Source organism: Suillus paluster (genome assembly GCF_016628075.1).
Source record: "Suillus paluster strain FC165 chromosome Unknown EDB91scaffold_1, whole genome shotgun sequence".
Lineage (NCBI taxonomy): Eukaryota > Fungi > Basidiomycota > Agaricomycetes > Boletales > Suillaceae > Suillus > Suillus paluster.
This window is the reverse complement of record NW_024537561.1, coordinates 426,644-1,389,918: the sequence shown is the minus strand read 5'-3', so window position 1 is coordinate 1,389,918 and position 963,275 is coordinate 426,644. Positions and strand designations below refer to the sequence as shown.

At 48.5% G+C, this 963,275-nt stretch overlaps 381 protein-coding genes and 8 non-coding genes across 389 annotated transcripts in view; 179 read left to right on the top strand and 210 right to left on the bottom strand.

Annotated features, from left to right (window-relative positions):
- EDB91DRAFT_1094031 (uncharacterized protein) overlaps positions 1–612 on the bottom strand; it is a 2,530-nt gene extending 1,918 nt beyond the window's left edge. Inside the window, exons 1-3 of the mRNA XM_041316853.1 lie at positions 579–612; positions 86–515; positions 7–24 (exon numbers count right to left, since the gene is read on the bottom strand). Of these exons, the coding sequence (XP_041184543.1) occupies positions 7–24; positions 86–256 (189 nt within the window). The 5' untranslated portion in view covers positions 257–515; positions 579–612. The remainder of the gene's footprint in view (positions 1–6; positions 25–85; positions 516–578) is intronic.
- Positions 613–728: 116 nt separating this feature from the next.
- Positions 729–1,808, top strand: EDB91DRAFT_1076668 (uncharacterized protein; the record flags this gene model as incomplete). The annotated part of the gene is made up of 3 exons (XM_041314877.1): positions 729–868; positions 962–1,205; positions 1,359–1,808. 3 exons carry the CDS (start codon positions 729–731, stop codon positions 1,806–1,808), a joined length of 834 nt encoding a protein of 277 aa, XP_041184542.1.
- Positions 1,809–3,781: 1,973 nt separating this feature from the next.
- Positions 3,782–3,879, bottom strand: EDB91DRAFT_t8. Its single transcript has one exon. It is a non-coding gene; the product is annotated as a tRNA-Lys (tRNA).
- On the top strand, positions 3,877–4,930 carry EDB91DRAFT_32143 (putative histone H2B.1 protein). Its single transcript, XM_041326851.1, has 5 exons — positions 3,877–4,059; positions 4,131–4,302; positions 4,380–4,484; positions 4,549–4,671; positions 4,723–4,930. The coding sequence occupies exons 1-5, from the start codon at positions 4,054–4,056 to the stop codon at positions 4,740–4,742; spliced, it is 426 nt and encodes a 141-aa protein (XP_041184541.1). The 5' UTR covers positions 3,877–4,053; the 3' UTR covers positions 4,743–4,930.
- On the bottom strand, positions 4,923–6,233 carry EDB91DRAFT_1342355 (mitotic checkpoint regulator, MAD2B-interacting-domain-containing protein; the record flags this gene model as incomplete). Its single annotated transcript, XM_041325748.1, has 4 exons — positions 5,616–6,233; positions 5,182–5,570; positions 4,986–5,124; positions 4,923–4,948 (listed from the first exon to the last, which is right to left on the bottom strand). Exons 1-4 carry the CDS (start codon positions 6,193–6,195, stop codon positions 4,923–4,925), a joined length of 1,134 nt encoding a protein of 377 aa, XP_041184540.1. The 5' UTR covers positions 6,196–6,233.
- Positions 6,234–6,327: 94 nt separating this feature from the next.
- EDB91DRAFT_1241762 (uncharacterized protein) lies at positions 6,328–11,007 on the top strand (the record flags this gene model as incomplete). The annotated part of the gene is made up of 18 exons (XM_041322120.1): positions 6,328–6,616; positions 6,669–7,015; positions 7,067–7,434; positions 7,495–7,750; positions 7,815–7,914; positions 7,969–8,179; positions 8,247–8,404; positions 8,478–8,679; positions 8,735–8,942; positions 9,018–9,154; positions 9,207–9,287; positions 9,376–9,470; positions 9,529–9,932; positions 9,992–10,070; positions 10,120–10,295; positions 10,359–10,499; positions 10,554–10,621; positions 10,671–11,007. The coding sequence occupies 18 exons, from the start codon at positions 6,328–6,330 to the stop codon at positions 11,005–11,007; spliced, it is 3,657 nt and encodes a 1,218-aa protein (XP_041184539.1).
- Positions 11,008–11,062: 55 nt separating this feature from the next.
- On the bottom strand, positions 11,063–11,632 carry EDB91DRAFT_1241761 (uncharacterized protein; the record flags this gene model as incomplete). The annotated part of the gene is made up of 2 exons (XM_041322119.1): positions 11,063–11,204; positions 11,346–11,632. 2 exons carry the CDS (start codon positions 11,630–11,632, stop codon positions 11,063–11,065), a joined length of 429 nt encoding a protein of 142 aa, XP_041184538.1.
- Positions 11,633–12,066: 434 nt separating this feature from the next.
- Positions 12,067–13,244, bottom strand: EDB91DRAFT_1241760 (ADK-domain-containing protein; the record flags this gene model as incomplete). Its single annotated transcript, XM_041322118.1, has 5 exons — positions 12,067–12,360; positions 12,422–12,614; positions 12,664–12,728; positions 12,792–12,900; positions 12,973–13,244. 5 exons carry the CDS (start codon positions 13,242–13,244, stop codon positions 12,067–12,069), a joined length of 933 nt encoding a protein of 310 aa, XP_041184537.1.
- A 1,526-nt stretch (positions 13,245–14,770) lies between these two features.
- EDB91DRAFT_1213461 (mitochondrial protein) lies at positions 14,771–16,155 on the bottom strand (the record flags this gene model as incomplete). Its single annotated transcript, XM_041320776.1, has 6 exons — positions 15,943–16,155; positions 15,838–15,892; positions 15,728–15,785; positions 15,444–15,672; positions 15,175–15,378; positions 14,771–15,123 (listed from the first exon to the last, which is right to left on the bottom strand). Exons 1-6 carry the CDS (start codon positions 15,992–15,994, stop codon positions 14,771–14,773), a joined length of 951 nt encoding a protein of 316 aa, XP_041184536.1. The 5' UTR covers positions 15,995–16,155.
- An 892-nt stretch (positions 16,156–17,047) lies between these two features.
- On the bottom strand, positions 17,048–18,159 carry EDB91DRAFT_1233455 (plant expansin; the record flags this gene model as incomplete). Its single annotated transcript, XM_041321103.1, has 5 exons — positions 17,048–17,067; positions 17,124–17,401; positions 17,454–17,836; positions 17,888–17,980; positions 18,046–18,159. The coding sequence occupies 5 exons, from the start codon at positions 18,157–18,159 to the stop codon at positions 17,048–17,050; spliced, it is 888 nt and encodes a 295-aa protein (XP_041184535.1).
- A 750-nt stretch (positions 18,160–18,909) lies between these two features.
- Positions 18,910–20,428, top strand: EDB91DRAFT_1093993 (scamp family-domain-containing protein). Its single transcript, XM_041316852.1, has 10 exons — positions 18,910–18,993; positions 19,042–19,245; positions 19,301–19,484; positions 19,535–19,579; positions 19,627–19,651; positions 19,701–19,719; positions 19,777–19,825; positions 19,884–20,034; positions 20,090–20,131; positions 20,187–20,428. Exons 1-10 carry the CDS (start codon positions 18,990–18,992, stop codon positions 20,238–20,240), a joined length of 777 nt encoding a protein of 258 aa, XP_041184534.1. The 5' UTR covers positions 18,910–18,989; the 3' UTR covers positions 20,241–20,428.
- Positions 20,406–23,343, top strand: EDB91DRAFT_1325663 (uncharacterized protein). The gene is made up of 9 exons (XM_041325207.1): positions 20,406–20,519; positions 20,571–20,638; positions 20,697–20,953; positions 21,013–21,089; positions 21,146–21,197; positions 21,257–21,350; positions 21,402–21,596; positions 21,656–22,896; positions 22,949–23,343. Exons 3-9 carry the CDS (start codon positions 20,751–20,753, stop codon positions 23,100–23,102), a joined length of 2,016 nt encoding a protein of 671 aa, XP_041184533.1. The 5' UTR covers positions 20,406–20,519; positions 20,571–20,638; positions 20,697–20,750; the 3' UTR covers positions 23,103–23,343.
- A 106-nt stretch (positions 23,344–23,449) lies between these two features.
- EDB91DRAFT_1233453 (S-adenosyl-L-methionine-dependent methyltransferase) lies at positions 23,450–24,758 on the bottom strand (the record flags this gene model as incomplete). The annotated part of the gene is made up of 7 exons (XM_041321102.1): positions 23,450–23,661; positions 23,817–24,018; positions 24,076–24,163; positions 24,214–24,234; positions 24,288–24,359; positions 24,408–24,547; positions 24,612–24,758. 7 exons carry the CDS (start codon positions 24,756–24,758, stop codon positions 23,450–23,452), a joined length of 882 nt encoding a protein of 293 aa, XP_041184532.1.
- A 300-nt stretch (positions 24,759–25,058) lies between these two features.
- Positions 25,059–27,475, bottom strand: EDB91DRAFT_1233452 (WD40 repeat-like protein; the record flags this gene model as incomplete). Its single annotated transcript, XM_041321101.1, has 8 exons — positions 25,059–25,165; positions 25,222–25,352; positions 25,407–25,600; positions 25,654–26,343; positions 26,395–26,544; positions 26,602–27,041; positions 27,187–27,265; positions 27,323–27,475. 8 exons carry the CDS (start codon positions 27,473–27,475, stop codon positions 25,059–25,061), a joined length of 1,944 nt encoding a protein of 647 aa, XP_041184531.1.
- Positions 27,476–27,529: 54 nt separating this feature from the next.
- EDB91DRAFT_1040665 (SRP54-type protein) lies at positions 27,530–29,704 on the top strand (the record flags this gene model as incomplete). Its single annotated transcript, XM_041312880.1, has 10 exons — positions 27,530–27,607; positions 27,659–27,823; positions 27,876–27,974; positions 28,026–28,371; positions 28,424–28,532; positions 28,586–28,834; positions 28,882–29,199; positions 29,246–29,339; positions 29,390–29,519; positions 29,580–29,704. 10 exons carry the CDS (start codon positions 27,530–27,532, stop codon positions 29,702–29,704), a joined length of 1,713 nt encoding a protein of 570 aa, XP_041184530.1.
- A 95-nt stretch (positions 29,705–29,799) lies between these two features.
- Positions 29,800–31,082, bottom strand: EDB91DRAFT_31347 (uncharacterized protein). The gene is made up of 4 exons (XM_041326823.1): positions 30,570–31,082; positions 30,351–30,510; positions 30,104–30,289; positions 29,800–30,039 (listed from the first exon to the last, which is right to left on the bottom strand). The coding sequence occupies exons 1-4, from the start codon at positions 30,719–30,721 to the stop codon at positions 29,896–29,898; spliced, it is 642 nt and encodes a 213-aa protein (XP_041184529.1). The 5' UTR covers positions 30,722–31,082; the 3' UTR covers positions 29,800–29,895.
- EDB91DRAFT_1241753 (phosphoglycerate mutase-like protein) lies at positions 30,897–32,509 on the top strand (the record flags this gene model as incomplete). Its single annotated transcript, XM_041322117.1, has 7 exons — positions 30,897–31,082; positions 31,141–31,346; positions 31,398–31,802; positions 31,859–31,960; positions 32,011–32,106; positions 32,156–32,269; positions 32,329–32,509. 7 exons carry the CDS (start codon positions 30,897–30,899, stop codon positions 32,507–32,509), a joined length of 1,290 nt encoding a protein of 429 aa, XP_041184528.1.
- Positions 32,510–32,895: 386 nt separating this feature from the next.
- Positions 32,896–34,561, top strand: EDB91DRAFT_1233448 (histidine phosphatase superfamily; the record flags this gene model as incomplete). The annotated part of the gene is made up of 8 exons (XM_041321100.1): positions 32,896–33,075; positions 33,126–33,331; positions 33,384–33,635; positions 33,660–33,830; positions 33,882–33,983; positions 34,038–34,133; positions 34,156–34,299; positions 34,351–34,561. 8 exons carry the CDS (start codon positions 32,896–32,898, stop codon positions 34,559–34,561), a joined length of 1,362 nt encoding a protein of 453 aa, XP_041184527.1.
- Positions 34,562–35,262: 701 nt separating this feature from the next.
- Positions 35,263–40,102, bottom strand: EDB91DRAFT_1041738 (SH2 domain-containing protein; the record flags this gene model as incomplete). The annotated part of the gene is made up of 12 exons (XM_041312945.1): positions 35,263–35,352; positions 35,399–35,529; positions 35,582–35,752; positions 35,802–36,816; positions 36,870–37,046; positions 37,094–37,678; positions 37,728–38,060; positions 38,111–38,413; positions 38,470–39,186; positions 39,240–39,360; positions 39,414–39,825; positions 39,877–40,102. The coding sequence occupies 12 exons, from the start codon at positions 40,100–40,102 to the stop codon at positions 35,263–35,265; spliced, it is 4,281 nt and encodes a 1,426-aa protein (XP_041184526.1).
- Positions 40,103–40,447: 345 nt separating this feature from the next.
- On the top strand, positions 40,448–40,999 carry EDB91DRAFT_1241750 (diaminohydroxyphosphoribosylamino-pyrimidine deaminase; the record flags this gene model as incomplete). The annotated part of the gene is made up of 1 exon (XM_041322116.1): positions 40,448–40,999. One exon carries the CDS (start codon positions 40,448–40,450, stop codon positions 40,997–40,999), a length of 552 nt encoding a protein of 183 aa, XP_041184525.1.
- A 13-nt stretch (positions 41,000–41,012) lies between these two features.
- Positions 41,013–49,174, bottom strand: EDB91DRAFT_31035 (uncharacterized protein). The gene is made up of 14 exons (XM_041326810.1): positions 49,139–49,174; positions 48,082–49,079; positions 47,814–48,033; positions 47,633–47,764; positions 47,330–47,577; positions 47,226–47,278; positions 45,914–47,173; positions 44,911–45,856; positions 44,215–44,856; positions 43,376–44,158; positions 43,086–43,328; positions 41,393–43,036; positions 41,260–41,340; positions 41,013–41,206 (listed from the first exon to the last, which is right to left on the bottom strand). The coding sequence occupies exons 2-14, from the start codon at positions 49,060–49,062 to the stop codon at positions 41,027–41,029; spliced, it is 7,413 nt and encodes a 2,470-aa protein (XP_041184524.1). The 5' UTR covers positions 49,063–49,079; positions 49,139–49,174; the 3' UTR covers positions 41,013–41,026.
- A 77-nt stretch (positions 49,175–49,251) lies between these two features.
- On the top strand, positions 49,252–50,602 carry EDB91DRAFT_1093950 (DHS-like NAD/FAD-binding domain-containing protein). Its single transcript, XM_041316851.1, has 3 exons — positions 49,252–49,510; positions 49,554–50,283; positions 50,332–50,602. Exons 1-3 carry the CDS (start codon positions 49,290–49,292, stop codon positions 50,425–50,427), a joined length of 1,047 nt encoding a protein of 348 aa, XP_041184523.1. The 5' UTR covers positions 49,252–49,289; the 3' UTR covers positions 50,428–50,602.
- EDB91DRAFT_30864 (ribosomal protein L24e-domain-containing protein) lies at positions 50,535–51,566 on the top strand. Its single transcript, XM_041326805.1, has 6 exons — positions 50,535–50,729; positions 50,781–50,832; positions 50,889–50,906; positions 50,958–51,030; positions 51,083–51,219; positions 51,276–51,566. The coding sequence occupies exons 1-6, from the start codon at positions 50,678–50,680 to the stop codon at positions 51,469–51,471; spliced, it is 528 nt and encodes a 175-aa protein (XP_041184522.1). The 5' UTR covers positions 50,535–50,677; the 3' UTR covers positions 51,472–51,566.
- A 98-nt stretch (positions 51,567–51,664) lies between these two features.
- EDB91DRAFT_1076651 (uncharacterized protein) lies at positions 51,665–58,700 on the bottom strand (the record flags this gene model as incomplete). The annotated part of the gene is made up of 17 exons (XM_041314876.1): positions 51,665–51,820; positions 51,873–52,403; positions 52,466–52,620; positions 52,676–52,805; positions 52,861–53,536; positions 53,588–53,900; positions 53,955–54,022; positions 54,079–54,191; positions 54,242–54,328; positions 54,382–54,602; positions 54,703–54,877; positions 54,928–55,032; positions 55,080–55,192; positions 55,246–55,984; positions 56,039–58,239; positions 58,268–58,445; positions 58,497–58,700. 17 exons carry the CDS (start codon positions 58,698–58,700, stop codon positions 51,665–51,667), a joined length of 6,165 nt encoding a protein of 2,054 aa, XP_041184521.1.
- A 112-nt stretch (positions 58,701–58,812) lies between these two features.
- EDB91DRAFT_1093937 (uncharacterized protein) lies at positions 58,813–60,496 on the bottom strand. The gene is made up of 4 exons (XM_041316850.1): positions 60,263–60,496; positions 60,028–60,185; positions 59,811–59,970; positions 58,813–59,757 (listed from the first exon to the last, which is right to left on the bottom strand). The coding sequence occupies exons 1-4, from the start codon at positions 60,416–60,418 to the stop codon at positions 59,242–59,244; spliced, it is 990 nt and encodes a 329-aa protein (XP_041184520.1). The 5' UTR covers positions 60,419–60,496; the 3' UTR covers positions 58,813–59,241.
- EDB91DRAFT_1093929 (replication protein A subunit RPA32) lies at positions 60,474–61,902 on the bottom strand. The gene is made up of 7 exons (XM_041316849.1): positions 61,820–61,902; positions 61,671–61,771; positions 61,509–61,619; positions 61,311–61,456; positions 61,100–61,256; positions 60,824–61,050; positions 60,474–60,770 (listed from the first exon to the last, which is right to left on the bottom strand). The coding sequence occupies exons 1-7, from the start codon at positions 61,827–61,829 to the stop codon at positions 60,692–60,694; spliced, it is 831 nt and encodes a 276-aa protein (XP_041184519.1). The 5' UTR covers positions 61,830–61,902; the 3' UTR covers positions 60,474–60,691.
- Positions 61,903–65,975, bottom strand: EDB91DRAFT_1093927 (N-acetyltransferase B complex non catalytic subunit-domain-containing protein). The gene is made up of 20 exons (XM_041316848.1): positions 65,796–65,975; positions 65,662–65,747; positions 65,472–65,610; positions 65,296–65,414; positions 65,163–65,237; positions 64,835–65,106; positions 64,539–64,759; positions 64,336–64,488; positions 64,141–64,265; positions 63,935–64,106; positions 63,706–63,887; positions 63,613–63,660; positions 63,407–63,563; positions 63,257–63,357; positions 63,021–63,203; positions 62,708–62,972; positions 62,576–62,658; positions 62,450–62,524; positions 62,241–62,393; positions 61,903–62,186 (listed from the first exon to the last, which is right to left on the bottom strand). The coding sequence occupies exons 1-20, from the start codon at positions 65,836–65,838 to the stop codon at positions 62,076–62,078; spliced, it is 2,763 nt and encodes a 920-aa protein (XP_041184518.1). The 5' UTR covers positions 65,839–65,975; the 3' UTR covers positions 61,903–62,075.
- A 130-nt stretch (positions 65,976–66,105) lies between these two features.
- On the top strand, positions 66,106–66,398 carry EDB91DRAFT_1093926 (uncharacterized protein; the record flags this gene model as incomplete). Its single annotated transcript, XM_041316847.1, has 1 exon — positions 66,106–66,398. The coding sequence occupies one exon, from the start codon at positions 66,106–66,108 to the stop codon at positions 66,352–66,354; it is 249 nt and encodes an 82-aa protein (XP_041184517.1). The 3' UTR covers positions 66,355–66,398.
- A 960-nt stretch (positions 66,399–67,358) lies between these two features.
- On the bottom strand, positions 67,359–68,481 carry EDB91DRAFT_1093921 (uncharacterized protein). The gene is made up of 3 exons (XM_041316846.1): positions 68,152–68,481; positions 67,732–68,084; positions 67,359–67,654 (listed from the first exon to the last, which is right to left on the bottom strand). Exons 1-3 carry the CDS (start codon positions 68,363–68,365, stop codon positions 67,430–67,432), a joined length of 792 nt encoding a protein of 263 aa, XP_041184516.1. The 5' UTR covers positions 68,366–68,481; the 3' UTR covers positions 67,359–67,429.
- Positions 68,482–68,533: 52 nt separating this feature from the next.
- On the top strand, positions 68,534–68,763 carry EDB91DRAFT_1093920 (uncharacterized protein). Its single transcript, XM_041316845.1, has one exon. The coding sequence runs from the start codon at positions 68,553–68,555 to the stop codon at positions 68,751–68,753; it is 201 nt and encodes a 66-aa protein (XP_041184515.1). The 5' UTR covers positions 68,534–68,552; the 3' UTR covers positions 68,754–68,763.
- An 84-nt stretch (positions 68,764–68,847) lies between these two features.
- EDB91DRAFT_1093919 (uncharacterized protein) lies at positions 68,848–69,429 on the bottom strand (the record flags this gene model as incomplete). The annotated part of the gene is made up of 3 exons (XM_041316844.1): positions 69,252–69,429; positions 69,098–69,199; positions 68,848–69,042 (listed from the first exon to the last, which is right to left on the bottom strand). Coding segments are annotated over exons 1-3 (417 nt in total), but the record flags the coding sequence as incomplete, so codon positions are not given.
- EDB91DRAFT_1093918 (uncharacterized protein) lies at positions 69,430–73,023 on the top strand. Its single transcript, XM_041316843.1, has 13 exons — positions 69,430–69,576; positions 69,630–69,963; positions 70,017–70,290; positions 70,346–70,564; positions 70,614–70,814; positions 70,873–70,949; positions 71,001–71,188; positions 71,238–71,311; positions 71,362–71,472; positions 71,519–71,744; positions 71,792–71,931; positions 71,998–72,462; positions 72,520–73,023. Exons 1-13 carry the CDS (start codon positions 69,467–69,469, stop codon positions 72,903–72,905), a joined length of 2,805 nt encoding a protein of 934 aa, XP_041184513.1. The 5' UTR covers positions 69,430–69,466; the 3' UTR covers positions 72,906–73,023.
- On the bottom strand, positions 73,024–74,876 carry EDB91DRAFT_1213415 (histidine phosphatase superfamily; the record flags this gene model as incomplete). The annotated part of the gene is made up of 8 exons (XM_041320775.1): positions 73,024–73,429; positions 73,480–73,593; positions 73,644–73,739; positions 73,791–73,889; positions 73,939–74,126; positions 74,178–74,388; positions 74,441–74,646; positions 74,697–74,876. 8 exons carry the CDS (start codon positions 74,874–74,876, stop codon positions 73,222–73,224), a joined length of 1,302 nt encoding a protein of 433 aa, XP_041184512.1. The 3' UTR covers positions 73,024–73,221.
- A 2,595-nt stretch (positions 74,877–77,471) lies between these two features.
- EDB91DRAFT_1241737 (pseudouridine synthase) lies at positions 77,472–78,661 on the top strand (the record flags this gene model as incomplete). The annotated part of the gene is made up of 4 exons (XM_041322115.1): positions 77,472–77,721; positions 77,779–77,834; positions 77,888–78,042; positions 78,094–78,661. 4 exons carry the CDS (start codon positions 77,472–77,474, stop codon positions 78,659–78,661), a joined length of 1,029 nt encoding a protein of 342 aa, XP_041184511.1.
- A 1,127-nt stretch (positions 78,662–79,788) lies between these two features.
- Positions 79,789–81,049, top strand: EDB91DRAFT_1233436 (uncharacterized protein; the record flags this gene model as incomplete). Its single annotated transcript, XM_041321099.1, has 5 exons — positions 79,789–79,888; positions 79,960–80,325; positions 80,380–80,470; positions 80,520–80,706; positions 80,762–81,049. 5 exons carry the CDS (start codon positions 79,789–79,791, stop codon positions 81,047–81,049), a joined length of 1,032 nt encoding a protein of 343 aa, XP_041184510.1.
- A 1,014-nt stretch (positions 81,050–82,063) lies between these two features.
- On the top strand, positions 82,064–86,082 carry EDB91DRAFT_1041755 (PNTB-domain-containing protein; the record flags this gene model as incomplete). Its single annotated transcript, XM_041312947.1, has 17 exons — positions 82,064–82,584; positions 82,640–82,742; positions 82,841–82,903; positions 82,957–83,172; positions 83,223–83,285; positions 83,315–83,353; positions 83,411–83,489; positions 83,537–83,986; positions 84,034–84,186; positions 84,238–84,378; positions 84,440–85,027; positions 85,078–85,131; positions 85,179–85,258; positions 85,310–85,462; positions 85,514–85,865; positions 85,921–85,995; positions 86,051–86,082. The coding sequence occupies 17 exons, from the start codon at positions 82,064–82,066 to the stop codon at positions 86,080–86,082; spliced, it is 3,162 nt and encodes a 1,053-aa protein (XP_041184509.1).
- Positions 86,083–86,480: 398 nt separating this feature from the next.
- Positions 86,481–87,865, bottom strand: EDB91DRAFT_1241734 (nucleotide-sugar transporter; the record flags this gene model as incomplete). The annotated part of the gene is made up of 3 exons (XM_041322114.1): positions 86,481–87,211; positions 87,277–87,584; positions 87,717–87,865. 3 exons carry the CDS (start codon positions 87,863–87,865, stop codon positions 86,481–86,483), a joined length of 1,188 nt encoding a protein of 395 aa, XP_041184508.1.
- A 592-nt stretch (positions 87,866–88,457) lies between these two features.
- EDB91DRAFT_1041638 (uncharacterized protein) lies at positions 88,458–90,254 on the bottom strand (the record flags this gene model as incomplete). The annotated part of the gene is made up of 2 exons (XM_041312937.1): positions 88,458–88,674; positions 88,726–90,254. The coding sequence occupies 2 exons, from the start codon at positions 90,252–90,254 to the stop codon at positions 88,458–88,460; spliced, it is 1,746 nt and encodes a 581-aa protein (XP_041184507.1).
- A 1,554-nt stretch (positions 90,255–91,808) lies between these two features.
- Positions 91,809–92,449, bottom strand: EDB91DRAFT_1332450 (uncharacterized protein). The gene is made up of 3 exons (XM_041325397.1): positions 92,272–92,449; positions 92,049–92,216; positions 91,809–91,989 (listed from the first exon to the last, which is right to left on the bottom strand). Exons 2-3 carry the CDS (start codon positions 92,165–92,167, stop codon positions 91,923–91,925), a joined length of 186 nt encoding a protein of 61 aa, XP_041184506.1. The 5' UTR covers positions 92,168–92,216; positions 92,272–92,449; the 3' UTR covers positions 91,809–91,922.
- Positions 92,450–92,516: 67 nt separating this feature from the next.
- EDB91DRAFT_1093869 (uncharacterized protein) lies at positions 92,517–96,885 on the top strand. Its single transcript, XM_041316842.1, has 10 exons — positions 92,517–92,758; positions 92,821–92,910; positions 92,939–93,270; positions 93,335–93,787; positions 93,847–94,598; positions 94,624–94,701; positions 94,756–95,496; positions 95,549–96,133; positions 96,188–96,394; positions 96,445–96,885. Exons 1-10 carry the CDS (start codon positions 92,736–92,738, stop codon positions 96,697–96,699), a joined length of 3,516 nt encoding a protein of 1,171 aa, XP_041184505.1. The 5' UTR covers positions 92,517–92,735; the 3' UTR covers positions 96,700–96,885.
- Positions 96,886–96,987: 102 nt separating this feature from the next.
- Positions 96,988–99,682, top strand: EDB91DRAFT_1261674 (uncharacterized protein; the record flags this gene model as incomplete). The annotated part of the gene is made up of 11 exons (XM_041324418.1): positions 96,988–97,023; positions 97,082–97,134; positions 97,187–97,201; positions 97,255–97,283; positions 97,330–97,472; positions 97,528–98,249; positions 98,308–98,849; positions 98,904–99,014; positions 99,068–99,112; positions 99,159–99,441; positions 99,500–99,682. Exons 1-11 carry the CDS (start codon positions 97,002–97,004, stop codon positions 99,680–99,682), a joined length of 2,148 nt encoding a protein of 715 aa, XP_041184504.1. The 5' UTR covers positions 96,988–97,001.
- A 234-nt stretch (positions 99,683–99,916) lies between these two features.
- Positions 99,917–101,172, top strand: EDB91DRAFT_1040666 (uncharacterized protein; the record flags this gene model as incomplete). Its single annotated transcript, XM_041312881.1, has 2 exons — positions 99,917–100,716; positions 100,773–101,172. 2 exons carry the CDS (start codon positions 99,917–99,919, stop codon positions 101,170–101,172), a joined length of 1,200 nt encoding a protein of 399 aa, XP_041184503.1.
- Positions 101,173–101,271: 99 nt separating this feature from the next.
- On the bottom strand, positions 101,272–104,345 carry EDB91DRAFT_1093862 (DNA repair protein, SNF2 family). Its single transcript, XM_041316841.1, has 11 exons — positions 103,567–104,345; positions 103,309–103,516; positions 103,135–103,257; positions 102,980–103,084; positions 102,623–102,919; positions 102,475–102,569; positions 102,157–102,440; positions 101,928–102,097; positions 101,813–101,878; positions 101,497–101,758; positions 101,272–101,445 (listed from the first exon to the last, which is right to left on the bottom strand). Exons 1-11 carry the CDS (start codon positions 104,272–104,274, stop codon positions 101,337–101,339), a joined length of 2,427 nt encoding a protein of 808 aa, XP_041184502.1. The 5' UTR covers positions 104,275–104,345; the 3' UTR covers positions 101,272–101,336.
- A 53-nt stretch (positions 104,346–104,398) lies between these two features.
- On the top strand, positions 104,399–105,310 carry EDB91DRAFT_29956 (uncharacterized protein). Its single transcript, XM_041326766.1, has 3 exons — positions 104,399–104,574; positions 104,626–104,636; positions 104,689–105,310. The coding sequence occupies exons 1-3, from the start codon at positions 104,444–104,446 to the stop codon at positions 104,979–104,981; spliced, it is 435 nt and encodes a 144-aa protein (XP_041184501.1). The 5' UTR covers positions 104,399–104,443; the 3' UTR covers positions 104,982–105,310.
- EDB91DRAFT_1241727 (SET domain-containing protein) lies at positions 105,240–106,745 on the top strand (the record flags this gene model as incomplete). The annotated part of the gene is made up of 11 exons (XM_041322113.1): positions 105,240–105,251; positions 105,290–105,381; positions 105,432–105,578; positions 105,630–105,783; positions 105,830–105,883; positions 105,933–106,081; positions 106,131–106,139; positions 106,188–106,312; positions 106,369–106,390; positions 106,444–106,501; positions 106,554–106,745. The coding sequence occupies 11 exons, from the start codon at positions 105,240–105,242 to the stop codon at positions 106,743–106,745; spliced, it is 1,014 nt and encodes a 337-aa protein (XP_041184500.1).
- Positions 106,746–106,980: 235 nt separating this feature from the next.
- EDB91DRAFT_1041321 (uncharacterized protein) lies at positions 106,981–107,979 on the bottom strand (the record flags this gene model as incomplete). Its single annotated transcript, XM_041312916.1, has 2 exons — positions 106,981–107,271; positions 107,428–107,979. The coding sequence occupies 2 exons, from the start codon at positions 107,977–107,979 to the stop codon at positions 106,981–106,983; spliced, it is 843 nt and encodes a 280-aa protein (XP_041184499.1).
- A 613-nt stretch (positions 107,980–108,592) lies between these two features.
- EDB91DRAFT_1041992 (PQ loop repeat-domain-containing protein) lies at positions 108,593–111,894 on the top strand (the record flags this gene model as incomplete). The annotated part of the gene is made up of 10 exons (XM_041312966.1): positions 108,593–108,666; positions 108,752–108,825; positions 108,884–108,936; positions 108,988–109,917; positions 109,975–110,123; positions 110,174–110,403; positions 110,651–110,727; positions 110,789–110,975; positions 111,029–111,565; positions 111,626–111,894. 10 exons carry the CDS (start codon positions 108,593–108,595, stop codon positions 111,892–111,894), a joined length of 2,580 nt encoding a protein of 859 aa, XP_041184498.1.
- Positions 111,895–112,046: 152 nt separating this feature from the next.
- Positions 112,047–113,196, bottom strand: EDB91DRAFT_1241723 (uncharacterized protein; the record flags this gene model as incomplete). The annotated part of the gene is made up of 2 exons (XM_041322112.1): positions 112,047–113,058; positions 113,117–113,196. The coding sequence occupies 2 exons, from the start codon at positions 113,194–113,196 to the stop codon at positions 112,047–112,049; spliced, it is 1,092 nt and encodes a 363-aa protein (XP_041184497.1).
- A 339-nt stretch (positions 113,197–113,535) lies between these two features.
- EDB91DRAFT_1233429 (60S ribosomal protein L7) lies at positions 113,536–114,719 on the bottom strand (the record flags this gene model as incomplete). Its single annotated transcript, XM_041321098.1, has 7 exons — positions 113,536–113,676; positions 113,728–113,908; positions 113,967–114,104; positions 114,154–114,320; positions 114,492–114,584; positions 114,635–114,650; positions 114,703–114,719. 7 exons carry the CDS (start codon positions 114,717–114,719, stop codon positions 113,536–113,538), a joined length of 753 nt encoding a protein of 250 aa, XP_041184496.1.
- Positions 114,720–115,222: 503 nt separating this feature from the next.
- EDB91DRAFT_1261638 (uncharacterized protein) lies at positions 115,223–116,703 on the top strand (the record flags this gene model as incomplete). Its single annotated transcript, XM_041324417.1, has 8 exons — positions 115,223–115,339; positions 115,404–115,473; positions 115,531–115,669; positions 115,836–115,890; positions 115,940–115,991; positions 116,051–116,165; positions 116,189–116,417; positions 116,465–116,703. 8 exons carry the CDS (start codon positions 115,223–115,225, stop codon positions 116,615–116,617), a joined length of 930 nt encoding a protein of 309 aa, XP_041184495.1. The 3' UTR covers positions 116,618–116,703.
- A 20,636-nt stretch (positions 116,704–137,339) lies between these two features.
- EDB91DRAFT_1023984 (uncharacterized protein) lies at positions 137,340–137,567 on the bottom strand (the record flags this gene model as incomplete). The annotated part of the gene is made up of 1 exon (XM_041312611.1): positions 137,340–137,567. A coding segment is annotated over one exon (228 nt), but the record flags the coding sequence as incomplete, so codon positions are not given.
- Positions 137,568–147,619: 10,052 nt separating this feature from the next.
- EDB91DRAFT_1241708 (uncharacterized protein) lies at positions 147,620–149,578 on the top strand (the record flags this gene model as incomplete). Its single annotated transcript, XM_041322111.1, has 7 exons — positions 147,620–147,775; positions 147,825–148,154; positions 148,216–148,235; positions 148,298–148,398; positions 148,447–148,623; positions 148,675–148,990; positions 149,065–149,578. The coding sequence occupies 7 exons, from the start codon at positions 147,620–147,622 to the stop codon at positions 149,576–149,578; spliced, it is 1,614 nt and encodes a 537-aa protein (XP_041184493.1).
- A 2,244-nt stretch (positions 149,579–151,822) lies between these two features.
- Positions 151,823–152,179, top strand: EDB91DRAFT_1041514 (uncharacterized protein; the record flags this gene model as incomplete). The annotated part of the gene is made up of 1 exon (XM_041312931.1): positions 151,823–152,179. A coding segment is annotated over one exon (357 nt), but the record flags the coding sequence as incomplete, so codon positions are not given.
- Positions 152,180–155,342: 3,163 nt separating this feature from the next.
- EDB91DRAFT_1241706 (uncharacterized protein) lies at positions 155,343–155,657 on the bottom strand (the record flags this gene model as incomplete). Its single annotated transcript, XM_041322110.1, has 1 exon — positions 155,343–155,657. The coding sequence occupies one exon, from the start codon at positions 155,655–155,657 to the stop codon at positions 155,343–155,345; it is 315 nt and encodes a 104-aa protein (XP_041184491.1).
- A 903-nt stretch (positions 155,658–156,560) lies between these two features.
- EDB91DRAFT_1241705 (uncharacterized protein) lies at positions 156,561–157,832 on the bottom strand (the record flags this gene model as incomplete). The annotated part of the gene is made up of 5 exons (XM_041322109.1): positions 156,561–156,710; positions 156,765–156,893; positions 156,949–157,191; positions 157,258–157,455; positions 157,680–157,832. 5 exons carry the CDS (start codon positions 157,830–157,832, stop codon positions 156,561–156,563), a joined length of 873 nt encoding a protein of 290 aa, XP_041184490.1.
- A 993-nt stretch (positions 157,833–158,825) lies between these two features.
- EDB91DRAFT_1241704 (uncharacterized protein) lies at positions 158,826–159,109 on the bottom strand (the record flags this gene model as incomplete). The annotated part of the gene is made up of 2 exons (XM_041322108.1): positions 158,826–158,954; positions 159,014–159,109. 2 exons carry the CDS (start codon positions 159,107–159,109, stop codon positions 158,826–158,828), a joined length of 225 nt encoding a protein of 74 aa, XP_041184489.1.
- A 1,261-nt stretch (positions 159,110–160,370) lies between these two features.
- Positions 160,371–163,887, bottom strand: EDB91DRAFT_1233427 (uncharacterized protein; the record flags this gene model as incomplete). The annotated part of the gene is made up of 16 exons (XM_041321097.1): positions 160,371–160,781; positions 161,073–161,180; positions 161,247–161,444; positions 161,502–161,681; positions 161,740–161,836; positions 161,872–162,044; positions 162,093–162,300; positions 162,352–162,548; positions 162,609–162,788; positions 162,862–163,035; positions 163,060–163,080; positions 163,140–163,174; positions 163,214–163,382; positions 163,434–163,495; positions 163,553–163,590; positions 163,865–163,887. The coding sequence occupies 16 exons, from the start codon at positions 163,885–163,887 to the stop codon at positions 160,371–160,373; spliced, it is 2,274 nt and encodes a 757-aa protein (XP_041184488.1).
- Positions 163,888–165,011: 1,124 nt separating this feature from the next.
- Positions 165,012–166,729, top strand: EDB91DRAFT_29056 (uncharacterized protein). The gene is made up of 8 exons (XM_041326735.1): positions 165,012–165,297; positions 165,362–165,431; positions 165,489–165,627; positions 165,680–165,736; positions 165,793–165,847; positions 165,897–165,948; positions 166,007–166,359; positions 166,407–166,729. The coding sequence occupies exons 1-8, from the start codon at positions 165,181–165,183 to the stop codon at positions 166,557–166,559; spliced, it is 996 nt and encodes a 331-aa protein (XP_041184487.1). The 5' UTR covers positions 165,012–165,180; the 3' UTR covers positions 166,560–166,729.
- A 256-nt stretch (positions 166,730–166,985) lies between these two features.
- Positions 166,986–167,745, bottom strand: EDB91DRAFT_1093823 (uncharacterized protein). The gene is made up of 2 exons (XM_041316840.1): positions 167,349–167,745; positions 166,986–167,298 (listed from the first exon to the last, which is right to left on the bottom strand). The coding sequence occupies exons 1-2, from the start codon at positions 167,504–167,506 to the stop codon at positions 167,220–167,222; spliced, it is 237 nt and encodes a 78-aa protein (XP_041184486.1). The 5' UTR covers positions 167,507–167,745; the 3' UTR covers positions 166,986–167,219.
- A 4,620-nt stretch (positions 167,746–172,365) lies between these two features.
- EDB91DRAFT_1241700 (uncharacterized protein) lies at positions 172,366–173,994 on the bottom strand (the record flags this gene model as incomplete). Its single annotated transcript, XM_041322107.1, has 1 exon — positions 172,366–173,994. The coding sequence occupies one exon, from the start codon at positions 173,992–173,994 to the stop codon at positions 172,366–172,368; it is 1,629 nt and encodes a 542-aa protein (XP_041184485.1).
- Positions 173,995–175,168: 1,174 nt separating this feature from the next.
- Positions 175,169–176,195, top strand: EDB91DRAFT_1041680 (NADP-dependent oxidoreductase domain-containing protein; the record flags this gene model as incomplete). The annotated part of the gene is made up of 4 exons (XM_041312941.1): positions 175,169–175,651; positions 175,699–175,937; positions 175,997–176,117; positions 176,172–176,195. The coding sequence occupies 4 exons, from the start codon at positions 175,169–175,171 to the stop codon at positions 176,193–176,195; spliced, it is 867 nt and encodes a 288-aa protein (XP_041184484.1).
- Positions 176,196–176,359: 164 nt separating this feature from the next.
- On the top strand, positions 176,360–178,049 carry EDB91DRAFT_1093804 (Snf7-domain-containing protein; the record flags this gene model as incomplete). Its single annotated transcript, XM_041316839.1, has 5 exons — positions 176,360–176,669; positions 176,732–177,157; positions 177,206–177,333; positions 177,385–177,553; positions 177,617–178,049. Coding segments are annotated over 5 exons (1,390 nt in total), but the record flags the coding sequence as incomplete, so codon positions are not given.
- On the top strand, positions 178,050–179,565 carry EDB91DRAFT_1093798 (uncharacterized protein). Its single transcript, XM_041316838.1, has 8 exons — positions 178,050–178,221; positions 178,283–178,545; positions 178,593–178,680; positions 178,741–178,795; positions 178,851–179,021; positions 179,076–179,172; positions 179,228–179,338; positions 179,398–179,565. Exons 1-8 carry the CDS (start codon positions 178,092–178,094, stop codon positions 179,479–179,481), a joined length of 999 nt encoding a protein of 332 aa, XP_041184482.1. The 5' UTR covers positions 178,050–178,091; the 3' UTR covers positions 179,482–179,565.
- Positions 179,566–181,103, bottom strand: EDB91DRAFT_1093793 (Endonuclease/exonuclease/phosphatase). The gene is made up of 7 exons (XM_041316837.1): positions 180,658–181,103; positions 180,538–180,597; positions 180,411–180,492; positions 180,202–180,362; positions 180,040–180,154; positions 179,766–179,984; positions 179,566–179,712 (listed from the first exon to the last, which is right to left on the bottom strand). Exons 1-7 carry the CDS (start codon positions 181,057–181,059, stop codon positions 179,588–179,590), a joined length of 1,164 nt encoding a protein of 387 aa, XP_041184481.1. The 5' UTR covers positions 181,060–181,103; the 3' UTR covers positions 179,566–179,587.
- On the top strand, positions 181,099–182,817 carry EDB91DRAFT_1093789 (uncharacterized protein). Its single transcript, XM_041316836.1, has 7 exons — positions 181,099–181,465; positions 181,517–181,697; positions 181,750–181,894; positions 181,945–182,060; positions 182,117–182,286; positions 182,340–182,685; positions 182,745–182,817. The coding sequence occupies exons 1-6, from the start codon at positions 181,340–181,342 to the stop codon at positions 182,589–182,591; spliced, it is 990 nt and encodes a 329-aa protein (XP_041184480.1). The 5' UTR covers positions 181,099–181,339; the 3' UTR covers positions 182,592–182,685; positions 182,745–182,817.
- Positions 182,818–182,947: 130 nt separating this feature from the next.
- On the top strand, positions 182,948–184,550 carry EDB91DRAFT_1093788 (outer mitochondrial membrane transport complex protein-domain-containing protein). Its single transcript, XM_041316835.1, has 5 exons — positions 182,948–183,130; positions 183,185–183,378; positions 183,431–183,676; positions 183,728–183,804; positions 183,857–184,550. The coding sequence occupies exons 1-5, from the start codon at positions 182,953–182,955 to the stop codon at positions 184,371–184,373; spliced, it is 1,212 nt and encodes a 403-aa protein (XP_041184479.1). The 5' UTR covers positions 182,948–182,952; the 3' UTR covers positions 184,374–184,550.
- A 6-nt stretch (positions 184,551–184,556) lies between these two features.
- Positions 184,557–186,400, top strand: EDB91DRAFT_1093786 (TAFII55 protein conserved region-domain-containing protein). Its single transcript, XM_041316834.1, has 6 exons — positions 184,557–185,068; positions 185,114–185,244; positions 185,294–185,443; positions 185,503–185,575; positions 185,627–186,045; positions 186,096–186,400. The coding sequence occupies exons 1-6, from the start codon at positions 184,633–184,635 to the stop codon at positions 186,315–186,317; spliced, it is 1,431 nt and encodes a 476-aa protein (XP_041184478.1). The 5' UTR covers positions 184,557–184,632; the 3' UTR covers positions 186,318–186,400.
- Positions 186,401–188,945, bottom strand: EDB91DRAFT_1093784 (Gaa1-like protein). The gene is made up of 11 exons (XM_041316833.1): positions 188,703–188,945; positions 188,551–188,653; positions 188,408–188,502; positions 188,271–188,355; positions 188,065–188,224; positions 187,912–188,013; positions 187,758–187,859; positions 187,429–187,708; positions 187,310–187,381; positions 186,892–187,258; positions 186,401–186,837 (listed from the first exon to the last, which is right to left on the bottom strand). Exons 1-11 carry the CDS (start codon positions 188,813–188,815, stop codon positions 186,415–186,417), a joined length of 1,902 nt encoding a protein of 633 aa, XP_041184477.1. The 5' UTR covers positions 188,816–188,945; the 3' UTR covers positions 186,401–186,414.
- On the top strand, positions 188,946–193,818 carry EDB91DRAFT_1093776 (uncharacterized protein). The gene is made up of 23 exons (XM_041316832.1): positions 188,946–189,482; positions 189,548–189,639; positions 189,700–189,738; positions 189,789–189,866; positions 189,917–190,044; positions 190,094–190,178; positions 190,228–190,323; positions 190,378–190,445; positions 190,502–190,819; positions 190,867–190,980; positions 191,026–191,103; positions 191,157–191,213; positions 191,275–191,499; positions 191,549–191,636; positions 191,689–191,877; positions 191,931–192,030; positions 192,079–192,186; positions 192,239–192,381; positions 192,438–192,578; positions 192,626–192,894; positions 192,947–193,063; positions 193,113–193,365; positions 193,413–193,818. Exons 1-23 carry the CDS (start codon positions 189,095–189,097, stop codon positions 193,791–193,793), a joined length of 3,555 nt encoding a protein of 1,184 aa, XP_041184476.1. The 5' UTR covers positions 188,946–189,094; the 3' UTR covers positions 193,794–193,818.
- Positions 193,819–193,992: 174 nt separating this feature from the next.
- On the bottom strand, positions 193,993–197,810 carry EDB91DRAFT_1041221 (uncharacterized protein; the record flags this gene model as incomplete). Its single annotated transcript, XM_041312910.1, has 8 exons — positions 193,993–194,698; positions 194,751–194,923; positions 194,975–195,328; positions 195,396–195,440; positions 195,494–195,630; positions 195,683–196,402; positions 196,676–197,037; positions 197,098–197,810. The coding sequence occupies 8 exons, from the start codon at positions 197,808–197,810 to the stop codon at positions 193,993–193,995; spliced, it is 3,210 nt and encodes a 1,069-aa protein (XP_041184475.1).
- A 306-nt stretch (positions 197,811–198,116) lies between these two features.
- Positions 198,117–199,792, bottom strand: EDB91DRAFT_1093757 (uncharacterized protein). The gene is made up of 7 exons (XM_041316831.1): positions 199,688–199,792; positions 199,520–199,636; positions 199,181–199,466; positions 199,053–199,132; positions 198,864–198,995; positions 198,597–198,808; positions 198,117–198,536 (listed from the first exon to the last, which is right to left on the bottom strand). The coding sequence occupies exons 1-7, from the start codon at positions 199,724–199,726 to the stop codon at positions 198,482–198,484; spliced, it is 921 nt and encodes a 306-aa protein (XP_041184474.1). The 5' UTR covers positions 199,727–199,792; the 3' UTR covers positions 198,117–198,481.
- A 49-nt stretch (positions 199,793–199,841) lies between these two features.
- EDB91DRAFT_1093754 (DnaJ-domain-containing protein) lies at positions 199,842–202,078 on the bottom strand. Its single transcript, XM_041316830.1, has 7 exons — positions 201,965–202,078; positions 201,586–201,821; positions 201,484–201,533; positions 201,262–201,426; positions 201,142–201,211; positions 200,878–201,086; positions 199,842–200,820 (listed from the first exon to the last, which is right to left on the bottom strand). The coding sequence occupies exons 1-7, from the start codon at positions 202,016–202,018 to the stop codon at positions 200,159–200,161; spliced, it is 1,446 nt and encodes a 481-aa protein (XP_041184473.1). The 5' UTR covers positions 202,019–202,078; the 3' UTR covers positions 199,842–200,158.
- A 202-nt stretch (positions 202,079–202,280) lies between these two features.
- EDB91DRAFT_1233416 (BCS1 N terminal-domain-containing protein) lies at positions 202,281–203,932 on the top strand (the record flags this gene model as incomplete). Its single annotated transcript, XM_041321096.1, has 5 exons — positions 202,281–202,426; positions 202,471–202,519; positions 202,568–202,882; positions 202,936–203,486; positions 203,542–203,932. The coding sequence occupies 5 exons, from the start codon at positions 202,281–202,283 to the stop codon at positions 203,930–203,932; spliced, it is 1,452 nt and encodes a 483-aa protein (XP_041184472.1).
- Positions 203,933–203,970: 38 nt separating this feature from the next.
- Positions 203,971–205,185, bottom strand: EDB91DRAFT_28501 (S-adenosyl-L-methionine-dependent methyltransferase). The gene is made up of 6 exons (XM_041326715.1): positions 205,084–205,185; positions 204,984–205,021; positions 204,755–204,933; positions 204,606–204,702; positions 204,137–204,557; positions 203,971–204,086 (listed from the first exon to the last, which is right to left on the bottom strand). Exons 1-6 carry the CDS (start codon positions 205,117–205,119, stop codon positions 204,009–204,011), a joined length of 849 nt encoding a protein of 282 aa, XP_041184471.1. The 5' UTR covers positions 205,120–205,185; the 3' UTR covers positions 203,971–204,008.
- A 57-nt stretch (positions 205,186–205,242) lies between these two features.
- EDB91DRAFT_1261547 (transport protein particle complex subunit) lies at positions 205,243–206,265 on the top strand (the record flags this gene model as incomplete). The annotated part of the gene is made up of 4 exons (XM_041324416.1): positions 205,243–205,311; positions 205,375–205,572; positions 205,630–205,866; positions 205,920–206,265. 4 exons carry the CDS (start codon positions 205,243–205,245, stop codon positions 206,037–206,039), a joined length of 624 nt encoding a protein of 207 aa, XP_041184470.1. The 3' UTR covers positions 206,040–206,265.
- On the bottom strand, positions 206,115–206,780 carry EDB91DRAFT_1192687 (mitochondrial 30S ribosomal protein S13). Its single transcript, XM_041320555.1, has 2 exons — positions 206,691–206,780; positions 206,115–206,642 (listed from the first exon to the last, which is right to left on the bottom strand). Exons 1-2 carry the CDS (start codon positions 206,736–206,738, stop codon positions 206,190–206,192), a joined length of 501 nt encoding a protein of 166 aa, XP_041184469.1. The 5' UTR covers positions 206,739–206,780; the 3' UTR covers positions 206,115–206,189.
- Positions 206,781–206,804: 24 nt separating this feature from the next.
- On the top strand, positions 206,805–208,175 carry EDB91DRAFT_1093740 (XAP5, circadian clock regulator-domain-containing protein). Its single transcript, XM_041316829.1, has 5 exons — positions 206,805–207,137; positions 207,229–207,559; positions 207,613–207,732; positions 207,784–207,978; positions 208,030–208,175. Exons 1-5 carry the CDS (start codon positions 206,863–206,865, stop codon positions 208,072–208,074), a joined length of 966 nt encoding a protein of 321 aa, XP_041184468.1. The 5' UTR covers positions 206,805–206,862; the 3' UTR covers positions 208,075–208,175.
- Positions 208,176–208,185: 10 nt separating this feature from the next.
- On the bottom strand, positions 208,186–208,272 carry EDB91DRAFT_t7. The gene has a single exon. It is a non-coding gene; the product is annotated as a tRNA-Phe (tRNA).
- Positions 208,273–209,443: 1,171 nt separating this feature from the next.
- Positions 209,444–214,723, bottom strand: EDB91DRAFT_1213345 (uncharacterized protein; the record flags this gene model as incomplete). The annotated part of the gene is made up of 18 exons (XM_041320774.1): positions 209,444–210,082; positions 210,137–210,326; positions 210,381–210,522; positions 210,578–210,594; positions 210,646–210,792; positions 210,840–210,981; positions 211,034–211,095; positions 211,146–211,208; positions 211,253–211,309; positions 211,629–212,575; positions 212,632–212,755; positions 212,813–213,202; positions 213,256–213,472; positions 213,524–213,650; positions 213,699–214,062; positions 214,118–214,322; positions 214,371–214,477; positions 214,528–214,723. 18 exons carry the CDS (start codon positions 214,721–214,723, stop codon positions 209,800–209,802), a joined length of 3,780 nt encoding a protein of 1,259 aa, XP_041184467.1. The 3' UTR covers positions 209,444–209,799.
- Positions 214,724–214,842: 119 nt separating this feature from the next.
- EDB91DRAFT_1041060 (translation protein) lies at positions 214,843–215,992 on the top strand (the record flags this gene model as incomplete). Its single annotated transcript, XM_041312902.1, has 5 exons — positions 214,843–215,070; positions 215,120–215,321; positions 215,376–215,436; positions 215,484–215,595; positions 215,645–215,992. 5 exons carry the CDS (start codon positions 214,843–214,845, stop codon positions 215,990–215,992), a joined length of 951 nt encoding a protein of 316 aa, XP_041184466.1.
- A 507-nt stretch (positions 215,993–216,499) lies between these two features.
- On the bottom strand, positions 216,500–217,227 carry EDB91DRAFT_1342296 (uncharacterized protein; the record flags this gene model as incomplete). Its single annotated transcript, XM_041325747.1, has 4 exons — positions 217,084–217,227; positions 216,850–217,024; positions 216,637–216,800; positions 216,500–216,583 (listed from the first exon to the last, which is right to left on the bottom strand). Exons 1-4 carry the CDS (start codon positions 217,087–217,089, stop codon positions 216,500–216,502), a joined length of 429 nt encoding a protein of 142 aa, XP_041184465.1. The 5' UTR covers positions 217,090–217,227.
- Positions 217,228–217,343: 116 nt separating this feature from the next.
- On the top strand, positions 217,344–219,902 carry EDB91DRAFT_1241680 (major facilitator superfamily domain-containing protein; the record flags this gene model as incomplete). The annotated part of the gene is made up of 10 exons (XM_041322106.1): positions 217,344–217,612; positions 217,663–218,006; positions 218,060–218,115; positions 218,169–218,328; positions 218,376–218,439; positions 218,495–218,903; positions 218,962–219,021; positions 219,066–219,129; positions 219,183–219,555; positions 219,611–219,902. 10 exons carry the CDS (start codon positions 217,344–217,346, stop codon positions 219,900–219,902), a joined length of 2,091 nt encoding a protein of 696 aa, XP_041184464.1.
- EDB91DRAFT_28219 (inositol polyphosphate phosphatase) lies at positions 219,562–221,631 on the bottom strand. Its single transcript, XM_041326705.1, has 5 exons — positions 221,297–221,631; positions 220,963–221,245; positions 220,521–220,913; positions 220,341–220,471; positions 219,562–220,293 (listed from the first exon to the last, which is right to left on the bottom strand). The coding sequence occupies exons 1-5, from the start codon at positions 221,490–221,492 to the stop codon at positions 220,001–220,003; spliced, it is 1,296 nt and encodes a 431-aa protein (XP_041184463.1). The 5' UTR covers positions 221,493–221,631; the 3' UTR covers positions 219,562–220,000.
- Positions 221,632–226,246: 4,615 nt separating this feature from the next.
- EDB91DRAFT_1342294 (uncharacterized protein) lies at positions 226,247–226,846 on the top strand. The gene is made up of 3 exons (XM_041325746.1): positions 226,247–226,464; positions 226,536–226,689; positions 226,743–226,846. Exons 1-3 carry the CDS (start codon positions 226,395–226,397, stop codon positions 226,813–226,815), a joined length of 297 nt encoding a protein of 98 aa, XP_041184462.1. The 5' UTR covers positions 226,247–226,394; the 3' UTR covers positions 226,816–226,846.
- Positions 226,847–229,127: 2,281 nt separating this feature from the next.
- On the top strand, positions 229,128–229,498 carry EDB91DRAFT_1241674 (uncharacterized protein; the record flags this gene model as incomplete). Its single annotated transcript, XM_041322105.1, has 3 exons — positions 229,128–229,231; positions 229,290–229,364; positions 229,417–229,498. The coding sequence occupies 3 exons, from the start codon at positions 229,128–229,130 to the stop codon at positions 229,496–229,498; spliced, it is 261 nt and encodes an 86-aa protein (XP_041184461.1).
- A 3,278-nt stretch (positions 229,499–232,776) lies between these two features.
- EDB91DRAFT_1342293 (OPT oligopeptide transporter protein-domain-containing protein) lies at positions 232,777–236,261 on the top strand (the record flags this gene model as incomplete). The annotated part of the gene is made up of 22 exons (XM_041325745.1): positions 232,777–233,038; positions 233,098–233,120; positions 233,178–233,285; positions 233,343–233,437; positions 233,488–233,556; positions 233,613–233,638; positions 233,693–233,822; positions 233,878–234,040; positions 234,096–234,143; positions 234,191–234,222; positions 234,270–234,327; positions 234,389–234,541; positions 234,596–234,790; positions 234,840–234,937; positions 234,987–235,078; positions 235,131–235,195; positions 235,252–235,266; positions 235,321–235,372; positions 235,425–235,499; positions 235,552–235,819; positions 235,872–236,008; positions 236,063–236,261. 22 exons carry the CDS (start codon positions 232,777–232,779, stop codon positions 236,197–236,199), a joined length of 2,301 nt encoding a protein of 766 aa, XP_041184460.1. The 3' UTR covers positions 236,200–236,261.
- A 120-nt stretch (positions 236,262–236,381) lies between these two features.
- EDB91DRAFT_1261497 (MFS general substrate transporter) lies at positions 236,382–238,883 on the bottom strand (the record flags this gene model as incomplete). The annotated part of the gene is made up of 9 exons (XM_041324415.1): positions 238,174–238,883; positions 237,951–238,058; positions 237,806–237,901; positions 237,602–237,688; positions 237,418–237,552; positions 236,974–237,357; positions 236,809–236,925; positions 236,616–236,756; positions 236,382–236,565 (listed from the first exon to the last, which is right to left on the bottom strand). The coding sequence occupies exons 1-9, from the start codon at positions 238,383–238,385 to the stop codon at positions 236,382–236,384; spliced, it is 1,464 nt and encodes a 487-aa protein (XP_041184459.1). The 5' UTR covers positions 238,386–238,883.
- A 1,071-nt stretch (positions 238,884–239,954) lies between these two features.
- Positions 239,955–241,030, top strand: EDB91DRAFT_1093679 (uncharacterized protein). The gene is made up of 3 exons (XM_041316828.1): positions 239,955–240,230; positions 240,436–240,712; positions 240,759–241,030. The coding sequence occupies exons 1-3, from the start codon at positions 240,226–240,228 to the stop codon at positions 241,014–241,016; spliced, it is 540 nt and encodes a 179-aa protein (XP_041184458.1). The 5' UTR covers positions 239,955–240,225; the 3' UTR covers positions 241,017–241,030.
- Positions 241,031–241,746: 716 nt separating this feature from the next.
- Positions 241,747–243,998, bottom strand: EDB91DRAFT_1192664 (MFS general substrate transporter). The gene is made up of 10 exons (XM_041320554.1): positions 243,669–243,998; positions 243,430–243,617; positions 243,295–243,380; positions 243,227–243,239; positions 243,086–243,172; positions 242,902–243,036; positions 242,458–242,841; positions 242,293–242,409; positions 242,100–242,240; positions 241,747–242,049 (listed from the first exon to the last, which is right to left on the bottom strand). Exons 1-10 carry the CDS (start codon positions 243,858–243,860, stop codon positions 241,866–241,868), a joined length of 1,527 nt encoding a protein of 508 aa, XP_041184457.1. The 5' UTR covers positions 243,861–243,998; the 3' UTR covers positions 241,747–241,865.
- Positions 243,999–248,134: 4,136 nt separating this feature from the next.
- Positions 248,135–248,566, bottom strand: EDB91DRAFT_1241669 (uncharacterized protein; the record flags this gene model as incomplete). Its single annotated transcript, XM_041322104.1, has 2 exons — positions 248,135–248,254; positions 248,306–248,566. 2 exons carry the CDS (start codon positions 248,564–248,566, stop codon positions 248,135–248,137), a joined length of 381 nt encoding a protein of 126 aa, XP_041184456.1.
- Positions 248,567–249,537: 971 nt separating this feature from the next.
- EDB91DRAFT_1241668 (uncharacterized protein) lies at positions 249,538–250,231 on the top strand (the record flags this gene model as incomplete). Its single annotated transcript, XM_041322103.1, has 4 exons — positions 249,538–249,687; positions 249,741–249,829; positions 249,882–249,950; positions 250,006–250,231. The coding sequence occupies 4 exons, from the start codon at positions 249,538–249,540 to the stop codon at positions 250,229–250,231; spliced, it is 534 nt and encodes a 177-aa protein (XP_041184455.1).
- A 244-nt stretch (positions 250,232–250,475) lies between these two features.
- Positions 250,476–252,518, top strand: EDB91DRAFT_1241667 (uncharacterized protein; the record flags this gene model as incomplete). The annotated part of the gene is made up of 8 exons (XM_041322102.1): positions 250,476–250,651; positions 250,709–250,909; positions 250,963–251,086; positions 251,137–251,354; positions 251,407–251,551; positions 251,604–251,735; positions 251,784–251,929; positions 251,981–252,518. The coding sequence occupies 8 exons, from the start codon at positions 250,476–250,478 to the stop codon at positions 252,516–252,518; spliced, it is 1,680 nt and encodes a 559-aa protein (XP_041184454.1).
- A 497-nt stretch (positions 252,519–253,015) lies between these two features.
- Positions 253,016–254,795, top strand: EDB91DRAFT_1342290 (glycosyltransferase family 50 protein). Its single transcript, XM_041325744.1, has 3 exons — positions 253,016–253,291; positions 253,340–253,903; positions 253,953–254,795. The coding sequence occupies exons 1-3, from the start codon at positions 253,044–253,046 to the stop codon at positions 254,539–254,541; spliced, it is 1,401 nt and encodes a 466-aa protein (XP_041184453.1). The 5' UTR covers positions 253,016–253,043; the 3' UTR covers positions 254,542–254,795.
- On the bottom strand, positions 254,796–255,991 carry EDB91DRAFT_1093647 (ADP-ribosylation factor family-domain-containing protein). Its single transcript, XM_041316827.1, has 8 exons — positions 255,898–255,991; positions 255,777–255,835; positions 255,662–255,722; positions 255,541–255,606; positions 255,252–255,484; positions 255,113–255,191; positions 255,032–255,054; positions 254,796–254,978 (listed from the first exon to the last, which is right to left on the bottom strand). The coding sequence occupies exons 1-8, from the start codon at positions 255,938–255,940 to the stop codon at positions 254,973–254,975; spliced, it is 570 nt and encodes a 189-aa protein (XP_041184452.1). The 5' UTR covers positions 255,941–255,991; the 3' UTR covers positions 254,796–254,972.
- A 59-nt stretch (positions 255,992–256,050) lies between these two features.
- Positions 256,051–258,089, top strand: EDB91DRAFT_1041249 (N-myristoyl transferase; the record flags this gene model as incomplete). The annotated part of the gene is made up of 9 exons (XM_041312912.1): positions 256,051–256,410; positions 256,467–256,497; positions 256,552–256,679; positions 256,737–256,828; positions 256,877–256,993; positions 257,043–257,213; positions 257,265–257,586; positions 257,637–257,912; positions 257,967–258,089. 9 exons carry the CDS (start codon positions 256,051–256,053, stop codon positions 258,087–258,089), a joined length of 1,620 nt encoding a protein of 539 aa, XP_041184451.1.
- Positions 258,090–258,167: 78 nt separating this feature from the next.
- Positions 258,168–260,021, bottom strand: EDB91DRAFT_27738 (UFD1-domain-containing protein). Its single transcript, XM_041326682.1, has 6 exons — positions 259,834–260,021; positions 259,642–259,772; positions 259,289–259,577; positions 258,793–259,242; positions 258,583–258,742; positions 258,168–258,528 (listed from the first exon to the last, which is right to left on the bottom strand). Exons 1-6 carry the CDS (start codon positions 259,872–259,874, stop codon positions 258,229–258,231), a joined length of 1,371 nt encoding a protein of 456 aa, XP_041184450.1. The 5' UTR covers positions 259,875–260,021; the 3' UTR covers positions 258,168–258,228.
- Positions 260,022–260,082: 61 nt separating this feature from the next.
- Positions 260,083–262,325, top strand: EDB91DRAFT_1093637 (T-complex protein 1). Its single transcript, XM_041316826.1, has 9 exons — positions 260,083–260,209; positions 260,261–260,306; positions 260,359–260,411; positions 260,474–260,563; positions 260,622–260,873; positions 260,928–261,185; positions 261,232–261,707; positions 261,761–261,995; positions 262,051–262,325. Exons 1-9 carry the CDS (start codon positions 260,138–260,140, stop codon positions 262,177–262,179), a joined length of 1,611 nt encoding a protein of 536 aa, XP_041184449.1. The 5' UTR covers positions 260,083–260,137; the 3' UTR covers positions 262,180–262,325.
- Positions 262,326–262,380: 55 nt separating this feature from the next.
- Positions 262,381–262,453, bottom strand: EDB91DRAFT_t6. Its single transcript has one exon. It is a non-coding gene; the product is annotated as a tRNA-Phe (tRNA).
- Positions 262,454–262,546: 93 nt separating this feature from the next.
- Positions 262,547–263,463, top strand: EDB91DRAFT_1041827 (ATP synthase subunit D-domain-containing protein; the record flags this gene model as incomplete). The annotated part of the gene is made up of 4 exons (XM_041312956.1): positions 262,547–262,708; positions 262,764–262,956; positions 263,009–263,258; positions 263,310–263,463. The coding sequence occupies 4 exons, from the start codon at positions 262,547–262,549 to the stop codon at positions 263,461–263,463; spliced, it is 759 nt and encodes a 252-aa protein (XP_041184448.1).
- A 200-nt stretch (positions 263,464–263,663) lies between these two features.
- Positions 263,664–264,255, bottom strand: EDB91DRAFT_1241661 (translation protein SH3-like domain-containing protein; the record flags this gene model as incomplete). The annotated part of the gene is made up of 4 exons (XM_041322101.1): positions 263,664–263,672; positions 263,744–263,819; positions 263,871–264,082; positions 264,136–264,255. The coding sequence occupies 4 exons, from the start codon at positions 264,253–264,255 to the stop codon at positions 263,664–263,666; spliced, it is 417 nt and encodes a 138-aa protein (XP_041184447.1).
- Positions 264,256–264,565: 310 nt separating this feature from the next.
- Positions 264,566–265,550, top strand: EDB91DRAFT_1241660 (FRG1-like family-domain-containing protein; the record flags this gene model as incomplete). The annotated part of the gene is made up of 4 exons (XM_041322100.1): positions 264,566–265,254; positions 265,305–265,365; positions 265,418–265,485; positions 265,535–265,550. The coding sequence occupies 4 exons, from the start codon at positions 264,566–264,568 to the stop codon at positions 265,548–265,550; spliced, it is 834 nt and encodes a 277-aa protein (XP_041184446.1).
- Positions 265,551–266,785: 1,235 nt separating this feature from the next.
- EDB91DRAFT_1093608 (signal recognition particle receptor beta subunit-domain-containing protein) lies at positions 266,786–268,101 on the top strand. Its single transcript, XM_041316825.1, has 4 exons — positions 266,786–267,021; positions 267,070–267,164; positions 267,218–267,429; positions 267,482–268,101. Exons 1-4 carry the CDS (start codon positions 266,925–266,927, stop codon positions 267,900–267,902), a joined length of 825 nt encoding a protein of 274 aa, XP_041184445.1. The 5' UTR covers positions 266,786–266,924; the 3' UTR covers positions 267,903–268,101.
- A 705-nt stretch (positions 268,102–268,806) lies between these two features.
- Positions 268,807–270,007, bottom strand: EDB91DRAFT_1233397 (DNA glycosylase; the record flags this gene model as incomplete). The annotated part of the gene is made up of 3 exons (XM_041321095.1): positions 268,807–269,043; positions 269,096–269,516; positions 269,577–270,007. The coding sequence occupies 3 exons, from the start codon at positions 270,005–270,007 to the stop codon at positions 268,807–268,809; spliced, it is 1,089 nt and encodes a 362-aa protein (XP_041184444.1).
- Positions 270,008–270,276: 269 nt separating this feature from the next.
- EDB91DRAFT_1233396 (nitrogen permease regulator 2-domain-containing protein) lies at positions 270,277–272,452 on the top strand (the record flags this gene model as incomplete). The annotated part of the gene is made up of 6 exons (XM_041321094.1): positions 270,277–270,819; positions 270,869–271,114; positions 271,166–271,263; positions 271,314–271,444; positions 271,491–271,636; positions 271,685–272,452. The coding sequence occupies 6 exons, from the start codon at positions 270,277–270,279 to the stop codon at positions 272,450–272,452; spliced, it is 1,932 nt and encodes a 643-aa protein (XP_041184443.1).
- A 217-nt stretch (positions 272,453–272,669) lies between these two features.
- EDB91DRAFT_27206 (RNA 3'-terminal phosphate cyclase/enolpyruvate transferase) lies at positions 272,670–274,454 on the bottom strand. Its single transcript, XM_041326664.1, has 8 exons — positions 274,210–274,454; positions 274,083–274,154; positions 273,855–274,030; positions 273,736–273,807; positions 273,562–273,686; positions 273,381–273,506; positions 273,083–273,328; positions 272,670–273,031 (listed from the first exon to the last, which is right to left on the bottom strand). The coding sequence occupies exons 1-8, from the start codon at positions 274,340–274,342 to the stop codon at positions 272,887–272,889; spliced, it is 1,095 nt and encodes a 364-aa protein (XP_041184442.1). The 5' UTR covers positions 274,343–274,454; the 3' UTR covers positions 272,670–272,886.
- On the top strand, positions 274,360–276,186 carry EDB91DRAFT_1093589 (uncharacterized protein). The gene is made up of 8 exons (XM_041316824.1): positions 274,360–274,607; positions 274,661–274,824; positions 274,874–274,954; positions 275,004–275,176; positions 275,226–275,402; positions 275,452–275,616; positions 275,667–275,886; positions 275,933–276,186. Exons 1-8 carry the CDS (start codon positions 274,479–274,481, stop codon positions 276,120–276,122), a joined length of 1,299 nt encoding a protein of 432 aa, XP_041184441.1. The 5' UTR covers positions 274,360–274,478; the 3' UTR covers positions 276,123–276,186.
- Positions 276,187–277,705, top strand: EDB91DRAFT_1093584 (uncharacterized protein). The gene is made up of 7 exons (XM_041316823.1): positions 276,187–276,351; positions 276,406–276,434; positions 276,491–276,754; positions 276,807–276,979; positions 277,038–277,179; positions 277,230–277,357; positions 277,410–277,705. The coding sequence occupies exons 1-7, from the start codon at positions 276,285–276,287 to the stop codon at positions 277,582–277,584; spliced, it is 978 nt and encodes a 325-aa protein (XP_041184440.1). The 5' UTR covers positions 276,187–276,284; the 3' UTR covers positions 277,585–277,705.
- On the bottom strand, positions 277,706–279,213 carry EDB91DRAFT_1093581 (uncharacterized protein). Its single transcript, XM_041316822.1, has 5 exons — positions 278,784–279,213; positions 278,713–278,735; positions 278,625–278,660; positions 277,999–278,573; positions 277,706–277,948 (listed from the first exon to the last, which is right to left on the bottom strand). The coding sequence occupies exons 1-5, from the start codon at positions 279,081–279,083 to the stop codon at positions 277,839–277,841; spliced, it is 1,044 nt and encodes a 347-aa protein (XP_041184439.1). The 5' UTR covers positions 279,084–279,213; the 3' UTR covers positions 277,706–277,838.
- Positions 279,214–279,334: 121 nt separating this feature from the next.
- On the bottom strand, positions 279,335–281,722 carry EDB91DRAFT_1093575 (DUF726-domain-containing protein). The gene is made up of 5 exons (XM_041316821.1): positions 281,665–281,722; positions 281,306–281,599; positions 280,576–281,252; positions 280,363–280,522; positions 279,335–280,308 (listed from the first exon to the last, which is right to left on the bottom strand). Exons 2-5 carry the CDS (start codon positions 281,571–281,573, stop codon positions 279,764–279,766), a joined length of 1,650 nt encoding a protein of 549 aa, XP_041184438.1. The 5' UTR covers positions 281,574–281,599; positions 281,665–281,722; the 3' UTR covers positions 279,335–279,763.
- EDB91DRAFT_1093568 (uncharacterized protein) lies at positions 281,723–283,303 on the bottom strand. The gene is made up of 9 exons (XM_041316820.1): positions 282,971–283,303; positions 282,860–282,917; positions 282,709–282,801; positions 282,599–282,658; positions 282,501–282,550; positions 282,400–282,451; positions 282,144–282,353; positions 281,990–282,079; positions 281,723–281,941 (listed from the first exon to the last, which is right to left on the bottom strand). Exons 1-9 carry the CDS (start codon positions 283,204–283,206, stop codon positions 281,909–281,911), a joined length of 882 nt encoding a protein of 293 aa, XP_041184437.1. The 5' UTR covers positions 283,207–283,303; the 3' UTR covers positions 281,723–281,908.
- Positions 283,304–283,379: 76 nt separating this feature from the next.
- EDB91DRAFT_1093561 (uncharacterized protein) lies at positions 283,380–285,044 on the bottom strand. The gene is made up of 7 exons (XM_041316819.1): positions 284,866–285,044; positions 284,739–284,803; positions 284,610–284,681; positions 284,451–284,557; positions 284,268–284,399; positions 284,049–284,210; positions 283,380–283,995 (listed from the first exon to the last, which is right to left on the bottom strand). Exons 1-7 carry the CDS (start codon positions 285,035–285,037, stop codon positions 283,491–283,493), a joined length of 1,215 nt encoding a protein of 404 aa, XP_041184436.1. The 5' UTR covers positions 285,038–285,044; the 3' UTR covers positions 283,380–283,490.
- A 151-nt stretch (positions 285,045–285,195) lies between these two features.
- EDB91DRAFT_1041222 (uncharacterized protein) lies at positions 285,196–286,983 on the top strand (the record flags this gene model as incomplete). Its single annotated transcript, XM_041312911.1, has 5 exons — positions 285,196–285,562; positions 285,620–285,721; positions 285,771–285,898; positions 285,954–286,366; positions 286,422–286,983. The coding sequence occupies 5 exons, from the start codon at positions 285,196–285,198 to the stop codon at positions 286,981–286,983; spliced, it is 1,572 nt and encodes a 523-aa protein (XP_041184435.1).
- Positions 286,984–287,929: 946 nt separating this feature from the next.
- On the top strand, positions 287,930–289,173 carry EDB91DRAFT_26673 (uncharacterized protein). Its single transcript, XM_041326649.1, has one exon. It carries the CDS (start codon positions 288,227–288,229, stop codon positions 288,929–288,931), a length of 705 nt encoding a protein of 234 aa, XP_041184434.1. The 5' UTR covers positions 287,930–288,226; the 3' UTR covers positions 288,932–289,173.
- Positions 289,174–289,288: 115 nt separating this feature from the next.
- Positions 289,289–291,261, bottom strand: EDB91DRAFT_1241649 (CK1/CK1/CK1-G protein kinase; the record flags this gene model as incomplete). Its single annotated transcript, XM_041322099.1, has 10 exons — positions 289,289–289,846; positions 289,899–289,924; positions 289,978–290,124; positions 290,175–290,345; positions 290,393–290,527; positions 290,578–290,677; positions 290,727–290,875; positions 290,934–291,003; positions 291,062–291,102; positions 291,165–291,261. The coding sequence occupies 10 exons, from the start codon at positions 291,259–291,261 to the stop codon at positions 289,289–289,291; spliced, it is 1,494 nt and encodes a 497-aa protein (XP_041184433.1).
- A 246-nt stretch (positions 291,262–291,507) lies between these two features.
- EDB91DRAFT_1093541 (uncharacterized protein) lies at positions 291,508–294,182 on the bottom strand. The gene is made up of 14 exons (XM_041316818.1): positions 294,073–294,182; positions 293,833–293,945; positions 293,714–293,774; positions 293,629–293,667; positions 293,552–293,566; positions 293,090–293,502; positions 292,950–293,034; positions 292,800–292,889; positions 292,688–292,747; positions 292,575–292,641; positions 292,343–292,515; positions 292,160–292,289; positions 292,050–292,102; positions 291,508–291,996 (listed from the first exon to the last, which is right to left on the bottom strand). Exons 2-14 carry the CDS (start codon positions 293,943–293,945, stop codon positions 291,589–291,591), a joined length of 1,707 nt encoding a protein of 568 aa, XP_041184432.1. The 5' UTR covers positions 294,073–294,182; the 3' UTR covers positions 291,508–291,588.
- A 212-nt stretch (positions 294,183–294,394) lies between these two features.
- Positions 294,395–295,952, bottom strand: EDB91DRAFT_1076585 (vacuolar import and degradation protein-domain-containing protein; the record flags this gene model as incomplete). The annotated part of the gene is made up of 4 exons (XM_041314875.1): positions 294,395–294,458; positions 294,507–294,783; positions 294,885–295,209; positions 295,266–295,952. The coding sequence occupies 4 exons, from the start codon at positions 295,950–295,952 to the stop codon at positions 294,395–294,397; spliced, it is 1,353 nt and encodes a 450-aa protein (XP_041184431.1).
- Positions 295,953–298,219: 2,267 nt separating this feature from the next.
- On the bottom strand, positions 298,220–299,421 carry EDB91DRAFT_1261410 (ras family-domain-containing protein; the record flags this gene model as incomplete). The annotated part of the gene is made up of 7 exons (XM_041324414.1): positions 298,220–298,393; positions 298,449–298,548; positions 298,605–298,732; positions 298,789–299,048; positions 299,110–299,146; positions 299,199–299,236; positions 299,388–299,421. The coding sequence occupies 7 exons, from the start codon at positions 299,419–299,421 to the stop codon at positions 298,352–298,354; spliced, it is 639 nt and encodes a 212-aa protein (XP_041184430.1). The 3' UTR covers positions 298,220–298,351.
- A 712-nt stretch (positions 299,422–300,133) lies between these two features.
- EDB91DRAFT_26283 (Spc19-domain-containing protein) lies at positions 300,134–301,108 on the top strand. The gene is made up of 5 exons (XM_041326641.1): positions 300,134–300,323; positions 300,375–300,452; positions 300,504–300,650; positions 300,699–300,845; positions 300,894–301,108. The coding sequence occupies exons 1-5, from the start codon at positions 300,183–300,185 to the stop codon at positions 300,918–300,920; spliced, it is 540 nt and encodes a 179-aa protein (XP_041184429.1). The 5' UTR covers positions 300,134–300,182; the 3' UTR covers positions 300,921–301,108.
- A 410-nt stretch (positions 301,109–301,518) lies between these two features.
- Positions 301,519–301,713, bottom strand: EDB91DRAFT_1041449 (uncharacterized protein; the record flags this gene model as incomplete). The annotated part of the gene is made up of 1 exon (XM_041312925.1): positions 301,519–301,713. A coding segment is annotated over one exon (195 nt), but the record flags the coding sequence as incomplete, so codon positions are not given.
- Positions 301,714–304,883: 3,170 nt separating this feature from the next.
- Positions 304,884–305,967, top strand: EDB91DRAFT_1332401 (uncharacterized protein; the record flags this gene model as incomplete). Its single annotated transcript, XM_041325396.1, has 4 exons — positions 304,884–304,992; positions 305,053–305,084; positions 305,182–305,209; positions 305,342–305,967. The coding sequence occupies 4 exons, from the start codon at positions 304,884–304,886 to the stop codon at positions 305,965–305,967; spliced, it is 795 nt and encodes a 264-aa protein (XP_041184427.1).
- A 141-nt stretch (positions 305,968–306,108) lies between these two features.
- EDB91DRAFT_1093491 (uncharacterized protein) lies at positions 306,109–308,972 on the bottom strand. Its single transcript, XM_041316817.1, has 7 exons — positions 308,669–308,972; positions 308,384–308,614; positions 307,936–308,326; positions 307,215–307,888; positions 306,963–307,163; positions 306,532–306,909; positions 306,109–306,486 (listed from the first exon to the last, which is right to left on the bottom strand). The coding sequence occupies exons 1-7, from the start codon at positions 308,828–308,830 to the stop codon at positions 306,181–306,183; spliced, it is 2,343 nt and encodes a 780-aa protein (XP_041184426.1). The 5' UTR covers positions 308,831–308,972; the 3' UTR covers positions 306,109–306,180.
- A 1,288-nt stretch (positions 308,973–310,260) lies between these two features.
- Positions 310,261–313,029, top strand: EDB91DRAFT_1042026 (MFS general substrate transporter; the record flags this gene model as incomplete). The annotated part of the gene is made up of 18 exons (XM_041312968.1): positions 310,261–310,413; positions 310,464–310,537; positions 310,589–310,654; positions 310,772–310,942; positions 310,995–311,042; positions 311,098–311,122; positions 311,175–311,203; positions 311,254–311,271; positions 311,339–311,508; positions 311,557–311,672; positions 311,720–311,808; positions 311,898–311,920; positions 311,972–312,005; positions 312,056–312,211; positions 312,266–312,323; positions 312,376–312,452; positions 312,503–312,650; positions 312,700–313,029. 18 exons carry the CDS (start codon positions 310,261–310,263, stop codon positions 313,027–313,029), a joined length of 1,785 nt encoding a protein of 594 aa, XP_041184425.1.
- A 3,560-nt stretch (positions 313,030–316,589) lies between these two features.
- EDB91DRAFT_1241640 (uncharacterized protein) lies at positions 316,590–316,939 on the bottom strand (the record flags this gene model as incomplete). Its single annotated transcript, XM_041322098.1, has 3 exons — positions 316,590–316,701; positions 316,751–316,843; positions 316,908–316,939. The coding sequence occupies 3 exons, from the start codon at positions 316,937–316,939 to the stop codon at positions 316,590–316,592; spliced, it is 237 nt and encodes a 78-aa protein (XP_041184424.1).
- A 2,754-nt stretch (positions 316,940–319,693) lies between these two features.
- EDB91DRAFT_1041210 (uncharacterized protein) lies at positions 319,694–320,191 on the bottom strand (the record flags this gene model as incomplete). The annotated part of the gene is made up of 2 exons (XM_041312909.1): positions 319,694–319,888; positions 319,937–320,191. Coding segments are annotated over 2 exons (450 nt in total), but the record flags the coding sequence as incomplete, so codon positions are not given.
- An 866-nt stretch (positions 320,192–321,057) lies between these two features.
- Positions 321,058–322,048, bottom strand: EDB91DRAFT_1040757 (uncharacterized protein; the record flags this gene model as incomplete). The annotated part of the gene is made up of 4 exons (XM_041312886.1): positions 321,058–321,453; positions 321,525–321,674; positions 321,725–321,812; positions 321,903–322,048. Coding segments are annotated over 4 exons (780 nt in total), but the record flags the coding sequence as incomplete, so codon positions are not given.
- Positions 322,049–324,681: 2,633 nt separating this feature from the next.
- EDB91DRAFT_1076577 (uncharacterized protein) lies at positions 324,682–326,034 on the top strand (the record flags this gene model as incomplete). The annotated part of the gene is made up of 1 exon (XM_041314874.1): positions 324,682–326,034. The coding sequence occupies one exon, from the start codon at positions 324,682–324,684 to the stop codon at positions 326,032–326,034; it is 1,353 nt and encodes a 450-aa protein (XP_041184421.1).
- A 1,236-nt stretch (positions 326,035–327,270) lies between these two features.
- On the bottom strand, positions 327,271–328,452 carry EDB91DRAFT_1076576 (uncharacterized protein; the record flags this gene model as incomplete). The annotated part of the gene is made up of 5 exons (XM_041314873.1): positions 327,271–327,650; positions 327,720–327,734; positions 327,945–328,020; positions 328,107–328,226; positions 328,279–328,452. The coding sequence occupies 5 exons, from the start codon at positions 328,450–328,452 to the stop codon at positions 327,271–327,273; spliced, it is 765 nt and encodes a 254-aa protein (XP_041184420.1).
- A 2,779-nt stretch (positions 328,453–331,231) lies between these two features.
- Positions 331,232–332,407, top strand: EDB91DRAFT_1241636 (uncharacterized protein; the record flags this gene model as incomplete). Its single annotated transcript, XM_041322097.1, has 3 exons — positions 331,232–331,567; positions 331,629–331,787; positions 331,841–332,407. The coding sequence occupies 3 exons, from the start codon at positions 331,232–331,234 to the stop codon at positions 332,405–332,407; spliced, it is 1,062 nt and encodes a 353-aa protein (XP_041184419.1).
- A 7,941-nt stretch (positions 332,408–340,348) lies between these two features.
- EDB91DRAFT_1076574 (uncharacterized protein) lies at positions 340,349–341,537 on the bottom strand (the record flags this gene model as incomplete). Its single annotated transcript, XM_041314872.1, has 4 exons — positions 340,349–340,737; positions 340,794–340,947; positions 340,993–341,301; positions 341,355–341,537. 4 exons carry the CDS (start codon positions 341,535–341,537, stop codon positions 340,349–340,351), a joined length of 1,035 nt encoding a protein of 344 aa, XP_041184418.1.
- Positions 341,538–342,077: 540 nt separating this feature from the next.
- EDB91DRAFT_1241633 (uncharacterized protein) lies at positions 342,078–345,925 on the top strand (the record flags this gene model as incomplete). The annotated part of the gene is made up of 6 exons (XM_041322096.1): positions 342,078–342,272; positions 342,922–343,285; positions 343,339–343,659; positions 343,732–343,987; positions 344,033–344,131; positions 344,740–345,925. The coding sequence occupies 6 exons, from the start codon at positions 342,078–342,080 to the stop codon at positions 345,923–345,925; spliced, it is 2,421 nt and encodes an 806-aa protein (XP_041184417.1).
- Positions 345,926–347,037: 1,112 nt separating this feature from the next.
- Positions 347,038–348,552, top strand: EDB91DRAFT_1233380 (uncharacterized protein; the record flags this gene model as incomplete). The annotated part of the gene is made up of 4 exons (XM_041321093.1): positions 347,038–347,217; positions 347,266–347,940; positions 348,043–348,138; positions 348,232–348,552. 4 exons carry the CDS (start codon positions 347,038–347,040, stop codon positions 348,550–348,552), a joined length of 1,272 nt encoding a protein of 423 aa, XP_041184416.1.
- Positions 348,553–348,576: 24 nt separating this feature from the next.
- EDB91DRAFT_1041884 (uncharacterized protein) lies at positions 348,577–349,448 on the top strand (the record flags this gene model as incomplete). The annotated part of the gene is made up of 2 exons (XM_041312961.1): positions 348,577–349,015; positions 349,081–349,448. The coding sequence occupies 2 exons, from the start codon at positions 348,577–348,579 to the stop codon at positions 349,446–349,448; spliced, it is 807 nt and encodes a 268-aa protein (XP_041184415.1).
- Positions 349,449–353,489: 4,041 nt separating this feature from the next.
- EDB91DRAFT_1261356 (uncharacterized protein) lies at positions 353,490–354,059 on the top strand (the record flags this gene model as incomplete). Its single annotated transcript, XM_041324413.1, has 1 exon — positions 353,490–354,059. The coding sequence occupies one exon, from the start codon at positions 353,490–353,492 to the stop codon at positions 353,925–353,927; it is 438 nt and encodes a 145-aa protein (XP_041184414.1). The 3' UTR covers positions 353,928–354,059.
- Positions 354,060–354,645: 586 nt separating this feature from the next.
- EDB91DRAFT_1192591 (MFS general substrate transporter) lies at positions 354,646–357,886 on the top strand. The gene is made up of 20 exons (XM_041320553.1): positions 354,646–354,962; positions 355,013–355,086; positions 355,138–355,199; positions 355,268–355,308; positions 355,358–355,491; positions 355,544–355,591; positions 355,647–355,671; positions 355,724–355,752; positions 355,803–355,820; positions 355,888–356,057; positions 356,106–356,221; positions 356,269–356,331; positions 356,391–356,395; positions 356,447–356,469; positions 356,521–356,554; positions 356,605–356,760; positions 356,815–356,872; positions 356,925–357,001; positions 357,050–357,197; positions 357,247–357,886. The coding sequence occupies exons 1-20, from the start codon at positions 354,801–354,803 to the stop codon at positions 357,574–357,576; spliced, it is 1,773 nt and encodes a 590-aa protein (XP_041184413.1). The 5' UTR covers positions 354,646–354,800; the 3' UTR covers positions 357,577–357,886.
- Positions 357,887–358,181: 295 nt separating this feature from the next.
- On the bottom strand, positions 358,182–358,857 carry EDB91DRAFT_25546 (uncharacterized protein). The gene is made up of 3 exons (XM_041326612.1): positions 358,459–358,857; positions 358,252–358,386; positions 358,182–358,200 (listed from the first exon to the last, which is right to left on the bottom strand). Exons 1-2 carry the CDS (start codon positions 358,734–358,736, stop codon positions 358,368–358,370), a joined length of 297 nt encoding a protein of 98 aa, XP_041184412.1. The 5' UTR covers positions 358,737–358,857; the 3' UTR covers positions 358,182–358,200; positions 358,252–358,367.
- Positions 358,858–359,221: 364 nt separating this feature from the next.
- EDB91DRAFT_1233379 (P-loop containing nucleoside triphosphate hydrolase protein) lies at positions 359,222–360,687 on the bottom strand (the record flags this gene model as incomplete). The annotated part of the gene is made up of 10 exons (XM_041321092.1): positions 359,222–359,355; positions 359,424–359,486; positions 359,514–359,570; positions 359,626–359,712; positions 359,734–359,867; positions 359,962–360,023; positions 360,052–360,142; positions 360,190–360,350; positions 360,453–360,584; positions 360,640–360,687. The coding sequence occupies 10 exons, from the start codon at positions 360,685–360,687 to the stop codon at positions 359,222–359,224; spliced, it is 969 nt and encodes a 322-aa protein (XP_041184411.1).
- Positions 360,688–360,849: 162 nt separating this feature from the next.
- Positions 360,850–364,630, top strand: EDB91DRAFT_1093440 (Utp21 specific WD40 associated putative domain-containing protein). Its single transcript, XM_041316816.1, has 15 exons — positions 360,850–361,229; positions 361,292–361,392; positions 361,443–361,563; positions 361,614–361,749; positions 361,798–362,027; positions 362,080–362,258; positions 362,310–362,496; positions 362,550–362,785; positions 362,834–363,085; positions 363,141–363,335; positions 363,388–363,575; positions 363,625–363,728; positions 363,777–363,922; positions 363,973–364,180; positions 364,238–364,630. Exons 1-15 carry the CDS (start codon positions 360,941–360,943, stop codon positions 364,558–364,560), a joined length of 2,895 nt encoding a protein of 964 aa, XP_041184410.1. The 5' UTR covers positions 360,850–360,940; the 3' UTR covers positions 364,561–364,630.
- A 38-nt stretch (positions 364,631–364,668) lies between these two features.
- EDB91DRAFT_1093437 (Sfi1 spindle body protein-domain-containing protein) lies at positions 364,669–368,890 on the top strand. The gene is made up of 13 exons (XM_041316815.1): positions 364,669–365,846; positions 365,897–366,441; positions 366,495–366,585; positions 366,633–366,816; positions 366,870–367,193; positions 367,254–367,327; positions 367,380–367,480; positions 367,534–367,622; positions 367,674–367,837; positions 367,893–367,967; positions 368,017–368,143; positions 368,196–368,256; positions 368,310–368,890. The coding sequence occupies exons 1-13, from the start codon at positions 364,752–364,754 to the stop codon at positions 368,851–368,853; spliced, it is 3,474 nt and encodes a 1,157-aa protein (XP_041184409.1). The 5' UTR covers positions 364,669–364,751; the 3' UTR covers positions 368,854–368,890.
- On the bottom strand, positions 368,891–369,440 carry EDB91DRAFT_1093432 (uncharacterized protein). Its single transcript, XM_041316814.1, has 4 exons — positions 369,306–369,440; positions 369,120–369,241; positions 369,042–369,067; positions 368,891–368,987 (listed from the first exon to the last, which is right to left on the bottom strand). The coding sequence occupies exons 1-2, from the start codon at positions 369,408–369,410 to the stop codon at positions 369,122–369,124; spliced, it is 225 nt and encodes a 74-aa protein (XP_041184408.1). The 5' UTR covers positions 369,411–369,440; the 3' UTR covers positions 368,891–368,987; positions 369,042–369,067; positions 369,120–369,121.
- Positions 369,441–371,835, bottom strand: EDB91DRAFT_1093430 (uncharacterized protein). The gene is made up of 3 exons (XM_041316813.1): positions 371,151–371,835; positions 370,824–371,101; positions 369,441–370,751 (listed from the first exon to the last, which is right to left on the bottom strand). Exons 1-3 carry the CDS (start codon positions 371,766–371,768, stop codon positions 369,812–369,814), a joined length of 1,836 nt encoding a protein of 611 aa, XP_041184407.1. The 5' UTR covers positions 371,769–371,835; the 3' UTR covers positions 369,441–369,811.
- A 278-nt stretch (positions 371,836–372,113) lies between these two features.
- Positions 372,114–372,472, top strand: EDB91DRAFT_1041078 (uncharacterized protein; the record flags this gene model as incomplete). The annotated part of the gene is made up of 2 exons (XM_041312903.1): positions 372,114–372,244; positions 372,310–372,472. Coding segments are annotated over 2 exons (294 nt in total), but the record flags the coding sequence as incomplete, so codon positions are not given.
- Positions 372,473–372,929: 457 nt separating this feature from the next.
- EDB91DRAFT_1241624 (putative oxidoreductase C terminal-domain-containing protein) lies at positions 372,930–374,819 on the top strand (the record flags this gene model as incomplete). Its single annotated transcript, XM_041322095.1, has 10 exons — positions 372,930–373,102; positions 373,162–373,229; positions 373,292–373,334; positions 373,383–373,757; positions 373,810–373,953; positions 374,008–374,202; positions 374,253–374,357; positions 374,407–374,509; positions 374,560–374,635; positions 374,692–374,819. 10 exons carry the CDS (start codon positions 372,930–372,932, stop codon positions 374,817–374,819), a joined length of 1,410 nt encoding a protein of 469 aa, XP_041184405.1.
- EDB91DRAFT_24888 (uncharacterized protein) lies at positions 374,655–376,673 on the bottom strand. The gene is made up of 9 exons (XM_041326590.1): positions 376,459–376,673; positions 376,375–376,397; positions 376,177–376,321; positions 376,104–376,125; positions 375,780–376,046; positions 375,667–375,727; positions 375,594–375,615; positions 375,082–375,543; positions 374,655–375,026 (listed from the first exon to the last, which is right to left on the bottom strand). Exons 1-9 carry the CDS (start codon positions 376,522–376,524, stop codon positions 374,973–374,975), a joined length of 1,122 nt encoding a protein of 373 aa, XP_041184404.1. The 5' UTR covers positions 376,525–376,673; the 3' UTR covers positions 374,655–374,972.
- A 143-nt stretch (positions 376,674–376,816) lies between these two features.
- Positions 376,817–377,708, bottom strand: EDB91DRAFT_1233373 (HIT-like domain-containing protein; the record flags this gene model as incomplete). Its single annotated transcript, XM_041321091.1, has 3 exons — positions 376,817–377,095; positions 377,147–377,300; positions 377,353–377,708. The coding sequence occupies 3 exons, from the start codon at positions 377,706–377,708 to the stop codon at positions 376,817–376,819; spliced, it is 789 nt and encodes a 262-aa protein (XP_041184403.1).
- Positions 377,709–377,754: 46 nt separating this feature from the next.
- On the top strand, positions 377,755–380,788 carry EDB91DRAFT_1093394 (uncharacterized protein). Its single transcript, XM_041316812.1, has 14 exons — positions 377,755–378,403; positions 378,457–378,601; positions 378,651–378,808; positions 378,863–378,978; positions 379,029–379,142; positions 379,191–379,293; positions 379,344–379,368; positions 379,422–379,525; positions 379,579–379,713; positions 379,824–379,876; positions 379,933–380,057; positions 380,109–380,263; positions 380,321–380,362; positions 380,416–380,788. Exons 1-14 carry the CDS (start codon positions 377,866–377,868, stop codon positions 380,499–380,501), a joined length of 1,899 nt encoding a protein of 632 aa, XP_041184402.1. The 5' UTR covers positions 377,755–377,865; the 3' UTR covers positions 380,502–380,788.
- A 414-nt stretch (positions 380,789–381,202) lies between these two features.
- EDB91DRAFT_1233371 (GTPase-activating protein gyp7) lies at positions 381,203–384,187 on the bottom strand (the record flags this gene model as incomplete). The annotated part of the gene is given in 12 exon segments (XM_041321090.1): positions 381,203–381,451; positions 381,577–381,736; positions 381,790–381,826; positions 381,880–381,979; positions 382,035–382,076; positions 382,096–382,128; positions 382,160–382,493; positions 382,544–382,860; positions 382,907–383,634; positions 383,685–383,795; positions 383,847–383,973; positions 384,032–384,187. 12 exon segments carry the CDS (start codon positions 384,185–384,187, stop codon positions 381,203–381,205), a joined length of 2,394 nt encoding a protein of 797 aa, XP_041184401.1.
- Positions 384,188–384,396: 209 nt separating this feature from the next.
- Positions 384,397–385,107, bottom strand: EDB91DRAFT_24038 (ribosomal protein S21e). The gene is made up of 4 exons (XM_041326570.1): positions 385,000–385,107; positions 384,900–384,945; positions 384,680–384,847; positions 384,397–384,623 (listed from the first exon to the last, which is right to left on the bottom strand). The coding sequence occupies exons 1-4, from the start codon at positions 385,012–385,014 to the stop codon at positions 384,592–384,594; spliced, it is 261 nt and encodes an 86-aa protein (XP_041184400.1). The 5' UTR covers positions 385,015–385,107; the 3' UTR covers positions 384,397–384,591.
- Positions 385,108–385,711: 604 nt separating this feature from the next.
- On the bottom strand, positions 385,712–386,353 carry EDB91DRAFT_1041576 (uncharacterized protein; the record flags this gene model as incomplete). Its single annotated transcript, XM_041312935.1, has 2 exons — positions 385,712–386,203; positions 386,261–386,353. 2 exons carry the CDS (start codon positions 386,351–386,353, stop codon positions 385,712–385,714), a joined length of 585 nt encoding a protein of 194 aa, XP_041184399.1.
- A 983-nt stretch (positions 386,354–387,336) lies between these two features.
- EDB91DRAFT_1093359 (heat-shock protein 90) lies at positions 387,337–390,028 on the bottom strand. The gene is made up of 9 exons (XM_041316811.1): positions 389,864–390,028; positions 389,737–389,803; positions 389,584–389,684; positions 389,439–389,540; positions 389,049–389,387; positions 388,691–388,998; positions 388,242–388,639; positions 387,794–388,188; positions 387,337–387,738 (listed from the first exon to the last, which is right to left on the bottom strand). Exons 2-9 carry the CDS (start codon positions 389,795–389,797, stop codon positions 387,379–387,381), a joined length of 2,064 nt encoding a protein of 687 aa, XP_041184398.1. The 5' UTR covers positions 389,798–389,803; positions 389,864–390,028; the 3' UTR covers positions 387,337–387,378.
- EDB91DRAFT_1093357 (tryptophan synthase beta subunit-like PLP-dependent enzyme) lies at positions 390,029–392,146 on the top strand. The gene is made up of 5 exons (XM_041316810.1): positions 390,029–390,328; positions 390,498–390,968; positions 391,031–391,198; positions 391,233–391,619; positions 391,675–392,146. Exons 1-5 carry the CDS (start codon positions 390,278–390,280, stop codon positions 391,993–391,995), a joined length of 1,398 nt encoding a protein of 465 aa, XP_041184397.1. The 5' UTR covers positions 390,029–390,277; the 3' UTR covers positions 391,996–392,146.
- A 4,978-nt stretch (positions 392,147–397,124) lies between these two features.
- EDB91DRAFT_1093331 (uncharacterized protein) lies at positions 397,125–400,228 on the bottom strand. The gene is made up of 7 exons (XM_041316809.1): positions 399,626–400,228; positions 398,922–399,572; positions 398,234–398,869; positions 397,980–398,183; positions 397,782–397,933; positions 397,600–397,728; positions 397,125–397,549 (listed from the first exon to the last, which is right to left on the bottom strand). The coding sequence occupies exons 1-7, from the start codon at positions 400,199–400,201 to the stop codon at positions 397,279–397,281; spliced, it is 2,619 nt and encodes an 872-aa protein (XP_041184396.1). The 5' UTR covers positions 400,202–400,228; the 3' UTR covers positions 397,125–397,278.
- A 28-nt stretch (positions 400,229–400,256) lies between these two features.
- On the bottom strand, positions 400,257–401,583 carry EDB91DRAFT_1093324 (uncharacterized protein). The gene is made up of 7 exons (XM_041316808.1): positions 401,218–401,583; positions 401,103–401,169; positions 400,982–401,050; positions 400,875–400,931; positions 400,796–400,822; positions 400,726–400,744; positions 400,257–400,676 (listed from the first exon to the last, which is right to left on the bottom strand). The coding sequence occupies exons 1-7, from the start codon at positions 401,346–401,348 to the stop codon at positions 400,351–400,353; spliced, it is 696 nt and encodes a 231-aa protein (XP_041184395.1). The 5' UTR covers positions 401,349–401,583; the 3' UTR covers positions 400,257–400,350.
- Positions 401,584–402,582, top strand: EDB91DRAFT_1093322 (nascent polypeptide-associated complex, alpha subunit). The gene is made up of 4 exons (XM_041316807.1): positions 401,584–402,070; positions 402,125–402,236; positions 402,319–402,408; positions 402,461–402,582. The coding sequence occupies exons 1-4, from the start codon at positions 401,810–401,812 to the stop codon at positions 402,478–402,480; spliced, it is 483 nt and encodes a 160-aa protein (XP_041184394.1). The 5' UTR covers positions 401,584–401,809; the 3' UTR covers positions 402,481–402,582.
- EDB91DRAFT_1093318 (uncharacterized protein) lies at positions 402,583–403,691 on the bottom strand. Its single transcript, XM_041316806.1, has 4 exons — positions 403,582–403,691; positions 403,231–403,482; positions 403,104–403,172; positions 402,583–403,051 (listed from the first exon to the last, which is right to left on the bottom strand). Exons 1-4 carry the CDS (start codon positions 403,648–403,650, stop codon positions 402,587–402,589), a joined length of 855 nt encoding a protein of 284 aa, XP_041184393.1. The 5' UTR covers positions 403,651–403,691; the 3' UTR covers positions 402,583–402,586.
- On the bottom strand, positions 403,692–404,491 carry EDB91DRAFT_1093317 (glycosyltransferase family 1 protein). Its single transcript, XM_041316805.1, has 3 exons — positions 404,134–404,491; positions 403,945–404,083; positions 403,692–403,892 (listed from the first exon to the last, which is right to left on the bottom strand). Exons 1-3 carry the CDS (start codon positions 404,393–404,395, stop codon positions 403,781–403,783), a joined length of 513 nt encoding a protein of 170 aa, XP_041184392.1. The 5' UTR covers positions 404,396–404,491; the 3' UTR covers positions 403,692–403,780.
- Positions 404,492–404,609: 118 nt separating this feature from the next.
- EDB91DRAFT_1076553 (putative delta 1-pyrroline-5-carboxylate reductase) lies at positions 404,610–405,804 on the top strand (the record flags this gene model as incomplete). The annotated part of the gene is made up of 6 exons (XM_041314871.1): positions 404,610–404,634; positions 404,687–404,981; positions 405,031–405,199; positions 405,253–405,502; positions 405,551–405,622; positions 405,683–405,804. The coding sequence occupies 6 exons, from the start codon at positions 404,610–404,612 to the stop codon at positions 405,802–405,804; spliced, it is 933 nt and encodes a 310-aa protein (XP_041184391.1).
- Positions 405,805–406,264: 460 nt separating this feature from the next.
- On the bottom strand, positions 406,265–408,215 carry EDB91DRAFT_23691 (P-loop containing nucleoside triphosphate hydrolase protein). The gene is made up of 7 exons (XM_041326564.1): positions 408,120–408,215; positions 407,494–408,067; positions 407,150–407,442; positions 406,926–407,094; positions 406,804–406,872; positions 406,692–406,747; positions 406,265–406,624 (listed from the first exon to the last, which is right to left on the bottom strand). Exons 1-7 carry the CDS (start codon positions 408,150–408,152, stop codon positions 406,472–406,474), a joined length of 1,347 nt encoding a protein of 448 aa, XP_041184390.1. The 5' UTR covers positions 408,153–408,215; the 3' UTR covers positions 406,265–406,471.
- Positions 408,216–408,294: 79 nt separating this feature from the next.
- EDB91DRAFT_1093305 (uncharacterized protein) lies at positions 408,295–409,210 on the top strand. The gene is made up of 5 exons (XM_041316804.1): positions 408,295–408,314; positions 408,349–408,414; positions 408,464–408,585; positions 408,646–409,042; positions 409,091–409,210. The coding sequence occupies exons 1-5, from the start codon at positions 408,303–408,305 to the stop codon at positions 409,136–409,138; spliced, it is 645 nt and encodes a 214-aa protein (XP_041184389.1). The 5' UTR covers positions 408,295–408,302; the 3' UTR covers positions 409,139–409,210.
- A 58-nt stretch (positions 409,211–409,268) lies between these two features.
- Positions 409,269–410,095, bottom strand: EDB91DRAFT_1233352 (uncharacterized protein; the record flags this gene model as incomplete). The annotated part of the gene is made up of 4 exons (XM_041321089.1): positions 409,269–409,422; positions 409,476–409,830; positions 409,885–409,986; positions 410,041–410,095. 4 exons carry the CDS (start codon positions 410,093–410,095, stop codon positions 409,269–409,271), a joined length of 666 nt encoding a protein of 221 aa, XP_041184388.1.
- An 87-nt stretch (positions 410,096–410,182) lies between these two features.
- Positions 410,183–411,084, top strand: EDB91DRAFT_1076549 (uncharacterized protein; the record flags this gene model as incomplete). The annotated part of the gene is made up of 5 exons (XM_041314870.1): positions 410,183–410,342; positions 410,397–410,648; positions 410,708–410,862; positions 410,913–410,989; positions 411,045–411,084. 5 exons carry the CDS (start codon positions 410,183–410,185, stop codon positions 411,082–411,084), a joined length of 684 nt encoding a protein of 227 aa, XP_041184387.1.
- A 140-nt stretch (positions 411,085–411,224) lies between these two features.
- Positions 411,225–412,056, bottom strand: EDB91DRAFT_1192547 (translation initiation factor SUI1). The gene is made up of 4 exons (XM_041320552.1): positions 411,859–412,056; positions 411,669–411,800; positions 411,577–411,614; positions 411,225–411,524 (listed from the first exon to the last, which is right to left on the bottom strand). The coding sequence occupies exons 1-4, from the start codon at positions 411,884–411,886 to the stop codon at positions 411,381–411,383; spliced, it is 342 nt and encodes a 113-aa protein (XP_041184386.1). The 5' UTR covers positions 411,887–412,056; the 3' UTR covers positions 411,225–411,380.
- Positions 412,057–412,063: 7 nt separating this feature from the next.
- Positions 412,064–412,682, top strand: EDB91DRAFT_1041667 (uncharacterized protein; the record flags this gene model as incomplete). The annotated part of the gene is made up of 2 exons (XM_041312939.1): positions 412,064–412,127; positions 412,177–412,682. The coding sequence occupies 2 exons, from the start codon at positions 412,064–412,066 to the stop codon at positions 412,680–412,682; spliced, it is 570 nt and encodes a 189-aa protein (XP_041184385.1).
- A 5-nt stretch (positions 412,683–412,687) lies between these two features.
- EDB91DRAFT_1093294 (PPP4R2-domain-containing protein) lies at positions 412,688–414,144 on the bottom strand. Its single transcript, XM_041316803.1, has 5 exons — positions 413,868–414,144; positions 413,765–413,816; positions 413,663–413,711; positions 413,390–413,610; positions 412,688–413,338 (listed from the first exon to the last, which is right to left on the bottom strand). The coding sequence occupies exons 1-5, from the start codon at positions 413,920–413,922 to the stop codon at positions 412,783–412,785; spliced, it is 933 nt and encodes a 310-aa protein (XP_041184384.1). The 5' UTR covers positions 413,923–414,144; the 3' UTR covers positions 412,688–412,782.
- Positions 414,145–415,778, top strand: EDB91DRAFT_1093292 (PAP2-domain-containing protein). The gene is made up of 11 exons (XM_041316802.1): positions 414,145–414,335; positions 414,399–414,419; positions 414,476–414,541; positions 414,594–414,605; positions 414,661–414,685; positions 414,739–414,847; positions 414,899–414,970; positions 415,023–415,160; positions 415,211–415,287; positions 415,341–415,416; positions 415,469–415,778. Exons 1-11 carry the CDS (start codon positions 414,232–414,234, stop codon positions 415,759–415,761), a joined length of 993 nt encoding a protein of 330 aa, XP_041184383.1. The 5' UTR covers positions 414,145–414,231; the 3' UTR covers positions 415,762–415,778.
- A 188-nt stretch (positions 415,779–415,966) lies between these two features.
- EDB91DRAFT_1093286 (pyridoxal phosphate-dependent transferase) lies at positions 415,967–417,768 on the top strand. The gene is made up of 3 exons (XM_041316801.1): positions 415,967–417,176; positions 417,234–417,244; positions 417,299–417,768. The coding sequence occupies exons 1-3, from the start codon at positions 416,074–416,076 to the stop codon at positions 417,400–417,402; spliced, it is 1,218 nt and encodes a 405-aa protein (XP_041184382.1). The 5' UTR covers positions 415,967–416,073; the 3' UTR covers positions 417,403–417,768.
- Positions 417,769–417,828: 60 nt separating this feature from the next.
- EDB91DRAFT_23151 (uncharacterized protein) lies at positions 417,829–419,404 on the top strand. Its single transcript, XM_041326542.1, has 5 exons — positions 417,829–418,528; positions 418,584–418,751; positions 418,805–419,009; positions 419,099–419,167; positions 419,259–419,404. Exons 1-5 carry the CDS (start codon positions 418,057–418,059, stop codon positions 419,320–419,322), a joined length of 978 nt encoding a protein of 325 aa, XP_041184381.1. The 5' UTR covers positions 417,829–418,056; the 3' UTR covers positions 419,323–419,404.
- Positions 419,405–419,418: 14 nt separating this feature from the next.
- EDB91DRAFT_1093280 (uncharacterized protein) lies at positions 419,419–420,565 on the top strand. Its single transcript, XM_041316800.1, has 2 exons — positions 419,419–419,707; positions 419,796–420,565. Exons 1-2 carry the CDS (start codon positions 419,430–419,432, stop codon positions 420,442–420,444), a joined length of 927 nt encoding a protein of 308 aa, XP_041184380.1. The 5' UTR covers positions 419,419–419,429; the 3' UTR covers positions 420,445–420,565.
- A 9-nt stretch (positions 420,566–420,574) lies between these two features.
- On the bottom strand, positions 420,575–421,918 carry EDB91DRAFT_23109 (uncharacterized protein). The gene is made up of 5 exons (XM_041326540.1): positions 421,582–421,918; positions 421,294–421,517; positions 421,126–421,195; positions 420,863–420,953; positions 420,575–420,804 (listed from the first exon to the last, which is right to left on the bottom strand). Coding segments are annotated over exons 1-5 (522 nt in total). The 5' UTR covers positions 421,717–421,918; the 3' UTR covers positions 420,575–420,802.
- Positions 421,813–424,653, top strand: EDB91DRAFT_23146 (P-loop containing nucleoside triphosphate hydrolase protein). The gene is made up of 9 exons (XM_041326541.1): positions 421,813–421,974; positions 422,025–422,217; positions 422,269–422,958; positions 423,013–423,177; positions 423,227–423,426; positions 423,485–423,915; positions 423,972–424,083; positions 424,139–424,331; positions 424,386–424,653. Exons 1-9 carry the CDS (start codon positions 421,897–421,899, stop codon positions 424,535–424,537), a joined length of 2,214 nt encoding a protein of 737 aa, XP_041184378.1. The 5' UTR covers positions 421,813–421,896; the 3' UTR covers positions 424,538–424,653.
- Positions 424,654–426,778: 2,125 nt separating this feature from the next.
- EDB91DRAFT_1241594 (Pkinase-domain-containing protein) lies at positions 426,779–429,597 on the top strand (the record flags this gene model as incomplete). The annotated part of the gene is made up of 4 exons (XM_041322094.1): positions 426,779–426,952; positions 427,005–427,715; positions 427,762–428,238; positions 428,434–429,597. 4 exons carry the CDS (start codon positions 426,779–426,781, stop codon positions 429,595–429,597), a joined length of 2,526 nt encoding a protein of 841 aa, XP_041184377.1.
- Positions 429,598–429,769: 172 nt separating this feature from the next.
- EDB91DRAFT_22958 (uncharacterized protein) lies at positions 429,770–430,574 on the top strand. Its single transcript, XM_041326535.1, has one exon. The coding sequence runs from the start codon at positions 429,941–429,943 to the stop codon at positions 430,439–430,441; it is 501 nt and encodes a 166-aa protein (XP_041184376.1). The 5' UTR covers positions 429,770–429,940; the 3' UTR covers positions 430,442–430,574.
- Positions 430,575–432,461: 1,887 nt separating this feature from the next.
- EDB91DRAFT_1093253 (uncharacterized protein) lies at positions 432,462–434,637 on the bottom strand. Its single transcript, XM_041316799.1, has 7 exons — positions 434,322–434,637; positions 434,074–434,264; positions 433,928–434,018; positions 433,851–433,879; positions 433,613–433,804; positions 432,870–433,560; positions 432,462–432,812 (listed from the first exon to the last, which is right to left on the bottom strand). The coding sequence occupies exons 1-6, from the start codon at positions 434,617–434,619 to the stop codon at positions 432,871–432,873; spliced, it is 1,491 nt and encodes a 496-aa protein (XP_041184375.1). The 5' UTR covers positions 434,620–434,637; the 3' UTR covers positions 432,462–432,812; position 432,870.
- A 444-nt stretch (positions 434,638–435,081) lies between these two features.
- EDB91DRAFT_1093250 (uncharacterized protein) lies at positions 435,082–436,304 on the top strand. Its single transcript, XM_041316798.1, has 3 exons — positions 435,082–435,548; positions 435,614–435,759; positions 435,809–436,304. The coding sequence occupies exons 1-3, from the start codon at positions 435,311–435,313 to the stop codon at positions 435,977–435,979; spliced, it is 555 nt and encodes a 184-aa protein (XP_041184374.1). The 5' UTR covers positions 435,082–435,310; the 3' UTR covers positions 435,980–436,304.
- A 58-nt stretch (positions 436,305–436,362) lies between these two features.
- On the bottom strand, positions 436,363–438,489 carry EDB91DRAFT_1093247 (uncharacterized protein). The gene is made up of 7 exons (XM_041316797.1): positions 438,290–438,489; positions 438,031–438,233; positions 437,688–437,923; positions 437,470–437,626; positions 437,236–437,415; positions 436,890–437,170; positions 436,363–436,834 (listed from the first exon to the last, which is right to left on the bottom strand). Exons 1-7 carry the CDS (start codon positions 438,420–438,422, stop codon positions 436,498–436,500), a joined length of 1,527 nt encoding a protein of 508 aa, XP_041184373.1. The 5' UTR covers positions 438,423–438,489; the 3' UTR covers positions 436,363–436,497.
- Positions 438,490–438,565: 76 nt separating this feature from the next.
- Positions 438,566–440,487, top strand: EDB91DRAFT_1325565 (pyridoxal phosphate-dependent transferase; the record flags this gene model as incomplete). Its single annotated transcript, XM_041325206.1, has 9 exons — positions 438,566–438,692; positions 438,750–438,849; positions 438,934–439,022; positions 439,089–439,222; positions 439,274–439,495; positions 439,663–439,835; positions 439,907–440,010; positions 440,036–440,148; positions 440,185–440,487. Exons 1-9 carry the CDS (start codon positions 438,593–438,595, stop codon positions 440,485–440,487), a joined length of 1,338 nt encoding a protein of 445 aa, XP_041184372.1. The 5' UTR covers positions 438,566–438,592.
- Positions 440,488–440,599: 112 nt separating this feature from the next.
- Positions 440,600–441,805, bottom strand: EDB91DRAFT_22807 (Alpha/Beta hydrolase protein). The gene is made up of 3 exons (XM_041326529.1): positions 441,526–441,805; positions 441,282–441,478; positions 440,600–441,223 (listed from the first exon to the last, which is right to left on the bottom strand). Exons 2-3 carry the CDS (start codon positions 441,464–441,466, stop codon positions 440,713–440,715), a joined length of 696 nt encoding a protein of 231 aa, XP_041184371.1. The 5' UTR covers positions 441,467–441,478; positions 441,526–441,805; the 3' UTR covers positions 440,600–440,712.
- Positions 441,806–444,015: 2,210 nt separating this feature from the next.
- On the bottom strand, positions 444,016–447,048 carry EDB91DRAFT_1093232 (nucleotide-diphospho-sugar transferase). The gene is made up of 10 exons (XM_041316796.1): positions 446,902–447,048; positions 446,713–446,837; positions 446,392–446,655; positions 446,153–446,339; positions 445,931–446,094; positions 445,755–445,880; positions 445,288–445,703; positions 445,105–445,236; positions 444,582–445,051; positions 444,016–444,530 (listed from the first exon to the last, which is right to left on the bottom strand). Exons 1-10 carry the CDS (start codon positions 447,031–447,033, stop codon positions 444,129–444,131), a joined length of 2,418 nt encoding a protein of 805 aa, XP_041184370.1. The 5' UTR covers positions 447,034–447,048; the 3' UTR covers positions 444,016–444,128.
- Positions 447,049–447,054: 6 nt separating this feature from the next.
- Positions 447,055–449,128, bottom strand: EDB91DRAFT_1332367 (uncharacterized protein). Its single transcript, XM_041325395.1, has 8 exons — positions 448,738–449,128; positions 448,535–448,683; positions 448,456–448,485; positions 448,328–448,396; positions 448,132–448,278; positions 447,956–448,083; positions 447,820–447,910; positions 447,055–447,771 (listed from the first exon to the last, which is right to left on the bottom strand). The coding sequence occupies exons 2-8, from the start codon at positions 448,655–448,657 to the stop codon at positions 447,490–447,492; spliced, it is 870 nt and encodes a 289-aa protein (XP_041184369.1). The 5' UTR covers positions 448,658–448,683; positions 448,738–449,128; the 3' UTR covers positions 447,055–447,489.
- A 1,429-nt stretch (positions 449,129–450,557) lies between these two features.
- EDB91DRAFT_1093217 (uncharacterized protein) lies at positions 450,558–451,654 on the top strand. Its single transcript, XM_041316795.1, has 5 exons — positions 450,558–450,582; positions 450,637–450,748; positions 450,815–450,882; positions 450,941–451,266; positions 451,318–451,654. The coding sequence occupies exons 4-5, from the start codon at positions 450,944–450,946 to the stop codon at positions 451,424–451,426; spliced, it is 432 nt and encodes a 143-aa protein (XP_041184368.1). The 5' UTR covers positions 450,558–450,582; positions 450,637–450,748; positions 450,815–450,882; positions 450,941–450,943; the 3' UTR covers positions 451,427–451,654.
- Positions 451,419–452,384, top strand: EDB91DRAFT_21965 (uncharacterized protein). The gene is made up of 2 exons (XM_041326500.1): positions 451,419–451,693; positions 451,741–452,384. The coding sequence occupies exons 1-2, from the start codon at positions 451,535–451,537 to the stop codon at positions 452,191–452,193; spliced, it is 612 nt and encodes a 203-aa protein (XP_041184367.1). The 5' UTR covers positions 451,419–451,534; the 3' UTR covers positions 452,194–452,384.
- Positions 452,385–453,282: 898 nt separating this feature from the next.
- Positions 453,283–454,241, bottom strand: EDB91DRAFT_21901 (uncharacterized protein). Its single transcript, XM_041326498.1, has 3 exons — positions 454,041–454,241; positions 453,389–453,976; positions 453,283–453,325 (listed from the first exon to the last, which is right to left on the bottom strand). Exons 1-2 carry the CDS (start codon positions 454,135–454,137, stop codon positions 453,447–453,449), a joined length of 627 nt encoding a protein of 208 aa, XP_041184366.1. The 5' UTR covers positions 454,138–454,241; the 3' UTR covers positions 453,283–453,325; positions 453,389–453,446.
- A 2,087-nt stretch (positions 454,242–456,328) lies between these two features.
- EDB91DRAFT_21794 (NOL1/NOP2/sun family RNA met) lies at positions 456,329–459,166 on the bottom strand. The gene is made up of 7 exons (XM_041326493.1): positions 458,534–459,166; positions 458,007–458,483; positions 457,848–457,953; positions 457,608–457,785; positions 457,184–457,554; positions 456,685–457,129; positions 456,329–456,630 (listed from the first exon to the last, which is right to left on the bottom strand). Exons 1-7 carry the CDS (start codon positions 458,899–458,901, stop codon positions 456,536–456,538), a joined length of 2,040 nt encoding a protein of 679 aa, XP_041184365.1. The 5' UTR covers positions 458,902–459,166; the 3' UTR covers positions 456,329–456,535.
- On the bottom strand, positions 458,952–459,809 carry EDB91DRAFT_1093193 (FUN14 family-domain-containing protein). The gene is made up of 3 exons (XM_041316794.1): positions 459,502–459,809; positions 459,288–459,451; positions 458,952–459,237 (listed from the first exon to the last, which is right to left on the bottom strand). Exons 1-3 carry the CDS (start codon positions 459,779–459,781, stop codon positions 459,028–459,030), a joined length of 654 nt encoding a protein of 217 aa, XP_041184364.1. The 5' UTR covers positions 459,782–459,809; the 3' UTR covers positions 458,952–459,027.
- Positions 459,810–462,297, bottom strand: EDB91DRAFT_1093191 (uncharacterized protein). The gene is made up of 9 exons (XM_041316793.1): positions 462,184–462,297; positions 461,984–462,127; positions 461,777–461,928; positions 461,637–461,723; positions 461,523–461,583; positions 461,406–461,473; positions 461,299–461,352; positions 461,182–461,250; positions 459,810–461,128 (listed from the first exon to the last, which is right to left on the bottom strand). The coding sequence occupies exons 3-9, from the start codon at positions 461,829–461,831 to the stop codon at positions 460,005–460,007; spliced, it is 1,518 nt and encodes a 505-aa protein (XP_041184363.1). The 5' UTR covers positions 461,832–461,928; positions 461,984–462,127; positions 462,184–462,297; the 3' UTR covers positions 459,810–460,004.
- Positions 462,298–462,377: 80 nt separating this feature from the next.
- EDB91DRAFT_1241583 (uncharacterized protein) lies at positions 462,378–463,213 on the top strand (the record flags this gene model as incomplete). The annotated part of the gene is made up of 2 exons (XM_041322093.1): positions 462,378–462,533; positions 462,590–463,213. The coding sequence occupies 2 exons, from the start codon at positions 462,378–462,380 to the stop codon at positions 463,211–463,213; spliced, it is 780 nt and encodes a 259-aa protein (XP_041184362.1).
- On the bottom strand, positions 462,963–465,032 carry EDB91DRAFT_21565 (uncharacterized protein). The gene is made up of 7 exons (XM_041326482.1): positions 464,756–465,032; positions 464,618–464,698; positions 464,509–464,569; positions 464,364–464,458; positions 464,250–464,303; positions 464,129–464,194; positions 462,963–464,076 (listed from the first exon to the last, which is right to left on the bottom strand). Exons 1-7 carry the CDS (start codon positions 464,793–464,795, stop codon positions 463,424–463,426), a joined length of 1,050 nt encoding a protein of 349 aa, XP_041184361.1. The 5' UTR covers positions 464,796–465,032; the 3' UTR covers positions 462,963–463,423.
- EDB91DRAFT_21579 (DASH complex subunit Dad4) lies at positions 465,033–465,767 on the bottom strand. Its single transcript, XM_041326484.1, has 3 exons — positions 465,623–465,767; positions 465,520–465,564; positions 465,033–465,460 (listed from the first exon to the last, which is right to left on the bottom strand). The coding sequence occupies exons 1-3, from the start codon at positions 465,680–465,682 to the stop codon at positions 465,353–465,355; spliced, it is 213 nt and encodes a 70-aa protein (XP_041184360.1). The 5' UTR covers positions 465,683–465,767; the 3' UTR covers positions 465,033–465,352.
- On the bottom strand, positions 465,761–467,594 carry EDB91DRAFT_1093182 (uncharacterized protein). The gene is made up of 7 exons (XM_041316792.1): positions 467,326–467,594; positions 467,187–467,270; positions 467,075–467,135; positions 466,934–467,025; positions 466,831–466,884; positions 466,705–466,779; positions 465,761–466,648 (listed from the first exon to the last, which is right to left on the bottom strand). Exons 1-7 carry the CDS (start codon positions 467,363–467,365, stop codon positions 465,864–465,866), a joined length of 1,191 nt encoding a protein of 396 aa, XP_041184359.1. The 5' UTR covers positions 467,366–467,594; the 3' UTR covers positions 465,761–465,863.
- A 239-nt stretch (positions 467,595–467,833) lies between these two features.
- EDB91DRAFT_1041019 (armadillo-type protein) lies at positions 467,834–471,276 on the bottom strand (the record flags this gene model as incomplete). Its single annotated transcript, XM_041312900.1, has 10 exons — positions 467,834–468,030; positions 468,080–468,231; positions 468,278–468,381; positions 468,442–468,971; positions 469,035–469,365; positions 469,418–469,566; positions 469,622–470,423; positions 470,483–470,544; positions 470,597–470,700; positions 470,759–471,276. The coding sequence occupies 10 exons, from the start codon at positions 471,274–471,276 to the stop codon at positions 467,834–467,836; spliced, it is 2,949 nt and encodes a 982-aa protein (XP_041184358.1).
- A 1,196-nt stretch (positions 471,277–472,472) lies between these two features.
- Positions 472,473–472,628, bottom strand: EDB91DRAFT_1014370 (aspartate aminotransferase; the record flags this gene model as incomplete). The annotated part of the gene is made up of 1 exon (XM_041312471.1): positions 472,473–472,628. A coding segment is annotated over one exon (156 nt), but the record flags the coding sequence as incomplete, so codon positions are not given.
- Positions 472,629–473,674: 1,046 nt separating this feature from the next.
- EDB91DRAFT_1093141 (uncharacterized protein) lies at positions 473,675–474,617 on the bottom strand. The gene is made up of 2 exons (XM_041316791.1): positions 474,339–474,617; positions 473,675–474,286 (listed from the first exon to the last, which is right to left on the bottom strand). Exons 1-2 carry the CDS (start codon positions 474,444–474,446, stop codon positions 474,164–474,166), a joined length of 231 nt encoding a protein of 76 aa, XP_041184356.1. The 5' UTR covers positions 474,447–474,617; the 3' UTR covers positions 473,675–474,163.
- Positions 474,618–475,306: 689 nt separating this feature from the next.
- Positions 475,307–475,378, bottom strand: EDB91DRAFT_t5. Its single transcript has one exon. It is a non-coding gene; the product is annotated as a tRNA-Glu (tRNA).
- A 2-nt stretch (positions 475,379–475,380) lies between these two features.
- On the top strand, positions 475,381–477,330 carry EDB91DRAFT_1093135 (putative argininosuccinate lyase). The gene is made up of 8 exons (XM_041316790.1): positions 475,381–475,560; positions 475,612–475,786; positions 475,849–476,100; positions 476,147–476,493; positions 476,544–476,628; positions 476,684–476,827; positions 476,882–476,962; positions 477,012–477,330. Exons 1-8 carry the CDS (start codon positions 475,496–475,498, stop codon positions 477,249–477,251), a joined length of 1,389 nt encoding a protein of 462 aa, XP_041184355.1. The 5' UTR covers positions 475,381–475,495; the 3' UTR covers positions 477,252–477,330.
- Positions 477,331–477,449: 119 nt separating this feature from the next.
- EDB91DRAFT_1093133 (t-SNARE) lies at positions 477,450–479,260 on the top strand. Its single transcript, XM_041316789.1, has 7 exons — positions 477,450–477,926; positions 477,982–478,215; positions 478,266–478,374; positions 478,430–478,506; positions 478,556–478,675; positions 478,734–478,819; positions 478,869–479,260. The coding sequence occupies exons 1-7, from the start codon at positions 477,855–477,857 to the stop codon at positions 479,008–479,010; spliced, it is 840 nt and encodes a 279-aa protein (XP_041184354.1). The 5' UTR covers positions 477,450–477,854; the 3' UTR covers positions 479,011–479,260.
- EDB91DRAFT_1093127 (FAR-17a/AIG1-like protein) lies at positions 479,261–480,469 on the bottom strand. Its single transcript, XM_041316788.1, has 5 exons — positions 480,086–480,469; positions 479,973–480,037; positions 479,877–479,920; positions 479,514–479,820; positions 479,261–479,457 (listed from the first exon to the last, which is right to left on the bottom strand). The coding sequence occupies exons 1-5, from the start codon at positions 480,226–480,228 to the stop codon at positions 479,345–479,347; spliced, it is 672 nt and encodes a 223-aa protein (XP_041184353.1). The 5' UTR covers positions 480,229–480,469; the 3' UTR covers positions 479,261–479,344.
- Positions 480,470–481,647: 1,178 nt separating this feature from the next.
- Positions 481,648–483,697, bottom strand: EDB91DRAFT_21096 (MFS general substrate transporter). Its single transcript, XM_041326458.1, has 7 exons — positions 483,493–483,697; positions 483,344–483,442; positions 483,073–483,297; positions 482,578–483,025; positions 482,198–482,529; positions 482,107–482,148; positions 481,648–482,043 (listed from the first exon to the last, which is right to left on the bottom strand). Exons 1-7 carry the CDS (start codon positions 483,579–483,581, stop codon positions 481,788–481,790), a joined length of 1,491 nt encoding a protein of 496 aa, XP_041184352.1. The 5' UTR covers positions 483,582–483,697; the 3' UTR covers positions 481,648–481,787.
- A 72-nt stretch (positions 483,698–483,769) lies between these two features.
- EDB91DRAFT_21025 (uncharacterized protein) lies at positions 483,770–485,399 on the top strand. The gene is made up of 8 exons (XM_041326453.1): positions 483,770–484,205; positions 484,262–484,348; positions 484,411–484,471; positions 484,528–484,595; positions 484,646–484,699; positions 484,755–484,829; positions 484,881–485,207; positions 485,274–485,399. Exons 1-8 carry the CDS (start codon positions 484,160–484,162, stop codon positions 485,342–485,344), a joined length of 789 nt encoding a protein of 262 aa, XP_041184351.1. The 5' UTR covers positions 483,770–484,159; the 3' UTR covers positions 485,345–485,399.
- A 74-nt stretch (positions 485,400–485,473) lies between these two features.
- On the top strand, positions 485,474–490,106 carry EDB91DRAFT_20938 (regulator of Vps4 activity in the MVB pathway-domain-containing protein). Its single transcript, XM_041326448.1, has 12 exons — positions 485,474–485,694; positions 485,765–485,994; positions 486,044–486,117; positions 486,170–486,261; positions 486,315–486,430; positions 486,479–486,561; positions 486,611–486,653; positions 486,706–486,781; positions 486,828–487,526; positions 487,585–487,625; positions 487,672–487,842; positions 487,891–490,106. The coding sequence occupies exons 1-12, from the start codon at positions 485,665–485,667 to the stop codon at positions 490,034–490,036; spliced, it is 3,801 nt and encodes a 1,266-aa protein (XP_041184350.1). The 5' UTR covers positions 485,474–485,664; the 3' UTR covers positions 490,037–490,106.
- On the bottom strand, positions 490,076–490,878 carry EDB91DRAFT_1325549 (uncharacterized protein; the record flags this gene model as incomplete). The annotated part of the gene is made up of 4 exons (XM_041325205.1): positions 490,635–490,878; positions 490,494–490,578; positions 490,228–490,445; positions 490,076–490,171 (listed from the first exon to the last, which is right to left on the bottom strand). Exons 1-4 carry the CDS (start codon positions 490,824–490,826, stop codon positions 490,076–490,078), a joined length of 591 nt encoding a protein of 196 aa, XP_041184349.1. The 5' UTR covers positions 490,827–490,878.
- A 45-nt stretch (positions 490,879–490,923) lies between these two features.
- EDB91DRAFT_t4 lies at positions 490,924–491,006 on the bottom strand. Its single transcript has one exon. It is a non-coding gene; the product is annotated as a tRNA-Asn (tRNA).
- A 1-nt stretch (position 491,007) lies between these two features.
- Positions 491,008–492,192, top strand: EDB91DRAFT_20892 (uncharacterized protein). The gene is made up of 5 exons (XM_041326445.1): positions 491,008–491,256; positions 491,309–491,411; positions 491,475–491,764; positions 491,815–491,897; positions 491,951–492,192. Exons 1-5 carry the CDS (start codon positions 491,110–491,112, stop codon positions 492,036–492,038), a joined length of 711 nt encoding a protein of 236 aa, XP_041184348.1. The 5' UTR covers positions 491,008–491,109; the 3' UTR covers positions 492,039–492,192.
- Positions 492,193–492,328: 136 nt separating this feature from the next.
- EDB91DRAFT_1041813 (DEAD-domain-containing protein) lies at positions 492,329–493,884 on the bottom strand (the record flags this gene model as incomplete). The annotated part of the gene is made up of 5 exons (XM_041312953.1): positions 492,329–492,728; positions 492,788–492,928; positions 492,982–493,122; positions 493,173–493,351; positions 493,399–493,884. The coding sequence occupies 5 exons, from the start codon at positions 493,882–493,884 to the stop codon at positions 492,329–492,331; spliced, it is 1,347 nt and encodes a 448-aa protein (XP_041184347.1).
- A 187-nt stretch (positions 493,885–494,071) lies between these two features.
- On the top strand, positions 494,072–498,582 carry EDB91DRAFT_1040794 (trafficking protein particle complex subunit 10; the record flags this gene model as incomplete). Its single annotated transcript, XM_041312889.1, has 20 exons — positions 494,072–494,341; positions 494,389–494,588; positions 494,637–494,846; positions 494,890–495,232; positions 495,286–495,447; positions 495,498–495,775; positions 495,823–496,109; positions 496,170–496,285; positions 496,337–496,456; positions 496,511–496,688; positions 496,740–496,874; positions 496,922–497,034; positions 497,084–497,214; positions 497,261–497,390; positions 497,442–497,502; positions 497,549–497,596; positions 497,648–497,889; positions 497,921–498,004; positions 498,065–498,301; positions 498,355–498,582. 20 exons carry the CDS (start codon positions 494,072–494,074, stop codon positions 498,580–498,582), a joined length of 3,573 nt encoding a protein of 1,190 aa, XP_041184346.1.
- A 65-nt stretch (positions 498,583–498,647) lies between these two features.
- Positions 498,648–500,121, bottom strand: EDB91DRAFT_1041174 (mannosyltransferase; the record flags this gene model as incomplete). Its single annotated transcript, XM_041312907.1, has 6 exons — positions 498,648–498,795; positions 498,846–498,981; positions 499,033–499,445; positions 499,494–499,796; positions 499,845–499,944; positions 499,995–500,121. The coding sequence occupies 6 exons, from the start codon at positions 500,119–500,121 to the stop codon at positions 498,648–498,650; spliced, it is 1,227 nt and encodes a 408-aa protein (XP_041184345.1).
- Positions 500,122–500,209: 88 nt separating this feature from the next.
- Positions 500,210–500,296, bottom strand: EDB91DRAFT_t3. Its single transcript has one exon. It is a non-coding gene; the product is annotated as a tRNA-Asn (tRNA).
- A 255-nt stretch (positions 500,297–500,551) lies between these two features.
- EDB91DRAFT_t2 lies at positions 500,552–500,643 on the bottom strand. The gene has a single exon. It is a non-coding gene; the product is annotated as a tRNA-Ser (tRNA).
- A 671-nt stretch (positions 500,644–501,314) lies between these two features.
- EDB91DRAFT_1241568 (Dbl-like domain-containing protein) lies at positions 501,315–504,826 on the top strand (the record flags this gene model as incomplete). The annotated part of the gene is made up of 5 exons (XM_041322092.1): positions 501,315–502,351; positions 502,416–503,208; positions 503,258–504,064; positions 504,113–504,174; positions 504,223–504,826. 5 exons carry the CDS (start codon positions 501,315–501,317, stop codon positions 504,824–504,826), a joined length of 3,303 nt encoding a protein of 1,100 aa, XP_041184344.1.
- Positions 504,827–505,294: 468 nt separating this feature from the next.
- EDB91DRAFT_1040963 (uncharacterized protein) lies at positions 505,295–507,612 on the bottom strand (the record flags this gene model as incomplete). Its single annotated transcript, XM_041312896.1, has 11 exons — positions 505,295–505,382; positions 505,437–505,476; positions 505,531–505,649; positions 505,710–505,786; positions 505,840–505,881; positions 505,937–506,087; positions 506,137–506,239; positions 506,290–506,580; positions 506,632–507,190; positions 507,239–507,387; positions 507,447–507,612. The coding sequence occupies 11 exons, from the start codon at positions 507,610–507,612 to the stop codon at positions 505,295–505,297; spliced, it is 1,785 nt and encodes a 594-aa protein (XP_041184343.1).
- A 1,472-nt stretch (positions 507,613–509,084) lies between these two features.
- EDB91DRAFT_1093055 (NADP-dependent oxidoreductase domain-containing protein) lies at positions 509,085–511,259 on the bottom strand. The gene is made up of 11 exons (XM_041316787.1): positions 510,746–511,259; positions 510,549–510,646; positions 510,405–510,497; positions 510,302–510,329; positions 510,043–510,250; positions 509,929–509,995; positions 509,826–509,871; positions 509,719–509,774; positions 509,622–509,662; positions 509,438–509,571; positions 509,085–509,383 (listed from the first exon to the last, which is right to left on the bottom strand). Exons 1-11 carry the CDS (start codon positions 510,832–510,834, stop codon positions 509,242–509,244), a joined length of 1,002 nt encoding a protein of 333 aa, XP_041184342.1. The 5' UTR covers positions 510,835–511,259; the 3' UTR covers positions 509,085–509,241.
- An 808-nt stretch (positions 511,260–512,067) lies between these two features.
- Positions 512,068–512,442, top strand: EDB91DRAFT_1241564 (uncharacterized protein; the record flags this gene model as incomplete). The annotated part of the gene is made up of 1 exon (XM_041322091.1): positions 512,068–512,442. The coding sequence occupies one exon, from the start codon at positions 512,068–512,070 to the stop codon at positions 512,440–512,442; it is 375 nt and encodes a 124-aa protein (XP_041184341.1).
- A 1,065-nt stretch (positions 512,443–513,507) lies between these two features.
- Positions 513,508–514,909, bottom strand: EDB91DRAFT_1093046 (CDP-alcohol phosphatidyltransferase-domain-containing protein). Its single transcript, XM_041316786.1, has 7 exons — positions 514,636–514,909; positions 514,400–514,574; positions 514,277–514,335; positions 514,217–514,220; positions 514,095–514,155; positions 513,951–514,016; positions 513,508–513,886 (listed from the first exon to the last, which is right to left on the bottom strand). Exons 1-7 carry the CDS (start codon positions 514,778–514,780, stop codon positions 513,743–513,745), a joined length of 654 nt encoding a protein of 217 aa, XP_041184340.1. The 5' UTR covers positions 514,781–514,909; the 3' UTR covers positions 513,508–513,742.
- On the bottom strand, positions 514,910–516,527 carry EDB91DRAFT_1093041 (syntaxin). Its single transcript, XM_041316785.1, has 7 exons — positions 516,204–516,527; positions 515,915–516,148; positions 515,756–515,864; positions 515,621–515,703; positions 515,448–515,567; positions 515,313–515,398; positions 514,910–515,262 (listed from the first exon to the last, which is right to left on the bottom strand). The coding sequence occupies exons 1-7, from the start codon at positions 516,414–516,416 to the stop codon at positions 515,115–515,117; spliced, it is 993 nt and encodes a 330-aa protein (XP_041184339.1). The 5' UTR covers positions 516,417–516,527; the 3' UTR covers positions 514,910–515,114.
- Positions 516,528–520,400: 3,873 nt separating this feature from the next.
- Positions 520,401–521,489, top strand: EDB91DRAFT_20234 (uncharacterized protein). The gene is made up of 4 exons (XM_041326410.1): positions 520,401–520,688; positions 520,751–520,887; positions 520,940–521,030; positions 521,088–521,489. The coding sequence occupies exons 1-4, from the start codon at positions 520,589–520,591 to the stop codon at positions 521,327–521,329; spliced, it is 570 nt and encodes a 189-aa protein (XP_041184338.1). The 5' UTR covers positions 520,401–520,588; the 3' UTR covers positions 521,330–521,489.
- Positions 521,490–522,565: 1,076 nt separating this feature from the next.
- EDB91DRAFT_19958 (uncharacterized protein) lies at positions 522,566–526,132 on the top strand. The gene is made up of 6 exons (XM_041326397.1): positions 522,566–523,256; positions 523,310–524,737; positions 524,791–525,038; positions 525,092–525,407; positions 525,467–525,568; positions 525,623–526,132. Exons 1-6 carry the CDS (start codon positions 522,614–522,616, stop codon positions 526,096–526,098), a joined length of 3,213 nt encoding a protein of 1,070 aa, XP_041184337.1. The 5' UTR covers positions 522,566–522,613; the 3' UTR covers positions 526,099–526,132.
- On the bottom strand, positions 525,895–527,562 carry EDB91DRAFT_1093024 (Nse1 non-SMC component of SMC5-6 complex-domain-containing protein). The gene is made up of 6 exons (XM_041316784.1): positions 527,359–527,562; positions 527,154–527,302; positions 527,026–527,103; positions 526,812–526,966; positions 526,659–526,761; positions 525,895–526,604 (listed from the first exon to the last, which is right to left on the bottom strand). The coding sequence occupies exons 1-6, from the start codon at positions 527,471–527,473 to the stop codon at positions 526,167–526,169; spliced, it is 1,038 nt and encodes a 345-aa protein (XP_041184336.1). The 5' UTR covers positions 527,474–527,562; the 3' UTR covers positions 525,895–526,166.
- Positions 527,563–527,564: 2 nt separating this feature from the next.
- Positions 527,565–528,608, bottom strand: EDB91DRAFT_1093022 (uncharacterized protein). Its single transcript, XM_041316783.1, has 3 exons — positions 528,427–528,608; positions 528,140–528,365; positions 527,565–528,088 (listed from the first exon to the last, which is right to left on the bottom strand). Exons 1-3 carry the CDS (start codon positions 528,525–528,527, stop codon positions 527,702–527,704), a joined length of 714 nt encoding a protein of 237 aa, XP_041184335.1. The 5' UTR covers positions 528,528–528,608; the 3' UTR covers positions 527,565–527,701.
- EDB91DRAFT_1093020 (eukaryotic and archaeal DNA primase, large subunit-domain-containing protein) lies at positions 528,609–530,602 on the bottom strand. The gene is made up of 8 exons (XM_041316782.1): positions 530,427–530,602; positions 530,118–530,375; positions 529,948–530,068; positions 529,809–529,901; positions 529,617–529,754; positions 529,311–529,568; positions 529,109–529,257; positions 528,609–529,052 (listed from the first exon to the last, which is right to left on the bottom strand). Exons 1-8 carry the CDS (start codon positions 530,513–530,515, stop codon positions 528,713–528,715), a joined length of 1,446 nt encoding a protein of 481 aa, XP_041184334.1. The 5' UTR covers positions 530,516–530,602; the 3' UTR covers positions 528,609–528,712.
- A 212-nt stretch (positions 530,603–530,814) lies between these two features.
- EDB91DRAFT_1041773 (uncharacterized protein) lies at positions 530,815–531,372 on the bottom strand (the record flags this gene model as incomplete). The annotated part of the gene is made up of 2 exons (XM_041312948.1): positions 530,815–531,099; positions 531,151–531,372. 2 exons carry the CDS (start codon positions 531,370–531,372, stop codon positions 530,815–530,817), a joined length of 507 nt encoding a protein of 168 aa, XP_041184333.1.
- Positions 531,373–536,265: 4,893 nt separating this feature from the next.
- EDB91DRAFT_1041454 (uncharacterized protein) lies at positions 536,266–537,520 on the bottom strand (the record flags this gene model as incomplete). Its single annotated transcript, XM_041312926.1, has 2 exons — positions 536,266–536,550; positions 536,600–537,520. 2 exons carry the CDS (start codon positions 537,518–537,520, stop codon positions 536,266–536,268), a joined length of 1,206 nt encoding a protein of 401 aa, XP_041184332.1.
- Positions 537,521–538,336: 816 nt separating this feature from the next.
- Positions 538,337–542,948, top strand: EDB91DRAFT_1093010 (uncharacterized protein). The gene is made up of 21 exons (XM_041316781.1): positions 538,337–538,494; positions 538,552–538,636; positions 538,693–538,834; positions 538,885–539,054; positions 539,162–539,294; positions 539,353–539,461; positions 539,508–539,610; positions 539,665–539,777; positions 539,825–539,915; positions 539,987–540,201; positions 540,251–540,647; positions 540,697–540,779; positions 540,833–541,082; positions 541,131–541,213; positions 541,262–541,438; positions 541,492–541,601; positions 541,651–541,813; positions 541,867–542,325; positions 542,378–542,494; positions 542,547–542,676; positions 542,728–542,948. The coding sequence occupies exons 1-21, from the start codon at positions 538,492–538,494 to the stop codon at positions 542,841–542,843; spliced, it is 3,249 nt and encodes a 1,082-aa protein (XP_041184331.1). The 5' UTR covers positions 538,337–538,491; the 3' UTR covers positions 542,844–542,948.
- Positions 542,949–544,039, bottom strand: EDB91DRAFT_1093004 (Pre protein translocase subunit Sec66-domain-containing protein). Its single transcript, XM_041316780.1, has 4 exons — positions 543,841–544,039; positions 543,399–543,791; positions 543,095–543,345; positions 542,949–543,041 (listed from the first exon to the last, which is right to left on the bottom strand). The coding sequence occupies exons 1-4, from the start codon at positions 543,929–543,931 to the stop codon at positions 543,012–543,014; spliced, it is 765 nt and encodes a 254-aa protein (XP_041184330.1). The 5' UTR covers positions 543,932–544,039; the 3' UTR covers positions 542,949–543,011.
- An 80-nt stretch (positions 544,040–544,119) lies between these two features.
- EDB91DRAFT_1093002 (citrate synthase-like protein) lies at positions 544,120–546,571 on the top strand. The gene is made up of 16 exons (XM_041316779.1): positions 544,120–544,274; positions 544,330–544,389; positions 544,452–544,490; positions 544,544–544,618; positions 544,673–544,875; positions 544,929–545,170; positions 545,220–545,336; positions 545,391–545,469; positions 545,522–545,647; positions 545,700–545,811; positions 545,864–545,905; positions 545,959–545,995; positions 546,046–546,114; positions 546,164–546,199; positions 546,260–546,289; positions 546,351–546,571. Exons 1-16 carry the CDS (start codon positions 544,191–544,193, stop codon positions 546,389–546,391), a joined length of 1,392 nt encoding a protein of 463 aa, XP_041184329.1. The 5' UTR covers positions 544,120–544,190; the 3' UTR covers positions 546,392–546,571.
- On the bottom strand, positions 546,572–548,210 carry EDB91DRAFT_1092997 (uncharacterized protein). Its single transcript, XM_041316778.1, has 5 exons — positions 548,177–548,210; positions 548,043–548,120; positions 547,950–547,993; positions 547,394–547,896; positions 546,572–547,338 (listed from the first exon to the last, which is right to left on the bottom strand). The coding sequence occupies exons 1-5, from the start codon at positions 548,181–548,183 to the stop codon at positions 546,768–546,770; spliced, it is 1,203 nt and encodes a 400-aa protein (XP_041184328.1). The 5' UTR covers positions 548,184–548,210; the 3' UTR covers positions 546,572–546,767.
- A 372-nt stretch (positions 548,211–548,582) lies between these two features.
- On the top strand, positions 548,583–551,110 carry EDB91DRAFT_1233310 (armadillo-type protein; the record flags this gene model as incomplete). The annotated part of the gene is made up of 10 exons (XM_041321088.1): positions 548,583–548,606; positions 548,664–549,198; positions 549,256–549,351; positions 549,410–549,453; positions 549,508–549,543; positions 549,599–550,365; positions 550,413–550,514; positions 550,570–550,828; positions 550,888–550,966; positions 551,022–551,110. 10 exons carry the CDS (start codon positions 548,583–548,585, stop codon positions 551,108–551,110), a joined length of 2,031 nt encoding a protein of 676 aa, XP_041184327.1.
- A 546-nt stretch (positions 551,111–551,656) lies between these two features.
- On the top strand, positions 551,657–554,101 carry EDB91DRAFT_1092990 (heat shock protein HSS1). Its single transcript, XM_041316777.1, has 6 exons — positions 551,657–551,686; positions 551,743–551,803; positions 551,857–552,006; positions 552,059–552,615; positions 552,671–553,495; positions 553,554–554,101. The coding sequence occupies exons 2-6, from the start codon at positions 551,757–551,759 to the stop codon at positions 553,940–553,942; spliced, it is 1,968 nt and encodes a 655-aa protein (XP_041184326.1). The 5' UTR covers positions 551,657–551,686; positions 551,743–551,756; the 3' UTR covers positions 553,943–554,101.
- Positions 554,102–554,216: 115 nt separating this feature from the next.
- On the top strand, positions 554,217–557,033 carry EDB91DRAFT_1233308 (rab-GTPase-TBC domain-containing protein; the record flags this gene model as incomplete). Its single annotated transcript, XM_041321087.1, has 9 exons — positions 554,217–554,260; positions 554,312–554,441; positions 554,495–554,731; positions 554,786–554,853; positions 554,906–555,048; positions 555,163–555,481; positions 555,545–555,690; positions 555,741–556,156; positions 556,209–557,033. 9 exons carry the CDS (start codon positions 554,217–554,219, stop codon positions 557,031–557,033), a joined length of 2,328 nt encoding a protein of 775 aa, XP_041184325.1.
- Positions 557,034–557,304: 271 nt separating this feature from the next.
- On the top strand, positions 557,305–559,877 carry EDB91DRAFT_1241549 (succinate dehydrogenase; the record flags this gene model as incomplete). Its single annotated transcript, XM_041322090.1, has 14 exons — positions 557,305–557,433; positions 557,487–557,542; positions 557,602–557,713; positions 557,768–557,791; positions 557,844–557,885; positions 557,945–558,022; positions 558,076–558,547; positions 558,597–558,896; positions 558,948–558,997; positions 559,050–559,256; positions 559,294–559,355; positions 559,407–559,505; positions 559,558–559,675; positions 559,728–559,877. The coding sequence occupies 14 exons, from the start codon at positions 557,305–557,307 to the stop codon at positions 559,875–559,877; spliced, it is 1,899 nt and encodes a 632-aa protein (XP_041184324.1).
- Positions 559,878–560,009: 132 nt separating this feature from the next.
- On the top strand, positions 560,010–562,642 carry EDB91DRAFT_1092958 (uncharacterized protein). The gene is made up of 6 exons (XM_041316776.1): positions 560,010–560,280; positions 560,367–560,734; positions 560,787–561,003; positions 561,054–561,792; positions 561,841–562,175; positions 562,225–562,642. The coding sequence occupies exons 1-6, from the start codon at positions 560,025–560,027 to the stop codon at positions 562,458–562,460; spliced, it is 2,151 nt and encodes a 716-aa protein (XP_041184323.1). The 5' UTR covers positions 560,010–560,024; the 3' UTR covers positions 562,461–562,642.
- Positions 562,643–563,922: 1,280 nt separating this feature from the next.
- On the bottom strand, positions 563,923–564,737 carry EDB91DRAFT_1041817 (uncharacterized protein; the record flags this gene model as incomplete). Its single annotated transcript, XM_041312954.1, has 3 exons — positions 563,923–564,078; positions 564,131–564,193; positions 564,246–564,737. 3 exons carry the CDS (start codon positions 564,735–564,737, stop codon positions 563,923–563,925), a joined length of 711 nt encoding a protein of 236 aa, XP_041184322.1.
- Positions 564,738–566,149: 1,412 nt separating this feature from the next.
- On the top strand, positions 566,150–567,215 carry EDB91DRAFT_1092935 (Shr3 amino acid permease chaperone). Its single transcript, XM_041316775.1, has 4 exons — positions 566,150–566,251; positions 566,311–566,535; positions 566,593–566,640; positions 566,693–567,215. The coding sequence occupies exons 1-4, from the start codon at positions 566,203–566,205 to the stop codon at positions 566,953–566,955; spliced, it is 585 nt and encodes a 194-aa protein (XP_041184321.1). The 5' UTR covers positions 566,150–566,202; the 3' UTR covers positions 566,956–567,215.
- On the bottom strand, positions 567,216–569,711 carry EDB91DRAFT_1092932 (LETM1-like protein-domain-containing protein). Its single transcript, XM_041316774.1, has 7 exons — positions 569,166–569,711; positions 568,965–569,108; positions 568,299–568,913; positions 568,053–568,247; positions 567,839–567,997; positions 567,501–567,789; positions 567,216–567,451 (listed from the first exon to the last, which is right to left on the bottom strand). Exons 1-7 carry the CDS (start codon positions 569,613–569,615, stop codon positions 567,366–567,368), a joined length of 1,938 nt encoding a protein of 645 aa, XP_041184320.1. The 5' UTR covers positions 569,616–569,711; the 3' UTR covers positions 567,216–567,365.
- Positions 569,712–569,744: 33 nt separating this feature from the next.
- EDB91DRAFT_1092931 (uncharacterized protein) lies at positions 569,745–571,519 on the top strand. The gene is made up of 6 exons (XM_041316773.1): positions 569,745–570,065; positions 570,131–570,685; positions 570,740–570,777; positions 570,828–570,892; positions 570,953–571,077; positions 571,130–571,519. Exons 1-6 carry the CDS (start codon positions 569,753–569,755, stop codon positions 571,303–571,305), a joined length of 1,272 nt encoding a protein of 423 aa, XP_041184319.1. The 5' UTR covers positions 569,745–569,752; the 3' UTR covers positions 571,306–571,519.
- A 135-nt stretch (positions 571,520–571,654) lies between these two features.
- On the bottom strand, positions 571,655–573,873 carry EDB91DRAFT_1092925 (uncharacterized protein). Its single transcript, XM_041316772.1, has 3 exons — positions 573,500–573,873; positions 572,213–573,433; positions 571,655–572,150 (listed from the first exon to the last, which is right to left on the bottom strand). Exons 1-3 carry the CDS (start codon positions 573,752–573,754, stop codon positions 571,836–571,838), a joined length of 1,791 nt encoding a protein of 596 aa, XP_041184318.1. The 5' UTR covers positions 573,755–573,873; the 3' UTR covers positions 571,655–571,835.
- Positions 573,874–574,189: 316 nt separating this feature from the next.
- Positions 574,190–576,874, top strand: EDB91DRAFT_1261028 (glycosyltransferase family 4 protein; the record flags this gene model as incomplete). The annotated part of the gene is made up of 9 exons (XM_041324411.1): positions 574,190–574,309; positions 574,368–574,613; positions 574,667–575,179; positions 575,299–575,351; positions 575,431–575,455; positions 575,496–575,631; positions 575,687–575,939; positions 575,992–576,371; positions 576,423–576,874. The coding sequence occupies 9 exons, from the start codon at positions 574,190–574,192 to the stop codon at positions 576,872–576,874; spliced, it is 2,178 nt and encodes a 725-aa protein (XP_041184317.1).
- Positions 576,875–577,047: 173 nt separating this feature from the next.
- Positions 577,048–578,304, top strand: EDB91DRAFT_18411 (uncharacterized protein). Its single transcript, XM_041326353.1, has 3 exons — positions 577,048–577,328; positions 577,390–577,602; positions 577,665–578,304. The coding sequence occupies exons 1-3, from the start codon at positions 577,221–577,223 to the stop codon at positions 578,169–578,171; spliced, it is 828 nt and encodes a 275-aa protein (XP_041184316.1). The 5' UTR covers positions 577,048–577,220; the 3' UTR covers positions 578,172–578,304.
- On the top strand, positions 578,305–582,657 carry EDB91DRAFT_18481 (DNA polymerase phi-domain-containing protein). Its single transcript, XM_041326357.1, has 13 exons — positions 578,305–578,719; positions 578,769–579,308; positions 579,366–579,528; positions 579,576–579,760; positions 579,813–580,015; positions 580,063–580,237; positions 580,292–580,403; positions 580,449–580,630; positions 580,680–580,796; positions 580,851–581,078; positions 581,136–581,457; positions 581,508–582,064; positions 582,145–582,657. Exons 1-13 carry the CDS (start codon positions 578,438–578,440, stop codon positions 582,559–582,561), a joined length of 3,483 nt encoding a protein of 1,160 aa, XP_041184315.1. The 5' UTR covers positions 578,305–578,437; the 3' UTR covers positions 582,562–582,657.
- EDB91DRAFT_1241539 (muts domain V-domain-containing protein) lies at positions 582,654–586,656 on the bottom strand (the record flags this gene model as incomplete). The annotated part of the gene is made up of 17 exons (XM_041322089.1): positions 582,654–583,031; positions 583,085–583,775; positions 583,821–583,885; positions 583,933–583,988; positions 584,039–584,084; positions 584,137–584,379; positions 584,426–584,558; positions 584,796–584,970; positions 585,030–585,157; positions 585,226–585,317; positions 585,367–585,392; positions 585,442–585,608; positions 585,661–585,786; positions 585,848–585,915; positions 585,987–586,073; positions 586,125–586,591; positions 586,635–586,656. 17 exons carry the CDS (start codon positions 586,654–586,656, stop codon positions 582,654–582,656), a joined length of 2,970 nt encoding a protein of 989 aa, XP_041184314.1.
- A 206-nt stretch (positions 586,657–586,862) lies between these two features.
- EDB91DRAFT_1041414 (uncharacterized protein) lies at positions 586,863–587,978 on the top strand (the record flags this gene model as incomplete). Its single annotated transcript, XM_041312922.1, has 6 exons — positions 586,863–586,956; positions 587,006–587,214; positions 587,262–587,362; positions 587,412–587,605; positions 587,658–587,801; positions 587,905–587,978. 6 exons carry the CDS (start codon positions 586,863–586,865, stop codon positions 587,976–587,978), a joined length of 816 nt encoding a protein of 271 aa, XP_041184313.1.
- Positions 587,979–589,317: 1,339 nt separating this feature from the next.
- EDB91DRAFT_1092911 (N-terminal glutamine amidase-domain-containing protein) lies at positions 589,318–590,342 on the top strand. The gene is made up of 5 exons (XM_041316771.1): positions 589,318–589,488; positions 589,555–589,747; positions 589,809–589,863; positions 589,924–589,987; positions 590,049–590,342. The coding sequence occupies exons 1-5, from the start codon at positions 589,339–589,341 to the stop codon at positions 590,244–590,246; spliced, it is 660 nt and encodes a 219-aa protein (XP_041184312.1). The 5' UTR covers positions 589,318–589,338; the 3' UTR covers positions 590,247–590,342.
- EDB91DRAFT_1092902 (uncharacterized protein) lies at positions 590,343–592,323 on the top strand. Its single transcript, XM_041316770.1, has 7 exons — positions 590,343–590,689; positions 590,739–590,759; positions 590,821–590,967; positions 591,184–591,196; positions 591,252–591,689; positions 591,747–591,946; positions 592,008–592,323. Exons 1-6 carry the CDS (start codon positions 590,636–590,638, stop codon positions 591,929–591,931), a joined length of 858 nt encoding a protein of 285 aa, XP_041184311.1. The 5' UTR covers positions 590,343–590,635; the 3' UTR covers positions 591,932–591,946; positions 592,008–592,323.
- A 63-nt stretch (positions 592,324–592,386) lies between these two features.
- Positions 592,387–593,782, top strand: EDB91DRAFT_1325517 (uncharacterized protein). Its single transcript, XM_041325204.1, has 4 exons — positions 592,387–592,778; positions 592,844–592,965; positions 593,017–593,092; positions 593,148–593,782. Exons 1-4 carry the CDS (start codon positions 592,608–592,610, stop codon positions 593,313–593,315), a joined length of 537 nt encoding a protein of 178 aa, XP_041184310.1. The 5' UTR covers positions 592,387–592,607; the 3' UTR covers positions 593,316–593,782.
- On the bottom strand, positions 593,458–599,019 carry EDB91DRAFT_1332333 (uncharacterized protein; the record flags this gene model as incomplete). The annotated part of the gene is made up of 8 exons (XM_041325394.1): positions 598,754–599,019; positions 598,525–598,641; positions 597,605–598,466; positions 596,142–597,551; positions 594,226–596,084; positions 594,030–594,176; positions 593,762–593,972; positions 593,458–593,700 (listed from the first exon to the last, which is right to left on the bottom strand). The coding sequence occupies exons 1-8, from the start codon at positions 598,765–598,767 to the stop codon at positions 593,458–593,460; spliced, it is 4,863 nt and encodes a 1,620-aa protein (XP_041184309.1). The 5' UTR covers positions 598,768–599,019.
- A 1-nt stretch (position 599,020) lies between these two features.
- On the bottom strand, positions 599,021–600,521 carry EDB91DRAFT_1092887 (ubiquitin-conjugating enzyme/RWD-like protein). The gene is made up of 11 exons (XM_041316769.1): positions 600,456–600,521; positions 600,391–600,403; positions 600,303–600,335; positions 600,190–600,252; positions 600,053–600,130; positions 599,827–599,904; positions 599,726–599,753; positions 599,590–599,660; positions 599,476–599,531; positions 599,295–599,386; positions 599,021–599,234 (listed from the first exon to the last, which is right to left on the bottom strand). The coding sequence occupies exons 1-10, from the start codon at positions 600,467–600,469 to the stop codon at positions 599,374–599,376; spliced, it is 447 nt and encodes a 148-aa protein (XP_041184308.1). The 5' UTR covers positions 600,470–600,521; the 3' UTR covers positions 599,021–599,234; positions 599,295–599,373.
- Positions 600,480–602,623, top strand: EDB91DRAFT_1092886 (uncharacterized protein). The gene is made up of 2 exons (XM_041316768.1): positions 600,480–600,496; positions 600,548–602,623. Exon 2 carries the CDS (start codon positions 600,614–600,616, stop codon positions 602,543–602,545), a length of 1,932 nt encoding a protein of 643 aa, XP_041184307.1. The 5' UTR covers positions 600,480–600,496; positions 600,548–600,613; the 3' UTR covers positions 602,546–602,623.
- Positions 602,624–602,876: 253 nt separating this feature from the next.
- On the bottom strand, positions 602,877–604,036 carry EDB91DRAFT_1042053 (uncharacterized protein; the record flags this gene model as incomplete). The annotated part of the gene is made up of 3 exons (XM_041312969.1): positions 602,877–603,270; positions 603,346–603,648; positions 603,708–604,036. Coding segments are annotated over 3 exons (1,026 nt in total), but the record flags the coding sequence as incomplete, so codon positions are not given.
- Positions 604,037–604,063: 27 nt separating this feature from the next.
- Positions 604,064–605,455, bottom strand: EDB91DRAFT_18185 (uncharacterized protein). The gene is made up of 2 exons (XM_041326345.1): positions 604,861–605,455; positions 604,064–604,724 (listed from the first exon to the last, which is right to left on the bottom strand). Exons 1-2 carry the CDS (start codon positions 605,272–605,274, stop codon positions 604,509–604,511), a joined length of 630 nt encoding a protein of 209 aa, XP_041184305.1. The 5' UTR covers positions 605,275–605,455; the 3' UTR covers positions 604,064–604,508.
- A 342-nt stretch (positions 605,456–605,797) lies between these two features.
- EDB91DRAFT_1092876 (uncharacterized protein) lies at positions 605,798–609,558 on the bottom strand. Its single transcript, XM_041316767.1, has 21 exons — positions 609,336–609,558; positions 608,870–609,269; positions 608,524–608,809; positions 608,324–608,465; positions 608,120–608,274; positions 607,904–608,068; positions 607,824–607,843; positions 607,760–607,768; positions 607,699–607,703; positions 607,625–607,643; positions 607,537–607,573; positions 607,436–607,488; positions 607,237–607,384; positions 607,069–607,175; positions 606,864–607,015; positions 606,783–606,812; positions 606,529–606,730; positions 606,460–606,478; positions 606,318–606,405; positions 606,101–606,261; positions 605,798–606,043 (listed from the first exon to the last, which is right to left on the bottom strand). The coding sequence occupies exons 1-21, from the start codon at positions 609,375–609,377 to the stop codon at positions 605,998–606,000; spliced, it is 2,286 nt and encodes a 761-aa protein (XP_041184304.1). The 5' UTR covers positions 609,378–609,558; the 3' UTR covers positions 605,798–605,997.
- On the bottom strand, positions 609,545–611,748 carry EDB91DRAFT_17855 (adenylate cyclase associated N terminal-domain-containing protein). The gene is made up of 9 exons (XM_041326332.1): positions 611,525–611,748; positions 611,214–611,469; positions 610,935–611,159; positions 610,800–610,885; positions 610,646–610,751; positions 610,325–610,592; positions 610,183–610,274; positions 610,012–610,135; positions 609,545–609,957 (listed from the first exon to the last, which is right to left on the bottom strand). The coding sequence occupies exons 1-9, from the start codon at positions 611,572–611,574 to the stop codon at positions 609,638–609,640; spliced, it is 1,527 nt and encodes a 508-aa protein (XP_041184303.1). The 5' UTR covers positions 611,575–611,748; the 3' UTR covers positions 609,545–609,637.
- Positions 611,749–611,868: 120 nt separating this feature from the next.
- EDB91DRAFT_1241533 (RF-1 domain-containing protein) lies at positions 611,869–613,023 on the bottom strand (the record flags this gene model as incomplete). Its single annotated transcript, XM_041322088.1, has 7 exons — positions 611,869–612,018; positions 612,087–612,253; positions 612,314–612,438; positions 612,490–612,598; positions 612,650–612,820; positions 612,872–612,892; positions 612,942–613,023. 7 exons carry the CDS (start codon positions 613,021–613,023, stop codon positions 611,869–611,871), a joined length of 825 nt encoding a protein of 274 aa, XP_041184302.1.
- A 535-nt stretch (positions 613,024–613,558) lies between these two features.
- On the top strand, positions 613,559–615,406 carry EDB91DRAFT_1092834 (uncharacterized protein). The gene is made up of 7 exons (XM_041316766.1): positions 613,559–613,777; positions 614,040–614,101; positions 614,151–614,257; positions 614,316–614,383; positions 614,440–614,751; positions 614,811–614,921; positions 614,979–615,406. Exons 1-7 carry the CDS (start codon positions 613,685–613,687, stop codon positions 614,991–614,993), a joined length of 768 nt encoding a protein of 255 aa, XP_041184301.1. The 5' UTR covers positions 613,559–613,684; the 3' UTR covers positions 614,994–615,406.
- On the top strand, positions 615,407–617,010 carry EDB91DRAFT_1092824 (etoposide-induced protein 2.4-domain-containing protein). The gene is made up of 6 exons (XM_041316765.1): positions 615,407–615,652; positions 615,720–615,912; positions 615,982–616,205; positions 616,257–616,271; positions 616,326–616,485; positions 616,548–617,010. Exons 1-6 carry the CDS (start codon positions 615,471–615,473, stop codon positions 616,917–616,919), a joined length of 1,146 nt encoding a protein of 381 aa, XP_041184300.1. The 5' UTR covers positions 615,407–615,470; the 3' UTR covers positions 616,920–617,010.
- A 7-nt stretch (positions 617,011–617,017) lies between these two features.
- On the bottom strand, positions 617,018–618,383 carry EDB91DRAFT_17419 (tRNA-intron endonuclease catalytic domain-like protein). The gene is made up of 4 exons (XM_041326321.1): positions 618,231–618,383; positions 618,041–618,178; positions 617,442–617,987; positions 617,018–617,310 (listed from the first exon to the last, which is right to left on the bottom strand). The coding sequence occupies exons 1-4, from the start codon at positions 618,289–618,291 to the stop codon at positions 617,117–617,119; spliced, it is 939 nt and encodes a 312-aa protein (XP_041184299.1). The 5' UTR covers positions 618,292–618,383; the 3' UTR covers positions 617,018–617,116.
- On the top strand, positions 618,346–619,781 carry EDB91DRAFT_17572 (SGNH hydrolase-type esterase domain-containing protein). Its single transcript, XM_041326324.1, has 4 exons — positions 618,346–618,576; positions 618,632–618,744; positions 618,801–618,883; positions 618,936–619,781. The coding sequence occupies exons 2-4, from the start codon at positions 618,651–618,653 to the stop codon at positions 619,632–619,634; spliced, it is 876 nt and encodes a 291-aa protein (XP_041184298.1). The 5' UTR covers positions 618,346–618,576; positions 618,632–618,650; the 3' UTR covers positions 619,635–619,781.
- Positions 619,782–619,810: 29 nt separating this feature from the next.
- EDB91DRAFT_17370 (SGNH hydrolase-type esterase domain-containing protein) lies at positions 619,811–620,744 on the top strand. The gene is made up of 4 exons (XM_041326317.1): positions 619,811–620,079; positions 620,134–620,216; positions 620,274–620,688; positions 620,738–620,744. The coding sequence occupies exons 1-3, from the start codon at positions 619,986–619,988 to the stop codon at positions 620,565–620,567; spliced, it is 471 nt and encodes a 156-aa protein (XP_041184297.1). The 5' UTR covers positions 619,811–619,985; the 3' UTR covers positions 620,568–620,688; positions 620,738–620,744.
- On the top strand, positions 620,638–621,079 carry EDB91DRAFT_1092798 (uncharacterized protein; the record flags this gene model as incomplete). The annotated part of the gene is made up of 3 exons (XM_041316764.1): positions 620,638–620,688; positions 620,738–620,835; positions 620,897–621,079. Coding segments are annotated over 3 exons (213 nt in total), but the record flags the coding sequence as incomplete, so codon positions are not given.
- Positions 621,080–621,813: 734 nt separating this feature from the next.
- Positions 621,814–624,396, top strand: EDB91DRAFT_17179 (uncharacterized protein). The gene is made up of 4 exons (XM_041326308.1): positions 621,814–622,523; positions 622,583–623,365; positions 623,421–623,665; positions 623,724–624,396. The coding sequence occupies exons 1-4, from the start codon at positions 621,945–621,947 to the stop codon at positions 624,262–624,264; spliced, it is 2,148 nt and encodes a 715-aa protein (XP_041184295.1). The 5' UTR covers positions 621,814–621,944; the 3' UTR covers positions 624,265–624,396.
- A 1,194-nt stretch (positions 624,397–625,590) lies between these two features.
- On the top strand, positions 625,591–627,889 carry EDB91DRAFT_1092795 (T-complex protein 1). Its single transcript, XM_041316763.1, has 8 exons — positions 625,591–625,748; positions 625,801–625,886; positions 625,937–626,274; positions 626,325–626,506; positions 626,559–626,685; positions 626,742–627,234; positions 627,290–627,614; positions 627,664–627,889. The coding sequence occupies exons 1-8, from the start codon at positions 625,670–625,672 to the stop codon at positions 627,696–627,698; spliced, it is 1,665 nt and encodes a 554-aa protein (XP_041184294.1). The 5' UTR covers positions 625,591–625,669; the 3' UTR covers positions 627,699–627,889.
- On the top strand, positions 627,890–631,072 carry EDB91DRAFT_1092788 (uncharacterized protein). Its single transcript, XM_041316762.1, has 10 exons — positions 627,890–628,388; positions 628,437–628,610; positions 628,669–628,891; positions 628,956–629,190; positions 629,254–629,376; positions 629,451–629,849; positions 629,908–630,266; positions 630,329–630,446; positions 630,516–630,644; positions 630,717–631,072. The coding sequence occupies exons 1-10, from the start codon at positions 628,028–628,030 to the stop codon at positions 630,939–630,941; spliced, it is 2,346 nt and encodes a 781-aa protein (XP_041184293.1). The 5' UTR covers positions 627,890–628,027; the 3' UTR covers positions 630,942–631,072.
- A 288-nt stretch (positions 631,073–631,360) lies between these two features.
- EDB91DRAFT_16716 (uncharacterized protein) lies at positions 631,361–632,727 on the top strand. The gene is made up of 3 exons (XM_041326292.1): positions 631,361–631,474; positions 631,540–632,502; positions 632,583–632,727. The coding sequence occupies exon 2, from the start codon at positions 631,581–631,583 to the stop codon at positions 632,460–632,462; it is 882 nt and encodes a 293-aa protein (XP_041184292.1). The 5' UTR covers positions 631,361–631,474; positions 631,540–631,580; the 3' UTR covers positions 632,463–632,502; positions 632,583–632,727.
- EDB91DRAFT_1040727 (SRR1-domain-containing protein) lies at positions 632,724–633,737 on the bottom strand (the record flags this gene model as incomplete). The annotated part of the gene is made up of 6 exons (XM_041312885.1): positions 632,724–632,845; positions 632,898–632,947; positions 633,000–633,142; positions 633,196–633,312; positions 633,383–633,522; positions 633,578–633,737. 6 exons carry the CDS (start codon positions 633,735–633,737, stop codon positions 632,724–632,726), a joined length of 732 nt encoding a protein of 243 aa, XP_041184291.1.
- Positions 633,738–633,927: 190 nt separating this feature from the next.
- On the bottom strand, positions 633,928–635,013 carry EDB91DRAFT_16674 (uncharacterized protein). Its single transcript, XM_041326290.1, has 4 exons — positions 634,834–635,013; positions 634,629–634,781; positions 634,468–634,565; positions 633,928–634,410 (listed from the first exon to the last, which is right to left on the bottom strand). The coding sequence occupies exons 1-4, from the start codon at positions 634,842–634,844 to the stop codon at positions 634,118–634,120; spliced, it is 555 nt and encodes a 184-aa protein (XP_041184290.1). The 5' UTR covers positions 634,845–635,013; the 3' UTR covers positions 633,928–634,117.
- Positions 634,877–639,365, bottom strand: EDB91DRAFT_1092776 (CRM1 C terminal-domain-containing protein). Its single transcript, XM_041316761.1, has 17 exons — positions 639,255–639,365; positions 639,119–639,202; positions 638,961–639,062; positions 638,836–638,908; positions 638,683–638,789; positions 638,277–638,627; positions 637,675–638,229; positions 637,387–637,624; positions 637,120–637,329; positions 636,906–637,057; positions 636,753–636,857; positions 636,485–636,698; positions 636,200–636,429; positions 635,993–636,140; positions 635,840–635,941; positions 635,484–635,787; positions 634,877–635,433 (listed from the first exon to the last, which is right to left on the bottom strand). Exons 1-17 carry the CDS (start codon positions 639,258–639,260, stop codon positions 635,184–635,186), a joined length of 3,231 nt encoding a protein of 1,076 aa, XP_041184289.1. The 5' UTR covers positions 639,261–639,365; the 3' UTR covers positions 634,877–635,183.
- A 131-nt stretch (positions 639,366–639,496) lies between these two features.
- Positions 639,497–641,178, bottom strand: EDB91DRAFT_1092772 (NAD(P)-binding protein). Its single transcript, XM_041316760.1, has 6 exons — positions 640,879–641,178; positions 640,678–640,820; positions 640,317–640,624; positions 639,993–640,267; positions 639,878–639,939; positions 639,497–639,823 (listed from the first exon to the last, which is right to left on the bottom strand). Exons 1-6 carry the CDS (start codon positions 641,043–641,045, stop codon positions 639,699–639,701), a joined length of 1,080 nt encoding a protein of 359 aa, XP_041184288.1. The 5' UTR covers positions 641,046–641,178; the 3' UTR covers positions 639,497–639,698.
- Positions 641,179–641,255: 77 nt separating this feature from the next.
- EDB91DRAFT_16588 (uncharacterized protein) lies at positions 641,256–642,425 on the top strand. Its single transcript, XM_041326287.1, has 3 exons — positions 641,256–641,334; positions 641,386–641,885; positions 641,937–642,425. The coding sequence occupies exons 2-3, from the start codon at positions 641,416–641,418 to the stop codon at positions 642,253–642,255; spliced, it is 789 nt and encodes a 262-aa protein (XP_041184287.1). The 5' UTR covers positions 641,256–641,334; positions 641,386–641,415; the 3' UTR covers positions 642,256–642,425.
- Positions 642,426–642,594: 169 nt separating this feature from the next.
- EDB91DRAFT_1041330 (plant expansin) lies at positions 642,595–643,614 on the bottom strand (the record flags this gene model as incomplete). The annotated part of the gene is made up of 4 exons (XM_041312917.1): positions 642,595–643,113; positions 643,167–643,280; positions 643,337–643,373; positions 643,433–643,614. The coding sequence occupies 4 exons, from the start codon at positions 643,612–643,614 to the stop codon at positions 642,595–642,597; spliced, it is 852 nt and encodes a 283-aa protein (XP_041184286.1).
- A 186-nt stretch (positions 643,615–643,800) lies between these two features.
- On the bottom strand, positions 643,801–645,442 carry EDB91DRAFT_1092766 (RlpA-like double-psi beta-barrel-protein domain-containing protein-containing protein). The gene is made up of 5 exons (XM_041316759.1): positions 645,298–645,442; positions 644,855–645,111; positions 644,784–644,804; positions 644,641–644,724; positions 643,801–644,586 (listed from the first exon to the last, which is right to left on the bottom strand). Exons 2-5 carry the CDS (start codon positions 645,089–645,091, stop codon positions 644,128–644,130), a joined length of 801 nt encoding a protein of 266 aa, XP_041184285.1. The 5' UTR covers positions 645,092–645,111; positions 645,298–645,442; the 3' UTR covers positions 643,801–644,127.
- A 42-nt stretch (positions 645,443–645,484) lies between these two features.
- On the bottom strand, positions 645,485–649,571 carry EDB91DRAFT_1092759 (uncharacterized protein). Its single transcript, XM_041316758.1, has 13 exons — positions 649,295–649,571; positions 649,082–649,245; positions 648,789–649,027; positions 648,459–648,731; positions 647,941–648,402; positions 647,702–647,884; positions 646,844–647,647; positions 646,599–646,791; positions 646,523–646,550; positions 646,185–646,473; positions 645,884–646,135; positions 645,725–645,826; positions 645,485–645,670 (listed from the first exon to the last, which is right to left on the bottom strand). Exons 2-13 carry the CDS (start codon positions 649,197–649,199, stop codon positions 645,629–645,631), a joined length of 2,985 nt encoding a protein of 994 aa, XP_041184284.1. The 5' UTR covers positions 649,200–649,245; positions 649,295–649,571; the 3' UTR covers positions 645,485–645,628.
- Positions 649,572–649,869: 298 nt separating this feature from the next.
- EDB91DRAFT_1233275 (uncharacterized protein) lies at positions 649,870–651,749 on the top strand (the record flags this gene model as incomplete). Its single annotated transcript, XM_041321086.1, has 5 exons — positions 649,870–650,259; positions 650,312–650,512; positions 650,585–650,699; positions 650,753–651,033; positions 651,081–651,749. The coding sequence occupies 5 exons, from the start codon at positions 649,870–649,872 to the stop codon at positions 651,747–651,749; spliced, it is 1,656 nt and encodes a 551-aa protein (XP_041184283.1).
- Positions 651,750–652,336: 587 nt separating this feature from the next.
- On the bottom strand, positions 652,337–653,000 carry EDB91DRAFT_1041985 (uncharacterized protein; the record flags this gene model as incomplete). The annotated part of the gene is made up of 5 exons (XM_041312965.1): positions 652,337–652,387; positions 652,445–652,537; positions 652,662–652,693; positions 652,814–652,843; positions 652,958–653,000. 5 exons carry the CDS (start codon positions 652,998–653,000, stop codon positions 652,337–652,339), a joined length of 249 nt encoding a protein of 82 aa, XP_041184282.1.
- Positions 653,001–653,153: 153 nt separating this feature from the next.
- On the bottom strand, positions 653,154–655,643 carry EDB91DRAFT_1092736 (uncharacterized protein). The gene is made up of 4 exons (XM_041316757.1): positions 655,409–655,643; positions 655,074–655,355; positions 654,279–655,027; positions 653,154–654,231 (listed from the first exon to the last, which is right to left on the bottom strand). The coding sequence occupies exons 1-4, from the start codon at positions 655,506–655,508 to the stop codon at positions 653,440–653,442; spliced, it is 1,923 nt and encodes a 640-aa protein (XP_041184281.1). The 5' UTR covers positions 655,509–655,643; the 3' UTR covers positions 653,154–653,439.
- Positions 655,644–655,795: 152 nt separating this feature from the next.
- EDB91DRAFT_1092729 (uncharacterized protein) lies at positions 655,796–657,920 on the top strand. Its single transcript, XM_041316756.1, has 10 exons — positions 655,796–655,877; positions 655,926–655,958; positions 656,017–656,107; positions 656,236–656,420; positions 656,534–656,655; positions 656,704–656,861; positions 656,911–656,941; positions 656,994–657,402; positions 657,530–657,686; positions 657,718–657,920. Exons 1-10 carry the CDS (start codon positions 655,827–655,829, stop codon positions 657,750–657,752), a joined length of 1,272 nt encoding a protein of 423 aa, XP_041184280.1. The 5' UTR covers positions 655,796–655,826; the 3' UTR covers positions 657,753–657,920.
- Positions 657,921–658,237: 317 nt separating this feature from the next.
- EDB91DRAFT_1260893 (SHQ1 protein-domain-containing protein) lies at positions 658,238–660,383 on the bottom strand (the record flags this gene model as incomplete). The annotated part of the gene is made up of 6 exons (XM_041324410.1): positions 658,238–658,871; positions 658,928–659,387; positions 659,438–659,568; positions 659,622–659,859; positions 659,911–660,247; positions 660,309–660,383. The coding sequence occupies 6 exons, from the start codon at positions 660,381–660,383 to the stop codon at positions 658,727–658,729; spliced, it is 1,386 nt and encodes a 461-aa protein (XP_041184279.1). The 3' UTR covers positions 658,238–658,726.
- Positions 660,384–660,642: 259 nt separating this feature from the next.
- On the top strand, positions 660,643–662,405 carry EDB91DRAFT_1233271 (ADC synthase; the record flags this gene model as incomplete). The annotated part of the gene is made up of 6 exons (XM_041321085.1): positions 660,643–660,654; positions 660,709–660,922; positions 660,976–661,714; positions 661,762–661,968; positions 662,019–662,326; positions 662,377–662,405. 6 exons carry the CDS (start codon positions 660,643–660,645, stop codon positions 662,403–662,405), a joined length of 1,509 nt encoding a protein of 502 aa, XP_041184278.1.
- EDB91DRAFT_16173 (ribosomal protein S2, flavodoxin-like domain-containing protein) lies at positions 662,313–663,472 on the bottom strand. Its single transcript, XM_041326274.1, has 2 exons — positions 663,247–663,472; positions 662,313–663,190 (listed from the first exon to the last, which is right to left on the bottom strand). The coding sequence occupies exons 1-2, from the start codon at positions 663,425–663,427 to the stop codon at positions 662,439–662,441; spliced, it is 933 nt and encodes a 310-aa protein (XP_041184277.1). The 5' UTR covers positions 663,428–663,472; the 3' UTR covers positions 662,313–662,438.
- A 42-nt stretch (positions 663,473–663,514) lies between these two features.
- Positions 663,515–665,969, top strand: EDB91DRAFT_1092716 (heat shock protein 70 family). Its single transcript, XM_041316755.1, has 9 exons — positions 663,515–663,627; positions 663,676–663,725; positions 663,781–663,919; positions 663,977–663,995; positions 664,045–664,223; positions 664,277–664,709; positions 664,768–665,225; positions 665,279–665,457; positions 665,506–665,969. The coding sequence occupies exons 1-9, from the start codon at positions 663,575–663,577 to the stop codon at positions 665,832–665,834; spliced, it is 1,839 nt and encodes a 612-aa protein (XP_041184276.1). The 5' UTR covers positions 663,515–663,574; the 3' UTR covers positions 665,835–665,969.
- EDB91DRAFT_1212999 (P-loop containing nucleoside triphosphate hydrolase protein) lies at positions 665,970–667,442 on the bottom strand. The gene is made up of 6 exons (XM_041320773.1): positions 667,307–667,442; positions 667,178–667,256; positions 667,048–667,127; positions 666,725–667,000; positions 666,243–666,678; positions 665,970–666,196 (listed from the first exon to the last, which is right to left on the bottom strand). The coding sequence occupies exons 1-6, from the start codon at positions 667,387–667,389 to the stop codon at positions 666,032–666,034; spliced, it is 1,119 nt and encodes a 372-aa protein (XP_041184275.1). The 5' UTR covers positions 667,390–667,442; the 3' UTR covers positions 665,970–666,031.
- A 38-nt stretch (positions 667,443–667,480) lies between these two features.
- Positions 667,481–670,595, top strand: EDB91DRAFT_1212997 (uncharacterized protein). The gene is made up of 9 exons (XM_041320772.1): positions 667,481–667,598; positions 667,648–667,674; positions 667,740–667,832; positions 667,886–667,997; positions 668,053–668,347; positions 668,397–668,615; positions 668,670–668,732; positions 668,783–669,911; positions 669,960–670,595. The coding sequence occupies exons 1-9, from the start codon at positions 667,577–667,579 to the stop codon at positions 670,367–670,369; spliced, it is 2,370 nt and encodes a 789-aa protein (XP_041184274.1). The 5' UTR covers positions 667,481–667,576; the 3' UTR covers positions 670,370–670,595.
- On the bottom strand, positions 670,596–671,611 carry EDB91DRAFT_1092710 (uncharacterized protein). The gene is made up of 5 exons (XM_041316754.1): positions 671,541–671,611; positions 671,337–671,473; positions 671,029–671,278; positions 670,894–670,973; positions 670,596–670,838 (listed from the first exon to the last, which is right to left on the bottom strand). Exons 1-5 carry the CDS (start codon positions 671,585–671,587, stop codon positions 670,744–670,746), a joined length of 609 nt encoding a protein of 202 aa, XP_041184273.1. The 5' UTR covers positions 671,588–671,611; the 3' UTR covers positions 670,596–670,743.
- Positions 671,612–674,274, bottom strand: EDB91DRAFT_1092708 (regulator of chromosome condensation 1/beta-lactamase-inhibitor protein II). The gene is made up of 8 exons (XM_041316753.1): positions 674,087–674,274; positions 673,534–674,028; positions 673,261–673,486; positions 672,982–673,205; positions 672,492–672,926; positions 672,326–672,441; positions 672,109–672,276; positions 671,612–672,058 (listed from the first exon to the last, which is right to left on the bottom strand). The coding sequence occupies exons 2-8, from the start codon at positions 673,815–673,817 to the stop codon at positions 671,706–671,708; spliced, it is 1,806 nt and encodes a 601-aa protein (XP_041184272.1). The 5' UTR covers positions 673,818–674,028; positions 674,087–674,274; the 3' UTR covers positions 671,612–671,705.
- Positions 674,083–674,858, top strand: EDB91DRAFT_1041305 (uncharacterized protein; the record flags this gene model as incomplete). The annotated part of the gene is made up of 3 exons (XM_041312914.1): positions 674,083–674,200; positions 674,252–674,458; positions 674,506–674,858. Coding segments are annotated over 3 exons (678 nt in total), but the record flags the coding sequence as incomplete, so codon positions are not given.
- A 264-nt stretch (positions 674,859–675,122) lies between these two features.
- On the bottom strand, positions 675,123–676,287 carry EDB91DRAFT_1092697 (uncharacterized protein). The gene has a single exon (XM_041316752.1). The coding sequence runs from the start codon at positions 676,030–676,032 to the stop codon at positions 675,553–675,555; it is 480 nt and encodes a 159-aa protein (XP_041184270.1). The 5' UTR covers positions 676,033–676,287; the 3' UTR covers positions 675,123–675,552.
- Positions 676,288–676,452: 165 nt separating this feature from the next.
- EDB91DRAFT_1041739 (uncharacterized protein) lies at positions 676,453–676,932 on the bottom strand (the record flags this gene model as incomplete). Its single annotated transcript, XM_041312946.1, has 1 exon — positions 676,453–676,932. A coding segment is annotated over one exon (480 nt), but the record flags the coding sequence as incomplete, so codon positions are not given.
- Positions 676,933–678,579: 1,647 nt separating this feature from the next.
- Positions 678,580–678,738, top strand: EDB91DRAFT_1035217 (uncharacterized protein; the record flags this gene model as incomplete). The annotated part of the gene is made up of 1 exon (XM_041312789.1): positions 678,580–678,738. A coding segment is annotated over one exon (159 nt), but the record flags the coding sequence as incomplete, so codon positions are not given.
- On the top strand, positions 678,580–679,084 carry EDB91DRAFT_1192322 (uncharacterized protein; the record flags this gene model as incomplete). Its single annotated transcript, XM_041320551.1, has 1 exon — positions 678,580–679,084. A coding segment is annotated over exon 1 (243 nt), but the record flags the coding sequence as incomplete, so codon positions are not given.
- A 225-nt stretch (positions 679,085–679,309) lies between these two features.
- EDB91DRAFT_1092688 (uncharacterized protein) lies at positions 679,310–680,358 on the bottom strand. The gene is made up of 5 exons (XM_041316751.1): positions 680,284–680,358; positions 680,002–680,236; positions 679,796–679,951; positions 679,529–679,745; positions 679,310–679,474 (listed from the first exon to the last, which is right to left on the bottom strand). Exons 1-5 carry the CDS (start codon positions 680,321–680,323, stop codon positions 679,418–679,420), a joined length of 705 nt encoding a protein of 234 aa, XP_041184266.1. The 5' UTR covers positions 680,324–680,358; the 3' UTR covers positions 679,310–679,417.
- Positions 680,359–681,297, bottom strand: EDB91DRAFT_1092682 (ribosomal L27 protein-domain-containing protein). The gene is made up of 6 exons (XM_041316750.1): positions 681,113–681,297; positions 680,966–681,058; positions 680,842–680,909; positions 680,695–680,793; positions 680,563–680,669; positions 680,359–680,506 (listed from the first exon to the last, which is right to left on the bottom strand). The coding sequence occupies exons 1-5, from the start codon at positions 681,171–681,173 to the stop codon at positions 680,568–680,570; spliced, it is 423 nt and encodes a 140-aa protein (XP_041184265.1). The 5' UTR covers positions 681,174–681,297; the 3' UTR covers positions 680,359–680,506; positions 680,563–680,567.
- A 327-nt stretch (positions 681,298–681,624) lies between these two features.
- EDB91DRAFT_1233262 (succinate dehydrogenase) lies at positions 681,625–684,180 on the top strand (the record flags this gene model as incomplete). The annotated part of the gene is made up of 13 exons (XM_041321084.1): positions 681,625–681,753; positions 681,805–681,860; positions 681,911–682,022; positions 682,074–682,097; positions 682,154–682,195; positions 682,255–682,332; positions 682,378–682,849; positions 682,899–683,198; positions 683,247–683,296; positions 683,349–683,653; positions 683,710–683,808; positions 683,861–683,978; positions 684,031–684,180. 13 exons carry the CDS (start codon positions 681,625–681,627, stop codon positions 684,178–684,180), a joined length of 1,935 nt encoding a protein of 644 aa, XP_041184264.1.
- A 1,380-nt stretch (positions 684,181–685,560) lies between these two features.
- EDB91DRAFT_15328 (uncharacterized protein) lies at positions 685,561–687,626 on the top strand. The gene is made up of 14 exons (XM_041326252.1): positions 685,561–685,590; positions 685,633–685,791; positions 685,849–685,881; positions 685,932–685,951; positions 686,004–686,018; positions 686,075–686,113; positions 686,174–686,202; positions 686,266–686,279; positions 686,330–686,365; positions 686,524–686,583; positions 686,642–686,782; positions 686,837–687,068; positions 687,126–687,180; positions 687,236–687,626. The coding sequence occupies exons 2-14, from the start codon at positions 685,719–685,721 to the stop codon at positions 687,437–687,439; spliced, it is 951 nt and encodes a 316-aa protein (XP_041184263.1). The 5' UTR covers positions 685,561–685,590; positions 685,633–685,718; the 3' UTR covers positions 687,440–687,626.
- A 224-nt stretch (positions 687,627–687,850) lies between these two features.
- On the bottom strand, positions 687,851–691,157 carry EDB91DRAFT_1076469 (uncharacterized protein; the record flags this gene model as incomplete). Its single annotated transcript, XM_041314869.1, has 8 exons — positions 687,851–688,243; positions 688,299–688,403; positions 688,460–689,187; positions 689,209–689,290; positions 689,379–689,605; positions 689,837–690,523; positions 690,545–691,010; positions 691,053–691,157. 8 exons carry the CDS (start codon positions 691,155–691,157, stop codon positions 687,851–687,853), a joined length of 2,793 nt encoding a protein of 930 aa, XP_041184262.1.
- Positions 691,158–691,437: 280 nt separating this feature from the next.
- Positions 691,438–695,647, bottom strand: EDB91DRAFT_1092650 (fungal-specific transcription factor domain-containing protein). The gene is made up of 13 exons (XM_041316749.1): positions 695,556–695,647; positions 695,167–695,491; positions 694,520–695,105; positions 694,246–694,457; positions 693,658–694,193; positions 693,511–693,605; positions 693,314–693,463; positions 693,129–693,253; positions 692,847–693,073; positions 692,680–692,799; positions 692,374–692,626; positions 692,066–692,314; positions 691,438–692,012 (listed from the first exon to the last, which is right to left on the bottom strand). Exons 2-13 carry the CDS (start codon positions 695,390–695,392, stop codon positions 691,861–691,863), a joined length of 2,931 nt encoding a protein of 976 aa, XP_041184261.1. The 5' UTR covers positions 695,393–695,491; positions 695,556–695,647; the 3' UTR covers positions 691,438–691,860.
- A 593-nt stretch (positions 695,648–696,240) lies between these two features.
- EDB91DRAFT_1241502 (DHHC palmitoyltransferase-domain-containing protein) lies at positions 696,241–698,481 on the bottom strand (the record flags this gene model as incomplete). The annotated part of the gene is made up of 8 exons (XM_041322087.1): positions 696,241–696,468; positions 696,528–696,560; positions 696,620–696,796; positions 696,846–696,947; positions 697,001–697,067; positions 697,121–697,245; positions 697,298–697,529; positions 697,628–698,481. 8 exons carry the CDS (start codon positions 698,479–698,481, stop codon positions 696,241–696,243), a joined length of 1,818 nt encoding a protein of 605 aa, XP_041184260.1.
- Positions 698,482–698,894: 413 nt separating this feature from the next.
- EDB91DRAFT_1325482 (uncharacterized protein) lies at positions 698,895–700,077 on the top strand (the record flags this gene model as incomplete). The annotated part of the gene is made up of 5 exons (XM_041325203.1): positions 698,895–699,048; positions 699,083–699,273; positions 699,395–699,576; positions 699,676–699,818; positions 699,869–700,077. The coding sequence occupies 5 exons, from the start codon at positions 698,895–698,897 to the stop codon at positions 700,033–700,035; spliced, it is 837 nt and encodes a 278-aa protein (XP_041184259.1). The 3' UTR covers positions 700,036–700,077.
- Positions 700,078–700,449: 372 nt separating this feature from the next.
- Positions 700,450–701,644, top strand: EDB91DRAFT_1092646 (Alpha/Beta hydrolase protein). The gene is made up of 3 exons (XM_041316748.1): positions 700,450–700,656; positions 700,727–701,026; positions 701,078–701,644. Exons 1-3 carry the CDS (start codon positions 700,534–700,536, stop codon positions 701,591–701,593), a joined length of 939 nt encoding a protein of 312 aa, XP_041184258.1. The 5' UTR covers positions 700,450–700,533; the 3' UTR covers positions 701,594–701,644.
- A 226-nt stretch (positions 701,645–701,870) lies between these two features.
- EDB91DRAFT_1241499 (uncharacterized protein) lies at positions 701,871–703,761 on the bottom strand (the record flags this gene model as incomplete). Its single annotated transcript, XM_041322086.1, has 7 exons — positions 701,871–702,446; positions 702,506–702,991; positions 703,049–703,068; positions 703,124–703,199; positions 703,256–703,382; positions 703,437–703,465; positions 703,522–703,761. The coding sequence occupies 7 exons, from the start codon at positions 703,759–703,761 to the stop codon at positions 701,871–701,873; spliced, it is 1,554 nt and encodes a 517-aa protein (XP_041184257.1).
- A 1,291-nt stretch (positions 703,762–705,052) lies between these two features.
- On the top strand, positions 705,053–706,236 carry EDB91DRAFT_1260733 (uncharacterized protein; the record flags this gene model as incomplete). The annotated part of the gene is made up of 2 exons (XM_041324409.1): positions 705,053–705,406; positions 705,468–706,236. 2 exons carry the CDS (start codon positions 705,053–705,055, stop codon positions 705,813–705,815), a joined length of 702 nt encoding a protein of 233 aa, XP_041184256.1. The 3' UTR covers positions 705,816–706,236.
- Positions 706,237–706,644: 408 nt separating this feature from the next.
- Positions 706,645–708,425, bottom strand: EDB91DRAFT_1260727 (mRNA capping enzyme, catalytic domain-containing protein; the record flags this gene model as incomplete). Its single annotated transcript, XM_041324408.1, has 11 exons — positions 706,645–706,882; positions 706,933–707,104; positions 707,159–707,359; positions 707,409–707,424; positions 707,499–707,551; positions 707,600–707,679; positions 707,729–707,812; positions 707,871–708,002; positions 708,048–708,135; positions 708,195–708,257; positions 708,319–708,425. 11 exons carry the CDS (start codon positions 708,423–708,425, stop codon positions 706,670–706,672), a joined length of 1,209 nt encoding a protein of 402 aa, XP_041184255.1. The 3' UTR covers positions 706,645–706,669.
- A 250-nt stretch (positions 708,426–708,675) lies between these two features.
- EDB91DRAFT_1241496 (E3 ubiquitin ligase SCF complex Skp subunit) lies at positions 708,676–709,445 on the bottom strand (the record flags this gene model as incomplete). The annotated part of the gene is made up of 6 exons (XM_041322085.1): positions 708,676–708,696; positions 708,747–708,767; positions 708,821–708,923; positions 708,973–709,160; positions 709,244–709,305; positions 709,355–709,445. The coding sequence occupies 6 exons, from the start codon at positions 709,443–709,445 to the stop codon at positions 708,676–708,678; spliced, it is 486 nt and encodes a 161-aa protein (XP_041184254.1).
- Positions 709,446–710,338: 893 nt separating this feature from the next.
- On the bottom strand, positions 710,339–715,243 carry EDB91DRAFT_14084 (phosphoinositide polyphosphatase). Its single transcript, XM_041326202.1, has 20 exons — positions 714,574–715,243; positions 714,467–714,511; positions 713,792–714,418; positions 713,513–713,739; positions 713,230–713,457; positions 713,135–713,183; positions 712,951–713,084; positions 712,804–712,898; positions 712,714–712,755; positions 712,611–712,667; positions 712,460–712,556; positions 712,310–712,412; positions 712,223–712,259; positions 712,145–712,166; positions 712,074–712,087; positions 711,684–712,023; positions 711,612–711,635; positions 711,482–711,557; positions 710,958–711,432; positions 710,339–710,904 (listed from the first exon to the last, which is right to left on the bottom strand). Exons 1-20 carry the CDS (start codon positions 714,932–714,934, stop codon positions 710,817–710,819), a joined length of 3,141 nt encoding a protein of 1,046 aa, XP_041184253.1. The 5' UTR covers positions 714,935–715,243; the 3' UTR covers positions 710,339–710,816.
- EDB91DRAFT_1092618 (20S proteasome subunit) lies at positions 715,024–716,462 on the bottom strand. Its single transcript, XM_041316747.1, has 7 exons — positions 716,232–716,462; positions 716,031–716,181; positions 715,910–715,978; positions 715,721–715,863; positions 715,641–715,670; positions 715,346–715,586; positions 715,024–715,292 (listed from the first exon to the last, which is right to left on the bottom strand). Exons 1-7 carry the CDS (start codon positions 716,394–716,396, stop codon positions 715,156–715,158), a joined length of 936 nt encoding a protein of 311 aa, XP_041184252.1. The 5' UTR covers positions 716,397–716,462; the 3' UTR covers positions 715,024–715,155.
- A 167-nt stretch (positions 716,463–716,629) lies between these two features.
- Positions 716,630–718,332, bottom strand: EDB91DRAFT_1241493 (Cys/Met metabolism PLP-dependent enzyme-domain-containing protein; the record flags this gene model as incomplete). The annotated part of the gene is made up of 11 exons (XM_041322084.1): positions 716,630–716,683; positions 716,741–716,851; positions 716,903–716,956; positions 717,007–717,297; positions 717,345–717,421; positions 717,475–717,574; positions 717,634–717,658; positions 717,715–717,899; positions 717,963–718,010; positions 718,058–718,182; positions 718,230–718,332. 11 exons carry the CDS (start codon positions 718,330–718,332, stop codon positions 716,630–716,632), a joined length of 1,173 nt encoding a protein of 390 aa, XP_041184251.1.
- A 153-nt stretch (positions 718,333–718,485) lies between these two features.
- EDB91DRAFT_14826 (uncharacterized protein) lies at positions 718,486–720,258 on the bottom strand. Its single transcript, XM_041326235.1, has 2 exons — positions 719,937–720,258; positions 718,486–719,868 (listed from the first exon to the last, which is right to left on the bottom strand). Exons 1-2 carry the CDS (start codon positions 720,125–720,127, stop codon positions 718,590–718,592), a joined length of 1,470 nt encoding a protein of 489 aa, XP_041184250.1. The 5' UTR covers positions 720,128–720,258; the 3' UTR covers positions 718,486–718,589.
- A 772-nt stretch (positions 720,259–721,030) lies between these two features.
- Positions 721,031–722,454, bottom strand: EDB91DRAFT_1092605 (ubiquitin-conjugating enzyme/RWD-like protein). The gene is made up of 8 exons (XM_041316746.1): positions 722,286–722,454; positions 722,091–722,174; positions 721,989–722,037; positions 721,910–721,933; positions 721,748–721,857; positions 721,614–721,693; positions 721,534–721,554; positions 721,031–721,486 (listed from the first exon to the last, which is right to left on the bottom strand). The coding sequence occupies exons 1-8, from the start codon at positions 722,349–722,351 to the stop codon at positions 721,444–721,446; spliced, it is 477 nt and encodes a 158-aa protein (XP_041184249.1). The 5' UTR covers positions 722,352–722,454; the 3' UTR covers positions 721,031–721,443.
- Positions 722,455–724,095: 1,641 nt separating this feature from the next.
- EDB91DRAFT_13771 (uncharacterized protein) lies at positions 724,096–726,848 on the top strand. Its single transcript, XM_041326187.1, has 11 exons — positions 724,096–724,430; positions 724,489–724,631; positions 724,687–724,881; positions 724,935–725,014; positions 725,066–725,160; positions 725,217–725,341; positions 725,395–725,483; positions 725,534–725,646; positions 725,699–726,414; positions 726,465–726,640; positions 726,708–726,848. The coding sequence occupies exons 1-11, from the start codon at positions 724,403–724,405 to the stop codon at positions 726,787–726,789; spliced, it is 1,842 nt and encodes a 613-aa protein (XP_041184248.1). The 5' UTR covers positions 724,096–724,402; the 3' UTR covers positions 726,790–726,848.
- Positions 726,849–726,906: 58 nt separating this feature from the next.
- On the bottom strand, positions 726,907–728,029 carry EDB91DRAFT_1076457 (uncharacterized protein; the record flags this gene model as incomplete). The annotated part of the gene is made up of 4 exons (XM_041314868.1): positions 726,907–727,334; positions 727,390–727,728; positions 727,761–727,916; positions 727,963–728,029. The coding sequence occupies 4 exons, from the start codon at positions 728,027–728,029 to the stop codon at positions 726,907–726,909; spliced, it is 990 nt and encodes a 329-aa protein (XP_041184247.1).
- Positions 728,030–728,281: 252 nt separating this feature from the next.
- Positions 728,282–729,701, top strand: EDB91DRAFT_13675 (uncharacterized protein). The gene is made up of 3 exons (XM_041326184.1): positions 728,282–729,243; positions 729,301–729,319; positions 729,372–729,701. Exons 1-3 carry the CDS (start codon positions 728,480–728,482, stop codon positions 729,402–729,404), a joined length of 816 nt encoding a protein of 271 aa, XP_041184246.1. The 5' UTR covers positions 728,282–728,479; the 3' UTR covers positions 729,405–729,701.
- Positions 729,578–731,536, bottom strand: EDB91DRAFT_1040782 (glycosyltransferase family 22 protein; the record flags this gene model as incomplete). Its single annotated transcript, XM_041312888.1, has 6 exons — positions 729,578–729,947; positions 730,002–730,656; positions 730,741–730,895; positions 730,949–731,085; positions 731,139–731,243; positions 731,294–731,536. 6 exons carry the CDS (start codon positions 731,534–731,536, stop codon positions 729,578–729,580), a joined length of 1,665 nt encoding a protein of 554 aa, XP_041184245.1.
- Positions 731,537–731,561: 25 nt separating this feature from the next.
- EDB91DRAFT_1325467 (uncharacterized protein) lies at positions 731,562–733,738 on the bottom strand. Its single transcript, XM_041325202.1, is given in 6 exon segments — positions 731,562–731,868; positions 731,913–731,923; positions 731,952–732,392; positions 732,445–732,946; positions 732,966–733,299; positions 733,646–733,738. 6 exon segments carry the CDS (start codon positions 733,686–733,688, stop codon positions 731,610–731,612), a joined length of 1,590 nt encoding a protein of 529 aa, XP_041184244.1. The 5' UTR covers positions 733,689–733,738; the 3' UTR covers positions 731,562–731,609.
- A 39-nt stretch (positions 733,739–733,777) lies between these two features.
- On the top strand, positions 733,778–735,020 carry EDB91DRAFT_1092554 (uncharacterized protein). The gene is made up of 5 exons (XM_041316745.1): positions 733,778–734,262; positions 734,313–734,396; positions 734,454–734,553; positions 734,604–734,682; positions 734,744–735,020. Exons 1-5 carry the CDS (start codon positions 733,849–733,851, stop codon positions 734,883–734,885), a joined length of 819 nt encoding a protein of 272 aa, XP_041184243.1. The 5' UTR covers positions 733,778–733,848; the 3' UTR covers positions 734,886–735,020.
- On the bottom strand, positions 735,021–737,521 carry EDB91DRAFT_1212936 (putative copper radical oxidase; the record flags this gene model as incomplete). Its single annotated transcript, XM_041320771.1, has 3 exons — positions 735,021–735,189; positions 735,243–735,486; positions 735,541–737,521. 3 exons carry the CDS (start codon positions 737,519–737,521, stop codon positions 735,099–735,101), a joined length of 2,316 nt encoding a protein of 771 aa, XP_041184242.1. The 3' UTR covers positions 735,021–735,098.
- Positions 737,522–737,829: 308 nt separating this feature from the next.
- On the bottom strand, positions 737,830–740,545 carry EDB91DRAFT_13584 (WD40-repeat-containing domain protein). Its single transcript, XM_041326179.1, has 11 exons — positions 740,125–740,545; positions 739,923–740,073; positions 739,722–739,864; positions 739,571–739,668; positions 739,204–739,490; positions 739,006–739,152; positions 738,841–738,957; positions 738,532–738,791; positions 738,397–738,478; positions 738,212–738,341; positions 737,830–738,156 (listed from the first exon to the last, which is right to left on the bottom strand). The coding sequence occupies exons 1-11, from the start codon at positions 740,316–740,318 to the stop codon at positions 737,879–737,881; spliced, it is 1,887 nt and encodes a 628-aa protein (XP_041184241.1). The 5' UTR covers positions 740,319–740,545; the 3' UTR covers positions 737,830–737,878.
- A 1,535-nt stretch (positions 740,546–742,080) lies between these two features.
- On the bottom strand, positions 742,081–743,732 carry EDB91DRAFT_1212934 (uncharacterized protein; the record flags this gene model as incomplete). Its single annotated transcript, XM_041320770.1, is given in 4 exon segments — positions 742,081–742,967; positions 742,987–743,249; positions 743,305–743,634; positions 743,688–743,732. 3 exon segments carry the CDS (start codon positions 743,352–743,354, stop codon positions 742,081–742,083), a joined length of 1,200 nt encoding a protein of 399 aa, XP_041184240.1. The 5' UTR covers positions 743,355–743,634; positions 743,688–743,732.
- Positions 743,733–745,389: 1,657 nt separating this feature from the next.
- EDB91DRAFT_1092528 (Vps54-like protein-domain-containing protein) lies at positions 745,390–749,422 on the bottom strand. The gene is made up of 12 exons (XM_041316744.1): positions 748,940–749,422; positions 748,403–748,884; positions 747,667–748,356; positions 747,560–747,618; positions 747,362–747,502; positions 747,044–747,287; positions 746,495–746,981; positions 746,318–746,439; positions 746,175–746,261; positions 745,935–746,101; positions 745,668–745,810; positions 745,390–745,611 (listed from the first exon to the last, which is right to left on the bottom strand). The coding sequence occupies exons 1-12, from the start codon at positions 749,205–749,207 to the stop codon at positions 745,589–745,591; spliced, it is 2,913 nt and encodes a 970-aa protein (XP_041184239.1). The 5' UTR covers positions 749,208–749,422; the 3' UTR covers positions 745,390–745,588.
- A 157-nt stretch (positions 749,423–749,579) lies between these two features.
- Positions 749,580–750,550, top strand: EDB91DRAFT_1241480 (uncharacterized protein; the record flags this gene model as incomplete). Its single annotated transcript, XM_041322083.1, has 3 exons — positions 749,580–750,050; positions 750,103–750,338; positions 750,394–750,550. The coding sequence occupies 3 exons, from the start codon at positions 749,580–749,582 to the stop codon at positions 750,548–750,550; spliced, it is 864 nt and encodes a 287-aa protein (XP_041184238.1).
- Positions 750,361–752,033, bottom strand: EDB91DRAFT_13153 (DUF887-domain-containing protein). The gene is made up of 9 exons (XM_041325161.1): positions 751,714–752,033; positions 751,518–751,658; positions 751,398–751,462; positions 751,313–751,347; positions 751,214–751,260; positions 751,134–751,160; positions 750,976–751,081; positions 750,814–750,923; positions 750,361–750,753 (listed from the first exon to the last, which is right to left on the bottom strand). The coding sequence occupies exons 1-9, from the start codon at positions 751,920–751,922 to the stop codon at positions 750,654–750,656; spliced, it is 840 nt and encodes a 279-aa protein (XP_041184237.1). The 5' UTR covers positions 751,923–752,033; the 3' UTR covers positions 750,361–750,653.
- A 692-nt stretch (positions 752,034–752,725) lies between these two features.
- On the bottom strand, positions 752,726–753,141 carry EDB91DRAFT_1233229 (G-protein gamma-like domain-containing protein; the record flags this gene model as incomplete). Its single annotated transcript, XM_041321083.1, has 3 exons — positions 752,726–752,809; positions 752,912–752,948; positions 753,017–753,141. 3 exons carry the CDS (start codon positions 753,139–753,141, stop codon positions 752,726–752,728), a joined length of 246 nt encoding a protein of 81 aa, XP_041184236.1.
- A 221-nt stretch (positions 753,142–753,362) lies between these two features.
- Positions 753,363–754,923, top strand: EDB91DRAFT_1092499 (uncharacterized protein). The gene is made up of 5 exons (XM_041316743.1): positions 753,363–753,502; positions 753,570–753,613; positions 753,753–753,826; positions 753,892–754,162; positions 754,217–754,923. Exons 1-5 carry the CDS (start codon positions 753,424–753,426, stop codon positions 754,517–754,519), a joined length of 771 nt encoding a protein of 256 aa, XP_041184235.1. The 5' UTR covers positions 753,363–753,423; the 3' UTR covers positions 754,520–754,923.
- A 55-nt stretch (positions 754,924–754,978) lies between these two features.
- Positions 754,979–755,800, top strand: EDB91DRAFT_1092496 (G-protein gamma subunit). The gene is made up of 4 exons (XM_041316742.1): positions 754,979–755,100; positions 755,162–755,335; positions 755,388–755,424; positions 755,490–755,800. The coding sequence occupies exons 2-4, from the start codon at positions 755,211–755,213 to the stop codon at positions 755,574–755,576; spliced, it is 249 nt and encodes an 82-aa protein (XP_041184234.1). The 5' UTR covers positions 754,979–755,100; positions 755,162–755,210; the 3' UTR covers positions 755,577–755,800.
- Positions 755,801–756,702, bottom strand: EDB91DRAFT_1092493 (uncharacterized protein). The gene is made up of 2 exons (XM_041316741.1): positions 756,329–756,702; positions 755,801–756,072 (listed from the first exon to the last, which is right to left on the bottom strand). The coding sequence occupies exons 1-2, from the start codon at positions 756,475–756,477 to the stop codon at positions 755,838–755,840; spliced, it is 384 nt and encodes a 127-aa protein (XP_041184233.1). The 5' UTR covers positions 756,478–756,702; the 3' UTR covers positions 755,801–755,837.
- A 126-nt stretch (positions 756,703–756,828) lies between these two features.
- Positions 756,829–759,130, top strand: EDB91DRAFT_1092491 (CBF/Mak21 family-domain-containing protein). Its single transcript, XM_041316740.1, has 8 exons — positions 756,829–757,185; positions 757,238–757,500; positions 757,547–758,055; positions 758,106–758,166; positions 758,224–758,334; positions 758,384–758,559; positions 758,613–758,797; positions 758,847–759,130. Exons 1-8 carry the CDS (start codon positions 756,838–756,840, stop codon positions 758,997–758,999), a joined length of 1,806 nt encoding a protein of 601 aa, XP_041184232.1. The 5' UTR covers positions 756,829–756,837; the 3' UTR covers positions 759,000–759,130.
- Positions 759,113–762,562, top strand: EDB91DRAFT_12629 (phosphatases II). Its single transcript, XM_041324435.1, has 6 exons — positions 759,113–759,224; positions 759,276–759,386; positions 759,441–759,606; positions 759,659–759,819; positions 759,874–760,002; positions 760,056–762,562. The coding sequence occupies exons 1-6, from the start codon at positions 759,201–759,203 to the stop codon at positions 762,150–762,152; spliced, it is 2,688 nt and encodes an 895-aa protein (XP_041184231.1). The 5' UTR covers positions 759,113–759,200; the 3' UTR covers positions 762,153–762,562.
- On the top strand, positions 762,486–763,973 carry EDB91DRAFT_1233225 (methionine adenosyltransferase; the record flags this gene model as incomplete). The annotated part of the gene is made up of 8 exons (XM_041321082.1): positions 762,486–762,570; positions 762,622–762,653; positions 762,709–763,132; positions 763,155–763,312; positions 763,364–763,538; positions 763,590–763,766; positions 763,814–763,873; positions 763,927–763,973. The coding sequence occupies 8 exons, from the start codon at positions 762,486–762,488 to the stop codon at positions 763,971–763,973; spliced, it is 1,158 nt and encodes a 385-aa protein (XP_041184230.1).
- A 462-nt stretch (positions 763,974–764,435) lies between these two features.
- Positions 764,436–766,980, top strand: EDB91DRAFT_12465 (phosphoribosyltransferase-like protein). The gene is made up of 9 exons (XM_041322665.1): positions 764,436–764,651; positions 764,703–764,927; positions 764,985–765,070; positions 765,117–765,492; positions 765,547–765,770; positions 765,821–765,945; positions 765,996–766,069; positions 766,123–766,222; positions 766,278–766,980. Coding segments are annotated over exons 1-9 (1,623 nt in total). The 5' UTR covers positions 764,436–764,650; the 3' UTR covers positions 766,690–766,980.
- A 459-nt stretch (positions 766,981–767,439) lies between these two features.
- Positions 767,440–768,442, bottom strand: EDB91DRAFT_1092464 (mRNA splicing factor). The gene is made up of 4 exons (XM_041316739.1): positions 768,347–768,442; positions 768,139–768,298; positions 767,971–768,082; positions 767,440–767,915 (listed from the first exon to the last, which is right to left on the bottom strand). The coding sequence occupies exons 1-4, from the start codon at positions 768,433–768,435 to the stop codon at positions 767,806–767,808; spliced, it is 471 nt and encodes a 156-aa protein (XP_041184228.1). The 5' UTR covers positions 768,436–768,442; the 3' UTR covers positions 767,440–767,805.
- Positions 768,443–768,465: 23 nt separating this feature from the next.
- EDB91DRAFT_12514 (P-loop containing nucleoside triphosphate hydrolase protein) lies at positions 768,466–771,542 on the top strand. The gene is made up of 20 exons (XM_041323375.1): positions 768,466–768,674; positions 768,735–768,760; positions 768,811–768,838; positions 768,895–768,904; positions 768,959–769,046; positions 769,098–769,116; positions 769,169–769,223; positions 769,281–769,439; positions 769,491–769,690; positions 769,744–769,805; positions 769,858–770,001; positions 770,050–770,126; positions 770,176–770,241; positions 770,289–770,460; positions 770,514–770,639; positions 770,694–770,886; positions 770,934–770,973; positions 771,022–771,121; positions 771,173–771,292; positions 771,344–771,542. The coding sequence occupies exons 1-20, from the start codon at positions 768,520–768,522 to the stop codon at positions 771,469–771,471; spliced, it is 1,968 nt and encodes a 655-aa protein (XP_041184227.1). The 5' UTR covers positions 768,466–768,519; the 3' UTR covers positions 771,472–771,542.
- Positions 771,540–772,978, bottom strand: EDB91DRAFT_1342121 (uncharacterized protein; the record flags this gene model as incomplete). The annotated part of the gene is made up of 6 exons (XM_041325743.1): positions 772,848–772,978; positions 772,655–772,800; positions 772,259–772,595; positions 772,108–772,212; positions 771,664–772,059; positions 771,540–771,612 (listed from the first exon to the last, which is right to left on the bottom strand). The coding sequence occupies exons 1-6, from the start codon at positions 772,916–772,918 to the stop codon at positions 771,540–771,542; spliced, it is 1,128 nt and encodes a 375-aa protein (XP_041184226.1). The 5' UTR covers positions 772,919–772,978.
- EDB91DRAFT_1092441 (tryptophan synthase beta subunit-like PLP-dependent enzyme) lies at positions 772,979–775,858 on the bottom strand. The gene is made up of 10 exons (XM_041316738.1): positions 775,643–775,858; positions 775,429–775,593; positions 775,288–775,381; positions 775,094–775,232; positions 774,946–775,042; positions 774,324–774,895; positions 774,295–774,302; positions 774,003–774,199; positions 773,300–773,953; positions 772,979–773,248 (listed from the first exon to the last, which is right to left on the bottom strand). Exons 1-10 carry the CDS (start codon positions 775,682–775,684, stop codon positions 773,159–773,161), a joined length of 2,058 nt encoding a protein of 685 aa, XP_041184225.1. The 5' UTR covers positions 775,685–775,858; the 3' UTR covers positions 772,979–773,158.
- A 448-nt stretch (positions 775,859–776,306) lies between these two features.
- EDB91DRAFT_1092437 (histone-fold-containing protein) lies at positions 776,307–777,548 on the top strand. The gene is made up of 5 exons (XM_041316737.1): positions 776,307–776,556; positions 776,609–776,687; positions 776,743–776,749; positions 776,798–776,916; positions 776,963–777,548. Exons 1-5 carry the CDS (start codon positions 776,434–776,436, stop codon positions 777,361–777,363), a joined length of 729 nt encoding a protein of 242 aa, XP_041184224.1. The 5' UTR covers positions 776,307–776,433; the 3' UTR covers positions 777,364–777,548.
- Positions 777,549–780,615: 3,067 nt separating this feature from the next.
- Positions 780,616–782,028, top strand: EDB91DRAFT_1233218 (uncharacterized protein; the record flags this gene model as incomplete). Its single annotated transcript, XM_041321081.1, has 10 exons — positions 780,616–780,653; positions 780,713–780,787; positions 780,818–780,986; positions 781,039–781,215; positions 781,244–781,398; positions 781,433–781,456; positions 781,519–781,598; positions 781,666–781,705; positions 781,731–781,864; positions 781,940–782,028. 10 exons carry the CDS (start codon positions 780,616–780,618, stop codon positions 782,026–782,028), a joined length of 981 nt encoding a protein of 326 aa, XP_041184223.1.
- A 194-nt stretch (positions 782,029–782,222) lies between these two features.
- Positions 782,223–783,048, bottom strand: EDB91DRAFT_1233217 (uncharacterized protein; the record flags this gene model as incomplete). Its single annotated transcript, XM_041321080.1, has 7 exons — positions 782,223–782,423; positions 782,450–782,487; positions 782,527–782,569; positions 782,633–782,731; positions 782,757–782,770; positions 782,831–782,949; positions 782,987–783,048. The coding sequence occupies 7 exons, from the start codon at positions 783,046–783,048 to the stop codon at positions 782,223–782,225; spliced, it is 576 nt and encodes a 191-aa protein (XP_041184222.1).
- Positions 783,049–789,820: 6,772 nt separating this feature from the next.
- On the top strand, positions 789,821–791,392 carry EDB91DRAFT_1241465 (uncharacterized protein; the record flags this gene model as incomplete). Its single annotated transcript, XM_041322082.1, has 1 exon — positions 789,821–791,392. One exon carries the CDS (start codon positions 789,821–789,823, stop codon positions 791,390–791,392), a length of 1,572 nt encoding a protein of 523 aa, XP_041184221.1.
- Positions 791,393–791,796: 404 nt separating this feature from the next.
- Positions 791,797–792,891, top strand: EDB91DRAFT_1241464 (uncharacterized protein; the record flags this gene model as incomplete). Its single annotated transcript, XM_041322081.1, has 1 exon — positions 791,797–792,891. One exon carries the CDS (start codon positions 791,797–791,799, stop codon positions 792,889–792,891), a length of 1,095 nt encoding a protein of 364 aa, XP_041184220.1.
- Positions 792,892–796,952: 4,061 nt separating this feature from the next.
- On the bottom strand, positions 796,953–799,142 carry EDB91DRAFT_1041664 (uncharacterized protein; the record flags this gene model as incomplete). Its single annotated transcript, XM_041312938.1, has 11 exons — positions 796,953–797,063; positions 797,124–797,189; positions 797,247–797,372; positions 797,439–797,746; positions 797,811–797,910; positions 797,958–798,090; positions 798,140–798,249; positions 798,309–798,347; positions 798,403–798,756; positions 798,822–798,868; positions 798,926–799,142. 11 exons carry the CDS (start codon positions 799,140–799,142, stop codon positions 796,953–796,955), a joined length of 1,611 nt encoding a protein of 536 aa, XP_041184219.1.
- Positions 799,143–799,336: 194 nt separating this feature from the next.
- EDB91DRAFT_1260574 (uncharacterized protein) lies at positions 799,337–801,411 on the top strand (the record flags this gene model as incomplete). Its single annotated transcript, XM_041324407.1, has 6 exons — positions 799,337–799,358; positions 799,415–799,896; positions 799,955–800,072; positions 800,159–800,434; positions 800,510–800,797; positions 800,867–801,411. The coding sequence occupies 6 exons, from the start codon at positions 799,337–799,339 to the stop codon at positions 801,157–801,159; spliced, it is 1,479 nt and encodes a 492-aa protein (XP_041184218.1). The 3' UTR covers positions 801,160–801,411.
- Positions 801,412–801,958: 547 nt separating this feature from the next.
- On the bottom strand, positions 801,959–803,355 carry EDB91DRAFT_1241459 (uncharacterized protein; the record flags this gene model as incomplete). The annotated part of the gene is made up of 2 exons (XM_041322080.1): positions 801,959–802,621; positions 802,672–803,355. 2 exons carry the CDS (start codon positions 803,353–803,355, stop codon positions 801,959–801,961), a joined length of 1,347 nt encoding a protein of 448 aa, XP_041184217.1.
- Positions 803,356–804,999: 1,644 nt separating this feature from the next.
- On the top strand, positions 805,000–806,138 carry EDB91DRAFT_1076432 (uncharacterized protein; the record flags this gene model as incomplete). Its single annotated transcript, XM_041314867.1, has 6 exons — positions 805,000–805,128; positions 805,316–805,335; positions 805,391–805,505; positions 805,632–805,811; positions 805,891–805,960; positions 806,014–806,138. The coding sequence occupies 6 exons, from the start codon at positions 805,000–805,002 to the stop codon at positions 806,136–806,138; spliced, it is 639 nt and encodes a 212-aa protein (XP_041184216.1).
- A 3,331-nt stretch (positions 806,139–809,469) lies between these two features.
- EDB91DRAFT_1076431 (uncharacterized protein) lies at positions 809,470–812,602 on the top strand (the record flags this gene model as incomplete). Its single annotated transcript, XM_041314866.1, has 16 exons — positions 809,470–809,542; positions 809,600–809,665; positions 809,722–809,982; positions 810,022–810,104; positions 810,160–810,378; positions 810,692–810,888; positions 810,972–811,158; positions 811,204–811,364; positions 811,419–811,515; positions 811,569–811,833; positions 811,890–811,905; positions 811,952–812,006; positions 812,068–812,218; positions 812,291–812,385; positions 812,437–812,510; positions 812,563–812,602. 16 exons carry the CDS (start codon positions 809,470–809,472, stop codon positions 812,600–812,602), a joined length of 2,040 nt encoding a protein of 679 aa, XP_041184215.1.
- Positions 812,603–814,316: 1,714 nt separating this feature from the next.
- On the bottom strand, positions 814,317–816,015 carry EDB91DRAFT_1241457 (uncharacterized protein; the record flags this gene model as incomplete). Its single annotated transcript, XM_041322079.1, has 6 exons — positions 814,317–814,984; positions 815,038–815,144; positions 815,199–815,330; positions 815,386–815,629; positions 815,666–815,759; positions 815,818–816,015. 6 exons carry the CDS (start codon positions 816,013–816,015, stop codon positions 814,317–814,319), a joined length of 1,443 nt encoding a protein of 480 aa, XP_041184214.1.
- Positions 816,016–819,767: 3,752 nt separating this feature from the next.
- On the top strand, positions 819,768–822,860 carry EDB91DRAFT_1233212 (uncharacterized protein; the record flags this gene model as incomplete). The annotated part of the gene is made up of 12 exons (XM_041321079.1): positions 819,768–819,860; positions 819,915–820,283; positions 820,338–820,531; positions 820,581–820,752; positions 820,805–820,953; positions 821,009–821,406; positions 821,457–821,636; positions 821,690–821,747; positions 821,830–821,972; positions 821,997–822,193; positions 822,251–822,527; positions 822,577–822,860. 12 exons carry the CDS (start codon positions 819,768–819,770, stop codon positions 822,858–822,860), a joined length of 2,514 nt encoding a protein of 837 aa, XP_041184213.1.
- A 2,248-nt stretch (positions 822,861–825,108) lies between these two features.
- EDB91DRAFT_1241455 (uncharacterized protein) lies at positions 825,109–826,454 on the top strand (the record flags this gene model as incomplete). Its single annotated transcript, XM_041322078.1, has 6 exons — positions 825,109–825,270; positions 825,339–825,350; positions 825,384–825,698; positions 825,756–826,016; positions 826,080–826,205; positions 826,257–826,454. The coding sequence occupies 6 exons, from the start codon at positions 825,109–825,111 to the stop codon at positions 826,452–826,454; spliced, it is 1,074 nt and encodes a 357-aa protein (XP_041184212.1).
- A 3,575-nt stretch (positions 826,455–830,029) lies between these two features.
- EDB91DRAFT_1212897 (Metallo-dependent hydrolase) lies at positions 830,030–832,482 on the top strand (the record flags this gene model as incomplete). The annotated part of the gene is made up of 13 exons (XM_041320769.1): positions 830,030–830,261; positions 830,300–830,349; positions 830,412–830,768; positions 830,825–830,863; positions 830,919–831,028; positions 831,079–831,211; positions 831,266–831,365; positions 831,418–831,616; positions 831,666–831,743; positions 831,796–831,808; positions 831,862–831,987; positions 832,045–832,110; positions 832,164–832,482. 13 exons carry the CDS (start codon positions 830,030–830,032, stop codon positions 832,260–832,262), a joined length of 1,602 nt encoding a protein of 533 aa, XP_041184211.1. The 3' UTR covers positions 832,263–832,482.
- An 885-nt stretch (positions 832,483–833,367) lies between these two features.
- EDB91DRAFT_1092365 (50S ribosomal protein L30e-like protein) lies at positions 833,368–834,138 on the bottom strand. Its single transcript, XM_041316736.1, has 4 exons — positions 834,009–834,138; positions 833,901–833,961; positions 833,707–833,810; positions 833,368–833,650 (listed from the first exon to the last, which is right to left on the bottom strand). Exons 1-4 carry the CDS (start codon positions 834,063–834,065, stop codon positions 833,492–833,494), a joined length of 381 nt encoding a protein of 126 aa, XP_041184210.1. The 5' UTR covers positions 834,066–834,138; the 3' UTR covers positions 833,368–833,491.
- A 36-nt stretch (positions 834,139–834,174) lies between these two features.
- EDB91DRAFT_1092364 (uncharacterized protein) lies at positions 834,175–836,253 on the top strand. Its single transcript, XM_041316735.1, has 5 exons — positions 834,175–834,318; positions 834,399–835,027; positions 835,082–835,291; positions 835,349–835,819; positions 835,877–836,253. The coding sequence occupies exons 2-5, from the start codon at positions 834,497–834,499 to the stop codon at positions 835,928–835,930; spliced, it is 1,266 nt and encodes a 421-aa protein (XP_041184209.1). The 5' UTR covers positions 834,175–834,318; positions 834,399–834,496; the 3' UTR covers positions 835,931–836,253.
- On the top strand, positions 836,252–837,696 carry EDB91DRAFT_11921 (Brix domain-containing protein). Its single transcript, XM_041320549.1, has 5 exons — positions 836,252–836,507; positions 836,563–836,852; positions 836,920–837,021; positions 837,082–837,217; positions 837,271–837,696. The coding sequence occupies exons 1-5, from the start codon at positions 836,282–836,284 to the stop codon at positions 837,423–837,425; spliced, it is 909 nt and encodes a 302-aa protein (XP_041184208.1). The 5' UTR covers positions 836,252–836,281; the 3' UTR covers positions 837,426–837,696.
- Positions 837,697–838,080: 384 nt separating this feature from the next.
- EDB91DRAFT_1260538 (uncharacterized protein) lies at positions 838,081–840,088 on the top strand (the record flags this gene model as incomplete). The annotated part of the gene is made up of 3 exons (XM_041324406.1): positions 838,081–838,148; positions 838,201–838,982; positions 839,015–840,088. The coding sequence occupies 3 exons, from the start codon at positions 838,081–838,083 to the stop codon at positions 839,761–839,763; spliced, it is 1,599 nt and encodes a 532-aa protein (XP_041184207.1). The 3' UTR covers positions 839,764–840,088.
- On the bottom strand, positions 840,079–840,921 carry EDB91DRAFT_1092354 (2',3'-cyclic-nucleotide 3'-phosphodiesterase). Its single transcript, XM_041316734.1, has 2 exons — positions 840,766–840,921; positions 840,079–840,711 (listed from the first exon to the last, which is right to left on the bottom strand). Exons 1-2 carry the CDS (start codon positions 840,767–840,769, stop codon positions 840,101–840,103), a joined length of 615 nt encoding a protein of 204 aa, XP_041184206.1. The 5' UTR covers positions 840,770–840,921; the 3' UTR covers positions 840,079–840,100.
- A 38-nt stretch (positions 840,922–840,959) lies between these two features.
- EDB91DRAFT_11830 (uncharacterized protein) lies at positions 840,960–843,218 on the bottom strand. The gene is made up of 3 exons (XM_041320463.1): positions 842,618–843,218; positions 842,409–842,569; positions 840,960–842,353 (listed from the first exon to the last, which is right to left on the bottom strand). Exons 1-3 carry the CDS (start codon positions 843,030–843,032, stop codon positions 841,121–841,123), a joined length of 1,809 nt encoding a protein of 602 aa, XP_041184205.1. The 5' UTR covers positions 843,033–843,218; the 3' UTR covers positions 840,960–841,120.
- On the bottom strand, positions 843,160–844,660 carry EDB91DRAFT_11797 (mitochondrial carrier). Its single transcript, XM_041320441.1, has 5 exons — positions 844,238–844,660; positions 844,148–844,175; positions 843,922–844,090; positions 843,472–843,870; positions 843,160–843,417 (listed from the first exon to the last, which is right to left on the bottom strand). Exons 1-5 carry the CDS (start codon positions 844,418–844,420, stop codon positions 843,288–843,290), a joined length of 909 nt encoding a protein of 302 aa, XP_041184204.1. The 5' UTR covers positions 844,421–844,660; the 3' UTR covers positions 843,160–843,287.
- A 1,452-nt stretch (positions 844,661–846,112) lies between these two features.
- On the top strand, positions 846,113–846,692 carry EDB91DRAFT_1092335 (uncharacterized protein; the record flags this gene model as incomplete). The annotated part of the gene is made up of 2 exons (XM_041316733.1): positions 846,113–846,239; positions 846,289–846,692. Coding segments are annotated over exons 1-2 (317 nt in total), but the record flags the coding sequence as incomplete, so codon positions are not given.
- Positions 846,693–847,692: 1,000 nt separating this feature from the next.
- EDB91DRAFT_t1 lies at positions 847,693–847,774 on the bottom strand. The gene has a single exon. It is a non-coding gene; the product is annotated as a tRNA-Ser (tRNA).
- Positions 847,775–847,898: 124 nt separating this feature from the next.
- EDB91DRAFT_1325437 (ATP2, beta subunit of the F1 sector of mitochondrial F1F0 ATP synthase) lies at positions 847,899–850,049 on the bottom strand. The gene is made up of 6 exons (XM_041325201.1): positions 849,811–850,049; positions 849,145–849,708; positions 848,769–849,087; positions 848,384–848,717; positions 848,166–848,333; positions 847,899–848,112 (listed from the first exon to the last, which is right to left on the bottom strand). The coding sequence occupies exons 1-6, from the start codon at positions 849,980–849,982 to the stop codon at positions 848,047–848,049; spliced, it is 1,623 nt and encodes a 540-aa protein (XP_041184202.1). The 5' UTR covers positions 849,983–850,049; the 3' UTR covers positions 847,899–848,046.
- A 2,234-nt stretch (positions 850,050–852,283) lies between these two features.
- On the top strand, positions 852,284–855,777 carry EDB91DRAFT_1325436 (uncharacterized protein; the record flags this gene model as incomplete). The annotated part of the gene is made up of 16 exons (XM_041325200.1): positions 852,284–852,603; positions 852,657–852,686; positions 852,740–853,061; positions 853,112–853,364; positions 853,422–853,519; positions 853,569–853,701; positions 853,751–853,808; positions 853,859–854,118; positions 854,171–854,399; positions 854,450–854,673; positions 854,722–854,889; positions 854,944–855,074; positions 855,140–855,230; positions 855,277–855,356; positions 855,406–855,559; positions 855,616–855,777. The coding sequence occupies exons 1-16, from the start codon at positions 852,336–852,338 to the stop codon at positions 855,775–855,777; spliced, it is 2,661 nt and encodes an 886-aa protein (XP_041184201.1). The 5' UTR covers positions 852,284–852,335.
- A 248-nt stretch (positions 855,778–856,025) lies between these two features.
- Positions 856,026–858,365, bottom strand: EDB91DRAFT_1040947 (major facilitator superfamily domain-containing protein; the record flags this gene model as incomplete). The annotated part of the gene is made up of 15 exons (XM_041312895.1): positions 856,026–856,257; positions 856,313–856,400; positions 856,457–856,525; positions 856,587–856,748; positions 856,802–856,892; positions 856,946–856,961; positions 857,021–857,080; positions 857,136–857,258; positions 857,318–857,368; positions 857,415–857,505; positions 857,553–857,734; positions 857,789–857,910; positions 857,961–858,018; positions 858,126–858,167; positions 858,223–858,365. The coding sequence occupies 15 exons, from the start codon at positions 858,363–858,365 to the stop codon at positions 856,026–856,028; spliced, it is 1,530 nt and encodes a 509-aa protein (XP_041184200.1).
- Positions 858,366–858,989: 624 nt separating this feature from the next.
- EDB91DRAFT_1041719 (Pre-mRNA cleavage complex II protein Clp1-domain-containing protein) lies at positions 858,990–860,922 on the top strand (the record flags this gene model as incomplete). Its single annotated transcript, XM_041312942.1, has 9 exons — positions 858,990–859,064; positions 859,134–859,251; positions 859,313–859,590; positions 859,642–859,888; positions 859,947–860,057; positions 860,104–860,204; positions 860,257–860,455; positions 860,512–860,713; positions 860,817–860,922. 9 exons carry the CDS (start codon positions 858,990–858,992, stop codon positions 860,920–860,922), a joined length of 1,437 nt encoding a protein of 478 aa, XP_041184199.1.
- Positions 860,923–861,848: 926 nt separating this feature from the next.
- EDB91DRAFT_1241443 (nucleotide-binding domain-containing protein) lies at positions 861,849–864,550 on the bottom strand (the record flags this gene model as incomplete). Its single annotated transcript, XM_041322077.1, has 14 exons — positions 861,849–861,882; positions 861,942–862,240; positions 862,302–862,412; positions 862,467–862,516; positions 862,564–862,660; positions 862,717–863,007; positions 863,064–863,093; positions 863,145–863,213; positions 863,266–863,304; positions 863,357–863,463; positions 863,516–863,637; positions 863,700–863,874; positions 863,934–864,027; positions 864,083–864,550. 14 exons carry the CDS (start codon positions 864,548–864,550, stop codon positions 861,849–861,851), a joined length of 1,986 nt encoding a protein of 661 aa, XP_041184198.1.
- Positions 864,551–865,829: 1,279 nt separating this feature from the next.
- On the bottom strand, positions 865,830–869,813 carry EDB91DRAFT_1092276 (uncharacterized protein). Its single transcript, XM_041316732.1, has 9 exons — positions 868,991–869,813; positions 868,514–868,937; positions 867,563–868,464; positions 867,000–867,512; positions 866,888–866,946; positions 866,710–866,832; positions 866,340–866,660; positions 866,240–866,289; positions 865,830–866,187 (listed from the first exon to the last, which is right to left on the bottom strand). Exons 1-9 carry the CDS (start codon positions 869,493–869,495, stop codon positions 866,052–866,054), a joined length of 3,033 nt encoding a protein of 1,010 aa, XP_041184197.1. The 5' UTR covers positions 869,496–869,813; the 3' UTR covers positions 865,830–866,051.
- EDB91DRAFT_10653 (uncharacterized protein) lies at positions 869,803–871,047 on the top strand. The gene is made up of 4 exons (XM_041314770.1): positions 869,803–870,421; positions 870,484–870,556; positions 870,605–870,758; positions 870,810–871,047. The coding sequence occupies exons 1-4, from the start codon at positions 870,123–870,125 to the stop codon at positions 870,941–870,943; spliced, it is 660 nt and encodes a 219-aa protein (XP_041184196.1). The 5' UTR covers positions 869,803–870,122; the 3' UTR covers positions 870,944–871,047.
- A 1,255-nt stretch (positions 871,048–872,302) lies between these two features.
- EDB91DRAFT_10887 (tRNA synthetases class I, catalytic domain-containing protein) lies at positions 872,303–875,245 on the bottom strand. Its single transcript, XM_041316501.1, has 10 exons — positions 875,003–875,245; positions 874,789–874,951; positions 874,400–874,740; positions 874,189–874,347; positions 873,929–874,137; positions 873,711–873,878; positions 873,553–873,659; positions 873,330–873,495; positions 873,117–873,273; positions 872,303–873,060 (listed from the first exon to the last, which is right to left on the bottom strand). The coding sequence occupies exons 1-10, from the start codon at positions 875,204–875,206 to the stop codon at positions 872,461–872,463; spliced, it is 2,274 nt and encodes a 757-aa protein (XP_041184195.1). The 5' UTR covers positions 875,207–875,245; the 3' UTR covers positions 872,303–872,460.
- A 502-nt stretch (positions 875,246–875,747) lies between these two features.
- On the top strand, positions 875,748–878,340 carry EDB91DRAFT_1233197 (2-isopropylmalate synthase; the record flags this gene model as incomplete). The annotated part of the gene is made up of 5 exons (XM_041321078.1): positions 875,748–875,761; positions 875,814–876,108; positions 876,162–876,551; positions 876,602–876,674; positions 876,725–878,340. The coding sequence occupies 5 exons, from the start codon at positions 875,748–875,750 to the stop codon at positions 878,338–878,340; spliced, it is 2,388 nt and encodes a 795-aa protein (XP_041184194.1).
- A 285-nt stretch (positions 878,341–878,625) lies between these two features.
- Positions 878,626–881,924, top strand: EDB91DRAFT_1040813 (putative transmembrane protein; the record flags this gene model as incomplete). Its single annotated transcript, XM_041312891.1, has 10 exons — positions 878,626–879,380; positions 879,434–879,553; positions 879,613–879,748; positions 879,805–880,199; positions 880,251–880,350; positions 880,398–880,576; positions 880,627–880,891; positions 880,946–881,164; positions 881,214–881,294; positions 881,352–881,924. 10 exons carry the CDS (start codon positions 878,626–878,628, stop codon positions 881,922–881,924), a joined length of 2,823 nt encoding a protein of 940 aa, XP_041184193.1.
- A 54-nt stretch (positions 881,925–881,978) lies between these two features.
- On the top strand, positions 881,979–885,526 carry EDB91DRAFT_1092238 (kinase-like domain-containing protein). The gene is made up of 14 exons (XM_041316731.1): positions 881,979–882,300; positions 882,353–882,439; positions 882,492–882,593; positions 882,642–882,785; positions 882,840–882,960; positions 883,013–883,099; positions 883,150–883,230; positions 883,282–883,518; positions 883,574–883,855; positions 883,906–884,172; positions 884,223–884,820; positions 884,869–884,943; positions 884,993–885,007; positions 885,057–885,526. Exons 1-14 carry the CDS (start codon positions 882,227–882,229, stop codon positions 885,428–885,430), a joined length of 2,544 nt encoding a protein of 847 aa, XP_041184192.1. The 5' UTR covers positions 881,979–882,226; the 3' UTR covers positions 885,431–885,526.
- A 1,929-nt stretch (positions 885,527–887,455) lies between these two features.
- Positions 887,456–887,965, bottom strand: EDB91DRAFT_1092226 (uncharacterized protein; the record flags this gene model as incomplete). Its single annotated transcript, XM_041316730.1, has 1 exon — positions 887,456–887,965. A coding segment is annotated over one exon (255 nt), but the record flags the coding sequence as incomplete, so codon positions are not given.
- A 614-nt stretch (positions 887,966–888,579) lies between these two features.
- EDB91DRAFT_1192181 (CHAT domain-containing protein) lies at positions 888,580–891,195 on the top strand. Its single transcript, XM_041320550.1, has 2 exons — positions 888,580–891,115; positions 891,170–891,195. Exon 1 carries the CDS (start codon positions 888,621–888,623, stop codon positions 891,096–891,098), a length of 2,478 nt encoding a protein of 825 aa, XP_041184190.1. The 5' UTR covers positions 888,580–888,620; the 3' UTR covers positions 891,099–891,115; positions 891,170–891,195.
- A 469-nt stretch (positions 891,196–891,664) lies between these two features.
- Positions 891,665–892,288, bottom strand: EDB91DRAFT_1233193 (uncharacterized protein; the record flags this gene model as incomplete). The annotated part of the gene is made up of 5 exons (XM_041321077.1): positions 891,665–891,861; positions 891,914–891,933; positions 892,037–892,110; positions 892,159–892,196; positions 892,249–892,288. The coding sequence occupies 5 exons, from the start codon at positions 892,286–892,288 to the stop codon at positions 891,665–891,667; spliced, it is 369 nt and encodes a 122-aa protein (XP_041184189.1).
- EDB91DRAFT_10472 (uncharacterized protein) lies at positions 892,266–894,353 on the top strand. Its single transcript, XM_041313310.1, has 2 exons — positions 892,266–893,953; positions 894,011–894,353. Exons 1-2 carry the CDS (start codon positions 892,416–892,418, stop codon positions 894,198–894,200), a joined length of 1,728 nt encoding a protein of 575 aa, XP_041184188.1. The 5' UTR covers positions 892,266–892,415; the 3' UTR covers positions 894,201–894,353.
- On the top strand, positions 894,354–894,982 carry EDB91DRAFT_10357 (uncharacterized protein). The gene is made up of 3 exons (XM_041312803.1): positions 894,354–894,538; positions 894,596–894,899; positions 894,950–894,982. Exons 1-2 carry the CDS (start codon positions 894,507–894,509, stop codon positions 894,846–894,848), a joined length of 285 nt encoding a protein of 94 aa, XP_041184187.1. The 5' UTR covers positions 894,354–894,506; the 3' UTR covers positions 894,849–894,899; positions 894,950–894,982.
- A 1,084-nt stretch (positions 894,983–896,066) lies between these two features.
- On the bottom strand, positions 896,067–896,827 carry EDB91DRAFT_1076409 (uncharacterized protein; the record flags this gene model as incomplete). Its single annotated transcript, XM_041314865.1, has 3 exons — positions 896,067–896,464; positions 896,539–896,668; positions 896,795–896,827. 3 exons carry the CDS (start codon positions 896,825–896,827, stop codon positions 896,067–896,069), a joined length of 561 nt encoding a protein of 186 aa, XP_041184186.1.
- A 2,424-nt stretch (positions 896,828–899,251) lies between these two features.
- On the bottom strand, positions 899,252–900,202 carry EDB91DRAFT_1241433 (uncharacterized protein; the record flags this gene model as incomplete). Its single annotated transcript, XM_041322076.1, has 5 exons — positions 899,252–899,320; positions 899,370–899,571; positions 899,626–899,744; positions 899,833–899,855; positions 899,908–900,202. 5 exons carry the CDS (start codon positions 900,200–900,202, stop codon positions 899,252–899,254), a joined length of 708 nt encoding a protein of 235 aa, XP_041184185.1.
- A 72-nt stretch (positions 900,203–900,274) lies between these two features.
- Positions 900,275–901,795, bottom strand: EDB91DRAFT_1332260 (uncharacterized protein; the record flags this gene model as incomplete). Its single annotated transcript, XM_041325393.1, has 6 exons — positions 900,275–900,488; positions 900,547–900,589; positions 900,740–900,815; positions 900,978–901,165; positions 901,509–901,528; positions 901,661–901,795. Coding segments are annotated over 6 exons (675 nt in total), but the record flags the coding sequence as incomplete, so codon positions are not given.
- A 6,117-nt stretch (positions 901,796–907,912) lies between these two features.
- On the bottom strand, positions 907,913–909,064 carry EDB91DRAFT_1041971 (uncharacterized protein; the record flags this gene model as incomplete). The annotated part of the gene is made up of 1 exon (XM_041312964.1): positions 907,913–909,064. The coding sequence occupies one exon, from the start codon at positions 909,062–909,064 to the stop codon at positions 907,913–907,915; it is 1,152 nt and encodes a 383-aa protein (XP_041184183.1).
- Positions 909,065–909,311: 247 nt separating this feature from the next.
- EDB91DRAFT_1092141 (SKIP/SNW domain-containing protein) lies at positions 909,312–911,529 on the bottom strand. Its single transcript, XM_041316729.1, has 6 exons — positions 911,461–911,529; positions 911,260–911,411; positions 911,142–911,206; positions 910,491–911,090; positions 909,575–910,425; positions 909,312–909,525 (listed from the first exon to the last, which is right to left on the bottom strand). The coding sequence occupies exons 1-6, from the start codon at positions 911,475–911,477 to the stop codon at positions 909,477–909,479; spliced, it is 1,734 nt and encodes a 577-aa protein (XP_041184182.1). The 5' UTR covers positions 911,478–911,529; the 3' UTR covers positions 909,312–909,476.
- Positions 911,530–911,617: 88 nt separating this feature from the next.
- Positions 911,618–913,108, top strand: EDB91DRAFT_1342093 (mitochondrial import inner membrane translocase subunit Tim54; the record flags this gene model as incomplete). Its single annotated transcript, XM_041325742.1, has 2 exons — positions 911,618–911,983; positions 912,035–913,108. The coding sequence occupies 2 exons, from the start codon at positions 911,618–911,620 to the stop codon at positions 913,106–913,108; spliced, it is 1,440 nt and encodes a 479-aa protein (XP_041184181.1).
- A 622-nt stretch (positions 913,109–913,730) lies between these two features.
- On the bottom strand, positions 913,731–919,166 carry EDB91DRAFT_1041163 (DEAD-domain-containing protein; the record flags this gene model as incomplete). The annotated part of the gene is made up of 28 exons (XM_041312905.1): positions 913,731–914,466; positions 914,541–914,585; positions 914,633–914,910; positions 915,104–915,191; positions 915,241–915,506; positions 915,556–915,624; positions 915,735–915,816; positions 915,868–915,928; positions 915,983–916,091; positions 916,144–916,233; positions 916,447–916,494; positions 916,543–916,563; positions 916,615–916,991; positions 917,047–917,062; positions 917,123–917,220; positions 917,272–917,296; positions 917,350–917,462; positions 917,515–917,549; positions 917,599–917,686; positions 917,736–917,907; positions 917,966–918,145; positions 918,198–918,269; positions 918,364–918,388; positions 918,451–918,523; positions 918,572–918,632; positions 918,681–918,818; positions 918,949–919,043; positions 919,100–919,166. Coding segments are annotated over 28 exons (3,528 nt in total), but the record flags the coding sequence as incomplete, so codon positions are not given.
- A 656-nt stretch (positions 919,167–919,822) lies between these two features.
- On the top strand, positions 919,823–920,373 carry EDB91DRAFT_1342091 (cyclin-dependent kinase regulatory subunit; the record flags this gene model as incomplete). The annotated part of the gene is made up of 2 exons (XM_041325741.1): positions 919,823–919,959; positions 920,016–920,373. Exons 1-2 carry the CDS (start codon positions 919,913–919,915, stop codon positions 920,371–920,373), a joined length of 405 nt encoding a protein of 134 aa, XP_041184179.1. The 5' UTR covers positions 919,823–919,912.
- A 1,299-nt stretch (positions 920,374–921,672) lies between these two features.
- EDB91DRAFT_1092114 (uncharacterized protein) lies at positions 921,673–923,422 on the bottom strand. Its single transcript, XM_041316728.1, has 8 exons — positions 923,400–923,422; positions 923,265–923,344; positions 923,029–923,212; positions 922,807–922,974; positions 922,676–922,745; positions 922,411–922,625; positions 922,160–922,356; positions 921,673–922,103 (listed from the first exon to the last, which is right to left on the bottom strand). The coding sequence occupies exons 3-8, from the start codon at positions 923,063–923,065 to the stop codon at positions 921,918–921,920; spliced, it is 873 nt and encodes a 290-aa protein (XP_041184178.1). The 5' UTR covers positions 923,066–923,212; positions 923,265–923,344; positions 923,400–923,422; the 3' UTR covers positions 921,673–921,917.
- A 1,728-nt stretch (positions 923,423–925,150) lies between these two features.
- EDB91DRAFT_1041441 (uncharacterized protein) lies at positions 925,151–926,368 on the bottom strand (the record flags this gene model as incomplete). Its single annotated transcript, XM_041312923.1, has 5 exons — positions 925,151–925,414; positions 925,470–925,666; positions 925,728–926,009; positions 926,136–926,273; positions 926,332–926,368. 5 exons carry the CDS (start codon positions 926,366–926,368, stop codon positions 925,151–925,153), a joined length of 918 nt encoding a protein of 305 aa, XP_041184177.1.
- Positions 926,369–926,697: 329 nt separating this feature from the next.
- On the bottom strand, positions 926,698–931,216 carry EDB91DRAFT_9299 (Metalloenzyme, LuxS/M16 peptidase-like protein). The gene is made up of 14 exons (XM_041328798.1): positions 930,753–931,216; positions 930,560–930,607; positions 930,468–930,506; positions 929,841–930,414; positions 929,676–929,791; positions 928,955–929,626; positions 928,811–928,906; positions 928,649–928,758; positions 928,553–928,594; positions 928,288–928,501; positions 927,968–928,231; positions 927,816–927,912; positions 927,308–927,763; positions 926,698–927,256 (listed from the first exon to the last, which is right to left on the bottom strand). Exons 1-14 carry the CDS (start codon positions 931,056–931,058, stop codon positions 926,772–926,774), a joined length of 3,519 nt encoding a protein of 1,172 aa, XP_041184176.1. The 5' UTR covers positions 931,059–931,216; the 3' UTR covers positions 926,698–926,771.
- Positions 931,217–933,663: 2,447 nt separating this feature from the next.
- EDB91DRAFT_1041529 (uncharacterized protein) lies at positions 933,664–937,262 on the top strand (the record flags this gene model as incomplete). Its single annotated transcript, XM_041312933.1, has 5 exons — positions 933,664–933,846; positions 933,897–933,951; positions 934,005–934,480; positions 934,539–936,493; positions 936,545–937,262. 5 exons carry the CDS (start codon positions 933,664–933,666, stop codon positions 937,260–937,262), a joined length of 3,387 nt encoding a protein of 1,128 aa, XP_041184175.1.
- A 36-nt stretch (positions 937,263–937,298) lies between these two features.
- On the bottom strand, positions 937,299–939,615 carry EDB91DRAFT_1260389 (uncharacterized protein; the record flags this gene model as incomplete). Its single annotated transcript, XM_041324405.1, has 11 exons — positions 937,299–937,507; positions 937,559–937,651; positions 937,703–937,817; positions 937,871–938,249; positions 938,297–938,438; positions 938,492–938,573; positions 938,615–938,664; positions 938,754–939,119; positions 939,170–939,269; positions 939,322–939,428; positions 939,469–939,615. The coding sequence occupies 11 exons, from the start codon at positions 939,613–939,615 to the stop codon at positions 937,403–937,405; spliced, it is 1,686 nt and encodes a 561-aa protein (XP_041184174.1). The 3' UTR covers positions 937,299–937,402.
- Positions 939,616–940,333: 718 nt separating this feature from the next.
- Positions 940,334–942,379, bottom strand: EDB91DRAFT_9127 (Indoleamine 2,3-dioxygenase). The gene is made up of 2 exons (XM_041328789.1): positions 941,978–942,379; positions 940,334–941,925 (listed from the first exon to the last, which is right to left on the bottom strand). The coding sequence occupies exons 1-2, from the start codon at positions 942,287–942,289 to the stop codon at positions 940,819–940,821; spliced, it is 1,419 nt and encodes a 472-aa protein (XP_041184173.1). The 5' UTR covers positions 942,290–942,379; the 3' UTR covers positions 940,334–940,818.
- Positions 942,380–943,194: 815 nt separating this feature from the next.
- Positions 943,195–945,619, bottom strand: EDB91DRAFT_1092078 (3-hydroxyisobutyryl-coenzyme A hydrolase). Its single transcript, XM_041316727.1, is given in 9 exon segments — positions 943,195–944,095; positions 944,153–944,561; positions 944,616–944,811; positions 944,825–944,826; positions 944,861–944,923; positions 944,973–945,036; positions 945,090–945,171; positions 945,238–945,348; positions 945,407–945,619. The coding sequence occupies 9 exon segments, from the start codon at positions 945,521–945,523 to the stop codon at positions 943,676–943,678; spliced, it is 1,464 nt and encodes a 487-aa protein (XP_041184172.1). The 5' UTR covers positions 945,524–945,619; the 3' UTR covers positions 943,195–943,675.
- EDB91DRAFT_1092070 (uncharacterized protein) lies at positions 945,620–947,761 on the top strand. Its single transcript, XM_041316726.1, has 9 exons — positions 945,620–945,917; positions 945,973–946,256; positions 946,306–946,405; positions 946,452–946,733; positions 946,784–946,980; positions 947,027–947,091; positions 947,147–947,267; positions 947,337–947,399; positions 947,451–947,761. Exons 1-9 carry the CDS (start codon positions 945,739–945,741, stop codon positions 947,744–947,746), a joined length of 1,587 nt encoding a protein of 528 aa, XP_041184171.1. The 5' UTR covers positions 945,620–945,738; the 3' UTR covers positions 947,747–947,761.
- Positions 947,762–948,018: 257 nt separating this feature from the next.
- Positions 948,019–949,808, bottom strand: EDB91DRAFT_8847 (uncharacterized protein). The gene is made up of 8 exons (XM_041328711.1): positions 949,751–949,808; positions 949,514–949,683; positions 949,410–949,462; positions 949,289–949,357; positions 949,151–949,223; positions 948,890–948,963; positions 948,740–948,842; positions 948,019–948,687 (listed from the first exon to the last, which is right to left on the bottom strand). The coding sequence occupies exons 1-8, from the start codon at positions 949,773–949,775 to the stop codon at positions 948,292–948,294; spliced, it is 963 nt and encodes a 320-aa protein (XP_041184170.1). The 5' UTR covers positions 949,776–949,808; the 3' UTR covers positions 948,019–948,291.
- A 57-nt stretch (positions 949,809–949,865) lies between these two features.
- EDB91DRAFT_1092055 (pyridoxal phosphate-dependent transferase) lies at positions 949,866–951,989 on the bottom strand. Its single transcript, XM_041316725.1, has 8 exons — positions 951,695–951,989; positions 951,516–951,647; positions 951,326–951,463; positions 950,789–951,277; positions 950,431–950,592; positions 950,304–950,376; positions 950,130–950,253; positions 949,866–950,080 (listed from the first exon to the last, which is right to left on the bottom strand). The coding sequence occupies exons 1-8, from the start codon at positions 951,902–951,904 to the stop codon at positions 950,017–950,019; spliced, it is 1,392 nt and encodes a 463-aa protein (XP_041184169.1). The 5' UTR covers positions 951,905–951,989; the 3' UTR covers positions 949,866–950,016.
- A 584-nt stretch (positions 951,990–952,573) lies between these two features.
- Positions 952,574–953,468, bottom strand: EDB91DRAFT_1241419 (uncharacterized protein; the record flags this gene model as incomplete). The annotated part of the gene is made up of 5 exons (XM_041322075.1): positions 952,574–952,905; positions 952,955–953,104; positions 953,157–953,162; positions 953,214–953,357; positions 953,411–953,468. The coding sequence occupies 5 exons, from the start codon at positions 953,466–953,468 to the stop codon at positions 952,574–952,576; spliced, it is 690 nt and encodes a 229-aa protein (XP_041184168.1).
- A 170-nt stretch (positions 953,469–953,638) lies between these two features.
- EDB91DRAFT_1241418 (uncharacterized protein) lies at positions 953,639–954,721 on the top strand (the record flags this gene model as incomplete). Its single annotated transcript, XM_041322074.1, has 6 exons — positions 953,639–953,896; positions 953,954–954,030; positions 954,081–954,295; positions 954,349–954,456; positions 954,514–954,606; positions 954,654–954,721. 6 exons carry the CDS (start codon positions 953,639–953,641, stop codon positions 954,719–954,721), a joined length of 819 nt encoding a protein of 272 aa, XP_041184167.1.
- EDB91DRAFT_8647 (uncharacterized protein) lies at positions 954,549–956,203 on the bottom strand. Its single transcript, XM_041328641.1, has 4 exons — positions 956,139–956,203; positions 955,477–956,085; positions 955,195–955,423; positions 954,549–955,139 (listed from the first exon to the last, which is right to left on the bottom strand). Exons 2-4 carry the CDS (start codon positions 956,062–956,064, stop codon positions 954,952–954,954), a joined length of 1,005 nt encoding a protein of 334 aa, XP_041184166.1. The 5' UTR covers positions 956,065–956,085; positions 956,139–956,203; the 3' UTR covers positions 954,549–954,951.
- Positions 956,204–958,191, bottom strand: EDB91DRAFT_8344 (HAD-like domain-containing protein). The gene is made up of 14 exons (XM_041328552.1): positions 958,141–958,191; positions 957,976–958,075; positions 957,837–957,922; positions 957,661–957,768; positions 957,529–957,605; positions 957,285–957,476; positions 957,117–957,231; positions 956,988–957,063; positions 956,929–956,938; positions 956,776–956,881; positions 956,690–956,723; positions 956,483–956,641; positions 956,311–956,427; positions 956,204–956,258 (listed from the first exon to the last, which is right to left on the bottom strand). Exons 2-13 carry the CDS (start codon positions 957,997–957,999, stop codon positions 956,389–956,391), a joined length of 1,026 nt encoding a protein of 341 aa, XP_041184165.1. The 5' UTR covers positions 958,000–958,075; positions 958,141–958,191; the 3' UTR covers positions 956,204–956,258; positions 956,311–956,388.
- Positions 958,192–958,237: 46 nt separating this feature from the next.
- EDB91DRAFT_8759 (uncharacterized protein) lies at positions 958,238–959,799 on the top strand. The gene is made up of 6 exons (XM_041328680.1): positions 958,238–958,312; positions 958,370–958,568; positions 958,622–958,881; positions 958,932–958,996; positions 959,066–959,349; positions 959,410–959,799. The coding sequence occupies exons 2-6, from the start codon at positions 958,440–958,442 to the stop codon at positions 959,488–959,490; spliced, it is 819 nt and encodes a 272-aa protein (XP_041184164.1). The 5' UTR covers positions 958,238–958,312; positions 958,370–958,439; the 3' UTR covers positions 959,491–959,799.
- Positions 959,800–959,843: 44 nt separating this feature from the next.
- On the bottom strand, positions 959,844–962,149 carry EDB91DRAFT_1260383 (Carboxylesterase; the record flags this gene model as incomplete). Its single annotated transcript, XM_041324404.1, has 6 exons — positions 961,485–962,149; positions 961,282–961,428; positions 961,115–961,229; positions 960,844–961,062; positions 960,148–960,789; positions 959,844–960,095 (listed from the first exon to the last, which is right to left on the bottom strand). The coding sequence occupies exons 1-6, from the start codon at positions 961,814–961,816 to the stop codon at positions 959,844–959,846; spliced, it is 1,707 nt and encodes a 568-aa protein (XP_041184163.1). The 5' UTR covers positions 961,817–962,149.
- Between the last annotated feature and the right edge of the window lie 1,126 nt (positions 962,150–963,275).

Genomic DNA, 963,275 nt, shown 5'->3' with positions numbered 1-963,275 from the left:
ACTTACGGGGAAACTATTGGGCAGCTGTGGCGGAAAAAGAAAGAGGTCAGAAGATAATTTGAGGGCGAAGGGGATATGTCCATACCACTCTGACTGTCTCCATGTCCTCGTAGGCGAGAGTGAGGAGGCGCTGTCGTGCAAGCGCCATTTGGGCTTGCCTCTCGCGGAACTCGCTCTCCTTGTCACCTTTTTTCTTGAACTTTCCCCAGAAAGATTGGGAGGGGAGACTTGCACTGGTTGATCTGCGTGAAAACATTTGAAGGGTGATAATATGGGAGATCAGTGATGCTTTCTTACGCTGGAGAGAGAAGCATGGCTGAAATAACGGAGGGCTTGGGATTAGAGTATGAGGGAAAGAGTCATGCCAGACTGAAAAAGGATTTTTGATTATTAGCAGGACAAGAAACACGCGATAGAAACACGAGGCGGTAGCCAATTGCTGTAAAAGATATCATCATCAAAGCTGTCTGAATCATCAAGCGCTCGAATCACAGGACCCCCGTCGGACTTGCCAGCTGAACTCACGAGAACTTTCTTTAGCATATTGAATGGTCCGATGATGATAATCAATAACCCACAGTAGGTAACCCTTGGCCCGACGTTAATACTGGTCCAACAAAGGACTTGTCTATAATCATGACTCCAAATCATGCTGTGTTGATTCGTGGCACGTGGTAACAGCACGGACTCAATGCCACACCCACAACTCATCCTTTGCTGGCAAAATCATGTTTCGAGCAGTCCTACGCCAGCGCCATGCTCCACGCTTCCAAAGAACTTTTGTTTCTACAGTTCTCCTCTCCCGAACTTGGGAAAATGAAACTGTAGTCACTTTGCGTCAGGAAGCGAAAACTCGAGGTCTTGCGACGTGAGTTTTACTTTCGGCTCCGATACTCGTTTTCTCTTCTCTTTAGTTTCCTTCTTTTCTTCGCTTTAGAATTTGAACTGATTGTACTATCAGCAAGGGCAATAAATCTGTCCTAATCAACCGCATTCAGGAGTACGAAGAATCTAGGGCTGTTCCATTTTTGCAGCCTACCCCCGTCCCATCACGCAAGGCGTCTTCGTCTGCCACTGCACCGCAGGCTATATCTGCAAGCATACCACCTGCGTCTCAGCCTCCAAGCGCCTCCGTGACGCCCGACTTTTTGTGTGTCAGAATGCCCGACCTCTCTCAGGATGGGCCAGACGCACCCGTTCAGGCAGTGAGTATTTCCCCTTTTTCCTTGATCGATGGGGCATTCCGATCTAAGTTACGGGTCTAACGGTTTTACCCCTCATCGACCATATCGAGCCTTTGTCACATGCAAACTCTCTGATGATCTTTCTATGCCCACATCTGATTATCATCCCCTCAGCCCTTTCTTCCCGATTTCTGGGATTCCTCCAGTCCGAAACCTGAGCCCATAGAGCCTTCTCACCCAAAATTGCACGTCGTTTCGGGGTCTGCGACACATCCGGATGGTGGTCCCACATACAACCTTGAAAAGCCTCAGGAAGCTATTGAGGAGTCTTCTCCTGAAGTACACGCCGAATCCGCAGTTGAATCTGGCTTCTTCCGTGATGTAGCCGATAACCTTGGGCTGCCGCGGACTTTCCGAGTTGGCGATGCGGTCTCGAACGTCGTTCATGCTGCCAAGGAGCAAGGGCCTGATGTGCATGCAAAGTCTAGGCCCCTCAATAACGAAGAAACGAAAGGAGTTTGGGTCCTACTCGGTTTACTCGCAGGGTCATGGATCATTGGAGGGTGGGCCAATCGCGCGCGGCCTGTACCTGAAGTGCATGGCACGGAGGAGGTCAAGGACTAGGATTGATGGGCTGTGCGGATATCATCGCTACTTCCGTGGCGCTGTGTAGATACGTATCACAGCATCTTCTTATTCGATTAGATTTCTCGGTTACTATTTGATGAAGTTTAGACTGCGAGATGTTTGACAGCATGGATCGCTGAAATGTGGGGATCTCCTCGTTCTGCCAGTGAAGATGGGCTCATTTGAAATACTTCAGGCCGCACTCTGACATGCGTTACCCGCGATGTAGAAAACTGCGTCATTGGTCAACTATCTGAAAATGGTGAAAATACTAGTATCTTTGTCCCGATGCTCTAGCATTATGAAAAACATAACGGCTAACCCACACTAACAGCAAGGAAAGATATCTAGATGAAGTGAGGCTTTTCCGCGTCCCCATTCCTTGCTGTTTGTCATGCGTTACCCGCGATGCAGAAAACGCACCACTAGTCGACTGTCTGAAAATGTCGAAGACTAGTCTCTTCGTCTCGATGCTAGTACTGCCTAACAAGGCTAGCATTATAACGGCTGACCCACTAGCAGCAAAGAACCAGATGAAATGTTCGTTTGTGGACAGATCTACGAACCTTGCTACTAGCCTAAATGCCCCAGTGGCCCGAAGCTGCTCGAACCACAGTGGTCACCGGTCACGATCATGTCCGGAAGTTTATTACCTTTTGGATTTCGGAACCATATATATAGCGACTATCTTCACTCTCGAGATTGCTCTAAGATGTCTTCTTCAATAGACAGTGCCCGCAAATAGGAGTACTCAATGCTTACAAGGACGTTGCGAGAGGCAGCTGGGGCCTGCGGCAGTGGTGAAGTGAGAGAAGGGAGATCATGGAGGCCCCCTTGCGACTCAGAGCTAATTCGCCGGTGCGTAGTACTGGTTTTTTTGCAGCATTCTGAGATGTGTCCGAACTCTCGCAGATGCGACACCAGTCGCCTCGGACAAGCGCCAGCCTCTCCGCACAACCCGTGCAGCCCCTTCAAGCCAGTAACTGCACCCCTCGAGCGGCGGATGTCGATGCCTCTATGGGTGATGCAACGCTCCTCCGGGAGTTCTCCATTGAAGTTTGTAAAGCCGAGGACGACCAGGGCTATGACCAGGATGGATTGGGTAACGAGGATGATGCTGCTAACGAGGAGGAGCTTGGACTTAACCCTGCGGGCAGGGCTGATGATGACGGTGATTTTTATATGTTTATTGTTTCTAACATAATAATAGGGTCTCTCATACGGCGGGAACTCTCCAAGTGATTCAGAGTATGACATCATGGCCATGGCCAGCCCCTCCTTCAGTGTCTCTCAACTTGCCAGACACCTATCTCTGACTCACCCGGCCGCTGCCAATGCTTCTCCATCCGAATCTGCGTTAGAACAGAGAATAAAAGATATCCAGCTCTATCTCATTCGATACTCTCCCATCATCCACCTATGCCCTTTCGAATCAATATATTATGGGGAGAGCACAATCAATCAGGCAGGATGCATATCAGGAAAACATAGAAGACATCTGACATTGGAACACCGCAAAAGATCTTGTCATTAGTCCCAATATCATCATCCTACTAAGTCGTGGCATATTAAGTGTTACACCATCATAACGTGTTGCCCAATACGCATCTTCCTTTTCAAGGTCTGAATCCTTGAGGTGAGCCATGAGTCATAGTAGTCCTGGCCATTGGATGTCATAGTATTTTGGGCTACTCCTTTTGCTCTAGTCAACAAGGCTCAATGGAGGAGTCATCTGATGATATGAGGTGTCTGATGTGAGACAACTCACATAAGTCCAAGTTGTTCTGTCTGTAACTGTAGTGGTACAAAGTGACAAGATTAGCACAAAAAGAAATTCTGGTCTAGTCTTTAGATATACACAGTTCCACGACCTTGCTAAAGGAATCATGATTCTGACCTACAAAGTACACATCAATATCAAGAAGCATTCGAAGCTGATGTTTAGGGACAGAAGCAAAATGATGAAGAATAGCCCACCGCGAGGGTCGAACTCGCAGCCTTCAGATTACGTCAGATGGAATCAACAGTCGTAAAAGTCTGACGCTCTATCCGATTGAGCTAGGCGGGCGCCCGAAAAGCAACGTTCCATTTCAATCAAGAACACCGCGCCGCATCGGGGTGTGCTTCAAACTCCGCTCGGTTCGAACGCGTCGCTTGTTATAAAGCGCGACGCGTCTGCTCGTAGGGGCATTTAACGCGGTTTCTGGCTTCTCTCTGTCTTCTTCTTCTACTTCGTGCAAGTATGGCGGCGAGTTCAAAGGTATTTTCCTTAGCCAATACTCGAACTCACAACCCGATCATGCTCCTCCTCACTGACAGCCTGTCTCAACCGTCTCCAAACCACCCGCTTCAAAAGCTCCCAAAGCTCCCGTGTCGTCGTTGGCAAAGCGGGGATTATCTAGGAAGGCACCCTCCGGGGGGGATACAGATGGGATGAAGAAGAAGCGCAAGAAGGTCAGGAAGGAAACGTACAGCAGTTATATTTACAAGGGTATGTCTTCGTCCCTCGCGTTGGCTTGCATTCCTGTCGGCGACCACTGGCTAACGTGTGTTCTCTTTGGCGTGCAGTGCTGAGGCAGGTCCACCCAGATACTGGTATATCGAACAAGGGAATGGGCGTCTTGAATTCATTCGTAAACGACCTGTTCAAAAGGATCGCGACAGAAGCGAGCAGTACGTCATTTTTGTCGGTTTCATTTTGTTTTTGTGACTGACAGCGGGCCCTCCTGTTGTGCAGAACTTGCCTCTTACACAAAGAAATCTACTATCTCCTCGCGCGAGATTCAGACGGCGGTGAGGCTCATTCTTCCTGGAGAGCTTGCGAAGCATGCGATTAGTGAGGGAACGAAGAGTGTTACGAGTGCGTGTTCTTTTCTCTTGTGGATGCAAACAATAACATTTTGCTGGGCAGAATTCTCGGCTGCCAGGTGAGACGGTATGAAGAGAGCCAGGTCGGTCGGTCGCGCATGAAGCATTGTATATGAAGATGGATAGCGGATCACCATCTATTAGACATGTAGCATAGTTCATCTCGTAGATATTATACATACCAATCGAGTAGTAGTAGCAGCAGCAGTTTACCCGTACCAATGCATAATTGTTTCCACGAAGCTAGAAACCTGAAGAATTTATGAGTTCTGTAACAGAGGCAGCAGTAACGAGAGAGACACGCACCATATTTGTTCCCCGCCTCTTTCCTGTTCCTCCGCGCTTGTGCGATCTTCTCCTCCAGTGCCTCACGATTGTGATATGCATCCGTGAGGAGGGTTGTTAGTTGATGTCGTGACCGGGCTGTTGAGCCTAGTTTTGCGCCCTGTAGAGTAGTGTTGTCAGCATCACCCGTAGGAAACGCGAAATATCAAGAACGCACCTGTACATTCATCCTTGGCTGTTCCTGCTCGCCAGTCTTGATACCCGTAAGCGCCTTCCTGTCTTCCCTCTCCTTTATCTCTCTCCGTGCTTTCTCCATCTCTTCCTGCATGTTGACCTCGGCTGCGTCTTGTGCTTCCCTTTCCACCTCACCTTTCTCGAGCGCGCGTACCTGGGCATCATAGTCCTTCTGCCACTTTTTGACGAATGTGGCGTAGTAGACCTGGTCGTAAGCGGCCCAGGCGCCGGAGGGGAGGAGGTAGTATCCGGGGTAGGCGTCGGTAGGTGTTGGCGCTGGGGGAGTGAATGTGGCGACCTCGGGAGCGGAGGAGATGGGTGGTGTAGATGTGCTGGGTGTCGTGGATGTAGATGGCATTGTAGATGAGGTACCTGTAGAGGGTAAGGATGAGAAACGCAGAGGAGTAGGGAACGTACCAAGAGAGAAGAAGTTCACAGCGGGTGCAGAGGAGACCTTTGGCAGAGTTGGGAGCCTGTAATCCTCACGATCTAATGCGACGTTGGATTTGCCCTTCTTGAGCGAAGCAGGTAGGAAAGATGTAGATGCCTCCTGCGCCTCCTCAGCATCTCCTTCGCCATCCTCCTGCACGCTCGTTGGCGCACGGAACACCAGTCCTGGACCATTTCCACCGCCAAGCATACGTTCAGGTTGTTTACCCTTCTTGGCTTTGACGGGGAGGGGTTGCGTAGGCGCAGGTAGCATGTTGAGAAGGGAGGACGCGCCTGCCCCTTTACTGGATGTGATTCGGGGTTTCTTGGCTGGTGGACGGTCGTCTGTGTCGGAGTCATTGGAAGGAAGCGAGGGCAGGGTGATTTCGATCTTCTTTGGGCGTTTTGTTTTGATGTTGGTTGGTGGTGGAAGAGACAGACTTGAAGACCCGGATGATTTGGGTGGGGGGAGAGATAGACCCAGGGGTTTTGATGGCGCTGGTACTTTTGTTGGCGGTGCTTCGTTGTCGCTGTCGACGTCGCTGCCATAGTCTTCAATGCCTAGCATATTGTCTTGCTCGTCGTGGAGTGTGATGAGCAGGTGTTGATGTCTGTTTGTATCACTTCCTCCTTCAGACTTGTGGATCGGGTAACAAAAGCGTCTTGCATATTGAGGACCTCATTGTAGGATACTGCACAGATGGCGTCCCCTGCACCACGAAAAACGCACAGATATGCTACGCCGCGTCCCTCAGTGACGCCGCCCAGACAGCGGCGCATGGTCAGTGCACGCGTTGCCGGCACACCCTCGAGGCGCACCGAGGACATCGCTGTAGTACCAGACGTCATGGACGTCGATGACGTGCAAATGTATAATGAACGGCCGTTGGGATCAGGGAGGGAGACGCTGTACGCGCGTACCGACGAGATCAGCGTTGCTTTCCATGCTGCACTCCCCTTTGAGGTCAGGCGCGAGCTGAAGGGTGCTGGTATGTCTATTCTCCTTAACGCAACCGCTGAAAACAGATTGATGGTGCATAGATTTCTATTCTCAATCCTGGACCGGTGCAGTCGACGCCATCACGGGATACGCCCTTGCCGCGTCCTCGAATACCTGCTTCGTCTGGCAGCACACGAAACCCACTACATGCTACATCCTCCCGTGTCCGCCTTCCTCTCAAGACTACGCACAACCAATATTAACACCACTCCACGCTCTCGTTCCATCCAGGTCACGCTCCGAACCTGGTCTCGTCCTTCTCTCACCTCGTGGTGATATTCGTTTCTGGGACAGCATAGCCAGCGGTCTCGCAGGTGGCGGCAGCTTTGAAAGCATCAATCTCGAGCTGGGTGAGGGTGAGTATACGTCTGGATTGCTCAGGGTTGACGTAGGTGCCCCCTCACGCTTATATGTCTTGTTCGTTGACACAAGCTCGCAGGGTCAAATATACATCGTGTCTACCTCACATGGACGTCTATTCAAACTTACGCTCACGTCTCAAGGCGGGCGGCATACACTCTCAGCCAGGCTCTTTGCACCGCCACCTTCTTCTGGGCTCTATTTTGCACGCTTCTGGTCTACACCTGCCCCCCAGCCCACGGCGGGGAGTATATCTGCACTCGCTCTTGGTTCTGGTGGTGGAGAGGTAGGAAGGGGTGCAGTAGTGGAGAAGGAACTATGGACACTCAGCGAGACTCGCGTGCAGAGGTGGAGCTTGAATAAGGAGGTTTTGTTGGGAGAAGTGGATGTGCGAGAGGCGATGGGGAACGTGGAAGATCTAGAGGGCGTTGATCTGGGCGTAGAGAGGTGCGTTGTCATAATGTTTGATTGATGTTTCTGCTGATTTGTCGGATGCTGCATCTACAGCGACGGCACCCTCGTTGTCCTTGTCTCATACGCCGGGTCCGAGCAGGAAACGGCTGCGATGGCCCTTGACCAGTACGGTGGGTTCGGTATGGGCGCACCAGTTCCGAGAAGGATATATGCGCTCGTCAGACTCAGTGCTGTCACAAAGCGGGGTGAGGTGGCGAAGTTTGAGGGAGGAAGTGGAGATGGAGGTGTGATTGAGGGCATGGGCGGCGGCATGAAGATAGAAGGCATTACAGGGGTTCCATACGCTACGGTAAGCACTTTACCCTCGGCTCTGCCAAGGTCTAGCTGAAACGCTTGTGCCTATGTCCTTGTAGACAGCTGCATCGGCACCCTCTCATCCTCGTCTGACACTCCTCGGGGGAGGCACAGTCGTAGCGATCCGATTCGTAGACGTGGTCGTGTTTTGTGCTCGGGGTACGTCCACTATCATTCTAATCCAGCGAATAACTCTGATACCCTTCCACATAGACTCTCCCTACCAAGATCGCCTCACCCTAAAAGCCCCTCACGCAGATCAGATGCTTGGACTCGGTGTGCCCCCATCTCAACCTCCAGTGCACTCTTTTCCCGCAGAACAGGAGCATGAGGAATCAGCGCCCGAGGACGTGCTCATACTAACAGCAGGCGTCCTTATGCGTGCTCGAGTGGATCTGGGGAGGGTTAACATATTCAATGAAGCGTAAGCCGCGTTCTCCCCCTACCCCTGCCCCGTTTTCATGCGACTGAGCTCATCCGGTGCCACGCAGAACCGGTCGCGCGATCCTCATCAGAGCACTCCTCACACAGGCCATACTTTACGGAAGCAACCCCGAAAACCCTTTACATTTCTCGTTCCCGCCCGAGGTCGATGCGGAAGCGCTCATGGCAGGCGCCGAGGGGTTAAGCAGGGCGGTCCTAGAAAGCGGTGCGTCCATCTTATTATTGCGGCCACTTTTGAGACGCTGATTTTGATTGACTTCTGCGATTAAACCGAAAAGACCCGGAGATCATCCGCCCAAATCATGACCTCACCTCTCAACTCACCTCTCGAAAAGATAGGCTCAGCTGGCTCATACGATTCATCAACGACAATGCAGCGCTTGGGAAGATGTCGCAGCGCAGCCGCCAGCGTCTGGCTACTGATGCGGAAAAGCTTTATGGATGTCATCAGCTTTGGTTGAAGATGAACGAACATTTAGAGTGCGTCCTCTTCCCTCATTCTTCGATCGACTTCATCCTCATCCTCACCAAACAGCGCTGGTGCCTCCCACTCGCTCGTCACTGACGCTATCCACGCATTCACAACCTCCCACCCTCTTTCACATCCCTCCGCTTCGCACGATGTTGTCAGAGACTTTTTCAGGTACAGAGTAGCGGAGATCGGGCGGCTGATTCCGTTCATGGTCGAGCGGGTTGAGAGAGTTGGGGAGGGAGCCATGAGGGAGGTTGGAGGGGCTGTTGTTGTGAGTCTTTATGTTCTCACTCTCACTTGTTTTTTTTTGTGCTTTGGACGGTCCTGATGTGGGTTTGGGCTCTAGACGATCCTGCAAGCGGCACTCTCGTATAGGGCGTATAATCTTGCTGTTTATGGTGTTGATCTGCCTATGATCAAGCCGTGGACAAGTCGCCCGAGCGCGATTGATGGGGTGTTAAAGCTTGTAGACACAGCAACGAGGTGCGCAGATTGGAAACGCTTTTATAATATGTATCACAACCCCTCTCCGTAGATTTGCCCTCGACCCGAGCAAAGCGAACTCTAAAAGCGCATCGAGAGAGCTCCTTCCAGAGCTCGCGACGATGTTCTTTGCGTGTGTACAGGAGAGGTTGGATTGGCTTGGCAGGCAAGTCATTCGTCTTGATAATTAGCATGAAGGAAGAAAACTAATCGATGGATAGCCCCATAGCAGCAGACGAACCTGGTTCCGAGAGGGACCACATAGAGCTCAAAGAACGCTTTGACCAACTCCGCCCTGAGATCCTCGAAACCCTCCGTACGCTTTCCCCTCTTCCCCTTCTCCTTTCCCTGACCCCCCTACGATTTTTTCGCAGGTCTCATCTCATACCTCCCACATGCTCTCACGCTCGCCGCATCCCATGCCGACTTCCGCTCTCTCGCAGCTCTTCTGCACCAAGACACAGTCTACCCGCCCTCTTCCAATCCGCACGCGCACACGATCGCAGAGTATGTCGACCGCTTTGGGGGAACGTTCGCGAGGGAGGTGGTGCGGTGGTGTATGGTGCATGGGGAAGCGAGGGTAGTGTTTGCGATGGAGGAGAGTGGGAGGGGTGAGTGGGGGAGGTATATGGATGAGTATTGGGCAGAGGAGGAGCAGCAGGGGGGCAAGTGCGATGCGGTTGCGTGGCTGAGGGATTTGGGGCAGGGGCGGTGGAGTGTTGCTGGCACGAGGCTATTGAGAGAGGCGAACGGCGCGGGAGATGTGGGTGTTAAGCATGTGAGTGTCTTTGGATTCGTTGCTTGGATTGGAGAGGTGTTGATTGGTGTGCGTTGTAGTTTATGCTTAGTGTGGGCAAGCTTGCGCATTTGGCGCAGATGCAGGAGGGAGGGGAGGCGGATGAGGCGGTATTAGATGGTACGTTGGTTTTTTTTCGCACTAGTGTGCTTGACTATATGCTGTCCAGCGTTGCATGATAGCCTGGATTTCATATCGGTGCAGGAGAAATTACTTCAGGAGTTCCGGGAAGCTGCCAGCAGCCTGAGGGGCAAGCAAAAACAGAGTCTGGACGCGCAAGTGGATGCGGTGATAAGGGCAAAAGCAGCGAGACTCAAGGCAGAACAGAAGAACGGGCTGCTTGGGGTGCGTGGATTCTGTCTATTTTTCCCTTGGTTTCGACATGGTGCTGATGACGGTCACGAGCAGATATTGAAGATTTTTGTGAGGCGAGTGCTCCAGGGCAAGGCACTCAGCGTTGAAGATGTGGTGGACGTACTCACGCTGCAAGATAATGCGGAGGGCGTGGAGGATTATGCTACTGCGCTGCAGCTGCTCGCTCACGCCGAGGTAGGTCCCGCTTGTCATGACTGGTGTTCATTGGTTTGATGGCAACTGTACAAGGATATTCCGGACGTGAGGAGACTATCATCGTTCAGAAGAGTATGGTGTAGGATATACAACAATGATGAGTACGTTCTATCTCCCTGTCCCATTTACCCGCTTTAACGGTTGCTGCAGCTGGGACTCCATCCGCGAAACTGCCAACATTACCGACGCCCAACTGACCTCGCGCTTCCGTGCAACCGCGCTCTACGCCACGCTCAGCATCGTCTTTTCCTCGCCCCGATTATCTCAACTACCCGGTGTTGACCTGGACCCAAGCGAGTGCTTGTCGGTACCTTTGATGCCGGAGATCAAGTCCCGTTTCCCAGGCATACAGGAGGATATGGTAGGTGACCTTGCGAGAGATTATAGAGGTGAGAGCTCAGGAGTGGAAGGATTGAGATTGGGTGACGTGTACCATCGTCTGAGAGATCTTGTGATGCAGGACCTAGGGTATGCAAGAGAGGGATAGGGTTGTACCGTACGATAGTCCTGCATTCTTGCTGCGGTTGCAAAATCTATACAAATTATAGCAATCTCCAGCTCGCTAGCCTCTTTTTTGCCCTCTGGAATTCGACTTTAGCAGAGAGCGAGAGATCTTCGAACGTCCGCTTCCTGAGCTCCACAGCATACTCGTCCTGGCGCGCCTCGTTCTTGGATAACCCACTTCTTGTAAAATTCAGACAATGCAGTGCTCCTGTGTTTCGGCGGGTGCGTTGGGTGGGAGGGCGGAGAGGACTGATGATTTGGCAGCCTCAAAGCGGATGTTACTCTGGTAATGGTTGGTTCGAACGGTTGGTTCTGAATCACGATAACGCAGGACTTGCCTCCGCCCAATACGCGTGGTTGAACGCGTCGAGCTGCTCTCGATGGAGTTTCCATTGCAGCTCGTGGTCTAGGGTATCGTCTGAGAATTCTCTGAGGGAGTATGGGTGGTGCTTAGACTCAGGGAGGGAGGATAAAGATGAGGTAGTGTATATGATGGGTCGGATATTGGAAGTGGGGTCTGGATGCCCGATGAAGTTGAATGATGGCCTAGAGGTGTGGATAAGACGTTTGTATGTAGAAATGTGGGCGAGGGAGATCCGGGGAGACATGCTCGTGGTGGCTAGAGACAAGGAGAACAGACTACCTTTGGACTAACTGAGCTCTTACTTGTACACACATTTCACAATATTTCTTCGTCTATGGTCTGCCTAGGGGAGACTATAGTAACCAGTGCTTTAGCACGCTCACCGAGGCATAACATCCTTTGGCAGAATATATTGGTGTAATACGTGTCTTCTAGAGACAGTGATTCGGTGACCAATGATACAACGCCAACATCAGCTGCGCACTAATTCGAGACTATCCTATTGGTATACGAGGTAGAAATACAAGTGATGAAAACATGGTGACGTCAAGATGTTTAAAACGTATTGGTCAAAAAGGTGGTCGATGGGAAAAGAAAAACATGCAACACGGTCCACGGAAGTGGCGAAAGAGCGAGCAGCACAAAACTGCTGCGGAACACAAGAAAATTTTAGACACATTAGGCATTACCAGCGGCAGCTCGGCGCTTCATTGCCCGCTTTTCCTGTCCCATAGCAAATGGATCGCTGAGACTATACCGCGGCCCGCACCGCCACTGAGCCATGCTAGCAGCGCGATCCCGAAGACCGGGGAACGACAGTCGTACAACAGCATCCAGCTGAGGCCAAATTTCGTCCGATGTCTCGCCTTGCAACGTGACAAGTCGTGCCGATTTATTGGTGGGCGATGCGTAATAGGCAAGCAGGGGCGACGTGGAATCGTAAAATTGCTTGAGACGGCGAGAGAAGATCTCCTAATAAATCGACCGTCGGAATTTGCTATGCAGATATTTCATAGTCTTTGAATCCACGTACAGGGTTATCATCAGGACGCTTCGTCAAGGGTTCTCCAGTCTCGTCATCGAAGCCATCCACTTTCGGTCGGTTGTATGACATATTGTACACACGGCCAGATGGCAGGTGAACCCAGCGGTCGGATATGCGAGTTAGGATTACATTGTCTGCGACATCCAAGTTGACTACAAGACTTAATGGGGCATTCTGGGTCCTGGTACCGCAGTAAGTACCCCGACAGCAAAAGAACCAAGAGTACGAACTGGAGATGGGTATCAAGCATTTTGCCTTGACCCAGCGTGCGTGGAAAACCGTCTAAAATCCAATGCTGTAAAATCACACAGTATGTATTCAGGGTAACCACGTCGAAGGAAAATCATGACAAACCAACCTTGTTGTGGAGTGCGTCAAGCTTACTCGTGACGACTTTGAGCATGACATCATCCGGAAGCAGGTTTCCCTGTGCAACAATTTCTTCTGCCTGTCTGCCTACTTCCGTTCTAATTCCATAACGGCAAAGGGTCAGCACCACAGCACCATTCACATGCGGGACGCGTGGAAATTGGCCTCACCTCTCCGCAATGTGCTGCCGCAAAAGGTCCCCGGTAGAAAGGGAAAGTATGTCGTACTTCTTCACAAGACGGGCTGAGAGTGTTCCCTTGCCAGCACCAGGTTTACCGAACATAAGCATGCGCAAGACTTTGCCGTCATTTTGGTCCGTTGAGCGCAGGTTGTTGAGATAGAACGGCAGGGCCTTCAATGCTGACACTGAGTGGGAGATAGAACGCGTGGTTGGAATGGGGGCGATTCGTATCGAAGGTGCGCGAGCGAACAGGGAGGTCATGAAGGAGTGTTGGAAAGGGTAAGCAGGGTAGGACCAGAGGCTTAGCGTCGGGTCCCAGATATATATCCCGCTGAGACGTGTAGTTTATTTGAATGTCGTCCGATACGGTTGGATAATAATTTTTGTTGGGGATACGTACGGGTAATAAGCGCCTATTATAAAGTTCCTGGGGAGATACGAACAAGGACGCGCTCTCTCACTTCACCAACTAGCGCAACTTTAAGGGGAGAAACTGCGGGGTTACTAGGTAGTGATGCAGGATTGATAGGAGAAAGGCGGGGAATTCGAAAGAGTCTAGATCTCTTTCAATGACTTTACTAAGGAGCCTTACAACCGTGTCACACCTAAGTAAGTCAAGGTCATATGCCAGGTCACTAAGTCACACTAGTCAAGTCTAGACTCCGCAACGCTGGCAACACTACTAGTAGCTTGTATCATCAGCTCAACAACGCACGGTCCCCTCCATATGGACTTCAAGGTCAATTACAATGCTTGTTCACCCAGGAAACTTGCACACGAGATGATCATCTATTGCCCCTTATCGATTATTTTTCGGTTCATTAATGTCGGGCCTTTACCCGATCACAAGCCATCATTTGTAGAACGACTCCAAAATTTTGGCTGGTCGCGATGTCGAGCTCGCACGCAATCCCAATATAGGATGCGTGTGTGTGAACGTCTTTGACCGCTCGAACTCGTACCTGGGATGAAGCAACGCACTTGCCCTCTTGCGGTATGTTAGTGAGTTCACCAGTTTCAAATTCACCACCTAGGGATTGATATATTTAGAATACATCGGGAAAGCGTGGCCAATGCAGAAATGACTTACCTGGCCTGAGACCCCCAACACGAGTTGAGTGTCCGATTTCTGTCACAACTTTGAAGCCAAACCATCTTGGGGGTCAAATGTCGAATGCCGGGCATTCAAGATATGCCTAGGTTGTGCATTATCTATTCATATGCACGACCTGTCCAATAATATCGGTACACATACTGTACGGCAAGAGTGCTACTTCCTTCCTGGCCAAGGTACAAGCTTCGAACCCGAGGTAATATTGCCTCTTGGTGATTTTATTTCCAAAGGAGTGCCAGATGAATTCTGATAAACTTCTTACCCGGGGCAGACTATTAAATACTTTTTTTTGCCATCAGAATGCGTCCTTTGGGGTCGTACATGGTTCGTCATATCAGTTTTCTTTCGTTCTTTGTCCTTGCTTCGCTGTAAGACACTGCCATAATATTCTCTCGGAAGCCTTGAGCCTCATCAGGATTTCATGATTCAGCGGTTCTTGACAAGTTTGAAGTTCCCCCTCGGAGTCTTGCCCAAGCCATCATCAATACTTACTAGAACACCCAGTCGTGCTAGTTGGCATAAAATTAATGTCCTGGATATGCGAGGATAATTTTAAGTTATAGACTCAACCGAGTCGTTGGTCGACCAAACAATAACGATTCACTACGAGGGGACAAAAACTCAGAGGAGACCCAGCAAGATATATGCATCGAGGCAATATTATAAGTTGATTCTAAGTGCTTGGGGTCGACGTCCCTGCTCCCATTTGGGACAAACCAATTAGGTGGCGTATATCGCGCACGCCAACGACACCACGTATATCCCTGGCTGGATCCAACGAAAGACAAATAGCCTCAGCCAAGTGATCAACGTGGATTGGGGGTATAGAGAGCAAATTCGCCATGGAAGTCAGGGCGGAAGGTGTTTTGTCCGTGGCATCGGGGCAAACAGAAGTCCCTAACCACCTCAGAACCGAAGAAGGCATCGGAATATACGTTGGTACTGCGGCATGGATCCGTGCTGAGACATCGAATATCGTGGCTGGAATGGTAGTCATTGGTCGGACATGCGGGTGGTATATTAAACCTAGTATGGCATGTCATTCATCGAACCAAATTATGGAGGATATACACTTACTGGGGCGGACATACACCCCCCTGTATTGTGGATGACTTTGGATGATTTCTTCAATCCGCTTCTCAGCCTCCCGTTTCGTTTCGAGATACCGCACGGAGACGATGGGTCGGTTGACGTCCTCCGCGGAGACATAGATGAAGGGCCGAACATGTGAAATTCCGGATACGGGCTCGCTCGCTACAAATGCTTCACACATACGGACGGCTGACACGGCACGTTAATACCGCGCGCTGTAAAAACTGTAAACGGAGCTGCGTATGATCACACACCTGTTTCATAATTGAGGGTGTCATAGGCGCTCCGTTGACCTTCTGCTGAAGAACTTTTGCCACGGCCAGCAAGAGATTTGAGCATGCCCATTACGTCTCCTTCTTGCATCCTCTGCTTGTACTGCGTATTGTCCAGAAGCGTACCAATAGTGTGAACAACAGCGTCAACACTCGGGAGGATGTCCGCATATGACTCTGGATTCAGGGCATCTGCTTTCCGCCATTCCACCTGTTTGGGGATTGAGTGGGCTTATGCGGTTGGGAGGGGGAACCGAAGAACGTACTCTTTCTACCCATGCTGGGGTGTGACCTTTTGGGGTTTTGTAAGGTTTTCCGGAAGAGCTGCCGGGCTGCGGATGAGTGGTGTCAAATACTGAGAGCATAAAGTACTTACCTTATGCTGGTGACCTCCATCCCCCGGGCAAGAGCCAACTTGCAAACCGCGGAGCCTGGCAGCCATAAGTGACATAGAACTACATGGAGAGTCAGAAACTCATACCAACGAAACCATTGCCACCGACAACAAGAATTTTTTGCGCAACAGCTGACATGGGGACTAGAGTGCTCACTGTTAATATGAGGCGTTAATGCTTACTTATAAGACTTGACTGTTATCGCGGTTAACTTTGACAGCTAAGTTACAGTGAGTATGCAGCTGCTCAAGCTGCCTTGACAGGTTGGCGGCCTTGAACCTGGATGCCTAATCGGGTAATTCGTCCGCGGGAACACATGGCGGAGAGGGATGAATCGATGACTGCTTACTAGGCCCGAGGAGCGCGGTGTTGGGTAAATTTTTTGGATAGCTTTGGGGCAGCTTGATGAAAATTGCAACCAGTTGACGTATTGTTCGTGCCCGAGTGTATGCCCGACCCAATCATAGACAGGAGAACTACTCTACTACTATAGTACTAGCAGCGGAGAGTTATGATAGTAATCATATTACATGTCGTCCTTCGACGTCGACGTTCCCAAGTGACGTTAACTGTTACCTATAAGTAATATTATTATATAGCTCGGCGACCAGGTCTTAATAATACTTGTTATCTCCAAGGTGCAACGTTGAGCAACCCGTTCTTGACTCTCGAAGCCTAGCCCTACATAATCATTTGAGACAAGTCGTTCCTTCATTTATCATATAAGTCAATCAAATGGTTCGACACTGGCAAGATACTCTTAAACATTTATGTTATTGCGCGCTGCGCTGTCTATCCGGATACAACATCTATGTGAATACAACATGACCAAGCATCCAAGACACTGTAGTACTAGCTATCAACAATGAATGGAACGCACTGCATGCAATGCATATAATAAAAACCGATAACAAAGGAGACTCGTGCATGTACGTAATTTCGAATGCTTGCAAAACCGTAGACGTTATATATGAAAATGAAGATGTGTTGCCAGCGGAGGGAGGTGTTTGATCGTTGGCAGCGGAGACCAACAACCACCAGGGTCATTAATAGTCTCGTGAACGCCAAGCTCAGTAACCGCGCTCCAACAGGACTAGCCCGTCAAAACAAATAGCGCATCAATGCGACACAGAAGGGACTGAAAACAGTGAAAGATGACAATGGCGGGCAGTGCTTGCAAGGGGAGAATGATTAAAGGTACTCCCACGCAACTATTAAGGGTCAGGTCAGCTAGGAACATTGAAGCGGGCGATGAGGCAGGACGCACTGGAGACTTCACCGGTGCTGAGATCACTGATGGCTTCAAAGGCAGCAACAGAAAGATCGATGGATTCCGCATTGTCGCAAGTCGGGCAGTCATCAGCTACAGTCACAGTAACCATCTTGCCGTTGCTCAGGTTGGTAATCTGAACCTGTTTACCACAAAGAGGGGAAGCATTGCCAGAGTTGCCATAAAGGGCCTGGTCCATAGCGCAGATATAGTCAGAATCAGAGTGGACGGTTCCACATGCACCTGCGTTGCCGTTCTGGTAGAAGTAGGTTGCACTGTAATGCAAAATTTGAGTATTCGGGCGACGTCAAAAAAGGGCATATTTACTATCCGCCATAGGTAAGGCCGCTGTTGCTGGAGGCAGTCGAGGGCGAGGTGGGCGCGGGTGCATACGTTGAAGTGGGAACAGGGGCAACGTTCACGGGGGCACTGGTTGTAGTAGGAGCAGGAGTAGCTGCCACCAGGGTGCTGCTCGTGGAGGGTGTAGGAGTAGCCACTACGGGGGTGCTGCTCGTGGAGGGTGCAGGAGTAGCCACTACAAGGGTGCTGCTCGTAGAGGGTGCGGGAGTATAAGCTGTTGAGGACGATGAGGGCTCATCACCACAATCGCCATCGTCACTCCCACCAGTCGTCACAGGTTCGCCATTGTTGCACGTGACGCCAGAGGGCATTTGGCATTGAGAGGGAAGAACATCGACGCTTTCATTGGCCTAGATGGATAATGAACAAAATTGATCCAAGACAACCAATGTAATACAAACCTGGAGGGGGTGGCAGCACTGATCAAAGAAGGTGGTGCCATGTTGGTCTTGACAATCGATTGAGAGGTACCTGCAATGATAGGTATCATAGGGCTAGGAAGTGATAATTGCCAAGATAAGCACACAAAGTCTGCGATCTCGAGGATACGTTGACGAACCTCGAGAGCCGCAGTGTCCCAGCCTGAAGGGGCAGTGGCACGAGGAACGACACGGGCAGAGACCGCAGAGGTAGCAATGAGGGTCAGTAAGACAGTTGCAAACGTGGAGATCATGTTGAACATTATGATCTAAATAGAAGAAAGGAGTGAAGTTGTGGAGGGAGTGGGGGCGAAGACGAGTGTTCGTGATCAACGAGTGGCAATACTCAAAAGGACCAGCTATTTATGGTGAAAAAAAACAGTGTTAGCACCGCATAAAGAGTGGGAGTCTGCTGGGATGACCTGACCTTATGAAACAAGCAAGGAATGCGTTTGCCTGACGGAAATTGAAGGGAGAAAGAAAGAGGCAGGAGGAGAACACGGCTATTAGCTCCGAATCAGTCTTTATCCTTGTGCTTAAGATTAAAGTATATCCAGATTAATAGACCGGATTCTCACGGTATCATCTCAAGGCCATTGTAGACAATGAACGATAGACTCACCAATATTTATACGACTCGCTAATTGTTCTCTAGAGAATAAGGTGAGACTCTCTGGCCCGTCTCTTCGCTAGTGGGCTGGTAAACTTCAAGCTTGAGGCCATGCATGACATGGCCCATCGTTGCTAGTTCCTGACCTTGCTGTAAGATGATCTTTTCATTCGCAAAAAAAATGATGGTTCCACCTGATCCGTATATGCATACTTCAAAAACTGTCCCCGCCGATCAAGGGGCTGCGGAAAGGTTGGCCGCTAAAGACCCGCGAATCAGAAGATGGGGTGCGGGCATGTTGTGCGCAGTGCGAACGTAACAACGATCGATGAAAATAATTTTGAATATTATCAATTAAAAAAGGGGTTATACCGGCAGTTTCCGAAAGTCATCCAGAAATCTGTTGAGACCAAGTCTATGACAATTACTTTCCAGAGCATATAGGTGTAACACCAGCAAAAAGAATATCAAGTCATGAGTACGTTCTTGGAATTTATTACTTATACCCTAACTTGATTCGACCAAGGTGAATTCACTGAAAATCCCTTCGCCTCAAGCCATTCACTTGACACGAATCCTTTTGACGACCCCACAACAAAGCATGTTGCGCAAAACGACGCCCATATTGAGGATCTTAGCAGACGAGAACGAGACTTGGAAAGACGTGAGCATGAACTGAACCAGAGGGCAGAGCATATCCGCACCCATGGACGCAACAATTGGCCACCCTGTATGCACCAGACTGCGGATTTCATCACCACGTACACTCATACTCTTTACACCAGTTTACCCTCTCATTTACCATGCCATCTCCGAAGAGATTCCAGAGGCTTCAAGACCTCTGATCACTCGCTTGTACCAGCTTTGGCTTGTCCTTTTGGGGACCCTAATCATAAACATGGTGGCTTGTATATTTCTTCTAATCGCTGGTTCAAGCGATGGCGGAAAGGACCTCGGTGGCAGTATAGGGTGAGCAACGTTATATCACGTCTTCTCTTCCTTGCTCAATGAGGGGTTAGATATGTGTTTATTATCGCGCCTCTATCGTTCTTATTGTGGTATAGGTGAGTGATGGATCTTACGAGGGTTCCAGACGTTTACGCCTCACTAGGCCCATATATAATGGTTATATGAAGGTGAGCGTCATTTCGCACAAAAATCTTCTCAAATTGACCCGTCGTGCAGGAGCAAGCACTTTACTATTGTCCGTCAAACTAACTGTAACCTTCTCGATCACGCTAAACGGCATTTCATTTTACAGACTTCTATTTCTTCTTTGGCGGCTTCCACCTCCTCTTCAGTGTTTACATGTGCGTGTTCGCCTCGCAAATCACGACTCGGGACTGAATGTGTTTTCATTCCTCGCAGGATCATCGGGATTCCCAGTACAGGGTCTGCAGGGCTTATCCAGGTCATCCAGATGTATGCGCAAGGTCACTGGGCCGCTGGCATTCTCTGCACGATCGCTACAGTCGGCTGGATAGTGCAGGGACTAGGGAATGCCTTCTATTACCGTCAGGTATGATGCTCCGTGCACATTTTACGCAGCAACGGCATGACTAGGACACTTGCAGATATGGAAGCACCATACAGCTGCCGGGCACACCATGGACAAGGTGATTTATTTTGCCATATGTTCACCAGGTTTAGGGTGCTGATGCGGCCCTGCAGGCGAAATCAGAGCTGGCTTCTCATGGCGCGAAGGCATACTTCACGCGAGGCTGATGGCAACGCTTCCTTCTAGAATTGTACTTACCTGGTCATGTGGCGAATGTGTCGTGCATGTACTTACATTTATCTCTACGATCACGAACCCTTGTACGAATCTGAGTTGATCACTGCAAAAATTGACGGTCTTTAACTCTTGGATAATCGGAACAATGAAACACGACTTGTGGAACATACAAGAGGATTGACCACCGCAATCTGAGTAATCTGAGTTTGAAAATTGAAGATTGATCCAAAAACGTTCGGCTCAACTTGTTTTCTACAACCACCACCTTGGTTAGTCCCGTCATCCATGCTTCCGGGTCGTATGCTGATCAGTTTTCATAGCCCAAAAGCCCAAAAAATTTCATAAAAAAGACTCTAGAAAAAAAAGCGGTTGCCTTGTTGCCTCCTGTGTATGTGGTCTCTCTCCTTAACATTTCGGGTCATCTTGTTTATCATCACATCGTGCAGTCGCAGAAAAGTCCTCAAAGCAGTAACGACCCCCCAAAACCCAGAAAACCAAATATGTCTTCGTCTTCCGTTCCCGAGGCCGCACCTATGGTCCAACCCGAGGCTGCACCTGCGGCTCCGGCTCCGGCTCCGGCTTACAACCCTCAGCCTTCCGTCACCTCCTCGCCCTCTGCGTCGCTTTATGTTGGTGAACTCGACCCCACTGTCACTGAAGCCATGTTGTTCGAGATCTTCAATATGATCGGTCCTGTTGCAAGGTGCGTGTTTTAGTCTCCCTGTTTGACCGTGGCTTCTCAACCGTCGTGGCACGTTACAGCATCCGTGTCTGCCGTGACGCTGTGACGCGTCGCTCCCTGGGATACGCGTATGTTAATTACCTCAATACTAGCGATGGTACGTCGATTATGGCTGTTTCATTCTCGAATTAATGTTCTATCTTATCTAATCAGGTGAGCGTGCCCTTGAGCAGCTCAACTACTCGCTTATCAAGAACCGCGCATGGTAAGTGATGACTAGCACGTCGCAAAAGCATGGAATTATTAATCACAATCCTATTGAAGCCGTATCATGTGGTCCCAGCGTGATCCTGCTTTGCGCAAAACTGGTCAAGGCAACATCTTCATTAAGAACCTTGACGAGGCTATCGACAACAAAGTAAGTGTTTGCGCTGGTGTTGCTCTGTCAAAATCTTACAAGTCATTTTAGGCCCTCCATGACACGTTTGCTGCCTTTGGTAACGTCTTGTCGTGCAAGGTTGCCACCGATGAGCACGGCCGCTCGAAGGGTTATGGTTTTGTACACTACGAAACTGCCGAGGCTGCCGATACTGCCATCAAAGCTGTCAACGGCATGTTACTGAACGACAAGAAGGTGTATGTCGGTCACCACATCTCTCGCAAGGTTCGTGTCTATTTGTCAGAATATGTGGTGGTATGCTTAACGCTGCCCCTATTTCGTAGGAACGCCAATCCAAGCTCGATGAGATGAAGGCCCAATTCACCAATCTGTATATTAAGAACCTTGACCTCGAGGTCACACAGGAGGAGTTTGAGGAACTCTTCAACCGATACGGTAATGTGACTTCCGCCGTCATCCAGGTTGATGACGAGGGCAGGAGCAAGGGCTTCGGCTTCGTTAATTATGAGACTCACGACGAGGCTCAGCGAGCTGTTGACAACCTACATGACATTGAGCTCAACGGCAAGAAGCTCTTTGTCTCGCGTGCCCAGAAGAAGGCTGAACGTGAGGAGGAGTTGCGCAGGTCTTACGAGCAGGCCAAGATGGAGAAGCTCAGCAAGTACGCAGGCGTCAACCTGTACATCAAGAACTTGGAGGATGACGTCGATGATGAGAAACTTCGTGCCGAGTTCGAACCCTTCGGTACCATCACTAGCTGCAAGGTCATGCGCGACGAGAAGAGTACCTCGAAGGGCTTCGGATTTGTGTGCTTTTCCTCCCCCGACGAGGCTACTAAGGCGGTCGCGGAGATGAACAACAAGATGATCGGCTCGAAGCCGCTGTACGTCTCGCTCGCTCAACGCCGCGAGGTTCGCAGGCAGCAACTGGAAAGCCAGATTGCTCAGCGCAACCAGATCCGCATGCAACAGGCTGCGGCTGCTGGTATGCCAGGGACCTACATTGGTAGTCCTATGTACTACCCTGGGCCTGGTGGTTTCCCTCCTCCAGCACGCAACATGATGGGCTATGGCCAACCTGGCATCATGCCCCCTCGCCCCCGCTACCCCCCAAGCGCCGGTCAAGCACCCGCCGGCATGCCCATGGCGCCTTACGGTGCCCCTCCTCCTCAGTATGGCATGCCTGGCTACGCTCGCGGAGGGCCTCGTCCTCCCGTTGCCCGTGGACCTGGCTCATCCCCCACTAATCCTAATGTTCCCATGCCGCGTGTCAACGGTCCTCCAACCAATGGCGCTGCTTCTCGACCTGGTCCTCCCCAGGGCGGTGCCCCGCCTGCCAATCGTCCTCCTCCTGGTGTTCCTGTTCCTGCTGTTCGTAACCAGCAACAGTACAAGCTCAATCCTCAGACCCGTAATGCTGTTGCTGCCCCTGTTCAGGCTGCCCCTCCCCCTGCGAGCGCGCCGCAACAGGATGCTTCTAGCCTCACGTCTGCTGCCCTTGCTAATGCATCTCCGATGGAACAAAAGCAGATGCTCGGCGAGGTTATTTACATGAATATTGCTCCGTAAGTTGGGATTGATTCTGTTGCACATTGTCACTAATATCGCTTTTCTCAGTGCCCAACCCGAGCTGGCTGGCAAGATCACTGGCATGTTGCTCGAGATGGACAATGCAGAGCTCTTCCACCTCCTTGATTCTCCCGATGCTATGACTGCCAAGGTCAACGAGGCCCTCGCTGTGCTCCATGATTTCTCTAAGGATGAGGCGTGAGCAATCAAGATGGATGAGGCGTAGCTTTGGCGGTGGGGTCATTCAGTTGTCTGAAGATGTTGTTTTCTGGAGCAGATTCTCGGCTCGTCCTTTCTTTTCGCTTGCTTGTTGTGTGGCATGTTTATCATCTGCGGCTGCTGCCTCTTCGTCATCGCTTTTTCTCTACGTCATGGGTATTGGTGGTGGTCATTCCTTTGTGTACTTAAAGGAACAGAGGTGATACAACTTGTATCTTCTGCCTGTGTGATTCGATGCTTGCGCCAATCATTAACATGGAAACGTAGGATACATGACGGGTATGGTACTTTTCCAACGCCCGGAAAACAGCAGCATAGGATGGAAGTAAGTCAAAGATGTTTAGCTTTCTTGGTTGCGTGCACAATATGGAGGCGCGTGGAAGCTCGGACGAGTGGGTAATATAAATCTTGATGGGCTTCTTCAATTAATTTCTTTGCCTCCCAGTCTCGCATCCCTGCAGACAAGAAAAGAGGCTTCATCGCAGGAAGCATCATGTCATAGTTCATCCAAGCTAGCTGACCGATACTGAGAGCGACAGGATCTGGAACAGAATGGTTAGATCGGGGATGCATTCGTGACGCGGTAACTGCTACCCTTTGGCCAGAATCCTATCGGCATATTTCCTTCCTGCGAGACAATCCTATCGAACGCCCCAGTCGATGCAACGAGATTGGAGAGCTCCGGAGGAACGTCAACAGTCGATGCCTTTGTCACGCAGGCACCTCCTATAGGTCTCCCACAGTGTGAACCAGCCACGCATTCCAGACGGCTGTCCGGAGCGGGTAATTTGTGATGCGGTTTTCTCATCCGCGATTGGTTCAGTGTCGGGCTCAATCAGTATGACGAGCCCTCCTGGGCGAAGCATCCGTGCGATTTCATGTAGGAAGCGAGAATAATTCTCTATCTTTGATTCGTAAGTCAGGGCGAACCACACCGCTGGCATGGTATTCCTTACTCCTGTATGCATGAATCTGGCGTGGATAACGTCGAAGTGTTCGCTCGGGTAAGGTAGATACCACTGATCCAAATCGCAGAGCTCAAACCTAATTTCGGATTAATGACAAAGTTCTACTTGAGAAAGGAGATAACCTACGTGCAGTTAGCGGGCACTTCACTGGAGGCATGTTAGCGATGTTCAGTGATAGTATGATAAGGAGTATAAATTACCGTGGTTGAACGGGCGCAAGGTCGACACCTATCACTTCTGCTGATGGAAATTCGTCTGCCAAGTCGATAGCCCTGTAAGGCGGTTATATATACCTACCACAAAATTTCCAGGATGCTCACCAGAAACCGCCTCCCGTACCCAAGTCAAGGACACGACAGCGCTCCTGTCCCTCCCTTGGTTTCAGTGTATCAGCAACGGGGCCGACATAATTCTTTCCATTGAAGAGAAATTGTATGGTTTTGTGTTGAAGTTCTGATCGCTGGAATAGGAACAAGTTTATCACAACGATGCCACGTTGCAGAAGGAAACAATCTGACCCTGACTTCTTCCTCGTCGGCGGCGGGCAGCATATACCTCGTACTGAGGGCATTGAATCTCCTGCCATGGATTTGACAAAAGAACTCAGAGTCATCCTCGCCAACGTAGGTAAGCTGGTTAAGAGGGAAGATTACGGGATAGTTGAGACGCATGAGCAAGCGCTGGTGGACTGAAATCAAGAAAGTGACATAGCACTGTTAAAGGAGTATTCCCAAGTCTTATATCCCAGTTGAAAAGGATAACGAGATGGCATATAGATGGCATCCATGTGTGGACAACGATGTGATCCTCGCGAAAGGGTTTGCGGCTATACCGCGGAACTTGAATGGGGATTTGAAATAGCGCAATCCTAATCCTATTTGACAGGACCAGCTCAGGTTGCTTCATTTGAGCTTTCAGGGCTGAGCTGTCGTAAATCTGGAGATGTGAATGTGATACGAAACTCATGAACTTTATCGTATTGGCTTGATGTCATGCACAAATACGGTACGAGTAGAATCCCCATGCCACCCACGGTTACTGCTAGCACTCACAAGGAAACGAGCACCCGGATCTACAACTTTAGAATAGTCAGTTGACAGGGCACGTATATGTATTCAATAGGATAGCACGTACGCATCTGAGAAACATAGCCCCCGTGATGACCTGGAATGATCTTGAATTGGACTCCACCCCTCAATTTCATGCTTCCATCGACTTCACCTGCATCTGCAGCATTCCACAAACGGATATTATCTGTCGACGCACTGGTACGTGGGGTATCAACTTCTCATCCCTGTCAACGTCACGAGCAAACTCACCATGCGATGTGGCGGCCATCAGGGAACGGCACCACACACGAGACAACACCCGAACTCGGTGGATTTCGAAGACTCTTCAGCAGTCTCGGTGTACAATTTGGAGCAGAGCGACCGAGCAATCGGACATCCCAAACATCGACCGTTCCGTTTCGGCGCCCAGCGTAAATGTGCGACCCGTCCGTGGACCAACAAGCCTGGGAGACCGCTTTAAGGACGCAATAGACTGTGAGGAATTGCGAATACGTACAGAAACACACCACGGTGGAGTCTTTTCACTCATCCAGAGTCTTCCGACACCCGTTCCTGGTGTATTGACCCGTTTGTCCCAAAGCATAATCTGTCCATCGATTGCGGCAATCATTAGAATATCAGGAGAAAACGTTGAACTGTTGGAAGCATGTAGCAAAGGTGGAGCGTTTTTCGGAGGTGCAACGGAGTTTTGAGGTGACCGTGCTGCCTGCTGTTGCCCAGGGTGATGTGCCACATCAGGGACGGCCAGGTTCGACTTATTGCCTGCAAATAGCCCGTCCCTTTGTGGAGCCTGAGAACGGATTGCCCCGAATTCATTTGGAGGTGGGTTCTCATTATCGAATTCGCCATCGGCATCTGGTTCACCGTCAAACAAGGGATCAAAGGAAGCATCAGATTTAGCATCTGCGTCTTGTATTTTGTGGTTCGAAAGAGAATCTATAGAGACGCTTGATGCTTGCTGGAATTGCGCGTCAGCGAGAGTCGGTGGCTCCGTGTTGACGCCCCTGGAAATATCATTCTCCCTAGTTGATTGTGATACCAAGCTTCGGTAGGAACCATAGCTTCCCGCGGATGATACAGGGTCAGAACAGTATGGGGAGCTGAGTGGTCGAATAGCAATAGCAACAAGCTGCGCGCCGTGGGCAGTAAACTTTCGGATTACTTGCCCTGTGTTCAAATCCCATTGCTGAATATTCTCAATTGAATAATCAGCACCACCACAATAATGAGACCTTACGGTTGCTTCACCATCCCACCCCGCGCTGAAGAAGCCTTTCTCATCATGATCAATAGAAAGAGCTGAAATAGGTCCTCGGTGTCCGTTCGCCAGGACATGAACCAAGCGGCCCGGATCATGTCGCACTGTAAAGAGATTGATGTGACCACGCTGCAGAAGTTCCTGATTCAGTGTTTTCGGTAAAATTATGGTGTTTAGAATGCATACGTTAGTTCCTCCTAGAGCCCAAACTGCATCTGAATGCATTGCCAGACTATAAACGGGACATGGAGAAGAATCACCCATCGGAGGATACACCGATTGAGGAACATAATCAGAGTTTTCCCACCAACACCGTATTTGACCGGCTTTCATGTTTCCCTCGACGACGTTGCAGTGATGCCTCTGAGGTGCCGTTAGCGTGGTCTTCCCGTTGACCGCGGCGAAGATATCGTAGTCGCGAATGAATCCGTCATCCGAACCGGTAAGGAGGTGTGTCATGCAGAAGGACGAAGCAAGGGCATGTGTAGGGACCGGGTGGGGTATAGCGCATATTGCTTCCACTGTGAAAGTTCGCGGGGGTAGTTCGCTGTGAGACGATGGGAACGCTAGTGCCTTCTTTCGAACACTTGCAGGGGATGGTGATCGCTGGTGAACTTGAGGTATTACTAGTCAAAAGTATAAGCAATATGATATGATAGGTTCGGAAGTCTGGCGTACCTTTAGGTGGTTCAGGGGTTGGTGATTTGGGTGAAAGCGAGGCTGATTTACTGACATCTGGAATGACGGGAACGGACGGCGAAGAGGGCCTACCATCTAGATGAGCTTCAACAAGAGGATCTGACTCCTCATCCTCGTCATCCTCGTCTTCTGAGTCGTCCGAAGGGGAGTCCTATGATAAAGCGTTAAACCTACTAGTAGCACGCAATTAGGGTGAACTGTCGTCTACCTCATCTGCGTCTGTTGCTTCATCTACACCATTCTCCAAGGCGCCCAGCAGGTCCTCGTCGATATCGTTCTCTTCCTCGGCATCGGCATCCGTTGTTCTTGTCTCGAATTCGAGGTCATCAATAGTTTCTCCTTCAGAGTCGCTGTGAGCCATGGAATCTATCCGAGATTCTCACGACTACTTCACGATTATACACCTGCCACTGTCATGGTTCTCGCTGACCTAGGCCGTAAACTTAATGCTGCCCTATCGTCGCTCAACAGAGCACCTGTCGTCGACGAGAAGGTACGTTAATATCATATTCACAACACCTTCACTTACCGTACTGTCGCATAGGTATTAGATGCAACGCTGAAGGAGATCACAGCTGCACTACTAGAATCGGACGTAAACGTCAAACTAGTTGCGTCCCTACGACAGAAAGTCAAGGGAAAGGTCAAGGCAGCTCTGGATGGCTCAGACAAGTCAAAAGATTCTAACCGGAAGAATCTCATACAGAAGGTCTGTACGTCTGTCGAATATTATACCAGTGCTTATGCCACTTGTAACCCAGGCTGTCTTCGATGAGCTAGTCCACTTGGTCGATCCAGGGGTCGAGCCATACAAACCAAAGAAAGGGCACCCAAACGTCATCATGGCCGTGGGTCTTCAGGTAAGCACCCGACCTACGATTATCATCATACCTACTCATGTTGAATTAAAGGGAAACGGGAAGACCACCACATGCACGAAACTAGCTGTCTACTATCAGAAACGTGGCTTTAAGTCATGCATTGTCTGTGCGGATACTTTCCGCGCGGGTGCTTTTGATCAGACCAGACAGTCTGCAACCAAGGCTAAAGTAGCCTACTTTGGGTCATACACTGAAACAGATCCAGTTGCTATTGCAGCCCAAGGCGTTGCGAAATTCAAAAAAGAGAGATTTGAAGTGATCATTGTAGACACATCTGGTCGTCACAAGCAAGAATCTGAGCTGTTTCAAGAAATGGTACAAATCGGAGAAGCCGTCAAGCCCAACATGACAGTACTGATCCTTGATGCCAGCATAGGTAATCTCAATCTATGCTCAGAATCACATATACCACTGACTCCTGGTTCCAGGCCAGGCCGCTGAGGCACAGAGCCGGGCCTTTAAGGAGAGCGCTGATTTTGGTGCCATTATTGTTACCAAGATGGACGGTCATGCCAAAGGCGGAGGTGCCATCTCAGCGTATGATCACCCTTACTAGCTGCGTGGGTTTCCTGACTCCTAACATGGCACAGTGTCGCAGCAACAAAAACACCGATCATTTTCCTCGGCGTTGGGGAACATCTATATGACCTGGATCGATTTTCGCCGCAGCCATTCATATCCAAACTTCTTGGGTTGGGTGACATGCAGGGCCTTATGGAGCATATGCAAGATCTCGCTACCCAAAATCCGGACAAACAGAAGGAGATGGCAAAAAAACTCGAAGAAGGCAAACTCAGTATAAGGGACTGGAGGGAGCAAATACAAAACGTGATGAACATGTACGTTATTGTTAAGGTTCATTTCGTAATCGTCAACTTTTCCCCAGGGGTCCAATAAGCAAGATTGCCTCGATGATACCCGGCCTTCCTCAGGAATTACTTCAAGGTTCAGACGAAGAAGGTTCAATGCGAATGAAACGCATGATCTATATCACTGACAGCATGTCATCGGCTGAGCTTGATTCCGACGGCTCATTATTTATGGAAATGGGGAAGGATGGTAAACCAGTGGGACTCACATGGAGAGTCACACGTGTGGCCAAAGGGAGTGGCACGAGTGTGCGTGAAGTCGAAGAGCTGCTTTGTCAGTACAGGATGATGGCCAACATGGCCAAGCAAGCGGGTGGGAAGAACGGATGGTACGTGTCCGATCTTCGTGTGCAAAGTGATTCGATTAAGTGACAGTTGCAGGTTACAAGCGATGCAGAAGATGCAGAGCGCAGCAGGGGGGCGTGGACGTGGAGCAAACGGCATGCCTACCCCTGCACAAATTCAAGCGATGCAGGTGAGTGGACAATGTTGACATTCTTGCGGGTTTTGACCCTTCTCTTCTAGCGCGCAATGCCTCCAGGGATGCTGCAACAAATGCAACGGCAGATACGGAGCGGTGGTGGCATGCAGGAAATGATGAAAGCCATGATGCAGGGTCAAGGCGGAGACCAATTTGATATGGAAGAGATGCAAAGTACGATGAAGCCCTTTTCCGAACGATTACCATGTGCTGATCTATCCATCATCGCCCCAGGAATGATGGGACAAATGAATAACGGTCTCGGAGGCCTCGGAGGGCTACCTGGCATGGGAGGTGGTATGCCAAACCTCGGGGATATGTTCAAGATGATGGGTATGGGCGGCAACGCCGGACGATGATGTCCCAAATAGAGTTTGGGTTTCTGAGAACCATGTACGAAATACACGTCACTCGTGCCATCTCTTTCTCCTAATACTTGACTAATACAGACATATAACCGTGCCCATGATCAGGATGGCTATTAATATAGTGCAGGTTTGTTCTATATAAATCAAGGGTCGTGCCATTGGCAGTGCACGTCACTTGACTCCTAAGAGGTCTTGTCCCTCGCCCGCTGCTTACTCCACTCTTTCTTGCGGACGGAAGCCGCGTGTTTGTTCCCGAATATGAATGCGGAGGTGCGCTTGTCAGCTCCAGTCTTCTTTGAGATCGCAGATGTCCCCGCAAAAAGAAGCTTGAAACCCCAGGATCCATCAGTGTGCACATGCTTCACTAATAGAACCTTTTACAACACGTACCACCCAGAGTCCGAATAAACCGACGAAAGACGACCCTAGAAATATGAAGTTGCCAAGAGAGCCGACACCGCTTTTATTGTAAGAAAGTAATGCCAGTAAAGCAGAGGTAAAAGTGACGGGCACGAGGAGTGGATGGGAGCTCACATGCTCATCCTGCTGAAAGTCGATAGGCGAAGCATTTGGAATCTGTGAATGCCCACGGCATCAGTGATTGACGAAGCATGCGGCCTGTGGCAAGACTTCTCACCGTTACTACCAGAGTGAGTGCGACTGCGCCCATCACAATGCCTAGTTGTACCGCGAGGAAGGATTCAAGGGGTGAGAGTACACTTCGTCCTCCTGATGGTTCCGCCATAAAGAGCAGGAACCTCGGGAACAGTGTCAAGCTTGTAGAAAACGCAAAAAAACTGCAATTTAAGTGGAGGTCTTAATATGATGATAGTCTCGAACAGGTGGTTGGCCTTACAAGGCCGCTGAAGTCCACGCCCAAAGACCTATTGTCCCGTCTTGAGTGACAATGCTTTCATCAACTGACTGTGGGCCTGGGTTAGCTTCGTCCTTCGACTGCGGTCTTTTGCTAGAAAAGTCTTCAAGTTCGATATCGTTACTATTGGACATTGTTCGACGTCGGCGGTCCAGGAAGTTCTTGAACTGGTTTCAGAAAACGTCGTCACTTGTACGTAAGGCAGTCAGTGGAGGCCGCAGAGCGTCACTTTAGGATTTATTTGGAGTATTGATGGTTGCAACGTGTTATTCTGGGCTACCACACTAGACCACGCTGCACCTCCGAGGGATGCGTATACAAGCAATCCTCAGCCTCCTTTCGTCCACGCCTTATGTCCAGGAATACTTCAACGTCACTCACAATGTCTTGAACCATCTTGGCAGCATCTCTCCGTATCATCGTGCTCGCCATCACGATGCTTCACAAATTGATTCAGAACTACCTAGCGACTGTACCGTTAACCAAGTAATGCTTGTGAGTTATGATTCTCCATAGACTTTGTACAGAAATGACACGGCTCATCATGAGGTAGATGCACCGTCATGGCTCTCGTGGTCCCATTGGCGAGCACAGATACATAGAGCGGTTGGTTCAGACACTCGATAACGCAGCGGATGTTATACAGGAAGCAGAACTACCTCGCGAGCTCGAGTTTCTGAGAGCAGGGTATAGTTCTAACCTGACGCCGCATAACCTGACTATACTTGGGCGCAAGGAACTCTTCGACCATGGCGTTGAGTGAGTCAGGTTCAATTTCATGCGGAGGTAATAGTTATAATAACCTACAAGGTTCGCATTGAAGTATCCACACCTGACAACCGACGTCGTCCTATCCAGCGATTCGGATCGCGTGGTCGAGTCTGCACATTGGTTTGCACTGGGTTTCTTCGGACTTGATCCAGATGTTCGCATCATAACTGTCGGTGACACAGATGATCCTGTTTCTTGGATCACTCCTGCACCAGGACCCGCTTGTCCTAAATTTGACTACAGTTTTGGAAGGCAGGCGACGTTGACGTGGAGCAAACACTATTTGCCTGCAATCACTGATCGCCTAAACATGTTTCTACCTGGAGTCGGATTCGCTGAAGATGATATTCATGGGGCTTTGTTTGCCTGTGCCTATGACATGGCTGCTCATGGTGTTTCCCCTTGGTGTGGCGTTTTTCGACCCGACGAACTGGCTAATTTCGAGTAAGATCGATCGATTATCAAGCGTGCATGGCTTTCTGATGACAATTCTTATTGAGATACGAGAGGGACATCTTAATGGATGCTTCATGCGCTTACACTTTACCAGATAATATGGCCCCCCTCGTGGGGACGGTGTTTGTGAATAAGCTGATTGAGCGGTATGTATATGTTCCACATTTCACAAGGAAGTCATTTTTAGGGTCCACAGCTTCACAGATTCTAAGGGAGATAGCCGCCCGTTGTATCTTGAATTCGGGCATGATGTCACAATTTTGCTTGCTCTATCGGCCGTAGGTCTAGCAAAGTAAGTGCCCTACTGGTCTGTGGGACTCTCTACGATGTCAATTTTCCAGAGATGATCCACCTCTGTCCCCCAACGAGTTGCGTCCCGACCGGAAGTTCCGGACATCTGAACTTACACCTTTCGCCGCCAAAATGGTTTGGGAAAAATTTACATGCACAAACTCGTCAGTATTATTACACTGAACAGTGAATCAGTGGCTTGGAGTTCTGATATTTCCTGCAGATACGATGGACCTCAGATCCGCCTTATCCTAAACGACGCCACCCTTCCTTTGTCTATCTGCGGTAAAGATATGGATGCTAGACTTGGAACATGCTCCCTCGATACTTTCGTCAATGCGAACCATTACAGCACAAGTATTCGGTTCCAAGATAAGACCTGGAACGCGACTTGTGGTGTTTGACTCGACGAAACACTAGAAGGTTTTCCCTTACGGTGAGTATGTCTGTCCTGCGGAGGCCGCAGTCTACTTAGAGACAAGTTAAGGAAAGGCGTACATAGAGTCGTAATTGTCCCTCAATATTGATTCCTTATTCTCTAACCGGGGCTTGGTGCTCGACACGGGTGTTCGAACGTGAATCTTCACTTAACTCATATCGGAACAGAACGAGGCTCCGAGTCGGAACCACATGCTCACGGAATGATTGAGAGCCGAGCAGCAAATACATTGACTCAATTCGGATCCGTGCAGGATAACGGAATGGCCACTCCTCGCGTCAACCCAACTGGCGTATATAAAGAACTCGTGCACCGAACTAACAGGTCTGTCTCTAGCTTTGTATCCCCAAGATGCTCATTCAAGGTTTTCTAAACTGGCTACCCCTAGCGTCTCTAACGTTTAATGCGTATAAATCCGATGATGATCCTCTCAAGAGGCTTGGAAATTTGACTCCCTATAGTGCAGCTCCTGCTTCTCATGGAGTTAAGGCAGAATTGCCCAGTGATTGTAATGTCAATCGGGTGATGCTTGTATGATTGAGTTTCTTCTTGCGATGCTGGGGTATCTGATGCGTTTGTAGATGCATAGACATGGCTCTCGTGGACCCGAATTTGAATCGGGTCTGATCAACTCCCTTGTCCAAACGTTGAAAAACCGTAGTGATGCTATCCAACATGCTCATCTGCCTAAGAACCTCCGTTTCCTCAAGAAGGGATATGAATCGCACCTCGAGCCAGGAAATCTGACCATCATTGGGCGTCAGCAGCTTTTCGATCATGGCGTGGAGTGCGCCTATCCCGTCCCTTACTTTGTCAAATTGCAATAATGTACCATCTAGATTTGGGTTGAAGTATCCGAACTTCGACACAGACACGCTACGATCCAGCGATGTACCAAGAGTGATTGACTCCATGTACTTTTTTGGTCTGGGGCGTTTTGGTCGCGAACTTGAGGATAAGGAGCTACTCACAGTTCACGATATGCCCGATCCAGTTTCTTGGATCACTCCTTGGACTACGTGTCCCATCGACTGGCAGTACGCAACGAAGGCAAGTACTCAGCCTTTTGGACTTCGAACAATAATATATTAGTGACAGATGTCGAAGAAATGGAGCGACAAATACCTCCCTAAAATCACTGCGCGCTTGAATAAGCTCCTTCCCGACGTCAACCTGACTGACGATGACACACACGGAGCTTTGTACGCATGTGCATATGACCTAGCTGCGCGGGATGGGTCGCCGTGGTGCGACGTTTTCGATGCGGATGAACTCGCAGAATTTGAGTACGGGTATCTGGACGTTGTAGTGGTGCAACACTGACATATCTTACTTAGGTATGAATTAGATCTCGGGATGGACGCAAACGTTGGATACCTGGCACCCAAGGACTCTGCTCGTGTCATGGGAAGTGTTTTTGTTAACAAACTCATCGAAAGGTAGGTTCTGACGCTGCTGGTCAAGATATCTCTCATAGTAAAAATCCGTTCCAGGTTCACCAATACTAGTGAGGAAGCACCATCCCTCTATCTCGATTTTGGGCACGATGCTACCATCCTGGTTGCAATGGCTGCAATGGAACTCAACAGGTACGTTTCTATGCGCATACAGTCGGACTCTATCTTATATATTCACTCGTAGGGATGATCCCCCGTTGTCTCCAGAAAGACCACCCCGTCGCCGAAAGTTCCGGACCTCGTATCAAACTCCCTTTGCTGCCAACATGATCTGGGAAAGTTTTACTTGCAAGGAGTCGTGGGTCTTCCTTCATTAGAGCTGCGATTTGATTTCTCATTGCCCGTCAAGATTCGATGGACCACAGATTCGACTTGTACTGAACGACGAGATATATCCCTTGCGGACTTGTGCAGAAACCAAGAAAGACCGCCGATACGGGACTTGCTCGCTAAATGCATTTATACGAGCCAATCAATTTAGCACCAACATCGAGTTCGGCGATGATATGTGGCAAGCGACCTGCGGTGCTCACTCTGAAGTTTTGCACGTCCAAGAATAGTACATGTTCGCATTAGTCAGTCCTTGGTACACTTGCTCCAGACTCCAGTACAAGTCCCGGTTTTTCTGCTCATGTTGTGTACCAATAAGTGAAAATTTATCTAAACTATAATTCCTGAGTTCCTCAACCTGATACAGCAAGACACCAGTGGTATTCAGATGCCGCGAGGATCTTGGGCAGCGCTTAAGCAGGGTAAAACCTATATTACATCTAACGAGTATGATTAAAAAACTAATTGAAGAACACAAGATGCAACACTATGATAAACATATCCATATCATGACCAACCCGAATCTTGACCCCAACCAGTAGTATTTTGTATCATCGCAGCTCGTTGAGGGTTCATGCCGGGTGGTGGGCGAGAGGGAGGAGGACCAGAATATGCGGGGGTTTGGTAACCAAAGGACGCTGGAGGAGGGGGCATGTTGAAGCTGGAGCTCGCAGCGCCTGGTCCAAAGCTCGGTCCTCCTATCCCTGGAGCAGGCGTCTGGCCACCGTAGGGGTTAGGTGTCCGAGCGGCTTGACGAATGGACATGTGCCCAGGTGCAGGGTGGGCGGGCGTTCGCGCAGGCGTCCGTGCACCGGCACCAGCGTACGGTGTTTTCCCTCCAGCGACAGCAGCAGAACCAGCCAAATTTTGAGATTGATGTAGATGCCTGGACAAAGTCAGCTGATACATAACTTGGAAGGAACACTCAAGCTCACCTAACTTTGAAAGCGTCACAAAGCTCGGGAACACCAGCTACTGCGGCATCGAATAGACAATAAGATTCGGGCATAACTCGGACAGGCTGTGATACGATTGAGCATGACACACACAAGTGACGAACTACTAACCCATGTCTGAACGGTGGAGTTCTTGTTAGCAAGGAAGCACAGGTTGAAATGACCAGGCTTTCTCCGGTTCAAGGTAAAGCCGTATATACTCTTCGCAGGATTGGCTGCAACGAAGTTCTTCAAAAACAGATCTGGAACATCAAGATTAATCTCAAAGGTCCAAGTATAGGGCCTCTTGCTTACGAAGTTCGTCTTCAGAGCCGTGCTTGAATTTCTCATGAGCCATCAACTCCTCAACTTTGCGGGCGGTTGCCTGAACGTGATTAACAATCAACTCATCCAGATCAGCGTATTGATGCTTTTCATCGACGACGAGTAGAGTCCCTCCCTGCCCTGTATTGATTTCGGTAACGTCTGTGACGGGGTTGAATTGAAGTCGCTCTTCGGTGATGCAAGCACGTACCAATGTGCTGATAGAGCTTGTCGTCGACCTTCCAAGTTACCGCGAGGTGATCAACGCCTTTGGAAGACGGACGAATTACTACATCGCCACGCTGTTGCTTGTCAAGGTAGTTCTCAGCCTGGCTAGCGTTGAAGTTGTGGAAATTGGGATGTTTGACTACCCTCCTCGTCCGGTCAATCTCAGCGCGTTTTTTACGAGCCTGCATCTCCTGATCCCGTTCGAACTGTGGAAGGTTCCAGTGGTCATCTCGTTTGACGCGTCGGAAGAGGCCGTCTCCAGCACGAAGATCAGATTGTCGAACAGACACCTTAACGAAGAACTGGTCTGCAGGTAAATCCAGTTTGACATCAACGATGACACCCTGTATGGTCTGTCCTTTCTTGACGACTTCCTTGGGCGCTATATTGCCGTCCTCGGTAAGGTACCCCATCTCGATGACGCCCTCGATACCGGAATCCAAACGAACATGAATGAAGGTTGGTTCAAGGCGGACCAGCAGAATCGAGACGATGAGACCCATACGGAGAGTCCGAGGGGTCTCTCCACTGAGCATCGTAAGAACATCCCATGGCCCTAGAGAGGGGAAAGGAGACCTCTGCTCGGAGAATGGTTTCAGCAACTCCTCCCGAATGATATTGAGCGTGTGACGTTTTCGATCTTCATTTGCCTCGTACATGCTGACGGCAAACTCGTCGAGGTTGAGTTCGTTCAACTTTCTTTCGTTATCAGCGTCTTGCATAATGACTGACACAACGTGAGAAGGATGTTCATCATGAATGTCTTCTTCATCCAACTCCAGGGCATCAGTTGCCATTTTGCGCGCCAATTCATAATCCTCGGGGTGAATACGAGTGTCATCCAGGGGATCTTGGACGTCATCGTCAGCATGGCGATTCTTGACAGGTTTGACTTCGGGATCTCGCGAGATGCGCAGGAATCCAGCGGCATTAAGGAAAATTTTGGTTGTTAACAATGACGATTTGATGAATTGATCACGATTGATCAGATTTCCCCCCTATTGGCGGTTCGTGAACAACGACCGAACGAGAAAAAAAGGGTAGCACTGACCATGGCGGAAATCTTCTTGACTAAGACCTGGGCTTTTCGTGGGCCGAGTCCACAAACGAAAGGCAATAAGTGCTGATAGTAGGAATCGTTGACAGCACGGTTGATATCAACTCCAACTTTGTTCGTGACATCAACCAAAGTTCGCTCCAGGGCTGAGAGTAACTTTTCCTTGGGGATCTACACACGGGTCAGCATGAGCTTGGAAGGGTGCAGTCGTTACTTACCAAGTGCTGATCTTCATCCTCGAACGTGATGGCAGTAATGTCGTGTCCAAGCGCGGCGAACTCGTTCAACGGACTCTGAGTATACCGAGCAAGTCCAACACAGTATTTGGCAACAGGCGACAGTGCGCTGAATTCCTCCGCAGCTCGTTTGCTGTGTTGGTACATGCGAGCAACTTCGTCACGAACATACATCACAGGAATGTTGAACGTCTGTTCGTTTGCTTCCTTGGGGGCCTCTGAAGATCCCCAACCGTCTGTACCGTTTGCTATTTGCTCCGGATTTGTTGGTTCTCCCGTAATAAGTGACCTGACCTTGGATGACAACTTCGTCGTGGCCATGCTCAACCCACCCACGACAACGACATCTGGACGTCTCCGCTTCAAAAGATCCGTGAACTCGTCCTGATAATCGCGATCAACAAGATTATCAATTTTGATATGCTCGCGCAGTCTTCCTGCCTCGTCCAGGAAAACGAGGGTGATTGCATCCTTTTGAGGGTCTCCCTTGCCCCAAGACACGGCGAGCACAGACGCGGTGTCACCAGGTTTCATTTCGGGAGTGATATACGGAGCCACGTCAATGCGCTGAGAACGAGTCAATGATAGACCAATAACAAGATAGTGAGAAAGGCACCTCTCGCAAAACGTTGCCGCAGTGAGCCGCGAGTGTGTCTTCCACTTCCTCTCGAAGCCATTCCCGTGCCCACTTGATGCCCACAGGTATGAGGTGCTGTTCAAGGGCCTCTTGAACGACACGCGATCGCTCTTCATTCCAAGCTCGGGCAGTATCACTATAACTGTCAGATGCAAAAGCATCATTGAGTCTGCGCTCGAACTTCGACTTCGCCTCGTTGGTAAGGAATGTCGAGACAGTGACCAAAAGCTCAGCTTCTGCCGCAAGGATATGAAGAAATTGAGGCGTGTCCATCATCTGCGTAATACTCTTGTGATGGAGGTACTTGAAATTCTGATGCAAAGAAAGATGAGCGATCGATCTGAAGGCACGACAGTACTCACAAAGTACGGATGGTGCTCATCGATTTTGGCCATTCCCCTCTCCGTTGGCAATACAGAGATTAGAGCATCAGTCTTGAAGAGATCTCGCATTGCCTGACGCAATAAAGGATCTTTGCCAAGTTCTGTTGCAAGAATCATCCGAGCACGGCGCAGTAACTCTTCAGCGGGTTGTGCCACAGTGGCATCGGGATCCGTAAACTGCTCCGCAAACGCAATGGGATTCAGTTCCTGATCATCGACGAAATGCGCATTCTCTTGTGCAACGAAGTTATAAACCACTTCGTGTGGTTTGATTCCGAAGCCCTGTAATACGCCAGAAGATAAATGTATGCATATAACTCAGAGAAGTATTGGCATACATCAGCAAGTTTGGAAACTATACTCTTCTTGGCTACCTCATACGCAGATATGCGACTGGGAGCCTTTCGCTTTCTGGTTTCTGGTTGATCCTCGTCGTCGTGGAACTGGAAGTCAAAGGAATCCTGCTTCTTGAGCTTATATGTCATGGTCAACCATTCGGTCGCATCGGTGACAACCTCTACATTGTCGATTTTTGGCCGGATTGTTTGCTCGAAATACTCGTCCTCGACGCCCAGACGTGTATAGGACAATGCCAAGGCGTTCCGTCTTTGAGCTAAAGACCGGTATTTCTGGCCAAGTGAGTGTATGCGCCAGAGTTCAGCAAGGCTGATGAGCTGGACTCGAGTGCGCATTTCTTGAGGGTTGAAATACGAGATGTAGTCCCGTTTGTGAGTCCAAATATATGGAACCTCGAACTCCTGGACGAAGAGAAAGCGAAGAGCATAGGTCACAGCCATAACCAAAGGCTCGCGATACATGTTATACGGGCCATCCTGACTAAAGAAGTCTCTTGTCTTCCGAGGGGATAGCCGCACGGTAACCCACATTGCTGCATCGTCCAGGTCAGCTTCGGTGAGATTCTGATGAAGAGACAGCGTCGATGATTGAGAAAGCGACGAAGTTGCTAATTGCATGCGCTCCGGTATGTCTTGCGCCCGAATCAAATCATCATCCTCGGTCAACATACGCGCCCGTATCTCTGATGGTTCAAATACCTAATAAAAGAGTTAATATATTCTACGGGGAGAAGTTGAGATAATACACGTACATCTTGATATCTCATCTCGGGCTTGAGACGCTCTTCCTCGAATTCCATTTCATCATCACCCAGTAAGGCCCAATCATAGTCATGACCGTCTCCAAAGACACCATGTATTTCGTCCCATGCCCTGAATTTGCATGCATGTCAATGATGTGATCGAAGGAATGATTTTTGACTTACACGTCGTCGATGCCAGCTAACTCAGGACGAGAACCAAGGGCTCTCCGTCTCTCCCTCTCTCGCTTTTTCCTTTCTCTCCGTCGCTCCTCGCGTTCCTGTTCATCCATGGCACCAGCACCCTCGTCTTCATCTTCATAGTCGATGAAATCGTCCATGTCTTCATCATCTTCCCGTCCACCCCCAGCGCGCTCATCATCCCAAATATGCTGAATATCCCGGACTTGTGGCAGGTCCTCGTCATCCAAGTCGTCTTCTGATGATTCCACAACTTGCTTGCGTTTAGAGGTCGATGCAGCGGGTGGAGAACCACCTTCTGGCCCGCGTCGCAAACGTGTCAGTCGATTCCTGAATGAGGTACCTGTATTTTCCTCCAGCAGCTCAAGGTCATCATCTTCCAAGGCTTCTTCCTCTTCTGAGAAACCACTCAGAACAATTTATTAGCAAACCCAATTCATATGCTTACCACGTCTCCGATGTCTCCTCTTACGCCGCTTCCTTCTTCGTTGCCTTGCCTCTTCATCGTCATCCTCCTCATCCTCGTCTTCGTCTTCGTCTACGATGAAGCCCTCCCTAATTCTCCTCGCCTCTTCCTCATCTTCCTCCGCTTCCTCAGAGCTATCATCCGAGATGCCCTGGGGATCTGCCATAGTAGCATCCCCTTCCCCTTCTTCCTCGTGAACGGAGGCCATTGTATCATCTTCCTCGACGACACGGTCAACAGGATCTGCAGAAGGCGAGGACATAATGGTTCATGAGCAACTTGAAGACGTTACTTGTGCTGAACAATTCCATTGAATTTACGCGGATTTCGCCGCGCCACATGTGATTACGTAATATTACTGTTAATGCCGCCGAAGGTCGAGTACTCTTGCTGCCGAGTCCCGACCTCACTGCCTCAGCAGGTTGTACTTCCATAACCGTTAATTACTAAGTGCTTCGACCTGCTTCGGGTCTCCAAGAGGGAGTAAGTAAGGTACGTAGAAGAGGCACTAGTAACGAAGCTGACATGCAATCTGGCAGGACTTAAACCACAGATGACGCCGACGTTTAAACTACCGACTTCCGATGAGCACGAGCACGATTCATTCGTACGTCAGGCATTAGAGCAAGCTGCGTACTGCGAACCCGTCCCGACAGCATTCTGTGTAGGATGTGTTCTTGTGGCACGTTTGCCAGACTCGAACCCAATCGTGCTGTCGAAGGGTTTCTCAAGGGAATTGCCAGGGAACACTCATGCCGAGGCAAATGCTTTGGCCAAGATGGAAAGTCTCTCTTCCCCACAGCTGCAATCTCTCGTTTCCCCATGGCCATGGGAAGCGGCGCCTGTCATAGAAGACCTTCTTCGCCACGTAGACGTTTATACCACGCTTGAACCATGCTCAGTCAGAACATCGGGCCTGCCTGCCTGCGCTGATGCCCTCATTCGCGCCGGGATCAGACGTTGCATCATAGGTGTACGGGAGCCAGATGATTTCGTCAAATGTGAGGGTGCACAAAAGTTGAAGGATGCCGGTATCGAGGTTATCTGGTACGGCGGTTTAGAGCAAGAGTGCTTGGACGCTGCCCGCAGAGGTCATCGCATCTAGACTGAGTACTCGAGTACTGGCCATCCATTACATTACTGTAGTCTTAACGTCGACAGGAGCACTCTCCCAATGATCTCCAACTATTTCTGACCAGTAGTCAATAATTCTCCTGGCGAGCTGGATATCCATGATAGCTGGAGCACACTCGATCGTCATCGTTATTGTATCATCCCAAGGGTGTACAATAATTTCAACCATAACATCGTCCTAAATTGCAATTCAGCATGGTCTGCTGGTGAGAAATATGTCGTGAATCTGACCTGTATAAGATTCGACATAGGGATCCAATCAACGATTTTTGGATCGGGTTCTGGAACGTTTTCCGGTATCGTGTAGGTAATCTGTGAATGATAGTCAGATCTGCAAGCAATTTCGTTTGGGGACCTTACTGACATCTACCGATTCAAATAGTTCTGCCTCCTTGTCGTCTGACGGAAGTCTAATCAAGTTGACAAACACATTGCACAATGGTGCACCCATGCCTCCTATCCACTGGTCTACCATTTGAAGATCAGTCTGCTGGACGACAGGAGTGCGCAACCGGAGGTCTTCTTGAATGCTACGAGCAACGTCTATGACGCTGTTGCTCCCAATACAAGCATGCATTGGTAGCACGTTCATGCAGGGGAATGCCAATCTGTCAATATCTTTGATAGGTCCTGTTCGACCTGCGTGCCATAACCCAAACGTCACTTCTTCTGACGAGATATAGAAAGACTGGATGTACGTCCAGCATGCCAGCAAAACGCTCTGTAGTGACACGCCATGCAGCCGAGCACGCTGTTCAAGAGCAGATACCCCGTGCACCGCATCCTTTACGATAACGACAGTTCTAGAGGCAACCCCATCCTGGGCTGCAGGAGTACTGAGCTGAGGAAAGTATAGCGGCCGGAAAGAGGGTGAGAAGATGGACCGCCAATATTCTTCCTGTTCCCGGAGATTTTCTGCTGTCGGTGCAAATGTTGACATGAAGGTTTCATAATCTGACGTGACCGATGAAGGTTGTCCTAGGTAGGCACGAGAAAGATCTTCAATCAAAAGCGCAAGACTCCAGGCATCATATTGGAAATGATGCATTCTAATCAGGAAATATTGGCTGCGCAAGCCATTCAAAAGTAGTCCGCAGGTTTGAGGTCCATCAATTGGAGGTGGGTAAGAGATGACCGCGTTCATCCGCGCATTCAGGTTCTCTGTGTTGTTGGGCAAATCGTCGAATGGCTCGACGGTGAATGAACTTCCCATTTTGTCAGTACTGAAGGTCGCTATTTGGACATTTGAATGAGACTTTGTGGAGACGAATGTTGACCTAAGAATGGGATGTCGAGCAATGAACTCTATCCAAGAGCTGCGCAGTTTTTCGGGGTCGACTTTCTGAGTTATTCTATAGGCGAAGACGTGCTGAAATCGGGCATAGTGACTTCTTTGCCAAGCGCAAATAATCCATTTCATGCCAGGGGCTGCCCGAGTAACCGTGAGGTCTTCGCGCCGGTCGGATGGGAGTTTGTTGGCGACAGCTTGACAATCGATCTCAGGGACTAAATAAGCCTGCGGCAGTGGATGGGGACTTGGCCGTCTTTCCACTTCGACGGCTTTTGTGGCCAATTCACCAATTGTACGGCAAGCGACGATGTCCGCAATGGTTAACGCAATTCCTGCTTCCCTACATTTTGCACTGAGCTGGATTGCTGTTATCGAGTCTATCCCAATAGCTGCAACTGGTCTGTCCGAGACCAGCCTGTCGAGGGGACATTTGGTGACTGAAGTTAGCACGTTGACTAACGCGATAGGTAAGTGGTGGATTGCTCTACGGGGTACAATGCTGGCGACCAGCACACCGCTAGAGACGGAAGACTTTGTGCCGTCAGAGGGAACATCTGCGACGGCCTTAGCATTTGGCTGGAAGACAATAGTTCCGAGAAAGGCTTCAAGCTGTAACATTTCATGATCCAAGGACTCCAGATCCATGACATTCGACAGGCAGGCCAGCGTCACGGAAAATCCATTATCCGTTTCGTGAAACTCGCAGTTCAATGGATACTAAAGTAGCCCCATGAGTAAAAGTATACAGAGAGAGCAAAGTCTGTACCTGGATGTTAGCTTGAAACTCATCTGGATTGAGCAAACTCCACAAGGGATTTGAATTGCTGGACTTGAGAGGTTGAAAGACGAATATACTGTCCCATAAACCAAAGAGCCCTGTCTTTGACTGTATGGTACGGAGCGAAGTATGTTGCCACTCTAACGCAGCTAAGTTATTTGCGTGAATAGAACGCAATAAATCCCTATTCGTCGTAGTTTCATCGAAACGAACACGACATGGTATGGTGTTCTACACGCATGGTCAGCGTAAGCTCGCCCCTCGATCAAAGGACGTACCAGCATGGGTCCAATAACGTCTTCGTAGCCTGGAAAAGAGCGTCCGGAAACAACATGTCCGAACATTATATCATAGGAAGTCACTTTCGATGAGACAAGCTTGGACCAAGCTGCCTGCCCCAAACACTGAAGAGTAACACCCGCATCACTAGCAGCCGTCTTCAGAACATGGTAGTCTAGCCTCAATTGGCGAGAACAGATGACCGACGGAAGCTGTGTAGATTCCACGCGAGGTAGTGGAACAGGATGAAAGTCTTGAAGATATTGAACCCAAAAGGGAATACTTTGTTGTTCTTCTTGGAGTATCAAGGGAAGCACGTCGTAGAATTGAGGCAGTTTCGAGGGAGGATGTGCTTGATATACTCGTTCCATCTCTTCGAGGAGCGTTCCGATGGAAACACCATCATATATAGCATGATGCATGGCAATGGCAAGGCTATATTTCTTGACACTGGCGTCTTCCTGCTGTTCGACCAAACAAAAAGCCAATGGTGACGTGGATGTTCCCTGCTCTGATACGCTCATCGATGCGATGACAGTTTTTAACATCGCATCTAGAGATTCTCCAGGGCGCAGGAGTGCTTTGGTCCAAATCACGAGCACATCAGAGTGCGAAACTTGCGCCCATTTCCCGAGGTCGACGATGTAATGGAACGTTGTCCTCAAGATGTCAAAGCTCGTGACAACGGAGTGGCAGGCTTGACGGAGTTGGGAGTGCTCCACGGAAGCTGACAGCTCTAACACGAATACATGATTATAAAGTAAGCCTGAGGAGACAACCGTCTGAACATGAAATATATCAGCAACTGCACTACAGGGAGAGGAGCTTTTTTTTATACCTGCGATAACATCCCTGCCTGCAAGGCGGTCGTTGGAAGTATCCTGGCTTCATCGCGATCAGAAAATCGACAAGTAGCGACGTCAAAATGTGACTCTAGTATGCGACATTCTTCTTGAAGTAGATCCTGAGCTTCCAACTCCAACTGCGCACGGTCAGCATCTTGAGATAGGCTTGGTAAGGACTCTAGCCCAGCCAGACATGCGAACTTCATAAGTTCCGATGCAGTTACATAGTATCCTTCTTCCTTGAGTGCTCGTGAAAGCCCCACCGACCTGATAGAATCGAGACCCAGAGCAATGAACGATGTTCTCGACAATAGCTGTTGGGGATCGACACCCAAAAACCGAGCCATGATCTCCCTGACAGGATATAGGGCTACACTAACGTCCCTTTCCATGCTCGGGTCATGGTTACCATCGGTAGTATCGACCAGTGGTGTGGATTCCGCTCGACTGGCTAGAGACTTCCGTGGAACGATGACACTGGGCACTCCAGAAGTTACCACACCGCGGGCCGCAGACTCAAATTGAAGAAGCATTGATTCGATATTGGCGACTTGCGATCCGTCGTCATAGAAGGCTGCCTGAAGAATGAGCTTGTCCGCTGAGATGTCCACCACAATCTCCACCGACAGGAAGAACTGAATGAAGCTAGCTAAAGCTAAGCATGACCGAATATGAGGTAGAAAACTCACGTCAGGCTGAGGCAATTCACTCCGCACGACGTCAAAAAGTTCGTACGCAATCTTGTCTTTGTGCGTGACCGAGAAAAGAATGTCGAATAGAGCAGCACCTGGTCTAACCCATTTCTGCACCTGCCCAAGAGAAACATTTTCGAATGGAATGGCAGCAATGATGTCATCCTGGACTTTACGAAGACAATCAGGGTTGTTGAGGTTGACGCGCATGGGGACAAGGGATAGCAGAGGGATGAGGGCGTCGTCCATACTCTCGACAGGGGCTAATCTCCCTGATCTAATGATCTGAGCTGCACAGTCAATGACGCCCAGCTCAAGTATGGTAAGCCTCACCCCAAATATTAGGTCGTCGGACTGACACAAATGGTTCGCGAGCACAGAAGCAAATGTGCAAGTCAACACGGCTTGTAAAGTGACTTGACAATGGACAAGCATTTGTTGAAAGTATGAAAGCGGCGTATCAAAGATTATGGAGATCCGTTTAGGAGAGGCTGATTGGGCCACGCCCATCAGGTCGCGGGAAGACCAGTCAAAATTGCGAAGTGTCGACGTCCAATATTCTCGAGCAGGGGACAAGTCTCGAAACGCTATGTGCTCCAGTATTTGATTGGGAGGGGTTAATTGGGGAAGCGGCCTGCTAAGATATGTGTCCTCAACGTACTTCAGCATGCGAGATAGAGAAATAGCATCGAACAGCGCGTGATGGATGGATAGTACAATATGAGCACAGCAAGATCCACGGTAGACCCGAAGACGAACGGGCGGTACAGAAGTGATACGAGTGTTCATCTCCGCAGCAGCTCCGGCGGCTTCTTCATCAAAGAAATAGTTGGAAAAGGTTTCATTGTCGCTCGCCGGAATGGAAGACTCCTCCCACTGTAGATGACAGGTCGCACGCGACAAAATCACCTGAACCAAGGTCTTGCCAAAGAAAAATACAGTCCTACCATGATAACATGGGTGAGATTAAGAGACAATCAATATATGATAAAGTTCAAACCTTAGGATGTCGATATCTGTTACTGCCTTCTCCCAGGCGCTACGCAATTGTGGTATAAAGACACCATCTCGAACGCGCATCACGACATGCTGCACACACGTGGTTGGCGAGCTCTCAGAGCGGTACAGGACACCCTCTTGGATAGGGTAAGAGGGAAGAACACGCTCTATGTGAAGATGTGGCATTTTCTTCTGAATTTCTGGCATCCACAATGATGAGAATTGGTGGATCTCCGACACGGCCCCTTCTGGTCGCGAAACGTTGAGACCTCCCAATCGTGTTGACAGCGCCTGGACAGTGGGAGTTTTCATGATTTCTGCGACAGGTATGTCGATATCAAAGGACCTCCTAAGCGTGGATGCAAGCCGTGCGAGTGACAGAGAGTCCATTCCAAGCGCGAATAAACTAGTGTGCACACCGACAGGTCCACTGGAGCTCGCAATCCCAAAGTTTTCTCTCAAGAGTTCTAATATCCGTTCTTCGAGGTCAGAAACAGGGCTGTCACCGTCTGGGGTGTCAACGTGGCCGGTAGGGTCTTCAGCTAGTCCGATCAATTCGTTAATATCTAGTTCTGAAAAGATAGAGGTCAAGATTTTGATATCCGCCTTGCCGTTAGCATTAAGCGGAAGCCAATTGAGAGCTATTATATGAGCAGGGCGCATGTAACTGGCGAGTTCCCTCTCGCAAGCGTCGCGCAAAATGCGCGAGAGGTTCCTTCCTGGCTTCACTAGTCCTGGCCTAGAACTGCCCCGACGAGTAGCAATTGACACTCCTGTGTCCCAGGAAATGAAAGAGACGAGCTGCGGCGCGTTGCCACCTCCAATTTCTGGGTGGGTCCCTAGAATGGTCCCAATATCGAGGTTGAGCTGGAGGCAGGATCGAGCAGCTCGCTGAAGCACAGCAGACACCCCTTCGGCCTCGATGCGCACTCCGCGTAACTTGATCTGAGTGTCGATTCTGCCGATGATTTCCAATGATCCGTCGGGCATCATGCGCGTTAGATCCCCTGTGCGATACACCCAAGAGCCTTTCTGCGGCCACTCAATAAATACTTTAGCCGTTAGATCCGGACGTCCGTGGTAGCCACGCCCAACAAGGGGACCGCCAACAATGAGCTCTCCAACAGCCCCCCGTGGTAAGATATTGAGGTCCTGATCGACGACATAAGACGCAACATTGGCGAAGGCTTGCCCAACGTTGCCTTTGGGTGTGCTGACATCCATAAATCGAGCACAACATCCTATGGTTACCTCACTGGGCCTGGGGAAGATAGTCAGAATGAGATCGGTAGAAAGAATAACCAGCCGGTTACCCGTAGAAGTTTGCGAGTCTGACTTTGGGATGATTCGCCCACTTATCTAGAATCTATCATTCCCATTTCAGAACCCGTAGGGCATCAGTATGTAAGATGCTTACCGAGTCACTGATTTTCTCTCCACCACTGGCGATAAATCGCAGGTTGATTCCACCCATCGCTTCGTCCTCTTGAACAGTACCCATGGTTGCATCAATCAGACTGGGCACGATGCCAACATGCGTCACGCCCAAAAGACTGATATAATAAGGCAGGTTCTCCAAAAGTATGCTGCGTGGCGCAGAAAGCAACACCATGCCCAGAGAGAGAGGTATAAGAATCTCCGCGATATGTACGTCGAACGCAACAGCTATGGTCCAGAGCCCTAGTCAGGAGGATAAACGAGGGGGAAAGACTGTTCCTACAGGCAACGCCGAGAAACCTTCCATCTCGAATATTACCCATTCGGACGGCAGCGGAGAAGGAGCTTAGCGCTAGTATCGCTTCAGCGAGACCTTCGTGGGTGAGAAGACAGCCTTTCGGAGTGCCGGTGGTGCCTGGATTTGTTGTCAGATTCACTTGATACAAGAGCTATCTGATATTTACCAGACGTGTAGAGCATATACGCCAGATTGTTGGGATCTGCGACATCTATATCTGCTGTGTTCGATGCCAGTATGTCTCGCGAGATACGATCATCGTCAAGATCGAGAACAATTTCCCCGAATAACTCGGGGGAGTGCTTATGAGACTCCAAAACTACAAATCTAGCACCCGAGTCCTTTGCGATGTACGACTTCCTTTCATCCGGAAGCTCGGGGTCGATCTTGCATTAAATCAGCATATATAATAATAACAATAACCTAGTACCAACCGGGACATAACAACCTCCAGCACGCAAAACTCCGAACAGGACTATGTGAAACAGTGGGTTGCGATCCATACACACGGCAACCCTGTCCTCAGGCTTCAATTTTCGAGATATTAGGTATCGAGCCAACCTGTTGGCTCGGACATGGAGATCGCCATAAGACAATGTTTCGGGGACGAGCGTGTCTTTAAGGCCCGCTGACAAAGTATGGTACCAACACACTGCTGGGGCATTGGGATAGGCTTGGACGTAAGGGAGGATAAAGTCTGTGGCAATGGCAACAGGACTGATATGCTTATAGACGGAAGCACGAGCATCTGTGGAGAGACATTCGATGGCAGATGCAAAGTCGGCTGGATAGGGAGGAGGGGATGATATTTTTGAAGTGAGATTCTGAGCTGCGTGTACCGACAGGACCACTATCTGGGAAAGCAACTGATTGGCTACAGAGGGGTGTACAAGGCGCGATGAAGCCCGGAAAGACAGCAAAGCCGCCGATGAATCGAATAAAAGTAAAGGAGATCTAAGAGAGTCGTCTGGAATGTGTAGATTCTCTGGTCCATCAAGGATAAAGAGGGCAGTAAACGGCGACTGGTCCTTTTTCAGTCCGAGCTCACTCTTCAACTCAGATTCCGTGAACTTCGGGCCTGTGATTCCGTCCAGGGAACGGCGAGCCTCGTCTACTAGATTGTCCCAAACCATTTCGGCATCCAAACAGAAACGACCGGGGACAAGTCCGTCTGGCAATAGAATCCCGATCATGATGTCCGAGGATGCACAGTACAAGCCCAGTATGTTACAAAACGAGGCAAGCAGTAGGGCAGCAGAAGCCGGCAGTTCCATACCGCGCTCCCGGAAGGGCACCAAATCAAGAGAGACTGACTTGACGTAGGTGGCAGAGTTGTCATGAATGCGACTGTCGGAAAGGTCGGGAAACGCGACATGCTGGTAACCTGTTAGAAACGTGTGCACATCTGAGTTCATGTCTTATAGAATCGAGTCTGCCATATGAAATCAGTGAATGGTCGGATGGTTATTTTGAACTTGCAAGTCTACTGACCTTGTGAGTTGAATTGGTCAGTACTGATAATGAAATAGAATCATATGACGATTTTGCTGTGCGCATACAGGTACATACAGACTCAGCGGCATCATGATTATAAACCATTCCGGTACCACGTCCGAGGCCTCGACAAAGCTCAGTCAAGGATATGTTAAAAGTACGGACTTCACTGCTAAACAGGTTGCTCGCTCGCAGCTACGCGACAGCCCCCTCACCCCATGCTCTGGTCTTTTTGGAGCATCACCAGGGTGATCTCGACTCCGCGTCACTTTCTGCCTTGACGGCAGCATCTCAGTTGGGTGGTCAAGTCACTGGTCTTGTCGTAGGCAGCCCCGAGGAGGTGCCATCTGTCGTGGAGAAAGCCAAGAGGTATGTCTTCCAGCTACCTAGGATCATCGCTGATCCCTTCTAGATTGAATGGTTTGAGTACACTGCTCCATTCCGCATCCCCACAGTACAGCACGCTGTTACCTGAGACAATATCTCCACTCTTTGAGAAGCTCTTATCACAGAACTCGCCCTTCACGCATGTAGTCTCCGCCCATTCGAGCTCGGCAAAGTCTATTCTGCCTCGAGTTGCGGCAAAACTAGATGTTCCGGCCGTATCTGACATTACATCCCTCGAACATGACGCAGCATCGGGCAGCACTACCTTCACTCGTCCCATATACGCTGGTAACGCCATCTCCACAGTCCGCGCATCCTCCTCCATTCCCATCAAGTTCTTCACTGTCCGGTCCACCGCGTTTGCGGCTGCTGGAGCAGAAGATGCAGCAGGGAGCGAAGTCAAAGCCCTCGATCCTGTTGAGGTCTCCGATGCACCCTCGGAGCATCTTGGTACATCTCTGACGAAATCCGATCGACCTGACTTGGGTGTTGCCAGTCGCGTTGTTTCTGGGGGGCGAGCATTGAAAAATGCCGAGACTTTCCAGTCTACTCTGTATCCTCTTGCTGATGCACTTGGCGCTGCAGTTGGAGCATCCCGTGCTGCTGTGGATGCAGGGTACGCAGACAACTCCCTGCAAGTCGGACAAACAGGCAAGGTGGTGGCTCCTGAACTGTACATGGCGTTGGGCATTTCTGGTGCTATCCAGCACCTTGCCGGCATGAAGGATTCCAAACTCATTATAGCAGTAAACAAGGTAAGTGCGTCCGCGTAACGCCCCAAGCCTTTTTAAAATTGTTTTTAGGATCCCGACGCACCCATCTTCCAAGTGGCGGATGTGGGATTAGTAGCAGACCTTTTTGAGGTAGTGCCAGAGATGGTCGAGAAGTTGAAGCAATGATAGAATGGGCCCATGATCATGTTCAATTTTCAGCCTGTGCTCACTGCGTGCCCAATATACTAGTTAGTAGGGCTGGCGTTGCCAACAGAACAGACATTCACTACCTCGATATGCAGTAACCACCGAAGAGCATAGCTAGGATAACTTTATAGCAATTCTCAGTAACAGTTGGGGTGTCGGGGATATTTTTCCCACGGCAAATCTTAGCTTCATATTTTGCACTTTCATCCACAGGCTACAGCAAGCAGATATGCGTATCGAGAAATGTTATTTCTGCTCAACGAACGTGTATCCTGGGCATGGTGAGCAATAGAGACTGGGACTGTCAATACAACATCTCACAGCATGGTCAGGAAGTGCCTTCGTCCGCAATGATTCAAAGGTATTCCGGTTTTGCACTTCAAAGTGAGTCGGTCCCATGCTAGAGCACGCAGGGTCCACATACTGAACAAAACCTTCAGATGCCACAAAAACTTCAAGCAAGCGACTCCTTAGTGATATCTCTTGACCAATCTCTGATATCTTCCTAGAATGAAGCGAAATCCTCGCAAAGTGAGATGGACGAAGGCTTTCCGTAAAGCAGCAGGGAAGGAAATGACGATTGTATATTTATTTTCTTGATCTGAAGATTTTTTTGCTCACTTGTTGCAACAAGGACTCTACGATTGACTTTGAGAAGCGTAGAAATGTACCTGTCCGCTACGATCGCGAGTTGGTACATACCACAATCAACGCCATGAAACGCATTGGGGAGATTAAGCAGCGGAGAGAGCACGCATTCTGGAAGCAAAGGTCATTACTTCCAGTCCCGGAGTATTGCCATGCCAGACTGACTTCCTTTATTATAGAATGTCGGTTGCTCGGGAGAAACAACGCACGCACAGGACAAAGAAATTGGCCGCGAAGTCGGTGTCCGTCAAGCTACTTGAGCCAACGGCAATGGAGGAAACCAATGAAGTGTTAAAGAAAATAAAGGTGCCAGCGAAAAGCAGAAGCGCACTTTTGCAAGGGGAAGGGCGCTCGATGGGCATGGACATTGACTGATCTGTATTTGTCTTGTCATGCATTACACATTGTATACCTTCACTAATCCATGTAACACGGTCGGTGGCAGAGGAACTAGTGCGTGAAAGCATGAAGTTACAAGCTGCGCATAGCTAGTGATAAGGAAAGGTACATCATGAGATAAAAATCCTATTACGAACACGATGATATATTACAGTGCGTGAGCAGAATGTTAGCGATGTTTGTACTTGGCCGCATTCTCATGGCGAACGTTGGGATCCAGGGTATTATGAAGTCCCATCAAAGTTTTGCTGACTGCTTCGGAGGCGCCAATCATGGGCTTCAAGACTGCGATTGGGACAGCGCGCACCACAGCGCGGACTGCACCCTGATTTTACATCAGCTTGGCCCACCAAACAAACATTATGGATGCTACTCACTTCGTTTCCGGACTTCTCGTACACTTCCATAGGAACAGCAAGTATTGTTTGGGCAGCGGAATGCAAGTTTCTTTGCAAGCTGCGATATGCGAATTGAACTCCTTCTGTGACATCAGCCGGCTGAGCCGCATATCTGCTGATCAATTCTTCATCTGGTTCGTCTCCAGAGTCATCGTATGGTATGTGAAACGTTTCTGCCGTGATTGAATCCTTAAACTGGCCCCCGAGCACGCCTTCAGCTTGCTCCAGAATGACTTGAGTACCTGTAGCCAGCCGAGCCCCAAGTTTGATCGCCTCCATTGCAGTTGATTGTACGAATGCCTTGGTACCCTTCTGAACTCCACGGACGATGCGCCCGTCCTTCTTGTACTGTGCAATAGGTAGCAGAACAAGGTCTGCTACTCCAGAGCCAACATTGACCATTGAACGAATGGGTGCTACGCCAGAAATGACATCCACAAGTTGTGTTGCCTTGACATCCGGCGTCCAGAGGTCGTTTAATGTATCAAAAAATCGGGGCCAACCCGTGATCTGTGAAGGCCAATGAGTTCATGAAGCAGCATGCCAAAGAAGCATGCCAAAGCAACACGTACCCCATGCAAGGTCAAATGTCTCAAAGTCATCTCCGCGCCATCAAAATGGAAAAAGTTCATGAGCTCAATCGTTTTTCCCTCTCGCAGAGCCCTGTAATCCACGCGTCGAGGTTTGTAATCAAGCTTGATATCGATGGGGAAGACCTCGGCGTGCTCTGCGGACAAATATCGATATAGTTATCCATTCAGCATTTGAAATCAGGGACATACGAATATATGTTTCCTCGCTGGGAGCATCAGCGGGTGCAGATGGACTGTCAGAATCTTTGAATGCGAAAAACTTCTTCAAAAAGTCGAGTGCATCCTGATCAACATATAGTCGCAATGGCAGGAGTTTGGCCTGTGGTGGCATCTTCTCAGCATTGTCAGTACGCCTTAACTCGACAAGTACTCACGCGTAAACGTGTTTCCTCGGAGGGATGGGAAGGAGACGGTCGAACGGTCTTGAGCTCGATGCGAACCATGCTGGAGTCCGTCTCACGAATATTGCCTCGAGAGTCCGACCGTAGTTCGGTCAAGAATTTTCTCCAGGTGGACGTTTTGACGTGATCCAAAATTTCAGCATCCTTTACTACAACGAGCGTCCTGGAGACAAGTTCATCTTTCGGACGATAATTATCGACTTCAGCATCCAGGCCAATTAGCCTGATTTCAATACTTGGGCCCTTAGACCTCGTCAATCTTCGCCCATGGATGCGAGTGGAGGGCATTCGCTGTTGTTGTCCAGGTGATGCTGGAGGAAGGGTTTGCCAAGAGCTGTGACTTTCTGTCTCCGCCTTCTCGTCGAGTTCATCGTCAATGGCAGCGACCAGGGCTGTCGGATCAAGACCATCAAAGTCCTGGTCAAGGCCAATGTGTATTGAGTTGAATAACATCGCGCTTGTCTCCTCCACGCTGGGGTCTGAGGTCTGACCAGTCGCAATCAGCTGCCTAATCTTGGCTAACTTCTTGCGCATGTCCTTGATTTCTTGCTCCACAATTTTTCGTGTGCGGGGCCAATCGAAACCATCGTGTAGGAAAAGCGATATGTCAGAGTCATGGATGCGCACTCGGACAATAGTCTCGCGTAGACTGCCCGATGAATCGATTACAGAGAATACAAGCTAATGGCAAAAACCTTACCTAGCCAGATCGTCCGTGTTTTCTGGAGGAATACTGTCGTAATAATGCTCGATAGGACGAATGGGCTTGATGATCCGGATTGTTTCTCCGCCGACATTGGAAACAACTCCAGTCTCTCCAGCTACTGGTGCATTTTGGCTATCCTCTTGCATATCGAAGTCTTCTAGGTCATCATCCCGAAGCTCCCGCAAACCAGCGGCCGAACCAAAGGATTCGTCCAGGTAATCGAGATTCTTCGGTAAGTCATCGCTAATCATATCGGCTGCATTACCGACATCAGGAATTCGCCTGAAAGCTTGCTCGTCGAGAGACGCTGAATAAATAACTTCAGTGACCTCGCATGTTTTGCATCAATCATAATAATCACCCATCATGCCTTGTTCAGGCGGACGATGAACAAAAGAAGCAGGAACTTTCTTGCTAGACACCGTTGGTCTGCGGAATGATGATTAACATTGCGACACTGAAAGTTTAGCAAGGTAATTACGTACTTCACAGGAGAGGGGGATTTGAATATGGACGTGAAATCACCAATATAGCCTGCTAGCGCAGCTATAGTATCCGCACATAGGTGCACCCGTAAGCTGACTCGATTCACGAGGACCTAAATATGATTGAGGGTCGAAAAACATAACCCGGCATGCTATAACTTACGCCAACACTTGGAGGGACCAATGCATTGTCAGTCTTGAACACAAGGTCCAGATCTCCAATATCTGCAATCGATGCAAAACCAAAATTCTGTGGATGAGTGTCATTACATTGTTTTACTTAAAAACTGAAGGAAAAAACACCTTCCACAAGTTGAGACTGGATCCTCCGGTTGATTTGGCAGATCCCGGACCATTGAGGGCATCGGCTATGGAATCGACCAATAGAAATGACAAGGAAGGAACCAGCAACTTGAACTTGAACGCGCTGGAATTACCAGCAAGCTCAGTGTTTAGTTCGGCTTCGCCGATATACAAGACTGCAGCTCCGGGGTGGCTGGGGGCATATGTCTTGATTGACACGTCTGCAATCGCAGAGAGAAAAAGACGTTCGCTCGGAAGGAACGACTGATTCGAAGACCTTAAAGAATATCACTGATCTATTCTGCTTCAAAGATGGCACACCTACCCCCGGTGGAGCTTTCATAAACTGAGCTACGTCCGAAATCCACTGCAAATCTGGATAAACATGGCAAGTGAAGCCCCAGAGAGTCAACCGTATTTTGGTCTCTTTTGCGCTGGTTTCGGGAATGATGAGGGAAGTGAAGCGAGCCTTTATCATCGGTCTTGGCACAGAGGACTAAATAGCGTGAGGGAGGTATCTGCGACAAATCAACCTACATAACATACCAGACTGCGAGGTGATGTCAATACGAGGAGAGGTATGAGCTCCCACTTTGGTGACACCTCTCCGACATGAAGGTCCATCAAGCTTGAGGTTATGACAGTCTCGTCCTGATTGAAGTGAGTATTCCAGCATATACCTTTGCTGGTCCACACACCTTGCCATCAGGTTTCAGTTCAACGAGGACGTCGATGTCAGAGGCGGATATATCGAAAGGACGAATCGAGAACACGGAAGATTGCGAACGAGATGTCAGGATTCTTACCAAAGCTGCATTTCGAAGATATCAACGTAGGTGGGAACTGGACCTGAAACGACTCTACCTTCGGCAATGATCACTTTCACAGCCGTCTCGCTTTGTTTCGGCGTCGACACTGCAGTGCCGAAGCTGCTCTCGTCACTTCCACGACTCCCAACACGCCTTGATTTTGCGAAAAACCTGCTACCAATCAGGCTCGGGTTGCGGCTGTGAGCGACTTCAGTATCTGTTTCGTCCGTGCTGGTGGTGATTGCTTGTGTGACACTGTCAGCCCAAATTTGCAATCCATCGAAGATCGGCTTTTCCAGGACGACGTTAACCAACGGGACGTTGACGACGACGGAAGTCCTACGTGTCGAAGACGAAACAGCAGACTTTGATGGAGCCAGCTGAGTCAACTGAAAGCGAATGGGAAGGGAGTCCGGCGCCTGTTCCGATAACAGCAATGAAGCCGATCCGGGGTGAATGTCATCCGTCCGTGGTAAAGAACCAAGCGAGACAAAGGCATGAGCTTTTGAATTTCCTGCAGGCGCATACGATAAAACAATCCCCCTAATCTGGCCACTCAGGAGTTGTCCTGGCAGAGTTTTGATGCCGGGATTCCTTGATTCACCACCATCTCCGAATCTGACAGTCGGTGTGTCTTGGTCGAGGGGTTTGTTACAGATCTGTATGTCATGGAAATCCAGTATAATGCCTCCTGATCGGGAAGATTGAAGGGATGGGGATTCGCATCGAAGCTCAGCGCGGAGGGCAGGTAAGATAATGGTGATCTTCGGATGTGACGTTTGCTTGGATTTGGACTAAACGATAAGGTCAGATATATTCCCACAACTGCAAGTTAGGCTCTCATCTACCTTGAATTCGGCATTCGTGGCTCGCTTGTTGCGAGGTCTCTGTCTCGATGACGGTGCCCCCGTCCGATAGTCAATGTCTAAGTCCAAATCCTCGAGGACAAGTCTTTCCAAGCGTCTTCTTTCCCTCTCGCGTTCGAGTTGCTTCGGTGTCATGAATGAAGTGAGTTCATCATTGCTTACTGAATCCTCCTCTTCAGTGTCGTCCAGTGAACTGGGCCCTTGAGATGTGTCGGAAATGTCCTGAGCAGGAGATCCTTCAGCTGCTAGGACCTCTTCAAGGAACCTGAGCATACCGCCGCCCTCAAGCATGATGTCGATATCGAAGAACGCGTGCAACGGTGCAATCCGAATCGAGATGTTGGTCAACCCCCCTGAACGGGTGGTTGCAGGCGATACATGAGCGGTGAAGGTAACAGCACTGGAAGGAGATGACTTCTCGAGTCCTTCACTCAACAAAGCTGCTACGGGTGGTTTTGGAGAAGTGGGAAATACAGAAGTCTTCGAATGTGGACTGTGAGATGACTGATCCCTCCCTGTGTGAGACTTCACTCTCCAGGTCGAGAGCTTCGAAGAGCCTCCTGCAAGTTTCGCAGCAGTCCAGTCTACTACCTCAAAGGTCGGCAACGCTACTTCGGAAAGTGGCTGTGCCGGAATTGGCGTCGAAGAGAAACATGGGCGACAATGACTAACGACATATTGGTTATGTAGATGATGGTCTGTAATGAGGACGGGTAGCGCAAGTTGCGCCTCGTCCTTATCGGCACTCCAGGGAGAGTGGTACATGAAGACCGAGAGATTCGAGAGAAAAATGGTGGATGTTATCGGAGAAGTGTGTACTGCAGCATCAGTCTGATTTCCAGAAGCCCCAGATAAATCAAAAGAGCCAGCAACATTCTCCAATAATACGCGCAAGTATGTCGAAGGTAATCTCGGGGGGACAAGTGGGCACTGGAAAAATGCTTCCAACGAAGGAACTTCTTGATCTACGGCCTCAGATATCAAAAGGGTCACAATTCCGCGGATGTTTAGACTTGCGTGCAAGCCGCATGGAAGAACCGATGTGCTTGACGTTACCTCAGGATTTTGAGGAGTAGTACCAGCATCCTTGGATCCGCAGTAATTGAGCATTTCCAATAGCATGCGGACGTGACAAGCGCGAAGAGCACAGGACATGACGCCAACACTGACGCTGAGACCTAAGGCTTCGTCCTCCTTGTCCGCAACGTTCTTCATGGCAGGTGAAACTATCTCAGGCGCGACAGTCGACACGTGTGCTACGTCATGCTTCGTGTAGCCGAGCGGCGTTTGTAGTCGAACAACAATAGGGTCTGCACCAACAGAAAAAACAAGATCTTCTGTAGCCCAGTGAGGTACATAGGTGGACTCTCGATTGCCTACTGTGTGATCGCGCGAGCGTGGCTGAGCTATATCTCCCGTATTGAGGTTGCCGAGTGGCTCAAGGCCTGGTAGAACGGCTGAAGAGCTGCCGCCAGTAGTAGAGATCGCGCTCTGATACATGCTACTCATAACTGAGCTAGAAGGGGAAGCAGGAAACTGATTACGTGGTGGAAGAGCAGCAATGGACTGCGACATCATCATCTGCGTGTCTTCGTCGATGGAGGAATAAGAGGATGCTGGTGACACGGGACGATGAGCTAGCCGATGGTCGTTCAGCGTAACACGGGACGAAGTGAGCGACACAGGCGACAAGGTCCGTGGCGAGGCGACAGGGTGCTGTGAAGTAGGTCGAATATCCCGAGAGGTGACGGTGACGCCTGATATCGAGACTGTACGTATGTGACCGCTCCGTGGGCTTCTTTCAGGAGCAATGTTTCTCGATAGCCCATCTTCAGCACTCTGCTGCTTTTGAACACCCGAGTCTGTACTATATGTAATGTCGGGTATTGACAGGGTAAAGCTTGAGTGTCCGGGGTGGACGATGACTATTTTCGTGTCCACAGCAGAGAACTCGAACCTTGCAAGTAAGTGTTCGAAGAGGGTGGCAAATAGAGATACCCCAGAAGGATCAGAATCGATTCCGATATCTTCTTCAGGGTGTTGATTAGTAGAGGAATCTAGTCCTCCAGGAAGGTGATGACCCTCGTCAAAGACGTGCGGTGGTCGGGAATCTGAATGTAAGGACTCTCGGAGCGTCGCTTCTTCCCGAGGGGTAAGCTCGCCATGAATGAACGTCTCTGCTACTGATGCAACAGAATGCGCAAGATTGACACCTTTTGGAGAGCCAGGGGTCGGATGGAGGTGTCGCATGCAATGTGAGGCGTAGTGACTGTACCGAAAGCCCCACACTAGAAGTGAGAGGATTGGGGAAAGGTATTTGCGCAGTTACACAAGATATGGAGCCATCATGGAGTCTGAAAGGTGATCCTGATAGAAGTTTATTGATCGCCTGTGGAATGGTCAACGAATGGGTAGTTAGACCATAAGGTAAGACCCGAACCTGGTCATCTAGTTCGAGATCCCTAACTTGCACGACACCAGAGCCTATCTGCGAGTCTATTTGATGAAGATCGAGTTGCCCTGGCTTTAGAAGATGTCCCAATAACTTCTTGAGGACGAAAGAAAGAAACCGACGCTGAATTGTGGAGGGTAAGGAGAAATCGAACGACGGAAGCCCGGGGAACCAGGAAGACCAAGTAGACATGGTCTGTACGTCACTTGAAAGCGAGTTCAATGTAGAGATTGGTTCATGACCCAGTGCTTTGCATGATATTGTAGAAGTTCGTATTGAGCCAGGTGGGCGGATGCAGGGGGTAGCAGTAAGTACATCTTTCGGAGTTGCCTTTTTCGTCTAAGTGCGTACAGGTATCATAAACTTCAGGTTTCTTGCAATTATGAACAAAAGTACAGAGTGAACACGCTCAAATTCCTTCTATAAAGGACCCCTACTTATATAATGCCCCATGCCCAAATATGTTTTTCCGGAAGGAGGCTAGATGAATACTCATGAGCACATTACCTCGAGGAATGCTTTATAATATTAAGTTATGCGAGACTCACTGACTTTCACCATCACAATATGCAGGTTACTGTACGCTAAGCCATTAAGCCGATGCGCGAGACGTGAGCATAATGCGATCGTCATCCAGTGGTCTGAATATGTATACTTGCTCAAGAAGCCATTCTATGTCGGCGCTAGCCACAAAGAATCAACCAGCAACTATCATTTGTGTGAAGCGATCCATTTACCTGAATTCTTCCCAAGTGATCGCGATCACTCGTGTGACATTCTCGAATACATCGGCTATCCAAGCTCCATACAGAGTATTATCCTGGAGCTGACTGAGGCTGGAAACGATAGCATCTTGTGTCGCTGTCAATTGAGCCAGTTGGCCATAGTACTGTGGAACGGGATGAGAGCTGATGCGAAGCGAGTAGCCGAATGAAGAAAGGGGGCTTGGTGTTCGCGCGACTGCATGAGGATGGGCTACCCGAACGGCAGAATGTGTAGTTTCGGGCTCAAGGGCGGGAGGTCGTGTAGGAAGTTCCGGTGCGGCTTGTGTTAAGGTTAACACGGAGCTCGAACTCTCGCTATGATCACCATGTAGCAATGGCGCGGCGGTCTGAGGAAAGCCGACACCTCCACCTTGATCATTCTGGGGTAGATCCAAAAACGAATGATTCGAATAAGATTGGTCAAATGCTCCCGAGTCCCCTTCGAGTTCTTGTGCAACGACCGTCTCCGAACCTTCGTTGCGTGCCTGCATAAAGTTGGAATGCCCATGTCAATGATAGATCCTGATCATGCACATACTGGTGACCCTTTGATTATAATCAAACTTGTCGTCATACATTCAAGGATATGAAACATAGCTTGGTGGTATCCTACCACACTCATGGACTCAATATTGAGCATGTTCTGGCCATTGCGCAGGGTTGTAAGTCTCCCAATGACGCAAGCTAGACCATTGTCGCTTGATGAATGGCAAAATATTATTAGGAACGTGTTGCAATGCGATGCCACAACGTACCATTGTTGTACCATGGCCGAGAACGTTGCAGGATCCTGTCCTACAGGACCTACGTTATTGTTTCGTATCCCATATATTCTCCCAGTGCCATCTTCGAGATCATAGGTACCTCGAACATTAGGACCCGGTCGTAACATGACATGGGTAACAAGCAGGACCTTCAAGAATTCGAGTTACATTGAGTATGTCTGATCCTTCATCGCTACTGGAGCTACATTCAAATACAGTGGCTCACCTTGTCGAGATTGGCCCCATCAAGTGTGAAGTGTTCGTCGCCAGGCAAGCGTTCCGCCTGCAGCGCCTGATAGACCGTGACTGATCTGATTGAAGCTGCTGCTTCCGATGACTTAATGATTGTTGTTTCCACTAGCAAAGGTTCAGAGTCTTCCATCGTCGTCAGCCCTGTACAGATGCGTGGAAAGACAGTTTGCCAGGTTACCGATCAACTGTATAGGCCTGAAGATCTACCCCTGTGTAACAATGTCCACGATATTGATCATCTTTCCGATTTGAGGCAAACTATTAATACTTTTCTTGCAGAAACGAGCCAAAGACTACATTAATCAAGATGCAAGAATCGAACAAGAATTCCGGCAGTGTCAACACGACTCAAGCGCTCGCAAGCAGCTTTCATTGTCAAAAATACAGGTCCATCCTGGGTCCATCAATCAGCAAGCTTGAAGTGCGAATCGTCGATAGTAGTAAAGACGAGGCCGTCGTCCATGAGTTTATCTAAAGCATTACTGGGGGTTGCGTCAGACTAGTGGGGCCGAGCAAGTCTCGTGCGACAACATACTTGATTGTGACAGCATTACCTCCGACAGCACGCGCAATAGCACCAACGTGCACGCCTTCCTCATTACTGGGCTGGTTCCTCATGAATGTTACGATCGCATATTCCAACTTCGGTAATTGAGAGTATTGATCATTATTCGCAGCGGTGGAATGCGACTGAGCTGCGTATGCAGAGCCTCCGGCGACGGGGCCCTGTGGAATTGACGGATTCTGTCCAGGACGAGGGGGCTGCTCAAGAATATTAGATTAGTAACATTGTAATTCGGTCTGAGCATACCGCTCCTTTCGCCCATGTTAATGTGACCGTCATCGCCTCCAAAAGGTGGAAGTATATCTCATGGGACGACTTGACTGGCCGTATATGAGTTGCATTCACGTATCGCTTGCTGCCAAACATTTTCAACGTGCCGGACACGCGTACGTATGATCCCTCACTGCCATTGCATTAGTTAGTTTTAACGCTGCGGCCTACAACGGATGAAATTTACGTGATGGCGCTTGGCCCCGCCCCACTCTCTTCTATCGAGGAGTCAATCCAATGTCGGGCTTCAATGCGACCGCTGCCATCGTCGAGCCAGTATAAGTTGTTGGTGGCTTGGCTTTGTATTGATACAACGTGCGCGACGACTGTAACCTGCAAATTCGCGATTCGTACAACTGGATATGAGAAGATAGGTGGAAATTACCTGGCCAAGTTCCGTATCATCCAGCATCCACTCCGCGTCTGAATGCGCCTGTGTTGCATTTAGGAGCTGAAGGACAGTCAGAGGTCGTAAGGAGTGGGCTATCTCGGTTTTCTATATTGCACTCAGTTTAGTAGAGCATTGGCACGATCACATGCAACATACTCGACCAGCTCCTCCAGGGCTACCGCTCGCGCTTCCGTATGGCGATCCACCAGTCATGTATCCGCCACCTCCAGCACCACTGTTTCCGTAGTAGTCGTTGGCTTCCCATTGTAATTAGTGGGATTTTCAGAGATAGTACAGCAGCTTACATTGACTCATCTCTTGAGTTGTTACCGTTTTTTTTTCGTTAGCACGAGAGTTTGTCGTGAGGAGCGCAATGAGTGAGACGCGTAGTGTCACAAGTCACGCGACGTGTTGCATGACATAATTCAAGATGTCACAATTACATTCGGCAACCTAAGTATAGTGCAGTATCATGAGTGGTGAGTTGTGGTGAGTGGTGAGCAGTGTGTATGTAGGTGTAAAGTAATATGCGATGCCAGAATCTAAAATGAAGGGCCGAGCTTATTGGTAATTGGTGCAAATCTTGACCATCCCTTTACCAACGCCCTCGAGTACCTTTTTGCGCGACTCGCCAACGTTCTTTGCAATATTGAGCACAAAGTCGTGGTGCAGCTAACGAATGATGTCAGGGCACGGTCTGATAATTGAAGCCGCACGGAATCCTACCTTCGGAAATTCCATAATTGGTTTGCAAGCCTCAACGAAGCTCTTCCGTCGTTCAGCCGACCCGGCCACCTCACCCATCTTCACAAGGTCATTCGACATTGTCTTCAGTACCGCGCTGGCCTTCGAGCGAATATCCTTGAGGGATTGCACGAGCTGAAATGCGAGAAGATGTTTGGAGACGTCTCATTGAAGCATAACATTCCACTTACTGCCCCCAATTTGTGAATCTTGACAACAGATGCGGTCTTGAAGCGATGACTCTCCACCGCAAACAGAAGGAAAGCCTAGAGTTAGAGTGAGTAAAGCATAAACTGGAACTCAGAGTGAAGGTGTACTTCTTGGGTGAGTGTTGCCACATGCAGCAGGTCTGAGGGGAGGCACTCGCTCTGCTGCAACTGCACGAAGCGAGCGTGCATATCTGTGAGGAGAGTCAGTATAGAGCCAGCCGTATCAAGACCAAAACATACGCTCGAAGTACTGTGCCACCAACTGAGGCGCTTCCTTCACAGGAGGAGCTTCCTCGTCCTTCTTTGCATGTCCATTAGCGTTGGCGTCGCCGTTTAGGGCCTTCAGGTCAACACCCCTTAGCGGAAGCCCGGTCCTAAGCTCATTCTGCTTGTTGGCCTCGGCAAGGACCACCGCTGGAGGCGGGCGAGTGTGGTCATGGTAGGGCTCGAGCCAGTCACCGACAGCAGTGGCCCATTCCATGAGTTGCAACTCATCAACTGTCAACTGACGAAGTGTTAACGTGGTGGTTATGCTTCGACCACAATGTCCTACCTCTGCCGCTTCTTCAGGTTTTCGGATGGCTAGACGTTCCCGGAGAGGAAGGCGGACTTCAGGTTCCGGGCTCTTCTTTGGCCGGTCACCAATTAGTAGCTTATCCTCCACAATATCGTCCAAATCACTGGCATGCTGGAAAGCACGGATGTAGATTTTGATGAAATACCACAGCCATCCTTGCTATTTGAGAAACGCTCAACGAATGCATGTGTCAACATAGATAAACAGCTTACGCCAGTCGAGTTGCCAAACATAAGGGTCTGGTCATTCAGCGAAGGCTGACATGCTGGTTGATAGTTGGGTAGCATGCCGAAATCCCGGTTGTCATGATGGACTGAGAACAGAAGTCAAAAACGTGTACGTATGACGCTGGAGGTTCTTACAGCGATCAAAGACGAACTTCAGTTCTATGAGCTCCATGTCTATCAGATCAGAGTTGATAGGCTCATGCGTGATGCGCATGCGAACGTGCTCAAGCTTGACAACATCGCGTTGGAGAGAGTTCTCCAGCCTGTCGTCGAAAGAGACAAACTCTGGTATCTTGTAGGGATGTAAGTATTCCGTAGGTACAGGAGTATAGGAATCTGACCTGACTGTACTTCTCGGACGTGAATGCACGAATGATGAAATCCGGGGTCTATGAACAATAAGAGGGAGGCTAACACACAGGAAGAGCACTTACATCCTGGGAATTACTGACATAGATCTGGCTTGATTCTATGCATTCCGAAGGGTATGTCAATTCTCCAGTGGCAGAAAGGGAGAAGGTTGATGCTCGTGTGAGAAGGAAGTGGGAAAGAGTATCGTTTTGGACTTGTTTTATGTTAATAGCACGGTAGTGTTCCAGAGCCAACGATGAAGCACCTGTAAACTGGTCGGCAAACACCCTGGCACATACATAGAACACGTACCAAGTAGACGGTATATGCGTACAAGTAGCAGCCGAATCTGGAACGACATGCGACTCTTCGTCAAAGCGAATTCCAGCACAACGGCGGCGTTGTATAGATAAGTCTCTTCCTTGGTCATTGTCCATAGGCTGACAAACGCATGACCGACAAGGATCGCGAGATCATCGACCGGCTGAAGTTCAGTCACAGGTAAGCTGGAGCCTAACTTCCAGTCCTGCCATGTAGTCTTCGATATACTTGGATGCCAAAGACAACTCTTTGTCTAGTGGATAATCTGAAGCCGTAAGGTTGATGCGTTGTATCTTCCGCACATTTATTACCCGTTGCAGATCTCCCGTAGTAGCCTTTTATCAAACTGAGCTTAGGGCACAGGAAGACCCAAATAAGAAGATAGTGCGCACAAAGGAAGGATTCTCGAGATGCAAGGAAGCTCATCCATCGCGATTTTGCGTCGGCACCAAGGTCCACATAAGGTCGCAAATCTTCGAAGCAACACTGCTTGTCGCCAAACTGGGAGAAGTAGTTTTCCATCAAACTAACCAGGGTGCTCTCATCTGTCGAAGATCGAAATCAGGGCATGACGGTCCCAAGGCAAGGTTCATACCAGAGGATATCCCATGAGAAAACGCGTTTTTCTCGAGCTCTAAACGTGCCAAGGAAGCAGAACGGTCATTTGAGTCCACCTCTGCGATTTCGGAGAGGAAAACACGTGTTTTCGCAATGTTCTCGGAGCACTCTGACTTTCCCTCTGCGCTGATATCGGACCCTTGCACTGGAGCAAAAGCGGCATCGATTACAGACACGAACTCGAGCCAGTTGCGGTCACTGAAGTGCACATTAGATTGGATCAAGAACAGCACCTCGGGTCCGCTCACTTGTTTCTGATCTTCTCTTGAGCACGTTCCCCCTTCGTCCTTATATAGACCGCGTTGGCGCCAAATGTCTCTACGAGTCTCATTGCAAACAAGACTCGCTGAACAGATGGACTTTCCAATATCACTTTCCAACAAGGTATTTGCTTCATCCCACAGTTGGAGCTCCTGCAGGATGATCATGTGCAGGTGGAAGCGATCTACGGCCGTGTAGGATGGCGTTGGACATGATGTGACATGACGGTGAGCCAATTTGTAGAGCAGCGTGCGAATGTTTGGAGGAGTGCCAAGCTCATTCGCCTAACTCCCCATAATCAAAACGCATTCTTCACAATACAATATGCGATGGCACGAACCTGAAGAATTGCGCCTATTACAGCCCAGTATACGTACCGGTCCTCCTGGAACTGCTTGTGCATTCGGGTTGCAACCTCAAGAACCACATGATTCGGCTTGTATTCAGAAGATGGAAGAGTCGGGAATACTCACCTGTTGACAGGATTTCCAGTTGCCGGTTCGCACATGAGCGAAGAACGTTTGTGCACCGAGTTCCTCGCTCTGTGGTTGCTGCTTAAACGCATTATCAAACATGGCCACCATGTCGGAATCTGTTGTTACACGGTGATTTCAATACAGGCGTGGAGGAGAGAGGGACCATAATATACTTCTGGCAAGGCCCTTGAGGACGTGGGTCATCACGGATAGTGTGGAATCATCTGTAACAACGCCAGCAAGGATCTCATCGCATAGAACCAACGCTTCCTCTACTTTCTGAGAACGCGTTAATGCAAGTGCTTTCAAAGCCTACATTGATAAGATGTCAAACCACCTGCGCAAGGTCACTAATACACATACTTTAACAAGAGTATTATTAGGATACTTTTTCAGCACCTTATTGCTTGCGTTGATAGCAGACTTGTTTGATCCATGGTCCAGAGCATCTGCTATAGGTCAGTTCTGAGCTTGTTTACGCGTAAACGATGGCGAACCATAGATGGGACGAATCTGACGTTCGAGTGCAGCTTCTGACATATTTTGATGAGAGGAACTAAGGAAACTGCAGCTGGAGAGGTTTGTGGAGGGTCCAATGAAGCAGCAGGTGAAGCTTTGGACACACGAATTTTTACAGCTCTTTCAAACTTTCTCGCCAATTTGTCGCCAAGCTTTCCGTCGTAACCCGAAGCGGTAACTCTACCCTTGATCACATGAGTCTATTGACGTTTTCGTTCTTTGTCGGTTCCGAGAAGCTACCTGGCAGACTTCGTTGAGCAATGCCTACACCTGTCTTACTGTCTCGGTATGTACCAGCCCTTCCAGTCTAATAAGCTTGCGCTTACACACAATAGTGGACTCGACCCAGTGCTAGGGATTTTCACAGGCTGCTTTGCGTACTACCTCCACGAAACACATCCGCGCACCGCGCCCCCACCAGACAATCGCCTTGAAGCGCTCGTGCAGTGGAAATGGGCCAAATGGAAGCGTGACCGGGAGGAAAAGCTAAATGCGCTCGAGAGAGAAGCAGAAGCTTCCTCTAGAGCAGTCAGTTGACCCCCTCCCTCAGTTAAAGTGTACGTTCGGGATGTACGTAGTTGGTATGTAGCGGTTAGCCCTGCCTTTTTTGTGCTGAGTTTCATGCGCAGCGTTGGATATATCAGGAGTGTCAAAACACGCACTGCTCACAGTCTCACTCATCATCTCGACTCGCAAGCGTTTAATTCTTGACCAAGTGATTGCAGCGATTGAAAGTATGACTTGCCAGTGTGGTATAAATGAACGACATATAACATGAGCGAACGGATCTATGTCATGTACATCATGCATGGCGTCGTCGGCTTTCGCGCTGCTCGATCGCATACATCCTTTTAGTACGGGGCACAAGCCAATGTCCACTCATTTCATATACGAACATTCAACACCGTATTGGAACAGCCGCTACTGTGAAAGGGCGCGTCATGCAAGCACGACTGACATTGACATCGCTCAGAGTCATGATCAAAAGAGGTTCGTGAAGGAGACACGAAGCACTTGGATATCTGAGTCATAATGCGGGGTATACAGGATACGGTGGCAATCCTGATCCGAACAATGTCAGACACTGCTGCTCCTTGCGAAAGACGCTGCTTGCAAATTCGAATTGCCAGTTAGTCGCATCATGACGGGGTGGACGATTTTATTCTGCTGGTGAGCACGCGCGACATGAATGCAACAAATTGAACAATGTCGTGTGAGCTGCACGATGTAATAAGAAAACGACAGTGTAGATGGTGCGCTCCACTGCGGGAGGAAACGACAGTGATCCTAGATCTGTATGTCAGTTGGCTGTCTGCTCGTCCTTGCACATGATGGTGCCCTGATGGTCAGGGCTAGCAGATAATCCAATGCCTATACCCCAAGCTCCTTGGCGTTGCACCCGCGCATGAGTAAAGTTGGTCATCTTAAAGTTATAGTCGACCCTGCTTAGCACCCTTCCCCACGATGTCTTGGGCACGTCAGCTAGAGTGTCATTGGAATTAATGCGATCCATAACATAAACATGATAAATGATGAGAACATGAGTACTCAGAAGCTAGCAGCCCTGTGGAAAAAGATTGGATAGAAGAAGACGGCGACCAAGAATGCACACTTACGCAACTCTCTTTGGCTGAACTGTCTCTACTGTCTCAAGCTCCGAAGGAGCACGATCTGACGGAAGCCCTTGAACCAATAAATTCCCGTCCATGCCACCCATGCGTTCACAAAGTGCCAGTGCTTTGTGATGGAATTCTGAGGGGACTCCCTCAGCCTTGCCTGGCAATAGAATATGCGGCAGAATGCGAGTGTGAAACAAGCGATGAGCCACAGAACCACCCTAACACAATCGACGCGTAGTTGGTGATCGCAACAATTTAGTCTCGTATATGATACAGCATGAAGCCAGGGACGTACAAATTGATGATAGACTCCGCCCACTACCGATTGCACCGCGTCTCCCATGACTTTGTAAAGACCTACACTCCTGACGATACCAGGATTCGCCGTTAACGCGTTTTCTAATTCAGCTTCGGCTGGCTGTTTTTGGGATGACTTTTTGAGATTTTTGTGTGTCTGTAGAACATCTTGAGAGACAGTAGGAGTCCATCGCAAACTACGACCCAAAGACCACCGAGGGGCAATGTGTTCGCCCAAGAGGTAGGTATTTAAAGCGCGAGAAGAGAGGGATTCAAAGTCGTAATGGTTTTGATTCCGCGCGTCAGAATGCAGGAAGAGCAGAAAATAAGACTCGAGCACGCGACGTCCTATTAGAAGAAAAAAGAAAACATTAAGTACTTCAAGAATACCTATGACGGATGACCAAAGGCTTTCCTACAAAGCTAAGGCGCCCATTGTGCCCGTGAACAGCTGTCTTGTGACTTCCGTGGGTGAGGATACGTTGTGCAAGCTCGGGAGGAAATTGGAGGGAGGGGAATACGTTATTTAGATGAGCAGCAAACTGTGCGCTATCCTCAGCGACTGGGAACGATTGAGCTAGTTGGGGAGCTCTTTTGAGGGTACTGAGGGACCGACGAAATACTTGAGACATGTTGCAGATCCAACTTGCTGTCTGCTAAGTAGTAAGTTCTAGCCTTTGAAAAAGTTAACCGAGTGTCCCGTATTCCATAAATGGAAAGTGGTCGATGTAGTGGTCCGTGCGCAAGTCTGCGATGTATATAAATCTGCTTTGAACGAAATTATAAGCTCATACTTACCTTGATGGCATAGGCTCCTTCATGTACCTGGGTTTGTGGGCCGCGGCGTCCCTTCATAGCACGGCGACCCTGTCCATACAGAGGGTAACTGCGGTTTGTATGAGCTCCGGCTCATGCACCGTCTCAATATTTTCCAGTTCTGCCACGGCCACTCTGGCTGGGCAGGCCATTCTTTTTTTTTCCATCTTTTTTAGTCCTAACCCTAACCCTATTGTATTCTAAAAATGGAAACACTATCATATCTGGCACAGTGTTATGATCTTGTTGATTGAACGATTGCAAGTATCATTTGAAGAGTCTTAGTAGCTTGATTAACCAGTCCGTAAAGATGATTCATCACCCCATGGAATGTTTTCCTCTCATCAGCATCTAGTCCATCACCTTCCATAACTCTGGCTTTTCGAAGCGCAATACCAACTACAACGCTTCTTCGGTCTATGCCCAGCGATCTCTTTTCTTCTTCAACCCAGATGATGGTGGCAATTTGTGCTGCATATAATGAATGAAGTGTCTGCAAATGTTCAGAGGAAGCGCCTGCCAAGTAGGGGTGTGAGTTGAATGGCTACGGAGGGCGCAGGAATTCCAATAGGAGAATCCGAAATTTCAATAGGATCATCAAGATCATGAGTTGATAGCAGCGGCGTGGTCGAAGGGATGGATGCTTGAATCTTTTACATCGTTCATCAGCAATTGAATAAAGTGCAAATGCTACAAGTGCACCAAGTTGCCAACTTTGCCCATCTGCGTAACAAGAACGAGAATACGATCTGCAAAAGCTTGCACCATGATTTCCGTAGGCACGCCCTCGATGTCCACTGATGTGGAATGTATGCTGAGCATGGTCACAGTGATCAATGTGGACGCTGAGACCAACTACAAGTAGATGCGCGTTGTCGTCTATTTGTTCCGTGAACCCATGTTCTCTTCAAGGAGATATGTACCCTGACATCCGAAACTCTCCTTCCAAGGGAAAAGCTAAGCAAGATGCACAATACTGGCACTCGCACTGGTGGGATTTCCATCCCCTAGCTGAACATCTCCAAAGGTCACTCCAAAACATCTCATTCAGACTTTTAGCTAATTTGCTTCTACTTACAGACCCGTCGCATGGTCTAACTCATCAACGATATTCACTGCCCACCCTTCTCAGCCTCTAATACTTGGAACGTTGTTTTCTTCTTCAAAACAGTTTTTGGTCGTCTCTCCAGATCAAATATTGAACAATCCTGCTTCTTATGAACCTCCAAGCGTCATCACAGTTTCATCCAATGACCATTGGCTATTCGCCTACTTTCCAGGCCGTGACTGTGACGGCGTCGGATGTTTGTGGCAACGGGGATACAGCCTTGACAAGTGGAACATCAAAGAATACTGGGCTTGTGATCGAGGTGCTGGTATAGTCAACGCTGTGTTCATCGGAGCTGAACGCGAGGTGATATCATCTTATTCATATTCTAAAGATTCAAGCATTGAACGTCATGCCAGTGGGCCACAGGTCCAGATGGTTCTACCTCTCGTTTGCTTCAATGCGGACCTCTTACTCCTGTCTCCAACCCCACCCTACTCGCAGTAACCCAGGCTCACCAACTAAATGTCTATTTTCTGCGGACTTACGCGTCAGGTTTAAGATCTTTGATGTGTTCCCTTGTGCAGCCATGCTACACCGCTGAGAACTATAGCCAAGCTGCTAATGATTCCCCCCGTGGACCCAAGACTTCCAGGCTATGTGTCGCAGCTTCGTTCGGATTCATTTTCAACGGTGAGGGTGTACGCTTGGGCTCTGGTCGATTTGTTCTGATGTGCACATCTTACAGAGTTTGCTTTTCTAATTGCTATGAGATCCCGACGGTATCCGTTATCAGATACCTTGAGAGCAACATCGGACAGCTCCCTCGATCTTGGTCTTTCTCTCGATATGTCTGCGGACAATCAACTGGATGAGCGTCCGCCATTATTGGATTGGAATGCTTATGAAGAGGAGCATGTCATCGAGCTTTGTGAGGTGAAACTACGCTTCGATGGCGTGTACATGGGTACGCCCTGCAAAATGCACAAATGTGCTTTTCTAACACCTTCCTGCAGCCATCGTCACCGCGCCTCTCCCACCCCTTTACCATACTGGGCCTTGCCTGACAAACTTTGTGTTTGTCTCAGCACCTGGGTCCAAACCAGATGCTTCCACTTCGCCCAAAGCATCGCCAAAGAAGGACAAGCAACCTCAACGTACTCAGCTGGAACCGACTACAGCATATCTAGTCGCATCATTCTTGGATTTCGAGGACTGTAGGTTCACTCACGGTCCTAGTGACATCGTCTGAGCACTTATTTGTCGATTGAAAAGACACTTCGCTGCCAAAGTCTCGCGTAGTCGCATACTCAATAGTCAGGGCCATTCCTCCAAATAGCAAAACTCCTTGGGTGAGTATTTCTACTTCATCGTAAGCAAAACTCTCACTGAACTGCTGGCAGGCCGCTCGGCTTGTCGGAGATCGGTTACTTTCTCCTCGCGTTCTGACAGTGGCTGCGCCTGGCTCGTTGTCGGTTGCAACGAGAAAGGCAACGGTAATTGTTGCAATGACCGATCCAGGTGGGTCGTTGGCACGAAGCAAAACCAAGCCAAAAGAAGTCCCTGTAGGCAATCTCTTTACCTTGCAACTGTCAGCCCTCGATTTTCGCTTTTAGTTATCTTCGTCTGATTGTTAGTAGACCTGACCTCTCCGACGATCCCGACTGGGATCATTCAAGCATCTTTGCACCTATCAACAGGGCAAGCAGCGATTGTGAGCTAATCTTCACGTCTACAGAATAATGATTAAGTTTCCTGGAACAGGTCCTCTGAACATTTCCACATCACCCAACAAATTGCTTGCTAGTGCAGTTTCAATGCTGCAGACATCCATTTATACTCTTCCAAGGGTACACATCACTTCAGGATCGAAAGGTCGGTAACGCTATCATCCACCTTCGTCGATGCTCACACACCTTAGACACCCTGCATCAGTTGCCGCTTGCACAAGCCTTGACTACTGCACTTCAATCTCGAAGATCAACAGCAGATATCTCTCACATTCTTTCTCTAACCAGTACTCCAGCCACGATGCTTCACGATACGCTATTTGGGACCTTGTCATCCTATGAAGTGAACGTCCGTATCGGCATCGCGAACTCGTTTTCGATGGTTGACGTGATAGGAGCTGCTATCGAGATCTACAGGTAATGAACTTCATATTTTTATAAGTGTGCCTTCTGATGTGCAGCAGAGCTAGGGCTCGTCGGACGAAGAACGAAGATGAGAAAGAGAAATACTTAATGCTCTCGCGAAACGCTCTCAACATGTGTTCTGTCGCTGCTTGTCTCGCTGCTTTTGAAGACTGCAAAGAGTCAGAGGGGTATGACCTCGGTGAGTCTGTTGGGCTCTCATGACCGTCCAAACAAAATTTTAACGTGGCCATTTTCTTTCTTAAAGAGCCTGTCTGGCAGTTAATCAGCCTTTCCACTTGGGTGGTTGTCTTTTTGGAGGACCTCATGAAAGAATGCGTCTTCCTCGCTGACCTCGCTGACCCGACCCCAAACACGAGCTTCAACCCCAATGAAGTGAAACCGAAGGAGGAGCCTATGGATGATAACCCATTTTTGCACAATGGCTTCTTTGACCATCCCCCACAAGTCACGAACCGATCGTCTCACTCTGTGTCATTTGACGCGCCGATACTTCTCCATCTAGTTCATCCACTTGCTCTTACGAATCTTAGGGCAGTGGTTTCTCATGTCAACTGTTTCCACCAGTATTTGGCCTCGATGACGGCGAAGCGGGAGAACTCACAGTTCGCGAGAGATATAATGCTGGACCTTGTCAGTTCCTCAGGCTTGGACTTGAAAATTCTCGAAGACACACTCAAGGCTGCGATCCCAGAAGCGAGTGCAGTTCCAAGTATGTGTATCAATTCCATTATGTAGTCATTGCTAAAAGCTTGAACTCCTCATTCAGTGGAGGAAGCCATGGCTTCGTTTGCCGAAGGACGTCCTGTCCCCGCGCAGCACGGGCAACTGAAGAAAATCATCCGGTCGCTCACGACCTCATCCGCGATAGACAAGCCCCGCTTATTCATCAAATCATCTGATCTTGTTGACGGGTTCGCAAATCTGTCGGCGTCAGATCGTCCTCCAGGAGACGATCCAAAAATGGACGTGGTGACAAAGGGCGTGCTTTCGAACCAAAGTCCTGGGCTTCTTTGCCTTCGGTGTGGTAGACGCTCTCAGGTCGGAGGAGAGGTAATGGTTGCGGGACATTCATCTCCTAGATGGAAGACTTGGGAAAGGATATGGGCGGCGAGGTGCATTTGTGGGGGATCATGGGTGAGCGGGAATATTTAGATATCCATATGCGCCAGTACTACTGTATGTCCATATAAGTTTTTTGGCTTGCGTCCTACCCTTGATCTGATTGACCTAGATCCTATAATACTGCATCGCGCCTCACTATCCTTGATACATACATTTCCATCACAGTATCAAATTTCACTTTGAGGAGCTACATACAAAACAACCGCACGGTTAAAGTACAAAGATATGCGAGTACAGAGATATGCGTCATTCATTGTTACAGTGTAGATGGAAAGATTGGGGTTTGTACTGAGCAAGTGGTACCTACCAAGGACTGATGGCAATTAAAAGACCGAAAGACGTACTATCATTGGACGTACAAAACCTCTGAGTTGGGACCGCAGGCCGCTTGCCACGTATCATCACCGAACTTGATGTTGGTGCTAAATTGATTGGCTTGTATGAATGCATCCAACGAGCAAGTCCCGTATCGGCGATCTTCCCTGGTTTCTGCGCAAGTCGATAATGGATATGTCTCGTCGTTCAGCACCAAGCGAATCTGTGGTCCATCGAATCTTGATGGTAATGAGTTATCAGATCACAGTTCTAACGAAGGAACACCCACGACTCCTCGCAAGTAAAACTTTCCCAGATCATATTGGCAGCAAAGGGAATTTGATACGAGGTTCGGAACTTTCGGTACTGGGGTGGTCCTTGTGAAGAAAGCGGGGGATCGTCCCTACAAGTGAATGTATAAGACAATCCGATATTATGTGCATAGGAATGTACCTATTGAGATCCATTGCAGCCATTGCAACAAGGATGGTAATATCATGTCCGAATTCAAGATAGAGGGATGGCGCTTCCTCACTGGCATTGGTGAACCTGGCAAGTATTTTTATGAGAGGTAGCTTAACTGGCGGTAGAACGTAGTACCTATTGATCAGCCTGTTGACAAAAACACTTCCCATGACACGTCCAACGTCATTGGGTGCCAGGTATGCGCCTGCGTTCATGGCAAGATCCATTTCATACCTAAGAACGATGTCAGTATCGCACCATTACAGTGTTCGAGTATCCTTACTCGAAGTCTGCGAGTTCATCCGCATAGAAAACGTCGCACCACGGTGACTCATCCCCCGTGGCTAGGTCATATGGGCACGCATACAAAGCTCCGTGCGTGTCATCATCAGTCAGGTTAACGCCAGGAAGGAGCTCATTCAAGCGCTTAGTGATATCAGGAAGGTATGAATCGGTCCATCCCTTTACCACCTTGGAAGTTTAATGAGTTGTTATTTCAAGTCCAAAAGGTTGAGTACTTACCGCCAAAGCGTGCAACCCGTTGATGGGACACGAAGTCCAAGGAGTGATCCAAGACACTAGATCGGGCATATCATCAACTGCAAGTAGTTCCTTGTTCTCGATTTCGAGACCAAAACGTCCCAGACCAAAAAATTTCATGGAGTCCTTCACTCTTTGTGAATCGCTGGATAGTAGCGTGTCTGTGTCGAAGTTTGGATACTTCAACCCAAATCTAGATGTCACGTTAGTGCAATTTGACATAACAATCGACGGGATAAGCGCACTCCACGCCGTGGTTAAAGAGTTGTTGACGCCCAATGATGGTCAGTTTTCCGGGATCGAGGTGTGACTCATATCCCTTCTTGAGGAAACGGAGGTTCTCAGGTAGATGAGCATTCTGGATAGCATCTTTACCGTTTTTCAACGTTTGGACAAGGGAGTTGATCTGACTCGTCTCTCCTTCAGGTCCACGAGAGCCATGTCTATGCATCTAAAAGTGCATCAGACACCCCAGCATCGCAAGAAGAAACTCAACCATACAAGCATCACCCGATTGACACTACAATCGCTGGGCAACTCTGCGTCAACTCCGTGGAAAGCAGGAGCTGGACTATACGGAGTTAAATATCCAAGTTTCTTGAGAGGATCATCATCGGATTTATACGCATTGAACGTTAGAGACGCTAGGGGTAGCCAGTTTAGAAGACCTTGAATCAACATCCTTGGGGATACAAAGCTAGAGACAGGCTTATCAGTTCGGTGCACTAGTCCTTTATATACGCCAGTTGGGCTTACGCGAGGTGTTGACCATTTTATTGTCTTGTGCGGAGGAATGACCGAAATACGCGTAACACCCGGGTACATCTAGTACCGGGATTGAGTAAATATATTTGCTGCTCGGATCTCAACTAGCCTGTGACGCCTCGTCAGGTTCCAACATGAGGTAAGACTCAACCCAAACACCCACCTGCTACGGACAATTACAATATACACCTTTTGCTTCCCTTCCCTCGTCTTTACTTATCGACGGCGACGACAATGCTAATTGCTGAAATCCCCACCTTCACGCTTCGTGGATTCATTGGCCTCGCTTATTACTCACCATATTTAGCTCAAGAGCAAGACATTTCGTGAATTCAAACGCCACAAGTCGCGTCCCGGAACCGAATACTTGTGCTGTAATGATTCGCATCGACGAAAGTATTGAGGGAGCATGTTCCAAGTGGAGTATCCATATCTTTCCCGCAAATTGATAAAGGAAAGGTGACATCGTTTAGGATAAAGCAAATTGAGGTCCATCGCATCTGCAGAAAATATAAGAACTCCAAACCACCGATTCACTGTTCATAGTGTAATGATACCGACGAGCTTGCTCGTGGCATGCGCATGTGAATATTTCCCAAACCCTATTTGCGGCGAAAGGTGTCACAAGTCCAGATGCTCTCGAACTTCTGGTCGGAACGCAACGCATTGGGTGACAGAGGTGGATTATCATCTCTGGAAATAGACATTGTAGAGAGCCCCGTAGATGAATAAGGGACTTACTTTGCTAGACCCACAGCCGAGTGACATCATACAAGACATAGTGAGAGGCTATCTCCCTTAGAAATTGTGAAGCTGGGGTGGATGATTTTGTTCTGAAGTATGGAACGCATGCATACTGCTCAATCAGCTTATTCACAAACACTGTCCCCACTAGGGGGCACGTTATCTGGTAACGTGTGAGCGCATGTAGGTACGGTATAGCACGGGTAAACCCGCGGGTCAGAAGATCAACACCATACCCGTACGGGTACGGGTTAGTGTTGCCGCGAAGCGAACTGAAGCGAATCGAAGTGGAAATTAGATACACTTCAGTACACTTCGATGTGGACGAAGTAAGTCGAAGTGCGCTTCGTTCCACTTCGCGAAGTCGGCAATGGGCGACAGTTGGCAGAAATAATAGATTGACCAGATGTAGCTATAGCCTCACGATATAATCCAAGAGACTAAGTACTAATCCTCATTCTTATTCGCGAATTGCTGAGTGCATCGAGCTTGCTTGCTGCCACGAGCTTGTTTATGGCATTCCTAGTCACAGGTCCCGAAACACTATCCACCTCTTCAGCAATAAAATCTGACGTGGAATTCAGCTGGTCTTGCTTGTAAGAGAACACTTCACTTACTTAAATCAGTCTCGTCGTCCTGTTCGGCGGCAGGACTGTTGTCCGAATTCAAGCCGGTACAAACTAGAGCAACGTCGACATCGACATCGATCACTTCCGGAATGGTGGAGGGCAACTCGGAGAGGGTTGCTTTGGCCCTTTCCGTATGAGGAAGGATAAGCTTGACAACGTTAGTCTTTATCGTACCCGCCAAGGACCGCAGAGACGATGATACAGATGAGTGCGTCGAGGTAGACTCAGCAAACGAGTCCGAGTCGGTAGACATGACGAAAATTGAGTACCACTGAAAAAATTTCGACTCTACAATACCTCACTTTATACTGTTGAATCACTAAGTTGTAATCAGTACCAGTAATGTGTCGCCGAAGGGGAAGAACACCAACTTTAGACGTACTGAAGCAGCGAGAAATAGGATCGAAGCATTGGGTCGCTGTTGCAGTCAATGACCTCCGAAAAATAAGGATCATAAGTGGTGAATCCCTTGCAAAATATAACACCGCGGAGTAGACTCGGAGATAGCGCGTACCCGTGAACGTACCCGTATACCGTGCTGACGGGTACGGTGTGGCCACGGGTACCAGATCTCTGCACCGTACCCGTACCCGCGGTGTGTCCCATACCCGTGCCATACCCTAAGTGCATGAAGCGTCCATTAAGATATCCATCTCGTATTTCAACAAGAATTGTTATCAGAAAGCCATACATTTCAAAATCAATCAATCTGTGACATCGAGTGTCTAAACCAATCGTCCTATGTATCTGTCCTCGCCAATGGAACCACGAGAGCCATGACGGTGCATCTACTTCATGATGAGCCGTGTCATTTCTGCTACAAAGTCTAGTGGCGAATCACAACCCACAAGCAATACTTGGCCAACGATACAATTGCTAGGTAGTTCTGAATCAATTTTTGAAGCCTCGTGATGGCGAGCGCGATGATACGGGGAGATGCTGTCAAGATGATTCAGGACATTGTGAGTGACGTTGAAGTGTTCCTGGACATGGGCGTGGACTAAGGATCGCTTTCATACGCATCTCTCGGAGGGACTTGGTGGGCGATGTACAAACAAAGTGCTACAAAGACCTATGTAGTTGTCAGACTAATTAGATCCTCTGCGACTACACTCAGACGAAAGGTCTCTACTTTGAGATGCCAAAAGTTACGTTGCCACAGCTGCCTCTGTCTGGGCTTTTTGCCATCGCAAAACCTTCTGGACCGACATCGATGTCTGTCATCAACGATATCAAGCAATTGGTTGGCAACTCGCGTTTGTTTGTGGAAGCCGACAAATTGGAAAGACGCGGTAAAGGTAAAATTCCTACTAGGGGGAAGCGCGCACGAGAGATAGTGAAGATAGGACAAGGAGGGACACTTGATCCTCTTGCTGATGGTGTTCTGGGTATGATCGCCTTCCCGGTACCGTAGACCTTGGAGTTATCTCATCTCTGTCATTCAGTTGTAGGAGTCGGAAAAGGAACCAAACGTCTCAACGAGTTCTTAGATTGTGTAAAGGTACTTCATCCCCGCATCAATGAATCTAAGTTTGAGGTTTCACGAGACATCAGGAATACCGCACAACAGCGCTTTTGGGATGCGAAACTGATACCTACGACAGCGAAGGTAGCCGCGTCCGCGTTGCGCCCTGGAAACATGTTACACAGGAAGCGGTGGAATCCGCGTTAAACAAATTCAGAGGGGAGATATACCAAGCACCCCCAATGTAAATATCTGATTCCCTTGTACCTTTCTGGTTTCATATACTGCTTACCAGTTTCTCTGCGCTCAAGATGGAAGGTAGACCGCTGTACGACTATGCTCGGAAGGGCATACCCCTGCCCCGACCTATCGAGAAGAGGAAAGTCACAATACATTCCTTGGAAATTCTCGAATGGAAAGGAAGTGACCATGATTTTCGTTGGCCAGAAAAGGAATTCACTTCGGATGAAAAGAAGGCAATGGAAAAGGCCCTAGAAGGAGTCGAGGAAAACCCTATCATCAAAGACGAACTAGAGTCTGCGGCGGGTAACGAGTCTCCGACGGCATTCGTCCTCAGCATGAAGGTGTCCGGAGGGACATACGTACGCTCGATCGTGCATGATCTCGGCCATGCTGTCGGGTCAGCTGCTCATGTCGTAACTCTGACTCGATCTCGACAAGGCCGTTTTGCGCTAGAACCAGCTGCTGGCTCCGAAGACAAAGGATGCATTCCTTGGGATGTATTTTCCCAGGCTTCTCAATCGGAGGGTGATGTAGATGAAGGGGGCTGGGCACAATGGGAACGAGAGGTCATCGATTGCTTGGAAATCGTCGAAGGTCCCAAGCTTCAGAAGACTTCTTGACGTTACAGTACGCCTCCTTGCTACCCTCTTGTCGTTCTCTCCATTAGGTGGTGCTTGTTTGGAGCGTTTTGTCCCTGCACATCTCTTCTATGGATGGACGTCATATCTGACGTGCAGACAGCTTATCGTACATTTATAGCAATCTGCACCACATAGGACGGTCCGGGCGGGATGCGAAAAGTGGTGGTTGCAGTCCGAATGTGTAACTTGCGCCTCAGTAGATGGGCCTAGTGTGTCTTTCTTATCACCTCACGCGACTCAAAGTTTGATACTCCTAGAAGTTTTGGAAAACCTCATGCTTTTGCATTGATGCAGTTTTCGTTAGTCTGAATGGGAGAAATGTTTACCATTGTTCGCAGCGCTGTTAGGTCGCTTGCGTGAAATGAGGTGCGAATTTGGTTCCTTCGCCTTGACCCTTGATGCATGGTTTTCTTGACGTATGAATCCGTTAGTATGGCTATCACCTCAGGATCGGTATCTTTCATGCTTGCGAACTGATGAGTACCTTCTGATAGGCTTGTTTTTACCTTCAGGTGCATTGCAAACTCTTGGCAGTGGAACAGACAATCACATGCGAGATCACTCGAACCCAGGTGACTTTCATGAGTATTTCGTGCAGCAGTAAGCCTGCGAAATATCCTGAGGCAAAGCACGCCACGATGCTTTTGTCCGCGCGTGCAGCTCAGCCCTAAAGTTGTCTCGACTAACGCCTTTACCAAATCTGCCACGAATTCTCCCGCCGACAGGAGACTAGGAATGATATCAACTCAATTGAACTCCATTGTCAAGCATGCAGGTTTTCATCTAACCGGTAGGGAGGCGCGGCTGGGTGGTGTTAATGCTCCGCAATAAATGTGAATAGTTAAGCGAAAACCTCCCGTTTGCCTGGCTGTATGAGTCACATTGACTCGTCGAAAATGTTTTCTATTGCAGTTCTTGATGTTCTTTAACAAGGTGTCTTGGCAATACCTTGAAATTTGCCAACGGCCCGCAAGGAGCCGCAGCATCCGGTTTCGGGCCGCACACCCTGGACACACGAGATCGCCGCCATCATGAAGTCCAGGGTCCTTATATACCCGCCATGAAACCCAAGTTCTTTGTTTCTCCTTCAAGGACCTCTTTTCATCATGGTTATGAACGGTGTCTATGCATCCATGATACGCCCTTTGAAACCTGGCATCTACGCGCCCATTCCATCCTTCTTCCTTCCCGAGTCCGAGGATCTCGGTCAGTCTCTTTCGTTGCATATCTGAATAGTACTTCGGAGTCGCAGAGCACAGTGCTGATCACGCGCTCAGACATTCCCTCTTTTGAGAACCATGTCGTCCGTGTCGCGACTGCCGGAGTGGGACCGTTGTTAGCTGGGTCGATGGGCGAAGCCATCCATCTATCACATGAAGAGCGGGTCACGTTGATCAAGACTGCAAGGAAGGTGCTTGATGATTCAGGATTAGTGAATGTACCTGTCATCGCTGGCATTGGTGCTGGCAGCACTCGCGAGTCGATAGACCTAGCAAATGAAGCCGCTGCAGCTGGCGCAGACTATACCATCGCTATCGCCAGTGGTTACTTTGCTGGTGCACTTTCTGGCAACAAGAAAGCACTGAAAGCCTTCTGGGAAGAGGTTAGCTCTAAGAGCCCTATACCGGTCATGATCTACAATTGTGAGTGTCTTCTTCGTATATATTTTGACGACAAGTACCTGATCGTTCTTCTAGACCCTGGTGCCAGTGGAGGCATCAATTTGGACTCGGACCTCATTACTGAACTCGCCATCGAGTGCCCGAATATCTGTGGTGTCAAACTCACGTAAGTTCCTCATCAATCGTGCAAGGCGTCCATTAAGTGTGCCATTTAGTTGTGGTGACGTCGGGAAGCTTACCCGCGTGGCAGCTACCGTATCGGATCCGACGTTTTCATCACTCCATCCCCGGAAAAACAAGAACGCACCTTTCCTTGTCCTTGGCGGATTCAGTGACTTCCTTTTGCCATCAGCCTATTCAAATGCGCATGGTGCTATAACCGGTCTTGCGAACGTTGCTCCTGTACGTGCCTAGTTGCTGGTGAAATTTTTCTTTGCTAATTCGCGTTGTTGTTAAGTATGCTATTGTGAAACTCTTCGAGTTATGCCAGGCCTCGATGGCTGATCCATCCCTCCTTCCCGAAGCACAGCGGCTGCAAGGAATCGTCGGGCGTGCTGACGCTACCATTGCTAAGGCGTCGATTTCAGGAACGAAATACCTTCTCCAGAAATTATACGGCTATGGTGGCCACCCCCGAAGGCCCCTCCCGCCCATTGAGCCTGCGGCAGCCGAGGCCTTGTGGGAGCATACGCATACGCAAGACCTCGTGCGTCTCGAACAGGAGTTCAGCGGAGAGGTGCGCTAAGAGTCGTAGACTGAGCGGACGGGTACCACTTGTGTATGGATGCGCTGGAAGACTCATATACGTGCGGGCCGTTCGCTATGTTATATACCTTCGATGATGACAGCTATGGGTATATCATGTTGACTTATTCGTGTACGTGTGCAAATATTTTACCAAATATTTGACTCTCAGGAAGATTGGAGATCATCCACTCTGGGGATAACAAGACGTCGGATAGGTGATTTAACCCATATTATTAACACAACGACGTGTGACCAGGGAGTACTCCGTGGATCCGCTATCAAAGCCCAATTTCTCGCAATGAGTCTTCTTTCAGGGACCTTTGTCCAAGGCCGCTGAGCGTGCGACCAGCAATAGACTCTAGTAGAACCAGAGATCTAGCTGCTTGGCGTGGTCGGACCGCCGTTTTGTTGTGAGAATCAGAGGCGGCCTTGTCAATGCATGAAGTAGAAGGTGTTGAATCTAATTTCATTGTGCACGAGTGCGAGCTCCTGATGCACGCTCACATTTTAATTCTCATGCTTTCCACGAAGCGGTGCTGAACAGGATGAACTCTGATCACAATCCTATAACCGCTTACTGCATAGGTCCAAGCTAAAATTGACAGCAGACGTGGCAGCCTTGAGGTCGACAAAGTCATTTATCTGTTACCTATGGATGCCAGCAGCTTGCAATTAAGATTAAGTATTCGAGGGTGCCGCGGGCCTCATTTTTCCGATGATGATCTTTATTTACTTCCGTTATCATGAACTATGTATTTAACGAGTGTTTTATGTAACACATATGTATATCCACCTCAGACACATCTTCAACGTCAACCGCGACCATGACCATGCCGGCTTTCAGGCCGCCAGCAGTGAGGCTCGGCTGTCGGCCATTAAATCTCTACATTTCAAGGCGCAGCAGCCTCCGATCACTCACTTCAGGTTAGTGCCATTTCATACATTCGAAGCCTTCATAATGACATCTCTCTACACTGTATAGCGCATCGTTCATTTCACCGGTCATCGCGTAATGCAAACGAAGCAAAAGCTGCTCCAGAGTCACCAAAGGTTTCTGGTGTGTGCTTTCCCTTCGTCTCAGCCTGAGGCGTCTCTTACACACATCTTAACACTAGGCATCCCTTATGCGTCTCTGACAGTGGGAGCGCCGCGGGAGATCTTCCCGGATGAGCGACGGGTGTCTCTTACACCCCAGAACGTCGCGCTCCTCAAGAAGAAAGGCTTTGCTAATGTTCTTGTCGAGAAACATGCTGGTGCACAGGCTCAGTTCCTGGATGAAGAATACTTAGCAGCTGGGGCTGCTATCGTGTCTCGAGATGAACTCTTCGATAGAACGGATATTATGCTCAAAGTGCAAGCACCATCCATTGATGAAGAGGCCAAGGGCATGAAGGAGGGAAGCACGGTCATTTCGTTCCTATACCCCGCAAAGAACAGGGCCGTGTTAGATGCACTGGCGTCGCGTAAAGTTAATGCGTTTGCTATGGATATGATTCCTCGTATTTCTCGTGCTCAGACGTTTGATGCACTGAGGTCAGCTTCCATCATGGCTGGGTATAGAGAAGCAAGCGTTGATCAGCTTTGACAGCTCGATGGCAAACATTGCTGGCTACAAGGCTGTATTAGAAGCCTCTAATCATTTTGGAAGATATCTTACGGGTCAGGTTACCGCAGCTGGGTCAGCCTCAATTGTTCGTATGGCTCTCAGTATCTAACTAAAAGTGGTCGTTCTTCAGGAAGGTATGCCATCCTCGGCACAAGGGTTTCGCTTTGTCTCACGCGACCTTAGATTCCACCTGGTAAAGTTCTCGTCATCGGTGCAGGTGTTGCTGGATTGAGTGCCATCGCTACTGTAAGAACAATCTGATACTTCACGTCTTGCTTATGGTGCCATTACTACACCAGGCCCGTCGACTTGGTGCTATTGTTCGCGGTTTCGATACACGGTCTGCTGCTCGTGAACAGGTGCAATCACTCGGTGGTGAATTCTTGGAAGTTTCCATGCAGGAAGAAGGAGGAGGCGGCGGCGGTTATGCGAAGGAAATGTCGAAGGAATTCATTGAGGCCGAGATGGCACTGTTCATGGAACAGTGCAAGGATGTCGACATTGTTATCACTACAGTATGTCTAGTGCAATTTTTCGTGGTCTTTCTGCTAACCAGTGCTCATAGGCTCTCATCCCTGGTAAACCTGCACCCAAACTCATTCGTAATGATGCAAGTATTCACTGGTGGGTTTGTGACGTCTCTGATCGTTGTCTTAGATGGTTGCAGCTATGAAGCAGGGTTCAGTTATTGTGGATGTGAGTCACCTTTGGCAAAGAATCAAAATTTTACAGTTGACGGGCTGTTATGCATAGATGGCTGCCGAAGCTGGTGGTAACTGCGAAGCGACGGTTCCTGGCAAACTCACAGTGAAGAACGGCGTAACTATCATAGGTACGCCATCTGCTTTGCGTGATAGAGGAAATTCTCAGAGGAACAAGGTTACACCGATCTTCCATCGCGACTTCCAACGCAGTCGTCCACTCTGTACTCGAACAACATAACCAAGTTTTTGCTGTCTATGGGAGAGAACAACGCTTTCAATGTTGATCTTGCTGATGAAGTTGTTCGCGGTTCTATCGTTGTCCACCAAGGTGCCATCCTCCCTCCTGTGCCCCGACCTGCACCTCCTCCGGTCGCGCGTCCCGCTCCCAAGGTCGAGGAGAAGGCAGAGACCCTGGCCATCACTCCCTGGCAGAAGGCTACCCGCGAGGTAGCTACTGTGACGGCTGGAATGGGTTCCGTAGTGGCTCTCGGTAAGATGACAGGCGCCGCATTCATGAGCAACTTCTTTACGTTTGGCCTCGCGGGTCTTGTTGGATACCGAGTCGTCTGGGGAGTTGCTCCAGCGCTCCACTCCCCTTTGATGTCCGTTACCAATGCTATCTCTGGTATGTACCTTTTCTTTAGGTATGAACTTAAGCTGAGTGTTTCCAAGGGATGGTTGGTGTTGGTGGTCTGTTCGTTATGGGAGGAGGATACCTTCCAGAAACCATTCCTCAGGTATTGGGCGCACTCTCCGTACTTCTCGCGAGTGTCAATGTCGCCGGTGGTTTCGTCATAACGAAGCGGATGCTTGACATGTTCAAGAGTGAGTCTAGCCTTGATCTCGCCTACTACTGCCATGTAACATTGTCAACAGGACCCACGGATCCTCCTGAATACTCTTGGTTGTACGGTATCCCAGCTGTTGTGTTTACCGGTGGTTTCTTGGCCGCTGCAAGCACCGGTATGGCGGGTCTTGTGCAGGCAGGCTACCTGACGAGCAGCATGCTTTGCATTGGTGAACACATCTTCTGTTTTTTTTGGTGGTACGAAACTGATAGGCTACATATGACCTACAGGTTCTCTGTCTGGGTTGGCATCCCAGGCAACTGCACGACAAGGGAATGTGCTGGGCATACTCGGTGTTGGATCAGGCATCGTTGCCTCACTTCTGGCAGTCGGTTTCCCCCCTGCCCTGCTTGCTCAGTTCGCTGGTGTTGCTACCATTGGAGGCACGATCGGCGCCATCCTTGGCCGCCGTATCACGGCCACCGAGCTTCCACAGATGGTGGCTGCTTTGCACTCTGTTGTCGGTCTCGCTGCTGTCCTCACCTCCATTGGCAGTGTCCTCGCCGACCCGTCTCATGTCTCCACGTTACACCTGGTCACTGCCTACCTCGGGGTTGTCATTGGTGGTGTCACCTTCACCGGCTCCATTGTTGCGTTCCTGAAGCTTGCTGGAAAGATGGGCTCGAGGCCTTTGATGATGCCCGGACGACACCTCCTTAACTCTAGTTTATTCGGAGTGAATGTATTAACCATGGCTGCTTTTGTCTCGGCTGCGCCAACAGTACCCTTGGTTGCCGCGGGGTATCTCGGAATTAGCACGGTTCTCAGTTTCATCAAGGGCTTTACAACGACAGCTGCTATTGGTGGGGCTGACATGCGTATGTACACTTCGGGCACTTTCAGTCTGCTTCTGATATGTTGTTTGAAGCTGTCGTCATCACTGTCTTGAACGCCTATTCAGGGTTCGCGCTGGTTGCAGAAGGTGAGCGTCAGAGTTGAGTTGCAAGGAGGTGTTTGACCTTCAGATAGGCTTCATGCTGGACAATCCCCTGCTTACGACAGTGGGTTCGCTGATTGGTGTTAGTGGTTCAATCCTATCATACATCATGGTACGCGTCATGTCCTCCCAGTTTTTGAGTAGCTCAAAAAATTTCTCGTAGTGCGTGGCGATGAACAGATCACTACCCAATGTTCTGTTCGGTGGTATCGGCACTGTCGCACCAAGTGAGACCACTAAAATTGAGGGCACTATCACGAAGACGAATATCGAGGATACGGTGGAGGCTCTTGCCAATTCCGACAGTGTGATCTTGGTATGCCTTGATGAGCCTGTTTGACACCATCCTCCCTGACTTAAATCCTAGGTTGTCGGATACGGCATGGCTGTCGCTAAGGCACAATATCCTATAGCGGAAATATGTGCCATGCTAAGAGCCAAGGGCATCAAAGTGCGCTTCGCGATTCACCCTGTAGCTGGTCGCATGCCCGGCCAGTGCAACGTCCTGCTGGCGGAGGCCTCTGTGCCATACGATATCGTCTTGGAGATGGATGAGATCAACGACGATTTCAATGAGACCGATTTGACGCTCGTCATCGGCGCCAATGATACCGTGAATCCCATCTCCCTCGAGCCTGGTTCACCGATTGCTGGCATGCCTGTTTTGCATGCGTGGAAGAGCAAACAGGTCATTGTGATGAAGAGAGGAATGTCCAGCGGTTATGGTACGCGATAAAGCTCATATTGCTAAGCGGTCGGCTTACACTTCTGCAGCTGACGTCCCAAACCCCATGTTCTATATGCCAAACACGAAGATGTTGTTTGGTGACGCTAAAGACACGTGCGATGGTACGTACACGAGTAAGACCATAGCTTTCTTTCGCTGACGATGTCTCCATCGCAGCTCTCAAGAGAGGCTTGGAGCAGAGAGCATGAAGTCCCGCATTCTCATTCTATATATCTACGCTATCCATGTTGTACATTCCACTCCTTCGCATCGCTTTCAAGGTCTCTAGCAGGGGCATCACACAAACTACGAGATAGCTTCCATGGAGTATTGATTGTAGTGTATATCACATTGTATATCGTAGGTCGACTATCGTCGCGCAATCAAATTAAGGACGACGTGAGGATAGGGACACGGAATAGGGGATGTACCGTAAACTTAAGCGTCCAGTCGAACTATGTCCAATGTAACAAGAGTGACCGTCCTTATCGGTATATATAAGTAGTCGAAGACAGCGTTCCGAGCACTCCCGGAGCGACGACAACGGGCTGAAAGAGTCCAGCTCGGAAACGTGTTATGTCCCAATATGCACTGTCATCCTTTACACTCAGTTCTTGCCCACGTACACCAGCCTTGCTGTGCTGGGGCTCCGCCCTGGCTGGTTGTACAGCCAGGTTGCGATGAGGACGATGACAGAGCCAAGGATAAACGTAAACGTCATCTGGAAGTCAAAGAGTGCGACTGACGCCAGGAACGAAATCACGATGCTCAAACTTGTGGCGAAACCCTTGAGGATGTTGTCAGAATACTTGATGACCATGGCAGTGACCAGGCCGCCAAGCACTTGGATAGCAACCGTGGCCCACGCCCAGACGCCAAAGTTCGCGAACAAGGAACTGATGAGTCCCGTTTCGGATGGTCGTGAGAGGATGATGGGAACGAGTGCAGGAAGGAGGGAGAATGCAGAGAGTTGGACGTTGCGGATCCAGAGATCGGTCTGAGAATTTTTGAGGACCATTTCGAAATAGACACCTGCCAGGCCGGATGTGAAACATGCAGCAGCGACCGCAAGGAACCCCTTAAGGGCATTCATCGAGGTCCCTCGGAACAACAACGAGGATGCAACCTTGCTTGTGTCACTTGCGCCAGTCTGTATCTGCACAACGCCAACTCCGATAGCCAGGAACAGCAGTGCCAGCCATTGACTGGCACTCAACTGTTTTCGCAGGAGTAACACAGAAAACGCCGCCGTGGAAAGGATTTTCATTTGATAACTGACTTGGAACGTTGCTGCTTCTAAATTGGTTGCGGCAACATACTGCAGATTATTCTGAATGACTGAGAAAAGCCCACGAAGCGAGATTAAATGAGGGTGACTTATATGGGCGGCGCAGAGTACATACCATATAGGATGGCGGGGATTGACAGCTTCCAGCAGTCCGGTGAGAAGACTTCTCTGCCCAGTCGTCGGATACGCAAGAGAACCTTTGCAGGATGCCAGGAGCGGCTGACAGTAAGTGGTAGCTGTGGCGTATCCGACGTGGAACGATTTATACGGGTGAAAGCAATAGCGAGTGATATGGACCCTTTGAGAAGCTCGTTGAGAAGAACGGCAGTGGGTGCAGAGTAGGACTGGGATGGAGGAATGGAAACGCGAGAATAGTGCATTATTATCGTTAAAAGAGAGTTTTGAACCGCCAATGTTACAAGTCTGTAGACATGAGTTTGTGTCAATCAAGTTGTCCGCGATACAACACAAGGAAAACAGAAATTTTGGCAGGATGGACCATGTTCATATTCAACGTTGCAGAAAGTTGACTGCGGAAAGAGACGCGACACTCACGATATATATTTCAATGGAATGCCGCGAAAGGAGGGAACAGGCGGTATATCTGCAGGCAATAGTCCGAGCTCTTCATACTCTATCTCATCGTCGCCGTCGCCGTTGAGGACAAGATTTTCTTGATGGGCGGGGAGGGCGAGCTGAGACATGAGTCAAGATATGATAGGGTATAAGGGAAAAGGCGCAAAGGGGTATCACAGACGGGTGGTATGTATGTGAAAAAGGGTAGCCCAAAGGGTTGGAATAACTTAGGGTGTGCCCAGCAACAACTCCAAAGTTTAGTCTGGTATAATCCTGGCTTTGAGTAGTCCGCAGCTGCCAGGTTCTTTTTTTTTCCGCTAGTGCGGTTGTTTGCAAATTCTTGTCCGCAGCCGCAGGATTGAGGAGACACAGAAAGGAAATATCGCACTGGCTAGCTGAGTCCAACCTCTCACGAATCCCAAACATAACAACTCCCGCTTAGCGCTATCTCATGTACAGCTATCAATTTTATCTTTGCTTGCCGGGACCAGTTCCTGTACATATCGTGATCAAATCAAAAGATAAGAACGACAGTGCTAGCCAAGCGTACACTGATAGACTTGGCCAACACAGCTGGCGACGAGAGCTGGCACAGAGTTAACATACCGCGTTCAGTATCGTTCCAGGCACACTGCAAACCATTCTCGATACAAAACTACAGTAGGTGACAACATATTCGTCTGTCATATAGTATGTGCGAGAATTCGTCTTATTCCTAAATCAGTATCCGAATGAAGTTCCCCGACTTTTCCTGTCTCCGTCATACAATCCATAGATGCTGTATGTCGGACTGTGATAGTCAGCATACGCTTCCGGGTTCGCGTGAGCAAGCGCCATCTGCGCGAGTGATGGCAATGGTGGAGGAGAGGGAACACGGGGCGGCTTGTCCTCCACTCTCTTCTTCATGTTCGTCTTCGGTTGACCGGACCCCCCGGAACTCTGCCCTGCCTGAGATTGAGGCTCCCGCATCTCCCTGGCTGCCTCGGACGGACGTATGTTTACCAGTGATGCAGTCGACTTTGATGCCGCGAAATCCACCATCATCAAACTTCCGAGAGCCGCAGAGTCAGCGGGCGGAGATAACATCTTGTCATAATTGATCATAGCTTTCGGAACTGGCTTCTTCTGGCTTCGGGTGCCTGTCACGATGACCCTTTTTGCTTCTCCGATTACACTCATGGAGTCGTCTGGATACAGCGTTGGATGAGGGGATGATGGGACAGGCGAAGCAAGGCCAAGAGCACAGGTCAGTGCCTGTGTCTCACGGCCACGACGAGAGTCAGAACATTGCAAATCATGAGCGCGGTCAGGGTGGAGGCCATCATACTGTCCGCGGTCTTTTATCCACGCAGAAGGAGCTGCGGAAGTGCGAGGATATGAACCAGGTGTGTAGTATGTTGACTTGATGCGTGAACGGCCCCCATTCTGCGGGTCCCTCCCGCATCCAGGTGAGGCTGGGGTGCTGACGTCCATTCCACCATAAGCATAACTCTGGGAGCGCCGCAGCGAGGAGGCGTCCTGGGCGTTAGGAGGAAAAACCATGCTACTGCGCGCCCGTGCTGCCGCAACCCTATCCTTGGCACGTCTCATAGTTTGTCCATCGCCTGTTAGAGGTGCTGTGCCATCGATGGCTATACCCACGTTCGTCGCACCATAGGTGGTGTTGGCCGGCGAGTTTGGGTAAAGAGACATGGAAACTGTGGAGAGCCGAGAAACTGCGCGGGTGATTGCATTCTGGATAGGCTGCAGAGGCGGCTGGGTCCTTTGTCCAAAGTTGCCCTGACCGGCGAAAGGGTATTGGTCCTGTCCACCGAAAGAGACCATTTTCTCGGCGAGCAAGTTCTCTTGACTGCCTGATCCTTTCACAGGGGTGCCTGAGGACGACTTTGTCACTATGACAGTTGGCGCCGGCTTTGGCAGTCCGGAGTGATATTGAGTCCATGTCCAGAGCCCCGTGTTTCCTCGTGCATTCCTCAGTGAGGGCGAGAATCGCTCCTTTCCTCCAAAAACTGGGGACCCGGATCCTTCGCTCTCAAACTGATCTGGAAAGGCACCGTCCTGGAGGATGGGGAGAGAGGGTGTTGGACACTTGCGGCGGCGAGGACGTCTCAAAAGCCTGATTACGATGAACACTCCAAGTAGCACGACACCTCCGACGACAGAGAGTGCAATTATTGCGGTTTTTGAAATATGTTGCGATGGCGAGGGACGTTGTACTTGTATTGATTGGACCGCATGAGACTGAGTTGAACTCGTGCGGGAAGGAGCAGAGGTTATCCCGATAGCATGCACATTTTCGGCGGGTGGTGTCGGCTCAAGAGTAAGTAGTGGTGGCAACGGGATGAAGGTTGAGACAGAAGTCGCGCTGGTGGACTTGATCACTGCGTGATAATCCTGAGACTGACGAGTTTCCGAAGAAGACGCAGTGATTGGGGGCGGCGTGAAATATACTGTATTACCGCTTGGACTTGGAGGGGGAAGGCCTGTGTCTGGTACAGGATTTGGTACGTTCGTCATTTCTTGCGAGTCGTAGTCCACGACACGAACGGGCCTGACGGGGGTCGCCTTCAATGTTTTATCTTTTGCCAGTGTCTTTGTGAGCGCTTTCTTGGAGGTTGTATTAACGGTGGACACTTTGTCTGCGCTGACAGCAGGCATCAAGGCCGCGGCATCCGAGTCGTCAACAGAGAGGAGTGCTCGAGCGGGAGATAAAGAGCGATTCTTTTTTGTTTCGTGTATCGGGTACATTGCAGCCTACTTTTCGGCGGCCAGCGCAGAGGGAAAAAGGAGCGAATGTGAAAAAGTAGGTTGGCACGAAGTAAAATACAGTGAAGATATTAGAAGAAGGAAACTCAACCACCCTGTAGTATTGACGCGTCGAGAGCACGTGCATTGATTTCTCACGTATGCAAACCTCGAAACTCTCCTTTGTAGACATTGCTTATAGAGCACGATGCTTGCATTGATTATTATTCTGACTGTATGGAGCCCATAACGTTCATGACCTATAAGAGGATGAAATATGATATGAAATAGAATGTTTGCAGTCTAACTCCGGCTCAGACGAGACATTGATTTCTGCTGTGGGGTTGCGCCCAGGCTGATTTCCACGAGCAGCGGTGGCAGGCGCTGCGACCCAGAAGACCCGCCTCCACGCCCGTGCGGTGACGGGTGTTGAAGCAGGACCCATCGTGGCGGCAGGCAGGTTCTGGGTGACAAGCTGGCTGGCGCGCGCGCGTCTGTAATGGCACCGCTGCCGGGTCAATGACAGTGATCTGCTGCGCACCGCCGTGTCTGTCGGCTGGTGTGCACGCTGGCTGCACGAGGACGAGTGTTGGTCGCAGGGCTTGTCACGGCGGGGGGTCTGTTGTACACCTCTGATACGCATGGGGGAAGAGTACTCCGTGCAGGTGGGCTCGCCGCTACTTGCTAGGTTGTTGTTCACAAAGACAGGAGACTGTGGTACATGTTTGGAGTGCTATCTCCTGTAACGGTCATAAGCCGTCGATTGAACGGCCATAGGAAGGCTATCGGATAGGTCGTCCCACGGGGGACGAAATGCCGAGCCAATGTCATCCAGATTGGTGCCAGGTTCTCCTGTCCTCACAAAACGTCACGAGCCGATCCCTGATGCGTATCTGCCCCTTTCCTCATAATAATGTTGACGGCATCCATGTCAATGGTCGGGAATGGGGTTTGTGTAAATCACGTCAGTAGAATGAACTTGGAAAAATTGCATGAATATGTACCCCTTCCGCCGTTAACTTACTGTCGTTAGCATCGACGTCGATGGGGCCGTGGCCACGGAGCCAGAGTTTAACATGCATTGATTCGATCGAACACCGCGTGTGCCCGGTAACAGAAACCTCGTTGGAGGTGTAGGGTATCGTGGCTCGAGACACGAAATCTTTGCTTGCCATCCGCTCCTTGTGCAGTAGCTGGTTACGTTCTTTGATTACCACCGCGATAATCATCTCCACCTCCGGTTCAGCTGCTACTGCTGCTTTCAGCTTTCGCAGTAACGAACTCGTGCTTTGCGAGAACCTGCACTCCCCGACAATAGGAACTAACATAGTCCCGCGGATACTGCTGTCATATAAGGCATGGTTACGATCCCGTCCCGGCTGGACCGGAGCTCGTAATTCTGGCGCTTGGTGTTGTACGGGACAGCGCCAAAGAATGACTTCAAACGGCGCCTCGTGGATGGTACCACATCTCTGCGATTACAGTGCTGAGGGCGATGTAAGTCGATCTGTAGGAAATCATGATCAGTCGTGAGAATGGCCATGGTCACGAATCACGATGATCTACCTGGGTCTAATATTACCCTGCTCTTCAATATTTCTTCGTATTCCTCCAAGCGAATATAGGAAAATTCCTAAAATAATAAAATCAGTGCTTGTCTTCTTCCCATCAACTTGGAATATCATACTGCGAACTTTCTCTCGTGATGGAACTCCAGCACTTGCTGGACTTTACCTTGAAGATCAAACAACATCAGCTTGGGTGGCAATGAGTTTGAGTTACACCATACCTGACTCGGCTAGGATTTCAGAATTGTCTGAACTGACAATGTGTAGCAATTCTCGAAGTTGATCCGAGTGGATGGAAAGTGATAAAACCTCAGGCCATCGCTTTTTTATCCCAATCTACTTACCATTGTCTAATATTAGTAGCCTATTGAAGGTGGTGACATGGAGTACGGAAGATTGATGCTTGCTTAGCTAATAGGTCAGTGGCAGTACACATTGTATCGAGACGCTAACTCTAAAATGGACCCTGAGCTAGGTGCTCACCAGTACCATTGAGTTGGAACTTGGCCGACTACAGCTTCCAGAGTCCAGGCGCAGATCTGGCTACTATTCGCGTCGGATCACCAACCTTGCGATTGCACCCTAGTTATTTTTTGCATTCTCGTAGATTTACTACCTCTCGGTGCCCAGGCAGGATTGGAGTATCTACGTGATTGCAGTTAATCAACATACTCAGAAAGATCTTATGGATATTTTCAACGACCACAGGCACGTCGTCCTTCCGTGCTGAGCGGGCCTTTCAATTAAAATTTCCCTACCATGACGTTTAGTGATTCCGTAGAATCGCAACCGACCCAGCTCCTACAGCATGCACTTACGAAACAAAAATCAACCGTGGAGCACATTGATGACAATTGGGGGTTGAATCAAGAATGCGACCAATTGGAGCGAGACGGGAGGAATCTCAGCACAACCTTTTCTAGCTAATTCAATGATAGTTCCTCCTGCTCAAGGTTCAACACCCCGCTACCAGTTCAACTGGCTCGCCCCCACACAGACGCAACCACAGGTTTTGCACAGGGAGGAGGAAATAGTCAAGGAAGGATCCCAGAAAGAAAATACTCCAGCTTCAAGTGAGATCAAGCACGAAATTGCTGCGCGTACCCGCTCGTCTTCTCCACAAGCATCTTCCGCCAAACCGGTCAATTTAAAGGGTTCCCATGCCGATTCTTTGAGCCACCCTGATTCACGTACAGCATCTGGCATCGGAAAGGCAAATGGTGAGCCACCAATTAACCTTTATAACAGTCTGCTTTAGATCGCGACGTCCCTTTTGCAATTTAGTCCCAAAGTCTGTTTCCTTCCAGTCTCCCCGTCCAGCCAGGTTGGCCCAACCACTTCTCCAACCCACCAAATCCCTCCCTGCGGCACCCGGTCGACGCCAGAGATCTCCCTCCCCTCCTTCGCAAGATTCCTTTGGTGGCGCAGTATCACAAGATCCTGCAGCGACTTATATGGCACAAGCTACTCAGGTTTTCGAGGTGCCACTCTCTGACCTAGGGCATACCACCGCAAACGATCTCACTATGGATGACCCCTTGGCCCATTCGTCCAAGTCGCAAGAGGAGGAAGGTGATTCATGGATGGACAAAATAAGACGCGCTTATGAGCAGACGAAAACCAGCGAAGCCAGCGGCAGCATACTGGTGGCAGGTACTCCTTCGCAATCGAGCGGTGAAGGCTCTTCCCAGAATGTAAGCTTTCCCCATCCCGACGCATCGCAGCTGTTGAACGATGGTAAGGTTCTTGGTTTAACTGATGTCTCGCCCAAGCTTATCACTATCCGTTTGACGCAGAGGATTCGCTTGAATCCATTGGGGCACGACGCAATCGATACGGGGTCGAGGCAGACGCGTCACAATCTTCACTTATTGTGGCGGAAGATGAGCCCACAGAAGATACGAAACCCGCGGCAATCCCTGGACAGTTTGAGCCCACTCAGCTATCAACACCAATGGAAAATACTGTTATCAGTACCCTGGCAGAAGACTACGCGCGAACCTTGGGTTCCAGAAGTGCTCGTGCCACTGTCGGGACCACCTCCACGCCGGGTCCTCGTAGTCTTCTATCTTTAATCCGCCCAGAACAACGGGAGCGTAGACTTAGACAGCTGTATGGCAACGGCCCTAGTGCGCCCCCGCCCCCCGCGAGTGACAATGCCGCCATGCAGCCGTTTAATCAGACGCCATATGAACATGCCCAGACCCAACCTTCAAGCTTTGTAGCGACACCCACTTCAGACTTACTTTCCGAGGACAACGACATGCCTCCGCCCATCAGACAGCCACCTTCTCTTCGTCACCTCCAGTTGTCGCAGCCCCAAGAAGCTGATAACCTTGACATCGTGCCCGACTCTGAACCACCCGTCCCGAGTACTGCCACACCAACAAGAGATGCGAGGTTCAACCAGAGTCCTACAAAGCGCCCTTTCCGTCCTCTTAGCCCCATGTCTGAGCATGGCTCAGGAGAGATTGTTGCAGACTCTATGGAGGTGTCCGAAAGCAGCCAAGATCCGGAGGGCGATATTCCTCTAGCCGCTCTTCTGCAGGTCAAATCATCTGCAAAGTCAGCAGCAAAACCGGCTTCGGGAAAAACGCGATCCTCGAGGAGGCCACCATCTCCCCCCTCCCCCTCCTGTGCTAGTCAAGAAGGTGACTGATTTTTAAGTGTTTCTTGACGCTTGACTTACCAAGGGTCACCATCAGTCGAATCCGCAGGTGAATCCTCCCACAATAAAGCCGAAAAGCTCAACTCGCGGGAAGAAGAATGCGAAACAAGAGTATGGAGAAATTCCCACCTCTGCTCCTGAGCAGGACCTGCAAGATCGAACCTCAATGCCTGGGCGAGTGCCTACCCCTACGGTGGTCCCTCCTTCTGTCAAGAATAAGAAGCAGAAAGGGAAGGCGCCACCGGCACCTACGCGCAAGAGCTCTCGTAATCGTGCTGCATCCTCTGCGGCAGGCAAGAAACGTAAGCACTCTTCGGATACTGAGGCCTCTGATGAGGGCGAGACACATCCAACTCCGAAAGCCGAAAAACAGGAGGAGGAAGAGACAGAGCTCACTGACAATGAAGACTATATGGACGTTGGTCCTGCTCCTGCTGAGTTGAAAGCACCTTCATCATGGAAGCGCAGACGCGTTGAAGATGTCAAGCCTGCTCGTGCTCCGTCGAAGGCATCCACTCGTAGCAAAACCTCTGATACTCCTGCGCCGCCTACACGAGCAGCAAACCGACTTCGTCCCGCTGTATCTACTAGCCGCGCTCTTCCAGCTCAGCCCGCCACTCGGGTGTTCGCGTTGTGGAGGCAAGACGGCCATTATTATTCGGGCACCGTCCACTCGTTGCTGACCGGTACTCGATATCTCATCAAATTTGACGATGAGACGGAGGACCAGGTGGATATCACCATGCTTCGTCGGTACGAACTACGGGTCGGAGATGCAGTGATCCTTGGCCACGGCAATCTTCGCGGCACTGGTGGCAGATGTCAGTCAGATGGAATCAGGATCCGTCCACGTCGAAGTTGACGACGGTTCTGACACAGAAAGCTCCAACTACGAGATTCTGGATATCCGAATCGCCTCAAGAGTTGTCCAGTCGCATTGGAAAGACCGCACCCTTACTGCTGATTCCATCGTCACAATCATTCGGCCCAAGCCTCTACATGCTACGCCCTCGCCTTCCGGGATGTCCTTGATGAGTGCCACCTCGGTCAAGCAGAAGAAGCCATTCGCGAAGACCGGTTTCGTTGTGACGCTCACCGTCCGCAACAAGCACCCCGAGCAGATGAAGGACAGTGTGATGTTGGCTATCAAGCACAATGGAGGCACTGTCATTGACGACTGGTCAAGCATTTTTCCCATGGAGGGTTCCCATAGCCAGTCAAACAAGCGCTGGATAGCTTCCAGGGAAAACTTCAAGTTCAACCCAAAGCCCGAGTTCGAGGGTTTGGAACGTGTTTTCCTCCTGGCCGACGATTACAATCAGAAGCCGAAATTTCTGGAGGCTCTTGCACTTGGGATTCCATGTCTGTCTCATGAATGGATGCGAGATGATTATCTAAAACACCAGATATCACCGGTACAGTGTGTTTGATGCTCCCCAATCCTCTGCTGACAACCGCTCTGTGTCTAGGACTGGCAACCCTTCCTGCTTCCTGCTGGATTTTCGGAGTCATTGAGTGCTCGTGTATCTCAACTTGTTGACCTCGACTGGGGTAACTGCAAGGAGCACTTGATCGACATCATGTCGAATACGGTAGCCTCCAAGTTATTCTCTGGCAAGACCATACTGTGCATCGGCGCTGATTTCGTACCCTTACCGCCACGCGGGGGGAGAAAAGTCAGTAGTCTATTGCCGCTTGTTGTGTTGATATTTATCGCCTCGTACAGGGTGGCTTCGATGCTACGCAAGACGCAAGTCGAATCGTCCCTTGGATTATGATTTGCATGGGTGCTTCTCAAGTGGAAGCGGTGACTGAAGTCAAGGTTGCCTCCAAAGAGCTTCTTGCGTATGATCATGTTGTCGTCAAGGAATCCACTGAGCGTCCCAAGGACATTCAGGACGACGTAACACTCGCTGACGTTCCATGGGTGAAGGACTGCCTCATTTCAGGAAGGCTTTTACAGACGCCCGCTAGTCGTTGACAGACTCGATATCCTCCTGACGATCTCATTGGTATCTTGACTATTTCCCTGTACACTATGTTTTATTCTTGCTTGCTAACGTACTTACTCGCTATGATGCTTTGTGGTGGTATAATTGTAGTGTACTTGATTCCCATGTTCTTGAAATGCTGCTGCAATCTAACTCGCTTGACTGCTGGATGCCAAGATCTGTTAATAAAGTTCCTAATGACGACCTAGGCTGCAATTAGAAAGAATTTCACACGTCAATTGCACGAAACCCAAAATGCAAGACCCCGCTTGAGGCTTACTGCTTCCCATCCATGAGCGACGAGTACGAAGTCGGTGAGTCTCAGAGCGCCTCTTGTTGGGCCATTTCATGGTCGTACTTATGGTGGCTCAGAGTCTGTGACAAAGGCGCGCGTTGATGCGAAGCGGGGCAAGAGAATTATATGGGTAAGTCCAGGACAACGTTTCGGTATGCAAGCTAAATATTCGGTCGAAATAGAAATTCTATGTTAAAGTGGGTACACAGTACATAAGAGCACTGCGTTTTGCTCAACTGACGCGTTGCAGTGGAAAGGGTACGGCTGGGATGATAGCACGTAGGGTGTCATCTTGCTTTGTGTGGCACTTGCTTATTCTGTATAGTTGGGAACCCGAAAAATCGTTTACAGGCGGCTCGAAGCATTTCCTCAAGACGTTCTGGGCACATGCTTTAACACGCGGCAGAGACCATACGAACCCACAGCTTTTTGAGAAAGGGGAGGAGGTTCACGTTTCGGGTTTTCCTGGTATGCCACGTGTTCTCTTTCAATAGCGCGTTTGTCTAACGATTCATCGTGATAGGGGCGAATCCACGCCTCGAAAATAAATCTAGTAGGGACAACGTGCAAGGATCACCTGAGAGATCCGATGACGATTCCTCCGATGATGAACCCTTGACCACGAAGAAGCGCCGCAGGCATCAAATACCCATGGGAGAGCCGAAGGCAAAACGGAAGCGCGAGTCAGAACCTGGCATTTCTGGTAGTGCCTCCGCTCAACGAGTGAGGGCCTTTGGGCCCAGAAGCAAAGCCAAGTCGTCACCACCGACGAAACAAAGGCGTGCTTCGTTTCCAGGCCCTCGCAAAGTTGAGGCTGAGCGTCAGTTTTCCCTAACCAAACTGACCGACGCGGACGCTGAAGGGGAGCTTGACATGGATGTCTTTGGAGAAGTGGAGGAAGAGTTGATGTTGATGAGCCCCGATGACCCTGATACTCGGGACATCCCAAACCCCCCGGCTGATCCTGCCAAGGTCAATGGGACAGTCGTGGAGTTCGAGGACCTTCCAAGCTACTCGCCAGACATCGAGGACACCATTGAAGTCAGTCAAGCACGCGAAGATGGAATTCTTTCGGTCGATGAGGAACGTAGCTCACCTGACCCTCTTTTCGATTCTCCTTCGCAACTAAGGAACGGGGACGGATCTCGGTCTCCCGTCGAGCCAGCAGTACCTTTGCACCGTGCTCGGGTGGCTAACCCTTTGGTCAAGTTTATCGATGCTCCGCGGACGGACAAGGATTCAGGGGTTGCCATCCCCACGAAGACACGCTTGATTTCTCGCAAGCCCTCGAGCTTAACCCAAGATGCTAGTGGTAGTAGGAGCATCCTTAAAGGCACGACCTAAACCTGGTCCTGGTCGACCTTCCGCTGGTTCCCGGAGCAAGATTCGGAGTTCCTTATTGACAGCCACGAAGCGTGGCCTAACCAGCGTGAAGGGTCGCTCCGGACCGGCAAAGGATTCAAGGGAAGAACCAGAACCAATTGAAGATGCGCTAGAGTCGTCTCATCTTACAGAGCGTGAATTTGCCATCACATCCTGGAGCGATGAAGATACTGTGGGGGAGATGTATCATGAGCATCAAACAATTGCACCCTTAGCTGACCAGATGGAGCCTGCGTCTAATCCTCCTGCTCCTTTGCCAGTTCCCTCCGGACATGAATTGTTGGAGATAGCAGGTTTGAAGCCGGATATGGATGTGCTACCTGACTTCGAAAATGAAGCGGATGTTGAACAGCCGCCTCAACCCACGAATGTAATCTCAGTAGAAATTCTCGCTGATGATGTTCCAACCGAAGATGCAACTCCGGCTACCATGACCATGGAAGACGAAGCGGCACGAAAAAGGTGAGATACTGTCATCGAGTGTGACCAGACCTCGCCTGAATGATATTTTTCCAGTCTTGCAGACGCCAAAGAGCAGCTGTTCCCGTCTGTGCATACCACTTCGGTTACGTCCATCTCAAACTCTTCCTGGAGGACGTCAAAAGACAACACTATCTTTGGACCAATGTGCGGCTTTGCTTGTTTTTCCCCTTCAGCAGTGTCATCTCACTCCTGAGTAGGTATAAGATACAGGGGCCAGCTCAAGAACCCACCAACATCAACGAGTTTGTATTGTAATCTTCGGACGATTCCTGATCTGACAATCCCTAGATCTGTTCCCACATTTAAGCTCATTCTGAATGCGAATGCGCCACCTGTTCCACTTGTGTTGAAAGATCCAAACAACATGAAAGGGGTTTCATTCACCGACATATATGCTGATAAGTCGCTGGACGGTCGAGCGGGGTCGTTCTATCAATTAGAAGATGCAGTCAGGATCGTCAACACTTTCTCAGGCCTCGGCAGCGCGAGGGTTGTACCCGATTCCTCCGTGGACGACACCCACAAGACACATTTCGACGTATTTCAACAACGTCTGCAAACTGGCCAGATGGTAAGCAGATCCATTTACATCGGGTTACTTTCCCTGAACTATTTTATCTTCACCTCAGTTTGTTGCCAAGGCTGGGAAAGAGTTACTCGTCTTTTTCAGCTCGCAGAATATGGAGATCTCGGGGAAGCTTGCCCCGCCGCAAGCACTGATAGGTCTTGCGAACACGGTACTCTTGATGCGCGTCCAGATTGTCGATAGTACTGGATATGCGAATGCTGTCATGCAAATCACTGCGATGTAAAGCGATCTCTACTGATTATGATTTCCGCTATATAGTATACACTCTTAGGATTGTTCTTGAATACTCTACGTATGGCTACGATCATTTGCGCATATGCAATGCAGTTTACACGTTGAACTTCAGTGAAAAGTCGCAAGAGTTGGAGAGTTCCATCTGGATCTGAACGCCCAGCCTGGGCTCGATCTCGTGACAAACACAACCAAACACATCTCTTTTACCAACTGGCACTACAATATGCCACCCCGAACAGCTCAGAAGCGGTCAGCGACGTCCAGCGCGGACGCATCAACATCTCAAATCTCTTCGCATGCTCCAAAAAAGACGCGTTTTGTTGACCCTGATGAGGATCCAGTGAACTTCGCGGAGGAAGTCGAGTCTGCGCTTGAAAATCCGTCAGCCAAGCGGAAAGGACGGGTCAAGAACGAGGGATACGAGTCAGACTCCAGTGATGACGGAGAGGGGGTTGTACTGAGCAGAAGGAAGGACGCGGAAGGGGCAGAAGATGATGACGACATGTTTGCCATGGCCAACAAGGAAGAGAAGAAAGACGAGGCACAGGGCAAGAAGAAAGAAGAGTTCTTACGCCTAGGGGATATAGAAGGACAGGAGTTCAACGAGGGCGATGATTCAGATTCAGCGAATGAAGATGAACCCGAAGACGAGGACGAAAGAGAACGGCGGAAGAAGGCTGGCATGGGATACGAGTTGTCTTCGTTCAATATGCGGGAAGAGATGGAAGAAGGCAAATTTGCTGCTGATGGCACCTATGTCCGATCATTTGACGCACACGCCGTACACGATCGGTGGATGGACAATCTAGATGATAAGGAGATCAAGCAGGCGCGTCGGAGGAAGCGACAGCAAGAGCGAATACAAAGAGACAAGATGAAGGCGGAGGAGAGGGAGCTTGCACAGAGCGGTGGAAAGGGCGCGCTGGAAATCCAGCTCGTTGGAATGCTCAAAAAAGGAGAAACAGTGCTTGAGGCACTCCAACGACTAGGCACCAAGTCGAAGCAGAATTTGCGTTCTACCAAGTATGCTGTCAAACAAATATTCTTTAGGACCAGCCAGCTAATTTGAGCAACTGCAGGAAAGTCAATGGAAAGGCTAAAGATGACACTGCTATGGCCGTTGACAAGCCGGCAGAGAAACCCAAGGGTCTCAACGATATTGACATGATCACACATCTGGCATCCAACCTTATGTCGCTCGGTGACACCGACATTTACTCTCGATCATACGAGGAACTCGTTCGCTCAGTGCGTTCCAGCGGAGAGGTGGAACCTAATTGGACACCTCCATCTGCAGACGTCACGTACGAGTACAAATGGAACATCCCTGAGCAGTCTACCGGGGAGACATTTGGGCCCTTTAGTGAGGAAGAAATGAAGATGTGGCATGCGGCTGCATACTTCGGTCAATCAGGCGAAAAGGTTAAAGTGAGGAAGGTCGGGGACGACTGGGGAGACTGGGATGATGTTGTTACATAGCATTTGTATAACTGCATGATTGTTCTTTCACTAGTACAGTTGTAATTTTATTCTCTTGAAGTATCATGATCATGTGTGGTGCGAAGTAGTGTTACAAATGGTGAGCAACGAACGTCCATGGCCACCAATGCGGCCAAAAACAACCATAAGAATCCTGGTATCTTCTAGTGACTGATGTATTGGAAAACGAAAGAGATCTCAGCCAAGCCCACTTCAGCTCGGAGTAGGTCGTCATGATTACTCTTTAGCTCCTCGTTGGTATAGTGGTTCCACCTGTCCACGAAAGTTAGGAGGTGTGTATCCATTTCCAAGAGGCAGACTTACGTGCTAGCGTCCCCGTACAACAACGCAGGTGACTTTATAACTTGTTTTCCGTCCTTGCAGCGTTTGCATTTGAAGGTATCGTGAGTATCGCAATTCGTGGTCTCGTTGAATGTGAACAGCTGCCTAAGGGACTCGACCGAGAAATGCCGTTCGGCGTCTTCCTTCTCATCAACGACAGCAGAAGATAGAGCTTGCTTTGATGCTTGACGTTGGAATATCTTCTCTTCGATCGTTCCCGTCGAGATAAAGCGATAAACGAAGCCTATCATAATCCTCGTCAATGATGCTTTGAAACAGACAGGCTTGCCAGGCTTACACTCTTTCTTCTGGCCGTCGCGCCATACACGCGCGAGAGCCTGCTGATCAGCGGCGGGGTTCCAGTCTACCAGATCCTGTCAGTTTGAGTTAACGAGTATATCGAACGTGCTAACCAGGGTCAAAAAGGATCAGTCTGTTGGCGCCTATAAGATTGATACCACATCCTCCCGCTTTGCTACTTAGCAGGAAAATAAATTCCTTCCCATTAGGATCATTGAACTGATCGACCAGCTTCTGGCGCTTGGTAATTGTCATGGTCCCATCAAGGCGAAAGAAGGCGTACCTGATTAAATTCATTCCGTCAACATAAGTCAGAAGTACCGTCAAACATCATACACTCACTTTTTGCTTCGACATAGCTTCTCGAATAAGTCGAGCGTCTGTGTATAATTGCTAATGAGCACAATTTTATCATTGGTAGTCGTTTTGATCCGATGCAAGAACCGCTCGAGAACGACGAATTTTCCTCCCCAGTCACATCGCACCGTCTGGTTCTTGCCTTTGTCCCGCCCTGTAGCCCCCGCACCACCAAAGCCTTCGGGTAGAAGCTGCTCAGAACCATGGAGGTCGGAGGGGAGGTTGAGCAGCTCAGGATGGTTGCACAGCTTCTTGAGGATATTGATTGCCTTTAGTGGTTGGGAATCTGTACCGCGAAGCAACGCCTTTGATATCGGGTGAGGAGATGAAAAGGCGGTACAAGGAAAGCTGAAAGTCAGACAGGCCGCAGAAGACGACGTGCTCGTACTTGACCGGTACTAAATAATGATTGAAGTAAGAATTCGCAAAAGCACCACAGGTATCAACTCACGGTACTTAGACAATAGGTCATTTGTCCGCCGAATGATGAATTTAGTGACAAGGCCACCGAGTTCCTTGAGTTTCTTCTCGCACTGAGCTTGGACTTCTGCACTGGCACTCGCGTCGCGGCCACGAATAATAGCGTTCTCGAAGTTTTTACGGAAATCATCTCGGGAGCCGAGGAAGTCAGGGTTTGCGAAGTTGAGGAGGGAGAAATATTCCGAGAGATCATTCTGGATGGGTGTTCCGGTAAGAATGACTCGTCTCTTGACATTAAGCGAATTCAAGGCTTGGAATGTCTGATTGCCTGAAACAAGACACCTTATTAATAGTGCTCCAATTAAGCTCCGTGGAAGCGTGAGCTTACCAGAGTTCTTCAGCCTGTGGCCCTCATCGCAGAGCAGGAGGCCAATGCTACAGTTGGCCAGATGTGCGGTAAGAGTACGAAGGGTTTCGTATGAAACAATCATCACTGAGAGAAACATGAACTTCAGGCATCCACCATTAAGGTGAACGGCAAACCTGGCTGTGTAACATTCCGACCCTTTGCTTCCACCCACCGAACAACCTTCCCATGGAGTTCGCCTCTGCCACCTTTACCATCCACTGCAAGCTCTGAAATGGCATCTTTTCCTAGCCACTTGACTGAGAGAAGATGAGGGGTGTCTCGAAAGGACTGATAGAGAAACAACACACCAAGTTCATTCGCCCAATTCTTCACCAAACTAGAAGGACAGGCTATAATGCACTTCTCTATCGTGGGCTTACCTGGGTGAGGAGATTGCTTAATCAACGTCCATAACAACGCGATGCATTGTAGGGTCTTGCCGAGACCCATTTCATCGGCCATGATGCAGCCATACTGGTTGTCCACCATCATGCCGGTCGTACATTTGTACAAGAACTGCATGTTAGGATGAGTACAGGAAAAGCACGCCATACGGAAATATCCACCTTAACACCTTCAACCTGATGTGGACGTAGGACCTTTGCGAGTCTAGGGTCAATTACTACAGGGACTTTCTGTGCCTTCTCTTTCTTGTCCTTGCCTTCGCCCAGGAGCGTCCGCAGACTCTTGTGCGGATTGTACATCCCTGCTGTTTTCTCTTGTGCTTCCTTGGCTGCCCTTTCTTTAGCTTCCTCCTTCTCCCGTTCCTTCTTTTCTTCGTCGGTTTCGCGGTCGTCGATCGTAGGGTCGTAGAGGACAATGGCATGATCCTCCATGGGGTCATGTAACGGGCGAGGAATGATCTTGGCCAGTGGACGAAACCCCAGAGATACGTTCGTAGGTAGAATGTGTACCTTCTCCCCACTTTTGTTCGTCATAGTTGGCATTGAGAACCTGCGCAGCGTATCGAATGGTTTGGGTTTGTACACCGGATAGGTCTTGATAGCAGCTTTCAACTCTTCCTGGTTGTTATAAGTCCCGTCCTTGTCTCCCTTCTTCTTTTTCTTCGTTCTCGCGTCGTCGTCGTCACTGTCGTTCTCGTCACCCGCCGCATCTTTATAAGAGACTCGTTTGCGCTTTCGCTGAGGCTGGACGCGCTCGGAAGCATTGACAAGCGTCGGGGGTTTGAATGGCTTATTTACGCGTGTGCTCTCTTGTAACCTATCCACAGATTTCCCGTCTGAGGTCGTTGGAGTGCGCCGCAGCATAAACATGTAGGATGAAAGTGAAGAAAGACCAAGGGTCTAAGCTCCAAGTCAAGTCATCAAGACGCGTGTGACGCGTAGATTAAGCGGTCACATGACTAGACAATCATCTGAGCAAACAACGCGTTCATTATGATTTGCTTCCGCCACCACATTCTCAACGCTGTCTTGAGTGTGCATGATGGATATGTGGAAACGGTCTCCCTCTCCACAGGAAAGTTGGAGCGATGCGGAAGGTGGGAATGAGAATGGAGAGTGGCCAATCAAGGGAATCGTAGGTGAAGAGGTTGATCCTGATGGTACTTTAAAGTAAGCTCCACTTGAATCTCATCGAAGGGCCCGCATTCATGAGTTTGCTAGATATGAAGTAGGTAACTTAACTAGGAATCTGTACTTGGTTTGTGCCTAACATCATTAGGTGAGATGGGGGAACTGGTCGCGAAAGGATGGCACAAACACGACTTGGCAATCCGATATACCAGATCGCATTGATTTGGTCAACCGCTGGAAAAGGAACTCAGCGTCGCAAGCGCAATGCGCTCGCCCAGGACAGTCTAGACATGGAAGTAGCCTGGCCAGACGACGCAGTACATAAGCGTTTCACTTCCCTACGCGCGCAGGCATACGAGGAGAAGAAGAAGCGCGAACGGCCTGGCGATCTCTCAGCAGCAGATTGGGACAAAGAAATAGAAGCTTGCCTGCAGAAACACGGATGAGCCCGATGCTAAAGACGGTAATGCGGCGTCCCGCCTACGTGTTCGTCGAGGTACCCCACGTTCTAGCACATCGTCTGATGTACCACGTTCGTCCTCGGTCAAACGCACCCGTGGACTAACTCCTTTGGGTACCCGATCTTCATCTAAAAGAAGAATTTCACCTTCCATAGGGGATGACGCATTTCGCTCTTTGACGTTCGATTTCAAGTTGTCTACAAGCTCAGTAGAGTCTCCCAGGGGCAGTAGGTATATCCAAAGATGTCGCAGAAGGTTCCAAGAATATAGCCATAGGTCACTCTGTCAAACAGCCTGCTCAGGCCAGCACGTCAGTGGGGCTACCGAAAACTCCGCAATCAGACGTGAAGGGCGATATTATATTTGTCCGTCCCATGAAGCCTTTGTGAGTTTCATGTTGTGCCCTTACAGGTCTATCTTATTAAGATGTCGCAGGCGCGGGCGAGCACGCTTACAGAGTAACTGGAACCAAGCAGCAAAGGAGGCTGGTGCTGAATCTGTACGCATCTCCGACGAGATCACAGATGCCGAGATTGGGCAGCAACTGCACAAGTTTAAATACATGGAGAGAAAATATCATTTGTATGTCATCTGATCTCTCATATTTTGGACCCATTTCATCCTATGAACTAGTGAAAATCTTGGTCTCCAGACAATTTTTGACGTGGATACAGGGGCTTTCCTTGCATGTGTCTGCAAAAAGTGTGACAGAGCATCTCAATGCGACTGTCAGACAGAATCAGAAATCACGAATGAGAGGGGCCATAAGTTATTCGCATATAGCGGGGTAAGTACTTCTCTCTGTCGCAGGTACATATTGACGACTTGTGCAGGGACTTTTCGCATTTCGTGCGCCGCAAGGAGCTGAAGTGATCGAGTGCAACAAGGTACAGCTTCATCTAAGGCGACACATCTGTCACGCTAAACTCGCTACAGCTCTGTAGATGCAGTCTAACGTGCGGTAACCGCGTTGCTCAGAAGCCTCGTGATGTCCCAATCGAGATTTTCAAAACAAAGCAGTGCGGTTGGGGTGCTCGCTGTCGTGTTGCACTACCAAGAGGAAAGGTCTTGGGAATATATACAGGGTTTGCATGCCTATGCCATCTCATCTATCTACTGAGGTTTTTGTTGTAGGACACTGGTGTTAGTTCTTCCACCCTTGCTTCCGCGGGTCCTCACTTAGCTTCACAGACGGCGGGAAGATGTAGACAACCTTCCTCCGGAGCACATTGGTTATGTTTTCGATCTTGATGGCACAGAGATCCGTGGTCAACACAATCCAGGAGATAAATTTTCGGTTGATTCTTATGATTACGGTATGCCCACCAGCATTCCTTTGATGTACTCGAATTTGATCACATTTTATGTCTAGGCAACTGGACCCGCTTCGTTAAGTGAGTCGAAATGCTCTGCCTGATAGCCTCTGAAGAGCTAACCTGACGTGCAGTCACTCATGCGCCCCTAATATGAAGGTCTATTGTGTCGTCTTTGACACCATTCGAGAGGTAATTGCTTATGGCCTAGAATCTTTGTTGGCGCTCGAGACCTTGGTTGTAGGTAAATATGCCTTACGTGGCGTTCGTCGCTTCTCGAGACATACCTGCCGGAGAGGAGCTCAATATTGATTATGAACCAAGCGCTGCCGAAGAAATAGCTGCAGGCACTACCAAGCAAAAGCAAAAGATGTCACCCACCGCGCTCTTATGCAGATGTGGCGCCGAACAGTGTAGGGGATGGATTAAGCAATGAGAGTTGCTACAAGGTTTGTACGCGTCATGCACTCTCGCACTGGGCGAGGGAATATAAACTAGCATATGTAGTTGCACCCCCTCCCTCGCTGAAGTCTAGATAACATTGGCTCTGCTAATGGTCTATATCTGTAAACCCTTTGAACCGAAATCCCATGGACGTGGTAGAAGACTATAAGCATCAAATGCACAGACATATGCAAGAGGTTGTTTGTCCACATATCTCGACACTTAGCCTATACTGCCCAATAGACTGTTATCTTTGCCTTCTCAGCATTCATACTCCATCCTTGAAACCGAGCCCTCATCCACAAAGTAATGCAGTCTCCGACCTGCAAGTCACGTACAAATCTACCATCGTATGATTTCCATCCCTGTCCCGCACTCTCCGCCGCCATCGCTTCGGGGGAACGCTCTTTGACATTGTCGAGGTCCGTCCAAGTGACGATATGGTGTGTTGTAAGACTTTCCGCGACGATATTTTTCTGGAGTGTCGTAGGAGAAGGTAAGAATGGACGCTCGACATCCTTTCGAGTAAATTTGATAGATTTGGGACCGAAGGAAACTGGATTAGCGGTACTAAAGGGGGCTCCAGGGGGTGGAAAGACTTTCAGATCATCGAATGATGGTACGTCAGCGGGACAAGCATATGTGGCGTCGTATGGTAGATTTGCTGCATCAACTGCGGTAAAGAAGAGTGAAGAGGGCCACTCGATGCTTTCCGTGAGATATGAAGTGGAGTCAAGTCTTTCCACACTGGCATCGAACCAGGAGAAAGAGCCTTCATACGTTGCTCGACGACTGCGATGATCAGTAACCCAGCCTTGGTCATGACTCCAAAGCTGGAACTCGATCTTTCGAAAAGGTTTGACACGCGCAGGCGCTACCCAATTTGACTCGGTTGGAGGTAGCCCGCCGAGGACAAGCTCGCCTCCTTCCAAGTTCTCCTGGTTGAGTACGAAGTCTCCTTCTGCACCGTACACTGCAAGAGGTAATGTACGTATGTACATCATGTCTCGGCCGCACTTGATGGAGGTGCCGTGGGCAATTGTGCGAACAGTGCGATTAACTGTTACAGAGGTGTGCGCCCAATAGGACGCAGCATCGATAATGTCATCGATGAGTTCATCTGGAAGTGGGATTGAAGATAACTGGAAGTATCGTTTGACTAAGAGAATGTCTGCAGTGGTTGGTTCATATGAGCCAGATGGGCGGATTTCCGGGGAGGCGGCCATGGAGCGACTAGTATTCGTCCTCGAGAGTTCCCGAGGCAGAAGTATTTAGGGTGTGACACGGGTAGGCGTTACGCGGATATCCACCCGGGTACCACCCGCTGACGGAACGTGGGACGGATGGTATGGATGGTGGGTAACTTGGATGGTTCCATCCGCACGGGTACGGGTCAGAGGTCTTGCTAAACTCAGGTATCCGCAGGTATCCGCGGGTAGTGATTTTGAACCTTTATCAGATGCTGACACTTGGCAACTGATGCGATATGCATGGGACTGTGGTGAAAGAGCGTAGATTCAGTACTTACCGTCTGATACTCGGTCCAGCGCCCACGTTAGTACTAGTGCGCCTGCAGGTGTATAAAGGTTATAAGCTTAAAGATATTTAAATCACACTCTGCCAGCGCACCTTGTCGGATATCGGAGAGTTACTGAAACGGTAGAGGTGGATTATACACAGGCTTGTCTCGAAGTATAAGTTAGGCTGCCGCCCACGACCGAACAAGACGGTTTGGATGTTCTGCCACGCACCAGTGTGTGTGTGAACCAATTGGAAGCAATCCAAGGCGCTCGACCCCACTCTACTTAGCCTCTTCATCCTACGAGGGCAATACTGAGGATGTTCCTTTCAGCGACATTCAGCGAGTTGCTCGGATATACTTCTATCGCGTGTTGGCTCGGTGCCCAATTTCCGTGAGTAATCAGTGCTCAGCGCTCAGTCTTTATTATGTTACACCTCGTAAACTGACGACGAATTGCGCCATATTCGCCATCGTAGTCAAGTTATAGAAAACCACAAACGGCAGTCGTGTGAGGGCCTTGCTCTACCGTTCTTGTGTAACTGGCTACTTGGTGCGGCCCATCCTTATCGATTAATTCGCCTTTCACTGACGTCGCATTCTCTGCATAGGCGACTTTTCAAATTTAATTGGCTGTCTGCTCACCCACCAACTTCCTTTCCAGGTAGGCTACTGACATCGATATCGTGCTTTCATATAGTGACTTGCTTTCCAGACTTACCTTGCGACCTACTTTTGCATAGTGGATTGTTCGTTGCTGGCTCAATACTTTTACTATGGTGGAGGGCCAGCAATACCATCCGAGGTGTACGGACGCACGCGGTCACGAACTCTTTCCACTGCTCGTCGACTCTCAATAGACGCATCCCACTATCGCACCTTATCCGCAGTCGCGGGTAATGTTGCCGCAGCCGCAGCATTAGTTGCATTTCCCGAAGCGCATCCCGAACATCGTGTCTCACGGAAGCATCCCGTCGACCAACCGCTTCATGACACAACACCCCAAGTATCTGAAGAAGCGCAAGATGAGGTCGATGATGCGGTCTTGTCAGCACTCTCAGAAAGTTTTCACTCTGGGCGCAAACGTGTTTCATGGAGCCAAGAACGTCGCGATCACCTATCTGCGGTTCCCAAATCATTGCAAATAACGTCACCTCAGCGCGAGTTCGCGGCATTTGCCCGGGGTCGTCCGGAGCAGCGTGCGGCAGATGCGGACGAGGTTGAGGTTGAGGTTGGGCAAGCCGGCTCGCGTGCGGCGAGTGGCCATAGGACCAGTTCTCGCGCGAGTCGACGCGCGGCAAGCATGGTCTTGCTTGGATTTGGGGCATTGTTTAGTGTTGGAGCTCTAACCGACGCTCGCTCCAGATCTTTAGCAGAGAGAAATGACAGCATAGGGCGAGTGCTAGCAGATGAGGTTGTCATACCACATTCAGTGACGGCGTCCTCCGTGCAGGACGCGGCCTACTATGAGTCGTCATCAGATGCAGAAGTTGTGACTGTGGAACTCCCTTCGACACTTGACCAGGACGAGCTGCGATCTCAATCAGAAGACCTACCCTCAGCGGAACGTATCATTGGACGAATATTTGCCTGGCTGTGTACCTCATTGTATTTGACTTCTCGCCTTCCCCAGATATGGAAGAACGTGAGTTCTACTTTTTCCTTCTTGTTTGGAATACTTTCCTCTCATCGGCCTCTCCAGTATGCCAGGAAGTCTGTTGACGGACTTTCGATGTATCTCTTCGTCTTCGCTTTCCTTGGCAACTTTTTCTACGTCTGCTCGATATTGACATCTCCTGAGGCACGAGTGCCTCCACCTGCATCAATTCAATTTTTCAAGGAGAGCCTCCCGTACGTTCATTGTCTTATATACATTTCACCTTTCATTGATGACCTTCTAGATACCTACTTGGAAGTGGCGGCACGTTCATCTTTGATGTCACTATTGTGTCTCAATCCTTCATCTACCGAGGGAAGCCTCCGCGTCGGCGAGGTCGTGGTGCATCTATCGTACACAGAGCTTCTCTCGCTGAAGAGCAAGCTGGTTTGTTGGGAGGAGATGCTCTTTCAGGTTCATACTACGGTGGCAGAAGTGCAAGTGTTGTAGCGCACTCCAGGAGTCGGACCTCCGGTTCACGCCCGACTTAACACCGTAATTGCATAACGCCCCATACTCTAATGTTAATCATACCAACATATGTACTGCACATACAGAAATGATAAGTTGAAGATAAATCAGTCTCTGAGCATCCAGATATATATTAGCTAGCACAGGTGACAGGTCACCACCAGTGCTGTCGCACCCTGTCTTCTTATTTTTGTTCTTTACTACAAGCAGTGTCACTTGAAGTCCTTCATGTCTTTCACTAGGAGTCCAGCGTCTACTTTGCGCATCCCATCACCGTCTCCACCAGTTAGCAACCAGCAATTCGCGGAACCACAACCTGATCACCTCGTGCGTCCCGATCCGCCAAGAAGTCTTCTTTGTTGTCACTGATCCTATTCTTCTCTTGCAGCGTGCCTTTGTACTCGATTACCTCTGCCATAATTGTTACACCAAGACTGCGCAGGCATTCGCGAGGGATACCACCGTGAGACACCTCGACAAGGACGGAGACGAAATCATGTCGCCCGACAGAAGGTTGCAAGGGAACTCAGTAGACCTCACGGAAGAGGGTCTTCGGAGAATACGGCTTCGTGAAGGTGCAGTGACTTTGTCGGTTGTCAAGTTTCTTAATGTTAATCTCCCCGTCCAGAAATACGAACAGAAATTCTCTCGGGGCGAATAGATGAGGCCACTGCCCTCCTCAACCAGCATTTCCCCAGCGTCCTTGCCTCGTCAAGTGTATCACACTCAGAAACGTCCTCTTCCGTCAATTCTTCCTCTGACCGTATAGAGTCCGCCCCCCGCACCGTCTTGGACCCGACTCTCCTATCGCTTAACCTCCGTATTCATGCTTTCATTGAAGCATGCCGTACAATTCCTCTTCCCTACGTTCCACCCCATCGGGGTGTACCCATAGAAACACCGGAACCCCCCATGAATCTCTCCCGTGCCCCTGACCGTATGACTGGTGAGCGTTATCAAACCGAGTTGATACTGCGGGCGCAAAAGCTCTATGCCTTGGTGGAACTATTACGGAAACCAGAGGACCGAGCGACGTATTTGAAGGAGCTGGAGAACGTTGGCGGCCTTCTCGCATACAAGGTGCCAGAGATTAGCCCCATGTCAAAATATCTTGACCAGGCAAGACGAGAACGTGTTGCAGACCAGATCAACCGCGCAATACTCCGTGAGTGCCTTTAATATTTCCTCGCATGAAAAGGATCGTATGCTAAGGGCTATTTCTCAGATCACAACAACCTACTATCTGTATCTCACCTGGAAGTTGCCGTGCGATATAATTCTTCTCTCTGGGGAGCTTTGAACGAACTGCATGCCGAAGTTCCTACCAGGAGACCCGCGGGAGTCACTCTCCCACCCAAGCCTGCCAGCAGGACTGCGTCGACTTCTGATGAGAAGAAACCGACTGTTGAAGTAAGTTTTACAATGATATTGTATCTGCGGAATCTAATATGGGATGCAGTATTTACCACCTTTCGATTTGGGCTTATTCCTTAATGCCCGAGTATGATTTCATCCGAGCTCCACTCAAGCTGTTGTACTTTCGTATACCCCACCGGAGACTTCGCAAATTTGTAATATTTTCTCCGCTCCAGAGCTTGTATAGTTCGTCCATGTACGTGTACATTGTATACGCAGAGTCCAAATCATCAATGAATGACGTCTATGTCATCCCACCGACCTCTATTGACTTGCGACAGAAGCGTTGGTGTGACGTGACACCCTCGTAGCCCCAAGACCTTCAGGTAGTGCAATTTCGTCCACGGGTATTCTTCTAGCAGCTTCTCCCCTGATGCTGAGATGAGCCAAGTGTTGTAAGACATGTCTAACAGCGAGACCAGAGGGCAATATGATGGTAATCGTTGAAGGGACACTGGTTTGGGGATATTTATGAGTGCGAGGCAAGTGATTGTGGGCGGAAGGTTGCTCAAGGTGAGGGTTGATGGTGTGGACAGTAAGGTAAGGGAGAAGACCACACTAGGTTCGCCCTGTGGTGCAAGGGAGTCCCACGTAGACTCTTCTGCTGCATATTCTTCTGGCACGGATTCTCTTGAGGAATGTATGGGCCAGAAATGATCGCTGCGCAATGTAGCATGCGGCCCAACGACTACGAGCTCTCCGTCTGCGTGTCCTTCTTCTCCGCAAATTGCAGTCAGCTCCGCCTGAGAGAGGGGATAGTTTATGGCGCTGTGACGCACTAAGACGCGACGGAGGTGAGGCGGGATATAGGGCATGATTTCAGCCATCTCGTACGCACTGCACTCCATGCGGATGACATGAAGGGATAGTAGTGCGAGCGTGGGGAACTCGTCCTTCCGAAAGCTACGGAGGGATGTGCTACCCGGTGGAAACACTGACGCATCGCCAGCAGAAAACACCAAGTCAAGGGCGTGTTCGCGCCAAGAAGGGGAGCTGCTGTCTACTGAGTCTGCCTCCGCGATCTTCGGAGATGAAGGGGTTGTCCAACTGCGAGGTGGATCGGGTCCTGCGATCCAAATAGGTCTTGTAGGATGGTGCCTTGCACCTATTTGCCGTCTGCCGTCTTCTGCGGAGGGATAGATCAAGCTGATCGGGAGAGTTGGGAGGTTGTGGACGTGCAAAGGCGCGGGTAGGCTCGCTGGGGCACGCTGTATGTTGCGTGAGTGGCGAAAGTGCTCTCCTCTGGACGAGGGAATGAGGCGCTTCGCTTGCGCAAGAATGTCACACAAGGCTAGCGCACCTCAAATTCTGCAGGATATTGTTTACTTGACGAGAAGTTTCGTCGCTGGTGTTCTGCGGAACAGTTCTTTGCAGAGGCATACCGTCTGCGTTACCGTATTATCATGTCAAGCATCCTCGTGGATCGGGAACTGGGAAGTCGACGAATGAAAATAGAACAGATGATCGTTATCACCATATGCATGGTAGTTGAGTGGACATAGACGCCACCGAGTTGACCTGCATTACTACAGCGACATGGAATAATACAAGCGATCTCATCATGTCAATGAATCCTGAAGTGTCGGAAGAAATCCATGTTTTCATAGTGCATACATGGCAAAAATAGAGGAACATGATGGATTTCATTCATGCCAAGCATACCTTGCGACTGCTCCATCTCGCCACCATCCCCCCGTCATACCGCAATAACATATACACTCAGTTCATCTGGCGGATGAGCTTGTTAATGTTGGCCTCTCGGTCACCAAAGTCACCACCCTGGACGAAGTGCTTGAACTTGCGCGTCCTCCAGCCACCATTAGGGTTCGACAACTTAAAAGGCCAGAGGAAGTTAGATGCCTGTGTCGATTTGTCAGCAGAAGAAAATATTTCGGATATGGTGGTGCTGACCTGCTTGAAGTTGGGGCCGGTGGTAGTGATCTCGTGAACGAGATCCTCTATAGAGAGAATGTCATATTTGCCGAGTGTCTCCTCGATGATGGCGTTGTTGGTCAGGGGAATGCGCTGCTTGTTCACCTTGCCGTAACCGCGCTTGTAGATGAGTTCACGGACGGACTTAATGTTTGGCTCGCTAAGGAAAACAATCAATCTCCATCCATATTCCAAAAAAAAAAAAAAAGTCGACTTGCCCGTATGTAATATAGGGCTCAACCAGTCGCAGCATTTGCTGGGTAGCTTTCGTGACCTTGACGAAAACACCGTTGTTGATCTGAAGAAGGCGAAGAAGTTGTAGGATTTTACGGGGTTTGGGTGCGATCTCGTTGATACTACGCGGATCTGAGAAAAATGTATCATCGCGGGAGACACTCCACGTACCCACGAATACGGACGACGAAGTAAACCTTGGCTTCTGCAGGAACGTAGAAGTCACCAGATGTCCGTGCAGCGCGCTTCAATCGAATCTCCTCCTTCTCCTTTGACAAGTACTCCTTGACATAACTCTCCGCCCGTTTGAAGATCACCTTACGCTTTGCCTTTGCTGCCTGAAACGAAATTCAGTATACGATCGGAAGTAGAGCAATTGTAAAGAATCAGTCCCGAAAGATGGTTAATTTGAAGGCGGCACTGCAGAACGAATCCCACTAGCCATTCGGTCGAAATAATCGTATGCATCACATGTAGAGCAAGGCCCCAAGTAACAGGTTAACACGAACCTTACGTGCGGCAGTGGCGGCAGCAAGGCGCTCCTCCCGGGCCTTTTCGTTTTGCTTGCGCTTTTTAAGGAGGGTCTCTGGAACTTCGATGTCCTGTGACAGAAGTCAGTAGACATACGTAGATCGCGAGCAGATGGACGAACCGAGACTGTAGGAACCCTGGTAAAAGTGTAAACAACTATTAACCGTTCAGAAACTTTCGCAGACTCACGTTGTCGAGGGGGCCATGGCGAGTTTTGAGGATGGTGTCGGCGCTGTATGCCTTGACGGAGACAACTTTGGAACATCACGGTGGCTGGCAACTGTATAGTCTTAGTCATATATTCTCACGATTCGCGGATGCAAACGGAGCTCAACGTCCCGACCCTGACACACCTGACGTGCATCACATATGGTTGCATGACATTGCCATTACGGGTTCGACCCGATTCAAAGGCTCGAGCGCTCGGATGCCAAGCAGACTTTATCCCGCCCAAAAACGAGTCTTTCATTCACAGAAAATGGTCATGGCCAGTTTGTTGCCAGTCATGGGCCAAATTTCTTCTAAGTCAGGCACTATATAACGCTTGGAATGGAATAAGAGAGGTACTTATCGACCCTGCCGGGTGCTCTCAAAAGCTGTGTTTATTCAAGCTTGGCGTCGAACTGCCATCAGGAACAAAGGGTCTAATTACTAGAACTCGAAGGCTTCTCGAGCTAACTCTGTTCTTGTCCCCGTCCTTTTACCCATCATGTCCCCACTCACCAAGGCATGGTCGTTAATAGTGGTTCTAGCTGCTGCTGCGATCGTACCCAGAGGTGCTTTTGCGCAGACATCCAATGCGACATGCGTCTCCGGCTTTGATTGGGTGAATGATTTCTTTTTATTTAGCTTAAAGATTTGGGTCTGATGCATGATTGGGTGATCTGCAGATGAACAACACTCTCCAGCAGAACCCTTGCACGGTTGCTGCCTACCTCGAGAGTGTCTGCTGGGGTGGAGGTACGCCTTTTTCGTTTCTTAGCATGCCTTGGCCTTGCATAACTAATTTTGGTGCAGACTTCTCAATCTATCCTTTACCTGCTGGTACCCATTATGCAGCTCCTGAGGTCACAGAAGCCAACGCTTGCGAATGTAGTACCGTAGTCTACTCGCTGATTAGCGCTTGTGGCGATTGTCAGAACCGCACGTTTCTGAGGTGAGTCGTATCGAATTATGCTCGACTTCACGGGATACTCATTTTCTCGCAGCTGGAGTCTCTGGAGCTACAATTGCTCAGCCGCCGGTACCCAGCTATCTGTCACAAGCGTCAGTCTGCGAGGTTCTTTATATTCTCCAAGTTTTTTTAACCCCTTGACATGCAGATACCCATATAACATTCCAAGTGGCACTCTAGTTCCGAATTGGGCTTACCTGAACGTTAGTACATGTATTTTTTAAATTCTCATAATCTAAGTCTTTTCTGAAGGTGACCAGCGGGAGTGGCACGTTCGACGCCACCCTGGCGCAAGCCGATGGAGGTTAGCATTCGGGCATACCTTTTCCCGTCGCAGATGCACTTTCACTCACTTTCTTATAGATTCTCCCGAATCTTCCGCGACCACAGCACAATCCACTGGCACAGCCACTCATTCGACCACTGTGTCTGGTTCTTTGACCACTCCTCCGACCACAGCCACAGGATCTTCAGCTACGTCAGTCGTCGTCAGTCATCTAGTTCGAACGTTGGAGCTATAGCTGGGGGTGTTATCGGTGGAGTCGTCGGACTTGCAGCTATCGTAGGCCTTGCGGCGTGGTTCTTTGTCAAACGCCGTCGTTCCTCCAAAGCGCCATCGGCCGCGTTCAGCGACATTGGTGGAGGTCCGGGTTATACTCAAAGTGTTTACTCTGCTAACCCTCATCCGTTCCCAATGCAATCCCAAATGACGCAGCAACCGCGTCTCTACGTATGTTTCTAATGATTTAGTAATTCGTTAACTCATCTTCTGCACAGGATCCCGCCGACCCGACCACTTTCCCAACTTCTCCTCCCTCCCCTACCGTCTTAACCACCTCATCTAACATCTACCAAAACCCATCGATACCCTCTCATGTCTTCTCCCAACAATCGCGTCCTGGGCAGTACACTGGTACTCCGGAGATTTGAATGCGAGCGCAAAGATAACCATTGGATGTGATTCCCCTACCATAATTTGACGACATTTATATATCCATATAGCTGTGTGTCCGGTCTATCATTTCTTGGCTTAGTGTTTATTATTGTCGCGATAAACTCTATTATTCCTGTTACATATTGACTGAACCTATCCATCGGAACTTTACAATAGGACCACTATGAAATCAAACTGCTGTGTACGCACATGATTACGCGTGAGGCGGGGGAAAGTGCTAGGCAAACAGCTTCTTCCCGCTTCGCCAGGGCCTCCTGCTAACGACCTAATTGACGGATTATGGCAATCATCACTGCGAATGCGTGGTGCACCACAGCCAGGTACACTGGTGCATTTAATCGTGAAGTTATGCCGAGTATACTTATATTGTATGCTGGCCCCTCGTTCACCCGGAAAATATAGCTGCTTGCGTGTCATTTCCTGCTTTAATAATGCTCATCGTAATGTTTGCATGCCTCCCCAATTACTCTCGTGCATTGATGGTCTAACCGACGTGCACAAGGTCGAACGTCGACACTATCATGGCAGTGCAACGTTGGCGCGAATTCCAAAGCCTCAGACTGGAATCAAAACCCCTGACACAGTCAAAGTTCTGCATGAGGTCCGCTGATCCTGCACAGGTTTAATGAACTACTCGGGTGTCTGCTGGATCAGATCTGCAGAGACGCTGTGCAATTTTATGATCTATAATGATATTTGTCCTGCACCATACGTCAGATAAGCCCTCAGGATCAAATTTTCGGTGAACATCCTGCGAGAAGTCTTTCATGATACGGGGCGGTGCAACAAAATGCATCTCAGCTCCATGAAAGAGAGACCAGTGGGGATAACGTCAGATGACGGTGATGTGGCACCGCGACATGGGTGGATCACAGAATTGATATTGAATAATCCAACAGAAGTTGAACACTGCCAGACGCTATGGTTGTCCAGAAAGTAACGGCTGTAACTTGGAGCATTGCATCTCCCATGTGCACAGTGGGGATCATCCTGGGAACAATCTCCAAATAAACTATTCATTTATCCATGATCTGCATTAACATTATCACTGCCTTTTGGCGTAACGGTTAAGGGACGACAGTCTTGACCACTTACATATATATATAAGAGTCAAATCACGCCAAAAAAAATCACTAAAAAACTTTCAAAGTGTAAGCCCGTTGGCTTACCTGAGTTCCCATAATCAGCATAAATACTGTCCGAGATAATGAAGCGTGAGCTTTCATTATCACTGCCTTTTGGTGTAACGGTTAAGGGACAACAGTCTTGACTTACATATTTTTCAAATTTCAAAATTTCAAATTTGGGCCCATTCGGCAACTTCAGTTTGAAATTGATACAATTTGATCTTGCAGCAATTTCAACCGAAGTGTAGCCAAAATTCACGGTGGCTCCAAATTTCACATTTGTCACACAATGTCACAAAGCAGTGCACTGATATTTATGATAATTCTGGCTCTTTTATCATGCGGCAAACGGTAGTAGAGCCTCCAAAAAAGAAAAAACTGAAGGGATGAACACTAATCAATGTAAACCAAGCAGGAGGGAGTGGTGGGTGATCAAAAACTAGCTAGCAAGGTGACGGGAAAGGCTAGAAAGAGGGCAAACTCAATCTAACACGGAGTCGCCCACTAAGTAAGCATAGCTCCACCATAGGAGGATGGAGCCTGAAAAAAGGATTGGTTTAATCCTTAAGGACAACGTGAAAGGCACACTGACCATGGCAAACATGATCAAATGCCAAACATGCCCGCTGAGAGCGGAAGATATTTGAGTCAGACTCAAACAAGACATGTCGCTCGCAACAATGCTAGTTATCACGCGACCCATTAGCTTAGTATAAATAAAATTAAACTCAATATATCACAGTTTGTACTTCTTCTCATGGTCAGAATCAAGCCAATAAATCCAAGGCTCTTTGGGCCTCACTTGATGCTTGGAGAAAACACTGGAAAAGGGCCTTGGCTCCTTGCAGTCTCTGCTGTTGGGGTTATTACAAAATACATGACTCCCTTGATCTGCACTACCCCAATGAATACACACAGGAGAACCCATAGACAAGGGCAAGGGACCAGCCATCAGAGTGGTCAAAGAAGAAGAGCCTCCAAAGGTTCTTACATTGGAAGACATCAACAGGATCATTAATGAACGCATCGCAATGTCAAGCATGTACAACCCAGAGAAGAAGGGTTTTTAGAAGGGTTGAAGTTGACTGCAAACTTAGACCAGAACAATTGTTTTTCCATTCTTAGTGACTTGGCTATCATGTTTACAGAAGTATCAGAAGTTTGTTCTGGGAATAAACAAGAGCATTTCTATTTGCCAGTTACATGGGAAGGAAAACCAAGAAAGCAGACATCAATGCTCTAGTAGACTGCAGAGCAATGAACCTCTTCATCAGTGAAAGGTTTGTAGAAAAGAATCAAGTCAAAATCAAGCAGTTGTTGCAAGCACTGCCAGTCAACAATATCAATGGAACTAAAAATTCTGCTGGACCAATCAAAAGCTATGTAGACCTGAAACTCAGGATAGGGGATCATGAAGAAGAAGTAGCCTTTCTGATCATGGATCTAGGAACCAATGATGTTATCATTGGAATAGATTGGCTACAATATCATAATCCAAGGATAGACTGGAATGTGGGAAAAGTCACATTAGACTGTTGCTGTTATGACTAATGTTCACCAAATGGCAAAGGTAAGATCACAACCACTAGGACTTGGTCATAGCTGATGATGAGCAAGAGCAAAGACAGGATTGAGCGTGAACATCTGAGCCTACTACAAGTGTAGAGAACAAAGAGGTTAAGTCTAAAGAGTACTTACACTAACTAGCCTACTTATATACATAACATTGAATCAGAGATATCTGAGTATGAAACAAATTAGCCAATGAGAAAAGAGTTGTACAATAACTGCGGATGATGTAGCATGACATCATGATATATAAGCAATGATATCATAGACAGAAATTAAGTGATAGGAAGAGAGATCATTCTAGCCTGTGGAGTAGGAGAGCCAATTGGAGATACAATGGGTGAAATGTGAAGAGGTGAAACTGTGACAGGAAGAGAAGTCACATGACCAGTTCAGGAATGAGAAGTAACTGGAGAAAAGCCAAGAAATGAAAAATGATTCATATGGGGAATTTGTGACATTACCCCCTTTTTAGGATGAGCATCCTCGCAAATATAGGATAGTCGGATATTTTTCTGTCGCCATTCTAGGAAACAGGGTGTTTGGAGAATTGGAATGATAGAACTGGTGACTCGGTGTGATTTTGGAGTGTCAGGATGTGTGGCATAAAATTCGCTGACTAATCTGGGGGAGTTCTTCATATTTTCTTCTTTTTCCTATGTTGCTTCTTCCAATGGGTATCCTTTCCATTTTATCAAGTATTGCAGTTGGCGTCGCCATATTTGGCTGGATATTACTGCTTCTACTTCATATTCTTCTCCAGTATGAATGATTTCAGGGGGTGGACGTGTTGGGGTGACTTGAGGTGTTAGTGTGGAAGTTTTGTGTGGACTAAGTAATCCCACATGAAACACTGGATGGATCTGATATGATTGGGGTAATTTGATCCGGTAGTTTAACTCGCCTATTCACTCGAGTATTTCAAAGGGGCCAAGGTGGTGATTCGACAATTTCTGACTTGCTTCTTTCATTTTGGCTACTTGCTGATTGGCTTGAGGGACAGTGTTGAAGGAGTTAGGAGAAATGATGAATTTGGGGTCATAGCCATAGAGGGTTTTGAAAGGAGAATGTCCAGTAGTCGTTATGGAATTATTGTGTGTAAATCCTGCAATGGGAAGCCACAATACCCAGTCATTCTGACAATAAGACATGAAGAGTTGAAGATATTGTTCTACTTCTTGATTAACTTGTTCAGTTTGTCCATTGGTTTGAGGGTGATACACTGTTGACATGGACCACTTGGTTCCTAGTCTTTTTGAGACTTCCTGCATAAACTTTGACACAAATTGTGTTCCCCTATTGGAAATCACCTTCTTTGGTGTTCTGTGCAACTTCCATACATGTTTGAGAAATAAGTCTGTGATTCCCTTGGAATTAATATCCTTGGTGGTAGGGGCAAGATGTGCTTGCTTGGTGAAACAATCAACAACTACCAAGATGCTGTCCTTTCCTTGGCAAATAGGTAGATCAGTAATAAGGTCACAGCTAATAGTTTGCCATGGACCTTCAGGGATTTCATTTGGCTTCAAGGGGCCATGGGGTTTTGATGGCAACACCTTTGTTTGTTTGCATCGATCACATCCATCTATGTAGTCATTGACCCACTTCTGCATCTGAGGCCACCAATAGTTATGGGAAACAAGTTTGAGAGTTTTGGCACATCCCATATGTCCTGCTGTAGGTGAGTCATGGAAGATCTCTAGCACTGAGTGATGAATTTCTTTGTTATTGGGAACATAAACCAATCCTCTGAATAGAACAAGTCCATCCTCCATATTCCATTCCTCTAGTTCTTTTCTCAACTGTACAGGGGCCTTCTTGAGAGTTTTGATAGCATTTCAGACTTCCAGATTAAGGTCTGTGCAATTTCTGATGTGTTTCAACAGTGTTTGCTCTCCTTCTATCAGGATCTGACCTCTTTTTGTGGCTTTGATATGAAAAAGCTCAGGTTTCAAAAGCACACGATTGGAATTATTGTTTTCTACCCCCCTCTGTGGTCTGGCCTCCTGGACAGAGCATTGACAATGTTGTTAACCTTTCCCAGTTTGTGTTGCAGTGTAAACTTGTATTCTGCAAGGAACAAGGACCACCTCACTTGTCTATGAGTTAACTTCTGACTTGTCATGAAGTATTTGAGGTTCTTGTGGTCCGTCCAAATCTCCACCGGGTGAGGTGTGCCTTGCACATAATGCCTCCACTCTTCCAATGCGCGAATGATAGCTAAAAGTTCTTTGTTATGACTATCATAGTTTCTTTCTGCATTGTTCATCAACTTGCTAAAAAGGCCACTGGATGCCATAGTCCATCTTCTTCCAACTGGGAAAGTACACCACCAGTAGCATAATCAGATGTGTCACTTTCTATTTTCTGTTTCTTTTTTGCATCTGGCATAACTAATACTGGTGTGGAAGTGAAATTGTCTTTAAGGGTTTTGAAAGCCTTTTCTTGTTTGTTCGTCCATTCCCATGGTACATCCTTCCTGATGAGTTCATTCATGGGTCTAGCAATGTTTGAGAATCTGAGAATGAATTGACGATAAAAATTCACAAATCCCATGAATTGTTGAATGTCCTTGACACAGGTAGGAGTGGGCCATTCCTGAACTCCTTTAATCTTGACTGGATCCATAGAGATGTATCCATCTTTGATGATCAAACTGAGAAACTCTACTTCTTTCTTCTAAAAGGAACACTTCTCCAGTTTGAGATAAAGGTCATTGTCCTGAAGTCTTTGTAGTACTTCACATACCACCTTTTGATGTTTCTCTACATCATCATTGGTAAAAACCAAGATGTTGTCAATATACACTACAACGACCTTCCCTTTCTTGAGATCTTGGAAGATTTGATCCATCATGGTTTGAAAAGTAGCAGGAGAGTTTGTCATGCCGAAGTACATTACAACTAGTTCATGATGTCCAAAAGGGGTCCTGAAAGTGGCCTTCCACTGGTCTCCTTCCTTCATCCTAATATTATTGTAACCCCATCAAACATCCATTTTTGAAAAGAGTTTTGCACCAGAAAGATAGTCAATAAGATCTTAAGAACAAGGGAGAGGATATGCATTTCAGATGGTTTTCTCATTTAACCTCTGATAGTCCATAATGGGTCTGAGCTTTCCGTCTTTTTTGGCAACAAAGAAGAAAGGAGCTGCTACTGGAGATTCTGAGTCTCTCAGTCATTCTAAATCATACTCTTGTTTGAGCCACTTCTCACATGCTTTGTTCTCGGCAGGTGAAAGGGGATATGCTTTCATGTCTGGAGGAAGGTCATTAGGATCCTTGAGGTCTACCTTGTGATCCCACTTCTTGGATTCGGGGAATTGAGTAGACTCTTCTTTGGAGAAGACTTTAAGATAGTCATGGAGCCATTCTGGAACCATATCTTCTATGGGCTTCTTTTCCTTCTTTTCCTTCTGTTGAGCTAACTCTGACACTACAGAGCTCTTATATCTGATCCACATGTTCCTTGGTGAATCTTCATCTTTGACTTCTTCGATCCCGACCTTATTTATAGCCTTAGGCATAGGCTCTTCTACCTGACCTTCATTGTCATTGTCTTCCATAGGTAGTAACTCAGGGATTGCAGAAGCCATGGTCTTTCGCTTCTTTGCCTTGATCTTTTTGTCTTTAACCTTGGCTTCTTGACACTTGACCAGACAATGGTCTAATGCTACCTTTCCTACATTCCAATCAATACTGGGATTGTGGTATCATAGCCAATCTATTCCAATGATAACATCATCAGTTCCTAGATCTGTGATCAGAAAGGCTACTTCTTCCTCATGATCCCCTATCGTGAGTTTCAAATTGGCGTAGCTTTTGATTGGTCTGGCAGAGTTTTTAGTTCCATCAATATTATGGGCTGGCGGTGCTTGCAACAACTGCTTGGTTTGGACTTGGTTTTTCTCTACAAACCTTTCACTAATGAAGAGGGTTGTTGCTCCACACTCTACAAGAGCATTGACAGCTGCTTTCTTATTCCTTCCTTCCAACATAACTGGCAAGTAAAAATGCTCTTATTTATTCCCAGAACGAACTTCTGATACTTCTGTAAATATAATTGTCGAATCACTAAGAACAGAGAAATAATTGTTCTGATCTAAGTTTGCAGTCAACTTCAACCCTTTTAAAAACCCTTCTTCTCTGGGTTGTACATGGATGAGAGGCAGATCCTCTCATTTATGATGTGATTAATATCTTCCAGTGTAAGTGGCTTTGCTGCTGGTTTCTCTTCTTCATCATTGACCACTCTGATAGCTGGTCCCTTGCCCTTGGTTAGGGGCTCTCCTGTGCAGTTACAAGCCATGTGCCCGTCTTTGCCACAACAATAACATTTGAAGCCACCTCCTGGTTTGCCTTGAGGTTGGGGTTCACCTTGTGATGCATCTACATCCATCACATTTCCTCCTTGCAATGTTGTCTTGGGTGCTACTGGTGCAGATGTTGCAGCAGGTCCCTGCCATGGGTGACGTGATGTCCAAATATTCTTCTGCTTGGAGTCAAGTTCCTCGAAGTTCTGCCCAATCATTTGACCTTGTGCGATCAACTTGTCCAAGGTATCCTTGTCCTTGGGGTTGACGTGAGCCAGTTGATTTCTGACTTGTTGATTTAGGGTGAACCAGAACTTGCAACCAAGTTCATAATTGGAGAAGGAGCAACAAGCCATCTTCTGTCAGAACTCAGAGATGAATTCCGCAACTGTGTGGTTTCCTTATCTGAGTGTGTCCAACTCTCTGGCTATCTTCTCCTCTTTGTTGGCAATCCCCCACATGGAGACCATCTCTCATCTCAACTGGATGTAGTTCCAATGTCCAGACATTATGGCTGGGACTGCTGTCTCTGCCCACTTTGCTGCAGAACCCTTGCAGAATGAAAGAGTGCAGTTACCCTTTTGCTGGTCTGTGGCGGAGGGGTATCCTGTGAAATAGATGTTGCATTGAATGAGGAACTGGTCAATGTCAATGGAGTTCTTGTCTCCTGTGAACTCGGTGGGTTTAGCCATTTTGAGATCAGAGCTTGAACTCCCAGAGGTGCCTGCTGAGGTCAATGTTGTAGATGAATTTTGCAAAGCCATGACCACCATTTCTAGGTCCATGATCTTCCTCATGAGGGCTGTGTTCTCATCGTTCACTACCACTAGGTTGTCTGACAACTCATTGATCTCCTTCTGGAGATTGCTGAACTTCCACTTGTTGTACTCTCTTTCTGCTTCTACAATGGCATGGATTGCATCCAAAATGTCCCCATGGGTGATGATAGTTGTTCCAGGCCCTGAGATGCCTGGTAGTACAGACAGGCTGTCTGCAGGGATGGTGGATCTTCCGGAAAATGACTGCGCTGATGCGTGCCATCCTTGGGGTGCAGGTTTGGTCCTCAGTAACGGACATGTAGGAATGGACAGTTGTTTTCCCGACAGGTAGAGTTGTCATGTGCTACAAGGGCTGTATCTCTGATGAGATGGGATCTGGATATTGGTGCAATGATGACAAAGGTGCAAATACAGCATGTGTAGCAGTTTATCAACCTAAGTAGAACTTGAGAGGAGTTTGTGAGAGATGCATTGAACTTTGGGTCTGCTTAGTACCCACAAGTTCCTATCATAATGTAACTAGACCTTGAGAGGAAGGTTGCAAGTGCCATTCTTTATAGTATGAAAGAAGATATGTAGCATTCAGTTGGCAGGGTTTTGGACCAAACTGAAGATGTGCGAGAATAGGACCTAAGTGTCACTATCTCTTATAGACTGGCAGCTCATGGTAAGGCAAGGGCCTGGTCTACTTCTACTAAAGGTGTAGGTGAAAAGACTGGTATAGTATGCATCTGTCATATACCAGATCCAAGCACCTCCAATACCACCTGTGAATATCCCTACTGCTGGTCTGACCCCCTGTTTCCCTGTCCGCTCCATCCCTCCTTCTCCAACAATGCACAAAGTGCATCTCAGCAGGACTAGCCCTGCTACCTCCACCCAGCTCCGCTCTGCTCCTCCGACAATACCCCTATTTCCTCTGACACTATATCCCTACCATCCAACCCTATCTGGAGCTCTGCTCCTTCACCCTATCGGTCCACCCAATCCTACTCCTACTCCCTCCACCATCTCTGCTTTTCCAACCCACTTGGTTCCTTCAGTTTCCCTTGTATCGGTCCACCTGACTATTAGTCTGTCCGACTGCCTCACCGGTCCACTCCTAGACTAGGAACCACTCAACTGGTCCTATCTCCTTTTAGTATCATAGTTCCTCCTTTTGAATCACCAGTAATCCTTATACCCAAGTGATTATTGATCCGTTGTGTACATACTGTTCTCTGAGCCCCTTTCTCATATGTCTCTGTCATCCTCTAGTAATTCTGTACACTCAGCACATAGCCTTCTGCTATGCTATGCTACTTACCTAGAGTATATAAACATATGTACATCTGTCTGTAGATCTTTAGTCTGAATATTACCTTTTCTAAGCCCTACTCTCTTGTCCCTGTTCTTGGGCAAAACCCTTAACAACTCCTGTTTGCCGGCCTAGGGGATTAACTCCCTAGGTCAGCTGCCTTCTCTGCTCATCTGACTTCCCACGCCTCCGCCGCCTTTCCCGCATGTCAGACTTATGGCTAATACTCTTGTACCTCTGTCCTCCACATTTCTATCCTGCTTTAGACTTCGTCTGAGCAGTCTCCTCCACTCTGTTCCTACTGTTAGCTCCGACTACAGTAGCCCTCCAACTCTCCCCTGTAGGGTGGACCAATCTCCACCCAACGTTCCCGCGCTCATCCAGTAGTCTGTCAGCCCTCCTTTGAAGGACCTTCACTTCAATATCCTGTCAGAGCTTGTAGAAACTCGAGTCAGACTACAACCAGAAATTAGGGGCACATACTTGGGTAAGGGGCACAGTGCACGAGCTGAAGCCAAGCCCCTCAGACTCTGTCTTACCCCTGAGCACGGTCTTAACAGTGTCTGGGAATGATGGTTTATCAAACATAATCCACAAGATAAATCTCAGCAGGATAGCACAGTGAAGTTTGTCAAGAACAATATGTCCAAGACAAAGTTCAAGTTGGAGTGGTAAGAAGACTTAACCTAATGTTATGACTAACATTCACCAAATGGCAAAGGTAAGATCACAACCACTAGGACTTGGTCGTAGCTGATGATGAGCAAGAGCAAAGATAGAATTGAGCGTGAACGTCTAAGCCTACTACAAGTGTAGAGAATGAAGAGGTTAAGTCTAAGGAGTACTTATGCTAACTAGCCTACTTATATACATAACATTGAATCAGAGATATCTGAGTATGAAACAAATCAGCCAATGAGAAAAGAGTCATACAATAACTGTGGATAATGTAGCATGATGTCGTGATATATAAGCAATGATATAATGGATGGAAATTAAGTGATAGGAAGAGAGATCATTCTAGCCTGTGGAGTAGGAGAGCCAATTGGAGATACAATGGGTGAAATGTGAAGAGGTGAAACTGTGACAGGAAGTGAAGTCACGTGACCGGTTTGGGAATGAGAAGTAACTGAAGAAAAGCCAAGAAATGAAAAATGATTTGTATTGGGAATTCATGACAGTTGCCCAGTCAAATGCCAAGAAGCTAAGGTCTAGAGAAGGAAGACCAAGGCAAAAAAGCAGAAAGATGAGATTCCTGCTTTATTACCAATGGAAGAGGATGACAATGAAGTCACCATGGAAGATCCTATTATATCAAGGATGAAAGTTGATATAGAAGAAGTTAAAGATGAAGATTCACCAAAGAATGTGTGGATCAGATACAAAAGCTCTGTTGCATTGGAGTTGGCTCAACAAGAGGAAAAGAAAAAGGAAAAGAAGTCTGTAGAAGAGATGGTTCCAGAATGGCTCCATGACTATCTCAAGGTCTTCTCCAAAGAAGAATCTACTTGATTCCCAGAATCAAAGAAATGGGACCATAAAATAGATCTCAAGGATTCAAATGATCTTCCTCTGAATGTGAAAGCATATCCCCTTTTTCCCACAGAACATGAAGGATATGAGAAGTAGCTCAAACAAGAATATGCACTGGGATGACTTAGAGATTCAGAATCCCAAGTTGCAGCACCTTTCTTCTTTGTGGCCAAACAAGATGGAAAACTCAGATCCATCATGGACTATTGGAGGTTAAATGAGAAAACCATCTGAAGTGCATATCCTCTTCCCCATTCTCAAGACCTGATTGATCGTCTCACCATTGCAAACATCTTTTTGAAAATGGACATTCAATGGGAATACAATAATATTAGAATGAAAGAAGGAGATCAATGGAAGACTGCTTTCAAAACTCCTTTTGGACATCATGAACCAGTCGTAATGTACTTTGGCTCAATGAACTCTCCTGCTACCTTTCAAACTATGATGGACCAGATCTTCCAAGATCTCAAGGAAGGAAAGGTTGTTGTAGTTTACATTGATGACATTCTAGTCTTCACCAATGACAATGTGGAGAAGCATAGAAAGGTGGTACATGAAGTGTTACAAAGACTGCAGGACAATGATCTTTATCTCAAACCAGAGAAGTGCTCCTTCGAGAAGAAGGAAGTGGAGTTTCTCAGATTGACAACCAAAGATGGACACATTTCAATGGACCCTGTCAAGGTTAAAGGTGTATAAGATTGGCCTACACCTACTTGTGTCAAAGACATTCAATGTTTCATGAGATTTGTGAACTTTTACTGTCATTTTATTCTTGGATTCTCAAACATTGCCAAACTGATGAATGATCTCATTTGAAAGGATGTACCATGGGAATGGACGGACAAACAAGAAAAGGCCTTCCAGACTCTCAAGGACAATTTCACTTCTGCACCAGTACTAGTCATGCCAGATGCACAAAAGAAACAAAAAATAGAAAGTGACACATCTGACTATGCTACTGGTGGTGTACTTTCCCAGTTGGAAGAAGATGGACTATGGCATCCAGTAGCTTTCTTTAGCAAATCAATGAATGATGCAGAAAGAAACTACAATATTCATGACAAAGAACTATTAGCTATTATTTGTGCCTTGGAAGAGTGAAGACATTACATGCAAGGAGCACCTCACCCAGTGGAAATTTGGATGGATCACAAAAACCTTGAATATTTCATGACAAGTCAAAAGTTAACTTGCAGACAGGCGAGGTGGTCTTTGTTCCTTGCAGAGTATAAATTCACACTGCAACACAAACTGGGGAAGGTCAATGACACTGCCAACACTCTGTCTAGGAGGCCAGACCACAGAGGGGGGTAGAAAACGACAATTCTGATTGTGTGCTTTTGAAATACAAGTTTTTCCAAATCAAAGCTGTGAAATGAGGTCAGGTTCTGATAGAAGGAGAGCAATCACTGTTGAAATGCATCAGAAATTGCACAGACCTAGATCCAGAAGTCTGAAATGCTATTAAAACCCTCAGGCACCTGTACAGTTGAGAAGAGGACTAGAAGAATGGAAGATGGAAGATGGACTTATCCTACTCAGAGGATTGGTTTACATCCCAAATGACAAGGACATTTGTTGCTTGGTGTTAGAGATTTTCTATGACTCACTTGCAGCAGGACATATGGGATATGCCAAAACTCTCAAACTTATTTCCTGTAACTATTGGTGGCTTCAGATGCAGAAATGGGTCAATGACTACATAGATGGATGCAATAGATGCAAACAAACGAAGGTGCTACCATCTAAACCCCATGGTCCCTTAAAACTGAATAAAACTCCAAAAGGTCCATGACAAATCATCAGCTGTGATCTTATCACCAACCTCCCTGTCTCAGAAGGCAAAGATAGTCATAGTGGTTGATCATTTCACAAAACAGTTGCATCTCATACCTACCACCAAAGACATTAATTCCAAGGGAATAGTGGACTTATTTCTCAAACACATATGGAAGTTGCATGGAACACCAAAGAAGGTGATTTCAAATTGAGGAACACAGTTCATGTCCAAATTCATGCAGGAAGTATCCAAGAGACTAGGAACCAAATGGTCAATGTTGTTACACTCAAGTCCATTGAGCAACAGTGGACCTAATGGGATCAGTCTACATTGACCTGCAAGGAGTCACTGGATGCAGGGGACACTGCATGTGTGCCTTAAGCAAGGCCACACCATGCTCAGTAACGGTAAGCCTAAAGGCTTGTCATTACCAGAACATCTTAGTCCGCTGAATACAGAGTATTGTCCAGCAGACTGTCAGTAAGACTAAGTAATGGTCTTATCACAGAGAATTGGGATAGAATCCAGTATCACTTAAGACACCAGAAGCCAGGTTGCAAGGTCATATAGGTTAAGATAAAGTTAGAGAATACATTGTCTAACTACAGAGGTTTATATACATCTAAGGGTACAGGGTTCAGGGTAGGTAAAACAACCAGGTCTAAGGGTATGGTTGAGTCAGAGATAAGGGTTACCAGTCAGTCAGTAAGGGCATAGGGTGAGTATGAGTCAGAACCAGTAGTTCAGTAAGGGTCCAGGGTATATATGAGAAGCCACAGCTTCTATGTTTCAAAGGGGGTCAAGGGGGAGAAGCAAGAGCTTCTATGTTTCAGGATAAGGTTCAATCAATCAAAGGAAGGAAGACATAAATGGAAACATATCCAAGGTCTGGGTCTAGAGCTGTCATGCTCCAACAGCTGTCATGCTGTGCTGCACAGTTTAGCCACATGTTGATGGTTAGGTGACAATGGTCATGTGATGTGATGTGTTGTGATGGGGATATGAGGATGATGATGATAGGGGTTATTGCTGTGTCTCGGTCAGTCTACTTCCAAGCCTTCAGACTGCCATGATCAATGCTATCTGTGCTTCCTCTATGGCAATTCTGGCCGATATCCAGCTTACTAGAGGTTTCATTCAACTAAAATAAAGGAAGGAGCACAAAACGACCGTAGTCACGTGCTAGCAGTCAAGCATTATTTTGTGCGTGATGCACGCTTATTTGCGGTGATCGAATCTAACAGTGGGTCATACACACGAAATGACACAAGCACACGTATATTTCAGTCTGTGTCATTTCGCGTGCTGACGCATTTAGTGAACCTATGCTCAGGCCTGTACTTAGTGCTGCAACAAGTGTTCACATCATGCGCCCGGACAGGCTTCATGCTGCTTTCATCAGTTGGGGGAGGGGGTCTGGTTGTGTCAGACGGCGTGAGCCAGATTTTAGTGTCTGCAGAAGTGATTGAAGATACGGAGGCGTCAAAACTGATGGTACTCTGTGCGAGAAGCAAGCTTGAGTGAATGATTCCCAGTCACGTGACTCGCAACTGAAAAGCGACGCGACAGGACAGAATCACAGAGACCGAGAGTTCTGAGAGAAACGAAAAGAAAGCAATCTGCGAGACACAAACAACCGGATCCCTCGGGTGTGAGGTAGTTGAGAAAAGAATTGCAGGTGCACGACACTACCCATAACCGAGCAAAGCGTACAATCAGTCGTGACTGGCAAATCTCGCCTACGGCTCGCGACTCCCCAACTAACGATATTGCAAGGTCGTGTTGCATTGAAATTACATATGACAAACGTAGCAGTAGAGGAAAAACATGCGTGCAATTATTTGTAGCAATGAGCGAATGAGTCCATTGACAGCGTGAACCATGGAAATGCGAGTGTCCGTGAATGAGGGTGTGACAAAGAGTGGTAGAATGGATTCGATCTTCCTCCAATATTCTAGGAAGGCCCTAGACTTCCATCTACCTTGCTGTGCAATGATGTCCGGAGGAATCCCCCGCAAGAGGAGTTCTGAAGCACCGCCGATTCTAAAGCAATGACCCGTGAGTTCCAACAAGTCCGTGTCTCTCCAGATCTTGTTGCAACGGGCTAGAAACTAAGGCTTCATCATGGTAGCCCAGCCGCCTGAGGCTGTCTCATACGCAAAGAAGGGTGCGGAGGGTGGTACAAGGGAATTAGCAGAGAGATGGTGATCCAGGGCGGCAATGGGGTTGGTGGCATCATCTACCCTTGATGCGATGATATCCGCGCCTTCTCCGTGAGAGGTCTTTGTCCAGGGAATGTGGAAAACAGAGTATTGCACCCTGTTCAGAAGGGTGCGACGGCGAAAAATGGTAGAATGTGAAACATGCCTGGAGGGGTCAAAAGAAGAGTGTGACAAGGGGATAAGCTCCCCCAATCTGTAAATGTCAGAGACGACCAAATCCACGCAATGGTGCATACCTGCAACAAGATCAAAAGGTGACAGAGGCGGTAGCAAAAACCGCTGCATCAAAGGCGTTTGAGAGGTCCAAGTGATGAAAGAGCGCGTGCATATGGTCTAAAGTTACAGGGGGGTGACGTGGGCACTTAGAGGGGTCTGGGACCAGTTTTGCCAGCCCTGCCGTTGCAGAGCGCAAAAGGCCATGACCGAACCAAGGAGCCCCGTGGAGGTTGTGCCAGAAGTGCAGCCTGGCCAGCCAGTTTTGTACGGTCGTTGAAGCTACCTTGCCAGCCCAAGACGCGACGAAGGCTGCCAACAGATAGTCAGGTGTGGGCATGCGCTTGCCCTCGGCAATTCCTCGAGAGTCGCAGAATTGATGAAAACGAAGGAGTCCGGCTCCATAGTTCTCTCGCGTTTTCACCTCCACAGATACGAGCATAACATCGAAGAGTTGTAGTACATCAGAAAGGGGAAGTTCATTGAGTATGGTACTGTGAAATGAATCAGAATGCGGTGCAAACCAGTGGCTGAAGATGTTCGTGGGCTGGGACATGTGGACGAAATGTGGAAGTGGAAAGTTCGTTGCTGGGTTTGGGTTTACGTGGCTTTATCTGTTTTTGACTAGCGTTGGGCGGAACCCCTACCTTAGGAGGTGCTGCCAGAGCCTCCCTTAGTAGAGCCAAGGCTGTCTCAGCGCCAGCATGTGCTGACGCCAACGAGAGGGTGTTATTGGACATATGCGGTAAGAAAGGACTGATAACCCATCCAGGAGCTGTACGGGGGCTAAACGAGATCCGAGCGAGCCTATCTCACCGCGAGAGATGGCGTTGGCTCGGTTCTGTGCGGATTCAGTGTAAGATAAAACTGTGAAAAACATTAGAAGATATTGCGATATCGACGACGCGCTTGATACATGCGTTGATGAGGAAGTTTTGACAGCGACCACGCTGGAAAGCGCCGATTACACCTTGGTTGTCGGAGTGTATCAACACCATGGTGTTCCTCCAACCTATACCGAAGAGGGTCAACACAGCCATTTCGACCGCGATGGCTTCCAGCCAGCCTATGTTACGACCGTGCGCCTTCCAACCCTCTACGAGGGTCCATGCATTCCAGCTATTGCCCAGGACCAGCCCGATGCCCCAGTCGGTCGAGGCATCTACCCACAAGTCGATATCTTGGGGCGGTCCCCATGGTTCAAGGTTGCACGGAGTGGTCTTCACACTCAAGATGTTGCGCCACCACTTAAGATCTGAAATAACAGACAGGGGAGGACGTAAATGCGCGTGCTTCAAGGGAAACTCGCAAATGAAGGTTGAAAGGTTAGACAAGTATGCACGACCGTGAGGGATGACGAAAGCCACGTGGGACAGAGTGCCGTTTATACTCATGGCATCCTTGCCCGAGATGCGAGCACGACCTTCTAGTAAGACAAGCAACTCGACTATCTTCCGAAGGTACTTCTGCCGCTTCTCAGTAGGCAGGTCCACGGTGTGGTCGATGAGGTCCCATAAGAATCCGAGGTAAGTGAAAACCTCAGAGAAGTCGTGCCACTTCGTAGGGTGCCATGGGACGCCCAGTAGCCTGGAATGGGAATAAATGTCCTCGAGACCGTGGGCGTAGTGAAATGGGGTAGTAGAGCCGTCGGGTAACAACTCGCCTCTGCCGAGTGTGAAGCGAAAGATGGTGTGGTCGTCCACCCACTTCTTGAATAAGCCTAAGTCCAGATTGTGAAGGATGTCGACTGTGGCATCAGCAACATGGCCTTGAACCCCCCCGGCCATTGTCAAGCCGAACGGAAAAACGTGATCTATAAAAAAGCGACCGTCTACAGAGACAACGAGGAATTGCTTGTGTGGGGGCCACACAGGCACGGTTCTATATGCAGCCTCAATATCCAACGTTGCAGCTTGTGTCCCAAGTGGTGCTGTGGCCACCTGCATGTGAACGATAAGCTTCGACGCTCTCGACGAGCACTTCAAGCAAAAAGACTGGCCTGCACCCTCATGCAGCCTAGCGCCCTCATGCGCACACCCTCGTGTGTAGACTAACCCCTTAAGGGATGCGCCGACGCGCAAGCGCCCTAGCGCGTAACACCCACCCTAGTGGGTGATAAAAGACACACCCTCGTGTGTATGTGGGAGTGCGAGGGAAAGGGGGGAGGTGTATGCGATCGAGAAATGAAAAAATCACAATATCTGCCACTTGGGCTGCGGTTCCCATTCGGTTGGGAAGTCGTCAGAGTCCAAGCTGTCGTTCACCGCATACCCGTCTGCATTATGATATGATAGGTCCTGAACGATCCTGAACTTCCCAGGTTCGCCAGACTTCTCAACCAAGCCCAGCGGGGAAGATACAAAGTGCCCTCCAAGAATGCGATGGACCTCGTCCATTGAAAAAGGGCCAGACATGCACCCGAGGTTGACTTCGTCAGTGCAGTAAGCGTGTAGGATTTCGGGGTGCTCCAATGCAGATTTGTGATTATCAGGTGTATAGGTGCGCGTGAGAGGTGCCATGTCGCCAATGGGAAAACCATGCTCCAAATTAAAAACAAGATTAGGGTACCGATCCATGAGATTAAACCTCTCCAAGAAGGAACCATATACGCTGGCGTTGTACGGAGTGATGATGCGACCATGTATGTCCTCAACAGGACTTCGAAGCGGCGGAGTGGGACTTGCTACCGCACAGGGAGCAGATGTGCAGGATGTCTGAGTTGTGTCTTGGGGAAGGACATCCGCTGAGGTTGAAGGAGATACAAACGGCTGCCATAGTGGATTTGAGGACGACCTTCCTGTCGAGCCACATGCAGATTGGTGAGTCGCCCTTGACAGTGTGTGTGTGCGTGCAATTACTGGACTTGTGTCCTTTCTGACCGCAGACGATGCAAAGGAGTTGGTCGGTAGGTCGCTCTCCTTTGCCCCTGCGAAAGGACTTCCCGTCTGTGTTAGCACTCAAAGACGCGGTAGATTCTGGCTTTCTCGGAGGGTACGGTGCGAAGCGGTTGTTGCCACCATCCTGGTGGTGGTGTAGAGAGGAACGAGCGAGCTTCATGTCGATCCGGATCTCATTCCAGCGAACCGCATATGCGACCGAGTCTGGGAAAGTCTGCGTGTTGAAGAACTTCCTGCGTATTTCGATGTCGAAGTTCAAAATGGCGTCGTACTGATCGTTGAAGTCGTCCCGTTTGACGCAAAAGTTCCGGTGTTGAGTGAAAATGGCAACGACGTCGTCATCGGCCACCTTGGCTAGTAGCTTCAGGAAGTTAGTGGAGGCTTCGTAAAAGCTTCCCACTGGGAGGCTCGTCTCAATGGGGAATCTGGACGATGTGTCCATAATGCAAAGCTTCAGATCGTCCAATACTAAACCCTTCTTCATCTTCACGCAGGAGGGATTGGCGTGGATCCTGCGAAGCGCGGCTGTGGTGAGCAGGGTAAGTGGCACGTGGATTTTGGCCTTCGCCAAATTTATCAGAGGACGGGGAATCTCGAATGCGGAAGATGTAGTGGTTGTACGTATGGTATTTGCTAAGGTAAAAACGGGGACGTCAGGGGTGGTACCCGTAGAAGACGAAGGTTCTGCGACGGTAGGTACGACGGACGAAGCTCCAGAAAGGGAGAGAAGAATCTTCTTGGAAATCGGTGTGAGACCATTAAGTATGTCAGCAGCCCTGAGTAATCTATCGTTCCTGTAAGGTGTAGTAGTAGGGGAACATTCTCTACGTGGACATCAGGAAAATGTGGTAAGGCTATATAGCCACCCATAGCACTATAGACTGCTATACAGACTCCATAGCCCTATAGCTCATATAGCCAAGTGCCCAATTGTGCAGGCTTACTACACCAGTGTATAGTGCTATATAGCTCTATTAAAGTTGCTATAGCTGGGTGGAACATACCACAACTATTGTAGCTATTGTAGCTCTTATAGCTCAAAACACAAAGCAAAAATTTCTCTTAATAGCTGTTTGTTGCCATGATAGTGTTCTCAAAATTAAAAAAAAGCGAAAATTCCAAATTATATTTCAACTACTACAATACATGTAAACTAATAACTACAAAACAGGCAAAAATGCGAAAATTACAGGAGGAAGAGGCAAGAGAACTAGAAGGAAGAATCAGAGAGGAAAGAACTTACCAAATAGTGAAAATTGCGAAAATTCTTGAGGGAAGAGGAGGGAAGGGAGCTAGAAGGAGAGGATTAGACAGGAGGAAGTGAGAGTCAGAGAAAAGACTTGCCAAATGGTCAAAAATGCGAAAATAGTTGGGGGGAGGAGGAGCAGGAGGGAAGAGAGCTAGAAGGAGAGGGTTAGAAAAAAGATTAGTCAAATAGTCAAAAATGCGAAAATTATGGAGGGAGACTTACCAGAGTTCAAAGCACCAGCACCAGTACCAGCACCAACAACATCAACACCAAGAGAAGGATAGAGAAGCAAGAAGAAGAGAAGAGAGGCAAAAACTCGAAAATTGTAAGAGAAATATGGAAGATAATCTAATGAGGGGGCAGTGGGGGGGAAGGAAGAAAGAATGGGAAAAGACTTGTTGGTTGACCGCATTTTTGCTTACATAAGCAGTGCCAAACAAAGCCACAACACAAGACTTGGTGAATTTTCGAGTTTTTGCTTATTAGGACTAGGATTATGACAGTAAGAAAAAGACAATGAAATTGACTGTTAGCATTAGGATTTTGAATACACATAAGGTGAATTTTCGCATTTTTGCTTACATAAATAAGGTGTACCTTAACACTTTTGAACCCTTCAATTCCAAGTATTTTCCTTATAACTCACTAAGATCTTGACCTATTGAAGTCATTAGACTATGGATAGACTTCCCTTGACAAGGACTACAACTTTGATTTAATCGAAAAAGGTTCCCACGGTCAAGTTGCTTTCTTGAACCCTTTGATTTCGAGTATTTTCCTTGTAACTCACTAGGATCTTAACCTATTGAAGTCATTAGACTATGGATAGACTTCCCTTGACAAGGACTACAACTTTGGTTTTCATCGAAAAAAGTTCCCACAGTCTACTGGGGTCTATAGTTGTTGAAATATTTTACTTCTAAATACACTTACCAAACTTTATGGTAATATAGACTTTCATGATGTCTATACTGGTCTATAGCGCTGTGATAGCTTGCAATAGACTGTATAGAGCTGTGGTGTGCTATCGGGGCTATATAGAGGATGGTCCTCTATATAGAGATACAGTTTTTCCTGATGGAGTGGAAGGAGGAGAAGCGTCTTCATCAAGAAGTTCCTCGTCATCGATAACGCACTTGATCCAGTCGGGATCTGCCCGACGTCTGGCATGCAACGTGTTTCTTTCCTTGCGGAGAAGATTTTCCGCGACGTGCGCCTCGTGTCCGACGAACCTCAAGCTGTTACGGGCCATGACGCTAGCGAAACTATCCATCTCACCATCCGACAAGCATCTGTCACTATCGCGGTTAAATGCGCTCATGTCCTTTCCTGCAGCTCCCGCTAGGGCAGGATTCGTTGTTTCGGTCATCGTAAGGTATAAGAATAAGTATAACGTCGAATAAGTGGATATATGCATACGAATCCTCAAATAAGAATGAAGAGCGAGTGAGTGTAGGAAAGGAAAGAAGATAAGACGCGCATACACGCGCGCATCTCTATTTAGGACGCTCTCTCGCTTAGTAAGCACTTGTTTGAGCCATCTACTCGCAAGCTCGCATGCTGGCTCAAACGACACTGTGGTCACACCACAACGTGAAGCTGGAACCTGAGGTCCACTGTTCTGCTCCATTAGCTGAAGTTCCTTCTGTCTCTTGCTCAGTGCTGACTCTCTTGTGAATCATATGATTTGCAACATCGCAATATATCTCGAACCTTTGTCCATCTTAATCTTATAAATGTCCATGGCCGAGGGGTCTTGAAGTCTCCTGGTCTGTGCGTCTGCCTCGGCCTCAAGCCATGATGCTACTGAATCTGCCAGAGTGTTCAATGTGAGTGTGCCAAACACTTTCCTGCTTTCATCCACACCTGCTCTAGCCTCTTTATATTTTTGGGTCAATGATTTTCTCATCTGGATTATCTTCATGAAGTTGGAATCGTTCATCTGAAAGTCCAGGCATTCCTTTCAGTGGGGTGATGACATCCCTTGGGCGGATGGTGAAATGAGGTTGAGGGAAGCCCAGAGAGTCTCCATGATCTCTCCATCAATCCTCCTGGCACCTTCAATAAAGTTTGAAGTGTACCTGACATAACAGCTGTCTTGATGGCCATGAACATGCCAGAGCCCAATGCCAGGGATTACCTTCAAAGCAGAGTCCACAGTCAGGTAAGGGCTTTTCTGGACCCACTCACAGAAGTGCCTGTGGTATTGACAGTTTATGTCATGGAAGGTGAGCGCTCAGGTCAGGTCATGCATGTTGTGCTTCAAGGCCTTGCAGAGGTGTTAAGGTTGTGCTCAAGGGAAAGACAACTCAAAGGGCTTCGGCTTCAGCTCGTGCGCTGCACCCCTTACCCGAGTACATGCCCTTAATTTCTGAGGGGCAGAGGGGAAGTCCAACGGAAGTCCAGGAAGTCTGGAGGTCAGATGTAGGGGGAGTTCGGTGAAACTCCAGAAGGATAGGAATGGTAGAGCAAGGCTACTACGGACAAGTCCGGAGTAGAAGTGGAACAGAGTTAAACTACCCTAAGGTAGAGCCGGAGATTTAGCCCTAAGGTTTTAACCCTAAGACTTGGAGGTAGACAAGAGATTAGACTCAAGTCCAGAGAAGCAGGAATGAGCAGAACTAAGATGATATTCGAACTAAGGAGTACCGGAGTATTACAGGGGTTTATATACTGTAGGTATCATGTAAGTAAATTAGTCAGTAAAGTAGAAAATATGTACAAAGCATGTGGAAAGTCTATTAGTAAGTGCATAACGGATCAAAGCAGTGAAGTCGGAGATGAAGTACAAATGGATGGATCAGTAAGCAAAGCAGAAAGGACATAACCAGTAGCCAGAGAAATAGTTATTCTAAAAGGAGATAGGGGTGAGCCTGGAGATGAAAGCGGAGTGCCGGATGGAGAATAGGATGAGAGAAGCGGACTTTCATAGGGGAGATCTGGAATTCTGGATCTGAAGGTACGGGATATGACAAGAGGGAATAGTCCATGTTCATTTGTCTGCATCTGTTAAGGTCATGCTTAAGGGAAAGGTAACTCAAAGGGCTTGGCATCAGCTCGTGCGCTGCACCCCTTACCCAAGTATGTGCCCTTAATTTCCAAGAGGCAGAGGGGAAGTCTGACAGAAGTCCAGGTAAGTCCGGAGGTCAGACACAGGGGGAGTTCAGCAGAACTCTGGAAGGCTAGGGGCGAATAGAGTAAGACTACTTCGGACAAGTCCAGAGTAGAAACGGAACAGAGGTAGACTACCCTAAGGTAGAGCCAGAGATATAGTCTTAAGGATTAACCCTAAGACTCAGAGGTGGACAGGAGATCAGACTCAAGTCTGGAGATGAAAGCGGAGCGCTGGATGGAGAATAGGATGGAGAACTGGACTTTCATAAAGGAGCATCCGGAATTCCAGGTCCGGAGGTACAGGATATGACAGCATTGAAGTCAACCATTGTGGAAGAAGAGATCGATGCACTGTGTGCACTCACCGCTCTCCCTTCTGAAAATCTATAATTGAGTGAGGGATGAAGCATCCATGTCTTGCACATGCACAGCCACCAATCCTAGTAGCCTCAAGCCTATGCCAAGATGCATTGGCCTGATTGACGGCTCAGTGATTGTTGCACAGCGATTTCTCCGAGGTGTCTTTAGCTCCTTCGAGGTGACTCCTATACCTTGCATTGCTGACCATGAATCCTATGCCATCAGTCAGCCACACTTCATCTTCTGGATTCTTCTGGTGGAGATGTTCTGCTTTGAAATTTCCATCCATGACATACAATTGGGTGTATTTCAATATTTGAGCACAATCAGATGATGTTCTGTACAGAGCTGGCATGCAAAACTCACTGATCAAGGTTCTCTTTGGGACCAGATGGAATGTTGATTCCTGGCTGCGGACATGCCAGGCAAAACAATGTGAGCTCGCCAGGCTTCGGTGGTTCTGGGTCATGACCAAAGCCATTCCACTTGTACGCCTTCAGCTGCCTCTACTGGTGAGCCACTCTCATGAGCTCTCTGTATCAATTCACGGCACGCATGAAAGTGATGAAGGCAAGGCACCAGCACAAGGTATGGAAATGCACTCGAGGTCGTGCGTCGAAGCTTGCTGTAGTATTTCATCGCCAATGTTCCACATTCCAGATTATCGAGCAAAAAGTCATCGAGAATGGCAAAGGTAAAGACAGTCTTTAGTTTGTTGAAAGATGCTGAAAAGAGTCCCGCTCAAAAGAGCTGTATGTTGGGCGTCTTGGCTGTGGGACACCCACAACACTGAATCTGGAGTTGATGGACTCCTGGCTTTTCCATGACAAGCATCTCTGAACCTGTGAGCTTGTATCTAGGACCTGATGCAGAAGGAGTGTCATCTGGATCAATCTCATCTTCTGATTCATCACCATCAAAAATATCTAAGGGATGATTGGCAGATGGACATCCCATTGCATCATGACCCAGGTGAACGATGAGCCTTGCATTGGCCAGACAACTCTGTTGGAAAAATGTTCCTGTCCATTGCCTGATGCAGTGGAAGGGGGCGAGTTCATGCTTCTCTCTACAGCATTTAGTACAAAAGAATGGTTGCCCGAAACAATCCTGGCACTTGTACACCCCATCAAGCCCGCAAATCAAGCAAGTCCTGTCCACTGGCGGAGCTTCTCTGTCAAGCAGGTTATGCAAATAAGCCTCTCGTTTGAGGAGCCATTGCCTGAGATGGTCATTCTGACTCTAGTGATATTACTGTTGTCAGCCATCTGTTACGCCGAAGTATAATGCAGGCAAACAATAACTAATAAGACCAAAGGTCTGTCGATACGTTCTAGATAACTGTCTAAAGAACGTCCAAGTTTCAAGTAAAGACTAAGTACCGAAGAGGTAACTTAGAATCAAGTCAGATGTTTCAGAGGAAAACCAGTGTAGGTTAAGCTGAAGAATCAGCGTCACCTAGCCAGGGTTTATATAGTATACATGGTACAGGGTGTTACGTAATAATAGGTATGTATCAGTAAGCACATGCGTAAGCAATGAGGCGTCTGAGTAATACCGAACTAAATATAGCATGATAAGAGACATGCGTAGTAAGCGTGGATCAAAGGAAAAAGAAGTAAGATAAGCACAGCCATAACATCACCCCCTTCTTACGTGGAAAGTCCCAGACTTTCACTCAAGACCATGATGCCAATCGTCCTCAGTTCCTCCGAGCCCGTCTAGGGCCTCAAAGAAACCCCTTTCCTCCATAAGGATCAATGTCAATTGTTGAAGCTTCTTTTTGATGTCTTGGATACTATAGTCGAGAGAGAAGAGTTCTTCTTCTCTGTACTCAGCATTATGCCTTTCCAAGGTATTTTCGAGACGATCTCCAAGACAATAGAGGTCATAGAGGGCATTGAGCGCAGGCTCGGTGTCAATAGCGTCTTTGATGGGGTTCTTGAATAGTTTGGACGACAACATAATCCTACGGCAAAGTCTACGATCTTCAAGATCGGACAGGTAGGGGTCAGTTGCTACTCTCCAAGGAGCTGCTCGTCTATGAGCTGCAACATGCTCACAGGTTCTGATAGTAGTGGGGCTGGCGGGAGTATCGATGAACGTAGGGATGACAGGTTCATTGAAAATATGATATGGGGACGGTATGCTGGGTTCTGGCGTGGGAGATGTCAGATGAGGGGGTTCGGGAGAATTCCTTTGACTGATAGTCATATAGTGAGGATAGGGAGAGAACACAGGAAATCTGAGGTTTGGGATAGGAACATTTGGAGCGCTGTTGTGCGTGATGATGAGGTTTATATCTTCGTCACTGGAGGAGATGTAGTTACGTCCACCAGTAGAGGGCATGGTCTGAATGGTTTAGTGATGATGGTTTGAGTTGAAAGAGGAATGAGTTGATGTGCCTGCTTATATCTGTTCAAGATTTCAGCAGAGTTGGCTAAATCAGACTCCGACAACCATTCATTATCGGCCGATGGGTAACCCTTCCATTTGACAAGGAAGCGTCGTCATGAGAGAGTTCCTTTATGTCTGAGGATGGCTTCTACCTCATGTTCTTCTTCTCCGTCAATTAGATCAGGAGGTGGCGATGGGAAGTTAGGGCCAGTGTTCTTCATTTTCGCGATATGGAGTAAGAAGTGCTGCATGGAATACCGGGTGAACATGCCATTGGTTTGGGAGTTTTAGGCGGTATGTGACTGGTCCGAGAACTTCCGAAATAGTGAAGGGTCCTTCTCTTTTGGGTGCTAATTTCCTATTGGGGTAATTGAGATGGAGGTTCTTTGCTTCTAGCCAAACTTTGTCGCCTTTCTTGAAGGGTGTGAATGATCGAGTGATTCTTTGCCTTATGGTTTGTCTGGCGAGTTCATGTGATGATAAGGCTTCTTCTCTAGCCTTCTGGAGTTCTTGTATTCTTGCTTTGACGGCTGGGAGATCCGATTTCTCGGTAGCCAATGGTAATGCTTGAGGGTGATATCCCATCATGAGATAGAAGGGCGAAGCATTACGTGCGGAATGATGTCGGAAATTGTGTACAAATTCCGCCATAGGGAGTTTTTCTGACCATGAGGTTTGGTCGTTTGCACAGAAGATGCGGGGATACACTTCTAGTTCTTGATTTACTCGTTCAGTTTCTCCATCTGTTTGAGGGTGGAAAGCGGTGGAAAGGGCGATTTTGTATCCTAGAAGTCTTCCTAGTTGCTGCGCGAACTTTGCTGCGAACTGAGGTCCTCTATCTGAGATGATTTTGTCATAGAGGCCAAATTGTGTATAGACACGATTGAAGAATACATCGGCAACTCCTTCTGCATCGATTGTCTTGTTGCAAGGCAGTGAGCACCACCCCCTTCATAAGCCCATGGTCTACCACGACCATGATAGAATCGAAACCATTGGATGGAGGTAGGTCGACAATGAGATCAACTGAGCATTGAGCAAAAGGGTGGGATGAAGTGGGGGCGGGAATAGGACAGAGAGGTGGTGCTGTCGGATGGGTGTTGACCTTATTTTGCTGGCAAATGGCGCAGCCTTCCACGTATTTACGAACAAAAGTCGGAAGACCTGGCCACCAATAGTCGCAGGATAGAAGCTCTTGAGTCTTGAAGCGACCAGGGTGACCAGCAGTAGGGGAGTCGTGATGAAGAGAGATCAGTTCTTTGTGCAAAGGACCACTGGCAGGAGGAACGTAATTGCAACCTTTGAAGGTGAGAATAGCATCAGAGAAGGTCCAGTCGGATAGCGCAGTTTTCATAGGGAGGGGTAGGGTGGGATTCGAAAGTGCGTCAATAGTTTTCTGCACAACTGGATCAACAGAAGATGAGATGCAAAGTTTCTCGTGCATGGTGTTATCAATGAGTTTAATGAATAACTTGTCTGGTAGGACAGTGACATTGGAATTATCCATAGCATCAGTGGGAATATGGTCTGGTCGGCGGGAAAGAGAGTCGGGAACGGAAAGATCTTTGCTGGGTACGTGTTGGAGTTGAAGATCGAATCGGGATAAGAACAAAAGCCAACGAGCTTGGCGACGATTAAGTTGTTGGGCTTGGCGGAAATAAGTCAGATTCTTGTGGTCAGTCATGACAAGAACTGGAAAAGGGGATCCTTCAAGGTAGTGACACCAAGCCTCCAAAGCTCGTATAATGGCCAATAGTTCACGGTCAAAGATCTGATAGTATCATTCCGCAGGAGAGAAAGTTTGAGAGAGGTAGGAGCATGGATGCCAATCACCGTTGGAGTCCTTTTGAAGGAGTACTCCGCCAGTGGCATAGAGAGATGCATCCACAGTGATAGTGAACGGGGTGTCTTTGTCAGGAATGGAAAGTACAGGGGTGGAGAGGAATCGGTTCTTCAAGTCTTTGAATGCTGTGTCACAGGCTGTCAACCACTCAAAGATAGAATCTTTCTTTGTGAGATCAATGAGTGGTCTTGCGATAGTGGAATAATCAGCGATAAAATGTCGGTAGAAGTTGGCAAATCCAAGAAATGATCGGACATGTTTGATGGTTGTTGGTTGTTCCCATTTGATTATGCTGTCTAGTTTGACTTTGTCCATACAAATTTGTCCAGGATGAATGAGGAGACCAAGGTATTCGACTTCAGTGGTGTCAAAGACACATTTTTCAGGTTTGAGGGACAGCTGGTGATCACGAAGTTGTTGTAATACTTGCATTGTTCATTGGTGATGGGATTCGAGGTCTTTGGAGAAGATTAGGATATCATCCATATAAATGACCATCCAACCTTTGTCTATCATGTCAGAGAAAATGTTGTTCATCATTGCTTGGAATGTTGCAGGGGCATTGCATAGACTGAAGAACATAACCGTGGGTTTGAAGAGTCCTCGCGACATTTTGAATGCTGCTTTCCATCTATCCGGGCTGTGAATTCTGATGTTGTTGTATCCTGCGCGAACATCCATCTTTGTGAAGATTGTTGCGCCTTTTAGTTTGTCAATGAGATCAGGGATTTGGGGAAGAGGATATGCATCTTTTACGGTTGCATCGTTAAGTCTTCTATAGTCTTGGCATGGGCGGAGAGATCCGTCTTTCTTTCCTATGAAGAAGAAAGGAGATGCTTGAGGCAATTGAGATGGTACAATAGTTCCTTTTTTCAGATGTTCGTCTACAAATTCGTTCATTGCCTTTTCTTCTGGTGCGGATAGTGGATAGATTTTGCAAGAGCGTGGTTTGAAGTCAGGTTTCAGTTTTATCTTGTGGTCAAAGGGTCGAGATGGGGGTAAGGTGTCCATTGCTGCTTTGTCAAAGACGTCTTTGTACATATGAAAGACTTCGGGTACGAGTTCTTCAAACGTCTTTGGCTTTTCTTTAGCATATGATTCTTGTGCTAACTGTTGGGCGACGTTTGCAGCTTTTCAAACAGGGAGAGGGGTGAACATGAATCGAGCAGAGTTGGGGATTTTGGAGATTCTACTTGTTCGAGATACGAAGGAAAAGGTGGGAGGGATATGTTCTTGAGTGAGTGGTGAATCAAAGTTGATTTTCTCGTATACTCCCACGAATTCTTCTCCTTTGACGTAAGCGATAAGAACTTCATCATCTTGTAGTTCTTCTATTATTTCTTCTATGTCTTCTTCTTCTGGTAGAAGTTCTGGCTGGTCTTCAGGAGTTTCTTCCGAAGACGTATATGCTTCTTCATCTATGATTTCTTCTATTCTTGGTTGCATTGAAGCGTGTTTGCTTCTATCAGTGATAAGGGTCTGAATCATGATTGGATCTTCTTCTAGCGAGATTTCGCTTTTGGTCCAATCTATTGTTGGATTCTCGTTTTTGAGCCAGGGAAGTCCGAGGATGATGTCTTCGCCTCCGAGGGACATAACAAGGAAGGTAGCAAACATGGTTCGACCTCCTGCTGAGAAGAACAGATTGCAGGCTTTGATAATGGTTCCTGCTTTGTTCTTTGTCCCATCCATGTTCTGGACTTTGATTTGTGAAGAGAGATTGTGAGTTGTGATATTGTTCTTTCGTACGTATTTCCAGTCAATGAATGTTCCAGCGGCGCCTGAGTCAATTAGGGCAGCTGCTTTGGCGGTTTTATCGGACTTGCAGGATTCAATTGAAATAGGAATGCACATAGAATTTGAATCGCCTACAGAAGATACAATGAGTCTGATAGATGTACTAGGGGTTTCCGACGCCAGGTCCGGTTTCCCCATCTAGAAATCCTTCTTAGAAGTCGAAGGTGCTTTCGACACTTTCCATGCTTTCCATGCAAGGAATTCCTGATACTCTGCATCTTGATCGTCTTGTTCGATCTTGGTTTCACGAACCAGTCGTCCGGTCGGCTTCTGCCAACCTGGAGCGGAGTCTCTGTGGTTTGGGCAATCCTTCATAAGCCCTTTCTTTCCACATTTGAAACAGAGTCCCAACTTGCAGCATCTGTCTTGTTCGGATCGAGAGAGTTGAGTATTGCATACTTGGGTTGTTTCTTCTTCAACTATTTCGACTTTGTCAATGTCCATTGCATATGGATCATTCTTCTTGGAAAATCCTTGGTCAGAATTGATGAGTTGCCTTCTGGACTCGTATTCTCTTGCGGCATCAATCCATTCTTTGATGTCCGCGGGCATCTTTTCTCTCATAAGGATTGCTTCTTGAACTTCCTTCTTGAGTCCTTGTCTGAAACAGGTTGTTTCGACGTCCACATCAACACATACGTCTTCTGCCAAGATTCGCTTGAAGTAGGTGATGTATGCCGAGATGGTTGATGTTTGTTTTGCTTTCATAAGCATATTGATAGCGGTTAAAGTATCATTCTTTGGAAAGAACACCACCTTGAATTCTGTGGCAAATTCATCCCACTTTCCTAAAGTGTGCGTGGAGGGATGTTTCTTAGTAAGCCATCCAGTGGCCCATTGTTGAGCATGTCCTTTCTGCATGAATGATGTGGCGAACGCAATGCACTTCGCGTCATTGTCATAAGTGGTGTCATTGATGTTCACATAGGTGGTCACAGACGTCCACCAAGCTTTAGCCTGTTTCTGTGATCCGTCAAAAAGGGCTGGTTTATTCAAATTGATTTCGCCCATCTTCTTTGGTGGAGGGTTTGGTATGTGAGGTGGTGGTGGTGGTGGTGGTGGTGGTGGTGGTTCAGATGGTCCTGGTTGGTCTTATCCGTATCCTTCAAAATATTCGTTCTTATCTTCTTGGATAGGAGAACCTGGTTCAGAGAAGTGTTCTTTTTCGTGGTCAGACTCCGAAGAGTAGTGTCTTGGTTCTCTATAAGCCACCATGTTTTGTGATGACTACTAGGGTAGCGTCGTCTTGTGATAGAGCTTAACCTTTTGTTATGCCGAAGTATAACGCAGGCAAACAATAACTAATAAGACCAAAGGTCTGTCGATACGTTCTAGACAACTGTCCAAAGAACGTCCAAGTTTCAAGTAAAGACTAAGTACCGAAGAGGTAACTTAGAATCAAGTCAGATGTTTCAGAGGAAAACCAGTGTAGGTTAAGCTGAAGAATCAGCGTCACCTAGCCAGGGTTTATATAGTATACATGGTACAGGGTGTTACGTAATAATAGGTATGTATCAGTAAGCACATGCATAAGCAAATGAGGCATCTGAGTAATACCGAACTAAATATAGCATGATAAGAGACATGTGTAGTAAGTGTGGATCAAGGGAAAAAGAAGTAAGATAAGCACAGCCATAACACCATCTGTCTGAACATAAGATATGGATGCATATGCCAGGGAGGTTGGAAGGCAGAGAGGTCGAACAGACTCTCATTCAATCTCATAGGCATGATCACCAATGTCATCCCAGACAGATGGACCAGCAATGGGCTGAACTGTTGGTGTATCAGGGGGAGATTGCACTCCTGTTCTATTTTTTTCTGGGATGAGGGACCTTCTTCCACTTTTGCCTGCCTTTCTTGCCCACAGTGAGGGCCACTAAATGAGATCTCATGTGAGGAGTGCATTTGATTATCTGCGAGCCTATTGCAATGATCAACCACCAGGGATGAAACAATGGATACTTCTGTGATTCATTACATGTTCATGGAATCATTACATGTATACCACTGCCTTACAAACACTGATATGACCTAGACCATGCCACAAACTCAGATCACCCTTCAGCGAGATCTCCATGCTGGACAGATTGTAATTTGCAGGTTGTGCCCAGAGTTGCAATCCCTACAGGAGCCAACCAATAACTCTACATGAATCAGTTTTTCACCTGCTTCAGGTGCTTCATTATATGTTCATGGGATTATGACATGCATACCAGTGCCTTACAAACACCGATCAGACCTAGACTGAAGCTCTGAGGGCCACTAAATGAAATCTCATGCGAGCAGTGCATTCCCTACAAACACTGATCCAACATAGACCAGAGCTCTGAATTGAGTGAACCACAATCTGTCATTTTTGTTGATTCCTTGTACTGTTCCTTGGACTGTCATACATTTCACATCCCATGCAATGAACTCAGATCACACCCCAGCTGGGGGCTCCTTGCACACTGAGGACAGGATTGCTGGGCAATCAAATAATGAAAGAGGTAGAAGTCCTTGAGCTGAGGGCTCAACAGGATGGGTGTGTTTCTGCCAACAGAAAAGACGAGAAAAAGGTATTTAATGCCATTTGTCGAGCGGTGCAGTTCTTCAGTCTGAAGCTCGATGACAAACACTCGAAGAAGAGATGCAAGGTGAGGGCATCTCATCAACACATACTTCTCTCATCACCCATGCATCCAGATATATCAGACCTGGCTGTACAATCACACAAAGACAAAACAGAGGAGGGATAAGATCAAATATGGGAAGAAGTGGACAGCTAGGATAGTGGTCACTCATTATAAGAGAAAGGAGGTGCTGCAGAGGATCAAGGATGAGACCAGCCTGAAGCCAGGTGATCCCGACATGTTCAAATATTACCAGGGCATGGTGACACAGGTTGTGGAAGAGATGCCTACTGATGAGCTTGAAAAAGCCAAGGAGACGGCTGAAGAATGGTCCAACAACTTCCTGCCACCCAAGATCCAGGCCACTGTCGCCACCAAGAAGGGACCACACTACATCACACATGTTGCCTGAGGAGATGTGGAGGCAATATGGGATGAGAGTGTTCATGGTGACAGCATGGAAGGATGAGAAGGGGGCAGTCCTGTGTGGAACATGAGTTGCCCACTCAGTCTCTCATGGTCTCTGATCAATTGATTTTGAGATAGGTATGATTTCAATGATAAATTTGGAGGGGACAGCTTCACCAAGACAAAGGAGTGGTCAGACATCCTGCCTGTGTGGCAGGAGTATGCCAAGGAACAGTTTGGTGAGTCAAACAGTCAATCCTGAAGTGAATGGTCACTGATTTCGGTAGGTGTTGATGCTGCCAAGGGTGGAGGAGTCCACAATGTTGGGTTCAGGACAAATGCAAGGAAACCCGCCTTTGAGCTCAAGGCTGATGGCGATGGCATGCCTTTGTTGCCCGATACAACCAAAGAGAGGCTCAAGCAGAAGAAAGCTATAATGAGGGCATTTCTCACTGAACACTACCGTGAGCTGTTTTCCACAATATATCACACCACATATTCTCACCCTGAGCAAGGACATTGCAGTGGAAATGCAAAGGCTGTAGTTCCATGGAGAGCCATCATGGAATGCCAGGATGACTTTATATCCAGGTTGTACCTCCCGGATGATGTGCATGTGAAGGACCCCTCGAAACTGCAAATGTCCAAGGCCACCACCTTGCCTGGTTTCTGGTATGATCAACAAGAGAATGGAGTTCCACTGGCATTCAAGTTTAAAGCATGGAAGAATGGCTGGGGTGAGATGGTCAATCTTATTGAAACTACAAGAGCACCAGCACCTGGCTGGAGGATATTGAGACTGAGACCGAGTGACCCAGAATCATCCAATGAGTCACTGGATGGGAATGTGACACCAAGTTGAGGTGCATTGATGCTGATGCCTCATGACTCTTCCTCTGAGTCAGTCAATCCATATGGAAGGCTTCACTGGGCAGGGAGTCTGTGAGACTGCCAATCCATGAGACCCCACCGAGCACTGAGGATGATGAGATCACACCAGTGATTCATCACAAATGTGCAGTCAGCTCAAGGTCCATGGCTGTGGCCAGGCATTGCGCAATAACCCTGAAGAGTGATGTTGAAGAGCCCAAACTTGGTAGTTCTGACATTGAGGACACACCAAATGCACCAGTGCCAAAGGAGCGGAGGTTCCATGAGATCACTGCTGCAGTGGTACCTGCATCCCTGTCTGGTGAAGACATTGAAGTGCACGAGAACGGTGTGAAACAGGCTGGGATCAAAAGACGGGCAATGGGAGGCCAGCTTACATCACCTTGTGCCACTAAGCACTCTCATGGAGGTGATGTAACAAAGGCCTCCAGGAGGACAACAAGGAATAAGACTGTTGCCGAGAAAACCGAGGAATTGCCAGGTTGGGTAACCCAATTGAAGGGTAGCACCCGCAGCACTGCGGCGTAGGATGACAAAAATGTTTCTTCATTGTATGTACAATTATCATTCCTGTGCCTGCCATCTGAGTTCACTTGTTGAGATGGGTGATGACATTCAATTAGCTAAGATGAATCTAACCCTTGTCGAGGAGTCCACCAAAATATACAACTTTCAACATAGTCATCCAGTGTTAGGATGATGACACTTTCAAGCTTGCATGACATTCAAGTGCACAACAAGGGTGGCGAAACATCACAGCAAGACAGATCAAAGTAGAGCACAGGTGGGACAGTCTTGTAGGATGAGAATAATGCTTGCTCCCGGTATTTACAACTACACTTCAGGTGACTACCGGCTATGTAAGTGACCCTGTCACTTGTTCCAGTCGTCTTTTATTTGCTCTATGAAGCGATCAAGAATGGCGAGTGCCTCAATATTCATTGCCCTCTGCTTCTCCATGCACCTCAGATCATTAGTGGCCTGGTGCAGCTTGTCAGTGTTGTCTGTGAAAGCAGCATGGAAAGGACACTCAAGTTCAAGGATGTCCCGCATTGAAGGATCCGGGATTGTGTAGTGATCATCCAGAAGATGATTGAAGTGGGAATGAGAACATCAAACTGTCAAAGTGTTCATGCAGAATGATGAGAATGTGTGAATTGACTCACACATATTGTCATCAAGGCTGTTCAGGCACAATATAGATTTGGAGATCAGCATCAACTCCTGCTCTGACATTGGTGCATGGGACTTTGATGTCAATGCTGTTGATTGACTGATATCTTTGTACATTTGAGATACAATAGATGATATGGTATCAGGCTGGTTGGAATGTGAAGGTGTGGCTGGCATATCGACATCCTCAGTGGCCCCCGAGTGCATCATTTGGATGTCTGCCATCAAGCTCAAAAAGGGCTTTGATGTACTCGATGCTGACAGGAAGATGTTGTTAGCCAAGGAAATCGCAGTCGATCCCATGGACACACCTATCATTGATTTCCATCTGCCCTCGCCCCACTGGTCTCCATGATACCCTTCCAAGCCTTGGCCAATCTGTCTAAATGATATCCTACCCTTGGCCCACCTGTCTACATGATACCATACAGACATTGGCCCATATGTCTACATGATACCACCCAGACATGGGCCCACCTGTCTAAATAATACCCTTCCCTTGGCCCATGTGTCTAAATGATATCCTGCTCTCAGCCCACATGTCTACATAATACACTCCCCTCAGCCCACCTGTCTAAATAATACCCTTCCCTCAGCCCATCTGTCTAAACAATACTTCCCTCAGCCCATCTGTCTACATGATACCACCCAGACATGGGCCCACCTGTCTAAATAATACCCTTCCCTTGGCCCATGTGTCTAAATGATATCCTGCTCTCAGCCCACCTGTCCACATGATACCTTCCAAACCTTGGCCTATGTGTCTAAATGATATCCTACACTCGGCCGACCTGTCTACATGATACCATACAGACATGGGCCCACCTGTCTTAATAATACACTGCCCTCAGCCCATCTATCTAAATGATATCCTTCACTCGGCCCACCTGTCTAAATAATGCACTGCCCTCAGCCCATCTGTCTAAATAATACACTGCCCTCGGCCCATCTGTCTAAATCATACACTTCCGAGCCTTGGCCCATCTGTCTAAATGATATCCTACCCTCAGCCCATCTGTCCACATGATATCATACAGACATGGGCCTACCCATCAATTTCATATATCCTGGTGATACTGGCATCATGGGCCCATCCATTTCCATTGAGTATAATATACATATGGGCCCATCCAACATCATCAAGGATACTAAATCCATTGGCCCATGTTCACTGCCTCATCTGACACGGGATTCTATGTCCCTCAGCTGTCCTGTCTAACACAGGGTTTGTCACTGAAGGGACTCATACAGTGAGTATATGCCCTAAGCCATATACTATGGGCAAGCTATGTCAGCTATAATACAGATCAAGTGTATTATATGTGTCACATATTCAAAACCATAAGTTATGGGTACTATGAAGGCTATGAATGGCTAGCTAAAGGTAGCTCATGCTATGTACATTGTGTAAGAATAAGTGCTAGAGATATAGCACCAATTTTTTTCTGATGTACTAACTTAGTAAATACATAAAAACAAGAAACACCCCAGTACCAAAAGACCATGATGCAAGTAGACGATGTGGAGAACAATGGACCCTTTGGTGAAGTACCAGACTTTATACATCCTAACCTGTCAAATGATATGTTCACTAGATTAATGTCACCCAGACCATTCTACCCCCCATGGGTAGAAATGATCATGAATACTGTTCGTTATGGACCACAACTTATGGATGATCAGTGCACCACAGCACATAACCTGGTCACGGAATTCATGGATATATTTGCACTATCAACTAGAGAAGTGAAGCAGGTCAATTTTGTCAAGTTCCAGTTGTCCATACCACCAGACACAGTCTTCTCCAAGAAGATCTACCAGCACCCCCTAACACAACCACAACGAGAATACCTGTTCCCAGTTCTTGATGAGATGAGGAAAGCAGGAATCATGTGGTTCATACCAGCAGATGAAGTAAAGGCAGTGGCATCTACAGTGCTTGTGCAAAAGACCCACTCAGGCACTAACTTATCATTAGATGACATCTGCCACATTGTAAATCAACAATGTATAGAGCTAGGTGAGCCGCTGGATCCAAATGTAGAACCAAGCTCAACACTGGACAAGATACTAGAGCCAGTTGACACCCCCAAAGTGAAATGGCAGATCTGCCAAAACTTTAATGAAGTCAACAAAGTATCTGACATGGTACCCACACCACAAGGAGATATTAATATGAAGCAGCAACGCTTAGCAAGGCACAAGTATATTTGTGTCCTTGACTTTGCAGCAGGATTCTATGCCATCCCAGTAGAAGAGGAAAGCCAACCCTACCTCTGCTTCTACACAGAAGGCTGCAGGTATGAAGCATATTGTCACATGCCAATGGGAGTGCAAGGTGCACCGTCATGCTTTAGTGACCTCACAGCCCAAGTGCTACATGACATCATGCTCAAACTACTCCTCAAATTATACGTGGATGACAGGTCAATGGCAGGTGATGATTTTATGGAGTTGCTGGGATGACCATGCACACCCCTTGAATGCTGTCGTGAGCTCAGCCTATCAATATCACCATCAAAGACTATGCTTTTTTTCACAGAGCTCATCTTTGGCAGATCATGCGTAGGACACAATGGCATTAAACCAGACACAGCAAAGTTGGCAGCAGTAGCTGAGTGGCCAGTCCCAAAAAATCTATTGGAATTGATGTGCTTCTTAGGTCTAATGGGGTACTTTCGGACTCGCATCAAGGACTATGCTAGAATTGCAGCTCCTCTTATGGACCTACTTCAGAACCTGGATTTACCACCGATGAACATCAAAGGAACGAAATGGAAGTACCAGCAGTTTCTGAGAGAGCACAATCTTATGCAATTTTGGGGGCAATGCCATATGCAAGCATTCCTAAGACTCAAGCAAATACTCATCTCAGAACCCATCCTCAAGGTGCCAAAATTTGATGGAACTCCATTCAAAGTCACCAGTGATGGATGTAAAGATGGATTTGGCACCGTTCTGTCACAATGCTTCACAATGCAACTTCCCTCGGGTGACACAGTGACCAAAATGTACCCAGTTGGATTTGCTTCAAAGCGCACTTCACCAGCAGAGGAGAGATATAAACCTTACTTACTGGAATTTGCAGCACTCAAATTTGCATTCGACCACTTTGGTGGGACAACCTGGGGATTTCCAGTAGAGGTCGAGACAGATTGCATCACTCTTCATGATACATTGTTAAATGACAAGGCATCTCTTGTACACACAAGATGGAGAGACGGCATTTTAGCATACCAACTCACCACTGTATGACATTGAGCAGACACTATGAACACAGTGGCCAATGCACTAAGCCATTGTATATCAGGACACCCGTGGGAGGATGCAGATGGCAGTGCATGGTCCATCAGCAAGGATTAGGAGTCAGCACACGGCTTGGTGAATGATTTACTACATATTGATATCACTGATGCATCAGTCGCAGAATTCAAAACTCAGTTTGCAAACTGAACCATTGTTCACAGAAGTAATTGAAGCCATGTGCAACTTGGAGGGCGCCAAGTCAGAGCGAGACCGCAGACGGGCACGTCATTGGGCATTAGGATATAGTATCAAGGATAGACACCTTTGGCGCATCACAGATGGAAAATCCATTAGAGCATGCCCATGCTTAGAGTGCATATCCCAAGAAGAAGCAGTAGAGATAGCCAAGCAAGAACACGCCAATAACAGCCACTGGGGCTGGGATCTCACTAAGCTTAAGCTGATGGACTGCATCAACAGCCTGAAGCTCAACCACTCAATCACAAACGCGATCCTTGCATATCCTCATTGCAAGAACTTTGGAGTAGCACAACTTCACACACTAATGGACCCCATCACTCACTGCCACCCATTTGAACTGCTTGTGGCCAACTACCTTGCCCTACCCAAAGGAAAGAATGGTTTCCACAATGTCCTACTCATCCTCAATATGTACTCCCAATATGTCTGGGGAGTCAAGCTCAAAGTCCACAGAATGGCCAAAACTACAGTTGATGGACTGAAATCCATCATGCATAACTTCTGTGCACCCAAAATATTCATGGCAGATGGAGGATCCCACTTCAACAATGGAGATGTGCACACATGGTGCACAGTGCACAACTCAAACCACCACATAGTCGCAGCCTACTCACTGTGGGTAAACTGCTCAGTAAAAAATGCAAATGGGAAACTACTGGGACAGTTGAAATGGCTATGCAGCCCAAACCTAGGTGAAGATGAGTACGAGAATGTGAAAGCAGAGGACATCTCACACACATGGCCAGATCATTTCGACAACACAATCCAACACCTTAACGAGCGCATCATACCCGCATTCCAATTCTCACCCAAAGAACTTCTACTTGGGCTAGTCATTAACATGATACCCACACCAGTGTCAAGCGCCAACAACACACTGTCTGTTTCAGACGTCACAGTACACATGGCATACATAGACCAGCAGTGGTTGGATAGTGCAGATCAAGCAGTTGCTCGTGCCAATCACCACAAAGCAACCTTTGACCAATGGGTTCTCAAGTCATGAGCAGGTGAAGTCATCTTTGAGCCAGGACAATTGATACAAGTCTATGCTAACACTTTAGACATGATGATGGCTTCGTCACAAAAGCTACAACCTTGGTGGTCAGCACCAAGATGTGTTGTATCAAGAATCAGAAACTCCTATACCATCAGCACTTTAGAAGGTTTTCCCATCAATGGATCATTCCATGCAAGAAGACTACACCAGTTCATTCCCTGAGACAGTACAGTCCTTGCATCTCTCCAAGAAGTGCTACAAGAAACCATTGACAAAAAAGACTTATTGGACAGCTGGGAAAGCAAGATAGATGCAGACAGGGAAGAGTCAGAGATTAAGAGCAAGCAAGATGAAGAAGACAGGAACATGTAGAAGTAGATCAGAAACATGCACCCAGAGGTGCTCTTCTAGAGGGGGGGCATATGTAGTGGGGGTTGCTGGTGGGAGGAGGAGCAGGCAGGAGGAGCAAGGCAAGGAGTGCCAGAGGTCTCAGGAGTTCCTAGGGTCTCACTATATATAACCACATAGCACAGTAAGAGTAGAAGCAAGCAAGCAGTAGGTCAATGTCCTCATCCTCTCTAAAGCATAGTGCCTAAGCTGGGTCCACCAACATTAGGACAATTGGACTGCTGTGGTCCAATTGAGGGTCAGGGAAGTAACAGCTACTAGTGGCAGGCTGACAAGTAGGTGGGCGGATGGAGTGGGGACAGGATCTTCATTGATAGTTGGAGAATCTGAATCTTTGTGGCCAGCATTAGCAAGGGCCAAGTGCATTAGATCAGAAGTGAAATCTTTGGCTTCAGCTTCTGAAGCTGCAACATTCGAGGTTGATGACTGCCAGATGTGTGTATCGATTTTCTGACGGATCAAAATAATATGGGGTTCTTCCCAAAGCGTGACCCATAGTTGCTTGTAGGCTGTGAACATGGCTGCATACGGTAGTCGAGACCTTGCACCAACTCCATCTTTAGTGAACGAAGTGTCTGGTGTGGGGAATGTCCCCACTGTAGGCCCGTATCCTGTATAATTCCCATGCCTTACCACCATCTTCCCGTGCATTCCACTACCATCCCGCTACCCATCCACATCTTCCCCGAGCCGTCCGCTACACTGGAACCAAGCAGAACCCAGTGGAACCCAGTGGAACAATCGCGTATCACATGCATCATATCCCTTTAGCCTTCGGAACGTCCTCCTCCATCCTGTCCCTGTTCCTTCCATCCTCGCTGGTGAGTACTAGCTACATTCCCCGTGTTACTAACATGTTCCTATCTCATTTCATATGTGTTACAATACTTATATGGATCCTTCTGCTACTTGGGACCGGTTCCTTATCTCACAGCCTCACCCAGTTGTAGCATAGCGCATTTTGGAACCCCTTTCTATATATGTAGCAATAGATGGGATCTTAGTTTTTTTACCTTCTGATAGACTCGACTCCACTTCCACTTACAGAGTACTTCCCAGTACTCCACTCACTGTCTAAAATATCTTCCTGAATCTATTCCTGATCTCATTGCAATGTTCCCGCCTCCATGAGTTCCGCTCGAAATGCCTGACATCGGATCCAATGACTTGGAGCAAGTACCAGACACAAGCCTGGTCCAACTTTGCACAATCATCCTCCTGCAGGCTCATAGTTTCTTTTCCCTCCATTAGTTCCCGGTTTGTTCTGTTTGTTCCCGGTTTGTTCTGTTTGTTCCGTGTTAGTTCCATTAGTTCCGCGTAGTTCCGCTCATCGCGCATTAGTTCCACTTGTCGCGTACCCTCCGCATCTTTGTGTTCCCAGTCCTAGTAAGGACCGGAACCCTTTGGGTTGCTAGACAGAGTCTAGTCTTTGCTTTCCTCACACTTATTTGAGGACCCGCTACCCAGTAGCAATCCCCTCGGGACAAGTATTAGTCTCACACCCTTGTTAGACATCTGAATCACCCCAGAGTCTATTTTCCTCACCCACACCGGGGACAGAATAAATGTCAACTAAACAAGCATTAGACACTGAGAACTGATGATAGCAAACAAGGGTCGACTTACTGCAACCCAACCCCAGGCAAGAAGGCCAGGGGTGCACAATGTTATGCCCCACTTTCGAGCATTACATTTGGCATGCAGCCACCCAACAATGTCCAGCGAATTTTTTCCAAACATTACAATTCTAATTGCCTGTTATACATATTAGTACAAGCACAGTTTCTTCAGGCAGCCATAACAAAAATACCTTTGTGAGCGGTTCCCAGTTACCAAAAACTGTTGACATCGTTGGGTCCATTTCTTGCCCCATAAAAAGGACAGGTGGAAACTTCGAAGATGATTGACCAAGCAGCTTCTGGATTTCGAGAATTGTATCTCGCTTTGTAAAGCCGGTGTCGAAGTAGGAAGAATCAAGACCAAAAATACACCCTGCCATCACTCGCAACTTGCCAATCTCGCTTGAGCAACCACCTTGAAGATGGTGTCCCAGCTGTGGTGCTATATACCAATAATCAATTTGCTAAGATCACACAACATTGAACTTAAGGCCACGTACCAACAATTGGAAATGAGTAGTCAGTACAAAGCGATGGAGATGATCTGGGAGAAGTGAGTATAGCTCTGTTACGAGACAGAGTTCTTCTGCGCTCTTGGTTGCATAGTGACTCCCAGATAGGATGGCAGGTGGAGGATTTGGCACAGGAAGTTTGAGGATGCGGTGTGCGGGTGGGAACATCTCTGCAATGATACCGTACTTGCGGGAAAAAGTTGCAAGTTCAGCGTCAAAAGCCTTCAGCTCATCTGGAATTTGGGTACTCGAAGATGATCACCGTTGATTGGCTGATAAAGTTTTATTTGTCTCGCCTAAAGTATGATTGTTGTTCTTGAGCGTTTGGTTTTCGAGTTGTAAGCAACGAATGATCTTCAAGGAACACAATTAGGAGAGCATATCATAATAGTTGCAGGAATGAAACATACCTCCATGTCCTCGTGTTGCAGCATTCGACCATTCAAGATTGATGGCTGATTGCTAATTGACGAGACCCCTGCAGACGGACCAGAGTCTGATTCATATTCGGACGAGTCAGAGTTATCAGGCATGTTAACTTGACGAGGAGCCTGCTGGGGCATGATAGGAGGGATTCGCGCAGTAAATTGGGAGACTGGTGGCCACAATGAAGTGTGATGGGTGATGGAGAATTTGTAGTTGAAATTTGCTGTGTGTCGACAACCGAGCAGTGTCTGATTCAGAATCGGCACAAAGGGAAGATAGTCCATGCAGCAAATTATGTGCATAATGGACTTGATAACATGTAATATATCAGAAAGCAATACGAATCAGACACGAGGTAGTTTACCAGTGTGGCGCCTGGACCATATCAATATCCAGCAATGCAAAGACCCTAAATCATGAAAGATGAGTAAAAAGGTCACAAGGCGCAACATAATTTGAGTGCACCATTTCGAAAGTAACAAGCGATGACAAAATTTTGATGTGGTGCTGTGATATTAGGCAGGCTATTAAGCATTGAGGCCAGTCAATGCATCACATTTACATGGAGTCTGAATCTGAATCAAGGTTGAATAATAGCTACTGTCAGTCCATGATTCAGGTTCATCCTAGAGGCAATGTTGAATCAATTCAGAGTCTTGCCGAGGACTCGATGTAACAGTTACAGTGAAGGTTAAACATTTGAATCAAGGTTCTGAATCGGTGATGGATGTTGGAACCAAATTGGAACCAATGGACTTGGCCGAAAATACGATGTCAGCTTTTCACATAATGCTGTAACCGTCATGCTCACTGTTGCAGTTATTATTACGGTGATATTTGAATTGATTTAAATGAGAGTTGTTGAAGAACTGATAGAATGAACATCAGTTCACGAACTGGACCTTGTCAAGGACATACAATAATCGGGGGTAAGGGTGAGTTAATTTTAAAAGTCTAAGGACAATAATTTAAAGTTCTTCCTCCCCAGTCAAGAATTCCTGCTTGATGATGACAGCCTAGGCGTCGGTGATACACTCAATAGTCTCAGGGTATTACGGGTAATGCTTAAGGTTATGGCTAAAGAGCAAGCAAGCAAAATTGGTGTGCATACCCTTATCGCAGCTGATGATTCAGAGCTCATTGGAGATCCGGGCGATCTGACAATCCTTGATGTAAGTGTCGATGAGGAGTGAGCACATCTTGGAGTAAATGTTCTCCATTGTTATTTGGAAGCCGTAGAAGCACCAAACCTCAGTAGCCTTGGAGAAATGTCGTCCAATGAGGTTCTCATTAACAAGGGAGGAATATCAACATTTACCTTTTTGCCACATAGATCAACTGCTTCTCTCAACTCTGCATCTCTGTCTGCATCACCTTTGCCGTCTGCATCTGGATCTGTGTTGGGGCATTCCATTGTGATCCCAATGCACACTCTCAACTGGTAGGGGTCCCCTGTCAATGAATCACTAGCGCAATGTTTCTTGGCTCACGCGAAGTGACGAAACGACAATGTAAAAAGGAAGTAGTATGCACACGAAAATGAAAGTGTTAGGGTGTGAAGTGTGTAAGTGTAGGGGGAGGGTTGAAAGGAAAAAGTAAATGCAAAATGCAAGGCAGGAACGAAACATGCAAACAAAAGGGAGACATAGGAGGGACAAACCATGGACCTCCTCTCATCCTAACTCCCCAATCCTTCAATCTCCTCATGTTTGGTTGCCTTCGCATTGGCACTTGCCTGTGTGGATTGGGGCTGAATGCCAGGCATTCGAGGGTGCTCAAAGGTGTGTGCGGATTGCGTGGCAACAGCGTGAGGGTGTGAACAGGTGCGGGCGTGAAGTTTTGTGAGGGCGTAGGTGCTATGTAGCATGAGGTGCGTGAGGTTGGGTGAAGGTGTGAATGGTGGCATGCACAAAAAGGATAAGGGTGATGGTAGACAAGTGATGAACCTCTGCCAGTGTCTGAATCCTTATAGTATGAGTATGTGTTTGTAATCAGATAATGACCCATATAGACTGGTTGACAGTGTCCATGAACGCAGCTATGGCCATGACCAAGAAGGTGGTCGTTGTAGACCTATGGAACTGATGAAACACACTGCATTATGGATATCATGTACACTCAGTATAAATAGTACAAATCATGAGAATTGTACATGTCAAACAGCCACCTTGCCCTTCTTCACTATTTTGATGCCCAGCTTATTCTTCAAATCTGATTTCAGCTTCTTCGCGGGCAGTGCACCAACCGATTTGGCATCTAGTAATACTCGCATCGATTCTGGAAGAAGACTGCACAGATCAGGCTCGATGTCATCAGCCTTCCGCTTGATAGTGACCAGTTGTGGTGCAGTCGGTTCGATGGATGTATCTCCAGAACTCTCTGCCGCCACAGGAGAGCTACCTGACAGTGCGGGCATCAACACCTTGGAAAACACCTCCCTCACCAGCCTCTCATCCTCTTCTTCTGTGAGTCTCCGCTCCCTGTCCTCTTCTGTTTCCTCCTCCTCCACAGTCAATCGAGCAACCAGATCCACTGCTTTCCCCACACGTTCATTCTATGCATTCCGTGCCCGAATATCTTGGAGAGCGTCTAAGATATCCATCTCCCATTTTGCATCGACGGTGTGGTTCTGTAGTAACCTATTAATAACCAGCCTCTGTACAAATTTCCTTCATTCAAAGGAATATATCTGTGTCAGTCATATCAACAACCAAGAACTTGTTTGCTCTGGTACTATCCTCTGCCAATACACAACCACAGATTATTGACTGGACCGAAAAGCACTCAGCAGAGGCTCTGGGCTTCGCCTTGACTCGCCAAAATTTGAAGTCTTTATCCTTCCACAGTTGAGTGCCCACCAGTTGATCATACGGGAGTGTGAGTGCAATAGGATATGCGACATCCCCAACTGTGCAGGTGAAGACTAACAACAGTTTGGCGAAGATAGGACCAGATTCTGCCTGCAGGATGACACAATCATATTGAGGTGATCCATGGAACATTGGATTACATTGGAGATAGTCCACAGAAATTCGCCAGTCAACGAGTGACTCGTAGCTGACTTTAATAAATCTGAACTCAGTTATCTGAGCAAGGGTGAGATATTATCAGTAATGTCATTCGAGGGCTGCAGATGTTCAATGCACCATGTCATTCGCAGCAAGTTGGATGTGTCTTCCATTGGGAAATGGTATGTCGTTAGTGATGAATGCACGATTCAAAAATTCATTTAGTTTGATCCGGAATCAATAAAAGGCTGCATCGCCTGCGTTAGTTGCTTCGATATCTGCAAATGATTTGGTTGCCTGCTGCGAACCAAGACTAAAATGCTGTATATCAGTTGGTTCATCAGTTGATTTGAGCCCATCTGAATCAACCTCCGATGGATCAGGCACAACTAATGAACCGAGATTCTGTGCATCGAGGCACTCCATCTTGCTACAAATATATTCTGCAACTAAGCCATCATGGTTGTATTGGAGAATCTTTAAAATATGTTGCTCCATCAGCACTTGGTTCACATTGTATCTAAGAAGCCACTAGTGCATTACCTGTTCTGCGAAATTCTTGAAGTTTGTACAATCTTGATAAGTGTCCTTCAGTGGGCCGTGCATTTTCTCATTTGGCTTCATATTGTAGTTTTGGGTGACGCCCTTTGCCTCAATGTCGTCGAAGAGATGAGCGGAAAGATGCATCTTGGGAAAATTCCAAGACTTCTCTGAGAGGTCTGCTGTATCTTTGATATATATCTGACTCGTAAGTCTGAATTAGTAGCATCAATTGATGATATACACAACAAAACATACATCCATAAGTTCCGTAAGCTCCAACAATGTATTTCGGCCATCCCTGATCGTATCCTTGGTGTGGACCTCTAGCGATGCATATGTGTTGAATTCCACATAACTCTGAATACAACAAAGCAGGAGATAAGCCTGGGAATCCAGATCACGCTTAAATACATTATGGGCAGCGAAAACGATCAGCTATTAAATGGCATGAATAATCGATCTAAAGCTTGATAAACAAATTGAATACACATACCTTTGATATATCTTCATATTTCATTCCATCAGAAAAGGATATTGATACCACCTGGTTGAAGTGATTCAAATTTCGCCAACACAGAAACGATTCGAAGCTGGCAATGTAAATTATCATCTACCTACTACAGACAAAAAAAATACTTGCAAAGCATCAATTACCACTGCAGCTTGTCGACTGGAATTAGTGATCCATTTTTGCAATTCTGTCCACAGGTGATCAAACTTTCCCTCGTCATTAAAGTTAAGTTTGTCAAATGATAGAGTTTGGTAGACATTGGTGTGCTCCATGGTGTCAAATGCACTCTGACAGTGACAGTGATAAACAAAATGAAATTGAGGTGAAAGACTTACATCGACATCACGGAGGCTCTCCGAGCTCAATACCTGCTCTCTTGCTTCCAATGTTGTAGACTCTTGGGCCTGAGCATGTAATGCCTTTGCATCTTCAGACATGCGAAATTGATATGCATTTAATCCCTTGGAGAGTTCCTCACGAGGAACGAGGCAGACAGGGCAAGGAAACTTTCCCATTAGACCACGAATCAATGCCATCATGACCCTGTAATACTTTCAGGTTCAGATATTACCTGGTAACATTGAGGTCACTCACTGTTCTTCATAGTCTGCAGAGAGTATGAGTATGATTGGATAGAAAGTGCAGACAACATCGTCCCAACATTTAACAGAAGAGCCGAGCCTTGACAGCGGTGCGAGACAAGCGAGCAGCTTCAAAAATGATGTATGCCACACAGCATTTTTGAAATTAACGAAGGCAGGCTTTCTGGAATGTTTCTTGTCTTCTTTTACCTATTGAAGTGCTGGTATTAGTTAGCAATAGCACGATCATTGAGTAAAGCAAAAGCTAACAATGGGTAACCAACCCACAACTTGCCCACCACCCAAGCCCTCACCATTACAAACAGCAACAGGAAGATTAGTGCACCGCGCAACTACCGGATAACCTTTTGCACAACTGAAGGATGATAATTTGGCCTTGTCTGCGTAGAGGATAAACACAAGTGGTTTAGCATCTGATGGTATCTTCGACTGTTATGAAACTCAATTATTAGTATACCGTAACACACATTGAACTCATAACACAAATGATAGTACCACATACCTGATATTCCCAGAAGGCATCAGCAGTCCAAGGCTCATGAATATGCCAAACAAATTTCTCGCCATCAAACTTTGAAAGCTGTTGGGCATCGAAAACGAAATGTGGACCAACTTCAGGATCCTGAAGTAAGTCCACAGCCCAGTCCCATAGCGAGTGATGAAAAAACAGAAAGGTCTGGTCAATGCCTCAGAAGGGCACAACAACCTCTTCCTTCGTAAACTATAATATGGTATTCAAAGTAAGGATATTTTCTACACTCAAAGTGATTGGATACAAACGGGAGTCAATTTGAACAAGGCTGCATCCCACGTGTCTCACACGTCTTTACGATTCCGAAGCGTAAACAACTCACATCTACTGCAATGAATAAGTTTGATGAACCAGTCTGTCTGCTCATGAGTTAGCACAGCTTCATGAGCAAGTTCGGCCACTTCAAAGTCAATACGAGTGCGAAATGGACGCCAGGGCTCAGGATTGACTTTCGGAGGCACTGCTGGAGCACCAGGGCCACATCTATAATCCTCAAAGTGGTAGACTTGTGTAGGGCACCTGCTGTTGGGGTGATATCAGACTTGGATATCATCAACTTCAAATTGAGATACAGGTGATGCCATTCTGGACGGCGGCAGATGATCTAAAATACAGATGAAAGTTGCAAGCTCAGATGCACAGAAAAATTGTTGAGACATACCAGGTTCAGATGTATCATCTGGATGATGTATTGGACCACTGAAGTCGATATCAATGTCCTGCGAATGATCGAGGATAGCTTATCAATGGCCGAATGAGTTAGGATCAGTGATTCAGGTCGTGAGACAATCACAACTCACTAAAAGCAGATGGTTGTTCACCAACAAAAATGCTACCTTGCTGCGCATGTTCTCTCTCTACAATGTGTCGACATTTAGTATTTTAGTGTGAAGCTGTAATGTTTGAAACAATGAACATACCTTGTCGAATAAGCCTCGCAAGCTCAATGTCCTCTCTTCTTTGTTCGTATCACTTCCGGCAAGCATTCTCGTGCATTCAGAATCCTTGACGACAGTATTGTGTGTTACAATACGAACACATCTGGAGTGTGGGGTCAGGAGGCATTGAGATCGGTTTTGATTCAGCAGCGAAGTCCAAGACACCTGGTAAAATTCAGTTGAAGGTCTTATTCATTATCTTATTAGGCCTGGGGTAACTTAAATACTATTGAAAATGGGGGGAGACTCACCTTTTTCTGAGTCTTCGCAGAGTCTGATGGAGAGATGCTGGATTCAGACGGCAGAAAATTGAGTGTCTGATAAGCTCTGAGGGTCTGGATATTTGTCGGTCTAATATTAATACTAAAAATCAGTCTAATAAGACTCGATGACTGTAATAATGCACCTTGTAGTTGTGCAATTTGACAGTCAAATCCGTCTGAGGTGTCATTGTGTCAAAAAGTAGGATCCAGGGAGCTGAAAGGATGGTGGTAGGAAGCAACACTGTAACAGTGACGTGATTCATTGACAGATAATACATAATCGAATCTGATGTATTATCATTACTAATAATAGGTACATAATGATGTCGAAACTCAGTATCAATAATATGACTCACTTTCAATGTCCCAACTTCGGTGTAAATATTCCTACTGGGTACCAATAATAGAACTCAGGTGCGAAGGTCTCGACTCGGTATCAATACGGTTGGAACCGAGTCTCAGAGGTACGTGATTGCAACCGACTTAGGAAATTTCCGACATAGACCTCATTAATACACCGGTTCATCACGTGACTTTAGGCCATGAACGCATTCTTTGGCTTGTAACTCTGCTTCGGATGAGAATTAGCGAAATCTATTTTATGATCCTGTGAGGATGAACTATAGTATTAATGCTGTCTCCTCAGAATGTTTATTTTCAGCAACTTGAGGGAGGAGTAGGCATTTTCATGGCAAATTTACCATCGTGACCTGATATGTGACCTCAGTCACCTCACTTGAACTCACAAACACTGCTCGTCTCTCAGTTCACCAAGTTAGATTATAGAAATTACATGCATGTCTTGCTCCAGACTCTCCGCACATAATCATAGAACGAAATTTTCTCAGAGTTCATACACATGGAGTTAGGTATAAATTCATCAAAATGTCACGCTAGATCATGTGATGAACCGGTGTATGAATGAGGTCTATCTTACTTCAACTCTATCGAGTTGAAATCTCGTTTCCGCAGTGATTGATGCGCTGGCCGCCTGATGTCGAACTGCCATCAGGAACAAAGAGCCTAATTACTAGAACTTGAAGGCTTCTCGAGCTAGCTCTGTCCTTGTCCCCGTCCTTTTACCCATTATGTCCCCACTCACCAAGGCATGGTCGTTAATAGTGGTCCTAGCTGCTGCTGCGATTGTACCCAGAGGTGCTTTTGCGCAGACATCCAATGTGACTTGCGTCTCCGGCTTTGATTGGGTGAATGATTTCTTTTTATCTAGCTTAAAGATTTGGGTCTGATGCATGATTGGGTGATCTGCAGATGAACAACACTCTCCAGCAGAACCCTTGCACAGTTGCTGCCTACCTCGAGAGTGTCTGCTCGGGTGGAGGTACGCCTTTTTCGTTTCTTAGTATGCCTTGGCCTTGCATAACTAGTTTTGGTGCAGATTTTTCGATCTATCCTTTACCTGACGGTACCCATTATGCAGGTCCTGAGGTCACCGGAGCCAACGCTTGCGAATGTAGTACCGTAGTCTACTCGCTGATTAGCGCTTGTGGCGATTGTCAGAACCGCACGTTTCTGAGGTGAGTCGTATCGAATTATGCTCGACTTCACGGAATACTCATTTTCTCGTAGCTGGAGTCTCTGGAGCTACAATTGCTCAGCCGCCGGTACCCAGCTATCTGTCACAACGTCAGTCTGCAAGGTTCTTTATATTCTCCAAGTTTTTTTAACCCCTTGGCATACAGATACCCGTATAACATTCCAAGTGGCACTCTAGTTCCGAATTGGGCTTACCTGAACGTTAGTACATGTATTTTTTAAATTTTCATAATCTAAGTCTTTTCTGAAGGTGACCAGCGGGAGTGGCACGTTCGACGCCACCCTGGCGCAAGCCGATGGAGGTTAGCATTCGGGCATACCTTTTCCGTCGCAGATGCACTTTCACTCACTTTCTTGTAGATTCTCCCGAATCTTCCGCGACCACAGCACAATCCACTGGCACAGCCACTCATTCGACCACTGTGTCTGGTTCTTTGACCACTCCTCCGACCACAGCCACAGGATCGTCGTCGTCGTCATCTAGTTCGAACGTTGGAGCTATAGCTGGGGGTGTTATCGGTGGAATCGTCGGACTTGCAGCTATCGTAGGCCTTGCGGCGTGGTTCTTTGTCAAACGCCGTCGCTCCTCCAAAGCGCCATCGGCCGCGTTCAGCGACATTGGTGGAGGTCCGGGTTATACTCAAAGTGTTTACTCCGCTAACCCTCATTCGTTCCCAATGCAATCCCAAATGACGCAGCAACCGCGTCTCTACGTATGTTTCTAATGATTTGGTAATGCGTTAACTCATCTTCTGCACAGGATCCCGCCGACCCGACCACTTTCCCAACTTCTCCTCCCTCCCCTACCGTCTTAACCACCTCATCTAACATCTACCAAAACCCATCGATACCCTCTCCTGTCTTCTCCCAACAACCGCGTCCTGGACAGTACACTGGTACTCCGGAGATTTGAATGCGAGCGCAAAGATGACCATTGGATGTGATTCCCCTACCATAATTTGACGACATTTGTATATCCATGTAGCTGCGTGTCCGGTCTCTCATTTCTTGGCTTAGTGCTTATTATTGTCGTGATAAGCTCTCTTATTCCTGTTACATGTTGACTGAACCTCGGTTGAGCTCCCAATTATCCATCGGAACTTTACAATAGGACCACTATGAAATCAAACTACTGTGTACGCACATGATTACGCGTGAGGCGGGGGAAAGTGCTAGGCAAACAGCTTCTTCCCGCTTCGCCAGGGCCTCCTGCTAACGATCTAATTAACGGATTATGGCAATCATCACTGCGAATGCGTGGTGCACCACAGCCAGGTACACTGGTGCATTTAATCGTGAAGTTATGCCGAGTATACTTATATTGTATGCTGGCCCCTCGTTCACCCGGAAAATATAGTTGCTTGCGTGTCATTTCCTGCTTTAATAATGCTCATCGTAATGTTTGCATGCCTCCCCAATTATTCTCGTGCACTGATGGCCTAACCGACGTGCACAGGGTCGAACGTCGATACTATCATGGCAGACGTTGGCGCGAATTCCCAAGCCTCAGACTGGAATCAAGACCCTTGACACAGTCAAAGTTCTGCATGAGGTTCGCTGATCCTGCACAGGTTTAGTAAACTACTCGGGTGTCTGGTGGATCAGATCTGCAGAGACACTGTGCAATTTTATGGTCTATAATGATATTCGTCCTGCACCATATGTCAGATAAGCCCTCAAGATCAAATTTTCGATGAACAACCTGCGAGAAGCGCGGGGCGGTGCAACAAAATGCATCTCGGCTCCGTGAAAGGTGGATCGCAGCATTGATATTGAATAATCCAACAGAAATTGAACACTGCCAGACGCTATGGTTGTCCAGAAAGCAACGGCTGTAACTTGGAGCATTGCATCTCCCATGTGCACGAGTAGGGATCATCCTGGGAACAATCTCTAAATAAACTATTCATTTATCCATGATCTGCATTGGGGACAATTGTTCTCTCTTACATAGTCTCAAAACGCTGTATAGCAGGATAAAACGGTAAGTGCAAGCACCCGTAGGCACCTGTGCGGCTTAAAGGAAGACACCAAGAGTCCTACAACAAGGCAGCCACCACGACTCGCGATTCCAAACACCATCAATCTCTACCTGAATGGCGGAAGAAGCTATGCAACACACCATTCCAAGCACCACACCCGTTCGAGCGTTTGAAGAGCATGACAATTCCGTACTCGCAGTCGCAGTCTTCCCCGATGGACGGCGTATGGTGACAGGCTCTCGAGACAGGACGCTTCGTCTGTGGAACTTGAACGACGGTGTTGTGTTGAAGAAGATGGAAGGGCATCGCAGCAGGGTGTCTGCATTATCAGTCTCAAGAAACGGTCAATTGATAGCGAGTGGCGATAACAAGGGAGAGGTCATCGCATGGGACGGAGAGACTGGTGCATCTCACACACAAGCCATCAAAGCCCACTACTGGGCAATCGGCTCGCTGGACATTTCACCAGACGGTGCAGTTTTGGCGACTGGTTCATCGGACAACACGGTGAAGCTGTGGAACATAAAAACATGGCAGCTTCAAGGAAGTCCAATTGAATGCGGTGATGAAGTCAACTGCATGCGGTATTCCCCATCAAGCGAACATCTCGCTATCGCGACATTTGGTGATATCCAAATATGGAATCCAGGCACAAGGGATTGCATTGCAAACTTCGAGGGTCACGCATTCGTCAGTCGAGCATACAACATCTCAATCGCGTGGAAGCCAGATGGAACACGTCTTTTCTCAGCAGGCTCCTACCGCGATCGCACAATACGGGAATGGGATTCATCCACCTGGAAGCAGGTTGGTGATCCCTGGTACGGCCATTCTCACTTCATTGACGCCATTGCCGTGAATTCTACGGGCACACTCCTCGCTTCCGCGTCTTATGATAACCATGTCCGCCTCTGGCGCCTCTCAGATAAACAAACTATCGCCGTATTCCAGCACTCTGACCCAGTATGCCGCGTCACCTTTTCCACAGACAGCAAGCACATTCTCAGCGGAGGTAATGACAAAAAAATCTTACAGTGGGCAATACCCGAGGCCGCTTTGGAACAAGCCTCAAATGAGGTAATTACCGTTCATTTTCCGTCCCTTCGACATCTCATCTCACGTCTTTTTGACGCCCCAAGGCTCAAGTCATTGATTCCAAGGCAGGTTTCCACCCTTGCTGACTTTTATAACCCAATGTGACCATGATTCATGTAGATCCTCGCTATAGACACAACCGTCCGCCATGCATTTATAACTGGAGACTTGCCTATTGCTGAAGAGCTGCTAACTCGAGATATTGACGCTGATGGCAACAACTATGCTTCCTATGCCAATCGCTCATTTGTTATGGCGCGAAAATCTGAGTGGGACCGCGCGCTTTATGATGCACTCGCAGTGAGATACACTGTCCTATTGCAACTCCCCTGAGACAAACCAGCTAACAGTGACATAGTCTGTCAGCATTCAGCCCTCCTTGTCAGGCTATGTCTCCATGGGCATTGCCCTCTGCGGGAAAATGCAAGTCCAGGACGGGATGAAAGCATTTGACCTCACGTTCATGTTCTCGAACGGAGATTTGAAAACTATTCATTTAATTTTGTTAATTAAGGCTGGTGATTTTTTATTCACGTGCTCCCTAATTCATGATGGTTTTCAGGCTATTGCGCTTTTCAATGCAAATCAGCGCGAGGAGGCAATGCTGCGCGTCCAAGAGCTGGCTGCTGCTTGTCCCAGTGCCGATACTGTTGCGTGTAGTATCGTCCAAGTGAGTATTAAACACTCAGTCAAACCCAGGTTTGTGCGTTGGCTTCTGACCTTCGCACATCAGGCATATCTATGTTTACAACTAGGCATCAATGCCTTAGACAGCACGCGTTATAACGAAGCTGCCGATCACTTCGCTGCCGCTGTCAATACTATCCCTTTGTTAGCTAAATCAGCCATTCATTCCGTATATGAGGACTTTATGGTGGTACGCCGATATGATGCAATTTGAAATTACTCTCATGCCACAACTGTATGCTTTGAACAGCTCTTCGGATGGGACCTGGAGTCTTTGTGGCAAACTGCACACCAGAAACGGTGCTCTGCACTCCTTCTGGCAGGTCGACTTGGAGAAGCCTTTGAATCGTATCAATATATGATGGATATGAGTGACGAAACCACAAAGGCCAGCTGCCTTGATTGGTCCACCGGTGAGTCTTCCAGTAATGTTACCTAGGCTGCAATCCTGATCCGTATTTCACTCAGCTTTCAAACAAGAATGCAGCACGCTTCATTCTACCCACGGAGATACTGCTCTCGCTGCAAGCAATTACGACAGGGCTATTGACCTATACTCGGCAGCGATCGACCTGAATCCCGCGAGCGATACTATCTTTGCAAACCGCAGTAAGGCAAAGCTGGAAAAAATGCTGTGGGAGGATGCGCTTCTCGATGCGCTGAAGGTGCGATGGTATCTGTCATTTCGTAGCCAATGCTCATTTCAACAATACACAGGTCATTGATCTCAATCCCTCGTCTGATCTTGGATACCAGTTGAAGCATGCAGCACTTCATGGCGCCCAACGCTATGATGAGGCGATCGAAGCCTTCCAAACCATGCTCTCTAAGTCGGACAATGATCCTGACACGCAAATACGAAGGAAGCCAGGCCCAAGGCATGCCTTGACATGCTTGACCAGTTTCAGACACCTACGCCAGCAGTATGTCACACCATCCGAAGCAGAAAGTACTATCCGAAATGCAATTCATGTTCAACTCGACAACGCCCCGCTCCGCTTATTCAACACCTCCACTGGACGCTTATGTGATCGAGATGCACAGATAACTGCCTTCAAATCGAGTACAGAGTACAAGGAACTCTTGTCTTCAACAATGAAGCATGTAAATCTCCGAATGGAGCGCATCGAAGAAGTGGTGGCAACGTACTTCCGTCGTGTCATGCTATCGCATAGGTGGGAAGAGAAGGAGCCGCTGCTGCACGACATCCAGGACAAGGTCATACACAAGTTGAATCCAGTTGCCGGAATCGCGAAGTTGCGGTCGTTCTGCGACATTGATCGGAATACGGGGTATCACTGGGCCTGGAGCGATACATGCTGCATCGACAAGCATAACAATGCTGAGCTCCAAGAATCACTCAATTCCATGTTTGTCTGGTATCACCATTCTGCGCTTATAATTGTCTACCTGTCGGATGTTTTGCCTTCGTCAAAATCTGGCGCACTGGCGAGGAGCGCTTGGAACACACGAGGATGGACAGTTCCAGAATTTCTGGCTTCCAAAGCTGTTCTGTTTTATCAGAATGATTGGTCCCTATATCTCGACGATCCCTGTCCCAACCACAAGGAGTCCCCTGTGATCATGCAGGAGTTGGAGGATACGACAGGCATAGATCCACGAGCCCTCGTCGCCTTCCGTCCAGGGATGAGTGGCGCGCGCGAAAAACTGCGATGGGCGTCGACGCGTGTTACCACGTTGCAGGAAGACATTGCGTACTCATTGTTTGGCATCTTCGATGTCCAGCTACGCGTCAATTATGGCGAGAAGAAGCAAAACGCACTCGGGCGGCTCTTGCAGGAGATTGTGGCTCAATCGGGCGACATTGCTGTCCTCGATTGGGTCGGAAAATCATCAGAGTTCAATAGCTGTCTGCCAGCAGACATCACTTCATACGAAGCTCCACCACTCACGCTATCATGTCTATCTGAAGACGAGATGCAGACATCAGTTTCCTCGCTGCGACATGCCGTGACTGTAGAATTGGGTTTGGGATTATATCACAAACTTGAGCGCCTGAGCGCTCCTCGTTTCGCGCATCGCCGGCTACATCTGCCTTGCATCGCATTCCCTATCACAGAAGTCAGACGGAGGCCTGGTCAAGACCAGGCGACATATTTCACGTATGAAGTCAAGTCAGACCGGCTCCATGACCTACTGATCACCACGGAAGACAAGCTGATTCAATTCTCGCGGGCAAGGCCCACTCGACAGACCTTCTTGCTTGTCCGTCCGTGGGATCGTTGTCTCCTCGAGTTGCCTGATTTCACAGAGGATGCGCAGAGCGTGGAAGATTGGTCCCCTCCCGAGTCTCCGTTACACGATTCGCCTGGTGAATCAACCGGAGAAAATGGGCATGTTGATTCGGAGTCTCACTCGCGAGCGTTGCGATTGATTGTTCGCCTCGGACAGCCGTTTGGCGCATTTTTGCTCGTGCAGCAGCGCGGCGGAGAATATAAGAGAATCGCGTCAGACTACGATATTATTGCACAAGTCAGACATTACTTCTGTTCATAGCATGATGGACGTCAGGACACTAGATATATTGTAGCTCTATATTTGAAGGGAATAGTTTTCATTTGTACATTGACAGTGTAGTACTGTACAGATACTTCCTTTGTTCTAGATCCTTTCGCATCTGGACGACTATTGTGAATTGGCGTCGTCATGAAGGCCGGCGACTTCAGACGATGCTAAGGACTCTGGACTTCCATCAGCCCGGGTTTCTTTATGGTTACAGATCAACTCCCTTCACTCGAGGTGATAATTCCGAGGCTCTGCGTCCACGAGCGCACATAATATAATTTAGTGTCTAGTAGCGGAATTTACATGTGCTCGAGGACACCATGTGCCAAATTGATAACATCGGATTGTATCTAAACCTCGTGTATGCACGCATCCCCCTGTCCACCCAACGGAATCTCGGTGCTCAAACATCTATCTAAAACATCTCCATCAGTCACCATGCTCAACTTCATTCGCCATTGCGAACAAAGCGTCCGATACCGTCTCCCATCTCCTCCCATATATCCCTTGGAACCACACGATACATGCCGTCCTCGAGATGCCCTCAAGCCGCGGCGCCATCGCGTGCAAGAACCGTGGAATGGACCTCATCAAGTCCGGTGCCGTCAGAGGGTGCAAGGGACCCGCGCACGCGATAGGGGACTCCCCGACGTCCAGTTTGATCAGGCGCATGTTGGGTTGCGAACCCAATTGATTGTCGTCGTCGTTCAGAGGCGTTGCTCCGAGCGCATCGAGGCCCACGTTGACGCAGAGCGAGACCTCACGTAGCTCGCGGCAGCGCCTCACGAGGATTCCTAAGGCATACAATGACACGGGAGTGTTGCGCAACCCTAAGTCAAGGATGTTGAGGCATGACCATGCGCGAGCGAGGGTGATGATGTCCGCACCGGTAAGTGCGATGGACGAGGAGTGGCCGGGGGAGAGGACGAGAGTCTTGAGGTCTGCGAGGGCGGTAGGGTGCGCAAGTAGGGGGTAAAAGTCAAAGGATGATGGTGCGGGGCAGGGCTGCGCGTGATCGTGACACCTTTCGCTAATAATGATGTGCTCTAGTTTTGTGCGGGTGAGAACGGTGAGGAGCTCAGACCAGCTGCTGGCTGGGCTGCATCTGTTTGTGTTGATGTGAATTGTATTGAGGTTGGGGCATCCGAACGTATCAGAATCCATCCCGAGCATTCGGAAAGCGCACAGGAAAGAGATGAAAATGTTCAGATCCTGGCATGAGATATGCAGGTGAGCGAGTGCCTGAAAGGACTGTGACACATGGAGAGGTGCAGTGGGGATGCTTTTGAAACCAAGCTGGACAGAGAGCCATCGGAGGCGTGGCCACAGGGCGATGGCACGAAGCAGGCTGCTTGAGATATCGCAGCATAGGAACGAAAGTTCTGCGAGAATCTCAGGATAGCTTAGCAAGAGCGACTCAATTTCCGAGGGGTAATCCCAAGGTGTGATGCCCTCGAACTCAAGAGCCTTGAGGCGCGGCGCAGCGGTACGGAGGCCAGGGATGATGGTCTTGCGAAATCGAATGTCTGAGATGGAGATGGAAGGGGTCTCGACTGTCGGTAGGAGGAAGGTGAGAACTTGGATGGAGGCGAGACGTTCGTCGTGCCATGCAAGCGAGCGCAACTTGGGAAAGAGCGGTGCGTCTTTGGGGACGCTGGCAAGGAGAAATGTGTATGCAGTATCGTTGTAACAGGGATCGAAGAGGAGCTGGATGTGCGCAGCGCAGAGGATCTGAACACGTGCAGCGCAGAGGACCAATGAGCGGAAATGTTCCGCCGGGAAAGGTCTGCGTGACAGAATCAGTTCCACCAGTTGGTCAGGGAGGGACTTAATAAGATGATAAATGTCTCTCAAGTGAGAATAAAGGACATTAAGTGCTGGGTCGTAAAATGCACGACAGGTGAGTGCGAGATGGAGGACGGAACGTCGATCTTGAGCGCATGGAGACGGTAAGAGTCCAGGCAATACGTAGTGTCGGTCAGGTTCCACTTCTACGGAATCGAACACAAACTGGAATATCACTTCAAGGATCTCGCTCAGACGAAAACAGTGGTGCATGGCGAATGCAGTCAGAGACCGTCAGACGCATTCCTGCTAAGACTTGCTTGTCCGGCCGGCCGTGGGATGAGTTGTCTTCAGATTTCGCAGAGGATACGCCGAGCGTGGAAGAATATACTCGCGGGCGTTGCGATTGATTGTTCGCCTCGGACACCTGCGGTCCAGACTGGTTATCTGGCGCGTTTTTGCTCGCGGCGGAGAATATAAAAGAATCGCGTCGGACTACGACATGATTTTACAAGTCAGAGACATGGCTTCTGTTCACAGCGTCAGAACAAGTACTACAGAGATATTACGAAGAGTTTTCACGCGTACCTTGTACTTACAGATACTCATTTGTTCTCGATCCTTTCGGCATCTGGACAACTATTGTGATATGGCGTTGTCATGAAGGCCGGCGACTTCAGCCGATACATTGAAAGGACTGGGCAAAGATGGTGGTCCAATCATGAAACCACTTCCACCCAGTACATCGATCAGCCCGAGTTTCTTGGTGGTGGTTACAAGTCAACTCCCTTCACTCGAGGTGAAGGTTCTGAGTAGGTCCACGAGCGCACACAATAATATTAGACGTCCAGTATCAGGATAGTGACAATATTGTACGAGAATATTGATAACATTGGATCGTACAGTAAATTGTCGGTACACCAGGTGACCACAACATCCAATAAGCTAGGATGAACGGCCAAAGGGTGAACCGTGCTCATCTGAGGCGCTACGAGATGAAGGATTGCCAAGATTATAGACAATCGAGCATGTGGTATACAAGCGCCTGGAAAGTTGTTAAAAGATGAGTGAGAAACTAACCCCCCGCATTATAACCAACACGTTTTTCTTCAGGGCTGGTCTATTCGCGACTGTACGCGTTCAACAAGTACTTACAGCCAGCTCAAGCTATTTATTATCTCGACAGCGTGTGCCCCATGGGCCATGGCGGGAGCCGCGCTAACAATATCCTGACATTGACCAACAGCCATATGCGTCCCACGATATCAGCATTCACCATGAAAAGAATGAACAGGCGATATCGATCACGGGGACGGTGCACCAATTGCGCCATCACCCCATGTTACGGAGGTCCGTTTCATTAGTAAAGTACATCGAGAAACCGAATTTAAAGCACCAGACATTGATTGGGTTCCCTTCAAGCCGCTTTGCAGGTCGATTATCCACCATGCCCATATCTACTCTCGCTCTGAATGACGGACACCAGGTCCCGTGGATAGCTTTTGGCACTGGTACTGCCCTCTTTGGCAAGGACGCTGAAGAGGCTATCCGCCTTGCTATCGATAACGGCTTTACGCACCTCGACGGTGCCCAGGTCTATCGCAATGAGGACACTTTGGGGGACGGAATACTAGCTTCTGGCAAGCCCAGGTCCGAGCTCTTCGTAACAACGAAGCTCGGAGCATTGCAGCCTGGTGCAACGCCAAAGAGCGCACTCCAAGAATCCTTGAAGAAGATGAAAGTGGATTACGTCGATTTATACCTTATCCACCAAGCCAGCCAACACGTCGGAAAGCTAAAGGAGGTCTGGAAAGGCATGGAAGAGGCTCAGAAGGCTGGATTAACCAAGTCCATTGGAGTTTCTAACTTCACTGCTGACCACCTGAAGGACATCCTGGAAATTGCCACTATACCCCCGGCGGTTAACCAGGTGAGTTATTGAAGACGGCGTGGTAGTTCTCATCTAACCATTAATAGCTCGAGGCTCATCCATATGTATGGAAAGCGTTGCAGCCAAACCTCGCCATTCATAAGCAATACAACATCGTCACGTCATCGTATGGTGGTCTGTCGCCTATTTTCCGTGGAAAAGGCGGTCCATTAGACCCTGTGATCGAGCAAATCCGCGCTCGTTTGGAGACCACTCGTGGCGCCTCTGTGTCTGATGGTCAGGTGTTGAACAAATGGCTGAAACAAAAGGGTGTTCTTGTGGTAACGTGAGATTTCATTAATTCCCTATACTGGTGATGTGGTTTTAATGCTTGTCTCATCAAAGAACCTCTTCAAAAGCCGAACGTATCAGGGAATACCTTGACACTGAGATTGTTCCGGAGCTCACGGCTGACGAAATCGCGCTTATCGAGACTATTGGGGGAGAACTTCACAAAAGATACTTCGTGAGTTCAGATTTTAACGACGGCTATCGTTCTTCCGCTCATCCTGCGTTTCAGCCTGGAAACTGGCCGCCCGAGTAAGTCAGTGATTGTTGAGGCAGGACTTAGAATGATTCTACCCAATACACTCCCCGTAGATGTTCACCTAGATCTCACTTGTAGGGGTTGTGACTAGTATTAGGATAATCACGTGACTTGGAACCTACCTCCCTACTAAATGGACTGGGGCCTTACTTTCTTGCATTCATGGCGTTGCCAACAGTTCTGTCATCACCAGCTTTGTCTACTTTACCAACATACGTGTCAACGTCAAGATCCCGTCTACAGTCGCTGTATTCCGATATTCACAGACAGAAGCATTCTAACCCTTCTTCTTTCCATGCTCACGTTGACTGGTGGCATCGGACGCTCAAGGATATTATTTCGCGAGGTTGGCAGGCAAATGAGGGGTCTGATGGGACGAGCAACAAACTCGTCCTAGGCGCACGAAGAGCGCTAGTGGATAAGTTGCGCTATGAAGGTGTTGGCAAGCCACTCGGCCTCGGAACCACCATAGTGCGTCTTTACGCAGCTCTTACACTTTCTGGCGTTGGACTCACCGCATTGCACTAGTAAAGGCCGAGATGCGACGAAGTAATGATCTAATACCACTCTCCCAGTTTCTTACTTCACTGCAGTCTGTATACGACCCAGGCTGGCTCCCATATCGAATTGCTTCCTTCGTGGTCGGAAAACCGCTATGGTGGGCGATGGAGCAGCTTGATATAGTCCGTTCAGAAGAATCTTATACAGAAGCTGAGATGTGGAAGAAGATAGAAGGGGACTACGTCATGCTAGGGCTTGTTGTACAGGCTGCTGATACCCTAGAAATTCTGCGAGACGGCGTCGGAATCAGCCCAGCTGACAACTTGTACACACTTGAAGAATTTCGCAGGGAGTTTGGGGCCAACGTCTTACCTGGAGTTGTGCTAAGCGAGATGGACACGAAAGTCCTGATCAAATACCTCGAACGAGAAAGACGCGTGGTTGTACAGGATGGCGATGTAAGTGTTCAGTTGTGCATGTTACCTGCTGACTGACATGTCTTTAAGGTCATTAAATTTGTCACAGCAGATCGTGACCGGGAAATAACTGCCGTAGATCGAGGCATTCTGGAACTTAAGACAGCAGTTTCAAACCTCCGTGAACAGGTCGATAACATCCAGCATAAAATTGATCAGTAAGGAACGTGTCTTACTACATCACATCATCGAATAACACATGTTCTCAGGACCACCTCAAAGATTTCAGACGCTCTGCGTCAGCAGCGCAAGTCAATTGCGCTTGTAGAGCTGCGGTTTAAGAAACACCTGGAGGACCTACTTTCAAAGCGTCTGGGATCGCTTCACAACCTAGAGTCAACATTAATCAGTGTTGAGACGGCTGCGGGTGATGTGGAAGTGAGTTCTTTTTCCTCTTCCGTATTTTCCGCCTCGCTCACCAACGTGGCTCAACCCGTGCAGATTATGAAGACGTACGAGAGCTCGACGGCAACATTGAAGGCGATCCTTAGCCACCCCTCGCTTCAACGCGACAAGATTGAGGAGACAATGGATGCACTTACGGCATCGACTGCCGATGCACGTGAGATAGACGATGCCATCCGAGTGGGCGGAGACATGGCTGCAGTAGACGCGGACATAGATGATATGGAGCTAGAAGCTGAGCTGAACGCGTTGGTGGAAGAGGCAGAGAAGGAGAAGGTTCAAGCGGTTGAGGAGGCGGCGTTGGACAAGCTTCATGGTATTGAAGCTCGTGTCCCAGAGGGCGCACCAGTTCAGGTTGAGGCAGCGTCCAGGCGGATAGTGGAGGCAGCATAAGACCTTGCTATAATTGGCACACACTGTTCCTAACTTGATGACGCAATCTCTTTATGATTGGCCCAGAGTATGACCAGCTTGTTTTATTCCCTAGCGCCATTGATCCCACACATCTACAATGGCACCCATTCGTTTGCGTCACCCCAAGGGCGTCACAACGTTACAGGTTGACGTCGAAAATGCTCTAGTTCAAGACCTCCAGCAGCAGATATTTGAAGTGTCTGAAATCCCACCATCGCAGCAAGAAAGTACGTATCACGCAAGCGCGTGCAACTCAGCTCATTTCGCCGCGATTTTTGTACATGTCAGTCAGATCGGGGTACCCACCACAATCCCTGACGATAATCCCCGACCTTCCTCTTTCTAGCCTGGGATTAAAGTCCGGCGATCAGGTCATTGTGAACCAGAAGGCATCCAGCTCGGCGCGCGCCGCACCTTCCCCGCCCAAGGCAAAGCCAGTCTCTTCCCAACCACCTCAAGCCTCATTATCGCAACCGAATTCAAGCAGGCCCGCACTGAGAACTAGTGGTCCAGACTATGTCGATACACCAAATGGTGTGCTAGTGCACAGGGTAAGGTAATGCGTTCATGTTGATCGGTTATCTGTCACGCGCCATAGATCGTGCCAGATGATAATTCGTGTCTTTTTTCGTCCATCGCCCTCGTTTTTGAGCAAGATGGCCGCAAGGCGCAACAGATACGGCAAGGTCTGCCCTCGCACTGGTTCTGAATCTGTCAAATTGACTGATTGGCCATGCCGAAAAAAGTCGTTGCAGATGGTATCCGAGCAGACATGGAAACATACAACGAAGCTATCCTAGGGTAACATATGTCGATGCTCACCACAGCATTACACCGAGCTGATTGGTGACCGCAGGTTGAGCCGAGACGCATACATCGCTACCATTCTGAAGCCTTCGACATGGGGAGGTGCGATAGAACTTGGAATCCTCGCTAAGCATTATGGAACGGAAATTGCATCTATTGACGTCGAAACTGGAAGGGTTGATCGTTTCGAGCCGCCATTAGAGACGAGTACAGGCAATCGGTAAGCAGCTGCCGTCGTTCTCATTCGGAAATGCTTCTAATAATTGGTACGCAGTTGCATCTTGGTATATTCTGGCATTCATTATGATGCCGCGTCGTTGGCACCCATGGCTGACGCTCCGCCTGAATGGCATCAGACTGTCTTTCCGATCGTGAGCGCATCAATATTGTACATCTTATCCTGGAGTTATTTACCTCAGACACCAGATTTCCGCGGACGAAGAAGATCCAATTTTGGCTGCTGCTAAAAAATTAGTAACTATCCTGCGAGGAAAGAAAGCGTATACTAACACTGCAACATTTGATCTCAAATGCGAAGTAAGCAGCAATTTCATCCAATGATCCGTATAACGGATAATTGATGCCAATCTGCATAGGACTGTGGCAAGGGACTGAAGGGTGAGAAGGACGCGAGAATGCACGCCCAGGAGACGGGGCATGTGCGATTCGGAGAGTATTAACAATACCTGGATTCTTGACCTGTTCATACCACCCATCCTGATGTTTATTTCATTGAGAAATGCGTGCAATCAAGTGTATATTTACATATCGCAAGTGCTAGAGAGTTTAGCTTCCCGTAACGATATCGCTCTCTATTTCCATCACCACTGGTACATGGTCTGATGCGCCGTAGATATCACTCCTAATCTCGCACATTCTGACCTTCTCCACTAGTCGCTCGCTCACTACAACTATATGGATGCTGGTTTTAGGATTAGTCGCCTAGTAAAGATTGGCAACTTACACATGTCCAATCTCCAGCCGAGGCCTTTGGTCCGGCAATTAAAACGGTACGAAAAATATGTATAGTGTTTGTCTTCTGGATGATTCTGCCTCCAGACATCAACAAATTTGCCAGCTCCAACAGCAGATTCAGGAGGATTAAGGATATTTTGAAACGCTTCCGTTTCGTCTTTCGTATATCCAGGTGTTTTGTTCCAATTTGACTTTGCGTTTGCCAAGTCTGGATATGAAAATGTAAGATGGGGACAAAACCGCAGGCACGGTAAACTACGCACCTATCGCGGTCGGTGCGACATTGAGGTCACCCATCCATATGACGGGTTTCTTCTTGTCTAGATCCCGGATATATGTGGTGAAGTGTTCGTTCCATACATTCTTCTCCTTCAGAGTCTGAGATAGGTGAATCAGTGTCCATGCTATATATCTGATGATCCGACCTTGAGCCCCTGACCGGCATTCGTCACGTATGTAGCTACAATGTAACAACCAGGAAATTCCACCGTGACTATACGACCTTTGACACTACTTGGGTCTGGATGTCCTGGAAGTTTTGTGTCCACGGATAAAGGCTTGTGCTTGGAAAGCACAGCTGTTCCTGCTGAGTCAAGTTGAAATCAGCAGCGGTGGGGCACTGAAATTCATTTACAGTATGACTTCTTGGCAGATATAGCCCAAGTACAATGCGGAAATCGCGACGTTAGGACCGGGTCTACCGGAACATCGTTCACCTAATGAGAGTATAGGTGAGACCGAAGTTAGATCAATGTATGTACCTTGGTCTCTGTTAGCACTAGAATGTCTGGATCCTCCGCCTCGACATAGGATTTAAATCCCTAATGGAAGACAAAACCTAGATTACTAGCGAGTCGGTACAATATAAGTCCATCACGCACTTTCTTAGAAGCAGATGCAAGCGAACAAATGTTCCATGTTGATAGGCGAACCGTTCCTGCGATACGAGATGGAAAGCGGATATTGACTGGTAGTGCCTTGTTGGTCGGTTGGCCGTTGGCAGCGACGGCAGGCTCTGGCGAGTCTTTCGCTACTTTAGCCCTCTTTGGAGCAGACTCGGTGGCTTCATTGTCCGATGGTGACTCGGATGCCGCTTTACGCTTCGCAGTGGGTTTCTTTTTGGACGGCATTATTTGGTGAGCGAGGAAAGACGCGTGAAGCAGGCAAGATGGTGATGAAGCTGGTCGAGCACAAAGCACGAAGTCGCGCAGGCCAATTCGCGTCAACATGGATGGCCCAATTGGAGGTCTATCTTTCCTATTTTGGAATACTTGTGGGTGCATATTTATTTGCACGTGGTCGCAAAACCAACTTGCCTGGGCCTTCTACAAATTGTGGAAAGTTTCGCAGGTTCAGTGGAACAAAGCAGCTTTATCTCTGTAAAATATTCAGTGGATTCTACGCCAAAGCTATCAGTGCCGGTCCACTTATAAACAGGCCACATCCAGCTTGCACTCTCTCCACACGACGCGACACGACATTCGTTTCTGTTATACTTGCTTACAGTCCTTCTGCCAACTTAATTAACTTATCACTCGTCCTCTAACACGATCATCGCGCAACATGCTCAGGCATCGTGACTTCTCTGCATGGATCGTCTCCGAGGGCCAACAGATCCCCGTGTATCTTGTCGCTGTGGACGAGAACGCGCACAGTGTCTCATGTTGGATCCCAAGCGAAGCGGGAAAGGTATCTCAATGTCGTTCATCTAATCTCGACGCGCCTCACTAATGCCACCAGACCTTTTCAATACACTGGAGAGACGAGGGGACCGGAGTACAATCATGCACGTTCATTTCTCTTGATGGATACGTAGTTCCCGGTCGGTTTTTGTTTGGCGATGGGACTGCTTCGAGGCATGGCGTAAGGACAGGTGCAAACACAGAAAGGCCATTCGTGTTTTCACAGAGTCAAAGCTCAGGCGAGTCATGAAAAACAATGCGAACACTGGCACGAAGGCTCATCTTCAACAGGTGCAAGCGGGCAATGCACGAAGGATGCGGGAACCATCATGCTCAAGGTCAAGCGTGTAAAGCTCGAAGGGTCGAAGCCAGCAAACCCACTGCAGAACATTCCAGATTGGAATTCGCAAAGTCACATAGGCGAACATTGTGTTGGGTGCGTACAATTAGGATCCGTTGTTTCCGTGTCTAACAAAATTTTCAAAGGTATGGCGAGAATATGGAGACGTACCTGCAGTCACCCACGACATGGCAGGTAAAGCCGTACAACCGGTCTGGTAAGAGGTCATATGTTACTTTTGTGTTCCGGTACAGGTCTCGGGGTGCGTTTTGATCCCTTGTGAAGATTGAAGATTCACGCTAATAGCAACCGTTTTAGACTGGCTCATGGCGCAGGGAATCATACCCAATGACAACAGTGCTTTAATAGTCCCCAAAAATCGACCTGCGAAGCAACGGGTCGCCAGCGCACCCGTTGCGCAATTGGTGAACACACTGATGACCCCGAGCCCGAGTTTGAGCCCCAACTCAAATAGACTTGACCGGCTGGTGAGTGTGGTGGTCTTGCTGTACCGTCCAACTCGCTTATTTTTCCCCTTTAGAGCATAGAACTAAAGAATGCCTTCCCTCCGGTGCAAGGTCGAGTGCGGCCTGCGCTCAGCCTCAGGACCGTGAGCGTCAAGGGCCGCGGAAGGTACGACCAATTTCCAGGGGAAGGCCTACTCGACCTTGGTCCTCCGCCCAACCCAGGTAGGTTTATGCAAGGCCCAGACAGTGCGTCTCAAGAGTCGGAAAGCACTGCAGTGGATCCAACGGAGCTGACCAATGAGGGTCAAAAGAGTGCAGCGATTTGAGGGGGACCATATGAATCTGATTTCGTTCTGTTTGTTGACGTATTGTCTGGTATCTGTCGTACTGATATGTTGTCGAGTATATTTTTGTATGGTACTGCTTGTATGTGTAGTCTGTATCATAGTTAACCATGCATTTGGAATGCAATCACTCACGGACATCTAGGCAATGCGACAATCGAGGGGATCGGGTTGAAAATGAATCACTAGTACCTGTGTTCGACTGTGTTCGAGGACAAAGGACATTGGGACAAAGCGACAGCAAGAGTGTTTGGACTTGTGTGTACATGTTGAATTCTAAAGCCTCCGCCAAACAACGCCAATCGATCAAAGTAGTATTAATAACTTACTTCTGCTTAGGTGTATGATGTCTGCAGCACCAGCCACACAACCAACCTTATGTACACTGCACATTTGGCCTTCAAGGTGGAACTTGCCGTCTATTGACCCCACATGTGTTGCAGCAGTTTTCTATCTGCAACTGACCATTCCAGGGAAATTTGAAGTTGTGGAATGTACTAACCCCGACGTGTCTCCTAGCGGTAAGTTCATCGGCCTCGTTGCTTGAGCTTGCATATCATAGTGTTACTCTGCAGGAAAGCTTCCCTTCCTCACGCATGGCCATGCCGCAGTGTCATCCCTCCCAGCCATCATTTCTTTCGTTTCTTCATTAGCAAAGTCTACCACATCATCAGGTGCAAGGGATCTCGACGCGTCTCTAAGTACTCCACAAAAAGCAAAGCGAACCGCTTGGTGCTCGCATGTTGAGGCGCAGATTGGGAACCTTGTGGTGAGTCCATGCAGGACTTATGTAGGTCGTTCAATGGTTGATATTCCCATAGGCATATTCATTCTACTCTCTGAACGACAACTTCTGGAACCTCACAAACCCTGTAATGGCATCTATGCTTCCAATTCCGCAGCGCTACTATGTGCCTGGGCGTATACGTGAAATGCACCGACCACGCTTAGAGGCGGCTGGTCTGTGGACACAGCTGGCGTCTGAACTGCAGAAAGATTCCTTCGGGAAACGACAGAAGAAAGTTGACCCTAAAGACGAATACGCGCGCGCATTTGAACGGGATAAAGTGAACCTTTTTTCGTCTGCTGAGACGGACCTGATGTTTACTATCTTACAGGTATCTGCACAAGCGAAGGCATCGTTTGCTCTTTATGCGAACTTACTGAATGAGCAAAAGTTTTTCTTTGGGGAGCGGTGAGAAAGACCAGTATTTTCGTTGTTTTGTGTTGTCTGAACTCATTCTTAGGCCCACGACTCTTGACATTTATCTGGCTTCGCACATTCTCCTGTTGCTTGATCCGCCATTCCCGGATCAACTAATGCGAATTACTCTGGAGGTTTCATACCCGAAGCTCGTAGAGCACGCGCGGCACGTGCAATCAGAAGTTTCACAAATCCCGCCATATCTTATAGCCCCCACTCAAAAACAGTCGTTGCTGTCGTTAATACCGCGACCTCTGAGCAATCCTCTCAGAACGCAGAAGAAACAACTGGACGAAACAGACCTTCAGTTTCGCCGCATGCGATGGACGTGGTTTGCGCTTGCTTTTGGCGGCGTGGCAATCTACGTCACTCGATTGTGTATGAATGTCGCCATCGTAAAAGCCAACAGACGAGCTCGACGTGTGCAGACAACTGGGGCTGAAGAAGAAGACGAAATGGAGGTTATGGATGATGAAGGAGACGATGAAGGAGAAGACGAAACGGAGGTTGTGGACGATGAAGAGGGTTCAGAAAAAGGTGCCCAGGACAGGGACGACTAGTATGAATCCAGGGTGATCTCGCTTTGTGATCCCCCCCGGCTCGCACCATAATCATATATACGACTTGATTTTGATAATAGCTTTCGTCTTTTAGAATTTGACCGGTGCCTCCCAACCTCACGTACCCAGGGACCATTGATATTAACCATATGCAATTGATCTTTACAGTGTGACCACTGTCACGTTTGGTGTGACGGAATTGATACTCATTGGACTTGGCCTTTGGGCTTCGTCTAGAGCCTAAGTTGACGACCGCATCATGGATGACGACCTCATAGTCGTCGACGATATCGAAGAACAACAAGCGGGCCCGTCTACCGTCAATGGCGCCAAGCCGACACCTCCAACTCTACCACAAAGGACGCGACCCCTTCGTGCCGCCGCAGAACATGCAATGGCTACAACCCTCCGTCTAAGGGGTACTCCCGAGCCTTCCGAGCGAACGACGCGCTCATCATTAGCGAAGAACCGGCCCCAACCAAAGCTGAAACTTAAACTCAGCGACAAGGCAGCTGCGCAGGCCCCCGGAATGTCATTCTTGGGCCCATATGACCGGGAGTTGGACTCAGATGATGAGGACCTTGCATTTGAAGAACAATTCATCATCCGCATGCCGCCTGGGGACGATTGTGAAAAGCTGCGCAAGATGGTTTCCTCCAGAGAAGTCGGGAATGATGTATGGTTTAAATTCAAGGGTGAGTGACCTCCTCTTACAGTGGTCAGAATCTAATTTTACCCAGACTCCCGTCGAGGAGTCTTCCATATTGGCAACACCTTGTATTCCTTCAAGCTTGTCGATCTTCCATGCATAATTGAAGCACAGAAGACCTTGGATAACAAGCAAATGTTCAAAGTAGCAGATATATGTCAGGTTACTTGTCTCGCTCGCTTTGTCGTATCTTTCACTAACATGCTTGCAGATGCTTGTCGTTGAAAATCGCATTCCCAATGAGGAGGCGTTTACCACAACTCGCAATGTGAATGTCGACGAATTCATCTGGCCGCACGGTATTACACCACCGTTGCACCATGTTCGCAAACGACGATTTCGAAAGAGGGTTAACAAGAGGGTACATCCCCTACATGTTTCTATTCACGTGCACCCACCATTCTGACGTTGCCAATGTAGACTATTGAAAGCGTCGAGGAGGCAGTCGAGCGGCTATTAGCCACGGATGAACTCGCTACAGAGGTCAAATATGGTATGATCACTATCCTTCGAGGTTGTGTTGGTCTAAATGACCTGTGGCTAGATGTCCTGGAAAATGTCAACCCGGATCTTTCTGATTCAGAATTCATTGAACGGGATGGACCCCTGGATGCACCTACACCCGGTGTTGTTGGCTCGGAAGCAGGGGATGCTCCTACACCAGGACCAGACTTTGGGGGAGACGAGGGCGAAGCCGAGGAAGCAGAAGATGATGAAGGCGATGGTGATATCGACGAAGACCTTGCCGCAGAACTAGATCTTGCCCTCGGTGATGAAGATGAGGAAGGTGAGGGTGATGACGAGGAGGAAGACGAGGAGGATGAAAGCGAGGAAGATGATGAGGATGAAGATGACGAAGAAGCACAGGAGAGGAAGCTGTTGAACGAGGAAATTCGGGACCTTGAAGCTGCTGTGTTGAAGAAGCAGAATGAAATTGCCAGCTCTGCAAATCCTCTGATTAAGGTATTTGTTTCCACACTGTTTCCACGTTCTAAATCTCATGTCGCTTCTAGAAACGGTTTGAGGATGCACTACGGAAATTGTCAGCTGACCTTGAGATGAAGGTTGCCCAGAGAGACGAGATGAAGGAAAGGCAACGACGGAAGAGGGAAGGTATTGCTCCAGAAGATCCAGATACAGATGTAGAGGGAGCTACTCAAGAAGAAGTAGATGTGGCTGAAACAATGGGAGATCTGTTTGGGTCCGACGACCATACTGCAATGGACATCGGCTGATACTGAGTAGCATACCCATCGTGTCATGTTTGCTTTACTATTTTCACTTTATCGCTTTTGCATTGTAATATGACACCATACTGTCATCGATCTATCATCATGACCCTTGTAGACATACAATTCCCGCTTGCATGACCAGCGGGGCATACACAATACAGATGAACGGTGCAAACCATACTCCCAGGACCTCCCAGTTCCAGATCGCGCTTTCTACCTCTCCAGGTACTAATACCAGCCAACCCCATGCTAGCACACAATAGCCAGCATATCGCAAACGAGAGGTCATCGCGCTTGAAAATGGGGATGCCGTTGCGAGAGGGACACCCATAATTATCGCAAGCACGGCGGCGAGAGAAAAGTTTAGTAGGGACAAGATAGATATCACTGTTGACGCTAAGCATAAATTCGATGATTTCAGGAGCACTGAAGTTGGGGCTGCTTCCGGGGCATTCGTCGAAAGTAGTAGAAGGAGCGCGAGGGGTGCCATGGACACAGTGGCAAAAATTACTGGCGCTAGAAACTATAAGATGGAGGGTGTTGGTGTGTAGCACCAAGAGGCATTCAAATGACTCACCGATCGGTTCTCATCAAAGTATTGACTGCACACTAAGTTGAATACGAGCACTCCTAAAACATGAGTAGCCATCATGATGATAAGCGCAGACAGTAAGGGCCGTCGTCTGTTTCTCCATGTGCTTTTCGCGGGAGTAGGCTCAGTCTCGTTGCCTTTCAACGAGGTCCCAGATACTTCGCAGACCCATCCCGCATTCACCCACTCGCCGAGCCCTTTGAATAACATAGCAACGCTGACGAGGATGGCGCTTGGGAGAAACTTCCCAATCTTCATAAAAGTCCCAGGGCTGGTTAAGATATAAAAGAAGAAGGAAGCATGTAAACGTTCCAGAAGGTTATTCATCGTCCTGAGTGTAGACTCGACGATTCTGGCACGTGTCGCTTTAGTTTGGAGTGATAGATAAAGAAGGGTTACTCACCTGCCTAGTGCATGGAACCCATGCGGTCCATCTGCTGGAACGGCAAATAGGGTGATAGCGTCGATACGGAATCTGGATCTAGTCAGTATCCTGCAAACCATCGAGAATAACAGAATTACTGATGCATTAGGCCATGCACCCCGCTGCACATACCGCGAGCCTGATAGCCGATGTGTCGGACTACATTCCGCGCGCGATACTCGTATTGCTGAAGTTGTGGACTCTGCCGAAGAAAAGTCGCAACCCATGACGGAAGGACACTCTGCTCTGGGAACCGATTTGGTTGATCGGTTGGCTCCAAGTGATCGTACACAATCATTGGGACGCCGCCTGTGTAATGTGAGATAAGCCGGAAAGAATTGACGAGGTCCTGATTTGGGAGACGTCCGTTCAAGCCCTCTGTAGAAATCCGTAAGTAACTGGAGAATGCGGAGATTGGTTTGCCCACCGTGGAAGACACCAAGGTGAGAGAAAGAATGGCTGCTATAGTCAATATTTAAAGCAGTCCAAATGACCCCCGAGGTGTGCTCGAGAAGGTCTGTATGAAGATCTAGCGAACAAAAGTAAGACTAAGTTGACTCCACAAATACTGAACGTTATACTGGACGGTATTGTGCCATGATATGCATTCAGCCATGCATGCATGCCATGAAGGTAGTCATCACTGATGATAAAGATGATATCTTTCGCCCATAAGGAATAATCTGCCGAGCACGTTGTATATCACGAGTTTGGAGGTTATCCAATGACTCTACCTTTCAAAAATGCAGCAAGGGACAATACAGTAGATGCCCCGCGTAAGTTCAGTGTGCCGTGTCCTGCGGCGCTTAACCATGATGCACTAATCACCATGGCTTCCGTTCCAGCAGCTCGAGGCGAGGACATTACAGCGTATGCATTGTTGCCCGAGATAGCCTAGCAATTTTTTGTAAGAGACAGACTACCGAACATGAAAACTCACCCCTTTGCTTGTACTGAAGGTATAATTCTGTGTAGAAGCAGCGAGGCCAAGCTTACTGAACTCCATCCTAAAGAATTCCGCTCTCCTGCCAATCACATAAGCCAGAGTATTACGAACATCAACAGAGAATGACTTACTGCTCACTTGTGAGATTTCGTTCTTGTATACCATCCAGTTGGTACAGATGCAAGTCCGCTGTATGAACGTCGCCCCAGTTCCAATATGTGTTGACCTGTGGCTGAATCAGCTCATGTGGTGAACAACTGATATGCGCACGTACTTGCGCTGGCTGAAGCGCATTCTCATCTATGTATGTTCCTTGGGAGAGTAACGGTATAGGGATAAGCAGCATCCACGCATATCCAACGATAAACAAGGCAGTTCTGCACAACTTCAGCGAGAGAACGCGTGAACAGTGAAGACTTCACTGACGTTAATATTGTTAAATTACGATGGATAAAGGTAGCCGCCTGTCTTCGCCGTCGAAGTCTGGCGACATTCGCATCTGGCCTGGGGCGCGTAAGGAAACCGCGTATTCTGTCCATGAGGGTTACGGCGGGTCACTGGTTACAACCTCCGCGGAAGGTCTTGACGCGTGAAGATGGAAAACAAGAACACGTTTATGATGAACAAGTCAGAACATAGTACTGTGTCAGTTACGTAACGTTGAGTTTGTAGCGCGGAACCTTCGGCGGAACCAGATATTTGAGTTTATGGAAGTCAAGTTGCTCCTCCCTGTCTCCGGCTTCAGCTCGTCCACGTTTCTTCCTTCTCCTCCATCATCTCCACAGCCCAATCCGACTTTCAGCCTTCAGTAACTGGCCATGCCCCCGAAGCGCAAACATCGCACATCCCCAGCTCCTAAGGGACTAGCTGCAGGGGAACAGCTTAAACGAGGCAAATTGCCTGGAAGTGATCCATGGGGTTGGGTTGGCACGGAGGTCACCCACACCTCTCAGATTACCTTGGAACATCGCCTTATGTCGTGTGGCCTCTCTAGGAGGAGTAACAACCCGCTCTGTGCCAACAAGTACGCCCATAAGCCAGAGAAGCAGAGTAGTCCTACTCCGAAGCGCGAACTCGCAAGTGGCGAGCTGGAGGACGATGTCATTGTTATCTCAGATGATGACCCACCGCCATGCAGTAAGAAGTTGTGCAAGAATAACCCCAATTGTTTGAATTACCTTGGACAAGAGACATGGAAAGACGAAGGTGAGTTTAGAACTGCCAACGCGACTCTCGGCATCGCAAGAATAACACACATGTCGTGAATCCAGACAAAGCCAGGGAATTGTTCCTGAAGGCATCTGACCTAGGGTTCAACCCAGTGTTCAATGCACGAGATCCTGAACTTCCAGTTGGCTTAAAGGTAGAAAAACTATCGTGGTCTCTGAGATCGTACAATGGGTTATACTCACATGCAATTCAGAACCTGGGCGCGACGTGCTATGCGAATGCCTTCATTCAAGTAGGTATCTCTCTATTATCACCTCGAACTGATTAGAAATAAGCGCCAAGGTATGGTTTCGAGACCTGGCTTTTCGCAATGGTGTCTATATGTGTCAGCCATCACAGGATAAAGAGGACGTCTTTGAGGTTGGTGAGCAGACGGTAAACGAGTGCAAATTAATCAAACTTGTACCTAGGATTCGCCCATATTTCAGTTGCAAGTGACATTCACAGCATTGCAGGAATGCACGCAAAATGTTTTCAATCCTGAAAAACTTGCTGAAAGCTTAAAGCTTTCGACCTCAGAACAACAAGACGCACAAGAGTCAGTCATTACTAATAATTTCTGAGCGGCGTCCTCACCAAGTAAACAGGTTCTCAAAGCTTTTTATGTCTCATCTCGACGTTGAATTCCAGAAACAGTCGTCGCCATCTTTAAGATCGCTTGTGTCCAATCAGGTAGGTCCTCGTACTGCCCGACGTGCCCGATGAACTCATGTCGCTGAAGTTTCAAGGCGAGCAAGTATATGGCACTATTTGTGGCAATTGCCAGAATAAATCTGAGCGGTCTACGGACTTCCTTGAACTTGAAATAAATATCGAGGTCATTGTGGTTTTCACATAATCATTCTCGGAGGCTAATACAGCTTTCGCTCAGAACAATGCTCGGCTAGAAGACCGTATCGCAGCTCTTCTACAGAACGAGAAACTCACTGGTGACAACAAGTTCGTAGAAGCACCGGATTGTCTATCCGGACTCGTCACTCACGCGCGTTTACCAGGTACCTGTGTTCGAGATGCGAGTCACTCCAGGATGCTACGAGGTATACCGAATTGCGGAACCTTCCACCTGTACTTCATTTCTCCCTCTTACGATTTGTTTATGACTTTGCCTCCATGGAGCGCAAGAAGTCTAAGCATAATCTTCTGTTCCCGACGACGCTCAACATGGACCAGTTTGTGGGTTCTACTGCCGCCCGAAAAGCAGCCAGTAGTGACAAGAGCGCCAAAAAGAACATTTATGAGCTCAGAGGCGTTCTACTGCACAAGGGACCGAGTGCATATCATGGTCACTATGAGGCTCAAGTTCTGGATACTGCGTGAGTGACCCGGCGAGCCATCACGTGACGTATTGAGGATGGCACAGATCGAATATGTGGTTTCAGTTTGACGACGAAAACGTCACGAAGATTGATTCGCTTGGAGAACGGAGATACACTGGTCGCGATATAGTTGATGTTCTGAACGGGAACCCCAAGAAGTATGGTCAATAGTATCGAAGGAAGTGAACTAATGATTGCGGCAGGGGAAGTACTGGAAATCCGCGTGGACGTCCCGCAAAGAAAAAGCGGCGGATCGACGATAGCGACGATGAAGTTGTTGAGTAAGTTCACAGAAGGATTTACTGGCAAGGTCGTGTTGAACCCTGATTGGTAGAATTTCGTCACCACCCACGGAGCCTAAAATTGCCGAGGCAAAACAACATGGTCTTGAGTAATAAAATACTCTTGCCACTGAAAAGTTGTCGCTGATTTATCTTTTCACCAACGCTCAGGGATATCTTTTCATCGAAGGACGTCTATATGCTCATTTACGTTCGCAAGGATGTCCCATCCGCAGACAACGCCAACTGGCCAACAGTAACCACTACCAGCCAAGCATCTGAGCATGGAGCCATGACGGTTGATGCTGGAAGTTTTTCCCCTCCCCCACGCGCTCAAGAGGTTGTAAATACTCTGAATGCAGCTCATGACATGGCTTGCGACGCATATGCAAAGAGGCAAGCTAGTTCGATACTCGATACGATTTCTTCTCATCAGGTGCTCTAGGGAGAAAGAAGCCAAGGAACGTTTTGATGAGTTGCTTAAGAAGATGAGAGATATCTACTCTTCTTGGAGCGTGAATTCTGTGGATGAGGTGCTTAATTTCCTTCATATTACACGTTCACGTGGTTTATGATCACTTCCAGGACTCTGTCATTATAAGTCGTCAAGCCCTAGAACAATGGTTGTCCAAACCTCTTGCCAAGCCGAAAACTAAACCTAAAGCCACGGAGGAACCAGAGACCACACCAGAGATATTGCCAACGTCAGACATCCTTTGCGAGCACGACGCCCTGGACCCTCAGAGAACTAACAATATGAAGCGTGTGTCTGCTGTAAGCACGTTAAGAAATCTCGTGCGTAGTGTTAAATCTAATTTTTTTTGTAGAGCGCGTATCAGAAGCTCGCCGAGTTTGGCGAGTCCGAAATTTCTCCAGTACGCCAGGTGCAGGATGTTTGTGAGACCTGTGTCAGGGAAACGTTCATAGGTAGGTCCGAGGGTCACTTTTCTGCGATTTTGTTTCATTGCCCAATAGAAAGACTGTATCAATGCGAACATCCTCGGCTGGTAGCGCAGTTCGATGCAGTTTGTGACGATACTCCTGATCAACCAGGCTACTGGATATCCAAGATTTGGCTCAAAGGTGCGCATTGTCGCATGCTAGCTATGCAGTACGTCGTTGACTCAATTCGCAGACTGGCGATTGCAGAAGCCAAAAATGCACACGCCGCTGCAAGGAGATTCACCACCGGACGCTCCAGAGTATCTTGGGCATGTGGTATGCGAACATGGTCGGCTGTCGCTGGTGTCCACAGCACGGAAGAGCATATCTGTCAAGGTAGTCATATTCTATTCATCTCGCGGGCGGATAATATCGCTAAACGGGGTTCCAAGGCTGGTGAAGTTATTAAAGGCTTGTTCCCTCAGTGGGTACCATGCTCAACTCAGGAGCAGCCCTGCGCTGTTTGTGAGGCAACCATAAATATGTCTAAGGAAGACAAGCGTGAGCTACGTAGGAAGGCTGAAGATGAGAAGGTGTGTTGACAGTGGGCTTGATGAGTTCGGCGACTCACATGGTCCAGGCGCGGCTACGCCACATGCATGACAACGCCCTAACAGGAAACACTCTGCTCCTCGAGGATGTCCCTTGTGCTATCCTGCCTGCACAGTTCGTGCGTTTATGGAGAAAGTGGATTAGTCGACCAACAGAAGGACCACGCCCTGAAGTGGTTGATAATTCACAATTCCTGTGTGAGCATGGGCAACTTGTTTTCGATCCTAATTGTCCAAATGATTGGGACACATCTATTGCGGTCGTACAAATGACAGAGTGGACACTGCTAGCAGATTTGTGTGTAGTACTTGGATGTTGCGATTTGTCTGATTGATTGTTCCGATTGTAGGTATCCTTGCAGGTCCCCCATCACATTGGAAAAGAGGCTTGTCGAAAATCCACCAAACGTATTTGACACCAAGTTCGAGCACGATATCCCCGTGTGTCATGGCTGTCGTTCGGAGAGGTGTGTACTCCTGACTATTTCAGTTTCAGTTATCTCAATACCCACACAGACGGTCTAACTATGAATTTGCCGAGATCACTGTCCGGCTGTTCAGTGGGAAAAACACGTCCAAGGATGTCACGACGCAAGAGAACAAAAGACATAAATCTGAGGAGAACGGTCAGCCTCATCAGATGACATATGGACCTCATAGGACCTTTGGTACGCGGCAGTCAAAGCGTATACGTGAATCCAAGGATGGCGTGGAGAAGAAACGGATTACTGTCTCCAAATCTACTACAGTGAAGGACATCAAAGTGATGGTCAGTGCCTGTCTTTTGTGGTGATCTTTCCTTGACTTTCGTCATAGCTACATGAAGCGCTCAAGATCCCAACAATATGTCAACGATTGTCCCGCTGTGGCCAGGAACTTGACGATAATTCGGTCACTGTTGCTACTCTTGGACTTCTCATCAATGATGTCCTCGACCTGCGCGAAGAGACAGAAGATGACGAAAATATAACGGCAGATGATGCCACACGTGCAAAGAAAAGGCGCAAGGAAGAGCGAGGTTTCGGAGGTACCCTATTGGCTTCGTCGCATCCGAACGTGGCTGCAGATGCTACTATGAGCTCTGAAGGGGAGCTGCAGTCTGACCACGAGTCTCCCCAGATTTGTCAGTCTTGCACTCTGGAGAACCCTCCCAACAGTCAGCAGTGCGAGGTCTGTCATGGCGATTTAAAGCTATGAGGAACGTGATTTCTTGGTATCGTATAGAAGTACAGATAATGCTTAATCAACCCTCTTTTACACTCTCGAGTCACGTTAATGATTGAATGCCGTGCCGGATTTCTATGGGAGATGATGAAGCAAGTGAGATAAGCAGATAACCCAACGGCACATAATGAGTCCCAAAGCCCTAAATGAGATATGCTAAGAATCGCGGAGATCATGATAGTCGGCCGAAGTCTGACAGGCTAGACATGGCAGATTGGTAATGAACACTGGATTGAGTGGTCATGGCTGCTGGATATGGGACTAGAGGTAGTGTTCCAGCAGAGTGGCAGTGCAGAGAGTTCATGGACATTGATCGTTGAGCGGAATCGAGCATCGCTGAAATTGGACTTACTGGAGCTCTGATCTGTTGTTGCAACAAGGAACTTGCCGTCATCAGGACGTCAACCTCGTTGGACAACGGTCCAGTGATCTCGACAGCCTGTGCAACGGCTGATTGCGTAGCAACCGACACTTCATTCACAGTCACTTGTGTAGCAGCATCAGGCGAGGGAGTGAAACCCGCGGAGATCTGACTCGCAACAGCGGCAGAGCGATCCGCAACTACTTGGCGTGCAGCCTGAAAGACAACCTGTTGTGCCGCTGCTGCTAACACAGTGGTCGCCTGTGGACCAATCTCCGACCGTTGTTGACCCGTCACTTCCTGGTCGAATGCTTGTGCGGTGATTGTCAACACATGCTGTTGCTTCGCGAGAGCCTTCAACTCTGGGCCTGGTTCGCCTTGTGTCGCGGAAGAGATTATTTGAGACTGAGCTTCCTGAGCGACACGTTGAGCAGCTGACGTCAACACCTGGATTACTTGCGCATCACGCGTGGCAACGGGTGACACCAGACCAGAGGAAGGTTGGGACCTTAATGTCCTGGAGAGAAAAATATGAGAGTGGACATCCTCAGATGCGAACGGGCACTGACCTGGGAGATGTTTGAGGAACTGTGGAATCACTTGCCACCCGACGTGGCTTGTGCATCTCCCCATTCATGGAACCGCGACGCGAGGCAGGGAACGAGGTGTCAAGGTTCGAGACAGGCACAATGTTGAGATGGAAGGTCTGCGTCAATAACTCTTCTTGCCCATCTTGAACATACTACGCCACTGGGATTAGATAAAAATGGAGGTCCAGACAGAGGAAACGTACACGGGCTATAACTGTGATGTCACAGCTCTCTGCGTCTGGGGGAGGCGTTCCTGACAGCACGTCGTCTTCCCAAAATAGCCAGGATGGGAGGGACGGCGAATTGTACGAAACTATCAAGTTCGATCGCGACGCCTGTGGATCCCATATACGAGGTGCCCAAGACCACCGAAGGCCAACGTAAGCAACACCAGGCGGCGAGCCAGCCACTTTCCGATGAAAAGGACGGAAAGTCCAACTGCCATCAGGGTTCTTCTTTGCGTCTATGTTCCAAATATGATTACCCTTGGACTTGGTCTTTTTGCCATCCTCGTTGAAGCGGGAGATATACGGTTGGTTCCACAGGTAATTGCGGATCTGCAAGAAATCAAGGTTCAGTCATTCAGTCATCAGATATGATCGTTCTCATGCATCATGGTCTGACCTTCTTCATAGGAATTTTCTCTTCTGGGTAACCTTGTTTGGCCAGCTGCACGGGCGTCAATATCTCATCGATCGCCTCGTGTCTCAAAAGATACACACCTCTTCCAAAAATGCATTTGTGAAAGCTTGTATCCGGAATTTAAATGGTCGAAAATCAGGTGACTCATCTAGACGTTGCATTTTCTTTGCCATTAATGTTTGATGTATTGGTTCCCCTTTCGCATCAGTGGCATCCACTGCAGGAAAGGAGGTCAATGATACGAGAATTGATTGGGAGGAAATACTCACAATTTGAACAGACATTGTTCAAGAACTCGAAGAAGGTACGGTCAACTTCCGCACGATATTCTTGCGGAACTTCGTTGCTGTGCCCTGACGTCGGAGACAGGTTCTCTGTAGATTGACGAGTAACGAGAGAACCTGGATGAACGTCATGCCCTGCAGCAGAGCGAGATGAACTTGAATGATGAGAAATCGTTCTTAATCCTGAGGACTCAGGGGGGCTGTGTGAATGTGAAGCAACATCGGACTCGTCTAATTCTCCTTCATGAGACGAAGTTGGACTATGCGGCCCATATGATTGCGCAGTAGGTGCTGAATGCAAAAAGTCAAGGACATTGGAGGGCGTTACCTCGGATATTCCATACGCGAATGGATTTACATTGCTAGTCGTGAAAGAGCCGGATCGTGAAACTCTACCAATCGGCGGGGTAATGCCTGTACCGGTATTCGTGAGAGAATGTGGCTGTGAAGATGATGAAGGGAATGTTCCGGTGGTTGAAAATGGGAGTGGTCCGAGCGACGAGCCAGTGGTGGGTATCGAATGAAAATTGATGCCGGCGTTGAGGGAACTTCCCGAAAGTGAATGCTGATGACTGCGATGAGGTAACGTTGCAGCACCATCCGACCACGAGGTCCGGACGGTGGGGTGAGGGGGGAAATGAGCAGAATGAGGCATGGTAGTCGATAGCGGCGACGTTGATATGAATTCCGTAGATGAAGGAGGCGCTGCTGAAGATACGGGTATCGGATAGCCCATGGCTGCGGCTGGCGGTTGATGTGAGATTAAACCGAACCCTAGGGGAGGTTGACCGGCGGAACTTGTCGGTCGGGAAGCTAAGTCTGCGGGCGCGTTTGCCGGAACATATGAAGCCACGGATCGTAGGTCAGTCATGGGGGGCACGACGGCAGAAGAGAAAGGCTGTTGGCTGCACATTGGCGGAGGGATAATATGAAGTGGCGTGTCCTCTTGTGGCTCACGCTTCGGCGCCTTGATAACACGGTCTCCAGCCATCGACGAAGCACAGCGTTTCCGAGACATGTCTGAAATATCACCATTACTTTGACCATCCATAGTACCTATGTCTGATACAGAGGAAAAGTGCATCCCCGGGACCAATTGTTCCTGTGTTAGAGGAACTGCGCCATGTATGGGCGGGGAAACGCTGGACTTGGGGCCCAACGCAGAAAAGCGTCGCGGTGAAGGGTTACGCGATACAGCTGGAGTATCCGCGATTTTAGTGGCAGCAATAAGCTCGGAGACCAGAGTGATAGTCTTCTTGATTTCGTCGATCCTGACGTTGGCTTCAAGACCCTGGCCACGTGAACATGCTGTACTTGCTGATTGCGCGGTATGCGCAATACTAAACATTTTAGCCAACACAATTATTCGTGGTCGTCAAGCGGAAGATAGAAGAACCCACGTTTTGAGCATGTCTCCGACGACTAGTAATTGGGAGTCGCCGGGTGTCTCTGGCGAGCTATCGCGGCCACTGAACTGAGAATCAGGCACGTCTTGGGGCGGGAAGCTAAAACCTGAGTCCTGTGTCGACTGTGATGGACCATTGTTTAAAGGGGGAAACGCCAGCTCAGAAGCTGAACTAGCCAAAGCCCCCGGAGACCCAGAAGAATCCAACGCCCCAGCATGCAGAGATGAAATCATAGTCTGTCCACTAGGCATGATGGACGACGTAGACATGGTATATGCAGACGACACTCCATGTACGGCAGATGAAGGACCGCTGGAACCTGAGCTCGCGCTTTGTGGGGAATGAACGGTGGCAAGATGGCTATCCATCCGCGATAGTACGCCGAATGAAATATTTTGAAAATCAGAAATAAAGCCAGGTGCGGGTGCACGAGATGACCTAGGTGTATCAAGAGCTTCCATTGAAAGCATTCCAGCAGAATTGGATGAATTATCTGAAATAGAGAGGTGGAGAGCGTTAGGGTCGACCGGTCGTTGGAAGATGGGAACAGCGTCACGCGATGAATGAGACATGGTATTTTGTATGTGAGGATCCTCAGGACGGGAAGGAACGAGTACTGAATAGCCTAGAGAAAGGGTATTCGAAGGCGATTGGAGAGGGCTTGTATCCATCTGAACATTGGGGTCCCGGGTATCATGAAGGGACATCATTGATCAAGGAAAGTTGTCTCGGAAGCAGTGGGCAGCCGCTGACAACAAAATTCCTGGGAGATCCTTTATGGAGAGGGTATAGAAAAAAAGACAAGATCTGGAAAGCTTTTCGTGATTTCTAAGAGAGAGAAAAAATATAGGGAACGAACGTCCAAAAGACAAAGATCTTTTACCAAACTGACCAGAGTTTAAGCTTATAAGACGACAAGAGTGCAAGAACGTTTTTAAGGAGACAAAATGAAAGCGCGGCGTTATCCAATGAAAGACAGAAACATGCAGATTACATGCACAGCACAAATAATGTCACAGGCACAAAAACATAATTATAATCAAAATAAATCGTTATACCTAATATTCGGTTTATCTACTTTTGGAATAGTCCGAAATCAATTTACAACTACTATTGAGCCAATTCCTTGGGTCTTCCGACTCTTACCGTCTAAGTAGGCTTAGTCGCGGGCGGACAAATCCACGTTCACGTTTCTATATAGCATTCAACTACCTGCTGCGGAAAGTCCTAAAGTCTCGACCCTTCGAAGCATACCGCAACCGTCTTCAAAGTTCGGCGCCTCACCGGATCCACGATGCAACTCATGTTTGGTTCCTATCCCCCTTCAGAAACAGTGCATTCCAAACCCTTTCCAAGCGTAATCAACACCCGTGCTGAATCAGTATCGTCTGCGGCCTGGCGATCGAGACCGATCACGATCTCTCCGACGATCACTGCATTCAAGGAAGATGCCATAAGTTAAACGTTATCAATAAGGCGGCCAACCAACTTACTCATATCGAGATGCATGTCTATCATACCCTCGGTCACGTTCACGATCATCACGTGATGACCGATGATCGCCCCCTCGGTCCCCACCTGGTTTGCCTGCACCCCCGGCTGTGCCAGAGGCAGGAACAGAAGACGCAGGTGCCGTTTTCCGCTTTTCACGGTCTTCTCGAAACTTGCCTAGCATGTTTCGCAGCTCGTGATAGCCAAGGTGCATCTATCAACATGTAGGAATCCATTCTTCACGTAAACTGATATTAAAAACAACATACCTTCCCTCCAAAATGATCCGCGAGGCGCCGGTCGGAGTCGAGTACGGAAAGATATGCACCGCAAACGTCACAGACCCGAAGTTTCTGATGTCCGGAAGCTCCGGACGTATCTGTGAGTTGTTGAAGCTCGCGCTATAAGAGATCCAACGCTTGAATGAGATCTGCTTCCCATGGCAGGGCGTAACATACCTCCTTTTCTGACTTCTCGCTCTTCAAAGCTTCAATGGCGGCCATCTCCCTCATTGATTCATCTACCTTCCCTTGTTCACCTGGGACATGTAAGATTGCGGGGAATTTCCAAAGCGAAAACCACATACCAAGGGTCTCGATCTTCTCAGTCCCACCCTGAATAGCCAGCTCAATTTCAGCAATTTCCCGCATCAAATTAGTCGTCTTCGCGTTCTCCTCTGGTGTCTTCTCCAGCCTTCGGTGCGCAGCCCGAATCCTTCTGTCGCACTCGTCCACAAAGGCAAATATGTTCGACTCATACTCCATTTGGAAACGAGCAAATATAGGGTCACTTGGGGTTGCCTCTTTCGCTGCCAGAAACTCTGTCTTCAATCGCTCCGTGTGTGATTTTGGGCATGCACCAAGATCCATTTTCTAAGTTGAGGAGTTTTAATTAAGTACCGAGAACAAACAGCGAATGAACGTACAGTGTTTGTGAAAAGTGCATGCGGACATGTGCCGCACAGAAAGTTTCGGCAAACTTTGTCGTCAGACCAGACGAGGTTGGCATTGGCTACTCCCATTGCCTCAGGGCCCATCATTTGCTAGACACGTAAATTAAAGACAATACCGCGGCAGTCAGATCATTGACATACCTCGAGGAGCTTCCTCTGCATTTCCGCCAGTCGTCCCATGATGTCAGTCGTTTAGTTTAGTGTTAAACTTGATGTAATGAAGCACCAATGTGGTCAAAGTTGAAGACACCGGTGAGCCTGTTTGGCTGTCTTTGTCAACAGCTTTCGAATTAAACAACAACAAATAATCATTAATGCCGCCAAGGCAATCAAAGAATATAGAACGATCTAATTTACATACGAGTGCAAGATTGTATGCGCATAGAGTAAATATTACACAAGTTTGCGATATAAACATTAGCTCGTGATCACGATGTCAGCTGTAGCAAGATGATGGGATGACTCAATTGATACTATGTATGCATGATGCGTCAAGAAGTGGCTTGATGCGGGAGGTATGTGCCAAGTAATGAGGAATGAAACAGAAGGGTTCATGAAATATGCTGATACCGAGTGGAACGCAGGACAGGGATGTGATCGCTGAATAACGATCTAGTTTCCACGTCCACGTCCGCGACCACGACCACGACCGCGACCCCGTCCGCGACCCCGCCCGCGATCGCCATTGAGAGCCTCCGAATGGACTGCGCCAGTTTGTGAGGGTGCCGGCGGGGCATTTTTGTGGGGCATTTTTGCAGGATGAGCGTTAGGAGGTTGGTTAACGCTTTGCTTCTTGCTACGCGTCCGCTGACGACTCTTGGCAGAGCCGTCCGGCGCCAACGGCGAACGGGGAGAAGGTGAATTACGTCTCGTATTCTTTGGACTTGGGTCCTTTGGTGTTGGTGGTGGAGTAAACCCTCCAAAGGTCATCAGAAGGTTCTGGATTTCTGAAAACTTAACACTATCACGGGAGAGTTTCTGGAGCAGTGGCTCGTTGACCTGTCCAGACGTGACTTGCGTCCAGGCATTTCCGATATCTTGGGTGGAAGCCAGACCCTTCTCGAGGATCATCCACACAACCTCAGGGTCGCACGATTGTAAAGCTAGAGAAAGAAGCGACATTGGTGGTGGGAGGCTATAGATCCCGCTGTGGTCGTCGTCGTGTTTCGGATCATATGATTGGAAGAAATGATTTATGATTCGGATACAACCCTGCTGAAGAGCCAAGTGGAAGGCTGACAGCCCTGCAGAGTCACGCTCTTCCGGATCCGCACCTAAGTAGAACGAAAAAATAAACCCGTGACAGCGGTAATTAAAGCAACGTGACTGACTGTGGGCGTCTAACCACTCCACGAGGTCGACATCACCTTGCTGTGTAGCGATATGCATCAGTGTTTCCTTCGGATCTTCAGGCGGCCTTTTGACGTAGTTTTCGCAACCAGACTTGATTTCGCCTCCGGCAGGATCGACATTCTCTTCCCAAACAGCGTGTCTGACTTTGGCTGCGTCCCCCTTACGTGCAGCCGAGAAAGCCTCTGATCTCATGGTCTGGACACGCCATTGCTGAGTCTCAGCAGTCCGGGCCGCTTTTTGACGAGCTGGCCTCAGATTCTGCCTTCTTCGAAGCTGCTTTGGCTTTTTGTCTATCTTCTGCAGCTTTGCGTTCTGGAGAGGGGTCATATGTAATTGCAACAACTTCAAGACGAGTGGCATACCCTTTTCTCGTTGTCGTGCTTCGAAGTCTTTCCGGTTAGCTTGTTGCTCACGACGCCGTTTCTCTGCCTCCTCTCGCTCTGCAACAGTCCGCGCGATACGAGCCTTGCGTTGTTCAGGGGTTTCAGGGGAAGGTGATCGACGACGATAATTACTATGGGGGTCGGCTACACCAGACATTTAGTTTCCATCGAACAACAAACTAGGGGAAAGAAACGACTTACGCGGTCGGAAATACACATGTCTCCCATCTAGAAACTGGCTGAAAAGGAACCTGTGAAGAACATGTCAGGATTTTACGTCTCTAGACAACTGTAATAACACACATGTAAAATGACATGCGGTCTGGGTCGTCCTCAGGATCATATGAATCGTCCCCGTAGTCATCGTAGTCGTCATTTTCGTCGTCGCTCGCTGAATTTCCCCAAGGGAACATCCGTCTGGAGCCAGTAGGCGGATTCAGGTGTCTTTGGAGGACAGTGTATGCATCACCAACTGCCTGAAACTGCGCAGTAGCATCGGCATTGTTGGGATTCTTGTCTGGATGAGTGCGCAGGGCATGCTGAATATTGTATTATTGCAATAGCCGCCAAGATATTTTTACCTCGACACTCACCTGCCTATATGCAGATTTGACATCCTCAAGAGTGGCACCCTACACATGGCCAATTAGATGCGCGTCTGCGAAAACAAAAAGCCTGATACCTCTTCAAGACCGAGAGTGGTGTATGCCTCAGCAACGGAAGAGTGCTTGACCATGGCGCCGCAGCTCGATGGAAGAGGATAACGAGGAAAACGGGTGTGGTGAAAGACGCGCTAACAAACGCGCTCCAAATTTGGAATCACTTTGGAATCGCTCCAATTTTTTTTTTGGCTTTACTACTCGTACATAACAAAGAAGCACCCCCGTTTGCCTACAGGAGGCTAGCTTTGTTGCAAGTTACCCGTCGGAAGCGTTGATACAAGACTTTCTCTGGTTTAGACGCTACTAGTAGAAACCGTTCTCAAAACTTGTGAGACCATGGCTATTCAAGGTGCTCCTGCACCACCACCTCCTCTAGAGGGCCAGATTGCCAGTATATCAGGCTTGTCAAGTACCGGTCTCGCCATACCCCAAGATGCAGGAGCAGCCTCATCCTCCATTATGAGCAGTATTTTCGGTGATAAGTACGTTCCCCGCAATATTTCTGGCGACCTACATGTTTACTGAGAGCTCTTCGAAAGTGCAGCCCCTACTTTCAGGCTGGTTTCGGTCTTATGGTCCGCACATCTATAAAAATCTTTATTCACGCTTGACACTTGCACCAGGGCGTCGGCGTTGGTTTAACTGTACTCCGCCAAGGTCTAGTCTTTGGTACTACTGCACTTCGGCGGCGTCTCCTCGTATCTTTAGAGGTGAATAACAAAGATCGCGCATATGAGTGGTTTCTCGCATGGCTTGCCCACAATGCACAATCAGCTTCCCCATCTTCTTCCCGAAGAGCCGAATCTTGGTTGCGCAGCCATCAACTCAGCGTCGAAACCGCAGTCGAACAACGCAGTAATGGCAGTTCTTCTGTCTTGTTCCGGCTAGTTGCAGGCCCCGGAACTCATTGGTTCAAGTACGGCGGAGCTTGGATGCAGGTCAGTCGCGCCATGTGTCACATCGAAACGTTTTTCATAACATTGCGATCAAGATGAAAAGAGAACGTGAGACGCGCTCAATGCAACTCATGTCGGGCACGCCATGGGAAACTGTGACTGTAACAACACTCTCCAGAGATCGCCATCTTTTCTCGAAGCTCCTTGCAGAAGCCCGTGACCTTGCTCTCCGCGGTCAAGAGGGCAAACTCGTGATCAGAACCGCATGGGGAATCGAATGGAAGCCATTTGGTCAACCTCGGCGGAAGCGGCCACTACACAGTGTCGTGCTGGATACGGGTGTAAGTGACAAAGTGGAACAGGATGTCAAGGCATTCCTGCAACGACGACAGTGGTATGCGGATCGGGGCATTCCGTACCGAAGGGGATATCTCTTGCATGGCCCTCCTGGCTCAGGGAAGACCTCGTATATTCAAGCTTTGGCAGGATCCTTATCATATGACATATGTCTACTCAATTTGTCGGAACGAGGACTCGGCGACGATAAACTCAATCACCTATTATCAAATGCACCAGAGCGTAGTTTTATACTCATTGAAGACGTGGATGCCGCATTTAATAAACGCGTGCAAACAAGCGAGGATGGGTGAGCCGATGAGTCTGTGACAACCCGAACATACGGCTAACAGCCCATGCTATAGTTATCAATCCTCTGTCACATTCTCTGGCTTTTTGAACGCTTTGGATGGTGTTGCCTCGGGAGAGGAGCGCATTATTTTCATGACGACAAATCATGTTGAAAAATTGGATCCTGCGCTCATCAGACCGGGGCGTGTTGATCTAAGCGTGCTCGTTGATGATGCGTCGCCCACACAGGCACGCACGCTTTTTACACGTTTCTACGGCGGCAGTGAATCTGTCCAACAAGAAGTTGTAGAACGTATGGGGCAACAGATAGAGGAATTAACCGCCAAAGAGATACGTAAGGGGAGGAGAATCAGCATGGCTGCCCTCCAGGGCTTGTTCATCAGGAGTGATGCTCAGGATTCGGTCAAGACCCTCCCTGAGCTATTCGTAGAGAGACGGACATGAGTAGACGTAGGTACTTGTATGGTATGGTGTCTCTTAACGACGGTCTGGCGTTTGTGACACACTGCGAGAAAATCCACTAGAAAATTGGTTTGCGCTTGCGGCCAGTGTATTTTGAATCTCTTGGTACCCCTTCTTTTCCTCGTTGGCGATACAACTAATTATACAAGTGAGTAGATAGACATAGTAAATTTCCACCTGACTTACCTCTTTTTTCTTTAGGATCCAATCTTTGTCTTTGACGTTCTTTCTCTTCCCACTTATGTCCCTCTTCCTTTCCTTCTCTCTTCTTCTCTCAAATATTGCGTGCTCGTCGTCTTCACCCTCTACGCCCTGAGGCATCTGTTGCTGCGTGCCTCCTCCGCCAACAAACAAGCATAGGAACACCTTCCTCGCTTTCTTGGAATTTGGGTAATCTACGACAACACCCCCTCCAAAGCCGGCCTTTTGTGCTATTGAAGTGATCAGTTGTATCTGGTCATCTGAAGTCGGGTAAAATTGAAAGACTGCTCTGGAGGGATTACGGAGAGCGGAGTGGAGAGTCGTGAAGAAACGAGTGAGACGGTGTGGTGGTGAGGACGTTGGATGTGATGTTTCAGCATTCAAAAGCCATTGCAACACAGATATACTAGTAGATCGTTAGATAAAATTATGCAGGTGAAGTCTGTTCGCAGACCTTATTGCTCCGTCAAAGCTTCCTGGCCGGAAACCAAATCCCTGACCGATATCTTGCAAGAAAAGGTCACCGTCAATATCCCTCTCCAGTGCGACCTCTAGTTGTGATTAGCTCACGTCTAGTTCCTGTGCTAAAACCTTGATACTCACCGAGCATACTTGGCGCGATGTCCACGCCCGTCCAGATATACCCCTCCTCCTCCAAAATCTCACCTGAGAGCCCCGATCCGCATCCTATATCCAACAGAAAAGCAGGCTCATCCGGAGGAAGGTTGAGTAATTCTAGAGCACGGTACGTCATATCTGCCTGGATCTGTTGATTACGGGTGCTTGCATGGCACTGAGAACGGTAAGGGCATAGATATGCGAACAAGCATACTTTTGAGTGTATTTTTTGGCTTCAGCATCGCCATAATACTGTAGATGGTGTCCAAAAATTAGTTGCTTATCGCTTGTGAGCCGACGAAAATAAAATATACAATCTCTGGCGGAGCCTGGTATTCTGGCCGTGACATATTTCTTGAAGCTGATGATATGTAGGTGGATTTGCAGTTAGAGTTGACAAGCACGTGGATTCAATCTTCGATTCGATTCAGCCTAATCCGGCAGTCTAGTCATTTGTCTTACTTTCCTCGACGATGGCGACGACGAGCAAACAGTACAAAGCCATCGGAGAGGACCTTTGGAAAAGTCGCACAGAGAAGATTGTGAGGTTTGGACTTTGCGTCGCGTCTTTGGGTCAGTTAGACCCCAACTGACCCCCGAAACAGAATTCAGAGCTATTTGCTCTTACATATGGCGCCCTCGTCGTCCAGTTGATCCAGGACTATGAAGATTATGCTGAAGTGAACAAGCAACTTGATAAAATGGGATATAACATCGGGACACGTTTAATCGAGGACTTCCTTGCAAGGAGCTCTTTAGGTCGTTGTTCTGACTTCCGAGAAGTAGGCGAGGTGGTGGCGAAGGTGTGCGCTCATTACTATCCCCCTGCGCTGATGTTCTTAGACACTCCTTGTTTTAAGGTCGGGTTTAAATCCTTTCTAAATATCACACCAACAGTTACACACACTGGTGCTCCACCACCTTCCTCCCGCCCAAACAGTACATCCCAACAGTCGGGAGTCCTTGGCTCGTCGTTCATTCTGACCATGGATGAGAATCCCTTGGCTGAATTTGTTGAACTCCCTGACGAGTCTTTGGAAGGAGGTTTATGGTTCAGTAACGTGCTGTGCGGTGTTCTTAGAGGAGCACTTGAAATGGTAAGTTCACAAAGTAAAATGATCAGCGCAGCTCTGTATCACGCCTGTTCAAGGTCCAGATGCAGGTGCAGGCGGAGTTTTTGTCTGATGTACTTCGTGGGGACGAGAGCACGGAGATTCGGGTAACCTTGTTGAAGTACCTGGAGGAAGAAGTGCCGGTCGGAGATGACTAGAAGTTGCAAACAGGCCGCCTTGCGTCATATTGTACTTAGGAATAGTGTATTGTCTAGAAGACACTGGAAGAGAATAAGGGAGATGCGCGGAGAGGGATGTAAGTGACTTCCGAGGATATAAGCACATACATAATTGGGCGGTAAAAACCCTCAACCACGACGATCGACCCTGTTGAGTTTCTTTGCGGTCCGCGCGTTGTTTTGGGTGTTCTGTCCGCGGACGGGCAGACCCATAGCATGCCTCTTGCCGACATAACTTCCTATCATGCGCTGGTGTGCAATATTATCTTTAACCACTCTCCTTGCTTCGCTCTCAATCTTGATATTCCTCAAGGGATCTGCCCAAGCCTTCTTCGCGAGCTTCTTCGTCTCCTCCTTTAGGACCGCTAATGCAGTTGAAGCCGGTGGAGGTTTGTAGGACGGCGTGGCCAATGGCAAACGGGGAAGTGGGGTTGAAGTAGAAGGGGATGAAAGGAATGCGGCAAGTTCTGTGATTTGATGGGGCGATAGACTTCGGACTTTGCACTTGTCGTGAATTTGAAGACGTGCACAAAGTCGATGTGCAGTTTTATGGCCGATGCCATAGAATGCAGTCAAAGCGAACTAGCTTGTCAATGAGCAAAGCTTTTAGAAACAACAATAATAGCGTACCCTCGCATATTGGTAGTCTGGCAGCTGCACCCCCAAGACGTGAACCATGGCTTAGAGTGAATTCAAGTGAACGGCGGCGACTTCAAAGCTTAAAGAGTAATTTCATACTCCGCGGGTCAACTTGGCGCTTCACGTGCACTGCGTGTCTCAGCTTCACGCAACCACAACCTTCATGTCTACTAACAACGCGGAAGGTCGCCGTGAAGATGCTTTCGTCAAGCAGCGTGCTCAAAATCGTGAAGAGTACGAGCGCCAACGACAGACTCTCATCAACGAAACAGAAAAATCCCGTCCCTCAGTGAACAAATTTGTTGGTCAAAATGACTCCATGGAGGACACTCTCAAGAACCAGACCATTGGTTTGGTGAGGTTAGAGGACTTTCAGCAAAGAAGGAAGGAGCTAGAGGAGGCAAAGGCACGCGAGGCTGCTCGCACCAACGAACTCAAGTATGTCATTTTCAGTGTCCAATGTTGTTCTCTCTTGCGTCGTGACGATTGTGTGGAAAGATGGCTTATATTCCGTGGAGGATTTGTTTAGGGAAGAAACAAAGAGGGTAAAGAAACGCAAGAAGACGAAAGCTACCCTATCATTTGCCATGGATGATGAAGGGGACGCCGAAGGAGACACCTCATCACGTCAAACGCCCGAGGTTGAGAACGGCGAACAAGTGCCTAAGCGCGCCAAGTTCCGCAAGAATCCCAATGTTGATACGTCATTCCTCCCTGACCGCGAACGAGAGGAAGCGGAGAGGAAAGAGCGTGAAAGGTTGCGCCAAGAATGGATTCGCAGACAAGAGGAGCTTAAACAAGAAGAAATCGAGATCACCTATTCTTATTGGGATGGGAGTGGACACAGGAAGTCGGTTGTGGTATGTTCTCATATGCATCTAGCATTCAACCGCTCAATCACGGGATATCTCAGTGCAAGAAAGGTGATACTGTTAGCTCCTTCTTGGAGAAGTGCCGACAACAGTTCCCGGAATTGCGAGGCGTTAGCGTTGACAACTTGATGTACATCAAGGAGGACCTCATCATACCTCACGTGCGTCATTGGTGGAGTTTCCCTGTTGGTTCTTTTAATATATTTCGACAGCATCACACATTCTATGATTTTATCATTAACAAAGCTCGTGGAAAGAGTGGGCCGTTGTTTAATTTCGACGTCCATGATGATATTCGCCTGCTTGCTGATGCGACCAAGGAGAAGGATGAGTCACACGCTGGTAAAGTGGTGGAGAGGAGCTGGTATCAACGATTTAAGCACATCTTTCCGGCCTCTCGATGGGAGGTAAGTGAGGCTGCTCCTCCTGTGTCGATATTGTTGCTAATCAAGATGTAGATATACGACCCAGAGAAAGACTATGGAAAGTACACCATCGCTTGATATTGATACGTTCATATTGTTGTATGCATCCCGTTTTGAAGACACATCATAACCTTCTCTTGAAACAGCATGAGCATGAAGCCATCCAAAGAAAATGGGACAAAATGACAATGCCAGGACCGTGGATTGAACACGGGACCTCCAGAAGAACTAACTCATCACTTCAGTCTGTTGCTCTCCCAGCTGAGCTACCCCGGCGACTTCCCATGCTGGAAACTTACCCGCCCTGATACATTTCATTTCCAGAACAAGCATTCTCGCGAAGATTTCGCCTTTGGTATTAAGTCTTAGTTGCAGATTTTCGAAGTTCGCCAAAAATGAAGCTGTATTCAAAATCTCCACGTTTCCAGGAATGACACCCAACCACGCAGATGATGCAGACGCTGTCAATTCAATCTCTAGAGACGAGTAGTGCAGCTGCGCTAAGGCAACTTTTTCAGGTGTCGAACAACCCCGTAGTACGCCAAACTACCTCGACGGTCAATCTGCCTCCATTTTTATTTATTTCCGCTTTCCATATCCCTCTTCGCACGAGGCAGCTTCGGCAGTCCGAGTACTTGTTCCATCCCCAACACACGATAAGCGACCCATACCTCGCGAACTGTATCACTTGGGTAAGGCTGATTGGAATCGGGCATTCGCAGAGACGGAGGGACAATCCTACATAGGGTACTGCACCCCAAATGGATAATAATTGGATCCAAAAGAAAACAAAAAGCGTACTAAATCAATCGTTTAATTTTACGGAAGTCCTATGACAGGACGGCGGGGAAAGGGGCTTCTCAACTTGGCATCCTTTTTCCTCGATGATGAACCAAGAGCTTTCATTGTGTCGCAGACCAACGATCTCATCCAATCGTACACTTAGGGAAGCGTGCTAGGGAATGAATAGGCGCTACGGAATTTGGGGCATGGGCATGGACTTGTAACTGTGACTTAGGAGTTGTACTACAAGCATGTGCTCCAGCTACCCACACCATCACACGCATTTTTATACTAGTCACTTCACTTTCACCAGGTTGCAGGTCTACAACGGTCGGCGAGAACGGCGGACTGGCAAGGGGATCCTCACGTCAGGGCATTCGTGAACCTGAAGTGCAGCAGGGACACCGGTGTCCCTTAGATTAGCATGTGTTGTCATCCATAGAGTACTATAGTAGAAATGCTCATAACGCACAATTAAAAAAATCAAAACAAATCCATAGAAAATCATTCTCGGTCACACCAAACCATCCATTACCAACAATAAATGGACTAGGCCCATCCATGGATCGCTTTTTGTGCTAAAAGTCATTGTGTTCTAATTCGTTATGAATTATTATGCATTATGCATTATGAACATTTCTACTGTACTCTGAATAGCACATTCTGGAAATGGATACAAGGGGAGAAAAAAGTAGTTGTACAACAGATGATAGAGACCTGACATCATGAACAGACTGAAGATTCCTGGGGGAAAATGAACTGGAAACTATTTTGGAACGGATTAATAAGTACTGTAGGTAAGCTTGGCCTACCGGTTGTCTGATTAGCATGACCTTGAGGTGTATATCGCACAAAGAGCCTGTGATGCGACGACTACGTTTAGGCATATATTGACTGGCAAGCATCTCGAATGATATCAATTATAATGAATAGACTAGGCAACCCTACACCAGATGCTATAGTACATGCCTTATCTCTAGTCAGATGCGAGGTGGGATCCTCTTAACAGTGCGTTGCGAGTCAGGGTAGGTGATCGATATAATGCGACGTGATATCGAAAAATGTCCAGAGGAGCCCGTGCGTTGTGATGCTCCGCACTGCACTGACGCCGAGACCACGATATATGCGTGCTATGCCAGCAAGCACTGGCTTAGGATCTTTAGGATCCGAACCTAGTGAATTTTGAGCCGTCGTTGCAACACTGTAGTGGTCTGTCGTACCGCGCACAAGGCGACGGAGGGTTTCCCATACTCCTTTCGGAGGAGTGCCAGCCAAAGCACGTTGCTGGACTTTGGTCTTTACTCTGGTAAGAAGGGAAAGAATGAGCGTTGTAACACAACAAGAAACAGATGCTTACACATCAAGGGGATAGATCAGTGCCCATGAAGACACGCCAGCCAGTGAACCGCAGACGAAGGGAATCAAGGATGTGGGTATCGGTAGCCACGCTGGTGTTGGTCCTTGCTCTCCCGAGCGCTGGCGGCCCAATAAATGTCGCATGGCATCATATTCGAAAAAGTACAAAGCAGTGCCAGCTGTATCTCGCACTACGGAGCGGGGACTCAGTCAAGGTAAAAAAAACAGCGAGATATATTACCCACAAAAGTGGAGACGGAACCCTATCCAGAGCCCAGACAGCCCGTGAGTTCGGAAGATCTCTCGGACAGCTTCGATGGTATTTGGGGGTTTAACGAATTGTACGCCTTTAGTTGCGGCTATGCTGTATTCCAATTGCCTTCGAACCTGTTAACATACTTGGAAGATTACCTTCCCAGACAAATTGGCCAAGTAAGAATACCTTGACAAGCTCGAAGGCTGGTTTCACATGTCAGATGATTAAAGAAAACAAAGTGAGATAGCACGCACGTGCACTGGTAAATGAGATCAATGACCCAGACAATGCACCACTGAGACCGCCCGCGAGAGCAGCATCGGAAGCTCTATCACCTGTAAAATAGTTGTTTTTACGACAGTATTCTTTCGTACTACTGTATATCGTGAACGAAGCAGCACCTGGATAGTGGTTAGGCTTGCACAGAACAAGCAGCGGGATAACTCACGGACAAACGAAATCGTGACAAGCGGTATCCAAAGACCTCTATAGAAGCCTGTTATTCCTTCTTCCCGATACACGATACCAGCAAGCCTGAGCACCGGCATCCTCGTTTTGGTGGTCTGTAGTCTCGACTTCAAGGAATCCAACTGAAAACGATCAGGTTCATAAGTTCCTTTAACATAGAAAGGGAAAACATACTGGATATCCAACAAAGGTCGAAATGTAGCTAGCCGAGAGAGCGCAGACCACCGGCTTATTTCCTAGCAGAGAAGTTATTACAAAATGGACTTGTGTTTTGCATTATACATACGCTTCAAAACGTCGTTAAAAGCATCCCTGTTGAACCAGGGATTTATTGGTGCGCTGTGGACTTCTCAAGAACTGTTACCTTGCGAGAAGTCCAGATCATATGCGTACCTTGTTCCATCCATAGCTCTTCTCGCTGGACCAGACAAAAAGCCCAGTTTCGTGCCTCTGCCAGTCTGTGTCGAGAAAGGCCGGGCGTGATCTCAGTTGGAGCCAGAAAGAAGAGCTGAAGAGGAGATAGGGATCTTCCAACACGGTTCAATAATAGGCTTGTGGTAGAGTTTCGGGGGAGGATGTCACGCGTCATGAAAATTGCCTATATTTGTCGACAGGTTGGTGTGCCTGATTTTGCCGATTAGAGTTTTGAAACCGCGACGCGCTTACAACAAGTACTGGTAAGTATCATGATCCAGGCAGCTATCCGCGGGTTGTTTGTTACACCATTCTCGAGGGTATGTACTACTGGCACATATTTGTCAGAAACCACCCAACCTCTTTTTCACAAGCTTCTTGTTCATCGGAGGATTCCGACCACCATACGGCCCGGGCAACACTTGAGTGCTCGTCATCAACTCTTGGGAGGGTTGTGAAGGTTCAGGATAATTTGCGTTTTGAATATTTGCAGTTGGTAGAGTGAAATCTTGAGACTGAGTGCCGGACCTCCCCCAGTGGCTCTGGGCAACATGAATAACAATCGGGGGAGGACGCTGTGATGTTGTAGTCGTCGTTTGCGTAGCAGCCGGTGCGGTGGGAGGTCGTTGTCGGGAGGGGGCAACAGGATCGTCGCCTTGGGTGTTGTATGGATCGTGATATATATAGGACTCAACGTCCGTTCCAACCTCCCACTCCCTCAACAAAAGTCGTACACCCAGCGGAGTGGAAAAATCTGCATCCTGCGTAGGCTCTGCGAGAGCGTCCTTTTCTTTGAAAACATCGGGGTAGTGGTTGATATCAAGCTTGCGATATGGACGCAGGTAGCCAAATTGAATCTCAGGAAGTTCATCGTTAAGTGTCAGAGCTTTTGCAGCAAGTGACATAGTCTCCACATCGTCGACTTGGATTGGAGCAGCAGGCATAGAAACCGGCTGAGCTGAGAACACCGTACTGGAAAGGGTCAAATCGAGGATAAGCCGCTCTCGTGACTCTTTCTCTTGCTGCACGAATAGCTCAGGGGCATCGTCCGAGTAAGACAAGTTGAAAGCTTCCAGAGCACCATGCATTTCTTGCCAGTCACCCACGCAACCAAGACCCATACGGCGGAGAAATGACTTGAAATCGCAACACCATGCTGCACCGCTCGCAATTTCCTGAACCGGTAGCTCGTTGCGCACGAGGGCTCTGTACCCACGATTCGAGTTGATGAGCCTGCCAACGAAAAAGTCCGCCCGGGAAGCCTCGTCTGGCTCTTCGTCAGCACGAAGGCAGATATCATACCTGACAAGTATAACAGATTAGCGTATAAGGACGACCAATTTCGGATCACGCCTCACAATGTCAACAATGCATTGTCAGTATTCTCTGCTCTTTGCCAAAACTGAGATAGCCTGTCTATCATCGCGACAAGTTCGCCCCCAGAGGCAGCTTGTTCGGTCGCATCCCCCGTGAAGAAAATTTCTGGAACCAAAACCAGGATATCAACGAACTCAATTGAGCTGAATCACCAATGCTCACTCTGATACGCAGTCCGTAGGTTTAACTCAGAGAAATGCCTCGCGCCAAGAGGCCCGTACTGCGGCTGAAGCTCCTTTGCTCTTTGAGCTACTTTCTGCACATCGGCGGACCATTCGTGACTAGTCTGTCTTGGGAGTACGTCCATGTCATTGCGGCATACGGTAAAGTCCTGGCAGTGGATGCTACCTTGCCCAGAGAGCCGCAAGAGGGAAAAGGTGGACCTATCGGGCCGGACAAAAAATGTACCTTCCGAGTCAGGCGCACCCACATCTCCGTAATGGGGTAAAGATGTTGGAACGGAATGACACTGGATTAGATTATCATTTCCTCGAGACACGTCATAAATTGTGACGAGTCCATTTTTGAGCGAACTCAGGAAAGCCAGGGGGCCTGCAATAGAAAATGAGTGAATAGAGAGGACCAAATTTTCGCCAATTCCGTACCGCCATCTAGCTGTACAACTCTGATGTTGAGAGATCTATCATACGCTCGGTGGTGCTTAAAGCTCAGAAGCGCCTTCTTCGGGTACCGATCATCCAGCCATATGAGCTCTGAGGTCGTCGAAATCGTGAGGAGATGTTCTCGCTCTAACCAGTCAAAAGACGTCACAACAGAGCACAACCGATCAGGGGAAAATAGGTCAACAGCAGGCTGGCTTGTCTATCTCTCTGCGTTAGCTGAAGAATCAAAACGTTCCACCGGAATTCGTACCCTGAAATCGAGATGTTGAATACAGCTACTTGATGCTAGGAAGCAACCTTGGTCAGATGTACGGAGCCTCCAGAATTTGTCCTCGTTTGTGTCCTCAAAATGAACTCGGTTAAGTCCTATGCGCCGCCTGGTAAAGATATGAGTTCAGTGTGATCGGATAAGAAAAGTTACATGCACGGCTTTTGCTCCTTGATATATACTGCAGTTGTAAACTGTTCCAGAGGTGTTCACGACAATGATATCCGAGTGATGAGGTGAAAATGCGACATCCACAATGCTTTTGCCTCCTGCATCATCAGAGAGTATGTCCACCTCCCTCGTTGTCTTTACGTCAGTTTCTTCATCCAGCGTTCCAATACTCAATAGAGATGTTGCGGAAAGCGTTCTGACCAAAACAGGATTTGCACCACGTTTCAGATTTGAATTTAATGCATTCGGGGTTGAGATCTGGAGAATGGGTGTCTCGAACTTGGATGCAGCACGACCAGACGCGTGAAAAGTCGAAGAGTCAGAATTAGTAGCGGTGATGAATGAAATATCTGACATTCAAGCTGAGATTAACCAACTAGGGCGATATTGGGCGCGACGGCTTACTCAATTCACTGCTGGTTTCTCCCACCGGAAAGAGAACAAGTGATATCTGAGGAGTGCTGGAAGACGGCACGATTCCAATGAGATTGCCTCTCAAAGGATCATGAAGTTGCAAATCTTTATTTTGTCTTTCATCAGCCTGGAATTCCCCTTTGATGAGCTCCGTCGGGAAATCAGCGTCAGGGAAACATGTTCTAACAAAATTGAGCTGATACGACGTCAAGATAAAGCTGAGAACATGGATTAAGTTTCATACTCCTTCTTCGATTCGTTTCCACTGTGCAAGGCGACTTTGCGTCGGATTCACAGGTCGAGTGGCAGGGAAAATGCAACGCCCTGCCCCAACTGGTGTCACTCTTCGAGCTGGATGATTTGTCAAATCAAACACACTCAGACAAGATATTTAAGCTCACTATTTGATGTATCGAGAACGGTTGTCCAAGCTAGCCGTCCGTCGGATGACACGAGGGTTGCTCCGCCGAATGTTCCATAATCGAGGGAAGGATTATTCCAATACTGAGTATCGTGGACTTGAAGCCTTTTGTTTCCCCTTCCCTGCTTTTTCACAGGTAAGGCTGTCTGTCGTTCATCCGCAGGCCAATGTTCCATTCCATGTCCAAAGAATACTGCAAGGTAAGCGGTCCCTCTATGAATGTGGGAAATTAACCTCCGATATCCGACAACATTTTCTTTCAGTAACGCTCCGAAATACAAGGTTGTTTTCGACCATGTTCAGACATAGGGCAGTCGCGCAGAGGCCGCAACAACTCTTTTCACAATGCCGACAATTTAGTACGACCCGCATTGGAATGGCTCAGGCCGCAAACCCCACTTCTTCCGCGAAGCCAGCCAAATGGACACCAAACTCGATACGCACTGGCCTCATTGTGCGTAAACGTGGAATGACCGCCGTGTGGGATGACCACGGCGCCCGTGTTCCGGTTACGGTGCTGCAGGTGAGCGAGTCTCGTGAGCACTTCTCTGCTGTTCTCATATTCGTCGTAGCTAGAGAACTGCCAAGTGACCAAAAACATCATACATATGCGCCCTGACCGTACCGAGTATCATGCAGTTCAACTCGGTGCATCCGACCGTCCAAAGAGAACAACAACACATCAGATGAGGGGTCACTTCCGGAAGGCTCATGTTAAGCCGAAGTACATTGTGAAGGAGTTCCCTGTTACCCCCGATGCACACGTCCCTGTTGGTGAGTTCCTCGAGAGCACGTTCTCCAATATTCCGTGACGGGAAAGCTGCTCAGGAACGACACTTTCCGCCGTTCATTTTGTGCCTGGGCAATACGTGGACGTGATTGCCGCTTCGTGAGTTCCCCACATCATCTTTTGCGCGTGTTACTCAGGCAATCCAGGATTGGGAAGGGATTTCAAGGCACTATGAAGCGGTGGAACTTTAAGGGCTTACGTGCAAGCCATGGTGTTTCTGTATCACACCGCTCCGCTGGTGCGACCGGACAGCACCAAGTTCGTGTCTATTAAACTGAGCAACTTCTCTACTAACTCTGATTTATAGGACCCGGGTAGAGTCTGGCCCGGTAAGAAGATGGCAGGTCGACTGGGAGGCGAACGAACCACTGTTCAGAACCTCCCCGTGGTGCGTGTCGATACGGCCCTTGACCTGATTTTTGTCAAGGGCGCCGTGCCAGGATTTGACGACGCACACGTCCTTATTCGCGATGCCAAAAAGAAAATGATCAGTTCCGCAAATGCAAATCAAGCGAAAGGCCTTTACGAGAAAGTCCTTCCCAAGGGTGTGGATGATCTCCCTTTCCCGGCTGGCACTAAGGATATGGTTCAATCCCTCCCTCCCGTGATCGATGCTCCTTCAAAACGGAGTAGCCCATTTATTCCTAGGGAATAGATCATGATAGTTCACCTGCATTCGCAAGCACTTCCTTTTCCGATGCCTGATTTTCAATATTGCTGACGTGCGTATATTGGTCTCCTTTTTCTGTGGTGGTGCGTGGATGGGTCAGATGGTCCAGAGCAAGAGTGGATATGGTTCGCGAACCTGCTTGATTGTGCTTCGCTCCAGGAGTGACCGATTTGCTCTCAATGTTAGTTGAGTGGGAAGGAGACACCAGCAGGAATATATGACTTCCCAGACTCCAAATGGCTATTTTCAAGGTTCCTGGCAGTGAACATGCGGTGATCAAGCTGTGTTTCCGTGTGGCTTTCATCTCAGGGTAAGCCGACAAGAGCCATCGTCATTGAAATGGAAGCAGGATCTATTGTCGAACTAACGTAGCAAGAAACCCACTGGAGAGACGAGTACGATAGGCCACGACGATCAATTAGTGTAAGAGCATGACAACTACGAGTAGGTCACGGTATATCGGATATCCACCGGGCGTGAATACCTCGAAGGTTATGAGAGAAGTTTATTGTCGACAATTTCCTTAGTGAGTCCATCTTCTACATCTCGAACTTCAATAGTCTTGTTTGCTTCCGCCTGGACATTGAGTGAATAGTGAAATCTAGGGCCCTCTGCGAGGTATGACTTACGACTCTTTGGAAGTCAAGGAGAGCACTGGCATGCAAGGTCATCATGGTCGTCTCGGATGACGATGGAGCCCAGTTGATAAGCACGAGTGGGAACGATGTCCTGCCATCTCGGTGTTTGAGTTCATATGACAACACGACATATCTAGGAGAATTTTGGGGCAGCTCTGGAGCGTGCAAATTAAGCCACGAAAGATAGTTCCACGATGATCGTACCCTCGGCAAGGCCTTCGATTGAAATATTATCATACTCCTCGTCTACAACCATCACAAGAGTAGCCTTGTTGATCTTGATGACGATTGCTGCGTTTCCCTGACTCCTACGCTGGAAGCGAAAGTTTCTGAGAGCCTTTATGACATCTTCGTTGATGTCCACTGTCCTTGCCGCTGTCTAGAAACACCGTTACAGCAATGAGAGTCAAATGGTGGTGAACGTGGATTGCAGCTTACCGCCATGTGGGGTGGATAAGATGATGTCAAGCAGCTTGGTCAAGATAAGATTAAAGATAAGGTAACCGTCGGGTAAGCGTAAATTAAATGACCGATTTATCGGCAAATGACAGAAGGGTTGCGAGGCACTAAGCTATACATACGCTATCAAATTACCAAAATGTGACTTCAGTCAGAGTAGCGCACGGTAGGTGCGTGGGTGCGTCGTGGTAAATACAGCCCGTTCCCTTCCCGCAGTTACTCAGTGCTCTTCGCCCATCATGTCTCGAAGACCATCCAGAAATACGTCTGTTGTTTCCTCGAGGAGTGCATATATTCCCCAGCCTGAGGAGTTGGTCTTGCCTGGCGGTTCAGTCGGTGAACAAGCTACTGAAATACCGCATGGTATGGCGCACCCACCTCCACAGTCAGAACGCATACTCGTGGATCAGGGCGGGTCGTTCCAGCTTGACCGAGAGGACGAAGCACACGACGAAGAAGTCACAGCGTGGAAAGTACTGCCGTGGTGGAAACGGCCGTCGCCCTACTGGTCAGGAAGTGAGCCCTCTATGTAGAAGATGATGTTGACCATTCAAGCAGGCTGGTATTTGGCATGCCTGTGGCATCGTTAGGGTTCTCTGCAACCATCGCTCCTCGGGTGGAGATGTACACTAATCTCGCATGTCGTGTTCATGCGCCTGAGTTACAGTATGGACCGAACGACATGTTAGATCTAGCTCAGCCACTTTCAACGTTATCCATGAACACGGCGATGATTCTGCATGGATTTAATCTCGATGGACCCAGTGCCGCATCCGTGTCTACTCAATCTGCGTCTCTGTATGTTCCTGCAAATACAGGCCCCCAACAGGAACATGTTCCCGATCGCAATCAATGCGCGTCCGACCCAGTTGTGCAAGCTACCGTTGCGAAATTGTCTGCAGGTCGGTTTCATCGTCTTTCTTTATCCAACATAGAGACACTTATACTGCGTTAGTTCTGCACACCACAACGGGTATTCTGAGCTGCTTTACAACCGCTTGGTGGGGTTCGGTGAGTCATTACATTCATGTTTTTGATGTTGACCATAACCTCCTGTTCTCGAGCTCTCAGACCGGTTTGGCCGAACATCAGTTATGGGCATCTCGATGCTTGGTTTACTGGCCAGTGATTTGACCTTCATCGTCACTGCATTCTTTGTCGAGCGCCTCCCGGGCGGATACTGGTTTTTGATGCTCGGTTTTATATTGGACGGCATGGTTGGGGGTATGTCAAAGCACGCCATTGATAAGTCAGTGTTGACGTGTTTGTAGGGATGACCACTGGCATTGCTGCATCAAATGCCTATCTCGCCGACAGTACCCATCATTCTGAGCGGTAGGGCTAAATATTTATCCACGCTGCACTCAAATAAATAAATAACCATTGATAGGTCTCGTATGTTTTCTTTGGCACTGGGCGCCATGTTTTGCGGTATAGCCCTCGGTCCTGTCATTGGAGGCATCTTAATTCGGGCTACGGGCTCGGCACTTTCCACTTTCTATTTAGCTGCGACAGTCCACGCACTGTACTTTGCCTACATCCTTTTGATCGTCCCAGATTCCCTGTCAAAAGCAAGGGCAATGGGCGCGCATAAAAGACAACAGGAGGCACTCGGAAGGCGGAACGATGGTATTTCAAGGGCTACGGTCGTCTTGAAGAGCGCCATTTGGTTCTTCAGCCCTCTGGCAGTTCTTCTGCCCGAGCGTGTCATTGTTGACGGAAACCCGCTCAAACGACCCAAGAGAGATTGGAGTTTATGCTTCATCGCTGCTAGCTATGTATTTACGACGTCCCTGATGGTGGAGCTTGACTATATTTTCGTGGTATCTCCAATACTTACACCTACTTTTCCCGCAGGGTCTGGCGACACCAACTTTACAGTATGCTGCAGGAACTTTCAAATGGTCTTCAGAAACGGTAAGAGAACATGAATGTTGTCAATTTATCTGACAACCTTGTAGATTAGCTACTACGTCGCTGTCACTGGAGCTATCCGTGCATTGTTCCTGGCTGTCATCTTACCCAGTTTGTACCAACATCTCATCTGCAATTTGTTCAATATGAACTCCCTTCCCTAGTTATCATCAAGCATGTGAAGCCGGCGCCCGTGCAGCTCCCTACTGCCCCAGATGAGCCACTTCGGGACTTACCGTCTCGGTCCCATCCAGGTAGGCCGAACGCCGCCAAAACACAAACATCATCACCCTCCCATTCTCCGAAATTCGATCTCAATCTCGCTAGATTTTCTATCCTTATTGACATTATCGCGTTCGTGATAATGGCTTTTGCTTCTAATGGTCTCCTCTTCGCCTGCGGGGCTACCCTGCAGTCACTGGGCGCTGGATACATGCCTGGTGTCCAGGCATTCGCGCTTGACGTCTACAGCAGAAGAGGGGGAAAGGGCGAGGCTGGAAAGCTCTTCGGCGCTATGAGTGTTGTACAAGCTCTCGGGTAGGATAGTCGCTTTTCAGCCAACTCAAGCACTCTAACACATTTTACGACATAGTTCTCAGATCATGGGCCCCGCATTGTTTGGGTTGGTGTACTACGAGACCGTCGCGACCTTCCCCGGTGCAATATTTTTGTCGACTGTGGCGCTTCTGACGATTTCTCTCGTGCTCCTCGCACTAGTGCACCCACCTACTTCTGACGAGGATGATGCCGAAGGTGCGAGATTGAACGACGAGATGCAAGTTCCGGAGATCCGCGTTACGACAATGAGGGAGGACACGCTTGTTCACATTGATGAGGACGAAGAGCCGAGAGGAAATGATGCTCACACAACTCGAGATAGATAAATAGGTGACTGTGATTCATAATGACATATGTATACTTTGAAGGTCTTGTGAAGGTGGGTGAAGGTCCATAGTTTATTTCGATGTTGGCTTAGGCACTCTTAGGCATCGGCAATAGATATAGCTGGTACTTTCCACCATCTCCATGCGGTAAGCCCGAGAAAGAAGTTGAAAATCCCAACAATGGCTGAGCCGGCTCCAACTACCGTGAGAAGCCACCATATGTAGCCAATGATGCGATCAAGCGTGCGGCCAGTGTACCGTTTAAGCGTAGCATGCGGATCGGGCGTGGGCATGTATACTGAGGGCAGCCGGAGCATGGGAGGTGTACACGTTTCGGGGGATGATGTAGGAATCGGTGGGGGAAGGAGTAGAAGGCAGACGACAGGTTTCTGTTTACCTATTAGATACGGATGGGAGTGGACATTGGAGAACTCACATGGTCTGATGTGACGTATGACGGTATTGATGTGTACAGAATGTTGGTGATGTTGGAATTCTCAGGTGTGTCGGGTGAATCAGTATGAGTCGCATACATTATCCTATCGGTCCAAGATGGGGTCCGCTTTGTGCTAACAAGTCTGGGTAAGTAGGAGAATATTATTGGGAGCAAAGACACACCTGTACCGGTCGACCTCGCCAAGCTTGTACTTATATGTACATTTGAATGTCCAGAATGGGCCCTCGCGCAAACCGATGAAAGCCGTCCCTTTCCTCCGCTGGTTCAAAAGTTGGTCAAACTCCTTCAGCCGTTCACGAGATGCGTCGTCCCTCAACATCGCAAGAACCTCGTTGGGCTTGGAACTCTGCACAGGTGGACGCGACGGGGGTATCGTTATACGGAAGTTGAGGTCGCCGAGGAAGAACAGGTGTGACGTCGAATACATGGTAGTCGGGGAAGGGGAAGGAGAAGATGGGAGTGCCGGGAAGAGAAGAGTGCTAACAATATGATAATAATCCGCCACCCGTTGAGCGAGTTTGGGCTCGTGTGCGGTGAGGTGAGCACATACAAACCTGAAGAGCGGTTGTTCGAGATACAAGTCATTATGAAGATGAGACATACGTGAAAACTTCTCCAGCTTTGCTCCCTCTATCTGAGACCCGGAAACGTATGCCAACAGCACCCTTGTTGCCCATGTAAGCTGGACCTGTCCCGGTCCACTGAGTCTGCACATCACAAACCCTGCGCGCGACGCCACTATCTCGTGCATACACGAGAAGCGCAACGCCGACGTTCACAGCCTTCGCGACGAGTGTGTAAGACTCATTCCCCGGCGCATGCTTTTCAATCTGACTACGAATATGCGCGTCTCTATCGTCAATCACAGCTTTGGACAATCCAGCCACTTGGTGGATATGTCATGTCAGAGTAATGGTGTACGAGCACGACGACATACGTCCAAGGTGAAGGGGCAGAAGTTCCTGGAAGCCAATTGCAACAATATCTGGTGTGCGTGTGTCCTTGGAGAGGAATGAGGCTACTTGAAGTGTTGGAACAAGCCAATCAACAAGGTCCTGAGGCAAGCCAGTACCACCTTGTAGGTTTGTGTTATATGAACCGACTTGAACCAACAAACTTCCGTCTGTGGACATCGCAAAAGTTGTTTCTTGATGGACTTGGAAAAGTACTAGTTGAAATCTGTGAAGCCACGAGTTTAAGTGGACGAAAGGTTAGTAGTGCCGCTCCGTTCATGTGCTCCTGTCCTCGTAGCGAAGCATACCAAGTTTGATGTTACGTAAGTAGAACGTTCACTGCAGCCGCCACACCAACGCACAAGCCCAATACGTCAATTTTTAAACATTTAGATTTGCTGCATACAGTACTGCCTTTTTTTTCGTTGTAAACCATCTCCCCGGTTAATCATCCTCGAGTTCCTCGTACACTGCCATTATTACTATCGGTTGGTAGTGAGGCTTTGGTGGTACCTCACCATCACCATCTAGCTTGAAATGACAGACTGGCAATCACTCCTTGCTCTGCTGCACCGTGGTGTCTCGACCCCTAAATATTCTCTAATTGTCCTCGCTCGAGTCTCGTGTGAACGCAGACGAGTGAGGATTTAGCCAGCAATACGAGGACCCCGTCACGAGGGTAACGGGGTCCCCAATCGATTCGGGAAACAAACCAGCGCGAAAACAGAGTACCGTACGAGACTACGAGACATCCCAGTGCTATAACACCAGCTATGAGGGGAGGGAAGGGAGGGGACGTAATAATAAGTAAAATAAGTAAGAATAAATAGAAAGGGGTGACTTAGTATTAAATGGGATGGAATGGGACCGCTGGATCATGTATGGAGCAGCCGTTGAAGATGAGTGCATGCATAAGAGCCGGGTTTTTACGTATATAAACTTGAAAGGAGTCGCTTGACCAACATCCCATAGCCTGAATACGATCGAATGACACGCCAGACACTGCTAATGAAGTTGCTCCACCAGCGCGCAAGGAATGACCCGATATGGAGTTTGGGAACAGGGCCTGAAGACAAGCTATAAACCAAGAGCGAGTGGGGATAGTCCCATCGCTTCTCAGCCAAAGGAAGCTATTAAACGGAAAGAGCCTGTCATGGGATGACAGGTAAGTACAGAAGGCTCCATGTGGATCAGCGGACTCAGCTCGCTGTACCACAATGGTACTACCTTCAAACTGTGTATCAGCCTTGTGCTGACGAAGGACGAATGAATGGTGGTTGTCACTGAGATGATGTTATGACCAACGTTCACCAATAATGATGAAGGCGAGCACACAACCACTAGGACTCGGTCAAAGAGGATAGTGAACAAGATGGTATTGAGCATGAACGTCTAAGTCACTACAAGCGTAGGAAACGAAGAGGTTAAGTCTAAGGAGTACTTATGCTAACTAACCTACTTATATACATAACATTGAATAGGAGTCTGAAAGAAATCAGCCAATGAGAAAGAGTCGTACGATACTGTGGATGACTAAGTATGACATCATGATATATAAGCGAATGAGTAATACGGCAACTAAATAGAAACCCAAGCTCCGACCGGTTCTTCTTTGGGAAGCGAGATTGCTCTAGCCCGTGGAGTAGGGGAGCCAATCGGAGAAACCACGGGTGATATGTGAAGAGGTGAAGGTGTGACAGGGTAAGGAGTCATGTGACCAGTTCAGGTTCTGGAAGTAGCTGAAGGGAAACCGAGGAATGAAAAATGGTTCATATTTGGAATTCGTGACAGATGAACTGAGGTGCGTAGGGTGACCTTCTCGAAGGTTTGCAAAGCAGAGTTGTCGGGCCAAACAAGCTCCCCCAGGCGAAGGAGACCATAGAAGCCGTCAAACAACTGTGCAATAAAGAGAAGGTCATCATGGGAAGGAGGAGCAGGAATGGACATTAGCGTAGTTTCTAAGTCCGAGCGTGATAATGGCAGTTTTCGCTGAATAGGCACCCCATACCAACATTTTGCTCCCCTCAAAGTTCGTGCGACTAATCGTGACCTCTGGTTTTGACGGACTTGAGGATAAAACTCCTCGAGTACACTGCAGATACCCGACAGGTAGTTGTCTACCGATCATGGATTTATCTGCGCTGACATGAATGTGACAAATAAGGGTAGGGTGTCAGGAGTTGGGTCAATGGCAAGACGGTGAAGATCGCAGAAAGTTACATAAGAGTTGAGCATGGACAAGTAAGATTGATTTGTTGACTTATCCAGGGCTAAGCCAAGATTGATGGACCGCTCGTGGATGAGCCGATCCATCGACCAAGCAGCATGAATAGGCTGCCTGGCCTTAACCAATGAAGGAATCATTTTTGCGCTACCCCCAGTGCATTCTGAGGGGGCTGAAAGGATAGGACCCGGAGGCCTGGTGAACAACTCACTGCATCTCTCGCTCTCCATCATGAAAGATGGTCAGCAACTACATTGTCACACCCGGAGATGTGAAAGACCCGGAAATCAACTTCAAAGACCAACACGGTCTCCACCACATCCATGAGAAGACAATTGAAACCTGGGGCACCGGACAAAGAGTTAAACATGTAGACAGTGTTCAGACTGTCCGTGAACACTGCAAGTCATCCATCTCTCGGCAAACATGTGACCACGTCATGGACGGCTGATGCCACGCAGAGGGCTTCGGTGAAGAAAATGTCTTTGATGGGTGGATGTTCTGGAAGGTTAGACTGGAATGTGAGGTTAAGGCTGGGATACCAGAACCTCATACCTGAACCCAAAGCATCGCAGTAGACTTCGAGAGTGTCGAAAGGAAGTGGATTATAGCACCACAAGACGGATTTGAGCAGATATACCCCGTTGGACTGTTCAAGGTGGTAAGCAGCCCACAACAACTCCTCAACAACTGCACGATTGAGCCAGAGCATACCTCTGGCATTAGACTTGCCCCTGATTTTGGCATATACGGCCGAGAGACCCGGTCGTAAGAGAGGGCAGACGTTAAGTGCCCAGTTAAGCAACCCAGCAATATGCTCAAAATCCCTAAGTGTCCTCTTGCTCTTGTATTTTGCGAACTTGCGAAGTTCGCGAACAAGAGAAAGCTTTGAGTCGTCCTTGAGGGATATTCGCATTAGGTTTGGGTCGACGTTGAAGCTGATGATGGGGAGAGGAGATCCGAAGATTTGTTTGCATTCTTCGTGCGGGATTCCTAATTCATCCCATAAGAGGAGAAGTGTTACCATCTCAGATGGTAGCATCTTCTGATACTTAACATAATAGGATAGGTCACCAAGCTTGGAGAACAAAAACGAGTCGTCGACGTAGATAAAAGCCTGAATAAGTCAAATAAAGACTGCAATCCATATCACGAGTGACATGAATGCATGAAAGATCCATTGAGAGGCCCGCCCACCAAAAACGTTAGCACAATCAACGCATCGCTCACCCTCGAAGGTGATGATCTGTTTGATCTGCCACAAAGGGTGCATTGATGTATGGTGGTAAGCCTCGGAAACGTTGGCTTTCTAGATCTGCAAGACATCATAGGGATGATGACGGCGATATTCATTGATGGCTTCGCCAAGATCCTGGACGTTGTCGAGCGTTACGCCGGCAATATCCTCTTTGGCAATCATAGAGTTTAGGGAGTACTCTCCCACACTATGATTTGTAACTAAGCGAAACTTACCCCCCTCCTTTGGAACAGCATGAATAGGCATACTATACATGCCAGGGAGAAGGTCTTGTCCGAAGGTGGGAGAATAACGACCAACCATCTCCTCTTTGCTGATCTGACCTCAGATGAAGTCTTGTTCCACCTTGGTTTTTGGGGTAGGCGAAGGCACCTCCCAAGTAGTAGGGTAGACCCCGGGGTGAGTATCAGCCCAAGGCCAAAACCCCTCCCAAAGCCCAAGACAGACGGAGCACACAAAGGGAAGGTTAGGATAATGAGCGATTGTGAGAAGGTTCTCGAAGCGGTCAACGTTAATGGGTGTGGAAACTTTAAGCAGATGTGGATTTTGAGCGATAGTGGAAAGAGCGGCATCATTGGTGAACTCTGCAGGAGGAGGACGAGGAAGAGGTTCGGCAGTTTCAGTCCAAAGCGCAGTTCTGCTAAGTGACTTAGCTTCATTACCCCACACCATCTGCCTTTTGAATCTTTGACCATGGGCTATGGTCTCATTTAGCCACCTTTGCCATAGAGCCACATTCTGTCCACTTATGTCCCCCTCTACACTTGCTGCAAACATGGAAGCGGGTACACTCGGAAGTGGATTTGTCGCAACATCAGGAAAAACTATATCTCTATATAGAGGACCATCCTCTATATAGCCCCGATAGCACACCACAGCTCTATACAGTCTATGGCAAGCTATCACAGCACTATAGACCAGTATAGACATCATGAAAGTCTATATATTACCATAAAGTTTGGTAAGTGTATTTAGAAGTAAAACATTTCAACAACTATAGACCCCAGTAGACCGTGGGAACTTTTTTCGATGAAAACCAAAGTTGTAGTCCTTGTCTAGGGAAGTCTATCCATAGTCTTATGACTTCAATAGGTTAAGATCCTAGTGAGTTATAAGGAAAATACTCGAAATTGAAGGGTTCAAGAAAGCAACTTGACCATGGGAACTTTTTTCGATTAAATCAAAGTTGTAGTCCTTGTCAAGGGAAGTCTATCCATAGTCTAATGACTTCAATAGGTCAAGATCTTAGTGAGTTATAAGGAAAATACTTGGAATTGAAGGGTTCAAAAGTGTTAAGGTACACCTTATTTATGTAAGCAAAAATGCGAAAATTCACCTTATGTGTATTCAAAATCCTAATGCTAACAGTCAATTTCATTGTCTTTTTCTTACTGTCATAATCCTAGTCCTATTAACCAAAAACTCGAAAATTCACCAAGTCTTGTGTTGTGGCTTTGTTTGGCACTGCTTATGTAAGCAAAAATGCGGTCAACCAACAAGTCTTTTCCCATTCTTTCCTTCCCCCCCCACTGCCCCCTCATTAGATTATCTTCCATATTTTTCTTACAATTTTCGAGTTTTTGCCTCTCTTCTCTTCTTCATGCTTCTCTATCCTTCTCTTGGTGTTGATGTTGTTGGTGCTGGTACTGGTGCTGGTGCTTTGAACTCTGGTAAGTCTCCCTCCATAATTTTCGCATTTTTGACTATTTGACTAATCTTTTTTCTAACCCTCTCCTTCTAGCTCTCTTCCCTCCTGCTCCTCCTCCCCCCAACTATTTTCGCATTTTTGACCATTTGGCAAGTCTTTTCTCTGACTCTCACTTCCTCCTGTCTGATCCTCTCCTAGCTCCCTTCCCTCCTCTTCCCTCAAGAATTTTCGCAATTTTCACTATTTGGTAAGTCTTTCTTTTTTTTGTATTCATCTTTCCTCTCTGATTCTTCCTTCTAGTTCTCTTGTCTCTTCCTCCTGTAATTTTCGCATTTTTGCCTGTTTTGTAGTTATTAGTTTACATGTATTGTAGTAGTTGAAATATAATTTGGAATTTTCGCTTTTTTTTAATTTTGAGAAGACTATTATGGCAACAAACAGCTATTAAGAGAAATTTTTGCTTTGTGTTTTGAGCTATAATAGCTACAATAGTTGTGGTATGTTCCACCCAGCTATAGCAACTTTAATAGAGCTATATAGCACTATACACTGGTGTAGTAAGCCTGCACAATTGGGCACTTGGCTATATGAGCTATAGGGCTATGGAGTCTGTATAGCAGTCTATAGCGCTATGGGTGGCTATATAGCCTTACCACATTTTCCTGATGAAGCTCCCCTATTCCAATTGAGGCAGGGCTCCCCTTGACCCGAAAACTCGAATCGTCCCTTCTTCCCCCCTCCTGAGAATTTCCCAGAGGACTTCTCGCCGGTTGAGGAACTGAGCTGATGGAGCTCAGAGTACGCGACCATACCAAGGGAGGAGAGATGTGAGACTTCGAGATGACGTAATTTGGAAATGGAGTCGAATCTGAGATACTTTTGCCCTTCGACTTTGAGTCGACACGCTTTGTCAAAATCAATGATTCGCGAGTGGAGGGCATAGTGGACGTCAACAAAGAACCCAGAAAGGTAGCGTTTGTAGCCCCGTAATTCTCCTTCCTTCCAGGGCATGATAAAGGTAAGGGCTTCGATCCATAAGTCGGAGGCGATACTCCAGTCTCTGTAGGTTTTGACCTTATGAGTGGTGGTGGGCTGGGACAAGGTGATTTCGAACCCCTTCCCAAGAGTCTGGGATTGTTTAGGGTCGATAGAGGTGGAATAGTGTCCCGAGAGGACCTTTTCAAGATCTGGTGCATGTCCTTCAAGGAGTAAGGTCCACTGGGACAGCAGGAAGCTAGGACATCCCGGTGTTGCAGTGACCTGACCTCAATAATACTTGGGATCCTTGGTCCACTCCTCATAGCAATTGAGGGTAAGTTCCTCGGCTCTCTTGTGCGAGACGTGACAATATTGCTTTGGGTCAAGCCATGGATAGAAGTGAAGTCATTTGGAGGTAAGCTTATGCCTCTTTCCTCGCAGAACGTACTCATGTTCTTCTCTGGACTCATCACTCTCCTCCTCTTCAGACAAATTTCATTGTCTAAGCTTCGCGCGTAATTCCCTTTCTTTACCAATGGCCGATGAATTCGGACTGGGACTGGGACAGTCAGATTCTCTCCCTTTGGACTCATTCTCATCTCCCCCCCTTCCTTTGTCCAGAGACAAGTCGTTGGAGGTGTGATCAAGGAGTTGTAAGAAATGGGTAAATCCTGACTTGAAGTCCTGTTGGGAGAGAGAGTCGGATTCGCCGATGGCAGACTGGAGAATGAGCTGAATTTCAAGCAAGGCATCTCCCTTTTCGACAAGTCCCTTTCCGAAGTTGTCGACAAGCTTGAGACATTTGGAGACTGAAGCTTGGTCGAATTTGTGCTCGACTTCGGAAGAGAGGTTGGATGAAAGGGTTTGCATTGTTCCAGCATTATCAGACATGAGAAGATATTCGATGAATAAATTAGTGCGCAAAAGCTTGCTATTGATACAAATGAATCAAGTGAGAAGAAACTAAGAAACAATGAGAGAAAAACAGTGTACCTAGCGAGACGGACGAATCGAGTGAGAAGAGGCAAGGAGCCCCTCTTCAAGTGTCTCGCTAGACATAGGCTGGTGACTCCACTTAAGGAGGTGGCAATGCAGGATTGCATCATACACAATAGTCGTGCCGATCGACACACTGGGTGTCGGCTGAAATGACAATGGGACAGGCCCAATGAGTAAAGAACACAATAGACGTGCCGAACAGTACCAAGGGTACCAGCAGAGAAGAGAGTGAGACAGGTTCACAAGCCAAAGGTAGTGTTCAGGTAGACCCGATGGACAAAGCTGCTGAGGAGCACGCTCATCCAACTACCCTTGTGTAAATCATAATATTATGGGAGACCTGTGTGGGAACCTCAGCCACCCGCACATGGATGCCATGTTTCATCCATGTGTTTCTGCTTAGCTCACTTAAACCTCAATTTAGAAATTTCATGTGGTTCTGTCAAGCGGAGTTTCAATTTCCGAAAACCGTTGTCCGTTACTATATACCATCCGAATTTGGTCATATGTAGATTTTGCTTGATTTGGCAATCTCACGTGGTTTTTTTTTTCTGCACCAACTGCACCAGACACAACGCGACGCGACACAACACTGCTCTACCATTCCAGCAGCTCCCAATCACTTGCCGTCTCTTCTGATCACCTGGCATCACCTCTCATCATCAGCTGTTGAATCTTGCTGCCTCCCAGTACCCTCAACACTTCACTATGGCCATTTCCAGCACCTCCCCAGCACCTGATACTGGCTCAGACGCGTTTTTGGCTGCATCACGTGACGCAGAGCTCCCTGTCACACCAGGTCACATCACCATGTGAGTTTTTTGGTGTCTGTTTTTGTCTGATCACACAATTTACAGCAGCTGTTCCCAGTGCTTCCTCAGCACCTGATGCTGGCTCGGGCCCATTATCACGTGACACTCTGGTCATGCTGGGTCATGTCACGAGGTGAGTTTCTCTCTCTGTCTCTGTCTGATTGTGTATTTATGGTAGCTACAAGGCAGGAGCCCAGACCTACTGTTGACTGGAATGCCAGGCTTCTGCAGGGCTTTGATGCAAGTTTTGCGGCCCACCTGCAGTGATGTCATCGCCAGCCCGTCAACATGCTGGCCCCACCTCCCACTTCCACAACTCCTTCAGTACCCCCTCCTTCTGAGTTGTCGGCGCCTGCTGTGACTGACTGGTCTGCTGAACTCCATTGTCGCTGGTCCGAGAGCCACATGATGCATCTTGAACGGAGATGACTCAACGACCCGTATGCTAAGGTCACCACTTGGCGAGAGAATCTCAATGCCATGGATCAGAAAATCCATGACCTCCAATGATCTAACGTGAAGTTGGAAAAGGACATCATGTGGTGGGAAGAGCAACATGAGCAAGACCTCAAGGATAATGGTAGGGATGTAGATACCTTCTGCTCTCAGTTGGAGAAGGCACATAAGCATCAAAAGCATCGCAAGGTGGTGGATGCTTGGTGAAAGCACATCTTTCAGCAGATGAAGAGAAAAAGTTGGGAGGAGCGTCGGCATTTGAATGAGCTACGCAAAGAGGGACCTCCACCTGGCTGGGAGCCTTCTGAATAGTTTTTTGTGTTAGAGTTGTTCCTATAATATGACTTGATTTCTGATTGGATGGGAGTGATGTATCAAATGGGTGATGTGACATTATTGGAGTGGTGGGAGGATGGGAGGACGGGAGATGGGAGACAGGAAAACGGGAAAGCAGAAAATAGGACAGAGGACACAGGAGAATTAGACACAAACAGTGAGACTGAAATTTACCTGGGACACTGGCTTGCATCCCACTGGCCGAGGCATGAGGCCATGGGATTGCAAGCCAGTGTCCCAGGTAAATTTCAGTCTCACTGTTTGTGTCTAATTCTCCTGTGTCCTCTGTCCTATTTTCTCACAACTAAACAAAAGTATATAGTATTTTGATTGTACCTTTACTTTTGTCAAAATCCTGAATACTGCTCAAAAATGTAATTTATTTCAAAATTTTCAAAATTCTGCTATGATTATCAATTATTAATTATTAAGTTCCTGAAGTGCTCCACTTGCTTGCTGTGCCGAAGGCACAACGGGTGTGGACTCGTAAAGTTAAACTCGAAACACTCACCTTTTCGGTCAAATTCTGATGACTCATGTCTCTCCCAAAATTGTTACCACGTGTCTCACAACCATCACCTTCCCACCACTCCGAGGATGGTATAAAGTCTGGGTCTCCCAGCTGGCTTGCGCAAGGTTTTCCACAATCCATTCCAGTCTCGTCCCGGAGACAATGAGCAGTCGAGAGCTGGAGTGTTTTCTTGAATTTAGCCTCTTTCACCTTATTCTCGATGTTGTATCACCGGCGATTCTGTCTTCTTACAGATAATGGAATGCTAGTCCGGTCAAAGTCCCGCTCACAACATTTCTTATGATACTGTCCCACCGGTGGTTCTGTTTTACAGATAGTGGAGTGCTAGTCCGGCCAATGTCCCACTGACAGTACTATTTTCCTTATTCCACCCATGAGCTGGCGAGGTTCATATTATACGTAGTAGTGCCTGAGTTACATCAGTAGCGTAGTCAGCCAATTAAAATCGTTCATCGTTCATCGCATCGTCGCGGTCGTGCCGCTCGCTCCAACTTGGTTGCAAATCATAAAATTATCTGGATCTCATGGCGGAAATCGAATACTTTGAATACTCCTGGGCCTCACCAGTGAGCCCGAGGGAACTTGACAGTTGATACTGTTATTAGCCCTAATCGTGCAGCTCATCAAGCTTACATGATGTTTATAAGCTTTTCTCTAGAATGCGCGTCACTTAGCCACCACCAAAATTATGCAGTGTAAACCCTGAACCAAACCTGATAGCGGGATGGAGAGAATCCGAGAGTCTAGAGATCGTGGTCGAATCATGTAGTAAGTACTAACGTGTTATGCTTCAAACGAGCAAAAAATGTTTTTTTGTGGATCGTGGTCCTCTCGATTCTATGTTTCGTCGGGCGAAGTGGTGAACCCAAAAACTCAAGTTGACTCTCAATCTAGTTGCCAAGTTCTAATAGGGAAGGCAACTTGAATTCGGGTAGTTCCAGCCGGCGAGCAGGAGCAGAAGTTCTTCGTTCAGGAGATCGCCGACAAGGCTGGAGTCACATCCTCAGGTATTAAGACTATTCCATTACGAGCTTAACTTCGTCAATTAAGTTTTATAGGGCCACGTCAGCGTTGTTCATTGCAAAGCACTGGCATATGATTCATTACGGAACACCGGACGCACAGGTGTATGGAAGCCTTTTGGTTATTCAACCGACTCAGATCGGTGCAGTGGAAGGTCCGGCAGTTCAGTTCAACCAAGTGTCAGTCACACAATTGGGTTCCGGAGACCGAATCGCGGCTCTTTGACTGATCGCAGGTTGGTCAATGTTCTGACCCTTGATGCAAAATTCATCTCCTAGGTCCTTCGAATCAGGACTTTTGTTCCTTTCATCCAAAGGGAATCTTTTTAGAAGAGATTTTCTTTGCAGACGGTAGGAATTCTGATGGTGATGCATGCTGCTGAAATGCGGCATTGCCGTGGGACCCTGGAAGCCTTGATTCTGGTCGATTCTTATGGAATCCACGATGATATCCTCTTTTTCTCCCTGATAGTCTTAATACGAAGGATTGGTCTGACTAGGAGAGATTACATGATAGTGGCATATTGCTTCACAATCAACCCAAATTGCGGATTTCCCGCTTCGCCGTGATGTGTTTGTCTGGTACGTGACTTTAGCCTCTGATGGAGCTTACTGAATTTTATCTTATATAGCAATGGTTTTTTTGACTGCCACGTACTAAAGTTTATATAGCAGTGAGTTTGGCCCATCTGGTGGAATACACGCTGGCCCCTGTGGATTTTCTATCGAGTCTCTTATCTTTCAAGGGGTGGATAGTGCACGTAACTGACCAACAATTGGATATCGGTTTCGCCGCTGGTATAGTAAATATTTTTCCCGAGCTAATTCGAGGTGCAATGACATAGTGCCTATCTGCGTCGCGACGTTGCGGTATTTGCCGGTTGGCTAATTTCAGATCATCCGTCACAAGCCAACGCGGGTCTAACTGCTTGATTCTTGTAGTCGAGAAACTCCGTTATCGTTGTGCAGAATATACATGGTCATGCGAGTGCCACAAACAGCTGCTGGTGCTCTTGGCTCTGCCACGAGATGGTATCATTTCAGGTTTCCGTGCCTGTTACCTCTCAAGAATGGAATTCATCTCTCTCTCGGCCCCCTAGACCGTTCCTTCCTAGGTTTTGCTGCCTCCGATACACACTTAAATATCTGATATTTCATGCTTGGTCTGCCTCGGTCCCTCGTACTCCTTCTCGATAGCCATGGCTGCTGAAGCGGTGGAACGAACCCCTAGTGCCACCAACGAGAAATCCTTTGACGCGAAGGAAGAGAAATCTTACTTCGTGAATGGGGATATCGAATCTTCCACCCAAGAAGCTGAAACAGACGAGAATGTTGTTCTTCAGAACGAGCGAGAAATTGCAACTCACGTAATTTCCGTGGACGATGATCCTAGTCTCAACCCCTGGACTCTTCGGGCTTTCTTCATCGGTCTCGGCCTTTCCGCCTTTGGTGGTTCCTTGGGTAAAGCAGTCAAGATCATTCAGTCGAGTGTCCTACTCACTTAGTATACTGCTTCCTAGCTCAAATTTATTACTTCAAACCTGTGAGGGTTTCTTGATCAAACATTCTCTCAAAGGTCTCATTCGGATTGGCACTCCAGCAAACTATCCTAGTGTCTTCGATGTTCCTTGCCATCATATCCTATGTCATTGGCTTTACGATGGAAACATTTATCCCCCGTCTTGGACTGTTCCGATACTTGAATCCAGTGCGTCTTCCACATAGCTCCTGACCTTGAAGTTCACGCATGATTTATGAATATCAGGGACCCTTTAATAAAAAGGAAAATGCATTCATTATCATCATGTCTAGTGCAGCCGCGAACTCTGCATTGGCTACGGAGGTCCTTGCTGTCCAACGGTGTGCTAATAATTCAATTCCTCGGTCAATGGTGATTGACGACTCATTAGTTTGTATTATAACATCACGCCGAACGCTGGCTCTTCAATATTTTTGTTGTTTTCTTCTCAATTGCTCGGGTGCGTTGCATTGACGTGCTCCCTGCTCCGCCCATCACTGACGCCGCAAATCGCAGTTATGGGATCGGCGGTATGATGCGAGGTATGTTTATCTTCAACAGTAGCTATGCTCAAAATCTCAGCTCACGACTCTCAGGGATCCTCCTTTATCCGTCGAAGATGTTATACCCTGGTGTTCTCCCGTTGCTTTCCATGTTTGACGCTCTCTATCGCGATGGCTCCGAAGCACGCCGCAAGCTCAAGGTCTTCTACGTCGTCTTTGCTGCGTATGTTTAGATATCATCAATGAATCAGTCTCAATTCTAACGATCTTGAAATCAGCATCTTTATATGGGAGATGTTCCCTGAATGGATTTTTCCACTACTCACTGGTTTCTCAATATTCTGCCTGGCTGCTCCTAACAATGCTGCTGTTTCTCGCGTATTTGGTGGTTCCAACGGAAACGAGGGCCTTGGTCTATTGTCCCTGTGCTTCGACTGGCAGGTAATGCCCACTGTCTAGATATGGTTGATTCTTGAGTTGAACTTAATTTGTACAGTACATCTCGGGTGTTATTAACCCGATGACTATTCCACTGAAAGCTCAGGTCAGTTGGCACACCAGCGCATATGAAACTTCTGACGTCTCCCCTAGCTTTCCAGCTTCATTGGTTACATACTCTGCATGTATGTGATTTCAGTCACGGTGCATAATATTACTGAGGGAAATGAAGGGTTGTCTTTGTTGCGGTATTCTACACCAACATATGGGAATCTCAGAATTTCCCCTTTGTACGTAAAACCTCTACTGCGATTTCTAATGTCCGGGCTGATAATGCGCAATGCATGTCAGTTGGCGCAGCTCCTCTTTTACGAGAACGGAACTGTGTACGATCAGACTTTGATCATGAATTCCAACTACGAGGTGGACCCCGCCTTAGTCGCGGAACAAGGACTTCCATACTACGCCGGTACCTGGATTATTAACCTTCTGTCAACTAATCTTGTGAGTCAAGAAATGCTACTGATGTGAAGTATTTTGCTCATAGTTCCACCACAGGGACTGGCTGCGACGTTCACTCACCTCCTCCTATGGAATAAAGATGACTTACGTGCAGCCTGGAGTTGGATGAACATGGATACACTGAGGAGTTGGCGTGCTAATTTTGATTGGAAATTCTGGAAGCACAGTGGAAAGAGGGAAGTTCCCATCAACATTGAGAACCTCGACCCACACTACCGCGAGATGCTGAAGGTTAGTCCTTGGGACATCAGATGGACAACGTTAACTCATTGTCGTACAGTATCCAGATGCTCCGAATAGTTGGTACCTCGTGACGTTTGTTCTCTCCTTTGTCGTTGGGCTGGTCGTCATCTACAAGACAAATTCTACGCTGCCCTGGTGAGCAACATTCTCTCTATCTGACACAAAAAGTACGAATTCTTTTCAGGTGGGGTTTCGTCATCGCAGTACTCTTGGCCAGCGTATCTATCTTGTTCTTCGGCGCGTTGTACGCTATCACCGGCATTGGTCTTTCCATCCGTAAGTACCGTTTATACACTACACGGTGCCTTAAGTTGATCTTTCGGTGAAGAAACATTGGTTCAAATGATTGCCGGCTACCTCCACAACGGAAGACCCATGGCGAACATGTTCTTTGTTGGTATCGACACACTTTCCGGATCTGTGACCGCTACTGATGTTGATATTGACAGGTCCTTTACAGCTATGTGCGGACTCTTATCTTCGCGTCCTGGACCTGTTTTTGATTGATTTTCCTTCAGAATACTGTGTCTCAAGCTTTATTGCTACTACGTGACCTGAAGATTGCTCAATGTGCGTCTACATTCGTTGTCAGGGAAGGTTCCTCTCACTTGCAGATACGCAGATGCCAAATTGCCTCCCCGTGCTGCATTCACGGCCCAGATCATTGGCACCTTACTTGGCGCTGTTCTCAACTATGGTTAGGGAGTCATTCTGCCCATCCATTCGTCACATTTAATTTGTTGTTTCAGTGTTGATGAATTCTATCATCGACAATCAACGTGAAATCCTACTATCTGTACAAGGAACAAATATCTGGTCTGGTCAGCAACCTCAGTCATACAACTCGCAAGCCATAGCATGGGGCGGCCTGGCTCACGAACTCTTTTCAACCGGTCAAAGGTACCAATGGGTTCCCTTATCCTATCTAATTGGCTTGGTTGCACCTCTTCCCTTCTGGATTATTCACCGTTACTGGCCGAAACTGCGCATGGATTACTATTACACTCCTATCATCTGGTACGCTCTGAATACATTGATAGTCGATATTGAACCCTCATTATGTGTGCAGTGCGTACATTGGATGGCTTTGCGTTGGAATAAACTCTTCAGTCCTGTCCTATTACGCGATCGCCTTCTTGTCTCAGTGGTGGCTCCGTACTCGGTACCCGCGTTGGTTCATGAAATACAACTACTTGGTCGGCGCCGGTGAGTTTAGTGGCCTTCTTATCTCGAATTTCAAAAAATCATGCTATACCATAGCTCTTGATGGTGGAACACAAGTCATGGTATTCATTCTCTCCTTTGCGGTCCAAGGGGCTGCCGGAACAGCACATCTTTTCCCGGCATGGTGGGGTGCAAACCAAGGTGGCAACTACGATCGCTGCTTGTTTATCTAAATATCATACATCAGTTTGAAACATTATGAAAGTATTGGCAACATCTTGAAGTATGAAGTGATATGATCGTGACAGTGTTGGATCCCGTTCAAGCTAGTGCAGATGTCGCATCCCTGCGGACAACAAACATGATGGCATCGGCATTCATGTCGTATTTTTTAGAGACAGCTGAACAGTGAGTACTACAGGAGATATCTAAAACCCTTTGGCAGCCCTAGAGCTTCCTCTTCGGCTTCAGCAGCTTCATTACACCGGGCAAGGTGCTGCCTGAACGCCCAACACATCGCAATACATATAATGCTTGTCAAGGTGCAAATGAGGTATGAGTTCACGTATGTAGGTCCCCAACTGGACGGCCAGAAGTACCTGCGACGACGTCAGTAGTAGCATAGATAACGAGGTCGCTGTAGACTGACGATGCACCCATGTTGCCAAACATTCCCATCGAGTTTATTAACCCGATGGCTGCAGCTCGTTTCGACTGCGATTGAGAAAAGGTGTTCATGACCCAGGTGATAAGGACGACAAAGGCAACTGGGGGCTGAGTCATAAAGAACCTTGACGGTGCAGGTCAGTGGAATAGCAGAACGAGGAACATATGGATCATACAGCGACAGATATCGAACAGCCGTATTCATGGTAGAAATGGCAATGATAAACCCAGCGACGCCGACAAGTATAGGGCCGGCGATATGCCAGAAGCGTTCACCAGTTGCATCGGAGTGCCTTGGGTATTGTCAATTTTGACACGGAGCCTGACGAGTAACGACTGACCAGGCCACGATGAACGAAGTTGCAGTTCCCAAAATCCACGGAGGTGCGCAGAGCAGGAGGCTGACAGTCGCGCTGTAACCCATTGTAGCGGACAGTGTCGGGAAAAAATTGCCGCATGATAAAGAAGCAACCATGAAACAAAGAGCAGTACCAAGCCACCATACTTTCCAATCCACAAGAGCCTCCACGAGACCAGAAAAGCCCTCTACAGGCTTGCCCTGGTGCTCATCTCCGGTTGCAGTTTCCTCTTCCGCCCGCCGTTTGGCTAAGGTTTGTTCATCAGGCGAAAGCCAGACGCTCGGCGTCGAAGGAATATCTGGTAAAATCCAAATTGCGGACACTGCAATCACGATGGTTAAAATGCCCTCCAGAAAGAAGAGCCATCTGGAGCACCAAAGTCAGCGCAAATTTTAATTTTGGGAACAAGCTAATTGCGCCTCAGACCTCCAAGCAGGAAAGCCCAGTATACCATCAAAGCTTGCCAAAATTCCTGACGCCGCAAGTGGGCTGAAAGCATAACTGATTGAGTTGCCGCAATCAAGAAGCGCCGTGCGTAGCCCTAGTTCGTTGCGCTTATACCTACACAAACTTCAATATGTGCTGGTTGGAGAGTATTGGGTAACTGCACCATCGTGAGAGAAGAAATACAGCTCCGGGAAAGAACGACGCCTCAACAAATCCGAGAAAGAAACGCAAGATAAGAGCAGTATGATACCTGAAGGAGTGCTAAATGCGAGCACCGAACGGACGGACTGCAATTAGATACTAACGTTTGTGAGGCACCTAAGTTCCATGACCCTCGTTATGCAATATTTGTCGGATTAAACGAAACAGGTACATACCCATGGACAAGGTGATAGCGCCCCATATTGCCATGCAACTTGAGAGGTATATGGATGGCCTGTCTATGCGATCTAAGAACACATTGCTTTTGAATTCTCAGTGATGTCGTACAAGGAGAACCTGCTGAGACATACGAAGGAGCTTGTAGCAACACATATCCCGTGTAAAAAATGCTAATTAGTGTGTTGAACTGATTCCCTGTCATGCCAAGATCCTTCTCGAAACCACGAAGCCTCGCTGCACTTGCGGCAAGGGCGGTTTAGTAAGATACACACCACTGCCATGCGATTTCGAAGGGCTACGTACGCTACATTACCACGGTCCATCTATACAAAGAGCTTAGGCAGTGGCGGAAACACTAGGTACACCAGACTTACACAACTCATGATGTAAATAAGAATCAGAAAGGCTACTCGAAGGTCTAGCTTGCGGAGAAGCCTTCTCTCCACCATCGGTCTGTTCTGCTCATCAACGTACGAGAGTGTTGGACCATCAGTGGCATCACTGCTGGTGCCGTAGTGGGAACTGGAATCGCCTGCATGATCAAGCAGGGGACGATAGTCTGACATGAAGTCAACAATCTACAGATTGGTTGCCAGAGCGATGACTTCAGCTCGGATATATGGTGTTGGGCTAGACTGGCGCTTTCACACGGACGCGCGTCACGTAATACTATGTAGTTAGACGACATCTAACCGTGACTCGGATGAGTATTTGAGGTTCGAGGATATCCCTTGTTTTCGAACGCCGCTGGGTACATATCCTGCTATGCTTTGCGTTGTGCTCATACTGCACGCGAATAGCACGATGCGCACTCGATAGTAGTACCGTACGCCGACGCTGAATAGGTACCGTATATTCAGCGACGCTCCCTGCCAAGTCATCCTTCTCCTAAACATGCAGGATAATACCGCAAAGAGATCACTCTTTTTCCGTTGCCCGATGAAGAGTAAGTCTCTCAATCCGCATTATTTAAGAAGAAATGACTGTTTTCCTTCAATGCTCTGACTAGGGGAGACTAGCTATTCGATCGGTTCAGTGACGTCGGCACTGTAGATAGTAGTTCCAATGAAAATCACTGGAAAATGCACTGGTGCTGAATGTTTCAGAGTAACTTCCACTGAAACTGCATGCAGTTAATTTCATTGGAGTGCTGATTCTGAATTTCAGCTTATCACCCTCAATTCAGCACCATCCTTTCAGTAGAAAATTTACTGAATCAGATTCAGCTCTGTATGGGTCGGGGCTTGTGTTCTAACTGGTACCCCATGCCTTCCTATAATGGTAATTTATTTGGGGTTCAGTTGCCAAGCACCATTACAGCCATTTGCAGAATGCTAGGCCAAAAAAAATTCACTACATACACAGGGGTATTTCAACTTCTATTCTCCGATCAGATATTGATACATCATCGCAATGACCATTTACTAATCCCAGTGTAACGATGAATTGCTGGGTCTTTGACATTTAGCAAGCTCATTTGTAGAGCAACTTGTTTTTGTTCCTTGGACATCTATCGCCCCATCCAAGTTGTAGATCGAGATTGTCCGTCGGAAGTTAAATTTTTGTTGTCCCGACTTATTGCTGAATATATATGTAGTGAATATTTTTTGGCCTAGCATTCTGCAAATGACTGTAACACTTCTTCGTAGTATGGTATGTACGTGGCTTACAAGACCAATCACTTCTCAGTTGATCTGAAATAAAGTAGTTTATCATTAATGCAATTACGATTATATCAAGCTACTGTACTTGGAATTTATGTGGTAGTAAATAGAACAGTAGCTAGTGTTGTAGTGATAATTGAATGGACTGACTCAGTCACTTGGGTGAAATTTTTCGCATTTTTGTCATGTGACATTGTTTTGGTATATATTGCTATTATTGTGAAGTTATTCATATGGTCTTGTGGCTGAGTGGTAATGATGCTGCACTTATAATTGCGTGACGTGTGAGGTCCTGGGTTCAATTCCTGCCAATTGCAAATTATAATAAGTGAAATTGATCATGTGATGTGTGCCATAGCATGGCAACATTTCTTTTGGCAGCACAACTTCAGCATATTTTCAGAGTATGCTTTCAGATTACGAATTCAGAGTAAAAAACGGCAATATCAGCACCTCTATTTCAGCTCTTAATGCTCTTAGTTTCACCGAATTATCTTCTGATTTCATCTAGTGAATTTCATTGAAACTACTACCCACAGTGTCGGGCTGCGCGATTCCGTCGCCTGTACACTCGGGATATTTTTTGCGCTACTAGTGTTTTAGTACAGTAAGAAGTCTCCCTGGTGTACGGACTACTCCATTCGCTGATCATTGATGTTCTTCCAAATGGGTTTGCGCCCATCTTTCGGAAATTACTTGTTTGCTGTTACACACCTATCATCGGGGCGGTTTGAACTCATCGATGCGGTGCGTATTCCTCATCATCCCCGACTCGTAGAGGAGGGCTCTGTGATGATGATCGGAGATCACCCAGCCAAGGACTGTACGCGCGAGTCTTTTTTCGGAGGGGAATGTCTTTCTCAGCGATGGTTTGTAAATGTGATCTTGTCATCAGATCTAGATGTTCTTCGGAATCGGAACTGCTTTTTTGTGCTGATTATCCTGACTCCAGCAGCTCTCATGTGTCGACGTCCACAGCGTTGTCACTTTCGTCGATCGCGACGTTAAACATCTTCGTTGATTGCGACTGTCAAACACCCGTGTCAATTGCAAAACCAGTCGTAGGTTGCCTGAACTCAGTGAAGTGTTTCGTGCACATGGTTATCAAGGACGACTTTAGGTGTGCTCTTGCTTCTCTTACTGTTGCTGAGCTTCGACGATGTTTACGGCAGTTACCATCTCGAAAGTCTGATTGCGTAGACTGCCTTTCTCATTATCTTTGTGATTGGGTAAGATTTGTTTGAATTGTGTTTTAAGTGTCTTAATATTGGACAGCAGGTTGTTCATCACCGTTTCGTCGCCATCAATCAGTACTTTGATGCCCTGTGTGGCTTTGAAGTCATGGCAGCTGTTTGTGCCGTTCAACTATCTAGTGTTGGCATTGTCACGCATGAATTTGATACTCGTTGTCCTTGGATGACTTCCAATACTTCTGGACGGTTTGTCACAAGACTCAATAAGCTAGCTAACTCCACGCTGCGTGACGCGCTTAAACAGATACATCCCAAAGGTGCACCTGATATGAGCAGATGATCAAAAAACATGCGTTTGTTCTATTTTGTTTCTCAACTTACCCACGTTCTTCTTGGCCTCGATGATGCATTGTTTGTGCAGTGTGTTCTTGACTTCGCGCCTGGTATCATGCAAGGCTTGGAACCGACGGAACAACCTGACGGATAATCTGAAAGACGTGATCCGCATGCACAGAATCACTTTGCAATGTCTCATGACTTATTCTAATGCTTATCGAATCCTGTACTACTTACTCAAGACTTGGAACCACCCGATTTCACTGATAGTTCCACTTCAGTGTCATTTTCTTTCTAATATCACATCCTGTACTTACCGTAACACGATTCGAATCAAAGGAATCGGGGATGGGCGCCCGCCGCCGCTACGATGATTTAGACAGTGCGGACATTGGATGGCTTTCAAATTGCGTTGGGGATAAACTCCTAATTCTGTCGTATCACACTTGTCTGAGTGGTGGCTCCGTATTTGGTACCCGTGCTGGTTCATGCACATGAAGTACAAATATTTTGTCGGCGCAGTGGCCTTCTTATTGCGACTATTAACATCGTACGCCTTCGATGGTGGAACACAGGTCATGCTATTCATTCAGGGGCTGCTGGAAAAGCACATATTGTCCCGAAAATTAACGGCGACTATGGGTGCAAACCAAGGCAGAAACTACAATCATCGCTTGTATCTCAATACCACACATCGGTTTGAATGGGCGACATCTTCTCACAGTAGGAATCATGGCATGCATATGATCCCGTTTGAGTCGGGTGTGGATGCGACATCCCTGTGCAACAACAGTCATACTGAAATCGGCGTTCGCGTCTATAATATGTCTCCGGGAGAGTGGAACAACGAGGACTACAGGAGATATCTAAAACCCTTTGGCAGCCCTAGAGCTTCCTCTTCGGCTTCAGCAGCTTCATTGCACCGGGCAAGGTGCTGCCTGAACGCCCAGCACATCACAATACATATAATGCTTGTCAAAATGCAAATGAGGTATGAGTTCACGTATGTGGGCCCCCAACTGGACGGCCAGAAGTACCTGCGACGGCGTCAGTAGTAGCATAGATAACGAGGTCGCTGTAGACTGACGATGCACCCATGTTGCCAAACATTCCCATCGAGTTTATTATCCCGACGGCTGCAGCTCGTTTCGACTGCGATTGAGAAAAGGTGTTCATGACCCAGGTGAGAAAGATGACAAAGGCAACTGGGGGCTGAGTCATAAAGAACCTTGACGGTGCAGGTCAGTGGAATAGCAGAACGAGGAACATATGGATCATACAGCGACAGATATCGAACAGCCGTATTCATGGTAGAAATGGCAATGATAAACCCAGCGACGCCGACAAGTAGAGGGCCGGCGATATGCCAGAAGCGTTCACCAGTTGCATCGGAGTGCCTTGGGTATTGTCAATTTTGACACGGAGCCTGACGAGTAACGACTGACCAGGCCACGATGAACGAAGTTGCAGTTCCCAAAATCCACGGAGGTGCGCAGAGCAGGAGGCTGACAGTCGCGCTGTAACCCATTGTAGCGGACAGTGTCGGAAAAAAATTGCTGCATGATAAAGAGGCGACTAGGAAACAAAGAGCAGCACCAAGCCACCATACTTTCCAATCCACAAGAGCCTCACCAAGACCAGAAAAGCCCTCTACGGGCTTGCCTTGGTGTTCATCTCCGGTTGTAGTTTCCTCTTCCATACGTCTCTTGGCCAGGACGTGTTCATCGGGCGAAAGCCAGACGCTCGGCGTTGAAGGAAAGTCTGGTAAAATCCAGATTGCAGATACTGCTACCACAATAGTCAAAGTGCCCTCCAGAAAGAAGAGCCATCTAGAGCAACAAAGTCAGCCCAATTCGAATTTTGGGAACACTGGAAATTTCGCTTCAGACCTCCAAGCTGGAAATCCCAGAGTACCATCTAAGCATGCCAAAATTCCTGACGCTACAAGTGGGCCAAAAGCGTAACTAATGGAGTTGCCGCAGAAGAAAAGCGCCATGCGTAACCCCAGCTCGTTGCGCTTATACCTAGATAAATTTCAATACATGCCGGTCGAAGAGTATGTGGTAACTGTACCATCGTGAGAGGAGAAATGCAGCTCCAGGAAAGAACGCCGCCTCAACAAATCCGAGGAAGAAACGCAAAATAAAAGCAGTATGATACCTGAAGGAGTGTTAACTGCGAGAAGACGGGACTGCAAGAATGTTAGATACTGACGTTCGTGATGCACCTTCCATGGGCCTCGTTATGCGATTTTGGTCGGATTAAATGAAAGAAGCACGTACCCATGAACACGGTGATAGCGCCCCACATTGCCATGCAACTTGAGAGGTATAAGGATGGCCTGTTTATGCGATCTAAGAACACATTGCTTTTGAATTCTCAGAGACGTCGTAGAAGGAGAACCTGCTGAGACATACGAAGGAGTTTGCATCAACACATATCCCGTGTAAAAGATGCTGATGAGTGTATTGAACTGATTCCCCGTCAGGCCAAGGTCCTCCTCAAAGCCACCAAGCCTTGCTGCACTTGTGGCGAAGGCGGTTAAGATACAAACCACTACCAGGCGATTTCGAAGGGCCACGTACGCTACATTGCTACGGTCCATCTATACAAAGAGCTTAGGCAGTGGCGGAAACACTAGGTATACCAGACTTACACAACTCATGATGTAGATCAGAACCAGGAAGGCTACTCGAAGGTCCAGCTTACGGATAAGCCTCTTCTCCACCATTGGTCTGTTCTGCTCATCAACGTACGAGAGTGTTGGACCATCAGTGGCATCACTGCTGGTGCCGTAGTGGGGACTGGAGTTGCCTGTATGATCAAGCAGGGGACGATAGTCTGACATTCCCCTGGATGAGTAGACAGATTGAAGATTCTGGCAACAGTTTCGGGTCAGATAAGTTTTATAGTTGCGCCAGGCGCTTGCGCCCGGCAACTCAGGATTAGCTAGTCTCCCATAGACCGAATAGAATAAAGGATTGATATATAAATAAGGATTAGCACTAGGTCACGTATTGCTAGATTCATCACCAAAATTACCGAATCCAGACATCACATGACATGTTGACTTTTCTGACACCGCCAATTATATATACGCGTCATATTCGACATTTGAAATATCATAGCGACACGATGACATCAAACATACTATCTGTCAAACATAGCTCATCCAGTAGAGTAGCTGTCAGATACATATCAGATAGATCCAATGTATTATATAGAGTAATTCTAAACATATATGACGAAAATCGGATGAAAGCTAAATAAAGTACCTAAAGGGCGCCATAGCCTTCCTCCATAAGTATATTGTCATCGAGTTCCTCACCGTCCTCAGCTATAATCTCGTCCTCCTCGTCATCTCTCAAGATGTCATCTTCGTTCTCCTCGGTGTCATCGTCGTCGTCTTCGTCGTCTTCGTCGTCCTCGTCCTCCGAGTCTTCACCATCCTCGTTGTCACTTTCGTCAGCTTCATCATCGCCAGCTACATCCTCACCGCCCTCGTTCACACGATCCCCATCAGATTCCTCGGCGATAGCAGCTTTGTCCGTCATTTCGATGTCTTCTTCGGCTTCATTATCCGAGTCTTCGGGAACGTGTCCCTCGCGTTGCAAAATGTCGTCCCACTCTCGCATACCCTTGTGGCCGACAGCGCCCCCTCGAAATCTCATGAACATATCCCTATCTACAAACCTAAGTAGTATGTGTATAGTTAACGGGTAAATAGTGAAACCAATGATACACTTACATATTCACATAATATAACACCCAGTCTGGGTCTGCTTGACGCCGTCCGATCGTAGGAATAAGAAGCCCTTCGGGACGGCCAAACGCGAAGGCCGGAATGATGTGAGCGCCCCGAATGACGCACTCCGGATCAAGGAATCCATATGCGTCGGGGCTTTCGTCCTCGAAGAATTGGAGACGCTGCAGCCTCTTAGCAGCAAAACCGGCTGGACTAGTATCCCGCTTGAACCATCTAACAAACAGAAAATTGATTCGTTTCGGACGGGATCGTACCGAATCAGGGGTTTCATAATATTCCACGTTCACATGGAATATTTTGATCAGGCGGGCGTACCAGTAAGGATGGGTGCGGTCGTCCTCATGTGACATGACCATGAGGTCAGCACGAGTGCGGGGGTTGATGGAGTCTTGCTCACGTCGCATATCGTATGTAGTGTAATTGACTTGAAGGATGTTGTGTTCGAATAGTTGGTTGTCTGTGATGAGAACTGAGTTGCGCTCAGCATCGGAAAAGTTATGCTCATCGCCTTCATACTCAAGACCTTGCAGACGAGCATACAAGTGGTCTTTGAGGCGAGGAATAAAGTTCTATATAGCTGTATTAGATACACCTTCAAATTTAAAATGGTAAATACGTACTTGGAGTGCCGGATCATCACCCAGCTCACCTAACCATGCCGTGAGGTCGTAAGTTGCACGAGCAGACTTGGCGATGTGGTAATGGTCTGATGGTGAGGTCCGCACACGACGGCGTCTGTTGTCGGTACCCTGCTGGGCAGAGAACTGTGCGCGAGCATTGATTACCTTATTACACAGACGTTCAATAGCATCTTGATTTGCTATGCTTGCAGTCATAGTAGTGTTGGTTTTAGGGGTGCGCGGGTAGCGTCTCTTGAGTTGCCGATGCTCTAGTTCACCCTATAATAGAATTACATACGTGACTAAAAATAAAAAATGAAAAACTCACTGGCTGTGTGGTGTAGTTATCAGTTGTCCCCCTCATTCTGATCGTGTTAGGGTAGTCCCCAAGGGCGTGAAACTTGTATGTTTGAATATTAAGTTTCTTTACCTTTGGGCGCGGTGTGCCTCCCTTCGCCTTAGCTAATGCACCCTGCTTGGCAGCCAGAGCAGCTAGCCGACGCCCCCGAGCAGCGTGTTCATGAGGTAACTCTGTCGTCACGTAGGTTTCGCAGGTGGTCCGTTGAAATTTGCGAACACTCTTGCCGAGGACAACTGTTGCTGAGTCGAAAAAGTCCAGAGTATCTTCGGTATGAAGACGGAGCTTGGCATAAGCTTGCCAAGTAGCAAGGTCGAACAACAGGTCCAGGATTATCTTGTCGTTATCAGGATCTAGAAGTAGATCCTCGAAGACTGGGATCGCACACTGAGATTAGATTTGAAATTAGTTATAAAATGAACTTAGAAACTTCGATACTCACCTGCAACAGATCTTCGAAATCTCGCGCCGCAAGGCGTTTCATTGCAGAGGCATTCGTGTGAAAACGCCGGATCGTTCCTCTCCCGAATGTTGGCACACGATGGTACCTGTAGCAGATTATACTGTAGTCAGTAACAATAATAATAATAATAATAAAATGTACCTCCAGTTCAAGTCCTTTACTACATTACCCCCGGCAGCATGTGCAATGCGCATCAAATGGGTGAAGATGGCCTTCCATACGCCGAGCTCGAATTCGTGTAGCATGTCCACCACGAACATTAAAAATAAATTAAATCCAAAGGCGAAAAGCCGATCGGAAAATGCATTCTAGATTTAATGAGCAACAAGTTTAAAATTAAGTATGATCAAATGCTTACACGTGTAGGAACGAGGGACTCGGAATTAAGAATTGATTTCACGCGCTTACCATCCACTGGTGCACCGCGTTGGAAAATGAGCTTGCGTGCGCGATCGATCTTGTTTCGACGGGATCGATCATCAACACGCTGAAGTGTTAAGCGATCATGCATATCGGCCTCTGTACCCATCTCAGATACATCAGCCTTTTTGATGAGACAGCGGGGGCATAGACATTCGCCAAGAAATTTAATTCCAGCAAGTAAGATCCTGATATGACATCAATCTAAGAACCACGAAAACCGAAACAAACAAACTTACTTCTCAGGGTAATCTGCCGAATAAGTAAAAAATCGCGGAAACACTCGCCGAGTGATTCCATCTCCACAACGGATCACAATCCCATGCTCATAAGCATGCATGAAGTCTTCATCGAGAAGAAGCTTCCAGATTGCTTGCATAAGCTCGCGCTTGCAGTATGTGTAGACCTCCGACGAAGATGCATCCTGAAAGAAACTGAAATAAGAATCTTGAAAATCGTCTGGAATCTTAATTTTTGTAAATAGGGGTTGAGTAATTTAGGTAATTTGAAAAGACTTACTGTAGGGATGTATGCGACGTGATGGCATGCCGAAGCAGTAGGCTTCCCGCGAGTATATTTAGATTCATTACCGAAAAACAGGTAGAACGGCCAAAGGGAGGCGGCGCTGAAATTGGAAAGGTGTGTCGAGTCGGAATACATCATGAGTGAGGCTACAACGCGTTCGAGATTGTCGTCCGGTTCGCGGGGAAGGGAGTTGACCTCAACAAAGGCCTCCGTCATTACAGGCGAAGAATACGCCTCAGAATAAACTTGAATGCTCCGTTCTTCGGAGACTTTCCACATATGATGAAATGGCGTCATATGGAACATTGTCGCCGCGCCATCTTCAAATACTTCCGTGATGATATCGATCAATGATTGATGGCGCACGCCTTTAATTTCCAGCTCAGGGGCATCACCTTCTGACGGCCACTTCATTTTTTCTTTAGGGAGGCTGATATATACTGAGGACTCCTTCCACCCGTTCCGAGCGCTGAAAGGATTAGAGTGGTCCTCGAGGTACTCTGCAATAAGTTTCTTTTCTCGAGTGGGATTAAAAATTCTTACGTCCCTTCGATCGTAAGCATCATCGTCGAGGAAAGTTGTAAGCCGCTGCAAAGCAGCATCGGAAATGAGATTCGAGTTGGAATATTGCCAACACATCAGTAGACCGGCGGTTGGACTGCTAAATGCGGAGTAGAGATTTTCGGGAGTGATGGAAGGCGGGAGGGGGGGGGCCAGTGTGAAGGCGAGACGAAGCATTGCTGGGATCTTCACCATCCTCAGGCTGCAACATTGGTGTGTCGCATAGGCTACTGAGGGAGGACCGTGGGCACAGAGTGGGGCGAGTAGGATACACTCGGTACAATCCCATTGTGTTCGGTTCTGTTTGAAAAGATATTAATTCATTACCGATCTGATCCACCTCCTCGGGCATGATATCATCAGCCTGAGCTACCTCCGGTATGTCATCACCGGGAACGAAGTCGGCGTATCATCTGGGCATGCGAATAACGCGTCCAGAACGGTTAGAACGCAGGGGAGGCGCATTAGGCTCGGGTATTGGCGGGGAATGCGGGCGGGATCCTTCTGAACCTCCAGGAATATCAGCATCCTGTGATATAAGTAAAATATCAGTTGCAAACATTGAAAAATCACAACATACCTGAATATCCCAGTTTCCAGCGTCCATGTCTCCCACATCTTCAAGGGGATCGGCTTCTTCGTCAGCTTCATCTAGGACATCTCGGTGGTCCCGTTGGTTGATTTTCCTCTTCTTGTTCCTTCGGCTCTTCTCAGCGCGCCGGTGAGATTTGCTGACCTGTGCACTAAATTCATGGTGAGTATTGCACAAAGCCTCGTGTGCGCTCAAGCGCCTCTGGCTGTTGAAGGCCTTCCCACAACCAAGGCAGATAAGTTCATCCATCGAGAGAAGAGGGAGCGGGGGACTTCAGACATAAAATGGGAGGAAGGGGCTATTTATTTCAGTCTATCTACAATACAAGCGCTACTAAATCTATGCAAGGTTATATCAATGCCTGAATATTCAGTGTGAATCACCTGAATGCACCTCATGATGGAAGTCGCTCAATGTCCGCATCACATCCTACATAGGGTAGACTACCCCAACAGGAGAGTGATTTCACTTAAAAACCACACCTGATCTCTGCAAATCAAAGTGGGATGCGCGGTAGGGCAAGCGACTCACCTAATCCCTTATCCAGGGAGATATCGTTTTGGCCCATGGAAATAACAAAACGCGTGACGTCAAGTTAGCGTTCATAGTCGTTCGTGAATTCCGGGCGGTCAACGGAATGGGAGCACTAATCTGCAACTGATAGACGCGAAGCGGGTCAAGGCGTGAAACGACCCTCAATAGGAAAAAGTTAGCTGAGATTGTAAGGCTGTCAGTACTTGCCTCCAGCTCTCCGAGACCTGAAATTGACGACTCACTGTGAACCCACTGAGGGTATATGCTCATTCGGCCTTCCAAAAATAACGGGACCTTCCAACGCGGCGCCAGCAAAGACCGGATCTGCTTGAACGCTACTGAGAGCGGTGTGCATGGGAGGCTGGAATTAGAAGGCGTCAGATGAGCGAAAAAAGAAACAATGGAAATAAGGAGACGTGGTGGAAAGGGAAGTGGTCCTCCACTACTTAGCCTTGGGGCAAACGGCCAAACCAGGCTAAGTAGGAACGCGTGTTGTTGGTGTCGCATGATCATGATCGAGTTAATTTGGTCGATATCAAATTGAACCTCCGCCGGAATCTTGCGTCATGCGATTTTTCAAAGTCAGCTGGCACTTTCTGGAAGTAAACAATGTCTCAATAACGCGTCAATCTTTGCTTATCTCTTATACCAACAACTTTAATTCTAAACGCTTGACGCGTCTTGTAATGCTCATCACTAATACTGAAGACCACCTCGACCTGGCCAACAGGGCATTGTTTTTCCATGACAATGTTGTTGTGTTGGAGGTCGACAATATGCTGTCTGGATGGCCGACTTACACCCTCGATTTTATGCCAGAACGCCCAGGCCCATTGGTATGTGTTTTGAATATATTTGAATTTCTCATTACTGACATCATTGACACTAGAAAATTATACTACGGTTGAAGAATGCTGTAGAGTTCAGGGTGATCGAAGATAAAGATAGCGATGACGAAGCCGGTGGACGAGCCAAGAGGTGATTTTTTTCGCGTCTCATTAACTTATACTAACATAATCCAACTTTCTAGTGACTTACAGTCTGTTACTGAGGAGGATCCAGACACTACAATGGTCTGTGAGCCAACACTGGCGCCCAAGTAATTTTTTTTTGATTTGTTTGTGACATTGACTCAGCTACTATGGTACTTACAGGGACTCAGACATGCCACAGTGCATCAATGCAAAGCCTGTTGTACTTCACGTCATCCCCAAGGACTCTCCCAGTATCATCCGCATGCAGGAGAAATTCGAGGATGATCACGGGTATACATGGCCTCCCCGCCATGGATTCAGAGAGTGTTCTAACCGCACACAGATCTCTCAGGTCGATGCTTTCATGACCTTACCTGCGGCTGTAGAAGCCCTCAATCTTAACTAGTTTGTACCTACACTCTTTTGCACGTCATCATTGCTCTCTTTTGCAGGTTATTTTCTTTTCATTGCTGTTGCACTCACTGCCATGTACTAATAGTAAAGTAAATCGTAGAACAAATTGTGTATTTCTTGTCACGCATATAATCATCAATTGAGTCCTTAATTTGTTGGAATTATTAATAATCGCCAAACAAAAACTAATAACGCGTCAAATGTTACCATCTTATCTCTCTTTCCCCACCATCATCATGGCGCGGCATAAACGCTCACACTCGGTTACTTCGTCAGATTCATCAGTATCATCACGCAGCTTACATACAGTATCATCGGCAGGCATTGTCACTCCAAAGAGGGCCTCAAATAAGGTCACAAGGTTAAAGAAAAAGCGCCGCTTATCAGATGGTGACGAGAAAAGTGCTTCTAGGTCAGTCAATTCATTGTAGATATTCTGATCACCGTTAACTGTGACAACTCAATTTAGGAACAAAGAGTCTGATATCGATCCTCATGAAGAGTTTCTCGCCGCTGCGCGCTGCATCGCGCGTTGTATTGATTTGTTTTGCAAGACCAAACAACTCATCAATGTAGGTTTAGCTCTGCAGCAGCACGATGCTGCAGAGAACGGAGAATTATCAGAAGACGAAGATGCTCGGGTTTGTCATGACAAGCGACTCTCAAAGATGTAAGTCAGTCTCGTATTTTAGCGTGCACTGATTTTGTATTGCCACTCCATAGGTCATCTAAGGTTCAAGAGCGATATAAAAGGAACTTCGCTCGGCTGCTTCAACTCACTCCAGGCTTAAAACCTCTACTTGGTGACCCTCGCAAAGCCTCAGAACTCAACACTATCATCAAGAAGGTAAGTACATGCGCATATATGCGCACATTATGTACTTAATAAATCTTCAGATGGATGCTACTATCTCGGCTACTCGCTCTGACGATGCATCACGCCTGAAGAGCCAAATCGATCATTACGCGGCCTTCAACACCAAGGATCATCCAATCCATCCAGCTATCTATGACGGAAGCGGTTCACGCACCCACATGGGTATCAACCATCCGGTCCTAGCGCGCTTTCTTTGTCCAGTCAGGGAACTGAAGAGATTTTCAGAGGATGCTGACAAGTAAATTTTGTTTTTTACAAAGTTCGCCCCATGCTATTCTAACATTTTGCAGGGCACTTAATGATATACAGTGCAGCAAGGTTAGCTTAACCGCATCTACACTTCCGGCATTTCTATGGGCCGGAGACCCACCAGGTAAAGACTACGATGACGACAACATGTTCGAAGGCATGTTTGATGGCTACTTATTGGAGCGGGTAGGCGTGTTTTTTTGCATGTTGTTTTATATTGATATTCTTTTTTTATTAGACTATGCGGCACATTTTTACAAGTCCCTCGAGCGCATATGGAGGGGAGATGCGCGCGACATGCACCTGCAATGCCGCTTTACACAACATGACCACGGTAGAAGCGGCACATATTGCCTATGGTTGCTTACAGGTTTGATTACTTCAAACTTAACATGCTGAGTCGCTCATTTTTATTCAGGTTCGTTTCGGTATCAGCGCCAAGAATTCCTGGTCCGAAATCAACGGTGCCTTCAGCTACCAGGAATTCTACAACAATATCATCAAGTTGATTGAAGATTCACCTGATCCAGAGTGGAAAGAAGACCTCCTCAAGGCTTGGAATGTGTAAGTTTTTGTTATATTCTCAAGGTTCACGCTAACCCTTATTTATCTAAGGAAAATATTCAAGAATGAGGAGGGTTGTGACAGCAACAGTACTATGGATGACAATAAAACCCCCAGCTCTCGCGAAGGCAGTGATAACGACTTGGCAAGAGTCCGTGCTCAAATGGCAGCATGTCGTGCAGCAAAGGCGGCTCCAGCACGTCCTCCTTCTCCCCCACCTTCCATTTCACCACCTCCCCCTCCTCGCGAGTCAACGCCAGCTTGTCCCTCCGAGCCAACGTCTTCTCATGAACCAACTCCAGTGCCGCCTGCTACTCCCAGGCCAGTTCCTACTCGCAAGCCAGTTCCTGCTCCCAGACGAGTTTCTCCTCGCAAGCTTCCAGCTCCATCTGCACCAGCACCTGCACGTGCTGAGTCGCCCTCCTCCAGTGATCTAACAGGGTCCTCGGAGTCAGACGAGGAGTCTGAACCCGTCCAGATCAAACGTAAATGCAAGGCTAAGAAGGGGAGCACCAAAGTCTCTAAACCAAAGCGTGGCAAGGCTGCCCCATCTGCAGAAGCCAAGCCACGGAGAAGTTCAAGGAAGTAGCTGTCCCCTGCCTCATGTATCATCGCACGTTCTCCTCATTCGCATTGCTCGCAGACCCCTATGTGTACTTTCATTTTCTCGCTGTCATTTGCTACTGTGTTGTACTACTGACCTACTCATAGATCACTCGTTTCCCCATCCTGTTGTCTGCTCTCGATTACCTGCATTCGCATACATAGGCTTGGAACTGTTGTACCTCACTGCTTTGTACTACTACTAATTCAATGCATTACATGGTTATATCCGAACGCAATTGCAATGTCTGATGAATCTGAACGAAATTCAAATGCATTATGTACATAGCAATGTTTGATATATCGGTACACTAGCCTAATGCCTGACTATAGTCATATAGCAGTCACCATGTAGGAATTGAGTTTCCTAACATTGCCTTACATTGAGACCTTGCGCCGGATACATGTGGCAGGTATGGTAGCTCCGACATGGCCATATATAGCCATGTCTGAGTTGTATAATTTTGGTGATGTTATGTAACTAACTATAGTTGGCTCTCTTCGAGACCGTATGCAGCCCAAACCCAGCGCCGCATGGCAGGATCGTATCCCTGGTTTTCGAACGCTGCTGGTTATTTCTGCTGTCCTTCGCGTTGTGCTCATACTGTACAGCGAATGGCACGATGCACACTCGATAGTGAAGTATACCGACATCGACTATCGTGTTTTCAGCGACGCTGCCCGATTCATTCTTTACCCAAATCTGCAGGATAATATCGCAAAGGGGCCACTCGCATCTCCCTCTTTTGCTGTCGGCGAGTAAGTCGCTTGCTCCATTCAGTGATCTTAGGCTCAGCGATTGCATAGTCCGTACACTCGGGAGACCTATCGCTATACTCCACTGCTGGCTGTCCTTCTCCTTCCCAATGAGTGGCTGCACCCGTCGTTCGGAAAGTACTTGTTTACCGCATGCGATCTAATAAATGGCGCCCTCATATATAAAATCCTGATGTCGCACACCCTTCCCAGTACCAAATCATCACCAGATGTCGCCGGAAAGAACTTGGAACACTCCATGCGTATACATGCAACACTCCTTGCCGCAACCCACCTTCTGAACCCTCTTGTATTTACCATCTCAACGCGTGGTTCTTCTGAAGCGATCCTCTGTACTTTTGTCCTCTTGACATTACTCTACGCACTTGAGGGACGACAGAATGCCACCGCCGTGATGCTGGGGATCAGTGCTCACTGGAAAATCTACCCGATCATATATGGGGTTAGCTGTATCTCTGTGATTACCTCACAGCGTGTCAATGGCAAAGGGTGGGATTTCGCGTATCTGCGTTCTCTGGTTGGAAGACAGGCACTTTGTTTCGCCCTGCTCAGCGCAGGGACGTTTGTGATTCTGGGAGCTACATGCTACGCTATGTAAGTATGTGCATCATCTCCAAGCATTAATGCTCACTGGCTATCACAGTTGGGGATACCCCTTCCTATACGAAGCATATTTATACCACACAGACCGGCGAGATCACCGACATAACTTTTCTCCTTACTTCTACCTCATCTACCTCACATACCCAATTTCTGGAGGTACCTCAGCCGACTTATCAATCTGGCGTCAACTGCTCCGCTCGCCGTTTACAAGTCTTATACCGCAGTTGACGTTGTCTCTCGGGACCGGCCTCGTCCTCGGCCGACTCTCAGCCGACCTTCCGTTCGTGTGGTTCGTACAGACATTCACGTTCGTGCTCTTTAACCGAGTGTGCACATCCCAATACTTCATTTGGTATACCCTCTTCATACCCCTACTTGTACCTCGCATCAACCTCTCATGGAAAACGTGGACGATGTGTGGAGTGGTCTGGATGGGCACGCAAGCACTGTGGCTTGCAGAGGCATACAAATTGGAGTTCCTCGGCGATGATGTGTTCTTTGAGCTTTGGGTCAGGAGTTTGATTTATGTTGCTGGCCATGCATGGGTACTTGGGGTCATCATGAGTGGATATACTTTCGTATGTAACCAGCACACTCAGACGCCTGCGTGGCGCCTCAAAACAGAGTAATCGATGGTGCATAGTTAGGAAATCACCTACGTTCACAACGGCCTCAACCGGAACACCCACTTATCGTCGTTAAGATCCGGTGTGGGCTTTTGATTGTACACGAGTCTGGGAGTCTTCACGGCGTACGAATCAGTACTTCATTCTTGCCAACTTACTGCTCTGGCCATGGCTGCGTATTTCATCTGTAACCTAAATGCCGAAGTCTAGCCACGGACCAATACTTGATCTCTGACAAGCTCCTCTCAAGATGTGCTCCTCAGTTCTCACACTCAACGAATTCAAGTCTGCTGAGCTAGACAACTCCAATGGTATGAAGCGTAAAGAATAACATAGGACGGTCCACAACGGCAACAAGAGTGAAGGAGACAGGGGCAAACGGGAATTAGTGCAGGTCTAAGAAATCCCTTCAATCACCAACAAAAGGCACACAATCATATCTAGAAAGGGCATGTCAGTCAAAATGATATACGAGAATGGGGATAGGACATACGTATTGCGAGAGCCATAGGAAGCCTAGACGGACACGTCATTCAGTCATTTCGCACTGACAGTAATAAATTAGGCTACTCACCCTCGCCATATCCTTGTCTCTGGACGACTGAACACATGAAGATCTCGATGGGTCGAATATCGTTCAACGGGACTTTGCCCTGTAAGAACACCGTGCCTTATAAGCAATCCTCCGCACCAACCCAGATATGAAGACTGACCTTGCCGGTTGTTTGGTAGAGCCCAAGGTGATGCCTCAATTCCTCTTCGCTGACTGCACCAGGAGCGTCAATCTTGTTTCCGAGAACTAGGAACGGAACCTTGGCCAACTCCTCGATAGACAATAAAGCGTCAAGCTCAGCCTTTGATTCAGCAAAGCGCTCGAAGTCTGCAGAGTCAACCAAGAACACAATTCCGTCAACCTCGGGGAAGTAGTCACGCCAGAGGCGGCGAGCTGAGAAACAATTTAGTGTGCGGTACATAATCGAGGTGGCGACAAACGACACTGACCTTGCTGATGTCCACCAAGATCGTATGTAGTGAATTTCACGTTACCAATTGCCAGTTCCTCGGAAGCTGCAGTGTGCATAGCATTAATGAAGGAGAAGCATTGAAAATGTGGACTGCGTACTAGGGTGAAGGGTGGGCTGAAGGGTGGCCAGTCTGTCATTTTTCAGCATATGGAGAAGCGTCTGTAAAGTATGTTAATGAGTCGAGTAGGTTTGCACAAGTTACGCGCTGCGCACCGTCTTGCCAGCGTTGTCCAAGCCAAGGAAGAGAATTTTGGCATTCTTGTGCATCAGGCCTAGGAATTATTCAGTTAAAAATGGTGAATAAAACAAAGAATAGTGGACTAGAAGGACCAACCAAGCTGAGCAAGAATATCCCAAAACCAGTTGATCATGAACATGTTGATTGTCAAGTAACTGAACAAGAGTCAAGCGCGTAAGAGTAGAAAACTGGCTCAATTTGGCACGTAAGGTCTTGCGTGTCCTGCGACACCGCCACCTCGCTGCACCAATGTCTTCGTCATCTCAAATCATCGATACTACCCAAGTCTCGGATCCTGAAGATCAGTGTTCTACCCCGGAACATGAGATTGATGATGCTGTTGTACCTGAAGCTTCATCATCCAAGCCAAAGAAGAAGAAAAAGTCCAAAGCTGCAAAGGTTCTCAACGCCGTGCGCGGCAAGAATGAAATACCACAAGAGCTCGTCACTCACGTCGTGGATCGAGTCGTCGCTGAGCACGGGCCAAATACCGCAGCCACGAATGAAGATAATATCAGGCAAGTATTAGAGCAGATGAAGATCATGGATGTCATCAAAGGCAAATCGGGCATCTCTGGGCGAGGAAAGAAAGCCATGGGAGAGCATAAGGTATGTACAACATAATCAGGTAGCAGTGTAGACGATGAATGCAAGGCTCGACATAGTTTTGGGCAACTCAGCCAGTCCCACAGCTTGGTGTGCACTGTATTGTTTATTTCAATTCAAAGACGTCCTTATTGGTGGCTCTAGGTGATGAGGCTTCGCCCGATGACGGCTTCATCGAACCCGACAAGCCTCGGGAAGAAGTGCGCCAAGACGCATACCCTCTCCCGAAAGACTTTGAGTGGTCCATATTAGACATAAACGACTCCAAGCAAGTATGCGTATTCATTGTATTTTATCATGTCTTGTCTTTGTGACTTGCAATTTTGCAGATCAAAGAGGTTTATGATCTATTGTCTCTCAATTACGTCGAGGACGATGAGGCCGCATTCCGTTTCCAATATAGTGCCGAGTTTCTTGAATGGTAAGCTTGTCGGTGCAAAGTTGGAACTTGCCCCTGACGAGCTTCTAGGGCACTCAAACCCCCAGGTTACCTCAAAGAATGGCATCTTGGTGTTCGTGTGTCTTCGAATAGGAAACTGGTAGCTTTCATCTCTGGTGTGCCAGTCACATTACGTGTACGCGGAAAGTAAGGCCCTTATCATGATGATTTCTGGAGAAGTTAAAATATGACACAGCGTTTTCCGGGCGTGCGAGATCAATTATCTCTGTGTGCACAAGAAGTTGCGGTCGAAACGCTTGGCCCCGGTGCTCATTAAGGAGATCACACGACAAGTGAATCTAACGGGCATCTTCCAGGCCATCTATACCGCTGGCGTCGTCCTTCCCACACCTGTGTCCACTTGCCGGTATGTCGTTTCTCCCCTTAGCTAGTGGAAGTACTTATGACAGTCGCTCAGTTACTTCCACCGCTCACTGAATATTCCGAAACTTGTCGATGTCAAATTTACGTATGTTCCCAGGAGCATGACGCTCGCTCGAATGATTCGCGTCTACAAGACCGCTGCAAAGCCTGAACTGAGCGGCCTTCGTGAAATGGAGGAAAGAGATGTCTCAGACGTTGCCGATCTCTTCACGCGCTACATGCAGAGGTTCAGCATGGGGCCAATCATGACCCTTGACGAGGTTCGCCATCAGTTTTTGAGTGGGCGAGGACGGATGGACGAACCGTCAGAGCATTATCGGAGGCCAGGCCAGGTGGTGTGGACGTATGTTGTTGAGGTCAATTTCTTATCCATGTGCGTCCTGTTATTTTCTAATGTACGCTATAGGACCCAAAAACACGCCGGATAACCGACTTCTTTTCGTTCTACTCTCTTCCCTCGACGATTATAAATCATCCGAAACATGGGTTGTTGGAAGCTGCCTACTTGTTCTACTATGCATCTGATGTGGCGTTCGCCGAAGACTCGGAAGCGGACAACAACCTCAAGAAACGATTAGAAGCTCTTGTGGGAGATGCCCTGATCATCGCGAACCAGGCCAAATTCGACGTCTTCAATGCCCTAACACTCATGGACAACTGTAGCTTTTTGGAGAGTTTAAAGGTATGTATCTTATTTTTGAAGGGAACGGGGTCAGTCCTTATGGTCTTGTGGTAGTTCGGCGCCGGGGACGGTCTCCTCAACTTTTACTTGTACAACTGGAGAACAGCACCTCTTGCAGGCGTCTCGGCTGCTGGTGGTGTAGAACCAGGGAAGGGTGTCGGGGTTGTCATGTTGTGACCTTGGTCCAGGCCTGATGATCTGCTCACTTTCATGATTTACAAATCAGTCGGGTCGCTACATACAGCTTGATCAACTTGATCCTCTACACACGAACCATTGTCTGACCGTCTTTAACTATCCTACAACCACCATCCATTCAATCACTGTCAATGTCAATGATGTCGTCGTCGTCCACGCCCCAATCAGGTGTTGGACTCCGTTGCTTCGACTGTACATTTGCTTGTCGGTATCCACCTCCTGTAGCACCAAGATCACGTCCACGGAAGCTAGGTGGAATGTGGGTAGACCGAGATAAACCTAGAGTATTGCCAGTGCCCCAAGACTTGTCGCTCGGTTGTGAATTCCCGGGCGGTTTCTCCTTCTCCTTCCCTTTCGCGCGTGGGAGTGATGAGGCCGGTCTGCCCGTCAGAGTATTACCCGTGCCTGAGAAAGAGGGCTGACGAAATTGTGAGATCGATTCGAGGAGCAGTTTTTTTAGAAAAAAACTCACAGTTGACGGAGGAGAGCTAGGAGAGGAAGGAGCCTTGGGTTCCGGTGGGGTGTATGGGACAGCATTGAAGCCAAAGAACAGCTTCCCGAAGGGAAGATTAAGTGCAGCGGGAACCTTGACTTCTGCTTCCATTGAGTTGTTGTCTATAATCTTCTGTTGGCTATCGAAATCGTTAGCATACCTACATAAAACTGAAATGTTTGAACCCACTCAGTCCTTATGATCTTACTATGATCCGCTACTGCTTCGACTCCACGATGACTGATACCCTTGCCCTTCGTCTTCCGACCCGCGAGAGTCTCGCCCTTGCCCTTGAAACTCTCCCAATGATCGCCCCCTTTGCTTACAGCCGTCCCACCACTACCAGAAAAACCACCACCGAGAGATGATGACGGCCGTGAGGAACCGGGACTCGATGAATTAAGGTCGATCTTCAATTTCGATGCCATAGTGGAAGGCGGGGCGGGTTTCGGACGCTCAGGCTCTACGTAACCGACCGGGGGAGCAAAGTCAACCTCTAGGTCGGTATCTAGCACGCTTATGCCACCTCCCCCGGGTGTCGTCTCCATCACAAGAAATCCGAAGATTATGGAGTTGTAATATATTTCAACTATATCACCTTGGGTGAGGGCAGTGAAGTTTCGCAGAGCTTGCTCGAGCCTGATGAATGTTAGCTGAGCCACTGAGCCGTGATACGCGCACGCACACAGCTTTCGGATCTGATATTTCAAGGAAATGTGTAGATTGTGCCTGTAGCTTGACGAACTTGCCCTTCGGGAGCTCAGCACCAGTGATGCGAATCGGGTCCCCTTCATTTAGACGCAGCGTCTTCATCATCCAGTAAGGGAGATGAACTATTCCCTCTTCAGCAATAAACTCGAGTACACCTGCATGCGTGGATGCGGCCGGATTAGTCGCATTTGTGAGCTGAAACATCCATGGTCCCTCAAGATCGAGGTGAGTCAAGTGTGCAAGGGCTGATGGAGGCATAATAACTGCAATCAAACAAAGAATTGTTACTACACAACATCCAGTGTGCAATGAGAGGTAAGTACGTACTCTTTCCTCCATAGGAGAGATTCTCTCGCTCCCGGCCAGGAAGCATCGCTACACTGTAGGCCTTCAAATACACGTTATATGACCGAGGATTTGGCCGGTTAGCTCGAGAACCCATGGCAACCCCAAATCCTCTGGAGTGACATAGCTGCTGGTTAGGTTTCCTGGTACAAGAGCCGAAGAGAGGTGGCGTACTGGGCAAACTGAGCGAATAGACCCCCTGGGCCGCCTCCCATGCCATCCTGATCGTCAAACTGCAGGAAACATCAGCTACAATGATCTTGTATTATTATATGCACCCACGAGGTCCATTAGAGAAGTAAGATCGTGAAGCGAGAGAAAGGAACTATACAAGTGGAGTCAAACGTTGTCTGCAAGTCGAGCATACGCATGCAGCTTACGGCAAATCCCGTGACTGCTAATTTAGCGCGACTCTGGTTTTGTCTGCACGCATCAGTGTCGTTTACTGCTCAACGTTGCATCTACCGACGATCTCAAAATGGCATCAAAGGCTGCACCAGCAGCATCTCAAGCAACTCGTACGGGCTCAAATGCCGCATTCAATGACAAGGTACTGGTCACTTATGATCGCGATGACTCGAAGGAATGAACGCGTCTACAGGTCAAACCAATGGAGCTTCGGATGTCCAACTTGGTCGCTGCTAAAGGTGCGTGTAGAGTGCTGTTTAGGATCGTTTCGTATTGATGATCTTCTTGCAGCCATCAGTGATGCTGTTCGAACATCTCTCGGTCCAAGGGGGATGGACAAAATGGTATGGCTTAATGATACTTCGTTGATGGTTCAGAGGTATCATATCGCGATTCATTTGCGTAGATTCAAACCTCGAAAGGTGAGGTCATCATCACTAACGATGGAGCAACGATTCTACGGAGCATTCAAGCCCTACATCCTGCTGCCAAGATGGTACGTGCCAGGGCGTGATGCATTGATGCTTGCCGATCATCTACTTACGGCATTTTAGCTGGTTGATCTCTCGGCTGCTCAAGATGTCGAAGCAGGTGATGGAACCACATCGGTCGTTGTCCTAGCAGGCAGTCTTCTCGGGGCCGCAGAAAAGATGCTACAGAAAGGCATACATCCGACCATCATCGCAGAATCGTTTTTAAAAGCATCGGTCAAGGCAGTCGAATATCTCACTGAGATATCTACACCAATTGATCTCAGTGACAAGACAAGTCTACTCCGAGCAGCAAGCACTTCCCTGAATTCAAAGGTGCCGAAGATTTTTGAAGCTATCGTAGTAGCGCTTTGCTGACGGCCGCTTCAGATCGTCTCCCAATATTCATCGACACTTGCTCCCATCGCAGTTGCTGCTGTGACGCGTTTGGTCACACCTCAATCGTCTAGTGTGGACCTTCGTGACGTCAGGGTTGTGAAGAAAGTCGGCGGCACTATCGAAGACACTGAACTCGTAGACGGTGTCGTCCTAAACCAAAATGTCATTATTTCAGCCGGTGGCCCTACTCGCATGGAGAAGGCCAAGATTGCCATTATCCAGTTCCAACTCAGCGCTCCCAAACCTGATGTATGTGCCTTTCGCCCCATTCATCTCAGTTCTCATAGCACCTCAGATGGACAACACTGTCGTGATCAATGACTACCGACAAATGGACAAGGTTATCAAAGAGGGCCGCCAGTACCTGCTCAACATCTGCAAAAAGATCAAGAAGGCAAATTGCAACGTCCTGCTGATCCAAAAGTCTATCCTCCGTGATGCAGTCGACGATACATCCCTCAGCTTCCTTAAGCGTCTTAATATCCTTGCAGTCAAGGATGTTGAACGTGATGAGATCGAATTCCTGTCCAAGAGTCTCGGCTGTAAACCTATTGCCGACATCGAAGCCTTCACAGAAGACAAACTTGGATACGCAGATCTAGTTGAAGAGACGTCAAATTCTGATGTCAAGGTCGTCAAGATCACAGGCGTGAAAAACCGTGGACGCACAGTCAGCATTCTGGCTACGGGTGGCAACAGCCTTGTCGTGGAAGAATGCGAACGCAGTCTGCATGATGCTCTTTGTGTTGTCCGGTGTCTCGTAAAGAAGCGGTGAGACTTGGCGTTACATTTCCTATCGATCGAGGTTCTGATTTGATGACAAGAGCGCTCATTGGCGGTGGTGGCGCACCTGAAATCCACGTCTCCCGGCTGTTGTCTCAATATGCGCAGTCACTCAAAGGCATGGAAGCCTACTGCTTCCAAGCATACGCAGACGCATTAGAGGTGATACCGACGACGCTTGCGGAGAACGCTGGACTTAACCCGATTTCTATTGTCACGGAGTTGCGCAACCGACACGCCCTTGGTGACCGGAATGCTGGTATCAACGTTCGCACGGTAAGTGCATCCATCCCTGAGTCGATTCGATCGACTTTGACCACATACAATCTAGGGCCTAATCTCGAATATTCTCGAGGAGGATGTCGTTCAACCTCTTCTCGTGTCCACGAGCGCAATTGAACTCTCGACGGAGACTGTATGCTTACTTTTGAAGATCGATGACTATGTACAAGCGAGATAATGAGACGTTCCGACATTCTAATAGACATCGTTGACTCTGTCTTCAAGTTTAATGAGGTCTACCGTTAACACCCTTGCACCTAAATTGTTCGTCGAGACACGCTCGCGTAGGTACCTTGACGCAGAGGGGGGAAACAAAATAGATCCTTTCTCAAGTAAAAATCGAAGACTCACTGACCGAGATGCAAATTACCAAAAATAATGCCAGGACCGTGGATTGAACACGGGACCTCCAGAACTTCAGTCTGTTGCTCTCCCAGCTGAGCTATCCCGGCTTGTATGTCATTCGAGTTGTTGGTATGTTAACCGGCCACCAAGGTACACTCGCCTCCATTCATTAATTTACCTTCAGCACTCTCTCCACAACAATGTCTGGAGCAGGTCCTCGGGAGAATGTCTTCGCCACACGTATGGCCTTGACAAACACAAAGCTCCGTTTAAAAGGAGCTGAAACCGGACATTCGTTGCTCGCAAAGAAGCGTGATGCGCTGACCACGCGATTTCGTGCAATACTGAGAAAGGTAGATGAGGTGCGTCACGCTGCCTGATATTGCCCATACAAGTTACTGATAATGAAAACCATAGGCGAAGCGGAAGATGGGTAGAGTGATGCAGTTGGCGTCGTTTTCGATGGCGGAGGTCACATATACTACGGGGGATATTTCCTACATCGTGCAGGAGCAAGCGAAGCTTGCCACTTTCCGTGTCAAAGCCAAGCAAGAGAACGTGTCTGGTGTTCTACTCCCGGGATTTGAAGTTGATCGTGTTCCGGGATCTGGTAGTTGCTTTGGACTTTTCATGCTTCCTTATTCTCATGTTGCCCCTCACAGACTTTAATCTGACTGGTCTTGGACGAGGAGGCCAACAGGTACTACGAGCCAAGGAGGTGTATGCAAAGGCTCTCGAAACGCTGGTGGAACTTGCGTCGCTACAAACGGCGTTCACTATCTTGGATGAAGTTATTCGCGCCACAAACCGGCGAGTGAACGCCATTGAACATGTAATCATTCCGCGGTTGGACAATACCATCAAATATATCATGAGTGAGCTAGACGAAATGGATCGCGAGGAATTCTTCAGGTAAGAGCCTTGAGTCTCCTGGTCAATATTAAATGTCGATGATGCTTGTAGGCTCAAGAAAGTTCAAGGCAAGAAGAAGAGAGATGCCGGGAAGGCAGAGATGCAAGCTATAACTGACAAGGAGGAAGTGTTGAAACGCCAGGATGAACAACAAGAACCAACAATGGACTTGCTGAGTACTAAGGATGAGGATGTCATCTTCTGATTTGTAGTCAATGCCGCATTGTACTATCTGTGTTCTATGCCAGCTGCGAAGGTAACGGTAACTTGCATCGATTTGTACATTATGGCCTGATGCAGCTGTCTCAAAGTGGCATAGCAGGAAGGTCATGGTGCATATCATGTGCGATAGTGCGCATAGATACATGGTGGTTTTGTGAATGCAACAATGAAAGCCAAAGATAATCAGTACGCCTGTAGGAAATTACTGGAAGACGGAACGAGTCATTATTCATGGCTACCTGCAAGATATGGTGATCACTTACGTCCACCATCTCGACATCCTCCTGAGCGGCGGGTTGTGCGGTCTTTGACCTGTCCTTGCGGTCAAGAATTGCCCGACTGGTCGAAGAACTTGAGAACGAGAAACGCAAAAAAACAGATATCACCCACCGATCTTTGTCAAGCTTGATGGTGGTGATCACGACTTTGCTGGGGTGGATACCAATGGGAGCAGTAGCTCCATTAGACTTGTCGCGTTGCACACGGTCAACATGAATGACCCATTTCTTGCGGTACACCTGCGTAACCTTTCCTTCCCGACCCTTGTACTTTCCCCGCACAATCCGTACTTCGTCATCCTTGCGGATCGGCAGTGACCGCGCCTAGTGAGTAGTATAAACACCCCGCGCCTTGTTTCTCAATAGATACAACGTACGCTGTATTTTGCCCGAAGTTCTTTGGATAGGGATGACGACATAATCTTGCGGCGCACTGAGGAGGGTGCGCTGAAATGGGCTTTGCGGTTCTTGCGCCGCGAGGAGGAGACGTCTGACATGTAGACATCCGTCAGTAAGTTATTCGCCCAACAGATCTCATCCAAATTTTAGCATCTCCATCCAACTTCTCCTGTTTAAAAAACTTCACTCCAAAGTGGACACATGGATGAAACAGACACTGGTGGGTACAGAGACAGAACTGACCAGGGTTGTACTTCATCTTGATCTTGAGGACGTCGATAACGGTGTCGGGCGGTTCGATTTGGGTGTATGGAACGAATTGTTTGGTTCAAAGTTTGCGCGTCGGCAACTGCCGGATGTACCACGCATATGATGCATTTCATTCTTAACTTAGTGCGTCGTGCTTCGATGGATAAAGTTCGGTCCACGCAACTCAAATTCAAAGGAGACAAAGTCAAGAAGAAGCGCAAGAGAGAACACCATGATGAAGAAGGCTTATCGAGCAAACGTGTAGAGGAAGATGAGGACCCAGAAACTTGGGTTCTACCAGAGAATGCAACAGAAATTCGCGGGCCTACTTTCATCATACACCCTTCTGATCCTTCGCCCATATCAGTGAACTTTGATTCGACCAGAAACAAAATCATATTATCATCCCTCGACAAGGATTCGACATCTGATACCCCGCCATTACTCGATCGCACACCTACGGAGGTAGCTCAAGTCTGGGTTACGACCCGCGTCGCGGGATCGGCAACTATCAACCTTCGGACGGGCACTGGCGAAGGAAAGTTCCTGTCTTGTGACAAGCATGGTATCGTGAGCGCTTTTAGGGAAGCGCGAGGGCCCGAGGAGGAGTGGACACCTGTTCTTTTGCCCGATGGCATGGCAGCCTTCATGAACGTGTATGAGAATTATCTCAGTGTTGACGAGGTCGCAGGAGGTTCGCTCCAGTTGCGAGGCGACAGCGAAGAAGTCGGGTTTCGGGAGCGGTTTTGGGTAAAAATTCAGAGCAAATACAAGAAGGAGGCCCATGAAGAGAAGAAGAAAAGAGAAGCAGGCTCAGAGTTGACAATCATAGACGAAACTTCCACGAAGTACGTTTCAGCTTATGATGAACTGGTTTGTGATCTGAAAGATCCCAAAGCCACATGCACCAAGCGTGGGGAGCGGGACGCTCGGTAGTGTCAAAAGAGGATAAGAGAGAGGTTCGTTATAATTCATCTTTAATTATCAGTAACATCCTGACCAATTTCTCAGCTCAAGCGAGCACGCAAAGAAGGTCGCCTGGCAGAAGCTTTGCTGGATCGACGAGCGAAGTTGAAGAGGTACGTTCTGATTCACTCCAAATGTATCTATCGTCTGATTTTACCACAGTGATCGATTCTGTTGAGACCTTGTGGCGAAATCCAATTCATTCGTTATCATGATGCATCGTGGACTCTTGTGTTTTCTAGTCTACTCTTAATTTAATCACGGGGCTTTTCCTGTGACACTATTTGCAGAGTGACATGCAAAGGTGGAGTCACTACTTTTGCCTATAAGACGTCTCCTTTGATCATTTCATCGTCAGCCCCAGATATGTCCGCAGAACGTTTCCCTATTTCTCCACCCGCGAGGCAAAGTATTGGTGTTCGGGGCATCAAGCTAGCATCCAAGATGACTGAACGGGAGTGGCAGAGACTGCGCGTGTGTCATACAGCTTTCTGAATATTGATTGACTGACTCTGAGGAAAAGACTCTCGTCGTGGATATAGCCGCCAAGTTCTTCAATACACAAGATAGGCATGAGCACCAGGATCCCGAGATGGTCCGTTTGTTTTACCAGACGGTGAGCAATTCAATCTTCTGTCGCATTGCTTCATTGCTTCAACTTTTCAGTTTCACTCTATGTGGCCAGAAGTGGCAGAAAGATATCAAATGTCATGGGTTCTGGTGTGGTATCTGAAGGTTTACCTATTGAAACAGGTATACCGGAAACGGTGGTGTGATAAAGTTCCTTGTGAGAGGGCTGTCAAGTCCGACAACAGCCTCAACACCGTTGTATACAAGTATGCTTTTACATCACCAGGTGATTAGAATCTCAAAACGCCTTGCAGAATACATCCAACACTAATGCTTCAAATAACGGTGTAGCCACTGCAGTTCGGGGAGGAATTTCGCTGCTTGTGACGAGTCTGACTCTCAATCTGGTTCGACGCGACCCGCGATACTTCGTTCCACTGTGATCGCTCCTCAGCACAGCGGGAGCTCAACTTCGCCTGTCTCAGCAAACTCGCACAGCGTAGCCGTTCAAAGCACTCAAAGTGTTTTTCAATTTCTTGAATCCACGACACCCAGCCTAGTAAAATTCGTCCCGGAATTCCTTTCTGCTGGAATTTATGATCAGAATCATCTGGAGGACTTCTTTACATGGCCCGAGAAGGCTCAACGCAAGTTTCTTCTCAAGACATTTAGAATGAACGCGTTGGGGTTGGGAGCATCACTAATGGTGTTGAACTCTAGGCATCGTGGCCCCAGTGATATGTAGTGGCTAGATCGACGTTACATATACTGTGCTGTACAGTAGCTATTGCTCCCCTACTCAATTCCAGTGTAGCTTCCGATTTCAACAAAGCCAAACAAGAACAGCCTGATGCAATTAGCAATTCGTCTACGACATCCTACCACAGCACTAGTACTCATACTCTCATAGTTCCGTCCACTTATCTATTTCTCAAGGACGTTTTAATATAAAACGGAGGTCGATTCACTGAGCAACGGGACTATGTCAGTGACGCCTGAGGTGGTTCCATTCACCAACGGTCTTTCACCCCCGACTTTACTGCTGCTTTCTTTGGTGCTGGTCGTGGGTTTGCTGATTGGTGCGTTTCGGCCGACTTTATTCTACAATGCATTCTTATACTCTGAAGTTATCACGTTCTCTCGAAGAAAAGCAAGGTTCAGAGGTAACGCACTTCTTCTGGTCGGTCCCCAAGACTCTGGCAAAACAGCAATTATTTCTACTGTTGGTGGTCCATCAATGATGCTACACTCGTTTTTCACTTAAATTATATCCAGCTTGCATATAATCAAACACTACCGTCGCACACGTCACTCCAAGTCAATACGTCTCTCGTACCTCTCTCACCAGCGCGGTTCTTGCCGGTTGTTGACATCCCCGGGCATCCTCGCATTAGAGATCAGTTCCAGGAGCACTTAGTGAATGCAAGAGCAGTTGCTTTCGTAGTGGATGCAAGCACTATATCGCGTAACGGTACTACAGTAGCAGAGTGCGTATATTCGATTCCTTTATCGCTAGTTTTAACGAAGTGCAACATTTAGACATCTCCACTACGTCCTTCATGCCATAACATCACTCCCTCCTTCACACCTAGCACCATCACTCCTCATCCTCGCCCATAAGTGCGACCTCATGAAGACAGCTGCGTCTTCAGGCTCTTCCACCGATGTTGCTATTTCACGGGTTCGAACGATTCTTGAGCGTGAGCTGGAGAAGCGACGAGAGGCTCAGTCCAGTGGTATGGGGGTTGAAGGCTTGGGTGCGGAAGGCGAACGATCGGATATGGGAGGTTTGGATTGCAGTAGTCCTCGTGGAATATTCAAGTTTGCCGATTGGGAAGGTGGAGAAGTTGACTTCGCAGGCACATGGGCGAATGTCGGAGAGCTGAAGGATGAAGAAAAAGGAACAGACACTGACGGCCTGGCCTCGTTGCGTAGTTGGCTGGAACAGCTTTCACTATGACCGTGATTTTATTCGCATACAAGAAGACACTCGCTGGTGTATGACAAAACCCTGGACCAATCCTAATGTATCTATGGGAATGCGATCGCTTCAACAAAGGACTAGTACTGATCACCTGCAAATTGACGGTACTTATCTGCATAGTACATACTTAGTTCGAAAATGTTAGTACTTACCAACCTACGGGCGGGCTGACTAAGCGCGTTGGGTGCTTAAACCAGCGTACATATGTACAAACAGACTGACGGTATAAAAGCCGAGTTCAATTTTTGGTTGACCTTTCTAAACATCGCAGCCTTTTAGACAGTGCCCGTTCTGCCATCATTCAGGAAGAACGATGGCGATTCGGTAGTGCGAAGAGCACTCCGGATAGGATTATGAACATACGCATCTCATCCGCATGGTGCAGTGTGTGTCAGACCTCTCCAACATCTCGTCCTCATTTGCGTTTAGTACTTGTATACCATCGGACACATGCATTTTATGTACTTCGCACCGCGCAATAATATTCTCGATAAGAAACAGATGAACTTGATCAGAGGACACGGTTGGCATCTAGATGACGCGCTATATGCCATCTTGGATATAGAAAACATCTATCAATCAGAACGTCGTCTCCTCTTCCCTCGCCTGGGCGGACTTGCATCATCTTCCTCAACCGAGCTTAGGTCACAATCCTCGAGTAAACTCGGGTCATCGTGCACGGCAGCAAGAACAGTAGCGGTAGCAGCCATGGCAGCTATAGCAGCACCCATCATCATGGTCTTTCTCTGCATCTCAACCTTGTTCTGAATCTCAGCGTGTTTTCGCTTAGATGATGATGATGACGACGACGCCAAGGGACCCACATCCCCGATTGTTGTAGCAGGCGTCGGGGGTTGAATCCCGTACGAAGAGAAGGCCTTCAAATCCGCGGTGAAAAGCACCTGAGAAAAGGAGGCATGAACAAAAAGAAAGGGAACTTCGAATAGATACATGCAGAATGCGCCCAACCGGCATGATCACCCCAAATGTCGGCAAGCTTTGTAGCCACTTCCTCGTAAATTCGAGGGGTCATGGTACCTTTCCCTTTGGAGGCACGTAGCCCGTAATGTTTGATAGCGATCTGGTGAACGTGAGTGTCCACTGGTATGACTTCTCTCTAGAACGGTATAGATTCAGGATCGGAGACGAGCATAGTGGAATCAACCGACCTTATCCAAGCTCATGAGAAGAACGCAGTCTGCTACCTTGCGTCCTACGCCGACAAATTTCAGAAGCTCTTCACGAGCAGCTTCGGTGCTCATGTTTCTTAATCCAATCAACCACTCCTCGCAGTTCTCTCGTAACCCTGATTGGGATATTGAGGAACCGTGAGTATCCACAAGCATTTTTGCAGTGCGTTGAATATAATCAGCACGGTAGCCAAAGCCCAAAGCCCGAAGAGTGGACTTGACTTCAGGAGCAGCAAGGACAGATGGCGGGGGGAAAGAATGATACGTCGTAGGACCTTGGGTGCTATTTTCACTGGGTGCGGGGGGTGGCAGGGAAATCAAGGAAGGAGAGTACTGTTTGCAAAGAGCGTGCACCATCTTGGTGATCCGGGGTATGTTATTGTTAGAAGAGCAAATGAATCTGGCAAGACGAAAACCTGTCAAGCCAGAGTGGAGCCAATTCAGAAAGCAGGCTACGCACGATACTAGGTTTTCCCAAGGATCTTGTCTCAACATCCTGATGCCAGAAAAGCGAGACTTTAGCTTATTAAAGACTTGATCCCGGTCACTCCACTGGTCGTAAAGCTGTACCAAGTCTACGTCCAGCTGAAAATAGTCCTTGAGCCAAGATAACGTTTCTTCGTTCTTAACTCCCTCCTGTTGCACTGAGAGATGCTCTCCCGGAAAAACAGAGCAGTAGAAAAGATAGTCGGGAGACTGTCTCAAGCATACTACGCGATCCCTCAAGCACAGACGATACTCATGAGTAGGAGACGACTCTGCGGCAGGGGACGAGGGCAGGGAATAACTTGACCAGCGAAATGACTGGCCGCATTTCAAAACAGCTGCTAGAGATAGCTGTACGGCTGACAGTGGCAAGGCGCGAAACCCAGCAGGAATTGTGACAGCCATAACTAAAGTTGGTAAAAGAAGCTAAAAGAACAGACAAGTACTTGTCTTAAGTTGTCCTGGAAGCCAAGGGTCAGAGAACGACTGAAACAAATCTGGCAAAGTTGACCAGGTAGCTAGTACATACTATGGTATTTCCCCCCCTACGCAGAGTCACAGACGCGGTTATTGGTCAATTGAGGCAAGTGACTCTAACAATCAACGTTAAATCAACACCGGAATTACAGCCACCGCACCAATATATTACTTACCTTCATCAAGTACTACTCCGTATGCCTTCCGAAGGAGATACGTTTCTTCCCAGAATACAAAGCGTGTTCTACGCCGTATTCGATTTACAGAAGGGACCAAAAATTGTGTATCAGGTTCCAGAAGGTCTCATCGCAGGATCGACAGCAAATCAAAACTCCAATCATTCGGTCACTTCTTCCCCATCTCCATCAATACCTGCCGTTTTAGAACCGGATGTAACGCCTTCTCGAGGGTCGAGTTCGTCTGTTAATTCCCATGGAGGTCGACGTGCGAGTTCTCTCAACGTCCCTTCACCACATCAGCGCTCTGCTTCCTCCAGTCGCGTTCTGTTCAATTTTGATGACATCTCAAAGTATGTGATACCTCCTGGAGAGCTTTGCGGGCGACTGGTTATCTGCGCTACGCGGAGATACCGTATCATTGGCTTTCCTGTATTGCTTCCAGGTAATTACAAGCGGAACTACTTCCAGTACAACGTCTGCTTTGTCTTCGAGCGGTCAGCGGATTTAAGTTGCTATGAACCAATAGTTCGCAAGGTCAGCCGTGTACTGACGGCTTGCGAGGTCAGCTCTTTACCCTGCACGATAAAAACATATATTCATGAAATTGTAGGAAGAATCCTTTTTTCTTTCCTCTTCACAATCATCGCCAGCTATGCATGCCATCCTTGAGCAGCTATACGAGGATTTGAACTCTTATTCTGAAACATCGATACCGATCGATGCCTTCAACTCGATAGAGCTGAAGATCTTCCCCTTTTATCCCAATCCACCACCAGTAAAAGATTGGCAGGTGCCTCTGGCCCTTATCAACTTGCCCAAGCGCATAGAAGACAACTGGGATCTAACAATGAGCAAGGTAGGCCGAGTTGATTTTATAGGTTGACTGTCCTGACAGCCATGCATCAAGGTGTGCAGATATATTGATGGTGTGAACCACGTTAGTCGAATTGCACACCTGGCCGACTGTGATCTTGAGCTGACCCGCCAAGCAATATCTCACTTACTGTAAAATATTTCGTCCCGACCTTAAATCTCACTCTCATCAGATCTTGCAGTTATTATCAAGTCATCATGACTGTCGACATCTTCCAATACTCCAACATGTACACTCTTCGTAAGAATGTACAATGGCTTGCAGACGAGTCCCATGTCAAGGACGAATGTGGACCATACGTCACGAAGCCCGGTTCGTACATAGCTTCAGGGAAATGCCTAGCTCACCTGGGGAGTAGGAAGGGCCGTGCCGGATTGGCCGAAACTTCTGCATTTATATTCGCGACTTAAGTCGGGAAAAACAGTGCTGGATTGGATGGAGACCTACAATGTCCATGAACTTGGTATTGACGTTCGACGATTCACAAGTTTCGGGGTGATCAAGGTATTTTCCAGCAACTGTTCTATGGCCTTTCATTTGAGGTCTTTTCAGGGGTTTTTACAACGGGTACATCGTTGGCCAATTCTACTTCCTGCAGATGTACAGTCGCCAACCCGCAGAAGAAGGCAAAGCCTCTCTTCCTCCGTGTTGAACGCGAGCCCCACAAGTCCTTCGGCTACAATTGGGGAGATTTCTCGATTTAATGGCCGACCTGATGCGTCTTCTGGGGTTGCGCCTGTGGGTGCCGAACAGGTGCTCGGTTCCCCCATAAACCAGATGGAAGCCACACGAGCCCATCACAGAACGAGCGCAGCAGAAAAGGTTCTCGAGCAGCTACGCTCCAAAACACTCCCACGAGCTGGACCCAACCCTACCTTGCGGCAACCTCCTCTTTCCCCAGAGGGTCACGAGCGCAATCACGAGCGCCGTAGCCGTGTCCTGTCTGATACACGAAGGCATTCAGTATTTCAACAGCCTGCAAGTTATACGGCGCCATCATCTAATGTTGCCGGGAGCCAAACCATTGCGCATCGCAATTCATCGGAATTGCAGAACGCGTTTTCGGCAAGGCCACGACCATCACGGTCTCCTTCAACTTCAACTTCTCACATTCATGTCCTGAATTCACAGGGCTCTTCGAGTGTAATGAATATTCCTCCACCCCCTGAATTGTTGCCGCTTCTCGACGGAGATCATCACACGGACGAACTTGGTACGCACTTCGAGGTCGGATGGCCTCAGCTACAACAATGGCTAGTGACTATCGGAGGTGGAAAAGGCGATGAAGATTTCGGGAGAGTGTCCATTATTTATCGTTGATGTGTCTAACATATACGAATCCGTTGCACGGCGTTATCTCTATCTTTGCTGGCACGGGTTCATTTTATTTTGTAACAGGCGATGTATCCACAACATGTTTGCCTCCTGAACCCGCTTTAATTCGTATACCGTTGTCGGTGTCCGCACGACAATACAGGATCGATGTCAGTTGCCACATCTTCCGCATAGTCTCCCCTAATAGAAGGAAGACAGTCGTTCCTCCTATTATGCCTTCCGCATGATTTCAGCTTCGTGCAAATATGGATGATGTTTTCTCTACGACGGAATCCCAAATAAAATTCTCACACGACAAGAATTTTCCTCGGAGTTTTGTCGTGGATATTTTGAGGGTGTCCGTTATGCACCATTTAATACACGAATCCATTGCATAGTGTTATAAAGCATGAATACATATACTTTTGATGGACAGTTCGCTACGCGAGTGTCCGGTTCACATTCACGTAGCCAGTCCCAAGACACGAGTAAAGCAACTCGGTGCTGGAAGGATCTGAAGGATCTGCGGGTGCGATGTTGAAGAAGGTGCCAAAGAAGATCTTGATATCACGGAGAAATTGTATGCTGTCATGATGTGAGCAAGCGATAGAGACAGGAGAGTCAATCATCGCGCACGTTCTAACAGAGGGCTCTCCCATTCTACATCGGCCGACGTCTTCGCTACCTAGTACCATCATCAACAGGACTAGAGATTGATGTTTTCTATCAACACATCCTCCATGTCTAATTTCTGACAAAAGGGTCCTAGTTGCCAATAGAGCTATATCTTCGGGAGTTTTGCCTGGTGTGGATACAGCTTCAGAACAATGTATGGCAGACGTAGTGGACTCCGCAAGTAAGCTTAGTGCGTATCCTGGCGACCTTCATGCAGAATTAATAAAGCAAAAGAAGCGAGTTTAGCTAGCCCACATACTTTCCGCTTTCATCTCCTTTGTAGACGTCGGAGTACAGGTAGATGTCGGGAATGAAGCGGTTGAGAACTGAACGTGATGCGTCGATCATGCGACTAGAGAACTGCGGGTTAACGCGGACGGCATGTCTGGGAGAATACTTCAATATAGCATACTATACACGAAAAGGCAATATGGACGCACGCGATCCCTCGGATTCGTTTGATGCTTCCAGGTTCAACAAAGTTAAGAGTTTTTACTTGTTTAACAACAGGACAGAGGAACTGAACTTCCCCTCCGCCTTCTGGAGGAGCACCACGTTTCTTTATCTGGGTCGCCGGATGAGGGCGCGTGTCATGAATGGAACAGCTGTCTCACCCGAAGCTCCAATCCATCAGAGATACCGAAAAGTTGGAGATGTGGTAGTGTTACAGTGCGAATGAGGTCGACCTGAAGCTGTTAGCAAGCATTAGTGATTTCGACAAGGTATTCCTTACAGAAAGATCATTGTCATCTGTTGTTATGCCTCGCAAGGTCAACTGGAATGGCTTTTTCGAGAAGGGCGCGATCATGATCAGCGGCTCCAAGAAATAACCTATTGAACGCGACAGTGGACAATCATGGGTAATAGGGCCACCGGACACGACTCCTGGTTTGAGGAGTACAGCGGTACCTTGATGGTATGAGTGAATTGCAGCATCACGGACGGTAAAGTACGATCGTACCGGTCACAGAGATTTCAATGACGGACCCATTAGTAATTTTTTCCAGCAGCCGCAGGAGGCTAATTTCGTAGTCTGAGTGATAACGCTGCTTGTCAAGAAACCTCAGGCCGCAAAGAACTCAACACACCTCTCAGACCAGGATTCTTGTCCTCGGAGCGAATTTTATCAATTCTGACATGCTTTCCGGTGAGGATGGAGAAGACTAGACGTTGTCGCAAATATTGGTGCCCACTGAAGTTCACCGATGATCTCGAGTCCATGGATGTAAATCTCGAGGAGAACTTTTGTATTACGTAACGAATTATTGATCCTAGTGGGCGTCTCCTGACGCTACCAGCCAGGTCAATAACATTTTGGTTGGACTCTCCTTTGATCTCCTCGAGCTCACTCTTCTCAATGACTACGGAAATACATGCGAATGGTTCAGCGACTTCAAGCGACTGGCAAGATCGGTATTACCATGTTGACCAGATCCTTGACAGACCTGGGCCTCGAACCGATCCTTCCTTCCTGGCTGGGGATGAGGTGCGTATCCCCAAAATATTCAAGATAACTCGTCTTTGAAAGATGTTCGATAGGTGAAGGACTTTTTACGGAATAAGTGCAAGATTCTTGTCATCGGCGCTGGTGGTTTAGGATGCGAGATACTCGCCAATCTTGCTTTGACTGGGTTCAAGGACATCCATCTCATCGACATGGACACCATCGATATCAGCAATCTTAATCGTCAATTTCTCTTCAGGTATGTTTCATTTGTGAGATGACACGAACTCGGGATCAACCTCCTTAAGACCTGCGGACGTCGGAAGACCAAAGGCCATCGTTGCTGCAGAGTATGTGATGAAACGAGTATCAGGAGTCAAGGTCACTCCGTAAGTTGACACACTCTCGCGCACCGTGTCTGAGACGCGAGGCGTGCAGGTACTACGGCAAGATACAAGACAAGGGCGACGATTATTATATGCAGTTTAACCTCGTGATTTGTGGTCTAGATTCTGTGGAAGCGCGCCGGTGGATAAATGCAACTCTTGTTAACCTAGTGGATCCTGAGAATCCTGAGAGCTTGAAGCCTCTTATAGACGGTGGTACCGAAGGTGAGTAAGTTTCTTTTACCTTCTGCGCGACCTCAATAGCTACGAGAAGGTTTTAAGGGGCAGGCTCGAGTCATCCTTCCGACTGTATCATCATGCTATGAGTGTTCCCTTGATATGCTCAACAAGCCAACTACATTCCCTATTTGCACTATCGCGAACACACCCCGTCTCCCTGAACATTGTATAGAATGGGCCTCTGTGCTAGAATGGCCTCGCGTGCGTGGAGGTCAGTCTCGCTGCACGTCCCATATTTCTTCCATTTCACACGAAAGTAGACGAGAAACTCGACACTGATGATCCTGAGCACATCGGATGGTTGTATTCAATTGCTGTTGCTCGTGCAAAGGAATTCAAGATTGAAGGTGTGACTTGGTCACTTACTCAGGGTGTCGTCAAGAACGTCATCCCTGCAATTGCATCTACTAATGCCATCATTGCCGGTATGTCGGCAGCCAACTCTTATTCGATTGTCTGATGGCAGTGTTCGCAGCTTCATGTTGCAACGAGGCTTTCAAGATTGCGACAAGTTCAGCGGCTTATCTGAACAACTATTTCATGCTTATTGGGACCGAAGGAGTGTATTCGTACACCTTTGAGCATGAAAAGCGGGATCATTGCCCTGTTTGCGGAGGTGAAGCTCTGGAGATGTCAATAAGTCGAGAGTGGACTGTCGAGCAGCTCATTGAACTGTTGACGGAGAAGCAGAACATGTATGTACTCGTTTGTCATTGATATCCAGGACTCACCCTGGCACAGTCAGATCAAGAAACCATCTCTCGCCACGTCAGAGAAACCGATTTATTTCCAGCAACCCCCCCAGCTGGAACAGGCTACGCGCCAGAATTTGGAGAAGAAAATTTCGGAACTTGTCCCTGATGGAGGAGAAGTTATAGTCACTGCTTCGACTCTCCCTTTCAGCTTGTCGCTCATCATCACTTACACGTGATACATATCTTACGATTATACGCAATGTAGCAGTAGACATTCAATTTCAAACATTAGTTCAAACGAAACTAGTCAGTCACGCTGACATTGCGATTATGTAACATACTTGGGACGCTCATTCTCTGAATTTCATTACTTATCCTCGCCCCATTCACTAGACAAAATGCCTAAGGCAGATATCAACAAGGCTGGTTGGGAGCAAAGTGAATTTCCCATTCTTTGTGAAACATGTGCGTTGTCCTTTAGGAAAACTGACCATACCAGACACTGACGCTCTTCACCAGGTCTGGGACCTAACCCGTTCATCCGAATGGTTAGTCTTGACATTTATATCAAGACGGTATACTGACGGCCTAGCGTTATGATTAGTCGAAGCAAGAGTTCGGTCGCTCATGTGGTACATGTGCTCGCCCATTCACGGTTTTCCGATGGAATCCAGGCTCCGGTGCACGTTACAAAACCACTGTGATATGTCAGACGTGCGCCAAAGTGAAAAACGTCTGCCAGACATGCCTTCTTGACCTTGAGTATGGATTACCGACGCAAGTTCGCGACACTGCCCTTGCCATTCAGAATGAAGCACCGACTAGTGACATCAATCGGGAATACTACGCGCAGAACATGGAGAACAAGGTGCGTTGATGTTTAGCATCGGCTCGCACACCTTTGGCTAAGTCACACTCAGATGGAGGATGGCAATCAATCCTTGATGCAAGTTGGGACGCGGGCTACATCTGCTGGGAAGGAAATGTTGAAGCAGCTAGCTCGGACAAACCCGTATTACAAGCGCAACCGCCCACACATCTGCTCCTTCTTCGTAAAAGGAGAGTGCAACAGAGGAAACGAGTGCCCGTTCCGGTGAGCTCACAATCAATGTCCATCTGGTCTCAATCATTGATAAGACTTGCTTTGTCAGACATGAAAACCCCGTTGAGAACGAGCTTTCTCACCAAAATATTCAGGACAGATATCATGGTCACAATGACCCAGTTGCACGTAAGATAATGGCCAATCATTCAGAAGCGCAAGGTTTGAAGCCGCCAGAAGACGAGACTATCGTGAGTGAGATGTTCCCTCTGATAAATCGTTTGACCGTCTGGCACAACAGACCTCTCTATTCCTTTCCTCTCTTCCCGCGTCTGCCACGGAACTTAGCATACGGACTCATGTCGTTAATTCATTACCTCAAATTCCTTCTTCACAGTTGCGGTCGGTCGTTCATGTCGCAAAATCAAGGTGCGCCAGTATGTCTACTTTTCAGTAGTTTCAGAGCTAAGACCCATTTTAGATGTTCATTCGTCAACTTCAAAGACCGCAATTCTGCTGAGAGGGCAGCAGAAGCTTGGGCGAATGGCCTAGACATGGATGGCGAACGAGTTCATGTGAAGTGGGGAAGAAGTAGGGGTTCTCCTAAATCTGTAGCGCCTACGGCGGGACCATCAGCAGTCCCTGCACCTGCATAAACCTGTTTACCTCGGAGGAGGGAATATGTCCATCAGATCGACCCTCATGACATGAGCGCGTCTGTAGCATTCTGTTGTGAGATCTTATAGAAACGCTACTTTGGCCTGGCTTGTTATATTATAGTTAGTGTATGATATACATTATTCGTCTTGAAGAGACGTGCTGTGTGATTGATCGAGCCGTGATGTAAGACAAAATCCTAATAATCCTTGGTTGTTGAAGCTTCCAATCCGACGCGACTGTGGTGACCACATCACTTAACAAACAAGCCACCGAGGCCCATGAATACAAGCCAAACCACATACTCCGCGAAACCAACGCCAGCAAACAGAAAACGTCCGAAATTGACTAAAGCAGGACCAGCTGAAATAGAGGTTGGTGATGCTGCTGCCAAGGGCCAGCGATAAACGTACGACAGACACCACCGATCCCCCATCCCATCCCAAATATTAATGAACCAAGTATGAGCCTCAGGTCGATTTTGGTCGAAGTCGGAATGTTCCATTTGCCACCGAACCTAGGTTGCTCTACGCGTGCATATCGATATAGCAGGGTAGCCAGAGGCAGAGCGCTGCCTGCAAGGAACATGAGCGTTGGATCGAATGCCGAAGACAATGGTGAGATCAAGAATGCTAGAACTTTGTGTGGATCGACCATATTGCCCAGGCGGATGGAGAATGCAAAAGCTAACGATGATAAGAAGCTCGTCAAATAGCGAAGAATGAACTGGGGCATATTTGGCACAAGTTTATCACAAGAATGGATTTGCCAGCTCACAAGTTTCGAACTGTCGCTAGTGTCATTGTTGAGAGCCGTGCACGTGTATGCAAACCAAAGAATGCAAAGGGCAAGAGTTGCACCCACGAATTGTCGTCCCTGGTTATCAAGAGCCCAATCCCAAGACCCAGATATTCCAAGAGCATCTCCGTGGACGAAGTGGGTTGTGGCTACGGCACTTGCAAAGAACGTGGCCGTTGCTACCAGAGAACTTCGAACGCGTTGAATCAACAGAAGTTGAGAAGACGAGCTCAGATCATACCGAAGAGAAAAACGGGACAATCCGCAGATCATATGGCTTGAGAAACAATTAGACGCATGCGCGTGACAGAGAGACCGAGAAGGCAAACCCTGAGGTGCATCCGTTGGCTAGCTACAGGCAAATAAATCAGAACGCCTTCTGAAAACACGCTGCACATACCTTCGTCCCCATACCGACGAGCAACCCAGAAAACGCCATTCTAAGAAGCGAGGACCTGGCCTGGGGCTCCGGGGTGTCCACATCACCGATGATACCAACTGCAATACCTCCTAGAGCCAGACCCATGACGGAAGCCATTGCTGATTTATCTCCTCGAAATGAGCGATGAACGAAGCCAGAAACCCCAAGGACAGATCCATTAAGCACCAGAAGAGAATGAACAGACAACGCAATGCCAATCCCCCCTAAGAGGGCTTGCAGTGGTTTGGGATGGGACTCCGTGATCTGATATAACGACATAATTGAGGGAAAAAATACCGCGAGGCTCTCAGCACTCCTAGGCCTGCTGGATTTTGACTTGTCGATGTGAACAGGGCTTGAAGTCGGATTTTTATCGCATCTCGGTTTGATAAGTATTAGTCTGTTTAGGCTCAACGTTTGATTGATGCTGTTCAGTTATTTGTGTATTGGCTTGTGGGTCCGTGTGAATGATTTTTTTTTTACACTCGGGGCCAACTCGGGGCCCACTTCGCAACTGAATATTGAATATTGAATCCTTATGCTCTTTCGGATACAGAAAAGAGACGACAACGGCGAACGAAATGACATTGATGCCCAATGCCCATGCAGGTCGTTGGAACTTGATCCAAAGAACACACTACTTGCTCTTGAAATAGAAGTACGAAAGAGTCCGAGGCCAGCCTGGACTGGCGCGTCCGAGAGCTGTTACGATATCATAATCAGTGGATCGGCAGATACACCAGAAAAGGGGGATATCGACGAGACAACGATCCCGTCAAGGAAGGCACATCAGGTAATACTCGACGCGCATGTTGTAACCAACCTCAAAAATATTATCCACAGGCATCGGTAGGATCGGAGCAACCGAATCCAACCAAGCCCCGGGCTCCAATCATATGGTATATACCGTGGGGCACTTCCAGAGATCACCCGCATTGCCTGAGCTCGTTGTAACCCTTTCAGAGGTCGTCAGATTCCGCTAGCTCTGGCATATGCTCTGCGATGTTCTTCAGCTGGGCATCGACCTCTGATGTGACAATTCCAGGAGCGTGACAGTCCAGGAGACACTTTCCAATCATCCCCCGCCACTGGAGATGACCTTCAACACCCTCACACTGTATGTTCTCCACTCCTTTCACATCTACGTTCTGTAGACCAGCAATACCCCATGTCGCGTCAGATGCACGTGATAAGACAGCAAGGATAAAATCCGACGTGCAGTAGCCATTGACAAACCGTCCAGACACTAGCCGTCTTACCGAGCTCCATGTCGTTAAGTTGATGGAGACTGGTGTCCCAAAGAGAAAGACGTCCTGTATGAGACCTATAGTCTTCGAAGGTGACAGCTCCGTTAGGCATCTGAGGGCTTCAAAGATGACGAGAGAACCGAGCGAGTAACCAGTGAGGGTGACAGGCCTGTTTCCGAATGCCCTAGAAGCTAGTAGTTCACCTAGAACAGCACCTGTTTTGAGTGCAAGGGCACGAGCATTCATCCAAGGGTTGTCTGATTCAGCGGGTCAGAGATTGAGGGTAGTGCATTATCGTCAGCCGTACATACCAATGATCTTCCCAATCTTCAGCAACGCAACCGGGGACAATGCACTCAGAAGACTGGCGAGGATTGTGCGCTTCAATATTTGTCCTCCCACGTAATTTATGGCCTGAGACTCGATGAGATCGCTCAAGGCACTTGACATAGCCTGCAAGGCCTCTACTTCCTGTACCAATCGTGTCAACTGCGAAACGACTATTGAAACATGTTTTGACTAACCCACTGCAGAGCAAATGTGTCATCTCCACCGAATATTTGCCACGGAGTTGTGACATCTTCAAGAGAGGATATCCATCCGCTGATGCACAATCTGACCGCCAGTGTTTCTTCACTCATCTGCGTTCGTACTGGGAGTACTGCAAGGTCGCTGACTTCTTTCGTGTGACGCCCAACCATTCTCGCCGTAGAGCGTGCGCCGTAAGCACCAAAAAGCGCGCCGCATACAGCGGATGAGCTCGCCAGCCCTGATGCCAATACACCAGCGGCAGTCCCACCAATACCCAGGCCTCCAAGAAGGGCGGTGACTCCTGCACCAACTAGCGGTGCTGCAAGTCCACCAGTGATCCCAATGAGTACACCACCTGCAACAGCCCCGAAGCCTAGGCCGGCGATGCGTAGAACGCGTCCCCTCTCGGCATGCTGCTCGCGAACGCGCTGTGCCTGTTTATGTACTTCCCTCAAGGCTCTTTCAGGATTTTTGAAAGTTGTGGTTACTGTTTGCTCGTCTATAGGTGCCAAGGTGGGTAGAAAAGCCCGTGTATATGCGGAATACTGCTTAGACGTGGTAATGTGGAGGAAGAGAACAGTGTTCATGATCTTCGAGAGGACTCTTGGATCAGGGGCTTTAGGTAACTCCCCTACCGAAGTGTCGGCAAGTGGGTCTAACGTTGGACATTCTACCTTGCCGATGTAACGTTAAACATGGGAGTCGGAGTGACCATGCACTCACCTCCGCCACCAGGCTCTTGGCACACTACCCATGCATTCTTGAGAATTGACTGTCCCCAAGTATTTAGCGCTTGACTGAACTCCAAAGTTCTACTGTCGTTGAAACGACCACTGGGCTGTAGAAGCGCAGCTTCCGTTAAGGCATAGAGTTCTATCGTGTTGCGATATGCAGCCAGGCGACGGAAAAAGTGCAGGAAGACTGTTTCCTGTTCGGACTCGCTGAGATCTGTCGATGCTACCCCAGATGATGCAAGGTTCTGAGTCGACATATCGTTGACTAGCACTCTGGGAGAGGCTGCGCGAAGGTAAGTAATGATGTGCGTAACGAGTACAGATAAGGACCGCAGTCCGTGATCACACCGAATGCTGATTGCACAAATGACACCCTGCCTCATGAAGTTTAGGATGATATGGTCGTTGTCGAACGAGCGATATAACATAAAGTGATAGATCATGTGTCTGAGAAAGCTGTCCAGCAAGTAATAAGATATCGACTGTCCCTCATACAAGATTGGCAGAGTGTGTGTAGCTATTTCGTACATGTCTATGTCCAAGAAGAGATACGAAAGGAGCTCCCCGGCCCCTGCACTCTCGCCCAGCAGGATCAAGTTAGTGAAGTAATGGATGGAAGCAAACTCTGAAGACACGGTCAACAAGAATTACATCGGGGAAAAAATGAGCATACCGAGATGTCTGCAGCAGATATCGGACACGTGAAACTGGCGGGAATGCTCACCGTCGGATAAACCACCCAAGATAGGATGCGTAATCCAAGCTGAACAAAAGATAAACAAGAGTGAGGACATCATTCATTAATAACACATCGTGCGCGCACGGACCGTGATATCAATGGTGAGCGAGATATCTTGCACTGCTCCATTCACACCGCATTTCGTGGCGAGATCAGATATGATTTGTGTGCTTGAAGACATGTTTGTGCTGAATTCAACTGCAAATGGGAATGTGAAGTTGGTTTGTGAGTTGGCATTGAATGTGATGCCAGTCTGATTGCCGGTTCCGACAAGAGTATTGTTAATGGGGTAATATGCCTGATAAATTGTGAGCGATGATACGAGGGAACAGTACTTGACCTACCTTTGCGTCTATGGACGTGAAAGATATGGAAAAGTAATTTGGGTTGGTAACACTGTACTTCGGTCATGAAATGGATGAGACAATGTGCACGGTCAACTTACGCAATGTCAACGCCCAGGTTGACTATGATGCTTCCCGACCCCGTTTGAACCTGACAGAAATGAGAAAAGTATGCAAACATCTAGCAAGGCTGCCTTACTGCACTTTGATTGGTAGATGTTCCTACGGTGCCAACAACTGCATCTGGAGGACGGACCCACTGCAAGAACATTAAGTATATCGTCGATATTTCCCTTATGCAAGGCTCACCATAATTAACGCAAGTAGTATGCTGACAATGAAGAAGACGACGACCATCAACGTGCAACAGCAGAACCTCCCTATGCAGCTACCTCGGCTGCCCTATAAACGATGCTCAGCCCCAGGAGTCCCCAAACGAGTGAGACATCGTATTACTCACCTTTGTCCATAGGCCACCGGTGTTTCCATATCTCCAGCTCTTGAAATCCCGAGGTTGGCTTGTGAAATGCAGTCAGATGCGTCAGAAATCCTCCAAGAGCTAGTAACACACCGTCCAGTTTTTTTCGGAAACTTCGATTGGTCATGAGGGATCGCTCCCTGTGCTGCTGGCGCATATACTCGTGGGTTCGCATTGGGGTCATCTCTATACTCTCCCATTGTTTGTGGATCAAAGTCGCCTTGGTCGTATGCCTGGTGTGGTTGCCTGCTATCATAGGCGGCGTCACCATACTGCTGGTTGTAACCGCCGCGCTGCTGGTCAGAATATGGGTCTCTATACTGGGCCATGGTAGACGGATGATGTATGATGCAAAGACGGAGCTGCTGCGGTAAGACTTATGACGGCCAAATTCCGGCTGTGTTTCACAATTGCGCAGTTGCAAAGTGGCGCCATCAATTTGCTATGGAGTGTTACTTATTTAGGAGTCGGGGATACTTTTGGACAGGTTTTGGACACGGGGTTCGCTCGGGGATGATCTCATTTATGTAAAGAGTACTCAAGCAACGCGCAAGTGGACATTTCATTGCATACCCGATGGAGAGGATTGTACGATATATAAGAGTATATAAGGTCACCCGAATCCATTAGCACCCCCTGACACGAATGGCATCCTATGTCCTCCAGACGAGGTCCCTGGAACGTTAGAGGATGTTACTGCACCTGCGCCAGTATTCGAACGTCCATGTGAAGATGGTGGTATGAAACGGTTGGACTGGAGTGAGCGCATTTGGTCGGATGTCTGACCAGTGAAGTGGGTACCACTAGCGCGATGTGGGGTCTGCGGGACAACGAATGAGCGCTGTTGAGGCCTGGAAGCCAATGGCGGAGGTCGCTGGTGGGCCATTTGTGGTTCAGCAGTCTGGGCGTTTGACGTCTTTGTGGTTCTTGTGTCCGTTGAGCCCATCGCGGGTCTGAAACGACCTCGTGAACCTGGTATCGGTGGGGGTGGAGGTGGCATAGAACGATGTCCTTGTTCGCCGGACGTTAATCGCAGGTGGCGAGTAGGTACCGATTGTTCGTGAGAGAGCTGTGCAGCCTGCATGCGTGATCCCTGTTCATCATTATATGCATATTGTCTGATATGCACCATTCAAATCAACGAGTGAGGTAAAATGATCGATATTCTTACTCCGCAAAACGACTCGTTCCAGGTCGTTCCGGCTGACGTGTCTGGCTTGAAATTCGTTCATGATCTTGACGAGTGAAGTTTGGTTGTTCCCCGAGCGGCAAGGTGATTCTGTTTGGTCCGACTGGGGTGACGATGGACCTTGGGCTGGAGCTTGCCTTGAAACTGGCCCCGTAGTCGCCAATGGTTAGATCTCCAGCATAAATGCGATCTTTCACTTACTCGCGCATATCAGTCATCTGACGCTTGCCATTCGCGTTGGGAAAAGATGAGGGTTCCTGAGTATGAGCAGGGCCGAAGCCAGAAGGGCACTGGCGTAGACGCTCCACTTCTCGCCGCAAGCTGTCTACTTCTCTGTACTCTCAATTGAGGATTAGCGGTCTTACAAACTGTTAAGCTACGAACTTTCGAAGAGCCTTCCTCTCCGCTCGAATACGTTCACACGTCTGGCTAAGCTGGGAACAAGCTTGCCGATAGTAGCGGATGAGACCGGCGAATGTGTCTTGCTGAAACTTGTGCAGGTTGAAGTCTGAACAGCAGCGAAACTGTGTCAACAAGACTCACTTTTACAGCGTTTGCTATCGAATCCAGTGAATAAGGAAGAGTTCTAAACCAGTCTGACATCGGGGGCTCCAGCTGTGTTTTTGATACGAAAAATAAGCCAAACATGTCCCAGTGAAGAAACAAACATACATCTCGGTGTAGGGGAACCAGTTGTATGTTCTGGCCGTTGCATTGTGCACAACTCTGATCTGGCTCTCATTGGGGGAGTCAAGAAGTCAGTACGAATTTCCAAGATACAAAGTTCGAGGCATCTTACTGAGATGGTTGTTGCAAAGAACATGGCCGCATTCTGTGATCCAAAATGGAACAGGAGGAGGTCCGCCCCGATCGTTCGATATGAAAGGAAGATGGCATATGGAGCAGTCGACGAAGTCCCAGAAATCAAACTCTGGTTCCTGTTCTGCTTGCGCGTTTCCGTTGTTGGACATGGTATCGTCTAAGTGGAAGGTCAGAACATCTACGATGCTTATCTCGATAATAGACGCCCATATTATGTAATTTCATTGGGACGCGAAGGAGAATTATAGTTCTTTTCCAGTGCTCAAGGTGACATTCAAGACGAAGGACTGCCATCCTTCGCTATACCATGCCAGATATCACAGCTCCAAACTCACAGTTGGAGCTGTTACCAAATGCTACGCGTAGCCCGATACTCGGTACTGATACTAGTGGACGCCACACTAGCACTATCGTCAACGATGGCACCACTACTAAACATCTTCTAACCAAAGCGCTGATCACCACCAAGGGCTGGACCTTTACGGAGTTGGTCAAGAAGGCGCCTAACTTCCGTCCAGTGGACAGAGTCCATTTTGAAGATCCCACGTTGACACAGACGATTCGGATGCACGAGGATTCTGGTAACCCCTTGATCATCGAAGGGTTTCACGAACACGAGAGTTGGCCCGCTGATCTATTCACCTTGGATTGGCTCAGAGAGCATGGGAAACAAGGTAAGGGTCTGTTTTCCATGGCAGAACTTGCCACTCGACTGATGCCGGTATTCAAAGGGGCGTCCGTCCGTAACGTACACAACTGGGCTGATTTCGACTTGCCCCTTTCCGAACTCATTCATAAACTTCGTGCGACCCCAAGATACGCTAGCGAACATGGTGAGGACGTCTATCACGTCGCTTTTTGTGTCATCTCACTTTTCATCAGAAACCGAGCGATTGTATGGCAAAGATGCGGAATGCCCGCATGAGTGGGCATCTTGGTTGTCAACTTCTGGCGTCCTTCCAAGTGATCTCCTGCCTCACAGAACTAATGATTACCTCAAGTACCTTCCGGTCAGTTCGTTTCATGATATGCTTAGTGGCTATACAGATAATCATCTTGGATCAGAACGATGTGCAGACTTTGATGTGCTACCTCGGAGTAGGGGACACCTTTACACCTTTCCATAAGGACCTCTGCGCCTCTTCCGGTCAGAATTTAATGTGTTATACCGAGAATGGCGGATCGTCTTTCTGGTTCATGACAGAGAGTTCAGCTGCACCAGGCATGGCTGAATTTTTCCACAAGATAAATGAGGAATTGGACTTTGAGACACATGTCGTGACCCTGAGAGAGTTGGGGCAGTCGAGGCTTAACATCTACATTGCGGAACAGCAGCTCGGCGATTTGGTGCTTGTTCCCCCAAGAAGCTGTCACCAAGTCATCAACAACGGTGGCATCACGATGAAAACATCCTGGTCGCGGATGACTCTCAGAGGCTTGACGAATTCTCTCTATCATGAACTTCCCGTATATCATCGGTACGTCCGTTATCATGCTAGTGCATTTTGCAATAGCAGTGACGTCGTTTCGCAGCGTATGCCGACCGGAGACGTACAAGGTCAAATTGAATATATATCGCGCCCTTCACCGCCAGACACAGAGACTTCAGGAACTTCGAGAACAGCAGACAGGTTCTCCTCATCCTGACCGGTCATCGTCCACTATAAACTCGAGTCTTGAGGGAGTCGCTCATGAACTCCACCACTTACTTGAGTTGCTCGATGATGTCCTCGGGGAAGAATACTCACCAAAGCACCAAGACATGCCGCATGTTTCGCAATCCGATACGTCCCTTCAAAACAACATCACTTGCGACTTTTGCGGCGCAGACATCTTCCAGAGTTTCTTTGAATGCATATCATGTGCTCCTCATTCACTTGTAGTCCATGAAGAGATGAGGATTGGAGATGGTATTGTGGTTTGTCCGCTTTGTTACGTTGAGGGTCGGGGTTGCAACTGCGGGACTATGAATCCAACCCAGTGCCGGCCTTTTGGCGATCTGCTACGATCGCGTGATGAGGCCCTGCGCACCATTCGGGCAGTATGTCCTGACATCGTAAAGGACTTCCAGTCTCTCCTGAAGCATCCAAGGTAGGTTTACTCCTGCTTTCAGGAGACTGCTACTTAATCGCGTGGCTAGTTCTATTATAGCAATACGCCATGTCGGTGTCTTCAGGGCGGCCTGCATGTTGCACGAACGGCGGCCAATGTCATCAGTCATAGCTGAGCCGTTCGGTATGTGCGTAACAAAGCATCAAGCTCCTCGGAGTTCGATGATCTACTGCGCAACCTGCCATGGCGGACGATGCACGACTCATGTATTAGAGTCCTACCATATACATTCTGCATCGGCAATCCTGATGTCAGATGGTCCAGAAGGGGGCATGTCTAATTGGCATGCTTATCATAAACAATCCAAGGTAGCGTTCAAGGATGCACATGCACGTATTTTGCACGACGAAGAGACTGGTATACGTCCAGATCTCCGCATGAAATTGGCATACGTTGCATCCAAATTTCGTACATGCAAATCTGTCAACCCAAATGCAACTATTCCGGGGTGGTACGACAAATGCGTAGAGCTGACTAGCGCGTCCGTAAGGGGTCCTCCGTTACCATTGTTTGCACGAAGCAACTAACACTTTGACAAGGTTGCATCATCCCCATTGAAGCAGGCGATCAGTAAATCTCGTTCCCAGGGTCCCCAACGCGGTGGGGCTACAACGTCCAGCTCAGTCGGGACGCCTGCTTTGTCTACAGCGTCGCTTTTTCGCAGGTCAGAAAGTCTTAGTGATTTGACATCACTTCCAAGCGACTTTCAAACTAGTTCACCGAGCAACTGCGTGGCTAGTGTTCTAAACACGTATCGATCACTTCCCACAACTCGACAACATCCTGGCGTAGCACCCGCAAATGGAAAGAGACGTAGATTTGTTATGGACTGTGTGTTCATTCCCCATGATAGGCCCGCATTATCCAATGGCCCTTCATCCAGTGTGTCCGATGATACCCCAGCAATTCATATTAGATCTATGGTATTTGCTCCACATTTTGTCCACGTATCCCATTGACGTAGTGTATTTAGCCAGATAAGGATGGCACATCCCTAAGCATCTCAAGAGTGGATGGCGACCAGGAACATGAGCAGTTTGGCGACTCTGCCGGCGGTTCGAACGGTAGGCCCCCAAAGAAGCAGCGTATTGCTCCCCCCAGCGACAAACTCTCGAGAACTGGAAGGCCTTCCGTGAGATTTGAGAAACGGTGAGTGGTTCATCCGTCGAGAGGGGGAAGCACGACTAAGCGGATCGCTACATAGTGCATCAAACGGCAAAGTCTATATGACGAACAAACCTCATTCTCCCGTCAAATTGCTTCCCGACCCTCATGACCCCGCCAAGAAAGCAGTGGAGATTCAAGCAACACCTTACTCAGGTCTCATAGACGCATCTGGTGACGTTGGATCAGTGGCTCAGAAACAGCTAGATCTCCTGATGGCCGAAAATGATAAGCTGAGGACTACTAATAATGAATTGGAGAAAGACAAAGAAATAATGGAGAACCAGCTATACGACTTTGGAAAACGCAACGAGGACTTGATGACTGTGAACCAGTACCTGCGCGCACAGTACAGCAAGGCTCGCGACAACCTTTACGCTCTTCGACAAGAATTCGTCAATCCTTCTTCCGCATCCGCTCCTCCAGTTGGCAGGCACCAGGAAGCAATGCATCGTCAAGATCCTCTTACTTACACTGTGTCCTACGCAGGAGCACCTCCCACTGAGCCACGTTTCCCCGCACGGCTTATGGACTATCCCCCCGTTCAAGACATGCCGCTCCTCGAGCTGGAGAAGGGAGGGCCGCGTAAGAACACAAGGCAGCAACCCCGTGCCCCATCTGATGAAGAGAATTATTCGCCTGTGATGCCCGTCGCCAAGCCTACCCAAGCTCAAGGCCAACTTGGCGCTTCTGTTGACGAAGGCAATCTGTCCTCACCTCTGGGAACCGAAATTTCGTTGACAATCTCCGACGGCATGGAGTACTAAGCTTCTATATTAAGCTTCCATCTCGCCTTTAATGACTAGAGCTGATTGATAATTGCCTCAACCGACCACTTTACTACACATATCCCAAGCATAATTACTCCTGTATACCACCCCGTCGCCAATTTACTTACACATCCCTGGTAGTCTGTAAAGCCGTACAAAGATAGTCGAGAGCAAAATTCGATCATTTGACCAAAGCTATGGCGGGTGTCCAAACATAAACCGTGAAAGTGGATATTAGGTGGAAGTAATGAATGGGTATATATCAAAGCGTCGAAGGTAATGACTGACGATGGATGATTTACGTTGATGGTAGCATGGAACAGATATAGGGAAAGGGCCAGAAGTTAGCAGCGATCAGCCGCATCGGCACGTGAGGATTCTCCAGATGCTCGACTTCGGTTGCGGAGGGTCATCATCTTGTTGCTGGCGGTAGTCCTCGCCGCGAGAAACACCTGCCTCATTGCCGTGGGCACGCACTGTGCTTATTGCAGGTGGAGCGGCCCCAACCGTCGACACCATGGGAGATGCACGTCCGTATGCTTGAGATCCGTACGGTTCATCGCCTGTGTCCCAACCGTAATCACCAGTAACTACATTCGCGTAAGGATGTTGCTGCGCACTGACATGATTGGATTTGTTTTGCGGTGTTGAGACAGGAACGTTAATCTGAGCGGCAGCAGAGAGAGGGGTGGAAGCGCCAGGTGGGTTTCCTGCTCCAGGAGCGAGCGCATTAGGGACTCTGCGTTGCTTCGAGCCTTGTCTAACTAGCGCTGGTGAAGGCAGGTTGACTCCACCAACCTGAGATGCTCGGCGCCAATCCGCATCCCGACGTCGTTCCAAATCCCTTCGACGGTCTTGCGGCGCAGGTGCCATACCCGCATTCTGTATTTGAGCAAGTACTTGCGACTGCCCCTGTGGCGACAAGATGAAGTCTTTGCGTTTGGGTAAATGAAACTTGACTCACCTGTGAAGCTTCCCAACCTTTACCCCCTGTATAGTCAAAAGATCAACAATAAGGTTATAAGATGCAAGGGAAATTGTACCATTCAGTAGGTTCCAGTCAAAAATGCCATCGTCTATGTCGTTATTATTCTTCATCACCTTGGTAAAAAGCTCCCTCAAGAAATCGTAGTCCGGGGTCTCCTCAAATCCAAGCTTGCGAACATAGTTCAAATAGATACCGAATTCCTCTGTTCAAGAGTTACTGAGCATTTAGAGGACAAATTATGAATCAACAAACCTGGATATCCCTCACAGAGGTCCTTGATAGGTGTTGTCTGCTTCTTTTCTCCAATCTTTTCGTACTTTTGCTTGTTGGTAGCAGCCTTCAGCCCTTGCCAAGGTAAACTGCCACGCAAAAAGTACATAAAGACATGTCCGAGCGCCTCCAGATCGTCTCTCCGAGATTGTTCTGAAGAAATAAGTTATTGCGACCAATCACGAAAGAAAAACACATACCTCGTCCCAAATGAGTATTGATGCTCATGTATCGCGCCGTGCCGCTCAAACTTTTCCGTTCCCGGTAAGGAATGTGCTGCTTGGTTTTAGGATCGCGATATTGCTTGGCCATCCCAAAGTCGACGACATGAATGACTACAAGACATATGTGAATGTAATATCCGCCATGAACGGAGGAAACTTACGATTCGCCACCTTTGTGCCAGGACGCCCGATGAGGAAATTATCTGGCTTGATGTCCCGGTAAATGAGGTTTTTGTCATGGATAGTTTGCACCCGGGACAACTGCGAACAGTTAGCCGGCAGAAGAAGACTACAAAGGCGCAACACGCACCATTTGTCGAGCTGCCATGCACACCGTCTTTGTAGAGAACTTACGCCCGCACATATCAAACAGATCCTCCAGACTCGGGCCCAAAAGATCTATCACCAGAATATTGTGGAGACCTTCCTGCCCGAAGTGATATATTTGAGGAATACCAGCTACAAGAATGCGCGTCAATGAATTTCGTCTACTTGCGAGTCTAACAAATATACGCACGGCAGCCAGCTAGAATGCGGTATGAACGACATTCATCTCGAAGTTGAGGTGCCTCTGCTTTACGTGGCTCCTGCAGCCAAAGAAGATATAAGGAACAAAGGCGCAGGTCAGTGAAGTGGAGGACCCACAAACTTGATGGCGACGGTCGTGGAGTTCAGTAGGTTCGTTCCTAGACGCCATGGTCAGTTCAAGCCGAAAGCCGATAAAAAGACGTTTAAAAGAAGTGCGAACCTTCAAAGATAACGCCGAATGAGCCTTCCCCGATTTTCTTGCCAACACGGTAATGCACGCCAACTACGTTTGCCGTGCCAGAGTTATTGGAAGACATGAGAGGCGTATGAAAGATGGAGAGGCAGAGAAAACAACTTAGACCGTGGACAGGGCAAGGACAAGGCCTCCAGGCCTTCTACTGCCTCTGCGGCGGCGGTGGACAAACGTTGAGGGTACAGTTTACTCGGTCAAAACCGAGCTTACCAAAACAAGCGACGTCCCTATGCAGCCGCATGCGTGTTGACTAAATCCTTTCATGTGCATGCCTTCCATTGCAATATAATGTTCGCGTATTGTGTAAAGATCGAGTCAACGCAAATATATTTAAGTCCATACATATGACAGCGCGAACTACGAAGAAAAATGTGTTTGACTAAACAATCTTTCACCACCCTGAAAGAAGCCTCTCTTTGAGTCCGACAACGAATGTCCAGAGCAAAGAGGAATTGTAGCCAATAGTACCGGAAATCGTCAAAGCCACGAGTGCATATTTTATCAGAGCAACTTTCCTTCTCTGGTAAGACCACTGCTCTCCACCCACCACCCTGAAATCATCCCAGCGCGGCTTTCGCACGATCCACCAGTAGAGTGCGATCATACCAGGGAACGTGGCTACATTTCTGACGCCCTTCCGACTGTCACCTCGATAGTATGACAAACAGCCCAAGAATATCGTGTTCTCCATGCGCTTTCGGATCCATGTGTTGTAAGAGGCTGTGGCCTTCTGAGTGACTTCAAGTGATTTCACCTTACCATCGATGATCGGCTTGATCAGCTTGAGAATATAGCTAACCTATGCGGCCTCACGTTTTATTACAGCAGTTTGAAAATTCTAAAAGCACGTACCTGAGTCTCGATGGTGAAAAGAAGAGAAGCATGAGCCGAAGCACTATTGGGCCCTGACAAAGTTATCGAATGAAGTCATATTACACAACTTGAATCAGCCAACCACTAACCCACGATTGTGAACATGTTTGGAAACCCAGGGAAAACCGTTCCGTAATAGCCCGTCGCTCCACCTTCTGATTCGAAATATTGCGTCAGAGTCAGGTCACCGGTTCCGCGGAAAGCTATGTCTCGTGCGACCTGTGCAATATTGAATGCTAAGGACCAGCACTCATGGCTGAATTGAAAATTACCAGGTAAAAGCCAGTGGCAAAAATAATTGCGTCCAGTGGTACTTTGTCACCAGTCTTGAGAACGACCCCGCCCTCGACAATTTCTTGGATTCCAATCCAATCCAGATCAACGTTGGGTTGGTGCAAAGCAGACAGGTAGTCAGGATCAATGATCAAGCGTTTGCACCCAGGAGCTATTTAGCAGTTGTTGATTGGGCGCGTCACAATCATCGATATCACAATAATTGCTCACGGTAAGTGGGAATCATATCATCGTGGAATTTTGCTGGCATGGTTTGTTGCATGTACAATGTTAGTGTCTATTGATCATTAGAAACGCCAAGTAGACTGAGAAGCTGATGTTACCTTCTTGACGACTGCACCAACGAGTGAATTCGTCAAGAAAATGTTCCATAGAAGATCAGACTGGATTTGAAGAATTCAGCTTCCGCCGGGGCGAGATACCTCTGCAGCGTACCTGAATCATGATGAAACTTCTGTATGCGGACATGAGAAAGGGAACATGAGCAAATGCCCACTTGAGCCACTCTGGGTAGCGATAGTTTCCCTTCAGCGTTTCACCATTCATTCAGCACGAACGATCAGCACAAGAATAGTGTTAACATACCCTCTCTGCGAACCATTGTGGTGAACGACAAAAGTTGATGATTCGAGTAGTAGGCTCGGCGGCGATAATCGGTATGAACTGAGTTCTAGAAAGTTGATTAACACGTGGCCTCCGAAAGATAGACAGGGAGCATGATTTACGCAGAGCAGCCGTTGCCGATGACGCCAACCACCTTGCCCTTCAGGTCTACATCATGCTTCCAGTGAAGAGAATACCAGAGTGGCCCTGTGAATTTTTCCCTCCCGGGAATATCCTGAGGAAACATCGACGATGTAAAAGGGCCGACAGCCTGGATAACAACTTCCGCTTGTGTCTGCATAATCTGGCCAGACACTACGTCTTCTAGCGTCAAATTATGCACGCCGTTTTTTTCGTCCCATTCGACAAGCTCAACGCGGGTATTGAACACCGTGCGGGAAGCCAGGTCGTATTTCTGATAGATTTCCTCCCAGTACGCACGTATCTCGGGCTGCGTAATGTAGTAGTTCTCCCAGTATGGGTTGGGTTCCGTTGAAAGGGAATACCAGTGCCCGGGAACATCGGACCCACACCCCTGATCAAAATATTCAATAATCAAGTTCAAAGAGTGGATATGGCCATACAGGGTATGTGTTGTCCTGGCATGTTCCAACGTACATTAGCATTGACTATACGCGGAATGAAATGATTCCGATCGTACTCGCCATGTCCCACCGATGGATCCTGCTTGTTCATAAACCTGGAAAGGTCAAGTTTTCATCCTACAAAATTTCAAGCTGGCTTACCACAAAGTTATCATGCTGCAACTTGTTTCTCAAGTTCACAGCCATGGTAAGTCCGGAAATGCTGTTATGTTGGATCAAGTATCACCCCATTAGCCATTTGTAAAATAGCAAGAACGCACCCAGCACCAACTATGACCACTCGAGGTGTATCACGATGCATATCTAGCAGAATGTTTCGCGTCAAGCTCGTCGGTTGAAAGAGGAAGGAAGTGTAGTTCCGTGACAAGGCCATGGGGGGGGGCATCTCTAGATCTAGTATCCCACCCGGAAAAAAATATTCTTCTCCACCGAGATTTTGTCATGGATCAACACAACATTTCGGGAATGTTGCATCTTATAAGTATTTGCCTAACAAGTTCCTTGCTTGCACACAAAATCCGGAATAATTCTAGATAGGGCAATGCTTGTCAATTTGAAATTGGCGATGTTTGTCTGTTACGGCATCGCTGGCCTGCGCACCGAGACATGGGAGACAAAGATAAGACTGCATGTTGCATGTAAAACACATCAAATACAGAGATAGCGTATGAATGAGAGATGATATCAGGACAGTAAACAGGAGGGTAACTAAAATTAACATACTCAGACAAAGCTTTGCCACAGATGAATTAAGTCCAGTCCAATATTGTCAATAGTGCGTTTTTATTATACAAGCGGTGCAGCGCTCCAACCCCGAGCTTCTCAACGAAACTCAAAGCTGGAGCTAAAGCGTTCCGGGACGTGACTAAGAGACAGCTGTTGATATCTGCGAAAGTTAGCTAGAAGTATAAACTCATATACAACATATACATACGGTTCTGAGTTCTGATGGAAATAAAATCCGCTCATTGTTGCAGCAGGAGGATGTGACCGTGGTCCAACTGACACCCCTCGACCTCCTCGTCTGACGCTGGAATCCCTCCGCTTCCGCGCAGTAGGGAGTGTCTCTGTTTTCCCGAGGGACGGTGAATGGGGCAACGGCAGGTCATTAATTCCGTCATTCTCGAGCGGAACGGACTGCGTCACTGGGCGAAGCGTGGATGTGGATGTAGGCGGCTGGGGATTGAAATCGACACAAACATAATAGAAGCCTGGTCATAGTAAAAACACCAGTTGCCGCGTCAGAAGCTTGTGGTTTCTTGTCGGGCCGACCACATAGTGATCTGCACCCGACATAAAACCAGTCGCGCACCTGCGAAGCTTGCGCCATTGATATCTTGTACTCTGTGGTTGGGTACCAAAAACCGTTCTTTCCATCTCATAAAGACTGCACCACGATCGCGATCGGGGATGGTCAGGTTAGGCTTTTTCAACTCGTTCTTGACATGCCGGAAAGCAGGGAACCGCTGCCAATGGACCATGTCCTCCTGCTCATTGGCGCCCCAGTTTTGTGTCAAGAATCCATAGCGGCTGCCTATGATTTCTGCGTCAAAGTAAGTGGTCAATTCAGGCCAGTCATCTGTCAAACCGCGAATGCGGAGGTACCCGCAAAGAAACGAGGAAGAGAAATCCACATCCTGGTAGGGAAATGAGCTTCACCGAACGCCATGATTAATCTTCCGTTTCGACGTACAACGATATTGACATTCACGTCGTAGCTATTCCTGCCACTTTTCTGTGTACCCTGGAACACAGCGCCAGGATATAAGCAATGATGGCCTTGCGGGCGCACGCGAATATGGGTAATGTCGAGAAGAGGATCCGGAGAAGAGTAGGAGGTATTTAGACAGGGAGAGCGAGAATCCGTGGAGGCGTGATTGCGGGACTGGCGGGAAAGTGGTCTTGAAGGTGTTGTAGCATGGGTGTGAATGGATAGCACTAAGGGTTTCGGGGTAGCGGGTATGCTCGATTGCGAATAAATAGAGGGGGTGCAAGATGGCACAGAAATTGGAGTGTAAGGAGAGGAGGCTGTCTGACTGGGTGTAGAAACTTCGTCCATATCCATATCGTCGCCAAAAATGCCGTCGTCTGGAATATGAACGAGCGGTACGCTATTCAGCTGGGGGGCGATTGTAGGAAGCGTAGGTCGGACAACGGGGGGGCCGACATCATTAAATGCGAAAAGATTGTCATCTTGTTGCATTTGCAACTGCGTATCGCGACACCAAGCACAAATGGTGTTGGAATCGTGGTCGTCCTGTACAAGCACAGCATTGGAGAAGTCAAGCGGGTGGTCGCAAGACGAGCAATACTTGATGGCTTGTGCAGGTTCTGCTTGTATTTGATCTGTGATGACAGGATAAGTGTTTTCAACTGGCATTGTTGTTACTTGGGTAAAGTTGAGGTGGGCAGTGACAACAGGTACTACGTATACTTGGTTGGCAACTTGGGATTCGAATTTGGCATGTGTAAGGATTTCCAAAAGGTATCGTTCACGTGCCTCTCAAAAAAAAGTTCTTGGCCGTACATCTCCCGAACAGCAAACCCTTATAGCGTTACCGTACTAGCATCGTGCTTGTGTCCCTTTCATTTGCGACCGGCGTTGGCGCTTGCTAGCATATCATATGACGCTCGATGCGCAGTCATTAACTACGAGGTTAAGCTCCTTTGATGCACACTCGTCATATGCAATTCACAAATGATAAACTGTAGCTTTTCATACACATTACACAGCTAGCGATGTGGCGGCTGTACTACCGCGCTCTGAATTACAAACTTCCACCCGAACTATGATGATGCCAAACTTTCAACAACTCGCTGCGGCGCTTCTGCAGCAGATTCATCTATGTGCAGGGTAACTGTCAACGATACTCATTGCAACTGCCACTCATACATCACTGTAAGTGTCGACTGCTTTACAGGTAACAGTACCTGGCATTGCAACACGCAGTGTTCGTAATATATCTCCCCTGGCGCCTGTTCTCCACTGCCAGGCCTAAAGAAGAAGGGAGATAGTAGTAGTGGCTGGCGCTCGGATCCTATGCTATTCATCGTACAGCGCTCTCGTGGCCAGTATCTATGGCCTGCCTGCACAACGAACATGGGCATCTGACATCTATGACCTGTCGTTGCTGGTGCCAAAAACGTTTCTTCGTTGACTAACATCATGATAATATGATGACAGGGCTTTGGGTGTTTATTCAAGTAGTTTCTTCTCCTTATACTAGGATTCCAATTCTCATTCAAAAACGCATTCCGAAGAACGTGCTGGCACTTGATCAAATCAACGGCCTACTTGAGAGCTGATATGAGTCAGCATCATACCCTGAACTCGTGAAAGCAAGTTTCTTTCTCTTAAGTCCGTAAAACATCGACTTATGTTAAACTGCAGCGTATAGGGGGGAAGCTGCTGGGACGGTAGCAGTACGGGAAATTACTACTTCGCGGTTCAATACAGTCTTCGAAGAAGCAGAACCGCAGGTTTGCCAGCATGTCTTGTAAAAATGCGGCAATTTGTTTGGTCTGTTTCGCAGCGCCGACGGTGCTTGCACTCGGAATAAACGCATGCGGGCAAAGTGTATGCAGTGATGAAGGGGGCGGGCGATATGATTCTGGAAAGGAACCGAGCATTATAGCATGAAAATCATAGTCATCGATTGATGTACGATATCGCCTTGTGAGTTATTCTTATCTAATCGAGTTCGTTGCGTTCATAAAGATACTACAGAGGACCTCGAACGCCAACCACCCTTGCATACTAGTGCTCCGAGTCGTCACAATGATGCGCCGTTGTGATCGTCGGTCACCTACACGTCGAATTCCCACATCATATTCTCCCACCACTGGCAACAAGGTGTGGTGCCGCTTCAAGTGAAGTTCGCACAAACTGAGTGGCTAGTCATAATGTTTAATGATTTTAGGTAGCTCCTAGTAGTGCCGCCCGTCGGCAATCCGTTCAGCGTCCCCGCAGGGTATCTTGAACACCATGAGACATAGAGAACTTGAAGGGGAACGGGGTTTTTTCAGATCTTATACATTGGGTATGTTGGTTACTGCGCGTCAAACAAATGGCTAATCTGATGGCTTTTCAATGCACACAGCAGGGCGGTACTGCAATGATTCCTGATCAACAAGAGCCCACAGCCAGTGAAGTAACTTGTTTTCCACCTCCAGCTGTCTTCAGATAATATAAATATATGTAGTATCACGATTTCAAGCGCATAATGTCGAAAATGCATGAACGCTCCGTCCACACAGAGAGGACGAAGCCATGTCGGAGAACATGCGGCAAAACAGCCCCTGACTGTTGACGATTATTTAAGGAATTTCTTCGGCTCCTTGCGGCCAAGTTTGGAGGCAAAAATAGAGGATTTCAAGAAAATAGGTATCGACGGGAAAAACACACTGGATGCCCTCATCCGGTGGCAGGTCTTAGAACGGGAAGAATGTATTTTCTCTCAAAATCTGTATCTTCGACTCACTCCATTGCAGCTTCGTGGTTTGATGTTAGGTATCGAGAGATTGTCAGATAAGGGCAAGGGGGCATGATCACAATTGTATTCCTAACAGTCTTGTTGCAAGTTCTATTGCCACGATCCGCAGGAAGTAAACATGCGCGTATTCCGGAAAACGCTTCATGAATGGTGGGTTACTGCATTCGCACAAAGCAGGAAAAGGAAGTTAAGAAAGAATGTATCGATGGAATTGGTGGTCGATGAGTGATTGTATATGAAAACCACAGTATGAATGGACGGTCGTAGCAAGCGTAAGTATATGAGATTACAGGTCATCATCCTCCTCCGGAAGCGGAACATTCTCAGCCTGACACATGTAATTGAGCAACGAGCAATCCATGAACCAGAAAACAGGGACAAACCTTCCTCAACTCGTCCTCGTATTGTCTCATCAACTCAGGGTCGACGTGAGCCTCAGCAGGGGCAAGGGCAGGAGCCGCTACGAACTCTAGGTCATGGTTGCTGCGCAAAGTTCATCAATAAGATTGAAATATGCGTTCGCTGAGAAGAACACGCACCCAACCAGCTTCTTTGCAAGCCACAGGAATGGCTTCTCGAAGTTGTAGTTAGATTTGGCAGAGATTTCGAAGTAAGGCAGGTTCTTTTTGCGGTTAAACGTGACAGCGCCTGTCTTCACTTTGCGCTCCTGAATTGAATGATGAAGTCAAAAGTGGCCTTGTAGAAGATGGAATCCTGACCAACCTTAACATCAACCTTGTTTCCGCACAGTACAATGGGGATGTTCTCGCAAACGCGCTCAAGATCGCGGTGCCAATTTGGCACATTCTTGTACGTGATTCTGGAGGTGACATCGAACATGATAATGCCGCATTGGCCTTGGATGTAGTATCCATCGCGAAGACCACCGAACTTTTCCTGCCCGGCTGTATCCCAGACATTGAAACAGATCGTGCCGAAATTTGTGGAAAAGGAAAGTGGGTGGACTTCGACACCAAGAGTAGCTATACAAAGAGAATATCGATAGGAACTGGATTACGCTGGATTGTAAGGCGCATGACCTACCGATGTACTTCTTCTCGAATTCACCAGTAAGATGGCGCTAAATATCGCAGAAATCAGATTGTGATCGCACAGATGCGGGACTCTCTCACCTTCACGAACGTGGTCTTTCCGGTACCACCATCACCGACTGAATGGTCCAGTCAAACGACAACGCGACAGATGGCGTAATACGAGGTGCAAGATATTTTTGAGAGACATACAAAGCCGAGATCAGAAAGAAATGAGTCACGGAGCATCAGCATCATTGTCAATGTGAGCAAGATAATGAGATCACTCACCAAGGACCAGCTTAAAGGTAGGAATCTGTGTCATGGTAAGACTGTTGTCGTTAGAGAAAGAAAGCGATGAACAAGATGAGCAAAGGGCAGAAATCAGGAGATGAGATAAGGTTTGGTTGCCACTTTGGCGGGAAATTGCCTGAAATTGCCTAAATCGGGGGGCCGCTGAGTTAAATTCGAATGGACTTTCCCACGTTCGAGGACGTAGAAATCGAGCAACTCTAGTCTCTGCACGAGCGAGGTGCTGATTAATTATCAAGAGAAAATCTTCCGTGCGAGTCTGCGTAGCGGATCAGACAGTATAACAATCCACAAATTTTTATATTGATCAGTAGGTACAACGACTAAAAAGATGTATGCGTCATGGTTTGACCCAACCGTCAAGGCCACATAGTAGCAACTCTCCCGAAGGAAAGCGGGTACGGAAGATACAGGAATATGACGCCGCATCATCAGAATAGCCCTCATCTACCACAACGAATCAACACCGCAAGGCGGACTCATATGGCAAGAGCGAGCTACACAACGATGCTCGATCTTGTGAGCACCCCGAAGAGCACCTCGCTCCATCAACCAGAAAGTAACAACGCCATGCAGAAGAACAAACCTCTGTGCCGTTAGCTGACGCTTCATGCGGTTGAATGGACACGCAGGATTTCACAACAAAAAATTGCAGTCATTATATGGGCATTATTAAAACTCCGACAGCCGACTCGCGTCTGCCGATTTGCCGTTGTCGCGTTATGATCGTGTGATCTTCCTTGCGCAACAATCCTGCAGAGCGGGAGAGCCTCGATGTCAAGGTTGTCGGCGTTACCAAGACCAAGGGAATCTGTATTTGCAGGTGGCATCGACCCGTATCGTGGTGATGCCAATGCAATCTGTCCGCCAAACCTGCACGAGTGCGTCCTTGCCATGGAAGACTGCTGCGAAGAGGTATGAGACTGGGTGGATATCATAATGCGCTACAATTCATACCATTATCAGGCGCATGAAGCCCAACAGCTTCTTCGAAATGGAACATTCGATCTGCCCCGCATGCGCAAGGTCCTTGAAAGCCAGAGGGTGAGACCATATCAGCTCTCCTCGTGAGCGCACATTATATTTATGATACAGGTATTCCTCCTAATCGATGAGGGTACAGTGCGCAGATATAAAGCTGATCTCGCAGACGAGATCGAGCCTCAGATAAATGAGCTTATTGACCGTGCAGAGAAAGGTCTCAACGCTCTGAGCCGTCGAGAGGGCTTGATTCAGAGCAAGGTGCGCAAGTCACCTCTGCTCTTGCACGATGTGACTTAACGTACGCAGGTTGAGGTCGCACAGACTATGCAGTCTAAAGTCGCGACGGCGCCCACCTCAAATAAGCGTGAAGAAAGACGCCTCCAGATGCTCGCAAAGCAACGTCGCAGACTTGAAGATGAAGTAAAAGTCTTGGAATCAGAGATACTGGCATTGGTATGCACATTTCCTCAAGCAGTGAACCATATTGAACCATACCTTTAGCAACACAAGAAACCTAAGAGGACTTGATTCGACTAAGAATGTTGCAATCGACGCTGGGAGTGCTAGTAGCATCTCAGAGCTGCAACTCGGCTCTCCGGTAAACACAGCGCCTGCATAGCTCCCGGTTTACAACTATTCTAGCCCACTTTCCCTTTGTCATTCGTTTCGCCCACGCCTGCAACTCTTCTCGACTTTTACGTGCAAACCTTCCCCCATGCAAGGGTTCAGTCATATGTATCTCTCGCCGCCAAGAAAGAACCTGCTGAAAGTAGGATACACGCACGCGGAGCAGATCGCATCTCAGGCCATCCACCAAGGTTGCGCCACACTGGCACGACAAAGATGTAGAACCTGAATAGGGCAGGAGCAGGTTACCAGGGAAGCAAACATGAATATTTTCTTATGTCCTTCTTGTGTTGTAGGTACTTGCGAACGTGGTTGGCTTTCCGCATATCATTGACATCGCCCGACATCTGCTGTGCCTCCACCCTGGTGTTCGACTACAGGCTTGAGAAAGTCGCTCGCTCCAACGGAGTTCCACCTGTCGCGACCATCCGGTTAGCTCTCGAGACTCTTGCACGCGCGTCAATGCTAGAGCCTCCTCAGGTAAAAGCAAACTAGCGTCTCATTCGTCAGCAACATTCCCAAGGTCATCGATACCGTATTCCATTCCTTCGAGAACTGCCCACAGTAATGGTCGGTTGGTATCCCAAACGCCTTCCAAACCGTCAGAGGGAACTGGGTTAGGGGATTTGAGGTTTGAAAGCTCGTTACCTGTACACAGAATAGCGACAATGAGCTTACGACGCACTTTAACCTTACCAGTTTATCTCTGCACTGACACATCTCAATTGTCTACCTACGTCTTTGTGTCGGCAAATGCTAGGGTCTTAACTTCGCCCGGGGGATTGCCAGAACCTCTACTGAAGCATAAGATCTGCCTTGTACATGATAAAGGCCGGTTCTCGGACGTCGTAATCTGGCTGGACCTGTTCGAGGGGTTTCACCTTTTTCTTCATGCTTCGATGTCGTTGATGCTGGATACCAGCTCGGTGTCTTCAACCATGGCCGCCGTATCCATTCCTACTGGTAAGGGCCCTCCCGAATTAATTGATCACTCAGGAAGGACATCAGTTAGGTGTGAAGTTCAAACGACCTTACAGGGCCAGATGTTGACAGTCATATGCAACAGGTATACACACGCGTAGCAAAGTAGCTAGGCACATCTCGCGGAGCATAGCATCTGCGTCGAGCATGTGGCCCGCTAGTAGCCGACTTCACGGCATAGGCATATCTATAACTTGTCGGACAGCCGTCGTAGAAATCGACTCCAGTATCAGACCTCAGTAGTGGACTTCGCGTCCGATATTACGGAGTCCGGAGCTGCTGATGGGATTTATGTAAGCGCCACAAATATCCTCATGCCAGCTCCACGTTAAATGCGCGCATCTCTGGCAATGTGATCAGCACATGGAGAGGAAGTGCGACGCCCAACAAGAGGAGGATAACCCTGCGATGCGAGATTAGGGTTGAAACGAAGCCGACACTTGTAAGTTCCCTTCTGAGCTGAGATTGTGAAGACTGTGGACTCATCCAAGGACTTTGTCGAACGCAAACGGATTCCCATCGCCCAAAAACTTTGCAGGAAGCAAATTTCCCACCCTCTACTTCTCCAAACGCAAACCCCGACGCGTAAGTAGTGGAGAGAGGGTTCTATCGAATGCTAACCTTCTGCCCGAATTGCGTCCTAATTGCAAGCAGCAGTAGCCCCTAACCTGATCTTAGAACGTTTGAAACTCCAATTGATAGTTACCAATTTGTTCTTTTCCACAGCTGGTCCACTAGGACTCGAAGTACTTTGAGATTCAGCCATGGTCAGCCTCCTATTAATCATGATAATAGGTAGACTCGTCCTCGCTGACGTCACACCTCGCAGAACAATATTGAAATGACATCATAGCAGAGGCTGACAGTTGTGAAACATCCGCTTACGAGTCCACCATATGATGTTCCACAAATGCCTTCGATGTTCGCCCGCATATATAAGGCCTTCTCTACTTCCACTTCCTTCACTCGATTTGATCTGCAACTTCATACAACATTCCTTGTGTATTTGATGGCACGACGCCAAACCAGGAATTTGGTACGATTTAAGAAGCCTGGTGTATGGGACCTTGCCTACCTGGAATTGCTCGCACGGCTGGATTCGACTGAGACGACCGTCCCAATTGTCGGGTGCCCATTTCCGACGACTGTCCTTTTGACCCGTCTTTTCCTCGACTGGACTCTCCCGCCTAACCCACGACCTTTCCCATGTCGATCTCATAGTTGATCTCTGATTCTCGATATTTTATTTTGACGATCTCATTTCCCCTGTGTTTCTTTGGAATCCGATCACAAAGGCTCTTCCGGCCCCTCCAAGCTACTATTGACTTCCTCCACTTGACGATGGGTCACAATCTTAAATCGAGCTAACTTATACGTATTCCTGCTTTCGATGGACCTTTCATGTGCGACGATGACTTTGACCTACTTTCGATTGGATCAACGCTATCACCTCGTCTGCCGTCTGCCATCTGCCATCTGCCCGTTCAATGTTCGTGATTAATTCAACCTTGCTTTCATCGTCGATCTCCGCTTCTCGAGACTTTATTTTGGATGTTCCTTTGCTTCTGGATTATCCTTGCTATCTGAAGGTTTCCCGCACTGAGGACGGCGAGCATGGGCCTTTGCCTTCTCATCGATGTCGATTTCGATCTCGCTTTTCTCGGGATTTTGGCTACCTCCTTTTTCAAGCTCTGACCTTCCCCTCTCAAGTTCCTGCTAACTTGATCGATGGGTCATTTTCAATAGAACTTTTACTCGCTCATTCTTTCCATGCTCGTGGGCGACAATGGCTTTCACTCCCCCCCAAAAAAAAAAGAAAAAGAAAAGAAAAGATAAAATAAGATAAGATGGTGATGTCCATCTCACAGCCGATCTCTTCTCGAGACCCCCCGGCTGACAGGCCCTCCGATCTCATACCCGATCTCTTTTGACAAATTTGTTTACTGTTTCTTTAGATTCGACCACCTAGTTTCATTTTAAATAATCACTCAGCTGACGGGCCCTATCCCTTCTTCCTACGGACCTCACTTCTATGCGACGACAACACCATCCTTGGGGACCTCAAGATGCTTGTGTCCCAGTTTTTTGGATGTCACCCGACTAAACATCGTGCCTCTATTTGGTCCGAGTATTCCGCGAATTTCCTCCTCTGATGGATCAGCCCTGTCACCTCGTATGTTGTTTGTCATGGGCCCGTTCAACGTTTTGATCGATTCGACCTTGGTTTCGTCGTCGATATCCGCTTCTCGAGATCGTATTTTGGATGTTTTTGCTTCCGAATCATCCCGGATCTTACAATGTCCTAATGTCCACTCGCCCGAAGGGTTTTTCACTGAGGACTGAGGCGAGCATGGTACTCATCTAGACCCGCTGGGTTGATCTCCCATCTTTTGCTTCCTCGAGACATTGAATTCTCATTACAATCTGGTTTGCCTGATGTTTTTTTTTGGAATCTGGCCACCTGCAAGCTTTTGCGGTCCTTTCGAGCTCTGCTTAACTTCTCCTCTCAAGTTTTGCTATGGGTAATCACTTGCCCAATGGGTTACCTTTGACCGAACATGTACTTGCCCATCCTCCGATGGACCTTGCTCCTGGGTGACCACGGCTTCGACCATCCCCCAAAGACCACGTCCCTCTTTACCCGCCGCTTGTTTGGAACAAGACCACCTATACGGCTCTTGCGGTATTGACTCCATATCAAGAGCGAAGACGATCGTGGATCACCATCTTCAAGCCTAGTATGGTTTCATCTCATTCTTTGTGATATCCATGTGCGGAGGATCACAGACTGGTGACAAATGCTGTCTATGGAATTGGAAGTGACGCGGATGGATGGGAGGATGCAGTACTTGCGGCTGTTAAGCTAACTCAATTCCGAATCAAATGGGTCATTTTCTCGGACCAGCCTGCCTCAGTCTGCGCATCGTTTGCAAGGCCAGGCAGCTCGCGGAGACAACGATCACATGGACGGATGAGCACGAATGTCTGCTGAGTGTGCTTTGACCGCGAGAACTTGCACCACTAGCTGACACTCACTGTATTGGTAAAGTAGGGTATACCAATGTTATTGGAGTCGGGGAGTTGGTGCGTAAGCGCCGTTACACTTTCATAGCTTTTTGCCATCTTCCTTCGTTCGACGTTCAAACATCCAACTTAAAGCTTGACTATGGTTCTGTCCAAGAGATGCTTGGCGGTCGCGGGAATTTCATGTAAGCATTTGTTCGCTCTTTCTACCCCTAAGTACACATCATCACTAGTGCGTTGATTAAATCATTGCATGATGTGGGAGCCAGGACGAAGCATAACCAATATTGCTAGAAATCCTCGTAATCCTCGTACAGCAAGTATTTTCCATAGCACTGGTTTACGACTCTATTTTCCGTCATCTGAGCTCTCGCACCCTCGCGGGATTTACGTGCACCTGTCATCTTTTCCTGAGGCAGTAACTCGCTTTTATCGCCCTGCGTATAACATCAACCGACATTTATCTCGTTATTTCCCCGATCCCCTCGAATTCTGCTCCCTTCAAGCACGCACTGGACTGGACATTTCAGGCTCCAATGCGTTGCAGTTCCTTGATAGGAGCTTTTATCCCAAATCAGATCTTGATCTCTACGCTCATCCTGGTCATGTTTACGAGGCGATGGAGTGGCTCGAGTTTGTTGGGTACAATTTCGAACCCGACTCAAATCAAGATCAAGATGAGGACTGGCACAATGAAGTTTCGGCTGAGTGGGATGATACAGCGCGGAGAATGGACCGAAACGACCTTGGAGACCCAACGTGGTATCCTCAAATCGCAGCTGTTTACACCTTCGAGCAAAATGTGGCTGCGGACAAAGAGAATATGGAGCTCAAGGTTCAAATCATTCACATACTAGGTTCGACGCTGAAATTCCAAGGTTCCGGGAGGCGCGCAGTTTACATTCTGTATAGGGCTCGGGCCCATGCAAGCGTCGTTCGGTAGGGGTAAGAATATGACCCAAACTACATATTAAAGTCCAAGTATATTATCTTTCGAACTGGTTACCGTCTTGTTTTCTTTGTCTTCACATATTATCGAGGGAATGTCGCTTCCCTCAGGAGCTGAGTTTAACTTAACACTGTAATAACACTGTTCATGGACGTGATATTAATCGCAGCACTGCGAACCCAGGAATTTCAAAGACACAGATTTACTCTAGATAACAAGCTCCTCCAATCTGTACAGCCCAACTCCGAGTGAAACTTGTTGTTCTTGACGTTTCCGTCGTTTTCTCCATTCATTCGGGGATTCCTTGGATGCTCCCTCGACCCTCTCCTTCACTATTCGATTCTGAGCTTTGGCGAAGGGTTCCAACGCCCCTCGGAGGTACTCCATATGCTCATGAAGTCCTATCTCGGGTTCTACATGCGACATAATATTCCTAAGCAATTCGTGCGACGGAGGGTATTGCAATAAGGAAACAAACGAAGCGTCCAGCAAGACTTGCAGGAAGGATATCGTCTGTAGTGTGTCAGTGTATGTCTTGCCTACCTGGCGCAAACATACCTTATCATATGGCGGGGCTGCTCCCCCACGGTGTTCTATCGCGACGTTCGACGCCACGGATTTCAAAAGAGTACGAATATACTCCTCTGTCCCACCAATTGTCCAGCCATCTAACAACTCCAAGATCGGAATGAGATCTTGTGCATCCGGCAGATGTTTTCTAATCGCCAGGCGGAGTGCAGCGGAAGACGTTGGATACGAGACGCACGCAAGCATATAAGCCGATAGAGTTGGAGTCCAGACCTGCGTGCTATCCACATCCATAGCTTCGGGATTAGTCTGTGATTGTTGCTCCTTAGCGACAAGTGCCTTCGCTAGGGAGATCATGTCGTCCTCGGAGATGTCGACCACCGAGTTGAATGCCAACATGATACTTTCCTGTACGACGTGCTATTATTCTTTGTAGCTCGCTAGAGACGGTAGTTACCCACCCAATCGTCGTGTTGTTTTAGTGCTGTGAAAAGCCTGCCCTCTACCATGCCTGCACTGACGACGTTCTTCTCGATCAAGTGCCGCGTGACACGTGGAGAGTACTGGTGCTTGCCAGTGAACTCCTTTGCAGGCGCAAAGAAGAGGCCTAGAAGCTCTTTGACAAAACCATAGCCATAAAGAGCTTCCGAAGCCGCTCCGTCCTATTGGCAAATATGGCATCAGAAACTCCGAGCGAGACTGTAACTGCGCACCGGTGTCGAGATTGATAGCGAATTACTTAACGACGGCCCACTCGCTGAGGTGTATTCCTTGACCCATCTGAAGAAGGCTTCATCCGCCTTGTGGGGCTCATTGTGCTGCAAATGATTCGCCATGTTGACAAGCAGTTTATATCTAGGGTCATCGGCCGCTAGTGATTTAGCTTTAGGATCTGGTACCAGCCATTCAGAAGTTGCGGGGGCTTTCCCGATCGCACCAGCAATGGTGGACTTCAGGTTCGAATCCAGGGGAATGATGTAAACTGTCGATCGATGTAGAAACTCGGATGTTAATGGGGCGGTCGTTGAGACGTTTGTAGGACACAACATTAATAATACTTGTCCTGCGTCTGCGGGCAGTAGGCTCATAGTAATTCCCAGTTTGATGCTCGGCGCAAGGGAGGAAGGGATTGGGATAGCCTGCGATGCAAGAACTACGCCGTAGCGCATGTCCCAGAGAAGAATCGATACCTCTGAAGTTGGTGTACCATTCAGGGTGGCAAGGAGAACCAATGAAGAACCCAGTGAAAGGAGGCAGATGCCACTTCCAAATGAACTAGCATCCAAACGCGATAACTGGGCCAGAGCTAATGTCTCGCCAATCTGTGTTAAAGCTATTGATGGACTGTATAGCCCGAGCTGGTAGGCGGCCCAAGTATGAGATTCATCTTGACGATGTCAGCAATCTTCAAGTCAGAACAAATACGTAACTCACTTATGTAGCTCAACACCCCACAGGGACTACATGAAAGGGCAACGACACGTTGTTGTGTTTTCTGTCCCGAGACTGCATGGCAGGTTGAAAACTGATGTCTGCCGATAATGGTCAGGTCGTTGCCGGTGACAGATACGATGGACAGAAGCAGCGTCGAGTCGGTGCTCGAGCAGAACACTATCATGGTGTCTGGGAGATTTTCACGAGGAGAAAAGGTACACGACGCGCCAGGGAAGAAAAACACGTCGAGAAAATTTTGTTCATGCGCACATATGAGAGTGGACATAATGTTCAACTCGTCATCTGCGACGCTAACGTCACCAGTGGAAGATACGAGTAGAATGTTTGAGGTTTGATCGTCTGAGTAGATACGCGCGACTTCGTGAGGCATCTAGCGATTGTGTCAGGGTAGAACATGACTTCGATTGTTTTCATCAGCATAACACACCACAATTTCGCGTTTTTCACTTTTACCCAAGGCACCGCCTGACATTTTCTGCTTCATAATCCATACCGTCCGATCCCTATTCTTCACAGCAACCTCCGGTGCGGAAGAGACGACTGCATATGTTGTGCATATGCGTCCACCGTCCTCCGACGTACACCGGCTGCTCGCAGGTCCAGAAAAAGTGACGTTAGATCCACAAGTGTGCGAGACCACTGTATGAAGTTCAGATAGCTGACAACAGGAATCTCTGTCAACGCATCTCCTGCGGGAGTCCAGAAAACTCACATCAACGATATGTATGCCTTCTGCCTGGACGGTCACTGTTGCATGCCTGGAGAAATTATAGCTATATGACACATATGTGGGATGGTGTACTTTTTCGTGCGTTCTCTTCGTTGGAACAGGGTAGCTCGATACTTGGAACGGCTCTCCTATGGACGAGCTCATCGACGTCTGTAGAGAAGATCAGTAGTATTCCGAGGTGTCCGGGGAGCCATGCTTCTCAATCCGGGGTCTCAGGTCTCAGGCCTCACTGAACAGAGCAACTTGAAGTAGCGCGCCCAATACGCATCTAGAGTCTACATAGACATGGCGCTATATCATCACATCATGGTTCTCGGGAAATATTTTAATCACAAGTTCTGGTTATCGTGGCCTCATATACGCCACGGCTTTACTATGACTGGTAGTTCACCAGCGATGGTCCAAAGACAACCCCAAGATACACGTACTTTCGCATACGCCGCTGGATCGCGAGGCCTGGCTGTAGTTGTGATTTTTGCTAGATTCCAGTACTTCTCCGATCCTCCACGGAAACGTCCCGCTCATCGGATAACCAGTGAAAACCGCTGAAACATTGCTCATGCGGCGACAACAACTTCCACTCCCATGCAGTTAATCTTGCTGTGGTGATTTAGGGACTTCGATCCAGCACGAACATTTCAGTAGCAACACCAATCAATAACCAGGGACGATAACTGTGACACCTTCTGGCACACCAATTATTGCTTGCGAACTTGTCCCCAGCATGTACTGCTCTCCTCCCTTGCCGTCCTTTGCCGTCGGATTCACATGGATCAGAGTCATCAGACTCTACAAACGCTTAATATTATATTGAGATCGAGCTCGGCATCCCACCCCAATCATTCAAGGTTATCTTTGGCAAGAATATCCACGCAAGTTAGGCTCACGAGTCTAAGATAGTGACCGACGACCGTGATCCAGAAAATCTGGGAGACCCATACAATGAGCGCAAAGTGAGCTATAATAAATCCTCCTAAAATCCCTAAGTGGATTTTTAGTGCACGAGCCGAGATACCTTCCAAAGTGGCGAAAGAGTACCAGCACAGATTTACTGTTATCTTGCCTAGCTATTATGGTTCGTGGAAGGGAACGGCTGAGTACGGCCGGTAAGTATGGATTCAGTCAAAGTCAGAGGTGTTGCCTGTTAACGTTGTAACACTGACCGATTCTTCAGCTTTCGCCGGCCGAGAAAGACCCGAAGCTAATTATAACTTGATTCTGGATGTCTGACAAAGACCTAACATAGTGCGTGTCCAGACTCTAGCGGATGAATTTTATACCGTGAGCGCTGAACGCGACATCATGCCGAACTAAACTCACAGGTACGGTCTGACACGGACTACCGTATAAAGGGACTACTTGTTACTAATCTTGGACGATGACCGATTCAGATGGACTGTGCTTACTTTCACGAACTCGGCAACTCGGCAGAATTCGACCACACCTCCGCCCTTTAAGTATTACACACATTCGTCCTAGGGCACGACCCACTTCCTTTGTGCCTGTTCTCTGTTGACGCTGTCAGTCTGTTTTGACTGGCTGCCTGGGTAAACGAGACTCGCAAAATGACAGCGATGGCGGAGCCGCCATCTCCAGCAGTCAAGGAGGCCAAAGGAAAGCCAGGCGCATCATGGAAAAAGGATGAAGAGCATGTCGTCCCCAAAAATCGCATAGGCATTGTGTTCTTTGGCTTGATGTGCTGTACATTTTTGGCAGCTTTAGATCAAGTGCGCAATCTATTATTCTATTCGCAAAAGTCTGACCGACACACCACGAGACTATTGTAGCCACCGCTTTACCCACAATCGTAGCTGAACTTGGAGGGGGTAATAACTATAGTTGGGTAGGAAGGTATGTGTATTGTTGCTTTGGAATTTATACGCTCCAATATCTTCCATTCAGTGCTTACATGTTGGCGTCCGCTTCTTTGGGCCCGGTATATGGCAAGCTGTCTAACATTATAGGCGAGTGCCATTTGAGAATGCTCATGTACTAACACCGTTACTCTGAGATTAATGAATGGGATCTGCAGGCCGTAAACCCATGCTATATGGATGCATCCTCATATTTTTAGTACGTTACTAGCACGCGGGTCTCATTCGGCTTTGACCTCGTATCTCAGATTGGCTCAGCGCTGTGTGGTGCAGCTCAGAATATGACATGGTTGATTGTCTGTCGCGCAATTCAAGGAATTGGCGGTGGGGGCATCATACAGCTCGTGCAGATCACTATTTCCGACATTGTTTCATTGCAAGAGTGAGTGTGTGTTACTAACGCTGGTCCATCATTGACCTTGTTCATTTTTCAGTCGAGGCAAGTATGGTGGCTTCATTGGTGCCACTTGGGGCATAGCAAGGTAAGATTAAATAAAACGCCCTCATTAAGCTCCGAAACCTTATTTATTTTCTCAGTGTTGTCGGACCGTTACTCGGCGGCGTAAGGTCTCCCATCTTCTACAGGGATCTGAGAATTGATGATTAACCTCTAGGCTTTCACCGATCATATATCTTGGAGGTGGTGAGTTTCAGATTCCGTTGTTGGTCGATGGTCCAACTGACGCATATCAGGTGCTTCTGGATTAATTTGTGTGTTTATCTGTTTCCAAGGTTTCGCTGAGATCAGACGCTTCTTACTGATATGACTTGTTCACAGACCGACTGGCGGCGTAGCTGGGGCACTTTTATTCTTTTTCTTAAACTTAAATCCCCACCAAGGAAGGCCATTCCGCGAACATATCCAGGAATTTGATTTCGTTGGGCTTTTTTTGATCGTCACAGGTGTCGTTTGTCTGCTTGTAGGTTTCAACTCGAGCGAAACGACATGTAATGTCATTCTTCTGCTCTAAAGAAAGAAAGCTTACTGGTGTTTAGGGCAAAGCGCCGAAACCATTGCCCTCCTTGCTGTGGGAGGCACGTTGCTCATCATTGGTGGTATCAATGAGATTTTCACAAAGCGGTCACCCATTATTCCTCCTCGTCTTTTCAAGGTGTGTCGTTTGGAAAGCTGTTCATGTCGTCTCTCATGGGTTGTCAGACACGTACAACCGGCTTGATATTAGTTTCTACGTTCTTGCATGCTGTGGTATTCTTTTCAGGTACGCCACGTATGCAAATCTGTCTTGGGTCGTAGTGATCATTCATACGACTGCTCCAGGTTCTTAGTGAGTACTTTGGGGACAGATTGTACTGGACATACTCATGTGGCTCCTTAGCTACCTTCCAATGTATTACCAAGGTAGAGTGCCTTATTGCCTTCGAGTCTGCAGTCGGCTGAGCTCGACACCAGTTCTTGGCGCATCGGCAACAAGTTCTGGCATCAAGTGAGCATCGAGTTCGTGTATCGTTGTTCCAATTTCGCTAATGTACGCAGAATGCTTCCTTATTCATTGATCAGTGCGCTTGTGGCGGCGATTTCTGGAATTATTGTGGCTCACACAGGGTCCTACCGCCCTATCATGTGGTTTGGATGGACTGTCATGACTGTTGGTTCGGGCCTCATGATCATGCTGGAAAATACGACCGCTATGTATGTGTATAATCAGTGTCGAAGTCAACTGATCGTTAGAGCTTTTTTACTTAGTGCGGAGCAGGAGATCTACCCCCTTATTTGTGCCCTCGGACTCGGTTGCTTGTTCCAGGTGAGTTTTCACCACATCCTAACGATGCGCGTTCATCATTGCTCTGTGATAGACCCCACTTATTGGCATACAGGCAGCCATGCCCATTAAGGATATGGCTACCAGTACAGGTGCATTTGTTTTCCTTCGGTGAGTGTGACTTCACGATTTATATCTCATAGGCACTTATCAATCTTCAGAACTCTTGGGGGCACGGTGGGTATTACGATCGGGGAAGCTATCATTTCCAGTGTCCTCCAGCAGAAAATACGGGGTATCCAAGGCCTCACCATCGACACCTCTACTGCGGGTTTGAATGATAGCGTCAGGCAGATTTCTTCCATTTCTGTAAGAATGGTTATATAATCTCGGTTGGCTTACTTACCTGTCCCACCAGGACCCAACAGTGCGTAATGAGGTCATGCATGCTTACACGCAGTCTATCAGCACGGTTTGGTTGGTCAACACGCCGCTAGCTGCTTTCGGTCTCTTTCTGGTTCTCTTTATTCGTGGCTATACGCTCAAGCGCACAGTCATCCGCGACGGCGAGAAGAAGGTAGAAGACGTTGAGAAGGGTGCCGAGCATGCGACAGTTGAAGAAGGCTCACGAGCCACGGAATCTGAGTCTTTGGACAACGAGAAGAGACCAGCCTCCTGTGATGACGCTACTGAATACACACGAAGAGATTCGGCAGAAGATTCTAGCAACCAGAAGACGGAAGCATAGAGTTAGACATGATAATACCCCTGTGTCTTAGGCATGCAGGTGGAGGGATAGGTGATACCTGATTACATCTCAGTCGATAGACCTTAATGAGTTGGCACTTGACAATGACCCGGTGAACTTGGTAAATTGTGTAGCTTGTATTAGATCTGGAAAGCTACACAGCATACGTATTTCTCTCACTTGCGCGTCGTGTATGAGATGTCCTTCGTAAGATGATGCTGTCTTAGAACAGTTGTATTACAGCTTTAAAGCTTCTAATGGGTTTTCTCAGTGTTCTCAAGCGTCCTCATAAAGCTTGCAAGCATCTCATTGAGACTTGTTAATTATCTGAATACACTTATATATATTACCTCGGTTAGTGTTTTCAGCGTCCTCAGGCATCTCGTGAACCTCACAAGCATCTCGTTGAGACTTATCATTTGTCTGAATACGAGAACAGACGTGTAAACTATCAGCATGAGTAATCACGTACGGGGGTGGTTATAAGCCGCTGCGTCGACACCTGAAACGTGATTTCTGAGTCCTAATACTGCATGACGGTCGAGCTGGGAATCGTGTACGCGTGTGCTGTAGGGGTGTTGCACGAGCGTGGGACGAGGAGTGGCGTCAACGATGTCCTGGAGAGTCACGAGTGAAAACATGCAAGAGCAACCATAAAGGGGACTCACCCGAATTTTGTAGCGGTCAGAAAGCTCATCATCTGACACTTGGAGCGTTCTTGCAGCATCTTGATCTGTGGAATCATCAATAAGGATGACGGTCTGCAAACATACTAGCTAGTCAGAAATTTAGTAATAAACAGGGTTGCTGATGGCGCGAGGGTGAAACCAATGAGCACGGATCAAAACTGAGGTGATGAAGACGAGGGGACATACGGCTCACCTAACCTCCTTCCCACCACGCACCTGGAGACTCCAGTGGTTCTGCGCGCCCAAAACACGGTGATAAGCATTGAGAATGCAGTGTGAGCTGGAAGACATTAGCGCTGAAGAAGCCTCAGATTTTGTACCAGCATTCGCTGTACTTCTGTATGACCTATCAGAGAAATGCGCATCAGCGGTGAGGAAGAGGCGAGGAAGAGGACACCCAGCTCAAGTACTACCTCCAGATAGTGGCAAGGACGTCAATGTTCTTGCCTTCGAAGCCGCGGCTTCGACTTGGGAGACGACCCAGCCTAGAGAGCAGGAGGTGCCTACGCCAGTGAAGACGTACTTCTTCATGAAAAGACTCCTGTGCTAGCACTAGCGTACGATAGACAAAAGGAAACGAGACGCGTCATCGATCCTGAGTGCATGACGAAGTTCAATATCAGCGTACATGGACGATGGACAGAGCAAGAGGAAAATAAAATTGAGTAAGAACTCGTTCATCCGCGAGGAGGGATAGGAGTGACTTAGGTGAGCGTGGAGTCGATTAGGGTCAGAGATAGTTCATTTACCATCATGCCAAAATCTGCTGGTATTTCGGAAGACGCCCTCAATATCTTGATCGAAGCAATTTCTCGCTGGCCCGATTGGGGCCCTGATGTCGCTAAGAAGGTCCAAGCAATCAAATACGACCTGGTGGCAAAAGAAAGTGATTTACAAGCCTGCTGCTGAACTTTCGATTGACGAGGCTGTGAAGATATTCAGACTCACCTACCAGATACACACCTGCGCCCCCGAGAACGAGAAAAATTCCCATGTGTGCTAGGACATCGAAGACGAGCGTCAAGCATCAAGATGTTGGCTTTACAATATCCCGGGGTTCAGTAAGTGGTACACGCATCAACAAAAGAGCCCGAGACATGCGTGCTATAATTTTAAGACATACACAAGTTGTACACAAGGTCTTACATTGCGACATATATGTGAATATATGCTTAGCATGAAAAATTGACGGTCCTTTTGGTGGGGTTTGCAGTCCTGGACACAGTCCTGAGATGGGCGAAATGATGTATCCATGAAGTATCTACACTCAATAAAATGTGTCTGGGAGGTCAGGATGAGCACGAGAAAATGCCTGAGAATGTATGGTAAGTGCCGGCGAGGTGAGCACGCTGCCAGGAAGGTTGCCGTGAAAATGTGGTTGCTGGCATTAATATTGGGACTGTAAACCCGAGCGGAGTTGGGACCCTCAATTTCTCGACTCGAAGATACAGCGGTCAGAATTTCGCGGAGAATCGCACGCTTACTAAGAGCCAGTTCGGTAACCGGTGTTGGGCGAAACGCAACATGATTTTGGGTGGCACAAGTGTGTCGAGATGTAAGCGGAGTTTGAAAGTGATGGGCAAGTCGATAAGCTGTAGATTGGTAAGGTTATGAAGATCTATGGATCCAACACTCATTCAACTGCTGTTCATGTGTGTGCCGCTGTTTGCTAATCCATTGATCCCCCAGGATTGTATCATTGCTGCCCAGCTTTTTCAACCGCCAGACCAGAATCACTTGCTGTGAGCCCAAGTTCGCCAGCATATATTTTGCTATATCACACTTCTTATCAACATCCTTCTCGCTGCCACCACACATGTACTCATGCTACAGATTCCTCAAGATCCCATATAGAAACTAAACACTGTGTTAGCCCTCAGTCATGATGGAACTGACTGATATTATTCTGTACCTAAACATTGCATTAGCCTATGAGTGTCCATCAGTATCTAAGTATGGTTCGGATAAGTAATGAGCTCACCCTCAGTTATGATGGAACTGACTGAGGGGAGAAGACAGGGCGGGGAGATATATAACTGTTGGTTTGTATTCCTATGTTCGACTCCACTGCCAATGGCTTGTCGCGTCAACCACATGCATACTAGCACCAACACTCCTCCTCAATGCAATAAGCAACTCCTCCTTGATTTCTCACTGCAAACCAAGGCATACACACAGCCATTCAAAGTCTTTCCATGGCAAAGCTTTAGTAAAGATGTTGGCAGCATTATTGATTGATTTGACGTAGTGGAGCTTAAGTTGTCCAAGGGTGATGCGCTTGCGAATGGAGTGGATATTGATATTGATATGTTTAACTTTCGAGTGATACCGCCAGTGTTGTTGCATAGAAGGGGTATGGCTGTTGGTTGGACAAACTCAAGTTCATGAAGTAAGGTGCGAATCCAGGCAACTTCCTTAGTGGCGTCAGATGCTGCGACATATTCTGCCTCACCATCAGGAAAAGTGGTATTTGCACTAATTGCAAATAGAGCACTATTTATGCAAATATAGCATCTATATCCCTCAGGGCAAAAAAAGACAAGTCCCCTTCTCTAAATGACATATAGAGTCAATTAATGCAATTATTGTGGGCCTCCACACTAATTGCAATTCTTGCTCTTAGAGAGATGCCCTCAAAAATCAAGAAACCTGACTATTAATGCAATTAGTGCAGAGAGCTCACACTATTTGCAATTAGTGCTCTTAGAGCGATGTGCTCCAAAATAATCAGAGCGGTCTCTGAACCATTCATAGTTGTCTTTTAATGTATTATTTTTCACTTAGAAATTGGGTTTAGATGAAAAAAAGCCAACAAAAAGCCAACAAAAGCCAATGATATTGAGAGATCAAATACGACTAAAAACACTATTCCTACTCAGTGCCAGATTTCCTAGCCTTTGCTGCATGTCCAGCAGTCTCCAGAGCAGAGAAATTGAAAGTGATGGTAGGAGCGTCTTCAGCCACACCAGGAATGTTACCATTCCTATTTCAAACCATCAGTCAAATCAAGGTGGAAAAACAATATTGTGCACCAAACCCCTTCCTTCAATTCATCCCAAATCATCTCTAGGTAGCTAGGACATTCCTTTTCAAAGTTCTCCAGGAGGCTCACATAGTGATCCCATCTAACAAAAAACCAATGGTAAAATGAGCTGCTGACTGTCGTTGCAAGTAAAAAAAAAATCAAACCTAGGTTTGAAGTGCGCTTCAGAAAAGTCCATGGGATGTCCTCTCATGATACCTAATAAAACACATTCAACCTGTGGATTCAAGTTTCATCAGCGATGAGTGGGAGGGATATAAGGTAGATGTTAGGTACCGTGCCGGCTCAAGAGGCAGAGGGGTTGGGGCTTGGCTTCAGCTCTTGCGCTGCACCCTTAGCCGAGTATGTGCCCTGAATTTGGAGCGGGTCTGACGTTGTCCAACGGTAGGACAAGTGGACCGCTTGGGTCTGCTTTGGGGGTCAGGGAGTAAGAGCTGCTAGCGGCGGACCGACTAGGAGCGGAGCGGAGAAGGCGGGGAACGATGTGGAGGGTGGATAGGAACTAGGGAGATATTTTGATAGGAGCGGAGGTGTCGGAGGATAATGCAGAGGATAGGGAAAGGGGTGATAGGAGGATATTGATAGGGGCGGGGTGATAAGGGAAAGACTTAGAGCATGGCTCTAAGATGGAGCGGAGGGTCGGAGGGTTGGAGGTGACAACAAGTTGAGACTTGTGTCCAGAGGAGGCAAGGTCCTGCTGAGAATCCTCACAGGATATAACTGTGAGAAGACAAGTAATATTAAGACTAAGGAAAAATATCTAAGTACAGGATATGTTATATACTTCTATGTGAGGCAGTGATCAGGATAACTATGTACAGTGGCTCAAAAAAGTGTCTCAATGTTTGCTCATTTTCATATAATTGCATCATTGTGAGCCAGGGTGTAGGAATATAATAGGGCTATAGGGACATGTCTGAATCCCTCGTATCCAGGCTTGAATCTGAGATATGCAGCGTGGGAAAGCGATGTCATGGAGCAGAGATATGGCTATTCTAGTTTAGTGACTCATTGAGACACTTATTTGACTTTATATCAAAATCATAGAATTAGACCACCTACACATGATGTGATCAATGACACATGTCTTAGAATATCATATGGGATGTGAAAGTATAAAAATAATACAAATAAAGCCAAACATCAACCCTTTTTGGTATCTTTTATCACTGACTACACAAAATCAATTCAACACTCTTTCTACACAATTCAACCAAATTTTTATAGAATATCTCACATTATACTTGTGTCCACTAAAGTATTATAAATAAAACTTACTGTAGACACTATACAAGCCTTCAGAAGTTCATTGGTGATTACCATTCTATGCTTTTTACCTCTACTATTTAGTATGCTATTTGCTTAAACAGTACTGACAAGCCTGCAAATGCTGCTCAAGTGACAAAAAGACTGTATAATATCTAGAAGCAGCTTATTACATCTCATACACCATGTTGTGACTTGGGGGTAAGTGATATCAAGGCTACAATTAGGTAAAAACATCCCTTTCTTATCTAGCACTATAGAAGTAAGAGTAAACACTGCTATGTATCACTAGTGCTGTACTATGAATAACTGAATAAAAATCATACTATTAGCAGATAGAACTGGAATTAATCATCTGAGGCCAAATAGATGGCAATAGTGAAGCTTGTAATCTCCTCTTCTGTAGTGCTAGAAAAGAAAGGAATGTTTTTGCCTAATTCTGGCCTTGATATCACTTACCCCCAGGTCACAACATGGTGTCTGCAATGTAATAAGCTGCTTCTAGATATTATACAGTCTTTTTGTCACTTGAGCAGCATTTGCAGGCTTGTCAGTACTGTTTAAGCAAATAGCATACTAAATAGTAGAGGTAAAAAGCATAGAATGGTAATCACCAATGAACTTCTGAAGGCTTGTATAGTGTCTACAGTAAGTTTTATTTATAATACTTTAGTGGACACAAGTATAATGTGAGATATTCTATAAAAATTTGGTTGAATTGTGTAGAAAGAGTGTTGAATTGATTTTGTGTAGTCAGTGATAAAAGATACCAAAAAGGGTTGATGTTTGGCTTTATTTGTATTATTTTTATACTTTCACATCCCATATGATATTCTAAGACATGTGTCATTGATCACATCATGTGTAGGTGGTCTAATTCTATGATTTTGATATAAAGTCAAATAAGTGTCTCAATGAGTCACTAAACTAGAATAGCCATATCTCTGCTCCATGACATCGCTTTCCCACGCTGCATATCTCAGATTCAAGCCTGGATACGAGGGATTCAGACATGTCCCTATAGCCCTATTATATTCCTACACCCTGGCTCACAATGATGCAATTATATGAAAATGTGTAAACATTGAGACACTTTTTTGAGCCACTATAGTAAAGCTATGTACCAAGGATATAGTTTGGAAGTACTTTTACATAGGCGAAGACATAAGTCGGAGCGGATATCAATATGTACACGTCGGATCAGCGATCGGGCAGTAATAGGAATTACTGGTGATCTGGAAGTAAGAGTCTATGTACTGAAGGGGAAAGTGTATGTCTAAAAGGGGAAAGGGATCCAGTTGAATGGAGAGGTTTATGGAAGGGGACCGGTTGAGTGGTTGAGCAGAAACGTAGGGCGGAATGCGTGTTTGTGATAGGACGGAGTGGAGGATGGGTGGGGTGGAGGGGGTTGGAAAGCGGAGCGGATATCAGTATCAGAGCGGTCGGATCTGGTATATGACAGTAGATGTAGGACTCACTGCACTTGATATCAATGCCAGGATGGGTATATTGTTGAAAAATGGATTTTTCTTCTGCCCCCACTTTCTTCCTTCTCCCTTGGGACCCCACCATTGGGCAGATAGTAGCAGCCTGAAGATGGTGTTCTGGAGGGGAGAAGCTTCATCATAGATGAGATTCTGTACAGAAATTTTAAGCTTCAATACGTCTAAAGCCTTTCAATAGACAGGACACTTACCTTGACATCAATTCCGGCGTGTATGAATCTCACCTCCTCCAACAACCACTTGAGAGCATTCTCCAACTCCTCATGCTTTAGCTCTCCTATTCCATAGGTACTGGGGACACTGATGTGGGCTTTGGAGGCAAACTCCCCTCTGAGTTGGCCAGCAGCCTTCCAAGTCTATAGTATAGAATGAGCAACTGAGGCGCATCAAAGAAAAATACTCACATAGTCTATCAAGTAAGCTTTCAAGTCATCATCGCTTTGAATGAGCACCATCTTCTCCCACAACACCTCGTTGTCCCTAGTGCTAGACACCAGTAGGTCCCAGCAGAGCTCCTCCCTGTCAAAAGCTGAAGGAAAGCTGTTAACTGTGGCTACATAGAGGCACATTGCCTTGTGAGCAGAGATAGCTATATGCTTGGTACATGGGCTGTTCAGGTTGCTGAGTTTCACCTTGCTCCTTGGAACGCTAGTGATGCTGAAGTGCTTGTCGGATTCTTGGTCTTCTTCCTTCAGGCCTACAACTGTCTGGTGCGATCCTCAAAAAGTCAGTCCAATCCTTTCCAGTATGCTGGTACACTTACCTCCTCTCCAGCAAACTCTTTCTCCTCCTGATTTTGAACGCCCTCATCCACCTCCTCCCCTTGCTGATCTTGGTGGCCCTCATCCCCGCCCTCTCCAACCTGGTCATCAATGCTATTGTCCTCTATCTTGCTACTCGAGCCACCATCTAGAATCATACTTACCATATTACTACCTTTATCATTCCTTTCAGGCTCCACAGGGGAATGTAGGTGACGATGATGGCTGGTTGGAGGACTGTCATATAGTGAGTCATTGTCAGACCTCTCCTTGTCTTCTCCTGCCTCATCCAAGAGACAATCAGCAGCGCGCTTTCTGGAGGCTGAGACTTTATGTTAGTGATAGTCTTTCAAATCTAGGATACTTACCTTTTTTCTTAGCCTCAGCTTCGTCCTCAGCTACCTTCTTCTTCTGAGCCAAATCCTTGAGAAGCTTCTCTTTTCCTGCAGTCAATCCTGGGCCTTTGACTGAATTTTTACCTTTCGCTTTCCCAGTGGATGCAGGAGTAGCTTTTGCTTTGGAGGCACCCTGAGGTGTAGGCTTGACTCTTGTTCCTGAACTGCCAGTGCTGGCACGAGTAGCTGGACAAGGGCCAGCTGAAGTTGTCTTCTTGGGTGCCATGGGTGGATGAGGTTGGAATGGAAAGCTGAACAAGCGAAATGAACTTATTAAATATAAATTTGCCGAGCAGCCACAGCAGACATACTAGCAATCATTCTTTGCCCATGCATCTATGTAAAGTATCAAATAATGGCAGGGGTAGGTCATAAATATGTGAAGTGGGAGTGATCTTTCCAACCATTGTGATCTTTCTCCCATGTTTTAAACCCACCATCAGTATGCATCACCAGAGACACCCTCCTACCCAAATAATCCAAATTGAAATGAGTAGTTTCTCCTGACCTGAATATAGCAAAGTCCCCATTCCTGAGTTCTGCAATTAGCCCCTGCTCTCTCATCACTAGTCCACCACCAGTGAACTCCCCTACTGCCAGCACTAGGCATAGTTCAAAGTCCTTGGCATCCCTATGTGCCACCGTGCACACATTAATATTCACCACCAATGAGAGGAAAGATCTGACTGGAGATCCCTCAGCATTAGGCAGAATGTCTACCAGCTTGACCAGAACCTTGTACTCATCAGGAAGGAGACGCGAGATCTGATTGACCATCAATAAATAATTGTTGGAGTCAAATTCCGACTCACCTCTTCCTTGATCCATTCGAATACTTCGCCAAAATTAGCCTGGATGTTCAGGTACAGCTGCTGTTGAGTAAACGTCTCTTTGGACGTGTAAGGTAAAGTCTGTCTAAGGTTAGTTCTTCTCCCTCCAGCAGCCTCTAGGTCATGAGGATGGACACCCTGCGGCGCAGTATGACCCTACAAGAAGCATCAGCATCTAGGACTTTAAGTATACTGTTTCAACTTACCGTCAGTCCATAGCGATTCCAGTGACTGAAGTGTGTGCATCTAAAAGGCTCATTCGCCTCTGCTTGCAAAATGATCTCCGGATCTTGACTTTCTTCGGAAACAGACGTAACAGTCCGATCCTTGAAAATGTCCAGGCCATCAAAGGCCGACTTGAGCATCAAAAATAAGGACAATCACATGCTAGAAGGTATACTGGTGCAGATAAGGACCATCAGGCTGCCATCTGAGTTGCGAATATCCAAGGCCCCTGGAATGATCGACATTGGAACCACTAGAAAAGTATCTGCTGTTTTGACGCCCCCAGGATAGAAAGTAGACAGCTGTCTCAATCTACATGAGCATATCTACGCCAATAGAACAAGTGAACTCACCTTCTCCTTCAGCTCATCTATGTCCCTCATCACCATGCCCCCATCCTCCACTATCCTGCGCTGCTCTATCATCCATAATAAGTTCTTCACCCTGTCGCGACTTCCTGGGAAGTGAAGGTTGCTAGGGTGATTACGATTGAACGTGGTTGAAACACAAACGGCGGAGGAGGGCGTAGACCCTGTACAAGGGATGATGGGTGCTGGTGGTGATGCTGCAAAAGACGTGAAGAGTGGGGCCTCAGGCTGCTGCATGATGCAAGTCCCACTTATACCATTCTCCAGGCTGATTGTATCCTCCCAACATGGTATGTAGCAGGTGTTCCAGTACTTTCTTGACCACTTTGGAAGTGTATAGTTACTTTAGAAAGTTATCACATGAGTCTAATGCTGAAACATTCCTGGCAATGATACTCACTTGATTGGTACAGAATCAATGAAGCGGTCAACATCTCTGATGCATGTACAGTCCAGCTGGAGAGAGATGGACCCATTGATCACATTGGGCATGCTCAAGGGAAAGCACTTCCTCAATGCAGCAATAATAGGTATGATCTTCCCTTGAATAAGACACTGCATCTCCGGAGCTTGTGTTACTAGTGAGACTCCAGGTTTAACGCAAAACACAACATGTATGACATACCAGCACATTTATCTGGATGACACAACATCTTCCCAACTTCCCAAGATACTTCTGCAGGGGTGGTGGTGATGCTTCAGTGCATGTCTTTGGCTGTGATCAGAATTAATGCGTAAATGGAACCGCCACCTGCCAAAAGCATGAACTTGACCCTGGATGAGATCCAGAAAAAGAAGCTGCTCCACGCTGGTCTCAACCCAGGTTCTAAAGGCATTATCTTAGCATCGTAGAATTCTGTTATCGTAGAAATCGATGGGTGCAATCGTATGGTACTTTGAATTAAATTTATTGCGTGAGCACAAGTAATGCAAGAGCATGCCAAACACATACCTCAGACAATTCACTGCTAGCTGCAGTCGGCTCACCATAGTCATGAAGCTCCATCCCACTCCCATCCCAGAATATGTACGACAATGTTCCACCAGACATAGCAGTCCAGCTCCAGTCTTTGGATCATTCTCCCTAGCTTTGAGGGTGCCAAGCACACTGGAGATCCATGAGGTGAGATCCATTTTATGAGAAGCGTTGAAGGATGCTATAGAACTGATGATCGCTTCAGCCGAAATGTTGGAGGAACGTGCAGTGTTCTCTCCAATGGTCCACTGTGCTCCTGGGACTAATGGGCCACCCCTCCTTGGGCAGTGTAGATCATATGGAACACGTGCACGTGCACGGTTGGTTGCAGGGTGGAGCTGTAAATGGGTGAGGGCTGGTTTTACAAATTACAAATTGAAAAAGAACTCACCTGATCTGTAGGTGATTGCCCTTCTTGAACTTCTTCTTCAAATCTGCGAGCAGGAAAATAGGAAGAGTAATGCGATAACAGCCGGTCCTTCAACAAGGAGGCCTCATCATTACTTATCAGTTGCAGGGCATTCACAATGAGATTGACATCCTCTTTGGTCAGTGGAAATGTCATGGGAGATGTTGTGTTCCAAAAAAGGCAGATTTCGGGTGGATGTTGTAGACGTTGAGCAGGGGTTCCCAAATTTGGTAATTCTAGACCTTGTAGCACCTTTGCACTGTAGGGAGTATCCCTACGCTAGGCTCATATCCACCACTTTTCCGATGCATCAGGCATCCATCTGACATCCATCCGACACCTATCCATTCCATCCAATACACATCCGCTTTTCGGATGACATGCGGATACCTTCAGATCTCCCCCTATAGCTCGCACATCCACCGCATCCATCCTGTCCACGTCCATTCTACCTCATTGGTACGTACTCACATGCATTTTCTTGTTACTGACTGAACACAGACATATCCTCTCACACTCCAGTATTTTTTGGATAGCTTATGGCACGGTCTAGACTCGCTACCTATATATCTATGTTCCTTGAAAATACTGTACCCTATAAGCATGGAGGGTTTCGAAAAATACTTACTTCATGTAACTTCCTCCCACTTTTCCTGCACCTTACCAGAAGGTCACTTTGACTTATACCCACTATCCATCCAACATTTAATGAACTTCCTTTGACCTTGATTCGCATCCTGTCCGATCTGCAAGTGCCATCCGCTCCATCCAACGAATCCGTACGTTTCACATCTGATCTGCTTCATCCGCTTTTGCGGATCTTTCATCCTGTAGGGTCGTTTTAGACAGAGACTGGTATTCCCCAGTAGCAATCCCCTTAAGGGTCAAATGCACTTGTTCCCAAGCGAGGCAGCAGGCAGCGAAGACCCAACTGTGTAGTAGATAGATTTCACTCCGCTGCACTTGTTGTACCCACAACTGGAGCCCACCGCGAGGGGATCATCTGGGAAGCTAGCAGTCACTTTAGACCCATTCCTATCTGCTTTCTATCCGTTTTTCTTTCTATCTGTTCCAATCCACTTTTTATCCGTCTTTTATCTGTTCCGATCCACTTCACTGTCAAGGAATCGCACATAGCGTTCCTCAACCCGGTCCTAACGCCTAACACTTGCACCCTGCATAGAAATGTCATCCGCAATGAGCTTCATGCCTCCGAGCACATCGGACATCGCACCACGATTTACTGGTATCACTTCAGAACTACTCCCCTTCTTCCATGAAGTTGCACGATTAGCAGATATCGTTGGATTATTGGATCCGGCTCACATCAAGGCAGCCCTGCGGTACACAGAAGAGGACGAGGCAGACCTATGGACCTACCAGGAGGAATCACGCGGTGATAACTATGAGGAGTTCGCTAATGCAGTCTTGCAACTTTACCCAGGATTCCGGGGTACGCGCTACTATCGACAGGAACCAGTCGAAGTCATCATCGACGAAGCATCGGAAGCTAAGTCCCCTGCACCCGACCCATCCGCTGAGGTATCCGCATGCATCACGGATGATTTACCCTCTGAGGAATACGTCCATTGGAGCGACATATTTGACCCTTTTACAGATGAATCGACATTTATTGACGAACTACCATTCTTTGACGACATCGAACCATCCACTATTTCACAGGCATCGGATAGCGGATCAGATACTTACCCACAGATCATCGCGCCACTAGCCAGCTCAACCCATCTGCTTGTAGACTTGAATCCATCCGACAAAACTGCACATATTACTAACGAATCCGCTTTATCCGATTTTCCGTCCACCGTTTTCGCATCACATGACCCTAGCTCGCTCCCAGTACTCCGTGTAGTTACTGAGGAAGCAGGTGTCATGGATGTCGATTTTCCATCCGCCGTTTTTGCATTGCATGACCCTAGCTTGCTTCCAGTACTCCGTGTAGTTACTGAGGAGGCAGGTGTCATGGATGTCGATTTTCCATCCGCTGTTTTAATCGTTGCATTCATATTGCGGGTTCTGTCTATTTTACGTCCGGGTCTCTCAAGGAGACATCTCGAGTTTAGTTCCGCATTTCCATCCGATGATTTTCGGGTCATCCGGGATATTCCCGATGATCGCATAGGGTTATTAGCATCGTACCCACACAGTCATTTTAACAATCCGCATCGGATAGAATTCAGTTCCGACCCGCAGTCACACAAAGCCTATCAATCTGTGTCTACCCTGCACATGTCACCATCACACATCTCATCCGCACTTTCTGCACTTAGGATACGTCAGATAGCATTGATCCAAACCTTACAGGAAACCATGCACACTGCATTCCAAGCACATGACCAACCTCCATTGCATGCACCCGCACCATCCGATACGACCCGCTCCCATACATCCGATACTGGGATACATCTGAACGAGCGGATCCCTTGTATAGTCCAACAGTCATATTGGTACCAAGTTCACCCATCCGCTACACCCATCATTCGCATTGCCCCTCATCATCACACATTGAGCACAGATTGACAAACACAAGAGTACATCTCGCCGGGTACTAGCCTGCCATCTGAATACAACATCTCGGATCATATGGTAGGAATGGATGTTGACAAGTCAGACGAAGAGGAACCCGATCCCAACAAGGGCGCATAAACAATCATTTCCTGCATATCATCCAACCATCATCCATTCATCATCCATTCATCACCCATTCATCGCCCGCTACCCATCCGACCCGTCTGTCACCCGATCCATCTGTCATCCGCCAATCACCCATCCATCATCTGCCCATTATCCGTCCATATCATCCATCCCCTTATCATCCACATTGATGTTTCATCCAATGATCCTTTCCTCATTGCATTCTCGATCTGTTCTCGATTGCCACCTGTCCGATCTGTTCATCATCCGACACTCATGCACTACCCATCTGACCCATCTGATCCACCCATGCTATCCGTCCGTCACCCATCCATCACCTGATCCATCCACCATCCGATCCAATTTGACAACCCGATCACACTCGTATATGCCCAGCTACCTGATCACTTTCCACGTCACTCAGATGACCAGGAGGTCATCATGCAAAGTCCGAGGGAGGAATACATGGGAGAACCAGATCACAAATTTTGCGCATTTTCATGCTCAATTCCTGCATCTAACTTGACACCCTTACAGTACATATCCACTAACCCGAAATCATAGAACAACAACCGCAAAAACAAGTACTTAGTATCCGTTTTACCCCGGGTTTCGTCCGGTGATCTTTTTCTCGATCTGTTCTTGATCCGTCATTGATCCGTCCCCTATCCGACTCACATCCGCATAGACATCCGCTATATACTCACCATCCGATCCGATTAGACAGTAAGTGCACGCATAAACCACAAAAGATTTGTTTTACTTCGAATGCATGAAGCGGCACCATGCACATTTTATTTCATGTTATACATATTCATCTGTTACATCCGAAGCACACCATCCACAGATACTCAAGAAGAACAGGGATAACAACAGTTAACGAAGACAAGTCGGATGAGTTATCCGCAGACCACTCATATCATTTCCGCTTTTTCATCGGATCCGCATACAACATTACTTACAATTGTTTACTCACACTACTTAGGTGCCAATGGGGATTAGAATCGGACAGGGACATGGATAAGGACATCGGATCAAGTACAACCAGTTATACAAAGAGTAGCATAAGAGCGGATTATTCTACAGTTCATCCACAAATTCATTGGATACGACACGAACACCTTACATGCGATCCGCCAACTTCGCCTCCATCTTCCTCAGGTCATCCGCCAACTCATATGCCAATTCATACATCTTCAAAAGCTTACCTTGCACCTTGCGCAATCCGTGACAAAGCTCCTCATTTTCCATCCGCATTTTCGACTTCTCATCCTCATATTCATCGACATTGATTGCGTGCCCTTTTCCCTTGTTAGTCTGACGAGTAGGACGGGGACGAATATGACGAGGCGGCAGATCGGCTGCAACCTCAGACTCCCCATCCGACGAAGCATCCTTAGCAGCAGAGTCCAGAGTAGGAGACGAGACCGTGCGACGGATAGACCCGCCCACAGACGCACTGACTGCAGATGCCCTGCTACCATTGGCCTTCTCTCTACACGCTACACACAAACCCGTCAGCCATCCGCCAGTAGTATCCGATACCTATCCGATGCCCATCCGACACTCACCTGCAGAACGAGAACCTGTCGCATAGTCACACATTTGTTTTGCAGAGCGGCAGGAAGTGCAACCCTGACCCTTCGGACCCTCACAGACGATTTCCTTTGCCTGGCATCGAGCGCATGGAGGAGTATGTATAATACGCGTCGGATCAATCGGAGCTTTAGCACTCATGCGCTAGCGAATGAGTATGGATTAATGCGGGTAGCCTAGATGCATAGAGATTCACTCACTGGTGGTAACTTCGATCAAGTTGCCCGAGAAACCCCAGGTATATCCGGGACGCTCACCTCCATCACTGACTTCTTCCTAGTCACCATCCCAGTCGCAACACTCATTGTGTCCTGCTGAATTGGCTCAGGCGTCCGGATAGCGGCTGCCTTCAACGCACTGACCTGTCCACAGAAGTGCTCATACATTGATTGACCCGCATCACCCGCAATCACTTCATCCGCGGATAGCCCAAGGACAATGCCCTTCCCCCTTCCAACTGTTATGCATGCCTCCAAGCGAGTCTACCATCCGATGAATTAGCACTAGAGAGTGTCACAACAGAGTCGGACGCACTGTCAGATCTACCCATAGCCGCATCCAATCCTCCTCCTCCAGCAACTCATCCTTATCATCCGGTACTGATTTAGCTGTACCCACTAGCCATTCATGGATCGCATCGAATTCGTGTCGGATACGTTCATCCTCATTCGAATCAGTTGCTAAAGCTGCAAAGGAAAAGCCAGACATGTCAAAAGATCGATAGAGATGTTGAGAGACAAAGGAAGGGGGGGAAAAGTTGAAAGAATAGAAGCACTACATGCCTTGCGCATGCATGTTTATCCGTCTTCTCGTGTTTCACATCCATCAGAAGTCCACAGCCGCGTTCTTGGGTTCCATTGTCATAGATCTGGAGATCCGGTTCATCTGATCTGCATCACGTGACCTTTCCACCAGAAAATCGATAAGTCCATTCACACTGGTACCAACTGACCAGGGATGGTCAGTATCTAAGTCCCCAGCAGGTGTAGGGAGTATCCCTATGCTAGGCTCGTATCCACCACTTTTCCGATGCATCAGGCATCCATCTGACATCCATCCGACACCTATCCATTCCATCCAATACACATCCGCTTTTCGGACGACATGCGGATACCTTCAGATCTCCCCCTATAGCTTGTGCATCCGCTGCATCTGTCCTGTCCACGTCCATTCTACCTCATTGGTACGTACTCACATGCATTTTCTTGTTACTGACTGAACACAGACATATCCTCTCACACTCCAGTATTTTTTGGATAGCTTATGGCACGGTCTAGACTCGCTACCTATATATCTATGTTCCTTGAAAATACTGTACCCTATAAGCATGGAGGGTTTCGAAAAATACTTACTTCATGTAACTTCCTCCCACTTTTCCTGCACCTTACCAGAAGGTCACTTTGACTTATACCCACTATCCATCCAACATTTAATGAACTTCCTTTGACCTTGATTCGCATCCTGTCCGATCTGCAAGTGCCATCCGCTCCATCCAACGAATCCGTACGTTTCACATCCTATCCGTTTCATCCACTTTTGCGGATCTTTCATCCTATAGGGTCACTTTAGACAGAGACTAGTATTCCCCAGTAGCAATCCCCTTAAGGGTCGAACGCACTTGTTCCCAAGCGAGGCAGCAGGCAGCAAAGACCCAACTGTGTAGTAGATAGATTTCACTCCGCTGCACTTGTTGTACCCACAGCGCCCCCAACCAGCACAAAATTCCCACACTTATAGCATGGATTGCTTATACCGTGCATTCCCAAGTTCAACATAGGTCAGAGTCTTTGCCAGCTGTTACAGGGACCCTCAGACCCCTATCATCTCCGCCAAACATCACTGTCACAACCACATCACAACACATGACAGATGACATCACCGGCACGTGACTAAACTACAGAGCACAGCATGACAGCTGTTGGAGCATGACAGCTCTAGACTGAACCTAGACCGGGATCAATAGAAGCCGCGCGCTTCTCCCTTATCGCCCCTACCAATACACCGGTACTGACTATCATTTATCCTATCGCTTATCATAACAGATAGCGTTATCTGACTTGGACACCTGCTGCTGTGCCGGTACCATACCCTGGACCCTTACCGTTGAACCGGTACCCTTATCTCTGAGTCCTTATGACTCACATAGACGCTTACCTAGTTGGGATGCTTTCTGGCCACCCAAGCCTACCCTGAACTCATAGGATGATACCTATATATACCACTGTAGTTAGACCATGTATTTCTCTAACTTGATCTTCACTTGTGATATATGACTCTAGCTTCTACCATTGAAACTTCAGTCAGTCATTCTGGATGGATAGCCTCCATTCAGTCTTCCATCGTCCTGGTGCTTCATGAAGTGGACACAGGATCAACCCTATCAAGTGCACTGTTGGAAAGCCAGGCTTTCCTGTAACACCAGCTAGTCTTCCTGACCTGGTCTGCACTGATTGTAATTGAAATCTATCTTTGCAATCAATGGGATCAGTGCCAGCTGAAATGATGGCTGCTGAGTGTGCAAGGCTAAGTCCTCCCACTTGAAGCTTTGAAGCCTTCCATCAGATCAGCGAAGTTTCATATGATCCACTGCAACTTCACAGCATACAACGTGTAAGTAGAACATGGTGAGTAACAGCTCAACTGTGGTTTGACTGCGGTGATGAAACTCACGCATGGGAAATTTCTTTTCTTTACAAGCCCAACCAACCCCACCTCCAAGAGACAATTCAAAATTGAGTTCAACATCATGTAGGGCCCAAACTTATGATCTTTCTAGCAGTGTAACTGACATTCTGCTCACCAGCATGACTCCATTTGGGGATATGGAGCCACAAACTTCATATATCCCCAAGTCTCTGACCCCATCATGCTGCAGTTGCAATTGCAGTTCGGCCACTATGGGGCTCACAGATGTCCTTGGGATTCGTGTCTCCTGTTGCATGGTCCATTTTCCAATCCCAAATTCCTCAATGATAATATAATAAACCAAACGAAGCTCACCTTCATCAAGGAGCTGACAAAACTTTGAGTGAAGCAGATGCGATCCGTCAGTACCCTAAGTGACGTGGATCGGGTCCACAGATACACCTAAGTAAAGCGGATAGGATCCGCACTCAGCCGCTGCCAAAGGAGGCAATAGAAATGACTGTATTCACCTAAGTAAAGTGGATAGGATCCGCACTACTCTAGATTAGCCACACTGTGGTATAAATGAATGTAAGTGAAGACATACCTCAGCCGCTGCCAAAGGAGGCGATAGAAATGACTGAGGGAAAGTATGTACCAAAGCACCTCTGATATATGGGCAAAAACCCGCTTGCTAACCGACCATGCGTATTGCCTATGAGTCCATGACTTGTATCGAACGCACTCACTATTACATGTACACCCGAAACATTCCAAAACAATCCAATGCACCTTATTACGTATCCGAGTGCATGCACTTGCATCCGGCCATGCATGCGGGTGACAGATCATCCATGCGTGCATGGGCGAGCATCGGATGGGAGACGGATACCCGCAGATGGGTTTAGGATGGGTCGGATGGATGTGGGATATTATCTGGTTTTGTCAGGAGCGCCAGTATCACGATTCGTTTTCTGTGCTCAGGGAGGCACTTGTTAGCAGTACTGTGGCCAGGCTATCGGACACCAACCTGAGGGACATAGCCCATGTTATGCAGGACAGGGGCACCAAATCCCTGTGCGAGGAAACTCGTGCCAACATCGAGGAGGGGAAGAAGTTTGTGGAGAATTACCTTGTTGAGCATCATGACATCCCCGAAGATGATGCTCGAGTGGTGACAACAAAGTGGTATGATGAGGTATGTACCTACCATTGGCGATAAGTTTGCGACCCATTGATGCAAACTACTACTTTGACAGGTTGTTGAATGTCGTCTCTACTCCAGAAACAATGGTCGTGAATTCGATAAGCTGTTGCTGCAAGGAGGTATGATGAGTTGGTGGGAAACCAGATACTGCCCTGCTTTGCTTGGGGGTGACAAGCTTAGGGAGAAAGATGTGGTCAAATTTTTTAACAATGTTTGTAATATCTGATCCTGTAGCTTGACTTGATATTCATGCGTGTCTCATAGACTGGTGTTGCCATGGGTAAGATGATTGTTGAGGTTCAGGGCTATGACATGGTCGAAACGCTCAGTAAGGATGAACGGGAGTGGCGCGACACTAGCACCACGCTTGTCTTCCCCTTGAGTGGTGCCAACATCACATCTCGCCATGGGTCCAGGTCTTGCAAGCCCAACACTGTCTTGATGAAGCAGGCACCTCACACGGACACCTTTCAGTGGGCCAACTTCATCTCTGTGATGGAAATCAAGTACCGTGATAACTCGAAGCTCAACAGCAATATGATCAGCTACATGGGTGAAATTGCACGTCTTGTTCTGACCAACCAAATCAATCGACAATACTTCGTGGGTTTGAACTTGTTGGGTTCTAATCTCTCCATCTGCGTGCACACCCGTGGAGGATCGAGCATCACTGAGCCCATTGACATCTATCGGGATGTTGAGAAGTACTTGAAAATCATCGCTTGGTTCAAGTACACAGATTTGGAACTTTTGGGTTACAATATGTCCATCTCGGAAAAGCCTGGGGGCAGTGTGGGGAACGTCCCCACTGTAGGCCCGTATCCCATATAATTCCCATGCCTTCCCACCATTTTCCCGTGCATTCTGCTACCATCCTGCTACCCATCCGCATCTTCCCCAAGCCGTCCGCTACACAGAACCAAGTGGAACCCAGCGGAACCCAGCGGAACAATCGCGTACTATACACATCATATCCTTTTAGCCTTCAGAACGTCCTCCTCCGTCCTGTCCTTGTCCTTCCATCCTCACTGGTGAGTACTGGCTACATTCCCAGTGTCACTAACATGTTCCTATCTCATTTCCCATGTGTTATGGTACTTATATGGATCCTTCCGCTACTCAGGACCGATTCCTTATCTCACAGCCTCACCTGGTTGTAGCATAGCGCACTTCAGAACCCCTTCCTATATAGGTGGCAATAGATGGGATCTTAGTTTTTTACCTTCTGATAGACTCGACTCCACTTCTACTTACAGAGTACTTCCCAGTACTCCACTCACTGTCTAAAATATCTTCCTGAATCTATTCCTGATCACATTGCATCGTTCCCGCCCTCATGAGTTCCGCTCGAAACGCCCGACATCGGATCCGACGACTTGGAGCAAGTACCAGACACAAGCCTGGTCTGACTTTGCCCAATCATCCTCCTGCAGGCTTGTAGTTTCTTTTCCCTCTGTTTGTTCCCCATTAGTTCTGTTTGTTCCCCGTTTGTTCTGTTTGTTCCCCGTTAGTTCCGTTCATCGCGCATTAGTTCTGCTCGTCACACGCTGAGTTCCGCTCGTTGGGAACCCTCCACATCTTTGTGTTCCCAGTCCTAGTAAGGACCGGAACCCTTCAGGTCGCTAGACAGAGTCTAGTCTTTGTTTCCTCGCACTTATTTGAGGACTTGCTACCCAGTAGCAATCCCCTCGGGACGAGTATAAGCCTCGCACCCTTATTAGACTTCTGATCCACACAGAGTCTATTTTCCTCACCCACAACTGGAGCCCACCGCGAGGGGACCATCTGGAATGACTAGCAGGTCACTTAGACCCACTCTGGCTCGTTTAGACCTCACGGAACTACGAAAAGCATTCCAAGACCTTCACTTATCACCCGAAGATATCCTTGTTTCAGTCCCAGATGACTTAGCGCAACACTCCCAACCCCCAATTACCCTGTCGTCAAGCGATGAAAGTTTGCATCTTACCCCGTCTAATTCCTCCTCATCTGCACTTTCATCTCTGCCTTCTACATCCACTTCCATTCCAGGGCAGGAACCAGAGTTACCAAGCCCGCAAACTTTGGACCTGTTTTTTCATCCGCTCCCGTCACACCCAGCTAACAATATCCCCGCAAGTCCCCATCCAGCCAATCCCCATACGGACCCTTCGGTCCCGACTCCCCCAGCCGCACCCGCTTTCATTTCCCTTACCCCCGTTCAGCCCCCGCAACCGCAACAATCTATTCCTATCCCATTACCCCCGGTACCTATGGCCGCTATCCCCTACAGGATGCCCCTTGGTGGCACAAGCACCGCTCCCAAGTTTGACGGAACCGCAGCACAACTCAGCTGTTTCCTTGCAGATGTCGCCTATCTCGCAGATCAGGCCGTATTGACTGAACTGGAACACATCAAAGCTGTGATGTGGTATGCTAATTTAGATGATGCTGAAACATGGGCCTGTCTGCCCGAATCTAAGGGATTACTCCTCATCGACTTCGTAACCGCAGTAAAAAAGTTATATCCGGGTTGTGAAGGTGATTGACACTTCACACCGGCGGACCTCACGGGACTATCAGCCGAGCAGGCCTGCACCCCCATGCGCTCCCAGGTAGAGCTCGGGGATTATTATAGGAAGTTCCTCCGCATATCCACATTCCTCATAGACAAGAAGTGCCTAGCGGAGACCGAGCGGGACTGTCTCTTTTTAGATGGGATCTGCAAGGACGTCAACAAGCTTATCCACGCCCGTCTAGCGATCAAGTTACCCGACCACCACCCCAACGAACCCTACCCAGTAGCAAGAGCAATCGAGGCAGGAGAATTCCTACTCCCGGGCACCACCCCATCAACCCCGCCAGTACCCGTCAAAGCCCCGTTTGTTCCGCAGCGATCGGCCGCTCCAGCACCCCTGGCGCAACCGACCCAACCGACGCTACCACCTCTGCCGATCCATCAGCAACCCAGTCTGGGAACGGTAATTAAACAGGAGTATTCATTCTGCCAAGCCCAAGGGCCTAGGCCCTGCATGTTTTGCAGAGGAACCGATCATTTTGTACGGAGATGCGCAGAAGCGGAGACATACATCTGTGATGGTAAGTGTAAACACCACGCAATCAGTGGCCAGATTTGTATGCCAGACAGGGGATGGATCCCTGGGCATCTGAGCGAGGGTAGAACCCTAAAGGAATGTATTGACGGTCATGTACAGGACCCTGCATCCGCTACATCACCCCATATCCCGTGGAGCCAGCGCGATCCGCCACCCCATATGAATGTAACCACAGGAATGTTTTGTCACACTGGTCCTGACGAAGAGGTTATGTTGGAAGTAGAACCCTCTGTGTATCTGACCACTCGGGCGGAACCCGAGTCAGACGACAATGATGAGGATGCCTGCTTTGTTAAGGCATTCAGCCTCGCATGGGCCGCAACCCAGTCTTCCAGGCTGGCCCCCAAGTCCGACAAGAAGGGCAAGACCGTCCGCTTTGACGGAGTCGACATACCCATGATGTGGTCACGCGTGGGGCCCGCCTCTAAACAGCCTACCGTGACGGAGGAGATCGTATCTCCTGCAGTCCAAGCATCGACCAGCAAGGGGAAGGCACCAGCAGTCGCCCCTGCTGCATTACTACCATTTAGCATGCCTGCCCCGAAGCCAGTCAATACTCCCTGCATCACGCAGCCACCATCCGCATCTACCAGTTCGTTTCCTGCTGATTCAACACGTACTAACACACCTTCCTCCGTTCCGTCGTCGAGCCAATATAGGTATGCATTTGAACTAGAAGACAAGGGCACGGACGCTTGGGTCCTCAGTTGGGTCCTCGATTCCTCTGTCTCTGTTCCTGTCAGGGAGTTGTTCGCAATCGCACCAGACTTCCGTAAACAGTTCCGGGATCTTACTACCACGCGACAGGTGATGAATGGGACCGTCCTTGTAAACGGGCTCACTAGTTGCCCGGAAAACGAGGAGTTTGTCAGGGGATTTGAGGACTACGTCACCCGCGACGACTGGGGACATGTAGTAGGCGAGCACTTTGAGCCCCTGCGATGCATTGAAGTGACCGTCCATGGGAAGCGGGTCCTCACCTGTGTCCTGGACCAGGGAGCAGAAGTCATTGTCATGCCCTGGTCCATTTGGCAGGCGCTAGGCATACCCCTTCGTTCTGACCATCAGACCACCATGGAGTCCGTCAATACTTCAAAGGACGCTACCCTGGGCGTCATCGAAAACTTGTCCTTTGATTTTGGGGCAGGGGAAATGTTTTTCCAAGTCCAAGTCGTCGAGCAGGCTAACTTTAAGGTCCTGTTGGGGCGTCCATTCTTCAAGTTGACGAGTTGCCATACTACGGATCTCCTCAGCGGGGAACAGGACGTAACACTTACTGACCCTAACACAAGCTGTGAGATCAAGCTTCCGACCCGCGCGTGGTCTAAGCCCTGCACGCGCTGTGGTTCCGGACAGCACTGTTCCGAGCATCCCAAATGAGGGGAAAGGGATTTTTGATTTTTGATGAGCTGCTAGACCCGTGGGGAGATTCAAATCCAATAGTCGAAGTTACACATCCACTTTCCCTGTCTCCATTTCATTCTCGTTCTGTCCGTCCGTCACTCTTAAGGAGCTCATCCATCCATGCATATTCCTATGAATCCACGAGTCCGCATTCTGAGAAGTATTCGTATCTCACATCGACCCAGTCCGTGTTCAATCCTGCAGCCATTGATGTGTTCAATTCTGTTTATTCCTATGATTCTGCCCGTCATGCGCTGGTGTACAAACCAGTTGTGAAGAAAGTGCGGATAGTGCCCACCACGATGCCCAAAGAATTTAGGGTCGTGCATCGGCTCCCAGATGATCCGTTAGCAGGCATGCCTGAATTACCCATATTCCCCCCCGATTTTGTTCCGGGGGTCCACTATATGGAAGAGCGGATGGGAGCATTAGACCTTGATCCGGCCAATTGGTTATGGCCAGAGGAACTCAAACTGATCCATTGGCTAGTCCACATCCATGAACGGGCATTTGCTTGGGGTGCTGCAGAATGCAGGTGCCTTAACGAAGATTATTTTCCAGCATATAAAATCCCCACAGTTCCGCATATCCCATGGGTTCAATGCAACATCCCCATCCCTCTCGCAATCCTAACGGAAGTCATCCGCATCATCAAGGAGAAAATCGATTCGGGTGTATACGAGCCATCCACAGCCGCATACCATTCCTGCTGGTTCTGCGTCGTGAAGAAGGACAGGAAGTCATTGTGGCTTGTCCACGACCTCCAACCCCTGAATGCAGTAACCATCCGCGATGCATCCGTCCCTCCGTTCGTCGAGCATCTCGCGGAATCATTTGCTGGGTATGCAGTATATGGTATGATGGACCTATACTCGGGTTACGACCAGCATCCGCTCCATGAGGAGTCCCAGGACCTCACTACCTTTGGAACACCCCTTGGCCCCCATCAACTCACTACCATTCCGCAAGGACATGCCGATGCAGTCCAAGTCTACCAAGCTGATACCGCATTCATCCTCCAGCACGAAATCCCGGACTATACTTTCCCCTTCATCGACGACGTACCCATCAAATCAGTTAAGACCCAGTACCAACAGGATGACGGATCCTACGAAACCATTCCCAGGAACCCGGGGATCCGTCGCTTCATATGGGAACATTGCCTGGTCATCAATCGGATCCTCCAACATCTCGAGAACGTCGGGGTCATGGTTTCCACATCAAAATTTGTACTAGCAGCTCCGTCAGCAGTAATTGTGGGACACATGTGCACCTTTGAGGGTCGCATCCCAGAAGAGTCCAAGGTCCAGAAGATCCGCGACTGGCCAGAGTGCAAGACCGCAACCCACGTCCATGGGTTCCTAGGAACCTGTGGGGTGCTTCGGATCTTCATCCGTAACTTCTCCCAGATCACCCGCCCACTCATCAACCTGACGAAGAAGGATGCTGTATTTGAGTGGGAAGTGGAACATCAACTCGCCATGCAGACCCTGAAGGACTCCATATTAGAGTCCCCCGCACTGCATCGGATCGACTATGAGTGCGGGTGGGAAGTCATCCTAGCCATCGATACCTCCAATATTGCTATCGGGTACATCCTGCTTCAGGTAGGGGCAGATAAGAAAAGATACCCGAATCGTTTCGAATCCATCACACTGACGGAAGTCGAGTCCCGCTACTCACAAGCCAAGCTTGAGTTGTACGGACTGTTCCACGCATTGTGGGTGGTCCAGGTATTCATTTTCGGGGTCATGAACCTCACTGTAGAGGTCGATGCGAAGTACATCAAAGGTATGATCAATAATCCGGATCTCCAGCCCAATGCGACTATCAATCAATGGATCGTGGGTATCCTGCTCTTTTCCTTCAAGCTCGTTCATGTTCCCGCAGCCAAGCACACAGGGGTAGATGGTCTCTCAAGGAGGCCGCCCGCTGACGCGGATCCCGTGGAGGATGATGACCATGAGGATTGGCTAGACTGCGCGTATTCCTTCAGGGTCGAGTTCCTCAATGATAGGACTCTACCCACAATATTATCCGTTCCGCCCGCTGGCCATGAGCCCATCTGGGCCCCTTATATGAATTGTTCTGCTGTTACGAGCGGCGGCGCATTCCCATTACTCATATTCCTAGATATTGTCGGCCCCCAACAAGAGGAACCAGCCTTTCCGCAATCAGCAAAAGCAAATGCCAAGCATGCAAAAATCGACTCCCTCCGCCTATACCTTGAAACCCGGGAACAACCCAAGGCCCTATCAGATACGGAATATACATTGTTTGTGACATCCGCATCCCGGTTCTTCGTTCTCGAAGGATCAATGTGGCGATGGGAACCCCACGGGAGGCATCAATTAGTTGTTCCGGAAAGGAAGAGGTATCGGATAGCAAAGGAGGCGCATGATAACCTTGGGCACAAGGGTGTCTTCACTGTCTGGACTCGCCTTCTCCTATGCTTTTGGTGGCCTACCTTGGTCGACGATATCAAGTGGTACCTCCAGACTTGTCACAAATGCCAGATCTGCCAGACCCGCAAGTTACATATCCCACCCTCTGTTCTGATACCCGGGGGCCTGTTCTGCAAGGCCCACCTTGATACCATGATGATGCCCAAAGTGGGCAGGTATACACATATAGTCCAAGCGCATTGCACATTGACTTCCTATCCGGAATGGAGGATGCTCCACACTGAAACCACGAAGACGCTAGCCGCGTTTATCTTCGAGGACATTCTTTGCTGGTGGGGTCCTCTAGCAGAAATCGTTACTGACAACAGAACTCCTTTCATCACAGCAGTAGACTCGTTACGCAAGCAGTACGGGATCCATCACATTCAGATCTCACCCTATAATTCGCAGGCGAATGGGATCGTGGAGCGTAGGCACTACGATGTCCGGGAGGCCATCATGAAAAGTTGCGAGGGGGATGAGTCACATTGGTACCAATCCGCGCACTGCGTATTCTGGGCAGAGCGGGTAACTATCCAGAAGTCCACCAGACTATCCCCATACTTTATGGTACATGGGGTCGAGCCCCTCTTTCTGTTTGATATCGCTGAAGCAACTTACCTCATATCCCCGCCTGGGAAAGACTCAATTTCCTCCACAGAGCTTATAGCATGGCACGCAATGCAACTCCAGAAGCATCGGGAGGACCTTGATGCGATTAAGGGTAAAGTCCTCAAAGCGAGGTACCAATCCGTCAAGGACTTTGAAGCGAGGTTCCGCACCTCCATCAAGGATTACAACTTCCTCCCGGGTAGTTTAGTACTAGTCCAGAACTCAAGGATCGAGTCAGAGCTGAATTGAAAGACGAAGCCCTGGTACCTAGGACCAATGGTCGTCCTTCGTAGGACGACGGGAGGATCGTATCTGTTGGCAGAACTGGACGGGTCCGTATCGCGACTTCGTTACGCAGCATTCCGCATACTCCCGTACCACCTGTGCAGTGCAATCCGCATCTCCGTTACTACTATCACCAGACTAGAGGACGACACATTAGACCAGTTGGCTGAAGGAGATGTCAACGAGCCAGATGAAGAAGAACCCGAGCCTGACCCCAGCACATAACGATCATCATCCCCATACCACCCGACACTCATACCAGTAAATATCCCCCGACCCGATTGCATCCTATATCCAAGAAAAAGAAAATACCGTCAAAACAAAAATATATCATAGAAGTACTACTCTCTGTTTTACCCCGGGTTTCGTCCGGTGATCTGTCTCTCGATCCTTCTTGTTCCGTTCAGTTCCGTTCAGTTCTGTCTCTATCCGCCCCACATACTAAAAAGAAAGAAATTACATATCTACAGATTCCCGCTATATATTCGCCATTCAATCCAATTAGAGTATATGTGCGCGCATAAACCACAAGGACCCATTTTACTTCTCCCGCATGAAGCCACACCATGCACGTTTGTAGTTCCCAAGTGTTCTGTTCGATAATAGACAAAAGCCTGTCGGATCTGCGGACGGTGGGCAAGGAATAGAGGAATGAAGTGGATCAATGAAGACAAGTCGGACATGTAGTCCGCAGGCTTACAGTGTTATATTTCTCCTTCCCAACTCATACCTGCTTATATGTTACTTATAGTCCCATTATCCCATAGCATCAGTGAGGATCTGGATAGGGACACAGACGGAACCAGGACAGATCCCATGCAGAACCCATGCGGAACACAGACGGAACACCCAGAAAACGCATACATTGTACAAGATATGATGGACAGACATTTCGAAGACATTGTATATACAGGAGGGAGCGGATCCGCTAACTAGAGGAGACCCCCAAGACACCTCTCCAAGCGACCCACCTCAGTGGAGATCTTGTAGGCAGACTCATAGAGGCTGATCAGCTGGCCCTTCAGGACGCGCAACTCATGCTGAACCTTTGCGATCTCACCCTTCTCATAGTGCGACACTTCATCAGATGACTCCTCGACTGTAGGGGTGGCAGGGACGACCTCCTTCGCCTTACCCTTACCCTTACCCTTAGGTTCTGCTGCCTTGCACGTGTTGCGGGTGGTGCGCTTCACAGGGGCCTCGACAATTTCCAGCTCACTGCCAGATGGAACAGCCAAACTGGGAGATGACACGGACCAGTGGAGGGATCCGCTAGCACTAGCAGAGAGGGTGGGCGCATCCGATACCTTGCCCTTAAGACCTATCCGCACACTCCATCAGCACAACCGGAACACAACTGGAACTCAGATCACATACCCATCGCCTTTCCGAACGAAGCATACTCACACTTCTGATGAACCGCGTTACACCCATTACAGGACCACTTCTCTTCACCTACACACTCCTTCTTTACCTTGATGCAACGCGCGCAGGGCAGATCATGAGTAACGGTCTTCTGAGCAACAGCGGACTAAGTCGGATTAGCATTGAACACGAGGCGACAGGATAGACTTACCTTGGACGGGATAGCTACCTTCATCTTCATACGGTTGATCTGGGGGGTGAGGGATGCAGACCCGCCTGTCCCGTCCGTTGAAGGTGGTTGCGCAGGGGCGGATCCAGTGCAGGCGCGCGGGGGGGAGTCAATACCCATCTGCACCTCACAGGACTCACAATCCTTCGCACGTGCTTCGAGGGCACTGCATTCACGAATCCATCGTTCATACTGCTCATTAGCCCTGACCCCAACGGCCCTTGCCTCACTGGACATCGTGAGGACGACATTCTGGGCACCGCCCCAGTCAGTGCAGTCGGATAGTGCTCTCTAGAAGCGGAGGGGTAACGTACCGTATCAAGCGGAATAGATGGATCACTCACCATAATATCGGCCCAATGTTCACACCACATCCTCCATTCCTCCTGCAGCTCCTCCTTATCATCCGGGACGCACTTCGCCTCAGCAATCACCCTATCCTCCAGTTCCTTCCATTCTGCGAGGATCCAATCCTTACCCGAGTCGAGGGGTGCAGGAGGAGTGAAGGCAGCAAAGCTAAAAGACATAGTTGTGAGAGGGGACTTAGTGGGCAATTGGGGGTGAAAAGTTGACAGAAAGAAGCGGCTGATGCAAGGAGTGCCCATGTTTATCCTTCATTCCCCATTACATTGAGGAACCAGTTCTTCGGTCACGTTCCGGCCCTTCATTCCATCATCCTGTGCGACAGCATTACCATCAGACTTCTTAGGCCGCGTTCTGACCCTTCGTTCCTCTGTCCCGCGCAACATCATTGCCATCAAACTTCTTCGGTCGCGTTCCGACCCTTCATTCCATTAACTTCTCACACAACATCATTCCCATCGAGCTTCTTCGATCACATTCCATTCTATCGTTCCATTAACTTCTCGCGCGACATCATCATCATCATGCTTCCTCAGCCGCGTTCCGTCCACTCGGTCCGTTACAGCCACGTCATGTGACTCTTTTAGATGAAATCCTGCTAAGTACGTCAATTACTATAGTGCTGACTGGGGACGGTCAGTATCTGAGTCCCCCACAGGTGTGGGGAACGTCCCCACTGTAGGCCCGTATCCCATATAATTCCCATGCCTTCCCACCATTTTCCCGTGCATTCCGCTACCATCCCACTACCCATCCGCATCTTCCCCAAGCCGTCCACTACATGGAACCAAGCAGAACCCAGTGGAACCCAGCGGAACAATCGCGTACTATACACATCATATCCTTTTAGCCTTCAGAACGTCCTCCTCCGTCCTGTCCTTGTCCTTCCATCCTCACTGGTGAGTACTGGCTACATTCCCAGTGTCACTAACATGTTCCTATCTCATTTCCCATGTGTTATGGTACTTATATGGATCCTTCCGCTACTCGGGACCGATTCCTTATCTCACAGCCTCACCTGGTTGTAGCATAGCGCACTTCAGAACCCCTTCCTATATAGGTGGCAATAGATGGGATCTTAGTTTTTTACCTTCTGATAGACTCGACTCCACTTCTACTTACAGAGTACTTCCCAGTACTCCACTCACTGTCTAAAATATCTTCCTGAATCTATTCCTGATCACATTGCATCGTTCCCGCCCTCGTGAGTTCCGCTCGAAACGCCCGACATCGGATCCGACGACTTGGAGCAAGTACCAGACACAAGCCTGGTCTGACTTTGCCCAATCATCCTCCTGCAGGCTTGTAGTTTCTTTTCCCTCTGTTTGTTCCCCATTAGTTCTGTTTGTTCCCCGTTTGTTCTGTTTGTTCCCCGTTAGTTCCGTTCATCGCGCATTAGTTCTGCTCGTCACATGCTGAGTTCCGCTCGTTGGGAACCCTCCACATCTTTGTGTTCCCAGTCCTAGTAAGGACCGGAACCCTTCAGGTCGCTAGACAGAGTCTAGTCTTTGTTTCCTCGCACTTATTTGAGGACTTGCTACCCAGTAGCAATCCCCTCGGGACGAGTATAAGCCTCGCACCCTTATTAGACTTCTGATCCACACAGAGTCTATTTTCCTCACCCACAGCGGCATAGAAATGAGGTGGCTGGCAGCTGAGTCAGATGCAGAAGAACTGGCCGCTATGATTGTATCAGTCATCTACAACAGCCAATCCGGCATTGGACAATCTACCAGGGTCATGGGAATTTCTTACATCCCCCCTGCGCCCCCCGGTTCGCAACATTCAATTCCCCAAGTTGAGCACCTGATTTGCAAAGACGTGTGGCAGAATATAAACCTTTACTCAGATGCCAAAATTCACCAGTTGCTGGAGGATAGTGAACATGTTGATAAGGCTAAATTGAAGATTGGTGAGTGCAGAGCATAGACCTACAATCACATATTGATCTCAATGAGTCATTAGATGTCCCTGACACTATAGAGGAAACTGCTCATGAAGTCCAGCTCACAAAATCATTGTACACACTCTGGAGCGCATCTCCCGGATGGGATGCTGATATCTGCAGCAAGTATCCCCTGCACCTTCCCATACGTGACAAACGGTTCTCCTTGGATCCTGTCATATTCACCGACCCCAAGAGTGGTGAATCGCTCCCAGACACCACAGGATCTATCTTGTGGGGAATGGCTGGCATGGTTGACCCCTTGGTCCACCTTCGCACTTTTTTTCGCACCCCCACCGTAAAATGCACTTGGTTCTTGTGTTGCTGGGAACTTCTTCATTGTATACTAGGAGCACTGCTAGGCAAGCATATATGTTTGCCACTGAACCTGCCTCACTGATCAATCTTTCCAGGTCATCTTGAAGCTTACAGGCGTGGGATTATACACCGAGACACCAGTGATAGCAATGTTTGGATGTGGATTCCTCAAATTGATGAGTGGTTTGCAGTTCCTGAGTGGATAAAAGAACAAGATGGCAAAACGCACTTCAGAATGGTGGTGGTCAACCCAGAGTGGTTTCCTAGGCGTCCTGGGGTGGCTGGTGATTTTGGCTTAGCACTTGACATGTTGGAGAGTAAGAGCACTGCCAATGGAGTTGTTACCACTGTGTGTCCTCACCCCACTATTTCTTCTTCATAAACTCACTTTCTCAGGGAACATTCCCTTTTGGCACCAGCTGTTAAGGTCGTGCTCAAGGGAGAGGTTACTCAAAGGGCTTCGGCTTCAGCTCGTGCGCTGTGCCCCTTACCCGAGTATGTGCCCTTTAATTTCCAGGGGACAGAGGGGAAGTCCGACAGAAGTCCGGGGAGTTCTGGAGGACTTAGTGTCGGTGGAGTTTGGTGGAACTCCGGAGGGTTTATGTGGGGACGAAGTAAGGCTACTATGGAAGTCCAGAGTAGAAACTGAACAGAGGTTAGACTACCCTAAGGTAGAGCCAGAGAAGTAGTCCTAAGGTTTAACCCCTAAGACTCGGAGGTGGACAAGAGATGAGACTCAAGTCCGGAGATTGCAGGAATGAGCAGAACTAAGATGATATTCGAACTAAGGAGTCTTGGAGTATTACAGGGGTTTATATACTGTAGGTATCATGTAAGTAAATCAGTCAGCAAAGGTAAGGGCTATGTATGAAGCATGTGGAAAGTCTATTACTAAGTTTAATGGATCAAAGCAGTGAAGTTGGAAATAAAGTAAGAATGGACGGATCAGTAAGCATAGCGGAATAGGACATAACCGGTAACTGGAGCAATAGCTAATCTAAAAGGAGTTAGGGGTAAGTGCGGAGATGAAGGCGGAGTGCCGGGCGGAATAGTAAGATGGAGGACCGGACTTCAATGAAGTAGATCTGGAATTCTGGATCCAGAGGTACGGGATATGACACCAGCGTGGAAAATGAGGCTCCTGGCGTCACACACGACCTCGAGGCCTACATCTACCTTATATGGCTCATTGGGGTGAACTTCAAGGGTCCATACAATGACATCCAACATTGGCCTCCTCCTGTCGAGAAGCAAAGACCCATCCCCAACAATGCAGTGTCTATGTCGGAGGCAAACAGGCTCACTGCCAAGAAATTTGGCTGTGCTCCTATCAATAAGAAGTGCTTCCCTCCTTCCATGGGTGTTACACAGATTGGAACAACACGCATTCTTCCCAAGCGTGAGGAAGACAAAGAGTTTTGGATTCGTCAAAGGAAAGTCCCAGCATGGGCAAAAGTGGGTACCTACGACCTTACGACAGAGACTGTGAAGATGGACAAACTATGTCTGGATTCCTTGGATTTCATGGGAGTGCTTCAACCATATTGGAAGGTTGGCACACTTTGCGATGGATGGATCAAGTTGTACAACCTGCTGTGGCTGACGGACAATGATGGCCGGGCTGTGGAGGAGAAGCGCACAAAGTTGACCCATGCACGGCTCATTGCCATGATAAGAGAGATGATAGCCACCATACCCGCTGCTGTTGATGGTGCACCAAGCCAGGAGGTGGTCTTGGATGCTTGGGAGAGGTATTCTGCCTCCATCAATCGGCTGGTAAATGTGCAGACATTGAAGATCCGACAGTTCCATCCTGTCAGTGTTTATCTGGCTGAATACCTTTCAGGATCTCGTCAGGAATTACCACCGCCATCATCAAACCCTTTGCAGGCTGCACCTTCTTCATCCACTTCTGAGCCATTGTTATTTATCCCTTACATGCCCAACATGAATGTCCCAGGGCCTCAGATGCAACCACCTACTTCATCCAAAATGCACACTTCTAGCAGGCGCCGCAGTGGACACGTGGGCATGGGCACCAGGAGTGGGTCGCAGCGAGGCAGGGCAGCACCTACTGCGCCTGTGCTGTCACCACATCAGTCACCACATCAGTCTACACACTCAGCACATTGGTCTGGAGGGCTGTCTGGGACTTCTCATGTTTTCACAGACCCTTCCATTGGCAGTACATTGACAGAGGGTCATACTTCTGGGTCTGGGTCTAGGTGGTCTGGAGTCACTCAAGTGTCCGACACTGAGAATGAGAACAAACATTGTCGCAGGTCTTGATTAAGGTCAATTTGAGCTGTGCTTTTTGGGAGCAATATGTTGACGATTCATAGATTACACTGTTTATGTGTTTTTGTTGTAACAATGTGTATGCTAGTCTGTCAGTTGTCTGTAACAGTGAGCAAAGGGTCGGTACAAGGCCTGGAACAAGACGCCCGACGCATTTCCATCTTTGGACATGATATATTTTTAGCAATATCAATGATCTGGTGCGCACTCACAAGACGCGTCCATTTCTTATTCACTTCCACCTGATCGGTTTGGCTATGACTGTGTTCTGCTCTGCACTCCATGCTCTGAATCTCAACATTGAATGTGTTCATAGACAAGATGACAATCCATCAATCTGCCCTGCTTGTCATAAACGGTTAGGCTCTTCACAAGGAGTTGCAGCTCACCTTTCCACTGCTAGGTCCTGTTAATGGTACAAGAAGGGTAAAATGAGGGCATTGACCCTTCCAGGACAATTTGGTCTGGATGATGAGGTAGAGATGGGAGAAGTGGGTGAACCACTTCCTGCTGAAGGGGATGAACCGCTTCTCGCCCAAGGGGATGAGACGATTGATGCAGCTGATCCCACACAGGTCATACAGGATTTCCAAGATTGGCTCTTCAATCTTGTTCCTATACCATCCCATTCTCCTGACCTACAACATCCCAGACACAATCTTGATGAAAACATCGACCTGCAAATTGAAGTCCCCCACCCCATGGCTGGACGAGTTATACGTATGGATGAAACAGTACACCAGAAGTGGAGGAGGGAGTTTTCTGGAACTGATGAGGAAGGAAATGTGTCTATGGAGGATGTCAGACTCGGAGAGGGATCATCAGCTGCAGTCAATAGGTTCACACCTTTTGCTTCTGAGCTGGACTGGAGGGTGGCCTACTGGGCAATTTGGGATGGCATAGGGCACAAGTCTTTTGACAGACTTATGGCCATACCTGGAGTGCGTGCTGTTAGTTGTGGTATTGAGTTCATCTTACTGACTTTCTATGACAGGTCACTGAGAAGCTTGGTCTGTCATACCAGAACATACGTGGCTTACACAAGATTGTTGATGAAGTACCTCCTCGTGCTACATGGAAGAAGCGAGAGCTATGGTTCAAGAATGACCCTGGAAGATAAGCACATAGTCCATCACCGTGATCCCCTGGAGGCTATCAAGACATTATTGGGTAATCCGGCACATGCTGAACATGTGGTCTATGGGCCAAAGAAGATATTTAGTGACGCATCTCAGAGTGAGAGGATATATAATGAGATGTGGACTGGGGACTGGTGGAACACGGTACAGGGGAGTATTGAGTTCACTACACATTCTAAATGCTTACTTTAGCTTTCTCTTCAGGACAGGCTACCATCTGGAGCATGTGTTGCTCCTGTGATCATAGCCACAGATAAGACTCAACTCACGCAGTTTACGGGTGGCAAGACTACATATCCTGTGTATCTGACTCTTGGGAACCTCCCACGAGCTATCCGTCGCAAACCATTGCAACAAGCTTGCATACTCATAGCCTATCTGTCCATCAGCAAGATGGTAGGCAAGCAGCTCACTAAGAAGCAGAAGTCAACGAGAATTCAACAACTGTTCCATGACTCAATGTGCATCGTCCTGGAGCCACTGATAGAGGCGGGAAAGAAAGGGATGGAGGTGACTGGGGGGGATGGCAAGGTGCGGATAATGTACCCCATCTTGGCTTGCTATGTCGCAGATTATCCAGAACAGTGTCTGGTAACATGCACCAAGTATGGGACATGTCCAAAGTGCCAAGTAAATGACGATGAGATGGGTGGGAGAGAAGCAGCAGGCTGGAGGACTCAATGCAGGACTTCAAAGCTCATACGTATTGCTAGGGAGAAGGCGACCTCTATCAGCAACTTTCAAGAACTATGCAAAGTGGACAACATATCAGGAGGAGTTCGTCATCCTTTTTGGGAGGACTTCCCTCATTGTGATATCCACATGGGTATCACCTCAGATATTCTTCATCAGCTGTACCAGGGTGTTGTCAAGCACCTGGAACACTGGTGCACCAGTCTAATGACAACCACAGAGTTGGACCATTGCATAAGATCACTTTCACCTTATTTCGGGGTATGACACTTCAAGAATGGCTGGTCTCAGCTATCACAGGTCTCAGGAAAGGAGAGGAAAGATATGGCACGCATCCTTCTTGGATGTATCATGGGCAAGGCTCCATTCCAGGTAAGTTAGCTTCGCCTTCCTCAAGTCCTACATCTACCTTATATGACACATTGGGGTGATGACACTATTCACTAATTTTCCTGTGCATTTCAGGTGATAGTCTGCTATAGAGCTCTACTTGACTTTATCTATGTGGCCCAGTATCCCACACATGATGACTCTACCCTCCAGTATCTCACCAACGCCCTGGACGAATTTCATGCAAACAAGGACATCCTGGTGGATCTTGGAATACGCAATCACTTCAACATACCAAAGTTTCACTCGATGCTGCACTATGAGGAGTGCATATGTAATTTTGGAACTACCGATAATTATAATACTGAAATGTTTGAACATTTTCATATAGACTATGCCAAGGAAGCATGGAGAGCATCCAACTTCCGCAATGAGCTCCCTCAGATGACTCAGTAGCTGAGTCGCCAGGAGAAAATAGTCATGTTCCAGAGCTACATCTCTCACTATCAATCAGAGGAGGAGAGGGAAGAGGAGGTCAAAGAAGCTGTGGATGGAAGAAACCAGGACATTGGGGTAGTGACAGCCAAGAGACCAGCTGCTCCCTCCCAGACCCTTTCCAACATCCAAACCAAGCATGGTTGTCCCTCTTTTTCATATCACTTGTGCATTTTCCTTAATAAATTTCTTACTAGAGGAGATTCTATACCTTGTACTCAAGTTGGCAATGCTTTTCTTCCTTTTGATAAGCTAGATATTTGGCATTCTTTTAAATTCTCACTAGATACTCTTGGGAACGACATAGATGGCCAGAAAGGTATAGATTTAGTCAGGGCACAACCAGGTAGAGGAGAGAGTCCAGGGAGGTTTGATGTGGTGGTGGTCACTCACAAGGATGGGGCTGAGTCTACTGGACTTCATGGTGCGCCTCCATATGTTTCTAATACTTGATAGCTCTAAAGCTCGGCATTTCTTTATTGTATTTAGGAATGAAAGTTGGTAGGCTGAGGCTTATATTCCGCCTTCCAGAAATAATCGGCCTTTATAATGAAGCTCCTGCAGTCTGGCCAAAGCACCATTTTGCATATGTAGAGTGGCTAACTGTGTCCCGTTCACCTGGTGCCCATCACAATATGTACTCAGTTACCAAGCCTCTCCCTTTGGACACTACTGGACACTTGCCTGGTGATATTGTCCCTCTCTCTACTATACAACAGTCTTGTCAGCTTATACCACACTTGGGAGCTGGTGTAGGATGGCCTGAGGAGTGGAGATCTAATAGTGTACTTGATGCATGCTCCACTTTTTTGCTTAACAATTGGTCTAGTAAGTATGTGTATCAAACCCTATGGTAGCAGTGCTAGTTACATGCTATTGGTGACTATACTAGTTCTTTTCACCTACACTAAGTGTAAAAAATGCTTCTATATGACATCTATAATCAATTATATCCCGTTAGTGTACATTGTGGCACCATTTGTACATAGAGTCAAATAAAACCAAAAATAGTAAAATCATGTTTTCCTGATGTGCAGACTGAATATTCCTGAGACAAGCCTTATTAGCTTTAGACTTTACACCCATTGAGAGATGCTTTATGTGGGTAATATTACTGATTTTTGCTCCCTTCTCCTCCTCAGTCCTGCCCAGGCACATGCCATGTGATGTATTATATAAGCAGCCAAATGTTGGTGTGCCAAAAACTTGAAAATCATTTCCTTACATCCCATGGCCTTGTAAACCACTTTCTGACTTAATAGAACAAAAAAATTTGGACAATAAAAATCTCCTCCAGTTTTGAATATTTTTTATTTCTGTTTCCTGGAAATTCAAGCTATACTACTATTAGATAACTGCTAGGATCTAATTACATCAGAAACAGATCTATATACCCATAATTTGAGCAATGGTGAGGCTCTCAATGTGCTGATGTAAGCAATGCTGGATAAGAGTGACACCTATCTTAGGGTTTTACTGATGATAGGTGATCCAGTTCATGCCGTCTTCAGCAAGCTTGGGAACATTGAACAGAGAGGAAGTGGTGCTGGGGAGCATAGTATCCATAGCCACAGCATGGCTCATAACCTGTGGTGATCAGAGGCAAGCAGACACTGGAGAAATCAGTCTAGTAAAACAATATAAATCTAAGTCTCTAGAAAAAACTTGTTACTTGAGTGTTGTACCTAGTAGAACAATATAACTACTGGCTCATTAGCATAATTTAAAATAGAAAACAATCAACAATACTCACATCTCAGTCTCTAGAAAGAACTAAGATGCTTGTACAATACTACTTGTATCTTTATAGTAAGCTAGCATAGAGATTGACACTTTGCAATATGGTAGGTTTGGACCAACGTCAAAGTGTCATCCTCTCATACCCTTGGTTGCACTCACAACTCATTACTCATATATTACTTCTGACATCTCCTCCAACATTTCTGACAATCCTAACTTCAACAGTTTCATCTATTACATGCTGTTTGAGGAGGAATACAACTGATCTAGTGGCTGTTAGTACTGGTAGAGAAGTGGAACTGGAAATTTTTGTGATGTGCAAAAGGACTGAGATTAAGTGAGTTATACAGTTGACTTCCTCCTAACACATACCAGGTATAACCCATACTCCCTCATAGGACATACATTTTTGGATTTCCCAAGTTGGTTTGCGGGGATTTTGTGAGCATAACCTATAGGTATTTTTGACAATCATAACCCATACCTTGGGTCAGATGATGCCAATGTAGCACCAAAATAGGAAAATTTATCATGTAATCCATATCTCAGGATAGCAACAATGGTCTGAAACTCTGAAACATCAACTTCTTTGTCCTGTGGAAATCCTAAAAAAGGGCTTAGCAAAGCTTCAACATCAGATACAAGACTGGAAGGCAAGGCTTGATGGTGAATTAAAGACCTGCCGGCCCATATCAGACAGTGACCAGGAGTGGTTGGATAATGCAGGAAATCTGGTGGATGAAGAACAAGTTGTTGATGCTTTGGACCATGCATCAAACTACGAGCGAGGGCTTGATAGGCTGAACTCACATGACAGATCTGTTGTGGAGAAGCTACAGAACCTTGCTGGAGGTGGTGAGAAGAGTCATGCTCCTGCAAAGAACTTGAAGCGCAAGCATATGGCATTCCTAAATTAAATGGTTTATACTGAGTCTATTTGCAGGTCCCGAAGTACCGGTGAAAACATCTGGCAGTGACAACCAGTGAAAAGTCACGCAGAAACCAGCATTTATGAAAAAAGAAAATGCTACATTGGAGCAGAGGATTAAGATCCTTGACTGGCACCATGCTAATGGAGAAAATCAGAGCAAAACAGCAAAGCATTTCAACGTGATTTATCCAAACCTTCAACTTAAACAGCCAAGAATATCTGCCTGGTGTAAGAATGAAGAAAAATGGCGCAAGGAATACGAGATCAGCACAGGTTCGGCTCATTCAGCAAAACAGATCTGTCAGACTCAGCACCCTGAGGTTACCGAAATATTGGACCTGTGGGTCTCAAAGGCAATGGCTGACAGAATTCTTCTCACTGGCATGGTTCTCTGCCAAAAATGGACAAAATTTGCAGACTTGGTTGGTGTGCCAGAGGATGAGCGATTAAACCTTAGTGAGGGGTGGTTGACTCGGTACAAGACGAGAACTGGGTTAAAGGAAATTAAATGTCATGGTGAAGCTGCTTCAGTGGCCTCCAAGACTGTTGTTAAGGAACGACAGCGTGTGTGAGAGCTTATCAAAAAGCATGGATATCAGCCATGTGACATCTTCAACACAGATGGATCTCCATTATTCTATGCGTAAGTTATCTCCTCTTTGAACAGTAATGAAGTCCCTAACAAATTTGACCAGCATGCCTCCTGATTGTGGTCTTTTAGACAAGCAGCAGTCTGGCATCAAAGTGTTAAAGACCGTGCTGGGATGGAGAAGCGGAGGGGTTGGGGCTTGGCTTCAGCTCTTGCACTGCGCCCTTAGCCAAGTACATGCCCCAAATTTAGAGTGGGTCCGACAATGTCCAATGATAGGATGGGCAGACCACTTTGGTCTGCTTTGTGGGTCAGGAGGTAAGTGCTACTAGCAGTAATCCAACTAGGAGCAGAGCAAGGGAGGCAGAGGAAGTTTATTGGGATGGAGGGGAGTAACTTGAAGGGGATTGATTGATGGGGTCAGAGAGGTAAGAGTGAATACTTAGAGCATGGCTCTAAGTCGGAGTGGAAGGTCAGAGGTGATGACAAGGTAAACTTGTGTCTGGAGGGGGAGCAAAGTCCTATGGAGAATTCCCACTAGTAGAGACAGCAGGAAGACCAGTAATATTAAGACTGGGGAGTAGCTATGTACAGGATATGTTTTTATATACTTCTATGTAGGAGGCAGTGACTAGTAGTCCTTGGTATGAGGCTATGTACCGAGCATAATTTGTAAGTATACACAGGTGAAAAACATAAGTCAGGGTGGATATCAATATGTACACGTCGGATCAGTTAGTCGAGTGGTTATAGAAAGTACTGGTGATCTGGGAAGTAAGTGTTATGTGCAAATGGGGAAAGTATATACCTAAATGGGGAAGGAGTTTACAGTAGAGTGGAAACAATGTGGAAGGTAACCGACTAGGCGGTCGAGTGGAACTGTAGGAGCCGATGCAGGAGCTGAATGGGTTGAGCAGAGGGTAGACAGAGCGGAGGTGGTTGGATAGCGGGGAAAGTGTGAGGTCGGGTGGAGCGGATATTAATATCGTCGGAGTGGTCAGATCAGGTATATGACACAAAGGAAAAAAAGTCTGGTTGACCTATTTGTTCACAACGAATGCAGATGGCTCACAGAAACTGCCTCCACTAATCATCAGAAAAGCACAAAAACCTCTTCCATTCAAGAACAAGACAGGCTCACAGCTTGGCTTTTACTATCGGAACAATGCCAAGGCATGGATGACAGCCTCGCTCTATCAAGAATGACTGTTGGATTTGGATCAGAAGATGCAAAATGAGAGGAGGAAGATTCTTCTTTTACAGGACAATTTTTTGGGGCACATTGTTCCTGATACCCTCACCAACATTCAAGTCGAAAATTTCAAGCCAAACCTCACTGCGCATGTACAGCCTAATGACCAGGGAATCATTCGCTGTTTTAAGGCACATTACTGCGCCAAGTTCATCTGTCATGCAGTTGACCACTATGAACTTGAAGCTGGCATCACTCCCTCCAAAATCTATGACATTGACCAACTCGAGGCAATGAGACTCGCCCAAGATGCATGGAACGAAATTGACACTACAACAATCCAAAACTGTTGGTGAAACACTGGCATTTTACCTGACTTAGAGTCAACATTATCACCCACTCAACCCATCATTCCAATCTCGTCCCTTGTCCATCTGACAGATGCCATGAACAACCCCACTGCACATGCCAAGACTCTTGTTAAAAATGCCTTGGATGATCTTGAGGCGACTGGCGCTCTTCAATCTTCAAATCAGATGGATATTGCAGGACTTCTGAATCTGGCAGTCGAGACCACCAACATTTTCAATGCAACAGATGAGGATATATTTGAGTCTGTGATGGATGCGAAGAAGTTGCAGGAGAAGGCTGCTGGAGGCAATGACAACAATGATGATGTGGACATTGACATGGCTGCACCAGGCCCGACACATCACAAAGCGCTACAGGCAGCCCTAACACTGAGGAAATACCTTGGGACCTTCAATGAACCATTTGCCCACAAGCTCAAGGTGATGTTAGGGTCGTTTGGACAGCAGACTCTTGCAGTTGAAATGCAGGGCATGAAAGACACAGTGTTGACTGATTATTTTTCTTGTAAATAGCTTCATAGTACCTACTAGAGCAATACTAATGTCAGCAAGCATAAATTTTGTGTCCTCAGAGCGGTGAAATATGGCTCTCTTGAATACTCCATACTCCCTAATAAGCCATACCTCCGGGGCTATCCCGAGAGGTATGCGTTAGGAGGGAGTCGACTGTAGTGTACAGTTCAGTCACATGGCAGAGGCTCTTTTTTTTGAGGTATAGGTGTGCACTGGCAGCATCTGTTACAGTGCTGGTTTGTGCTTCAATTTCTAGTGAGGTTAGTGTTATATTTGTAGATCTCGTTATTCTTTTTGTAGAGGGTCCTCCTGGCATTGTGGGGGAGGGGTTCTGGGAAACAGGCGATTTGGAGCCAAAGCTCATGCTACGTAGTTTACCGGGTGCCATTTGTTTAAGTTTAGTATCAGGGGACAGATTTTCCAGATAGACTCGAGGTTTCTGGGTAAAAGTAGGTCCAACTTTGACGCCATTGGGCGCTGTGTTGACGTGGATTTTTCAGGGTCCTAGTCAAGGTGCCAATTAGTGTGGGATCAAGAAGCGTTTGTTGTTGTGTTTTCTGTCCCGAGACTGCATGGCAGGTTGAAACTGGTTTTTGCCAGATCGTTGCCGGTCACGCCATCTACTACTGGCAACTCGGCAGAATTCGACCACACCTCCGCCCTTTACGTATTACACATATTCGTCCTAGACTCGTGACCAGTGCTGTTAAACATATGAAGCAAGTCGACGGCTTGCCTCATAGGTTTAACAGGACTGGTCACGAGTCTACATAATGATTCATCCTGGGGCATGACCCACTTCCTTTGTGCCTGTTCTCTGTTGACGCTGTCAGTCTGTTTTGACTGGCTGCCCGGGTAAACGAGACTCACAAAATGACAGCGATGGCGGAGCCGCCATCTCCAGCAGTCAAGGAGGCCAAAGGAAAGCCAGGCGCATCATGGAAAAAGGATGAAGAGCATGTCGTCCCCAAAAATCGCATAGGCATTGTGTTCTTTGGCTTGATGTGCTGTACGTTTTTGGCAGCTTCAGATCAAGTGCGCAATCTATTATTCTATTCGCAAAAGTCTGACCGACACACCACGAGACTATTGTAGCCACCGCTTTACCGACAATCGTAGCTGAACTTGGAGGGGGTAAGAACTATAGTTGGGTGGGAAGGTATGTGTATTGTTGCTTGGGGAGTTATACGCTTCAATATCTTCCATTCAGTGCTTACATGTTGGCGTCCGCTTCTTTGGGCCCGGTATATGGCAAGCTGTCTAACATTATAGGCGAGTGCCATTTGAGAATGCTCATGTACTTACACCGTTACTCTGAAATTAATGAATGGGATCTGCAGGCCGTAAACCCATGCTATATGGATGCATCCTCATATTTTTAGTACGTTACTAGCACGCGGGTCTCATTCGGCTTTGACCTCGTATCTCAGATTGGCTCAGCGCTGTGTGGTGCAGCTCAGAATATGACATGGTTGATTGTTTGTCGTGCAATTCAAGGAATTGGCGGTGGGGGCATCACACAGCTCGTACAGATCACTATTTCCGACATTGTTTCATTGCAAGAGTGAGTGTGTGTTATCAACGCTGGTCCATTATTGACCTTGTTTATTTTCCAGTCGAGGCAAGTATGGTGGCTTCATTGGTGCCACTTATAGCATAGCAAAGTAAGATTAAATAAAACGCCCTCGTCAAGCTCCAAAACCTTATTTATTTTCTCAGTGTTGTCGGACCGTTACTCGGCGGCGTAAGGTCTCCCATCTTCTACAGGGATCTGAGAATTGATGATTAACCTCTAGGCTTTCACCGATCATATATCTTGGAGGTGGTGAGTTTCAGATTCCGTTGTTGGTCGATGGTCCAACTGACGCATATCAGGTGCTTCTGGATTAATTTGTGTGTTTATCTGTTTCAAAGGTTTCGCTGAGATCAGAAGCTTCTTACTGATATGACTCGTGGACAGACCGACTGGCGGCGTAGCTGGGGTACTTTTATTCTTTTTCTTGAACTTAATTCCCCACCAAGGAAGGCCATTCCGCGACCATATCCAGGAATTTGATTTCGTTGGGCTTTTTTTGATCATCATAGGTGTCGTTTGTCTGCTTGTAGGTTTCAACTCGAGCGAAACGACATGTAATGTCATTCTTCTGCTCTAAAGAAAGAAAGCTTACTGGTGTTCAGGGCAAAGCGCCGAAACCATTGCCCTCCTTGCTGTGGGAGGCACGTTGCTCATCATTGGTGGTATCAATGAGATTTTCACAAAGCGGTCACCCATTATTCCTCCTCGTCTTTTCAAGGTGTGTCGTTTGGAAAGCTGTTCATATTGTCTCTCATGGGTTTTCAGACACGTACAACCGGCTTGATATTAGTTTCTACGTTCTTGCATGCTGTGGTATTCGTTTCAGGTACGCCACAAATGCAAATCTGTCTTGGGTCGTAGTGATCATTCATACGACTGCTCCAGATTCTTAGTGAGTACTTTAGAGACAGATTGTACTAGACATACTCATGTGGCTCCTTAGCTACCTTCCAATGTACTACCAAGGTAAAGTGTCTTATTGCCTTCGAGTCTGCAGTCGGCTGAGCTCGACAACAGTTCTTGGCGCATCAGCAACAAGTTCTGGCATCAAGTGAGCATTGAGTCCGTGTATTGTTGTTCCAATTTCGCTAATGTACGCAGAATGCTTCCTTATTCATTGACCAGTGCGCTTGTGGCGGCGATTTCTGGAATTGTTGTGGCTCACACAGGGTCCTACCGCCCTATCATGTGGTTTGGATGCACTGTCATGACTGTTGGTTCGGGCCTCATGATCACGCTGGAAAACGCGACCGCTATGTATGTGTATAATCAGTGTCGAAGTCAACTGATCGCTAGAGCTTTTTTATTTAGTGCGGAGCAGGAGATCTACCCCCTTATTTGTGCCCTCGGACTCGGTTGCTTGTTCGAGGTGAGTTTTTACCACATCCTAACGATGCGCGTTCATCATTGCTCTGTGATAGACCCCGATTATTGGCATACAGGCAGCCATGCCCATTAAGGATATGGCTACCAGTACAGGTGCTTTTGTTTTCCTTCGGTGAGTGACTTCACGATTTATATCTCATAGGTACTGATCAATCTTCAGATCTCTTGGGGGCACGGTGGGTATTACGATCGGGGAGGCTATCATTTCCAGTGTCCTCCAGCAGAAAATACGGGGTATCCAAGGCCTCACCATCGACACGTCTGCTGCGGCTTTGAATGATAGCGTCAGGCAGATTTCTTCCATTTCTGTAAGAATGGTTATATAATCTCGGTTGGCTTGCTTACCTGTCCCACCAGGACCCAACAGTGCGTAATGAGGTCATGCGTGCTTACACGCAGTCTATCAGCACAGTTTGGTTGGTCAACACGCTGCTAGCTGCTTTCGGTCTCTTTCTGGTTCTCTTTATTCGTGGCTATACGCTCAAGCGCACAGTCATCCGCGACAGCGAGAAGAAGGTAGACGACGTTGGGAAGGGTGCCGAGCATGCGACAGTTGAAGAAGGCTCACGAGCCACGGAATTTGAGCCTTTGGACAACGAAAAGAGACCAGCCTCCTGTGATGACGCTACTGAATACACACGAAGAGACTTGGCTGAAGATTCTAGCAACCAGAAGACGGAAGCATAGAGTTAGACAGGATGATACCCCTGTGTCTTAGGCATGCAGGTGGAGGGATAGGTGATACCTGATTGCATCTCGGTCGATAGACCTCAATGAGTTGGCGCTTGACAATGACCCAGTGAACTTGGTAAATTGTGTAGCTTGTATTAGATCTGGAAAGCTACATAGCATACGTATTTCTCTCACCTGCGCGTCGTGTATGAGATGTCCTTCGTAAGATGATGCTGTCTTAGAACAGTTGTATTACATTACAGCTTTAAAGCTTCTAATGGGTTTTCTCAGTGTTCTCAGGCGTCCTCATAAGGCTTGCAAGCATCTCATTGAGACTTGTTAATTATCTGAATATACTTATATATATATGACCTCGGTTGGTGTTTTCAGCGTCCTCAGGCATCTCGTGAACCTCACAAGCATCTCGTTGAGACTTATCATTTGTCTGAATACCAGAATAGACGTGTAGACTATCATCATGAGTAATCACGTACGGGGGTGGTTATAAGCCGCTGCGTCGACACCTGAAACGTGATTTCTGAGTCCTAGTGCTGCATGACGGTCGAGCTGGGAATCGTGTACGCGTGTGCTGTAGGGGTGTTGCACGAGCATGGGACGGGGAGTAGCGTCAACGATGTCCTGAAGAGTCACGAGTGAAAACATGCAAGAGCAACCATAAACGAGACTCACCCGAATTTTGTAGCGGTCAGAAAGCTCATCATCTGACACTTGGAGCGTTCTTGCAGCATCTTGATCTGTGGAATCATCAATAAGGATGACGGTTTGCAGATATACTAGTCAGAAATTTAGTAATAAACAGGGTTGCTGATGGTGCGAGGGTAACCAGTGAGCCCGGATCAACCTGAAGTGATAGAGACGAGAGGACATACGGCTCACCTAACTTCCTTCCCACCACGCACCTGGAGATTCCAGTGGTTCTGCGCGCCCAAAACACCTATGGTGTCGCTTCTGACGGATACACTTGGATCTTTATCACCATGACTCACACTGGGATGGTGAGGGTGAGCAGGAATTCTATCGTCGCGCAGCAGAGTGAGCTGCGGAAGATCCTCGGGTACTTGAAGCACATCCTGCAGGATGTTACTGAAAGGTCTCCAAAGGTCACTCGAGAGAAAGGCGATGGAGGCAACAATAGAGAGGAGCATGAAGAGCATTTGGACGATCCCTCAATCAATGTTGACGGTAACGGGTACATGACGAAGGAAGAGGCAATAGACATATAGGATTGTTCTGTACACAAGTAATCTCTCATGCAGTCTTGCGCATATCGTCAACTTTGTGTGCCCAGAATCCCATTTGGACTGTATGGATGAGATCCGGTTAGTATCCGCATCGGGTTTCTCTGCGTTCTGAAATGGCACTGGAGCTGATTTGCGTACGTGTCACGTGTTCTTCATTCGGTTGCACGAACCACGGTGTCTAGCGACGATGAGTGAGTCAGGCGCAGGTTGAGAGCACTGCTGCCAACTGGTAACACTTGAGACTCAGTGACGTCCGACTCGATGTTGTGTTGGACATTTGGCAGATTCGAGATTATGGCATCTGACGAACCTTAAGTGTCTGTTCTTGTCCTCCACAACGATTGTACACACATTTAGCTCCCATAAACATGCAAGCAATCTACGGATGCGTACATCCATCATATCCCCACCCGTCTCCTAGTTGTTTGACCAGCGCGACTGCCCGCAATGCCGGGATGTCTCGGCGTTCCAGGCACAATGATCTTCGAGCTGCTTCCACTCAACACTTTGACCGCGAGAGCTTTCTCTGCCTCTTGCTGTGCATTCCTGCGATGGCCGTCAAGGGAAAGGCCGTTTAGTGAGATCATCGGTTATAATTACGTATTATTATTATTTCCTTTTGCTTCGCAATCTGAGATCCCAATTCAGCTTTTCTTGAGAATTCTCAATCGGCTTGTCGCCTCATTCCACGATCATCGAAGGTCTTGAATTTGACCGAGTGGAACACCGAACCAAACCCACTGGCAGCTACAACCATACATTAGTTTACGCCAGAATGAATGTGCAAGACAAATTTTCATACCTAGCCACATGGCATCAATCGCGGGGTCCTTGTACCAACTCGTGATAAACAACGTACGTGGGGGTATCGTCGTCGTCGTCAGCGAAACTCAGAAAAAGAGAAATCAACCACGTACATCCAAGACCACCATCAGTGCACTCGTAGGATGCAGATGCGTCGGCAGACCAGTGCGTATTTCCACATACTGTCCAATGCCTTTCACACGTGCATATTGGTGGAAATAGCCAGCAGCAATGTCTTTTCTGCAAAAAGGTCAATATAACATAATTGAGCAGCCACAGTACAATACCTGACGACGTCGAAGTCTGTGCGCAGTGACAAGATGAAGAACTTCACCCGTGGTTCTTCCATGGTACGTTGAACTTTTCCCGTGCCACATTGGCCTCTTCCATCCTCTCCTTTTAGAAGAGGCTTGGCAATAGACACAACGGTCAACATCTCTGCTGAGCACCTCATCTCCGCGGACACAATGAGCATCTTGGCTACGGAGGGTTCCATTGGGAACTCAGACATTTTCCTACCCACAGGCGTCAAATCGCCAAGGTTATCCAGCTCGCCCAAGACCCAAGTTGGTACATCGAATTTATAATATTTGTTTGAGGGTCCATGAAGTTGAACTCGAGAAGATTCTTGACGCCGAGAAACTTTAGGAATTGAATTTCTGGGATGGTGTTCGGGAACATTTCATTGCGATAGGCCCTCTCTGCATACAACGGTAGCAGAATCTATGGAACATTTAGGATAATTGATATCGTGCGGTGAAAATGAAGACATACCCGCTGCCTGTACAGCCGGAACGGCCAGTCCGCAGGTTGGCGTTGGCTGACCAGTGTGATCTGCAGGGCATCCATGCCGACCTTCGGATTAAGTATATGCCTTAAGACCACGTAGATAATGCCATCAGCCATCGATGAAGTCTTGGCGATGTTAGTGGCTACGATGGTGGCAATCGAAGCACGCTGATATGCGAAGATTTTCGATGAGGAGCAAGGTTAGTGGGAAGTGGGCAATGACCAACATCAGTGCAGGAACTTGACACGCGACGAACGGCGACATATCCATGTTAGCTCACTGGATGGATGTTATGGAGAAACAGTCCACAACGCAGAAATACACTAGGCGTACTAGCATTTGCAAGTCGAAAGCAAGGTTGCCACTGACGCAGTACGATGCAGTCCGTCATATCAAAGTTACTCATAGGTCACGTGAAATGATTTTTCGTGTAGAGATACATTTTTGCGATCGTTCACTCCCGTTCACGATCGTCGGCCTGTATCCATTTCCTCATCCTAGCTCAGGTGATCAGCGCGTGTCTATGGCCTCACACGACGTCGAAGATGTAGAGATGGTAGAAACTCGCCCCCGCAAAAAGATTCGCAGCAGCACAAAACGCAAATGTGCGACGAGTTCCACTCACCCGCCCAGAGTGCCTCAATTGTTTGCACCCTTCCGCGCTCTCGGGCTGATCACAAACCATATACCATTTTATATGCAAACCCGTTCTCACAAGGATGCAACTGAGGGGCCCCGGATACACATTTTAACTTGTCTCGGCAGATCATGGGCGTTATGGGAGGGATGTAAGATGGGCTTGTTATTTGTGGGTGAGTTATTGATATGTCTGAAGTCGAAGGCATTTCTAATTTTCTTGTGTAATGGTCCACAGGTCCGGAAGTTCAAGATCCCATCTCATGCCTAGTTATGGATGGAGACGCTGTTTGGGCAGCATCGGGTATGCATGTAATCAAATATCTCCGAGGCAAGGAGGTAAGAGCTTTCAACTATCTCGCGTACTCTTGTTGCTAACTTAGTTACAGGTTGCACGCGTGTCGAATCCACTCCGGACCCCCTTAGCATTTGTTCTTCTATTTGGTTCTCAGTTGCTTGCATTGACAGAAGATGGTGGGCGGATGCTAATATGGGAGGTATCGACCAATGGTGCGCTTTACGCTCGATTATCTCTACTTTTCGTTCAATAACTACTCCAGAACGAGCCCTCTTCGCAACAATTCAGTTTGATATCGGGTTTACCGCCGCATCAATTCTCCATCCTGCCACATATCTGAACAAAGTTCTAGTTGCGAGCAACGAGGGCGATATGCAACTTTGGAACATCCGTACACAGTGCGTTGAATATCTGCAATCCATTACTTGAATTCAACGCCATTACAGGACTTGCATACACAAGTTTTCTCATTCTCAATTGCGCACCTTACCGTCTCAGCCACATATGAGTACATCGTCGAGTCCCATCACAGCGTTAACGCAGTCCCCTGCTATTGACGTCGTTGGCGTTGGTTTTATGTCAGGAGAAATATCTGTGTACGACATTCGTGCTGACGAGCGGCTCATGAGATTGTACATGGACAATGGGGGAATTAAAGCTTTATCTTTCCGAAGTGGTATGTCGCTGCAGACATGAGCGAACTCAATTCTGATTGCGCTGTATACTAGATGGTCACCCAATTCTTGCATCTGCGTCGTCATCCGGACATATAGCTCTCTGGGACCTGGACTCTGGAGGTCGACTTCTGCATCTCATCCGGGGTGCACATGATGGTGCTGTCAGTGCACTTGAGTGGGTCCCTGGACAGCCTGTCCTCATCAGCTCAGGTGAGGATAACAGTGTCAAGGTAATTGTGAGAACAAGCAATGTCATTTTTTCACTGATAGTCGTCAAATAGCAATGGTTGTACGAATCCCCCACCGCTGTTCCTAGACTTCTGAAATTCAGATCCGGCCATCATGCACCCCCACATCTCATTCGGTTTTATGGTGAAGATGGTAAACAACTACTATCTGCGTCGGCAGACCGTACCCTACGGTGTATTTCTGTTGTTCGAGACTCAAGGTCATACGAAATGTCGCAAGGTGGATATTCGGTGCAGAATAGTGTTATCGATTGCTAACCTGAATCCGCCCAGGGTCTCTAGCGCGGAAAGCCACAACTCTATCAAAACCTCTTGCTTCATTAAAATTCCCTCCCATAACTTCCATTTCTTATTCGTCGACGCGATCCAAGGACTGGGATGACGTTTTGACTGCACATACTGACGAAATGTGTGTGCGGTCTTGGACAGTGCTGAACAAGCGTCTTGGAAAGCACACGTTCAACTCCGCTGAAAGTTCCAAAAGGAAGTCACCCTTAGGTACTGTAAAGGTACATCGACTTCCTTCTTTCCTTATGTACTCTCATCCTGTTGTCCAGTGTGTTTGTGTTACCGCTTGTGGAAACTTCGGTCTTGCGGGCTCTTCAACTGGGGAGATACACATGTGGAACATGCAGTCCGGATTAAAACGAAAATCGTTCAAGGTTGGACCTTGCCCTCAGGCTGTAATCGACCGCCTTGAATCTTCGTCGACGACGAAACAGAAAGCCAGTGAGCGTGCCATTACTGGCCTGGCTTCAGATGCTCTGAACCGGGTCGTCATTGCCACTACATCAGATGGCACTGCTAATGTGAGCGTTCATGTTACTTTCGCCGCTCCCAACTCACGATGGTTGATCGTAACAGTTCTTCGACTTTCACACATGCACTTTGGACCAAATAATGATTTTACCAACTTCAGCTAGTTCAATAATGTTGCAGCGAGACTCTGGATTGCTTGCGGTCGTCTGTCACGATATGGTCATTCGAATCATTGATATTGAGACTCGCAGAATCGTCAGAGAACTATCGTGCGGCGACCACGGTCGAATACTGGACATTGTGGGTTTCAGACTTTGCGTTGAATTTCGGAGCTATGCTAAAGCAGCAACAGGCGTTTTCGTCAGATTCGCGCTGGATAGTGGCCGCATCGTTGGACTCTGTGATACGGACGTTTGATATACCTACCGGTCAGCTGATTAATGCATTTCGCACGCCTAGTGTCGCGACGAGCATTGCGTTCTCGCCAGCAAATGACTTTTTAGCTACTGCCCATGTCGACAGCGTCGGCATCTTCCTTTGGTGAGATGCCACGTACCAACTCCTTATCTTGGTTCATAACTCTTGATAGGGCAAATCGGTCCCAATATGCGGAGGTTGCGTTCCGTGCAATTTCAGAAGATAGTATTGCTGAAGTTGCGCTTCCTTCGATGCAAGGGTCCGAGGAAGACGAAGGTAGGTTCACTATTCACGTAACATGCACAATCACTGACTGACACCCAGCGCTGCAAGCTTTGGAAGCCCTAGGAGTTGAGGATACACCCCCAGACGTCTTCTCGACGCCATCTCAATTAGATGGAGACCTTGTGACATTAACGCTGCTTCCTCGCGCACGTTGGCAAACACTGCTAAATCTGGAGGTCATTCAGGTCCGCACTCATCCGTTTGTTGTTTTACGCTAGAGTTGATTGTTTTGTAGCAACGGAATAAACCCAAAGAGCCGCCGAAGAAACCCGAGCATGCACCGTTTTTCTTGCCTACGTTGCCGGGCGTCGAGCACCGTTTTGCGATCGAGGAGAAGAAGCAAGAAAAGCAGGATACACACACCCGCAGACTGGACAAACACGCTGCGAGCTCACGAAGCACGTTGCAAAAGTTGCTGGCCGAGCTAGAGAAAAATGGGGATTGTATGATTATTTTCCGCTCGCGACTTGTTCATGCTGATCACGAAGGGCTTCTTTCAGCGACTGACACATTGTTCGACTACATCAAGAGCCTTTCGCCGGCGGCAATTGATGTAGAGTTGCGCTCGTTAGTTTCGTTCGACAGCCTCCAACAGTTTCTTCGCGCCATCAAGCGACGCCTGCAGTCTCATCTTGACTTTGAAGCTGTGCAAACACTACAAAATGTCGTCCTGCGAATGCATGCAGACGTGATTATCGAAAGTGAGGAGCTGCGAGCTGAGATGGAGGAGCTGCTAAAAGTACAGAAGAAAGAGAGTGGGCGGGTGTTGGATTTACTAGCTTCATCACTCGGCACACTTGGTTTTGTTCGGTCTACACAATAGACAAGGTACAATGACCACAAGTACACGAAATACACAAGGCAGGCAGGCAGTGGCACCACAATCAATGAAACATCGTTACGTAAATGTGAAGTTGCACGTGGTCTGTCGCGAACGCGTCTCGTCTGTTGATCATCATCGGATGCCACATAATTTGGTCGATGTACCACCACTAACACCTCCATTTTGTCTATATGCTCGGCTTCAGGCCAACTAATGCGTCCTCGCCAGCGAAGCCCCTTATTCCAACTCAACGTCCGTCAGTCTCCGCCCAGGCAACAATATCTGATGTCTCCCGCGGGTCGGCGGCCTCAAAATCTGAACTACAGAACCTGACGTCTGTGGAAGTCGAGTTTATTGACGCTGTTGTCAAACGAATACCCCCAGGCGCTACCTCGTTTCTCTCCGGACTCAAGGCATACAACGATGAACTGCACGATCGGGGTTGGGATAGCCAGACGGAAACAGTGCATTACGGGAGGCTGCTGGAGCTCTGCAAAATCCGGGGACCAAGCTGGAATCACAAATGGGAGGGGGTGAAACAGCAGTATGGTTATTGCGGCATACCCTCGACGATCCCAATCCCTACAATGTCTGCCAAAGCACCCATTCCGCCGACGAAGCCTGCACGATCCTCTACCCGTTTAGCAACCCCCATCCGCGACGAAGATGACGATGTGTTTACCCTTCACTCACACCAAGACCAAGAGCAGGATGGAACTCCAACAGAAACGCCTTCTTCTGATGCCGAGTCCGAACAGACCCCTCTTCGGCCCCTCACGCGCCTGAACCAGGCCACACGCCCGAACGCATCAGTGTTATTGACGCGGGTGACAAGGACGCCTGCCAACCGCCCTTCGAATAACATTCTTCCACCTGCTCTTACACGTGTATCTACACCCCGTCCTCAAACAGTCGCTGGTCATCGGCCAGCTGTATGGGAAGAAATGTCAGACACCACCGACGGTTGTGATGTACCAGGCTCCTTATCAACCACTCCACCATCTTATCGCGCTGCTGTTGGGAGCAATAACTTTGCCACGCCCGTCCCTGTGAGCGCACGGGGTCAGCAGATCCCGAGCGCAATGTCACCGATGAAATACCCCGTAACAGTCAATCCGACTGAATTTGCAAAAGGTCGCGAGCGCAAGGGAGCCGTAATAAATGAAGATGAAGCATGGAAGAAAATTAAAATGTCACGAGACGAAGAGGATGCGGATAAGTTCCGTGAAGATAAACTCCTCGAACGCTGTTGGGAGATCTGGGTCCTCGGTTACCAGTGGCTGGTGGTAGGTGTTTTCTGATTGTGACCTTGTCAGGTGGTGATGCTTCAATCCAGACAACGAACGAACAAGTTGTTCAAGCTCGAGATAATGTAATTCTAGGTACTTCATTACGCTCCTGGCGGAATGCCACTGCCTCGCGCCTTGAAGTGCATGCTCGTGCTGCCTCCATCGCCGATGCGCGCTGCCTTCGCTTCGCCCTTGATATTTGGAGGGCAAAGCATAAGCAGAAAAAGCAGCTACAGTGGCGTAATGACATGCGCGCCAAGATGAAGACGGTTCGCGAAAGGCATGAAACTAAACTCATCAAATATGCATGGGTCAAATGGCAACAGTCCCACCGCACCTTTCTGAACGAGCTGCAGTACAATGAACGCATAGTTACACGGTACTTTCTGCGATGGAAAAATTCTCTATCGAAGCTAGATCGCATGGATTCTGCTGCAGATGACTTTTCTCAGAGAATCAAGGGGAGCGCTGCTCACAGGGCATGGAAACGCTGGCAAAAAGCGATGGCTGCAAGAGATGCTGAGAAGACTGTTGCGCACAAGGTGGCACTCAGGATCCAAGGAATCGTGATGGATTTGTGGAAGAAGCAGACGTAAGTTATATGTCGTTTTTTTTTTACATTCAGACAGCTAACACCTCTGGTAGCCGTGAGCGTCAGACGGCGGATGCTTATCGCGATGTTGCTATCTTAAAGCGAACGGTACGATCATGGAAATCTGCCAGGGATCGTTTACGAGTGCGTTCCCTGTCTCAACAACATCGAATAAATACTCACTTGAGTAGGTCATGGAAAGGCGTGCCGACAAATATCTTGCTCGTCAAGATGCTTTCTTGATCCGAGCTGTCGCTAGGGTTTGGAAAGCTCGCGAACGTGGCAAGCTGCTCGAAAGGGTGAGAGATATGCGTCTAGTCAAAAATTCGATGGCTGTTTGGAAAGATTGCTTGCGTTCTCGCAAGCATCTCGAAGGTGGGCATAATTTGGCAATCAGACTGTTCCGGAAAACTCTAACATCATGGCAGATTATGCTCTCGCATTCTCCATGCGCTCCGACTCATATGGTGTCTCTTCAGCTCTACGAACTTGGCATCAGGTCTATACAATTTACCAAAATCGTCGCGCGTTTGCTGTCCAACGCCACCTTGCTCGTGTGCAGTATGATGCGCTACTCAAATGGCGCATCCAGCTGAGGGAAAAGATGAAGCTGTTGAAACAAGCTCGATTCGTAGAGAAGTTCATCCTTCAGCGACGGACTTTGAAAGTCTGGAAGGCTAAGTTTGAGGAACGCCAAAGGCTGAAGAAACTAAAAGAGCTTGAGATCCATCGACTTCGCGCTTTTGCAACAGGTAAGATTGATGCATTTATGATCTATCTGTTAGTCTCTGATGATTTCATTTCACCTGAAGCCTGGCATCAGAAATATCAAAAACAACGGTTCCTTCGGTTGGCAGGGCAGCAAATACATGATCTCGTGTCTCTGGCAAGTCTAACGAACCCTCAATGCGTTGATATCCTGTCTCATTGCATTTTAGCGAATAAAGCGGGATGCTCTAAGACTCTGGACCAACCGTGTCATTGAAATTAAGCTGCGGGAACTGGAAATCAGCCAAAAGAATGCCCACGCGCTAGCAATGTGCGCAACCATCTCCACCTTCATAATTTCAAAGCACTTGACCTTTCACCCAGCTTCGCCTTCAAGAAGTGGAAGAACATATGTTTGCGCCACGTCGAAGACCTTAGCCTCATGGAGAGTCATCTTGATATCAAACGGGCCGGTCAGTACTTAGGCTGGTGTCATTTAGCTGCTCATCTAACATTCACTATAGAGAGCGTTCGCAGGATGTTCCATCGCTGGCTTACGGCGGCCCGTGCTCGACGTCACAAACGCATTACTTTGCGCGAAAAGGAACTCGAATTCGATCAGGCAAGTGTCCAGGTTGCATGGAACAGATGGAGAGAACGTTACATGGATGAGAAACTGCGACCTCTCGTAAGTTCTGCGACACCCCGACGGCGCATACCGTTCTAACTCCAAAAAATCATAGCTATGCCAGATAGCCATTCAGAATCAAAAGAATTGCCTCTTCCGTGCGTTTGGTATTTGGCATTCGAAGACCAGAGTATGTTTTTTTGTTTCGAATATCCGATAAATGCTTAATGCTCCTTCAGTCTCTCCCAGCCATCCGCTTCCAAGCCTCACAGACCAAGATGAGATATTGGGCTATCTGGAGAGCTGCTATGCCTCAGGCACTTCAGGCTAAGAGAGCGCGAGAGACTCATAACCTTGCTGTGCTCAGTATGATTTCACTTATTTGACGACCGTATCCAGTGATGACCTTCGTGCCCAGATCGAGCATTTGAAAAGTGGCACCAAGCCTTCAAGACAAAAACGCATTTGAAGGAAATAGCGTGAGTTCGTTGCATTAGATGACTGTGCAAGTTTATTCAATCCTTTCAAACAGTCGCGCTCGTTATCTTCGCTTGCCGTCCGTCAGTCCCGGGCGAGCCAACCCAACACCCAAGCCCCCAATGCGCACTAGTCGCAGCCCATTCCCTCGTCAAAACATTCGTGTAGACAGTGAAACAGAAGACTCGGATGCAAGACCAAGCCGCCCTGCCGCTACTCGATCTTCTGTTCTGGTAACCAGACCTGGCATTGCAAGTCTTCTTGCAAACCGAACGCGTAATGAGCCTGTTGGCCGCCACAGCGCCAAGGCCTCAAGTCGGGGGCCTCGTGATCCCAGTCCGACGAGATCGAACAAAACTTCTATACCACCATCTCAGGCACCGCCCTCACCAGTGCGACCCAGGTTCACGGCGAGACGGGCTATTAGTCCCGCAAGGTCCAAGAGCTCTTACGCAAGGGAAGTTAGTCCCACGAGGTCAAATTACAGCTCTGCACCGCGGGAGGAGCCCGAGCGCAGTCGACTCTGGCAGGAGCTGAGACAAGTGCAGAGGAGGCCAAGACCCCCTACGGAAAAGTCACGAACACCTGAACCTCTTTGATGAGGGCATGTTGTCCTCCTTACTTATAAGTTATTGAATTTCTTATTTCACCTCATGCGATTTCCTTGATATGCACCACGTTTGGATACCCATTCATGCACACCTATGTAGTCACAGTACACCATCGTCGGCACCTGTATGGAATGCTCATTCATGCTCAAGTACCTGGCGTCATGTGAGGCGCGTACCGGAACTCTACTTTATTTTAGGTATGCTGTAGACCTGGAATGAGTCGAAGGAAGCAGAGTCAACACAGCAGCACTTACGATCAAGAATTCTGATAGTACTGCCAACCTACCCAGTTCGCAATCACAAAATACGCGCCCGTTGGAATGATGAATAGGGCAAAGTACTTGTAATGGGTGTCTTGCGCGAGGACGTCAAGGGCCTGACAGGTCAGCGATTCATATATGCGCCACGATGCATCTTTTCTTGAAGAATCGAGTACGCACATAAACACCAGACCGCGGAAGAAACGTATTGAATAGGATCACATAGCTTGCGACGACAAAGAATGTGGCCGTTAGTGTCGTTATGAGATGCCCAGTGTTCAACATCACACGGTGAACATGCTATGATATCGGTGAGAAGCAAGGTGGTGACGTGTTTGTATGTGGTTATTACAACTGGGGGTTTGCCGAACGATGCTCTAAAACTACACGAGAAACTACAAGTGGGCAAGCCACAGAAAAGGTACTGCAATGAGATATGATCCGTATCGTACGTAGCTAGGGTGGTGTTTGATAAATTTTCTGAACATGGTTCCTGATGGTAGTACAAGAATTAGAAAGCTGAGGTAGACTGATCAGGTAAAGTGGATGGGCATATGATGGAGGGGCATTGATAAAGCAAAGCGAGAAGGGAAGCATGCACTGGAAGAGTCCTGAGAGACACGTGAACTTCATAAGCCGAAAGATTGGAGACAGCATGCACATCGTGGCATGGAACCTGTCAACAATTAGACGCTGAGTCTTTGTCGCGTCTCCATGGATAGGTCAGAATACAAAAATGGTCGCTTGTGGCGCAACCCATCAAGGTCAGAACGAGAATCTGATACAGGGAAATATTCCCTATTGGCGTTCTCCACCACGTCATCCATCATGCTGCTCTGGAGTGGAAGTTGATAGGCACCAATGGCATCATCCATGACGGAGGTGCCAAGCGAGCGAGGGAGCGGACGAGATGCCGAAAGCGAAGCTGGCGATGCCGCATCAGGTGACATCGCATGAACTATGTCGGATTTGATATCCGACTCCATCGCGTATCCTAACTGACCTGGGCCGGCCACCAGCTCAGTATGAGCTACGCTAGAACCGGCATGCGAAGATATTGACTCAGCAGCGCTCGTTCGCCTCTTCTTCTTGGGTCGACGAGGAGGTTCGGTAGACACTGGAGGAGAATGAGAATATTCCATTGCCTGGAAGGTTGGCATGTACACAGGTCCCGAAGGAGGGCCAGACGGGGGACCAGGTCCCGTATCCTTGTCACCGTTTGTAGAACCAAACGGATCAAGGGAAGAATGCTTGCCGCGGAGGAATGGACTGAGTCCTGTACGTTTCTTTACATCCTCAACGATGATGTCAAGACCTTTGCCGGTGACGTTTGGCGAGGACTCCGCTACGTGGCCATAGGTAAGGGAACTGAGGGTATCATCTTCGGGTAAGTCTTGGAGGACCCCGCCTTGCCTCAAGCGCTTCTCCAGGGCGACTGCGACTGCGTGTAAACGCTCATCGTGATCTCTTAGGACAGAGATGCCTTCAGAGCGACGAGCCCAATATGAGAACTGCGTGTTAGACCAACCAGATAAAGCGAGGATGGTGGAGCGAGTGAGGGTAACGGATCCTGACGGAGATCCCTGAAATGGATGCGTTAGGGACTTGAGCGGGTTATACGGATGTCTGATAGATAGTGCACAGCAAAGCGAAACGTTTAGTTGAAATTAATTTACCGGTAAAACGGCCACCACTCACGGAACGTATGTGCGCAGTACTTCTTTGACTACCTCGACTTTGATGAGAAAATCAATTGCTGTGGCGCCAGGACTGGAAGTAGTGAGTTCACCGCCTCCAGTACCTTTATTGCTTTTGACTCGCATCTTTGACTTGATGGGACCGAGCCTCCGTTCGAATAACCGCGCATAAAACGTGTTCCATTTTGCTTCCCCAAGTTGGTCGCGCAAAAATGCAGATGCATAGGGGTCTACTTGTGATGCAGAGCCGGCGTTTAGGCGTTTGTTAATGGAACGGCTCTAAGGAAACCATCAGATAACAGGCACATCAAAAAGGACTAGAACGCACATCTGTCTCGTCCTTTCTAGCATTTGAGGGACTTGAGTGGACAATAGGTGGTAGCATGGCGTGAGCGTATCTGGCAACTTTTGGGGGTGAAGATGGACAAGTATATGGTGTTTGGGCATTATCTGGGGAACGGGATAAATCGTGTAGAGCATGTGCAAAGCTGGCTGAAGATGAAATAGAGGGAGAGGACTGAGCTTCAGGGTCAGAAGGTGGACCAATGGATGAGATATCCTGCGATTGGTGAAATTGCTTTGTTTGCAACTGGGAATGGTCATGTACGAAATCATTGGAGTGGGAATGTGACATATCCGAGGTTAGGATATATTGAAGGTCGAGTTGAGTATCCGGTACATGACCTTGCTGCAAGGGGTAGGGATATGGACCGATGTCCGGGTAGGAAGCGCAGGAAGAATCAGCGTAAGAGTTATAATACACATTGTGGGAACCATTAATAGATACAGGGATACTGCTGGCAATAGAGTTGTGAAAGTGAGCACCCGGGATGCTGAGGTCGTGAATGTCGGCGTCATTTGTGTGAGAGTCATGATGGCCTAGAATATGGTCATTAGTCGCTAGCACGTCGTGACCGTCGATGACGGTAGACATCAGATTGGGCATGTGGTCGTCGTCGACGACAGCGCCAGCGAACAGAAAGGCTAGTAAATGGTCTAAGCAAGAAGGGAGCAGGTTAATGTCATTCACCCACTGAAGTAATAACCCCGAATAACAATTAATCCTGAGAATAAATTTCCTTTTATATATTACGTGAGAATTATATACCGTCATTGGTTTCGAGGGTTGTGGCTGTTGTAGACATTAATTCTTTGACTTTCTTCTCTTTTATTCGAAAAGTCATGGATTCGTCGTCTCAGTTAAACAGTTCTAGGTGCGGCAAAGTGAGCATAAGCGAGTCTATCGATTCGCTCATTTAAACCGCGTCCCAGCCCTTCAATTAATCGCCTTGAGCCACCCTCTCAAAGGCACCCTCGCTCTCAGACTCCTTCTCCCACTCTCCCAGAAATTCCAGCAGCGGAACTTGATCTCACTCTTTCGTTTGACACGATCTTGGGTTTTTCCAAATTTTCAGAGCCACAGTGAGTCGGATCATATCCATGATTGCCTAAAAGTAGGGACAGTCGGTCATGGTAACCCTATACAGTGCCGAGAAAGTTCAGAAGCGTGCAAGTAACGTGATGAAACTGACACAGGAGAACGAGAAGTTGAAAGAAGAGTTGAAAGCAATGACTGCTCGGTTAGAAGCCGCTGAACGCAAACGTCAGGAGTTAGCTAGCAGATTCCAGCAACAACCCGGTCGGTCATGATCACGATCCCGCTCATTCACGTTGCATGGCAAGACGCGCTTTAAATGGACTATTTTACTCAGTTCACCCCCTTGATACCCCTCATTCCTTCCCACATTTTTGCTCTCGTTGCCTTGTCGTTTGTTATAAGCATTATTTAGACATTCTATCCGATTTACAACCGATGAGATACACATGAAGCGTGCACACTTGATGGTCCGAACGTGCATGACAATGACACCACGCTCATGATGGTACGATGTCCAGAAATCAGTTCACGGTCCCGATGACAGGGTGCGAAATAGCAGCGATGTGTGTGTACCGGTCATACTGCCTGCAATCCCCCAAGTTCTAGTTCGTCTTGCCACATCTGAAAACTTATTACTAATTGGTCGATCTTCTCCACACTATAAAGAGTCCAAGTTTCGGGCCCTGCAATACTCCACACATTCTCCCCTTGTCATCTCAAACCGACAGGATGTCCTCCACACGTAGACTTTCATCAACCCTTGAGATGACCTCCTCAAAACAGCCCGCCTCTCGTCGGGGCTCAGAACTAAGGCTCACTGACCGGCGTGGATCGGGATATTCGTCTGGCATTCCATCTAGACGTCCTTCTATCGATCCATCGAGGCTGATCCCGATGGACAAGTCAGTGCCCTTGCCACTTCCTTCATAGTAGGATCCGATTACTGAGATTTCCCCAATAGAACCACGCACGTCGGTGGCCACGATGATTTCAATGTTGTCTTTATCGGAGCTGGAAACATCATGTTCGGTGAGTTCCACTAGTATCATGTCAGTGCCGTGCGGGTACCTGACTCATCCCCGCTACCCCAGGATCCGATGAGGGACCCTGGAACCATTCTTTCCGATTCGAGCAGTAAGCCCCCCTTTGTCTCCATCCTCACTGCCGCCTAAATAAATGCAGTAAGCTCGGTCTTCGTCTCAAAGTCGTCGCCCTCATCGATCCCGCGATCGAGCGTGCAACTGCCGTACTCCAAAAGAAATGTGACTCCTTCGTCATATCGGCGTACCGGGCGACACGCGTGTTCAGGACCCTCGAGGACTTTGTTAAGAACATGTCTCCTGCGGACCGCCCGCGCGCTATTGTCGTCGGTTCTCCTCCAATGTTCCGCGGGACCCTCCAGCCGGGTCGCGATATCGAGATGCAAATTTTGAAGCACTTCCCTGGCGTAGCTATCTTCATGGAGAAACCGATAGCGACCGGTCCGAAGCACGAGTTGGACGAGTCTTTCCAGATTGCAAAGGCAATCTCAGACTCTAAGGCCATCTGCTCTGTCGGGTACGCCTATTGACAATTCATTCAACAATAGAAATGAATCTGCCTTGTACAGGTACATGCTAAGGTACCTGAAAGCCGTCCAGAAGATGAAGCAGATCATCGAGGAGAATCATCTTACTGTGATGGTAACAATTGCTCGTTATGCATGTGCTTACGAGTCAATCGCGAAACCTGACTGGTGGGATAAATCCAAGAGGTGAGTCGTCTTCTACTTTAGAAGGTAAGTTACTGACTGGTATTGATTAATCAGTGCTGGTCCCGTTATCGAGCAAGGAACCCATTTCTGCGATCTCTCGCGGTACTTCGGTGGGGAAGTCGATATAGCCTCTGTCACCGCACATTCCCTTGATTGGGACGAGAATGCCGGCCATCTCTCAAAGGTGCGCATCGACGAGAGCAAGATTGCCCCGGAGAACAGGATTCCTCGTGTTACCGCAGCCACTTGGTGAATATAGGTAGTTACGTTCAATAAGCCAGATGCTGATGCTGTAACAGGAAATACGATTCTGGCGCGGTCGGCAGTTTCATTCACACCGCGACCCTCCAGGGGCACAACTATAGCTGTGAGCTCGAGGTTCATGCCGATGGCTACGCCCTCAAGTATGCTCCTATTCAAACTTACTGCATCGCCTGCTCATGATCGCCTTAGACTCGTCAACCCTTATGTCCAACCTATGTTGTACGTCCGCAGGCCCGGCGACGACCACGAACAAATGTATACCTTCCCTGACGACGACCCATTCTTCTCCGAAGTAAGTGATGATATCCCTGAAGATGAGCCCAAAGCAAACATATCACTCAGGTATCCAACTGGATCGACATCATCGAGGACATCGAAGAGGATCCTGATGCTGCTCAGATCTTGAGCTCCTACGAAGGTGTGTTTTCAGATATACTTGTCACTCACTCACGGTTTGATATTTATTCGTTGCAGATGCCTGCAGGACATATGAACTTACGTGGGCCATCCGCGAGGCCAGCGAGCGTTCTCGCGCCGCTAGGCTCGCAGCAAGCCAAGCTGCTGCCACAGTGTTTGAAGAGGAAGGTGAGGCTGAGGAATGAATGAGATAACCACATACCTGCGTCGGGACTTTATGGCGAAGAGATCGTTCCGAATCATTGTATAATAGTATAGATGGTCGTGTGTGTAACCTACATAATGTCTTGCTGAATTTGTTGTTCTTGGCTTCTCTGCCGTCTGATTTGATGACGATCCTATACCACCTTCTCAACGCCGTCAGGAAATTTGTAGCCTCCTTGGCGGCGAACCTGCGACACGGGTCAGATTAAAGCCTAGACAGTGAACCCAATTATGCAAACTCGCCTCATCGAAAACTTCCATCTCTAAAATGCTCTTGTCATGACTCCAAAGCTCACTCTCGAGCTTTCCATCTCTGACGCATCGTGCAACCTCATCGGCTTGGAAATGCCAGCCCGAACCAACGTATTCAAACGTCCGGATATCCTCGCGCGCGATTTTGCCTGGCTGGCCCTCTTGGAAGTATTGAACAGTATACCTGAGTGGACAAGGTACGGGCGCGTCGATGACGATAGTCCCTTTCTCAAAGCGGATGGTAACCCCTGGGTTGTGGGACGTTACGTTCATACTACAGCTTAGGACTGCCTGTGCTGCGAGAGTAGAGCCTGTACTAGAGTTGGGAGAGAAGGTGACGATGTATGAAGTGTTGCAGTCGACACCCGTGATCGGTGTTTTGTACATTGTGGCGGTGACGTTGGAAGGTTTCGTGCGCTTATTGGCGGGGTGTTCATAGAGAGCAAGAACTGTCTGTATAATAAATCATAAGCAGAGGATGTCATGTAGTCAAAAACGCATACCCAGATTAGAGGATACGGTCCGCTGTGTGACTTCAGGATAAACTGCAGCTTGAGGGGAACATATCACACTCACAGGTCAAGAATCGCACCCCCACCGAGCTTGGGATCGAGCATGCGATGAGTCAGGGGCAAGTCTACAAGGAGTCATGTTCAGAGGGATATTGAGATGCGAGCAGGGCTACTTACTATTGATGCCAAAGTCGTTAGAGAAATCAGCATGCACAACCACAGGCAGGCCAAGTGCGCCGGAGTCGATAAGTTCTTTGACTTCCATTGCGAGTGGCTGGAAACGCGTCCATAATGCCTCCATGAAGAAGACGTTATTCTCTTTCGCCGTTGCGATGAGTGAGCGCAGCTCGGCGGCGTTGCAGGTCACTGGTTTCTCGCATAGTACGTGCTTTTTTGCCTTGAGTGCGTCCAAAGCATTGGTGTAGTGGTATGTGTGGGGTGTACCTATGTAAAGTCGAAAATAAATTATTATGATGGTCATGATAAGTCAAGCTTACATACCGATATAAATAGCGTCTACATTCTTGAATGGTGTCAAATGGCAAAGCATACTCAACGAAGCTGACCCACGAACCTTGTCTGCATACACCTCGTCATACGTTCCATATGCTTTCACGGTCTTGTCGCCGTTCACAAACTCTTCAATAAACTTCTGCGCCTTCTCAACGCTTCGAGAGCCTACAGCGGTTACTTTGTGCACCACATCATTGGTACCACGCCTGAGGACAATCATGAGCATCAATTTCAGAGAAAATAAGCACGGCGCACATACGTAGTAGGATCAACAAGCAAATCCTTGAGGGGGAAAAGGGGTCACAAACTCGCCCAATCATGACACAATGTTATATGTTCTTACCGAAACAACGCGTTCTGCGATCCAACCGGTGGAGATGATCCCCCAACGAAGTGTGAAAAGTGCCATAATGTAAAAGTCAATGTCGGCTCGTTTCTCTTACAGCCAGATTATATATCTGTCGGAAGGCGGAGCACATGAGCATCCCATGACAGCCCTCAGCGGACCGGACTCGCGAAAATAGATTTCGTCGGTGAAATCGAAATTTGAAGGATGATATTAGTACCACCTCATCCAACATGATGTCTCGCGCAAAGGTCGGGATATCATGGAATTGGAGTTACAGACAACATCTGGTACAAATAATTTCAAGTCAATGACAGAACCAAGCTCACTGGATTGGCGCACACAAGAGCGAGGCTCAATTATCGCTACGCTCCTCCTCGCTCTCACGAGCTAATTTATTTGGTCTTGATTCGCCATTGTCCAATGACGTTTGTGGGGAAGATATTTGTATGGAATCATCGGCGCATTTCCTCTTTTTCCCTGCCTTTGCCTTCTCTCGATCGGTCATTTTGTCGAATTCCTCCTGCAAATGTGACTTCAATTTAGGCATGTTGGAAAGGCTGTGATCGCATTTCCAGCAAGAAAGATCGGCCTTGAGTAAAGGCTCATACTCGCTCTTCTTGAGCTGAGAAATCTAGAGTCGTGGTAGCAGTCAACGCAGTGGAGCGAAGAATGAACGACTTACTGTTTGATAATACGACGGGTCTGCATCGAACCATGAAAGAACATCGCTCAAATGAATGAAAAATCCGAGTTGTGGATGAAAAGAGTTGTAGTGCTTCTTCAACTTCATACTCGGGGAACATAGGTCAGCAGAAAGTACGTGGAGGTGGAGGTGTCTAGAAATGTATATATACGAGTGCATCAGGAGATCAAGCAACCAAGACTCACTCCATGCTAGGTATTGCGTGGAAGCCCATCCATATTTCCCACTTGAATCCGTATTTCTTGAGCATCTCGCTTTCAATCATTTTTTTGACATTGTCCGCTTCTCGGCTTAGATCCGTGAGGAGCTCCTTTGCGCTACTTTTCTCGCATTTGAACAATGAACGTAGGTTAGCGAGTTGGTACACATTGAAGGGCGGCCTGACACGAGGTATGACGAGGAAATGGAAGATCGATTTCGGAAATGCGTCAAAAACTGTCAAACACGTCTCGGAATGTGAGAGAAGGACTGATGGTGGCAGACTCGCGGGATTAGACTTCTGCGCGTACGCGCGAAAAATTGTTAAGTTGGCGCTGGACATGATCACCTCTCAAGTAGTACTTACGGTGCAATTAGGGGAGTTGGCAGTCACAAAGACGCGTATGTCACAACCCATGAACGCTGTGACCGTGACATAATTAATGTCTTGACAAGCTTAAATGTTCCCCTCGACCACACACTGCTAGCAAAGTACTCAAATGCCGGTCACTCCAATTGTGCAGACAAGCGACTTACTTTTCGAACAAATGGTGCAGCCAACTGACGATTCACCAATTCATCAGCTGGTGCAATCAGTCTTTGCAGAGGTTCTGACCGAGTTTCGCGACTGGAAAGTCAAATACTGCGAGCATATTCTCCACTCTCTATCCCACGGCAAACGAAGTTCACCGTTACATGTTCCTATATTAGATGGCGACAAGATGCCTCTCAACATCGTCGGTAACGTCGGTGGGAGTCCGGACAGAGACACGAAAAGCTTGGTTGCAGTGACCTCTTACTCAGAGGACGGAACTCCAATATCTACTTCGACGATATCACTTCAGGTAGTACACGCCGAGCTGCTTGAGCCACACAAACCATATGAGTCTTGCTCTCCCATCTCAAGGAATATCTTTAGGGGAGACGATGACGATATGATGGCATTTATGCCATACGCAGATGATGCAACTTTCGACCACGTAGATCATGCGCTGTGCTATGACTCCTTTGCGTGGCAGGATGATTATGATCCAGACTGTGAGTACCTACCGTTCACTCTGGATGTGACGAAACATCATTTTTGTGAATAGTAGAAGTTATATCCTTAGAGGCAGCCTACCGCCTCCGTACGGTTCACAGTCTACTCTACCAGGACATAGATAACACGGGGATGCTTCCCTTCAAGCTTTTTTCAACTCCAGGAAAACCGGGGCTGTTTACCCTCAGTCATCGTCGGTATGGGTATCCGATCATCTTGCGTGCTCGTATCCAAATTAATATACAGTGATCTGCTCGAATGGAAGGGAACCATAATCCCTTGTTCCCACAGCTTTCCTTCCCCTTCATTGCCGTCTCACAGTAACCTTCAATATCGGCTTGGGCGCGCCCACGCATTGTTTTGTCCTAACCTCAACTGTATTGAGTCCCTGTGCACCGTTCATGGTATTTCTTTCGAGTTTTGTTTCCATTTTGATGCCCAATCAATAGGATACACAGTTGAATTCAACCCCATGCCGCCACCCCGTAAGCCAACCATTCGGCTGTCAGAGCTACTGAAACGTGTAGAACGCCCCTGCGAAGCTGGCTGCTTCTTGCAGACCAGGACAATCGAGGCGAGTTTTCCGATCCTTGAAGCAATACATATGTTCATATTGAATTCAAGTTACACCCTCGATGGAGTGAAGACGACATCAATTCGTTCAAGACCATCTTAGACATCGAGCCAGATATGATACCTTGTGACCATGCTGAACTATGCTTTAAACCTTGCCACGAGGTTGTTCAACATGATTGACGGGCTTTTCTTGGTCTGATTGTGGCTCAGGTCCTTTATTATCGCAGATTATTATGTCCTGATCTCAACGAGCCTCAAATCGAGCATCCGAATGGGGAACACAAAGAGAGGCTGCGATTTCAAGACTTTCAAGGTAGGGATGAATACATGTGGACACGTATTACTTGATTCCACACGAGATAGATCATGACCCGCTCAAGTTCACGCCGTGTGTACCCCTAATGCCCCAAAATCGAAGATTGTACTGGATGCTTTTCACAGGAACGAACCTTGCTATCACTCTGGGCCATGTGACGTTTCGTCCAACTGTCTATGTTTCAAGAACAATGCTCGTTGCCAGCGGAACTGCCGTTGCCCCGCCAAATGTAGGTATATGTACATTGCCACCAGTACGAGGCTGAATGCCACCATATACCAGGTGCTCGAAGATGGAAAGGTTGTCGCTGCGCAAAAACTCGCAACAGAATGAGCTGTGGGAGTGTAAAGCGATGCCCTTGCGTCGAAGCTCGACGCGAGTGCGATCCGGAGCTGTGTGTAAAATGCGGATGTCGGTGCGTAATACCGGCTATCTCTTAAGTAGTGATTCGTGCTTTAATATCTTGCACTCGACAGAGGTATGTTGCGTGGCAATTAGCAGGGGCTGGATCTAACTCTAGACCGAAGACCCGGAAACAAGCGTCTGCGGGAACTCCCAAATTCAACAAGGGCAATTCAAGGTATATGATATTCAGCGTCTCAAATCGCATGAATAAATCTGGACGAATGATTCTAGACTCTGGAGGTCAAGGAAAGTCGATGGGGCTTAGGCGTATTCCTCCTCGAGCCAGCCAAAAAGGGCGATTTGATCGTGGAGTACGTCGGGGAGCTAATCTACGAAATGACATTCGACAGCCGCGGGTGAGCGACGTTCATCCGCGAAGTTTCGACGGTAGCTCACAGATTTGACAGAGAGGTCGCACACCACCGGGGACGAAGTTATGTCTTTGGTCTTAACGAATCGATATCCCTGGATGGTTCGCGCGTAGGCAACTCGTCCAGGCTCATCAACCATTCGGGTCCTACTGATGCCAGCAACGAAACGCAGTGCAATTGCCGTGCTTTTGGTATGTAATGTCTGTATCTTGATGCCCATCTCAATGACTAACCCAAGCCTCCGACAGCACGCCTTGTGAATGGGGAGCATCGTATAGGAATCTTTGCCAGTTAGATCGTTTCCTCGTTATTCGGGAGGTCGAATGCTGATGTTGAAACGCAGCCATAAACATTGACCCTGGATCTGAGATTCTCATCGATTATGGCCCGGCGTTCTTCACGGAGCAAGAAAATGCAGAGGCCCCGTGAGTCCTTCGCGTTAGGTCACATATCCATGGTTGACTTTTTATTTTCGCTAGCGATTCGAATTAATCCAGTCATTATCAAAGAATATGTTCAGACTCCCCTTACTTAAAGATACCACGGGCAGTAAATTTAATTCTGGCTCAGCATTTGGGCCATCCTACAGTTACGAGATGCGTTTTAAGGCATTTACTTATAAACTACTCATTGCTTCAAAGTTTGTCTGCGAGTGCACGACCATGTGTAGCATTTCGTACTCATACAACCAATACTTGTCATTAAATAACTTGATCATTGTCTGGTGAGAAAGCAAATTATACCTGCGATGATATCTCTACGAGACGGAAGACCACGGCATCGGTACCGTCACGGTCAAAACGCACTCCAGGTGATTGGGTTCCTGAACTCATGTCTAGGATGACATTTCTACCAGTCTCCCCGCCCTCTGAATCATGCCAGACGCCGTAAGCTATAGCCTTCTTCTCCATCCTTTCACTCTGAGTCTGGTGGTAATTGGAACTTCCTTCCAGTTTCATAGCGTCTGGAAAGTTGGTATGTATGTGTACAGGAGTATGCATTGCAGGGGGTGACAGATTCAAACGAGGTACCTGCGAAGCCAAAGGTATTATACACGTGTATGCGATACAATATGTTATGCTGTGCTAAACCAATGTCCTACCAAGACGCACTCGTTCGATATGCAGTATTCAGCGCCCAGCCTTTAACAGGTCCCTGAGGTTGTCGCTCAGAGTAGGCATGGCTACCTTTGACAGAGACGCTTTTCCCTCGGAGCTAGTCGTCCCTCGTCGTCGTAGCACACTAGTCGTGGAATCAGTGGCTTCTTCCGCTCTCCTTCTGTCAATGTCTGCAACGAGCTGAGCAAAGGACAGAAAGAGGACCTCGGCCTGGGCGAGAGTAGAATCGAGTTCAATGGTCATGCTGAGCTCATTGCAATACTAAAGAGATTGGACTCAGTTTTCGGCAAGGCTAATAAACGTGGATTTCACCTTCAGAATCTCGTCGAACTGGTCAAACACCTGGTTAGGAAGGAATTTTCATGGCAGGTAATCAGGACACTTACCTCTACAAGATATCGTAGGATCATATCCCGATGGGACTCCAACACTGCCAAGGCGACGAAGAGAACGAAATCGTTGCTGTAATAGTCCGTCCACAAAACCTCCCATAGACGCAAAACGTCGTCAAAGGGGAATTCGCGTTTGAAAGCAATGAGGACCCATCTGGAATAAACAGCGTCAGGAATGCCTTGTAAGCAAGTTGGCTGAAGACTTGCCGGAAGCAGAAGAACAAATTGAGACCGTCAGTTTTTTCTACAGCAGACAAGAGTCAGACGACTATGAAGGCAGAATAAGGGCTCAGTGACCTAAATGTCGATATAGATCGGGATCCATGACACTGATCAGCTCTTGGAGCGTCGAGAGCTGCTTCTTCATCCCGCTCTGATCTCGAAGGAAGTTTTGAATCTATTGATGAAAAGATCAAGAGACAGAAGCATCATTAAATTTCAGATGCACTCACCATGCGATTCATTACCTCCACAAAGCACCAGAAGGTCATTCTCTCGTCAGGAACTCATCACAACGTACAAAGGAGCGCAGAGGTCCGACATCCCCTGCACAGTACCCTATTCTCTCATTGAATACCGCATATGAACGGATAATACAAATGCGCTCACCAAGCTCTTTGTTATGAAAGTTGTATGTGAGGAGAATGCTTGCGAGACGGTCGATGTGCTCATTACTGGGAGATTGCGCACCAATGTCCGACATCTGAGGAGAGATCGTCGTGTACCGGCGATTCCCATTCCCCTTTCCGCCGTTGACATCTGCATCCTCATAGGCGGTGGAGAAGAGTGGCTGAGTGCGGTCTGTGCGACGACAATCCACATCAATACGATGACGTTCTTCGAGGACATCCGATCGGTCAAAGACCTCAGGCACGCCACACCACTCGTCTTTGATCTGGTTATATAGCTTTCTGCAGAAGGGGTCAGAAGGCATGGATTTGGTAGCGAAGGCAACATTCACCTCTTCTCCTCCCATTTCTGTTCCCTCTCACTACCAGTGATATCCCATTCGTGGACACCGAGTATGAAGGGCCATATTTTCTTCCTGAGGGTTCCATGAGGTGTGATGCCCCTCCTGAAAACCTGGCGCCGCATCTCCTCAAGCCTGACTTTCGGCCGTCCATCTGCAGCAAACCACTTCGCCCAAAGCGCCTCGTCTACTGGGTGTGCCGGGTCTCGAGACGTTTTGGGAGAGGGAAGGTTGATTGTAGAGTGAAGAAGCTCGAACACACCCAACGGAGATATCTCCTCAACTACATTCGAAGAGGAGGAGGGAAGCTGCCTGAGCCTCTCGTTTACGCGCTCGATCGCCTTCTTCAGCAACTATGCGGGCCCAACGAGCAAGATACACCCTTGCGCTCTCAAACTCGCCAACGCCTCCTTTCTCCACCCAACTACCCCATTCCAAGTCGCCATTAACATTGACTAGACTCCTGACAGGGTCCGGGAGGTGCGGGACGATTGGCTTAGCGAGAGGATGTGAAAGAATGTTTTGCGCAGCGTGGCGTGTTGCTCTAGTGATATTTGAAAAGGATTGCAGCAGCGCCATCCGTGCTTGTGAGCTGGACTGAGTAGTAGAGATGGAGGGCGGGTAAAGAGAGCGATGCAGAACGGATGAACGAGTGGAATATGGGTTGGGAGGTGGATTTGAAGAGGCATTAGATAATGGACGCGGTCGCCTGTGAGCAGGTACAGGTGAATGTGAAGAAGCATAGGATGATTGCCCAAGGATATCGTCCACGGCGTCATCGTCAAATAACTGAGTGGTGTGCGTGTCTATGTCAGCTTTAGATGGGTCAACGATAAATAATGAAGGCTGTAAGGTGGAGCGGAGAAGGTGGGCATAAGATCGTAGACGAGAGAGTAAATCCTCGCCTCCCCATGAAGTCGAGGGTCGAGAAGATGGTCGTAAAGACGTGGAAGCAGGGTATGCACTAGTGGAGTTACGCCTAGTACGTCGAGACGGTAGCGTCATCGAAAGCGACTCGTCATCGTGGAAGTGAAGCGTTGGGAGCGTCGAACTGTTGATGAGGTTTATACCAATCGTACCATCTGCTAGTGATTTGTTTAGCCCTGCCAAAGTCTTCAACATAGAAACGTACACCATGATGAAAGGGTGGGCGGATGAACAAGAAGAGAGTATATCGAAGTCAGAGGGACCGAGAATGCATAGGACTCTGGTCTTTGAGTAGGAAGATCAATCAAAACCGCATCTTCGAATGGCATGAGATTTTTTGGTTAAAACTAAAGAAGAAGCTGCGAACCTTCGTCCTCCTCGTCCAGAGTCGCCTTCTCCTCAATCTTCACAAACTTGTCCCATTCGTCGGTTCCCTTCTCGTTGAGCAAAGTCTCTGGAATCCATGCAAGCAAGTATGTAGGATTCACAGCTTCCTAGATGGCAGACACGCATAAGCGAGAAATATGAGATAAGACTGTCATGGCAGCTCACGCGCTTAACAAGAGCTACGAAACCCGGGATGTTATCTCTGGCGTACGCGGTTGGATTAACGTAGACCTTGGATTTACTGTAGAGAAGGCGGTATTTGCTCTCCTCCTCTCCAGAAGGACTACTGTTCTCGCTTTGGGTATGCTGAATCTCGACCATGGAATCGGACTAATGAGAGGGGCTTGGGTAAAGAGGGCCACAAGTGGACTCAACAGCGACTCACTGAAATTATGGACAAGGACAAGGAACCGTCAGAGGAACAAGGGCGATGGCTCTGGCCCACAAACATGGGTCAGTTTCGTCTATAGTTGCTATTCAGACTGCGTGCTGCGTGTTGCAGGAATGTGATATTGACAGGTAATTGACTCAGTGTGAATACTCCGCTCCATTTGTAGTCCTGCCGCAGTTTGCCAAGTACAGCAATATCACAACTGGCAGTTTCATTTGCTAAACACTGGATGGCCAATTTACTTGCACTCAATATAGGCGTACAAGTGTTTATACCACAACATGAAAAGAGTAAGTGAAATGATGATATAAAGAACGGTCTAACACAACGACGTTTACTTTTGGTACGACCACACATTCCGGAGCACTGTAAGAACGAAACCCATCAGTCCAGACGTATGCCTCATAGAGAACAAGACTTACAGCCCGCCTTCGTTGCTAGCCGGTTAACGGAGTCATCGCTCTCCCCTTGTGATCTCACTTGTCCGCAAAGCGCAAACGAGGTGTAAGTGCTCTGGGCACGACCATTAGCATCAACATCAGCGACATTGATCTGGACCGAAGCGTGGTCCTTGGACGTAATCAGACGGTCTAAACAATGGATGGGTTAATGCTGTAGCACTGTGTATGGCTCAAGACATACTGGTGGCCGCACACTTGCGGGGGACATAAAGGTCGACGAGAACACCCTAAGCAAGGAGAATGGTGAGATTAGAATGCAGCACGGCGACGTCAATACGGACCTGGTCGTTTTCCATTGCGAGATTAAGATTTTGGCTATGGTTTGCGATGTGCAATCTACAGGGAGGATGCTGTGGGATAATTCAAGATGCAACTGTACAGTTGGTAGCACGTGGGGCCGGTGATTATGTAAGATTTCTCTTTAGGACGGCGAACGGACCTCCGTCGTCCGAAGGGACATTCGACTTGAACATAAGTAGGTGGAAACAGACACATGTATTGTCTGGTAAGATGATATGCAGCTAAATGACGAAGCAGGAGAGTATCATGAGAACTCGAAGTACGATAACACTAGAAAAGAAATCGAAAGATGGTAGTGCAGATTTAATAGTAACAAATATATCAGATGCAACCATCGAAGTAGACCTTGATAAAGCAGGACAAACGAGCAGAGATGAGCGAATTGCGATGCATCAGTCCGAGCAGGGAGTACAAATCGAATACAGAGAAAGCCATAAGAACAGCTATTGCTGATCCAGGCGGAGCATGGTCCGTAGCGAAAGCGAAAAAATAAAGATCGTGCAATGGATGTTTGAGCAGATTCGTGGCAGGATACATGGCGTTCGTTGAGATGGTGCAATGAGAGATGGTGATGGGCGCGAGTAATCCTCGCTATTACAAGGAAGATGCAGGTAAGATGGCGTACAAGTGTTTTGCAGATGGTAGAAAATCGGACGACGACGTCAACGTGTGGCCACGCGTGAGTCAACGCGTCTACGATGGGCTATACTTGCCAGTACCGTGTGGAAAGACTGGCATGAGATCGTGGAAAGTGACTCGCGTGGGGTCGAATGGAATCCTAGGTGGTGGAGTCTTGGGACAATCCCGTTCACAGCTGGGGTACTGGAAAGGAAATTGTTGTCTTGATGGTAATTCTGACTCCGGATTATTTCCCAAAGGGTTTGAGCGTAGTGATGTCTTGCGACGGCGTACAGGTCCAGACGCAGGGATCGCGTCTGAGAACGTGGGTTCTTCAACGCTTAGTACGGGCAGTTGAGACAGATCCGCAGTATCGCAGAGATCGAATCGTGGGGGGAAATCCATGGTGGAAATCCACGGTAGACGATCAAACATGGGAGTGCGCCCAATTGCATCGAGAGGGGACTCGATGTGAGGAGGGAATCGACGACGTTTATTCATCGAGCGAGTGGCACGGGTAGGCCCTCGCCTTAACGCAGCACCACAAGGCATTGGTGACTTTGATTTCTAGGAGATGTATCTCAGCGCCTGTTTGAATCAAAGCATTTTACGGGAGGAACTGACCATAGACCGAAAACGAGGTTCGTTGAGTGTTATGGGCGACAACAGTCGCGGCGGACTTAAAATCATCCGCGACGGTGCGATTTCCTGACGCATGCATATTAGCTTGACGTGAGACCTGGATCATTACTGGGTGACCTACAGAGGTTTGTTGGCAGTGACGCGTCTCGGGATTTGGAGAAGGGGATTGCAACGCGTCTTGAAAGTAGGCGTTTGCGACGCGTCTCGGGGATGGGGCAATTATAGATGGCATTCTTGAAACTGGAGACCGTGGATTGTGGACAATGGGGGCGCTTGAGCTGGTGTGTCGATTGAGAGCAAATAATGATACAGAGACGAAAGAACGTGGCAAATGTTTATGTTTGGCCAGTGCAAGGCAAATGGACCATTATTGTCGTACTAAATGAAAGGGAACAATGGAAAAAGTAAGCCCAGCTGGAAACAAACAGGCGATTAGGGTGCGCCTGAGCCTCGAGGTCACTGCTCCTAAGCTTACCTAAAAAGGAAACCTGACTCGCTTTCCTTCCACACGCTTCGATGGGAACCGTTTCGATAAATTTCCCTTGCCAGGCTTGCCCCAGCATCCAACAGTCCGCTAATCGTTGATTGTGAGATAAACCATCGAAAAATATTTTTACTTGTACTATACCTGCCGATTCCCCACAATGCAACACCCTGATGAGTCATGTGAAGAGATATGTGAAGGAATATTCTCTGCCGTCACATTCGACCTCGCTTCATCGAAGCGACCCTGTTCCATTTTAATGTGGCGATTACACCCACTAAACGTGAAGTGATGGGTGAACGTTGAACGTGGAGGATGGGTGTTGATGGTGGGTGTGTTCAGAATTACAGTTACGTCTGTAGGTTTAACTTAACCAGTCCACTGGCAACTGCAACTTTTTGTCGTTGTTATGACTCGTGGGCAAGACAGATAGGATCCATCAGACGTTCCCAATGGAGTTCACAAGATCACACAGGAGGATTGCGAGTGAAATGCTTTGATTCGTGAACTACTAGGGGACTTTTAGCTATTGTCTCGTAAATGCGACCAAAAGACGGGAAAAAATGCAGCGACTACCATGATATGATGCAAGCTAAAGTACAGAAGATACAATCGTCTAGTCAATCTCCTCCATCGCCGATGTCGACACAGCCTCCAATGGCGGAGGTGCACTCGAGCTCTCAGCGGGTGCCGACTCTTCCTCTTCCTCATCGACGTCAAGACCCAAGCTGATCATACGGTTGATGCGCTTGGCAAATGACGTGGGGTCGTCAAGTGAGAACCCAGACGTGAGCAGAGCAGTCTCGAACAGGAGGAAGGTGAGGTCGCGGACAGACTTGTCAGCCTTGTCCTCAGCGACCTTGCGCTTGAGTTCCTTGATGATGGCATTAGAAGGGTTGAGCTCAAGCGTCTTCTTGGACGCCATGTATGATGACATGGAGGAGTCACGGAGAGCCTGTGCCTTCATGATACGCTCCTGTAGACATACGAATGATAATTAATGAACGTCGCATTTCAAAGACAATACGTACCATGTTCGATGACCAACCGAACTGGCCGGTAACGAGAACACATGGGGAGTCGGTGATACGGTTGGAGACAACAACCTTCTCGACTTTGTCACCGAGAGCTTCCTTGATGGTTTGGCAGAGGTCGTTGAACTGAGCAGCCTCTTCTTCGCGTGTCTTTTTCTCCTCCTCAGTCTCCTCAAGTTCAAGGCCTTCTTTCGAGACACAGACGAGCTTCTTGCCCTCGAACTCCTTGAGTTGCGTAACGGCGTACTCATCGATGGGGTCAACAAGAAGGAGGACCTCGAAGCCCTTCTTCTTGAGCACTTCAAGGAACGGCGAGTCGCGGACAGCACCCAGGGATTCACCAGTCAAGTAGTAGATCGACTTCTGGACCTCGGGCATACGCGTGATGTAATCTGTAACAAACGTAAGAAAGTGGTTCTAACGGCGCACGCCAGGATGCACTCACCCTTGAGCGAAGTCTGCTCCTCGAGCGCCTTGGTAGAGAAGAAGCGGAGGAACTCAGCGAGCTTGCTGCGGTTCTGGGCGTCTTCGTGAATACCAAGCTTCAAGTTCTTGCCGAAAGACTCGTAGAACTTGTTGAAGTTGTCCTTGTCCTCCGCGATCTCGGTGAAGAGATCCATGCACTTCTTTACGATGTTCTTGCGGATGACCTTGAGAATCTTGTTTTGTTGGAGGGTTTCACGGGAGATGTTCAGAGGGAGGTCCTCCGAGTCGACAATACCCTTGACGAAGTTGAGGTACTCAGGAATGAGGTCCTCGCAGTCGTCCATGATGAAAACGCGGCGGACATAGAGCTTGATGTTGTTGCGCTTCTTCTTGGTCTCGAAGAGATCGAAGGGCGCGCTGTGGAACAAAGTCAGGAGAGTACGTTCAAGATGAACGAAAGATACTGACCGCTTGGGGATATACAAGATCGCCTTGAATTCAAGCTGACCCTCAACAGAGAAGTGCTTGACAGCAAGGTGCTCCTCCCAGTCGTTGGTGAGCGACTTGTAGAAGGCGCCGTACTCATCTGCAGTAATCTCCTGAGGGTTACGCGTCCAGATAGGTTTTGTCTTGTTGAGCTCCTCGTTGGTGGTCTCAAGCTCCTTGATCTTCTTAGTCTTCTTTTCCTTTGGCTTGTCTTCTTCGTCCTCGACCTCCTCGATCTTGGACTCCTCTTTCTCTTCCTTCAATTCCTCCTCCTCTTCGTCTTCAACTTCCTGAAAGTAGATGAGCCACAATCAAAGTCAAGGGCATCAAACCGACATACCTTCTCGATCTCCTTGGTCACAGCGAGCTGAATGGGGTATGAGATAAACTCGGAGTGCTTCTTGACGATTTCCTTGATCTTCTTCTCCTCGAGGTACTCGGTCTGATCCTCCTTGAGGTAAAGGCGGATCTCGGTACCGCGTCCGAGAGGGGGGTTTACGGTATCAGGGGTGATAGTGAAAGTACCACCTGCAGCAGACTCCCAGATGTACTGCTCATCATCATTGTGTTTTGAGATGACCTGGACACGCTCGGCGACGAGGTAAGCGGAGTAGAAACCGACACCGAATTGACCGATCATAGAAATGTCGGCACCGGAGCTGAGAGCCTCCATGAAACCCTGATCGCATGGGTTAGAAAATCAATAAACAGGAATGATTGCAGAACTTGCCTTTGTGCCAGACTTGGCGATTGTACCAAGGTTGTTGACCAAGTCAGCCTTGGTCATACCAACACCAGTGTCACGAAGAGTGAGGAGCTTGTTCTCCTTGTCCTGGGGTGATACGAATGTAGAGATCCTTCTCAGTTTCGAGAACGGAAGGATCGGTTAAGGAGGCGTAACGAATTTTGTCGAGGGCATCAGAGCCGTTGGAGATCAACTCCCGAAGGAAGATCTCCTTATTCGAGTAGAAAGTATCTAGATAAGAGGGTTAACATGAGGCAGGGTATGTAAGATACGATAGACTAACTGATAATCAAGTCAAGGAGTTGACTGATTTCAGCTTGGAATCCAAAGCTCTCGGTTGCCATTTGTACCTGAGGGATAAGGTTACTAGTTAAGTAGACGCGTCAGATGATTTGAACAATAAAGCTCACTGATTGAGGTGATGGAGGATGAAAGAAAGATCTATGGGGGAAAAGATGGGGAATGCCTACAGCAACGACGCGTTTATCGCGATGGTCTTAAGTACTTGATTTTTTTGATATTCGAGAACCTTCGATGGACAGAATATCAAATCTTCCAGAACATTCGACCACTTCCCTTTTACAGTCTCCTACCTACGACATAGCCTAGTACTCTAAACGTCATTTATTGTAGTCCATACTTTGTTGTTCATGTAAGATTTTAACCTCGAACCACGGCAGCCTGATATCGCGGCCAGACTTAAGTAGACTCGCAGCCTATCTGATATGATAATGACTGACGATCAGATCATTTTAATGTTCGCTGTGACTCGATCATATATGTAGTACAAAGCCTACGATCGGACTCCATCATCTCTACCCGCAATGAGGTACTTCTCAACCCGTGGAGGCTTAGCAGAGCTGTCTTTCGAGGAGGTAAGCTAAATCACCAACACCCGATCCACTGATTCAGATCTCCAACAGACAGTACTGGCTGGTCTTGCCCCAGACGGCGGGCTCTACATCCCAGCATCCATCCCACAGCTTCCAGCTAACTGGCAGCAAGATTGGGCCCAAAAGACTTTTCCCGAACTTAGCAGTCGAGATCCTCTCCCTCTTCATCTCTGCAGATGAAATCTCTGCATCAGATCTCTCCGCACTCGTCCATGCCACGTACAATGACTCTGCATGGCGCCATCCTGATATAGCCCCGCTTCAACCACTCACCACTCACCAGCCTTGCCGCAAGTACGTCCTAGAGCTATTCCATGGCCCCACATATGCCTTCAAGGATGTCGCTCTCCAGCTTCTGGGCAACCTCTTCTCTTACTTCCTCCAGCGCCGCAATAAAGCAAAATCTCCTGGAGAGGAGAGGGAGAAGCTGACCGTCGTGGGCGCAACGAGTGGTGATACTGGGAGCGCGGCCATATACGGGCTGAGGGGCAAGCCCGATGTGTCCATATTCATTCTGCATCCAAAGGGTCGCGTCAGTCCGGTCCAAGAAGCTCAGATGACGACCGTCACGGATGAGAATGTGCATAACATTGCCGTGAAGGGAACCTTCGATGACTGTCAGGTGCGCTTGTTTCATATCCAATTCTTGCACCAATAGCTTACTCACATACCCACATCTGGCAGGACATCGTCAAAGCCCTCTTTGCTGACACCGCCTTCAACGCGAAGCACCACCTAGGTGCCGTCAACAGCATAAACTGGGCTCGCATCCTCGCCCAAACAGTCTACTACTTCCTCTCCTACTTCGCCATCCGCCGCACCCTCCCTATCGACGCTGAGCTCCAATTCATAGTTCCAACTGGTAACTTCGGCGACATCTTAGCAGGCTATTATGCCAAGCGCTATGGGCCTGCCGATGGCTAAGCTCGTCATCGCCACCAACGCCAACGACATCCTCACCCGCTTCTGGAAGACGGGGCGATATGAGAAGGTGGACTCGGATTCGTCCTCGGCCGCGGTTGGAGGAGTGGTAGAGACACTCTCGCCTGCCATGGATATCCTCGTGTCGAGCAATTTCGAGCGCCTGTTGTGGTACCTGGCCTTCGAGAACGTACAGAACACCAACCCCGGAGGGGACTTGCGCGAGAAGGCTTGCCAAACGGTAAAAGACTGGATGGACAATGTGAAGTCTGTAGGGCGCATCGTCGTGCCCGATTCAGTGCTTGAGGTGGCAAGGAGGGATTTCACGGCTGAGAGAGTCGATGACAATCAGGTGCGCTCATACATTTTATAACGTGAGCTAAGTTGACATTACGACACACTCGCAGATTCGTCAAACAATCCGGGAGTACTACACTTCCACGCCTAAATCCTACACCGCCGACCCACACACAGCAGTAGGACTGCACGTCGCAGGTACCCTCTCGCCCCCACCCAACACCGTCCAAATCATCCTCTCCACCGCGCACCCCGCAAAGTTTTCCGAGGCGGTTACGAGCGCGCTGGCTGGCGTGCCTGGCTTCGACTTTGACGCGGTGCTTCCAGAGGCGTTCAAGACGCTGCTGACGATGGAGCGCCGCGTGATTGATGTTGAAAGGCCTGACGTGGAGCTTGTGAAGGGCGTTGTAGAACAGTTCGCGGTGATGTAAGTGTTTGATGGTGTCGGGTGCCCTGACGCGGGCGATCAAAAGCAACGTTTGTTGCACAAAATAAAGGCTTATCTAGATGCGAGTCCTGTATACCAGTGATAGCAATTGTGCATTATCAATATAGGAGGGAAGGTGTCCCCCCTGTCCAATATTTGAGCTCGACGGTGAAATGCGTTCACCACAAGATGTAGATCAAGAACAACAAGACGGGAACGAGAGTGGTTAAATCACTTTGTGTCAGAGGGAAGACGTGTCTCATCCCTGCGTCTCATCAGCTCTGGGGTGACATCTACGTCAATTAAATTTGTCCCCAAAATCCATGAAGGCCTATCTGACGTTCTTCTCCTGGTGGTCTTCTCATCTGACCTCACCCCCTTCAAAGCTTAAAAACCCACAAGCCCGTATTGGGAGCGCTTCGACCGCGGCAATGGTCAAGTAACTCCGCGCACCATTCCACTGAGCTCACGACCTCCGGTTCATCGTAGTGCACACAAGCCCCCCATCAATGTAAGGGCACGTAAGGATAAGTCGAACTCTGAAGACTAATCTGCAAATCTCCCGATTGGAATATTATTTGCGTCGCGGTGGATGACGCTCGCGCGATGAGGAGCATGGAGAGCCAGAGCCAGAATTAGAGGGATTAAATTGTACAAAACTAGCAGGGGCAACCACTTACCAGTACTAGTCGACCTGCGAGCCATTGCGAAGCGGTACGAAAAATCCAAGCATAAACCAAGCAACAAAGTCCAAGCGTCTGAAAGGCTTGCACGGTCCATCGCGTTTGAAACAGACGTGATCATGCATTGTTCGTAAAGGTATCGTAAAGTGCTCCACACAAGTCTAGTATGGTACATATTCAGCTCCCCAACCTCTTCACCGAAACTTTCTACATCTATACACAACAAATATTTCTATGACATATCGAGTCAGCTCACAACCGTTGAAAAATGCATGAAATACGAACCGTAACATCGAACGCGTGGGAGTAGAGCACATCCAGGTCGTATTGGAGTGACAGTCACAGTGGAGTGGAGGACCTTGATGTATGAGCAGGCATCAACATCTGAGGGGCAGCGGCCGCGCGAGGTTGAGACGCCTCCCGGTCCGACACAGCCTGAAGATTTAGAAGTACTGTAGCCACCCCCACCGGCTCGTCCTTGCGCTGGGAGTAATTGACGTCCGAATTAATTGTCTCGGAGGGAATGTTGTTAGCGGCATTCTCCAAATCGTGCCTAACCAGCAGGGCCCGTCGCTTCGACGCAGGGATTTTGATCATAAGCCGAGGGGTGTCTGCTCGGTCAACTTCGGCCTTGCGCTTCAGCGGTATGGTAGACAGGCTTCCTGACGCGACTGGGACGGCAGCTAACTGAGACTCTCGCTGACGGCGCTTGAGCCGTCGCAGTTTGGCGGGAAGGACTGCTTCTTGCTGAATCTTATCAAGTCGTTCGAATTTTGGGGGAATCCTTCGCTGGGTATGTTGGTGATGTGATACTGGTGTACCTTTGCTAACATCCGGATATCCTGGAGGCAACTTTGGTGCCAGTCGGATGGTGATATATTCGTTGATACGAAGGCAGCCGTCCGTAATCATGATTGAGGGTTTGAGGACAGGGGGGGAAGGTTTTGTTCTGTCAGGGAGTGTTCAGTGGAACGAACTTAATGGTTAGCTTGTGGACCTGAGTCCTTTAAGTACATTGGAGCGGGCTGTGGACGCACCATCTTGTAGTTGTCTTCCGGCACCCAAAGCGCCGTCGCGCTGTCGGAGGACAATGGAACGGGTAGTGTTAATCGCCACATGAGGGCCTGTGGATTGATCATGCGGTGGTCAGAACAGTGGCGGCGCCTTGAGTATTGAAGCGACTGACAACAATGCACTCAAAATCGCATTGACCACCGTGACCTGAGGTCCTTGGTAAGTGACGCCAGTGCAGACAATAATTGAATAAATTTCAATTGACCACTACACGAACATGTTCTGTGCCACGGGAATGACACACCTCACCAGCCGCTGAACATCCTATGGGATTTTAGTTAGCAGGTTTGAAGGTTGGCCAAAGGACTCGAATACGATCCGGCATCGACGCAGAGGACTCCGATCCATTTTTTGACCGTCAGACACGAGCAGACAAAAAAATTCGTGACGGTTTCGCAGCCAACCTTTGCACGAGTTTCCAATTTACATAAATAATTCACAGATTTGACTGCTCTGTTTTGCCAGTCAGTGTCGCTGTGAACGTTCGAACTCTCGAACTCTTGAGGGGCCCCGTCTCAAGCTGAAAATCGTTAAGTCCAGCAGTTGAACGCACGAAAAGAAGACTGTCTTCCTTCTTTCAAGGTCTGACTCAGGATACTCACTTGCAGTCCACGCGGAACATACTTCAGAGTCACCTGCAGGTTCAATTACGTGCACGACACCGTGACACAGTCGGACTCACCGCTGCTTGTTTCCTGGCACTTGCAGATTGTTGCAGTCTTGCAACTCTCTTGCACCACTCGTCAATGCAGTAACCAGTTGACCTTATCGAGAACTTGAACGCCCATTAGTACTAGTGGTGCCGAAGCGACGGGCGAAGTGCGGATCGAGGAATATTAAATCGGGTGAGTTTCGTAATTCGCAACCTGTTCCCCGCTCAAAAAATGCGCCCAAGTGATGTCCCCATGAATATCGACGGTGATCAGACGGATGTCCGTGCCCAATCCTCAGGTTCCGAAGACCTTATGCCAGCCCAGCCGGCTGGTCCAGACTGTGATGGAGGGGAGCAGCCCACCGACTCACATCCTCTTCGAAAGAGGAAGCACAAGCGGTCAGCCGGGGCCATTGCTGCAAAGTACGACAAGAGACTTGCAAAGCTGATCGAGAAAGCCGTTGCCGAGGCAAGGAAGAATACAGGTCAGGGAACTTGGATTCTCTTCTATTTTTCTTCTTCTCAACCCAATTAACGCAATGTTGTCACTGGTCAGAGGTATTTGATACGTTTCACTTCGAGCGCATCCGAGATATCAAGCTCCTGCGGATTGGAACGAATCGACAGAGTGCAAACGTGAATGGCTTGATGTGCCTCGGTTGGGTACCGGCGCTGAAGGCATTCCCATCGTTCTGCACCTTCCTTCCATCATACAAGATAGAGGACATGCTAAGCTGTACAGCGCCGTGATGAAATTCGGAAGTTTAGTCCCCTTAGCTATGGGAGCGGGAGCCGACAAAAAGACGAGAAACACGAAGGAGTCCTATAGAGTCGTCGAAGGACAGCTGGTTGGCAACATACAACTCGTGACTGCGTGGCATGCTGTAGGCCATTCGGTAAGTCTCTTACCGTCCGCTGTATTTTTGAGACTTATGGTGTGTTAGAAAGAGAGCCCTGTCATCTCTCGAGACATAATTCGAAACTTCTCCTTGGCGTCTGCATTGATAGACGACCTCAAGTACCTTAACGTAAGGCTCAACTCCGCTTTACAGGCCCTGGATCCCCCGCAGTATCATGCCATGCAGAAGCTACGACATGCTCTCCGTGCCCGCTACCCTCATGTACGGGCAATGGACTCTATCGATGGCATCCTATGGGAAGGACGATCATTTCAGTTCAATCAACAAACTCCTTTACATCCTGATAGCACAGCCCCACCTAGAGCATGGGTAGCCCTGGTCGCCCTTGGTGATTTTACCAAGGGTCAGCTCTGGATTCCCCGGTTAAACTTACTATTGTTTTATGAACCTGGCACTATCATTTTCGTACGGGGACATATTTTACCCCATGAAGTGCTGGCATTCGAAGATGGGCAACGAGTATCAATTACTCACTTTACCCACGAGACACTTTGGAAAGAGATGGACATGTCGCTACCTTAGACAAACGTTAGATACTATTTGTCGTCACACAAGTTTAGTAATTCCCATTCTCTCTCGCATGTGTTACGTTGCAAATGGGTCAATAAAAGTGCTGGATGATCAGAAAGAGCGAAAACAAAGTGCTTCACATTGTACTTGGGAGCTGAACAAGAAGCTCGGAAGAGTTGGTAACCTGGGATGTGAGGACCAAGATACCAACATTCCAGATGGTCGGGAGGTTCGCGAGTAGGTGAATGGAGATGCTCGAGTGCGTGGAGGGTGTGGTGTTGGGCATGGAGTCAGGACACATTGGTACTACTCATCAGACACTGTATCAGGCTGAGAGGCCACAAGAGGAGAAAGAACAGTGATGGCGAAAAGACGTGAAGTAGGTGGCAGCCATCTTTCCACTGCTCCTTCCCCCTTGCGCCAACTACTACACAAATTTACGCGCTTTCAATGTTGTACGACAAATAGCCGCTGCTCATTTTCAACTATCGTGCGAAGCTGGTGGTATTGCAGAGGATACGCATCCATGAAACTTGAATAAGGAGTTACCCATGCAGGATAGGCGTACCCTTCCACAGTATATCAACTGTACAAGGGTCAACTTCTTCAGTGCCTCCATTTGGATAGCGGAAGCCGCCGAGCCTGGAGTAGATGCGCAGTTTTCAAAGAGTTCTTCAGCCCAGTGAGTGGTATGACGGGCATAGTGTATTATGTAAATTATGAGAGGTCAATTGTAGTAATTGGACGAGCCAGGACGGAGGAGATGGCGAGTAGTGACGGAAGTCTGTAACAAATACCGACGAGTCAAAAAGCTAGAAAGACATCGCAGTTGGCAACCTCACCGTCCTCACCGTCAGGTGGTGATATATTCGCAGTCCTATGTGCTTACTATGAGCCACGGTCTGGGCCGTCGCCTTTGGCTTTCAAGCATCGCAGGCCCCGTTCTCAGGCCGTGATCCTGGTCTGGCTCGGTTTAGCCTATTCTAAGGGCCATATTACGGGTGAGCAGATGGTGTATCCGGAGACGGAGAAGTCATCGAGGGTAGCGATGGCTTCTGTGTTACCAATGCGCGCGGACAGAATGTTTGGTGAGAATTTAACGCAGTTTATGAACAAGGGTGGAGTAGAGATACATACCAGGATATTCCACGACCACGTCCGTAAATGAATCCCAGACGACGGGAACGTGGACCCCAGACTATACTGGCATGCCAAGGAACGAAGCAGCCGGTGGTTTGGCGGTGGTGTGAGTAGCTGAAAGATGACGGTATTCGGGAATTAGTCACAGGCTAGATCTCTAACGATGCCTTCATTGATGACGGAGCAAAGTAATTGGTGTAACATAGTTTCAATATAAACACAACCGTCGACTGGCAGAACATCCTACAGGCGTGGTCACCGACACAACGATCCATGCCAGTGCCAACAAAATCCATCCAGTCGGGGATTCACAATGCTGGCATCGATCGCGTTTCCGCAATCAGACCTTTATGTCCATCAATTCGAGCCTTCATAAGCTCCATCCTCGCTCTCATCTCCCCCATCTCGTCCTTTAAATCAGCATTTTCCTCCCTCAGCCTGGCGTTGGTTGTGGCGAGCTCAGACTTCTCCGTCATAAATGCCGCTATCTCAGCTTCGGGAAGGCGTCGGGAGGCATCGCACTTCTTTTGAAGTAGAGAAAGGTGGGCTTCTAATGCCTGGTTTTGTCGTCGATGGCTCCTACAACAATATCATTCAGTATGTATGTAAAGCAGGTAAAACCCCCGTACCGAGCATCCTCGCTCATTTGTTCGAATGTCTTCTGATAGCTCTCTAGATGCAGCTCCATCTGCTTGAATTGTGTTCTTAGCTGCTGGAGCTCTTCAGCACGGTCATTGAATTTCTGGAAGTCCGCATCCCTACAAACAGTCAGTGAATATCAGGACGGAACCGAACATGAAAAAGTCCAAACCAAAGACGTTGCATGCGAATGTGCTGCTCAATCTGCCGCTCGTAGTCCCTTAGGCGGTCGACCTTGTGCTGGGTTTCCTTCCGCTGAGTCTCGAGCTCAAATACTTGCTTTACCGCATCTGCGAGCAATTGGCCTTGAGCAGCGAAAAGAGCCTGGGTAAGAATTAGTAGGCAATCGTAGTATCAAATGAAGTTCTACCTGAGCTTCTTTTTCCGCCGTCCGTAGCGAAGCAGCTTCAGAGACCCAAGCCTTCTTCTCCTCTCGAAATTCTTTCAGCTTATTCTGCAGTTCCGTATTCCAATCAGCATATTTGTTTTTTGCGGACGATGACTGTTCCCGGTGTTCCCTCAGCTGGCGGTCTAACCGCTGGACCTCGGCTCGGTAGTGGCGTAGCTTGTTGAACTATTACATGATGATTAGCACACGAATAATGCGGGTACGAAAACACTCACCAGCCCCTGCTGCTCAACTTCTGCGTTTTTGGACAAAATCCGATCTTGGTAGAGGCGTCCAATGTGTTTCACGTTCTCGCGCGAAAGCCAAAGCTCAAAGTTTAGTTCATTGCGCAGGAGCAGCACTTCGCGCTGGAGACCAGAAAGTGCTTGTGCAACGTGAGATGGAAGTTTGTCCTCGTTGCAAATATGTGGCTCTGATGGCATATTGAACGATCGCTTTGTCGGAGAATTGCTCCCTGGAGGGAACAACAGGGACGACCAGGCGGCCGTCGGGGCCTCGATCTCCACGTCCAGATTGGATTTGAGCGCAACGGATGCTGTGATCATGCTCTCTAATGAAACGCGGGTCTTCGTACCTGGCAGTTCCGCATAGCCAGGGTGAGGTGTCGGTGACGTTGAAGTGTCTCCTTCAGATATGGTAGTTAACCCGAGGATCGATGGCTCAGCAGCAGCCGACGCGATGTCAACAGAGAACTGCTTGCTGCCTAGAGCTGTATTGCGCACGTCAAGCATCGTGCACTCGCTCGCGATGCGAGAGACGCTATAATTCGCCCACGTATCGGCTTCCGTGAGCTCTTTTGTCCAATCTCGCCATATGACTCTTGAATTGACGATTCTTCCTCGCAAAAGCGACTGCAAGTTGCACTAAGTCATAAGAATAAAAAAACCAATGATAATTTCACACCTCTGATTTACTCCTTATGTTGTCCTCATCGAGGGCATCTTCCCAACTAATGGAGAAGGGCGATTCATAGCCTCTATCGTTAAGGTACGCTGAGGGGCCACGTAGAAATCGAAGCAAGTTACATGGGAAAAGATAGTAGAGGCAGGAAAAATAAGCCCCAGGCGGCGGGGCGGAAGATGCGGCATTAAACGTGAGCTCAAGCCTTTCCCAACCAAGCTCAGGCCGCAAGGGTAGATTGGAGGATGCGGTGAACTCGTTACACGCTGGTTCTTGCGCACCGTTGTTTGCAGAACTTTCGTCTGGATCATCAACTTCCTCCTCAAATGGTGGTTGCGGAACTGATCTTTCCTTCCAGCATATAATTCTTGCAAGAATTGCAAGAAGACGAGGAAGCAGCATCTTCAGCTCCTCACATGCTTTTACAGCAAAGATGGGGAGAAGCTTGACTATGACAGTCAAACCAATGGTGCACACCGTCGAAGAATTGTCCAGCAGCAGTGAGTTGAGGAGGCTATCTAACAATGGATGATCGGCGAATGCTGCGGCGAGTGACTGGAACGAGGGCTCTGAAGTATATCGGTTTAGCAGGATCAAAAGTTGTAGACGGGACGACGGCGTTGTAAAGGAATAGTTTATTGCGGACATGAAATCCTAAGTCTGTTCTTCAGCACGTCTGGAGAAGATAAACTGTATCTGTGGAATACCTGAGGCCGACGCAACCCAGACTTCACGAGGACATCTTCTAGATTGAACTTCCACAGCGATCGTTTCTCCCTCTGATCCTGGTCGAGTTCCGCCCACTCCAGCAAGTCATCACCAGACCCCTCATTGTATGCGTCTAGAACATAAAGGTCAAGGAGGCGACGTCGAAACTCGCCCACCTTCTCTGGATACCTTTCGTCTCCTCTGTCTGCCGCTGAGATAATTAATTCCTTGGCATGATTGACAGCCGGAGTGGAGAGTCGTGGTTCTCGCAGGGCGGGACGAAGAACAAGGTCGAACCATGTAGAGATGACCGAAGTTGATGTTAACAAGGGGCGCAAACGGTATAGGACGGTCAACAGCACTTCGGTATGCTGGAGGGAATTGTGGGTAATTGTATCGCTGTGGAATAATTGGAGTTCCTCTTCCAATTGGAAGAGTAAAACATCTGGCTCTTTAGATGTAGCGCATTCACGGATAAACTCGTCCACAGCCTGGAGAGCTTGTTCTAGTCGGGCATCGTCGGAAGGTTCTTCTAATGTTATGCGGACCTGGTGGGACAGAGCTGTTATCGACATAAGCGAAGTGACCTTTGTGAGATTAGGCTATCACTAGCTTTACATAAACTTCAAGTCGTCACAAGCGCTCTCCATTAATTCACTTTGACTTCAACACATTGTCAGATTTACATGCCTACTAATATAAGTCGTACGCCGATGACGGTCGCTTACTTCTGAATTTGGACTTCTTCTCCCTTAAACGTTACACCTGTATCACTCTTTTCCCATTGATCCGCTTTGTTATGCTTCTCATACGGCGGTAAATAACCTTCACGCAGCTTCCTCTTCGCCGATGACGAGACCTTGGAGCGCTCATCCCGGCGACGGATTAACTCGTCGTTGGCCTGGTTATCACCAGTGTAAGACATCATAAGTTGAGGGGGTCCAAGTGGCAATTCGGGAAACTCGTCGAAAGCCCACGTATGGATCGCCTTGCCATAAGTCTGATGCAATTCCAGCATAGCTGGTTGCTCGGCAGTATCGTTCATGACACCTACAAAAAATTATGACGGGGTGTGGTATAAACACTTCATGCTACTCACTGGGAACAATGCCTTTCGTCTAACAGAAATTATTATTCAAATTATTCTCCCGTGCACCACCAAAGCTCACCTCAAGGCAAAGAACCCCGCTTTCCACCTGGCGAATGTATAAGCTGAGTAGAGGGAGCAATACTGGCCAGAAGACAGACCTCATACTTGTGAGAGTGCCAATACTTCTGCTCTTCTTCCGGGAGCGAGTTAAAAATCTGTAGAATAATCAGAGGACTACGAATTATTGCTTAAATGTCCTGGGTACCTGTTCAGACACGATGTACTCGATTCCGATCAACCTAGCATCAGGCGCGTCGGAGTCGTAGACTACGCACTAATGAACCATGAACAAAACGGGTTATCGCACGCACTCAAAGTCTCCCTACCTGATGAAAATCCTTCGAGCGGCGGCCACAAAAATGGTGAGCCTCTACAGGACGCGTGCGGTCTTGTCTGAGAGGTTTTCAGCAGAAAGAATTAACATGATAGCGATATGCGCACGCGTATACGTGGAATGCACTAAGATGCTGGTGAATGTGGTTGATAGGGGTGAAGGTCATCATTGCTGCCCCAGCCGCATCGTACACCTTGGAACCTTCGTGGTAGACCTCTTGCTTTTTTTCTGTGCTCATGGCGAAAGTGAAAGAAATAGGGTGCGCTCAAGTGAGGAGTTGCTGGGCATGACGTCGTGACTTCATCATAAGATCATTTCAAGCGAAAGGGAAGGAAAGGAAACGCCGTGGAAACCACCGTCCTATTGATTTATCTAACGGAAGGTGGTAGTCTCTCGAACGATGTACAAACAATATGGCGTTAACGTCAATGAGTCGGGGGTCGGCGTGATACGAGCGCGCGGTGCGGGCGGGGTGTTGCCTTTCTCGGCAAATGCCGATTTCCCGGGTGGAAGCTGCTTGCTCGCTGTTGACAACAACGAGTACACATCCATCCAAAAATCCTCGTAAAATCAAAGGTAAGCGTCATTTCAGACATTAAAAGATTCAGGACACGTTACTCGTGTGGAATCCAGAATCTTTGGATGGATTAGCAATGATCATTTCAGATGTACTTGAACAAGCGCTGACGTGTCCCTTAGATGTCTGCTACCATCGAGGAACTCCCTTCAGACCACTCTGACCACGAGGAGGACCCCACCTCTCAGGCTGCCCTCGACAAAATTCAGTCTCGTTCCGAGCGAAAGGCCCGGAAGGCTCTCCTTGGTTTGGGTTTGAAGAAGGTCTCCAACATCACCCGCGTGACTCTCCGCAGACCCAAGAACGTGTTGTTCGTTCTCTCTTCCCCCGATGTTTACAAGTCACAAAACAGCGACTGCTACATCGTGTTCGGTGAAGCGAAGGTATGTATTATGGGCGGATGTCTATCTTCTGATGTTGATGTCTCGTTACCGTAGATTGAGGACATGAACTCGCAAGCTCAGATGTCTGCTGCTCAGCAACTTGCTTCTGGCGCCGGTGCAGGTCCAGGTGTCATGAACCTTGAAACCTCTGGTGCAGGCGGTGAGGGTGAAGATGATGATGATATACCAGAACTCGAGGCGCCAGAAGACGACGGACCAGTCGACTGAGACGGGCGTCGATCCTAAAGACATCGAGTTAGTTATGGCACAAGTCAACTGCTCGAGGGCTAAGGCCGTCAGAGTGTTGAAAGAGAGCGGAGGAGATCTGATTAATGCTAGTGAGTCGATTTGGCTTATCCCTGGACCATCCTGGTTTAATATTGCCGATAGTTATGGCAGCAAGCGAGTGATCTTCTGTCTTGCTCAGTGCTCTGGTCTCTTGCCACTGTATCATATCACTACTTTGCTCGCGCAAGTAATTCACATTAGGTACTTCCACAAACGGTGATAAGACATTCAAGATACCCAGCACCGCAACTCGACATAATAATTTGACCGTTCCCACCCTTCCTGGATAATCTCAACACCTCTGCACCCCTTAGTATATGCAGTCTCCTGCGGTCCAACGATGAGTCCAAGCTCTTCAGCTGCTTGAACCGCAAGCTGTTTGAGTTCGCCTTTCGCAAACATATGATAGTATCTGTTGTACACGGGAGTCTCCACGGCTAACGTTGGAACAGCTGATGCGTCTTGCTTCGATATAGCTGAGGACGTGACATCGCCTTTGAATTTCCCTTTCGCGGTGTGCTGCTGCTGAGACATTACCCAGGGCACAAAGACATCTTCGCCAGCCGTAGGGTAGTGATCCAATCCGTCGGTGTCACTGGCTGGGATTGACCGTTTGGATAGCTCATCCTGCTCAATGGCCCACACATAGATCATCATGCGTCCATGGACTGGAGAGACAACCTGTAAAAGACGCTGCAAATCATGTCGAGTTAGTGGTAGGCCCTGCGTGAAAGGTAGCCCTCACCTGAACGGCAAGCTTTCGACGGTCATGCGATGCCAGGTGGTGGATCGTAGCTATAGATATGGCATAGTCCTGTCAGACATCGGTCAAGAAAGTCATGTTACGAAGAATAGCAGCCATCATTACTCACGAACATGCCCGATCTCCAACCGCTCCCAAGGACATCACCCCAAACAACCTCCCGAGTGATCAGAATACCAGGTTCACTCCCGGCATGTCGAGCGATCTGGAGCAAGTTGCGACTCCGATCGAGACCGATTGTTAGTATACTACCGGGGCGATCTGCAGGTAGAGGAAGATATTTCCCGTTCCCCGTTCCCGAATCCAGGCCAATCCAGCCAGTTGGGAGGTCGGAAAGAAATTTGGCTATGATCGGCCAAGGCTACTAGACACGGTCAATTCGTTATAGATATTGTTTGAGCACCTTTCCAGCACCTTGTACCGAGTGGATGAAAAGTGAGAAGCAATCTGATTCATATACGGCATGGACATGTTGGTCTTCATGTACTTGGGGATCGTCGATAATCGTGACGCTTTTTACGGGTTTCATGTCACCTATGGATTATCGTCGTGGTATGGGTACGACATGGATATCGGAAAAGAACAGGCATGACCCAACAAGTACTGAGTGCAGTATCCACTTCCTCATCAACATGAACCCAACACCTCTTCATATAGCATTAGATGAACCCCATTTCCTCATCCACCAGCTTAGAGAATTTACTCCCGTCGAAGGGAGGAAACAGAACTAGATCGCGAGGTTCAAATGATGAGATTGTTGATGCGAGGTCTCTGGCAGTCAAGTTCATTGGACAACCTGGTTATGATAAATGAAAAGGCCCACTGAATTGACGTCGCCTTGAGGTGACCCAGGGTGTCAAGGGCAGAGGCTAACTCTTCTTGGTGGTTGTCCAAGAGGGTCGGATTGGGTACGACAATGAGTGGCTTTCCTAACCTCAGGACATCAAGAATCGTCCCCGATCCTTCTCTAAAGTTTAGGTTACAGTTTGTTCGAGGAAAGCAGATGACTCACCAGCATGGCTGATGACGAGGTTCGCTTGCTCGCACTCAGCCTGAATGGAAGGCTTGAACTTCCATATATCTATATCCACACCGTGTCGCTGTATTGTACAACTCTCTCCATCGAACTCTTCTGATTTAATGTCGGAATCACCGCGCTGAAGAATGAGGCGATTGTACCCAGAGTCACGAAGTGTGCTGAGGACAGGTTCGGATATAGCGGCCTCTACAAGAGCATCGAACCTGGTTGAACCTACCGTTACGAATACGAGCATGAGATGGTTCTGGAGGGTAGGCCCTCGAGGGTGTAGTTTCAGGTGGTCTCCCCCAATAGACCAATATTAGACGCAAGACAACGTTTCTTTCTGTACGTACAGGTTGATTGGCGCTGGGCACAACTGAATTTAGATCAAATGATCATCATGACTCGAATTTTTTTCTAATTCCTTCTATCCGGACTGCGATCACTATAGTTGACAGTGCTCTACCATGGGATACACCCTTTGTGTGCTAGGTAAGTGGAAGACTGTATATCATGATGTAGCGTTTCATGAACAGTTTGCTAGGATGTGGAACTATGGGGGTCGCAATCATCTCCGGGGTGATCAGTAGTTTGCAGTCCAGACAGAACACACATCAGTTCCCCAAGTGGGAGTCACATACGCCTGGCACATCCACTCCCACAGCTGACTTTCCCGATCCTTCTCTCCCCTCTTTTTTCAATGCAACTGTGACAAGGCTTGAGAGTGCGCAAAAACTGCAAAATACATTTGGACTCTTGGGAGGTCTTGGTACTTCTGTGCAAGTACTTGTCGGCGAGAACCTTTCAGCTGTTCAACAAGCAGATGTTGTCATTCTATGGTGTGTATTATCAGTTCGTGAATATTTCGTCTTTCTGATGGATCTCTAGTTGCAAGCCTCATCAGGCTCACGCTATCCTGTCACAAAGTGGAATGCAGGAAGCTCTGGTTGGCAAATTACTCATTAGCATTCTCGCCGGTGTGACCATAAACCAGCTTACTGGATGGGTTCCCCCGACAACCAGGGTTGTCCGTGCAATGCCCAATACCCCATGCAGGGTACGTGTCTTTCTGGTGCTTTACCTCTGAACGATCTCTAAGCACGCACATAGATCCGGGAAGGTATGACTGTCGTCAGCAACCTATCACTATCAGAGGAGACCGAGCTCGACCGATCAATTATCTTGAATATTTTCTCGTCCATTGGACGCTGTCGTTTTCTCGAGGAAAAACATTTTGACGCATGCACTGCGCTTTCTGGGTCTGGTCCCGCCTTTGCGTGTATTTTCTTGGAGGCTATGGCGGACGGTGGCGTCATGATGGGCCTCCCGCGGGCGGAAGCCCTCGAACTGGCTGCACAAAGTGAGCCTACTCGTCGCACGATGTATCATGGCTTATTGTTTCCCATAGCCCTGCAAGGCGCGGCACGGATGGCTCTCCAAGCAGGAGCACATCCAGCTCAAATAAAGGACTCGGTCACAAGTTAGTAACTCTTCACCCAAAGTCATAGATTGTGCTCATAGTTGCTTTATTTTCTGACAGCTCCCGGCGGATGCACGATAGCGGGTCTCTTAGCCATGGAAGATGGAAGAATTCGCTCAACCTATCGCTCGTGCAATTCAGATCGCTACAGAAGCGCGCCAGCGAACTCGGACAGCCCGTGAAAAAATAATTTTTTATTGTCAACATTGGTCTCGTCACTTGCATGTAGATGTAGCAAACGAAAAGTGTCCGATGTTGTACTTTAGACATCATGTATCCCAATCACGTCTTCGAGACCTCTGTTTCGAATGTAGAGGATCGACGAGTGCGCGGGTGGCTGCGCACACTGGCTCAGTCATTGTTTACCTATTGCTCCTGTAAAATGAGGACGGTCGTGTGTTAGCGACGCCGCCCAGAGTGTCGAAGAGCATCAGAAGAATGCACTGATAAATCTCGCACGCAATCAGACAAAATATATTGCTTCAGCTACTGTGGTTAGGTGTGATTAGCATATAGTCCTCGCAGTCATAACCTGCCACTCACCTCTTGACTAACTAGCTTCAACGATCCGAGTCAGCTAAGCGAGGGATAGTGATGTTAGTCCGAGGATATGCCCTGCGTGTGAACCTCACTGCTCTCTGAGCCTTAAGCTCTTCCACGAGGGCAAGCAAGTGGGGCAAAAATTGGCACAGGATGGAATTTTATATCGCTCATAAGAATGAGCGCCTCTCCGTATGAAAGCAGAGGGACGCTAAAGTGACAGAGCTCTGGTTTTGCGGACATAAACGCGAAGGCGAAGAATAAATGTGATTGCAATCGTAGAATACAGTGGTATCTTGCATGTCCAGGTCAGCATCGCGTCGCCAAAACAATGCAAAATGTGCTTACGATGCAATATACTACCGGTCTGGATGGACGATAGCGAATCAGTATTGTTTGTCGCAATAGATGAATCGAGGACTCACAGAACTCGTGAGTGTCGTCTGAGCGTTTGACGGTTTGCTTTTGAAGAGAAAAAGCGTGAGAGTTTTATATACTCATAGGGCCAAACAAGGCACAAACAACTTACTTTCCACGCCTCCTCGAAATCAACGGGAAGAATAATATATCTGTTCTTCCGTACAGCTGTTGGACCCAGAGCCATTACTAAGGATGGAGCTGACAGAAAAAGCTGAGCTGACCTTGGAGACCAGCTGCCTGTGCAATGGAAGATATTTCTGCGGAGGATAACCGGTCTGGTCTTGACACATCTGGATGATATGGTCAGCAAAGTGGTAGCGTTATTGACAAGAAGTCTGCATACAATCCTCGAGGTCTACGTCTGGACCAAGATTCATTTTACTAGTCACGGCTTGGAATATGAGGCGCTTTTCGCGCCTTGATGGTAGAGGAAATTCAATCTTCCTGTCAAGCCGACCAGGACGAAGCAAAGCAGGATCAAGCGTGTCTGCACGGTTCGTTGCCATAATGACCTGTCATAGTCGCAAAGAATTAGGAAGACCGAGATCCAACTGGGAAGATGTTTACCTTGACATTGCTTCCTTGGTCGAAACCATCCATCTGGTTGAGAAGCTCCAGCAGAATACGCTGTACTTCTCTGTCCGCTCCCGTTTGAGCATCGAACCGCTTGGTTGCAATGGCATCTATTTCATCGATGAAGATGATGGCAGGGGCGTTCTCCCTGGCAAGTCGGAAGACGTCACGGACCATCCGAGGGCCTTCTCCTAGATATTTCTGCACGAATTCACTGCCAACCACGCGAATGAAAGACGCAGTGGTGTGATGTGCAACTGCTTTCACAAGCATAGTCTTGCCCGTACCTGTATACTAGTCATTAGAACGCCAGCCACCCGGACTTAGAAGTAACACACCAGGTGGCCCATAAAGCAGGACACCGCGAGGCGGGTCAATACCAATCTTTTTGTAAAGGTCGAAATGCGTGAGGGGAAGCTCCACCGCTTCACGTATTTCCTGCTTCTGCAAGTCCATTCCGCCGATATCTTGATAAGAAACATCAGGTTTTTCCTCCTTTCCAAGCATAGCTATTGAAGAGTCGGCCTCTGGAGGAAGAATGTCCACAAGGGCATTTGAATGTCGGTGAAGGGCAACAGACGACGAGGGCTTGAGCAGCTCTCGGTCCAATGTCGACAAAATGCGCACGACGTAATTTGAGCCAGTGGTCGAACCCACGATACCAGTGTGCTGGTCAATTGCCTCCAGGAATTGCCCGATGACGAGAGGGACGGATTTGATGCGCTTCACCTCCTCCTGGGCACGAATGAGCTCACGTTTGAGATTCGCTTGCTCATCCTTTATGTAGCTTTCTTGAATATCGAAGAGCTCCAGATGACGCGCTAGCTTCTTGTACTTGGTATACAAGTCTTCCTCTTGCAATTCTTTATGGAAAGCGGCCTTCTCGGTCACGACAGACTCGAAGGTAGGCTCCTGATATGATTCCATGAGACTGAGTATCTTTCTTGATCACTAAGACACGTACCTCCTTCTGAATCTCCATTCCTACGTCCTCCATGATGTCAAGTAAATGTTTTGGCGTATGGTGTAGATGCGAGCCCTGGATGAAGCTGACGCGTTGGTGGTCGTGGCAAACCCTTTCCTTTCTGGTCATCTACATGTATAACTCCCAATTGAGTTGGTCTTCTTGACATTTAGCTTTCTGACCATGGCACACGTCGTTCAGGCTCTGGATCAGCCTTCGAATTACTAAGGACTCCCAGAGCAGAATAGAACGAGCGAAACAGAATGACCTCCTCTCCAAATCTACAACACTATACGTGAGGTTTTTTCCTCCATATACCTCAGCATAACTCACTGCCCACATAGATTGGTAATTTAAGTTTCTATACCACAGAAGAGCAAATATACGAGTTGTTCACTAAATGTGCCAGCCCGGAGGACGGCGGGGGTATCAAGCGAATTATCATGGGTCTTGACCGAAACACACGGTTTGTCTATCCATAGTCATTATATGCAGTCGACCAGTAACTGACCTCAGACCCGACCAGCACGCCATGCGGGTTCTGCTTCGTGGAGTACTACACCCATGCAGAAGCCCTTGCCAGTATGAAGTACGTGAGCGGCACCAAGCTGGACGAGCGTATCATCCGGTGTGATTTGGACCTGGGCTATAAGGAGGGCAGGCAGTTTGGACGGGGGAAGAGTGGTGGTCAGGTACGAGACGAACACCGCCAGGATTATGATCCTGGACGAGGTGGATGGGGTGCACAAGCGCAGAGGGCTGAGGCGGAGCGTCGGAGAGAAGTGGAGGAACGGTACGCGGATGCACAAGAAGGACCTGGTGCTGTTGCTGGTGGAGGCGGCGACTGGAAAGAAACTGAAACGGTGGTCCCTTCACGGAAACGCGGACGGTCACCAGATGATGAAGGGGATAACGGTCGTCTGGTATGTTCATCCCGGTTTCAGGTGATCCAATCATTGACAATGTTGCAGGGTCATCTTCGTTCACGCGTTGACGACATGGAAGTTGAACGAATGTGAACGTACTGGCTATTACGGTTTGATTTCTCTACACTCTTACTCTTGCCCGCGAGACAGACATCAAAATGTGAACTATGCAATACTAATTTATAAGATGCATCAACCCGAGCCGAAAGGATAATACAGTTGCTCAGTATACGACACGAGCACGTAGTTGGTATTTCCTTCCCCAGTGTTCTGGCTCATAATATGTCATGTGTAGTTGCCGGACAACATGGTGAGCTTCAGCAGTTGACGTAGGCCGAACCAAGTACCGCGAATACAAGGAGAATGTGTTGGTCGGCCTGAAGTAGAATCATGTGTCAGTCGCGGTTGGCAGTCATGAGACTAAACGTACAGCTCCACCTTCACGGCCCCACTCTTACCGTCCACACCATCCAGTCGAAAATCACGCAGATAATTTCCAACAGCTTGTTCAGACATTTTTCCCGGAAAGCCCCAGATGACGACATGCTTCATGCGAGAGTGAATAGCGCCATGAGGACCATTGCCAGAGAAAACTTTGCCTTGCGTTCCGTTCCTGTTCACTCGTCCAGGGTTGGATTGTGGAGGAGGGGCTGACACGGCGTGAATTGGTAGACTTCCCACGGACGATTTGTCGAGGGCTTGTAGGTTCTTGTACAACTGCTCAGGATGAGTGAGGGTGAGGTATGCTCGGCCTGTGGGGAGGAAGCGGTGGTAGTCGATGGCGACTAGTGAAATGAACTGCGTTATATGCGTCGGATTTTACAGGTAACGAGACTTACCATCTGTTACACCTAGAAGTTTGTCGCGAATGCATAGTCTGCGCACGTCAGCGGGGAGAGCTGAACGCGGTAGCTCTCGCAGCTGTATATGTATTCTGCCCTCTGAGAAAAATCACACTACTGAAAAAGGTAAAAGATAGGAGTATTTGAACATACCATCCACTCGCCGTGCAGCAGCACTCGTGCGCCGAATTGCTGTTGACTTGAACATCGCAGAACAAGAGCGATCAAATTAGAGTACGAGAAATTGTGCAGTACAGACACCACGTGATCACATGTACTTTAGACATTAACCATCATGTCAAGCAGACACGACGGAAGAAGGCGGGAGCGCAGCTGGGAAAGAGATGACAGGGACCGTGACCGGGGGAAGGATCGTTCGTCACGAGGCAGCAGAGCTGGAGGTCAAAGGGATGGCGGTCGTAAACGAGACAATAGGTCCCGCAGTCCAAGGAGGGGTACGTCGAAGTTGTATTACAGCGTCACATAAACAGCTTATCCCACCAATCCAGATAGACAAGATCATGACAGCCATCACAGAGATAGAGATTATAAGAGCTCGCGAAGGGAGGACTACGACCGCGACAGCCGCCGAGATGATAGGCGGCCTGACAGACGTGATGAGAGGCGCGAGCCTACCACTCGGGACAAGGAGCCAAGAGACAAGGACCTAGGGCATCAACGTGACCACCGACAACCAGTTGGCAGGCATGATGCAGAGAGGCTTCCAGAAAAGCCTTCACAAGCAAGAACTCCACCTCCAGGTTAGACTACATTCATACTACTCTGCGGTAGCATTTCTCATTATCGTCATCATTTTCAGGCCCATCTACTGATGCTGGTCCCTCCTCTTCTCAAAGGAGACCCAACCTCGATCCAGATGCCCAATCTGAAGAAGGGGAGACCATGGATGCCACTGACGCCGATGAAGAGGCTATGATGGCTGCAATGGGACTCAAAGGTTTTGGTACGACAAAGGTATGTTGGTCTTCTACCTCGTTACGATTTAAGATTTACATTGTTTTCAGGGCAAACACGTCGAGGGCAACCAAGAAGGCACCGTCGATATCAAGAAGATAAGGACATGGCGTCAGTACATGAATCGGTACGTGTACGCTCGCAATCTCAAGTTTCGTTCACTCATATGTACCTTCTCTTAGTCGTGGAGGATTCAACAGGCCACTGGATAAAGTCAAGTGAGTAGCACAACTCAAGCTCGCGCAAGATAAGTTGCATTTTCCCGCGTCTGAGAGACAACTTTCACTTCGACGCAGTACGCCTTATAGATGTTGCTTCATCTTTTCTGATGTCTTTGAAAATATACGCGAAGTCCAGATTTTTGAAAACTTAGTACATGAGAAAACATCTAATTGTTCAACAACTGGTGGTGGTACAAACGACATACATATCCACGAGTAAGTGAAAAAGGAGAACCGTACTGACAGAAACATTGGCGTCAACTTCAAAAGCTTGGATACCTCCTTCAACGACATGAACTAGAACCCATGCAGCTTGATGGTGTTCTTCGGAATGCCCTCCTCCGTAAGGAAGTGAACAATCTTAAGCCTCTGATCACCCTGAAGCTGGATGACTTGTCCCATTTCCTCGTCGTCGACGAGTGTGCCGTTGCAAGCGAACTCCTATGACAATTTGTTAGCGTCCAACCTGTAGGAGGGCATAGCATTAACTTACCTTCTTGAAAGCCTTCAAGAGTTTTTTGGGATCATACTCTGTTAACAGCTGAATCAGAGGATGATGCGCTGGCAAAAAGCCCTCAAACTCACCTTTGGGTAATCCCTGCAACGTGGTCAAAGTCTTCCTTCCGTTCCTCTGCTGAATACGGATATGAAGATAATTCTGCTGGGACCCAACGTCTTGGTTGCCTCCGAGAGGATCACCCTCGTCAGCAAAAGGATCTGAAAAGCGCCCAGTTAGCCAACTAGCTTATGGAGAAAATCTGTTAAGCAGACTCACCGAAAGCGTTGAGGTTCTGCACGTTCATGCGATGTGAAGAAATAGATAGATTTGAGAACTGAGTGGGGATGTATTGAGACAAGATGGTCGTTAGAGAAAGAATGCGCTTGATAGGTGTGGTGCGGCTCCGAACTTGGATAATCAGTGATTAGTCAGCATCTGATTCACTCCAGCGGGTGCCCGGTCAAAAATCTGAGGTGCAACGATGATCGTGGAAGGAACTAAACGCAAAAAGCCTCCGACTTTTGGTCACCTTCCAATCAATAGAGGTGGGTTTCGCGAGTTTCATTTCATGATTATACTGAGATTATTGTTCAGCCAAAAAGCTTAAGCAGTCATGGGTCGAGAGCAAGAAGATAAAGTCTCAGTGGAAAGCCCAGAAAAAACGGGAAGGTTCTCTTCAACGAAAACCTGAAGCTCTCCCCGATGGCGGCCCACCCCCCGCACATAACGAAATCCGTGATGGCAGTGACTCAGAAGAATCTGATTCCCCAAACTCCAAGGATCAAGAAATACATTCAGACACTTGTCCCTCAAATACTCCCGAGCGCAAGGAGCGACCAGCCTCAAGTACTTCAGCGGATGACGGGATTTCACTTCGAGAACTCAGCAGACAAGCTTACTCGCGCAATTCCCTTCATACGTACAAGGCGAATCCTAAAAGACACGATTCAAAACCTTCTCGCGGAGCCAATCCGCACCGAGGGAACATCAGAGGAGGGCGCGGTGCTTCCTTTGGAGATCGAGGGCACGAGAAGGGGCAACCCAATATGAAGTTTCGAATGACCGCCATGCTTGAGAAAATCAAGCGCGATTTCACTTGAATGAGATAGATGCATCCCGTTGATCGTGGTGCGCACATTCACGCTGAGTATATGTCACAGCTCTTACTCTTTTGTTCCCAGTTCAGATGCAAACACATCATCAGCCTTTATTTTCCTTATCCCCTACTCCGTCTGCCATTCTTTGATCACTGCCCCCCATATCATGTTGTCCCTCTCCTCTCACAAACCTTGCCTCCAGGCTATCCAAGAAAGGCTTCGAGCTCACCGTGGTCACAGCTGTAAGAGCTGTTGGATGATTACTCAAGTGGCCTGGGCTTGGGTCGTCCAATTCATCCACCAGGCCAAGTGCTTTGGGTGGCATCCCTTCCAAGGGTTCGACGTGCCCCATAGATTCCATGCCACTTAGTGTTAGTGGTGACGGAGGAGGACTTTGTGACTTTGAGCGTCGTGCATCTTCGTGATAAAAGGCTATGGGAGAGAAGAGTGGAGTAGTCGGAGTTGATAGTAAGCCAGCTGTCATGGATAGTGAAGATATTGATGGGAATTCTTGGCTGGACTCCGCGGGGAAAGCGTTCCACGAGGACGTAACCAGCAATGATTTCTCCACCGCTCGAAGATACTTCCCGAGAGCTTTATAATGTTGTTTTGGCCGTACGCAGAGCTCACAAACGCGTTGAATTGTGAAAGGAGGATCACTAAACCGATCTGCGATTAGAGATCGACGATGACCGCAGATGTGTGCATACTCATCAAATTCATGCATTTGCCTGAAAATGAAAGCTTTGATCTCGTCTGCTTCTTGCTGGTTCATGTACACTTTCGGAACCTCGTTGTGGTTGAGATCATTCTGTTCGCGAAGCGGGAATGGTGGTAACTTCAAGTTACCGAGTTTAAGGAGATCTTCAGACAGTGGTTGAAACTCCTCTACATTGCGAGGCGGCGGATCTGCTAGAAAGAGGGCGATATTCTGGGTGTCGAAGTCAAGCTTCAAAGAGCTCACATCAAACGAGCTCAATCACCTTATCCACCTTGTATTTGATCATGTCGCGTAGCAGGTCCCATTCTGTCCTGAAACACGATGAGTCGTACACGCGTGGATTTGGTTAGGTAGAAGAGCGCACTTGGGCTCTACTACATCAGCATCAGCAATTTGTTCTAAAACTGTGTCATAATCTAGATCCACGGTGTGAGTCCTGTTGAGTAAAGCGTGAACGACGCGTTCACCTGGGCTCCAACGAAAGTCTTGTGATATGTCGTATGCGCTCTCTATGGACGTCATGCTGAATTATCGAGACAGGTGATGCTGTGTTTTGGAATTTTGGACAGCCGCGGCTGCGGTGCTGTGATCGAACTTGGGCTCTAGTGTAGTGCCTCCAGATTTTCCACAGTTATATGCTGCACAAGGTGTGCGAAGGTACTAGTGTGCGAGTCGACCTCGATTGGAGTAAAAGAAGTTGTGCCGTCGGAACGTTTTCTCTAATGCCAAGTGCCAAGCCGGGTGTCTTATATGTAACTTATTTGTTTGCTACTCCCATGCGTCCTCTACCTTGACCCTCATTGACGACGAGCAATTTTACGATAAACAACGATGGCCTCCCTCAAGTTTTGGAATAACTCAAATTATGATAGGACTACCAAGCAAACTGACAAGAAGAGGCGCATGTCATTAATCAGGTCCTATGCTCCAGATTGGTCCGTCCATCAATTTCATATTACTTTCCATACATACTCATAATGTGTCCCGTCTCTGTGCAGGACTATCACAATTCTTCTGGCGTGAGATCGCCCGCTCGTACACGAATTAACCAGTTTTGTTGACGGCTTTCCACCAGGATTGTTTTCTTCGCCCTCGACGGCGTCCACGGCTTTCGACGGGGGTTTTCAGTGAACGATGAAACGTGAGATCCTATCTCTTTTCACACAAAATGATTGCTAATTTGATCAACGCAGCATACTTTTCCCGTGAGTTGAAACATAGTTCTGACCTGCGTCAGGCGCCCTGATCTCGTGGTTCCAGGTTTGCAGTCAAGGAACGTGTTCCGGTAAGCTTCATATCAGTTCCTCAAAGTCCACCGTAATATATGTTTGTGGACAGGATATTGCCCTGTACTTCATTGCAGCTGTAGCGCCACTCGTCATTCAGTTGGTGGTGAATTTACTCACTGTTCGGTCATTCTGGGATTACCATTGCAGCGCACTTGGTCGTAGGTTCTTTATATATATATGAAATCTTGACAATACTCACGAATGCATAGTCATCCTGGGACTTGCAATAACAGGGGCCATCACTCAGTTCACAAAGATCACTGTTGGCCGCCCTCGTCCAGGTCAGTGTTATGCAACACCTCATATCGTGCACATCTTTACGCGGACCTGTAGATCTGCTTTCACGATGCATGCCGATTCCAGGCTCCCATGACCCCACTTTTGGACTCTCGACAGATGCGATCTGCACAAACACCGACGAATCTATCATGATCGATGGTTGGCGCAGCTTCCCTAGCGGTCATTCCAGCTGTAAGTCGTCATGTCAATACGCATATAACCAGGTTGTGAGATATTTCCAGTGTCCCACGCCGGACTTGGCTTCCTCTCGTATTATTTGGCCGGGAAGATGCACCTTTTCGATACCAGAGGCCACACTGTAAGTGAACGAACGATTTCCACTCCAGCGATGCACTAAAATATTTCCCCCAGCACAAAGCTTGGATTTCCGTCACTCCAATCTGCGGAGCCATCCTGGTCGCCATTTCCCGCACCATGGACTACCGACGTTAGTCGATTTTCAGTATTACCTGTTTCTGACCTGATCTAATTTTTCACAGACCACTGGCACGATGTTGTAGCTGGAGCCATCCTCGGACTGGCTGTTGCATATTTCGCATATCGCCAGTACTTTCCTTCGCTAGCATCACCGATGTCTCATAAGCCACACCCCCCGAGAGTACGACGTGAAGAGGAGCTACCTACTGTCAACCCCGCAACTGACCGCGGTCAGTCCTATACAGATGGCATAGATGAAGAAGTAGAGTTGGTCGGTGATGTGCGTAAGCCTGACCCAGCTTTCGCTGAGAGACGGGGCGAATATGGGGTCAACGGTGGCGAAGCCCGCATTTGAGTGTTTTTTTTTTTTTTGAAATTCAGTGGTTCCTCCATGACTCTTCCATTATATTTTACTGGACTGTTTGTATAGCCGTAATCACTTTTTTTTTAATGCATGACATGAAGGAAGAACCGTTCTGCGTCGAGCAACTCCGCCTTTTTCAATCGGAGTCGTTCATCATAGATCGTGTTCTTCGTTCAAGCCTGACTCAGGGACATTATGTGAAGCGTTTGAGTCATATTAACCCCAAGCAAGGTTACTCTTTGACCTCGACGTGTCAAAATACTCGGCGCACAACATTAACTATTCCAAGGAAGTCTTCGTATCATGGAATCGAGAGCCATCAACTTTGGTGCAGGCCCATCTGCTCTGCCCACTTCCGTGCTTCAGGAAGTCACCAAAGGCCTGCTAAATTTCAACGGAACTGGCATCGGTATCGCTGAGATTTCGCATCGCTCCAAAGAATTCACTACGTATCTACAAGGCGTCGAACACAACATCAGAAAGCTTCTCGACGTCCAGCCCACGCACTCCATCTTGTTCACTCAGGGGGGTGGGTCCACGCAGTTCTCGGCTGTCGTGCTGAACATGCTGGCGCGACACCGCCTCCTCCACCCTGAGTTGAAAGACGAAGACCGAGTACTGGATTATGTCGTCACAGGGTCATGGAGCAAAAAAGCAGCCGAAGAGGCTAGGCGCATGGGAGGGAGCGTCAACATTGCAGCCGATTCTCGCAAATCTTCTAAAGATAAGAAAGCCTTTGATAACATCCCAACTGCAGATGCGTATTCCTTCTCCAAGGACCCAGCTCTCATTTACTACTGCGCAAATGAGACTGTGGACGGCGTGGAGTTTTCGCCTGACGAAACTTCACCAGCCTCCTTTCCCTTCCACCTTCTCCCAAAAGATGCACTTCTTCCTCTTGTCGGGGATCATTCCTCCTCCTTCATGTCACGACCAATTCCCCATCTCTCAGATCACGCCATCATATATGCTGGCGCGCAGAAAAACCTTGGCCCCGCCGGTCTCACCATCCTAATCGTCAGAAATGATTGTATCGTCGACGTTGACGCCGCTGCCAGGCTCGGGGCGATTCCAGTTCCGATATGCCTTTCGTACAAGACACTCGCGGATCATAACAGCCTGTACAACACTCCCCCAGTGCTCTCCATATACGTGACCGGTCTCGTTCTTGAGCACATGGTCCAGCTGGGAGGGTTGGACTATTATGCGGGCCTCACAAACCGTAAAGCAAAGAAGATTTATGATGCACTGAAGGATGGTGAAACCAAAGGCGTCTTTAAAAGTAAAGTGAAGGAAGGCTCTGGCAGTCAGATGAATGTTGTCTTCGATGTCCTTGGGGAAGGGATGTTAGGCAAGTTCATTGCTGGTGCAGAGGAGAGAGCCATGAAGGGTCTTAAAGGTCACCGGTTAGTACATCCTTCGAGTGTCGTCCATGACCCGTTTTCATTGTTTTTTCCATGCAGTTCCGTAGGAGGTATGAAGTATCATCCCCCTGTCTATAGTTTGTCGCTGACATTTCATCCGTCAGGTGTCCGAGTGTCCATATATAACGCCGTGACAGAACAAGAGACGGACCAACTCATCGCATATATGGAGCAATTCGCAGAACGGCACGAGGCTCACAAAGAGTGAACGGAGCATTAGTAGGACAATCATGGGTAATTCGGAACGTGCATGGTTCGGACTTCTAACGACTACGCAGCTATCCATCTGTATTCCCAGCAACCAGAGAATACGCCAGGCCTCAACTGCATGGTGGTAATTTGATTTAGAACATATGCCTTGATCTAGCACAGGCAGCAAGATTTACTTGACAGTGATAGGCGTAGCTGTCCTACTTCTGAGGTCCGAAATACTGTATTCTAGGCCCTTGACGCCACGAAGACGAGGTCGACGAGTCGCTCTGAGCTTGAGTACTAGGGACTGATTGACCTTGTTGTGGCCTCAGATAACAACCCTACAAGCTTCAAGCTTGTCATTGTGGCGTGAAGAGAGGGGCATCTTCCCAATATATTGAGGCATCAATCTTCTGGGTAGATGCCCCTCTCTTCGAAAAGCAACGGCGACTGCATCTCACGCCTCTCGTGCCTTAGACATTCTCAGTCCGAAGCATACGGTCCGTACAACCAATCGCGCAATGATCACTGCATAATACCATACGTGTTTTAGGGAGGCCTGAAGGTGAAATGTTGCGAGTCCAGTGTTTACCTTTGTGTCCATCCGTGCATGTGTTCATGTCATCATTAGCAGGCCCCTATTTTCATCTTCGCCTCACTCGCTTCACCAATGAATACCAAGTTCGAACTCTTTGCAAATGACAACAAGTCCGATGCTAGCGCACCTCCCTCGTACGACGCAGTCTCTACGTCCTCGTTATCAGCAGATTCCGTCCAATGCAGACCGCCACCTGTATTTTCCCAGATACGAATCAAGCAGACACGGGCCACCGTTCTATCGCTCATCCGTGATATGGTCTCCACTCCCGATTTTACCCCTGCCTCTATCACCCCAATAGTCAACGCCTGCGCTGCTGCTCTCCCAGCTGCAGAGTTTACCGACGTCCTGCAAACACCCAATATCGAGGGCCACACAGCAATGTATTGGGCAATCGTGAATAATCGGCCACAAGTCCTTTGGGCGTTATTCAAATTCATTCCAAGATACACGTCTGCTGCTGCATCCGACGTGCGTCTCGCGTGCATGACAACGAGCGATCATGCATTATTTATGAAGTTGAATTTGAAAGGCAACAGTAATTGTAAGCGCTGGTCATGCCCTTTCCGAGAGAGCATTGAGCATTTAGCACCAACCAGGCAAGGATGAACCTTTGAACCGCTCTTTGGGTTGCCCGCCAGATGAAATCCAAGTGCATGAAGGGGATGGATTGCCCGAGAATCAGTTCACTGCCAATTTCCGGATCAGGATGTTCCAGAAACGCTTGCGCATTGCACAGAACATGCGCATAGAATTGATTGCGAAAGGTATGCAATTCATATCTCTTCGCACTCGTATGATGACGTACCAGTCTCCGCAGGACGCATATGGTATTTACTCTTCTATACAGGGGATGAGGCGAAGTTGCGCGTCAGGCTTGGTCTTTCTTGGCATAGCTTGCCAGCGCGTCCAAATGCCGCACTTTTCATCAAGGCCCAGAAGGAGCAACCTGACTGTGTAACCCCACCTGAGGGTCTGCTGATAAAGTTTCAATTGGAGGAGACTATGTTGCTCTCACCTGAGGGGTAAGTGCAGATTTGTTCCGAGTCATCCGAAGGCAAGACGTCCTGATTGGTTTTTATTTGCTCCCCCGTTGGCTACGTTGATCTCAAAGCAACACGAGCAATTCTCACAGAACTTGCACGTCCATCGATGCTTCGTTGGGCAATTGGCTGATGTACGAGTAAGTGTTTTCCCGGTGCATTTATCTTGTCAATTGACATATTTTGTGACTCTTCTCCTTTGACGACTTGAACTGGCTCCTGTTGTTGTAGCAATACCATGTATGTAGACTCCGATGGCACCCTACATGCAAGGCTGGAGATGGAATTGACATAGCACTGGCAGATTAGTACGGGAGGACGAGGTCATTCTATACTTTTACTTAGTATCGTTATTCACCTTATTGCAAAAATTTGACTACCCTATTGGAACCGAATTACTCCATGTCGGATACCCCACCAGCTCACCACACCAAACACTTCCCTGTCCTTGCATACCCATTTAAAAACATTGCATTTCACCTCGTCCAGCGAGATGATGGTGCAAGCAACGGGACGGCTCTATGGCTTGGTGCCCAAGTCCTATCTATCTACCTTGCTGCCGAATTCAAGAGCAAATCCAGGAAGATTGTTGCAACTGGAATGACTAGTGATATATCGGTTCTGTATGATACAGTACGCCCCAAGGCCATAGAACTGGGCAGCGGAATCGGCCTCATGGCGTGCGTCTGATTGTCCATGGATGAGTGTGGAGAGCATCACTCACCCTCATTAACGCCTCTCATGTGACGGGTGCTTCGTGGATTCTAGTCTTGTGCTCGCCTCTCTAGGATATGATGTCCTTGCCACGGATACCGCGCACGTCTGCGCGTCCGTTCTGCGCACCAACATTAATGCCAATGCGCACCTCGTCCCTGGGCATATCCATGTGCGTGAGCTAGACTGGGGCGTTGACCCCACGGGGTGGATATGGGACGATCCTGCGTCGATCACATCGTCAGCACATTTGCCAAGAAGGGACGATAATGGCCGCGATGTCATCGCCCCGCCATTCGATCTGATTGTATCGAGCGATACGATCTATGATACGGCACTTGTTGCTCCTCTATTCGAGACAATCCACGCGCTGTCTGCTCTTTCATATTCCCCCGCTCACTCTCCACCATCGTCACTTTCCCGAACTGAATCGTCTCCTGCAATCCCTTCCATATCCCCCAACTCCTCCAGAAATCCGATCAGCAAGCCTCCGGTCATCTACCTTGCCGTCGAGAGGCGCGACCCCACACTCATCACGACAGCGTTTACACGTGCCGGTGAAGAGTGGGGACTTTTGTTCCAGCGCATCCCCGAGAAGAGGCTAAGACGCGCCGGTGTTGGTGTTGGATGGGACGCTGGGGAGTGGGAGGGTGTGGAGGTGTGGCGTGGAAGGTGGGATGGGGTCACAGGGGCTATCAAGTAAGATTGACAATGGGCTGTATGAAAGATCAGAAATGTGGGTGTTGGGATTATTGGTCGTCATCCGGTTGATGCTATGTCATTTTTTGTTGGTGCAATTACCTCTGTTATTAAATTTTCTCTTACTCAGTTGGAATGAAAACAAGCAGACGCTAGATGTGATTATGTCTAGTATGTGAACATCATCCAGCAGGGGGGAGGGATGTGGAGTGTCGCGTTCGTAAGGTCAGACAAAGTCATGAGTACGGAGGGTATCTCCAGTTAGATAAGCAATCAAAGGATGGGCATCGTAAAGTCATGGTTGGTCTGTGATTAGTATTTTCACCGCGTATCAAAAGGTTGTACGCGTTTTTGTGGTATCTTCCTACGTGGAAGTGATTGGTATTCGCGTACAGATAGGGAATGAGAGCAACCTGACGTACATGACATTATCAGAGGCGTATGACCGCCCTCTGCCTCACCCTCCCGACGCGTTGAGACGATGGTGAGTGTACGATCAAATCCATGGTTTGACTGAGAACGCAGGGTTGAGTCGATTTTATCCCTTTACGCAGAGTGGCCAAGATGAAGGATCCGAGAGGATGGAAATAGGATGCGAGGAACAGTGAAATGAAACGGAACCGATGTTGACAGAACAAAGAGGATGCGTATAAGAAAGAAATTTTGGAGAAATCGCTGCACGTACCAGATCTCTCCATGTTTCTTCCTCGTCATTTTCCGTCTGCAGCTGATATATCTGCACGAAGCCTCTGAACCTACAGAAAATGCGAGAATCAGCATCGATCAAATGACACGACCACACATATGTATGATAGAAGAGCGTGAGGCATGAAAGAACGGGGATATCACGCACGTCAGCTCGCCTTCCTCATTGACGTCCAAAAATTCTCTGAGCTCCTCTTTGGTCTCTTCACTAAACGGTGCACCATTTGTGTCTTGTGCCCACGCGTCTAGCCCTGCAGTATCAAGAATAGCACCATCAGGAGGTGTGAGGAGAGTCACGGAGTCTTGATTTAGGGGACGCGCTGGGGATGGTGTGCAATACTTGGCGAAGATATGACGAAGACAGCGTTCGAGCTGCAGAAACCATGAATATCAATCGGCACCGTCATGCAATTTCGGAATGCGAGTAAAAACATACCTTGTCAGAAATCGCGCCGTCAGCATCAAGCAACTGGGCATCAAGCTGGGGGTTTCGCCTGCCCTGCTTGGATGATGGCTCAGGCGTCTCCGGGCGAGGGGACTGCATACGCAAGTCAAATCCGTTGGGTGCCATCACTGTCCTAGAGCTCGATGGTGGATTGATACTTTGGATCAAATCACTGAAATAGATGAGCGCGTGCTCATCGTGCTGCACGTGCCCCGACAAAGGGCTCCATCGCCCAATTCGGAACCCTAACGCTTCTTCTCAAGTACGGTCGAGGTCGTTGAGTCCGACATCTAGGAGAACTTTGTAATGGCAGCACGAGCAGAACCACTTTCCATAGAATCCTTGCTGCAGAAACAGAAGGAGGAGCGTGAGGCTGCTTCGAAGGCGAGTCTGGTCGTGTCATTAAAACAAGAGATACTCATTTAGTTCATCAGCCTAAATTCCTCTCAAAAGAAGAGCGTGCAAAGATCGCTATTGCGAAACGTGCCGGAGAGCTCAAAGAGCAACGAGAACGCGATGAGAGGACACGAATGGACCGTGAAGGCCTAGAACGTGAAGCTGAGGAAGTGCGGCAGCGCGACCAAGAAAGGGAGCGTGCTGCTAGGTACAGCAGTGCTCCTGGTCGACGTATGATTTCCTCTCATTCCGAGCCACTTGTATTGATGATGTGCTATGTAGATGACGACAGAGAGTCAAGATATGGACATCCCGAAAAGGATAGCCGACATGGACATGGCCATGGCCATGGGCGGAGAGGTCGAGGAGGCGGTCCACCTCCAGATGACCGCCGCACGCAGCCCCCAGCGAAACACATACCCAATGCTCCGACGGGTCCAAGGGCTGATCGTCTCAAAAACTCAAACCCGCCTTCTGGCCCTGTCTCCTCCACCGCCTCCCCTGCACCCATAAGCAATAGTAATAGCGCCGGTAATGGGAACGGGAACGGCTCTCTTTCCGAGCCCAGTACATCCTACGTACCTCCCATGACTGAGAGCGACCTCAGTGCCGTACGTGATCGCTATCTTGGTGTGAATACCAAGAAGCGCAAGATCCGCAAAATGAACGACCGGAAATTCGTCTTTGACTGGAATGTAGAAGAAGACACGTTTTCGAGCGATTCTCCTGTTGCTGTTGGTGCGAACCGTCAGGGTGCGCAGGTGATGTTTGGTCGTGGCCACGTTGGTGGATTTGACGATGGTGGTGGTGAGAGGATTGGTCGAGGGGCTGCAAACTTGGCGGATGCAATGGAGAGAAGGAAGGCAGCGAAGACCGGTATTGATGAGAGGCATTGGTCGGAGAAGCCGTTGGAAGAGATGAGGGAGCGTGACTGGCGGATATTCAGGGAGGACTTTAGCATTGCTGCTCGAGGTATGTCTGGCTATCCCTATGTGTTAGGCCGCAGGCCCTAACGATAATATTAAGGTGGTTCGATACCCCACCCCCTGCGTTCATGGACAGAGTCACAGATCCCAGAAAAAATATTAGGTGTAATCGAGAAGATTGGTTACAAAGAGCCCTCTGCCATCCAACGACAAGCAATTCCCATCGGACTGCAGAACCGCGACATCATTGGTATTGCAGAGACAGGTACAGCTTTTTCCTGTTTATCCTACCTCATGCACTAATACCGCGACAGGTTCCGGAAAAACAGCAGCCTTCGTCATCCCTATGCTCACCTTCATCTCCAACATGCCACCTTTCACAGACGAGAACCGTCACCTCGGTCCCTATGCACTCATCCTCGCCCCTACGCGTGAACTTGCCCAGCAGATCGAGGCTGAGGCACGCAAGTTTGCGTCGCCACTGGGCTTCACCTGTGTGTCCATAGTCGGTGGTGTATGTCGTCTCAAATCCTCTCAAGTCTCGGAGCTTGTACTGATTCTCATGTGTTTAGCGCGCAGTGGAAGAACAACAGTTCAACCTCCGTGAAGGAGCCGAGATTATCATCGCTACGCCTGGACGTCTCAAAGACGTGCTAGAGCGGCATGTGCTCGTGCTCTCTCAATGTCGTTACATCGTCATGGACGAAGCTGACCGCATGGTGCACCTCGGTTTCGAAACGGACTTGTTGTTCATCCTTGACAAGCTCCCGAGCGAGACAATGGCAGGCGAGGATACTGGAGCAATGGACGTCGACGGCGAGGAAGTAAAGAAGGGTCGCACTCGGGTAACGACCCTATTTAGTGCGACTATGCCGCCTGCCGTTGAAAGACTCGCGAGGAAATATCTCAAGAGACCTGCCACCATCACTATCGGTGAAGCTGGTCGTGCGGTCGACACCGTCGATCAGAGAGTCGAATTTGTCAATGGAGATGAGAAGAAGAAGTTTGTCATTTCATTGATGCTCTTCGTGGCACAATATTAATTCTGCGCAATTACAGGCAAGTGATGCTGGAGATTCTCAACAGCGGCCAATATCCGTCACCGATCATTGTCTTCGTCAACCAGAAGAAGACAGCAGACATGGTGGCAAAAGACCTTTCACGCGCTGGGGTATGTTCTTTTGTCATTTCCACAGTTGTTCGCTGACATGTGTACTTGAATTTAGTGGTCTGCGGCAACTCTGCACTCTGGAAAGACACAAGAACAGCGTGAGGCTTCGCTCCAGTCACTACGTTCCGGCGACGCCGATATTCTTGTTGCCACGGATCTTGCTGGACGTGGTATTGATGTCCAGGATGTCAGTCTCGTCATCAACTACCAAATGGCAGGTACCATTGAGGCATATGTGCATCGCATCGGTATGTAATCTATCTCCCCTTATCTAAGTTTTAAAGTGATTAACGGGGGTGCAGGTCGTACAGGTCGTGCGGGCAAACAGGGTACGGCGATCACCTTCTTGACAAATGATGACGACGAAGTTATGTACGTATCTGTTTATTTTTTTTGTTTTGGTTGTGTTCTTGCTGCATTGGCTTTGACTTTCCCTCGGGGAGGAAACCGATGACCGCCTGGCCAAGAATTTCTTTTACTTCTCTAAGCTCGGAACACGGCTGACTATTTGCTTCTGTAGGTACGATCTCAAACAAGGTACGACCTTTTTTTCCATTCTCATACTTTGCTTCCGCTGCCACGACGCTGCCTTGGGATTCTGGTTCTATCCTTATCTTCGTGTGGCAATCCCCTATATATTGTTCCTTTTTCTTCCGGGCGATTTCTCTTCTTAACGGCTCGCTATCATGCGGGATATGTTTATCGATGTGGCCGCTTGGTCGATCATCAGCCTACAGTGGGAGGTGATTGGGGCCTCCGACATTGGCGGGAACCCGGGATTCCGTGTCCGTGTCGTCCCACCATCGCTCAACCCCATTGGTGTCCTTGCATATGACCAGCGTTGCTCCTCTGAGGTGTTGAGCTGACTTCCTGGGTTGTTGTATTCATATCCATTTGCAATTTTTTTAATCCCGCTGTCCCGTGCTTCTCTCCGACTTTCTCTTTCTGCTAGTTCTAGCTCTTTTTCTTGTCAGACATGACAGTTTTATCTTTTTTGTCATCCGTCAGGTGGCGTCGCATGTGCTTCTTCGGCACCTTTGTTGTTGTTCTACTCAGTGAAGGCCACTTTGCGTTTATATTTGCGTTCCTATTTCCGTCTCTCCCGACTCATGGCGTCCGTTAATCTTTATATTGACCGGCTTCTCGCACAGAAATATCCAAAAGCCCCGTGTCCAAAGTGTCGCCTGAACTCGCAAAGCATGAATCAGCGCAGCACAAAGTTTCACGAGAGATGAAGAGGAAGCGTGATGCGGATGATATCGGCTGAGTAGCCTTGAGTATTGTGTATGTAAGGCTGTTAATTATGATGTTGATGTTGAAAGTGTTGCAGTACTGACGAATCAATGCACTGGGATCGTTGAGGATCTGTACCGCCAACAAGGCGAAGCCAGTACGTAAGATGATTGGATATAAGTGAGTTGGACTAACTATATTTTACTGGCGCAGAGGTTGGGCTAATCAAGCGCGTAGCAGCATGCTGTGAAATGTGCTCTGCTGCGGTACCTCAAGCTTGAGCGCAACGCCACACCACTCCAACGGGTACTAGTAGTTGTTGCTACGGGGACAGGATTGGGCTGAACAGGGGCAGCGTCAAGAATAGCATGTCATTGACCGCGTTCCACGCTTACTGGACGATTTGCAAATAAGCGTACTAAGTTGTTATATGATAACACCGAAACGCCGACCATTCGTCGCGATCGTATGGGTTCATGAGGAAGTGGGGTCAAAGCGTGGGTGAAAGTTGTGGATGTAATTACCTGAACTAATGGACAACTTTCACCCCCCAAGGCTAGCACTGGCTTGGTGTGCACCAAGCAAGACTTGGAGGTAGGTTATTGGTGGAGGATATTTAATATTAATTGGCCAAGGACTACAGCAAGTCCTCGGTGTGAGAATGACTACAAAGTGACTACACATACTGATCATTAATGGGCGCCGGTATTGGAGTTGCCTTTTTTGGATTGCCGCCTATGCCGCCTTGCGTCGATCGCGCATGAGTGAAATGCCCGCCCTGCTCCCGCGATTTCGTAAATACGCACGTACGAATTGCCGATGAATGCGGGGAGATAAAGTAAGCAAAGGAAAGGATGACGTGTAAGGGTGGGGTTGGATGTTAATTCTATTGGAGCGGGAGCGTTTAAACTTGAGGAATTGAGTTACAAAAGTATACGACGATAGAGAGGGAATCTGATTTGCTTCTTGTTCGGTTATGAAGTTACTTTGGCCGAGTATAAGGATACAAGATGCTAGTCCGAGAGGTCTTGGCAAGAGACTAGCTGAACGGAATGAAATTCGGAGTGACACGTGAGCTGAAGATATCAACGGATCATGACGGAGGTGGTACACTGGACGCAGCTTGGCACTGCTCTAGATGTACTAGGCCTGGGAGTCGTACAGGCTAAAATGTTACACGTGGAGGATATTAACGAGAAGAATGCCGAAAGATGGCATTGTGGAGTACAGGGTCAAGTTGTCTGGGCGGAATAATACGGTAACAAGAAGCAGTGCACGTGTTCCAACTAGTGGCAATGCCGGGTTTATGATGAGTAAGCAATAATTATATTATGCCGAGTTGATGCCGATCGGACCGAGATCGGGTTGTGGTGAGTTTCTGACGCGATAGTTTTAGTCTTCAACTCAATCTTTCAATTCCAACTTTTGTTTCTCATAGTTCGACGACAACACGACGACGACGATGCTCTCTGCACGTCCAATGCAGCAACTCGCTTTTCCAAGTGACGATTCGTCGTCGCCGCCTAGTAGTCCAGATTGTGATACTCGAGCCGTCGCCGAACGACAACCAAGTCCTAATCTCCTCACTGTTCCCGACGTTGACCACAATGGTCGTCTCGCTACTTCAAAACTCCAGGTCAGTACTCAAAATAAATGTGTTTAATTACTTTAACCCTTTGCCCGCTTAGCTTCCAGATACTACAACCCATTCTCGCTTCCGCTTTTCCCGAAAACCATCTACAACCGCACTTAAACAACGGAATACCGGTACCTCCACCCCAGTCAAGCATGGTCCCCTTCATGATCTTAAACGCTTCCTTAACCATCACATACCCCATCACAATCCTTCCTCAAACTTTTCTAGCGCTTCTCCTTCCTCAAACGCTTCATCCTCCCACACACCCCCTGAACCACATCTTCAACCCGCAGATCAGCGCAGAGGTAACGACTTCGACACAAATCCACTCCCTATAATATCAAACAGCAAGTCCCCCTTCAGCTTCATTCACAAGGCCCGCAAGGACAAGGGCAAACTTCCCTCCCCTCCATCCACCTCTCTATCTCCCCGACGTCCTTCCCCATCTCCTCCAGGAACTCCTTCCGCCGTCCCAATACAATCCCTCTCAGAAGCAACTCACGCCCACCTTTCAAAAAAGTATGGCAAGTGGGGTCGCGTTCTCGGCACCGGCGCAGGTGGCACTGTTCGCCTCATTCGCGCACGCACTAAAGCGGGAGGCGCAGTATACGCTGTAAAGCAATTTCGCCCAAGACGTACCGGCGAGTCCGAGCGTGAGTACGAGAATAAAGTTAGGGCCGAGTTCTGTGTCGGTGCATGTTTGAAGCATGTAAATGTCATCGAAACTGTCGACATCGTCTGCGATCATGGTCATTACTATGAGGTCAGCGAATAAATCATCATCTCCCTCATCCCCTCACCCCCAACAGGTCATGGAGTACGCTCCCTACGACCTCTTCAGCGTCGTCATGTCTGGTCGCATGCTACGTCCAGAAATTTTCTGCGTATTTCGCCAAATATGCAATGGCGTAGCATACCTTCACTCTCTTGGCCTAGCACATCGTGATCTAAAGCTCGATAACTGTGTCATGACACAAGGCGATGTCGTCAAACTCATCGATTTCGGAACAGCAGTAGTATTCGCCTACCCTGGAACCGGAACTCCCAACGGAACGTTATTGCCTCCAGTCACAGGCTATGTCAGTGGCGCTCTCAACCCCCCTTGCTCCCTCCAATGCCCAAAGCTTCCACATCCCAACGATCCCCCATCCGGTCCGCATTCCCATGCTCGCTTGATACTTGCCACCGGCATAGTTGGCAGCGATCCGTACCTCGCGCCCGAAGTCCTTGGTGGCGGTGCCTATGATCCTAGAAAGACCGATGTATGGAGCGTAGGCGTCATCTTTGTGAGTGATCGTTCCTCTACTTGGTTATATGTTTTCGTATTTGGTTGAGGGAGAATTGCCGCTGGAGGCGGTCAATCCCGAGGAAAGTCGCTCCGATGAGCCATAAGGCAAAGTCGCTCTAGATCGATTCTTGCAACGCATCATGTCTTCCCTCGCCCAATCTTTTTTGCCTAGAGGCTCATTCATCTCACACAGGTCTGCATGGTCCTCCGCCGCTTCCCATGGGCAGTCCCTGACCGCGAACGGGATAACTCATTTAAAGCGTTTATCGAAGCCGAAGCTTCTTCCCCTCTTCCGCGCCCGTCGAGGCGCAAGCGCTCCAAGGGTCCGAAACCCGCTCCTTCAGAACCTTCAACCGTTCCCCCGAGCCCTGTAATAAGCGCTCCAGCCAGTCCCGATTCAAGTCCAGACGCACGGAGCACGTCCCTGGACGTTCCGAGCATACACGCTGATGGGGCTAATGACGTCAAGTCGGTCCTGTCAAATGTGTCCCTGTACACCGCTACGGCGAGTACGCTGACGTTCACGTCGTCGTCATCGCCAGCCAGCGATACGGGGAGCGAACACTCGCCTCGCCGGCGCGCGATTGAGTTAGGTTTGCCTAGTCCTGGGGCACGGACGGCCACGCTTCCTGCGATGTTGCCAAGTACACCCGGTGTGGCCGAGGGCGGGGACGTGGATCAGAGCGTTTTGGTGTTTGCCCGCCCTTCAGTTTCGACGGAGAGTTTGCCTGCTCTGAGGGCAGACAGCCCAGAGGAGATCGAGCGTGCGAGCGTTAATGGGTTTATTGAGGGCAAGACCCCCAAGGAGCGTGATTTCGCACGGGAGTCACAGACGCCCACGATTCAAAGTATGAAGAGTGACGGTGCAAAGGTTAATGGTGCACAGGCGCCGTCGATACCTGAGCCTTCCACGCAAGCATCATCATCATCACCTCCTGCATCTCAGCCCCAAGTGCCCTCACCAAAGCGTGCGCCCCCAAGACGCACCCGCTCGACGTCGACATCTTCGCCAAACTCGATATTCCGGCTTCTGCCCCGCGAAACGCGGCCTGCGCTACGGCGGATGCTGTGCGTAGACCCTGCGATGCGCACAACGATGGGTGAACTTCTGTGGGGACGACGAGGAATGGGCGGGATCGTTGCGCTAGCAGAGGGAGATGAATGTGAATGCGAGGATGGGGAGTGCGAATCCGAGTCGGAAGAGCAGCAGAATGAGGATGAAGACTTCCTGGAGGACTATGAGGATGGGGACGAGTGGATACGGAGCATAGAGACGTGCACGGAGAGCAGTGGGCCGAAGCATGTGCATGTAAGGATTCAGAACGAGGAGAAGAGTTTCAAGAAGAGGTTTTTTTGAAAGGGGAGGCGGGTGGGCGGTGGCCTTGAGGGAGTCATGTTACTCTGGCTACGTGCGAGCCTTGGAGCTGTTACGCGGCAGCCATGTTTGGGATGCTGTTCCTCAACCGCCCCCGCCCTGTCGCCACTCGCATGTTTTCTCTCCCTTTACCCTCTCTTATCTTGACGCCACGATCATCATCCGACATCATCATCATCATCTACATTTCACGCTGATCATCATCCACCTTTACGTCGATCATCGCCTCGCTCGTTCATGTGCCATATCCACAGCTTCACCCTCGTGTTTTGGTTCTAGCGGCATTCCTGCATCCATTTCACGCACCACTCATAGCGCCAGAACCATGGCATGCCCTCGTTCATTATCCTTCCATTACATTCCCTTCCACCTCGCTTACCATGTAATTTTTTTTCATTTATTCCTCCCTTCCCTCGGTCACAACGCCTTCCCACCCATGGCCGCCCTCCCAATGTCATCTTCCCATCCATCTCGATCTATATACACCTCATCTTCCCTCGCATGTATATACAGCACAACACCTAGCACGCACGATTCGGTACATACAGCGGACACTAAAAAGGCCATCCTTTACGTTCATTCCCATTCTATTCCATTCTCGCCCAAGCCCCCCCTCCCCACGGCGACACGACACGATCCGACCTACGATCTGGTATCTTATTCTCGTCCAACTAGTCCATTTACTATCTCTTTTTTATATGGTCGTCGTTCATTCCTCGCGTTTTGCGTTTTACCAATGCGTCTCGCCCTCTTGATTTTGATTTCATTTTCTTTGTTCGTTGCTTTACTTTACGCCTACAGAAGCGTGCTGTGCCTTTTTGCTTGATAGAACGCAAGGTCCATAATATAATACATAGCGATCATTGATTTCATTGTATGCGTGGGAGAAGTTTGTGACATGAATTTCGAAGAATGTGGGGTGCTACGCGCCCCCATCTAATTCTTCCACTTGAACTTGTGGTCGGTAAAATACTCCCTGAACCATAATATAATAAAATACTTCTTGTGGTCTCCTGAACTTTCTATGGGATTTTGCAAGGAGGTACTGCCTTGTAAATCGGAACGGGGACGCCGAGGTGTGGTAATTGTCCATGTATAGAAGACACTTGCATCCAAGGTCCGGAGTAGGCGCTCTTTGTTATCGGACGCTGGGTCATTGCGTTGTTCTGGATGGTGAGTGGGAATTTGATGTTCGTCCCATGCATGCGCAGCAGGAAATTGATAATTGTCCTGTGCATCCACTAGGCAACTACGAGTTCCTGAAAAGCGAAAGAGAAGTACAAGGTCAACGAGCACGAACACCTCGCTGTACTATTGTATCGTATCGGAGGCAAGGGGCTCTTAAACGCCAAGAAATCGGTGGGAACAAATTCTGAAGCAGAACTCGCTGAGGGAGTTTGAGAGAGGCGTGTGCTCGAAAAGCGCGTGTGAGGATGGCTCTATAGGCGTTTAAGGGATTCAGAAGCGGGCTGTCGTCCCCGAGTGTGAGCACAGGTGAAAGAAATGATTAATCAGAAGTTAGGGTATTCCTAGGGGAACGATTGCTGCGGTCAATCAATGAATGGAAGAAATGGGCGGATATTCCTTGGCGCGGATGAGCACCGACTGGGTGCTGAACGGGAAAACGTGGCGTTGCTGGAGGTTCAAGATACTGTCGACGACAGGTCGATTTGGAAGTCGTGGATCTGCATTGTTGAAGTGCTTCCCCCCGTCGCTCACGAAGGACTCTTCCGGTGAGTTGCAGAATATGCAAAATCGGGTTTTGCATTTGTAGACCCATATATGTCGTGATCTTCTTGCAATGTGAGGAGGGAAGGTTCGCATATGAACGTCGTTACCTCCAGGTAAGATCGAAGGATCACGCGAGCAAGGCCGTGCTCCAGCAGGCTACCGCCTGTGCATGTTTTATCTAGGGGTGTCAATAAGAGCAACGATAACCGGGAGAATGTCAGGTTGTTACGAAGATACATCAGATCCGACGGTGAGCCCCACCTTTTGAGTTTCCTTCGCTGATGGGCTCGTGCTGCAATACCCGACGGAAATGGAAAGCATCACAAAAACGCATGCTGAAACATGCTCGTGGTGCATATGGCACAACCATCAAAATCACGAACGTTTATGCGGAAAATAATAATAAAGAGGCGTTATCACGACGGAGAGAGATTGGAAATTGGGCGCACCGCCGCCAAAAAGCGCATGCTGTTGACGGATTGAATGAACGAACTCAAAAGTGGCCGCCACCTGCCAACAATTAGACCCAATAAACAAACGCTGGACTGCGAAGGGTCTAGGAGCGAGTAAAAAATAATCAGGGGGAAAATTGCATAAGATCGCACCTGACGAATATATACTTTCTTTTGAATCTTGAGTCTCTACAAGGGCGCAAACTCAACTTGCAGAGGTTATGCAGAGGCCAACTTTTGGAGACAGCGGCGATAAGCGCTTAGATTATCGATCAAATCGAAGGAAGCTTCTATATCACGCCTGCGTGCCGCGAAGATTCAGGTGCGGTAGCAGCAGAAAAGCAGAGGACGACAAAGCTGGTGTAGACGACCCAAGTGATTTGATTGGTGCGATTTAACGTGGGTTTTCCCTGGATTTTTGGGGTTGGGAAATAATGTGATGGTATGCCAGAGATCCGTGGAAGCTGTATTGAAATGTCATCCGCTGTATTATTCAGGATTCTCGTTGTTCCGAAATAAACTTAAGATACCAGGGCAGCGGCTCGGAAACATCGGGAAGTCCAATGACGGTTGTAGTAGATCTGTCCGGATGTATCGACAAACACTCAGTTGTCCCTGATGACGTTGTGTAGTCAGCAAAGCGACAGGACTTGTGAATGCGAAGATAGAGTTCAGAGATTCGATCGGCCTCAGATACGACATCGTACATTAAACTGTGAATAAGGTCCGAGGCGACTTGAAATGGAACACACCTAACAGTATTTGAGATGCCATTACTGACTGTGAATCGCTAATGAGTCTGTAGCATGTTGCATCAAGACATGAGGCTCAGGAGGTATCATGATAGCTAGCCATAGCATGCACAATAGAGTTGCGTGAGAAGCAGGAATAAGATGGCCAGGTTGTGATGATTGGATCGTCGACCAATCAACCAAAATAAACACTCTTCTGTAGTCCAATGTAGTCCACGGACTGTCTAAGTAGAGAAAATTTCAAAGCTGTCAGATCTCGAGCCTAGTGCAGAAGCCAAATTAACTAGCTGCTTAAACCAACGGTAATATGCATGCCTACCTCAAAGCTCGTCTCTGCTTTTATGAGATTGTTCTGGTTCTTCCCCATGATCCTCCATGGCCTCACCATCCTCTTGGTCCTTCTCGTCCGTCTGTTCATTCAACTGGTAACCGGCGTTTCGAAGGAATTCCGTGATATGAGCGTAGTTATCTATATTCCTTTCCTGTAAATCAGGCTCTCCGAGGTTACCCAATGGAATCCCTTCCAGAATATCGATAATAATCTCGCCGTTTTGGCCGCGCCCTAACACGACCTGGGAGTTTTCGCCTGACAATGATTGAAACTCCGGACTATTCATCAACGCTTCCATGGTAGCCTCTACCGTGCGTTTTAATATACCATCCCACGGATCTTCGCTTTGACCCGCGCCAGGACCCAGTGAGCTCTTAACTGCGGGCGATGGCACGGGGAAACGCGTTTCACGGTTTATGTGCGAAGGCTGATCGAAATCATGTGGTATTCGGTAGTCGTCAGGTTTTCGCTGTTCGAGATGGGTAGCTTGAGGAGTAGAGTCTAGCGAAGGGTTGATAATTTGCCGACAGCGGATAAAGGTCTGCTCCGGCAATTCCATCCGCGATTTAAACCCGGGCTCTCCACAAAGACGCGGAGTTTGTACAATCAGTACGTAGGAACAAGTCTTTGCCTCTCGTACGAGAAGGATAGAGTCTGTCATCGTCATCGAGCAATGGAACTGCAGTAATTATTTGAGCGCGCATCTGAAAAAAAAATTGAAATAATATTACCTGAACTTCAACTTCGCGAGGTTTGCCCGTTTTATCACAGAATGTGCCATCACCCCATCGTTGTACAAGATAACGGGAGCCTGGACCATGAGCAACCTCGAGGTTTACAACCTGAGCGCGGCGATCTGTGACGGCTACATCGGCTCCTGGTTCTTGTGTGGAGGGGGCACGTCCCAGGGTGAAAGCTTCCCACTAGGCAATCACTTAGAAAGCAATATTGAAATAACATTGCACATACTTCTGGGTCCTCAGTGGGTTCGTAAGCTCCTAGATACGTGTGAGTGAACTATGCACCGCCGAATGGGAAAAAATTACCTGCTGGGCGAGGTTGTGTGTGAGCGAGTTCCTTGAACTGTCTTATTTCTTGATTGTGGCAGTATGAATAAGTGAACCACGTTTGGCGATGCTGTACGGAAATATTTCAGTTATGTTTTAAAATGATGACGAGTTAAATGTCGCACGTAAAGACATTTTCCGGATAAAGGTTCAAGCAGTGACCAGCCATTGCGTAGGACTGCATCGTGGTCAATATTATCCTGAGCTTGTATTGGAGTATCACGGGCAGGGGGGATCAGACAAATAAACTGGTTGTCTGAACCCATTTTCATATGATTTAACATATATCCAGAATTATCTGGTATCGGAGACTGTGCTAGACCCAAAAGCGACTGTCAATAAATCAAGTACAATTAGACACGAGGGGACGTACAAATCTGCGAAGCGTCATTTGACTTTTCAAGCTCGGAGCTACCTATCTCCTTGTATGGGAGTTTGGAATACCACGCAGGCTCATCCCACAGGTCATTTAAAAATTCACTTTCGCCACCTCGTAGTCCCTCGGTAAGCCAGCGTTCAGCTGTTTCATTATGGACTGGAAGATTGTTCAGAAACGTTACGCGGTGCTTTGGGAAGGCATAGAGATCTTCTGGGCCTGAGTAAAGTAGTCTTGCCTGAGTCAAGGAAAGGCCATAAAATAGGGCGAAAGCGATAGCTCGAGGAGGTTGCATGGATCAGTTAATGTCAATGGTGACGTAGACCCAAATGGACTGTTCCACCTGAATACCGTGAGAACTTCTAATTATATCGGCGACTGAACTCACTCCGCGGCCCGCTCAGTCAAACGTCCTGTTGCGGCGCACGCGGGGAACCGCGAACTCCTGCTTCAGAAATATTGTCTGCTCGTCTTTATTTTTTGTTTTTTTTTCTCCGTTCTGGTGCCATGGATTCGACTCCTGAGTGGCGCTTGAAACCGCGAATCGCCGATCGGCGGCCTGAAGGAGTCGATTCCGTCATAAGTATCTACCATCCTTGAAAGTCTATGCGGGTAGAAATATCCGACATATGGTGTTGCATAAGTGCATATTCCTAACATAATGAAATATGTACGTATGTAACATGAATATTCACGGTAGATCAATCTGTTGTCAAGTTGGCGGAGGCAGGTAAACTGGAATAAACCGCGTTGTGTCAACAACGATCAACAGCGCATGTCGAGCGACAACCGCATCGCTGTCAGGCGGTGGCAATCTCCCTGAGAGCGTCTTCATTCCTCTCAGTAATAATGAATTTCTCTAATCCTCAGTCGTCCGTTTACGTACGTATGTCCCCGAATATCAGGGGCAAATGCACAGAAGATGCTGAACGATATAATAAATATAACCCACTTTTGGCCCAGATTCCACGCGAGGGAAACAATACATGCTCACTATATTCGGTAGGGGGAAATATTCGATAAAACAAGGGCACACACCCTTTCCCCGCCTTTTCTTCTTTTACCTCGACGCGGACGTTCTTTCCTGCATACCGTCGCTCCCTACTTTCATCTATCCACCTAGTACTAAGACATCCAAGATGTCTGCCTCGCCCCACCAAGAGGAAGTGCGGGATAAATCTCAGGAGGATTTCGAAGAGGAACAGCAAGTTGAAGATACTGAGGGTGAGCTACCCGCTACTTTATCGTTGTCAGCTCAGTCAAATGCGTCTCATTTTCGTTACTTGCAGGCGCAGCAGATGCCAACGATGCTCCGCCTGTCAAAAGGGGACGCGGGCGTCCTAAGGGAAGCAAGAACAAGAAGTCAGGGGGGACTTCTACCACCACAGCAACCGCAGAGGCTGGTGCTAAGAGGAAACGCGGCCGGCCCCCGAAGGTACAGATCTCGTTCCTCCTTTTCTTCATGTGCTTACTCATGGTACTAGGAGAAGAAAGAGGAAGCTGCTGATGGCGAACCGCCTGCCAAACGCAGACGCGGTCGCCCACCTAAGGCAAAGGCGGAGTCAGCACCTGACACACTCTCAGAACCAGCACCTGATGCCGCTGGAGAATCAAGTACAAAGAAAAAGCGCGGTCGGCCACCGAAGAAGACCTGAGACACTGGCCTTCTCAATATCTGTCTCTCTGCTTTGCTAATATGATTTTATCCGCTCTCGTTCTGCCGCACCTACTAGATCTATCGCTTTCCTGTACTCTCTTTACGACTTAACATGTTTAGTACCAATTTCTTGCTTTTATGATTTTACTAGGGCGCACAATATCTAGACCATGTAATGCCACTTTAACCGGAGGTCATGTAATCTCTGCTGCAGATCACTGTACACACGTCCATTTGACGTCCATACTTATTTTTATCTGCATGTGAACGGAGAGAGATTTCGGGTAGACTCAAAAGCTGGCATTCTCCTTGGACGAATCGGGTCAGACGAACATGCGCTCCCATCCATCATGTTTCGCGAATTAATTCCATGTCGGAATGCCCAAATTAATCACCGCTCAAATGTTCTGCGCTCAAGACCGCAGAAAATTCTAGATTTAAAATCAGGGCTTCGGCCCAATATTTATATTTCACCGTAGGTAGCACGAGGTCCAATAATTTCCAACAGTCAGGACATCATCTTTGACTTCGCAGCCAACGTAAGACTTTCAACGTAAAGTAGAAGCTCGCAGCGCACATGCCGGCGGTTCCGAGTTTTGCTATAGTGGTGAGGATGATAGCCTGTCGGGCTGCTTTCCTTTTAGCTGTAGCATAGCTAATATCGGGACGGAATGTAATCATGGTGTAAAGAGGCAGCCAACCGCGAGGATTGGCAGTTGGAAAGGCAATGCGAGATAATGATTCACCCAGAGACGAAAGGGGCGTTGGGCGAGAGGTAAATGAAGACAGAATGTGTTCGAGTGCATTTTTGATGATGTATGAAGGCGTTGTTACGGAGTGGCGCATTTCAACGCTGACGTGTGGCCAAATCAGTAAAGACAACACTCATCATAAGTCACTTCACTTACTAATTGTCCATCGCAAGCTCACATATGGCAACGACATCTTCGTGCCTGCTTGCGGAATAACGAGACAGTGCTTTGAATAGCCTATGGTCTATGGGGTCAGATTCAGGGTCTCCAGAATTGGGCACGGGCCCGCAAGGGACAACGCATTCTTCTTGCAGTAGTGTGAGCAACACCCGAACATCTTCGAGACCGCAGTTAAGCCCTTGTCCGTAAAAAGGCACCATCGAGTGGGCAGCGTCACCGAGAACTACACACCGATCTTTGTAATGATAAGGCATCAGCTGCCACACCAAAGCGACAATTAGCTCTCCGATTGTTGTTTGTGTGAAATACGAAAGAGACGCACCTTCGTTGTAATCAGGGGGCTACGGGGGTTGTTCTCAAAATCTTTCAGCAATTTGTCTTCGCCAAGTAGTGACAGTGCATCCGGAAAATGATTCTGGAACCATGACAGGATGTCTTCGCGAGTGATCAAACGATCAAACTCGACAGTGGGGGCGAAGAGGGTGCAAGTGAATGTCTTATCCTGGAATTGAATTTGGTCAGGTGGGAAGCACATAGAAGCTGCGTGCGTGATTACTTTGTTTGGCAGAGCGATGAGCATGAAGGAGTGGCGAGGCCATATGTGGAGGTGATTCGGATCAAGGAGGAAGGTAGGTTTGCCGTCCTCGTCGTGTCCTGCCGGCATTTTAAGTTCAATATACTCATGAGGTATATATTCTTGCTGAAAATTCATTCTACGCAGAAGCATCAATATCAGCACACTGGTATCTTGAGGACGGAAACTTGTCCACCAACCTCACGACCCTCATTAACTGTCTCCTTATAGTGGAATAACTCCCATCCGCGCCGATACACAGGTCGAAGTTGACTCGGACATCTGTTCCCGAATCGGCATCGCGAAGGACCAGCACTCTTTGGTCAAAATCAGCTGAAATAACTTTACGCTTGAAGGTCAAACGGATGTTCGGCAGTGCCGAAGCCTCCTCCAGTAGCTCTTCATTGAGAAGAGCGCGATCTATGGAATTGATGCACTATGAAAATGAGCAAAAATGGAACAATGTTGAACGTCAATATATACTTGGCACAGAGTCGTGGCAAAATACAGGGACCGTGCGATTGGGGGGTGAGACAAACATACCTGACCATTCCTATCGTATAGTTGGCTTTGTAAATTTCCATGTCTGTCATGAATCATCCGCCCCCGCATAGGGATGACCGTCTGCAGAAACCTCTCAGCTGCAGAGGCATCCACAGCTCGTAGAGCGGCGATGCCACGTGATGAGATGGCGAGGTTGATAGATCGCTGTTGAGCTGCTGCTTTCGAAGATGATAGCCGTAAATCTGGAAAAAAAATCAAGACATTGGATGACGAGAATGTTGACATTGTCCCTCTTTACCTGGTCTCGCTTCGTAGATTTCGACTTGCCAATTCATTTTGGCGAAGGCAATCGCCGCAAGACATCCTACTGGGCCTGCACCAATGACAACCACTTTACGGCTGTTACTGAGGGGCGGAATGGGTTCGCTCATGGCTGACTATGGACAAGTGACTTTGTGACCAGTACTAGGGTAGCTTTGGGGTGACCTCACATATTCCTAGTCATCCAAAGATGGAAGTAATGAAACTTATGTAAAGATCTCAGATCAGCTCCTTTACCCGACCCTGATCCGACTCGTTGTTCACTTAGTCGACAGCCCAGATGCTTCCGCAGTATAATGACCTTGACATTGTACTTTCTGACGAGTTCCTCATCCCATCAAATAGAGATATCGGGGCTAAAATTGTTCCAGAAGAAATTGGTAGAGAACTTCGTTACGTAACTACACAGATTACTGAAGCTTCGAACTACTATCTAGCTGACCAGAGATGCACTTATCTTTGCGGAAATTCTCTTGGTCCTTTAACCAAACGGTCCAAGGCTCTCCTGCAGGAGGAGCTACATGTTTGGGGGACACGGTGCGTATCGTGCCGAGGCAACGGTCCCTTATCATGATGGCCGTTTGTTTGCTGACATTTCTTGCGTACAAAATATCATTACAGAGCCGTCGAAGGACACTTTGCGCACCCTTATGGCCGCGAGTGGATGAATATTGCCGATACGGTTACCCCATTACTCGCTGAATTGGTGGGTAAGTTACTATCAACTGTCACTCTTTGTAGAGGATCGAGAAGTCCTGATACGGTGCCTGATCTAGGTGCCTCGGAGAAGGAGGTAGCTTGCATGGGCACTCTGACTGCGAACCTGCATCTGATGATGGCCGCATTTTACAAACCTACTACTCAACGTTTCAAGATTCTATGTGAAGGCAGAGCTTTTCCCTCGGACCAGGTTAATGGATAATAGTTTGCCATCCTCCTCTGTTTCTTACACGCGGCATAGTACGCATTTGCTTCCCAGGCTCGTCTGCACGGGTATGACCCGAACGAAGCGATCATTGAAATGTGCCCTCGGGAAGGCGAGTTTACACTACGCGAGTCCGACATACTGGACTTTATCGCCAAAGAAGGTCCCTCGATTTCTCTTGTGATTTTCAGTGGCGTGCAGTATTACACTGGTCAATGGTTTCCCATGGAGGCTATCACCACTGCAGCCAAGGCACAGGTAAATATTGTCCAGTCGCCCTCTTCTTTAGATTATTACGTACATTTTCATAACCCGCCATGACGTGAAAAGACAGGCGATGATCCGCTACATTCAATTACCCCGCACATTACTTCTTCTCTTTGTCTGTTAAACATGCGTTGACCACCTCCATTCGTTCTTCTAAGGGGTGTATTTGCGGCTGGGACCTCGCTCATGCTATCGGAAATGTTCCCATGGCGCTTCACGACTGGGGTGCCGATTTTGCTGTATGGTGCTCATACAAATATCTGAACTCAGGCCCCGGCGGAATTGGCGGGCTTTTTGTGCACAAAAAATGGGAAAACAGCCTATTGCCCCAGTGCGTAATTCTTTTGCAAATGCGTTGCATTCACCACTTCTTTCGGGGATTCTAAACGGCGTTACTACCAGGTATGCAGGGTGGTGGGGGCACGATCCAGCCACCAGATTTGCCATGCCTCCTCGGTTTTCAGCTATCCCTGGCGCACAAGGATTTCCAACAATCCAATCCCTCGGTCCTTGCAACTGTGTCGCTTTTAGGTTCTTTGCAGATCTTCAAGGAAGTCGGCATGATGACTCCCCTACGCAAGCGATCGCTTCAGTTGACTTCCGAGCTGGAGGCGAGACTCGTTAAGTCAAGGTTTTATGTCCCCGTAAACGAGGTTTCAGCACGATGCCATATATCACAGGATGGAACGAACAACAAGGATGACACTGCCCAACAGGACAAACCCGGATTCACCATCATCACACCCCGTGATCCCGAGTCCCGAGGTTCACAGTTATCGCTTCTATTTCTGCCACCTAATTCAGACGTGATGAACACGGTTTTTAATGCATTGTCTGCAACGGGCGTTGTCGGAGACGAGAGAAAACCCAACGTGATTCGCTTAACACCCGCACCGCTGTACAATACATTAGGTGACTGCGAGAGAGCTGCCTCGTGCCTTGAAGACGCATTCGAAGGTTTGACGAAAGTAACCATATTGTAAGAACGGCGGTTTAGATACAATATCGTTCCACAAGTACCAAATCAAGTAAGTAGAGGAATTATATCTAGAATGTATTGTCCGACGAGTTGCACAAATTCTCCGCTTGTTAGTACAGCATTATGCTCTTCCTTGAGTTCATCAAAGTTCCTCGTGACACGAGGAATATTGTGAAGTAAATGCTGATACATTGCTTCACTCTGAGCTTCATCAATTAAAGTATCACCTTTAGGAATGCACGATCAACCACTGCAAATAACGGTATGCCACCCTCGGGATCATCTTCGTAACTGAAGCTTCCTCGTAAGTACTCCGCCGACCAAATGCGGCCTCGATGAACCAAGCCCTGTAAGCAGGGAAACTCGAGAGAAGGAGATCGATGTCATATATCCCCTCTGATGTGATTATGGCCTTTGTACTTTCGAGAAGCTTGGCTGATGGGCACAAAGGGTCCTCGCCTCGCTTAGCCTCGAGGAAGATTGATGACAATATATGAGCACCACAGCTATGTCCCATCAAACACAATCTGTTTGAGTCATAGACACTGATGTCATGCGGGCCTCTCCAGGTGATAACAAATTCAAGAAAGCGAAGAACATCCTTCGCGTGATCGGGATGGTGGATTGCATTGGCTTCTGTCGTTTCCCGAGGGGACAGGCGGTAATTTGTGACCGCCACGGCGTATCCAGTGAAACTCGCGAGTCTACGAGCCAATCCGGCATGATCGAGCTTATCTTCGCTAAAGGGGAGGATGAGGCATGGTAAGGAATGAGATCCTCCGTGGAGAGGAAACCCACCTTCTCCATGCACCTCCATGTATGAAACAAACTAGAGGGGATATGGTGTGTGGACCACGAGGTTGTTCATCCGAGGTATTCCGTGGCTCGTATTGTTTCGGAATATAGATGTCGAAGTTATGGAAATTGTTGCACGGTTCAGACGGGATGTAAGATATGTTTGTATATTCCTCCAGAAGTTCCATTACAACTGAGAACTACGCGATATTAATGAGTGTGATGCATGCTGACCGAATAAACTCACTCAGTCACTTAGGGCATAACGTTTGGCGTGAGGTGGATGGTTGGGGGGGAAATGGTCACCCTAGTGGAGCTATTTCACTTGGTCCAGTCTTAGTAGAGTCTAGGGACTCGATAACAGGGCGGGCGGGCTGACTAAGCGCGTGCCCCAGATCACGGCGGCTGTGCGGTGACCCCCGGTAAACAACCCTCGTCGTGGTTGGCGACATGAGCATTGAGGCCTTGAGGAACCCAGCGGGAGGGGAGAGCCTAGCCTAGAATAGATACCCGAGCGTTATATTACCTGTTACGTTGTCGCCATTGTGAGAACACTTGCAAAAGGTACTAGATAGTCCCACCGTGCTCCCACGAGTCCGTGGGTCCCAAGAGTTCGCGCATTGACTCTAGCACACGCAATTCTGCACGGAATCCTTATGTATGTTGCATTTAGGTTCCCCCCAACATAATACACAGTGCCATGTTTTTTGTTTGAAGAAAATCGAAGTAGATCTCATCCCATGGCCAACTTATTGGTGCTGGAGGCTAGTTTTGTGCATAGAAGGCTCGCTCTAAAGGTTAGATCACCACATAAAATTATGGAATGCGGTATGATGGTTATACACGATGAGAGAATACTAAAACAAATTTCTCTGGGGCCACATGCTTGTCAGGATCATCTGCAATAAAAGAAATATGCCTCAGACGTGACAATCTATCCAAAGCGTTACATCGAGACTGTGTAAATCGAAACTCCGCAATGCCGAAATGCGGCACAAAAACACCAATGCCAAATTGAAGTCCTCGCAACAAAGTAGTACGTACGAACGGTTGCGGACACTGCGGAGTGTGAAAAGGCATTGCGGCAGACGTGTGACATGGTGCGACAAAGTGCGCGAACTCTAGGGAAAATGCACTTTTCTGCGCGGTAACTCTCCGCTAGACTCAACACGTCAAGAAAAAAACTAGCAGATGTTGTACTTTCGATGTCAGGCTATCGAACTGTCAAAGAATTCATTTTTTTATGTTTGTGCGTTGTGGAGAATGCGCGAACTCTAGTGGACATCTAGTACTGACGTGAACCATCGTGAGGAGACTTGAGTCTGACAAACAGATTTAAAATCACGCCAGAGTGTATAATAGTAGCTAGCTACACTTAATAACGCGAAAACAAGTGATTTCTTCCCGAATCTTTGTGTGAGGCGGTAGGTCCCGTAATAAGGCGTACTTTGAGCGGAGCGAATGTCAACAGCGGGTGGTCACGTGGGCGGGAAGATCGGCGGAAGGCGCGATGGCGATGAGGATAAGTGTTTACGCTCGAACCTGCCGCCAAGGCGCTAGTAGACTGGACCTAGACTTTGCCTAGAATATTGACCCCAGAAGTCTATGTGGAATAGCCCCAGTGCCTCATGACTTTCACGCCACTGGAGATAGTTCTGCATGACGTCACAACGCAGTGTGCGCCACAATTCTATCTGACGTCACCGCGTAGTTGTAGTTTATATAACGGCACGACTCGTCTCAAATATTCATACAACCCTCTCCTCGTGTCCTAGTAACTCATATCGTAATTACATAAACCAACATGCCATTCACGGCGTCCGACATTTGCAAGGTGCTTACTTTCCTTATTCTCGCTGGTTCAATCTAAACAGTCGGGACGACCCCATCCTCTACGAACACTTAGATAATGTAAGTCGCGAACCGTTTATGCAATAAACTGATCCCAAGCCCGCCATTCAGTTTCGCCATTATTCTTCCTCCTGTGGGCGTGTTCTTAGAACGAGGGTGTGGAGCCGACCTGGTGGGTTCTTTCCGCATGTCAATTCATCGGCCTGACTATTGTGTATAGCTCATTAATTGCCTGCTAACTATCCTTGGTAAGCACGTCGCATAATACTGCATATAATCTGACTATAACCGCCCGCAATTCCTTACTAGGATGTGCGTGTCTTTCACATAATACATTGTTGTGTTCGCTGCTAACCCGTTTTTACTTTAGATATGTGAGATATCTTTGCTCCTTCGTCGACCGTCTTGACTCTAAGTTAACTGACTACCCTTGGATCCTCAGTCCAGGAATTATCCACGGTATGTCAGCGTTCTTTGCTGACCGTGAGTCTACTCATCTTAGTATCACCTGTAGCACTCTACATTATTCTGAAGTATTGAGCGGGAAGACCCGCCCACGCGGCCTCGACTGGCAAGTTGCCTACTAGTGCGTCACGTATTTTCGTCTATCTTACAGCCATCAATTTCCTGCTTCGATTTCAGAGCTGAACGTTTCCATCGATGAAGTTGATCCATTTGGTGGAAGATATGCAGGGATGAGGATAAGACACGTTTTCCTAAGGACCCTCAAGTTGATACTTTCATGATCAAATATGTAAAACCACACCTTTGACAGCATACATACCTTGGTCTTGTAATATTTCAGTCACGAAGTTACCATCAAAGTAATCGGAACTGCCTATAAGATATTCTGAACCTACATGTGTCACCAACCAAACGTCGAATCAGCCCAATTGACATTACCAGTACTATTGTTGCAATGAGCTAACAGGAAGTTGCAACCTCGCAATAGATTTCAATCCCTTCTATCGTTCCACAGGATTACAAGAAAAAGTTATATTATTCACTGTCATCCTCATCAGTGTTATCCTCGTCATCCTCTTCGTTTGAGGCTTCGACGCTTGAATCCTCTTCCGAAGAAGTTGCACCTATCGAAGAAAGCTCCTGTGTGACTGCATTTTGGACAGCAGGATTCCCTTCCCTCGATTCACTGTCATCGTCAGCATCTTCCTCCGATTCTTCATCGCTGTCCTGCTCATCAAACTGTTTTATCATATGGGCTCCAGTGACCCAGCATTTCTTGTAGTTGTCTTGCAGTGACGCAGGTTTAACGCACTGGCCTTGAGACTTGGAATTTGCATGCCATGCACGGATGTCATCCTCGTCGACTATGTCGTCCTGATAGAGAGCAGCAAGGATCTGGCCAAACAGGGGCAAGCGATCTGATGAAGCGCAGCATTCCTGTGATGAACGACTCAGAACTGCTCCCAGTGACACTCATGAGATACTTACCTGAAGGATCTCAACAGTTTCCACCGCATCTACACCTCCAATTTTGTCAATCAGCCCTCCCCATCGAGCGATCATACTAGTAATCTCCTTCCGTTGCGGAATAGCTCCGCCCACCGTGATTTTGATACGGCTTACAACAGCCGCGATTACGGCCTCCCGCACCAAGCGAAGAGGTACGTTGCTTGCCATACGCAGCGTCTTCAGTTCCACAGCAGCGTTATCGACAGAATGACCTTCGGCGAATGCACGATCGAGCGATTGCTTGACTTCCTGCTGAAATTCTGATATCATTGCCGAGTCCGCCTGTGCAACCAGATTCGAAGGCGTGCTGAGTGGAAGTGAAGTAGTCGAAGAAGCGGGGTTGGAACCGCCAAAGCGTTCGTCATCATCGTCAGAATCAGATTCAGACTCTGACTCTGACTCAGTGACAGAGCCAGGATCCGAGAGAACAAGATCTGATGCGTTGTCACCTGTAACAAATACCGAGTCAAGCAGATGATGCGATTTGATGAACAAGACCTGCCTATTCGCATCAAGCGCTGGTTATCAGGATGCTCCAGTTCATCAATATCCTCGTCCTCGTCAACAGTTGGAGGTGGCCAGATTATCGCATTAGTTCCAGAACCAAGCTTTGCAAGAGCTTCGGGATCTTGGTCTTGGGAGAAACCATCAGTCGGGTTGCCGAGTGGACATCGACTGTACTCACTTGCTTCTACGTCTTCTAGCTCTGAGTCGACCTCATCTTCGTCGTCGTCTTCGTTGCCCTCGTCGCCTTCTTCATCCTCTTCTTCATCCTCATCCTCTTCATCATTGTCCTGCCGCCGCTTGGATAATCTTGAAAATGGCGCAAGTCTCGCCTGTGGACCGACAATGACACCATCAGCGATCAGACATCCCCGTTCTACACGAGTGCGCTCCTTGATTTGCACGCCTGACCCGATTATACTGTGCTCGACGACGCAGTTCGGACCGATGATCGCACCATCAAAGAGATAAGAGTTGCGGACTATACTGCCCGCACCAACGGTGCATCCCTGACCAAGAACAGATGCCGTGACCTGAGCATTATCAGCTATCTGCGATTTTGAGCCAATCAGCGTGTTGTTTCCAATCTTGCATGTCCTGAAGTCTCCACGGGTGGGTAAATGACCAACAATTTGAAAACATCCTTACCGGGAGAGTGTGACAGAGTTATCCTTGGCGATGTATTTGTTTCCCCGCAGATGTTCATAGGAGTGGCCACCAGGGTGGTTATCATCAGGCACCAGAGGGAATGTCCATCTTGAAAGAATGTCTTTGCTGATTTCTGTTGAGTGCGATGCATCGTCGGAGAAGGCCTGGACACTAACCTGACGGAGTCGTAACTCCGAGTGTCCCTGACACGGGCAGCATAACCTTCTTTGGCGATGTAGCAATAGATATTTTTCATGAGTAGGTCAGACGTAAGGACACCGTGGACGAAATCCCTCCGTACATCCCCATAGTCGAAATTGTCTTGGAACAGTGACGGCACCTGCGCAGAACATATCGAATCAATTACAGTGGATGAGGCAAAATGATGTTAGACGCACCTCCACAGAACATATGTCTATCGAACAATCAATTAAGTCATTCCGGATCTCCACCTCAGGGTGTTCATTCAGAAGTTCACGTGGTATGCTTGCGTATTTCTTCGGTGGGTATCCAGTCACCGCCTCATAGTGCAGGCACTCTGATGTCTCTGGATCTATAACAAACACAGCAGAGTCGCCTTTCGAACTAGAGGATATATGAGTCTAGGTCAAGTGATAACTCATTTCAAAAACCATACCGCGTTCGATGGTTTACGCCGCTCTGTTTGACTACCATCGTCATTATAGCGTCCTTGTCTGTTTTCCTCCGCTCCTTATGCTGACGTACAACCTCACCTATACGTATGTTACTCACGAGGTCACCAGTGACAAGGACGAAATCTGAAGTGATGATGCCATGTGTGTATATGTCGCGCATGGCATCGCCTGGCGTGAACGTCTCTTTGGCAGTCACAATTGGGACGATCTTGAGGCCTGTACCGGGCTTAGACCACTTTGAATTCCTGAATCGCACAGTCAACCATCATCATGATCAGGAAAGTGGCGGTTCAGAGACTCACTTTATCGCAGTCTTGACCAATTCTGCATGCGATCTACATATTACAAAGATCTCTTGGACACCAGCTAGAGCAAGGCTTTCGAACGTCCAGTCCAGCAATGGAGCATTACATATTGGCAGTAGACACTGATTGTGTCCCGAGGAATGAGATCAGTGTGTGATTTCGTCGTGCAGCAGGAACTGGACTGACTCGAGGCTTATGCGTGGTTAGCGGCTTAAACCGCTTGTTAAAGCTGTCTGCCAGAATAACGGCTTGCAAGACCTCTTCTTCATCTGTAATCAGTTTCTCTTTGCCAGTAGAGGAAGCCAAGTTCGGAGCCATCTTAAGGGGAGCTAAGAGGTGCCCAATAATCAATTTGTTGATGTAATACTTATCATGAACTGAGTCGAGTCACAACTTAACTCGCCCGAACGGTTACTAAAACTTGTACTCGAGGGTGTCATGCATCCTCAAAAATAAACTTATAATGACATGGGATAACTGATCCGACCACAGCAAAGTAAGGGGTATCAATGATCAAGATCAACATTAGGTAGTGAGAACACGGAGTGTAGTCATGATGAGTAGTAGGTCGTGAAAAGAAAGCAGACCAGATCCAACGAGTATGATAGCAGAAGAGAGTAAAAGGACATGAGGAGGGCGAATGAAAGGATCCCTAATAATTGCCAATATCACATGCGGCGAGAAGGCCGCTCAATATACCAAGGGAATGAAGAAGAGCAGATGAATGTGCGCTCGTGTCGTTCATGAAATTACCAACAGCATCGGATTATCCGCTTATGCGACAGCTGCGATCACGGGTGTGGCGACAGCTGCAGGCTCAGCAGAAATCACCTCTTCAGCTGGGGCTGCAGCAGCCTCTGCGGGAGCAGACTCAGAACTGGCAGGGTTCTCGAGGGGAGCCACAGGAGCCGGCTCATCAATCTTGGGAGGGTGCTCATCTACCTTGGCAGGGGTGGATAGCTCCGTCTTTGGCTTGGTTCTGAAGAGCTCGCCCACACGCGCAGACAAGCGGCGCCCAACCTTGGCGGCCTTGTTCTCCTTCTCCTTCTTGTCCTCCTACGAGGAATGTAAGCGTTAGCAGCACTTTCAATGATGCGAACATACCTTCTCCTCTTTGGGGGCCTCAACTGGCGTGGACTCCGGGGCAGGCTCAGATGCGGGCTCTGCAGCAGGGACCTCGACGGCAGCAGTCTCACTGATATTCGTTAGTCAACGAAGTTCTCGACGACACAACACGTACGTTTCCTTGACAGGTTCAGCTGCGGGCTCGGCGGGAGGTTCAGCGACAGCAGGCGTCTCCTCAGCTGGTGCCTCAGCAGGAGCCGCCTCTTCCTTAGCAGGCTCCTCGGGAGCGGGAGCAGGAGCGGCCTAAAATATGTCAAGCACAACATTATTAGGCTGAAATTGAACACCGACCTCTTCCTTCAATTCCTTCTTCTTGTCTTTCTTGGGACTCTTGGGAGCCTTGACCTTCTTCTCTACCTTGTTCTTGCTTTCTTTGAAGGGGGCAAGGAGCTTGGCAAGTAGGCCTGGGCTCTTGGGGCGCTCCTCCTTCTTAACCTCCTACGATCACATTAGAGGTCCCATCGAGGAATGGTAGAGAGACGCATACAGGCTTGGCTTCCTCCTTGGCGGACTCTGCGGGGGCCTCAGGAGTAGCATCGGCGGCGGGAGCAGCCTCCTGAAAAAAAAGACGTATCAATCGACGAAACAAAAGCAAAGAATGTGAAAACTAGTCACCTCAGCCGCGATTTCTTCCTTTGGTGCTTCCTGTACATAAGGTTAGCAGAGTGCGAGGTAACAAAGGGTAAAAAATTACAGTGGTAGCAGCAGGCTCTTCAGCGGCGGGGACCTCGGGAGCAGGTTCAGTGGTAGCAGCCTCAACAATCTTCGCTTCCTCAACGGGGGCGGGAGCAGCAGCGACGACTTCAGGAGCAGACATTATTGCAAAAAAAACGCGAATGTGAGCTGTGTAAAGGAGTCAGACGGTTCAAGACGAGGCTTGAAAGAAAAAATACTGACATGAAAAGACAATAAATTGACAAGAGAGAGAACTGAGCGTGCTACGCAGCGCTGGGCGCAAAGGATAGAAGAGAGGAGAAGGAAGAGAGAGGAAGAGATACGGTTTCCAAGAAATTCGGCCTCTCTTATCCCTATTTGGCTCCGCTTTACGCGCCAAACAAAGCAGCTAACCTAATTTTTCAACGTTCTTCCTATACATTTTATTGCCTTTTTGGTACATGTTTATCTCTCACGGCGCTTAGGAGGTTGTGTCATAATATCACAAGAATTCATCCAAACACAACAAAGAATAATGTAATAAGGAGACTCAGTTCGTAGAAGGGTCTGAAGCTGTGGCCCGTGCAGGTGGGCGTAGGGTGTAAAGGAGGAGACAAACCCAAACTAGGACGTTCTCAGATGTACAAAGGAAGGTTCCAGTGACTGATGCTTACGGATCACGTCACTGTCGCTACGCTAGCGAAATCACGGATCACATCCGCCGACCACGATGAAACTCATGTTGAGTTTGAGCAGAACGACTCACTCGGTACTTATACTAGTCTGATAATGTCTAGTGACTGACGCCGTTGAACAACGAACATTTTAGCCATGTAGGACAGGTAGAGTCATAGACAACCGGTTACGCCTCGACGCAGCCCTGCTTTATCGACTCGTACGACACGCCCTCCCACGTTAGGATGAGTTTCTTACGTCGACCGCGGGGTCGAATCACTCAACTCAGCTCATACTTTTTCTATCAGTGTTGCCTAGGATTGCTTCTCATACGCACTCCACACGAAGACTCATTGGACTCTTGCAATTGAGTGGATTCGCCACGAATCACCGTGGCGTGCACAATATTCACTCGTGGTCACCCTTAGAAAAGAACGATGTGGCCATGGCGACATGTGCACTTTCTCGCACAACCTAGACCCGCTTGTCGTCATCGCGGATGCAGTTTGCTCTTTGTAGCTTGCTATCTCCGGTAGATGCATTTTTACACTTCTCCTCGTCTCTCCTTTAACCAGTTCATGGTACCTTCTGCCAGCAACCTCTATCTTTTTCCCACAATATGTAGCCTGGACTACTTCTCATATTTGTACCATTGTGGATTGGAGCCGTAACTGGTTTGCAACTGACTGACATACGTCTACATACGTCTCCCAATCGTGACTTTGACGTCGCCTCTTGATGATATTTTCCCTTGCTCCTTGTGGTCCCCTTATCTGTGCTGATTGCTAACAGTGCACTGTGTATCTTATTCCGCCTCGCTGCAGATTGAATGCACACCTACCGCGTATGAGCCTACTATTGACGTATCGTGCGTGCGCATAATTCTCTCCACAGACAATGTCTACTAAGTACTCCCAGTGAGTCTCCGCTCTACTAGGAAAGAGTTTGCCTTATTGGTGACAGGCGTCCTGGCCTGAAGTGATCGAACCCTGCGACAAGCAAAAGCACAAATTCAGGGGATGTTTCATTCTCATAAGTTTTATGAGGGCTCATGGCGGCAATTGGCACAGCAGTCATTTTTCTTGTCGACGCTATCAACTGCTATCGCGCGCTGCTGGCATTCGCAATATCTTGAATAAAACCTTCAGATATGGTGCAATTGGGCAACAGCGTATGCTTCCCCTTCTTTCTATTTTTGTATGATCAGCACCAAATTTGCAAGCAGCAAGTTTGGCTAGCGTTGGTCAACTGTTTCGGCTTCATTGTCTGCAATACCACGGCGTGAGCTCACCGGCACTCGCTCTGGAAAGTATCGATCTTCACTAACTTTTCCCTCAGTAGTAATTTTATGCGTGGTGGAATATGCACGGCAGTAGACCACCAGAGGACGTAAACATCTCGCTATAAATGATGGTGCGACTAGCCGCTAGAATCACAGAGAATCGCTTACTAAGTTTCTTACAACAGGGTTATCATCACCGTGAATGAAATTTTATGCGGCTCTCTTACTCCCCTGATCACTACTTATCATGGCCACTAGTACTAATGGCGGAAGATGATACAAGTTTGGATGGCTCGCGTGAGTGTGTCTGAAATTCGAATCATCTCAAATTTCCAAACAGAGATCGTTCTCGATATAACTCAGTGCATGTGCCACGACAACTTGAAGCGTCCTAAGGACTCTGCCAGAGGATTAATAAAAGGCAACACCTGGTAAGTATACATCGTACTCGATAATAGCAGGGGCGGGCGTGTCAATACACCTGTCAAGGTCATGGAGCGTACTATCTTTTCGTCGCTTGGGAATTTCCAATCCCAGATTTTAGCTCGCACACCAAGAAATCAGTATTTTTACCTCCTATCCCGGAAGGACTGCGCACGTCAATTATCACAGATCATTATCACTGCCCTCACAGCCGTTGTGCTCATCAGATGGGCCTCCTGGACTTTCTGGATCATCGTAGATCTGCGCCCAAACACCACGGAGACTACTTGTGATTTCATTTCGAAACCCGACGTAGATGTCCTCGTTCGTACCTCTGATGTGATGAGCGTTCATCCAAAGTTAACAGACTTGGTCGTGGGTACATCTAGGAACTACCTCTGGTCAACTGCAATCTCGTGGAGGTTTAAAGCAGTTGTCCTCACGTCTGGGGTCTGTACTTCGATGATCTGTCTTGCTGCCTGTTCCATGTTGCTTGGATCGCGATTCGCTCGCTATCTCGAAGTTGCTATGCCATTCATGACTATTGGATGACGGCACGCACAGGTGGAAAGCAAGCAATCCACAAGGCACAGGGTTGCCAATTCATTGAATAGAGCTAAGCTTTGCTTCATATGCTGCGGAGCCCATTCGGCAGTATTCATGATGTCACTATGGACGTTGACCCTGCTGATATGTTTCCTCTTTGCTCCGTTGCCAGTGGCGTGGTATACGTTTTGTTCATCATCGTCCTTCCGTCAACTTTACGCCCCCGTTCATCTCTCACTAATTCATGGAAAATACAACTCAGACCACAACCTTGTGAGCATCGTTTACATACGCACGAATGATAGTGACTATATTTTTAGTCATCTATGCTAATGACTCGACGGTCGCAGACACGTGTTATCTTTCTTTCTACGGCCCTCGTCGTTCACAACAGAAAACGTGTTTCTGTCCAACCAGTGTGTCGTGTTTTCTGCCGTTGGCCACGACGTTACCACTTTTCGTTCTGGATCGCGGACCATAACGACGTAGATCAAGCTACGTCGTCGTCCGTGATTCTGTTTGACTTCGCGTGTTTCTCATTGTTGGCCGCGACTGACTTGTGTGGTGAGCACATGGCATGGTGCGGAACACTGATTAGGTTATCAATCTCCGAATGGTGGTGGCTTAGCATGCGTGGCGGACTCAAGTCTAGGCCTTACGCCTTAGGACCCGGCGGCGTTATGGCTCCGAAATTACGCTCTAGGTGTTTCGCGTCAACGATGTATCAGAAAAGGTGGGGAACGTGCATTGGTAGCGATCGCAAGACCCTCTGATTCTGATACTCTGGGCAGGCCTGATCGTCGATCATCCTCCGTCACCGTAGGGCACGGAATCATCGGAATTCATACCATCCGCCGAACATTGCTCCACTGCACCCTGGAAAACCCCAACAGCGACCACAATGTTTCTCAACTTGAGCATTGTTTTGTGACTTTTGCATAGCTCATGCATGCAACACTCATCAAACAAAGCTGAAGCTATCGCTAATTCCTCCACTACGCTCCTTAGCACCACTTCCCACAATATTCCTACATCTCAAAAGAAATGCGATACTACTTACCCGCTTAACAATTATCTAAAGTACTAACGCCGTCAGGTTCACCACACCCTGACTTCCACATAAACTCCCCACTGGCCACGGCATTCACACCGTAATCACGTTCGCGTTTCACCCTGACTGCTATCCATTGATCTCACGGTCCCCATATAATTTTGTTTTCTCCTTGGGCGGCGATACGACCAAAACTTCCCCATGTTGCCCGTGGCTGCCCATCCACGCAACTGTTCGAGTGCCGGGTCGTGTTCCTGACCATTGGATATCTTAGCACCCATCATCTCGTCATCCGATTGTTCTGGAGAGGCGATGGGTCGGATCGTACATCCTTGACGTATTCCTATCCTTAAACACATACAAGATCGTGGTCAATGATACAACTATTTATGAAGTTTACGCTTATTGGATTTAGGGGAATTCGAGGAGCACGGCTAATCCGTTTACAAACTAAGGGGTTCTATTAAATAGTAAATTGTGCAAAAGTAAACCGAATCCGCTGTGTACACTGTAATAGACTAGTTGCTGTCGAATATAGACCAAGAACTGTACAAACGTGCTGGAGACTCAAATATCCTGAGAATGAGACTGCGCGAATGAAGGAGTCTATACCTCAGCCGTGTATCGACTATAACGCTGAGGTACAAATGACTCATGTATGAGTGAAGCCAATGTCCGTGACGACTTGACCGAGCAGGCAACCGGTGCATGCGAGGGGAGGGTCCCAGTTCAGAAGCCCATTGGAAAGGCGGATCCGGAGGCGAGAGGCGGGGCTCGTCAATGTCAAGATTCTACTGAGCCACGAGCAAAAGTGATAGATTTGCACGTAGCGCGGACAGCTGAGAGGGACTTGACTAGAAAATGAAAGAGTGGCTACAGTTGAGGTGATGGGGCTTTCGGAACGGCCGAATACTCACCTATCACTGGTAAGCATGCGACGAGCAATCTACCACGTCGCAAAGGAGGTGGCCATTGTCAAAAAGGCACCTGAGTATTGCAACCTGGGATGGTTTCAAAATCTGCTTGAGAGCAATTGGGGTGCTGCTGACGATGCCTGGCGGCGATGTCATCACGGGCCATTGTGGCGCCGCAGACGGAACACTTGATTCTTATGCCGACGTGGGTCATGACATGACGCCCAAAACTCGGGATCCTCAGCTGCTTCCCGCAGCGGCCGTGTGGCGTAGCCCAAAGGCAGCGGGGTTCCTTGCCAATGTGATGGTTTTCGCGCAGATGGGCGAAAACATCCCTGGATGTAGCCCGAACCTCGTGACCGCAAAGTGTTCCTTCGTTATCCCACCGACAAAGAAAGGTGCCATGGTGCTCATTGGGGCGGCCAATGTAGTATGGCTCAAAACGACTGTTATTGCAGGTACGCAGAGGAAGGGGGGGTGATGGATCATCAAAGATGTGGCGGAAATCTTGAAGAAAGTTGCCCTGCATCGCGAGAATGGGACGGGGGGCTTGGGGTCGAGAGATATTCAGTCCCACAGTGTTTATAGACTCTAGATGAAAGCACCACTATTAGAAAGGGTGTCCTCGGTAATCAAACAAAATTATATTGCGAACCTGCACGTTGGTGGGCAGAGACCGCCAATAAGTTATAAGCAGGCGCCTCTAAAAAACAATCAGGCAGAGATGAGCTGGCAGAGGGTTCCATAGACATCGCTCAGCAGAAAGTGTTGTGCTGTTAAGTGGAGGGGCGATCGTAGCCTATTTACTGTCTTCCAGCACGTTGACAGGTGCCTGCATATATATCATTACTGTGGTGCATGCACAGCACGGTGACCGAAGTGGGGGCTGGGTCGGGACATTACAGAGGAAGGCAATAGTAGAATGTTGATGTAGCGAATGTAGCGAGGTGATCGTGCCAATTAGGCTACAGATAACAGCTGATACAAGGCGTCTGCAATCAATTTTTTTTCCTGTAGGTTCTGATGGAGACGATCCCCATGAATAAGTAATATCATATTGAGACGGCACCTGTCTCGTAGACCGTATGTGGCACATCCTAGAGGACGTATCCGAGGGGTTGCGAAGCCGTGTCGCAGCATCCAAGTACAAACCAACAATTTGGCCATTGGAGAAAGCGCCCCCAATGTTGTAGATAGTATGAATACATTGAATTCTGAACTTCGACGTATTGTTCCAGAGCTATGTCAGTTTATTTGATGGTACGTGGTATTGGTAAGTTTCGGAAAACAGAACTGGTAGAATCAAATTGTGAAGATTTGTGATGCAATGCTTGGCACAATTACGCAACAGTCACGCGTCACAGTAACCCATGAATTTGGGCGTCTGTCACAGGTCACAGGCCGTCATGTTGGATTGACTTTACAATGTCAGATTCAATTTTTGTTTACAAGGCTGCCCTTTTGCGAAACCCCCCCCCCCCCAAAAAAAAAAAAAAAGTGTGTTTTCTGCCTATCATGTCACTAGAATCAATCTCAATGTGGCTCATGTGGTCTGATATTTGCAGCATTCCACTTCTGTGGGTGTCCAAAATTTATGGTTGTCACATGTCACAGGGGGTGTCAAATTGAATGAAATAGCACAGTACTTGAATCCCTGCTCAAAATCAGAATTCTTCTAAGGCATGAGTATGTTCATGACAAGGGCAGTGCATAGCGTGGTGTCTTATCTGCTGTATACCACATAATGCACATTACGTGTTTCAACTTGATCATGCCACGCTCATGACATGGGCAGTGCATAGCGTGGTGTCTTGTCTGCTGCATACCACATAATGCACGTTACGTGTTTCAACTCAATCATGCCACGTTCATGACAAGGGCAGTGCATAGTGTGGTGTCTTGTCTGCTGTATACTACATAATGCATGTTACGTGTTTCAACTCGATCATGCCACGTTCATGACAGGGGCAGTGCACAGCGTGGTGTCTTGTCTGCTGTATACCACATAATGCAGGTTACGTGTTTGTTATGCAACTGTATGAGATAGCCATGGCATGATTTAGTTGCATAGCAAAACATGTAACCTGCACTATGTGGTATACAGCAGACAAGACACCACACTGTGCACTGCCCTTGTCATGAACCGAGCAGGGAATCCCCTGATATGGTTGGTGGTGAGAGGGTTCATCGTTGCATCATCAATATCAAATTCATGCATGAATTTTTTATGTGACTGTACAGTTTATGGATAGAGTTTCTCACCCTTGTATAGTAATTAGTATGCTATATATATCGAGGGACATCAATTATGTCTTGCAAGTCTCATCGATGCATCATGCATGCGTGTAGTCGTCCCGCTTGATCTGTGATATCCTATTGACTATTAAGCCAAACCCCAATCCCGGCCACGGTTGTAGCTTGTAACAACTTCGACGCCGAGGCAGGTATCTCATCGCGTGGACCGCAGACATGACACTCACGACCTTGCAGGTCTACTGTACCATCGAGTACGAGTACTATACATAACAAGGGCTGTGAAACCTGTTATTGGAGCGACTCTGGGAGATATGAATTATTATGTGGAGCCCGGCAGCCTAGGTGGAAGGTAGGCGAAGGTCCAGGTAGGCAACTGCCAACCATGATCCTTTTGATAAGACCCACACGCACTTCCCGCCATTTATACACTAGTCTCGAGTCACACCCTTCCTCACCCGTTCGCGTCTTCGCGGCCATCATTCCCTCCGTACATTTCCCAGCGGTCACTGGCCACGCAGCAATCTTACAACCGCCCGCAGCTACCTACCGCCCATGACAGCCCTCTTGTGACCACCCGTTACGTCTGCGACTTTCTAACAACCTCCTGCGTCCTCCCTTCAACCTTGCTCTCTGGCAGCTCCTGCAGCCGCGCACGACCACACAGCGGCACAGGCGGTAGACCAGCTGCGAAATTCATTTTAGGTTCCTTGTACGGCATTCCGCCCCGCACCGGAGATACTCTGAATGTCTTATTATGCGTCTAAAAGGTGATTCGAGTGATATACCATCCGTCCTATAGTAGCAGTGACTCCAAGGGCGTATATCTTTTGGATGTAAATCAAATGTAATATCGGCGGAGGTATATGCAACGAGAACACGGAACGTTGTCATATATCATGCAGCTGCTTTCACTACTTTGCCCGCTACATCTGACTGTCGTCTGCGAGGTACGCGCAAACCCTTGGCCTTCATCTGTATACGTTTGCCCTCTGAGAAAAGATACATGAACAAGCAATAAAAAGGAATAAAATCAATGGACAGACCTTCGATAAACGTTCTGTCCTCCTCTGAATCAAATCCGATATCTTCTTGCTGCTCGTCTACATCCTTCACATTAGCTGACTCGACGTCCTGTGCACCGGCTTTGATCTTAGCCCGCTTCTCCACCTTGAACTTTGCAACGTAGAACCCATCCATGTTGTGCACATGGGGGTAAAACCTCCGCGTCAGCTTCACGCTCGGGTGGAAGGTCTTTCCGCGATACTTCGTAAAACCATCTCTGCCAAAGCTGAGACCAGTATCCACAAGTTTCACATTCGGGCGCTTTCGCAGCGCATAATCGACCACAGCTTCGTTTTCATCAACGGTGACGGAACACGTGGAGTAGACCAGATATCCTCCTGTTTTGGAGTCAGGAGAGACACTGTCAATGGCGCAGAGGATAAGCTGCTTTTGGAGGTGCGATAGGAGGTGGAAATCACGTTCAGACTATGAGAATGTTCAGTAAAGGGAAGAGTTTTAACCTAGAGGTAGAAACCTCACCTTGTTGACCTTCACACTCGAGTCCTTGCTAATAACACCAGTGCCGCTACAAGGCGCATCCAGAAGAACTCTGTCAAACCCACCCATTACCTTGGGAAACTCCCGACCATCGTATGAACAGATAACGACGTTTTTGCACCCAAGACGATGTACATTCGCCGTCAGACTCTTCGTCCGTGCTTTGTTTGCATCATTAGCGAAAACAATACCCGTGTTGTGTAGGAGTGCAGCGATGTGCGTCGTCTTGCCTCCAGGGGCGGAGGCCATGTCAAGCACACGCTCGTTGGGTTGAGGCGATAATGCGATGACAGGAAGGAAAGAAGACGCAGCCTGAAGCATATAGTGACCAGAGAGATACTCGGGTGTCGCACCTATCACAGAACATTAGTTCCATGCAACTCGGGAGAAAAGGATACATATACACCTATCGGTACGCTGCTTTCGAAAATTTGGAGACCAACATTGGTCCATTTGCCTATCGGCTCGAGATTGACACCACGGTTAATGAGGGCTTGCGCAAGGTCTCGTCTTCGTGTTTTGAGCGTATTTGTTCGAATAGTCACTGGTCTTGATACCTCATTCGCTTCGAAGAACTCGATAGCCTGTAGAAGGGGTAATGCAGAATAAGCATGAGACTGTATAGAGAGAGAGATGGAGCACAGACCTCAGAAACAGGAAAAAGTTGGAATAGCTTCTCGGCAAGGAACTCATTGTACCCGTAATAACTAGCAATGTCGGAGACCAGCTGCTCTACATATTCTGACCGTAGCCTGTATATGTCATTCAAAATACAGATCGAATTAAAAGCAGCTGCCTGACGTACCGGCCCTTCGCGCCTAGTTTACTGAAATTGCCCAAGACACGGACACATTCTCGCATCCTTCGCTGAACGACATGGACATCAGCAACATGGTTCTTCTCTTCCGCTCTCTCTTCGGTCGTAGGTAAATGAAATGCTTCTGCGTCTTCTCCTTCTCCTTCCATGTCGATATCCTCGTCACTGCCCTCGAAGGTAGCATTTTGCATCTCCTCGATATCAAGCTCCGCCTCCCGAGCAGCCTTCTCATCGAGTGCACGAGAGCGGGATTCCATGTTCTTGGCAGTAATTGGCCCGTCCTCGTCCTCCCCATCGGAGTCCTCGCCCTCGTCATCAGAGCTATCGTCTGAGACTGTCGGAATAATCTTCGTAGGACGTTCAGCCTGCTTAGATTTTCGGCTTTTTTTGGGGAACAGTTCGACTTCGTCCTCATCGTCTGAGCCAAGATCCAGTTCTTCCGGAACCCCTCGTAAAAGGTCATCGCTACGGTACAAAAGACTTTAGTTAGGCATATGATTGGGGGCGAAACTCACTCTTCATCGATATCTAAGTCATCCAGACCATTCGCGAAACCATCGAGATCTTCCACATCGCTAGCGTCTTCCCATCCATCACTTTCCCCTTCCTCCGAGAGCGGTTTACTTTCCCCCCCGGTAGGAGTGGCCTTGGAGATAATCTTTACATTCTTCTGGGAACCCTTCACCTGCTTTTCTTGGGCCGGAGGTTTTGATAGAAGATCTCCTTTAGCTTTTTTCGTAGGACGACTGTTGGTAGATGGTTCAGGCTCATGATCTACATTTGCCTTCCGTTTTCCGAGCTTTTTTGTCGAAGGTCGAGCTTCATCTGCATTGGGAAGTGGAGCTGGAGGCCCTTGTTTGTACTTTGCTCGGCGTCCTCCCATGGTAGGCTAGTTGATTGGTGGACCGCGCGAGGAGATAGTAGAAAACACTACAGACAGACAAATTACGAGCCATTTTTCCTCTTGCCTGATTTAGATGATTTCCCCCTCTACACTTATAACCTTGCTTCAACCAACACGCAACCCCAACGCAAGTCCAGCAATGAAAGCCGCCCTTGGCTGAAAGTCTGCGGTCAAAAAGTCCACCACCCATGTCCACAGTGACGAAATAGTTGGTGGCTTCTTGTTACCTGACTCGTCCATCGTATACAACAAGTTCTCGAATCGAAAAGCCATGCGACCCCAATCAACACGGACGAGTGACATCGAACCAAGGTACTGTTGAATCGATGAAAAAACGTCGTTGACCAAAAAATCATGTTACGTACTTGAAGGAGGACGAATACACCACCCAAAAAGAACGCGATCATCTTTGCACCTTTTTTGATGAACACACCAGCGCAGATGCCAGCCACTGTACCAAATGACAATTCGTACAGATTGACCGCGGACTCTGGAGGTGGGGCCTGAGGGGGCGGAGTAGGTGCGGAAGCTTGGATGTCTCAAGATTAGCTGGGTTAAGCTACAACAATCCATACGTACCTTTACTGTCACAGTGGATGGTTGACGCGGTGTATGTTGCTATGCCAAGGGCGATCCCTGCAATCCCTGTAGCTGTCAACAAGCTGGGCAGGAGGATCTGCCCTCTGCGTGCAACGCCCAGTCGATTCAAGAGAGGCACATGCGCGCGTGCGGGAAGTAAACGTTGTCGACAAACGACAGAGAGTGAGCGATGGCGAAAGAACTGGATAGTGTCCAAACAGGTCGAACGTGCAATGATTGGCCTGAACCCAATCAATGGCCGGACAAGCGAGAACGACATGAATAACACTACAAATTGTTCGTGTGCTAAAGGGTAATTATGTACGAGCTCGAAGAGAGTCCATAATTATAAGGAAGCGTCTGACGTCATCCTCATAAGGAAACCAATACAGTAATGGATCACAAGACAGCGCTAAAAACTTGCTGGGCAGGTCATATAGACAGACCCTAAAATGCCAATCCTCTTGTAGATTACTGTAAGTGAATGTCCAAGATCATCATGGCTACCGTCCAGCAGCACTAAGCACAAGCCTCCTCCACTCGTCCACATCGACAATAGAATTCGTAGAATCAGTGCGAACGTGTTGCAAGCTGGGTCGCGCTAGGAGAGAAGGCTGAACAGGATCTCGCACTACATCCCGAGGAACATCTGTTAACTTTTCTTTAGAATCTCTCTTGGGGACATCGGAAAGGTGAAGTTCGAATGTGGGTTGACTTGACCCTGCGGAGAATCGTGGAGTAGGAAGGGCAGTCAGCGGGGGGGACAAAAAGCCATTGCTCGAAGTGTTGTAATCAGCTCCTGCAAATTGATGCTCCCCATGATCGTGGACGGTGGTCATCATCGAATGTACAGATAGATGACCGGGGGAGTGTCGCATCGACGATGATGTAAGCAGACTGCTCTGCTGAGTCTGACTTGCGTTGGCGGCCGACGCGTATGCCAGCCGATTAGGTGATGTAGATTTGGCACGAGCAGGTATTGTGCTTTGGGAATACACTGACGCTGAACTTCCGGTGATCATACTCGGGGTTCGATGAGGTGCCTCAGCAAGGGGTTCGGAAACCATGGGGAATTCATAAGTCGACCCATAGAAGCTGCTGGCCACTGAATCACGATTGGCATCTAAAGACTCGCCGATGAAGCGGTCAGGCAAAGGGGGTGACTGAATCGAATGCGAGCGGCGTGGGTATTGTGCCGGAGATGATGAGCCAGATGAGTTCAGGCTTCTATCAGCGTTGTCTGATGCAAGAATTGTTTTCGCAACACTAAACCGGGGAGATGCGTCAGAGTAGACTGAAGTAGTGATCGGCGTCTCCAATTTGATGCGACCATCACCCATTGCTTGTTGTGAAATTTGCAACGAAGAAAATGACGATGTATTGCTACGGACATTGCGAGCGGCGGGCTTTTCGAGGGGACCTGGGAGCTCGGATGCAGAGACATCAGGAGACATCCCCTCCTGGTTTTTCAAGAGCCCTGCGTGAGACGCGGACGACGCGTGAGATTTGCGCATATCGTCCTTGACCTCCGCAATATCAGGCCGATTCTCCAAATCATCAGCTTGAGTTGGGGTGGGTGTGCGAGGGATGAAGGCCACAACAGGGAGGCAGATGGCATACATAAGCACTATCATTACGGTCATCATCATGCGCAAAAGGATGGAGCGAACGAGCACCTACTTAGTGCGGAAATAACCCAAGATCCTGTGATGACGGTTATTGTCATGATGTGACAATTTTCAGTTGAGCCTAAGTTCATTCAGCCTGCGAATCATACACACGGTCAAGTAAACTAACCGAAAGCGGGGCAGGGAAAATTGGGGCTGAGCATCATGAAAACCACGGCACCGGCTGGAGAAGGACACGTAAGTTCTATTACCGCATGCGCAGCAGTCAACACAGACCGACGTGAAGACCCAGGAGTACTGCTGTTCGCACAGCATCAGGCCAAAATCGATATTGTACAACAATCCTGGGCGCCGTAAGCACACTGCAGAGAGAAGTGAAATGCTAATGCTTACATGAGATACAACAAAATCGAACCAACGAAGTCAACAATAATGAGACCGAAGAGTAATCCGCCTGCAATGACAGTGTCAGTGCAGGTAATCGCGTTGTGTAAAGATACTACGGACGCTGGCCGGAATTGTAGCTTGACCAGTTGTTGGCCATATAAACGGCAATGATGATGGACCATGCTAGGGAAATAATCGAGGCAAGAGCTTCGAGAAAAGTCAGGCGCAGTCAAATGTATGATCATACCTATGAAACTCACCGAGAACAATGAGACGAAATTTCCGAAATCTGTTCGGCAGGGTGCTTGGAGCCATTAAAAGGGGGTCCTGGACTCCTGACGTAGCCACAGAAGTCAAAGGATGAACAACTTGAATGTAAAGTAAGAAAGAAGAACAGAAATACAAAATGGGGCTGCCACGATGAAACAAATTAGCCGCAGTCAGTACCAGACGGGGATGGGACCAGCCTTGGTTTGTCATTTCACGGCCACATGTTTAGTAGCGCAGCTGGGAAGGGGCATGGTAAATTTAGTCGCGTATGTACTAGGCGGTGCGCAGCCTGTACTGGCAGCGCTGACGATCGTGGCGTGTCACACTGCCTCGTAACAGCACTAACAGATATTCTGGGAATGAAACGTATTTTTTTAACAAGAAAGGTGACTAGTACCTGCCTGGCGTAGTCCTCGTGTTCCCAAACTTACCGTGACAGTTGAAGTATGTAAATCACGAGGGGCAGCTTGTACTTGACATAGATATCGATTTACGTACTAGTAAGCGGTGCGCATCACTTCCGTAATGGGTAAAGTAGAAATGTACACTGGAGGCACAAATATTGACAGAAATTGCCAAGTTGCAACCATCATGTCGAGTTCAGGAGAACAACAACCTCTCCTCCCATATCCCTACGATGAGGTCGGTGCGTCCCCCGAGCGGCCTAAAGGGACAATAAGTGTCTGGCGCGAGAACGTCTCGCGTATTGTGGAGTCCCAGCGCTTTCACACATTCGTCATTGCCTTGGTGAGCAGCCGGTTTTACATATTATCATTCCCTTTTGACGTGCTAAGCTACTCTAGATTGTTATTGATGCTACATGTGTCCTTGTTGACCTCGGATACACCGTTTTATCCGATGAATGCGCCCCGTCAGATGAGAACCCGGCATGGCTCGAAGCTCTGGCAAATGTATCACTTGCCATTACCACACTCTTTCTTATCGAAATACCAATTACCCTCTGGGCTTTTGGAATCCGCTTCTACATCCCATTCTCAGGTATTACACACGCGGCTTTACATCTGTTTGATGCCGCAATCATCGTCACGACTTTCATACTCGAATTTGTCCTCCAGGGACGCGAACGTGAATTGGCTGGACTACTTATTATTCTTCGTCTTTGGCGACTGGTGAAGCTTGTTGGAGGTAATTTTAAGCTAGAGCCAGTTTTCTCGTCTCGTCTCATGGGCTCTCCAACAGGAATTGCCGTGGGAGCGGCGGAACTACAAGAAGAAACAGCAAAAGAACTCGAAGAGACCAGGAGGCAGCTTGAAGGTACCACGGCTGCACTTGCAAAGGCCCGTGATGAGAACCGCAAGCTGCGTGGCCGGGTGGCCTGGTTAGAGACAGGCTGGATCCGAGGGGTCCGAGTTCTGAGCCGGGCGGATATCTTGAATGTGCGACTTCAATTCTTTCTTCTCATCTAACCCTCTGAAAGCACGTGCTAAGGATTCTGGTTTCGGAATGCTACATCCGTATTACGATGATGGATATATAATGCAATACAATTGTGGTGATACCCCAGTGTAAATGAAAACCAAGTATATATGCTACAGATGTGATGTGTTGGTGAGGCAAGAAAGCTGAGCAACAGGATAAAAGTCCAAGAATGTCATTCAAGAACCAGCTCTATGGAGTCATGGGTTTTCAGCATAAAGATCAATAGCGGTGGCCGCGTCGGCGGGTATCCATTCAGACAATCGCGGGCGCGGGATGGGCAAATCAGGATTTGCAATCCTGTTTGGGAAGATGGTTGGCTGTTGTGGCGTTAAGGGTGAGCCGAACGTATTCTTATCCAGCTGCAACTCTGTGCGAGTCTCTGCGTAGTTGAAGTCTTTTGGACCTGACACCTCTCTAGCACGGGCTTTTGGAGGTGGTAAGGGTACTTTGGGGGAGTAACTGGATGGCAATGGATGTTGTGTCAAAAATGGTTGGTCCACACCACGTCGTGTCTGAAGTTCAAGCTGCTTCGCCCACGCAGGTCGAGTGGAATTGATGGACGGACAACCGCGGGAAAACAGAATGGGCTTTGAGGGCTCCACGACGCGTCCTTCGGCTCTAGAGAGCTTTTCCCAAGTGTCTGCAATGTATTTTGAGATATTGCAAGAACTGTCTCTTTGAGAAGAGGCAGACGATGAGACTTCTGACAATGGGCGTGAGGGAAAAGAGACAGGCATCGATTCGGTGAGATTGAACCAAGGAACCATCGTCACAGGCATATTCCAAAGGGTAGGCATGAAATAGACATGAGTTGCTGCCATTACGCATAGCGTAACACAATAAACAAGCACTGTTGTTGATTGATTAGTGCCAGCTATGAGCAACATGCGATCAGGACATACTGGTGAACGTAGCCAGCCAGCTGATCGGCATAAGCAATGCTGCAGAAGCGCAGATAGTCCACGTAGCTGAAGGAAAAGAGGAAGTCAGCTACGCAACAAGCCACTGATAAACCACACTTACATTGTGATTGGCATAACGCTGGGGGACTAGCGGTTGTGACATAAATGCTGGCAGCTTCAAATCCGAATGATGGTATGTTCAGAGTCATAGATGTTACAGATAGCGATAGCTTACCTAGCTGAAGTATTCCCATCAGCACAGTCCAGCCACACTCAAATCTGACATGGGCAGGCCTGGCTTTGGCACATATAGCCTCCGCCGAGTATGCTCTAATGAAGGACGTCAGGGGGTGATGTAGGGCCAACAACACGACACTTACAGGGTTGTAAGAATGAATATCAAGGCAGAGTTCACAACAAGGAATGCCGCTGCACCAGGCACTGCAACATGTTAGTCGATGACTGTCACCAGGACAGTGACCAACACACCTGACATCCCAGAAGCCGTGAAGGATGCAATATTCCAACCTGCAAATATAGTTGCAAGTAAATTGAAATATAGGATAAGGGCTGCATCGATGTTAGTATCTGGCTGTATCGGGACATTCATTGGCATCGCGTGCTTACTGAAAAATATGGCTCGAACGATCAGGAAGGAATTCTGCATTTCGTGGGCTTGGATGGCGCTGTTGGTCGTGAAAGAGAGAGTGATGGTAGGGAAAGTCGTGGACTTGTGGAAGGTAAAGAACGAAGCCGAGCGGGAATTAATGCGTATGAGTTAATACACCACTCTATGAGCACTATTCGGTCCACCAGAGACAAAGGAGATCGGCCCACGGTCGAGGAACCCGTTAAATATCGAGCATTGTTAACGTGGCAGACGAGAGAAGGCGAGAGCTATAGAACAATAAGAGTGCATGCAACAATAAGAAGAATCAAGTACATTGTCCACATAAGGAAGCTACAGTAACACCGACTTGGACAGCGCAAGAAGATTTTAGGAATGGCTGTGGTCCCGAGCCTATTCTCTTATCAGCGACTCCGTATAGTTGCGCGGTTGAGTGAAGACGTTGAGAGTCTCGTGAACATTGCGGGTGTAAACTATGAACGACGCGAACACCCCACATGATACCATCAACTCATGGTCACTATTTTATGGACATCGGAAATGCTTTCTAACCGAGCAATGTCTAGACGAACCTCGATGAAATGGATCTTGGATGATTATGGAGCCTCGTGTTTTGTCGCTGCTAGATTATACTGGACATTTTTGCGGTATTTGGTCGCCAAATCTGCTGCAATCTTCACAGAGGCATTGGCACGAAGTATTTCCTGTAGATGCCGATTTGCTTCTTAATGGTACTGGATATTTGAATCGCGATAATACACACCTCCACGCAGTGGTTCAGCTCGAGGATCATTTCCGTGCACGCTGACTGTTAGTGGCGATTTGTGAGCTTAGCCGAATCATCATGTATTACAAGACAGACTCACAGCGTTCTTGAGAATACGCTCAAGCAAAATTGCCTGTCGTTCAGCGTGAGGATTCTCCATGATTTACTGGCTTGTGTTGTAATAATAGCAAACGGCGCCGAAAGAGATGTGCACTGAATTTAGTTTCCACTCTTGGCAGGCCTTCAGACAGCTGACAAAACTCAGATTGAGAAGTACTAAGTAGTGTTCTATCGATCTCATCGTGATCTGGTATCGTATAGATATACTCTGCTTCCTAACTTCACGCTGCCTTCTTATCAATAGAATGAACCAAATGAGGAATAGGGTGCCGTGTCTCGTCACCTGATGATGTGCGCATGCGAGGACCTGAAGGCCGTCGAGTGCGGGGATGTGATAACCAATCAGTGGGATGATTAGAAGGGAGCTCCGACGGCTCTTGAGCGCTTCGTCTCGGAAATTCGAAAGCACTGGGTGGTGGTTTCCTTTTTATCCCAACTGGTCGTTCCATAATATTTGCTCGCGGCCAGTCAAACGGTGATGAAGATGGGGGTGATGGAGATGGGGGTGATGCTCGCGCCTGCTGCGCCGGTATTGATGATTGGGCCGGGGTGGCATAGACGATGGACGTATCAAGTCGAGAAGGCGTCGCTTGAGGACCTATCTGCGGAGGAATCAAACCGCGAATTGTTTGCGAATAGACGAGAGCAGGGGAAGGATATGATATAGAGGGAGTATGTATAGCTTCACGCAAGGATGAGGCTGAATCCACAGCCGTCTGTTCTGGAGCATATGGACGATAATGTTCAATCTCGTACTCAGAATCAAGTCCAGCACGATGTTCGTAGACCGCAGGCCGAGGAACTGGGCGAAGCGGTCGAGGTTGATGCGGTTCCGATGTTCCACGTGCTTGTATGAAACGAGGAGTTGTTGGCGAGTTCTGGGCACTAGACAGGCATTGCCGAGTAGATTCGATGCGGAGATAACGAACATTGTGATGCCATACGTCGGGATCGATCCGTTGTGTCGTAACCGCTGTTACGACTAGAAGGAACAGATAAAGAAGCACTGACAACGAGCGGAGCTAATGAGCAGGGTTAGATGAAGTAGTCTGGGACGCATACATATGATAGTACAAGTCCAAGTAAAAGCTAGAAGAACACGGGTCGACGAGCAGGCATCATTGTTCACTAGAGTGGCTAAACACACGCAATCAGCACATTGCCCGGAAAAATGATGATGAATTCAACCTTGGGCGGTGCATTGCGCATGTGGCGCGATTGCAGTCACGGCGGCCGCGCCAGCTAAGATAAAAATGAGACATCTTATTCTGATGTGGATCAACAGACGCACCCAATTGCATGAGCCAGACGAGTGCTACCCATGCACACTCGAACCACACTCGCGCTGAGAGCGGATCATCACAGAGTAAGTCTGCGAAGATACTACAGAAGATGTCAGTATCTGGGAACGAGAAAGACATAAGACACTCGCATTGGCAATATGAAAACAAGGCAAAAGGCGCCCAGGACTATGAGATAGAGGTCGACTTGCACTGTTGATGGAGATTGGAGTGATGGCACGACTCATACGAAAGACTACGTACAAGTCTGACCTCCGTCAGCCTGCACGAGGCTGCGATTCCAGACAGTAACACTGCATATAATGGCATTACAGACGACGAAAAGACCTGTCGGGCGAAGCGTATGTGACAAAGTGTTCACAGGTGAGAAAGCAAACCTTACCGAACAAAACATAACGAGCGAAAAGCAGAGCGGACTTCATTTTCGATGTGGATAGAACTTTAGGAGTACATATGCGGATTAAAGAGCCTGGGAGATAAAAACCGCACGGCGGAAGATAAAACAAGGTAAGAAGTTAGCCACGGAGACCCAGCTCTGTGCAAGAATGGCCGTCTCACATTTACTTAAAGTTAGGTCCCAACTTGCTTGTGCACTGCCCGCTGGGCTTACAAAGTCCGCGGCACCACTGTTAACGCGTTAACGTTCAAACTGCGAACATTCACAAGGATCTATGAAAATGCATTTGATATGACTGTTACGACAGATGCAGTTTAGAATACAAGTGTGATTGAGAGTAATGACAAGGTAAATGAAGGGAGACAGATGAGAGTCCAGGAATAATGTTATTATACACCGATGGTGAATTCGAGGAAATGATGTTAAGAGCCTGTGCTTGCGACCAGATCCAGGAGGCCATTAAGATACGGCTGGTGACTTCTTGATATTTCTTCTACGGGCACAACAAGGGGGGTGGGCGGGAAAATGTCAAGAAACTATCGGAGTGGGAGGGAAATACTCTTTGGCCCTGCTGAAGGTTCGCCACACTAGGAATATAAGACCGAACCTCTGCAGAGGAGTCCTGCTGCAAATGATCTATCATGTCAAAAATTCGATGGGGCACCGCGGATGTAGCGTGCAAAGCGTTTTCTAGTGCAGAGTAAGCAATGCAGGGCAGGGTATAAAATTAGAAACTGACCAAATATCGACCCAGCTAAACGAGCGACGCCAATGCGAACGCCCACTATGCTATCGTTGCTTAACCGTTCGAGAGTGCGCCATCTTGCGTCATCCACTAAGATCGATAACCCGCCTACTGAGGATGCTAGAGCCTGCTGACATGCGACAAACCTACAGAACAATGTAAAAGGCTGAATGAAGTAGATGATACACCTACGTCATCCGTCTTCGAAAAATCGGAGAGTTAGCTAGCGAAAGCATATCCTGGTGAACGATATTGAGAGTAGGTCTCCAGACGTCTTGGAGGGCTATTCGACAGATCTTCAGAACAAGACGAAGCCCTTGTTAATCAGAACTACTGTTTGCCAAGCCTCCACGCACCACAGATATTGCAGTCTCTCTCACTGCACCAAAATCGTCCTCAAGACCTTTTCGTAAAAGTGCGCGTATGCTGTTAGGTCGTTCAGGTCCGCCAGTGAGGTCAGGGATGATCTTGATAACGCCTTCACGTGCTCTCCAATTGCGCAACCAGCCTTCCTCCCATACGTCGAGCAGACCTGTGATCACCTCTTCCCTCGCTTGTCCCTCGCCTAAAGCCTCTACAAAGAGAGGGACAGCCTCAATTGCTTTGAATTTAATCTCGTTGTCGTCATCAGATCGCATTACATCCCACCACAGGCTTATCATATCTCGTTGGGCATTTTCTGGTCCGACGATCTTTGCTAGATCGCCCAGACTTGCAGCTAATGTCCGCCGGACTTTAGACGAGCGGTCCTGTGCGAGTGTGAGGTATAGTCCCCGTAGCTCTCCCCATCGTGCTCGGCCAAGGGTATATGCTACTGCGGGAAAGTTGAAAGCACATGCAAGCGGACGAGCCGGGTCGTCGTCGAATAGCTGCATCGCGACATTTGCTGCACAAAAAAGTAAAGTTTTCATTAATGATCACATGCAGTTAATGAATCACTGATACGCACCTGACAGTTGCTGAAACGGTGATTGGAGAGTAGGATATGGATAACGTTCTCGCGGTGGACAGTTCCTGTGCTTGCCAAGAAACAAACTCAGAAGATCATCGGGCGGTCCACATTCATCGCTATGGAAGGTGTAGACAACTTCTCCGAGAGCCTCCAGGACCCCAGAGCGAACCGGAGCAGATTCGTCCCGCGACAGAGGAAGAATGGTTGAGACAGCGACTGATCGCCGTAAGCCTGACGGCAAACGTGACAAAAGTGCTGGCAGAGCGAAAAGACAGGAGTGCCTCACGTGCCATGCGGGATCGGTACGTAGAGATTCAAACAATGGAAGCTACGGGGACCAGTGGTAAGGACTTGGTGCATTTTGGGTACGGTGTACTCACGAGCGAGCCAATAATAAGCTCATCGGGAACAACCTTTGCAAGAGCACCCAACGCAAATGACGCCTCTCTTCTGACCCAGTGGATAGGATCTCTGCCGACTCGTTCGACTTCTCTTACGAAAGTACGTTGAGTTTCGACTCTAGGTGTGCCTGCAGGGAAAGAATTGTTGACAAATTTATCATGACAAAGCGACATCATACGTACCCCCAGCAACTACGGCAGCAATCAGACTCATGCTTGATAGTCGTCCAACAGCGGCTTGTTCGCTGGGATCCATTTCTTGTTCCTCTTCCTGGCCGTCCATCTCGAAGTCCGAACGTCCAGATTCAGCGTAGGTCGTAGCGCCAGATATAATTTCGCGCTCCCCCGATCCCTCAGCATTCGGCTGGATTGGGCTGTGTTGACCCTCTAGCTGAAGAGATAAGATAGCCAGGGGTGATGGGTCCACCACAATAAGTTCGACTTCATGATGTGGCGGGGGTACACCAACTGGTGGACTAGGGAGATTAGGGACGAACGGTGGGATTAAGGCCGTCGCAGATATGCTTATCGCTGAAGGCGACGGTGTTTGAGTGCTCGGAAAATACGGATTGACAGAACCGTTCCTTGATAAAGGATGATCGGGTTGAGGATGCTCTATCGCGGGAGTATACCACACATCCGCATCATTTTCATCTTCACCTGATTCAAGGCGTCCCATTCCTATCACAAGTTGCTGTATAACCTCTTCTTCGAATAGGCTCCTTTCGTGCCTCTCGAATAATCCATAAGATGGATCATCAACTTGCTGGTCTCCAAGATCATCAGCTCTATGTATTCTGGCCAGTAATTCAACGACGGCAAATCTCGCAGAGCCACTGACAACCCCGTTGGAGCTCAGCAGGAGGGTTGCTAAAATAGGAGTGAATGCCTGGACTGAAATTAATGTTATTTGATCGTCAGACTGATGCTGAGGAGCAAAATCAGCATTGGACAGGTCACTCGGCTCTTCAACCAAGCGGCAATGCTGCACATGGAACGAGTTCAATGACACAGGGTCAAAGTTGTGTATGAGATAAAACCGACCGTTAGAAACCACCACATGATGGAAACAAGCTCCGCTGATAGAGCCTCCTTCACTGCCTCGTCTAGAAATATCATTAAAGCCGGGTAACCCCGGACGATGTACGATGAACATACCTTCATCTACAGACAAGCTCGGGAGTAGCGGTAGGACATACTCGACAGCCTCAATAGGCGATACCTGCGCTAGGAAGGCGGGTAGAGCATGTGAAATAAATACCCTGTACGCAATACTTAGTTCTCAGCGGTTTTAAGGTGCTACTATTACCCAAAGCCTACCTGTGATGTGCTGATCTACTACGAGAAAAAAGGTATATCTTCTCAAGGGTACTTAAACCCTCGTCATCGAGGGTGAAGTCTAGTGCAAAGTCAGGCGAGGAAAGCGCCTCGGGTGATGGTATCGTTTCGATTTCAACAGATGCTATTGGGTGATGATCGGTGAGCGGTGGTGATGGCGGTCTGGAATTATCAAAGGTAGGGACTGGTGGTGGATCTGGTGGTGGATCTTCGCCTTGCGGCGAAGTAACAGGTGTGGAAGGAGCGGTATGGAAGGAAAGCGCGGGCGACGACGGAGGCGAATCAAAAGGATTCTCACCCGGAGAAGGCGAAATAACAGGCGGTAGTACGAAGGCGCCCAGCACCTGTAGAAAAGTCAGAAGTATATGCGAAGGAGAAGTGGTTGTCCTTGCAGGAGCCGATGGACGTCGATGAGCCTCCGAGACGGATTCTTCCGAGGCAACTTCCTCTGAGGCAGGGTTGCTGTGTTGAATATCGACAAGAGACACTACATTACCCATGCTGGCATCAGGTACAGTTAAGAAAATAGAAAAAGATGGGGGGACGGACTTTGGGAAGAGGCCTTTCTATAAGACCCCTTGAGGAAGGACCGCGGGGAATGAAGTGAGGGGGACACGAGGACAACGGGCTGCCCAGCAAAAGAGCGAATTAAGAAATGACGCAAGGCCACAATGCAGCAAGTCAATCTGGTTAGTTTAGCACAAGTTCATTACAGAGCAATACAAACGCATTACTGAAGAACTGCAAATGAGACTTTACACCGTGGTGAATAGCAATATTCACGGTGAAAATTTCAAATATGCAACCAGTGGCCCGGCCGGGATGAGGCGCTAGACAAGCTTGTCAGCGGGTGCCGGGACAAGACGCGAAGAACCAGAAAAAATGTGAAGGTAGACAAGAAAGGGCAATAAGGAAACGAAACCAAAAAGAACAAGAAGGAACCGGTAACGGGAGACTGAGGAGTACAAGATTGCAGAGAATAATTGACACCGCGGAAAATGGGATCAGGTTTTGGACAAGTCCAGAATTGGAACAGCACTGTAAATTCGTTGTGATGTCATCGGCTATAAGGCACATTGACGTCACAAGTTGTGTTCCCCGGTATTCGATCCCCTTCCTTCCCCACGCTCTCCGAATCCCGCGCTCATAACCATGATCCACGTATAATTTAAATTCAATTTTTATATATATAATAATCTACTTACTCTCAGTATCTTAACTGTAGCCATCTAAATCCCTCAAGTAGACTACTTGATTCCCGTATAGCTATATCGTTAGTCCGTTCCTCATTCCCAGCATCCGCTTCGCCCCGTCCACGCGTCAACGGCATGCTCCAGCATCATACGTACAAACTCAAACGTGCTAATCTCGCTGATAATATGAGTACAACTGCCTGGCATACGCAGACCAAAAAGCACAAACTCATTTGAACACGCCAATCTCGTTGATAATATATACTCCGACACGGTCCCGATGTCACCACTTCACTCATCAAATAGCACAGTAAGTAATACCTCTTAGTTCATATTGATTCGCCAGACGTACAATAGGAGGGTGAGTTACTTGTTTACTCCGCCGTGAAATGGTCTCCAGCGTCCTTCGTAGGGGGATGATGTGCAATACATCCGTATTCTTGGCGAAGCTCCGGTCCAACGTTCCTCAATTCGCTGTGCTTTGGGTTCAACGTCACACTGACCTGACACACAAGCATATCCTTCTCCACGATGTACCTAACTGCCCACGCGTCGTGGTCGAGGTCGCCACTTGCAAGGCCCTGGTATGCGCAGTCAAATGATGACCTCAGTAATTTGATGCCGATATTCTTCAAAATGGCCTGCTGGTTAGCTGTAGGAATGCCTGAGTAACTATCGCCGAAACCACTCCTACGTCAACTCACCCCACGTGGGATTTATTATTCAACTAAACATGCTTGGGGACTATCCCAATGGTAAAAAGGGCTAGAAACAAGACTCTTGGTGGTTTGCATCACTTCCGGAGATGGTCCGCACGCGCGAATCGGCGTCAATCGGGTGTCACGAATGAACTTTGCCAGGCTTTGCCGCGCCAGCGTGAACTCCGGTAATCCCGTGGTGGGGAGATACTCAGGATCGAGGTTAGGGTAAGATCATTTAGAGAATTTGAGCGGCCTCCGGTAGCGCAGTGATTAAGTTCAGAGCATGGCGAAGAGGTAAAGTAAACGCACCTTTGATGACAGGGAGGACTCCAGGCTTGTGTACGCGGTTCCTCTTGAATCTTCTGAGGGTACGTATCCACCTTATACGCTGCAGTCGATCTGAACATATATCAGTGAATAGGACGGAGTTGTCGCGGATACGTACCTGTCGGATGGAGCGAGGGAACACGCAATGGTTCTGAAACATGAAAGGGGTTGAATGCCGTGTGCCGTGATGCACTCGTGATTGTGGTGGTGCTCACCTGCCGACATCGCATTTAAACTTGGGATATTATTATAAACTTGCCTTGCACTGTTTACCATGTTGGTTCTATTCCGAGGTAAGTGATGTTGCAGAATGGGCATGTCGCACATGCGGCAGGAGCAACAGATGTGCGACATTGCAACATGCCCTCGCTAAGATCACATGCGAACGAGTGGGTAGGGCAACAAAATCGATGCGCGAAGATCACAACTAGGCACTTGACGGACTACTATATCGGGTTTTTGAAGGAGTGGTGACGACTAGTCTTAGATCTAGATCTTATCTGAACCTGTGGCTTGTTTCATGATGCGAATGGCCCAAGGGCCTAGTTATAAGCAGGATTGAGTATGCTGCTCGGCTATGCCGGTGCCAATGAAAGACCGCTGAACTTATAGCCATTGGCCAGACTCCGCCTGCGTGGTAAGATCAGCTATTCTCCGACAAAAAATCGCATTGCTTACTGGTGTTGCTGCAATCATCCGTGTATCATAGTACAGACGATAACAGAGATACATATTCGAGGAAATCGGATAACAAACTCCCCTTGAAATCATGATGCATGATGATGAAACAGGGCAAATACATATGTGGAGGAAGGCAACTCCATAAGATACCTAAACAAAAAGTCCGGAATAAACCCCGCCCAGCCGCGGCCGGAGATGCCACAATAATACGAACAGACATCTCTCGTTGTCAGCGTACGTGAAAATTCTATTACAAACCAAGTTACAAGCAGCACGACCCACAACAGATTGAGTGTCCTATAGCTGACGGAGAGGTGACAGGAGGTATCACTAGGGTGGGATGGGACGGGATGGTTGGATGGGACGCAATAAATAGAAGATCAAGTAATGTAGAGTAGCAGAATGTGGGGCATGCTGAGAGTGCAGAGGCCAGCGGTAAAAGAGAAATGAGGAGAAACAGAATGTCGGCACGTAGAGGGGAACCATTATGCGGTAGCCATCTTAGAAGCCACAGTGCGTTCGCTCTCTAGCTTCGCCTTATTGCGCTCGAAGGCTTGCTGTCGGCAATCCTCCAGGTTATTGCAATTGTGATGTTCAGGTAGGCGATGCTGTAAGGTTTGAGATTACTAAATATCACGACGGAATGCGCAATCTACTCACTGCTCCACAGAAGTCTACCCTGCAATGTGGACACTGACCAACTATGCGAAGCGCCGCAGAATTACAAGGAGTATCGGACTGGAATTGACAACGCTTCTTGGCAGCCATGACGGTGGCAGGCGAATGAATACCTGTATATTACATCGATTATGAGTTTCAGATCAGATTCAGAAGGGGAGACATACTGTGGGGAGTGGAGAGACGGTCGAATGCGAAACAATGGTGGTGGCAGAAGGGGAAGGAGAGCTGGAGGTGTGTCAATCTTATAAGGCGCACAGCTTCGACGACGCGTCAGCCATGTAACTGCTAAGCCACCAAAAATAGTTGACCAAATATAGTCACCAGCACGTGGCTGGGAATGGAGACACTAGCCCCTACTCCGGGTCCCCGGCGGGAGTCCGAATCGGCGACTTTGCTCGAGCGAGCGAGCATGGGGACGTAACGACAGCACGAATGGAGCTTGCTGAGAGCCACCGGTAGTAGCGAGAGAGTGAAGAAACCCAAGTAAATATTCCTCGTGTCCAGCCAGACGGTTCAGCAATTTGTGGCAATCCAGATGTCGATTTTAGTCGCATCTAGATTCTATCAAGTATCAGGAATTAGGGCTTCGAGTTGTAGCAAGGGCCCTGGTCTCCCTAGGCAGACTCAATCGAAGACCTTTTGACGGTAAGGCCCCCTTGCGCTCTAGGGTCGTACCTCATGCATCATGGCTGGTACCAGTCACAATTGAAATTTGTTACTATCGACCGCAGCAAAAAGTTGACAGACGAAGTTAAGAATAGTCGATGAAATGTTCATAGACGTTGAAGATTTAGTGTGCCATCTCGAAGGGCTCGCCCAACTGCTATCGCATGAGAACAAGATGCGGTGATACTAATAGCCCGTGTAAATTAAAGACGCCGCGAACTACATACTAGTAGTACTAGTACTCCTACTCCCCAGCTGCGAAAAAATAATCCAAAAAGTAATTCGGATACCGGGAGTCGAACCCGGGGCCGCTGTGTGAAAGACAGCAATGTTAACCGTTACACCATATCCGACATGTCATTATCATCCGCCATTGCACTAATGAAGTCCGTAACGTGCACCGGACTGATTCTCGGATCAGTATTTGATCAGTAACTACTGTGAGCTGTCCTTCTTACCGTCGACAAACGATGACCGATCAACCTACGAAACAAAAACTATGGGGCGGGAGGTTTACGGGCAAAACGGATCCCCTGTACGCATATGGTTCGCGATACATCATCACTGATGTTCTGATGGCTTGAAGGATGCACGCGTTTAATCAGTCCCTCAAGTATGATCAAAGGATGCATGCCGCCGATATTCGTGGATCCATTGCTTATGCAAAAGCTCTCCGACGCGTTGGTCTTCTTACTGAGGAAGAGGAAGTCAGAATGACCCAAGGTTTGGATGCTGTAGGTCGAGAATGGGCAAATGGACAAGTACGTACCTCTGTTCACGATCGTTTATTCCAGACATCCTGTCTAATAAATTTACATTACAGTTCCAACCTGCCTCTGATGATGAGGACATTCACACTGCAAACGAACGCAGACTGAGCGAGCTGATTGGTTCACTCGGCGGAAAACTTCATACTGGACGGTCTCGCAATGATCAAGTGGCGACTGACATGCGCCTTTGGCTTCTCGATGAAGTGGATGATATTGAATCCAGTCTCAAAGGTCTTGTGCGCATAATGGTGGAGCGTGCAGACAAGGAGAGAGATATTCTCCTCCCTGGATATACACATCTCCAAGTAGGTGCATGCCTCTCCTATAAGGGGACCACTCACCGTGAGGCAGCGAGGACAACCCATTCGGTGGTCACATTTTCTGTTATCGCATGCTTTTTCGTTCCGTAACGATCTCGAGCGACTTCAGCAACTCATTCCGCGCATTTCCGTACTCCCGCTCGGAAGCGGCGCCCTCGCTGGTAACCCATTTTCAATTGATCGCGAATTTCTTGCCAAAGAGCTGGGGTTCGCTTCACTTGCTGAAAACAGTATGTGGGGGGTCGGTGATCGCGACTTCATCGCCGAATTTTTGATGTGGTCGAGCCTTACCATGACCCACATGAGCCGTCTGGCCGAGGATTTGATCATATATTCTACAGCCGAGTTTGGCTTTGTCACGCTCAGCGATGCATACAGGTATGCCTTTGCACGGACAACAGTCGAGGTGTCATCTGACCCTTCTTTAGCACAGGCTCGAGCATCATGCCCCAGAAGAAGAACCCAGACTCTCTTGAATTGTTGAGAGGGAAGTCTGGGCGCATATTTGGCGATGTACGTCGTGTAGTGGTGTGGTGCTATTAACTTCCACGCGTCAACTCCTTTCTAGATGGCGGGATTCATGATGACGCTCAAGGGTTTACCATCGACATACAATAAGGATCTTCAGGAAGACAAAGAGCCGCTGTTTGACACTGTCGACAACATCTCCGCATCGCTCAAGATCGCAGAGGGTGTCATAGCGACCATGGAGGTCTGTTCGAATCCGTCGTCTATATACCACTCGGTGACATCCTGGCCAAAATAGGTCCATGGCGAAAAGATGCGACAGGCACTGACTATGGATGTCCTCGCTACTGATCTTGCTGATTATCTCGTCCGGAAAGGGGTCCGTATTCTTATGGTTTCACGGTTATAGGTTATTGACCAGTGAGTAGGTACCCTTCCGTGAGACGCACCACGTCTCCGGCCGTGCCGTTGCTTTGGCTGAGGCTAGAAAATGCCAACTGAATGAATTGGCTGTCGAGGACTTCAAGAGTCTACACGAAAAGTTCTCTGATGATGTGGTGGAAGTGTTTGACTTCGAAGCCAGCGTCGAGAGAAGGGCATCTATTGGTGGACCAAGTCACAAGACACTGGACAGGCAGATCGCGGTCTTGCGAGCTGCTCTTGGCTAAAAATAGTACTGATACTACTATTAACTTCGAAATTTGTTTGCTTAACTTGAATAAATTATGCACATGAGCGTCCTCGCAATTCACAGGCATGATACGACAACCTGCGTCTGAGAGAGCGCAGTACAGGGTGACATAGTAGCGGTACTGCATTTACAGCCTTCTGAATTGGACCCGTATGTTTGCTGCGATTTGTGGCTGTACGTCCCTTACTCGCGCTTCGTTCTAAAACTTATAGTACAACTCTTTCTTCCAGCAAGTACTCGCTAAGCTGGGACACTGCTGCAATACTATCTAGCGGTCTATCCACACACATATCAAGCAACTTGAATCTGACCTAATCTTTATTTTTCCAACCCTCCGCCTTCTTTCAACACATCTTCACGACATAAAATGGATAGGTTGGCAGCAATGAGAGTGCGTTTATCCCTTTTTCAAATCAACAGTGAAGTTGATGTCTTCTGGACTACAGGCCCAGCAACAGGGCGGGTGAGTTCGCATGTTATTTCATGTTCATGACGGGTCCCTCTGATTTCATGAGATCACAGTAATTCATACGGCCAAAGACAAAATCCATATACCAGGCAAGACGACCCTGCATACGAGATGGCTGACGTGAGGGACAGTTCAACAAACTTGACATCAGGGGGCGACAGTATGGCAGAATTTTATGCGGAGGTAGGCGCTTCTTGTTATCGCGGGAGTCGCTCAATTAAACATGCTTGTCAATCAGATTTCATCCCTTCAAGACACTATCAAGACTTTTAACGCCAATGTTTCTTATATCGACGAGTTGCACTCTCGTTCACTGAACAACACAGATGATACTGCCGCGCAACGCAACGCCTCTCAGCTGCAGGAGCTTGTGGAGGAAACCAGCACTCTGAGTACAACACTCAAGCGCCGTGTAAAGGCATTAGAGAGGCAGGGAGGCAGTGGGCGTGACGGCCAGATTCGCAAACAACAAGTGTGTAGCTCTTTACACAGTGACAGAGGAGTGACTAAATTAGCGCCTAGACTGCTTTCGTCAAGTCGAAGTTCGTTGACGCCATCCAATCCTATCAGAATGTCGAGCAGCAGTACCGCCAAAAGTACAAGCAGCGAATGGAGAGACAGTTCAAGATTGGTACGACGAATGCATTATTCATTGTCCATGTCCATCGCTCATGGTCATCCCTTAGTTAAGCCAGATGCTACGCCTGAAGAAGTTCGGGCTATTGTGAACGACGAGAATGGGGGGCAAATATTCAGCCAAGCTGTAGGCGAACTTAGTCCTTCCTTCAAACAGAATCTCATCCATGACCTAGTTGATGAGCTCCAACCGATACGGCGAATCAAGAGCAGCATACCGGGAGGTACAGGAGCGACACCAGGATATTAAGCGGATTGAGCAAACCATTTCAGAGCTTGCTCAGCTCTTCAATGATGTGCGTTTCAGAACGCTTAGCCAAGCTGTCTGTTGATGTTCACCCTCAATATTTTTAGATGAGCATGATGGTTGAGCAGCAAGACGAAACCATCAACACGATTCAAACATCAGCAGAAATGGTCGAGAAAGACACAGAAGCGGGGTAAATGTTTCCCTTGGAATGGTGGCGCAGTTTCTAAACATTTCCACAGCCTCCAGCACACAGGAAAAGCTGTTGTCTCTGCTCGCTCAGCCCGCAAAAAGCGATGGATTTGCTTCATCCTATCGCTTATCATCATCGCAATCATTGTCATCATTGTGGTCGTAGTCGTCAAGAACAATAGTGCCAAGTAAACGTCTGTCTGTGACTTGTCTGTGCCTTGCCGTTTTATGCTTATTCCACCACTTTACCTATTGGACACCTGTCGTCTAACTACTGGCTGCACCCCACGCTCATTACTACATCTCTCTCTTCTATCAATCTACTGGACACTAGATAACTTCTCGTTGGGTTCACCAGCAGTTTCTACTATAACAATCTGGGCACTGACCTTGGTATTATCACTTTTCCAATGACATGAACAATTTACCGATCACAATCTTTATCTATTATGCTAATACTTGACATTGTGTTGTTGACACCCAGCTCTACACGAAGGTACAGATGATAAAGGATGATACAACCCTCCTAAGGATGCAGCGCGTTTATGAGACAGAAACAGCCCCAAGCAAGGAAGGAGACAAATGTATAGATGCCAATGCGGATGTTGAACGGGTTCTCCGTTAGGAAAGGGTATGGGACTGGACAACCAAAGTGTTTCAGTGATACGCAGCCAAAGGAAGATACGGATACTGACATGTGTTGTTGTAGCTAGCGCAATATTCTACCCAGCAGGTATACCATGTTCCACAGACGAGAACGACGAGTGGTGCACCGATTTGAACTTGCTTTCGGGTATATTTCTTCTCGAAGAAAGTAAAATCTGCAAGGAGGGCGACAAGAGGAGCGAGATGTAGAGACAAATCTATCTTGAGAGGAATCCATATCAATTCAGGGACAGCCAGCGAAGAAGAGGGCTCGGAGCCCAACAGCGGGCGCTGTAGAATCAATGATGGGAATAACAAGAGGAGTGACCAGTACACTGCGGATATCACAAATGCTAGCTGGAATGGATTCATCAATGAACGAGATCATCGGAGAGGTAAAACGGGGATGTTACAGGCAGAGATATCATAAGGGAAGCACGCTTAGCGGTGCGAAGGGCTGGGGAACGTGTCATAAATCCAAGAGAGAGCTACTTGGCTGTCGCACTTACCGGTGAACGAAGGCAGTATATCACAACCGAGGCTTAGAGCCATGGTTAACCAAGCGGAGGCCAGCCTTGCCAAGGTAGGTTAGCTTGGAAGTTCCGGGGTAGGCAGCACTCACCCTTGTATAGTCAGAAACTGGAAGTGCCCTCCTTTTTGTGTTCTGATCCAGGCGTCCATAGGTAGTTTTTTGAGGCTAAGAAAGCCGTATGCCATCACGCCCACAGCTGCTCCATGTAAAAATAACGCTGCGGGACGAGGCATGATGTCTATGAGGGTATATGCTCTAACTAAAAGCAGGGAGCTTGTGAACGTTCCAGCTAAGCTCAGGAGGGTTTAAAGCGAGGCAGGCTAGGCTTGGGCTAGGCCAATATTAATTACTGCACCCGAAACTTTCCGGGCGTGGCCATTTTGACGCAGTCCTGCCACGGTGGTTGCTGAAGCGCTGACGGGCTGTGAGGCTAAAGTCGGGGATGACACGCTGTGAGAAACCTAGCTAGACTTACTCTTATGGCCATCACTGTGGCTTTATATTACGAGGCCTCGCCTTCACTATATTTATCTAAATAAATATTGTCTGCGAACATTACCTTTACAAGAGTGACCTAATTGATCTCACTCGGTCTGGCGGGAGTACAGATGTGCTGGCTAATCATCACGCCGTGATGATTAACCAGCAGAAGGATCTCTTAGCCGTATGTTCCACTAGGAGATCCAATAGCCCCAGAAGCAGGTATACTTGAAGGTGAAAACAAACTTCGTCTCAGCTATCGTACACGAACCTGCCAGAACCAAGCTATGGTACAACCAAGGAACGGGACCTTCTGACCTTACGTTCGTGTGCCGAATACCAGAAAGAAGGAAAGGGAAAAAGGGAGTTCAAAAATAATCACGACGTACCGACGGCGAGGGCGAGTGAGAAGAGGTGAGAAGGACTGGCCCCCAGCAAAGATTCCCTAGGGGCAGGTGAAAGGATAGCGGAGCCGCGGAAGCGCTGTAAATTAGTTCGACTGTTTGCTCAATTAGACTTGTGTGGAAGAAATTAAAATAATTATTGTCTTCCGGAGATATCGCACTCCTCGCCAACTCTTACTCGACAGACAGCATAAGTAGTGTCTGCACCTACAGTGTACACGGTGCTGGACATCATGACATGGTAATCATTGCTGCATGAAGCACAGTGACGTGGCATGCATGTTGTCAAGCTCGACGCGACATGTTTAAGGCTTGATGCAGCGTGGGTAGGGCTTGACATGGTAACATGTGGCTTGACGCAGCATGCGTGAGGCTTGACCTGGCTTGAGTCAGCATGGGTGGGACTTGACATAAGCACCGGTACCGAGGGTGCATGTGGCTCGACAAGATGGGGGGATGAGGAGGCCTGGCAGGCTGATACAGCCTGGATAACACATCATCTCAAAGCTCACATTAGACCACCATTAGAGACAGTACATGAGGCGTACTCGACAATTTGCAATTGATACTTCCCCATGCTGTATGATCGTGGAGTTTGGGTATGACGCACTGTAAATTGAGATGTGCATTTTAGCACTCTAGGGTCTGTACGCGGATGGATATCCATGGATAATGAAAGATGAAAGTGTTTCGAACAACATAACATGATATTTGAAGGTAGTTCAAAGGCATGAGTGCCACATCACAGCCGTGGCAGGCGCGTCATTTTCACCTAGTCCAGACTTTCCGAGTCTTTGCGCTTCAACGTACTTAAGCTCCTTGAATGTGATAGGTCATAGCGTGATATACATACGAATGTGATTAGATGGATGTCCTTATTCCTGCTCCTACCAGTAGCGTAATGTGTATCAGACCTGGTTTCTCCACGTGCGCCAGAGGTATATAGTGACACCACACGCAGCGAATGCAATAGCAGTGTTCCATGAAAAGGTCATAATCCAGCACTCGATGCCTTTACAGACCCCGCCGTTACTTGAGTGACTAGCGGCATTGAAGGCATAGAAGTATGAGAATGCGGGAGCTCCAAGGAAAGGAGCATAAGTTAGAATGCCGAAGTTGCGCCCGAGGTTCTCTATACCCCACACAGACGACACCAGACTCGGTCTATAGAACGAGCCGGACAAAGTCAACCGGAATCACTGGGAACAAGGAGCTAATGAAACATACAAAATTGTGAAGGCTGAACCGTAAGCGACACCAGCGCCGATACTAATGACTTAATGAGAGTGATGATCAGGTTCAAGGCGCCGTCACTGACCTAAGAGCCCACAAGTCTACTTGCGACTTGACGCCGATTACCATCCAGAAATAGGTTAACGCAAGCACCAGTATCGAGAAGAAGATAAATGCCACACGACTGATGTGGCGCTTGCGTGGAATACTTTGGGCGCCGGGCAGGACGTGTGCTGCAACGGGAGATACCAAGTCTGCCAAAGGTCCGACAACTAGTCGAGAAAGCGTGTTTGCAAGAGCTAGTAAGCGAACTTGCGTTGCAGTTGCCACCTCAGTAGAAGGAGCTGAGATTGTGCTGGAAGTGTACGATGGAAGAGAGAGAACAATTGTACCAATGTTGGATATCACCATTTCGCTCTTGCAAAGTCAGAAAATCAGAACCGTGATATGAGAGAGCAAACTCACAGAGCCTAGTATCACGAACAAGACGAACGCCAGAGCCCAGAAATTGTGGTCTTTGACAAGGTCGATCACCGGACTATCATTGACGGCAGAAACAGCGACGGCGCCAACCTCAACTTCAGCATGATTGCGCTTTCCATGGAGAAGAGCTGTTTGCTCGTCGACGTGGGCCGGACTCTCTGAATCCTCCAAGACAACACTTGGAAGATCTTCGGGAAGAGGTATGATGTGGAGAGTGAAAGCACCGAATAAATGAACGGCACCGCAGAGAATAGCAAGGAACTGTAAAAAGTGCGTAACATCAAGTCCTTCGTCGGGATGCGAGAAGAATCTCGAGGCCAGTATTGATATAAACATCGGCGATAAGCCAAACAAGGTGATACTCGTTCCAGATGCTATGCCGATAAGTTCTGGGAAGTTCTTACAGGCAGCAAATATGGAAGAGAAATATCTAGACAACAATGAGTGACGAGTATCCCAAGAAACTGAGCCACTGACGAGAAGGCAGTTCCAAGTCCCGCGATAAAGAAGTAGACAGTAAGATGATGGAATGAAGATGCCGAAGGTACAGTAATGTCATCTGGCGTGTTAGCAATTTCCTTCGCAAACAACCCGAAACCTGTAAAGAATAGGCAACTAGCGACGGCGGAACAGGCCCAAGGACCATATTTGTCGACGACCTTGCCTATCATAGCTGCAAAGGGATATTGGCCCATCATCCCGCTGCGAAGCGATCAGCAATCATTGTTGTGTGCCGAAAGATGCTTACGCCAAGGCTATGGTGGTCAGTTGAGGCTGAGTTAACTTTAAGTGATCGACCAAAGCAGGTGACATGAGAGAAAACGCGAAAATGCCTCCACCACAAAGCCTGGAATGACATAAATTAGCTCCAAGTCTGGACACAACGGTATGACAGACGCATTGGCAGCAATGGACACGCAAGCGAGGGCAAGCCGGGCTCGACGCAAATGAGTCCGTCGAGACTGAGACTGTGTAGAAAGAGTCATAGCAAAAACTTATAGAATGCTGTTCAGTTGCATGAAACGTAGGCTGAGCTATTTGAACGTGATAGTTAGCCTGAAGGGTCGGTATGGGGAAAGACTTCCTTCAATCCGGAAAATTCCGTAGCGTATGTGTTAGGTTTCATCTCATGAAAATCGGTAGAGCTTTTATGTACACAGAATGGTTCAAACGTTGGACACCTACACATAAGTACAATTGGCTCTTCGACGTCAGCCTATGACTTATTATACAAATAAGGAACAACACGCAATGTACGTATATACAACAAAAGAAACTAGTAAAAGTAACGTTGATCAGCTTCCCTTAATGCGGCCACTCTTCGGGAGTCCCACAGCTTTTTGTTTACCATCTTTCTTATATTCTACAATGGTATTACCTGCTGCTCCCGTGCTTTCCAAAATCTCTCCCTCGAGTCACCTCTGGAGGTGTTCTCGTCTGTCCTTATATCGATCTCGACATCTAATAATCTACGTTTGACATTCACGACTCCTGTTTTTCTATCCACTTCTCATATCCTGCATTATTCATCGTACGGACGGCTACCACAAAGCTTGTATCTATCATGGAATCCTTTCCTGTATTTTTCAAGGTTCGGGCTATAACTTTCAGTGCGTATCACCTTCATTTGATCACTTCGTGAATTTCTGATCACCAATCCAATTAGCTTGTATCATCCTCATTAGCTTTATTTGGGTTGTACTTCTTTCAGTGGAAGCTTACACCCGCTGGGATATATCTGACCGTTGCAGTCGTGAGCTATTTGACCACATTCATCCCACTGAATCGTCTGCTGAGATGAGACTCTTCAATCAGGGTCGTTAACGGCTGTCTTCATCTTGACCAACACAACAACTATACTAATTTTACCTTTCCTGTGGGTCATTTTAATATTTGCCAGATCTGTCGTACTTGACAAGTGCTGCATTCCAGATTACTCCTGAAGTTCCGAGTGTGGTTAGATGCCGCTCGAATATTGTTACTTATGGTGGCACAAATAGGTCGGTTTCTTTGGGTTTCTGTAAGCGGTTGTGTGACACCAATTCGCTAGGATCTGCCGCCGCTTTCACTTATTGGAATCCTCAAATACAATGTCCAGATCAAAGTACGTCTGGTAACGATTCCCCAAAATATATGTACCGTTCTAAATTTGATCTCAGCAGCCGACCAGCTAGCTGTCTGCAAGTTGATTAACATTTATTCACTCATGGGCTGCTGGATAGTTCCTGCCATATGTCAGTTGCAAACCGATTTTTCACGAGTACAACCGCTTACAGCCTGAGCAGTTGTTTTATATGCCAGTTATTTTGCTGCCACGGTTTACCGCCAGTCACGGATACCCGTCGTAGTTGAGTCGCGCGAAAAAGCCTTTATGGAAACAGGATCAGTATCACCTGTCGTGGTAGACCCAGAAATGGCTATCACTTCCCCCCGTCTTCCTGCTCTCAATACTCGGGCTTCCATATTTCCTCCTTGTAGTTTGTCGTCCGATTCTTCGCCGTTCTCACGTCCGGAGGCACTCTCTGCATCTCCACTCACGATCACTGCTTTGCCACCCCTTGTTTCTCGTATTCCTCATCCCGTTGTCTTGCAACCAAGAGCGCTAGATAAACGTAATTCGCAGTCACCTCAGCGACACGTGTCTCTCGCGCCGTCATTTGCTGACTCCATGAGTTCAGTTGTACAGATGGACGGTACCAATCGCAAGTCAGGACGATTATCAAAACCCCTACCACACTGGTGTATCTAGAACTATTGTAGTCTACTTAGATTCAATGCATTAATGTATCAATATATAATCCCGCCCACTAGGCAAAGCCCTACCGCAAGAAGGTTTATTTAAAGCTTCAACTGCACTCGGCTGTGCAAAGCGTAAATGATCGCATTTTGTTCAGTCACCCTCTCCATTGAGTCACCAGCGTTTAAATCTGAGATCTGAGGATTTCGCGCAGCACTACCGCCATTCATTAATCACTGTCCCACTCAAATTTCATGACCTCCGATCTGTAGCTTCACTCGCTCATACGCTATCAAGTGAGTCCGTCGCAAAGAAACCCCGGGACCACGAACATGACGAACTGGGACCCAACTGCGACTAAAGTATGCACTGTTTCTTTGTCCTCACCACACGTCCACAATAACATGCCCTTATCCTTTACATTCCCTGCAGGTCTTACTACGGTCGACATCGCAGCGCCTCGGACAAATTCAAGAGAGAATAGACTCTCAAGGACAGATCACCCGACGCGACATTGCAACATTATTACAACAGAATAATACTGCTCTTGCGCGCGCTAAGGCACAGAATCTCATACAAGATGATGCGATGGGCGACTTGTTGGAAGTGTTAGAAATGCACGTCGGCGTGGTTATTGAGCATCTTGGCGAACTGGATCAAGGGTTTGTTTCCAAGCCTTATTATGAAACTCGAGAGTGACCGATCATTTAGGCGAACACCAAGTCCGGTTCTTACAGAGGCTGCAGCTTCCATCATCGCTGCAGCTCCCAGTGCTAATATCAAGGGTGAGGGTGAAATAAAGGTTATCTCATGCGATCTTACTCACAGAATAAAAAGAACTCAATGTAGTTCGAGATGTGTTGACTCAGCGCATGCATCGTCATTTCTCTAGTACACCTAATAGCCTTGAAAAGCACGTCCCTTTGCGCGCAAGTGTTTCTCTAGTATCCGCACTTGTTGACTGTTGACTGACATCTATTAGGTCATGCAATTACTGTATTCCCCAACCCCTTCTGCATCCAAGATGAATCACACGCTGACCAATGTAGCAAAGACGTATGGTGTAAATTGGGCTGCTGACCCTCCCCGGCAGGATATGTGCGTGTTTTTCAGCCCTTTATGAGACGAGCTCAACGGCTGAGTTAGCCTGAATGTCATCTCCGAAATTTTGGATCCAGAAGGCTCACCTATTGTCGACCTACCTCGTCTGCGGAGGCTATGTTCACAAGGTAAGAAGCTCCAAATTGTCAAGGAGTGATATCTAATCTGTATCGTCAGGGTTACCCGATGAACCTCCATGGCTTAGGCCTAGGATATGGAAGTACGTGGAAGTCGGTGTGGCTGATCTCTGACTGGCCTAACTTGCACTGTAGGCTTTTACTGGGAACTCTTCCAGTCTTGAAGTCAACGTGGAAAAAGGAAAATCGGAAACAACGAGACAGCTATTATGTACGTGCCTCTCATGTCTCGGAACGCGTGCTGATATGTTCAATAGGATCTTGTTCGCCGTTTGCTGTCACCACTGTCAGACATGCCATCACCAACAAAGCCTCTGAGCAGCATAGATACGACCCTAATGAAAATATCCGAATCTCTATTTCGTCTCCCCCCTGGACTCTTCGGCACACTCGATAGTGACCCGAGCTGTCCAATTATGTCACCGCTAGATGAAAATGGTGATGACACTGAAAGGATTGGGTGTGCTCATCTTATTGACGCACGACTACTGGTCCTCCGTGGACAAATTTCCACATCGAAACCAGCAGGTATTCCCGAAATTCGCCTAGAGCCTGACATTGGCACGCTCGAGCTGACACCATCACCGGACTCGGATTCCATTACATCCCGTAGACCAGGGGCACCCACCACATTATTACCCGCCAAACTGTTCGATGTTTCCAGTGCGCATCCACAGCACATCTCAGCCCTCCTCCGTCTACTTTATCTGCATTCATGTATAAATCCAGGGAACCAATCTCCACACATTCCTTCCTTACTTGTACCATTGTATGCTGTTATTGTCAGGGAGGTGGAAGCAGAAGATTTAGCCCATGCTGAAGCAGACACATTCTGGTTATTTGAAGCTCTCGTCGGGGAGTTTTCTGAACTGGCAGATCAGGAGGGCGGCAAAGTCTGGATGAAGAAATTCAGCGATCGATTAACACAAGCTGACGGAGAACTTGCTGCGAGTTTGGTATGTGCCTTTCTCAATGACTTATCGTATCGACTTTTTCTAACTCTAAATGTAACAGCACGCCAAGGGCCTGGATCCTATGCTCCCACATTACTCCTAGTAAGATGCTCTTCTCTGAAGTTTCATGGCTGACGCAAGCTCACAGTCGCTGGCTTGCACCTCTCTTGTCGCAAACACTTCCTCTTACCTCCATCCTGCCTGTATGGGACACGCTCTTCTCGTACCCAATGAGAACTCGAGACGAGAACCATAAACTGGATGTCCTCATTGATATCTGCACAAGTCTTTTGATCCGTGCTCGCGCGCCGCTTTTCAGGTCGGTCAATCATTTATTTGAACTGACGATTGTATTGAATCCTTTTAGACTTGGAAAGCCTGGAGGTAAGTCTCCGGGACTGTGGGCTGAAGAGCATGTTACCATTCGCCCTTCTTCGCCGCTTCGACCATGGGAGCTGAGCGATGCTTTCCTCGAGGGCATTACTCTACTGCAATCCTATCCGATTGATGCAGCTGGTGGTATCGACCGAGTCTTGCAAACCGCACACGATCTGGCCCAGAGGCGCATAGAGGAAAGTAGATCATCGAAGTCGGATAATGTTACCCTCGGCGCTCGGATCAAAGCCACTATGTGGAAGGGGTTTACAAACCAAGTCACCGCTGCTGATGGGACGGAAGAGGAAGAGGAGGAGGAAGACTCGAGCTCAGATGAAGAGGGCTCCCACGAAGATGGCAATGAGACAGAAACTCCGGCTGCTCCAACTCTGACTTCGCGCCTCGCGAATACGGTGTGGCGCGGGATTACCAACCAAAGTTCTATGGACGATTCTCCATCTCCGCCGTCACCAACTTCCCCGCTACAATCACAGTCACCACCGCTCCCTCAGAGTCCTCTAGAGCCAATTGCCCCACATATATCTCTTAGCCCACCGCCATCAAGTATTTGGGGTTATGCTGGGAAACTCAAAGACTCTGACACCGTCGCGACTTTCGCGAAAGTTAGCACAAATTGGCGCGCTAGAGCGATGAATGCATGGGGCAGTCGACACAGTGATTCGGCGTCGAATGGAGATACATCGTCACCCACAAGTGTGAAGTCTGAGCTACCGCCCTCAGCTTTGAATAGCTGGTCACCAGAGAACGATGACCCTAGCAATTCTAGAGACGGGAATAGACGGGGCTCGCTTCCTGGTAGTATTCGAGCGGCTGCTTTTGATGAACCCCCTCGCCCCGCATTCTTTCGAACACCCCGAGACAGCTTTTTGCCATTACCTCGCAGAGAGACTTATACCGCCCCCTCAAGCCCACAGATCCGACCTCAGCAGCAAGATAACTTCATGCATAAGGCGCAGGCCTCTCTGGCATCTTTGGCTGTTTTGAACCCACGTACAACAATCCCATCCCAATCTCCCAGGGGTGCGCCACGCCCTCTTCTGCTCAATTCAAGTTCTTTGATCACTGCGAAACCTCCGCTGTCCGCACACTCGGATGGCGGGATGCCGGTTACACGACATAGTGATTGGGCAGATGTCACGCGCACCAGGGGACACGGACTGCACACAGAGTCGATGTCTTCGGTTTCATCGCTGTCGCCTTCTGAAGCCTTCAATAGACCACGGTCGAGGCCGAGCTTAGGCTCCAGATCCGACATCGAATCCGATGGCGGAAGTCGAAAGGTGGCGTTAAACCGCAAGTCGATATCACCAATGGCACCCGCATCCCGTGCACTGCGAACTCCTTGGGCAACTTCTCCTCTAAGCACATCCGATGCAGTAATGCGCGATCCATCAAATAGCTATACTAAGTTCGTCCCTGAAGACAGCTCATCTGAAAGGGGCTGGCGCGGTTACGCGGCCACTGATTCACCCACGACGGTGTCATCTCCGCCTATTCCTCCGACACCTATCACTGCAGTTCATGTCGAAGCAGGGAAAGTACGGGTGAATGGTGAGAACCGGCAGAGCTCTATTAGCGAAGATAGTATACCTCTTGGGCCACCCACACCAAACAAGCTTTTACTACGAAAGAAGACGCCGCCACCTCTACAAGAAGATACGGACAATTCTGATTCGCAGGCCCGGACACCCTCCAGGAATCCTCATGTGCGCTCAAAGCGCCACCTTCCAAAACTACCCAGCCTGCGAACTCGCGATAACAACCTTCGGCCTACTTCCGTGGCTGAGCACAAGAATGTGAGCCCCAACACGCTTGCCCCTCCCGAGTCACTCGAGGAGCAAGAGTTAGCCATGACACCTCGGGCTCTTGATTTTGGTTCCAACGAACCCACATCGGTATCCACGACTTCGTCGCATTCTCCACGTCCTAGGCGGAAGACGTCAGCGGATACATTGGGGCGTTCACGAAAAATGTCAGGGGAATCAGTTGCTCGGCTGAGTAGATCTTCCTTCGCCGAGACGCAGGAAACTAGAGATAGCGCTGCAGAAGAAGGGGACGATGAAGGCTACGATGACATTCTGAGTGCGTATGAGAGTGAGGAAGGTAGTAGGGAGTAGATATCTTCGACTGTTCGTGATCGAAAAATAGAGGGTATATTAAATGCGGGTAATATTGTCTATGTGGTTGCGGAACATGAGCTCTTGCACTCCCTGATAAACCTCCAGGAGCACAGAAAAGTGTGGCAAAATATTCTGAATCAAGGCAAAATCAGACTACGGAAGGAAAAGGGAGTAAACAATTCACAGACCTCAAATACGACATCTATAGCAATCGTGTCCGTACTGGATCTGTGCACAGCAGCCAGATAATATCGGACATTCCATCTTCTTAAACCTTCATTTATGATGAAGTCCTCCAAAAGGGATGCGTGAATAAATCGCCTAGACACGAAGAGCGGTTTTAGCAAAGGGTACCCCCGATGCGTCTCGAGCTGTATACCAAAGGCTGGAAAAACTAGCACAGATTCTGCTCCATAAATGAGGAAATGCATAGACACAACTGTTTGAAATATACCATGAATGACTTGCGTACAGCGGCAGTAGATTATAAACCCAACTGTGAGGACTGCGAATGCACACAGCATGGTGCTGCCGCGAACCTAAAAAATTTGGAGTGTCAACATGTAAGCCGCGTAACTTCAAGCAGGATACTGACTCTTGGCCATATGAATGAGATGACCACGGGTAGACAAAGGTCGATCCACCTCCCCGATGTCGCACCACGGACAACATTCCCGCTCCCATCCCGAGCAAGTCGCCAGTTTTCAACGCGATACTCCCGAAAACTGGGCCATTCTGTGACAAACAGCTCAGGATGACAGTCGGGTAAAGGTCTAGTCTGTTGCATTCATCGAGTTCGTTGAAGGATGCAAGCGGATTCAAATGTGGAATGCAGATCCACTAAACCTGAACAAACAAATATTTTGAAAATATATGAAAAAGAACTGCCCCAGTGAGGCTCGAACTCACGACCTTCCGATGCCAGTTAGTAACAGTCGGACGCTGTGACCAACTCAGCCATGGGGCATGTCTTGTTGACGACTCATTGTCCAATTTGTCCGTACAGTGTCTCCGTTCAGCCACTACGTACACCCCCCAAGTAACACCGCTGCTGCAGCTAGATCTGATCAATGCCAAAGAAATCGAAAGCATCGAACAATATTGTCCAATCATTACCCAAGTCTGCAGTGCCATCAGGTCTTGCATTCCCAGACATCTCGCAGAAAGAAGGTCTCGAATGTCGTGTGCTGCTGGAAGACCAGATCATCCTTATTGATGTCCGTTTCATTCCTGCAGGGTAATCGCGCATTCTGAATTGATAGACAGGAGTTTCTTTCTGTTGAAGAATGTAAACGCTTTGTGAAGTTTATTGACAATGTTCCTTTGGAGTTAACACCTCCCAAGAAGAAGGGAGAGGCTGAGAGGGTCAATTGCAAGTGTTCACCTCTGTAATGTGTGTGCAGTTCGATGCTCACCCACGTTCCTTAAAATCTAGTTCGTTTTTCTGTGGCCTCTGTCCCCTTTGCTCAGAAGTTACATTCCCGCCTGTTGCAGCATCTCCCATCTTTTCCTCCTCCGACTGCAGCAAGGCGGCGCCCTCCCCTTGGCGAGAAGCGCTTGCCTCACTCCTGTAATTCAAATGTTCGCATGTACAAATACACGCCATCCCAGTACTTTGGTCCCCACTATGACGATTCTGTCCGTGACCCAGAGACAGGAGCAAAATCTGAATGGACAGTACTTGTTTACCTAACTGGAATCGAGGATGGAGTTGAAGGTGGTGAAGTAATAATAACGATACTTGATTGCAAATTCTGATGCTGATCGTGTGTAAGACACTATTCTACAAGGATGAGCGGGGGAAACCACGCGAAACCATTGTAGCGCCTCTAACGCGTGGAACTGTTCTCCTCCATCGGTCCGTGGTCTCCACCTTTGTTTTATGACTGCAGACTGAGACTGTCTGACTAGCCATGGAAATGAATGTCTACTCCACGAGGGTTCCCTGGTCCGCAATGGCACTAAGTACATTCTCCGCTCAGATCTCATGTTCAGGTGATCGCCCGGGCCATACTCTTCACTCTTGTACTTGCGAATTTTGGTGACCAGGGCTTGGTCGGACTTGCAGCCCACTTTGTCAACTTTAGACTTTGCATACGATGATCGAACTTTCGAGCAATCCGATCCTTGTCGCGATTACCTTTGTCAATCCCTCAGCTACGCTTGGATGTACATTACCTTGTCTCAGCGGAACCGCTGTGCTGACATACAGAGGCCAACGCTCGATGCAACACCCACCAAGTTGTTTTGACAAGATGGTTTTCCGCAAGTACCAAACACAAGAAAAAACTATCGCCCCTTTTTTGAATGTCTCTTTCTCGGGACACCTGCCTCCACGACATCATCATCACGATCTCTTTCGTCCTTTCCAACGCCATCCTCACGCTTGCGTTTCTTTCCACCTGTTTTAGCTTCTTCTTTGAGCTCATTGATTGCCAATCGGGCAGCCTCATCCACACGTTCTTTCAGCAACATCACTTCTTCCTTGTCTGTGGGCCAAAGTTCCATTTTCTTGTCTATCACCTTTTCTATCCGCTGAATGAGTTCCACGTCGTATTGCGTCACCATAGTAATCGATTTTCCAGATCGACCTGCTCGCGCAGTGCGTCCAACGCGATGAATATAATCCTTGGAATGGGTTGGAATATCAAAGTTGATGACAATGTCAACTGAAGGCAGATCAAGGCCACTGTAAGAAGGGCGACATCAATTAATGCACATACGCATAGAAACAAATAAGGAACAAACCGGCTAGCTACATCTGTCGCTACGAGCAACTTGCGACTTCCGCTCTTGAACTTACCCAGAGCGCCTAAGCGTTGGCTTTGGCTCAGCTGACCATGTAACGGAACGGCAGGGAAGCCAAGCGATCGCAACATAATTGACAATCTGTAGGAGAAGATAAGCTGAAGATGACAAGATCATTGCGATGCGCCACCCACCGCTGGGCATCGTGCACCGTCCGAGTGAAAATCATGATAGAATTCGATGCAAGATGATTGGCAAGATATATGAGATGCACATCTTTATGAACCAAGGGGACGAGAAGATAATATTGCAGCAAGGTGGACACGGTTTGGTATCTACACGAATGATCTCAGTACAGCTGAGGATGCCGACGATTTGCCCATACTTTGAAGAAACTTCGACCCGTATAGGATTTACTAGACTGGCTCGCTGTAGCTTCGCAACTTTTGTGGTCATGGTGGCGGAGAACAAATATGTTGTACGCTCCTTGGGTATGACTTTGAGGATCTGATCTATTTCAGGGCCAAAATCCATGTCGAGGAGACGGTCTGCTTCATCCATAACCTATACCACTGTAAATACTAGAAGCTTAAGGACCGGGGAAGACGCACCAAGAATTTTAAGCTTCTTAGGCTGAACCCCTTCGTGTTCTGGAGATGATCGTTCAAACGACCAGGGGTTGCCACTATGATGTGAGGCCGCTTAGCAAGGCCAACAGCCTGTTGCATCCTATCCATTCCTCCGACGAGAACCAAGGACCGTACCCCCATGGCGGAACCCAAACTCTCGAACTGCTGTGCGATCTGGTACGCAAGTTCGCGGGTCGGTGCAAGAACGCACGCAAACAAGCCTTTTGGCTCGTCCCAAAGCTTTTGTAAGATAGGAAGAGCGAATGCTGCAGTTTTTCCTGATCCTGTTTCTGCTACACCGATAATATCTCGACCCTCTAATGCATAAGGGAGTGCTTGTTGCTGAATCTCGGTAGGTTTCTTGAAGTCAATCTTATCCAGAGCTTCCAGCAAGGGATCTATGAGGCCCAATTCTTTGAAGGTCTCTGGTGGCGTAGCCGATGTACTTGCTTCTTCTGGCGAAGGCATGTTGTCTGGCTGTGGTCGAAACCAGGAAAAGTGTAGTGGTCCAGAGCAAACTCACCAAAGGTTTTGTTAAAATGTTTTTCTCACCATCACGTTTAAGACTGTGCAAGTAGTATCCCCGGCACCAGTTGTATTACTACATGTACCATTTCTTCGCTGCACCCACTGGATACCTATCCGGCAGCTTGGAATGTCTAATCAGAATGTCCTAGTGACATACTCTGCACCAGTATCTTTTCTGGCCTCAGAAAGTTGGAGGCAAGTGCTGGCAGCCTTACAATCTCAGCTACCGCTTCGGAGCATTCACTGGAAGTCGGCCTCCCGACCAAATCTTAAAACCATTCAGGAACTCGACCTTACTCTCGTTCCTTTGGATTCTCTCCGCGACGAACACACCTCGCAAGTGCCAGTCACACTGCTAGAAAAGCCCTTACTCAACCTTTACGTTGTGACGTGCGAGGTAAACATGGTGAACAGACTGTAGCGGTAACCTGACAAGGTATTCAGGATAACGACTTGTACAGAACAACTGTGAAGAAACAGATCAAAGACTGGCATTATGCCATATCTCAGCGGAAGAATCAGGAATGGATTATTGTGCATGTCGTTCGTTCTGATGTCAAGACAGCAGACCGCAAGTTCTTTAACATGAAGAGCTCCGTCCTTGATAAGATAAAGGCAGATTTCAATATCGAGAAGCGAGATCGGTGCGACTCCCCGCCTATCTCATCTCTCCTCGTGCTTACATTCATAAGATGTGTGCAGTTGTCTTGGACAGCGGGAGACTTCAGTCCTGTAATATGGGCTGATCTCGTGAACAAGATCAAGGACGGGTTATTATTTGCTCTAGATTCATCCGTTTCTCAACGTGAGGAAGAGGTCAGGCGCTCTGAAAGTCAGAGGCACATGCCTGGTTGGAATTTTTGCACCTTTTTCATATTGAAGGCATGTCTCGCGCATGACATGTTCAAACGTATTTTGGCTGAGATGTTTTGACTTTTAGGAAAGCCTTGCCAGCTCCTTTGAAGGAGTGAAGCTTTTCGAAGATGCCCTACAGCAGTACAATGAGCTGGAGGTATCTTTCATTCAGGTTCTGAGAGAGAAGAACATGTCCTGGTTTGGTAGTCTCATCCAGCCTGTGTACAAGGACGACTCGATGCCTCTACTCTCGATTACGAAGAAACATTATCGCGACCTCATCCTTGCAAACTCCATCTCAGTGTTTGATTTCCGGATATACTTGCTTGCTCGCCAGTGCTCTCTGCTGAACAAGATGCGTCGCCCATTCGAGATTTGCCAGAAGGTCACCAGCTTTTTGGGAACGTTTGGTAGACGATTGCGAGAAGTTGAGGTCAGGGGTCACACCATGCTGTTCTGTATTGTAGAAGCTCATGCCCTCTATAGGCCTCGTTACCAGAATACTTTATTGAGTCATGGATATTCTCTTCTGCTCTCAGCGTTGTCGAACAATGTGATACGTGGACTCCTCCGACAGAACTGGACAGCGTCCAGCTCGCACGATTCAGTGCGAGTAAAGGTGAACTACTTGAGTTAGCCAAGACTCAGGTCAGATATCATCTTTGAGATTCTCATCACATCCTGATTTTTCTTTGCAGCTTGACATCATTGGCGTCAAAGTAGGTCATTTGCCCCAAACACCGCCCTTTGCAACCACATATATGGAAGAAACGCCTGCCCTGCCTTCCCAACGAATTGGTGAACGCTCATCGACGCAGCGAATAAGCAATCACGAGGTTATGCTAGCTATTGGGAACGAGGAACCTTTTTATGACTTGTATTGCGCAACTTCGAATCGTGCCATCGACATGTACGTGAAGGCTGGCCGTCGCAAATTCGCGCTAAAGCTGCATGGCTTCCTCGCCGCTCTAGACATGTAAGCATAGTGTTTGACATACGATCCACCTTCTCATTGCAGGATAGTCATCGAGGACGCCTAGAGAGTGCTCTGGCAATTTTTACATCCTTGCCTGCTCACTATGCACCTCATATGTGGACATCACTAGAATCCTTCATGCTCTCTCGTGCAATCAACATACATGCCGAGCTGGAGAAACCCCGAGACCGAGAATGGATACATATCTTGCTTGCATTTCTAAGGACATGCACAAATGACGTGAGCACAGAGCTAGTAACAGAAGAGAATGGGGAAATGGGTGTTACGCAGCTTGTTGGAGCACTTCACACTGCTGTGATGCGTTTAGACTCAGGTATGTGTTGGCCGAACGCATTGACAATCTGATCGTGATCAATAATTGGGCAAATTGCAGACTTGATTCACTCAGATCATCCTATCATGGCAGTCCAAGTATCCAGCGATGCTACCTGTAGTGACGATGAAGACTTAGCCTTCGTTGATGCTATAATTTCAAACCGCCTCCCATGCGTGCGTGTTCGCGTGTTCAAACATTATTTCTAGAGCTGATGTTGTTTTCAGGACGTGCTGGTTGACGAAGTTAGCGTGACAATGGGTGGTCGAGATTCTGAACGTCTGAAGTTCATCGCGAAGGTGGATACACTTCCTCCTGGCCAATCGACTGTAACTTTATCTTGCCCAGTGCGTCTGACCATCTCGAGGGTACTCCGTGAACTGACCAGCACATCATTACAGACATCCTCTTGGGGTCTCTATGCTCTTGAGAGCAGCGAAGTGGTGATGTCCCATCTCCACTTTCGATGGCAATATACGGGTACCACGGCCACTACTTCGAAGAGGAATCATGTTTCATTGGTGCGCGTGCCGCGTAGTTTGCGCGCTTTAGATGTACAAACACGACAACCTCAGCAAAGTAAGCAGTGTGATTTTTTGTTCTGTAATAATTCTAACTTATGGCTTCAAGCCGAGCTTGGAACGACATCGCGCCTTTTACTTGTTATTTCAACTGGCCAGAACGACATCTCGCGGGCGACTATTAAGCCAATTCCGCCTTCTGGAGTGCAATTCAATTATTCCGAGGCACGCTTGGAGGCCGAAGGTCAGTGCTTCTCATCCATTTCGATATGTTTCTGAACCGAGACAAAGGTACGGGAACCCTTGAAGTCTCTGACAATGCTGTCATCCTTCTGGATGCTCTTGTCGACACGGACGTTGTAATTTCGCTTCCTCACTCTGATGCTTCGAGATATCATACAATGGTAGGTGTTTTTCCTCAAAGGAGAACTCTTATTCATTGCTGCACTGAAGAAAATCGGACTAAGTGTGACGTATAACACGCAATCCTCGCCGGGTGTGATCCGCACCCTGCAAACCTCAAGAGTTGTTACGGTCTCACTGCCTATAGCAGTGAACGTAGAAGACTTTTTCCGCGGCAAAAGGTTCGACCACTACCTCGCCTCGCACTTTGTTCTGAAGTCCTTTTAGATTGTTTTCGAAGTTTACTATCTCGACCACTTCCCACCAGTATGTTCGAATATCATCGACGGAGCTGCAGGGTCCACCAAGTCTCGATGGCGTGAAGATCTCAGGTTGTCGTCCGAGCCGTCCTGTTGTGGTAAGATTCCTATCCTTTTGTTGTTTGCTGAAGAAACTAGATTCTATGTAGACCGTTACGCCAGAACATCCCGTGAACTTCCTGTTCTCCATAGAGTCTTCAAATGGACCTGGTGCGTTGCTAGTCAGTTTGCTTGTTGAGTGCTAAAAGAAACACAGTTCTGGAGCCACTGAACCTCGTCATTAAGTACCGCATACTACGTGATGGTAAGGATTCTCTCACATCCAGTGTTACCTCGACTGCAGCTAGTTATTCAGAGGTCGAGGCATTAATTCGACAAACGGTGGAAGCTGTTTTGTCAAGTATGTCAGATGAGAAGCCCCAGTACAGCTCACTACGACGCATACTCATTGACAAGCTGGTCGCACACCTAGAGAGTGACGCTGAATGGGTAGAAACGTACAGGGCTACTGGTGAAATTGTCTTGCCTCGTTCGTTTGAAGATGGCGGGGATTTCCAGGGACCTATTCGGGAGGTTCGTTTGTCGATTCCTCGTTCTGTTGGTCTTGCTCACCGCGCGTTACCTTTAGGCATTAGCGCAATGTCGCTCAGAGACTGCATCGCCCTGTCCTTGGAGAGAGATCAAGATACCGGTTGACGTCCCAAGGATGAACGTTGGTGTTTCCCAGTTGCCCACCATGCACACCCAAATTAACTTGGTTTGTCTGTGATAGATCGTGACCGCAGCACAGATCGCTGTTCAACCATCACTCCCCAGTGACACACGATCAGATCAACTACCGCCAATTTACGCAGGCCAACCAATCCCTGCGACCCTCATCTTCAAGACCTCTTTTCATTGGGCTGAGAAAGAAGGTAAACAACGCAGCTATAAGATGCGATACGATGTCGAAGAACGTGTCAAGGATTGGCTTTTGTGTGGACGAAAGCGCGGAGATTTCGTCGCAACCGTAAGTCCCACTGGTGTAAGCTCGTTCTCAAGGCTGATCTAAACCACTTTTAGGACGGTGGTTCATTCGCTGTACCCTTGACTTTGATAGCTCTTCACCACGGCGAAATTACCTTACCCAAGGTCGACGTCCGGCCACTGCCAATATCAACGCAAGGCTCGATGAGATCTACGGTGCCAAGCGCTGACACTTGTCAGGTCCATGGGGCTGAAAAGGTTTTGATTTTGCCCAGAGGTGGCAGAAGTACATATATCGTAGGTATGGGAGGCGAAAACGAATGAATGTACTACTATTACTTCAGGGATAATTTCTTTCTTGCGATTCCACTGCAGTCGTCGCTTGCATTTCATTGTTTGCCGGACAACTTTCCTTCTGGATATCCAAACCAAATCCCGAGGAGCATCAAGGAATTTGCTGCGAGGAGAAGGCCAGATGAAAGTGGTGTGGATGGATAAACATTCCAGGCATATTCGATTGCGCCCATGAGTGCCATTCTTCACACATATTAGAACGCAAATACTTATTCCTGCAGGAAGAGACTCACTGCATGACGAAAGGAAACCTCGTTCTTTGAGTAAGGAGAGGCACTTGCTGCGAATACCACGAGTAGAATTGGTAGTGCAGCGATCGTGCAAAGATGATGCCAATAAGATTGGACGTCATGAGTACAGTAGCAACGTCTAGGTGCACACGTCAACAGACAAGATTGAGGGACACCCAGAATGACTCACAATCAGGACCTACGGGCGCCAGACCAGCAGGTAGAGAGGGTCGCCGGAGACCTCTCTGAAGAACCCGAGGTACGCCACCGTCGCTACGACACCATCGGAATAATCCAAAGGCAATCAACACCGTAACGTGACCCAGAAGTAGGCCTTTCGCCCATGTGGGACTCAAAAATGTACGCTCATCGACAAAACGCCAGTTCACGGTCCACTTGTAAAGGAAAATGCGTGATAAATCAAACGCATTCTGCATGTAGGACTTTGCATCTGCAGCGAGGAAAGAGCGCGCAAGGAGAATCTGAGTGGATGCCAAGACGAGCATGTGTCGAATGGTCGCAAAGAAGCCGTGTCGTTTGAAGATGATGACGAGCAGACCTGGCAGATACAATATTGCCGACATTTTTATAGAGAGAGCCAGGCTAAGTGTACAGTTATGGACGTTCTGAGGAAGAAAGTATAGTGCTCACCTGAATAACAAGATGCCTATGTCATCCCAAGCGCTCTGGAAGGCTAGAATCGCCGCTTGGACGAAGATTATAGACCAGCAGTCATTGAACAGGCGGAGAACGAAGATAGAATGCAGCCTTTTGCTGAGTGGTAGCAGCAGAAGAGTCCAATTTGGAATGTTCGCTTTCTTATATATCGCGCATACGAGTACGACGGATAGTACGTATAAGCCGGCGTAAATCTGTTGGGCCTGCGCAACATTGCGACCGGCATTTGTGATACGATGAAGAAGGTGATGAATATGAACATGTCCAGCTGGATAACTAGTTTGGTAAGTGCGGTATACTTTTGTTCAATTCAAGTTCACGCACACTAAAGGACCGGTTGGCCCTGTGATATTAACATAGTTGCGTTCTCCTTTCAGGTAAAGGTCAATGTGGACCATGTATGTTTTCCAATCGATTTCTGTATCTGCCTGATACGTTGGTCATGGTATATGCAAGCTAGTGAAACGTGCTAACAGGGAACGAACCGGACTATGAGTTGAGTGAGGATAGCATCTCCGAGAATGACGAGAGATGCAATAATCCAGAAATATTGCTGGTCGAATAAAAGCGAGCGAATACACTTGAAAGCAGAATTGTGCATGAACGGCTGAGGAAGGTGCGGTGTGTCTTGGAAAAGGCCTAATTAGTATAGCGCCAATTATTTAGCAAAAAAACAGGTGCAAAATATACTGCCCCAGTGAGGCTCGAACTCACGACCTTCCGATGTCAGATGAATAATAACAGTCGGACGCTGTAACCAACTCAGCCATGGGGCACATGAAATCCAACTACTTTTATGGCAACATGAATCCTTGCGATCAGCACCCAGAATCTTCGTTACAATGAGTCACCTCTGTCGCCTTCCGTCACACGCGCCCAGTGACATGCGAGTTAAACGACTGTCATTAGGAGAACTCTAGCCCAGAGAACGTTCGAGTGATACTTCGAGTATGAAAAATATTTTTGCGAAAGGGAGATGTGTGATGGAATCAGCCTCATACATCTCGGGTATGGAAATTACCACCAAAAAGCGTCACCTGAGCGATTCGAACACTCGCGGGCAAAGCCCAACCGCTTAGCTGTGTATAGCAGGCGATCCCGTTAACCACTCCGGCAAAGTGACTTGTTTGAAGGCAAGATCATTTGAAATATATCGCCAATGTGAATGGGTTCAGTGACAGTATGTACTTCATCTAAAGAGCCGAAGTTCCTCTCAAAGTGCTTTTGAGCAGTTCGCTTTCGGTTTAGTTCAGGTTTGCGTTCGTAAGCACACATTTTTGGCATCTCCACCAATCGCATGAGTGCGCTACAGCTGAAGTCGTAAGCGTTCATTTCAGTGGTTTTGCAGATGGCCTTAGGGGGATCGGGAAGGTGGCGTGACGACCGCGGAGGATTCCGAGTAGATTCCGACAGTGAGTTTCGCCATAGGTCGCGAGTCCTAGGAATTTGGATCCGCTGTCATTTGATCGATCTCGACTCGTGATATTAGCAGTGGAGATGATAAACACTAGGTTTAAAGTCGTAGAGGCCCTGATGCTGACACCAGAAGGCAGTACTGTTTAGTGTATTTTGTATGTAAAGGGTTGCTATGAAAGGGAATAGTTAACATGAGCCTAACATGTGGGTCACTGAACAGCCGTGATCAACCCGACCAGCGCTTCAGCTTCAGCTATCATCAAGTCTCTGCTGTAAACCGCTTGCTTGTAATCACTTTTCAGTCTATAGTCACCCGTTCGCACCGCCAATTTTGTTATATCCTCGTCACTATCTTTCGTCGTCACCCACGTCGGGACAATGAAAGCATTCTTGAACAGGTTCAACAGAGGCCTGTCATCAAAGGACAGAGACAGAGACAGAGACAAGGACAAGGAAAAAGAAAAAGATAATGCCTCTATACTTACCAAGGACCGTAGCGACAATTCCTCGACCAACTCCCACTCACCCCAAAACCGAGAAAAGCGTGAGCTCGTTCAACTTCCCCCGCTTCCAGGATGGCCTCCATCAGAAAATAGGCTCTCTATTGAGCCTGTGATTAGAGACACTAGTAGTAGACATCTCACTTCTCCAGCCTTGATCCAGATACAACGATCCACTAGTGCAGGCACAGTCAATACCAGTGCAGGAACTCCTACTTCGATTTCTTCCCATAAACCCCTTCCAGATATCTGTTCAAGACCTTTACCCCCAATCGAGGAGCCCCATGACGATGACAGTGGCGTTGGCCTCATCATTACACCGCACGACCCGGACCCCGCAACCCGCCGCAAGGCAAACGGTAGTACTACTACTAATGGCACATCCTCTGATGTTCAGAAAAAGGTTGCCTTCCTTTCCCCTCCTCCGACGCCCTCGGCTCTCAATTCCCAACTCCCGGACGCATCCGTACCCAGCCCCTCTCAAATCGTCCAGACGCCCTCGGGCGCCCCGCTCAAAACAACCCTATCGCGTTTTCAGGCGACACATGGCAAGGACACGCGTGGCTCTATCTCCACAACCGCCTCGAGTTCACGCACAGACCTCGCCACAAAGTCTACCACCACCACCACCACCACCACCACCACCTCCACCACCACTCCAACGGCGTCTACCACCGTAACACCTGCGTCATCCACCAATACTGCCAAAGCCACGAGTACACGCACAGCAGTCTCCCCTTACCCAGGCTCAATGCGCTCCGCCACGCCCTATTCTCAAATGTCCAATGCCAGCAGCCGCATTCTCGCAGTCACCTCATGGAGCGAGGCTGCAGAAGAAGACCTTGTGAGTAACCTTGGTCCCCGTGAACGTACCCGCCAAGAAGTCCTATGGGAGATCGTGGCCTCTGAAGAGCGGTGCGCTGCTCCTCCCCCACGCCCTGATCCACTAATCTTGATGCGATCGTTGCCTTTGCCACAGATATGTAAATGACCTCACAAAAATGAAAGAGTTCTTCATCGAACCGCTTCTCCACCCATATGCCATGTCTCCGCCTGTCAGCCCTACACCGACTCCGTTCAATGAGTACGATGACTATAGGGTCGAGTCACCGCAGGAATCGATCGATGTCTTACCTATTGCTGCACGCTTCATGAGCCCTCTTGGCTTCCGTACAGATGGTGCCTCAAAGCCCGCAGATGGTGCCTCCAAACCCGCAGATAGTGCCTCCAAACCCGCAGATGGTCGCAGCCTCGCTACTACCACACCTCAAATCGATGACGAAAGTGATGAGGATGCTGATGACGTAGTAGGCGAGGGACTGCAAACTAATCGCGCAAATCCGAACCACCCTCGCTCGCCTTATCACGGGGGAGGCAGTGGTGGCAAAGGGATAACCAAAATACGCGATGTCCTACCCTTCCCTTCACGTTCGCACGCATCCCTTCCTGCACCTCAGCGTAAGCTCGCTGCCTCGTCCTCACAATCGCTGGGAGACAAGGATAGGGAGCGGGAGCGCAAAGACAGTGCCAAGACTACTCCTACACAAGGTGCTCGGGTACTGCGCAAGTTCAAGCGTTCGACAACGCAGTCCCATAGTCCCTTCCAGAGTGCTGTTCCTTCACAGCTCCTGCCCGAGGATCTGCGTATATGCCTTGAGGTCATCGAAAGCGGCGTGCTCGATGGGCACGTTAAGCTCAGCGAAGGTCTGCTAAAGCGGTACGAGGAGCAATACCCTCTCGTCCGGTCCCTCGCGGACGTATTTGTCTCAAGTGTGAGTGTTACAGTTCCTCCTCGACGCAATATACTCATGCTACTGTCAGTCCCATATCTTCCAAGGCTACGCAACATACGTCCTGCATCTCGAGCGTGCTCTTGAGCAGGTGGATAACGCTTTGAGCACTGCCAGCGCTGCCAAGAAGCCCAAGAACCAAGATGCCGCTGAATGGCTCAAGGTTTGCAAGTCCCTGCAGCGGCTGGAAGAGCTTGCGGCCGATAAAGGCGAGACAGGACTTGCTATCACCCTCTCGAAGCCCTTCCAACGCCTCCTCAAGTACCCTCTTCTCTTCCAAAACCTTCTCTTCCACACAGATCCGAGTACCTTTGAGTATGAGAGTACTCTGCAGATGGTCGCAGAAGTCGAGACGATCGTGCGCAGCATCGAGGACGAGAAGATCCAGAAAGAGGACCGTGACAAAACGCGCGATGTGTTTGCTCGCATTGAGGGGCTTGACAAGGTGAAGCAGCTTGCCATTCCGAAGCCGTCAAGATTGCTGCTGGAGGAACGGCAGATTCTTGGGTCTATGCACGGAGGTTCGCAGAAAGGCCCAGGGTCGAGCCCGCCGCCGGTTGTCAATGCCAAGGGCGTAAAGGGTAAAACGTCATTCCGCCGGCTGAGTGATGTGCTGGGCTCGGGCTCGGGCTTGGGAGGCAAGAAAGACTTGTGGCTTGTGGTATTCAATGATGTTGTCCTACGGTGCCAGCGCACAGGGACAACATCGCTACCTTTGGTTTCGGGGTCGAACTCGAGGACGAATTCATTGCCGGAAATGCAGGGGAAGTCAAAGTATGCCTCGGCAGGGCGGAGAAATTCGCATACGAGGCCGAGGAACCTGTACAAATTTATTAAGGTAAAGCACCGCGATGGCACCGTTTGACTTGTTCTCACCCTGGCTTAGATCGAGACTTGGGCGATAGGAGATGTCGTCCAGCCCAAAGAAGGGGTTGTTACTATGGAAGAGTATGTGCTTTGTATCCCCTTTACTGATGTCTGCTGAGCGCTTTATAGCGTTGTACGTTCGAAAGCAGAAGCACGGTCTGCAGCGCAGCCTCGGATCCTCCCTCTCCCTGCTGACGATGATGAAGATGGCGAGGGAGAGTCGGACGACTCAGACAAGAAGAGCAAAATGAGCTTCTCATACTGGGGTGCAGACAAGATCACCCTCCAGAAACCAGTCCTCAAACCCAAGCAACACACTGTCGTCGGTTCGACACGTCGTGTATCTCCAGGCGGCACGTCATCCTATAGCAGGGAGTCCTCTGCAAACGCTAAGTTTGGGACTCGTCTAGCTTCGGGCGACAATGGCTCTCATTCTACACGCCCCATGAGCCGGCGAACGCAAACAACACCTAGCACGCGCACACGTGTGAACCCTTCAGAGGACAGTCATTCTATGAAGGCTACTGTTACGCGACCCGCTTGGGACATGAGCACACGCGGCAACCCACACGCGCCTGGCATGAAGCGGTCACGCCAGACCTCACAAACGAGTGCAGGCGCCCGCGCAACCACCACCACGAACAAACCGCAAGTCTCGCCTGTTGCATCAGAAGACTCGGGGGTGGGCTTGTACCGCCAAATAGTGGCCCAGGATCCATCATTGGTCCAGTAATCTGAACCCTTGCCATCGTCAATCAAGCCTAGACTTCCGCTAGCTTTCCTCGCGTTCATCTTCTCTACAATCACTCACGGCGTTCATCATCGCATATTGCACTCTCTTACTTTATTACTTCCTTACCTCGTCTCGCAACCGACACACACATTCATTCATCTTGCTCTTGCGTCTCTCCTCTCCTTATCCTGCTATGTCAGAGTCGGTGCCCAATTATTTGACGATACCTCATCACTCTCGTTGTTCTTTCACTCATGCTCCTTCAATCTTTTTTATCACATTCTCTATTCGGAACACAAACATCGAACAATCGACAGATATCCAATCATCCCTGATTTCCATCTAAAGTACTTGAGATATGCTCGCTTATGCTCTCAGGTATTACGATGCAGTCACCACCTATATACAGTTTAATCGCACACCCTTGTGCTTCTTCGCTATCGATTGTATGACACCGCTTTGGTCGATTTAGTCTGTTTCATATGCCGCGTTGTGAATGCTGACGCTACGGCCACTTGGGTCCGAGGAGCATCCCCAGTCGCCTCGTGGTATCCAGCTGGATCAGGAGATCAGAAATATCCCCCCCAAAAGAGCATTGACCTAAACTTACCGCACTGCAGTCTTCGCTGCGGCCTCAGAAGGGAAAAGGCCTGACGAACATGAGGACAGTACTTCGAGGCGGTTTATTTCCAAATATTGCTTACCATCAAATAGTTCTCGAATATAATAGGCTTCTTTGGTATCTGGGGTATCGACTGCCCAGCGTTCTGCACGCTTCGCAAAATCTTTATCAGAAACGAACGCCGCAGCGTGGTCCTTGATGCTGTGATTGAAGTCCAAATCAGCCAGAGCGTCTCACTGCCAGAAAAACGTGTAGACTAACCCATCTATCCAAGAATATCCAACGCCGTCTGAGAATTGCTCCTTTTGGCGCCATAGAATAGACCGCGGGAGATATGCCTAAAGTTTGTCGGTGAGCAGGGCAGCTTTGGAGATTACGGGGATCGACAGACCGTCCCCTCCGGCGCACAGTCAAATGCTTTCCGAAGGATATACTGTGCGAAAACGATGAGGCATTCAAGTCCGGAAATACGCAGCAAGGTAGCAGACCTTCTCCATCTTTGGACGTCCATCTTCGTCGACCGCTTGGTTTAAACCCTTAGTAAACATCTTTTCCTTCGCGTCGATGTTCATGGCGACTTCTAAAAAGGCCTTATCGAGGAAGGGTACGCGGGCTTCCAGGCCCCACGCCATTGTCGATCTATGGTTAGATCTGTCAGTGATCCGAGGAAAAGTATGTTCTTACTAACTTGTTGGCGCGCAGGCAATCGGCGGTGTGAAGATTCTTGACGCGTCGAACACATTCCTGATGGAAAGAGTTACTGTCAGGGGCAGCATGGAAATACAGATAGCCTGAACAGCGCGTTAATCAAGCGCGCGGCAACAGGTTCAACGCAGCTTACCGCCAAGAATTTCATCGCTACCCTCTCCGCTGAGGACCATCTTGACACCCATCGCCTTGATTTTCCGGCTGAGGAGGTACATTGGTGTGCTTGCACGAACGGTTGTCACGTCGTAGGTCTCAAGGTGATAAATGACGTCTGGGATGGCGTCCAGGCCTTCCTGGACTGTGAAAACATATTCGTGGTGCACGGTGCCTAGGAAATGGGCTGCTTTCCTGGCAGCAAGCAGATCGGGCGAGTTCTCCAGTCCGATGGAGAATGAATGCAATTGTGGCCAAGAAGTCAGCATAGCTACGGTGATTGTTCAGTTTGAAAATAAGGGGCGAAATTCAGCATGCTTACCCTGCTGCGCCAGATCATCTAACCTTGGTGTTGGAGGGCCGCTGATGGATTCAGCAAGCTTGCGCTGCCGAGCCTCGTACTGAGCTCGAACAACTTTTTCTGTCTCCCTTGCAGCTATGGCAGCAATCAAGCTGCTATCCAGTCCACCACTAAGGAGAACGCCATAAGGCACTTCGGACATAAGCCGCTTGCGCACTGCAGCTTCCAGGGTCTCCCGGAGGAGGGTATAATCTGCAGGTGTGGTCGGAAGCACAGCGGTTTCCGCATCTCCATCCCACCAGGTTGGCTGGAAATAACGCGTCGTGGACTGGTCACGGCTGTCGTAGACATGACCAGGGGGGAAGGAAATAATCGTGTCACATTCGTCGACGAGAGCTTTCAACTCTGATGAAAAATATGTTGCACCAGGGTGCTTCGAGCTCCACCCTTGGTACAATGTTGTGATTCCAATGGGGTCGCGGGAGGCAATTATTCTGGTAGGAGTCACAGACTCGTCCAGAAGTACAAATGAAAACATGCCATCGAGCATGTTGCAAAGATCCTTGTCATGTTTTTTGTACTGCAGGCTGTCAGTAATTGCTATGGGCGGATGCATGGAATATCGCACCAGAGGAATAATAACCTCGCAATCAGAGTGTGTCATAAACTTGGCGGTTGAACCGAGGGCCGCACGAAGTGCGAGATGGTTGTAGATTTCACCATTGACAGCGAGTATGACCTGACCGTCCTCGCTGACGAGGGGTTGCGCGCCCGTGTCTTGAGTCGCGACGGGTCAAGAATAAGAATAGAATAGATGGTAGAAGTAAGTCACGCACCAACGCCCACAATGGCAAGGCGTTCGTGAAGGAGTATACCTTCCTTTCCGACAAAACACCCGGACCAGTCAGGTCCGCGATGACGAAGACGTTTTGAGAGAGCCAAAAACCGAGATCGCTCGGCTCCTGGGTTTTCTATGCCATGAACTGCAAGTATACCACACATTTTGGAGAAGACGACGAGAAAACACTTTGATCTCTGTCCTACTTACATACATTTTGTTCTAGTGACTCAACCAGATAAGATAAATCATATCAGAAAATTGATGCTTAGGTAATGAAACTTAACTTTGTTGAACACACTCCGCAAGCGCTAAAGGGGCGTATGTAGATGGATCGGTAGCCTTGTTCAAGTTGAGTGTTTACTACCCCTCTGCCCATCGAGGACACGCATCCCTGCCATGGATCCCGCACGTGCATCACCGGAGGTCCTGTTAGCCATCATGCAAGCCATGCATTCACGCAAGAATATGACGGACTCCTCAAAATACAAACTGAACCGAATTCCTGATAATCTTAGTGTCAAGAAGTCACAGCGGATCATGGCTCTATTGGAGTCAGTGGCCGCAATGAGCTTGGCGGGTAAGTTATCGCGGTCTCTCTCTGTCAACCAGGAAGCCTGCGTTCTTCACATGGCAGCTGACGACGGTGTTCCTGAAGACCTTCCAACACATTTACAGGGGGTCTTTTTCCCAGCTCAGAACCATACGCGCTTCCCTTCAGACACCTCTACGAGACGTGAATAACGAGATAGACGGCACAAGACCAGACAGGGGGAATAACACACTCGAACTCAAAGACAGGCTTATTGGCAACATTTACATGTGTCGCAAATTCAAACATCGCCTCACAAAACGACGCGGTCTGAGTCGTTTCATATATGACGTACTTCCCGCCATGAATGCATACGCAAACACTACATAAAGCGAGTGGAAAATAGATTGCAGATTATGAGACGTTCCAGACAGCTGCAGCCGCCCTCGCATGTTGCGTCAAATGAGCCGCTTTATGCCCCGACGAGGAGGCCAAGTCCGTCTGCGTTCTGCGGCAACTTGCATTACTAGTTCATAATTCGGCCCTCGAGTTTCGGAGCATCATTCCGATAATTCGGGGCTAAAGACGTGGGGGAGGGAGATAGGTAAGCTATTATGACCTCCCCGTGCCCACAGACGCTGATGTAGTGGCATGTGCCTCACGCGCATGTGCATGCTCTGCAAGGTCTACCCCTACGATGATCTTCGACGCCTTTCAGAGCTGTACGAGATTAATAATATTCTTCTCTACACAGACGAACGCGCTGGGAATGGTAACAAGCTCAGGCCAGGTAAGGGGCGCGAGCCATGGGACGCCGAGCCCATTTCATGAGGTAGGGAGGGAGGGAGCTGAGCTTCACAAGCATCTGTCACCCTCTTTTTAAACATTCCTAGATATCATGTTGTCAATCTGACCGCAAATCAATTACATTGTTTGTGACAAGTAATACTAGGATTGGGTCCACCAGATAATAGCATTCGGGGCGAAATCTCCAAATCCTGGCAGACTTTCTGTCAAGCTGACAGTTGTTCCCAGCAAAGTCACTCCCAAGAGTCTCAAGTTTCACTAGTGGTCACTTTATAATCATATTTCGAGCCTTATGCATTCGTTGTATCAAATGTGTGAATGAATTGCTGCTTGGAACCACTTAACGCCAGTAGGACAACGAGGAATATGCGCATGAGCGATATCAAAATATTGATCACGAAAGGCTAATAAAAGTACACATTTCACAATTTACGTTCAAGGATGAGGAAGCCATCTAACCCCAGAGGAGCGCCTGATGGGGATACCTAGCACCCCTGACTTCGGCAGTGCTAATAACACTGTTAATTTCTTCGAGGTCTTCCGCAGACAACTCGACGTCTCCTCCAGCACAATTCTCGAGAGTGCGCTTAGCATGCCTACCAAAAAAATTAGGACCCACAATCATAGACTATGTCTGAACAGCAACTCACGAGGAACCTGGCAAGGGGATGACATGCTTGCCTAGGGACGCAACCCAAGCGATGCTGAGTTGAGCAGAGGTCACGTTCTTCCTCTTCGCGATTGCAGTCAATGCATCTACGATGGCAAAATTGTGTTTGAAGTTCTGTAGAGCTATGGGTAAGGTAACGATCAAGCAGATGTCGGGGAACTTACATCCTCTTGGAAACGGGGCAGGGTGCGGCGGACATCTCCCTCTGACAAGAAAAATTGATAAGCATAGCAGATAAATGTCACAAAACGATGGTATTACCCGGAATATCCCCAAGTCTCTTGATCTGACCAGTTAAAAATCCACGACCAAGCGGGCTAATGTTTGTACGTGAGCTCAGAACAGGCGCGTACTAGCATGACACTCACGAGTACGCGATCACAGCAATTCCCAGCTCCTCAGCGGTCGCAATGACTAACAAGAAGGAGAGAAGTTAAGTACTCCAACGAAACACTATGTCTGGTTTCACACCTTTCTTGCCCTCCTCTTCGTATGCCCATGGGCTGACCTCGATCTCGACAGCAGCAATGGGGTGTACCTGGAGAGTATTGAGCGGATGTCTTGACGGTCATACTATGCACGCACCGCATTACCACGCCGCAGAGAATCTGCGCTGCATTCGGACATGCCAATATGGTCTAGTTTACCTTCCTTCTTGAGCTCAACCAGTGCCCGGATCGATTCTTCCAAAGAAACCTTGGGGTCTACGCGTGCGCTCTGGAACAGATCAAGGCGCTTGGTGCCGCGAAGCTTCTCGTTGATAAGCTCCACACTTCGTCTCAAGTTGGCGGGCCTGACGACCAAATTTAAGGTCTCATTACAATAATGTGTGACATAAACTTACGAGCCATCGGGTGCTGGTACTCCGCCAACTTTTAATCCTCCCTGAAAGGTAAAGAGTCAATCACCAGGAGGTGGAAGTATGGATATAGCGAACCTTGACGGACAAGAAGTCTTGTCTGCGTAGTCGGGGTACTTCTCGAAAAACCTAGCGATCATCTCAAGGTTCGTGGTTGATAAATTTTGCCCGTAGAATTCCCCTATGGTTGGAGTTAGCACGTAGTATGTGTATATGGGGGACTTCGACCTACCTCCGTTGATGAACATCTTTGTGCCGGGTGGAAGTGCGTCCACGCCAGCCTTGATGGCCTCAAAACACTGTTCGTCTGGGACTGGTTTGGGTGTCCATCTATATGAATAGTGTTAACGTGATCCAACTTGAACGGTATCGAAAGAAAACGCACGTCATCATCATCAAACCATGCTGGCAAGGAAAGTTAGCAAACACTTTAGAAAGAGGAGTAGCATACATACAGCCACTTTGCCAATGGTGATGTTAGATGCAGTACCGCCAAGCGAGGTAGTAGCAATAGTCATACTGGGTGGTAGGTGGAATATAGATCTGTTAGTGGGTGGATCGTAGGAAGCTGAAGTGCTCTATATAGTCTAGGAAATGTACCGCTTTTAAAAGACAACCTGACTGAGACAAACAGTTATTACGCAGTGTCTGCGGCAGGAAGGGAGATTATTGATCAGTTGCATAGTTTCAACTGCGGAGGACTGCGGTTAGTTCATCATGCCATCAGTACATAGCTTGGTCCAAGTTTATCAGCCAATTGACAGTCTGACTCCGTTCACTACCGTTTCCCCTCGCAGTGCCCATCGATGGCCGCTTCGGCGGCCGAGTACGCGTCTATGACGATCAAACGCTCGCAGTTGCTCAAGACTCATTATCGCTCTTGTAGAATAGTCGGCCCATCTTTGATAAGTTGTGCACCTAAAACGGCCGGGGGGAACGGCGGACCAGGGGGTACGTCCTATCCTGGGGCATTTGCAAATTTAGAGATGAGGCGCGGGGCACAGGGGCCCCCTAGACTAGTTATTAGTGTCCAACATAGGGTAGCATACCCCAAAGGGCAATAATTCGATTCAAAAAAAAAAGTGCCCATCGAATCACCGGAGGTCCTGTTAGCCATCATGATGGTGCAAGCCATGTATTCAAGATAGTATCACAATTGGTAGACGAGCCGAACTGAGCCGAATTCCTGATGATCTTTGCGGCCACTGAGTCCAACTCAGTAGCATTAACCAGCCTGGACAAGTTGTTGCGATAATCAGCTGCTACCACGTGGCCAGAACGTTTACGCCGTGTAGAGGAATCACTAGCTTGGTCTTAGTCAGCCAATCGACTCTGTTTACTAGTACTACCCCTCTTGGACCTCTGCTCGTCGAGGACACGCACCCCATGTTAGAGTCCGAACGATCCGAGCGATCAGAGACGAAGAAGACCGACCGATCCGAGATGGTTGAGGAGAGAGAGTGACAGCTGGTCCGAGCCCAAGCCAAAAAGGACATTGTCGAGCGACGTGTTGACGTCGGCTCGCGTCCTACAATAAGTTACTTATTCGTTTGATATATTTTTCGTTTCTATCTAGCTTATTATAAGAACGCCAGCAGTACCACGAGCGCATTTCAGCTTCTTTCAAGAGACTGAGATGTGAGTTAATAGTCTCTACGTATCAATTAGACCAGAACTGACGAGTCCCTAGTATACTTGTCTATTAGATCGTCCCCGAAGGCCCGCGAATAATTACTCACCACACCCCTGCCATGGAACTCGCACATGCATCACCGGAGGTCCCGTTAGCCATCATGCAAGCCATGTACTCGAGCAAGAATATGGCGGACTCCTCAAGAGACGAACTGAGCCGAATTCCCGACGATCTCAGCGTCAAGAAGTCACAGCAGATCATGACTCTATTGGATTCAGTAGCCGCAATCTCCATTAACGAGCATTGCGGACAAGTTATCGCGGTCTCTCTCTCTCTTCCAACCAGGAAGCCTGCGTCCTTCACATGGCAGCTGACGACGGTGTTCCTGAAGGCCTTCCAACACATTTACAGGGGGTCTTTTCTCAGCTCAGAACCATACGCGCCTCCCTTCAAACACCTCTGCAAGAATGGAACGACGAGAAGGACACCCTGAGACCACATAGAGGGGATAACACACTCGAGCTCGAAGACATTCTTTACATATTCGATGCGCAAATTCAAACATCGCCTCACAAAACGACGCGCTCTGAGTCGTTTCAAAGCTGACGTCCTTCGCGCCGTGAAGGCACACGCAGCCGCTACACAAAGCCAGTGGAAGACGGACGAGATCGAAGAGTATGAAAAGTTCCAGAGAGCCGCAAACGCCGTTGCAGATTGTTTACGATAGGCTACTTTGGGCTGCAGCTACTTGCATTGATAATTCGCAATTCGGCCCTCGAGCTACGGAGCATGATAGGAGATGATTCCGATAATCCGAGGCTAAAGATGTGGGAGAGGGAAATAGATAAGTTATTATGCCCTCTCCGTGCCCACAGAAGTTGATGTAGAGCCTAGCGCGTTGAACTACCATCGAAACTGTATTACCACTCAAGAGATTCTTCTCGAAAGTGTTCTCACGTAGTTATCACATTGATACACTCATCGAGAATGTCGCATACCCTTTTCGAATAGGAAATGTTCTTGGCTCCCTCACCATATGCATAGAGCTAATCGACAGAGTTCAAACTCCTACCTTTCACGTCTCAAAGGCCATTGATCATCCGACAGACCATCGCTAGTTTAGATATCAGACGAAGAAATCGTGGAAAATGTGATCTCAAACACTAATTCCCTCATACAACGCACAACACACACCTTGAAGTCGTGTGTTCATGGTGAAGCCCTACTAGTACTCCTCCGGCATCACTCGCTCATTAACTCATATCCGCCATTTAATTATATCGGGGTTTCGAAATTATCGTGCTATCCGTGCCATGCCTTATTCCGCGCTTACAACAGTTCTGTTGGTCCAGGAGACCAGAAGTACTTCGCCAAGGGATCCCACGGCAAGTTGTATCCATCCTGGAGCATTCCAGATTTTGGAGAAAAGAACTCTTCTATCAGGTATTGGTTGGCGAAGGAACCACTTTAGCATTAGACTGAGGAAGTTGTTGATGGAGAGGAAAACTCACGCAGTTCTAACAGCACTAATGTGCCACTGCTTCAAACAAACAAGAGACTAGGAGGGCGGACAGGGCTACTATGATTGGTAGGAGATTTGACGCTATACTAGGCTAGTATAGTAACGCCCCCGCACTCAGGCTATTGTCGCGCTAGTTTCAAATTTGCGTTATGCTGTAAATATTTACATCATGATATACCAAAAAAAAAAAACAAGGAATGCATTACACCGTCCCATTATGCACGAAGCAGCATATGTAGTATGTATGATATTCGTCCGTCCACGGCCCACATCACTCCTTTTTGGCCTGTACCTCACGCGCAATTGCACGTTCTGCAAGGTCCACCCCTACGAGGATCTTCGAGGCCTTCCAGAGCTGTACGAGATTAATAATGTTCTTCCCTACGCAGACGAATGCGCTGGGGATGGCAACAAGCTCGGGCCAGGTGAGGTGCGCGAGCCATGGGGAGTAGACTGCCGAGCCCAATAGGTGTGGGCACCCATTTCATGAGGTAGAGAGAGACGAAGAAGAGCTCATTGCCTGCGCACATGAAGAACAGGGTACGCTGTTTTGTGCACTGGATTAGTCTAAGCTACCGTGCGAGTGTTACGGAAGACTCACGGAATCGTTGTAGTAATACCACTAGGATACGGCTGACTTCGCTCGTCACGAGCTTGTGGCTCCGCGAACCAGTGACGAGTGAGCTGAACAAGTATAAACGAAGGCCTGATAAGGACTCGACATGCAAGAAGGTCAACTAAACACGCACCTGTACATGTGCATGTAATGACTGGCGAAATCAAGCGCGATAAGGAACTGGAACACCATGGCAAAATTCCGGGTATGCGGAAGAAAGGTAGCAGAGCAAACATGACGTCGTACACCTGGAGGCGCGCATGGTAAGATAAGTAAGAGGAACTGACCGTGACATTGCAACAGATGACACACCGATCCGTGACCATGTCCAACACCGCACCGAATTTCGACGTCTGTCCCAGGGCACGTGCGACCTGACCATCCACAGCGTCCAATAGACATGATATCACGTATGCAAGAGTGCAGTATTTGGGGTGATAACTCATGAAGTGGAGCGAAAGCCCCGCAAGGATGATACGCGTATACCCTACGTCCCAAAGGGTTCGAATCAGTGCATAACCAACATTAACGCAGCAAAACTGTCGCACCAATGAGGTTGGGCACGAAAAGGAAGACATTTTCAGAGTATGTCTGAGCTGTGGCAAGGTCGACTGCGACCTTTGCGTCGACGACGTCGATTGAGCCACGCCGGCGCACCTTGCGGGAGGGATTTGCAGAACCGTTTTTCGTCATTGCAGGCGCACGCTGCAGTGGGAGAACTTGAAGGAAAGTCAAGGCAATTCAATGAAAGAGGACGCCGTGAACGGAGGTTGTGCCAATTTTGCGCGGTCCTGACGGCAAAACGCACGTGACGTAATATTGCTATCGTCATCTTGCTTGTACCAGCTATATTTATCGGCAAACCAAATACCAGACCGTATTAACTTAACTATGCAATAACTATGTACCACTAAAGCATGGAGGCAGCGGCCATCATAAAGGAAAGTAAGGGGTATACAACTCAGTCATGTCCGTCTTCATTCACGAATACTCCCGTCAATACTCCATAGCTTCTTCAACCACTAGACTAACTCGACTTTGGATGCTGGCTGAAGTACACACCCACTCCGATGCCAACAGCTGCGAGGATGATGATGATGGTGAGCCAGAAGCAGATCCAACGTTTTCGTCGGGCAGAGCGGGCGTGTTTTACTGCAACTTCGGTGTGCTTCATTCTGAAGGCAGTTAGTGACCGTGCGCATATGTAATGATAAGAGCTGCATACCCTCCCTCGGTGTCATGTGCGACACCTGCAGCTTGTGTCTCGATAGCGTCAATTTTCTCTTCTTGCTCGCCTAGAAGGGTGGCCATCTAAAAACATCCTTAACAAATGTATCATGCGCGTAGGTGTTGCACCCACGTCATTGAATAATTGAGCCAGCTCTCCGAGGGTCTGCTCAATGCGCCGAATGTCTTGGTGTCTGTCCTGCACTTCTCGATATGCAGCCCTTGAATCCCCGTATCGGTTCGACGAAGTGAGCTGCGCAGTATAGATGAACGCCACGATCCTTTTCTAAGTGAATAGAGGCTCACCGCTTGCGCAAATATTTGGCTTCCTCCGCCTTGATCATCATTCACCACGGCAGCAACTTCGTCAGGCGTCGCATCGGGTTTCACTTGGAATGTGAATTGAAATTTGGGGATTAAGAGAATGAGAGCTGAGCATACCTATTTTAAATTGTCGCTCCACACGTTGGCGGTACTGCTGGCGGTACTGGCGCTCGACGTCTTGGTAGCGCTGCAAGGTGGCCATAAATTTTGTCCGAACAAAATCAATCTGGCAATCATGTCAACGACTGGATTGTAGAAACGGGATGGGTGGCATACTCTGTTCTTGCGAATTTGAGCATCTTGGCCAGCTCCAGCAGGTTTCTCGAGGGCACGAATACGGTTAGCGAGTCCGTTGCTGAGCTGCCTGGTCTCGTCGGTGAGGCGTTCGAGCTGAACTACATTCGCTTGCGTTGCTGAATCATCAAGGGCGTTCAGGGAGCGCGAGTGCAGTTCAGCGACGCGAGTGACATTCGCATCAAATTGTTGGATAGATTCTTCGATGGAGGTGGTCTAAATTGAAATGTGGGTGTGTAAGGGAGAGAAATACGACAATAAATCGACGCACTTCGGCATAGAAAGCAGACAAAGCGTCAGTTCCTGCACCATTACCAGCCCCAGTTTGTAGAAGGGGAAGGGTCGGTTTGCATCTCATAGTCCCCCTGTCCTGGGTCGGGTGTAGCACCCTGCCGCTGCGCCTGAGTATGTGTCCATCAGCATGTTTAATCATGAAGACTAGAAAGGTGAATACCCTGAGAGCTGCTAGTCTGTCGCGACCCATTTAAAATCAGAGATAGGCCAGTGTGGTTGATGCAGAACACAGTTTAAACTTTACACCGTGGACTTCGTTGCAATGAGGCGCAGTTGGGGTTCCTCACTGGCTTAGTCAGCCAATTGACTCTCCTACTCGCTCCTAGTCGACCCCCGTCAGGTACCGGAGATTCTGCTGGCAATCCTGCAAGTCTTGTGTTCAAAGGAAAACACGTTATAACCCTCTATTAGTAGACGAGATGAGCTCAGCCTTCCTGATTTTCACTTAAAGAAATTGCAAGCGCATTATTGCTGTATTGCACGCGCAGTGGCCGCTATCTCCATCAATCAGCCTAGTGGACAAGTTTTCACTGTCTCCCTCTATGAAACCGAAATTCTGCGTCCTTCCCATCGCGGGTAACGACGGTCCTTCATTCAGAAATTCTATCACATCTACTGGACGTCTTTTCCCAGCTCAAAAGCATACGCTCTTCCCTTCGCTCACCTCTGCAAGGGAAGGATAACATGGACACGCCCGGACTTGACAAAGGTAATAACACGGCCCACCTCGAACAGGAGCTTCGGCGCACTGTCTATACGTTTTCCATACTCAAGTTCAAGAGGCTACGAAACGACAGGACTCGTTTCGAAGCAGATGTCATTCCTGCCATGAAGGAATACGCAGCTGAAACACGTAAGTCAATGGACTACCGAGGAGGCCAAAGATTATGAGAAGTTCCAAGCAGCCGAAAGCGCCCTGATCGTTTTGTCTGGTTGCAAGAGCACTTCGAAGTTGCACTCAGGAAGTCGCTGATGGAAACCTCGCAGTGGTTCTGAATTCGTAATGTTAATGGAGGAGTGGGCTGCTCTACGTAGGGAAGTGGATGTTCTAATCAACCGCCTACATGACAAACTGTAATGTACTACTTGCACTACTGCAAGGATCAATAGATTGGGCGGCAGGCAGCTAGGTGGCTGTCCACGTGGAGCACACATGAGATGGCAAGGCGCAGACAGACACTCACATTCTTGTGTTCAGCCACGGAAGGAGGCCGATGGTTGCCTGTCGCGAGTTCGCAGGCCGAGTCTTGGAAGGTGGCACTTTGAGCCCAGCATGAGGACAACTCTAATTCGCAGGCCGGATGCCCTCCAGAAATTCGTATCTTGTCGTACACACGGCGGCGACTTCTTTCGTAGCAAAACCTTGTTTGGTGTGGGTGGCCTAAGGGGTATACTATCTTCGCTGATGGAGCTCGTTGGAGAACGGCAGTGATAGGGTGTCGGAGGAATAGGCGGAGATAACACCGTTGTGACTGAGACTTTCTTCAGCAACGAGCCGGGTACGGGTTCTATGTAGTGGGTCGCGCATTTTTGCGTGAGGCGCGCGTAAAGAAATTTCCCAAGGGGTTCGTAGTGCACGGGACGCGGATGCCATTGGTGGTATTGACTTGCAGTTTAACACCACCCTTCAACTTCCGCCATTGCACTCGAGGTTGGATGTGATCAACGAGGACATCGATTTTATTGGGTACGAGAAGAGTACGTCCCATACAGGCAGGATAGAGTTAAGAGAGGTGTTTACGATGAGAGGTGCAAGCCGGCGACTGTGAGCTTGCGTCAGACATCAGAGAAGAAAGCGCACCTTACTAGGGGTAATGTAAAAGAATCACATCCCTCTTGGCGTTCCGTTACATTTAAATGACTCGCAGAGAAGAACACATACCAAACTTGCAACAACTTTCTCCGTCAGCTTGTGGTAATCGAACGATGAATTTATTCATCCAGACTTTAAGCTCTGCCAGTTCAGAAAACTCCCCGGCGGAGCCCAGAGCTACAAATAACCAGTGCTCTGGTTCCGCATTCCTGACAAGAACAGCGTACAATGGTACGGGTAAGGACTGAATGTGGCTCGCTGGATACAGAGTTGAGATGTGCCGTTGATGGCCTGTTGGAACGATCGAACGGTATCATGTAGTCTCCCCTAGACAGACCATAGACGAATGAAGATAGTCGTTCCTTCTTACTGGTATCATGTGGTGGGCGCCCCTGGCCTAGCTGCGAGATGCAATGAAATCCAAGCTCGGTGATGGTGTCAACTCGAGCGTGCGCCGTGCGGGTATTCCAACACAATGCAGTGGTATGAGGTACAACATAAGCAGGACGTGGACAGTGCAGGAAACAATATACCTACCGACATGGGTGCGGAAGTCTTCGGGGGATTCGTGTGCCATGTCACCATGATGATAGGCACCCCAGCTGACACTGCGAAGCATGTCCTGAAGGCAAGTAACCAAAGGTCGACCAGCCTCCCTTTTATTTGAAAAAAAATCCAGTTTATTGTCGTTTCAGGGCAGCGCCCGATGTCAACAGTACATGCAATATACACCAGCCCCCCTGCATTACAACTGACTATGCAATGGAGCTGGTGAATGACTTCTACTGTTGCCACGTAGCCTCCGCCGTATTTGTCCGGATACCTAGCCATGGCTGGAGAAGGTCTTCCCCCTGTTCTGATCAATTGCTCAAGCGTCATACGAATTGGGCGGCGCCGCTGAAAAAATTTCCCGTCAGTAATCGCCTATGATGGAAGAAAAGCGCGGGCGCAACCATTAAGAGATATTCTATCCCAAATGACGTCAATTTCTAGGGATGGAATACCACGGTATATGGAAGTAGCACTAAAACTTCCGTTGAATCTTACGATGCCGATGGATTCGAGAGCTCGTTTCCTTGAGCTGTAAGGGGTAAGTAAGGTCCTGTGCGTTGATTTTATTATCCACCTACAATACATAACCATATCATCTATCGAAGGCGCCCGTGCCCATAGCGTGAGGTAGCCGTGACCATAGGTGAAGGAAGCGGGATTTCGGTGGAGGTCTAGTAGTTGCTATACTACTATTCATCATCGTTCACCCCATCGACAGGGGAATGATATTCCTCGCGCATAATTTGTTAACAAAAATCTAGATTTGTAATCGATGGGCTGGATACATGAACCAGAGAGTCAGGACATTTGAGAACTTGTTTTATTCGTATCAGAAGCCGCAACAGTGTCCGTGAAGGCTTGAGTTGGCACACGAGAACCTGGAGCAACTTTTCTCACAGTAAGAGAGGAAAGTTAGAACCCTATCGGATCACCCAGGGCCTGCAGTGGGGCTGCACTCAAACGCCACGTTTCACAAGGACAAGGTCATTATAATTACGTCGCCCCTCTTTCAAAATTTGAATTGCGTTCCCGGCTGCTCCCTGTAACATTCGGTTTTCAAAAAAAATCCTTGGATGGCAAGCGTCCACAATTGGCCCTTTGACGTATGCAGTGGCAGAATTTTATTGATTCGTTTTCTTCGAGATGGAATTAGCTGCAAGTTATTGAGAACGTTGACACTTGCCATGGTGATCGCTGATGAAGTTCCAGGCGTGGCACAGCCGCGATGAGTTACGTGACATTGCTCAGTCGTGGCAGATGAATCAAAGCTCTGTCGCCATCATCATGGGATGTGCTTGTGCACTTCCATACCCAGTGATTCAGTGGCCCAAATAAACGTTCTGGGTGCAATGTGACGTGGTGCGACAGTCTGAGTTGATACTGCATTTGGATAGCTCACCTGTCACGGTGGCTGTACTTACTAGGATAAGATCGTCTTTAATGTACACCCACCACGACCTGGCAAATTGAGTCATGAAGTTGTCATGATGGTCCGCTGGCCCGCATACGAAATGCTCCGAATTCGAAGCGCTTCGAAGCGCCATGGATATCCTAGGCCTGCGATTCACCGATACCATGCCACGTCAATGTCAGTACTTAGTAGTAGAACAGGTCCTGCGTCTTTTCGATAGCCCCATTCCACATAAAAGGCTCCTAGACCCAGGGCAAGTAGCTCATTTGTCCCCAACACCCTCGCCATGGTCAAAGACTTCTCGCAGTACTCTCCTATTGATACCGTCGACGACGACGAGAAATTATCTAGTGATGCAGGAAGGTTGGGTTTAGAACCTCATCCCAAGCCGCGTATCCTTCGCCGGCCATGGTTGAGCCATGGCGCACTTATTTGCACATCGATGCTCTTCTTCATTCTGTGGATGGGCACCCCTTCAGCTCGCTTGCGCGACGACATTCTTATTTACTGTGAGTGGACAGACAGCGTCGAACGGCATAGTAGTAATTGATCCATCACAGCTCCAGCAAATGTTGCTGTCGAGCCCATGATTGTAAGGTTTAACGGAACCCTCAACTTTCCTTCTATCTATCGTGGCCCCCCTTCTCCACAAATCGATGCCGCTTGGTACAAAATATCTCGTGATGGTACGTCGTTAGATTTGATCCTGTTATACTAGTAAGTAATTGTTCACCTCCATGAAACCCAGTGCGACCAACTCAAATGACGCTTGAGGAGATGCACAAAGCCGGCGAAACGGATTTACGTTCGAAAGTGAGGTATCCGGACAAAATTGGTGGAGGTTTCATGGTATCTATGGAAGTCACCCACCAACTGCATTGTCTGGCAAGCTATATTACACCGACAGTCTGGTCGTTCTTGGCTCACATTTGTGTAGAACTTCCTTCGCAAAGCCTCCTGGATGGAGTATTATGAGCCCATAGAGTCTGGGTTCCAGGACAGCCCCCAAGTAGTTCGTATGCATCTTGGTAAGTGTTATTTCTAGCTTGATGCACTCCTGATTATGATATACTGTTACACTTCAGACCACTGCATCGAAATGATTAGGCAGAATATCATGTGCAATGCCGACGTGACGATGATCACATGGGACTGGGTGAAGGGACACAAGGTTCCTTACCCTAACTTTAACACCCGTCATCAATGCAGGAATTTCGAGAAAATATTGGACTGGGGTATGAAGCATGCTGTTCATATCGATAAATCGGAGGTTACTCGCTTAGAAGATACGATTGACCTCCCCTCTCCCTTACGTCGTGATGCCTAAGGAATAACGCACCACTTGTCCACTTGCTCACTGCACATATTCAGGAATACATTGGGGGAGGAGAGTGGTCATCGGGGCCTTGGAAGAGTTATCATTATTCATAAATCAAGTGGGATGTAAATTTGCTGCAGAAATTTAAACGCTTCACATTTTCATGTTACTTATTGAGCTTGTCAGACTCGCTCCTGGATCATCTGGTTTCCTGGCAAGGTCACTAAACGTTGCTGACTAGTAAATAGTGCACGCTATCGACTGCTCAAAGGTTGGTGTATGTATTAGAAGGAAGGAGTGTCTTCCAAGCTTTTTCTATATCTGTCTAGGGGAGACTAAGTGCTTATGTGGAATCCTGATTGGGGACTGGGCGGAAGGCATAAAATGTAACGGTGCATGCACCTGTGGCGAGTCCTCGTTTTCGAGGTGGTGAATCCGGCAAACAAAAAACGGTTCCTAGCACTATAAAAAATCACCTACGGGACGGGCGGTTAGAACTGGTACCCAGTGATATTCAACGGAGAATGCGGTTGTTTCCACCCGGGGTGATTGGGGCGGTGAAAATCTTGGGGGCGCATAGTGGATTGTCAATGTTTTTCGAAAAGTGATGATATCAAGGTCAGCGAACAGTAGATTGATATAATTCATATCAACTTGTGGTTTAACGCCACCATCCGGCTTCCGCCACCCTCGATGCCGCTGAAGCCTATGCTTGGCCCCGAAGTCTAAAGGGATCATCATCAGTTCAAACGAATAATTGATCGGCCTACAAAGCGGCACGCGCGCACGGATCAAAAGACTTGTGCAGATATCAATAAGGACGTCGATTTCATGGTTCTTGTCTTGAGTTCTCATTCGGTACTAGAAGAGTACGTCGCAATGATACAGGCAGAAAGGAGGCAAGGGATGTGTTTGCGAAAAGAGGTGCAAACTAGCGACTGTGAGCTTGCGCCAGACATCAGAGAAGGGAGCGCGTCTTACTAGGAGTAATGTAGAAGCATAGGATCCACGCTCTTGGCGTACTGTTATATTTCAAGTCTATGACTCGCAGTGCTCTGGTTCCACGTCCCTGACAAGAGGAGCGTACAATGGTATGAGTAAAACGGAATATGGCTTGTTGGAGACGTAAGATATGTGCCTTTGATGCGCGTTGGAACCTGTTGGAATCATGGAACGGACTAGCATGTAGTGCAATGAAATCTGAGCACGGTGACGAGTGTGCGGGTATTACTTGGTGTTATGACTCAGAAGGGAAAGTCGTACTTTGTGCAGTTACATACACTACCAGGTTAGATGAGAACGCCTACTTTTATTCGAAGGTCGCGGTCACTGCTCAAAGCAACGGCGCCGCGCAAGAATATCGACCATCATCCTGCTATCCGCCTTCAAGACCGTGTATCACGAAAAGACGGCACACCACCTACTGCCCGTGTATACAAGCGTCTTGCTTCGTCTACCCTAACTGCTAGCACTTCAGATACACCGGAACCACCTTCTGCTGATTCTGTACCCCCAGAAGAACCAGAAAAACCAGCAAAACGGACCCGAACTGTTTCCTCTGCCACTGCCACTCCGTCTACTCAGCCCGAGGATTCCATCCCGCTCCCCGATGACTTGAACATCCTCTGGCTTCCGAACGACAGTCAAGCAGAGACTGATTTCTTGAGCAATAATGCTTTACCACCTCCAGAGCTCTTTGAAGAAGCACTGACCAATCTACATATTACCCTTCATCCCCAGACCCAGCATAGAGCTGCCTATTCATCTTCTTCCGGCCCTCCATTAGAGCCCACCCTTGCCCTATATTGCCCAATAGAGGGTGGGGACTATATAATCGATGCTACCGTAAAAGAGCTTGCTCACAGGACAGGCTCTGAAGTCCTCGTCATCGATGCCGTCCAGCTTGCTGCTGGTGAATGCGGCCATTTTGGCAAAGGTACGCATCTATTGTATAGCGAGCGTGCGTGTTTCTGGTACTGACTCGACCAGCTGCAAATGCCCTCCAACTCCCCCGTAATCCCCTTCATTTCCAGCCCCCACCTGCCTCAACGCCACACAACTCTTCCCACTCTATCTCATGGGAAGAAGAAGATGAGGTGGACATAATGTCTCCAATCGCCATTCCTTCCCAAATGACCCTTCACCTCCTCGCACCCACCTCAACACGTGGACGCACCTCCGTCCTTACTGCCTCTCGTAGCAATCCCACTCCAAACCGTATTAAAGCTTTCTTCGATCACCTTGTCAATATGCCTTCTCCGAGCGATGCTAACACTTTTGGTACCACCCGTCGCCCACGTATCATCTACGTCCGCGACTTTCCTGTCCTCGCGTCTGCCTCTGCAACCTGGTACCCACATCTACTTTCTGCCGTCCGCCAGCGCCGCATCGGCTCTATGGCTCGCCCGTCTTCCCCAGTGAACAGCCCTATCACAATCATCTTTGGCATCACTCCGCCTATCGCGCCCACACATGCCTCTGCGTCGTCCACGGGCCCGAGCCAATATGGTATCATGGGCTTGACATCACGTCGGAGGCCACAGGCTGCAGCCCCTACACCTCCCCGTTCAGGTATTGCTGACTGGGGGGAAGACGACGCTGCCGAGCGTGCCCGCGAGAAACGCCTCAAGGAGCGGCTGCGCCGGTGGGAGAAAGATGGGGACGCCGCTCTACTGGAGGATCTCCCTGTGCTCTCCGCCCGGCCTGTAGAACCCGAGGGGACAAACGGTGCTCGGGGAGTCGTCGTCATCGGAGGATCATCTATCCCACCGATGCTTGAGTCTATGATTGCACAGCGCGGCATGACAAACGGGAGCGGCGCACCGGATGGGGGCGAGGTGACGATGCCTTTCTTCCGCTCATCGGTGCTCGTACCTGGGGTGCGTCTACAGGTGGAGGAGCACCTTTGTCGCACGAGCCGCCGGCGAGAAATCAATGAACTGGCGATGCGCATGGGGGTTGGTGCAGTCGGAGGTGTTCTTGAGCCCGCGGAAGCGGTAGAGGAGAAAGGTGAAGGTGAACGCCAGGAAGGCAGCAAGGAGGATATGTGGGAAGACTGGAGCAACCACTTCGAGGCGTGGACGAGTGTGCGGCAGATCGCAGATCGGGTAGTGGGGAGCGTTGTGTCTTCTGGACTTCCCAAGGCAAAGACATTGGGGCTCGAGCCAACCCCTGTGCCGTGGGCCGCTGTACACCATGCGTGGGTAGCTCAGCGCTCAGCGCACAATCTGCGCAAGTCGTTCATGCGCGATTCTGCGGTGAAGATTGTGAAGCAGAAGGATGCGGAAGAAGAGCACGAGGATGCTGACGGCGAGGAGGCGGAGGCGGAGAAAGTGGACGAGGTTGTGGAGCGTCTCAGGCAGGACCCGTACTTGGAGCAGCATGAACAGAAGCTTTTATCTTGCATCGTGGACCCTAGTGAGTGGCTCTAGTGTTCGCGTCTATACCGTTTGTTTATCATGATGATCCAGCTTCATTATCGACGACTTTCAACCAGGTGCACCTTCCAGAACAAACCGTCGATGCTGTCCGCACGATCGTCTCCCTGCCGTTACTCCACCCAGCGGCGTTCCAGCAAGGCATTCTGAAGGAGCACGGTATGACCGGATGTCTCCTCTTCGGACCCCCAGGCACAGGCAAAACGCTTGTCGTCCGTGCCCTTGCAAAAGAAGCTGGCTGTCGGATGCTGATCATATCGCCCTCAGATGTCATGGACATGGTACGTCCTCCCCATCCCCATCACCTGTAACTCTCTAATTATATTTGGTTCAGTACGTCGGCGAAGGCGAAAAGCTCGTGAAAGCAGTTTTCTCGCTCGCACGCCGTCTGTCTCCCTGCGTCGTGTTCCTGGACGAGATGGACGCGCTCTTTGGGGCGCGCATGTCTGGGCGCGAGAGCGGTGGAGCATTTGCGCAGCGTGGGGTCATCACTGAGTTCATGCAGGAAATGGATGGGCTGAAGTCGTCGAGAGAGGACAGGGTGATTGTGATTGGGGCAACGAACAGGCCGTTTGATTTGGATGATGCGGTGTTGAGGAGAGTACCGAGGCGTCTGTTGGTTGATTTACCTGGGGAGAAGGAGCGCGAAGGCGAGTTTTGCTGTTTTCATTCTGTTCTGGTCCATCTGATACTATCGATATTTATTCAGAGATACTTAAGATTTTGCTTCGGGATGAAACCTTGGCGGCTGAAATCGATCTCAGAGCGCTCGCAAAGAAGACGGAGAGTTTCTCTGGATCAGACCTCAAACGTAAGAACAGCTGTTACGGGTGTTGTGTCTCTCAATCTGACGTCCTTCCTTTAGATCTTTGTGTCTCTGCCGCCCTGGATGCCGTCAAGGAGAATGTTGAAGTTCCGTGGAAGCTTAATGCCCCCGTATTATCACCAACTAGCGAGCTCATCACCTCTCCCGAGGTGGCTTCGCTTGACACTGCTTCTACCTCGCAGACACCGACAACAGAGACTCAAGCAGACGCCCAAGAATCGTTGCTTGAAGAACTGGTTACTGAACCACCACCCCATGTTCGCGTCATCCATGTTCGCCACTTTACCAAGGCACTCAAGGAGATCACGCCTTCCTCATCCGAGTCTCTCGGTAGCTTAGCAGACCTCCGCAAGTGGAACGAGGAGTTCGGGGAGGGGCGAAAAGACAAGAAGCGACACCAGGTATGGGGGAAGGGTAGGTTCGGCTTCATCAACAAGACCGCGCCAACACAAGAAGACGGGCGAGTGACGAACAACCGTGCACCGCATCCGAGCAACCCATCAATAGAGCAATAGCACACTGCAATACAATACTGTCTAGTAGGCTAGGCTGGTGTAGAGCACGATAGATGATACTCGTGAATTCACCGAGTGCGCGTCGAGCGGCGGCGCCCATTTTCTTGTGTCTGCTGTGGGGCTTCGTCGTCTTCGTCTTCATCCTCGTCCTCATCCTCATCCTCATCCACATCCATATCTGTAGTTGCCTTTTTCTTTTTGCCCTTGCCCTTGCCTTTTCGCTGAGTCTGAGTCTGAGTCTGAGTCTGCGATCGCTGCGAAGGCTCTAATTCCAGCTCTTCATCATCGTCTTCCTCATCACTATCTTTTCTCCGTGTACGGCGTCCCTCGTCTTGACCGTCCTTGATGGCTTCCTCGCCGACAGGGGTCATGTTCTTGGGGTCCTGTGGCCAATCTTGCGCACAAGCTGGGCATCTGGCATTCCGACTGCGGTACTTCCTGCAACAGTGGTAATGCAAACGTGCCTTACAATTCGGCGTGCTGCAGGCGACGCCACGGGTAACGATCTGATATAATTAAATAATGAAGTCCGAAATCCATTCGAGTGGTTTTTGACTCACTTCGTAGCAGATGACGCATTCAAGACATTCTTCAGGATATGTACTTTTGAGGTATGGAAGAAGCTCTAGCAACGTGCGCGTTGAGAGTGAATAGCGGCCTCGTCTTTGAAGCTGTCAGTCTTCTTACATTTTAGAGATTCAGAAGTATCTTGCCTGCTCTTCAATAACCATCCGCTGGCAACAAAACTGCCGAGCACAACTTCAGCTTGTGCTTTCGTCATGTTTGTCTTGAGAGAGTTGACTTCGCGTAGGGCAACTAATGAGGATACAGAGTACGCCTCATGCGGGGCGAGCATGATTTGCTCTACCTGTGACGGGACATGACCATGATAGGGAATATGACAATAAATTTGGTATGGGTACTCACGACTGCCTTGAAGTAGGTGATCTCGATGGGTGCGTAGTCTGTAGCCATCTGTGCGATTTCATCATCTTTGCTATTTACCTGTCATATTGTGAGGGCTGCTAGAACTGCTGATGAGCAGAATCACTGACCATAGCATACATCTCCCGGCCAGTCTGCTCATCTGTCAGATGCCTAAATTCAAGGTCCAGGCAATTGAGAGAATTATTGATATTGATCACGAAGCGATCCCAGTCTTCTCTTTTATCAGAGAAGCGGATATCCACGGTCGGGTTTGCAGCTGCAGAAAGTCGAATGTCTACATTGAGCGAAAGAAGGTGAGAGCTGTGTAGGTACCTTTGACAGCATCAATACATTTTTCCCAGAGAACCTGGGCGTGTTTGAAGGAAAGGATGCTGCGTGAAAATACTCCCTGGAGAAAGAGACGCTGGATGTCGTTTGAAGATACCATCGTGGTCGAGGTAAGACGCGTCAATTACTATATCGCGTCGCGTCGGTGGCTTCCGGAAACTCAACTCATGCCTCAGGACTCAGGAGTCGGGTCCAACATGAAAAAATCTAAAATGTTTGCACGTCGTGTACTATCAGGGTCAGGTAGTCTTCCCCGATACTATATACCTATAGTGTATTGTCCGTTATCGTAATGTGCTCAAACAGGAGTAGTAACAAGTCATCAACGTTACAACTTCGGAACTCGAAGGGTTTTGCTGACCATCGCGGCTGCCCATAAACCAAAAATAACACTGACGGGATGAATGTCCCCACGGCCACCTGGTGGTCCCCACAACGTAATAAGACCTCCTGGTATCCCCTGTTTGCCCTCAACCCAACCTTGTCGAACCCAGTATGACAGGATCGCGACGAGTCCAAGAGACGAAGGGATTGGAAGGCCCTCGAAGTACCTGGCCTTGCCCCCTGCATCCTTGGGGATCAATGCAACAGTTGCATTGAAACGTGCAAGACGTGCAAGACCGCAACATATGAAACCAGTCAAAAATACGGTGTCAAGGTATGTCCGAAGGCCCACAGCAAAGGCGACCACGGCTGGTGCAACACCAAATGACACCTCCGGGACAATTAAATTAGGGATGAACAGCGGTCACTGAAAAACACATACTAGATCTGCAAGACTGTCAAGTTCTTGGCCCAGCATACTTGTCGATTTTCTCCACCGTGCAACTTTGCCGTCCATGAAGTCGAACATTAATCCGGCCAGTGGGAGAGCAAGTGCCCACCACAAGTAATCATAGTCATTCGTCAACAGGTATTGTGCAGATGAGAATATTGAGAAAGAGCCGCAGACACCGTTCATGATGGTAACAAGATCAGCCAGACGAAAGTTTCTGAAACATAATGAGAATCTTAGCAAGTCAAGATTTTAGGGAGAACACGAGGGTTATGCACCTGACTAGGGAGAAGTGGCCTTCGCTATCATTATACTGTTGCATAGCGTTACCGTCGTGCTCGTTGTTGCTATTCAATCGGCTGGCTTTGCTTCGGCCCATGCTAGCTTTGGGCGGTGGGCGAGATTTACGAGGCAGACGAGGCAGACGAGTGACAAAAGCTTCGGGGTCTATTATATGTCGTTTAAGGACACCAGACACCGCATATAGCTACAACTCCATAAATACAAGATCATGAGATCATATCAACAATCAGTCTAGATGCACATTGGAGACAAGTAGTAATTTTACTCTACAGCCATCGCATCCACTTGCTGCGCTTTCTCAATTTCTATACTCTTTGCGGCATACTGATTAGGATGCGTGACACTTTCCCCTCCTCCGATCCCATCACCTTTCTTGATTCCTGCTGCTGCATGAGTAATCTCAAAAACTCGCGTACAGGCGACATGGTAGTGTCCTTCTTTCACAGTGCGCATGACCTCCGCTAAATCTGCCGATGTGAGTCCCTGTGAGGAATAAGTTGCTAGAAGGCTCGTTTGCAAGTTGTCTGGTGCGAAATGCCGATATGGACATCCATGGCAGTCAGAAGGACCGGGTTTGTCTGCCAAGAGGATCTGCTGACAGCTGCATAGGATGTGTGAGATTACCGGAGCTGGGATAGATATCCGACACGTGCATACCTCTTCGCTGGATAGTTGGCACGCTTCCCTTCCAGTCCAAATGAATGTCTGATATTGTACTTGTACTCTTTATTGAACTTGTCGTCCGTGATATTACTGAAAGACTTTCTCCAAAACGCAATTGCTTCGTCTATCGACAAACCAAGTACCTGATAAGCTGTGGTCGGCGAAGCTTCCAGTTAGCGAGCAATAAATGACCAACCTTGAGAAACAGGCCGTATTGCAGTCGACCAAAATGTTTCAGGTGACGATCCCGCATGAGACATTCATGTAGGTTCCGCATGCACAAGGGGAAGTGTCGTTTGGCGAGGTCGTCCACCATGTCTGCTGTAATGTCGTCGCCCGTGGCTGGACCAGAGTACTCTGAGGCCACCCCTGCGACAAATCCTCGAGACATATGATTGAGTATTTCAGTTAGGCGGGTATCGTTGTCCATGCGCATTATCGATCGAGCGGTGGACTATAGGAGATCAGAGAAGTTCTGTAGGTTGGCGAAATACTAACTAACATCGAGCGCATTCTCAAGGCTCGCCTCAAATGCTCGCAGAATAATGCTGAGCTGTTCCTTAGTAGGAACGTACGCCCAGCCATCTTTTAGCAGGACACGCCGCTTATTGACGAGATCCGGCACTTGAGTCCATCTCACCTGACGTAGCAAATGAATAAAGATAAGGATGAGTGGACTAAATCATTGACGTACCTTGTAAAGCTTCTCTGTCGGAACCCCTTCTTCTACGCTCACTCCCAATGCCTTTAGTTCACTGGCATATCGTTGCTTCTCATCGGAGTTGACCTAGCAGTACCGTTAGTGTGAAGAATGTGTGTTATCATGGACTTACCTCAGTCCATTGAAAGTCCCGGGACCTCAGGAAAAGCTCTCGCTCTCTTGTATCATCATTCTCATATCTCACCCGGAAGAGAGCAGTCTCCGCTTTCACGAACCTCCTCCTTAAATCCTCCCTAGAAATCGATTACCAGAGGGAGGTTCGATGATGAGAATATGACGCACGATCGACAGAAAGCAAGTCTGAGTACGAAATGACCCAGGTGGTCGTGCATCCTTTCAGTCTGCGTATCCACGGTCGAGGCACTGGTGCTGTTGAGAGGAATGTAATCCTTGCATTGCCGCGTGGTCACATTCTTCAACTCCTCCCAAGATCTGTTGCGCGCAAAAGACGACTCGATTTCCGCAAGAACGCGAAGGCGATCAAGGGCGTGTCTCTCAAAATCCTCTAAACTAACTTCATACCATGGGGATTTGTCGTAACTTGAAATGGATTGAGGCCGCCTCCTGAAAGCAAGCAATAAACATACGCACAAGTTGAGGCGGAAAGGCCACTCTTTCTCATTTTCTGATTTCGCTGATTTCGCTGGGTCAAATTTCTTCCTTTCATGATTGTTGAACATTGCGTGAAAACGATGGGTAGGTAGTGCAGGACTAGCTTGCAGACGAGACGCGTCGAGACACGAGGTGTCACAATCGCGTAGAGTCTGTCACGCTGCAAATTGTCACGATACACAATGGTGACCAGGTTGTCATTGTTTCTACGGTTTATTCTCGTAGCGTTCGAATCCATCTGATTATAATACACATCAATACAAGCACAACAAGGAGGCTGATAGCTGTTATAGGACCATAAACTATATAACATAATACGAGACGATACTAAGGTAATTTCAAACAAATATCAACAGCTATATCATCTTCAGCGAGGTCCAGGAGTTTGAGAACGGCCAGATTTGCGCCGAACCAGCCGCGCAGCTTTCTGCCTGCCTACAGCCCCAGGGAAAGGGTCGGGTGGGTCTTCCGCAACGTCGAAGGTCACTCCCGGCCGAGGACGGCTTTTCTTCCGCCTTTTCTGCTCTGCCTCTTCTCTATCCCTCCATTGGCTAGTTGCCATCATAGGATCGCGCGCAGGTGGCACTATAGGTGGAAGAGGATGAACCTGGCTGACGGTAGATAGAGCCGGAGACCCGATCACAGTGTTCGTCTGTGAATTATGATGAGATTCGACATCTAATAACATGAAAATCATGCGTACTGCAGTATTTCCATCGCATACATCAAGAGACACTCCAGAGATGGTGCGAATTCTCTTGCTAGTCAGGAAACTGAACGGAGAGAACACATTGGTCGAAGGCTGCTTGCGGTCACGAGTAGGCTGTGCAGATGGAATGGTAATCTCAGGGCCCTTAGCCTTGGCTTTTGACGCCTTTCGTTGAACCGACGCTGGTGCAAGCGGAACGGCGGTGGTCTGCGTCATGTGGGCAGGAACTGCAGAAGCCACCATCTTATCCTTCGGTTCTTTAGCCGACGAAGACGATTTGGAGTGCTGGACGGGTGGTGCCACAATCGCCGGGGGCTTATGCTGCTCCATAGATAGCTTTGGAGATGCAGCAACGGGACTCTCAAGAGGTTTAGACGAGCCTGACATAGTCCTGAACAATCCTCCAAGGAACCCGCCCGACTTCTTCTTCGACTCCTTAGACTCCGTCGACGCCTGCCTCTGCCTCATCGGGGACGCAGTTACTTGTATCGAAGCGTTAAAACTCGTCTGCGGTGTTTTAGGTGACAGTGCAATAGAGGAAGGTGTCTTCAAGATCTCGGACTCATGGGAGAATGTGCGATTCATGGCTGAGGGCAGATGAGCTCGAGAAGGAGCAGGAGTAGATGCAACACGGGCAGCCCACGAGGGTTCGACCGTCTTGGTGGGACGAGACGAAACGTTTCCCTGCAATGAACTGGGGAAAGGCTGTGTTGACGTAGCACTGGAACTGAGCAAAGGCTGAGAAGTTTTACGAGGGGAAGGAGGACGTGTGTTGGCGTTAGATGTGGTGATAGGCTGTGAAGTGGGTAATGATACAGTTCGGTGATGTGGTATAGGATGTGCCGAGTGCGAGGGTTTGGATTGCTGGTTGGTGCTTGCTGGGGTAGCGTGACGATGCGATGCAGGGTATAATGGGTTCATGGCTGATGCATAACGAGAAGCAGAAGAAAGCAAGCCACGATAACCAGCAGAATCACTGGTATTGGGAGCGTCCAGCACTTGGCTTTTCACAGCCGGAGTGCCGACAGCTGCGCGGGCACTAGGACCTTGAGGAATAGTCACGGGAGGTACAACAGGACGAGAGGAATGAGATTTCGTGTGGGTCTCTACGGTTGGCAGATTCTGAGGGTGAGATGCGACAGCGGTCGCGGCAGAAGGCGCAGCGTATTGTCTACCTTTCGACGCAGCATCAAAAGGAACACTCTGAACAATATTCGGTGGTTGAGCAACCGGTCGAGTGGTTTGCGCTGCAGCAACTGATGCGCTGGTAAGAGGCCGAGAGGAATAAGGTTTTGCGTGGGTCTCCACAGTCGGCAAACTCTGAGGGTGATGGGCTGTCGCGGTCGCAGTAGGGGTCGTAGTGTATTGTCTCCCTTTGGATGCAGCATCTAAAGGAGAACTCTGAGCAACATTCAATGACTGAACAGCTTGTCGGTTACCTTGTACTGCAGCAACTGATACGCTGGCATATGTAGGTGCTGCTTTCGCACTTGGTTGCACATCAATCGACCGCTGGTAGCCTCGATGTGAAGTGGACCGATGAACCGGATCTTGGTGCGACGGAGCAAAAGTAGACTGCGTTGGCGGAGCGGAGAACGGAACACGAGAAGATGCAGGAGTGTATGTATGGTGTTGAGTTGATGGCGCAGGAGGAGCATGAGATGGAGTTGAAGTTACGGCGGTAGGCTGCACGGTGGAAGTAGGCTGCACGGTGGGGGTAGGCTGCACAGTGGGGACAATGAAATCCTTCGGCCTCGATGGCGGTGTTGCTTTCGTAGGAGCACTCAAATCTGAAGGCTGTACTTTGGCTGCAGGAACACTCGGTGAAGGCACAGGAGCCCCAGAAGACTGAGTCGGCGCATTGTTCTGCGGATATGTCTGCGGAGGACCTGAGGACCACTTATTCGCGAAGACTGGAGACTCAGGGACTTCCTCCATCGTGACTTTGGGCCGTGTCAACCGAGGAGTCGGATAGGTGGGTGGAGATACGCCCGCAGGAGCTCCCTGGTTCGCCGGAGGGTGCTGTGAACCTGATATGCCCTGATTAACCACACTAGCAGGACCCGTAGCCCCTGATGAAGAAATTGGCAATGCTGGTGCAGCAAGAGAAGCTTCGCGAGAGATAGGAGGCGCAGGAGCAGCAGCCTTCTGGTATGCGGAGCTTGCGGTCGCAGATGTACCCATTCCCTCACCTGTCCAAGGCTTAGTCTTGTGTGAATCAACAAGTACATTGGGCAAAGAAGGCTGAACAGAGGGAGCAGAAGGCCGCGATAGCTGACGTATGGGTAATAGCTGGAGCTGGAGCGGGTTGCAATGGAACAGCGGAGCTCTTGGGCGTAGGGTTGATTGCAGCGGGACTGCTGGGTGACAGCCTGATAGGGGAAGATGTCCTCGGGAATGTCAATCCCCGGTATTCTCGGTGGCGGAACCGGCAGAGGCGGAGGAGAGAATTGTCCAGCAGAAGGAAATTGGCCATAGGATGGGGAAAACGGGCTTTGCGGCGCTACAGATTGGGATGGAAGCTCAGGAGTCTGCTGGTGTGACGCAACAGAGCTAACGGGATGTGTATGAGCTGTCTGCAGCTGCGCTTGCTCACGACTGCCGGATGTTGTCCTCGACATCTGCGAAGGCGCTGGGTAAGATGGTTGTTGGAGATGTTCACGGCCAGATGTTGTCCTCGACACCTGCGAAGGCGCTGGGTAAGATAGGTGTGGGATGTGAGGGATGATCACGGCTGCCAGACGTTGTCCTGGACACCTGCGAAGGCGCTGGGCAAGATGGTGCGGGAGGTTCACGGCCAGACGTTGTCCTCGACACCTGTGAAGGCGCTGGGTAAGATGGTGCGGGAGGTGCAGGGTGATCACGGCTGCCTGACGTTGTCCTCGACATCAGCGAAGGCGCTGGGTAAGATGGTGCGGGAGGTTCACGGCTGCCTGACGTTGTCCTCGACATCAGCGAAGGTGCTGGGTAAGATGGTGTGGGATGATTCACGGCTGCCAGACGTTGTCCTGGACACCTGCGAAGGCGCTGGGTAAGATGGAGTAGGAAGATTGCCGTATGATGACGGAGTTGCAGGCTGCGGCGCCACAGATTGGGAAGAAAGTACAGGAGTCTGCTGATATGACGCAGTAGAGCCAACAGGACGCGTATCAACCGACTGCGTCTGCACCTGAGGATTTTCACGGTCACTAGACGTTGTCCTCGAGACCCGCGAAGGCGCTGGGTAAGATTGCGCTGGAAGACTGCCGTAGGACTGACGGAGTTGGAGGTTGCGACACCACAGGTAGAGGGTGGTCCCGGAGTCTGCTGGTATGACGTAGCGGAGGCAACAGGATGAGTGTGTAACCGTCTGCGCCTGTGTCTGCACTTGACTGGGCTGCTCACGACTGCCAGACGTCGTCCTCGAGACCCGCGAAGGCGCTGGGTAAGCTGGCGCGAGGAGACTGGAGTTATGTTGAGGCTTATGGGGCAACTCCTGGGTCACCGGACGATGGCGTAGCTCCTATTACAGCAATCTGTGGAGGTGCGGGGAAATGAGGTACTTTCAATCGCTCCGGCGTGGCTGTCTATTCTACATGTGAGTGATGCCTGCGAAGATGGCTTACATCTACATACCTCTTTGGCCTTCGACATATGAGGCGAACTATCTGGAGAGCGCCGAGGCATCCCAACAGCATACGCATCCTTTGGTGTACCATAAGGCGACGACCGCGGAGATGAACGTGGGGTTGGAGCTGGACGTTGGTTTGCGGTGGGTGTGTAGTGGCTGTCTTGAGAAAGGACTTCCCGCAGCTGCGGATGAGCTAGTGCAGGCGGTTCAACCTGATGTGAGCCGTTACGAGCCGAATACTTCTCCTCCTTAGTTGCATAGCTGTCCTTTAGCTGACCGTTCGCTTGGGCTGTTTGCACGAGCCAAGATGATTTGACGGTACTCCCATTGGAAATCTGAGCAGTCGTCATGCGAGGAGCAACGACGTGGGGTTCTGGACGATCGAGTGAAGTTCGTGATGTAGGCTCATTTGAGTTCGGCGGACGACGAGAAGATTGTAATGCGGTCATCATCGTCTGTGAGGTATTCATCGATGTTGAATGGGAAGGTGGTGTAGATGGTGATCGTTGGGTTCCTGTCGCGTTACTGCCATGGGTTCCAGAGACGAGGTGAGTGTGTGAGCTCATAGGGGTTGGATATGCAGAAGGGAGAGATCCGTAAGCTGAGCCAATCTTAGGTGGACTCAAGTTTGTCTTGTGAGCAACAGGCTGTTGGCTAGAAGCTACTGTCGCTATAGGAGCCGGTGCGGGCGTCGCAGCTGTTATCGATCTGGTCAACTCATTCTGATTGTCAGCGTTAGAAGACGAACGTTGAGGTCTGGGACCAGAGACAGCCGGGGGGATGGAAAATGACGTCTTGTGTGAGCGCGGTTGGGAGGACTGCTGTTCTACTACCGTACTCGTGATTTGAGGGTATCGTGGAACATTCTGGGGTGATGTAAGGTCTTCGGGTCGATGATGACGGCCATGCGAAAGATCAATTGCTGCAGGATCTGTGCGAGAACGGTCCAGCGGGGGCTGCTCCACGCGGCCACGGGGGACTTCAGAGGATTGAGACCGGCCGTGAGATGGCTTGACTGCGGAAGCGAGGGATGCATGAGGATATCCTGCACCCTGCAGTTCGTCTTTATGTAAAGCTGATTGTGACTTGTAAAGTGTATCGTGAGCCTGGCGATCGGCAGGGCCCTCTCCGGCGACCAGAACAGGTATAGTACCCACATGTCCCCGCGATTCATGCGGCAAAGGTGACGAGTTGAAGCCTGGCGTAATAAGAGGTATGTCTACAGTGTGAACTGATGGAGGTTTTTGGGGCTGCCGCGAGTCATAATATGCGCCCTGCGACGTGGAATACTTGGCCTAGGTGAATATCACAATCAGCTCCACCATTCAGTAGTCAGGATTGTCGAATATACCTCTAATTTGGACTTGGTATCATCCCGCGGTCCCAAGGGGGCATCTTGACCCTGCCTCTCCCTTACGGCACTGGACGTATAAGGATCGCCTCTCTGGACGGGGCCTCCCGAGTGATTTCTCTCCATGCGGTGCTGGCAAAAAAATAGGTCAACGGAATGAAAAAGGGTTGATTGGGCGTCCTACCTTCAGAGAAGCACGCTCAGTATCACTGCCTGATTGAGCTCCGTGCGCAGCTGAGGACGTATGTCGCTCATGGTGCGATTTTGAGGGTTTCTGAGGAAGGTAGACAGGCATTACGCGGGGTGCTGGAGGTGGATTACTCCCTACCCCTTGGGTATTACTCTGTGTTATAACCTCCGCCTGAGGACCTGTAGACTGCACATGCACAGCAGAACTTGGGTTATGGGAAGTGTCAGCATGAGGTCGGCGGGCCTTGGGCACATTATTAACACCATGCCCATATAATATCAAATCGACATACCGTTGAGGATGAGATTCCGTCTTCTGTACGATGTCGCCTGTGACCGGCGATAGACTCCCGAATAGAGGGCTGATATGCTTCCCTGGCAGATATGGAAGCCTTGGAGGCATTGTCTGAATACACGAGGCCTTCAGAGTCTGATTCGATCCTTTTCTCGCGTCTGTGTCGGGATGGTTCCCTCTGCCTGTCGGTCTCAATAGGTCTATCCTTCTCCCGATGGGTTTCAGATCTGAGTCTTTCACGATACCTATCCCTATCGAGTTCAGCACTAGCCCTTTCCCTGTCACGTTCCTTCTCCGCTTCTCGATATCTATCACGTTCCTTGTCACGATCTTTCGATCGTTTAGAGTAGATATCTTGTGCAGATGTTACAAAAGGTGCGGGGGCATTCGCTGTAGTCTGTGTTGAACCTTGGGCGGCACGCGAAGGATATGGCTGCCTGGAGGACTTTCCAAGGTCTTCTGCACCGGAGACGTGCTCATATGATGATTTTGGGGTGGGCGCAGGTCGTCGATGCGAGTAAGATCTGGAGTCCTGGGCGTCTGCTGGTTGGGCCCGTCGCGAAGATGGTGCTGGTGCAGGATAACCCTTTGGCTGTGAAGTTTGAATGGGTGCAGAGGGCTGGTAAGGTGTGGCTGAATGAGAGCCCGTGGATGGATACTGGGCAGAAGAAGACCGAGGAGCGGTTCTGCTGGTTGATGGCCCAGGAGCAGAGTGATATGAGGGTGCAGTGGAAGTGTATTGTGTTTCCTGCCTATAAGAACGAGGAGCATGTGACCTAGATTCATTGTTTTGAGTAGTAGGAACTGTAGATGAGCGATGACGGCGGTGTTCATAGTCGCGGTCATTTTGCTTCTCTTGTGGAACCCAAAGTTTGAAGCGATCGTCTTGAAGACGGTCTTCTCGTCTTCTCGAGGACATTCAGTGTATAAGACAATGAGCCAGAATGGAATAATTGAAGTGGGGGATCCAATTCAAAGAAAAGGAAGAGCAAGAAAGAGAAAGACAGGTGTCGCCCGTTAGACATGAGGCAATTGCACCACCGGCACTATGAAACTTCCTTGCTTACGTTCTAGAGGATGATTGAGCGCTTAGAAGGACAATGGTGGGAACAAAGTAGTAGACTACCAAAGTCAGTTGATTCCGACACGGTACTGCTAATCAAAGTTAACATTAACCAGGCTATCCAAGTTCACAACACGTTATAGGCATGGTTCTCCGATTCCGCCGTTTAACCAGTACGATAAGCATAGCATCAATCTTAATAAACACGCAACGTGCAGGGCATGGGGCGAACAACCTGTCATTTCATTGAGACAAAACTAGTAATATATATATACAACTGATGTCCGCCAAACCGCAGAACGATGGTATCACATGAAGAGACCGTCGATACAGTGGGCATGGCATCATCAGGGAGTTTTGGAGGATTGCTCCTTTCCCCCCAGCCTCAAAACGAGACTGAGAAAGAATCCAAAAGTCCGTCGACCTGCTTTTACACGATTTTGACTCATTACCGACAGTAGAACAGCGGAAAGGCTGGTGGTGACACAAAGGTCAACCCTGTCGAGACAATTTAAGGATCGTGTAGGTTAAAAAATGTAAAAGATCACGCAAAGCAGCATTGCAAAGTTCAGAACGTCGTTTGAAGTGAAAAAAAAACAAACAAGAGAGTGAAGGTTCGGGGGACTGACGTTTTTAAGTAGGGGCGGGGTCTGCTTACGAGAGCGATTGTCCATGACCGATTCCCACCGACCTCATCGCTTCACTCACTGTCAACCGTTGGTCAGGACTCATCTGAAAAGCCCATATTGTCAATTGTTATCATCTGCCCCACAACTTCGTTTAGCTCCAAGGTCTTTCATCTCTGAACTTCTCACTTGCAGAGTTTCATGGTATGTAATCATCGAGTATCCTAACTTTACATCACAACTCATGTCTAGCCGCACAAGAGTGATACCATGGATCTTGTGGACGAAAAAGTAAACGGCGGTCCTTCCATGGAGATCATTGATGAGGTCGTATCTGTCCGCGATCGTAAGCTCTTTCTTTCCTATCCATATAGCGCTAACTATCATCATACGCGTCCTCAGACGATGCCTTTGCAGCAAAGCACATGCCAGACTTAGGTCATGATGTCAAAGATTTTCAGGTCTCCACTTGGCGCATTAACAACTGGAAGAAATTGGACAAGAGGCTCACAAGTCCTGACTTTGAATGTGGTGGTCACAAATGGTCAGATTATCAGAGGCGCTATTCTCTTTACCCTTCTCAATTCTTTCCAGGCGCATACTATTATTCCCCTTTGGAAATTCTAACGCGCCACCTAATGACACTGTTTCCGTCTACCTTGATTACGCTGATCCAAAGAAGTCCCCAGAGGGTTGGCATGCATGTGCCCAATTTGCTCTCGTAATATCTAATCCCCACGACCCCACAATCTTCACCGTCAGCCGTGAGTCCTATCATTCAAATTCACTTCGGGCACAAGTAAGACTATTACTCAGATGCACACCATCGCTTTATCGCCGAGGAATGCGACTGGGGTTTTACCCGTTTCAGTGAACTGCCGCAAACTTTTCAATGTTCAAGAAGGCCATTCGCGGCCAACTATCGAGGACGAGTCCGCCGATGTTACTGTATTCGTTCGCGTGCTGGAAGATCCTACCGGCGTGTTGTGGCACAACTTTGTAAAGTGCGTACTCGTGATTTTATCCTGCTGATCTCACGTGTCCTCATTAATACCAGTCTAGCTATGACTCAAAGAAAGAGACTGGCTATGTTGGCTTGAAGAACCAGGGCGCGACGTGTTACATGAACTCTCTTCTCCAATCCCTTTTCTGCACGCGTTATTTCCGAAAGGTGAGTGTGGCGTTAACAGCCATTATTCAGCTGATGTTGGTTTTAGGCTGTGTACCAAATACCAACCGAAGATGAGCACCCCACGGAAAGCGTACCGCTCGCTTTGCAACGAGTGTTCTATCATCTGCAGACATCCGATCAACCTGTTGGTACGTGTCATCTTCATTCACTCCGTGATTGCGTTCGAATCTGTAATCACTCAGGGACTACGGAATTGACGAAATCGTTTGGGTGGAAGTCATTCGACTCTGACCAGCAACATGACGTTCAAGAGTTTAACCGCGTACTCCAAGACAAGTTAGAGACTAAGATGAAGGTATCCGAATTCGAATCACATGTCAGGCATCGTCTCACTTCACCTAGGGAACTAAAGCCGAAGGCGCAATTTCCAAGCTTTTCGTTGGAAAGATGAAGAGTTACATCAAATGCGTGAACGTTGACTATGAATCATCCTGTATTTGAGGACTTTAACGGTAATCTAGCATCTGTCAGATCTAGTATTCTCTAACGCGTCACTTGATGCAGACATCTCTCTCAACGTCAAGGGAATGAAAAACTTGCACGAGTCATTCAAGGACTATGTCGCTGTTGAGATGATGGAGGGTGAAAACAAGTATCAAGCTGAAGGATTTGGTCTCCAAGATGCAAAGAAGGGAATTCTCTTCCAATCATTCCCTCCTGTGCTCCACCTGCAACTGAAGCGTTTCGAATACGATATCCAGCGCGATGCAATGGCAAAGGTTCGTGGCACAGGCCTTGCCGTGTTATTCATCGATTAATCTCCTGTAGATCAACGATCGCCATGAATTCCCATTTGAAATCGACCTCGCGGAGTTCCTGGACGAGGACGCCGATCGTTCGCAGTCATGGAACTACAAGTTGCATGGCGTGTTGGTACATTCTGGGGATCGATATGGCGGACATTACTTTGCACTCATCAAACCTGATCGGGAGACGAGATGGCTGAAATTTGATGATGATAAAGTCACCCCAGTCACTGATCGCGAGGTGCTGGAGGAAAACTATGGCGGTGAACCTCTGAATGGCATCACTCCTCCACTACAACGCAACCAAGTACGAGCGATGAAAAGGTTTACCAATGCATACATGTTGGTCTACGTCCGTGAGTCGGCTATCGACGAGATCCTTTCGCCTTGGAAGGACGAGGACACCCCGGCACATCTCAGTGAGTCCGGTTCTGACGTAATAACACGTGTTACTGAGTAGAATCATAGAACGTCGACTTGAGGATGAGAGACTGCAGATTGAGGCGAAGAAGCGAGAACGCGAGGAGCAGCACCTGTTCCTTACAGCCAAGGTTCGTGATGGCCTTTGTGTCATTCACCTGTCCTCCTGCTCACATCAGCTTAGGTCATCACCGATGACACATTTGCTCATCATGAAGGCTTTGATCTTGCCACATTTGATGAAAAGAACTGGCCACCGTCGGAGCTACCGAGTTTCCGAGTTTTGAAGCAAGAAACATACAGTACCTTCAAGTCACGCGTAGCAAGCCACTTCAACCTTCCGGAGAACAAAATACGTCTCTGGGTTCTGGTTAACCGTCAAAACAAGACTGTCCGCCCTGATACTCATATCCCTGAGAATGAACCGACGCTCAGTACGTCCTTCTCCTTTCACACCCATAGAATACTAACGCTTGTTCCAGCTGTCGAGGTGATCCGCAACAACATGGCAGCAAGGCAGAATGACCTTCGCTTATATCTTGATATAATACCCGATCCGAGCAAGGTATGTTATTTCTTTGTTTTACAGGAAGTTCATTAACGCATGTTGCAGCCTGAGCCTCCAGCGGGATCTATCATGATTTTCCTGAAGCACTTCGACATGACGAAGCAGACTCTGTACGGTATTGGTAAGGCGTACGTGTCAAGGAACAGCAAAGTCCAAGATCTGCACCCCCTTGTTAATGAGCGAATGCGTTGGGTACCAGGGACGCCCCTGAGACTCTTCGAGGTGCGCTGGCAGAATCACCGTCCAGGTTCAGTTCTTACTTTTCACGGTTGCAGGAAATCAAGCCTGGCATGATCGAGCTCATGAAGCAGAAGCTCACTTTTGCTCAGAGTGAGATTCAGGATGGTGATGTCATTTGTTTCCAGGTCGAGCACTCTGAGAAAGAGTGAGTGTGCGAACCTTGATTAAATGCTATGTGCTCAATCCTTGTGCAGGATCCACGACCTCGATGCTCAGGGTCTGTACTCGAACCCGATACAGTTTTATGACTTCCTCCAGAACCGCGTCATGATCATTTTCCGACCGAAGTTTGAGGAGCCAGACCATGATCACCCAGAGTTCAGTCTAATCCTGAGCAAGAAGTACAATTATGATATAGTTGGTGTTCTTTGTTACCTTATATTGGTTTGGGTAGCTGACAACTTGCTCAGATGTCACAAAAAGCTGGCGAGTTTTTGAGACATGATCCCATCAAGCTTCGATTCACAACGACTCATGCTACGAACGGATCACCGAAATCTGTCCTGAAACGATCTCTAAACCAGAGCATTCAGGAAATTATGGTACCGAGTTACATCAATCCAACGACGACCGTCATTCTGTACGAGAAGCTGGATGTAAGTATCGTGGAGCTGGAGACAAAGCGAAGCCTCAAAATCATGTGGACGGGGATCCATAATAAAGAAGAGGCATCGTACCCGTTCCTGCTGCCGAAGACGAGCTCGGTCCATGATCTTGCTGATCACCTGGCGAAGCAAGTGACGCTGACCCCTGGAGGAACTGGCAAGATTCGTGTCTTTGAAGTGTCGAAAGATGGCAAGTTCCAGAAGGAGTTTACGGGTTCAGAAATGATCGGTAACATCCCTGAACCCGTCGAGCTTTATGCGGAGGTATGCCACCGATGGTTGTTTCCTCCTATCAGCAATCTAATTCGTTAAACAGGAAATTCCTCGAGACGAACTTGAAGCGGACGAATCTGGCAAGACCATCAGTGTCTTCCACTTCAACAGGGAGGTTGCACGAACACATGGCGTGCCCTTCCGATTCGTCGTCAAATCTGTGAGTTATTTTTCTTGATTGACCAGGGCTTTATTTTGACAAGTGATTCAAGGGTGAAAAGTTCGCAGACACGAAGAAGCGTCTGCAGGCACGAATAGGTGCAACAGACAAGGACTTTGCGAAGTATCGGTTTGCCCTTATCCAAGTGGCTACCTTTAAGCAGCCGTCATACATTGAGGATGGTGAGCGTCTAATTTGGTCATCAATACATGTGTTCTCTGACGACGATGCAGAGGATACCATATACGATCACAAATTCGCGCCCGAAGATGTCCTTGGACTGGACCACATAGACAGGTCAGGCAAGGCAAGAACAGCAGGCGAGAAAGCCATCGTCATCAGAGGTTGATGTGAAGTGACGTGTACGGTTTGGACTTGGATTGTGTTCTGCGTGTCGTCTTTTATCTTAAGCACATTGTACTTTTTGTCTCAATTTACGCAGATTCGACAATTAACTTCCAGCAAGAAATGTCATCGCATGTAATTGACAAGGTATGTAAATTATGTAAGGAGGGGATCACTTCCGTTTCTTGCCCTTCTTCTTGGACTGTATGTGACGTGGCCTGAGTCGTCTCATGCAGTGATGGAAGTAATACTTACAGATTTCGAAGGAGACACGGTATCATGACTCTCGCCATCGCTTGACGCCACGCTCTCCGCCTTTGTAGTGGGGGGTGGCATAAGACTGTTTGGAGGCTTGACAGGAGTTCCAGGACGAGAACCAGGAGCACTTCTAGCTGCCGCGAGCGCGGCAGCATGAGCAGGGTGACCAGGTGGTGGCGGTCCCGACATGAGGAGTGACTGTGGTAGAGGGAGGTCGATCTTGGCTCCTACTTTGCCATACTTTTGTTCTGCAGATATAGGTTTAGATATTCATTCTAATAATACGCGTGAAGCAACGCACCTTTTGCCGTTCTAGATGCTGCAGTCTCCTCATAGACGTTGCGCATCTTCTCATTCGCGATCATTTCGCCTGCTGACTGGAATATTATAGTTCCCCATCCCTCAACAAAGGTATTAGCTTCTGCAACGACCTCCATGATCTCTGATTCCAGTTCTTTTTCTGCCTGCAGGAGACTGTTCCAGAGGTCATCGCCAATTGATCCTTTCTGTAGTAGGTTTTGTAGAGCTGGCTTGTCTTCACGCAGTTTGACCACGCGGGAGACGTCTGTCATTGCACGGCGAACAAGAGCGGCTTTGAGAAGGGCTTCATGAGCTGGAGGGTCGCTCTTCTGCAGCAAGGTAACGTAGACATCGCGCTCTGGATGCGAAGGAAAATATGGATCGTATATCTTGCCTGTTACACCTCAGTCTACGCAAGAGGATAAAACTGCTGGTCAACTTACCTGCGTTGCGTTTTCTATTGAAATGGCTGAATAGCAATAGACTTGAAATGACTATTCCAACGTATAAAACTGGGACCAGGACAGACGCCATGGGATGGACGTAAGTATTTGAGACGTGTACCAACAAGCTTGAAGCTGCTTAACATTCTCGAGCCATGCTTTGTCCATATTTGTATCCGTGCCGGCGGCATGACCGGAATTTCGGAATTGCCAAACTAAGACAACCGGTTTCTCAGTCCCGAAGCACATGCATTTGAATTTTGAACTTGCTGGCGCCTAAAAGTTTCGCTCGGACTTATAACACGCCATCGTCCGATTATTTCTTTTCACCCCAACTCACCACTTTCACCATGATCGGTCGTTCCTCTTTGCTGGCAAAGTCTGTCGCGAGAAATATCTCCACCAATGGCTTCAGGCGTCTGGCTTCTACTAAGGTATATTACCGTTACCTTATTCGATGACGTCTTTGCTCATACCAAGTTTCTCAAGTCTCTCAAAGAAACCCTGCAAGAAGTCATTCCGGCCAAGCAGGAACAACTCAAGAAACTAGTCAGTCCAGCGTCGCTCCTTCCAAATATAATGGACTAACATTAGTCACCATCCTGTAATAGAAAGCCGAACATAGTCAAGCAGTAGTCGGAGAAGTCAAGGTCAGTCTTGAACAAGGAGTCACGACCGTAAGGTTTATTGACGCGTCACATAGGTGGAGAACATCCTGGGTGGCATGCGCGGTCTCAAAGCCATGCTCTGGGAAGCCTCTGTCTTGGACCCGAATGAGGTTCGCGAACTAACCTCCGTACTACAGCCGACCCGATGCTAATGCGTTATTCAGGGCATCCGGTTCCACGGAATGACCATCCCGGACTGCCAAAAGGTGCTCCCCTCGGCACCTGGTGGTAAGGAGATGACAGCTGAGAGCATGCTTTGGCTGCTCCTCACTGGCAAAGTTCCCACCGCGGAGCAAAGCCGTCAACTGTCCGCTGAGCTCGCAGAGAAGGGAGAACTCCCGCCTTTTGTCGAGAAGCTTATTGACTCGTATGTCCCTGCTGTGGTCTTGGTCTTCAGTTTTTTAAAATTTTGCTATCCAGCCTACCAAAGACTCTCCACCCGATGACGCAGTTGGGTATGGGTGTTGCAGCTTTGAACCATGACTCCGTGTTCCAGGAAGCATATGAGCGTGGAATCAAGAAGCCGGAGTATTGGACGTACACTCTTGAAGACTGCTTGAACCTCATTGCGAAGCTCCCTGCTTTGGCGGCGCGTATTTACCGCAACGTCTACCACCCCGATAGGTCGATTGTACCTATTAACAAGAATTTGGATCTTGTCGGTCAGTATCTGTACCAGTATCCGTAAAAGCATGCTCAGTGTGTCCACAGGTAACTACTCCCACATGCTCGGGTTTGGTCAAAATGAACACTTGACGGAGTATCTCCGTTTGTATATCGCCTTGCACGGTGACCACGAAGGTGGTAATGCTTCGGCTCACACTGCTCGTGAGTGCCCCTCTTCGCCGATGCCTGTGTCCATGTTTTGACGAGAATGGCCAGACCTTGTTGGATCGACGCTCTCTGACCCGTATATCTCCTACTCCGCGGCTCTCTTTGCACTCGCTGGACCTCTTCACGGGTATGCTTCCAGTCATTGCACGTGTAGTCCAAACGCTCAAACACATCTTCAGCCTAGCGAACCAGGAAGTGCTGAGATGGCAGATGGCCATGCAGAAGGAGATTGGTGACAACATAACGCATGAGAACATCAAGGAGTACCTCTGGAAGACGTTGAAGGGTGGTCAAGTCGTTCCTGGGTTCGTACTCGTGTGATCAATCTGATGGGACATGCCCTGACCTGGTGCTTAGATATGGGCACGGGGTCCTGCGTAACCCCGATCCTCGGTTTGTTGCTCTTCAGGAATTCTGCAAGACACGCCCGGATCTGCAAGCAAGCCCCATCATTCAGCTCGTACAGCAGGTCAGAATTACTATTTCCGTCCTCTCGAATTTGTACTTATCTATCCGTGTAGACGGCTGAGATAGCCCCCGATGTTCTGAAGGAGCATGGAAAGGTATGTGTGCTCAGGTGGGAGTGGAGTAATCTTCTGACGTTATCACGATGAAGACGAAGAACCCTTACCCGAATGTCGACGCAACTTCAGGCAAGTCCTGCTTTACGTGGTATAATCTTGGATCCTGATCACCATGAAAGGCTGCGTGTTGTACCATTACGGTCTGACTGAGTTCAAGTACTACACCGTTATCTTCGGTGTTTCCAGAGGTAAGCCACCACCTACTAACCTTTTTCATACCGCTCATGTGTCATCTAGCTTTGGGAGCTCTGACCCAACTGGTCTGGGCACGAGGTCAGTATTGATAACAAGTTTTCTGATAGCTATAGGGTTCTAATGATATGGTGGATATAGCATTGGGACTGCCTCTCGAGCGGCCTAAATGTGCGTATCTGATGAAAATAGCACGAGTGACCGCAGCTGATTCATACTTTTACTCATTCAGCGTATTCGATGGACGCCCTCCAGAAGCTCATCAAGAACTAGATGGAGATTGCCAGAGAGACTAAGACGTCCATTATGGGTATGATATGCGCTTTGCTGCTGATTTTTCGTTGTTGATAAGGGTCTCTGGCATGATTTTACTGGCATGATTTTTATTGGAACCACATTTATATCCCGCAAAATATGGAAACGTAATAGAACGCGATACTTCGTACACTTGAGAGGCTCGAAGGAGTGATAATATCGTCAAGAAGGTCAAACTACGTCGATCACTAAAAATGAAAGGCACGATAATTAAGAGTCAGTGGGGTTATGACACCTATGGAAGACGCCGGGTACCAGATAACGTCAGGGAGGGGTAAAAGGGGTAAATTAGAGTCTGTTTCGTAGTGAGAAACCATCCAGGTATACGAAAGTCTCAGAAACGTCTTGGCATTGCTTGCTGCTGCTGCTGTTGCTGTTGACCAGGAGGTATCTGTTGAGAATATTGCTGCTGTGGGGGTGGCGCACGACCAGGGAGCATTCCAGGGGGAGGACCACCAGGAGGACCCGGCATGCGGTGCTGTTGCGGTGGTGGGTGACGTCCAGGACCGTACCCTTGAGGATAACCGCCCTGACCAGGACCAGGACCAGGCGGTATGGACCCTGGAGGGGGACCTTGCCCAGGTGCGAATCCTCTTGGAGGGGGGTACCCTTGTGGGGGGCGACTACCCGGGCCAGGTCCTGGCCCTCCTTGGGCATGAGGAGGGGGCGGACCGCGGGGTGGATGCTGCTGTGATGGGCCAGGGCGTTGCTGACCTGGGGGAGGTGCGGAGGCTGGACCGGGGTCATGGAGTGCAACAGGTGCCGGTCTACCGCCAGGGCCAGGCGCGCCGTTCTGGATAGAACCAGGCGCACTGTTTGGCATGGGACCGGACGCGCCGTTTGGCATGGGACCAGGGGTGGCAGGTGGAGGGGGGTTTTTCTCGGCGGCCTTGATGATCTCATCGCTGTGTGTAAAGTCAGGATGCAATAAGGGATGTGAGAAGATAATGAATGACATACTCGAGAAGGTTTAGTGCTGCGCAGAGAACGACCCATTCGACACAGTCCTCATTTCCCTCTCCCAAGGTCTGCCACACGGCTTTTTCCTCGGGTGATTTCCCAGTGATGCTAATTCTAGTTCCACCACCGTTTGGACCTGGAGGGTTCTTCTGTATCTTTCCGAATTCGATACGCTTTGGGGGTATATTATGACCAGCATAAGCAAAGTAGAACATGCTCCAGAAAGCAGCATTAGGATTCGGTTTAGAGATTTGGAAGAGGGGGAGATCGGGGGAGTCTGGAGAGGGTAGGGAGAGTTTGTAGATAGGTGATATCACACCTGTGTTTGCGATTGACCACTTTAGATTACGAGAGGCTTCGCAGCGAACGATACGGGCGGCGGATGGAGAGGAATGGCCAGGGTCGGATGCAGTAGCTTTACCGGTATTCTGACGTGGAGGGAATAGCTTGGCGACACAAAGGTCACCCTGGGGAGAAGGAGTCAAAAGGTAATTCTCCGTGTTCTAATAGCCGAGATATGAAATCAAATTATGAGGAGTGGAGATAAAGAACATACAAAGTTTGTATGAAGGTAAGAGTAGAGAATGTTAGACGGTTGACCTGTTGTGGATTATTAAAGATTATAATTGTTGTGAAACTAGGTACTTGCCATGAGGAGTTACGATGAGAGTAGGAAGGTGGTTTGGTATAGGCGGGTGTGTAGGAGAGGTATATACGGCGTAAATGGCTAAACCACTGAAAATCAACGGATAGCAATGAATTCAGTGTGATTGGGAGACTTACCAGCCATAGTGAAGGAGTGGTATAGGGACAAGAAGGTAAGGGAGGGAACGTGATGGTCGTTACCTGTCCTCGTGACTTCCAAAAAAGGAACCAATTCGAAACTTTTGCCTGGACCACACGAGCTGACCTTTAGTCTCATTCTTTTTTTGAATCACAATGTTGCTATCATTGAATGATATATATGTTATTATATTATAACATGTGGACGCGGTGGATAATAAGTTTTTAATTGTAGTTGATATGTTTTAAAAGAGTCGTGACTTGTGACTGAATGTGTGATGTTGAGTCACGACGTACTACCTTCCATCGATCCCGTCAGTGGCAGTCGCAGTACCAACTCTATCAACAACTTTTAATCAGCTGGTTAACGATTTAGTGTATTGCAGACTTCAGTTCTGCTACAATTATGAAGGGACTCAAGAAATCTTTCGTTAGTTTATCTATCATCTAATTTATCACTAAATACTTACACCTTTTCCTTGCACAGCTCAACAGGAAGAGTTCTCAAGATTCTTCCTCATCAAAGTCTAAAGATCAAAAATCTACAACTCCAGCTACAGCAGCACCTCCACCACCACCACCGAACACCGGCAAGCCACTTCCTCAGCCTGCTTCCGGTGGTCTTCCAGGTGCATCAGTCAACAATTCTAGCAATCACTCTCTCAGTTCACAAGGAGCTTCATCTTCTGGTCGTCCCCCTTCTTCTACTTCAATCGCACCATCAGTCCCAGATCGTAGGTACAATTCTACAGGCAACCCCTCTCCCATTCCACCAATCGTTGTAGTTAGCTCAGACCCAGTGTCTGACCTAGCGCCCCGCTCAGCCTCGTATAATTCTCCAGAGCGCAGCACTATTGGATTAGATGGTAATTCAACTCCTCCACGCGCAAATACCTTGAACCGTCTACGCTCTGGCCCACGCGATACAATCCCTATCGTCGGAAAGCCTCCACGCAAACAACGGAGCAGTCGCTTTGTCGTCACAGAAAAGGTCGACATTGAAAAATTGCCTCCTTTCGCAGGTAATCACTCATCCCGTACCAACCCATGTCGCGTCATCTATTCATGTCTTTTTATAGAAACTCCTCCCACTGAGCGTTCTATCTTATTTATCAAGAAGCTCAATCAATGCCGTGTATTATTCGACTTCAATGACGCGAGCGCTGAGCTTAAAGGTAAACAAATCAAGGCACAGACATTGCACGAAATGCTCGAGTATATCACAACTCAGAGGAACTGTCATCACTGAAAACATATACCCCGAGGTTGTCAACATGGTTCGTACTTCATCCCCCACCACCCAGTAGTCTTATACTCACTTTTAACACCAGTTTGCTGTCAACCTCTTCCGATCGATACCCCCACCTGTCAATCCCACCGGTGATGCATTTGACCCCGAGGAAGACGAGCCTGTCTTGGAAGCTCGCCTGGCCTCATCTCCAGATTGTCTATGAATTTTTTCTTCGCTTCGTCGAGAGCCCAGATTTCAACACCAATCTCGCCAAGCGATACATTGATCAACCCTTCGTCCTAAATCTCCTCGAGCTCTTTGACTCTGAAGACCCTCGCGAACGCGACTTTCTCAAGACTACGCTACACCGCATTTACGGTAAATTCCTTAACCTTCGGGCCTTTATCCGTCGGTCGATAAACAACGTCTTTTATCATTTCATTTACGAAACCGAGAGACATAATGGAATCGCCGAGCTGCTTGAGATCTTGGGTTCCATCATCAACGGCTTTGCCCTACCTCTCAAGGATGAGCACAAGACCTTCTTAACCCGGGTGCTCCTTCCCCTACATAAAGTCAAGAGTCTTTCGCTTTATCACCCACAGCTTGCGTACTGTGTCGTGCAGTTCCTCGAGAAGGATCCAACCTTGGCGGAGGAAGTTATGCTCGGACTGCTGAAATACTGGCCCAAGGTCAACTCTCCAAAAGAGGTTATGTTCCTGAATGAAGTCGAGGAAGTACTTGATGTCACCGATCCCTCGGAGTTCCAGAAGATCCAGGTCCCGCTGTTCCAGCAACTTGCGCGATGCATCAACAGCCAGCACTTCCAGGTTGCTGAGCGAGCCCTGCTGTACTGGAACAACGAATACGTAGTCAATCTCATGAGCGATAATCTACCTGTCCTCCTGCCACTCGTCTTTCCTGCGTTGTATACGAATTCCAAGAGCCACTGGAACCGGTGCGTCTGCCGATTCTAACACTAGACTGCTACTCACGTCTGGTCAGGACTATTCACGGGATGGTGTATAATGCACTGAAGTTGTTTATGGAGATCAACCCAGAGCTGTTTGACGAAACGATGCAACACTACAAACAACGGAAGATCGAGTAAGTTCAGACTGACATTCCACGTTGGCTTGATATGAATCCCAGATAATCGCAGGGAGCAACAACATGCTGTTGAGCGATATGAGCAGTGGCAGAGAGTGCGTGAAAAGGCAATACAGAACGCTGGCGGGAAGTTGCCTCCAGGATTTGAAGAGGTTGAACGTCTACCCCCACCTCCTCCATCGCCCGGTGATGATTCGGATATTCTGGATTTATCGATGGAGCTGAACGCAGTGTCGCTTGATGGTGATATTCCTGGTGATCTCGACGAATCTGGTATCGAACGAGTGCCCATGGCTGATCCTGGGTTGGATGTGAGTAGTATCTCTATTTATCTACAATCTGGGTGCACATGTTTACCACGTGGTTTCAGCGCGAGTTTCCGCAAGTCGGGGGTGATCATTCGCCTGTGTCTCAGAGTCCTCATGTACGACGAAAGAGCGTCCTTCCTGGTGCGTGCCTTTTCTTGTTATTAATCCGCAGTTTGGGTTTTTACTTTGTGTTCAGTGGATCCATCTGTCATTCGCGACCTGCAAGCCCATCGGAGCCTGGACGATACTCTTGGAATCGGGGGGCATCATACAAATGGGGCATAATTGCCCATCGCGTATTTCCTCGATGTTCCCTCGTATGATCATGACTGCGAATTGACAAAGATAAGAGCTGAGCTTCAAAACCTCATGACTGACGACATTCTCAATCCGCTTTGTTTTCTGCGCTGCCTCATTTCTGTCTGTTTTATATTTCTCGACCGACATTAGGGCTATCTTACTTCGTAACACAGTGTGTCACTTTTATGTTCTGATGAGCCAGCCTGGAGCGTGTACAGCATTCGTTATATGCTTCTTTGACTGCGAAATTTCCTTTTACCCCCTACCGTACGATACATATCCTCTAGACGTATATTTTGGACATTGTCGTGACCAACATACCACATTTGTCTCTAGGGTTGGAGTGAGAATGGAGCCAGGGCTGCGGGGAAGGCGTCTCGCGAAGCTAGGAGAATATTCCTAATTAGATATGTTGTGGTTATGTAATCGAACTACGTCAGAAAGGAACCCTCTAGAATGCTGAAGGAACGTCCTGGAATGACGAAGAATATCATCCATATAAAAGATGTAAACTCGCCATCATCTTTCTTCACTGTCATCTTTTTCCTCAGTCCTCTATAGGTGAGCTCGCAGAGCGTAGAACTTCTTCAAATCAACTTTGCCTTATCCCACTTAAGATTCATCTCTTAAAATGTCGCCAGCCAAAGCTATTGGTATCGACTTGGGCACCACCTACTCGTGAGTTTAATTTTTTACTGTATATCTGATCAACGTCATCGAAAATTATCTAGATGTGTCGGTGTCTGGCAAAATGATCGTGTTGAGATCATTGCCAACGACCAGGGTAACCGGACTACCCCCTCCTATGTCTCGTTTTCCGACAACGAACGGTTGATCGGTGACGCTGCTAAAAACCAGGTCGCCATGAACCCCCATCACACGTAAGTCACCATATGTACCTTGCATTTGTCTCGCGCTAACGCGTCACCACAGCGTTTTTGATGCCAAGCGTCTCATCGGTCGCAAATTTGACGATGCTGAGGTCCAGTCGGACATCAAGCACTTCCCATTCGTCGTCTTCAACAAGGGCGGGAAGCCCTACATCCGAGTCGAGTACAAGGGAGAGTCTAAGGAGTTCTCTCCTGAAGAGATTTCCTCCATGGTTCTCCTCAAGATGAAGGAGACTGCCGAGTCGTACTTGGGGTACAGCATCAACGACGCCGTCGTCACCGTCCCTGCCTACTTCAACGACTCGCAACGGCAGGCAACCAAGGATGCTGGTACTATCTCGGGAATGAACGTCCTCCGTATCATCAACGAGCCTACAGCTGCTGCCATCGCCTACGGTCTTGACAAGAAAGTCGTTGGCGAGCGCAATGTCCTCATTTTCGATCTTGGAGGAGGAACCTTCGATGTGTCGCTCTTGACCATCGAGGAGGGTATCTTCGAGGTTAAGGCTACTGCCGGAGACACTCACTTGGGTGGTGAGGACTTCGACAACCGGCTCGTGAACCACTTTGCGCAGGAGTTCAAGCGCAAGCACAAGAAGGGTGAGTCTATCTTCTAACCTAGTTATTTACTCCGGTGCTTATGACATCGATGCAGATCTTTCCTCCAACCCTCGTGCTCTCCGTCGTCTACGGACTGCTTGCGAGCGTGCTAAGCGTACCTTGTCATCGGCTACGCAGACTTCCATTGAGATCGACTCCCTCTTCGAGGGTATCGACTTCTACACTTCCCTCACTCGTGCCCGTTTCGAAGAGCTGTGCGCGGACCTATTCCGCAGCACGCTCGAGCCCGTTGAGAAAGTTCTCCGGGATTCCAAGATCGACAAGGCCAACGTCCACGAAATCGTTCTGGTCGGTGGTTCTACTCGTATTCCCCGTATCGTTAAGCTCGTGTCCGACTTCTTCAACGGCAAGGAGCCCAACAAGAGCATCAACCCTGACGAGGCTGTTGCTTACGGTGCTGCCGTTCAAGCTGCCATTCTTTCCGGCGACACTTCAGAGAAGACTCAGGACCTCCTCCTTCTCGATGTCGCTCCTCTTTCGCTCGGTATTGAGACTGCTGGTGGTGTCATGACCGCCCTCATCAAGCGCAACACCACCGTCCCCACCAAGAAGTCCGAGACGTTCTCGACGTACTCTGACAACCAGCCTGGTGTGTTGATTCAGGTGTACGAGGGTGAGCGTGCACGCACGAAGGACAACAACTTGCTCGGCAAGTTCGAGTTGTCTGGCATTCCTCCCGCTCCTCGTGGTGTTCCTCAGATCGAGGTCACCTTCGACATTGACGCCAACGGTATCTTGAACGTGTCTGCATCTGACAAGACGACCGGCAAGTCGAATCGCATCACCATCACCAACGACAAGGGTCGCTTGTCGGCTGAGGAGATCGAGCGCATGGTCAACGAGGCTGAGAAATACAAGGGTACGTTTCTGCTTTTCTGCGATATTTGTGAATATAACCTGATATTCCTTTCTTATAGCTGAGGATGAGGCTGCCGCTGCTCGCATTCAGGCCAAGAACGGCCTCGAATCTTACGCTTACAACCTCCGCAATTCCATCAGCGACGAGAAGCTGGCTGATAAGTTCGACCCTGCCGACAAGTCGAAGCTTGAGAGCGCCGTCAACGAGACCATCTCATGGCTGGATGCATCACAGGAAGCATCGAAGGAGGAGTACGAGGGCAAGCAAAAGGAGTTGGAGGGTATTGCCAACCCCATCATGCAGAAGCTCTACAGTGCTGCAGGTGGTCCTCCTGGCGGTGCTCCTGGTGGCTTCCCTGGTGGTGCTCCCGGCGGTTTCCCTGGCGGTGCACCGGGTGGTTTCCCTGGCGCTGGCGAGGACGGTCCTTCAGTTGAGGAGGTCGACTAAAGCAGTCGCATGTTGTTTGTCCAGTGGTCTTGCGCATTTTACGTCATATTTCATCGCATGCACAGTACGATTGTCATGATCAAATAATGTCCCTACAGTTGTATGTTACATTATCGCATTTTCCTAGAATGAATTTCCCTTCCATCTCTGCATACACAATATGGGGTGAAAACGTTAGATAAGACAATCTGATAAGTATATGGACCGAGTATGTCATGTGTGCGTTAAGCTCGCTAAGCTGGACCTTCCTTGTCCGGAACGCTGAGCGTTCGTCATGGCACAACCCTCAAGAACACGTCCCCCTCAACAAATAACGAGGTACGTTATATAGCAACAACAGGAAAATCTGAGCACAAGACTGGTCCTTAGGAATGTCTACGACCACCTCTTTCACAGCGGGTCGAGCCTCTCCAAGCTAAGAGATGCGATCGCAGCAGGCCGCCTCCTCCAATCTTCAGATGGTGGTATCGGTGTACCAGGCAGAAGTCTAGCATGGAAGGCGAGGCGAATACACTGATCGGACTGTGTCGTGCTCACACCAACTTCCTCTAGCTGTTCCTCTTGAAGAATGTGCCGCTGGAACCTCCGCCACACGAAATGCCGGTACCGCCGCTCGACGCTTTACGCGCCCACCGAAAGCAGTATTCCGAGCTGCTGCTGGAGAAGATGCGTGCACCAGATGGATCTTACGATGAGACCTTCGTTGTACCAGGACTTACCATTCCGAGGAGGAACACCAAGCCGCCAACGGACTTGGAGACTAACAATCCTCTCAGTTTGCATGATGAGGTGCGAGGCTTTATTGCATGTACTCGATCATCGTCTTGATGGTGTGCATTGAAGAACCCTTGGAGGGAATGGTTTGCAGCTGTAGATCTCAGGAAGACTATCCAGCAGGACGTTGAGCGCACGTGAGTTTCCTGCCCAGACCTTTACAGTTTGGGGTAGATGTTTTTCCTGCAGCTTCCCTGACATAGGCTACTTTCGTGACGAGGATGTGCAGCAACAGCTCACCAATATCCTGTTCCTGTACGCTGTCATGCACCCCGATATCGAATACCGGCAAGGCATGCATGAGCTACTTGCGCCCGTATACTATGCTGTAGGTATGTGATCCAATCGCTGTTAGGTCTTCCATGTGTCCACAGTCTACGTCTCGTCTGCTTGGTCCGCTCATATGTCTGCTTTCAAAGCTGAAGAATAAATATCTTTGGCTTTAGATTATGACTCTACTGTCGATGATGCTACATCACCATCGCATGAATCCGTCTTTCGGGAGGTTTGCTCGCGGGCGTGGATCGCAGCTGATTCGTGGGCACTTTTCTGCGCCATCATGGATGGCATCTCTCAGTGGTACGAGTGGCGCGAACCGTCATCCGTAGAAACGTCCTCCGCGCGTGGTCAAGTGAACTTTAAGCCATATGTATCGCCGATTACTGTGGCTTCCAACCACATTCAAAATAGTCTTCTAAAATCTGTGGATCCCATTCTTTACGGTGCGTTGCAGAGCTCAGGCATCGAGCCTCAGATCTATGGTTTGTAAGTGGTTACATATCTTCTCGGCTGACTGTCTTGAGCTGATTTGATCGGTCACATTGTCAGACGATGGCTTCGCCTGTTGTTCACGCGTGAAATTTCTATGGACGACGCGATGATTTTATGGGATGGGCTGTTTGCGAGCCCAATTGCAATTTCTGAGCTCGCTCAGTGGATATGCGTAGCTATGCTTATTCGGATACGAACCAAACGTGAGTCTCAATACCCTCCGAAGTTGTATTCGGATATTAATGATCTGCAGTAATCTCATCGGACTATAGTATGCAACTAACGTACCTATTGCGATACCCTCCGTGTTCTCAGGTTGAAGATGGAGCTCCGCATCACGCAATCCTATTACTTCGCCAAGCGTCGTTGCTGGAAATTTCCCGTACACCCTCCTCGGGCGCGATTGTGATGACTGAAAACCGCAACCTCCTAAATATACCCCTCGAAGTACCGGATCCACCTGTCCAAATGAGGCGGAGGACTCGTCCTCCAGGTCATCAGATGTCCTCATCAGATTTCCATGGAACCTCCAGTGGACAAGGAGAGCATATGCGTCAATCGCCCTCATTCCAGATGGGACTACCAGAATTAATTGCTCGAGGGCTCATGGATCGCGGCGAGAGCCTCGGGATCAACAAGACCGTAATGAATGCCGTATCTGAGCTAAGAGTAAGTCAAGACAACGTCGAGGATGTCCTTCTCCTGATTTGTGATATCATAGCGTAATCTCCCCGAATTAGCTGCATCTCTGGTTCGCACGCCGTCTATGGCATCGGCGCCGTATGCAGCATATCCATTGCTGGACGAACATGTGACAGATGACAGACATGTTTCGGAGCACGAAAGCCGCGTGGAAGCAGAACGTGCTGCAACAGAGCTGAGAGGGCAGAATAAACGCCTCGGCGAATCAATTACTTGGATACTGAGCGTTCTGCAGTCCAAGGAATCAGCGGAAGCCACAAATAAGGATTCTGAGCGGATTTCGATGCAGCAAAAGGAAGCTCTCGGGTCACTGACTTATATACGGGACATCCTAGGCGGTGAGGTCAAGGAGATCGACGAGCGCCGTCTATGGGGGGTGGAAGAATACAATAGGCGTTTGGAAGGTCAGAGCGAGCAGGAGTCTAGGGAGCCGTCTGCCTCTCAACCAAGACAACGGTCGATGACGACCTCTCCTATCCTCAGTGTTACACCAAATACAAACGAGCACCCACCGCCACCAGTGCAGCGGGAAGTTCGACATTTTTCTCCAAACACACCCGCGGTCGGGATTCTTCGGACAACGACATCCGCTCCTTTGAACTCTTCTTCGATGGCCTTGAGGATTTCTACGGCACCGTTGATTCATAATCGCTCTCAGTCATCGACTGCGTTGTTCCCCACCAAGCCGATTACGATGCAACGGACACCCCTTCGCTTATCATCCAACAATCCTTTCCAACGCACGCCTGAGACAGGCGGGATCCCGCCTGCGGCAGTCGCAAGCGATCAAACTCCGAAGGTCCGAAGTGAAGTGCAGCATGATCCGCTGGGAGTTCTCAAGTAGATAACTGTGATGGTTAATAGGCGGAATCTTGATGAGATTACGAGCGTGCTAATGGATATCTGTACATATGTTTGTATTAGATTAATGTACTTGGAGTTGGTACTAGAAGTAACACAAATTGCGGGGGTTGTACGGCATTTGTTTTGTTGCCCAATAGCCGATCAGCGTGATTTCCCATTGCAAGGCCTCCAGGTGTCAACAACTTTTCCGTAGCCCATCGGAGTCTCTTGTGTATTTTTCTTTCTCGCGCACGACGACGACACCACCATCGATGTTCAAGAAGTCGGTGTCCAAGGCGTTGCCTTCTAGGGCTCTGCTTCGTCCTCAGCGTGCTTTTTCCACCTCACTTCCCGTCAGGAGAGTCGTTGCGACTAATCCAGTCAAGGCAGAGGAGGTCAAGGTATATCTCACAGTTCCCATGTTTTATTTTCCAGTATCCTGACGGTTCTTAAGTCCTGGTCTTCAGGCAAATATCCTCTTATCGAGCACGAGTACGATGCTATTGTCGTGTGAGCAGCGTTTCGGACCAATTATGACATTAGCAGAGCTGAGTATGTGTATACTTTAGTGGTGCTGGTGGTGCTGGCCTTCGCGCCGCTTTCGGTCTTGCGGAAGCTGGCTTCAACACGGCTTGCATCACCAAGCTATTCCCAACTCGGAGTCACACTGTCGCGGCACAGGTATGTTGCAACTTGTTCAGTATGTGTCTGACACGCTCATCACACGTTTTCAAGGGTGGTATCAATGCTGCCCTCGGCGTAAGTATACCTTGAAGTGTTTATGCTCTTCTCACTAATGAGCTACCTGTAGAACATGACGGAAGACGACTGGCGATGGCACATGTACGATACGGTTCGTGTCCTTTGATGTGTTATGCTCCCCAGTTGTTTAGTTGGGCTGAATTTCCACAGGTCAAAGGCTCTGACTGGCTTGGTGACCAGGATGCTATTCATTATATGTGCCGCGAGGCGCCCAGATCAGTCATTGAGGTAAGTTTATATCTTACATACTTGTTGTTTTCTTGGCTTATCTCTGTTTCTAGCTTGAACATTATGGTGTTCCATTCTCCCGTACCAAGGACGGGAAAATTTACCAACGTGCCTTTGGTGGTCAGTCTTTGAAGTATGGTAAAGGTGGTCAGGCATACCGTTGTGCTGCCGCTGCCGATCGTACCGGTCACGCTCTCCTCCACACCCTTTACGGCCAGTCGCTCCGACACAACACGAATTTCTTCATCGAATACTTTGCTCTGGATTTGATTATGCAGGATGGCGAGTGTGTTGGAGTTATTGCGCTTAACATGGAGGACGGTACGCTGCACCGATTCAGGGCCCACAAAACGGTCCTCGCAACTGGTGGTTACGGTCGTGCATATTTCAGCTGCACGAGTGCGCACACTTGTTCGGGTGATGGGAATGCAATGGTCGCTCGCGCTGGCCTTCCTCTGCAGGACCTGGAGTTTGTTCAGTTCCACCCAACTGGTATCTATGGCGCCGGCTGTCTCATTACTGAGGGTAATTTTTTTCCTATAAGGTGTCTGCCTTGCAGCTGACTGTGCACTAGGTTCTCGTGGCGAGGGAGGCTACCTCCTGAACTCTGAGGGCGAGCGTTTCATGGAGCGTTATGCACCCACTGCCAAGGATCTTGCTTCGCGTGATGTCGTGTCTCGTTCGATGACGATTGAGATCCGTGAAGGCCGCGGTGTTGGACCTGAGAAGGATCACTTATACCTTCAGCTCAGTCATTTGCCCCCTGAAGTTCTTCACGAGAGATTGCCCGGTATTTCTGAGACTGCTGCTATCTTCTCCGGAGTTGATGTCACCAAGGAGCCTATCCCAGTGCTGCCTACTGTCCATTACAACAGTTAGTGTCTCTCTTTTGCTGTCTGGACTGTAATAGCTGACCTCCCGACAGTGGGTGGTATTCCCACCAAGTACACTGGCGAGGTGCTGACTGTTGATGAGGTAAGCTTGCGCTAGTTGTCCTCGTCGCGCTACGCTCATTCGCCGTGATTAGAATGGCAAGGACAAGATTGTTCCTGGTCTATATGCAGCTGGTGAGGCTGCGTGCGTGTCCGTTCACGGCGCGAACCGTCTTGGTGCAAATTCCCTCCTGGATCTCGTGGTCTTCGGTCGCGCTTGTGCTCATCATATTGCGGAGACATTGACTCCTGGAAAGGCTCACAAGGCTATTCCTGAGGAAGCTGGCCTCGAGAGCTGTAGAGTTCTTGGACCAGATCAGAAATGCGGATGGCCCAAAGCCTACTGCCGATATAAGGCTGGAAATGCAAAAAGCTATGCAGTCTGATGCCGCTGTTTTCCGGTGCGTTCCGCCAACTTAGTGCGAAAAAGGGATACTGACGATTCCTCGCAGCATGCAACAGACTCTCGACGAAGGCGTTCAGAAGGTCCGGGAGATATACAAATCGTTTGACAATGTTGGCATTAAGGATAGGAGCATGATCTGGAACTCGTACGACCAGCATCTATATGATGCTAATTCCTCGCTAATGCCATTATCTTAGTGATCTTGTCGAGACTCTTGAGCTACGCAACCTCCTACAGTGTGCAGTTCAAACTATCACGGCCGCTGCTGCTCGTAAGGAGTCACGAGGCGCTCACGCTCGTGAGGACTACCCTGAGGTCAGTATTTACATCACGCCTTTCACTGTTTTTGTCTAAACTGGACCTGTAGCGTGACGACGACAACTGGATGAAGCACACCCTCACGTGGCAGAACAATGTCAACTCGCCCGACGTCACTCTCAAGTACCGTGGTGTCATTGGCAAGACTCTGGATGAAAATGAATGCAAGGCAGTCCCACCATTCAAGCGTACATACTGAGCGGGTTGTTGGGTAGATTAATTTTATTGAACGGGTCAAAATTTCTGTCCTCCTGTGTGCACGAAAAAATATCTATGTATTTTGCCGAAAATTGCAAAAATATTTAGCGATGATGTATCACATTCCCATGGTTGTTGTTTGACCACCATGTCGAGTAGAGCAGGCGGCCTGTACGGCGGTATCCAATTCTCTTCTGGCGCAACTTTCAGTCTTTCTTCATCATCTACATCCGCCTCGCCTGCACTACCGACACCTGCACATAAAGTAGAGAAAGTCGAAACTCCTGCAGCTCTAGAGGCTGTTTCAGCAACAGCATCAACTAACACAAGCAACGATGGATTCAAGGCAGAGGATGGAAGTATTGGAGGAACAGAATCTGGGTCTTTAGGAAAGCTTTCAGCCGGTATCTCCCCCTCCCCTGCACATCGAGTCTAGAAGCAAAATATTGACCGTCGCAATTCATCATGCTACTCCTTCGAAATCGCACAGGGTGGTCCGCTGCGCTTGCGTTCGCTCCCGTTCGTCGTGCGCCAGCAAAACCCAAGCCCGCCTTAACCCGCCTTCCCTTGGGTGCCACGGCCCTACCCACTCCTGCAACAGCTACGATTTCCGCCGCCACGTCAGCTTCGGGCCTTTCTGCGACAGCCGTCGTCTTCGCTCCCCCAGAACTAGTGACTACGGATCAACAAGAAGAAGTCAAGGACGACACCGCCCAGAAGGACTCTGCATGGCGCAAAAAGGAAAGCTGGGGCAAGAAAGTCAAACCTCCATCCATGGTACTCGATGAAGATGTGAATGGCTTCAAGGCTCAACACAAACGCAGGGCCGGTGGAGGGGGTGGAAGGAAGGGGAAGAAGGTTTTATTTTCCCTTACTCAATCTGGTGTCGTCATTGATCCTTCGTATGCAGAATAAGAATGCCCCAGTCGTGGCGGTATGGGATCCCTTGGAGTCTTACGACGCTCTCAAGCCAAATGACTACAACGAATATAAAATATGGAAGCAACGTGACCGCGTCGAGCGGGCATCCGAACGTGCGGCTGAAAGGAAGCGTGCTCGCGAGGCCCTCGACAGAGGAAGCGATCACACAGGTAGCGACAGTGAAGGCGAACGTCCAAAAAAGAGTGGTGTGCAAACTAACTCTAGATGTGTGGCGAAGCTTAACTTCTGGTTTCAGGGAGATTTGACAACGGGTCTTTCGATAAGTGGTCTCGTGCAGATGACGAACGTCCCCGTGGACTTGGTGCCTTTACTCCCCCAGTCCAGGTGGATCGTAATATGTCAGGGGAAGAGGCCTTTCAGCGGCGACTTGCAATGTCTGCTGGTGCTGCCGTTGGAGTACCGTCACTGACACCTGCCCCTGTTGACCATAACATGTCGGGTGATGAGGCCTATCAGCGCCGCCTTGTCATGTCCTCGGGAGGTATCCGCCCGCCCGCGTTCTCTGCATCCGCTTCCCCTCTCCGTCAACCATCTCCGGGCGGCGCCGATGACGAGGACAGCATCCCTGGGTTGTCATCGAGTATTGAGCCGTCTATTCCCCAAAATCGTGATGAGACAGGGGAAGAGGCGTACCTACGTCGCCTAGCAATGTCATCGAAGCTCCGTCCTACAGCTTCGCCTTTTGAGCCATCAAGCCTGCCACCTGCTCCTCCCCCGCAGCCAACGCAACCGGCAACATCCGTGCCTCCGCCGCCTTCTCCCCCTCCGTTGGCATACAACCCCTTTGCTCCACCGGCGAATATTCCACCACCACCTCCCCCACCATCTTCTCAAATACCAGCTACGTTTGAAGACAGGGCCAAGGCTGCTGCAAGTATCGCAGCGCGCCTTAGTGCGCTTGCCGCAACTGCAGGTGGGTCGGGACTAGGATCAAGCTTACCTGGTCCACCACCGCAAGAAGAGGCTCAAACTCGGTACGCTTAAATACATCCACCGTCGAATATGTCTGACAATTATATCAGCCCTGATCCGCAGGGTTTTGCAGCTCGTTTGATGGCTAAGTGGGGGCACAAGGAAGGTCAAGGTCTTGGCGCCGATGGAAGCGGTATTGTGAACGCTCTCACTGTCGAGCAAGTCGCTGCCCAAGGTAAAGGCAAGAAGGGTCAAAATCAACCGCAGGGTCAAGGCAAAGGCAAACCCGCAATGGGTTCAAAGATGGGTCGGATCATCAATGACAACGAGGACGCAAAGAGCCGCGAAGACCGTGTAAGGTTTGGGGAGCCCAGTCGTGTAGTGGTGCTAACCAATATGGTTGGACCGGAAGATGTGGACGATGGCGATCTGAGAGATGAAATTGGTGAGTTTTAGAGATTTCCATTTATTAAATTTTGACTGAATTCCTTTAGGTGAGGAGTGCTCGAAGAATGGAACCGTCGAGCGAGTTATTGTACATCTGACTCATCCTCTGCCGGCGGAACCAGAGGAATCTGTCCGCATATTTGTATTGTTTGCGGGCCCTTCTGGTGCGTGGAAGACCGTGAGGGAGTTGGATGGCAGGTACTTCGGAGGGAGGGCTGTGCGGGCGAGATACTTTTCAGAAGCTGCTTTCTCTCGGCATGATTTGGATGTCTCAATCGTCTAGTCAGATTAGTATGGGTGATGTTTGGTTTATTTAATGTAATTCGACCTTGCTCTGATCATGACTGAAATGTGTGTTATCCTGCTTAGAACATCGTTAGCACTGGAAGTACTTTTGCCAACCTCTAAAAAGTCTATATGTACAAGTGGTCGACAGCATGTTTCATTCTATTTTATCTTTCTGGATACAAGCTCACCTCAGTGGGCCCGCGAGAAAGCTGAGAAGCTTATAATTCGCACCACATTGTCACCGCAGGTTATCAGAGCCAACAGACGAGATGAATGGCAAGTCCAATTGTGGAGATCAAATGTACATGTGGAAGTGGAAGGTTTTCCCGCAGGAATTTTGATTCCTTTCGCAAGGGTCGCAACTCGCTAGCATCCACAGAAAAGAAACTTGCAAATCCATGCGCTCTATGACCGCCAAGCACTGTCTTTGTTCTCTCATCACTGTAGCATCAGCGACGAATGAAACTCATATTTTCCGACGACTGGGTTCGCCACACGACCATAACCAACGCCAATGGGCAAGTCATGTACAAAAGTGACCACTCCCTCCAAGTCGCTCTGGTCACCGCGTACTTCAACGGTTTGGAAGGCGATGCGAAATAATGCATGCTTACCTGCGGGTTCTATGGACGATGAAGCGCTCGAACGACGCATGGAGGATAGCGGTTTTTTTCGGCTTGGCGAAATTGAATGGCATTGTCTAACATCTTCGCGTCTGCGATGGTTCGGAGGTGCAGGAGGAAGTGGGTTCAGTGTGGGTGAGGTTGAGGCAGACAAGGCCAGTTCCCGCACGGGGCATCTTCAAAAGGTGCAAAATGTGTTTGACTCCTCAATTAAGACATGCACTCACCGAGCAAGTCCATAGGAAACGCGTCTTCACGGCTCCTGACGGAAATGGCTATCACTGGAACCTGGGGATGATGAATAGCATGGTATGATAGTCCGTTCATCGCAGGATATTACTGATGGCGTGCTTCAGCTCGTTCGCAGTAACCTTGATCAGTTCGCAGACACCTGTCGCGAAATATTATCGACGAACCAACTTTTTCCTTCCGATCGATAACCCGAAGAAGGGTTATTTGGAGGTCACTCTCCCTCCTTCACGCGCCATCATCTGCAAGACGAATTGGGATGTCCTCAGCTGGTCTGAAGGATGGTCTGATTGTCGGGATAGAAAACGAGGCATTGTATGAAACACACGGGCTAGCTAGAGAGTCAGCAGTGGATCCCAGTAGTGCTCGATCTGATAGTCTTCACTTACATATACGCTGAAAAACTTAGGAAGGATAGGGAATATCGAATTGAGAGGAAGGACCTAACGATGCGGTGGAAAAGGGGATAATCAACTGAGCCGTCACGATATCTTGTAATATTAGAAGGGTAGATTCGACTTGAGAAAGGTTATCTAAATTTCAAGGTATGAAATGAGCTTGAGCAATTGTTTACGTGTTAGTAAACTACCACTCGGACACCGATCTTTCAAAATATTTCCGTCGCGCATCGCGGCTCAGTATATGGACAGCAAAATTGCCTGCATCAACCATAGCCCACCCGTTGTGCATTCTCCGCTTAGAATTTGGCGGAAGCGGCAGCGGTGGGTCCACAGACAACAGCTGAACAACAATATTCAATTACTGCGAGACAAAAAGGGCTGAACAGACACACATTCTTTCGCACTTGACGCACGACAGCTTCTATCGATCCTCGATTTTCGGTGCCTTCTTTCACCTGGCGAAACAGTCGTCAGCAAGAAAGACGGAGGGCGTCAGAGCACACACACCTGAGCAGTAATTACCCAGTCCCATATACCTCCAGGCTCTTCAACAAGACCTTCACCAGAGTAGGTACGACCGCGTTTCCGGCGACCCTTGGGTATCGTTCGAAGTAATGGAGGGCCAGGAAGAGCGGCGACAGGTCGTTCAACACTCAAAGTCGACGGCTCGAGAAAAGGAGATTTAGTGAGCTGCAAAAATAGTTGCCTTATGCCGGCGGGGATGTTTTCGGGAAGCTCATGTGTTTTTGGAGCAAGATGTGGAGGTGTATGCCTAACTATTGATTGAACTGGTCCTTCAGTATCGAATGAACCATGGCGTAGAAGGAGGTGTTGTCCCGGTGATGCTCCTGGAAGTGAATCCAAGACGTGATGGAACTGCGACCGCACGACGAAAGCACTGAAGAGTTTGCATGGGCAAGCTGTTGGACAGCAAGCAACTGGCAAGCTGTCCAATTCACTGAAGTCGGATATTGCCGAGGGTGTGTGAACGAACACCATGATAGGGGCTAAGTACTGTCTCATCCTTCGCCGGCTCTACAGGCGGAGTCTCCATTTGAAGTTGCTCCTCATTACCATAAGCCCTTTACAAGGTTGTCTTACCGAACAAGAACAGTCTGGTCCTACTAGTCCTGTTTGGCCTGTACCATAATGCTGGCAATCGAGGAGATATGGGAATCAATTCAGGAGTTTCTCAAATCATTACAGAAGACGTTGACAGAGATAAGGTTGTTAATTGATCGACGGACCGATGCATGAGACGGCTTCGATAGAGTTGAAGCATGCAGTCGTCCTTAGCGAGGGTATGGTATTTTCTTTATTTTGCACACCCAAACTTACAGTTCTGGATATTTCCTTGCAATACTCCAAGACTTTTGGTTTTCTGTACTGCCAGATGACATTACGGTACAGTTTAGCACTGGTCCATCAACCAACCGCAAGTATATTTTTTCTAATTTACTGACTTTCCTTACCACTGGCAGTTCCACGGGCATTCGCCAATTGATGGATAATATGGATCCATATGGATCCCATTTCTTATCCTTTACCTGAGTCCCTTCGCCAACATGGAGAGAATAGATAGTTGCAATGACCCGGATTGGAAAGATCAACTCGTTGAACATAGAGAAGAAACTTAGCTGGGAGTTGCGGTCCGCCAGGCATGGGATATGGTGACACCAGCTGACCGAGAACTGATGCTCTTCTGCTGGGCGGTCAGGCATTGGTATTTCCCATCAGAATACTGGTCAGACTGAGTAGCATTTGCAATATGGTCGACTGCATCTTAGCGACGGTATACCTTGTCACACGACCGTCTGATAGTCCCAGGACATTTAGTCAGTTTCTCCTAGATTTATTTTCTATGTTACCTACCTATAATAGACGACAGGAACCAAACAGATGACAGTTGCTGAAGGTGTCGAACCGGTGTCGAACCGGTGTCGAACGCTGCCAGCCATTACCGTTATCAAGAACTGGAAGTACTAGACTCCAACAGCGTCTTCGCATAATCTCAAATCAGATGAAGGATGGAGACCGATTCCGAGAAGGGATAGCACTTCGTGCAAACCATGCCGGGTTAAACCTAAGGTGAAGAACGGCCGTGAGGGAGCTGTGGAAATGGGGAGATTGAAAAGAAAATAGCACTTGTTAGCAGCCGACTCAGAGTACATACCAGAGGTGCGCTACGCCCTGCAAACCACAGTCGCTGTTAATAGCAGTCATGGTGACAAGCTCTTTGACCTATCCAACAAAGGACTTTTAGGAGCAACATATAGATTGGTACACCTCGATCATTGTATATTGCGATGACATTGCTTCCGCTTGGGATCGGACCAAAACTACCAAATATGGTGCCTTCCCGTCCGGATCAAAGTGTACCCGTGACAGTCCCTTACAGACAACTCAGACGTCCTTTGACAAGTTCTACTGATACAACTTCCTCAGGTATTGCAAGAGCACAGCGATGGGTGTACGAGCTGGTGTTGTCGTTTGCATAACTTCTTTTTTACTCGGTCAGTTCTTTTTTTTCTGACTTTCTTCGGCGACGTGTCGTGCTAACCTCCGCTTTCAGGTTCACTCTTTACTCATTGGATCGCAGACTCCCTGACACTGTGGAAGTCACCAGTAACTGACGAGCATTTATGGACCGCAGCTCTGTATTACTCCATATTGACCAGAGGCCCCGTTCAAATTCTCTATGTACTCTTCGCCATCATTATACTTGGTGGAACGACCATTTTTTGGAGTTTCAATGATTTGGAAGCGGGCAATCTAATGTTTGACGGAGGGAGCATATGTATGTGTCCTTCCCAAGTTCTCGATCACATGTTTCATTATTTACTTTGCTCCCCAGTCCTCTATGGCGTTACCGTCATCATGTATGCGTACTCCGTCATTCCCAGTCAGTCGATTCACAAAACTTATGGTCATGAAATTAAAGAAATATATCCCAGATCTCATGGATAAATTCACGGCAATCCCCCCTCACCATGTGAAGGATGCATTTCCGCGTTCACTGAGAACACCTACTCTTGACCTCGCGTCAAACCACCTCGTTTGCAGCGTAGCGCTGACAGGTGTCCTGATACTTCAGGCTGGTCGGTGGTGGGCTGAACTAGCCGATGACGAGGAAGGCTATCTCACTGAAAAATTGGAAGGCAATGACTTCGGAGAAGAGACAAAGTCATCAACTCCCCTCCCACCGACTTCACTATAAAGTCGCCTTCTAGCCCCATATTTTCAGGCAGGTCTGCTGAAAAATCCATGGTAGTTACTAATACCTCGAGCACTCGTGCGTGCTTGAGTCTACATCCACGCACTATCTGATACATACCCTTCACGATCCCCATGAATCGCATTTCTTGGTACTGAGTAGCTGCCATTCGTTCAGCATCAATGCTTAGCGCAGTGCGCGAGTATTATTTACAAGTTATTGGAGCGGCATTGATAATTGTATAAAACGCGACGGTTCAAAGACTTGAATGACGACGAGACGTTGATTCCAAGAGCAATCTACATAATCGAGTCACCTCTGGTGGCCGAAGCCTGAGTACTGAATTCTTAAGTATGGTACGTGTGGATAATAGAGTTGTGCTCTAGTCTATATGTAAAATGTCTGGATCGGCCTTACTCCTGGACGATGTCCTCTTTCCTCGGTCTCGAATCCTTGATTTCCCCAATCAACGTTTGGGCCTCATCATCGATCTCGATACCTGGCCTCATCATCAGATCATGTCCATATTAGATGACCGGGTTGCTCACCAAGACCCTCTTCCTTTACAAGACCAAGCACATGCTCCAGCTCCACAAAGCCATCTTTGTCAACGTCCAACTTCTGGATCACTGCTTGTCCGACTACGTCGTCAGGCTTGTGCTTGATCACAGCAAGTGCCTTCTCCAGGTCTTTCACAGGTATGCGCCCTTGTGGATCTGCGGAGAACATTTGCAAAGAATTGCCAACGCGTGAATCGTATTCTTGCAGTTGAGTGTCGATTTTCGTGAGCATTGTCCGGATGCGCTTTGTCAGCGCCCCTGAAGGAGACTTGGGATCCTGAGTGGAATAATTAGCATGGAAATTGCGATAAAATCCACAGTACTACCTCTTCCGCTTGAAGATTCTCTTCCATGAGGGCGCGAAGCTCGTCACGTTCCTTCAGGACACTGGACTTCGCCGACAAAATTGACAACGCTTCTCCAAGCTCCTTCAGTTGTTCGGTAGTCATGCGAGCATTCTCCTCCTCGAACCGTTCTGGATGGAGCTGCACCAAGCAAAGCAAATTAGACACGGAGGCTCGGGCGGCAAGTGAAAGTCACCTCAGTGTCAGGCAGAAGAGACTGTGCGGTGCGTGCTTCTGACTCGTCAGCCTCACGCTTGGCGCGGCGCGCATCTTCTTCTTTTTGCTCCTGCTCCTCTTCATCCTCAATGAGCTCCTCTTGCTGTTGTAGAACTTCGAGCTTTTGTTTATAGCTAGCGCTGTCCGAGTCGACCTCTAGTTCGGCTTCATTTAGCTAAGGGCAACCGGTGTTAATTATGGAGAGAAAAGTGAAAAGAGTACGGACCAAGTTGTCTGGCAATCCGCTAAGGACACTTTCAAGGCTCTTAATTACAGTTGTTTTGCCGTCCTCGTCTTCACCAGGCTTGCGGTCGAAATGGAAGGCTCTTCCGAGAATCAACAGTACACCGGAAACACGATTATGAAGATGCAGCTGAATCCATGTAGACAATTCGTCCCGAAGTCGTGCAGGAGAAACACCGGTGGTACGGATACCACGAGATTGACATGCAGCCTGCAACTCCGAGGTTGACAACTCCTCGACGCCTTCAGCGTAGATGGCTTGATCATCTCGGCGAAGATTCATAAGACGTGAGCGAATGGCACCCCGGAGGAAATTGTCAGTGCCGAAGGCATTGATGCCCATGTACCGACACATTGAAACAAGTTGCGGCCGAGATAAGTTATCGAGAGTGAGGTCATCGTCAAAGAGTTTAGCGACATTGATAATATCCGTTGCAGAGGGTGGCTCTCCAGTGGAGCGAACCCTCCTGAAAAACTCCTCGAAGGCATCCGAGCCTATTATGTGTGCATTAGCCTTCAAGCCTGACTCTCGCAAAGTTTCCTGGAGAAACTTTGCCATTTCGAGTCTCACTCGAAGGAGCTTTCGCTGTTTCTCTTCCTACTTGTGAATTAGCCAAGGGCAAAGAGGAAGTATGCTACAATCCCTTACAGCAGCAAATTTGTCTTCAAAAGTCGAGGGAAGCATATTGGGGAATAACTTCAAAGCGACAGGAAGTAGGAGCTCCATGAACGGCACAATGATGAAAACAGCAAAGGGAACGAGCCGAAGCAAGTCCTGCGTCGTACGCTTTAGCTAGATACCAAAAATTATCAACATTACCGCCAGTCGTGTCAGAGATAATATGCTCGCCTGTCGTCGTTCTCTTCGGGTCAAGCTCTCTCCATGAAGAATCTTCCACTGCAGTCTGCCGGAGATCCTGACTTCGGAAACCAGAAGTTTCGAGCCATGCCAATAGTGCGCCGCTTCGTGTTTCACTTTTTTCCACGCCCGAGTCATGAGCGGTGCGTCAGAGGCTGGATCCTTGGGTGCAGGGGGCGCAGCCTTCGGTTCATGAGTCGAGGAATCACTAGAGATGATTTTGCTGGTAGATTCACGGTTTGCGGGAGCAGATGAAGAGGTTGATGTGCTCTGGGTGCGGTAGGAGGTAAGAGCATAAGTAGCGGAGCGCGGCAACACAAGGTGTGTATTAGAACGCGGGCCCAGAGGTGATATGTAACGAGTGGTTCGTGCTTCGACGAGTTGGCGGCTATAACAGCGTACAAAAGCAGCTTTCTGAGAGCGCGGTAGCCATACCGACATGGACGTTAAGAGCAAAGTTGGAGAGTTCTAGCTGGATTACTGGTCGACCATAAAATTCACGAAATGACGCCAACGTATGTTCGGCAAAAAGGCTTCAGAAGCATTCTTTGTCCTTGTTTGTAGTAGGAACCTTGATCATGGACATCTATGACCCCTCCAGTACAGCTTATAAGAAGGCCAAGCGACAATACCTGAAGACCACAAAAAATAGAGGTAAAGACTTAGATGCAGAATGGACACCATTTCGAGCAGCAGAGAAAAAATATAAAGCGCGATTCCCCCCGCCCGATCTTAGCCACGTCCTGGATTTAACATCCATGACTTGGGATGCTGAGACGCTAGCCAGTGGTAACAGCTTTTATTGCAACGGGGTCGAGATCAAACTTCTTGGTCCGAGTGAATCGACGTCCTCCTGCGTCGGCAAAGCATTTACAGTCCCCCGCATCCCAGGTACGCAAGAGTTTTGACTTGGAAACACCATGCATGTGAAATCAATTTAATAACCTTTGAACCAGGTCTTGTTATACTTCCTTCCTTCGTTTCCCCGCATGATCAGCGACAACTGGTGCGATGGGCTCTTCGTGATCATGCACGGCATCCAAATGAAACAAACCTTGATGCTCATTACATCCTGCCTGACGAAGGATTGTGGAATGCACATGTTAGCTCAGATCCGCCTTTGGTCAGAACACGAGCATGTATTCCAGAGTCGTCACACACGAAATACGAATACTCTGGACCAAGGCAATTGATCTCTAACACACCGGCCGATCCCGCCAATTTCCAGTCGATGTTGCATTTATCAAAGCCTCCAGCCGTGCCGTCCCCGACTGTTTCGCCAGCCTCACCCACCGCACTTATTTCGAAGTTGCGCTGGGCAAATATTGGATGGTCATACCATTGGGGTAGTAAACAGTACGACTTCACCAAAGGCAAGGGTCGCATCGACAATGATATCGGAGCCATATGCAAGCGGGCTGTCTGCAGCGTTAACTGGGAAGAGGTATTTGGTCAAACGGATGAGGAAGGATGGGGTGACGAAAATTGGAGAACTTGGCATGAGACATATGGTATTAATTCTTGAGCTCTCACTGGTTACGCCTAACTAACCCCGGCCCGTATAGAACCTGATGCTGGCATTGTTAATTACTATCAAATCAAGGTATGTTGTATCCCCGAAATAAACAGCACATGACTTGATGAAGCCTGCAGGACACCCTCATGGCACACGTAGATCGCTCGGAAGTTTGTGCAACATCACCTCTAGTTTCGATATCGTCAGTTATCAAAGGCTTATCTCCATTATCTTTAATGTTGATTTGGTGATATCGCGACAGGCTGGGCAATGCCGTTATCTTCCTCATCGGTGGTCTCACCCGAGATGTGGAACCAACGGCGATTCTTCTTCGCTCGGGAGATGTTGCGATCATGTCAGGACCTGCTTGTAGACGGGCCTATCACGGTTGGTCCGAGTACATCGTTCGCTTACCTTTGATTTGATCCATATCCACTAGGTGTTCCTCGTATCTTGGAGGACACTCTCCCCAATCACTTCTTCCTAAATTTGGATGACGAAGGATGCTCGAGTTGGACACCATATGAATTATACATGCGGACATCTCGCGTTAATATCAATGTCCGACAGGTCTTTCCAAAGGGGTTTGTGCCTAACCTGCAAGTGGAGAAATGACGACATCTTTACGTTGGTACACCACTGCAAGTCTGCGTGACTCCAGCTATTTAAAGTTCTTTAACTACGCATCACTGATTATCGATGGCGATGGAGGGCGTCTTTCTCTCTGACAGGGCATGAGGATGCAACGAGGACGATGTATTCCAAATTACTTTCAGGTTAGGGTTAGGCCAAGACAATGACAATGTATTTCAGTACTTGAATCGATCCGCGCCGTCTCGAAAGCAAATTTGTACTACCTCCAATAATTTGATTATCGGGTCCAGCCTTCCAAATTGCAGCAGGCCTATACACAACCAGGGAGGCGAGATATTCGCCACATTGCGGAGACTAGATACGAATAAAATGAAAAGTTGCCTTATGTTCCAGCTTTCAAACGAACAAGCAAAAGAGGCAAGTTTCAATAACCATTCTGGGCGCGAGATACTCACATAAATACTTACATGATAGTAAAAGTGCTGTAGCATGAAAAATAAGAACATTTGCACCGACCGTGGAGGTGCCTCGGGGTCTAACCTACAGACATATCAGTACTCCTCTTCGTACCTATCCATACTGTTGCAATGCCTCGTAAAAGTATTCCCGGGCGAGAGTGGCCGCCAAGCGCTTACCTCCTCGGCAGCGTCTGATTGGATATGTCTCGGTGTCGTGGGCGCCGATGACTCGCTTTCTTCCTGATGCTCCTCGTCATCGAAGACCTCCTCCCCGCCTAGAATGCGTGCCAGAGCTTCCATATCGACGCGTCCTGAGCCCCGACTCACCTCCATTCTGGCGGTCTCTGGTTCACGATCTGCGTGATCTGCGACTGTGTCAACATCTTCTTGCCACTGGAGTCTGAACAGCTGGCTTCAGAGCCTCTTGTTCCTCTTTGTTTCGAAGGAAGTTCTTCAAGTTCACCCTCTACAAATAGCTCGTCGTCATGAATGTGCTCCGCAGACCCGCCACCCCGGCTAAGAGCTAGTAGCTGGAGACGAGAAGGAGGATGCTTCGAATCGTACGACAAGGTGCTGAGGAGATGCGTCGCAAGTGGAACTGTTGGTGGAGTTAAAATCGGTGATGAAGTATCAGAATGCGGTGTCGAAGAGTTCGGGTCCTCGGATACAACAGGCTTCGACAGAGTATAAGATTTCGCGGACAAAGGATCGAGCAGAAAATGATATGCATTTTCGACACTAGGATCCTTTGTCTTTCGTTGCTTGCGGGGCTGGTGAGGGCGAAGCTCAGGAGGTTCATTAATTGAAAATGCCTCCTCATCTTTGTTGTTGTCTTCATCTGTCGGATCTGCCTCAATTACAATACTAGCCTTTCCAAGCGCAGCTATTTTCGTCGTCCATATCTCCTCTTGAAATTGGATAACGTCTATGATTCCCTTTGCGACAATGGAGCGTTTCGGAACTTTCGACCGCGCAGAAGTACCGCGACCCTTTCCCTTGTATATGAACTGATCGAGCCAAGGGACTTCTCGGATCCATTCCTCGATTAAATCATAACATGCTTTGTAACGCGATGTAACTACACCACGCGCAAAGCCAAAGCGCGACGCGAGCGCGTTGGCTAGCTCGCTTAGGTGTGGGAGGGGGCTACGTGTTTCCGCTTCAAGTGCGAGAATGAGCATTGCACAGGCGATAGGAGGGGTGGGAGACTGCAAAACGGGTATAGTGCAAGCCTCTCGGCTGATGATACCCGATAACGACGTAGCAGTACGTAGTATCGCATGAGACGACAACGGTGTGATGATGGAAACGAGGTCCGAGGGTAGATGAGAAGTAGAACACGAGGTTTCAGGATGTAATAATGATTGAAGATGAGCCAGGAGTATGGGAAGATGGACAACTGGGTCTGATGACCTTAGGTTGAAATCCAGAAGAGATACCACGGCCACGAATGCGCGCGACAGAGACAGCGGTGAGTCATCAAGGAAAAATGCAATGTCACGGAGGGAATCCGATTTGCGTGCCTCACGTAGGGCAATAGCCATGGATGCACCAGCAGCTAACTTTGCCTTGCGTCCCCACCTGTATTTGCCTTTGGTCATGGCTTGTGTGAAAATGGCTTCTGCTCGTGGGGATAGACCGGGATTTTTCAACTTGGTCAAGACGGAATTGATGAAAATGCTCATGGCGATCTGAAACGGGGTGCAGTGAGGTGAGTAAGTAGTTGTCCAGAAAAAGAAGAGAAGAAAGAAACTCACAGCATTCCTCCTGTCACGCGATTCTTTGTGCTGCCCAGCGAGATTCCATCCTTGCTTGTGAATATTTTTCAGAGGTGCCGCAGATGAGGAGAGCCATGAGCCAGGTTGAAACTGGCGCACGGAAGAGTCATGCGATTCTGTATGAGAGGCAAGTACATACTGAGCAGAATCAGATAAAGTACCACATTGTGTGCAGATGGAAGAGCAGACGTCGTCGTCCCAGACAGAAGTTCCCCCACAGTCGAGGCAGGTCATGGGTAAGATACTGATACTAGTGTCACTGATAGCGTCTTCATGCGAGTGAGATGCTGCCCCAAATAGGCAAGACGGGCTAAGACCCCGAAAACTCTGTTCTTAGACATGTCTTCCAGTGCTACCGTGCTTCTTTGATTAGATCAACTCCATCTGCCAACAAAACTTTACTGACCATTCTGCAAAACATGTTCATAAGGTTCCCCCGCTCAAGGTCCTCGCTAACTCCTATTCTCCCTCAAATAGATCGTATTGTTTTTACTTGTCACCCCGATGTGATCAGGGTCTCTAGTGCCTGATGCAGTGAGAGTTTATTATGCTTGTGGTGCGCAAACTCCTCAACCAAGATTAGTATCTACCCCACTACCAGCGCCAATTTGATTTCGATTTCACTTAAATACCACGCTGTCTTTTTTACTGGTCCCAACATTGGTTAACATGTCTCCTCCTGCCAGCGTTGACTTTGAATCCAAAGGCTCCAGTCATGTCAAGCGTAGGCTGTCCAGCATTGGCCATGCAGGTAAAAAGCCTGTTGTCCATGCTTACTCCTCCCTTGCTGTAAGTTTGAGGATAACCTTATCAATGCATCATGCCGGTGCTGACTGCGTATCATAAGCCCATGTGGGCAGGTATTGCTGGCGCTGTCGTGAATGGTGGACAAGGTTTTGAGATCGCAATTTCCGTACACGACTCCGTCTACAACACAGATTTCGCATCGGCCATCATGCCTTACACTCCCAACGACCCCACCAAGTCCGCATCTGAGATTGCGAACCACGTTATTCAGACCATCAAGAAGTTCTCTCAGGAGCACTTGTGCAAGTTCCTTGGCGCTGGTGTTACTCTCGGTCTTTTGAAAGAGGCGAGGATCCACTCTGTCTCATTTACCAACATTGGGCTTACATATTTGTCTAGTGTCCCAACCTCTGCACTCTTTTATGGCTCGAGACTGATATCGTCCCAATCGTCTTCAATATCAAGTCCTTCCACACTGATTCATTGACACGTCCCAACGTCAAGCACCGCATCTCCTCAACCACCGGCTCATATGTTCCCTCCGGTTCTGAGACCCCCACAGTCTATGTTGATCCGTCCCCACTTTTGGACCAGGACAACAACCTCCAGTCGGGTGTTGCCACCAAGCTTCCCATCCCGCGTACCCTTGATGAGCAAGCGGATTCTGCCGCCCGAAAATGCATCATGTATTTCGGCCCTAACAATAACCCTCGTCTAACCATCGGTCCCCGTAATCAAGTTACCGTGGACGCAGCCGGCAAGATCCACCTGATCGATGATCTCGAAGTGTACAGAAAATCTGTTGGACCAGGTACTTGGAATGCCGTCAACAAACTTGCGGACGAATTGCGGGAGAAAAAGGTCAAGATCGGTTTCTTCTCTTCCACACCTCAAGGGGGTGAGTGGCTTATCGTCGATTGACATATCCCGGAACTCAACCACGTGGTTTTTTCTGACGCTTGTAGGTGGAGTTGCTTTGGTGCGTGCTTTAAGCGGGCTCCCCGTTATAGTTCTACTCACACCCATGACAGATGCGACATGCTCTTGTCAGATTCCTTACTGCTCTGGATGTTGATGTTGCATGGTATGTAACTTCGTCCCAATCTCCGCACTTTTTGTACTTTTCTCGTGCCTGGATGCTGATATACGGTGACGACTGCTAGGTACGTGCCGAACCCATCACCGAGCGTATTCCGCACTACGAAAAACAACCACAACATCCTGCAAGGCTGTCGCTGCTCCAGACCTTCGCCTCACCCAGGAGGCGAAAGATCAGTTCGATGCATGGATCCTGAAAAATGGACTTAGATGGACTGCAGAGGGCGGGCCCCTGGCCCCTGGTGGCGTTGACATTGCTTTCATTGGTGAGTTCATAGTTCTCATCCTCAGGTATCGGCCACTCATCGCTGTGCCCTTCAGACGACCCTCAGATGCCTGGTCTTATTCCGCTCATCAAAAAAGTCAGACCCGAGTTACCTATCGTATACCGATCGCACATCGAGATCCGCAGCGATCTTGTGCATGCAAAAGGTTCTCCTCAGGAGGGAGTCTGGAAATACCTCTGGAACAATATCCAGTTGGCAGATCTCTTCATCAGTCATCCAGTCAACAAGTTCGTCCCTAGCGATGTCCCTGTCGAGAAGCTGGCATTGTTGGGTGCCGCCACTGACTGGTGAGCCTCGTTCAAGTTTACTGCTTCATCCGTTGATGTGTTTGGTTGCAAGGCTCGATGGGTTGAACAAGGACCTCCACCCTTGGGATAGCCAGTTCTACATGGGCGAATTCCGAGCCCTCTGTGCGAAGGAGAAGATGACCGAGCTCAAGTGGCCTCAGCGGGACTACGTTGTCCAAGTTGCCCGCTTCGACCCGGCGAAGGGTATTCCAAATGTCATCGACTCTTACGCTCGCTTCCGCGCCATGCTCAAGGAGTCCGGAAGGGTTACCGAAGAGGAGGTGCCCCAGCTACTGATTTGTGGCCACGGTGCTGTCGATGACCCTGATGCCAGCATCATCTACGACCAAGTCATGAACCTCGTCAACTCGCCTGACTACCAGGTGTACCAGAAGGACATTGTCGTGATGAGATTGCCCCCGAGCGACCAACGTGAGTGACGTGTGTTCGAAGCCGTGAGGAACTAATTTTAATCCTGGACAGTTCTCAACGCCCTGATGGCTAACGCCAAGATTGCCCTTCAGCTTTCCCTTCGTGAGGGCTTTGAAGTCAAAGTTTCCGAAGCCGTGCATGCAGGTATACCTATCGTGGCTTGTCGCACAGGTGGTATTCCTCTTCAGATCGTGCATGGCAAGTCGGGCTACCTCACAGAGGTCGGCGATAACAATCAAGTTGCCAAGTACCTCTTCAACTTGTATACCGACGAGAAGTTGTACCAGGAGATGAGCGAGTACGCACGCACACACGTCTCTGATGAAGTAAGCACTGTCGGAAACGCCGCTGCTTGGTTGTACCTCGCCGTAATGTACAATCGCGGTGTGAAGATCCAGCCTCATGGTGCTTGGCTCAACGACATGTTGAGAGAGGAGACTGGGGAACCTTACGTCGAGGGCGAGCCTAGACTTCCTCGTGGCGGGTTGAACATCCAAGGTTAAGGACATTCGATCATTTGCTTGCTTTACGAAATTGTACCTTTAAAGACATCCTGTAGTTCTAGACTAGTACTATTAGTAGATGTACGTGCCATATCTCACAAACTGTTACCCTTTGTCACGGTAGTTGCTGCAATTTGTGCAAAACTCTCTTCTCGGAACTCGTACTTAGTAGCTCCGAGTCGGCGACTCTGAGAAAAGTGGCAATCTTCAAACTAATAATCCTGTTTTGCTTCTTGACAAATGCTAGCCCTGATTCTCTGAAGGTGGATTGCGTTGATAGTGGTCAAGTTCTGTCTCATACACGAACATTTTCTTCGCCGCGGTCGCTTACCAGAACAACCCGAAGATGATGGAAGTCGACACACACTCGCCATCCCCAAGGATGACGCGTACCTTCAATTATTCACTGAAGAGGCCCCGCTCTCCTGCGTCTCCGAGCCAGGAACGCCAGCCGGTAGGTAACCTCAACAGCTCGCGAGATACAACAGCTGATAACTGGCTTGCTTTGCGAATAGAAACGTTCAGCACTTGCTTTACAGGATGCGTGTCCGAGTCGACGACCACCTTCCAGTGTCCTTTCTACCAACCAAACCGCAGACAATCGCCATCAGCCAAGCCCAGATGATTGGGTGAGGCAAGCCAGCGACCTCACTATTGGAACCCCACTTAGTCTCGATCCTCTTCCTTCGCCTAGTGGCGATGGTGGTCAGGTACAGGATGAGAACATGGTAAGTGGCGTTTGAACCCGTATTGCGTTTCTCCAATCATCCGATAGCTAACTATGTCCCAGGCTCTCGACCTAGATGAACCTCCAAAGTCTTGCCCCGCGGTGCTTGCGTTTTCATCACCAGAGCTACAACAGTTATTCAGGGCACGCCCTCCAACTACACAACTGGACGCATCACAAGCGTACATCAGTCCTCCTCAGCACCTATCTCAGCCACCCGTAACATTCGGGTCTTCGCCTTCAATCATTACGGGACCGGCAGGTGCACAACCGTTAATACCAAGCATAAACTTGGCGCATCAGCAACAGCATCCTTCGGTATATGGGCAACCTGGTACATCACCATATGGATCATCAAACCAGCAGGAATTACATTCGGGACCAACTCAAAACCATGACTTTGTCCAGTCTACATCATCTGGAATGTCATTTCCACCGCCTCCTCCGACCAGCCAATATCCAGGACTAATTTCATCCTCAGGGAGAAAGCAGCGCTTTACGATGGGACCACGTGCAGATTGCCTGAAATGCAGAATGGGCGTAAAGGGACACTGGATGCACTTTGACTAGACATTGGAATAATAACCTTGCTTAATTTTAGAGCTATAATATTTAACTCACACTGATTTGTGCATTTCATTCTACACATTGGTCAAGCTGAGCACTTATGTACAGGATCCCGGACTCTCAGACACTACTTATGAAGGGGCCCAGGCATCATAGACTGTTTTACTTTGTTTGCCGAAGCCATTGGTTTTAAACATGTCACAACAACCTAATCTGTATCTTTAGTTTGTTAGTTTTTGGAAATTTTGGAATGGAATCCCTGTACGACGATGGTTACTACTCTTTCCTTATTCTGGAATTTGTCCTCAGCATCAAAAAAAGAACGTATCACTGCAACAGTCAAGCTTGTTAGTTCCCTTGAGAAGTTTCAAGGACAACACACTCCCAAGGTTTCGCCAGGCTCCGAGGATGATGAAGAAAACGTCGGTCCAACGGACGGCCTGGATGTCTTGAATGCGCATGATGTAGCGTACTCTATACGGCGGCTTATAAGAGGACTTGCGAGTCCTCGGGAGAGTAGTCGGCTCGGCTTCAGCGTTGCACTCACCGAGGTATGAGCATCCTTCCCCGAGAACTAGATTGCAAGTTTACGTTTATCAGTTACTCTCTCGACTCGACACTGTCACATCCGCTCAAGTTATCTCAATCATTGTTGATGGATCGAAGATTCAGGGGTCTATGACTGGTCAAGAAGAACGCGATATCTTGTTCGCTCGCCTCTTTGGATTTGCCACTGTCATTCACTCTGGGCTCCTTGTACGGCAGACCCCGCTCTCGACATCTCCTTCATCTGCCACAAATTCATCAAGTCTTGAAAGTTACAAAGAGCTCGTCGATCATCTTCTTACTCTTGGCGAGAAAAAGTCCTGGCTGCGAGAAAGTGCTTGGTGGTCCATTGGGCAGGCTATTAACGCTGTTATAGAATCATCCGTTTCTTGGAAAGAGGAAGCTCTAGCCTCTACGCTCGAAGTTGTATACCAGCGTGACAAAGATCTCTGGACACCAGAAACGGTCGCCATAACGTTAAAATTACAGCCTGTAATGCTCAAGCATGACTGGAACAGTACTGTATCGCCGACATTCAAAGATGCGGACATTTTATCCCCCGCCAACTTTTCGACCCTTGGGCGCATATTGAAGGTTTGAATTTACATGCCTACCGTAAGATGGAAATATTGATATTTCTCGTCGACTTAGGAAACCTCTGGCGAGGATGAGTGGCAACAAACTAGTACGGGGACATGGAAAGCGCAATTGCATTATGTGTGGGATGTCATTTTTGACAGTTTGCTCCCTGAGAGCGACCCAGGACGTCGCCGGAACGCGTTATTTCAGGAATTCTTCCGAGTAGTAGTTGACGGTATGTTTCTATCACAGCTTCTTGAATTTCAATCGATGCCTATGCAGAGACATTGTTCGGGGCGTCATCTTCTCCTGAACGGAAGTTCTGGGGGTTCCTCGTCTTCAAGAAAGCGTTGCGCCGTGTGGACGGCACCGATCTCCCTATGCTTTTCACCAGAAATTTCATGCGGTCTTGGATTAATCATCTTTCTCACAAAGACCGTCACCTTCACAAAATTTCCCTGGATGTGGTGCGGTGGTTCTCGTCTTCTACTCATTCTCGCATTACTAATTTCACGTTAGGTCAAAGATATTCAAAACTTCGTCCAACAGAATCCTGAGCTTGGTTACACACTAATTCTGCAGCTAACCGGGATCCATGGGAGCCATCAGTTTGATAAACTGACCAAAACGAAGACCGTAGAATCAATATTGTCGAGGATGGACGGCGACGGCATTATGAAGTACATCCAAAGTTTACTCGAACAAATGGATGGGTCTGACAAGTATGTGCAATTACATACTCCCCAGGCTTCTCATAACAAAAGTACAGCGACACCGCCACAGAAGAAGCCAAGAAGATTTGGATCGGGGACCAGTTTGTAGCCCTTGTTCGCAATGGTGCCATCCCAAAACGTGAGGATTGGATTCAGCTCGTCCTGAATTGGTTCGCTGTGCAAGGGCTATACGTGGTCAAGAGAAAGTCTACCAAGGGGCTCCTTGCTGCGGTATGTAGGGTTGACTTTCCTACATTTGACACAATTAGGGTTGACATCCCGCAGCTCCGTGTCACCCCCTTCAGTCCCGCCTCCGAGGATTTCCGGCGGACTTGTCGCAGTAAACTCCTTGGTTGTCTCGCTGATTTGACACCACCACCCACCGCATCACAAAAAGGTTTGGCAATAGCAATTCCTGATGATTCTGACTCAATGAGATTAGGCGACAAGGCACCAAAGGAGGGGACCATTAAGGTTGATGACGAATCCTGGATATCGAAAATTTTCACTGTAGTCAATCATCTAGACAATGACAGCAAGCACGTCACGTCACTCTCGGAACCAGGTCAGGAGGAGCAACTGCTACTTCAACAGACTTATAAAACGATGGATAATCTTCGGCAGGTTCGTCGCTCCCAACTTACGTTTTGTTATATTCATTGCACAAAACCAGGTTGATGGTGAGATGAGAGAGGCAGCTAGAGGAGTAGAATTTCTCCTGTCAGCCTTTCTGCTCCATCATCGCTGCGCCAACTTGGATGATGATGAATTTGATGCAGGGGTACTTGAGGCAAGTGTTGCTTCCGCATTGCGAAGTATTTTCCTGATAGTTAGGATGGTTCAGACTTGCCTTGCTGTTGCCGCAACCATGTTTTCTACAGACAAGTCCAAAAAACGCAGAAAATCGCACACCACTTCCCAACCAGAGTCTCCCAAACCGATAGACATGCTAGTTGATGTGCTCATCGGTTTCCTTGAAAAGTCCACGTCTTACCTGCGTGCAGTGGCCAATAAGACCTTCTCATGTATCGCTAGCGCAGCAACAGAAACTACAATAGATCTTATCGTTGCCGTCAGTAATCACTGCTTGCTTGCTGATGGCGCATCATTTGACTTTGTTTCTGAACAGCAATTGGAGCGCCGAGACCCAGCCGATCTGGTCGCTGGTGAAGAAGACGAGACAGAGAGCGCCACAAGTGAAGGCGACGATGAGGATGTTGAATCCTCCGACAAAGAAAACGAGTCCGAATTCGATGACAGTGACGAAGCTGCTCTCGCACTACGGATGAAAATTGAGGATGCACTCAAAGCAAATGGCGTCGAGGCTGCCATTGGTGATACCGATGAGGAATCTGAGGAAGAACTGGTAGATGACGAGCAAATGATGGCCATTGATGAACACCTCGCAGAAGTCTTTCGCTCTAGATCTGGTGATACTAAGCAAAACAAAGGTATGGCAAATCATCATGATCGACGGTCGCATAGGCTTAGAATCCCACAGATGTCAATGCACAGCGAGAAGCTACTCACTTCAAGAATAGAGTCTTGGACTTGGTTGAAATTTTCACGAGGAAGATGCCACAGAGTCCTCATAACCTGCGTCTTGTGGTGCCGTTGATCGAACTTGCTACTAAGAGCGGCAAAGACGAGCGCCAGCTGTCTGACAAAGCTCGTGGCATTCTCAACAACAGGCTCGCAAAGTTAAAGGATCCACTCCAGGAAGTGGATCAAGAATATGCAGAGACTATACTGGATGAGCTGCATATCAGGGCTCGGAAGGCGCACTCGTCGGATACGCTCGCAACTCTCAGTCACTGCAGTCTTTTCATTTGCAGGGTGTTAACGAACATCGGCTACGAGAAAACTGTTCTTCGGCTATACAGGGAGTCGATAGTCGACTTCATGACGCGCAAGGCTTCCTCGTTGAACATGACGTTTTTCAAAGACTTCATCACTCGTTATCCGGCATTAGGGTGGTGCCTCCGGGACAGCATATTGGATATTTCTTTAAAAGCTATCAATGCATATAGGAAATGCCAGGCGTTCCAACTGCTCAATGTAATTCTTACTCTATCGACCTCGACGGTGGGAGCGTTCCTCCATTGTTATTGCACTCAAAATAGACTGACAAATAATAGGGTGACCCACAAGATGTCTTATCTTTCATTCTAAAACTTCACACAAGTGTTCTCCAGTTTATCGATTCAGCATGCGACGACCAAGTCTCTCTCTCGGCCGCGCAAATCAAAGACCTTTTCAAATTAGTCATACTTGGCGTTCGTCAGGCAAGCAAAGTCGATAGCAGTAATCAAAACGCGTGGGACTCGGGGGCTTGGTGCACCCTGCACGGACGGCTCGTCGCTTCGAAGCGGTTCGGTTCGTCGATAGCTGTTCTCAAGCTGTGCTCTCAAGTGGAATCGGCCTTACAAGGTCGAAATGGCAGACAATGCAATTCGATAGCACCGAAAAGGAAGGCCGAGGAAGTAGAGGCTGAAGGTGCCTCATCTGATACTAAGCGGAAGAAAAAGAAGAGTGTATCAACTAGTCGATCGTAAATTGCTGCACTGTAGCTCGAAGTTCTTCCAGTCCCCCTGCATCTTGCGTCGAAAGTGCGCGAGCGATTGCACCCATAAGTTTGCGTGTCCTGTCAAAGTGTTGAGCTGGAAAAAGGTAGATGAAAAGAATGTAGCGACCTGGAGCGTCGTGTGCGCTGTTCAGTGACAGTCCTGCAAAGCTCGGAGCGCTCTGATGCAATATGAAGAATGTCGTCGGGAAGACCTGCAAGGCGACCACACTCGACGCCAAATGACTCCAAAGCAACGCCAGGGGTGAGTTGATACAAAAACGTTACGTCCCGAGTTCCATTTACTCGGGTTTCCGTTGTGTAGCTCATATGCAAATTTTGCACCTCCTCAGGGAATTTTCTTTCCAACTCTGTGGCCACTAGCGGATAATGTGTGATGAACAATGTCTTGCACTTCACGCGTTCCACTAGATGATGAAGGACAGCGTCTGCAATGGCCATCTGCATGAATGCTGTCATACGAAAATCTAGTGGAATGACAAATTTGAACGCACCCCATCGGCAGTGGATGTACCCCTTCCTAGTTCATCGAGAATTACCAGGCTTTTGTGAGTTGCCTTCTGCAGTATGTCGCTCGTCTGTGCCATCTCTACCATGAAAGTTGACCGTCCGCGAGCAAGTTCATCAGACGCTTCATGAACATCGAAATTAGTGACAACGACAAACCAGAAAATATTCGTCATACCTCCCATCCTGCTCAAAACCCCATCCAACAGGCCAAGCCTAACAGCTTTGGCAGGTACATAGGAACCAATTTGAGCCATAATTGCGATGAGAGCAACCATGCGCACAGCAGAACTTTTGCCACCCATGTTGGGTCCCGTAATGACGCTACTCCTGGGATAATCACCTCCTATGTATAAGGTATTTGGCACAAAGGGATCCGTTCGCAATGCCTCAATCATAGGATGCCGTCCTTCTACGATTTCCAGGAAATCTTCTTCGATGAACTCTGGTCGAACATAACCTTGTTGGTGGGCCACATGCGCCAGACTCAGTAGACAATCCGCCATAGCTAACTTATTGACCACATCCCGCATTACGGAATATTGGTCTAAAGCAATAGAACTGAGGAATGATGCAAAAGCCTTGTTAGCTTCCGCATTAAGAGCTTCTTTATACCGAGATAGTTCATCAATGAACTTCTTGATCTCTGGGGTGTGATAACGCCGCAGGAACTTGGTTCTGTTGGCCGTAAGTGTAGAACGTCTTGCCCACCAAGATACTTACGCAGATACCACCACCCAATTGGTGGGCACCGTCCGATCTTCCGATTTCTTGATTTCAACCAAGTACTGTATTGAACGCTTAGTACAACGTCTTTGCATTTACATTAACCCACCTCAATGCCCGCTATAGTCGTCCACGTGAGGGACGGTCTTCCGAGCAGTCTACGGACTGAACATTCAAGTTAGGTAACGTTCTCACTTATAGAGAAAAACTTTTACTGGACTTCAACTCTTCATCAAGTTCTGACTTCACAGTTTCGATTAGCTTGAGATCTAGGGGTCAGCAGCATATGAGAGAGGGTGATGAATATGCAGACCAACTTATACTCGTCCAAGGCAGGAAACTGCTCTGGATCTGTCCACATGTCGTCTTTCCTGCCACTATTGGCCTTCTTGATGTTGATTGTAGCCAATAAGGCTTCTATCGGTTCTCTTATTTCCGGGAGAGAAGAAAATATGTCATTCAAGAGCTTTGAATCGAACTCCTCTGAATGTTCCGGGAATGCACCTGCAACACTGCCGAAAGCCGAAAGAATCGATGCGAGTTCTTGACATGTACACTGAAGCACAATTATAACAAATATCCTTGAAATATGAGTCTCCTACCTTCCCGTACTGGATGCGGCACAGACCCTTGGCAAGGTCAGGGAGTCTTTTCAGGACACGGCAAAGTTCCACTAGCTGTGGCGACTTGCTCGACTTGATTTCCTCCACAGCATCTATTCTCTGGTTCAGGATACTGGTAAAATAACGGTAAACGTTGCAATTGCGATGACCGGGAAGTACTTACAGCTTATTTGTCAACGGCTTCCCAATCCAATTCTTTAAAAGCCGCGCCCCAAATTTCGTAGGATGTGTGATCCAAAATCGATATCAATGTGCCTTGGGTGGTGAGATCAGTCTGGTTCTGGTATATTTCACTGCGGTCGTAAGCAGGGATGTTCATTGATATGGGAGAAGATTGATGCATACGAACAGGTTTGCGATGGTATTGCCGTTGAGAAGCATATGACTCCTTTCAGTGAACCTTGTGAAAAACTTCACACCTAAAAATGCATCTGCGATGTTGAACGACGAGAGGTATTTGATGGAGTGTGCTAAAGATATGGCAACTAGTTGTGGAAGGCCAGCGACAATAGCCAAAATTTTGTCTGAAAACAACCTTTTGAGTGTCCGTCTCACAGGATGCAAATGCAACATTATATCTGACCTGGGCTAAGCTCTTCCGCGCTGGCAGTAACTTTAGTCGTGTAGAAGTTTGTGATGAAATCAAAAGCTTCTGAGCCGCTCAGCGCAGAGTCGAAATGTTCCGTCCTTATTCGTTGGTCGTGAGAAACGCTGGAGATCGTGATCAGAACGTTGTCAGAACAAGCTCTCCATCCTGAGGAATGAGGCTCAATGCGTACTTCGCAAAATGCGCCAAAACCTTTTGAGTCATCTTGCTAAGACCTTCACCGGGAATCAGTAATTCTGCAGGCCTTGTGTGGACGAGTCTCGTCTAATATAGCTATACGACAGTGTTTAGATTATGACTGTGTTGGACCTACCTCGAGCTCGACGCGCATGACCGTGTCTAGGTATTTTGTTTTCAGTAATCCAGGCGGTTACTCGCTTGTCCGTACCATGAAATTCGTCCCAAATAACGTCACCAGTACTTGGCGAAATCGCAATCATGCCAATGCTAACTTCACCTTCAGTAGAGTCGGGTTTATCAATCTCTACAAGACACAAAAGAGGTGGTGCAGAGTATTTATCGAGGTCATCGACAGAACCAACCTCGTCGACATAGCTAGACGTTAAATAAGTTAATCGACTCAGTATGAAGCAAGGTCGATCCTTACGTTGCCGCTGTGTACAATTGAGTAAGCTTGCGCTCGAAAAGAGCATTCTTGTTCTCGCCCGCTTTCTTGAGGGCGGCAGTTTCTGTTTGCTCGATGACACCGACTTTGTGACCTTTGGAGAGGAGCCTAACTCAGATTAGAGTGAATTCAGAACAATTAGGGTTGAGACTTACTTCCTCATATGTACCTCTTTCCTATGGACGGGAATAGAGGCAGTGAGAAGGTTCCGATTCGTATAAGCAACGATTCCAAGCTCTGCGCTGGCAGTCTACGATGCTTGTGTTTGGCAACCCGCGAAGGACTCAATGTCCACGAGGCTCACTTACTTTCGCACTTTCTTCGTGAAAATAAAACTTGTAACCCTTCTCGATCATTAGGATTGTCCCAGGATTGTCTTTGATGAATGACAAAACCTGCATTAACAATGTAAACAAGAGGATCAAGGGTATGCAGTAGCAGCCCACCTGAACCTCGTAGGGTGTATAAGTCTCCCCACTAGGCCCAACCTCTGCAGCTGCTTTCGTCTTCCTAACCATGGGCTTGGCACGCGATTTCCCGCGTCCCTTGGAAGTTTTGAGAGAGAACATTGCTCGGAGTTCAGTAAACGCAGGGTCTGAATCGTTTCCGTCCTGAGAACTATCATCGTCCACGCTCGAGTTCTCTTCGCCATCAGCGTGCCCCGATTGTCGCCCTGTTCCGAGAAGAATACGCTCCAACTCTACTCTTGAGCGTGTTTTATGTTCCTGTACGCTCGCAGTGCTAGCATGGTCCTCTCTGGAGGAGTTGTCAAAGCGCCATTGACTTGTAGAGAACTCGGAATGTTTCGACTTCAGTTTCTTTATCGGGGGCTGCCTATCGACGTCAGAATCATCTATAGTCAAGTCTATGGGAGAGTCCGAGGAAACAAGGTGCACGCTTCTTCGTTGCAGGGCTTTGGACGAAAAATGAAGATATCTGGGGTTGAGTGGACCTACTGGCAGACTGTCTTTCCCGCATCCTGGTCGCGCAGTTAACGAAAGTGAGAGTAAGTAAGAGCGCGTCACGCTGGTGGAAGTGTTATTACGTCACGTGTTTGTGATTTAAGCTCTTCAACTTTCAGGTTTGCTTCCACTTGAAGTTTGCTTGAAGTTGTCATTTTCTCGTCGGCTGTCTCTTCCCCGACGATGTACCTCAGACTACTTCCACATTCAACAGCTCGTGTCATGTTTTCGTGTCACTCGAGCACATACTCGTTCTCTAGGTCATTCGCTACTGCTTCGTCTCCTCCCGATGGCACTGTGGTGTCGGAGACAAATCGTGAGCATTGCGGACCGGTTGCTGAGATTCTCCACTCATGACTTTTTAGGTGCTGAGGCTACCCTGAAGCGTTTTTGGGAGACAGTAGGAATTTCAAAGAGAGACGATGGACTTACTGTAACGCTTGATATGCGAGCATTGAAAACACCATCTGGCAACACTCTGCTGTTGCCCAGAAACAAGCGGTTGGTTGCAACACTAATTGCAAATGAATGGGAAAATCAGGAAACATTACTGAAACCTCATGCTCTGCCAATGGTATGAATGCTCAACAGTGGTCTAACTCCTGTCATTGACTAGCGCAGACTTCCATCGCCTCACGGGCCATTGATGCTCTCCAAGATGAAAAAACGTGCTCAGAAGTGCGAGAGGCCCTTCTTAATTACTTGGACACTGATACAATTTGGTGCGTGTTTATTTCCATAAGACCGACCAATTTGATCATAGCCATATAGTTTTCATCACGACGACCCACCTCAGTTGGTAGAGCTCCAACATAAGTATTGGGATCCATTACTTGAATGGGCAAGGTCTACGTTCGGCATCGACATACAAGTCTTTGACTCAATTTTGCTCCACTCACAATCGCCAGAAACGCGAACTAAGCTCAACGCCGTCTTGACTGAGATGGATCCCTGGGAGTTGGCTGGTGAGTACGCTGGAGTTGTCATGAAGCAAGGGGACCACAATGACCATTCTAGCGATGGAACGCGTGACATATTTGACGAAATCTTTTTTGATCGCGCTTGCCCTTGTGAAGAAGCATCTCACTGTTGAAGAAGCAGCTTTGGCTGCACAAGTCGAAGTCTCGAGTCAGATTCAACGATGGGGAGAGGTTGAGGACTGTGAGTTTAGCATTGATATCCCTCTTTTTCGAGGAGGCGTTTCTCCTGCAATCGCCTTCCCATCATGCACTCGAGGCGGTACTGATTACAAACCATTTTACAGCCCACGATGTCGATTTTCATGATGTCCGCAGACAGTTAGGGAGTGCCGCTTGTCTGCTTACGAACATGATATAGATAGTGGAAATAAATATCCACCTTCTATTTAATTGATCGTCAGTTCTCCAGGTATATCCATATCGACCATAGATCGAATATCCGTACTGTTCGTGCGGAAAACTCTCTTGTCCAAGTTAGTGACCACCGCCTCAGCCATTTTTGCCGGCTCCGTGACATGTCCGGACGCCTGTCTTGACTCTCCTTGGACTTTCTCGAAATATCAATCTCATCCCCGCGAGAACGTTTGAATCTTCTTTGGCATGCCGAGATGTGCCGCCTATCGTCGCCAAGCTGCTAGTCTATAGGCAGTTCACTCATGCGGCTCGAGCGACGGATATTCTCACTGTCCTACGAGAGACCTCCAGACGGATGGTGATGAGTTCCGGGTTGTGACATTTTAACGCTTATCCGTTCTTATCGCTTACGATTCAAAGAATCATTCTGCTGCTTCTGGGCCAAATTTATTGGCTGTTCGCCTGAAAGGCATGACGTTTTAGAGAAGCGCATCATTCGTACGCAAGGCCCCTGTTAAAACCCTTGCCCAGGGGCACCATGTTTCTACTGCCAGTGGCAATGTCACGAACGAGAGCAAGCTCAGGTATTTTTGCACCAAACTTTCTGCTGACAGCAAGAATCGAGGGCCCCTGCATACCAATTCCTTCAAACTTTAGATTCGAACTTTCCACAGTGATAGGCCGCTTGGCGATCTCTTTGATTTGACGTTGGGAGAATCTTAATTTTACAGTGAGACTAAGGCACCCCGGACTCACTATCAAGAAACTCGATCAAAAGCTTATTGATCGATCATGATCTGATCGGGTCGACATCAACGGTCCGACCCAATGGCAGCCAATGACTCTAGATAACCGCTGAGCACACAAGGGGGTTGCATGATAGTACTTCCCACTGTGGCCATGATTCTCGACAGGTGAAGGGTAGCGATGGGTACGGCTTCGCACTTTGTAAGTCGAAAGTTCCGGTTGCCTCACATGAATGCTTTTCAGAATACATAACGTCATGGCATCATGCTGACATCGATAACGCAGGTTTTGGATCCGTGTCCCCATATTCACTACCAATAATAATACCCTGCATTGTCATATAATATTTCCCACCACTATACAGTACTTATCAAGCATACAGGTCTATGGATATGGAGTCAGTGTCGCTGAAAGAAAGCAATGCGTGACCCACAGATGATAACTGAAAACAAGTCTTATAGATTTGGCCCGATGATAATGTTGAGGACGAATGATATCAATCATAAATTTGGTTTGCGACGACATTACGCAAGATTGACAAAGCTCCAGTCCGGTGGAGTATTCCAACCAGCACAGATCTCGACTTGGATTTGGCGGCTGTTTCGGAGTTCCAAAGCATGCTTCCTAAACCTCCTCTCGACAGTCCATACACTTCCTGCTACTGCGAGGAGAACATATATTTCCTTGTACATCGGTTTCTGGAACAAGCACAGGTGAAGGCTACATGGGACATTTTTGCTGTCTTCATATCGAACGCGACCAAAACGGTGAATCGTGAACAGCCAATGAATCTGTGCACTTAGTATCTGACGAAACTAAACACCGGAGCGCAGGTTGCCCTATGGGGTCAACAAAAGGCACCCGCTGCAAGCATCGCAGTTATTTGGGACTATCATGTCATCTTGGTTCTACGCAGCCGGTCGGGGTCTCAGTATCGGTTGCTCAATACTTCGCCGAGCCTCATTGGAGAAGAAACTTGGATCTACGATTTCGATTCTAACTTAGAAATCCCCAGTCGTTGGGAAGGTACGCAGATATATAATAATGCATGGGCGTCATGGACCATTTAATCCCGGATCTTGTCAAGAGTATGTTGAGCAGACCTTCCCACCAGAATCAGACATCCCACCGCAGTATCGGAGGTAAGTTTGCTATTTTCTCCCTGTCATCTCTGCTCGGTATCAAACCTCTATTTTCACCAGTCTTTTCAGGGTCGTATCTGGAGAAGAGTACTGGGGTTCTTTTGCATCGGATAGATCTCATATGGTAGGGAATGAATACTTCCGCTTTGCGTGGGACCCATTCTAATGATGGCTCCGAATCTCAGTTATCCCCCACCGCCGACTCATCATCACCCGAGTATATTTCTCCACCGCCTCCTTACCCTATCATTTGTGGACCCCTAGCCGCCGCGCACGGTTTCACCAATAACCTCATGACACATTTTGTTTCAATGGAATCAACATCTCAAGGATATGGGACAGTGATGAACCGAGAGGCGCTCGTTAGTTGGTGTTCACAGTAGTGTACATAGTGTATTGCCGTGACGTGTGACGTGCGGCGTGACTTGGTTCCCCAATACCGACGTTCTCGTGCCACACGAACAAGTACCCTTTGCTCACTTCTTGTTCTCTTTTGGTTTTCTTCATTACAATGAACGCAACGCCATCGACGTCCGTAGTAGCTAATGGTTTTTCGAGTAATGGAGCTACGCCTCTCACCGGACAGTCAGAACGCTCGTTCGACGGCAGTCACGATGAGCCAACGAATTTTGCTGTGGCCAATGGATTCTCGCAGTGAGTCTGTTGATTTAATGTCTCTCCTTTCTTGCGTGCGACTTTCTGACCTTTGTGTCCACCTTTCGAACGCGTGGCAATCGTGAATTTACTCAACCTACGCAGTCCTCCTTACCAAATGCACAACGAGGAGATTGTACATCACCTCTATCATGCGGGATTTCAGACTGGTGTATGTACAGGATTTTTTCAAGAGACGAAACCTAATCGCACCCTTTTAGAATTATGCCGACACCATACTTGTAGGCGGATTTTCATCATTCGTCCATCAGATTGGCATACCTAATATATATTCCCATTCAGCATGTGCATCAAAACACCTACCGCCTTCATGCCATCGTTCTTTCAAGATCACCGCTACTAGCGCATCTTATGTCAACCTCGCCTCAAACTGGGGCTCAGCGCGTGATATATGTACAGCTAGAACACGAGCCAGAGGTTACCCAAGAAGTACGTGTGCCATTTTACTTCTTACTCCGTTCATTTCCGGCCACGGAGCACGGGGAAGAGATACGAAGGTCATATTTGACTCAAACGCCCGTCATCTCAAGTGTGGTATTACTATTAGTCTCTTATCGTGTACAACCACCGTCCTCGGAGCCCGTGCTGGGCGGAATTTCTCATCTAGAGACTGCAAGAGCTGACAGAATTATTATTACCCTGCAGGGCTTTGCCATAGGTATGCATCACTGTGTCCTGGTCACGTCTTTGCTCATTTCCGACGACATTTCCAGCGCTAGGATATCTATATTCATCGGTTTCGCTAAGTCTCATCCGGCCCGGTAATGCACGAGGAGTACTTGCAGCTGGTTGTCTACTTGGAGGCATGGATGAGTTGTGTGGTTATGCTTATGATGCATGCAGACAATCGATCGACGTGGAGACAATCAATGAATGGCTCAAGTTTATCGACACGATCCCTTCATCACCGGATGGATCTCTTACGCCTGAACTATCGTTTACGTCTGTCTTTGGCCATTATGCCCAAAGATTGCGAGATGATGTTTTCCACTTCCTCGTGGTGACACTCCCGAATGCCCTGGAAATTAATTCATCCGAGTCTGATCCATCACAAGGCCAGTGCACTGGTCGTGACACCCTGTTGCGTGTATTTTCCCTTGTGCCCTTCGACATGTTCAAATCGGCGGTGGAATCACGGGCGTTTGAAATTGGTAAATTCTGCTATCGGTGATCAACATTGTACCGAATATTTATCTTTATATTCACAGGATCTGATCAAACCCGTTTTAAGTTCGCGAAGGATGTTATAGAGATGAGGAAGAAGGGGATTGCACGGGGACACGGGGCAGAAGAAACGGTGGTTTTGGCGTTCGGCGGAGGGCATCCTAGTGGAAGTGCCGTTCACGTCACTCGAAAGATGCGAAAGCGACCCCTATGGAAGGTCAACTCATAAAAACCGAATCTTGTTGGAAAGTCGTATTACGTGACTTTTACACTTGCAATCTTAGTTGACCTATTTTTTGCTATTAGTTGATTACTCTTGCCAGATATGATCGCATGCACGCAAAAGCTCAGGAATGATATGTCGATCGTGTATACCTGAAAGGCAATCGCTTGGCAGTTAATATTAGCCTTTTAGCTGCACAGAACGCTCCGGAACTTGTGGAAAATTACTTACCTTTTACAGGCTGAGAACAGCCAGCACTGACAATGACTTGCTCTGGTAGCGTCGTCGGGTTCGGAAAACTCCAGCCCGAAACCTGCCTCCACCTTTCCCCAGGGCACGAGTGTTCTACGTGAATGTAACCACGCGCTAGCGCGCGTCAGATTCCAAGCCGATCGCCCGATATAGTAAAAAAAATAGTATTGGCTGAACCGTTCCGAACGCTGTTTGACATGCCGGATGATTGGATCTAGAATCGTCAACCTCAATCCCGAAACTAGTGAGGCTGAACGCCGGACCTTTTCGCGGCTTTTAGATGAACGATGCATGAGTACTTGCTTCTTCAACTCCTCGAAGTACACCATGATCAAAATAGTATACAATTTCCGTGACTCAGTATCACGAGTTGACCAACCTGGTGCTTGCTCGACATGACCCAGGGATATAAAGCCTGCAATTTACAATCATGAAAATCATCCCGCATCCTAAATTCCCAATGGCTAGCTTCTCCTTCGAAATTTACTTCACTGGAAGAGATGATCCTCGCGATGGCTGTATTGTCATCGGCGAAGACACCAAGCCAGTATTTTTTGAGTTCGAGACACAGTACTTGTCACCTTCCACAGCGCGTACCACCGTCAGTGTCCTCTCTCAGACTTGCGCCCCAGAAAACGACGCCTAACTTGCGGGCTTTCATTACAGATTTCTAGCAACCGCAACCCCGTCGCAGCGTTTGACTGGTTAAACGATGGCCTCGGTGTTGCAACTATTGGTGACCGTGAAATTCCAATGGCACACCTCGTACAACCGGGATCCAGTGCAGCGTAAGTCGGCATCAGTACTGTCCAATGATACCCGACTAAGCCGATTTTCAGTGCTCGCAGGTTCCCTTCTGCGGACGGTCGCCATTATGAATGGCGAAAGTGTCACGACGACCCCAGGTCGTACGAGGCAAGTCCCCATTATATTCTCAAATATTATCTGCTACATGTTGAGTTTCCTGAAGCTCTTCGCCGCACCCAACACGAGAATTGCCATGTTCCAGAAGCTCACCCAAGCCACGCCAATTGGTCCTTCCCATGCAACACTGCAATATAGCTTCAGCCATGACCTTTTATTGCTCGAAGCCTTGCTCGCTCTGAATCTCAATAGGTGGTTGGATTGGACCGCATAGTCGGAAGAACGAGGAACCTGTGTACATTTATTACTGCCTCTGTATGAGTATTGGTATCTCAAACGCCCAATGTTACAATGAATCCATAAGATAAAGCTGACGAGAAGATCAATATAGCATAAACGATTATTAACTCCAGCAGTCAAGGATTTCTCATCGATCCCAGCATGTGTTCCAGTTTTTCTTCAACAGTCCAATGCATATCGGTGTCAGAATGGAATGATGATGGGGTCGAGCGGTCAGGGGGTAGGTTACCAAAATTGAATGAACCGGCGTCCATCCCCTGGGAAAGTGACTCGATCAAACGACCAATATGAGTGGAGGAGCTTGAGATTAGAATTAGTACCGAACTTTTGTCTACTTTTGTACCGAGCGTAGAACTGACCTATAGAAAACCTGCTCCGGCATTAGCGATAAATATCATTGGATGATGTAAGACCATTCACCTTGGTTTCAGGTCGATTCTTGCTCTGAGACGGTTTTTTGCGGGAAAGGAACGATGAACTACTGCTGCCCTTTGATGTCATTCTGCCGTGTTCCTTGACGAACACTTGCAGGCCCTCAGTGTTATCGCGCAAGGAATAATCGGATCCAAGGCTTGTTCTGCTGGCGTAAACTGATTCAAGGTCGTCGTCACGCAAGCCATTCACTATTGACCTAGAGAGATCTCAGTTATCGAGCAGGTAGTCATGAGAATCAGAGAACGCAACACACCAGATTGTTTCGCCGTTTGCCATCTCAATCAGTTCAAGGGCAGTGCCTTCGGGATGAACTTCTCCATCATGGGAGCTTCCGATGTCCACCGCATCGTCAGCGGGTGCATTTGGGTGTTTGCTCTCACCACCACTGTACATATCGTATCTGATAGTAAAAATTAGACACGAAAAAATCACGTAAAAGAATTACCCACAGAGATTCATACGGAGAGCTCGGCTTCTCGACAGGTCCACCTGAAGGATGTAAAAGAGCCTCAGCTTGAGCAGTCATTGATGTGGGTAGCGAAGGTATAGGAGGTGACCGATCAGTCGAGAATCGCTTTCCTCCATTGGACTTCGGCGGCGGTGGGGTAGGTGCGCGGTCATGTACTGAGCGACCAGACTGTGCAGATGTGGCGCTGGCCGGCCGACGATGACGTCTACCCGACGGCTTACGCGTCATCTGGCTCAAGTCGGTTTTGGACGCACGAAAGTCCGAGGGAAAGATAAGCGTTCTCCTGACAATCGCAGGATTCTCAGGAATGCCTTGATGGTTATGACTTGATTCCCCTGTTTTGCGAATAGAGAGCTTTCTCACAGTCCTATCATCCCCCCCGCTGCTGACGCCGCCATCATCACTGAATGGTGGTGGTTCTACTGGGAGAGGTGATCGAGATCGCATAGCTGAAAGGTCACTTCGTATAGATGAGCTTGGCGCGGCGTTTGATGTATTCCTCGATAAAGACCAACCCGCGGTACGCGATGAAACTGAGGCAGATCGTGCTAATAAGTCATTTACTGCCGCCTGATCAAGACCAAGGTTGATGGCTGCCTCAACAAACTGTTTAACGGCAGCCGAATCATTTCCCATTGCTGGCGATCCATCAATGCTTGACCGACCACTACCTACTATGGGCGCTGAAGTGGGAATGGAGATGGGCGCCGATGCGGGCGAAACGGAATGGACGGGTGAAGCAACTAGGCCTTGACCGTGATGTGACGAAGTGGTTGGCGAAGAAGTTGTTGGCGAAGCTCGCGAAAGTCCATTGCCATTTTCAGCTTGAGCGTCCGCTGCACGGGGCTTTCGGAAGCGAGACATAAAGCCTCGCAGGCCAGGGGTAGCTGAGGCCGGGGGACCGGATATCGACGTTGGTGATTTAGCCTTGCCCAAATCCGTCGAGCTTCCATAGGCAAAACCCTTAGTAAGGGGTAATGTCGGCCTGCGGTTCAGAGAAGTCGAGGTGGGTGCGGCGTTGGGCTGGAGGTCGATAGGGAAGGGAGTGACCTCTTCACTGCTTGCGACTGGCTGTTTGACTCTCAGAGTATTACGGAAACGCCTCATCCTCTGGGTGATGTTTAGAGAGGGCTGGGGGGCGATAGGAGTAGGAGTAGGAGACGTCGGCTGATGAGGGAGAGGAATGGTTTCTACACTGGTAGGTCCTGACACTAAATGGGGTGCAGATATTTGGCTAGGGGTGATTTTCTTCCGGGTCACAGATATGCTCGAGGAATTGGCATCAGTAAATTTCTGACCAGAAGACGTCTTCATCAAAGCAGCAGTAGCGGCTTCTGCTTTCCGCCGAACTTCGTCGACGAGTTCGGCCTGGTCCATTAATGGTCGAGGGCTTCTCATCGAAGCTGAACGGAATGGGAGGCTGTACGGTGGCGTATTAGACGACGGCTGAATATCACCTTGAGCCGGTGATACGACCGGCTGAAGAGTTGTTGCCGATGGTACCTGGATCTGCGATGGGTTATTAGACTGCGGTACGACTTCAATAGGCGGGCTATTGTCCTGCGGTAAATTCGCAGTCCCCTGCTCATCTCCGAAACCAAGGGCGCGTGCTAAATCCCTATTGCGACGCGTGGTAGTAGGGGACGCCTTGACTTCCGAAGGATCCTCCACTTCCACCTTGGTATCGGTCACGACGCCAATCGTAGGTGCAAGAGGGATGCTCTCCACAACGGAGTCTAGTAATGCATGAGCCTTAGCAGCTTGATCAGGTGCTGGGGAACGCCGTCCGGTGGCAGGCACCTGGGCAGGAGCAGGTTGACTGGGCGGCGGGCTTGCAACCTGTGACAGGGTGCTCGTGAGTGCACAAGTAAAAAGGAGTTAGGGAGGAGAACAAACCCTGTTATCACGGCCGTTCAAAGAGTAGTTCGACTGCGAGGTCGATGGCCTCCGTCTCCGCAGTGAGTTGGACCGCTCTCGAGGCTCCGTACTGTTTTCCTTTGCACGCGCGGCGCTCACCAACTTGTCTTGAATGACCACGAAGTCGGATTTTGTCAGACCTGCATACCGCCGTATGACGTCCTCAAAATCATCATCATCCTGCAAGCTACCGGGTGTGACGGAGCTCGACTTGTCCAGATCATGCCACTTAGAGCATTGTTCAACATCACTAAAGAAGTCGAGAGTCATATCTTTCTTCTCCCCAGCAGACCATGAGTGATAGCTGGATCCAGTGGACTCTAGTGACGACCGAGATGAGTTGGCCAATGTAGAAAAGACAACAGGCTGAGAAAGTCCAAGAGAGAAATGTGAGGAGGACTTGGAATGATGTCTTGGAGAACGGACGGCAGTATGGTTGGAGAAACCCGGGGAGTCATTTGGAGAGAATGCGGGAGAGGCTGTAGTGGATCGAGACTGAGTGGGGGTGGGGGCCCGCATAGTGCGGCTTGAGAACGGAAGTGAGGATCCATAGTCGACAACACCTGAAAGGCTGGATGGCGAACGATAGTCTACAGAAGCAGGACTAGTTGAACGATTCCACGCTCCAGCATTGGCCGCTTGAGAGAAACCGGGACTCTCAGGAGACACAGGCAAGCGAACTGGCCTGTTTGCAGATTTAGATTTATCCGTATTAGATTGAAAGTCGCTGTCCGTGCTCAGACTGCCATTTCTACTGTGACTAGAAGAACTACCCCGCCTGCCGTGAGTGCGGTTGGAGTTAGAAGGTGGACTAGAAGGCGAGCTGACATTCCAAGTGATGTTCGAGGGAGTACCCGGTCGAGACGACACGACCATAGGTCGGAAGGCCGAGCCCGTCAATGGGGGCACGGGCTTCCTCCTAAAGGCAGATGATATAGAGGCTTCCTGGTCAGTGCTGCTCGCGCTCTCACGCTGACTGTCCGACGCATATTGACCACCAGCACTACGTGACAAAAACGAGCTTGCAGGTGGGGCCACATACGGCGAGATGGGCCGTGGGGTACTACGAGACGCGTCTGAACCTCGACGAAGTAAGCTTGAAGTGAAGGTGGTGGTAATGAGTGATGTTCCATTCAAGTTTGGGAGGGTAGGTGACATCGCACGTGGAGTTGCGGAATGCGCACGCGCATCATCAGAGTCAAATGAGGGATCGCGAGGCGTCATAGGACGAGGCATGCCAGGGATGTAACCTGGAAGACGAGGAGTGGGGGAGATGGTACCCGCACGACCAAATGGGATTGGAGATAAGCGTTGTGTCTCGGGGTCGTTGTTTATGTGTTTATCAGAGGATATTGCAGTCCCGCCTTCATAGTCAACTGGTGATTGAGCCTGGAATTAATGGTTAGATACCATGTGATGCATGAAGAAGCCTATTTCCCCACCGAAGCTCCTGATGACGTATCACTGGCGGGAGATGAAGCACTCGGTTGTTCTACATCACCCGACCGTGGAGCAGGATGTGCTGTTCTAGGCATGAGTATTTCATCCTCGGCCTCTTCTTCGAAGTCCCGTATAACACACTCCAGAGCAAGTTCGACGCGCTGAACGCTGGCTGAACTGTTACTTGATAAATGCGTGTTACCTTTGTTGTTGTCCCCGAGTGGCTGCGAGGGAAAATCTTCGATAGATGATATTAATGAGGTGGAACGAGCTAAGGGAGTCTTCTCGTTAGGGCTGGAGGGTACTGAAGATGTAGGACCGCTGCCTTCAGGCGTCGCAGGTCTCACACTCTCGGAGTAATTTGACGAGGGTTTTTCTCGGAGACTAAGATCGGAGTCGGATGGCGTTATAGAGGCTGCTCCACGGCTGGAACCGCTTCTTTGTGACACAGAACGGATATAACTGTACTCCCGAAATCGCCCAGAGGCAAAAAGATTGTTGCTGTACCTCTTTGTTGAACGCGAACTCGGTGAGGGAGATGAGGTAACAGATGAAGCGGGGTATGTAGTTGAAGAGGTCGTGGTGGATATATGAGAGGTGCGCTCATGGGTGTAGTCGGATTCCATTCCCAGGTCGGCGGCATTAGTGCCAGAGCCGCCCTCAAGTCTACCGCTCGATGTGGTACTGGGCGCAGCATTTTTGGGACGCATCCGCCCTAGCGTCTCAAGGATCATATCCTCTTCCTCCTCTGATATCTGGTTTGGTACACCACGGGCTCTCTGTTCCGCAAACTTGGACCTGAGATTGTCAAGCGGAAGAGGATCGCCAGAGGAGGAACGGAGAAGCGTGAAACGGCGAGTAAGACTGAGTAGATGTATGGTGAGAGAGCTGTAAGGGTTAATAGAACAAGTACGTGACGCACTCTGGTAGTATGAGTGATGTGCGAAAGTCACTAGCTGGCGGCAATTGGTTGTGTTCAGATGTCGGAGAAAAGCAGCCTTGGTCAAGCGGGCTGGGCCTGCTAGGGTCGGACCTTTTGCTAAGCAAGGCACGTTAACAATAAAAGTTAAAGCGAAGAAGAAGTTGTAAAGCAACGGCAAAGTGACGAAATGATATTGGAGTGTAATTGAAAGGGTGTAGAGCAGGCTCACCGGAAACGATGCATGTTTTCGCTGGCAGGAACCCTCGTTTACTACACGAGGCAGGGCGCTTGAATTTTTGGACTTTGAGACTTTTCTGGGAAACGACCGTACAACGTGGTGAACACGAGTTGTAGTCTTTACGGAACACGATCAGGTTCCTTCTTTTAACCTGCTTTGAATAAGAACCTAAAGTCCACACGTAAACCAAGATAACGGCGAGTAAAGGATGGTCCAAGTTATGTCGAGCTTCCGGTCATCGTCTTCAACGACCTGAGAGTCCAGGAAAAAAAAACACTGAATTTATTTAAAAAAAGTCCCATCCTGTGCTTCCGCTTCGGAAGCACTGGATCAACAAAGTAGATCAGATCATCGGAGTCCTTCATAGGGCCCCATGTCGTGCCCTCTTTCACTGATAAACTTGACACACTGCCTATCGTGCCTTCGTTCTAGGTCTCTTCGCCTCACGCAAAGTGAAGAAAACTGGCTTAAACTATGTAAATAATACAAACGCGGGTCAGTTGTCGCCCGCAAATTACCGAAATTCATTTACGATGACCCCTTTATCTTCTCCATACAAAAGTAGGAGGTAAAGAGAACTGGAGCTGCGCAGTAGACGTTTGGTCCCGAGCCTACATTGCGTGCCTGACGCCAGCAAACGATCATTAGCATACCTCATATCGCACGGAGGAAGCCTTTTATAAAACACACGAGGAGGTAAAGACGTCACTTACTTCTTCGTGTACTCCTTTGCGGTAGCCAAGAACTTTGATTTATCGTTCTTCAACAACTAGACATGAAAACGGTCAGGGGCCTACATCGATCACGGTCATGGCGCAGAATCTCACTGCAGCGATTTCAGGCTCGAAGGGATCATCCGGGCTTGGATTGTTCACTTTCTCTTGAATCACCGCTAGCACTGTAAACAAAGCATGGGCCTATCAGCCCGAATCAATCAGAGGATATTCCCGAGCTTAGTTTCACCTGTTGATAGCGTCACTGACGGCTTCCACTTGATGAAGTAAGTAAGTGAAAGGGCATGATTATTACACTATACACGCTGGTCCAGAGAATAATAACCTCACCTCATCGCGAAGAATAGGAACACAAATATGACCCTCCTCGTTAATGCCGGGATGGTAAATCTTGGTCAAAAATGTGACCTAGCGATGTCGTGGATGAATTCCTACGTAAATGAAGCAAAGGCGAAGGAAGGGGAACTAGAATGAGGCACTGATGGGCATGATGGAACGTTCCGGGGTTCGATGGATGTATATGCAACGGGGTAAAAGATAAAGGCTGATAACTCACACTCGGTGCCTTGAAGGGAAAACTCGTCGGGAGCTCGATCTTGAAGTGAAATGTTCCGTTTTTATATGGGCTATCTGACTTGTGCGCAGTAATGTAATGTGAATAAAAAAGTGGAGAATGCCCCTAGTAACACTTACGGAGCCCTTCACTGAACACTTCCAAATGAGCAGGTTATCTGCTTCTGGCTCGACTGTTATTCCCTAGAGACCTTTAGTCCGACGTTGCATCTGCGATACAACGAGTTACATACCTCAAGGGGCCTGTTTGTGATGTCTTGGAGTTCCTAGAGGGGCGCGAGAGTCAAGTTCATTCCATCCCCACAAGGAGAGGGAGTGCACCTTCTGAATTCGCCTGTGTATTATTATTGAGATCGTGAATCAATAAATGCCTATGTACTTCATACCTAAGAGCAGTCATCTTGACCTGTGGTTCTTGCTGTGGTCGGTAAGTACTAGATGATGATGACCTTGACCAAAATGGAAACATCTGTTACAGTGGCTTGTAACAAACTCGACCAAATCAAGACAGGTTCACCAAACGCTCTTGACTGTTATCGCGGCAATGGTAGTTGTTGCAGATTCAAGTAACGTAGACGGACAAAGTAGTTCAAGGCCATCTACGCCTTCCTTGGTTCTTCCAAAAAAACGCAAGGTCGCCTCTAATCCTGAACAATCTCCTGCACCCAACGACCCAAACAATCCAAGCACAGCAGCCAATGTCGCTCTACCCACCCGAAACGACTTCTTCTCTCGCCCTCGTCTTACAATATCTCGCTGCCCCACCTTCCCGGATACTTCCGTAACGTATCATGCCACAGAGCAGCTCGCTATGAATCGTATAGGGTTCAGGTATGTCCCAGCGGGTGTTTCACCCCCTGGATCTGCCCTCCCATGTCGAACAATCGAAAGCTTGCCTACAAGCTATAGAGTTAGCTGGGAGGACCGCAGCTCCTTCGTCAAGGTCACCCCTGATGGTCTGGGGCTAATCGGTGAACGAGGTTTCAGGAGTGCACGGTGTAATGCACCCGTCCGTGAGGGCAAGTGGTATATGGAGGTCCACATCGAGGATGGCGGAGGAGATCGTTCCACCCATGCACCAGATACCAACATGCGCCAGGGAAGTCATGTCCGACTTGGTTGGGCACGACGAGAGGCACCTTTGAATGGCCCAGTTGGCTTGGATGCATATTCCTATGGGTATCGCGATAACAATGGTGATAAGGTCTATTTATCGCGCCCCCGCACTTATGGTCGTTCGTTTCGTAGTGGGGATATCATCGGCATGTACATATCCCTTCCACCTCGACGCAAACCCGATCTCCGTGACCCTCATGACCCTGCACATATCCGACGCGAACGCATCGCTATCGAATTCAAGGGGCAAGAGTATTTCGAGAGTCTGGAGTATCCTCAGAGCAAAGAAATGACTGCTCTTATGGACTTCTCCAATAAATCAAGCAATACGGCGTCACTCCCATCTGCATCTTCCAACAAGAAGGCTGCATCGACAAAAAACCTCCCAGAACGAGGCGCACGTCCTGGACAGGTACCAGAGGCCCCCGTTCTCCGCCCTCTACCAACCTTGCCAGACTCTTGCATCGCGTTCTTTGTCAATGGCGAACGTCAAGGCATTGCGTTCGAAGACTTATTCGATTACCTGCCTTTGCGCACGACGCCTGCATCGAGGAAGAAGGAAAAGGATAAGAAGCGAGCGCGTGAAGGGGCTCCTCGCGAACACAAGGAGAACCTGTTTGATGACGGAACACTGGGGTATTACCCATTTATCTCCTTGTTCAACTATGCCCGCGTGCGCTTAAATCCTGGCCCAAATTTTGACTTTCCGCCTCCCCCTGATATAGACAGTGTGCTCAAGGGCACTGATCATCCTGTGACTCAAGATCAGACCTGGCGTCCGATTTGCGAGCGGTACCCGGAGTTTATGAAGGAGCAGTGGGATCTGGACGAGCAAGAAGAAGAGCAAGCTAAATTGGAAGCGGACGAGAAAGTAGAGGTCGAGATCATCGAGGCGCAGAAGAAAGCGCAGAGGGAAAAAAGCAGACAGCAAACTGAAGCTCGAAAGAGGGCGAAGAAAAACGCGGAGCTACGAGCGTCTTCCGTTGCGAGCGCCCAAGTCTCCGTAACGGAACATGTAGTTCCCATCGATGACCGCCTCGGGTCGTCTGTCTTGATCGTATCGACATCGCAAGCAACAGACCGTGGAGTGGACCAGATGCACTCTCCCGCACCGACAGCTGCGTCAAGTGGTGATTTCAATCACATCCCAGAAGCGGAGAGCGGGTACAACTCCGAGGTCGTCGAGGGCGACGGAGAAGAAGAGCAACACGATGGATTTGCGGCAGACGTCGATCATCACGATGACGATGATGACGACGACGACGAAGTGTTTAGGGAAGCCGCAAGTCCTTACCGCAAATCACGGACGCAAAATAATAGTTCATCTGCCATTGACATTGACCTGGAAGATCTACTGTAATACATAGATTTATACTGAATGCGTAATCGGACATGCATATGAAGGATGATAAGACTCAGAAGAAGTGCAACATGCGGAAGCAGTGACTCATACATTATTCGTTCTATTGACCGCAGTGCGAAAAGGCCGGTACTGAGATCAAGAGGGAAAATTGTCTTATACCTCGATTAACCACTGGGTGGGCGTGAAGCCAAGTTGGCAGGTCGTCACATATAGAAATTTCTCAACTGCCGGTTAGGATGAAACAAAATGCTAACGCCATATAGGGGGTCGTTGTGGCTGGCGAAGTTGTTCTGAAATTGAACCTTGACAAACCAACGATGGAGAGCAGTTATATTTCGAACTCAACCATTCCCCATGGGTTGCATGGCGCAAGTCCAGAGTAGGGAAGGACTCCGGGGGCCGTAAGGTGCGCTAGATAGTCTGGAGTGTTTTGCAGGTTTTGACGACACAATCGCGTAGGTGACCAAGTCCCTGCGTTAGGGGGTTCTGTCCAGCTCTCCCAAGCACGTTCACCGGCGCGGCGCACAGCGCCCTGTAGTTCCGCTTTCAAAGCTATCCATCCTTCGTGTTTCAGGACCTCGTACGCCTGTGGGAGCGACCACAGGAATGAGGGGTATGGGGGCAAGAATTGGCGGGAGTGCCCAGGTAAGGGGTTCAACTCCGGACATAGAGGATCATAATAGACGGTACAGAAGAGACGGAGAGCTTGGACATGTACGAATCTACGTAGACATTCATAAGATCAGTGAGGAAACTTCCATATGAAGTGGAGAAACCCACCGCCACATTGCAAGGACGAAAATAATCTGTAACATAACTCCAAACCAAACCAAATCACGGTGGAAAGAACCGCTGCCACCAGTGATAGTCGGCTACGAGAATGATAAGACGCGACCATTTCAAATATATATGCACTTTGTCTTACCAAAAGCCCGCTTCGGCCCATGGCATCCTTGGCATATTTGTGCATCAAGTCGTGCTCTTTCACCGATTCGACACGAAGTGCCCGAGCCAATTGATTCTGAGCGTGCCGTGATGTCCTTGAAACTTCTTCGAGCTCTTTGAGGTGGGTCGTGTTCAGTGCGAGATCATCAGCAAGCCTAATGCAGTTCCTATCAATCCGCTTTTTTTTGGTGAAGTCTTACGCTTACAATATTACCTATCTTCGTCACTCATCAGCCTACCAGCCCACTCCCACAGCGTTTGTTGTATTTGAGACAGGGTCCCAGTGCGACAAATGGGCGTATTGTCATGTAGGACTGATGAATTTTCAACGAATGAGGATTCAGTGACATTCCCTTCCCGACTTCCCATTGCATCGACGATGCGAATTTTGCTCTTGCTTGAGGCACGAAGGGTGCGAGGAGTTTTAGCTGATGACGATGAACGAATTATATCTTTTGCGCCCGCACGCCCGTTCGCAATCGGTATCGGAAGTTCGTCAATCCTTTCTCGACCGAATGCATCCACAACCTTCACGCTGGGTGTTGTGGACGTGATGGTGGTGCATTTGCACGAGATGCGGGTGTCATACGGCCCCCAGGAGCGACAGGCATAGCTGGGACCAAACAGTCTACGGCATCACCTTGAGAGGAACCATTGGTCCATTCTTTGGGGACGCCCTCCACCCGTGATGCGTGACCATTAGGCGCAGAGTCAGGCGCAGATATGCGCACTGTAGTCACAGATGATTCTTGATGTTCGACTTCAGCAGTTGACTCCTCTGATTTCGTTACACCAAAGCGCACTTTGATGGTGCTCTTTCTCCTTCTGATAGAACCAAACTTGAATTGATCAGTAGATCCATTGTGAGATCTAATTTCCGAAATCATCGTGGGTTGCTTTCGGGTCGACATCCGTGCATCTGGGGGTGCCGGGGTGCGTAAAGGAAGAGATTTAGCACGCGACGGAGAAGGGATTGGCGTGCACAGGCCGCTGCTTTCCAGAGGTCTTGAGGCCTTCATTTCGGTGTAGTTCGTATTGGCGAGGCTATCTTGCACGGGAGTGACATCTGCCTCGCGTGTCTGTGCCTCAGCACTATCCTGAGATGAGGAACTTTCCAGTGGTAATTGTCCCGGAGTGGAAGAGGGTAACATCTTCTGTTCTTAAACCTGAGGTCTTTAATGGAGAGTCTGGAGTAAAACAGAACGGGGCAGCCGAAGTTAAGGCAAGAGTTCTGTGAAGTCTTCAGAAAAAAACGATAGAGGGTAATTGAATAAGTGAGCCTCGCTGTCTTGGTAGCGAGGATGGTGGAGACACTTTGATATTGTAATATGATACCACAGATGATGAAGTAAAGGGCATCGACGCACTGGGTTTATCATCATCACTGAAACTTGTCCTTTGCCTTTATACCGTACTCTTGCACGAGTAACAACAGTGGCAATGACAATCTCACTGACACCAAAACTGTTGCTACGCGGTCCCGACTTCTGTGACATGTCCCCAGGCTCATGCCTGGCATGAGAGAACAAATCCTTCAGGCTGTCCCGAATTACGCTTGGAGTAGGAGGCGTAAAACGAGATGCCACAGCCGGAGTCCGCATCCGAAATTTGTGATGCAAAGGGTCTTGTAAGAGGATATTTTCTGCAGGACGAATGTGATGGATGTGTGAGCAAGGCGCGGATGCGTGCTGCTGGAGTGTTGCTGTAGATGTTCCAAATTCATAAAATGAGCCATCATGATAGCGGCTATCCAACGGGGAAGAAATGGCATTCAGTGGCATGCGAGAAATGGGCTGATTGCCGTCGTCGCCGGCAACATCGAACTGGGATGATGGATCCGCGACGGGCGTAAAGTTGATATCATTATCTTCCTGAGCACGGGACTTGGTATGAGTGGCATGAGACAGGGCTCAAAAGGTGAGTGTGATGAAGGGGTCTCCATGGTTGGATCATCGACGGCGGGCCCACGCGTCGGTCAACGTTGGGCACAACTCGAAGGCTTCCGAGCTGTATTGATGTTTCAGTGCTTGTGTGGGTGAATTAGTAGGAAGTGCCGCGGGCTCTGGCCAAGCACAACTTTTAGAGTACACTTCCAGAGTAGCAGTACGCGCTTCTTTGCTACAGATTTAAAGACCACTAGGGTCACCCGCTGAAAGACGATGCGAAACAATTGAACATGTAGGAATTTGCAGCATCGCCGAGAAAGAGTGTGCCATGTACGTCATGCATACTGTACACCGCGCGTTCAAGCGGGTGATTGTCAACACCCCTGGTTTACCTTCACCGCCTTCCAAAATATTTCGTCTACCGATGGCAAACGTGACTTTAAGCTTACTGCACCTGAGTACTATTAATTAACCCTTCTACTAGTACTCATCATTGTCCTTGAACACCTGAAGGAAGTAAACTCGAAGTTTCGAGTAAATAAAAATTGCCATCGACAGTCCAAGTATATAATGCAACACCGAACGGTGTCATAAACCATGAATATGAAACACCAAGTATTATGTTCCAGGAAACCACTTGGGGGGAGGACTTCGGACTGAATAGCTGGGGTACACGATGGTGAACCTTTCTAATACAAACAAAAACAGACTATAAGCTCACCTAGCACTGACACCAATCCCTTTTTCCATCTCGACGCGAATGTCAAATTCCAGTTCTTGTGTTTGAGGATCGCACGAGACCGCACACCAGTTCCGTCGCCCCATTATATACTTGTTTTGGAGGCGAATGTTACCATTTGGTTCCTTCACAAAAATAGGAAGCTACAGGAAATAACGCATGGAATCGCTGCAGGTCATTTTCAGGATTCGAGACATACCATGACTTCATCAGTTTCTGCGTGATGCAGCGTTCTATGAGTCTTAGTCGCCAAAGTAGACACCATTGCGATCACCCCATTCGGCGGCCTGAGAGTGGCTTAATATGCTTCATTGCCCACAGCAGATGACCACATCACTTACGGTGCGTTGACGATTGCACCTGAAACAATATTGAATCACGAAGTTTGAGAGGGAGTAAAAGGAACATACTTGTTACCACATTAATCATGTATCTATAATCAGTTTCGGGCGGAACATCAATCGTCCGGTTGTTCTTTCCTCCATTGGCGCGGACCAGTGTTTTAAGAACCCCTACGGCTGCGCAGTGCACATCTCCAGAAAGAAAGGAAATACGCAGACTCTTCATCCTTGCAATTCCTTGCATCTGTTGAATAAACCAGTTGCGCTCTTTCTATAAGAAGTAATTTTGTAAGTTGAAGCCACACGAGAGATCGTTCCCAAACCTTGTGCGACTTCGCGGTCCAGTGGTCATTCTATTCAGACCATCAGCTACATCGTGCCACGTTGTGAGAGAAATAACACACTAGATCATCCAGCAACTCGGCGTCCGCGTTAAACTTATTCACAAAACTACTGAACCCCGCGGTTCCGCTGCGTCCAAGGGCAATTAAGGGATTAAACTTGGAGTCTAGCGCAGTTTCAAGGAAGACCATTCGTGGGTACGCAATGGGGATGCCTGCGGATCAACATGAAATGAAGGTGATGCTGTGATCTCATTGGAGACCGCACCAAGTTGCACGACGAGATGTTTTACGTCCGAGGGTAAATACCTAATTCGTTCAAATGCCTTTTGGTACTCAAACTCGCTGCAGACCTGGGTCCTTTTTCTCTCGGCCCTTGTAGCGGTGATGTATTAGCACATAGGCCTCCAAACTGCGCGGTGTGATGACCACTTACCGACAGTCCAACATGAGAATCTGCACATCAGGCCCCAGGTAAGACAAAAACGAATGCGACGGCAAACCGACATAGGGGCCTTGAGCCCCCAAAATAAGTGACTTGAACATGTGCTTCCCTGTTCTATCGTCCAATCCATCGTGATGAGCTATGAGGATGAGATCAGCATATGAGAAATCTATTGCCATCCGCAACGCACGATGGATGAAGCATTGAAAAAGCAGATAGAAAAAGTAGCCTCGCGTTCCGATACTAAAGGTGTTATGAACAAGAGCTTTCCGAGATATGAAAGCTACCCACTGCTTGAACACAGGAGACTGTTGAAGCTCTTCAGGGTCTGCAGTAAAGAATGGTCATGAATGAATCAACAAGCTATAAAGTCACGTACAGCTCCCAAACCCATCGATCTTGAGATGCGCAAGATTAGTCAGTAACAAGGGAATGGTGCGCAATCGCACACACCAAATCTGCAGATATGCATTGATTGGTTAAGAAGTCACCGTTGCACACATCAGCGACTTACCGTGGTCATCTGCAGATGCAACATATGAGTGTTTTATCGAAGATGTCCAATCCGCATATCTCACCACACATATTCAACATTGGACTGCAGGGGCAGTAGTCGTGAGTAACAGAGGGGATACCTAAAATTATTTGGGCCACGTACATCGAACTATTAGCCCTCGCAAACGCTCCCATTCTGAAGGAGCTACAGTAATGATTGAAGAAAAAACGGTCAATGCATGAGACAATTTCACTAGTCAAAGGGATTTTTTTCTTCGCGGAGGGCTTTGCCAAGATCCATTGTTGTATCTCAGGCTCTCGAGTCAACCTAGCAGAAAAGCGTGGTTATTCAGGATGATGGGAATGCATAGATACATACGAGTCGCAGTATAACTGATCGCCTCCTCCCACAAGCACATGAAATGGTTGTTCGACATGCTTCCGCAAGAGATCAATCCACATAGGGTCATAACCACTCTTAAATCCCGGCCCCCTGAAGTCGTCCGGATTTACACCAGCGCTGAAACCGTTACACTAAGAGGAAGTGGGCAAACGTGCTGCTCACAGGTTGTGATAACCTTACCGAATGGGCTGCCCAGCGCATGTTCTGATGACGAGCAGGCACGAAGAAGGACAGTTGTATGCCGCCATTGACACTATACTTGATGCAGATTTCATTGATACCTAGTTGTATCTGGATGGGGAATCGCCAAAACGTAAAGGTGCTGTATAAGTCTCAGTGTTCAAAGATCCCTTACTACTGTGTTGACCTGTTGCACTCACCCTCCATTCCCTGCATAGACATAAATCTCCTGACCAGTTACATGTTGGGTCTGATCGTCTCTCGTGTTTCCTTTTCCCTTGTAGTCACCGAAGTAAGCCTCGTTCGCGTCAGGGGACTGGGCTGACGGTCCAGCCATTGCAGTGGCGTGAGGATCCGCAGGGTGCGGCCCAAGGTCGTAAAGCGAACGAGATCCCTGCGTCTTCAGAGAAGGTCGGGAAATCTCCTCAGGGTCCCACTGATAAGTTAAGACTGGAAATGGCTCATAGGAAGATCCTGCATCTGCGGCTAGAAAGGTTGTAGTTGCAACGCCTGATTTCCCGGCCACGGGCACAAGGGTACACTTACTGACAATAAGAGCTGCGCCTCGCCAAAGACCGCTTTCGTCAACTGTATCGTAACGCAAAAGGGGCCCGACCATGAGCTGAAGGTGGGGTTCCATCCTGGCCAGTCTCTGTGCTCTAGAACGTTCGACTGCAGGCATCTGAGCCAAAGAGACGCTGGAGTTACCAGAGACTGACTGCTCAATAGAAAGGCCAGTAGAAGCATATGCATTGTGGGCAAGATTCTCGGGAAAATATTTTGGAGGAACAGGAGGTGTCAGAGTACCAGGAGTCGGGGATGCCGAGGGTGGTACGCGAAAGTCAGCCTGAGCGAGCTTAGTCCCATCAGGGAGTGGATCAATCTCCTCTACAGGCAGATACGTCCCGTCTGGCCCTCTCTGGGCTTCAGAGAAATGTCGTGCTTCCTGTGTAGCGCCAGGCTCTTGTGTGAATCACTTCCAGGGAAACCTGAAGCATGAACTATGACTCGCCTTATGGGCACTGCGCTGAGCATGCCAGCCCACGATATCCATGATATGGGAGGGTCAAGTCGTATGGTGTCGGGTGGCTAGATCCTGGACGCATGAAATTTGAACAAACCTGAAAGGCAGTGCCAAGCTAAATAACGTCATATAGAGTGCATACTTACCGTCTCGGTGTTCACTGACACGAATCTTCTCCCATACCCAATATGCATATACCCGGAGCATGATCTACGTCATCAAGACCATTGGTCCCCGAAATTAATTGCAATTGCACATAACTAGGTAGAGGTATGGGTAATTTGTGTAGTTTAGCCGGTGTGTTCCACAATTGTTGTGACCAATTTGCCATTCTGTACCACTGTCTTCAGCATCTCGGGCATGGCTTGCTCTTCAAAGACACCATCCTCCTCCCCTTCGACTGGCAAGCTGACATTGATCGCACTGCATTTCGCTGTAGTAATCTCAACACCAAGACACTGCTTCGAGAGGTAAATCTGCCCCGAATCCGTTGAGTCGATTTGGATAGTAGGTGCCACTCCTGTAATTTGCAGGGCAAACGATGGAGACTTCATGATGGAGACAGAAGAAACCACAGATTCGACGAGCACAGAAGTCTTCGTGCAATTGACTGTCATATGCTTTTAAGTGACAATATTGTCAAACCAACCCAACAGACACTGACCCAAGGTGACGGCGTTGATTTTCCCCTTGATAATGACAGTCGTGTTCTTGCAAGCAAAGAGGTTGATTACTTGGCTGATATCCGTATTGGCGACCTCCAAGGCGGATTCGTTCTCTTGATATTCCTGAGTGACCTTCAGATGAGTCACATGATTTGAAACGGGATGCCTACAATGGCCCATTTATTGCCCTCCAGCGCGAACTTGGCAGGCTTCTTGCCCATCAAGGCTTGAGGTTTGGTTGGTTTAACAGGTTTCTTAGCAGCTATTCATATAATGAGGAAAGTCTGATGTACCGAGTGCAAGAAAACTCACCCGCCCCGCTGCTTGCAGGGACTACGCCTCCGGCTCGCAGGTCTTTGTTCTTGTGGGTCATCTCGCTTTTGTCAACTTTACGTAGCCCCTTTGTTACTTCTGCGCCGCGGTTTAGGTCTGCAAATACAGCAGCAACTCCACCAGCAGGGGCTGCCGAGGAGGGTGCTGATCCAGCTAGAGGTGGTGGTGGTGGCGGTGGTGGCGGTGGTGGCGGCGGACCGCTGACTGGTTGTGAACGAGACGTCTTGTACTCCGAGACCGGGATGCCCTGTAGCAAATGGTCTATGATGGTCTATAATTCAATTGCAAATGAACACTTACGCTGACATTCCAAACAAGACCAGTGGTGTGGAACTCCATAACATAGCGCTTCATCCCATCGAGAATTCCATTGAATGCTCGTACCCACTCCGCGTGCCTTGGGTCCCTAGGATAGGCGTCAACTTAGACCATTCCTGCAAGATGTCAGTCGCACTTTTCTTTGAAATCCTTGAGTATCCTGTTTGCATAGTACGCGGCGCTTTCCTTTATCTCATTTACGTATGGTGCCGGTTTGGGTTCCTGCAAGCGATCGTCATTCAAAAGGCCTTTCGACGCGTCAAGATCATACCACAGTGACCCATCCAACGAAAGCAGTCCCGTCTGCGACAACAGTGAGGTGATTGAACCAGTCTCTCTCCTTTCTCCCAGCCTCTTTAGCGCGGGTCACGGCCTCAACGCCTGCCTGGAGTGGCGACAGAATTTCGATCAACACCTTTTGATCGGGCTTCCTGCATGCTGCGGCCTGGAGAAGTACAGACCGCAGGGTTGCAAGTACTTTGGCAAACATATCAACCTGGGACCGCGAATCTTCAATATATAAAAACAGAAAAATCGTGCAGCAAATGACCTGCTCGTTTAGTGGAGGAGGCGCAATGGCTTTATTGATCTCGAGGAAGGGTTTAAGTTGGCCTTCTATAACAATCTCATCGTATGCAGCAACTGCACGTGGCACTTGTACTTGCACATCAATCACAGGCGGTGGTGAAGCCGATGGAGTTTCAGCAACAGCTGCGCTAGTGACAGTGCTGGTACTTTGTCGCTTGGAATGACCTCCACTCCTGGAATCTTCCACGTCTTCAAGACGCGAAGTAATTGCTTCAAGCCTAATTGCACATTGATGTCAGCTTCCATAGAACTGGTTGCTACAATGATGCACACCGCTTGATTAGAGTGGCCAGCGAGTAGAGCCCTTGAGCAGATGATGACATATCGACCGAACTTGTCTTCTTCCAACAGTGGGTTCCAAACAAGAAAAGGAAACTTCGGGAGGCCCAGTTGTGCCCTTGCGAGATGGTATGCGTAAGATGGTGACAGAGAATTCTATTAAGCTTGTGAAATGCTGCGCGACTTCCCCACACCGGAGTATTCCGCAGCTGGTAACTTGTGCAGCGTGCACATTCTGTTTGTACTTATATTTTCTAGGCCTATAGGGTCTCAACGAATGCTTAGACAGAAGCGGTAGTCATTTTCATATACATGACACGTCCTGGCCATAGGGTTCATCACTTTTCCTGCGCTTCCAGACAGTCTTTCTCTTGCGCTCGTGCCTTCGCCTTCCTCTTCGACTTCTTCCGTCGTTGACGTTCTCTTTCCTGTTGCTTCGCACGTTGCAGTTCACCCTTAGATAGGCCAGGATTGTGAAGTTTGTCTACCTAAATGAATTCAATCAGAGGGAACAGTGTTCGATAGAAATAATTTAGCCCATCTATGTAGGCGTCACAAGATATTCAGAGATACACGCCTTTTCCAGGAGCCATCGCCTAGCGAGCATGCGATTTGTTTGAAGTGATCGAGTTTCCTGGCATGCCACACGAAAACCAGTGGGTTTATGAAGAAGTTGGACATTATTCTCGGTCTTATTGATAGATTGCCCGCCAGGACCGCTGCCTTGGTCGTACATTAATAAATATTATAACTGAAAGCAGTCCGCATTTGACTTTCACCCACCTCTAACGAACGATTCCTCAAGGTCCTCCTCACGCAACTCCGGAATCTTCCGCTCTCGGTGGGCCCTCTTGAGAGCAGAAAAATTGCGTGGCATATGAGCGCTATGCTGAGCAGCAGGTTCTATACTATGAGTTAGCTTAGTGACCTACTGCAAATTTTTTGACCATAAAACGAACCTTTGCTCGCCCTTCTCTAATCTTCGCGCTCGTCTGCTGGATGGCATGGGAGGTGGGTTCTTAATACTCTCGTTTTCGCCAAGTTCAGTGTCCTTCGTGAACCGGAGGTCTATAACGCGACTTAGCGACTTCCGAGTGAGTCTAATCGCAGGCCACATACTCCAAGCATCATCCCCATCTTGGGTTTGTGTTCTGCGAGCTTGCACAACGTTTCTGCGTAACATGATTGCAAGCTCACGGGCGAGTTGGATTTTCTCTTCGACCAGTTTCACGTCATGTTGTGCGGAGTTGTCCAAATACAATGTTTCCGTCCGCATCTTGTGTCGGAATGCTGAATCAAATTGCTAAGTTCTGGAGGTATGGACATTGTGTGCGTACAAACCTCTTTGTATGGGCTCATCGCCTATGAACTAGGGTGAGATAGTCCATGGAAGAAAGAAAAAATGACCAACCATAGAAAGTAGAAGCTGAAGCCCGTAGCAAGTCACGGTACGCTGAGCGGACACCTGCTCTGAGCGCTGGCGTAACAGACATGGTCGAACAAGTCGTCGGACTAGGCCGGACTCGATACCAACCTATCGGGAAGTTCCGACGTCGATCAAAAGCACAACTTCCAAACGGGGACCGAGCAGCCATTAGGGCGTAAGACGCGCTCCTTTTTTGGACGCGTCGCGTTCTTGCTGAATAGGACAAAAACATGTCTTCTCCCTGACTGTCCCATAAATCATCCAACCGACGAATAAATGAAAAATTGAGGTCCTGTAGGAAGCAGCAGTTGAATGCACGTACTCCAGCGCGTACGAGGTTAATATATGTGCGGTTCTTTGAGCATAACTGCCATTTTCAAGGATCAATATGTACTGTCTGCTTCTGCCTTAGATTTTGCGCCTTTTTCAGACAGGAATCCCCTACCGTACTCAGCTTCAATAATCAGACGAAATGGCGAATTAGCGGGACCTTCTGTGTAGAGTAAATGGGGTCGATAAACGTATCTGAAATATGGACTCACGTGACTCGCGCGAATTGAGTTTGTTGACTGCTCAACGCGCCCTCGGAGTTTCAACACATCCCTCTCTCAAACCACCACCATCTCCAATCCGTTTGTTTCCGCCAGTTACTCCGGTCCCTGCTGAGCATCACAATTAGCACAGACAGCAAGAATAACACTTACAGCATTTTTACAATCGCTCGCAATATGTCCGTGAAGAAAGTCACTGCAACGAAATCGGGTGCTAAGAAGACCACCAGGGCCTCTCCCAATCACCCATCTTGGGTCGATATGATCAAGGTCAGTCAATCGATATTCTAGCATTCTCTACTCCATCCTATACCTCTCCTTGGTCCGATTTCGAGTATCATAGAAAGGGTGAGGCATCCGCACCCAGGGGTACTATAAAAGGCAGGCTCCAGGGGGAGTATACGGAATCGCGGGCCACATTTATTTTTTCGTCTCCCAATGGCCTAATGGACCTTGTGGCATGCATCTTCATATCGTGAAGGGTGCTACCAGCCACGGAACAACTTTTCTAACATGCGATATTACTAAACAGGAGTGCATTGCTGCCAATCCTGAGGACGCCCGCTCTGGCGTCTCCCGCCCCCAGATCAAGAAGTGAGTTCACATATTTCTGCTAAACCGAGGGATGTTTAGAGTGCTCTAGATTCGTCGAGGAGAAATACAACGTCGTCATTGACAACGCTCAACTGACTCATTTGAGCAAGGCCATCACCAGCGGTGCAGAGAAGGGGACTTTTGTCCTTCCCAAGGGTAAGAAAATCATTGCGTAGGTCCACAACCCAGTTCTGTGTTGATGACCACTGTATAGGACCTTCCGGTCGAGTGAAACTGCCTCCTAAGACCGCAAGGGCCGCTGACACCTCAGCCTCCAAGGAGGTCCGTGCACTCACTGACTTGACCACGTGATGTGGTGATTAATATAGCGAGAGCAGAACAAGCCTACGAAGGCTGCACCCAAGGTGGCCACTAAGGCACGCCCCGTCAAGACTGCAACTACAAAGGCTACAACCGCAAAGGCCACCGCGGCCAAGAAGCCAGCTGTGAAAGCGAAGACAGCGCCAACAACTAAGGCCGCCACCGCTAAGAAACCTGCAGCTCAAACTGCTGCAAAGACTTCGGCGACGAAATCTGCGGCTTCTACCAAGGCAAAGGCAGCTCCTGCAACAAAAAAGACGATGGCAGGCAAGAAATCTGCCCCTGTCAAGAAGACGACCTCCGCATCTAAGCGTGGCGCCGCAAAGAAGGTCTGATCGTTGGCTCAATTTTAGGCATTTTGCCAGCCACTTACTTTCAAATTTCTTAGGCCGTAACTGGAACAAGCGCATCCGCTAAGGCCAAGGCTGCAGCCACCAAGAAACCCACCGCAAAGAAACCCGCAGTCAAGGCAGCGACTTCAACAACGAGCAGGAAGAAGGTATGCAAATAACTGAAATGCGCTGTGATTGCATAGGTTGACCTGCCCTTCGACCAGGTGGTCAAGAAATAAGTGATCCTCCAGCCGCCATCTTTGATATACTTGTCCCCCTGATCTCATGGTACACTAAGCTGTAGAACCTAGTCTATGACTACTCTACCTCCTCCATGCACTTTCCCTCGCCGGTCTGATTGCACCTTTCTTATTTCTCGTATTTGATTGTATTGTAATTTATTGGGTCATACTAGCCCTCGAGTATCAAACCATCAATTCTCGTGTATCCCAGGGGACTAGTTGTCGTGGTCAATGTCTTGATTCCAAGGTTACACAGCAGAGTAAGATTCGAACAAGAGGGTCATGATAGAACTAGGGTGCGGCGTGGTTAGAACCTAAGCCAACCTACTTATCTAAGAATGCATTCAAATCCGTTCGGGGATAACGTGTATGCGCATGAGCACCGCGCATATGCAAGACTCCGACTATTACCAAATTCGTTGTTTCTCACCAACTGCTGTGGCACGAGCGGGCACTGCGACTTCGAGGAGGGACATGTCCAGACAGTCGAGTAGCATACAATCCCCGTATCCTTACTCGCACCAGCATCAGCTATCCCGCTCTGCTTATCCTATATTTCTCTCTTTACAAGAAACGATCAAGCTACAATTGACATGGGCATCCAGGGGTATTCTTGAAGCCTTTCGGTGGGATGTTGTCGTGAAGACCGCTACAAGGTACATTCCATTCACTCACTGTCTATGTATTTTGTCGTCCTACACACAATTCCTCGGAACCTTACAGCGATCGTGAAATTCGCTCAAATATTCTCAAGTCGTTGCTGCTCAATTCTCTGTCCTTGACCTCCATCTACGCGTTTGATTTGCTTCTACAACCTCTCGTGCATAACCACCCGGGCTGGCTTCACCGCAATGTGGGATGGTTTTATCGTGTTCTTTGGCTGTTCCCGGTGGTTGGAGTGTCTTACTATCTTAATGTACGTCAATAACCTGATCTTGAGGGCTTATTTCAGTTAGAAATGAACCGAAATTATTCTTCCACTCAGAGTTCCTGGTGCAATCTTATCGCGAAACGGTCCTTTGTCCTTCAGCACGGGAACCGCTCGGCACATCAACAGCCAGTTACCTATAACGGTATGCTAACTATGCTCGCCACGTCCGCATACCGTGCTGTTATGATTCTTACCTCTGTTATCGTGTCATTGGCATTGGGCTCAATACCAATTGCCGGACCGTGGATGAGTTTTGCATTTATGTGCTGGGTTAATGCGTCAGTGTACCAGCTGCTGATTGATAATCGGCAGTTCTAACTTTCCTTCAGATATTATTGTTTTGAGTAAGTTACCGTCACTGAGATATCGCCGCTCCCACTGAAGTACGGACATCTCAGGTTTGTATGGGTGGCCCGTAGTTCATCCTTGGCCCAAAGAGTGCGTCATCTAGAAGAACGATGGGCATACTACTTCGCATTTGGTCTTCCGTCCGCCGTGATCTGCAATTGTGGAAGTGGACTGGCAAACGCTGCCCTTTTCGCACTCATGTTCCCCGCCGTATGTTTTATGATCTTTTCTCCTTTCTTCCCATGGTTCTACTACTGATTTACTGATTCCAGTTTATCATAATGGCGATGCACGCACGGCCCGTCCCGCAGGATCCTTACAATCCTGCACCATTCACGGAGTCTACCGACGCTATGCGCTTTCCTTCGCCGCTCGTTCCGATTAGGATGCCGGTCTTTGCAATTGTCATTTGGCTGAACGATCTCATCGTCAGAGTGTTAAGTGTCGGTGGCAGCGCGGGTACTCGACACCGGAGAACACCAAGCGAAACTACCGAACAGGCAGAAGAAGGGGCAGGTGTTGAATTAAGGAATGTCGGTCGTACGGCGAGAGGTGATTCCCCAGCTGTTCAGGCAAGGAGGCTTGGAGAAAGGCCACCGAGGAATGGCAAGGCACCTAGTGCTGTGAGGCGAAAGAGGGATTGACGGATATCACAATCATGATCTTACTGGCAACTTTGACTCATACTTGCATGCCATTGCTTGATATCACGCACAACCCTCGCAATTCTATACCCCTTTGATAATAATGATGAGAACAGTAGACAACAACTGGGTTGGAAACAACGTGGTATAGAAGTTTTGAGACAAGGCACAATCGCTTCTATACAATATCCAGGTCTTCACCCAAATCCTGCCCATTCGATAGAGAGATAAGATACAACCTGCGATTCATCATTCCATTCACACAGCAAATGAGCCTTCTTTGTCCCAGTGCCAAGTCGGCCATGTGCGACAATTTCCATTGGGCGGAGAGCGGCATCCGGAGCTTCGATGACCGATGCGACAAAGTGCGAATGATAACGGAGGGGGTCACCTGTGAAGATAAAACACGATGAATAACACAAGTCAGCACGTGTTTCCGATATACTACTGGTTAACGAAAATAATTAAGGACGTGCGTGGGTGGTGTAACGGGAAGGTTTGCGGACAGAAAGGAAAACATACCGGGGTAGACTAAGTACTCGCCACCAAACTTTATGCCTCCACCCATGTAATATCCCTTCTCCCACAAGTCGCGAAAGACGCCACAGCGTGCGCGCTCCTGTAGGGTCGAGGGATACTGCCATATGCCAGCTTCGCGTGCAATTGTTAAGGATGAATGGGAGTGTGGCGCGTACCATTCCAGCGTGGATGAAGACGCGGGAATATGGACGGTGTGAGGTGCAGAGGGCACAATAGCACTGTCCGGGGATTCTCCGATGGCAGGCTGTGAGGGATTTTCAGGTGTGGGAGAAGATGGGCTATCTTCGGTAGCAACGTTGGGAGCGGTATTGGCCATTGCACGTGCACGGCGTTCTTCTCGTTCTTTGCGCTTGCGCTTCGCACTTTCAGACATGGCGCGATCAGGGTTAGAAGCTTCGATGGACTCTTTCTCTTCCGTTAAAGCTATCTGCTGTCTTACGTCGCTGAGGCGCGCTTCTTGCCATAGTTTCAACACCAATGGAGACGGAGCGATGTGGGCGTTGGGATCGTCCACGAACACAGCGATTCCTAGACGCATAATCGCTGCTGGGATGAGGCGCATAAATTTTAAAAGAACTAACCATTTTCGACAAGGAGAACAGCCTCCTCCGGCATCAGCTGGAGGGGTAATCCTAAGAATATATTCTGCGAGGACAGGTGTGGAAGAGTCCCAGTAAGGATACCACATATATGATGATGTGAACGTAGGATGTTGATGTCTGCTCGTGCACGATTAAAAATGGCGATATCAAATTATGATAATGACCTAACCGTCGACGTCCCACACGTAGGCTTTGAAATTTGAAACTCGAAGCAATATAGGGTGGGTCATACCTGCGATTTTGGCCAGTTGCACTGGCCAGGCTGATTTGAGAATCAAAGGACAAAGATTACTAGGTTTTCATAACGATGCACGAATAAGTAATGTACGTAACGTCCCGACTCCCGACCACATGACTCCTCGCGAGTCCGCGGGATGCCCTGGGATGCCGCATCGAATCCATAGATGTGTTTATAAGATCATCACGATATGTTCCTGCAGCCTGTTACCTTTATTATTGGCCCTTGTCTTCCAAACCATCGTATAGAGCAATCGGGCCAGTGACACTGGAGGTAGGTAAACGTCAACAGTCTTCAACCATCTATCAAATAACTGATCGATCGGTGATAAGGCAAGAAATAGTAGAAGATATGGCCGCGAATGTCCAAGATGTTATCATGCTCGTCGGTGACTCCCTCACTCAACGTGGATGGGAACAAGGAGGCTTCGCGCAGTTACTTTCGGGTACGCAGATCAAAAACGTTTGGAAAGAATTAGAATCTGAGGCTGCGATGTTATAGAAAGATACGTTCGGAAGCTCGACGTTATCAACCGCGGTCTCGGGGGCTATCAAACGGACTGGGCGATTCCAGTTTGTGAGCAGGTAAAAGATAGCGTCGTCTTTTCGGAGACGAAGCTGAATATATTCGTAATAGATCTTCGCCAAGCAGCATGAGCAGCATCATGTCCCGCAGGTTAAGTTACTCACAATATGGTACGGCGCCAACGACGCTGCGCCTGCTCCCAGCCCACAACACGTCCCGAGAGACAGATACAAAGAGAATCTAAGCCATCTTATTCAAATGGTGAAATCGCCGACGTCAGCGTACTACTCCCCCGAGACCCGCATAATCTTGATCACCCCGCCACCGGTAAATACGAAGCAATGGGATATCCCTGAAAGTCCACGCGTATTCGAGACCACGAGGTTGTACGCGGAGGCTGTCAAGGAAGTGGGTGAGAAAGAGAATGTGCCCGTCGCGGACATCTGGACGCCGATGTTCGACGGCGCTGGACGAAGTGAGGAGGGATGCGAAAAATACCTGAACGATGGGCTGCATCTAAACAGTGATGGTTACAATGTACGCGCAAACTTGAATTCTGATCTGCAAGCTTGCTCACCTTCAAGGTCAAAGATCGTCTTCAAGGCCATCGTCGACATTGTAGAGCGCGTATACCCCGAATTGGACCCCACTGAAGAACATGGTGTGAGGATGCAAAGTGTGTTTGTACCGTGCGTCTTCTTTGAATTTATTTCTGCTTCCAAGGACGCTGATGCGTTCATGCGCAGTTGGAACGAAGTGAATGTACAGAATCCAAGACCGTCTCTGGTAAAGCGGAAAACGCAACTCTAGTCCCTGTATATATGGTTACTGAGGATGCGGACGTATCGTTAACTTTTCTCATAACTGTGCCGCAGCACTGCGACTGTGTTCATCCGTGTATCTTAAGTAGAGGGAGGACTGGGAACTGCGGGTGTAACCTGACGAGGAGCAGGTGACCACATGACTAGTTCGCGGGATGCCGCATCGAATTCATAGAGCAGTGTTGAGGATTAGTAACTGCTCCTCCTACCTACACATACCCACGTCCAAGTTTTTCAAATCACAGCGATCGGTCGAGCAGCACAGATAGTGGGCGAACGTTTACTGTCTTCAAACATCTGTCAAATTCTAATCAATCGGTCTCAAGACAAGGAAAATTATATGGCTGCCAATATACAAGATGTTATTATGCTCGTCGGTGACTCCCTGACTCAGCGTGGATGGGAACAAGGAGGCTTCGCGCAGTTGCTTGCGGGTGTGCAAATCACACACATTTGTTGAGACTAGAATCTGAAACTGCGACATACAGAAAGATACGTTCGGAAGCTCGACGTTATCAACCGCGGCCTCGGAGGTTATCAAACGGACTGGGCCATTCCAATTTGTGAGCAGGTGAAAGACATGCCTTTGTCAGGGACGAAGACAGTGTGCTGAATAGATTCGTGACAGATCTTCGCCAAACAGGATGAACAGCATCACGTCCGGAATGTCAAGTTACTTACAATATGGTATGGCGCCAACGACGCTGCGCCTGCTCCCAACACACGACATGTGCCAAGAGACAGGTACAAAGCGAATCTAAGCCATCTTATTAAAATGGTAAAAACGCCGACGTCAGCGTACTACTCCCCCGAGACCCGCATAATCCTGATTACCCCACCACCAGTAAATGAGAAGCAGCGGGGTAACCCTGAGAGTCCACGTGTATTTGAGACTACGAGAAGCCGTCAAGGAAGTAGGTGAGAGCGAGAATGTGCCCGTGGCAGATATCTGGACACAGATGTTCGATGGCGCTGGCCGAAGCGAGGAAGGATGCAAAAAATACTTGACCGATGGGCTACATTTAAACAGTGATGGTTACAATGTACGCGTAAATTCTGATACTCTGTTGAATTTGCTGACCTTCACCACAGATTGTCTTCAAGGCCATCGTGGACATTGTAGAGCGGGTGTATCCAGAACTGGACCCTACTGAATTCAATGGTGTGAAGATGCAAGATGTGTTTGCACCGTGCGTCCCCTCTGAATTTATATCTGATGCTGGATGCCGATAGTTTGAACTTTGTGTGCAGCTGGGACCAAGTGAATGTACAAAATCCAAGGCCATCTTTAGTGAAACGGAAAGTACAGCTGTAGCGACGTGCACGACGAATCATTAACTTGTCTTAGAACTGTGTTATAGACTATCATAGTATGTGTATGTACTAGGAGGATGATCGGTCCCAAAGAAGTTCCGAAACCCGGATTGACAAAAGACAAAATACACGTGATCAATATCAACATACGCCAAAGAGAGGGCAAACAATTGTTCTTTTGCCTAATTCTCTTGCCAGCACATACCACTAGGGCGATAAAGCGCGTAGGGCTGAATCGTCTACGGAGGCAGGACACTTCATACACATACGACACGATCTTCTCGTTTCTTGGTTAGGTGCAGCGCGTCGCTGACCCTTTTAGGACAGGATCCAACTTTGTGGACCCACAATTGTCTACACCAAAGTTTGTTTACGTTTTCTGTTCTGTTCGAGTTGGTTGCACTGTGAACGATATTCAGACTGAAGGCCAAGTTGTTGGTGAAGTCGATAACTCACTCTTATTCTTTGCATATACGACTCAGGCCCCGGCCCCCTCCGTTAACACATTCTTTACGATCAAGGTGAGTAGTATTTCCTCATCCTTGTACATACATATGAGCAACGCGCGCCGGCATATCAACAAACCATGAGGTTATTATTTACGCGAAACTCTCAGTGGTTCGTGGACAATGGCCAAGCCATGTGTCGCATTTTCTGTTGATGTTTTTCTTTGTTCAGCTCTTTCGTATTCTAGGCCACATTAGATTGCTGACTTTGTCGTCCACAGTCGCTACTTTCGGTAAACCCATCGGCCACGATCCGTTTCTTTGGGCCACATCTTCGGTCGGTATGTATTTCTCACGACCAATGTTCTAGTGGACTGTGGATGTTGTTGACTGACTATTTCTCTTGGACGCACCTCTCTCCGTTGTAACATCTTGTGCTCGACGTTCTGTACGACCTCTCGAACTTCGTACGATCACCATCCGGCACTCAAATACTGTTTATTGGATCAATTATTTGACTTGTTGTACAACAACCCCTCATGTCTGCATCCTTCTTGAAACGACTCACAGATTATCACACGAACAAGCGTCCGAGAACAACTCAATTCCAACCTTCTACCACAGATTCTCGCGACATGACCTTCTTCCCAATTCTTTCTTCGACTTCTTCGCAATACCTGTATGCGCCACTTGCTCCCTCTCGCAAGCGCAGCCAGATGCTCAATCCTAAACGTGATGATGTTGACGATTTCTTGTCTTCTGATCTTGAGCTGTCGTTCGCTTCTACCATGTCTCTCAACTCCCCTCCACGTGACACAATGTCGCTCGCGCAAGACCACGATGTCCCGATGGATATTTCGCCTGCACCCCGCCCCGTGCAGAAGGAGAATGACACGATGAACCGGCCTACCACACGCCCCCGTGCATCCACAAGTGCCGCTCGCATTTTTGGTCAGGACATGAGTAACGGTACTCTCTCCAATGACTCCGTCAGTGCAAAAACGGGCTCCCAAGCGAACTCCAAGCGAACCCAGCGCAGCGCACTTCCTATGGAATGGATGGCCGCCTCTAAGCCTTTAAGAGCTTCTAAGACACTGGACGGAAACATGTTTGCTCCGGCAAGTCCCCCTTTTGATTTAGACTAGCGGACTTATTGTTAATATGACAGCGTGGACAGCCCCCGGATGTATCTATTTCCTTAGCGTCAGATGACGCCATGGACGTTGATTCGGACCTACTGCCTTCTCCGCCTCTTTCTGCAGCACCCACTGTGACTGAGTTCAACAATCTGTTTTATGGGGTTATGACCTCGTCTTGCTTAGACACCCCTGGAGGGCCGCAGGCAAAAAAGCGTCGTTCGTTATCTCCGGAGACTGTTTCGCGGGTTGAACATGACCCTTCATCTTCCCCTCCTCCATCGTCACCTTCGCAGCACAAGCTGGATCGCATGGCTAATTTCGCCAAACCGGCACTCCAGGGCCTTGGAGCCCCCCCTAACGCAAGTAAACGAGCCCGGCGCCTTGCCTTCTCAGCTTTGGTGCAACCTGGTGTTCCTTCGCCACAATCTGCATACCCTGTGCTCGACTCAGAGACCTCGCCAGCGGGGATGTCAGCACTCGAATTGCCTCCTTCACGACGCGCCTTTTCTATGGTTCCATCCACTGTCGTCGACCATTTATCTGATGAGGGTTCTTCTTTCGACGGCCCTGATATGTCCTCTCCCGCTCAGGCATATGCAAAGCGACAGCAATTCAAGGCCATCCGTAGACGCGATGGCACGGAGGATTTCAGACCTCTGACTGGCGCGTCTGCTATGGTGCAGCGCGATATATCTGAGAGTCCCTCTGCGAAATTCATGGCTGCAGGTTTGCCAGGATTTGGAGATAATGAGACACTTGGCAAAATCTTGCCATGTCACCGCGTGCGTGAGGATGGCTTGATGAGGGTCGTACCGAAAACTGTGATTGCCCTTATTCGCGCCTTTGGTGGCAAAGCTTAACATCCTGTTTTTTTAGTTGGATGATCTTCTCGACGGTGTCTACGATTCCCGCATTGCAAATTTCCACGTCATCGACTGCCGCTTTGACTATGAGTACGATGGTGGTCATATTCCCGGCGCCGTCAACATCAACACCACTACTGGCGTGGAAGAATTCTTACTTGGCGTGCAGAAGCCCAAACCGTCTGTTAGTGGCGACTCCCAAAGAAAGACTATCCTGGTTTTCCACTGTGAATTCAGTGCGAAGAGAGCTCCAACGTTGTAAGTCCCAAGCGTCTTCACCATTTTCTCGTAACACTAATTATGCGATGCTATTTAGTGCCAAACACCTCCGTGCCAAGGATCGCGCCATGAATAATCACATGTATCCACGGATCCACTATCCGGAGGTCTACATCCTCGAAGGCGGGTACTGCGAATATTACAAACAATGTGCTTCTCGCTGTCAGCCCCGGGGCTACGTTACTATGGATGACCCCAACTATGCGCTTTCCCGCAAAGAGGACTTGGACCAGTTCCGCAAGGGTAAATTTGGACGCACCAAATCATACGCTTACGGCGACCTGGCATTGAAGGTCGCTGGCATGACCGCTCAGCCGCCCAAGAGAAATACCGCGCCTGCGGGTGCTCCACAGCTATTTGCTGCCGCAAATGCCGCTCGTACGCGTCGTCACGGTCTCTCAACTGTGGCTGAGATCGGTAACATCACTCAGACAGACGACGAGGACACCGACATCGGCGACAGCCCCTGCCCTCCTCCCAATAAAGGTACCATGCTGCTGTCGAAGGCGAAAAGATTGGGTCGCATTACCGTCGCTCGCGCTGATACTTTTGACGCGGCTCGCATGGCTTCTTATTAATCCCGACTCGACCTCTCCACCCGACCTCTCCATCGCTGCTCCATTTTCCTCCACGTTGAAAGTACCATCTGCTTTTTGGATGTCCAGTGATTTCGCGATCAGTTTCATCTCTTCCCTCGGGACCAGTCGTTTGTGAAACGCCCCCCATTACTCGTTTCGTTCAAATCTTCTCTCCACGACCCCCTCAGACACAATTTTGTCACGTCATGTTACAGCACGCTGATCTCAACGCTCGTTACGCTCTATGCTGCTTAGGCCTGTTCGATGTATTCCCGAACTCACAGTGAAACCATGTCCCACCAGCAACCTTATCTTTTCTCCGTCATCCAAACCTATAGCCAACCATCTGGGGATACTAGACGCTCCATTGGGTTGACCATCGCATCAGTCATGTCCTATCTTTCGGTCGTGGCTGCTCAACTCTCCTACATCCGTTTTATGTGCCATAGACAGTTTTTCGCCACATCTCCTTATATATGTTCAAACATCTCTTTCTCCTCAGTATGATTCCCTATATCTAAGACTATCGATAGCTATTTATGTCCTTTGCGTTTATCGTCCTTCTCCTTTCAGCTCATCGGTATCTATCACCTCGGACTTGTCCCTTGATATCTTTCAATTAGCGAATGCCAAATGTTTATCCATCTTTCCCCTCCGCGCCTTTGGACCACAAGTTGAGCTTTGATCTGGTTGCTCCTAGATGTGATCGATGAACAGTTGGCCGGTGAGCACTGGATGGATTTCCATTCACTTTTTTGTTTAATGTCTGCCACTAATCCTCGTCACTCTTCCACCTCGACCTTGGCAGCAGCTAGAGAGAGGCGATGTTCAACCGACATGTCATTGCATGGTTTCATACCAGTGGTGCGGGAAGCTATTGCAGACGTTCGGTATGGTTTAAGCCTGGCTTATCATGAGTTGACGGCGTTAGTCTCCGGCCAGATCTATATACTTAGACGAAGGAACGTATAGTCACGTTCCTTCTATGGCAGATGACTAGCAAAACGTGACTGAGATTATTAGCTGTCCAACACATTGGCGCATGCGCATTAGTGTCGACACGACCGATATCCCACAGCACGTTTAGAATTTTTGATTGTCACCAGAAGCAATTAATTCCTGAGACTAGGCTGGCGTTACATTTAAAATTTAGTTGTAGAGGAGCTCTCAGCTCGCCATGCTCTTCTCTAGGCTTGTGTATGGCTGACATTAAGATGGAATGACATCCACCCGCGATGACCATGAAGAAAGCTTTGAAGCCGGTTTATGATGCACTTGCACGAAGCACTGTGACCCTATTGACTCTCGAACGACGTGAACCATAGGCGGCAATCTTGCGTAAGCAGACACTGCAGTGATACAAATGTCAGCAAGTCCTTGAACTGGAAGATCATCTAGACGCAAGATGTTCCAACGCGATCCTCGAGCAGGCGCGTTTCTTGGTGGTGACCGTGTATCAGGACAGGATATACGGGATCAGAATGGTACGTGGCTTGGTGCCGGTTAGTCTTTAGCTCACATGGCGCATCGGATCAGTGACCGCGGCTTTGGCCATCGCAAACATCGTCAGAAGCTCTTTGGGTCCACTCGGCCTCGATAAAATGCTCGTCGACAACATCGGAGTGCGCATATTTCTCTATGGGATCAACCCTCTTTTGCTTACTTTCACTAGGAAGTGACCATTTCGAATGATGGTGCAACTATCCTGTCTTTGCTGTCTGTGGAACACCCAGCTGGAAAGATTTTCGTTGATCTCGCGCAAAAGCAGGACAAGGAGGTCGGAGACGGCACGACCTCTGTTGTTATCATTGCATCTGAGCTTCTTCGACGCGCGAACGAGCTCGTAAAAGCGAAAATTCATCCGACGACGATCATCACCGGCTACCGACTTGCTTGCAGAGAGGCGGTCAAGTTCATGCAGGATCAACTCAGCATCAAAGTCGATTCTCTTGGTCGTGACGCGTTGGTCAATGCTGCAAAGACTAGCATGTCTAGCAAGATCATTGGAAAGTACGTTACTTAAAACTTTTTGCAATGCCTTGACACAAATCCCTTTGAAGTGACGATGATCTATTTGCCCCTATGGCTGTGGACGCCATGCTTGCTGTCAAGTCTACTAACTTGCGCGGTGACATCAAATATCCAGTCAAGGCTGTTAACGTGCTTAAGGCTCATGGCAAGAGTGCTAGAGAATCTTTGTTCGTCCAAGGATATGCGCTGAACTGCACGGTTGCTAGTCAAGGTCCACATCATTTTCTCCTTACGTGAATGATTCACTAAAGCGGGATATTTAGCAATGAAGAAACGCATAACTAATGCAAAGATTGCGTGTTTGGACATCAATCTTCAAAAAGCCCGCATGCAGCTGGGTGTGCAGATCCTGGTCGAAGATCCAAATCAACTAGAAGAGATAAGGAAGCGGTATGTTTTTGAAAGTATTTGTTTCATTTGGTCCTTTCCTGAATGTGTGTTTGCAGTGAAGCAGAAATCACGCTAGAACGAATCCGCAAAATTTTGGCGTCAGGAGCCAACGTAGTTCTGACCACGAAGGGCATCGACGATTTGTGTCTAAAAGAGTTTGTCGAAGCTGGCGCGATGGCAGTTAGAAGGTGCAGAAAGGAGGACCTCCGACGTATCGCAAAGGCAACAGGTGGCACGCTCATCTCAAGTCTCGCAAATTTAGAGGGCGAGGAGACATATGAGGCCAGCTACCTTGGTACAGCGGACGAAGTTGTCCAGGAGCGCATCTCCGACGACGAACTAATTCTCATCAAGGGCACCAAGGTGGTCAGCTCTGCGTCTATTGTTCTGCGTGGAGCAAATGACTACATGCTAGATGAGATGGAGAGAGCGTTGCATGACACCCTCTCCATCATTAAGCGTACTTTAGAGAGCGGATCTGTTGTTCCTGGAGGTGGTGCTGTTGAATCTGCGCTCAGCATTTACTTGGAGAACTTTGCAACAACCTTGGTGCGTATCATATTTGTACAGCCTTCCTCTCGATGATCCTATGATCTCGCATTAGGGATCGCGAGAACAGCTGGCGATTGCCGAATTTGCAGCAGCTCTGCTTTCTATTCCCAAGCAACTTGCCGTCAACGCTGCGAAGGATTCCACCGATCTCGTCGCCAAACTGCGTGCTTACCACAATGCCGCGCAGAACGCGCCTGCGGGTGATCCGAAAAAAGTGCTACTTCGGTATGGCCTAGACCTCATGAACGGAGATGTCCGCGACAATGTTGTGGCCGGTGTACTGGAGCCTACAATGAGTAAAGTCCGGAGCTTGAAGTCGGCATATGAGGCAGCCATTTCACTTTTGCGGATCGATGACGCCATTCAGTGCGTACCAGGTAAGCGATTGCCACCCCACCAAGAAGTCTGTCTCACTCATTGTAACAGAGCCCAAGCCGGAAGCAGACCCCCATGGCCATTGAACAAAGGCGGCCTTGCTTTGACAGTTCTACGTTGTGTAATTCATACGCCTATAATGCTTACACAGAAGTACGCTACAAGTATGCTACAATTGTCTTGGAGAATGACTAGAAATACATGTAAACGCCTACGCGACAGTCACGTGATTATTCCACGCGCGGTTTGTTTGTGGGGACTCGCGCAGCCACTGCTACTTGACCCTCTCCTCACCGAGTTTCATTCGCAAAGCCATCTTTTCGCTGCCTTCTCGGATAGACACGCTAGTCTACGGGAGACTGGATTTAATCATATTTCTCTCTGACTTATATTCTCATGCTCTAGGCTCGTGCTAATGCCACTGGAAGATTCGAAAGCCGTTACCAGTCCTGCGTTTCTTCCACAGATCGCACAACGTTTCCAGACCCTCATATGGACCTGTCTCGACTTCGACCTGGTCAGATCCGCGGTTTTCTATGCGGAACGTTATCTTGTCATAGACGAGAATAACCATGATGCGCGTCATCTTTATGCTACTGCACTTCTTCGATCCGGTCAGCCACATTCAGGACTGCAATTAGTCAGTGGTGTTCAACAGTCGAGATGCAGTGGATGCTTGGAGATCAAGGGAAAGTGTTGTGCTGCTCTCGGTCGGCACAGGCTAGCACGCGAAGCTTTTGACGCTAGTTTACAGGATCCAACCTACACCCCAACGGGTGCGCATTCTATTTCATGTTGTGTTACTCTCGGTGACCTTTGTGCAGCTTCTATGGGCCCTAGAACCTCGCGCGCCTTTCCGGAGGAAGCTGCTACACGATGTCGATCTGGAACGATGGCAATGAAAGGCAGTCTTCCTGAGCAGGCCACTTGTAGTTTCCGACAAGCTCTCGCACTTAACCCCATGTTGTGGGAAGCATTTGAAGGCTTGTGCTCTCTTGGTGACCATCTTGAACCTTTTGTCACATCCTATAGCTAACTCATTCAACTCCATTTTAGGCACAGCTCCTGAAGTAGACGAGATCTTTCCAATGCGTCCCGTCCCAGTGAAACAGGGCCCGCCAGAAGAGCCTCCACCGACCAAGGCTCCGTCTGGCCCGACCGCTACTGGAGCTGGATTTTTTACGCCTGACATTACTGTCAATACCACTCTATTTCGTGGCCGCAAGAATGTCCCTCAGGCTTTCCGAATGGATCCTCCACTAGATCCGCGCGACTCTATGTAAAGCGGCTACGACTCTCTAATGATGTAATACATCTGACATGATCCTCTGCATCATCTTTAGCGCTACTAACGAACCGTTCTTTCATACGGAGAACTCTTTTCTTCAACCTCCGGCCCGTAATTCTAAACTCGAGCCAGCAGGGCCTGGCCCATCTCAGTCGGCTGCTCGACCACTATCTTCGGCAGATGAGACTGGTCCCGCGCAGAAGAGGCTTCGATCAACGATCCGACAAAAGAGCACTGAGACTATCGCATCCAAGCCATCCAAGCTGACTGTGGACGAAACGTCGAAAAAGGCACGCGCACGCCCGGCCCTAAAATTTGCTAATATCTTCTCATCACCGGGTCGTCGTTCTCAGCCCGTCATATCATCCAGGACAACTGCAGTCGGAGGAATTACTAAGAACGAGAGAGGGAGTGCTGCTGTTGCACCACGGCGAAGCACGCGCCTCTTGAGTGGCACCATTAGCAAGCCTCCCAAGGTTAGTGGGTGAATTTCGAGTTTATTTGGCCTGTGTTTTGGTCTAATATCAATCACTGACGTATTTTCTTGAAGCATCCGCCTCCACGAGATCGTCGCCGGCAGCTGACTACGTCGCGGTCACGATCAATAGACTCGGACGGTGAGGATGATGCCAACCTCCACGGGGAGGTCGCGTCCTCAACATCGCCAACTTCGAATGCTCAGTCACCTCCCTCAGAGACCTCTCCGGCGCCAAGTAATTGGACTGCAGCAAATGAACTTGCTGCTCAGGAGGCGTATGATTCAGAGATGGCGGACCACTACGTCTACGACCTGCTCCGACGATTTGCACGTGCTACTCGAGCTTTATCCAAATATGATTGTTACACCTGTCTTATGGAACTCGACCAGATACCGACTGCACACCAGCAATCATCGTGGGTATTGGCGATGGTGGGTCGAGCTCACTATGAACAACTCGAGTATGCGTCAGTACGTAATTTTCATTGACGCCACCATATGTTCCTTCTCGCTTACGTTATTTTCATAGGCAGAACGAGCATTCAGGGCAGCTCGAGCTCTTGAACCTTATCGGTTGGGCGATATGGAGGTTTACTCAACTCTTCTATGGCACCTTCAGCAGAACGTGCAGCTTTCATATCTCGCACAAGAACTTATGAACATAAACCCACGATCACCCGAAGCATGGATTGCAGTTGGCAATCTCTTTTCCTTACAGAAAGAGCGTTCACAGGCACTTACGTGCTTTCGACGAGCTGCTGAAATGGATCCGTCGTGTGCTTACGCGTACACCCTGAGCGGACATGAGTCTATCGATGAAGACTTAGACAAGGCTATTGGATTCTTCCAGACTGCAATCCGCGCAGATCCGCGACACTATAATGCTTGGTAAAGAGAATTGGGTTTCTGACACATTAGGTAATTTCTCATGCTGATTGACTTGGTTGCAGGTATGGCCTCGGCACCTGTTATTTACGAATGAGCAAAATACGCCTGGCTGAATATCACTATCGCAAAGCAGTTGAAATTCACCCAAACAATGCCGTTCTGCTAGGTTGTGTGGGCATGGTATGTTGCAGTGTCCCTTGCATGATATGACTTTCCTGACTCCAACCCTCCCTTGCTGTGCGTTCTCAGGCTGTCGAACGTCGGGGAGACAAGGTGGCTGCGCATTCATTGTTTGATCAAGCTGTTCGCGTAGCGCCAGACAATGCGCTCGTTCGTTATCGTCGAGCGAAAATCCTTATCTCCATGAAAAGATACGCTGTAAGTCAATACCTGGTTGCCAGTGATCGGAGACTACCATTTCCTTACATGACAATTCTCTCACGCTTGCAGGAGGCGTTGGAAGATCTGGTTCAGCTTCGTGACTCATCTCCCGAGGAGTCGAACGTAGTGTTCCAAATTGCGAAAGTATATCGACTGACGGGTGATGAGGTAAATTCGGCGCGCTCGCTCGCCATAGCACGCGATACATCTCCAAAGAGCGTCAACAAACTGAAGAAACTTATTGATACCGTTAAGGACGAAGAAGGCAGAGACGACCAGATGGACGAAGGCTGAGGGGCCGCATCGGAACAGTGTTCCTGTCTTGTACATACATACCCTACGAGCCTCGGTAGGCCTCGGTGCATATAGCATTTTCTCCTCAGGACTTCGAGATATGGTTGGCGTGGTGGCACCGTGGCGTTATCGCAAAGAAGGTTGTTTGAATATGTTTGCCATGTGGCAGATCATCCGCCGGTGAGCCGGTAAAATGCTTCTTTCCGAAAGGGCATCAATTTGAGTCATGTCACCGTTTTCTCTATTTGAAAATACCTATATAAGACAAGCGTCGCCCCCTACCGTCCCCACTTTTTCCTCCCCGTCCATCACCATGTTTGCATAATACGAACCTCGTCTTATAAGCAAAACCCCTCTTCAATTCCTCATTGCCGCGTCCCTTTAAAGAGCGCAGGCCCACCATTCTTCTGAAGTATGGTTAACAAACTTGCCCGTAAATCCAACAACGGCACCATTTTGTTCGAACCTTTCATCGTCTACCGTATACACCGGTAAAACCAGTTTCAACCCTGGTAAAACCAGTTTCAACTCTGGTATGTTATTTGTAAGTTTTGTAGGCAAGGAATCATCTGCTAATGTTCTACTATGCACGCGTCAGACACCACTCCATCACACTTCCTAGAATTCTTCGCCCCTCATATGTCAGCAGAACCCGCAGAACTTTGCACCATGGCCCGTTCCAAGCTACATTCAGCTGTGGGCGGCAGCCTCCACCGTTGGGTCCTTCTCAAAAACTCAATTTTTCGACCACCTCGTGCCCCCTATGTGCCCAGTGTGGCGACCAGTTCTTCCTATTCGAATCGTGTATATATTGCAAGTGATAATGGTGACAGCGAGTACGACGGTGAAGAAGAGGAGTTGGATTCGTTCATGTTCCCCGACGCTTCCAAACTTGTGGGGGTCGAAGCCAATTCATCTGAAGCTGAGTGGCTCGACTCACTTTTAGAATCCCTAGTCGAAGGTGGAGAGGACGAGTGCGTATCGGATACCGACGTTCGCATTTCCGTCATACCAGTTGAAGATGATGAAGATCCCCCACTAAGCCCCTTTACGTCACCAATGTCTTCTTCGGACGACCTTTTCAGTCACCAAGCATATTGTTCTCCGTCTATCGCTGTGCCATATCCTGTGCCATATCCGCCATTCCATCCACCACTCGTTCATCCATATGCCCTCGGTCCTATCATTGAGTCTCCTGTTTCACCACCTCCAGCGTATGACGCTCTACCCTACTATGATGCCGATGAGTTAGACGATCTCTCTGTCCCGGAAGCTATAGAGGACACTTCCGATGACGAGTCCGACGTCCCTTCTACACCATCGCTGGGACGCTCGTCAGACCTTGACTTTGTGGATCCGACGTCCATCCCTCTTCCAGGGCAACGTAGCAGGCGACGTTTACAGCCTGATGTGTACATCCGCCACCCGGACTCTTATTTTGATCGTTATGCGCTCGACCCCCTTCCTTTCCCCAATGAAGATCACTCCATTTCGTATAATGCTGTCTACCATGAATGCTAGTTGCCCCCTGTCTAACCTAGAATTCCTCTTTTGCTCTATAGTAAGTCATCAGTGTACATATGCGCCACTTTGTTCATGTGTATTATATGTCTCTTTTGGGATATCGTTTCCATCGCATAGTCAGTGGCTGTCCACGGGGAACTTGAACTTGAAGCGCAGTCCGATTCCGCCCGAGTTGAGATATCTTCTCACGAGATTACGCTACGGCCGCGATAGAAACGGGCTTTTAGTGATAGGTAACCTCTAAACCTCCTAAACACCCTAGTGGGATGATGGCACCAATGACGGCGAAACGGGGAGTCTCACGTGTTGGATTGAAATGTTATTGAAGGCCGAAGAGAAGCTTTCCAACGTGGGAAGAGGATGGCATTCGAGGTGCGGTACTGAGAACAATCAACCGTGAGATCAGCCTGCATTCCTCGTTATCAATCCTACCTAGACGCATCAAATATGGAGATTCTATTTCCAGCTTCGACTGGGGATTACTGCTCAGGGTCTATAAGCTCAGCTTTTGAAATTGAACAAGATCAAACGTACTTGTCCGTGTAATCCTGGAACCGGTTCGCAACGAAAATGATGCGCGCCAGTCGCTCTCTTGACCAATTCGCGCCGATGATGTTCTCATACAGCTTCAGATCGCAGTGCGGCATATACAGTACCGTTGGATGTTCTACCGCGTACTTTGCATCCTGGAATAAAGCAAGCGCACATTGGACACTGCCGCCTCCATGACAGATGACAGAAACAAAAGACTTGCTGTGTCTGACAAACATTGCATCCCGAAGCTTTGTAAAAATTCCTTATCTGCATCCGTAAACACAGGATCGTATATGGACACATTGGTTAGACCCTGTACAAAGGACGGGCCGTCAGGAGAAGTAGCGCCCTGCCACTAGCGCAGAAATGTAACTGAAACTTACTATCTCCAAGATGGCGCATGAACTGATGAGGAAAGCCAGTTGCGCTCGAGCCTCACGCGAGGTCGAGGGACTTCCCAGACCAAGGCATAGCACATTGGGACATGATATATTAGTGTTGCGCAGGGCGTCTTTCAAGAGACCTGAGTGCGGCGGCTAACAATCAGCGAACGTTAGAGAATGCAAGCTGGCTCCAACCTTGACAAGTAGTTATCCAGCCATTGGATTCAATATCCGCTTTGGCACGATCCAGGAGATCTATCAGCAGGGGCGGTCCGTGTCTGGCATTGCCTCTTCGATTCTTTCGAGGACGAGCACAAGACATCTGCTGTGAATATGCGAATGAGGTATCTTCCATCGCAGAACAAGATCTCAAGTTGATCTAGGGCTGCGTGGCAGGTGGTATAAAAGATGCGAAGAAGAGAATGTGGGATTGCTTCTGTCTAGGATGCCAAGTATCCTTGACGGCTCGCACAGAACCCCGGAATTCGCTGGTTTTTGAATCTTGGCTTGATCCTGTCTGTTGCGCCAGGAACTGAAGCTACGATATATAAAGACATTTTTACCGGCTTGCACAGAAGCCCGGAGATCCTAGTATTGATGGCCACGGGCAAGTACTAGCAGTACTTGCAGATACAAAGATATCCGGAAGGTTTGAGTTATGACTTGAAGATAAGGTTGCAATGGAGGCGAGCTCTTTGTTGACAATCTAGTACTGTACGCCCAACGAGGCAGTAACTACAGATTCTGCAATGCCCACAGATCATCCCCCAGATGGGTGACAATCTCGACAGCTACATCTTTGTTCAGCTTCCGCATGTCTTCCGTACCGAGCTCGGTGATCCCGATTCCAACAGCATGCTCCTTTCCTTCAGCATGTACAGCGACGGCGGTACCTTTGGGTAATGCTTCTTCAGATGGCGGAAGGTAACCTCCAGCTGAAGTTAGTCCAGGGCACATCATAGGTGCCCCCGCAAGCAGAAAGCGGATTGCGCCCCTGTCGACGCCAACTTTCGGTAGAATGGAAGGATCTGTAGGTGGTGCATTTTACGTGCGCATAACGGCATAAGACTCGGGGAATGACTTACATTGATGGAGTAACCGAAGGGTGGGGTAGAAAGGCCCATCAAAATGCTGGAAAAAGAGGGGTACGCTTTGGACGGTGTATATTGAAATGTGTTCTCTGCTTCTTGTCATGCAGACCGAATACGTCAGATAGACTCTGATTCGAATGGCTAGAAGGATGTACCATTTCACATGGATCAGAGTCTCTTTCTTGGGCCAGATCTCTTCGAGAGTCTCTGCGTCGACTTTCCACTGTTGAAGTACAGCGGCCCTTATCGATCGTTGTACAGAGGACTTGGGTGGCGTCTGGCTTGCAATATCTGTGGAAGGCGAGAACCTGCGATGTAATCGTGAGTTAACCGATGTGTGAATAGAAGGCTAGTAGTTACTTTTTGAACATGGTGATGGTGATGAATGAAGCTTAATGAAGCTGAAGCTTGAAGCTTATGAAGCTCCACCGAAATCATTGCATGCTACCAAATACTCGTACATGCTCATAGCATCTCATCCCTGCAACAGATATATATGTACTACTTTCTTGTATTGCCTGGCCTACACTAATACATTAGATATCGAGAACGCAAGAAATCTTCGATAGCAGAATGATGCTATGACAAATGATGATAAAATGAGACCGTTCACTTTCTGAGGAAAGGGAAGTGAACGTAGAGTGCATGCAGGGTGGGACGGGGCGCGAGTCGTGCAAGGAGCTACAGTAAGTAGTGGCAGCAGGGACCTTTCATGAGATATCCTCGTCTTTGTCCTCTAGCTGCGAGGGTTTGAGCATGCCAGGAATACGCATGGCAAACTCTCGTTCCGCTTGGGCCTTCATCTGCGCTTCTTCTTCCTTTTCTTCCAAAAACAGCTCGGCATTGTCACCGGAAGAGAACTCTTTGAGTTGGACGAGGAAGTCACGTAGAGCGAGTTTGAAGCGGTTGATATCGCTGTGGAACTCGCCAAGACCCGCGACGAAGACTTGGACTTGCGAGCTGCAAAAATGATTCAGATACGTCAACAATGTGATAGAAAAGGGGCGTACTTCTGCACGTGAGGGAATGCTGTCTTCAATAAATTGGCACAATATTCCTTGAGGAACACGGAATTTGAAACATTGGGATCTGCCATTTGCGCAGGATCAAACAGGGGTGCCTGGATCTGGTTCGTCTCAACCAGCTGGAACATCCTCGCGAGCAGAAGACTTTGAAGTTTGAAACCGCTCTTGTGGTCCGTGTCCGTGAGTACGAAGAATATGTCTTGCACGATACTTAGGAAGTACTGTTGGAAAAACGCATTGCTGACGGCAGTCTCTGCGCCCGCGAAATTGTTGACCACCTCAAGGCACACTAAAAGAAAATGTTAGTGCACGCTTTCCATGTACATAACATACTTGCTCACAGTTAAGTCCAGTGTCAGCGATGTCGCGCATCGTATGCTTAATTGCCCAGATGATACTGTCCATGAATAGCTTGAACTGTGTCGGTGGAATGCCAAGCAGAGCTATAAAGCCATTAGTGTAAGGCAACGACTCTAAAGTTGGGAGACGCATACCAGGGAAACAATTAAGGTTGATTGCCCGGAGGAGCTTGAAGAAGCCAACACGGTGTTCTGGGAACTCGGAGAAGTCTTGATTAATCATGGTCAACGTTGGCTCGAAGACTGCGTCAAGAATGGCAGGAACTTGAGGTGTCAACAAAGGCTGCGATTGTAAGACGGGGTGGGTGAGCAAGCGCAGCATTGGACATTCCATACACTTACCCCGAGACGACTTGTAATGGTAGCCATCACGTTCAGCACCTCAGCATCTCGTGCAGTTGGTACATTGCGGTTGTAGTCACCAAGAATTGCATCCAATAGTGGCGGCATGAAATTCGTATTCACAGCTTCAAGATCCTCAGCCTTCTTGATATACGTCTCCATCAGTTTCAAGATCTCCTTTTTAACAGTGCGCAACTGCCGTATCTTTGGCGTCTTGGTGGCAATGGTGCCTAATTAATAGGGATGAGATGCGATACGAGGAGGAACGAGGACTGAACTACGAACCTTCCCGAGCAACGGTCTCACTGATGATGCCACTGACCGCCTTATACAGGCCCAGCATGTCCAAAAAGATCCGTCCTATCTGCGGCAGGTAGAAGCTGCCGATAGACGTACAAGCAGATACATTCGTCTTGAGGACATTGGACAGAATCTTGATATTATCAAGGTTGCTTAGGACATCCATATTCTGTGCTGCTTGAGCCATGAGTGAGTCCCACTTAAGAAAATCGTGAGCAATGGAATTCTCGAGCTGCAGGAGAAGGGTACACACAGCGTTATTTGGTAGCTCCATCAGCTTGGCAATTAGCTTCTCCTGCTGAGGTTTATTTGGTTGTGCGGAAATCATGTAGCCGACTGCCTCGTAGAAAGTGTGAACCTGTTGGGAGGAATAAGAAGGCGATCAAAATAAGATCACGTAGCATACCTGCTGAGGTGACAGGTCGACGGTGATGCGATGGAGTAGCCGCAGTATCTCGTCTACGAATGGCTCTTGTTCTCCGGATTGTTGCATGACAAAATGCCTCCTGCACTTCTGAGCAATCTTGATGAACGTGTCACATGCCATGTCTTGAACACCTGGAAATATTGTTGCAAACGTGATGAGTGTCCCAAGAGTATCACGGCAATAGGCTCCTCACCCTCATGTGTCTCGTGCATGAACTCGAACAACTTATTGACGACTGTCTTGAGGAACTTCCAATGCGCCTTCAAAAAGCGCGGATACTGGCCGACAATGTACATGATATCTGATGCAACGACAGCTTTGTTGTCTTTGCCTCGTTTGATTTCGCAGAGTCCTAGGAGGTCCTTGATGACGGTAACAAGGAAGCGTTTTTCGGTCTCCTCATCTAAAGATTGGGGTAGGAGTTTAAAGCGGATCCAACGGCTAAGAGAACAGCACTTACTCATAGCTCCTGATATACTTCCAATGGCCCAGCAGAGCGTGTTCAAGTTCTGCCAGCTCCATTCCGAACCATCGACTTGCTTTGCAAGTTTTTCGGTTAGTATATTTTCAGTATCCACGACGTCAAGATGCGTAAGGTAGACCAGCAGCTCCCGCATCTGCTTATAGAGCACAATCGTGTCCGATTCCTTCATGAATTCACGAACGATTTCACCCTCGTCATTTTCGACGATGAGCACCTAGAACCACTATTATATGGAAGAACAAAGAGAGGGAAAGCTAATCGCACCTCCTCTGGCTTGACCATCCGCTCGATGACGACAAGTCTCAAGTTACTCAAGACGTCGCTGTAGATGTTCTTCCTCAGAGACATGCCATTTAGCATGTTTCCGCCGCTGCTCCCGAGGCTTAAGCCCATGAGTAGTCCACTCTCGCCGATGGGCAGAGCTTGAATCTCGTCGTAGAGTTCTGCAACGAGTTTCGACCAGTATTCAAGAGTAATCTTGAAAATCTCGCGCTCATCAACCTGGGAGATCTTGACCATGTAGAGATGCGCGTTCAATAGCACATCACGGTTCGTCTCCGTCTCGACAGCACGCAAGTGGGTGGACAAGAAGTTAGATAGGAAGAGAGCGAGGTTAAGAACGAGCTCCTGGCCAGCATCTGATGCTGACGCATAAGCTGCAGCAATATTGGTGGAGGGAGGAATCATGCGGTTGACGGAGGTCATGACCATGGCGAACAAGATGACGAATTTCGGATCATACTCTGGGCCCACATTCAACCCAGCAATCTCTGCTAGACATTTGAGCGTCACGTTCCTGAAATCAGGAGCTTCGAGGAACTGCAGAGCAGTCAACTCAGTTCGAGGAGAAGTAATGAAAATCTTACGCGATTCAGGAGTGTGTCGATTATCATGGTCTCGAAAATATACCCAAGAGGTATCCAATTCAAGAAGCGCAGCAATGTTTCGAGAGTTGCCTTGATCAAACTCGTCTTCTGAGCCTCTTCCAAGACCTCTGAACAGAGTTTGAAGATCTCGCTAAATTCGCCGCACATCTGATTCTTAAGATTCTTGATCTTGGTTTGGGTCATCTGCTCTGCGGAGAAATCAAAGACTTCTTCTGAAAGCAGCCGCAATATGACCATGTTGTTCTCGCACAACGAAAGGTTAGTTTTTGAGGACTCCACGAGTTCAGTGATGAAAGTCGGCCAGTTATGTGGCCACTCCTGTTTCAGAATCTGATAGGTTTGGTTCGTAAGGTTATATCTATTCGTGGGTGAGTGTATCACTCACTTGAACGAGGGCAAGATTCAGTTTATTGATATATGTCTTCTCTTTCCGCATGGTTGTCTCGTCAGATGCCACCTTGACGGTCACACCAACAACGAAATTGCGGATTCCTGAACGCGACGTGAGCCACTTCAATGACCAGAGGAAGTAACATACCTAGTCTCTGTCCCTCGGGTAGTGTTTTCCATCGCGTCACAATGAGCTTTTCTAAGATTTGCAAGCCGATGTACTGAGAATACGGAATCAGCAGTCATAAACCGACCGTTCGTCAGGGACAGTACCTTGGACTGTGGAAATGAGGATCTCTCCAAAACGTCTGGAACCCTGGTCCATGCATCAAGGTGTTCCTCAAACTGTGTCAGCACCTGTTGAGCCATTTGTTGCTGTACAAATGAAAGTAAGTTCATCGTAAACTGCAAATGGTGTCTCCGCCACTCACTTCCTGGCCGGTACCGGTGTAAAATGCCATGACGACTTTATCTAACAGGGAGACATCGAACTCCCTCGAGAAATCGAGCAAGCCCTAGGTACTGACTTGAACAAGAATACACGATGATGAGGTGCGAATAGCTTACCTCCATGGTTGCAAGAACGCAGTGCACCTACAATATGGCGTTCAAGGATGCGAGGTTTCGCCTCCGTTGAAAGCGATGATGAAGGAAGATTATGAACAGCGAAAGAAGGAGTGTTGGGCAATGGGCACAGGGTCCCTCCCCTCCCCATCTAATCTGCTGACATAATATCGCTTCATAATCAAGCTCCTGACACTGGTAAGTAGGGGTAACTCAAGTACGGACGCGTACGGGTTTTCGACGAGGCCTAAAGTAACGCTGCAAATTGATCTACAGTATAGCCATAATATGGTGAGCTCGTCGAAACTAGATGGCATCAGGGTGATCAACTTCTTCCGTCTCTTCACGATCCCGATTCGATATCCATCTCAAGGTAGGAATCACATTACCAGTAGCAATACGTTTTCAATTTGCACGAGGTAACGAAGCGAATCTGTATATCAGTACTCAGACAACGCTGTCATCTACTTTGACTACAACTTTGCCGGTGGCTCGTGAAGTCATGATGCGCTCGTAAGCACTGAGAACATCCTCGAATCCGTAAACGGAGTCGACCACCAGTTTGAGCTTGCCTTGAAATACAGTTAACCCGAGATGGCGAATATGTGATGAACCCAGCACGATACCTTCGGCCACCAAATCCCGCAGCTTTGCAAGATCCTGTGGTTTGTGAGTTACGCTTACCATGCTGTATGTCGAATGTCAACGACGCGCAAGGACCTGGTAGAAAAATGCACTAACGTCCACTTTGTATTGACGCCACCGAGGAACGATGGCCTAAGTATTTCGCAACCCAGAGAAATTAATTTTGCGATGCCGGTAGATCCCCTCCACGACTTCAAGTCTGGCCACGGTCCTGTTGATATGAATACACCTTTTGGCTTTATGTAGGCATTTGAATACTTGTAAAGAGCGGGGTCAACCAAGGCAACAGCGTCGAATACGATATCAAATTTAGGCGAGGGCGGATTATCCACAAAGTGCTCGTGGAGAGGTTTACTCGTATAATCGATAAACTGGTGAGAGCATCAGCAAAGGAATAGCCACAAGGGAATAAGCGCCGACTTCATCTGCCCCCATTTTACGACAAAATTCCTCATTTCTTGAAGAAGCACTAGTAACAACCTTGGCCCCAAGAGCTTTTGCAATATAGATGGCATTCATGCCAACTGCTGAACTGCCGCCATTGACAAATACACTCTGGCCAGCTTGAAGCTTTCCAATGTCAAGAAGGGCCTGCAAAGCAGTCTCCCCAGCTAAAGGAAGACCGCAAGCCTCAATAGCAGAGACATTTGACGGCTTCAAGACTAAATTGGCAGCAGGAAGCTTTGTGTACTCTGTCAGCGCCCCCTGCCCTGTCTTCAACTGCAGTGCTGTTCAACTGCCTGCGTCAACATGGTATGTAAACGGGAGTACCGATACTCACAGATCGATATGAAACCGATAACCTCGTCTCCTGCGGAGAACTCGGTGCCGTTCGCATCCGCGACCACACCGGCGAAATCACATTCTGGCGTGATTGGCCTTCTGGCAAGGATGTTAGGCGCGGTCGACATGATCTTCCATCCTCTAATGCGGTTTATTGGGCTCATGAGGAATTTAGTGAACGTCAAGGCATGGCACTTACACCGGATTGAGAGCAGCCGCCTGAACCTTCACAAGCACTTCCCCAGGTGAAAGGGGAGGAACAGCCACGTCCGTCTGAAAAACAAGGGATTCGGAAGGTTTCCCTCGCTTCACAGATCTCCAAGCTCGCTGTGTCTTCGGCAGATTGGAACTTGGATCAGTGTCCATGGTGTCGCAAACTTAGAGAGTGTATGGCCCACCACGCCTGGGATTTCGAGTATTCCTTTATGACCACGGACCACAGACTGAAATAAACTGCCTCGATATTAATGACCGTGACAATATTGACGTCCACTTGAAGCGACTATTTTGGATGAATTTGAGACTCCGCGACGGTTTAGAGTGATCTTCAGGACGTTTCGCTCAAGATTCCTTAGTCTTCTGTAACATCCACATACTACAACCTACAGCTAAACTCAAGGTCTTTTCGAATTGTCTGCCACAAAATCGCATCTAGGTAAGGGCAAAATGCTACGGCACTTAGGTTACGCTGACTGTGTGACGTTAGACATTGAAGCCCCTAGCCAATTACACTGAGATGACAGACTCTCCGCGCAGCAACTCTTCCATCGATATTATATCCAGCATCTCATGTGCTGCTACAGAAACTTCTGAAGACGAGGTTGTGTGGGGCGCCAGCGATGAGTATTCTTCGGACAGCAGCGGAAGTGACTACGTCCTGCTACCTCATACCTCAGTGGACAGGTCTCCTGAGTCTGACCATGATTCCGACGACAGTGTCTCGGAGACCAGGCTCTCAATTGCGTTTGATTTATTATCAGTTACAACCTCAAGCAAATTGGACGGTGAATCGGATACGAACAAAAACGACAAGGCAGACGAAAAGCTGACCCGGAAGCAGCTTAGAACAGCGAGGCGCAAGGCGAGACGAAGTAAGGGTGGTAAATCTGAGGATACGCATCCATCCTCTACGAGCCTTTCTCCTCAATCTGGCAGTGGAGCGAACCCCACATATTCATACGAGGATGCTGCAGCATTTATCACGCAGTGCGTGTCATTTTCTTATTCCTTGAAATAATATATCTTCATTGTGGGCAGGTACCTCGAATCACCTGTCAAGGATGGTAATCCAAGTACGAAGCTCCGGCTTCTCCAAGCCCTTGTTGTCGAATTCGGTATCTCCCAACAGCTGCCCACCAGCATAAAATCAGCAAAAAAACTGCTGAACGCGGAGGTTCATGTCAATATTAAAGAATACGTAGCCAGGCGGGGCAAAGATCAGGGTGCGTTGCGGCAAATCATGCATCCGAGCAAGAGTGCTCTACGGAAGGATATTCGGCGAAGCGGTCAGAAGAAGTCCTTGAAATGGGTGAAGAAATACGGCCTAAATGTCCTCTTGATTGACTGCTATAACTAACCAACGGGGAGTTCCTCGTTAGACCTGTGTTTTACAGTGTCGTTTGTACTTGTTCCTATTGCGTTCGATGTAAGAATAGGGCACTTCCTCTGAGCTCTGAAAGGACAAAAACATGAATTTCACATGACCATGAGAACGTATGGCTAGCAGGTTCACGATCAGCATACTGATGCAACAGAATATTGAAGGGTATAAACAGCACTGCGACAAATCGACGAGCTCAACTCGTAGAAGAGCTGTGAGGAAGTGAGAAGAAGCAACCGAGCAAAGTATAATAAAATAGAGATAGATACCGCATCCCGCATTCCGTGACCAAATACAACGTTGTAGGGGGCAAACTCAACTACCCTGCTCTCCAGCTGCAAGCATGATTCCGAGACTAATCAAGGCTTGGTTAATGACTAGAAGATTCTGGGGGTTGGTGCTGTCTGGCGCAGCCACAACAGCAGTCCCTGTGGGAATAGCAATGCCGCTGGCCACGCCTGAGTTGTAATTGATGGACGTAGACGAGGCCGAAGGGGTGGTAGAGATTTGACTAGTGGTGGTAGGGGTCCAGGAAGTGGAGGTGGAGGTGGAAGTGGAGGTGGAGGTATATGAAAACGTGGTGGGTGGCGTCCATGTTGTCGTTGGGGTGGAGGATGTCTCTGGTGTCCATGTCGTCGTTGAGGTCCAGGACGTGGTAGGGTCAGGAGTCCAAGACGTAGAGGTGGAAGTGGGAGTCCAGCTGCTAGAGGTAGTAGTGCCGGTACTTCCATCATTGAACCACCATGTCCCATAGATTACACCTTCCGACTCGGACGCAAAGTAGTCGAAAAGACCACGCGAGAAGTCGAGTCCACCATAAGGGCATCCCATACACTAGTCGTCTCAGGGTAAGGACACAATGTTTTATAACATATTCGAATACAGACCTCATCCATGATAACAGCCTGGGCTGTTTTCCCCCCATAAGAGATCGTGATTGACAAGAAGCACTGTGGACCAGGATATCCACTGCCGTACTGATCGACATTTAACGCCACGATCTAGAAATGACGCATAACAATTAGACGAGGACTTCATCTTAACTCTCGATACAGACAAAGTCACTAGCGGCGCTTGTCTGGCCGCAGGCACCCCTTTGAAAAAAAGGAAGTGGTAAGCGATTGACAAATAAGGCACCATCGATGAGACTCACAAGCCGACATCGTAGAAGGTGAACCGAGCATTAGTGAAGGAATCGCGCTTATGGACATCTACATCACCCCGGGCGCGGAGGGCGACTTCTTGGTGACGCCTGGCCCAGTGGTGCCCATGAGTGCTAGCGAAACTAAAAGGAATAATTGCAGAGAGAAAACCGAGAATCTTCGGGACCCGCATTGTGTAATTTCCAGGGCAGGAACGGCACGATTTTTGGTCCGAGTGCGGGTGGTCTCTGGCGAGCTACCAACTTTGAAAGAGCGTATACACAAGGGAATGACTGGCTCGTAAGAATACAGCTTTGTTACTTGAGGGAAGCTTAAGGGAGTGTGGTCTATGTTACAATACGAAAAATCAAAACTTCTTCACGACCAACCACTATCTGGCTAGGACCCCGGGAGCACCCGCAACACTGCTGTCAGCCTGAGTGTTTCGTTTCGTTTCATTGCACGCCTCTGGATCGAAGCAGTCTAAAATTCAACGCAGTAACAGTACTAGTGAAATCGCCTCAGCAAAGTTGGGAAGTACGGTATTAGGTGGGTATAGCAGTTGCTAGTTGAAGAATAAGTCCTTTAAACCATACGAGCCCGAGAAAGTCCACAAAGTAGATATAACAAAGTAGATATAGCATGTCGCTGTACTTTTGTCGTCAAGGAATCCACAGCAGACTTGATGGATCTAAAATAGATAATTTTACGTCTGAGCGGCTCCAAGAAGTTCACCAAGGTACACAATTGCAACGTTGAGGTTATTGAGAACGGATAAATTTCCGACAACTCCAACGGTCCCCACTGCAGGATTAGCACTTGTTGTACTTGAGGTACTGCTCGACGTCCAAGAAGACGAAGAACTAGAAGTGGTTGGGGTGCTGGAGCTGGATGAAATTGAGCTTGTCGATGATGAGGACGGGGTGGGGCTGGGGCTCCAGGTTGTCGAAGGTAGAGGTGGGGTCCAGATTGAAGTTGGCAGCGGCGGTGGCTGCCAGGTAGTGGTCGGCGATGGGGGCGGTTGCCAGGTGGTTGTAGGCGACGGTGACGGAGCAGGGGCACTACCGAAGGACCATGTGCCGTAGAGCACACCACTGGAAAGTGGAGCGAAGTACTGGAAAAGGCCTTGGGAAAAATCAAGGCCAGTGGAGGGGCATCCAGGACACTATTTTGGGTATTAGACTGATCCAACTGGTATCACGATGCTCGTTCTCTTCACCTCGTCAACAATCTGAGCCTGCGCTGTCATTCCGTTGACAGTGATCGTGATCATTTGGTTGCAATACTGGCCGCCGCCGTATTGCTAAAAAAAAACCAAATATTGAACGACTTCACAACAATGCACAAACCCGATATTCTTACCGCTGAATTCAGCGCAACTATCTAAATAACCAAATTTAACGTCAAGTAATTTATTCAAAGTGACCACATACGAAGTCGCCGGGTTGGTTCGTTGAACCGCAAGCACCCAGACCGTCCGCATAGTATGTGAAGCGGGAGTTGGGGAAATCGCGTTTGTACATATCAACATCCCCTGACACCCGAACTGCGAGGTCTGGATTCAGGCGCTTTGCATGGTGTCGGCGGACTTGGTGAGCATTGCTAGCCAACACTGAGCACCATGATAGCGCTAGCGATATCAACAGTGATAGCTGAACAAGGAGCCGCATCGCTTGGACACCCAGTCAACCTAGAAAACAAGTAAAAAAGAGCGTGAGGTCGACGGGCTGGAAATCCGAAAAGAAAAAAAAAAGAGTGGTCGTTGCTGTGAAAACCTTTGAACACGGAAAGTGATGGTTAGATTTAAAGTAAATGAGAGGCGACACTTCCGCGACATATTGTATGTCGATTGTCACCGTTTCACAGTGTCACTTACCTAAAGGCTTTCAGACGTCTAGCTACGATCCAGGCTTAGCTAGCTAGCCGATTGGCCTCTAAAATAATAGAAGGGGTGCGCATTATGTCGCTCCATGTTGCTCCCAGCAACGCTGACAAGCGCTATGCGTGTGTAGGCGTGATGGGTATGAACCAAACATGCATATATAAACCTTGCATATGTTACAATTCGAGACTCAGCGGCACTGGCAGCGGTAGCACTCAGATTTCACTGCTCACAACGACGAAGAAATTCTAGTCTAGGTTCTTAGAAGCCATTCTCATTCTTACTACAACTGATACATTGAATCATAATCCAACATATCGTCCCATCATTTTAACTCCACTTGTGTGGGAGGGTCGACGAACATTGTCTGTGTGACAATTGAGCATGACATGAGAAAGAAGACTTGTCACATGATACTCACTGTCACCAATTTCAGGACCTCGTCGATGGCAAGCACTGGCACGCTAAGATACAAAACCATTTCCCATTCAGCCCAGTTCAGTGGCGTTATTTGGAACAGCGTCTGAGAAAAAACGATTTAACTTGTCAAAATTCAGCGAAATAAACGCAGAAGACTGACCGTGAAGAATGGAATGTACAAAATGGCGAAGTGAAGTGCCATGCTGAGAGTTATTGCTGCCACAAGGAATGGGTTCTTCCATACAGGCAACCGCAGCAGACTTTCATTTTCAGAGAGCGAGTTCATAGCGTTGAACATCTCCACCGTCACCAGAATTGACAGGCTCATGGTCGTAGCCCGATGGGCCATAACATTCGTGAACATCTCGCACCCGATTTCCGGAAAGAGCGTGGAACATTGATGGAAATGCGTCTGTCGAACATCAGTAGGGAACGGACGATTGAGTGAGGACAACACATACAAGTTGATGGAACGTGATCTGCGGCCCTTCTGAGTAAAAGATGAACCACCACGCATATCCGAATACGGTGGCACATCCAACGTAAATGCCAACGACCATGTAGCGGAAGAACAGCCATTTGCCGACAAGAGGTTCGCGGCTGTTTCTGGGAGGAACACGCATGATAGAATGATCTGCAGGGTTGAATCCAAGGGCGGTTGCAGGCAAGCTGTCTGTAACGAGGTTGACCCACAGGAGTTGCACCGGGATAAGGGCCTCGGGCATGCCTAGCAGGACAGTCAAGAATATGCTGTGGTAAACTGTCAGTATTTATTCAGGACAACAGTATGTAGTCCTACCTGACGACTTCGCCAATATTTGACGAAACTACAACCAGTCAGCAGGAACAACCGAGACAAAATAGGTTGCACGTACTTAGGTATCGGATAAATTGCTTGGTGTTATTGTATATGAGTCTACCTTCTTCAACCGCTAGCTCTATAGTTGCAAAGTTCGAGTCCGCGAGCACCATATCGGCAGCCAGTTTGGCAACGTCAGTGCCGCTTCCCATGGCGACCCCAATATCAGCCTTCTTGAGTGCTGGGGCGTCGTTTACACCATCACCAGTCTAGAAAGAAATGTGTTAGCTCGCAGCAAAGATGTCAAGTACACTGACCAACCATCGCTACAACCAGCCCGAGACCTTGGAGGATATCAACAAGTTGGCTCTTGTGTGCGGGTTCTGTCCGGGTGAAGAGACTAGCGCGCTGTACAGCCTTAATCTTCTCCTCAGAACTGAGCTCATCGAGTTCCCGACCAGTGTAACTCTTCCCTGTCAAGTCCTCATTCTCCCCGAAGATCCCAATCTGCCTGCAGATCGTTTCTGCAGTGCCCTTATTATCGCCAGTGATGCAGATAACACGAATTCCAGCAGCTCTACAGTTCGCAACAGCGAGGCGGACCTCGGGCCTTGGAGGATCGAGCATTCCAACCAGAGAAACGAACACCAAGTCCTGTTCAAAACGAGCATAATCGCTGGTGTTTTGACTCTGATAGTGAGTGGGATCAAGGTCTTGAACGTCTACGTAGGCGAAGGCCAGAGTGCGGAGACCGATAGCACCGTAAGAAACCGTTTGAGCGAGGAGCACTTTACGTAGCTCTGCAGTTAATGGAATGACCTTGCCATCTACCATGACTGAGGTACACCGATCCAAGACGGACTCGGGGGCTCCTTTGGCAAACAGGGCACCCTTCCCATTCAGCCGAACAAGGACAGACATCATCTTCCGGTCACGTGAAAATTCCATAGTGAGCAGCCTCGGGATGGAGCGCTCATAGTACTCATTCACTACACTCGCCCTTACGGACGGCGAAAGTGTGGAGAGGGACCCGGATACTTCTTTATCCGCACAACCTATCTTCTCTACGAGGACTTTCAAGGCAGCTTCAGTCGGCTCCCCCACATTACTGTATGAGTCCTTGTCCTAGAAACACTAATGAGGATAGATAACTCTGATTAGTAATGTGGTAGAGCTCACAGAATGGTAGACAATCTTCGCGTCATTACAGATGGCGCTAATCTCTGCGAGACGTCTGAGGGGGTCAGACTGTAAATCCGCGGCCTTTCCGTTGACAGAGGTGATCGAGCCATGTGGGGAATAAGTTGTACCTTCGACGGCATAGTCTTCTGGAAGCCCGCTTTGCGCATTAATGATGAGGAACTTGAGAAGCAAAGTTGAGTGAGATGATTTTCATACGGTAGTAATTCATATGTCACCTTTGAAACACTCATTTGGTTGGTAGTGAGAGTGCCCGTTTTGTCTGAGCAAATGACATTGGTACATCCGAGAGTTTCCACGCTTGGTAAATTCCTGACAATCGCGTTCTTCTGTGCCATCTTCTTCGTTCCCAATGCCAAACATGCTGTAATAACGGCAGCAAGACCTTCAGGGATAGCGGCCACTGCAAGAGCTACGGCAATTTTGAAGTAATAAACAGCACCCTTCATTGCACCATGATGTGCAGGGTCCCAGAAGTGCCGGAAATTAACCAACCACACCAGGACACAAATTACAGTGATCACTTTGGCGAGCATATCACCGAAATCGTCGAGTTTGCGTTTGAGTGGAGTCTTTTCACTGATTTGCTGCGAGATTGAATGATGGATGTGGCCAATAGCGGTCTTCTGGCCTGTGAAAGTGACGATAGCTCGTGCACTCCCGTTGACTACTGTGGTACCCTGAATATTCTGATGAACCCCCTGTTGAATGTCGAGAAGGCAAAGAGAGCACTTACAGAGAACATCATGTTTGTCATGTCCTGCTTGACAGCGCCGGTGTCAGAGACGACGTCGACCGACTTGTTCACGCTAACGCTCTCGCCAGTGAGGATGGCCTGGTCAACCCTAAAGCTACTGGAGGATATGGACAAGATTCTGCAATCCGCTGGAATTTTGTCACCAACTGCAACCGAAACGATGTCACCTGGAACGAGTTCGGAGGCATGAATGCGGGCCAACTGGCCAGACCTGAGGACTTTGGCCTCATCTGGGGAATATTCCTTTAAAGCCTGCACGAACATAGTTGAACACATTGATACACCACAAGACCACAAAATATAACTCACGTCTATAGCTTTCTCCGCGTTTGTTTCTTGTATCACCCCAACAGTTGCATTGGCAATAAGAATGAGCAATATGACAGTGGGTTCAACAAATGCTCCAAATAAAGTGGTACCCTCAGAGTCATCTAGCAATGCCAAAATGAAGGATATAACGGCTGACGCAAGCAGGATCAATACTAGCTGGTCCTTGAACTGTTCTAGGATAAGTTCCCATAACGGAGTTGGAGGTTCTTCTGGAAGCTCTGCACAAGCTGTTATAGCTCCCAACATAAAATACATGAACAACCCAGACTGACCGTTCTTTCCGTACACTTCTGCATGCTTTGCTGCGTGGGCTGCAGTTAGTCCGCGAGAACAGTCGACACCAAAGTGCTCAAGGACTTGCTCCGGAGTGCTGGCCCAAGGATGGTCCATGACCGTAATGAAGAGGAAAGAGATTGACAGACACACGAACCAGCACCTTTAAGTTGCCTGTAAGGACCTGAATTTGCTTTACCTGTGTTACTGACTATATGAGAAATTTCTTGATGTAGCTGACGTGTCCAATTTGTTTGCGCAAGTTGTCGGCGAGTTGTCCATGAGGACAGCCCCAGGGACCAGCGCTAGTCAAGACTTGTCAAAGTCAGACTCAGACTGGTTGCGAGTTGGAGAGTTGGAGAGAGCCGCGGGCCGTCATCATAGGAAACGACAGACGATCATGTTCATAGGTGAAAGTTACGGTAATAAGAGGTTTTTACGTAGTATAGACAAGCACGCCATCGCTCACATTTAAAGGCGCAACCTCGCTCGAATATATCACATCAGATCGATCCAAGATATGTGAATCCGCATTTCTTATTATCTATCTTGCCTGAAAAAAGCCTGGCCAATGGTCAGCTCGTTGAGATAACGATTTCTTTGAAATTCTAGTACGGCCCGGGTATCAATCACTTGCCACCAAAGACAAATAGAGGCAAATACACTACGGTGACCTAATTGGCAGTGAACAGCGAAGGAAGTAAGCGCATACGACGGTCTCGCCGTTCTTCTTCGTCAGCTGTCTCTGTACAACTACCAAGACGTTATCGTCTTTGGAATTGAAGTCATGGGCAACACTGGCTCGTCGTCATCACGTGGCCATCACGACGAAACTGTAGACTACGGTCATCTCATTCCTCAGGGCGTCTACACTGGACCTAAAGACTGGAATCATGGGATCGTCACCCAGTTCATCGTAGATCGCAAACTTGCTCCTTTCTATCGACCTCTAGAAGATTACAATGAAAACTGGGACGATGAACAGATCATGTCAGCTAGGAGGGTCCTCCCAGATTCTGACAGCAGCCACTCCGACACCTCCCCCACAAGGGTTGACTCGCGAGATGGCTCAAAGCCAGCTAATCAGTCTAAGCGACCTGGTACATTGAAGGAGACCTCCCGTTGTCCAGAGGCCGCCGTTTATAGAGGTGCTGTAGAATGCCCAATATGTTTCCTTGTGCGTTATCTCTCACGTGCGTCATGCAACCACTGAGTAACTTGTGCCTCAGTATTACCCACCTAACATGAACTATTCAAGATGTTGCGATCAGGCAATATGTACTGAGTGTTTTGTTCAGATAAAGAGGACTGAACCCACGGCTACACATCTCGTATCTGAGCCAGCAGCATGCCCATATTGTGTGCAGGAAAATTTCGGTGTGGTATACACTCCTCCTTCATGGCGTACCGGAATTGGGAGCGATGGAATGGTTCGTGTTCATATTCCTCACTATTACCGATGACGTGACCTCTCTTTACTGATTGCCGTTCAAACTTCATAGTCACCACCAGTATGGGGGGAAACTCCCAAAGGCTTGCAGCAGAATATACCAAACGCAGTTCACAAACGACGCCGCAAGAGCTTTGGTCATGATAGCCCGGATGTGGTTACGACAGGTAAATGACTCGTGTTCAATTCTCACACATCCATCATGTCTTCCTGTGCATAGATCAAATACGGCCTGACTGGGAAGCCAAACTTGCCGCTGTTCGAGCTGCTGTTACGCGCCGTGCGAATAGGCGAATAATCATGCGTCAAGTAGGGGATAGACTAATTCCAGTTGGTGTGACCAGCGGTCGTGTTCATGCACTACCTACCGGTGATGGTCAGGACGGCGGCGAAGCGGACACCGGTGCCGGTCGAAGAAGTCGGCGACATAGAAACAATGGCCAACCGGATATTAGCCAATTACTGGGTCAGATGGGTCTTGGTGGTCAAGATTTGGAAGAGGTATTAACATTTTACTCCAAAGTCTTTCAACTAATATCCCTGTTCAGTTAATGGTCATGGAGGCTATGCGCCTTTCACTTTTGGAACATGAAGAGCAGCAAAGAAAAGAAGAAGAGAAGCGAAAGAAGGAAGCTGCTGCTGCTGCTTCAGGGGGGGCTATAGAAGGAGACACTTCTCCCGGTCGCTCGAGCGAGGATCAGACCACCGCAGACACAGTAGGCAACGACGCTTCCAATATCCTATCGGCGGCTCGGAGCTTGGAGTCGGGAGAGGCCTTAGCCGAAGCGAATCACGGTGGTAGTCGGGCAATAACCCCTGTAGCAGGTCAACCAACCTCTTCATCTCGTTCACAGACACCCGTTGACACCAGCGCCACCCGCAGTGATGGGGCAATCTCGATTTCAGCCCAACCACAATGCATGACACCGGGCACCTCATTACCGATGGTTGGTGATGGAATTGTTGATTCCACAGCATCGACAGTGCCCAATGGAGTAGTCAAGTTTTCAAGTCAGAAGACTTCCATGCCGTTTGCCAACATGAAACCATCCGCAGGGACGCCTGGTGCGGCCTCCATGTCGTCCTCCATTTTCAGCCCCAATACTTCAGAACAGCCATCTTATGATGCACTTCCGTCTTCGCCAGAATCGTCAATGGAAGAGCCGTTGTTGAATACGGACTTGGTTTCAGTCAGGACCACTGCAGAGACTGTCTAATTCATGATTGCCAATCGGACGGTACTGGGGCCTGGTGTTAGTGTCATTCATCGCTTATAGATCCTGGAGGAGCATCTTTCGTAATCCCTAATGTTTGCATACTTTTTGAGCTTCACATTTCAGCCTGTTGAATACATCACCACTGTAGCGATCTGACTTGTCATTTCAATGAATTTGATTTGTTTGCCGCTCGCATACTATAGCGTAATTGTCATCAACATCCGAGCCTCACGTCATGTGAGATTTCCCATGCTCTCGGTGGAGACTAAACTCGGAGATTCGTATATCGGGCGCCAGCTTGTCATGTAAGTATCCGCGGAGGTATGACAGTGAGATGTTTCTCACTGTTGCGGCGAAAGTATTTCAAGGGCGGGTGCAATTCTGATGTGTATTTTGCCGGCATGGTTCAGGAGGTTGCCATCTTACGGCGGGTCTGGAGACCAAGAAGGGTTGAAAAAGCCGTCGAGCGGCACCGAAAACGAGACAGATCAAGACATTACAAATGCAGGCAGTGAATAGGTACGTGGTATGCCGTCCAGTGACAAAGAGAGAGCTCTGACGTGCAGGGATGCCGGGAGATAACAAAGTTACTTTTTTTGTGGGTTTGCCCAAATGGGTTTTTCTGCGTCTGGATCGCTCTAGTGGTAGAATAATAAGGCTGTCAAAACATGCATCGCACTGTGAAGTCTACTAACCTGAGCATCGATTTGACGTTTCATGGTTTGCTCTTGGGCGAGTCTGGCCGCACGATTTGCATCAACCTTTCGCCGCAGATCAGGTGACATCGCCTGCGCTTATGGTGAGACATGGTTCTGGAGTGAAAAAAACGCGAAAAATGCAATATGCAGCCTCGGAACAATTACAAAGGAGGCTCCGGCGTGTCCAGCGGCGGAAGAAAGGGGGAGAACTCACAGCATATGTCTGATCAGGTGTAGGTACGGTCGCTACAAACCAAGAATAAGGCGATGACGTTTAAGTGGGAGGAACAGGAAAGAGTCATCCAAAAAAGTGGGCAGATCAGATGGTGAAGGTTTCAACTTTCCGGGTCATAGTAGAAGACGAACCACGCATCATGAGATAACCCAGGCCCATCACTGGCGCAGCAAAGTGCCGTGTGCATGCAGTAAAAATCCAGTTCAATTTGCGCCGCAATCCCAGTTACAATCAGCTTCCGTGTTTGACAGTTCGAGATTAGCAGAAAGACTCACGACCGCCTCCTAGTAATGTCATTCTGAACCATGGAAAACTCATTGTGTGCGAGATTGTTCGTCAGGGAATAATTGGTAAGTTGTCAAGTGAGGCCCGGGGGATGGCCAGCCGCAATGCACAAGCAGTGTTTATGTGTTTATTTGTATCTCAGCATAATATTGGCGCATCATACTTGGAACTTCGGAAGTTGGACCACTGCAGTCACACAACACATCAGCTATACATGTCTTGCCTTGGTAAGACCAAGGTCGGTATATCTCATTAGAACGGTCTCCGAGGACATGCGCCAACGAAACTGATAAGTAATATGCAATGATAGTAGAGTTGGACGTTCTACAGTGAGTCGTGCTGGTATGAAGTCGATGACGGTATTGGTGGTTGAAACAACAACTATGCAGAGATAACCTATGCTAGAGAGGGAAAGCACGACAGCGGAAAACAGTAGGCGATAAGTAGTGTAGAATGCAGAGAATCCGTGTGCTCAGCGGTCCGCGTGCACATATGTCCGTATGACTTGTTGGCCGCTCAACTTCCTGCGCTGGGACACAAAATCCATCATATCCGCAGTGCTTTTGCGGCTCACCAATTCTATTCTTGCTAGTTCCTCCTCCCACGCACGCATTTCCACTTGCCCAACTTCGAACAACAAGCTGCCTTCTGCACGTGGAGGACTTCCAGGCATTGACGAGTGGACGTCTTCCGAGCTCACGTTTGTACTAGAACCGCCAAGTCGTGGGGCTTCAACCCACTTCTGGTTGAAAGCACCACGAGTGACGCGTCCATCAGTCGTGGGTCCACTGTGGTATGCGGTTTCGGGGCGCAGAGGGACAGCGAGTCGATTGCTATGATTCTGAAGAGGGTTGTATCCTCGCGAATCGTACCCATGTGGCGTGTCCCGTGGCCCAGCAGAAGTGTGGGGTCTACGCGTAGACTTTACGTTGTACTTGCTTCCGGATTGTGGGGACGATGCAGATGAAATCTTGTGGATATGCTCAAGCGATATTTCAGGCTCATGGTTACCTTTAGGGGCGACGGATGCATTTTCTGGTACGTTGGAAACTGAAGGAGGGCTGCGAGGTGGTGATGGCAGTTGAGTATTTGTATTTGGACGATTTCGCTTTGATCGTTTGGGGGACCTAGACTTAGACTCCCTTGCGGCGGAATAGCGCGAAAGAGCCAATTGACGCTGAGCATCGTTGGTTGAGACTACAATGATTTCTTTGTCGTCGAGCTCAACCGTTTCAGCGCTTGAATTGGGGGAGGAGACGATCAACTGAAATGTATGATTAGGCAAATAACAAACGAAATGATGTAATGTACCTTGACGCGAATAAAAAATTTGACAGAAGTCATGTCAGTCCGAAGGGTTTCTCCAATCGTCCATCGGCTATTGGATCTGGCATCGGGCCAAGAAAAGGTGAGTGTCTGACGCCAGGTTCCAGTAGAATCCCGAGTGAAGCGATGGGAAGATTCAAGATGAGCAAAAATGTGCGTCGCTGTCCGGTCGCTCGCGTGCGCCAAGGGCGAGGCACTAGGGACGGTCGATTGACGTTGTGGCAGAAGAGGTCTGGTATCACTATGCGATATCGAGGACGAGGAAAGGTCATTGTAAGATGACTCTGCAGATGTGGTGTCGCCGGAGTTCATTGTGACAGAGCGGTGATCATGAGGGTGTGATTCTTGATTTGGTGTGGGGTGTGAGTGTGAAGACAATGTAGGGGCTGATGGGGTCAAAGCACCAGGGGGAGATATTGGGGATTCGGAGAATTGTATTCTTCTTTCAACGACGGCAGTCGCACTGCGGATGGATACAGCCGGATCGAGTGGTTGCACAGTGACTTGTAGAGAAACGATATCGAGGGGGCCAACAGGTGTAGGGGGCAGTAAAATACGATAACGGAGTGAAGGTCCTCTAGACTTGGTGCTCAAGGAGGACAGATAGGACGTTGGTGGCGGTGTTACTGGTGAGGGAGGAGACACGCTCCCGGGTAGGTCGTGGCGGATCAAATTGAGATCGTAATGTTTAAGCAAGCGGGAACCAACACCCGGAACGGGAGCATGATTAACCACTAAATGGCATAAGACACGATCGATTTAGCGTCTGAAAGCACATACCGGCCTCAATTCGCCAACATATTCGATACTCTTGAAAGTAAAGAGCTGTGCTGGGACCAGAAGTATGAAGTGGCATGGAAAGTCGGAATGGGTATTCCACGTTTCCGATCTCTGCCCAATCCTGACCTTCTGGTTTCCTCCATAATGTGACAGAGGATTCTACCAAGATATTGGCCTGTATTGTGCCCAACCGACCTTGCCGAAACTCGTAACATCGAACGAATACTGTGACATCTTTGGCAGGCAGAAGTTTTCCATCCTGCTCGATTTCAGTTCGGACGACTGAGTTAAGGTATATCAGTGCACGACATTAGTTCAAAGAACAATACACGGACCTCCTTCAAACTTGAGAGAGGTTAAGCCGAGGTAGCCAGTGTAAGGAAAGAAGCGGACACCATTGTTGCCTTTGGGGGATATGAGGGTCAGCTTCACCATGAGGACGAGACGTTGTATGGTGAAGGAAAGAGTGAAAGAAAAGAGTGATGAAGGATGAAAAGACGCCCAGAAGCAACTGGGATAAATAACTGGCCAATAACTGGCACCAGAATATTCATGACAGCCAGCGAGAAGCAAGCTACTAGCATCGCGACACGATCTCCCGATTTCTGATCCAGATCTGTCCATCTCCGGACTACCGGCTTCCTATTACCGGTTATGGCATTGTCACGCCGGTTAATTGTCACGCCTGGTTTAATATTTTGTCACTCAACCCTGGCTCTTTGGCAGAGGCTTCGACGACGACGACGACTAACCATGCCTTCGTCGTTCTACATTCCAATTCTCCTTGCGGGAATGATAATTACGGTCTGTCTTATAAATCTTGTAAACCCTGCACCTGCTCATGATTTGTAGGGGTCGAGTAATTCTTTGTGGAGTAAATGGCAGGCATGTTCACTGGCCTCACGTTCAAATTGACACGGCATTTACAACCAACTCCTTGTAGGACATGCAATGCGTGGAGAATTGTAACGATCCCGACCCAGCGAGCCACGTTCTCTATGAGCAGCCTGTATGGCAAACTCTCCAAATGTTCCGTCCGTAGTTTCATGTTTGTTGTGTACCACGTTCTGCATCGCTAACCATCCGTCCTAGTCGGCGAAATGCTTTGTCAGTTTCTGTTCAATAGGCAATTGATCTATTCATATCTCACCTTTTAATCTAGGCTTTCTCCCTGTCATTTACACGTGGCTCCGTGCACGTCAGCGGACCGCACCCGTGTTTCTGTCCGATTTAGAAGAAGAAGATGTGCATGCGCCTGGTAAACTTGAGGAAACTTGTGAGGAGCTACGAGGGTGGAAAGTTCTTCTTTTATGGTTTCCCGCTGCTTGCGATCTTACCGGAACAACGGTCCGTCCCTCTTCTTTTCTTTCTATTTCACCTTGCGATTCCTTTGTTAAAGTCGTCCCCATGATCAATTGTGCTGACAACAAGTTCTATTCATCCGTAATGGTTGTCAACAGCTTATGAATGTCGGTCTCCTCTACACCCCGGTTTCCATTTATCAGATGACCCGTGGAGCTCTCGTTCTTTTTGTGGGCGTCCTTAGCGTCATCTTCTTAAACCGTCGTTTATGGCTCTATCAGTACGTCCCCGGTGGTTCTTCAGTTCCTCAGCGCTAAAAGCTACATAGATGGGTCTCTCTCTTGACAGTTATGGCTGGTATTTCGCTGGTAGGGTACAGCGGGTCGCTTATCAAAGACGTCGCGAACTCCACATTGCATATGTTCAATACCGACCCGTCAGCGCCGGTACCCGTCGGAGAGCCTGAAGTCACGAAAGTCCTCGTTGGTCAGCCATCCTATTACTATCTATGGGAGTTTATACTAATCGTAATTAGGCGTTTTCTTCATTCTGTTTGCCCAGGTATTGTAAGTATTTAATCATTCCTTACTTTCAGAACTAAGAATAACTGGCATCAAGTACGGCAACACAGTTTGTTGTGGAAGAGAAGATCATGGCTCGTTACTCTGTAGCGCCTTTGGTTGCTGTGGGCTACGAAGGTCTATTCGGAGCTCTCACCATCATCCTGTGCATGCCCATTCTGGCTATGCCGTCAGTCGCTTCTAGCTCGCCTTTCTTTGACCTTCCTAGGGGTTGGTACCAATTAGTGAACACGCCAAGCGTCTTTCGGTCAGGGATCGCCATCGCGATTAGTATCTCGTTGTTTAACTACTTCGGATTGAGCGTCACTAGGCATGTAAGTGCCACGGCGAGGAGCTTGACCGACACCTGCAGAACACTCTCGATCTGGCTAGTCAGTCTTGGACTAGGCTGGGAGAAGCTTCTTTTCCCCATTTCATTGCTGCAAGTACTGGGATTCTCCTTCTTAGTGTAAGGAAGCTCTTAATACGGTTATTATGTGGCGCTCACGAGTCTTTCATATTCTATACAGATATGGCACGGTACGTCTTCACCCGACGTTCTGATGGTAGTTTTCGTCTAATGTGGTCTTTTAGTTCCTTTTCAATGGTTTGGTTAGCCCTCCCCCTTTCCTCCACCAGCCCTCAGTCCTAGAGGAGGCGGTGGGTGGCGAAGCAGAAGAAGGGGAAGCCTTGCTTGCATCACAGCATCTGGATGATACGGCTGCTCTGCCTGTTGACCTTGGTCAAAGTGGTTACGATGTTTTGCCGAAGGACTATCAGAGTTCACGCACAAGGTGTCTCCATAGCTGAAGATTGAGAGTCCATCTAGACGATACTTACATATGATACATTGATCTATGGACATGTACCTGATGGGTATCACAATGATGCATACCGCCGTTTATTCAAGACGCCGTTCACGGGGCCGCATGTGAACAAACTCTAGTACCATATGCTTAACACGGAACAGATGCATGCTGCGCTCTTTTGGATGGCAGAGACCATAACTACACCGTCAAGGCCCAAATAAGCGACCTTTGATAATTCTATCTGAAGTCGTGGCGAATGGAAAGAGATTTCATACCGAGAACCAAGCGGCGAATTTCGGCAATTTGCACGTCCACTCTTCCTATCTTCTGTAATATCAGTGAGAGGATGGACCTTGTACACTGGATATAGGTTGGCTTCGAGAGGTTCTTCCGCCGACACGAGGCAGATCGTTAAACTATAAGTGCGCTGGAGTCAAGGCTTCTTGATCGAAGATACGGGCGCGAACAGACTCGAGTGTCGGACTAGTACTACTATACCTTGGCAAACTTTATTATTGATTCAAAGAGGCTCTGATCACTACATGCCAACTACGTGCATGCGGAGAAGGCGGCCCATGTGCAAAATGAGCTAGTAAGTTGGAGACTAAGTATATACTTAGCCTAAGCTTAAGTTTACAGGCTTATTACATGAGTCCGAGTGGTAAAATCATTCCGATAGATTTGCCAGTTATTTAGCTTCCCGTCGATCTTATTGCCGAAAGGTTATTTTACAAGGTTGCACAATTGAATTGAATGAATAATGCATGTGTTCACCATCTTCTGAATTGGCGGATATCGCGGGTCCGAAAGTCGCAATTCGTGTTCAACCGCCAGCGAGACAGAGCATCCATACCGTGCCAGGTCATCCTTAGCTACTAAAGTCTTTTACGTGACGAAATGAACCTAATGGAGGATGCTAAGTACATATATTATGCTTACAAGGTAGCGTGCCACGGCTCGGGGAGATGCACTCCACATAAGGTCATTCGGAGGACTCGTCGTCACTGTCGGAGGTGGTCGTGTCCAGATGCGTTGCAGCTTCTAGATTCTCGATGTCCCAGCTGATCATCGATTTCGTAATGGTCAAAGCTTTCAATCGCTCCGCGATGTCTAACATTATCTCGTCGCTGCAGAAGGGAAAGCATATCAATATTTAGATCGGAGGATTAGAATGACGCCGCACTTAGCAGATGCTTGGATCCAAACACAGAAATCATCAACCCAGATTTTGCTATACACGTAATACACTTCATGATGGTCCAAAATGTGTTTCATCTCCAATAGGTAACGTGTGACCACTCTTCTGCCCTTGGCCAAAATAGCTGCTACATCCTTCCGACAAGCATCGGCCATTGCGAAAGAGCGGTAAAGAGGGAACGCAAGAGAACGCCGATAAGACGGCGTCAAGGTCGAAGCGAGGTCATGGTCGGTGAACCCCGACGTGGGGATAGATAGAGGAACGCTTTCTGAAGTTATGTATGGAGGGGGATCCAGTGCTGAGAACGCAGGTACGAGTGAGCAAATTGTCCAGGCGCTTTCAGGGGTGGGGTCGCGCTGTGTTGTGCGCCTGTCGTAGGCGTATGCGAATAATAATGTCAACAGCGTCAGATACAGATTGCGCTGTTGCAATTTAGTCGGCAAGTCTGTTAATGTATTCAGAGTCGAGATGCGATAAAGCGAAGATACCGCTTACATTCTTTGCGTGGCAAGTTGAGCATTGTCATATTCTCGCTCTCGGTGAATATACACTGGGCGCTATCTGCGAGCTCGGGATCTTCCCAGGCAAGAAGTTCTTGGATGTACTCGTCATCCACGTAGTCTGCCCTGCAGGAGAAAGCGAATGAGTATTCGAAGTGATGTCGTAATCATGAACTTACATATAATGCTCCTCGTCCCATTTCATCTCTTCACGTTGCAATCTTTTCGTTCGTCGTTCTTCGAGCAAGCAACTTTCAGCCTCACTCCCAAGTTCATTGACATCGTTTTCTGTGTGAGCAACGTGGGCGAAGTACCCAGTGTACATATCCAAGAACCCGTAGTATCTCTTCTTGGACAGTTGTATTGGAGGAGAGGACTCTGCGACAGTCTGGGGAAACTGCCAGTCGTTTTCAGCGGCTGGAACTGGGTTGAGGATGTTTGTTGAAGTGCGAAAGACATTGCACGCACCTTGCAATATTTCTCGCTGTTCGAGGGACATCGCGTCAGTTAAATCCACGAGTTCTTCCAGCTCGGTATGCTCAGACCCAATGACTTCGATAACGGGATGTTTTTGGTCGTCGACATGACGAGGAGCTAGCAGCTTTGCTAGTAAGTCCAAGTCAGGAAACTCTTGTCCCTTCGACTCCTTAGTTAGTGTAACCGTCAAATATCCACTGCTTGGATCATAGGTCGCAGATGATTGGTCGTCCTCGACGACCGGATGCGGAAAGTTGACACGAAGGAAGTAAGGGTTTATGTGAACGGTCAACAAAGTCTCATCGACATTGATTTCCACATCAGAAGCCTACTTCGATGATATCGCTGATCAGGCAGGCTATGAATGGCCGACTGCTGTGCGGACGTACTCGTACTGATGGGCAATAGATCGATACTGCCACTGATTCAAGAGTTTGGGTACAGGAAAACCGGGGAGTTATCATGTTACGATGATTGATTGGACCTCGATGAGGTTGCAACGACTGGTCGGATTTTGTGATATGCCGCTCTACGACGACAAAGATGGCTGAACGCAGGATTTAATCAGATGGTGGCTGAACTGCAAAGAGATGAAATCTTAAAACAAGTTTCAAATCGCTAGTACTTACGTCGGAGTCATCCAAGAGTCATCTGCACCGAAGCAGTAAGTAATTTACATACTTATACCTCAAGCTGACCGTGCATGTTGTCATCATAGCTCAAATGGACCCTCAAGTAATTTTCTCTTGCCATTATACGAGGCTTAGATGCTAATGTTTTTACTTGCAGAAATGTACAGCGTATCCATCGCTGGCTACTGTGGAGCAACTCATCATCCGCGAGAAGCGAGGCAACTGTGTCCCAATATTCATTCAGCTTCCTGCAGATCTCATCACACCATGCATGGCATATCTCCGAATAGCCAAAGACTCCAAGTACAGCTTCCTGCTAGAGTCAGTCATTGCGGGGGAGAACATCGCCAGATACAGTTTCGTCGGCGCAGGTAGGTTGTCCACAAGGTTGTGTTCTCTTTCAATGCTAATTGACGCGCGTTAGATCCACTGAAGGTCATTAAGACTGGCCCGAACGAGGAGATTCAGGGAGATCCACTTTCTGCTCTACAACGAGAGCTCGCCGTTCACCAATATATAAAAATACCCGAAATTCCAACCTTCACCGGAGGCGCCATCGGATATGTGTCCTATGACTGTATACACTACTTCGAGCCCAAGACTGCGCGGGATCTCAGCGACCCTTTATTAATCCCGGAGTCTGTGTTTATGCTTTGCGACACCCTTCTCGTATACGATCACCTATTCCAATCTATCAAGGTTGTCTCTCATGTCTTCTATCCGAAAGACGCCGGCACCACGAACCTCCCATTCGTATATCAGACCGCTCAGTCAAAAATTCGTCGGCTAGCAAAAGCACTTTTGAGTCAAACAACTCCAGAAGTACCACAGCCTCCCATTACCTTAGGAAACCAAGCCGTGTCCAACGTAGGCAAGGAAGGCTACGAGTCATTTGTAACCAAGCTCAAGGAACACATTGTCGCTGGCGATATCATACAAGCAGTTCCATCTCAACGTCTTGCCCGTCCAACAAATCTACACCCCTTTAATGCATATAGACATCTTCGCCAAGTCAACCCTAGCCCCTACACGTTTTATCTGGATTGCGGAGAATTACAAATAGTCGGCGCCAGCCCGGAGACTCTATGTAAAGTGGAAGGAAACAAGGTCTATAACCATGCCATTGCTGGGACGGTCAAGAGAGGCAAGACTCCAGAAGGTCGGTCTTAATATCTGCACGGTGCAAGCTATTTTAATTTCTGTTGCAGAGGACCGTAAAGCTTGCCGAACAGCTCTCTTCATCCGAAAAGGACCGAGCAGAACATATTATGCTTGTTGATCTCGCCAGAAACGACGTAAATCGGGTTTGCAAGCCAGAGACTGTGAAAGTCGATCATCTTATGGCGGTACAGAAATTTAGTCACGTCATTCATCTGACGTCCCAAGTGTCGGGAATGCTGAGGGAAGGCTTCACGAGGTATTTTACTGATGCTTGTGTTTTTTTTGCAACTGCCAACACTGTAACAGGTTCGATGCTTTCCGTTCCATATTCCCTGCGGGAACTGTATCGGGAGCTCCCAAGATCAAAGCTATCGAATTAGTTGCCGGACTAGAGGGGGAACGGAGGGGAGTATATGCTGGTGCCGTCGGACGTTTCGACTTCGCCGACGACGAAATGGACACATGCATTGCCATTCGTACGATGACATTCAAGGACGGTGTCGCCTACTTGCAGGCAGGAGGAGGCATCGTTTTCGACAGTGTGGAAGAAGAGGAGTATGTAGAGACCATTAACAAGCTGGGGGGTAATCTACGAGCACTGACTGATGCTGAGAGTGAGTCTGTTGCTAAATTATGGCGTTGTGGTTACTGAAGGATGATACAGAATACTGGAGTGAGGTTCAATCATCATAGTCAAAACAACGTTATAAACCGCACGTAGTAAAACTATTCTCTGTCAGTAACATATCGCGGAGAACCTCGTTCTTGAGCACGCATGTATTGGGACAGTCGTAGCTCTTTGTTTTGTTCTTGTTTCTCTCGCAAAACCCTCCCCTCTCTTCCAGCTATGCTGAGGACACCCGCGATTAACTCTGCTGTTCGAGGGCTCTCGTCATTCGCAGGGATGGAATACATCACAACGCGAGGATCGACGTTCGAGTCAACAATGCCAATGGTGGGAATATGTTGTATGGCGCACTCGCGAATGGCATGGATATTTGCCAGGGGGTTTAAGAAGATGACGAGGTCGGGTGTGACACGCTGCCCTTTTGTGACGTCAGACCCGAACAGTTGCAGTTTGTTCGTAAGTGTGCCGGGAAGCCATCTTTCGCCAACGTGGAAAGCCTGTGGTCCAATCCTCTCTGCCGCTTTGCGCACAACAGCCCGCAGATCTGGACGGGTACCCACGAAGACAACTGTGCCATCCCTTGCAACGACGGCGCGAGTGAGGTTCGCAGCCCTCCGCAAGAGTGGAAGTGTCGAGTCGAGGTCAATTATCGTAATGCCGGCGCGAACACCGTACGCGTAGGGCATAAAATTTGGATTGAGCAAAGATTTAGCATGTCCAAAATGCGCGCCAGCAGCTATTAGTGCGGATAATGTTGCTTCAGATGAAGCGAGAGGTCGATGCAACTGATGGTGGGGTTGAAAGGCGTTATCTCGCGTAACATTGGAACCATGCTCGCTGAAAAGATCAACTACACGAGATATAATAAGCAAAAAGTTAGTCTCGTACATGAAGAAAAACACTTACCGAGCATTTTGAAACGTATACGGCGGTCTTGTAACAACTGCCAATCATCTGGTGATTGCAAAGGAAATGATTCGTCACTGGAAGTGAACACATTCCTTCTATGTTGCGGGCCCGAAGGCTGGCTTATACGCATACATCTGGTAGCAGAAAGCCATGGCCTCAGACCTGCCTTGGTGGACATGTCAAAGAATGGGCGTGTTGGTGGCGGTGCAAAATTTGACACTACTGGGTAGGTTTGCTTACTTCAGCTGTGCAATCGATTTTTTTCGATTAGCTCTTCTGACCTTCACCACCATCCGGCTCACCTTTCTTTTTACCTCTTTAAAAAATGGAAGACATATTCGACGGCGCCATTGGCATCGATCTTGGTACCACCTACTCGTGAGCACCACAATCCATCGTCATCATCATACTAACCTCGTATCTTAGGTGTGTGGGTGTCTGGCAAAATGATCGAGTTGAAATCATTGCCAATGATCGTGAGTTTCTGTACTGTACGACGAAGTCGCACGTGTATCTGAGTGTATCCCGCAGAGGGTAACCGGACAACTCCTTCATATGTCGCATTTTCTGTGGAGGAGCGTCTAATCGGTGATGCTGCAAAAAATCAGGCTGCTATGAACCCCCGTAACACAGTCTTTGATGCTAAGCGTCTCATCGGCCGTCGTTATGAGTGAGTATCTCATCAAGTATCCTTCAGTAGACCTGATAACATATCATAACAATTCAGTGATCCCGACGTCAAGAAAGTCAGTATGATGTTGCATTACGGAAATTAGATGCTAAAAGTCACTCCAGGACATGACTCACTGGCCCTTCGAGGTCGTAGAAAAGGATGGTTCGCCTCTGATCAAGGTCAACTACCTTGGCGAGGAGAAGCTTTTCAGCCCCCAAGAGATCTCATCAATGGTCCTCACTAAAATGAAGGAGATCTCGGAGGCAAAACTCGGCAAGACTGTCACCAAGGCTGTCGTCACGTGAGCTATTCTTTTTGTACCACATGCAAATTCGATCCGACGCAAATGAACAGCGTTCCCGCCTACTTTAACGATTCGCAACGTCTGGCAACCAAAGATGCCGGTACCATTTCTGGTCTTGACGTCCTCCGTATCATTAACGAGCCCACTGCCGCTGCCATCGCGTACGGTTTGGATCGTCAATCGAAAGCGGAGAAGAACGTTTTGATCTTCGATCTTGGTGGAGGAACTTTCGATGTTTCGTTGCTCAACATCAGCGGTGGTGTCTTCGCAGTGAAGGCCACTGCAGGCGACACTCATTTGGGTGGTGAGGATTTCGATAACACCCTCTTGGAACACTTCAAGAATGAGTTCAAGAGGAAGACGAAACACGATATCTCTGAGGATCCTCGTGCACTCAGACGGCTTAGAAGTGCCTGCGAGCGTGCTAAGCGCACCCTCTCGAGTGTCACCCAGACCACCGTCGAGGTTGACTCGCTGTTCCAGGTTAGCATATTACGCTTGGTCTCTAAAGCTAAAATTTATCTGATGCATCCGCACGTAGGGCGAGGACTTCTCCGCTAACATCACTCGTGCCCGATTCGAGGAGATCAATGCTGCTATGTTCAAGTCGACCATCGAGCCCGTCGAGAAGGTGCTCAAGGATGCCAAGATGCCTCGTGACAAGGTCGACGATATCGTCCTTGTTGGTGGATCAACTCGTATCCCCAAGATCCAATCTCTCGTGTCGGAGTACTTTGGTGGGCGCCAGCTGAACAAGTCGATCAACCCTGACGAGGCTGTTGCATATGGTGCTGCTGTCCAGGCTGCTGTTCTCACCGGTCAGACCTCGGAAAAGACCCAGGACCTTCTTCTTCTTGACGTGGCTCCTCTTTCGCTTGGTGTTGCTATGCAGGGTGATGTCTTCGGTGTTGTCGTTCCCCGTAACACTCCCATCCCCACCAACAAGTCGCGGACATTCACGACTGTCGAGGACAACCAGACGACTGTCACTTTCCCTGTGTAAGGAGCACACATCTATATCCTAACCATTCAGCTGACGTTTCGACCTCTAGGTACGAGGGTGAACGTACTCAGTGCCGTGATAACCGTCTGCTCGGTGAATTCGAGTTGAATGGTATTCCTCCCATGCCTCGTGGACAGGCCGAGCTAGTTACCACCTTCGAGGTTGATGCCAACGGTCTCCTCAAGGTCTCCGCACAAGACCGTGCTTCTGGTCGCAAGGCATCTATCAGTCAGTAACTGTACTTGTTTTTTTTCTGCCACTAACACCTTGCTTCAGGCATCACCAACTCCGTTGGTCGTCTATCGTCGGCCGAGATTGACCAGATGATCAAGGACGCTGAGCAATTCAAGCAGGCTGACAAGGAGTTCTCTTCACGTCACGAGGCCAAATCCGACCTCGAGGCTTACATCCACCAGGTCGAGGGCACAATCACCTCGCCTGAGATCGGTATGAAGCTCAAGCGTGGAGCGAAGTCCCAGGTCGAGACTGAGCTTGCCCGTGCACTCGAAAAGCTCGAGATTGAGGACTCGACAGCAGATGAGTTGAGGAAGTCGCAGCTTTCCATTAAGCGCGCGCTCCAAAAGGCAACTGCTGGTATCCGGTGAACGATAATCATTTTTGATGCGTAATATGCGAAATAGAGCAACGTAGTATGTCTATGATGTTGTGTCTGTTATTCTTCCTGTTTTGCATACCAAAATCTGGCGTTGTATGCGCAATGCATTTCTCTTTGCTTTCACACTGTATCATGTCTAGCATGGGTTAATTACATGGTCAATGTCGTATGGATGTGACCAGAACGTCATGCTGTGGTAACTGCTTTATGGACACAAAGCCCAACCTCGAGAACCCATAGTTCTTCATCAGCTCCATCACAAAGAGCCTTATCGGCTTCTGCAAAGGCGAGAGCGCACTTTGCTTTTTGTCGTGCAGGCAGTGTCGGGTGTAGAATGATAGTGTCATGAAGCTACAACGATATCAGACAGGTTTAGCCGCTTCGATAGATAACTAACCTGCGAGAGTATTTGTGATGCTGAGTATCCTTCTCGCATGATCCCCTTGACCCTTTTCTGGATGGCATCGAAGCCCTTCAGCTTCCCGTTTGCGGACAAGTCATTTACATCCATGTCCTCAGCGACGGAAACGCCGAGAGTCTTCACAAAACCATTTATCACAGCCGTTGGTACAACACCTGCTATCTCCTGGATGTCGTGAGGCGTTATTGGCACTGGAGGGTTGGTGGAGGAAGATAATCGAGACGCAGATTGCAGATATGTGATGGATCGACGGAGATCACCACCTGATGTTTCGATCAGGATCGAAATGACCTCGGGACTAACGTCAATATTTTCTGCACTCGCAATGTGAGACAGTCGGGATGAAGTAGATGTCGAGTCAAGAGGCGTGAAACGGAATTTAGAACACCGAGACGCGAGAGGTTCGATGATTCTTGTAGGAGTCAGTGAACTGCAAAGAGAAACAGGAGTGTTTTTACCTTGTCACATAATTACAAACGAGACAGAAGCGAGTTATTCTAGCGTAGGTCTCCATTATCCGTCGTAGTGCACCTTGCGCATCTTGTGTCATGGAATCTGCTTCGTCGAGGATGATTATTTTGTATGGCGGACAGGGATATACATTCCCATCTGATGCTACTGCCTGTGCTCGGGGGGTCTGGCGGGCGAAAGACTTAATTTTCTCTCTGACAATAGATATGCCTCTCTCATCTGAGGCATTCAGCTCTAAGACTCGATTTCGAAAGTTATCGGGTCTAGCAGAGCAATGAGTTTACGCGAGTCAAATTGTCATCAGCCGCACCCAAATAGTTGTCTTGCAAGTGCAAGAATAGTGGATGTTTTACCGGTTCCGGGGGGTCCATAAAATAGCATGTGAGGAAGCTATTTGACATGAGGACGAACCAAACCGTAACTGAGAAGGGTTTACATACATTCGTGGAACCCAGTGTTTTCCGCAGCACTGCAACTGTATGCTCTTGTGCTGATATGTCATCTATGGTCTTTGGTCGACTGCATGTAATCAGAGAAGCCGTCTTGTGAAGTAAAGACAATAAACTTACTACTTTTCTACCCATGGTTGATGTGCTGGGTCCACCGAATGTTTCGGGGCCGTTGAGGTGGACTTTGCTTGAAAAAATGACATCTAAGCTTTGGAGAACAATGAGCACGCGTGAAGGCCACAGGATGAAACGCGTCCGAAACGCGTGACTGTCACGTCACAAACACGTCTCGGCAATGTTTTGTTTCCCACATCCACGATCCATCCCGACGCGACTTTGCAGAACGCGCTTTTCTTCCAGCTACTTCTCACTTCTAATCGTTTAACACGAATGGCAGATACAGAGAAAAAAGGTATGTCTTACGTACAAATAATCTATCTTTTAGCTGACAGCGCCCTTAGATTCTGCCAGCGCATCGACATCTACTGGTGAGCACAGACGACCTGCATTTATCCCGGATGTACTCACTGAGACGCGTCTTTCTGTTATACAGCACCAAAGAAACCTCTTGCTGAATTGAAAAATGGCAAAGTTATCTTCAAGCAAAAGCCCATATCGTTTGAGAAGTCGTCCGAGGCGATGCAAGGTATGCCCTCCTCCCGTTTTGCAAGTGTCAAATCCAACACCTCTGTTCCATAGAAATCGTTAAGTTCCGCGAGATGATAGAGGAACGAATTGAAAGGCAGGACCCCCCGCTTACTGTCATTCCGGACGAGCATAAACCGTTGATAGTAAAGCTTGCGCAAGAGAGGTGAGTTTGTAATATACTAACCCACGTAGGTCGTTACTCAATTCTATATCTGAAGTGATAAGGGAGTCGCTCCGCTTGCGAAGTATATTCGCTCCGAACTTCTCCCATCTTTCGATGAGGACGACGACTCTCGCCGCGAAAGCATATCAGTCGCCCTACCGCTTCTTGTGGTGGAGCATGCCATTCAGTTACTCATGGTCAGGACAAATTATGGCTTGGAAGGGCCCCTGGGCTACAAAATCCCTTCTATTGTGTGCGCCTGGCGATGGGAAGTCAGAGACAACTATCGGGATTGGCTACCCAAGTCTGCCAAGGAGAAAGCCGAGACCAGGATGGCTGAACGTGTTCAGGTGTGTATTGTCCTAAATCCAAATTTCTCCTACAACATCTCTCTTTCAGGCCAAGATAGACCTTACCGCAGTCTTCGAAAGTCTACCGCAGGACGAACGAGATGCTATCCTCGATCCGAAAGGTACCAACAAGCTCCCTACTAAAGACACCAATAAGCCCAGTCTACCGAGCAATACACCCACCGAACAGGTCGATGCAGCAGAGATCAAGGACTCGTCATCCCAGCGCGATCCAAGTGTCAGCCCCAACGAACCTGAAAACATTGATGTATGTTCTTCTCTCCCTTGGCCATGTCACTGCTTCATTAACAAATTCGCGTAGTCAGCGAACGTAACTCCGAAAGCTCGACAACGCAAAGCTGCAGATCCGGAGAAGGCCGCGAAGGTACGCTAGTCTTACATACCAATCTTCTTTGGTTGATGTTGTGATTGTAGGCTAAAGAGAAGGAAGAGAAGAAAGCCGCCAAGGCTGAAAAAGACAAGAAGCAGAAGGAGACGCAGAACAAATCCCGGTCTCTCATGGCTAACTTCTTCGGCAAGGCGAAGGCGCCTCCGCGTGAGTCACCTTCAAAAGGTGGCAAACCCGTCTGCGGGTCCACTAGCGAATCGGATTTTCTGAAGACGTTTAAGCCTTTTGTCTTGAAGAAAGACGCAGAAATGGCGCCGATCAACCGGTTCTTAATGCCTAGCAAACAACATTGGAAGAAGCAGACGTCGGGTTTCAGCCATGCAGATGCTATCGTCATTGATGATAACCAAGCCTCAGAGACGGATAGCATTAATACATCCATATATAGCACACCAACATTCAATCTTGCTGAAGCTAATGCACAAGGTGCGTGCATTGAAGCACTCCAGCGCATGTCGTTGATGTTATACACAGAACGTCTCCAGGATATCGTACGATCGTTGCGACCTCTTCGGCTGACGCAGCCCCGTGACCGATCGAAATCCTCCTTCAAATCTTTCAGCGCATGTAACGCGAAAGATATATATTCCCAGCTCAACGATGCTGAGATAGCTGGGGATACCTCTCAAGTTCGCTACTTGTCGAACATTCTTTGGGACAGGAAGGAGCTTCCAGCGAAGGTTTTAATTTTCCATGAGGATGCACGTCCTGGCTACTACGGTTCCTGGACAAAGAATTCGCGCATCATTGGTCCCAGAGCACCTTTCGCTCGTGATTTGCTTGCTCGAGATTATGGGTACGATTCCGGAGAGGAGTGGGAAGATGAAGGCGCGGCCGATGCAGACAACGTTGACGATGATGAGGATGAGGAGGGTGAAGGCGAGGAGGGTGATTCTGATCTAGAGAGCTGGCTAGTGGATGATGACGATGAAATTGAAGAATGCATTCCGGATGACCGGGACCTATCACCTTCACTCTTGGATATACCCCTTCCCCCTCCCAAGAGGAAAGCAGAGGATCTTCGCAAGCAGCCTGAAAAGAAGCGGAAGGTCGTCGTCCCTCTCGTACCCTATACCAAAGGGCCTCTGTGGGAGTCGGTCATAGGTCAATGCGAATACGATCCTTTCAAACCATACCGTATACAACTCTTTAATGGTACGTTCTTCACGAGGTTCTGAACATTTTCTGATCTATCTGTCATAGACACACCATACTCGATCGACCCCTTCACCTTCGTCTCAAGGACTGGCGAAGAAAGCCAGCAACCAAATCCTGAGTCCAAGTTCGCGGTTCCCTCGCTACCCAATCGGCTATCAGTGAATAACAGCGTTGTGGAGTCGTCAGCAACTACCGCTCAAACTCCAGCGAATAAGCGAGCTACCACAACGTCCACGCCGAAGACCATGTTCCCCGATGCTCACGTTCCCCTGCTCGTCAGCAAGATCACGACTTTAGCGACGGCAAATCTCACATTTATCGTAGAAAGCATTCATCAGGAGCTTCGTGCGCACAAGGTGAAGAAGAATGCCATTGAAGCAAAGGTACGGGAAGTGGCGGAGAAGTCCAAGGAGAAGAGAATATGGGTTGTCAGCGAGGGGTATCAGCAACTTTAATCGTCTTCTCCCTCTTGATACCTGAACCGCCATTTCAAGTGTTCATGGTTTTGATTACGTCGCTTTCGGGAGGAAGCATATGGCACCTTCTACCTCATGGTCGATTAAGGTGATCCGAGACCTGCAGGCCAGCGCTCTGCAGCGTCAACAACATATAACCAAAGACTTTTTCTGTGTAAAAATACCCTAGGAATCGAACTGGTTGATGGTCATAAGGTCTAAGACAACCACAGATAAAACGGCACTTCATTGGTATCAAAATATTAAGACTCGACATTGGGAAGATACATTATTAAAGTCTTGAAAGAGCAGATACGTACATGCCTATGACAACATGTGTGGTACAGATGTGATCATACTTCGCAAGATTTTTATCATGAAGTTCCCAACCTCCAAAGCTGACCGGCGTCATCAAAATCCGATTTACTTCCATCGGACGGGAAAGAGTGGATGTCGCCAGATTCGCTAGCTGGACCAGATATTAGAGCACACTCACAAGGGACAGCTCAAATTTAGACACTCACTAACAAGCATATTGGTTGCTCGCCCGTCCTTTTCAAGGACAGGTTCGAATCCCAACCCTTTGTAGATCTTCAAGCGCAATCTAAAGAAGCAGCATAGTCGATCCAACTCTTATCATTGTGCAGCATTGCACTCACGCAGAGCCATCTAACTGAATCTGGTGATCCTTGGCGGGGTCCGACTCCTCCAATGAACGCGCCTGCGCTTTCAGCGCCGCCAGTTCAGCCTCTTTGCTCGCTAATGAGCCCTCAGCGTCGCGGATAGCCTTAGCCAGGGACAGCCTAGATGCATCGAGCTCGTTCAGATGGGAGGAGTGCTGTTCCAGAGAGGGCACATTGGGCGGTCGCATTGAAGATTTCCTGGCGGCCTCCAAAACGCGAGACAAGGCTTGGAAATAGGATGAAGGTGATCACTAGCAAACCATGAAGCAGAGATAGTCATTCACCTTTCAAATCTGCATACGCCTCTTCGTTATCTTTTTTTCCTCGAGAATAATTTATCTTCATTTGTTCTTCTGCCGCGGTTATTGTGAGGTAGTCATCTGCGGGATCAATGATACTTGTCATTTCCCGGATTAATTTGCTGCATTGGATGGTTCAAGAGTAGGCCATCAATTCACGTGAAACATGGGATGATATCGTTCGCGCACATGCATTCTTGTAGCTGAGGGTCTTTTGATTGAAGGTCCCTCGCCATCGCGTGATGGTGGTTCAGAGCTATAGTACGCCACAGCCGCGTCGCGGTCATGTGAAACTCACGTGCAAAAGGTGTCTAGTACTTAGTATCTATAATACGTTCCTGCACCCTCCACTACTTACTTGATCTTCCAATACACAATGCTGTTACCGTACCCCGCAACTGCACGCTGCTCGACCTCGACTTTCTTCCCCCATACCTTACCATTAAGGTCCCTCACCGGAGCTTTTCGTCGACCCAGGATAAATCGACCGCCTTCAGGATGTTCCAAGGTCGTGGGCACAGGAAGACTACTTCTTTTACCAGTCCCAAGCTGATAGTCGTGGTTTGTTCCCCAGGCGACTAGATCTCGTCCTGAGCCACCCGGCCCCCCATGAGCTTGCGTATCCAAAGTCATCAGAACATGACCGGTAGGTGAGACCGAGATAGCGTGAGGAAGGATCGGGGACATGGATCGACTGTCTTCGTTGTCTGCGAGGGGCTTATAAGCGCACATAAGGTTGTGATAATGGTGTACTGACATTCACGGAGACCGCTAACGTTCTTTGCGCGGACAGGGTTCCCTTGAGCGTTCGAGAATAGGTTGTTCCCTAGTCCTCCCCACTGCCCATTACCACAGGTCAGAAGGTCAACATAGGCGAGGGATTCGCCATCTGTTCGTTCGGCGACGAAACATGTCAAATCACCACCTGCACTGAATTAGTTATCGACAGCAAAAGACCTAGTATTCTCGCTCGCCTGCAGCGATGTCAATGCATCTTGTGCGGACAGAACTGGGTACGTTCCTCGATAGAACTACCTCTGTCGGTAAGATAATTGTGTCAAGAGTCATGTTGCCACCCAGTCCGATCTGGCTGGAACAAGTGTGAGTGACCGGATTTTCAGGTGTTAAAGGTATATTTACCCAAACTCATTCGCTCCCCAGCCAAGCACCCTACCTTCTTCTGTCATCACAAAGCTGCTACGACCTCCAGCTGCAATTTGAGAGACCTTGATGCCTTTAAGGGAAGGTATCTCAAAGAGGGAATCTGAAAATCTGATGTGCTGGTCATCTATTCCATCAATGTTGATGGATGTGGCAGGCGACACAGATGACACCGGGGGACGCGAGAAAGGAGAAGCTGTAGCGAACGGGTCAGCCATTGCTTTTGGAATAAGCTCGACGGGAACGCGAGGCGGAGAGACGATGTCGGTAGAACTTGAGGGAGCAGGAATGTCAAACTTCCGTAGACCAAGCTGGCCGTGTGTGTTTGCGTTTTTGTTCATGGGATGAGTGTATGTCCGACCAGAAGATGTCAATGCCAAGAGGTGGTTTCTGCCCGCTGAAATGGATACGAACCTAGGTCGGCATGAGCACATGGTCTCGGACGACAGAACGGCAGATTGATACAGACTGTTCGCCCCAAGCGAGTTTCTTCTTGGGTAGAATCTCCGTAAAGTCAACGGTATTTCCTTCCTCTCCCCATATCCAGCCGGGCCCCCACCATGACGTACTGGCAGGAGTTGGCTTCGCAGTGGGGAGTTTTTGTTGTTCTGCATTAGCCGCGAAGACATATATTGTTCCCGAGGCCGATAGAGCATATACTCGAGATTCGGTGAGCTGAAGCCGGATGATGTTCTAAATAATACATGTACTGAGTGGCAATGCTTTCTTGGAGGATAAATCATATTACCTTTCCACGCAATGTCAACTTCGGTGCCTGCGGCTCTGATTTTGATGTGGGACTCGAGCCAAAGAATCCGTCACCCCACTGGTATACATCTCCCCTTGCATCTACACATGCAGCATGTCGCTCATGAAGTGCCAAGTCACGCAGTGCAACATCTTTAAGCCAGCTGGCATTTACGGGGTACTGTACCCGTTGGACTCCGGGTTCGTTTGGGTTGATAATGTCATACCTAAACATGAGCATGCCATGCAGGGAACATAAATTTCAGCAACTCACTGGTTGGAACCCCACACGACTGCACATATACTCCCGTCATCCTCAGTGATTCCAGTACTGGGCGTAGAAGCCTTCCGTACGGGCTGAGATGTATCTCCTAGCTTCGGTGTTATAATAGCGTCGTTGTGGATGGTAGTACTCAATGAATACCAGAGTAGGCCCGCGGTAGCAGCTGCAGAAGAAGCTACGACTGCAGACCGAACTGGTCGTGCTCTTGCTGCTTGTCCCGCCTGTGAATGCAGACGACGAGCTCTCCATGCTTGAGCAGCCGTACGTTTGAACATTGTCGTACAAAGACACCTTGAACGTTCGAACCTTGGTGCACTTGCTAATGCTAAGTTATTGATAAACTCACCCCCGTAGAGGGGGTCACAACCGCTTTACGGAAATTTCAGCTTGCTAGATCTTGCTCTGCAACACAAACTTGTTCAAGTTATTGCAAATGGATCCTTCAGCCCCACAGACGGTAGCCACAGGCGTACTCCTAACATGCGAGTCCGTCTTCCGTTGTGGTCATTCTCGAATTAACAAAACTGACTACCGTCTTCATCAGCTACTGTCTGTGGTCTTACTGCAGGGTTATATGGCGTCCTCAAGTCACAACCACCCGGACCTCTATTCTTATTTTCGGCCATGAATAGCGGCATCGCATCTGCAACATTCTTCAGTATGATACGCATTTTCTCAGCTACCCAACAGAATTAACTGACTCGTACAGGCATACGAGAGTACCTCATCGGCCCCGCACTCGTCCTGTCAATGCCAGGAAAACAGTACGAACTACGCAGACAGAGACTAAAGGAAGCCAAAGAAGGGGCTCCTGCCGATGTATCCCGATTAACGTGGGGTGACCTCCGCTCTCGTAAAGTACTCGACTCCAGCATCAGCGGAGCGTTGGCTGGTGGCGTCCTTAACACATGGAAACGTGAGCTACTCTCTTGTACTTGTCACTAATTCTACATTCGGTTATAGGTGGAAGATCAGGAACTGTCCCTGGCCTAGTGACGGGCGCAGTGATGTGCGGGCTCTTACAATGGGCATTCAACGAGTTCGATATTCTGAGGATAACTCACATCTCCCGAGTGGCGCATACACCGCCTGTACCTACCATCCCCGCAACGCCCGCTCCGACAGAATATCGCCCTCCCTCCTTACCCGTCACCACCCCAGAACTACCCAAATCACTCACAGACCAGATATTTGCCATGTTGGGTCATAAAATTTCCGACGAGGAGTATCTTGATAGGATGAAAGCTCAAAGGGATAATCATCTCCGTAGGATCGAGCAGCTTGAACGCGAACGTGACGAAAAGCGCGAGACGTGACATATCATATCTCATACATCGCTTTACGTATTCATACCATTAATCATCCGACGTCGACTCAGAACTCCGTTTCTCCCAAACCTCTATTACACCTCATCTCTCACTCCCTATAGCAATGAGCGCATTAACCTTGTTCAGGCCTGTCGTTCCCTTCGTGCACATATCCAACTTCCCATCTGCAATTTCTTGGAGGGTAACTATTCCCAACGATGTTAATGCCAAAAGTGTGCAATTTTTACTGAGTTAGCACAGCAATAACGCATACAGAGCAGCGACAGTCTTCATTATCCAAAAGAGCCGTGGCACTTCTTCGTCTTGGGTCTGCCAGACGTCAACCTTGCAGTGTGACATTCAAGGTGTACCCATAATATACAGGCCTCCAACTTGCAAGTCCAACGACGACCCTGAGTCCCCGCGAGGCAGAAACCTATCTGATACCTCTAGTGAAAGTACATTCGACAGTACTCTAAAATATGAACGTCACGAAACAATAAAAAATAAAGTCCTCCATGTGCTCATCTGAGTCATCTGAATCATAAAGATCATCATCTGCCATGCATTCGAGATCAATTCCCAAGGTCTCTGCATATCCATCCCAATTGATGTCAACCACTTCCTCAAGGAACTGCACCTCACCGAGCGTTCGCGAGCCGGAGTTCGTCTATACGAACATCATTATTGTGTCGCATTTTGATCATGTCCTGGAGGTCTTCAAATTCGTTATTCCGGAAGTTGACGCCCTCAAGCTTTTAAAATACTGAGAGAAGGATATGCTATATCCGAGCTCCCCGTACCTTCGATCTGAAGTGCAGCGATTAAGCCTCCGATGGAGCGCATGTTCAGATTGGCAACTTTGAGCTCTGGAAGGTTGGCAGACCCAGCACGCCAGAAATATTTTGGGACATAGACTCAGGGCTGACGCAAGACTCAAAATTTGAATCCTGCCCTGTGTGACGATCCGACACATGTCGAATATGATGGTTTCGTCAACGTGTCCGTCGCATGTGAATTGGATTAAGAGTCGTGTATCATCGTCACAAGGGTTCTGGAAATTTTCAGATTTGAGCGCAATCGATGTGCTAGACTGGGCACCAAAAGCACGTTGCGAAATGGTGGCGTGCAGGGTCCGAATGATGGGTCCCAATCCTTCTGGTCTATTAGGATCCTTGTCCATGGCCGAAAATAAATCAGAAAAGCATTGAGGTCCTTGAATTTGCGTGAGGTTTAGGCCGATCTTGACATCGACGGGAAGGGCTAGATGTGTAAAGAGAGACACAGCAGTTTTGATTGGGGTGACATTTAGCGATATACTTTCAATCGAGGGAGTGAACACTTTTTCCAATGACTTGGTTTCCTGGGAAACTATGCGCAGCTTCTCGAGCGTGAGCTGCCCCAAGCTAGGGAAGGCTGCCAGGGGCTGGAGAGTATGATAGGGAGCGAGTTCAAGTCCGTGGAAATTACACAATGAAGGACTCAAACTACACATGGTAAGCTCAACGTTCCGAAGTTGAAGTGCTTGGCCTTGAAAGATGGTGTCTGGTAAGAACCTGCTTTGGTCAAGGCCTTTGACCCCTAAGACCGAGAATTTGAATACTTAAAGCAATGGTGCGGGCTGCAACGATAGCAAGTCAATAACGCGATCGAATTCCGATGTATATGAGCAAAGATGGAGGACTTTGATACGAGGTAGCTGTGAAAGAACTTGCTCCAAGTGATGTCGTAGCGTGACTAGTGTATTGTATGTGATGACCAAAGCAACGTTCTTCGACCTCTCAAGCATGACAGGTATCCAAGGAAGGGAGACAGAACTGATAGATATAGATGACCAGAGAGCCGGGCACTCGAGGGCGACTTGGCGCCAGTGCCTGCAGAGGTGTGTGACTATCAGACAGGTAGGAGCGTGGGATGTGCTCTTATCAGACTTCTTTTCTGCGAAATGCTTAAAGACATTCGCGAGAATCTCGGGTGGGAGGCAAGATATACCTGCTAGACCATTCCTGCGAGAGCGAAGGACGCGCATGGACTCAGCCAATGCAGCAAGGTCTTTGTCGATGTGGGCGCGACATTGCTGAACGAAATGGTGGCGCCCCTAGACGTAACATCGACCAGGGAATCTGTCATGAAGGACCTGCGGGACAAACAAACCTTTGTCAAGGAAAAAAAACTGGCTTACCTTCGAGGTTCGATCATAGGGGTGCAAATATTTCCGAACCCCAGCTTTGTCATGTAAGCACTCAATTAGTGTCCCTGCGTCTTTTAATCGAACTCCAGAGTGTTCTTGCTCGATCCGCGAACACTAAGCAGTAAGTACTGGTGAAACCTGAACATTGAGGTGTGACAGAGCAGCTACTTGTCACTCGGCGAGTCAGTGACATGGCGTTACTACATTGTGTGACTATCCGAACCACTGGGTGTCCGAACTTGAGGTAACTGATAGTATTTCACACTTCTTTTCTTCTTTTCTTGACGTCGTCCCAGTGTCGAGAATGTTTATCGGTTCACGAGCGAATTTTACAATTATCATTAGTTTCGCACACCGGCGAGTTCTCATCAAGATCTTAGGTGGTAGTCTGCTGGCATTGCAGATATCACTGTCCGAAAGGGTGGATAGGTTCTTCCTACATCGCCATGAAGAACTATATTCAGCACATAAAAGCAAGCCGTCTTCCTACTGTCCCCTTCAGATTTATTTGATCCCACATCACATTCTCACAAATAATGCGTTTTTCCTTTTTCCTTGCCGTTGCTGCGGCTTTGACAGCATCAATGTCTGCAGCATCAATACCTGCCGGTGACCCTGAAAGTGAAAAATGTCCTTTATTGTGCTTGCATCGTAGAGACTGCAAAGGCTGCTCTAGGAAACATAAATGCGTGAGTATGAGTAGTTTGCGTCCTGGGGTTAACCACATGACTCACCGGCGTGGTAGATCCTTTTACTATGTGAGTGACACCTAGTGTGGCAGTGATTCGGGTTTCTGCTTTCACATCGGTGCAGTATGGTTGATGGCACGACGTGTGAGTTACTAGTAGCGAGTTATAGGGAATGACTCTGAATCGAATCTGCTAGCTTCGATGTCCTCGAGAGCATCCAGGCGTGGAAGAAATGGATACATATTCAGAGACTTAAGTATTTTGTATGAGTTCTGAGACGGAATGGAGAGAGAAAATGACTGCTCAACACCGACGAGGCAGACTTGACAGAGACTCCAAACCAGACATCACGCAACAGTTCCAGGAGGGCATTGATTTATTCAATCATTTTTCTCGTCAATTGTTCACATTTCTTGCTTTGCTCGACAGCGAGCATGTCGATTAGGAGCTCCTCATCACAGTATCGCGCGCCTTGCTCTAGCCATTGCCTCTAGATCAACCGGAAAGATCTTCTCGTGCAAGATAGTACGTCTACTGATGCCAATCAAATCATCATCCTCCTTTATAATGGTGCCGACAAGGCCATTGTGCCTCCAAAGTCTACTGGGAAAAGTGCCTGCTCCTCCTCGATTTCGCCAACATGAGCGCCGTCTCTAACCCGTTCGCAGTGCTGTGTCTGGCGTCTTTGTCTGCGCCCTCCAGCAAACTTGGCTAGGCCTACAGCCATTTGTCGGACGGACGAGTTTCTGTTGCGCCAATTTGTCCATCTACCTCCGAATTCACCCGTTCGTACGTTCACAAAATTCTCAAGGAGGGAGACGAAACGGACCAGCCGTATGTCGCAGCAAAAGTTGTGGCTCTTTCTCCATCTTTCTCCATCTTCGGTATCGAGTCCTTTGATGAGGTGCTGAAGCCACTCTGGCTCGGTATTCGTCTGCACCGCTGCAATGGTCTTGTTGCCTTCTTGAAGGTCATGGGCTTCATTATTCGCCTCATGGACCCCGAGCACATCCTACTGTGGTCAGCAGTGCGCAGCCACGGAAGGCGTCGCGCCTGAGGATAAGTATTGAGCGAGTCATCTTACCCTATTTCTTAGTCATTAGGTCCTCGGGATGTCCTCTTCATTCTTCTCCCCAGCATGCGCGTGCAAGAATGTCAGAATCGTCTGCAGCACCATCGCCATCACCATCTTCAGCGTCGGTGTCGCGGAGCTTTACGGTCCCTTCGTGTGGACTTATTCTCAGCATCTACTTTGGTACTATAGCGCAAGGTCGAGAAGGCGAAGCGTACCTCTGATAATGTCAGCCAGCACTACTACCACTAACACTGGTAGTTGTACTACAACTGCGGTCTCGTATATAGTTTTATGCTTTTAAGTTGTTGGGGGAAGCGAACCAAAGCAATGATGAGGCCTTGGATGAGCTCGAGGCCAGCGGCATTGCTCGGAGATGATTTTGAGGACCAACTTCGGCGCAACGATGCAGCATGAGAGATCAGGAAGTGACCAACCGAGAAAGTAGGCGATGGTCATCCTGCTCTTTGTTTCTCATGTTGGTCTCCTTGCAGTGGAAATTCAGATATCCTGAACAATAAATAATTAGATTTGTATGATATGACGTCCTCTTCTTTGGACAAGCGCATATATACGGCCCATCTACTATCAGATACTGCTAATTCCAACTATCAAGTTATGCATTTCCTTCATTGCGAATGGTATGGAACCACTTCAAGAAATGAGGAACATCCTGTAAGGTTATATCAGTCCTGTTCCACGTTACACGAGAATATATGATATCCACCGCAGATATTTGAGCTGGCATGCTGCCCTCCGCGATGAAACTCGGAATACTCCCTCCAGGTGTACTGGACGTTGCCATCCGCCACTCTACTATGCCGTCGTCCAACTCGAGTAAGCGTTCGACGGAGACATACCGTCCCTTTATACCTTTCTCTTCAAGCCTGGCAAATTCTTCGTCTCCTGGCCCAGACAAGTCCACCGGAATCGAAACTATCATACTGGATAAGTTGTATTAAAAGACGCTCAGAAGGCGATTGAATAAACATACGCAGTTCTTGGAGATGACTCATTCAGGTGTATCGTTTGCAAGACAGTGAAGACACGCGGAGAGACGGGGGGAGGGAAAGTGTAGTACATTGTCCAGATGGACTGAGTGTCTGAGATTCGCTTGACTAGCGTCACTTTCTTGATTGCAGAAATGAACCTTGCGCAGCATGAACGTTCAAGCTGTGAGGACAACGAAGGAAAACTCACTCCTTCTCGTTCTCAGGTTTGTTGGTGCCAATTTTGCTCCAAAACTCATCGAACGTCGCGTCCTCCTTGGTGTGCTCGGAAACTCTGCAATGCCAAGGTGCTCCATCCCCTGGTCCCTTTGCGCGGGATAGTGTTCGGACGGTGCCCTTTGCAAAGGTCTTTCCCACTTTCCAAGTCTTGGTCGACTCCAGCACGTCACGACCAAGCGCAAGAATGGTTTCCTCAGGAAGGAACCCTAGATTGCTGTTTGGGCAGACCAACAACCACCAGAGCAACACGTACCTGCAGGCCTAACGGGATCAATAGAAAGTTGAGACGACATGATGGTCGGGAAGAAACCTCAGATACACGGTGACAGACGACGGAATTGCAATGAGATCTATATATAAAAGATGCGCTAAAAATAATATCATGTGCTATTTGAAAGCAATGTGCGTAGTACTGCGTACTGTCGCCAATCAACGCATTCGCTACACAATGCACCAACGTAGAAATGCGATAATGGACTGTGACGCTAGCATTATTAGAGCGCGGGGGAATATCACGAGGACCAAGACAAACCCCACTCATGCGCTGGTTTGTGATGATGGGGTGTTCTTAGTGAAAGCAGTCAAGTCGACGAGGCCAAAGTATCGACTGCGACCTAGCACAGTTTCATCCCTCGGAAGCTTCTCGCCGCGATGTAGAACCTACCCCAACAAACTTCCGGTCGCCTCGTAGCCACTTTTGTTTATAGAATCGCACGAAGCCCGGGGTAGTGGCATAAATAGTATGGTCGCGACCAATTTTGACCTGAGGAATACGTGAATATCGTCACACCGTGATAGGAAGCTTGCATACATTCTGCCCAGGGTGGAATTGCGTTCCCCGTTGGCGTACTATGATGTTTCCAGGAATGACGTGCTGGTCTGGATAGTAGGTCTCTAGCATTGGCAATGTGGATATGCGAGGCGGGGGGACGCACCAGAGAACTTTTTGAGACCCAGACGCTTACCCGGCGATCCTCCATGGTTTCGAACCGTCCCTCCAGCACGTTTGGTGGCAGTACGCACAGAACCTTTGTACAACGGCGGTGAAAAAACAGATTGCCGACAAGAAAGTATTCACGAACCAAGTAAAGAGAATGGGCTTCTTGCTGTCTCACAGCACCGAGCAAGAAAAGAAAAAGACATGAGTCGAAGCAATTGTGACTGAGCCTTTGAGCGCGGAGGATGATGACGGTCAGGCGTGAGGATAAATTGTCAAATTATTGGACATAAAGTTCGTGCTGGATGTCAAAATCCAAAACTTCGTCTGACGGCAAGAACTACACAAGAATTGCAATGATCATCATTGATACCCAGCCCATCTGCGAGTAGTCTCCGCGAACTGCCAAGTAGCTTTCTAGCTGGAGGCAGAGCCTCGTATAATCCTGGCAGGCTGGTACAGTAGCCTTTTTCATGACTATTACTCAAATTCGCATCAAGCTTCGTTTGTGCGCAGGTGCTTCGGCAAGATACATCACTCGGAACCTGAACTTGGACGACGCGTGATTTCCCATTGCCCTACGAACGTCAACAACCCCATCAGAGTCGCTACATTATCTCTTCCTCGCTGCTGCCGCCGCCGCCGACAGCACCATCAATGTTCAGGAAGTCAGTGTCCAAGGCGGTGCCCTCTAGTGCTCTGCTTCGTCCTCGGCGTGCTTTTTCCAACTCACTCCCCGTCAGGAGAGTCATTGGGACCAATCCAGTCAAGGCAGAGGAGGTCAAAGTATATCTCTCAGCTCCCTTGTCATCTCCCGGTGTTTTCACGGGTTTCTAGTCCTGGTCTTCAGGCAAATATCCTCTTATCGAGCATGAGTACGATGCTATTGTCGTGTGAGTGGCGTTCCAGATGAGAAATCAGCTGACCTGAGATGTCGCTTTAGTGGTGCTGGTGGTGCTGGCCTTCGTGCTGCCTTTGGTCTTGCGGAAGCTGGCTTCAACACAGCTTGCATCACCAAGCTATTCCCAACCCGGAGTCACACTGTCGCGGCACAGGTATGTTGCGCCATGTTCGGCAGCATTTAACACACTCATATTACGTGCAAGGGTGGTATCAATGCTGCTCTCGGCGTAAGTATAAGTATCTTGAGGTGTTTATGCTCTTCTCACTACTGAGCTACCTGTAGAATATGACGGAAGACGACTGGCGATGGCACATGTACGATACGGTTCGTGTCTTTTGATATGTTATGCACTCGAGTCGTTTAGTTGAGCTGAATTTCCACAGGTTAAAGGCTCTGACTGGCTTGGTGACCAGGATGCTATTCATTATATGTGCCGCGAGGCTCCCGGATCAGTTATGGAGGTAGGGTTATATCTTACATATTATTTCGGCTTATCTCGCGCCTAGCTTGAAAAATACGGTGTTCCATTCTCCCGCACCAAGGATGGAAAGATTTACCAACGTGCTCTTGGTGGCCAGTCTTTGAATTATGGCAAAGGCGGCCAAGCATACCGTTGTGCTGCGGCTGCCGACCGTACCGGTCACGCTCTCCTCCACACCCTTTACGGCCAGTCGCTCCGACACAACACGAATTTCTTCATTGAATACTTTGCTCTGGACTTGATTATGCAGGATGGCGAGTGTGTTGGAGTCATTGCGCTCAACATGGAGGATGGTACGCTCCACCGCTTCAGGGCTCACAAAACGGTTCTTGCAACAGGGGGTTACGGTCGTGCGTACTTCAGCTGCACGAGTGCGCACACTTGTTCGGGTGACGGTAATGCAATGGCTGCTCGCGCTGGCCTTCCTCTGCAGGATTTGGAGTTTGTTCAGTTCCACCCAACCGGTATCTATGGTGCTGGCTGCCTTATTTCTGAGGGTGATTTTCTTTCTGTAAGGTATCCGCCTTGTGGCTGACTGTGCATTAGGTTGTCGTGGCGAGGGAGGTTACCTCTTGAACTCCGAGGGTGAGCGTTTCATGGAACGTTATGCACCCACTGCCAAGGATCTTGCTTCACGTGATGTCGTATCTCGTGCGATGACGATGGAGGTCCGTGAAGGTCGTGGTGTTGGGCTTCAGAAAGACCACGTATACCTCCAGCTCAGCCATTTGCCTCCCGAACTTCTCCACGAGAGGTTGCCAGGTATCTCCGAGACTGCTGCTATTTTCTCCGGAGTCGATGTCACCAGAGAGCCTATCCCAGTGCTGCCTACAGTCCATTACAACAGTTAGCGTCTCTACTGTGCTGTCTGGACTGTAGCTGACCTCCCGACAGTGGGTGGTATTCCCACCAAGTACACTGGCGAGGTGCTGACTGTTGATGAGGTAAGTTTGCGCTAGTTGTACTCGCCGCACTCCGCTCATAAGCCGTGATCAGAATGGAAAAGACAAGACTATCTCTGGTCTGTATGCAGCTGGTGAGGCTGCGTGCGTGTCCGTTCACGGCGCGAACCGTCTTGGTGCAAACTCCCTCTTGGATCTCGTCGTCTTCGGTCGCGCGTGCGCTCGTCATATCACGGAGACCTTTACTCCCGGAAAGCCCCACAAGGCTATTCCTGAGGAAGCTGGTCTCGAGAGCGTAGAGTTTTTGGACCAGATCAGAAATTCGGATGGCACAAAACCTACTGCCGTTATAAGGCTGGAGATGCAAAAAGCCATGCAATCCGATGCCGCACTCTTCCGGTGCGTTCCACCAGCTTCATGCGAACAAAAGCCTTAGATACCGACGATCCTCGCAGCACGCAGCAGAGTCTCGACGAAGGTGTTGAGAAGATCCATCAAATATACAAATCATTTGACAATGTTAGCATCAAGGATAGGAGCATGATCTGGAACTCGTACGGCCGTTGTTTATATGATGCTGATTCCCCACTCACGCTATTATCTTAGTGATCTTGTTGAGACTCTTGAACTGCGCAACCTCCTACAGTGCGCAGTTCAAACTATGACTGCGGCTGCGGCTCGTAAGGAGTCCCGAGGTGCTCACGCTCGTGAGGACTACCCTGAGGTTGGTATTTACACCACGCCCTTCAGTGGATTTGTCTAAACTGAATCCGTAGCGTGACGATGACAACTGGATGAAGCATACCCTCACATGGCAGGACAATGTCAACTCGCCCGACGTCACTCTCAAGTACCGCGGCGTCATTGACAAGACCCTCGATGAAAATGAATGCAAGCCAATCCCACCATTCAAGCGTATATATTGAGTGGGTTGTTATATGGATTATATCGTTGAACGGGTCTAAATTTTTGTCCGTTGTCTGTACATACGTAACGAAACGCAACTTTCAGTTTTTCTTGATCATCTACATCCGCCTAGCCTGCAATGTGCACATAATGTAGAGACTCCTGCAGGTCTAGAGGCCGTTTCAGCACCAGTGTCAACTAATACAAGCAACGATGCATCCAAGGCAGAGAGAATCTGGGTCTGTATCTCCCCCTCCCTTGCACATCCGAGTCTAGAAGCAAGACACTGACCGTCGCAATCATGAATTATGTACACGCGTCGATCGACGATCGTCAAACAAACTTTGGATCATCTGCAGTGATAATGCAGAAGGGGTTCTCTCGGTTGGTCGCGGGGGTAAATCGAGGTTCTTTAGCCAGCTTGAATGCATAACACTCTTCTTCCAGTTCGAGTTTAAATAAGAATCCGTTCTGGTCAAGCACACCCCAAGCTGTCGGGGACGAACTGTTCTTAGGATTATTAAGCCTGCGTACAGTCTTCGATTTCAACTTCTCTTACGAGAAGAGGCCCCTCTACACAAGTACTACATAATACACAGCACCTTTAGACATGTCTTCACTGGTTTTCCCGAGGACTCTCAGTAGATGGTGAACACGTAAGTGACCAGTCCGTCTATGAGGCAATGGCTTGCCTCTGAGTCATAGACGGGCCGGTGGCTCTTCGGACTAGTAACTGGTTTTGAATTCGGATGTCTATTTGACACTATTGACGGCTCTACTTGGATCGTGGAGTTAACGTTCACCAGTCTGAAATTTGAAATTTGAGTCGGTAGTAGGTTGTTTCAGCGAGGAAACACTAACATGTTTCTTCACGAAATAACTTACCGACGTATCGTGGCGCGTGGTCAAGTTATTAGTTATTGACCCTTTTGCTCCGGGCCTAACTAGTTCGAATCCACGACTTGTTAGACTCGTCTCATCACTGTGGATCCGGTCTCGTCATCTAAGATTCTCAGGACCACCCCAGCAGGTGAGCTGTCGATGAATCAATGCTTATCTGGAACCTTGGTGCCAACATGATTTGAAGATGCTTATGGGACCCGATGACATCGCAAGCAGTGCAGCAAGTTGCACAGCGTTCAGCGGGGATGCAGCAGCTACCCTAATATTTTTGGACGCGGTGGATAACCCAGGATTTGGGATGTGAGACGCAGGCTTTTCGATAGCGGTCACATGGGACTTCTTATAACAAGTTATAACTGACGCAAGTGTGGCAACAAGCATCTGGAGAACGGAAATGAACACAAGTTACTGAAATGGCGAACGGGTCTTCGATCTTTTGCGGTGATCAAATGGCACTGCTCTGTGCGCAGTGTTGTGCACAAGATTCCATTGAGAACCCAATTATTGCTTATAAGGGCTCAATGCAGGTACGGATATCAACTGTATGATGCTTATTTCGGCCTTAAAAGCGCTGCCAGATAGTGGTATATCTAGACCCATCACCATTCATGCATGCGCCAAGTTCGACGCTTCCTCATACTCATCCTCTAGCAGTATGACCCTAGTATCAGATGATCCTAGTTGGTTGCCGGTTATCAATGCGAGTCGTAATGCCAGCTATTTTGTAGGTTCGTGTAGAGTCAGTCGGATGATATCTCGATCTAACCTTGGCTGCGGTTTTGCAGTTGCCGCCTCTGCTGGGATGATGTATGATTGGGGTGAGCAAGGCAGTACTCACAAACCGCTGATATCCTTATGGTATTTCCAGTATTGACATTCGGACAAGAGGTAAGTTGATGTCAGTACCGAAGCAACCACCTCACTAAGAATAGCCCGTCAGGTCGAACTGGTCTGGGTGAGCAGTGTCTCATGTCAGAAGAACAATGTGTCAATATAATTGATGTGCGACAGAGGCAACACTGGTCCCTCATGACTTTTCTGTATTTCAGCGTATGTAGCTCATGTGTTATCAGTGCGATCGGCAAGTTTACTGACTGGAAAATATCCTAGGTGCGCTACGTTGGTATACTATATGCTGTGTATGTTTGGAAAACTAAGCAATCGTCGGCGTGCTAATCAGCCATCTCTCACAAATTAATCAGCGTCAGCATACTGCGTATGTCACCTTACACGCACTGTTCGTTTCTTCTGATCGGTGGCATATAGACAGTGTTCCGACAATCCCGGTCACAGATGTAGTAAGTGTTGTGCACTTATGCCTGCCATTCCCGTCCAAATAATTGCACTTTCGTGTAGGGGTGAGTGAGATTCTTGGCCAACTTGTTGGTTCGATATCATGACTTCCACAGCTGTGAGTTTGTTTAGAGTGCACGAGGCTGATCACTAACTGGTTTTATCAGGCTTTGTTATGTTGCTTGCACAAGATTGGACGAATGTGATCGTAAATATAATACTGGGGGGTAAGCCACGCAGCTGCAATACCTCACTGAAATTGTCTTGACTGCAACATTATGCAAGTCCGAGTCATTATGATCGCTCGGTTGTATGCCATGTATCAGCAATCCAGAAAGATGCTCGTACTTCTCGTTGTCATTTTCCTGGCTATCAACATCACCAACGTGGTGATCGCCGCAATACCAATGAGGCACATTTCAGGAGGTAAGTTCTAATTATGGATGAAAGACTGTCATGAGGCTCATCGACAAATATCAGAGGAATTCATTCTCTTCGGCACCTATCAGTGCAGGATTAAATTAGAGGGAGATGCCCTAACTCTAGGAATCACGACTTCGGTGCTCACAATTGTATGGGAGGTCCTCGCACTGTGTCTCGCAGTCTGGATTGCAGTAAAACACTTCCGTGAGCTGCGACGACAATCGGCAGGAGGGAGCATCAGTAACTTTTTCACGGTGTTGATGAAAACCCACGTAGTTTACTTTGCGAGGTGAGCTCATAAAGTGAATGTGGTTCATTTTTTCCGCTGAATTTCTGTACGTGCTAGCTTTCTTGCTGTTTCTTGCTCCAGCCTCGTTTATCTGTCCCCGGCGATCTTGGGGGTACGTCGATGTGTCACTGACCTCTGCTTGCGGTCACGGTTCATCATTTTTATAGGACTTTTCCTCCCTGGAAGCTCAGATTTATTCTGGTGTTCTTGAATTTTGTACGGTCGTGCAGATGTTTGTGCTGGGACCACGCCTGATCCTTAGCGTTCGAGAATATCACGCTAAGCTCGTGGCAGACTGGGATGCAGCAATCACCATGACTTCAATTGCTTTCCAGGAGCGCACGCATGTGTCAACTGGCAGTAGTGTCTAGCAGTAAATACTCGATGACATCATCCTTTGTTGGGTACTCTGCATGGAGGGGAGGTTTTTCTTTTGTTCCAAGTTTCGTTGCGGTACTAAGCTATTTAATATCTATGCAATGGCCCATGTACGAAGCCGCACTGACCGCCAAGCAGCTTTCCAGCTGGAGGCGGAACATCGTCGAACATCAATTATAATCTTGGTATAACGAACAAGAAGGATAAGATGCAAAAAGCCTTGTCCGTGTATGGTAAAGTCCCATTGAGATAATAACCGAGAAAAAGAAAGATGTGGTATATCAATTGCAAGGGGAATAAGGGGTAGTATATCCTGTGGAAGATGAGAGTACACTTGCCAATAGTCCAGTAAAAAAAGGGAAAAAAATGAAGAATAAGATTAATGCATATGTCAAAGTCCGCATTCACCGGATGTCAACGACCTCGTCTACAGCCCCGAGGTCGATGAATCGCGTCATGCGTTTCATCGCGCGCCCTTCGTCCCGTATGCGTTCGCCATCAGGGCTATCGCTTCTCGAGGATACACAGCTGGCCCCAGCTGATGCAGCGTGTTTCTCGCAGAACATCTGACCGTCTACCTCCCAGTACTCTACCAGCCGCTCCCCGCAACCGTTCTCGAACTCACATAGAAGATGATCCGGATGATATCGCTTTCCTGCGTGAGTGACTGCACACGGACCCTCAATAGGCTGGCCACATGAGACTGCGGCGCAGAGCGAGTCGTTCGCCTCATGGTAGTGATATGCGCAGAGTGGTTTGCCATCAAAAACGTAGAATTCCTTGTCTGGGAACGGTTTCTGCATAGTGACACGGTCAAAAATAAACCAATGACGTGAAGACCATGCAACTCACCTGACAATTGTGGCAATTGAAGCAATCCCTGTGATATTTGCCCTTCAGTTGACCATCGGAAGACGACACGGCCTGCGTCTCAATGGGGAGATTACACCGGCGACACTAGAATACGAAAGATGTCAGACATAGAAATTGATAATCAACTACATCACACATACCTTGGGAAGATACCTGTTCTTCCAGCACCGCTCACACAAGACATTCCCGCCGTCCATCTGGATCCACCTCCCATCTTCAATTTTCTTATCACAGTTCGCACAAATACGGTCCTTCTTTGCCTTACCCTTACCTTGTTCCCGAATGCGCGCGATTTGACCCGTTATACCTACACGTTCTGAATGTATGTGCGGGTGGTGCGGACTCGTATAGGACCGCGCCGGTAGCTTCGGCGGTCTGTTTTCCGGTGATACAGGGCCTGGTACTGTATTTGATCGATTAGGCTTTCCAGAAGCACGACTCCCAGAAGGCCCAGCCATTGAGGCAAGCACTGAACCTGAAGCGAGGACCGAGATGGATGCACCTTCCTCAATCAGCGTTTCCATTGCACGTTCCAATGCTCCCGTAGATCGTGTCGTCGTGTGGGTGAGAGCCGAGGCGCTGCGCGTGAGGCTGGAATTGATGGTTCGTGAGGTGGAGGAAGATGGAGCAGATGAAGCTGATGCGTTCCGTGATGGCAACTTTCGAGCTGGTGAAGATGGATGCCCATTTTCGACACTTGGAAATTCAACCTTGTTCAACTCAGATATAGCGTTTGACTTGCGGATATCAAGTGGCATCACCACAGGCGTGTCGTTGTCAGAATCATCCGCATAGGCCAGCCCCACATCTGAATCAGTCGATGGGGACATGGGATCTGCGTCGCCTCTACGACTCATCCCTTGTTCGACTGTATGCGTCGTATACACACTCTCATCGTCAGAATCTTCGCCACTACCGTCTACAGGTCCCTTATCAAACATGTCGAGAAACGGTAGTCGAACAGGGACAAGCTGAAAACGGTGATTGATTCACGGTTTCCCCACTGAGGTGTCGCGTGAAAGGATTCGAAATAGGTGAGGGTGTTCGTGACGGAGATACAATATGGATATCAGCAGGCGATGACGAAAGAGGAGCAAGTTTCTGGTTGAGTGATGGTGAGTGGAACTGTATCCCAGCCTTATCATGAGGATCCGGGAACTGTGTCTTCGGAAACTGCCCAGTGGTCGGTGTCGTGTTGTGAGCAGGTGACAACGGCGACGTGGGGTGAGGAGAGACAGGAGAATGAGAGTATCCCGAGTTCGGAGAGAGCGGAGGTGTCATCGCAGCTGCAAAGGCAAAATAAATGAGCATATATTGAATAAGAAAAATGGGGACAAACGCGATCGAACAGTTATACTTTATTTAAGAAAAAAGAATAGAGAAGGGCAGGCTTATTGTACAATCCATCGCCGCGGAATTATAATATTGAGTGGTGAATGGATGATTACATGGGGGACCAAGGGAATATATGCACCACAGGTATACATTAGAAGAAGAAAATGGAGGAAGGCGCTCACCTCGCATGACATGGTTCATAGTAGTATTGAGATCCAGATACTTGGGAGCATTTGCTCGACGACTGTCAGTCATAGGATCCCTGTGTTGGCTAGGGTCAGGATGAGGACAAGACGCAGCAAACATCGCAGCTCGTGCAGCAGCTGCAAATCCCCTCCGTCCAACACCAGCCATGCCGGCCTCACCTCCGCATTTCGTGTCAATGTTACGTTCGCTCTCTGGAACTGGCGAGCGAGTGGCGGGTGGGGGTGGTTGTGGCGCAGGGGCAGACGACGGAAAGGGCACACCCCCGGATGGAGGGAGAGTCGAAGTACTGCGTGGTGGACGCGGGACTAACGCAGGCTGCAGTACGGGTCCTGGACCGGCTTGTGGATGGTCTAATGAAGGACGAGGAACATCGAATGAAGGACGTCGTACGTCGAAGGAAGGGCGTTGCGTATCAAAAGAAGGTCTAGGGGGAGCGTCAAACGAGGGGCGAGGCTTGTCCAACGATGGCCTAGGTGCAAGAGTAGAGGGTGTACGTGTGCGATCAAATGACGGACGCGGAGTGAGACTCGGGGGAATAATAGAGGTATGGGAAGGCGCATTCGAGGGCGTTCGTGTTCTAGGGACCATGGACGATGGGAGCGGCGCGTGCGGTACAACGGGTGGGTTTTCCCTTGGAGCTGATGATGGAGCTCTGGGGCGACCTGTTACAGGCGTAGACGTACCCGGCTGACGTGCGTCATCTTCAAAAGGATTGGGGAAGGATGTCACACTAAGGGATGATTTGTTACCACCGCTTCCCGTATTTGAAGGGGTGCGATTCCTGGCGGGTACGGGAGGAGTGACATTCCGCACGGGAATAGTGACCCGGTCTGGAGCGGATTGGGCTGGAAATCGAACATGCGGCTTATTAGTGGAGGTGCCTCCGTTAAGAAGAATAGATTGTGGAATTGGGGGAGTCCGAGGACTACCTGGGCTGTTGGCGCGAGTAGCACCTTGATTATAATTTACAGTTGGGGGTATTCGCTGAAAGGGATCATGTTGGGAAGACCTGAGTGGGGGAGCATGAAGGTGCGAGGTGCGGGAAGTCGAGGCCTGCTGCTGTTGCGGGCTTGCAGCCCTATTAGAAACGAGATTCTGTAGTCTTTGTGGTAATAGAGAGTTTGTTGATTTTGGAGACATAGGTGGTTTCTGAAGAGACAGTAGTGTAGGAGGAGGATGTGGGGGACATACGTGGTCACCGAGTTCTGCCAGCGGGACTGGTTGCAAGCAATCGGAACATTTCACTGTAGGAAGCAGTTGAGATATTCTTGGTGGACCACTGGCAATTTGTGCCATAAGAAAGCACTAAAACTAAACGACCAGCGGTTATTAGGGTAGACTAGCTTGTTGCACTGTAAATGTCATGGAAGTTTGAGAGAAAAAGATATCACACATCGCTTGACACTTGAAGTTGACGCTCCGACCAAGCGTATTCATTTATGTTGTCTGCCAACTGTCTCCACTTAATTTAGAACCTAGCTATAGAGCGTCTATCCCGGATCAAAACACCAGAGAGACGACTAGGGATGAAACTTCGATTCTTATGCACCAAAACGGTTACTATTAGCGCCCTCTTCCCCACTGTCAAAAATTCGATCTTCAATGGTTCAACCCATGAGCCATGTCATGGCAAGTATGCAGGACTCAGACAGCTGAGCGTCGTTCAGCTCGCCGATCGCACCCGACTCTTGACGCGATTTACCGCCTAAGACCAACCTACGAATACAAAGTTCAAGATTTCGATTTCATTCTCCAAGCGAGTCTCCACTCACACGAGACTTGTGAAACCCGAATGAAAAAATAGCGATTACGATCGACGTTACGCATTATAGATACAGTGGCGTGTAGTACATACGATGTCATTCAAAAGTTCACAAGGTTCGTACAGATTACAAGAGCACACACTAGCTTACTAGAGAACAAAAGCAGGTAAAGGACAAGCGTCTATCACAATAAAAAAACATTTTGCAACTGTAATCGGCTTGATGTCGTAGACATGCTACGTACGAGTCTGTGGTGGCTGCTGCAAATGACTAGACTGACTTGAAACCATCGATGGTGATGTTGTAACATTTGCTGCTCGTTGTCCGCCGGCGTTTTCAATTCCACCGACAGACGGATGGAACCGAGAAAAGAACGAGTCCCATTGACCTAACATAAAATTAAACACCATCGCGTATTTCAGATCTAAACAGAGGACATACCCCAGTCAAACATACCTCCAGGGATTCCCTCGAGAAGACCAACATCAGCCATCGCAAATTGTTCCAGCGTATTCGATGCATGCGGAACATCAAGCACGTTAAGGACCTGCACGCTACTAGGCGTGTCAGTCGTGACGCCGTTCAACGCTGGGTTCATATTGGGGAAGCTAGCCCCATCACCACGCGTAGACGAAAGTGGGGTTATCGTCACCATCGACGAGCCGCGGCATTGCGAAGCCTTGCTCGCCTCTGCTAACAATAATGTTGCTTAGCCATGTATGTGGATTCTGATCGCTGCCTTGACAAACCTTCTGATTCCTCATCAGATGACGTTATGATCGTGCCCTGAGGTGTACCCTCATATTCACCTATATTTCTGCGAGCTTCACCATGCGCAACGAAGAATCCTCCACCAGGACGCGAGGGGTCCTTCTTATACTCCAGACCACTCAAAGCCCGCTTACCCTTTACGCCTCCAGTGGGATTGAGCAGAGGGGGCTGATCAACGGGGACTGGCGGACCCTGGGTAGCCTCATACAGAAGAGCAATAATCTCGGCTGTCTGAAAAAACAAAACATTAATGATGACAAGTAGCATGGCAACATGGGTGTTACCTTTCGTCGGGCGGACATGTGGTCAGGAGAAATTGAACCTTCCCATCTCCGTACACAATCTCGAAGCTTTCTGAGCTTAGCAGCCGCTTCAGCATCTTGCCGCCTCGCCCACGTGTGATACTATAACATAATTAATATAGAGCTACGCGAATCAAATGAAAACAAACCTGAACAAGTGCGCAGGATGTTGCCGCGTAAGGGACTAACAACCAAACATCGTACATTCGCTCGTGAGTGTCGAGCCAATCGATCGATTCGCTGGTCAGTTGGACTAATGAAGTCCACGTCTCGACGGTTAACCCGAATTTTAGATGCGCAGGACAAGCATAGGATATGCGCATGAAGACCCGCCAGAAAATCATGCACACCGAGCAGTAAAGAAGATGCAAGAGCCCTGGAGCATTATGATTAACCTTGATCAGGAACACCAAAAGTAAGCGACCACGTACCAGCATCTTGAGGTGTGTCAGAACCACGATACTGTAGGTTCTCTGGGAGGTTTGTCTTCCATGACTCAAGGTCGGAAAGTAGGCTGTACAGCATATCATCCGTTGTGAACATGAGACCGGAGGGGCTACACACAATCGCGCAAGTGAATACCACAGTAATAATAGTAAAAACAGGTTGAACGGACCTGTAGATGGTCTTGAGCACTCGTCCCAAAATCACGCTCAGCCTAACGAGTTCGTCCATGTATAAATCATTGGGATCGCCAGATGAAGGAAGCCTAGCATCGCAGTCCTGCACATCAATCATGTACGGGTGGCCGTACGTCAAACTTGTCCTTCAAAGACAGTCAGCATGTACAGGATCATCACAATAAATGCATACCATCGGTCGCAAATGACACATGCGCCCCACAAACGCCTTCGTAGTTCGACGCTCTGTTTGACCGACTCTGCTCGGTGGAGACCCAGGTCTTGAGCCTGATACGGTCAATCAAAACCGAAAGCAGTCTGACACAACACAAAAACTTACCATTCGTATTGCCGTACCCAACCGGATCCAGAGTGCCGAAAGAGCGTTTGGGACGAATTGGGAATGACTGTCACCCACCATACTGAGAATAAGTAAGGCTTGCACGTTGGCGATGGAGGCCGTAGACAAGACATCTTCTGCTTTGATCACGCCATTAACCGCATATCGAATCGAATCAAAGACACTCTGCGGCACCTCCCTCCGTGCAGCAGCAACCAGGCACATGGAATACAACAGAATTGGAGAAGGAGAAGGATTCGCCAGGAATTCTGCCTGCGATACAACAGGTAAGAGGGGAGCAATCTCTTTGAAATAAGCATTAAGGAGGTTTTGAATAACTTCGGGTTCGAGTCGCAAATCAATGGGTTTTGGATGGGAAACTTGCTTTTCCTCGTCAGGATTATTTTGGACGGAAATTACGCCGTCGCCGTTTTTCGATATTTCCCAGGTGTGGTGATAACGCTGATCATAAGACTCGTATATCCGAGAAGAAATAATGGGTTGTGAATGCAGAAGATGTACAGCAGCCGTCGGTCCTGAACCCACATTAGGATAAAGGGAAAAGCTGAGACAAAGTTCAAGACGAACCGAAAACTCTTCGATCCCCTGATTCAGCTTGAGGAGACGACGTATTTCGTCGAATGTCCGAGGACTTCTCTTTTTCTTTCTCAGCGGCCTCTTCTTCCATTTTCTTCTTCTTGAAACGCGTTTCAGTGATGGGTAGGAAGAACGTGCACTCAAACCCATATTGTTTGCAGTGCTGACACAGTGGAGGTTCCGACTCTGGAAGAACATCGCATCTGACAGAAGAAAAAAGTGAATGAGTCAGATCAAACGAGTCAAAAAAAAAATCCAACCACACCTTATTTTGCGACTTCTGCAGCTATCACAAGCCCGCTGTGTTTTTGTGCGCTTCTTTGAATCAGACGCTGTTGGTGTGGTCGCAGTGGGAGTAGTTTGTCTTGCTGGAACATCACTCCCTGATGGGCCTTCTTGGTCTGAATCCTTGTCCACGGTTCCCTTGCTATGGGAGGGCTCCAGTTTTCTTTTCCGCTTACCAACCGATGCGGGGGCGGAGGCAGAGGCAGAGACGGATACGGGAGATTGTGCGCTGGATGGCTGCGGTTGTTCTGGTACTGACGTACTGGGGCGTGGGGTGCCGTACATCATCATTTGTTGAGGATAATAAGGAGCGTATCCATGGGGAGCGGGAGGATACGAAGGGTGCATAGGATAATATTGAGAGGTGTGGCTAGGCATACCAGGGCCATTAGTAGATCCGGTTGGGGCATAACCCCCGGCAGGGTGTTGCTGGGTGAAAGGGGATGGATTCATGGGATGATAATTATGATTCATCATATAATGGAGGGGGGCTGGATAGGGCGGGAGCGGTATGCCTCGAAAACGTGCAGCGTCTTGTTGATGCTGATCGGTTGAAGGGCGAGCGGCTTAACGGAGTAATGTTGCATGTAAGCAAGTACGATCAAAAATACAAAGATGACTCCGCACCAGCGCTCGTCGTTGGTGGATTTTCGACTGTAGTGTTGTTGTTCCGACGGCCTGATGACGGTCGGCGAGCGTTAGATGAGTTCGGCGCGGGGCGCGAAGATACCGAAGAATCTGTTTGTTTCTTCTGCCGTGTCTTTCTTGACGACGGCTTTGCAGATTGAGGGTTCGGCTGCTGCGGCACTGACTGTGAGTCGTTGGCTGTGTCCCGGACAGTAGCAGGTTCCATTCGTTAACCGATTATAACAACTGCTAGCCTGAATTGCTCCGAAGTAGCATACAACCGAAGTTAATGCTTACGGTGATCACAAAACCGGTGACGAAATATCTGAAAAATCGGAAAACTCTGTCAGTACGCTGCATCCCCCGACCATAGTTTGTTTTATGCGCACCTTGACTGCGTTTCAAAACACGCGCGGAGGGTTGACAGCTTGAGATGGGGTAGATGATGATGAGTGCCGTGTCATCGTTTTCAGTCTCCGCCTCAATTTCAGCCCCCGGCCAGCATGCCATCGCTGTCCGACTCGATCTAAAGCAGAGGTACCCTTGTAGCTATTCTTGTACCTTTCACGATATTACTCAAGACCACGCGTACGAGGCTACGACCGCGTACACGCTGCACTGACCTCAGGAAGTTCTTCTGATGCGGCGCCTACTCTGACCCTTCTGTCAACTCAAGATGCTGCTTAACCTTGCCAAAGTTAGAGAGCTGTACGTACGAGTTGACAGCAGCCACGTTCGCAAGCTGTCAGAAAGTCACATGAATCCATTTTGAAACGCGCTTGTTCACGTCTACGAACATTTCACAATAGAACCTCGCACACATGTAGGGTCGGCTCCCCGCGGCCTAGTCTGTTGTTCGCATCGTTATTGATCGATCGCTCACAACCATTGACGTATGGGGTACAAACTCGTCCCCTCGGGGTGTTAAGTTACGATGGCGCCCCAGCCACATGAGGCTTAGTTTCCGATGGAAGCCCCACAACCACGTCGAAGTGGAGTAGAGTAAGTCGGAGGTGAAAAATTGAATTGCCAGCAGAATGGGATAGAAGCATTTCAATTTTGAAATCGCAATGATTATTCCGCGGCTCTTCTAATATCTGTCTCTTCCCACCCCGGGCGAGCGTCTTCAAGACCGGGATTTATCCGTCGCTTGTCTTCAGTAATAGGAGCATGGGCATCGAGCCACGAAAACCCTGCTGGACGACACAACACTTCCATGAGGTTGTGTCGCCACGAGCCATATGAAAAAGGGTTGGGAGGCGCGGGACCTGGCACAAGGGTTTTATGCGCTTGGTTTCTAATCTGTATGTCACCAACCGATCATCAGTAGGAATAAGGGATCGTTGATGGCAGTAACCCACCTGCTCAATGGTGGTAATGTTTAGCAATAATAGCTGCGGCAAACGTTTGGTGAGCAAACCACTACGTATTGTGGGAAAAAATTCCAGCTCACCCTCATGTGGTAGACAAGGAGGGCTGTGACTGGCCATATAACAGTGATGGCCAATGAGAATGCCACAGCACTACCTGCGCCATCCTCCAATGCACCGCTGAAATTGACGCCGTCTCGACGGGTGAGAAGATAGAGGTGTAAGGCGGAGGTGCAGATGACGAGGCATAGCGTTAACACCTGGGAAATGTTACTCTTGCGATGGCTGGGCGAATTTCAAAGTGCTTACAGCAGATACCAGGAACGCAAAGAAGAAGGTGTAATTGCGCCGTCCAATGCAGTTGTTCACCCACTGACAATGGTGATCACACCCGTCGACACAGTTATCGCACTGCCAGAAATTGTGTATAGCAACCCATTTATTAAGGCCACAGAACCACGTACCATTTTGCAATGGCTAGACCGAGGTGGGCGATAAGTCTTGCACGTCGAGCAGTATTTGACCCGTACACTGAGCGCGCATGTTCATGGAACACATCGGCTCACAAGAGGGCGATCACTCACCTATCATTGCGTACCTTGAGATCCCGAGGCATAGGTTGCCTCGCAGCATCGTCTGAAGGCGACCTAGGAGGGAAAGGCGGATCCGGATCTAAATTGCGTGGCAAGATGCCAGGATCACGACAGGCCTTCGAATTCATTAAGTTTACGGTGGCGTCACGAACGATTTTGAATACATACCGTAGTCAGCATGCAGGATGCGGTCAACAAGGACATGTACGCTCCTACCGCCGCAACAGCGGGGCTTTCATTATGCCAATACCATACACATGTTGTTCCAAACCACACGCCAGATAGACCAAATACAAGTGTAAGAGACGCAATAAAAGCCCAAGGAGAATCACCACCTGTAAGTAACCGGCCGCCACAGAAGAAACGATTCTGTGATGGATGCCGCTGGTATATCCGTTGCCTAGGAACCCGAGGAATTGCAGAGAGTGGCGTAGTGATTATCGGGAGGGACTGATATAAAAACGTGGTTTGGAGTTGGGGAGAATGATTGAGAGTCACCTAGAAGCGATGTGAATGAGTGGGGGAGAGGGGGAGAATTTCCTTCGAGGGTGTGGAGGGGGGGATAAATTATCGACAGAGCCATTATGGGGGAAAGATGGGTGTTCGTCTGCATAGGATAAGCGGGGACTCAAGGTATGTCCGAGGCTACTAGTAGATTTCCGTAAAGTATCAAGGCTGAGACCGCGGAACACGCGTTCGAAGCTGTTTCGCATTCGATTTGCACTCGTGATCTTGTTGGAAGGATCTAAGTGCATGGATGTGCGGGAGGGAGCGCTAGCACTTGGAACGATGTGCTTGTTGTTGAGAGGGAGTAGAGGTTCGCGACTTTGCTTAAGCCGCTTAGATAGTTGACGATTTGTGTCTCTTAAGGAAGCAGGATCGCCATAGCTCCTCAAGTCAGATTCATGAGAGAGATGGGTAGTCAACGTATTAGACAAAGGATGTTGATCTGGGGGTGCCGAATTGAATGTAGGCAAGATGTCATTGGAGACAAAGGATAGGGATGATGAAGGACGAGAATGGACTGGCCTGGAAGGGCGAAAGAATGATGATGAGGGTAGAATGCCACCTGCATGAGTGGTACTTGGGATTGGCGGTAGTTGAAAAGTGGTAACAGTTGCAGGAGATGTCAAGGGATAGTCTCGGTATGCTGGGACCGAAAAACCTGGCTTGAGACTAGCGGCATTAGAGATGGAACGACTGTGTAGTTTTCCAGCCTTTGAACCCAAGCTTGCAGACCTTTGAAGAGCCTGTGCGCTATCCTGAAAGCGCTGTACAGGGGCAGCGCTGAAATTTGAGGATGGTAATGGTAAATGAGCTGGACGGTGTTTCTTTGGTGTATTGGAAGACATGGATGAAGAAGATGGGGAGAATGAGAGTGAGACCTGTGATGAAGCCATGCAGGCTATTATTTATGTAACAATGAGGATTACGACCAGCAGAAGCTAGTCAAGTTTAAGCAGTTAATGACTTTATACAGGTGGCACCTTGAAATAACCCTGAAAACCCTGAAAACCACGACGCTAGCTAGAAGGTCAGCAAAAGAAAGATGACTCGAGTAGAGAGCCTTGAGCAGTTCGATGGTTGGTGTACATGCAATGCAACGCGCGACAGTTCCGTGTACAACACGAGTCTTCGGAAATGGAATATTATTCTCACGCCTATAAGTACAGACCACGATCGTGTCAGAGTTCGCGATCGCTGGCTAATAAATGACAACTGCGATCGAAGCCTGAGCGTTTAAGCTGCTCTGCGATTATCTAGTATGAGCGGTATTAAACATACCGTCTTATTCGCTCATCTACAGGACTTAGAGACGCCCCATTATCTAGGACCACCAATCACCTCCGTGGCCGCAGTTACCACAGAAGCCTTGGTCATTGTCTTGTTTTCACAGCTGTTCCGTACAGCAGACTCAAGTTCGGATATCTCACAACCACATCTTAACCGCAGTGGAACAGTGGGATGATGTCCAGAAGCTCTTGACATATGTCTATGTCAAAGCTACCAAGGCCGCCCAGGACTTGGGAAAGGTCTTATTGGACATTAGCGTAGTGCTCAAAGACCCATCAGAGAGTTTTCCCAATGATTTCGGGAATGATGTGGATATGTGCTTTCGAATTCAGGGCTGGTGCGTCCCTCTCGTGCGCTCATCCCATACACAACCCTCATGACGGATATCTCAAGACCCCCCTGTGATCCATCTCCCTGGCTTGATGGAGACCATTCCGCACGTCTTCATCGTTCCCGACAAAGCTACTGAAGTGCGCCGACAACATTCCGTGCGCGTCACTCCTAGCTCTGATAGGTTCATACCCTGTCGTTGCCCTTGGTGGCACTTTCGATCACTTGCATGCAGGACACAAAATCCTGCTTAGCATGGCAGCATGGATAGCCAGTAGCAAAGTCATTGTTGGTGTCACAGGTATGATAATGCCTTACAACCCGTCGCCCCCGCGACTAAAATTATCCTTGAGACGACGAGCTCCTGAGGAATAAATCAAATAAACATGTCTTGGAATCAATTGGCCGTGCGCATAGCAAAGAACACGATCTTTCCTGCAGTTCTTCCGCCCTGAACTTGAATACGAAATTGTCGCAATAAAGGACGTGTATGGCCCTACTGGTTGGGATCCTAATATTCAGGCGCTGGTGGTCAGTATGGAGACTCTGCCCGGTGCAGCATCAAGTCGGTATTTCGACGGTTCTCTGCAATCATGCACTGACTGTCTTTTACAGTTGACAAGAAACGCGCCGCCGAGTCATTACCTCCCCTCCGCACATTCGTCATCGACGTTATTTCTTCAGAGAGCGAGAAGCTGGACCATGAGGACATGGAGATGTTGAAGCAGACCAAATTGAGTAGTACATTTATTAGGGACTGGATTGTGAAGAACACTGTATAGAATGTTGTAGCACGTAAATTAAACTAATCCCGGTCCAGACTCCACGTGGTTACCCGTCTCCGTGAACTGCTTCCCATTTATGTCATGCCCAAGGTATAGCACTGCGGCAGAGCAGCTAGACAGTATTCACTGCTTTGCTGCCTAGCTTAAGCCTTCACCAGCTCCCTTTCGATGATTTCTCAAGGTATTCCTACTATCGGACGGTAAGCTATGTACCCTCTACTTCATATCACATCTCTTCTCCATATCCTCGTTATCACCTCCGCAACTGTCACCCCATACTTGGTGAACTTCGATCTCCACCAACAATTCACTCTTCCTTTACACCCAGATCAACCCTCTCTCCTCGCTGGATACCCACCGCCGTCCGAACCCCCCACATTATCTTTAAAGGCCAGACCAATAACCGTCTACCGCCCGAAATCTATCGATGCTCATGAGCGCGCTCGGTTACGGTCCCTTCATCATGCGGAAACTGAGCCCATCGAGTGGGAGCAGATGGAAGTCTCAGGACCAGACATCGAAGACAGGCACACCCTCTCACAGTTGGCACGCATGACTGCCAACGCATACCAACTACCAGGTCACAAGAACTGGTACGACCTCGATTCATCTTGGAACGTGCAACGCCGTAACTACCTCTCCCCACCACTCATGCTTCCTCTCTATTTACATCAATTTTCTCTTCCAGAGCTTTCCATTTGGTTGGGATAACGACGAAGACGGATTCCGCGGCCATGTTTTCGCTTCTAGAGACAATTCCACAATCGTGCTTTCAATCAAAGGCACCACTCTTCAGGGACGTACATCAAAGAAAGATAAACTAAACGATAATCTACTCTTCTCATGCTGTTGCGCCCGCGTCGATTTTTCATGGGTATTTTCGACAGTGTGCGACTGCTATTCCTGGTCAGCGCTACACCAGCGTTGTGACGATACATGCTTGTCCGCAGCTCTCACTCGAGACAGCCTATTCTATTCCACCGGCGTCGTAAGTCAAGTCCGTGGCAACCCCCGCAAAAACTAACGGAGCACTACTCAGAAACTCGTAAAGGATCTGATATTCCTATATCCTTTCGCTGACATATGGCTCGTCGGTCATAGTCTCGGAGGGAGTCTCGCTTCTCTCCTAGGATCCACTTTCGGATTACCAGCAGTAGCATTCGAAGCTCCCGGCGAAAGAATGGCAGCGAATCGCCTCCACCTCCCACTCCCACCTCCTATCGGGAGTAGCTCTCTTCCTCCAGTACCCATCACACATGTATACCATAATGCCGATCCGATACCCCAGGGTACGTGTAGTGGTATTGCGTCGCCTTGTGCTCAGGCTGGGTATGCTCTTGAAACGAGATGTCATTTGGGAAAGAGCATCGTGTATGATACTGTCCAGAAATTAGGGTGGCATGTGGATGTGCGTAAGCATGTCATTAAGGAAGTTATTTTAGAGGTCTTGGACTTGGAGGAAGGCTGGTCGGATGAAGACGGGCGTGAGTGGGATGTACCTGTGGCCCGTGAAGAAGAAGACTGTGTGGTTAGTATTCTTGTGTCCTTTTGTTAGGTTTCATCGCTCTAACGCCTTGTTCATAGGACTGTTTCAAATGGGAATTTGGACATTACAAGGACAAGGACAAAGGCATGGATGTCTAACACCTCGAGAACAACATCTGTATTCAATATACTATGTATTCTTATATATCACAGCATCTCAGGGCCACTACTGGTGCGAGCGCAAGGAGTTTGCCAGAGATTGTTGTATATTACTGCCATAATCCCGCATAGGTATACAAGGGTATACATGTCGTCAATGATACGTCTGAATTGGGGTCATATCCTATCTACTGATGGTCTCGCCCACCTATTGTCTTTCCCTGCACAATCACCTTCTTGATGTTCCGGTCATCTCCGCAGAACAAAAAGCGTTCTAACCATTCTATCAAATTCTTGTCCGCACTCTGAGCAGTCACCCCCTGTGTCAAGTCACGTTGAGGATTGTAACCCCATACCGCAGGGTTTCCAGCAGCGTCTTGGACAGTGACAAGGAGAGCATCGAATGCCTTGCCCTCTTCAAACGAGCCGACACGGTCCTCTAAACAGCAAACATGCGCCCCGCCCAGAGTGGCGAGGTACAAGAGAGTAGCGATAGATAGTTTTTGATTAGTGAACCGTCCAGACGGCTTCTTATCGCAGTCACATTCATTGGACTTGTGACTATGACCACGCGATTGACTGTCTGATTCGACTGATGAGTATGAGCTGGCGTCTGTCTGGTGTCGGTGGTGGCCCCTGCTGCAGTTGCATTTCGTGTCTGGGGTCGCTTGTATAGCAAGCATCTTGGATGCTATGCTGGCGTGCTGGATCTCAGTGAGTATGGATGGGGAGTAGCCACCAGCAACGTCTGTGCCCAATCCAACCTGATTGAAAGGGAATGTCAGTTATAGCAAACAGGCTATTCAGGAAAGAGAGGACTGACCTTCACACCATGATCCAGCAGCATACCGACTCTCGCCATACCACTGCTCAAGTAAAAGTTGCTCGTTGGGCAATGACTCACTCCCGAACCACGTTTGGCAATAAGCACCATTTCATCCTCGGTAAGGTAGACGCCGTGTGCCAAAACCGTGTTATCGCGAAGCAAACCAAACTTATCATACGCCTCTGCGTAACTGTTAGTCTTGAAGAGGCTTTTAGTCAGCTCGACCTCGGCTTTGTTCTCCGAGATGTGCGTCTGGATGGCAAGCTTTGGGTTCTCCTTCGCAATTTGACTGAGACGCGTCAAGAGCTCCTCGGTACACGAGATGGCGAAACGCGGGGTGAGGATGGGATGAACCAATGGCTCGCCGCAAGTAGTTCTCGGCAGCTCTTCGATGTGCTTGAATAGTTTCAAGGTGGTATCGACGGACTCTTTGACAGACGGTTCGATGTAGTTAGGTGGGCAATTCCAGTTCATGTTACATTTCTGACGTGCAAAGTAGTGGTTAGTAACTGTGGTGTACCTTTCCATAATAAAACTCACCCCAACAAACGCTCTTTGACCTGATAAATTATTTCAGCAGACTGTTCGCAGGCGATTAGCAAAAGATAGATTTACCTGCGGTGTGGATAAGAGTCGCTAGAACCTTGGTTGCTTCTAGATGCAGACTACCGTAATAACAGCATGTCGTTGTCTAATTTAGCGTTATGATCGATCATTGAGCATATGTAGATTAGACTGTTTGCTTACACCCGAGTTGACCATGCGCCGCACGACGTCGGTGTAAGCGCGTGTGGCATACCCGACGTCTTTGAACCTAGCCTCCGTTGGGAACGTATAATTATCGAGCCATTGCAGGAGCTCCATCTCTCCACCACTGACAAGATATGCATAAAGGTGAGGACGAACGTACTCGAGTCAGAAGACTCACACGCCAAGGTTAGGGACTTGACAAGCGTGCTGCAGATATAGAAGATGATCAAGGTATGAGCGCACTGATAACACGTTGGACGAACTGCATGGGTATCGATCAAGCCAGGCATGAGGAAATCCCCATCGTCTAATTGACAGAGAGTGAAGTCAGAAGGGGCATAATTGTGCTCGGCGAGAACGTCTTGAAGCTTTGAGCTCTCTACATCCTCGTGAACCCATTCGATATCACCCTGCGGAGATACGCAGATCAGACATTGGGGAAGAGCAAGGTAATCTGTGACTGATTGCGGGTTAATGACTGGACCGTAGTAGATGGTGCGCATGGTTCGCAGTACTATGAGTGAGAGGAAGTGTCAATGGGTAGATATGATTGCGGGGTGTCATGTAGCACGGGCTAGGGTATAAGTACCGAAGACAGAAGTGCTAGATCCGCCCATGATATCGCGGTCGCGAATTACTAGTCCAGCTTCCCTACCTCATGACAATACTAGTCCACTTCGATATAGCATGTCATGGAATCACAAGACAAGCCTTGAGGCTCGAGTAAGTACTGACGTGAAAAAAACGCGTTTGTTCTCGTGTTTTGACGTGTCTTCAATTGCCGGGTACGCGTGAACGCCGTACAAATCTCCGGTACACTGACATTTCACCGCAGCACACAGCACCTTAATGAGGTTTGATACATTAACGAGTTATGTACCAACTTGGAACCGAGGTATTAAGGTGGCCGTCCAGTGAGGCGAGATACAAATTACCCTAGTGTCAGGCTCGGGCCAGCCCACCTTGAGAGTCGCAGGGGTACTAGATATGAATTAGGTACCTGGAAGCGTGAACAACGTTTGACATGTCACCCCGACTCATCGATAGTATCGCTGAGCACAATAGACTAGTCACTGCTAGACCTTGTATTAATGGGATCGTGATCTGAAAGTTGAGTACTTATATGCTATACGGTACTAAGGCTGTTGCGCTACAAAGATATGAGCGAAAAGTCAAGGAGAGCATATGATTATTGATATCGGACGTGGGCGTTGATCAATGATCGTAGGGCTGTGTGGGACTGACAGCCGTGTGTGGATGGACTAGCGCCATGCAGGTCGGAATGATCCCTTGCAGGCTAGGCTCGTTTTCTTACTAAGTCATGAACCTGGCTCGCTCTGACTATGCGTGGATAAAGAGAGAACAACGTCGTCTTGGAATCAGAACAAATTGGATCGGATGGTAGACTTGTTGTTTCCATCATTGAGGTTATCGATGTTCGAAGCTCGGTCCGATGACCTTGTCAAGTCAAGAAGACAAGAAGCGTACAGGATAAAAGTTCATTGCAAGCAGCTAGGATGAACGAGCTTGTATGTAATTTATTAGTTCAGTACCTTGATGACGGGGTTTGCCAGCAATCTTGGCCCGTCTTCTTGCCTAACCCTTCCAGATATTCACCTTCACATCGTCTTCCGGTCACATCTAATGATTTATCCGAAATTATAAAACCTGAATATTCGGTTTCCCACCATCCTTGTCTTCTACATCCAAGCTATCGTCCAGTGGGCTCTGCGGTAGGCAGCTCCTGGTCCTAAAATATTTGGTCGCAAGGTCTTTCACCCAAATTCACCTTCAATGCCTTCCCTTCGTCGTTCATTTTCATCCCCGTCAGTACGCTCGTCTCCGTACCCGAGCTCACTATCAAATGGTAGTGCAAATAACACCCGTTCGCGTGTTGCAGCTCATGGTATACGTCGTTCGTCTGACTCGGAAACGACTGAACGCAGGGTCCTTGCGGACATTGAGTGGTGGCGGGTTTCAGATGGACAGCGCGACCTTGACACAGCCCAGGACCAGGCTGATCTAGATCAGGATGTACAAGACGGAGTGTATGTCTCCGCGGGCGGCGCCATTACCCTGTCTGGCTCTGACAGCCCACAGACGCCCCCGCTGGTCTTGCACGACTTTCCCCCCGTAGACTTCGCGCAGGTAATATCTTCATACTATACATTGATACTGGGCGGTACCTGACATCACTATCACTATCTAGTCTATTCCCATGAGTCAGTTTGCTGCACTCTCAATAGCCCCTCACTCTCCAACCGGGAGGAGACACGCGCGCGACTCCTCAGTTTCCTCCCTCGAGTCTACACCTGAGATGCCCGAAGCTCCTTTGGAGAGCATTCGCTTCAGTATGATTGATGCAGATGATGGCTCTCATAATCTCGAACTTCCATCCGAATTTGCGCTACCCTCTACAACCCTCATCTCCCGACCTTCATTCGCGCTCTTCGGCCTTTTCGCAGGCTTCACGGAGTGCCATGACCTCGGAGATGATGTTCATCACTTCTCCGACGGCGCCTCCTCCTTTTCACTCAACCAGAACATCTTCCACTAAGTGCCCGTCATTCCTCGCTCTCAAATCCTACCCACTCTAGAGCCACTTCCTCACCGCCGCCAGACACCACCCCCACATTTCTCGGTTCAAATTTCATCCATTTTAAGCTCATTTTATCGCATCTTTTGCATACCATTCACAGTTTGTAATTTCATGCGTATATCTCCAAAGCTTTTCAGACTGGGCAAATCGACCATCTTTTTGCCTCCATCGGAAAGCTGTTTCTTGCCTACTCTTTCAAAGCTTTACGATTTACGCCTAACCAACGCCTTTTACGCTCCCGCATATTTTCTCCCCTCCGTTCTCGCGCTCATAATGGCGTCAAACTCAAAAGCGCTACGTACTTGTTGCCTCCCTATCTCCGTCATCATCTGTAACGACTAGACATGCATCCGTGCTCTGCTTTCACCGATCTTGTTCCCAAAATGCTTTCCATCCAAATCCATTGGCTGTTCTTTTACGATGTGTCACGACGTTTCCCTACATGACTTAGTGTACTCGCGGTCACTCCAGTCCCTGTACGCTTGATGTTTTTGATATCAAAACAGACCTTGTCTACACCTCTTTGTGTGAATGTAAGTGAAACAAATCGATATGGTGCCGGATCGAAAGTGCGTTCCATTCTTTTGGAGGACAACTACCGTATGGACCCAATTCCCCAGATGTCCAGACATATCCAACCAGCTGCATCCGAACCGAGCGGTCACTCAGCTGTCTCGCGAGCGATCTAATGGAGGTGTGGGCTCAACAGGCGATAACAACCCGACGGACGTACAAATAGTCTGCGATTCCGGTTGCCTCTGATAGACAGACCAGCGATCCGATGCGCGACGTAATAGGTGCAAGGAATTGGATCAGCGATACATGCCAGCAAACATTGGGGGTCCAGACACCCTGCTCCAACGCGAAGTTGCGAGAGGACCGTATCTTAATCGAACATCTGGCGGTGGGGGATGCCCTAATGAGGGCCCGTTTGATAGCGCAGGGTCTGGTCTCTGGGCGGGTTGCTGTGGCCGAGCGTGACGAGCTTTCCAGGCGTTTCTTATTGCCCCAGAGCGCTCGAGGAGCTGAGATTGAATTCAGTATATCGTCCCTGAACAGCGCATAAATGAATTACCGCATCCTTCTCGACTCCATCAGCAATGCTTTGAATGATGTTCTCAACTACCGTCCGATAGTTGCCATTGGGTTTATCATCCCTGAAGCGCATCTTACGCCAATGGGAAGTAATAGGATCCCAGTGAACCTCGACAATCCGGTCATCAATTTGTTCGCCTGATGACTTCATCCTGGCAGGTTTTTTAGTTGGCTGCTAAAACAAATTATTGGATGAAAGTTCTTACATTTCCCACTCATCATCATCGACGAAGAGTTCATCGTAAGGTTCGTATTTCGGTCGTCCCTGCTCGTCGCCACAGTACACATGAAGACCGAAGAACGGTTTCGCGTGATAATCTGGCTTCGATGGATCACCTTTCAACGGAGGGAACCGCAGCACGAGTTTAAAGTCAATAGAGTTCTCGGAAGGAGGTTTCCACTTCAATCTTGAAATCAAAATTAGTGTCGTCATCCAGGCATGGCTAACAAACTCACATGTTTGGATCGGTGCCTGACGTATACGGGGTTTCCACGCAGGTATAAATGAGGCCGTCATTGCCATGGTGTAGTCCAGGGAATGACTACCTTGGAAGACTTCCTCGACACCATAGGAGAAGCTGATGTTTTTAACCTTGATACTAAGTGGCGTGTCAGAAACGGTCAGATGTCCAGGTTAGATTACTCACTCAAAGGGCTGACTGCCAGCCATGTGAGGCAGTTCTTGCATCATCATTGAGAGCGGTTTAAAAAACCATTCTTTGAGACGCTATAGACGTCGGTTAGTACCCTCTACGGGTCGTGCATAAAGTACGTACACCGTATCGCTTGTCCAGCGTTCGCGACATGACATTCTGTGAATTAACCACGAGGCAGTCAAACGCGAGAAAACGCAAAGTTTCCTGAGGAAACCGTGGCATTTTAGTGGAAGCGTTCCACGGTTTGCAGAATCATGCTTACTTTCTTGGTGCGAGGGTCTACATCGATGACAAGCTCTCCATCGACAATGGTGTCTCCCAATGGCTCCTTACGCCTTTCGTGATGAGGAAACCAGAAACCAGAAACCTCATAATAATCATTATGTCTGTCGATCTAGGTGGCGTCAAGGGGTGTATAGAGGCGAAGGAGGGGGCGCACAAGGTACACTGCTTGAGTGCCTGACGTGACGTCGGTTTGAAGGAAGAAGAGGACGCGAAGGCCATCAGACTTCTCGCATACCCAGTAACTGGCCAGAACGAAGGAAATGTCAACATCCTGGTCCTTGTACACAAAGTCTAAACTCACTCGCGCTGTTCCAACTGCTGCAAGTGTCCCGATGCAAAACTGATTGGTTGGCCCCCAGGAAATCTGAGGGCGAAGCGAGGTCATGAGCTTCTTGCGTATATTGGGTTTGTACTAGACACTGTACCGCTCATGTTCTAGCTGGCAAAGTCTCGCTACATGACCCTTCAGCCACCGTTCTTGGTCAGAGCGTGGAGGAATAGCAACTCCTGGTATGGTTGGGATCCGTGGCATAAACGAGAATTAAAAACCCTGAAAAACGAGGACAAAATTTGACTGGAGGTATGTTCGCCTGACGGTGCACGAGGTAATGCAGCTACTGACGTTATGTAAGCACGGCCAAGCTTTTGTGACATATGTTGGTGGCATGCAAACGAGTCACGACTATCAATAGAGAGAACAATGCAAATCAAACTACAATACGAGGCTGGTAAAGACACGAGGATAGAAAAGGCTGGTACTGTAAATTCTATGGCCTGATCCCTCATCGGTCCTCTGCCCATTCCTACAGAAGATTTAAGAGAATGTATGAGATGTCAAACGGTTGGGACTTACGTTCTCTTTTTTAATTTGCGCCTGTTATGAAGGTTCAGTAGGTGATCACAGTGAGAGAGACAAACAGAACGTACCTCCTCTTCTGGAGTGAAGTCATTGACGATGTTGAACAGACGACGGATTTCTTCAGGGGTCTTCCCCTTAATCATGTTGGCGACCGTTTTGCACCCGACATCGCTGCAGACTGATAAGAGGGGCACGCGTAACGATCATGATTGCGACTCACAGCAGCGACTTGATATCGAGATAATTTGCAGCGAGGATGATCTCGAACAACATCTCTTGGTCAACAGTGATGAATTTCTGGTCCCACTCGCTGATATCGGTTGTCCGCTTGCGGGTCTCATCCTGGTTCTGGTCGGCGTCTGCGCTAGGCAAAGGCTCGCCCCTGTGGTGTTCGCAGTACTCCACGACCTGTGCAACAGTGGAGGGTGAGTACATGGTCGTCTGGCTCTACCACGAAGAAAGTTTGATCGATAAATATCTGAGATGCTGACCTTCTTCAATACGCTCGAGGAAACGTTGGCCAAAGGTATAGATTGATCGGACTCTCCAACGTCTGGACAAGATCAAAATTACTCCTATGGGTGGCGACGATGAAAGAATACCTTCAAGCATGTTCTTGATGAGAACACTGCGCTCAACGACCTCCTTGTCGACGGAGAACTGCACATTATCAGAAGTGAGAAGAAGAACCATGTTGATAGAGTTGCTGAGATGACGGTGGTAGTAAAGAAGACTGTGCAAGGCCTTTACATTGGGGGTATGCCAACTCCGTAACGCTTATATAAGGTTTTATCTCCAATATTTATGGAGAGAAATTAAACCAAATAATTAACCAAGACAATATTTGAATCCATGTCTTTGTCCTTCTAGAGCTGGTCCAAGATAGTCTCCCCTAGTCAGACCATGACAGAAGGAAGACAATCGTTCCTTCTATATATATCCAAGAGTGGTTTGGCTCGAGGTCCCTACACGACCCTTCTCTCTGCCTATCAATAGTGTCTTACCCGATCGAAAAGCTGAAGAGCCTCCGACTCCGACTCACCGAGAAGGACCTCGACAGCGAGCGAAGAATCCTGTTTCATGGTATCGCAACATCTTGGTGAAACTCGACCAGGTGCACCAGCCTAGGCACTAACGATGTTGTATCATTCTATTGTGTGTCTTACGAGTTTTGTTGCACTAACGAACTACATGCAAAGGAAGAACTTGATAGGTATTAGTCTGACATATCAGAATGACGATCAGGTTTCCGTAGTGGGAACGTTGAACTCCGAGTTCATCGCATCTCATCAAGAAGCAGAATGGAATCCACAGGAGATACAATACAACAGCAATGCGGGTCCTAATTCGGAGATCGTGCGGCTTTTACGTGAACGCGAGCTTTATTGTCGTGGGGCACGAACAGTGCCGCCTTGAACGTTATGAGTGGGAGGGAACAAAAGACGTTGGGAGAGCGGCAAGATTGAATTTAGAAACGCTGAATGTCGTTGCTTTGAGTGAAGTTCCACAGACAAGCCGGTATGTTCAGGAACATTCATCGGTATAAAAGATTTGCGCATGGGGGGTGACATTCTCCGAGTATATTGCTCAGATCTAGGGGAACGATATCTGCCTCGGGTCGCTGAGAATACATCAACTTCTCATCATCTACAGGAACACAGGTTGTGGATGATCGTTTTGATCAAGTGCCAAAGACAAGGCGCTGAATATTACAGGTGAGTGCGTCACTAGTGGGTGTGATGGGTTAGACTGGCTCTGCTACTTCAAGTGTTAAAAGAGGTAAGGAGCGCAAGGGGTTATTTTCCAGACAATCGGTGTCCGTCGTCTTGACTTCGGTCGTCGCAAATACTGCGAGTGTCTCAAGAGCCACGGTCTACCGTATTTTGTCGCCTATTAACATAGCAAAATGACGGCGACGAAGCTGCAAAGAATTTATAGCATTCTTGAATCCTTTCCAGTTGCTGGAAGTGACGCTATCCGGTACTTTCCATAGGTATCTGAAGACGATTGGTATAAAAGTAAAGGTAGAGTGATTTAAAGTTACAGAGAACAGGATTTTGCCCACTACACCAAACCTCCCAGCCAAAGTAACCGCTTCACGCCATACTCCATTTTGGCATAAACGCTGGTCATCTTCTGAGCTTCGGTGAGACTGCTCTCGAAATGAGTGATGTATGCTGGAAACATTCTCGGCGTGTTACCCACCTGACTACATCGCGATCCACGATAACAGGGGAATTCCCTGCGTCATCGCAAGCTCGCCTGATGCCGTCTACCATCAAATCAACGACTTGCTTGCAAGTGGTTGCTCCTGCGAGGTCATCCGCAGGTTCTGCATATCCGCTGAATCCACTTCTAACTCGAGCAGGGTCCACCGGGAGCACTTTGAAAGCTGCGAAACACATGTTACCAGCGGCGTTCTCCGAGGCTTTAGACATAATCCCCGACAAGTTGGCTGTCTTCGTTGGCTCGCGACGTAGCAGCATCGGCTTGAGTTGAGTAGAACTACTTGCCGGCACCACTCGTGGTAACTTTATCGGGGTATCTTCCGGGCGGTTTCTCATTGAATAACTAGCCATGCGCATACTGATTTGATCGCTGGCATGCCAGTAAACCGAAAAGCCGGCGTTCTGCAGTGGATCTCCGCTCGCCTCTTCCAGAGGAGAGATGATATAAGCACCTGACTGACAGTTAAGCTACTTGACCTGCCAATAAAAACCGATAGTGACCTCTCTCGAGCCGTGAAATCGCACCCAGGGGGATGCAGATGTACATTTTCGCCTTCTCCAAGCTGTAGTCATAGCTCTTCGGGGCAGTCAGCAATTGCTACCGATGACATCGCGCCATGAGACGACGTACGACAATGTACAGAGCGCGGGCACTCTGATTCATGGTCAGAACAACGTGGACCGCACCATGGCCAATGCTCACCAAGAGTAACACTTTCTCCTCGAATCGATCGTCAAATTTGACATTTAATTGCTCTGGGCTAAAGATTGTCCACCCTGAGATCAACGTTTCGCCCTCAGACAATACGCGAGCGACAGAAGTTGCTATAGCTTCTGCTCTGATCCTTGACAGGCGAATAAGTTCTCTAGGGTCAGTAGACTGTAGCTTGATGAGAAACTCTTCGAAAACAGAGAGAGTCCTGTAGCCGAGCGTAAAGTCGATGACAGCTTGACAAAACCAGTCGCTGAAGGTCGCGCTGTACAATCTAGCGAGGGAGTTCACACCATCATTGAGCAAACCCCCCAAGTCTCGTTTCCCAGTCCTAGCTTATAGAGTCAACGATGAAACAATTCAAGGTTGGCACGAACTGACCTGGTAAAATCGCCCTACCAACAGGAAGTCAGCTCAATGAAACAGGTTTTCGAAGTGAACCAGACACTAACCTTCAATGCAGATGTGCCAGCACTTCGGGGGAGGGCTAGGGTAAGAGAAAGCTCTCTGATAGGGCATTCTATACTTACTATGCTCGACTGATCGCATCACCATTGTTGGCCCAGACTGTACAATTCTTCGTAAGCCCATTATCAAAAAGAACAACGACAACTGACCGTCGTTAAAGATAATCTCCACCCCCGACTTTCCGTTTTGAGGAGGATTCAGAAGCCCCACAGCCTCGAGTTGCATGCTCATCACATGCCTTGCGAATGCAGACTGTGACAATTATGAGATAGGGGACATTAGCTGGACCCGCTGCTCACTTGGACAACGTTGGTGCGGTCCAAACAGTCAATGCAATTAACCCTGAATACGCCCTTCTGTTTTGATAGAAGCATGTTGTTCGAAATCCAGAAAAACCTATTTCATTGAGCTCGCAAGGTGGAAGAAAGTCAGATGACAGAGTACTCGTACCCTTGGCTTTCAAACACACGTTCGAGTTGATCGATGAGCTTGGAGATATTTTCATACCTGCTAATGATCAGCAAAGTGTCGTCCGCAAGTAGATGATACCAACTTCATCCCCCTCGTTTCACGGTGAAAATCAAATTCGCAGTATCTGTAACCATATTAAAGCTCTGATCAGAATTCGTCGTTGGGAACTTACCGAGCATCCTTGGTATCTAGCTTGGTTGCATATTCACGATACGCATTTGTGATCAGTCCCTCCTTCCCATGTTGCTCAGCAAGATTGACAATGGTCTACGCAAAGGTGAATGACGCGGTCATATTAGACTGCGACTATGAACCTTACGTGTGGACCATATACAGAGACAGCATAGCGGAAGTGGCGTTTGAGGGCGTCCAAATTTTGTGCAGGGGTTCTTTCTGGTGCAAGGACAGGCGGTGGCTTCATACTGTAACCTGTTTGCGTCCAAAACAGCGGAACTTGGATCGAGTCATACAATGCATCGCACATGCATCAAACAACTGCTTACTTGAGCCTCGAATCTGCACGTAGCTAAACACGTTGCTTATTCCGTTCCTCTGAGGGGGCTCAATCTTAGCGAATGGTGTAAAATAAGCTGCTCACCTGAACTCTCATGATTACTTCTGTTTCCACAAAATTAGCTACATGGGCTTCATCGTCCACGCCCCTGCGTTGATATCGTAAACCGGCCCTATCCCTGGAGCGTCGCGAGATAACGATGTAATCCACGGGCCCCACTGAATCATCTTGCATGGCGGAGGTATCTTTGGGTAGATCAAATGAGGAAACCTGAATGTATCCCTGCATTATCGGTGTCACGTAAGAGTGAAGCTGAGGAACAGATGTATCGATTAATCTTAACGCATGGTTGATTCGAGTCGCTTACACCAGCATCTATAAATGGCTTGGATAACCATTCGTTCCACCAAAAGTGACGGTCGACCCGTCGCCACAATGGTAACATAGCAGATGGCTCGAAGAGAGCGTCCACTTTGTCGTCCAGTGGATTGACAATCGTATCTTTCGCAAGGGCATCCAGTTCTGAAAGTAGCTTGTTTTGAGCATGCAGCTTGGTGAATTGCTCATGTTTGTGTTGCAATGATCTTGTGATGTCTGCAGAAAGTGATAACTTGCATGTCTGGCGAGCTACGATGCGTGCACCCACCGAAATGTAGAGCAAAATACATGTCTCCCTTTGTGAACTCTCTTATGCATCCGCGCAAAATGCGTTCCTCGAGTTCAGAGTTGCGCTGCTCCGAGCTATCCGGCGGTGGTGCAGTTGCAGCTATGATGGAATTGATCACCTTGTGATGCTCTCCCTTAGCATCTTGTACGATGGAATCGAATAATTCTCGTTCATCGAGAAGAGACTCCTCTATGTCTGCTGCCTCGGATACGCTTGATGAGCGCTTCGATAGACGGTTCCAGAACGACATGCGATTTGCAATCGTCGATACGGGAGAATTGGTCATCGACACATCGGAAGCAGGTGTCGAAGCACCAGATAATTCGGGTGAGGCAGGTTGATCATGGCTGTTGATTGGAAATTTCACTTGATCGCGTGGGGTCAAGATCTTCACGTCCTCTTCATCTGCGAATTTTACGCGAGGCCCCCCCGAGGTTCCTTCATCAGGGGCCTGGAGATCGTCTACATCGCTCACAAGAAGGGAGGGTCTGTTTTCGGACGTGTTACGAGACGCTATGCGTGAAAGGACTGATTGAGCGCGGTCCTTCACAAGGGGTATGTACACAACGCTTTTCACGCCATAAATCAAATGAGAGGCATCAAATACTGAGCCTCGTGTGAGTCTCACTATGATCGAAGGTAGAGGTCGCTTACATTGCCCTACATCAGATCGAGACGTTATGACCAAGAGATATGAGGCTGGTCAGAGAGTATTCAGTTTTGGTTTCACTCGTGTGAGCAGAGCACGAAAGTCTTGTTACCATTGAACAAGGACATTAAACCGACAATTCCATAAACGACCGCGCTCTCTTCCCAATCAACACCGTCACTGGGGAGTTCTGCTATGTCCACTGTCTTGCCCCATGAGATGCGGACATGTGATGCGGGATGAGGCAGTCCCGCACCATGGGGACGCATGAGCAGGCCGTCCTCTGATGCGAGCAGCGCGATGTGCTCGTGAGGATTGGGGTGTGGGACTGGAGGAACGACATAACTCGGTTGCAGACCAATGGTTGTGGCGGGAAGTGCTGCCGTACGGCTGACGATTGGCGGCTCAGGAGCAGGGGATTTCAATTTGGCAGGGTTCGCATTCTTGGATGGCTTGGAGAAGAGGTGTTTCATGACTGCAGTCTTCTGTCATGCAAACCGTGTCACCGTGACTATCGACCTACCCTTCTAAATATGAGCACTCCCCAAAGGTGGGAGCCAGGTTGGGAGCTGCAGACAAGTACATTTGCCAGATTGGGAATTCTACTTATGCCCAAAAACACCACATGCGAAAGCTTATGTAGAAGGTGGAGACACTGCGTTCGACTTTTACTACACACATCTATACAGTAAGATCACGCCTGTGCTGGCGTTTCAGGAGGGTTAGCTGAACTGCGTCCCTCTACACGCTGGTCGTAACCATAACCATGACCAGGTGAGCCGGCAACATTTCCTGGTCCTTCGTAGTGCAGCTTCGTGATATCATAATTACCTGAACATGCAAGTAAACCACTAGTGTACGCAAAGAAACGACTCGCCACGTACCGATGAACTTCCAGCCATCCTCCTTCACGTGATAGAGATTACAAGTGTTGCCCGAGAACGCATCTCGGTGTCCTGCGGCATAGATACTTCGCCGTCCTAATTCTTGTGCTTCCTCGTCCGTAAGATCCCACCGATATCCCTGATCCAAGACACCATAGGCGAACGTGCTTCCCGAACCCACTGAGAACAAGTCGCCTTTCAACCGCGTGCCATCAGAGTCGACATAGAAGACTGCTGGACCCTTCAATAACATGAATCAGTTGCGAACTATCCATCTGTTTGCACCGGCACTAACTGTCTTGTCCCAGCCACAGATCATCGTACCCTAAAGACTGTTAGCAGAAACAGCAGGAGAGATGGCATATGAAGACTGACCATGCTCAAACCCATTCCCTTATAGCTATACACAAGGTTGCTCAAGTACTTGCTAGCAGCTGATACTGATATCCGTTCTCGGTTTCTGAGCTCATGCAAACGACAATGCATGCCAAGGTATGTTTCCCAGTATTGACAATCAGCTGGAAAGGTGTCAAAGGTAATAAAAGTAGAGGGTCAGTTTCATACCAGCACCGCCAGCCATCGTGCCCAACAAGTAAGGATTGATCTCGATGACCTTCTTCACTGTTCCGGATGCTGGAGACTGTGTTAGAAGAGCGAGTATCATCCCTGATACTTATATACATACCGACGTAGCTTCCAGCGGTAGCACGCGAGTCGACAGCCACGATAACGCCCCCCTGGAACCTAAATGCAAGCGTGGTTGTCCCGTGCTGGATTTTGATTCTGCACGACGGGTCGGCGTGATCATCGGTGTGTAGCCTCAGGAATGCAGCAGGCTGCGAGGGTTGTATTAATTGCGCTTCAAGGACAGGAATGATAGACCCACGTCTGGAACAGATGGGACGACGAAGCCTGGCACTCCCTTGGCCAAGGTGCCGAAGCCAGCCTCAGAACCCCACATTGCATCAGAGAAATCATTGTCCTCTTCGATAGTTGATTTAGAAAGACCTCCTGCACTTGATCCCGAAAAACGCTGTAAGATGGAGTTCATGGTGGTTGGATATGGGATATGAAAGCGTAGCTGACGCGGCTTACGACCGTGACGCGTCCAAATGATGGATTGTGTGTATTGCTATTTGGCAAAGCCTTCTGAAACTAATACAGCCAAACTCATTTCCGATCCAATACTATCAACTAGTAATGATTGTGCTTCCAGCTTCCAAACTTGTTACCTTGGGTATCCATGTTTCACATATATGGTATGTCATATATGCACTGTTCGCTCTAATTTCCTCTCGATATCTGTACGAGTGCTCTTCGCAAGTCGTCCTTCAGGTCCTGCCAGACATAAATGTTCAAGCAGAGGAAAACCAGTAAAGCCACGCTGAGACTCACTGCCACTTCCTCCACACCAATGCTTAGGCGTACAAGAAGGGGATTTTCCTTCGGATCTGCCATGACACGCTGTTCTGCCAAAGATTCAACACCACCAAGACTGGTCGCCGGCTGAGGTACATCAGTCATCAACGCACTCACTTCCTAATGGAAGTGGCTTACCACAAAATACTCCAGTGAGTGTGGCAGTCTCTCTGCGTACTCTTTCTTTGAAAGCTTTCATTCGAATGAGAACAGAATCCTGCATTGTGTCCGCTTTTACGCACCAAGATCGAGAAACAAGCATTGAATCCACCTTCCATTTGTACTGAGGGGTTCCACCCATTGGCATCAGTCTCCTGAAGGCTAGAGTGCCAAACCTTGGTGACCACTCCACCGGGAATGCCATCGTACTCCTGACCCTCTGGAACAACAGCTCTGCCAAGCCATTGTGCAATTTCCGTGCCACTTGCCGATTGCCTTGGGACGCGCAGATGCAGCGTTCGAAGGGATCGTAATAAAAGCCAAGACTCGAGGGACCCCATCATGTTTCCCATGTATACACGGTCGTGCCAGAGCTAACAAAAATGGGATTCAGTTACTTTTGGAATTCAATAAGATATACCTGTTCCCGTTCAGCTTCGGTCCTGACGATGATAATTCCACAGAGCAAATCTGAGTGGCCTCCGAAGTACTTGGTTCCTGTGACAGGTCAGGATGTGTCATGTCGCGCTTGGGATGAAGATTAACTATACCACTGTGAAATATGCAGTCTGCCCCCCATTTGAATGGATATTGAAGAGGGGGAGGACCAAAGGTCGAATCTATCAATAGCTTTCCTCCGACAGCATGAATCTCATGGGCAGTGTATGAGCACCCCTGCTGACGTCCGTGTTATTTATCTTGAGACGTACCTTGTCCGCGTAATATTTTATGTTTCTGGCAGGAATCTAGGTCATGGAAATTTTCAAACCAAGAGCACCTCGAAGACTTACCTCGATTCGCCTGTAGGGTTCAAGGGGCTCTCGAGCCAGCAGAGATCCCCCTCTTGGAATTCATCGTCCAGGCCAATGATCGGGGTATCAGTAAACCTGCCTTTGATGTAAGTTGATATCGTGCCGTGACAACCCATGTATCCTCCGGATATCGCAATGCGTTTGGGCTTGTAGTGGACAAGAGCCTACCAGACCATAGGGTTTGGTCAACTACCTGCATGCCGTATCGACATATTACCCCGACTCACTGAAAATGCGGCGGCTAATCCTGACGCATAAGTGATTGCATTCCCTTGCTACGAAAAATAAGTCATGTTCTAATCACTCCTGAAATGAGGCCTACATTGATCTTGCTCAAAATCTGTTCCACCCTCGATGTGACGTTTTGTGAATAGCGGGAATAAATATGTTTCTCGGGATTCATCGCTCCAAGCCCCTCGGGGTCACCATGAGGCACAGCTCTGAACGCTACATAGATGATGAACAGCTGTCCCGGTACGTAGCAAAGAACTCACTCGAGGTGACAGAGATGGAAGGGGCCACTTCACTTCCTGGCCCATGATCGCCATGAACGAGTTGTGTACCGCTGAGTTGGCATGGTGGGCTTTGGGTGGTCATGCTATGTACCTGGTACTAGTAATGAGGTGTCCTTGCTCGAGGGACTTTCTGGTGATAAGATAATGGCATATATAGGTGCAGGAACTTCAGTGACTCACTCTAAGACACGCCTAGGTCAAGTGCTCCTCCGACAGGGTCGTGCTGCCCGGCGGGCCGGAGGCTGATAGTATGTTTCTGCATGACAGTCCTAGTATGTGAAGCTAGTTGAGCTAATACTATTACTGCGTGCATGAGAAGCGTGTCGCACTGCGCTGCGATCACAATCTTCCCAACGGATTATTTCGAGTTTTGGCATAATCCGCTACACGATACATCAACGCTACCCAATCCTGATCCCCATTCTTGCCGACATCTCTCAACCACTCCCCCGACTCCCCTGACTTCTCCAGATCTTCCCATGCTGATCTCAGTTCTACCTTCAAATCGTACAATTCCTTCTCCCATTCTGTGGCTTTGATGAGGGGCCCCGTGGCCTGCGCGAATTGATACAATTCGTCTCGATAATTCCATTGGTCAGCCCTATCGAATCGGAACCAGGCTTTGGCGATGTCTAGAGGTGTCGAAGCACCAGCACGCTTGATTTTTTCAGAACGAGAAATGATATCGACTGCTTCTGCGACAGGATCTAGAGACGAAGGATCCGCAAACGCTCGCACAATCGCATGCGCTTGAGCCTCCATCAACGGAAACGGTGCGACCTTGATGATGAGGCCCATAAAAGCGACGGACGTGATAGGATATTGAGTTTGGAGCGGAAATAAATGCTTTGCAAGGGGAAACACGTGATAGGTTGAGTTGAAAAGCTCGCCAGAAGGTAGTGGAGGGAAGTCTGGTGGAATATTCTTGTTGATCATGGATGCTCCCTCCAAAAAGGGAAAATGCATGTGGAATCCGGTGGCCAAAATACAATGGTCGATATTGTTCTCCACAGTACCATCGTTAAAAACTACTTGTCCGTTATCCTTGAATTCAACAGGTCGACCTCTCCGAACGAGGTTGCCAGTGTCATTTGTTGCTGCGTCAGGCACAGTGACAGCATGAACAACCACCGGAGTAACAGTGCACATCTCAGCAGCGATGTCCTGACCGCTGGGTCCGTTTCCAACGACAAGTATTTTGTCCCCAAGATAATTAGGTTTTCTATACCATGCAGAGTGAGAGGCTCTTCCATGCTTCATCCAGTCTGCCAACCCTGACACTTCTGGTATGCGGGGTAAATGATAGTGTCCATTTGCGATGATCAGGTGGTCATATGCAAAGTGTCCGCCATCCGAAAGGGTTACTGTCCACTGCGTTGATTCCCATCGTGCATCTAACACCGTGGTGTTGAACCTGATGAGGGACATAAGATTGAAGTGTGCAGCATACGACTCGAGGTACGTCTGCACCACATGTGCTGGCGGAAACAAAGGAGTCTCAGGTGGAAAGGAGTAGCTGGTATATGCCATTATAGGATGGGGTAAATTCGTGGTTAGAGAATCGTAGAGAGCCGTCAAGGGAGCATTGTAGGCATCGGCAACCGGCGGAGCAGGCAGCCTGGACAAGATAACGCCTCAGTAATGGTTCAAATAATTATTCTGGAGTGCGAACTCTTGTGAACTCACCATATTCCTCCAACATTTGTCCGGGTGTCATACGCGATGACAGACCATTTCCCTGACTTGAAGTAGGCAGAATCTGATATGACTTTCAGAGCAGCAAGACCTCCCGCTCCTGCTCCGATGATACAGATCTGCTTCTCACACTCCGAATCATGCCCTAGCAAGTGTAGGGGAACATCTTGAACGGAGGCCATTGAGCAATGAACGAATTGGAGAGCTGTAAAGTAAAATAGTACCTGGCAGTATTTCCATGGACAGCAGATACGCGTCAGTTGAAGACAACAATTAAAGCTGAGCGCTCAACATGTGGGAGTGAAAATATAAACAGAACAGTGACGGGCTCGCTCCAATACAATTTACATAAAGGTGTCCAAGGCCGCCGCCACTGCAGCGTGATACACAATTGGGAGCGGTTAGGCGCCGAGCTGCTTGGAGACGAAGCGAATAGTAGAAATTATGGCAGTGGCCTCAGTGAGAAGTCTCGTCGACGTATGCGTGCTACTTGCGTTCAATATCAGCTTACGGATCCAGTCTACAGTTCGACTGATACTCTCAAGGTCTGAATCATATTTCCGGTCGGACGGTGGTGTGGATGAATCAATAGTAGGTATATGTATATCGAGTGAATTCGGGTCCCGCCAGTGACTCCTGACGGACCTTGTGGGATGCTGCTGATAGAATGTGTAGATGACTCAATGATCCAGAACCAAGACCAGATGAAGACAGGTACATAAGCTTAAAGCGAAAGTGCCAGTCTTAATCACACCAATGGCTCATTGTTTCTAACCAGGAGATGTGGAGGGCATGTGTCAGGACAGTACTACTGCTGACGATGAAGAAACGGAAGGGGGGCCTTGATCAAAGAAAGGCGGAAATCGTTAAATGCGAAGCCAGCCGAGTCGTAGAGGAGTCATGATACCCAACAAACTTCAGAGGGCGTGGTATTCGAGGTGCAGGAAACTTCTTATCCGTCGGCAGCGCTGGAGAAGTACCAACTGATGCTTCGGATCAATCCATGACAAAAGGCAAGCAGAAAGGGACCGACGGCTCGAGAGAAGACACAGAGGCGAACGACCTCTTGGAAGCTGGAGCCATATTATCCCTTACGATCTATTCGTGATGGACCGTCATTTCGTGAGTCACGCTTTTTCGCGGTGAATTTCGTGACATACCGTTACACCATGTGACAAGCCATCACGTTTCCATGCCCAAAAGTGTGACTCACGAAATGGAGGCTCATCACGAATAGACCGTAACCGATAGTAAATATTAGGCAGGCGTCCCTACCCTTGACTACTCACTTTCAAGCCACCTACACCATTGGCTGTCAATCGACAGTTTTATACGTGTTAATTTCTTCCAAGCCAGCCTTGAACGCACATGTAATTTAGCGACATGACCAGTAAAGATAGGAAGCTGAAAAGGTCAGAACCACAATGCGAACATTGCCACCGAGTTGTTTTTCTGATATTCTCATTCCGAAGACAACTACAAATACATGGTCGTTGCATTATTTTGGTATGTTGTCCCGGGCTTGCTGCCGGATTCTTCGCCTGTGGATGGTCAGCTGGTGTTTCGGAGATACCTCGCGACGACTTACTCATAGGCAACTTTGTCGTTTCTTTGGGAGAGATAAACTGCGATGTTCTGATGCAATTGAGGCCAGAGAAAAAAACGTACTTAAACATCGTGTATGCGTCGCTTTGCGCTGGATCGTTTACATTCGGGTCATCCAAAAGATCTTGGATACCTAGGAGAATCTAGAAAATGCACAAAGCTCAGATTGATGCCATGAGCACAAATACTCCACGAACTTGTTTGATGGTGATTGCTGGTTTCCATGACTTTTCTTCGTCAAGGATAGAAAGACAAACGGTTCCTGACGGATAGACGTTTGGATGAAACAAAGGGGGCGTGAATTTACCTACACGCCATACACTCATATTTAAGTGAATGCAACATGCGATTCTACGTACATTTCGGTGGTTTAGATGGATAATCTACACAGAACGATTAGCGGGTGGCGGCAACCCGGAAACATAAAGGATGAGTCACCTTCAGGAAAGGTCATGGTAAGCTTGAAAAGACCACCTTCCCAAGGTGTCTGGCGTACTAATCAGCAAATGGCGCGCACAGTTTGCGAATATTGTGACTTACTCCGGCTTTTCCAGGAATGCCCACTTCCCATTCCATGAGGTTCATGGAGCCATCTGCAGCTTTCACTGGCTTCGCGTAGAATCCCTATAATATTGAGCGAAATATTGCATTTGAGCAAGCGGCGCGAGATAAGGAGTCCAAATGAAAGCGCTTCATTCAGACAAATGCAAGGAGTACAGCCGCTGGGGGACTTACGAAGGGATGGTCCTTTCTCCATTGCTTGCGCTCCTCAGCAAGACGTGGTCTACAGATCCCAGACATGGTAAGCAGGCGAGAATTATGGTATGGACAACCGTCGACGGGACAATGAGTCACAACAAACAGCTTCTCGAAGGAACAGAGGCAAGGTCGATGAGGGCGTTCTGCTTAGTCATATACACGCTCCGATCGTGAACAGCACGTTGACCCTTGGAACCAACCGACATGCGGCTCTTCCACTACGTAGCCCTCAACCTAGGCAGGAAATCAATTCATATGACTCTACAAACGCCATAGCGGCGCTTTTGACGGTTACAAATCTCAAAGGTTGCATCAATTTCGAAAGATCCAAAACAGAATGAGGGACTATTTTGTCGAAAGGTCGATCACGATATGATGCTCAAGGTTCAATTGATACCTCAAATCAGCACTCTGGACCGTGTACACGGACTGGGCGCGATCCACCCCCGGCACCTGCAGGAGCGAATTGGATTATCGGAAGGCGTACGCGCAGACCGCAAAAAGGGATGCGCAAATTTCATTTTATGGGGCACGATTGTGATTCACAGGCCGCCCGTGAGTTTGCAATAGCCTTAAAGTAATGCTGCTGAAAGAGGGGTGATAGATCATCTTAACTGGTCTAAAACTTCTAAACCATAGTTACCCTATCACACGTGTCAGACCTGTTGCACAGATCGAACTTTTTCTCAGTCTTACATGTTGACATTTCTCGATTACTGATGTTCCCAAAGTCTGTGCCACTGTGCAGTGCACCCAGCTTCTGGATATAACGCGCTTCCCGCATGGAAGATGTCACCCATTCTCCTAAGCGGAAGTTGCTGGCCCGGGCTTGGGACGAGTCTCCGGTTTAACTCTGCATTTCTCTAATAACTCCCTCATGGTGACGTTATTTTATGTCATTAATATCCACAGTATCATGAAAGCGCCCGCGGATGCAGCAGTAGAGTTTTACCCGCTCTACGACGTTGGCGGAAGAAGATTCAGACAACGATCGTGCGACCTTTTCCAGGGATCATCCGAGAGATTACACTCCATCTATTATCATGCCTAGGTGCAATAGCACAAAGCTGATCTGCTGGGTACAACTGTTTAAAAAGGTGGATGATTGAGCTTCCAGCCTTCGATGAGCTCGGCACTTACCCGTGGACCTTGAGATTCAGATAATCTCACACACGTTCAGCTCCTTGGCCGCGAATGGCATTATTACCTGGCGCTAGGACATTAAACAGCGCCACGGAGACGCATGACATAGTCGACAGCTCTGCTATATCGACAACGGCGAGGGCACACTAGTCGTGATCTTGGCGGGTCGTCACCTTTACCCTCCTTGTATGCAGTGCGGCTATCCGCATACCAGGTTACACACTGTGCTAGCACTCACCATGTCCGGGAGCTGGTTCACTCGATGTGATCAAAGTGGAGAAAGATCTGAGAGGGACGAAGAATCCATAGGACCCGGCTTGTTGGGATCTGATCTACTACATATGTTACCTCTCACCTCCGCTCACTGATTGCAATGATAGTTGCTTTTAGTCCACATACAAGGTTGCAAATATGTCTTGTAAGTTGTCGCAAAAGGAAAGTGTCTGGGGTCATCTAGTTATTACCACTAATAGAGTCACGGACTGTACTCTTGGGGATTCGGGAAAGGTCCGCGGAGTGCTAGTGACCACCCTCCTTGGAATTAGCCAAGCCGCGCACGGGGAAAAGCCTCTAATTACATATTGCAGCTCGTACACCCTGTTTTGGTAGCAATCTACCACTAGCATGAGACACTTACGATTCAAATAGCGGCAGTAGGTGGCACAAGCGGCAAAGCGGCAGATGAAGTCTGCTTAGTCAGCGAGATGCTGTTTAACCCAAAGTTAACAAAGGGCACGCGTCAATGATAATCAGCACCATATAATCATGCAGCGCGTATTCCATGCTTTCTCTCCAGTACTACACCATACTCCGACAACTGAGCTCGTTCCTGTCTCCTTGAAAAGACTGTTCTTCTCGTTCTTCAGTAATCCACGCTGCAGAGTGCCCTGAGTACTATTCCGAGGAGGCCCTGTCCCCCGGCGGTCCACGGCCCTGTGACACTCTTGTCAATGACGTCCCCAAAGCCACTTCACTTGCGTGAGTTGGCACTCCTGGCCACGTGTTCCTTCCGCTGACGTAGTACTGTGTGTTGCAGACATCATGAAGAGACCCAAACTTGATGCCCAAGGCCCTGAATCCCTAGTAGAAGCTCAGGTCACCAACCCACCTGTCAGACCAAGGGCCAGAAAAGGGGGGCTCTCCCTCTTACCCACCATTAGTTTGGATGTTCTTTTCGAGGTAAACCTTACTTGCTGCGCCTATACATCCAACTCATCATTATTCATCACAACAGATATTCGGGTGTCTGAGACCGCTGGACCTCCTCAATTTAGCTCGTACTTCTAAAGACTTTCGCAATTTACTCATGCGCAAATCGAACGCCTTTATTTGGAGGGCCTCGCGGTCCCTTATCCCGAATTTACCCGACTGCCCAGCAGATCTCAGTGAGCCACAGTATGCATACCTTGCATTTGATCCACATTGTCACGTGGGTTATCTTCCTCTGTCCCATAACAGCGTCTTCCAACATGAAACGTACAGAACTGTGGCGAAATTGGTTATAATATCATCTGGCAGTTTCGAGTAAAATATTGCGGGCCGTGTCTGAGAATCCAGACGAAGTACGAGGTTCCGTCACATGCTTTTACTCTAAACTGAATGTTCTTTTCCAGTATGGAGGCAGCCTTTTCGAAACCTGTCATCACTCGGCTCTGTCCAAATGTCACTGAACTTCTTCCAACTTACACATTCCGTGACTTGCGCTTACGTATGAGTACCTCACTTTTTCGCGCATCGGTCCGGTTTGACACTGATAGTGGATAGGGTTCACGGAAATGATCCAAACTTCGCAATACGAGGCTCTTAGTCTCCAGCTCAACGGCTTGAGTTGTGCCGAGCAAACGCTGGTTATCGAGGATACAAAGAAGGCTGTGCGTGGTATTCGTGAGGTGTGCTATATTTCGCCTGCGGGTTTTATAATTCTAGTGACACCGCCTTGAAGCATGCCGAAGCATGCAAAGCATGGCTCTCTGAAGTCAACAGGGCCCGATCTGACGAGTTACACCAGATACGAGAGGGGCGGAAGCGAGTGTAAGATCAACTGCGAGCCAATTTTGACGCCCGCTGACATCCTGTTCTAGTATCAAGCAGTGGTTAGAAGCAGAAGGGTGGAAACCTGAGATCGATTATCATTCTTGGTGGAAAATATCCAAACATCGTGCAATTAGAGATTCGCGGCCTCTTACTGCTCGAAGTTGGTATAATAAATTTGTTGCAAGTTCTATTGATGATTTGGTCTCCCACAGTTTGGAGCCGTGCCCGCCCAATTCTAACAGAATATATGTCAGAAATGCGAACCATCCGCATGGAAGAAACGCTCTATAATTCTCGACGGAGGATTCTCTTCCAGGCATGGAACGATTTTTTGGGTGAACCTGCATCATTTCCAAACACTGATGTCGACGTATTACCTCACATCGCTGACGTTGCACTCTTCAAACCTTTCGACGACATCATCAAATCACCTGCCCACGTCGTAGTAGAGCGTGATTCCTTTTTACCGGCTTTTGTTGCTCTTCCTAACCTGGCGAGGAACTGGCGAAGACAGGTCGATCAACAGCTCGCTGCTATCATCGCAAATGGATATCCAAAGGACTACGCGCCGGCTGGGACTATGCGCCAACTTGCAACCAGCGTCTTTGTCTGCAACGCGTGCGAACAGCTCTTCTTCTGGATCGATGCTGTTGCCCACAACTGCAGCCTTGATTTTCCAAAGGGCTCAAACAAAGACAGAAATGATTCATTTAAGGACCGAGTTGCCCGCATCGCGTATTATTCACTCGGATCTTCTCCATGGTCTCCAAAATTCAGGTCCTCCACAGTACTCGCCATTCATGTCATTCGCAGCTGCTGTCAGGATCCTCGGACCGCAACGCTTGCACAAATGGACACCATGAGTACCCCGTTTTACTGTCTCGCGTGCCATCCTGATGGCAAGACTGTGATGCATTGGAGGAAGGGTGTATGTTCTGTGTTATTGGATTTCACTTTTGGTATCTAAAGCATTTGCAGCTGGAACACAACCATTTACACAACAATCGAGATAAAGCTTCTCAAGTTGGCAAGACACGACTGCAAGCGCAGCTCCTATCTGGGAGGCCGCCGAGAACGTACCGATGCCTTCTATGTCGACGAAGTGTAGGAGCCGGTAGGCTTCTGAGAAACATGACTTGCCATATCGAGGAACAGTAAGTGATATACATTTGTCCGTGATAGGATTGGTGGCGAATATTCATATCCATAGGCATGGCGTAGGCATTTTGAGTGTTCAAGAAGGAGTCCATTATGTGAAAGAGATAGATTCAATCCCAGACGCTGTTACACTTTCATGGGATAGCGGACCTGCCTTCCCCACTTGGATGGAGCAAAACCCTGACGTGTGACGTGTCCAGTTTCCTATATATTACACCGTGTACAGCAGATGCGCATATTTTTTGTCCAAATTACGGAAATCCTATGTAACAGTGACGATCTGACCCCTACCATCTTTGAGTATGACCAACTCACACTCGATTTTCTCCCCGGTGTCAAGACAAATGACCTCGGTAGGATCTATGGATGAAGTCTTTATTTGGCGTTTCTCAAAGAACGAGCGGCCAAGCACAACGTCAAAATGCGGCTCCTCGGACAAGAAGACGGGAACAGAAATGGTCTTTGACTTGCTAGGCCGCAAGCGATTTGAACTGTGTGCTCCATTGTTAATTTGTGTATTATCAGTGAAATCTGCAGCTGTCTTCAACGTGATCGGCCAGTTGCCGAGGTTGATGAGGCCACTATAGCCATAGTGCCCTGGTGCAGCGTCACCGGGAATAAACCCATGCTTCAACGCAAACTTGCGTGAGATGTACACATGGCGGTAACCGTTCTTTAAGAGCATGCGAACTACAAATATCTCGAATTTCAGTGAGCATGAAAGACTAAGCAAGTAGCTGCCTACCATTGTCGACTGGACCGATGGTGCCCAAAACAGTACGTACACCGTTTTCGCTATGGAATCTCTCAAAATCTTTTCTGAGCTTTGCCGCCCCTGAGAGCTCTTCATCATCTGGTGGATTAGGGCGAATGGCCCTGGACTTGCCACTCCGCGCTGACCGAGGACGCGGGGAAGTTACACGCGCAGAGCTGAATAGGTAAAAGGATGGGTTGCAATATGCGGGTGGTTCTGGGAGTTGGGCTGCAGGATCGTGGACGTGAAGCGTTGGTGTTATATCGGTCGCGGGCTGTTCGGATGTGGAGGGCGCTTTCAGCCTCCACACAAAGATGGTATAGTCGCTGTCTGTTATTAAGGATGTTTAGCCAGGAATGTACAAGCAGATGCGAAGGGAATAATACCGTCATCCATATTCCACACTGCGTCATTCCAGTTGTACTTGATCCAACCAGGACCGACGCGCTTTCCATGGAAGCCCGTGCTGGACTTTCTGGAAAGTTTATCATACAATTGCTGTATGGTGTCATCTTTGACTGAGAGATGATTAGCAGATGGCATCGTCAGTATTGAAATACCTACAAGAATGGATAAGCGCGAAAGAAGATGTGGGCGTATGGACATTCAATACAGGGGGAGAGACCGACATATCGAGGTTGGTCAATGATTGGAGCTATAGGTTAATTTAGATGTGAACTTCGTGCGCACTGCGCCAAGGCTTCTGGTATGTGTACTATGTAGTAGTGCGCGCAAGGAGATAGCATATGTCTCAACTGCCCACAGCGCCACATTTTCTCACGACTGTATACCTTCCGATTGCCGACAGCATTCCGGATAAAGCGAACTACTGAGCAGACAAAAATTCTGAGCTCGAGTACTGGTGTACCAACCAATCAATTCTGCAGTCAAATTTAATTGAAAAAGCGTGTTAGTGGGAGGTAGGAAACTAAAAAAAAACAAGGCTTCCAAGCTTCGGCCGATTCGTGCAGACTACAGCGCCACACAACAACCCCGTTTTAGTTGAAACGCTTCTCTGACTCGGAATTGTACACAATAGCTGTCTCCCTCTTGCTGGCCAGACGCCAGAAGAAAGACGCTAATGTCTTTCCTACCACGTCTTTTCAAACCGCCAGCAGCGAACTGCAGAGCATATTCTTCTTTTTTCTCGTCTAAACCAGGCGGTGGCCGGTACTTCAATTCCACCAAACCTCCAAAGCCTGTCGTTTCTTCTGGCAGAGCCAAGGTTGATAATGGCAACACTAGCGTCGCATCCAGTGACGGAACCAGCAGCAGCAGCTCTGGGAATGGGAGCGTAAAGATGAAGGTAGATGAAAATCCATCGATTCCAGCCTCAAATGCAGTCGACGCATCACGAAGCACACCTTCACTGCCATTCACATCACATTCCGCATTTGCCAGCCAGTTTAATCACCACGTTCATCCCACAATATCGTCTCAGGATTTCAATCTCCACCAATTTTTCTCGTTGCACAGACCGCTGCTTCTCTTATCCCAGCCGCCATCTACCATTTTTGAGTCTGCGCCCCAAGACACGCCTCTTTTTCAGTCGCCAGAAGAAATACCAAAGACTCAATTGCAGTCAGAGCAATTTCCTTCATTCGATGACCCACCAGAATCCTCGTTCGAGACCGATGCTGATGCTGCGAGGCAGCTCGGACACGCGTTGGTCATGAACCGTGTGGGAGGAATGGTGTCATGGCACAACACTTTGGCAAGGCTTGGTTTGGGTGGGGAGAGTGCAGAAGGCAGCGCGATCAACGCGAAAGAGTCTGCACAGGAGTGGGTCACCATCCACGCTGATAGCACAAAGCGCAAGAAGCGAAAGAAGATGAAGAAGCACAAGTAAGTCTCATATTTCATTCAGAAGGGTCGATAAACTGATTGACTCCGTCTCTTTAGGTTGAAGAAGCGCCGCAGAGTCAGTCTTTGCTATCTAGATCAACTTCCACGCTAATATTTTGTCCTCACAGCTCACTCGCATGCAACGTCAGAATGCAAAGTAGACGATCTGGACATGACCTGGCACGCCGTGATATAGCCATATTAGTTTCTCAGATCCCTTGCACATTCTGAATACACATTCCACCTTCCTCGAATCGTACACTCATCATTATCATGTTCAATGTTGTGCGACAGACGATTTCCGAATGTTTTTACTGAGATAACGAGTCTACATTCAACGGATATGTTTCCAGACTCGAACAGCGCCTTTTCTTTGACCCTCTCCTTCCCACTCAAACCCACCCTTCCATACCTCTTCGTAACCTAGATTCCGAAAGAGGTCCAACATACCAGGCTCCCGCAGTAGCGCGCCAAACAGGACTATATACTGCGGCCACTCATGCAGCCAGCCTAAATCCCAAGATCGTGAACTTTGTTCCACAGCTTGGATTGTTTCCACGAATGTGACGTTCGGTATCGATAAAGCGAAAGGCGAAGCAGGATAGGAATAATCCACTTGCGATGGAAAATGTGTTCGCATATATTCAAAGGGCGCTTCGAAAAAGATGTCTGTCTGGTCTTTGTAGTCACCGGGATGTTGAAGTCTGAATGCAAAACGTCAAAACCGGGCGAAACTTATCGCAATGATGTTTATTTACCCCAGTGGCGGTTCACACCCAAGAGCCCACATTCTCCCGGGCGCTGCGAGTTCGGGCCGGTGAAGGTAGGCCTGCCACGGGGTCGAATGACAAGGTGTCAAGAACCCCACGGATGTCAGATTCTCGGAAGGTAGGCTCCGCAAATATGACATGACTTTGATTTGCCCTACGCTATGGAAGAACACGACGTATATCGAGGCTGGGACGGTCAATAAGAGAAGGCAGAGGTCTCGAGTGCGAATCGGAAGTGAGAAAGTTGCGGATTCCTTTCTCTTTTTCTGGGGAACTTTGATCTCGGCTTTAGCGCTGCGATGATACAGTTCCACTAAGGACCTTGACGCGAAGACATGTAACATCGGGAGGAGTGGGTGGAGAAAACGCCACTCCTTATGTCCAACAAATGAGAATGCCGTGATTGTCCAAACGATACACCCGAGCATCGTCTTCAGTTTTACCTCGTCGTCCTTCACCGCAAGGCGCATACCATGCAGCACGAATGGCAAGGATGTGGAACAGAGAATCGGGAGGGCCTGAGACACGTAATAATGCCAAGGATTGGAACCGTAGAACAAAGACACGGGCGACGCATTGACTCGTAAAAAGTTCAGCAGGCTTAGCGTAGGCTTGCCATAAAAGGCTGAATCAAGCGCAAAGACTGTAACAAGAGTCAAAGATCTGCGAAAACACTGAGTCACCTGGTTCCCGCAAAAATGGACGAACGCAACCAACCCAATGATACAGCAATCGCGAACAATGGCGAAAATGTGACGGGGGCGGAATCCGAGACGCGTGAAGAGAAGACCGAACATATAGACCCAGATGATAGCATTCGTAGGTCTGATTGCGCATGCCAGCGCAGCGAACGCGATGCACATGCGCATTCTAGTTCTGTTCCTTATGCGTGAGATATCCTGTCACAATAACTCGGCCAGTTTGGGTTGACTGACGACTGCACCTGCATGGACTGCGCAACGTCCCAGGGGTAGTAGCTTAATGCGGCTGTTGTCAATGACGTTTCAAGGGAATTTGACATGGACCGTGAAAGTGACAACGAGTGGAATAGGGATGTCAGAGAAACAAGGTACTGCAGGAGATTGACTTCAGTCGTCGATTACGCTCAAGTCTAAGAAATCCCACCGCCGTTGGCACAAACGCATCGTTCAGAACTTGCCTTGTGACTTCACAGAGCGCTATATCTGTAATGGCAGCCAATAAGCCATGGACAATGCGCGGGCCCGCTATCTAACTCTCCGAATGAAGTTGGAGAATGACGGAATAGATACAAGGCTCACTAGCAGCTCAGGGTATTTGGTATCAAGGCCCAGCGTTTTTATAAGCCAAAAGGGCGGTATATTCAATGCAGGGTAGATGATACTCCGAAGGGGTGCTGGACTAACCCACTCCCATGTGAGGTATCCATATCCGAAGACATAGTGGTGAGCGGGTTCTAATGCCTGGAAGTACTCATCCGGCTGGAAGAATCCTTGAGTGTTAAGAGCAATTGCGACACGAAGAACTAACGCCAACCATGCCATAGTAGGCGCTGGCAGGACGAAACGCGTAAACTCAAGGAATTGCTTATATAATGACCCCTGTATCGTGTACATTTTACATCCTCTCTGCTTTGAACCTAGATATCCTTCCCTCCGGAACCTTGGCGACTGTATCTGCCGCACTCCTCGCAGAACCTTCCGTTACTGTCGAGCGCATAACAACTGGGGGGCGTTGTGGACGGCTTGTGTCAGGGTCAGATGAAAGCTGTTTTCTGCGCGGAAAAGAAGGGGAGTCCACGATCACCGAAGGAAAAGATGGCGATTCGACGACCTTCGAGGGAATTGGTGGCACGCTAGCGGGTGGCTCAACAACCCTTTGGTGAGGAGCATTCGGCTTGAATTGTCGGCGCTCGATGACTTCCGTGACAGCTGGTTTAGGATATGACATTTCACCCACTGGCAATGGAGCGGGCGATTTGGAGGGTTGATCTGAGGTAAGAGTGTTTCGTGCCATCTTGAACTTTGATGTTTTCGGGGCAGCTGGAACTGATGGCACCGTAGCAGGCTCTTCCGACGGCGCAGGTGTAGACAATACCGGACCTTCAGAATTTTGTCGGGCAACGTTGGGACCAGCATTATGAATGCCTCCATTGCTCAGAAGCTCCAAGATCTCTCGGACAGCCTCATCCTCACTCCCGCTTTCCCCCTCCTCGCCGCCAACAAGATGGTCGTTTTCAACTTTTCCCAATCGAATCGCTTCTTGCAAGGATTTTTGTCGAGAGGCTGGGATAACTGATGGTTCAAGCGAAGTAGAAGTAGACCTGTCATATGCTGTGGCCATACGATCAGCCCTGAAGCGCGACACGCTAGGTTTCGGGCGCTGATCTGGGGGAATACACTGTAGTTGCTTGTTGAAATTGTGGGGCTGAATTAAGAAGAGAAAAACTGACTCCTTCGTTCCATTCTTCGTCATCATGCGTGTGCGAAGTCATCGCTTGAGCAGCATCTACACCAATAGCATGACGCTTCTTATAATACGCCAGGGCCACTTCTCGGTGGTGCTGCGCAGAATTCCAATCGTATTCCTCTTCGAGCAAGCCCTCATCAGATTCGTCGTCGTCGTCGTCGTCGTCACTGCCTGAAGTGTGAGACTCGTGTAGCATATTTCCATCTTCATTGGGAGCCGAAGACGTCGTGGAAAGAGGTTCATCGTCCGAATCACCTTCAGGCTGAGGTTCCGATTCCGGTGTGTACGAAGTTGGATGTCGCTCCACTACGTGCATTTTCATAGGATGTCGCTCTGTATCCGCTCTGTTCCGAAGGGGAACTCGATCGACGGACCGCAGTCTTGCAGGTGAGATATCTCCCCAATCAATAGGTGATCCAGTGATCCGACTCTCCCCCGTAGCAGACAATTCATCCGGCGAGCTGGGATTAGCAAACTGTAACAGTCTTCTTGGGTTTGGAAGACTCCGGTTTGGAGGAATCCTTTTCGATGAGTTCTCTCCGCTCTCGTTCCTCCTTTTCCCTAGCTTCTGCAAGGTTTTTCAGCAGGGCCTTGCCCATTTTCTTCTGCATTTCTTTGGCTGCTCTTAACCGCTCCACTTCTGTTTTCGCAGCTTCCTTGCGTTTACGGATATCCTCCATCCGCCTCTCCTTTTCTTCTTCTTGGTCTCTTTCTAATTGCAATCGTTCCTCTTCTTCAAGCATGTCCAAAATGTGATCCTGTGCGTGACGACGTTGTTCTCTCTCCAAAGCAGAGAGAGATGATTCTGGTATGAGATCTGGCTCATGAAACGGAACCGCTGGAGAGTGGACATCGCTGATATCTACAACAGGTTCAGTGATGTCTATGATCGGGAGACCTTCGTCGTTCAGAAGCTTTGAACACAGATCAAGAATTCAATACATATATTGGACACAGGTTCGAAGACGCACTTCACTCTTCTCATTCCGTTGCAAGCCTTCACTATCACTCGCGCCTCCGAGGATCTCACCTATTTTATCAGCGAGATGTTTGAGTTGCGAAGGTGCTAGCTTGGAAGACGGATTCGCGTCCAACCCTTTGGGTGACAGCGAATTAAACAGGGCCTGCAGCGCTGGAAAACTCTCCTTCTGAGCACATCAGAGTTATTGAATGTATGTAATTACCCTCGGTATGGCTGTCGTTCATGTCCTTGGTGTAACCCGACATTGCTGTATGTTGTGTTATGAGGCCAAGGCTAGCCACTAACGCGATTTGCTTGAAAAAGTAGCCAGATCATGTGACTTGCACTTAGATCTATGTCAATTTGCACAACGCCTCAAGGCCTCATACTGGACTAGGTTCACTTCCTCATTCATCATCAGCAGAGATGGTTGTCGCACATGTAGAGCAGAGTATATTTGCTTCCAAAAATCGCCGGAGCATGAGCAAGAAGAAAGCACGCACGGCTGGTACCATATCATCACAGCAGGTGAATGGCGATGAGGAGATGTCTACAGAAGCTATTCCCCCTTCGAACTCAAATCACACGGCTGAAGATGACGATTTGATGATCGAAGTTGATCCTACTTCTGTGCTAGAGGCAGGCTCAGCTCCCTCTTTCCCGGCTTTGCCTGCATCTGCGGCACAATCTGCTCTGAAATCAGAGACACGGCGGATTCCTATACCTCCGCACCGCATGACTCCTATAAAAAAGGACTGGATCAATATTTTCAGTCCTCTCACCGAGATCCTCGGACTACAAGTGCGAATGAATGTTCAGAGGCGGTGTTTAGAAATCAGAGTGCGCATTTGCCTGTCTTTGGGGATTCTACGCTTATCGAATAGCTGCAGACATCGAAAGCAACCAAAGAAATCGGTGCTCTCCAGAAAGGAGCTGATTTTGTGAAGGCATATGCTCTTGGGTTTGACGTTAATGTGAGCGTTGACTTCTGATGTCTTGTTGGCATCTCTGAGTTGTTGTTTTGTTCACAGGACGCAATAGCACTGCTACGAATGGATGATCTTTACCTCGACTCATTCGAGATCAAAGACGTAAAAACACTTCATGGTGATCATCTTAGCAGAGCAATTGGTCGGTTTATAAGCACATATCACGTATTATTTCGCTTAAAAGCGTTTCAGGACGGATAGCGGGACAAGACGGAAAAACTAAGTTCACGATCGAGAACGCTAGCCGGACTCGCATTGTGCTCGCCGACACGTAAATCCTCGCTCTCTATTTTTTATCTTGACACTGATAATTGACGCCTTGATGTACACAGAAAAATTCACATCATGGGCTCCTTCCAAAACATCAAAATTGCGCGCGATGCAATTGTCTCCTTAATCTTGGGTTCACCACCCGGAAAAGTATATGCCGGACTTAGGACTGTCAGCAGCCGTATGAAGCAGCGAGCCCTGTAACTTTGTTGTATAGACGGGTTCATACATTTATCATCTTTGTTTTCCATATTTCTCCAATATCATCACAGGAAGTGCAACACAAAAACGTTGTGTATAAATCCAATGCTGGCAATACAATACAAGATAAGCTCAAACGTCAGTCCGTGAGCAACATAGATAACAAGATAAGAGGCCAACTGTCCAGCAGCCATGCAAGCCAGGATAGCATATAGATTACTCTGCGTCGTCGGTATATTTCCCCTTTTTCTTTCCCTTCTTCCTCTTCAATGATTCGTACTGGTCCACCGCAGTCATTTTCAGCAAGCTGTCAGTAAATGTTTCAGTGATGCAGGATTAAAAGTAGAAAAGCGAACGCACTTGTCCCAAGCAGCTTGGTCCACAGGGGGACCATCACCATTTCCTACCATCACCTGGAACCCAACGCTAGGAACACCATCCACGACAACGTATATCCAACCTGGTCCTGGTGGGTATACGGCAGGTCTTGGCGGACCAGTAATTTGTAGCGAAAGTCCATCACTGAAGAGTGAAGAGCTCAGATACACCAGACGGCTATTCGCGTGAACAGCGTGGGTTATAAAGCCAAGATCCATCAGCGCAACTAAGGTGCATAATTGTGAGGTTGGTGGCCCGAACTAGGTAATAGCAAACCCACCTTTGATATTCCGAGCTTGAGTCGTGGAAGGCGGGATCTTGACACTCAGGGTGAGATTCTGCCCATACATGAGAGCCTTGGGAGGGTTGTGCACGACTGGCCTGTTCCTTTTCATGTATGGGGGTCCGACCCACTCAACTCTGTACTCCGTCCCATACTTTACCTCGCTCCGATCCAAGTTTGGATTGCTCCCAGCTACCATGATATCACCGTTGGGCGTCAGTGTTGCGACTGAGTGGTACATCCTTGGAATCGCGCTACTTCTCATTCCTGCAGAAGAAAAGCGTTGCCCGGCTGGGGCGGTGGGATCGTATAGAACTGGCGTGAGGACTGGATGGTCTGCGTTCGACTGCCCAACCTGATCGACAACGTTGCCGTAGCCTGAGATTCCAGTTCCTGCGCCATTGACGATCAGAGCCTCGCCAGTTGGGAGCAAAACTGCGTCTGGCATGTGACGCGCCTGGGGCATCTGTTCGACCACCCACCCTGCGGCAATTCCTTCGTCTGTGAGCAGCAGGCGAGAGCATTGGGAAGATGCTGGATCTTGAGAAGATATCTTGTAACCCGGTTTCTTGTCGTCAATCGAGGAACCTCCACACAACAGGATCTCCGCAGCATAACCATCGTCGGGGGACAAAGGAAGGAGAAGGCCAGCGCCTGCCATGGGATATGTGACCCGACATTCATTAGGGATCCGCGGAAGGGCCTGCTCTTGATTGTTTCGCCAGTCATATATGATAGCATCTTGATTAGCGGCCATGAAGATCCTGTCGTCCGGAAGTGAGAACACGATAGGGAACAGGTTGGCGTTGAGGGTGCGGACGAGGAACGGTAGATGTATGGGAAGGCCAATCGAGTTGTGGATGGACTTTGGAGGCCAGTATTCGATAGTAGGGTTGTTCACTGTCTCGTTGTTCATCCACCCGCCCTTCTTTGATCCGCCAACGATCATTGCGCTTCCGTCCGAGATTCGGATGACTGTGTTATACCAGCGGGGACTAGCCATGCGGATGCGGGAGTGATTCTCGTAGATTTTGCAATGAGCGGCGGAGGAAGATAGACAAGGCTCGAAGATGCGAACTGCCTGCAAGCCATCCAGATCTCCGAAGTCTGCCGCAGACGTGTACCCGCCGACTACAGGGTTACCTCCAACGTTAATCAGAGTTCCGTTGCTCAGAAAGGTCCCGCCGGCACAGAATGAGTTAGATTCGACCTTGAGGGGCCTAACGGCGTGCGTCCGGAGGTTGAACAAGGTAGCCCATGCAGGGTGCCCCCCAATGGACACAGGATTATGTTCAACTTTGTCGATAATAAGAACATGAGTGTCAGAGATCACGGTAAGTTGCATGGCAGATACGCCGGTTACGCCCTTTTGTTCTAGCGTCCATTGAGCCTGTGAAGCGATGGACTGGCTCTGTCCCGATTGTGTTGCTGCGTTTGACAGGTCATGAGTCAGAGGAAGGGTCGCATGGCCTTCTGTGACAACAAAGGCATCGATGTCAATAACAGGGCTGTCAACTTGTCCCCGCCCGAGGTTTCTGATTTTGATGATGTGTTTCCCGTATGGCAGGTTGAACTCCCAGAAGATCCGCTGCTGTTTGCGCGACACGTTGCTCCAGGTATCAATTTCTTGCACTTTTTTACCATCGAGGAACACAGCGGCGATTCCGTGACTCCTGTCGAGACTACCAAACCACTCGATACCAGTGCCCACGAACGCCATCTGGGCAGCTGCTCCTTTCTCGTCAGTCCAACGCAGGGTCGTCGCGACATACATGTTATTGAAGGAATCAAACCAGGAACCAGTGAAGTGAACAAGCGGAGATGATGAATCATAGCTTTTTGCACCTGGCGGGACGTAATAGGGCCGAAATGGACCTGGTGTGTCTGTCCCTGAAGGTGTCTGACCGTTCCATGCGGATTCCTTGCCCCAGGCGATTGCCCAAAGCACCGGAAGTGAAAGTAGTGCAAGAACAATCATACAAGAAGAGAAGGGTGTGATTGAGCAAAAAAGAATGTGAGGCAGTCAGGGTTCTTGAGGTTGTGCAATAAGTACAAGTGACAGTAATGGTGCCAATTCGGACAAGTGCGACGCGACGCGACGCGCTCACGTGACGTTTGACACTAATTTTAGAAAGTTATGTATAGTGAACACTATCCTACGTCCTTGCTTGCTACTTAAACAATCTATACTATGCATGATATGTCGTGATGGAGTTGATTTATCAACGTTCGGATAACTATATGTTGTGCGATGAGGGCAAAGTAGCAGTGAGAAAGCAAAAGCATTCACAAAAGATCATTGATGTCCACCGAGTCCCCAAGAGCCCCAGTCCACTTATAATACACCATCGTTATAGGCCCAAGGTTGCTTGAATTTGCCCTTTCCCTTCCCAATCATCTCTGGCTCTGACTCAGGGATGCTGAACCCCCGAAGTAGTTCACCCGCGGGAACAGGTGCCTCCCACACTCGTATTGTGCCATCGTCCGAACACGATGCAAACATGCGTTTGTTGCGGGGGTTCCAGGCTACAGAATTCACACTTCCAAGGCCGTGACCTTCTAGTACCTCCAGAAGTGCCCCCGTGTCACGATGCCAAACATAGACATTGCGATCTGGAGGTGTTTTGCGTGAGCACGAACTAGCAAAAAACCATGAACGTCGGTATACCTTCACTCCCGCTAACAACGAAGTTGCCATCGATGCCACCAAAGCAACTGCGGATGACATGGTGACCCTGGCGCTGCCCGGTAAACTTGCGTGCAAGCCGGAGCTCTTGCAAGTCCCACAGATGTATTTCCTTTGATGCATAATCAGTGACAAGGCTGGGCTTGATACAAGAAGGAGGTAATCACATCTGGAGCGTGGTTAATTAATGCATACCGAGAATCCTCGGAAATCTTCACGCTAGTAAGTTCACCCTCCATGTGGATAGACCTGTGCACAAAGATCGATGAGCAAAGATATGAAATAAACATGCTTAAACGTACAGTTCAACCTGTCCTGTCTTGAGATCGTAGACGATCATCCGATTCTCTGACGAACGCGGCCCCATCGAATTACCGGTGCCATTGGATACAAGAGGTGGCGATGGCTCGCGGACCTGGCCTTGGGAAAGTGACCCCAAAGTTGGTGGAGGGTTGTATCCCATCCCAACAGCGACCAGGCGCTTCACGTCAGGAGTCACTGCAGCGTCAGTAACACGTATGGCTACGTCATTCCATGATTCCCGTAGTTCGCCTTCCATGTCCTGATAAAGGCGAGGTGAGGTGTGATAGCATGGGTTGCAATGAGCGTACCCATAATACGATCTTGCGATCAAGGCTGCCTGACATAAACCCTGAGCCATCGGGTAGCCACACCAGGGCGGATACCGTCTCAGCATGACTCTCGAGCGTCTTCATCAGAGCTCCAGTCTACAGCTCATGAGTGACTTCAAAACAACGTGAGAATGTAAAGCTAACCTTTGTATTCCATAGCAAAATGAGGTGGTCCGCAGACGTAGACAAAATGGAGTCGTCTAATGACCAAGCCAAACAACCAACAGGATATGGGTGATCGCGCAAGATGAATTCCGCTATACAATCCCGGGATGATGGTTCTCCCTCGAGCTGCAAGGAAAAAAATCAGCATGTTGAATGATACGGTCCAGTGCAACTAACCCCAATGCGCCAAATAATGGCAGTCTTGTCTTTACTTGCGCTTGCAAGATGGGTACCATCGTGACTCCAGGCTACGTTCCACACCTCATCTGAATGGACTTCGAGGATGGTGGTTGTTATACGAGGGAAAGCCTCCATGTCGCACATATGGTCACTGAATAGTGAGAATGAAGTCGAGTCCGCAGGTGAGTTGTGGTAGAGGCAACGATGTCGCTGATATAGTCGCGACTGTGTGAGAAGGGTAGAAAAGCGGCGTTGGGGAATCATGATCGAAGAAGGTATATAATCTATGAGGCAAGACGTCAATAGCTTGAACAAATTCATGTGGAAGCACAAAGAGATATATCCACCGGGATCTCATACTGACGTTGTAGATCATCAAGAAGTTGTCGCCGTGATGTTCCCGACGCCCCATCCCAAGATGCACGTCGACGCAGATCCTCAGGACCTGAACACATCATCAAGCTGGATGAAAGTTATCATGAATGCACCATGTGAAAATATGTCAAAGAGCGCACCTAGACAATACGTGGAGTTCTTCCTGTTCTGACATCGTGCTGTAAGGTGCCAAATCATTCCGCAGGACCTGCAACGCAGCGGTGGTCTTTCGAGCCTCCAGCAATTCAAGATATTTCTGCTTCCCAATGAGAAACCGTGCATCCTAAAAATAGAACAATCAGTGACCGAGGAGCAGGTCTGTCGTACAAGGATGTGTATACCAGAAGAGCGTCTTCATCAGTCACCCCGAGTTGAACGAGCAGAGGCTCTGCGTTGGCCCAGGCGCCGCGCAGAATATGTTGCCGAAATTCCGACACCTCAGGTGCTTCTAACGAGTACCCTGACTCTGCCTCGAGAGTGGCAGCGGATTCTCTGAAGGAAAGATGATAAGGGAAGATGATGTGAGTGAGAAAAGCCACTTACATGTATCCGACGTCTCTAAGACTCTGGATAACTAATCTCACGAATTCTTCTCGATCAAGATATGGGTCGTCGTAGAGCGTGGTGCCTGGCAGTGACACTCGCATAATGGACGAGTTATGTTTGGCGAGGCCATTCCCCATGGATGGAGATCCGTTCGAAGTAGTGCCATTTGACACTGGAGCAGAGTGGCCCATTCTCCTTCTTTATTCCATTGGAATGACCAGCCTTGTCCAAGGTGACGCAAGACGGGCCTGCCTCTGGTACGTAATCATATGAAGACGACAAACTAGAAATATTATCAGATTCAGGAATTCGCATGGTGGTCTAGAGGCGATCCAATGAAGCGCAGACTATGGTTGACTGCTGTCAGAGAGGTTGATGTGAAGTCGGGAGTATTTAGACTATCGATTCTTTGTCGTTTGCGGGGCCTTGAGACCTCAGTATCTAGATATAAAAACGCAAGAACAGAATATATAGTTAGTGGAAATGATCAAGGGGCTTTGAAACCAATCGAGGCGCACCTGTTGATGCAGCAGATTGCACGTCACCCACAGATTCCTCGAGCTGTGACCGGTGTCTGGTAGACGGTATCGAAATAGGTCTATGGGCTTGTACACTGACTGCCCTTGATTGTGTTGAAGTAGACTGGCTGTGACTTTCAACCGTTGGATATTCCAGGCTTGGGGACGGCCCTAGGCTTGTAGGACGAGTGTCCTCTGCGGTATTCAGCTGAGTAAGTGGATCAATGATGGCAAGTTGATGGGTCCGTAGCTAGCTATGTCATGCAGCACCAAAAGGTGCAAATTCGAAACTAGAATATTTGTGGGTTGTTTCTGGATGATTTGGGGTAGCTGGTAAAGGAGGGATACCTGATGAAGACACAAGCTTGATGGGTTGCTGAAGGGGACTTGAGAGTCCTGCAGTCCAGTAAGTTCCCAAAATGGAAGTCCGCCGTCGCGTGTCGAGGTTCGCACAGCTTCCTGGCTAACCATGCGGGTACAAGGTCAGAGTAACTCTACTACGTTTATTCTCTCAGCATTTCCTTCCTATGTCCAACTTCGCCGTCATGTTTGCTTGCTGGGTGGATGCGTTACCGGAGTCTTTGACTTATCTTTAGCTCACAAATTACCATGAAACACGTTACATATCAGCAAATGGAATGGATCGGAGCTGATACATGATAGGCCCTTGCAGGAATCTAATGATTGGAGCTCAGGGTTGCGCGTTTGCAACGAGGTGCATGCCGCCGCTTCCATCTTTCAGATCTATACTAGTCACGGAAGTCTCGTCCGTGTTCACGAAAGCACCGAGGTAGCCGCAATATGTGTGGTATACTCTCGCTGGCAGGAGACAACTATTGCATAATCACCACACGTTCACAATCTTGTTCGAAAGTCACAAGGGACAACATCAATGGAACTTTGAGAAATCGTGTCATGATATCTGCATTGCTCGGTTCAGTCAGAAGAATTTTCACACCAATTACCATGCACAGAGCGAATATTATTGTGCAATCTTAGTACGGTACTTATAATCCTTTTGTTTTGATGATGTGACTAGTAAAGACAGAACGTCGAAAGACAATGCGAAATGCAGTAGCTAAGTACGATGAATGCTTTGTGTTTTAAACGTGACAACCGCGAATAAGTAATGAATGGTGATGCGAAGACGAAGAATGTGTGTTGTGATTTCCGTAAGTTTTTGTCTGTCGTGTACTTTGATGATATAGATATGTTACGTATGGCCGATATAGAAGGGTAAGTGGAGAGCCGGTCCGGTTATTTTTGAGTGCAATGTGGCGAGAAAACGAGGAAGCGATAGAGTTGAGTCGATCATGGTCGTAGGCAGAGCCGAGGAGGTCGTTTACGCGGACCATTGCTTTTGTCACGCCCGAGGTGCAAAAATATATCGGCGTGGCATGGATAACAAGAAATGTGGAGTTTTGGGTGGGTACGGTCACAGAGGGCTGGCACCAACGCCACGCTGGCGCTCTCGCTCTCGTAGGCCACTCCTGCCATTCCCATAACCCGGCGCATCACGCGAGCTCGGTCCGCCAAGCTCGTTTCGCTTGAAGCGACCCCGGCGCTCGTGCGTCTCACTGATGGAACCGGCAACAAAAGGTGTTTCGTCAAATTGCTGCATGGAGGACATCATCTTGGGAAGTGGTGATGAGTTGCGCCGTACACTTGGACGACCTCGAGGCAACGGAGCACAGGTCCAATCAAAAACTTGCTCAACGCTGCTGCGGCTATCCTGACGTTCGCGAGGGCCAGGAACCAGGGTTTGCTGGCGTGCACGAGAACGAGAATTGGAGCGACTACTCTGGGATACATCTGGTTCACGTCGTCGTCCGCGGGGTGTCGCTTCCAGAGCGGGGCGAAAGCCAGAGACGGCTAGCAATGAAGCTAATTTTGGTGTAGGGGGAGAAACACGATTGACTGTGTTTCCTGAACTGCTGGAAGGTGGCGGCGAACTGCGCTGGGCAGAGCTGACCTGCAGAAGAGAAAAATATGCAGGGAGACTCGCACGGTTGCGGGTCTTTTTAGACTTGGAGGTAACAGTGAGCTTGTGACGCTCCCGCTCTTGCTCCGAAAGTTTTTCGTTAAAGCTACGAGGGAGATCGCTCATGGAGTCGGCGTCATCTTCGGCAGATGAATGAACTTGTCCAAAACCGGAGCTAGACGTGGAAGAGGTTCGGCGGTGAAGAAGGGGAATGGTTGAATGGTTGTTGGTAGCCGATGGCTGGCGAGTGTAGCTAAGTCCTGAGGACTTACACGGATGCAAGAAGCCTGCGGACCGTGCGAACCCGTCGCCGGATACACCTGAATCCAAACTAACATCTCCTGCCTTCGTCGTCAATACCAACAGAAGCATAGCCTTCCTCTTCTGCATCAGTAAAGAGGGACCACGAAGCAGAAGACGTGGAAGAAGACGAGACGGAATACCGACCTCGCTTCTGAAAATTGTTACTGAGTGCGGTTCCTAATGCAGACGGCATGAGTGCTGGAACCTCGCCACCAGGTGCATAGTCGATGTATGGAGAGGAAAGGGCGCTGCTGGCAGAAGAGATGGACGGAGAATTGTACATGTCTGAATTTTCGCATTCATCACTGCAATACGCACGACTTGATACGAGAAAGTCAGTCAAGACAAGCTAACAGGGCATAGGGAAGTGCATACCCATCATCGCGGAGGTGTTTGGAGCATGTGAGGCAGATCTCCTCGAACATGAGGCTTTGTGGGCAACAAAGGGTACCACGCAGGTAAAGAACTAGACTAGGTTGTCAATGCTTGAGACGACAGGTTTAGAGTACGCTGTCGTAGGCGTCGTCGAAAGGCGATGAAAGGACGTATGAGAAGAAAAAGGACAAGGAACTGAACGGCCTTAAATACGGGGCGGTACGAGGAATAGAATATTTCATAAATTAATAATTCCGATGACTCAATTCAGACAAGACCAGGAATTTCAGCTTGAGTCAAAGCGTGTGATCTCACCGAAGGGGGAGGGACCTAAGGAACCACGTCACACTTGCACATCAGATCTACCCGTGAACTTCACTTACCATTTATGGGTTACCTTCTAATTTGTCATCAGCACGACATCTTCTCCGCAGATTCAACCATTGTTCTTTACCAACCATCATCATACTAGTTCTTTAGCGACATATTAGTTCAAACGTTCAATTCTTTGCAATTCGGTGTATACCACACCAAATCTATGCGGCAGCGTGATCTTATCATCGTGTTTCGTCGTCGCACGTTTGATTGCGCGACTATAGGTACCACTTGATGAATCGCGCGTGCGTTATGTCAATTACTTAAATCAAAGTTTGGGGGTCGACCAAGGGTTGACTGAGGTTAACCCTCGCTGGAGGACAGCATATTTACTAACTTACCTGTGCTGAACACGTGAAAAGGTGTGAAAGTGATGTGACGGAATTCAGGCGTGCCCAGGTATATCACAGCAGGTCCGTTTATTCGCCCTCAGAAGTCCGTGCTAATCGATTCAATGAATATATCCATCCCACCCGGTTCTGGCACGCAGACAAAAGGGCCCATCTGCGAGTGACAGTACCACGGGTGAGATTCATTTCGTTCGCACGTAAAAAATGTTGAGGATGGAAATAGTATGTAGCTCGTCACCCGAGGGTTATAGCGAAAGCCTCGAACAGTTCCTGCGGCATGCAGGTACCCTAAAATCGTGCATCTTGAACTTTCATATGTACTGGCCAGTCGCACGGTTACGACCTTAAGGGTGAGGACCAGAGCAGTCGATGCTCACATCGCTTTCTCAGCGATTGGTAAAGGGCTCTGCGACCCGAACCGACCCTAATTAGAGCCGGCTCGTCGGCGGTGGCAAGATTATTGATGGAGATTCACCCTCGTTTCTACCTCAATTTGGAACCGCTGTGGCCCAGTGTGTTGTCCCCGCCGGCCAATATTAACACCATTGGACACCACTCAGTGCGTCATAACGGGGACCTGATACCCAGTGGGTCAGAAGAGCCTGGTGACTCAAACAGCACCCATACGTCATCGTCATGGACTTGCGAATCTCGAGTTCAGGACTTGCAGCATGATCTTGGCAGGAGGTACAGCATGCTTATGTCAGCGTGACGGTTGTTAATATTCTCCGGATTTCGGAATTTCTTCCTCGATTTTCGTTTCCCCACATTTCGCAGGATCCTCATCCGAACTGAGTAACTAGTTGCGGGTCCCGTGCCAACGTAAGGGAACAAAGAGACACACAAGTTTCGATGGTTCCGATACGGCTCCATATTTGAAACTACCAGACGAGCACGGCATCCCGTGCAAGGTCTGGCAAGGTTGATCCTGGTTGATCCGCGCCAGAACAACGGGATCGGGGAATGGAGGACCTGTCAGGCCTTCAGGCATGCACATTTTTAGGATTATCAGGATTAGACTAGTAATACGCCAAGTGGAACACTAGAATGTTCTGGCCGCTTCTTAATTCTCAACAGGAGAATTTGCCAGAATCCATCGTTGCTATCCGAATTGCAATCGCCTACCACATATTAACTATCAAGGTGATATAGGGACCGCAGGTGGAACTTCATCACGAGAATCACTAGTCTCACGCTCCTCCACACTATGGGACGGTGTCGATGCGGAATTACTTCCCGTTATTTTTGGAGCGACACAGTTGGGGGGGTCTGCTTCTGAAAGTAGGGAGTGATTTGCGTCTTCGGGAAGGGTTGGGAGCACATCCTTCTCTGCTGCATCTATATCTAAGGAAGGAGATTCCGCTTGCTTGAAGCCTACTATCCTGCGGGCGCGAGAATTGCCTCGTGCAGGTGGCACCACTCTATCAAGATTTGGGCTTCCATTTCGATGTTCTTCCACAGTGGCAGCATCAGCAGGTACCTCCTGAGGAGGAGGCGGCGGCGGCGGGCTAGGTGTCGGAGACGAATTGACTGCCGGAAGCGGCTTGTCTGGCTTGACACTATCTCTCCGTGACAGAAGGCCCTTTATGCGCTCGTTAGGACTTGCTGTAGCTCTGATGTTACTGAACGTAGACTTGCGAGGCAAAGTCTTTTCCGCGACCAGATTCTTGAGCATGTTCGTGGGCGCGCCAACGTTCTTGAGAATAGAAAATTTCTCATGAAGGTAGTTCGCATCAGCGAGCATTCTGTAAAAATCGTCACAAGGGGCAAAGTTAAGAGTACTATTTTAGTCACCTGTTTTTTGCTTCTTGACTTTGTAAGTCAATCTTGCTGTATTCTTCGGATAGGCGGTGATTGATCGCAGCGACAACCTGAGACATGACATACTGTGCGGCGGATCATGACTGTGAGCGAACTTGGTTAGCACATACAGAGCCAGTATCACTAACCTCCACAACTGGTGCAGTCAGGTACCTCGAAAGTACCTTGTGAAGCGTGACAGTCTCCTTGACGAGAAGTTCCATGTAATCATTGGCACCTTCTCCCTGCTTTAGCCGATCCCAATCGACGTTCTATTCGCACTCGGGGTTAGCTTTCAATGCCCCAAACTACGATGTAGATTACGGCAAAGGGCGTAAAACTTGCCTGTAAGGATTTGACATGTGCACTAGTGCGGTCGCCCATAATAGCAATCAATTTCGAATGGATTTCACTCTGATGCTCCTGGAAGTCCTACATTTAGGACAGGAATGAGATTCTGATACGATATGCAGCGGTTCCGGACGTACCCTCTTGAGTTTATCAAATTCGATGAGCATCACCGCCTGGTTTGGGCTAAGGTGGCGACGGAAGGTTTCTCGCACGTACGGAATGAGTGCGATCATTATTGACAGGGACTGTGATGCCAGTGCTGGAGAGATAAGATCAATGGTTCTTAGTTGTCAGGGACGACAAACAATACCTACCAAGATGTTTTGCGGTGATGTTTTTCAAACCAGCCGACCGCATCGCCCCAGCGCCCAGGACGACCTGACAGGTCCTAGAGTTATACGCCTTCAGAAACTCTATGACTCGACCCATCGTATCGATGTTAAGCATGGAGAGGTTGACGACGAGCTTAAGGTAATCGAATAACAGGCTGAGGACAGCGCCTGTGGCAGAAACACAGAAGTACGGTCGTTCTTCTATTCGAAGATACTTGGATGACGGTGTGGATCCATTCGAATTGCTCGAAGGAGGCTGAGATGGTAACGGGCTTGGGGCCGAAGTCGAGCTATCTGTCTCTCCTACGATAAGCTCAGGGGAGTCCCGAACTGCGGAATCTACCAGGACATCTGCCATGTGCTGCAGCGCTGCAGGCACTTCTGACATCGGATTCCACTGTTCATCTTCAACGAGCTTCGCCGATTGGCTGATTCGGGCCTGATGGAAAGCCTGTAGAAAGTGCTTCGCCTAGAAGGCACATGATATTATTATCGCATCTGATTGGGTTACTGATAGATAAAGGTACGTACCTGACCAAGGACCACTCCCCTCAGCCCCATGATCATCCGCCGGCATATCACTTCGCACTGCACCACGAAACTCCACGAAGTGTTGAAGAAGGTAAGGAAGTCAGGAAGATCAAGTTGCGCATGCTGTTCGGATCGATATCCAATAAGTACCGCGGCTAGCTTGTTTGAGAGGTCCGCAGATGAAGATAGAATGTCTAAGAGTTCTTCTTGCAGTGAGGTGATGTCTACTGATGGTTTGTGCGCCCTGTGAGATATTAACCAGGAGATATGGAAGCACAATGAGCGATAAGGCGGAGAATGATGAACGAAAAGTCTTACTGCAAACTTCGTAACACTTCTATTAGTATGCCATTTTGGGCCTGGATGCCTTTGATACCGTTCAGAAGACTCGTATACAGCTGCGAGAGAAGCGATAGGAACTCCGCGTGCTCTTTGGAGCGAAGAAGATTTACAAGTCCACTGAAATGAGCACAGAAAAATTGATAATAGTACGCGGAAAGTTACCGTCCCACGTACCTTGGGGCAGCCTTAGGATCTTTAGACTCCTCTTCATCCGTATTGAAAGACGGCAGGTGCTAGAGAACCATCAATGATCATTCACCATTAAAGTGCCGAGCACATACATGCTTGACGATACCTTGCAATTCACTGGTCACAACTTCTCTCCAGGAAACAGTAGCTTCGCGAATTCCCTTAGTGCGTAAAAGGCCTTGAAGAACGGGCCGCAGCCTATCCTTTAAGGACAGATTCACGTTACCATTCCGCTCAGGTGCTGCATTCACTCGTTCTAGTAAGTCAAGCTTCAACACACTGACGAGTTCCGTGGTAAGCGAGGACGCTATCTCCATGGTCAATGCACGAAGGTGCACAGGAAGAGAAGAGAAGGCGATCAATGAGGACACCGGTATCGATGGAGTCTTCCTAGTCCCTTCACTTTCCGGGGGAGGCGATTCCGGCATAGATGGAAGAGGCGACAATCGTCCGTTGGTGGGGACACGAACAAGTTCCGCTCGAGCTTTCCTGCCAGAAACTGCAGGCTGCCCTTCAGCAGCTGCAGGATCCCAGAGTGCTTCCACGCCTTCAATGACTGTCAAAGCCTCGCCCCATTGTCCCGCCGCAACTAATCCCTTTGCCACCCCAGTCATCTCCAGCACAGCCCCTACCTCTTTGACACCACTACTGATAGATTCGAGATTGAGCAGTTTGCTTTCTGTCCTCACGATTTCTAGTCCTCGTTTAGCGCCTTTTTCATCAACCTCCTTGAGTAGTCCGCGGAGCTTTGATATTCGATCAAGACATTCTTCCGATTCGGTCTGCAGGTCTTGCAAGTTGGTTAATGCCGCAAAGAATGATGTGGACCGAAGAGCAAATTTCCCGAACAAGGTGCTGTTCAATGGTATCTGCATGATGTGACAACTTCTCAAGAAGAGGGAGGGAGTACGAAAGTGACGAAGGGTCTGAGGAAGCTTCGTCTTCTTCCTGGCGTTCTATGACGGCATTGAATGTCTGTGGGTCACCAAGATTAAATTGAGCATCAAAGAAGACCTCAGGGACGGAGCCGAGAGGTGTTAATAGCTTTCCTGCCCGAGGCGTACGTGGCGTAAGTGGAGTGTCCGCTGAAGGACGAGGACTAAATGATGCGTCCAACGAAGCCTGGCTATCCCGACCAAGTTGCATGTTTCGCTCGAATCTTTCCCATTCCGGCGCAATGGCCCGAAGATATGGATCGAAGTCCTTGCGCTTGACGCGTGGTAAATCAGAAGGGGGCACAGCTGGGAGGGAGGAATGGGCTTTTGGAGGGGCCTGGCGTCTATGAGGATTATTAAGAACGGTTGATATCGCTGGGAACAATAAGCATCACGCATCATAGAATGGCAGGAGCCTAGGGCAGCCTACCGTTGAATCCCTGCGTTGAGCTACTCCATTCCTGGGGCAAAGCGCCGAGGGCAATATTTGCAGTTGATAGATTGGGCAGTTCAAGGCGAAAAGGTGTTGCGAAATAGTCACCTCCACGACCTTCAGTGGTCTCTGAAACGCTCCCTGGACCTCGGGCACGAGAAGCTGTATCCCAGTTTAAGCGGAATGGACGTGCAGTGTGTGGTATTTCTGGTAAAGCGCCCACAGGCGAGGCTGGCCTAGAGGGGCTCGACACATAATCAGACATACTCTATACGGTTGTGTGCAAGTTCGGTAGACGGAGGGCACAGGCGAACTTTAGACGAAGGGCAGAGGCAAACTCCAGACTTGAGGAGGACGTGGCCCAAACACGAAGTGAAAGTTAGAGGAGTAAAGCCAGCTTGTCAGGTCTACTAAGGTTGCTAGTCGTTTGCCACGTCGACGCGAACGTCAGTCGCTCAGTGAGCAAGCCAGTTGGTAAACTACTTATGCATGCTTGGGGTCATCGTGAATTCTGTACCATAAAAGGATAGTTTAGTGGTAAATTTCTTCATTTTGGAGGCAATCTTTTCATATATTAGGTGTAGTTTAGTACCAAAGTGACTTCGAGAAATAATCCAGGGGAGACTGTTTTCGAAGCATGGCATCCACGTTCAGTCTTCCTGAACCGCTCCAGAGGTTCCTCAGCAAGTTCCCCCTGCACACGTACCCGCCAATAGAAGTCACAGCAAAAAATCCCTTGCAAAGGCCTACATTATGGATTGCACCTCCCCGAACAACTGCAATCGACCAAAACACTAACTCTGATATTCTGAGCGCAGACGTGGAATGTCTCAAATGGCAGGCATATATCGCCTTGCGTGGGCTCACGAACGTCGCAGTCCGGTGGGACATCTCTCCAGAAGGTGGAATCGATGGTCGTTTGCCTTGCCTACATACTCCTGCATTCGATGCCAAAGATGAGCTGTTAGCACCACGCGGTATCCCTGGTTGGGTGGATGGACGGGTTCACGGTGGGAACGATCCGCTGAACGGTTACAAGGATGGATCTCTCCAAGACGAGAGCCACGCATGGGTCTCCTTGCTCGAGGGTGTCGTGCATGCTGCCTTGGTGTGTGCATTTTGTCTGATGTGTAAGACCACATCCTGATTGTTATTGCCAGGTTCTATCAGAACCTCCACAACCTGTCCTTTCTCAACTCTTCCAGACAGCCGCCGCTGGAGGGATGGCCATAGCAGTCACTCTTAGCCCACCACCTGCTCCTCTCACTGGCTTGAGCTCACTTCTACCATCATATGGAACAAATATTTCACTGTCATCCATCCAAGGCCAGTATGCGGAGGCCATCGCTTCACTCTCAGAACGGCTTGGAACTGACACATGGTTTCTTGGCTCAGAGTAAGTCACTATCCTATTTGCCAAGTCAGCGGGTGTGATCACTGACACGACGCAGAAATCCTACTGCCTTAGATGCACTTGCATTCGCGTACCTACACAGTCTTTTCAATAGCAAGGATAGCACGAGAATTGAGGTCACTCGACGCGTGAACCTTGTTGCCTGGGAGCAGAGAGTACGGACACAAGTAGAGGCAGCGTTCACCGTAGCCTAGTGGTCCGATCCTGTCGTCGATGATTGTGTATTTAAGCATACTGTACTTGCCTCTACCAGCATTTTAACCTGCAGAACCAGAACATACACATCTAAAAAGATGTTTAGATTTTAGCCTTTCCAACGCCATTTCCATTGACGTTCTTGTGTCCATTGGGTTTTCCCTGAAACCTTTTCGTAAGCGCAGCTATCATCTTGGCGAACCTGACAATGAGGTTCATGAGCATAAATTAGCCCTGAAGACAAAGACAATTGAAGTCTCACCAGAACCAGTTGAGCCCTTGGAGCAAGACATTGCCACCTCCGTAAATGATAACGTATGGAGTCGAAACTTGGTCGTACACCCCATTCAAAGTCACGAAAAAGTCATACGACTGCATAGGAAACGTCAGTTCTGACGTGCACCAAAGTGAAGTCGACACCGACCATTTTTGCGCCCCAGAGGCAGCGTACAAAGAAGAAGGTCGCAATAAGAACAATGCCGTTGACAAGCTGAAGGGTACTGCCTGTCTTTCCAGTCTTGTCCAAGAACCTGCAGGCGAAGCCCGTTTGCATCACTATGAGCATGCTAGATCATGGCTTACCAATGGATGTTCAAAAACACAGTGCTCCTGTGAACAGTTTGAACGAAAGGAATGGGACATCTGCAGTGGTTTGTACTTACAGCTCCCAGAACAAGAAGCGTACCCCATAGTAAGGAACAAAGGGCGTCTGAATGGACGTGTTATCTACCGTGAAGTTCTGATATGATCACATTACGCACAAATGCAAAGCCATATATTAAAAGGCATGAAATGCCTGGGGCTGTGTCAGAATCAAGCTTGTGAAGAGACTCATCGGACACGTACCATGGAAAACGAATCCAATGTCACTGAAGTGGATGATCGATTCCAGTGTGTCCCAGATGAAGTAACTGAAGTTTCAAGTCAAGTCAGAAATTTGGTGGCGTTCGCTGACAGTCGGCTCACCCCGTTGCGACAGCTATCACAAACCCGGCATTTTCGTCCCAACCAAACGCGCGGTTTTCGTTAAGACTCGGAAGAGTGAGGCAGCGCCCGGCGAGAAATATGATTATGATAGCATGGACGAACGATGCGACACGTATGTCCCTGCGATTGTCAATTCTTTTCTGGTCTACAGGTGTGGCGTAGTAGTCAACCTCACCAGTTGTTCCGCGCTCTCTTTCCCGCTTTGCCATACGACACAGGAAAGAGCGCTCCGCTCACAGTGGGTGACAGACGATAGTGCACGACAGAGAAGAACACGAAGGAGAGCAAGATCACATCGGCAAAGTCAGATACCTTGCTGAGGCCTAGTTTCTGGGCGACTGGCGCTGCAAACTCCCGTATTTGCAGCCGCACGTCTTTAATCATGGCAGGAAGAGAACAACGGAAGGTGTGAAATAAGCGTTACGAGAAGCGTTCGTGAATCGTGGTCAGCGTGTTTGGCAGTGTACTTCCCAAAAGTTTATGCGCAGCGCCAGCGAGTACAGTACCTGTTCCCTCCACGTTATCTCAGAGGGTACAATGGACGAGTATATGTGCAGGAGTTCACAAAGAGACATTGTCTGTTTGTTGGTTTATATGAAACGCAGAGCTAAGAGGACATAAGAACAAAGTGACAGGACAATACGCCTGGTAATGATGGTAGAGAGCTCAGATCGATCGAAAGCTGTTTCAAATTGTCCACTTCATACACAAGTCTTGGCTCAGAATAATATGTAGTAAATGGCTTCATTGTTAAGGTTCTCTTCCCCAACATATATATATCACATAGATGCACTTCCAGCCGAAACAAAAACCGATAAAAACAAATAACACACTAAGCTATGCAAAAAGTGAGATAATGACCATGCATAGAGCGAAATGCTCGAAGTGGATAAAAAGAGACCTTGGGATGACTTAAGCGACAAAGGGTTTGTGGTTCCAAGCAATATGTGTACGACTGGAGTGTGAGAATGTGCACATTGGCAAGCCATGAAGCATCGTCCGTTGGTTTTGGAATGTCATGCGGACAAGGGGATGTAGGATATGTTAAATGAGCGTGGGCAGTTCGAGCTGTGTATAGGATGCGTGGGGGCGTTCGCTCAGGAAAGGTCGGTTTGGGGTCTGAATCTCTCTCCGTAGCCAGAAAATGAAAGGGGTATGTCACAGTGGGGGGTATAAGGAGCGACACATCACATCACGATACAGTTGCAGCCTGTTTGCGGCGGTGCGTATGGGTCCTCACCCTTTCCAACGGGTCCCCACACAGACGGTACCTGAAAATACGCAGTATGAGCGCAAATCACATAGGGCACAGGCACGCGAGACAAAATTTATTGATAGTAAAGGCACTAAAGGTATCAGGAATACAAACGCACCAGGTGGTCTTTTGTAGTCTTGCAATAACGAATTAAACTGTGATGCAGAGAGCGACGGTAAGATCATCTGTGCCTGGCTGTGGTGGGAATAAAATGGAGCCGTACCTTGCGCTGGCTTCGCTCACTCTCATTCGGGGTCGCGCAAGATCCTCTCGCAGTCTTTGATTATGTTCTGTGAGCCTGCGAAGCTTCAGCTCTGACATAGACTGCTTATGTGGACGAGCGTTCATGATGAAATAGAGCAGAAATCGAGAACGAAGAAGTTGAAGAAGCGCAGGAAATCTGAAAGAAGGGAGCCAAGTATGCGACTGTAAAAGATAGACGGCTTATAAGCAAAGAAACTAACAGAAATGAACAAAAAAACAACTCACCTGCCCACCGGGCCAAGATGTACGGGGAGAGAAACGAAGAACGCAGACCAGTGGGACATACCGCGTCGGAGTTCTAATATAACCAAGGTTGTTACTGCCAAGTTATTAACTGCACTGCACGATAATCTCTTACACCGACTCATGGCGCGTTATTCATCCCCAAATAACAGAAAGTCGAACTCTCGAATGCGGTCAAGTATGTCGAAAGCATTCAAGTCACGTCAGATACTATCTATGCGGTCATTCTTCATGAACGTTACTGATAGCAAGATTCTCCCGTTCTGCAGCGGTTAATTCAGACAAATCACGCTTGTTGGGCCGCAACAGACTTGTTTCACCATTGAAGAAGCTTCGGACGCGACATAAATGCATTTGCGAGTCTCCTACATCAGAAGAACTCCTCAGCTTCAGCGAATATCGCGAAGAAGACCAATTCAGCAACGGGGATGACTGGCATCCATGAACACCAGGATCAAGATGACGAAGACGATTCCGCGGACTCTGATTGGGACGAACACACCCTAATTGCTCTCCTGGACGACGGGTGTGTGAAATTGACTAACTTTACAACCTCGAGCGATTGCTTCATCCCTCATCATCATATCTCAGGGAGGAGGCTCCCGATCTTGAAGATGGTGCAGCTATTGTTAACCGACTCCAGCCAGCGTTCACTGCTCATGGGCGGGACGTGAAAAAGCGGTTCAGGGATACTCTCATTCCAGTGATTACTCGAGTAGGAGAGGCTCACAAACTTTTCTCGCATGAGATCCACCCAACCTTGCTTCGTGGAGCTGCCCTGTTTCACAACAACTCAAGGGCCCTCGAAGATGCTGCAAGACGCGAACACGATCAAGTGGTTTCGACGTTTGCTCGGATGAAAGTTAGTTTGCGAAAGTCATCTTATCTCCTCTATAATTCAGCAACGAATTTCCAGGAAGCGCTTGGAGGGATATCTCTTCAGCTCCAAGATGTATGCGCTGAGAGTGACCAGCTCTTTGGTGAATACGAGAAGGTCATCAACAGACATGGTATTTTTTCCTGGCCTTTTTGGATTGTGAGCCTGACCACAGAACGGTCCTTCCGTGTAGTCCAACTACTCAGAGATTACGCGAAAACGGTTCCTGGGGATATCGAAAGACTCATATCGAAACGTGACAAGACGCACAAGTCGGTCGCAGCCGAAGATCATGCAAAAGCCAAGGAGAAACTCCTGCGAGGGATCCTGGACAGATACTGAGCGTAGTTTGCCTTTTATTGCCCGTCATGTACCTTGCCCGGACTTCGATCATGTCACTTTACTGATTCTGCTCTCCAATGCCAGTGAACTCATCACGGAATTCTCGTATCATCTGCATGACTTACGTTGTTATTTAATTGCTACTCTTCAGGCTGTTTTCTTACTGTTACTGGTTATAATTAATCGAGGCTCAGGCTGTTCTAGATACTTATAACGTGCCTTGTATCTGGCGCATTGCCTGGGCCTCAGTCAAGGAGCTGAATGGTAGAGTGGATGTACTTTTCCAGTTAAGATTATCAGCTCTGCACGGTTGTCGACCCACTCATACGAAACCAACGTACTTGCCTTGAACACTGAATGCCGTCAGGAGTAGAAAAGAATTTTGTTCACAAAATACAATTGTCCAAATGCGGAAATTATCATTTCAAAGCCGCCTCAGTCAAACCGGGTAATTGCACCATTACAGACTTGTCTCCCCACCGTGATCACCACTCCACCGTCTAATCCTGTGGTATCCTAGTTTCTTGACCTTTCGCAGTACGACACGCAATTTTAGTTGTAAGGCGGTCTATACAAAACTGGTGGGTACTTTGGTGGTCAAAAGCCTATGTCGACCATATCTCACAGTTTTTGCTAATCAAGGACTTTTACTACAAACTCTTGCCTTCTCCCGTCCTGAAATTCCACAAGCATGAGCTCACGAGGTGGAAGGCAGTCAATGTCGGAGCTGCGGTATCGTAGGCTGCTGGAGCACAACCAGCGCCTTCGAGAAGATTTGGCAAGGCCAAGAATTCGGGTTAGTGAAGCTGCCGCTAGGTGAGATTCTGCTCTTTTTGTACTGTGGAAAACCAAACTAACTCTTTCATAGTCTAATTCGCTACTGCAAGACGACGAAAGATCATCTGGTATGTTTTCTTTATGATGAGGCATTTTGCGCTGAACGTATGATGACCGAAATTTACCTGCTCAGGTTCCGTCTGTGTGGGGTCCAGTCACCAAGGCAGATGACGTGTATGGTCAACAAAAATCTGGAGGGGGCTGTTGTTCGATACAATAACCTGGACGGCTTTGCATATCTTCATTGACCCGTCTATATGTTAGCGCCTGACACAGTTCTCGCTTATACCGCTGCATTATGATGTGGACCCACTGCTTCATTGACCCCGATAGTTTTTTATCTCTTACCTGTACCTATATTCAACCTTTCATCATTGTAACAAACTCTACGCTATGCTTTCAATGTTTTGATACATTTTTTGGAACCCAGAGGGGTATGGAACATGTGCAATCATGTTCATCATATAAGAATATGCATCTTCTACAGCTTGGCTAAGAATTGTCTAATGCCGCCTTCATTCAAGGCTCCAACAAACTGGTCAACCTTCTTGCCGTCTTTGAATGCTATAACGGTTGGCAGCGCTCGCACCTGATGCATGTCAGAGACGAGAACTCTTAATTCATGGCGAAGAATGCGCACCTGGTACTTTGCTGCAAGGTCAAACTCTACGTCTGTGTCCACCGTGACCAGCTCCAGCGAACAGGCCACTACCAGTCTTCACAGTCGCATCAGCTGGTCAATTTTTCAAGCAAGGGCGAAATCATCTTGCAAGGGTTGCACCAACTACACGCTTGTCAGCAAATGCTAAACGCCAATGATGTCCAAAGTTATTGCGCACTCTGCATAGAAGTCAACCAGGATGACTTTATGACTTGCAGACGGGTTTAGAGCGACTTTGTCGAAGGTCTGGAAATGTCAAATGCATGTAGCGCTTGTGGTTATACTGACCCAGCTCGTGCTATGATACTAACAGGGTGCTTGCCTTGGCATCGGCATTTAGGAAATGCTCTTGGGATTTCCAAGATCGATGGAAATGACGTAGACTATTAGAGCGCAATGCACGTCCCGTCGTCGATGCTAAGTGCAGCCGTGTGGAAGTTTTGAAGGTGACAGATAACATTGGAGGTCCGAGGAACACTTGGAAATTTCAGGGTGTTTCCTCAGACGTCACGGTCTAAACCGTAGTAAATGTCTGAATCTATTCCCACGTTCTCACGGTTAACCTCCTTAGCTCTTTGTGTTGGTCCAATAAGTAAAATTATTGGATCCCCTGCACCTGAGAGGTCCATGCGGTGTCGTGGGTAGGATTCACGTCGTACATGTCGTCAGTCTGTGTCGAAGCAGCAGGAAGCAGCAGTCATGATTCACTGATTGATCAGCACTTGATTGTGTTTACATATATTTATCTTATTGAATAATAATAATAAAATTAATCCAAAGTTAATCAGTATGACCGGCTTCAACTTTGCATATCTCTACCATGCCGGTCCGCTCACTCCCTCCCCCAACCAAAAGACGGAAGACTACTGTTGAATCCGTTTCAATAAAATCTTTGGAAGCTCAACTGACCTCCGCCGTCACCGACAATGGCACCCTTAACCCACTCGCGGATCTGCTCATGCTGGCTCATGGCACGTCAGACGCGAGAGAAATGTCTAAAGCAGTCTACAGTATTTATCGCGTATTCGTCTTGATAATCTCTCGTGGAATGCTAGTTCACGGGGGTGATGATGCTGCCAAACAAGTGCGCAAGTGGATATGGGAGAAGCTGGATTCATACGTAGAATTGCTCGTCGGTTTACTGCAAGATGAAGAACCAGCGCTGAGGGTGCGTATCAGATTAATGTTGATCTTGCCTCGTGTTCTCACGTCTACTCTAGAAATCATCGCTGGAAATACTTTTTTCACTTTTGAAGCATCTCTCAACCTCATTGACCAAGTCTGCCCCGACCCCACAACCGCAATTTCACCTTTCACACTTTAAACACATAGTGCACGGGATCCTACTGTGCCCACCGTCCCCTCGATCAAAAGGAAGCAGTAAGCATGATTCCAAGACGAAGCTGGACGTCAGAGAGAACTTCGTGGAGGTATGGTTCAGCGTCTACGATGATATACGATGGTGTTTTTTGCGAGAAGCAACGTAAGGCTCGTACAAAATCAATATGCAGTGCTTAATTCCCCTTTAGAACTGTGCTCTCGAAGTATTCATCTACAGAGTATCCTCAACTGCTCGACAACCTGCTCTCCATTATGGAAAAGTTGTCAACATTTCCGACGGATCAGTCGGAGCTCAGCGCATGGTGGGTGGAAGAACTCGGCGCAAAACCTCCAAAACATAAAACCGCCAAGGGAGATACTGAAGAGGAGGATGACCCAGAACCAGTGGACGAAAACGACGAGGATGACTGGCGCAAATTTTTTGATGAGGATTCCAACGTGAAAGATACGAAAAAACCAAGTATCAAGGCCCGGGCTCACACCCTGACATTCCACCAGTCTCTTCACTCTCTTCAAGCTCATCGAGCTGTGTTCACGCGATCGTGGCTAAACTTTCTACCCCACCTGTCATCAGTCTCCACATCCTCCAACCGAGCCCTCACAACGAGAGCATTAAATATAATGCACCGTGGTGTCTTGCCACATCTCACTAGGCCTGTACTTGTCATGGATTGGATAAGCGCGTGCGTGGATCTTGGTGAGGCAAAATTATGGGTTTCAACACGGTTTATTAAGGCGTTTCTCTAGGAGAAACCGTTGGACTTCTGGCACTCAATGCTTTGTTCACCTTAATGCGAGATTATAATCTGTAAGTGCGAATCTTCAAATGACACAATTTAGGTCTTACTACCTGTCCCGGCTGCAGAGATTACCCTTCATTCTTCACTCGATTATACGCATTCCTCCATCGTGATGTTCTACACTTGAAGCACCGCGCCCGGTTTTTCCGCCTAACTGAGTTGTTTCTGAGTTCTACGTAAGACCCATTTCCATAATTGCTAGGTGTTGTCACTGAGACAACGCAGGCATTTACCTGCAACTTTATTGGCATCGTTTGTCAAGAGGTTGTCCAGGTTATCGCTCAACGCTCCTCCGGCGGCTATTATCATGATAATACCTTTCACATACAATATTCTCAAGCGGCATCCGGCCCTGATGGTAATGATACACAGAACTGAAGACAATACTGGCACAGACACAGGTACGCATGCAGTTCCTTCTTGGCAAGCAATAACTAATCATAATGTCTGACAGACCCGTTCATTGCCGAAGAGCCAAATCCCAACTCCACCAACGCACTTGATTCTTCATTATGGGAGCTTCACTCTCATATCCATCACTATGACTCTGCAGTGTCAACCATGGCTCGCATTTTTGCAGAGGCTTTCACCAAGCCAGGTTATTCAATGGAGGATTTCCTCGATCACACGTACGGAACGGTAAGAGATGATCCTTTGTTCTCTTGTACGCGCGCTTACAATGTCGCAGTTGATTGAAACCGAGGTTAGACGTAAAATCAAAAAGGAACCTGCGTTGGCTATGACGCTGAGGAAAGATCTGTTTCCGATGTCAGATGTAGTGAATGCAGACGACAGTGTATCTGGCCGAGATGTGGTTAGCGAATTCTGGGTCTTTGGATAGATACCGCGGTACACTGTAGCAGATATTCTAGTTTGGAAACAAGAACAGGTATTGGCATCGACCCTGATGCATGACGCGTACCACCCATATACATTGTCCTCAGGCTGAGTTCATGATGTGTAAATAGGATCAAACATACCAGTATTGATTCCGTCTAACGTCGAGTGCTAAAGTCGAGCTGCGTCCACTTCCACCAGATAGATGGATTCAATCAGAGTTTCAAAGGTGCGTTGCGTGCGGAATGCACCATTGATGCGCTCAACAGTGCGTGTGCAGGTGGAGAAGGTATTATGTGGCAAGTCCGGTAGCGCTCAATATGGATCTTTACACCTCACTGCCCATCACCTTATATTTCGGTATGAGGATGCTGAGAAGGAGGAGATGTGGGCGAGTTCTACATTCCGGCTCACGGCATGCTGCACTTGATAACTCGTACTGCAGGTACCTTACCCGCTGATATCTCTTGTATTGAAGCTCCCGCAAACGTTGCATGGACAGAGTCCGCTAACATTCCACACTCGAATGTTTGAAACGTTTTCACTATCGTTCGAGAAGGAGCGGGACACTATAGACGTATTCGAAAGTGTCAAAGAGCTGACCGTGTGTAGTGAGTGTCCAATCTCTCGATTTAAGTCACATTGATCGCTAACATTTATTAGCCTCCGTCAACCAGCTGTATGCGTTCTTCTACACTCCTAGCCCGCCGTTTAATGCTACGGGTGGATGGTCTATTTACTCTCCAAGAGAAGAATTCGGCCGTATGGGCGTTGGAACTCGTACGAAAGCTTGGCGATTCACTGACATCAACAAGGATCACACTGTAAGTATCAGACTTCCCTGTTGAATCGCTGTGTGTGTAAATAATAATCCAAAGTTCTCGCCTACCTACCCTTCACGACTGGTCGTGCCGACTCGCATCAGTGACTCAACGTTGCGATACGCGTCCAAATACCGCAGCAAATGCCGAATACCTGCACTGACCTACTTACACTGGGCAAACTTTGTCAGTAGCTTGGTGCCTCAGTCAGGGCAAAGTGTTAATTTTACTTTATACAGGGCAGCATCACGAGATCAAGCCAGCCGATGGTGGGCATTAAGCAGAACCGCTCACTTCAAGATGAGAAGCTCGTCGAAGCTGTCTTTCAGTCTCATCATTTCTCGGAATCACGCCCGTCAGGCGGCGCGGTTTACGGTGCCACCAGCACGAATTTAATAGTTGACGCACGGCCGACTGCCAATGCTGTGGCTAACACAGCCAAAGGTGCAGGCACGGAAATCATGGATCATTACAAGGACGCCAAGAAGGTTTATTCGGGCATAGACCACATACATACCATGCGGGAGTCCCTTGCCAAGATCGTGGACGTATTGCGCGAAGCGGATAACGTAGCTGCGAGCGTTACTGGTAGCCTGCCTGGTGAAGCACAACAGCTTATTGTAGTCGACCGGCAGGCGCTGCGTCGTTCTGGATGGCTCAGACACATGTCGAATATACTGGAGAGCACAGCCCTCATTGTTCGCAACATTCACATCAATTCGTCACATGTCCTCATCCATTGCTCTGATGGCTGGGATCGAACGTCTCAGTTATCTGCGTTGGCCCAGTTATGCTTGGATCCATATTACCGCACCATTCGAGGTTTCCAGATACTGATTGAGAAAGATTGGGTGTCATTTGGGCACAAATTTCTTGATCGGTGCGGACACCTCTCCTCCGACAAATTCTTTACCTCGTTACCAGAAACCGGGGGGACGAATAGCGGCGCTGATGCTGCACAAGCCTTCTTAGTTTCCGTCCAGAATCGATTCACTTCCCAAAGCCACCTGAAGGAGACGAGCCCCTGTTTTCACCAATTCCTGGAATGCGTCCGTCAGCTGCAGCGGCAGTACCCCTCTCGTTTTGAGTTTAATGAGCGCTTCCTCCGCCAACTGCTGTATCACCTCTATTCGTGCCAGTTCGGCACTTTCTTATACAATTGTGAACGCGAACGACGAGCTGGTGAAGATGGCGCTGTTCCCTCGGAGCGAACAGCTTGTATCTGGGATTTTTTCAACTCCACCACAGAGCTAGAGCTGAACAAGAATGACGCATACGACCCCTCTTTGGATGAACCATCCAGTAGAGATCCTTCGGCTGACATGGGTGTTCTCTATCCAAATGCCAAGGATATTCGTTTTTGGCACGAGCTTTATGGCAGGACAGAGGAGGAGATGAATGGGAGGATAGTTATCTCTCAAACGAAGGAGGGCCCCGAATTCACATCCCCAATCGATTCCATAGAAGATGATCCTATCAATTCAATCAGTGTTCCTGCAGGAATACCGCTTCCACCGTCCCCTGCTAGAACGCCAAATCTTTCGAATCCTTCTGCCGTACCATCCAACGTTGCAAATGCGTCTGAAACCCTGACTGCAGGCCTTCGTGGACTATGGTCTTCATTACCAGACATTCCTCAGAGAGTAACTGGTGATAATATTGCAGCTCCATCCCCCTCGTCGCTACGGCCTTCTGGCCCTCCCCTTCGACCATCCTCTCCAGGAAGTATTTCTTCATCCCTGGGTCGCACTCGGACGGCCAATTCCGCGGATATGTTTTCGAATACCGGAGTGAGATCAGTGTGGGGGAAATTATCTTCGAATGCCACCGCGGCATTCTCAGCAATGCAGGATGTCTATGATGGGGTTGCGAAAGATTTGAAGACCTTGCCGAGGCCATCAGGAGATAACGAAGAGATCCCAGGAAAGACTTCTGAGCTTCAACCTCGTGAGCGCCTTGGAGACGGAGAGCGCTCTACTTATCGTGGAACTAGTCAGGCATACCCTGCCGGCTCATCATATAACCCTTGGGATAGTATGAAACCCCCAAAAGCTATACAAGTCCTTCCCTCCGACAATCCCTGGAGTACGACTAGGTCTCGGTCGCCTAGACAAATCTCCTTATCAGGAGATCTCTTTGACGGGAAATCATTACCGCTTGACCCAACAGTCGCACATCCACCCCGTCACAGCTCGTCAGAATCCCATATATCTGGGCAGGACCATAACATCGGTGTGCCCTATCCCACGGTTGTGTCTGATGAGAGCCCTGTTTTAGAACACGAAGATAAACAATCCTCGACAAATACAGATCCTCTTGGTGTAGGATTTTTGTAATAATTAATTCGTTTGACTATCAAGCTACTATCAGGCCCTTAGGATTTACCCACACTACACTTCCCGATTAAACATTTTCCCTCCAACGTCCATCATTTGATGTCTCATGGGAACCCAGTGCCACGTCTGCTCACGTCTGAGTCTGCTATCAACTGTTATCAGTTTGTTTCGGAGGATGCAGTACGTTGTATTTTCGCAAGATAGCAGAAGATGGCGTGATGGTGGGCTTACATAAGCGACATAGATCATTTAATTGTTTTTCGCGCAACGCTTGGTCTCACATCTTCTTTCACTCCTTCCCAACTCCTTCTCTTGTTTATTTCGACGTCTTCAATGGCTGCTAACGGAAACGCGCGTGCTGCTCTTGCACCTGGGCATCTTTTATTCACCTCTGAGTCTGTAGGCGAAGGTCATCCCGGTTGGTTTTTTTTCGTTGTCGCACTGTTGCAAGGAAACTAATCTATACCAGACAAAATCTGTGACCAGGTTTCCGATGCCATTGTGAATACCCAAACGATAGTAATCATTGCGGAAGACGATTTAATCAGTTTTACAGCTTGATGCCTGCCTCGAGCAAGATCCATTTTCAAAGGTCGCTTGTGAGACCGCGTCGAAGACCGGCATGATCATGGTCTTTGGAGAGATCACCACCAAAGCCCAGATCGATTTCCAAAAAGTTATTCGCAACACAATCAAACAGATTGGTTACGATGACTCTTCCAAAGGCTTCGACTACAAGACCTGCAACATTCTTGTTGCCATCGAGCAGCAGTCCCCTGATATCGCTCAGGGTCTGGACCATGGCTCTCTGGAAGACCACGGTGCTGGTGACCAGGGTATCATGTTCGGTTATGCTACCGATGAGACCCCAGAATTAATGCCTTTGACCATCATGCTCGCACACAAGCTTAACCGTGCCATGGCCGATGCTCGCCGATCAGGTCTTCTGCCTTGGTTGCGCCCCGACTCCAAGACTCAAGGTCACCGTCGAGTACAAGAAAGAGGGTGGTGCAATGATCCCCCTGCGTGTGGACACGGTAGTTATTTCGACCCAGCACGCAGAGGAAATCTCCACCGACGAGCTTCGCAAAGAAATTATGAGCAAAATCATCAAGCAGGTCATCCCCGCGAACCTACTTGATGATCGCATCGTCTACCACGTACGTGAATTGTTATTTCTGGTGGCGGTTGTAACTCACCATCTGGACTAGATTCAACCATCTGGCCGCTTTGTCATTGGTGGTCCCCAGGGTGATGCCGGTCTCACTGGCCGTAAGATCATTGTGGACACCTACGGTGGTTGGGGTGCACACGGTGGAGGAGCCTTCTCAGGCAAAGACTTCTCCAAGGTTGACCGTTCCGCAGCATACACCGCTCGTTGGATCGGTATGTTCATCCGTCTTAGATCAATTATTCAGTATTTGAAATTTCGCGCAGCCAAATCTCTCGTTGCCGCTGGCCTCGCTCGCCGCTGCCTTGTTCAGCTCTCATATGCTATCGGTGTTGCCGAACCCTTGTCTATCTACGTTGACACGTACGGCACTGGCAAGAAGTCGGACGAGGAGCTCGAGGCTATCATTCGCAAGAACTGGGATCTCCGTCCTGGTGTCATGGGTAAGTGTACTCCGCGTGGAGAAGGACGAATGACGAATGCTTTCTAGTGCGTGAGCTTGACCTCCAGAAACCCCACTACCTCAGGACCGCGTCTTATGGCCACTTCGGTATGTTCTCGAAGCTTTTGGGGCATGTAGTGCAGAAGCTGATTGCTATACAGGTAACCCAGCATACACCTGGGAGAAGCCTAAACAGCTCAAGTTGTAATCACTCTTTTGTCTCACTGGGTCCTGTAGAATTTTTTTCATCTAGCATAGGAAGTTCATCCTTCCCTCATTCATCATCGCACGCACCTATCTGTAGATTATTGCACACCATCATCACCTCCTACTCCCCAGCCGCTACGCTGTTTATTATCACGACCATTACCCGGGACTTTGCCAAGATCCCCACTACGCTGCATGTTGCTGATGCCCTACCTATATCCACTATATCTTCTCTTAGTATCGAAGAATACACCCGCGTTCAACCGCGTATTTTTCAGTGATTCAAGGTGTGATTGGCAATGGGATGAACCAAGCTTTTCTGTCTATTCATCCCGCATGTTGGAAGAAGTTTCTACGAGCCTCAGGCTCACCACAGTATAATGCATTTGCTAGCCTTGGTCGACCAAGTAGTAGGATTGACGTTAGAAGGCTGGAGTAAGACAATTATTAAAGTGACTTGCCGAAAAATTTGTCGACGCACGTGCGCACGTGGCTACGAATATATATGGACCGAGGTCAAGATTATCAAGGAAAAGATTATCAAGGAAAAGTGACGAGACTATGCCAGTTTTTCTGCAGGCAGTTTTCGGGTTGTGACCATAGTCCCCTGCACGTTGATCGCGCCAACGGACATCACCCTAACTTTCAGGATTTCTTTCATTCCACCCCTGCATCGCCAGTGAGTTTCCTACTTAATTATCTAAGAGATTCTGACAGATCTCCGATTTAGTGTGCGGTATTTTAGGGCTACTGCTCCATGATGCATCTGTTGATGCGGCACCAGAAATTTGTGAAGGTCTCTCTTTGCTGCAACACAGGGGACAGGATGCATGTGGCATCGTGACTTGTGGCCCAAAGGGCCGATTCTTTCAATGCAAAGCCAATGGTATGGTTCGGGATGTCTTTGATGAAAAGGCCATTTCCAAATTGATCGGAGGGATGGGTGTTGGCCATGGTAAGCCCTTGGAGCAACCTGATCCCGCCAACGATTATCTGATATGGTGCATTGCAGTTCGTTATCCAACTGCTGGGAGCTCGAACCATGCCGAAGCACAACCGTTCTACGTTAATTCACCCTATGGTATTGTATTTGCACATGTGAGTTTTTTTCCGAGACTTGTTGCTCAAGACTGAAGGTGATTAGAATGGGAACCTCATAGACGGTCCTTCACTCTTGCAATTTATGGACGCCACCGCACATAGACATATAAACACTTCGTCCGATTCCGAACTTCTTCTTAACCTTTTCGCCAACAATCTCCAGCAGACTGGAAAATTCCGTATTAACGAAGACGATATCTTCACTGCCATAGGCGGTCTTATGAAGCAGTGCACAGGAGCATATGCGTGCGTCGCAATGCTTGCTGGCTTCGGGATCATTGCGTTCAGAGATCCGAATGGCATACGACCCGTCGGAGTGGCTTCCAGAAGGAGCAACTCCGGAAGAGACTACCTCTTTGCAAGCGAGAGTATTGTCGCTGATGCTCTGGGTTTTGGCGAATGGGATGATGTGAAGCCTGGTCAGTCCTTGTTTCCCTCTGTCACTCGCAGCTATTGATATCGGGTGCTGGTAGGCGAGGCGGTAATCATCACTCGGTCGGGAGTTTCAAGGAAACGTGTTGCAGAGCATGCGACCTTCGCACCCGATATATTTGAATTCGTGTACTTCGCTCGCCCAGATTCCGTGCTTGACGGCATCAGCGTTTACCGCAGTCGAATGGCCATGGGCGATGCGCTTGCGGTCGAAGTTGACAAGGTTTTAAAGGAACGCGGAATCGCAGTGGATGTCGTCATTCCCGTTAGTGGTTTCAATATTGTTCCACGAATGCTTATCCTGACATTTTGCAGGTTCCTGATACATCTCGCGTTGCAGCTTTGAATCTTGCTCAGAAACTCAACTTACCCTACCGAGAGGGCTTCATCAAGAACCGCTATGTTGGCAGGACATTCATCATGCCAGGTCAACAAATGAGGTAAGACATATTCGTTTCCAGAACCCACAATATTCACGGTCTTTTCAAAGACGAAAGAATGTCAGACGGAAACTGAACGCCATGGCATTGGAGTTTTCGGGGAAGAATGTTCTCCTCGTTGATGGTAAGTCGTAGAAATGAATGATGATCAAGCCTTGCCTTGACACACAGCTCCAGATTCCATTGTTCGTGGCACCACCTCAAAAGAGATTATCCAGATGGCGAAAGACGTTGGCGCAAAGAAGGTCGTCGTCGCAAGCTGTGCGCCGCCCATACGGTAGTAGTTCCTTCCACCAATAAGCCTCACCAGACTGCTGACAAACATTTATTAGACATTCGAATGTCTATGGTATTGATATGCCTTCAAGGACAGAACTCGTTGCGTTCGGGCGCACTACCCCGGAGATAGCTGAGGCCATCGGCGCAGACCTTGTCGTGTTCCAAACTCTTCCCGACCTCATCGCATCTGTGCGACAACTTAACCCGTCAATTCCTACTTTCGATTGCTCGGTATTCACAGGGGAATATGTCACTGGTGGTGTCAGTGAGGAGTATTTACACCAATTGGAATCGCTGCGCGCGGACAACGTCAAGAACAAGTTTGCCATCAACTCGCGGGAAGGCAAAAGTGAGGGGAACAGGATCAATGGATTCCACGATCGTGAGGACATGGTAGCGTCTAGCGGTGCAATGAATCGCGCGGATGACACAATTGGATTGCACAACACCTGGAATGTCAGTTGATATCCAGTTGCTTTTCTTCTGTAGATACTGAGTAGACATCTATCGTTATCCCTTGTTTTATAATTTCGTCGTCGAGAAGTAACGCTACGTAGAGTATGTCAGGGTTAGAGGGATGTGTATCTATTAGATACTAATTTGATAGATCTATAGTAGAAGTGTCCAGAAACTTTAGGAAAAATTGCTCAGAATCCTTGACATCCTCCTGTAATCAATTTCTTTGATAGCGTGTGAGCAAAAAAATCATTAAAATCTATTGAACTTACCAGAGGTATCCGAGTCATTCTGAAGATTCCCGCTGCCGACAGGCAGAGGGTCTTGTGGTCAGCTGCGATTCAAGAAATGCGATTTGTGGAGCCTTTAATATACTGTAGGTTTGCTGTAGGTACCGGTGACGGGTGATTATCGTTCCTGACGCAGAAAGGTATCAGATCTGCAGAGCAACCTCAATCACATCATACCGTACAGCATCGTTTCCCAGACGCCTCATAGCTGGGCCGCCGACCAATGGCCCGCATGAGTTTCAGATGGTGTTCAGTGTCTTCGGCACGCAGTCTGTGTATGTAGAGAGGACTGAACATGACGGTTATGTCAGGACAGTATAACCGCACGGGCAATGCGATAGAGAACTCACCACGCTGGCAATATGTGCCCAACGTGGGCAAACGATGAGACTAGCCCTCGTTCTGAACGACATTGGGGACAAGAAGTAGCGAAAAAGGGAGCCTGCCAGGCAGAAAATGCAGGGCATGCGTTGAGTTCACAATATCTCCTTGTTCAAAGTGAAAACAACTCTGGGGCCTCACGTGTCTGATGAGAGTACCGATTTTGCATAGACTTCCCTCGTCTAAATTGTCAAGGTAATATACAAGGTGCAAGGAACATGTCCACCATTTCGAGTACCTCTATTAAATCTTGAATGGCGGAACTCCGTGTTTCAAGGTGCGATCGATAAAGCAAGGCAGCCTACGCCTTGACGTGTTCGCGTCAGTTGTGGCACGAGTTCGCCACCGCAGGGAGGCTGCAGTACTAGGGTAATATTCAGCCCACATACAGAGGAAGAGCTAAGATCCATGACCATGAGGTGGCACGATGGGCGCGAGAGAGAAGGAGCCTGCTTCATTCATCCTCGTCTGACGCTTGGTCTTCAATATCCAATGCTTTCTCTTGTGCATTCATTGCTCCTAAAATGTCATCTGATTGCCCTTTTTGAGAAGCAAGTCTCTGCCCTATCGATCTAGGTGGGTAATTGACGCTAAAGACTGGGTGGAATATCGAACTCACGGATGAGTGTATGGACAGCTTCTTGAGTCTTTCGCTCCAGCTTTGCAAGTTTCTTTTCCATTTCGCGCTTTAAATCCCAGTTTGGCCGTTTTGGTGCGATGTTGAATACGTCCTGAGGAACATGAGCAGCTGCAAACGCGGGAGTTCGTTGTAGAGGAATCGACATACAAGTTCCTGGGTACGCTGCAGCTCATCCTGGGCAATGATCATTTCAGCCACTCCTTCCACAACTTTCTCAACGGTGTCTGTCGTCAGGACGTCATTTTTCGAGTGTTTCTTCAACGTCCTTGTCTCTGGGTCGTAATTCCTGCTGAGAAGTACAGAATCTCTGTGGTTGCTTAGAATTATGCAGTCTTGAATTTTCATTATCACGTACCCATTTGCTCCAGTTGATATACCCTCCTTGCGGTTTCTTAGGGCGATCAAACGCGCTTTTCGAGCATCTGAGGCCTCCTGCAGTGACATGGCGAAGAGGTCTGATATATGCTTAGTCAGCACAACCAGCAGCAATTTGACACTTTCGAAATTCGTGTTTCTGCAGGACGTGAAATGCTCCCTGGCTGGCGGCATGCATGTCTCAAGGTATTACTACGTTGTCAACCTGCCCGTTGGTCAATTTCAAGACAGTTCAGTTCTACTACAATATGTCTGGCTGCTACACTCAAGTCTCTGAAGATGGAAGAGTTTCCTTGCGAAGTCATTCGGTACGATAATGACGCGCCAGTATTCGTCCAGAGTTGAAGCTTATTCCATAACCGTACCAGAAACTTCTCCATTATTGCGCACATAGGTAGTTTTAATGTTTGGTCTATATGATTTCTTCTGACTTGAGCTCACAAGACCATGGTAAATCGACCCTGGCGGATAGGTGGGCCTCTTGGCAATCATCAGTGAAATTTCTGTGCTGACAAGACGACACTGTAGACTGTTAGAAGTACGTTCGCTTCGTCTGACACAAACCCGGGTTCTTATGGTTTTAAACACTCAGCTCACTGGCACTATCCAAACGAAGTCGACGGGACTCAACCAGCAGGTTTTAGACAAGCTAAAGGTGGAACGCGAGCGAGGTATTACCGGTAAGTCATCTGTGAGTCTGATTAGATTGGAAGACGATTAAATTCGCAAAGTCAAAGCACAGACAGCAAGGTCTGTCACGCATTGTCTGTTTTCAGAATGGTTAATCAATGAAGCTTCTCAGTATGATACACATGATTCATGGGAAACATCACTTGCTCAATCTCATCGACACCCCTGTAATAAAGTTTCGTACTTGATCTTGACCAGTAACTTAGCACCGTTTTGTTTCATAGGGTCATGTTGACTTTTCTTGGGAGGTTTCACGATCCTTGGCTGCGTGTCAAGGCGCTCTGCTACTGGTAGACGCCTCGCAGGGTATCCAGGCACAGTCGATTTCTGTCTTTCACATCGCTAAGGAACGGGGACTGAAGATCATACCTGTCTTGAGCAAGGTTAGATCTCGCTCGAATATTGAATACAACATCATCTAACTAAATTTGTAGATAGACTTGCCCGCTTCACAACCGGAACGAATGGCCGCTCAACTCCAGTCAACTTTCGGCATTGACCCGAGTGAAATTCTCCATATATCCGCGAAAACAGGTAAAGGAGTAGAAGCAGTTCTGACAGCTATCGTGGACCGCATACCTCCTCCTTCTGGAAACATAAATTCCCCTCTCAAGGCCTTCATGTTCGACTCACTGTCCGTATATGTCTATCTGTGCTCTTCCTTCTTTGGTTCAAGTGGTGCCTTAGATATGACCGTTACAGGGGTGTCATTTCCCTCGTCAGCGTACAGGATGGTATCATTCAAAAAGGTTAGGTTGTTATGCTCTTCGCGCATTGTTTTCATCGCTTAGTGGCATGTAGGGGATAGAATCGCGTCTTGTCATACCCGAAAGAAATATGAGATCACTGAAGTTGGCGTGATGCATCCTGAGGAGGTGCCTACAGCTAGTCTGCAACCTGGACAAGTTGGTTACATAGCGTGCAACATGAAAGAATCATCTGAGGGTAATCGCCGCCGTTTTCTATCAGTCGTATCCTGACCCTTGCTCTTAGCTCATATTGGAGACACACTCCATCGTGTCGGTATGCCTGTTGATCCTATGCCTGGATTCCAACCATCTAAGGCTATGGTTTGTTTCCAATGTTGAATTTTCGCTATTGGTTTTTTATACGATCTAGGTCTATGCCGGTGTATTCCCAGTGGACAGCAACGACTTCATTAAACTCGAGGAATCCATCAAGAGGGTACATTTTTGCATCTGAATCTCTGGCCTACTCTTACGCTTCTGCAGCTTACCCTGACGGACAGGAGTGTTACCATCCAACGCGAGTCCTCTACCGCATTGGGGCAAGGGTGTCGTCTCGGCTTCCTCGGGACATTGCACATGGATGTTTTTCGACAGCGCCTGGAAGATGAATATGATGCAAGCATAATAGTAACAGCTCCAACCGTCCCATACAAAGGTATGTGACAAACACTAGCATCATATTCGGAAAACCCCTGAAGACCATAAAAGTCTTGTACAAGGACAAATCGGTGATGATCAGCAATCCTACGGAGTTCCCAGACACATCGGACACAGCTAGCAAAGTGAAGGAAGTGCAAGAACCTGTCGTAAACGCTTCTATCATTGTGCCTGAAGGTCGGCATTCCTTAACATTGGCGTGAGTGATCCTGCTGATGTTTTGCATATCAGAATATCTCGGGGAGATGATGAACCTTTGCTTTGCGCACCGTGCCGAGAACCTTGACCACCGATACCTAGATTCAGGAAGCACGTCAGAAGCGTCTGCGCGAACAATCCTGACGTGCATCTTGCCCCTTAGTGAAATTGTGACAGATTTCTTTGATCAACTGAAGAGCCGAAGCTCAGGCTATGCCAGTTTTGAGTAAGCGCTCGCAATATAAATGGGGACGATTGCTGAAACAATTATAGCTATGAAGATGCCGGGTATAAAGCCAGTGATCTCGCGAAGGTGTGTGGTGAAAGTATCTACATCATACAATTACCTGACATTATGTAGATGGTCTTCCTTCTGAACGGGAAACCGGTGGACGCACTCGCTCTTATAGTACATCGGTCAGCTCAACAAGAAGTTGGCAGAAAGTGGGTTAAGAAGCTTCGTGCGTGAAGAAGTTTGCCCTCCGATGTGCTGGTGCTGAAGATCATCACAGATAAGGTGATCCCTCGTCAACTATTCGAAGTTCCGATACAGGCTGCGGTTGGCAAGAAAATTATTGCTCGCGAGACCTTGTCAGCAATGCGTGCAGACGTCACTGCTGGGCTCTATGGAGGTACATAATCAGATCAAACATTCCCTGCTGCTTATAAAACTTCTCGTGTAGGTCACTACGAGCGCAAGATGAAACATCTGGAAAATCAAAAAGAGAGCAAGCGGAAGATGAAGCGCATTGGATCTGTCGACCTTCCCCAAGAGGCTTTCTTCGATATATTGAGCACCAAGAGCAAGTGAACAGCGAGCAGTACGCTCCAGCAGTGGTGCAAATGCACTATGTCCGCAGCAGGTCTACTATGACAGAGCTACAGTTCGTAATCTTCATCGTCATATGCCTCTTTGATAAGGCGATAAACCGACGATGGAGGGTGATCTCCACTATATAGTGCGTTAAGGAGATAATCAACCTCGCATATAATAATTACTCACTCGTTTGTAATGAATGCGTCGATCAACTCTGGTCGGACATAATCATAATAGGGGTTGACCACGTCAACCTTATCGACGAGGTTGCCCTCTTCAAATCCTAGCACACTGCTTGGATCTGCGAAGTCGAGAGCGCCGTATTCGTGATACAAATTCCATTGGGGGGTAAGTTTGAATTGTCCAGCACATACAACAACTGGGGTGCTATGTGCTCTGGCTGCCGTGGCAGCAAGCAGAGATCCCGTTATCGCAAACATGCCACCATTGGCTAATATCGCATGGGCACCGAGGATGACTTTGTTGATGCGTGACATGAGTGCGTAGATGGATGAATCGGGAACAAGAACTGTTGAAATGCCAGCTGATGACAGAGATTGAGCCATATCATGTCCGCTGTATCTGTTATACGATGAGTGGGGGGTCAGAACGGGACAGTTAGGTACTGACGATGGTGCAGTATCCGCAACGATAACAGTATATTTCCGATAGGGTGCTGCAGCTTTAAGGAATGCTTCGACGGTGCTCGACTTTCCGATGGTCAGGATTATCTCACTATCTAAACTCAGAAACGAGGTAAAGGAGAAGACTGAAAACTCACTCGGAATGTATATGATCCTTTGCATTTTTTGAGATATTATCATATACTGTTTCCAGCTCGTCCACGACGTCCTGGATGGCCTCCATAAGAACGGGTTTAAGGGTTCGAGCAAATGCATCAGGATCATCAGGATTATTCTCCTTCAACGAGCCTTGTGACTCATTCAAAGTCGTCTTTTGTGGAACATTCTGCTTCCGTGGCTGTCCCTGCAACACGAACTTTGCGATTGACAAGGTATCCTTTGATGTCGACACAACTGCAGTCCCTTGCGATGCAGTGTGATATTCCTCCCGGATATGATGTAGCACTTTCCGCACGGTGTTCCCAACCGTGTGTTCTAAGGGTGTAAAAGGATGATGAGACGCCAAATCGTCTAGAACAGAAATTGAGAGGCACCTTTAGGTTGTGCCTCCACGAGCTTTCGTCCAACAGATCGGATGATTTCGACAAGTTGGTCGATATTAGAGAATCGTGCTTTTGAGATGACCTGTCTCAGGACAAGGACGGTCTCGAGAGCAGTTTCGCGGGACCCTACAACTTGCCTGTCATGATATATGATGTAGGGGTATGATCGAGGGGTTCGACTCACCGCCTCCGTAATCTGGATGCAAGGGTTTCGACAACTCGCTGGTTTGCAACACTCGATGCGTCAGTAGCCATAGTCAAACGGTGCGGATATGTGGGACTGGAAAAGCCTTGACAGAAACTTGCCACAGCCTGCTAGAGCGAGTCATCCAATATTGCACCTGCCATAAGTAGCATGTTACAATCGTCTAATTCTAGTACAGTAACTTGGAACAAGCTAGCCGCCCAACTATCCGCCCCAAATTTTCTTTACTCATACGGAAACCACGCGCATAGATAATCCATTATTGAGAGGCCATGAGCAAGTCTGTTTTCTCAAATGTGCCAGTCAAGCTTGTCAGCCCATTTTCCAGGGAGTAATTCCGATATCTGTTCTACATCCTTGTCGCCTCTCCCGGAGAGGCACTGTAAACTCCATGAGCGCCGCGTAAAGTGGTGGACTTTTTGGGTACGTACAATGACAAGATCAGTTTCTTTTGGCAGCGTTTTGGCAAGACGGACACCTTCCCAGAGTGCATGTGATGACTCAAGAGCAGGAATGATTCCCTCAAGCTGTGTGCAAAGTCGGAAGCCTCTGAGGGCCTCCTCGTCTGTCGCAGCAACATACTCTGCTCTGCCAGAGTCCTTGAGCCAAGAATGTTCTGGCCCGACACCAGGATAATCAAGACCTGCGCTAACCGAATGCGTCTCGATGATTTGACCAGCCGTCGACTGCAGGATGTATGTTCTCACACCATGAAGCACGCCGGGCTGTCCTTTCGTCAGGGTTGCACTGTGCCTATCGCCATCCAAACCTTCACCGCCAGCCTCTACACCCACAAGCCTCACGTTCTTGTCGGGAATGAAATCATAGAAGGTTCCAATGGCATTGCTCCCACCGCCGACGCACGCGACGATGACATCTGGGAGTTTTCCTTTGGCCTCTTTCAGCTGAGATTTGATCTCTTGCCCGATGACCTTTTGAAAATCGCGCACGATCGTTGGGAAAGGGTGTGGACCGATGCAGGAGCCGACAAGATAGTGTGTGGTTGAAAGGTTGGTCACCCAGTCTCGCATAGCTTCGTTGACTGCATCCTTCAAAGTACGAGAACCTGACTCAACGGGTATAACCTAAATGGAGGTCAATATACATATGATAATACAGGACAAAATTACAAACTGTTGCACCAAGCATGTTCATTCGGAAGACATTCAAGGCTTGGCGACGAACATCCTCTGCACCCATGTAAACGACACACTCCAAGCCAAAGCGAGCACACACAGTGGCAGTTGCGACACCGTGTTGTCCAGCACCTGTCTCGGCAATGATGCGTTTCTTGCCTAGACGACGAGCGAGCAAGATCTGATGAAATGTCACTACACAAGTAAGGCATAAACATTCAATCCTACCTGCCCAATGGCGTTGTTGATTTTATGCGATCCCGTATGGTTCCTGTAGGCTATTAGCGAACCGTGGATGCTTTTTCGACAAGTCACTCACAAATCTTCGCGCTTCAGCCAGATTTGGGCGCCGCCGGCATGCTTCGTCAAGCTCTCTGCAAAGTAAAGCTTTGATGGGCGATTCATGTATCCGTAATAGCTCTCAAACTCCTCCCAGAACTTGGGGTCATTGATAGCCGAGTTGTGAGCTTCCTCGAGTTCCACTAAGCAATCGAAGAGTGCCTCTGGGACGTACTGTCCGCCAAACTGACCAAAGCGTGCGGGAAGTAAAGCAACTGTGGGTGTCTTCAACGCACCATTGGAAGGCGTCAAAGGCTTCGAAGTTTGCAGCGACCGCATGCGAGTAGGCTGTCCCTTCAAACTAATCTCCAGGCAATAGTTCTCGACATTTTGAGGTATCGAGTCGAGAGGTGCCTCTTTGATAATGGTCACGAGACGGCTACCAACAACGACACCATCTGCCCCAGCATCGGCGACAACGTCAAAATGAGCGCGCGTAGCAACACCGAAGCCGACGGCCAAAGGGACAGCGGTGTATTCTCTGATGCGGGCAATGATATCCGGAAGGGCGGCGTTAATCTTCCCCTTGACCGAAGAGCCAGTTGTGCCCATCTTCACTATAGTCAGATATACACAAGTTATAATGAAACGAGTTTGCATACCTTTGACACCACATAGATGAATGAGTCAGCAATGGACGAAAGAAATTCGATGCGATGCAAAGACGTTGATGGCGCGATGAGGGGAACATATGACAAGCTGGGGAACGAAAAAGGTCAGTACGAACCAAGACGATCTCGATTAACTTACTCTGCTCTGGTGCACTTGTCGCGGAAGTTGATAGCCTCTTCAGGTGGAAGATCAACCATTATGAATCCGTTTGCACCAGCTTCACGAGCGTCTTGGATTGCTTTGTCCTCTCCATACGCGAGCATCGGATTATAATACCCTGGTGGAGATGACAGTTAGTTTAAGAGGTATGTACAGAGATGAATGTAGCACACCCATAAGAAGGACCGGCGCTGTCAATCCTTGGCCCCGAGCTTCTCGCAGCATTCCGAGTACAGTTGCGTATTCAATGTCATTTTTAAGAGCAACCTATCTCACGTCGGTATTTGAGTGATCGCATCTAAAGTCAAACATACAGAATTGGTCTCTTGGATAGCTGGGCCATCTGCAATGGGGTCGGAAAAGGGCACACCGAGTTCGATGATGTCTGCCCCTCCAGCTTGCATGGCAAGCAAGATAGGCACAGTGTCTTGTGTCCTTGGGTATCCGGCAGTGACGAAGGTCACTAATGCTGGGCTTCCCTGATCGAGTCTTCAATTCTGGCACAAAATTCTGAGAAATCCAGCATACCTCCGCCTTTTTTGCTTCGAATACAGCTTTGAGAGCGTCCATGGTACTGGTACGTGTTGAAGGAAGTTGAAACAAGTACTGCCCTCAGCTCAGGCTTTTATCATGATTTGTGCCGTGATCGAGATCTAAGCGATCCCGTGCTCGAGCTGATGTAATATGCACTGCAGGAAGTGACTCAGGAAATGAGAGTCCTGGACCTCGCAGGCCTCCTGCGGCGTCTTGAAGAGAAGGACAGGAGACTACTTAGTGCGGCGTGTGCGAGGAACTGCAAATTGATCATCTTGGTTCCCGCGCTGGCTTAAGTACATTGTGATGAAGAATCGAGATCACAGCGACACACGCGGCGGTACTAAGCTGAGATTGTCAGTACTTACTACATTACTCCTGGTTTCGGAACCCAGCTCCTCCAGCTAACGTTGTGTATCAGTCTATCACTTAGACAACCATGACGAACCCGGCCTAGTAAGTTTAGTATAACAAGTTGCTCCAGCACGCTACACTTGTTCCTCTCATACTACTTCACGCTCTATGAAGCTCAGGCTTATTGTCCTAGTACGCCCATTTCTGTAGAGTCCTTATGTGTATCCCTGTACATCGTAAATTCTCTCAAACGTGTACTTAAGAAAGACTTGGAAGCAATAGCCTTGTTTATAGCAACTCGACCGCACAAGTAGAGTTGCCTCACGTGGGTTGACAGCTGCCGCAACAACATTTACATAGCACCCCCAACTACTACGCGTCTACTCTTCACGTGAAACCTTGACTCAGACCATCGACATCAACAGGAAGCAATGCCGCGAAAAGATGCTGGTGGCGGTCCCATTTCTGCTCAGGCTCAGCAAGATCTCGTCTCAGAGGGTATCGAGAACTTCGAGCTTCCCAAAAGTCTTGTCACGAAGATAGCAAAGTCGGCAGTAAGGCGTGCACCATGTGTAGCAAAACGTTTCGCGCTGATTGTTTCTCCAGATGCCAGACAATGCAAAACTGCAGAAAGAAACCGTGTTGTCTCTGGTGAAGGGTTCGACAGTATTCATCAACTACCTCGGTATGTGAAGACGTCTTCTATTCGCGCTTTACTTGATCACTGATGTCTGCGTTAGCGGCGACGTATGTGATGCTATGGATTTCATGTGATGTTTTCTGATGGCCTCTCAGAGCTCACGACGTAGCTTTGTCCAAACAGCACAAAAGTATCTCCGCGTCCGACGTGCTCAAAGCCCTCGAGATGATCGAGTTTGGAGATCTCGTCGAGAATCTACAGAATGAACTTCAGAGTAAGACCTCACACTCTCGTTTCCAAGTTGTGTTGAGCATGCGCAGTTTATAGAGATAATACGAAAGGAGACAAGAGTCGCAAATCCGGAACCACAAGTTCCTTGCACAAGGGCAAGGCCAGAGAAAGTGAAACCGCATCAGTCGCCTCGAAATCAAAGGGGAAGGAGAAGGCGACGAATTTGCCTCCGCCATTCACCTTTGCCCCGCGGACACCAATAGCGTCCTCTGCATCCCAAGCAGACATACACAATACTGAGGTCGAACACGAAGTTGATGACGAGATGGGTGAGCCAGGTGAGGGGGAAGACGAAGAAGATGAGGAGGAAGAAGGGGAAGATGATGGAGATGATGACCCACCAGCTGATATGATGGCCATCGAAAATGAGGAGCAAACGATAGATGTTGCACAGTTGGAAGAACCTGGGGGTTTACCAGCGGAGGACTGATCTTAATGTGAGTCTTGCCATAAAAGTCGATCTTCTATCCATCACTATATGATGTCTCGAACCGTTTCCACATTACATCAGATACCATGGACAACTCCTGACCCTTGGTCCATCGTTCACTTGGCGATCTGAAGCTGGTGTGTAGAATATTATCGCAATTGATACTGCATGTTGCAGCCTTGAGTGAGTCTGAACGGGCCTAGTATAAGTACTTTTAGCTATGTGAGTTGCTGGTCAGATTGTGAGTGATTTCCGACGCTTCAGACTGGCAAAGAGAGCGTCGTCGAAATATACCAGAACTCCCCCAACATCGAGGCACCGAAGAATACTCAGATGAGTGGATGGAGCAGGTGTGGTCGTACAAGATGCCCTTTGTTCTACATGATGCATCGTGCCATTCCCGATAGTGAGGACTTTTAATCTTTGCCGTCATGATTAGAATCCCCCTACTTCTCAAGACAAAGACACTTATGAAAACCCCGAAGGTTGCTTGCATGAAGGCGTAAGGAGCATAGTAGCTATTATGCGATGCCTCAAATTTCTGAATTGTCTGGTAAACGTATCACTAGCCGCTATTACTGAGAGATGGCATTACGCATTATGTTCACCCTTATTGATGACTCTGGTGAGATATGGGATTAGCTATAGGTCGATCATCTCAACCCTTTCACAACACATCTACTCAGAGGTATGGGTAACTTCATTAGCTTGTCAGGCGGATATACACTCACTATATCTGTATCAAAACAGCAAAACACCTGCTCATCCAGTGTGATATTGGAAGGGGAGCGATTGAAAATGCAGTCGCTGACTACCTCTACGTAAGGGTAGGTAGGTTGTCGCTGGCTGCTGCTGGCATCCACTGCTCGTGGTTAACGTGTCGTGAAAATGGTAGGCGGACAGTTTGTAGCCTCCCGAACTACTTCGCCGAAGCCACACCCGACGGCGGAGGGATTGAAATCCGTCATATGCAGTAGGAATTGGTGGAAGTGGAAGTCAGGATCCTTGGAACACTCCGTATAGCACGAGATCCTCCTACTCCAATTTTGCACCAATTCATGTCTCGGAAGCAGCGGCTATTCTGTGGGCCCCAAAATAACCATGGAATTGAGCGTCCATCCTCCGAAATTGCATCAAACCATGATGGAGGAATGTTCATGGAAAAAAAGGCGAGCAATTATGACAAACATCGAACCAGAGGCCCGATGCGCCACGCATATGACACGATCTGCGGGGTTCGTCGTCCAAACCCAATGTTCATCTGGTGCCGCGAGATGTGTACAACTCGAGGCACCGTGGAAAACCGAAGGATATCGAAAGCGGAAGTCGTGTGGAGTGCAAATGGGCAGCGTAAATCTTGCCTGAAGCTGCGGTGCATTCGACAGGTCTTCGACATCATATAGTTCTATATGACCACCTGATGTGAGAGCTAAAAGTTTCCCTCGGTAAGAAAACCGATGTCGACCAAGCCGTGGCCTTCGTCGATCACACGTATGTTCTTTTGAATACTACAATAAAACCTTTTGAGTGATAGAAAGAAGGAGACGCCTACATCAACTTGACCTTCATGCCAATTCCATACATGCAGCGACCAGTATACGTGATCCTCGGATCCAGCTCCTCCGGGCCTGAGGTCACCTCACCGTAGAAAGCAAGGCGATCTCCGAGGGCATTGACCAACACACCGTGATACACATGTGATGACAATCGTTCGCACTGAAAAGGCTCTAGTCACAGTGACTAGCTTCGGATCCATGGGCCAAATGATGTTCCTTGCCGTGGATAGCGTGCGGAAATTAATTTGGATTGCATTGGGGGCGGGTCTCCCATATGTCGACGGTTACCAAAAGGTCGTGCGTCTCATCTACGTAATAATCGCCAGCAAGTGTATCAGGAAGTTGATCACCCTTGCTCCATGTGCAAGGAGGGCCAATCGCCGTCGCAGTTGTGCAGGTCTTGATGTCGATAACTTTGGAGTTAACATGTTTACAAATCGTAACACCTTGTCCACTCGTCCTCAGTGGGATAACAAGCAGGGCCAAGTGTCGTGGGTGATGGACCGAAAATTGGGAAACAACATACAACGAAGCCTTTTCGTCACATTGAGGTTGAAGGAACTCCACGCATTTGCCTTGTCTCTGAGTATGCACAAGCACTCCGCTGTGGAGACAGTAGGTGGCCGTTGATGAACTGGCACCAATCTTTGAGCACCAGGTTCGATGGCGTATTGAAGCTCCACAGTGTTTTTGACCGTCTGGTACATTGTTCGGCAAGTCTTTAACGTGGATAGATTAGTGCGTTAAGTGACAAAAAAAGGGGCCACGACTCACCAACGCGCAGCGCATAATTTCATCGTAGGAAAAAAACCCAAGGATATGGCAGCGCAACTCCTCTGGGATATTGGAGAGGGTAACCCTTCCAAAATGAGAGAGAATCGGCGCACGGCACATGGGGCCTTCTTGGTTCATTACCACGAGAGAAGAGCCCCTGATTCACCGATGTGAGAGCCGAGTCACATGACAAGATCGTACAACATTATACTAGGAAATAACATGCGATGGAGCGGCCGGAGGTGACAGCGGTGAAGATGGTGAAGAGCCCGAAGACAACCAGGAGGAGAATTAGAACGAATCAGCAGATCAGGACGTCGATGAGAATTCGAGGATGAGCACAATGCATAGTTTATTGCGGAGACCTCGAAGAGCAGATAATAATAAAAGGAGGATGAATGTTTGAACATGTCTTAGACGAAGCCGGTGTTGGTGCGGGAGGTGGGTTGCAAGTAACGCGAATTGTGACACGCTGCGAGTATTAAAGAAGTAGTAGAACCGTCACGAAACATATCATATTATACCTACCATACCTTCGCCATACGCTGCCTACACGTAGCCAATGCGTTGACGTCGACTACGCCGAGCACTGATCACATTACGGCGCCTGGGCTGCCGGCAAGGCTCAACGCTTGGAGCGCTGAAATTGTTGGCAAAAGCCTTGGATCCAAACAAACCGGTGATATACTAGGTTCAGTAAGCTGCATGTCCATGAGTGGATAAATACTTGACTTCGTTCTTTAGAATATAAGCACTTTTGTTTACTGAAGGAAGGTGCACATGATGCATGAAAGTTAGAGCTACCTACGGGAGACTGGCTTATTGTATAAATTGATTCAGACGTCGGTGGTTTCCTAAGCTTTATTAGGTGTCTTGCTCGGACTGTACAACTCCCAGCTGCAGCTTTCCACTAAAATTCACGATGCACTTTGACCTTAATTTTCCAGTCACTGCATCTGGGTCTTCTTCTCAACCCAAGAAGAACAAAAGCAAACAACCCCAGCAGTCCTCGCCAATAGCTTCACCCCTGCCCAAATAAAGGGAATCGAAGCTCGTCTGGACCTTCTTGAACATTGTCTGTTTACTTGTGTTATGTAACGCCAGTGCTAATCGCATGACAGTAGGATACACTGTGATGCATTCAATCAAACCGTGAACAAGAAAATCGACCCCAAAACTCATGTCAACATTCTGGATGGACTTCTTACACAGCTGAGGGCGAGGCCCGGGACGGTATTCTTGAAGCGACTTACAATTGTCCTCGATAATGATAGCGAAAAAGGCTTTGGTTTGGTGAGTACCTACCTTCTGTAGTCATGAGCTGTGTAACCTTTATGAATGCAAGACAAACGCGAACACCTCCCTTGTCGAGCCTTACGATGTGATCGCTCTCCTGCCAACGACCTCCGCGACATTTTCCCTCGCTTGCCTCACGCATAGTCTTCCTTCACCACTCACTGCACATATTATTGCTCTTCCTTTAACGCTCCCTCGATTGCCCTTTCAGTTGAAGCACACACTGGTCAGAACTGCCATAAAGAACGGCGCAGTTTTTCGAAATCAACTACGCAGGAGCCATCGGCGGCGAAATTGAAGCCAGTCTTTCAGCTTTCGGCGTCAGCGATACCGGTGTAAGTGGCAAACGAAACTGGTGGGCTGCTGCACGAGAAGTCGTTCGGGTGACCAAGGGAAAAGGCATCGTTGTGTGAGTGGGGAGTCGCCTCTGAGGCAGACTATAGAGGACCCAAGGATATTGCAAATTTGTAAGTCTATCACTTAGTTATTGGTTTTTTTCTCTCTCATTTTTGGTCGGCCCTCCTTTCAGGCTCACGCTGCTGGACCTGGCACAAAATCTAGCTCACGATGCATCAGTTGCTGTACCTAAATCACTCGTCTTGCGTGCACGTAAGCTACTTCAACAAATATCTTCATCAGTAGTCTGATGCCCCGCTTCCTCGCGGAAACCTGACAGAAGCACGCAAAACCTATCGAGCCGTCCTGTCAGAACCCAGGTTAGTGGTTCCGGAAGCTGCGCAGGCAGGCGCCTCCCACCCAGCAGACCGAAGACGACCAAAATTTGCGTGACAACGTGAATATTCAACAATCCAGTCGATTATCTGCGAACCCAACCTTGACGCTGCCTCAACCGGCCCTCCGTGATCCCCAGGGAAGTAAGAAGCGGACTTGTGGCGAAGATAGTCTCGAATTTACGACAGACGGTCATGTTAACAAAAAAATCAGAGAAGCTGCTAATACCGAGGGCGAGTCGCAAAGACAGAAGAAGAAGAAAGGTGGGAATAAAGAGAAAGCTCGTGCCAGTCTAACAATTGTCTAATGAACTGGTTCTCGGGTATTAACTCATATTGAACGTCTCCATCATAGTCATCCGAGTGGTCCGCGACCGTCCATATACATAGTCCATGGCAATAATCGGATGGTGCGCGGTGGCTACATAGATTAGCTCAGTCCTTCCTCCATACCATCTTTGATTCCCATAATCGATGAGGACAAGCCAACGAGGAAGCCATTCTAAGAATGCAAAATACCCGAGCCAGCCCCAAGTGTCATATAACTTGGAGGGTTGGGACCCAGCGCCTTTGCGACTACACTTCGTGCAACATTGGTCTGTAGGCATGCTCCCTTGGCCTCTTGACTAATATGCATTCGTTCGTACACCCGATCAAAGTAAGCCTTGAAGATGGACGTAGAGGACAATTCAAGGTTGGCCGCCTGTTGGTGCCGATATTTGACCTGACGCAACTTGGCGCCACCAACATCACTTTAACGCCAAAGGCTTGCATTCCATGGCCAGAACATTACTGAATGCATGAACTGCCCGCCTTTGCTGCGCATATAATCCATTCCATGGAGTGGCACTATTTAGACGGGGTCAACTCAAAAATTGCATCATTGCACTGTGCTTACATGTTTCCTGCAACGGAGCCAATGTTGATGACAAGCCCTTGCTTTTGTTCCACCATGGAGGGTATGACAGCCTTCGCAACCCGCAGGATTGAGAAACGTGTTGGTTTCAAAAGCTTGCCTAGCCTGGTCTATAGATACATCAAGCAACGGTCCTGCGAGAAATGTCAATCAGTTGATGGCTCATGTCAACTCATAGAGGGGTCTTAACGGACCAATGGCAATAGCACCGGCATTGTTCACAACGATGTCGATTTTCCCCTGCTCTTGCAGAATGGACTGCACGACGAGTCTGACATTGTCGTCGCTAGTCACGTCCATCACAAGCCTTTTCCTCACCGGATTCTTTAAGCCCTCCATTGTCTCCAAACCTACGAGACGTGGCATATCCGGTACATCCCTGCTCAGCAAAGCTCTCGCATCTGTGTATCATAGAGTTGGACTAATCCGAGATTCTTGGAGACAGTGGACTTACAAATGGAAGCCATCCCGCCTTGTGAGCAGCCAGTCACTAGAACGCAACTTTTCGCGACATAACTATCAGACGAAGCAGGGTACCGTGGGCCCAGTGTGTCACTAACTCGTTAAAAGAGTTCTAACTTAACCCGGTTCTAACCGGTTAAGAGGTTAGTTTAAAGTTAATGGATCTGCGATTGTTGGGAGGGTTAGTAGGTTAATGTACCACGGATGTTACTTGAGTTTACAATGGGGGGTTTGCAAACTTTTATTATTAGTGGTACTCAAACAACTTTTGAAACTCTTGAAAACTTCGCTTAAACACCGGCTAAACGCTTTCAACTCGCGGCTAAACGGCTTCAAAACTTCGGCCGATGCACAGCGATTGAAAGTCAGGCCGGCATCGCTCGGCGGAGTTTAATAACTATGCCTCCTTCTCGTCAACATGTCCGTCGTTCTGCAGGCCTCAAAACCAACCCTCTAGTGCGCTGCTCGACAGTGATGGGTGATGAAACTTCAAACTCTCGAGGATCGCTCAAAGCGCCTCCAGAGCAATCCACACCCCGCCTAACTATTCAGTGGCAGAGCGACCACGCTCTCACTGATCTACTTGTTACTTATCTTACTATGCACCCTGCCTGACTGCAGGATTCTATTCTACTCTGATGGGAAGAAGCGATGTCTACTGCTGATGACGGTCCCTCAAGCTCGGACAAAGGACAGATTTACGGTACCCTGGCCAAACTAATCTTCACAAATCACCCCAAGTATGGTTACGCATACTCCGTCAATGCAAAAAAATTCCGCGATGCAGTCTGCAACCGCATTGGAACATGAGCGCTTTCATTTTTTTTGTTCCATTGATAAAAAATATTAAAATTCATCCAGTCTCAGGGGTAAATACAAGAAAATCAAGGCGTCTTTTGACAGCACAGGCGCTGGTGTGATACCAGCTGAGGGCATGCAAATGAGAAACTTATTGGGTGAGTCTTTGGTCCTGAGTTTCCGGTCCTCGGCTGATCAGTTGTTGTAGATGCGGCGCTGGCAGAGCTCCCATGGTACACGGCATTAGATGCCATTTGGCATGCTAATCCGTCCATGGCCACGAAAACCTACTCGTCAAAACCCGGCGTCAATCACGCCGGCGCCTTATATTCCCTGATTCAATCACGTGGTGGGGGCGGTCCCCCCATGCAGTTTGACGCGCCCCCAGATGCACAGCATGTATATCCTGGCACCAACACTCAGCCACCTCCTCACGCATATCCCGAGCACAACACCTATCCTTCCAGCACTCTGCCCCCACATTACGGCCAACAATACTATCCAAGGTATCCGCTAGCAATGCTGTATGCTGGGGGTTCACATGGTGATCCCTTGATCGATCCGGCGCTGCAACAACCCGCACCTGCTCCTGCACATGCTCCCGCTCCTGCACCCGCACCTGCTCCCACACCCGCACCTGCTCCCACACCCGCACCTGCTCCCGCTCCCCCCTTACCTGCCCACCCCCCCCCTACAATATGTCCCCTCAAATCCATCTTCCTGGCCTTCCAATGTCAGACGCTGACATTGACATTGCTGACGTGGACTCTCTCGACACCGGTGACCCATTTGATGCCCCCCTTGGAGACGCCTTACATCACCTCAAAGGTGATGAGAGAGCCGATAGCTCTTCCAAAGTCGCAGGGAAGAAACGCCAGCTCCCTTCATCGCCGTCTCCCCCTCCCGATGCTCCCGAACCATTCAATGTGCCAGAAAAATCCCCAGCGTCTGCCTACAACAGCCGCTCGGCGTTTCGCACGCAGAAGCCACCAAGCCGTGGGAGGCGACGCAACCTACCATCGGAGGTCTTGGTCAGCACGTCAGCGCATTCATCCACGACACGCAACACTACCTCCTCGTCGGACTACCTTATGTCCTCGACCCCCCAGACTTCGCTTCCAAACAGTGGCGGCTCGAAGAAGAAGAAGGCGAAGCCAGATGTGATGCAGCAGGTAGACGAGGTTAAGGATGAGCTCGTGTCTATGCACTCTGATGCGATGTCGCGCCACGATCACAAACACCATCGCTTCCTCGCGAAGCTCGAGGTGAAGAGTGAGCACAATCGCGACATCAAGAAGTATGAATGGCTTCGTGCTACCCGTGAGCATGAGACCTCCCAGGCCACTGTCAGCCATCAGCGTCTGCAGGAGTCTAAAGATGCCGAGATTCGTCTACATGAGGCGGACATTCGAGTCCACGAAGCACATTCATTGGTGCTCAACAAGGAAGCAGAGAATCTTCGACTCAAAATTCAGTTCCATCAAATGATGCAGGCAAACAAGGGCCCGAGATCAGATGGAGGAGTTGAGTGAGTTGTTGTGTTGCTTATTTTGTTCTTGTCGTCGTCGCGTCGTCTCGTCATCCCCGTCCATTGCTGCTGTCATCATGTTTCAGTTTATTGTTGTCACCATGTTGTTTTCATTGGACATATGTTTGTTGTTTTGTCAGTACTTCTTTGATTGATGTTACATAGCTATATACATTTGTTGTACAAGTGTTTTAGTAGTAGTACATGTTCAAGAAAGTATTGTGTCAGTGATCATCCTTCCCTGTGTTGTGCATCTGAGTGAGGACTGTTAAAAAGCTCATCCATCAACTTTGCACGGGCAGCTTGACCTAGAGTGCCATCATATGTCCTGTCACCAACTACTTCTTCACCATATGGACCCTCAAACTCTTGATCAACAAAATCTTCCCCCTCCGTACGAGCCCACTTGAGAGAACTCTCGTATGTTCCATCCTTCTTGCGATGCTCGATTTCAAAGTGAATGATCATGTTGTGCAGGATGATGCAACACTTGATCCACTGCACAGCAAACTCAAGGTCTTTCTCAGCCTGAATCCTGAACCGTAGCTCTTGAAGGGACTGGAACCATCCCTTCAAAACAGCAAATGTGTGTTCAACACGAACACGAATCTAAATAAATGTAAATCAATGGAAAACCACTAAAAAAAAAATACCTTAGAGAGGTGATAATTGAATGTCTTCTGGTTCTTCGTCAGCCATCCATTGTGAGGCTTCTTGAAAGGGGCAATACACCATGGTTCCAATGGATAAGCACTGTCCGCCCAAACCCAATGACCATCTGGCAGAAGATTGGCATGCTCTTCATAGAGGCGAGTGGATCGAAAAGCAAATGCATCATGGACACTCCCAGGGTGACTGAGAGAATAATCAACAATCAGGAGATTGTGGGGCAAGATGACTGCCTAGAATTAAATTAATTTTTGCACATGAGGATGAAAAAAAATGTTACCTGACAGCCAAGGGAATACTTGGACTTCCTATCATAGAATGTCTCACCATAATAACCAGGTTTTGTGAACAGATTCATAGTCGAGCCATCGATGGCTAGAAAGCCACCTTTCCACTCTGGACAGGTACGTGACTCAGCAAATTTGCGAGCCAGGTCAGCATCCTCAGAATTACCTGCTGGGAAGCAGATAAACTGATCATGGGCATCAAGTACTGCAATCATCACATGATTAGTGCAATTAACCATGGACCCGACACTCACGCCTGCCCATTGAGCAACATCCTCAAGAGTAATGGCATTGCCATAGTGGCCTGCCCGATTCAGAAAGATGGTGAGCTGGATGGAGACAGGGAGCTGAGGATTGTTGGACTGGTTTTGGAAGATAGGGTGATCAGAGATATAATCGAGGATGTCATCAAAGATCTCGGGGTTGACACGAAGTTTCTGCCGAAACAAGTGAGGGCGGTGTTCTTCATGATGGACCAGCATGTGAAGCTGAGGTGCTCGTGGAGGAGGCTCGTCAGGCTTCTGGAGTATGCGGGCCCTCTTAACCTCATCACGAAGAGCATCAATGGTGTCTCGAAGCCTGTCGTAAGGCAAAGTGACATCATCAGAAGATACAGAACTAAAACTGGAAGAATCTGAAATCCCTGTCATAGGGGAAAGGGGGGATAGGGGGGAAGGAGGGCTAAAAGACAGACTGATTGTAACATCGTCTGAATCAGTAGTAGAAAGTGAGTCCTTGGAGCCGGAATCGCTCTCAAAGTCTGACCAGTCATCTAGGATACCCTGATATTGCAACCTGGCCAAAGAAAGTGCAGCCTGATCCACGATATTCAGGAGCTCTTTACATGTGGATTGACGAGGCATAGTTGTGGTGGGAGCTACAGTGGGTGTGGGATCAAAACTCCTATCTATTTGGTGCATATGTGATGCAGTTTTTTGGCGGAGTTTAAATTTTCGGAAAGTTCCGAAGTTTCGTTTCGCACTGAACACGCCGGTGTCGTCGCTGACCTCACCCTCGAACCTCGATGCTCATCCACAGCGTCGAGCAGGACACCATCAAATTCCCGGGTGTCATCCACCCAAGGTAAGTATTCCTTGCACCTCTCGCAAGTTGCACTAACATTCACCCTTATCTTACAGAAAATCTATTCTAGTTCAGATCCCACGCGCGCCCCACCTGACCAGCGCCCCATCTCCACTGGAAAGCATCGAAGATGGCCGTACTCTTGGCGCTTGATCTTGCGTCTCTGCGGAGGCATGCAGATCTTCCTCCCGACACTTCTCCTCCCCCCCCAGCTGCTCAGCATCCCCCCCTCCTCCCCTCGGCACTTATTTTGGTCCCTCCCGCGCTCCCTACCTACAGCTGATTTCATTCCCGCCCGGTGGCCTTGTTTTTTTACAATTTTTATTAATGCTTTCATTTGAAATACAAGTATGTTGGACCGCTACTCTACCACTTTCCCCTATGTACATAGCACGCTTTGAAAATCACAAGTGTCATTTTAAAGTCCGACTACATGCCAATGTGTGCCGAGCATATTTCTCTCGGACTTGCGCGCGTTCATTCAAACTTTTAGTGGGGAGTTGAAGGGAGTTGAACGCAGTTTAGCGAGCTTTCAAGAATTTCAAAATTTGTTTTGAGTACCACTATTATCGTCGATCTCTCAGATTCTCTCTGCCATTCTCCCGGGACTGTATTGCCTTCCAAAGCTTCTCTGATGACTAGGAAGCCCTGAATATGGGAACATTTCCATCAGGGGCCTATAAAGGTTGATAGAGTGCACTGCCAGGCACACTGTAAATACTGTATCAAGGTGAAGGCTAAGGATCTCGGGATTTCGGCTGTTGCGCTGCAGTTGTGGCAAGATGCCGACGACGATGACAATGTCGATTACATATCTGGGTTAGGAGAAGTCATTGAAGCTGAGGAGGACATCTCGCTCTCTGCAGAAGGTAGCAGGCCACGACAAATTCGCTGCTTCTTTGGTCAGAAGAGGATGTTTCACATATGGGACATGTTCAATTGGTCTGTTGAGGTTGGATGGGACGAGTTTTGTGAAAAAAACATGGAGAATGAGGCATTATTCTACGAGCTAATGTCACGCCTGCCCGAGGATGAAGAGTCGCACACTGGCGGGAATGCACCAGGGGAGTCATTGGGCATGGGAAGCGAACCATCGAGCTTGAATATTCCAATTGTTATCGATGACTCAGACTAGCTAGTACCTGGTAGCAATTACATAACTATTATTTAATTCAAGGCAGGACGCATACTGGATGACTTTCCGTAGGCTAAATAATCCGGAATAGATTATTTCGGAGCCTGAAATAAATTTGCAATCCTGTCAACAATTTAATCTATGCAACGATAATCCCCTGTACGCTTAGTTCTTTAGATTTAGTCCAGTCCTCAATGGACAATCTTGCAATGCAGTACCAGCTTCTCAACGACGACGAGGCAGAACTTTTTCATGACGACGAAGGAGCTCAGGTGGTAGCTGCAGCCCTCATTTGTGGGATCGAGGTATCACAGCAAGAGCGCATTGACACGCGGAACCCCCATCATTCATACCTTTGCCGACCCCAGCTTCTCCCCAATCCTCACATCAACACCCCTTGGCAGGTGTTATACAACAGCCAGAACGATCGAGCGTTTATTACCACCATGGGTATTGATGTAACTACCTTTGCCTCGCTGCTCACCACAAGTTTTGCCCAACTCTGGTATGAGACACCCATCCTTCGCAATGATGTGAATGCACATGGAAATACACGCATTGAACGGCGCTCTAAATGTAGGGATGGAAAGTAAATTTTCATTGACGGAGGGTGGGGATTGGTTGAGCCACCTGCTGGCTGATATTGCATGGGATGGGAGGCACAGGCCAATGCAGCGTAGTCAGGTCGTAGTTTTGTACTAAGGACTTGGTATTAAAGTCTAAACAGATGAGGGAGAAAAATGCGTCAACAAAGTTGGCAAGATGTTGAAGACGCTGGACTAGGGGTCCCAAAGGAGTAGACCAAGGACAAGGCCGCTCCAGAAGTCTCAGAGAGCCAAAGTAGAGCTTAGTCAGCACAAACAGAACATATCCGAGCAACTTAGTAGCACAAATCATCATCAGAGTAACACACAACCTCGAGACCCTAAACCCTAGTTCATCGTGGTGAACAGACCAAAATTCAACTCACTTTTGTCATAAGCCCTCGTTCTCGTTCACAACAGTAGCCCTCAGCTTTAGTCACTCAGTCGCAGTCAGTGTCCCAATTAGCAACACCGCGAGAAGACTGAACAAAAACATGTTCAAACACACCCCATCTTACGTTGAGTCACGCCTAAAAAGAGGCTAAGCTAGACAGCAAGTGTCCCAAAAAGACACTTGCGAAAGTAACGAAAAGGGCTGTACACAGTCATTATTTTACGTTGATTCCAATCAGAAACTGATGTCTCGAAGTTTACGGCCCAGAAACAGCCTAGGAAAAGCCATCACTGCAGGATACTTAAGAGAAGACTCGTCATTAGAAACATCGCTAGCATCATCCCCACTAGACACGCCAGAGCGCTCTCGCAGCTCATCTCTCAGCAGCCTCGAAGATCGAAGTATTGTCCCCTTCCCTGAATTTAAAGTCCCTAGCCTAGACTTTGAAGAACCAGACTACCTCGACCCCCCACCTCACCACACAAAGACGAAACCGCTCACAGCCATTTCCACAGTACCAGACTACGACCTAGCCAAATTCTTTGCACTTCTACAACCCAAAGTCACCATGCCTGCAGAAACCCCCCAGATCTTTCACGGTGATGGACACGCATCAGAAAATCCAGCCGACTTTCTGAAATCTTTCAGCCGTGCAATGCGCCAGCAGACCATAACAACGAGCAGTGACAAACTAAACGCGTTCGGAGACTACCTTGGAACCAGCTCACAAGCGGAAACATGGTTCAAAGCCCGCCCTACCGCAGACAAGCTCACCTGGACCACATTCATAACAGCATTCGAGAAACGCTGGCCACTGGTCACGATCGCAGAAAAGACAAAAGCAGAGTACGAGAGGGAGTTACTAGACCACGTGTTGCTGAGCGCAGACATAGGAAAGAAGACAACGCTCTACGACAGAGAGTGTTGGACTCATGTCGCCTGGGCAGCGAAAACACTGCAACTTGCTACCAGCACAGACATTGAGCAAAGCACATCAATGATTTGGCAAGTACGCAGCAAGCTACCAGATATCATAAAAGACCTACTCAAGGACGAAGAGTACAAGAATTGGGCAGAGTTCGCAAAAGCGGTCACAGAGCTGAAAGGAAGCAGATTAGTAGAAAAGCAGGAACAACACAACCGGCAGATGCAGGAACTCAACGCCCTCAAAACGGACCTAGCCCACATCCGACAACAAACACCAGCACCCAACCCAGTCGACACTCTCCAAAATCAACTCAGCAGAATGTCAGTCAACGCGCCAAACCCCCTAACAGTACCCTCGAATAGCAGCAGATACACGAGAACACCTGCGAACCAGAACTGCCAGAACACACAGCCCACTTATAGCCGCCAACCAGCCACCGCAGCAGCCCCACAACAACCAGTCACAGTAACGGACAAGCTAAAAGCAAACATCAGGCTCCTCATCACGTCTTTCCCCCACCATCCAGATACCACAGCAGGTCACGCAGCGCATGCAACTCAAGTCGCGCAATGGAACGCAAAATGGGGAGAGAGCTCACGAGTCACACACGAGATGGGCTACCCGCTCAAACCAGGAACAGCAACCATATGTTCAGGGGAATGCTTCTCATGCGGGACACATGGACACAACAGCCGCAACTGTGTACTCCCCCCAGGAGACACAGCACATCTAGAGAGGAAAGAAGCCGCTTGGAGAGCAGTCTCGAGTAGAGTCCTAGGCACTTTCAACCGCTTTACAGCTACACCAATCTCACTAGTATACGCATACGAGGATGGGCAGTTCGGAGAAGGAGAACAAAGCGAGGGAAAAGGGGATGGGTCGGTGTAGATAAGGGCATCACACCGACCCCACGAACAGCAGAGACCCACATTAGGACAGACTTCCTTGCGTGCGCGGAGGCACCATGCGAGGACCAGACAACCCATTCAAGCCCCCAGAACCCCCATGCATCATTAGCTACACTTGACGCACCTGTATCCCCCACTAAGGACACATCGAGCATTGTTGACCTGTACATGGCGGGACACCTCTCTCTCAACAGAACACAATTGGAGACGGGAGAAGCAGTACCATTCATACATCAAGTCAAGTTAGAAGGGCCACAAGGGGAACTGGTACGAGTTAGAGCACTGTTTGATGACGGCGCAATGGTAGCGGTGATGTGCTTGTCAGTATTCAGCAAAGTCAAGCACCGGCTACACAACATCTACCCATCCACGAAGCGACTATGAATGGCCAATGGAACAATTGTCAACTCAGAGGCGAAGTGGTCAGGAACAATTGAACTCAACGGAGTACGCGCGCAAGGACAATTCAAAGTTTTCAATAGCGCAGGAGGATGGGCCTTCCTCTTTGGCAAACCGCTGTTAACAACGTTTAAAGCAACCCACGACTACGTCACGGACTCAATCACAGTGTCAAATGAATCACAATCAATGACACTAGCGAACGAAGTACGACAACCAAGCACATCGTATCAAGTGGAGGACAATGTCAGCCTAACAATGGACATCAAACAACAAGAGACAATTCTGGGGGGTATCAAATCACCCCCCTCAAGGCAAGTCTCAATAACATCTTTGACACAACCCTGGGAGAAAACTGACCATGCACCCAAGAAACCACACATCCCGAGTAAAGAATCAGCAAACGCGCCGATGGGACAATGGAAGCCTCCAATCCTTAACTTCAAGCGCCAAAACCAGAAACAGATGAAGCAAATCTGGAAACGGGTAGCCAAAACCACAGCGCACTCAGTAGAACCAATGGAAATGAAAGAAGAAATGGGAAATGAGATACCCCAAGAAGAACGCACAACAGAACTGGGAACCATCAACGTGATCAGGTCAGCAGACGAAGCAGAGCCAATAGACCAATTATTGGGCGACCTACCAGAACCAGCCGCGTCATCAGCAAACCCCTCCATCTACACCAGACAGACAAACCCCTTCAACCCAGCCAGAATCACCAAAATCCTACGTCAAGTCACGTTCAGTGACGACCTTACGGAAAATGAGCACGCAGAATTGAGAGAATTCGTACGGGACAACACTGACTCATTCGCATTAGCCCTAAGCGAAGTCACACCAATACCAGGCGCAAAAGTCAACCTAAACGTCCCAGAAAACGCTAAGTTCAACTTGCGCATACACCAATGCCCACTCACCCCAGAACAATCCAGGTTCTATAGCGAGCAAGCAGACGAAATGCTGAAGGCAGGGGTGATAGAGAGAGCACCACCAGAACTCATCAAATGCGTAGCAACCACAGTGATCGCCCAGAAAGCTCACGAAACAGGAGGACTACCCTTAGCCAAATTGAAATGACGGATAAATGAGCAATGTAGCACAGTGGGGATGAATCCAGCATTCAAACTCCCAGCCCAAGAGACACCAACCCAATGGGCGCAAAACCCCACCAACACGAAGCCGAGGAAGTGGCGAATATGCCAAAACTTCGCACAGTTGAACAAGGTTACGGAAATCGCCCCCATGCCCCAAGGTGACATCCTCGCAAAACAACAATGCCTCAGCGGCCACCACTACCTTTCCGTATTTGATTTCGCCTCAGGATTTATGCAATTGAAGTCCCCGAGCAATGGGCCCTTACCTAGTTCTATGTCGAAGGCCGGGGATATTTTTGGTACAAGCAAATGCCAATGGGCATCACAGGAGCCCCCACGATATTCTGCGACACCTTAGCAGAAAGGTTATACAATTTTTAGTTACATATTACATGGAACTCTTTATGGACGATGGAGCCTGCGCTGCTGACACTTTCCAGGAAATGATGACCAAACTACGCGCGATATTGCCAAATTCAGAGAATGCAACTTCTCCATAGTGCCGAGCAAAACACGCTTCTGCATCTCAGAGACAGAATTTGCAGGGGACAGTTGGACAAGACGGTGTAAAGCCAGATCTGACCAAACTCACAGCAATAGTAGACTGGCCACAGCCAGACAACGCGCTAAGTCTCGTCCAATTTTTGGGTCTTACAGGCTTTTACAGAACACTTATCCAGGCATACGCAAAAAGAGAAGGACCACTACATGACCTCCTTCTCAAAGTCCCACTCGACAACCTGCACGGAAAAGCTGCATACCGTCGAACAATGTCTAGCTTCAAACTGGCCACATACTGGAAAGAAGAACAAATCCGAGCATTTTTAGACCTCAAAACCGCCATCACTTCAAGACCAGTACTTCAAGCCCCCCGATACGACGGTTCACCATTTATCATAACCTCAGACGGTTGTATAGAAGGATTCGCTGCAGTATTATCCCAAAGGTTCAGAATGGAGATGCCCGCAGGAAAATGGATCAAATGGACACATCCTATCGCCTTCACATCAAAAAGGACATTCACGACTGAGCAAAAGTACAAATTGTACTTACTCGAATTTGTGGCACTCAAATTCGGGTTGGATAAGTTTTCAAGCGTTCTATGGGGATTCCCAGTGGAAATCGAGACTGACTGTAACACTTTGAAGGATACACTACTCAACTCAACATTAAACGTAGCGCACGCAAGATGGCGAGAAAGTATATTGTCATACAATATCGTAGACATACGGCACGTACCCAGCAAGCTGAACGTCGTAGCAGATGGGCTTAGTCGGAAATGGGAAGGTATACCACCAACCCAAGGAGATGGGAGCGAATGGACAGTAAGCGAAGACTGGGAAACACACACAGGACTCACAAACAACATAATGTACGTCTCCGAGACTAGTCCCACCACAGAAATACTCCAAGTACGTTTTGCAGATGAACCAGTCTTCAAGGAAGTAGTCGAAGCCATCTACAACCTCGACAAGGACAGGAACTTGAGAGAGAAGAGGAGAGCACATCACAGAGCATCCCAATATATCATGGAAAAGGGCAAACTATGGCAATTGAAAGGAAGCACAGAAACGCAAGCCAGAACCAAGGTAGAATGTACAACAAAAGAGGAAGCCAAGGTACTAGCAGCCAAGGTTCACAAGGAAGGCAGTCACTGGGGTCACGACGCGATCAAAATTGCTCTCCTAGACCGCATATGCAGTCCAAAACTCAACACATCAATCCTCACAGGTCATCAAGAACTGCGCTAAGTGTAAAAGTTTCAGACCCACACATTTGCACTCACTGCTCGACCCAATTACCAGACGCCACCCCTTCGAACTCCTAGTTGGAGATTATCTAACCCTACTGAAAGGAAAAGGAGGATATAGTACACTAGGCATTTATCTAGACACATTCTCTCAACATGTATGGGTTTTCAGGTACAAGACATCCAGCAGCGCAAAAACGACAATCGACAGCCTCAAGCAAATCGCCAACACATTCATAGCACCGGAAACATTCATGGCGGATGGAGGGAAGCATTTCAATAACGACGCGGTGAGAGCCTTTTGTACTTCCAGAGCATGCAAACTACACACAGTTGCAGCATACTTGCCATGGGTAAACAGTCTGGTAGAAGGAACCAACAAGCTCCTGTTACACAGTTTTGAAGTGCCTGTGCGCACCCAGCATCGGAGAAGACGACTTGGAACCCACATCATGGGAAAAGCTTTCAAACTCATGGCCTGACCACCTCGATGACACAGTCCACGCCCTTAACCACCGACTGCTCCCAGCGCTCAAATTCTCCCCGAAAGAGCTTCTATTGGGATTAGTAGTTAACACACCGCCAACGCCACTAGAGGAGAGCACATCAGCTCCTCTAAGTTCCAATGCCACGACACAAATTGCGTATGTAGAGCAGCAGTGCCTCAACGGTTACGAGGAGATCGTCTGCCATGCCATCAAACGGAAAGCAGCGTTCGACAAGAAGGTCTTACATTGTGCACCTGGTGAAGTCATTTTCCAATCCGGGCAATTAGTCCAAGTTTACTGCAACAACCTAGATTACACCTTCAAAGCGGAGCGCAAGCTCATTCCGAAATGGTCAATCCCGCGTCGAGTACAATCAAGAATATCAAACGCGTACAAATTGGAAACTGTTGGAAGGCAACCCCTTGCCAGGAGAGTTCAGCGCCCGACGCTTACGCCCATTCACTCCATGCCAAGGCACCCAGTTGGCAAAAGAGCAGGAGCAGTTTGATCAGAAGCTCCGAGAAAAAATACGCACCGTCGATGAAAAACCCCATGCAACTACAAGCACGCAAGAGGAACTAGATGAAGAAGAACTAGACGAAGAAGAACAAGATGAAGAAGAGAACATGCTAGAGTGAAGCAGTGGCAGAGGAGACAAGGCAGCAGCAGAGGCAATAAGCGGCGACTGAGGGCGGCGCCGGTTATTTTTTAGGGGGGTCCATGGACTAGGGGTCCCAAAGGAGTAAACCAAGGACAAGGCCGCTCCAGAAGTCTCAGAGAGCCAAAGTAGAGCTTAGTCAGCACAAACAGAACATATCCGAGCAACTTAGTAGCACAAATCATCATCAGAGTAACACACAACCTCGAGACCCTAAACCCTAGTTCAATGCACCTTTGTGTGACCTCGAGTGGTGCTACGCACATTGAGCAATGCATATTACGTCAGCGAATATCGCTGGCATTAGTGGCCTAAAACGGACGAAAGGCGATATTCAAGTCTGTAGGGGGGGGGGGGGGGGGGGTACCCCCCCTACAGATCAAAATAGAATTAAGGTTTGAAAGAGGGGGGCAAAAAATATTCGTTTGCAAATTCACCTCAAATGAACAGCGGCATCGCGGCACACCTTCCTAATGTAGTCAAATTTATGATATGATATTATAATCTATATATTTCGAGCCTACGGAAAGTCATCCACTGGCCAGTTATAACCTATTCAGTTATAACCCAAAAAACAACAGTACTGCCGTGAGCTACCGTAAGTGTCCACCCGATGTCCGTAAAAATGGCCTCTTGGGCGTGCTTATGCAAGTAGAAGGAATATTACGATCGTTTCTTATATCTATCTATCAGTAAATCTATTGGGTCACAACTCTGCGTCTGACGTGTAATGTAGTGTGTCCACCGTGAACTCGATATCGTGGTCGGGTATATATAGTTCACCGTTCCCTCACTCATATGTGACACCCAACAAGTAGCAGTTCCTCTACCAACATCCGCAGTTCACAGCGGACAGGCAATAGTTGATTATACCTTGTGGGTACACATCCTCGATGTGCAGTCAAAACGGAGGAGTTTCTGCAAAGACAACGACAGGGACGCCGGAGCTGAAGAAAACAAACCAGCTTGGGCTGCAATGGAAACTAAGAATGAGAAGGCGCAACGAACACTCAGCGGTGCCCCATCTTGGGCGAGAAGTTGTGGCACTGCGAGATGTTCTTGCATCCCGAATTGCATATGTAACCACAACCCACCCTCCCGATTGTGGTGTTCTGAGCCCGGAAGGTATCCAAGCCGGGGTATAAATCCTAATTCCGCCGTACCCCGTCGAATCTAACGATCTCATCTACGAACCGCTCCCAGCGTTCCTCCCATTTAAGCGTTGCACGCGCCTTTTCCTCGGCTGTGAGCATCGAGTACTGCATCCGAACACATCCAGTCATTGCCTGCAAGCGAAACAGACATAAGGAAGTGCACACCTTGATGCTATCTCGCGCGATGTGCCCCAGCGTAAGAAGGCCAGTGACGTTGCTTGCTGCGAGGACCTGCAGATGCGCATAAGTGTGAACGACAACGAGATAGGGATATGAAATGGAGCAAACTTGGAAAAAGTCAAAGCTCAAACCCATATTCTGGAACAGCGATGGGTCATCTGAGCTCAGTGCAACTGGTACACCATGGTTGATTAAAATTGGGAGAGGATGCATTGGCATCGATGCCGTCAGTCTCTACTCCAGCCTCACGCAATCAGTTTACCATATCCGGATAGAATGAGATAAAAGGGAGGAACACACCAAAATTTCGTTTGAAATCGGGCAGACCTCCAGCGCGACACCGCGTTCCCTGCACATTGCCATCAGCTTTGGGTGTTTCACAAGCGAGAACCCGTGTCCGATCCGCTTCGTCCCCAACAGGAGTGCGTCATACAGATTGTCATCTGCCACGGACCCGTCACCGAGGGTTTCTCCAGCGTGAAATATGAACGGGATTTGATGGTGTTCGGGGAGTCCTTGTGAGGCTTGCAGGGTGCTGAACGAGAGAAGTTGCGGGAGGTAGTCTTTGATTGGGCGGAGAATATTTTCGTCCCCGACGAGGTCAAAACCTTAGGGAGTTCGTTGGTGGTGGTGCTACGATGGGAAAGAAGGTAGAAACCATCTGCGACATACCAGCGATGATATCAGGGAAGAGCTTCTTCATCTCTATACAGTCGTTGAGATACCACTCCAACTCCTCAGGCTCACAGTTCCGGATGATCGTGTATATGATCTACTTCTTTATAGGCTTCGAGACTTGACTCAAAAGACAACAAGTACCTTGGCACCAGTAAACTCGTCATCTCTTCCTTGTGCTCGTAGACTCCCTCTGAATTCGGCCAGAACGTCCTGAAACGTGCCCAGCCACTCTTTGTGCGGAACATTTTGCTCGCCATTGGGACCAATCATGAACCTACCAATATCCCGATCAAAAACGAAAGGCACAAGAAAGAAAGATTTACTTCGGACTGAAGTTAATACGCGCCTCTACATAAGATACACCATCTATAATGGTCTCCTCAAGGAATTGCCGGATATATGCACGCCAAACTGGGAGGAAGTACACCAAGTTCTGTACGCCTCAATGAGTGATCGTATCCACCAAGCCCTGACATAGGTACGGGTGCTTACACTTGTGAGTGTCGCAGCGGCACGAAACCTGTCCCATATCTTTGCGGAGATTATGAGTCCATTCTTTTGCCCAACGATATACAAAGTGGCACACCCTAATATTATTATTATGCGTGACATATGCATCGCTTGGGTTCATCGTAAGACAGTTCGCAATCCAGCGGTCGAAGCCTTGCATGCCACCCAGGGCAGCATCAAATTGCTCACGCGCACGGCGAAGGGGTATCCACTCGCCTGGTTTATAGGTCGGTAGACACAGCGAGATGCGCTGCGGAACGAAACTGGGTGGCAGAGGACGAAATTCAATATCGACAGATTTAATGGAGGCAGCCGTGATCCGTGCTGAGGCGCGGATATGGATTGAGGGGTGCTGTAAGGCGAGCGCCAGCAGGGTGGTGCCATTGACGGTGAGATCAAGATGAACGTGTAGTAGCGCGCCTTTGGGCATCTTTGTAATTTGACAATCATTCAAAATCATGCGACAGGTTGTCGAGTACTGAGAGATGGACAAACCTTGGTGATGATGTTGAAGAGCTGGGTCTTGAGGATGATGTCTTTTCCTACATAGGTGTACTATCAGTGAGTCTACAGTCTATTTTCTGAGAGCTAGAGTATACCCGTGAGGAACTCCATTCCTGGGAATGGATGGGGGACTTCGTCATGCTCTACTGCCCAAATCGACTTTGCTTCTTCCTCGCGAATGCGGCGCAAGATAGCATCTGCTTGTCGCGCTTTTCCAGAGAAGTGTGCTTCGTTGGTCGCATCGACGCGAAGAGCTCGATCATCTGCAATGAGCTGAGCTCGTTTCTGGTGGTACTCGTCGAGGACAGTCATGACGACCGATGGTCAATGCCAAGATCAATTGAGTGATACAGACAATAAGCAGTCACGTGAGCGATAATGGATCACGTGGGTCATTGATGCTCAGTTGCTGAAACCGTACAAACTCAAAGTGATTGTGAAATCGAGTTCTGGACGTTCTACTCCACCGAAATTAGCATTCAAGGACATCCTATCTGCCCGCTTTCATGTCCTCGGGCGATGAAATGAGTAAATTTGACCTTACCATCTTAAGTCAACTCAACTGACAAGCACTCGGAACACAGACGCATGGAAGACCACGACGCGTCCCAAGCACCGTAAGAAGCAGCGCATCGCGTCTCCAGAGCCGTCCACGTCTAAGCAACCAAGTAAGCGCAAACCCATAACAGACGACGACGACGACGACGACTCGAACGATATCGAGCTCATCGATCCGCCACCAAACCCACCCTCAAATACGACTCGTCCACAAAGGAAGGAGGGGAAGGGGAGGGCAGCAGAAAGTCGAGTCAATGGGAAGGTCCTAGATAGCCAGCAAAAGACCAGGCCAGAAAGTCAGTCGAAGGGGAAAGCACCAGAGAGTCAAACAAAGGCAAAAGACGGTCACGTCAAACCAAAACCCGTCAAACCTGCTGCCAAAAATCATCCTTCCTCAGATCCCATCACTGAAGACCCCTCAAACCATAGTGACCCGGAGCATGAGAAGCCATCCCTGAGCCCACGTGTTCACAAGGAGCTTGAGCGGTGGAAGGTAAAGGCAAAAGATGTATGTTTCATGCACCCTCCATTGTTTAGATGAGTAACGCTCGTAAATCGATTATTAGTTAGAGGATCAGCGCGACAAACTCTCGCAACAACTCGAGGAACTCTTCCAGGTCCGCAAGACAGAAGCTGAACAGGCTCTCGATGACCTTACGGCTTTATATAATAGTCGTTCAAAAAGTGAGCGCCACCGACTTGACGACATTCCAGCTAACTTGAGTCTCGTGTATCTTGCCGCCTCACCTACACTACAACTACCCCTTCAGCACAAGAATCCATCATATCAGCCCTCCAAGCACAACTCGCTTCTCAATCGCCCTTCTTCCGAACATCTGAACCCGAGCTCAATCCTCCATCCCCGTCGACACACCCGCCACCTAATTCAACCACTCCAGCCATTCCTCACTTCCTCACTCGCGCTACAGCTGATACGGAACAGCGCACGCTGCACGATGAGCTCGCACGCATGCGGGATGAGCTCACAGCTAAAGACGCACTTGTCAAAGAGCGTGAACGGCAAATCGCTGAGCTTCAGCAGAGCGGTATGTCTTTTTGCTGTATCTGGGTTGGTATCGTGTTCTTCAAATGGTGATGCTGAATCACTTGTGTATGCGCAGTGAAAGACATTCGCGTTGAACTTGATGCCGAGATTGCGCGCTCAAAGGAGCTTCTCGCACGACAACCACACCCTCACTCCCAACATTCGAGGACTTTCCCCTCCGCAGCTGACCCAGCACAGGCTGCAGCCATCCGTTTCTATGAGGATTTTTCAAACCTCTTGGTCTTGAACATCAAATGGGAGCCGCGTGAGGGCGTGGAACACGATATCGTGCATACATGTATGTACACGTACGTTGCGACGGTGAAGGATGATGAGACCGGAGGGTTGGAGTTACTTGAGAGGAGTAAGTTTTGTTTCCCCTTTTTTCTTCTTCCATGCGTCCAAGCCTAGTCAAATTAATCTCCAAAATCAGCAATATCCTTCTCCCTCCGTGCCTACACCGACCCGTCGGAGTCCGAAGACCCTGAAATGGACCGGCGTGTCAAATATACTCCTCTCGAGCTCGACAAACTGAGCGATGAGTTCAAGGAACGCCTTGGCTTCCTAGCGAGCGGGTTTACGTTCCCGCACAAACAGGCTGCGTTATTTTTGGGGAGCCTGACACGCCAGATGGAGACTGCCTTTGACCAAGAGAGGTCGGATGACGGAATGGTAGTCGACGAGCGTGAGGGAAGGAGAGAAATCCTGGATGTGGACGATATTTAGTGTTGCGAGGGGCGGGTGTATTACACCGCAATATACGACGGGCGAGCCGCGGATTCACAGATGGGCCGTCAATGTTTACGAATCGTTTGGTTTATGTACGTTCCATATTACCCTACGGTGATACCCGATATGCACGTAGTATGTATATACTGGCACGGTACACCAAAACTGGCGTGTACTCTGCCAGCACATTCATTTCTGTAGATTCCTGATTATATTGCTGATTACGACCAGGGCATAAAGTTGCCATGATATCGTTCCAGTGCTTTCATGTCCGTCCTATTGCTAATTCAAAATACAAGGGTAAGGGACGGGGACGTCTTGTAAGGTGTTGTAACACATTGCTTAAGAGATTCGTTTGGAGATGGAAATAGGTCACAATCCTCATTCCCAAGTCACATTGTCCTCTGATCCCTGGAGTTTCTAACCGTCAAAATAATTGTCACGGCTGCCCACAAGCTTGCTTCGGCAATTTGTTGCCCCGGACTAGACCATGGACGATGAAAGCCACGTAAATGAAATAAATCGCACCTCCCACTTGAACCCAAAGACGAATCCTGCATGGCTGTCGGTTAGGGAACCAGTGGCATTCAGGAATCGCTCTGGATGGGTACCTTGTACAAGGTCTTGCAGGGCTTTCTGGTAGTCGGAACGTCAAACCCACGTCCGCTGTCTTGTGCTTTGAGTAAGAATATGAATGGGAAACCAAAAACTATTGTGTGGGTTTCGAAGGTAGTGCCGGGTATCTTGCGATGGGTCTGGCCTAGACTGGTGACCTACTAAGCAAGCACACCACAGGCTATACAAGTCCCCCACCACCCATCCTAACAGTATCCAAAACTGCCCTAACCAACTCGTTCCATAACCGTCTCACAATAGAATCCCCACGTGCTTCTAACAATCTCCTCCGTACCTGGTCTGCGGGCGTTTCCACGCGCCGCCGCCTCCGGATGATCAAAGACAGAAGAGGAATTAGGAAGAACAAAACGGATAAAGAGGCTATTTTGTTAGCTGTGAAATAGCGGCTGAAATAAGACCGGATGAGCGTAAAGGACGTTTGGGGCTGCGCGGCGCCACTATGATCGACTGAGAGAGCTCCGGGGACGCGGGAGGTGCGAACGCGGCTTGCGCTAGGACTTCCCCGGGGCGTGCTTTGCTCGTGGAGGTGGCGAAGGGATCTGGTTACGGTGACGTCTGAAACTGCTGATGTGGAAGACGCGGATTGTTGACGGGCGATTTTGGGACGGGGGGATGCGGGGACGACGGTGCGGGTGGATGCGGGGACGACGGTGCGGGTGGATGTGGTGGAGAGAGAGGAGGAAGAGGAGGATGCAGAGGTAGGGGATAGAGAGCGGGGTGGGGGTATTGGTGTAGGGGAAGGAGTAGTCTCGGGTTTTGGCGTCTCCCTCTTTGTACTCTCTTGCGCTCGAGCACGCTGAGCATCGAGTGCCAAATGTAGTTCCTAGCATCATCACGTTCAGTACGACCTAGCCATTATTAAAATAAACTCACGCGTATTTTATCAGATGGTAGCTCGTTCTCGTACGACAGAAACTCTCTGATGTATTCCCACTCGCCCAAACGAGGTAAGATGTGCAAGCAGTAGAGTTCTAGGACCTTGTGGTACGCTTCGCCTGTGAAAGGGACGAAGTCGTATAGATTACGGTTTGTCAACCAGTCCTCTATTATCTCGCGACCAATATTGGGGCAATTTATGTTGAGGCTAGATGCGATGAGTGTGATGAGGACTTGGTGCGGAAGGAAAGCGGAGCTAGGTTTTCGAGGAACGGATAAGGGAGTATACAATGCAAGAGATCGAGCATGTAAATTGGAAACAAATGATTGGGGAGACAATAGTAAAGATTCTCTGAGTGGTTGTGGTAAAGTTGCGAGGTTGGGGGCTGAAGAGAATACGGTGGTCTCGAGGGTGATGCGGAGGATGTCCCACTTTCTCCGGTGTACATCTAAGGGATCAGGCGAGGATGCGACAGGAGCTGGAAGGAGTGCAAATGCAGAGTTCACCAAATTGAATGTGACTGCGACGTCCCGGTGAAGGAACGCTCTCGCCGCGCGGTCGTATAGTAATTGTAGTGTTGCCTCCGTTGACAACGAACCTTTGCTGGACACTTTATGATGCAGCATGTCCGCCGTCGAGACAGACGCAGCCGTTGTAACGGTCGTCGTCGCGGTTGGCATTGTTTGCCTGAAACTTAAACTCGTAGGAGAAGTATATGTAAAGAATGGCTGTCTCCCGTTCAGGCTGGAGACTGGCAGGTGTTTGAACACGTGACTGACGCGTCAGTATCATGTAAGTCCCAAACCCAGTCCTACATCCGAACCCGATACGGATCTCCAGGTTTCTCCACTACCAAGTTTAGTTGCCATCCGTCGTAGCTACCTCACACCCTCCTTCTTCAAAGAAACTGTCGTCAATCACACTACTTCTTAGGTCATTTTCAAAGTGGAGAAGGTCCCTGTTAGCCTTTTTGCATCCATCGCCCGCTCATCGACACTGGACAGTCATTCTTCTAGCCTGTGACAAAGCTGCTCGACAATTTCTCAGATGGTGTTCGATGTGTTTGTGCTCCGAAGGATGATACTGCTGATCCCAATATTCACCCTTTTCGCTGGTGACAACATTGCGGAAATCTCAACACTGACTCTTTTTGAAATACTTACCATCTCAGCGGCCCTCGACATGTGCAGTCAAATAAACCAAATCCCACAATGCCCTTGTTTCCAAACACCTCTTAGCTGTTGGATTCCAGATTGAAGTCCGAGCAGGACACGTCCAAATGAGAGATTGCAAGCACAACCGTTTGATGTTTGATGTCAGCCATCATATAGTATGTTATAAACCGTCAATTCCTATGCCACGAAAATTTCTTTCTATCACTATGCTAACTACCTATAAAGTTACCAAGTCCCTCGTTCGTACATCTCAGTTCTTGTTGAAGACTGAGATGTAAGCCTTATGTTCCCTGTGCTACTTATTATAACGAGCTAACATACCCAGTAGAATATTGTCACAAATTTCCTAAATTGATTGTAATCAGGAAGTGTTTATATCACGTTACAATGATGTTTACAACCTTGCTGTAAGACTCATGGTGGGGTTTCAATTGCTTGCAATGCACATGCAACGTGATTGATATGTAACTATTTGCTTGAACAGCGTTCTTGAGTGTTCTCCTCCCTTCTTTCCATCCATATCGATCCCAGTACATAAATTGTATATCCCTCTCAACAAAATGGGCCCTGAGAGGACAAAATATTGCGACTTGTGTCAACAAAACATCAAACTGTGTGGTTACACCACTCACCGCAAGGCTTGCGAGATGAACACTGAAAAACAATGGCAAAATCAACATTTTGTGGAATCCATTTGAAGAGATGCAGGTGCGCACAATTTCTCATCATGTTTATGGTGTCTAATTTTGCTAGCAGGTCCCTCAAATCTGCAATGGATGAGGGGAGATCGTACTGATACAGTGTCAGGACAGAGAGGTAAGTGCCCTTTAGTGTGTTTTCTAATCATATTCAAGTCACAACAGGACAATGTGATGTCTCACCAGGCACTTGGAACAATATAGATAACATGGAGCACAATGGTAAGCTCAGATTATTGTTTGTTATGTTTGTTATACTCAGTATCAAAACTTTACTAGATCCTCCCTTGTTTCTCAATGCTGATGTCCCCGAACACTGTCAGAACTGTGCCTAGTAGGTATGAAAGATGTTATGGAGGGGCTTAGCTTCAGCTCGTATACTGTGCTCCTTAGGCGAGTATGGTGCCCTTAACTTCAGAGGACAGATAGGGGCTACTGAAGATCAACTCCAATGTGCTCCGACAGAGGTTTGGTAGCAGGGAACTATGTCTGGCACACTCTGACAGAGGTAAGGCTACAAGGGACTAAGTCCGACATAGAAAGTAAGGCGAGGACTGTCGGAAGACAGAAGCGGAGGTCAGTGAGATAAGTCTCGAAGTTGGACTAGATGACAAGTGGGACTTAAGTTGAGTTGGGGGTGGTTAGGATAGGTTCAAGTCTATATTCATATTGTAGAAGCAATACTAGTATACATAGGGTTTATATACTACAGTACACTTTCTCATAATGTATACTTTAATAATGCATAAATCTTATACTGTATCAAGTTTTGGCAATTCCCATCGAGGTACGCAGGTAGACACCCAAAAAACTGTATAATGTATAATGTATAACCTTCAAAGGTCCAATATACATTATGAGATATGGTTTATACCAAGTAGGACTACCACTAAGTTGCCAATGTTGATGCATAACAACGTTGTGAGGATGAATTTGATAGTTGCTCTGGTCCCAATGGTGCGCAGCCCTACTAAGACACACCAGTCACATCACCTCATCAAAGCAGCTGAGGCTGTTGAGAAACTTGCATCAGCTGCATGTCGATGAACCAGACTTGTTGTCAAAATTCTGCCTCTCATGAAGGCACCTCAGCTCAAAACTCTTGAACGTGAATTGATGGAGTCTGTAGAGGAGCTTACAACCCGAAGATGGATCATTGGCACACCATTGACGGTCGATGAGATTCTTGATCCTCAAGAAGAGAAGAACATTGGGGAGGTAACTGCCTATGAAGATGATGACACAATTGCTGCAAGAAATTTGGTGCTGGCAAGCAATTAGGAGCGGGGAGCTGGTCAAAGTGGAATCAGATGATGACAACAATGACAATGATCAATCCAAGGTCTGTGTTGCAAAACTAATTCCGCTCTGTGAAAAGCTCGAGATGGCATGTATTGCACAAGCTGGTGCTGGTTTGTCACTTGACCTTATTCACAAGCTTCATGCATTCTGAGCAACACTACAGCACGAGGAATTGCAGAATGCAAAGCAGGCTACATTAGACAGATTCTGGAATCCCAAGTAGTAACACCTGATGACGATGTACTTGCCGAATACTTTTGCTACATTGACACCCCCAATATTGGTTGACCCCCCCCCTCTGTGGGAATTATTTGATAGTGTATATATCTCATATTGTATAGCAAATAGGCAGTTCCTGTTGCTATACAGTATGAGATAGTGTACTGTATGAGAATCTGGGCTATGCGGCACAGTGCAGTGAAGTACAAAGTAACAATAAAAGGGACAATGAACCATAGTATATAACAAGCTAAATTAGAATGGAGGATCAGATCATACAAGGTACAAGACTAGATGGAAAACAGACTATACAAAGGAAACTTGGAATGGACTGACAGGTGCCTCGTACCTTGATCAAGTCAGGGGCAGAGGAATGTACCTGATGTTGGAGATACATTTTGAGAGGTGGAGGAGCATATAGGAGGGTGGAGGACTAAGAATGAGGGTGGAGAACTAAGAATGAGGGTGGAGAAGACTTGTCTGGATTGTGGATATGACAAACATGCAGATCCCACATTCCAGATTGATGACATCAAGTGTGAATATCATCCCAGCAGTGGGATTGCACCAGAAGTACATGCTTTCAATGATTTCAAATGCTGTCCAACACCATTGGCATCTTCTGCCCCACCTGACAAACACCCTTGGGCTCCATTCAAATTGCAACTGGAGTTTGAAATTGCTGAGCTTGCCCTGGAGGTTTGCCTGAACAATGAACAGACTGATCGTCTCATCAGGCTCTGTAACCAGTGCGCTTCCTGGCAGGAGAAAATTACATTCCAGAATCACAAAGACATCCATGACAGGTGGGATGTTGTCTGTCATATCCACAATCCACACAAGTCTCCTCCACCTTCAATCATAGTCCTTGTTACACTAAGCCCTGCTTAGTGTATCAAACAGTGGACTTGATGGTCATCTGAGACATCGGCCCTACTGGGAGCCACCAGATGTCTGTCGCCCTAATACAAGATGATGTTGTTCATGTTGAATAGGAAGTGTTCGTATAGAATCAAGTAGCATTCAAGTTACTAGAAGCCAGGTATCTGTCATAATCATGATCCAGACAAGTCTTCTCCACCCTCATTCTTAGTCCTCCACCCTCCTATATGCTCTTCCACCTCTCAAAATGTATCTCCGACATCAGGTACATTCCTCCACCCCTGACTCAATCAAGGTACGAGGCACCTGTCAGTCCATTCCAAGTTTCCTTTGTATAGTCTGTTTTCTGTCTAGTCTTGTACCTTGTATGATCTGATCCTCCATTCTAATTTAGCTTGTTATATACTATGGTTCATTGTCTCTTTTATTATTACTTTGTACTTTGCTGTGCTGTGCCGCATAGCCCAGATTCTCGTAGTATATAAACCTTATGTATTCCAGTATTGCTTCTACAATATGAATATAGACTCGAACCTATCCTAACCACCCCAACTCAACTTGCTCATTGTCTAGTCCGACTCCAAGACTTATCTCACTGACCTCCACTTCTGTCTTCCGACAGTCCTCGCCTTACTTTCTATATCGGACTTAGTCCCTTGTAGCCTTACCTCTGTCAGAGTGCACCGGACATAGTTCCCCACTACTGAACCTCTGTCAGAGCACATTGGAGTCGATCTTTGGCAGCCCCTATCTGTCCTCCGAAATTAAGGGCACCATACTCGCCTAAGGAGTGCAGTGTATGAGCTGAAGCTAAGCCCCTCCATAACCTCTTTCATATCTACTAGGCAAAGTTCTGACAGTATCACAAGTCAAGATCAAGTTAGAGAATACATGTTCTAACTATCAGGTGTAATAAGGTATCATCCTAAGAGTTCAGAGTAGGCCTATGTGGCCAAAAAGTGTCCCAACTAGGTAAGCATCTATGTGAGTCATAAGGACTCAGAGATAAGAGTAACTGGTCCAATGGTAAGGGTCCAGGGTATCACTTTGATAAGAGAGAATCACGCAGCTTCTATGTTTCAAGGGGTGACCACAGTCGTGATAAGCGATAGGGTTTACTGGCTGAATATTCAGTGTCGGTCATGAAGATGAGTTTTTCCATGAATTAATATATTTCCCCTTTGTCCTTGCCAGAAGGACACTCATTATTGCTGGAACTTGAAGTGGCAGATTTTTTCCCCTTGTAGAATAGTATGCGAACATCTGCAGGGTTAGTGGCAAGATGTTGTACTAAGGTATCTGTGCAATGAAGATCTTGGGATCTCATCTAGTGGACAATTACCTTCATAGTAGTCCTAGGAGCCTGGGGATTGGATCCACAACCTCATCTGGAGGATGCAGCTGGTTGGGGCAGTTCCATCACCTTTAGGTGAGTTCAAGCATTGACTTGTAACCATGCAGAATGGTGGACACATTGGCAAGCAGCAGGCATTGGAGTTCAAGCTCTGATTTGCAATGCTGGCCGACTCCATCATTTGGCTGTGCTAGATTACTTACTACTCTGTTTAGCCGATTATTTACTGAGCATTTTAGCGAGTTTAGAAATCTACCTTGATTCCCACTTATATAGAAGGAAGACAATTATTCCTGCTTCCGTGCAGTTTAATTATGGACTTGTTTGCATCTGCAAGGAGCTGTAAGGGATTAAAGCCATTTGCAGAATGGTAGGCCAAAAAAAATTCACTACATATATTTGGCAATAAGTCGGGACAACAAACTTTTAACTTCTGACGGACAATCTTGATCTACAACTCAAATGGGATGATACATATCCCATTGCGATATCTTTGGAAGATGTATTGATATCTGATTGGAGAATAGAAGTTAAAATACTGCTGTGTATGTAGTGAATTTTTTTTGGCCTAGCGTTTGTCGGAAAAAGGTAAACAACCTTTATAATGCCGCCGGCTTACAAGTCTGGTCATATGCATCACAAGGTGCTTTGTAAGTGCCTTTTAAGGATAGTGGAGAAAATATAAGGCCTTGTCAAAGGGGCTATTAGTATTGTGACAAATCTTATCATGTGGCCTTGTCAGATGGCATCAATGATATATGTATTAATAATTGCCTCAAGTTCTACTTCTTTCTCGTCTTTCTTTCTCATCCTTGTTTCCTGTATACAAACATGTACAAACTGTTTTTCATACTATCTAACAGTCATGGCCCCAAACCGCTCAAGTCGAGGTAAGTATAATTACACTGAGAAGACGCTAACTAGCGGGTCTCAGTGCCCGCATTGCGGCAACATGTACAAGTCCCAAGGCATCAAGCGGCACAAATCAGTGTGCAAGATGCGTGATGCAGAGGGTCAAGAGGCCTTCAATCAAGAATATGAGAGAGATCAGTGATTAGGTGAGTCCAAGTGATCCATTACTTGTTTTCATTTGCTGATATTCGAGACAATCATTTTGATCATGCTTGAATAGCATGCTACAAGAAAAATCGATGAGCAACAGCCATGGCAGTAGCAGCTGGCCCATCACACATCATTGCAGATGACTCTTCTGCAAATTCAGAACCACAAGCACCAGGTGTGTCATCATCATCCCACTCAATTTGTTCACTCTGACACTTCAAACATCTTTCAGTGCCTATAGCTGGTCCGGACAAGCACACTGAATTTGATGCTGGAAATGAGGGTGTTCAGAGCCCAGGTACGTACTTCTCTCTTTGTTTGTTGACAAATCAGTGACTATTATCTATGTTGTAGTCCTATCTGATGCTAGCATGACCAGTAACCCTGGTCCCAACATCCCACACCAGCCTGCAGTGGATATTGAATGCCCTCAAGAGTTCAAAACCAAATTTCACCCTTGTAGTGGCCATGAAACACTCTATCAAAGGTTCAAGGAGTTCAGTGTCACCCCAGAGAGACAAGCACCTCCTGTAGATGAAGTACCTTGGCGCCCATTCCAATCGCGCAGAGATTTTGAGTTCTCTGAAATCACGCTTGATGCTGCTCTTAACAAGGGTTAGGTCAACAGGCTTCTCAGTCTTATTGCTCACATAGCGCAGGGCGACACTCAGGTAACACTGAAAAATGAGGCTGGCCTTCGCACAGCATTAGATAATGCTGCAGCTGAGTTGATGCCGGTATGTGTTTTTTTAATTGCATGATATCTGTCTGACTGCTTAGTTTGTTGTATAGTTTACCAAGCATGAAATCAAGGTACCGTACAAGAAGGAGCAACAAGTTTTTGAGGTACACATGAGGCCGTTATGGGACTGGGCCCTTGACCTTTTGGATAACCCACTACTCGCACCGCATTTTATTTGGGACGCACAGCACATCTACAAACACAATGACATGGACTTTGAGCACTTTTTCAATGAACCGTGGACAGGTGATTGGTGGTGGGAAATCCAAGTATGTTAATATTATGTTTAATGTGTGTATATTAATGTGCAGTGATCGCATCTATGTAATCAGTCCCGTCTTCCGTCAAACATTGACAATACTGCCCCCTTTTGCTTCATATTGTATGCAGACAAGACCAAGCTGTCTTCGCATGGCACTGTGAAAGGATATCCAGTCATGGCTCGCTGTGCAAATTTACCCATCAACATTTGAAATGGCGAGGGGATTGGCAGTGGTCGGGTTGTTGGTTGGCTACCAATCATGAGTCAGCGCTCATCAGTGATCCTACTGAATCATATTAATAACGCAATTAATATTGTAGATTGACGGAGAAGCATCCGAACACGGGAAACCAGGATACATCAACCTTAAGCGTGTCATATGGCACGAAGCATTCACCAAGCTTCTCGTCAACCTCAAGCAATATTCAAAGACTGGATATTTGTATATGTGCTACAACAAAATAATGCACTGGTTATTCCCTGTAATACTAATACTTTCCACAGATTACAAAGAACAGTGAGTGCACCACTTATTGATGTCTACTAGACTCACACACAGCCTTCAATTGTTAATAGATGCATGATGTCTCTTATTCGCAGCGTGCAATGCAAGTGCCTGTGCCCCGTGTGCCTCGTACCACATGAAGAACTTTCCAACTTGTCCAAGACATTTGCAATCAGGTCTGCAAAAGACGCGCAGGCTGCACTCAATGTTTACAGATGCAGCAAAACTCAAGGTGAGGAGCTTTTGAAGGCACTAGGATTACATGCAGTTGCTTTAAGTCATGTGTTTCAATTCTACTATTCTATTCTACTGATACATTACATTCAGAATGTCCTCTGGCTTATCGAGCACTCTGACCCTCATGATGCAATGAGCGTTGACAGGTTGCATACAGTGCATGGCGGTATGGGAGGGAAGCATTTGTTGGGCAAGTTAAAGATAATCCTTGGTGATGTCGGATGTGAAACCCTAGCGGCAGTTGAGAAATTGTAAGTTATTTCTTTGTCACTACTGTATTGACATCACTCTAAACCTACTTTCAGTGTTGAGAAGTTCCCTCGATGGTGTGATCTCACTCATTTCACGACCATCATCCATGTCACATTTACCGATGGCAACAAGAAGCGGGACTTGGTCATGGTAAGTACAAACAAGTTAGTACTAATAGATATGCTTGGCTAACTATTGTAAAGCAAGTGTTCTACGCAGCGCTCCCCATTTTGACACACAAAGCTAGTCCAGAAGGCTATTACCTTCTTCATGTCATTTGCAGCTATCTACAGCTGGACAGCTTGATTGGGCTTGACGTGCATACAGAGAGAACACTTGCAATGTTAGATGCTGAATTCCTTGTCTTTGATGCTGCTCTCAAGATAATCCTTTCTCTTTTCATTGAATCATCCCTACTGACTAAATCTCAGGACTATGTGGAATACGCTACAACTTCCTCTGTTGAAGGTCTCAAGACAGACTGGAACTTCCCAAAGACACATCTTTGAACTCACGCATGGCAGGATATCACAAAGAAAGGTGCGGCATGTAATTTAAGTACACGCCCTAATGAGAAGCTCCACAGCCCCCTGAAAGCGGCCTATCTTTTTCGCTCAAATGGAAAAGATGTTGCTAAACAGGTATGCGCGTTCATTCATTCATTATGCTATTATATTGCTAATATGTTGTATACAATTGTAGATCCTTCGTGTTGATCACCACAAATGCACGTCCTTGCTTTTGCGAGGACTTGTGGACACACTTGATGAACAGTGTCACCTGCAGGCCTTGGGTGATGCTGCAGATGGTGATGACATCAGCCACATCACCTTCGATGGACACATCAAGCTCGGTTCTCCTCAAAATTGCTCTACTATCCAGGATATTGAGATGAGGCTGAGCATCCAAGATTGAGTGTTTCAAGGCTTCTGCAGGAAATTTTCTGATTTTGTCAACACATTGCTGCCAACTTATGGGTACCAGTTGATGAGATGGGTAACCATTCCGGCTGATTTCCAGGTATGTTGATTGATTATTCTTCATTGCACAAACTTATGATATATCATTCAGATCTACGAGCATCGCTACCTCAAGGTCAATTATGAGAATACTGTTGACTGGAGGCAGTCAACAGACCACCTCCGGTGCAATCCATCATTACATGGACACCCACACTTTGACTGTGTGCTCATACAGCTTACTGCAGAAAGGGCCATCTTTGTTTGGCTCATACTAATGTTTAAATGTGAAATTCCAGATGTTGGCGCTTTCTAATTCGCACTTGTTCAACCTTATACCACTGGCATTGTTGGTGGTTCTTGCAGGATCGACCAAGACCTGAGGCTTACTTGGGTCAAAGCTGGTCCGAGAGCTGATTCAATTATTGTCCCACTCAAGTCCTTCATTCAAGGAGCCCTTTTGTCCCCCGATCCTCAACACCAAGGCGAGTATTTGGTTGTCAAGCATGTTGATAGTGACATGTTCCTCCATATGAAGGTGTGGGCACATTGACGCATGTAAGTATTACTTGAATTTTGTGTCTACTATTCTGACTTCATTTACTGACCAATAGCAGCAGTGACAGCAATCACATCCGCAGCTGCTGTTACCCCCCATCTCATCAGCAGCAGTATTCACAGTTGTGGCCATTGTTACCCTCCATACCTCTCCATCTCCTCCAATCCTGCCATCAACAGCAACAGCAACAACAACAGCAGCAGCATTGTTTGTGGTCACGGCCACTGTTACCCCCCTCCCTCTCCCTCTCCTCCAGTCTCACCAGCAACCACAACCACAGCAGCAGAATTGTTCATGGTTGTGGCCACTGTTACCCCCCTCCCTCTCCATCTTCTCCAGTCTTACCAGCAACTGCAACCACAGCAGCAGCAACAACCACAACAGCAGCATTGTTCGCAGTCGCAGCCACTGTTACCCTCCTCCCTCTCTGTCTCCTCCAGTCTCACCAGCAACCACAACCACAACCACAGCAGCAGCAACAGCAACAGCAGTGGCATTGTTCACGGTCACAGCCACTGTTGCCCCCCTCCCTCTCTGTTTTCTCCAGTCTCACCAGCAACTACAACTGCAGCAGCAGCATTGTTCACGCTCCAGGCGACAGTGTCATAATTTTGTATCAATTACCTATCATTGTAGAAGGTACATGATATATCCTGACCTTTGACTACAACTGTAAGAAGATGATACATCACCCACCACCATGATTAATATATCAGCTGTAATGATACATCACAGCCTCGTATTGGTAGCATATCCACCATAAATTATGATACATCACCCACCACCATGATTAATATATCAGCTGTAATGATACATCACAGCCTCGTATTGGTAGCATATCCGCCATAAATTATGATACATCACATTTAAATGATATATCATCACCCCCTTGCAAGTGTAATAAAACATATTATTTGCATCATGATATATCACATACTTCGGCATTCTTATACTAGGATATACCTGGAATTGTCAGTCGAGTGATATATCAACTCTGGTAGGTTAGAAAAAAGTTTGGCGCATGATATATCACCTCCTACCTCGCAGCACACGCGCTAGGATATACCCGGAATTGTCAGTCGAGTGATATAGTTAGCCTTCTAAATTGATACTGGAGCATCCCACATGATATATCAGCAAAATGCTAATAGATGACTTGCCTGCTATACCATGGTTGAAGTGTTCAAACATTAAGATTGTCATTTAGAATAGGTAGCATGACTCATGGGACACCAAACAATCTCAAAATTAACATCGCTGACATGAGTATAGGTATAGTAAGTGGGTATCTATATGGCTGGACACCCTCTTCATTTATGAGACTTCTTCCTCGGCCCCAAAGCACTGGGCTGCGCAGTGTTCCGCTTCCTCTTAGGCGCTGCCTTTGTTCCTTGCTGTGAGCTGGCATCACCAATTTTGTTGGCCTCCTTTGCTCAAGTCGAAGGACGTCCTGGGCATCCCGAGCGTCTAGCTTGTGTTGTGACAGTGAGTTCTGAGGATATCAAGGGCTCTGAACTATGCACCAATGTGGCCTCACGGACAGGCAACACATCAATGTTGATTGAAGATAAAACTGGCGAGTCTGGGAGTAAGGGCTGGGGTAACAGAGTGCTCTCCAGTGGCAACAATGTGAGTGACGGGGAACACACTTGAGGCTGCGTGACAGTGGCACTTGGGAATGCGACAGACAAAGTCGTATTTCCGTCATCCACATAGTCCCTTCTCCAAGAAGTGATCGGTGAGTCTAGATCCATTAGAGGTGTATTAAACTCCTGCCTAGGTAGCAGGGGGACACTTGACTGGTCTGGCAGTTCATCTAGTGAAATGAGGTCCATGGTCGATGGAGGAGATGAAGTTGGTATGGATGTTGAAATGAGGTCCATGGCCAATTGAGGAGGCAAAGGAGGCAAACTGGGTGCAGATGGTGAAGCGAGGTCAGTAGTCAATGGAGGAAGAGACGAAGTGAGTGTGGATGTTGGAATGAGGTCCATGGTCAACAAAGGAGGCGAACTAGGTGCAGATGGTGAAGCGAGATCGGTAGTCGATGGAGGAGGTGAACCGGATGTGGATGTAGGAACCGAAGTTCCCTTTGCAGAAGAACCTATTGATAATAATCAGTTGTTATGCTATGAAGTAATTGAGGATGATACATACTATATATGCGACCCAGGTGTCTTTCAAACGGTGTTAAAAATTGTTTGTGGAAGTTAGGCATTGACACCTTAAAGCTCAAACCCTCCAGGGTTTTACCATGGTGATAACTAACAAATGGTGATGAATCAAATTCTTGTGAATGTAATAGTAAGAAAACGCACCTCAATGTCATGATATCGCCTTCGCACAAAGGGTTGGGTCCACCCATAACAAGTGAGTAGTGCCATCCTCCCATTAAAGTCGAAAGTTCTTCAAATATTTGACCCAGCACGATGGGCAACTCTTGAATTGCGCTTGATCAGTGAGTAATTAATCAGTTGAAGTCAGACAAAACAAACAATCGCTTACTGGTAAATTTCCTCCTTTGTCCGATCTTGCCCCACTGCAACTGATCCCAACTTTCTGGCAGCATTGATATGTACCGTCTCATCACAAACATCGTCCTTCACATCTTCTGACTCCTTTGCGAAACATTCACTTGTGTGTTGCTGGACAGCACGAAGCTTTTGATCAGGTAGTACCAGTTTATTCTCCTTGATATCATAAGAAACTAAGGGCTTGACTTTTGACTCGTAGTGAAGTTGCAAGTACACTTCAATTTCCTTGAGGTCTCAGGTGCCTCATGCACGCTGGCCAAGCAACGCGGATAGCATTTTGCTGGTCGACGTCCCGCCAGGTGTAGTCTTTCCTTTGGTATTGTTTCGAAACCACTCCCACAATTTCTGTTCAATCGCTAATCAGAATTCCAATCTATATTTAGCTCAGAATCAAGAAACACACTTTACATTGATGGTTGATGGCGTCATTGAGCACCTTTGTCTGTTCTGCATCCAACTCGGTGAGTTTTTCCACATCACTTATACTGTTCTCACGATCCAGCTCGGCATTGACCTCATTGATGGCCTCCTCCAAGTCCAGACCAGATTGATTGATGTCGGCGTCCTCATTGGGTGAGTTTTCACTTGACCAAACTCTCATGTGTTCGGGGAAATCGCTGAACCACTTTGGGTACAGAAGTTCAAAGAATTGATTAAGTTTTTTTTTCTTTCTGCATCTGCAGGTATGTTGGCACTTCAGTTTGTTTCTTTACCGCTAACCTGAACTTACTGCCTTCATTCAGCTTTACAAACATGTCTCACTCAGATATCAGGTGCCCCCACAACCATCATGTTCAAATGCTATCTCATCCCTGCTTCACACTCAAGCAGTTCATTGAGGCTATCTGGTTGGTTCAGTGCGGATACAGTAAGTTGTTTACTCCAGTTCCTATAGCACTAACTGACATACTTTTTCCAAAGTCCCCCCCTCAGCTCCACAAGCATATGGTTGGCCTTATCGACCGGAAGGTGAAGACTGTGTACTTCATGCACAACATGGTACATCTGACTTGCTTACTAGTTTTTTTTTGCTGATTCTACTTACAATCAGATGGCGACAGCCTCACGAATGTTACGGAGGACAACACCGACGTCTCAATCTGTCACGAGTTCCATGCACAAATCATTTTTCCTATCTTAACGTCGCATCTAAGTCTAAACGCCTGAATCACGTGACTACTTCACCTCTTCACACCCATCACATATATCACCCTGCATTCTGATCACCCGTCACAGAAGCGCCAGTACCCTACGCCCATATTGCACCCTTCATATCACCGGTCACATCTCCGATCAACGTAACGATTGATCTTCCATTTGATGACTCCCCTACTCCACGAGCTAGAACCATAGCACTTCCTATCACTTAATCTCCGTCAGATTCACGATTGATCTTTCCTCTTTTAATCACCGTCTCTTCTCTTCTATTCAGATACGATCTCTTATCAGAACCTATGATCTGAACCCTTATACCTGAAGCTTCTATTCTCGCCTTCCTATTTAGTTGTTACCTTTTCTGTCTTGGTCCGTGCACTGTTCTTGTAGTATATAAACCCTAGTCGGTAGTCAGTAGTTCTTTAGTCTAAACCTCTTGTACCTTCCATAGAGAATCTACTTGACGTCTACTGCTCTCTTTCCCCTCGTGTGAGCTCTAGACTTAACCCCTGAGAACACTTGTTCTTAGTGGCCATCGTCGTGACTCTCCTTCCCTCTTTCTTGTTTGTTGTTTGAGTCCTGGTCTGATTGCTTGAGACTAAAATAGTCGAGAGTCGTCACACAATCGATGACACAGACAGTGATGGCCTTGCAAATGTTGCAGAGGACCACACCAATGTCTCAATCAATGACATTTGGATTGGCCCTGTGGATGATGTTGCTGCTGATGGTTTGTCCAGTTCCCAGTCCGACCCTCTCGCCAGTGATGGGGAAGAACATGCGCCAGAATATCAGGCCATCAATGTCAATACCAGTGCCGAAACACTTGTTGATATTGACCCTGCTAGTCAGTATAATTGGTTCATAAGTGTGGGCCATTCTGGAGTTGGACTATTTAGTGACATGTACATGGTCTTTTTTTTATTTTGATCCATGCCATCTCTAATGATACATAATAAGCTATACTGCCTGTAAACTTCGTGCTACCGGCACTTCCATGTATTACTTTAGCACACTCTCTGCAGGCCAGGGAACATCTCTGGTGTATGTTAAACATGTGGTGTGGCAAGGCAGCTATACTATAGATACTCCATCACTTGTATATATTAAAATATTGTGGGACATGCTTGCTGGGTCTCATAAACCCTTTGCCATGGTTGTACATATTAAAATTGCAGGACGTGCTCAATGGGTCTTATAAACGATTTGCTATGGTTACTCTGGATTTAATGTCTGATACGCTTTTGTGCATGAGCAGGATGTGCTCAACAAGTCTTATGTGACTCAATAAGCTTTTGCGCATGAGTAGGACATGCTCAACGAGTCTTATATGACTTGTTGACAAACCCATCCTGTAAGCTTTTGCATGCAACTCAGAATTCTTGGCTTAATTCCATTTATTTGAGATTGTGTGTTGTGTACTAGAATGTACAAATCTATCTGTCCCGAAGTGTGGCTATCATTGAAAAGGGTGTAGTACCTGTCTGTCTCGAAGTGTGGCCATCATTGAAAAGGGTGTACATCTGAGAGAGCCTCTATTTACGTTGACAATTTGAAGCTTTCCCTAGTTTTCATCAATGTTAAGCGAGTGCTCTCATTGGTGGAGAGGACTACTAGCCTGAGTGTACGATAGAGGTTACTGGCCTAGTCCAAATGGGGAGTGCAGTTTGGATCAAACTGGCACGCTTAGCTTTGCAGATACTAGTACCTGTCTGTCCTGAAGTGCGGCCATCATTGAAAAGGGTGTAGTACCTGTCTGTCCCGAAGTGTGGCTACCATTTGAAAGGCCCGTGTGCAAATCGATTGCAAATGCTTACCCTTCAAAGCTTACGGATATCATTGATGCCACCAAAATACAAGTCTGAAGAAGATCGTCGCAATGCTAGATTGAAAAGCAAGCAAGCTCACTATGCAAGGTCAGCTTTGATTAATTTGCTGTCTTCTGGAATTAATGGTCGTTTGGTTTGTTATGCTACTCTAGAAACAAAGCTATGGAGCAGGCAAAGTCATGAAATCATTGGCGAAAACAGTCTCAAATGAGCAATGTACGTCTTTCTTGAGTGACAGCGCATGATATATGTTGAACACCATCTCTATGATTGTCACAAAGTCCATTATTGCCATGTTTCAAGACCTTGATACACTATACATGGAGCTCGGCTACAAAGCAGGAGTTCCCGAGCACAATACCATCCTGAGTCGCTTTCTTGCGGTACTCCAACACATTGATACAGAAGGATGGGATGTAATATCCCCTGAACTCGAAGATGTGTGTACTTTTGTGCACAATTTGCACCAGCGCGCTACCAACCTAGCAGAGAGTGTATGGCTATGTGCACCAGGGATCGGGCACAACGCTCTATCACAGGAATGTGAGCAATTGCTCCATCTGACAACACGACGACTTGCTGCAGAAAGGGAGTTCATTGCCCTGGTAGATCAAGGGGATACTGAAGCATATGACAATGCTGTGTCAGCAGGTTCACTCAGCTGGCAACACCTCCTGAACGAGTCGTGCGTCTGTGTTTTCATGTTATCTGATTACATTGTCTTAACTTGGTCAATACTGTCATAATAAGTACTTCTGTAGTCACAGTTGGATCTAAGGGGTAAAAGAACCGGAAAAAACCGATGTTTGGCACAGGGCACACTGTCTACTAAATATTTTGTCATCAACCATGGTTGCTAGTTGGAGGCAGCAAACACTCCGGCACTTCCAGCACAATTTCTTTGCTCACAATGATGCTGCAGGAAGAGCAGTGAGAAATGAGACCAACGACACTCCACAAGAGACTCGCTAGGAGCAGCAGCGCAAACACACTAGCTTTGAGGCAGCACCCAGTGGTTGTCTTTCTGTTTCTTCAGTATACTACACAGTTCTGCACTCACCTGCCAAATGCCGATTCCAAGATTCTGATTTGCAAGATGTACACCATCTACCAACAGATGGTTTTGATTTTTCATCATTCGATGATGTTAGCGAGGATGCTTATGGCACATTTGCAGGGTCTGGCAAGCGAAATCGTACTGCTGGAGTAAGTCATGTATTTGTTGATGCGATTCTAACTAAGGTCTCCTTAGGATGATCCTTTGCACTTGTGGAATTCGGATGCTGACCTCTTTCTGCTAGAGTTTCTTCACTTGGAGGGCCGTGGTGACTTTGCACAAGCCACGTGTTTCTGCAGGGAAGCAGACCCAATGTATCGGTGCCAAGACTGTCATGGTGCAGAGTTGATGTGTCCCACATGTGCTGTGCATATACACAAGAGGCAGCCGTTTCACAGGATTGAGGTATGTACACTCTTTTTTCCCAAATAACAATCTGAATGTACAATGCTGCCGCAGTGCTGGAACGGTACCTCGTTTCAGATCACTACATTGAAGGCCTTGGGGGCCCACTTTCAACTCAAGCATCCCATTGGTGTCCAATGCATCAATCTGATCCCTGCATTCAACAATGACTTCGTTATCCTCGACTGCAATGGTATTCACGAAGTCGGACTTGATTTCTGTGGATGTGAGTCTGCTCAGCCGCACATTATTCAGTTGTTACGTGTTCGCTTGTTTCCTGCCACAACGTCAGACCCTAAATCAGCCGCCACCTTTCGCGTGTTAGAGTATTTTCAAATGCTGTCCTTTGAATCTAAAGTATCGGTATGGGAGTTTTACAATACAGTTGCTTGCCTCATGGAAAACACAGGCAATGTCCTCAAGGTAGGTAATGTAGTTTTGCGTCCAAACACATCCTTACTGACATGTATCATTCAGGATCGTTATGATAGTCTCCGCCGGATGATACGTGAATGGCGCTTTGTGATGCAAATGAAGCACTGCGGTCAGGGTCATCATCCGGGAGGCATTAAAGCAACAGAGGCTGGTGCTTGCGCTGTCTTATGCCCTGCCTGTCCCCATCCAAACAAAAATCTACCTGTTGGGTGGGAAAATTCTCCACCGGAATTCCAGTAAGCATGCTGATAAAAGTTTTAACTTTCATTCTTAACTCGGCCACAGATTTTTATATGCGATATTCCTTGCAATCGACGCCAATTTCCGACTGGTTCGGCATAATGTATCATCAGACACCATTGATCCTGGATTGAATCATGGGTACACATTTTTCGTGGAGGAGACTGGGTACAAGCACTTCCTGGCTTTGTGCAATAGGGTGGGCAATGCTCAGGAGGTAAGTTTAATATGTTTGCCCAAGTCATAGCACTAACTATGATTAAACATAGAAGAGCACATGTTCTAGCCACTCCGCTGTGAACCTGGCGGATATGAGAGCTTTGTGTGGACTTGCAGCAATGGGTGTAGGCACAGTTAATTGTGCATGGCACAATTTCAAGCGACCGTGTTCAGTCGGTGACTTACAAAAGGGGGAGAGGTGCTTTCTTTTGTTTACCGCATCATAGCTATGTTTCTGAACTCACCATTAATAGGTACATCAACATGGATTATCTTTTTTTTTCAAGCATGCGGTCTTCACACAACATTCACGTCCTTAATATATCTTATGACATTGCCTGTCAGTGGAACAAAAACCTTTGGTCACGCATGTCAGCATTCCCACATGAGTATTGTATTGACCACGACAACAAGCTTGTCACATTCCTAGTTCCTAAATTCCATCTGCCAGTGCACATCGCCAGTTGCCAAACGAGGTTCTCATTTAACTTTATCAAAGGTGTTGGGCGGACTGATGGTGAAGCCCCGGAGCGCAGGTGGGCAGATATTAACCCTATCACTACAAGCACTCGTGAGATGGGACCTGGATCGAGGCAAGACACTGTAGATGACCACTTTAACAACTGGAATTGGAAGAAGGTCTGCACCATGGGTAACTTACTATTCTATCAATAACAATTCAATGCTAAGTTGCACTCACAGGCACCATTCTCCTCTGTAAATATAAGGCTGCAATACCTAAGGCTGAAGAACGTGCCGGTGATCTTAAGGAGTTTGAGGCTGCCCTTGATGCAGATCAATTAGCTGGATGGCGGAAAGAGATTGAGATGTGGGAGTCAGACTGCTCCTTGACGAATCCGTTTGAAGTCAAAGCAAGGACTAGTGAGCGTTGTTTTGTACCTGACAATCTGTGTCACTGAGGAGTAATTTGACAGCTGTGACCCAGGCTGCCATGCATCTGGCATTATCGAAGGCCAAGGTGGAAGAAATCGAGTGTGGCGAACATATATCCCTAGACAATGATATATCACCATTGGTCCTTATATCATCGGGGATGGAACTAGAGGATCAACAGTAAGTATTCAGGTACAAGTATTGTAGTCATCGCTCACACAGCTTCATGTAGACAATGTGTTGAGTTTGAGGCGAAGACCATCGGACAGCATGCCACAGATGCCCAAAAAGTCAAGATACTCCAACACATCAATAGCCTCCACCGTAGGATTCACACCTGGTCCTGAGTACAACTGTTATACATGCCCTACGTCTCCTGCCTGCGTTCACCCAATGACATTGCCTCTGAGGACAAGGCCCACAAAATCAACCTCTTTCTCCCTTCATCACTGCCCCCGACATTCCCATGTGACAACCGCTTACTAAAGTATGAATGGGATTTGCGTCAAGCGCAGGCAAACAATGCTCTAAATGACCTCTGCGCTGTCATCAACATGACCTATCACCTCTGCAAGTATAAGGATGCCTTCGTTTGAGGTCAGCGTGCGAACACTCGTGCTCATGGCATCATCAATTCTGCTGAAAGCCAAATTGATGCAATATCAGCTAAGTACACAGCTGCCCGAGACGCACTTGTTATACTTGCATCGAAACTAGGCAAGAATGATGACTGGCGGCGGATACTGAAGCCACTGGACAGGACAAAAGATGCGGTCCCACTCAAACACGACAAAGGGAAGACGGTCGGCCAACAGAATATTTCATGGATATGGAAAGTGGCTGGGGTATCAAACAATCAGGAGGAAGGACTGCAGGATTGTAAGTCTTTGATTATGACTCTGCGTATCACTCAATTAATATATTGTAGCATTACGTGTGGAATGGTGCAAGGCGCGGGCACGGGCTCATCAGTGGGAGGAGGAAGTCCAGCTCCTGTGTGAGGAAATGCATTGTGTTCTTGCCTTCTTGGAGTGGCAGGCTGGATGGTGGGACGCGCAAGGCTTGCAACACCAATTTGTCTCGTCTGCATTCACAGAGGGGGCAGTTGCATATGCACATTGCCAGGCAATGCTATGCCGGAGAATGTCTGCACAGTTCAGGTTGTTGTGGGAAGCCATCCCCTCATGGACTGCTGTGCCTCTCGTGGACTAATACAAATACTTTAGCATACATACAGATTCGTTTTTGGTAGAAGTTTTATGCATGACGGAGGTTTATGTTCTATGTTTAATTTGGCACATACCATGCTGATATATCAGCGACTAAGTCACAGGTAAATTCAACAGAGTGATATATCACTGGTGCCAGTGCAGGAAATAGAGTGATACATCAGATGGTGATGTATCAGCTACCACAGGTCACAAGAAAGGCATACCAGACAGCATGATATATTAGCTACCTCGACTGAGTCATGAGTGATATATCATGGCGGCAGTACAGGAAACAGTATCATACATCAGACAGACCAGACAGTATGATATATCACTGATATATCATGGCACCAGTGCAGGAAACCCAGAGTGATACATCAGACAGTGATGTATCAGCTACTGCAAGTCACGGGAAAGGCATAGCAGACAGGATACATCACCATGTAAGGATTAAAGGTGTGGATATATCACATACCTTCTACAATTACAGTATGTAATACATTATACTGCCAGGGTGTTTTGCACAGTCGCGGCCACTGTTACCCTCTTCCCTCTCCATCTCCTCTAGTTTCACTAGCAACCACAACCACAATGGCAGTGGCAGTGTTAGATACCGTGCTGACTCAGGAAGCAGAGGGGTCAGGGCTTGGCTTCAGCTCTTGTGCTGTGCCCTTAGCCAAGTACGTGCCCCGAATTTGGAGCGGGTCCAACATTGTCCGACGGTAGGACGATTGGACCACTTTGGTCCACTCTGAGGGTCGGGGAGTAAGAGCTACTAGTGGTGGGCTGACTAGGAGCGGAGCAGAGAAGGCGGGGAGTGATGTGGAGAGGGGATGGGAGCAGGGGAATGTTGGTAGGGGCGGGAAAGGCGGAGGATGATGCAGAGGGGCAAAGGAGGATATTTGATAGGGGCAGAGTAATAAGGGGAAGACTTAGAGCATGGCTCTAAGTCAGAGCGGAGGGTTGGAGGGTCGGAGGTGACAACAAGTTGAGACTTGTGTCCAGAGGAGGCAAGGTTCTACTGAGAATTCTCACAGGATATAACTGCGAAGAAGACAAGTAATATTAAGACTGAGGAAAAATATCTAAGTACATGATATGTTATATACTACTATGTATGAGGCAGTGATCAGGATAACTATGCAGTAAGGCTATGTACCAAGGATATAGTTTGTAAGTATTTTACATAGGCGAAGACATAAGTCGGGGCGGATATCAATATGTATGCGTTGGATCAGCGATCGAGTGGTAATAGGAATTACTGGTCATCCGGAAGTAAGGGTCTATGTACCAATAGGGAAGGCATATATCTAAAAAGGGAAAGAGCTCCAGTTGAATGGAGAGGTTATGGAAGGGGACTGGCTGAGCAGTCGAGCAGAAGCATAGGGCAGAATGCGGACTTGTGATAGGATGGAGCGGAGGATGACTGGGGCAGAGGGGTCGGAAAGCGGAGCGGATATCAATATTGGAGCAGTCGGATCAGGTATATGACAGGCAGTAGCAGCAGCAACATTGTTCGCAGTCGCGGCCACTGTTACCCCCCTCCCTCTCCCTTTCCTCCAGTCTCGCCAGCAACTGCAACCACAGCAGCATTATTCATGGTCAGCCACTGTTATCCCCCCTCCATCTCCTCCAATCTCGCCAGCAACCGCAACCACAACCACAGCAGCAGCATTGTTCATGACGGTCACAGCCTCTGTTGCCCCCCTCCCTCTCTATCTCCTCCAATCTCGCCAGCCACTGCAACTGCAGCAGTAGTAATTGCGCATATTGCCTCGAGGCCCCAGTGACCATCTTAGCACTGCTACACCCCAGACCTTCAACATTAATATGTATTGGACTGGAGCCATCTGAATCATGGTGGCGGTCGGATCTCGCCTGACCTCCAATACACATTTACTGCCTGTTGCTTGGTAACACTCAGCACGAGGCAGTTTTCAGACAGGTCACTCATGGTAAGTCAATTGATATCTTTATGCATTGTAGTTGGCTAACACTTTTTCGGTATACTGCTCGCATCAAAGTACATATGAAGGGTATGATTTGATCCATCAATGCACAGGTAAGTTTTGTCAATGTATCTCACTATCATTATCACCACTCATTATCATGCCAATAGACGTCAGCAGTGCTGCAGCAATAACCGAGATAAGGATAGAATTCTCCTTATAACCTTGGAGCACATGTTTGTTTCCGACTGCTTCTGTACCGTCAACAACCCCCAGCTCATCACAGCCTTAGTTTCAGAGATGCTCCAGACTCTCAATGATTCAGACAGTGGGAACTTTGAGGCCGAGATTGATGCCGTTAGTGACACTGACACATCAGATGGTGAAGACTCAAGCGGTGATGAGCTTGGAACATTGAGGACAATCCTCACTGTCCCTCAACCGGAAGCACCCATGCACAAGGTTCACAAGGCAAGTGCATTTATTCTGCTACTCTACTACTCACCCTGATGTAATTTCAATGTATCTAGGCACTCGAAACTGTGCAGCAAGCATACAACTCACTATGATTTGAGCTTAAAGCTCTCAAGAAGGACTACCTTACACTCTCAGCTACTGTTCCTGCCTGCAGCCGTAACCATGCACTCAAGAAGACATCCACTCTCGACACGAAAATCACTGCCAAAGGGAAAAAGTACACATTGTTCTATCATTTCTGGGTCATCCCTGGTGTCTTCCCAATGACCCCACAGCCTGACAATGACCCATGTAGTCCTACACGTTGGGCATCTCCCAAGGCGAGGTGCCATGGTGCCATGGCGGAATTATATAAGTGTGTGTCCAAGGACTTGCACAAGTCCATGGAGAAATATACAGCATTCGATTCTTTGGTACGTTCTTTCATCCATTTCTGTCCTACAACCCACTTACATGATATTTCTTCTCAGTTTCGTGCTGCAGTTAGCACTGAGCAGTCAAATATTGTGCACGCTATCAAGAGCTGTGCAAGTCTCATCTTCTCAATGCTCAAGCTTGACCCCACTCTCTTTTCATCTCAGACAGATGCCAGAAAGCGAGACAACCATGACCTCCTTCGTCTGCTGAAGAAGAATGGCAAGGGAGAGTACATTCGGCTAACACCCATCCTGTTTGCGAGACCAGATGCCATGGTGGCCGATGAGTTCCTCAAGAATCCTGTACTAGTCAAAGTAAGTACATGCTTGGTTATGGTGTAATATGAAAGACTGGTGTGCTGACAACATTCATTCCAGATCGTTCACATTGAAATGTACAGGAAGAAGATACTTTCTGGAAAGACCAAGGGTCAGAAGGCTAGGGGACAGTGCTGCAATGCGCAATGTGTCACCAAAGGTTTAATTGCAGGTGCTGCAGTTATGGTGAGTGAATGTGTTGTCTTATATTCTACTACTTATTACTTGATTTCATAGGCACATTTTTTGTTGACACATGATCCTGAGTTTACTGCGACCAGTGTGGGGAATTCCCCCACTGTAGGCATAAAACCCCGTCCTTTCCACATCGTCTCACATCAGTTCTCCATATTCCACACATTCCGCATTTCCCACACATCGTCCAATGGGTTCCGCATTCCCACGCATCCTTCGGAACCCGCCTGCACTATCTGATATTCCCACGCATCATCAGACAACCTTCGCATGTCCTGTCCCCATCCTTCCAGGTCCATTGGTATGCTGTATCTCTCTTCCCATTGCTTCTAACATTATCCGGATCACACTGACACATGCCCTTATGGCACAGACCCCTATTCCGGAGTATTGTGCCCATGTGCACTGCCTGCCTTCACTTCCACTTCCTGAGAAGTTTACTACCTGTACCTCAGTGTTCCTTGAAAATAATGTTCCCTACAAGTAGTGGTACTCAGGGCTTGGGTGTTTTTTTATTGAATCCCATCTTTTACCTTCCCACTTTTCCTTCACCTTACTAGAGGACCGCTTTGACTTATGCCCACTATCGATCTAACCTTGTGATATACTTCCATCGACTCAATCAGCAAGTTCCGACAAATCTGTACGTTCTGCAATTTATCTGTTTGAGTCCCTGCTTCATTCCGCTTGAGTTCCGCTTGTTCAGCTTGAGTTCCACTTGTTCCACTTGTTCCGCATTTTTGTGGATCCTCATCCTACCTGCGGTAGGGTTGATTAGGGTCGCTTAGACAGAGATTAGCACTCCCCAGTAGCAATCCCCTTTAGGGCCGAATGTGCTTGTTCTCAAGTGAGGCAGCAGGCAGCAAAGACCCAACTGTGCAGTAGATTGATTTCTCACTGCTGCACTTGTTGTACCCACACCAGTGCAGAGACAAAGATCAACTACCAAGCAGACTATGATTTCTACTTGGAGCGTTTGTTCAAGTGCACTCTGTGGGCCTGTGGTGGACTACTTCAACAAGAAGGTTTTTGATGTTACTGGCCAACGTCTAGCACCAGCTTCTGATGACTTTCCTTCTGCCACTCAAGCTTGAACATGGGAGGATGATCTCCTTAATGAACTTGATGCTCCCACTCGGATAACTTCTACTCTCACTTCCCTCCCTGCCAGCTTGGCAGTGGTTGATGTCATCTCCAGCTATCATACTTCCATATCTGTCAACCACGGTCAATCCATGTCTGCAACTACACAGCTGCAGTTGGGCATCAGTCAGTTGACACTGGACAGTGGTGCTGTCATTGAGCCAACTGCATTGGCAACTTGCAGCATATCTTCTCACCAACCTCGAGTTCACACTGCTGACAGTGAGCTAACCTATGCGCCTGAGCCTGAACCAGTCAGGTGTGTTACTTGTCATGGTGGTAGCAAGGCAGTTACTAGTAAACCTAGGGGAAAAGGGAGGGGAAAGCACTGATCTGATCTTGTCGCTACCTTGTATTATGTTGTGTCTTCCTAAGGCTCTTAGATTTGATGCATCTCATCCTATAGTTTGAATTATGTTTGTTTCTCGTCAGAATTCTGTCAGTCTTGCTAGTATCCCTATAAGGCACTCAAAGACACCATATAGTGAAGCAGGTTTCAATGTATTCTGAGACCTTATAACCAAGTGGTAACTATGCCGGTGAGTACTATGAACTACAATTGTAATGATTCAGATAATGCTAATGGCAAGCGTTCTAATCCCTCTAAGTACAATAGTTTAACTTGAAATAAAATGACCCAGAGTTAAAATAGTAATAGGTAACATAATAAGATAACAATGGTCAAGATTACAATATGATTAGATAGCATTGGATAACAATGGTTGAGATTAGATAATAGAGGATAAAGATTAGAATATCATTGGATAGCATCTGGGTGTTAAGGTCGTGCTCAAGGGAGAGGTTACTCAAAGGGCTTCGGCTTCAGCTCGTGCGCTGCACCCCTTACCCGAGTACATGCCCTTAATTTCTGGGGGACAGAGGGGAAGTCCGATGGAAGTCCAGGGAATTCCAGAGGACAGAAGTCGGTGGAGTTCGGCAGAACTCCGGAAGACTATGTGGGGACAGAGTAAGGCTACTATGGAAGTCCGGAGTAGAAACAGAACAGAGGTTAGACTACCCTAAGGTAGAGCCAGAGAAGTAGTCCTAAGGTTTAACCCCTAAGACTCGGGGGTGGACAAGAGATGAGACTCAAGTCCAGAGATTGCAGGAATGAGCAGAACTAAGATGATATTCGAACTGAGGAGTTCCAGAGTATTACAGGGGTTTATATACTGTAGGTACATATCATGTAAGTAAATCAGTCAGCAAAGGTAAGGGCTATGTATGAAGCATGTGGAAAGTCTATTACTAAGTGTAACAGATCAAAGCAGTGAAGTCGGAAATGAAGTAAGAATGGACGGATCAGTAAGCATAGCGGAATAGGACATAACCGGTAACCGGAGCAATAGCTAATCTAAAAGGAGTTAGGGGTGAGTGCGGAGATGAAGGCAGAGCGCCGGGCAGAATAGCAAGATGGAGGACCGGACTTTAATGAAGTAGATCTGGAATTCCGGATCCGGAGGTACAGGATATGACACTGGGCCCTTGGAAACTTATTTTTATCTTCTATTATTGCGCCAACCCTTTTAAGACCTTGCAATGCTTACATGATATTCCCCATGAGGGATGCTATTTTAAGGCATCATAAGGTGGGAACAATGGCCTTTTAAGGCGCCATCAAATATTATCTTCATCATTGCAAAGCCTTACAATACAGTGTGTGAAAATCAGTCCTTAAATGTATTATTAGGCCTTGAAATGATCCATAGAAATTTCCGACATTTTGCAAATGGCTGTAATACAATTTTCTTTCATACTATGTTCTGAAGGTGAGACTCGGGACGTGCTTGAGCTCAGGTTCAGAATCGCTCTACCTTTATAGCTATAAGTTACTATTAGATCTGGCAGCCGTTCTGCACGATCTCAAAGATGTTATCCAGCCTCCATCATTACGTACTGTATCATACTACAAGTAAGTACGCGAGCTGGAGCCAAAACATCCGAGTCATGATTCGGACTGAGTCCATACGGAAGTCGCCACAGTAGATACGCGCCTACCTGGAAAGATCCACTACACCCTTCCTTGTGATCAGAGGCGTAAGTTTATCGCGAACCTGCTGTGCTCGGTGGATCATAATAGTGTAGGTCGCTTCCTCGCCTAGCTATGGATGCCGCGGCCGCGAACAAGCCCCGAGTCCCATTTAAGATTCATTTGTACATTCCGACCTTACCTAACCACATGACATTGACACAGGCTAGCACTGCCAGTTATGCAGCAGGTAGCCTTTACTCACAGTGCAGAGGAACCACTGTCTTCCTTCGATCAAGCCAACAGGTCCTAGACTAGGGCGGTGCTGCACACAATACCGTTATCTCTAACCTTGGATTTCCCATTGGTCTGTGCTGTTCCTCAATGCGTCCTTCCACTGGATTGATCAGGTTCTTCTCGTAGACGCTTTGGTATACTCTGCCACTTTTGCTTTCGACAAGTACTCGTCACTCATTTTGCACAGGGATCCTTCACACAGCGTACCGACAGCAAAGTATATCGTGATCGGGCCATGCCACAGTATGGCATCATTGACGTGGATATGCCACTGGATGGAATGTTACCCAGATATTCCATCAGTCCACCACAACCACTGGAGACATCATTGCCACATCCGCCACAGGGGAAATCATTTATAAAGCCGTCGAATTCATGGAAACTACCATCTTCCTCTCCTTCAACGATGTCCTCGCAGATGCTTGCCGAATACTTACAAAGACGTGAGAAGCTCATCGCAGAGGATCGCGCATTGCGTATAGACCATGTTCGTGCCAATTATACCGCGGCTGAGCTCAAGGCAGATGAAGTCGTGCGCTCCATCCGTGCTAGAGAAGCCGTCACTGTTTGGGGAGTTGATCGCGAGGATGTTCCTCACCCGTACCCAGGGATGGAGTTTCTAAACTGGTATGATGTTCGTCTCACGCTTGGCACTCCCTCTCACATCTGTGTACAGCCAAAGACATTATTTTACAGACGGACCTCTACAGTAAAATCGTCTCCAAAGTAGGCATAGTAAATTACTGTGCTTCCTTTCATTGATTTGCTCGACCACGGTTTCCCTGTAGATGCCAAAGGGCGGGCTATTACATGTACACCAGAACGCCTCGGTGGAGGCGAGAATGTTGCTTGATCTGGCACTGGGTCACCCCGCGATACATATTCGCGTCCCGGGCCCGTTGGATGCGTCTTCTCTCGGAAATGTGCTGCCCAATATCCGGCCGATTCCTGTGGAACAGTATCCCGCCGCCGACGCCGTTGGCATCACGGATGTTTCATACACCGGTGGCTGGGTTCCGATCAACAAGGCGCGAGAGTTGTTCGATCCTGAACTAGGTGGCCCTGAAGGATTTGATAAGTGGGTGCTCAGCACCTTTGTGATCAATCCCAGCGATGCGTTTAAAACGTACAATACGCCAATGAAAGTGAGTTGCACATTATGCAACCTGCTAGACGGATGTCTTTAATGCGAGGGTCCCAGATTTGGCTGAAGTTTGGGAGCACGTTTGGCGTGACCGATGTGAGCCTTTGGTGTGCTGGAAGTCAAGATGTGAGCTTGTACTAATGAACCTTAGCCCATCATCCGATTCGTCCCGATTCAAAAGGAATATTTGCGGCTGTTCATTCGCTCATCGATCGAAGATGGCATCTCATACATTGAGGTACGAACCAATTTCTTCACCAAGTGAGTCGAAAGGAGATACGAATGTGATTGCGACTCCTGACATTCGTTAGATATATACTTGCAGAGGACGCGAAGACCGAACTTGAATTACGTGAGCTACTCTTAATATTCCGAGAGGTCACGAACGAAATCAAGGCGGAGATGAAGGCGAAAGGTCGGGAAGATGATTTTGCTGGGTTGAAGGTCAGTTTGGTCTCTCTTGAAGCTACTCAAGCTCAGACTGCTTGTTTTTCCTAGATTGTCTATAATACCCTGAGAGTTGTCTCCCCAGAGGTTTTGGAAGCAGAACTAGATCAGTGCTCTAAATTCAAGCAGGAATTCCCAGACCTTATCGCTGGTAAGTTCCACGGCTTTTCTGCGAGTCTAGCTGTAATAGTTCTGTCTGCCAGGTTTTGATCTCGTGGGCCACGAAGATGGGCCGAAGTGTAAACCACTAATTGATTACGCAGAGCCGCTTCTGCGTTTCGCCGAGCAGCATCCGGACATCCCGTTCCTCTTTCATGCTGGTGAAACTCTAGGCGATGGCACTGCAGCGGACATGAATTTGTATGATGCTATTCTGCTTGGGACAAAGCGTATCGGACACGGGTTAGATGCATTGTATGGTATCAAGTTCTCGCTGATTTGTTTTGCACAGTTTTTCACTAGCCAAGCATCCCAAATTGATGGAAATCTGTCGAGAGAAGAAAATTGCAATTGAAGTGTGCCCCATATCGTGAGTGACTCGTGCAAGTAGACGCCCCCAGTTAATCTTGAGCATTCAATAGAAATGAAGTGCTAGTAAGTCTTGTATATACTGCATCCGAGCCTACGTTGACCTCATCAACTTATAGCGTCTTACCTCATCGATGCTTATGCACCCCCTCCCGATAATCATGAACCAAGGCATTCCGGTGGTACTGTCTTCCGACGACCCTGCGATGTTCAATAATATGGGTTTGTCATTTGATTTCTTCCAGGTGATCTCTTCCTTGTTTGTCCGTTCTTGGAACAAGACTCATCACAGCCATTTACAGGTACTTGTAGCAAGTGAAGTTACGGGACTCCTTACTCTTGGCCAAATGGCCCGCGACAGCATTACCGTGAGTCACGTTCTTGTGCATGTCTCTTGCATCGTGTAATTTTCCCTGGGTAGTATTCCATGCTTGATGAACGGAGCAAACTGGCCGCTATGAATGCATGGGAAAGACGGTGGGCCAGATTCATAGAAGAGGTCGCGGCGATGACACCATGACGCTGGTCGCAGTTTTTGCTCTCGGATTCACTCGACTCGGAAGTAATTACTCCGAAAATTTAGCACCCAAGTACTTAGCCATACCTTTACTTACGCAGACAGTAGAAAGTGCAACATAAATTATTGTAGATGTTGTAGAGATTACTTGTCAAATTTGTGCAAATCTGTAATCATGAACCAGGCATTCCGGTCCAATAATAATACCTTCGGGTTTGCACTTCCTACGTCAAGCTAACGATCAGTGCGGGTATGTACTACTTATCATAGAATTCCTCTGGTGCCGTCACGAACGATACCATATCTCAAACCCTACGGATTAACTTCCTTCGTCGGCCTCATGTAACCCCCGGTGGTTTAGGTGCCTATTTCAGCGGTAGCAGCGTCTTCACGCCGTTTGCTGCCAAAGTCAACGGAGAAAATGTGTAGAAGAGGGAGGTTCCAGCCGCTGTTTTATTCAATGGATTTAGCATAGTGTCCACGCATGATGAGTTGAAGCTTGACATCTTGTACGCTTCCCAAAGTGAGCTTGTCGGAATCGTTAAGTGTTGCCGAACTTAACGGCAAGGGGAACTAGGAGCGGGAGGGTATCTGTCGTTCGCTAACCTTTAAAAATAGTTCGGCTGGGACGTACCAGTGAGCAGTGCAATCAAGTTCTTGCAATGCGTGTTTGCGATAGAATCTAATGCCCTTAACAGGGGCTAGTCGACGGGAGCACTGCAGCGATAAGTCGGCATTCACGATCGGCGTTGTGCAACACTTAGATCCATATTATAGTCCTGAATGGTCTGAAATCGTGTAGTTCTACTGGCATATCGCGCGTAGACGGGCCCGAGACTCATTGGAGTACCGAATTTGGCCTAAATGCGTGCTCTTTTTAGGGGAACCATGGAGCATGTTGAGCGCAAGCTGTGGAAGAAGGACAGCATGAGTGTAACACGCATCTGAACGAATGGGCTTTCATCCTTTTGCCCCACTGGAATATTTCGCTCAATATTTTAGGGATTCCACGCAAAGTCACGAAGGCTACAGATGACTGCATGGACCTGGGAAGTAGGCACCCCCGAAAAGGTTGAAGTCGCGATATTTGCAAAACGTGCGCGTCACTGGCTGTCACCAGACACCTCGGGAAGGTCAAGATACACCATTTGACATCTAGTTGCTACCATGCATACATGAGATGTAAATTAATACAACAACCATGATATCCGTAGTTATCTGTAATGAGAACATCAGAACATCAACTTCTCAATCGCAATCTTGACATTGCGGATTTGGCTTTGCAGCTCCCTGGCCTCGCTAGTGGTGACGCTAGCAGCGATGACAGGCCTGGATACATTGCATGCGCGTCCGAGGGCTGCCTTGGAAGGAATGAACACGTATGGAACATTCTATAAAGCCCACAGTTAGCGGTGAATGGTACAAAATGGCTTTAAAGTAAGCATGCCTTTTCCTCGCAAAGAAGGGGAAGATGTAAAAGAATTTCCAGGGGCTCGGTGTCCGCTGTGAGTACAATGAACTCCGCCACTCCACGGTTAAGGGTTTTGGTCGCTGTAAAGGTGGATATTAGACACGGGGTACTCTCCGAGGGCCGACGAAAGGAGTGGAAAAGCGGTAATGAAGGGCTAGGACGTTACTTACCTTCATTGGCACCTTTTTTTAGTTGTTTATACTGACCGGCCTGTTGGACCAAGTCCAAGATCTACGATACGAGTCAGCAGTATAAAGATGGTGACTCGAGAAACATACAGAATTGGTTAGACCCTCATCTGCAAGTGGCCATGCTTTTCCGCGTGCTTCAGCCATTATGACCTCACGTTGGATTGATCCTTGGTCAAAAAGAAAGTTGTCGAGGATCTGCCCGAAATTTGAAAGTAAGGTGTGCTGTGGCTGTGATATGTATTGACATGTTTGTCTTGGAAGAAACCCAAGCCAACGTATACTAAAGTCTCGTTTCTGACAACGTTCTGTGTCCTAGAACCTTTGACCCAGTTTCGTTTCAGGAGCTTTACTTTCTCGCAACACTTATTCGTTGTATAAAACTTTATCGTCGCAGGAGGTAAGTCAATTTCAGTAGCATGCAGTCCGTATCCAACCCGCAATCCGTCTTCCTCACCACACCCGCTCGTCCCCCATCAGACATTTCAAACCCACTACCGTACGATACCACACTATCAAGCCTATCACCCCCAGAATTCCGTCCCCCTAACCAAAATATTTTGAACTAAATTTCGAAAATGGCAGAAGCTGACTACAACCGCAAGCGGTCGCGTTCCCCCTCTGACTCTGAGGAGAAGAAGCATCACAAGCGTGCTAACACAGGCGCTACGGCTCACGCGGATGACTCACGAGCTGATAAGCACCAGGGTTCTGGTTCAACAACCGCTACGTCTATGACTCGCGATGTGAACATGACGGAAATTTCCGCACCCGTCGCAGATACTGCTGCCTCTACTCCTTCTCCCAAGGGAACCTCATCTGATAATCGACGTGACGAGTCCCGCACTCGTTCTGACGAGGCCGGAAAATCATCCACTACGATGTCTGCTCCACCTTCATCGTCCTCAGCTGCCGCCCCTCCCTCAGCCATGATTCACATGCGCTGCCTGATCGTCACCCAGGACGCGTCAATCATCATTGGGAAGGGTGGTTCGCATGTCAACGAGATCAGGGACAAGAGCGGAGCTCGTGTCATGGTATCTGAGAGCATTCCCGGTAACCCTGAGAGAATTCTCAATGTTAGCGGGCCTCTCGATGCAGTATCCAAGGTGAGCTACGGACATCATTTTAGCACGTATTTTTGTTCACCATAAGTTCTACAGGCTTTTGGTTTGATTGTGCGGCGGATCAATGACGAACCCTTCGACGTACCTTCAGTTCCTGGAAGTCGTGCAGTGACTATCAAGTTCATGATTCCAAACTCCCGTATGGGGTCTGTGATAGGGAAACAAGGCTCAAAAATCAAGGAGATCCAGGATGCCAGCGGTGCACGACTGAATGCAAGCGAGGGCATGCTCCCTGGTTCGACTGAGGTACAGTAAACAGGAGTTCATTACAAGGCAGCAACTCATTCTTTTGCGTGAATGTAGCGAGTCCTGAGTGTTGCAGGAGTTGCTGATGCTATTCACATAGCAACCTACTACATCGGCAATATCCTCATTGAAGCACAAGAACGCATGCCTTCTTCGTCTTCGTCCAGCCACTCTAGTTACCGCCCTTCCAGTTACTCTCGGCGACCTCCGTATACTGGCTCATCATATGTGCCAGGGTATGCGAACGCGTCGCAACCCTACGGTGCTCCACCTCCACCACCTAATCCACCACAGCAGCTGCAAACCCAGCAAATTTACATTCCCAACGATTTGGTGGGCTGCATTATTGGAAAGGGAGGTAGCAAAATCAATGAAATCCGTCATATGAGCGCTAGCCAGATCAAAATCATGGAACCAGGTGCCGGGTTGAACGGCGCTCCAGCGCCCGCAGGTAACGAAAACGAGCGCTTGGTTGTTATAACTGGACAGCCTGCGAACATTCAGATGGCAGTACAACTGCTGTATCACGTACGTTGCTCTTGTCTAAGTAATGTCGAGAATTTCCTCACGCGTGAGCTGTTTCAGCGGTTGGAACAAGAGAAGCAAAAGCAGCTACGAACGTCCACTTCATCTTCTTGAGCTCGCGCTGCGGCCCCTTGGACTTGAGCACTGTTACTTTGTTTTCGTTTGTCGACAAATCTTCAAGCATGCTTGTTGTGCTTTCTTTTCGTTTTTGTTCTGACTGTAAAAACAACAACGTTTTCACAACGCAGATATGTATATTAGTCGCCTTGCCTGTCTTTGGTCCTTGGTTAAGCAATTCTTCTGCTTGCCGCTGGTATTTGGTACGACAAGTATTTATGTAATGTTTTTTTTCACCCTGTTGTCCCGCATTTCTGGTGATAAACATACGGCGCGATAGTATTACGTAAACCAAGACGTCGAAAAATCTTTGCTATTTCAGTCCAGACAGCTACAGACAACTAGCCAATGGCTCCACTACTTACAACACAAAAGGCCTATGCCGCGAAACTTGACGCCAAAGGCAAAGGTAAACGAAAAGCGGACGATATCGATGGCAACGATGGCGACGTTCAACAACCTAAACAGAAGAGGAACAAACAGCGTGTGCTGCTACTGTCTTCTCGGGGCATCACGCACCGCATGAGACATCTCATGAACGATCTTGAGGCTCTACTACCTCATGTCAAGAAAGGTAAAGTGGTGGTTTTGTCCACAAATCCATTAGTTCTTAATTGAATGTATCTCAGATTCAAAACTTGATTCTAAGTCCCAGCTGAATCTCCTGCCCGAGATAGCAGACCTCAACAATTGCAATAACACGCTCTATTTTGAGGCAAGGAGACATGAAGATCTGTATATGTGGGCTACGAAAACACCGAATGGGCCCAGCATTAAATTGCACGTTCAAAACGTGCATACGATGGATGAGCTGAAGATGACGGGGAACTGTCTGAAAGGAAGCAGGGGCATCCTCAGCTTTGACAAAGCTTTTGATGAAACAGAGTGGGGCAAGCTTACGAAAGAGGTTTTCACGCATGTACGTTCTTGGGCTATCGCTGAGCGGTGCGCATTAACGCGTGATCATATTCCGTTGCACCACACAGATATTTGGCGTTCCTCCACTAGCTCGGAAAGCAAAACCATTCATTGACCACGTTTTGACATTCTCTATCGTCGATAACAAGATTTGGTTCCGCAATTTCCAGGTATGTTGGAGCCGTGAATTAATTTATTGCCAAGTGTTGACTCCGTGTCATCACACACAGATAATGGAAAAGGATCCGCTGCAGCCAAACGGCCCACCTCAAACATCTCTCGTTGAGATTGGCCCCCGATTTGTGCTGACGCCCATCCGTATTTTTGAAGGCGCTTTCGGTGGTGCAATTGTTTATTCCAATCCTGGTTCGTACTATGGAGCAATCGCGCTCGTTTTTGCTCACTAATTTCACAAATAGAATTTGTTACACCTGCTTCCGTCCGCTCAGCGATCAGGTATGCCAAAGGAGACAAATACCGGCAACGGAAAGAAGCACAGGAGGAGACGTCGAAGAGAAAAGAGCTTCGTAAAAGGGAGGAAGATATACTGGCAGTGTCCAAGGTGTTTGCGTAGACGCCTACGCGTGTCCTTAACGCGATATTATGTCTGAGCGGTAAGCACACCAACTTGGGGTGCTTATAGGGTATCTCTGGGTGATTATCGACGTGTTTTTGTAGCCGTGACACACGTTGTCTCGCCTTTGCGGTGACCTGTATGCGTGTGTTCTATATCAGATTCATCGAGATTCTGTGCTTCTCCTTTTTTGGAGCAGTTTTTCTTTCTACGACTGCTTTGAGCTCTCTAGCGCTCTAGCACTAGGCCCCGGCAGCATTTTTCCATTGTCTCTCATTTCGGGAAGTGCACAGCCACCAAGCCTATCTTGTTTTCTTGCTTTTGTGCGCTCACAAAGGCAACGGCCTGGCAACAACCCATTTACGAAACAAAGGAGAATTTTGGCTGAGGAAACGTTCCCGCTCACCAGGATAACGTGCCTTGACCAATATGAGCTGATGCCGAAGCTCAGCCGTTTCAGAGGTGGGGCCACGCGCCTTTTGTTCTGCCTTCGAAGCTCAGGCTGAACTTTCCGTGAGTGCGTGTAACCGAGTGACAGGCAGTCCTATATAACGATGTCTGTCGCTTGGTGAGAAGGCTGTTATTCTCCTGGCTCCAGCCACTGATACCCCCCACTCTCTTATAGATATCCCTTACTGTCTTGTAGACAGTCGACATGCCCGTGTCAATAGACATCGTCCCCTTTTCAGATTCTTTAGCGTTGTTCGGAGATGCAGACTTTTCGTAAGCTAGAACCGAAGACGAACGTCTCACTTGTGCTGATAGACTTCGCTAGATCTGCCTTCTCTCTAGCAGGCCATGTATCGGTCTCGATCAGCTCACCTTCGTTCATGTTCCAACGTCGGCGGAGCACAACGCGTGCTCTGCTGCAGTCGCTCACCATTACATTTGAGGGACAGTCTGAAGTAATCACCCCAGACATTGGGTATGCCCCTTTGCGTCTCTGCTCCATCACTCGCGAGCTTTTAAATGGCGAACCTGTCGACCTCTCCAACGAAGGACACGAAGATTCCGATAAGCCCTGCTCTTGGAATGTCATTTTTGACATCCCTGTTCCCGGCTGGTTGCCAACCACGTCTACATACGGAGATCAAGGCGCGGTTGAAGCCGGAACGCGCTACGCCTTGTATGCCACCGCAACTTTTATCTATCTCGAGGATGGCAGCTCCTCCATTTTCAGCAGCTTTTGTTCACCTTTCAACGGTCGCACCCGCACAATCACTGCGCCAATATGTCCTATCACTCTCACTCGTTTTATTGAGGTCCCTTCGGCCCCCTCGTCATCGTCTTCTTCCACCTCTATCTTCCCGATGGCATTGTTCATCGTCGATGCACAATCAGGGCAAGATAGCACAGAAACACATGCAAAAGCTATTCCCCCTGAAGTTTTGAAGAAGATTCGGGTCGTCGCGTCCATTCCCAACGCAGTAACAATGGATGAGACATCCGTTCCTCTCATCCTGCGTTTACAAGGCAATGAACTAAACGCCTCGGAGCGAGAGCGCCTTCGCATAACTGATTTCACTGTTGACGTTGAACAGATTGAAACGTACAGGTGTGCTGCACTATTGTCTATCCCTTATACGTAGTACTAACGACATGTCTATCTAGGAGCACTACTTCCCTTGATCGTGTAACTCGATTCATGGTCCCACCTAGGGCACAACAACCTCCATCTGTCCCCCTTCGGAATGCACATTCGTTGCAGACCCTTTATGATGTCGGTCTTCTCATAAACCCGTATCCCTCCAGGTCCAGCACCACCCGCTCGTTCTCCCTCTTCGAACCCTCGAATTCTGGGAAGTATATCATTTCGGGTGACGGTTACGTCTTTGCGCATGACTCTCCAGATGGTGATGCGATCAGCCCTTCTCCATCGGAGAACTGGTATGTGCTCGAGGCAAGCGTGCCTTTGGCACAGGAGCCCCACCGATTGGATTGGGCTGGGCCCTGCAACCGTCGCATCTCTGAAAGTAGTCCTCTGTTCAGTGTGTGCCACATGATGCATATTGCGCTTCGGTGCGCCTACGAACATCCCGATGGCGATGTTGTTTATGAACGCCTCCACTTTTCACTGCCCATGCAGAACGTGCGGGTGCCTGCCCCAGTAACTTCGTCCGCCGCCGATAGCATTCTGATCATCGAGGGTGCCATGGAGCTCCAGAAAAGCGCTCCATACAGCCAGAGTCTTCCCGCATACTCTCAGCTCTTCCACTCGAATGGAGAGCGCAAAATCGATTACTCAATTCCTCTTCCACTTTACGAACCTCCACCATCGGCTTCGTCATCTTCATTCACCCTCGATCACGATGACGACGATCGGAAATCAATCTCATAATTTTCTGAATTGCACATACACCAATACCGACACTCGCATCCCGAATCGAAGACATTAATATTGTCATGTAATAATGAGGCATTTGGTCCACCGCACTTTCTTTTTCTTTCGATCCATTGTCGTACTGCTTTTTCGTCCTGCTGATGCAGCTCTGCTTGTCCCTTGTTTTTATCTGCGTTGATCTAGTCCGCATACCAGTCATTCCTCGCAACCAATCTCGATATCACGAGTGTATCACCTCACCTCCTTATTTCGTACATCATGTAACAAACCTATACTGCAGTAATGGAATCTCGTCGTTATTGTCACCGTAAATCCCTGATCCTAGTCCTCAATTCTAGGCAACGTCTGATGTCGCTGACATTTTCTGCAACACTTGCCAGTGCTGTACTGGTCCTTCGCACCGAACAATCCACACTTCCATGCCTTCAAAGCCCGAGAGCCACACACGCCCTTCTTCGGAGTCGCCACAGCGAAGAACAACCGTCCCCGCACCACCTGTCTCAGAGCCCTCAACTACTGTGACAGCACGCAGCTCATCGGCAGCCTTCTTCCGTTCAGTATCCCCGTCTTCATCTGCGATATAGCTGATGGACATGTGCGGAAATGCTGGCGCTGAAGGCGATGCTCCATCCCTCTCAAGCGCAGCCATAATATGTTCATGCAACGCAACGAGTTCGGTCGTCTTCTTCACAGATATGAAGACAGATCTAAAATAATGATCGCCGACTTCAAGCTTCCGAAACTCGACTGGGATCGGACGCAAGGGAGATGGTAGGGCTGTTATAATTGTATCCTGCGTTGCTTTCCCTGAGCTTGCCAGTGTGATGTGAGGAATTATATTCGGATAGGAAGCAGCAGACACCGGCCGTGTCTCAGGCTGCTTTGGCAACACCCCTTGGATAAGTTGCAATTGGGCGGCATTGGGCACCAGCCACAGCGAGAGACCTGATGTACCCTGGTTTTGTCGAACTGCAACAACGAATAATGATATGAACTCACCCATCCAAATTTCAATGAAAGAAACAAATCTTGGGCAATCACTGTGTTTATGTGTACTAGCAGAAGAGGCAGAACGTCTAAATCAGCGCTACCAGGTAGCTGCAGAGTCCCTATTTGGATCCAACTCTGAGCAGACGATGATCAAGTATTTGCGTCCCTCAAATTTCAAAACGACCACTCCACTTCCTTCCGCATAAATTTGTACTCAAGAGTAGCGCCCGCTGCAGAAAGGTCTGCGAGCAGGAATAATATTTGTGGGGTACAGATATACAAAAAGTACAGATCATAGCATCGTATCCTCAGTTATCGCATTACTACATTGCACGAAGCAATCAACTATTGCAAGACCTAAACCTCAATCAGTGGGTCCACGAGACCCCAAGCTCACCCAGCTACTTTCCACCGCAGAAGCATCGCCGTCGCCAGAATTACTTTCCAAGTCAGCCTCAGAGCCTGTCTCATGTCCACTTATATCTTCAGGCTCAGAAAGAGGTTCAGTCTGCTCAAGTACTGGTGCAGCCGCCTCTGAAGCTGATGGACGTGGAGCTAAGGGTGAGCTGCTCGCTGTCAAGGAAGTTGATGCAGATGATGGTAGAAATAAGGACACCGCGGTAGAGGATGGAACGCTGGGGGCCACTTCTGGGACCGTGGGTGGCTGAGCAGGAGGCACTGGCAAGAGCCAATTGCGGATGCCAACCAATATGTGGGGTAGACTCAGCAATCTATCTAGCAGCACGCCAGGGAGGAATGACGCAAACGTGTATGTCCCTGCTGCGTGGACAACGATTGTTAACTCTCGTTTTTGCGTGGAAAGACGGGAAAACAACGAACCACCGGCACCAACAGCAAATCGGTCGCCACGAATCCAATCTCTAATTTTCTCATACCCAACGCCGACGCGGATGCCACAGATCGTTTTACTTGCCGTCGTAGTCTTTGTTCCGGCACTGACGACCCCGATTATGCTATTTATGAGGACAGAAATGTCTTCCGGTCTACGAGATTGACCCATGCTAGTTTCTCCAAGTGCAGTGAACGCTGGACCATAGGTTGCTTTCTCCGAGAGAGTCCAGTCGTCCATCACGTGTGGATTTGCAAGACCCGAAACGGGGGTTTCACCAACAACGCCCACATCGACAGCAACGATGCGGATAGAGTCCATTCCTTGTGCAACAGCAACTTCACGGCGTAGCACGTCCAACGCACGAAGAGTAGCAGCTGCGCTCATGGCGCTGACTCCGCCGAAAGGCAGTCCAACACGTGCATCAGCAGCGGGGAGACACACAATGATGGACTTGCGGCCACGTCCACGCTGGGCGTCTGCGCGGAGTAATGGTAGGAGTGCTTGGAGTGTCTGGAGAGGTGCAAAGTGCGTGGAGAGAAGATGCGGAAGATATGTACTTCGTAAAGATAGCTGTTCAATGGGGGTTGGCGTTGTATGAATAGAGGGAATTGGCAGTGTAAGTAGAGAAATGATGGAGTGGAGAAGGGGATGAGTGGCTGCATATGGGTCACCAGCTGCTGTGATTGGGAAACGCCGGGACAAAGTAGACGCAAGCGACCTAAGGAAAATTGGGATCGTGCCAGGCTAAATGGTGTTTGATTAGTGTATAAACTTGAAGAAGAGGCATGTGGTTGCACACCTCATTTGGGTCAAGGACAAGAGCTCGGACATATCCATGTCCCTTGCTTTCAATGCTACCGACAGCTTCCGGTGTGGAGACGCTAGTGATAACGATATATCCCTTCTGCTCAAGTTCGATGATAAGCGGGAGGCCCAGAGGGTGATCACCACCCAACACAACTGGGAAGATGTCAGCAATGGGCAAAACAAGTGAATAGAAGTACGCACCAACAACCTGCCGTTTCTCGGGAGTGACAGTAGTCGACCTAAGTCTTCTCTTATGAGCGTGCGTCATACGGAAGGTAGTGTAGCCAGCAAGTAGGCCAGCTCCAAGAGCTGTCACTGCTATGCCAGAGCTCTTCCATGGATGTTCTGTAATCCAATCACCAGTCTTCTCTATGAGGGTCCTAGGTAGTGGGGGTGGAGGCGGACGTGGAGGAACCTCGAATGCCCCAAGACCGGGGACATGGATGTCAGGGAATGAAGAGAGACCTGGTGGTCCAAAGCGAGAAATATCAACCCAAAGACGGTGAACGGCCTCTCGGATGTTTGGAAGATCAGGCGAGGCGGCCGTCAGAGAATCTGCCAGAAAGCGTTCGAGGGACTGAAAGTATTCCTCGACTTCGTCAATTGAAGGAACCATTGTTTGAAAATTGGCAGGAAAAGAAAGTGGAGAGTACAATCAAAGCCCACGCACGAAATGCAAGCCCTTTGAGAGCTGGCAGAGCTACTTGTTACTGATTTGTATCGATATCTCGGATTCTGCCTCGTGGCTAAGTATAGGGTCTACCGGACATTACGTGCCGCACTTGGAAATGTAATCAACAACTGTCAACCAGTACCTATGTTCCATTACAACACGAATATTTATATTCTACGACCACGAGGTATCAAAATGTCAAACAAAAAGAAGACCACGGAAGGCTGTCCACCACCACCCGCGATAAAGCACACCCCAACCTTCCTCCCGAATGATCAGTGTCGCGCAGTTGATAAGTCCAGTGTATTCATCTTCATTAGTTCTGAGTCTGAGAGGCAAGGACCGACGTCAAGATGGTCAACATGTTAATGGGAGATCTTACCTGACAGCTCCCACAGGATGATCTTCATCCGGTGTTGTATCCAGAAGAAGTATAGGCTGCCTCGCCTTGGCTTGGATAGACAGTCGAACTATCATAACTTCCAGTGGTGTGAGCACCAGAGCGTTAAGGACCAGTGAGAAAACGATGGCCCCAACCAAGAGAGGAATGCAGGATTTTACGTCCTCCCAATTCTCAAAGTGCTCCGGCATTTGTTTGATGACGAAAAAGTGGCGTAGTGCACTGGTGCCTACGATGTATAAAACCCATGAAGTGGTGGCCGCGAGAAAGCCTGGGATGACGAAGATGCGATAAGGGCGCTTTCTTTCAGTCGGAGAGAGCAATGCATCAAGCGCTCGTCGTAAGGAGAATGATGGGAGCTCTTCCTGAGTCGTCACAGCCCTTGGATGCTTTTCTCAGCCCATGAATGAACCAATCCAAAAAAGAACGCACCGATTGACCAAGACGGTCTCGACTACAGTTGCGAGAATTTTGATGGAAGAAACAATAGCAATGATAAGGATAGTACCCCGGTTATACTCCGCGATGTGAAGAAACGCAATGACCATAAAGGATGGGATATACATTTGCTCCCAGAACAGCAGGAAACCAAGGGTAGGGACTGTTAAGGAGAGAGATGATTATATGTCTCGAGAGCATGAATGCTCCAGGGACTTACGAATTCCTTTATACATCCCATCAATTCCCTGTGTAACAAGGAAGCGTGGATAGTCAGCGTCCAAGCACCCCGATGTAAATTTGCACACACCTCTTCTGTTTTGACTCGCTGCAACATGCCTAGCAACGACCGAGGCTGGGAGACGAGTTGTACATCGTCCACGGAGGGCAACTCTGAGACAGGCTGGGCCTTAGGAGTGAAGTTCGCCCGCCATCTTATCAGTGCTCCCTTTAGTGGAAACAGTAACGCCGCAAAGAAGAGCCTATAGATCATTACGCTACGATGTCAACGGTGGGCGGACTCGTGACGGGAGGTAATTTGTTAGTAGTATCCAAGTAGTATCATAGATTGTTTTGACTTTTTATACGAGTCAATAATAACTTTCTAGAGTGACAAGGACAGACCGCAAGGAACGGACCCGTGATTTATTGTGCCACGTCAGTGACGTCGCCTGTGCGTGTACATTGCTACAAGGCACTGCACAGCGTCTCAGGAGGTCCTGTGACTCCTGTGGGACTCTGGGTCCTTTCAACCTTGAACATGTACTCCCAAAAGTACTTACAATTATCTGGTGCGAATGGGATCTTTAGATTTGAAATGAAACCATGTGAAGTACTGACTCCGTGAACGGTTCAACGCTCATTCGACGATCGAGATGGCAGATATGATAGCAGGATTTGAACGACTGGTTAAGTGTTCTTCAATGCAAATTGTAAACGATACTGGCAGAAGCTGTACATGCCTATAGTCACTGCAATCAAAGGAAGCGGTTCGCGGCACTCGAAGCTTGAACGCCACAATTGATGCAAAATAAGGACGAGGTAGGTTAATGCTCCAACGCAGAATAAAGGACACATCCTCAGCTCTGCGAGAAAGACACACACAATCGCTCTAACACCATCAACCTCCAGTAGAATGGCGCGGGCCAAGCGGCTCATTACAAGCACCAGACCCGTTCGAACGTTCGAAGGTCATGAAAATGCCGTCGTCGCAGTCGCAGCTTTCCCTGATAGACGACGTATGGTGACGGGATCGTATGATGCGACACTTCGTTTGTGGGACTTGACGGAAGGTGAAGAAGTTGAAGGGGCATAGCAGCAACGTAGAGGGGTTGGCGGTATCACGGGACGGGCAATTTATCGCGAGTGGTGTAGAGATGGAGAGATGATCGCCTGGCACAGTGGCACCGACGGATCTAGGCTAACGCGAGCCATCGCCGCTCATTCGTCGTATCTGTTCACGTTAGACTTTTCTCCAGATGACGCAACGCTTGGTTAACCGGTCCATGGGACGAAATGGCAAAGCTATGGAACACCGAAACATGGCAACTTCAAGGAAACCCAATGAATTATTGCGCTGCTCCCTACAAGCAAACAATTGTTTCAAGTTGCTGGGTTCGCTATTCACCATCTGGTGGACATCTTGCCATTGCAACAGAGAACGACATTCAAATATGGAATCCAGGCAAGAGGAAGTGTATCACAACTTTCAAGGCTTATGCAGCAATCGAAGATGCGTTCAATAACACACTACAATGGACACCAGATGACACACGCCTTCTCTCAGCGGGCTCAGATCGCGATGCAACAATGCAAGATCAACCTGGCAGCAGGTCGGTGATGGCTGGGAAGGTCACAAAGCCCGCATTAGCGATATTGCCATTAATCCCACTGGCAGTCTTGTTGCCTCCTCATCTGATGACAAAAAAGTCCGCCTCTGGCAGCTCTTGGATCGACAAACCATCGCCATATTCAAGCACTCCGATGCAATCTACTGTGTCACCTTCTCCTTGGATAGCCACCACGTTCTCAGTGGCCCGAGGTGAAGACAAAAAGATATCAGAGTGGGCAGTACCTCGGGACACTTTGCCAGAGGTTGCTCCTCAAGCACAGGCACCTCAAATTATGACCCTTCAAATGAGCTAACTTCGATCGTGACGTAGTCTGTCGCCATACAACCTTCGTTGACAGGCTATATCTCCAAGGGCATGGCCCTCTGCAGACAAAAGCAGGTTCGGGCCGCAATGAAAGCATTTGATCTTGCATTCACGTTCACGAGCGGAGAGTCGAATCGTATCCTTTTCTTGATCAAGGCAGGTTATATTTTTTCTTACTTGTTCTGTGCTTTCTTACGTTTTTCAGGTCATTGCATTTTTAAATGCAAGTGAGTATGAAGAGGCAATGCTGCGCGTCGAAGACCTAGTTGCCACTCCCAATGCAGATCCTCTTCCTTGTCGTATCGTGGAAGTGACTATCCTGCGCTCAGTCAAACCCAAGTTTATGTGTCGACACTTTTTTTGTGCGTTTTGCATGTCAGGCATATCTATATGTCCGACTGGGAATCATTTCTCTAGATAATGCGCGTTACGATGAAGCTGTTGACCACCTTACTGCCGCTGTCAACGCTAGCAATTTCTTTTTTAAACCAGCAATTCATTCTATGTACCAGGTATTTATCGTGATACGTTGATATGATCCCATAAAATCACTTTCATGTACAACTTTACTTGCAGCTTTTCGGGTGGGACCTCAAGTCTTTGTGGCAAACCGCAAACCAGCAATAGTGCCTCGCACTCCTTCATGGTGGTAGATTTGGACAAGCCATCAAATCATACCAATCCGTCATGGACAAGAGTGATGAAACTACGCAGGCTAGCTTACGGGCGTGGTTCAGTGGTAAGTCTTCAACAGTGTTACCCATGATACAGTCCCTACCCGACCCATACTCAGCTTTCAAGTAAAAATGAAGGGCTACTTATGTAGATACAACCCTCGCTGCAAGCGGCACTTGTGCGTTTTGAAACACAGAGACCTTTGAACAGCTTACTTGTAACTCAAGATTACCTGCAAACATACATATCCTTTTTGTACTCGTATCGTATACCAGCTCATGCACGAAAGCAGATCAAGATTCTACGACTTGCACATGCCACCACTTGCAATGGTTGCCAATGTCCAACTCAGTGCTCGATCTCGAATAGCACTGTCAAAAAATGTGAACTTTAATTGTGTTTTGTCCAAGTTTTGTCACATGATATTCACATACTTGGCAGGCCCCTATATTTTAATCGAACTCCTTTGCCATCCACAAAGCAAACACAATAGCTGCCCAGTCCACCACCCTCGTACGACGAAATTTCGAGACCTGTTTCAGTAAATTCTGTTCAATGCAAACGACCTATGTTTCTTTTTTACAACTCAAGCGGAAACATTGTACTATCACAGTTCACACTGCACTGCAAATTGGTGGGGGAGACGACACAACTACAGGAGGCATGTTTGATACAGAGCACTATCCTGTCATCCTGGACAACATCCCGATATCGAGGACCACACGGCGCTGTATTGGACGATTGTAATAATCGGCGAGAAGCCCTTTGGGCATTTACTAAATTAATTTACCGATTCTCGCCTGTCTGCACTTCCGACTTGCATCTTGTATGCATGACAGCTAACGAAAACGCGTCGTTTATGCAGCTAAATTTGGGAAGCAACATCAATCGTAAGTGCATGATACGGTTGGATACCACGTGAGCAAAAATCATACGACGCCAGCAGGATTTGAACCTGCGCTCGGAAACCGAAACAGATTTCTAATCTGTCGCCATAACCACTCGGCCATAGCGCCTTATGATCACAAGGTTCGCTTTCATTGACAAGAGCAACTTCATTCTATAGGAAAGTTGGGTTTGCTGGGATTCCATACATAACTCGCTACTGAACTCAGTACACGACGACGGACTTCTTCGTGCAAGTAGTAATCGTATGCCATGCAGGCATGAATTGATAGGGTTCAGGGCTGACGTCGCAAAAAGCATATGCGGATATAGTGATAATTTTGGTGCATGTACCTCCTCTATTCTACACGAGTATGTAGGAAGTACGGTGAGTAAGAAGCGCCTAGTTACCACCCATCTCCTTGGCGAGCTGCTCAGCCTTGGACTTGACGTCCTCGATCGTACCAGCCTGCTCGACACGTCAACGGACATCAATAGCAGACTTATGCATGTTGTACGCACCATGTAGAATGCAGACTCGGGCAGGTTATCATGTGTGCCGGAAAGGATCTCCCTGAAGGAGCGGATGGTATCCTTCAAAGGCACAAGTTTGCCTTCGTAACCCGTGAAGACCTGTGCGACTTGGAAAGGTTGCGACATGAAACGTTGGATCTTGCGTGCACGTTCGACCTGATCCGCTGTCAGCACCCATTTATACCTCGGTCTGTATATACACTAACCGTCAACTTGTCCTCTTCCGACAATTCGTCCATACCCAGAATGGCAATAATATCCTGGAGGGACTTATAGTCCTGAAGAATCTTTTGGACGGCGGTAGCAACGTCGTAGTGCTCCTGGCCAACGATACGGGGGTCGAGCATACGTGACTTGGAGTCAAGGGGATCGACAGCGGGGTAGATACCAAGCTCAGCAATACCACGTGATAACACAGTGGTGGCATCCAAGTGAGCGAAAGTGGTAGCAGGAGCAGGATCAGTCAAATCATCAGCGGGCACGTAGACTGCCTGCACGGAAGTAATTGAACCCTTCTTAGTGGTAGTGATACGTTCTTGCCTATAGTCAAGGTCAAAATTGATATCATGGTGAGCACATAAATGGACATACATGCCACCCATATCAGTGGAGAGAGTGGGTTGGTAACCGACGGCGGAGGGAATACGACCAAGTAAAGCGGACACCTCGGAACCAGCCTGAGTAAAGCGGAAAATGTTGTCGATGAAGAGCAGCACATCCTGGCCTTCCTCATCACGGAAGTACTCGGCGATAGTGAGGCCAGTAAGAGCCACACGAGCACGGGCACCAGGGGGCTCGTTCATTTGACCAAAGACGAGAGCGACCTTGGAATCACCCTCGAGGTTGATGACACCAGTCTCAATCATTTCGTGGTACAAATCGTTACCCTCACGAGTACGCTCACCGACACCTATTGAAAGAGGATAATAAGATCATGATGCGACACTAAGTTTCGAGTCTAACTTACCGCAGAAGATAGAGAAACCACCGTGAGCTTTGGCAACGTTGTTGATGAGTTCCTGAATCAAGACGGTCTTGCCGACACCAGCACCACCGAATAGACCAATTTTGCCACCACGAGCGTAGGGAGCAAGAAGGTCAACGACCTTGATACCAGTCTCCAAAACCTCGGCGGTGGTTGACTGGTCGACGAAGGGAGGAGGATCGGCGTGAATTGGCGAGAGTTTGACACCCTTGATGGGACCACGCTCGTCGATGGGCTCACCAATGACGTTCATGATGCGGCCGAGAGTTGCGGCACCAACAGGAATTTGGATGGGAGCACCGGTGTCGACAACCTTTTGACCACGGACGAGACCCTCTGTACCGTCCATGGCAATGGTACGAACAGAGTTCTCGCCGAGATGTGATGCGACCTCGAGGACGAGACGTCCGCCGTGGAAATCCTGAACCTCCAGCGCATTGAGAATGGGCGGGAGAGAATCGGTCTCAAACTGAACGTCGACGACTGCACCAATGACGGTTTTCACAGTCCCAACGGCTCCCGTCGCCTCTGTTGCATATGTACGAGCTATGATATGTCCCGAGTTCGTCCGGTTCGAATAAAAGACGCGAAAAAGCCAATAGGACACGGTCAGCGACATAAAGGATCACTCTCAGAGTGCCAACTCACCGAGTTGGGGTGCCGAGGTACGGGAAGGACGAACAGCTGCGTTTTGTTTTGGCGCGGAAGAAGGAACGGCGGCGCGCAACAATGAAGGAGTTACGGTGTTGATGAACCGGGAGTTCTTTGCACCATTGACTGCTCTCCGTGAGATACGGGTGACGCCGCGAGCGGTAAGCATTGCGGCGAACGACTATGAAACGAAGACGACAAATGTAATGGTTTGAGTCCAAGAAATACCTTCGGCAACTTACGAAATTAGACTCCCTCCGAAAATTACCGAAGTGGTAGTGGGCAATGCCCGCAAACAAACTGTCCCACTTATATAAGCAAAAACCCCCTATGTCCGCTGAAAACATGGCGCGAGGTTGTATAACAGTAATTACAGCTACTAATACTATGAAATGTTGTGTATTTATGCCACTTATAACTATTCTGCTCGTATAGTGACTGTAGTAGGTGTGGCAGTATGTGCAAATGTGTGAATAATACTGTAATAAAGGCATCTAGTGTCGTCGTTGAATTACTATGTTAATATTTGACTTATGAATTGATTAAATTGAGGAAATTAACTTCGTCGTCAAGTGATTCACCACGCCGTCGCGCTTCATAGCGCTCGACAACCAATAGAAGCACCTGGAAGCGTACATGCTTACTACTTAGGGGAGATTTCTTCGGGATCGTCTTCTCCTCACCTAGGAGACGGTGAAGCTCGAGCTGATCTTTGATAGGCTGATCAAGCATTGTGTTGAGCAACGTATCGTCAACAACGATATTGAGCGCGGAAAAGTACTTGGCCTTTGTACAGGCAGTCGCGTGAGCTTCGCGCACTTGATGCAACTGGTCCTGGGTGTATATGAGCTTCTCATTTGAAGCAGCCAATTGCTTCTTGAGAACCTTGACATGCTGTGGGAGCTTGCGAGGGAGTCGTGCCTCGTGGAAGCGGTATCACTGGGATGTTCTCCTTGTTACGAAGACACTTGCGAGCATGCTTGAGCTGATCCTTGAGGGCTTTAGAACAATGTTTTTTTGAAGGTCCATACCGGGGAGCGCGCCCCATAATTCTTTCCAAATTATTAACAAAGATAGAATATCATGAAAAGGTCATTAGAAGGATTGTCGTGGGCTCCAGCAACAAGTTGCGACGCGTCGAACGCGTCAACGTTAGCACTTACGGTACATCGCGTTTATGGAAAAACGCGCTTGTGGCTGAGCGCTGAGGTTTCATTTTTTCAAGGGACTATTGCACTCTGAAAGACTTGCGTACCGACCGCTTCGTCCTACCACTTTGCTTCACGCATAAACCATATCACCTCTGCGCACAACCGTACAAGAACAGAAATTTTATTACTGGTCATTTTCATACCAAACTACTCCCTACGTACCCTGTATTTTGCCCAATAATGATAAAATTCCGTTCTTGTAGCAATATTCAAGACACTAGTTCTAACACCTTTCTCTGCGAGACCGCCTCATTTTTGTTGTGTTTTCGGTACGCAGATGCTTCAGTTGTTCTGAATGTGTATCAAAGGCATATCGTTACTCGAGGTTCCTCAAAGAATACATGCAAAGCTTGGCCCAAGTATCAATGTTTTTCTCTCTGTTTCCACCAGCAAAGGTGAGAAGAACGTGGTGCGCATTCGACGAAACTTACATCACAAAAAAGGATGTAGTCCTTGACATTCCTTATCCATGACAGATTCTCTTCCATGGCGAATATCGTTGATGGCAATAGGACCGTGTCGGTACCAGTACAGCACCGTGGGTCTATTCGAAAGCACTTTGCAGAGTACTTATAGTACTCTCTCCTGCACAGGATCACTGTAAGTGAGTCACTATAACAATGGTCCTTGTGGGTTTGAAATATACGTTGGAACATATCTCGAGCTGTAATCATACCGTGAGCACGGCGTGGCGTGCCATGATGGCTTCCGAGTCTCAGTTGAACGTCATTCGAATGTCACTCCGAGTCTTGGATGATTCCGACGCCGCACAACTTCTTCTCGCCCCCATCCCACTTGTAATTACCTCTCGGCTTGTGTTGTGCATCCTGTATTCGACTCGCATCTGTGACCCACTTCGTCTCTTTATAAGAATGTCGGAGTATTGCGAATCTACGGTGCTGTGACGGAGCAAGGGAAGTGGGACCTTCCACATGATACTAATCGAGGTTTGCACACAACATCCGACTACGAGAGCGTTGTTGGACTCCAATACAATGGTATGAGCATCCTCAAGTGCAAATACAATGAACCAGGGACATGAATCCGAAACCACTTGCTGCTGAGAAATAAATGGCTTGGTAGAGTAATCTTCCTCCTCGTAGGAAGAGCGAACGACATCACCAGTTTAATGTCTGACAAGGAACTAGCAATGCGTTCGCTCACTGTTAGAGATTAGGCCCACTTGAATATTGCTCAATAGAAATACAGCCACAATTTGCTCTAGCCACAGACGCGTCGCGTCAGTTTTCCCACGATGACGCGTGTTTCGACGCGATTGCACACTAGTGCATCTGTTCATCACTAACCGCCATGGAAGATACATTTGTAGCCACTGGACTTCTTGGGCCTGGCCCATCGACGTTGTTACTCGACTCATTACCCAAGACAGATAGGCTCAGCGCCGGATTCATATCGAATGGCCTTTTGGGCGGATTGTGTACTGTCTCGACTCATGGACAACCGGAAGAACGAGCGCAGGAGCTTGAGGGCGGAGTTGAGCAGAGTAGATGTGAACGAGCCGAGCAGAGTAGCGCATTTCAACCAAACGGATTGCTGGGATCACAGACCGCGGACGGACGTGAGCAGACAGGCATGACTCCTGTGGCTTACTGCTGACTCTTAGTCTATCAGCCCAAACCGATACTTTTGAATCAAGTCAAGGTCGTGCATTTGCCTCTTCTGTTTCTGCTTATTGACTCACTCCGGTCCTTCAGATGATCATTTCCCTCCCATATCAGACATCCTGGGTCTCATTCCAAAGGATACGGTGTCTTCCTCCTCCCGCTCATCTATCCCTACACACATACGTGCTTCGCTTCGGGCTACAACATATGACGGGAAAGTGATACATATAGGGCGAAAGCGGTACATAGGGACAACCCACAAGGCAAGATACGAATGCATTTCTTACCTCCTCCATGCTCATGGCCTCCAGACTTCTTCTGCTCCTTCACGATTGAGCAATCTGCTGGACGTGCCTATACACAGACTGAAAGACGAGTTATCAGCTGCTGCTGCTTCGAAGTTGTCACTTTCGTGTGTCACTTTTGGTTTCACTGAGAGCACGTCCTCATATTTTCTCGCAGGAAATCCACCACCGGAGTGTCCGAGTCACACAAACCATCGAGTACAGTGCCAGAGGATACACTTTGGGTTGATCGATATCGCCCTCGAAAATTCACAGAACTGTTAGGTAACGAGCGTGTTGCTCGTGAAACGATGGCTTGGGTAAAGCAGTGGGACTGGTGCGTGTTCGGTAAGAAGAAGAGCAAGAAGAGGCTGCGGGAAGATGACGAGAACTATAACCCTGACGATGAATACCACCGGCCACGAGAGAAGGTAATAATGACACTTAATACAACTGAATATGCACATTTATTCGTGGCCTTTGGACAGCTACTGCTAATATCCGGCCCCCCTGGGCTTGGTAAGACAACACTAGCTCATGTCATCGCGAAGCAGGCGGGATATGAAGTAATGGAGATAAATGCGAGGTCTGCTTCTTTAACAGAACCTTCTGTCTAGTGCTCACTCACCACACAGTGATGCACGTTCTGCACAGGTCATCGACGACCGAATACGACCGGCACTGGAATCAGGCTCCGCAGTCGGAAGCGTAAAACCTATGCTGTTGATCATCGACGAGATAGATGGGGCCACAGGAGGCGGGGACAACGTATGTGCTATGAATGATCCTGATTATGATCACTGACACATTTTACTAGTCAAGTGGATTTGTGAACAAGCTGGTCTCGCTCACCTTTGACAAACCGAAGAACAAACGTAAGTTTTCCACTGGGAATGATGACACTCGTCCGAACTTGTTTTGGCAGGGAAAAAGGGCGACCAGAAAGACAAGCGTCCACTGCTTCGCCCGATAATATGCATCTGTAATGACCAAAATGCGAATGCACTCTCCAAACTCCGTCCTCACGCCCGGCAAATCCGGTATACGAGACTTGCCGACAGTCATATCGTCAAGCGTCTCCGCGAGATTTGCGAGTTGGAGGGTTTGCGAGCTGACACTAGGGCACTGAGCACCTTGGTCGGCGTGGCCAGAGGCGACCTTCGAGGTTGTCTCAATACTTTGCAGGTGTGTGATTACATATTGTACATACTACGCTTACAAATGTCCATCTTCATAGTTCATCAAGTCTCGCAATGATGAAGTAACCGAACCGCTCATTCGCCGTGCTACAGTAGGCATGAAGGAGGGGGACACTACCGTCACTTCCGTAATCAACGAAATATTTGCGCCTTTATCTCGAAAACGTGTCAAGGAGCTTGGTATGGGCGAAGAAGAAGAGGCACGATATGTGAATCGCCTAAGCCATACGATTGAAGGCTTGAATAATCCTGCAAGTATAGCAAATGGTCAGTGCAAAACATGCGACATCCTATATCATTCATTTACGCAAGTACAGGCTGTTTTGCGCATTATATCAATTGTCACCGGCACGATGCGAACTTGAATCACTACGAGAAGGCTGGCGAGTGGTTGACCACCTTTGACAACTTTTCATCAGTCATGTATACGGACGGGGATTTCGCACTGCATACATACTTGTCATATTTTCTGGTTCCTTTCCATCCGCTATTCCGAGAGCGAGGGGAATCACGGGTTGAACGAGATAGTGCGGACTGGGATGTGAGCATTTTATTTTTTACATGGTTGCAAGATACTCATTTTCAGTAGAACTTGCAGCTGACGCGCGCAAACGAAGAAATTTACAAATCATTATCAAACGGTATCCGCACTGCCGGTCGGAGTACAGGGGCCAACAGACACCTCGTCACAGGTCAAGTCTTGCAACTCGAATTTGCGCCGTACATCAATCGTATATTATCCCCTCCTTTGCGACCAGTGAGTGGATCGTGTTACACTCACTTGCCATCTCAAGTGACACATGGATGTTAGGTCAACAGTCAGGTAATTAAACCACAGGAAAAAGCCTTGCTCTCGCGCTTGGTGGAGATCATGGTGTCTTTCGAACTTCGCTTTGTGCAGGAGAAAGTCGAGGATGGCCAACTTGTGTACAGACTTGACCCGTAAGTACCGCGTCATTAACCGGACCATCCATCCCTCACCGATTGATGCTCACTTGTTCACCCAGTCCAATCGATGTTTTTATTACCTATGACGGCAAGCGCGCTGCAGATATCACAGTCTCTCGGTATGCTGTTCGACACCTGGTTGCTACTGAGGTTTGTGACTTCGGATGAATATGAGATAACACTGATTTGACCCAAGATTGACGCCGCACTCATCGCAAAACAAGCAGATGCAGTGGAAAAAGGAAAGGAACACGCAAAAGCAAACTTCTTTAAAACGTCGGTCTATGTGCATATTTAGTGTCTGCGTCGCTCATTCAACCATTAGATCGAAGAAGAGCAACACGGAAAATGTCGACGAAGCTCGCGAGCCCACGGAAATGACACAAGCCAATGACGAACTGCGCCGCTTGGATGCCTCTGAGCCAGGCCCCCCAAACAAACGAGCACGCACTTCCGAGAAAGTCGATATTGCAGACAAGGTTAGCAATGGCATGAGTTTGTGTAATGCGGATCATCTGCTTAATTCATCGACTAGCCGCCTGTGGACTTCTTTGGACGGCCGATCGTTGTAAAGAAAGATTTAATAAGCTCGTCGACTTCAAAAAAGGCAATGCCTGATTTTCGCATTGCATATAAGCATCTCGAAGGGAACTCGGCGGCTGTTCGACGGCCGATCAAGGTCTCATCGTTTCTTTGACCATTGTATGTACCACAGAATCACTGAGTAGACCTCTTGACCTTGTATAGCGAGTATATCAAAACATCGTTTTTCGGCGGAATTATAGCAAACACTGAAGTACCCAATACAGGCATGCACAGGACCTAAGGTATAAAAGATATAACAATGATAATCGAAACTGCATCAAACACGCGCTGAGGACCAAGAACCGAAATCTGGGAAGGTTTGAGCGTGGAATCACGCCTGTTGATGTGACTGGCAGGAAACTATAGAACATAGCGGAAGTCGCGGTTTTGTTTGTCCGTGAGATCGAGGAAGGCCTTGTCCACCTTCCTCTCCGCGCCCGATTCGTCCAGTATGTAGACCGCGTCGCGCTTGTCGTCAGGGGTTTCACGATCTCGCCTCTTGTTCTCAGTGGCGAGCATGAAACGAAGAATCACCAGGGCGACACCAGCAGCGAAATTGCACGACGTGATCACAGCCCAAGGAACGTGGTTCCTGCATGCAGTTTAGCGTGAATCATAATGAGCGGGGATGCTGGAAGATGACACACCTTGGTTGATACTGTGCCTTCCACATAAACTGACTAGCAGCATTACCAATCGCATATGAGCAAAGGACGATGCCATTGGTGGTGATCCCTGTGTAGACGTTGGTGAGCCTCTAACTATATGCGGCAAAATCAGACGGCCCATACGTTTCGTGTGCCCAGATGTTATTGAACTGACCCAACCGAGGAAGATGGGGAATGGCGCAATCGCAAAGACTGAGGATAAAAATGTAAAGTTCAGTCACTGAGTCAGTGGTTCAAAGTCATGATGACGTACTTGAAATCCAGTATGAGAATAGTAAACCTATTTTGTTGGAGAACGGAAGTGCGCTGACGAGTATCGCACCGAGTATCCCGGGGATGTACATCAGCACACCAGCATATGACCTTCCGATTGATGGTTGTGAGGCAAGAGTCACTGCCAGCCAAATAGTAAGAACTGCGCCGCAGTAAAATTAGTCAGGTATCGTACAACACAAATAGATGGCACACTTTCGACCACACCGTCGACACACCCAAGGAGAGTTGTCTGGATATCATTGAAACCGAATTGTGCGATAATCAATTGTCGTTGGTTAGTGAGCTGAGATGTGTCAGTATACAAGCTCGAGTTGTTATTAAGTAATTGTCCCTTACAGAATTCACAATGTTCCTAAAATAAGACAGCGTGAATGTTTAGATACGTGGATATGTAATGTTTCAAAAACGTACGCAGACCCTGCAAAGAAGGCCATCAACCACGTCCTGGGTTCTCGAACCGTTTCAAGGAACCTGCCGAAGAGAAAATGACCTGATGCACCGCGAGCCAATAGGGGTTTAAACTTACTGCCCCATCTTGAAATGCTTGTTCTCTACGCCAGTTTGATTCGCTTGAATTCTGCGAACCGCCGCAGCTCTCTCTTCTGGAGTTAAGAACCAAGCGGTTGTGGGCGAATCAGGGAAGAGAAACCTTGTTAAATGGAACAGGGTGAGTAGGTAATCTGCATGATGATCATGATTAGTACGCACCAGAAGAGCACGGAGGTGATCAATGTGATGATACCAGTGATAACCATGAGCCTTTCGATATTATAAGATAAGATTCTGCCAAGATTGTGTGACTCACCATTGCCAGGGCATGAAGGAAACTGTATGCGTGTAGAGGAGTCCATAACTCACGAAACCCAGAATGATCACAGCGAAACCATTCATCAAGACTGAGAAAATGAGAATGAGAGAACGAACGAATGAGACCAGAACGTACACCAGTAACCGACACGTTTCGTTTGCTCCGCATGTGTGTAGAACATTGAGGTGACGATCATGAAGCCGGGAGTGATAGCACCCTCGCACATTCCCAGCAAGAAGCGCACCGCGAACAAAGCTCCGAAAGATTTGCAAGCAGTATGACATAGCAGGACGACGGCCCACAGAAAGATATTAATGCTGAATGCCCATCAGAATAAGGAATACAGTGCATGCCATCAACGTTTAGCGTACCTCATCCATTTTCCAACAGGGAAGCGCTGCAACGCCAAGTTCTGGGGGTATTGAAAAACGAGGTAACTCAGGTAGAATATTGTGCCGAGCCAGTCGTACTGATTAGTAGTTAATTCTGCATCCTCGCTAATACAGCGGTGAGTACACGCAAAGTTGGCAACACGTGGGTGACACACAGTATACCCAGCACCGCTGCCTCTCCCAGAGTGGTTTTATCCATGAAAGTGATTCTACAGAGGCCATTCAGCAAGAACCTAGTAATCGGTGACAAGATGCTCACAAGTACATGACTATCGAAACGTCTTCATCAGATGAACGACTTCGAGGATCTCAAGACTTACTGCACATCAATGGCATTATGTGCCAATCGATCTTCGCCCTATGAGAACTTATGAATGGAATGTCTAGGTAGTACTGGCGATGAAATGACGCACCTCAGTCGAGAGGCCTCTTGTGGTGTGAAAGGGCGATCTGTCTCAGCAACGAGCTGAGCACCAACATCGACCTCGTAATTGTGGACGGTAGTAGAAGGTATATGGGCCACCCTCTTCTCAGAAGTGTCGCTGGCTGAGTCCATGCTGACTGGATGAAGAAGGAGGAGGAGAGGGTGCTATAGCATATACTTTATAAGTTCTAGCCTCTGCCGCGCTGTTACGGCGTTCCTGATCTATAATGTGGACGATCCAGTTGAGGAGATCCCGTTAGTGACTAAGTTAGTGGATGCCGGCGGAGGCGATGAGCGTTTCATCCGTTGTCAGCGGCCTCTTGTACACGTCGGAAATGAGAAATCAAGGGAAGAAGCGTTGATTGAACGTCCTGAGAATACATTTATTAGAAACATCGAAGCTCACGAAGATGAGAAGTTCAAGAAGGTCCAAACTTTCATCCAAACAGTGAAACTTAGAGCTTAGAGTTTGGCAACGAAATTGCTAGCATCATCTGCGTTGCTTCCTTGTCTTTTCACTTCCATCCGTCGGAATCAGAACCATCCGCAAATACATCGTCGCCGCGTGCGTCGTAGAACCACGCAGATTGATCTGAGCTCACGAAGCTGCGTTGAAGGAAGCTGCATCCGACTGTAGCAGAATCTTGAATTTCGTGCCCACCAATTTGCCACAAATACTAGTTTCTGTGTTGAGAGACATCGTAGTGGTCTGTAATGTCTGATTCACTGCAGCATTTTGATGGGACCCAGGCTGACATGAAAGAGTGGGTCCTTGAGGCGGAAACAGAGTACAGGTTCGAGCTCGATCCTGGTACCTCCCTAGCAATCAAGGTATGTTGGTATACAACCACGAAGCAATTCATTCCAGGCCGCCTCAAATCATCTGAACCAATTCTTCAGCTGGCTCATGGACAGGCTGAAGTCTTCGGCGCAGAACTTGCGGAGGGAAAAACTTATCTTTTCGGGACTGAATGTAGAGCTGCTGTCTTCACTTGGCAGGGTTGTACTTTGGAGATGAGTGCTAAAACTGTCGAGGCTCACAACTCGTGTCGCTGATCTATTCGTTTAGCACATTACAGGCCGCCCCTCCACTGAATATGTGTCCGAGGAAACCCCTATGGCGGCATATGCAAATGTACACATTGCGTTCGAACAGATGCGTGTCAGAGCACTCCGTGTTTTGCATGGGTCTCCTGTTTCAGATGATGATGCGGTTGCCAACACAGAGCCGCCGAGAGTCCTTGTTGTTGGTCCGGAGAACTCGGGAAAGACAACAGTATGCAAAATTCTGACAAACTATGCTGTCAGGGCAGGTCAGAACTGGTCCCCGGTATTGGTAAACGTCGATCCGAGTGAGGTGAGCATTCGAGGACCAGGTCTATCTTTTCTGTGCTAAGTTCCGAGTCAGGGTGGTTGGGCGGTTCCCGGAGCAATCTCCGCCGCTCCAATTCGCAGTCCTATAGCTACAGCGTCACCCGCCAATCCTCTTGGATCTGCTGCTACATCAGCTCCTACCGCGCTCTCTTCGAACGCGTTGATACCGCTAAGCTACTGGTACGGACATGCAGAAACTAAACGGAACCCAGTTCTGCTAGACCGACTTATCCGAAATCTGGGGGAAAATATTGGAGAAAGAGATGACAATGACCCGGAGGGTGCGGACAATTAATTTCTGTCTAAATTGTAGGATAATCAATGATCATCAATATCTAGGGCGAGTGTCGGGTTTAATTGTTGATACCCCATCATCTTTCGCGTCTAGTTCTGGCAGCGCGCCGGACAGCAGGCATACGCTCATAAAAGCATGTGTCGATGCTTTCAGAAGTGCGGTTTATTGAATGCATTCATACTTCACCTGACTCCATGACAGTCAATATAATTCTCGTGGTTGGACACGAAAAGTTGACTGTTGAAATGCAACGGCTGTTTGGCAGCCGGTTTACAGTGGTCAAGATACCAAAGTCAGGAGGAGTATGTGCTCTTATCGATCATGTTTAATTTCTCCCTCACAACACTCGACCAGGTCGTTGAATTGGATCATAGTTATCGGGAGCGCGTGCACAAGTACCAGTTGCATAATTACATGTACGGCCAAAAAATAGACCCACTCCCTGGCATAACCTCAGCAATGGTAGGAGGCGAAGCGGACGCAGATCTCGTCCTTTCGCCATCCTCGTGCATCGTCAAATTTGGGGATTTGACAATCTATCGCATTGGTGCAGGTAGGCAATGTTTCTGCATGCATCAACATGTGGCTGATCGACCCCACCCACCTTAGAGAGCATGGCTCCCTCTTCCGCATTGCCTATTGGCGCTGCACGCATGCTTTCGGAGATGCAGTCCGTGCTCGTTGATCCTGCATCCAGCAGCTCGGGACTTCTTAATTCCGTTCTCGCCTTGCTTGCACCCTTCCATCCTGATGAGTCTGAGCGCTATGACGAAGAAATCTTGGACCTGAATGTGGTCGGTTTCATTGTTGTGTACGTCTTCTTGCTTTTTTTTTTTTTTTTACGTGATTCCGGATATCTTTGCTTTCTCTCGTTGCCGCAGCATGCGTAACTTACTCCTACCTTGTCCATTCAGCACCAATATTGATGCTCCAAACCGAAAAATGACGATACTCGCGCCTAATCAAGGGTCACTCGTCGGCAAGACAGCCATTCTGGGGTCCTTTGATTGGCAGGAATAAATTCCAACAAACAAGATCATTCCATTCTGCTCCATGGACATTTTGACCAGACAAATTACTGAGGGGACTGGAGCGGTACGTTCAAGGTGCCTGAGATCTGTGAGGGAGTTTTCAGGGCCCACTCTTTACTAGATCTCGTCAGCGCAATTGTAACATGGTTTCTTCCAAGATAAAGAGCTGAACTGTCGTTTCCACAACAAGCATCGTATTGTCAGTTACTGAGAGAGAAGGAATTTTCTCCCGCTTTTCTCACGACAGGCGACTTCGCCTTGAGTCGGCCTGAATTGTTTCATCCACACCAGGAAATGGGAACTTGGCATGTTCCGCTAGAAAAATATCCTGTCATGTTGACATGATGGTATGGTCATTTATCAATCCGACCGACCGTACTTACAGAGCGGCTCAAGTTTTTGCATGAGGGCTGCTATGGACGCCGCACGCACGCGTCCGGAGTTAACTTGAACCGTGAGCGAGAGAGTCCGAGTCATTGAGCCTGCATCTAGCAGACGAGTCCTAGTACTATGACGTTCGATCGAAGAAACCTTCAAGTGCTACATAAATGTGGTTGGTTCCCTTCTTGTTCACGTCTTCTTGCACCTTTGCTGTATTGTTCGAGCGTTCCGGATATTTGCTCTTGCCGTTGCTGTGGGCATACATCGCTTACGCTTGCCATGTACCAACAGAGAAACTGATTTCCCAACCGAAAGATGACGATACTGCACCCAACCAAAGATCACTTGTTGGCAAGACAGCCATTCTAGGATCCAGTGATTGGAAGGACATCATTGGATCATATTCTGATGATCCGTTCTACATGGAGTCCAGCGAAGTGATGCGTACACGGTACATGTCATGGAGGGAAGGAATGCGTAATGAGCGCCAAGAAAGGGATGAAGGATGATATTGCAATACAATGTCCAGTTTAATCAAAGCCTGGACAAGTCCCGACCCCAGACGCCACTGCGAATGCAAGCATCAAGGATTAGCATTTGCACGAGTAACGAATGTCATGCCCATACCGAATGATCCAGTCTATCATTAATAGAAAACGTGTCCTAGCTGAAACCTGCTCGCTCCAGTAAATGCTGCGCCACGCGTACATGGCGGCAAGGCCGCCCATGAACGACAAACTGCCTAGATCGAAAACTGCGGCGTTGCCAATGTACGCGAGACTGCCGAGATGAGTATAGCGGAATGGCCCGGATATAGCCTCGTCCAGGTCATGTATGCCGTTCGCCTCGAGGACTTCTCGTTTCTTCGCTAACTGACTTAGCTTCTTGCCCAGGTACTTTCCTTGCTGAGAAGCCACTTGAGCGGTCTGGAAAATACCAAAGTAAGAAGGCAGTTGTGATATGACGTTTGAACCAGTAAGCACGTACGGCAGGAAGTGCTGTTATCTTATTTCCAATTTCTTGTAACAACTTACACAGCTCATTCAAAGAAAGAGTGTTGTCTGCGTCTGAGTCATACAAATCGAACAATGTTCGGACCTGAGTGAAAGAAGTTTTTAATAAGAGTTTCCTAGAACATGCATGATGACTGACCTTCTGCAACTGGGACTCAGCCATGGGTATTCGATGTTTGATCCTTGCAACTAGTAGCCGTCAAAACACCGGTTTCTAAAGAAGGTCGCCGACATACCCATAAAATCAAATTCGTCAAAGTCGATCCTGCCATCTTTGTTCTTGTCGGCCTCATCGACCAACTCTAGCAGGTAGCTCACGATAGACGTCTCAACCTAGACGCCACGAAGTCTATATGAAACCTGAGAGCAAAAAGTACATATACACGCACAGTTGCACAGTCTCCAATGGCATACACGTCGCCCAACGGCGCACCTTTTACACGAAGATGGGCGTCAACTTCGATCGCCTTCTTGTGCACCTGATTGGGCAATAAGTTGGATACCCGACGGGTAAAGGGGTTCATTGCAATGCCGGTGGACCACAGTACAAAATTTGTCGGGATCTCATGTGTGGTAATCGTCCCGTCCGGCGACCGCACGGTATACACGACGTGATCAGGGTGAACGGAGCCAACTCTAGCAGACGTGACTAGGTCTACGCGATCACGACGGAACTTTTCCTGATGGAGTCAGTCAGTTGTAGCTTGAATCACTGTCGACATGCAACTATATGTACCTCAGCATATCTTGATATGGCCTCCGAATACTGCGCTCAAAGTAAGGTTTACATTTCAATTTCATACGCGGTTTCACGCACTGTGTTGAGAATATGCTCGCGTGACTGGATCACATGTATGGAGACTTCCTCGCGGCATATCTTGGGATACTGCACAGCAAGGGTCAGGTACAACTCGAGAGAGAACGGCTGCGAAACACACGTAGTTCGCTATGTCCTCTTGGCAGAAGTCATAGATTTCCTGCATTAAGAGGGTTCATTTGTACCGGATATGAACACACTCGGATACGCACGGCTGCTGTCTCGACGCCTGTTGGGCCACCTCCGCAAACAACGAATGATAGCAAGCGCTTGCGTTCTTCAGGAGTTGTGGTAGGAAGACTGGCCGTTTCGAAGTTATCTGAAAAGTACAAATGGATGATGGATGCATACATAAAACGCAAAGATCTTACCAAGAATTCGCCGTCGGATAGCCTGTGCATCCGATATGGTTTTCAGTTGGAAACAGTGTTGTAGACCCGGGACGCCGTGTGTACTGGAAGTCGAGCCGCATGCAATGATCAGTTTATCATAGCTACAAATGGCGATTAATGATGTGGATGATGTAGCATCAGCGTTTTGGCAGTGGCGACTCACGGAAGATAAATACGTTGGGATTCACCAGTTGAAGTCACAGTCTCCAGTTCTAGTAACCGCTCGGACATCACAAGGTCAACAGCCTTGGCGTCTACGAAATGGCCGCGAAGACGAGCTATGATCTTGCGTAGAGGCTCGACCAACGTGCGAACCTGGACTGTACCGACCGCGGCCGCTGCATAACATGAGCAGATTCAGTTAAACTTGCAAAATGCCAATCTAGCACTCACTCACAAGGTAAAAGAGGAGTAAAAGTGGTAAAGGTTTCCGGTGACACGACGGTCACGTGGTAGTCACCGAGAGATAGTGTTTGCAGGACAGAAACAGCCTAGTCAAATGTCCGAGTCAGCGATGGAAGCAGTATGTGAAGATTTGCTGATTACCCCCCAGCCTCCTCCTACAACTACCAACTTCGGTTTGTTCAAAAGGCTCTTCGCCTCCTCATCCTCCACGTCATCCACGAGTGCCCTCACAATTGGCAGGTTCTTCGGTCCCCCCTGCTCTGGATGAAGTGCAAGAGGTAATACCGGTACGCGGTGGATATTCTTGCTCGTGTAAGTAAAAGCGTCATGAATGAATATGCCTGCGCCTAGTAACAGAATCCCAAATGTCGAGGAGAGTGCCGCATATCCAGTATATTTTGCCACCAACAGGATACGGCTAAGTAAACGAGACCTCGGACGAGGCTCGATTGGTATCTGCGGCCTTGGCCTTGGGGATTTGGGTGGTGCCAGTGTATCTGTCGATAGTAGTCGAAAAGGTCTTGTAGGAAGAGGTGATCGTGTACCAATCCCTAAGCTAGCAAGTCCAAGCCTGCTTGGCTTGCCGCGGACCCGCGAAAGTTGAAACATTCTAGGGCGAGTGTCTCTGTTGCAACACCTACTGTCAGTCTGTACAGGTAGGGACGCAAGGAATTTTTGGCTGCACCTGAGTTGGGTGACGCGGCGACCTAGTAGTGAGGAGCGTACACCACCGGAATTACATACAATGAGCATCATAGCATGACAATAATAGGTGTTTCCCACCACCGAAACCTAGCTAGTATCTTTCAAGAAGATAGACCGCCCGTCGTACTACTACTCTCCTTCCTATACTAATTTCCTGACTATTCCCCACCACAGATGTGGGATGACTCGCGCTCTCTGAATCAGACTAAATCTCGTTTAAACTATATCATATTATTGCCATTCGTTTCGATTGTATGCAAGTTCGTGTCGTACTGCTCGCTCCCAGTTGTAGCAAGGTGCGCGATACAACGACTCTAGACACTTTATCCATAGCACTAGCACTGGGCTGTCCTGTGTCACAACACTAACTTATTCCTTGAAAGTCGTGTTACAGCATTACGACGCTTGTCATACAACAGCTCCACCCATGTGTCTGCACTACGACAAGCGTCGTAATGAATAACACCTGTAGGGTCCTGGGCAACGACCGATAAGCGAATTGAACACCTGTTGAATATGAATTCATACCCTTCTGCATGCATTAATACACGTCCTAACAATCAATCTGCGCCCAGACTGCGTGGAAAGTGATGTTTATTTTTTCGCCGCTTTGAAATCTCCGACCACAACTTGCGCAGTACGTTTGTCGCAAGCGGACTGCGCATAACTTCACTAATAGCAATGATTAATGAGCATCAATGATCCGGTCCAGCATAACCCCCGGAGACTGCTCATGCGCCTTCCTATCACAGCTCTGAACTGCTTGGAAGAATGACGCTGAGGCAGGTATCTCGTCCTGTGCGCTGACGCTGACGACCTTGCAGATAATGCGGATCTCGTACGAGCATACTGAAGAAGAGTTAGTGAACTTGGACAGAGTCAACGGTACGTACTTGAGTTATCGGAGCGATTCTAGGGGATGTGATGAGGCCCTGAGTAGTCTCCCTGGCAGAGTAATAGAAGGAAGACGGTCGTTCATCTGTATTAGGGGTCCTAAGTGAAAATGTCATTGAGTTATCGAACTTGTAGGCGACCGTGAGACATACCAATAATCCATGCAACCTCGTGCAATTCGTAAACTGACCTCAGAATGTGATTGGCAGCCGCAGCAACAAGATCCGGAGAACCTTGTGATCATTGCACGGTTGTCAGACGTCATTCTCAGCGCGTTGAACGCCTGCGGTTACACATCAAGCACGGGTTTCGGGTTTGAATTGCTACGGTAGGGTACAATGCGGGATATAAGTTTGCAGAAAGATGATAATGACGAAGATGATAGTGTAGAGGGACCAGTGAAACACAATAAACAATAATTCCCGATGCAAACCGAGGAACTTCCGTTCGCAACAAAGTCAGATTCGACTGGCAATAAAGATTTGAGTCCGCATGAGAGTGAAGGAGTTCCTTAGGCGGCAATATGTTCCAACTCTTTGACGACTTCAGATATGGTTGGGCGATCGTTGGGATCGTGAGCCCACATCCGCTCAAGCAGGTCAATAATTTCTGGACACCACTGTTTCCGCAGGCCCGTAATAGACGGTCTGAATATCTCTCGTCAGCGTGTGCAATAATTGGAGTAAGGTGCTAATTTACCTCTGGCGTTTGGCTCCAACAATGTCGTAAATGGCATGCTCGTTCATTCCCTTGAAAAAGACTTAAGGACTGACAAGGAAGAAAATAGTAATGTACTCACCTCCCAAGGGAACTTCTTGTTTGGTATGTGCCATTGAAACATTTCCCAGAACACCATGGCGCACGAAAAGACATCGACCTTGTGGTTATATTTGGGATGCGCATGCCAAAGCTCGGGCGCTTGCCAGTTAACAGTGCCAACTAGGCTGCGAACCATGGACCGCGTAGACTGTTTAACTTTGGCCAAGCCAAAGTCTGCGATCTTCGCCGTGCCACGAGAAGTAATGAGGATGTTGGACGATTTACAGTCCCTGTGGATGACTGAAGGCTTGCGCATATGAAGGTATTCCAGGCCACGCGCAATATCCAGCATGATGTTCAACTGCGAGAAATGTATAGCAAGAATAAAGAGGCGTGACAAGCGTACGTACAGCTTTTTTCAGGGACGGAGCAGGAACATTGCGAATGTAGTCGAAGAGGTCGCCATTCGAGCACAATTCACTGACAATCATCACAGGTGTCTCGCGCGTGTTCTCGGGTATGCTGACACCAAGCTGTAAACCATAGCGTAAACCATGTCTGCAAAACTGTCTCGACGAAGACACTCACGAAGCGAACTATATTCGGGTGATCAAAGCCACCGAGGAGCTTGAGTTCTTTGATGTCCACTACAACGCACGTTCATAACGTGATATCCTCATGGACAGGAAAGATGACATACTTGAATTGAGCTGATCTCGGAATTCCGCAATGGCGACCCGTCTGCCCTTGAACTTGCCGATGTAAACATCCTTGAAGCCCCCACTACCAATCTTCTCAAGTTTCGTGAGCTTTTCGGGTGGAATTTCTCGATCTTCCAAACCCAGGCTTTCGAGATCCAATTCTAGCTCTGGGTCCGCCTGAGCCGTGTTCTCGCGCGACAGAGGAGGGGTCCGCGGTTCGTCTTGATGAACTCGCTGGGAGCGCATAAGGACAGGAGGGGTATTGCTTTGACTCCGACTCTTGGTCTTTCGCCGGCCATTAGCACGATGACGAGGGGTTGATGGTGGACGAATGGTGCCAGTGGAGGACGGTGAGGAGAATTCGCTCGTTCGTTGATCTCGCCACTGAAGAAGTGACCGCGCGAGCTGAGGCTTCGTACCAACAACATCCAGATCCCGAGTCTCACACATCCGGACAAGGTTATCACGACGCATGCGGAGAAGGGTCTTCTTGGTGGCCACAGCGAGATCGACTGCAAGACATGTGTTAGCAACGTAAGAAAGCACGAAAAAAGAAACCAACATTCATCGCCCTCTATGGCTTCATCGACCTCCTCAGTTGACTCATCCTCCCCTTCAGCATCAATATCGATATCCTCGGCTTCCAGGTCAATCGACTCGTCACCGTCTTGCTCATCATCTTCGCCAAGTGCTTCTTCTTCACATTCTTCCCCAACCACCTTCCCGTTGCGTAGCTTCCGTGGAGTTATTGTTGGCAGAAGAGGGGCACGTTCGTCCATATACGCATCATCATCTCCGTCCATATCTCGGCTATCCTCAGACAGCTCGGACAGCTCCGATTCCTCGTCATCCATGCCTGAACAATCCTCGATCGCCTCCACACCCTCTTCTACTTGTTCCTCATCAGCTTCCTCTTCATCGTCACCTTCCCCTCCGTCACTTGGGGGAGTATGTGTTTGTAGTCTGCGAGAGCGAAGTCGTCTTTTCACGGGAGTTCCTCGACCTCGCATGGGCGGTGGTGTAGGAGACGGAGATGAGATAAGCTCATCGACCTCTTCCTCGTCCTCCAGACCATTTTCTGCCTCCTCCTCTTTCGAAGTCTGCCTTCTAGCCCTCCCCCGTTGCTTTGGTGTGTCAGAGTCCTGCTCATCGCTAACTTCACTACGCTTCTCCCGACTTCGTAGCCGACGAGGACTGGGTGAGCCCGAGGCAATCTTCTCCTCCAGCTCAGTGAGATCGGTAAGCTCACTCTCCTCGCCCAATGCAGCAGATTCACCGATCTTGACATCTTCGCTAAATTCAACTTGTTTGCCCTTGCCCTTGCTCCTGGTAGAGCTACGAGGAACGACAACCTCGGCGGATACCTTGCGAGCACGCAATCTTGTAGCAGGAGGGGACGGCAACTGATTGGAGGAACTTGGCGTGGGTGAAGATCGACTAGATGTAGATCTAGTTGTCCGTCGTCTGAATGCAAGATTAGCGCTCCGAACTCATTCTGAACAATTTCACTCACGCCGGGGCGAGTGCACCATTGGCCTTAGGGGCAACGTGTAGCTCGTCGGGGTATGAGTGACTGGCGTTGATATCTCCGAGAGACAAGCTGCGTGTTTTCAAAAAACGCGGATTTGCAGCCAAGTTAACAGTAGCACGACGCCGGAGACCCGGGGGAACTCGATATTTAGCTCCAAAATCAGTTTCCTCGTCACCTGCAGCATTGCCATCGTCCGAGGAACAATCACTCGCGTCCCGCCCGGGAGAAGAGGGAGGTAATGAGACAATATCGTCTCGCGCTGCAATAATTGCTTCTGCAAGCTCCGACTTTGTAAGGCTGTGAACATCGTCTGATAGACCCGCTGCAGTGTACAGCTGAAGGAGTTCATCTTTCCGACGACGTTTAAGCTGGCCCAAAGATGCTTCATTTATGAGAAACTCGTCGGCTTATAGTAGGTAAAATTAGCGCATGGAAAGATAATAATGTGCAAATACTTACACGCTTCTTCATCGTAGTCAATCTCAGATGTATCAGACGCAGCCCATCGGCCAGGAACATCAACTTCCATTTCACTAAGCTCCTCTTCTTCGCTGGAATAGTCCCGAAGCGTAGTTTTTATTCTCTTCAGTTTTGGGGCCCCACGAGCGGGCCGACCGCCAGTTTGGGTATTTTCATTAACCGACGCGACGCGCTTTCTCTTGGAACCAATAGGAACGTCAAGGTTTTGGGTGATATCTCGGGTGCTGTGTTTCATCAAAAGATACTGACGAGATGGCAGCCGTCGCAGATTGGGCTGCAATGTAGCCAAGATGGGACGCGAATCAATTGTGTCTGAAGATGACGGGGGAGACGCGCCCACCGCGTGAGAATTAGCTGTGGAACGCTGAAATCTATTGACAAAAGCAAGAGCGCGTTTTGCAGCGGATGTATGGCGGAGCGAGTACTGTCTACGCGCCAGACTGTTGCTATTTGGAAGTCTATGTGGTGAACGACGCTGAGCCATAACCAGGGTGACAATAACCAGTCTATTGCAGGTCTTGTCACCAACCCGTTAGAGGAAGTCGTTGAGATGTACGAAGATCCAGTTTGTTTTAGAAATTAAGGTGCAAGTCCCAGCGGAAATAATCAAAAGGACCTTGTGTCGGTCGTTCCGTCGTCGCTATCGTCGTCGGTGTTCAAGTCGCTGCAAGATGGTTTTGACACGGTTTCAACCCGGCCACAATGTCAACAGAAGCAAATACAGTCGGTGGCGTGAGGTGTATCTTGTCAGGTGACTTAGTAGCGTAAGCAAGGATGAATGGATGGTGTTAGCAGACTGGTCAACCAAGTAGTCCATGCATCATCATGGCATAAGTATGTTCTACTCGCACTGACAGAATATTTTACAGCGCGATTGAATTGCATAGCGGACAGAAGGCATGCAATAGCACATGGAACAGCTCGGGAGCTAGCCCGAAAATTTATAAATGGCAATTACCGACCCGGTCAGCCGATCAAAGGGACAGCTGGATTCGTCCTCCACTGACTCCTCCCTATGACCGCACACATACTTTAATCATAAATTCCACTGTTCTCGAGCACAGATTTTCGCTCACCGCTTTTCTCTACACATATACGCCGGGTCCACAGCATGCTTCTCAAATTTTCAAAGTCGGATATCCTAAACTCACCTCTTGTCTACCCTGAGACGGGTGCTCTTGGCTATACCATCCTTACCAGGTCCCACTTTATTTGTGCCAGTGATAAGGACTCAGACACGGAGAGTGAAGATGAAAATGGGGAGACTCGCAGGACCATGATATTCAATAAACTCGGGGAGATCATCGCTGAGATTGGATGGAAGGGCAAACAGCCGATAGAGATTGTTATCGGCCAAGAAAAAATCATCGGAGCGAAAGGGATGTTTGGGTGCTCCAGCGCAATACTATCGTACGTTCCCCTTATCCACCTTCTTATCTACATCACATGTTCTGAATCTCAACACCACAAAGTCGCAATGTCCTCGGCTTACCCACGCGCTTCGACACGGAGTACTTCTGGATGGCAGCACCAGACGGACTGACAGTTTGTGGTTTTACTTAAAGCTCAGGATCACGACTGAGCATTGCACAGCTTCTTGACTACGATTCAAATCAGACAAAAGGTTCTTTCCACGCCAGCAGTATGCGTGTCGGCGAACGCTTCATCGCCGCCCCAATACCTAGTCTAGGTCATGACTATCTAGAATTTGAACCGCATCCCCTCGTATCAACAGATGAACTTCTCGGTACGTCTTCCATACTCTTTTTTGGTGTCATCATCTGACACCACCCTGAAGTGTCATTCATCCTGATGGAGGTACTTCGCCGAAGTCGCTTCAATCTCCATACAGACTCATCAGATCGTTCGAAACTCTGGCGGAATACACCACTCGCCAATTGGGGGCGACGATTACGACGTAGATCTATCTGATCTCTTCGGCTTGATGATGATTTAGATGGTTCATCGGTTTTCTGCTGCTTTCTTCCTTGCATATCTTGATACATGTATATTTGCTTTGCTCGTCCTTGCTCTCGCTAACGTCGCCCATTCATTCGTATGTAGCTCTATTCGTCCCATCTCATTTCGTTCGATCTCGTGCATTACTACTCTCCGGCGCTAGTCGCCCTTTCAATGTAATATGGTACTGGCGCTGAGGAGCATGCTTTCCATCAGCATGAGACCCAGGTACTGTATCTATTACCTGATAGGCTTGTCGCTCATTATTGTAACGATCCCCTTGTTTATTAGCTCTGGTAACGTGTACTTATATGAGAACTTGAAGTGTGTCGTCTCTTTATGTTACTGTCCTGGACACTACACATGCATTCGCCCAACTTCCAAGGCATGGGAACATAGAGTAGTGACCAGCTCACTAACGACGGCTTGCTTCAGGAACGGACGTCGTGCCGATATCTCCTCGTCTGTTTTTGGCTCATCCTTTGCAATCACCAATCAGGGAACAAATAAATAGATATAAATGGTGAGCTTCCTTGAGCTTCTCATTCTCTACCTTCCCGTAATTTATGATCATACCATAAATGTTTTAGAGGCCAGTTCCAAGGAACTACTCACTGGAAAAGATAGCGAGAGGAACAACCAATGGCATTTACAGTGAATACGATGATCGCAGACGAGAACACGACCGTGGAAGATGATGATTACTACTGAGTGATGAGTCCTTGTGCTGCGAAGGACAACGCTGATCATAGTTGTAATCATAGTACATCATGAGCATCGCACTGTCAATGCGAACCCTGCGAGATCTCATCGTGTCTTTCATCACGCACTAACCTGTTAGAGAACCTCAGAAACGCTTTGTTCATTTATTCTGCAAGTATATGGACGTGGTGGTAATCGTTGAAGCATTGTTCGCCCGTCGCTTGCAATGACGCACATTTTCATGCGCATCCCCATAATACAGAATGGAACAACCGAGGCTCTCCAGCTGTCTCCCTTCTATATGGTCTGCCTAGGGTGTCCAAAACAGCCCCGGGAATGAAAACAGCACGAACCGTCAACAAACGGTAATGTTTAATCACGATCATATTTCACTCTCTGTTTTTGGCTCAAAATTTGCATCCGGAATGAAGAAATGAATACGAGTGGTGACACTGGTGAGCTTCTCATTATTTACCGTCCCATAATTAAGCAATGTGCTTGCGGAGAGCATACTCATCCAGACGGGCCAGACCAAATCTGAAATGTCCGTGACGTACACGCCTGCAGCTTCTTCCGTCACATGCGGTGGCAACCTTCCTTATGGTCATGATACCAACTTGGCTTTCGATCGATAAGCTTCAAGTAACGCGATATTCGATGTCAGAAAGTCACTATCTCTGCGATTGCATCTGCGCATCCTGACTGTGCAGGTCAATAGAAAGCGACATATATCTCTGTACAAAATTATCACATCTACTCTAACTTTCTATCTATTCTTGTCTTGACTATCACTCGTACACACTCGAGAGCGTGTACATCTTTGTGGTGGACACCGGCTTCAATGATTCCTCACCATAAATCTTGTCCATCTTGTACATCGTCGAGGAGGAGAGTGGGCCAGTGTCGGCGGTAGTACCCGAGGTCGGCACTGGAGCCTCGACGGCAACAACACCAGGCTTCCCTGCCTTACTAGCCAGGTTGGCCGCTCGCCCGTCAGGAATTCGGATGAACTCGAGCTTCCCATCCTCCGCCGTACCATCAAAGATGAAATATCCTTTCCTCTCAAACTGAATAATGTCCCCTTTAGTGAGCGAGCTTACGTTCGCATCTGCGAATGCCTCCTCCCGGAACTCGCTTACGGGCGTAACAAAATCCTTAACGTCATCCGTCTCCTCGAGCTTCTTCTTCGTGATTAGGTAGTCGTAGTCAAGCAGCGTTACGTCGACTAAGGGATAATCCTTAGAGGGCTGTGCAAGCCAAGTGATCTTCTTCTTCGTCTTGCGGAAATCGCCTTCAAGGTGGAGGTCCATCGTGAGGGAAGTAACATCGCCCGAGGGGCCCGTGGTCTTAGATCGGACAATCGCGTTACCCCAGTCCATCAAGGTTATCTGATGCGATCACTGCGGATGAGACTTGTTTCTCGAATATCGTTGGCATGACATACCTCCTCCTGATCCTCGAAGGAAGCTGCGTCTTCCTGCTCAACAATGATGGTAGACGTAAATACGGTCTTTTTCTCGCCAACATCGGGATTCTTTTTATGAAGTGGTAGGGTCTTCACCTCGGGTGCAGGGGGACCACCGTTGATGGTTACAGAGACGCTGGAAACGATTGTGTCAGCATGAGGACAGGTGTTCCGTATTTCTGACGACGGCACCTCTTCTCTTTAACAATGGCCCAGAACCGCGGAGCGACAGGATCGATTACTTTCTTGTTGACAGCCCAAATCGAATCCCACTCAAGCGATACAATCGCCTGCGAAGGCCCCTGAGCTAACATGAACTGCGATAACGCATCCACAGTTAGTCCACGCCTACGGATCCCTGCCGCAGTTGCGTCAGAAAAAGCCTTGTGCTCAACAACTTGGCAGGAGAACTAACCCCGGATGGTAGGGAAACGCGGGTCATCCCATCCCTGGACTATTCCGCTGTCTACGAACCAGTGCAACTTCCGTTTGGAGAGAAGTGTATAGATGAAATTGAGACGACTGCGGATATGTCAGTGGTTTTCGAATGTAAAATAGATGAAAAGGACTGACCTGAAGTCCCAGATGTCAACACCACGCATGCCGAGGGCTTTTATCATCCACTGATATTGTGCGTTTCGCTCACGGTATTCGTTCGTTCTAAGGGCGTGGGTAACACCCTCAAGTGAGTCCACGATTGGGCAGGCAAAGTCGTAGGTGGGGTATATTTTCCACTTGTCTCTGTAATATGGATCGATATTCGAAGTAAACGAAAGTAGATGGCTTCATACCCAGTTCGGTGATGAGGGATTAAGTTGCATCGATAAATGACGGGGTCGCGAAGAGTTTTGTTCTGATTATCCACGCTAATTTTCGCGCGTACACACCATCTCAGACCCTCTGGAGATCCGGACTTCATCTCCTCAAAGTGCCTCAGGTTGTCCTCGATCGAGTCATCTCGATGAGCAGATGCGATCCCTTTGCCTCGCTCCTCGCGCATCTAAGGGCCCTGTCGGTATTCATAAATGATTCCTAAACTAAAATTCCGCACCTGTAATTGCTCGGTATCATCGGCGTAAGCTTTGCCACTCTTGATGAGTTGAATGGCCAATTCATAAATCTGGTCAAAGTAATCTGATGTGTGCGATGATTTGTCTCCGCGGATGTTCAGAAGTTCCAAATCTTGCAATATGGTCTCCTCGAACTCAGCCTAGGCATTTCACTTTAGACCTGTATGCTCGCGAAGTAAACAGTGGACTTACCCGTTCTTTCGTGGGGTTCGTGTCATCGAAGCGAATGATCATCTTCCCATTGTACATTTTTGCGAAATACTGGTTCAGCATCGCGGCCTTTGCATGACCAATGTGTAGGTACCCAGAGGGTTCAGGCGGGAAACGCGTGACGACCTGACCTTCCTTTGCATTTTGGAGGCCAAGAGCGAAACCTGCAGCCGTTTTATTCGATCGGGCTTTATTGGCTTTGGCTGTTGTGAGACTCGCGAGAGCAGCTTGAGTGGACTCGAGGCTCTCGATGTGAGACATCCATCGAAGAATATGAACATACTGCTGCCCATTCTTGAGCAACCCAATTGCTTTCGGTGCAACTGATGAACGTCAGACACGACAACATCGACCAAGGCTGATCATGGTACCTTTTATTGAACCCCAGATGATGAAATCAGCTGCGGTGATGTCATGGCCGACGAGGAATGTGCGGTATGCGAGATGGTTATCTAAGGAGTCTAGAGCAGCAAGGATATCCGGGATTGCCGTCAAAGTCGGCAAGGTCTTCGCGAGAGTGAAATACGCTGCAGTCTGCAAGTAATCCAGTTAAAATTAGGCAAGTTATATCAGGATTCGTAATGCCTTTGCGCTGTCTCCAGCGAGCCCTCCTGCGTTTGCTAGAACGGCTACGATCTGATCTTCCGCAGAGAGCTGTGATCCCTCCAAATCTAGAGTAACACCATCTACCGATTCGTCATAGTTGAGGTCTGCTTTCTGGGTGTAGGTCGCGACAGCGATTGCAGCGTAAGGAAATGGGGAAGTTTTTGTTGAAAGTGTTATAGACATGATTGTTCAGAGGAAGTAAGAGTACTGACTCACTACTTAGCCAACAGCATAAAATCTAATCTAATCTAAAATCTACACTACCGTAAATCGTTTAACAAATTGAAGACTTGATGATCATGACTCTGTCATCGTAGCTTCGCTGGCAGGACATGATATCAAATCGGTTTGCACGTTCACAAGCATTTCGGCACGTCTCCTCTATACGAGTCGGGGTCTCCAACTCGGGGAGTTTCGTATCGTTGAAGTGTTGGTGAAAATTTAGGGCTAATTTAAACTCCATGCAGGTACCTTGAGTGCGATCAGCAGGCAGTCTCATGATCCAGTCTCCCTTCTGACGTCGGTGTTCCCAACTGGTAGAGGCTTTGACTCATTCCCCATGGAGCGTTCGAATTATTTGATTAATTGCCGAAAGGGTTCAATTGAATAAATTTGTGAATGTCGTTGTAGCCAAATGACTCGACTCGACTCCACCAGCTGACCCTCCCTTGTTATCAATCTTCCTGCAAATATTTAGGTTTATCTTTTATCAAGTTCGCCCATCATGCCTTGCATGCTGTCCGTCCTCTTTAGATCAGTTTGACCGCCCTTCACTAATCACAACCTATAGCATCGATCCTTCTCAAAAATATAAGCCATACGTCCCACTGAATCTCGACAATCGTCAATGGCCGACCAAGACTTTCACCAATGCTCCCATATGGCTGTCCACAGATCTTCGTGATGGAAACCAGGCCTTGGCATGTCCAATGACCGCAGATCAAAAACTCACCTTCTTTCGTTTGCTGGTCAAATGTGGTTTCAAGGAAATCGAAATCGCATATCCTTCTGCTAGCGACACAGATTTCTCATTCGTTCGTTTTCTGATCGAAAACAACGAGATCCCGGATGATGTATGGATCCAGGTTAGTACCCTTACAAAATCGATTTGTTACGTCTGCTGAGGCTCGGATTTTAGGTTCTGACCCCAGCTCGCGAGGATCTCATTCGAAGGTCATTTGAAGCCGTCGCTGGTGCTAAGCATGTTATCTTGCACATGTATAACGCCCTTTGTCCCATGTTCCGAGACGTCGTCTTCCGTAACTCGAAGGAACAGACGATTGAACTGGCCACCAGACATACCAAACTCGTCAGCGAGCTTGCTGATCAGTACGCTGCATCACATGGGATGAAATTCCGTTACGAGTACAGCCCGGAAACATTTACCCAGACAGAATTAGAGTTTTCTATCCAAGTCTGTGAAGCCGTCAAGGTCACATGGGGCAAGGCTGGACCCGGCATTGACCGCATCATTTTCAACCTTCCGGCAACTGTAGAAGTCGCTCCTCCTAATCACTATGCTGATCAGGTAGGCGCTTTTCTCAAAGTTGTCATCATGTCCATTCACCATGCTTAAAGATCGAATACTTCGCCGCCCATATATCTGAGCGAGAAAATATTATCATCAGTTTACACCCGCATAATGACCGAGGTGCGTCATGGACACACTTGATCGTGGATATCTGTTGACTATTTATGAAGGCACTGCTATCGCTGCTGCCGAGCTCGCAATCCTCGGCGGCGCTGATCGAGTGGAAGGCTGTTTGTTTGGCAATGGGGAACGTACAGGAAATGTCGATCTTGTTACCCTAGCGTTGAACTTGTACACACAAGGAATCACTCCCAACCTCGACTTCAGCGACATTCAGGAAGTCATTGACATTGTGACCTCCTGCAATGACATCCCTGTACACCCAAGACACCCTTACGCTGGCGAGCTCGTCTTCACGGCCTTCTCTGGTTCGCACCAGGACGCCATCAAGAAAGGTTTCGAAGCACAGGCTATTCGTCACACAAGGAATGCTGAAAATGGCGAGCTGAAAATGTGGGACATGCCGTATATGCCCCTGGACCCGGCCGACCTCGGATGCAGCTACGAGGCTGTCATTCGTGTCAATGCGCAATCCGGAAAGGGAGGGGTTGCGTACCTTGTCAAGCAACACCTACAACTCGACCTTCCACGCAAGATGCAGATCGCGTTCTACGAGGTCATTCAGCACATATCAGACCGCGAGGCACGTGAAGTCACCGTCGAAGACATCACGACTGCGTTCCGCGAGACCTATCACTTCGGTGGATCGAAGTATGAAGGTAGACTGGCGCTCAAATCATTCCGTATTACGTCTGAGCCGTCACCTGATCCCACTGACGACGGTGAGCCCTCTGACGAGCGTCGTCAACTCGATGGTACTATGTTGGTGGATGGCGTATTGCGTGTCATTCGTGGAGACGGCAATGGCCCCATCTCTGCTCTTCTTGATGCTCTGCGCACTCATTTGGAGATCGACATGACCCTTCGCGAGTACACGGAGCACGCAGTTGGCGAGGGACAAGATTCCAAGGCAGCATCGTACATCGAACTCGTTGCTACCACCGACGACGTCAAGGAGACTCGCAAAGCATCCGAGTCATGGTGGGGTGTTGGACTCGATTCTGACATTGCCGCTTCCGGTCTGCACGCCGTATTGAGTGCAGTCAACGGTGCCATTGGCGACCGTGTATTGCCTGAGCTCAAACTCAGTGTCGGTTTCAACGTTACCTCTGGCCAATCGGATGTTGCGGACGCCATCGTCAATACTCTGGGTTTGCAGCTTCCTCGCAGATTGCAAACTTCCTTCTTCGAAGTCGTGCAGCGTGCCGCGCGCGTGTCAGACGGCAAGATTTCGTATGAAGACCTTACCCGTCTCTTCCGAGAGACATACGGCTACGAGGTCGAAGACAAGGGCAGGTTTTCTCTGGGTGACTTCGGCTTCGAGCGCGCCGACGGCGGAGGGCGCCTGTTCAAGGGTGAAATGGAGATCGACGGTGTGGGGTGCCAGGTCACTGGTGAGGGTAACGGTCCTTTGTCCGCAGCGCTTGCTGCGTTGCACTCGCAAGTTGAGGGCACTCTTTCCTGCCGGGAGTATTCAGAGCACTCCGTGGGAGAGGGTTCAGAAGTGAAGGCGGTCTCCTTCGTGGAGCTCTTGTACGAGCTGCCAGGAAGGGCCAAAAAAGAAGCTGCCTGGGGATTGGGCAGCGATACCGACATCACTGCATCTGGTATCAGGGCTGCGTTGAGAGCAGCGAGCAGGGTGGGTGTAGTTGTGAAGAAGGCATAAGCTGCTGTTAACTTCGGCGTGAAGAAGTCATTTATATCAATGTATTACCCGGACGTATGTATAATATCTAACTTGGTCGACTCTTGTGTCCTGTGGAGGTAGTGCCGGCATATGGTCACAATGTCACGCCACTGTTTCTGAGCGTTTGTGACAAGGACACAAAGCTAACGCGTCCTGCCTGGCAGTACGAACGCCGACGACCCCAATCCTGCCATATTCTGTCTATGAACTCAGCCTGAACAACTGAAAGCCAGCAATCATATTTGCAGGTGATCAGTCCTTCAAATGTCGTCTCCCCCCTCAACTCGCCCCTCAACGTCTTCCAGAGCAAATCCATATGGCTCACAGTCCATATACCCTCCCGGTGGCCTCATGATGTCTAGTTCACGTCCCTTCCTCAACATGCTGAATCCAATGGGCCGTACACACCAAGGCTATACCCAAGCAAACCAATTTGTTGTCGAGGAAAATGAGAACGAGACTGCACAGGAAGACCTAGAAGCAGGCCACGCGACCAGAGGGATCTTGTCCAAGAGCACTAAGTCACACAGAAAGAACAGAGTATCGTGGGACGGGGAGAGTTCCGAGATGAACATTCTACGCCCTAACATAAGGAAGGAAGACAAGACGTACGAGCAGGACAATTCGGATGACGATGTCCCTCAACGATTCATGATAGAGGATTCGTCATTATCCAGTCGCCCCTCCAAGGGAAAGGGTCGTTCACAACCACTCTATTCCACATCTGCACGATCTCTTCCACATGCAACAGCATCAACGCCTCCTACAGATACTCTACCCACCCTTTCAATACCTCCTAGACCGTCAGAAGTAGATGTCGACGAATTTCCGCAGACACCACCACCACATCGACGGCTGCAGGCATCACCCAAACCTATGCGTGGGTTGGACGATTACGAACGTGCGCTTTGGAACTGGGTCAACGTCTATAACCTGGACGCATTTCTGCAGGAGGTGTATCTGTACTATGAGGGCAAAGGGATCTATTCCATAGCGTTGGCACGAGGACTCAATCTCCTGTCAGTGGCTATTTGTGCATTACCGAACTAAATTGCTGACCGTTGATGCGCAGCACAGTAGGATTCGTAATTGGGTTTTCGACATTCCTACTTGGGTGTGTTGACTACAGCCGCATTGGTGAGGATGGAGTCAATCAGTTGTCGGATGTGGTAGTCGACCGCTGCGTATCAAAGTGCGCTATTGCTACCAAGACTGTTACAGTTGTACACACTGACGTACATGATATTATAGGTTCTCTGGATTCACACTACTCTTCTTCCTGCTTTTCTCTGCTTTCTATGTGTGGCAAATTATATCTTTTGTCTTCGAGGTCATGCGTTTGGTAGACATGTATAAGTTCTACACCTACCTTTTACGCGTCCCAGATGTACGTCCACTCCAATCTTCACCCCTTTCCCTTATACTCATGCGGGACTCTCGTAGGCTGACATCCCAACCATCGCTTGGCCCGAAGTTGTGCGCAGGATAGGCGCAATACGAGAAGAAAACCCCATAACGGCCATATCCTCAGCGCACAGCACTAATGCTGCAACGCCAGCAACTGCTTCTCTTGACGCCCACGACGTCGCGAATCGTATCATGCGGCAAGAGAACTACCTCATCGCACTGTTCAACAAGGACTTGCTTGATCTTCGCGTACCGCTTCCTCCCAAGCTTAAACTGCTGTTGAGGGCAAGTGACGACGAGAAGGGGCAGACGTTGACGAGGGTGTTGGAATGGAATTTGCGATTTTGTTTGATGGAGTACTTGTTCGACCCTCAAGGACGCGTCAGGAAGGTGTTCTTGAAGACCAAGAACAGATCAGTCTTAATCGAAGGGTATGCTTTTCCTCGACTAAACCTAAGGAATTTCACGCTCATGTACAACAGACTCCGTCGACGCTTCATTTTTATGGGTATCTTGAACGCTATCTTTGCACCATTTATCGTCCTCTACATGCTCATGTATTCATTCTTCCGCTATTTCGAGGTGCGCTGCTCCTACTTTGACATGTAGTATTACTGAATATCTTGCAGGAATACCACAAAAATCCGTCGTCCATCGGTGGTCGGCGCTACACACCCTTTGCGCAATGGAAGTTCCGCGAGTTTAACGAGCTCTCGCATCTCTTCACGCGGCGGCTAGATGAGTCATATCCCCTTGCGAGCATGTACATCGGCCAATTTCCCAACGAGAAGATGACCATCATCATGCGGTTCGTTCATGACTTGATTTTTTCATCGATTGTGCTTATCATGCGTCTAGTTTCGTGGCTTTCATTGCCGGATCCTTCGCAGCGGTGCTCGTGCTCGCGTCTGTTATCGATCCCGATTTGTTCTTGCACTTTGACATCACTCCGCATAGGACTGTCTTATTCTATATTGGTCTCTTCGGGTCTGTGCTTGCCGTTGCGAGAGGGATGATACCAGAGGATAACAGGGTGTTCGATCCTGAGCTGCTCATGACGGAGGTCATCCAATATACACATTACATGCCAGATGAATGGAAGGATGAGCTGCATTCTAAGAAGGTTGGTCTTAACTTTCCATCGACGAATTTAACTGTTGACATTGATTCGCAACAGGTTCACCAAGAATTTGGAGAGCTTTTCGCGATGAAAATACCCATTTTCGCACAGGAGATTGTCTCGGTCTTGACGACACCGTTCATACTCTGGTTTTCATTGCCACTGTGTGCACCTGCTATTGTTGACTTTTTCCATGACTTCACTGTCTGGGTACCTGGGAGAGGGTATATATGCAGTTTTGCTGAGTTCGACTTCAAGAGGCACGGCAATGTCAAGGTGAGACACCCGATTCAAGTCGTCGTTGCGTTTGTTAATTGGTGGACAGTTCGGAGCTCCTTCACAAAACCAAGACGAGCGCATGATGTCGCGAGAGGGCAAGATGGAGAAGAGTTTCTTGAACTTCAAGGTTTGTGACTTGAACAGGAAATGGTCTGTCCTTCTGATGATTGTTCCTGTCATGCAGGCAGCAAACCCGGACTGGAACCCATCAGATCCTTCCGGTTCTCTGTATCTCAGCCGCATAGCCGACCTCAGTGCGCGACGCAGACTTTCAGCGTCAAGAACAGGATTAGACAATACCATCTTACTGAGCGATGGCAAGAAGGACCTCGCGGATCGTGCTCAAGAATACGACCGCGCCCTCCGGCAGAGTCAACACGTTGCCCTCCGGCGAAGACTTCAGCTAGGTGGGGGCAGCATCGTCGCGGGCGGAGGCGGCATTTCTTCGTCGAGCATATGGCAGTCGGCTATTGGCTCAGGTTCAGCTATGGGCATGGCGCAGACCGCGGTGCTGGGCGATTCGCATGGAAGTATTGCGCCTCCGTCGCCGATACGGGATGAAGATAGGAATGCAGATGGTGGTGTGGGCAGTGGACTAGGCGATTCGTACGTTGATGGTGACACGAAGGGCAAGAAGCCGTACGAGTCGCAGCAGGAAGGGATCAATGATGATGAGGAGTTGGAGGATGGTGGGGTGCTTGGGCTGCTAGCGCAGATATATGCTGCGAAGGGCCCTAAACATGTTCCAGTTATTTGAGGAATATATACATGATTTCTATTATATCATATAATGTTTATATCTTGAGACGTTTCCCGCTGTCCTGTTTGTGGCATGCCCGCGCATATCAATTCTGTTGCGTGCAGATTGTGATTGTGCGTCGACGTTATGAGTCCAGCCAAGACGGTCGTTCCTTGCTTATATCCACTCAGGACCGTTTCACAGATCCCAGGAGGTCTTTTGCTCTTAGGCAACAGTGACGACCGATTGATCAAGTCTTTGAATAGTAGTAGTAAGTAGTTCTTGAAGCGCACCGAGGACAGTTCTCTTTCATCCAAGCCATGGACAAGGACAACCGAGACGACTTTACATTTGCGAAGCTCTCTGATCTCAAGCTTCCTGTCACTTTCCGCATGTACGCACTACCAGTCATCTTCCGGGCCACTTGCCCACCCTCAGCACTATAGTTCTCAGTTAGAGGGATCAACACCACAACCATCTGTCTCAGAGCTACTCGAGAACCCAGAACTAAGATTTCACGGTGCACAATCCTCGTGCGTTCTTCTTCTCTGACCTGCAACTTCTTTATGCTTATGCAACTGCCAGGACTCTTTCAGACCTCTATGTCTCTTGCCAGCTCCTGGCGGATAATAAGCCGCTAACAATACCCTTCCGCACGTCTTTCAAAGCTTTCAAGAACAACTATACGTGCGCCTCACATCACTGTTATCTCACTTGAGCTGACTATCTATACAGGTGGAACGAATGGATAACGCTGCCAATTCGGTACTGTGACCTCCCATTGAACTCTCAAATTACATTTACGGTATGGGATATCGGAGGACCACGCACAGCGGTGCCTGTCGGTGGCTCGACCTTTAGGATGTTTGGAAAGAAATGGTCCGTCAGGTATATTTACTTTGCATGCAAGGCTGCTTATAGTGTCCACATCAGGACTTTGCGCCGAGGAAAACACCGTTTGTTGCTCTGGGCAGGTCAAGAAGCAGATGGCTCCATGCAGACCAAGACTCCTAGTAAACTTGGCAGTAGGGATGAAATGGGTCGTCTAGAGAAGGCAGGTAACGCCATAGCTCTCGGGTGCTGTCGCTTATCACTTGACTTCTCAGTTGGTGAAGAAATACGAGCGTGGCGACTTGCCAAAGTCGGACTGGTTAGACAATATGGCCTTCAGAAAGATGGAGGAGATACATGCTGTAAGTTTTCTATAGTTCAGTGTGAATGCAATCGCCTAAAGAGGACGAAGGCGGAGACAGAGAAGTCAGAGAGCATGTATCTCTATATCGATCTTCCACGTTTCGACTTTCCCGTAATATTCAGCGAACCTGTAAGTGTCGCGTTCCTGAATGTAGCTCACTTGATGTTCAACTCTTTTTAGGAGGCTCAGAATCAGGCGACAATTCCATTTGCACCTCCAGTAGCAGCCCAGACACCTGTCGCACCTGTACTTCCCAGTTATTTTTCCACGGATCCGCATCTCTGGGCCATCCTTGATCCTGAGATCGCACGCGAAAATCCCGTGGAGGACAAGCATCGCCGGCTCGTGCGCAGTCACCGAAGTAGTCCGTACGACAGGGAGCTCAAACCTAATGCCAAGATCAGGGATGAACTTGGGGTGCGCAAAGCTCACACCGTATGCATTGATGCCCTTCCTCACACGTCATCCGTAGGAAATACTCAACTATGCACCCTCTCAACCCCTCAACTCCGAGGAGAAAGACCTCATCTGGAAGTTTCGCTTTTACCTCGCACGGGACAAGCGTGGCCTTACCAAGTTCCTCAAGTCTGTCACTTGGCGCGATCCTTCAGAAGTCAAGCAGGCAGTTGAGGAGCTGCTGCCGATGTGGACAGAGGTCGACACAGATGACGCTTTGGAGCTTCTCGGACCGGGGACTGTGGACTCGAGAGTGAGAGCGTTTGCAGTGCGGCAGCTCAACCGCGCAGATGATGAAGTTCGAACATCTTTTTTTCCTAAGTGACAACAGCACTGATGTCTTTGTAGGAGCTATTGTTATATCTCTTGCAACTCGTGCAGGCGCTGAAATTTGAAAGTGCCGCTAGCGAGCAGCGCTCGAGTCGATCGACAACAAGCGCGATATCTTACGACGACAGCGGGCTGACGGACTTCTTGATCGCACGTGGAGTGCAAAACCATACGCTGGGTAACCGGCTGTACTGGTATCTAATAGTCGAAGTGGAATTGGAAGATAGGGTTGTAGCGAAAATGTACGGGCGGGTGGTATTCAAGTTTCTCAACAAGATTTTAGAGGTAATTGGACTTCCACTCGTATTATCCTCGCTGACGAAACATTTCCGTAGCCCGAGAATGGCAGCGAACGCCGCGAGCTCATGCGACGGCAAGGTGTTCTTGTCGAGACCCTCGCCAAACGAGCAAAGGAGCTACGCACATCTAAAGACCCACGACCGAAGAAAATCGAAAAACTCCGCTCCTTTATCAACGACTCCAAGAACGGGCTCATCAACATCCCCCCTCTACCTCTACCGCTCAACGCGCGCATGCAGATCACGGGCATCAACGCTGAAAAGTCATCTGTCTTCAAGTCGAATCTCTACCCCTTCTTGTTGTATTTCCAGTGTTCTGATGGCTCGGAGTATCCTGTCATTTTCAAAGATGGCGATGACATGCGCCAGGACCAGCTGGTCCTCCAGTTGTTCACACTCATGGATCAGCTGCTTAGGAAGGAGAATCTGGATCTGAAACTCATTCCCTATGATGTGCTGGCGACTGGGCCGTTGCAGGGTATGGTTCAGTTTATACCCAGCAAGACTATCGCAGCGATCATCAGTGAGAATGGGACGCTTTTGAACTATTTGAGAGCGAATAATCCGGACGAGGGTAGCGTTGGAACGTATGGGGTCGAACCGAGCGTTATTGATACATTTGTGCGCAGTTGTGGTGAGTCGTTCCCTGGCAGGGTGACGTGTGTTAAACCTCCGTTGGTAGCTGGATACTGTGTCGTGACGTACCTGCTGGGCGTTGGCGACCGGCATTTGGACAACCTTCTGCTGACACCGGATGGTAAGTGAATATGGCCAGTAGGGTTCAATTTCTAACATTGGCTCCGCAGGTCACTTTTTCCATGGTCAGTGTCATCTAGCCTGTACGTTTCATGCCACTGACATTTTGGTTAGTTGATTTTGGATACATCTTTGGTCGTGATCCCAAGCCATTTCCTCCTCCCGTCAAAGTCTGCAAAGAGATGGTCGACGGTATGGGTGGCGCCCAATCAACGCATTACGCGCGATTCAAAAACTTCTGTTTCACCGCCTTTACGATCCTCCGAAAAAGCGCCAACCTGATACTCAACTTGGTAGCGCTGATGGTGGACGCCAATATTCCAGACATCAAGCACCGCGACGTGCATGAGCAGATCCAGGAGAAGTTCCGGCTGGACTTGACGGAGGAGGAGGCGATCAAGCATTTTGAAGCGTTGTTGAATGAGACGTCGTATTTCACGGTTGTGTTGGATCGGATTCATGATCTGGCGCAATATTGGAGGAGTTGAGCGGGCCGCTGGCGAGCGGTGGAGATGCTGGTTTTGTGGTGTGAGATTGGGTGTTTATTACTGTCGACCACTTTTCTAACGAATGCCTGTTGCTCCAGTCACTGCCCCAGGCTCCTTGTCCGATGACTCTGAGGGGGCAATGGATTTGAGAAGTGTTATTATTCGACATGTGACATGTCGATCAAGATCTTGGTATCCCATATCATGTTGTACCCGTCAGCTGTATACGCAACTTCAAATATTTCTTGGCGATTCAGCTCATGTCACCGAGATCGATCATGGAGTCCGCTCTGAAAGAGTTGCACATACCTCCACCATTCATGGATGATCGACGACACTGATTTTATTCCTCGCAAAGCAATTTCTGGATCAGCAAGGTCATCCCCTGGTATCTTCCGGACAAGGGGACTAATAGGTGGTTCTCATGGGGCTTTATGTGCCGCGATCGCACCCTGTTTGATGGCACGCGCGCGCTCAAGCTCAAGTTGACTCTTGTTCTTACGTTGAAAAATAATCCCACCCTCCACAACATCTCTCCTCAATCTACACCGACCGTGTTAGACTTTAAAGTGTCTTCGCCCCTCGTCTTCAATTTCAACATAGTATCTAGCGTGGCACCCGGTGTTTGCTTTCGGAGACTTGGATATCGCTTCGTTGTCGACCGTTCATGTGTGCGCGCATATTTAAGGCTTTCCACCTCATCTTTTCCTCACGTCCACTTTCTCTGGAACTGGTTATGCATGCTCTGGGATCTTCGAGCTTCAATCGAACTTCAAGCTCAACGCTAAGGGCTTGAGGATCTTTGATGTAGTTTACTTCGTCGGAATCCGGATAGTCCCGACTAAGTCACATCACTACTCCTATCTTTGCCATCTCGTGGTCACATAAACAGTGTACGCGTTGTTCGCGGGCACCATCAGCCGAGCACATAAGCAAGATTCAGGGCTCATAACCTCTTACAATAGGTTATGAACACTGGCTCTAGTTTATAGTCTTGCTGTGTGCATACTGGATCCCGAATGATTGGATGTTAAGATTATCATATCACGGCCAGGGCCACCCACCTGCCTTAGCATTTTCCTCGATAGCGAATTGCCGTGCAGACCTACTATGATCTCACTGTCGGTTTCGCTGTTTTGAAGTGCGTGTCAGTGCCTCAGATCTACCGGCCATTATTTCTAAATGTTACAATCTTCTCCAACCCAAGCACATCGCCTCCTTGTGACACGATTTTTTTCATCCGCTTGCTGCGAGCATATTTACTATCGGTCCAGCCGCCCTCCTTGTCTCAATTGTCCAGGAGAGTTGTTGGGGACTTCCGAGTCAATCAAACTTCATTAATTAAATTATTGCAGTGCAGTACCGTGCATTAGCAGTACTTGACCCTGCTGTCTCGGACGAGCTCCATGTTCTTCTGTAACATAAAATGGAGAGACGGTCCCCTTTCCCACTACTTCTGAGCCTGGAAGATTCGAAAGTACTAGAGACCCTGTCCTCACTGATAAGGTTCCACCCTCGTAAATCTTAAGCTCATCCTTGAAGCGCAGGTACAACTCAACAATAATCGGCATGACTTTCTTGGACAGCGTAATGTACGAGATGAAGTCGCCATCGGCGTTGCCGGGGAGGCAGGATACAAGATGGACACATGAAAAACAGCGAGAAAAGGAAGTGCGCTGAATTCCGAGAAATCTCGTGTGACGATGAGAGATGGGACACCAGATGCTGCTAAGTAGATGTCCGTGATGGCGTCAATGCCTCAACCTCATTCACGCGGTGCCTCGGCCTTTTGTGGCTCGCTGTTGAATCCATGAGCTCCGTCAGCACTCACTATATTATTTTCCCCGCACATCTTCAGTGCGCCAGCACTCACTGCTTGAATTTCTGCTTCCTGTGTGCATATTATTCACTCTGACTCTACCAATATTGCACTCATTGTGAGACCCTTCACAGTGACATGGCGCAGTTATTATCTTGCTCCAATAACATAGCAGACGATGTGAAGGTGTTTCGAGCGGCCTTGCAGCAATGTCCTCCTGACCAATCTCGTCGATCCGCGTGTCTGTATAATCTTGCCAACAGCCTTCGAGACAGATTCAAGCAGCGGGGTGTCCTGTTTACCATCAAGAGTCCGCAAGCGAGGTGACCGAGGCCTGTCTGATATCAGCACCATGTCAAACCGAGCTGGGCAACTAGGCTTCCGGCCTGACGCAACTACTTCTGGCATGGCTCTAATGTGTCACCGTTTTGATACATCGCTGACTCGTCGATCAGGTGGCGCTATGATGACCACTTGACGATAAACGTCAAAATGGTCGTGAAGGCAAGGTACAATGGTGGTGTGTGGGAGGTTCTTGCAAAGGAAAGTTTGGAGAGCGGCGAGAAAATCGATAGCACCATGCGCTGTCACAATTTTTGCCACCTGCTCCTGGTGTTGGAATCTGGTGAAACGAAGGAAACGGAAGACGGACCGTAGAAGATGAGAGTGAAACAGTACGAGCGCAACCAGTGAGTACGACGAGGCGACGCATTAACGTCGGCCGAGGCTCGTCAATATTGGAACGTCTATCTCTAAGTTACGGACAATTTACTTATCATTTACTTATCTATCCTATCCGTACTATAAAGGACCAGTCGAGTCGTTAGAACATCTCAGGTCTTTTCATAGAGCCTGAGATGTAAGTCTCATATATTTTCCACGTTATTCTACAGAGCTAACTGTAAGCTGACCGCTTACTACGCGCTTACATTATCATATACCATGTGACCCATCCCCTTATATTCCGTCACTTTCGTATCGTTCAAACTCTGAGACTCGGGTCTCCTACCTACCATCACATATCCATTAGTACAACGCTCAAGAAATCCACAGTTTCGTCCTGTTATCTTGGCCGGATTCGTTTAGTGTTCCTTGTCGCTTTCCGGGCAACTTACCATTAGATATTTATTCTACTAGGTACTTTACCTGCTCTTACTGAGGTCTTTTCATAGAGCCTGAGATATATTTATTCTACTAGCTCCCGCTTCGTGCGCCGCTCGCCTAAACTCACTTTAGTAGGTCCGACATTGCCATGTATAGCCATGTCTGGGTTGAGGAATTTTGGTGATGAGTCTGTCTGACCTTGATGAGGCCATTGAGCTCCATTGAGCTGCACTGCTCCTCTGTCCCCCTGGTCATTCTGATCGATCCATGTCTCTCAACAATCTTGCCACCGGCCTTCAAGACAGATTCAAGCAGCAGGGTGTCCTGTCTGACCTTGATGAGGCCATTGAGCTCCATCGAGCCGCACTGCTTCTCTGTCCCCCTGGTCATTCTGATCGATCCATATCTCTCAACGATCTTGCCATAAGCCTTCAAGCCAGATTCAAGCAGCAGGGTGTCCTGTCTGACATTGATGAGGCCATTGAGCTCCATCGAGCCGCACTGCTTCTCTGTCCCCCTGGTCATTCTGATCGATCCATATCTCTCAACAATCTTGCCATCAGCCTTCAAGCCAGATTCAGGCAGCAGGGTGTCCTGTCTGATTTTGATGAGGCCATTGAGCTCCATCGAGCCGCACTGCTCCTCTGTCCCCCTGGTCATTCAGATCGATTCATGTCTCTCAACAATCTTGCCATCAGCCTTCAAGTCAGATTCGAGCAGCAGGGTGTCCTGTCTGACCTTGATGAGGCCATTGAGCTCCATCGAGCTGCACTGCTCCTCCGTCCCCCTGGTCATTCTGATCGATCCATGTCTCTCAACAATCTTGCCATCAACCTTCGAGACAGATTCAAGCAGCGGGGTGTCCTGTCTGACCTTGATGAGGCCATTGAGCTCCATCGAGCTGCACTGCTCCTCCGTCCCCCCGGTCATTCTGATCGATCCGTGTCTCTCAACAATCTTGCCATCAACCTTCGAGACAGATTCGAGCAGCGGGGTGTCCTGTCTGACCTTGATGAGGCCATTGAGCTCCATCGAGCTGCACTGCTCCTCTGTCCCCCCGGTCATTCTGATCGATCCATGTCTCTCAACAATCTTGCCCTCAGCCTTCAAGACAGATTCGAGCAGCGGGGTGTCCTGTCTGAACTTGATGAAGCTTTTAGGCTGTATTTACAACTTTCCCACCTATCACATGCAGCCTCTCGTTGGGATCTTAGCGCTGCAAAGTCATGGGTAGCCTCAGCGGAGAAGCTGAAGCATTGCTCCACATTGGTTGCCTATCAGACCGCATTGAACTTTCTGGATCAGCATGTTGCTCTTTTGTCTTCTTCTCCACGTCATTTCGATGTTGTCAGGGAGGCTACTTCTTCCCTTGCCACTGATGCTTTCTCGTGTGGTGTCCGTTATGGTGCCTTGACGACTGCTGTACAACTAGTGGAGCAGGGGCGTGCAGTATTCTGGACTCAGTTGGCGCGCTTCCGCACGCCACTCAATGAGCTCTCCTTTTCAGGTGACACTGGCGCAGCCTTGGTGGAAGAGTTCAAGCGACTTAGCTCTCAGCTTCGTAATGCATTCGATCAGTCTACTGAAGACCAGTCCCAACCAATCGGGCAACTGACCAGGCAATGGGATGATGTCGTCTCACGCATCCGCACGCTCCCTAACTTTTCTTTGTTTCTCCTGCCTCCACTGTTTTCTGACCTCCAGAAGGCAGCTGAAGATGGTCCAGTCATCATTGTCAACGCTAGTCAGTACAGCTGTGATGCCTTGATTATTTTGCATGCCCAAGATCCTGTCCACGTTCCGCTCAATATTGCACGGACCGAATTATCCGAATTGTCCTCCGACTTTCAGTCCCTCGCAGAGCAATTTGGTTCTTCTGATCATCAACACATGCTTGTCAGCATCCTCCGCAAGCTTTGGGATGACATTGTTGACCCAGTGGTCCAAGCTCTCAGGGAGTCGGCAGTTCCCCGTGGCTCACGCATCTGGTGGTGCCCCACCGCCGAGTTCACGCCGCTTCCTTTACATGCAGCAGGACCCTACGAGAAGAAGAAAGACAATTTGTCTCACTTTTACATATCTTCTTACACTCCGACTTTGACAACTCTCATTCGTGCGAGACAGCAGGCTTCTCAAGATACATCTCCGCAACAATTCGTTGCCATTGGTCAAGCACACCCAGACAGAGGGAAGGAACTTCGCTGTGTCGCTTCCGAGCTGGCCGTCGTCGCTCAGCACGTTAAACCCGTTGCGTCTTTCACATCACTTGCGGACCGCAACGCAACAGTAGAGGGAGCATTGGATGCATTGAGCCGGAATCAATGGCTTCACCTTGCCTGCCATGGAATGTCGAATCAACAACAAACATTTGAGTCTTCCTTTGCGATGCGCGACGGGCTTTTAACAATCAAGGATATCGTCCGGTCTGACTGGCAGAATCCGCAGTTCGCGTTTTTATCAGCCTGCCACACTACCGTGGGCGATAAGAAGAGTCCGGACGAGTCGATCCATCTCGCTGCGGCTATGCAATTCTCCGGATTTCGCAGTGTGATTGGTTCGATGTGGTCTGTTGACGACGAGGTTGCACGGCAGATGGCGTCTGCTTTTTACCTTCACCTGATTGATGGTTCAGGGAGATTGGACTGTACACGGGCTGCGGTAGCGTTGCACAAGGCTGTGAAGACATTGCGGCGCAACAAGGTTCCACTGGAACAGCAGATCGTGTTTGTTCATATAGGTGTCTAGCTTGAGACCCACTCGCTGTAAGTGATCCATACTTATCTGCTTACTACTACATGCTCACATTGCTTCTAGAGATCATTGGACTGCACTTTTTGACGCTCCAGATGACGGGTTCTGGCTGTTCATGCCTCCCCGACCATATGTCATTGTCATTCTCGACCGCATGCCACGCCAAACGCTGCCGAAGTCGAAGCCAATGGTCCCAGCACATTACTTTCCTGCTTGTCATCTAACTTTTCTGCTTTCCTGTTTACGCTCGCATGGTCTTGTTACTTTTATTCGTTGGCTGTCCCACCACTTAGTTAGTAGATACTCCGTACGGCTATGCGGATACTTTCGTCGTCCTCCATGAACGCTGGTCCTCACTGTACGTGAGGTAACAGTTGCAGATTACCGCGCTATAGGGTCACTGTTGCGATATATGTCTATCGTGTCAAGTATGAAATCGCGTCACATAATGTCGCCATGCCTATGTTGTACAGACGATGCGAAAGCATGAAGCCGAAGCCGAAGCCGAAACAAATCATACATGATTACCTGCCTAAACAAACTGATCAAGCAGCACGGACTCATGATGCAGTTGCTCTGTCTCTTGCTATGATCTCTTCTACACGTCTCACCTTGTGGTTGTTGCCATCACCTGCGAGAGTGTCACGATCTACGCGTGTACCAATGCGGATGTCGGTGGCAACTCGAGGGGCACCTTTGGCGTGTACTGCAGCATGGCAATCATGTATGGCTTTAGACACTTCGCTCCAAGGCCCCTCTGATGAGCGTTGTCAGCAAAAAGCAAAGGTCGACCACCTGTTGCTACTGACCAAGATTAGTACCATATCCGCTGAGACATGTATCGTTATCAGAAGTTCAACATATAAATAAATGACTCGGATCTTACTGCATCTTAAAGCAAGATTGGTAAGACTAGACGAAACAGTTCGCACATACCCACTCTCACCTTAAATGTCAGGCCTGATTTTTCCAGGACTCTGTGGCACTCTGCGATATACTCTGCGACCTAGAACGTGTTATTTTGGAAGACATCCCCTATTTCTCGTGAACGTACAGAAGATTCTCCTGTTCCGATCGGGATGAGGCAGAAATCTAGACTAATGGTGAGCTCTTGAATGATGATAATTTTACCTAGAACTCGAACCTGCGACGGCATAAAGATCGTTTGGCATGTTGGTCGTCATTATCGAAGTGAAATACCCCCTTTTTTGAGCTTTTATAGGTACTCCGACGGAGAGTGCCGGAAGGGGGCCGAGGGAACGGAATAAATAACGTTTATGGGTTGCGCAGTGCGTTGAGACATAAGTTGGGATGCCTTCAGCAGCGCTGCAATCAAGGATCAAAGCTTTCGAGTCTTTCGCTGACCAGAAGTCAACAAAGTCGACCTCAAAGGTAGTCTTACAGGCGAAATATCCTCCATCGACCAACCTCCTTGAATCACCTATCTCACCTACCTCGGACTCCTTCTATCCAATTGCACCATTTACACCTCAAAAGTCTTTGAGCAGGTCACCGTCACCGTCGCCTCCCAATCTAGGTCGTAGAACTTCATTAATCGACCTGAAAGACTGGATTGTAGACGATGGTCCAAACACCGCACCGTCACACCACAACGGTAGACATCTCAAAGGCTTTCCGCGTCTCAGTAAAACACCCCCACCGATAGCCAACAAACCTGCTGCTGTCCGTTCAGCACCGATATCTTCAGCGCCACTCATTAACTTGGAGTCACCTCCCAAGTCACGGCCACCCCTCCCACCACGTAAACCTTCATACACGTCAACAGACGCCTCAATTTCCAATAGTTCTGTCCCTGACAGTAGTGCTACTCTTCGACCCCCAGGGCGCTCAGACTCCCTCACCGTAGAGCACACTTACCCCCCACCTCGGCCACATGCTTTTGGTTCGGCTCGCGTAGGCCACGCGCCTGCTTCTTCCATTTCATCATTTCATTCAGTATCGCTTTCTGATGGAAACGACCTGAAACAAACGAGTCCAAGACTGTCCATACAGTCACCACTTCCCACAAATGGCGATAACGATAGTAGCGTGGACGGTGACATCGTGAGCATCGCTGACTCGTTTGAGAATGTGTCTGCGACTTCTGTGATAAGTCCCACCACCAATGTCTCATTCGATTGGGGGAAGCCCATTACCAGGGCAAATGGCTCACCTAGGCCCGAGCCTCCAAAACTACCTCAGCGGCCAGGCACAAAAATCCACTTGTCGCCTTCCGTCTCCAGATCAGTGTCAACATCGTCATCTTCAACCACTACCACTCGCCGACCACCACCGCCACCACCAGCCCCACCACCAACTCACCAATCTCTATCACGTACTAAACTTCCTTCTTCCCGCACATCACCAGCCTCCACTTCCGCATCTACCTCCGATCGCTCATCCATTCTAAGTAACGCAACCACCACCTCCCTAACAAGCACAAGCACTCGAAATAGCGGGCAACTGACGCGCAAAGCCTCATTACTCTTGCGACCCACGCCAGTCCCGCCAGCCGCCCGCACACGCTATGAAGCTTTGTTTGTGGCGACGGTGATCTGTCGACGGAAAGCAGAAAAATCTGCTAAGAAAGCCACGCCAAAGTCCCCATCATTATCTCCATCATCAGTAAAGAAGAGCAGGCAAGCTGCTGGGTGGAGAGGGCTTTCAGTTGACCTCATCACCAACCCGGAGAATCACCCTATACTGTCCTTGAAAGAGGCAGATAGCGATGACGACGACGACAATGCAGATCAAGTCCCAGTTGGACTTGAAGAAAGATTGGGCGGTCGAATAGTGAGGCTCGTCTGGAGCGCATCAAAACTTGACCGCGGCAAACTCCGAGATATATGGTATGTTTCGCTGATCTTTTGACGCACTCAAATTCATTCTTCTTCACTTCGCTATAGGAACGATTGTGATTCACGCTCGACTGGCCTTCTTGATCGTGAAGCATTCGTCAAGGGAATGTGGCGAATCGACGAAGAGCTCCGAAGAGCCCAGCTAAGTAGACGGACGTCTGCGCTGAGCGCCGCTTCGTCGCAACGCATTCCCCATCGTCCGAAGAATGCAAGCAATCCAAGATTGATATTGCAATAGTACGACATGCTTCACATATACCCCGCACCTCTTCCATACCCATGGACTATGACTATGTAATATCTCACGCGCAACTATATACTATACTCACGATATAATTGCTCGTGTTGGACTAGGCTGTGCTCTTTGTGGACTTATTTGCGGATACCCGCAAGCGGAGTGCCGAGCATGTGCAAGTTTACACCAGGCTACACTGTCGTAATCATGCATGTTATTACTAGGATTGGCGTGCAGTGGCAAACGCAAATGTGAAACACCGCCGCTACGTATACCGTGTGTCGTGCACGACATAGCGCACGTAGATTCATGCATGCTTATCGTGCACGACATCGTGCATGGTGCGCGCACTTCTCTTACAAGTATGTATTGTTACTTATGCGGCTCTTTGCATGCAGTCCTATTCTCCTGTTCGCACTGTTCGTCCGTTCTTGTTCCAGAGTCAATGCCTACCAGCTGTTTCGTACATCAGCATTCCGCCCTGATTCCGCCCCTCTATTGATCCCGCCCCTTCATGTACATGAATTCCCACTAGTGCGACATTGTGTGGTATTCATACCTGGGCCCGCCCAGTTTGCAACTTCACCAGTGCTTCATCTACTAGGTCACAGGAGCATCCTGCTCTTTCAGAGTCGAACCGATGCCACTTGATGAAATCGTACAGCCGCTCGACAACTTGTCCACAGCAGATCCAGATCTACGGTGAGCATCCCGCCCTTTCCCAGTTATTTTTCGCTGAAACAAGCCCATAGAACCTCTCCAACGAAAGTAGATATCATCCCACTGCCTTATCACCCAAACTTCGCCTCCGCCGCCGCCGAAGTCCTTATCCGTCGAGCATCCGATCGAGGCTTCACGCGTCGTGCCATCAACCATACTGCACCGATGTGAAAGCAGAAACATGACTCACTGCCACACTAGTATAAGTTGCATCCAAGTAAGTACTATCACGTCGGTGAGTCATGTGGTTAAATGCAGGACACAAACTACTCAAACTCACGCAGTGTGTCCCAAGACCGCAGTACTTGCAGTCTCTCTGATGCAAGCAAAAGGCAGGACAATGCTCAATGTCAGCATCACTGGCAGATACTGATGCTGTCAAAGCAGCACTAACAACGGCGAGGACAAGTGAGAAACGCATTGTATGTGAGGATATGATATAGGATCAAACGAATCTGGAGGGGACAGTAAGAAGACGCCTTGCTTTTATACGCCGAATATTGCTCTTCATGGTGATGTAGAAATAAGTTATCCACCTGAAATCCCCTTTCGAACAGATGATATCTACCAATACCAGCAGTTTTCCACCTTAACTAAGATCTACCTTGTGGGGAGGTTTATCGGCAATTTGGCGTGGAACAACACATCACCTTACAAAGCAACTTGAAGTCAATGCCACCTCGCAACACCCCTTTCGAACAGATGTATGTAGCAGATCACCTCAGATAATTGTAAAGCAACGTCTATTGGCAATTTGGCGTGGAATAGAATATCACCGAAGCAAGGTCAATGCCAGCTCGTACTGACAAGGACTGATCAGCTTGTTGTTTGGAGTAGGGACCACGCACATCCTTATATAGCATGGATATATGACGCTGGCTTAGCCTAAAAGTCCGATATATCTCATGACCAACCTATCCACTGAGTGCAATACATCAGTTCCACAGGAATTTTCCATTGCACAATCTCGCGATATCAGTTCCGAATCTCAATTTGCAAGTCACCACAGATTTGTATGCAGTGATCTTCGTAGCCACTTTGGAATATCTTCGCGTTAAATCACGTCACTCATTGTAACTGCGAAGCCACGGCGCTTATTTGCACTCAGCGCTCATCGTCTACAACCGCGATTTTGGGTATATTGTAAATTTAGGTTTTTTCCTGCCACAACTGCGGATTGATGTTGTAACACAGGCTATGCGGCCTAGTGATGTGCACGGCCCGGCTTGGAATTCTGGAAAGCCAAAGCCGGCGACCTGAGCCGCGGTTCTGTAGGGTTTGCAGAGGCGGCGAAACCGTTCTGAACCCTGAACCGATCATCATCACCATGATCAGTATTTCATTCCCAGTGAAAGCAAGAGTGAGATACCAGCGAGTCTGAGCAACGAGCCTTGTAAACGTCGCTGGCAGCGACGGTTGTTTGGCAAAGGCTTTGGATCCAAACAAACACTGAGTGACATCAAGAGTTTTCTTGCTCAGCGCTTGCATCAACCATGCGTGCATCGCGGACATCCGTGTCTTGCGTGTCTCGCGATTGGCGATCAGGTCTTGTTTGGGAAGCTTCGCAGAGGAGAGCTTCCATTTCTAACTACTCTCAGACCAGGTGAGTCCGCAATTTTACCTTCTTTGTAGTCTACTGATGCAGGAGAGAGCCCAGATGCCCTCGTTCTAGGCACCACATCTGCAGATGACATTAACATCCATGAGGTCGATGGCGAAGCAGCATTCAGCGCGTCTATCGACATTCGTCTCTAGCAAAAACAAATACGCGTAGCTAGCGTGGTCGGCGTAGAGTTTATTGCTCGAGGTGAGTGTATCATCTCATTTTGGTCTTCCATCCTTACACCCCTTCTCACAGGGCGCACATGGCCACTCACCTTCTTCACCTTCTCCTTCACCTTCTCCCTCATCTAGTTCTCTCTCCGCTCGCGCTGCAGGAAGTGGGCCCTGGCAAGTCGCTCTCTGTCTTATGGAGCACAGCCCGCCCACTTTCGTAAATGGGAGGCTCACCATCGATGTGTTCCGTCCATTCTTAGGATTGTCCCCAATACTGGACTTGCTTTCGTCGTCTTCACCGGTCCAAACCTCCCACTCAAGGCACCCATCCTTGAATCAGCCTCGTGCCGCGACACCTACTACCCCAACACAACCGCTCCTCACAATTCCCCTTCAATATTCGAACTGCCTCGCCCACCGCCCATCAGATGGGTCTGTATTCAGCGTACTGGAGCTTGGGCGGGTTACTGGTCCTAGGTTGGTTCTAATTTTGTTGTATTGCATGGGGGCTGACAATGGGCTTCTACTGATATTTTTCTCCTTTGCCAGCTCACCCAAACCGTGCCAACCTCCCCATCCTGCCAAGTGGTCCGAGGAAGGCACGCACTATACGAATGCGCTGATTGGGGTGCTAAGTGAAATGAACAGGAAAGTACCTTTGGTGCCAGGATCTCGGGAGCTTCCTTTGGCAAGACGTCCTTGGGTACTTCCCACTCCGAGATCATCTTATCATTGCCTCCGCTGAGGATGTGCTTTCCGTCTATGGAGAAAGTGACGCAAAAAAGTGGGGCTGAATGCTGGAAGATAGCGATGGTTCGTCGATCGCAGTACTCGGGCCGCGGCTCAGGCCAGAGCCGAGCCAAAGCCAGCCGTCACTAGCGGCTTTGGCCCGACCTGGATTTTTTGCAGGCCAAAGCCGCGGCTTTCGAGCCAAGCCGGGCCGGAACATCACTCCGCCGGCTGAGCCTATACTCTTGCAACCCTCAAAGATTAATATAATAATGTTCGAAAGTAAAATCATGTGGCGGCTCTGGCCTAAACTCAGAAGACTATTGCTAGGTGCGAATGAGACATCATGGCAAGGTATAGGAACTTGGAAGTAAATGTTGGCAGATGGCATGGGAGGATGGTTGGGGGACGGAGGCGGCTGTTGGGACTCCAGCAGGCAGCAGGTGGGCGGACAGTCAGGTTGATCGCTAGAATACATGTGGGGATGCCTGAAAGTGTGGGGAAAATCCCGGTGCCGGTGGTTAGTCGAGAACACATGCGGAGCACTGAAGGTCGGCACCATCATAAGCTTGGATGGTGCAGGGCGTGCTGCGGGTCTGGGTACGCAGACGAGCGAGATGAAGAGGTCACTGCTATTCCGCCCTGATCCCGCCCCTCTATTGATCCCGCCCCTTCATGTACATGGATTCACTAGTGCGACATTGTGTGGTATTCATACCTGGGCCCGCCCAGTTCGCAACTTCGCCAGTGCTTCATCTACTAGGTCACAGGGCATCCCGCTCTTTCAAAGTTGAACCGAGGCCACTTGATGAAATTGTACAGCCGCTCGACAATTTGTCCGCAGCAGATCCAGATCTACGGTGAGCAACCCGCCCTTTCCCAATTATTTTTCGCTGAAACAAGCCCATAGAACCTCTCCAACGAAAGTAGATATCATCCCGCTGCCTAATCACCCCAAACTTGGCCTCCGCCGCCGCCAAAGTCCTTATCCGTCGAGCATCCGATCGAGGCTTCACGCGTCGTGCCATCAACCATACTGCACCGATGTGAAAGCAGAAACACGACTCACTGCCACACTAGTTTAAGTCGCATTCAAATATGAACTATCACGTCGGTGAGTCATGTGGTTAAATGCAGGACGCAAACTACTCATACTCACGCAGTATATCCCATTACTGCAGTGCTTGCAGTCTCTCTTATGCAAGCAAAAGATAGGGCAATGCTCAATGTCAGCATCACTGGCAGATACTGATGCTGTCAAAGCAGCAGCAACAACGGTGAGGACAAGTGAGAAACGCATTGTTTGTGAGGATATGATATAGGATCAAACAAATCTGGAGGGGACAGTAAGAAGACGCCTTACTTTTATACGCTGAATATTGTTCTTCATGGTGATGTAGAAATAAGTTATCCACCTGAAATCCCCTTTCGAACAGATAATGTCTGCCAATGTCAGCAGATTTCTACGCTTCCTAAATGGCCGCAGTCAATTGTCGACAAACGTGCGCTTCAGAAGGTCTATCGGTAATTTGGCGTGGAACAAAACATTACCTTGCGAAGCAACTTGAAGGTCGATGCCACCTCGCAATACCCCTTTCGAACAGATGACATCTAGCAGATTGCCACCTTAGATATTGTGAAGCAAGGTCTATTGGCAATTTAGCGTGTTGTTTGGAGTAGGGACCATACACATCTAGTGCTGCCGTGGTCCGGTTCGGTCCAGTTCAGAGGGTCCTGGACGAGAACCAAGAACCGGACCACAGAGAACCGTTCTCTGTGGTCCGGTTCGGTTTTTTTCTGGTCCGAACTCGAACCGAACCCGAAAATTCTCAGTAGAAGACTAAGAATCCAGCAAACACAAGGCAACTCTCAACATCCTCGCGAGGTAATTTATTGATCTGCAACAATCACCAATACCGTGCATACAGGTACGTGATTATCACTAACCTTGTCGATCGACATGCTTTCTTTCGTTCCTAGAGCCAAAACACGGCTTCCACACCTGGTATACCACTTGTATGTCACATCATACCATTCGCCGACGATCGTGCCATCATCGAGACGAACGAGCACATGCGCCGCAGCCAAGCAGAGGGTGGTATACTTGGAGGTATCCTTGACGTCTACGAGTTTCAGTTTGTCTGACTCGCTAAATTGTTTCTATATTAGTGGGGATCTAATGAATAAATAAAAAAACACCAACCCTATGCCAGCAACACCCTCCAGGACTAGGTTCTCTGCATAGTTCCCGTTTGAAATATCGACGCGGCCAGCGGATGGAATGTGCCCCTGGGCTGTACCAAAACCGGTTCTCAAAACAAGCTAGTTCCTGTTTTGTCAAAGCAACAAATATCAACGCGGTCAGCGGATGAGATGCGGTCAATCTATTATTTCTGCGCCTATTGCCGACTTCTCGAAGTGGAATGAAGTGCACTACATATGTCAGTGGGTGAGAGTCTTGAGAGTTTAATTAGGGAGTGCTTACCTTCAAAAAGCCCAAAGGCAGCATGATCAACCGAGAGTGCAAATCCCGAAGACCACAGTTTGACGTCGAAGCAGATGATGTCGAAGTCGAAGTCGATAAGGGTTCGGAATGGTTCGGGAAGGCCGAACCAAAATGGAACCGTTCGGGAGGACCTAGAACCGAGAACCGTTTTCCGGTCCGGTTCGGGCTGGCATGAGGACCATGGACCGAACCACAGAGAACCGGACCAAAAGTCCGGTTCGAACCGTGGTTCTGGACCGGACCGCGGCAGCACTATACACATCCACCTGATCATGTAACATGGATATATCATACTGGCTTATTAACCTTGGTAAAAGTCCATCACATGGCCAACCTATCCACTGACTCGTGTGATACATCAGTTCTACACGAAACTTCCACTGCAGTCTCACGATATCATGGAGTCCTTCTGAGCTTCTGAATTTACAAGTCACATCTGCACAGCGATCTTCGTAGCCGCTTTGGAATATCGCAAAAGTGTCTTGGAAACACCCGGACGAGGACCCCGTATGCATCTCGAGTACTGCAGCTGTCGGAGAGAATCCCATCGAGTCTGAGAACTACAATCATTGCGGAAACGAGAAAATGACCATCGATGCACAAAACCTCCGAGCTCACAGTAGCACCTTTGATACACAGTGATGCACAGATCTTCGAAGTTCTAGAACATAACAGTGATAGCCTGTTGATTTGTAATAGACAATTGGAATACATCAAAATCAAATGAAGTGTATTTCAACAAGGCAAACAACAGCTAAATGATATTGGCGAGGTGCAAGGTGTCGCAAAGGTTTCGGATTCCACGACTCACGAGACGATGCGGAAGGTGTCCTGGGGGTAGTATCTGATGTCACGAGAGGGTACGAGAAGCGTCCTGAGGGTAGTATCTGACATCACGAGAGGGTTCGAGAAGGTGGAAAACCAGAGAATGCAGGGAAGGTGCGAGAGGAAGGTACGAGAAGAATCGAGGGTGCATCATTGGAAGGCTACCAAGAATACGTGTCTTTAGAAGAGCATGACGATGATTGTGTTCATGACGAGGGACACACCATAAATATACTCGCTGCATTGAATCTCCTCCCTATCGAATCCGTTCTTCAGTGCATAATAGAGGGTTAGATGGTCTACATCATAGCTACGACCCCAAGGGACTTGTGACAATCTGTGTTCAGGCTTGGGTGACGGTGCCAGGGCAGACAGCGGTATCGCCAGTGCAAGACCATCCAGAAGAATTATGCTGGCATGCAGGTAGGTGCCTCGGCGGTTGGAGTTGCATCACAAATGTAGTCGACCTTCAGCATGTCGATTAGCGATGCTCGGTATGGTACAGCCCGGTACTAGTGCAGTCACTGCTCCAGTGCTCATGGTGGTCAAGTAACAGACGTTCGTGAGCAAGCTTGTGGACCTAGCCCAATCAGTGGTGCGAGAACGGTGACAACCAACGATGAACCTACAAACAGTGCTAAACATTATGTAGAACCTGTGTCATGTCTTAGAACACGAGACTGACAGCGAGCCGGTACTAGTATGAACTTCCGCATACACTTTCATACCAGTCAGTAGATGGACCTGCTACTTACCTGCACTCTAGCCCTTCCTCCTACGTATACCAGACGGGGAGGACCTATCATATAGAGGCAGCTTTACAGCAAGACAGAAGTTCGCCACAACCACCCTTTAACCTCGAGATGCCTCGGTAAGAAAACACCTAAATCATGCATGGTGCGCGCACCTCTCTTATTAGTGTGCTTATGCGGTTCTTTGCATGCAGTCCGTTCTTGTTCCAATGCCCACCTAGTGCTGCTTCATACACTAGCGTTCCGCCTTGATCCCGCACATCCATCAATTCCGCCCTCTTCATGTACATGGATTCCCACTAGTGCGATACTATGTGGTATTCGCACCTGGGTCCGCCCAGTTTGCAACTTCGCCAGTGCTTCATCTACTAGGTCACAGGGCATCCCGCTCTTTCAAAGTTGAACCGAGGCCACTTGATGAAATTGTACAGCCCCTCAACAACTTGTCCATAGCAGATCCAGATCTACGGTGAGCATCCCGCCCTTTCCCAAAAAAAATTCCCGCTAAACCAAGGCCATAGAGAAACCCTCCAAAGAAAATAAATATCATCCCACTGCCTGATCACCCCAAACTTGGCCTCCGCCGCCGCCAAAGTCCTTATCCCACCCCCAATGGTCGAGCATTCGATTGAGGCTTCACGCGTCGTGCCATCAACCATACGGCACCGATGTGAAAGCAGAGACACGACTCACGGACACACTATTCGTGGACACATAAAAAGAGTGCCTATCACGCCGGCGAGTCATGCAGTTAAATGCAGGACGCAGACTACTCATACTCACGCAGATGTTCCTATTAGGGCAGGTTTTGCAGTCTATAAGACGGAAGCAAAAGGCAGGACAATCCTCACTAGCAGTGTCACTAGCAGATATTGGTGCTGTCACAGCAGCAACAACGGCGAGGACAAATGAGAAACGCATTGTATGTGAGGTTGTGATATGGGACCAAATACATCTGAAGGGGACAGTAGGAAGATGCCTTGCTTTTATAGGCTGAATATTGTTCTTCATAGTGATGTAGAAATAAGTTATCCACCTGAAATCCCCTTTCGAACAGATGATATCTACCAATACCAGCAGTCCTCCACCTTAACTAAGATCTACTTTGTGGGATGGTTTATCGGCAATTTGGCGTTGAACAACACATCACCTTGCAAAGCAACTTGGAAGTCAATGCCACCTCGCAACACCCCTTTCGAACAGATGTATGTAGCAGATCACCTCAGATAATTGTAAAGCAACGTCTATTGGCAATTTGGCGTGGAATAGAATATCACCGAAGCAAGGTCAATGCCAGCTCGTACTGACAAGGACTGATCAGCTTGTTGTTTGGAGTAGGGACCACACACATCCTCATGTAGCATGGATATGACGCTGGCTTATTAGCCTAAAAGTTCGATGCATCTCATGACCAACCTATCCACTGAGTGCAATGCATCAGTTCTACAGGAATCTTCCATTGCACAATCTCACGATATGAGTTCCGAATCTCAATTTGCAAGTCACCACAGATTTGTACAGTGATCTTCGTAGCCACTTTGGAATATCTTCGCGTTAAATCACGTCACTTGTTGTAACTGCGAAGCCACGGCACTTATTTGCGCTCAGCGCTCATCGTCTACAACCGCGATCTTGAGTATATTGTAAATTTAGGTTTTTTCCTGCCACATCTGCGGATCAATACAATGGATGTTGTAACAGGTTGTAACTCAGGCTATGCCCTTGCAACCCTCAAAGATTAATATAAGAATGTTCGAAAGTAAAATCATATGGCGGCTCTCGCCTAAACTCGGAAGACCATTGCTGGGTGCGAATGAGACATCATGGCAGGGTATGGGAACTTGGAAGTAAATGTTGACAGATGGTATGGGAGAATGGTTGGGAGAGGGAGGCGGCTGTTAGGACTCCAGCAGGCAGGTGGGCGGACAGTCAGGTTGATCGCTAGAATACATGTGGGGATGCCTGAAAGTGTGGGGAAAATCCCGGTGTCAGTGGTTAGTCGAGAACAGATGCAGGGAACTGAGGGTCAGCACCGTCATAATCTCGGATGGTGTAGGGCGTGCTGCGGGTCTGGGTACGCAGGACGAACGAAGTGAAGAGGTCGCTACTATTGCTGGCAGCCGAGTGACTTCGAGTGCGCTGAGGCCAAGGGTACGTGGGCTGCGTGTCGGCTACAGGGTAGCTACAGGGTGCAGGTACCTGACCAACCGAGAAGCCTGAATGGTTCCTCGTCCGGAAGCGCTGCCGGAAACGAGTGCGCATTTTGACGAATGATATTAAAGTCGACGTTGGAGTGGCATGTGGGGAATCTAGGGAGACTTGGACATCACAACAGATGCGTGATTCAGCAAACGGTAGGATTATATGTGTTTCAAGGGTGGTCGGATGATGCAGGCAGAGGGTAAGGTTGGTCTACCTCATGCCACTCGACTGGGCAAAGTTCAAGTTCGTACGGTATGTCATGCATATGGATAGACTCGTCTCCATAGTCATACTGCTGGCCGTGTACATGCGGCTGGACTCCGTGATCATGCAGATCATTGTCCTCTGTGTAAGGTGATCCGGGCAGCCAATTTCGTTGTTCATACAATCAGTGCATTGAACCATAATTAAATTACTTACTGAAAATCCGTCTTGTCCTTGCAATGGTCGTGGACTGACGCGAGAACTTCTGTTAACGCGGGTGTGCGAGTGCGAGTTTCGAGGAGTGTTACTAGTAGTATAGGTATCAGGTTGGCCATATATGATAGTGACACGCGGTTGTGTTCTCGAAGGAGAGATGTAAGTCTGGGACTGCCTGATTGACTATATCTCTCGTGTGTGCGGAAACGGTACTGCGGGTGACTTCGGTAAGTATGATCATACCACCAGGTCCACCACATTTTGTCTGGCAATCCTGAGTTGCAGCAGTATTGTTTACCCGTCGCGTCCGCAGAGCCGTTGTAATAAGTCTTAGAGGGAGGGGTACAAGGAACTTCTAGATATACGAGCAAGCTAGTAGAGAATGCGGTGCAAGGATATTTGCTTTGCTAGCTTGAGCGCTTCAAGTTTGCCTCGAACTTCCTTTCTCCTGGCAACGTCACCCGCGTCCACTTCCGCATCTACCTCCCATTCTAAGTAATGCAACCACTACCTCCCTGACAAGCATAAGCACCCGAGATAGCGGGCAACTGGCACGCAAAGCCTTATTACTCCTGCGACCCACGCCAGTACTTCCCGCCAGCCGCCCGCACACGCCATGAAGCTTTGTTTGTGGCGACGGCGATCAGTCAAAAGAAAGCAGAAAAGGCTGCTAAGAAAGCAATCCAAGATTGTTATTGCAATAGTGCGACATGCTTCACATATACCCCCGCACCTCTTCCATACCCATAGACTATGACTATATAATATCTCACGCGCAGCTATACACTACTAATAGTCTACTATACTCACGATACAATTAATTGCTCGTGTTGGACTAGGCCGTGTTCTTTGTGTACTTGTTTGCGGATCGTCCAGTTCGCATAGCATCCCAGTGCTTCAACTTGAAGTAAGTACTAGGTCACAGGGCATCCCGCTCTTTCAAAGTCGAACCGAGGCCACTTGATGAAATTGTACGTCCCTCGACAACTTGTCCACAACACAACCATATCTACAGCGAGCATCTCGTCTTTTCCCAAATATTTTTCGCTAAAGCAAGCCCATAGCCTGAACCTCGCCAAAGAAAGGAGATATCCACTGCCTTAGGATCACCCCAAGCTTCACTTCCGCCGCCACTTAAGTCATTGTCCCACTGGTCCCAATGGTCGAGCATCCGATCGAGGCTTCACGTGTCGTGCCATAAACCATACTGCACCGATGTGAACGCAGAGACACGACTCACTGCCACACTATTCATAGTCGCAAAAAAACATGAACTGTAACGCCGGTGAGTCATGTGGTTAAATGCAGGACGCAAACTACTCATACTCACGCAGATTCTCCTATCACCACAGTCTTTGCAGTTTCTAAAATGCAAGCAAAAATAAGGACAATCCTCACTGTCAGCGTCACTGGCAGATATTGATGTTGTCAAAGCAGCAACAACGGCGAAGACAAGTGAGAAACGCATTGTCTGTGAGGATGTGATATGGGATCAAATAAATCTGAAGGGGACAGTAGGAAGACGCCTTGCTTTTATGTGCTGAATATTGTTTTTCGTGGCGATGTATCCACCTAAAATCCTCTTTCGAACAGATGATATCTGCAATGCCGGCAGATTTCTGGATCTACCTTGTGAAGCAAGGTTTATCGGCAATTTGGCGTGTAACAAAACATCACCTTGCGAAGCAAAGTCGATGCCAGCTCGCTACACCCCTTTCGACATCTGCAACACCAGCAGATTGCCACCTGTGATATACCTTGTGAAGCAAGGTCCATTGGCAATTCGGTACGGAACAAAATATCACCTTATGAAGCAAGGTCAATGCCAGCTCGTAGTACTAACAAGGACTGATCAGCTTGTTGTTTGGAGTAGGGACCGCAGCCCACAGCACATCCAGATCTACGGTGAGCATCCCGTCCTTTCCCAATTATTTTTCGGCAAAGCAAGCCCATAGCGAAGCTCTCCACAGTACATAGATATCATTTCACTGTCTGATCACTCCAAACTTTGCCTCCGCCGACCCCTAAGTCCTTATGCCACTCCCAATAGTCGAGCATCCGCTCGATGCTTCACGTATCGTGCCATCAACCGTACTGCACTGATGTGAAAGCAGAGACACGACTCATTGCCACACTAGTCGAAGGTGCATAAAAAGATGAACTATCACGCCAGTGAGTCATGTGGTTAAATGCAGGACGCAAACTACTCATACTCACGCAGTATTTATCAGGACCGCAGTCTACGCAGTTTCTATCATACAGGCAAAAGATAGGACAATCTTCACTGTCAGCGACACTGGCAGATATTGACGCTGTCAAAGCAGCAACGACGGCGAGGATAAAGGAGAAACGCATTGTCTGTGAGGATCTGATATGGGATCAAATAAATCTGAAGGGGACAGTAGGAAGACACCTTACTTTTATGTGCTGGATATTGTTTCTCGTGGCGATGTAGGAATAACCTATCCACATGAAATTCCCTTTCGAATAGATGATATCTGCAATGCCAGCAGATTGCCACCTAAGATCTCTATTGATGCGACATGCTCAGGAGCTCACGGAAGATTCATGGAAGCAAAAGTTAGATCCATCAAGCAGTAGAACCAGGTGATCATCAATAAACAATGCCATGCGAAGGGGACATGCAGCGCGGTGAGTGATACATAGGGTGTGAATTAGCATTGTGTACATTGAAGTGAGTATAAGATGCGACGTAAAGTGAAGTGGATAACGTCCAGCCATGAATCACAAGGCCTCTGACATGTCCAGAACTGAGCTAAGTATGGGTGTATTTTCTTTTTTCTATGTTTTCTTAGGATGTTTATCTGCATCGTGATCGGCTGCTTCACGTTGGTTCAATATCTCACTTCCACGCGCTGATGCAAATTGCAATATTAATCTTTACAACGTGGCCTGTCCTATGACTCTCGCTGCACCCTCAAAGGTCTTCGCACCCACCATAGGTGTCACGCACCACCATCTACGACCTATTACAATACCCCAGACGCCATTTCCCACTGCCAGTCATCTCCTGGCACCTCTTCCTCCTCCTACTGGGTTCCCCTGCGCCCACGGTGGATCTATCGGGAGCCCATGAGATGGCAGTCACATTCAACACATCCCCAGCAAACATTTCGCTCCCGGCATTGGGGAGGCTAGCCGCTAAGTTCCACTAGGTACCATCTATGATTTACGCTGTATTGTCTTGTCTCTGCTATCATTAGACCTACTTCGAGCACAATCTCTCATCTGTCCAGGTTCTGCTTGTCATAGGCACTCGCTATCGTACCAGAATGGTAAACGCTGAACGTAAAAGTATACGGGTACTGCCAGCGCAATTCCAGCGATTGCAGCTGTAGGGAACGACAGTCATCGGAGCGAAGAACCGCGACACATCTCGCCGATATTTTGCGGATACACAATCTGCAGACAGTGTACATGCCAGGACGGTACGGAGTGCCTATTGTGTTCAAGTTGCAAATCATTCACAAATACAACAAAGCAACCCCTCCCGCCCAACTCAACAAATCTTTCGCACCGCACCGCACCGCCAAACCGTCTGGATATTTCGAGATGTAGATCACAAGAACGTACGAGAAACAAAATCTAGCCAACAGCGTGGTCGCTAGGGTGTCGCCGCGAGATGCGAGGTATCATAATAAATAAAGTTAAAGATGTTGTTAATGCCTGTGTTCAAATCATCAACGAGGATACGTAATAATAGCATATCTGAGAGACATACCCTGGCCCGAGCCTGCGGTCCAGCTCACGAAACGTTATCGAAATCAAACCCGTCTGCCATCCGAAACCAGACTGCTGGCACGCCTAGCATTCCGCCAGTCTCCCTGGTCAGATGCTACGTGTTGATCCAGGCACTCCTGGGGAACCATGCCTTGTTCCCCACGCCCATTCGCACAGAGCGCCCATGCATCGTCATACTGAGCAAGTACACGAATACGCTCGCCAGCTGTAACCGAGAGTTCGTCAGGAAGCGTGGGAATGAACGCGCGCTTGACGACTGCTTCGGAGGCAATCCGAAATCTGGGTGTAGGAGCTGGAGCAGGATATGAATCGACACCTGCTGCTGCACGCGCCATGGCAACGACAGAGTCTCCGGGAATTAGAGAGGGAGGTGGTTGGGAATACATGGACATGGGGTTGTTGTACGAGGCAGGAGGCGGGGCTGGGCCCGCATACCCCGTGAACGGACTCTGCATCCTCTGAATCGGGGGCTGAGGGGGACTCGCATATACCGACTGTCCATGCGCCTCAAAAGGCGACATTGGTGAATGCTTCACCGAAGTAGGCTTTTCAGAGAAGTCATCAACGGGAGCTGGAGGAAGCGGTTTTGTGTCGTTGAAGACGTTGCCAGCAGGCCAAGTGAATCGACGCTTCTGCCTGCGGCGGAGATACGTCTTACGGACGATGAATATGAAGAAAGCTAGAGAGACAACTACCGAGGCCGCCACGATACCACCGACTGCGCCCCCAGAGAGACCCTGGCTTGATGCGCTACTGGCATTATTGTTGATGGTGGTAGCGGTCGGGCTTGGAGTACTAGTGGCAGTAACGAAAACCACACTTTGAGACGTAGTGTTAGAGGAACTGGGTAGTCCCGTCGCAGCGGGGCTGCTGGTGGACGGGATGGTTGCGGACGGTGCAGAGAAGGTGGACTGAAGAGAAGCTGAAGACGTCAACGCCTGCGATGAGGTAGAAAGAGATGCAGATGCAGAAGACACTGAAGAAGAAAGCTTTACTGTCGATGACGCTGCACTAGTAGTAGGGGTGGTGGAGGTAGTGGTTTTAGCGGTAGTCTGAGTGGTGGTGGTAGTGCTTGTGGTGGCATCTTTAGCGAACACGAGAGGAGACGCAAACGGTTCGTTTACAGGCTGGACATGACCCAGCCTTTTTGCGTGGCGCGCCCGCTCAGCAGGCATACGTCGAAATTCAGAGTGCATTGGTACTGAGTCGGATTCGTAACTGGTAGAAACGCTGAACGATTACAGCTTGTGTTTTGAAAGGAATGTGGGTGGAATCCTCGAGGCAAAGGACCCTGCCACGACGCTCAAACGAACGAAATGAAGATGGCGAAGAAGAGACGAACGACTTGCCAAACCACTGGAACAAGCGCGAGGTTACCGGTCCCGTTACAACGACAACCATGATCAAATCAGGTCAACTCCTTGTCAACCGTTGATCAATGACAATAAGTCAAGTCTCCATAATAGATTTTTAGTTACACGATCCTCTACATAAGAGAAAAGTGATAAATGCATGGCCGATGCAAACTGTCATTAGGATACAGAGCATAAAGACAACAACAACGATAGAATACAAGCAGCGGAATGCCTAGAAATCGGACGCCTTTTCCAGCTGTTGCCGTTTCCGCGACCCGCCACTAAGAATAAATCAGTACATCATCAACCACAGTGCAGCACACCACTCACACGTCGGTATCCAGACCTCGTTTTTTCCCAGACTTTGCCTCATCCAAGAACTTATCTAGACCGAACACATCTCCTGTGTCCTTCTCAAACTGTACAGGTCCCTCACGGACCTCTTGATCTTCTGCCCCCTCGAACCCAACGCGTGCTTTTCCAAGACCAAACCGGTCGTTGTCGAGAGCCTTGCCGATACCCTCCTCAGTCCCACCACCAAATGACTCGTCGTTACCTTCTGCAATATTTCCCCTAGCCTTGTATATCGCTGCCGCCGCCGTTGAGCCGTGAAACAACGGCCGATCATATAAGTTGTAGTTGTCTTCATCTGCAAACGAACCGTTGAGCGACTCTTGATTGAATAGTCTTGAATCCAGCATGCTCTCTTTCGACGTCGTCGGCTTGGCAAGACCGAGTGCGATTTTCTCTGATATATCACGATTTTGTTGCCGTGCAAGCATTTTGGCGCGCTGCTCGGCGCCCATATTCGACATCCGCATCTCGCGTTCGCGTTCACGACGTTTCTCGGCACGCATTTCATCGCGGAGCTTGCGAGCTTCCTGTTCTTCTGAATCTTCTGGTTCAGAGTCGTCTGCGGATGATTCAGTGCCGCTGCCATAGCCAGCAAGAGTTGTCGTGACTGCCGCCCGAGATTCGGCTGTTGGTCGAGAAGGTGCGACACCACTGCGCTCTTGGCGGGCGCGCTGTGCAAGCATCCGGAGGTTCTCTTCTTTAGACTCTTTCTCCTTTTGTGCAAGTTTTTGCTGCATAAGTGCACGTTGCCGAACTTCTTCACGGGCATGTCTGTCTGCTACAAACAGTGCTTCTGAGAATTTGGCAAAGTTGTCGTTAATGTGAACCTGCAAAATGAGACAAGAAAAATCAAGAACATTAGCCTGAAGTCAAGTGAGGCAGTATCACTAACGTCTTGGAGACCTCGACCATCTGCAGCCAACCGTTTGTCGAGAGGGATAGTAAAACCCTTGTTGTTCTTCCAATTTGATATACACGGTGGGATCATCCACTCCTTCTGCTCTGCTGCCGTCGCCTTCCTCGGTGGACTCCGCAATACAGGAGGGGGTGGGCTGGGCGGTCCCCTTGGAATCTTCTTATGCTTAAACCTCGGTGGCTCCATTGGATCTTCCACAACCTCAGACATCTTAATAATCCTCTGCTTAAGCGCACCGTTATCCCCTCCATTCTGCTGACCCGGGGTGTACCGAATGTATGTCGTCTTCCCCTGCGCATCCGGGACATGCTTTGGTTGTGCAGCCTTTATCTTTCCGGACACAAGTTGTTCAAGAGCGGCCCGGGTTTTATCCGCAGTGGCTTGAACCTCCTCCTCAGACGGACGCTCCATTGCCCGTTGGTCATCAGTAAGGTCTTTTCGATGTGCGATAGGGACGAGGTCTTTGAATTGGGACTGGATATGTTTGCCGGAACGTTGGCCTTGGTGGGCAATAGCGTCATAACGAACATTGCCTTCGCTATCGACTTGAAGAGCAAGCGTGTTTCCCGCAGCCGTCTGCGGGTATCTGTTTAGTAAACCAGTGCAGAAGCAGGAAAAAACACTCGCCTTCTTCCGTCCGAGGTCTAATGGATACTGTGCAACATGACATTCAGGATATGAACCACCGTCACCTGGATAGAAGCTCAGGACACTCATAATAATGAACATGGTGAAGCGCACGTACCGAAGTCCTCAGGGTTCAGCGGCTTCCATCCCAGCCGCTGGCCGTATGGCGGTATTGGTGTTCGAATGATCACAGATTGAGACGGAGTAGGCTGGATTACTTCTTCCTCATCATCGGAAATAACTGGAGCATGGGTCGGTAGTGGGAGTACACTACATATAAATGTCAGCACCATAAATTATAGAGCACAAACTGACGTACGCAGCGAGGGCAGCCATGGCAGAGATGATCGTTCGGTAAGTGAGTGGAACTGCTTCTGGACAATCCAAGAGACTTTTGTTTGCCTTTGTTTGTTAAGGCGGGCAGTATTTTTTGGTTTGTGACCGACTTGGTAGAAGGAACGACTAGCAGTACGGGCATGAGCTCACAAAATGTCGACTCCCCGCCAAACCCTAGCCAAGCACCTGTACGCCCAAAGTCCGGTGTAAGAGTTGCGCTCGAATTCACCGGAATTCCACCATCCTGGTTCGAGAAGCGTCCCAAACTTCCGTCCCGAAACTGGCTCATATTCCTATCCGTGACCACCTCTATCGTTTCATACTATGCCTATGACCGCAAAGAGTGCAGACGCATCCGCTCCGAATATGCCACACGCGTTGAGCATCTTGCCAAGGACCCGCTGGGTACTACAGATCTGCCACGCAAGGTCACCGTATATGGCGCGAAATGGCCCGGAGACGAGGACCATGATAAGAGCTTGAGGTTCTTCAGGAAGTACGTCAAGGTGCGCATCATGTATTTAATTTTGAGGTGTGCTCAGCATGTCCGTCTATAGCCAATCCTTGTAGCAGCTGCCGTTGACTATGAGATGGTTTCGGGGCGCCGGAGTGGTGACCTCGCAAACCGCATCGCGACCGAGATAAAGACTCGTCGACGTGTCGATGCCGGTGTAGAACCTGAATCCCAGAGTCCGGTGGTTTTACCTAACCAACCATCTCTTGAGCAAAAACGCAAGCGCGAACTCGAGGGCGGCATTGTCGTTGTCGGCCGGCACACGTTGAAGGAGTTCATGTCGGGGCTCAAACGCGGTTGGACGGAGAGCATGGATCGTGTCGACAAGGAAGATATGCTCGCCCAGGAATTGGCGTCGGATGGCCGATTTGATGAGCCTGAAGAAACTGTCGTAGACCTTGAAGGAGTGGAAGGAGAGCCCTTACCAACCCGTTCGCGCCTTCTACCTTCGAACAACGCAGCGTTATTCTCTCCCTTGCAGATGCCTTCTTCCAGTCCATCAAAATCCACGCAATCCACTTCAACTCTGCCTGCACATTTAGACACACCACCATCGACTATACCAACCCTGCCAACCCTTCTCCTCGTCCCTTTCACAAATCATATTGGCTTCAGACAGGTTCCTCATATGATATGGGGATTTTTTAATGAGCGACATAAAGTCCGCGCTGGCTCTGAAGCAGCTTACTCTCTGATAATGAGCCACAGGCGGCCATTCGTAGCACCAAGTGCGTCAGAAATTCAGCTATCACAGCCGGACGGACGTCAAGGAGGGGACCTTGATTTTGACCTTCCTGCCGAATCCTATTATGATGGGGCTTACACCCCGTCTGAAACGGAAAAGGCACGCAAAACGTACTACGATGCATTGCCCGCAAAGCTAGCGATTGCACGCGCATTAGCACGAGGCACCCGTGTCCCTACGAAGGAGGAGGATAGTCATCCCCCGCCAACAGAAGTAGAGCTGCGTGCGGAACGATTGAAGAAGGAGATGAGATGGCGTGGTGATGAGGATGGTTGGGAAATCGTGAAACCCGGTCAGCCTGTACAATGGGATGAACGATTCTCCGACGCCCTACAGGTTTTCGACGAGTCTCCGACAGACAACGATGGTTGATACGGGCACCAGGAGCTGACCGCTTACATCCACTCAATTGGTATCATGCATATAATCTTACAGCAAGTATACGTTACAAACTTTCAACCCACCGCGCACAACATCTTATTATGATACAATGTCAACCGCACCACTCTCCAACCAGCTTTCAAATTCAGCAAGGACATCAACATCAGCCGCATTGTTGTCCGTTTTCATCTCTTGGTTCGTCTGCTGATGCTTGAAGGCAGGGCTTGAGGTTCGTTTGAAGGAGACCGGTTGGTTGGTAGTGTTGACTTGTACTCCAAATTGTAGCTGGGAATTACTAAGAAACCCTGGGAGACGTTGCGGTGTAGCCTGAAGTTCCGCGTCAGAACGTGTGATTCCTATGGTCCGAATGTATGTGCTGGTGCACTCTCCGTCCTCACGGAGAGAAGGTGCCGCTGTTGGTTGAGGCCCGAGCAGGATGTCAAAGTAAGACTCGTCAAAGAAGAAGTCATCAGAAGGCTGTCGCTGGGGTACATTGGACGGTGAATGGGCCTCAACATCGGAGGATTTTGCAAGGAAAAGCGACTGGCGATTTGTAGTCCGAGCAGGAAGCTCGCCCTCCTAGAATGATTGGGGTCAGTTGTCGAAGGGTATTTTAACAATGTACCTTTGCAATCAGTAAGTCAGGGGGGGAGCCGAAGAGCTTGAGGTTGGATTTGAAGTGCTTCTGATGACGGCCGTGCTTTGCTGCTTCCCGTTTTGGTGAATAAGGCCTGTAAGGCATGTTGCTGCTTTTCAGACGCTTCCGAGGGGGCGAGCCATTGAGAGGCAGAGAGTCGCATGTTCGTTTGTGACTGGGAGAGGGACTCGGGGAGAGACCAGACATCGCAGGTTCGTTGTAGTTGTCGTCTCGAATCTCTGAGTTTGAATTGTCCGTTTTCGAACGAACATGCTTCCCTTCACTCAGAAGATCGCAAATGTTCGCAAGTTCGTCATCAGATTGTGAATCGCTGAGTATGTCCTTGGAGGAGGGCGACTGTGAACACTTCAAGGTGGTGAGCTCGACATCAAAATTTGGGACTGGTTTGCGTTTGCTTGGCATTGGGGCATCTAGTTTCAGCCGTTGACCTTCAGTGAGCCCCAGCCTTCGATTGACAACAGGCCCTGTATGAAGGGAGTCAAGGTGCTCAAGATCTGAATTGCGTTTAGCTGCCTTTCGTCGTTTGGGAATTGGGACGTCGCCAAGCGGCACAGTAACTTGGCTTTTGGAACCAGCAGATGAGAGGTTGAAGGACGAGTCGTCAGGTTTCTTTGATCTCGGCAGATGGACGGGCTTTGTGTTGTTGTTATTTCTTGGGACGCGAGAAGGTTCTGTGAGCCCGTCACGACAACTATAACGCATTTCTCGTCAGCAGGATGATTCTAGGCAGAACATGATTTTAGACGATTTTGTGTCGAAACTCACCAAAAGTGACGGCAAGCAGATTTATCTTTACAGGTATGATTACAACTGAGAGTTTATGTCGACATTGAGCACGCAGAAAGCAATAGACTCACTCGTATTTCCCGTCCGAACGGTTTTTAGGTCGTGCGTCCCGCACAGGCATATCAACCTTCCCGAAACTCTCCGGCTTCTCTGGAGGGTGTGAAACAGATTGCACTGTCTTCTCTTTGTGAGGTTTGGTATTTTTTTGCGCTGATATACTGCTTTGGGGCGGGCTACGGGGTCGAGTAAGGTCTTTTAGGGGGATATTCAAACCGTTGTCATCATCATCATCATCGGGTCTCATATCCCAAAAGTCAGCAACATCTTCAAGCCCCTCCAAATCCATTTCCTTCAAGAAGTGAGTCCATGAAATGCAACCTGCATTCTGCTTACCAAGGAAGTCAATGGGCGAGTATTGAGGGTTGGGTATTTGTTTGTGGGTAAGGAAGGTTTGTAGCTTTCAGTTACGGCGATCCCAGCGATTTTATCCTGAATATGTGAATTAGCCCAATATGCCCGCGATAGGAGTACTTCTGGTTTACTGAAGAGATCGAAACATTGATGGTCTGGCTCGGTTTGGTGAGTTGCGCGTGGATCACAAATGATTTCCTTTCCCTCAGCGCCTTCGTCCTAAGGTACTAAAATTAGAGACACTCCGCTTTAATGGTATAAAACTCACGAGATACGGCGAAAGTCGACGAAAACGAAGTCGGAGGTAATCGTAAGAAGAGATGTCATATCGAAACCGCTCTTCTTCTGTTTCTTGGACACCGTAGAAGCTCTCTTGTCCAAAAGAAGGCCACATTCAATGGAGAGTTCAACATCTATTGGTGATTTTCCATCGCTAGGGGAAACTTTCGCTTCCGTCAGGGCGAGGAAATACTTCGGTAGCTCGTTAGCTGCCAGTAAAACTTCAGACCCAAAGGGGGATCTGCGGTTCAGGAGCTACCCGAAAGTTAGTTTGTCATATCGTTGCCTAGTCATGAGGACCCACCTCTTCGAGTCTCAGTGGGCTAGTACTAAGCAGCTTGGGAATTGAGGAGATGTGGTTCTCGGCCAATATCTACTCATGCTTGCGCTTGTAGCCCGTTCGAGGTGAGTGATTTCAGATCTTTACCTTGATTCTGCAAGACCGAGCGTAAGTAGAGCGCATGGAGGGGCAAGGCGATTCACTGACGATTTTTCACCGATGTGTTCTAGTTGTCTCAGGACAATTGGTCTATCTTCCCATGCCTTGGCATGGAGACAGCGTACTCTAGACAATTCATTTCAGCCACATAAGGATCCTGGGTCTTAGCAGACGTACATTTCCAGCCCGTGCTTGACTTGCGCTCCGTGTTTCTTTATTATGGCGACTTCCGCAACCGCTGAGGTGTTCAGGTTCACGTATCAATACAAGTTTAGAGGTGCAAGTAGCATACCTGTGGCAATCCGGGTGACGTGACGAAAAACCGAGAATGCTTCTAGACCTGGTTGACTCTCCCCGCTCCTAAATTCGGCACTATTCAAGGGCAAACCACCTAGAACCGCCTTCAAAGACGTCATTCGAAATACGGGCAGGTATGAACACGATGAGAGCTACCTGCATAAGCAAGAATACTTTGTCACTCGTACCTTGAACTTTTTTAACTGCGAACCGAATGTCATTATGGCGCCTGATTTTCTCGTATATCTAGAAATGATGGACCTCAGCGATAAAAATTCTGCTTCACGTTCCTTACCTGCTTTTCGCCACTTCGCAATTTGAGGTCGGACAATCTGTATAGAATAGTTCGTGCCGTGAGGTCAAAATAACTGTTGAAACTTACTCCTCTGAAGCGGATATCATCTCAAGCTGTCATCGTGTTTCCATCAGATTATGGCTAATGAAAGACCATTGACTCACAATCTCGCGTAAAGATGCGGTTGGGGGAAGGTCCAAGATTGCCTTCATCTATTCATCATCAGGGGTATGCTGCTAATGGTGGCGCGAAAATCTCACCGTCTGACGACGGATGTAGAACTCCATGGGCTGTCAAGTTTTATACGGCGCAAAGCTGACAGATCACGTCACCTTGCTCATAATATCACCGAATTCAGTAGAACTCAGCTCTCCATTGCGCGGTGAATAAGTGATCAACTCGGTTTCTCGTAGCTGCTCGATGCTGTCCATCACGACGTCATCAACCTTGTTCTGCCAAGACTGGCGGTCATCTTTTCCGATATCATAGTGCTGTGGATTCTTTTGTATTCGGCGATACAGGAAAGAGCGGAGAAGCCACTCCTGTGCTGTCTTGACGTCGGTGATAGTCCCCAAACCGATCTCAGAGTTCAGGTGCTCGGTCAAATTCATGTGCAGACTACTCTCCAGGGGTGTGTTCCCCTGAACAAGACCGCGATATTTGCTCTCGAGTTCAGTTTCACATAAGATGATGGCGATCCCTTCGGTATCTGAGTGCAGGATGATCAACGTCAACAGAAGAAGGACAGAACGTAAAATGGGTACCGAATTGTGGGCGACCCTATCATCAAAAATCAGCAACCAAATGATAAATAGGTGGTGCATTGAGCATTACACGCACCGCTCGTCCCATCATCTGCATGATGTCAAGATCCGAGTACTCTTTAGATTCACCGTTTTGAAATAGTTTGACACCCTTTATGACGACCAGATGTGCGGCTAAAACTTAGTATCAGCATCGATGAGGATTACAAACCAATGACACCTCACGCAAGTTGACTCCGACCGCTAAAGTCTGTGGGTGAATTAGCGACATTATTTAGAGGAGAGAAAAGATCCCAATTTCACCGATGTAGCCAGAAGAACTCGGAGTACTTTACGAAGGTATAGGTCTTCGATGGTTTTCCTGTCGTCGATAGTAAGTCCAGCATGATGCACGCCGACTCCCAGAGCCGCCAGAGCTGCAAGTGATGAGCACCAAAATAACAGGATTCCCTGGCGTACAGTGCTTACCGGCGAGATCTTTGTCACGGAATGTCTGATCCATGCTAATCCTTCTGTGAATTTCTTATACTTGTTTATTGTCTCACCACGTACTGTAAGGGCCTGTTCCACGGGAGCGGCTGACACGTCTTCATGGCTCCTTCATATTCTTTAGCTAATTGCCTAGCGGTCGTGATGGTCCCTATGGAATGTCTGGTGGCAATAGATGTGACCAGTAATCGATGTCGTACCTTTTCTTGTCGGACAGAAGACAAGTATTGGCTTGTCAATAGCGTGTTTTTGTAGTATGGAGAATAGGCGGGCGTCAAGGGTATGCGCATATGCAAAGTCATTCTGTCCTCTCGGCTTTGGAACGCTATAGACAAAACGACTGAGTTTACAGGGTCGATATTCGTCGCCAAACTGTATTCCTCATTAGGGTCAGCTACGCCTAGGACCAAGTGAGACTCGAATTAATTACCTGAAATATTTGACCGGGGTGGTCGCTAGACGCATGGTTGCTGCCGATCCAGTTTGCAACATCTTCAATGTTCGGGACTGTTGCTGATACGAGAAGGAATCTAACATCAGACCCTCTCGCCTTCATACGAGAGACAACTACTTCTAGTGTGCTACCGCGAGATTCATTGAGGATGTGAACCTGACCAACTATTGATTAATTTTTAGTTGTGCAATAACAACAATAGACTCACCTCGTCCACAAGAAAAAGTTTGATCTGAGACAATATTCGACTGTGGTCGTCCCTGAAACGAGTGAGTGTAGACTACTTTCACAACAAAAATGCTTTACCAATTCCTAGTGAGACTGTCCCACTTCTCGGCCTGAGATAATGTAAGAAGTTTCGTCACAACATCAACAGACCAAGAACGTGCCGTAGTAACACTTTGGCGGGGGAAAAAGTTACATATCAGAATTCGTCAAGGACTGCTGATGACCAAGCTTACATGATTCTAGCGTTCTTGGCGTCACCCCAGACGCCCTTGCCGAAGGCCACGGTGTCGCCCGTGAGCTCGCAACCTAACTCGTAGAATGTCAATGGTTTCTAAAATTCAATGCATTACATACTGTGTATCCCGAGGCTGCCAAATTTGGAGGTCCATTCTTTGTATTTTTCCGAACAGAGGGCCTTCATTGACATGAAACCGGGTTTGGCACAGAATTAAGACAACTTTACCTTGGTTGGGGCAACATAAACACATTTCGCTGCCTGATTTGTGCTCGAAGGGTCAGTGACCATGCGGATAATACTCAATTCAAAAAGGACCGTTTTGCCACTTCCAGTGGGCGCTACATGTTCACTAAGCGAGAGGTACTTCAAGTAGAGTGATCACCCCTACCGCTGATAACCTGCATGTGGGTTTAGAGACATATCTCAAGTGATGAGAGTAACGTACCATATTCTCATTCGAATAAAGTACCTAAGAACAGTCAAGTCTGAAGACATCTGAACGAAGCTTTATAAAACTGACTGCATCAAAGCAAATTGACTGAATAGCGTTGAAAACACCAAATTTGAATACGCCACGAAACATATCCGCTATCCCACCAAGTCGAAGTCAGAGACTAACAAGTAGACAGCGTAAAATGGCCCACGGAGCTCGGAAACAGGGCGCAACCGCACTGCTTGGGCTTGCTGCTGTGTCTGTCCAACTGACGTATGATTATATGCGGAGGCGCGAGTGTCGTAATGAGGCCCAAAGTGGTTTATGGTACGCTGGTGCGGGTGGTCTATAATGGCTTGTTAACTACAATGAAGGACGACATCTAATGGAAAGACTGACGAGTTCCTTGTGGAAGATTATAGTGTGCCTGGCTCTCGACCTGCGTGCTAGTATAATCGCCAGGGCTTGGGGTGTATTCGGGAGTAAAGCTTCTATAGTCTACAGCACCTGACTGTTGAAATACATGGCTACTAGTAGTAGTCGGAGGATAGCTTGCAAAGGCGCGAGCACGGTCGTTCATGCGTTCCGGCGGAGACGGGGAGGAGTCTGAAGGAAATATTTATATCTTCGAAGGAGATTTACGCGCATACACCCACCAAATTCGTCCTCAGACCTAGGAAAGTCGTAATAGCTTTGGTGAAGTCTGTGTAGTAAGACGTCAGTGTAAGTACCAATTTGAACGGGAATAGAGGTATACTGTGGGGGGAGTGATCCCGATGTCTGGTGAATCAGCGACCATCTACGAGGTTGCATGGCCGTTAGCGACATCGATGTTCAAGGTGATAAGATAAAGTACTAATAGTAAAGCGACGCGTGACATGTCACTGACGCGACTGCACGTGAGGACAGAAATCAAATCTAGTCACGTCCGTGTCACACAACACTTTGTCTCAATCAACGTTGTATCTGTTAGACGTGTTTCTGGTCTTCTCTGTTCAATACCCTGTAATACCCCTGTTTTTCAATGGCTGATCGCCAACTTGCCAGCAAGATTGAGGAGTACATCGAAAAGTGAGCTGTAATGTCTCTTCCGTAGATACGCTCGTGTAACTAATTTTGACGTGCAGAATCCACTATTCTGATCGCTACTCTGACGACCTATACGAATATCGTCACGTCATTCTACCAAAACCGCTACTCAAACTTGTGCCAAAAGAGTTCTTCGACGACAAAGTAGGCACCCTTCGTCTACTGTCAGAAGCGGAGTGGAGAGGGATCGGCATTACTCAGAGCCTCGGCTGGGAACATTATGAAGTACATGGCAAGTTCAAACACTTAGATGAAGGCGGCGACGCCACCACTGACAATAAGCAATCAGCCCCAGAGCCACATGTCCTCCTTTTTCGCCGTTCGAAGACCTATGCACCTCCCACGCAGCCACAACCTGCTCCGGCTGCGAGACAAGCTAATGCGAGGAAAAAGTAGCATGATGTTCCACTTGGCTCTGGCATTTCGTCCTTTCGGTTGTCTTGCATTGCTTTCTTTGCAGTTTTTCCAGTATTCTCCAGTGCGTTTCTGATACCTTGTATCCATTGTCCGCGGTGGCATTCGCGGGCTCATGTCCATCGCGATGCTTCCTCTCATCCAATCAATTAGTCTCACTTAGCATGAGGATTAGGTTTATCGATGAGGTTATGGACGTGCTTATCGGTACGCGGCACTTTTGGGTTTCTATATTACCTTGTGCATTTCATCCGTCAATCAACTTGCTAGTGGCGATGTCGACCCAAAACTACATTGAACGTCCCGATACTACTTTGGTAACTCGGCGAACTCGGCAGTCCTGTGAACGACGAGATTCCACCCACACTGACGTTCAAATGTTGTAAGGACTTCAAGAACCTTTGATTCCAGCCACCTGGAGTGGTGCTAGTTCTCAGAATAATTGATGTGCGTGTGCAGCTTTAAACACCTTTTCTTCTACAAATGATAGGTGAGCATCGCTCCTTAATGATTCAGTATCTTATAAAATCAGTCGGTCAGCATTTAGGCATCTTTCGCGATTTTGGTTGGAGGAGGTTTGCCTTCCACTGCGCTGTTGGTAGCGAATGAGCTTGCCTAATAATAGGTCAGGGGTGACGTCTTCGCATATATTCATTCATGAGTAGTTTGCGTGGCCATAACATGCCGTTCTCAACAGAGCTTCAACAGAGCTGTCTATCACAGCATGTGCATCGTTGTCCTTTTTCCGACGCTGTGGAGAGCGCTCGTTGCACTGAACACTGGAGACGTGGCGCCGACTCGAATATCAAGTATCCATCTGCCCGCTTGCTCAGTGCTCGCCTAGCCTAGCCGACTGCTTGTCTGGTGCCCTTACATATACTTCTTCATGTTTATGACAGCCCCTTCTTGCCCCCGCATTAATATCCACTGTTCCGCATGCGTGCTCTCATCAGGCTCGGTGTTGACTTCGAGATGGGTGCAAACTAAGGGTTCCAAGCCTCAAATAATTACAATATTTCCATATCAGAACCTGTACCGTCCCCTAGTCGTGACGACTCGGAACTTGCTTGTATGTCAGCAAGAGTACAACAATAAGTTGTTACACTAAGGATTTTACCATCGGGATTCGTATTAGTCTCCCGTAGTTAGACCTTGAAGAAGGAAGACAGTTGTTCCTTCTTTTCGATCCGTATATTTGTAACTATACGGCATTACATCACTGTTTCTTCATTGACCACAGTCAACACTCAGTACTCAGTTCTCTCCGTCGACCGCAGTTACGAGTAAGATAGTAATTTGTCGTTTGCAATGCCGGCGCTTCTCTTGCCACCACCAGCAAATCGTAAGAAGTAATGGATGTTGCAAACGATGCTACCCGTGGTATATAGTACAAAACGAGTCAGGAAGAAGCATGATGTATATGCCTTGATGAAAATGATACAATACAGTAAAATTTAAATGGGGTAAATGAAGCGGCAGCACCACGCTGCCACCAAACTGCTAGTGCAAGATACGCCAAGATCCTTTTAAGCTATGAATTTCGATTCTTCAGTTGTGTAGTTGTCTGATGATGGCATGTCGACGACAGTGGTGAGAAATATACTGTCTGCTGGGTATTGCCCGTGACTAACGTCCAAGTCTCTGCTTCGAAGGGCTTTGTATAGACATGTTACTATAGGCAAAAGATCGCAGACAATAACAGAGAATGCCATCTAAGCCACCAGCTCAGTCATGCTTCAAAAACATTGTAGAGTACAGTGAGACTTGCCTCGAGCTGCGCTGTTAAAATCTTCAAGATGGGATCGGCCTGAATGAAAAAGACCGCGTGCACGATACTCAGCAATGTGGTTAGGAGACTGCCGGAGAAAACTGAGAGAATCAATATCTTCTGGTCCCGCGGAAGCTTAACCCGATACAATATTTGAGCAGGCAAAACCACCAATGTCAGGTCAGACAAAAAGTCCGCTGAAGAGTGATAAATCAACTACAGCATGCCGGATTGCATCTTCTCCTACTTACCGACGACCTGCGTGATGCCTACGGAAAACGCGAGAGGGCAACTGAGCGGAGTGTTTTTGTCCCAGTCGTTATATCGAGCACAAAACCAGCATTTGTGGACGAGTAAAGCGACGGCAATTGCTGCGAAAGCTGCTGCAGCGCAACATGCAACGATTCGTATTCTTGTGGGTGGTGATAATCTTATAATCGAACATATCATACTCAACCGAGACGACCTTTATCCACGGTAATCGAAAAACTTTTTATGAGGAAGTGAGTAACGCACCAAAGACCTATAGTAAAATTAACCATTAGAAGCCAGTACGCTATAATGGGGCCATCCCGTGGCTTTGAGTCTGATCAGAATGGCGAATAGCTAAGTAAGGGACGGAGCAGCACAAGTTAAAGGCGACATACCGATCGGTGGCTCAGAATAAATCCAGACCGAAACCACACTGGTGATAATTGCTGCGAGCGCAGTGGCTGCCCACACATCCTCCCACCACCAGCATCGCTGAACGATTTTGTACCAGAGTCGCCAAGAGGTCATTACAATTGTGCATGTATGAACTATTGTTATTGATGCTTGACATGCGTTTAGCTGCGAGTCAGCTCGTGAATCAACTATGCCCTACTCACATCGAAGACCCACAATAGAAGGGTGGATACCAGGCATGCTGGTCACCCATAAATGCAATTGAGGCAGCGGATACCTAATGGACCGCACCAACGAAGATTAAAGCGATGCCCGTATCGACTGGGTTGCGAGCTCGTTCAGAAGCGGAAGCTAAGAGAACATCTCACGGGATGTTAAACCTGATAACTAATCTACAAACTTAGTTGGTCGCAAACTTTGAAAGCGCTCAAAGATTGACGTTCGGGTTTATTAGCTTGGGAATATGACTTTAGTAGGTTCTAGCAGATTCTAGTACGAATCATTAAATTGGTCCGTTCGCTTCAGTGCTCCAGTCAGGAGAGCTTCAAGCGTCAATGTGAAAGTGAGGACCTACACCTGCGGATCTGCACTTGCTATTTGAAAGTCTCCATGACGAGATGTTCCTGCAAGTCTAACGATGGAAAAATTCATCTTGCCCGTGTAATTGTGCAAGTCGCACTCGGAGATCGATGCTGGCAGTCGTCGCGCCGTCGTGACTGACAGCTCTGTCACACGTATTAAAGTTGCAGCAGGGATGGAGAAATTGGAGAATCCCGATAAGGATGCAATTTCAGTAGGGATAGCTGCGGGAACGCAGAATGCTGGCAACCCGGTTCCCACTGCCCACAAACTTGACACAGGACATGAACGTTCATGAACGTTTGAACCAGGTTCGAAGCACGATGCCGTGCAGTCACACGCTTTTGCTATCTTGTTCATGATTAGAATTGTCAGACATCATGGCTGTGAGGAATAAGATGACCAAAGACTGGCCCAAATTTGGCAGGCTGTATTCCTGGGTGCATCTAATAGGAGGCTAAAGTAACACGGACTCGGAGTGGTACCTGCTGCAAGACAATATGAATGATGGAATACTGCTAAGACTCAGAGCATAGAAATTTGTACAATACTACTTACGTTCTCGCACCGGTAACCTCGAGCCACGAGAACGATGCCAGAAACAAAAGGATTCCGCCGTGAATTTTTGAAAGCAAAGGAAGAGAAAGGAAGCATGTCGACGTGAAAATAAATCCGGAGTCTAACTAAGGTACACAATCCTGACAGATAATTCAAGGCCACAATACGATGTTCTCAGATGGGTACATAAGTTATCACAGGCACCTTCTACCTAGGGTTGACTACAGGGACACATAGTATTGGTTTCTGGGTCAGTAACAGTAGCGCGGCGCGTATGTCAGACGCAATAGATGATATGGACCTGGACAGTATTTCAGTCCTATTATATCGCGACCCACGGACATGTAAACTTGGCTCACCAACCATATACAGATTGTGACGCAAATGATCCCATTCCAATAGGCGATGACACGGTCAACTTTGTAACTGGAGGCCGTTTGTACTGGCCTGTGAAATTAATACCAACCATGCCCCTCCTACACACCAGCTAGTCCTTGAGGAGGGATAAACCCACACTATAACAGAAACAAATGCCAGTGAATTTATGTTTGCGACCAATCTCACGATTGCAAAGCAACCCTCGTACCACCTGGTAGCGGTGCGCCGAGAACATATAGAATAATTTAAAGAGTCACGAAAAACACAGCAGCTGATTGGAAGGTGGTTATCCACGCTGGTGCAGATGTATTAGTAGTTTCCGTGTAGGTGCGTACGGAGGTTTGCTCATAAAACGTACCTCTCCAGGCGGTTGATGACAGGATCACTGGCGAATTCTCAAATTCAATGTGGGTACTCGTATTGTCGTTCAAGTGGCCGGTGGTAGGTAATATTGAAATTTGCTGAAGTCTGCAGTCGGAGAGTGCGATCTCCGAGTCTATAATTTTTCGTCCATCACGTTATTCGTAAAGGAGGTCGAAGAATTCGCTGACGAAGCACATCTGGCTAAACGAATGAGCTACACTAAACAAAGAGAAGCCCTTGTGTCTGGATCTGACCCTGAAATTGAGTGTCTGCTAACGCTACAGCGTCATTCTGAAGTATACACTCAGATTGATACCACTATATAGGGAACATCCCAGGTCTCCTTGCATGGCGGGACGACAGAGGATATAGGGGGTTAGCGGTCTGTTAGTCAACAATCAGAACGTTGTGGCGCCTCATAAGTAACAAGAAACATGCACCTAGTGGTCAAACAGCAGCAGCGAAGGAATGGCACCCTGAATTTATGTTTCTCCAGTCGAGTTTTCCAACAGCTGGATCAGTACGCGTGACTTCCTCCGGACACGCCCAACTATTAGCTTGATCCGCATCGACGAACGTTGTGAAGAAAAGTGCAGTTCGTGTTCTTGACGTCCAAATTGTGCGGTCCACGTCAAGGTCTTCGCACCGGAAGACTTTGTATATGTAGGTCACGATAACCAATAAATTGCACACAATCAAGGAAAGCGCAAGCTGGACGATTACTTGTCATGAAATGACGCGCCTAGCATGTGTGCAAATGACGAACCTCGACTTGAGCGGTGATACTCTGCATGTATACATCCAGTTGCACAACAAACACGACGTGCACAATGCTGGCCAAAGAAACGATGATGCCGGTGGAGAATACAGATATAACGAGGACCCGTTGGTCCTTGGGTAAATGAATTTCCCGAAGCAGTCGGATTGGCATCAACACAAGTGTGATATCAGATACGAAGTCCGCTGTAAAATGAACACATGAGCCCAGAAAGTACTGAGCACACGAGGGAGTTGCAGGTCTTACTCGCCAACTGGGCTGCGGCCACAGAGCTCCCCAGTACACAGTCAATTCTTTCCTGGTGGTTGCTGTGGGCACAGATATACGATTTTTGTGCAAGCATCATCACACACAGTGCGGCGAATATGATAGCAGCCCACTGTGCTATCCTTCGCATGCGGTCTTCTCGTGGCGCAAGACGGATGATAGAAAACACAATACTAAGGCGGGAAAGCCACAAACAGGTTGTGAAGAAGACTATCGTGCACCATCTTGCTGCGACGCGGACTTGATCTGATTCATGATAGGCTGAGCATCATAGTAAGCCTTGCGCGTTATCCAAATTTAAAATACGGACTTGAAGGAGCCATGACAAGCCACACGGATACCTTGTCACCGGATTGAGTCTTTTGGGAACCAACAAAGATCAAACACCAACCAAGGTGATGGCACCTGTAATCATGGCAGCTGCAGTGAGTGCATCATCCCACCACAATTGATGTCTCGATTGTCTATAGGCCAGCCGAAACGTGGTTATAATGATAGCCAAGATATGGAAGGTTGTGACCGTGACTATTCTCAACACAGGATCAGGACGAGCCGAGATGATGGTTTTCCAATGCTCACTAACCTTGCAGAGTGGTGAGCGATGGGTGAAGTTGAGTCATAAGCTGAACCATGTCCGACAAAGCCTGCAGCAGTCAATGGCTATTCATCTTCGAGTGTGCGTGTGGACTATATAGGGTCGCCATTTCGAGGAGGCTTGAGTTCCCTTCATTGGGAATATCTAGACAAGAGATCAAAGTGACCGCCACCGTGGCTGCAACGAGTCGGAGTCGTCGAAGGCATAGTCATGGGAATGAGAAGCTCAGCATTGAAAATAAGTCACGGGCAGCATCCGAGATTTATCATCGGGAATTCTAATATTGCAGACTACTTCCCGACGTACTTGAATCGTTGCGTGCCCCAGGTATGCAACGCGTAGACGTACGTCCGAGAAAGTATCAATCTCATGGAAAACAGCGAATCCAAATAAGTACACGGCAACAAAACGGTAAGTAATATCAATAACTAAAGCTTGGCGAGAGGCAGGTCCCCCCACTCCACTATGGGCTTCGGAAGCCCTGTAACTTCAAGGGTTGCTTTGAAGTCTTTGACGTTTTCAATGAAAGTCACCCCTGTCGTCCGAACGTTCCGTACTTCTTCATCGACCGGGTACTGCCTCATCAACTCGGGAATTTTCTTCATCAGCTCCTCGTAATTGGCTACCCCGGTGAGTGCCTCTTGCCAGTATTTTACGAATTCTGTCGCAAAAGGATTCTCATCAGTCATATCCTCTTTCCACCCTGAAGTCTCGGCGAATAGGTTTCCAGTCCTGACTAAATCTTCGAAGGCATTTGCAGCACTGACGCTAATCCGTGGGGGCCGCGGTTTTCGGGACTGTAATTGGACGGAAAGTTTCGAACGTTTAACTCCCGAGGGGTGAACGCGAGATAGGAAGAGTTCCAAGACATCATGCTTAGTAATGTCTGTCAGTAGGTCCGAATCATTGTAGCCTAGATCCACGTTAGCCGGGAGCGGAAAGAAATGAAACAAAGGAAACGCACGTCTCAGGAAGTCCAGGTACCCTGAATCGATATGTTCCCAAAATTTCGATCGTTCCTTTCTCAAGTCCTTGATGACTTCAGTCCACTTTTGCCGTAGGCCAGTTTTGAACTGCTGGAAATCGGCAGGTTCCATATCTTCGATCTTACTCTTCATAATATCCAAGAATGCTTCTACTCGCTGCTCCAGGTAGGCAGGGCTGCGTTCACTTTGAACTACCAACCGCAGTCCCAGAAGCGATGCTCCAGATAGTTGCAGTTCTGAACAGAAGACAATGTAGCCAAGTTGTTCCTTTGTCCGAAGAATGTCGAAAGCAGGTTCGGACATCATGTGTATAAGGAGCAAGCATGTTGCACGCAAGCGGGCATCGGTGGAACTTCCAAGTTGAAGATAATAAGTCAGAGACGAGTTGGGATCATTAGGGTTGGGTATATGTGACTTCCAGATAAAATCGGAGCCTGCCAAAGTCAAAATTAATTGCATCCCAGCCACATGATGGGTTGAACATGCCTTCTGGCAGGATGAGGGCGCGTTGAGCGGTCTCGTCCGCTGGCATTGGAGAAGTGTCTAGAATGTTCTCTATCATTTCTGATAAACCAATGGCTTCCTAAACTCAATTCTGATTACGATTGACTCAGTTGTTAGCCAGCGAAAATGCGTACGTCTTTATGCATGTTGCCCGTTACCAACATCTCAATGTTCAGGCGCGCTAAGAAATCACCGATGTGTCTCTGCAACTCATCCTGCGTGACGTCTGTCATAGTTAGGCCATCATCAAAAATATTTTGGTGTCCTTGGGACTCACTAGAGACCTCCTGCAACTTGTCTGTGATAGTCCAAGTGTGATGAGTGAGCATGTATTGCGTATAATAGTCCGATAGTCGGTAACCCTGCTCCATGAAGAAGTTTTCCCAGTCACGTTTAACCTAGTTGACCATAGTGAGCCCACTCGCGTCCAAGAAATATAGCATGAAGTGTTAACCTTTTCCTTGATGACTGCCAATCTGTCCTCGCCGACTTGTAGATTTCTCACAGTCTCCAAAACGCGGCGAGCAAGGACAGGTAACTTGTCGTTATACCCATCTAGAGTGATCATCAGTCCAAGGTGGTGGGAGCCACAGTTGAAGACAAGTCCGGCGAGATCTGCGTCATATGCAAATTCTTGCAGCGAATCATTTATAAGGTCAGCAAAAAGCCTTGATCAAAATTGTTGTTAGACCGAATAGGTGAATTCTAGAGCAGCTTACCGTGTCATAGTGTCAGCGCGCGGAGACGAGCCTGCAATCGGGCTACATTGATAGTCAGTCACAAACCCCAGAATTCTGGTGAGACAAAGTGCATACCTACGAAGGTCTACTACGAGCGATGCCTTTGGAAGCCAGAATTGGTCATCTTTCTTGTGCCACACAGACCCCAGTGGCGTCTGTTTGACAAGGTGAGGACGTTTAGCGGGCTGTAAAGCGGTCAGACAGTCAGGGACATCGGTAAGGGTGATTATGACATACATCAGGGACGTCATGTTTCTCCACATCTAAGTTGGTGGGTATGAATTCATTCGGTCTTGGGAGGTACAGTTCCGTGATATCATTGGGTCCCTCGGCCTAGCCACCGGTTTGTCAACGTGAATGCCGCAATGGGACCTAACTCACCTGTTCAACGAACGACGGATCCCACCGCTCTACCCTGTACCCCGTACCATACCATTTCTCATGCTCCCATTGTTCATTCTTTGAAATGCGCTCGTGCTCCTCTTTCTTCGCCATAAGCACCGCCCTGCCTTTTGTGACACGCATGCCTTCCAAGATCTCACGAACTTCTCGCTCTCCGTCTTCAGAACTCCAGTCACGCGGCACAGCCACCTCGGAGAGTATCAATTCAGGGGGGACAGGCTTGCCCAGCCTCTCGGAAAGCGAAAGCGCATAACTCTCCGCATTCTGCTTCTCAGCAAATTGGAATCTCGTGCGCGCAATTTTGACAAGCTCCGATTGGTACCACTTTGGGAATGCAGAAGACCTCAAGAGGGAAATGTATTTGAATGTCGCAAGCGCCACCGAACTGTAATTCTCGAAGCCGAGCTTGGTCAGATGAATGGTGAATTTGAACATTTCGAAGCCTCGTGCAAGGGGTTGCGGACCTGAGTTGAGCGATGTCGCCCACCCCTTGTTTTTGAGGTACGAAAAAAGCGAACCAGGACCCTCGTGGCCTGCAAAGTGTGAAATAAAATGTGCAGGCTTATACCGCCAAAGCGGCCATTGCCACACCAGAGGAAACGATATTTCAATAGCATGGAAGGCCTTGACGGTTTGAACGGAAACTAGGGTCTTATAGGATATTAATAGATCATACCACCGCAATAAGACATGAACTTACTCCCATCTCGTTGGGACCAAATGGATGATCAGGAATTACGGGTAGTGGATCTTGCTCTCGGTTTTTAATGGGTGTAAACAAGGTCGAGACCATGTCAGCCAACTCATTGAGTGGCTCTGCAATAGGAATGACAAAGTATTCGGTCGCAACAGAATGGCTACATACCTTTCCCAACAACACAAAGTCGCATTCTGCCTGCACAATATTCTCTGCTCCACCATTCAACTAACCGTCTGCGGGTTTCACGCCCAATGACACCGCCGTCTGGTTCGTTCTCACTGCTCGCAGACGTATTAGACAGGGCTGGCGATGGAATACGCGAAGGGAGCGGTGAAGACGATAGACTTCCATCAGGTGATACTGGTGGACTACCATCTGCTGCACCATTTGTCCCATTCTTTGTCCCGTTTAGTTTATTCGCCACCTTGAGTGATCTCCCGGCGGCACTTAACGTCTCGCGATTCCCGCTGCCGAACTTGCTCCACGGATGGCCGTCCTTGGTAAGGCTTTTGTTCAGCTGGAAGACGCGCCATGGATCCGCTTGATGGTTCTTCGAATGCTCTGAGTCGACTGCATTCATCTCCCGCGTCGTACATGAGGGCGCGAAGAGAGGGCAGTGGAAAAACGCGGAAAAACGCGACAACGCTCCGGGAAGGGCTGAGGTAGCAACACGGAAAAAATAGTTGGTGTTTGCCGGTGCTGTATAGGCATTTGAATAGCCGTTGTTCTTGGAAAGATACTGGATTCGAAGCAAGTCAGTTGAATGTTGAATAGTAGTCCGTGAATACGTACTTCGGAGTACTCGTTTTCTATCGGGAATTGTTCGGTGCCCTAGACCAATTGTTGTTCAGCCAGTACGTGCGACAGGAGAAGCTCGTATATACCATGAATAACAAGTGTTCGCAAAAGTGAGCAAGGCCGGGGATGTCATCCTATGAACGCGCAACCTTTCCGTTAGTACGGTACTATTTCACTCCGAAACAAGGCAGGTTACTAGAACTAGCACCTCTTCGTACGCGGCCTTCGGCCTGCAAACGCACCACACAACGTCTTTAATCCGAATAGAAACGCACTCACTGGATCCGACAGGTGACCAACTGCAACGTCTAAACTTGCGGCGGCGATATCGGCCTTGGCATCTTGGACCAACATGGCCAAAAGGCCATTTTCGAGCTTGATCAACTTGTACTCGCGCTCATCAAGTTGGGACTTCTCTATTGGTTTCGTGAAAATCGTATAAGCAGGCACGTTCGCGTTTTTCTCAACCCTCTGCCAATCGTGGGCAACCATAGCGAGACCACGGTGCTTTTGGAATTGGAGACGACGGGTGGTTATAGAACGAACGTAAGGTGATAAGACACGAAAGTGTGATAATGGAATCATCCACTTAGAGCGTGCCAGCTATATAATATAGAGCGCGGTACATAAAATAAAGTGCAAGACAACCTATTACCAATATGGTTAACAAAGAAGAGAACCGTCTCAGTCGGAAGCTTTGCTGACTACACGCTGACTATTGCGCTTGGTTGCGGATACATAGCATATGAATTCGTTTCCTGCTAAATATTCCAGTTTCGAAGTCGTAGACACCGAAATTTGTCATTACTACGAAACGCCGCGGAAAGTTTTGCGTAAAACTTAGAATCGTCCGAGGTTTGAAAAGAGATAGGGGCCCTGAGTCTTTTCAGCTGACACCTTCTCGGTTTTCATAACCTTGAGGGTACTATAGTACCAAAATGGCACGCCGTGTGCAGTTTCACGTTTTATAGATACTGTGCATGAGCTCTGCTGCCATACGAACTTATCACGCGCACATATTGCTTGTGATGATGATATAGACTGTCGACGCGTCCGACGGCACTGTTTGTACCACCGCAAAAAAAAACAGAATTCCCATGTGGGGATGACTTCCGCTGGCGTTATAGTACCACAATATCACGCGGGGAGATGAAGACTAGATTGCGTGCTTGAACGTAAATTAAGTTTCATATGATGAGTCACAGGTGTGCCACTTCTGATAGCATGCCTGCAAGCGCGGTCCAAGACCGGTGTTTGGAAATTCAGATTGTGAGGAAGCCGGGGGCAGAAGGGACAGAGATAGTGAGAGTGTTGAGAGAACGCAGTGACCAAGAGTACGGTAGCCAAATATGAGGCAGGAAGTCTTATTCCCCCTAGACAGACCAATCCAAGGAAGATATATCGTTGTTTCTTCGTATACTGATGTAGTAAGAGGAAGTTAGTCTTTTGAAGTTTAACACCGACGGAAATGAGAACTTACCGATACTTAAAGTGATACTTTTATGACTAGAATCACAGGAGATTTGTTTTTACTGTTTAACGTTATGTCGCGAGCAACTTATCGTACGATCGATTGGACCCGATGGGGCAAGAACAACGACCTGAGTCGGTGATAACATACTGTCTCCCATTGGCAGACCGAATAGAAGGAAGACCCAATGGTGTATAATGAAATCATCCACAACAACCGAGGCTGCTTTTGCTGCAACCAATGACTCGTGCCAGTGGTGCCGCTGCCGAGGATCGAAAATCTGCAAGCGATCTGATTCCGGATAGCAACGATGCGCTGAGTTGGGGAATGATACGAAATTCGGCGTGAGTGTGAGTTGAGGAATCACTGCCGCTCCCAATTTCGGATGAAATGAAGGGAAATGCTCCATGATTGTGAGGACATGCTGTGATGATAGCCCTCCGTGGAGTACTTGGTTCGCAGCTTGTATTAGGGTCCTTATAAATCTTCAATGCTCCCCCTTCGGTGTCAGTGAAGTTCTGTTCAATGAAATGCTGGGTGATTCACCCGGATACGTTGCTTAATTTTGCTGACTTTGATACGAACTCTCTGCACGTTCCCTAGGCTTCCACTTGGTGTGATCGCGATTACTGATGAGCTGGAATAAAACCCAGAATGAGGTAGTGCGGCAGTGAAGAATCCCAAATTCTGGCTGAACGATGTCTGGTTTTCTTGCATTTCAATTATTGCGGAAATATCCACGCACATGCGAATGAGGTCGCGAAACACGCGGTTGGCTATCGGTCGTCCATCTGAATATTCTCCAGACTCGAAGTCAAAGTCTGTGACTGCTGGTTGTGAGTCGTCGTAGATCTCTGTGATATATCGCTACAGATTCTTTGTTGGTTTTGACTGGACTCGGAGAATGTCTTTCCAACTTGGCCGCCATCAAAGCAGAAAAATGCAAGGATGGTTATATAAGTCTATAAGCTTAAGAGGACGTCCCCGTTCCCTGCTATAACGTGCTCGCGTTTGTCAAACACGGCAGCAGCAGCAACATCGACAGGGCTTCTAGTGGTCAAACAAACAGCGCGGACGCTGAGCATACGCAAGTCCCCGCAAGCAATTCAGGTGATCTGTGATATAGATGCTTTTACTATTAGATATATGAATAGCAAATGGCAACTCCTCACTGAGGTTTATCGATTATTCAAAGTTACATTACGCGTTCCGAGTCAGTCCGACTCAGCGCTACTCAGCAGCTGCAGAGAGGAGAGTGACGAAACGGGTAGTCTACATGACAGTGACATCACAAATTTACAAGTAAAAGCTTACAGACGACGGAACTTTGATCTGTGCCTCCCCCGAGGCTTCCGTGACTGCTGCGCGCCAGAAAAGTGATTGTTGGGTTGAAAGGATGACGAAGCTTTAGAAGGGATGTGATCAAAACGAGGTTTTTGTGGGATGATGCCCTTTTTGTGTATACCGGCATTCAACGCGTCTGTGGCAACTGTTACTGAACGCGCCTTTCCCGCAGACCGACCCGCTTTTTGTTCTCGATTTCTTACACAGCAAAAAAAACAGCGTAGACGACCTATTCAGGCCTCTTTGCGCGCTATATAAGATAGCAGAACCTGTCTTTTGGTCCACTTTTTCCGATTTATCAGACTCTAGTGACCTCAAAACGCGCTGATCAACCATTTTTTCTCGTCATAGCGCGCTCTAGACACGCGAATACCCATGTACACACCCGCGCAATCGCGTCATTTGCGTACACATAGTCCCCCACTATCAGCGAATGCTTCGTCTCACACATTCACGGCGACTGCCCAGCAACCAAAGTTGAACGTTGTAACACGTCTTGCCATCGAGGGCAAAGCGAAGCAGGGTCAGGATGGTATAGCCATCAAGATGTATCTCAAGGTATGTTCATCGCAGTCGACAACAACGAACGGGCTTAAGACCATCAATAGCTTTCAATACCTATGGACGCTGTTTCTCCTGGTTCGACATTACCATTATTTCCCGGTAAGCGTCGATTTTCAGAATTCCCTTCGTCGTATTCACCATCCCAATCAAAGAGGGAAACTTGAAGATGTTAGGCTCAGAAGTCCACCCAATCGACAGCAACTCTGTCCCTTACAACTTTTCCTCTACGACCTCTCCATTACTGAACAACACTGCACGCGCTCTCAATCTACCGGCTCGCTCTCAAAAGTCATATCTCTCCGTTTTTGGTATGCCAAATTCCAGTGCTTCCGCCATGGCTGCTTCCTCCCGTGCTTCATCTTCTACATCGACCTCTCACACTACCGCAATTCCGCCTCTGGACGACAAGTACACTGGTCACATCCTTGTGAGCGGGTACAATATCTCCTATGTCCTACCCAAGGAATTCCCACCAAGGTTCGGTGAAGACAGCGCCATCAGGGTTTCGACATTTTCCGCTGCAAAGATGCGACGAGGCTCCATAGGAGAGCGTAACAACATGCATTTCATGGCTGGGATAGATCTCTGGGTTCCTTATGTCTGTCGTCCCCCGAAGGCCCCGTTCCTCGTGCGTCGTTTTATACCATGGAGTGTATTCTCATCTTATAAGCGCTTCGTAAATTCAGATATCCATCCCCCTTCCGCGTTGTCTGTCCAACAATATCAAGCTTCGCATCTTTCCTCCGAGCTCCACAACCACATCCTCCTCTTTTGCTTCTCTTTCTTCTGCAGATGAGGATCCTGGCGCATGGGAGCTTACATCTGAGCCTCACGTCACACGAACCACGACTCGTCCTTCGCGATCAGGGTCCTACGCAGATATGGCAGATGATGAATCGTCCGACTCTTCTGCTTATGCGGACCGAGGCTCTGGCGGCGTTGCTATCCTGGGCACGTTCCCTTCCACCGACCGTCTTCGTGTTCGTTGGGCAGCACCCATGAAGACCATTGACAGCAAAGATGGCCGGCGGCGCGTAGGGGTGAAAGAGGTGAAGGGTGAAATGTCATGTCATGTGCTTGGAAAGGACTTCGATCCCGGGAGTGGAAGGGAGGGCATCTTGATGAAATTGGAGTACAAGGGAACAGCAAAAGGTGTTTGGTTTCCTGGTGTGGCAACCATGCTGGGTATGGATGTAGGGCTGGAGGCGAGAGGATCCGACGTCATTTGGGCTCCTGGAGAAGAGCCGACCTGGACTGTCACAGGAGGTGCAGGTTACACTGGCTTCGATATCAATCCCCCGTCGACACCAGTCTCGAGGCAAGCTTCGCTGGAACTGCCTCACGAGTCGCCATTTGAATCGGCGTCGAGTTCGCGGCTTCAAGCACCTGTGCTGGCCACACGACATGACTCGACTTCCTCGGCCAGCTCGACCTCATCCTTATTGCGTGCGCCACTGCCAGGAGACCAGATGCCAGACTACTCTTTTGAGGGTTCCCCGACTTCTCTGACACCCTCAGGGACTCTATCATCTATCAGTTCAATGCCTTTGACGTCAGAAGGACGCAGCCGAGCGAACTCGGACGTACAAAGCATTCCTCATCCGCCAACGTCATTGACCATCCACATCAACATGAACGATATACTCCCTCCATCAAAAAATGTCTTCACATTCAATATCACCGGCACAATCCTCGTCATATCCCGCCCGCGTGCTTTCAACGGTCACCCCTTGGGCTTAACCTCAAGCCCAGATGCAGAAGTGGATCCCATCCCTATCGTCTTACCCCGATTTTCTGTGCTCGCTGCAGATGCAGAAACAATTGCGACAATCATCCGCAATGAGTGCGAAGCTGCAACAGTGGAGGTTTACAACATATCAGGCAACCTTCTCGATGCACAGACACGCAGGACCGTTATGCAGCGTGGAGGGTTGACGCGTTGTGGATCTGACGGAGGACGTATTGCTCTGCGCTCCATCGCAAGATCGCTTATCCCGACAAGACCTAATTCCACAGCAGATGATACTCTTGAAAATGTGAGGCGTCCTCCTAGTCGACCACGCACGCCGACAGGAATAAACCGCATAACGACTGGTGTGTCTCTTCCTTCGATGTTCGGCACCCTCTCGAAAAGACGAAGGGATGGTCCCCTCATGATCCCCTCCGTCATGGTTGTTGTGACTCCCTTACTTCTCGGTAATACGACATCTACAGACGCGTATGCCGTTCGGGTGCTCCATCCAGCTCCATGTGAAATGGAGTCAGATTGGATGGAATTTGGACTCGCACGAGTAGACGACGCTTCGCCCAAGGACGGTGAACTACCGTCTGTGGAGATCGCGAGCGTGAGTATCGACGGCATGCCCGTCCGGTTCGAAATGAGTGCAGCCACCAAGCATGGAGAAGCGTCACTCGTCGACTTATCATCCTCTCTTGATAAGCTGGGGAGCAAGAGTTGGGTCGCCTGGGTTCGAGTTCGTGTGGGTGACCTCACTGGGGACGTTCAGATTGACTATCTTGTCAAGAAAACCGATGAAGGTCTCCGCCAGGAGAAAGGCAAAACCAAGGATAACGGATACGTGGGCATACTGCTGCCCACGTTCACAATCCCGATTGGCAAACTCGAAGTTAATGTGGAATCGTCAACAGGTGGGAGTAGCCAATCACCTACCTTGATGTTTATTCACTCCAGCGTTATAGGCCTAGACCTGCACTCTCTACGCTCAAACCTTGCTCACCAACAAGTATCTCAACAAGGCAGCAAATTGTACCATTACATATTGGAAGAAATGTTCACCCCTACGCTCTCCTTGAAGATTCAGCCGCGCGTTCCTCGCTTTCACATCAGCGTCCGGTTCCTGATGAAATCATTCCAGTTTATGATCTGGATGACGCCTGCCATTCTTGTTCTTGTGGTGCTCCTGAATCTCGGAGCCGAATTCAGGCATATGAGGCATTCCCTCGATCGACGCATGCCGCTTCGTGATCCAGCTTGGCATGATCATCCTCAGGCATCAATCGAGACGGTGTTCATTACTACGACTATCTACGCGCCTGCGCCAACCAAGCCTTCGGTTGGCTATACAACGCCATCAACATCATCCTCGACATCAGCATCGGTGATGGAGGCTAGTTCTAGTGCGCATACCGCTGTCCGTTCGTCGGCCTCCCCACCTACATCACGTCTTTCACCGGGCACAGTGACCGAGAAAGTCACACCCACACCCACGCCAACCTCACCTCCAGATGAGAACTCGCTTTCTCTCATCCATGTACTGCCCTTTTCTTGGCCTTTGAAATTGGATCTTCCCCCGGTCGCACAGCAGACGGTAGACACAGTTCTCGAAGGGTTTGCCGTTGTCTGGCAGGTCTTTAGGAGAGTTTATCATTATCCCTTGGATCCCCCATGATAGTGCTCGCACTCCATGAAAAATGATAGACGAGTTTCATTTCAGCTATTGGGCGAATGTTACAGTATTTCTATCATAGCGGAAAGTAAAAGTAGACAGAGCCTAATGTACACGAAATAAAGACGTTGACGAAAGAAGAATCACTGAGCCCAGGAAGATTTGAGAAGGTCAACAAGGTGCTTAGCTTCCTCACGATAATCGAGAGGAGTGATTTTCGATATCCCGTAGCGGACACGCGTTTGTTCCTACGAAATTTAATTGCTATCTCAAACCATTAATGAGTGAGAACAACTCACGTTATAAGTGTCCTGCTTCGCACGGCAACTGAAATTGAATGTGATACCACTGGCTTGCGCCATGAGAGTGTTGTACTCTGCTTCGTTGCGCTCCTAGATGGTGGTCGTGAACATCAAGAAAAGGTCTATGGAGTTTAAACTGACCTTGATGTCATGAACTTCGTCTGCAGTCTTCCCGAAAACGACCAGACCAGCTTCGTTGAAGCCCTGCAACCACGCCTGACCCGACCAATCAGCCACTGCCATCGACATGATGTACCTGGTAATCGAAGTTAGAATTTAAATGATACGAAGAAAAGTAAATGAACATACCGATATTCGGGTCGTTCGAAAGTCTTGTCACATTTTTCGCACCTCCAGCCGTCGCCTACATCAACCACCTTTTTGTTACATCCTTGAGTAGGACAGGCGGGATAAGATATGCTTTCGCTTTTGATGTGCATAATGGTGGCACGAGTGGAAAAGAACTCTGCCTTGTCGGACATGCCAAGTTGCGACTCCTTAACGTCGCTAAGATGCTTCATCTCATTGCGATTGAAACCGCCGAAGGAGGTACCAGATAAGGAGCTTGTGTGCGACTGGAACGTTTTCTCAGTACCAATACCATCGTACCATCCCCGCAGCAAATGCGCCTCTTCAATGTCAGGCGATATTGTCATGATACTCGAGCTGACCATGGAGAGCGTGCGACCTGTGATGGGATGAGTTCCGATTAGAATTGGCATAAAGAGCTCATACCTCCAAAATCTCCCACTTTAACGCCTTTAAACGCAATGACAGGAAGATCGTCAGCCGTGTACTGTTCTGCTTGCTTGCCCCACAAGGTCAAGCGAACAGAGTATTGCGATGTATCGACGATGGTCAAATCACGTTTCGGAATCTTCACTCAAATAAACATTGTTAGGGTAACCGACATGGATAAAAATGACTTACGGTTCTGTTCGACGCCTTGGATGTGATTTCGCTGAGGGGGCCAACTTCTTTGACAACGCCAATGACATCTAGTAGCGATAGACTACAGGTGAGAAAAGACGGCACAACTCGCAAAGCACATACCACAAGTATGATCCTTCTGCAATTCTTCCAGAGAGGACAATGGTACGAAGCTATACTTCATCATAGGGCACACTGGTGGTCTCAAGGCACTAATAAAAACATGAGCCCAGATTTTCGGTGGTAGTGTGGTGATACGAACCTCTTCAACTTCTGTGTTCTTCTCTAGACTCAGCTCGTAATCGTTCTGGAGATTCGAGAATTTCTTCTTTGCGAGATTCACCCGAGCTTTGGAGATGTAATAGACTTTGCCTTCCTCAAACTTGTCGTACAGTTCGTCGACAACTGCATTGAAACCGGTGCCCCGAATCTCGCCGGATTCATCCATTAGTGTGACATTGAAAAGTTTCCCCTCTCCGCGCTGATTTGACCAAGTCCTAATATCAGACTTTTGCGTAACTCGAGCTTTGATGGTCCAATTGTTCTGGTAAGGACTAAGACCTTCAATGGGATACACAGATCTGCCCCCTCTGCCGGACGGGCCAGTGCGAGCCTGTGGCTGCCTCGCCTGGGGGGTAGACGAAGAAGTAGTTGTGAAGTGATAGCAGTCTCTCCAACAGCTGGCGCAGGGGCGTCCTGGGTGGAAGGAGGGGCAGTAGGATTCCCGATTTTCTCTTCGTCTCGTGATACAACATGGAGGTCGAGGATAATGATCAATCTAGATGAATTGGTTAAAGGGGGGTAGGAATGATATCATAGCAGCTACTCACCTTTTGTCCTGCACGAAGTTGCAGGCTAGCTTGTCAATGATAACCACGGTGTTTTTGTTAATTTCTCCGGTTGTTACGAGGTCATTTAGCTGGGTAGCTAACATCGCCTGGACAAAGTGGACGCCATCAGAAATGATGATGCGATACCTGTCGGTGGGGATGGTCGAGCTTGATGTCGGGGCCTACTTTCTTAACAGAAAGCAGCTGAACGGTATGCCCAGAAGCAAGCTGGTCTATCTCTTCTTGAGGAGCTTCATTGAGACGGCGACATATTCCTGATGAAAGTTGAGACATGGTAACAGGATTAAAAGAAACTGAAAGTAATCGTGTCGCGCCCCTCGATGTGCTTGTTGACATTAGTTTGCCAACGCGTTCATCACGTAATCAGGAACTGTTCTAAGCAGTGACCACCTGCAGACATGTAGTAGATCCAGCGTGTTTTGCCTCCAATAGACCATGATGCCAACATCTCATTCTGCCATGCACTCAGCCTGAGCATTCTACTAGGCTGACACTCGAGTCGGGGAAGGTGCACCTCGTAGACGGCGGTCAGAAGGTCGTAGTTTTGTGCGGGAGATTGACTCGTGACACTTTCTACCGAGTATGCGCTCTGCCCAGCGAAACGTGCCGTCTATGACACCATTCTATGGTAGCACGAGTTGGATGTCTATCAACGGCAGTGAGAACAATGGGGTACTTTGTCAAGGCTGATACGATTGGGCCACTGTATTTGGTCCAACAACAAACTGGTTCACCGCTTCATGAGTTACCGGCACCCATCGATCATCGATCATCACCTATAGCTAGTACTCGTCCGGGTGATTTACACCAAGCACCATATAACTACCGCCGGTCATTCAAACCTCCTTCCGGGTTTCATATAAAATCGAGAATCGCATCAGATATCTGATTCAGATTGTACCTTCCGCGCACAGCGGACCGTTTCAGCGATTCTGTCAGCATCTCCGCTCCCAAGTACTCCCGCCATCCCTGACGTCAGACCTTATTCCAGAACAGAATATCCTCAAGGCTCAGACTAAGACGTTTAGATTCATTATAATGGCCGAAATACGACACTAATTACACTTGGCATAATCCGATAATTCGGGAGGTTCTTCCAAGTCCTTTGAACGCGTGCTGCACGGTTATCCGGCTTTCCAAGTATATACTCCGAATCGAATGGTCTTGGCAGAATCCGCTATCCCCTTGGAACAGATTTGTTTGTCAAGAAAAACTACAGTGTCATTGCAAGTCATGACTACTTTTCGACTATTGTATCAGTAATAAATATACGACGCTGGTAAGGTATTACAATGTGACTGACATGCTAAAAGCGCGTCTACTAGGGCTACACAGGTCAACAGTATCAGTAACTCGGCCAATAAATATCTGACCGCTGCTCATTGCGGATAATAGAATAGTGGTTGCGGCTGAAAATAGTGGTGATTAATTATTATAAAGTACGTGCTGTCCATCCATGCCACTTTGATCCCTTCATCAGCTGCTTTTTATAGCAGCTCGTGCTGTAGCGTCACGATTAGACTTTAGCAACAACGATAACTCGTTCCCTCCTGTGCCAGTGGAGCGTCCTTGATTCTGCTGTCTCTCCATTCTCCGCATCATCGCAAATACTGGGCACCCGGCCGGTATCGCCGTCGACCGCGACATAGACACGACATATAGGCATGCGATCCGTATGTGCGAGTCCCGGAGCTTCCTGACAGCCGATACAGCAGCATTATACGCCTCCTTCACAGCAGGTGTGCTTTTCGCGAGTTCCCGGACCGGGCGAGAGGTGTTTGCAAGATACGAAAGATAATCCCTGTGTAGACCTGGCATATACCGCCTCATCCTCTCCATGAAACCAACATCCGCGCGCTTATTTGCGTCTGATGGGGCAGGACACCGACGCTGCTGCAGTTTGAAGTCGATATCCAGGAAAATGTCAAGTGCATGCATGACACTACTTTGACCGGCTGATGGACCGCTGAGGTCGAGTGTAGAAGAGTCAGGACCATCTTCAAACACCCAAGATGGTTTGGAGGGTCCACTAGCACTTCCATTGAACCATGGCCGCACCTGCCAGAAAAATATGGAGGGATCCACAAGCTCTCGCATGGACGCCATGACTTCTTCAATGCGGCGGACAACTGCCGAAATGCGGGTCAAGAGCCTGTTGATTTTGCAGACGGACGCAAAGTCGGAAACATTGGGAAGACTGTGGTACTCGTTGAAAAGTTGGAGTATCTCCACACCAAGCATCTCAACTCTCGCGTTCCCGAACCAGAAATTACGCTCGTCCTCTGTGCCAGAGAAGAGCTCAACGCCGAAACGCATATTTTCTGGCGTCACAGGAAGTTCTGGGTTTATGAGATCCCAGTTCCAGAGGACAGTGTCGGCGAATGTAAGTACCGGCGCCATTCGCAAGATTGCAGATACTTGGAGTAACGGAGTTGCAAGAGATCGGGGGATAATTACCGAACCGGCCGTTTGGTCCGGCGGCATGGAATGGACATAGAAATGGACAAGAAAGGCGAGCACTTTGTGAGCGCGACGTAACAGTTGCTTGTCTGTGTTTAGATCATTGATGCTGATCACGGGGAGCTGTGTAAGAATGTAAGTCATTGTTCCAGCTTTCTATACCAATTTTACTGACCTCCCGTATTCTTAATCTCCAGAGTTCACCATCAGCTCGACTCTGGGTGTCTTCCTCCATTATGTTTTCCCCCAGTATCAGTACTTCCTGAGCACGGGTCAGCGCGTTCTCCCATGAGCTGTAAGCTTCAGGGAGCCGCGGGAGGGGTCTTTCAGGGAGAAACCCAGTGTTCGTCTGGATATTCACGTCAAAATCCGCAAGAGTTGGTTGTGCACCCGGTGCCACTTTCCTGCTGAGCAGAGCAGAGTTGAGCACCGAGACAACATTGTTAAAGAGATAGAATGGAGATTGGAGCAGGTCGATCGGATACATAGCGAGTGAATAGATGGAAGGATGATAGACTCGCAGGCTTGTAATTTATAAAGTATGAAGGAACAGAGGACCCGGACACCTTTTATACACGAACTACTAATGCGTGTCCCCCGGTTAGATCACATCATCGAGATTTGAAGTTACCTAGTCACAGTGCTTGCACTGATGTGTGCATCGGCAGCGCCGATAATACCCAAACGGCATCACTGGGCGCGTACGCCTCTGTGAGAATTAACGGAACTTCATGCAAGGCAGGAGTTGACCGAAACTTGCGGGGTGTTGGCACGAAACCCCGATCATCTTGTCGGTGCCACACTCAGTCCTGTGAACTCCTTGTAATCTGTTGTCGAGACATGGCCAATTGGTAGGCATCTTACTCAGGAACCTTTGACATTGATCCCATGAGTGTCACCATCTTGCTACGATCCTATACATTTCCCCTTTAGGTGCATAGCTCCTGAATCAGCAACGCATGCTTACACGTAAGGCTATTACCCGTAGCGCTGGCAAGATGTTTCGTTTCCAATGCTGATCTTCACAGCCCAGATCTAAGATTCCACGAACTTCTAAGGCACTGTGATGGAGAGATCTAGCAATGTTCGTTTGCAACTTGTGTCACGCAGCGACGCAGTAACCATGTATTGCTTCCAGAGTGACTCCAGAAACTCCGACACTTGTCCTATCTCGCGGATTGATAACTTCCAAAGTACATGTATTCTCCGCATGATTCTGTCCGAGTACTCGACGTTGCTGTGGGGAGTGTGAACAGTTTCCGGTAAAATTTGCCCATATCAGATTCCTTATTCAGCTCAAGTGAGGATTCATGTTGACTTGCTGTGCGAACGCTGAGCATTATTACTCAAAGTTGCTCGTTGTGGCCGTCTCAGCAATCCTCGGAGGCGCACGTCGAGTCACATCATGTATCACAAATGCACAGCAAAATTTGAAGAACCTCAAAATAATCCAGTTATATTTTATCGACTTAGCTGTGGAGTCTCCCAGCTATTATCGTGCGACAAGCGGAGAACAAGTACGTCCAGTAATTATGAGGCAATCTAGCCAATCTAATATCGGAAGTTTCGGTTGTATTGTTTCATCATACATATGCAGTTTTGGGCAGCGTTCGAGTTAGTGTAGTGGCAGTGTAGCATAATGAAAAGCTGCGCATTGCGCAACGTCAAACATCAATGTTCACCACACACTTTTCTCCTTAGGGATGAATAGTAAGGTTCAAACAATCATCGATCATCGCCGAGAGCTAGACTGGAGTTCCGGCCCGCCGGGTTGCGGACGACGTGGTGACAATTGCTGCGTGCGAAGCATACAGCATGATAAGCAAATCGTGATATCGAGGAGGGTATACTGTGCCGCAACTACGGGAGCAGACTATTGCTCTTTGCAATCAACGACCTCCGAACCTTGATTACCAATGACATCACATCTGCGCCTCACTACCTCCACCACTTTCTCTGCGACACCTTGCTTACGCGAGTGGAGATTGTCGAAATGTGCCAGTAGGTCAGAAAGGGAGATGGGATCTTTCCTGGCTTTCGACTTGACGATTTGTAGGATGGCATCTTCACTGGGCAGAGCAAACCGCATCGGATTCTGCTTGCCACTCAAAAGGAAGTCCGGCGGTGTCAAAATAGGCATGGCGCTAAGGTAGCTAGAGTCTTTCTCAAAGAATTGTCTCACTATCAAATCCGTGACGTCGTTGAGCTTGTCAGGAGACCAGGTAGGGCGACCTCTTGTTTTGTCAACCAAGACTGCGGTTATTCCTGCACTGAAATCTGTACTTGCACCGCTCTGTATTTGTCAAGTTAATTAGGTCACGTAACATAATCATCGAGTCTAAGAACTTACACAGTAAGCTGTGGCGATACCCATTTCCATTTGAAGGGCTTCGAGAAGAGTCATCTCCTTCCCGCGCCGGACCGCTTCCAGTGCTACCTTGAGGCTAGTCGGACTTCGCATATGCAAGGTCTTTAGTGTTTCCGAGGCCCACTTGGCTACTGTCTCGTCGGAGGTTGCGGTGAGCTTTGTGAGATCTTCCACAATCTCCTCAACTGTATTGTGTCGGAATGCCATGTCAAGAGCCTGGCGCGTACGACCCGTCAGCTTTCCAACCGGTTCGTCTGGAAGGCGTTTCGCGTGATGGTCCTCGATGGTCTTATCAATCATGGCAGAAGAAGGATCCTCTAAATCAGATAAACGAGTTAGCAGATTGGGCACCGTTCTTGACGATACGAAGTGAGTAGCAAATCCTAGTTCACTACCAAAAATCATAAGCCTGCGACCCTGTCTGGAAAAAGTTTGTCCCACTTACAAGACTTCTCTGCCAGTGAGAGTTTCCGAGGTCAGGGAAAGATATGTGCCAATTTCACCGTCGATCTTGGACAAGAAGAAGCTTGCTCCGACATCGGGGCAGTAACCTATCTTGGTTTCTGGCATAGCAAATACCGACTTCTCCGTTGCAACACGAAAAGGAGCGCCAACAGCAAGCCCGACTCCTCCGCCCACTGGTAATGTGAGTGCTATGCATGCTGTGCGAAACGAAAACACCAACTTGTGATACCATCCAAAATGGTTACATATGGCTTCGGCAACGCAGACAAAATGTAGTCCATTTCAAATCTGCAGGATAAGTCATTCAAGCGGTCCGGAGCTCGGTTCATTAACCCACTCGTCTTTGAAGAATTCTATGGCCTTTGGACGAGTGGCAACATCCAGTGAATGCTGTAATACAGCTGTGCGAAGTTAGTCAGCAAGTGTTCATGTGGAATTGAACGCTAGAACGCACTTGCAACATCACCTCCCGCGCAAAATGCACGGCCGACACCTGTCCCGACGATAATCTTGCATAAGTCGGATTTTGACCATTGCTAGAAAATCAATGATTTTAGTAAGAGCCTGCATTTTCGCATGCTTGCGTGGTCTGGAACTCTCACCTCCAGTTGAGGTCTCATCAACTTGAGCATGTCAGCATTGAGAGCGTTCAATTTGCTTGCTCGGTTCAAGACATAGGTGCGTGTAGCGCCATTCGACTCAAAGAGCACCGACTGTATGCAAGTGCGATTCTCAAGGGACTGATGAGAATAATACAAGCAAGGAACTTACTTGCTCTAGCTGTGCTGCCTGAGCGCTGGTAGACATGTGAGCAGCAACTGCACCTGTTCTAGCAAGAGCTGCTGATACACCGTTACGCGACATTTTCGCCAGAGCAGTAGCCAGCATACTAAGAGAACTAGGTGTTCAACTGAAGGACAGTTTTAGAAAGCCCGTCACCCGCAACTTCTATGCTGGGATTTTCGGAGTACCGTGTATCCGACGAGAACCCCAGAGGCGATGCTTACGTTATACGCACAACCGATTAAGGATCCTCACTGCGCTACAGCTTGTAGCGTCCGCCGTCCAGTACAAAATTGTCACTTAGCGGACCACTTCGACCGATGCATGTACTTCCCGCGGAGGGGTCAAGAATATACATTCTATCAGGTTATTTCGGAACTGTCAAGTACGTTGGACCAGTCGACGGCACAACCGGTCTCTGGCTTGGCGTCGAATGGGACGACTCAAATCGCGGCAAACATGATGGCATAAAGGATGGGAAACGATACTTTGAGTGCCGGTAAGATCAAGAACATATCGTTATACATTAATGCAAAGCGCTCAGCGACCACAAGAGTATCTAACAGCGGATCCTTCATTCGCCCATCTTCTTCCATTTGCTGCGGGTGTTCATTTTTGCAAGCATTGAATAACAAGTATGTCGAAACCGTGCATGGGACTGCGTCACAGGAGAAGATCGTTTTGGGCTCCTCAAATGGTGCTATAGAGGTTGAAGCTGTAGACTTGGATAAGATCCGAGGCAAATTTGCAAATCTAGAGCGACTGCGAGAAGTGAGCCTCGACAATGAGATGGTTTCTACCGGGAACGACCCAGGGGAAATCCTATCGACATGCCCTAGTGAGTCAGTGGATATCTCCGCAAATATCACACGACTGACACGGTCAAGACATCCGCGGTCTGGATCTATCCGCGACGCTCTTGTCCAGTTGGGACGTTGTGGCGATGATAACCGCTGAACTGCCTCAGCTCGAGCGGCTAGCGCTGAAGTTAGCCTTGTGTTTCCCTCTTTCGAAATACTGACGCTGCAAATAGTCGTAACCGGCTGAGGCCGCCCCCATCTCAGCTGCCCGCATCGGCTTGCCTGCGACTCTCTGAGATCCAGCTGAACGGCACCTGGACTTCATGGGAAGAATTTACAAGCATAGCAGTATTCATGCCTCAACTTCGCATAGCAGAACTCGGATACAATGGACTTACTTTCCTATCGCATGCGAAGATTTCTGCAGTGCTATCCCGCATCGAGATCCTCAATTTCGATAGCAACCAGTTAGAAGATTGGCGCCATATAAGCGAAGCATTAACGCCGTGTACTTCGTATGTGTCAGTGTTTGTGGGGTTGTCAATAAGCTCATGCGGTACCGCAGATTACAACGACTTATACTTTCATCTAACGGCATTGAAATGATCCCTCCTCGGAGCTCTTGTCCTTCGCATCTGCGCGGACTTAAAGTTCTCTCTCTTTCCAGCAACAAACTCCATAATTCGCGCGATATCGACCAATTATATGAGTGGTGTCCCCAACTCGAAACGCTGAGCCTCGCTAACAATCCACTGACTGAGGGTTAGCGCAAGTCTTCTCCGAGTAAGCACATGCTCATTGACCACAGCATTTTCTGCAAGGCAGCAAGTCATAGCAAAGATTCCGCCCTTGCGGGTCCTTGACGCAACTGCGGTAAGCACAGGACCAACGCTGCGGTGCCTGGAGTTTGATATCCCTTGTCATCAAGATCTCGGCAAAGGAACGATCAGACAGTGAATTATTTTATCTTTCTTTCGTTGCAAAGACCGTGCCTGGGCGGGATGAAGACAAAATGAAGGAACATCGACAATGGAAGACGCTGTGCATGAGTCAGTGTCTTGACTCCACCGAGTCACTTCTATATTAATCATGCCTTGTGATTTTGCTATGTACCACAGAGCACGGTAGACCTGCTGAGTCAACAGCTAATCGTGACGGCAGACTCAGTAGATATCTGATTGGTAGGTCCTTGTAGGATGGTCGCGTCACCGCCTTTTGAACTGTACCCACAGAGGTGAAAGTTCACCACTGCTCTGAGCCTCCCGGGGCCCATTTTACCCAGGAATTGGAGGGGGATCTCATCACATCAGCTTCGCTGCGCGTGCTCTCTACAATGAAATTAGGGCCTTTCCGCCTCAGAGTGATGAAAGCTCTGGGAGCATGCAAAATCCCCAGGAACAATATACATGTATGGTTGAGAATGAGCGATGATACACTAGCTCTTCTTCAAAATGATGATCAAGAATTAGGATGGTGGGGAATAGAGAGTGGTTCACATATCGTTGTACACATGGCGCAGCAAAACTGAATCTTGATTACACATGTATGACTTAAGTTCGTACATGCTCTAGGAATAGACAACCCCAGGAATAGATGTGAGTAGAGTGACACACCTGAAGACATAAAAGTCTGCAATATCCCAAAACGTCAATCATCGTGCGGTGACGTGTCCTGCATCACGAATGAAGGACACGATCACATTAGTGGGCAAATTCAGGGAAAACGGTTCCTAGGTACCAAGGTAGGCACGTGAAGTCTTCTTTAATTCCGTCACTGTTCGCGCCAGTTTCCGCCACCGATTCGGAAGATGATGCCCACGTCAATTCTCACGCGCTGCCTGGGATCTCCTTCAGCTGACGTACAGGTTCCACGCCAAATTCGGGACCATAATCGTTCGACATACGGACCAAGAGGGAAATGACCTCTGTAAGACAAAAAACAGTTCTCCGGTTCGACCCAACATACGCCAACGCCAACCTCGAGGAGACCATGACCATCATAAGAGGAGGAAACCAATAACGGACGGGGTGCCCCTCGGCCAAGTGCAAAATATCCAGCGGCTGCCTATATCCTTTAACGCGCCCATCCACCATCGCCATTTGCGTGCCTCATTGCCCTGTCGTCGTACCGATCGTCCTTCTCGTCGCGTCTGCCACTGCGGTCTTCACGTCGCCGATCATCGTCCCTGCGACGGTCATAATAATAATCAGGGGCTCTGCGGTCATCATCATAACCTCCCCGTCGGTAATCATCGTACCCTGCAGGTTTTCTCTCATCAGGATCCCTCCGCGGCGGAGGCGGAGACCTGGGGCGACGATCATCGTAATCATTGCGACGAGGAGGCGATCGAGATCGCTCGCGGCGATAGGATGGACGATCATCCCTGTAGTAGCGTTCTTCTTTGTATCGGTCGTCACGAGGACGTTCCTCACGACGATCCTCCCGCCTGTAGTTATCAGGTCCACCACGCTGGGAGATACAGGTAAGGTAAATCGCACAGAAACCTCAGGAATCAACTTACGGCATCATCATAAGCAACGCGAACAGGTCTACCGCGCAGGTCTTTACCGTCCAAATCCTTGACGGCACGGTCTGCATCATCTCGCGATAGATATTCAAGAATACTACGAGACTGTCAGCTCGAGACAGCACATAGCTTCGGTTCACGCACCCCTGGCCAGGGTTATCACGATCAATGTCAGCAAACGACACGCTACCAGCCTCGCGTCCAAAGTCCTTCAAGTCCTGAGTGAGGAGTGTAAGGTCAGGATCGTTGTTGGGTTTGGGGCAAATCCGGCGAAAGTGAACATCAACGAAATACTGGCGGTCCTTCCAGGTTCCAAAATGACCAGCCGAATCGATCTCCAGAGATATGGAAGCGCCATATGCTCTGCGAACACTGCCAATGGTGCAAACCAAAAGAACATCATACCTGCCAGCTAGTGTCGCGAGAAATACCCGAAACAATGAGGCGGATACCGGGAGGCCTGCGGGAGCGAGCGGCCCTAAATAAAAATGCAACTTGTCAGGGAAACAGCACGGTAAGGACCTTGTCAGTCAACAAATATACCCGAAGCCACGGTCGCTCTCATAGACATCCCGGCGGGGGCGACTTTCTTTTGCGAATTCAACCACGATACTAGATCAAAAAATAAATGAGTTAAGACATCGCAGGTGATTAAGGTACGAACTTGGCTCCCATGAATGGCTTGCCGTTGAAATGATGCACAGCATCCTCAGCATCCTAGAAAAGTTTGGCATACTGATCACCGTGATACATGGTGGCTAGATCCACCTTTGAGCTTTCAAACTCGACAAAACCGAATCCTGATGGAGGTCCAGTGAGTTCCGCATTTGGCGCGCGCCTCTTGTCCGACGAACCGGTCATGACACGACAGTCAATGATACGGCCATAGCCATCGAAAAACTTAGCCACGTCATCAGAACGGGCATCGGGGGGAAGTCCTGTGCAAGCACAAACAATGATCAGAATTGTTTTGTGTAGGATCTGACTAGAAGAAAATTTTCATACTGCCAAGGTACAAGCGTCTTGCCATGGTGGTTGAAAGTGAAGGAGTTCAGTTGTGGCGGAGTTTTAACTCGCCATTATGTTCGATTGTTTGCCAAGAATTTGGGCATCGCGCACGGACAAGACCTCGGATACCGCTACTTGCGAGCATCCTTAGAAAGTTCTTTATTTCGTTCAAATATCGTTGTACATAAAGTTATAGGCAAGACAGTCCTCAAATATGTCAACGCAAGGCGGAACGTGCACCATGACGAATCCAGAAGTATAAATTAATGTTGAGACCAGTTAATTGAGTTGATGTCAATGCCTTCCTGCACCATCTCCCACAAAGGACTGGATGGGGCGATGAGCACAGCACACTGAAATGCGAGTGAGTCCGTACCTCATATCACGAAGCCTGGTGACGACGCGAACGATGTGATTTATCACGAAATCAATTTCCGCTTCGGTGGTGAAACGACCGATGCCAAAGCGTAAGGACGAATGTGCCATATCCTCTGCCGCTCCTAATTGACTGTCAGGCACTATGACATGCCCATGCACGAAGAAAACATACCAAGAGCACGAAGGACGTATGAAGGTTCCAGAGACGCAGATGTACATGCACTGCCAGAAGACAAAGCGATCTCCTGCAACAAAAACCATGAGAATTTCCCTCACCAGAGGTGTGCCACTATGCTTACTTTCAAGGCCATGAGAAGGCTTTCGCCTTCAACGTATGAGAATGAAAGATTCACGCATCCTGGGTATCCATTGATATCTCCATTTCGAACTACATGCTCGACTTGGGAATTGATGCCTTGGATTAACCTATCTGACAACTGCTTGATCCGCGCGTGGTCCCTCTTGAATATATATCAGATGAGGGATGGGAGGTGAATTGATGGACGGGAAGTTTGATCAGTACCCCTGCACAGGCATCGTCACCAAGCTAGCGGCTCGTACGGCCTTGAGCCTAGAGCATCACGCCACTTGGTTCAAGCGCCATTAAAATTGCATGTGCGGATTTCATCATAAGTTGTGCAAAGAACAAGAACTCACCGCCATCTCCAGCTTAGCTATGCGTGCTGCCTCGCCCATGCCAACCGCCAGCGCCGTGGGTAGGGTACCACTGCGCAGTCCACGCTCTTGTCCTCCCCCACTCAAAATCGGTTCCAATCGCACCCGCGGTCTCCGGCGGACATAAGCAGCTCCTACTCCCTTCGGACCATAGAGTTTATGGCCTGAAATGCTCATCAGGTCGATGTTGGCTTCATTAACGTCGATAGGTATTTTTCCCACAGCTTGCGCCGCATCGGTGTGAAGGTATACGCCACGATGCTTTCTTACAATGGCACCAATTTCCTTCATTGGTTGGATGACACCGGTCTCGTTGTTTACTGTCATGATGGAAATGAGGGAAGTGTCAGGGCGGATGGCGGCCTCGAGAGTCTGAAGATTGACTAAGCCATCAGACTCGACAGGAAGATAGGTGATTTCAAATTCTTCCTCGCTGAGTTTCCTGCAGGAATCCAAGACGCATTTGTGCTCCTTCAGGGACGATTAGCGTTTGTCATGAAACCAAGCGGCTCGACTCACCGTCTGCGTCGTGATGATGTGTCTTTTCTTGTCTTTGTTGAACCGTGCGACACCCTTAATGGCCATGTTATTGGTCTCGGTAGCACCAGAAGTGAAGACGATGTCCTTGGCCTCAGCTCCAATAAGGTCTGCTACTTGCTGGAAGATGTTGAATGGACATTTTTTGTGCTCATAAACTCAGTCGACTTACCTTGCGTGCAACCTCAATAGCCTGTTCCGCTTCCCATCCATATGCATGGGTTCGACTGTGTGGATTGCCGTACTGGTCTGTTAGGTATGGCAACATGGCATCGAGAACACGGGGGTCGACAGGAGTCGTGGCCTGGACCTTGTCAATACACCAAATAATATATAATTACATGGGCATACCTGCATGTCGAGGTATATGGGACGTGTCTTTTGTGTGACGCTGTTCTCACGATGTGGAACCTCGAGCTTGAAGTGCATGTCTTCGATGACGCGTGCACGGTCTGCGCCAGAGGGTTGTACGAAGCCTCTGCGAGCGCAAACAGCAGCCCGTCGTACGGAGCTTCTGAGAGTAGTTTGTACTATCACGCTGGGGGTGACTCTGGACAGCATCCTGAGTGCGGACGTTTCCCGTTAATCAGATAGGAGAATCTGAAGATGGAGAAGAACAAGAAGCTAGTCGCAATGCTGGCGAAGAGCACTGCGAGAATGAATGGAATTGTCAGCAAGTCTAATGGGGTCACGTGAAAGATAGTTACATAATACGGAGTCTAAGTTTATCCCCTCTTCACGTTCTATCACACAAGCTTGTTGTTTTACAGCTCATCAGTGTACATAGTGTACAGTCCGAGGACTGAGTGAAGGCTGGAGGTTCTGGACTCGCACCCAACATCTAAATTACATACATAACACAGAATCAGCGTCTTGCAAGATGGCAGTTTTCGTCTGTCGCCGATCTATGTCCTACCGAGAGTACTTGAAATATGCGTACGTCTGTCTATAGCCTTGACCGCGTAACATGTTCGTTTACGATGGGGCCCAAAGTGAGTATGTAGCAACTTGAACAAGTAAAGCATACAAATCAACCACCTCCCATATGTCAAGGCACTTGCCTGTGTGTCTTTTTTGATTATACAAGCTTTCCGAAGTCCAGAGGTTTCCGCCGAAGAGAGATCATAACCCAGGGTTGTTTAAATTTGTATAATTTTGGTGTCTTGTAGTGTAGTGCCAATTCCGCCTTCACGGAAAAACAGTGGGTACAACAAATGCCATAATACTTGATCATTTCCTCCTTCCTGACGAAGGTGGGGGCGGTAATAGCGGTACTGCCCCTCCTGAGCTACCATCGCTTTGGGTAGAGGAACCTAGTAAACTGGTCCCAGGTGTTGACAGTTTACCAGATTTTCCTGGAATAGATATGGAGAACGTCTGGCCTTCCTTCAAAGAGTAGTCCTTCTTTGGACCAACCGGAATATGAGGAGAGAGGGTTTCTTCAGAGGGGCTAGGAGGGCTCAAAGCAGCTTTCAAACGTCTAGGCATAGGTATATTGTAAGTGAGAGACGTTAATTTCACCGTTTCCAAGACCCACTTGGTGTGATCTTGCAGTGCAACGTCTAAGAGCATATGTCAAAACAGCAAGCAGATCAAAATCAAAACGCTCACTGAAATCAAAGCTATCTGTCCGCTCAGCGAATCCCATCCCAATGTAAGCCTTCTTGCCAGCATCCTCCACCCTGATTACAAAATATCTGGATGAATCAAGGACGGCTTCCACGCATGGTTTAAGAGGGTCATAAGGTGCACGCGCAAATACTGACTCTACATCAGGACACTATAATTACCACGAGTTCATGTTGAAACATACATTCGCCTGTAGTCGCGTTAATCGTCCACTACGCGATAACAAGTTCACAATGCTTACCCGTCTGAGCATCTTCAAACATCAGCGCCGCGCCACTCGACTTCTCGATGATGCGCAGTCTACCTTTCCATAGCGGTTGTGCAAGATCTCCCCAGTCGTTAGCACGATGTCCCTCGTTGGCCTTCAGATGGGGAATCTTGTAGACTACGTGTGCTGATGAAACGCTTGCTGGTAAGGCTCGCTCGGCTCGAACCTACCTGATATTTCTCTTGCAATATATATGATCGATTCGACCTCGCCATCGAGTACATCCATGTCTGAAGCGATACCGAAGGAACGACTGTCTTCCTTCTATTGGGCGACTATGTAGTTTGCAGTGCGAATAAGTTGCACGCGTACTTACTTACTGTGGACCACTTAGATAAGCAGCAGCTGAATAGGATCTACTACTTAAGTGTTCAGCCTGATCAGCACCAACCCGAAGTATGGCTCAAGCACCACCCACACCACCTCCCATGAGCGCGACAGAGCTTCGTGATGAAGCTCGAGACTCCATTGCCTCCTCGGCGGAATCCTTGCACGCCACCACATCATCCAACAGCCCAGGCCGCAGCGTGGAAATCGCCCCTCAGCTCCCCGCTGCCCAAGATATATATCAACAAGTTTTCCCCCAGCTATCTGATCTGGCCGAGCAAAGGAACTTCATTGGCATCATTAACATCGCTGAACTCCACGACTTGAACGTGAGCGCTTCTTGAAACACCTCTTATGAATATGTCGACATTTCGATAATGTAACAGGGTTCTAATGACAAAAGTTTCACCAGATTGCTTTTGATTGCCCCCTTAGTTCTGGCTTATATGGTGATGGACGACTTGTCTGTAAGACCATTCACCTAATTGTACACCTTTGTAACACTCGTTTCAGGACACCCGCTCAGCATGCCCTTGCACGTCTACCTGATAATGTCTCCTTGCATCCCCTGTCGCACGCACTTGCTGCGCTCTTGGCGTCCGCTTTAGAACGAAAGTATGAAAACACTTACTCGCGAGCCCAAGAGCTGTTCCAGATGTCGCAGCAAAGCGACTTTCCTGATCCAAGGCTGGGAAAAACTGTTGCTCTACTGGTTAACAGCTTCCTCGGTATGTGCAGGTAGCTTCCAATCAGTTTTTCGTTCCATCGAATTTGTCGTCAGATGCATTCCGTAGGAAAACGTTCGCGCTTGCTTCGCGAGCGTTTGCATGCCTCCATGTCACGGAAGCTCAGAAATTACTTGGGCTGGGACGGCAGGAGGTGCTTTCAAGTGAGCTCGATATCTAACGTCATATTATACTTGCTGAACTGCCGTTCTTGACTGAAGTTGCGAACAACAACCACTGGCAGTTCGACGGCGCCAGTGGTGTATTGCGACCCCCGAATGCTTCTCTACCTGCTCTCATTGCTACAAAACCTGGTATGTGACAAAGCTATCGACACAAATCCATACTCAGATGTCTTTAGTACCGCCATCCTCCGTGATGACTTTCGATCTCGTTGTGAACGGTGTTACAACCTCAGAAGTATATTAAAGTCCTGTCGCCACCTCCACAATGTAGTCATATCATGCCATACTCAGACATTGTACACTCCTGCACATCTTGAATGATACTGTACCCAGTGTAGCCGAATGGGCACAGTATTCCTGCAACACGTACCAAGTACGTAGGACTAGGAAAGTTCTGACGTCGTAAACTGCAAGACCAAATTGGACTGAGTGAACTCCCTCCGTTCACCACGGTGCGCAATAGATTTATTATCTTCAAGGTCTCACATACCGAAAGGGGAATGGAAGGTGTCGGAGTAAAGGATAACATGTGTCGGGTCGACGTGTGAGACACTTGAGGTAGAGCCGTGAAGCCATGATATCTTGTCGTTGCCATTGCAGCAACCAGGCTAAGTGATTGCTTGGAGGAACTTCCAGGAATCGATGTTTGTGGTGTAAAGGCACTAAGAACATAATCGTGTCACCATCCATCCCGAGCGAGGTAAATTTCACCCTTGCCTTTAATGTCACGCTTCATCCGAAGCATGCCTTTGAAATTTGAACATTGCGCAATGTCGGCGGCGACGGGCGCTTTGCTGGGTATCGTAGGGTTGGAGCCTACCCTGCTTGGGCGGTCCAGCATTACGCTGGGATCCACATGGTCGTCAAATTTTAAACCAGTTTTCTTGCGAACTTTTTGCCACTCGCTGTCCTTCGCACGCAGTTCTTGGTGCACTTGCTGGAAGAGCTGTGAAAATACTTCATTCCACAACGTCAAAGCAAGCGGGCGACCGAACCTGCCTTGAGTCGTTCTGCAACAAAAGACCTTACCCTTTGCAGCTCTCCGTGGGCGAGACAAGCACGGGTATGAGTGGTTTTCGACAGGTTTTTCCTGACCACGGGAACACCAAATATGAAACCAGATCCAATCCACCTTGGAATTACGTGCAGAGGCCTTGTATTGGGAGGCCACGAAGGTGCATCACCCATAGCCATGGAAAAAAACCGAGTCATTGGAGATAGGTTGGTGCCGTGTACGACGCCACCAAACGACGCAATGTAACACACGATAAATGTATCCGCACTGAGACGTTGAAGAACGAGACAATATTTGCTGATATCGGGGGCGCTGTGGATGAGAATGCGCATGTACCGCCGTTCCATTGACGTCAGTGGAAATTTATGACGGTCCAAGAATTCGTAGAAGGCAGCATTGACTCCACCGCCACCATCGACATGAGCAATTTCGCCTGGTTCAAACGAGCACTGAGCTTTCTTCTTTTCTTCGCGGCTAAGGCCGTTCAAGGTAGACGCGCTCTTTGTTCGCATCGCGACTTCGAACTCGTATGCCCAGCGAAGTCGATCCCATCGTAGGTCAACTCCAAGCATGTACCGAGAGCAAAGCTGAGTCTATAATTTCTACACATGAATGAAATCGCATGCATAGTACGGGCATGACGCACCTAGCCACCGTAAATGATTTCTTGAACTGCAGAGAGCTCGTAGCCCACTTAATCATAAATAAGCTCTTGGGTGAAGACACGGTGAAGAAGTTATTATGGAACACAAATTACATAATATTACTACAGTTCTGTCAAAAAAAAAGTTACATTACAAAAATCATGTACAACATACTTGATCCCTAACTCATGTGTCCCTTGGCATGAATCCTTACAACCTGATCTGAACACGTACTGAAAGAATGTATCTTCGTCACAGTTGCGGGAGTCGTCTTAGTTCATGCTTCCAGGTCTGAGAAAAGACAAACTGTTGAGCAAACTTGGAGTGACAAACATGCGACACATGCCTTATGACGCAACGTCCGGAAATCCTCTACAGCAGCAATATGCACCATGTACCGAGCAATTTTCGCAAGCTCCCGGTCAGCTTGAGCCTGCTCTGTATGAGCATTCTTGAAGGCATGGATCTTTAGTCCTTCGTTCGGATTCAAGGCAAAATTCCGACTCTACGACGGAATTAGAGACGTTAAGGACCTGACATGCCTCCCTCTTACCAAGTCATCCACGTGAATGGTGTTCTTTGCTGAACTAATAAGGACAGTCAAAGCATGTTCGTTTGTCCAATTCAGGCTATACTGACAACTGGGGAAAGTGATTCCAAATGATTTGCAGTGCCTTGACATGATGTGCATATGGTTGACCATTGCGTTCCGTAAAGACAGTGAACATGCAATTTTTGTCGAGGACTAGGTATCTTAAATCAGCTATGCGAGAGTTGGAGTGATGATCGTACCAAATGAAATCTGGAGTTGATGTCAGCCGTCGCTTGCCACATGAAAGCAGGAATTAAACCTGATAGTTCCTGGTGGATCCGATCATGCCCAGTTCTACGAGCTTTGTCTCAAGCCATATCCAGCTAGTTTGAGACCTGGTTATCGGCTATGAGAGGTTACACTCATGAGGTAAGTAAATGAATCTCACCAAATGCAGATATCGTAGTAAGGGTATATAGTCTCTAGGAATTCATGGAGGCCAGGCCTCGCACATTCTGCAGGAGGCAATGAGCCCGACGTTAGCGGTTTGGTGTCCAAGATAGCTGCATAAGATTTACTTTTCAGAAAGCGGATAGACTCAAGAAAACTGTCTTACTGTAATCGATGTCAAGCACGAGTAAACGCTTTCCATCTCGCAGAGGATGAATGATATCAATCTGAAGTTTCTCGGTTGCTTCTTTGACTTTGCGAATGTTTCGCTGGTCATTTATATATACCGAAGCGGCAGCAAGGTTGTCGGTGAAGTCTACATCAAGGTCGTTGACAACATCAGGAAGGGATTCCAACTCTGACCGTATGTTAGTACAGGCGCCGAAGTTGGAAAGAGTAGGTAGGCTTACTTGAAGGGTCTTTGATCTCGTCGCCTTCTGGAGTTCCTATAAGTGTGAATGATTTCCCTGCAATTCGTAGATCTGCACTGCGCAAATATGTGGGTCAGAGAACAACTTGTGCAGGAACTCCCGAATGCTAACATTCTCTCTTGATCTGGAGGTAGCTTTCCTTTCACGAGACCTAGGATTTTCTGCCTTTCTGGAGGAACCTTTGTCAAACTCATCAGCGAAGTCTTGAGGTCGTATACTCTGGACAACCGGAGTGGATTCTATGGATGATTATCCCTGGCTGGCAGATGTTGGGTCCCGCAGCTTACCTGTCCGATCCAAGGAGATCTACCTGGTATTCGCGTCCTGACCATTTGAAGGTGAGTGGAATCTTCATTTCAGGAATCGCTTCATCCTTGTGCATTCGAGTAAGTACCACTGACAACATTGGCTATGGCGAAGACCTACCTCTAGCACGGTCACGGTGGCCATAGCCTACTTCACTGCCCAAGTTAATAAACGCGATTTTGATGTCAGGTACCGCGTGGTCTAAGGTGGCGGGTGGGATCTGTTAGGTTGAGGCAAATTCGTAAGGAAGAATTACTTGTCACGGTCAAGGCCTAAGGACTGAACTTTGAAGCGATTACAGTCTCTGGCCCAGTTACTGCACCCGGAAATGAGCACTGCATCGGTACCGGAGCCGGTGATTAGACATTCGACGACTTATCAACCCATGTTAAGGTCTCGCCGTACTCTACTTCTGTTCAAGGCTAAGCACAGACCGCCTAGCTATCAGCTGCTGTGAGTTCGTTACCGCGGTTCATTGCAATTTGACGGACTGCGTTAATGAATATATGAATAGCAGAGCACACGGTGACATATCGCTTTCCCGGAGAAGTTTCTCAGTCCACTCTCAGTCCGAGTCTATTAAGATGACGCACACCGAGAGTCCAAAGCCTGCAGAGCCTCGTCTTTCAGCAAGCCTCGTTCTGGTCAACAGTCGCAACGAAGTATTACTTGTTCAGCGCAACCCACAGGCGAAGTCATTCGCGGGCACACACGTGAGCAGAATCACTCTTTCGCCGTCTCTGTTCAAAGACATCTGTCATTGGAGGTTTTTCCTGGTGGCAATTTTGATGCCAAGCAGGATACATCCCTAGAATGGACTGCCATCCGAGAAACCTTCGAAGAAGCAGGATTGCTGCTAGCTTCGTCGGATACTCCGGGCAAATTGGTCGATTTTACTCAGGCTAGAGAAGCTGTTCATGGAGGACAAATGTCATTCTCGACGTTTCTTACGAACAACAATCTAAGAGCCAACGTAGACACTCTGCTGCCGTTCACTACGTGGGTGACTCCGCCAACAGCACCCAGGTAAACAGGTTTCCCTCGTTCCTAGTCCATTAACTACATTTGACAAATAGGCGATTCCGTACGGAGTTCTTTGTCGCATTCCTTACGAATTCAGCATCGGATGGGTTGTCTTCAGGTAAGGAAGAACACTTTCCGACCCCTGATGGGGGGCAAGAAGTCATCCGAACGCGATTTCTGCGGCCAGAATCGGCCATAGAGGAGTTCAGAACAGGACAAATAAGCCTTTTCCCACCACAATACTACATAATGGAAACGCTTCGTCCCATCCTTACTGGGCCGACCAGTACGGAGAGTCAGAGAAATGCAATTCGGATGTTGTCCAAAGCTGCATTCGGGCGGATGGTGATCAATCCACGGGTGTTCCGTGTGAATGACGGAGTTGACGAAGCATTCGTCTACGAGGGTGATGAGTTGAGAGGTGGTCCAAAGGGCCGGCTACACCGCGTGGTGGTGAAGCGGAAAGGCGCGGTACGGCATCGCCATATTTCTCGTGTTTCTGATGGGCTAGTGATCTAATCGCTCGTACAGGGATTCTCTCAGATAAATTTGCAGCGCAACTTCGACTTGTTCACTCAATGCCCGGTCGAAGCTCATATCCCCAAACTGTAAGAACTTCGTGTTAAAATACCGTCACATATACCATTTCTTCGGAGTCAGTTAGTTTCAACACAATTTATTCATATGTGATATCGAACACGATGCGATTGGTGGTATGTAGAGAAGAAAGCAATTTGGCTACAGCGGCGTTTAGCGGAGAGAGTACGGAGTAAGGGCTACAAAGTATGACATGTTAAGCAACAAATGTGGACAATAAAGAGGAATAAAAAAACAGCAGAACCCGAAATTCATTACGAACAAGGAGATCCATGAAGTTAACAGCGGAGATGAAGATAAACGAGACGGATACAGAGTCCGGGAGACAACATTAGGTCGTAAACATTCATACGGACGTTACCAGTGTTCTAAATATCAAATACTTGATAATCGTACGCGACGCTTTGACCCCAGAAAGATGGGGTGCAAGCGCCGATAGGAGCATTGCCGTTGCTGCCGAACAGAATGGCATTGACGTCTGAATTTCCAGCCGCCTGCCAATTCGCGTATGATGATTCATCAGGGTTTGGGTTCCCGCTATACAAGAATGACTTGTAACGGGCCTGCATCTCGGTAATCAACGCTGACTGAGCCGAGGTTGGGTTGGGAGCAGTGCCAAACTAGCGCAGAACGTCAGTTGTAAAGAATGTAACACATCAAGTATCGACTTACGACTATCTCGATATCATCTTGGTGACAAACAACCCCTGGCTCGGTGCAGAAAGAGACAGCGGCGTTGCCGGGGTAGCTTGCGCCAACAGTGTACACTCCTACGTATGCAGTTCCACCATTAGAAACCCAGTTTCGCGCAAAAGTCCATGTCGCACATCGCCAGACCGAGTCCGTGGCGAGCACTTGAAGCTGAGGGCGGTAGTCGTCATCTTGAGCGGTCCCGACGGCATAGCTTTGCGAGCTCACGAGAGTCTCGTAGCGTATCTCGCCGAACGAGCCGTTGATGATAGCAACGTACTCGGCTTCGGGCATGGGGTCAGGGAATGAGCCGTAAATCGTATAACCTCCCTCGTCAACAACGTTAGACAATAAGATGGGCTTGGAAACGCGGGGGAATGGCGAAGTTGAGTCCAAGGTGGAGGTGATGAAGGTGCCATCATTCACAACACGCATTGGCTCGGACTGAGTGGCGGCTGGGACGACGTAAACGGAGCTATTAAATTGCCAAAGGCCGGCACCATTGACGATGGTATCCGCGGTTAAAGCATTTAGGCATGCTGAGTCGGTTGCAGCACAGCCGAGATTCGACACGAAGTACTCCTCAAGTTGAGCTTGATCAGATGATGACAGGAAGCCATAGTCCTGACACAGCAATCAGTCTGTGGGTCTTACCAGGTGGCGTACACCATCACTTACCATGGGATCAGACTGCAAAATTGCAGATTGGAATAGTGACTGTGCAGAAGGCACAGCAAGAAGGGCGCGAATCATATTCGCACCACTGCTTTGGCCGGCTACAGTGATCTTACGTGGGTCACCGCCGAAGCTCGGAAGAACAGCCGTCAAAAATTCGAGTGCATTTACAGCGTCTTTCAGACCAAGGTTGGTCTGATTGTTGGGAGCCACGAAGCCAAGCTTAAAGGCACAATGTGAGCTGACATGAATTGATTACGATGAGAGAACTTACAGCTCCCAGGCGGTACTGAATAACCGCAACGATCGAATTAGTGGCAAGTGCCAGTGCAGATCCATCTAGGCCAGGATTCGTTGCGGATCCGACCATGAAAGAACCTCCATGAATCCTGCAAAATTATATGACGATCACCACCACCAAAGAATGATTATGATACATACCACATCAAAGTCGGTACATCACTGTCCTCGTCTGAGGTGGTGGGGACATAGAGGATCATCGATAGGCAATCCTCGGTGAACGTGGAATTATCCACATAGGGCTGCGGGCACATAAGCGGCAACGCAGAGACATTGGTAGAACCATTGCTGTGGGTGCAGTGTATGTGATCGGGAGCAAATCAGGCGCGATGTGACTAACGTACGGGAGTGCCCATGCAGTCACCATAGAGGATGGGGACCAGCGTTCTGCGGAAGCATACTTTACAGCGAACCTGTTCACACCCGAGACATCGGCGGTACCCTGCGCGACGCCAAGGGGAGTATTCACAGATAGTGCAGTCGACCCTTCTTGTAGGCAAAGATTTTCAGCCAGTGTCGTGTGGACGAGACGGCAGAACCAACTTTTGGAATCTAGCGACGGAAGTGATAGCCCGGAGTTCAAGAACGGCCGTGGAACAGGGGATGCATGCGACAGTGACGCGAGCAGCAGTGACGAAAGCATGGAGAAGGCGGAGATAATTGAAAACGCGACCATGCTTCTAGTCTAAGGACAGAATGTTTTCTATGCCAGACGTAGAGATCCCCCGACACTACGCTGGTGAGGAAGTAAAATGAACACTGCTGCCCCCTTAAATACAGATCCAGTCTGATGATCGTGCCTGCGAGACGACAGGGTGCGAAAGACACGAGTAAAGTACGCGAGCTGGTAAGGAACGACTTGTTACGACAAGAAAATAGACGCGGGTATGCAGGAAGATCATGCCCGAATAGAACAATGCCCAACCATCCGGAGCAGAATAGGCAAGAATCGTCAAGCGCCCGTAGGGCTTTACCGCGCTTTACCCAGGGTCTTTGTTCTCAAAGCGTAAACTGCACATGCAAAACACCAACGCAACCTGGATTGCTTGGACCTTCGAACCGATGGAGTCCCAGATTTAGAACTGAATCACTAATAGTACTACTGCGTACATGTGTTTCGATCCTGCGAGGAGCCACAGATCCCCTAACGCATAACGCAAGTGAATGTACTATGTAGTGAATCCAGGAACTCGAAGCAGAACTTGCCTTGTACACGCCGCTCTAAAGTTACCTGGTGTTGCCTGCGCAACTCGACGGCATAAAGACGGTCAACGAATCTGTCAGCCGGACTCCTCCCTTGAAACACGCGCTGTCAAGAAGTGCCTCGCAACTGCGAGCTCATTGAGTCCCAGACTCCTTTGACAGATGTGTCCTTGCGGCGGTTCAACCTCCACAAGGTTGTCTTAGCAAAAAATATCTGGACGTATCTTTGGTATTCTTTGTTGAATAAATTATTTTGTGCGCCTGATGAGTCGGAGAAAGTGACGGCAGGGCATCAATAGTGAGCAACTGCTGAACTTACCCAAAGTACCTTGCGGAAGATGCTATTCTAAATCGCGTCATGCGTGTTAATCACCGCAAGTAACGACACCGATTTGTATCTCTGGGGAATCGAAGGCGTTAACCAGGAAACAAACAGCCGCATTTTGAAAGATTTTGACGCTAAAAGACTCCAGGCATGAATCCTCCCATTGGACAGACACAGAAGTGCGCTCTCATCGTGGTATCCACAAGTCACGTTCACAGGCACGGGCTACAGCGCCTTGTCCCGCGATTGGACCGTCCCGGTGTGATGATGGGTCCTGAATCTTGATCAATTAAAACTTAGTTTCACCTGGCCTCTGCCTTCCTCGGGGTGACATGTGGTTAGGCAAAGAAATAAGAGTTGATCACGGATCTTGCGCTATGCCAAACCATGCGCTGCCACGCGACCGAGCAGAGGGCTGACATGACCTGTCTGATCAGTGATCCACAACCACTCGGTTCCTAGCTGATTTCATTTGCGCTGAGCTAGACAACAGAAGAAAGCAACACACCCTCGAAAAAGGCACAGTGATTTGATTTGGCGGAGGACCTGTGGCACCGCATATAATTATCGCCTCAGATCATGATGAGGATCAGGATGGAAAGAAAAT

What these genes read in the sequence shown, in the direction of transcription:
- EDB91DRAFT_1093740 (XM_041316829.1), top strand. Translation starts at nt 206,863, where the DNA reads ATGTCTACTAACAACGCGGAAGGTCGCCGTGAAGATGCTTTCGTCAAG. An exon ending in GCTCGCACCAACGAACTCAA is followed by an intron (nt 207,138 to 207,228) that starts GTATGTCATTTT and finishes GGATTTGTTTAG; the next exon opens with GGAAGAAACAAAGAGGGTAA. An exon ending in GACACAGGAAGTCGGTTGTG is followed by an intron (nt 207,560 to 207,612) that starts GTATGTTCTCAT and finishes GGGATATCTCAG; the next exon opens with TGCAAGAAAGGTGATACTGT.
- EDB91DRAFT_11797 (XM_041320441.1), bottom strand. Translation starts at nt 844,420, where the DNA reads ATGATCTATAGGCTCTTCTTTGCGGCGTTACTGTTTCCACTAAAGGGA. An exon ending in AGCGAGTCAAAACAGAAGAG is followed by an intron (nt 844,176 to 844,237) that starts GTGTGTGCAAAT and finishes CTTGTTACACAG; the next exon opens with GGAATTGATGGGATGTATAA. An exon ending in GAGACCGTCTTGGTCAATCG is followed by an intron (nt 843,871 to 843,921) that starts GTGCGTTCTTTT and finishes AAAGCATCCAAG; the next exon opens with GGCTGTGACGACTCAGGAAG.
- EDB91DRAFT_1093918 (XM_041316843.1), top strand. Translation starts at nt 69,467, where the DNA reads ATGTACCCTGACATCCGAAACTCTCCTTCCAAGGGAAAAGCTAAGCAA. An exon ending in CTTCGATGGCGTGTACATGG is followed by an intron (nt 70,565 to 70,613) that starts GTACGCCCTGCA and finishes ACCTTCCTGCAG; the next exon opens with CCATCGTCACCGCGCCTCTC. An exon ending in GCTGCTATCGAGATCTACAG is followed by an intron (nt 71,745 to 71,791) that starts GTAATGAACTTC and finishes GATGTGCAGCAG; the next exon opens with AGCTAGGGCTCGTCGGACGA.
- EDB91DRAFT_1092491 (XM_041316740.1), top strand. Translation starts at nt 756,838, where the DNA reads ATGCCGGTCCGCTCACTCCCTCCCCCAACCAAAAGACGGAAGACTACT. An exon ending in ATGAAGAACCAGCGCTGAGG is followed by an intron (nt 757,186 to 757,237) that starts GTGCGTATCAGA and finishes CGTCTACTCTAG; the next exon opens with AAATCATCGCTGGAAATACT. An exon ending in TCGATCACACGTACGGAACG is followed by an intron (nt 758,798 to 758,846) that starts GTAAGAGATGAT and finishes ACAATGTCGCAG; the next exon opens with TTGATTGAAACCGAGGTTAG.
- EDB91DRAFT_1093541 (XM_041316818.1), bottom strand. Translation starts at nt 293,945, where the DNA reads ATGGCCTTGTCACGGAACTACACTTCCTTCCTCTTTCAACCGACGAGC. An exon ending in TGCAGCATGATAACTTTGTG is followed by an intron (nt 293,668 to 293,713) that starts GTAAGCCAGCTT and finishes TGACCTTTCCAG; the next exon opens with GTTTATGAACAAGCAGGATC. An exon ending in TTGCCACTGGCTTTTACCTG is followed by an intron (nt 292,290 to 292,342) that starts GTAATTTTCAAT and finishes AATATTGCACAG; the next exon opens with GTCGCACGAGACATAGCTTT.
- EDB91DRAFT_1092925 (XM_041316772.1), bottom strand. Translation starts at nt 573,754, where the DNA reads ATGACCTGCCTCGACTGTGGGGGAACTTCTGTCTGGGACGACGACGTC. An exon ending in CGCGTGACAGGAGGAATGCT is followed by an intron (nt 573,434 to 573,499) that starts GTGAGTTTCTTT and finishes ACCCCGTTTCAG; the next exon opens with ATCGCCATGAGCATTTTCAT. An exon ending in TTCATGACGACGAGCTATTT is followed by an intron (nt 572,151 to 572,212) that starts GTAGAGGGTGAA and finishes CTCTGAAGCCAG; the next exon opens with CTGTTCAGACTCCAGTGGCA.
- EDB91DRAFT_1093647 (XM_041316827.1), bottom strand. Translation starts at nt 255,940, where the DNA reads ATGTTCATGATCAACTGGTTTTGGGATATTCTTGCTCAGCTTG. An exon ending in TCAGCCCACCCTTCACCCTA is followed by an intron (nt 255,607 to 255,661) that starts GTACGCAGTCCA and finishes TGCACACTGCAG; the next exon opens with CTTCCGAGGAACTGGCAATT. An exon ending in TCTACCAAACAACCGGCAAG is followed by an intron (nt 255,192 to 255,251) that starts GTCAGTCTTCAT and finishes GTGTTCTTACAG; the next exon opens with GGCAAAGTCCCGTTGAACGA.
- EDB91DRAFT_1092238 (XM_041316731.1), top strand. Translation starts at nt 882,227, where the DNA reads ATGGACAAGGACAACCGAGACGACTTTACATTTGCGAAGCTCTCTGAT. An exon ending in CCGTAATATTCAGCGAACCT is followed by an intron (nt 883,231 to 883,281) that starts GTAAGTGTCGCG and finishes AACTCTTTTTAG; the next exon opens with GAGGCTCAGAATCAGGCGAC. An exon ending in TTCTCAACAAGATTTTAGAG is followed by an intron (nt 884,173 to 884,222) that starts GTAATTGGACTT and finishes ACATTTCCGTAG; the next exon opens with CCCGAGAATGGCAGCGAACG.
- EDB91DRAFT_1093002 (XM_041316779.1), top strand. Translation starts at nt 544,191, where the DNA reads ATGATCGGTCGTTCCTCTTTGCTGGCAAAGTCTGTCGCGAGAAATATC. An exon ending in GGCGTCTGGCTTCTACTAAG is followed by an intron (nt 544,275 to 544,329) that starts GTATATTACCGT and finishes AAGTTTCTCAAG; the next exon opens with TCTCTCAAAGAAACCCTGCA. An exon ending in AGGAACAACTCAAGAAACTA is followed by an intron (nt 544,390 to 544,451) that starts GTCAGTCCAGCG and finishes ATCCTGTAATAG; the next exon opens with AAAGCCGAACATAGTCAAGC.
- EDB91DRAFT_1092464 (XM_041316739.1), bottom strand. Translation starts at nt 768,435, where the DNA reads ATGTCACTGCAGGAGGCCTCAGATGCTCGAAAAGCGCGTTTGATCGCC. An exon ending in TGCAGCGTACCCAGGAACTT is followed by an intron (nt 768,083 to 768,138) that starts GTATGTCGATTC and finishes CATGTTCCTCAG; the next exon opens with GACGTATTCAACATCGCACC. An exon ending in AGCTGTCCATACACTCATCC is followed by an intron (nt 767,916 to 767,970) that starts GTGAGTTCGATA and finishes CTAGATCGATAG; the next exon opens with GGCAGAGACTTGCTTCTCAA.
- EDB91DRAFT_14084 (XM_041326202.1), bottom strand. Translation starts at nt 714,934, where the DNA reads ATGAAACACCTCTTCTCCAAGCCATCCAAGAATGCGAACCCTGCCAAA. An exon ending in GTATTTTGCTCTACATTTCG is followed by an intron (nt 713,740 to 713,791) that starts GTGGGTGCACGC and finishes CACTTTCTGCAG; the next exon opens with ACATCACAAGATCATTGCAA. An exon ending in GGAGATTATCTTTAACGACG is followed by an intron (nt 712,260 to 712,309) that starts GTCAGTTGTCGT and finishes AGAATTGTACAG; the next exon opens with TCTGGGCCAACAATGGTGAT.
- EDB91DRAFT_1093784 (XM_041316833.1), bottom strand. Translation starts at nt 188,815, where the DNA reads ATGGACAGAATACGCGGTTTCCTTACGCGCCCCAGGCCAGATGCGAAT. An exon ending in TCACCTTGGTGTCTTCCACG is followed by an intron (nt 187,709 to 187,757) that starts GTGGGCAAACCA and finishes GGATTTCTACAG; the next exon opens with AGGGCTTGAACGGACGTCTC. An exon ending in ACTTTGATGAGAACCGATCG is followed by an intron (nt 186,838 to 186,891) that starts GTGAGTCATTTG and finishes TCCATCTTATAG; the next exon opens with TTTCTAGCGCCAGTAATTTT.
- EDB91DRAFT_1093191 (XM_041316793.1), bottom strand. Translation starts at nt 461,831, where the DNA reads ATGGCTCCAAGCACCCTGCCGAACAGATTTCGGAAATTTCGTCTCATT. An exon ending in ACTCCTGGGTCTTCACGTCG is followed by an intron (nt 461,353 to 461,405) that starts GTCTGTGTTGAC and finishes GTCCTTCTCCAG; the next exon opens with CCGGTGCCGTGGTTTTCATG. An exon ending in TTGGGTTATTTCCGCACTAA is followed by an intron (nt 461,129 to 461,181) that starts GTAGGTGCTCGT and finishes CCGTAATGATAG; the next exon opens with TGCTTATGTATGCCATCTGC.
- EDB91DRAFT_1093318 (XM_041316806.1), bottom strand. Translation starts at nt 403,650, where the DNA reads ATGAAACCCGTAAAAAGCGTCACGATTATCGACGATCCCCAAGTACAT. An exon ending in AAGACCAACATGTCCATGCC is followed by an intron (nt 403,483 to 403,581) that starts GTATATGAATCA and finishes CGTGTCTAGTAG; the next exon opens with CCTTGGCCGATCATAGCCAA. An exon ending in GTTGGAGATCGGGCATGTTC is followed by an intron (nt 403,173 to 403,230) that starts GTGAGTAATGAT and finishes GATGTCTGACAG; the next exon opens with GACTATGCCATATCTATAGC.
- EDB91DRAFT_1093046 (XM_041316786.1), bottom strand. Translation starts at nt 514,780, where the DNA reads ATGACGAAAAACGGTTCTGCAAATCCCTCCCGCAAGGTGCGCCGGCGT. An exon ending in TTGGACATGGTCACGGATCG is followed by an intron (nt 514,336 to 514,399) that starts GTGTGTCATCTG and finishes GCGCGCCTCCAG; the next exon opens with GTGTACGACGTCATGTTTGC. An exon ending in CTCTCTACCTCATGAAATGG is followed by an intron (nt 513,887 to 513,950) that starts GTGCCCACACCT and finishes ACCTGGCCCGAG; the next exon opens with CTTGTTGCCATCCCCAGCGC.
- EDB91DRAFT_1093754 (XM_041316830.1), bottom strand. Translation starts at nt 202,018, where the DNA reads ATGGTCAAGCACTCTTCCGTTGCTGAGGCATACACCACTCTCGGTCTT. An exon ending in CCACTCTCGGTCTTGAAGAG is followed by an intron (nt 201,822 to 201,964) that starts GTATCAGGCTTT and finishes TACAATATTCAG; the next exon opens with CATGCCCTGCGCACTCATCC. An exon ending in GGAGTGGTTAGACGCCCACA is followed by an intron (nt 200,821 to 200,877) that starts GTCAGTCACGTT and finishes CGTTCTACTTAG; the next exon opens with GTGCGGATCCGGAAGAGCGT.
- EDB91DRAFT_16173 (XM_041326274.1), bottom strand. Translation starts at nt 663,427, where the DNA reads ATGTCCACCAAGGCAGGTCTGAGGCCATGGCTTTCTGCTACCAGATGT. An exon ending in TATACGTTTCAAAATGCTCG is followed by an intron (nt 663,191 to 663,246) that starts GTAAGTGTTTTT and finishes TATCTCGTGTAG; the next exon opens with TTGATCTTTTCAGCGAGCAT.
- EDB91DRAFT_1092834 (XM_041316766.1), top strand. Translation starts at nt 613,685, where the DNA reads ATGTCCGTGAAGAAAGTCACTGCAACGAAATCGGGTGCTAAGAAGACC. An exon ending in CTTGGGTCGATATGATCAAG is followed by an intron (nt 613,778 to 614,039) that starts GTCAGTCAATCG and finishes ATTACTAAACAG; the next exon opens with GAGTGCATTGCTGCCAATCC. An exon ending in GACTTTTGTCCTTCCCAAGG is followed by an intron (nt 614,258 to 614,315) that starts GTAAGAAAATCA and finishes ACCACTGTATAG; the next exon opens with GACCTTCCGGTCGAGTGAAA.
- EDB91DRAFT_1092499 (XM_041316743.1), top strand. Translation starts at nt 753,424, where the DNA reads ATGGCGCGTTATTCATCCCCAAATAACAGAAAGTCGAACTCTCGAATG. An exon ending in TGTTGGGCCGCAACAGACTT is followed by an intron (nt 753,614 to 753,752) that starts GTTTCACCATTG and finishes CATGAACACCAG; the next exon opens with GATCAAGATGACGAAGACGA. An exon ending in ATTGCTCTCCTGGACGACGG is followed by an intron (nt 753,827 to 753,891) that starts GTGTGTGAAATT and finishes ATCATATCTCAG; the next exon opens with GGAGGAGGCTCCCGATCTTG.
- EDB91DRAFT_1093491 (XM_041316817.1), bottom strand. Translation starts at nt 308,830, where the DNA reads ATGAGCTCGTCCATAGGAGAGCCGTTCCAAGTATCGAGCTACCCTGTT. An exon ending in GTGAAAAACGCGAAATTGTG is followed by an intron (nt 308,327 to 308,383) that starts GTGTGTTATGCT and finishes CACAATCGCTAG; the next exon opens with ATGCCTCACGAAGTCGCGCG. An exon ending in TGGGGTGTTGAGCTACATAA is followed by an intron (nt 307,889 to 307,935) that starts GTGAGTTACGTA and finishes GACATCGTCAAG; the next exon opens with ATGAATCTCATACTTGGGCC.
- EDB91DRAFT_28501 (XM_041326715.1), bottom strand. Translation starts at nt 205,119, where the DNA reads ATGTCACGGCCAGAATACCAGGCTCCGCCAGAGATT. An exon ending in CATCGCGCCAAGTATGCTCG is followed by an intron (nt 204,703 to 204,754) that starts GTGAGTATCAAG and finishes AATCACAACTAG; the next exon opens with AGGTCGCACTGGAGAGGGAT. An exon ending in AGCTTTGACGGAGCAATAAG is followed by an intron (nt 204,558 to 204,605) that starts GTCTGCGAACAG and finishes ACGATCTACTAG; the next exon opens with TATATCTGTGTTGCAATGGC.
- EDB91DRAFT_31347 (XM_041326823.1), bottom strand. Translation starts at nt 30,721, where the DNA reads ATGTCCAATAGTAACGATATCGAACTTGAAGACTTTTCTAGCAAAAGA. An exon ending in GCGTGGACTTCAGCGGCCTT is followed by an intron (nt 30,511 to 30,569) that starts GTAAGGCCAACC and finishes CTTAAATTGCAG; the next exon opens with TTTTTTTGCGTTTTCTACAA. An exon ending in GTTTATTCGGACTCTGGGTG is followed by an intron (nt 30,040 to 30,103) that starts GTACGTGTTGTA and finishes TGGGGTTTCAAG; the next exon opens with CTTCTTTTTGCGGGGACATC.
- EDB91DRAFT_1093004 (XM_041316780.1), bottom strand. Translation starts at nt 543,931, where the DNA reads ATGGCGTCTGTCCTGGTCCCAGTTTTATACGTTGGAATAGTCATTTCA. An exon ending in CAATAGAAAACGCAACGCAG is followed by an intron (nt 543,792 to 543,840) that starts GTAAGTTGACCA and finishes GAGGTGTAACAG; the next exon opens with GCAAGATATACGATCCATAT. An exon ending in AGCATCTAGAACGGCAAAAG is followed by an intron (nt 543,346 to 543,398) that starts GTGCGTTGCTTC and finishes CTATATCTGCAG; the next exon opens with AACAAAAGTATGGCAAAGTA.
- EDB91DRAFT_1325517 (XM_041325204.1), top strand. Translation starts at nt 592,608, where the DNA reads ATGAAAATCATCCCGCATCCTAAATTCCCAATGGCTAGCTTCTCCTTC. An exon ending in CAACCGGGATCCAGTGCAGC is followed by an intron (nt 592,966 to 593,016) that starts GTAAGTCGGCAT and finishes GCCGATTTTCAG; the next exon opens with TGCTCGCAGGTTCCCTTCTG. An exon ending in ACGACCCCAGGTCGTACGAG is followed by an intron (nt 593,093 to 593,147) that starts GCAAGTCCCCAT and finishes AGTTTCCTGAAG; the next exon opens with CTCTTCGCCGCACCCAACAC.
- EDB91DRAFT_1092887 (XM_041316769.1), bottom strand. An exon ending in TCACAAACAGGCCCCTTGAG is followed by an intron (nt 600,253 to 600,302) that starts GTATGTAACTCG and finishes AAAGGTCTCTAG; the next exon opens with GGAATAACAGTCGAGCCAGA. An exon ending in AGTGTTCAGTGAAGGGCTCC is followed by an intron (nt 600,131 to 600,189) that starts GTAAGTGTTACT and finishes ACTGCGCACAAG; the next exon opens with TCAGATAGCCCATATAAAAA.
- EDB91DRAFT_1092886 (XM_041316768.1), top strand. Translation starts at nt 600,614, where the DNA reads ATGGTAGTTGTTGCAGATTCAAGTAACGTAGACGGACAAAGTAGTTCA.
- EDB91DRAFT_1093247 (XM_041316797.1), bottom strand. Translation starts at nt 438,422, where the DNA reads ATGAGCGAACCCATTCCGCCCCTCAGTAACAGCCGTAAAGTGGTTGTC. An exon ending in AATCTACGAAGCGAGACCAG is followed by an intron (nt 438,234 to 438,289) that starts GTAAAGAGGGAC and finishes TTTTTTTTCCAG; the next exon opens with ATTTACGGCTATCATCTTCG. An exon ending in CAGTTAATGAGGGTCGTGAG is followed by an intron (nt 437,627 to 437,687) that starts GTTGGTGGACAA and finishes GCTTCTGCGTAG; the next exon opens with AATGAATTTTCAGCAAGAAT.
- EDB91DRAFT_13675 (XM_041326184.1), top strand. Translation starts at nt 728,480, where the DNA reads ATGTCTTTCCTACCACGTCTTTTCAAACCGCCAGCAGCGAACTGCAGA.
- EDB91DRAFT_26283 (XM_041326641.1), top strand. Translation starts at nt 300,183, where the DNA reads ATGTCAAGGTTGTCGGCGTTACCAAGACCAAGGGAATCTGTATTTGCA. An exon ending in TGGAAGACTGCTGCGAAGAG is followed by an intron (nt 300,324 to 300,374) that starts GTATGAGACTGG and finishes TACCATTATCAG; the next exon opens with GCGCATGAAGCCCAACAGCT. An exon ending in AATCAGAGATACTGGCATTG is followed by an intron (nt 300,846 to 300,893) that starts GTATGCACATTT and finishes CCATACCTTTAG; the next exon opens with CAACACAAGAAACCTAAGAG.
- EDB91DRAFT_1093757 (XM_041316831.1), bottom strand. Translation starts at nt 199,726, where the DNA reads ATGGGACGACTGGCGGAAATGCAGAGGAAGCTCCTCGAG. An exon ending in ATGCACTTTTCACAAACACT is followed by an intron (nt 199,467 to 199,519) that starts GTACGTTCATTC and finishes TCCTCAACTTAG; the next exon opens with AAAATGGATCTTGGTGCATG. An exon ending in AGACATGCATCTCGATATGA is followed by an intron (nt 198,537 to 198,596) that starts GTAAGTTGGTTG and finishes CCTTGAATGCAG; the next exon opens with TGATCGTCGGAGAGATCGTG.
- EDB91DRAFT_11921 (XM_041320549.1), top strand. Translation starts at nt 836,282, where the DNA reads ATGGCTCCACTACTTACAACACAAAAGGCCTATGCCGCGAAACTTGAC. An exon ending in CGAAAGAGGTTTTCACGCAT is followed by an intron (nt 836,853 to 836,919) that starts GTACGTTCTTGG and finishes TGCACCACACAG; the next exon opens with ATATTTGGCGTTCCTCCACT. An exon ending in TTTGGTTCCGCAATTTCCAG is followed by an intron (nt 837,022 to 837,081) that starts GTATGTTGGAGC and finishes CATCACACACAG; the next exon opens with ATAATGGAAAAGGATCCGCT.
- EDB91DRAFT_17370 (XM_041326317.1), top strand. Translation starts at nt 619,986, where the DNA reads ATGGCTGCCAATATACAAGATGTTATTATGCTCGTCGGTGACTCCCTG. An exon ending in CTTCGCGCAGTTGCTTGCGG is followed by an intron (nt 620,080 to 620,133) that starts GTGTGCAAATCA and finishes TGCGACATACAG; the next exon opens with AAAGATACGTTCGGAAGCTC. An exon ending in CCATTCCAATTTGTGAGCAG is followed by an intron (nt 620,217 to 620,273) that starts GTGAAAGACATG and finishes GATTCGTGACAG; the next exon opens with ATCTTCGCCAAACAGGATGA.
- EDB91DRAFT_1093010 (XM_041316781.1), top strand. An exon ending in GGTCGTATCTGTCCGCGATC is followed by an intron (nt 538,637 to 538,692) that starts GTAAGCTCTTTC and finishes ACGCGTCCTCAG; the next exon opens with ACGATGCCTTTGCAGCAAAG. An exon ending in TTGTGGCACAACTTTGTAAA is followed by an intron (nt 539,295 to 539,352) that starts GTGCGTACTCGT and finishes ATACCAGTCTAG; the next exon opens with CTATGACTCAAAGAAAGAGA.
- EDB91DRAFT_1092141 (XM_041316729.1), bottom strand. An exon ending in GCTGAACCCTGAGGACTTCG is followed by an intron (nt 911,207 to 911,259) that starts GTACGTGCGCTT and finishes GCTTCTATCCAG; the next exon opens with GTGACGGTGGTTCATATCCT. An exon ending in ATGGTCGAGGTCTCCAAGAC is followed by an intron (nt 910,426 to 910,490) that starts GTTAGTGATACT and finishes CTCATTTTGCAG; the next exon opens with GTTCACATTAACGACAACTT.
- EDB91DRAFT_27738 (XM_041326682.1), bottom strand. Translation starts at nt 259,874, where the DNA reads ATGGGAGGCGGCCCAGGGGGTCTATTCGCTCAGTTTGCCCA. An exon ending in AGTAAGATCATAAGGACTGA is followed by an intron (nt 258,743 to 258,792) that starts GTGGGTTCAAAC and finishes CGATTTCGATAG; the next exon opens with CCAACAGAAGATTATAGACA. An exon ending in CTAGCTCTCCTCCGTCAACT is followed by an intron (nt 258,529 to 258,582) that starts GTGAGTTTTTTT and finishes CAATTTCGTCAG; the next exon opens with CCCTCTTTCTCAGGCACGGG.
- EDB91DRAFT_26673 (XM_041326649.1), top strand. Translation starts at nt 288,227, where the DNA reads ATGACGAACAAACCTCATTCTCCCGTCAAATTGCTTCCCGACCCTCAT.
- EDB91DRAFT_1342294 (XM_041325746.1), top strand. Translation starts at nt 226,395, where the DNA reads ATGCTTCTCTATCCTTCTCTTGGTGTTGATGTTGTTGGTGCTGGTACT. An exon ending in TGCTGGTGCTTTGAACTCTG is followed by an intron (nt 226,465 to 226,535) that starts GTAAGTCTCCCT and finishes CTCTCCTTCTAG; the next exon opens with CTCTCTTCCCTCCTGCTCCT. An exon ending in TTCGCAATTTTCACTATTTG is followed by an intron (nt 226,690 to 226,742) that starts GTAAGTCTTTCT and finishes TCTTCCTTCTAG; the next exon opens with TTCTCTTGTCTCTTCCTCCT.
- EDB91DRAFT_1093182 (XM_041316792.1), bottom strand. Translation starts at nt 467,365, where the DNA reads ATGAAGTCCGCTCTGCTTTTCGCTCGTTATGTTTTGTTCG. An exon ending in CGCTCGTTATGTTTTGTTCG is followed by an intron (nt 467,271 to 467,325) that starts GTAAGGTTTGCT and finishes TTCGCCCGACAG; the next exon opens with GTCTTTTCGTCGTCTGTAAT. An exon ending in CTTGTTTTCATATTGCCAAT is followed by an intron (nt 467,026 to 467,074) that starts GCGAGTGTCTTA and finishes CATCTTCTGTAG; the next exon opens with TATCTTCGCAGACTTACTCT.
- EDB91DRAFT_13771 (XM_041326187.1), top strand. Translation starts at nt 724,403, where the DNA reads ATGACGTCCCCAAAGCCACTTCACTTGC. An exon ending in CCCAAAGCCACTTCACTTGC is followed by an intron (nt 724,431 to 724,488) that starts GTGAGTTGGCAC and finishes TGTGTGTTGCAG; the next exon opens with ACATCATGAAGAGACCCAAA. An exon ending in TGATGCATTGGAGGAAGGGT is followed by an intron (nt 726,415 to 726,464) that starts GTATGTTCTGTG and finishes AAGCATTTGCAG; the next exon opens with CTGGAACACAACCATTTACA.
- EDB91DRAFT_9299 (XM_041328798.1), bottom strand. Translation starts at nt 931,058, where the DNA reads ATGATTCCATTATCACACTTTCGTGTCTTATCACCTTACGTTCGTTCT. An exon ending in AGAAACATGACGTCCCTGAT is followed by an intron (nt 928,759 to 928,810) that starts GTATGTCATAAT and finishes ACCGCTTTACAG; the next exon opens with CCCGCTAAACGTCCTCACCT. An exon ending in CGCCCTCATCCTGCCAGAAG is followed by an intron (nt 927,764 to 927,815) that starts GCATGTTCAACC and finishes TGACTTTGGCAG; the next exon opens with GCTCCGATTTTATCTGGAAG.
- EDB91DRAFT_1093286 (XM_041316801.1), top strand. Translation starts at nt 416,074, where the DNA reads ATGGAATCGAGAGCCATCAACTTTGGTGCAGGCCCATCTGCTCTGCCC.
- EDB91DRAFT_20938 (XM_041326448.1), top strand. Translation starts at nt 485,665, where the DNA reads ATGACGAACTGGGACCCAACTGCGACTAAA. An exon ending in ATGCTCCCACATTACTCCTA is followed by an intron (nt 487,626 to 487,671) that starts GTAAGATGCTCT and finishes GCAAGCTCACAG; the next exon opens with TCGCTGGCTTGCACCTCTCT. An exon ending in GCTCGCGCGCCGCTTTTCAG is followed by an intron (nt 487,843 to 487,890) that starts GTCGGTCAATCA and finishes GAATCCTTTTAG; the next exon opens with ACTTGGAAAGCCTGGAGGTA.
- EDB91DRAFT_1093993 (XM_041316852.1), top strand. An exon ending in GACCTCGGTGGCAGTATAGG is followed by an intron (nt 19,485 to 19,534) that starts GTGAGCAACGTT and finishes ATGAGGGGTTAG; the next exon opens with ATATGTGTTTATTATCGCGC. An exon ending in TCGTTCTTATTGTGGTATAG is followed by an intron (nt 19,580 to 19,626) that starts GTGAGTGATGGA and finishes ACGCCTCACTAG; the next exon opens with GCCCATATATAATGGTTATA.
- EDB91DRAFT_1092729 (XM_041316756.1), top strand. Translation starts at nt 655,827, where the DNA reads ATGCCTTCGTCGTTCTACATTCCAATTCTCCTTGCGGGAATGATAATT. An exon ending in AGTCACGAAAGTCCTCGTTG is followed by an intron (nt 656,862 to 656,910) that starts GTCAGCCATCCT and finishes AATCGTAATTAG; the next exon opens with GCGTTTTCTTCATTCTGTTT. An exon ending in TACTGGGATTCTCCTTCTTA is followed by an intron (nt 657,403 to 657,529) that starts GTGTAAGGAAGC and finishes GTGGTCTTTTAG; the next exon opens with TTCCTTTTCAATGGTTTGGT.
- EDB91DRAFT_23691 (XM_041326564.1), bottom strand. Translation starts at nt 408,152, where the DNA reads ATGGAGGACGTAGGAATGGAGATTCAGAAGGAG. An exon ending in AGACGTAGACCTCGAGGATT is followed by an intron (nt 406,873 to 406,925) that starts GTATGCAGACTT and finishes CATATCATCCAG; the next exon opens with ATGTGTCAAGACCAGACCGG. An exon ending in ACAGGCAGCTGGTCTCCAAG is followed by an intron (nt 406,748 to 406,803) that starts GTCAGCTCAGCT and finishes TGGGTCCAACAG; the next exon opens with CTGTACGGAAGAACAGATAT.
- EDB91DRAFT_1093584 (XM_041316823.1), top strand. Translation starts at nt 276,285, where the DNA reads ATGCCTAAGGCAGATATCAACAAGGCTGGTTGGGAGCAAAGTGAATTT. An exon ending in TCCCATTCTTTGTGAAACAT is followed by an intron (nt 276,352 to 276,405) that starts GTGCGTTGTCCT and finishes GCTCTTCACCAG; the next exon opens with GTCTGGGACCTAACCCGTTC. An exon ending in CTAACCCGTTCATCCGAATG is followed by an intron (nt 276,435 to 276,490) that starts GTTAGTCTTGAC and finishes CGTTATGATTAG; the next exon opens with TCGAAGCAAGAGTTCGGTCG.
- EDB91DRAFT_29956 (XM_041326766.1), top strand. Translation starts at nt 104,444, where the DNA reads ATGATGGATATGTGGAAACGGTCTCCCTCTCCACAGGAAAGTTGGAGC.
- EDB91DRAFT_1092935 (XM_041316775.1), top strand. Translation starts at nt 566,203, where the DNA reads ATGGGTGTACGAGCTGGTGTTGTCGTTTGCATAACTTCTTTTTTACTC. An exon ending in GTTTGACGGAGGGAGCATAT is followed by an intron (nt 566,536 to 566,592) that starts GTATGTGTCCTT and finishes TTTGCTCCCCAG; the next exon opens with TCCTCTATGGCGTTACCGTC. An exon ending in TGCGTACTCCGTCATTCCCA is followed by an intron (nt 566,641 to 566,692) that starts GTCAGTCGATTC and finishes AATATATCCCAG; the next exon opens with ATCTCATGGATAAATTCACG.
- EDB91DRAFT_1093024 (XM_041316784.1), bottom strand. Translation starts at nt 527,473, where the DNA reads ATGGTATCTTCAAACGACATCCAGCGTCTCTTTCTCCAGGGAGTATTT. An exon ending in ATGTATTGATGCTGTCAAAG is followed by an intron (nt 527,303 to 527,358) that starts GTACCTACACAG and finishes GACTTTCTGCAG; the next exon opens with CTGCAAACCCGACCGTGGAT. An exon ending in GGATGGTTATTGAAGAGCAG is followed by an intron (nt 526,762 to 526,811) that starts GCAAGATACTTC and finishes ACAGCTTCAAAG; the next exon opens with ACGAGGCCGCTATTCACTCT.
- EDB91DRAFT_31035 (XM_041326810.1), bottom strand. Translation starts at nt 49,062, where the DNA reads ATGAACTCAGATGTGCACACGTTTCTAACAGGTTACCAGCATGTCGCG. An exon ending in GAGAGAAAATCAGTGACTCG is followed by an intron (nt 47,279 to 47,329) that starts GTAAGCATCTTA and finishes TGGGAATGATAG; the next exon opens with ATTCTAGATAAGTGGGCGAA. An exon ending in CTATGTCGAATCTTATACAG is followed by an intron (nt 41,207 to 41,259) that starts GTCAGATTCACG and finishes ATTGCAATTTAG; the next exon opens with GACGATGTTATGGTTGAAAT.
- EDB91DRAFT_27206 (XM_041326664.1), bottom strand. Translation starts at nt 274,342, where the DNA reads ATGGACTCGAGATCATCGGTGAACTTCAGTGGGCACCAATATTTGCGA. An exon ending in CTGATGGATTGGAGCTTCGG is followed by an intron (nt 273,687 to 273,735) that starts GTGAGACAGCTG and finishes CCGGCGACCCAG; the next exon opens with ATAAAGAAACGTGGTGCTCC. An exon ending in GGAGAGCCCTCTGTTAGAAC is followed by an intron (nt 273,032 to 273,082) that starts GTGCGCGATGAT and finishes ACATCATGACAG; the next exon opens with CATACAATTTCTCCGTGATA.
- EDB91DRAFT_1093869 (XM_041316842.1), top strand. Translation starts at nt 92,736, where the DNA reads ATGGATATTTTCAACGACCACAG. An exon ending in GATATTTTCAACGACCACAG is followed by an intron (nt 92,759 to 92,820) that starts GCACGTCGTCCT and finishes CATGACGTTTAG; the next exon opens with TGATTCCGTAGAATCGCAAC. An exon ending in CACATTGATGACAATTGGGG is followed by an intron (nt 92,911 to 92,938) that starts GTTGAATCAAGA and finishes GACCAATTGGAG; the next exon opens with CGAGACGGGAGGAATCTCAG.
- EDB91DRAFT_24038 (XM_041326570.1), bottom strand. An exon ending in CCGCAAGTGTGCGGCCACCA is followed by an intron (nt 384,848 to 384,899) that starts GTATGTCTTGAG and finishes TCCATTGTTTAG; the next exon opens with ACCGTCTGATTACGTCCAAG. An exon ending in GCTAGCAACGAAGGCGGGCT is followed by an intron (nt 384,624 to 384,679) that starts GTAAGTCTTGTT and finishes TCGTTCTTACAG; the next exon opens with TGCTCCGGAATGTGTGGTCG.
- EDB91DRAFT_1093324 (XM_041316808.1), bottom strand. Translation starts at nt 401,348, where the DNA reads ATGAGCACAGAAAAAAAGCAAGAGGTCTACCACGAAGGTTCCAAGGTG. An exon ending in AGTGCATTCCACGTATACGC is followed by an intron (nt 401,170 to 401,217) that starts GTGCGCATATCG and finishes AAAACCTCTCAG; the next exon opens with ACAAGACCGCACGCGTCCTG. An exon ending in AGTACATCGTGTCTGAACAG is followed by an intron (nt 400,932 to 400,981) that starts GTACCCAGGACA and finishes ATTATTCTACAG; the next exon opens with ATTTTTAACTCGCTCCCGGA.
- EDB91DRAFT_1092788 (XM_041316762.1), top strand. Translation starts at nt 628,028, where the DNA reads ATGCCACTGGAAGATTCGAAAGCCGTTACCAGTCCTGCGTTTCTTCCA. An exon ending in CTAGATCCGCGCGACTCTAT is followed by an intron (nt 628,892 to 628,955) that starts GTAAAGCGGCTA and finishes CATCATCTTTAG; the next exon opens with CGCTACTAACGAACCGTTCT. An exon ending in AACAACTCGAGTATGCGTCA is followed by an intron (nt 629,850 to 629,907) that starts GTACGTAATTTT and finishes TTATTTTCATAG; the next exon opens with GCAGAACGAGCATTCAGGGC.
- EDB91DRAFT_1093776 (XM_041316832.1), top strand. Translation starts at nt 189,095, where the DNA reads ATGCCCCCGAAGCGCAAACATCGCACATCCCCAGCTCCTAAGGGACTA. An exon ending in ATCCAAGATTTGGCTCAAAG is followed by an intron (nt 192,187 to 192,238) that starts GTGCGCATTGTC and finishes CTCAATTCGCAG; the next exon opens with ACTGGCGATTGCAGAAGCCA. An exon ending in TGAAGGACATCAAAGTGATG is followed by an intron (nt 193,366 to 193,412) that starts GTCAGTGCCTGT and finishes CTTTCGTCATAG; the next exon opens with CTACATGAAGCGCTCAAGAT.
- EDB91DRAFT_1092766 (XM_041316759.1), bottom strand. Translation starts at nt 645,091, where the DNA reads ATGCGGCTCCTTGTTCAGCTATCACTGTTGATATCGCTAGCGCTATCA. An exon ending in TAGTTGCGCTGAATTCAGCG is followed by an intron (nt 644,725 to 644,783) that starts GTAAGAATATCG and finishes GTTTTTTTTTAG; the next exon opens with CAATACGGCGGCGGCCAGTA. An exon ending in AGGCTCAGATTGTTGACGAG is followed by an intron (nt 644,587 to 644,640) that starts GTGAAGAGAACG and finishes TACCCAAAATAG; the next exon opens with TGTCCTGGATGCCCCTCCAC.
- EDB91DRAFT_1092697 (XM_041316752.1), bottom strand. Translation starts at nt 676,032, where the DNA reads ATGGACAAGGATCCTAATAGACCAGAAGGATTGGGACCCATCATTCGG.
- EDB91DRAFT_1092824 (XM_041316765.1), top strand. Translation starts at nt 615,471, where the DNA reads ATGTCCAGACAGTCGAGTAGCATACAATCCCCGTATCCTTACTCGCAC. An exon ending in GTCGTGAAGACCGCTACAAG is followed by an intron (nt 615,653 to 615,719) that starts GTACATTCCATT and finishes GGAACCTTACAG; the next exon opens with CGATCGTGAAATTCGCTCAA. An exon ending in TCGCACTCATGTTCCCCGCC is followed by an intron (nt 616,486 to 616,547) that starts GTATGTTTTATG and finishes TACTGATTCCAG; the next exon opens with TTTATCATAATGGCGATGCA.
- EDB91DRAFT_1093055 (XM_041316787.1), bottom strand. Translation starts at nt 510,834, where the DNA reads ATGACTATTGCTACTACCTCGCTTGGCGGTACTGCATCTAACATCACC. An exon ending in CGAAGAGGAGGGCAAGAAAG is followed by an intron (nt 509,872 to 509,928) that starts GTGTGAAACCAG and finishes CCTTCTTGTTAG; the next exon opens with TCATTGCGACCGCTGAGGAG. An exon ending in ATTGCTGTGATCGCGTACTC is followed by an intron (nt 509,775 to 509,825) that starts GTGAGTGTCATG and finishes TACAAACATTAG; the next exon opens with CCCGCTTGGTCGTGGATTTT.
- EDB91DRAFT_20892 (XM_041326445.1), top strand. Translation starts at nt 491,110, where the DNA reads ATGCCAAAGAAATCGAAAGCATCGAACAATATTGTCCAATCATTACCC. An exon ending in ACCAGATCATCCTTATTGAT is followed by an intron (nt 491,257 to 491,308) that starts GTCCGTTTCATT and finishes GATAGACAGGAG; the next exon opens with TTTCTTTCTGTTGAAGAATG. An exon ending in GGAACTGTTCTCCTCCATCG is followed by an intron (nt 491,898 to 491,950) that starts GTCCGTGGTCTC and finishes CTGTCTGACTAG; the next exon opens with CCATGGAAATGAATGTCTAC.
- EDB91DRAFT_1192181 (XM_041320550.1), top strand. Translation starts at nt 888,621, where the DNA reads ATGTCTCTCAACAATCTTGCCACCGGCCTTCAAGACAGATTCAAGCAG.
- EDB91DRAFT_1093292 (XM_041316802.1), top strand. Translation starts at nt 414,232, where the DNA reads ATGGCCTCCCTCAAGTTTTGGAATAACTCAAATTATGATAGGACTACC. An exon ending in AGGTCCTATGCTCCAGATTG is followed by an intron (nt 414,336 to 414,398) that starts GTCCGTCCATCA and finishes GTCTCTGTGCAG; the next exon opens with GACTATCACAATTCTTCTGG. An exon ending in CAGTCAAGGAACGTGTTCCG is followed by an intron (nt 414,686 to 414,738) that starts GTAAGCTTCATA and finishes GTTTGTGGACAG; the next exon opens with GATATTGCCCTGTACTTCAT.
- EDB91DRAFT_1093280 (XM_041316800.1), top strand. Translation starts at nt 419,430, where the DNA reads ATGTCGGATACCCCACCAGCTCACCACACCAAACACTTCCCTGTCCTT. An exon ending in AGCGGAATCGGCCTCATGGC is followed by an intron (nt 419,708 to 419,795) that starts GTGCGTCTGATT and finishes CGTGGATTCTAG; the next exon opens with TCTTGTGCTCGCCTCTCTAG.
- EDB91DRAFT_1093679 (XM_041316828.1), top strand. An exon ending in CTCATTATCTTTGTGATTGG is followed by an intron (nt 240,713 to 240,758) that starts GTAAGATTTGTT and finishes AATATTGGACAG; the next exon opens with CAGGTTGTTCATCACCGTTT.
- EDB91DRAFT_16674 (XM_041326290.1), bottom strand. An exon ending in ACTCTGATCCATGTGAAATG is followed by an intron (nt 634,566 to 634,628) that starts GTACATCCTTCT and finishes CATGACAAGAAG; the next exon opens with CAGAGAACACATTTCAATAT. An exon ending in CCTTCGGTTACTCCATCAAT is followed by an intron (nt 634,411 to 634,467) that starts GTAAGTCATTCC and finishes CACCACCTACAG; the next exon opens with ATCCTTCCATTCTACCGAAA.
- EDB91DRAFT_1092682 (XM_041316750.1), bottom strand. Translation starts at nt 681,173, where the DNA reads ATGTCTTTTTCTTTTCTTGCTCGGTGCTGTGAGACAGCAAGAAGCCCA. An exon ending in AAGCCCATTCTCTTTACTTG is followed by an intron (nt 681,059 to 681,112) that starts GTTCGTGAATAC and finishes CGTTGTACAAAG; the next exon opens with GTTCTGTGCGTACTGCCACC. An exon ending in GGGTCTCAAAAAGTTCTCTG is followed by an intron (nt 680,910 to 680,965) that starts GTGCGTCCCCCC and finishes CCTACTATCCAG; the next exon opens with ACCAGCACGTCATTCCTGGA.
- EDB91DRAFT_1092902 (XM_041316770.1), top strand. Translation starts at nt 590,636, where the DNA reads ATGCACAACGAGGAGATTGTACATCACCTCTATCATGCGGGATTTCAG. An exon ending in ATGCGGGATTTCAGACTGGT is followed by an intron (nt 590,690 to 590,738) that starts GTATGTACAGGA and finishes GCACCCTTTTAG; the next exon opens with AATTATGCCGACACCATACT. An exon ending in ATTATGCCGACACCATACTT is followed by an intron (nt 590,760 to 590,820) that starts GTAGGCGGATTT and finishes ATTCCCATTCAG; the next exon opens with CATGTGCATCAAAACACCTA.
- EDB91DRAFT_21565 (XM_041326482.1), bottom strand. Translation starts at nt 464,795, where the DNA reads ATGCAGAATTCCTTCCTGATCGTTCGAGCCATATTTTTCA. An exon ending in ATATTCATTCTTACAACCCT is followed by an intron (nt 464,459 to 464,508) that starts GTAAGTGTCGTG and finishes GTCCTTCATTAG; the next exon opens with AGCATACTCGGCGGAGGCTA. An exon ending in AGCGTTATGCCAATCACAAT is followed by an intron (nt 464,195 to 464,249) that starts GTAAGTGTGGTT and finishes CTTTTCCTTCAG; the next exon opens with CTACGTGGACTATCTGCGCT.
- EDB91DRAFT_1092650 (XM_041316749.1), bottom strand. Translation starts at nt 695,392, where the DNA reads ATGGAACCTGCTACTGTCCGGGACACAGCCAACGACTCACAGTCAGTG. An exon ending in AGGGGATCGAAGAGTTTTCG is followed by an intron (nt 694,194 to 694,245) that starts GTTCGTCTTGAA and finishes ATGTGGGTTCAG; the next exon opens with GACCGACGGCTGCTGTACAT. An exon ending in ACATGTCCGCCCGACGAAAG is followed by an intron (nt 692,627 to 692,679) that starts GTAACACCCATG and finishes TTGTTTTTTCAG; the next exon opens with ACAGCCGAGATTATTGCTCT.
- EDB91DRAFT_23146 (XM_041326541.1), top strand. Translation starts at nt 421,897, where the DNA reads ATGGCAGCACGAGCAGAACCACTTTCCATAGAATCCTTGCTGCAGAAA. An exon ending in CAGCAGTGCTCCTGGTCGAC is followed by an intron (nt 422,218 to 422,268) that starts GTATGATTTCCT and finishes TGTGCTATGTAG; the next exon opens with ATGACGACAGAGAGTCAAGA. An exon ending in CTTTAGCATTGCTGCTCGAG is followed by an intron (nt 422,959 to 423,012) that starts GTATGTCTGGCT and finishes GATAATATTAAG; the next exon opens with GTGGTTCGATACCCCACCCC.
- EDB91DRAFT_1093798 (XM_041316838.1), top strand. Translation starts at nt 178,092, where the DNA reads ATGGCACCCATTCGTTTGCGTCACCCCAAGGGCGTCACAACGTTACAG. An exon ending in CCCACCATCGCAGCAAGAAA is followed by an intron (nt 178,222 to 178,282) that starts GTACGTATCACG and finishes TGTACATGTCAG; the next exon opens with TCAGATCGGGGTACCCACCA. An exon ending in ATGGTGTGCTAGTGCACAGG is followed by an intron (nt 178,546 to 178,592) that starts GTAAGGTAATGC and finishes CACGCGCCATAG; the next exon opens with ATCGTGCCAGATGATAATTC.
- EDB91DRAFT_1332450 (XM_041325397.1), bottom strand. Translation starts at nt 92,167, where the DNA reads ATGATATTCCAAGTTGATGGGAAGAAGACAAGCACTGATTTTATTATT. An exon ending in CAGGGTAATATTAGACCCAG is followed by an intron (nt 91,990 to 92,048) that starts GTAGATCATCGT and finishes GATTTCCTACAG; the next exon opens with ATCGACTTACATCGCCCTCA.
- EDB91DRAFT_1092876 (XM_041316767.1), bottom strand. Translation starts at nt 609,377, where the DNA reads ATGGATATCGTGGGCTGGCATGCTCAGCGCAGTGCCCATAAG. An exon ending in GCGAGGGCTAATAGTTCGAT is followed by an intron (nt 607,844 to 607,903) that starts GTACGTGGCCCA and finishes CTGCCCCTGCAG; the next exon opens with TCCAATGTTGAATATGTGTG. An exon ending in CCGAGTTGCTGGATGATCTA is followed by an intron (nt 606,813 to 606,863) that starts GTGTGTTATTTC and finishes TGGTCTGAATAG; the next exon opens with AATGACCACTGGACCGCGAA.
- EDB91DRAFT_23109 (XM_041326540.1), bottom strand. Translation starts at nt 421,716, where the DNA reads ATGGCACCCAACGGATTTGACTTGCGTATGCAGTCCCCTCGCCCGGAG. An exon ending in ACGGCGCGATTTCTGACAAG is followed by an intron (nt 421,518 to 421,581) that starts GTATGTTTTTAC and finishes TGGTTTCTGCAG; the next exon opens with CTCGAACGCTGTCTTCGTCA. An exon ending in AAGAAACATGGAGAGATCTG is followed by an intron (nt 420,954 to 421,125) that starts GTACGTGCAGCG and finishes CTGCGTTCTCAG; the next exon opens with TCAAACCATGGATTTGATCG.
- EDB91DRAFT_30864 (XM_041326805.1), top strand. Translation starts at nt 50,678, where the DNA reads ATGCGTATCGAGAAATGTTATTTCTGCTCAACGAACGTGTATCCTGGG. An exon ending in GAACGTGTATCCTGGGCATG is followed by an intron (nt 50,730 to 50,780) that starts GTGAGCAATAGA and finishes CAGCATGGTCAG; the next exon opens with GAAGTGCCTTCGTCCGCAAT. An exon ending in CACGCATTCTGGAAGCAAAG is followed by an intron (nt 51,220 to 51,275) that starts GTCATTACTTCC and finishes CCTTTATTATAG; the next exon opens with AATGTCGGTTGCTCGGGAGA.
- EDB91DRAFT_1092437 (XM_041316737.1), top strand. Translation starts at nt 776,434, where the DNA reads ATGCCGCGAAAAGATGCTGGTGGCGGTCCCATTTCTGCTCAGGCTCAG. An exon ending in CGAAGATAGCAAAGTCGGCA is followed by an intron (nt 776,557 to 776,608) that starts GTAAGGCGTGCA and finishes TTGTTTCTCCAG; the next exon opens with ATGCCAGACAATGCAAAACT. An exon ending in TCTACAGAATGAACTTCAGA is followed by an intron (nt 776,917 to 776,962) that starts GTAAGACCTCAC and finishes GAGCATGCGCAG; the next exon opens with TTTATAGAGATAATACGAAA.
- EDB91DRAFT_1093305 (XM_041316804.1), top strand. An exon ending in GGTCTTGACCGAAACACACG is followed by an intron (nt 408,586 to 408,645) that starts GTTTGTCTATCC and finishes AGACCCGACCAG; the next exon opens with CACGCCATGCGGGTTCTGCT. An exon ending in AAGGGGATAACGGTCGTCTG is followed by an intron (nt 409,043 to 409,090) that starts GTATGTTCATCC and finishes ACAATGTTGCAG; the next exon opens with GGTCATCTTCGTTCACGCGT.
- EDB91DRAFT_12465 (XM_041322665.1), top strand. An exon ending in ATGGGATGATGTGAAGCCTG is followed by an intron (nt 765,493 to 765,546) that starts GTCAGTCCTTGT and finishes GGGTGCTGGTAG; the next exon opens with GCGAGGCGGTAATCATCACT. An exon ending in GAATGTTCTCCTCGTTGATG is followed by an intron (nt 766,070 to 766,122) that starts GTAAGTCGTAGA and finishes ACACAGCTCCAG; the next exon opens with ATTCCATTGTTCGTGGCACC.
- EDB91DRAFT_1093294 (XM_041316803.1), bottom strand. Translation starts at nt 413,922, where the DNA reads ATGACGTCCATAGAGAGCGCATACGACATATCACAAGACTTTCGTTGG. An exon ending in GCTGATGTAGTAGAGCCCAA is followed by an intron (nt 413,712 to 413,764) that starts GTGCGCTCTTCT and finishes ATCGTGTTTCAG; the next exon opens with GACAGAATGGGACCTGCTAC. An exon ending in CAAATGCATGAATTTGATGA is followed by an intron (nt 413,339 to 413,389) that starts GTATGCACACAT and finishes AGATCGGTTTAG; the next exon opens with TGATCCTCCTTTCACAATTC.
- EDB91DRAFT_1092365 (XM_041316736.1), bottom strand. Translation starts at nt 834,065, where the DNA reads ATGGCTGAAGCACGCGGAAAAGCATGGCCACTTGCAGATGAGGGTCTA. An exon ending in AAAAAAAGGTGCCAATGAAG is followed by an intron (nt 833,811 to 833,900) that starts GTAAGTAACGTC and finishes CCACCTTTACAG; the next exon opens with CGACCAAAACCCTTAACCGT. An exon ending in CCCTTCTTTGCGAGGAAAAG is followed by an intron (nt 833,651 to 833,706) that starts GCATGCTTACTT and finishes TGGGCTTTATAG; the next exon opens with AATGTTCCATACGTGTTCAT.
- EDB91DRAFT_12629 (XM_041324435.1), top strand. Translation starts at nt 759,201, where the DNA reads ATGGATTCAATCAGAGTTTCAAAG. An exon ending in ATTCAATCAGAGTTTCAAAG is followed by an intron (nt 759,225 to 759,275) that starts GTGCGTTGCGTG and finishes GTGCGTGTGCAG; the next exon opens with GTGGAGAAGGTATTATGTGG. An exon ending in CAAAGAGCTGACCGTGTGTA is followed by an intron (nt 759,607 to 759,658) that starts GTGAGTGTCCAA and finishes AACATTTATTAG; the next exon opens with CCTCCGTCAACCAGCTGTAT.
- EDB91DRAFT_1093637 (XM_041316826.1), top strand. Translation starts at nt 260,138, where the DNA reads ATGGCATCAAAGGCTGCACCAGCAGCATCTCAAGCAACTCGTACGGGC. An exon ending in CAAGGGGGATGGACAAAATG is followed by an intron (nt 260,412 to 260,473) that starts GTATGGCTTAAT and finishes TCATTTGCGTAG; the next exon opens with ATTCAAACCTCGAAAGGTGA. An exon ending in CTGGTATCAACGTTCGCACG is followed by an intron (nt 261,996 to 262,050) that starts GTAAGTGCATCC and finishes CATACAATCTAG; the next exon opens with GGCCTAATCTCGAATATTCT.
- EDB91DRAFT_1092605 (XM_041316746.1), bottom strand. Translation starts at nt 722,351, where the DNA reads ATGTCTGGGATCTGTAGACCACGTCTTGCTGAGGAGCGCAAGCAATGG. An exon ending in TCCATCTAAACCACCGAAAT is followed by an intron (nt 721,858 to 721,909) that starts GTACGTAGAATC and finishes TATGGCGTGTAG; the next exon opens with GTAAATTCACGCCCCCTTTG. An exon ending in GACGCATACACGATGTTTAA is followed by an intron (nt 721,555 to 721,613) that starts GTACGTTTTTTT and finishes TCTCTCCCAAAG; the next exon opens with AAACGACAAAGTTGCCTATG.
- EDB91DRAFT_16588 (XM_041326287.1), top strand. Translation starts at nt 641,416, where the DNA reads ATGACAGACTCTCCGCGCAGCAACTCTTCCATCGATATTATATCCAGC. An exon ending in GCTGCAGCATTTATCACGCA is followed by an intron (nt 641,886 to 641,936) that starts GTGCGTGTCATT and finishes CATTGTGGGCAG; the next exon opens with GTACCTCGAATCACCTGTCA.
- EDB91DRAFT_24888 (XM_041326590.1), bottom strand. Translation starts at nt 376,524, where the DNA reads ATGGCACTTTTCACACTTCGTTGGGGGATCATCTCCACCGGTTGGATC. An exon ending in GACCGTATCCTCTAATCTGG is followed by an intron (nt 375,544 to 375,593) that starts GTATGCGTTTTT and finishes TTTATTATACAG; the next exon opens with ACAGTTCTTGCTCTCTATGA. An exon ending in AGATGGAAGTTTTCGATGAG is followed by an intron (nt 375,027 to 375,081) that starts GCGAGTTTGCAT and finishes CCCGTGTCGCAG; the next exon opens with GTTCGCCGCCAAGGAGGCTA.
- EDB91DRAFT_1093575 (XM_041316821.1), bottom strand. Translation starts at nt 281,573, where the DNA reads ATGTCGACTCAGAACCTTGCATCATCTGGGGTAGCATCGACAGATCTC. An exon ending in CCAAGAGCCTGGTGGCGGAG is followed by an intron (nt 281,253 to 281,305) that starts GTGAGTGCATGG and finishes TCGGCAAGGTAG; the next exon opens with AATGTCCAACGTTAGACCCA. An exon ending in ACACATTTGCTCTGCAGTGG is followed by an intron (nt 280,523 to 280,575) that starts GTTAGTCAAAAC and finishes CGATTGGTACAG; the next exon opens with GAAGTAGAGGCCTTGCAGGC.
- EDB91DRAFT_1093921 (XM_041316846.1), bottom strand. Translation starts at nt 68,365, where the DNA reads ATGTCTCAAGTATTTCGTCGGTCCCTCAGTACCCTCAAAAGAGCTCCC. An exon ending in CAATGGGCGCCTTAGCTTTG is followed by an intron (nt 68,085 to 68,151) that starts TAGGAAAGCCTT and finishes TTTTTCTTCTAA; the next exon opens with TAGGACGTCGCGTGCTCGAG. An exon ending in GCGGAGTCTATCATCAATTT is followed by an intron (nt 67,655 to 67,731) that starts GTACGTCCCTGG and finishes CGATTGTGTTAG; the next exon opens with GGTGGTTCTGTGGCTCATCG.
- EDB91DRAFT_1093561 (XM_041316819.1), bottom strand. Translation starts at nt 285,037, where the DNA reads ATGTCCAACAACGGAAACGCGCAAGCAGAACAGGAACCAGAGTTTGAT. An exon ending in CGATAGCAAACGCTGTAAAA is followed by an intron (nt 284,558 to 284,609) that starts GTGAGTCTTGTT and finishes AACCTGCACAAG; the next exon opens with TTTCAGCAAGACACATTCGC. An exon ending in GAGAGGAAGGCTCTTCGAAA is followed by an intron (nt 284,400 to 284,450) that starts GTTCGTAGCTTA and finishes TTGAGAGTACAG; the next exon opens with AGAAGTAGACAGCTTGCGGC.
- EDB91DRAFT_1093022 (XM_041316783.1), bottom strand. Translation starts at nt 528,527, where the DNA reads ATGGGCCGAAGCAAAGCCAGCCGATTGAATAGCAACAACGAGCACGAC. An exon ending in GGCCACTTCTCCCTAGTCAG is followed by an intron (nt 528,366 to 528,426) that starts GTGCATAACCCT and finishes ATTATGTTTCAG; the next exon opens with AAACTTTCGTCTGGCTGATC. An exon ending in TTGACAGTCTTGCAGATCTA is followed by an intron (nt 528,089 to 528,139) that starts GTATGTGTTTTT and finishes ATTGTCCCGGAG; the next exon opens with GTGTCATTTGGTGTTGCACC.
- EDB91DRAFT_1092688 (XM_041316751.1), bottom strand. Translation starts at nt 680,323, where the DNA reads ATGTCGTCTCAACTTTCTATTGATCCCGTTAGGCCTGCAG. An exon ending in TGATCCCGTTAGGCCTGCAG is followed by an intron (nt 680,237 to 680,283) that starts GTACGTGTTGCT and finishes ACAGCAATCTAG; the next exon opens with GGTTCCTTCCTGAGGAAACC. An exon ending in GAGTCATCTCCAAGAACTGC is followed by an intron (nt 679,746 to 679,795) that starts GTATGTTTATTC and finishes CAACTTATCCAG; the next exon opens with TATGATAGTTTCGATTCCGG.
- EDB91DRAFT_21901 (XM_041326498.1), bottom strand. Translation starts at nt 454,137, where the DNA reads ATGTCTATGGAACCCTCTGCCAGCTCATCTCTGCCTGATTGTTTTTTA. An exon ending in CTCTGCCCACCAACGTGCAG is followed by an intron (nt 453,977 to 454,040) that starts GTTCGCAATATA and finishes GCTTTCATCTAG; the next exon opens with AGTCTATAAACACTGTGGGA.
- EDB91DRAFT_1093589 (XM_041316824.1), top strand. Translation starts at nt 274,479, where the DNA reads ATGACTACGGAAATACATGCGAATGGTTCAGCGACTTCAAGCGACTGG. An exon ending in TATAGACGGTGGTACCGAAG is followed by an intron (nt 275,177 to 275,225) that starts GTGAGTAAGTTT and finishes AGCTACGAGAAG; the next exon opens with GTTTTAAGGGGCAGGCTCGA. An exon ending in TTGACGGAGAAGCAGAACAT is followed by an intron (nt 275,887 to 275,932) that starts GTATGTACTCGT and finishes ACCCTGGCACAG; the next exon opens with TCAGATCAAGAAACCATCTC.
- EDB91DRAFT_1092364 (XM_041316735.1), top strand. Translation starts at nt 834,497, where the DNA reads ATGGCAGAAGCTGACTACAACCGCAAGCGGTCGCGTTCCCCCTCTGAC. An exon ending in TGCTCCCTGGTTCGACTGAG is followed by an intron (nt 835,292 to 835,348) that starts GTACAGTAAACA and finishes GCGTGAATGTAG; the next exon opens with CGAGTCCTGAGTGTTGCAGG. An exon ending in CAGTACAACTGCTGTATCAC is followed by an intron (nt 835,820 to 835,876) that starts GTACGTTGCTCT and finishes GAGCTGTTTCAG; the next exon opens with CGGTTGGAACAAGAGAAGCA.
- EDB91DRAFT_1325663 (XM_041325207.1), top strand. Translation starts at nt 20,751, where the DNA reads ATGTCTTCGTCTTCCGTTCCCGAGGCCGCACCTATGGTCCAACCCGAG. An exon ending in ATGATCGGTCCTGTTGCAAG is followed by an intron (nt 20,954 to 21,012) that starts GTGCGTGTTTTA and finishes GGCACGTTACAG; the next exon opens with CATCCGTGTCTGCCGTGACG. An exon ending in GTCACCACATCTCTCGCAAG is followed by an intron (nt 21,597 to 21,655) that starts GTTCGTGTCTAT and finishes CCTATTTCGTAG; the next exon opens with GAACGCCAATCCAAGCTCGA.
- EDB91DRAFT_21096 (XM_041326458.1), bottom strand. Translation starts at nt 483,581, where the DNA reads ATGACTCTTTCTACACAGTCTCAGTCTCGACGGACTCATTTGCGTCGA. An exon ending in GTGTCCATTGCTGCCAATGC is followed by an intron (nt 483,443 to 483,492) that starts GTCTGTCATACC and finishes ATGTCATTCCAG; the next exon opens with GCTTTGTGGTGGAGGCATTT. An exon ending in CTGACCACCATAGCCTTGGC is followed by an intron (nt 483,298 to 483,343) that starts GTAAGCATCTTT and finishes ATCGCTTCGCAG; the next exon opens with CGGGATGATGGGCCAATATC.
- EDB91DRAFT_1093937 (XM_041316850.1), bottom strand. Translation starts at nt 60,418, where the DNA reads ATGGAAGACTCTGAACCTTTGCTAGTGGAAACAACAATCATTAAGTCA. An exon ending in ATGGGGCCAATCTCGACAAG is followed by an intron (nt 60,186 to 60,262) that starts GTGAGCCACTGT and finishes GAATTCTTGAAG; the next exon opens with GTCCTGCTTGTTACCCATGT. An exon ending in TCGGCCATGGTACAACAATG is followed by an intron (nt 59,971 to 60,027) that starts GTACGTTGTGGC and finishes CCATTCATCAAG; the next exon opens with CGACAATGGTCTAGCTTGCG.
- EDB91DRAFT_1093357 (XM_041316810.1), top strand. Translation starts at nt 390,278, where the DNA reads ATGAGGTACTTCTCAACCCGTGGAGGCTTAGCAGAGCTGTCTTTCGAG. An exon ending in CAGAGCTGTCTTTCGAGGAG is followed by an intron (nt 390,329 to 390,497) that starts GTAAGCTAAATC and finishes TTAGCAGTCGAG; the next exon opens with ATCCTCTCCCTCTTCATCTC. An exon ending in AGAGAGTCGATGACAATCAG is followed by an intron (nt 391,620 to 391,674) that starts GTGCGCTCATAC and finishes ACACACTCGCAG; the next exon opens with ATTCGTCAAACAATCCGGGA.
- EDB91DRAFT_1092958 (XM_041316776.1), top strand. Translation starts at nt 560,025, where the DNA reads ATGTCGAGTAGAGCAGGCGGCCTGTACGGCGGTATCCAATTCTCTTCT. An exon ending in GTGGAAGGAAGGGGAAGAAG is followed by an intron (nt 560,735 to 560,786) that starts GTTTTATTTTCC and finishes CTTCGTATGCAG; the next exon opens with AATAAGAATGCCCCAGTCGT. An exon ending in CAAGAAGAGGCTCAAACTCG is followed by an intron (nt 561,793 to 561,840) that starts GTACGCTTAAAT and finishes CAATTATATCAG; the next exon opens with CCCTGATCCGCAGGGTTTTG.
- EDB91DRAFT_1093359 (XM_041316811.1), bottom strand. Translation starts at nt 389,797, where the DNA reads ATGGCAACCGAGAGCTTTGGATTCCAAGCTGAAATCAGTCAACTCCTT. An exon ending in TGACCAAGGAGATCGAGAAG is followed by an intron (nt 388,999 to 389,048) that starts GTATGTCGGTTT and finishes ATCTACTTTCAG; the next exon opens with GAAGTTGAAGACGAAGAGGA. An exon ending in GGAGCAGACTTCGCTCAAGG is followed by an intron (nt 388,189 to 388,241) that starts GTGAGTGCATCC and finishes CGTTTGTTACAG; the next exon opens with ATTACATCACGCGTATGCCC.
- EDB91DRAFT_15328 (XM_041326252.1), top strand. Translation starts at nt 685,719, where the DNA reads ATGACCCTAGTATCAGATGATCCTAGTTGGTTGCCGGTTATCAATGCG. An exon ending in TAATGCCAGCTATTTTGTAG is followed by an intron (nt 685,792 to 685,848) that starts GTTCGTGTAGAG and finishes GCGGTTTTGCAG; the next exon opens with TTGCCGCCTCTGCTGGGATG. An exon ending in CACGTAGTTTACTTTGCGAG is followed by an intron (nt 687,069 to 687,125) that starts GTGAGCTCATAA and finishes TGTACGTGCTAG; the next exon opens with CTTTCTTGCTGTTTCTTGCT.
- EDB91DRAFT_1093331 (XM_041316809.1), bottom strand. Translation starts at nt 400,201, where the DNA reads ATGTCGATAACAGCTCTGTCCCACCAGGTCCGCATAACATTAGAAGAA. An exon ending in AAGTTGAGCAGCAGGGGCTG is followed by an intron (nt 398,184 to 398,233) that starts GTGAGTGTTTTC and finishes ATCATGTAATAG; the next exon opens with TTCAACAAGCTACGCCACTA. An exon ending in ATTCGCATGCAACGTCTTTG is followed by an intron (nt 397,729 to 397,781) that starts GTTTGGACTTTT and finishes GACTGTTTGTAG; the next exon opens with GGATGCGGACTTCCAGAAAT.
- EDB91DRAFT_1093394 (XM_041316812.1), top strand. Translation starts at nt 377,866, where the DNA reads ATGCCGGTCACTCCAATTGTGCAGACAAGCGACTTACTTTTCGAACAA. An exon ending in GGATGATTATGATCCAGACT is followed by an intron (nt 378,404 to 378,456) that starts GTGAGTACCTAC and finishes TTTTGTGAATAG; the next exon opens with TAGAAGTTATATCCTTAGAG. An exon ending in GTCCCTGTGCACCGTTCATG is followed by an intron (nt 378,809 to 378,862) that starts GTATTTCTTTCG and finishes TAGGATACACAG; the next exon opens with TTGAATTCAACCCCATGCCG.
- EDB91DRAFT_21025 (XM_041326453.1), top strand. Translation starts at nt 484,160, where the DNA reads ATGGAATCCTTTCCTGTATTTTTCAAGGTTCGGGCTATAACTTTCA. An exon ending in GGTTCGGGCTATAACTTTCA is followed by an intron (nt 484,206 to 484,261) that starts GTGCGTATCACC and finishes CAATCCAATTAG; the next exon opens with CTTGTATCATCCTCATTAGC. An exon ending in TATATCTGACCGTTGCAGTC is followed by an intron (nt 484,349 to 484,410) that starts GTGAGCTATTTG and finishes CTCTTCAATCAG; the next exon opens with GGTCGTTAACGGCTGTCTTC.
- EDB91DRAFT_1212999 (XM_041320773.1), bottom strand. Translation starts at nt 667,389, where the DNA reads ATGTCATTTTTTCAAGCAAAGTCCACCTCAACGGCCCCGAAACATTCG. An exon ending in CTTGCAAGACAACTATTTGG is followed by an intron (nt 667,001 to 667,047) that starts GTGCGGCTGATG and finishes TTGCTCTGCTAG; the next exon opens with ACCCGATAACTTTCGAAATC. An exon ending in CATCACAAATACTCTCGCAG is followed by an intron (nt 666,197 to 666,242) that starts GTTAGTTATCTA and finishes ATATCGTTGTAG; the next exon opens with CTTCATGACACTATCATTCT.
- EDB91DRAFT_1093020 (XM_041316782.1), bottom strand. Translation starts at nt 530,515, where the DNA reads ATGTTCAACAATCATGAAAGGAAGAAATTTGACCCAGCGAAATCAGCG. An exon ending in TGGCCTTTCCGCCTCAACTT is followed by an intron (nt 530,376 to 530,426) that starts GTGCGTATGTTT and finishes ATCCATTTCAAG; the next exon opens with TTACGACAAATCCCCATGGT. An exon ending in AATACGGCCTGTTTCTCAAG is followed by an intron (nt 529,258 to 529,310) that starts GTTGGTCATTTA and finishes ACAGCTTATCAG; the next exon opens with GTACTTGGTTTGTCGATAGA.
- EDB91DRAFT_1092528 (XM_041316744.1), bottom strand. Translation starts at nt 749,207, where the DNA reads ATGTCTGATTATGTGTCGAGCCCCTCTAGGCCAGCCTCGCCTGTGGGC. An exon ending in AATTTGATAAACTCAAGAGG is followed by an intron (nt 746,262 to 746,317) that starts GTACGTCCGGAA and finishes TCCTAAATGTAG; the next exon opens with GACTTCCAGGAGCATCAGAG. An exon ending in GCTAACCAAGTTCGCTCACA is followed by an intron (nt 745,811 to 745,934) that starts GTCATGATCCGC and finishes TGACTAAAATAG; the next exon opens with TACTCTTAACTTTGCCCCTT.
- EDB91DRAFT_1092070 (XM_041316726.1), top strand. Translation starts at nt 945,739, where the DNA reads ATGCATGTACTTCCCGCGGAGGGGTCAAGAATATACATTCTATCAGGT. An exon ending in AAACGATACTTTGAGTGCCG is followed by an intron (nt 945,918 to 945,972) that starts GTAAGATCAAGA and finishes AGCGACCACAAG; the next exon opens with AGTATCTAACAGCGGATCCT. An exon ending in ATGGAAGACGCTGTGCATGA is followed by an intron (nt 947,268 to 947,336) that starts GTCAGTGTCTTG and finishes TATGTACCACAG; the next exon opens with AGCACGGTAGACCTGCTGAG.
- EDB91DRAFT_1092710 (XM_041316754.1), bottom strand. Translation starts at nt 671,587, where the DNA reads ATGGCGAGGGACCTTCAATCAAAAGACCCTCAGCTACAAGAATGCAT. An exon ending in GGCGTATGCAGATTTGAAAG is followed by an intron (nt 671,279 to 671,336) that starts GTGAATGACTAT and finishes CCTATTTCCAAG; the next exon opens with CCTTGTCTCGCGTTTTGGAG. An exon ending in AGCAACCAATATGCTTGTTA is followed by an intron (nt 670,839 to 670,893) that starts GTGAGTGTCTAA and finishes TATCTGGTCCAG; the next exon opens with CTAGCGAATCTGGCGACATC.
- EDB91DRAFT_9127 (XM_041328789.1), bottom strand. Translation starts at nt 942,289, where the DNA reads ATGTATCCGATCGACCTGCTCCAATCTCCATTCTATCTCTTTAACAAT. An exon ending in GGAGATTAAGAATACGGGAG is followed by an intron (nt 941,926 to 941,977) that starts GTCAGTAAAATT and finishes ATTCTTACACAG; the next exon opens with CTCCCCGTGATCAGCATCAA.
- EDB91DRAFT_1325467 (XM_041325202.1), bottom strand. Translation starts at nt 733,688, where the DNA reads ATGTCGGGTTACACCAAGGACATGAACGACAGCCATACCGAGG. An exon ending in GAACGACAGCCATACCGAGG is followed by an intron (nt 733,300 to 733,645) that starts GTAATTACATAC and finishes TCCACTCTCCAG; the next exon opens with CGGTTCCGTTTCATGAGCCA. An exon ending in ACGAAGAATGGAACGAAGGA is followed by an intron (nt 732,393 to 732,444) that starts GTCAGTTTTTCT and finishes AAGCAACTACAG; the next exon opens with TGTATTCCCCCAGATCAGCG.
- EDB91DRAFT_1092736 (XM_041316757.1), bottom strand. Translation starts at nt 655,508, where the DNA reads ATGGTGAAGCTGACCCTCATATCCCCCAAAGGCAACAATGGTGTCCGC. An exon ending in CTCTCTCAAGTTTGAAGGAG is followed by an intron (nt 655,356 to 655,408) that starts GTCCGTGTATTG and finishes ACCTTAACTCAG; the next exon opens with TCGTCCGAACTGAAATCGAG. An exon ending in ATGTTGGCGAATTGAGGCCG is followed by an intron (nt 655,028 to 655,073) that starts GTATGTGCTTTC and finishes TATGCCATTTAG; the next exon opens with TGGTTAATCATGCTCCCGTT.
- EDB91DRAFT_17572 (XM_041326324.1), top strand. Translation starts at nt 618,651, where the DNA reads ATGGCCGCGAATGTCCAAGATGTTATCATGCTCGTCGGTGACTCCCTC. An exon ending in CTTCGCGCAGTTACTTTCGG is followed by an intron (nt 618,745 to 618,800) that starts GTACGCAGATCA and finishes GCGATGTTATAG; the next exon opens with AAAGATACGTTCGGAAGCTC. An exon ending in CGATTCCAGTTTGTGAGCAG is followed by an intron (nt 618,884 to 618,935) that starts GTAAAAGATAGC and finishes TATTCGTAATAG; the next exon opens with ATCTTCGCCAAGCAGCATGA.
- EDB91DRAFT_1092114 (XM_041316728.1), bottom strand. Translation starts at nt 923,065, where the DNA reads ATGCCTGGTATCCACCCTTCTATTGTGGGTCTTCGAT. An exon ending in AGGCATCACGCAGGTCGTCG is followed by an intron (nt 922,357 to 922,410) that starts GTAAGTAGGAGA and finishes ATCACTCTTCAG; the next exon opens with CGGACTTTTTGTCTGACCTG. An exon ending in TTTTAACAGCGCAGCTCGAG is followed by an intron (nt 922,104 to 922,159) that starts GCAAGTCTCACT and finishes CTGGTGGCTTAG; the next exon opens with ATGGCATTCTCTGTTATTGT.
- EDB91DRAFT_28219 (XM_041326705.1), bottom strand. Translation starts at nt 221,492, where the DNA reads ATGTCCACAGACGGAAGTTTGTTGGTTCAAGTCGGTTCATATAACACA. An exon ending in TCTGCCCCTTCACCTTGGAC is followed by an intron (nt 221,246 to 221,296) that starts GTATGTCGTCGT and finishes ATATCCACCAAG; the next exon opens with TGGCTGGATTGTCCAAAGCT. An exon ending in GGCGAGGTCGACCGGTACAG is followed by an intron (nt 220,472 to 220,520) that starts GTGTGTCTTTGC and finishes CAGACTTGTTAG; the next exon opens with CACAAAGCGGACCCCATCTT.
- EDB91DRAFT_18411 (XM_041326353.1), top strand. Translation starts at nt 577,221, where the DNA reads ATGATGGAAGTCGACACACACTCGCCATCCCCAAGGATGACGCGTACC. An exon ending in CGAGCCAGGAACGCCAGCCG is followed by an intron (nt 577,329 to 577,389) that starts GTAGGTAACCTC and finishes CTTTGCGAATAG; the next exon opens with AAACGTTCAGCACTTGCTTT. An exon ending in AGGTACAGGATGAGAACATG is followed by an intron (nt 577,603 to 577,664) that starts GTAAGTGGCGTT and finishes ACTATGTCCCAG; the next exon opens with GCTCTCGACCTAGATGAACC.
- EDB91DRAFT_8759 (XM_041328680.1), top strand. Translation starts at nt 958,440, where the DNA reads ATGACGCACACCGAGAGTCCAAAGCCTGCAGAGCCTCGTCTTTCAGCA. An exon ending in AGTCATTCGCGGGCACACAC is followed by an intron (nt 958,569 to 958,621) that starts GTGAGCAGAATC and finishes CTGTCATTGGAG; the next exon opens with GTTTTTCCTGGTGGCAATTT. An exon ending in ATCGGATGGGTTGTCTTCAG is followed by an intron (nt 958,997 to 959,065) that starts GTAAGGAAGAAC and finishes TTCTGCGGCCAG; the next exon opens with AATCGGCCATAGAGGAGTTC.
- EDB91DRAFT_18481 (XM_041326357.1), top strand. Translation starts at nt 578,438, where the DNA reads ATGGTTACTACTCTTTCCTTATTCTGGAATTTGTCCTCAGCATCAAAA. An exon ending in ACAAAATTTCCCTGGATGTG is followed by an intron (nt 579,761 to 579,812) that starts GTGCGGTGGTTC and finishes ATTTCACGTTAG; the next exon opens with GTCAAAGATATTCAAAACTT. An exon ending in CGATGGATAATCTTCGGCAG is followed by an intron (nt 580,631 to 580,679) that starts GTTCGTCGCTCC and finishes GCACAAAACCAG; the next exon opens with GTTGATGGTGAGATGAGAGA.
- EDB91DRAFT_1093581 (XM_041316822.1), bottom strand. Translation starts at nt 279,083, where the DNA reads ATGTCGTTATATCAGATCACGGAGTCCCATCCCAAACCACTGCAAGCC. An exon ending in TCGTCGGTATGGGGACGAAG is followed by an intron (nt 278,736 to 278,783) that starts GTATGTGCAGCG and finishes ATTTGCCTGTAG; the next exon opens with CTAGCCAACGGATGCACCTC. An exon ending in GCCAACGGATGCACCTCAGG is followed by an intron (nt 278,661 to 278,712) that starts GTTTGCCTTCTC and finishes TTGTTTCTCAAG; the next exon opens with CCATATGATCTGCGGATTGT.
- EDB91DRAFT_10653 (XM_041314770.1), top strand. Translation starts at nt 870,123, where the DNA reads ATGCTTCTCAAATTTTCAAAGTCGGATATCCTAAACTCACCTCTTGTC. An exon ending in CAGCACCAGACGGACTGACA is followed by an intron (nt 870,557 to 870,604) that starts GTTTGTGGTTTT and finishes AGCATTGCACAG; the next exon opens with CTTCTTGACTACGATTCAAA. An exon ending in ATCAACAGATGAACTTCTCG is followed by an intron (nt 870,759 to 870,809) that starts GTACGTCTTCCA and finishes ACCACCCTGAAG; the next exon opens with TGTCATTCATCCTGATGGAG.
- EDB91DRAFT_1192664 (XM_041320554.1), bottom strand. Translation starts at nt 243,860, where the DNA reads ATGTCAGACTATCGTCCCCTGCTTGATCATACAGGCAACTCCAGTCCC. An exon ending in TGATCTACATCATGAGTTGT is followed by an intron (nt 243,618 to 243,668) that starts GTAAGTCTGGTA and finishes CTCTTTGTATAG; the next exon opens with ATGGACCGTAGCAATGTAGC. An exon ending in GCTGTTCGATATCTGTCGCT is followed by an intron (nt 242,241 to 242,292) that starts GTATGATCCATA and finishes TGCACCGTCAAG; the next exon opens with GTTCTTTATGACTCAGCCCC.
- EDB91DRAFT_17855 (XM_041326332.1), bottom strand. Translation starts at nt 611,574, where the DNA reads ATGTCATCATCTGCTCAAGGGCTCTACTCGCTGGCCACTCTAATCAAG. An exon ending in CTCCTCCACTAAACGAGCAG is followed by an intron (nt 611,160 to 611,213) that starts GTCATTTGCTGC and finishes TCGCGGTCCCAG; the next exon opens with GTTGATATGTTTGCCAAAGT. An exon ending in CCCTGCAAGCAGCGGGGCGG is followed by an intron (nt 610,275 to 610,324) that starts GTGAGTTTTCTT and finishes TTATATGAATAG; the next exon opens with CTGCTAAGAAACCTGTTAAA.
- EDB91DRAFT_1092990 (XM_041316777.1), top strand. Translation starts at nt 551,757, where the DNA reads ATGTCGCCAGCCAAAGCTATTGGTATCGACTTGGGCACCACCTACTC. An exon ending in GACTTGGGCACCACCTACTC is followed by an intron (nt 551,804 to 551,856) that starts GTGAGTTTAATT and finishes AAAATTATCTAG; the next exon opens with ATGTGTCGGTGTCTGGCAAA. An exon ending in CGAGGCTGAGAAATACAAGG is followed by an intron (nt 553,496 to 553,553) that starts GTACGTTTCTGC and finishes CCTTTCTTATAG; the next exon opens with CTGAGGATGAGGCTGCCGCT.
- EDB91DRAFT_1092776 (XM_041316761.1), bottom strand. An exon ending in TGAATCTTGCCCTCGTTCAA is followed by an intron (nt 638,628 to 638,682) that starts GTGAGTGATACA and finishes CAAACCTATCAG; the next exon opens with ATTCTGAAACAGGAGTGGCC. An exon ending in CAACCTTAATTGTTTCCCTG is followed by an intron (nt 635,942 to 635,992) that starts GTATGCGTCTCC and finishes ATGGCTTTATAG; the next exon opens with CTCTGCTTGGCATTCCACCG.
- EDB91DRAFT_10472 (XM_041313310.1), top strand. Translation starts at nt 892,416, where the DNA reads ATGCCTTCAGCAGCGCTGCAATCAAGGATCAAAGCTTTCGAGTCTTTC. An exon ending in GGCAAACTCCGAGATATATG is followed by an intron (nt 893,954 to 894,010) that starts GTATGTTTCGCT and finishes ACTTCGCTATAG; the next exon opens with GAACGATTGTGATTCACGCT.
- EDB91DRAFT_22807 (XM_041326529.1), bottom strand. Translation starts at nt 441,466, where the DNA reads ATGGAACTTCTGGAGGAATATACAAACATATCTTACATCCCGTCTGAA. An exon ending in CATGGAGGTGCATGGAGAAG is followed by an intron (nt 441,224 to 441,281) that starts GTGGGTTTCCTC and finishes CCTCCCCTTTAG; the next exon opens with CGAAGATAAGCTCGATCATG.
- EDB91DRAFT_1093568 (XM_041316820.1), bottom strand. Translation starts at nt 283,206, where the DNA reads ATGGCCCAGTATAGAGACCCATATTCTGACCAGCAGCGCGGCGGTTAC. An exon ending in TACTACTTGCGTTAATTATG is followed by an intron (nt 282,659 to 282,708) that starts GTGAGCCTTGCA and finishes ATGTTCTTGCAG; the next exon opens with TGGGTCCGTCCTCCAGATGC. An exon ending in CGCTCACCATTGATATCACG is followed by an intron (nt 282,080 to 282,143) that starts GTCCGTGCGCGC and finishes TCTTTTGTTCAG; the next exon opens with CTTGGATTACGCATCCTATC.
- EDB91DRAFT_1093823 (XM_041316840.1), bottom strand. Translation starts at nt 167,506, where the DNA reads ATGGGAGATGCAATGCTCCAAGTTACAGCCGTTGCTTTCTGGACAACC. An exon ending in CCGCCCCGCGCTTCTCGCAG is followed by an intron (nt 167,299 to 167,348) that starts GTTGTTCATCGA and finishes CATATGGTGCAG; the next exon opens with GACGAATATCATTATAGACC.
- EDB91DRAFT_1093232 (XM_041316796.1), bottom strand. Translation starts at nt 447,033, where the DNA reads ATGGCTCCGAACTTGGCTTCCTCTACTGGCAAAGAGAAACTGATTACA. An exon ending in TTGGTCAAGACTGCGATAAA is followed by an intron (nt 446,656 to 446,712) that starts GTGAGTCTCTGA and finishes TGTGCGATTCAG; the next exon opens with GAATTCAAAGTGGTCTAAGC. An exon ending in CGGAGTTACGACTCCGTCAG is followed by an intron (nt 445,881 to 445,930) that starts GTTAGTGTCCAG and finishes AACAGAAATCAG; the next exon opens with CAAAGACATTCTTTCAAGAT.
- EDB91DRAFT_1093127 (XM_041316788.1), bottom strand. Translation starts at nt 480,228, where the DNA reads ATGCCTCGTCCCGCAGCGTTATTTTTACATGGAGCAGCTGTGGGCGTG. An exon ending in TATACTGCCTTCGTTCACCG is followed by an intron (nt 479,921 to 479,972) that starts GTAAGTGCGACA and finishes CACGTTCCCCAG; the next exon opens with CCCTTCGCACCGCTAAGCGT. An exon ending in CGCTAGCTACAACAACACAT is followed by an intron (nt 479,458 to 479,513) that starts GTCAGTATCCGT and finishes TTGGTTGTCCAG; the next exon opens with TCCCATACCCTTTCCTAACG.
- EDB91DRAFT_1093135 (XM_041316790.1), top strand. Translation starts at nt 475,496, where the DNA reads ATGACCGATCAACCTACGAAACAAAAACTATGGGGCGGGAGGTTTACG. An exon ending in GAGAATGGGCAAATGGACAA is followed by an intron (nt 475,787 to 475,848) that starts GTACGTACCTCT and finishes TTTACATTACAG; the next exon opens with TTCCAACCTGCCTCTGATGA. An exon ending in CTGGATATACACATCTCCAA is followed by an intron (nt 476,101 to 476,146) that starts GTAGGTGCATGC and finishes ACCGTGAGGCAG; the next exon opens with CGAGGACAACCCATTCGGTG.
- EDB91DRAFT_1093250 (XM_041316798.1), top strand. Translation starts at nt 435,311, where the DNA reads ATGCTCACTATATTCGGTAGGGGGAAATATTCGATAAAACAAGGGCAC. An exon ending in GCAAGTTGAAGATACTGAGG is followed by an intron (nt 435,549 to 435,613) that starts GTGAGCTACCCG and finishes CGTTACTTGCAG; the next exon opens with GCGCAGCAGATGCCAACGAT. An exon ending in AACGCGGCCGGCCCCCGAAG is followed by an intron (nt 435,760 to 435,808) that starts GTACAGATCTCG and finishes TCATGGTACTAG; the next exon opens with GAGAAGAAAGAGGAAGCTGC.
- EDB91DRAFT_18185 (XM_041326345.1), bottom strand. Translation starts at nt 605,274, where the DNA reads ATGCCACTGAATGCCATTTCTTCCCCGTTGGATAGCCGCTATCATGAT. An exon ending in CAGTGATGATGATAAACCCA is followed by an intron (nt 604,725 to 604,860) that starts GTGCGTCGATGC and finishes AAGACTTCACAG; the next exon opens with AACTCTTGCCTTAACTTCGG.
- EDB91DRAFT_1192687 (XM_041320555.1), bottom strand. Translation starts at nt 206,738, where the DNA reads ATGGTTCACGTCTTGGGGGTGCAGCTGCCAGACTACCAATATGCGAGG. An exon ending in CAGACTACCAATATGCGAGG is followed by an intron (nt 206,643 to 206,690) that starts GTACGCTATTAT and finishes TTGACAAGCTAG; the next exon opens with TTCGCTTTGACTGCATTCTA.
- EDB91DRAFT_1093217 (XM_041316795.1), top strand. Translation starts at nt 450,944, where the DNA reads ATGGAGCGTACTATCTTTTCGTCGCTTGGGAATTTCCAATCCCAGATT. An exon ending in GTCGTGGGTACATCTAGGAA is followed by an intron (nt 451,267 to 451,317) that starts CTACCTCTGGTC and finishes AGTTGTCCTCAC; the next exon opens with GTCTGGGGTCTGTACTTCGA.
- EDB91DRAFT_1092932 (XM_041316774.1), bottom strand. Translation starts at nt 569,615, where the DNA reads ATGTCGGTATGGCTACCGCGCTCTCAGAAAGCTGCTTTTGTACGCTGT. An exon ending in TTGAAGACAAATTTGCTGCT is followed by an intron (nt 568,914 to 568,964) that starts GTAAGGGATTGT and finishes ATTCACAAGTAG; the next exon opens with GAAGAGAAACAGCGAAAGCT. An exon ending in TGTAAAGGAAGAGGGTCTTG is followed by an intron (nt 567,452 to 567,500) that starts GTGAGCAACCCG and finishes TGATGAGGCCAG; the next exon opens with GTATCGAGATCGATGATGAG.
- EDB91DRAFT_21794 (XM_041326493.1), bottom strand. Translation starts at nt 458,901, where the DNA reads ATGGGAGGACGCCGAGCAAAGTACAAACAAGGGCCTCCAGCTCCACTT. An exon ending in AAACTAGGCGCGAAGGGCCG is followed by an intron (nt 457,954 to 458,006) that starts GTACGTCAGGCA and finishes TGACATATACAG; the next exon opens with GCTACGGTCAGAATATGTAG. An exon ending in GGACAGAACGTTTATCGAAG is followed by an intron (nt 456,631 to 456,684) that starts GTCTGTCCATTG and finishes ATCTTTTCTCAG; the next exon opens with AGGGCAAACGTATACAGATG.
- EDB91DRAFT_1092759 (XM_041316758.1), bottom strand. Translation starts at nt 649,199, where the DNA reads ATGGACCATCCTTGGGCCAGCACTCCGGAGCAAGTCCTTGAGCACTTT. An exon ending in TCGGGCTGGTTGTAGCGATG is followed by an intron (nt 646,792 to 646,843) that starts GTTGGTCAGTGT and finishes ATTTCTTTCTAG; the next exon opens with ACTGGTGATGGTGTAAACGA. An exon ending in AGATCACGTTCCATCAACTT is followed by an intron (nt 646,136 to 646,184) that starts GTATGTGTTGTC and finishes GATGTTCGACAG; the next exon opens with ACGCATTTCCATCAATGTTC.
- EDB91DRAFT_1093253 (XM_041316799.1), bottom strand. Translation starts at nt 434,619, where the DNA reads ATGCAACCTCCTCGAGCTATCGCTTTCGCCCTATTTTATGGCCTTTCC. An exon ending in CACACAACCTCGCCCAGCAG is followed by an intron (nt 433,880 to 433,927) that starts GTAATTTTTTCC and finishes ACACGTATCTAG; the next exon opens with GAGCTTACGAACCCACTGAG. An exon ending in AACCCACTGAGGACCCAGAA is followed by an intron (nt 433,805 to 433,850) that starts GTATGTGCAATG and finishes GTGATTGCCTAG; the next exon opens with TGGGAAGCTTTCACCCTGGG.
- EDB91DRAFT_13584 (XM_041326179.1), bottom strand. Translation starts at nt 740,318, where the DNA reads ATGGGCCACTCTGCTCCAGTGTCAAATGGCACTACTTCGAACGGATCT. An exon ending in GAACTCCACGTATTGTCTAG is followed by an intron (nt 739,669 to 739,721) that starts GTGCGCTCTTTG and finishes ACTTTCATCCAG; the next exon opens with CTTGATGATGTGTTCAGGTC. An exon ending in TAATTAACCACGCTCCAGAT is followed by an intron (nt 738,342 to 738,396) that starts GTGATTACCTCC and finishes TATGCATCAAAG; the next exon opens with GAAATACATCTGTGGGACTT.
- EDB91DRAFT_1092493 (XM_041316741.1), bottom strand. Translation starts at nt 756,477, where the DNA reads ATGTTATCTGTCACCTTCAAAACTTCCACACGGCTGCACTTAGCATCG. An exon ending in GATGCCAAGGCAAGCACCCT is followed by an intron (nt 756,073 to 756,328) that starts GTTAGTATCATA and finishes GCGACTGTGAAG; the next exon opens with ACTGGTAGTGGCCTGTTCGC.
- EDB91DRAFT_1325437 (XM_041325201.1), bottom strand. Translation starts at nt 849,982, where the DNA reads ATGCTTACCGCTCGCGGCGTCACCCGTATCTCACGGAGAGCAGTCAAT. An exon ending in CGGAAGAGGACAAGTTGACG is followed by an intron (nt 848,334 to 848,383) that starts GTTAGTGTATAT and finishes ACAGCGGATCAG; the next exon opens with GTCGAACGTGCACGCAAGAT. An exon ending in CCGAGTCTGCATTCTACATG is followed by an intron (nt 848,113 to 848,165) that starts GTGCGTACAACA and finishes CGTGTCGAGCAG; the next exon opens with GCTGGTACGATCGAGGACGT.
- EDB91DRAFT_17419 (XM_041326321.1), bottom strand. Translation starts at nt 618,291, where the DNA reads ATGACCCACCCTATATTGCTTCGAGTTTCAAATTTCAAAGCCTACGTG. An exon ending in CTACGTGTGGGACGTCGACG is followed by an intron (nt 618,179 to 618,230) that starts GTTAGGTCATTA and finishes GTGCACGAGCAG; the next exon opens with ACATCAACATCCTACGTTCA. An exon ending in CGAGTACTTAGTCTACCCCG is followed by an intron (nt 617,311 to 617,441) that starts GTATGTTTTCCT and finishes TTATCTTCACAG; the next exon opens with GTGACCCCCTCCGTTATCAT.
- EDB91DRAFT_1092646 (XM_041316748.1), top strand. Translation starts at nt 700,534, where the DNA reads ATGGAAGTCTCAGGACCAGACATCGAAGACAGGCACACCCTCTCACAG. An exon ending in ACCTCGATTCATCTTGGAAC is followed by an intron (nt 700,657 to 700,726) that starts GTGCAACGCCGT and finishes TTTCTCTTCCAG; the next exon opens with AGCTTTCCATTTGGTTGGGA. An exon ending in TATTCTATTCCACCGGCGTC is followed by an intron (nt 701,027 to 701,077) that starts GTAAGTCAAGTC and finishes AGCACTACTCAG; the next exon opens with AAACTCGTAAAGGATCTGAT.
- EDB91DRAFT_12514 (XM_041323375.1), top strand. Translation starts at nt 768,520, where the DNA reads ATGCTCCCTGGCTGGCGGCATGCATGTCTCAAGGTATTACTACGTTGT. An exon ending in GCCTTCATGTTCGACTCACT is followed by an intron (nt 769,691 to 769,743) that starts GTCCGTATATGT and finishes GTGGTGCCTTAG; the next exon opens with ATATGACCGTTACAGGGGTG. An exon ending in TCCAACCGTCCCATACAAAG is followed by an intron (nt 770,461 to 770,513) that starts GTATGTGACAAA and finishes AGACCATAAAAG; the next exon opens with TCTTGTACAAGGACAAATCG.
- EDB91DRAFT_1092772 (XM_041316760.1), bottom strand. Translation starts at nt 641,045, where the DNA reads ATGGACACTGATCCAAGTTCCAATCTGCCGAAGACACAGCGAGCTTGG. An exon ending in GTAAAATGGGGGCAGATGAA is followed by an intron (nt 640,268 to 640,316) that starts GTCGGCGCTTAT and finishes TGCTCTCACCAG; the next exon opens with TTTATCGATTATACGAGTAA. An exon ending in GCGGGATTTGGTGGCCGAAG is followed by an intron (nt 639,824 to 639,877) that starts GTATCGTGCTGG and finishes CTGTATTTCAAG; the next exon opens with GCAAGCTCAAACTGGTGGTC.
- EDB91DRAFT_1093432 (XM_041316814.1), bottom strand. Translation starts at nt 369,410, where the DNA reads ATGTTGAACACTGGGCATCTCATAACGACACTAACGGCCACATTCTTT. An exon ending in TTCCGCGGTCTGGTGTTTAT is followed by an intron (nt 369,242 to 369,305) that starts GTGCGTACTCGA and finishes CTGACCTGTCAG; the next exon opens with GCCCTTGACGTCCTCGCGCA.
- EDB91DRAFT_1092716 (XM_041316755.1), top strand. Translation starts at nt 663,575, where the DNA reads ATGGAAGACATATTCGACGGCGCCATTGGCATCGATCTTGGTACCACC. An exon ending in TGAAATCATTGCCAATGATC is followed by an intron (nt 663,726 to 663,780) that starts GTGAGTTTCTGT and finishes TGTATCCCGCAG; the next exon opens with AGGGTAACCGGACAACTCCT. An exon ending in ACGACTGTCACTTTCCCTGT is followed by an intron (nt 665,226 to 665,278) that starts GTAAGGAGCACA and finishes TTCGACCTCTAG; the next exon opens with GTACGAGGGTGAACGTACTC.
- EDB91DRAFT_1092708 (XM_041316753.1), bottom strand. Translation starts at nt 673,817, where the DNA reads ATGTTCAAACGTACGGCTGCTCAAGCATGGAGAGCTCGTCGTCTGCAT. An exon ending in AAACTCGCTTGGGGCGAACA is followed by an intron (nt 672,927 to 672,981) that starts GTCTGTATCAAT and finishes ATGCCGACCTAG; the next exon opens with GTTCGTATCCATTTCAGCGG. An exon ending in ATGCATTGACATCGCTGCAG is followed by an intron (nt 672,277 to 672,325) that starts GCGAGCGAGAAT and finishes AATTCAGTGCAG; the next exon opens with GTGGTGATTTGACATGTTTC.
- EDB91DRAFT_29056 (XM_041326735.1), top strand. Translation starts at nt 165,181, where the DNA reads ATGTCCCCACTCACCAAGGCATGGTCGTTAATAGTGGTCCTAGCTGCT. An exon ending in GAGTGTCTGCTCGGGTGGAG is followed by an intron (nt 165,432 to 165,488) that starts GTACGCCTTTTT and finishes GTTTTGGTGCAG; the next exon opens with ATTTTTCGATCTATCCTTTA. An exon ending in CGCAGCAACCGCGTCTCTAC is followed by an intron (nt 166,360 to 166,406) that starts GTATGTTTCTAA and finishes TCTTCTGCACAG; the next exon opens with GATCCCGCCGACCCGACCAC.
- EDB91DRAFT_1093608 (XM_041316825.1), top strand. Translation starts at nt 266,925, where the DNA reads ATGTCAGTGACGCCTGAGGTGGTTCCATTCACCAACGGTCTTTCACCC. An exon ending in GGTCGTGGGTTTGCTGATTG is followed by an intron (nt 267,022 to 267,069) that starts GTGCGTTTCGGC and finishes TATACTCTGAAG; the next exon opens with TTATCACGTTCTCTCGAAGA. An exon ending in AACGGTACTACAGTAGCAGA is followed by an intron (nt 267,430 to 267,481) that starts GTGCGTATATTC and finishes TGCAACATTTAG; the next exon opens with ACATCTCCACTACGTCCTTC.
- EDB91DRAFT_32143 (XM_041326851.1), top strand. An exon ending in GATCGCGACAGAAGCGAGCA is followed by an intron (nt 4,485 to 4,548) that starts GTACGTCATTTT and finishes CCTGTTGTGCAG; the next exon opens with AACTTGCCTCTTACACAAAG. An exon ending in GGGAACGAAGAGTGTTACGA is followed by an intron (nt 4,672 to 4,722) that starts GTGCGTGTTCTT and finishes TTTGCTGGGCAG; the next exon opens with AATTCTCGGCTGCCAGGTGA.
- EDB91DRAFT_16716 (XM_041326292.1), top strand. Translation starts at nt 631,581, where the DNA reads ATGTCAGCAGAACCCGCAGAACTTTGCACCATGGCCCGTTCCAAGCTA.
- EDB91DRAFT_19958 (XM_041326397.1), top strand. Translation starts at nt 522,614, where the DNA reads ATGAGAACGCCTACTTTTATTCGAAGGTCGCGGTCACTGCTCAAAGCA. An exon ending in CCTCAGATGTCATGGACATG is followed by an intron (nt 525,039 to 525,091) that starts GTACGTCCTCCC and finishes TATTTGGTTCAG; the next exon opens with TACGTCGGCGAAGGCGAAAA. An exon ending in TGGGGAGAAGGAGCGCGAAG is followed by an intron (nt 525,408 to 525,466) that starts GCGAGTTTTGCT and finishes ATATTTATTCAG; the next exon opens with AGATACTTAAGATTTTGCTT.
- EDB91DRAFT_1093793 (XM_041316837.1), bottom strand. Translation starts at nt 181,059, where the DNA reads ATGCACCCACAAGTATTCCAAAATAGGAAAGATAGACCTCCAATTGGG. An exon ending in TAGTGCTAACAGAGACCAAG is followed by an intron (nt 180,493 to 180,537) that starts GTACATACATTG and finishes TACTCTCATTAG; the next exon opens with GTGAACGATGTTCCGGTAGA. An exon ending in ATCTGCCAAGAAGTCATACT is followed by an intron (nt 180,363 to 180,410) that starts GTAAATGAATTT and finishes AACTTGACTCAG; the next exon opens with CAGGAACAGCTGTGCTTTCC.
- EDB91DRAFT_1093788 (XM_041316835.1), top strand. Translation starts at nt 182,953, where the DNA reads ATGATGTCTGCAGCACCAGCCACACAACCAACCTTATGTACACTGCAC. An exon ending in CGCAGATTGGGAACCTTGTG is followed by an intron (nt 183,379 to 183,430) that starts GTGAGTCCATGC and finishes ATATTCCCATAG; the next exon opens with GCATATTCATTCTACTCTCT. An exon ending in AAGTTTTTCTTTGGGGAGCG is followed by an intron (nt 183,805 to 183,856) that starts GTGAGAAAGACC and finishes ACTCATTCTTAG; the next exon opens with GCCCACGACTCTTGACATTT.
- EDB91DRAFT_1093862 (XM_041316841.1), bottom strand. Translation starts at nt 104,274, where the DNA reads ATGTTTATGCTGCGGCGCACTCCAACGACCTCAGACGGGAAATCTGTG. An exon ending in CCTCACCCGATATCAAAGGC is followed by an intron (nt 102,441 to 102,474) that starts GTTGCTTCGCGG and finishes CAACCACTAAAG; the next exon opens with GCAATCAATATCCTCAAGAA. An exon ending in CGACGGCCAGAAGAAAGAGT is followed by an intron (nt 101,759 to 101,812) that starts GTAAGCCTGGCA and finishes GGATTATGATAG; the next exon opens with GCTTCGTTTATCGCTTTATC.
- EDB91DRAFT_21579 (XM_041326484.1), bottom strand. Translation starts at nt 465,682, where the DNA reads ATGGAGAATCCTCACGCTGAACGACAGGCAATTTTGCTTGAGCGTATT. An exon ending in AGCGTATTCTCAAGAACGCT is followed by an intron (nt 465,565 to 465,622) that starts GTGAGTCTGTCT and finishes CGCCACTAACAG; the next exon opens with TCAGCGTGCACGGAAATGAT. An exon ending in AGCTGAACCACTGCGTGGAG is followed by an intron (nt 465,461 to 465,519) that starts GTGTGTATTATC and finishes CGGCATCTACAG; the next exon opens with GAAATACTTCGTGCCAATGC.
- EDB91DRAFT_1093437 (XM_041316815.1), top strand. Translation starts at nt 364,752, where the DNA reads ATGCTCGGCTTCAGGCCAACTAATGCGTCCTCGCCAGCGAAGCCCCTT. An exon ending in TACATGATCTCGTGTCTCTG is followed by an intron (nt 367,328 to 367,379) that starts GCAAGTCTAACG and finishes ATTGCATTTTAG; the next exon opens with CGAATAAAGCGGGATGCTCT. An exon ending in TTTGGCATTCGAAGACCAGA is followed by an intron (nt 367,968 to 368,016) that starts GTATGTTTTTTT and finishes ATGCTCCTTCAG; the next exon opens with TCTCTCCCAGCCATCCGCTT.
- EDB91DRAFT_1332367 (XM_041325395.1), bottom strand. Translation starts at nt 448,657, where the DNA reads ATGTCTGCTCCTGAAGTCGTCGCTGCTGCTCCCGCCCCCGTTGAGGAA. An exon ending in AAGAGCCTGCTGCTACCACT is followed by an intron (nt 448,486 to 448,534) that starts GTAATTTTTTAC and finishes CCTTATGTACAG; the next exon opens with GAAGCACCAAAGGAAGAAAT. An exon ending in AGGAAGAAATCGCGGCTGAG is followed by an intron (nt 448,397 to 448,455) that starts GTGACTAGTTTT and finishes CTTTTTTTTCAG; the next exon opens with GAGGCTGCTCCCGCCGCCGA.
- EDB91DRAFT_1092795 (XM_041316763.1), top strand. Translation starts at nt 625,670, where the DNA reads ATGTTCCAACGCGATCCTCGAGCAGGCGCGTTTCTTGGTGGTGACCGT. An exon ending in TCTAGCAAGATCATTGGAAA is followed by an intron (nt 626,275 to 626,324) that starts GTACGTTACTTA and finishes ATCCCTTTGAAG; the next exon opens with TGACGATGATCTATTTGCCC. An exon ending in CTAGAAGAGATAAGGAAGCG is followed by an intron (nt 626,686 to 626,741) that starts GTATGTTTTTGA and finishes GTGTGTTTGCAG; the next exon opens with TGAAGCAGAAATCACGCTAG.
- EDB91DRAFT_8344 (XM_041328552.1), bottom strand. Translation starts at nt 957,999, where the DNA reads ATGGCCACCGTGACCGTGCTAGAG. An exon ending in GATCTCCTTGGATCGGACAG is followed by an intron (nt 957,769 to 957,836) that starts GTAAGCTGCGGG and finishes CCGGTTGTCCAG; the next exon opens with AGTATACGACCTCAAGACTT. An exon ending in TCCGGACGTTGCGTCATAAG is followed by an intron (nt 956,428 to 956,482) that starts GCATGTGTCGCA and finishes GTCTTTTCTCAG; the next exon opens with ACCTGGAAGCATGAACTAAG.
- EDB91DRAFT_23151 (XM_041326542.1), top strand. Translation starts at nt 418,057, where the DNA reads ATGAATACCAAGTTCGAACTCTTTGCAAATGACAACAAGTCCGATGCT. An exon ending in CATAGAATTGATTGCGAAAG is followed by an intron (nt 418,752 to 418,804) that starts GTATGCAATTCA and finishes CAGTCTCCGCAG; the next exon opens with GACGCATATGGTATTTACTC. An exon ending in GGCAATTGGCTGATGTACGA is followed by an intron (nt 419,168 to 419,258) that starts GTAAGTGTTTTC and finishes CTGTTGTTGTAG; the next exon opens with CAATACCATGTATGTAGACT.
- EDB91DRAFT_1093920 (XM_041316845.1), top strand. Translation starts at nt 68,553, where the DNA reads ATGTACCTGGGTTTGTGGGCCGCGGCGTCCCTTCATAGCACGGCGACC.
- EDB91DRAFT_1092618 (XM_041316747.1), bottom strand. Translation starts at nt 716,396, where the DNA reads ATGAACTCCATCTTACAGCGTTTTTCGGGATCAAGTGCAGGAGGTCTT. An exon ending in AGGGAATGGGTTTGAGCATG is followed by an intron (nt 715,671 to 715,720) that starts GTCAGTCTTCAT and finishes AACAGTCTTTAG; the next exon opens with GGTACGATGATCTGTGGCTG. An exon ending in GGATGGCTGGAAGTTCATCG is followed by an intron (nt 715,293 to 715,345) that starts GTACGTGGCGAG and finishes TTGCATGTTCAG; the next exon opens with GTAATTATGATATCACGAAG.
- EDB91DRAFT_1212997 (XM_041320772.1), top strand. Translation starts at nt 667,577, where the DNA reads ATGGCAGATACAGAGAAAAAAG. An exon ending in GGCAGATACAGAGAAAAAAG is followed by an intron (nt 667,599 to 667,647) that starts GTATGTCTTACG and finishes CAGCGCCCTTAG; the next exon opens with ATTCTGCCAGCGCATCGACA. An exon ending in CAGCGCATCGACATCTACTG is followed by an intron (nt 667,675 to 667,739) that starts GTGAGCACAGAC and finishes TCTGTTATACAG; the next exon opens with CACCAAAGAAACCTCTTGCT.
- EDB91DRAFT_1092554 (XM_041316745.1), top strand. Translation starts at nt 733,849, where the DNA reads ATGGTTGTCGCACATGTAGAGCAGAGTATATTTGCTTCCAAAAATCGC. An exon ending in CTCTTGGGTTTGACGTTAAT is followed by an intron (nt 734,397 to 734,453) that starts GTGAGCGTTGAC and finishes TTTTGTTCACAG; the next exon opens with GACGCAATAGCACTGCTACG. An exon ending in CGCATTGTGCTCGCCGACAC is followed by an intron (nt 734,683 to 734,743) that starts GTAAATCCTCGC and finishes TGATGTACACAG; the next exon opens with AAAAATTCACATCATGGGCT.
- EDB91DRAFT_1092997 (XM_041316778.1), bottom strand. An exon ending in CTTACCTTCATACAAACTTT is followed by an intron (nt 547,897 to 547,949) that starts GTATGTTCTTTA and finishes CTCGGCTATTAG; the next exon opens with AACACGGAGAATTACCTTTT. An exon ending in GCAGCACTAAACCTTCTCGA is followed by an intron (nt 547,339 to 547,393) that starts GTATGTCATTCA and finishes CTTTACACACAG; the next exon opens with CGATGAGATCATCAAGGCCG.
- EDB91DRAFT_1093430 (XM_041316813.1), bottom strand. Translation starts at nt 371,768, where the DNA reads ATGCCCAATCTGATGTCTACCGTCATCGACGGTCACGACGTGCTAGCG. An exon ending in CTAGAAAGGACGAGACAGAT is followed by an intron (nt 371,102 to 371,150) that starts GTGCGTTCTAGT and finishes TGGTTTCCTTAG; the next exon opens with AGCCGTTCCATTAACAAACG. An exon ending in GTACTGCGCACATACGTTCC is followed by an intron (nt 370,752 to 370,823) that starts GTGAGTGGTGGC and finishes ACTATCTATCAG; the next exon opens with ACATCCGTATAACCCGCTCA.
- EDB91DRAFT_10357 (XM_041312803.1), top strand. Translation starts at nt 894,507, where the DNA reads ATGCATGCTTATCGTGCACGACATCGTGCATG. An exon ending in CGTGCACGACATCGTGCATG is followed by an intron (nt 894,539 to 894,595) that starts GTGCGCGCACTT and finishes CTTTGCATGCAG; the next exon opens with TCCTATTCTCCTGTTCGCAC.
- EDB91DRAFT_8847 (XM_041328711.1), bottom strand. Translation starts at nt 949,775, where the DNA reads ATGGCAAGACGCTTGTACCTTGGCA. An exon ending in AAGACGCTTGTACCTTGGCA is followed by an intron (nt 949,684 to 949,750) that starts GTATGAAAATTT and finishes GTGCTTGCACAG; the next exon opens with GACTTCCCCCCGATGCCCGT. An exon ending in CGTGATAACCCTGGCCAGGG is followed by an intron (nt 948,843 to 948,889) that starts GTGCGTGAACCG and finishes ACAGTCTCGTAG; the next exon opens with TATTCTTGAATATCTATCGC.
- EDB91DRAFT_8647 (XM_041328641.1), bottom strand. Translation starts at nt 956,064, where the DNA reads ATGCTTGGAGTTGACCTACGATGGGATCGACTTCGCTGGGCATACGAG. An exon ending in TTGTTGCAGAACGACTCAAG is followed by an intron (nt 955,424 to 955,476) that starts GCAGGTTCGGTC and finishes GTATTTTCACAG; the next exon opens with CTCTTCCAGCAAGTGCACCA. An exon ending in GATGAAGCGTGACATTAAAG is followed by an intron (nt 955,140 to 955,194) that starts GCAAGGGTGAAA and finishes TTATGTTCTTAG; the next exon opens with TGCCTTTACACCACAAACAT.
- EDB91DRAFT_1092931 (XM_041316773.1), top strand. Translation starts at nt 569,753, where the DNA reads ATGGACATCTATGACCCCTCCAGTACAGCTTATAAGAAGGCCAAGCGA. An exon ending in AACTTGGCATGAGACATATG is followed by an intron (nt 570,686 to 570,739) that starts GTATTAATTCTT and finishes CGGCCCGTATAG; the next exon opens with AACCTGATGCTGGCATTGTT. An exon ending in TTAATTACTATCAAATCAAG is followed by an intron (nt 570,778 to 570,827) that starts GTATGTTGTATC and finishes TGAAGCCTGCAG; the next exon opens with GACACCCTCATGGCACACGT.
- EDB91DRAFT_1092441 (XM_041316738.1), bottom strand. Translation starts at nt 775,684, where the DNA reads ATGGACGCTCTCAAAGCTGTATTCGAAGCAAAAAAGGCGGAG. An exon ending in GACAAGTGCACCAGAGCAGA is followed by an intron (nt 775,043 to 775,093) that starts GTAAGTTAATCG and finishes TTCGTTCCCCAG; the next exon opens with CTTGTCATATGTTCCCCTCA. An exon ending in AAGAAACTGATCTTGTCATT is followed by an intron (nt 773,249 to 773,299) that starts GTACGTACCCAA and finishes TGGAGTTTACAG; the next exon opens with TGCCTCTCCGGGAGAGGCGA.
- EDB91DRAFT_1092078 (XM_041316727.1), bottom strand. Translation starts at nt 945,523, where the DNA reads ATGCTGGCTACTGCTCTGGCGAAAATGTCGCGTAACGGTGTATCAGCA. An exon ending in AGGCAGCACAGCTAGAGCAA is followed by an intron (nt 945,349 to 945,406) that starts GTAAGTTCCTTG and finishes ACTTGCATACAG; the next exon opens with TCGGTGCTCTTTGAGTCGAA. An exon ending in CGCGGGAGGTGATGTTGCAA is followed by an intron (nt 945,037 to 945,089) that starts GTGCGTTCTAGC and finishes AACTTCGCACAG; the next exon opens with CTGTATTACAGCATTCACTG.
- EDB91DRAFT_1092276 (XM_041316732.1), bottom strand. Translation starts at nt 869,495, where the DNA reads ATGGCTCAGCGTCGTTCACCACATAGACTTCCAAATAGCAACAGTCTG. An exon ending in TGACTACGATGAAGAAGCGT is followed by an intron (nt 868,938 to 868,990) that starts GTAAGTATTTGC and finishes ACCTACTATAAG; the next exon opens with CCGACGAGTTTCTCATAAAT. An exon ending in ACAAGAAGTTCCCTTGGGAG is followed by an intron (nt 866,290 to 866,339) that starts GTGAGTACATTA and finishes GTCTTTTTCAAG; the next exon opens with GGAATGAACGAGCATGCCAT.
- EDB91DRAFT_13153 (XM_041325161.1), bottom strand. Translation starts at nt 751,922, where the DNA reads ATGATTAAAGACGTGCGGCTGCAAATACGGGAGTTTGCAGCGCCAGTC. An exon ending in AAGAGAGCGCGGAACAACTG is followed by an intron (nt 751,659 to 751,713) that starts GTGAGGTTGACT and finishes TGACAATCGCAG; the next exon opens with GGACATACGTGTCGCATCGT. An exon ending in GTGTTTTTGAACATCCATTG is followed by an intron (nt 751,082 to 751,133) that starts GTAAGCCATGAT and finishes CTTCGCCTGCAG; the next exon opens with GTTCTTGGACAAGACTGGAA.
- EDB91DRAFT_25546 (XM_041326612.1), bottom strand. Translation starts at nt 358,736, where the DNA reads ATGCTCTTCATGCTCCTCTCTATTGTTGCCTCCATCGCCTTTCTCTCG.
- EDB91DRAFT_1093950 (XM_041316851.1), top strand. Translation starts at nt 49,290, where the DNA reads ATGTTAAAAGTACGGACTTCACTGCTAAACAGGTTGCTCGCTCGCAGC. An exon ending in GTCGTGGAGAAAGCCAAGAG is followed by an intron (nt 49,511 to 49,553) that starts GTATGTCTTCCA and finishes GATCCCTTCTAG; the next exon opens with ATTGAATGGTTTGAGTACAC. An exon ending in TCATTATAGCAGTAAACAAG is followed by an intron (nt 50,284 to 50,331) that starts GTAAGTGCGTCC and finishes AATTGTTTTTAG; the next exon opens with GATCCCGACGCACCCATCTT.
- EDB91DRAFT_1092496 (XM_041316742.1), top strand. Translation starts at nt 755,211, where the DNA reads ATGAGCTCACGAGGTGGAAGGCAGTCAATGTCGGAGCTGCGGTATCGT. An exon ending in GTTAGTGAAGCTGCCGCTAG is followed by an intron (nt 755,336 to 755,387) that starts GTGAGATTCTGC and finishes ACTCTTTCATAG; the next exon opens with TCTAATTCGCTACTGCAAGA. An exon ending in AGACGACGAAAGATCATCTG is followed by an intron (nt 755,425 to 755,489) that starts GTATGTTTTCTT and finishes TTACCTGCTCAG; the next exon opens with GTTCCGTCTGTGTGGGGTCC.
- EDB91DRAFT_1093141 (XM_041316791.1), bottom strand. Translation starts at nt 474,446, where the DNA reads ATGGCTGCCAAGAAGCGTTGTCAATTCCAGTCCGATACTCCTTGTAAT. An exon ending in GGGTAGACTTCTGTGGAGCA is followed by an intron (nt 474,287 to 474,338) that starts GTGAGTAGATTG and finishes CAAACCTTACAG; the next exon opens with CATCGCCTACCTGAACATCA.
- EDB91DRAFT_1093927 (XM_041316848.1), bottom strand. Translation starts at nt 65,838, where the DNA reads ATGTCAGAAGCTGCACTCGAACGTCAGATTCGTCCCATCTATG. An exon ending in TATAAGGACGAAGGGGGAAC is followed by an intron (nt 64,760 to 64,834) that starts GTGCTCAAGAGA and finishes TGTGCACTTCAG; the next exon opens with TGACCGCAACTGGCTCGAGT. An exon ending in GAAGTTCGTCTTTGATCGCT is followed by an intron (nt 63,358 to 63,406) that starts GTAAGAACCTCC and finishes TTCTGTTCTCAG; the next exon opens with TCCATCATGACAACCGGGAT.
- EDB91DRAFT_20234 (XM_041326410.1), top strand. Translation starts at nt 520,589, where the DNA reads ATGATTGTAAGGTTTAACGGAACCCTCAACTTTCCTTCTATCTATCGT. An exon ending in GTACAAAATATCTCGTGATG is followed by an intron (nt 520,689 to 520,750) that starts GTACGTCGTTAG and finishes CATGAAACCCAG; the next exon opens with TGCGACCAACTCAAATGACG. An exon ending in AGTAGTTCGTATGCATCTTG is followed by an intron (nt 521,031 to 521,087) that starts GTAAGTGTTATT and finishes GTTACACTTCAG; the next exon opens with ACCACTGCATCGAAATGATT.
- EDB91DRAFT_14826 (XM_041326235.1), bottom strand. Translation starts at nt 720,127, where the DNA reads ATGGCCTCCGTTCAAGATGTTCCCCTACACTTGCTAGGGCATGATTCG. An exon ending in ACAAATGTTGGAGGAATATG is followed by an intron (nt 719,869 to 719,936) that starts GTGAGTTCACAA and finishes TATCTTGTCCAG; the next exon opens with GCTGCCTGCTCCGCCGGTTG.
- EDB91DRAFT_1342290 (XM_041325744.1), top strand. Translation starts at nt 253,044, where the DNA reads ATGCAGCCCAAACCCAGCGCCGCATGGCAGGATCGTATCCCTGGTTTT. An exon ending in CCCTCTTTTGCTGTCGGCGA is followed by an intron (nt 253,292 to 253,339) that starts GTAAGTCGCTTG and finishes GCGATTGCATAG; the next exon opens with TCCGTACACTCGGGAGACCT. An exon ending in GGAGCTACATGCTACGCTAT is followed by an intron (nt 253,904 to 253,952) that starts GTAAGTATGTGC and finishes TGGCTATCACAG; the next exon opens with TTGGGGATACCCCTTCCTAT.
- EDB91DRAFT_17179 (XM_041326308.1), top strand. Translation starts at nt 621,945, where the DNA reads ATGTCTGCATCCTTCTTGAAACGACTCACAGATTATCACACGAACAAG. An exon ending in ACGGAAACATGTTTGCTCCG is followed by an intron (nt 622,524 to 622,582) that starts GCAAGTCCCCCT and finishes CAGCGTGGACAG; the next exon opens with CCCCCGGATGTATCTATTTC. An exon ending in TGAGGGTCGTACCGAAAACT is followed by an intron (nt 623,366 to 623,420) that starts GTGATTGCCCTT and finishes CTGTTTTTTTAG; the next exon opens with TTGGATGATCTTCTCGACGG.
- EDB91DRAFT_1093440 (XM_041316816.1), top strand. Translation starts at nt 360,941, where the DNA reads ATGGCCTCACACGACGTCGAAGATGTAGAGATGGTAGAAACTCGCCCC. An exon ending in CTTTGGAACATCCGTACACA is followed by an intron (nt 361,750 to 361,797) that starts GTGCGTTGAATA and finishes ACGCCATTACAG; the next exon opens with GACTTGCATACACAAGTTTT. An exon ending in GTCATACGAAATGTCGCAAG is followed by an intron (nt 362,497 to 362,549) that starts GTGGATATTCGG and finishes GAATCCGCCCAG; the next exon opens with GGTCTCTAGCGCGGAAAGCC.
- EDB91DRAFT_22958 (XM_041326535.1), top strand. Translation starts at nt 429,941, where the DNA reads ATGGCATGCCCTCGTTCATTATCCTTCCATTACATTCCCTTCCACCTC.
- EDB91DRAFT_1192591 (XM_041320553.1), top strand. Translation starts at nt 354,801, where the DNA reads ATGACAGCGATGGCGGAGCCGCCATCTCCAGCAGTCAAGGAGGCCAAA. An exon ending in TTTTGGCAGCTTCAGATCAA is followed by an intron (nt 354,963 to 355,012) that starts GTGCGCAATCTA and finishes ACACACCACGAG; the next exon opens with ACTATTGTAGCCACCGCTTT. An exon ending in TTCCTCCTCGTCTTTTCAAG is followed by an intron (nt 356,222 to 356,268) that starts GTGTGTCGTTTG and finishes ATGGGTTTTCAG; the next exon opens with ACACGTACAACCGGCTTGAT.
- EDB91DRAFT_1093929 (XM_041316849.1), bottom strand. An exon ending in ATGATACGGAACTTGGCCAG is followed by an intron (nt 61,457 to 61,508) that starts GTAATTTCCACC and finishes GCGAATTTGCAG; the next exon opens with GTTACAGTCGTCGCGCACGT. An exon ending in GGTAATGCTGTCACAATCAA is followed by an intron (nt 60,771 to 60,823) that starts GTATGTTGTCGC and finishes CGCAACCCCCAG; the next exon opens with TAATGCTTTAGATAAACTCA.
- EDB91DRAFT_1093317 (XM_041316805.1), bottom strand. Translation starts at nt 404,395, where the DNA reads ATGCTCGTATTCGTAACGGTAGGTTCAACCAGGTTCGATGCTCTTGTA. An exon ending in CCTCGTCATCAGCCATGCTG is followed by an intron (nt 404,084 to 404,133) that starts GTGAGTCATCTG and finishes ACTTTAGAGAAG; the next exon opens with GATCGGGGACGATTCTTGAT. An exon ending in CTCAAGGCGACGTCAATTCA is followed by an intron (nt 403,893 to 403,944) that starts GTGGGCCTTTTC and finishes CTTGACTGCCAG; the next exon opens with AGACCTCGCATCAACAATCT.
- EDB91DRAFT_11830 (XM_041320463.1), bottom strand. Translation starts at nt 843,032, where the DNA reads ATGGTTCCTTCAATTGACGAAGTCGAGGAATACTTTCAGTCCCTCGAA. An exon ending in CGAGAAACGGCAGGTTGTTG is followed by an intron (nt 842,570 to 842,617) that starts GTGCGTACTTCT and finishes ACATCTTCCCAG; the next exon opens with TTGTGTTGGGTGGTGATCAC. An exon ending in TTGTCCTTGACCCAAATGAG is followed by an intron (nt 842,354 to 842,408) that starts GTGTGCAACCAC and finishes AACACCATTTAG; the next exon opens with CCTGGCACGATCCCAATTTT.
- EDB91DRAFT_1093041 (XM_041316785.1), bottom strand. Translation starts at nt 516,416, where the DNA reads ATGGGTCGCGACAGACTAGCAGCTCTCAGGGTATTCACCTTTCTAGTC. An exon ending in GGAGCGACAATTTAAAATAG is followed by an intron (nt 515,704 to 515,755) that starts GTATGCTCAGCT and finishes TCACATTCCAAG; the next exon opens with TGAAACCCGATGCGACGCCT. An exon ending in TGGCTCAATTATTCAATGAC is followed by an intron (nt 515,399 to 515,447) that starts GTGGGTGCAACA and finishes GGATGTTTTTAG; the next exon opens with ATGGCCACCCTTCTAGGCGA.
- EDB91DRAFT_1093133 (XM_041316789.1), top strand. Translation starts at nt 477,855, where the DNA reads ATGGCTGACGTGAGGGACAGTTCAACAAACTTGACATCAGGGGGCGAC. An exon ending in GGAGAGACAGTTCAAGATTG is followed by an intron (nt 478,375 to 478,429) that starts GTACGACGAATG and finishes GTCATCCCTTAG; the next exon opens with TTAAGCCAGATGCTACGCCT. An exon ending in GGCAAATATTCAGCCAAGCT is followed by an intron (nt 478,507 to 478,555) that starts GTAGGCGAACTT and finishes TCCATGACCTAG; the next exon opens with TTGATGAGCTCCAACCGATA.
- EDB91DRAFT_1093786 (XM_041316834.1), top strand. Translation starts at nt 184,633, where the DNA reads ATGGATGACGACCTCATAGTCGTCGACGATATCGAAGAACAACAAGCG. An exon ending in TGTATGGTTTAAATTCAAGG is followed by an intron (nt 185,069 to 185,113) that starts GTGAGTGACCTC and finishes AATTTTACCCAG; the next exon opens with ACTCCCGTCGAGGAGTCTTC. An exon ending in CTGCAAATCCTCTGATTAAG is followed by an intron (nt 186,046 to 186,095) that starts GTATTTGTTTCC and finishes TGTCGCTTCTAG; the next exon opens with AAACGGTTTGAGGATGCACT.
- EDB91DRAFT_1093193 (XM_041316794.1), bottom strand. Translation starts at nt 459,781, where the DNA reads ATGTCGTTCTCGCTTGTCCGGCCATTGATTGGGTTCAGGCCAATCATT. An exon ending in CATCCACTGTGACAGTAAAG is followed by an intron (nt 459,452 to 459,501) that starts GTACGTATGGAT and finishes GAGACATCCAAG; the next exon opens with CTTCCGCACCTACTCCGCCC. An exon ending in GTGTATTCGTCCTCCTTCAA is followed by an intron (nt 459,238 to 459,287) that starts GTACGTAACATG and finishes TCGATTCAACAG; the next exon opens with TACCTTGGTTCGATGTCACT.
- EDB91DRAFT_1093789 (XM_041316836.1), top strand. Translation starts at nt 181,340, where the DNA reads ATGCTCAGGCATCGTGACTTCTCTGCATGGATCGTCTCCGAGGGCCAA. An exon ending in TCCCAAGCGAAGCGGGAAAG is followed by an intron (nt 181,466 to 181,516) that starts GTATCTCAATGT and finishes TAATGCCACCAG; the next exon opens with ACCTTTTCAATACACTGGAG. An exon ending in CAAATAGACTTGACCGGCTG is followed by an intron (nt 182,287 to 182,339) that starts GTGAGTGTGGTG and finishes TTTCCCCTTTAG; the next exon opens with AGCATAGAACTAAAGAATGC.
- EDB91DRAFT_10887 (XM_041316501.1), bottom strand. Translation starts at nt 875,206, where the DNA reads ATGTCTATAACACTTTCAACAAAAACTTCCCCATTTCCTTACGCTGCA. An exon ending in CATCTGGGGTTCAATAAAAG is followed by an intron (nt 874,741 to 874,788) that starts GTACCATGATCA and finishes GACGTTCATCAG; the next exon opens with TTGCACCGAAAGCAATTGGG. An exon ending in CGAACCCCACGAAAGAACGG is followed by an intron (nt 874,348 to 874,399) that starts GTAAGTCCACTG and finishes TGAAATGCCTAG; the next exon opens with GCTGAGTTCGAGGAGACCAT.
- EDB91DRAFT_21965 (XM_041326500.1), top strand. Translation starts at nt 451,535, where the DNA reads ATGATGTCACTATGGACGTTGACCCTGCTGATATGTTTCCTCTTTGCT. An exon ending in ACAACTCAGACCACAACCTT is followed by an intron (nt 451,694 to 451,740) that starts GTGAGCATCGTT and finishes CTATATTTTTAG; the next exon opens with TCATCTATGCTAATGACTCG.
- EDB91DRAFT_1092911 (XM_041316771.1), top strand. Translation starts at nt 589,339, where the DNA reads ATGCTTCCTAAACCTCCTCTCGACAGTCCATACACTTCCTGCTACTGC. An exon ending in AATCCCCAGTCGTTGGGAAG is followed by an intron (nt 589,748 to 589,808) that starts GTACGCAGATAT and finishes GATCTTGTCAAG; the next exon opens with AGTATGTTGAGCAGACCTTC. An exon ending in CATCGGATAGATCTCATATG is followed by an intron (nt 589,988 to 590,048) that starts GTAGGGAATGAA and finishes TCCGAATCTCAG; the next exon opens with TTATCCCCCACCGCCGACTC.
- EDB91DRAFT_1092055 (XM_041316725.1), bottom strand. Translation starts at nt 951,904, where the DNA reads ATGCTGTCCAGAGTCACCCCCAGCGTGATAGTACAAACTACTCTCAGA. An exon ending in CCATATACCTCGACATGCAG is followed by an intron (nt 951,648 to 951,694) that starts GTATGCCCATGT and finishes GACAAGGTCCAG; the next exon opens with GCCACGACTCCTGTCGACCC. An exon ending in ATACGTCCTTCGTGCTCTTG is followed by an intron (nt 950,254 to 950,303) that starts GTATGTTTTCTT and finishes ACAGTCAATTAG; the next exon opens with GAGCGGCAGAGGATATGGCA.
- EDB91DRAFT_1192547 (XM_041320552.1), bottom strand. Translation starts at nt 411,886, where the DNA reads ATGAACGTGCAGAACCTCAACGCTTTCG. An exon ending in GCAGAACCTCAACGCTTTCG is followed by an intron (nt 411,801 to 411,858) that starts GTGAGTCTGCTT and finishes GGCGCTTTTCAG; the next exon opens with ATCCTTTTGCTGACGAGGGT. An exon ending in GTTGCAGGGATTACCCAAAG is followed by an intron (nt 411,615 to 411,668) that starts GTGAGTTTGAGG and finishes AGCTGTTAACAG; the next exon opens with AGTATGATCCCAAAAAACTC.
- EDB91DRAFT_1093322 (XM_041316807.1), top strand. Translation starts at nt 401,810, where the DNA reads ATGTCTGCTACCATCGAGGAACTCCCTTCAGACCACTCTGACCACGAG. An exon ending in TCGTGTTCGGTGAAGCGAAG is followed by an intron (nt 402,071 to 402,124) that starts GTATGTATTATG and finishes TCGTTACCGTAG; the next exon opens with ATTGAGGACATGAACTCGCA. An exon ending in AGGAGATCTGATTAATGCTA is followed by an intron (nt 402,409 to 402,460) that starts GTGAGTCGATTT and finishes TATTGCCGATAG; the next exon opens with TTATGGCAGCAAGCGAGTGA.